This window comes from Epargyreus clarus, unplaced genomic scaffold (genome assembly GCF_041222505.1).
Source record: "Epargyreus clarus isolate Ecla_fem2 unplaced genomic scaffold, WU_Ecla_fem_2.2 ptg000036l, whole genome shotgun sequence".
Taxonomy (NCBI): domain Eukaryota; kingdom Metazoa; phylum Arthropoda; class Insecta; order Lepidoptera; family Hesperiidae; genus Epargyreus; species Epargyreus clarus.
Window position 1 is genome coordinate 2,962,057 of NW_027332241.1, and position 1,153,433 is coordinate 4,115,489.

Genomic DNA, 1,153,433 nt, shown 5'->3' on the forward strand with positions numbered 1-1,153,433 from the left:
AATTGTAATTCCTTCGTGTTTTCGTGAAAGGCTATTAGAGGAATTACATAGTTCACACTTTGGTGTGGTAAAAACAAAGTGTGAAGCTAGAGCACGTATGTGGTGGCCAAATATAGATAGGCATATAGAAGAAAAAATTGGTTCTTGCAGTATATGTAATACGTTACGAAATAATCCACCAAAAGCTCCGCTTTCACCCTGGCCGTATCCAGAGCGCGCTTGGGAACGTGTGCATTTGGATATGTTCACACTAAGTGGCAAACAATTTTTAGTTGCTGTAGATAGTTTTTCTAAATGGGTAGAATGTTTTACAATGCAAAAAAACAGACAGTGATACGATAATTAGCAAATTATGCGAAATGTTCAGTAGATTCGGTTTAGTGCGCACGTTGGTAACTGACAATGCTTCAAATTTCACCTCAAATGAATTTGAAACTTTCTGTCGTGTAAATGGAATCCGACATTTAACGGGAGCCCCTTATCATGCTATGTCAAATGGGCAAGCGGAAAATAGCGTAAAAACCGTAAAAAATGGTCTAAAAGCGATGATGGGCAGTAACGCAACCCAGAAAGTTTTATTAAAGATATTAAATAAATTTTTATTTGATTATAGAAATTCTACTCATTTGACTACTGGATTTTCACCGGCACAATTAATGATAGGTCGTCCATTGCGTTGTCGTTTAGATTTATTGTGTCCAACATCAGTAGCCACTTCACCATCTTCACCCGCTGCAGCCAAGAATAATGTTTTGAAAGCTCAAACGAACCAATGTAACCAATTTAATGGTAATAGAAATGTAAATTTTGTAGTAGGAGATAAAGTGTTGGTAAAATATTATTTCCTTAATGGTACTAAACATACTTGGAAAATGGGTATTATTAAAAAATGTCTAGGCTCACGTATGTTCAATGTGTATATTGATGATTTAAATATGTATGTTAGAAAGCATGCTGATCAGTTATTAGCATATAAAGGGAACTCATCTTCCGAGGAATCTGATAATTCTGATGATATTAGTGTCTCGGGACACTGCGTGACCGGTAGAGTAGAGTCACAAGAATATTGTCCGACAGCTCAGGAAGCTCCGGTGCAAAATGTTAGTGGGGAGGAAGGTTCGGATACAGATAATGAGTTTGTCGATGCAGATTCCGGTTCGGAAAATGAATTTTTGTAGGAAAATGAGTTTTTTGTAGAGGGAGGCCAAAATAGAGAAAGAGAGATTGTGATATATGAAGAAATGTTTTATGACAGATGTCGAGTTGGTTGTCAAGGATTAAAGAATTATAATGTGTTCGCTGTGTTTTCCTGAGTTTATAGCTTCCCAATATATAATAGGCTTAGGCCAACAGTTTTAAATTTCTTGGTAAATTATAAACAGATACCAATACCCATATATCGATCCTACGATATCAGTTTTAATATCGGTGTTCTTTTTAGGACACCCTGTATATGTAAATAACTTTATTTCTTAAAAAAAATTACTGCACATCACACTAAAAACAGCTCTTTTCATACATAGCGCAGTTAAAAAAACAGTTTTTTTTACAAAAAATCGAGTAAATTTTCCAAAATACATATTTCAATATAAAGTTATGAGTAGGCTTTAAAATTATTATTTAAATATTAATTATTATTTAAAATATTAAATGCTAATAAAACTTAAATGTAAGTTAACGGTGGGCATTAAAATAAATAAAATTAAGTTTATTTTTAAATAATATTTTATAAAATGAGCTAACTTCGAGTGACCGATTTTATATTACTACGAGCTTTTGCCAGCGGCTTCGCTCGCGTTACGAAGTAATATTTTCATTCCCTATTTTATCCCCTTGGGGGTAGAATTGATCAAAATCCTTTCTTAGCGGATGCCTACGTCATAACATCTACCTGCATGCCAAGTTTCAGCCCGATCCGTCCAGTGGTTTGGGCTGTGCGTTGATAGATCACTATGTCAGTCAGTCACCTTTGAGTTATATACAGGGTGAATTTTTAAAACGGGCCTTCAGGGCCAAATCCGAAACTATAAGGATTAGCGAAAAATGCTGAAAGGAGTTACGAGGCCGATTTTGATAAAAACTAAAACTGCATCTTTACTTTTTTAAAATATTTTTTTCCTTAGCCGGGAATCGAACGAGTTCATTTTGAAAAAAATGACACTTCTATATTATTCCACTATCTGATAGTGTCGCATATAAGAATCAAATTCTGGGAAGTAATGTTATGTGACAAATTAAAGGAAAAGGAAAATTTTGAAGAAAATACGTATTTTTCCATACATTGGCATTCTAATCCTTAAGGATTATACATAACAAATGATTTACCTATGTATAATTCTTTAGAAACAGACATAAGTCATACCATTTAAGAATTTGTTGGTTAATCAACTAATTATTCGATGTTATGACTATGACATACGGCTTAGTATGAAAAAGTAATACTTTGGCAAATAAGTTACCGCCGTTTTTGGGATTTATTTCTTAATGAAAATAGATAACTGATTAAATAGTAAATTCTTATTGTTTGTTGTTTACAACTTCGTTTCAACGTTAAACATGATTTTCTATATCTCTTTTTTTAGTCATCACTCGGATTTGACTCTAAAAAGTAATTCTCGCAATTGTCAACTTTACATCTGTATTAAACGAAACTCCGCCCATAGCAAGTAAATCTATTTTAATGGTCCTAAAAATAACCTTAGCTAAGTCGGACATAAAAATATAAATTATTGGGAAACAAAACGTCAATTACGAATGATTAGAAACATTGAGCCAAAAAAAAATGTTAATACACGAAATGTTTAAATTGATGAATGGCGGGAACTTAACTGCCAAATTAATATGAAAAAATATCTATTTTCTTAAAATTGAGGCTTTTCCTTTAGTTTGTCATTTATCATTACTTTCCAGATTTTGATCCTTATAAGCAACACTATCAGGTAGTGGAATAATATAGAGGGTGCATTTTTTTTTCAAAATGAACTCGTTCGATTCCCGGCTAGGGAAAAAGTTATTTTAAAAAAGTAATGATGCAGTTTTAGTTTTTATCAAAATCGGCCTCGTAACTCCTTTCAGCATTTTTCGCTAATCCTTATAGTTTCAGATTTGGCCCTGAAGGCCCGTTTTAAAAATTCACCCTGTATATTTAGATTATTTTTACTATGGCACAGTAGACCATCGTCTCATGCAAAGTTTCGGGTACAACTCGTGACAAGTTTTAATTTTTGCAAATGATACACGTAATACAAAATTCTCGTGTGATAAAAAGGTTTTTATTGTAAGAGCAAAATACTTTTATTTTAATATTAATTAAGAACGAAAGTACATGTCTCTTATTAGAGATGCGCCCAATAGTGGATTCACCGAATAACCGAATACCGAATATTATTCGGTTTAACCTTTACCGAACCGGATATTCGGCCGAATTATTCGGTTTACCATTTCATTATTTTCAATTTGCCAGTTATTTGTGTTCATTAAAAGTTTAAAATGTTACTTTTAAAAATAAATACTGATTTAAGGTTTAAAATAAATGATGAGTATACTTTAAACTAAAAATCTTGACTTGAAGTTTCAAGGTATATAACATAAATCTTACATGACAAGTTTTGTGTTTTAGTTCTGTCACAGATTAATAAATAGTTACTACGTAAGTTCTGTACCGTGTCGTGTATACAAGAAAATAGAAATACTCGAACCGAACATATTTGGCACCAAAACCGGCCGAATACAAACAGCAAAAAAGATGCCGAATACCGAATACATAACGAATATTCGGCCCATCTCTAATCCTTATCTTTTATATGAGAATATATTAGAAAAATATTACGCACGAGTAACTTTTTAACGCGTATTTTTAACTTTGGACTCCCCGAACGAGAAGCAGAGTTTATATTTTTAAGTACGATACGCCAATTCCTCACATAAATAAAATAATAAATCAATAATTAATTTCATATTATGTTAAAATTTAATTATAAATTTAAAATATATTTTTATCTCAGTCAATCCAAGTTAGCTCTAAAATCCTTCTTATATACTTGTCCTACTTTGAAAATAAATACCATATTTATAATTAAAAAAATCTTAAAATTATTAAATGAATATAAAAAACAATTAAAAATAAGACAATTATGAAAACAAGTTCTGTAGCAATTATTAATACAAAAACATAGTTTAAATAAAGCATAAATATTAAGCAAAATAATTTACTAGCCCGCAAATAAAATACAAATTATGTATTCAATATTTTCCTTTTCATATTAGGGATCATCCATACAAGTAATACACTTTTGACTTACTTATAATATGATTCAATAGATACTGTGTTCCGAACTATGTGTATCTCGCTCACACATTATAGAGGACGAGAGAGAGGCAAATAGACATATCGGTCTTCTCACAATATTTATAGAACAAGTTATACATATTAGTTTGAAAGCCCTCCTCTCTGCTGTGACGTCATTATTTTAGTTTTTTTTTTAATTTAAAGCAATAAATTGAAAATAATTAGTAAAAAAATAATTTAATAATATTTTTTTAACATAATTTAGTATTATCAGTGGATAAGTCAAATTTTATTCCATATCCATAAATTCATATATAACACTAATATATTGATGATCCCTCATGTATACAAAATTGAATAAAACATTGCATTAAATATTAATTCAACTAGCCCCATACTCATATTATACAGTATACAAAAATAAAAATATACAAAAATAGTCACCTACACAATAAGAACCATGATGAATAGACACACATTAAAACAAACAGTATGTATGTTGATGAAAACAAGCGTATTTAACAATTCAATGAACAGCCTAGCCACTTTATATAAACGGCACCTTCCTACTAGTTTGTAACTAGCTTCCAAAATGTTTTTCAGCCGTAGCATCCAACACAACATTCACGCTAATTAATATTCAATCTATCCATCTATTTTGTGTCTGCAATGTTTTGCTATAGATTAGTAAAGATACTTAGCCGCCTTGAAATTAAATGAAGCCAGCCACAAACGACTTATCAGTAAGTTCTTTTTTTGAATTCTTGACAAATAAAAACATTCTTAGAGAAAATTTACGAATAAATAACTAATACTGCGTAATTTACATAAGAAATTAATAATTATTTCAAATATTTTAGGGATATTTTAGCACGGAGACGTGGCAAAACTTTTTTACGCAACTATTTCAATTCTCAAAACTGGGTACATTTTCTTGTTAGGAGTGAGTAATCTTTACTAATCATGTGTTTTGCCCACAAAAGGTAAAATTTGGATAGTTTGATTATTAATGCCGGGCGTCAATGCTGCATTCACATTTGCCTCAAACTCCAAACCTCTACAAATACACACAAACACACGCACACACGTGTAGTTACGTCGCAAGTGTCTACGATTTGTTGACATACTGACACCCCATTGGATCGGCTAGGCTAGCAAATATACACAAACCGAGTCAAACACTCTAACCACACGTTTCAATTTGTAACGGTTTGTTGTGGCTTGGGCAACTGTGCGGATGCTGCTCAATGAATTGGCTGGCCGCGACTTAAATATATTATGGAAACCAAAAATTAATCAAAATTTTGTTTGCTAGCAAAAATGGGTATTTATTAAAAAAAACTTAAATTCTATAAAAAAAAATGCATCATTTTATATTCTAATATAGACAAACAATTTGTTTTCGCCAACACACAAAATTTTGCCCACTTTTCGATTTACTCAATACATATATGTTCATAATTATAGCACAATTTTGTAAAAAAAAATGCGTTCTATTCATAAATTACTTGAACATCGAACAATTGTACATAAAAAATGTTAATAAAACCTTAAATATATAACTGTAATATATAAACTATTATTATATACATCTAAACGACAAACATTTAAAGTTAATTAAGTTATTTAGAGCCCATTTAGGCCTTCAACAAATGATCATATGTTTAGGGACTTTTCATTTACGAGGCAAGCAAATATACTCAAAAATTCTAAGAATAAGAGATACCATTTATAAATACAGACATTGTCGTGTCAGACGTCGTAGTCGTCGACCCATTGCTGTCCCACTGCTGGGCACGGGTCTCCTCTCAGAATGAGAAGGATTAGGCCATAGTCCACCGCGCTGGACTAGTGCGTATTGGTAGACTTCCTTCATTCTGAGAGGAGACCCGTGCCCAGCAGTGAGACAGTAATGGGTTGACGACTTACCACGGACCGTGTCTAACACGTTCGATGTCTGTACATATAAATGTACCATAAGTGCGTTTGTCCACCGCCGCCGTCACCGAGAACGAGATGACGGCGCCGATGTAGCGATACATACATTAACTATATCCGCATACTATAGCGCGTTAAGGGTTATCACAAAGTGATACATACCCCACATTTTATTATCATTATAAAAAGCCAAGTGATTGTAAAGCCTTATTGGTATCCCCACATAAAACGATAATTAAACACACACCGTCTAATATTATGGTGTGACATATCTTTATATATATATTTCTTATATGCGTGTGTATGTCACTGAACTCCTCCTAAACGACTGGACTGATTTTGATGAAATTCGTTGTGTGTGTTCAAGGGGACTTGAGAATGGTTTAGATTCACAATTTAGTCCGTGGGAAAAGGTTTTTGTGCATGAGCCCATGAAGGTTTCTGAGTTGGTACAACTAATTTTCGACAGTGGCGCAAATTGTCAGTTATACGTATGTCATGTTACTTTTATTAAAACGCGGGCGAAGCCGCGGGCACCACTAGTATTATATAAGAACTATTTCACTGATGACCTTTAGAAAATGTATGAATTTTAAGTTCTATAAATGTAAATTTAACCGATTTTAATTCCAATGAGAATTTGAAAAATGTTTGTATTTAACTTCCTACATCCCGTCTGTTTGTATGGAAATATTGAATCAACATTTTTATATTAAACGAGCTGTGCCCCGCGGTTTCACCCGCGTTTAAAAGTGTATGCACTCGGGAGATTCAATCTGTTTAATTTTTTGTTCACTTCTTATTTTTTTTAATAAAAGTAGCCTAAGTTATTGCTTATAACATCGGCTAACATCCAGTGAGAGTCCCGTCGAAATCGGTCCAGCCGTTTCGGATATAAGTCAGAACAAACAGACAGACAGACAACGATTTTAATAATTGTTTTATATTATAAGTATTTCATATGAATTTAGTAACATCTCTTTATTATGACTTACAAACAGACACTTCATAATTATTTATTTGTATACATACCTAATCACCTACCTACCCAACTACCTATAGTTGGGTAGGTAGGTGATTAGGTATTGGGTATTGGGTATTAAGTATGGTAAGGTATTAAGTAGGTTAGATTATCCTTCCTTAGTATTTTTAAGAGATATTCTTTATTTTAAAATAGTTACTAACGATAACTATCAATTCTTTATAAAATTAATTATTTTTAATATTATATATAACATAAATTAGTTTATATAATGAACTTATGTAGTAGTTATTGCAAGGATGTATTTTAAAATATTTTTTATAAAAATATTTAAAATTCGATATTTATATTTAACTTTCAGAACAAAAAAAATAGATAAAGTCTGCATTAAAGCCCTAAATTAATTTATACACAAAAATGTATAATTAATGATTAATTAATGTTTTTTTTAATATTTCAATTTCCATACATTTAATATTGGCCTTTGTATTATCTCACTTAACTGTCCCTTAAAATTCAGTTTTAATTTTATTTTTCAATAAATTATATTTACAATTACATTTATTTAGAAGGTAGATTCAATAAATACGAATACCCTTAATTATGAGGATGTCTATCAAACATAGTGATATTATATTCGACACAATGTTTTTACAAATATTTTTAAAACAGATCTTTAGAGAAGAGATGCTGTATCATCAATTTTTCAAAATGAATAAGCAAATTTAAACGAAAAATTCCGTCAACCAGGTACATATGATTTATTTATACTTTCCATAAATCTAATACGAGATAATAAGAGAGTTTTAATAAAATAGAATTAGCAATCGAGCATACAACCCATCTGATTTGGAGGAGGGTAGGCAGGACTACTTTCCGCAATACAGAAAAAATCAGCTGTTTCAGGTTTTTTTAATGCCCAAACAGTATTTTTTCACATTTTACTTGTATTTAAATCATTACTAATTTCGTTGTTCAAATAATTATATTAATTGGCAATATATTTTAGACATTTGACGAAAAGAAAAATCCATTATTTCGAAAACATATACCACCGCTTTTTATTAACCCAAGGCCTCCACACCTCCAAATCCGACTTGGCATAGAAACAAACCCCTTAGGGGGTCGAATTTTAACCCCTTAAGGGGTAAAATCTCCCTCGATTTTTAATGCAACGAAATATTTTTTCAGTTTTTCTATAAAAAAACTATTAGGAGTTCAATTCAAATAACAGCTGATACGTAACACATAAGTAGTTTATGTATGTAACACACGCACACATACGACCGCGTATACGAAAGCTTTATATCTATACACATTACGACAACATAGACATTTATTCACACATAGTGTTTAAAGTGCGTTTAAAATGAACGTTAAGGATTAACGGATTATATTGACTAAAGGACCGGCCCTAGCTTTTAGATCCTACACTGGACCTAAATTAAAATACGCCGTTCTTGTAAATGCATATCGTATGTAGGTGAATGATAGTAACATTTTGGCCAATTATTACTACAAAATTTATAAAAAATGGCAACATTTTTTTTTCCAATAATGTGTTTTTTAACAAGAATACAGCTAATATTACAGCTACATTTTTTATGTTAAACTGTAACTTAAGTTCACAAGTTAGGGCCGGCCCTACATTTAAATTTATTAAAATAAATTTGATTCATAAAATGCCTTGATTACAATTATCGTGAAAATTCTTTAAGGTGATCGACATATCCTTAATTCTATATATTTTATAGATTCCTCCAAGATTCTATAATGTTCTAAGGATGATGTCACATTGTGCGTTAGGATTCATTTATATCCACATACATTGAATGTGTCCTTACTATTTTACAATACTAGCTTACATCAGCGACTTTGTTCGGCATCGACCCATTACTGTCCCACTGCTAGGCACCATTCTCCTCTCATAGTGAGTGAGGTTTAGGCCATAGGCCATAATCAGTGGTGTGACTGAACGGTGGCAGAACTGGCAAAATGCCACGGGGCCCCCGGCCTTATGGGAACCCGACATTATGGGACCCAGACCTTATGGGACCCCGACCTTATGGGGCCCCCGAACTTATGGGACCCCGACCTTATGGGGCCCCCGACCTTACGGGACCCCGACCTTATGGGGCCCCGACGTTATGGGACCCCGACATTATGGGACCCAGACCTTATGGGCCCCCCGACCTTATGGGGCCCCCGACCTTATGACGCCCCCGATCCGAAAAGTTGTGAGCTCAAAAGTAAACAAAAAATTGTGTAATTCAGTGAAAAAAAGGTCGCCAGGACCAAACAATCATTAAAGTACGTATTCGTCAGAAAAAAAATTAGGGCCCCATGCAATGTATTTGCCAAGGGTCTCCCATGGATATAGTTACGCTACTGGCCATAGGACTTATCTCTGACACGTACGGTATTGTAAGGAAGGTGGTAGAACCCTTTGTGGTTCAACTCCGGCGGCACTACCGTCACACCTATTTCTGTTATAACAGCAGTGTTAAGCGCTGCTGTGTTCTGGTTTGAAGGGTGTGGTAAGTGAGACATTCTTTTCCGAGGCGTTCCAGCTTAGTCCTTAGGTAGCGGCGCATCTGTGGCCGAACTTATGTAAGAATCTAATCCTAATTGGTGTTCATTACAGATGTCCATGGGCGGCAGTAGCTTACCATCAGGTGGACAGCATGCTCGTCTGCTACTTCTATATTATAAAGTACAACGTTTGTAGATATAGATGAACCATTACAGCGCAATAGTATTATTTATTATCTTTATAAGTTGATATTAGGCTTTTAATATTAAAATATTAATTAAAATATCACCAAGTAAACCACATTTTTACGGTATTTATCGCAACTGACTGTCTTATATTTTATTTATAATAAATTATGTACCAAACTGTGATATTTTTTTTGTAATAAATAAGAATTAAAATTTGTGCGCACATTAAATCGTTATATTTGTTAAATATATTAAAATTACTTCATAATAATGGGCATGATGACAGATTTTCAAATCCTTTTCTATAAAAAAAAAATCAGAAATAATATTATTTTGGCAATAAATTAAGTTTTAACGCAAATAATAGTATTTCACCTATTTTGAATATAGCACGAAAACTCAAATGATAGGAATTTTTCTTCCTATTTTGTATTAAGCGCGAGAAGACCAGGTGTCATGGCGTCCGCTGATGACGTCACGCCTCAACATTACATAAAGATATAAGCGTTACGGTGATGCGTAGTGAGGTGTGACGTCATTCGCTCCCATTAACGTTACAGACAACATGACCGACTGTAGTATTTTATATTTCTATTTTATTGAAAATATAAATAATCTTATTTTTTTTTATTAAAAATGCATCACTTTTTTACAAGTTTTTTTTTAGAGTCAATTCAATATATTTTCGACTTAAATCATTTATTTCCTTTATTCTTTGATTATTTCCGTCATCATGCCTATAGTAGTAATTCCTTGTGACCACACCCACATTTTCCTCAGTTGACTCCTCCGGAATCGAACCCCGAACGTAACCGTATGTATCAACGTACCTTGTGAGTTCGTTAAGTTTCCCGCCCAGAGCAGTATAGCGTTGACTGCCTCATATCGCCCGAAACTGAAATTTAATAATGTTAGTTTAATAATTAATTAATTAGACTTGCATTTTCTTAATCAAATTGCGAATAGAGTGGAATTGTTACGAATTAAAAAGGTATATGTCGCTGCTTTGTAAGAATAATGGCACAAGTAAAAAAGGTTATTTTTCAGGAGAGACAGTTTAAAATTTAACAATGTTTTCGTTTCGAAATCTTTTATTTAAATGAGAATTGAAAAAATGATAAATACAATTATAAGTTGTTATTTATATAAATGTACTGTCGTATATTAAAATAGGAAATGTTTGGGAATAAATTGTATCTTTACCAGAAAAATGAATTTTGAGTTGTGCCATTCTTCTTGCAAAGTAGCGATGATATTTTTGCATATTATCATAGAAGAACAATTTAACAAAATGGAGGAAAATATTCAATAGAGTGAGAACGATTCAGAATAACAAAAGAAAGGAGAGAAAGATATAGATTGGAGGAGCTAAACAAAAATGAAGAGAGAGAAGTATAAATAAGCTAGAGAGATAGCAGCACATTATATGCAACAGTACTGTGTTACAGTAGTATGTAATAACAGCAGTGTTAGGCGCTGCTGTGTTCCGTTTTGAAGGGTGTGGTAAGGGAGACAGACTTTTCCGAGGCGTTCCAGCTTAGTCCTCAGGGGTAGCGGCGCATCTGTGGCCGACCTCAGGTAGGAATATCTAATCCTATCTGGGGTTGATTACAGATGTCCATGGGCGGCAGTAATCATTAACCATCTGGTGGACTGCATGCTCGTCTGCTACTCTATATTATAAAAAAAAGAAATAAAATGTCTTACAGCAGTCCGTGTGACAGTAGTATGTGTTACAGTCTTTTGTATTACAGGAGTATGTGTTACAGTAGTATGCGTTAAAGTACGACGTGTTATAGCACTACGTGTTACAGTACGACGTGTTATAGTACTATCTGCTACAGTACTATGTGTTACAATATTATGTGTTACAGTATTATGTGTTACAGAAGTATGTGTTACGGTATTATGTACTACAGTATTATTTGTAACAGTAGTATGTGTTACAGTATTACGTGTATAGTACTATCTGCAATAGTACTATGTGTTACATTATTATGTAATACTGTAGTATGTGTTACAGTAGTATGTATTACAGCAGTATGTGTTACAGTTAAAATATTATGTGTTACAATACTATGTGTTACAGTACCGTCAGTGGGCGGCGGCGGCGGCGGCACGAGCGCGGCGGGGGCGGTGGGCAGGCAGGTCTCCACGAGCGCCTCTAAACAGTTCACGAACAGCTCGCTGCTCTCAGCCGTACACTGCTTCTGTAACACAGACACGAGGATGACATTACTTGAGTACGCGCCAAATATAGTCCGCTCTGAATATAGAAATAAGTTGCGTGGCATCAGCAAATTTTATATATCAGCGGAACGACGCGAGCACATAGCTAAGTTAGTGTGCCCTTAAGTTGTTACTGAGTATATGCTTGTAGTTTTGTTCGACCGCATTGGCTCTCTCGACTAAACCTGCGCGCAACAACTTCAGACCGGACTTGAAATTTGACGCGGATTATACGTGGACTACTGTTGCAAACACACAATCAAATACTTAATCATACTTTCTTAATCGTCACATTCATTCGATCATTCCTTCATACACTCATTCACTCATACTCATTCACCTATTCACACTCAGACACTCATTCAGTGAAACACACTCACATTCTCATTGACCCATATACACTCATTGTTAATCATTCACTCATATTCACCCACCCACTCAATTTCAAATTCACTCATACCCCTTAATGATTCCTCAATCATTCAAACACACACGTTCACATACTCATTAACTTTCACAACACACTCATTCACATATAGTCACTGACATTCGCTCACACTCACACCAACACTCAGATACTCTCTCCCCTCCCCCTCTTCTTTCCTCTAGTCGGTCACTCACTCACACTCTTGAATCAATCATAAAATCCTTGATCTTTATTATAAATATAACTATTTAGTACTCTCAAAATTCCTTATAATTTACGTTCAGAAGCCCACAATCACACTAGACGTCATACAAACAAACAACAAATATAAAAAAATATTTATTTAAGAAAAATCCTTAAAAGTTATAGTCGGTGCTTCCTGATAAGTAGTCAGAGACACTTGTGATAGGAACGCCTCGCTCTTCCACAGTTGGGTATATTAATAAGCATTATACATCTTTATATATACATATATTTCTTATGTGTTGTCACTGAACTCTTCCTAAGCGACTGGACTGATTTTGATGAAATTTGTTGTGTGTGTTCAAGGGGACTTGAGAATGGTTTAGATTCACAATTTAGTCCGTGAGAAAAGGTTTTGTTAATTATTTTTTAATTCGTAAGTAGTTATAGAATCGGAAACTATGCATTTGATAAAGTGATGATCTTTAGCAAAGTTGTTGTCCAAGAGCCCACGAGGGTTTGGGAGTTGGTAAGATCAATTTTCGACAGATGGCACCACTGTCATTCCAATGCAGGTACAAATTTTCTGTTTTATGTATGTCATATTATTTCTTTAAAATGCGGGCGAAGCCGCGGGCACTACTAGTAAATATAAATATATAGATATTGGTCAAAATTACTTACCTTAGTGAAGGGTCCAGCGAATCTCCATAGACCACCAAAACCGCAGCTTTGCATGTAGTGCAACTGTTGTTGGCTGGCGTCCTCCGACGCTATCATGTTCTGTGAAATTATATACTAATTAATATAATAAGGATAAAAATGAACAGTGGCGGTAGTGGGTGGATGAGAGCAGCGGAGGATCGAGTGTTCTAGCACGCCTCGGGGGAGGCCTTTTGTTTTGTTTTTTTGTTTTGTTTTCTTTTTTTGTTTATGAGGGGGAAACCTTCAAAAGGTACCCGGTGCCGTGGGAGCAACACAGGGTTATGTGGGACTCTTACCGCACTAAAACCCCCCCGGTGGCCATCCTCGACGCTTGGTGGAGAACTTCAGGAACACAACCGGATTCCCGTGGACGGGACGCCCCGATCGGGCTCTGCCCGGGGAGAGCAGTTTACGCTCCTCCTACGAAGCCCCCTTTTAGTCGCCTCTTACGACAGACAGGGGATATCGTAGTACCCTATTCTAGTTCAGGGACTACAGGGACACTTTGGGAGAGGCCATGTTTAGTAGGGGAATGATAGAGGCTCAAGTGATGATGATGTTGATGATGACAAAAATCATATAAATTAATACAACAAAAATCCGACACCAATTAAAAAAATACCTAGAATTCCTATTAAACAAAAAAATTGCCAAGTGGCTCGCACACGGAAGGCTCCGTAACATGGCATTTTAATTTATTTTTATTATTTGTGTTTGTAGCAGCTTTTGAAGGAAACGCACTATAATAATTTAAACTGTCTACCTATTGGGTTGTTCGGAAAGTCAATTCGTTTATTTTTGTGAAAATTAAAGACAATTTTCGTATAATGAATAAATATTTTATAAAATTACTAGTGGTGCCCGCGGCTTCGCCCGCATTTTAAAGAAATAATATGACATACATAAAACAGAAAATTCGTATCTGCATTGGAATGACAGTGGTGCCATCTGTCGAAAATTGGTCTTACCAACTCCCAAACCCTCGTGGGCTCTTGGACAACGACTTTGCAAAAAATCATCACTTGATCAAATGCATAGTTTCCGATTCTATAAATGTTATATAGACAAATATTCATTTTCATATAAATAGATAGATGATCGATTAACATGGATAAGTAAAGTAACTGTAGGTATATTATAAAATCGAATTTCGATCTTCTGGGTTGAAAGATCGATTCACTGAATCGATCCGTTACTGGAGATCGATTAAAATAATCGACTTTTTGGTCCAAAAGATCGATTCTCCGATTAATCGATCTTAGATCGCCATCCCTAGTTCCCGTGGGATTTCCAGGATAAAAACTATCCTATGTCCGTTCTCGGGTCTCAGGCTATCTTTGTACAAATTTTCATTAAAATTGGTTCAGTGGTTTAGGCGTGAAGAAAAGACAACCAGACAGACAGACAGACAGACAGAGTTACTTTCGGATTTATAATATTAGTAAGGATCTTTCTGGTAGGAGCGTGATTCCACGTTCTTAATTTGTTTGGTCGATTTTTGCAAAAAACTGTTGCAGGTGATTTTTGACCTCTTTATTTGAAGTAAAGGTTTTACTGTCCAAAAAATATTGCAGTGATCGGAAAAAATAAAGGAGAATATGGTAGGAGTGGTAGAGTAACTTATTCGCTTCAAAAATGGATCATTTTCGTGACGTTTCGGGAGCAGATCATAGACGTCAACGCGACGACGCAACTTTTTCATCGTGAGAAATCGGGGGACTCATATATCGAACTTCAAGCTTAAATCCAGGCCTTTCAAGTGGTCATAAACGGTTTATTTCTATAAATTTAAACTCTGGCCGATCTCACGTATTGTTATTGGCCGGTTTGCATTAACTAATGCTTTAAGGCTGATAAAAGCATTAGTTAATGCAAATCGGCCTACCAAAACGTGGTGCATCTTCGACTTCAAAATTGCCGTATCTAAATTTTGTAAACCAGTTCTGCCACTGGCGTACTGACAACACATCTTCTCCATAGCCAGTAGTTATTTTTTTTAAAAATAAAATATGACGAAAGTGCTGCTTATTGCTCTCCATATTTAAAAGGGCACCCACCAAAAACTATTGCATAAAATCAATTGAACTTATCCACACACAAGCCTTGCTATATCAGCTGTAAAAACATATAATGACAATGCAACTTAAGTGTGAAGTTAGCTGTGAAAAAATACAATTAAATCCTCTATCGGGAAAAAACGAAATGACTTTCCGAACAACCCAATATTATTGTTTAATACATACGTTAAAAAATAACAATTTGTTGTATGGCAATCCCATTCTGAAGCTTTATTATTTTTAGTAATTGTTGTTATATCTTCCAAGATACATACATACTCTGTGAAAATCTATCTATTACGGTTCAAGATATACAACCCGTGTGAAAGATGGACAGACAGCAAAGGTGTATTAAGGGTTCAGCTTTTACCCTTTTTGTACGGAACCTTACTAACTCTGCCCAAGGGTAACCTGTACGGTGACGTCACGTACCTGTATGATGCTCTGCACCGCGCTCAGTATGAGCTGGTCGTGGCAGTGCATCAGCACGTGATTGATCTTCATGTCCAGCAGGCTGTGGCTGCAATGTTCATATCAATTTTAGTATGCTGTTGTTCTTCACGAAATTATTATTAATTAAAAAAAAAAAATATATATATATATATATATATATATATATATATATATATATATAGTAAAATATATATATTTTTACTTTACTACAACTTCCATTACTCACACTCATATATGCAATATATACAGTTCCACACCCACTTACATTAATAACACCAGTATAGTCAGCCCCAAACTGCTAGTCCGTTCTGATGTTGTTGCGAGCAGGTGTAGTCATACAATTTGCTATGGCGACGCGACTCATTTCTATATTCAGAGCGGACTAACAGTTTTACGCGGACTATACAGGCGTACATTCTCACGTACATACACACAACCCAATGCGACCCGCGTAGCTAAGCGGTCACCATATCGGACTGACGCACAAAAGTTCCTAGGTTCGAGCCCCGGCCAAAAAGATCACTAAATGATGAATTCAGATGTCTGTTTCTGGGTCTGAGCGTTTGTGTATTTGTCTATGTATGTGTCTATGGAACAAACGACACAGGGAATCCTACTGTGGGGCTGTGAGTGTAGGAAGCTTTTTTTTAACTCATACACAAGCATCCACATGTATATACAATACATGTCTATGTATTACTCTATGTAGTACATGTCTACACACTTAACACACAAAAATGCGCTTGTAAAAACATACATTAAAACGCATACAACCATAAATGAACTAAAACTATCTTGTTACACACATACACACAAACAAACAAACAATATTGTATACGTACATGACCGGGAATACTTTAGGGAACACAACCGATCCCTCAGCAAGATATTGATATAGGATACGTATTTCGTCTTCATCTGAAAACGAAAAATATATGTAAATAAATAGAAACACGAAGCATTACAATATTTCAAATTCGCGCTTTAGTTTGAAGTTTTTTTTTTTATAATATAGGAGTTAAGCATGCACTCCACCTGATGGTAAGTGGCTACTGCCGACTGTGGACAACTGTAATCAACCTCAGGTACGATTAGATTCCTACCTGAGGTCGGCCACAGATACGCCGCTACCCCTGAGTACTAAGCTGGAACGCCTCGGAAAAGTATGTCTCCCTTACACATCCTTCAAACCGGAACACAGCAGCGCCTAACACTGCTGTTATAACAGAAATAGGTGTGGCGGTGCCGCCGGAGTCGAACCACATAGGGTACTACCATCAACACATCGAAGGTCTCTCGGTGGCCACTGTCCCCGGAGGTGCCGGTGGCTACTCACCGGTGGTGTACTTGACGAGCGTGGCCAGCATGGTGAGCACCAGCGCCTGGCTGGTGAAGTCCGACAGCACCGACGGTGGCCACTGTCCCGGTGGCCACTGTCCCCGGAGGTGCCGGTGGCTACTCACCGGTGGTGTACTTGACGAGCGTGGCCAGCATGGTGAGCACCAGCGCCTGGCTGGTGAAGTCCGACAGCACCGACGGTGGCCACTGTCCCGGTGGCCACTGTCCCCGGAGGTGCCGGTGGCTACTCACCGGTGGTGTACTTGACGAGCGTGGCCAGCATGGTGAGCACCAGCGCCTGGCTGGTGAAGTCCGACAGCACCGACGGTGGCCACTGTCCCGGTGGCCACTGTCCCCGGAGGTGCCGGTGGCTACTCACCGGTGGTGTACTTGACGAGCGTGGCCAGCATGGTGAGCACCAGCGCCTGGCTGGTGAAGTCCGACAGCACCGACGGTGGCCACTGTCCCGGTGGCCACTGTCCCCGGAGGTGCCGGTGGCTACTCACCGGTGGTGTACTTGACGAGCGTGGCCAGCATGGTGAGCACCAGCGCCTGGCTGGTGAAGTCCGACAGCACCGACGGTGGCCACTGTCCCGGTGGCCACTGTCCCCGGAGGTGCCGGTGGCTACTCACCGGTGGTGTACTTGACGAGCGTGGCCAGCATGGTGAGCACCAGCGCCTGGCTGGTGAAGTCCGACAGCACCGACGGTGGCCACTGTCCCGGTGGCCACTGTCCCCGGAGGTGCCGGTGGCTACTCACCGGTGGTGTACTTGACGAGCGTGGCCAGCATGGTGAGCACCAGCGCCTGGCTGGTGAAGTCCGACAGCACCGACGGTGGCCACTGTCCCGGTGGCCACTGTCCCCGGAGGTGCCGGTGGCTACTCACCGGTGGTGTACTTGACGAGCGTGGCCAGCATGGTGAGCACCAGCGCCTGGCTGGTGAAGTCCGACAGCACCGACGGTGGCCACTGTCCCGGTGGCCACTGTCCCCGGAGGTGCCGGTGGCTACTCACCGGTGGTGTACTTGACGAGCGTGGCCAGCATGGTGAGCACCAGCGCCTGGCTGGTGAAGTCCGACAGCACCGACGGTGGCCACTGTCCCGGTGGCCACTGTCCCCGGAGGTGCCGGTGGCTACTCACCGGTGGTGTACTTGACGAGCGTGGCCAGCATGGTGAGCACCAGCGCCTGGCTGGTGAAGTCCGACAGCACCGACGGTGGCCACTGTCCCGGTGGCCACTGTCCCCGGAGGTGCCGGTGGCTACTCACCGGTGGTGTACTTGACGAGCGTGGCCAGCATGGTGAGCACCAGCGCCTGGCTGGTGAAGTCCGACAGCACCGACGGTGGCCACTGTCCCGGTGGCCACTGTCCCCGGAGGTGCCGGTGGCTACTCACCGGTGGTGTACTTGACGAGCGTGGCCAGCATGGTGAGCACCAGCGCCTGGCTGGTGAAGTCCGACAGCACCGACGGTGGCCACTGTCCCGGTGGCCACTGTCCCCGGAGGTGCCGGTGGCTACTCACCGGTGGTGTACTTGACGAGCGTGGCCAGCATGGTGAGCACCAGCGCCTGGCTGGTGAAGTCCGACAGCACCGACGGTGGCCACTGTCCCGGTGGCCACTGTCCCCGGAGGTGCCGGTGGCTACTCACCGGTGGTGTACTTGACGAGCGTGGCCAGCATGGTGAGCACCAGCGCCTGGCTGGTGAAGTCCGACAGCACCGACGGTGGCCACTGTCCCGGTGGCCACTGTCCCCGGAGGTGCCGGTGGCTACTCACCGGTGGTGTACTTGACGAGCGTGGCCAGCATGGTGAGCACCAGCGCCTGGCTGGTGAAGTCCGACAGCACCGACGGTGGCCACTGTCCCGGTGGCCACTGTCCCCGGAGGTGCCGGTGGCTACTCACCGGTGGTGTACTTGACGAGCGTGGCCAGCATGGTGAGCACCAGCGCCTGGCTGGTGAAGTCCGACAGCACCGACGGTGGCCACTGTCCCGGTGGCCACTGTCCCCGGAGGTGCCGGTGGCTACTCACCGGTGGTGTACTTGACGAGCGTGGCCAGCATGGTGAGCACCAGCGCCTGGCTGGTGAAGTCCGACAGCACCGACGGTGGCCACTGTCCCGGTGGCCACTGTCCCCGGAGGTGCCGGTGGCTACTCACCGGTGGTGTACTTGACGAGCGTGGCCAGCATGGTGAGCACCAGCGCCTGGCTGGTGAAGTCCGACAGCACCGACGGTGGCCACTGTCCCGGTGGCCACTGTCCCCGGAGGTGCCGGTGGCTACTCACCGGTGGTGTACTTGACGAGCGTGGCCAGCATGGTGAGCACCAGCGCCTGGCTGGTGAAGTCCGACAGCACCGACGGTGGCCACTGTCCCGGTGGCCACTGTCCCCGGAGGTGCCGGTGGCTACTCACCGGTGGTGTACTTGACGAGCGTGGCCAGCATGGTGAGCACCAGCGCCTGGCTGGTGAAGTCCGACAGCACCGACGGTGGCCACTGTCCCGGTGGCCACTGTCCCCGGAGGTGCCGGTGGCTACTCACCGGTGGTGTACTTGACGAGCGTGGCCAGCATGGTGAGCACCAGCGCCTGGCTGGTGAAGTCCGACAGCACCGACGGTGGCCACTGTCCCGGTGGCCACTGTCCCCGGAGGTGCCGGTGGCTACTCACCGGTGGTGTACTTGACGAGCGTGGCCAGCATGGTGAGCACCAGCGCCTGGCTGGTGAAGTCCGACAGCACCGACGGTGGCCACTGTCCCGGTGGCCACTGTCCCCGGAGGTGCCGGTGGCTACTCACCGGTGGTGTACTTGACGAGCGTGGCCAGCATGGTGAGCACCAGCGCCTGGCTGGTGAAGTCCGACAGCACCGACGGTGGCCACTGTCCCGGTGGCCACTGTCCCCGGAGGTGCCGGTGGCTACTCACCGGTGGTGTACTTGACGAGCGTGGCCAGCATGGTGAGCACCAGCGCCTGGCTGGTGAAGTCCGACAGCACCGACGGATCCAGCAGGCTGTTGCACTCGGTATTGTCGTCCGTGTCCTTGTCTGTTGACGATTGCTAGAACAACAACAACAAATTTATAGATTTTTAAAGTTATACTTCATTTGGGGGTTTTGGGAAAAAAATGGAGGAAAAAATTGAATTTTTAATAAAAATCGACACCACATTATTAGTTATTGATCGGTTTGTTACAAGTTTCACTTAAAAAATAAAAATATTTAGGATATATGTTAAGTTTCGTTACTGTCCGTGAAGTTACGTTACACTGTTACGTCTGGGAATAACATCCATTACTAATAATCGATTTTAACAAAAAAATTCCCACCAAAGTTGGAAACTTGTCAATTTTCAAACTGTAGTAGGCAACATTGACCATTATTAACGGATAAAAATTGAATTGTACATATTGTTATACATTTCTCTTAATTCATCCTTCAAACCAGGACACACTAGCGTTACACTACTGTTATTAGATAGAAATACGAGTAAAGTTAGTGTCTGGAGTTGAACTAAAATGTTCCACCACCAACTTGAGACTGAGTCAATAACCATACCTTAACACTCGTATCAGGATAGTCGCTGTCACCAGACTTGGTGGAAGCTGGTCGGTCGGTGTCATCCAGGCTGCCTGGAGACCCTCGACCCTCGTCGTCAGCTCCCTGGGGAAGTAAGAGAAACGTAAGACTGGAAAGGAGGATCCTAGGCTGATAGATAAGAATGAGGATGCCCTTTTACATGAAGTAGGGCGAGAATAGAAAGTGGAAGAATAAAAGGAACGATAGAGGGGAATAAGGCACAAGCAGAAAAGAGGGGAGTGCGAAGCGTGAGGGAATAAAAGAGTGAGAGTGAGTGAAAAGTGATAAAAAGTGAGAAAAGATTGTGAGATGCAAGAGTGGAACGAAATTTAATAAAGACCACCTGATACATTTTCCAGTTACTTAAGATATCCACGAAAAGAGATTTTTAGAACTTGTCGTACGATGGTTTCAGAAGAAAAATAGCGGTGTTATTAGGAACAAACATTATCTCCCTTTTTCTTTCTAAAATCTCCCATATTACTGAACACAAACGTAGCCAACTACCGCTACAAGTTACAGGCTATTTGCTCTCCAGTCCCTCAACAGTGCACCCCCCACTCATACGTAACCATATTTATCTTTTTACCCAGATATCGCCACTCAGCATCAAGCTGACCTGGGTGGAGCCCGATGGGGCAATACGCTAAGAGGACTCCGGTTGCGTTCCTTTGGAGATCCCGGAGTCCCGTACGCAGCGCAGACGACGCCCCCCGGTGGCCGTCCTAGGGCCGTTTTAGTGTGGTAAGAATCCCACAAAACCTTGTGTTACTCCTACGACCTCGTGTACGGTTCCCCCTTGTTGAAGGTTTCCCCTTGTAAGTAAAAAAAAAGTCACCACTCACATCTATCCCGCGGTCAGAATCCGCCATCTCCCGCGCAGCATCCCCCGTCGCGCCGTGTTGCATACTGTGCGCACGACCCTCACTATCCTGTATATAACACACCAATGTATATGTTATTTATGTGTGTTATATGTATGTGGGAGGGGGGAGGTATAAAGGTAGGGGGAGTTGGTGCGCTTTTAGAATATTTTTTTAACCATTTATTTAAGGCTTTTTGGTGAATAAAAATTGTACATCTTATTCTGGCACTCTGGGATTTTTTACTTTATCTTTTTTATTCTGGAATGTGCTCGGAAAAGTATATCTCCCTCATCTCATCCTTCAAACCAGAACACAGCAGCGCTTAACACTGCTGTTATTGGTGTTGTACCACAGAGGGTTCTCCCATCGTCAAGTTTTTAATGATCAGCATATTACTGCTGTTTACAGACTTTTGTAAAAAATCAAATAGAACAGGAGTCTTATTTGGTATAGATTATAAATGAGCAGAAACACTTGAAGACTAAGTTTGAACTCCAGGTAAATAATCCTGCCCGATACTGCTGTTATAAGGCAGAAATTAGTGTGACAATGGTGCCACTGGAGTCTAACCAAATCGAACTCACTACCTTTAACAGGTTTATCATTCTAAAAACGCACCCTTAAAATATAATAAATCAGGCAATATGCTGAATTCTCTTTGATATTTGTAAAAATAAAATTTATTCAAAGCCGTATCTATTTTTATGGAAAGGGAAACTATACCTTACGATGTCTATTTTAGGGCTAAATAAAAGCTAGAAGCAAATATTTTCGTGTCGTGTGAGAATCGCATATTTGTGAGTAGTGACGTCATTATGACATTATTTTATTTGTGACATACATTGATTATTAGTGACGTACATTGATTATTGTATTTATATGTGCATTTTTAAACATTGATATAAATACTCACGAAGTATTTTTGTTTGTAAAAGAGTTGAATATTTCGGGGGTAACAAATACCCCACCAAGTAAAAACTAACTTAACTGAAAATATTCTTAATATTATTATTATATACAAATTTGGTATTAATTTTGCTATACAATTAAATATAGTGTTTTTTTTTGCGTGACCGTGTTATATTGGCAAAGATTTCGCTTGGGACATATTCAACAACACTGAAGTAAAGTGAGGGTTATTAGTGAAGTGAAGGTTGTTATTAAATATAGACATGACTGTATTATTGAAAGATGTATATTCTGTCATGAATAGCTATAGCAAATTTAAAGTTTGGGGTCAAAAAGGCCAAGGGCAATCTATGGGGTTAAACCATGCGGGGTTTATTAGAAATAACAACTTTTTAATATTAATTTTTAAACTAATTTCAACGTCACACAGGGATTTATAAATCTAGTTAATTTAATAGTTATAAAATAACGATATAATTTAACGAAATATATTTTTATAACATTTTAAAATATAACGGTTAATAATTTTAAAGTAAATAACGATCGTTAATATTAGCAATCAAATATAACAAGTTTATCTGAAGCAATCTTCAAACTTCAAATCCACTAGACATAAATAAAGGTTTTCAATTTTTGATTGATTGATTCGATTAGATATATTTATAGTTGAAGTGCGTAGATATCTATAACCTATCTCAAGTTTAATAAACACATAACTCATAAAAATATTATGGTGTTCTATTTACACAATATCAAATACACTAAACCAAGCTTGCATTATTATGCTGCATTAAGTAATACATGAATATATAACATTGAAATTATTTAGAATGACTTACTGCTTATAATCAAACCAATATCACCTCAATATTCACTTCAATTTATTTTCAATACAACCTTTTCACGAAATAAAACAAATTTCATCGTTGAATAATCGAGAAGTTAAAAAGAAAACGTATTTATACCTATCAAATACACAGTTACAAGAAATTATTATTGCATCATAACTTTTTAAAGAATTTGGAAAAGAGCATCTTATAACATAAAAAATCATGTACAAAACCTTTTCCATTTCAAATCAATAAATATTTATTAAATAGTAATAACACTACACTAATATAAAACCATATACCCTGGGAGGTCCAATAGTATCCTTGGAAGTGGGCACAGAGAACGATCTTTGGGTCTTGAAAAGCATTCTAGCGGAGTTCTATACGATCAGAAGCAGTGCACAAGCGTTCATGGATCAAAAACATTCAATAAAACGATATGCGTTTATAAGGAATGTTATTTTAGAAGATATTTATCGATATTCGTTAAATAACAAAAATATATTTGACAAATATTTTTTTTTTTCGTCAAACAAGTATATATTTTCGTCGTCGTAATATATAATAATTGAACATCCAATGATTTAAACGAAACGTTATGATTATCGTTATATTACAACAGTTAATGAAAATAACATAATCGTTGTAAAATAACGATATAACGAATAACGAATTATTTAAACATTATTTTTAATAACGTTGCGATAACGTTATAACATTTTATCGTTATAACACATTAGTTATGTTATTTTCAACGAATATCAACACAGAAAGGCAGCGGGGATGAGTGGTAACATAAAATTCGAGACGAAATACAAACGATAAACGATTTTCAACCAAGTCCGGTAAGAAGTTGCATGTAAAGACACAATGATTAGAATATAATGAGTAACAATAATAGATCGCGATCCGTTAACTGAAAAGAAAGGTAGAGTTATGTGGTGACAGGGAATGGAAGAAAATTATAATTATATTTTTTTTATTTGGTAAAACTGTTACATTAGTAAAAACTGATATAGTGAATTGTTTTATAAATATTAATGAAAATACTGTTAATCAAGTTACGTTGCTGTTTTTTGTGCCCGAAGCGGAGGGTAATGTTTTTTGAGCGTATCTGTGTATGTCTCATTCTTTGTCACGTCCTGCAGCACAAACGGCTTGACGAATTTTTACATATATGGTGTCGTTAGATTCGTCTAAATTGTGGGAGTGACATACATTACATTTTTAAGCAATTTCGCCTTTTATTTCTATCCAGTTCTTTATAGTAATGTTTGTAATCGCTCTTACATAAATATATTGTCCCTAAATTTATAATAATATCTTCCATTCAATGTCGGAAAAGAAAATCAATTACTATAGTCACAACTATAATTATGATTCTTGAAGAGATTAACTACTTTATAAAATCTTGCATATGGTTACTTTTTTACTTCAAAGACTTCTTAATAAAAATAATAGCATATCAACCGCAAAAAAGATATCAAATATTGAACTGTATGATTTTAATAATTGGTCTTCAAAAAATTACCAAAAATGTATGTAATAAGGTACTGGTCCTTTTTGACAAATTATGACATGCACATTTTCTCATCCAGAATCTACTTTTAAGCTATTCCTTATTTATTTTAAGTCAATAATAGAACTAAACTATATTATTTAAAAAAATGAAAAAAAAATCCTTCGAGCCGGAAAGGGATTTTTTTCAGACACTCATGCTATATCTACAAGTAAATTTTAATTTATAATAACTTAAGATTTTTTTATTTTCACTGATAATACATTTTAATGGATATCTTTAATATTCTTATTGCATCTCTTATACACCACGACGACTACAACCAACTAATTCAAACTAGAATTCTCTATGACTCTATTGCCAGTTAGTAAATTCAAATGCATACCGACGACAGATTATTAATACATGTCATAGGCAAAAGTTAACAAAGATATTATATACTACTCATATGTTTATATTTTATAGTATTTGATATCTGTTTCGCGTGTAACCATATGCAGAGCCTTCATCACAATGATATAGTAACACCATGAGCGGTCTCAATACACACATAAGCTGATACTAATATAACTGATGCGCCAATCAACTGTATATTGTAGAATATTGGTCTATTTCACGGTGTTACAATAGTTGTTCGAGATTATTCGACATATATTTATGCATATTGATAAGTTTTTTTTGCATTAAATAGTAGTGTCCGACCAAAACTACTTCTACCGACCGAAACTTCAGTCTACGGTTTCTATCTTAGTTTCGGCCGTAAAGGCAAACGTAACTGGAACTTTTCTAGACATGACAATTAACTAAATTCCCTGTATTCAGGTTTATAGAGTAATTATAATTGAATAAGTTACCTCTATTATAGTCGTCACAATCTAATAGGCCCATTTTGACACATGCCATCCTAATGTCATAAAATTTTTGAACTAACTTTGTATGAACGCATAACACGTAATTGGAAAGTCAAATACTTCTAGACATACATTTACGAAATAATTTATTAACAAGAATAATTAGTAAAATTTATAAATTGTATTAGACATTTTATTTCAATTAAAATGTGTCCAGAAACCAATTTATCCTACATCAAAAAGTATCATAGGGCGTCTTTGCAATGTTATATCATTCGGGTAATTTAGCAGTGTACGACAATTTACGGCTACAGCTTGCAGCTTCAAATCATTCGGAAGAAACCATAATCGATTAACTTTCAAATAATCGAAACTTATAATTACCAATAATTATTTTTTTATCGCTTTTTCATCATAACAACAATAAAATAATAGAGACTTTGTTCCTCAGTGATTGTTAAAATGAAAAAAAAAAAATACAGGTTACGATAGCACGGACTTCCTTTATTTAATCTTCTGAAAATGAATATTTTTTTGAATTACGAAATAATTTATTTTCTTTTCTTTTTTTTATTAAATCTTAAGATGATATAGAAAAGTACTAAACAAATATTCTGTTTAAAAAATATTAAGTAATATATACAGAACGATATGGAGTTGTAATCGATTTGTAGTAAAAATCGGTTTCTTTGGTTATCGATTTGTGTGTCACATGCTTAGTGTCGTAGCGATGGCATGTGTCAAAATGGGCATATTAAATTGTGACGACTATAATTTATATTTTTTGATTCAATAAAAGTACATAAAATATAACAAATCTAACTTGTCAGATACGGGTCGTCGGCATATTGTAGATCAAGTATACAAAACGCTTGAAATGCAAATACCCGAATACAGCCGATCACAAGCCGAATATCCACGAATGGACGATTGAGCTACGGCGGATTTATTACAAGTTTCGAACAAACGGAACAGTTTTCTATTTAAGAAAACGTGAAAGTTTGGCCTTAAATGGCTTAAATACAACTCATTACTTGTAATATATTCTAGATACACGTCTCAACATTACGTTATGTTATTATACGTGTAGTTACAAAAACATTACTTATTATTACAAAAACACCGTGAAACAGACCACTAAATAATATTAAATGCTCGGTTATATATGATGATATCATTAATATAATTATATAAAACACATTTAAATATAATACATTACCTGATGAGGTATGTTTGGTAGATGGGGACTGTGGCCACCGCTCCCAGACTGTTGGAGGGTGGGGGATTTACCTGAAAAAAGGTAGATTAAATTCAATGTTGGCAATAAATAAATTTTAAACAGATCTTAGTAGTGTTTCAGTATATTTATACTGTGTTGCTTACATTGTGCATAGATTCGTAAAGATTACTCACTCCTAACAAGAAAATGTACCCACTTTTGAGAATTGAAATAGTTGCGTAAAAAGTTTTGCCACGTCTCCGTGCTAAAATGTCCCTAAAATATTTGAAATAATTATTTTATTATTATGTAAATTGCGCAATATTAGTTATTTATTCGTAAATATTCTCTAAAAATGTTTTTATTTGTCAAGAATTCAAAAAAATAATTTAGGTACTAATAAGCCGTTTGTGGCTTCATTCAATTTCAAGAAGGCGAAGTATCTTAACTAATCTATGACATTGTGTAATTGATATAGACATGAGGGTAGACCAAGACTAAAAGTTAGAGAGATATAAATAGAGAGAAAGAGATAATTTATAACGCAGAGGTAGCAGACGAGCATGCAGTCCACCTGATGGTAAGGGGGTACTACCGCCTCTGGATATCTGTAATCAACTCCAAATAAGAGTCCTGCCTGAGATCGCCCACAATGCGGCCGCTACCCCTGAGGACTAAGCTGGAACGCTTTGGAAAAGTATGTCTCCCTTCCCACCCCCTTCAAACCAGAACACAAACGCTTAACGCTGCTGTGTTCTGGTTTATTACGCAGAAAATCGTGTAGTGGAAGTCCTACGGAGTCGAACCACTTGGTTCTACCACCTTCAGATTGAATATTAATAATGAACATAAGACAAGATGTACCTCCGTGCGCTGTTGATATGGCAGTCTGGTCCAGTACGTCCCAGGACTTCTGGCGACGACTCTGGCACGAAGAATGTGACGCGGATTGAGGCTGGATCAGCATGGACGACTGTTGAGTTACATGGAAATATTATAACACATTTTTATTAAATAATAGCTTGTAGAAAGGAGGATTTTACTCGACGTCAATTTTTAGGGTTCCGTACCCAAAGCCTACACTTCCGCTGTCTGTCCTTTTGTTCGACTGTCCTCCTGAACCGTAATAGATAGACAGATGATTTTTTTTATAGATTACTAGCTGACCCGGCAAACTTTGTACCGCCTCAAAATCTATTTATCAAATATATTTCAGATAAAATATAGCCTATGTTACTCGTGGATAATGAAGCTTTCGAATGGTAAATTAATTTTTAAAATCGGTCCAGTAGTTTTTGAGCCTATTCATTACGACCAAACAAACAAAGATTTCCTCTTTATAATATTAGTGTAGATAAATGTTTGATTTATGACGATGTCTATTTTTTATGGTTCTGTACCCAAAGGGTTAAAACGCAACCTTATTACTAAGCCTCCGCTGTCTGTCTGTCTATCTATCCGTCTATCACAGGGCTCTATCTCTTGAACCGTAATAGACACTTGAATTGTACAGAGTATGTATACGTCGCCGTTATAATAACACATGTTCAAGAAACCGCTATACGTGCGGCCTTTTTCGCTTTACCTATTGAACAGAAAATAACTACGGAACCCAACGTGTGCAGACCGACTCGTACTTGGCACATTATAATGATAATGTTTGGGAAATTACCATTTGATAAATATAAAAATAGTTATTGGTTACGCCGCAACGCTTATTCGCTTGTGCATACAGTCGTATCCGCAATCATCCAATCCCGACGCACGTACTCCGGTGACGTCTACGATGACGTACTGTATGCACATTGGCCACTAGTCCCAAGGACGGTTGAGTCATTCAGTGGGCCTTGAGCTACGGAACCCTACGCACCGCGCCGCAATTGCGTACTCTCTTTTTTCGCGACCACGTGGTTTTATTTTTCCGCATTTTTCCACTTTTCACATCGCGCACTGCAAACCGCATACCCGCCTACAACTAGTGCACAGAATCCAGAGGACCTGCCGAGCTGCAACTACAAGACCACAGGTACGTGCGTTATTCCATAGGGAAGGCTATCCAATTCTTCTTTCTCCGCGCTTTCTCTATTTCGCCTACCTAGTTCTAGTGTGCACAAGAAATAGGCATCAAAACCCGCCATCCCAGTTATTTAAAAAAAAAAAATAATAATCATAAGCTGTACCTGATGTATGTCGGAGATGGTCGGACAGTAATGATCGCAGTTGTCCGGCAGCCACTTCGGAAGGGAATGTTTCACGTGACACCGCGACCTCACCTCCTCGCTCACGCTGACCAACGCTGAAATAGATACATATTGTTAGGAAAAAAAAATATGAATTGTTTAAAAATTTGTATGGTTTGCAAAATGATTCTTTATATTATTGTTTTCGCTGCTATGTACCTGTGTTGACTTTCAAATGAGTGTTTCAGGAGTGTTGCATCTATTATCGAGTTCAAATCAAAACATGAAATAAAAAATACCATTCACCACTATGTACCTAGGTAGGTACCAACCTACCTACTCGTGTAGGTACCAACATAGGTACTACCGTCACAGCTAATACTTATGTGAAGAAATTCTTGCGTTGATGTGGATACCAGCTGACTTACATATGAGACGATCATCTCATCATTTTAAGTGGCAACGCAACTGGGATCGGATTTAGGTAGAACTCGTTCTATATAGAATTGGTCACAGTTGCTATGTGTGTGTGTGTGTATTTACGCGTGAGTGCGTGCGTGCGTGTACGTGTGGGTGTTTGTGTGAGTGTGTGCGTGTCTGTGCATACGTGCGCGCGCGTCTGTGTGTGTGTGTGTGTCTGTGAGCGCATGCATGCGTGTACTATGTATATATGATGCATGTATGTGTGTATATGACGTATGTATGTATGTATACCGGTGAGATAAGCCACGGAGGCCCTGGTGAGCTGGAACTTGTCGCGATCCGGGCGAGCGACGGCGGCCAATAAGGCTCCCAGCACACGACACGTGCGGGATACCGTCGCCGCTTGCGGGTGTCGGTAGCCTTTTATCAAATGACCGGCGAGCGCGAAGTGGAAGTTTGAACGGAAGCTGTGGGATAAAAACATAATTCATAAGTTAGCACAATAAAATATAGTTGTGTAGAATTATATGCTTATTAAGTAGTTTCTATAAAGGTTTAAATAATTTACTATAAATTGTATCATCATTATTATTATTAAATATTTTTATGATTTTTTGTATACAGATACACTATCAGCGGTAATCCGTAACCCGCAGGCCTTCCTCAAACCATTCATTGCGGCCCACAGACTTTTTAGAACCTAATTTCTCATACATGTTTGTCGCTATCTAATTTAAAAGAGTATGCGACCCACTATTACTTTGCCACTATGTAGCCAAATTGCTTAAAGGATTGCCAACCGCTATACTGGTCAACTGAGTCGATACGTCATTATACTGATAAGTTTTGAAAAAATACTTCAATAAAAATTAAACAGTGCCATCTTGAATGATTGATCGGAAGTAAATTTTAAAAATAAGCTAAATATTTCGTTAAAACCTTAACTTAATCTTTACAATTTCGAACATAATCTTAGATTTCAAATATAAATCATTTGACCAAAACAGAATGGTAATGGAATGGAAATGGTTATAAAATAATACATTACCTCAAACCAACAGCATGATCCATTTGTTTGAAATGCCACTCCAGAGGCTCTCTGGTCTCCATCATAACTTGTTCCAATGACTGAAACAAATATTAATAATACAGCATTAATATATTCATTTCATTATCAAATGTAACTCATAGCTAAATAACTCTATAAACTCATGTAACTCATAGCTAAATTCTAACTAATAACAGCAGTGTTAGGCGCTGCTGTGTTCTGGTTTGAAGGGTGTGGTAAGGGAGACAGACTTTTCCGAGGCGTTCCAGCTTAGTCCTCAGGGGTAGCGGCGCATCTGTGGCCGACTTCAGTTAGGAATATCTAATCCTATCTGGGGTTGATTACAGATGTCCATGGACGGCAGTCGCCACTTACCATCAGGTGGACTGCATGCTCGTCTGCTACTCTTATATTATAAAAAAACTTTTTAAAAGTACACATGAAACATATATTTTATGGATTGAACTGATTCCCCTAACTTGCATTTCACTATTCAAAGTCAAATACAATTTTTAATGATAAACAAAAACCTCTAAACTTAGCTTTTTTATGCTTAATCTATTTGTACTTCTTAGTTATTAATAATACCATTATAAATAATGTGAAGTATGAAGCGATTCTCAAATGTCGATTTTTAGACACGACATTGGATAGATTGATTATTAACAATGGTTTTAAGTACAGAAAAACCTTACCTTCTCAGCGAATTGCCCCTGAGACTCCAACGTATGTAGATTCTGTTCCATCAGCGCCAATCCAGCCGCGTATAGTGTCGGTTCGTCCAGTTGTAATACTGATAATGCCACCCAAAATAGCGCCTTGTGGATTGGTGATTCCTGGGCACAAAATATATTAGGAGTAGCGTTTAGTACTGTTGTAAGGAAGAAATTGACAGATTTATATTTTTAAGGAAATAAAAGAAACTATTAGTAATTTCTGAAGAAAAATATTATTTGTAGAAATTATTTGGAAAAGCATTTAGTTGTGTTATATCTGTTACTAGCTGACCTGGCAATCTTTGTGCCGCCTCAAAATCTATTTATCAAATATATATATAATATATATATATAATTTTGAAGGTGGTAGAACCCTTTGTGGTTCGACTCCGGCGGCACCACCGCCACACCTATTTCTACCTAATAACAGCAGTGTTAGGCGCTGCTGTGTTCCGGTTTGAAGGGTGTGGTAAGGGAGACAGACTTTTCCGAGGCGTTCCAGCTTAGTCCTCAGGGGTAGCGGCGCATCTGTGGCCGACCTCAGGTAGGAATATCTAATCAAATCAATCTGGGGTTGATTACAGATGTCCACGGGCGGCAGTAGCCACTTACCATCTGGTGGACTGCATGCTCGTCTGCTACTCTTATATTATAAAAAAAAAAAAAAAAATATTTCCTATAAAACATAGCCTATGTTACTCGTGGATAATGTAGCTTTCGAAAGGTGAAAGAATTTTTAAAATCGGTCCAGTAGTTTTTGAGCCTATTCATTACAATCAAACAAACAAAGTTTTCCTCTTTATAATATTAGTATAGACAATCTCTTTCCTGTACTTTAGGTTTGTGATCAATAAAATAAATAAATAAATGATAAGGAGTTTTACTTGACACTTTTGCAGTGATTTTGTGGTTGAAACTCAGTCACTGAATCGACGGGTCCGAGGTTCAAATTGACAGGCATTGACATAATTTTTTCTAAGTTATGCACGTATTAGAAATTATCACTTGCTTAAACGGTGAAGAAAAACATCGTGAGGAAACCAGCAAACCAGAGAAATCTTAAAAAAAAAATTAAAAGGTATATGAAGTCTACCAATACGCACTTGTCCAGCGCGGTGGACTATGGCCTAATCCTTCTCATTATGAGAGGAGACCCGTGCCCAGCAGTGGGACAGTAATGGGTTGATGATGGTGACTCACCGGGTACAATAAGGGTTGTAGTCTCGTGAGGCACATGATGATCGCCTCCAACAAAGCGAGGTCGTTGAAGGACTCCAGCGCTTTCACCAGGATGCGCAGGAGTTGCTTCATGTCGTCGTCTGTTACGTTTTTACCTAGAAAATGTTTCAATTTCTGTTACGTTGTTCCGTCTGTCTGTTTGTATGTTTGTTTGTCTATATAAGTTATTCTGGACACATATTTAGAACTGATTTTAAGGGGACTTTTACAGTTAGAGGGTTGATCTTATTTACAGTTCTTTCTCACCCCGAAAGTAGAGTGCAAAAGATAGCCTTTTTCAAACTTTACTTAAAAAAATGTCTACAATAACTAATATATTTTTTTAATGTTTAACAAGACAAATTAAATTTTGCATTGACTTAACAGTTCCAATTTCCCCTAAGAGGCTTTTTTTATAATATAGGAGTAGCAGACGAGCATGCAATCCACCTGATGGTAAGTGGCTACTGCCACCCATGGACATCTGTAATCAACCCCAGATAGGATTAGATATTTCTACCTGAGGTCGGTCACAGATGCGCCGCTACCCCTGAGGACTAAGCCTCTAAGAGGAGGAACACCTCGGAAAAGTCTGTCTCCCTTACCACACCCTTCAAACCGGAACACAGCAGCGGAACACAGTAGGTAGAAATAGGTGAAGCGGTGGTGCCGCCGGAGTCGAACCACAAAGGGTTCTACCACCTTAAAAGGCTAAATGGAGTATGAACACTTGTGATGATATTACTTAGATAACTTACTTATACATCCGAACACAATCAGCGCTCGCGGCTGCAACGCCGGGTTGAAGCAAAACGCGAAACTTTTCGCCAAGGATGTCCTGTGAACAGAAATGTATTATAATGTTTTAAGTCTTGTGCTTTTTGAAGCATTTTCGGCAATTTAATTTTGTGCTGGTTTGAAGTGTCTCGTAAGAGAGGAGAGAGCGGGGTAACGGCGTATCTGTGGTGACCTCAAATAGGAATCTAACCTTATCTGGGGTTGATTACATATATCCAGATGGGCGGCAGTAGCCATTTCCCATCAGGTGTGTGGCATGATTTTTGCTAATTTTATTACTCCACCGTTAAAAATAGCCTCCATGATCTCTAGCAGAGCGTCCGCGATGGTCTCCAGAGACTGCAGCGAGAGTCTCAGGGTGCGTGTGACGTCACCTGGCACAGAACAGTGGCCACTCACCAGGTGTCGAGCCAGTCGCAGTCCGGTATGTCCCGCATGCAGGCCTCCATGATCTCTAGCAGAGCGTCCGCGATGGTCTCCAGAGACTGCAGCGAGAGTCTCAGGGTGCGTGTGACGTCACCTGGCACAGAACACTGGCCACTCACCAGGTGTCGAGCCAGTCGCAGTCCGGTATGTCCCGCATGCAGGCCTCCATGATCTCTAGCAGAGCGTCCGCGATGGTCTCCAGAGACTGCAGCGAGAGTCTCAGGGTGCGTGTGACGTCACCTGGCACAGAACAGTGGCCACTCACCAGGTGTCGAGCCAGTCGCAGTCCGGTATGTCCCGCATGCAGGCCTCCATGATCTCTAGCAGAGCGTCCGCGATGGTCTCCAGAGACTGCAGCGAGAGTCTCAGGGTGCGTGTGACGTCACCTGGCACAGAACAGTGGCCACTCACCAGGTGTCGAGCCAGTCGCAGTCCGGTATGTCCCGCATGCAGGCCTCCATGATCTCTAGCAGAGCGTCCGCGATGGTCTCCAGAGACTGCAGCGAGAGTCTCAGGGTGCGTGTGACGTCACCTGGCACAGAACAGTGGCCACTCACCAGGTGTCGAGCCAGTCGCAGTCCGGTATGTCCCGCATGCAGGCCTCCATGATCTCTAGCAGAGCGTCCGCGATGGTCTCCAGAGACTGCAGCGAGAGTCTCAGGGTGCGTGTGACGTCACCTGGCACAGAACAGTGGCCACTCACCAGGTGTCGAGCCAGTCGCAGTCCGGTATGTCCCGCATGCAGGCCTCCATGATCTCTAGCAGAGCGTCCGCGATGGTCTCCAGAGACTGCAGCGAGAGTCTCAGGGTGCGTGTGACGTCACCTGGCACAGAACAGTGGCCACTCACCAGGTGTCGAGCCAGTCGCAGTCCGGTATGTCCCGCATGCAGGCCTCCATGATCTCTAGCAGAGCGTCCGCGATGGTCTCCAGAGACTGCAGCGAGAGTCTCAGGGTGCGTGTGACGTCACCTGGCACAGAACAGTGGCCACTCACCAGGTGTCGAGCCAGTCGCAGTCCGGTATGTCCCGCATGCAGGCCTCCATGATCTCTAGCAGAGCGTCCGCGATGGTCTCCAGAGACTGCAGCGGGAGTCTCTCTCGGTCCGTGAGGCTGGATGGGGATATCATCCCGTACGCGGCAGCTTCGGGGCAAGAGTACGTGTGCTCTGTGTAGTACCTGGGGGATGAAAAGTTAGGGGGTGAAAACTTAATTGAAATAATCATTCGTTGATACTTTCGTGTACCATGGACGTGTTGTTTCTCACGTCACAGGTACTGATTTAGACCGCCACGTAAACTTTTAATGCAAACACATCGGCAAACAGATTTAAAGAGAAAAATATAGTTAAATTGTTTGAAGAAAATATATAGCTTAATGAAATTAAATATATTTATTTTGTATAGGCCAACGACGGCACATACAAATTGTCAGTTACAATATTTTCTTAAACTACTACCGGATCGGAACGCGACCTCTACTGAGAAGATCCGGTAAGAAACTCAGTGGGTTTGTCTTTTTTTTTAATAATAATTATTCTCTTTTTTTTGATGACGTACATAGTAAAGGATAGACTTTAACCTGCCTGACCACTGATAAACAATAATTCTAGAACAAGTCACCGTACAAACAGCAAGGGGAAACTGCTATTAAAATTTTAATACATATTTAAACGTTCATAAAAAATAATTATTATATGTGTCATTTTGTATGATAAGTTTAAGAGTAAATATGTTCTTTATTTTTTTATAGTTGTATTCCTGGTTCCTTCAAATATAGGGCATAACTCTCCTTTAAATAGATCAGTCAGAAGCTATAATGTCATTCATCACCGCAATGCAGACATTTCTCCATGCAGTGTACATGGTAAAGAACAGTCACACCCTCAGAATAGCATAGATATTTTCTCAAATAGCATGTACAATTTTAAGCATAACCTAATTAACATTTTGAAATAAATTTCTACATTTTTAATTACTTTTATGATTGTTTATTTTCTTTTTGTATGTAATAATGCTAATTTTTTTTCATCAACGTATTTTTATAATAATAATCAACAAGTTATTTATAATTGTTATGAGAAATTTAAGTGTTAACATTTTACAATTATTTCATTAATTTATATTTACAATTTTATTCAATTCTTTCCATTTTAATTTGTATACTATTTTATGTTGATATATTATTTGCATTGTAGTTTGCACCTATAATTGAGGTAGCACTTGTACCTGTGTCTTATTTCCTTTCGTGTACCTTTACCAATTGTTGGTGTATACTTTGTTGGTGTAACATAATAATAAATAAATATTATATTATAATTCTATATTTCAATAAATTTCATATTGTAAACTTAGAATAATTTACAAAACAGACAATCAATTTTATTCAGATACATAGCAACATAACTCACCAATCGGTGGTATATCTCTGATGCGGATTCCTGAAGGCAGTACACGCGGCGCTCTTCACCTTCGAGATGCCGAACATCTGGTAGAACTTGGGCAGCGCGAACTCGTCCAGCGAGAGCATCAGCACGCGTTGAGTCTCCTCTGGAACGTCGAATTGCTACGTTGTAACTAATTTAGGTGTGTATATGTACTTACACAACGTACGTCTATGAAGCTTAAAAGTTATTTTTTTTAATGAAAAATGGTCTGTGGTACGCTTAACTCCATAATCGAGCTGCGTCCACGTGTGGAACATGTGCAAGTGACGTCATTGCATACAAGCATCGATGCCGCGTGGGACAAGCACGAGTGACGTTACTCTGCACAGGAAATGCGTCATAGAAAGGGCATAAGTGACGTCACTATGCATACGAGCACTGACACCGCATTGGACGGGCCGAATGACGTCACTGCGCTCGAGCAGCATCGCCGTGTGGAACAGGCATTAGTGACGTCACTCAGCATAAATGCACGACCACCGCATGCAACGCGCACAAATGACGCGCACATTGCACGCGAGCAGTGTCGCTGTGCGGTACAGACCCGAGTGACGTCACTACACGCGAGCACCACCGCCGCACAGAACGGGCGCTAGTGACGTCACTGCATATTAGAAGCGTCGCCGCGCGGGACAACTCCACGTGACGTCACTGCACACTCGCAGCGTCGCCCGCTCGACGTCACCGCCCCCGTACCGTACCGGAGAAGCCGGGCGCGCTGCACGTGCACAGCGAGTGTATGATGTTGACGACGAGCCCGTGCGTGGCGGCGCGCATCGACACCGTGCCGGAGCACACGAGCAGCGTCGCCGTGTGGAACAGATATGGCAGCTGCCGGGCGACGTCCAAGCAGTTGTTGAACGAGAGCATCAGCTGGAACAAAATGATCGAATGAATTCGGTATAAAATCAATAACGATGACACGCGACGAATTAAGTTAAAACGGTAAAGTCCGCACCAAACTTCCAGTCCGGTCTGAAGTTGTTGCGCGCAGGTGTAGTCAGAGAGCCAATGCGGTCGAACACAACTACAAGCATATACTCCGTAGCAATGTTAGGGCACACTAATTGCTCTATGTGCCCGCGGGCGAGAGCGGGCAACGGGGAGTGCCATGGGCGACTCATTTCTATATTCAGAGCGGACTAGAAATTTGGCGCAGCCTCTTAAACGAGTTATTGTATTTGAGCGAAAAGCGAATGCGTCCCGAATGCTTAGCGCGCATGCAATGCACCGCTCGCGAACAGATACTGCGTCAATTTGACGTGTCTCTAATTCTTGCGGTTATCAGAACGCTAGCATGTACTTCCATTCGTTCCTATATCAATAAAATAGCGACAGCGCAGTTCGCGCTCGGCGCAGGAGCGGCACGTAAACAGAACACGCTATATCACGCTACAAAATTCGTCAAATTCATCATATTTGTACATGCTTTATGATATGTTGATGTTATGTTGATATTATGCCTACCTAAGGCCGACATTTGACAATTTCAGCATACTACAAATGGTAAAAGATTAAGTATTATTATTAAGACGTAAGATTCATAGCGTTACGGTGTACTTACCAAGTATCTCGCGAGTATCGCGATGTCATCCCACATCATGTGCTGCTCCAACATTGCCGTTGGCGAGTGACACGTTTTGTCTACCACCTGCAATGTATGTGTTTATGTTAGTCCAGAGTTGCTTACGTCTGTCGCTAGGGGCGCTAGTGTCGTGCGATGTATTTATTGTATATTATTTTTATTGGCTTTAAATTAATTTTATACGAGAATGATTGAAGTTACATTTCTTTGGATGCTTTTGGGAAATCATTTTTTTAGAAGAGGGTAGTTGCATGAGCCGATGTAACACATGATGTATTTAATTTTGATTGTAACAGCGCCATCTAGTATGATATTTACTTCCAGTATACGAAAGTTTTTGAAAAGTTTTCTAAATAAGGCGGTAGAGCAAAGATCATTATATTAATGAATAAACACGTTTGTGAAGTCAATATTCTACACTGTTAAGTTACTTTCTCCGTTAATGTATTGAATTATAAGTATTTATGTCTATTAATAGTTTGCTCTGTTGTATTTATTCAAATTTAAAAAAAAAAATATTAGTTACGCCAAAGAAGTATAATTTCTGTCATAAATACCTTAGTACTACAGTAGTTTGTACTTAGTACTTTGTCCTACTGCTAAGCCTTGTTGCTCTCGGAATAAGCAGGATGAAAGCCAGAATATATCGCACTGGTCCAAAGAACATTTTAAAAGTACTCCTTTGAGAATATCATAAATAACTTTTAGTTATGTAGATATCCTCACAATGTTTTCTTTACCAAAAGTAATACTATAGCCCGATTCATAATTAGGTGTCCAAAATGTAAACAAAGGTGTTGACCTATCAAGAAAATATGTGTCAAATGGCAGTTTCTTATTTTTGACAATATTAAATTAACACATCGATAATAAAATAATAATCTAAGTAAATTAAAATCAATTCACATTTTCCAATATTTATATTAACTCAATTTCATTTCATACAGTAATAATAATAAAAAACAAGATTTATGAGAGAAAACTAAATTATGGTAATGGTAACACAATCGGCATCCAAAACATTTTTTGTGCCGCCATTTTTGAGTTTCGTAGTCGATATTATTCATTTTCGTGATCGAACTCGAATTTTTTCTAGTTTTCTTAGCGCGTTTTTTTTAAATTGTGTGCAGTTATTAAGTTTTTGTTTTATGTTGAATTTTGTGAAATTGTTCGTTTCTTGTTAATTTGTTAAGGTTTGCAATGCCTGTAATCGAATTTTGACAATGACATTTCTTTGTTTACATATTGGACACCTAATTATGAATCAGACTATAGTATAGGCTCATTTATGCCCCCACTGACTTGCACGGGTCCCCAAATGGTTATTGTGATATCTGTGATGCCCTCATCGTCCGTACTGTGAACCATTTTCCTATCACGCACGCGTGTGTTAATTCCTCTCTAAGCCCGCGTGCATGAGGCTTAAATTTCGCATGGCACTCATAACAGGAAAAGTATTTATAGAACGAAAGGATGCATACACACCAGAAAGAAATGCGCTCACAAACCTGCGTGCTTTGAAAAAGGCCCTTAGACAAGGAGACTGGTAATTTTCAAATGGGTCAAATGGTATTGTTCCAAATCTTACAAAATATCTATAAATCAGTATTTAATGTTTAATTATTCATTAAAAAGGATTTATTTAGGCTTTAAACCCATTACCAAAAATATTATATACGCCTAGATTACATGTAGTAGAAACATTACTGAGAACTATATTAATCGTCATGGCTAGGAAAGCGACGAGTAAATGTAATCTGTATTTTGTTTAAAGTTATACTTCTTTTGGAGCGTTTGGGAAAAATTATGAAGATTTTTTGCAACACAAACAGATAGAGCGACACCAGAAAGTCGGGTAAGTATTGCAAGTTCAGATCATTTAATTAACGATCCGTTACGTGTGTATTTATACACGCAATCTTTTATTTTTTTATTAAATACGTGCATACATTAGTAAACGTACGGGTTTTTTGTAATTATTACTCGAGTGTGATTTTCTGTATAAAACTATATAATTAATATTATAAATACTCCAGACATGTACAATATCTTTGCTCAAAACAACCTCTAAACAACAGCAAAGCAATTGGTTAATTAATTATTAATTGAAATATATCCTAGCTAATTATAGCATATAAATTTTATATAATAAATTTGGTGGAAAATGATTGAATGCTTTCTTGCAAACCGGTTATAAGTATTAGCAGTTATCGATATTTATGATATTAATATGCTATCCGTCGTACTTTATTTAACATATTAATATTTGTTTGCAAACTGATTATAAACGTCAAATGTTATCGATATATTTCTGTATGAAATCGTTACAATTCATATAATTTCAATATTTATGCAAACTAGTTATCAATGTTATTTTTATTACTTTATAAGCATATTTGTATATTGAATTATATTGCATATCGTAATCTCTTATGCAAACAGGTTATAGGCATTAGCAGTCTTTAGCATAACCATATTTAGATATATCAAAAATCGTTAGTTCACTTATGTTTATGTTAGCAGTATTATAGTTAGTTATATTATATTTTGACGCATTCAAGCAAACCAGTTATAAAGGTCACAAACCGATTTTAAATAAACGTCAGCAGTTATTAAATACTAAATAACCACGTCGAAGTCATTACAAATTACTTAAGTTTTTATGTTAGCAGTTATGATCAGTTATTAGCATAACGATATTTATATATTATATCTGCAACCATTATAGTTTACTTATGTTTTATATTAGCAGTTACTCAAGCAAACCGGTTATAAATATAAGCAGTTAGTAAAAACGTTATAGAAGTTAGCACTCAGTCAGTCAGTCAGTATAACCATATTTAAATTCAGAAAACGTTAATTTATTATGTCAATAATTTGTGTTAGCAGTTATTCAAGCAAACCGGTTATAAAATTAAGCAGTTATTAATAACGTTAGCAGTTATAACGTTAAACGTTAGCAGTTATATTTGTATAAGAAGAAACTCACAGTGGCTGGGGTGACAGGACCGAGGATATTATTAGGCAGTTTGGATAGGGCCTGCGAGAAGAGAAACGTCACGTTAGGGCCCGTACACACTGGCCGTTAAGGCTTGTTGTACATGGTGCGTTTTTTATCACTTTCTTAAATATCACAAGATAGTAAAGTAATTGAACCGAAAAGAAAAAAATCGAATTAAAAAAAAAAAATTTACACGTGTATTTTTATGATTGATGTAGAAGCTCTTTAGTTTAACAACTGTTTAAAATTGCCACATAACTTAATTGAACGTAAAAAAAAACATTTAAAAAATTACAAATATTATAAAAAAGGAATATAAAAAAATATATTTTTTATGACTTTGTCAATAATTCTAACTAGAATTGACTGAATATTGAATAGATTTTTTTTAAATATTTTCTATTTAGTCGCTCGCCAATCACTTGTAAATTCCGAATCGCGAAATTGTAAAAGACAAAAAATTAAACAGGATATCAGGACCAATATCAGGACTTTGAAAGAACTACAAGTAATGTCCCTAATAATATTTCTTTGAATAACTGGTATATTTTTTGATAAGTATAATTTTCCTTTTAGAACATTATTGAAGGTGTTAAAAAGTATAAAAGTAATAAATAATAATAAAAAATCAACTTAAAGATTTTTATAAGAAATGCCACAAGTATTTTGCCGAATACAGAATACAAATATTTGGCAAGGCTAGGTAAATCAAATTAAATGTTTTGTTAATGGATGCAAATGGGCCGAATACCGAAATGTAGCGAAATATTCGCGGCATCTCTCATTTTTATATTTCCGTTAGGAGTTATAATAATTGGCAGTGAATAACAAATGATAACTTTAACAGTAAAAATGATGTCAACATATATAAATAACACTTAAATTTACACACTCAAACCTACACTAGGAAATGTGAAAAATGAGGTACCATTACAAAGTAATATTATAATACTGTAAAATTATCCTATAAAATCCCTCGTAACAATTTAACCCAAATATTTTCAAGGATTTTTCTCTTGCAACAAAAATATCCTCTTTCCTTCCTTTCTCCGAAAATTCATTCAATGTTCTTCTCTACAATTTTCCACTATACAGCTCGTCATAGTCGTAGAACAAAGTCGGATTTAACAAATACCAAATTTTACAGGGCAGCCATTTAAAGTTATTCACAAACGTCATTTACTATGAGCGCATTTCAAATCCGTCGTTATGCCGACTGATTAATTTGAAAACTAAAATACATGGATTTTTTTCTGTAATGCAGGAATAATATTTAGAAAATATGTTTTCCAAATATGATAAAAAGTGAATTTCGCATTTTTGTCAAATCCGTCTTTGTTCTACGACTATGACGAGCTAGTTAACAGCAATGAAACCAACTCCTAAATAAACAAAACAATGCTTAAATGCATACAAAGAGTACAAAATAAATTACCCTCAGGTGTATACTACTAACTACTAACATGAAAGAAAGAAAATTATTTATTTCGTCATGAAACATAAACACTACACATAAAGATAGTTTTTAAAAAGAACAAATTAATGTTTAATAATACCACGATATAAATATAAGAAATAATAAGTTGACAAAATGAATATTTAACATTAAAATAAAGAATTAACTAGACAGATTAACGACCGTTATTAATAACCAATCCATCCAATCTTCATTTACCAAAGATTTCTTTTAAAAATTGACAAGTGACAAGAAAAGTTGACAATGTATGAACAATTGCCGATCAATCTTTGGTACTTACAACAATAGACAGATTGATTATTAACAACGGATGTACTAAAAGCATATCCCTATCCTTGTATGTGTATATTATATTAATATCATACTCACCCTGCACATCCTACCGATGACCTTCTTCGATACGAGTTGTACGTTGGCTGAGGCGAGAGCGACCGCAGTGTCAGCCATTATCTCTATCATTGGTGACCCGAGACCTGGTGACATTATCGAGATATTATCATCAACATCATCACCATTATTATCATCATCTTTATCATCATCACTATAGTTATAGCCAAACTGCTAGTCCGCTCTGAAGTTGTTTCGCGCACGTGTAGTCATACAATTTGCTATGGCGACGCGATTCATTTCTATATTTAGAGCGGACTAGCAGTTTTAAGCGGACTATATACAATATTGATACCTGTTAAAACAACAAATGTTATCGACTTCTGGCTGGTAGCGAAGCCATGGGAAATAGCTAGTATTTTAAAAATGTTAGTTACCGTACTCCTCCGAAACGGCTTTACCGATTTTTACCAAATTTTATATGCATATTCAGCAGGTCTGAGAATCGACTACTATCTATTTTTCATACCCCTAAGTGATAAGGGTTGTTCACTCTTAACGTTTTTTTATTTATATGGCAACACCATCACTGAACCGGCAAGTATGCCGGGTCAGCTAGTAATTGTGTAATATTTTAAAACAAAATTATTTTACAAATCTACTATAAAATATTTTATTATTAACTTTTGAAGAACATTCTACCCACCAGAGCTCACACTGCGCTGTATAAAGCTATCCAGCACTGTATCAATCAATTCAGGTATATGTCCAATGGACCCCCAGATCTTGGCTTGGACTGATGGATACATCTCCGTCTCCTCGATGGTGAGGGTGATCAGCTTCTCCAGGATCTGCGCCACTTGCTTCTGGCGGCGGGACTCCTCGGAGGGCTTGCAAAACCTGGAAGAGGTAGAGACAATTGAAGGTTATAGAAGAAGGTGAAGGTTTTGAAGGTGAACTCTCTGTGGTTCGACTCCGGCGGCATCACCGCCACACCTATCTCTGTTATAAAAGCAGTGTTAAGCGCCGCTGTGTTCTTTTGAAGGATGTAAGTAAGGGGTTAGGGGGACATTCTTTTCCGAGCGGTTCCAACTTAGCCCTCATGAGTAGCAACGCATCGTTTACCAACCTCAGATAGGACTCTAATCTTATCTGGGGTTAGTGGTAGAATGGTTCGATAGGGAAGTACTACCCCTACCCCAGTTTCTACCTTGAAATATTTCTTGCATTTCGGTGGAAGGGTGTACATCAGCTGACTTACATATGAGGCGACCAGCTTAACCTCATGAGCGACAACGCTGTGATCGGCTTCAGGTAGAACCTGCTCTATACGGAGTTGTCCAGATGTCCATACAACAGTGACTTATTTATTTTATTTTATTTATTTTATTGATCTAATTAAGCCTCGGCCGTTCCGAGGCCACTTACACTAACTTGACAGATCTAACATACAGACATCTCACAGAACTCCAAGCATACAGACATGATCAGCTTCCAGTCATCAGCAAGCACATCACAGTTCGGATAACGATCCATGAGCGCGTTCAATGTCGCAAGTGTGTGCGGAACAGGTGAATTTACCATCAGGTGGACTGCACGCTCGTTAGCTACTTTTGTAATACATAAAAATGCAAACATAGCTTACCTGACCAAATTAGCCAACCAGGGCGTCATATATTCCAAGCACAGATGTTTGAGTTCTATAGTCGATGTCCTGAATCCCTGAAAAAATATACGAACATTATCATCATTCTACTTCACAAATGAAATCGTACGTTATGGAATTAGAATTCGATCTATTGTAAAGTACAGTAAAATCAAATAAAAATAGAACTTAGATTACCTGAATACATTCTTCGAGAAATTCTAACGTAAGATGCGGTTCATTGTGCGCCAACTTCTCGCTGACAGATTTGATGAATATCGTGTTGTTGGAGGGGATGCACAGACCTGGAATAATAATAATAATTTACACTCATGACTCCAATAAAGTCATATAATGCCTATGAGTGTCTTCGCGACATGACGTACATATACCTATAGTCTGATTCCTAATTAGGTGTCCAAAATGTAAACAAAGATATGTCACTATCAAAATTGACAAGAAACAAAAACTTTAACAAACTCAACAAAAAACGAAAATTTAACAAATATACACAATTTAACAAACACGTTATGTAAATGAGAAAACATTCGAGTTCGATCACAATCACGAAAATTAATAATATCAGTTACGAAACTTAAAAATGACAGCACAAGAAATTTCTTGGATTTCGGTTGTGTTACCATTATCAAATTTTAATTTTCTACCATGAATTAATCTTAATTTATTTAGATTATTATTTTATTATTGTTGTATTACTTTAATATCGACAAAAATAAGAAACTACCATTTCTAACGTATTTTCTTGATAGGTTAACACCTTTGTTTACATTTTGGACACCTAATTATGAATAAGACTATAGACAGATCAGATATCTTCGTGGCGACTTCTCGCTATTCGTCAAGATATGGCGCCACGAGTATTCTGAATCACGCTAATGACGTTTTCTAAACATCTTGTACATATACAAGTTTCGAACTGAGACTGTTGGAGCACGGCCCCTCCTCGGGCACACAGGGAGAATATGAGACATATTGCCAAACTTTAATCATCGTCATTTAGATGGCAGGGATTGAAGCCGAAATTTTATTTTAATTTTTTATAATATAGGAGTAGCAGACGAACATGCAGTCCACCTAATGGTAAGTGGCTACTGCCGCCTATGGACATCTGTAATCAACCCCGGATATAATTAGATATTCCTATCTGAGGTTGCCTACAGATGCACCGCTATCCCTGAGGACTAAGCTGGAACGCCTCGGAAAAGTATGTCTCCCTTACCACATCCTTCAAACCGGAGCCGCGCTTAACAGTGCAGTTATTAGGTAGAAATAGGTTTGGCGGCGGTGCCGCCGGAGTCGAACTACAAAGTCTACCCTTCGAAGTTCACAATATTCAGGAGGGTTCCCGGTGACGTCACACACTCACCAGAGGACTCCAGCAGCTGGCCCTCGATCTTCAGATGGAAGGTGGCCGTGAGGGCGCACAGGTGGTTGTAGGCGGAGGTCCGCAGCACCGGGTCCGAGGAGCCCAGGTTCAGCAGGGCCATGTTCAGGAGGGTCCCCGGGACATCCTTGGGTCTTATCTTCTGGTGGACTGTCACGGAATCCTGGGGAGAGAGGTAGATTTCATGTGAAACCCGTGGGACATATTTGTTTAAAAGGTTGACGACGCTTTGTAATTCATAATATTCAAATTACGTATATCTGTATGTGTGTGTGTGCGAATATGTAATAATATTAAAATAAAGAATGAATGTGTGAGTGTGAAATGTTGAAATGAAATGTATTTTATTTGGAAACTTACTGTGGCATTTACAAAATGTCAGTTACAATGTTTTTTAACACTATTTCGGAATTTCATAAATATGTGTCATCGTGTGCATTCGAGCGTGACATGTATACGAAAATCAAATTTGTACCTTTATTAAATTCCCACTTTAACGCGTCCCACCAACAGGGATTCAACCTGAAGTCAATCTCAGATGGGTTACCACTCCCGGCGAATAAGATGGTAGCTTCATATGAAAGCTAGACTGCATTCACACCACTCCAACAAACGCAGAACTGCTTCACGCTAGATATGGGTCGATTTAGTCCACGCCAAGCTGCTAGTTCGCTCCGAATAAAGAAACAGGTCGCTTCGCAATAGCAAACTGTAGATATCTCTCTTGCCCGCGGGCACATAGCCTTACTGTTGCAAAGAGTATGTGCGGACAGTGCGCTTCGGAGCGGACTAGAAATTTGGCGCGGACTATATAATACCTCTCCTGTCGAACCATACTAACTCTACCACCGTTTAAGACATACACATACACACCACAGACGGACTAACACCACAGAGCGCCAACACTCACCGGCTGGCTGAGCTCCCAGCGGTTCCGTATGTGTATGATGGATTGAACGATGTTGTCGCAGTCGTTGTGTATGAAGCTCAGCGGCGTCGGCTCGTTGATGATCGACAGCGAGAACTGGTTGTCGTCCACGAGACACACCTGGTAGGAGACCTTACATCATTATATATTAGATAGACTGCACTAGGACACTAGGATTGATTGTAGTCATAAATATAAATAAATAAATAAATAAAGTAAATTAATTAATAAATAATAATAAAGCATTGAAGTTTTGGTTTCCACCAAGAAAGTGATTTCTGTTGAAGTTTAAGCAGACTTTTTCTATTTTACCTTTTTTGAAAAACAAAAATTAAAAAGGGAATTTGTCCACATGTGTATGAAACTAAGGTTCCAGGGAATTGTGTGAATTTTCATTAGGTCTAAAAGAATCGACTTTAACAACTAAAACAAAACTAGGGCGGAGACCGAAACTTCTATTTTTGCTGAAAAAGTAGTTTCGATCGATTACTGATTATCATCTACCCTCACAGCCCCACACCAGGATTTTTCCTGTGTCGTAGGTGCCATAAACCTAGACCCAGAAATATAAATTCGTTATTTAGACATCTCTCTGAACGGGGATCGAACCCGGAACCATGAGACTGATACGCACCGATATGATGATCGCTCGACTACGCGGATCAACAATTATTGGTGTATCTATTTGTTTGTTAAAATCTCAAAACAACTGCCAATTGAATCATATTTAATTATTTATTCTAAATGGAAACAAAGATGACATACAATAAATTATTCTAATTTAATCCTTTGTTTTTATTCCAACCCAATTAAATGTGAGTTTTAACTATACACTGTATGTCTGTGCTATGTTATGTTTGTCACTTATCAAATTGTACACAATCACAAGAATAAAATGTTCTACTTAACTATCTTTTTCTATAAGATAATTAAATAATTATGGAAGAATTTCATATATTAGGAATATATTGTCACTTACATCAACTAAATATATTTTATTTTCTGCATAAAAAAAATCAACACAGTAAAATGCATTAAAACTCAGACAAATAAGGAAAACACTACAAAAATGTTAAGCTAATAAAAATAAGAGAATTAAATGTTACACTAATTATAAAGTATAAACAATATTATAATACTCACCTCATCGATTTCGGAAGCATAGTATACGTCGTTGAGCAGTACCGGCAGCCCTAGGACTTTGGTCTTCTCAATCGATGTTATTTGAAGGGCCGTTGGACCCACCTGATAACAAATTAATTTTAGTATGATATATAATATGGCAAAGGTGTATTTGGCCTTTTGTGCAACATGTTTCTTCCGCCTCGTAATCCAATGCGTAACCGCAACCTAAATAAATATGAATTACATATTTATATTTATTTATTATTAACTTAATGACAGAGAGAGTTTCCACGGTGCGATTTATTTTCGCTGCCTATGCGGTTGTCTGGTGTTTTCACTGTAACGGTGTCTAACGTATCATCATCAACCCATTACTGTCCCACTGCTGAGCACGGGTCTCCTCAGAATGAGAAGGATTAGGCCATAGTCCACCGCGCTGGACAAGTGCGTATTGGTAGACTTCACATACCTTTAAGATTTTTTTTTTATAAATCTCTCAGGTATACAGGTTTCCTCACGATGTTTTCCTTCACCGTTTAAGCAAGTGATAATTAATTTTTAATACGCACATAAATTTGAAAATCAGAGGTGCGTGCCTGTGATTTGAACCTCGGACCTCTCGATCGAGAGGCCGCGTTTCTTAACCACTAGGCTATCACTGCTTTTAACGTATATCGATCTCTTTCTATACAATTTACGATCGTGTTCGAAAGTTTGTAGGCGCCTCCATAGCCGTAGCGGCTAAGTAATTGCACAAAACTGCAGGTTTGAAATAAAATACTTATTCTGCTACGGTCACCATACCACCACCCGACCACCCACCTTGATGGCGACCTTGGTGTCCTTGTGCGACAACTTGAGCGCGTTGTTGAACACCTTCAGGTCCTCCTCCAGCGCCAGCGTGGCTCCCGGCAGCTTCTGCTGCTCAGGGTCCACGTAGTCCGAGAGGCGGCTGTGGTTGTCTATGAAGATCAGCTTGCGGTTACCCTGGAAATTGAAAATATTTTATAGGTACTAAATCTCATTGTGGTCGACTCCAGATATTTATGCCTTGTTACAGTCGTGTGGGGTTATATCTGTAACGAAGACTAAATGTAATGTTGGTTTAATGTAATAATCGCTAAAAAATATGTAAGCTTATGTAATATTAGCTCAATTTTGAATATCTAAATATACATAACTCAAAGGTGACTGACTGACATAGTGATGTATCAACGCACAGCCCAAACCAATGGACGGATCGGGCTGAAACTTGGCTTGCAGGTAGATGTTATGACGTAGGCATCCGCTAAGAAAGGATTTTGATCAGTTCCTCCCCCAAGGGGATAAAATAGAAGATGAAAATATTACTTCGTAAAGCGAGCGAAGCCGCGGGCAAAAGCTCGTGAAGCCATATAATCGGTAAAATGGAATATTGGCCAAATGTAAAATTGTTCAAATGTAATGTTGTCCTATAGTAACATTGTCAATATGTAACATTGTCCAAATTTTACAATGTCAAAAGATAACATTAGCCACACGTAATATCATCTAAACACGACATCCTAGTTAAATATAACATTGACCAAATGTAACGATGTCCAAATGTAACGTCATGCTAATGTAACATTTCTGCAGGAGTCTGTCCTGGAGGAGGTGGAACCAGGAGTGCACAGTCACCACCTACCCTCAGCGGCGCCAGGATAGCGTCGTGGAACTTGGTGTACTCGCGCACCCAGCCGTTGCAGTTGTAGATGTAGCTGGCCACCACGCTGAACCACTTCTGCAGGAGTCTGTCCTGGAGGAGGTGGAACCAGGAGTGCACAGTCACCACCTACCCTCAGCGGCGCCAGGATAGCGTCGTGGAACTTGGTGTACTCGCGCACCCAGCCGTTGCAGTTGTAGATGTAGCTGGCCACCACGCTGAACCACTTCTGCAGGAGTCTGTCCTGGAGGAGGTGGAACCAGGAGTGCACAGTCACCACCTACCCTCAGCGGCGCCAGGATAGCGTCGTGGAACTTGGTGTACTCGCGCACCCAGCCGTTGCAGTTGTAGATGTAGCTGGCCACCACGCTGAACCACTTCTGCAGGAGTCTGTCCTGGAGGAGGTGGAACCAGGAGTGCACAGTCACCACCTACCCTCAGCGGCGCCAGGATAGCGTCGTGGAACTTGGTGTACTCGCGCACCCAGCCGTTGCAGTTGTAGATGTAGCTGGCCACCACGCTGAACCACTTCTGCAGGAGTCTGTCCTGGAGGAGGTGGAACCAGGAGTGCACAGTCACCACCTACCCTCAGCGGCGCCAGGATAGCGTCGTGGAACTTGGTGTACTCGCGCACCCAGCCGTTGCAGTTGTAGATGTAGCTGGCCACCACGCTGAACCACTTCTGCAGGAGTCTGTCCTGGAGGAGGTGGAACCAGGAGTGCACAGTCACCACCTACCCTCAGCGGCGCCAGGATAGCGTCGTGGAACTTGGTGTACTCGCGCACCCAGCCGTTGCAGTTGTAGATGTAGCTGGCCACCACGCTGAACCACTTCTGCAGGAGTCTGTCCTGGAGGAGGTGGAACCAGGAGTGCACAGTCACCACCTACCCTCAGCGGCGCCAGGATAGCGTCGTGGAACTTGGTGTACTCGCGCACCCAGCCGTTGCAGTTGTAGATGTAGCTGGCCACCACGCTGAACCACTTCTGCAGGAGTCTGTCCTGGAGGAGGTGGAACCAGGAGTGCACAGTCACCACCTACCCTCAGCGGCGCCAGGATAGCGTCGTGGAACTTGGTGTACTCGCGCACCCAGCCGTTGCAGTTGTAGATGTAGCTGGCCACCACGCTGAACCACTTCTGCAGGAGTCTGTCCTGGAGGAGGTGGAACCAGGAGTGCACAGTCACCACCTACCCTCAGCGGCGCCAGGATAGCGTCGTGGAACTTGGTGTACTCGCGCACCCAGCCGTTGCAGTTGTAGATGTAGCTGGCCACCACGCTGAACCACTTCTGCAGGAGTCTGTCCTGGAGGAGGTGGAACCAGGAGTGCACAGTCACCACCTACCCTCAGCGGCGCCAGGATAGCGTCGTGGAACTTGGTGTACTCGCGCACCCAGCCGTTGCAGTTGTAGATGTAGCTGGCCACCACGCTACCGTACGCCACCTCGGGGAGAACGCTGAACCACTTCTGCAGGAAGTCCGTCCTGGGGGCGGTGGAATGGAAGTTAGTGGTGGAGGTAATAGTGTGTAGTGTGCTATATTCCGCGCACAACATCTACCAGGCGTTCACCAGCAAGCTGGGGAATCCCATGTACTACTTCATATCCCGGAGATACATGTAAGTTTTGTAGCTTAGAAATGAGGAGAGATGTTACCTGCTCAAGGCCTTAAACTGAGTTGTTTGCTGTGTATTTAATAGTAATGTTCTTTTTAACTTTTATTTGTTTTGTTTATTTTTCTAGTAGTCCGCTTTGAATATATAAACGAGTCGCGTCGCAATAGCAAATTGTAGATATCAGCAGGACTCCCCGCGGCTCTCTTCCGCGGGTACATCGCGCGGTTAGTGTGCCCACACGTTGCTAAGGAATATGTATATGCTTATACATAGTTGTGTGTTACTGCATTGGCTCTCTTTGACTTGAGTTGACTCTGGACTTGAAGTTTTGCGCGGACTACACCTTCAAGAGTGTGTGTGTGTGTGTGTGTGTGTGTGTGTGTTTATGAAATTACATTTATTAAATGTACGCACTCTCACGCACACTCACACGAGCACGCACACACACACACGCACACACTTAGTTAGTAAGTGAAGAAAATTTGTAATTTTAAATAAATAATATTTGTATTATTTATTTAAATATATCCGTCTATCCAGTTCCTTGCATATCTTTAAGAACCAAGTCAAGGCTCATTACTTGCAGCTTTGACTTGGTTTCCTTCTTCTTTTTATCCCTTCTTCCTCATAACCTATATTTCCTTCTTACGTTTCTCTTTTTACCTCTATTACACCATTAATATGTATTTATGTATATAATGTCTTTTCTGTATGTGTACCCTACCTTTCACGATCTCACATATCTTTCACTCCATCCCAAAGGTTGTCTGGAAGAGATCGCTTCTAAGCGATGAGACCGCCTATTTGTATGATGTCTCATATATTGTTTTTATATGTTGCTTATATTTGGTGTACTAATAAAGAATATGTTGTTGTTGTTGTTTTTGTTGTTGTTGTTATTATTATGCTATGGAAGAGCGAGGCTTCCTGTCACAGGTATAAATATACTAAAAAGGAGACCCCAACAATGGATTACTAATGTAACTATATTGTTACAAATAAAATATTTTAATTTTTTCATTTTTCAAGTGTATACGTAGTAAGTAGCCTAGTGATACTAGGCCTCTCAATCAAAGCATCCAAGGTTTCTGTAATTTTTCAAAGCTATGTACGTAATAGAAATTAATTATGATTTCCAACAGTGAATACATCCCGTGGAAACCTGTACATCTGAGAGATCTTAAAGTAAAAAAGTTGAAAACCTTTTACGAGTACGCCAACCATTACACATGCTATCTTTACAAATATGCAATTTATCGCACAGAACAATCTGAAATTTACTGAATAATTTTTTCTAATTTTATTAAGAAAACTCTTCATATTTATATTCCGAACTAAAAGTAAGTTTATGTTGTTCATTTCATACTCTAATATTATAAAGAGGCAAACTTTGTTTGTTTGTTTGATTGTAATGAATAGGCTCAGAAACTACTGGACCGATTTTAAAAATTCTTTCACCATTCGAAAGCTACATTATCCACGAGTAACATAGGCTATATTTTATATGAAATATATTTGATAAATAGATTTTGAGGCAGTACAAAGTTTTCGGGGTCAGCTAGTAATTTATAAAATAGTACATACCTGAACCTATTATCCGAGTTGGTGTGCGTGAAGTCGACGATCAGCTCGAAGGGTTGCTGGCAGAACGGCTTCAGCGTCAGTATCACGTGGTAGATCAGCAGATCTGCGTTCACTTCGCCGATCCTGGGGACAAGAGATCAAAGGATCACAATAAGATCGCAAGTGGCGCCTCTTTTTTTTTATATTATAGGAGTAGCAGACGAGCATGCAGTCCACCTGATGTAAGTGGCTACTGCCGCCCATGGACATCTGTGATCAACCCAGATAGGATTAGATATTCCTACTTAAGACCGGCCACAGATGCGCCGCTTCCCCTGAGGACTAAGCTGGAACGCCTCGGAAAAGTCTGTCTCCCTTACCACACCCTTCAAACCGGAACACAGCAGCGCCTAACACTGCTGTTATAACAGAAATAGGTGTGGCGGTGGTGCCGCCGGAGTCGAACCACAAAGGGTTCTACCACCTATAAAATCCTCTCCTCTCTCCTCTGTCCTGCCTCTCCCACACACACAAAAGTTTGTCGGATTATATTACAAGATTTTCTTAAATATACACAAAACACATTGTATGTATAGCTACTGTTTGCTACTGTAACTTTAGAGTAAATAATATTAAAGTATTTTTTACAATATAGTAGTAGCAAACAATGCCGTCCACCTGATGATAAACCACTGCCGCCCATCGACATCTGTAACCAACTCCAGATAAGATAAGATTCCTAACTGAGGTGGACAACAAATGCGCCGCTACCCATAAGAACCAAGCTGGAACGCCTCGGAAAAGTGCGTCTCTCTTACCACACCTTTCAAATCAGAACATAGCGGCGCTTAACACTGCTGTTATGACAGAAATAGGTGTGGGTGTAGTGCCGCCGGAGTCGAACCACAAAGGGTTCTACCACCTTTACTTAAGGCAACTCACTTGTATCTCCGGGATATGAAGTAGAACACGGGGTTCCCCAGCTTGCTGGTGCCCGCCTGGTAGAAGATGTTCAGGCTCTCGATGCTCTTGCACTGCCACACTACAACTCACTTGTATCTCCGGGATATGAAGTAGAACACGGGGTTCCCCAGCTTGCTGGTGCCCGCCTGGTAGAAGATGTTCAGGCTCTCGATGCTCTTGCACTGCCACACTACAACTCACTTGTATCTCCGGGATATGAAGTAGAACACGGGGTTCCCCAGCTTGCTGGTGCCCGCCTGGTAGAAGATGTTCAGGCTCTCGATGCTCTTGCACTGCCACACTACAACTCACTTGTATCTCCGGGATATGAAGTAGAACACGGGGTTCCCCAGCTTGCTGGTGCCCGCCTGGTAGAAGATGTTCAGGCTCTCGATGCTCTTGCACTGCCACACTACAACTCACTTGTATCTCCGGGATATGAAGTAGAACACGGGGTTCCCCAGCTTGCTGGTGCCCGCCTGGTAGAAGATGTTCAGGCTCTCGATGCTCTTGCACTGCCACACTACAACTCACTTGTATCTCCGGGATATGAAGTAGAACACGGGGTTCCCCAGCTTGCTGGTGCCCGCCTGGTAGAAGATGTTCAGGCTCTCGATGCTCTTGCACTGCCACACTACAACTCACTTGTATCTCCGGGATATGAAGTAGAACACGGGGTTCCCCAGCTTGCTGGTGCCCGCCTGGTAGAAGATGTTCAGGCTCTCGATGCTCTTGCACTGCCACACTACAACTCACTTGTATCTCCGGGATATGAAGTAGAACACGGGGTTCCCCAGCTTGCTGGTGCCCGCCTGGTAGAAGATGTTCAGGCTCTCGATGCTCTTGCACTGCCACACTACAACTCACTTGTATCTCCGGGATATGAAGTAGAACACGGGGTTCCCCAGCTTGCTGGTGCCCGCCTGGTAGAAGATGTTCAGGCTCTCGATGCTCTTGCACTGCCACACTACAACTCACTTGTATCTCCGGGATATGAAGTAGAACACGGGGTTCCCCAGCTTGCTGGTGCCCGCCTGGTAGAAGATGTTCAGGCTCTCGATGCTCTTGCACTGCCACACTACAACTCACTTGTATCTCCGGGATATGAAGTAGAACACGGGGTTCCCCAGCTTGCTGGTGCCCGCCTGGTAGAAGATGTTCAGGCTCTCGATGCTCTTGCACTGCCACACTACAACTCACTTGTATCTCCGGGATATGAAGTAGAACACGGGGTTCCCCAGCTTGCTGGTGCCCGCCTGGTAGAAGATGTTCAGGCTCTCGATGCTCTTGCACTGCCACACTACAACTCACTTGTATCTCCGGGATATGAAGTAGAACACGGGGTTCCCCAGCTTGCTGGTGCCCGCCTGGTAGAAGATGTTCAGGCTCTCGATGCTCTTGCACTGCCACACTACAACTCACTTGTATCTCCGGGATATGAAGTAGAACACGGGGTTCCCCAGCTTGCTGGTGCCCGCCTGGTAGAAGATGTTCAGGCTCTCGATGCTCTTGCACTGCCACACTACAACTCACTTGTATCTCCGGGATATGAAGTAGAACACGGGGTTCCCCAGCTTGCTGGTGCCCGCCTGGTAGAAGATGTTCAGGCTCTCGATGCTCTTGCACTGCCACACTACAACTCACTTGTATCTCCGGGATATGAAGTAGAACACGGGGTTCCCCAGCTTGCTGGTGCCCGCCTGGTAGAAGATGTTCAGGCTCTCGATGCTCTTGCACTGCCACACTACAACTCACTTGTATCTCCGGGATATGAAGTAGAACACGGGGTTCCCCAGCTTGCTGGTGCCCGCCTGGTAGAAGATGTTCAGGCTCTCGATGCTCTTGCACTGCCACACTACAACTCACTTGTATCTCCGGGATATGAAGTAGAACACGGGGTTCCCCAGCTTGCTGGTGCCCGCCTGGTAGAAGATGTTCAGGCTCTCGATGCTCTTGCACTGCCACACTACAACTCACTTGTATCTCCGGGATATGAAGTAGAACACGGGGTTCCCCAGCTTGCTGGTGCCCGCCTGGTAGAAGATGTTCAGGCTCTCGATGCTCTTGCACTGCCACACTACAACTCACTTGTATCTCCGGGATATGAAGTAGAACACGGGGTTCCCCAGCTTGCTGGTGCCCGCCTGGTAGAAGATGTTCAGGCTCTTGATGCTCTTGAACTCCTCCTTCTGGTGCATGTTGTGCTTCACTATGAACTCCTCGAAGTTGGTCGACGACATGTCGATTGATGACCAGCGCGCGTACGACGAGAATAGCAGCCCTGATGTGCTGGAGACGAAAGTTACGTCGAAGTTTAGTGATGATGATTGGGACTAACTTGATGTAACAAGTTACCACGCTGTACATTTTTGTACTAGGGTCAAATCCCAGGCACGCGCCTCTGATATTCAAAGTGTTGTGGGTATTAAAAATCAATTATCACTTTATTTAACGGTCAATGACAACATCATGAGGAAACCCGCAAAATGTTTTCAAAGGTATGTGAAGTTTACCAATTCGCACTTGGCCAGCGCGGTGGACTACAGTCTACTCCTTCTCACTCAGAGTTATAGGTTTATCACGACAAGAACGTATCAAATTTCAAATGAGGCTAATCTCGAATAGATTGGTTATCAATAACGGGCGTAAGTTATTTTTGAATAGTAAATTGTAATCTGGTTGTATTAGACTGATTTATAATTCATCCCATTCTCATAATATTTTTTGCATAATAAAAAAAAAATAGCTTACGACTCCACTGGTTTATGCTCAGGTGGTCCTAAATATGCCAGAAGAGTTGCCATCTGTAATAATCAAAAATTAACATTTTGTAAAATTGAATCCGTAAAATAAGTATTGATTTAACATATATTACAATCATGAAATAGTATTTCAATCTATCATTAACTTACATGTTTTTACATATTAGTTAATTACATGTCCACGGTAGACAGGAGTCACTAAAAATCAGAAAAATCACAAATTAATAAAACACAAATTACATACCTTGTCAAAAGGCCTCCTTCCAACCGCCTTATGATCCCTACTACAGGACAGATAGTCTCCTATTCTCTCCTGATGTGTCCACAATAGACGATGCAGGGCGACCACATTCGCATCACTTATGAAGGACAGTGTGTGAGAGGAGGCCTCTGCGCTCTCGCAGTCTGACGCTATTTGGATGAAGAATCTGGAACGGATGGTGTTGTTATAACTATGTATGTGTTACCTTGAATAGAATAATGATTGTTGATCATTGGAAGTAAAAATATCAGTAAAACAATATTTATAGGACTTTTTAAAACTGGAATGTCCAATTAACATGCAATCTACTAAGTAATGATAGGAGAATTCTTTGCGGATCTACTTCGGCCGCACCAGCGCTATACCTAAATAATAGCAGTGTTAAGAGCTGCTGTGTTCCCCTTAAAGAGGGATCTCAACTTAGTCCACGGGTATAGCGGCGCAATTATTGCTGACCTCAGGTACGACTCTCATCTTAACTGTGGTTGAAAACAGTTGTCTATGGGCGGCAGTAGCCACTTACCATCAGGTGGACTACATCCTAATTAGATACTCTACTATTATAACACTTCTATCACCTTATTTACCAGCGCCTGAACTAAATCTAGAACACTCTAGAGCCGCGTTTCCCAACCTGTGGTCCGCGGACTCCTGGGGGTCCGCGAGTATATGTATGGGGGTCCGCGGTGTCATCTCTGGACCATACATAAATCGCTCATTAAATGCAAAAGGGCCGCTTTACTGCTTTTTCCAACCTATGTGAAAAGGCATTCTCTACTCTTATTTATACAAAAAACAAATACAGAAACAGATTACAAGTAGCATCTGATTTGAGATTACAGCTTAGTAGCAACATCAACCCAAATATCCCTGATTTAGTTACAAAAAAGCAACACCAAACATTCACATTATTTATTTTTCATATTTTTCATAACAAACAGTTATAATTACCTTTCGTATTTGTTCTTTTCTTGTATCTGTAATAACTAAAATAAATACCTAATCCGTTTTTTTTGTTGTTTATTTTATTAAGGGGGTCCGTGAAAACTGTGCTTGATTTCCTAAGGGTCCGTGGACTGAAAAAGGCTGGGAAACGCTGCTCTAGAGTCTACAGGACCACTCACTTGCGTCCAGGCTCGAAGTGCGCCCTCAGGAAGTCGTTGAAGGGCAGCATGTGTTGTTCCTTGGAGAACTCCACGTGGTTCGCGATGTTCTGCAGTATCTTGGACATCAGCATCAACCCGCGGCGAACGTTGGGTGGTACGGAGCGACGGACTATGCCCATCTCTTGTGGGGACACTGGGGTGGAAAGGAATTATAGATTATAATACAAAAATATATATGCTTTGACGTAAAAAAACGTCTAATATCTGCAAGGGTATATTTTAATTACAATACTTTTTAGTTAATTTATGTTAATAAGAGTTTATTTAATTGTGGCAATGTAGCGAGAAACTATAGAAAAAGAAAGAACGATATTATATGTTGATTAGAAAATAAGATGTCATAGAGTTGTTACTGAATATTTTATGACATAAAATAGGCCTTCAGGAATATTGAGTTTATATATCTTTCTTCGTGTAAACTAAGAGAAGCATTTAATATTATTTTAAATATAGTGATTACAACAAAAACATATGCATACATACAAATGACTCGAATATTTATATATTTTTAAAGGTGATTATTTCTCTCATAAATGTAAGATAGTAGGGAAAATAAAGGGCACATATTGCAATGAATATACACAGTTTTAATTTTACAAATGAGGATAGAGACAAATATGAGCTATAATATTAATAAATAAATCAACTCACCTATAGCAGGATTGATGAACCTCAGAAACAGCACAGTACCGACCGCGCCCACACTCGTCTGCGGGAACTGAGCGAACCTTTTGCTCAACACCTGGAATATTACAAAATATAATATTATACCGATAGCCTGAAATATGACAAAAATAATAATAAATATTGTATATCGTCGTGTCTTGATTCCAAAGCTTACAGTGTTAAGCGTTGCTGTGTTCTGGTTTGAAGGGTGTGGTAAGGGAGATACACATAATGCGTTCCAACGTAGGTCTCAATGGTCGCAACGACGAGTTTCTAGTTTAGATTTTTTTTTTTATTTAATTATTACATAGGACTAGTAGAAGAGCACGCGATCCATCTGATGGTAAGTGGCTACTGCCAAAAATGGGCATATGTAATCAACCCCAGATAAGGTTAGAGACCTTCCTGATGTCAGCCACAGAGGCACCGCTAAGAACTAAGCTAGAACACCTCAGAAACCTTCCTTACGAGGAAACGAGGGGGAAACGCCGGGTTATATGAGATTTTTACCGCACTAAAACCCCCGGGTGGCCGCCCTCAACGCTTGTTGGAGAACTCCGGGATCTCCGACGGAACAAAACGGAGCCCTCCAAGCGCGATGTCCCGATCGGGCTCTACCCTGGGGGAGCAGATTTCGCTCCTCCCACACCATGTAGTGTTCACGACGGTATGCGACCACACATACCGCCGTCCTTCCCGGGGTCGCTTACTGGACGCCCGCAACCCCCTTTTAGTCGCTTTTACGACAGGCAAGGGATATTGTAGCCCTATTTTAGTCTCGGAACTACAGGGACTAGGGTCACATTACCTGGTACAAACAATGGCACATGCTTCTCAGTTGCGGCGGGAAGGTATCGGCCGAGTTGACGATACGGTCGAACACCTCCTTGGTCAGTTCGATCAGATTCGCCCTGTTCACTTCGATGTCTTGGCTTGTGTCCAGTCTGAAATGATTTTTTCAATTTAAATAATGAAATTAAAACATTTTTAACGCCTATCGTTTTAATCATCGTGTGAATTAAAAGTGACAAACTAAAAAAAAATAAACACATACAAATTCAAGCTAGCTTCTTACCTAAAAGTGACAAATTAAAAAAACATAGAAACACAAATTCAGGCTAGCTTCTTACCTAAAATGAAAAAATAAAAAAAAAGTTTTCAAAATTCAGGCCAGCCACATACCTAGCGGGGTCCACCTCGAAGCTGAGCTCGGGCTCCTCCAGCGCCTGCTCCAGCAGCGAGCTGATGAGCGGCTCCAGCAGCCCCTGGAGGTACGTACACCCGTATATCTTGAAGCAGTGCGCCAACATACCTAGCGGGGTCCACCTCGAAGCTGAGCTCGGGCTCCTCCAGCGCCTGCTCCAGCAGCGAGCTGATGAGCGGCTCCAGCAGCCCCTGGAGGTACGTACACCCGTATATCTTGAAGCAGTGCGCCAACATACCTAGCGGGGTCCACCTCGAAGCTGAGCTCGGGCTCCTCCAGCGCCTGCTCCAGCAGCGAGCTGATGAGCGGCTCCAGCAGCCCCTGGAGGTACGTACACCCGTATATCTTGAAGCAGTGCGCCAACATACCTAGCGGGGTCCACCTCGAAGCTGAGCTCGGGCTCCTCCAGCGCCTGCTCCAGCAGCGAGCTGATGAGCGGCTCCAGCAGCCCCTGGAGGTACGTACACCCGTATATCTTGAAGCAGTGCGCCAACATACCTAGCGGGGTCCACCTCGAAGCTGAGCTCGGGCTCCTCCAGCGCCTGCTCCAGCAGCGAGCTGATGAGCGGCTCCAGCAGCCCCTGGAGGTACGTACACCCGTATATCTTGAAGCAGTGCGCCAACATACCTAGCGGGGTCCACCTCGAAGCTGAGCTCGGGCTCCTCCAGCGCCTGCTCCAGCAGCGAGCTGATGAGCGGCTCCAGCAGCCCCTGGAGGTACGTACACCCGTATATCTTGAAGCAGTACGCCATTATCTTGCTGCCCAGCGAGTTGCCGCGGAACAGGGTTTGCATACAGTCTGACACCTGGGAGAATGACAGAAAAGAACATTAAAATGTTTCAAATTAGAATATACCACGGCATAACATCGTTATGCACTATTTCTGGTATGAGGCATAAATAGGTGTAGCGGTGGCGCCGACGGAGTAGAAACATAGAGGGTTCTAGCACCTTTACAAATTTGTTTAAACAAAAACTTTTGTAAACTAGACTCATTTTCGCCTCATAATCGATATTACATCACAAACATTATAGTTTTTACCACGCTTTCATTATGTGACCTGTATGTATAGTCCGCGCCAAACAACTAGACCGCTCTGAAGTTGTTGCGAGCAAGTGTAATAATTCAATTTGCTATGGCGACGTGATTCATTTCTATATTTAGAGCGGACTAGCAGTTTTACGCGGACTATAACAAAATCTTTGAACTCGATTTTTACCATTTTGAACAATCAGTTTCGTTCAAAATTTTGAGAAACATCAATAAAATTGGTGACAACATGCAATTTTTTATTCTTTTGACCCATTGTCGTTATCAGGATTAACGATTTCGAGGCGGTGTTTGACCGCCTTAGAGAATTGTTCATAGCAAAGTTACTAGATTGCAACAATGATTACTTTTTAGTTTGATTAACTATAAAAGGTTTATAGTTTTTTTTTCATGATAATACCATTCATTGATAACACTAAAGGTTCTTTCAAATTAGCGACGCGACCAAAACTAATCAAGAGCTAACAAAACAAAAAAAAAACATCCTACAAAAACTTTTTTAAACTACAAAAATCCAAAAATGTAAGACCGAAACATGATAAAGTCTAGAATGACGAAATTCTCAAACGTAAGTTAGGTAGGTTAAACTAATAATGAATAAATGTAAGTCCTCACCTCGACCTCCCGATAGAAGATGTTCCACAGTAAGGGCGCCAGCAGGTGCTTGGCGTCGAACAGTGTAACCAACACTCTCGCTAGTTCGTCCATCTGCGACGTACTCACTACGTTCGCGAGCGCCATTGCTATCGGTAACTCACCCTGTAACAATTATCATGTTTTTTATTATACAGGGTGAAATTTTCAAATAAGCCTTCAGGGCCAAATCCGAAATTATAACGATTAGCGAAAAATGCTGGAAGGAGTTACGAGGCCGATTTTGATAAAAACTAAAACTGGATCATTCGTTTCTTAAAATATCTTTTTCACCCTCTATATATATCAAACAAGCATGCAATCCACCTGATGGTAAGTGGCTACTGCCGCCCATGGACCTCCGTAATCAACCCCAGATAAGATTAGATATTCCTACCTGAGGTCGGCCACAGATGCGCCGCTACCTGAGGACTAAGCTGGAACGCCTCGGAAAAGTATCTCTCCCTTACCACACCCTTCAAACCAGGACACAGCAGCGCTTGACACTACTGTTAATAGACAGAAATAGGAGTGACGGTGCTGCCGCCGGAATCGAACCACAAAAGGTTCTACCACCTTCAAACAAGTACATAACCAATGGCGCCTCCTACCTTATCTGATATCATAGTGACGAGCTGTACAAGCTGTTCGAAGCGGTCGGCCAGCACTGTCTCCGCCAGGGTGTCGAACTCCGTACCCTGCTGCAGGATCTTGGTTAGAACTTCCATGAAGGCCGCTCGAGTTTGCAGATCGCGGTGGTAGCCCAGGTCTGGAAGAAATATACGTCTTCGGATTTCGGAGTTTCTATTGGATTTTGCAAACTGACATACTAAGTATCAGAGATCGGGTTTATGCTGAATAATAGTCAAATTTAAAATAAAAAAATTGCGCTGTTGTCCGTACTACAGACAAAAATCACAAAAACACAAAAATAATGTTGTAAAATAAAAAAAATGGTAAAGTTTTTGATTTTTTTTGACGTTTTAAAACTTTTTCCCGTTATTTTGTTTCTAAAATTTATGTCCATCGGTCACAACATAAATGCATTATTTATTTCTACTATATCGAAATATAAATAAACAAGAATGTTTCCTTAAATATTAATTAACTAGCTGACCCGGCAAATTTTTTTCCGCCTCAAAATCTATTTATCAAATATATTTGATATAAAATATAGCCTATGTTACTCGTGGATAATGTAGCTTTCGAATGGTGCAAGAATTTTTAAAATCGGTCCAGTAGTTTTTGAGCCTATTTATTACAACCAAACAAACAAAGTTTTCCTCTTTATAATATTAGTATAGATAAATTAAATCCCTTAATTTACTTTGTCTCCGGTTTTTGTACGATGGGATATATTCCACGACGTCACTTAAAATAGAGCTCATATAACCTTTCATCCTAAATTAAGAATGAGATTACTCGTGCCCAGCAGTGGGATGATTATGGATAAGGATGTTTAAAAATTTAAGCAGTGATAGCCTAGTGGTTAAGAAACTCGGCCTCTTGATCGAGGGGTCCGAGGTTCAAATCCCAGGCACGCACCTCTAATTTTTCAAAAGTTATGTGCGTATTAGAAATTACTTATCACTTGCTAAACGGTGAAGGAAAACATCGTGAGGAAACCTGCATACCTGAGAGATTTATAAAAAAAAATCTCAAAGGTATGTAAAGTCTACCAATATGCACTTGGCCAGCGCGGTGGACTATGGCCTAATCCTTCTCATTATGAGAGGAGACCCGTGCTCAGCAGTGGGATAGTAATGGGTTGTTGATGATGTTTAAGAATTACTTACCGATACTATGCATAAGCCCCGAGTCAATATTAGCACTGAGTAGGTTAGACATGGCCTGTATGGTGGCCTTGCGGAGGGCTTGTAGCCGACCGTGCCCTTCAGCCGCTTCCACCTCGTTGCAGTCATTCAGGAGGTTCATGAACAGGCTGAAATACCTGGAAGAACAGATAACAGTTTTAGAAAAAGAAACGTTTGTATTCAAGAAAGTGGAACAATATTTAGAGATTTAGGAATAGGTCACAATTAAGTTCTCGGTGAAACAATTTTATAATGATAAAAAGATAATAAAACAGCGTAAAAATCATACCTACACACTAATTTGACAAAAGTAGATATTCCTCTAGATCAAGTGATCCCTAGAAAGTACCGTACTATAAGCACGCAAATTGCTTAATTTTTTGACAAAAACTAAAATTGTATTAAGAAATTCACAGAAATTTGGTTCCCTAGCCGCAAATCGAATGAATTCATTTTGAAGAAAAAAAACATACAACATAGTATTATTGTAGGATGAGTGTCACATAAAAAGACAAGTCTTGGTTATTTTATTCTAATTGTACCATTTAATTAAGTTAAGTATTTGTTTGCATGTAATTTGTGTGTTGCAAAGGTTCAACATAAAATAGTTTTGTTTGTAACAAACTGACTTGAGGAAGAGCTGGCTCTTGGCCTCCATGAGGTCGCCGCGGTCGGACTCCTCGGGCTGCAGCGGCAGCCCCTTCAGCAGCGCCGCCACCGCCTCCATGCACGCCTGGTCCAGCTCCCTGCGGAACACCACAACGCCACAGACTTAGCTACCAACTAAATTGAGATTCACTACATAGTTCACACAGGTTCACCACTTTACTTATCGAATTGCTTATTAATATAACAAGCGCTTATCGTTTTATTAAATAGAATATGGGGCCTATGTCCAGCAGTGGCCTAAATGGGCTGAAGATGGATAGAAATAGAATATAATAGTCTGTAATTTCTAACAATAATTTGAAGTTGATGACATGATGGAAGAAAAGCTCTTACTGACCGTTAAAATTGTGAGGTCAGAACCACAATCATCCACAAGATGTGGAGTAGTGAAGGAGCAGGCTCGTGTTGTATTGATAGGCGTGTTTATAGGTTGATGTCTTTATTAGTACTCTCTTAATACTAAGCTTAACCTAACTTATATAACTAGAAGTCACACTACACAGCTCCACATACTCTTTAAGCGTAACTTGACATTCTACTCGAAACTTTTAAGTGTGTTATGAAGTTTCTTAATTTTTCATATTAAATCATAATACCTAACGTAATCTAACCTAACCTAAAGATAAAATAGACATCAAGAAAATAGGACAATAGTCATCGTCGCCTATGGACATTTGCAACACCAGAGGAGTCGCCAATGCATCGCCGGCTTGAATATCATTTTTTACATTTTGAAGAGACCCATAGTAGCTCACTGGGAATACGTCAAGAAATTCCACTAAACATCTTATTTTTTAATTAATATATTTAATACATATATTACCTAGTAATAGATGATGCGTCGCCTCTCAACGGCGGTGCTATTTGATGGCTCGTGCCTAACACCCAATCCGTTACGTATTCCACCATTTTATTTCTGAATTTCATTTCCTGAAGAAAAAACACATTATAGGAATAGTATACAGGAAAAAATAAGAAATTAATGCTTTATAATATACTACCTAATAACACATAAGTCAAATAGATCTTATGTAATGTTAGAAATACTAAATGTTCGTAAGATTTTCTGGTTATTGAATATATTAAAACAATTAATTTTATTTAAATAAATACACTTATCGAGTAATACCAGTCAACTTTACATTTTTTAGTTAGTTTTGTATGGTAGATATTAATGAGCTTATTTCATTAAAAAATGGAAATATTTGTTCTTATACTCCTCAACTTAGTAAATATAAATAGCCAGTTCTAAAATTTATCCCCTTTACAAAAATCCATAATAAACTTGAAGGTGGTAGAACCCTTTGTGGTTCGACTCCGGCGGCACCACCGCCACACCTAGTTCTATCTTATAACAGCAATGTTAGGCGCTGCTGTGTTCCGTTTTGAAGAGTGTGGTAAGGGAGACAGACTTTTCCGAGGCGTTCCAACTTAGTCCTCAGGGGTAGCGCGGCACATTTGTGGCCGACCTCAGGTAGGAATATCTAATCCTATCTGGGGTTGATTACAGGTGTCCATGGGCGGCAGTAGCCACTTACCATCAGGTGGAGTGCATGCTCGTCTGCTACTTCTATATTATAAAAAAAAAGTAGTATAGAATCGTGTACTACCTGTCTGAAGGCTAGATCATCCCGCCGCCTCATCATGGCCTCTACGACTTGGCAAAGTTTCGTCTTGATGTGTATCGACAGCACCGTCATGTCTAAATGGCGAACGTATCTGTTGAAAGAGTATTAATCGATTGTTAATAAATGTAAGTGAGACATACTTATCGAGGGGTTTTAACTTAGTTCTCTGGAGCAGCAACGCATCTGTGGCCGATCTTAGGTTAGAAGAGACTAACCTTATCTGGGGTTGATTATAAACCTCCATGGAAAGCAGTAGCCACCCATGCTACACTTTGACTATCTTGCGTATCTTTGCGTATCTTGCTGAACAAACTTCTTTTTTAGATAAATGTAAAGCAAGATACTGGAGCTAATGCTTTATTATTTGTAAAAATGATGGCATTAAAACAACAGAATAATTATTATTAAAAAAAAAAGACAAACCCACTGAGAAGATCAGTTCGCGTTCCGATCCGGTAGTAGTTTAAGAAAAATATTGTACCTGATAATTTGTAAGTGCCGTCGTTGGCCTATACAAAATAAATATATTTCATTTCATTTCATGATACGGTTGACTTTTCACTTCTATATCATAAGAAAAGTATTGTTATGTGACTGATAATGTTATAAAAAGGTGATAGAATGCAAATGGTTCGAAAGACACGCCAATACCTGATCGATTTCAGGTAGAACCTGTTCTAAATGGACTTCTTACAGCTGTACATACGACAGTGACTTACCATCAGGTGGTAGAACCCTTTGTGGTTCGAGTCCAACGGCATCACCGTCACACCTATAATTCCTACCTCATAACAGCAGTGTCAAGCGCTTCTGTGTTCTGGTTTGAAGGGTGTGGTAAGAGACATACTTTTTGGAGGCGTTTCAGCTTAGTCTTTAAGGGTAGCGGTGCATCTGTGGCCGACCTCAGGTAGGAATATCTAATCCTATCTGGGGTTGATCACAGATGTCCATGGGTGGCAGTAGCCACTTACTATCAGGTGGACTGCATGCTCGTCTGCTACTCCTATATTATAAAAAAAAAAAACCACTGTAGTCGAACCACTGTTCTACCACCTTTAAAACCTTCCCATTTGCATCTTAAACGTCACTTACCTTACAATCGCCAGCATGAGACCCTCAATGGACGTAGTACTGAGGTGCTCTGAGGGTTGTCCACTTTTCTTGTTGTCCAAAATACTCTTCATTATGAAGATTGTGTGCTCCACGAATTGTGTGTTAATGTCCGTTAGGACCACCTGGTGAATAAATAAAAACTTCGATAATATTTTACGAATAAACTGAACATCATTTTGATTTTTTTATTAAATAATAAAATGTAAGTAGATCATGAAAGTATGATGAGGAAACTGGAACTAAGCCATGAGAAGATTATGAAAACAATATGAGAATATTATGAAAATACCATGAAAAATACTTAAAATAATAATTCATTAGAATAAACGAACGAATGAATTCAATAATTAGATTATAAGGAATACACCATGAGAAGCCTGAAATATCTAGGACTAAAAATAAATAAAATAAAAAAACGGAAAAGACCAGAAGCTTACTCCTTCAAATGTCTTGAAAGCTTTTGATAAATTTTATTTTTTTGTATTTAAGTTTTTTTTTATTTTTACCCATACCCACACTGACCGACTATCATTTTTACTCACACGAAAATTATCTCACAAAAACCTTTAATAGGATTTTTTTTTGCTTTCCGACTACTCTCAATATTTCTTATGTAATATAATTTGTTTTAACCGGCTTAAAAAAGAAGGAGGTTCTGTATTCGGCTGTATTGTTTATATGCATAAAAAACTAACAAAAAAATTGTAATGAACCCACCTGTTGCTGCTGATCGAAGAACTTGTCTACAACAGCCTTGATCTGATCGAAGAGTATCGGGTAGAGAGCTGGGGACATCTCGTTACCCACTAACTCCTTCACGTGGTTTTGGATCTGGGTTCCGAAGCGCTCGTTCGTGCAGAGAAGGAGACGTAACAGCTGGCCTAGGAATCTGGTTTGAAAGTTTTATGAGGGTAGATATGAAAAAAAATTACAATAGACGAAGGGTAGGTTTCAAAAACAAAGTTTACCAATGGGACGAAATTTTCGTTTTCTGAAAAAAATATGATGGTAGATTTGAATGATTGGCTAAGTGTGAGTGGAACTCACGGAAGGGGCCGTACCACCAAATTTTCATTTTTTTTTTAGTATTTGTTATCATAGCGCCTATAGAACTAAATGCATTGGCAAAAATTGAACTCTCTACTTATTAAGGCTTACTTGATAAAACGAAAACGTCCGAAAAATACAGCTTTGTATTTGTTTATTTTTAACCTTTTTTATTTTTTATATTTGTTGTTATAGATAGTACCATAATAGTATGGGTCCGGAGATAAAACCTTATGACAAACGGACAGACGGCAAAGTCTTAGTAATAGAATCCCATTTTACCTTGTGGATACGAAACACTAAAATCAATACAGAATATTTTTTGTACATAAAGAGGGTAGAATGAAAATTAAAAAAATATATATTATATTTGAGAAATGACAAGGATGAAGAAAATAAATAGATATTACTTACTGGGTAACCGGGCAGTACTGCACTTCTTGCGAACTATTCGCCAATACATTATATTTCCTTGCGTCTGTAACAAATGAATTGTGTTATAACAGTTCAAAGATATAATAATAACCCGATAGAATATAATAGATTTGTGAATTCAATTCGAATTTTGTAATATTATAAAATATCAACACACAAAATTCTGTATCTTTTTTTTTTAATGTTTGTCCTCACAGTTTAATATCAGAATATTTTACATCTTCTTTTCTTGTTTGGTATTTATAACACTGCTGTTAAAATCAAATCAAATTTATTGTGGAACATGGGTCCATGGTGCATGGTACAAACATATTTTGAGTCCAACATATTCCCGCCACAGGTGGGCATACAATAATTGTGCAGTAAAATATAAGTAGCAATCATTAAAAAAATATTAATTACAACAATAGAAAGTGAGTTATGTCCCGATGTGTTCTACAATTTACAAAACCTTTATATTAATAAGTTACACAACTTACATATACACATACAACTTACCGTGTAAGTTGGACCACACTGGCAGAGGTTTCCTTTGAAGACACACTCCACCCAATGCGCAGAGAAATGATGTGATGTTCGCCCATTCTTGTACTTGCATCTGTAAACATTTCATCATCATCATTTTCAACTTAATCATGATTTACGTAATTACTATAATCCATTGTTTTTTTAATTTTAGACACATAACTTTTTTCCGAATTAATGTTTTGGTAAGAGGAGTATTAAGGTAATCGTCCACCATATTGTCAGGTGTGGATCAGGTAACTTCACATATGTTTGAGTTTGTGGTAAGGACGATATAGTTTTCTGAAACATTCCAGCTTAGATAGCTATTCTATCTATATTAGGGTAGCGATTCATCTTTTATAATATAGAAGTACCAAACGAGCATGCAGTCTACACGATGGTAAGTTACTACTGCCGCCCAAAGAGATCTGTAAACAACTCCAGAAAGATTCGATTCCTTCCTCAGATCAACCACAGATGCGTCGCTACCCCTGAAGTCTAAACTGGAACGTTTCGGAAAATATATCCCTCTTACCACACCCTTCAAACCAGAACAAGCAAGCGCTTAACACTATTGTTACTAAAATAGGTATGGCGGTAGTTTGAAGATGGCATAACAATATATTTTTCAATTACCTCCAAATCATGTTCCGAGGAGGTAGGATGTTGTGAGACTCTTCGCTTGGCGGCCGTGCGGTGCAGGGGCTCCGGGGGCTCTTCGGGACCTCCCACGCCTTTGGGGTACTTCTGTAACAGCTTGCACAAGGAGTCCCTGGAATATAAGGATGGGTCAATATGGAATATAAAATAAAAAAAATGACATGAGTGCTATGGTCAAACAAAAATTTATGTTTAGTGATAATGTATATTGTAGTGATAATGTGGTTAGTGACGAAGACATATGTGATAGTAATGATGATGATGATGATGATGATGATGATGATGATGATGATGATGATGATGATGATGAGAATGGCTATGATAATAAACATCACTATAGAGTTAAGCAGTAGTAGATTATCGCAGGAATCATTTTAGAGACGATAATGACAATGATTGCAATTATGATGATACTTATGGTGAGGAAGAGAATTATAATAATGATAGCGATATTCACAATGAAGAACCTACATGTACCACATATGTACGTATAGGAGGAGATACGTATTACGATTATTAAAATACAAAAGTACCCACCAACATCGAAAGGTCTCCTCCCAGACCGGTTGAACACCATTCACACAATGTTCGATTTTTCTTAATAACGCCATTATCCGTTTTTGTAAAGCCGCTGAACCTGTTCAATAGAATTTATAATTAATTTAAAATAAAAGTATAGAAAATATAAGGTGTCAATGTTTTCGACGTCGGCGTTATTTTTGTTAATAAGTTTCTTAAATAATTATAATACTTACTATGAATATTCTTATAGTAGCAACCCCGTCCCATATCCTGACTAGCTGCTTGCAAAGATAATTAATTCGATATTATACAATAAAATACAATACATTTATATTATTAATCATTTAAATACGATATATTATATACGATTCATACGATATAAAAATATTGATTGATGAGGTTGGCAAATTGATGCTGCACATCGGGCGGCAAATTTACAGTCGCGGGCGGCGAATTTCTTCTATTGCCCAGACGGTAAATTCATCCTGAGCCTCGCCTGCGCCGGGACAAATTAATTCTACACCCCAGAGGGCATATTAAATTATGTCCCGGGCGGCAAATCGATCCTGCAACTGTGCGGCACATTGATCCTGCATTGTTCCTGCATTCCGGACGACAAACTCACACTGCCCTGGACGGCAAAGTGATCCAGCGCTCGAACGGTAAATTGACACTGCCGGGGACGGCTAATTGATGCTGCGTTCCAGGCGGATAAATAACACATTGGTGGCGAAAGAGCTGAGCTGAGAAGCTAGTAAAGGTGTGGTGTAAGAAGTCGGTGGTACAACTTAACAGTCGAAGGTGGTACAAATCAGTGGTACACCCACAGAACATCGCGACCGCGCCAATTCCGTGTGGATAGACCCTAGACACATGGCCAGTGACCCACCCGTGGTGAGCACGGTGGAGGTGTGCGCGATCTCCTGGAACACGGCGTAGTTGGGCAGCAGGCAGTGCACGGAGATCTCGTCGGGCCCGCAGCGGATGTCGGCCTCCTGGCACAGGATAGACCCTAGACACATGGCCAGTGACCCACCCGTGGTGAGCACGGTGGAGGTGTGCGCGATCTCCTGGAACACGGCGTAGTTGGGCAGCAGGCAGTGCACGGAGATCTCGTCGGGCCCGCAGCGGATGTCGGCCTCCTGGCACAGGATAGACCCTAGACACATGGCCAGTGACCCACCCGTGGTGAGCACGGTGGAGGTGTGCGCGATCTCCTGGAACACGGCGTAGTTGGGCAGCAGGCAGTGCACGGAGATCTCGTCGGGCCCGCAGCGGATGTCGGCCTCCTGGCACAGGATAGACCCTAGACACATGGCCAGTGACCCACCCGTGGTGAGCACGGTGGAGGTGTGCGCGATCTCCTGGAACACGGCGTAGTTGGGCAGCAGGCAGTGCACGGAGATCTCGTCGGGCCCGCAGCGGATGTCGGCCTCCTGGCACAGGATAGACCCTAGACACATGGCCAGTGACCCACCCGTGGTGAGCACGGTGGAGGTGTGCGCGATCTCCTGGAACACGGCGTAGTTGGGCAGCAGGCAGTGCACGGAGATCTCGTCGGGCCCGCAGCGGATGTCGGCCTCCTGGCACAGGATAGACCCTAGACACATGGCCAGTGACCCACCCGTGGTGAGCACGGTGGAGGTGTGCGCGATCTCCTGGAACACGGCGTAGTTGGGCAGCAGGCAGTGCACGGAGATCTCGTCGGGCCCGCAGCGGATGTCGGCCTCCTGGCACAGGATAGACCCTAGACACATGGCCAGTGACCCACCCGTGGTGAGCACGGTGGAGGTGTGCGCGATCTCCTGGAACACGGCGTAGTTGGGCAGCAGGCAGTGCACGGAGATCTCGTCGGGCCCGCAGCGGATGTCGGCCTCCTGGCACAGGATAGACCCTAGACACATGGCCAGTGACCCACCCGTGGTGAGCACGGTGGAGGTGTGCGCGATCTCCTGGAACACGGCGTAGTTGGGCAGCAGGCAGTGCACGGAGATCTCGTCGGGCCCGCAGCGGATGTCGGCCTCCTGGCACAGGATAGACCCTAGACACATGGCCAGTGACCCACCCGTGGTGAGCACGGTGGAGGTGTGCGCGATCTCCTGGAACACGGCGTAGTTGGGCAGCAGGCAGTGCACGGAGATCTCGTCGGGCCCGCAGCGGATGTCGGCCTCCTGGCACAGGATAGACCCTAGACACATGGCCAGTGACCCACCCGTGGTGAGCACGGTGGAGGTGTGCGCGATCTCCTGGAACACGGCGTAGTTGGGCAGCAGGCAGTGCACGGAGATCTCGTCGGGCCCGCAGCGGATGTCGGCCTCCTGGCACAGGATAGACCCTAGACACATGGCCAGTGACCCACCCGTGGTGAGCACGGTGGAGGTGTGCGCGATCTCCTGGAACACGGCGTAGTTGGGCAGCAGGCAGTGCACGGAGATCTCGTCGGGCCCGCAGCGGATGTCGGCCTCCTGGCACAGGATAGACCCTAGACACATGGCCAGTGACCCACCCGTGGTGAGCACGGTGGAGGTGTGCGCGATCTCCTGGAACACGGCGTAGTTGGGCAGCAGGCAGTGCACGGAGATCTCGTCGGGCCCGCAGCGGATGTCGGCCTCCTGGCACAGGATAGACCCTAGACACATGGCCAGTGACCCACCCGTGGTGAGCACGGTGGAGGTGTGCGCGATCTCCTGGAACACGGCGTAGTTGGGCAGCAGGCAGTGCACGGAGATCTCGTCGGGCCCGCAGCGGATGTCGGCCTCCTGGCACAGGATAGACCCTAGACACATGGCCAGTGACCCACCCGTGGTGAGCACGGTGGAGGTGTGCGCGATCTCCTGGAACACGGCGTAGTTGGGCAGCAGGCAGTGCACGGAGATCTCGTCGGGCCCGCAGCGGATGTCGGCCTCCTGGCACAGCAGCGCGAAGCACGACATCGCCACTAGGACCACGTCCGTGTCGATCGACCACAGGCACATGAAGAACACCACCTGGGATACGTACGTAAGCATAAAATAGACTGTATAGTTCGCGCCAAACTGCTAGTCCGCTCTGAATATAGAAATGAGTTGCGTCGCAATAGCAAATTTTAGATATTAGCGGGACTGCGACAGCTGCTTTCGCTCGCGGGTACATAGCACAGTTAGTGTACCCTTACGTTGCTACGGAGTATATGCTTGTGGTTTTGTTCCATCGTATGTTCCTCTGACTACACCTGCGCGCAACAATTTCAGAGCGGACTAGCAGTTTGGCGCGGACTATACCTTTCAGTTGAAAAAAAACAAAAATATATTATATATGATTTAACGTTTGGCAAAAGCCCCATTATAGTATACCATAGTATTTTGAAGGTAGTAGAAACCCTTTGTGGTTCGACTCTGGCGGCCCCACCGCCACAACTATTTCTGCCTCATGACAGCAGTGTTAAGCGTTGCTGTGTTTGAAAGATGTAATACAGAAGACATACTTTTCTGAGGCATTCCTTAGCTGAGCTTAGCGTAGCGGCGCATCTGTGGCCGACCTCAGGTAGGAATCTAATCTTATCTGGAATTGATTATTGATGTCCATGGGCGGCATTAGCTACTTACCATCAAGACTGCATATTCGTCTGCTACTTTCGTATAATGTAAGAAATCTCACTATTTTGTACCAATAACTCCTTTTTACCCTTCCACTTACCCCATTTAACCCCTTACCTCAAGTTTAATATGCGCCTGCTTGCATATAGGCACGTGGCACCCAACGTTGGCGTACTCCTTGTGGCTCGCGAGGAACTGGTTCCTGCAGGTGAGCACGTCCCGCAGCCAGCGGAGCACCTCGCGGTAGTTGCCGATCTGCCGCTGGATCAGCTTCTGGCTGATGTTGTACAGCACCTGCGAGCTGCCGGGCGGGGACCCTTGGTGAGACGAGTGTGGTGCGAGAGGAACGGTCAAGCGCGAGTCCGACTGACTAAATGACGTCATCGACAACTTTCCAGACAGGACAAAAACGAAAAATTGACAAAAATGGCAAATTGACACAAAAACCCCCGCAAAGTGTTTATCGCATTTGCGAATTGAAAACTGCCAAGAGTGAGTCGGGCTCGCACAGTAACGTTAAAATCCTCGTTATCAAGGAGACCCTAGAAAGTCTAAACTTTGAGTCTTCTGGCTGATGTTGTACAGCACCTGCGAGCTGCCGGGCGGGGACCCTTCGTGAGACACGAGTGTGAGGTGAGATAGGGTCAAGCGCGAGTCGGATTGACGAAGTGACGTCACTGAGAGACTTGATCAAACATAAGTATAGTGCGCGAGCAACGGTCCAGCGCGAGTCGGATTGACGAAGTGACGTCACTGAAAAGACTTTTGAGATAAAACATAAAAATTGTTAAAAATGGCAAATATGACAAGAAAAGTCTCGAAAAGTGTTTGTCGTATTTGCGAATTGAAAACTGACACGACAGAATCGGGCTTGCACACTAACATTAGAATTTAAGTTATCAAAATAAGCCTAGAAAGTCTCTATGAGGTGAGAATAATTAGTATGACATTTAACTAGTGTACAATAATGCCACGTGTTATAGCGTCTCAATCATAAGTATAATGCGCGAGGAATGGTCAAGCAAGAGTCGGATTGATGAAGTGCCGTCATTAACAACATTTTGGTACCAAAATAATGACAAAAATAAATCAAACTGACACATATGACATGAAAACCCCTGCAAAGCGTTCATCGCATTCGCGAATTGAAAACTGCCAAGAGTGAGTCGGGCTCGTCCACTATAATTAAATTTCTAGTCGTCGAATAATTTAAGATAATTCTTTGATCAATATACAGAATCTTTAAGCTAGGAAAAACGAAGAATAGCTAGATAGTGTGACATAAACAATGAAGCGTGTTGTGACGTCACAATCGGTCAAGTGCGAGCGGGGCTGGTGATTCTTAAAAAAATGTCCTCAAAAGTGTGTGGAACTGTAGCAATTCGCATTTGTCCAGCGCGGAGGACTAAATCCCTCTCACTTCAAGAGGACATTGGGGCTTAACAGTGGGACAGTCATAGATTCACGACGACATTTTTCGTATAAAGCAAGTGTTTTGCAAGAAAATACGATTATTTTCAGAATTGCTGCATGTTGCCATACTTAATACATTTAACTATTAAAATGTGTTCTAGATTCGACCATGGAAATAGAATATGAGACCAATTTGCCTATTTATTTATATAGGAAACAAATGAATACATAGTATCATTTATTAAATCTTAAAAATAATACATAAATCAGACAAGTTTCCACTTAGTATGATGTTACTTACACATGTATTATGCATACTAAAATTCAGATCAATTTTGAGGTGGTAGAACCCTTTGTGGTTCGACTCCGGCGGCACCACCGCCACACCTATTTCTGCGTCAAAACAGTAGTGTTAAGGGCTGTTGTGTTCCGGTTTGAAGTGTGGTAAGGGAGACATACTTTTCCGAGGCGTTCCAGCTTAGTCCTCACGGGTAGCGGCGCATCTGTGGCCGACCTCAGGTAGGAATATCTAATCCTATCTGGGGTTGATTACAGATGTCTATGGGCGGCAGTAGCCACTTACTATCAGGTGGACTGCATGCTCGTCTGCTACTCTTATATTATAAAAAAAGGTATGACCTATTCGACAGTCTCTAAAGTTCCCCACAACATACCTGATATCCCAGAAGGTATTCAGCGGCGCCTCAGGATTCCACATGTGCACTCTATCCGGGCGATGTAGTGCTAGGAGCGCATCCATCGCCTCCTGGGCGATCTCGCCCATGCCCGTGTGGTGGACCAACGAGACCAGGCCGTTGATCAGCTCCGTGGTAGACGACTGGATCTCCACGCCGGAGCGGCCTGGGTTCTGTGGGGTAATGTTAAAACCAAAACATTTAGCTGGAGCGGCCTGGGTTCTGTGATCAAAATATTTAGGTTGATTCACAAAAAAATAGTGATTGGACTGATATAGGGATATCAGGACGGCCCGGGTTCTGTGGGAAAATATCAAAACCAAATATATTTCATTGAATTAATAAAATGTAACAGTGATAGCCTAGTAATGAACAAACTCGGCGTCTTGATCTAGAGGCCTGAGATTAAAATCCTAAGTAAATGATCACATGCTTTAACGGTGAAGGAAAACATCGTGAGGAAACCTGCATACCTCTGATATCTTGAAAAATATATATCTTCAAAGGTATGTGAAGTCTACCAATCCACTTGGTCAATGCGTTGGACTAATGCTTCTCACTCTGAGAGGAGATACGTGCCCAGCAGTGGGACAATAATGGGTTAATGATGAATATTATCATGTATTACTAAAAATATTATAACTGAACATTTCGTGGTACAGAACCTTTTTTTTTATAATATAAGAGTAGCAGACGAACATGCGGTCCACCTGATGGTAAGTGGCTACTGCCGCCCATGGACATCTGTAATAAACCCCAGATAGGATTAGATATTCCTACCTGAGGTCGGCCACAGATGCGCCGCTACCCCTGAGGACTAAGCTGGAACGCCTCGCAAAAGTATGTCTCCCTTACCACACCCTTCAAACCGGAACACAGCAGCGCTTACCTTCCCTGTGTGAGTTCAATATATTCAATTATTTAGTATGTACTCACACTCAACATCAACATAGGGTCAGCGTGTATCAACTTCACCAACAGTAGCAGCAGGTTCCGATAGGCCTGCATCTCTTCTGTCTTGTTGAACTTGGTCTGCACTTCCTTGGACTTCAGCGACAGCGATATCATGCGGAGAGGCGTGTGGACTATGTAGCCCTGGAAATAAATATAAATCAAATCAAATCATAAATATTTTATTCAAAGTACATTCTTTACAGAACTCTTTTTAAACGTCAATATGTATATGTTCCGCCACTTCACATATACAGAGAGTTTTTGTCAAATGGGCGTTAAGGGCTGAATCGGATACCAAAGGGGTTAGCGAAGAGTAGTTACCGGAATTACGAGTAAGGTTTTAATAACAAAAAAACCGCATCATTACTTGTTTTTTTTTATCTTTTCTCTAGCTGGGAAACGAATGAGTTCATTTTGAAAAAAAACACACACACTATACAGGGTGAATTTTTAAAACGGGCCTTCAGGGCCAAATCGGAAACTATAAGGATTAGCGAAAAATGCTGAAAGGAGTTACGAGGCCGATTTTGATAAAAACTAAAACTGCATCATTACTTTTTTAAAATAACTTTTTCCTTAACCGGGAATCGAACGAGTTCATTTTGAAAAAAAATGCACCCTCTATATTATTCCACTATCTGATAGTGTTGCTTATAAGGATCAAAATCTGAAAAGTAATGATAAATGACAAACTAAAGGAAAAGCCTCTATTTTAAGAAAATACATATTTTTTCATATTCATTTGGCAGTTAAGTTCCCGCCATTCATTATTTTAAACATTTCGTGTATTAACATTTTTTTTTGGCTCAATGTTTCTAATCATTTGAAATTGACGTTTTGTTTCCCAATAATTTCTATGTCCGACTTAGCTAAGGTTATTTTTAGGACCATTAAAATAGATTTACTTGCTATGGGCGGAATTTCCTTTAATACAGATGTAAAGTTGACAATTTGCGAGAATTACTTTTTAGAGTCAAATCAGAGTGATTACTAAAAAGAGAAATATAGAAAATCATATTTAACGTTGAAACGAAGTTGTAAACAACAAACAATAAGAATTTACTATTTAATCAGTTATCTATTTTTATTAAAAAACAAATCCTAAAAACGGCGGTAACTTATTTGCCAAACTATTACTTTCTCATACTAAGCCGTATGTCATAGTCATAACACCGAATAATTAGTTGATTAACCAACAAGTTCTTGAATGGTATGACTTATGTCTGTTTCTAAAGAACTATACATAAATCATTTGTAATGTATAATCCTTAAGGATTAGTATGCCAATCTATGGAAAAATACGTATTTTCTTCAAAATTTTCCTTTTCCTTTAATTTGTCACATAACATTACTTCCCAGAATTTGATCCTTATAAGCGACACTATCAGTTAGTGGAATAATATAGAGGTGTCATTTTTTTCAAAATGAACTCGTTCGATTCCCGGCTAAGGAAAAAAATATAAAAAAAAACTAATGATGCAGTTTTAGTTTTTATCAAAATCGGTCTCGTAACTCCTTTCAGCATTTTTCGCTTATCCTTATAGTTTCCGATTTGGCCCTGAAGGCCCGTTTTAAAAATTCACCCTGTATATTATTCCACTATCGGATAGTTTTGCTTATAAGGATTACATTCTGGGAAGTAATGACAAATGTCATACAAAACGAAAAGCCTCATTTTTAAGAAAATACATATTTTTTCATATTACGCTGGCAGCTTAGTTTCCGCCATTTGTTAAATCAATCATTTCGCATATTTACAAATGCTTGTGGCCTCATGTTCCAAATCATACGAAAGGTTTTTCTTACAAGATTTATACTTTTATATTTGAGAAAATTAATTTATATATTGATTACACACACAAAGACGAATAAATAACACCCAGACAAGATATCCAAATTCATCATTAAAATGTCTGTCTGGCCGGGGATCAAACTCGGAACCTTTTTTGCGTGAGACTGGTATGGTGGCCACTCTGCCACACGGGCGTCGTGTATAAATATAATAGTTCTACCATAGATTAATAAAGATACTTCGTCGCCTTGAAATTGAATGAAGCCACAAACGGCTTATTAGTAAGTTCTTTTTTTGAATACTTGACAAATAAAAACATTTTTAGGGATAATTTACGAATATATAACTAATCCTGCGTAATTTACGTAATAAATAAATAGTTATTTCAAATATTTTAGCACGGAGACGTGGCAAAACTTTTTTACGCAACTATTTCAATTCTCAAAACTGGGCACATTTTCTTGTTAGGAGTGAGTAATCTTTACTAATCTATGAGTTCTACAAACAGAATCACATACCTGTGTAGCTTTATTCAAAGTGTCAGTGAACATTGCTCTTAGTTCCGCTGCCCTTGGGTATAACAGCTCAATTTGAGGCCACCACGGTAAACGGGGTTGTTTTATTATCCTGTAAAGAAAGAGGGTATCTTGGTTTAAGAAATGAAACTATAAGTAACGAGCTTTTGCCCGCGGTTTCGCTCGCGTTACGAAGTAATATTTTCATCCCCTATTTTATCCCCTTGGGGGTAGAATTGATCAAAATCCTTTCTTAGCGGATGCCTACGTCATAACATCTACTTGCATGCCAGGTTTCAGCCCGATCCGTCCAGTGGTTTGGGCTGTGCGTTGATAGATCACTATGTCAGTCAGTCACCTTTGAGTTATATATATTTAGATAGAGAAAAATGCTGAAAGGGGTTATAAGGCTGATTTTTATAAGACCTAAAGATCTAGTTCCCTAACTGGGAATCGAACGAATTTATTTTGAAAAAAAAAAACCACAATTTGTATCATTTGTACTATCAGATATTATTCTATCTGTAGCAATAGCCGTACTCGAAAATTCCAACTTCGATCTTTAGCAATTAGGCAACACATTGGATAGATTGGTTATGCACAACGACATCTTACATACCTGAGCAGCGAACTAACAGTCACATAGTGATACGAGATATGCCCGTCTGTTAAATCTATTACACTAATCTTTTATATTTTATGTAAATCTACGTAAGTTACTGTCCATCAAACGCCAATCTCCCTATATGTATTAACCCTCCGTCGAACCACAATCCCTCTTGCCTCATTTGTAAATCTATGTTACCCTCCCCCAATGTTTAAATTTAAATTATTTTTCATTGTTATCAAAATTTGTAAGTTTTTGTAATTGTAGTGATTGTTTGTAATAATTTGACACAAACTTGTAATAATTGTTGTAATTTTAATTAAATTAGAAATTTTGTTATCATTTGTACGCCAATATTTGGTACAGTAAGCGTAGTTCCCAAAGTGCAAACATCCAATATTGTAATCCTTACTGACAAATGAATAAATGATTATGATTATGATTATCTTACCTGAGCAGCGAGTTAACAATCACATAGTGATACGAGATGTGAGTGTGCAACGAGAGGCACACCTTCAGCGCATCGTTGGTATGTGGCGTGATGCGGAACAAGGAGACCAGGCAGTCCGTCATCAGCTCCAGCTCCGGCAGCCCGGAGAGCACCCCGCTGCGGATGTAGGACTTCGCCGGGTTGAATAGCAGCGACTGGAATAAGAAAAAGACGTGATAAAGGATAAAGTAGTGTTGGGTTGATAGTAGCGACTGGATAATAAAGTAGCGCTGGGTTGAATAGTAATCCCTGGAATTAGAAAGAAAAAGGTGTAGTAGTGAAGTAATCAAGTAGTGTTGAGTTAAGGAGGAGTAACGAGAATTGATACGGTGGTTTTAAGTACTCGTTGCTTGAGGAGTAGCGACTTGAATTAAGAAAAAGGTGTTGTAGGGCTCTGGGGGCTCGCAGCAGCACTTATAGTAAAGGCTATTCGAATAATCGAGGTTTGTTTAACTTATATTGGGAATCGGAGAAAAACAATGTTCCTTTCTTTTCTTAGTAGTCAGAAGTGACATATACAGGGTGAATTTTTAAAACGGGCCTTCAGGGCTAAATCCGAAACTATAAGGATTAGCGAAAAATGCTGAAAGGAGTTACGAGGCCGATTTTGATAAAAACTAAAACTGCATCATTAGTTTTTTTAAATATCTTTTTCCCTAGCCGGGAATCGAACGAGTTCATTTTTAAAAAAAATTACACCCTCTATATTATTCCACCACCTGATAGTGTCGCTTATAAGGATCAAATTCTGGGAAGTAATGATAAATGACAAACTAAAGGAAAAGCCTCAATTTTAAGAAAATTCATATTTTTTTTATATTAATTTGGCAGTTAAGTTCCCGCCATTCATCAATTTAAACATTTCGCGTATTAACAATTTTTTGGCTCAATGTTTCAAATAATTTGAAAGCAGGTAGGTAGTAGCATTCGAGGCCGACCTCAGGTTGGAATTTAATCCTATCTGGGGTTGATTACAGATGTCCATGGGCGGCAGTAGCCACTTACTATCAGATGGACTGCATGCTCGTCTGCTACTCCTATTAGAAAAACAAAAGACCCATGTTCAGCAGTGGGCCAATAACAGATTTTTCATATTCCGATTCTAATTTTAAGAGAATACTCGACTCCGGTCATCTGCTTCGAGTTGTTCCGCGGAGCTGGATGGTAACACACCTTGAGGTCGTTTATGGTGGCCTTGACGAGCGCGAAGGTGACGTTGCCGGAGTCCGCGATGTTGATGTACGTGGACGCCTTGCACAGCTTCACGCAGCTCACCACCGCCGCCTCGGTCATCTGCTTCGAGTTGTTCTGAGGACCTGGGTTGAAACGAATAGTCAGTATTGATTGAACACATACAGCATAGCTCTGTCCTGAACGTCACACAAGCACACAGACAAACGCACACATGCACAACAACGAACGCGCATGCATTAACCAACAAACATGATGATTATACACTTTGTTTTTGTTGTACATACAAACAGAAACATACATAAATTAATAGTACATATATGCATAAATTTATATTACTTGTCTCATAAAAAGTATTACTTAAAATTGTGGTTTTTGTATTTTTCTCGGTAACATGCATTATTGAAACAAGTCATATATGAGTATGTCAACGAGTATATCAGAAGGTATAGAGTATACCATCTTAGAAGGTGATAGAACCCTTTGTGGTTCGACTCCGGCGGCACCACCGCCACACGTATTTCTGCCTCATAACAGCAGTGTAAAGAGCTGTTGTGTTCTGGTTTGAAGGGTGTGGTAAGGGAGACAGACTTTTCCGAGGCGTTCCAGCTTAGTCCTCAGGGGTAGCGGCGTATCTGTGGCCGACCTCAAGAATCAATACAGTTAACACACGCGAAACATACAAGATACACATACACACACAAATGCGTGCGCGTATTCACCCACGCACACATCCACAGACTTACGCACTCATGTACGTTATTACGCACACACACATGTAATGTAAGGCAATCTAAATTAGTATTTACAACAACATACTGTACTTACTTAATCCCCTCTTAACAGAGTCAATGAATATTTTCTTCTTTGTATGTCGCGGGCTGCAAGGCGCGCCGCTGTCTGCATTCACTATTTCTTCTAGGACTTTCTATTGTAACAAAAACACTTTGTTTAGAAATGTATAGTGTCAGAAATTCCGAATGATACAGGTTTTTCAGCAGTTCAAGTATTGACCAAAACAGATTTTTTTACACTTATGAAAACCCAATTCTTTGTAGTTTCCACTCTTAAGGGGCAAGATGTTCGCGTCATATGTAAGTCAGCAGTTGTTCACCCTCTTGCACCTCAACATAAGAACTATATAACGCTAAACATATGGTTGGTAAGAATTGATTCATACTACACATGGGCGTGATCGTGGTACTACTGGGATCTATTCGGTCTAATCATAATTCGATTATGTTGTGAGTACATTTATATTTTTATAGTAACCCCGTTTATAGGGATAAAGCAGTTGGTCATCCAATCTTACTTATTGTTACTACCAGTATTCAAAGGTCTAGCGGTCTCACGAACTGCCGAGTGTCCAACATAGCGCTTTATACATTATAATCTATATTCTACACGCTATATATTCATAGAAGTAATACTTACAGGGTTTAACACAAGTAACATAATCTGTAGCGGCCACATAGCGACCCTGGATTTCTTGTTGTCGGAGAAGTTGTCTTGCAACATGTCGAAGAGCGTGTCGCAACACTTGCTCAGTTCGTCGTTAGGCCGGCATTGGACTTCTGCGAATTCCTAGAAAAGAAAACAAATTTATTATATTGATAATCATATTATGCATGTTTTGTCGTGGTATCCGATCACAGGATTCCGATTTGTGATTCTTGAGCTTACGACACGTCCGTCTCTCGCCGCTGCCGGGACGAGACTGACTCGAGTCGACCGATGGCTACAACCTCACATATATTACACAAACGGCGGGTAGTACAACACATCTTATGCTTGCCAATCCTGTCATACACACTGCAGAACACCAGAGACGTCTGTGATAATAAATCAATATTTTAGTGTGTCACCGTACAGAGCGTCATAGGATTCAATCGATGTCATCGCAAACAGAACTGAACACCGTACGATACACCGGAACGTCCCCATACACGCTACGGACGTGCGGTTGACGTGTACAGGTAAACCGTAGAATGTACGGCTTACATTATTGTACAAAATGTAACTTCGAAAATCAGAATTGTATATATCTTGGGTTCAAACCTCGAAACCTCCTGGGGGTTCGAGTTACAACCACTGTTTAGTTAAACATTCACACAAACTTCAAATGGGCAAATGACCAATAGATAAAGGTAAATACTAGAAATAAACTCTGTATTACAGCAGAACCTAACTTCGTCCTACGCCTAAAAATAAACTGTACCAAACGGGCCACAAAAAGTATAACTTCACACAAACACAACTTACTTGGGGGTATGTGTCCATCCAATTCCATACAGCTTTCTCAAGGGATGACACTAGTACTATGTGTGCTGATTTCCTTAACAATTTAAACTTTTGTATTGATTCTGAAACAAATATATAATTTGTAATAAAAAAATAAAAAAGTTTGGAAAATCCAAAAGTGCACGCCTCATAATTTTTTTTTTACAATGAAATTGATTATTTGTAAAAGTGTATATTATACAAATATACAAATACACTCGTTCTCATGTGCCAAATTCTTGTACTGTCTCAAGATCTTTCACGGTGTCACTACTGTTGAATTGAGTGGTAATTTAAATTAAAAATTTAAATAATAATAAATGGAGTAAAGGAGATCCAGGTGACAAGTATAGTGTAGTATAAAGAAGCAACATGTGAATTTAAAATCGTTTTGTTTAAAAAATTCAAAATTTTAGAGGCTCTTTATGAGAAAGCTGTTAAATGCTCAATAACAATCGACTCAAATGAAAACAATTTGTAATCACACCCACCTCCACCCTCATTCCACCACTACAAATCTATCGAAAGTTTTAATCTAGGTAATTAATTAACAAATTAAGAGCAGAGCACGAAATAGAAAAACACCTCAATAGTCAATGTAACTTTACAGTGTCTTGTAAAAAAGTACCATTTATAGATATCAGATGGAGTTATATTCACGAGGTTACAACTTAAGATTTTACATTTGACTTTTTTTTTTAAATTTTTTATTATTTATTTCTATTCAATAAACAAATAAAAAAAATGATTTTAAAGAAGTTTAGCAATTTTTTTTTATTGTTGTTGTATTAGTTTTTTATAAATAATAATTTAATGACAGTGAATTAAACGCTCATATTGACTAAGAAATTATTTCGTGTGTTACTTTAGATAATTAAAAAAAAAATATTCCGATACGATCATTTTTTCGACCAATTTTGATGCCACATAAACCCGTCCATACACGGACGTCCAGAAAAGATTATGTTTCATATTATTATTTACTATGTTAAACAAAAAAATTGTTATTAAAATATATTTTATGTGCCTGATAAATTATTTGACTTGATATTAGTGCACTCAAATTAACCTATAAATGCAATATAAATAACAAAAAATCAATTTCAGTTTCGAGAAAACTGCTTTTTTTGAAATGTCGAGAGTAGAGCACAACCTCAACGCTTCGCTTATGAGGCGTGCAATAAAGTCACTTATGATTTCAAAATAATTAGATTTTTTCTTATAATTTGCATACTTTTGTGATATTTAAAAAGATTACCCTTTTTTTTAAACAATGTTAATTTGTTATTCGTTTTGTTGGTTTAATTATCAAAACTGATTGGAACTGATGTTCTTGTAAATATATTAGAGTTCAGTGAGCCTAAGTAAGAGTTGCACAAAATGGTATGATTATATGATGATATTTAGAAAACATCGATAGCGTGATTCATGATGCTAGTAGCGCCATCTGTTATCGGTATATGTCCTGACCTTGTAACAGCCGTATAAGCCTCAATATATCAACGTTGACGTGTTGTATCAACTCTATATCTGTATAATCGGGGTTTTCTTCTGAGCTAGATGATAGTTCCTGAAAAAAGAAATCATTATAACAAATTTTACTTGGAAGGTACTTTTTACCCAACAGCGGAAGGTAATGTTTTTTGAGCGTAAGTATCAAGTGTAATTCTTTGACACGCCTAACAGCACAAACAGCTTGAGCTATTTTAACATGTGAAGTGTTATTAGAGTTGTCTAAATCGTGGGAGTTGTATATTTTATATCTTAAAGCAGTCGCGATTTATATTTTTATGAAATAATAATCGTTACTTATGTTTTGCTTCACTTAGCACAAAAATTCATATAAGAATATTATTTTAAAAGTTTGCATATAGCAGGCGATAGGTACCAAGATTTGCTAAATGCAGTAAAACATACCTGTAATCGCGCACTGATTCTGTTAAACACGGCATTGAAGAAGTTCAAGCTGAGAGCAAACAGAACTTTGCTGGCCAGCTGTCTGAGTAATGTATTGTTTGCGTTCGTCTCATTGCGCATATCTGAAACAAAAGTGTATTGACGACTTGAAAACATGATAGAATCCATAGTTACAGTGCAATCTCATCTCTGCTACAAATTAACATTTTCTTTATAATAAGAGCGACCATACTCCTATATACTTCATTCATTCGGATTTCTTCATTCATTCTTTATTCAGATTTTGTTATTCTTGCGAGTAGTTAACAAAACTTCAATAGCATGATTCAGAAATTGGTGAGGCTATATCTTGCGGACTACCACCACAGTATTTTATGAGCCAAAGAAAAAAAACCATATTGCTTGGTTGATTTAATAGGCGTGAATAGATTTCTTCTGGTATAAGTTAATGCTTCATGACATCTCCATCATATTATTAACACAGTAATATATAATTTTGGCATTTTTTTTTGTTTATATATTACATTTGAAGGTGGTAGAACCCTTTGTGGTTCGACTCCGGCAGCACCACCGCCACACCTATTTCTACCTAATAACAGCAGTGTTAGGCGCTGCTGTGTTCCGGTTTGAAGGGTTTGGTAAGGGAGACAGACTTAGTTCCAGCTTAGTCCTCAGGGGTAGCGGCGCATCTGTGGCCGACCTCAGGTAGGAATATCTAATCCTATCTGGGGTTGATTACAGATGTCCTTGGGCGGTAATAGCCACTTACCATCAGGTGGACTGCATGCTCGTCTGCTACTCTTATGTTATAAAAAAAAAAAAACACTCACCAATAAACTGGCAGACTTCACGCAGCAGAATCTTCACATTCATAGCCTCGTCATACTTAGCGGTGTCTTTAGGCTGTGAGCTGAGGCAGATCTCCAAAGTATCCAGTACTATCACGAGGCTGTCGTGGTAGCCCTTCTCTAGCTCTGTTTGTGGCCGGTTGACGCAGGTGGTCAGCGCTGGTTGGTATTGTTGGCAGTACTGTGGAGAAAATAATTGGTTTGATTAAAGAAATTGGTATGTGTAAATTATTAATTGTTAAATAGGGTTTTAAAATAGATATCACATTACATTTTGATTTGTAAAAAAATTTTTTAACAAAAAATACAACAGACTTCTATGTCACTACAAAGTTAAAAATAATTCAAATAAATGTTGGTTTAGTACACATTTCTGAAGTCGGCGCTCAATGTGGATAACGGTGTAAACAGCATGTCTAATGTCTGTCTATGAGTCTCCTCCTTTTTTGAAGTCAAAAGTTAGTTAGAAAAAAAGTTAAAAAGTGAAGTAAAGTCCATTGAATTGAAAGGATTCTTAACATAAAAAAAGTTAAAAAGTGAAGTAAAGTCCATTGAATTGAAAGGATTCTTAACATAAAAAAAGTTAAAAAGTGAAGTAAAGTCAATTGAATTGAACGGATTCTTAACATAAAAAAGTAAAAAAGTGAAGTAAAGTCCATTGAATTGAACGGATTCTTAACATAAAAAAAGTTAAAAAGTGAAGTAAAGTCCATTGAATTGAACGGATTCTTAACATAAAAAAAGTTAAAAAGTGAAGTAAAGTCCATTGAATTGAACGGATTCTTAACATAAAAAAGTAAAAAAGTGAAGTAAAGTCCATTGAATTGAACGGATTCTTAACATAAAAAAAGTTAAAAAGTGAAGTAAAGTCCATTGAATTGAACGGATTCTTAACATAAAAAAAGTTAAAAAGTGAAGTAAAGTCCATTGAATAGAACGGATTCTTAACATAAAAAAAGTTAAAAAGTGAAGTAAAGTCCATTGAATTGAACGGATTCTTAACATAAAAAAGTTCAAAAGTGAAGTAAAGTCAACAGTCAGATGGGGTACCACTAGCGGCTAAATATGGGAGATTTTAAGCTTCTGAAGACACATTCACTTAGCAGTCTTAGGTGTTCGGACTGGGTTGTTAAACTTTGACACTTATCAGAAACATTATGGGCCAGGGCCGGATTTAAGGGGGGGCAACCGAGCCGGCAGCCCCGGGGCCCCTACAAAAGAGGGGCCCCCATAATAGAGACGTCTAATTTTTTTTTAAATTCCGACTAGTAATCTACCTGAGTTTCACAATAAAATATTTAATGAAAAACTCAACTGAAAAAATTGTTCATTTTATTCGGAAAATAATTTGGGGCCAGGGGGCCTCCACTCCTTTGTTGCCCCAAGGCCTCTATACCTCTAAATCCGGCCCTATTATGGGCGGTTAAAAAGCTGCTTACTAAAATTAATTTATTACATGTTTCTATGGTAAAGAACTCTTAAAAGAAATCTAGTCTGAGTGGTAAATATTCTGGTGAACTTTGCGCAGCAGGCTTTTTGTGTAAATTGCGTTTTTTTTGCGATACGCAGCGTATTCGCGACATCTACGGCGCGAGAGTCTATCGAACACTTACGCTGGAAAAACGCAAGTGTGAATGAGTCCTTAGTCTTTAGCTGTGATGATGTTGATGTACCTACAGAATTAAAAAAATTACCAGCTCGTTGACACGCTGTAGAATCTTAGTCAGGCCAGAGATAACCAGTGAAAACCGGTGCCGACTGATCTGCACCAGACATGCCTTGCACTGCTCTTCGTTGATCCGGGAATGAAGGTTTTGTGCACCAGTTTTGTAGGGTAGCTGAGGAAAGTATTTATACAAAAAAAATTAAATAAGGAAGTGTCTTTATATTGTATGTATATATGTATTTTCAAAATATTTTATATGTTAAACCTCTGTCTTAAAGAAAGTGATAAGGTACTCAAATTTTCTTATAAAGTTCTCAAGGTGATATCAATTTTTGGTAGGATTCCTATCTTATTTAAGGATGGGATCAGGTATTGGGTAACCGGGTCCACCTATCTGGTGGAAATTATAACTTTCTGTCTGTGTGTAAAAATCACAATGTGTGAATGATGCCTTTAAAAGTAAATATATCTTATTTTATTCATAAAAATTCAGATAACTATTTTCTGCAAGATATTGGCTAAATGTTTTGGAAATAGTTAAAGTAAGTAAAATGTATAGTAATCATACATTAGGTTTCTGAAATATACATTATACATCGCGAAATATAAGGCGTAGTTTCTGTAGAAATGGCGAATTCTGCCGCCGGATGCCGAAATACGTGGGCGAGACGACATAATCTGTATGTTTACGATTCATTAATATTAATATCTCTAATTGGAGATCATTTTCGTATTATTCATTATTTTCCCGTCTATTTTGTGGCCCAATATTCATTAATAACATCGATATTTATTACGATAAAACTGCCGAAGTAGCCGACATAATAACAAAACATTGTATAGATATGTTATGATTTATTGATTTTTGTGTAGGCGATGGAACTTTCTACGCAATTACGCTTTATCTACGAGAAAAGTGAAAATCTATGCCCTACAGAACGGATTTTTAACACAATTTACAGAGAATGTAAGTGAAAATCAAATTCCAGATTTCGTGCATACATATAAATAAACACCGATTATGGGTGGGTTTGTACCGAATGTTATTTTACCGTAAAAACAACGAAAAGATAGTCACCTGTTCTTCGAATCTGGCTATAAGCGAATTCGCCCATTCTCCTGGCTTCTGGGTACCCATATTGTATAAAATATTTTGTATCTTTACGTAAATAAAATATTTAAATCGAATATTTTGCGCGATCCCATCTCACTTCGTCAACTTCAATCGATCACTGTTTTTTTTAACTGGATTCAATTTTAACAGTTCTACTTGATTGATTTTTATCTGAATTCTTGTTGTTTGAGCCAGACATATAATAATAATTAATTTAAATATAACTTTATTTGCTTAATATTGTGATAAATAAATATTTATTTGGTTACATAAAATCACTTTGCTATTTATCAATAATATTATATAAAATTATTATCATTTTATTAAAATGGCAATGCATATTTGCATCCGCCGCTATCTGACGTGACATGACAAGATAAATTGACAACTGTTTTTTGTTTAGCGGAAAGCATAGGCGCAAAGTGATTTTTCTTATCGGAATTTCTGTGTTTTTTTGCAATCTTTCCTTGTTCGAGGTGCTAAATCGATATCCTTGCAACCATGATGGTGAGTTGGTGGTTTGTTAGCCAATTTACGTTTAATTATCGATTTCTTTATCTTCTAGGGGGCGTAGCCGCTAATAGTTTTTCGTGTCATTTATTCAATTAATATTTTGCTTTAATTTTACGCTGTCTACGTAGTCGCTATGCAGTACATTGCACGTTAATAATTACAGAGATACTAATTAAAACTGTTGTATGAATCTTCAGAGTTTTCCTACATTATTATTCTAAAAATATGACGTGGATGCTCCCAACTATTTGTTTTGTTTAATCAAGGTTGTATCTTGTTAAGAGGTCGTTTACCTAATGTGCAACTTCTTTTAGAATGTCAAGATTGTAATTATAAACTCAATAAGAATCGTGTCTAAGTATAAATCTAGACTTAATGTCTTAGAAAATGGCTGTTAAACTATGCTAATTAAAAGTTCACCTAGTGGTCGTAATTCTACCGACATCATAAAATTTTCAAAAGATTTACTTTGATTTTTTTTTTTTTTTTAAATTTCTATACTTACCACTATGAATGATATGAAACTGACTTGTAATTTCTGTGAAAGATGTGGAACACACATCTTTTATGTACACCATAGATTAGTAAAGATTACTCACTCCTAACTAGAAAATGTACCCAGTTTTGAGAATTGAAATAGTTGCGTAAAAAAGTTTTGCCACGTCTCGGTGCTAAAATGTCCCTAAAATATTTGAAATACTTATTTATTTATGATGTAAATTACGCCGTATTACGTATTTATTCGTAAAATTTCTCTAAAAATGTTTTTATTTGTCAAGAATTCAAAAAAAGAACTTACGATAATAAGCTATTTGAGGCTTCATTCAATTTCAAGGCGGCGAAGTATCTTTACTAATCTATGATGTACACATAATTAGAAAGTTTGTGGAAACCTACCTGCTTCTATCTATTAATGTTTGCAGGACTGTGTGGAAGAGACCAACCATGACCCCCTGTCAGCTCCACAAGTATCTTCTCCATCAACTGGAGAACCCAAAACGGAGAAGAAGAAACCCAGTGAGAATGTTTCTTTGGCTGACAACAGCTTACTGGTAAGAACATTTTAACCTTGTGGCTTATTTTGCCTCTAGTTAATTGATATGATACATTTGTGGTGCAATAGTCTGAGGATGCAATTCTATTAGGATGTCAAGGGTTTTGTTAAGCTAAATCGGAGTTTCTGGGGCCATTTGAAAAAAGTTTCTAAAACGTAATTAATCCTTTATCAGGTACTTATTGATTACACATAACAATTTGTGTAATGTATATTCATACAGTTACATTTGTATGAGCATCAAATTATTCTATTAATTAAAATAAGGAAAACATTACAGGAAAATGTACCTTTTAATGTATTTTTTATATAGTTAATTGTTTATCTACCTTAATGCTTATTTGCATTTTAATGCAATTATTATATAATTACTAACTGCCCCGGAAAACGTTGTATTGCCATATAAATAAAAAAATTTAAGGGTGAACAACCCTTATCACTTAGGGGTATGAAAAATAGGTAGTAGCCGATTCTCAGACTTACTGAATGTCCATATAAAATTTAGTGAAAATCGGTAAAGCCATTTCGGAGGAGTATGGTAACTGACATTGTGACATGAGAATTTTATATATAAGGTTTGAGAAATAGGAAAAATGAACTTCAACTTCATTAAGCCATATTTTAAACTTTATTTTCTGATTTGCCCAGCAATCTAGTGATCTGCTGCTTGATGCTAGAAGTAAGTCAGGCAGTGGCACCTTCCCAGTTGAACCATACCAGTTTCATGCACAAAGGGGTTCTGGGTTCAATCCCCGGCCAAACACATTTGAATGATAAATTAGGATATCTGTTCTGGATGTTTGTGTATTTGTCTTTTTTTGTCTGTGGCACCCATGATACAAGGAATCCTAGTGTGGGGCTGCATAGAAAGTGTCCTTATTATACACATTGTACCATATTCGAATAGGATTATTATTAATCCTACTTCCATTCCCCCAGGTGGACATATCAGATGCCCTGAGCGAGAAAGAGAAGGTGAAGTTCACGGTGCACACTAAAACCACACTGCCGGAGTTCCAGAAGTCAGAGTTCCTGGTCGTGAGGCAGCATGAGGAGTTTGTGTGGCTTCATGACCGATATGAGGAGAATGAAGAGTATGCTGGGTATATTGTGAGTATCATTCTGTTTTTCTTACATACTATTACTTAGTTTTTTAATAATCAAAAGCCCATCCACATTGGATCAGGAGTTTTTGAGAAAATTGCAGATATACAAACTTACATACATACATAGTGGTTGATTACAGAACCTCCTTAGTTGAAGTTTATTAAAATGGTACTTATTTTGAATATTTAATATATTTTTTTTAACTTAAACCCAACAATGACGCAGATGGAATATCTGATAGCGACACTAGACGAGTCCCCTATGTACTGTCAGTTTTGGAGGAGAGCTCTTTGCAACATTTTTGAAGAGCCCCATGTCATAGGGATGAATTTCAATGTCACTCCTTGAATACCTCAGCAAGAAGTTAATAATTAACATGCAGTTTGGTGATGAGTAGTCATTGCTGCTTATTGACAGTGTTCAACCTCAGATACAATTGTTTTCATTGAAGACTATGTTGGAATGCAAACATACATGTCAACTTGCCATTTGCTATCACAGGCAAACCACAATGGGTTCCTATAATTTTACACCAACCCATAAAGATTGGATCATGGTTGGTGATTGTATAAGTGTATTTTTCTTACCACAGATCCCACCAGCCCCCCCGCGTCCGGACTTTGACGCGTCCAGGGAGAAGCTGCAACGCCTGGGCGAGGGCGAGGGTGCTCTCACACGCGAGGAGTTCCTCAAGATGAAGGAGGAGCTGGAGGAGTGAGTATTACTATGGTTATATGAGTCCACTGCTGGGAATGTCCGTCTTGGGGAATATGTATGAAATTGCCAGTTAAAATGTGGTTACAAGTTGTATTTTTTTCTTCAAATTAGAATTAATAGGGAGGTTCAATTGCATATTTATTTTCTACCATACATTTTTGGAAAAAGTTTACTATAATTAAAACATGACATATGAACGTGGTAGAACCCTTTGTGGTTCGACTCCGGCGGCACCACCGCCACACCTATTTCTACCTAATAACAGCAGTGTTAGGCACTGCTGTGTTTCTGTTTGAAGAGTGTGGTAAGGGAGACATACTTTTCCAAAGCGTTCCAGCTTAGTCCTCAGGGGTAGCGGCGCATCGTTGGCCGACCTCAAGTAGAAATATCTAATCCTATCTGGGGTTGATTACAGATGTCCATGGGCAGCAGTAGCCACTTACCATCAGGTGGACTGCATGCTCGTCTGCTACTCTTATATTTAAAAAAAAAACATGACATGTGCAGGTAGATTTTAAAGTACAAGGATGACTGCCAGAGAATTTTTACTAAAATTCGAAATAAAAAAACGATTTTGATTTTTTTGTATGATGGTTGACTTAGTATATTTTCGGCATCATTATCATCATCAACCCATCACTATCTCACACTGCTGGGCACGGGACTCCTCTCAAATTAAAAAGGATTAGGGCATATTCCACTACGCTGACCTAGAAATTTTTATTAACATTTTTATTAACGGATATTAAAGAAAATCAATTGGTCTGTTCGTAAACAGCTCATTTCTAGTAATGATGATGTGTGTGTGATCAATTTCTAATAATGATTATGTGTGTGTGAAGTGGCCATGATCGGGTGTATTTTTGGTTTGTGATGTAATGAAGTATAATTTTTATATTTATGTTTTGTGTTTTGTAACTTAAGTTATTGTATTACAGTGAATATCTAGCAACATTCAAGAAGACGGTGGCGATGCACGAGGTATTTCTCCAGCGCTTAGCCGCGCACCCAGTGTTCCGCGGGGATGCCCATTTGCGAGTGTTCCTGGAGTACGAGCAGGATCTGTGCGCTAAGCCTCGAGGAAAGATGGACCTTATTGGTGGGCTGGTGAGTTTGTGACAGTTGAGGATATAAGGCATTGTTATCGAATGATATGACTGAATAGTTATAAGGTGGTGGTAGAATCCTTTGTGGTTCGACCCTAGCGCCACACCTATTTTGCTTAATAACTTTGTGACAATTTTCCGCGACTCGTCAAGAGATGGTGCTATACGAGTCTGAATCACGCTATCGAAGTTTTCACAAAATTTTGCACGTATACAAGCTCAGAACTCTAGACTGTCTGAGCACGGCCGCTCCAGGGCATGGTCACGTAGCTCACAGGGAGATCTCTCTTTGCCAAAACAGCAGTGTTAAGCACTGCTGTCTTCAGAATCGAAAGGTGTGGTAAAGGAGAAATACTTTTTCAAAGCTTTTCAACTTAGTTCTCAGAGTTAGCGGCGTATCCGGTTGTGACATCAAGTAGGAATCTCATCTTATCTAGGGTTGATTACAGATGTCCATGGGCGGCAGTAGCCACTTGCCATCAGATGGGCTGTATGCTCCACAGCTACTCTTATATTATAAAAAAACAACTAATGCAGTTTTCAAGATATGTATTTAAAAATTTGGCTCTAAATTTTTATAAGAACATTTAGTGCTCTCACTTTGTTATTTTTTTATGTATACAAAACATTTAGCACTCATCATATGTGGTAAACCCCACTACCTTTCACATTACTCCATGTAATGACAACAACAACAACAATGTTATCATATTCCTAACAACTTTTGTCATCACCAGGTCCGCTCAATGACAACAACAACAGACGAGATCTATCTAGGCGCTACCGTCCGCGACGTGAACGACTTCTTCGAGCAGGAGACCGCGTTCCTGCAGGAGTACTACTCGCACCTCAAGGAGGCCGTGGCTAAGGTGGACCGCATGACCTCCAAGCATAAGGGTGAGTTGAGTAATAGAGCTCTTTTATTATATAGGAGTAGCAGACGAGCATGCAGTCCATCTGCTGGTAAGCTACTGCCGCCCATGGACATCTGTAATCAACCCCTGATAGGATTAGATGTCTATCTGAGGTTGCCACAGATGCGCCGCTACTCCTGAGGAATAAGCTGGAGCGCCGCGGAAAAAGGAGACTTCCCTTAGCACACATACACCCTTCAAACCAGAACACGGCAGCGCTTAACACTGCTGTTATAACAGAAATAGGTGTGGCGGTGGTGCCGCCGGAGTCTAGCCACAAAGGGTTCTACCACCTTCAGATGTTGGATTGGAACTCAAAAATGTCCAGACTGTACATGCTACAAAGCGAACAAGTACTACAATGGAGCGTTAGTTGAAGATCTATCTAGGCTTATTGATAGACGGAAATAAGTGTGTGGCTCCGGTGTCGAACCACAGAGGGTTCTACCACCTGCACCTTATATCTTCGCTCCATGCACCGCCAAACCTTAACCGTTAATTTCAATGAGCCTTATTTTACAGAAGATTTTTTTTCTAATTTACACAAAGCCTTATATAACATCGTTATATTCCAGATGTGGCGGATGCCCACATCAAGCTGTCGTCGTGTATCACTCAACTGGCGACCCGGGAACAGCCCGCCACTGAGAGGTTCCTCACTCGGGCGGCGGACACCTTTGATAAGTGCCGGGTAATGTATTGTTTATATTTTTGTATGTTACGAAATCTTTTCGTTTGTTTTGTATTTCTAAGAAATTTTGTTCGAATTCGCAAAGTAGTGGATGGATAGATTTGATTTTTTATGCATAATGTTGCATTATTCTACTGCTGTATAAGAGTGCTTTTTATACTTTTTGTGCTGGAGGAAATATCAAACTGAGCTACAGTTCAGTCTACTGTTGTTTAGCTTAGTTTTCTTGTCTTAGTGTACGTGATTGCATCTATCTATGTGTATGTGTGAGTGTGGGTGTTTACGTACGTATACGCGTACATGTGTAAATGTGTGTGCGGATGATATAGATAAATACGAATTATTATATTGAAATAATGTTAATATACAGTTTTAGTGACGAGAAATATGGCCCAACATAACTTATGAAACACTCTCATCTAATGGCCGTTATTAATACTCAATCTATCAAAATTTTGCCTACTGGATATCGAATTTTGAAATTTCTAGTATAAAATATTGTTAAATGTCGATATTTGGTAGGAAAAAAAAATTGGTATTTAATGCAATATTTTAAAAACGTGTAACGTGAAATAATGCATGATGTAATTACCCGTAATAGTAAGAACAGTTGGAATGTATCCTTCGAACTTATTTATTATTTATTCATTGTAACCACTGTTTCTTAGCAGTGATAGCCTAGTGGTTAAGAAACGCGGCCTCTCGATCAAGGGGTCCGAGGTTCAAATCCCAGGCACGCACCTCTGATTTTCAAATTTATGTGCGTATTAGAAATTAATTATCACTTGCTTAAACGGTGAAGAAAAACATCGTGAGGAAACCTGCATACTGAGAGATTTATTAAAAAAAAAAAAAAAAAAAAAAAAACTCAACGGTATGTGAAGTCTACCAATACGCACTTGTCCAGCGCGGTGGACTATGGCCTAATCCTTCTCATTATGAGAGGAGACCCGTGCCCAGCAGTGGGACAGTAATGGGTTGATGATGAACCACTGTTTCTTATTTGGGTAATCCATTCAATAAATAACATTCAGGAATAATTGTTATTTTTTCTTTCGTTATACAGAAAATTGAGGGCCGTATGGCTTCGGACCAAGACCTGAAGTTAGCTGATACCCTGCGCTACTACATGAGAGACGCGCACGCCGCTAAGGCCGTGCTCGTCAGGAGGCTCAGGTAATGTATCGGACTTAGACATGCAGCTGAAAGTGTTATAAAATGAAATAATAATAATACGCACAATTGCTGTGTTAGAAGATTAGTAAGTTTTATAATATAGGAGTAGCAGACGAGCGTGCAGTCCACCTGATGGTAAGTGGCTACTGCCACCCATGGACATGTGTAATCAACCCCAGATAGGAATAGATGTTCCTACCTGAGGTCGGCCACAGATGCGCCGCTACCTCTGAGGACTAAGTTGGAACGCCTCGGAAGTATGTCTCCCTTACCACACCCTTCAAACCGGAACACAGATGCGCCTAACACAGCTGTTATTAGGTAGAAATAGGTGTGGCGGTGGTGCCGCCGGAGTCCACAAAGGGTTGTATCATATGGTCAAAGGATTATAAAATATGTCTCAGTTAGAAACGCTAAGCGGGACGAATGACGTAATGCCCCATACTCATTTTGTATGTCGAGGCGTGACGTCATCAGTGGACGCAGTTGAATCTATCATTTGCGTTGTTTTAGTAATAAATTAAGAATGTATCGTCGAAATAATATTATTTTAGAAACAGTAGACGTACCTACATTATAGTAAGGGATTAGAAAAGATTTCGAAACCACTGCTAATACAATTTCAGATGCCTAGCAGCGTATGAGGCGGCTAATAGGAATCTGGAGAGGGCTAGAGCTAAGAATAAGGATGTACACGCTGTAAGTACTTTCGATATTAAATAGAAGTCACCACAGATAACAAAAAATCAATAAAACTATCAAGTAATGTCAAATAAGTAATGTAAGTGAGTCAAGTAATGTCAAGTAAGTCAAGTAATGTCAAGTAAGTTAAATAAGGAATTTCTACACGAATAACAGTTCGTATTGACGATCGTCGGCGACTGTCGTCGTTTGTTGTTAGCGATCGACGATTGAAGATTGACGATGAAGACGTCATGATGCGACAATCGGCGTAAAATGTCGCTCGTGTGTTACCTCCCTTAAGTGTACTTGTTGTAATATGACTATAGTATTTTTGGAAAAATACAATACACATCTTTATAACTTTGTAAACACTTTTGGCAACATATACACAAAGTTTTTTTGTTTTCATTATTAATTACATTAACTTTACATTTATCACTGACACTGTATATTATTAAAATTAGGAATTTATGTACATACGTAAAAAATATACTTCTTTGTATAACTAAAACAATAACATTGTGTTCAAATGTGTTTGAACAAATTTTATTAAGAAAATGACCCATAAGCAAAAAAATATTACAAACTAGCTGACCCGGCAAACTTTGTACCGTCTCAAAATCTATTTATCAAATATATTTCATGTAAAATATAGCCTATGTTACTCGTGGATAATGTAGCTTTCGAATGGTGAAAGAATTTTTAAAATCGGTCCAGTAGTTTTTGAGACTATTCATTACAACCAAACAAACATACAAAGTTTTCCTCTTTATAATATTAGTGTAGATAAATTATGTGTTATGTGATACAATATCCTTTGATCCGTTTTCCAAAAGAAGTGTAACTTCAATAATTATATTTTATATCCACATTAACGAACCAACTCATAAGACTTCACACATGATAATCATTTTTCTTCATATCTCTCTTACATACTCACTCATACAGAGACCTCGTTTATATCTACAGACACTAAACGTTTCAGACATGCATTGTGTCAGACGAAATCGTACTTTTCTATTCTATACAATATCATGACAGGCACGGCCCGTAACGCGGCTGTTAACCGTAAAATATAATGTATTTCTCGGTAGATACAAATACGTCAATACACATTGTATAGCAATCCGTTATTAATAATCAATCTGTCCAATGTTTCGGTTACTAAATATTAAAGATTCTCAATTTTTAATACGTAAAAAAATAATAAATTAATTATTAAAAACGGGCGTATGAGAAAGTTTTTGTCTGTCACGACACGCGTCTGACACGCTCTATGTCTGCAGATGTTAATGAATGAATGAAATGATCGAATATTTTGTGCAATTTTGAATAATACAGTCACCATTCTTGTTTTAACGCTCGCACAGCCGATGGAAGTACAAGAGGTAATGCACGCTTGTTGCTAATGTTTAATATATTTATTATTATGCAAAATAAGTTAGGGAACGTACCCATACTACGTGACCCATTTTTCAATTTTTTTCCTCCCCCTCCCCCCCTCCTGTGACCACGCGTAGTATATGCTAAGACCCCCCCCCCCTCCTCAAATTGTTACGTAGTATTTGAGATGGGTTGTACTAGGTAAATTTGGGACTAGGTATGCCTGTTCCTAGTATTTAAAAATACATGATCCAGAAACCTGTTCTACCGTGAATGGCGCGACGAGCAAAAAAAAATAAAAAAACGGGAACTGTGTCATGAGCCGGCGCGACGAGCAAAAAAAATAGGTTCGACCTAGTCCGGTAAAATACCTAGTCCCTGAACCTGTTCCAGTATATACGCCTCACCTCTACGTAGTATTACGAATGTGAATTTTTTGTGAAGCTTTATAAAGCCGATCGTACAACGACATTATTGTATACGCCTGTAGCACGGATTATCGTCGATCTCTCGTCGTCTTGCTTGCGAGATTTCTCTTTATGAACTTGACTACGTGACAAAAATCTAAGCCCCCCCCCCCCCCCCCGGTCCTGTGATTTAGCGTAACATTTTAAAGACCTCCTTGGGTCACGTAGTATGGGTACGTTCCCTTATGTAGTTATGTTTATATATTTTATTTTTGTAATATTTCTATAATCTTTTTGAGATAAGATGTACAATTCGATGCAAGTTTTGGCAAAAATAATATAGATTATTATATGTAAGGTTATTTACAATAATTAGAAATTAGTTTTTGTCATTTTATAATCGTATGAATATTTCTAGCGTTTTGTTGTTTTTTTAATTACAACTAATAAGTAAATAGAGCTTTATCATGAGTAAATGTGACATAATAATTCTTAATTTATTTATACATTATTTCATTATTTGTTTCAATATTTATCTTGTGTCGCTTGTGACAATTATTTGTAAATTCCATTTTTTCTTAATTATCTATTGCATGTATTTCGTAATATCAATCTTAACTCTTTGCTCTGTTTCATTTCATTTCAGTCTACCTTCTATTCTATGGACTATTTATTCCTCTCTCCCTCTTTCCTCTCTTCTTCTTCCTTTAACATTTTCTCTTTCTCCCGTTTGACATTTCCCTTTCTCTGTATATCTCTATCATCTTTCTCCTTTTCTCTCTCGCTTTAGTATAGTTCATAACTTGTTTACTCCGGTAATTCCAGGCGGAGCAGACGCCTCCTCTCTATCTTTCTCTCCCCTATTCCCCTCTCTCTCTCTTTCGCCTTAGTATAGTTCGTAACTCACTTCTCCCCTATAATTCCAGGCGGAGTAAGCGCTTTCTCTCTTTCTCTCTCTCCTCGCCTCCTTCCCACACTCTCTCTCTCTCTCGATTTAGTATAGTTTGTAACCCATCTCCCCAATAATTCCAGGTGGAGCAAGCGCTTCCTCTCTCTCCCATTCCCGTTACCCCACTCTCCCATTCTCTCTCTCGCTTTAGTAAGGTTTATAACCAGCCTCTCCCGTATTCCAGGCGGAGCAGGCCCAGTCGGACGCCTGTGCCCGCTTCGAGCAGCTGTCGGCGCGCGCCCGGGAGGAGCTGCTGGACTTCCGCACCCGCCGCGTCGCTGCTTTCAGGAAGAGGTAGGGGGAACTTTGCAGGTGGTAGAACCCTTTGTGGTTCGACGCCGGCGGCACCACCGCCACACCTATTTCTGTTATAACAGCAGTGTTAGACGCTGCTGTGTTCCGGTTTGAAGGGTGTGGTAAGGGAGACATACTTCCGAGGCGTTCCAACTTAGTCCTCAGAGGTAGTGGCGCATCTGTGGCCGACCTCAGGTAGGAATATCTAATCCTATCTGGGGTTGATTACAGATGTCCATGGGCGGCAGTAGCCACTTACCATCAGGTGGACTGCATGCTCTTCTGCTACCCCTATATTATAAAAAAAAGAACACAGCCGACACGCACACGTACATACAAACACACACACAGGCGCGCAGGTTGAATGATAATACATTTTTATGGATTTAATTCTACACCCAATGTTCATTTACTAAATGCGTTTAATCTTTCAGCTTGATCGATTTAGCCGAGTTGGAGATCAAACACGCCCGCTCCCAACAGGAGTTGTTCAGGAAATCCCTGCAAATCTTACGGGAGTGCCAGTAAAATAGGATGGTAACAATGCATCCGGTGACGTAATGTTGCCATGTATATAATATATCCCTTTTGAAGGGGAAATTATTATTCCCAATATGTCGGAACTGTGTGTTAAGGAGTAAATATTATAACTTAAGTGAAATAAATATTAAAGTATATGTTATTATGTTTAATGATTAGGGCTGTCACAATGTTTGAGTAAAGTTTTTTTAACAAATTTATTTATGTCTTGTTTTATAGATAAATTCCCTGAAAATTCGATCTGAACTTAATTGTTTTCGAAACGTTTAAACTCAATTGATGTATTTACCTAAAAGTTAAGCTTATTTGGTACTTTATTCAGATATTGTGAAGCAGACGCTTAATATATAAGAAATAAAAAGGTATTATATATGTCTAGAATATAACATATAAGCAAAGATATAAGTTTTTTTTATCTAAAAACTAGCTCTTACAATACATTTTTTGTAGTATTTGTGACGTCACATTTCGTTACGTAATAAAACACTGTCTCTGTGTCTGTGAGTATTCAGGCACGATATAAGGCTCTCTACGCTCATATTCATAGTAGATTACGTTTGTGAGAGCGTTAGACACACACAAAGATATGTACACAAAATACCCAGGATCTAAAAACTAAATTTATTTCATCATTTGGATGTTTGCCTGACCGCGTATCGAACCTTAGACCCGTTTACAGACTGGTGTAGTCCGCGCCAAACTGCTAGTCCGCTCTGAAGTTGTTGCGAGCAGGTGTAGTTATACAATTTACTATGGCGACGCGATTCATTTCTATATTCAGCGCGGACTAGCAGTTTTACACGGAGATATATCAGAAGAGATATATTCTGAGATTTTAGTCTGTATTTTAACGTTTTGAAACTAAATCTAGACTTATATAGTACCTTTTAATATAACTACTTGAAGAGATTCGTTTAAAATTGCTACAAGAGCCTTCGCTCAGCTACAAGGCTGTTTATTTGTCCTCTATTTTATTCGTAGCTCAACTATGTTAAACATATTCCTTTTATGAATGTAACTTTTATTAAGGCTAAATTTTAAACACGTTTAAGCGTGGATTTTGCATTATTGTATGGTCAATATTAATAATCAATCTATCCACTGCCTTATCAAAGATCGACGTTTGCCAAATATTTCATTATAGAAATTGTTAATTTTCGATCTTCGGTAAGTAAAATCTGTATAGATTGCATATTAATAATGGACGTTGGAACATATATTAAAGAATTATTAGGGATTATTCATGAATGACTGTTTTTTGAAAAATTTTGTATTTATAAAATTAGAGACATCTAGATGTCTATGCACATATACAAACGGTAGCGTATCAGCCAAGTTTAAAAAAATAATTGACTTAAAATTAAAGAAGTTGTATTATTAAATAGCAAAACTTGTTATAGTAGCGAGAAACATGAAATTGTATTTTTAATTTATTTGAGAATGTTGTATAAGGTTACTACAGAACTTGGCACTCACTTAGTTTACATTTCTTTTGCGATGTACACAAATACGCAGAATTTTAATATTTAACTTGGCTTTCTCTTTCACATTTTTGTATTTGATGGGATTTTGGGGAGGACATTTAAGTCGTGAAACTTAATCTCTATTTTCCTCTCAAATGTTTAAATTTATGAATCCCCTAATCCTCTAAACGTGAGATTATTTACGAAATAAGCCCTAAAATTAATTAATGATGAACTATTTTATAATTCATCATTATAATTAAAATTATAAAAACCATTGTGGTAAGTGCAAGTATATAGTTTATATTATCTCCAGTAAAATGATCTATGGCCATTCGTATGTCCCACTGTTGGGCAAATATCTTCCCACGTGTGGGATGCCTAGACTAGACTAATTGTTAAATGAATATTGTTTGTGTCAAAAATATAGTATGAAAATATATCATTTTAGTAAAGTTTTTGTAAGTGATAAGGTCACTAAAGCGACTATTAATACGGCAACGCCCGTTATTGATAATCAATCTATCTGTTGATTTGTCTACCTAATCGATACATCGATATTTGGCAACTTCTTCCTACTAGAAATTGTCAAATTTTGATATTTTTAGGCTAATTTGGATAGATTGAATATTGATAACGAGCTTAAGAATATCAAGCTGGTATACAATTAGTGACGTAAGGTGGCGATAAGTTCAAAAATAGTAATTCCATATAACATAATAGCGCGGGTGGACTTAGTAAGCGAAAAATAAATATATTTTAATAACAGCGCCATCTGTCGGCTTCAATTATTATATCTTCTAAGACCAATCACCCACACACACGGAGATTAACGTGTACGAACACAGTGACACGCGATTTTTATATTATTTGTTAAATAAGAATGCTTATGTGCTAAAGTTGGTGTTTATTTTATCTGTACGGATACACTTGTTTTGGCTATGCAATTGATGTTATGTATAATGTATGTATAATAAGATGTATATGTATAATTGTAAGGAAATATACGAATTATAATAATATGCTATTGTAATCTTGTTCTTAATTCCTCTTGATTCTTTTTTTTACGAGGGGGAACCTTCGAAATGTACCCGATGCTGTGGCACCGACGCGGGGTTATGTGGGATTTTTACCGCACTAAAACCTTACAAATAATGAATCGTTAACATGAATTTTCTTACCCTTAAACGATCCAGGTAGAAATCTAAACTTATCTAGGATTACTGATGTCTATAAGCGACAGTAGCCATATAGGGTCTTTTGCTACTTCAATTTTATAGAATTAAGTTCTTTAATGAAATACATGATCAGTAAGAATGATCTACACTGCTGGAACGCCTTCCACTTATGTTGGTGTTAAAAGATCTGTGTACATACAACTATGAAATTAACTAGATAATAATATATCCTATGTTATTACCACAATTTAGATGAATTCAACAACACGTTATTAAAATCCATCCAACCATTTGAGTTACAGAACAAGCAAAATAATGAGACATGCATACGCTCGAAAGCCATTACTCTCCGTAGGCGACTACAAAGAATTTCTTTTATAATGTAAGAGTAGCAGACAAGCATGCAGTCCACCTGATGGCAAGTGGCTACTGCCGCTCATGGACATCTATAATCAACCCCAGATTAGACATTCCTACCTGAGACCGACCACAGATGCGCCGCTACCTCTCAGAACTAAGTTGGAACGGTAAAAGTATGTCTCAGTTATGTTGTTAGGTAGAATTAGGATAAACGCAGTTCATTTCAAAAATCATTAAAACAAATTAACAATTTTAAATTCATACTTTATTGCTATGACTAGAAAATGAACATTCGTGACTACATCAAAACCTGAATAAAACCGTGTTATTTACAAAATTGAACCGAAATATCATTTATAAAGTTATTTACAAATTATTAATTTAAATTTGAACTAGCGTGTCCCTTACGCTGTTTGTCCACTGCACCGTCACCGAGCCGATACCGATAATTAATCTCGGCGCCGAAGTAGCGTACACATACATTTACTATGGGATGACGGTGCTCGGGTGACGGACGTTCGGTGGACCAGCTGCTATAGCAAATGTATGTACGCTACTTCGGCGCCGTCATTACTTATCGGTATCGGCTCGGTATCGTGGTTGGTGGACAAACAGTGTTAGTATGAGTTTTCGATCGAGGACTCGATCAATCGAGTGCTTGATAGATCGATTACCAGTCAACGCAGCGCCCCTAGTGTTCGTTTGGGAACTAAAATTTATCATAATGAATGGAGATCGAGCTTTCGATTCGATTGATCGAGTCCTCGGCTGACAATTCATACTATATAATAGATCGAATTTGGTATCGATCAAATAATATAATATGATTTAGCTTTTGACCAGCGTAAAACTTCATTTACAACTTATAATATATTTCTATACGTTCTTAATTTTATTTACTTATATCCTAACCAATTCCATCTACGTCACACTTTTCTATATTATTATTTCTCAGAGCAAAAACATGCGTACATTTCAACGCGGTAGATGTAAAATTTTCAGAAAACAAAACTTTTAAATATAGTTCTATTTGCAAATCAATCATATTAATAATTAATCAATACAATAATAATAAATCTATTTAATTTTAAATATGTAACGGGTAAGTATTACATATTTAAAATTAAATAGATTTATTATCACGATACGCGGTTTTCTTAATTTCTTTTCGATACTTCGACCCAGTTGCATGAATCGAGGTAACATACCATACGTTACGTGGTCGTTATAATACTTATATGTTTGTTTCTTTCTAACTTTCCACTTCAAAATATGATTTCTAATCATAATAATAGCAATTGCCGTAATTTAAATTATCTTAAAGAAGTTAAATCACCCCGAATAGTGGTAAATTAACTTACTTGTACTTTTAAAATAAGGAAAAAGTATTTGTATATGCTACCCTCTATTCCCCGCACTAAACAAGTCAATGGTAGCTTTACTAACAGTGTTGCTATAGTTCTGTATGTGTCCCTCGTGGATGGTAGAAATCTCACCAGCGCTGTGTTGGAATCCGTTTCGGACCGGTGGTACTTTCCTGCCGTTCGTTAGGAGTAGGCTCCCGTTGGCAGATTCTGGAGAATCTGGGAATAAAATAGTTCAGATCATTTTTCAAAAGTTTAAATATGTTTTAAAATAACTTCTCTACTTTTAAATCATAATAGCACGTAGTTCTCACTGAGCTGCAAGTATTTTTATATCCGATTTCTGAGAAATGGCCTGAACAATGTATTTCTGAGCAATGGCAATCCACAAGGGGGGAAGATCGAGATCATACTGTAACACATGACTCCATTAGTGGAATAAATTAATAAGCAACCCTTAACATTCTTAACGTACCCCCGAAAGCCCATTTTAGCCACACGCGGTCACCCATCTTATTGTCCACAACTTGACGTTTCGTTTATGGATCAGTGATGATCTAGATAAACACCATGATCAGGCATATAGAATAGATTCGCTACCTCATTGCAATAATTATAAATTACGTACCATTATCATCTGTGGGTTTCGTCTTAAGTTGCATAGCAACAACACAAGGTCCTTTAGCTAGCGACCAAGAAGGCACATTATCTCTTTTAATAGGCTCCAACATATTCCGCCTCGGCCTTAGAGCCGGCAAGTCAGCAGAATCACTTTCTGTACTATCCTTTTTTATTAACTTCTGTGAGCTCTCAACTGGCAACACCGCTGCGTCGTTGTTTGACACTGACAGATCGTCGCGCGCTTTTTCGATCTTTGACATTTGACTTTCAACTGTGAAGATTTCTTTTTCGTTATCTTTTGCGATGTAAGGATTTATGTCGTCAGAAGTATTTGTATCTGTGCTGTCCTGTTGGATAAGGCCGTTTCGGGATCTGAAGGAATCTATTCGTTTTGAGACGCCATTCAATTTGGGAGTTTCGTTCTCTAAGGATAGAGGGGGCGCAGTCGCCATGTACTGGTTGTACATATTGCCTATTAGCTCTTCTGTTCTCCTGTGAAATAATCAATTATAATTAAACTTACTACTGGTAAAAAAACTAAAGGTGGTGTAATTTTTTAATCCAGGTTATCATTACGCCTATTTCTGCCTTATAATATTTATGATCTACCTTCACGTGAAAACCCCTTTACAGGTAGACGGTTTGTTTTTTTATAAGAACTAAAGTTGGCTATTAAAGGTTTTAAAACCTAAATTTAATGAATTAGTGGAATCTGTTTCTACGACATCATGACAACATCTAAAAATTTAGGCATAATTGAGATCTCCACCTAAGCGTAAATGTAAATAATAGAATTTTAGAAGTTTTTTAAAAATGATTTTTTTACTTACCTAGTTAGTGGTATTATTACAGTTTGTCCAGCGCCGTTGCTTGGGTGGTAGGCGGTAGGACCAAACCCGTCTAAGCCAGCGTTACCTGTGACCTGAAAAAAATCAAATAAAAAGAAAACTGTATATTTAAAACCATGATCATGTTCCTGAAGGGCTTACGTTTATAGTTTACGCATAAATAAATTGATTTAACAACAAATATATGTATATGGAATCTATAGAAAATTCCCAAAAAAAGTGCAAAAACGTAAAAAAAAACATCTAGGAAATTTAAAACATTTCAGTTTTAAATATTACAAAACTAAATTTGGAGCAAGAATATGCAAGTAATATATTTGAGTTTTTTTTTAAAAGAATTTATAATAGAGTACCACACCCATTGTGGTATATTATTCGAGCAAATTAGATTGTGTTGCCTACTATAGCACATTTTCCAGTTTGTAGGACTTTTGCCTCGGACGTTGTTGAGTATGAAAGAAAATTTATTGATGACCTTACCTCCATCACACCAATCTGTGTCGTCCGTACATGGTACGGAAAGTTCTTATTCGCAAATACCGGTAACGTTAACAGCTGAAAAGGATAACATTTCAAATTATTGTGTTGCCATTACATAATTCAAAAATCTACTAAATTTATAAATGCGTATATTTAACTTGTTCCGTTACTCATAAAATTAGTCTAAGTCAGCCTTTTCCAGCCTTTTTCAGTCCACGGACCCTTAGGAAATCAAGCACAGTTTTCACGGACCCCCTTAATAAAATAAACAGTGAAAAAAACGCAATCCCAAATATTATTTTTTTACAGGAGAGCCAAAACAAACTTTGAAAGGTCAATTTCTGTATTTTTTTCTTTTTTTTTTATAGATTAATAATAGTGTTATACACATAGAAAAGAAACTTGTTTTTTCTGTTCCATGGTTATGCATCATTGGATGCATCTTTTTTAATTTTTTAAAATACCGTGTGCTTAGATCACATTTTTCTAATAAAACTGGTTTGTTGATTTTTCGTTTTGCCGCCCTTTTGCATTTAATGAGCGATTTATGTATGGTCCGGAGATGACACCGCGGGCCCCCGTCCCCAGGGGTCCGCGGACCACAGGTTGAGATACGTGGGTCTAAGTCATAGATTAGTATGTAGTACTTATCTATGGTCTAAGTATTCAATATTTCGTCTACCAAAGATCGGTTTTCACAATTTCTGCCTACAAGAATTTTCAAATTCCGATCTTAGATACGTAAAGCATTGGATAGTAGATTATTAATATTGCATGTGTGATGTGTTTTTGTGATGTTTAGAAAAAAATATTTTAAAACCTTACCAAAAACATAATATGACCGCTAAAAGTAATGAACAACAGTACTGCAATCACTACACTTTCTCTCACCCACTTATCTGAAAAATATCATAATATTGATAAACATAAACACATTGTAATAAACGAACTTAGCTAACACCCGTTACAAATAATCAATCCATCGAAATTTTGCCTAATATCGACATTTGATAATTTCTAGTAGGCAGATTGAATATTAATAACGGATGTATGTAGGTAAATAAAAATACAAACCAATATAAGAATTAGCCGTAAGTATGAAGAGGGGTCCCGCGAAGAACCACAATGTACCGCAGATGAAAAACGGACAGTAGAACATATTCTGAAATAGTGAATGACAAAGTAAGAATACGTATTTAAGAGAAACATTGTCAAAATAAAAAAAAATATTTTTCTGTCTTGTGTCATTGTTTCTTAATCTCTTCCTTTCCGTTCCATTTTATACCACCCAATTCCAACCTACACTATCCTATCCTATTTAGCCCTACTCTATCTTACTTATCTTATTTCTAGATATTTCTTTACACGTCCACTTTAAAAATTACTTGATTGATTTCTAAGATTATAGTCTTAGTTTTAAGGTGGTAGAATCCTTTGTGGTTCGACTCCGGCGGCACCATTGCCACACCTATTTCTGCTTTATAACAGTAGTGTTAAGCGCTGATGTGTTCTGGTTTGAAGAGTGTGGTAAGGGAGACATACTTTTCCGAGGCGTTCCAGCTTAATCCTCAGGAGTAGCGGCGCGTCTGTGGCCGACCTCAGGTAGGAATATCTGATCCTATCTGAGGTTGATTACAGATGTCCATGGGCGGCAGTAGCCACTTACCATCAGGTGGACTGCATGCTCGTCTGCTACTCTTATATTATAATAAAAAAGTTTAGTTTTAGTTTAGCCCCACACTACTGATCACAGATCTTACAGATGTATTGTGCTACCAATCGACGGTCAGTATTAATAATATTTCATACAAATATGTGTATCGAGTATCGATAGTATTTCACACCTTGTTTGTGTACATTTAAGCTTTTTATACACTTTTTCTTTTAAAGCTTTACTAATTTAAAAAAATCGTTGAAAAATAGACGCGAAATAGTTATTAAAAGTGAGTAAATCATTACCTTCTCCGGATATTTCCTCACAGTGAAGAATGTGGAGTATGCGAAGGCACACCAGCCAGCAATGCGGAGAACTATGATCCCGTAGCCGGCCGGACTTTCGTACAGGTATAGTACTTCACCGGGATCGAACGCCTGAAATCAAAGTGTAAACTCTTCATGGTTTCAGTATGAGGACAATATGGTCACACCATTACTTATATACAGCAGAAGTAGCAAACAGGGATGGAAGACCAAGACTAGAGTTTTCGTGCTTTTGGACGCATGTTAAGGCGTACCAATTATCATTGGATACTAAAATCAGTCTTTAAATTTTGTCGGAGATTTGAAATTATGCGTTCCGGTTTGACTACTACTTTTTGGCCATAGACCCATATTGGACCAGAGTAGTAATGTATGCGCTAAATCTCCTGAGAAACCTGTGCCTTGGGCACTTAATCTACAACCGACTCCGAAATAAGATAAATTCTATCTAAAGAAGGTCACAAAAATCTTTCTAAGGACTGTACTACTGGAAACAACGCCATAATAATATAGTGACACTCACCTTAGCTTGATAAACGAACAGCACAATTTAAGTGACTACGTAGCAGCACATGAAGTCGGTCAGCTTGATCGTGAAGGCGACTTTGAGGCGACCTTGCCTGATAGTATACTCTTTCACCATCAAGATCTCAGACCTACTGGAAACAACGTCATCTAGCGACTCACCTTAGCCTGATAAACGAACAGCACGATATAAGTGACGACGTAGCAGCACATGAAGACGGTCAGCTTGATCGTGAAGGCGACTTTGAGGCGGCCTCGTGTGATGGTATACCCTTTCGCCATCAGGATTAGGAGCAAGAGAAACGTCATCTCAGATACGCCGCAGAGGAATTCACCTAAAAGATAGAGCCAGATTTATTATTATTTTAAAGTATTATTAAATGTTAAAACCAAGCACAAATAGATTTGTGCACACGCACAGATGCAGAGCTTATCCTGAGGATGGAATGCCTCAGATAAGTATGACTCCCTTACCACACCCTTCAAACCAGAACACAGCTGTGGAACAAGAGAAGGTTTTCAACATCATCATCAACCCATTACTGTTTCACTGCTGGGAGCGGGTCTCCTCTCAGAAAGAGAAGGATTAGGCCATTAGGACAAGTGCGTATTGGTAGACTTCGCTAAAAAAGGCTATCACTGCTTTTAGTTTTACCATCTTCTAACTCTACATTACCCGCAGTCCTCGCCGCAGTGTTGCTTACGCCGGTGACCGCGGCGCGCACGGCCGCGAGCGCCTGCAGCGCGGCGCCCGCGTGCTGCGCCGCCGCCGACGCCAGGAACAGCTTGTACGTGGTGTGCAGCAGCTGCCGCGCGCGCAGCTCCACGCTGCACATCACTACCGCTATCAGCACTATCACGTAGGCGAACGTGTATGTTAGGAGGATTGGGAGCACGTCTGCAATAGAAAGGCTTCGGTAAAAATAAATGTTTTATTCGCAGTTAGTAGATTTTGCAAGTTGTAGAAATTTAAACTTGATGTCTAATGTTAGATGTTTCAAAATTTTGTGCAATATTTACGTCAACAATTCAATAGGGTGAAATTTATCTCGACCAAGAAATTATATTTACGTTTTGAGATCATTAGAAAGCTATTGAAATATGTAAATAAATTGCTTTTTAAAATTCGAAGTACTTACTTTAATATAAGATTCGTTTAACCAAAGAATATGATGAATGATTTTACTCACAAAATTCGTCCGCTGAGAAATGTTCGTGCCAAAAATCACCTTCAGGTCCGTTGGTCATCAAAAATTTATATTTCACATCCAGACCCTAAAACCAAAATGATGTAAATGATCCTTCCTTAGCAGTCGGGCAAAAAAGGACGACTTATGGTGGCAACACACCATCAGCTATATTGCTACGAGTGAATCGTTTGCTACTCATAAATAAATAGATTATTTGTGATTACCTACCGCTATATTAAGAACGTTCTCAGGGAGTTTCTCAGTGTTACCACTGTTGAGACCGTTCTCATTCAATATTATTATTATCGAAACAAACCTTGGGGCTGTCACACTTGCTGATAGCCAGAAACCACCAGCGCTTTTAGCGGAGTGGAATATCGTAGTGTTGTAGCACGACACGATAAGTTTCTCAGTGTTACCACTATTGAGACTGTTCTCATTCAATATTATTATTATTATCAAATCAAATCAAAATTTTTTATTCAAAATAGGTTCTTTACAGATCACTTTTTGAATGTCAAAGCAACTACCACCACTTCACAAGGTGTTTCGTTATGGAGAAGAAGCGGCGAAAGAAACTCCATAACACACATCTTTTTAAAAAAAATGTTTTTGACAATGTTAACTTAACGTAATGGTACATGTGGAGCTGGAGCTAATTCAGACCACACCGTTTTGTCAGTCAAATAATCACTTACTTTATAGTACGCTTTTTTACATAGCGTTAGTTTAACGACATGTTTAAACTTTTTTTCTGTGAGATTCAAAATGTGGTCGGGTATTTTATTGTAGTAGCGAATACAGTTGCCCACGAAAGATCTAACCACCTTACATAATCTATGTTTAGGAATTGCTAATTTATTTCTATTTCTGGTATTAAAGTTATGGTGGTTACTATTTTTTTCAAACATATCAGTGTGTTTTCTTACATACATAATATTTTCATAAATGTATTGACTATGCACCGTCAATATATTAATAGTGGGAAACAGTTCTCTTAGGGACTCACCACGCCGCAGACTATTAATAAAACAAACCTTAGGGCTGTCACAGTTGCTGATAGCTAGAGACCACCAGCGCTCTCTAGCGGAGCGGAATCTCCTAGTGTTGTGACACGACACGATGAGTTTCTCAGTGTTACCACTATTGAGAGTGTTTTCATTCAATATTATTATTATCAAAACCAACCTTAGGGCTGTCACAGTTGCTGATAGCCAGAAACCACCAGCGCTCTTTGGCGGAGCGGAATGTCCTAGTGTTGTGGCACGACACGATGCTTTTCTTAGTATTACCATTGTTGAGACCGTTCTCATTCATTGTTATTATTATTATCGAAACAAACCTTAGGGCTGTCACAGTTGCTGATAGCCAGGAACCACCAGCGCTCTCTGGCGGAGCGGAATCTCCTAGTGTTGTGGCACGACACGATAAGTTTCTCAGTGTTACCAGTGTTGAGTCCGTTCTCATTTGCTTGTGAGTTCAAACGACGACGGCGGTATCGCTCGTAGAGTTCTATTGAGCGCTTTATTTTGTGCTGTAATGATATTTATTTAACTAAATAAAGTAAAAAGTCAAAACCTTATGAAGTTATCTCTATTTCTTTACTTAATAAATAAAATCTTTAAAATAAAACTAGCACGTTCTGAAGCAATTCAAGTATGTCGTTTTTTATTTATTTTTTGGTTTTAGTATCATTATTCTTATGGGTTATGTAAGATAGAAATTATTGAATCCTGTACAGATGCAATTTTTTTTTGGGAAACTAACTTGTTATACAAAACAAATTAAATAAATACTTTTTGAATTAATAAACAATTTTAATAGATTTTTGTAATATTTATAAACCGAAAATAAGTTATTTATATTTTATACTTACCCCACTTTTATTACTATTATCAAACAAAATTTCAACATCTTTTAAATATTCCAAAAAACTACCATTGCTCTCAGGGCCGATACTCTCCCACAGCTCATCTGGCAACTCCGTGGTAGAAAAATCGAAATCTGTTGGCAACAGTTCATACCACGTGGTAGCATTTGTGTTTGTAATGGTAGATTTTGGTTTCGGTGTTGTCGTCTTCAAAAATTGATCGTAATACGACGGATCGGAGGGTAGATCGTTTTTGGTAGTATTTGAGCCGTTTTTTGATTTGGTTACGATGTTTTTTGTAGTTTGTGGTGGCGGGGTCGATGTACTGAAAGGAAGGTAATAATTAAGTTGGGTAGTTTGGATGCATTGACTGAAGCACTAATTAATTTCGAGCCTAGTACCAAATTCACGTAAAATGCCGCCAATCCCGCCTATTTTATCACCTGATGATAAGTGGCTACAGCCGCCTATGGACATTTTTGATGAACCCCAAATAAAGTAACATTCCTACCTTAGGGCTAAGATAGAATGCCTATGATAACCATACCCTTCATAATTCAAGGCGCAACATGCTACTATTAGGCTGAAATAGATTTAGTGGTGGTACCTTTGTAGTCGAACTATAAAGACTTCTCAGGGGGTAGCAATGCGTATGTTGCCAATCTGAAGTTGTAATATAATCTTATCTGTGGTTTACTACAGAATTACAACTGTTCAAGTAGCAATAGAAACTTACCATTATGCTCGTTTGCTACTTCTAAATATAATATAAAAAAGTCAAAAGGGAAAATGTATGTTGTACTTACCTTTTCCCCGCCGGCAATTCTTTATTTGCCTTCGTCAGAATGCAGCCAGAGTATTCGGTATCCGGGTACCAATGGGACAGCTTTATTATTTGATTCTGTCCCGCTTTGTTGAGCACGGCTTCCCGTTCTTTGCACGACTGAAAACATTTTAGATTTATTAATTTAATTTATATCAGATAGGTACTAAAGAGTTAAATTAAAGCGTGTGTACGCGTACATAAGGAGTACGAGGGTTTGTCCAACGCCGCCGTCACCGGACCGTCATCGAGAACGAGATGCCCGAGCACCGTGACGGACGTGCGGTGGACACGCGGCTATAACAAATGTATGTATCGCTACTTCAGCGCCGTCATATCGTTTTTTTTGCATTCAAACACATTTTAAACTCTGCAACCGATCACTAGACAAAGTTTTATAAATATCAGATACAGTGTACAATGTTAGCCTCCGGGAATTTGTCGAAAAGGAAAATATTTTTGCACTACCGCCACCAATAATTACAAAAAATCATATACCGTCGCATGCAATCATTTAATATTTAAACTAGATGGCGCTGGTTACAGTCAAAGTAAATAAATTGTAACACATCGGTGCGTGCAACTTCCAATCCCGTTAAAATACCAAAAATGAGTATTTTATAAAAAAATATGTCTTAGTAGCATTAGCAACAATCTTCTCCTTAGTTTTAATAGGCTTAGATTCTTATCATACTCGTAATTTCTTTAATAAAATAAATTTTCCTTACCTTGCTACTATGGTAAACTGCTGGCCATTGACTATCATCGTCGTAATAGAGCAATAGGTTAGGTGTTCCCATATCTCTCTCATATTCTATCAGATATTCAAACTGGCCCTCCAGGGACAGAAAGCAGAAGCGAGCCAGGAAAGCCCAGTTCTAGAAAATTACACGTTAAGATATTTCCTACGTAGTTGGTAGTCATAGACGCACACAAACGCGACAAAATAAATACCCAGGCATCGAGTAGAAATCTAAATTAATCTTTTATATAAATGTTCGTTCGAGAATCGAACCCGAAACACTGCGTGTACCGCTCGGTCACGTGGTTTGTCATGTATCAATGAGCACGCAATCCACTTACGGTAAGTGGTCATAGCTAGATACCTGAATCAAATCTAAATAGGATAAGTTCTGCCTAAATATATTTTGTCGTAATACAAAATTACACCTAAGAGACCTATTTTTTTTCATTTACCAGTATTTCTGAGTTAACTTCTCGTGTATTTCAGTTTTTATAAATCCTGCAAACCTTTATTAGTATTATAACACCCTTACCTCCTTTGTATCAACCCTTCCTTGCACCCACTTCCCGTGGGCTCCTAGCAACGCTCCCAACAAGCAAAACAGGACTAAACCCACGGGAACCATATCGATTGCTTAATCAATTAATACCTAGGAACAAAGGATTCTTAGTTAACCTTGCTTGATACGTGTAGTTTAATGAAATGAAAATAATTAAGTTTAAGATTATGACGTCTCTTAGTTATACCCTACACAAATACCAATACAAAATTACAGAATTCTTTTTGAACGTCAGCTTACTTCTACCGCCACTTCACAAGGTGTTTCGTTATGGAAAGAAGAATAATTAAATATAACTCGTTTAAAATTATTACTTTTTTTAAACACTACTGTATTCATTTGGTATTTTTATCCTTATGTACGAGTATGCTGGAATGCCTTGGATAAGTATATCTTTACCTTGCTAATACACAACAGTTACACATTAAAAGTAGTATGTAATCTTGTTATGTTTTTATTTAGTAAGGCATCTAAGGATGTTAGTAATCATCTACCATCATGATATATACATTGATTACGTACATGAAAAACTAGAACAAGGTTTTTAAATCTTTTCAAAATTAGCATAATACTTACAATAAATTCCTGAGCAAAAAGTATCAATTTCAACTTATTATTTAACATATTTATAACTCGTTGGGTACTATAAAACCTTACCTAACTATTTACACTATGAATTCCTAGATTTTCAGTTAGATATTTTAACTATAGTTAATTTTTGGTAAAGTTTAGCGCAAAGTAGTGTTTTGAAATATTAAACTTGTTGTGAACTTCCGTTGCTAGGGAGACGCGTCTAGTTTTGTCATTCCGTTTTGCATGACTTTATTACTAGTAATATAATTGCTTGCTTTAAAAATGGGTATTTTTGGTAATCTATTTAAATGAAATAGTAGTTAAACTAATAAATGGATGAATTATTAATATCCATACGCAAAATTTAGGTAAAGCTATAAAATTGAATTTAGTCACATAATTGATTCCTTAATATACAAAAAATGCCATTTCTTAGGCAAAATGTATGTTTCATACAAAAATCTTAGCTTGTTAATCTATTTTTAATAACTTGCCGTCTGTAGTACCTACTAGAGCTATGAGACAGTGTCTCGACTAAAATATCATATGAACATGATCTCAATATATTCAGAAGCATAGATATATTATCCTACTGACGTAGGGTATAATAGGTTAGTATAATATATCTATGTTCACAAGTTGCCAAGTTATTGATAACAAACATATCAACAACTAGTTTTTGCCCGCGGCTTCACCCGCGTTTAAAAGAAAATAATATGACATTAACATACATAAAATTGAAAATTCGTAACTTCATTGGAACGACAGTGGCGCCATCTGCCGAAAATTGGTCGTACCAACTCTGGAACCTTCGTGGGCTCATGGACAACAACTTATAAAGATCATCATTTGAGCAAATGCATAGTTTACGATTCAATCCTTCCTAATATCGATTAAAATAACCGTTTTTTTTGGTCCAAAGGATCGATTCTCCGATTTATCGATCTTAGATCGCCATCCCTAGTTCCCGTGGAATTTCCGGGATAAAAACTATCCTATGTCCTTTCTCGGGTCTAAGACTATCTTTGTACAAAATTTCATTAAAATCGGTTCAGTGGTTTAGGCGTGAAGAAGAGACAACCAGACAGACAGAGTTACTTTTGAATTTATAATATTAGTAAGGATTATCCTTTAAATTCAGCTTGTGTTTAAGAAATGGTGATGATGCGTTCTAGTCGGAAATAAAACAATTACATTCATAAGAAATATTTATTTTATTATATACAGTCTTATTACAAAATACATTAATTTACTAAAATAAGGACAATTATGTGCATTTTTTTTATTAATTTTTGTAAAAGCAACAACTTACAATGGGAACTTGTGGGTAATGTAATAGTTGAAAGCATTACACCAGTGCAGATACTTGAAATTACATCAGAAATTGAAATGATGTATTACCTGTAGTGCGCGACTTTGTAATATTAATAAATATTACAAGACGCACGTTTGTAATATTAACATTACATCAGTAATTACGTCGAATATAACAATATTTTTTATAATACTAGAGTAGCAGACGAGCATGCAATCCACCTGATGGGAAGTGGCTACTGCCGCCCATGGACATCTGCAATCAGCCCCAGATAGGATTAGATATTCCTACTTGGGGTCGGCCACAGATGCGCCGCTACCCCTGAGAACTAAGCCTAAGCCTCAAAAAAGTATGTCGCCATTACCACAAAATTATCAACTCAACTTAATCGCTATTAAATTATATATTATTAGCTGACCCGGCAAACTTTGTACCGCCTCAAAATCTATTTATCAAATATATTTCATATAAAATATAGCCTATGTTACTCGTGGATAATGTAGCTTTCGAATGATGAAAGAATTTTTAAAATCGGTCCAGTAGTTTATGAGCCTATTCATTACAATCAAACAAACAAACAAAGTTTTCCTCTTGATAATATTAGTATAGATTACATCACGCACTCTTGTAATGATAACGTTGTAGTAAATCAGAGCCGAACATTACAGTGTTCAATACAACACACATTTTCCATTTTTTCATAGTTTACACAAAACTGCACTATTGTAATGCTCAAAGTACAGATGTATTACAATATGTGTAAATTTCAGCACAAGATACTAATAATGTACAGGGCAAGTGCGAATTTTAGGATCATATTAGCCAGCGATTCAGCTAGAGACATATCCTCTTTTTATAATCTCAATTTTTAAACAAAATATATATTTGCTTGTAAAAAGTACAATAATACCTTACATTTTATTAACCATACAAAAAAGTTCAGGCAGTGGTACCACCTCAGTAAAAACATCTTTAGATGTGAATGGTATAGTCCAAGCCAAACTACTTGTCCGCTCCAAATATAGAAACGAGTCGCGTCGCAATAGCAAATGTGATATTAGCGAGACGGAGACAGCGACACTTGCCCACGGGTACATAGCTGCGTTAGTGTGCCCTTACGTTACGGAGTATATGCTAACTAAGATATAACTCAAAGGTGACTCACTGACATAGTAATCTATCATCGCACAGCCCAAACCACTGGACGGATCGGGCTGAAACTTGGCATGCAGGTAGATGTTATGACGTAGGCATCCGCTAAGAAAGGATTTTGATCAATTCTCCCCCCAAGGGGGTAAAATAGGGGATGAAAATAATACTTCGTAACGCGAGCGACGGGCAAAAGCTCGTGCTAACTAAATCTTCGCGCAACAACTTCAGAGCGGACTAGAAGTTTGGCGCGGACTATACAATACTGAGAGTAGCCCTCTTCATTATTAACATGATTGTATGTTTTTTCCTTATGGTGCTCCTATGGTGGCTAATATATTATTTTTATAAGAGCATGCAGTCCAGCTGAGTAATTTATTTATAGATGCAATGCAAAACACCAAAAACTGTATATCAAGGCAGACTTTTAAACGGGCTAAGACATATCCTTCTACACTCGTTATTAATATTCAATCCATCCAAATATTTCCTCCCATACCATATCTGACAGTAGTATGAAAATAATGTATGTAGTTAGAAGTATCAAACATCGATGTTTGGTAGGCAAAACATTGGATAGATTATTAATAACAGTTGCTAATCTTTAGGTCATCTCAACTTTTATGTCATCAATGGTGAAGGAAAGCATTGTGAGGTAAGGTAACACTTGAGTTGTGTATAAAAACAGTTCGCAAAGGTGCGAAGTCTACCAATACGCACTTGTCCAGTGCGGTGGACTATGGCCTGATCCTTCTCGTTCTGAGAAGAGACCCGTGCCCAGCAGTGGGATAATAAAAATGATTTAGGAGCACCATTAGATAAATGTAAACTTAACTGTCCCATTTCTTAAACTCTAAGCCATCTGGTGGTTGTGCCGTCACCTTCTTAGCTGCAACGTCGGCCCAGTTCGTGCTTAGCACTGTGCCTCCGGACTCCATCTGAAAAGATAAGTATACAATTAGGCGTTAGAGCATAGATTAGTAAAGATTACTCACTCCTAACAAGAAAATGTAACCAGTTTTGAACAATTGAAATTGTCACTGTCATCTCTGAAATGTGTTTGAAAAATATTTAAAAAATGTAGTTTTTAGATCATTTACGAATGAAACGATATTTACGAGATTTCCTGTTTTTGCAACACTTAACTGCACATGTCGGCATTGTTCCACGTAAATTACACCATGACAGCCATTACATATTTGTCAGCCGTTTAAGCCATTTAATGGCTATGAATGGCTATTTATCTATGAAGCAACTGATAAAAAAGCGATTTTTTAACGATAGAAGTTTGCTAATAAATCCGCTGACGCTTAGAGTTGCGGGTTCGATCTCCGGCCAGACATACATCTGTCTGATAAATTTGAATATCTGTTCTGGGTGTGAATACTTGTGTATTTATTTTAGTGTGCCTCCATGGCACTCACACACGGAATCCTAGTGTGGGGTTGCAAGTGTAGAAAGCGCCTATATAAATATTACAAGTTTCACACAATTGCAAATTGCCTCCATGCAATGATCCATGTGCCTTTGACAAATTTTCTTTGATTTTTGTCGGCGAAAGATCTCCCTGTGTGGTAAGTGATCATGCCCAGGGAGCGGCCGTGCTCCGATAGTCTCTGTTCGTAGCTTGTATATATGCAAGATGTTGAGAAAACATCGATACCGTGATTCAGAATACGTGTAGCGCCATCTCTTGACGAGTAGCGGGAAGTCGCCGTTTGATATGAGGGAAGATAGGTAAATAATAACTTACAAAGCTCTTATTCATAGCGCGTCGAACCTCATCGGAACCTTCACCGTAAATTTTCTGGAATAGGGCGTTAAGGGCGGCCTCCCCTTTGGGCTCCTCATCGTCCTGTAAGAATTAAAAAATTAAAGTAATTAAAAATACGCACGCACATTTACTTGCCACAATACAATAATTATGAGAGTTTAATTGAATCTCATAGAAAAAAACTTATCGTTAAACAAACGCTATGTAAAAAAGCGTACAATAGGCTGAGTGATTATTTGACTGATAAAACGGTGTGGTCTGAAGTAGCTCCAGATCCACATGTACCATTAGGTTAAGTGCCATTGTATAAAACATTATGGAGTTTCTTTCGCAGCTTAATAAGCAAGCAAGTGAGATTTAATTTCTTATACGCACATATACTGGGATTTGCACCTTGGATCCCACGACTGACAAAGCAGAGTTTCAATCCTACTTAGCTATCACTGCTTTTTGGAAGCCCTACAAAATAATTAAGAATTTATTAAGAGTAAATAATTTTCTTACCATTTTGCTAATATCCTTTTCAATCTTATCCCAGTCCTTCTTATAAATTTTTGGTAGTTGTTGTGTTGGTGGTCCGGATGCGTCGATTACAGCTAAAATTGCAGAAAAACTTAAACAATTAGATGAAATAAGTAAAAAATGGAGAAAAAAAAAGTGGATTGGAAACTTAGATAATGATTTAAAGGTGGTGGAACCCTCTGTAGTTCAACTCTCTCAATATTTCTGGTACAACAGCAGTGTTAAGCGCTGCTGTGTTCCTGTTTGAAGGGTGTGGTAAAAGAGACAAACTTTTCCGAGGCGCTCCAGCTTAGTCCTCAGGGGTACCGGCGCATCTGTGGCCGATCAGGTAGGAATATCTAATCCTATCTGGTATTGATTACATATGTCCATGGCGGCAGTAGCCACTTACCATCACTCGGCCTGCAAGCTAGTCTGCTACTGATATATAATACATAAACGAAAAATGTCTGCCACAGAATGCCTAAGACAAGCAGGAGACCAATCACTTTGGCGAATATTGCAGCACACCTGCACAGTACGACCTTCCGCAATGAAGTGACTCAGAAGACTCACCTTGAGGTATGGCCTTCACGCTGGCCTCCTGCTCCTCTCCCTCCAGCAGACTCCACCGCAGCCCCTCCTTCTTGCGCAGCTTTACCTCAATCTTTGACGGTGACACCACATGCATACACATCTCTGGTATGATCTCATGGGCCAAGGACAGCTCTAGACTGTATTCCGAGTCGGAGTTTGGTATTATACTTGACACCGAGAGCTGTAAAGTCAAATTGGAAAATTTTATTTAATTTTTTTATGGCTTTTTACAGAATTCTTATAGTTTTAGGATATATATTTAGTTGGAGACATCCGGTCAGTTTCAGTTTGGTTAGATTAATCTTGTAGGTCTTCAAACTTATTTCATTAAACACATCAAATACTTTGGGAATCAGTTATATGCCAGAAGAAGTTATGCTATAATAGAAAAAACAAGTTCATTTCAATAACAAATCTGCCAGTGTACACATAATTGCTTCAAAACGCTTCCAATTTTCTCTGCACCCTTCACTGTCCCTTGAAGGTCTCCGACAACCATAAAGGGCTACTATCCCCTACTTTAAGAAGTACTATTCTAAATTGGTTCTCAAGGGCAGAGCTATACAGGGTTTTCCTAAAGTACTTACACTACGCTCCCCATACTGCACTTTTACTTTGTCGCCGGGTGCGTTTTTGAGTAGAATGGTCACTACCACCAGTGCATCTGTTTGGTACCAATCGTGCTTGATTTTTGGTTTGTCGGGCTGTAAAAAAAGTCTTTAATTAATAAAGAAATCTTCTTGCGCTGCCTCTCCAACTAGTGAAGGTCGGCTATCAGCTAAATCTCTCAGGGTTTTTTGAGGGGCGAAATAGTTAGCTGCGCTTGCTATCCCCTTCCACTCTCTAATGTTCCATAGCCAATATTTTTTTTAGTTTTTTGTTAGTGTATGTTTGTGCATGTGTTTTTGTTAGTGTTTTTTAAGAAATAGTATTAATAAATTTGTACCTATAATTGAGGTGACACTCACCATGGATGTAAATCTAAACTTATAAGATGTAAAAATAGTGTTAACCTTGTTGGTACAACTTATGAATAAATAAATAAATAAAAATGATTCTTCAAAACAGTGAGTCACCGACTCATTCCTATGGTCCAATATTATTCACAACTTATACACTATTACTATAGAAATGAAATAGGTAAATGGTTAGGTAATATTGTTTTAATCATAACTTAATATGACACATATTATCAGAAAAATACTCATATACTGTGAGAAAGCAATGTTAGAAAATAATCTTATACCATGACTTCAAGTGTAAAAGGACATAAGGGAATTTAGGTCATCCAAGGTGCCTTTATGGTCCTTCTCAACCCTTTGTCCTAACTGCTATCAAAAGGGTAAGCAAGCCTCAAAAATTGACCAGATATTTTGGCAAAATACTTTTTAACACTTTTTTAACTTTCTATAAACCTCATCAACTTGTTAGAATTCCATGAAGGTAGACAACGAAGAAAGGTGACTCACTTACCTTCTTACAGAAAGTACTGAACCTAAAATAGTTATAGAGCTTCTATAAAGCAAACTTACTGTTGCGTGATGTTCTTTGTAAAAGGATCGAATAAGATATTTTTAGTAGAGATGAAATGGAATATTTTTCTCCTATGTTTACGTATTAATATTTACAAATTTAGTCTAAAACTAACCTCCGTAGCAGTAACTTCCATTGTTCCAGCTGTTAGTTACTAAATCTCGCGCTAAATGCAATTTCGCCGTCTCACTGTTCTGGTTGAAATACTTATTTTTAAAACAAGCGACTACAACGACAGCAAATAAGAAATTACGAAATGTCAATGTCATAGATTTTTCTAGAGTTTATAAACAGATAACAACATATTGAGCGTTTAGTTTTGAAACCTTGTTTTTTTGTAAATACATATTTAAAAGAATATTTCCTTAAATCTTTAACTATGATAATGTAATCAATAGAATTACATGTATCTACAAATCGTGAAACTTAGTACTTGTACATTAAAATTTGTACTCTGTAGCCATTATTTCGTTGTGTCTATACTAAGCGTTCAGTTTTGCAACCTCAGAGTATGTAATCCTTGTACGTTTCATATTTATTTTAACTAGATATACTTATTGATACTTATGAAATAGTGATCTAAAAGTTACAATTAAACAGTCTGATTAATGTTATTAAAAAAAGGTAAATGTAACCTATTATACTACTTAGAATTTTTCTATTTAAGTTATCTTCAATACTTGGGTAAGTTGGGTTTTTAAAACAACAAATATCAACAGTCAATGTCAAGTCAACTGTCACTTGTTAAAGTTCCTCAAAGTTCATATGAAATTTTCGCAATTTTCCGAAAATTTGTTTTATCTCGTAATTGAAGATATATGATATATTTCAATGGTTATTCTCTGAACTGTAAGACATATTAGGGGCTCAAGATGCGAGTAAGTTAACTGTTAGTAAAGTTTTATTTTGATCATGTTATCTATGCATGTTATCACTTATCAGTTTATCATAAAATGCGTCGTTAAGTCATAGATTACTACGTTAAGTATGATAAATATGTAAAATAAAACTTTTGTATCTATCTGAGTAACAAGATTTATTTATTTAGATTTAATTTTTTTTATTTTGAATTAGAATCTATATACTTCACTTATCTTATACAATAAATTAAAATTATGACTGTAACGTATTTTTACTAATTTAAATATTATGAAAAAAACTAACTAAAAACATGTTTTCGTGTATATAACAATCAACTCATATAAATGTCTAATATCATAATTTAGATATTCGCCTCCATGAACATCAAACTTACAACCACCTGCATAGTAACCAACTTGGTGTGCATTTGTTTTTAATTTTTAAGTAATGTGCATGATTTGAGTTGATTTTTCTTTTATTTTTTTATGTACTCAGCCAACATACTAAAAGGAGACTTACTCTATTTGTAAATGGTAAGACAATATAATTTCTTTTGTCTTCTTTAAATAGTAACAATATGTTGGAATTTTCTAAAATTCTATATCATCGTTGTTTTACCCAAGGTTTTTAGCAGGGTAGACATGTGTTCATTAATTGACTTCAAATATGTTTGAAAATTTTGTATAGATTATCTTGGGTATTACCTTACCTCGGGTACAGGTTTCCACACAATGTTTTCTATCCTAGTTTAAGCAAATCAAGAATATCAAATAGCAATTTAAAGGTGGTAGAACTCTCAGTGGTTCCACTTCGGCAACACCATCTATTTCTACCTAACAGCAGTGTTAAACGCTGCTGTGTTCTGTATTGAAGGGTGTGGTAAGGGAGGCATACTTTTCCAAGGTGATCCAGCTAATAAATTCCAGTAAATGGTAGTAATAGATGTGGCAATCAAACCATACTGTATCTACCTTTCAAATGGTCAGTATAATAAAAAAAATCTTTAATTTTTTTCCCATAGTTAAGTATAGATATCTCACCACCTTGTAATTGAAGCCATTAAATAGCTTAAACGGCTGACAATTCTGTCAGCTATTTAATGGCTCTCATGGTGTAATTTACGCATAACAATGCCGACATGTCCAGTTAAGTAGTGCAAAAACACGAAATCGAAGAAAAAGTGTGGAGAAATATTGTTGCATTCGTTAATGATCTAAAAACTACATTTGTTTAATATTGATGACAGTGACAATTTCAATTGCCAAAACTGGTTACATTTTTTTGTTAGGAGTGAGTAATCTTTACTAATCTATGTTTTTTCCTTTCAGCGTCTCAGCACGCCGTTTCTTCGGAACCTCCTCAACTTTTGTGTAATAAAACAACAAAGAATCTCCATTCACACAACAATGGCGACAAGTGACAAAAGCAGGATAGCGGTTTGTCAAATGACGTCAGTCGCTGACAAGGCGACTAATCTGAGTGTCGTTAGTCAATTAGTCAAGGATGCTTCGAAGGAAGATGTACAGGTGAGCGTGTTTCTTATAAAGAAGTAGTGGTGGTAGACCAGTGGTTGGAATTCAATCATAACCACAAATATACTTACTATTTTTATTGATGACACACAAAAAAATGTTGACAAACAAGCTGCAGAGTAAAATTTTAACTGTCTTCCTATTACGGTTCAATAGTTAAAGCGAAAATCGACTATAAATAGTTATTCCCTGTATGGCAAAACCCATTTATTTTCCATTTGTATATTTTTTGTATTTGTTATTATATTGTCCTATGTTATACATAAAAAAAACAAGTGAAAAATATCAAGTGCTTTTCTATTATGGTTCAAGTGCTGTGTGACAGACGGACAGACAGTGAACGCCTAATAATAGGGTTCCATTTTTATCCTTTGGGTAGGAAAACCTAAAATGTAGTCACCTATTTTGTCTTTACCTGTTTTTATATATAGATAATATTTGTCTTTTCAGATGATGTTCTTCCCCGAAGCGTGTGATTTTATTTGTGATAATATAAAGGATACGTTAAAATCAGCAGAACCACTGCTAACTGGTGAAACGGTAAAGGCGTACCGACAGTTGGCGAAAGATTATAACGTCTGGTTGTCGATGGGAGGGTTACATGAAAAGGTAAGATGGGTAGAAAGGCATCGAAAGTGGCGCCCTCAACTTTTATATGATTTTTTTTTAAATTTTGTACCTACTCCATTGAATCAGTGTAGATAAATCATAAATATAGGTAAAATTTGTAATTTAATTGAATGGCTGACTGCCTAGGTAGATTTACCCGCTATAATGCAAGTTTCGATAAGTTTAAAATTATATATCTACATATTAAAAAAATATATCTGATTTAAAAGTTATTTATACTTAAAAATAGCTAGATTTTTATGTAAAGAATATGACATTGAAACACAAACGACTTTTACATTTTTCTTGTAATTCGAAAGTAATTTTGAATAGGAATAAACTAAATTTAACAGAACCTTCACTAAGGTAAATGTGCTATTGGGTAAATTTTACCTGAAATATAATTGTATGTCATTTGTATTTCTTATAGAACGAAGAGGACCCATCAAAACTCTTCAACACCCATGTAATAATATCCAATAAGGGAGAGATAGTTCAAACATATAGAAAACTGCATCTGTTCGATGTAGAAATACCGGAGAAGAAAATCCGTTTAAAGGAGAGTGACTTCTGTAATCCTGGCAGCCATATTGTTACACCTGTGGAGTCGCCTGTTGGGAATATTGGTGAGAATTTTGAAATTTTGTATTAAATGTAGTAGAAAAGCAATGAAAATTAGTATTCCCTAAGATAGTTCAACATTAACACTACTGCAACATCTACTTCTGTCTAATAAGAGCAGTGTAGTGCTGTTGTGTTTTGGTTTGATATGTGGTAAGGAAGACATACTATTCCGAGGCGTTCCAGCTTAATCCTCAGGGGTAGCGGCGCATCGATGGCCGATCTCAGGTAGAAATGTAATGTTATCTGAGGTTGATTGCACTTGCCATAAGGTGGACTGCATGCTCGTCTGCTACTCACCTGTTATATTAACTTTTGATTCTAATCTTTATTAACTCAGATTTTTAAAATAAGATTTTTAGATAACTAAAAATCTATATACAATATATACAAAACATATAATTTAAACCCAAAAAAGTAATAATAAAGCTTAAGGTAATATAAAAATTTAAATATACCAACCTATCTTTTTCAGATTATACTTGAATCGATAACCTCACTTCTGTTTTAGGTCTAGGCATTTGTTACGACCTGCGTTTTCCAGAACTCAGCACATCCCTGAGTATATTGAATGCCCAAATTCTGACTTATCCGTCAGCGTTTACTTATACTACAGGGGAAGCTCATTGGCATGTCTTGTTAAGGTAAGTTAAGTTAATGTTAATTTTAATGTTAAGTACAGATTATGTTATTATTTAACTTAAAATTTGGGATTAAAGAGTAGTTGAAATTCGCTTCTTACATACACACACACACACACGTACATACACATAAGTTGTGTGTGTGTGCGTGTATGTACACGCACACACACACAACTTACTTTGACGCCCCGCGTGGTGGAGCGGTTACCATGCCGGTCTGACGCGCAGAGGGTCCCGGGTTCGATCCCCGGCCAGACAGATTTCTAAATGATGAATTTAGATTTCTGTTTCTGGGTCTGGGTGTTTGTGTATTTGTTTCTGTGTGTGTTCATAGCACCCACGATACAGGGAATCCTAGTGTGGGGCTGTGAGTGTAGAAAGCTTTTTTTTTTTTTTTACTAATACTTGGGAAACAACAAGTAACTCAGTCGACAAACAAAAGATAATTTATTTTGAATAATATTGCAGTAGTAAATTTATATTGAAGAAGCATACAGTCCACATGTGGGTAAGTGGTTTCAGCCGTTCATGGACATCTGAAATCAACTCCAGATAAGATTAGAGTACTACTTGAACTTGGCCACATATGCATTGCTACTCCTGAGTACTAAGTTGGAACGCCTCAGAAACATAATCTTGTGTTTTTTTTATCCTGATGGTAAGTGACTACTGCCGCCCATGGACATTGTAATCAAACCCAAATAAGATTACAGTCCTACTTGAGCTCGGCCACAGATGCTTTGCTACTGAGCACTAAGCTGGAACACCTCGGAAACTTAAACTGTGGACTTCTTCCAGATCCCGTGCAATAGAAAACCAATGTTACGTCATCGCAGCGGCCCAAGTGGGTAACCACAACGCCAAGCGTCGTTCCTACGGACACGCTGTGTGTATCGACCCCTGGGGGAGCGTCCTGGTGGATTGTGGGGAGGCCTCTCCTATGTATATGGTGGCGGAGCTGGTGCCGGCCAGGCTGGGGGACGTCAGGCGGAATATGCCCGTGTTTCAACATAGACGGTGAGTTTGTGTTTATTAAGATTTTTTTACGGGACATAAAAAGTAAAGAATTGTATTTTTTTTTATATAATATAGGAGTAGCAGACGAGCGTGCAGTCCACCTGATGGTAAGTGGTTACTGCTGCCCATGGACATTTATAATTAACCCCAGATAGAATTACATATTTCTATCTGAGGTCGGCCACCGATGTACCCCTACACAGGGATAACCCAGAGGTTTAACTTGGAAGGCATTCTAACTTAGTTTTCAGGAGCTACGCATCTGTTGTCAACCAGGCAGGCAGGAATTGAATCTTATCGGAGGTTGATTTTAGATGTCCATGGACGGCAGTAGCCACTTACTATCAGGTGGACTGCACGCTCGTCTGCTACTTCAATATTATAATAAGAAAACATGATATCCTCGGAATCAGACCTTGAAGAAATCTAACCTTTAAAGTCTATGATAAAAGTAAATAAATTAAATACATAAATAAATCTATCTTTCTAGACCACAAGTCTACTCGCTCTACACGCTAAGCCTCCGCAAAGACCTCCTCCCCGAACATTCGGAATCTCAGGAAGATGTTGCTACAACGGCGGACACCAAATGCCCGAGCGAAGGGCGAATATTCGGGCATGTTCGGATACCCGAGTCCTGTGTGTTCTATACGTCCGAGTTGACGTATGCTTTTGTTAACTTAAGGTAAGTTTATAGATGGTAAAAGACGGATACCAAATGCCCGAGTGAGGGCCGTGTATTCGGGTAGGTTCGGATACCCGAGTCTTGTGTGTTCTATACGTCCGAGTTGACGTATGCTATTGTTAACTTGAGGTGAGTTTGTAGATGCTAAACGGAAAGAGGAAAAATACCCGAGCATTAATCGTATATTCGGGCATTTTCGGATACCCGAGTCCTGCGTGTTCTATACGTCATGGTTGATTGACGCTTTTGATAACTTAAGGTAAGTTTAAAGACGCTAAAAGCCTGACACCAAATGCCCGAGTGTTAGTCGTATGTTCGGGCATGTGCGGATACCCGAATCCTGCGTATAGAACAATATGTCCGAGTTGATGTATGCTTTTGTTAATTTAGTGTGAGTTTGGTCGTGTTAACATACAAATATTTTGTACTTACTACTGACTTATACCCATTAGTATTAAATTTAGTGAGGCAGAAATTGTTAAATGTCAATATTTCGTAGGCAAAAAATTGAATTAATTGAACGAGCAATCTGTACTTCATACTAGAAAACGTGAAATTTTGATCAATGATTGGCAAAATTCGGATAGATTGAATAAATAACGTGTATTGTTATAGATGTGTAACCCCGGGTCATGTGCTAGTGGCGCCGATACGGTTGGCGGAGAGGAACAAAGATTTGACTGCCGAGGAAGCTAACGACTTCTATAGGACCATTCGATTGGTTCAAATGGTAAGTTTGTAGTAGTTTGAACTTTTATATCTTTTTGGTATATTCGAAAGAAAGAAAAGAAGTGATATTAAGAGTAAGAGATTGAATCGAAACGTTGTATTCGCAAAATATGTTTGATTTAGAGAAAGAAGATAAGTGAGTGCTTATAAACGTTTAATATAAAGATGTTACATAATGAAAAATGTGATACATTCTCACGAAATGACATTAAACAATAATGTCGGTTGTATGGTAAATAACTACTTCCGCCCATGGACATCTGTATTTAACCTTAAATAAGATTAGATTTTTACCTGACGTCGATCATAGATGTATTGCTAGCCTTAAGTACTAAATTGGGATTCTTAGGCAGAAATTGAGATTTCTACCACCTGAATTTATGATATAATTAGCGCCAAACTGCTGGTCCGCTCCGAATATAGAAGCGAATGGCGTCGCAACAGCAAATTGTAGATATTAGCGAGACGAAGATAGCGTGGGACCCCCCACTGCTCTCGCCCGCGGGTACATAGCTGCGTTAGTGTGCCCTTACGTTGTTACGGAGTATATGCTTGTGATTGTGTTTCACCGCATTGGCTCTCTGACTGACACTTGCGGGCATTATCTTCAAAGCGGACTTGAAGTTTGGCGCGGACTATACCGACATCTATCTATACTAATATAAAGAAGAAAACTTTGTTTGTTTGGTTGGTTCGTCGGTTGTAATAATAGGCTCAAAAACTACTGGACCGATTATAAAAATTCTTTCACCATTCAAAAGCTACATTATCCACGAGTAACATAGGCTATATTTTATATGAAATATATTTGACAAATAGATTTTGAGGCGGTACAAAGTGTGCCGGGTCAGCTAGTAATATATATTTGTTTGCAGTTGATGGAGCGTGTGCACCAGACGGAGTCGTGCACGGTGACGATACAGGACGGGCCGGACGCGGGGCAAACAGTTCGTGTAATATTGGAGTTTTTATATTTTTGTTTGTTTTGTTTTGACGTTTATTTGTTATCTATTGTTTGTTATTATTTTTTTTATTTCCCGTTTTTTCTTTATGAGTTTTTGAGGTATAGATACTATGTGTTGAGGAGCTTTTTCTTAAATTGACTTTTTATCTGTTTTTTTTTTTATTTTTTTATTTTGTGCTGTGTTATAACTTTTTTAGTTACTCAGCCTATGTAAAATTATTTCTGTTTAAGTGTTTAGTTATTCACGTTTTTTTTACAATTAGATCGTTAAAAGCGATACTATCCGATGACGCAATAATACAGAGTGTTTATTTATAAATAAACCCATTTAATTATGATTTTTTTCAATCTGATTAAACAGCTTTTTTTATCAAAATCAGATTTCTTAAAACATTTTTGATTTTAAGAAAAAATATGGGAGTGAATTTTCCCTACGACAACTATAATCGACACCATAAATCTGTAAACAGCGCCATCTATTATCATCTCATGAGATATATTTTGTTACAGCATCTCCACTGTCACATAATGCCCAGGAAGCGCGGCGACTTCATTCAGAACGATCTGATCTACTTGGAATTGGCGAAACATGACCAGTGAGTATTAAAATGAAGAATTAAAGGTGGTATAGTCCGCGCCAAACTACCAGTCCGCTCTGAATATAGAAATGAATCGCGTCGCCATAGGAAATTGTATGACTACACCTGCTCGCAACAACTTCAGAGCGGACTAGCAGATTGGCGCGGACTATACCTTCTGTGGTTCGACTTCGGAGGTATCGCCGCCACACCTATTTCAGTTATGACAGCAGTGTTAAGCGCTGCTGTGTTCTGGTTTGAAGGTTGTGGTAAGGGAGACTCTTTCTTTTTCGAGGCATTCCAGCTTAGTCCTCGAGGTAGTAGCGTACCTGTGGCCAACAGGTAGGAATCTAATCCTATCTGGGGTTAATTACAGATGTTCATACGGCAGTAGCTACTTACCATCAGGTGGACTGCTACTCCTATAGTATAATCCTTGTGTAACTTCTAAAGTAAAAACATGAGCATGCTCATTTTTTTTTGCAGATTCTCGTCTTCTCATCCAGGAAAGCCACCCCGATCTCTTACTGAAATGGAAACAGAAGCAGCTATGCTTCGACAAGAACTGATGAACATACCAATCAACCCCAATATATGACATATAGACAACCAAATACCAAAAAACCTTCGGGTCTAGATAATAATGTCTGAAATAAAATGCTTAGGTAGAAATTATTTATCACTGGCTTTAATAAAGAAAACGTCGTGAGGAAACCTGTATACCTGAGAGATATATAAAAAAATCTCAAAGGTATGTGAAGTCTACCAATACGCACTTGTCCAGCGCGGTGGACTATGGCCTAATCCTTCTCATTCTGAGAGGAGACCCAGAGCCCAGCAGTGGACAGTAATGGGTTGATGATATCTTCACACGTGGTATGAACACTCAAGTTTAGTAATAATTGACGACCCGGTCTGAAGCGCAGAAGGTCCTGGGTTCAATCCCCGGCCAGACAGATATCTAAATGATGAATTTAGATTTCTCTTTCTGGGTGTTTGTGTATTTGTCTATGTGTGTGTCCATCGCACCCACGACACAGGGGATCCTAGTGTGGGGCTGAGTTAATAAAATATAATTTTAGCGCATACGTATAAAATTAATTTAAAGGAGAATGCCCATTCTTGGTACTGATTTTTCTCATGCGTCAAAATGAAAGTTATATTAAAATTATTTTTTGATTTTTTTACATAATTTGTCGATCAGAATAGTTGCTTTGAACAGGGGATTCCATTTAAGATAAAATAAGATGAAATTTTGATTGTTGTTCTCAAAAATTAAAATGGCGGAATTTTGTACTCAGAATTCAATAAAGATCTATTAGTGTTTTGACTTATGATTTTTCTCATGCATCAAAATGAAAGTAATATTAAAATTATTTTTTGATTTTTTTACATAGTTTGTCGATCAGAATAGTTTCTTTGAACAAGGGGGTTCCATTTAAGATAAAAAAGACGAAATGTTGATTGTTGTTCTTAAAAATTAAAATGGCGGTTATTTATTCTCGGAATTCATTATTTTAGGTTTTTTAGGATTATTTTAGGTTTTTTTACCTACTACCTTTAAAAGTAAATGGAATATGTTAGTCGAACTACATTCTAGGTACCTACTGTCAATTAAAACCGACCATCAATCTATCGTCGGATATTTTCGATTTTGAGGTTATGTAACATTTCGGTAAATAACTTCAGAACCCGGGTGCTGATCTAAAAAAGAATTATTGGAGGTAGTATTTGGTTAATTATACATTGTCCACAACAAGTTTCAATTTGATGCAACCCTGGACGGCGGTCCATACTTTCGTGGGCATTGTCCTTTATGACTATTATCTATATTTCAGACGAAATTGTTAATAGCTTAGGCAATCTGTATTATAATAAGTTTTGGTAAATTATATTAAACATTATTATCTTAAAAGAACTTTTGTATAATACACATTAATTTTAATTTAGTAAGCTTCATACGTCATGTTACTTATGAAAATTAATATTTTCTTACTAATATTTCGTTGTTTTCATGAAAAGATACGTCTCAATCATTATATATAGAAGATGGTTTGCTTAAGGCGTTACCACTGTCACACCTATTTCTGAATAACAGCAGTGTTAAGCGCTGCTGTGTTCTGGTTTGAATGGTGTGGTAGGGGAAACTATATATTGAAGGTGGTTTGCTTAACGCGGCACCACTGTCACACCTATTTCTGGATAACAGCAGTGTTAAGCGCTGCTGTGTTCTGGTTTGAATGGTGTGGTAGGGGAAACTATATATTGAAGGTGGTTTGCTTAACGCGGCACCACTGTCACACCTATTTCTGGATAACAGCAGTGTTAAGCGCTGCTGTGTTCTGGTTTGAATGGTGTGGTAGGGGAAACTATATATTGAAGGTGGTTTGCTTAACGCGGCACCACTGTCACACCTATTTCTGGATAACAGCAGTGTTAAGCGCTGCTGTGTTCTGGTTTGAATGGTGTGGTAGGGGAAACTATATATTGAAGGTGGTTTGCTTAACGCGGCACCACTGTCACACCTATTTCTGGATAACAGCAGTGTTAAGCGCTGCTGTGTTCTGGTTTGAATGGTGTGGTAGGGGAAACTATATATTGAAGGTGGTTTGCTTAACGCGGCACCACTGTCACACCTATTTCTGGATAACAGCAGTGTTAAGCGCTGCTGTGTTCTGGTTTGAATGGTGTGGTAGGGGAAACTATATATTGAAGGTGGTTTGCTTAACGCGGCACCACTGTCACACCTATTTCTGGATAACAGCAGTGTTAAGCGCTGCTGTGTTCTGGTTTGAATGGTGTGGTAGGGGAAACTATATATTGAAGGTGGTTTGCTTAACGCGGCACCACTGTCACACCTATTTCTGGATAACAGCAGTGTTAAGCGCTGCTGTGTTCTGGTTTGAATGGTGTGGTAGGGGAAACTATATATTGAAGGTGGTTTGCTTAACGCGGCACCACTGTCACACCTATTTCTGGATAACAGCAGTGTTAAGCGCTGCTGTGTTCTGGTTTGAATGGTGTGGTAGGGGAAACTATATATTGAAGGTGGTTTGCTTAACGCGGCACCACTGTCACACCTATTTCTGGATAACAGCAGTGTTAAGCGCTGCTGTGTTCTGGTTTGAATGGTGTGGTAGGGGAAACTATATATTGAAGGTGGTTTGCTTAACGCGGCACCACTGTCACACCTATTTCTGGATAACAGCATCTGCTGTGTTCTGGTTTGAAGGGTGTTGTAAGGGAGACATACTTTCCCGAGGCGTTCCAGCTTAGTCCTCAGGGGTAGCGGCGCATCTGTGGCCGACTTAGGTAGGAACCTAATCCTACCTGGGATTGATTACAGATGTCCATACGACCTCGATAATAGATATATTGACGTTAAAATAGTTCCGTAAAGAATCTACTTTGAATAATATATTTTTGATTTCATTTATGTCATTTGTGAGTCAGACACCTAAAGATGGTATTCAGAAGGTTTCGAATTATAGATAAGTTTTCTAGAAAAGTAAGTTAAATATTATATATTATGTATATAAAAATAACAATAAAGATGCCGTATGTATATATATTTTATTTACTTATGTCTGTCTTTCGGTGTATTTTTGATTGCCTGTGATGTAAGAAATGTATGTATCTCAATCTTTGTGTACGGGCATATTAGTTTATATGTATATAATATAATATAAATAAATGATTTCAAAACACTTTTGTGATTTTAATTTAACCCTTTTCTATGTCCCACTGCTGGGCAAGGATCTGCCTAGAACTTGCAGACTAGACTACTAATGGTCTCACTAAGTCGACTGCCGAAGAGACATACTTTTCCGAGGCGTTCCAGCTTAGTCCTCAGGGGTAGCGGCGCATTGTGGGCGATCTCAGGTAGGAATAACCAATCCTATCTGGGGTATCCTTACTAGAATGTAAAAAGTACAATTTTATTATAACTCAAAATTAAGTTCACGTGGTAATGTTCTGCAAGTCTCCAATGTCGATTTTTTTAAACATTTTTTATTTATATATTTTATTTATACACGCTTCAAACTGAGACTATTGGAACACAGCAGCTCACTAGACATGATGGTGAAGATTGAAGTTCTAAATTAAATACTTCTTTTTTATAATATAAGAGTAGCAGACAAACATGCAGTCCACCTGATGGTAAGTGGCTACTGCCGCCCATGGACATCTGTAATCAACCCTAGATAGGATTAGATATTCCTACCTGAGGTCGGCCACAGATGCGCCGCTACCCTGAGGACTAAGCTGGAACGCCTCGGAAAAGTATGTCTCCCTTACCACACCCTTCAAACCGGAACACAGCAGCGCCTAACACTGCTGTTATTAGGTAGAAATAGGTGTGGCGGTGGTGCCGCCGGAGTCGAACCACAAAGGGTTCTACCACCTTCAAACCATCATTCATGGTACCATAACACAGGGAATCCTAGTGTGTGTGAATGTATTAAGCGTCTTTATGCTTCATTTCTATTTCAAAAAACCAAGTTATGTGTTTCAGGCCGACACTTCAGCTTCGATTAGGGGGTTCAAAATATAAGGAATGACTTTTTACTTTGAAACTCAACGCTGAAGGATGGGTACATGGAAATGTTTCGGAAATATAAACAGGACCTTACATTACCGAATCTATTATTACACGAAATTGGGGTGCCCCAATGTTAATAAATTATGACGCCATTGCGGCTCCTGAAAGGATGTGTTCTATTCCAAACGGGAAGCGATTGAAAGAGAAACTATATAAATACACCATGACCACCTTATTTTTTATATGATTTTCATAAAGTAGGAGATTCTTTATAGCTTAAACGAGTCCATTTTATATATTTTTTGTAATATAGGACAAGCAGACGAGCATGCAGTCCACCTGATGGTAAGGTACTGCTGTCCAAGGACATATGCATTTAACCCCAGACAGGATTAGATACTCTTACCTGAGGTCGGCCACTGAGAACTAAGCTGGAATGCCTCGGAAAACTGCCTCCCTTACCACGCCCTTCAAACCAGAATACAGCAAGTCTTAACGCTGCTGTTATGAGGCAGGAGCCGATGTGGCGGTGGTGCTTCCGGAGTCAATCTACAAAGGGTTCTACCACCTTCAATATTTATCTGTTGCTTTAAAAAATAAATCAATTATTTTCCTTCAATTTAATAAACAATACATAAATAGATATACAAGCGCTTATAAAAATCACTAACTACAAAATTGAATTTAATTTTTGTTGTAATCTCGAAGTCAGTTGTATTGATTTTTAAATTTTGGACTATTTTCTATATATCAAAGAAAATTACTATGTATTTGTTTGTATGTAGGTAAGTATACAGGCACGTGTCTGACACGCTCTGTGCCCTTAGACTCTGTAGATGCAAACCAACCCTTAGATAATATATTGTATATTTACTCGCTGACGGTGTAACAAGTGGCCAAGACACATCGCTTTCAATATGAGAGCAACGCATCCTAAAATAACACAAAACTCATTCCCAAAACCTACACAGCATTAGATATAATTTAATATCTTTATGAAAACAATGTTTCTATTTTAGTAACTGTAGTCAAATCTTAAGTTATTATAAATGTAAGTTAATTATAGATATAATTAAAGCCATATTTGCGATATTTCGGTTTCGAAACTTTATTGACGTTAAACGTCTTCGATCAACAATACTAATTCTTGATCGAATTTAAACGTCTATAAATTACAAGCATTCTATATGGTAAACTTGAATGGAGGCCCCCAGTGTAAAAAGTTCGCCTGTGATTCGGTGACCTTTTTTTCGATTGATGCACATTTCATAGATTGTTTGGTTCTGACGACGTTTTTTTAGCAACTGTGTCTGGAGGCCCCCTAGGATCGGAGGCCCGGGGGGGCCGCCCTTTCCGTCCCTTAAGCCGCTAGAGGTGGTATATGTTCTTCAGAGATGTGTAAGGTAGCTACATTATGGATGTCTGTCAAATCCACCAAGCTTCCTAGCTTCATTTTCATTTGTTTAGCTAAGCTCAAAGCTCTAGTAGCTACGTATGTTCTGGTTTGAAGGGTGTGGTAAGGGAGAGGCCTTTTCTGAGGCCTTTTAGCCTAGTCCTCAGGGGTAGCAACGTATCTGTCGCCAATCTCAGTTAGGACTCCAATTCAATCTGCGCTTGAAAACAGATTACGGATGATCACTTCATCAGTTGCACTGCAGGTTTACAACTTCATAAAAAAAAACGATAAAAATGAAAATCTATTATACAGCTCTATTCTAATCGCAAAATGAATATTTCATGAAGTATTTCTAGAATCCGCGATAAATCCACTCGACCTAATTCATCGCATTATTTTATTTTCCATTCAAATGACTCTCAGAGAAATAGGGTATATCAATGCTTATAAGCTTAATGCTTTCAACAAGCATATACTGATTATCATCAACCCATTACTGTCCCGCTGCTGGGCACGGGTCTCTTCTCAGAATGAGAAGGATTAGGCCATAGTCTACCGCGCTAGCCAAGTGCGTATTTGGTAGACTTCACTTACCTTTGAGACATTTTTATAAATGTCTTAAGTATACAGGTTTCCTAACGATGTTTTCCTTCATCGTTTACGCAAGCGATCATTAAAATCTAATACGCACATAATTTTGAAAAATCAGAGGTGCGTGCTAGAGTTATTATTATAAATATTATTAAAATAGTCCGCGTAAAACTGCTAGTATAGAATATAGAAATGAATCGCGTCATCATAGTAAATTGTATGACTACACCTGCTCACAACAAATTCAGAGCGGACTAGCAGTTTGGCGCGGACTATACTAGTATTCTATGTATAAGATTGAAGTAGCAAAGCATGCAGTTCATCTGATGGTGGTCACTATCGCCCTTGGACATATGTAAACCATTTTATAAAGAACAGGGGGCCTACCACCATCTTTTAAAAACCATCATAGTTCAGTGAAGTTTTATTTCCTCCTTAAAACAATAAAATATTCCGTCATACACAGTTGAACAAACCTAAACCCTTATTAATTTTTCGCTTATCCATTGTATAAAACTGAGATTGTCATATTTTGCTTAAAAAGTTAAATTTTCTGATGCAAAAGTATGATTAAAATAATTTTGTTTTAAATAAATGAATAAACGCTTTCTACACTCACAGCTCCACACTAGGATTCCCTGTGTCGTGGGTGCCATGAACACACGCATAGATAAATACACAAACACCCAGACCCAGAAACAGAAATCTAACATCTTTTAGATATCTGTCTGGCCGGGGATCGAACCCGGGACACTTCGCGCGTCAGACCGGCATGGTGATCGCTCCGCGTGGCGGTGGTGGTGGCGCGTGATGGTGGTGGGTCAGGGTTTTAGGAGATGGTAGTAACCCCTCAGGTTCTACTTGAAGCCGATCACAGTTGCGTTACTCCTGAGGGCTAAGATGGTTGCCACATATGTAAGACGGCATCCATACCCGCACACCGAAATGCAAGAGCTGTTTATTATTCGGTGGAACGCATCGGTAAGGATAGGGAATATTGGGGAAAGTGAAACAATTGATTTTTTAATAATCGCTTTTTATAGATTACTAGCTGAACCGGTAAACGTTGTGTTGCCATATAAATAAACAAATGTTAAAGTGAAAACCCTTATCACTTAGGGGTATAAAAATAGATAGTAGCCGATTCTCAGACCTACTGAATATGCATATTAAAGTTGGTGAAAATCGGTGAAGCCTTTTAGGAGGCGTACGGTAACTAACATTGTGACGAGAATTTTATATATAAGATTACAAAAATGGTTCTTTTCACGCATGGGTGGGTCTTAAATCCCATTGAACTTGATTGATTGAACTAATATCCATCTATTCCATGGGCGACGATTATTTATCATCAGGTTGAAAGGTAGAGCTAACTACATAGTATGGGTTAACTGATGATGTACCACCGCTACACCCATTTCTATCGTGAAGTAGTTCTACCTTTCGAGAATGGATGTCGGCTGACTATCATATGAGCTATATAAGCTATAATAGTGTTAGGAGCTGCTGTGTTCCGGTTTGAAGGGTGTGGTAATGGAGACAGACTTTTCCGAGGCGTTCCAGCTTAGTCCTCAGGGGTAGCGGCGCATCTGTGGCCGACCTCAGGTAGGAATATCTTATCTGGGGTTGATTACAGATGTCCATGGGCGGCAGTAGCCATTCACCATCAGGTGGACTGCATGGTCGTCTGCTAATCTCACATTATAAAAAAAGATAATAAAAATAAAATATGAGGCGACCTCGTAAGTCAGAAGTGGACGCATCTGTGATCAGATTTAGGTAAAACGTGTTCTATAGGGATATTGTCACAGTGCACGGGTGGCAGTGGTCACTTACCATCAGGTGATCTGCAAGATTTTGCTACTCTTATCTTAAAAAAGTCAGGCAGTGGTAGCCTAGTGGTTTAGAAACTCGGCCTCTCGACCGAGGGGTCCGAGTTTCAAATCCCAGGCATCTCTGATTTTTCAAAGTTATGTGCGTATTAGAAATTAATTATGACATGCTAAACGGTGAAGGATAACATCGTGAGGAAACCTGCATACCTGAGAGATTTGTAAAAAATAAAACAGTCTCAAAGGTATGTGAAGTCTACTAATACGCACTTGAGCAGCGCGGTGGACTATGGCCTAATCCTTCTCATTATGGGAGGAGACCCGTGCGCAGCAGTGGTACAGTAATGGGTTGATGATGAATCTTAAAAAATATGGACTGCATGGGTACTTGCTCTTTTAAAAAATATTACTAATTTTGTTGATATTCTACTGTCCACTTACCACACTTACCATCAGGTGGACTGTAGACTAATTTCCTATGTTAATTTAATAAAAATATCCTTATTTTAATGAACGCCAAAACAAAAAATACAATTGTATAAATGAGGGTATAATGAGGGTATCTTAATATAAACACTATCTTGTTGGATGGAAATTGTATTGTCTGTGTGTTTTAGTATAATTACATCGTTATAATAAATTACCTAGAGACAGCTTGGCGAAACGGAATAGTAATAACATAGACATCACCTTGAACATATTTAAATGTAATTAAAGTTACTAAACCAGAGGGTAATTATAAAAACAACAACCTAACTACTTGTAAAATTATGACTTTCCACCTCGTTTTCGTCTTTTCATATTGTTAGCAATATATTCAAATTATTTAATGATGAATGATGTGTTATTTTTATAATATTAAGTGCCCATTTTTCTTTTATAATATAAGAGTAGCAGACGAGCATGCAGTCCACCTGATGGTAAGTGGCTACTGCCGCCCATGGACATCTGTAATCAACCCCAGATAGGATTAGATATTCCTACCTGAGGTCGGCCACAGATGCGCCGCTACCCCTGAGGACTAAGCTGGAACGCCTCGGAAAAATCTGTCTGCCTTACCACCCCTAACACTGCTGTTATTAGGTAGAAATAGGTGTGGCGGTGGTGCCGCCGGAGTCGAAAGAAAGAAAGAAAATAATTTAATATGTACTTTGTTACAGTTTTGTATGTGTGCGTTTTTTATCATTTTCTATTGCTTGTATTTAATTGTTTCACATATTGCTTTAACACTAATATACCTACTACATGTATCCTATCCTGCATAACCTATTCCTTCTCTAACTTCGCGCACACTATCCTTCTTTCTTCGCTTGTCTCTACTTTCTTTTTCATGCATAGGTTGTCTGGAAGAGATCGCTACTTAGCGATAAGACCGTCTATTGCGTACTGTTTGACCTGTGCATGTATTTTGCTATTATTTAATTTCAACTGTAAGTGTGCAATAAAGAGTATTCTATTCTATTCCATGCCTATATCACTCTCACAATTTAGATGAATTCAAAGTCATCTTAGATATATGGTAAGATCTGTCAAGCCGGTTAGGCTACAGGGCTCGCCAAAGAATGGGACATAATTATAGTCCGAAACTGCTAGTCCACTCTGAATATAGAAATGAATCGCGTCGCCATAGCAAATTGTGTGACTACACCTGCTCGCAACAACTTCAGAGCGGACTAGCAGTTTGGCGAGGACTATATAATACCCCTCCTGTCGAACCATACTGACTCTACCACCCTCTACCACAGACTCGCTAACAGCACAGATCGCCAACACTCACCGGCTGGCTGAGCTCCCACCGGTTCCGTATGTATATGATGCGTTAGAAAAGCCGTTTGCAATCGGGTAAAAACCTTAGTGCTCACAAATTTGGCTACTTATTCGGGTTAGAAGTTCAAATTTCAGACACGCACCGAAATTTCAAAATTATGTGCATATTGGAACTTAATGATCACTAAAACGGTAAAGGATTACATCGTGAGAATACTGCACGCCCGACATTTTTATGGTGTTACCATTAGGTGTTTCAAGTTTACCAATTGGCACTTGGGCAGCGCGCTGGACTCTGGCCTAAATCTTGCAACTGCTATACCCCTAGCATCATCAACCCATTACTGTCCCACTGCTGGGCACGGGTCTCCTCTCAGAGTGAGAAGGATTAGGCCATAGTCCACCGCGCTGGCCAAGTGCGTATTGGTAGACTTCACATACCTTCGAGATTTCTTTTTTTTTATATAAATCTCTCAGGTATGCAGGTTTCCTCACGATGTTTTCCTTCACCGTTTAGCAAGTGATAATTAATTTCTAATACGCACATCATTTTGAAAAATCAGAGGTGCGTGCCCGGGATTTGAACCTCGGACCCTTCGATCGAGAGGCCGAGTTTCTTAACCACTAGGCTATCACTGCCTTAGCCCCTCACTCCTATACCCTCACTGTTATACCTCTAGCAGTGGGACAGAAATTCGTTGACGACATACTCTAATCAATTTACAAATTATATTTCTGTAATTTTAAGTTTTTACTTTAGGCTTTAACCGCACGCTTTTTTATGTATTCCACATCAGTGGTTTAGAAAATGACAGATGATTAAATCTAGGAAAAACGTTTTATTTTCGACCGACTGTAGAGAACAGCCTTCGTATGCCTATCTTTTGAACCGAGGTGTTCAAAAGACAGGCATATACATGAGTTATTATGTTACACGGGTTATCTAAACGAGCCCACAGAAGCTCTCGTATCACCAGATACACGATAAGCAATCTCTTTATGAAACCTTTGGGATAGGGATTCTAAATATATATCTATGTACCTAAGCTTTTAGTGACTGGTCTTAATTTAGAATTATATTCTGTTGATTACTATTAAATAGAAAATCAAAGATATTTTGTCATTTTTCGACCAAAGTTGGGCGAGGTAGCTACACCACGTAGCGAGGTCGATCTGAGTTACAAAACTAATGTAATTTAAACGAGTAGCATGTGCTATGAATATAATTAGCTACACCTGTCGCGTTCCTTAGCTGACATCCGTAGCTCCAATCCATAGCTCGCATCGCTCCAAATAAAAATATAGCTTGACTAGTTTTTGCCCGCGGCTTCGCCCGCGTTTAAATGAAAATAATATAACATACTAACATACATAAAACTGAAAATTCGTACCTTCAACTTTGCTAAAGATCACTTGATGAAATTCATAGTTTACGATTCAATCCTTACTAATATCGATTAAAATAATCGATGTTTTGGGTCCAAAAGATTAATTATCCGATTAATCGATCTTAGATCGCCATCCCTAGTTCCCGTGGGATTTCCGGGATAAAAACTATCCTACGTCCTTTCTCGGGTCTCAGACTATCTTTGTACAAAATTTCATTAAAATCGGTTCAGTGGTTTGGGCGTGAAGAAGAGACAACCAGACAGACAGACAGAGTTACTTTTGGATTTATAATATTAGTAAGGAGTAAGGATTACCAAAGCTAGGTAAGCGAGTAAGATGTACTATGTAAAAACTTAGCTACACCGGTCGCGATCCTTACCTCTCATCCCTCCAAATGAAAACAGCTTAGCAAACGATGACCTATGAAAATACTTAGGTGTACCTATGCCATGCTTCGAACTTTATACTTGCACCCCTCCATATAAAAATTATTACAAAAAATGAATATTAGATTCAGGTCATCCTATAGCTCGAGCGGTGATACATATTTTTAGCGTGAAGCAGTATTTCTTCTCGGTGGAAGGGTATGGCTGAGTTTCATATGTATCGTGGTTAGTGATCCCTTACCATGAGTTTTTACGTTTTGATAAATATTTTTGTCATTTGTTAATATATGTTTTGGAATTCAATCAGCGCCCCTAGCGGTTTGTATCAGAACTATAGTGGCAGTAACGTAACATTAAATGTCTACATTGACAAAATGGCTTGAAGACTTGAGCACTTACTTATTGTTACGTTTACTCAGTTTACTGAAGCAAACTGAACAGAATAATGCATTGAGTAAACGTAATGTAAAATTGTGGATATTTCGAAAACTCATGGTAAGGGTACAGCTTCACGTAGATTCTGTTCTATAGAGTCGGTTATTGAGTCCATGAGCCACATTTATCACTTACCATCAAGTGGACTGCAAGCTCGTTTGCTACTCCAATTTTACATAAAGAAGCTACAAAGCTCCTGGAGAATACGTTGATATAAGTACGTGAAAGTAGCTTGTTTTAACACAAGACAGTGTTAAAACAAGCTAGTTTCACGTATCAAACCTAGATACTACATTGAGATCGACTTGAAACTTTCAAGTGAAACTTCTTTAAGCGCGTTGAACACTTTTTGGTGATCAAAAATCGCTTTATGATTAAGGATCAATCGTTCAAATTAAACTTCAAAGTTCAAATTGGTAAACACTTCTCTACAAACAAAAATAATGCAATAGCTTGACGATACAATTTACAAGTTATAAAACTAACTTAACTATTTATCGGCAGTCCCCAAAGACTGCCCGCATTTTAAAGTTATGTAACCAAGGGTAAAAACGGAACCCTATTACTAAGACTTCGCTGTCTGTCCGTTTGTCACAGGGCTCTATCTCTGGAACCGTAACACTTGAAATTGTTACAGAGGGTGTATAACAGTGGTCGCTATAACAACAAATACTAAAAATAAAATATAGTTAAATAGTAAGTTTAATAGTAGGGGGTCTCCATACAACAAACCGGTATTTTTCGGCATTTTTCGAACTAACTGTTAAACCATACGTCATATAACTAAGTACGGTTGAAAATATTAAAATGAATAAAAATAACTAAAATAGTACATTACGATACGCGTGGCCAAAGTAGCAAATTTTTGCACGGCGTGAAGTACGAGCACATAATAGGCTACTTATGTCACAAGTATCGTATACTATTTTATAGCTCGTGTGACATAAACCCGCTTATACTTGTGAAGTAATATGAAAAAATATGATAATTATTTTGAAACTTATAAATGATTGAAATTAAAAATTATGAACTAAAAAAACAATAAATATGTGACACAACCAAAACCATTGAAATTTGATGCGAAGAAGTCTTGATTTAGATAATTTAGTAATTATTCTGCTCTTGTGATAAAGACAAATAACACCACACATACGTCGAAATCTATCAAGCCATTTAGGCTACATACAGGCGTCTAGACCAATGGCTTATAATGGGAACTCCACCTAAACGTATTAATGAAACATATGATAAGCAATCACATAATGTACTAATACATGACTAATACTAGTGATACAGTAGAAAATCGATTATCCGGACCTCAGTTATAAATATAAATATTCGCGATTATTCGGATTGACAAACGTGAACAAGTAACTTTTTAATAACCTTTGCAAATCAGCCAAATTTTGTGTGACATGTGCATTTAAAATTCCGGAAAGTCGCCAAATCGCACCTAAAAAGTCACTATAAAAAACAAAAACCCGTTTGTAAAAATATAGCCTATGTTATCTCCACAATTTAGACGCATCCAACGACACATCATATGTCAAAATTAGTGAAGTCGTTTGAGTTTGCCAAAGAATGAAAAATACATACGTAACAAACATATAGTCGAAAAACATTACCTGCCTAAATCGGTTTAAATAGCTTTGCTTCATAAACTCGATTATCCAAATTTTCGACAATCTGAATGCCACAAATAGGTTGCTTAGTCGAGATTCTACTGGAGTAGTTATGGCTAATTTTGATAATGATTCCTAATTTAAATATCTCCTACTATGGTGTGTAGCGAAAATACACAGTCAAAACAGACAATAAAACTCGATAAAGCTCAACAGTTAGTCTTATAGTGATTATATTGCTTAGTATATACACAATGGCAAAAACATTTATAAATACGTCCAAAATAAAATATTAAGATAATTATAGCTTTAAAAAAATACTCATTACTCACTTTTAATTTTTAAATGGCATTTAAAAGTATGAAACGTTTATAGCGATGTTTATTTTTTACGACTGTGAGGGTAATGTATTAATATTCGTACAGTGTAAAAATCGGCTACTTTGGACACAGAAATGAGTAGCTAAAATGCGGGTTTAGGTCACAGAGTGCTATAAAAATAATGAATATTTAAGTGGTACGGAAGCCTTCATGTGCATTCGACTAGTACTTAGCGAATTATTTCTATTTAAGTAGTAAAAAGTAAAGTTCGCTCGTTCCGATGTCCTGCGAAGCGAGCCAGTCTGTTCGCGGAGGCTTCGACGGGCGGTCGCGTTACGTTCTAACGTAGAACTTACGGTTGTTACGTGTTGTGTTGTGTTACTGTGTTCAGTGTTACCAGTGCAGTGTTAAGGATTTTCCGCTGTAACAGGTAAGTTTTTTAAATATTTTTTGTCATTATTATTATTTTTTTTAATTTTTTAAAGAAGTTATTTAAAAGACGTATTCGATGTGTTATGAATCGTCATGTACGGAAAAAAACGTTATGCTGTCAGTGTTTAAAGTTTTTGAAACGAAGCTCCTTAAGAATGCTTGTTCGGTATGTCGTAAATCGTCAAGTAAGGAAAACGCGTTATGCGATGTAATCTATACGTTTTCTCTGTCTCTGTCTATATACTAGTGCAATATCGTCTCATTATTGCAATTTTACGATGTTTTTTTTAAGAAATCGGCATTACAATAATACTTAACTTAGGAATAAACTTAGAAAATTAATAAAATGATAAATTGATACAAGTATTAAACATTTACATACGTTTAAAGTGTATGTCGTATTTGTCCAGCGCGGTAGACTATGAACTAATCCTTCTCACTCTGAGAGGAGACCCGTGCCCAGCAGTGGGACTGTAATGGTTTGATGATGATGATGAAAGTGTATTTGATGTGAGTGTTTCGTATTTACGATTGCTAAGAAATAATAAGAATTAGGTTACTGACTGGAATCTGATCCTCCAATCGCATATCTATATCATTTTATAATATGTAGTTAAGAAGCATGCAGTCCTATCTGAAGTTGGACACAGGTGCGTACTATCCCTGAGGACTAAGTTGGAACGACTCGTAAGTCTTCCTTGCTGTGCTTGCTTCAAATACAGCAGCGCTACACTGCTGTTATAAGGCAGAAACAGGTGCGGCGGTAGTGCTTCCAGAGGATCAATAATATAATTAAGCATTTTAAAATAATATAGGATTTGTTTTCGATTGTGTTTGTTTTTATAATATAGGATCAGCAGACGAGCATGCAGTTCTGATGGTAAGTGACTTCTACCGCCCATGGACATCTGTAATCAACCCCAGATAAAATTAGATTCCTACTTGAGGTTGCTCTACGCTGTGTACGTACCTATACTACCTATGGACCTTCCGGTACCTACGGACTACGCTGGAATGCCTCGTTAAAGTATGAGTGATATATTCGTAATCTATTTCGTTTTTATAGGTATGGTAAATATATTTATGAATATTGATTTACAAAACAAAGGATGTACGTAAACAAGGTTGTTTATTACATAATGTTGTTTGTCGGAAAACAGAAATATCCTCTTTGAAATTTCATTAAGTTTTATATGTTTTTATTTAAATTTTTATATTTCATACAGATATAAGAAGCATGTATGGGACTTTCTTTTATAATTAAATTAGCACAGCAAAATGCAGTTCAACAAGGTAAGTGGCTATTGCCGCTTATAGATATCTCTAAGATACGATTGGATTTCCATCTGAGATTGGCTAAAGATGCGTTGCTTTTTTTATAATATAGGAGTCGCAGACGAGCATGCACCACCTAGTGGTAAGTGGCTACTGCCACCCATTGACACCTGTAATCAACCCCAGATAGGATTAAATATTCCCACCTGAGGTCGTCCACAGATGCGCCGCTACCCCTGAGGACTAAACTGGAACGCCTCGGAAAAGTCTGTCTCCATTACCACACCCTTCAAAACGGAACACAGCAGCGCCTAACACTGCTGTTATTAGGTAGAAATAGGTGTATAGGTATATAGGTAGGAATACGGCGGTGGGACCGCCGGAGTCGAACCACAAAGGGTTCTACCACCTTCGTATCGGATATCCGAAAACAAATTCGAAACCGTAATTGAATCCGATATAAAAGTTTCAAATCATTTCCGATGAGGTCCGAGTCTAATTGGCACACTATTAAGAAAACTTTTCGCCCTGCTCAGCCGATACTGTTTGACCTTCGAAATAAAAGCAAATTACCTATTTGTAATATCTTTTCTGTTACAATTCTTTAAATATATCTAAAACCGATGTAATATCTTCTCTAAATGTATATAACTACAAGGTGACTGACTGACATAGTGATCTATCAACGCACAGCCCGAACCACTGGACGGATCGGGCTGAAATTTGGCATGCTGATAGATGTTATGACGTAGGCATCCGCTAAGAAAGGGTTTTGATCAATTCTACCCCCAAGGGGATAAAATAGGGGATGAAAATATTACTTCGTAATGCGAGCGAAGCCTTGGGCAAAAGCTCGTTTTTAATAAATCAGTATTCCTAATAACAGCAATCTTAAGAGCTGCTACATTCAGGTATGAAAGGTCGTAAGGGAGACATTTATCCGAGGCATTTCAGCTTAGTTTTGGGGTAGCAACGTATCTGTGGCCGACCTCAGGTAAGAAGCTAATCTTATCTGGGGTTGATTACAGATGTCCATGGGCGGCAGTAGCCACTTACCATCAGGTGGGTGCATGCTCGTCTGTTACTTCTATATTAATTTTTTTTTTAATAAATTCGTATCGATATCCAGATCCGGAATTATCGTAACATCCCATCCCTAGTATAGAGTTGTACTGAACCTTCAGTACCTCTTCGGCCCTAAACAACGTCAACAGCGCTGTAACAATATACAAATGTTTGTAGTGTCTGTCGGTTCAGCAAATATATAGCGACCCTTTCTTTTGTGAGTTCCTGGGAATTTAGGAGAGGGCAAATATTATGCTCGTTTTCATTGTACGGTTCAGTGGTTTGATTGAGGTCCAGGTTCGAATTCGTTGGTTTTTGTGGTAGGAAAGAACCATGCAGTTTATGTGATGGTAAGTGACCACTGCTGCCTATGGATATGATAAACCTCAAATTGGATTGAATTTCTTTTGAGGTTGACGATAGATGTATTTTGCTCTTGAAGACTAAGTTGGAATGCCTCGTGTCTTTATCGAAACCTGAAAACGAAAAAAAAACTAAACCGCCGCTGTTTTTAAAACTAATCAAACTTATTTGCATCGTTATGGCTTTCCAATTGAGTCCTCAGGGGTAGGAACGGATCTTTGGCTAACTTCAAGTAGGAATCTAATTTCATCTGAGGCTGATTTCGATGTCCAATGGCGGCAGTAGTCACTTATAGAAGAATTTCATGCTCGTATGTTTCTTCAGTATTTAAAAAAAATAACAAAGAATCGAATTAGAAATTTATAGGTTTTTTTTTGCAAAAATAAATCACATTATTTTATTACCCGACTGCAGGTAATGTTTTCGAGTATGCATGTATGTATGTTTGTTTAAAAGTCTTATTTATTAGCAAGCCCTCAAGCAAGCTCAAACGGCCTGGCGCATTTTAACCTTTTTTCTTTTTTTTTCTTTTTTGTTTACGAGGGGGAAACCTTCAAAGGGTACCCGACGACGTGGGAGCAACGCCGGGTTATGTGGGACTTTTACCGCACTAAAATCCCCCGGTGACCGTCCTCAGCGCTTGGTGGAGAACTCCGGGATCTCCTATGGCACACAACCGGAGTCCTCCGCGCGCGATGACCCTATCGGGCTCTGCCCTTGGGGGAGCAGTTTACGCTCCTCCCGCACACCTGGTGTTTACGACGGTATGCGGCCACACACACCGCTGTCCTTCCCGGGGTTGCTTGTTGGACGGTTCGAGCTCCCACTCTTGCCGCCCGCAACCCCAGAAGCCCCCTTTAAGTCGCCTTTTACGACAGGCAGGGGATACCGTAGCCCTATTCTAGTCCCGGGACTACAGGGACAGGCGGATTTTAACCTAGGAGGTGTCGTGGAATATATTTTTATAATAATTGCTAGTTGAAGCAACCAGTCCCTCATTACATTAGCTTCTATATAAACGACCTTTGGTCAACCTATAACCGGACCTTCCGTTAAAAGCATAGTAATTGAACCCGTCACACTATAATTACTTAGTTGAACCTAAGTAATTACATTGCGTGATCTTTCAGCGCCATTGTAACGGTGTAAAATGCAACTTTGTCATTAGCTACGTGAAATATAGCTTTTTTTTAATATTTGAACCTGACGATAAAGCAGACGTGCTACCTGATGAAAAGTAGTCAACGTCGCCTATGGACATTTGCAACACCAGAGAAGTCGCCAATGCATCGCCGGCTTTGAAGGAGAGCTCTTTTTGCACCTTTTTTGAAGAGCCCCATGTCATTGCGCTCCGGGAATACCTCAGAAGGAAGTTCATTCCACATCTTGCACGTCCGTGGCAAGAACGTCCGCGCAAATCGAACCGTGGAGGACCGCCACGAGTCCAGTTGGTGTGGATGGAACTTCATCCTTCGGCGAGTGGTGCGATGGAGGAACGGTTTAGCTTTAGAAGTAGCGAACGATAATGCAGTCCACATTTTTATAGTATAGAAGTAGTGAACGAGCATGCAGTCCACCTAATGGTAAGTGTCTACAGCTGCCTACGGACATCCCTAATCAACACCAGATAAGATTAGGTATAGTCCGCGCCAAACTGCTAGTCCGCTCCGAATATAGAAACGAGTCGCGTCGCAACAATTTCACAGAGTACTAGCAGTTTGGCTTGGACTATACCTACATCATAGATTAGTAAAGATTACTCACTCCTAACAAGAAAATGTACCCAGTTTTGAGAATTGAAACAGTTGCGTAAAAAAAATTTGCCACGTCTCCGTGCTAAAATGTCCCTAAAATATTTGAAATTATTATTATAAATTATTTAATTATCATGAAAATTACGCAGTATTAGTTATTTATTCGTAAATTTTCTCTAAAAATGTTTTTATTTGTCAAGAATTCAAAAAAAGAACTTACTATAATAAGCCATTTGCGGCTTCATTCAATTTCAAGGCGGCGAAGTATCTTTACTAATCTATGACCTACATAAGGTCGGCTACAGATGCGCAGTTACCCATGAGGACTAAGCTGGAATGCCTCGAATAGGTATGTGACCCGTACCAAACCCTTCAAATCACAACACAGCAGCGTTTAACACTGCTGTTATTAGGTAGAAATAGGTGTGGCGGTGGTGCCGGAGTTGAACCACAGAGAGTTCTACCACCCTTCAAGCACGTATGCTATTTATATGTATATGAAAAAACACAATGGTTTTAAACATGTTTGATAATCGCTGCGGTACGAGGAACTCTGTAAAAAGATTTTAATAAACGAGTTTAAGCGGATTAAACTGGGTTCAGTTATAATCTTGCTTAGATTGGGAATTATCTGAATTCGTTGTTAAGTGGCGATACGATCCCTTGGAGCAAGTGGAGCATGCTTCACCACGTTCATACAGTGAGTTTAAGATAAGGATTAATTATTAATTATTCGTGAGATCCCATTTTGTCGCTTCTTATAATAAGAATAGTAGACGAGCATGCAGCCTACCTGATGATAAGTGGCTATTACCGCCCATGGACATCTGTAATCAACCCCCGATAGGATTATATATTCCTACCTGAGGTCGGCCACAGATGCGCCGCTACCCCTGAGGACTGAGCTGGAAGACCTCGGATTAGTATGTCTCCCATACCACACCTTTCAAACCAGAGCTTTTAATACTGCTGTAATTAGGCAGATTTTTTAAAAATGTAAATATTTTTTTCATATAAGTAGCATACTTTTTGTCTTTTTAAGAATAAATTCCTTAAACATTATTATAAATAGCAGTATAGTATAGTTAATAATAGCAGTGATAGCCTAGTGGTTAAGAAACGCGGCCTCTCAATCGAGGGGTCCGAGGTTCAAATCACAGGCACGAACCTCTGATTTTCAAATTTATGTGCGTATTAGAAATTAATGATCACTTGCTTAAACGGTGAAGGAAAACATCGTGAGGAAACCTGCACACCTGAGAGATTTATAAAAAAAAGTGTGTGTGTGTCAGCTACGACGCACGATTGGAGTTTACTCCTTACGAACGATAATTATGATATATATCGAATAGAAAAAAAGGGTAAATGAACGCATCTGCTAAAATGATAAGAGAAACAAACATATATCTGTAATTATTCGGATTATTTATATTACTTCAATAATGCGTATTACATAAAGTATGTTACAAAATAATATAAATAATAATAATATTAATAATTGTGTTCAATTTATACAAATCCAATTTTAGGATGATTGATTTCTTTCACTTTGAATTATAAGTTGTGGCAGAACTTCGTAATACGCAGGCGCGCAACACACACGTACAAACATACGCACACATTCAACTCTCAGACTGGAGGTAGTGAACTATACAGTGAGACTACGAAGTATCGCGCAAAGAGGAGACCCCGAGAATGAGATACGCTGTGTAATGTATTCCATCTCATTCTTTTACACGTTCAATCCTACAGATATATATGTTTGTCTCTTTCTACGTTACGCCTCAACTTTTCGTGTTACACTTGATTTTACTCCTCATAAAATTTCCGTACCGGGCCTTATAACTCAAATCGTTTCTTAAGGAGTAAACTCCAAAAAAAAAATCTCAAAGGTATGTGAAGTCTACCAATACGCACTTGGCCAGAGCGGTGGACTATGGCCTAATCCTTCTCACTCTGAGAGGAGACCCGTGCAGCAGTGGGACAGTAATGGGTTGATGATGATTATTATAAATTAATTGGGTTTCTCTTTTCTGCCTTAAATGACATTTTATGAATGTACCATATTATTACGTATATCTTCGACCTATCAAAATATTTCTGTCCTTGTTACAATGTTTTAGAAAAATCGTTTTCTTATTTTTTCCAACTCCCACCCTAATGACCCGCGTAAGATATCTTCAAAAGCAAATTGCCAATGTATCCCCAGCTTTGGACATAAGCCCTTTGGGTCGAAGTCCTTTCTGATCGCCTACTTAAAACAGATAAAAGTTTTATTGAGTTTCAAAGATTTGTTGTTAAATACTTTGTATCTAAGATAAAAATATTATATATCAGCCATCTGTTTCAAGTTACTGCCTTGCTATATTTTTGCTGGTAATTTTTTTTACCTCGACTACTAAAAGTTTCTATTTTGCTCTTCAAACTGTTATAAAACACATTTTTTATAAATGGAATAAATTTTATTTTGAGGCGAATCATTATGATTGATTGATTTATTTTCTAGTTTTTAGTTCGATTAACAATAAAAGCGTGTTTTTTTTAAACTATTATATTTTTAATATTTAAGTCTGTGACTAACTCTTAGATTGGAGAATTAATCTTATGAGGATAATGGGAAACTGTTATCACATTATTGCATTGTCATCAGTCCTTGATACGTGTGCAAAGTTTAAAATTTATCAAGCTTCTAGAAACGGGTGAAAATTGAGCTCAAAGATTCCGTTACATACATATATTCATACAATCCAAGCTAATAAAAACGTGTTAAAAAGGAGATTCATTCTAAGAGTAAGATCCGAAGGTGAACCCTCGGAGGTTCACCTTCGGATACCCTTATTTCTGTCTAATAACAGCAGTGATAAGCGCTGCATTCTGGTTTGAAGGGAACGGAAACATACTTAGCGGAGGCAGTTCAAGTTAATTCTCAGGGGTAACGACGCAACTGTGGTCCTATCTAGGAACTGATGGTAAGTATAATTGCCCATAGACATCTATAATGAACATTATAGATGTCTATGGGCAATTATACTTACCATCAGATGGACTGCATGCTCGTTAGATACTTCTATATTATAAAAATACTAATTATATTGGCAATGTTCTTATTACACTAATATTTTTTCTAAACACTAAAACATACCGATTAACTATTTAAATAAAATTACCCATTTACCAAAAATGCCTTATAACTAACTATAAGATGGAGAAACGAAAATAACTGTAAAATAGCTAGTCATTTTACATTTATTACAGCAACTTCCATTCGGTAAATGATATTAATTTACATAAAATTGCCCGTTAAAGCCTTATTACCAATAAAACAATAAACTAACTGTGTAATACCTTACATTAGTGATAGTTATTTGCATATTCCTTCAGTGATCTTCTTTTTACCACGCTTTTACTAGCTGTATGTGTGTATGTAACGGAATCTTTGAACTAAATTTTTACCCACTTTGAATGATTCCATTAATTTAAATTTTGAACAATTATCATGAACAATACATATTTACAATACATGATTTAAATAATTTTATCCCATTCACCCCATCAGGATCGTCAGGGATCAAGATTAACAATTTTTCTTGTGCGATTTTAGCGTGGTTTTTAGTTTTTAAACTATAATTATTATTCGTTATCAATCCATTTTTGTCCCAATGTTGGGAACGGGAGTCTCTCAGTGTGAGAAGTACTTACGCTGTAGTCCACTTCGCCGATCATGTGCGGATTGGTAGACTTGACACACATTTGAGAACTTTTTTAGATGCTTGCGGTTTCTCACGATGCCTTCCACCGTTTAAGCATAATAATTCACTTTAATACACAGGTTATTTAAAAAATTGTTTTTTTATTATCAAAACCTAAAAGTGCTAAAAATATAGCCTATGTCAGTCCTTCAATATTGACGAATCTAACGATAACACATTCATTCATACATACATACATACATGCATACATACATACATACATACATATATACATACATACATACATAAGTATATTGACTCGAAAAATATTACTCTCCGCAGTCAGCTAAAAAGATACACAACTTTAAGGTAAAAACCTATAACGTACTCGTATATATAAATTTAAAGAACTTACTGTGTTCAGACCTTGATTTTCCGGCGCATTGCTTTTCAAATTACACTTCATTCTGACCTTTTCTTTGTCTAATTTATTAGAAAGTCTAACAGTGTTTACACATTATCCGATCCGGTATACTGTTACTGCTTTTACGATAAAACTTTTAATTTCGGTATTTATGACATACTGAATACCACCTGAATAAGTGACGAAACGGGTGATTAATCATTACCGCTAATACGGATTTGATTTAAGGGTTTCTTAGGTTTGTAAATGGATTTCAAGTCAGATTTTGAGTGTAGAAAAATAATTTCTATGAAAAATACACAGATTGAAAATTGATGTCTAAATTCATTTCAGCTTGGTCAGGGATCGAACCTAGAATCCTTTGCCTTAACCGATTAACCATTGCACTACGTGGACTAGTCTCAAATATTACGTGCATCCGATAAAACGAATCGGTTCTCCGACAACCCATATCGGACCAGATGTGCAATCACCAGACATTACTTAAGATTTACTGTTACATCGTCCCGGCAATCTCCTAGTCGCCAGAACCCTCAGAGTTACGACCGGTCCACATCGTACGCGAATTAATCTCACAATCTATGTGTATCCGACAAAACGGATCGGTTTTCCATCCGATACCGGACCGGACATCGTGCAATCGCCCTAACGACTCATTATTTAAGATTTACTGCTCCACCCGGCAATTCCTACGTTTCAACTTGTTCTCAAATGTTTTCATTTTGTTTCCTTGAATTATTCAGTTCGCGTTCAGAAATAAGCAACCACCATCTTGTTTATTTCAAGTGCCTTTGTGGGATCCTGGGCGCTATTGTGTGGGTGTTTTGTATAGAATGCTAGATTTTAGGTACACTACGCATAATTACTGCTCACCACTTCAATATTTTTATTTTAAAGAAGTACTAAATGTGGAATCCACTTAATTGTGTCATCGCTGCAAATGGACAAATGATATAATCATTAGAATTCTGAAGGTGGTAGAATCCTCATTGGTTCGACTCCGGCGCCACACCTATTTCTACCTAATAACAACAGTGTTAAGCGCTGCTGTGTTTTGGTTTGATGCGTGTGATAAGGGAGTCATACTCTTCCGAAGCGTTCCAGCTTAGACTTCAGGTAGGACCTAATCCTATCCGGGGTTGGTTGCAGATGTCCATGAGCCACATTGGCCACTTACCATCAGGTGGACTTCATGTAGGTACGTCTGCTACTCCTATATTATAAAAAAAGATAGGATAGATAGATAGGTAGAGTTAATTATCCAATTCACATTCCTAATCTTAACCAAAACTTTAAAATGTCCTTAGAAGGAGTGACGCATCTCGGTTCCGTTTCATATATCCATAGGTGGCCGTAGCCACTTACCATCAGGTGGACTGCATGCTCGTCTGCTACTCCTTTATTATAAAAGATAGTAACTCATATTTCCCTCATCTCTACATAAATACAAAGGAAGAGAAATACAGCGCCTCCTACCGGAAAAGCCAGAAATATAAGACGGTCAAAATTTGAATATAAGACGAAATATAAATTTATAATGACTACACACAGATCTGTAGTACTCATTAATGAGGTATCATTAAAATTGAAGGCTCTGAGTGTACTCTAATGGAATGTCTCTTGAGCTTTTTTATTGTTTAATAAGGAGCTTTGGAAGGTTGTGTTAAGTGCGTAATACGAGTAGTAGTCTACTTGCCCGGTTTTGCTTGTGATGATTTTTTTATTTATATTTAAATAATTCGCAATTCAAAAACGGTGCTAAAAGCTCTCCTTCAAAGCCGGCAATACATTAGCGACTTCTCTGGTGTAGCAAATGTTCATAGGCGACGTTGACTACTTTCCATCAGGTACCAAGTTTGCTTTATCCTTAGGTTCAAGAATAAAGAAAAAAAATCGCAGTTATTATAAATTTAGTTATATCAAACGTTGACTTCTTGGTTTTTATTTTGGCTTTTCATGGCTTTTAATAGAAGTAGCAAACGAGCATGCAGTCCACTTGATTGTCAGCTCATCGATTAGGAACCAAGTTAGAACTAGGTATCTGAAATAGATTGAAAATGCGTCGCCACTCCAAAGGACTAGAATGTCATCTCATATGTAATTCAGCCGGCATATTTTTTTTATAATATAGGAGTAGCAGACGAGCATACAGTCCACCTGATGGTAAGTGGCTACAGCCGCCCATGGACATCTGTAATCAACCCCAGATAGGATTAGATATTCCCACCTGAGGTCGGCCACAGATGCGCCGCTACTCCTGAGGACTAAGCTGGAACGCCTCGGAAAAGTATGTCTCCCTTACCACACCCTTCAAACCGGAACACAGCAGCGCTTAACTCTGTTGTCATTAGGTAGAAATAGGTGTGGCGGTGGTGCCGCCGGAGTCGAACCACAAAGGGTTCTACCACCTTCTATAATCCTCCAAAACGCATGAACTGCTTCACGTTATAAATAGGTGTGACGGTGGTACCCCCATCAAACCAATATGGTCAAACCATAATGGCCCTACAACCTTTTAATTTTAAAAACATCAGACATAAATTTGCCAATTACTCCACGACTTACATCGAGGCGACTTATATAGGAGCTGCCTTGTGGAATACGCTTAAGGCCTTTTCCAGCAGTGGGACAGGTCTGTGCTGTGAAATGGAACTCTAAAATTGGTGCAACAAAAGCATTTTAGGGAGAGGTTGATTGGCTGAATAGATAAAATGTATGTCGTTCACGTAGCAATAGCGTAGAGGTGCTACGCTCGTAGCAAAATCGTAGCAAGAAATACGTAGCATTTTGCTTATAAAACATGTTAATTTATCTTACTTTTCACCCGAATCAAATGAATATGTGACATGCTCAAATCTTGTTCTGTCTTGTCTACACTTATCTTGTCCTACCCAGCCCTATCGCCTACCCTACTTAAACGCTAAAGTATAAAGTAATATAATATGTAATAATAACATATGTATTATATCTTAAATATATATTTCTTATGTGCGTGTGTGCGACTGGACTGATTTTAATGAAATTTGTTGTGTGTGTTCAAGGGGACTTGAGAATGGTTTAGATTCACAATTTAGTCTGTGGGAAATAGTACATTACAATACGAGGACGAAAAATTTTTTTCTGACAAGTGTGAGTTTGCAGGCCGAGCCGCAGGCGAGGACTGCAATCACACGAGTCAGAAAAACATTTTTCGTCCGCGTGTTGTATAAAATTTTATATTACGGGGTCGGAAATGGGGGTTTTGCGCACGCGAAGCGTGCGTAAAACGTCCATTTACGCACGCCGTGATATAAAGGTTTTTTTTTATTAATTTTTAATTCGTGATTTTTTGATTTTGGAATGTTTCACATTGGATTCGACAGACTTCGATACCATCGCAGTTTCAAATATTCTATCTATTTTTCAAACCTGTTAGTGATAAGGGTTGTTCACCCTTAACATTTTTTTATTTATATGGCAACACAACGTTTGCCGGGTCAGCTAGTAATCATATATATTTCCAGAGGTTCGGAGTTCGCAGCAAATGCCAACGCAGCATAAAACTTTATTCTTTCAGAGCTACTTCCGTAGAAATTTGTAGTTTGCGGCAAGTGTGGACGCAGCATAAAACCTTATATCGTTTCAAGCTAAATACGTAAATGTTTGGAGTTTGTGGCAAATGATAACGCAGCATATAATCTTATTCGCTTCAGCCTAATGATTTAGAGGTTTGTAGTTTGCAGCAAGGAAGAACACAGCATAAAAGCTTATTAGTTTCAAGCTAAATGCATAAAGGTTTGTAGTTTGCGGCAAGGAAGAACGCAGCATAAAACCTTGTTGATTTCAAACTAATTACGTAGATGTTTTGAGTTTGCGGCAAGTACAGACGCAGCGTAAAATGGTTTTCGTATCAAGTTAATTGCGTAGAGGTTTGTAGTTTGCCACAAGTGAGAACGCAGCATATAACCTTATTCCTTTCAAGCTGAATGCGTGAAACCTTTAATCGAATCCACATATTGCTCCAAATGTATTTCCTACGAAAGTTTCTATTTCCGAACGTACATTTCACTGGATTTAATACCGTGTTGTTCTGGAAATGTTACGTAGATATTCCACAAAATTCTTGCCCTGGAAAACTGTAACACATTTACGTTTGTTAACTTTCTTCAGAAATACGACATGTGATTTATTTTTGTGTTGCCAAAAGTTTATATGGTTCTGATATGACATAAAAGATACACGGTTTCCCTAGTCTTCGGTGTGGCATTTGGTCGACCTCAGGACGTCAATATAAGTATTATTTTTTTATAAGTATACCTAATGATAAGGCAGACGGGCTACCTTGTGGGAAGCAAACACCGCCTATGAACATTTGCAACACCAGAGGAGTCGCCAATGCATCGCCGGCTTTAAAAACAAGCTCTTTGTGCACCACTCTTGAGGAGCCCCATGTCAAAGTAGTAGTAGTAATAGTAAGTATATCGGAGTCCTGAGGTCAGATAATAGCCACTTTATTGAGTAGCTAGGTTGCAGTGCACCTGATACTACTAACTCTTTTAAATTATTTTGTTTAAAAGTCGAGTGCTACGAGATGCTACGTCCTTACTACGAGTGTAGCATCGCTCTACGCTATTACTACGAACGAGCCATATATCTTTTCAATCAAGCAGCCTCTTCCAAAATACAATAAAAAAAATTATGTATTATTTTCAAAGTCCCACTGCGGAGCACGGGACTTTCCCACAGCTGGGCTAGGCTCCCAGCATAATCCAGTTCCTGTGTGGAGTTGTGAAAGGGATGATTTAGTGACCAACATGTTTGATGTTATCAAATTTTTTTTGACCTTCAACAAGGTTTTGTAAACATGGCATTGGTATGAAAAAGAATAGACAGATAAGACGGGTTATTTCTGATAATTAGGTCTGTCTGAGAGATTTTTACAAAAAAAAAAAAACAGAATTGGAAGTTGAAGTTGAATTTGCACTAAGTTGAAGGTGGTAGAACCCTTTGTGGTTCGACTCCGGCGGCACCACCGCCACACCTAGTTCTGTTATAACAGCAGTGTTAGGCGCTGCTGTGTTTCGTTTTGAAGAGTGTGGTAAGGGAGACACACTTTTCCGAGGTGTTCCAGCTTAGTCCTCGGGGGTAGCGGCGCATTTGTGGCCGACCTCAGATAGGAATATCTAATCCTATCTAGGCTTGATTACAGATGTCCATGGGCGGCAGTAACCACTTACCATCAGGTGGACTGCATTCCCATTCGCTGTTCCTATGTTATAAAAAATAAAAAAAGACCCGAGCCCAATAGTGGGACAATAATAGGTTGACGACAATTTTTAAAACTCACGGGTGCTTTTCTAAAAATCGAACCCTGGACCTCCAATCAAATCACTACTATGCAACCTATACACATATTATTGGATCTCAATACACTATTTATAATTAAATTCCCTCCCCTATGTAGACGTAAGTTCAACTAAGTTAATTATAAACATTATATTCCCTAGGCACACTAGAAACATGGTTAGATTGTAGCTGTAATTATATTATAGTTTAATTTACTCTATACATGAGGGACATGAGGCATTCCAACTTAGTCTTAAGGGAAAACAATGAAAATATCGTATTAAGAACTAATATTACTTTTGGTGAAGATTTAAGCCGCTTTTTTATAAAATGTATGTCATTATTTAATTTGTAATATATTATTCGATTAGAAGGGTAATGTTTTTAGAGCGTATGTATGTATGTATGTATGTATGTATGCATGTATGTATGCATGTATGTATGTATGTATGCATGTATGTATGTATGTATGTATGTATGTATGTATGTATGTATGTATGTATGTATGTATGTATGTATGTATGTATGTATGTATGTATATATGTATGTATGTATGTATGTATGTATGTATGTATGTATGTATGTATGTATGTATGTATATATTGACGGATTTTAACATATGAGGTGTCGTTGGATTCGTCTAAATTGTAGGAGTGACGTAGGCTACATTTCTTTCCAGTTTATATTAAAACAGTCGGGTTTTTGTTATTATGATATGTACTAGTTATTATTATAACTGTAAGTAATCTAGGTTTAGGTTAAGAGAGGCTGGAATCTTTTGGGGGTCCAAGCTTTAAATTCCAGGCACGCACCTGTGATTTATAAAGTTATGTGCTTAAAATCATCGCGAGGAAACCTGAATGTCTTAAGGCCCGAAAAAAATTCTCAAGTGTGTGTGTAATCTACTAAGTCTTCTGTGTCTGTGTGTAATCTTACGCTGGCAGAAGACCTGTGTCCAGCAGTGGGACAATAACAGTGGTTGACGATCACTATAAATCTAAAGGCAAAACGAAAATTTCCATGAACCGATATCATACTGTAGTGGGAAAGGAATATTTTATTAAAATGGTTTCCAGAGGTCACCGCTCGATGAGCTTTGTAACTCAATAGTTTACCGGAGTTTGTTGTTGAAAACGTGATTCTCTTATGAAACATTCACGTTGGCTATTGATTTCTGTCAGAAACCATTTGACGACCTGCGTGGCGGAGCGGTCACCATGCCGGTCTGACGCGCAGAGGGTCCCGGGTTCGATCCCCGGCCAGACAGATTTCTAAATGATGAATTTAGATTTCTGTTTCTGGGTCTGGGTGTTTGTGTATTTGTCTCTGTGTGTGTCCATAGCACCCACGATACAGGGAATCCTAGTGTGGGGCTGTGAGTGTAGAAAGCGTTTTTTAAAGAAACGTGGCTTAAACGGAATTTTGAAAAATATTTATGTGTTTGTACTATCGATAATAAAATATGGGAGGTTAAGTTAACAATACTTTATGTGCGTATTAGAAATTAATTATCACTTGCTAAAACGGCGAAGGAAAACATCGTGAGGAAACCTGCTTACCTGAAACCTTTAAAAACGTTGTCAAAGTTATATGAAGTCTATCAATTCGCTCTTGGCCAGCGCGGTGGACTATGGCCTAATCCTTCTCATTCTGAGAAGAGACCCGTGCCCAGCAGTGGGACAGTAATAGCTGGATGATGATGATGAATTTTGGAAGGTGATAGAACTCTCTATGCGTCGACTTCGGCGCAACCACCGCCACAACTATTTGCCTTATAACAGCAGTGTTAGCGCTGCTGTGTTCTGGTTTGAAGGGTGTGGTAAGGGAAGCTATTTTCCGAGGCATTCCAAATTAGTCCTCAGTGTAGCGGGGTATCTGTGGACAACTTAAGACAGCTATTTAACCTTATCTGGGGTTGATTATAGGTATCCATGTGCGGCAGTAACCACTTCCAATCAGGTGGCATACACGTTTGCCATATCTAATCTAAATATATATAACTCAAAGGTGACTGACTGACATAGTGATCTATCAACGCACAGCCCAAACCACTGGACGGATCGGGCTGAAACTTGGCATGCAGGCAGATGTTATGACGTAGGCATCCACTAAGAAAGGATTTTGATCAATTCTACCCTCAAGGGGATAAAATAGGGGATGAAAACATTACTTCGTAACGCGAGCGAAGCCGCGGGCAAAAGCTCGTTCATAATATCAAACTAAATACGATTCGTAATAATACGCTTCAAGTTTCGAAAACAAGATAACAAAGCTCATTGACCATGTCTAACGCTGAACTAATTTAAGGTCAATGGTACTTTATGGTAGTTCTGAGAAATCGTTTTTATATTCCGACGGGTTTAGCAGTAAAGCATCGCATGAGTCGTGTCGCGACACTAAAATAGAATGACGAACTTTAACTGGGTTTGAATAAAAAGAAAAATAAACCTTAAAGAAAACAGTTTTCCTTTTTTGTTATAGCAAGCAAGCAAGATTATAATTTTCTTTTGATGATTTATGATAATAATGACCCAGAAAAACCAAAGATTCATGTGTGGTATTCGATGCTCTAAACTGGAGAGGCCAAATTTAATACACTAATGAAGCTGTAGATTCTTAAAATAATATAGTTCAAAAAACATAAAAAACACGCTTTTATGATAAAATCAACTAAAAAGTAGAAAAGTATTCTATTTCATACATGCAGGGTAAGATAAGGATGTATGTTGATCTCTTTCTACTGAAAAACGGAGTTACTCACTGACAAACATACAAGTGAAGCTTATATAAAGCGTGTAATTAAGGATGCATATCTGGGATTTGAACCTCGGACTTTGAAAGGCCAGATTTCAATACACTAGTATAAACAAAGTCTATTTAGGGCCCTTTTCTTGCCACGCATATTTATGTCACGTAACAGGAAAAGTGTCTATGAACCGACAGTACCCTTACCATGAGTTTTTACGTTTTGACAAATATGATTGTTTTGGTATTTGTTTACGTATTGGCCTATACAATTTTCAAGTTCTTACATAATCCGCTAGGGGCGCTGATTGGAAATAGTATGGGCAAATACGTAAACAAATACCAAAACAGTCATATTTGTCAAAACGTAAAACTCATGGTAAGGGTACAGGATGAAACTTATGCGGAACAAAAGCACATGCGGGCACAAACCCGCGTGTGAGGAAATAATCCTTAGGATGTTTTTCTTGTCACTCGCGTTTACAGGCATGTCTCATCCTCACACATGAATTAACTCGTTGCGTTGCGAGCCGTATGCATATGCGTGACATGATAGGATGCAGGCACGCGTGCAGTCATAACACGCATGACAGGAAAATATACTTAAACGGTTTTTTTTAATTTATTGTAAGTATCAAACAATAAAGAAGGTATTAAAAAGTATGACAAGGCAAATTTCGGAATAGGCAAAGTTGTATAAACAAGATTTGCGAGAAACTTATACAATAATCGCAGATATTATACCAGGGCTTACCGCCAAAAGTTTGTAACTCAACTAATCTTATTTTTTCTTTGGGCAGTTTGTTGCTTTTAGTTTTGTTTGATTGCTTTTTACATTTTTCTGAGGCTTTGGTTGTATTTATTATTGATTTTGTAACAAATTGATTTCGGTTATAGTGTTTTCATCAAAAAGTTCGTAGAAAAAATTGTTTGAAGGTAGGACTAGTATTACACCTATTTCTGCCTTCAGTGTACCGCTGCTGTGTTCTGGATGAAGAGATATGCTTAAAGGTAGTAGAAGCCTTTGTGGTTCGACTCCGGTGGCACCACCGACACACCTTTTTATGCCTAATAACAGCAGTGTTATGCTGCTGTGTTCTAGTTTGAAGGGTGACATACTTTACGAGGAGTTCCAGCTTTGTCAAAGGGTTCTAGCTGAAATAGGTGTGGCTTTGTTACCGCCAAAATTAAACCACAGAGGGTTCTACCACCTTCAAAACATACTAAACAGATACTTCATTTTTGAATCTTATATATCAACGAGCTTTTGCCCGCGGCTTCGCTCGCGTTACGAAGTAATATTTTCCCCTTGGGGGTAGAATTGATCAAAATCCTTTCTTAGCGGATGCCTACGTCATAACATCTACCTGCATGCCAAATTTCAGCCCGATCCGTCCAGTGGTTTGGGCTGTGCGTTGATAGATCACTACGTCAGTCAGTCACCTTTGAGTTATATATATTTAGATTTTCTACACTTATGAACTGACTTTTGGCATATTTAACAACAAAACCTTTTCGTCCTATAGCACTTTGACTTCAGACATTTTTGAGTGTAAACCCGATGTATATTCGTCGATATATCACTGCCACTAGAATTAATGACCTCATTTAACTTCCTCGAGAGCGTCGGATAGATCTGATAACGGAAGGGAAAAAAAGAACTCCCGGAATACATTTGTGCAGGAAACTTTATGTTATACGAGCTGTGTCTGCGACTTCGCCTGGATTCAGAATATAATATTAATTGTATAACTTCAATATATATAGAGGTAGAAACTTCTTTAAAGGTGGTGGAACTCTGTGGTTTAACTCCGGCGGCACCACCGCCACACCTATTTCTGTTATAACAGCAGTGTTAAGCGCCGCTGTGTTCTGGTTTGAAGTGTGGTAAGGAAGACATACTTTTCGGAGACATTTCAACTTAATGCTTAGAGGTATCGACGCATCTGTGGCCAACCGAAACACAGGGTTTTACCACCTTTCTTTAAGTATCATCAGTAAAATAATAAAATTCTGATAAAAAATACAATTTCTAAATATTGGTTTAAGCAAAATGACTAATAATGCGGAAGTTATCATTTTATTACTTATATAGTCCCAAAGTTTCTGACAAAATTTCCGATTTAACGATATCATCGTTGGCTTTTGGCTATTAATCTTTGTTTTTGGACAGTTTTGGCGTTGTTTGAGGTACTCTTTTGTGCTTATTAGGATTGATGAAGCCTCAACACAAGTTGACACTTACTTAGTTTGGTTAGCTTAATTCATAACTTAGTGCAGTTAATTTGTTAAGACTTTATTTAGCATTTCTTTTTTATATTATAATATAGGAGTAGCAGACGAGCATGTAGTCCACCTGATGGTAAGTGGCTACTGCCAACCATGAACATCTGTAATCAGTTACATTGGATTACAACCTTAGGTCGTCCCTGATGCATCCGGGGGCTTAAGCTGGAATGTCTCGGAAAAGTATGTCTCCCGTCAAACCGGAACACAGCAGCGCTTAACACTGCTGTAATGCGGCAGAAATTGGTATGGCGATGGAGTCGCCGTAGTCGAACACAGGGTTCGACACAGGGTAAGTGGAGTTATGGATGTTCAATTTTCCATGGGATAATGACTACTTTTACCATCAGTGCTGCTTCAATCTTATAAAAAAATAAGTGACACACCTTTAGATGTGTTGCCACAGTTGGAATTCTAAGTCTCCTTTACGACTCTTCTATACTAATATTATAAAGAGGAAAACTTTGTTTGTTTGATTGTAATGAATAGACTCAAAAACTACTAGACCGATTTTAAATTCTTTCACCATTCGAAAGCTACATTATCCACGAGAAACATAGGCTATATTTTATATGAAATATATTTGATAAATAGATTTTGAGGCGGTACAAAGTTTGCCAGGTCCATCCATCCATCCATCAGCCTTTTGAGGTCCACTGCTGGACATAGGCCTCCCCTAATTGGCGCCACTCCAACCGGTCCCGTGCCCTTTGAATCCAGCGGTTTCCCGCCGTCTTCTTCAGGTCGTCGGTCCACCTGGTCGGGGGGCGGCCTGAACTCCTTTTGCCTCCGCGTGGTCGCCACTCGAGGACCTTTCTTCCCCATCGGTTATCGGTCCTCCGAGCGATGTGGCCGGCCCATTGCCACTTCAGCCTGCTAATTTTGAGAGCTATGTCGGTAAGCTTAGTTCGTCTACGGATTTCATCATTACGAATCATGTCTCGTAGCGAAATACCAAGCATAGCTCTCTCCATAGCACGCTGAGCGACTCTGAGCTTTCGAACGAGGCCTACGGTAAAGGACCACGTTTCGGCGCCGTAGGTCATCACTGGCAACACACATTGCTCGAATAGTTTCGACTTCAGGCACTGAGGAATTTTGGACGAGAAGATGCTCCGTAATTTCCCGAACGCAGCCCAGCCGAGTTGGATTCTTCGAGTGACCTCCCTCTCAAAGTTGGACTTACCCATCCGGATCGTTTGTCCCAGTTAATTGTACTCGTCGACAACTTCGAGAGGAGTGCCATCAACAACTACCGGTACGGGTGTGACATGGACATTGGACATGATTTTCGTCTTGTCCATGTTCATCTTAAGACCCACCCGTTGTGAGGCACTGTTGAGGTCTCCTAGCATTTTACTGAGGTCCCTCAGCGAGTCTGCCAAGATGACTATATCATCGGCAAATCGAAGGTGTGTGAGGTGTTCACCATTGATGTTAACGCCAAGACCTTTCCACTCCATCAGCTTGAACACATCTTCTAACGCAGCGGTGAACAGCTTCGGCGATACGACGTCGCCTTGTCTGACTCCCCGCTGCAATTGGATAGGGTTCGTCCTCTGGTCGTGTACTCGGACTGACATGGTGGCGGCTTTGTATACACACTTCAACACCTCGATGTACCTATAGTCGATCTGGCATCGCTGAAGGGACTCCAGCACCGCCCAGGTCTCGATAGAATCGAAGGCTTTCTCATAGTCCACATAGGCAACACATAGCGGCAGATTATACTCCTCGGTCTTCTGTATAATCTGCCGGAGCGTGTGTATGTGGTCCATGGTGCTGTAGCCTTTTCGGAATCCGGCTTGTTCGGGAGGCTGAAAGTCGTCAAGCCTGCGTGCAATACGGTTAGTGAGGACCCTCGAAAAGAGCTTATAAACATGGCTCAGAAGCGCAATGGGCCTGTAGTTCTTCAGTAGGGTTTTATCGCCCTTTTTGAAGAACAGTACCACTACGCTTCTGCTCCACGCTTCCGGGGTAGTTCCGCTATTGATCACGGAATCAAACAACTTTTGGAGCGCCACTAGTACGGGTTTCCCGCCAGCTTTTAGCAGCTCTGTTGTGATTCCGTCATCTCCCGGTGCCTTGTTGTTTTTAAGCTCTTTGAGAGCCCCTCTAATCTCGTACAGGCTGACTTCCGGGAGGTCCTCGGTGTAGTGTCGGGTCAGCTTGGCACGTTTGTCGTTCACCATCTTACGGGCTGGAACTCGTGCGGAAGTATACAGCTGTCCGTAGTAATTCTCGATTTCTCTCAGAACTTCAGGCTTAGACGAAACTATGGTGCCCGACTCGGTCTTCAACCTCGTCAACAGACTCTGCCCAATGCACAGATCTCCTGCGAACACTTTCGAGCCGCGGTTTCGCTCAATAGCGTCTTTTACGCGATTAGCGTTATAAGAACGCCAATCGCGTCGCCTACTTTGGGAGATCTGTTTATTAAGCAGCCTGTATTTCGACATTGAGGTTGGAGACTGCACACATAGTTCTCGTCTCTCCCGCATAAGACCGAGAGTATGCTCTGAGAGAACTCGAGACTTACCACCGGAGGGGGCCTTGAAGTACTGAGACCCTACCTCGTGGACAGTTGCTACAACCTGGGTGTTAATATCGTCCACGGAAACGCAAGGATCGAGGCACGCGAAACGGTTTCGTAACTCAATCTGAAAGTCTTCGGAGCCCTGGATCTGGACAGGTGTTGGGCGGAGCGTAGACTTCATCAGGCGTGACCGTTCGAGCTTAACGTTGATATTTAATGTGCCTCTTACCATCCGGTGATCACTTCCGGTTTTCACCCTGTTGATCACAGAGACATCATTAAATATGTGCCGTTTGTCTGCCAAAATGAAGTCTATCTCGTTCTTAACGGTACCATCGGGACTTATCCAAGTCCACTTTCGCTGTGCCTTCTTCTTGTAGAAGGAGTTCATCATAAAGAAGTCTTCCCTCTCCAAGAAGTTGGCAAGCAAGTGGCCTCGATGGTTTCGTTGTCCAACTCCAAAGGGCCCCACCTTCAGTTCGTCACCATTCCGCACGCCCAGTCTTGCGTTAAAATCCCCCATAACAACGGTATAATGGGTTTTTGAGGTATGTATGGCTCTACTTATGTCCTCATACATAACCTCAACCTCATCGTCTGGGTGTGTCGACGTCGGCGCATATACCTGTATGACCTTCAGCGAATACCGTTTAGATATTCTGAGTATAAGGTACGCTACCCTTGCCGACACACTGTCGACCGTTACCAAGTTGTTTACGAGGGATTTGTGGACGAGGAACCCGACACCTCCTTGAGACAGGTGTTCGCCCTCCCGGTGATAGAACAAGTTACCGGATTTAAGGATTACCGTGTCCTCCCCCTGTCTTCGGACTTCTGATAATCCTAAAACACTCCAGTTTAACTTGTCTATCTCTTCTTCCAGCTCCTGTATCTTCTCGTCGGTCCTCAGTGTCCTGGTATTGTATGTTGCCAGGTGCAGAAGTCGTCGTGTGTGGTAGCCGACTCTCTTCCGGGGATTCTTAGCACCCCCTGCCCCGCCGTTACCTTGGCCGCTACCATAGCCCGGAATAGCGGGGCCGCCGGGGACTGGGGGCCGTGGCTTTTCTGCACCTTTCATAGGGGGTTTATTGCCATAGTCACCGCGCCTGGCATGCGTGTTGGTGACCGCAGTGGGTGTTATTTATTTTACACAGGAAGATGCTGCTGCCCATCTCCTGGTATTGTCCCTTAGTCGACTCTTACGACATCCACGGGAAGAAAGGGAGTGGTGCTATTCGAGGCCGACACCACACGGCAGTTTGCCAGGTCAGCTAGTCATAAATATAAGGATAGCAATCGTGGATGCTATACATAGACAAATATACAAACATCCAGACCCAGGCCAGAAATCTTAATTTATCATCTAGATGTCCGTTCCGCCGGGGATCGAACCCGGATCTACACGTCAGACTTTATTTCTATATTCACTATGTATTACATCACTTTATCTATATCTCAATTCATTATATTTGCTTCATAAGCTTTTTTACTACTTTTTTTAATTAGCATCTTTATACTGTGTTTCTATATTATTTGATGTTAATTACATTTCCGTGTACAAAAACTTATAAATAAATAAATAAAGCTCACGTTGGTATTGTATTGTTGGTATTTAAAAGCACTATCATGTTTATTCCGTCTGTCGCAGCCAATAAAGCTCAGTGTTAAGCTTACGCGCGTTCAAAGCTCGCGGTATTATTTACACCGGAAAACCGGGATGCTTTCAGCTGAAAACTGGGACAAAGTCAGAATTTTAGTGGATTTATTGTATTATAGAAATGGGTCACAAGTATTGCATTTGAATGTAATTTTGTGCTAGCCTAGTGGTTAAGAAACTCGGTCTTCTGATCGAGGTGTCCGAGGTTTGAATCTCAGGCACCTCTGATTTTTCAATTTTATTTGCGTACTGGCTGACCCGGCAAACTTTGTACCGCCTCAAAATCTATTTATCAAATATATTTCATATAAAATATAGCCTATGTTACTCGTGGATGCGTGCTAGCTGACCCGGCAAACTTTGTACCGCCTCAAAATCTACTTATCAAATATATTTCATATAAAATATAGCCTATGTTACTCGTGGATGATGTAGCTTTCGAATGGTGAAAGAATTTTTAAATTCGGTCCAGTAGTTTTCGAGCCTATTCATTACAACCAAACAAACAAAGTTTTCCTCTTTATAATATTAGTGTAGATTACAAATTAATTATCATTTGCCTAAACGGTGAAGAAAAACATCGTGAGGAAACCTACATATCTTATACCTTGGTTTTTAAAGGTATGTGAAGTCTACCAATACGCACTTGTCCAGCGCGGTGGACTATGTCCTAATTCTTCTCATTCTGAGAGGAGACCCGTGACAAACAGTAGGTCAGTAATGGGTCTATGATGATGACGATGACTTTCGATATTGAATTGGCACCCAGATTCTCGTGTGCCTAAGGGCCCCGGACCTTAAAACAGTTATAAATGTTAACGCAGTGGAACCATAGATTAGTAAAGATACTTCGCCGCCTTGAAATTGAATGAAGCCGCAAATGGCTTATTATAATAAGTTCTTTTTTTTAATTCTTGACAAATAAAAACATTTTTAGAGAAAAATTACGAATAAATAACTAATACTGCGTAATTTACATAATAAACAAATAAGTATTTCAAATATTTTATGGACATTTTAGCACGGAGACGTGGCAAAACTTTTTTACGCAATTTCAATTCTCAAAACTGGGTTCCTTTTTTTGTTAAGAGTGAGTAATCTTTACTAATCTATGAGTGGAACAAAGAACTTTTAAAGCGGCTTATATTAAAAAATCTGTCTATTCCGCTTATCAGCCGTTATCAGGCACAACGCACTTACTTAATGAAATATCGAGCGGACTATCTTATCAGCAATAAACTTGCAGCTTATCAGCTTACCGGTGAACCGATAGCTTTTGAAGGGACAAGACATATCATTGGATTTACTAATCATATTATAGGGATATATATTTATCCTACCATTAAAGTGGGTAGAAAAGGTTGCAGGACCACTATTTTTCCCTGTAGTTTTGTAATACGGCTACGGTATCCCATGCCTGTCGTAAGAGGCGACTAAAAGGGGGTTTCCGGTGTTGCGGGTGGCAAGAGTGGGAGGTCGGACCGCCCGGCCAGCGACCGCGAGAAGGACGGTGGTATATGTGGCCGCATACCGTCGTACACATATGGTGTGGCGAGCTTTATGCTCATCAGGGTGGAGTCCAACGGAACAACGCGCTTAGAGGACTCCGGTTGCGTTTTAGAGATCCCGGAGTCCTCAGCGCAGCGTCGAGGTCATCGGGGAGGTTTTTGGAGTTTACTCCTTAAGAAACGATTTGAGTTATAAGGCCCGGTACGGAAATTTTATGAGGAGTAAAATCAAGTGTAACACGAAAAGTTGAGGCGTTACGTAGAAAGAGACAAACATATATATCCACACTTTACGCGCAACACCAGTGAAGTCACTGAATAGAAATGTCATAATTTTATTTTTTTGTACTAGTGACGTGAAGGAATGCGTTGTATCGGTAAAATAGGTTCACAGACTACATATTTTTAGCCACAAATAAAATATAGATAATTTAAAATAAGCCAAATACGAAGGTGCTAAACTCGGACATGTATACATGTCCGTGGACGGTTACGGTACATTTCGTTTCGGACATATATACATGTCGCTGGGCGGCAACGTAACCCCCAAAAAGGAAGTAGCGTTTTTAACCAAAATATGAATCAAGAGTGCTTTTATTAATTTAAAATACAGTATGTTCAAATCCCATATGAAAGTAATTATTACAATAAAAATAATTAGCAATATATAAAACAATAAAACGTCATTAACTATTTTCTATTCGATATATATCATAATTATCGTTCAGGAGTAAACTCCAATCGTGCGTCGTAGCTGACACACACACACTTTTTTAGTGCTAAGGACTAAGTTGGAATGCCTCGGATAAGTAAATCACCGTTACCACACCCTTCAAACCAGAACACAGCAGCGCTTAACACTGCTGTTACTAGACAGAAATAGGTGTGGTGGTGGTGCCGCTGGAGTCTAACCACAAGGGATTTTATGATCTTAAACTTCTGCTATATTGCAATTACCATATTAATTATAAAAAAATATGACCTATTCTGCCACGTGACAAGAAAATTAACGAAATATTTGAAATAGGATCATGAACATTCATCTTCTTTAAATGCTAATTTAGGGACTAAAGGGTTTTGTACATTATCCGATCCGATATTGATACGATAAAGATAATCCGGATAAAGGTTTGATTTTGTCCGTTTATAGATAACCGTATGTTATCCTTAGATCAGTTATGTAAACATATATGTTATCTTTTGTTCGATAGGGAGAATAAGAGACCCAATTCAAAGTGTACATTTTTTGAAGTGAAAAAAACGGCGTTGTTCATTTTTTGCGATGGGTAAAAATATTAAACAGGTACCAGGATCACGTGTCCTGATCAAAAATTCGGAAGAAGGCACAGCAAACTGCAAAAGTAAAGGTGTCATCCGGTGTCAGCATAGAAAAAATATGTCAATGGGAGTCAGTTTCGTTTTTTAATTATTATATTTTAACCGACTTCAAAAAAGGAGGAGGTTACTCAATTCGACCGTATATATATATATATATATATACGGTACTACCTGACCTACCGGTACCTGAATATATATATATATATATATATATATATATATATATATATATTCAGGTTAGGTTTCGAAAGTTTTCACTTCTGCCGGCACTCTCGGAGTGCAACCCGTTGATTTTTTTTATAATATAGGGTCTCAGTGGTTCAACTCCGGTTGCATCACCGCCATATTTACTTCTGCCTAATAACAGCAGTGTTAAAGCTGTTGTGTTGTGGTTTGAAGAGTGGGGTATAAAGGTAACTTAATTTTTCCGAATTGCAGCTTAGTCCTTAGATGTATGGCCGAGCTCCAATGAAGCTAATCTATGGACTATGTTGTGACTCCTCGGATAAGTTTGTTTTCCATACAAAACCCTTCAAATCACACAGCTAACCTTTTTCTTGGCTGTAACATTTGGTGTAATTTTTATACACTTTTTATTATTAAATTTCGTATCAAACAATGTATAAGCTCTCTAACGCCAAATTATTTGCATTTTGACTTTTGTCGTACTGTGGTGTCATCTTCGCCTTTATTTTATTAGAAATAAGGCTGTATTTTGAGCGCCAAGGTCATCGGATACGTTAGTTGGAGCCTAAGCTTAATTACAAAACCGATATTCGTTTATTTGTATGAGAATTGTTGCGTAAAATGTTGTAATTTATGTAAAATATTAAGTTGAAAATGAGCCTTTTTACCCGACTGCAGAGGGTAATGTAAAGAACGTTTTTAAGGTGGTAGAATGCTGCTGTTATAACAGCAGTGTTAAGCGCTGCCGTGTTCCGGTTTGAAAGGTGAGGTAAGGGAGATATATTTTTCTGAGGCGTTCCAGCTTAGACCTTAGGTGGCGGCGCATCTGTGACCGACCTCAGGTAGTAATATAATCCTATCTGTGGTTGATTACAGATGTCCATGGGCGGCAGTAGCTTACCATCAAGTGGACTGGGTGCTCGTATATTATAAAAAAAGTCTTATTCAGTCGTCCTCTAGCCCAAACGGATTGATGGATTTTAACACACAAGACGTCATTGGATTCTTAATTGTGGTATTGACATACTTTTTAGTTAATTATTTTTAAGTTAATTATGTTATACACGTTTTCGAGCTTTTCGGTTTTAATAATACATCTTCGTCATACGTAATTGTTCAGTAACCTTACCATGAGTTTTTACGTTTGGACAAATATGACTGTTTTGGTATTTGTTTATGTATTTGTCCATACAATTTCCAATCAGCGCCCCTAGCGGATTGTATCAGAACTATAGTGTCAATAACGTAACATTAAATGTCTAAATTGACAAAATGGCGCTTTATGTTTTGTCTCTCTTTTTTGAGAACATGTGAGGCTTTACTCAGTCTACTGAAGCAAAGAATAATGGATTGAGTAAACGTAACGAAAAATTGTGGGATTTTTGAAAACTCATGGTAAAGATAGGTACAGTTAATCACACAATCAAATGGATAGGATTCTAGAAACTTAAATATCAAAATTGTGGGAGTAACGAAGCATATTTAAAATCGAGATTTTTTTACTAATAATGTTTTTTTCAGAGCTAAATCAAATTACTTATACGTATTTACTGTCAGTTGAGGGGACAAACAATTTTCTTGATCAATAATCTTCATCTGCTCAATGATACGGAACGTGTCTTTCCACTCGACTGGGTTTGTTGGCACATGTATAAATTAAAGGAATGATAGCTTATGTAGCGCCTATGGTTCCGTGGCGTGAGAGAAACGAAAACGAGAGATAGGCACAGAAAGCATATCTGATAGTAGTCTGCTTTATAACAGCAGTGTTAAGCGCTGTGTTCCAGTTTGAAGGGTGTGGTAAGGGACATATACTTGGAGTTGATTGCAGATGTCCATGGTAGTTGCCACTTACGGTGGACTGCAAGCTATTCCTTTATAAAATACATTTTTTTTCTTTTTTTTACGAGGGGGAAACCTTCAAAAGGTACCCCATGCCGTGGGAGCGCCACAAGGTTATGTGGGATTCTTACCGTATTAAAACCCCCCGGTGGCCGTGCTCGGCGCTGCGTAGAGGACTCCGGGATCTGCAATGGAACGCAACCGGAGTCCTCTTAGCGCGTTGCCTCGTCGGGCTCTGCCCAGGTGAGCTTGTCGCTCGCCACACCGTCTGGTGTGTATAATGGTATGCGACCACACATACAGCTGTCCTTCCCGAGGTCGCTGACGGGCGGTTCGAGTTCCCACTTTTGCCACCCGCAACCCCGGAAGCGCCCTTTTAGTCGCCTCTTACGACAGGCAGGAGATACCGTAGTCCTATTCTACTCACGGAACTACAGGGACGATATTATAAAATGCCTACAGTACTTAAGTCTAAACTTTCAGAAGTCCAATAGTGGGACTAAAACCACAGATAGAGAATACAAAATGACATTTAAACAAGGTCGATTGACTAATCGCGGTGGCTCAAGGTTCTTTAATATTTAAGGGATATCGATCTACTGTTCCACTGTTATATTGTAAGCTGTAATTATTATGATTGTCAGTTGAGTTCTGACATTGTAGTAGTGATAAGCTAGTCTATCTGATTTTATGCTTGATATTGGTTACTAATATGGATATCAGTTCTAATTGAAGTTCATATTTTAATAAGTAGTAAACGAGAATGCAGTCCACATGATGGTAAGTGGTTAGTGTCGCCTGTACCCTTACCATGAGTTTTCAAAACATCCCACAATTTTACGTTACGTTTACTCAATCCATTATTCTGTCCCGTTTGCTTCAGTAGACTGAGTAAACGTAACAATAAGTAAGTGCTCAAGTCTTTTTGTTTACCTCACATGTTCGCAAAAAGAAAATAAAGCGCTATTTTGTCAATTTAGACATTTAATGTTACGTTACTGACACTATAGTTCTGATACAATCTGCTAGGAGCGCTGATTGTAATTTGTATGGGCAAATACGTAAACAAATACCAAAACAGTCATATTTGTTAAAGCGTAAAAACTCATGGTAAGGGTTCTGTGGACGTCTGTAATCAATCCATCAGGTAGCACGTCTGCCTAATCGTTAGATTATACGATTGAAAAAAAAAATCCAGATAAGACAAGACTCCTATCTGAGAACACATTTGCGCTGCTACGCCTAATGACAGCTTTGTAATGCTTCGTAAAATGTCTCCCTTACCACACACTTCAAACCAGAACACAGCAGCGCTCAATACTGGTGTTATGAGGCAGAATTGCCGCCGGACTCGAATCACAAAGGATTCTACCACATGTTAAAGTAAACTTAGTTACACTGAAGCCAAATATAGTCTGGAAAAACTAAAAGTAATTTACATGAACCAAATTTAGTCGACGTTTTCACAAACCAACTAAATGTAGTCTATTCTATTCTATTTAATTGGTAGATTTAGCTTTTATTATTGTATTTTTTCAAATCTAATCAAATCAAAGTTATTTTATTCAAAGTGCATGCATATACTACCACTTCGCAAAGTATTTCATTATGGAAAAGAAGCGGCGAAAGAATCTCCATAACACACATTTACAAAAATAAATTTTATCTACAATGATAAACTTAACCTAATGGAACATGTGGAGCTGGTGCTTCAGACCACATCGTTTTATCTGTTAAATAATCGCTTAGTTTATTGCACGCTTTTTACATAGCGTTTGTTTAACGATTTTAGGAACGAGTTCTGATTTACAATCAGAAAGTCAAAGAGTCCAATAGAGTTGATTGCGAAGCGGATTGATGGAATTTCAATCACAAAACTTCGCTGATTGGTCTTTGTGTTATCAATGTTTCAATGGGTTGCTTGTGAAATTTATTGTTTTACTTTTTGTGTATGGTTTGTCCGCATATACGCTATTGAAATAAGTCGATTAATTCAAAAGTATCATTTTCTTACATGAGTCCACACATAAGCTGACAATATATAAACAGTCAGAAAGATAGATAGATAAATGAAAAGATATATACCTAGTTATAAGGATAGATAAATACCTGGTTACTACCTACGCAGGTTTATTAATTTTGCTATGTATTCATTTGTTGTTTGGTTTGTATTCATATTTATATTGCTTCTAAATACGGCTCCTACTATTACATATGTTGCAGGATATTCTCTATATAGGTGATTCTTACATAAGTGTGATTTTTATGACTCAACATTTTTGACAATTACAAATGTTCCAAAACTTGTGTTCTGGGTACTTTTGGTCCTTTATTATGCTAAGAGTTAAACCTGTGACGTGGTTTTATCAGTAAATTGAACAAAATTGAGAATTTTAACGCCACGGTACTGACGACCACGGGACTGACATTTTAATGTATAATTAGTATTGTTTGATTTCTTATGCACAATAAAAATAATTGTCTAAATAATTTCGATTTTACACGTAAAATTTTATATATATTTAGTATGATTAACCTAAACATTGTATTGACACGCGTTAACTTCAATACCATGATACTGACATGTAATTGTCTGACTTACCTTTTTAAAAACAAAACAAATTATGTCTGTCATAATATAGGGATCAAAAAAAATGGACATAAAAAATCACGGCTATCTGAAAATCGCCCATATATGAGTAATACTTCTAAAGTACAGGTATTTAACTTCATTAGTGAACAGTAATTCAATGATATCTCACATGAGGATCGCGAACGCCGTATAAAGTTGATTGCGGAGCAGATTGATGGAATTTCAATCGTACAACTTCTCTGATTTGGGCTTTGTGCTCCAATCTACATTCCAGTTGGTTTGCTTGGGAAATTGATTGTGATTATTCGTTTATCTGCACCGAAATCCTGCGAATTACTATCGAATATAAAAGCAATAAAAATTTTCGAAATCTGGCGATGTTTCGAACGTTCATCTCTGATAAATAAAAATCTGAAGCGACAACATATAATTCTTTGGGACAAGTCGCTAATATAATTGTTTTGTGACAAAAATAGCGCATAGAAATCTCTAGCACGAGCTTGAATAGATAAGTTAAGAAAGAAAATCAGACAGGATGACAATTCATAGACCCATTATCGACTGACAAACATTTAATAAGCAGATCCAAGGCCCTATTGTCATATTACTTAATAGAATGCTTAAGGACTATCAACTCTACATTACTAGATAATTATTAAAACAATTTTTAACTGATTTAAAATGTAGCTTATGTTACTTCCATAATTAAGACGAATCCAATGTCACTTTATATGTTAATCATACATGCTTACATACGCTCCAAATACATTACCCTCCGCAGTCGGATAAAAGTGTATATTTTTTTTTATAATATAAGGGTACCAGACAAGCATGCAGTCCACCTGATGGTAAGTGGCTACTGCCGCCCATGGACATCTGTAATCAACCCCAGATAGGATTAGATATTCCTACCTGAGGTCGGCCACAGATGCGCCGCTACCCCTGAGGACTAAGCTGGAACGCCTCGGAAAAGTCTGTCTCCCTTACCACACCCTTCAAACCGGAACACAGCAGCGCTTAACACTGCTGTTATTAGGTAGAAATAGGTGTGACGGTGGTGCCGCCGGAGTCGAACCACAAAGGGTTCTACCACCTTTAAACTTTGTAGAACTTAGACTTTGTAGAAACTACAGAATGTAATATTTATTAGTAGAACACTATTCAGCACTAGAGATATTTCACGTGCCTTCCAATCAGAACGTCAAAGAGACCTCAATCAGAGAGCATAGAGTTGGTAGCGAAGCGGATTGATTGAATTGAATCACAGAACTTCGCTGATTCTTGCATTGCATTTACAATCAGTGTCAGATTGATTTGCTGCGTTTATTTATTTCTTTATGAATATTCAGTTCTTTTTAATTTTTACGCAATTAGCCCTCATATTTTCTTACTAAAAAGTTACTATCTCTTTTTTCCTGTAAACAGTCGGATGTTATGACAAGACATGGAATTTCAAGGACCCTTTGTGGGATGACTTCGGAGGCTCCACAGCTAATATGTCTGACTAACGACATCAGCTTAGCGCTGCTGTGTTCCTTTATGAATGCTGTGGTAAGGGAGATATAAGGAAGTTTATCAGAGACGAGCTTTTGCCCGCGGCTTCGCTCGAGTTATGAAGTAATAGTTTCATCCCCTATTTTGACCTTGGGGGTAGAATTGATCAAAATCCTTTCTTAGCGGATGCTTACGTCATAACATGTATCTGCATGACAAATTTCAGCCCGATCCGTCCAGTGGTTTAGGCTGTGCGTTGATAGATCACAGTCAGTCATGTCAGTCAGTCACCTTTGAGTTATATATATTTAGATGTTCCAAGTTAGTCCTCATAGACAGCTACGCGTCTGTAGTTGACCTCAGGTCTAACCCTATCTGCGGTTAATTAAAAAAGTCCTTAAACGACAGTAGCATCTTACTATCAGATGGACTGTATACTCGTTTTATCATCAATCCTTTCAAGGTGGTAGAACCCTTTGTGGTTCGACTCCGGCGGCACCACCGCCACACCTATTTCTACCTTATAACAGCAGTGTAAGGCGCTGCTGTGTTCCGGTTTGAAGGGTGTGGTAAGGGAGACAGACTTTTCCGAGGCGTTCCAGCTCAGTCCTCAGGGGTAGCGGCGCATCTGTGGCCGACCTCAGGTAGGAATATCTAACCCTATCTGGGGTTGATTACAGATGTCCATGGGCGGCAGTAGCCACTTACCATCAGGTGGATTGCATGCTCGTCTGCTACCCTTATATTTAAAAAAAAAAAAAAATCCTGTCCCACTGCTGGACACGGGTCTCCTCTCAGAATAAGAAGGCTTAGGCCATAGTCTAACGGGCTAGCAAAGTGTGTGGTGTTGGCAGACTTCATATACTTTTGAGAGCTTTTTTAAAGATCTTTTAAGTATGCAGGTTTCCTCACAATGCCTTCCATCACCATCTAAGCAAGTGATAATTAATTTGTAATACGTACATAACTTAGAAAAATTATAAGTGCGTGTCTGGGATTCGAACCTCGGACCCTCTATCACCGTTGATGCGTGCTTGGAACTTCAGGGATGACCCTGGTCTATATAAGCCAGGCTAGCGTGTTTCAAACATACATTCAATTTTACTCTTACCTATTACATTGCTACTATTTGAGTAGCACTGTAATTTACATTTAAAATACCGGATTTCAGTGAAAGCCACGAGATTACAGTGTGTCTGTATTGATGGCTATGAGATAATTTTTAGTCCGTCCACTTGATGGTAAATTAGTATAGTGCGCCAAACTGCTAGTCCACTCTGAAGTTGTTGCGAGCAGATGAAGTTATAGTTATATATAATTTACTATGGCGACGCGATTGATTTCTATATTCAGAACGGACTAGCAGTTTTTAGCGAACTATACTGTCGTCCATGGATAATTGGACATCTGTAATCAATCCAGAAGTAAGAAAATAACCTAAAGTCGATTAAAGATACGTTGCTACCTCTGAGGACTAAGTTTGAAAGCCTCTTTTTTTTGTTGACGAGGGGGAACCTTCAAAAGGTACCCGACGCCATGGGAGTGACGCCGGGTTATGTGGGATTTTTACCGCACTAAAACCCCCCCCGGTGGCCATCCTCAGCGTTTGGTTGAGAACTCCGGGATCTCCAACGGAACACAACCGGAGTCCTCCTAACGCGATGCCCTTCTATCGGGCTCTAGCCACACTCTTCAAAGCGGAACTCAGCAGCGCTAACGCTGCTTTTATTATGCAGAACTAAGTGTAAAAATGATAACTTACGTATTATAAAAAAATTGTAAAATTCAGTCTTACGTTCTACTCAAACGAGGTTGGCGTACTTCAATAGTACATTTAATATTACTCTTATCTACTACACTACTATTTGACGAACACTGTAATTTACATTTAAAATACTGGATTACAATGGAAGCCACAGTGTCGAGTTGATTGCGATGCAGATTGATAAAATTACAATGACAGAACTTCGGAGCGTAAATAAATGGGTGCGGCTTTTGTTCGATCGATTGCTCCACTTGTTTTTTGTTCTCAATAATTAGATGTTGTAAATTTAATGCCTGGTTGTGTGTTTGTGTGGCATTTTTTATAGAAGTAGCTAACGAGCGTATACCTGAGCAACCTGGGTGCGTATAAGTGGCTACTGCCGCCCATGAATATCAATCAATCCTAGATAAGATTAGAGTCTTATCTGAGATTGGTTAAAGATACGTTGCTATCCCTGAGGACTAAACTGGAATGCCTTGGAAAAGTATGTACCCCTTATCTCATCCAGCGAGCCAAAACACAGCAGCGCTTAACACTGCTGTTATCAGGCAGAAATAGGTGTTCTATTACTCGTATCTACCAAGTCAACACTAATATTTGACTAGCACTATAATTTACATTTAAAATACTGGATTTCAATGGAAGCCACAGTGCCGAGTTGATTGCGATGCAGATTGATAAAATTACAATGACAGAACTTCGGAGCGTAAATAAATGGGTGCGGCTTTTGTTCGATCGATTGCTCCAATTGTTTTTAGTTATAAAAATGGGTGTTGTTAGTTTGTGTGTTTGTATGTCTGTATAAATGACTGTGGCATTTTTGTAATATACTTAGAACTAGCAAATGGGCGTGTACCTGAGTGAGTTCGTGTAAGTGGTTATTTCAGCTCCCGGATTTTTATAATCAAGCTCAGTTAAGATTAAAGTCCTACCTGAGATTGATCACAAATGCATTGCTACAGCTGAGAGCTAAGCTGGAATGCCTCAAAAAGATATGTCCCTTACCACACCCTTAAATTCAGAACACAGTAGCGCTTAACACTGATATTATGAGGCAGAAATAGATGTGGCGGTGATACTGCTGGAGATATACTTTTCCGAGGCGTTCCAGCTTAGTCTTCAGGAATATCTAATCCTATCTGGGGTTGATTACAGATGTCCATGGGCGGCAGTAGCCACTTACCATCAGGTAGACTGCATGCTCGTCTGCTACTCCTATAATTATAATAAAAAAATGCATAAATTATGATAATGATCATGACTTTAGACATTTTAATCTGTAATTTTTTACCAGACCCGTCCATTTGTAGTGTCAGCGGGAGGATACAAAAAGCTTTAAAAAAGCTTCAAAGCCACGCGGAAAAGCTCCATAAACTTACGTAGAACAACCGCGGCTTACGAGAGCATAATTGAAAAAGTTTTTGCTGCGTTAGTTGTGCGGTTACGTTGCGGTTCCGTTAATGCTTTATGTTGTTTCTTGCATATTAATTAAATTGAAGATAAATGAGGAGTTATTCTTCCTGGTGGTACGTGGTCATTATCTTCTATGAACGTGTACTCATGGGTACTTATGGATACTCGTGGGTACTCATGGATACCCAGCGCTACAGATTTTCATAGGAGACGCATGGGGTTTTGGGGTCGAGTCCATACTCTCCTCTTAGCAACACAAAGAAAAAATCTTAAAATTAGAGGACCCGTTTTATCTAAAAAATTCTAACCTTCCTTATGATAGAGTAAAAATCAAAATCTAGTCAATCTTTTTGACGACTGGCACTGCTGCTCTCCTTACAAGTACATACATTGTAAATAAGATCATAACAGCGTTAAAAATTCTGTTATAACTATGCATAGATTAGTAAAGATACTTCGCCGCCTTGAAATGAAATGAAGCCACAAACGGCTTATTAGTAAGTTCTTTTTTTGAATTCTTGACACATAAAAACATTTTTAGAGAAAATTTACGAATAAATAAGTAATACTGCGTAATTTACATCATAAATAAATAATTATTTCAAATATTTTAGGGACATTTTAGCACGGAGACGTGGCAAAGCTTTTTTACGCAACTATTTCAATTCTCAAAACTGGGTACATTTTCTTGTTAGGAGTGAGCAATCTTTACTTATCTATGTAACTATGTAAACATTTTTCACTATGTAATGCATAATTTACTTGAAATAAAGGTTTATAAAAAAGGTTTATACTTACTTTATTAATTATCACTTTAAAGGCGAAGGAAATATCGTAAGGAATCACACGTCAGGGAAAACGAAGAACAGAAAACACTTTGTTACAATGATATGATTTGACCTTACCCTATCTAGAAGGGTGGGAAGAGTTAATTGAAAAAGTTTTCAACCCCTAATGTAACTTGATTGTCGTTATCACGGAAGTAGCAAGCCAATAAAGGGCTCTTCAAAGTAAAAAGGGTTTAGGCTATAAGCCAGCAACCTTACCAAGTGAGAATTGGTAGACACTTTCATTTATTGTGTGAGGTCTTGGCAGCACACAATTTGCACCTGGCCAGCGCGGTGGACTATGGCCTAATCCTTCTCATTCTGAGAGGAGACCCGTGCCCTGCAGTGGGACAGTAATGTAGATCATATTATTAGGAATATATTATTCCTGGGAATTTCCACAACTTACTAGAGTCTACAAATCTACAAAGTGACGCATTGCAACAGATTATCATTATTTACTCTGTGGATATTCCAACTGCGGTTCGCATAATCTGTGTAAACCGCAATCCGTGCTCAACTGGCATTCGAAATTTGAAATTATTGGCTGAATGGACTCTATATTTTATGGTTATCATAGATTTTTCTCTTTTATAGCTCTGGATTATACATTCAGCTAATAAGCAACTAGCATAGATTATTAAATAGGAGTTGCCGCTGTTTCTAGTTAAGGAAAGAAGTCATTTAATATTTGTGTTTATTAATGTTCAATATAATGTTCATCGACCCTTTACTGTCCAACTGCTGGGCTTCGGTATCCATTCATTCAAGGTTTAGTTAGTCCACAATGCTAACCAAGTGAGTATTTGAAGATTTATTTCTTTCCGAAGTTATTACTAATACTTCCCTACAATGTTTTCGTAATTCTTAAAACTATCATAAATAATCTTATATATAAAATTCTCGTGTCACAATGTTAGTTACCGAACTCTTCCGAAACGGCTTTACCGATTTTCACCAAATTTTATATGCATAATCAGTAGGTCTGAGAATCGTCTTGTCCCTGTAGTTCCAGGACCAGAATAGGGCTACGGTATCCCCTGCCTGTCGTAAGAGGCGACTAAAAGGGGGCTTCCGGAGTTGCGGGCGGCAAGAGTGGGAGCTCAAACCGCCCGGCCAGCGGCCCCAGGAAGGACGGTGGTATGTTTGGTCGCGTACCGTCGTGTACAACAGACGGTGTGGCGAGCGGCATGTTCACCTGGACGGAGCCCGACGGGGCAACGCGCTAAGAGGACTCCGGTTGCGTTCCTCTGGAGATCCCCGAGTCTTTTACGCAGCGCCGAGGACGGCCTCCGGGGGGGTTTTAGTGCGGTAAGAATCCCACATAACTCTGTGTCGTTCCCACGGCACCGGGTACCTTTCGATGGTTTCCCCCTCGAAAACAAAAAAAAAAAAAGGTCTGAGAATCGGCTACTATCTATTTTTCATACCCCAAAGTGATAAGGGTTGTTCACCCTTAACGTTTTTTTATTTATATGGCAACACAACGTTTGCCGGGTCGCTAGTATACATATAATATGCATATGTCTTCGAAAAATCACGAGTGCTCGGAATCGAAACCCCAAACCACCGATATTTAATACAGTTACTTAATATTAAATACACATTTTTTGCTATCCTCTCTATATTTCTTACCACAACTTTCAAACTAGAACACAGCAGCGCTTCACTGATTTTATAAGACAGAAATAAGTATGACGCTAGTCCGTCTGTAGTCGAATCACAAAGGGTTCTATTTTGTCTAGACTAAGATATAGCCTTAAGCAACAAAATGGATACTCAATTCAATGCTTAAATTCTAATGACAAAATAGTTGAATATTATTACCATTCAGTCATTTCTTTAATACCCTCTATTACAGTGTTTCTCAAACTTTTTCGTTTCGACCCCCTTTGTATGTGAATATATTTTATGACCCCTGCTTTTGTCTGCATTTTATTATTTTCGTGGTAAACACTTTTGTTTTAGAGTAAAAGGGATTTAGTACACCGTTGTGGTCAACTGCGGATTGGTAGACTTCACATACCCTAAAGAATGTTGTTTAAGAACTCTTAGGCTCGGTTGAACGGGACTAGAATAGGGCTACGGTATCCCCTGCCTGTCGTAAGAGGCGACTAAAAGGGGGCTTCCGGGGGCGGCAAGAGTGGGAGCTCGAACCGTCCAGTATGCTACTCCGGGAAGGACGGCGGCATGTGTGGTCGCATACCGTCGTAATTACCAGATGTTGTGGGAGGAGCGAACGCTCCCCCAGGGCAGAGCCCGATCCGGGCATCACGCTGGGAGGACTCCTGTTGTGTTCCGTTGAAGATCCCGGAGTTCTCCAACAAGCGCCGAGGACGGCCACCGGGAGGGTTTTAGTGCGGTAAAAATCCCACATAACCCGGCGTCGCTCCCACGTCGTCGGGTACCTTTTGAAGGTTTCCCCCTTTAAATAAAAAAAGGCTCGGTTGAAAGGGTGACTGTTAACTGCTGGCTATTTTATTTTGTTAACATATTAAATTCATAGTTATTTTTTTTATTTTTCATAGTAAGGTGGCGGTTAAAAACATTAGTAAACATTTATAAATGTCCTATAATTAATAATTCAGTCATAAAAATATCTTCGGTCGTTCATATTTTTACTCACACTTCGAGAGGGGTCGTGCCCCCGAACAGAAGCATTACGAAAACTCAGGTGGTGGCGTACACTTTGAGAAACACTGCCCTATTGGAATACCCTTAGACATTTGCGAAGGACGAATAGAACATTACGAATCTTTAATATTCCTTTCAATAGTAATATTTCTTTATTTCGTAGATAGATAAGCACTGGCATAGATAGATTATTGTACTATGTAACGGGTCTTATTTGGTGTAGTTTGAATACTTGGCAGGCATCTCTGATTTTTCGAAATGAATTATCATTTTCTTTTGTGAAGAAGAATGAACTGATTGGAAATTTATGGGAAATACGTAAACAAATATAATAAATATAGTTTAAAAAACTATATTTTTATTAATTTTTAGTATTTGTTGTTATAGCGACCGTCATTATGCATCGTCTGTAAAAAAATCAAGTGTCTATCTATTATGGTTTAAGAGATAAAGCCCTGTGACTCATGAACACACAGCGGAGGGTTTCGATTTACCCTTTGAGTACGGAATCCTAAAAATCATACTAAAGATGGTATTATATATATGTTTCAGTACATTTGAGTTATAGGGAAATAACATTATTATTTTTCAAAATTAAAAATCAATCTAGTAACTGCCTGAACTGCCCCGTAGGCGCTTTCTCTCGCTTCGAAAAACGTTTATTCCTAAGGATGTTGATAAGGACTATGGTACAAAATTATTAAAATCGTGTATTCGGTCATGGTTGGTCATGGTGTCATCGGTTTTTGATAATTCTTCAAAATTTTGAATTAAACTGAACGTTCAAAGTGGATATAAATCGGGTTCAAAGATTCCGTTACTATTACGTACATACATACATACATACCTACATACAACCCAAGCTAATAAAAGCGTGTTAAAAAAAGTCATTTATGTAAAAACTCACACTAAGAGTACTGAAATTTGACGAATACATTGGGTTGTTATAACAATGCAAGATTACATACACTTACATACATAAATTAAATACTTTACAATATTAGATACTGAAGCATTCTAAATCTAATAAGGCAAACCCAATATGGCGGGCTAATTATTTTTATGCACCTCCATAATACAGGTATCAAATGAAAGAGTAGGGTTATTAAAAAAGTGCTAGAACCCTCTGTGATTCGACTCCGGCGATACCGTAATACCGCCTAATAACAACAGTGTTAGGCGCTGCTATGAACTGGTTTGAAGGGTGTGGTAAGGGAGACATACTTATCCGAGACTTAGTCCGCAGGAGTAGCAATGGCTCTGTTTCTAACCTTAGGTAGGTATCTAATCTTATCAAGGATTGATTACAGATATCCATATGCGGCAACCATTAAAATTACAAGTCTAACACGCCCATTTATTTTTCTAATCTTATCACGAACATCCGAACAAAACCTTATAAAATAAATTGAAAATGCCACCCTTTGCCCAGATCGAAGGGCACGAATTAAATATATAGGTAGAGTATCCTTGGAACTATCGAAGGTCCTCTTAAAATGTCATACGTGACTTGAGTCAGACCTTTTTTGAAAAAATGGGTCCCCTGAGGCTGGAAACATACTGGACAGAATCACGTTGGACATTCATTTTCTTTGGGTTGAAAACACATTTTTTGGAAATTAGTGGTAGGTATTTTTTACAATGTGAGCAGTGATAGCCTAGTGGTTAAGAAACTCGGCCTCCCGATCGAGGGGTCCGAGGTTCAAATCCCAGGCACGCACCTCTGATTTTCAAAAATTATGTGCGTATTAGAAATTAATTATCACTTGCTTCAAAGGGAAAACATTGTGAGGAAACCTGCATACCTGAGAGATTTATAGAAAAAAATCTCAAAGGTATGTGAAGTCTTCCAATACGCACTTGGCCAGCGCGGTGGACTGTGGCCTAATCCTTCACATTATGAAAGGAGACCCGTACCGTGTAGCAGTGGCACAGCAATGGGTTGATGATGATAATGATTTTGATGAACAAACGAGCATGCAGTCTACTTGATGGTAATAGCTTCTGTCATCCATGGACATCTGTGATCAACCCAGGGGTCAAATCTGTCATATATACATCGCTACCTGAGAACTAATTAAAATGCTTTGTGTGTCCTTAACAATTCCTTAATCAAAACAGCAGAGCTACAATTAGGCTGTAATAAGGCAGCCTAGGTATCCTCTGTGGTTCGACTCTGGCGTCACCATCGCCACTATTCTGACCAATAACAGCAGTGTTAAGTGCTGCAGTTTCGGTTTAAAGGGTTTTATCATAGATACATACTTTTCTGAGTTCGTTAGTTCTCAGGGGTAGCGACGCATCTGTGACCTACTTGAAATTCAAATTAAAATATATTTATTTGCAAGAACATGGGTAAGAAAAGATAACAGTATATAAGTTCGCCAAGTTCCACCAATCAAGGCACGCAAATTTAGAAGTTGTAATTACAAATAAATTCAAATGAATCATTTTTATAATCATGTCATTAATTATTATCAATTGTCAAAATTTACATATCAAATTAGTCATCATAATAATACCAATCATTTATTATTAACGTTAATTATAATCGTTTATTACTTTAGGTAGGAATCTTATCTTATCTGGGGCTACAGATTTAATATAAGTGACAGTAGCCACTTACTCTCGTATGGATGCTCGTCTACTATTTCTATATTACATATTATTAATATATGAACATAAAATCGCCGAAATGGACCCACAAAGGGTTTTACCACATTTAAAATCACTTTGAAACCCGTTAGTGAGCTGCAAGCTCTTTTGCTTTCAACAAAGTGAGTACGGGCAAAGCAAAACAGAATTATTGAAGCCTTTTATGAATAAACAAAAACGTTTTATTATTTATGAAATACGGCCCCTAAAGGGGTAACTTTAAATGGAAAATACAGATGTGGTAAAGCGTTTTCATTTTTTGGAAATAATAGATGAGTACCATTTTACATTTTAATTTCCAATCATCAGGTAAGCGATAAAATGGATAGATATGGGAGTAAGGGAGTTCCCTTAAGGAATAATCTTGAAATATAAAAAAGTATAGCGTTTCAAATTTTTCGGAAACATAAATAGGCACAAAACCGTATTTAAGTACAAACATCGGTACCCAGCGCCCCTAGCGAACTGTATCAGAACTGATTGGCAATTTATGTGGAAATACAAATACAAAAACAGACATTTTGGTTAAAACGTAAAAACTCATACTAAGGGTGTACGATATGTAGATCGTAAAACGATAAAGCGTATAACTCCCTAAAGGAATACCCTTAATATTAAAGATAAATGAAATATTTTAGGAAACAATGGAATTATTATGAAAATGTGCTATATGAGAGACACTTTAGGAAGAATTTCAAGTCAGTCCTCAAGGGACGCATTTGTGATCGACCTAAGCTTTGATTCCTATAGATCTGTGGTTGATTACAGATGTCCATAGTCACCACTGGCCACTCACTATCAGGCAGTCTGCGTGCTCATTAATTACTTTAATTCTTTAATAAAACGTTTTTTACAGTGATTCAGAAAAAATGCTGAAAATTTCCGATTTTCGGACACCCTGTGTAACTAGGTGCATACTAATGCCGTTGAAATTGTACCAATCGGTTGATATATTGCGGTCTATTCACCGTACGTAATTTTGTAGTGGGTGTGGATGGCCATATACAAAGATATACGGCATAATAACGTTTCAAAAAGTTTATATTCGTAACCAGGATTCTTATTTGTTCATTTTGAAAAAATAAACATCCTGTACAGAGCTCTTGCAATAGAAAACCTCTTGCCTGTGAGTCGGCTAATAAAATATTTAGTGATATTTATAAATGCCAAAGGCTTAGTCCTTTTGGGGTCAACTCTAAACTGCTTTGCGTATTGGTCCCCTGAGGGGCCGACGGCAACGAAGCGCTGTCTTTACAATATTGATTCCGAAAGCAAAATTAGGTACAGGTTTGATTTCTTGCCGTGTTTTTTGAAAGATCGTTTTATAATCTTGAAGTTACATTAAATATAATTAAGTATAGAGATTTTCTAATATTCAAACCTGCTTTGCTTTAAAAAGCAGGTAATAAAATATTTATCACATAATAAATATCAATGTATAAATGCTAAAGGCTTAGTTCTTTTAGGATCAACCCTCAACTACTTTGCGTATTGGTCCCCTGAGGGGCTGATTATGGATTTTGAAAGCAAAAATAAGTACAGAATTGACAATTTTGTATGTTTTAAAAAGCTATTATTTAACTACAATGTGTATGTAAAGGTTAAATATTGTAAGTTCCCGGAGCGCTATGATATGGGGTTCGTCAAAAAATGTGCCAAAAGGGTTTTGCTTTAAATCCGGCGATGTATTGGTAACTCCTCTGGTGTTGCAAATGTCCAAAAGCGACGTTGACTACTTTTCATCAGGTAGCACGTTTGCTTTATCATCTAGCTCGAATATAGAAATAAAAACTAATTTCCTCAGACTATTTAATTTAATCTTTATATTAAAATAAGTGTTTATAGTTTTTCTAACATAGATTACTTCTTTCCTTAAGATTCCGGTTAATAAAATATTTAGTAGTATATCTAAAAGCCAAAGGCCTAGTTGTCTTGGGCACTGTAACTGCTGTGCGCATTGGTCCCCTGAGGGGCAAAGAAGCGATGTCTTTGCAGTATTGATTTTGAAGTCAAAATTGGGTACAGGTTTGACTATTTGCAGTGCTAAAATATTAAAGGTGGTAGCCCTTCCTGAATCGAGTCCATTGGTGCATGTTTTAGATGTATGTATTATGTATGTATGTCGTTTTTGGCACGCCTTAAAGTCCAAACTGCTTGACGAATTTTAACAAAATTATGAGGTGTTTTTGAATGCGTCTAAATTGTGGGAGTGATATAGGCAATAGCTTAAAGCGATGGGTTTTTTATGGTTCCGTACCCAAAGGGTAAAAACGGAACCCTATTATTAATTGTCCGTCTGTCATAGAGGTCTATCTCTAGTAACGTGATAGGTAGATAGTTCAAATTTTCGCAATACATTTACTTCCATGGCTGCTATTTTGGGCTGCTATGATAACAAATACTAAATTTAATGAAAATTTGATGGTACGAAAACCTCGATGCGAATGTGCGAGTTTGAGTTGCACTTGGCCAATTATTTACGATAACTCTCTAGTACTTTAGCGTTATTACTTTAATTTGTATCAACTTTGTCACATGTATTTTCGATGGAGTTAAAACAATAAATGTTGAAATAAGAACGTTTCAATATAGTGTACAACCCAGGTAAATGCGCCATAATAATATATTTGTGAAAATGCCAACCGGTCACCTATTACGGTTCAAGAGATACAGCCCTTTAAAGGACAGACGGCTGGATGAACCGTAGGCTTAGTAGGGTTCGATAGCTAAACTAAAGACTTATTATAAAAAAAACCTACTGCATAATATGTAGCCACATGTATGTATGTGTGTATGTATGTATGTACGTATGTATGTATGTATGTATGTATGTATGTATGTATGTAGCTTCCACAATTTAGACGAGTCCAACGACATCTCATATGTTAATCCGTCAAGCCGTTTGAACTGAAGGTCGTAGAACCCTTTGTGGTAAGGCTGCGGTGGCACCACTGCTACACCTATTTCAGCCTAAAAACAGCAGTGTTACGCGCTAATGTGTTCTGGTTTGAAGGGTGTGGTAAGGGAGACATTTTTCCGAGGCATTCCAGCTTAGTCCTCAGGGGTAGCGGCGCTTTTGTGGCCGATCTTAAATAGGAATCTAATTTTATTGGGTATTGATGTCCTTGGGCGGCAGCCTCTTACTATTAGGTGGACTGCATACTCGTTTGTTACTCTTATATTATAAACACAGTTTTCATATTCTTGCTCGATTTAATTGTGAACAATGAAGGACACAAGACTATGTAACATCTCACTAGCTGGTGAGCCAGCTTAACCACTAGAGGTCTTACTTTAACCACTTTATTTTGTTAATCTAATAATAATAGTTAAAAAAACTAAAAACCACGCTAAAATCGCATAAGGAAAATTGTTAATCCTAACGATCCTGCTGAATGGGACAAAATTATTAAAATCGTGTATTGTCATCGGTTCTTGATAAGTGTTCAAAATTTTTAATTAATTGTACCGTTCAAAGTGGGTAAGAATTGAGTTCGCAGATTCCGTTACATACATACATACAGGTCAAGCTAATAAAAGCGTGGTAATATACAATCTTTACGAGCCTCGCTCAAGTTTTCGATCGCTTCAATATTAAAATTGAACTTAAATCATCAGTTTTCGTCGCTGATCGCTCTCTATCAAACACGATACTAACACTGTCGTGGCAAAGTCGTATTTTTGTCCGGTTCCAACAATAATTTGCAGCTGAAACCACTTTTATGACGACAGTAAACAAGCGAAGTATCTTCGGTATTACTTTGTCGTTATAGTTATTTGAAAACGGTTATGTAACTGATATTTTCGTATCGATATGAAGAACTGTTTTTAGATATTGTTATTAGAAGCCGTTTTTTAGATGTCAATGTAGTTTCAATCGGGACTTTTGAAGTGAAAACTTCTTTAGCGGCATTGTGCACTTTTTGTGATGGGTAAAAATGGTAAACCCCCGTTAGGATCACGTGCCCTGATCGAAAATTCGTAAGATGGCAAAGCAAACTGCAAAAGTCAAGATGTCATCCGGTGTCAGCATAGAAAAAATATGTCAATGGGTGTCAGTTTCATTTTTTATTTATTGTATTTTATTATTCAGGGTAGGTTTCGAAAGTTTTCACTTCTGCATCATTCCTAGAGTGCAACACGTTGATTTTTTTATATAGAAGGAGCAAACGAGCATGCAGTTTATCTGATTGTAAGTGATCTCTGTCCTCCATTGACGGTAACCCCAGAGAAGATTGGAGTTCTATCTGAGGTTGGCTATAGATGAGTTTATAACCTTGAGGACAAAGTTGGAACGCTTCGGATAGATGTCTTCCCTTACCACTCTATAACCATCGACATCGCTTTATCTCTTTCTTTCCTTTACGTTTATTGAAAGTTGAACAGAGACAGAACGAATATAGGATTGAGAACGGTTTTGGACCTTTGGTAATTCAATTTCGTACATTTGAAGATTCATTGATTTTGTTATAAGTTATAACGGTAGCGTATCTCTTGTATCGATATGGTATTATATATAAAAACGGTTTATGTTACGATATTTTATAAGAAACTTTGCCTATTCCGTATACTTTTAGTTACATAACTTGTGTTTATAACTTTGCATAAATTTTATAACACAATAAACTTTCGCAACCTTGTCAGTCTTGTAACAAACATAATATACAAGTCTTTGCGCATTTTTGAAGGTCTAGCCTCTACAAATTAATTATCACTTGCTGTAAAGGTGAAGGAAAACATCGTGAGGAAACCTGCATATTTGAGAGATCATAAAAAAACTCAAAAGATACCTTTGTAAAGTATACCAATACGCACTTGGCTAGCGCGGTGGACTATGGCCTAATCCTTCTCATTTTGGTAGGAGACTCGTGCCCAGCAGTAAGACAATAATGGGTTGATGACGTGATAAATACTTCGACGAATCATACTGGTTCTACCAACTGGAATCTACTTTCTAAGTAAACCTTAATAAAATACAAAATGACCTATACTTAATTAAAAGTATTAACTTTACCGAGTCATAAATATTGTTGACACACCTTTATCTGTTAATTGCTTTTATAGTGTACTTTCTAATTACGAAAGTATTGGAAAATGAGTTTTTAATGAAAGAAGGTTTTTTATATATTTTTTTTATAATAAAGGAGTAGAAGACGAACATGCAGTCCATCTGATGGTAAGTGTCTACTGCCGCTAATGGAAATCTGTAATCAATCCTAGATAGGATTAGATATTCCATCCTCAGGTCGGCCACAGGTGCGCCGCCGTATCTTAAGTAGTGTAATGACTAAGCTGGAACACCTCGGAAAAGTATGTCTTCATTACCACACTCTTCAAAACAGAAAACAGTAGCGTTTCATCCTGATGTTATGAGTCAGAAACAGGTGTGGCGGTGGTAGCCACTAACCATCAAGTTGACTGCGTGCTCGTTTGCTATATTTTCATATTTACTTTATATTATAAATCCGAATGTATCTCTGTCTGTCTGTCTGTCTGTCTGTCTGTCTGGTTGTCTCTTCTTCACGCCCAAACCACAGAACCGATTTTAATAAAATTTTGTACAAAGATAGTCTAAAACCCGAGAAAGGACATAGGATAGTTTTTATCCCGGAAATCCCACGGGAACTAGGGATGGCGATCTAAGATCGATTAATCGGAGAATCGATCTTTTGGACCAAAAAGTCGATTATTTTAATCGATATTACTAAGGATTGCATCGTAAACAATGCATTTGATCAAGTGATTTGATCTTTAGCAAAGTTGTTATCCATGAGCCCACAATGGTTTCAGAGTGGTACGACCAATTTTCGCCAGATGGCACCACTGTCATTCCAATGAAGATACGAATTTTCAGTTCTATGTATGTTAGTATGTCATATTATTTTCTTTTAAACGCGGGCGAAGCCGCGGGCAAAAACTAGTAAAAAATAAATAAATATGTAGAAGTATATATATTGAATATTGTATATTATTGAATTATTATACAAATTGCATAAGCTTTGCTTAAGCTCAAAATAATAAAATTACATACCAACATTAGAAGTTAATAAAAAACTTATAAAACGCATACCTATGCGGTAAATACAATTAGTATAAAACCATATTCTTTACTCGTTAATCATGACATCCATGCTGCATGCATAGCATCGTGCATATTAACGTTAAACTAAAAAGTTCTGTGCATGCAATGCTTCGCTTCGCATATAAATGAGCTGGAATTAACTCGGCTCATAATTTGTAGTTTATTAACGAGTTGTTTATGTGGAGTGTTTTGAATTTTGAGTTAAGTGGCTATTTAATCATTTGATTTAATAATTAAATTAAAACGAAAATATTTTATACTGAATAGATTCTGTACAGATTTATATGTCTACAAAAGTTATTATAGTTTCATTGAGTATTTTGTTATTCCATTTAATGGTGAAATGATTAAAATTAAAATATTTTTATATGGAAATGTTTTTATTAATATTGTATAAGGTATTATGCAATACCAGTATGTATCAATATTATGTATACATCATGAAGTAATAAAATACATTGCGGCATGCATGTGTGCATATAATTACTGTGTGTAGAAAAAAGGAAAAGCTATTCTAATAGGACAAAACCCATACATGCAAAGGTACAATATCAATAGAAGTAAGTCTTCTATGTATGTAGCAAAAATGAAAAAAGAGATGTACTGTTTAATTAAATTACATTTCAGTTTTTGCTTTTTAAAAGAACACTTACTGCTATCTCGACCGACATTAAAATATATCTCTATATTTCTGGTAAAATATTACATTTAATATTATATTTGTGTGCGTATTGGTCCCCTGTGGTACATATTGTAGGTCAACAGAAACCACATAGGTACGAACACGAGATGTCCATTAAACCTTTGTTTCAAATGGGGACAGAAGGACCCTACTTCCATATGTACGTATGTAATTCTAAAATAAGACATCAAAGTTTTAATAATGAAAATACTAATGATAATTTGTTCGTAGTTTACAACTGTATCTTGCATTGTGTATAACATAATGTTTTTTTTTTTCATTTTAAGTCCGCGCAAATCCTGTTTTTGTTCGACTGTAGAGGGATTTTTTCGAGCTTATGTATGTGTGCACGATTGTATATACATACATACTATATGTATGTATGTGCCATTCTTTGGCACCCCCTTTTTTTTGTTTACGAGGGGGAAACCTTCCGGGATCTCCAAAGGAACGTAACCGGAGTCCTCTTAGCGTGTTGCCCCGTCGGGCTCCGCCCAGGTGAGCATGACGCTCGACACACTGTCTGGTGCGTACGACGTTATGCGACCACACATACCATTTACCCATTCTTCCCGGGGACGCTGGCTGGGCGGTTAGAGCTCCCACTCTTGCCACCCGCAACTCCGGAAGCCCCCTTTTAGTCGCCTCTTACGACAGGCAGGGGATACCGTAGCAATATACTGGTCCCGAAACTACAGAGACAACTTTGGCACCCCCTACGGCCCAAACGGCTTGACGTATTTAAACGTATGAAGTATTGTTAGATTCCTCTGGAATGGTTTGGATTGTGAGAGTGACATAGGCTAAATTATTAAGCAGAACATTTTACATAATTTTGTGTTTATATATATTTAAACCCAGCAATTTATTAGCCAATACAAGAAGTACAACTAGAATATGTAGAGTAGAAGTAGCATTTGTAACATGAAAGAACATTTTCCTTGCAGTTTTTTGAATAGCTTTTTTATTACTACTATGAAATAACATTAGGCACGCAACGCGAACTTTCTTGTTGGTTATTACAAAGCTCTGTTGCAAATGTTGTTAAATTAAATTAGAATTAACGTTATTTCGCGTAACAGTTGGCAAGTTTGAGCGAGTTTTAATGGTTTCAGCAGTTTACAGAACACTAAACGTTATTTATTCTCTTATATTATAAGATTTTTCTGTAGAAAAATATATTATTTCCTCTATAAAGGAAAAATAAAAATGATTTAAGTCTGTTATATTGCAAAGATTTTAGAAATCTAGATTCACAGCCTAAAAGTAAAATATTTTGGAACAATAAACCTAATTATGAGAAGTGAAAACAAAATTCGACTACCTAAACCTATAGCCTATATCAATTCTATAATTTAGATAAATCCAAGGACTCTTCATATGTTGAAATCCATCAAGCCGTTTGGGTTTCAAGACGAACCAAAGTATGAGATATATAAATGTGAGAAAGAATGAAAGATATCTTTATTTCCATACATACATACATACATAAGCTTAATTTACTACCTGTAGCGCTTTTACATTTAAATCACTTTTTTATATTATACCTAACGATAAGACAGACGGGCTGCCTGGTGGAAAGCAGTCACCGTCGCCTATGGACATTTGCAACACCAGAGGAGTCGCCAATGTATCGCCGGCTTCGGAGGAGAACTATTTTGCATGCTCCATGTCATAGCGCTCAGGGAAATACTTCACTTAAGTTGCAAAGTTTAATTTCGAAATTAAATAATACATTAAGAATGAATTTTCCTTATAAAACCGGTTGTATACAGCTTTCAACTTGCAATGTTTTCTAACCATGAAATTATGCATAGTTGTTTCTTATATAACAAAGATGAGCACTAAGAAATATTGTAAAATTGAAAATTCTTCCCCAAGCGGATAAGTGGGCGAAAAGCCAATAAATTCAAAAAATGTGTAAAGTTTCAAGCTAAACAACAGAATTATGAGCCACGTTTCGTTCTGCTCATTTTTATGCAAAGCGAAGCATTGCATGCGCAGAACTTTTTAGCTTAGGTTAATATGCAATGTGGTACATGCATGCATGACCCGGTTATCAAGTAAGGAAAAATATTATTGAATTGTAAGTTATTATGTGAAGCACCTAGTTTAGTGCACCTAGTGTAGTGGAAGTTACTGATCATAAAATATTTTAAATTATATTTTATGAAATTGAAGTAGCTAATGAATGTGCTGTTCTGATTTTTATAATATAGATGTAAATGACCATGCAGTCTACCTGAAGGTAAGTGCCTACTGCTACTAATGGACATCTGTTAACAACGCCATTCCTACCTGAGGTCGACCACAGATGCGCCGCCACCTCTGAGGACTAAACTGGAATGCCTTGGATAAGTATGTCGTTTTGACCACACCCTTCAAACTAGAACTTAGCAGTGGTTATCACTGCTGTTATAAGACAGAAATAGATATCACAGAGGGTTCTGACTTTCACCGCCCTGTGAAACTTTTCATGGGTCCAATTAAGTACATTATTTATTCAAAGGTGGTAGAACATTTCATGATTCTACTCTGTACCCTTACCATGAGTTTTCAAAATATCCCACAATTTTACGTTACGTTTACTTAATCCATTATTCTGTTCCGTTTGCTTCAGTAGACTGAGTAAACGTAACAATAAGTAAGTGCTCAAGTCTTTTTGTCTGCCTCACATGTTCGCAAAAAAGAGAAACAAAACATAAAGCGCCATTTGTCAATTTAGACATTTAATGTTACGTTACACTATAGTTCTGATACAATCAACTAGGGGCGCTGATTGGAAATTGTGTGGGCTAATACGTAAACAAATACCAAAACAGTCATATTTGTAAAATCGTAAAAACTCATGGTAAGGGTACTGGGGTAAGACATAATTTTGTAATCAAATAGCATAGACGTTATTCCCTGAGATGTTGCTATCTCCTGGATTCAATCTATTTCTGGCCTACTTTTACTAGAAAGGATATTGTTAGTCATTGAACGAAATAGCTCGAAAAATAGGATATTCTATTTAAGGCTGAAATCAGTCGCTCGATCAGGAAAAATATGGCAAAATACAAAAAAGCTTCAGCTTATCTGAAACGTTATCTTTTAGCGGAAAACTTCAGCTGTTTGCAGGAAATATTTAGTTTCGAACAATATTTTATCGATACATAGAATTGGATATGAATAAAAATAAACGCGTAAGGCAATCACCCGATATATAAAGATCCAATCTCAGCCTGAAATCCATCCTATTGTGCCCGACGGCCACTTGAAATGTATACCAAATAAGCGAGCCTTGCGGTTTTCAGGGTTCCGTGCCCAAAGGGCAAAAACGGTGCCATATTACTAAGCCTCCGCTGTCTGTCCGTCTGTCACACTTCTCTATCTTTGTAACCGTAATAGCTTTTGCCCGCGGCTTCGCTCGCGTTACGAAGTAATATTTTCATCACCTATTTTATCCCCTTTGGGGGTAGAATTGATCAAAATCTTTTCTTAGCGGATGCCTACGTTATAACATCTACCTGCCTGCCAAATTTCAGCCCGATCCGTCCAGTGGTTTGGGCTGTGCGTTGATAGATCACTATGTCAGTCAGCTTTGAGTTATATATATTTAAATGACCACGTTTTTAATCTACTACGTTTTTTTAGAATAAATATAAAGAGCAGAAGACGAGCATACGTCTACCCAATGGTAAATGGCTAATGCCACCCATGGACATCTATAATCAATTACGGACAAGATTAGATTCCTACCTGAGGTCGGCCACAGATGATGAAGGTGGTAGAACCCTTTGTAGTTCGACTCCGGAGGCGCCACCGCCACACCTTCCGCCTAATAACAGTATTGTCAAGCGCTGCTGTGCTAAGAACAGAGCTGGAATGCCGTCGGAAAAGTCTGTCTCTTACCACACACTTCAAACCAAAACACAACAGTAGCATTACCATGAGTTGGCATAGAAACGCCACTATAGAAATGGTAAATAGAAAACTAATGTCATTTTGCTAGTGAATAACATAACTACTATCGTTACGGTATTTCTTGACAACGTCTGTCAAATTAATGACTCATGGGACCGAATTTGTATGGCAATAGATCATAATGACATTCGCTAGCGATTTGATTTCGATAGGTTTTTTACGTATCGAGTTACGTCACTACGGATTTTAGTTCTACGAGTAACCACCAGAGGCGCTGTACAATTTTTCATACATTTATTTTACGCAGTCGCTAGCGAGTAATACTTTTGTAAACTCATGGTAGTCCTACAGCACTTAACTGCTGTTATTAGGCCGGTATGAAGGTTCATACCTATTTCGGCCTAACAACAAATATACCTATATCTCCGAATTAATTGTACTACTCTCATCGACACTAATTGTTCTCCATTATTGAATTCTGTTTCAAATTATCTTCGACTTGATTCATTAATATTTAATGAGCTTCACCGTTCGGCGCCCCTCGAACATATTTTGTTATCTTACGTATTTTTAGATCAATTAAGATTTGTTCTGAATTGTCTGAAGTTGGCTGATTTTTTATTATCTCCGTCATCGTCATCAACGCATTACTGTCCCACTGCTGGGCACGGGTCTCCTCTCAGAATGAGAAGGATTAGGCCATCCACCGCGCTGGACAAGTGCGTATTGGTAGACTTCACATACCTTTGAGATTTTTTTTTATAATTCTCACAGGTATGCAGGTTTATTCACGATGTTTTCCTTCATCGTTTTAGTAAGTGATAATTAATTTCTAATACGAGTACGCACATACTTAATTTCGTAAATCAGAGGTGCGTGCCTGGGATTTGAACCTTGGACCCCTCGATCGAGAGGCTGAGTTTCTTAATCACTAGGCTATCTCTACCTTAAGGTATTTGTATAAATACCATAAGATAGGACATGATAAATGCTCCCGACCTCAACCCATCTTTAGTTAGGTATACGAGTATATTCCTATAATTATATAGCTTACTTCGAGATAACGGTTTACTAATGATACTTTAGAACTTGGGTTTGTCGATAGGGTCTCTTGTATTAGATATTAGTGTCTAACACTCCCTTTGAAGATTAGGGAATTTCTACCTGATTTTGATATAGATTGTTTGGAAATTTGGACCCTTTTTAAGGTTACGTACCCAAAGGGTTAAAACGGGACCCTATTAAGCCGCTGTCTGTCCGTCTGTCACAAGGCTATATCTCTTGAACCGTACAAGAGACACTTTTAACCTACTTCAAAAGAGGTTCTGTGCCCTAGTACCATGAGTTTTTACGTTTTGACAAATATGACTGTTTTGGTATTTGTTTACGTATTTGCCCATACAATTTCCAATTAGCGACCCTAGCGAATTGTATCAGAACTATAGTGTCGGTAACGTAACATTAAATGTCTAAGTCAAAATGGCGCTTTATGTTTTGTCTCTCTTTTATTCGAACATGTGAGGCAGACAAAAACTTCATCGTTACTTGAGCACTTACTTATTGTTACGTTTACTCAGTCTACTGAAGCAAACGGAACAGAATAATGGATTGAGTAAACGTAACGTAAAATTGTGGGATGTTTTGAAAACTCATGGTAATGTCATGCGTCATGTAAAAAAAGAAAAAATCGATTTTTGAGGACACAAACGCATCTTGATTTTTTTATGTATGTACAGATGAGATTCCGTTTCACGATACTTGAGTTTTCCCTTGTGATTTTAAATATATTCATGTGGACGCAGCTGCCTTACATATTCTCGGATAAAAAGTAGCTTTCGTATGCTTTCTGTGACATGTTTCCCTTTCTATTTTTGTGGGGAAGTTGTGTGGAAATAGTGTACAAGATTTTAGGCAGTTACATAGATAAAAATTAAAAATATCGGTCAATAACAAGAAAATTTAAATTCGTGTGTTCAAGACAACGCAGTTTTTAACTCATCAAAACTAAACGAGTATCGAAAATTTGGGGTCAATAATAAACGCTTTCTACACTTACAGCCCCACACTAGGATTACCTGTAGTCGTAGTTGCCATGGACACCAAATACACAAATTAAATACACAAATATACATAGACAAATACATCACAACGAAATCCAGAAACAGAAATCTAAATTCATCATTAAGATATCTGTCTGGCCGGGGATCGAATCCGGGACCCTTTCCGCGTCAGATCCGTATGGTGACCGCTCCGCCACGCGGGTTGTCAATGGGTTGGGATTAACTGGTTTAAAGTTAAGTTGCAACATTTGACCCTTACAACCTAACATATATAAATACTAGTGGTGCCCGCGGCTTCGCCCGCATTTTAAAGAAATAATATGACATACATAAAACGGAAAATTTGTACCTGCATTGGAATGACAGTGGTGCCATCTGTCGAAAATTGGTCTTACCAACTCCCAAACCCTCGTGGGCTCTTAGACAACAACTTTGCTAAATATCATCACTTGATCAAATGCATAGTTTCCGATTCTATAACTACTTACGAATTAAAAATTAATTAAAAAAACCTTTTCCAACGGACTAAATTGTGAATCTAAACCACTCCCAAGTCCCCTTGAACATACACAACAAATTTCATCAAAATCAGTCCAGTCGTTTAGGAGGAGTTCAGTGACATACACACGTACATAAGAAATATATATATATAAAAATGAAGAAACAAAGCAAGTTAAACAAAAAATTATAAAACATCTATAATGAGTCACATAATTAAATCTAACAATACCGTGACGATATAAATTTAAAATTATAGAAGTTGATCCAGTTGATCACTATTGAAACACTTAAAATTCTACCTAGATGAACAAAACCCAAAGTTAGTAAGTCACTATCTAGGATAACGACTTATTAGATGTAAGTCGTCGGTCTTCGGGACTTACAATTTGTTTTCATAGCATCCCTTGCGCGTATTCACCGACAAATTACTTCACACTCCCTGATTTCAAAGTCTATTTAAACAGCATGTTCCGAATTAACTGAACCGGGTTTTAGTAAGTCACTATCTAAGATAACGCCTTATAATTTGTTTTCATAGCATACCTTGCGCTTTCACCGACAAATTACTTCACACTCCCTGATTTCAAACTCTATTGAAACATCATGTTCCCAATTAACCAAACCCGAAGTTAGTAAGTCATTATCTAGGATAACGACTTACAACGGTCTTCGGGACTTACAATTTCATAGCATCCCTTGTGCTTTCACCGACGAATTACATCACACGACTCTATCCCAGATTTGCATAGAGTTAAGTACTAGGATAAAACAACTGTCGTTTGAGAATTGTTAAGTGTTCAAATTACTTCATACTAACTACCTTAAAACTCTATTGAAATACTTTAAGTTTTATATTAACCAAGCCCATACACAACCAATTTTTTTTTAATAATTAAAGTAGTACACAAGTATGTCCACCGGATGATAAGTGGCTACTACTGCCTATGGACATCTATAATCAATCTGAAATTAAATTAGATTTCTACCCGAGGTTGGCAACAGACACGTTTTGTACCCCTGAGAACCAAGTTAGAACGCCTCAGAAAAGTATGTCCCCTTTACTACACCTTTCAAACCAGAACATAGCAGTGTCTAATATTGCTGTTACTAGGCAAACACTTTAAGTTTCGAATTAACCAAGTCGAAGTTAGTAAGTCATTATCTAGGATAACGACTAGATGTAAGTCGTCGGTCTTCGGGACTTACAATTTGTTTTCATAGCATCCCTTGCGCTTTCACCGACAAATTACATCACACTTCTCTATCCCAGATTTGCATAGAGTTAAGTACTAGGATAAAACAACTGTCGTTAGAATTGTCAAGTGTTCTTGAGTGGGTGAGATTCAGAAACTGTTTAAAATGATAATGTCTTAGTGGTTGGATGTTAGAAGTTTTTTTAGTTATTTAAGTAATACTCGTAAATAAGCATGTCCAACTGATAGTAAGGGGCTACTGCCGCCCAGGGACATCTGTAATCAATCTGAGATGAGATAAAGTTCCTACCTGAGGTTGGCATTAGATGCGTTTCTACACCTGAGAACTAAATTGGAAAGTCTCGGAAAAATATGTTTCCCTTACCACACCCTTCAAACCAGAACATAGCAGCGTTTAATATCGCTGTTACTAGGCAAACACTTTAAGTTTCAAATTAACCAAATCCGAAGTTAGTAAGTCATTATCTAGGATAACGACTTAGTTGTAAGTCGTTATCTTAGATAATGACTTACAACGGTCTTTGGTACTTACAATTTGTTTTCATAGCATCCCTTGCGCTTTCACCGACAAATTACTTCACACTCCCTGATTTCAAACTCTATTGAAACAGCATGTTCCCAATTAACCAAACCCAAAGTTAGTAAGTCATTATCTAGGATAACAACTTACAACTTTACTTTTAGGACTTACAACGGTCTTTGGTACATACAATTTGTTTTCATATAATCCCTTGTGTGCTTTCGGCCACAAATTTCTTCGCACTACCCAAATTTGAAATCTATTGAAACACCTTACATCCCAAATAAACCAAACCCTTCATGGGTTGACTTAAAGCTAACCAAGAAGATTTTTTATTATTCAAGTACTAAACAAGCATTTCTTCCTGATGATAAATGTACTGCTGCTTTTTTTTTTTTTTTTTTTTTATAATATAAGAGTAGCAGACGAGCATGCAGTCCACCTGATGGTAAGTGGCTACTGCCGCCCATGGACATCTGTAATCAACCCCAGATAGGATTAGATATTCCTACCTGAGGTCGGCCACAGATGCGCCGCTACCCCTGAGGACTAAGCTGGAACGCCTCGGAAAAGTCTGTCTCCCTTACCACACCCTTCAAACCGGAACACAGCAGCGCTTAACACTGCTGTTATTAGGTAGAAATAGGTGTGGCGGTGGTGCCGCCGGAGTCGAACCACAAAGGGTTCTACCACCTTTAAGCTGCTTATGGATATTTGTATTCAATCTGACATAAGATTAGATTCTTGACTAAGCTTGGCAACAGTTGCGTTTCTACCCCTGAAAAATATAGTTAGAACGCCACAGAAAGTGTGTCTCCCTTACCACACCCTTCAAACCAGAACATAGCAGTGTCTAATATCGCTGTTACTAGGCAAACACTTTAAGTTCCAAATAAACCAGACACGAAGTTAGTAAGTCATTATCTAAGATGCGGTCTTTGGAACTTACAATACGTTTTCACAGCATCCAAATTTTGCATACACCGAAAAATTACGTCACACTACCAAACTTCAGACTTTATCAAGACACTTTAAGTTTCGAATTAACCAAGTCGAAGTTAGTAAGTCATTATCTAGGATAACAACTAGATGTAAGTCGTCGGTCTTCGGGACTTACAATTTGTTTTCATAGCATCCCTTGCGCTTTCACCGACAAATTACATCACACTACTCTATCCCAGATTTGCATAGAGTTAAGTACTAGGATAAAACAACTGTCGTTAGAATTGTCAAGTGTTCTTGAGTGGGTGAGATTCTGAAACTGTTTAAAATGATTATAATTCTTAGTGGTTGGATGTTAGAAGTTTTTTTAGTTATTTAAGTAATACTCGTAAATAAGCATGTCCAACTGATAGTAAAGGGCTACTACCGTCCAGGGACATTTTTAATCAATCTGAGATGAGATAAAGTTCCTACCTGAGGTTGGCATTAGATGCGTTTCTACACCTGAGAACTAAATTGGAACGTCTCGGAAAAATATGTTTCCCTTACCATACCCTTCAAACCAGAACATAGCAGTGTCTAATATCGCTGTTACTAGGCAAACACTTTAAGTTTCAAATTAACCAAACCCAAAGTTAGTAAGTCATTATCTAGGATAACGACTTAGTTGTAAGTCGTCGGTCTTCGGGACTTACAATTTGTTTTCATAGCATCCCTTGCGCGCTTTCACCCACAAATTACTTCACACTACTCTATCCCAGATTTGCATAGAGTTAAGTACTAGGATAAAACAACTGTCGTTAGAATTGTCGAGTGTTCTAGATTGAGTGAGATTTTGAAACTGTTTAAAATGATAATATTGGTGGAATTAGTGGTTTGATGTTATAACTTTTTCCTATTACTGCGTAAAAACAGCAATGTTAAGCGCTGTTGTGTTCTGATTTTAAGAATGTGTTAAGGCAAACATACCTTAGTGAGACATTTCAGCTAGGTTAGGTTAAGTTAGGTTAGGTTCGCGGGGGTAGGGACGCACCTGTGGCCGACTTGATGGTAAGTGGCTACTGCCGCGCATGGATTTTTGTAATCAACCTCAGGTAAGATAAGATGAGGATAAGAAGAGGTTGGCAACAGATGCGTGACAGATGCTATCCCTGAATGTTGAAGCGCGTCGAATAGGTAAGTCTTCCTTTGTCCCTGTAGTCTCGGGACTAGAATAGGGCTACGGTATCCTCTGCCCGTCGTATGAGGCGATTAAAAGGGGGCTTCTGGGTGTGCGGGCGGCAAGAGTGGGAGCTCGAATCGTCCAGCAAGTAACCCCGCGAAGGACGACTGTGTGTGTGGCCGCATACCGTTGTAAACACTAGGTGTGTGGGAGGAGCGTAAACTGCTCCCCCAGGGAAGAGCCCGATCGCGCTCGGAGGACTCCGGTTGTGTTCCATCGGAGATCCCGTAGTTCTCCACCAAGCGCCGACGACGGCCACCGGGGAGGGTTTTAGTGCGTTAAAAATCCCACATAACCCGGCGTCGCTCCCACGTCGTCGGGTACCTTTTGAAGGTTTCCCCCTCGTAAACAAAAAAAAAAAGGTAAGTCTTCCTTACCATATGATTAAAACCAGAACGCAATAGTGATTTACATTGCTGTCATTGGGCAGACATAAGCGTAGCGATGATGCCGCCGGAGTCAAAGAGGGTTCTACCTTTCAAAATATGTTATTTAAGTAACAAACGAGTACAAGTCTGATTTATTCGAAAAATATATCAATGGTGTACGCGTCACAGAATGTAATTCCACATCATAGATTAGTAAAAATTACTCACTCCTAACAAGAAAATATAACCAGTTTTGACAATTGAAATTGTCACTGTCATCCATTTTTGTGATTAAAAAATATATAAAAATGTAGTTTTTGGATCATTCACGAATGAAACTAAATTTCTTCGCACTTTTTCTTCGATTTCGTGTTTTTGCAATACGTAACTGTGCAAGTAGGCATTGTTCCGCGTAAATTATACCATAACAGCCATTAAACAGCTGACAGAATTGAAAATTTAAGACATTTAATGGCTTCCTTCGATGACAAAGCGGTGAGATATCTATACTTATCTATGTTCCACATGTACATGCTCGCTTAGTACAGGATTGAACCGAGAATCCACTGTGTATCCGATCCTATCCGATCCGAACCCACACTGAATATAACGTTACACAATTTTTATATCGGGTAAAACATCGCTAAATATTTTACTTTTAAATAAGTAAGCTTGTAAGTAAGTAATACTTTTAGCAATGCAATTAATATAACCCTGGAACTGCTGGAATTCAGTTTGAATAGCATTCAAGAGGGATAGAAGTTGCAAGCGGGTTACTCAAGCTGGTTAAAGAGTAGGGTAGGGGTACACTGAGAGAATAATAACCAATATTTCATACAAAGCCAATATTCTTTAATTGTTTTATAATAAATCAAAAATCTTTGATACATTGTATTTTGTATGTATGTATTGTATTTGTATGTATTGTATTTGTACATATTGATAGAGGTAAGTGTTCATAAAATTTAGAATCTAATATCAACTGTCTATCCCGAAAATTCTAGACCTTTTTTCTATTCTTGTAACGTAGAATTACCAAACGCATGCTGTCGCTCGGCTACTGCCGCCCATACTCGTCTATAATCGTCACCGGATAAGAAGAGATTCTTACTTGAGGTCGGCCACAGATGCCGCTACCCCTGAGGACTATATTGAAAAATCTCGAAAAAAGTATGTCTCTTACCACACCCTGCAAATTCGAACACAGCGGCGCTTAACACTGCTGTTATAACAGAAATTGGTGTTGCGGTGGTGCCATCGGAGTCGAAACAAATGTTTCTACCACCTTCATAGTACTCTCTTTCAAACCAAGTGTATCTACATCTTTACTTATAGTTTAAAACTTTTAAACACCGCGTAAGTTCTCAGAAGGACGGAATTTATTCATGGATTTTTCTGTTTAAATTTAAAGCAATTTAAGTTAAAACATTAAATAAAATATTTGTACTTGTGTAAGTATTTGAATTTATTTATTTATTTTTTATTGTGTAAAGCATTTAGTACAATAGGTCAATAGTCAATAACAATACATACAGTTCAATTAAATGCTACCTTTACAGGTGTTACACATGTCAAACTTAAATAATATGTTAGGATTAATAATAAAGTATTAAAGGTAACCGATATTTAGATTAAGACGAATTATGTGACAAAGCTACTAACTCCATATAAAACATGGGTTCCATTTGAAGCCGTATATGGGTTTTTCTTGAGGAATAAGATAGACCTTGGAGTACCTTCTAGAATGCTAGGGCTCACATTATGTGACAAACAGAATATATAAAACAGGCTCAGTTCCTCGACCGGGAGGTTTAAGGGATGATTTCCAGCTATGCACCACTTATTTTCAAAGTTATTCATATTAGAAATTAACTATCATTGTAACGAGAGGTCCCAAATAAAAAAGAAATAAGTTTAAAATATGGTTATATTATTTCACTATCTTTTTATATTACATTAATTATTATAATGTTTTTGTTGTATTTATTGCTGTAACAAATCTTGAAAATAAAGCAATAAGTCCTAAAAGGTATGTAAAGTCTATCTATTCGCACTAGCCCAGCGCAATGACCTTATAGCCCTTCTGTAAATAGAGGGTTATAATAAGGTGTAGAGGAAATAATTAGGCGATGACGATGACGATAATGATTAAATTCATAAAAAAATGGACCGAATCTAAAGCTACATGAAAACCTTTACTTGATTTTTTTTTAAAAACCTGGTAAAAGTTTCTTAAAAACCTGGTAAATACGTGGTCAATAAATATAACGTTTCCCGACTCGGCAAAGTAAAAAAGTTCAAAAACATGTAAATGACGGCTCGAAACTTTAGTACGAGATGAGATGCCAGGCACATTTCTTACTGTAGAATGTTTCGCAACTTTGCGAGTTTCCTTCTGTTGGTTGTAAGTTGGTACCTAATTTGGGGAGTTAATGTATCTCAGTGATAAATTCTTTGATGATTTCTGTTGGAAGATGTTATAAAAGCTATTTATCTGACAGCGGAGGGTAATGTTTTTTTGAGCGTATGTATGTTAAATTTTTTGACACGCCTTGTAGTTCAAACGGCTTATGTGGTGTTGTCAGATTTGTCTAAATCATAGGAGTGATATAAGCCACTTTTTAAGGAGTCTGGTGGAGTTAAATGAGTTTGCAGTTCACCTTATGACAAGCGCTCCTACCGCCTATGGATATTTACAGTCCAGATTAGATTAAATTCCTACCTTAGGTCGGCCAAAGATGTGCTGCTATCCCTGGGGACAAACCAGAATACAGCAGCGCTTAACACTGCTATTATTAGGCCGAAATGTGGTAGAAGTAATCTTTATAAGTACGTGTTTATTAAACTTGTTTACGTTAAAACAAACACACTGAGCCTTATTTACCAAATTAACATTCAAACTTTTGTAATGGCTTCCGGGAGAAATTGGCCACGATCACGCTATAGCATCAGGTGGTTATTTCAAGTTAAGGTTGGTTTTAAGTGAGATGAAGTATCCATTTTAAATACTATTGAAGTCATATTTCTTTTGATGATATGTCTCTTGCGTGGCGGAGCGGTTACCGGTCTTCGCAGAAGGTTTCAGGTTCGATCCCCGGCCAGACGAATATCTGAACGATGAATATAGATTTCTGTTCGCCCCATATGACAAGAGGTGGATGGTCAGGACTCCGGCAGTAGCTGGGTCCGCAACCGTCTCTCCCTTCAGCGAAGGTGGACGGCTTAGGGAACCGGCAACGGTGACCAAAGCTATCCCTCCCTTCCAGTTCATAGTCTTCTTGTCCCGGCTGAGCCTTAGGCTCGCCTCCCAAAACCCGGTGAAGCTGTACAGGTCGCTAGGACCATTTTTTTTTTTTTTTTTTTTTTGTTGACGAGGGGGAAACCTTCAAAAGGTACCCGATGCCTTGTGAGCGACACAGGGTTATGTGGGACTCTTACCGCACTAAAACCCCCCCGGTGGCCGTCCTCAGCGCTGCGTAGAGGACTCCGGGATCTCCAAAGGAACGCAACCGGAGTCCTCTTAGCGCATTGCCCCGTCGGGCTCCGCCCAGGTGAGCTTATCGCTCACCGCACCGTCTGGTGCATACGACGGTATGCGACCACACATACCGCCGTCCTTCCCGGGGCCGTTGGCTGGGTGGTTCGAGCTCCCTCTCTTACCACCCACGACCCCAGAAGCCCCCTTTTAGTCGCCTCTTACGACAGGCAGGGGATACCGTAGCCCTATTCTTGTCCCGGAACTACAGGGATATCTCGCCGGGGACCGCTAAGTACGGCCGCGGCGATTTCTCCTCCGAGCGGGTTCAGCGCGCTCCCTTGCTCGCTCGGCGTCTTCCTTCGCACACATGACCATGTCGCAGAAGGTGATCATGAGGTCGCTAGGACCAACAGTAACTACACAAATCGAAAAAAAAAAGATTTCTGTTCTGTCTGGATGTTTATGTTATTCACGGAAATCTAGTGTGAGTGTAGAAAGTCTTCCTTTATAGTTGACTTACGCCCGGTATTAATGCTCGATATATATAATTTTTGCCTGGCATAGATTGAAATTAGATAAATTCTAGTAGACAGAAATGGTCAAATGTCAATCTTTGATAAGAAAAACATTGGATAGATTGATTATTAATAACGGGCGTTGGACAGACGAGTTATATTCCACCGCCACATTTATTTCAACGTGAAGCGCATATAAGGCGACCAGCTTAGTTCTCAGGAGATGCAATACATCTGTAATCGTCTTCACGTAGGACCTCCATTCCTCTATTCCGTTATTTCATGGACTGCAATGGCTACTTAAGGTGGTATGATCGTTTACTATTTTAATACTATAAAAAAATAAAAGATACAAACAATAAATACAAGTAGTTTAATTGAACATATCAAAAGTATCCAAACCATATTTTGACTAAATGCAGTCTCCATACTAAGACATTTGGTACACAATTCTATTATGGAAACGACGTAGGTATTTCCACATTTATGGTTTAGTATGAGGTTTTTAATGAGCGGGAACAAGGCCCGGGCCTCTTGGGCCGTTTATTAAAAGCTTTTGTTAAAAACTCCTCATGTATTATGTCCTAGGGATGGGGCGGATCGTTTAAATATCCGCGGATACATTTATTATTTATTGGTTACTTGATCCGAAGTTATACATTGCAGTTTAGTTCAGACACATTATTTTTGATTTTAATGGTTTTATATTAAGAATTTTGCCCGGTATTCAATACTGGCATGATTTAACTTAAATTAACTGAAAACTAAATTAGTAAAAAAATACAACCCTGTTTTCATCAGTACGGTGTTTTGTAGGTGGTAGAACCCTTTGTGGTTCGACTCTGGCGGCACCACCGCCACACCTATTTCTACCTAATAACAGCAGTGTTAAGCGCTGCTGTGTTCCGTTTTGAAGGGTGTGGTAAGGGAGACCTACTTTTCCGAGGCGTTCCAGCTTAGTCCTTAGGGGTAGCGGCGCATCTGTGGCCGACCTCAGGTAGGAATATCTAAACCTATCTGGGGTTGATTACAGATGTTCATGCATGCTTGTATGCTTTTCCTATATTAAAACCCTCAAACTTCGAACTTCTTACTGTCTATTCAATAATTTTAAACATATTAAAGATCCGCTAAAAAGTTGCGGATCTTTTTGTTTCTGCGGATCCAGGTATCGAGCACATCACTATTATGTACCTATGTGTGGGCGTTAAATCCTTTACGGCCGTTACCCCACGCTCCTATTAACGTGTGCCCTTATGGCATAAAATATGTGTGTTCTTAACCGTATATTGTGGGAGATATCTTGTTTGTTTTTCTTTATTCTACATCATTAGGGGTGATAGAACTATCCGGTTCAAAAAAGGTACACCTTTAGGTAAAATCTGTTTATTTTGTGTATCCGGGGTGTTGTGTGTTTTTTTTTAATATAGGAGTAATAGACGAGCATGCAATCAACCTGATCAACTCAAAGGTAATCAAATCAAGATAGGATTAGATATTCCTACCTGAAGTCGGCTATTTTTTTAACCGACTTCAAAAAAGGAGGTTCTGTATTCGATCGCTGTGTTTGTATGCTTGTATGTCAGCGATTATCTCAGATTCTACTTATCCAATTGGTGTGGAGTTTTGGTTTTTTATGACTGTCCTAATAATAAGCTTAAACTAACTCATATTACTAAGAGCCTTACGCACCAAAGGGTTTCAAATGTGACATAAACCTATTTCTGCCCCATAACAGCAGTCGAGCGTACAAAACAAATACAGCTCTGTGCTTACAACATTGACCATTATTACTGTGGCGACCTCCCGCTACTCGACAACAAATGGCGCCACGAGTATACTGAATCACGCTATCGAAGTTTTCTAAATATCCTGCATATATACAAGTTCCGAACTGAGACTGTCGGAGCACGGCTGCTCCCTGGGCATGATCACAGCCCGGCGGGAGATCTCACTTTTCCAAATTACTGTTTAGTTTAACTATAAGAGCGTAGTTTTTAGTTTATTTTTACTTTAATTTATTATTATTATTATTAGTTTTAAAATTCAATATACCGTTTTAAGTTTTCACTACGGTCACAGGCAGATGTCTGCTATATACGAATCTATACGTTAGTTCAGCAAATATAGGCCAAACAGAATATATTGATTTATCGATTCTCGGTAATCGGGATAGTAGCTTCTGAGAATGGATCTGTTTGAAAAGCTGTTAGGTCAGTGGTTTAGCCGAAGTTAGGTTTCAAATTTCAGGGAAATTATGTGTGTATTAGAAATTAATAACTTGCTTTAAAGTTAAAGAATAATATGTTCCTGAGAATAAAAATGTGTATAAGAATACAATTCTTAAAGATTTTTTGGCTATATTTCTGTTTGATTGTAATGAATAGGCTCAAAAACTACTGGACGGATTTTAAAAATTATTTCACCATTCGAAAGCTACATTATCCACGAGTAACATAGCCTATATTTATATGAATTTATTTTATAAATATATTTTGAGGCGGTACAAAGTTGGCCGGGTCAGCTAGTATATAATATAGAAGTAGCAGACGAGAATGCTGTCCCACTGATGTTAAGCAGATACTGCCGCCCATGGTCATCATCATCGACCCATTATTTTCCCACTGCTGGGCACGAGTCTCCTCTCAGAATGAGAAGGATTAGGCCATAGTCCACCGCGCTGGGCAAGTGCGTATTGGTAGACTTCACATACCTTTGAGAATTTTTTTTAATAAATCTTTTTGGTATGCAGGTTTCCTCACGATATTTTCCTTCACTGTTTTAGTAAGTGATCATTAATTTCTATTCGATATATCTACTCGATCGAAAGACCGAGTTTCTTAACCACTAGGCTATCACGACCATGGTCACCTGCTATAAACTACAGAAAAGTCCGCATTTCCATCTGAGTTCCGGCACAGATGCGCCGCTATCCCTGAGGACTAAGCTGGAATGCTTCGGAAAAGTATGTCTACTACATTGTTGAAAACATTTGTGTAAAGAACTTTTACTTGAGTAGGTTCCCGCACCATTAAAGCAAGTCATTATTTAATTAATTTCTAAAACGTACATACCTTTGAAAATCAGGGATGCCTTTGAACCTGAGACCCGCACAGGAGCCGTTCAACCACTAGGCTTTTACACGTTGCAATCTACATTATATTATAAGCGTATAGAGGTTAAAAGTAGTTTAACTATCTGTTATAACCGCTGAATGTGAGTTTGTCACGCGAGTAGTTTTGGGTATTTGATCAATGTTTGATAGTGTTAGTATTAGGGGAAGTTTTATTAAGTTATCTGTAAATTCATTTAGAGGGTTGGAGGTGATAGAACCTTTTCAACCACTCCAACGGCAACACCGCCACACGTATTCCTGCCTCAACATCAATGTTAAATGGAGACACTGTGTGGTAAGGGAGACGTACTTTTCTGAGGCGTTCCAGCTTAGTTCTCAAGCGTAGCGGCGCGTCTGTGGCCGACATCAGGTAGCATTTTTTACTTTAATAATAAAATAGGAATAGCAGACGAGCATGCAGTCCACCCGATGGTAAGTGGCATCTGTAATCAACCCCAGATAGGATTAGATACGCCTACCTGAGTTTGACCACAGTTGCGCCGCTACTCCTGAAGACTAAGCTGGAACGCCTCAGAAAAGTATGTCTCCTTTACCTCACCCTTCACACCAGAACACAGCAACGTTTAACATTGCTATTATGAGGCAGAAATAGGTGTGGCGGTGGTGCCGCCGAAGTCGAACCACAAAGGGTTCTACCACCTCAAGGGTCGTGTGAGACCTGTTTACACTGTACAATGTACATGGTGCTGTACAGTGTCTATGTGTGTGCGCGCGTATGTGTGTTTGTATGTGCGTTATCAGGCGTTGACACAACATTCGTTTTAATGTAATAATTTTAATATAAAACGACCCGCATGGCGGAGCGGTCGTTACTGGTCTGAGGAATAGAGGGTTCCTGGTTCGATCCCCGGTCACACAGATATCTAAATAATGATTTTTTTATTTGTTCTGGGTATGTGTGTGTCTATGGTACCCCAAGGAACCCTAGTGGCTATAAGTGTAGAAAGCTGTGTACTCTTATTCGACCTCTATGTGACCAATAACAAAACATATATCAAATATTTTTCGTACATGCCATATACGAAACATATTCGATATATTATTTTCATTCAACCTATATGTGACCAACACCAAAGCATATATCAAACATTTATCATACATGCCATATACGAAACATATTCGATATATTATTAACATTCAACCTGTATGTGACCAACGCCAAAACATATATCAAACATTTATCATACATGGCATATACGAAACATATTCTATGTAATATTTTCAATTGTAACGGTACTAGTGAAATATGATACACTTACAAAACATTTGCGTGTCAGACACCTATTATTTCCCCCGGGGTTGTGGTAAACTATAGCTCAATGATATGTGAAGGTTGAACGTATCAACTAGATATTACCAAAAATTTTAATGGAATTGTCTATAAGATTGAAGTAGTGAGTATGCAGTCTATAATAATATTTTTTTAACATATCTAATATATAAAATTCTCGTGTCACAGTTTTCGTTGCCATACTCCTCCGAAACGGCTTGACCGATTTTGATGATTTTTTTTGTGCTTATCCGGTATCTTTGAGAATCGGCCAACATCTATTTTTCATCCCCCTAAGTGATAAGGGTTGTTCACCCTTAACATTTTTTTATTTATATGGCAACACGACGTTTGCCGGGTCAGCTAGTGTGATATAAAATAATTAAGTAGCCTAATATATATATATATATATATATATATATATATATATGTCGGTACAGGATGGCCGAAATAGTTGATTTTGTATGTATTCCCGAACCGACATCTTTGTTACTTCATATTTGTCAGGATTACTATGATACAGGTACACGTAGGTATACAGTCGCAGATATTCTTATCATTAACTTATGTCTCTTAACTTAATCACTTTTAATGCTATACATAGTCCTTAAATCACTATACTGAGAATACTCTAATTAATCGAACTACAACTAAATGGACACTATCAAAGCGGAGACAGTTCCTCGGCGCGCGCGAGTCAACTTCACTCGTCAGTTCCCAAGTCGCTGTGTATGCGTTCGCCCCTTACGACCGCCGCACCGAGACTCTGTCGAAGCCACCAAGTTCCACCAAGTGCTTTAGGTGTAGCTTGTGTTCTGAAGTACCCATTTTATGACGTCACAGACCACTCCGACATATATATATATTATTTTATTTATATATAATAAAACAAAAAAAGATACACATGACGCTCACTTGGTGTAAGCCCGTGAACGCCATTAGTAGTACCGATTCGCCTACATCTGAGTCGAGACTTTTAAGAAGTATACATAAGTAATAATAATAATAATACTTTATTTGACCAAAAAGTTACAAAGTTAATATGATACAAAATAAATTAGCTTAGTGTTTAACAAATATTTCAGAAGGCATTGTCTGCCGTGCTAGGGTTTATCCTGTATTACAGTCTATCCTCGTAAGGATAAGGGTTGTTCACCATTAACATTTTTTTTTATTTATATGGCAACACAACGTTTGCCGGGTCAGTTAGTTTTTTTATAATATAGGAGTAGCAGACGAGAATGCAATCTACTTGATTGTAATACTAGCTATTGCCGCCCATGCATACCTGTAAGTAACCCCAGATAAGATTAGATTACTACCCGAGGTTGGCACAAATGCGCCACTGTGAAGACTTCGAAATGGGAATAAATACCTTTTTACCTATTTGAAGGCGTTAGAAGCCTCTGTCGTTCGACTCCGGCGACACCACCGCCACACCTATTCTTGCCTAATAACAGCAGTTGTAAGCGCTGCTGTGTTTTTCAACTGCAAACAAAACTGCAGTTGTATTTAAAATCGATATGTTATTTACATTCCATTTTCAATTTGTTATTTCGTTATTTACCATAAAATGGTAAACATCGGTAACAGTATTAGTATCGTGAGGGAATACATTTTGTTCTTTGTCACGCGATATTCGGAAATACGTAATGTATCACGAACAGCGTGACGCGTGACGAAATATTGATAGTGATGTTCCCGACGTGGGAGTGTATAATTGAATTGTATATTACCACGAAATATTATAGGTGTATGTCACCTTAGACAAGTAAAATACATAGATACATACATACCCGCGTGGCGGAGCGGTCACCATGCCGGTCTGACGCGCAGAGTGTCCCGAGATTTCTAAATGATGAATTTAGATTTCTGTTTCTGGGTCTGGGTGTTTGTGTATTTGTCTCTGTGTGTCCATAACACCCACGATACAGGGACTCCTAGCGTGGGGCTGTGAGTGTAGAAAGCGGATTTTTTTTTTATTTTTGACCAGTTTTGAGAATTGATATTGTTGCGTAAATAAACTTTTTACATCACCGTGCTAAATGTCCCTAAAATGTTCGAAATACTTATTAATTTATTACGTTAAAAATAAAAAATATACACCACCATACATTTTTAATACATTTTTATTTTTTTGCATCTGCACGCATCCTTTGTAGGAGGGAGGGTGGTACATACGGCATGGTTTAAAACATATACCATCATACATTTGTAGCGGATTGTTGCGAAGTAGTTTTAATCTTAGCTTAATATTTAAGTTTAATCGTATTTGTTTTAGTTTAAAGTATTTTTACTACGCTTTTATTAGTTTGACCTGTATCTATCTAGGTATGTATGTAAGTGCGAATCGAACACGAAAAACGGAGGGTTCCGTACCAAGATTTTTATTTTTAATTTTTAGTAGTAGGGCTAAATGCATTGTAAAAATTTTGTATTGATAAATGACAAGTGACAGTTATTGATAAATTATGACGTCATAGATAGAAACTACTAAAATAGCATAGTGATATATTTTGTTTTATACAAATTATAAATGCTTATATCAAGATATGTTGGTGAAATATATTTTTTAATTATAACATTTCATGTCTATAAGATTTCCAAAAGACATAAAGACGGATTATATTTATTAATTTCATGATTTATGACTACATAATTCATTAATAAACGACTACATAATTAAACGTTGTTAAATTCGGTTTTATTTTACAAAATTTGGCTTATATCCATTTACGGTTTCGTTTTTACACACTTGTGTAAGGAACCCTAAAAGTGAATCGTCAACAGATAAGTTATCAAAGCTGAGGTCAGAAGTGAAGAAAACACGATTGTATGGGCATTTACGAATCATTCTTAAATCAAAATGGTTGAAATTAAGTTGTTTATTGTTGCTTCTCTACTTTCTCTTACGAGTGGTGGTGACCTGCAGGGTTTCCTCGGAGAATGGTCACCAGCAATGGTCTTCTTTAACTCTTCAACGACTATGTTCTGTAAACGCCTGTACATAGGTGGGTATACTTTCGCAGTTCAAGTGACAAGATGAGCTGCACATACATTTTTTTAAAGATCGAAGATGCAAACCTGATGGTAAGTAGGTATAGTATATGATGATTGTCACAGTGCTCCATAGACAACAGGAAGGTAGAACCCTCTGTGGTTGGACTCCAACGGCACCACCCGCCACACTTATTTCTGCCTAATAACAGAAGTGTTAGGCGCTGCTGTGTTCCGTTTTGAAGGGTGTGGTAAGGGAGACATACTTTTCCGAGGCTGGAACGCCTCGGAAAAGTATGTCTCCCTTACCTTAGTCCTCAGGGGTAGCGGCGCATCTGTAGCCGACCTCAGGTGGGAATCTAATTTTATCGGGGCTGATCACAGATGTCCATGGGTGGCTGTGGCCACTTACCACCATGATAATTAACTTTTAATACGCACATAACTTTGAAAAATCGGTGCGTGCCTGGGATATGTACCTCGGCTCCCTCCATCGAGGCCGCGTTTCTTAACCACCAGGCTATCACTGCTCAAGATTATTTATAATGTGATTTATTTATAGACCTGGATCCCTCCACATGCGTCTGCGACGGCACCTCAACCGCAATGGTCACAGCTCGAGGTTACGAGCCTCTACCTACCAATCTAGCTCTAAAGTATCCCACATTAGTTGCTGATACACCAGGCGACGTGCCCATCGCATTGTCGAAAACTTGCGAGTGCGATGGGCGGGACTATCCACTGATTGTATTCAGAAGAATCAATGATAACTGTGTTGTTCAATACGAAATACATGATGGTAGGAAGTACACTGAAAAGGAGCCTAATGACGCGATGTTGCTGGTCAGAACAGCGCCGAAAAGTGTCAAAGAGTTGGAAGAGCTCTGTAAAGTCGAGGATTTGAAAGACAGGACTGGATATTTGGCTTGTCCGACTATGTTTTCTTAGTTTTTCGTTGAAAATACATATTTGGATTAAGATAAGATATACTTTGTTGTACCCAAAATATATATTTTGTTGTAACCAAACATGAAATAACAAAGTAACATACAAATGTAAAACAATACAATAGGCGGCCTTATCGCTAAACAGCGATTTCTTCCAGTCAACCTTAAGGTGAGGAGTAAAAGTTAGGATGAGTTAAAAAAATAGAAGGACTTAGAGATATTAATATTTTATTGACAGCCATTGTAATTTTTATCTGTATGCTATCAATTGCAATAATTTGTTCTAATAATGATGTTATAAAAACGAAATAAAATAATGTTATAAACAGTTTAAAGAGGGGTTTATGTTGTTCCTTTAAGATTAAAGAAAATAATGCTGATAATAGTAATGGTGTTATTTATATACTACTGGTACATACACGTTGATAACTTTGAAAAATCAGAGATGTTTGACTCGGATCCGTCGATCGACAGGCTGTTTCAACCCATGGGCTATCTGTGCTTGAAAGTACAGCCTATTTTACATTTTTTCAAGTAACGATATAATTGTATAATCATTGAATTAACGCGTGTATATTTTATCAAATATTTTAAAACAATTATATATGTTAAGCAAGTCGTTATGTAAAAACTTGGGTGAAAATAAATTATATAATTGTTTATCATACAATTGTATATTACACATCAGTACTCAGCCTAATGTGTTCGTTTTATAAAGTTATTTGTATTTTTTAACCAACATATAAGTATGTTAACTTCAACGTCATTCTTTAAAATTAAAGTACCTACGAGTATTTTCAAGTAACTGGATGAAAAGAAATGATATTTTTTTTATCATTGTACAATTGTATATTACACATCAGTACTCAGCTTAATGTATTCGTTTAATAAACTTATTTTTAATTATAATTTGCGATATAAGTATTTTAATTTCAAGTCATTTTTTGAATTAAAGTACCTACGAGTATTTTCAAGTAACTGTATAATTGTATAAAACACAAGTCAGTACCCATCCCTACGCCCTTTTACTGAAAACCCAAAAAGAGACTAATTGAATTAACGCGTGTAGATTTTATCAAATAATTTGAAAGCGGTATTAAGTAAGTCATTATGTAAAAACCCTTGTGGATAAAAAGAAACGTTATAAATGTTATAGCAATGTTATCAGATTATATAATGTTGACAAAACATTATACGGTAGTTATGTAATTATTATTTAGGCGGTAGAACCTTGTCTCTGTAGTTTCAGGACCAGAATAGGGCTATGGTATCCCCTGCTTGTCGTATGAGGCGACTAAAAGGGGGTTTCCGGGGTTGCGGGCGGCGAGAGTGGCATCTGGGGTATATGTGGTCGCTTACCATATGTCATATGTCATATGCACTAGACGGTGGGGCGAGCGCCAAGCTCACCTGGGTGGAGCCCGACGGGGTAACGCGCTAAAAGGACTCCGGTTGCGTTCCTTTGGAGATCCCGGAGCTCTCTACGCAGCGCCGAAGACGGCCACCGGGGGGTTTTTAGTGCGGTAAGAAACTCACATAACCGTGCGTCGCTCCCAGCGCACCGGATATCTTTTGAAGGTCTCCTCCTCGTAAACAAAAAAGAAGGTGGTAGAACCTTTGTGGTTCGACTCCGGAGGCACCAGAGTCACAAATATTTCTGATTAATAACAGTAGCGTTAAGGGCTGCTATGTACCACTTACACCTATTTCTACCTAATAACAGCAGTGCTAAGCGTTGCTTTGTACTGGTTAAAGAGTGTGGTAAAATACATACTTATCCGAGCCGTTCTTACTTAGCTTTCATGGGTAGCCACGCATCTGTGGCTGATTTCAGATAGAACTCTCTCATGTTATATAATATTGGAAATAGGTCCTCAAGGAATGTAGGCACATGTTTGGAATGATATTAAATTCGGCCGGCATTCTCGTGGTTTCGGGTTGGAATCCCAGGTATGCATGTCTATTTCTGCTTTATATGAGAAATTCTTAGAAATATAAGACATTCTACTTACTAAGGGTTTCTACCCCCTGGAAAGGAGGAAACCTAAATCTTGGTAATTCACCCAAAAGACCAACTTGAAAAATTTACACAGGGTAACGTCCTCAGGGGTAGCGGCGCGTCTGAGTCCGACCTCAGGTAGGAATATCTAATCCTTATCTGGGGTTTTATTTATTTATTAATTGTAACACTAACAGAAAGTTAGGCTACAAAAGGGCAAAACATAATGCCTGATGGCATTTTCTACCAGTCAACCCTTGGTGAATGCAGAAAGTTTGCGGCAGGTGTTAAATAACATAAAACATTATAATACTTAGTCTAAATATAAATATAAATATATTATATATCATATATATTATACATACATATATATATCTAAAATATAGCAATACATAAAAATATGTAACTATATATTATATAGGTGGTAATAAAAATGCTTTATTTGTCAGACGAGGTGCTCAGATGCTCTCGGACAAGTTTTTTAAATACGGCTTTGCTTGGAGCTTTCCTGATGTGCACGGGCAGGGCGTTCCAGAGCAGAACTGCTTGAACAGTAAAAGAGAAATGGAAGAAGCCACTGTTATGTGATGGAATATCTGCTTTTAAATTATGAGATGACCGAAGCGTTTTATCGTGTGTTGAGTACCGGTACTGGAAAGAATCCTTCAGATACACAGGTTGATTACAGATGTCCATGGGCGGCAGTAGCCACTTACCATCAGGTGGACTGCATGCATGTCTGTTCAATATTATTATATAGGATTCATATTATTAAAGCTGCACTTAGATAGACTGTACATTTAGCGTTACTTTTAAACTATCTTAAATCGCTTTTCGCTTGCAATACAACATGTACATACTAGTAAGATCTCTCGAACAAGTTAGCACGTCGCCAAAACTTGACAAACTTGGTAAACAAGCAGTATTATGATTTTATACCCTTGTTTGTTCTGAATAGGGGTGGTACTTTCATTAGTAAGAAACTTACAGGAGGCGTTCCGTGTAAGTCCTTGGGGTCACGATGTTTACAGGGGGAGTTTCAATTTAGTTTTAGGGATAGCAGTGATAGCCTAGTGGCTAAGAAGCTGGGCCTCTCGATCGAGGGGCCCGAGGTTCAAATCCCAGGATTTTTCAAAGTTATGTGCGTATTAGCAAATTAATTATCACTTGTTTAAAACGGTGAAGGAAAACATCGTGAGGAAACCTGCATACCTGAGAGATTTATAAAAAATATCTCAAAAGTACGTGAAGTCTACCAATACGCACTTGTCCAGCGCGGTGGACTATGTTCTAATCCTTCTCATTCTGAGAGGAGACCCGTGCCCAGCAGTGGGACAGTAATGGGTTGCTGATGATGATGATGATAGCAGTGACACTAAGTTCGTATTAGAATAGAAAATATATCTTATTTCGTACAGCGTTACAACTTAGGCGTTGTTTCTTAGACCTCAGGGGCCGTATTTTAACTTGTACTAGTCATTACAATTTAGTCCATGTGGCCTCAGTTAAATTTACAGAAGGCTTTCTTACTTAGTCTTTATGGGCAGCAGAATTCAAATAGGCTTTATTTTACGAGTGTATGGTTTATCTTTGACAATAATATCAAAGGTAACAAATAACATCAGTTGGACTGCTATTGACGTTAGCTAAATTACATGCTTGTTCAAAGTGTAAATCCATATTTAAATGCTTGATTTTTTTTTAATAAAAAAAATAGTGAAATCATTATGAGGCTGCTCTTTACATTTTAAAATCAGACTTATGACTGCCCGTGGGAAATTATTATTATTATTTTTTTATAATATAGGAGTAGCAGACGAGCATGCAGTCCACCTGATGGTAAGTGGCTACTGCCGCCCATGGACATTTGTAATCAACCCCAGATAGGATTAGATATTCCAACCAGAGGTCGGCCACAGATGCGCCGCTACCCCTGAGGACTAAGCTGGAACGCCTCCGAAAAGTCTGTCTCCCTTACCACACCCCTCAAACCGGAGCACAGCAGCGCTTAACACTGCTGTTATTAGGTAGAAATAGGTGTGGCGGTGGTGCCGCCGGAGTCTAACCGCAACGGGTTCTACCACCTTTGATATAAAAATATCGTTTGTAGCTTTGACTCGCTTATCACTACACACTGTCAGTATGACATGACTAAGATCCCTCCGACATCCCTCCGACAAAGTTAACACGTCAGAACTTGACAAACTTGACAAACTCGACAAACAAGCGATATTGTAAATACCCTTGTTTACTCTAAATATCTTGCTCAATCTTTGATATACACCTTTATCTTATATATATATTTCTTATGTGCGTGTGTATGTCACTGAACTCCTCCTAAACGACTGGACTGATTTTGATGAAATTTATTGTGTGTGTTCAAGGGGACTTGAGAATGGTTTAGATTCACAATTTAGTCCGTTGGAAAAGATTTTGTTAATTAATTTTTAATTCGTAAGTAGTTGTTGATTTTGGAATGTTACACATTGGATTCGACAGACTTCGCTACCATCGCAGGTTTATAGAATCGGAAACTATGCATTTGATCAAGTGACGATCTTTAGCAAAGTTGTTGTCCAAGAGCCCACGAGGGTTTGGGAGTTGGTAAGACCAATTTTCGACAGATGGCACCACTGTCATTCCAATGCAGGTACAAATTTTCCGTTTTATGTATGTCATATTATTTCTTTAAAATGCGGGCGAAGCCGCGGGCACCACTAGTCTTGATATAAATTAGTGACCGAAGTTTCGGCCGAAAAGGAAATTTAGCGGAAGTTTCGGTTTCGGCCAGAAATTAGTCGCACCAATCTGCCAAATCGTACGATCCTGAATTATCGGGTTGCGTTTGGCCGTACTCGGTTATTTTAAATTTCGTACTTTTCCACGTATGTAAATCTGTAAATGTAGAAAACTAGGTTTATATGTTAATGTTGTATATTTAAAAAAAAACGCACTATCGTAAATATAAATAAATCACGTGTCACTGTTTGTTGCCTACCTCCAAAGCCGTTAAATCAATTTCAATGAAACTTTGTAATAACTAAAACCTTTCTAGTACAGTAACATCAAGTACTTAGCCCTTAATATTTTTTATTTGCAGAGTAGATTTAAAGACTACTTATCACTCGCAATCACTATTTTTCCACTCCTAGACCTATTTTAGTATTCAATAATACAAATAATATACATGTTTTACTTACCCATACCACTTGCGTAAGTAATATTAATATGTATTTCGTCTTTCATATGTAAATCTAGGCGAAATATATCTTAATAGAGTGCGTGATTACAATAATAAATTTCAGCCTTATAACAGTAGTGTTACACGCTGTGTTCTGGTTTAAATTGTATGCTAAAGCTATGCTTACAGAAAACGTTCCGGCTTAGTCTTTAAAGAAAACAAACATATCTATAGCCAATGTAAGTTAGGAATGGTCTTGAGTGCAGTGTTACGCGCTGTGTTCTGGTTTAAATTATGTGCTGAGGCTATACTTATGTATACGTTATGTAACGTTTTATAAACGTTCCATCATAGTCAAAAGTTCTACCTATTTGTCTGTGGCCCATGATAGGTAGGAATATTCTTCGGAGTTGATTTCAGTGTCCGTAAACAGTGACACATGTGCTATTACGATTCATAACTCTAATAAATTTCAGCCTTAAAACAGCAGTGCTACATACTGTGTTCTGGTTTACAATGTAAAGCTATACTTACACGAAACGTTCCAGCTTAGTCCTTAAAGAAAGCAAACATATCTGTAGCCAATGTAAGTTAGGAATGGTCTTGAGTGCAGTGTTACGCTGTGTTCTGGTTTAAATTGAGTGCTGAGGCTAAACATAAAACGTTCTATCTTAGTCAAAAGTTCTACCGATTTGTCTGTTCTTCACGTTAGGTCACGTTAGGTATGTTCTTTGAAGTTGATTTCATTGTCCATAAACAGTGACTTATTTTCTATTACGATTCATAAAAATATCATCTAATCCATCAGCCTTTCAAGGTCTACTGCTGGACATAGTAGTCTCCAATTGGCGACATTCAAACCTGTCCTATGCTCTTTGAACCCAGCGACTTTCTGCCGTCTTCTTTATGTCAGTCCACCTGGTCGGGGGCGATCTGTGCTCCTTTTGTTTAACGAGAAAACCACTCATGGACCTTGTTTTGTGTAACATAGGAGTGGGAGACGAGCATGCAGTCCACCTGATGATAAGTGGCTACTGCCGATTTTTTATTTAACCAGATATTTCCTACCTTAGGCCGGCCACAGATACGCCACTACCTGAGAACTAAACCAGAATGCCTGTGTAAAGTATATCTCCCTTTACACATTATAAATTTAAAATCCGCTATAAAACACAAAGAAATCAACGTATCGTAGACTAATTTATAAAAGGGCGCGCCTCGCTGCCCTTTCAGCACGAGGGAACTGAGCCATTTTTGTGGCTTTCTATCGATCTGCTAATGATGTGTACTATATGAACCATAGATTAGACATATGCAGAAAATTCTATTGTGATACCATTTTCTTATAAAATATTTTTAGTAATTTTGTTGCATACAACTTATGTTTGAAGAGTGCGGTAAGGGAGATATTTTTCCGAAGCGTTTCAATTTAGTCCTCAGGGGTAGCAACACATTTGTGACCGACCTTGGATAGGAATCTAATCTTATCTGAGATTGATTACAGATTTTTATGGACGGTAGTAGTCACTTGCCGATAGGTGGTCTGCACGTTGTCTACTTATATATTATATAAAAATAGAATTGACAACGTTAACAAGAATTTGAACAAAATATCCTCCAAGCATCAGCTGTTATTGTCTCAACAATTTCTAAGCCACCACAATATTTAATTAGTACTTTATTAACTTATCATATTGGATTCATATTTATTCTAAATATATTTTATTGACGAGATAAATCGTAGATGTGTCAATAGAAATAGCAATTTTATTTATGTTGATGATTTTCTTGTCTTTTGGGAAGAAAGGAGAGAAATCTTATTTAATTTAAGAGTATTAGAGAGGGGGTATCAGGTGGTAAACTGGCCTATTCCATGAATTACAAGGGGTCCTTAAAGAAGGTCCAATACCGGGGACGTAGAGGTAGAGTTTGAAACCCAGCTTGTGGCCTTCACTTCAGGTAGATTGGAATATCGTGAGGTTTTAACTTGTAAGAGTGCCTCATTGTATGACGGATTTTCTCATGTAAATAAAACAGATCAGATTGGTCGAAGGAGGCCTGATCTAGGCGCCTGAATTGTTTTTTTTTTTATAAAATTGAAGAATGAAACTAGTTCGCACTGCATATAAAACTGTAGATTTTCCTAAAACCGATATCAGATACATTGTATGAAGACTAAGATACCGCCCGGGTCGAATAATACTCTCATCATCATCATCATCATCAACAGCCCATTACTGTCCCACTGCTGGGCACGGGTCTCCTCTCAGAATGAGAAGGATTAGGCCATAGTCCACCGCGCTGGCCAAGTGCGTATTGGTAGACTTCACATACCTTTGAGATTTTTTTTTTTTTATATATCTCAGGTATGCAGGTTTCCTCACGATGTTTTCCTTCACCCTTTAGCAAGTGATAATTAATTTCTAATACGCACATAACTTTGAAAAATCAGAGGTTTGGCCTGGGATTTGAACCTCGGACCCGTCGATCGAGAGGCCGAGTTTCTTAACCACTAGGCTATCACGGCTATAATACTCTACCACCGTTCAAATCCGGTATTCGAAATGTTCAACATATCAGTTGTTCTGGCCTAGAAAGGAGGTCGCTACGCGGTTTAGATTGTCTCGTCTGTACTTCAGTCTATGTCCCTTAAGGTCAGGCGTGTTTACACCGCTCGATACCCATTGTACTGTGGCGTAAACATGCTTTAATTATTTTTTCTATTATGCCAGTGTATCGTCTACTTATTACGATCATAATCATAATCTTTTTTTTTTATAATATAAGAGTAGCAGACGAGCATGCAGTCCACCTGATGGTAAGTGGCTACTGCCGCCCATGGACATCTGTAATAAACCCCAGATAGGATTAGATATTCCTACCTGAGGTCGGCCACAGATGCGCCGCTACCCCTGAGGACTAAGCTGGAATGCCTCGGAAAAGTCTTTCTCCCTTACCACACCCTTCAAACCGGAACACAGCAGCGCCTAACACTTTACAATGGTGGGTGTACAATGGTGGTAGTACAATACTTATTATTTACATATAAATGTCAAACATGTCATGCAGTTAATTAATAATAGTTTAGTAATATAATAATAATACATTCATAAATTGTCAAAAAAATCTTTTAGGCTGTAGAAATTATTATGAAGAAGCCATTAATTTAAACGTTTTTTAAAAATAGTAACAGGCAGATCTTTCAAATGGTCAGGTATTTTATTAAAGATTTGAATAATCGAATGATGTGCATTTCTTTTGAGCGTCTGTAATCATCATCTTTGAGATTTTTTTAAATCACCGGTGTGTAGGTTTTTTGCACAATGTTTTCTTTACAGAGTGATTATTAACTTCCAATGTACACATAATTATGAAAGACTTGTAGTGCCTGGGGTTTGAACCTCAGACCGAGCGATACAGAGGTCGAGTTTCCGCCTATGGACATCTGTAATCAACCTCAGATAAGATTAGATTCCTACCTGAGGTCGGCCACGGCGCCCCTGAGGATTAAGGCGGGACGCCTCGGAAAAGTATGTCTCCCTTGCCACACCCTTCAAACCGGAACACAGCAGCGCTTAACACTGCTGATATTAGGTAGAAATAGGTGTGGCGGTGGTGCCGGCCAGTAAGTGCAATTTTAGAACCACAATTGGACCGAATTTTCCTTTCCAAAAGTTATAAATGAATCATGTCTTTTCATTTATAAATTAGAAAAGTTTAGTTAATGAAAAATTGTACACGAATTTTTCTTGTCAATGGCTATTTCAATTTTAATGGAAAAGGGACTTAAGCGATGTGTTTCATTTTCAACGAAGAAACGACATGCGATTGTATATTTTAGTATTTCTTATCATGTTATTGGTTCTTATCATGTTCTTGAAGTAAAATATTTAATCCAGAAGATAATTCTGCTTGCAAATTTCCTTTACTGCAGTCAGTAATTACCGGTTATAACAGGATTTTCCCCTCTTTATGATGAACCACGTGACTATAGTGTGACTTTAGTACTTTATAAAATATGTCATTAGTATTTCTAGATCACACTATGGAAGATTTCTCAACATTTGGCATATATACAAGCATATACAAGCTCTGAATTAGACTATTCGGGCACGTCAGCTTCCCAGGCATGATCTCGACGATCTTCCTTTGCTAAAGTTCTATGTATTGATTCATAAATGGCTCTTAATTATTATAACTATTATATTAATTATTATATTAACTATTATATTAATTATTATAACTATTTTATACATGTCTAACATCAATTAAAAAGTTATATTTTGAAACTTCATTAATACATATTTCTTTATCGCTTTAAATTAATCGCTTCACGCTGTTAATAGAACAACTACTCTAACAAAAAGTACCTAATGTAGAAACAAATTGAGTTACCTGCCTATCTTCTTCGTTATTTTTATTTCCCGGGAGATTTTAATGTAATTATGAAGATAATTAACAAAAGCGCTTAAAATACGTTATATATTTGATGAAAGATAAATATTGACGCTTATTCTTGTAAGAAATTAAATTATTAAATTATGTTTTGTAAGAAATTGAATAAAATACAATAAATTTAATTAAGTCGTCAGGGCCTTTTATAGTTCTCTTTAAACAATTCTAAAATTGAATGGGAATCTGCGTAAGGTTAGTATAGCCTGCGCCAGACTGCTAGTCCGCTCTGAAGTTGTTGCGAGCGGTGTAGTCATACAGTCCCTGATAGGGAATAGAATAGGGCCACGGTATCCCTTGCCTGTCGTAAGAGGCGACTAAAAGGAAGTTTCCGGGGTTGCGGGCGGCAAGAGTTCGAACCGTCCAGCAAGCAACCCCGGGAAGGACGACGGTATGTGTGGTCGCATACCGTCGTAAACTCTAGATGGTGTGGGAGGAGCGAAAAGTGCTTCCCCAGGGCAGAGCCCGATCGGGGCATCGCGCTTGGAGGACTCCGGTTGTGTTCCCTCGGAGATCCCGGAGTTCTCCAACAAGCGCTGAGGACGGGTACCGGGGGGGTTTTAGTGCGGTAAAAATCCCACATAACCCGGCGTCGCTCCCACGTCGTCGGGTACCTTTTGAAGGTTTCCCCCTCGTAAACAAAAAAAAGGTGTAGTCATAGGATTTGTTATGGGGACATGATTAATTTCTATATTCAGAGCGGACTTGCAGTTTTACGCGGACTATAATAGTGTTTGAAATTGGTAGAATTATTTGTAATTTGTCTCCGGAAGTACCACCACACCTATTTCTGCTTCAACAGTAGTGTTCAGCGCTGCTGAATTCTAGTTGACAAGGTCCAGTAAGGGACACTTATTGGAAGTGTTCCAACTTAGTCATCAGGGATAGCAAAACAATGTGTCTGTGTCCAACCTAAAGTAGGAATACAATTGTATCTCTGGTTGATTACTGATCTCTACGAGGGCCAGTTGACACTAACCATCAGGTGGACTGACATGATTGTTACTTGAAAAATGAAGAAAAATAATTCGCCAAGTACGAGTCGAACTCGCCGTCCCACCAAATGTTTATAATATTTTACTTATTTTTATAAAAGATTTGAATATATGTTTTATTGTACTTATTATAATATCAGTTATAGCGAAAAATACCGGTTTGTTGTATAGAGACCCCTTTTAATATTAAACTTTATTTGATTAGTATTTGTTTTTATAGCGGCCGTTATGCATCGTCTGTAAAAACATCAAGTGTATATAATAACAATAATAATAATAACAAATTTTTATTCACGGAATACATAGCAGCACACACATGACTAAAAAAACAAGAATCAAAACAAAACATAAACATAAAAAAAAAACGAGTTCTTACAATATTAAAAAATAAGGAGGGTACCGCGCTGCGACATAATAAACCGTAAAACGGACTACCCTCAGCCTAAGCCATGGTAGTGTAACCAAGGCGCTGATTTTCAGGGTACACCGAAATAAAGGGACAAACATGGACATATATCTATTACGGTACCGGAGATAGAGCCCTGTGACAGATAGATAGACAGCGAAGTCTTAGTGATAAGGTTCCGTTTTTACCCTTTGGGTACGGAACCCTAAAAATTTAGAAAAATAATGAACTCTTAATTTTTATTTTATTTTATAATATAAGAGTAGCAGACGAGCATGCAGTCCACCTGATGGTAAGTGGCTACTGCCGCCCATGGACATCTGTAATCAACCCCAGATAGGATTAGATATTCCTACCTGAGGTCGGCCACAGATGCACTGCTACCCCTGAGGACTAAGCTGGAACGCCTCGGAAAAGTCTATCTCCCTTACCACACCGTTCAAACCGGAATTCAGCAGGGCCTAACACTGCTGTTATTAGGTAAAAATAGGTGTGACGGTGATGACGCCGGAGTCGAACCACAAGGGTTCTATCACCTTCAAACCTGTGCCAGATATCAAATTCTAAAAGCTGATAAGATCCTTTATGCATAGTAAAGTATACTAAAGTGCATATTACTACCAGTATCGATACCACAAACTTGATTTATCTGATTATGTCGTGCCTTCCATTACTCGTTCAAAATTGAATTTCAAGTTTCTGAGCACGATGCACGGCCTCATTTAGTCTGAAATGTGTTTAACTAAGGGTCTGTTTGCTTAGAAGACTTAGTTTCATTAATTAATGCATATTATCGGTGTTTTAGGCGTTGTGTGCTTTCTTTTCTTTAGATGAGAAGTATTATGTGATGATTTTTAGAGTTCCCTATGCAAAGAGAAAAACGGAACCTTATTACTAATCCTCCGCTGTCTGTACGTCTGTCACTGGGCTCTATCTCTTGGACTGTAATAAATGGACATTTGAAATTTTCAGAGTACGTTTAACATTGGCCGTTACACAAATACCAATAGTTAATTGGCCAAATAAAAGTCGAACAAATTATAAAAATACAAAAAAGTAGAAAATAAATGGGGGTCTCCATACAAAACACAACATTTTTTGATGTTTTCCGCTTTATCTGTTAACCGTAATAGATAGACAGGTTAATCTTTCATCTTATTATCTTCAATGCTTTAACAAAAATCACTAAAGTTTAAAAAAATATGAAAATTTCAGTGGTACGGAATCCTCCTTCGTTCTATTTCGACTTGCATTTGGCTAATTATTTATAACACAAATATAATTTCGGAAAATCAAATTTGCCCAAGATACAAACATAAGGTGTTTGGAAGTAGAAAATTTGAATAGTATCACTGCACAGAAAATTTGTAATTCCGTTTTAATATGTAAAATAGATTGATATGTAATATAGATGAGGTGACCGAACCTGATTAACTTTGATGCATATGTAGTATGTACTAATAGAGTATGTGTTTCACATTTCTATCGCTGAATAGAAATATGAGCTGAATAGAATATCCCTTTGATGCTATTTCTATGAAACATTTTCTATGTAATTTACTATTAATTTTAGCGTGCCATTTCAAATAAGTAGGAATTTTGCGTAATTATACAGTATAAAGTTTATATTTGATGCCACTCAATCTCATTATTAATAATCAATCTATCCAATGTTTGTCTATCTCAGATTGACATTTGACTAGTACTACAAGAAATTGTTACATTCCGATCTTTCGTAGGCAAAAATCAGATATATTGAACACTAGCTGACCCGGCAAACGTTGTACCGCCTCAAAATCTATTTCTCAAATATATTTCATATAAAATATAGCCTATGTTACTCGTGGATAATGTAGCTTTCGAATGGTGAAAGAATTATTAAAATCGGTCCAGTAGTTTTGAGCCTATTCATTACAATCAAACAAACAAACAAACAAACAAAGTTTTCCTCTTTATAATATTAGTATAGATAAATTACGGGCGTACAGTCAACTAAGAAATTTATCGTTAGTTTTCATACATAAGAAAATTTTACTTAATTAGGCAGACTTTTACACGAGACATTCTAACTCATTCTTTTGTAGCAATCTGTGAGCGTTTTTATGTAGTCTTATAAAGTCATATTTGGAGTTGATTTATAAAGATTAATGCGATATATTCGATATGTCAGTGATAGCCTAGTGGTTAAAATTTGGTCAGTCGGAGGTTCAAGGATCGAATCCAATTATCACTTGCTATAGCGGTGAAGTAAAATCATTGATAGCCTAAGTTAAGAAACTTGGCCTCTTTATCGAGGGGTCCGAGGTTCAAATCCCAGGCACGCACCTCTGATTTTTCGAAATTTTGTGCTTATTAGAAATTAATTATCACTTGCTTAAACGGTGAAGGAAAACATGGTGTCGTGAAGACACCTGCACACCTTAGAGATTTAAAAAAAAATCTCATAGGTATGTGAAGTCTAGTAATACGCACTCAAAAGTAAACGTATGCGTCTACCAGTGGTACACTGAAAGAATTGATGATAAGAGGTGAAGGAAAACATCGTGAAACCTACAAAATGACCTAAAAATAGTTATTAAAGGTGTGTGCCTTCTACCAATTCGCAATTCGCTAGCGTGGTAGACCATGGTTTAGCTGTCTTACCCTGAGTTGAGACATTTACCTTCAAAAGGTAACCTATGCTGTGGGAGCGACACGGGATGTGGGATTTTTACCGCACTAAAAACCTCCCCGGTGGCCGTCCTCGGCGCTGCGTAGAGGACTCCAGGATCTCCAAAGGAACGCAAAGGATTCCTCTTAGCACGTTGCTCCGTCGGGCTCCGCCCAGGTGAGCAGTTTGACGCTCGTACACATACCGCCGTCCTTCCCGGGGTCGCTGGCCGAGCGGTTCGAGTTCCCACTCTTGCCGCCCGCAACCCCGGAAGCCCCCTTTGAGTCGCCTCTTACGACAGGCAGGGGATATCGTAGCCCTATTCTAGTCCCGGGACTGACAGGGACAGAGACATTTGCCCAGCAGTACGAAAATAATGGGTTGTCGACGCTCGATAAAGCAGAATACCAAGTTGATTAAATATTTAACTTAGTCAAAGCTTCACTGGTTTCAGAGGTTTAATAAAGTTCTAGTAAACTTTGACGACTATTTATCATTCTGGCATATTGCGGGATTAATAAATCTATGTAGATTTAAATTATTAAACAGATCACCGTCTTGTTCTATTGAGAGAATCCTAATCCTTTCAATAGAATATAGAATTGAAGATAGAATCCTTTGTGGTTCGACTTCGGCGGCACGACCGCCACACCTATTTCTGCCTCAAAACAGCAGAGGCACTGCTGTGTTCTGGTTTGAAGGGTGTTGTAAGGGACATACTTATACGAGGCGTTCCAGCTTAATCCTCAGGGATAGCGGCGCATCTGTGGCCGACCTCAAGTTGGAATATATAATCCTATCTGGGGTAGATTACAGATGTCCATGGGTAGCAGTAGCCACATACTTTCAGGTGGACTGCACGCTCGTCTGCTACTCCTATATTATATAAAAATATATATTAAGCAGATCACAATCTTGTTCTATTGAAAGGATCCTATTTTATCCAATAATGGACCAATTTCGCATTTCGGAGTTGTCTAAGATTTATTGAACTTTGTCAAATAGAATCTGAATTAGGGACGACCTTCAACCATCCGTTTAATGGATATAACCTTTTTTATATGAAACTTAACATTTAAAAGAATTGTAAGTCGGTTGCTTGAAAAACAATGCTGGCTTGAAGATGATCAATTAAATTTTTAATGGGTACAAAAATTAAAAAAAAAAGCTTTCTACACTCTCAGCCCCACACTAGGATTCCCTGTATCATGGGTGCCATGGACAAACACATAGACAAATACACAAACACACAGACCCAGAAACAGAAATCTAAATTCATCATTTAGATCTAACCTTCAAAAGGTACCCGACGACGTAGGGGCGACACCGAGTTATGTGGGATTTTTACCGCACTAAAACCCCCCCGGTGGCCGTCCTCAACGCTTGTTGGAGAACTCCGGGATCTCCGACGGAACGAAACCGGAGTCCTCCGGAGTTCGGAAGGGCGCGAAGCCCTGATCGGGCTCTGCACGCCTCTTACTGGACGGTTCGAGCTCCCACTCTTGCCGCCCGCAACCCCGAAAGCCCCCTTTTAGTCGCCTCTTACGAAAGGTATGGATGAAGTTTGTCCCTAGGAGTCCCTAGTTTGTACCTTGGATCTTAGAAAAGATTTTTAACCGACTTCAAAAAAGGAGGAGGTTTCGCAATCCGGCCTTACATTTTTTTTCGTGTTGGTCGCAGGTAACTTCGTCGTTTATAAAACGATATTGATGATTATTTTTGTTGCAAAAAAGATATTTCCAAGGTGGTCCCACTATAAAGAAAACAGGATCTGATGGTGGCGACCAGAGAAATCGAGGGGAACTTTCAAAAATCGTAGAGGCGACTAGTGTGTTTGTAAGTTTATTATATACTTTGTAGTGACATAGAAGTCCGTTGTATTTTTGTGTTAAAATGTTTTAATGGTATTACACGTGAACTAGATCACAGTATCGTTCCAATGCCGAATAGAACTAATAATTTCATTTTATCGTGTAATAGAGAAGGGCGGGTTGATAGAATGTAATTCGATTTGCGGCAGCGACAGACGCAGGGGGTCTTATTTCTATCGCTAAATGGCTAATTTTCTTTATAGTTATGTTTTGAGTGCTAGTATTACAAAAGCATTATCGTCTACACGTTATTGTCTTACTGCTTGGCATAGGTTTCCTCTCCAAGAGGTTTAGGCTATATACTAGGTGTTGGTTAAATCCGAATTGGTAGACTTCCCACTATTACGTTCAGGCATGTAGGTTTCGTCACGATATTTCTTCTTCATCGTTCAGCGATAATTAATTTTGAATACGTAAGTATTTTGGAGAAATTCGTGTCTATAAGATTCGAACCTCGAATATCCTTTCGAGAGGCAGAGTTTCAACTAGGACTTTCATCACTGTTTACTAGCTACACTGCTTAAAAAATCATATAGTATATTAAAATAAGCAATGATAGCCTAGTGGTTAAGAAACTCGGCCTCTCGATCGAGGGGTTCGAGGTTCAAATCCCGGGCACGCACCTCTGATTTTTCAAAGCTATGTGCGTATTAGAAACTAATTATCACTTGCTAAACGGTGAAGGTAAACATCGTGAGGAAACCTGTGAACATACATGAGAGATTTGTAAAAAAAAAATCTTAAATATATGTAAAGACTACCAATACGCACTTGGCCAGCGCGGTGGACTATGACCTAATCCTTCTCATTATGAGAGGAGACCCGTCCCCAGCAGTGGGACAGTAATGAGTTGATGATGATGGATGATGATAATGATTAAAATATAGTAAAAACATGTTAAAATTAAGTATGAACTTCAAATTTAATTACTAAGTTAGTGATTGTGCGAGTGTCCACCGACTTGCATTTATAAGTCAGATAGTTGGTGCTGCAGTAAAACACATAAGGCGTTCTATTTTAACTGCAAACATATGTTAATTGTCCTTATAACTCAATTTTGTCGTGTAATGGAGAGGGACAGTTGATTCCAAGTAGAATTATTTGCGGCCCTCGCAGCGACAGATGCAGTGAATCTAATTTCTATCGCTAAATGGGAATGACAGCAGAATTGATGTGAAACATCTATAGCCGCACGTAAAACCGATTTCTGGCGTGGCGACGTATGCCGTGGCGTCGCCATGCGAAAAAATCGTAATATTTTATTTTATCATTATGACATATTTAGTTCCTATTACAATATGTTCTTTTCTGCATATTACTTTTACAAAATAATGTCGATGTTTCACATCTGCCAGGCGTCCCGTGACGGCTCACATTGTTTTTTTCTGTTGAATTGATTCGTACTGATTTCTTTTATGATAGATGTTTTGTGACATTTATTTATTGGATTGTAGGATATATTGTCAGGTTTGTCAGTGTAGATAAGGGTTTGGCAAGAAGAACGTGCTCTAAATCTATAATTCTATTATGTATATAGTTGTTAGAAGTTCCTGGTCTTCACTCTAAATAAGCAATCTCAGATATTATGGGAGTTTTATCTCAGATTACTAAATACTGTAATTCTATCCCTGAGGACTAAGTTGGAACGTCTTCTTTAATTTTGTCTTCTTTACCACATCCTTCAAATCCCGAATACAGCAGTGCTTAACACTGATGTTATTAGGAAGATAAAGGTGTCGCACTGGTGCCTCCGGAGTCAACCATAGAGGGTTCTACCACTATTTCAGTAATCAAATCCGTATAATATCCCATTCACGGTCCTTATAACTCAATTTTGTCAAGTAATGGAGAGGGACAGTTGATTCCAAGTAATTCTATTTGCGGCAGTCACAGCGACAGATGCGGTGAATCTAACTTCTGCGGAATTTTCTGTTGAATTGATTCGTACTGATTTTTACGCTAGCGTTTTGTAGCGTTTATTCATTGGATTGTAGGATACACGTCTGACAGTGTAGATAAGGGTTTGGCAAGAACGTGATCTAAATCTGGGGATGTATTCTGCACGAACAAGTCTTATTTTTAACAAAATATTTGTTTCCTTTCTACACACAGCCCTACACTAGGACTCCCCGTACCGTGGGGGTCATGTACAAACAAATATTAATACACAAGCACCCAGACCCAGAACAAAAATCTTTAGATATCTGTCTATCTGGGACTCGAACCTGGAACTCTCGGTGTCAGACTAGTACAGAGACCACTCCCCCACGTCTTCAATTGTCAATTATATTTCCTGTATATCCTGTGTATTTATATATACAAGAAAACTAAATCTGTTTAGAATATCAATTCTCCGTTCAAAGCGTAACGAGGCAACATGTCGCCGGTCGCAGCATCCAATTTGTATAATGATGTTCAGATGCATCTCAGATTCGTGGAGTATATTATATGATACCTTCATAGTACAGTCATAGAGCCTAACGACTTTCAGATGTGTTAAAATCGCCTGAAATTAATGTGCTCCAAATGGGAGAAGCAATGATAGCCTATTGGTTAAGAAACTCTGCCTCTCGTGGGGTCCGAGGTTCAAATCCCTGGCACCTCTGATTTTTCAAAATTATGTGCCTATTAGAAATTAATTATCACTTGCTTAAATGGCGAAGGAAAATATCGTGAGGAAACTTGCATACCTGAGAGACTTATAAAAAAATCTCAAAGGTATGTGAAGTCTACCAATACGCACTTGGCCAAGGCCGTGGACTATGGCCTAATCTTTCTCATTATGACACGAGACCCGTGCCCAGGACAGTAATGGGTTGTTGAAGATGATGATGATGAAATGGGAGAAAAGTTACACAGATGGATTTTTGTCAAAAAATTGTCGAAATCTTTTTATACAAGTTCCGTTGGAAAAGGGCTAACAGTTTTCGGGATTTGACGTCAACCCATTACTGTTGGAAAAAGGTCTCCTCTCAGGGTAAGAAGGATTAAGATCAGAGTCTAAAGTTGGGCAACTGCATATAGACTTTACGGCTACTCCCATTTCTAATAACAACAGTGTTAAGCGCTGCTGTGATCTGTTTAGAGTATAGTAAGAGAGACATATTATTTATCTGAGGCATTTCAGCTTAGTCCTCAGGGGTAGCAACGCATCTGTGGACAATCTCAGATTGGACTCTAATCGTATCTTGGTTTAATTACAGATGTCCATAACATCAGTGACCACTTACCAAAAGATCAACTACATTCTTTTTTTTTTTTTTTGTTTTGTTAGGCCTTATCACTTGTCATTTATTTCAATTTTATTAATTAAAAAAAACATTAATTAAAAGAAATAAATTAAACTATAAATATAAAACAACTTTTTTACAAAATTTACATATATACAAAAATGAAAAACAAAAATATAAAAACAAAAACACTACCATAAAAAATTGTCACCATCACTGTCTTTGGGCAAGGTTCCCAAGACGCTGGCAGCATTTCCTCTCTGGATTGCTATACCAATCCTTTGAGCGAAATGTATACCAGCTCTCGGGTCCCCAGAGACGTCGACCAAACGAGTTGACAGCTGTTTAAACAGCTGCCAAGCATCCGGACCCCATGGGACTACATTCTTATTTCAACTTAAATATTACAAAAAAAAATATTTATAGCCCCCATATCCCCTAATTCCGACCCACGTTTATTATAACAAAGGATAATTAGGCGTCCATTATTCTAGTAATTATTATTCCCATTTATATATCCTTGACGTGAAATAGCGCGCTAATGGCGAAGTCTATTAATATAATGAGATTCGGGATAATTTCGGGATCAAGGAGTATATTATTTTCCGGGAATTGTTTACATAAAAATATTTTACATATATTATCTTAAGTTTTTACAGATTGCGAAGGAGGATGCTTAAGAGCGTATGTATGTATGTATGTAACGAAACACCTTGTAAAGTGGTGGTAGTTTGACATTAAAAAAGTGCTCTGTAAAGAACCTATTTTGAATAAAAAACTTTGATTTGATTATGATTTGACGTATGTCTCAGAAAAATAGGCTTGATGAATTTAACATATGATTTAAACATATGTGGTAGAATAATAGAACACTCTGTGGCTCGACTCCAGCGGCACCACCGCTACACCTATTTCTGCCTCATAACAGCAGCGTTAAGTACTACTGCTACTACTACTAGCGGCGCATCTGTGGGCAACCTTAGGTAGGAATATTTAATCCTATCTGGGGTTGATTACATATGTCCATGGGCGGCAGTAGCCACTTACCATCAGGTGGGCTGCATGCTCGTCTGCTATTCCTATATTATAAAAAAAAAATATGTATTCGTCAAAATTGTGGGAGTGAGGTAGCAATTTAGGCAATCGAGTGTTTAAATTTTTTTCTAAAATTTTCTAATTTCTGATTTGTTTTTAAAAAAAATCTGTTAGTTAATATACCTTTTTTGAGTGTATCATTATGTTTTCATCATATCACGATGTTGATAAATAATTTACACATAATTTCGAAAAATCGTAGGATGAGATATTAAATTAAAATTATTTTCCATGATTTCCTAATTTCGAAGTCTTGTATCTTTTTGACGCCTATTATCATTAAACAATTTTGACCCTAAACAGAGCAACTCAATTCGGTTTTAATTTTCCAAAAATTGTTTTTCCTTTCCATTTCCATTAGAACTAAAGTCATTGAAAGTCCTTCCCGTGATTTGACGAAGTTTTAGTTAATTAAGGAGACGGGAGGTGGATAATTCTTTCATAAATTATTCATAGGGTATTCAAGGGCAAGGCAGGTCATCTGCATTTTTTATGAATAAACGACCATACAGTCGGAATATTTTTTATAATATAGGAGTAGCAGACGAGCATGCAGTCTTTCTGATGGTGAGTGGAGACAGAGCCCCCTTATATGAGACTAGTTTTTGCCCGCGGCTTCGCCTGCGTTTAAAAGAAAATAAAATGTCATACTAACATACATAAAACTGAAAATTCGTACCTTCATTGGAACGACAGTGGCGCCATCTGGCGAAAATTGGTCGTACCAGCTCTGGAACTTTCGTAGGCTCATGGACAAGAACTTTGCTAAAGACCATCACTTGATCAAATGCATAGTTTACGATTCAATCCTTACTAATATCGATTAAAATAATCGATTTGTTGGTCCAAAAAATCGATTATCCGATTAATCGATCTTAGATCGCCATCCCTAGTTCCCGTGGGATTTCGGGGATAAAAACAATCCTATGTCCTTTCTCGGGTCTCAGACTATCTTTGTACAAAATTTCATTAAAATCGGTTCAGTGGTTTAGGCGTGAAGAAAAGACAACCAGACAGACAGACAGACAGACAGACACAGATTTAATTTCGGATTTATAATTTTATTAATGATTACTATCTGAGGTTGGCCATAGATGCGTCCGTACCCCTGAGGACTAAGCTGAAATCCCTCGGTGAAGTATGTCTCTTTTAACACACTATTTAGAACAGAACACAGCAGCGCTTAACATTGGTGTTATTAGGCAGAAATAGGTATGACGATAGTGCCGGAGTCGAACCACAAATGGTTTTACCACAGTTACTCTTGATTTATTTATATCAACACAAAATAAAATGAGAAATATTTTGAAGATAGTAGAACCCTTTGTGGTTCGACCCTGCCCCAGGAAGGCAGTTGAAGTTTTTACAATCCATTTACTACTACAACTGTTATTATAATAAATACAATAATAACAATATAACATATTTTAATATAATTATTTCAGATTTCCTCATGATTTCCTTGTGATATGATGATATTTTGTGGCAAGTCTTTAGTTCTCAGAATTCATATAAACCTGCTTCAACTAACATACGTAACATACGTGGCTTCATGAAGCTTAATTCACTAGAATTATTAACTAATTTACGTAACATCCATTCCTACGTTCACATAACGACGTATGATTATCGATAAAATATGCAAAGGGTAAACGCTACCACAAAAATGATACGGCATTTTCGGTATTCGTATGTTAAAGGTTTTGCTTCTCATTACATAAGTATCTTATGATTTTTTTTTAATATAGGAGTAGCAGACGAGCATGCAGTCCACCTGATGGTAAACTACTGGCACTATCTGTAATCAAGCCCAGATAGGATTAGATTCTTATCTTAGGTTGGCCACAGATGCGCCGTTACTCCTGAGGACTAAGCTGGAACGCCTCAGAAAAGTATATCTCCCTTACCACAGTTCAAACCGGAACGCAGTAGGCCTTAACACTGCTGTTATTAGGTAGAAATAGGTGTGGCGGTGGTGCCACCGGAGTCGAACCACAAAGAGATATATAAAGTCTATCAATACGTTATATTACTTAAATCCTAAATTTCTCTAAGAATCCTCCCCAGTAACTTAAAGAGGGAATTTTTAAATCAAAATGTTGATTTATCGCTTCTTTCTAAAAACCAAAAATCTTCCTTTCGAAGATTATTGACGTTCAAAAAAGATTAGATCAAGAATCTACGATTGATTTTAAAATTATTGAAGACCTATAAAAATAAATTTTATTCATCATTAATATTTAATCTGAGTGAGGACCTCGGAGATTTCAGAATACTAGAAAAACTAGAATAGGTACTTACCATGAAGGATTTTTTAAAGTAACTAACTATGAAAGTTTTAAGTAGCTAATCGTTTGAGTTTTTAAAAGCATTTAAGTTTTTAAGTATACTTGTATTTAAAAATTTAAAATTTTAAAAACATTTTTAAAAGTTAAGTAATAAACTTTGTAGTCAGCTTCAGATAGAACCAGTAGTTTATATGGACCCCATTTTTTTACAATATAGGAGTAGTCGACGAGCATGCAGTCCACCTGATGGTAAGTGGCTACTGCCGCCCATGGACATCTGTAATCTACCCCTTAGGATTAGATATTCCTACCTGAGGTCGGCCACAGATGCGCCGCTACTCCTGAGGACTAAGCTGGAACGCCTCGGAAAAGTCTGTCTCCCTTACTGTGGTAACACTGTGGTGTTCAAAACGGAACACAGCAGCGCCTAACACTCACACAGTGTTATTAGGTAGAAATAGGTGTGGCGGTGGTGCCGCCGGAGTCGAACCACAAAGGGTTCTACCACCTCCAATACAGATCCACATGGGTGGCACTTATCACGTGGATTGTGTTTGTTACTTCAGACTTTAAATAATTGTTCAAGTGCGAGTCGAACTCGCACACTGAGGGTTCCGTGCTATCAACATTTAATTTGTTTTTATTTTTAGTATTTGTTATCATAGCACCCATTAAAGTGAAAACATTGCGAAAATTTGAACTGTCTATCTAATAATGTGTGAATAGCGAAAAACGCCAAAAATTAGCGATTTCTTGTATGGCGACCTCCATTAATTTTGTAACTTTGAAAAAGGTTTTTTATAGAGAGGCCACCATCATACATATTCTGAGACAATTTCAAGTGTATATCTATTACGGTTCCACATATAGAGCCCTTTTTTTTTGAGGACTCCGGGATCTCCAAAGGAACGCAACCGGAGTCGTCTTAGCGCGTTGCCCCATCGGGCTCTGCCCAGGTGAGCTTGACGCTCGCCACACCATCTGCTGGGCACGACGGTATGCGACCACACATACCGCCGTCCTTCCCGGGGTCACTAGCTGGGCGGTTCGAGCTCCCACTGTTGCCGCCCGCAACCCCGGAAGCCCCTTTTAGTCGCCTCTTACGACAGGCAGGGGATACCGTAGCCTTATTCTGGTCCCGGAACTACAGGGACAACATATAGAGCCCTGTGATAGACGGATAGACAGCAGAGGTTTCGTTATAAGCCGTTTTTATCCTTTGGTTACGGAACCCTAAAAAGTGGCTGCGGAGGTGTCGTTAGATTCTGTAAATTGTGGAAGTGATTATTATTCTTTTTATTATTTTTTAAGTTTTTATAATAATTCTCGAGTAATCGACTAATTTTCTAACTTGTATATTTGAAACACACAGACATTTAGATTTGATATGTAGATAGATAATTAGATTGATATATCTCTTGACAATGAGATTTCACGAATACAAGTGATTGAATCAATCGGAGCCGAAACGTCTAGTCTTTGATTGAATCTATACGACAAGGTTGATTGAATCGTAAATGTTTTGTGTTGAGATCTTATCGGAATTATACCTTATTCGTACAGGGCCACAGTGATAGTCTTGTGGTTAAAACGCTGCCTCTGAAATCTGAGACACGTATATTTTTCAAAATTGTGTATATTATATGTATGTGTGTGTATATACGTTTTTCTTATTCTATAGTATGCGCAACTAAAATGGCTTGACGGATTTTAACATATAGAATATCGTTGGATTCATTTTAATTGTGGGAATAACGTAGGCTATATTTTTCTGTAGTTATTTTTGTTATTTTTTTATAGTAATTGATATTTACAAACAGACAAACATGTAGATTTATTTTGTTTTTAGGTAGATAAGCTTTTACCCTTGACAATGAGATTGCTCAACAAGTGATTGAATCAATCGGAGCCGAAACGTCTAGTCTTTGATTGAATCCATACGACAAGGTTGATTGAATCGTAAATGTTTTGTGTTCAGATCTTATCGAAATTACGCTTTATATACAGGGTGAGCTTTTCAAATGGACCTTCAGGGCCAAATCCGAATCTATAAGGAATAGTGAATATTAATGCAAGTTTTTTTTTTATAATATAGGAGTAGCAGACGAGCATGCAGTCCACCTGATGGTAAGTGGCTACTGCCGCCCATGGACATCTGTAATCAACCCAGATAGGATTACATATTCCTACCTGAGGTCGGCCACATATGCGCCGCTACCCTTGAGGACGAAGCTGGAACGCCTCGAAACAGTATATCTCCCTTTCCACACCCTTCAAAACGGAACACAGCAGCGCCTAACACTGCTGTTATTAGGCAGAAATAGGTGTGGCGGTGCGAGGTGCCGAGGGTGGTGGGAGTCGAACCACAAAGGGTTCTATCACCTTCAAACAAGTAACAATATATTGATATGCTTCTCCCAGGCGTTCCAACTTAGTCATTAGAGGTGGCATGTGATCAACTTCAGGTAGGAATTTGATCTTATCTGGGGTTGATTAAAGATGTCCATGGGTGGCAGTAACCACTCACTAGGTGGAAAGCATACTCATTAGTTACTTCAAATTATAAAATAATGTGTATTGCCAAAGTTGTCAATAAAAACACTCTGTATAGCTTACCGCCTACATAGTATATAGTACCATCGAAAATACAGGGTGTCCTTTCCTATCAATCCATACGTCATATACCCTTTGACAGCTCATGGAAGATTGATGGGATATTACGAAATTGAATCTGGGACCTTCGATCAGTTTCAAAACCTCTATGAAATTTTAGTGCAGTAAAAAGAACAGTGATAGCCTAGTTGTTAAGAAACTCGGCCTCGCGATCGAGGGGTACGAGGTTCAAATCCCAGGCACGCACCTCTGCGTTTCGGTAGAAAGGTGTGAAAGATAATAAACGTCTTTCTGAAGGTAGTCATGTATAAATATAGCCACGTATACGGTACGGAGTAATGATATTACAATTACACATAAGTAAGTTACATACGCTGAAGTCTCCGACCAGAATGCCGCTCTCTGTTAATTCGACTCAGTTCGGAGCTTGTATATATGCAAGATATTAAGAAAACTTCGATAGCGTGATTCAGAAACGTGTAGCCATCTCTTGGCGAGTAGCGGGAAGTCGCCCCAGTCTTTTATTACGGTTCAATTTTTAACCAACTTCAAAAAAGAAGGAGGTTTCTCAATTCGACTGTATATATGTTTTTTTATATTAGTTCAGCGAATACTTCGTTGTTTATGAACCGATTTTGATGATATTTATTTTGTTGGAAGGAAAATATTTCCAAGGTGGTCCCAATAAGAAAATCAGGGTGTGATGATGGCAGACTAGAGAAATCGAGGGGAACTTTCAAAAATTGTAGGGGCGACTAGTGTGTTTGTAAGTTTTTGGAGTTTACTCCTTAAGAAACGATTTGAGTTATAAGGCCCGGTACGGAAATTTTATGAGGAGTAAAATCAAGTGTAACACGAAAAGTTGAGGCGTAACGGAAACCAAAATATGAATCAAGAGTGCTTTTATTAATTTAAAATACAGTAAGTTCAAATCCCATATGAAAGTAATTATTACAATAAAAATAATTAGCAATATATAAAACATTAAAACGTCATTAACTAATTTGTTTACATTTTTGCATAAATTAAGTTACAGGTTTGATCATTTATAAACACTGTGAAAAATATGAACATTGGCGCCATAATATGATTAACAATCTTTTATGAACGTTTTCAAAGAAGAGTAACATATAAAATCAGTAAGCAATTGAATAAGATATAATATTAGCAAAATAAGTTTTTAACATAAAAAGGCTTTTGTAAGTTACTGATATATTAATTTAACTTATAAAAATGGATGCATTATTGATCAGCACCATCTATCAACGATAAACGGGCAAAATCAAAACAGTATTAGGTATTTAATATTTATTACAGAATTATTGCTAATGAATTATGTTCAAAATAAGTTATATAAAATTAGCAATACGTTTTAAATGAATTCTAGAATTATAAAACATTCAGAAACAATCCAAATTACATATAAACATGTTTATTGAGTCTCATATAAATTGCATCCGTAAATTGCAACAAGGATATTTTATAGATGGCAAAGAAATTATAATTATTAAGTTTTAAGTTATAAAACGTTTAACATTGTTTTAAATATAAATAATTATATTATATTAAAATTTACTTTAATATAAACAATTATATTAAGTTACCATTATAATATTTGGAATCAAAATACATAGATTGATAAACTTGCAAACTTACAATTTATAAAACTTGCCACTAGATGGCGCTATTTTATATTATTTTGTAACATACTTTATGTAATACGCATTATTGAAGTAATATAAATAATCCGAATAATTACAGATATATGTTTGTTTCTCTTATCATTTTAGCAGATGCGTTCATTTACCTACCCTTTTTTCTATTCGATATATATCATAATTATCATTCGTAAGGAGTAAACTCCAATCGTGCGTCGTAGCTGACACACACACTTTTTTTCATTAAATATTTTCAATTATACATTATATTAATATAAACGTTAGTATGTCATCACTGTCATCAAAGAAGCAATGATAGAACTTAAGCAACTCGTTTAATTAAGAAACTCGGCCTCTTGATCGAGGGGTCCGAGGTTCAAATCCCAGGCACGCACCTCTGATTTTTCAAAGTTATGTACGTATTAGACATTAATTATCACTTGCTTAAACGGTGAAGGAAAACATCGTGAGGAAACCTGAGAAATCTTAAAAAAAAAACGTTTTCAATGGTATTCCTGGCCTAATCCTTCTCATTCTGAGAGGAGACCCGTGCCCAGCAGTGGGACATTAAAGGGTTGATGATGATGTCATCACTAAGTTATTTTTTTAATTGAGGTATTTGTTTTTATAAAGATCTAAGAAATACACACGTGTCTATCTATCTTTTAAGTGATGGACACTTAAAAGATATTACAATTCAAGTGATAAAAACCTGTGACAGACTGACTGGAGGCTTGTAATAGGGTTCTGTTTGTATCATTTGTGTACGGAACCCTGAAAACGGGTCCACAACGGATCTTTAAGCCGATCAGCCTGTTTTCAGAGCCCACAAAATCTGAATTATTCAATAGCTAGCGAATATTCTCCTGAATCGTCCTGAAATCGTATTAAGAGTATCTTCAGGAAATTGAGCAAGGGCTTTAAGTACTCGGGGCGTTGAGATGAAAATTTATGGCCCTTTTATATTTGCAATTGTTATCGCGTTTTTATGAGTACTTTTAAAATGTCTGCCCTTTTAATTTTTTTTTTATAATATAGGAGTAGCAGACGAGCATGCAGTCCACCTGATGGTAAGTGGCTACTGCCGCCCATGGACATCTGTTATCAACCCCAGATAGCATTAGATATTCCTACCTGAGGTCGGCCACAGATGCGCCGCTACCCCTGAGGACTAAGCTGGAACGCTTCGGAAAAGTCTGTCTCCCTTACCACACCTTTCAAAACGTAACACAGCAGCGACTAACACTGCTGTTATTAGGTAGAAATAGGTGTGGCGGTGGTGCCGCCGGAGTTGAACCACAAAGGGTTCTACCACCTTCAACCATAAATGTGGTTCAACTTTGTGGTTAAAATTAGACTTTGAAGGTGGAACTCTCTCTCTGTGTTCAACTCCGGTGGCACCACCGCTGCGCCAATATTTGTTATAACAGTACCCTTACCATGAGTTTTTACATTTCGACAAATATGACTGTTTTGGTATTTGTTTACGTATTGGCCCATACTATTTCCAAGTTCTGACACAATCCGCTAGGGGCGCTAAATGGAAATTGTATGGGCAAATACGTAAACAAATACCAAAACAGTCATATTTGTCAAAACGTTAAAAACTCCTGGTAAGGGTACAGCAGTGTTAAGCGACATACTTTTAAAAACATAGCTTAGGGGTAGCGGCGCATCTGTGGTTGACCTTAGGTAGGAATCTAATCTTATGTGGGATTGGATTGATTACGGGTGTCCATTTGCGGTAGTATCCATTTAACACTTTACTGCATGCTCGTCTGCTACTTCTTTATTTAAAAAAAAAAACTTTTGCTATTTCGAAAATAAGCCACTCACAAAATTGGGGTCCCGCATTTAACTCGAAAAGCCAAAAGCGTGACAGAAATGTTTGAAAAAAATAGTAGCCGCCATAACTTTATTACTAGAAATAGAAATAAACTATCAATACCTATGTATAGAGTATGTAAGGTGGCTATATCTTTCTGGGGTAACTATATTCGCTAGTAGAATAAAATATCCGACCACATCCTGAATATCACAGAAAATAGTTTAAACATGTCGTTAAACAAACACTATGTAAAAAAGCGCACTATAGGCTGAGTGATTATTCGACTCATAAAACGGTGTGGTCTGAAGTAGCTCCAGCTCCACATGTACCATTAGGTTAAGTGCCTATATATAATACTTTATTTTTTTAAAAGATGTGTGTTATGGAGTTTCTTTCGCCGCTTCTTCTCCACAATAAAACACCTTGTGAAGTGGTAGTAGTTTGACATTCAAAAACTGCTTTGTAAAGAACCTATTTTGAATTAAAAAAATGATTTGATTTGATTTAAAGGGAAAATAAAAGGCAAAGGTAAAGTAAAGTTTGAAGGTGGTAGAACCCGTTGTGGTTCGACTCCGGCGGCACCACCGCCACACCTATTTCTGTTATAACAGCAGTGTTAGGCGCTGCTGTGTTCCGTTTTGATGGGTGTGGTAAGGGAGACAGACTTTTCCGAGGCGTTCCAGCTTAGTCCTCAGGGGTAGCGGCGCATCTGTGGTCGACCTCAGGTAGAAATATCTAATTCTATCTGGGGTTGATTACAGATGTCCATGGGCGGCAGAAGCCACTTACCATCACGTGGACTGCATGCTAGTCTGCTACCCCTATTTAAAAAAAAAGTAGATATTATGTTGCTACAAAACAAATTCTAACACAAAATAGGTCCCCTATAGATATTTCCCAACAAGAATTAAAGTTTTATTACATCGAGGCATTTATTCCCGAAGCCTTCGGAATTTTCTCGCGCACGTGATCGGAATTGATTGAATTAAACGCGGGAATAACATAAATTGGTTGCCCAATTGACCAATTTTTCTTGTAGTCATTTGAGAAATAGAAGTATTAAAATAACATGGATTTTTTTATATAATGTAAGAGTAGCAGACGAGCATGCAGTCCACCTGATGGTAAGGGGCTACTGCCGCCCATGGGCACCTGTAATAACCCCAGATAGGATTAGATTCCTATCTTAAGTCGGCCACAGATGCGTGGCTACCCCTGAGGACTAAGCTGGAACGCCTCGGAAAATTCCTTACTTGTCCTTCAGACCAGAACACAGCGCTTAACACTGCTGTTATAACAGAAATAGGTGTAGCGGTGGTGCCGCCAGAGTCGAATCACAAAGAGTCCTACCTACCTCTATCTAAAGACTAAGTTAGAACGCTTCTAATGTAAGTGTCAATCTCTCCATTACTACCCTATTTGAAGCAGAACACAGCATCTCTACAGTATCCCCTATGCTTTCACACTAGGATTCCCTGTGTCGTGGGTGCCACACACACATAGACGAATATACAAACACTCGGACCCAGAACTCAGAAATCCATTCAGATATCTGTCTGGACGGGGATCGAAGCCGGTACCCTCTGTGCGTCACACCGGTATAGTGGCAGTTTCGCCACACGAGTCAACAACTGAAATAAAGTAAAAATTAAACGTAAAACAAACCATAAAAAAGTGTTAGGAGTTTTAAACTGTCCCTAAGGTCGACCAGGGCAGTTTACTATAACAACGAAAAAACAACCTTTGTCCTATAACAAAAGTCATTAGGACCTACAAATAATTAACATTGTTTACATTAAACAATGTCTGTATTTAACACTGACTAAATACATTTAAAAATAGTCCTAATTTTATGTAAACGTCATTTTTTGTTTCAGGCCAATAATTGTTTAAAGAATCCTAATTACTTTCTTTCTTTAATTACGAACAATTCTCTTCTCTTATATAACGAAAATGAAAAGATTTGAGATATAAATTAACAATGCTAAATGAAAAGTAAATATTTCTAATGAAAATACTTCGAAGTTCTTAAAGATATCATTGTCGTTGAAAATTTTGTGTGACGTAATAATGGCGATAATGTTGGTCAAACAGACCTTTTATTTTTTGACGAAGGGGAAACCTTCAAAAGGTACCTGGTGCCGTGGGAGCGACACGGGGTTATGTGGGATTTTTACCGCACTAAAATCTCCCCGGTGGCCGTCCTTGGCGCTGCGTAGAGGACTCCGGGATCTCCAAAGGAACGCTACCGGAGTCCTCTAGGTATGTTGCCTATGTCCCTGTAGTTCCTGGACTAGAATAGGGCGAGTTCTCCAACAAGCGCTGAGAACGGCCACAGGGGGGGTTTTAGTGCGGTAAAAATCCCACATAACCCGCCGTCGCGCCCACGTTCTTTGAAGGTTTCCCCCTCGAAAAGAAAAAAAAGGCATGTTGCCTATCCAACCTGTAGTTCAGGCCATAGTCCACCGCGCAGGCCAAGTAAGCATTGATAGACTTCAATACCTTTATGAACTTTTTTAACTTGGAGCCGTGGAGATTCCTTCACGATTTTCATTTATCATTAAAACATGTAACAATCAATTTCTAAAACGCATATAACTTCTTACACTAGAAGTGCCTGGGATTCCTAACCTCGTACTCATAGCAAAGGAAACCTAATTGGAAACAGCTTAACTCTGACTGCATTTATATTCGGTGACATTTCACAAAACTTTTTTAAAAATAATTTCAAAATCAAATCCAAGTCATTTTTCATTCGCTAGAAATTTTCTTTTACATTTTTAGCAATTCATCAAATTATAGCCTTCAATTATGAATCAGCTGTTTAACTGGCATCGTTCAGTTTGCTAATTACTGAGCTAATTGCCTTAAATACTTAATTGACGTAATGTTTTAATTACTGTTGATAGTCTTTATTTACTTCGTTTTAATTCTATATAATTAGGTTCTGATTTAGGAATTTAAGGGATGTTTGAAAATGTTTTTCATTAAATCCTATTACCACGTCAAAATTAATAAACATTAAAATGTATATCAAATTGTAAAAAGTTGAAAGTGGTAGAACCCTATGTGGTGTCTCTCCGGTGGCATCACTGTCACACCTATTTCTGCATAATAACAATTACTACTGCTGGCCATGGATATTTGTAATCAACCTCAAATAAGATTACATTCTGATATAAGGTCGCCCAAAGATACTCCGTTACCCCTGGGGACTAAGCTGGAATGCCTATGCTGACATGAAAAAGTGTAAGTAGCAATCTTCAAACCAGAACACAACAGCATCGCTTAACATTGCTGTTATTAGGCAGAACCTCAGAGGGTTATACCACCTTGCAAACTGCCCCGCTACTGATACGGGCTACGGGCACTGGTCTCTTCTCAGAATGAGAAGTGTTAGACCATACTCCACCGCACTGGCCAAGTGCGTATTGATAGACTTCACATACCTTCACATACCTATTTGTTTCAAAGGTATGTGAAGGTAAGATCTCTCAGGTTTCCTCACGATGGGTTCCTTTACTTTTTTTTTATAATATAAGAGTAGCAGACGAGCATGCAGTCCACCTGATGGTAAGTGGTTACTGCCGCCCATGGACATCTGTAATCAACCCCAGATAGGATTAGGTATTCCTACCTGAGGTCGGCCACAGATGCGCCGCTACCCTTGAGGACTAAGCTGGAACGCCTCGGAAAAGTCTGTCTCCCTTACCACACCCTTCAAACCGGAACACAGCGGCGCCTAACACTGCTGTTATTAGGCAGAAATAGGTGTGGCGGTGGTGCCGCCGGAGTCGAACCAGAAAGGGTTCTACCACCTTCAAAACAACGCAAATATAACGCATTATAAATTATTTTTTACTTTTAAAGCAAGTAAAAATTAATTTATAATGCGCACATAACTGAAAAATCAGTGCATGCCTGGGATCCAAATCTCGGACCTCTTAAACGAGAGCTTCAATCACTAGGCTACCACTGCACCTGTCCCTGTAGTTCCGGGACCAGAATAGGGCTACAGTATCTCCTGCCTGTCGTAAGAGGCGACTACAAGAGGGCTTCTGGGGTCGCGGGTGGCAACAGTGGGAGTTCGAACCGCCCGGCCAGCGGACCCGGGAAGAACGGCGGTATGTGTGAGCGCATGCCGCCGTACGCACCAGACGGTGTGGCGAGCGTCAAGCTCACCTCGGCGGAGCCTAACGGGGCAACGCGCTAAGAGGACTCCGGTTGGGTTCCTTTGGAGATCCCGGAGCCCTCTACGCAGGGCCGAGGACGGCCACCGGGGGGTTTTAGTGCGGTAAGAATGCCACATAACCCTGCGTCGCTCCCACGGCACCGGGTACCTTTTGAAGGTTTCCCCCTCATGAACAAAAAAAGGCTACCACTGCAATTTCCCGAGTGCCACCAATCCGGTAGAAGTCATATTATCCAAACATTACTCAATATTTATTCAAAACACAAACTTAATTTAAATGTAAATTACACTTCAAAGTGCCAACACCTTTGATTGCGTTGCATCGCTAATGAAATTGATTAAAATGTAAATATATCTTGATTGTACCGTAAATATTAATATACTCGTACATATTTTAATCAATTAATTTTTATTTGCATTTGTTTTTTAGGGTTCGTTCTTAAAGGGTAAAAACGGGACTTTGCTAAGTATTCGCTGTCTGTCCACTTGTCCATCTGTCTGTCATAGGTCTCTATCTTGAATCGTAGTAGATAGACACTTGATCAAAAATATTTAAAACTAGTTTTTGCCCGCGGCTTCGCCCGCGTTTAAAAGAAAATAATATAACATACTAACATACATAAAACTGAAAATTCGTACCTTCAACTTTGCTAAAGATCATCACTTGATCAAATGCTACTAATACTACTACTAATATCAATTAAAATAATCGATGTTTTGGGTCCAAAAGATCGATTCTCCGATTAATCTATCTTAGATCGCCATCCCTAGTTCCCGTGGGATTTCCGGGATAAAAACTATCCTATGTCCTTTCTCGGCTCTCAGACTATCTTTGTATAAAATTTCATTAAAATCGGTTCAGTGGTTTGGGCGTGAAGAAGAGACAACCAGACAGACAAACAGACAGACAGAGTTACTTTCGGATTTATAATATTATATAGTAAGTAATAGTAATAGTAAATAGTAAACAGTAATAGTAATAGTAAGGAGTAAGGATAAGGATAACGGGGGATGCCATATAAGTAATCGCGACTTTTCTACTAATATTACACCTGAGAAATAAGTTGGAATGCCTCGGATAAATAAGCCTCCGTTACCATACCTATCAAACCAGAAAACAGCAGCGCTGAACACTGCTGTTGTTAGGCAGAAATAAGTGTAGAAGTTATGCCGCGGGAATCCAACCACAGAGGGTTTTACCTCCTATAAACAATTAAATTTTGTCTGTAATAAATACAGAATCTAGCCTACTTACATATCAAGGGAGATCAGAATAAGCGTTTGTTACATAAGTCTGAAGTAGTTTGTACTCAGTAAACTTTGCGAAATTTCGCCAGCGTTTCGTTATACAAATAGTCATTGTTTGAATAGTAGAGGATTTGGTTAACTTTGAAAGTGATTGGTTTGATTTCGCATTACTTTTTGGAACGATATTTGTCTAGTCTAGATGTGTATTCAGAATGATATTCATTGAAAAATTTTGGTTCAAAATAGTTTATTCTTATGTATCCATCTACGACGGTCTACAGTCCACAGAATAGTTTACTTGCGCAGATTTGCATGTACAGTACCCTTACCAGGAGTTTTTACGTTTCAGGTATTTGTTTATGTATTGGCCCATACGATTTCCTAGTTCTGACACGATCCGCTGGGGGCGCTGATTGGAAATTGTATGGGCCAATACGTAAACAAATACCAAAACAGTCATATTTGTCGAAACGTAAAAACTCATGGTAAGGGTACAGTTCTGTAGCGATGGCATCGATTGACGATGATGCACCGTACGGTGTCACACGAAATAATTGATTTTTGATCGCCTGTATAGGTTCAAAAAATTGCACAGGGCCTACCACCATCTTTTAAAAACCATCACAGTTCAAAAAAGTTTTATTTCCTCCTTAAAACAGTAAAATATTCCGTCATACACAGTTGAACAAACTTAAACCCTTTTTAATTTTTCGCTTATCCATTGTATAAAACCAAGTGAAATTGTCATATTTTGCTTAAAAAGTTAAATTTCCTGCAAAAAAAGAAAAAGTATGATTAAAATAATATTGTTTTAAGAGATGGTAGTAACCCAGGTCAATTCCTACACACAGTCCGGTCTCTCTGCGCAGGCATATCTGAACAGGTAGACCTCTCCGGTGCACCGTAGTGTGTATGTCAGGGACCGTGCGAAGATTAGTATCCTTACCATGAGTTTTCAAAACATCCCACAATTTTACGTTACGTTTACTCAATCCATTATTCTGTTAAATTGACGATGACGCACCGTACGGTGTAACACGAAATAATTGATTTTTGATCGCCTGTACAAGTTCAAAAAACTGCACAGGGGGCCAGTAGGTCAAAGATGGTGGTAATTATCTTTTGAAAACCATCATAGTTCAAGTAAGTTTTATATCCTCCTTAAAACAGTAAAAGATTCCGTCATACACAGTTGAACAAACTTAAACCCTTATTAATTAATTAAATATGACTCTCATTGTCGGCGACTAACCGATGTTATTTAATTAAGAATTGTAATTAACTTGTTTTTTATGTCTGTCTGAATATGTTTTTATATGTTGAATAAGAAAAATACATTACGTAAGTTTTAAGTTTAGGGATAAGACACGGTAGATGGCGCTATCGGTCGCATTTGTTGTATTTTATTCGAGTTTTTAGGTATTTTTATGAAAATTGTATTATAGGTTAAGATTTTGAGATTAAGCCATGTTTTATATTTCTAATGTTTATGTTATCTCCTAGAATATGTTTCTAGCTTCATATTGATGTACGATTAGTAAGAATCAATTGTGATAATTTCGAGATAATTAGGAATATTGACATGTGAAATGACGTAACTTGTAAATTTTTGGTATATTTTCACGAATAACTTTATAACTAATTTAGGTATGATAATGTAACTTATGTGGCTAAATAGGGCTAATTATGAGGATTCCAACGATGTATGATACATGTATGTAGATTTTGGGAAATTAATAAAGAAAGGGTGAAAACTAGGTCAGCCAAAGCGAAAATGACATGAAAATGGGCCTAAAAAGCGCGGCTCTCTTTACGGTATTGCTCTGGGGTAGCTCAGAAAACCAGTTTTCCGGCCTTAGCATGGTCTCAGCAGAGAAGAATACGAAGAAGACTCCTGAAGAAGAAGAAGACTCCCGAAGAAGAAGACTCCTGAAGAAAAGAAGACTCCTGGAGAAGAAGAAGACTCCTGGGGAAGAAGAAGGAAAATCTGAAGACGGAAGCGTTCCTGCGCAAGAAGAGGAAGTAGGGGTTAGGTCGGGATAGGGAAGAGGCTTTGGCTGGCCTACACTCTTGTTTCTATTGCACGTCAATTATTGTTTCTATTGCACGTCACCCCTTCCCCGCACCTACCCTCTCTACGGCACGGGACAGGCGCAACTCCCCGACGCGACGACTATCACCACGAGCGGGCTTCCGGCGCCGGACGGAAGAAGGCCGTCCGTACAACATCACGCCCGCACCCCTATACGGTCGCAGGTTAGGTGGCGGCGTGGCATACCACCACACCGCCGAACACACAGCGCCCCGCGACATCAGCTGGTCCTTCGAGCCGGATCATCGTGCTAGTCGTCATATCGTCGGGTTACTGACGCCGCCATGCCAGTCACACGGAGCCAGAGGAGAACCTCGTCGCCGAACCAGTCTACTGCGCCCCGCGCCACGGAAAGCGCGCAGGGGACAACTGACTCTTCGGGGACATCGGGCACCGCAACTGAGGGTACGCTTACAACATATGAGTCTAGAGTCACTTCAGGCACCTTGGCGACTGTTCCAGCTACTCCAGGTGTTCCAGCTGCTCCAACTGCTGCAACAGCTGGAACCCGGAAAACGCGGTCGGTGAAGTCGACGAAACGTCGGGAGATGGAAGCCAAGCTGGAATTGGCGCGCCGACAGCTGGAAGAGGCGAAGGCAGCTGCAGAACTCGCCAAGGCGCAATGGGAGCTGGTCCAGGTGGAGAATGAAGAGTCCGAGGTCGAGGATGAAGACTGGTCGCATAACGCGAACATCCACACATGGGTGCAGTCGACGGTGGAGAGGATGTCCGGGGAGGGGCATCAGGGGGAGGTGTCCGGGGAGGGGCACCGACTGGGGGCGTCCGGGGAGGGGCGAGCCAGTCAACCTCCAGTCACTATCGTCAAGCCTGAAGACCAAGCGGAACCTTCAAGCAACGGGACCAAGGAATTAGCTGAGGCCATCATGAAGGCCATTAGTGTTGCGCCGAGGAATGCATCGCAACCTAACTACGTACATGAATTACCCGACTTCGATGGAAGAAGCGAAGAATGGATCGCCTTCAGGACGGTATATGAGGACACCGCACCGCTGTTTACGGATGCACAGAATATGGCGCGGCTGCGGCGGTCAATTAAGGGCACGGCAAGGGAGGCTATCAAGAGCCTATTATATTCAGAGTGCCCTCCTGAAGAAGTAATAGAAGCTCTTCGTCGAAGGTTTGGAAGACCAGAAGCCCTGATCCTCATGGAACTGGAAAAGGTAAAGGATCTTCCTAGGATCAACGAAAATGCGCGCGACATCTGCGTGTTCGCCAGTCGAGTGAACAACACCGTCGCGACAATACGGGGGCTAAGAAGACCGCAGTACCTACACTCACCTGAAATGGTAAGGATCATCGTGAGCAAGATGCCGGCGGTATTGCAGTATCGGTGGTACGACTTCGCCGCCGACGCAGAAGATCAAGATCCAGACCTGGTGCATTTAATGAAGTTCCTCAACAGGGAAGCGGACCGGTGTGGACCATACGCGACGCAGGAGACTACGCAGCAGCCGCGCCAGCCTCCCAGACGTCAATTCACGAACACCACGTCCGAACAACTGGAAGAAAAGAAGACCTGTCCACATTGCCAGTACGAGCATCACTTCGAATGTCGCAAATTTCTACAGATGCCAATGAAGGAACGGTGGGACGTCGCTACCAAGTCGAAGATGTGTTTCAAGTGTCTTCAAGGACGACATCGGAAGGAAACATGTCGGCGACCACCGTGCAAGACATGTAAGCGGTGGCATCACTTCGTGCTTCATGAAGAACGATGGGATCACCCGAAGCCCGAAGAGAAGAAAGAAATTGCGAATAACGTCATGCTCCCGGTGAACACTGCAAGGACAGCGAAGGCATATTTGAAGATGGTTCCTGTTGAGCTATATGGACCGAAGGGAGCTGCCCGGATCCTGGCGTTACTGGATGAGGGGTCAACTGTCACGCTTCTCGACTCTGCGGTTGCAAGACAAATCGGCCTCAAAGGACCCGTGGAAGCACTCACCTTGGAGACCGTAGGTGGGAAGACCATCTCCAAGCAAGATTCAATGAAGGTCAACGTCAGATTGAAGGGAATGCACCAGACCAAGAAGAGAACCATCTCTGGGGCCCGTACGATAGATGACATCAACCTGACGCCTCAGAGATTGGAAATAAGAAGGATTGAAGAATGCGCTCATCTCAAGCCAATGTCGAAACAATTGCATTATGAAGAAGAGTCACCCAAGTTGTTAATCGGTCAAGACAATTGGGAGCTCATCGTGTCCAGAGCCACACGCAAGGGGAAAAGAGGTCAACCCGTAGCATCATTGACCTACTTAGGGTGGGTGCTACACGGGTCCGATGGAGCAGCATCAAGACCTGTGAACTTCGTAACCTGCGCGCACGTGTCTTCTAAAGAAGAGGATTTGGAAAAGGTCATCAAGGAACATTTCGCCGTGGAATCGTTGGGGATCCAGCCACGTCGACCGACCACAGACATAGAAGAAAGGGCTCTGGCAATTTTGGAAGAAACGACAAAGAGATTGGACAATGGGCGCTTCGAGACCGGCTTGCTATGGAAAAACAAGGAAGGGAAAATGCCTGACAATTACAAGCAAGCGGAAAACCGGTTAAGGAACATCGAAAAGAAACTGGATGGGGATCCGGCACTAAAGCAGGATTATGGAAGTCGGGTAAAGAATCTCAATAGTAACGACGCAACGAGGGACGTGCCCAAGGACTTCGGGAGCGGACACAGATGGTTCAATGGACCTTCGTTCCTGGCACAAGAGGAGGAAGATTGGCCGAAACCACGTACCTTCAAGGCGGAGCTCACGGGAGAAGAGAAGGAGAGGTCAACTGTGGGGGCAACGAAGCCCGTTGATCGACATCCAACTCCGAACCCAGTCAAGTTTTCAAGTTGGACTCGACTAGTAAGAGCGACCGCGAGGGTACTACAGTTCGTCGACCTGTGCCGAAAGAAGAAACACGCAGTGAACGTGTCCCGTAAGTCTGAGCGTCAAGATTCTACCTGGAAAACAAATAAGAAGAAAGCCAAGGTAGCAATGAAGCCCGTGAACAAGAACACCCAAGAAAGGAGATTCATTCCCCTCGAACCCGACCAAATAAAAGAAGCCGAAAAGATCCTATTACGAAGAAGCCAAGAAGAGAGCTTCCAAGATGAAGTACGCTGCGTCAAGAAGATGAAGCCATTCGAGAAGAATAGCAGGCTTAAGAAACTGGATGTCGTCATGGAAGATGGATTACTACGACTCCGAGGAAGAATCGACGCGGCAAGACACACTCGGCAAGATAAGAAACCTGTGGTGTTAGACAGCAAGCATCACATCACCAGACTGCTCATCGCGTACTACCATGAAGTATTCAACCATGGTAACCACGCGACGGTGATCAACGAGTTGAGGCAGCGCTACTGGATCCTGGGACTACGGTCTGCAGTGAGAGCGACGGTTCATCGGTGTCAGTGGTGCAAGGTGTACCACGGCACGCCACGACTCCAGCCGATGGGGAATCTCCCGCTGGAACGGTTACGGCATGGGGAACCGCCGTTCACATGCACCGCCGTGGACTACTTCGGGCCCATGAGCATCACGGTGGGTCGGCGTCATGAGAAGAGGTGGGGCGCTCTGTTTACGTGCCTCACAACCAGAGCCGTCCACGTGGAACTGGCAGCATCTCTGTCAACGGACTCCATGATCCTGGCGCTACGAAGAATGGCAGCAAGAAGGGGGATGCCGAAGACGATCTTCAGCGACAACGGCACCAACTTCGTGGGGGCCAACAAGGAACTTCAAGAAGCCCTCGCCAGCCTCAACAAAGAAGACCTCATCACCACAGCCGAGCGGATGAGCATCAGGTGGAAATTCATACCACCTGGGGCTCCGAACATGGGCGGGGAATGGGAGCGCCTGGTCCGTTCCATCAAAACGGCCTTGACGGTTACCCTCAAGGAAAGGCATCCCAAGGAAGAAGTCCTGCACACTCTGTTACTGGAGGCGGAGCACCTGGTGAACTCAAGACCTCTTATCGAAGCCGACGAAGACAATGAAGAAGGTGCCCTCACTCCCAATCACTTCTTAATTGGGAGATCCTGCGGCACAAGATTGGGGACATTCACCGACGAAGACCTCACCGGCCGGCGCACATGGAGGACAGCGCAGCGACTAGCCGACCACTTCTGGAGCAGATGGGTGAAAGAGTATCTTCCAACTCTGATCCCGAGAAGAGTCGACGCGAGAGCTGCCGCAAGGGACTTGCAGTGTGGAGACACGGTCCTAATAGTGGACTCCACGCTGCCACGAGGAGCCTGGCCGAGGGGTGAGGTGGTCCGAACCTTCCCTGGGCCCGACGGTCGCACCAGGATATTGGAGGTGCGCACTACGGGGGGCGTGTTGAAACGTCCCAGCTCCAAGTTGGTGCTGCTGGTACCAGCACGGCGTGATGAAGAGCAAGCGGTCGACGACACAGGCGGTGGAGCATCGACCAGCGAGCCAGACTGCGGGGAGGCGGTCGTCACGTCGAGCCACGAGCATGGAGTCGCCGGGCCAGGAGTTGGTGCTACGCACGAGGGGGAGGATGTCGGCGACTAACCGATGTTATTTAATTAAGAATTGTAATTAACTTGTTTTTTATGTCTGTCTGAATATGTTTTTATATGTTGAATAAGAAAAATACATTACGTAAGTTTTAAGTTTAGGGATAAGACACGGTAGATGGCGCTATCGGTCGCATTTGTTGTATTTTATTCGAGTTTTTAGGTATTTTTATGAAAATTGTATTATAGGTTAAGATTTTGAGATTAAGCCATGTTTTATATTTCTAATGTTTATGTTATCTCCTAGAATATGTTTCTAGCTTCATATTGATGTACGATTAGTAAGAATCAATTGTGATAATTTCGAGATAATTAGGAATATTGACATGTGAAATGACGTAACTTGTAAATTTTTGGTATATTTTCACGAATAACTTTATAACTAATTTAGGTATGATAATGTAACTTATGTGGCTAAATAGGGCTAATTATGAGGATTCCAACGATGTATGATACATGTATGTAGATTTTGGGAAATTAATAAAGAAAGGGTGAAAACTAGGTCAGCCAAAGCGAAAATGACATGAAAATGGGCCTAAAAAGCGCGGCTCTCTTTACGGTATTGCTCTGGGGTAGCTCAGAAAACCAGTTTTCCGGCCTTAGCGTTTCTCACAAACGCCCAAAGATTCTACACGCGCAAAAGTTAACGAATGCGATACGGTTTCCGTTCGGCCCAATACAGGATTGCAGTGACTTGGATTACAGTGTCTTGGATTGCGGTGGCTTGGATTTCGGTGTCAAACGGATTGCAGTGCAGGACCCCCGGTTGGAGACCTCAGGTTACCGCTGGAGAGCTCCGCGCTAGCGAGAGGTAAGACCCGAGTACCCCCCATTCCATCTTTTCGCGATTACCCTCCGCAGGCTTGCTTTGGGGTGCGAGTGAGAAAGCACCATTGTGTGCCTCCGAACACTACCCTCCTTTATTGGATAAAGAAGGGTGTGCTGGAGAGACCGCGCGTCAAGAAGAACCGTCGTCCGTCGCTGGCACCCTCACTGGGCTTTGCACCAGCGCACTTCACCCGGTGGGGGGATGGCCGCGCGGCGACCGAAAAAGGAGGAGGAGACGCGCCGGTCCTCCGGCGCTCCCTCAACATCCGTGGATGAGGGTAGGCGCATAATGGTGCGCGACTTGTTCGCGCCCCCTAGCGAGCCAACTCGTCCAGCGGAGGACCCCCTGCACACGATGTTCGTGCGCGGGGGAAGACGGGGTACTCGGAGGCGCGTAGCCTGCCGGGAGGTCCCACTGCCGACCACCAGGCCGGAGTCGGACGCACCCCCCGAATTACCCGAACCCGAGCAAGAGGAAGGCCCCGGACAGGACATGCCGACGCTGGACCCAGAACCAGCACCTGCACCTACAACACCACCTAAGAGGGCGAGTAAGATCCCGAGACGGGTCTCGCCCTCAGACCCAATCCTGGAGAGACCAGCGAAGTTGCAGGTGCTGGAAGCGTCGACGGGAACATCCTCCGAATATGAGGATAGCGTGGAGGAGCAGAGCGCTGGCGTGGAGGCTGCTGCTGCTGTGAAGGTCATCGCGCACCGGTCACCCCCGCGTTCCCCCTCCCCATCCCCCCCGCCCCCGAGGGCACCCTCCGTCGAGGCCGGCCTCGACTCAACCTCGTATGTGCAGATGGCATCGAGGTCGTCACCGTCCGGCCACACGGAGGCCACCGAAAACCTATCCATTCCCGCCCAGCCCCCTACCCTTCCTACCCGCGAAGCCGCGAACGAATTGTTGTCAAGTGTAAGTAGGGATAGGGATATTGATAGTCCGGCCTCGCCTAGTGGCTTGAGGCAGGGCGTCACGTATGCTGCGGCAATGTCGACACAGGCGCCACGGAGTGCGCCCACCCCACCATCCCCGACAACAGCGGCTGCTGACTCAGCACCGCGTTCACCCGTCGTTGGTGGACCATCCCAGGGTCCTCGAGCTGACGACAGGCCCAAGGGTTACCCCCCCATTGTGGTGGAGCGGTTCCCAAATTGGACGCAGCACTTCGAGGTGCTGCGAGCCCGATTGGGTCGCGCGCCGAGCGCACGGCCCTATGGACGAGGGATTAGGTTTATCCCTCAGACGCCCGAAGAGTACCGGACGGTCCAGGCGTTCCTGACCGACTTAGCAGGCACAGAGCCAGATCTCTCCTGGTTCTGCTATACGCCGCGCGAGAACCGCCCCACTAAGGTGGCTGTGTGGGGCTTGCCGGCGGATACGAACCCGGAGAGAGTATGCGGGGCGCTCAGGGCGCTTGGATTTCCGGTACGTTTCGGGACGTACATTCCACCGAGGCGAGGACGCCCGGGTTGCACGTTTCACGTGCAGATGGACCACTTGGGCCAGGAGGAGCTCGCCCGCCTTTACAGGGTGGACGAGCTACTTAACATGCCGGGGGTGGTTGTCGAGGCGTGGAGGGGCCGAGGTGGCCCGGCCCAGTGCCACCGCTGCCAAGGCTTCGGCCACGCCTCGTACAACTGCTTCAAGCAGCCGAAGTGCGTCCGTTGCGCGCAGGGACACGCAACTCGGGATTGTCCCCTACCGCGCGATGCCCAAGCCAAATGCGCCAACTGCCATGGACCGCACATGGCCAATGATAGGCGATGTGCGGTTCTTAGGCGAGTGGCGCGGGCCAAAAGCATCGCGCTACCACCACCTATTCCCGGCCCTCGTCAACAGCGGGGCGCCGCACCTGCTCCGGCGCCTCCAGCCAGGAGCCGTGCGCCGCCCACCGCAGTGGGGCCCTCAGTGCGGCAAGTGGAGGAGTATGAGCCCGCGGCCGGTGCATCTCTAATGGCACCGGCGAGGCGCCCGACGTCTGCTAAGCGTAAAAGGCATAACAGGCGTCGGAACGCCGCGCGTCTTAGGAACCAGAGGGAGACCCGGCGGGTACCCCTCGCCGAGTCGACCCCCCAGCCGATGGAGACAGAACACCCAGCTCCAGAGACGCATCCGGCCGCGGGGCCAGCCCCCGCTCCGGCGGTGGAGCCGGCCCGGGCACAGGTAGTTCCTGAGTCCGCGCCGGCCCTACAGCCGCGACAGCCCGCTCCGCGCCCCCGCCGTGCCCAACTCCCGGCCCAGCCTGTCGCAGAGGAGGGCACCGGCCGCAGGAGACCGCAGAGGCGGCTAAGGATCGAGGAACCGGAGGAGCGACCAACACCCCGCCCCCGTCAGACCACAACACCGGTCGCCGTTGCGCGGCCCTTTCGTGCCCTCGGGCTTGACACGCCCGCAGATGCCCTTGTCACAGCAGTGCAGTCCATCTGCGAGGCAGTGGCCCGGCACCCGGACTTGGTTGCGGCCGTGCAACGGATTGTCTCAGACGTCCTCGGGGTCCGGTGCAGCGTCCCTCAGGGTGCTGTACTGGAATCCGGGCGGCGTCACTAGACACCTGCAAGCGCTGCGTGGTCTCATACAGGCGCAGGACATTCACGTCGTGCTCCTGGGTGAGACCAAGCTGCGTGCAGGCCTCGATCTAAGGCTACCTAATTACCACGTGTACCGGCGTGACGAACAGACGCCCACGGGATTTCCCTTCAGGGGAACCGCGGTTGCGGTTCGACACGACTTGGTACACGAGGAATTGCCACACCCGCCGTTCACCCATACGCGCTCCATAGGGGTAGCGTTGAGTGCGGCGGGAAGGGACCTGCGACTCTATGCGGCGTATCGCCCACCAGGTCCCCAATTTGACCCGCAGGACATCTCGAACATCATGGATGGTGGTGCTCCGACCTTGGTGGCTGGTGACCTCAACGCCAAGCACTTGGCTTGGGGGTCCAGAGTCATCAGTCCCGTGGGACGGAAGCTGTATGAAGACTCCGAGGCTAAAGGCTATGAGGTACAGGGTCCTGAGGCCCCTACCCATATCCCCTCGGACGAGTCCCACCGCCCAGATGTCCTGGACATCATACTCCACAAGGATCTCGCGTGTCCAGTCCATGTGGAGGTGTTGTATGACCTGGACACACAACACCTGCCCATATTGGTCGTTCTTGGCCTTGGGGCGGCGTGTGTGGAACCCCCCAGACTCCGCAGCAAGACGGACTGGGATAAGTTTAAAAACACTTTAAATTCCATTAAGTTTAGCGGCTCGCTCTCCTCCACCGAGGGGGTCGAAGCCGCCACCGAGGCGGTTCAAACCTCAATTATTAATGCCCTGGCGGCTTCGACTTCGCAGTCCCCTGTGGAGACGGGCCGCTACAGTACACCACTCCCAGTCCGTCTTAGCGAAATGCTCGCTAAGAAGCGTAAGCTGCGCGAGCTCTGGGCGCGCACACGTTGTCCCCGGGTCAAGCGCGACCTGAATGCGTTGGCCGAGCGGCTGTCTGCTGAGATGGCGGAGCTGCGAGGGGCCACCTGGGAGATGAGAATCGACCAGGCTGGCGAGTCGCAAACGTCTCTCCATCATCTCAATAGACAGCTAACTCGCGCTAAGGTCCCCGTCACCCCTCTCCTAGATGGCGGGGGGAGGCGGGTCCACGCAGCAAAGGACCGCGCGGAGATACTTGCGGAGTATATGGAAGAGCAGTTCTCGCCCCATCCACCCGCACAGTCAGCCTCCGCGCATCACGAGGATGTAGGGCGTAGAGTAGGGGATCTTCTTAGGGACCCGACACCGGCACTCGAAGGGATCGAGTTTATCTCTCCCACTGAGGTAAGGAAGGCGGCCTTACGTCTACCCAGGCGTAAGGCTCCAGGTCACGACGGGATCCCCAACGCGGCGCTAGGTATGCTGTCCAGAGGGGCCCTTGTCTCAATGACTCGGGTCTTTAACGCCATCCTACGCACAGGCCATTTCCCGACCATCTGGAAATTAGGGAAGGTAATCGTCCTCCCGAAACCGGGGAAAGACCGCCGTCTCCCGGGTAACTACCGCCCCATAACCCTGCTATCAACCACAGCTAAGCTGTTTGAGAGACTGGCGTTGAAACGACTGCGTCCGTTCCTTACTATAAGGGACGAGCAGTTCGGGTTCCGCGCCGGTCACTCTACAACGCTGCAGCTCACGCGGGTTATTCATCATTTAGCATCCGAGCTCAACTACGGCCGTCACACGGTCGGCGTCTTTCTCGATATTGAGAAGGCGTTCGACCGCGTATGGCATGAGGGGCTCATATGCAAAATGATGAATACACCTGCCCCGGCGACGCTGATACGGTTGATAGCATCGTTTTTAAGTGAGCGGCAGTTCTATATTTCGGTCGAGGGCGTCGCCTCAGACCCTAGGCCCATACGTGCGGGGGTGCCGCAGGGCAGCTGCCTCTCTCCGTGGCTCTATGCTCTGTATACCAACGACGCCCCCACTCTCCAAGGTCACCTGGAAGACTGGGAGCGCGACGTTATGCTCGCGTTGTTCGCAGATGACAGTGCGTACTTCGCGTCGTCCCGCCGAGCGGACTTAGCTGCACGGAGAATGCAGCGTCTGCTCGACTTACTACCTATGTGGCTGGATAAGTGGCGCATGGCTGTCAATGTCGGAAAGACAGTCGCAATACTGTTCGGCCGCAAGCGTATCATGCCGGCTCCGCTGAGGCTCCGTGACACGGAGGTAGCTTGGCAGCCAATAGTGAAATACCTAGGATGTAACATCGATCGCTCGTTGCACATGATCCCGCAGGTGGAACAATCGATCCACCAGGCCCGAGCGGCCCGAGCGATGCTCCGACCGGTGCTTACATCCAGGTTACCGTTAAGGACGAAACTAGGGATCTACAAGACCTACATTCGTTCACGACTTACCTACGCGGCGCCGGCATGGTACGCGTTGGTATCTAGGTCGCAACGCCAGCGTCTCCAGGCCCAGCAGAACCTGGCCCTACGAGCAATCGTGGGGGCGGGTCGCTACGTCAGGAACGAAGTGGTGAGGCGCGACCTTAAGATCGAAACGGTCGAGGAGTTTGTGGTCCGCCTCGCACGCTCAATGTATGAGCGGGCGGAGGCCGGACCATACTCCCATTTAAAGGGGTTCGCGCCCCTACACGATCGACCACCTACGGGGCGCCCGCTCCCGCGGGAGCTCCCAGGGCTGGCGACCCCCGACCATCAGGGGGCCGACCGTCCGCTCGGTACAACGACGCGATAATTACCGAATCACCCCCTCAACAGGGGGATGATAGAAATTTTTAATATTTGTTCATTATTTTATTATGTTTTAAATAACATTATATTATTATGAATAAATATCAAGAATCCGGGGGGTATTTACCACCTGAGAATCTGCCCGGGCAAAGAGGGTATCCTCGAGACCCGAATTTCCTGCCCACCGCCCTTATGTTGACATTGCCGCAATATATGTGCGCCCGGAGGGTAAGACGTCCCAGCGATAGATAGATAGGCCTTAGCATGGTCTCAGCAGAGAAGAATACGAAGAAGACTCCTGAAGAAGAAGAAGACTCCCGAAGAAGAAGACTCCTGAAGAAAAGAAGACTCCTGGAGAAGAAGAAGACTCCTGGGGAAGAAGAAGGAAAATCTGAAGACGGAAGCGTTCCTGCGCAAGAAGAGGAAGTAGGGGTTAGGTCGGGATAGGGAAGAGGCTTTGGCTGGCCTACACTCTTGTTTCTATTGCACGTCAATTATTGTTTCTATTGCACGTCACCCCTTCCCCGCACCTACCCTCTCTACGGCACGGGACAGGCGCAACTCCCCGACGCGACGACTATCACCACGAGCGGGCTTCCGGCGCCGGACGGAAGAAGGCCGTCCGTACAACATCACGCCCGCACCCCTATACGGTCGCAGGTTAGGTGGCGGCGTGGCATACCACCACACCGCCGAACACACAGCGCCCCGCGACACTCATGTACATCCCTACACTGGATCTCTTTTATATAATTCTCTCTTTCTTGCAATAAGTAAATGGTTGCCTGGAAGAGATCGCTATTTAGTGATAAGGCCGCCAGTTGTACCTTTAATTATTGTAAATATTTTGTATTTGTTACTATAAATTTGGTGTACAATTAAGAGTTTTTGTATTGTATTGTATTGTAATTTTTCGCTTTTCCACTGTATAAAACCAAGTGAAATTGTCATATTTTGCTCAAAAAGTTAAATTTCCTGCAAAAAAATTAAAAGTATGATTAAAATAATATTGTTTTAAGAGATGGTAGTAACCCCTAGGTCTATTCCCACACACAGTCCGGTCTATCTGCGCAGGCATATCTAAACAGGTAGACCTCTCCGGTGCACCGTAGTGTGTATGGCAGGGGCCGTGCGAAGATTAGCATCCTTACCATGAGCTTTCAAAACATCCCACAATTTTACGTTACGTTTACTCAATCCATTATTCTGTTCCGTTTGCTTCAGTGGACTGAGTAAACGTAACAATAAGTAAGAGCTCAAGTCTTTTTGTCTGCCTCACATGTTAGCAAAAAAGAGAGACAAAACATAAAGCGCCATTTGTCAATTTAGACATTTAATGTTACGTTACTGACACTATAGTTCTGACACAATCTGCTAGGGGCGCTAATTGGAATTGGTATGGGCAAATACGTAAACAAATACCAAAACAGTCATATTTGTCAAAACGTAAAAACTCATGGTAAGGGTACAGAAGACGCAATTTTACTTTTTGGATATCAAGGGGATGTTGTTGTGAAGGAAATACAAGTTTTTGGGGTCTTTTGTCCCTTAGCGGCAATCTTGAATTAGGGTCGCAAATTGTTTTCACGCTCTATCAAGCAAACTATTCGTCGCACAGAAAATTTGTAAAAGCAATTACGGTTTCAAATTGAATTATCTACAACTTTTGTTTCATAACTTTTTGTTGTAGAACTAAATATAACAGAGTGAATAATGGAAATAGATCATAATTTAGAAAAAAATCTTTTTCAACAGCAATATATCAACATCAAAGTTATTCCTTGAAATCCTTTGCTATAACTGTCTAAATTTCAACGCTTCGTCTTTCACCTGGCAGAACAGGTGTTTAGAAGGTGGTAGAGCCTTTTGTCGTTCGACTCCGGCGCCACCACGACCACACAATATATTTCTGTCTCATAACATCAGTGTTAAGCGCTGCTGTGTTTTGATTTGAAGGGTGTGGTAAGGAAGACATACTTTTCCGAGACGTTCTAGCTTAGTCCTCAGGGGAAGCGGCGCATCAGTGGCCGACCTCAGGGAGGAATATCTAATCCTATCTGGGGTTGATTACAGATGTGTATGGGTGGCAGTAGCCTCTTACCATCAGGTGGACTGCGTGCTTGTCTGCTACTTCCATATTATAACAAAAGAACAGCTGTTACAGAAGTACATAGTTAGGTACTGCAAAATAAACATTGTTTTAAATTGCAAAGTGCGGACAATACTTGAGTCAAGTCAACGTAATTAAAAGTCTCAGTCAATAATTAGGTGCTTTGAGTCCGGAGATTGGCGAGGGCAGTAAGGGTACAGCTAGGGTTGTCAAATTCTTTGTTGAATTTTTTATTGTTTTGATTTTTTGTGTTTTTTATGTAATTTAAACCGGACCTTATTGCTTATCCATCCCTAGCATATTTCTTCGTTATTGATATAGCACTACATATTTTTCTTCGATTTTTATCCAACTGTAGAGGGTAAGGTTTTTCGAACGAATTTAACATAAAATAATAAATAATAAAAATAGTTTATGAGATTGGATTCGGTTTGAAGGATGTGGTAAAGGAAACATACTTAACCAAAGCGTTTAAACTTATTCCTCAGGTATCGGAACCCAACGGATATGTGGTCCACCTCGCATAATATGTTTATCCTATCTTCGATTGATTACAGATGTCAATGGACGGCAGCAGACACTTACCATCAGGTCGACTACATGCTTGTATGCTACTTCAATATTATGATAAAATATACAAAAAAGACTTCAAAATAATCGAACCTGGTACCTTGCAGAATATAAGCGCTATGTCACGTCATATTAATTGACCTATTTGTTTTACCAACGGATTCTCGTATTTCAATATAAATGGAATTTTAACGACTCTTCACGTTGTATGCAGTTGACGTAAGTACTCTTATTCGAATTAATGGATTTGAGGATTAATTTTTGGTGGATATATGCACGAGGTAAATAATATACTTGCATCGTGTATACATCGTGTAGGTAAATATTGACTTTTTATAATATAGGAGTAGCAGACGAGTATGCAGTCCACTTCATGATAACTGGCTACTGCTGCCCATGGACATGACAATGTGTACTCAAACCCAGATAGGATTAGACATTCCTACCTGAGGTCGGCCACAGATACGCCGCTACCCCTGAGGACTAAGCTGGAACGCATCGGAAAAGTATGTCTCCCTTACCACACCCTTTAAACCAGAACACAGTACCACTTAACGCTGCTGTTATGGGGCAGAGATAGGTGTGGCGCTGGTGCCGCTGGAGTCGAACCACAAGGTGTTCTACCACCTACAATATCTGTGTATATAAAACCTATATTTTTGACATTCGACCCCTTAGGGGTTTAAATTAGGATTGAATGTTTGTATCACAATCTACTGATTTCATGGAAAAAACATGAAAATTAGAATTTGATTTACTGGTTAGGCTTGCGTTAAAAAGCGCAAAATCGCAAATTTCTGTTCCCAAATGTAGCTAGTCTGTTACCCTTGTTAACAGTGCCGGATTTTCAGGTCAGAGCCATAGGACAACGAAGGATGCCCTTTATTATTTTTTCTATCAGTCTTTAAAAAAATATTGCCAAAAAATTTAATTATTTCAACAAAGAATTTAGTAATGCAAATGTAAAAATGTGAAAAAAAAAAACACTGTTTATAGAAAAAAATACTGTTGACCCGTCGAAGTTTGAACATTATTTAAAAAAGTATAAGTTGTTGACATGACGAAATTTAAACATTTTTCTGTGGTCCCCCGTCCCCTCTCTCACAAAGCCGACCCTGTAACGTTTAGAGCAACAAAAATTACGTTGCCCTAAGAAATATCGTCTGCGTCGACTGCTTACCAAGAATACCCTTAATATATTGCTATTTAAATTTTCTGAAGCTAATGCCCCTGGGAAGTGGGGCATTGTGTGTGTCGTTTATGCGCACTGTGGTTTGTAGTGAAAATGTTCTTATTTCCATAGTGTGTTCAATATATTGACTAGAGGTGAAAGAATCTTTCGATCTGTCTAAATATATAAAACTCAAAGGTGACTGACATAGTGATCTATCAACGCACAGCCCAAACCACTGGACGGATCGGGTTGAAATTAGGCAGGCAGGTAGATGTTATGATTATGGTAGGCATCCGCTAAGAAAGGATTTTGATCAATTATACCCCCAAAGGCATAAAATAGGGGATGAAAGTTTGTATAAAACTTCTTGGTTAATAATATTACTTCGTACCGCGAGCGAATCCGCGTGCAAAAGCTCGTTTATGAATAAGCACAGAATGCATTACCAAATTACGGCATTATTACTAAATATTATAAAGATATGTTTTTGTTTGGATTAAAAGGGCTTCAATTTAAGGGGCTTTAATTTTAAACATTGACTTTTAAAATTACCTTATTAACAGGAAGTGAGAGATTTTATAAGACTTCTCTTTTATCTGGGGTTGATTATAGATGTCCATGGGCGATAGTGGTCACTTATTATCCAGTTTATCCATATCAAAAAGTCCTAAACTAGTATTATTTGTGAAATGTGACGTTAAATTTTGTTTCTTTCTTTCGCTCCTATAAAAATGCAGTGCGAACAAACCTCATCTAATCCACCATAAAAATGAAAAATTACCTGAAATATACGCTTGATATCGCGATGCTCCTGAAATATTATTATAGTTACTTATTCAAGAATCTGGCTACTTGAAGCTTTATGGAGCTTTTGGAGATTATAAATGTCATTACGTCATAATGTGTGCCATTGAGTATAATGTACGTCTTTCAATCAGGATGTCCATGTGTGTGTGTGTCATGTTCGAATTGAAGGCACCTCTTATTTTTCGAAGTTATGTGCGTATTACAAATTAGTTATCACTTGATTTAAAGGTGAAGGAAAAAATCGTGAGTACCTGAGAAACGCATACCTGAGAGATCTTTAAAAAAAATTCTAAACCGTATGTAAAGTTTAGCAACACGCATTTGGTACGCAATTTGGACATAGGTTATCAACCCCAGATAAGATTGGAGTCCTATCTAAGGTTACAGATGCACCGCTAATCACGAAGACTAAGTTGCAACGCCTCGGAATAGTACCTATGTCTCCCTTACCACACCCTTCAAGCCAAAACTCAGTTTTAGCTAACATAAATTCGGTGGCAGCATCGCTTCTTATCATAGCAGTATATCCGCATAGACCTGCCTGCCTAAAAATCTGCCTTTTAAATTTCCCCACAACTCTTAACAACAATATACAATTGACAATATTTAACTCAAAAATTAAGATACCATGCCAATTTTGAAAACTGTGAACCCGGGTAAACGTGCAAAGCTACAAAACCTAAAATAAAATTGTAGAATACGAAGTCGTTAGAGACCCAAAGAGTAACATTTGAGAGGATCTTAAGCTTTTTGCTCTCAGTTGGGACACAATTTGGATGTCCTTAAAATATTATATTGGAGGCGATGTACGATAAAATAAATAATATAAAGGATAACTTTATTCAGTAAATGTTATTTTTCACGTGTTTGAATCATTTATGGTACGTCTCCGGGGGCACCTTTTTGTATTTTTTAACAGCAGTGTTAAGCGCTGTTCTGTTCTGCTTAGAAGGGGAAGGGTAAAGGGTGGTAAGGGTGGTAAAATTGTGAATTTTCCGAAATATGCTAGTTTAGTCCTCTGGGTTAGCAACGCATTTGTGGCCGACTTCAGATAGAAATGTATTGTTATCTAGGATTACAGATATCAATGAGCGGCAGTAGCCACTTATCATCGGATGGACTGCATGCTCGACTGCTACTCCTATATTATAAAAAAGTGCCTTATCGATTAGTTTAAGTACAAATATTTAAAACATCGCTTACCTCGCCCATCGTTTATCGTTTCCACTGTAGCACGTTCCTTAAGAAGGACTTTTCCATTTAGTTTTCAGAAGCAGCCTGTAGACTTGTAGAGAATTTTGTGCGATGTCGTTAGGTGAAGGCTTCTTGAAAGTTTGTAAGAAACAAGTGTAGAATGTCAATGTGACTGTTTTGTTAAAGTTATTTAGTGTCTTAGTTCGTTTGTTAGTATTTAATGATATACTTTAGTTTCTAAGTTTGGTATACTGTTTAAAGCTTGCATGTATTCCTGATTGTCTGTATGACTTTTCTTATAATCTGAAGGTAGCATACGAGCATAGCCTAGTGATATCCTAGTGGTTAAGAAAATTATTAATGCGTATTAGAAAGTAATTATCACTTGCTTAAACGGTGAAGGAAAACATCGTGAGGAAACCTGCATACCTGTGAGATTTATAAAAAAAATCTTAAAGGTATGAGAGGTCTATCAATACGCACTTGTCCAGCACGGTGGACTATGGCCTAATCCTTCTCATTCTGAGAGGAGACCCGTGCCCAGTAGTGGGATGATAATGGGTTGTTGGTGTGATGATGATGATACGAGCATGTAGTTTAATGGTTTGTGGCTACCGCCGCCCATGGACATTTGTAATCTACCTAGATAACAATAGCTTACTACAGATACACTGCTAACCCTGAGGAATAACTTGGAACTCGGATAAGTCTCCCTTACCACGCCTTTCAAACCAGAACATAGCAGGAATGAACACTGTAGGCAGTATGCAAAAATAGGTTGTCCCTGTAGTTCCGGGATCAAAATAGGGGTAACTAGGGTAAAGGCGACTAAAAGGGGGCTTCCTGGGTTGCGGGTGGCAAGAGTGGGAGCTAGAGCCGCCCGGCTAACGGCCCCGGTAAGGACGGCGGTATGTGTTGTCGCCTACCGTCGTACGCACCAGACGGTGTGGCGAGCGTCAAGCTCACCTGGGCGGAACCCGACGAGGCAACGCGATAGGAGGACTCCGGTTGCGTTCGTTTGGAGATCCCGGAGATCTCAACGCAGCGCCGAGGACGGCCATAGGGGGGGTTATGGTGCGGTAAGAATCCCACATAACTCGATAAAAAAAGGCAAACATCTCCCTAAAATCTTAGTCAGACTGTCATTGGGTTTCCATATTACTATATGCTTCAAACCAGAACACAGCAGCGCTACATTGCTGTAGCAGAACCACGCAGGGTTCTACAACTTTAACGTTTTAAAAGTAATTAACACCAATAACCAATATTGATTGACCTCTTCGCAGGTACTAAAGATCGAAGGACTTTTAAAACATTGAGAATCATTAATCAACGCCATTGCATTTGAATAATCGATCTTTTACCTTGGATAGCTTTTGTTGTGCAAATTTCTTTTGTAAAAGACGCTTTTATAAGACACCTTTCAACTAACTGGAATAAACTTGGGGAACCCGGTCTGACGCGCAGAGGTTTCCGGGTTCGATCCTCGGCCAGGCAGATATCTAAATGATGAGTGTAGGTTTCGGTTTCTGGGTCTGGGTGTTTGTGTGAATTGTCTCTCTGTATTTGTCTTTATAGCCCCCACATAACAGGGAATACTAGTGTGGGGCTGTGAGTGTAGAAAGCGAAAAAACTGTTAGTGGGCTAAAAAATGTGGTTGTGGAGTACAAAGGGTTCTATCATCTTCAAAGTTTACTTATGTCGCTTTAATCATCGTTAACCCATCACTGTACTAACCCACTGCTGGGCACGAGTCTCTCGGAATGAAAAGTATTAGGCCATAGTCCACCGCGCTGGCCACGTACGTATTGGAAGGCTTCATAAACCTTTGAGTACTTATTTAAATTTCTCAGGTTTCCTCACGATGATTTCCTTCACGGTTTCAGCAATGATAATTATTTTCTAATACGCACATGGCTTAGAAAAATCAGAGGTTAACGTTCGACCTCAGACCCTTCGATCAAGAGGCCGAGTTTCTTAACCACTTGACTATTACAGTTGTTATAAGGAATATATAGGAATGACGGTAGTGCTTCTGGGTTCGAAGAACAATGGTTCTATCACCTTCAAAGTTATTGTTATATCACTTTAGTATTATATGAGAGGTCACGTATTTTATGATGATTGTGACTTACACTTAAAATTAATATTCTCACGAAAACAATTGTATGAACCAGCAAATCCCTAATGACGAATAGAGGAACAAGCCGGGTTGAGAACAGGCAGATAAGCTGAGCACGCCCTTGAGACTTGTACTAGCGAACCATTGAGCTAAGAATGGAATAGATTGCTAGTGGTTGTGTCAAATAAAACTGGAAGCTTATGACAAATAGAGGAACAAGCCGGGTTAAGAACAGGCAGATAAGCTAAGCACGCCCACGAGACTTGTTCTGGCGAACTATGGAGCGAGGAATGGAATAGACTGCTAGTGGTTATGTCAAATAAAGTTTATGGCAAATAGAAGAACAAGACGGGTTAAAATATGTTTTATGGTTTTTATTTCTATTTATTATAATACCAGTTATATAGTAAACTGACTGGAAAAAAATCCGTCTTCTTAGTACGGTTAAAGTGTTAGATCGAAAAATGCCGAAAAATACCGGTTTGTTGCATGAAGACCCCTTTTATATTCAACTTTATTTTGTTTTTAGTATTTTTTGTTATAGCGGCCACAGTTATGCATCCTTTGTAAAAAAATCATGTGTCTATCTATTACGGTTCCGGAGGTATAGCCCTGTGACAGACGGACAGATGGACAGACAGCGAAGTCTTAGTAATAGGGTACGGAACCCTAAAAATGAATGAGAGAGGTTACGTCAGTAGAACAAATGTTTGAAGACTTCATATTAAATTCTTGGTATCATATAGTGCCTTTGCGTTTGTGGTACTACCTTTTCATTTCTTTCTCTCATTAACTTCTGTTTTTAATGAATGCAGGTTCGAAACACTATATTCTACCTGTCTGAACAACGGTTTACAATAGTGCCCATAACACGACGCGGTTCAATAAAATGAAATTAAGTTTTTATAAATTAAGGGTCTACTTGATTCTTTGTCTATGTACAAATGGCACTATTTGTTTTCCTTCACTTCGTTAGGAGTCGTCTGTGGTAACATTTTGAAAGCAAGATATCTTCCACCTTAAATAAGGATCTTATTATTTATTGAAGTGAGGGAACCATAAAAAGCCCGCAACGAAGCTTTCGAATGGTGAAAGAATTTTTAAAATCGGTCCAGTAGTGTTTGAGCCTATTCATTACAATCAAGCAAACAAACAAAGTTTTCCTCTTTATAATATTAGAAAAGATGTAATTGTTATAAAATTGATAACTTACTTTTCCACTTTTCTTTACTTTTCATATCTTTACATTATTCATAGTACAGTCTCTACATAGAGTAATGAACAAAGTTGGCATGAAAGGGGCAAGAAGTGACAATAGAATACAAGAATAGTCCTCAATACAATGGTCTATTCATTACTTCTTGTGATGTGAATGAAAGATTGAAAACTTAGTCATAGATAGTGAGTTGTCCCCTGAGGGGCAAGTATAATATGAAACACGTCTAAACGTTTCTGAGGACGCTTTTCCTATTGAGCGTGTTTATGCGGGCTACTCACATCTGCTGCAGTGGCAATCTAGAGTGTAAGAGTGAGGATGACCCTTGATTGCCTCCTTGATTGTGATGTGTATAGGCAGCGGCAATTTCCAAGATTGGCCTTACGGCAGAGTGACAGGGGCGCGAGACCAACGTTAGCTGGTCTGAAGATGGTAGAACCTTTTGTGGTTTGACTCCGGTGGCACCACCGCCGCAATTATTTCTGCCTATTAACAGCAGTGTTACGCGCTGGTGTGTTCCGTTTTGAAGGGTGTGGTAAGGGAGACATACTTTTCCGAGGCGTTCCAGCTTAGTCCTCAGGGGTAGCGGCGCATCTGTGGCCGACCTCAGGAATATCTATCCTATCTGGGGTTGATTACAGATGTCCATGGGCGGCAGTAGCCACTTACCATCAGGTTGACTGCATGCTCGTCTGCTACTCCTATATTATAAAAAAGCCCCTAGATTACCCCTGCTACCATAATCTAAGCAGGTCAAAATACTCTGCAACACTGCACAAACAAGTGTGCAGAAATATTCCCGATATCACCAGTTTCCTCTAGATTGCCCTTGAGACAGGTGTGTGAATAGCCCATCATATGCTAGTTCGCGCTTCGTTTGTCTCGTTGTCTCATTTGTATCATTTCACTCCCATACGGGTAGCAAAGAGACGATAGAAAGATTTTATTTATTTATTTATTAACTCTTTATTGACCATGTTAAAAACAGTGCAAAAGGCAGACTTAATGCTAAATAGCATTTTCTCCCAGTCAACCCTAGGGATGTGCAGAAAAATTGAAGGCGGTACAACTGTATTAAAATAATAATAATAATAATTAGGAAATAAAATAAAATGAAAAAAAGATAGGGAGAAAGGAGATCATATATATATATATATATATATATATATATATATATATATTATTTATATTTTTGTATCGTATGTATATACTGAATTATTAGTTTAATAGTTTATAGTTTTGTTTTTATGCACGGTAAATTTGTTTTTGTTTGTCAGTTGTTTCCACTACGAGGAGCTCAACTCTTTAATTTTTTTTTCATAATATTGGAGTACCAGACAAGCATGCAGTCCACCTGATGGTAAGTGGCTAATGCCGCCCACGGACATCTGTAATCAACCCCAGATAGGATTAGGTATTCCTATCTGAGGTCGGGCACAGATGCGCCGCTACCCATGAGGACTAAGCTGGAACGCCTTGGAAAACTCTGTCTCCCTTACCACACCCTTCAAAACGGAACACAGCAGCGCCTAACACTGCTGTTATTAGGTAGAAATACGTGTGGCGGTCGTGCCACCGGAGTCAATCCACAAAGGGTTCTACAACCTTAAAATTACAGTTTTATTTTTCTAGTTGGTTTACTCGTTTATAGTTGGTTTCGAATTTTTCTTATATACTTAGACAATGAGTTGCAGAAAATATTGCACAACGTAATACAGTACGGTGATATTGCAGTTATGTTTTTATGTCGACTCATCGTGTTCGGTGTCTACCGGGTAGATTACAGTGTTGCACAATTTCCAGTAAACAATTTTCAAGCTAAGGACATTTTTTGTCCTAAGGAGTTGAATAAAGTTTTAACTCAAAAGAAGAAAGGTCATAGACATAAATTCGAAAATACACTCATTATACACTGCTTAATAGTTTCGGAATATTCAAACTCGCTCGGAAAAAAATAGCGGGCTGCATTCCGGGAGTGCCGGCAGAATTGAAAACTTTCAAAACCTCACCTGAATTAATATAATAAATAAAATATGAAACTGACACCTATTGACATATTTTTTCAATGCTGACACCGGATGACATCTTGACTTTTGCAGTTTGCTTTGCCGTCTTACGAATTTTAGATCAGGCCACGTGCCCTGACGCGAATTCAACATTTTTTACCCATCATAAAAAGTTCATATACCGCTAGAAAAAAGTTTTCACTTCAAAACTTTCACTTCTTTTGGAGTCTAATCAATTACTTCGTCTATGAGAATACTAGATGTTTTCAGTATTCACATTCGAAGATAATAGGGTACAAACTTGTGTGAATAGAACTACAGTTGACAATGGAATATCAGAATGGTTCGTACTTCAATGGTTTTGATGTAATGATTTGATTGTAAATGAAAAGTGAAAAACAAAACCAACGGACTATTATTTTGTGTGGTAAGGGAGATATACTTTTCCGAGGAGTTCCAACTTAGTCCTCAGGGGTAGCGGCGCATCTGTGGCCGACCTCAGGTAGGAATATCTAATCCTATCTTGATTACAGATGTCCATGGGTGGCAGTAACCACTTATCATCGGGTGGACTGCTATTCCCAAATAAAAAAAAATACTATCTCATTACGTCTTTTAATGTAAACTTTTATTTTTACTGAATGAGTAGTAAAAGTACTTTAAACACAATAATTATATTAGATTCACATAAATCCCACGGGGAATCAAATTGGTTTAGGAGGATTTTTAAAATTTAACATTTTGTTATTTGCTTTACATAAATGGTGTCTTAAATTAAAGATTTATTATAAAATAACCTTTATAATACTGACATAATATTTGAAATAAAACAAATAATTGGTCAAGTTCGATCTTGGTCCTACGGGTTGAAATTGAGTGGTAGAAATGTGAAAAAAATATAAATTATATTTTTTTGTATTTGTTGTTATTGCGATTCACATTGTTAAAAATGTGTATACCTATAACCCTTAGACAGAGGTCTGTGACAGACCGACAGGCAGTGGAGCCTTAATAGGGACACATATTATAAATGTCCACATATCCGTGAACAGGGTCCTATTTATACCCTTTGGATATGGAACCCCAAAAAGGAAAATAATTAATACAACCTTTCTATAAAATAGTACCGCTAAGGGAAATGTAGGAAATTCTGGCAGCTTTTCTTTGTATAGCTCTAACAATACGCTGAATGAATAGAACGGAAAAGCCAAAAGTTACGGTTAAGTTGGTTAAACTTAAGTTTCTTAACTAAGAAAGATGTGGCAGTAGACATATAGATGTGGGAATAAAATAAATGAATTGCAGAATATATGGGGTTAGATTTTGAAGTGGAAACTTCCTTAGCGGCATTATGCACTTTTTGTGATGAGTAAAAATGTGAATTCGCATCAGGACATGAGACCTGTACCCTTACCATGAGTTTTTACGTATCGACAAACATGACTGTTTTGGTATTTGTTCACGTATTTGCTCATACTAATTCCAACCAGCGCCCCTAGCGGATTATATCAGAACTTGGAAATTGTATGGGCCAATATTTACATATAATATACAAATACCAAAACAGTCATATCTGTCGAAACGTAAAAACTCATGGTAAGGGCACTGATCGAAAATTTGTAATGCGGCAAAGCAAGATGCAAAAGTAAAGATCCCAAGGTGTAAGAATTGAAAACTATGTCAATGTGTGTCAGTTTAATTTTTTATTTATTATATTTTATTATTCAGTTTAGGTTTCGAAAGTTTTCACTTCCGTCGGCATTCCTGGACTGCAACCCGTTGTTTTTTTTTGCTGAATGTGTATGTCGAAGGAATAGTGAGAAAACCCCTTAAGGGAACAAGGGGCCGAAAAATAAAACGGCATACTTTATTTAAGAACATCAATTTCCTCAATTATGAATAAGTTAATTTTGGAAAAAAACATCCTGTGTTATTGCGTCCCATGATGTCGCTAAGGATCAAGTTCCGGAGAGTAGTGATAAATTGCAAACGGAAAGAAAGGGTCCATTTTTATATATTTTTTTCTTTATCCGCCAATGTGTATCGTAGCAGTATTAAAATTACTCAAGAATTTGTCCAGTTTCAGGGAAATATTGCCCGGCAATGGGTCTGGTTTTAGTAATATAGAAGTAGCAAATGAGCACGCATTCCACCTAATGGATAGGGGCTACTGCACATCTGTAATCAACCCTAGATAAGATTCCCAGTCGGTCATAGTTCCTGAGGACTATGTTGGAAAGCCTCGGATAAGTATGTCTCTTACCAGCCAATTAAGATACTCAGTAGTTTTTTCAGATACTCTAAAAGTTTACAAAAATATCAACGGCTTGCACTCCGGGAGTGCCGGAAAAAGCGGAAAGTATCGAAACCTAACCTGAATAATAAGATATGTGAAATAAAAAAATAAACTTACTCTTGTTGACATCCTTACTAATATTATAAATCCGAAAGTAACTCTGTCTGTCTGTCTGGTTGTCTCTTCTTCACGCACAAACCACTGAACCGATTTTAATGAAATTTTATAGAAAGATAGTCTGAGACCCGAGAAAAGACATAGGATAGTTTTTATCCCGGAAATCCCACGGGAACTAGGGATGGCGATCTAAGATCGATTAATCGGAGAATCGATCTTTTGGACCCAATACATCGATTATTTTAATCGATATTAGTAAGAATTAAATCGTAAACTATGCATTTGATCAAGTGATGGTCTTCAGCAAAGTTGAAGCTACGAGGTTTCAGTTTTATGTATGTTAGTATGTTATATTATTCTATTTTAAACGCGGGCGAAGCCGTTGGCAAGAACTAGTATTTTTATATGCTGACACCGGATAACATCTTGACATTTGCAGTTTGCTGCACCGTCTTACGAATTTTCGATCAGATCACGTGTCCTGAAGCGAGTTTAACATTTTTTACCCATCACAAAAAGTGAATAATGCCGCAAAAGAATTTTTTTCTTCAAAAACACAATTCAAATAATAAAAATAGCTTTTTGAATATTCAGAGTGGTTTCTACCAGTTAAAACTTTTATGTTGATCTAAATTAAGAAATCACTAGAAACTTGAGCAAAAGCTTCAAGTCTCAACCCTCATTATTTGTTTAGTAAGTTCTAAAGTGAAGCGGAAATCGACGTTGTCTGTGGAATTTTTAATAATTTTCTTTAAAATATGCTTAGAAGTAAAGGAGCTACTATTCTACCTGCATTGTAATCTGAAGATAGGATGAAAGTCCTACTTTTGATACACTTGATGGTAAATGGCTACTGCCGCCTATGGACATCTGTAATCGACCCCACACAGGATTATTCCTAATTGAGGTCGCAGATGCGCCGCTACCCCTGAGGACTAAGCTGGAATGCCTCGGAAAAGTATGTCTCCCTTGCCATATCCTTCATACTAGAACACAGCATGTCGATTGTGTGAATATGTGCTCAGGGATTAGTGATCAGTCTGTGAGTATTGCTGAGGATTAACTGAGAATGCCTTGTATAACAGTCTCTTCTACCAAATCATTGTTGTAACAGACAGACAGATGAAACGGTTATGGCTCCAGAGTCGATTAACTTTTGTTTTGCTTTTCCCTACTTTATTTTTTAATGTAATGGCAGCAAAATGACATCTCTTCTCTTCTGAGTCGCTTCTTCATTACTGAAGGTCGTGCCTGCTCTGGGCGTCTACTGTGCAGGTGTGCTGCAAATTTCGCCAAAGTGCTCTGCTTCTGCTTGTCTTAGGCATTCTGTGACAGACATTTGTGTGGTAAGGGAGAGATACTTTTCCGAGGCATTCCAGCTTAGTCCTCAGGGGTAGCGGCGCATCTGTGGCCGACCTCAGGTAGGAATATCTAATCCTATCTGGGGTTTATTACAGATGTCCATGGGCGGCAGTAGCCACTTACCATCAGGTGGACTGCATGCTCGTCTGCTACTCTTATATTATATAAAAAAAAAAACAAAAAAAAAAGACATTTTCGTTAGGTCCTTGATCTGGTCAGACCATCTGGTTGGTGATCTTCCTCGAGGTCTTTTGATGACATAATGACAATGACATAATGCAGCGGAAAAAGAGCATACATTACTCAGTACTGATGTAAAGTGGCTACTGCCGCCCGTGGACATCTGTAATCAACTCCAGATAAAATTAGTTTCCTACCCCAGGTCAGCAACATATGCATTGCTATCCCTGAGGACTAAGTTGGAACGTCACGGATAAGTATGCGTCCCTTACCACGTCCTTTAAACCAGAACACAAGAGCGCTATACTACTGGTTTAAGGCAGAAATAGGAATGGAATGAAATGAAATATACCATAACGAAACACCTTGTGAATTTTGAATAAAAAAAAATTGATTTGATTTGATATATTTATTTTGTATAGGCCAACGGCGGCACTTACAAATTGTCAGTTACAAAATTTTTCTTAAACTACTACCGGATCGGAACGCGACCTCTACTGAGAAGTTCCGATAAGAAACTCAGTGGGTTTGTCTTTTTTGATGTGAAACATCTATAGCCGCACGTAAAACCGATTTCTGGCGTGGCGACGCATGCCGTGGCGACGCGTCGCACGCTATACGATGGTATATATATACAGTCTATATGCAGTAGTGTGTACGGTGTGGCGACGCGTCGCCATGCGCAATAACTATAACCGAAGTCACTGATTAAACGAATTAAGTAGTCACGATTTGAAATAAATTCGTAATTTTTTGTATTTAATGAAAATAAATGTTTATTCAATAAATAGTCATCGTTATCTGGAAAAAAATCGTAATATTTTATTTTATCATTATGACATATTTAGTTCCTATCACAATATGTTCTTTTCTGCATATTACTTTTACAAAATAATGTCGATGTTTCACATCTGCCAGGCGTCCCGTGACGGCTCACATTTTTTTTTTATTAATAATTATTATTCTCTTTATTTTTAAATGCCATCATTTTTACATAGGCGCGATGGGGTTGCCTTTACATTCGATCAAAAGTTCTACTTTTTGCAGACTAAGTTGGAATACTTTATATCAATCGTTATTACCACAACTTTACTAGGCAGCATCGCATTACAATGATTTTATATCTTTTTCATATTCCATAAAAATAATGAATTCTCCGGATTTTGCGGTAATATCCAGAATCCGGTAAAAGGGTAGCGAAAATCAAATTACGCTTAATTGAAAGCTTTCACTTCAGAAATAAAATAATCTTAAAAGGAAATCTTGGGGGCGTTGACGAGTTATGGAGCTAGTCTCACACAAAACGGTTTGATAAGGAAGTAGAGAAAATCGTAACATTATCTCGTTTTGGTGTTTTTTTCTATGTTTCTTTGTTTGTGTTTGTCTGTACTTAAAATGTTTTTTGTATATATATAATGAGAAAATTGACAATTTTTTTTTGTTTTTCTTTCGTGTTCTTTTACTTTTGTTCGTGTTTTGTCACCTACGGTAGTTTCCACAAGAATGCCAGAAAATAATTTCCTTACTTATTTAGTTTTTTGTTCGTTAGTGTTGTTCATTCGTTTGTTTGTCTACTCGTATGTTTGTTTTGTCTCTTTTCTTTCGTTCGATTATTTGTTTTCTTTTCATTTTTTACCCGACTGCAGCCCAAACGGCGTGCCGAATGGGAGTTACATAGGCTTTATTTTAATCGGGTATTTGTTTTCATCATTATTCTTTAATCTACGTGTCAGTTCATTTATTTCTTTCTCCATTTCTAAGTATGTCTGTTTGTCTATTTCCATGTTTCTATGTTTATATTTTCTCTATCATTCTATCTTTATTCCATTCCTTCTTTTCTTGCTCTTAAGTTAAATGATCATATTTCGTGTTTTATTAATTTGCTCCTACACTTGTTTTTTTTCACTTTTGTTCATCATTTGATATATCTTTAACATAGTATATCGTTACCTCGTCCTTTATATGACAAGGGTCTCCAGTAGGCCACTTAATAGGCCCTAATAGAATAAGCCCATTTAATTTAACTACGTAATTACATTTGGGAATTAACCTATTAATAACATAGTTAAATTATTTAACTTAGTTTAGAAATTGTTTGGAGTTACGAACTGTTCTTTACCACAAATTCTATTACATGTATGTTTGAAATGGCTTTTTTGCTTCCAAATATTGCTTTTTTCTTAACTCAGATGTTTATTAATCGTAAATTAATAGTTTCTTTAGTTTTTTGGACTGAACGTACCCGCATGACATATGCTTCTGAAAAGAATACAAATAATAAAATTACATTGCTAAAAATACTTGTTTTTGAAAACTTTTTAATCATATAAAATATTTTTTAATTTTACGCTTTTCTATCAATCTGATATATATTTTTTAATAAGCACATAAAGGGCCAACGGTTTCCAGGTTCTATCTCTGGCCAGATATCTAAATTAATTAGGGCCTAGTTTTTATATGTATTTACTCTACTGACCATGTTAAAAACAGTGTGGTACAAAAGGCGGACTTAATGCTAAATAGCATTTTCTCCCAGTCAACCTTAGGGATGTGCAGAAAAATTGAAGGCGGTACAAATATACTAAAAATAATAATAATAAATAGGAAATAAAATAAAATGGAAAAAAAAGTTATCGCTATTTTTCGCTTTTTTACTGAAGTGCAAATCCTTTTAGGTAACGTATGTAATTAAAATTTAATGTATGTAATTAAATTTCCACTATTAACGTACTTTTAACGCCTTGATAACAAATACTCGCTAAAAAATTGGGCAATTGTTGGGGACCGCCTATAGAAGTGAAAACTAAGTAACTTGTGAATCGTAGTAACTAGTGAATCGTCGAACTATTATATGTTTTTTTTTTTTAATAATATAAGAGTAGCAGACGAGCATGCAGTCCACCTGATGGTAAGTGGCTACTGCCGCACATGGACATCTGTAATCAACCCCAGATAGGATTAGATATTCCTACCTGAGGTCGGCCACAGATGCGCCGCTACCCCTGAGGACTAAGCTGGAACGCCTCGGAAAAGTCTGTCTCCCTTACCACACCCTTCAAACCGGAACACAGCAGCACTTAACACTGCTGTTATTAGGTAGAAATAGGTGTGGTGCGCCGGAGTCGAACCACAAAGGGTTCTACCACCTTTAATTTTATTTCTGGTTTGTAAAAAGGTGTTAATGACCAATTTACTTCTATCGTTAATCATAAAGCATTCGGTGACGATGACGCGAGTTCCATGATTTTTATTCATCAAAAAAAAAGTTCAACGCGCCTAAAGAAGTTTTCACTTCAAGAAGGTCGGAATGGAACCCTCACTATATGTTCTGATCGCACTCGACCAGTTTTTCAACCTCGTAACATACATACATAACTTGGCATATAAATGTCAACACCTCTTGTAATCAAGTTTAACGTATGAATGCGCCAGTAAATAAAACCTCTGAGGCATTTACGTCGATAGGCTAATTAAGTTATTGATTTTTGTAGTTCACGCTCAGTTGGGTAGACCGGGTAATTTTATTTTGCGAATTTTATTTTTCATTCGAAGTTTTGGGAATTTTCTACTTCGGTTATTTTTTCTATTTCTTCCCCAACTACGGCAAATTAATAAGGAGGATATAGGCGATATTTTTATTGTGGTTTTTATTTTTAATGCGTATTTTATATGTATAAAATAATAATGACAACACTAAGCCTAATACTTATTCAAAGATAATTCTAAAATAGAATTCCATAACAGACAAATTATTGTCAACATTTGAACCTCACAAATAGCCGCTTTTTGTTGTAAGTTTGGTTTAGTTCGCGCCAAGAAGAAGAAGAAGTTGTGTTGCGAGCAGGTGTAGTCATGCAATTTGCTATGGCGATGCGATTCATTTCTATATTCAAGCGGACTAGCAGTTTTTCGCGGACTTTACTGGATCTATGTTTTTTTAACAGACTTATGTATGTATGTTTATCCGTTTTCTTAACCTCTTTACATACGTACATAAATTGTCATGAAAATGAATAAACCCCTTGTAATCAAGTTTTATGCATGAATGCACCAGTAAATAAAACCTTTGAGGCATTTACATCGATACGCTAATTAAGTTTATTTTTGCAATTTACGGGTAGAGCGGGGAATTTTATTTTGCGATATAGCAGCAGAAATATAATTTGCCCGAAGTTTCGGGAATTTTATACTCTGAGTGTCTTTTTCTCTGTTTCTTGGAATAACTGATATACTGAGTAGAGCGAAATATATTTCGCGATATAGTTGCAGAAATATAATTAGTTCGAAGTTTCGGGAATTTTCTACTCCAATTGTCTTTTTTATTTGTTTCAGAGAATTGGAGAGACTGTACAATATTTCGCGATATAACAACAGAAATAAAAATCGTTCAAAGTTTCGGGAATTTTCTGCACTCGTTCTCATTTTTCTGTTTCTTGGAAGGACTGATAAATTGGGTGGACTGTACAATATTTCGCAATATAGTAGCAGAAAAATAATTCATTCGAAATTTCAGGAATTTAAATTTGAAAATTTGAAAAATAATGATTTCTTATGTGGCGACACCTATTCATTTTTAAGCTATTTTTATTTTTAGTATTTGTTGTTATAGAGACCGTTATTGATCCTTTGTAAAAAATTCAAATGTCTATCTGTTACGGTTCAAGAGATAGAGCCCTATGACATGGACATACACTAGAGGCTCAGTAATAGAGTTCCGTTTTTATTTTTTGATACCGAACCCTAGAAAATGAAGCACTAGATTTGAACGATATAAATCTAAATAAAACCGTATAAAAATAAACAAATACCACTTCAAACCAGCTTTTCAATAGCCAAACCTTTTCACTGAATAAAAACGCGAAAACAACAGAATTTTGTTTTCGTTTTAATTGTCATGAAATCATATCGTGTTATTACGATGTCTGAAACAATGCTGCCTCGGGTAATAAAGGACTTTTTTGTGTAACACAGAGTAGAGAGAAAGTAGAGACAATGTAGAGATAATGTAAAGTAATATTTAAATATTTATGGTTAAATGTAATATTTTGGAGGTGGTAGAATCATTTGTGGTTCGACTCCGGCGGCACCACCGGCGCACTTATTTCTGCCTCATAACAGCATTGTTAAGCGCTGCTGTGTTCTGATTTGAAGGGTGTGGTAAGGGAGATATACTTTTGCCCGGTTACAGACTGAATAATTAATCTTCACTACAACGGTGTGACGCGCAAAGCGTTTCTGGTTCGATTCCCGGGTAAGACAGATATCTGAATGATGAATTTAGACATCTGTTTTGGGTCTGGCTGTTCGCGTATTTTTTGTGTGTGTCCATGCATTAACACACAACGACATAAGGAATCGTGTGTATCTGTGTAGTAAGTGTCTTTAAAAAGAAAACATAACAATTTGTCAGATAGAGGCAATTTATCAGACATTCAGAGCAATTTATCAGTCACCAAGCAGATGTTAAAAAAACAACAGAGGCAATTTATTAGAAATAAGGAAGTTTGTTAAACATTAGACGCAATTTGTCAGACATTGGAGGCAGTTTATCAAAGATCAGAGGCAGTTTGTCAGACATCGTAGGAGGACGTTAATCCTCAAGGTTAGCGGCGCAGCTGTGGCCGAATTCAGGGAGTCTAAGGACTGCAACACGGCGGCCACTTACCATCAGGTGCTGCATGCTCGTCTACTATTCCTTATGTTAAAAATGTGTATATGTTCTATCCACATCTACTGGACCCGTGGCGGTCCTCCACGGTTCGGTTTTTACGGTAATTTTTGCCGCGTACGCGCAAAATGTGGAATGAACTTCCTCCTGAGGCATTCCCTGTGCGCTATGACATGGGGCTTTTCAAGAGAGGTGCAAAAAGAGCTCTCCTACAAAGCCTGCATTGGCGACTCCTCTGGTGTTGCAAATGTCCATAGGCGACGGTGACTGCTTTCCACCAGGTAGCCTGTCAGCCTAATCGTTAGGTGTAAAAATAAAAAAATATATATTAAATGTCTCTGTGCTGTAATTACTCTGTGCACATCGGCTGTTGTAGTCTGTGTTTCAATATCAATTTGTAATGTACAATGAATTGTTCATACGAAAATATGTGTCATTACGTAGATATGAGCTCGAATTCAGTTCATTAAAATGATAGGTATATATTTGATATTAACGTGAGATTTAAGCTTTACCTACTGCGTCATACTAGCACATTACAGTCCCACTGCTGGGCAAGGGTAACGTCATAGTCCTTTACAGTCCCACTACTTGGCACGAGTTTTGTCAAGATAAAAAGGATTAGGCCATTGTCGACCGCGCTGGCCATGTACGTATTTATAGACTTTTGAGGCCTTTTGAGGATTTTTATACTTTTGAGGCTTTTTGTCTTAAAAAACTTACAGGCGTGGAGGTTTTCTCACGATATTTTACTTAATCGATAAATCAAGCAATTAATTTTGAATACTATCATGGACATCTTTTTTTTTAAATATAGGAGTAGCAGACGAGCATACTGTCCACCTAATGCTAAGTGGATACTGCCGCTCATGGACTTCTGTAATCAATCCCAGATAGGATTAGATATTCCTATCCGAACTCAGCGAAGGATACGCCGCTTCTCCTGAGGACTAAGCTGGATACCTCGAGACTATTCCTTACCACATCCTTCAAAACAGAACACAGCAGCGCTACACTGCTGTTATAACAGAAATAGGTGTGGCGGTGGTGCCGGAGTCGAACCACAAAGGGAAGCATTCAGTATTCAGAGGATAAAGCGACATAAAATCAATTATCCAACAAAGAAGTAACGTACCCGTAGAACACGTAAGTAACGTTGCCGTTGCATACAAATTACATACAATTCCGTTAAAAGGATTGGACAATTCTATTTGGTCGGTTACTTTAAGGTGCAACTATTTATGTTATAACAGTGTAACGCTGGTTTGGTTTACATGGTAACATAAAAAGAAATAGAAGAAAGAATAATAATTTGGAAGGTGGTAGATCCCTCAGTGATTAGTCTCCGGCGGCACCACCGCCACGCATCATCATCATCAACCCATTACTGTCCCACTGCTGGGCACGGGTCTCCTCTCAGAATGAGAAGGATTAGGCCATAGTCCACCGCGCTGGACAAGTGCGTATTGGTAGACTCCACATACCTTTGAGATTTTTTTTTATAAATCTCACAGGTATGCAGGTTTCCTCACGACTTTTTCCTTCACCGTTTTAGCAAGTGATAATTAATATCTAATACGCACATAATTTCGAAAAATCAGAGGTGCGTGCCTGGGATTTCAACCTCGAACCCCTCGATCAAGAGGCCGAGTTTCTTAACCACTGCCCTTACCCGCCACGCATATTTCTGCCTAATAAGAAAAGTGTTAAGCGTTGCTGTGTTTTGGTTTGGTAAGAGAAATATAGGTACTTATCCGAGGCATTACAGATTAGTACCGAGGGAAGACGGCGCATCTGTGGCCGACCTCAGTTAGGAATCTAATCTGGAATTGATTACAGATGTCCATAAGGCAGTAGCCACTTGCCATCAGGTGGACTGCATGGTTGTCGACTACTCCTATATTACTAAAAGAATAAGAATAAGAATATACTATAAGAAGAAGAATAAGAATATAAGAATAAGAATATACTAAAAGAATAAAAAAAAGAAAGAAAGAAGAAAGAAAGAACAAAACTTTGTAATACAAAAACTTAATTAAAACTAAGTACACAATTAAAACTAAGTACTAAAAAAAACATCCTGAGGATTGCACCTCGGACCTCTCGATTGAACCCAAGTTTCAACCACTAAGCTATTGCTTTCTTACATTTCTGTATTCTAAGGACTACATTTATGTGAAAATATTTTTATTTATCTCTGAATCGAAATTATGACTCAATTACATAAATGGGTTATTGAAACTTTCAGCATGATTCAGAGGCTTTAAAATGAAACTTATGGTATCGTAATAAAGGCTATGTTGCGGTGGCAACATATCGAGATTATGTACGACTTCATAAATATTGTAGTGTCTTCGGAATTCAGTACTCAATAAATTCTTTAGTATACTGGATGACGTAACCACGGATTATAAGTGGTATTTCAGATATATTCAGATATAACTTTTTTTTTTTTTAATATTTGAACCTGACGATAAAGCAGACGTGCTACCTGATGGAAAGTAGTCAACGTCGCCTATGGACATTGCAACAACAGAGGAGTAGCCAATGCATCGCCGGCTTTGAAGGAGAGCTCTTTTTGCACCTTTTTTGAAGAGCCCCATGTCATAGCGCTCCGGGAATAACTATCCCACTGTTGGGCATGGATCTCCTCTTAAACTGAGAGGTTTTAAGTATGGATTATTTTTAAGGTTCCGTACCCAACGGGTAAAAACGGAACCCTATTACTAAAACTTCGCTGTCTGTCCGTCTGTCCGTCTATCACAGGGCAATGTCAATGTTACGTTACTGACACTATAGTTCTGATACAGTCAGCTAGGGGCGCTGATTGGAATTTGTATGGGCAAATACGTAAACAAATTCCAAAACAGTCATATTTGTCAAAACGTAAAAACGTCATGGTAAGCGTATTGTAATCAACCCCATAAGATTAAATACCTACCTAAGATCGGCCACAGATGCGCCGCTACCGTAGGCTAAGCTGGAATTCCTCGGAAAAGTATGCCTCCCTTACCACACCCTTCAAACAAGAATGCAACAACCCTTAAAATTACTGTTATTAAATGTTTTACACCGGAATGCAGGCGTGTTTGCCTAAATAAAGCTTTATTTGAGCTTTTAGCAGCTTTCAAGGGTAATTGGCGTTGAAAGCTTCTTATACATGTAGATAATATGTATAAGTCTCTGTAGCATGGGGAAATTTGCCACAAAATGTTGGTTATAGTGTGGTGTGAAACGTAGAATTAGTGTGGTTAGACCGGGGAGGTAACATCGACACCTCTTCTTCTACTATGAGTTTCTCTACCATGAGTTTTTACTTTTTGACACATATGACTAATGTCATTCTAATTAGCGCCCCTAGCGGATTGTAACAGAACTATAGTGTCAGTAACGTAACATTAAATGAATAAATTGACAAAATGGCGCCTTATGTTTTGTTTCACTTTTTTGCCAACATACGAGGTAGACAAAAAGTTCATCGTCACTTGAGCACTTACTTATTGTTACGTTTACTTAGTCTACTGAAGCAAACGGAACAGAATAATGGATTGAGTAAGCGTTACGTAAAATTGTGGGATGTTTTGAAATCTCATGGCAAGGGTACAGTTCTGCGTTTGGTGGGAGGGTGTGGATGCCGGCAGACTTAAAGACGTGACCGTCTTAGACTTCAGGAGTAACACAGATAATGTAGCTTTCGAATGGTGAAAAAATTTTTAAAATCGGTCCAGTAGTTTTTGAGCCTATTCATTACAACCAAAACAAGAAACAAAGTTTTCCTCTTTATAATATTAGTGTAGATATAACGACACCTGGTGCGTAACGGCTTCCGTTACAAAATCATTTCACCAACTTTATTTTTAACGGTACACATAAAGAAGTGTAACTTCTGTATATAAGTTCCTTCGATAATCTTTCCAGTAAAACTAACAAAAACATAATTAACAAAACAACAAAACAAACATAATTACAAAACAAAACAAAACAAAACAACAACAACAACAACAACAAACAAAACAAAAAACAAAACACAACAACAACAAAAGCATAATTGACAAATGACTGCCGATTATCGGGTAAATTAGTTTCGCGCCATTAATTATTTATTGTATGTAGTAATTAGTTATTGTATCTTATCGATAAACAAACGTTCTTAAAAATTCCCCACTTGCTCGTATCTTTGATTTATAAACAAACAAACGAACGAATGAACGAACGAACGAACGAACAAACAAACAAACAAAGTGTTATTACTGTAACGTTACGCTCTATCGTAGCAGCTTCCGTTACAAAATCGCTTCACCAACTTTTTTCTTTCTCATGGCGCACCTAAAGAAGTCTAACTTCTTTATTAAAGTTCCATCGACAGTCATTCAAGTAAAACGTTCGAGTAAAACTGGTAACACAAGGTAATTGACTAAATGGCTGCCGATTATCGGGTAAATTAGTTTCGCGTCAGTAATTGTTTCCTGCAGCTCGCCGCGACAGCATAATTAGCTTTGCTGATGAAACAAACAGGTTTACGACATCCAGGTGATGTTTACTTGAAAAATTGGAATAACAATGATTTGGCTCGTGTTTCTAGTCAATGGAATATAATAATAATAAGGCAGTGATAATATATGTAGCCTAGTGATTAAGAAACTCAGCGACTTGTTCGAGGGCGAGGGTTTTATAAAAAAAACCTCAAAGGTACGAGTATGTGAAGTCTACCAATACGCACTTGGCCAGCGCGGTGGACTACGGCTTAATCCTTCTCATTTTGAGAGGAGACCCGTGCCCAGCATTAGGACGATAATGGGTCGATGATGATGATGAATAATAATAAAAATAATACCTTCTTATCATGAAAATTTTGTCTTGTATTCCCATAGATTAGTAAAGATTAATCACTCCTAACTAGAAAATGTACCCAGTTTTGAGAATTGAAATAGTTACGTAAAAAAGTTTTGCCACGTCTCCGTGCTAAAATATACCTAAAATATTTGAAATACTTATTTATTTATTATCTAAATTCGTGTAAATTACGCAGTATTAGTTATTTATTCGTAAATTTTCTCTAAAAATGTTTTTATTTGTCAAGAATTCAAAAAAAGAACTTACGATAATAAGCCATTTGTGGCTTCATTCAATGTCAAGGCGGCGAAGTATCTTTACTAATCTATGTGTATTCCTTGTAGTCTTCAGGAGTGGCAGCGCGTCTGTTGATCGGCTTCAGGCAGAACCCCTGTTTATTACAGATGTCCCTATGTGGTCACCTACCCTTTCATTTGATCATGTATCATGTAGAACGTAGATGCATAAAAAAATACCTCTCCATCTTGACACGGTCGCCATATTGAATTAAGTATAGCATCACTTATCATGCATTATTATCCAAACCAAACTTGTATGAAAAATTTCAACTCAATTGATTTGAATTTAAAAATCCGTTTCAAATTTGACCCTCACATACACATCAACTAACATAATATAAAATAGTTTCATCAACAACACATTCCTGCCCCAGTGCTGGGTCTCCCCACAGAATGGGAAGGATTTGGCCATAGTCCACCGCGCTGCACAAGTACGTTTTGGTAGACTTCACATTGATACCTAAGAAAACATTTTTTTTAGTTTTCTCATGTATGCAGCTTTCCTCACGACGTTTTCCTTGACCTTTTTAAGCAAGTGATAATTAAATTCTAATACGCTCATAAGTATGAAAACTCAGAAGGGCGTACCTGGGATTTGAACCTAAGACCCTTCGATTAAGACAAGGTAGAATTTCAACCACTACTCTATCACTGCTAATCTAATGTAATATTATACTAATTCAAATTTCCTTTGTTTCAGGTACTAACTCTACAATCATACAAATACAAGGTTTTGTCAAATTGAACACGTCCTTCTAGTCCCATTTGTCATCGGAACGTGCGTGAACATGTTGGTGACACGAATGATTGATGTTGTTGTAAATCAAATTTACCAACGACAAATTGTTGTGTTACTGTGAAATTGTTCGGCAATAATCGATTTGACATTCGAACGATTTTATATTATGAATAGTTGTATTTTTCTGGGGTATTTTCTTTATTATTTGGATATAATACAATAGAAGAGATTCTAGAAATGTGGTGGTGACAGAAATGATTGATGTTGTTGTAAATCAAATTTACAAAAAACAAATTGTTGTGTTGCTCACGTTTTCGCTCAAATAGCGCCTCAGTGAACCATATTTTAGACTAAAATTATCGCGGAATTGAGACATTTTATTATGTAACGGGTACTCACGATATGCGTTTTTTATTGCCGATATTTCGACCCAGTTGCATGGATCGTGGTCACGGCGAAACTGAGGTGGAGGGGAGAAACCGTTGACAAGTACTAGTGGTAGATTAATCTATCTACCCTACGTCTAGTTCGTTTTTCTTTTCTAGGTTTCATATCACGACACACAACACTGACAATATCCTTACGCTCCGTACTTTGCACTATTTGTGACTTGCATAAACTAACCACTGGATTCCACGTATGGGCTAACTTAAAACCATCTTCTCTATTGAAGTTCCTAGGATGTTTCTTGATCTCTATTGCTTCTCTTACTAAACGAGGAAAGTAATGACGCTCAGTGGAGATCACCTGAGGTTTGTGTAATTCAATCCAGTGGTTACAACCTGAACTGACGATGTGTTCGGCTACCGCAGATTTCTTAGGGTCATTATTTTTGACTGCGCTGATATGTTCCTTAATGCGTTGTGATATGGCTCGTTTTGTCTGCCCAATATACGAGCTACCACAACTACAGTCAACCTTATAGACCCCTGGGCACTGGTATGGAATAGTATCCTTGGGGGAACGAAGATAGGCCGCGAGCTTTTTAAAAGGCGTAAATATACTTTTTATGTTATATTTTCGATCTAAAATCCTCTCTATCCTATCCGTGACACCTTTCACATACGGGAAATATGCGGAATGCCTTTCTACTACGCTGGTGGTGTTATGATTCCGTTCAGTTCGTTTGGCTATAGTTACGTGGCCATTGAGACGCAGGACCTTCTCCAGGTGTTCCAACTCCTGCGCCAAATGATCATTGTCACATAATTCATAGGCCCGGTTCGTGAGGGACTTTGCAACCGAAGCTAAGTGTCTGGGGTGGTGGTGTGAAGTGCCGTGTAAGTATCTATCCGTGTGAGTAGGTTTCCGGTAAACTGCGTGACTAAATGTACCATCAGGGCGGGCCTCTAATGCGACATCCAAGAATGCCAACTTCCCATTGTCCCATTTACTTTCTGTATAACGGTAAATATTTTCTTCAAATAAATGGTGTAGCCATGGGTAGTCCAGTCGCTCCAGTAGTCGCAAACATATGGATGGAATATTTCGAGGGGAAAGCCATTGCTACTGGGCCCAATTGCGTTAGAGTTTGGAGAAGATATGTAGATGACATCTTTGCCATCATAACAGGAGGACGGGGACAGGTAGAAAGTTATTTAGATTATCTGAACTCAGTACATGCCAGTATTAAATTCACTTGCGAAATGGAGGACAATGGGAAGTTGGCATTCTTGGATGTCGCATTAGAGGCCCGCCCTGATGGTACATTTAGTCACGCAGTTTACCGGAAACCTACTCACACGGATAGATACTTACACGGCACTTCACACCACCACCCCAGACACTTAGCTTCGGTTGCAAAGTCCCTCACGAACCGGGCCTATGAATTATGTGACAATGATCATTTGGCGCAGGAGTTGGAACACCTGGAGAAGGTCCTGCGTCTCAATGGCCACGTAACTATAGCCAAACGAACTGAACGGAATCATAACACCACCAGCGTAGTAGAAAGGCATTCCGCATATTTCCCGTATGTGAAAGGTGTCACGAATAGGATAGGGAGGATTTTAGATCGAAAATATAACATAAAAAGTATATTTATGCCTTTTAAAAAGCTCGCGGCCTATCTTCGTTCCCCCAAGGATACTATTCCATACCAGTGCCCAGGGGTCTATAAGGTTGACTGTAGTTGTGGTAGCTCGTATATTGGGCAGACAAAACGAGCCATATCACAACGCATTAAGGAACATATCAGCGCAGTCAAAAATAATGACCCTAAGAAATCTGCGGTAGCCGAACACATCCTCAGTTCAGGTTGTAACCACTGGATTGAATTACACAAACCTCAGGTGATCTCCACTGAGCGTCATTACTTTCCTCGTTTAGTAAGAGAAGCAATAGAGATCAAGAAACATCCTAGGAACTTCAATAGAGAAGATGGTTTTAAGTTAGCCCAAACGTGGAATCCAGTGGTTAGTTTATGCAAGTCACAAATAGTGCAAAGTACGGAGCGTAAGGATATTGTCAGTGTTGTGTGTCGTCATATGAAACCTAGAAAAGAAAAACGAACTAGACGTAGGGTAGATAGATTAATCTACCACTAGTACTTGTCAACGGTTTCTCCCCTCCACCTCAGTTTCGCCGTGACCACGATCCATGCAACTGGGTCGAAATATCGGCAATAAAAACGCATATCGTGAGTACCCGTTACATAATAAAATGAACCATATTTTACCTAAAATTCGGTAGCATAAGTTTCAAAAACGGAACGCTAACGCTATGAAAATTCAATTAAAATTTAAAATTGTATATTTGTAAAATAAAATGTCTGTACCATTGGCTATTCAGTTTTTTTAAACCCTTAATGCGAAATTTAGTTCCGATAGAAACTAATTTTTTGAAGTATCAAAAGATTGTAAATGGTAAAAAAATACACAGTATTCATTCCCTTGAATGTGACTTTTAATTTTGAATTAATTTAATATGCTAACCGTACTTTTGTAACTGTACCCACTCTTTAATCATTAACTATTCAGTTCCCAGTAATCTTCACAACCTTAAGGTTAATTATTCATTTAAATTACAGACCGTTTCGTGATGCTAGCCTGTCTAGTTTAATTGCAAGATTTTCTTTAGCCAAGTAATTTTTCAACATTTTGAAATTCAGATTTCTAGACTTTTGACAGACTTTTTTTTTGAGGGTAATTGACTTAGAGCGCAATTTATGAAAATATTCACATTGATGAATAAAATTTAACTGCAGATTTTTAAAGTTTACTAAATAGTTTTTTGTTTACAAGTTTGTCAGTTTATCTTTTTAACTGACTGCCGAGGGTAATGTTTTTCAAGCGTTTGTTTGCATCTAAGTTTGTTTCATTCTTTGTCACCCCCTACAGCCCAAACGGCTTGATGAATTTTAACATATGAGATGTCGTTGAATTTGTCTAAATTGTGGATGATAAATGCCCTCTACGCACATCTGTAATCAACCCTAGATAACATTTGATTCCATCCTGAGATCGACTACAGGTTGCTAGCACTGAGGACAGAGTTAGAACGTCGCATAGGTATATGTCCCTTACACTCTTCAAACCAGAATTCAGCAACGCTTAACATTCCTGTTATTAGACAGAAATAGGTGGTGGTGGTGGTGCCGCTAGAGTCGAACCACAGAGGGTTCCACAGGTAACCCTTCAAAAACATGTACCTACTGTAACATCTACTGTAAAGGTGGCTAGATCTTTCATCGGTAACTGTATTCGCTACTACAATAAAATACCCGACCACATTTTGAATCTCACAGACAAAAAGTTCAAACTTGTCGTTAAACAAACGCTAAAAAAGCGTACTATAAACTAAGTGATTCTTTGACTGACAAAACGGTGTGGTCTGAAGTAGTTCCAGCTCCATATGTACCATTGGGTTAACATTGTAAAAACATATTTTTTTGAAAAGACGTGTGTTATGGAGTTTCTTACGCCGCTTCTTCTCCATAACGAAACACCTTATAAACTGGTGGTAGTTGTACATTCAAAAAATGTGTTCTGAAAAGAACCTATTTTGAATAAAAAAAAATGTGAGCCGTCACGGGACGCCTGGCAGATGTGAAACATCGACATTATTTTGTAAAAGTAATATGCAGAAAAGAACATATTGTGATAGGAACTAAATATGTCATAATGATAAAATAAAATATTACGATTTTTTTCCAGATAACGATGACTATTTATTGAATTCGATTGCGCATGGCGACGCGTCGCCACACCGTACACACTACTGCATATAGACTGTATATATATACCATCGTATAGCGTGGCGACGCGTCACGGCATGCGTCGCCACGCCAGAAATCGGTTTTACGTGCGGCTATAGATGTTTCACATCAAAAATTGATTTGATTTTATTTAACTATTATAAGTTTTTCCTTGCAAATTGTATTCGTAAATTCAATACTAACCTACCCCTTTGTTTATAACAGTAACTCCCTAAGGACAACAACCCCATACATATCCAATTTAGTATAAAGCTCGTTATCATAAAATTTAACGAGTACCCTATCAACTCCATTAATTTAATAACCTATTACAGAATGTTCTGCATTTCAATACGGTGTGTAATTGTATTGTTAACGCGATATCTACATCATCAACAACCCATTACTGTGGCACTGCTGGGCACGGGTCTCCTCTCATAATGAGAAGGATTAGACCATAGTCCACCGCGCTGGCCAAGTGCGTATTGGTAGACTTCACATTCCTTTAAAAAAGTTTTTATTAATCTAAACCTCGAAGTTGGCCACAACGAAAATGGCCTGAACTGCTTCCAGAAGAAGATGGTAAACCGTGCCGCTTTTTTGCTCGACTTGGCAGTGAAACTGCCGTGCACCCAGATTGCAATTTTGACGTAGAAAATGAGTATGTAGTTAGCCTAACGGTTAGTGGCTACTGCCGCCCATGCACGTCTGTATTGAACCTCAGATGAGATTAGATTCCTACTTAAATGACTAAATTTAAACGCCTTGCAACTCATATCATTGTTTACAACAGTAACTCCCTAAGGATAACAACTCCATACATATCCAATTTAGTATGAAGCTCGTTATCATAAAATTTAACGAGTACCCTATCAACTCCATTAATTTAATAACCCATTACAGAATGTTCTGCATTTCAATACGGTGTGTAATTGTATTGTTAACGCAATATCTACAAGTATCTACAAGTATATTTACCTATCTTTTAGATGTAATAATACTTTTAGAAATTTGAAGTAGCAAACGGTATTAGTCCTCCTGATTGTATAGCAGAAAATTCTGCATTTCAATATGGTATCTAATTGTCTTTTTTGTTAACGTGATATGACTATCTTTACCTATCTTTAGAATGTAATAAATCTTTTAAAAATTTGAATTAGCAAACGGTATTAGTCCAGTATTCTGCTATACCATCAGGAGGATAGCAGAAAATTCTGCATTTCAATATGAATTATCTCTATTGTTAACGCGATATCTACAAGTAGCGTCACCTATCTTTTATCTTTTAGATGTAACCTTTTAATCCACAACGAAGTTATTGGGGGTCGAAAATGGCCTGAACTGCTTCCAGCAGAAGATGGTAAACCGTGCCGCTTTTTGCTCGACTTGGCGGCGAAACTGCGGTGCCCCCGGATTTGATATTGAAGAAGACAATCAGCATGTAGTCCGCCTAATAATGAGTGGTAACTGCCACCCATGGACATCTGTAATGAACCTCAGATGGTATTCCTACTTGAATATTCCTACTTGAAACTGTTTAAATCTATAAATATGTTGACAGTGCCTAGTCAATATATTTATGAAAATATCTTATATGCTCGCAAAAATTATTCTTCTTTGGAAAAAAAATATAATAGGCATAGTCATAATACTAGAAATAAAGATAAACTGGTCATACCTCAATTTAGATTCAGCAAGGTGTGTAATTCTTTTATGGGGAACTGTATTCTTTTCTACAATAAAATACTAAAAACATTATCGATCTATCCGAGAATAGGTTTAAATCTACTATAAAAATAACTTTATGTAAAAAAGCTTATTATAATGTAAATCAGTACTTAAATGATAAATCCGTATGGTATGACAACTCCAGCTCCATCATCAATTATTAATTATATGTACCACTATGTAAAATTGTATATTATTTACCTTCCGAAGCGGTGGTAGTTTGTTGACTTTCAAAAAGTATTATATATGAATCAATTTTGAATAAATAAGATTTGAATTTGAATTGAATTTGAATACCTAAATTTTAACCCGTTACAACTGCATGTCTCCCTTATAAATAGAAACACAGCTAGTTTTAACACAGACGTTGTCAGTGGTGTTACCTCCGAACACAGAGCAAAAACTCATCAATAACAAACTTTTAAATAGATATCACATGACAATCTAAGTAAATAATTTTCTTAACATTTCTGCCTAACTGTGTTGAAGAAATGCTTAGAAGAGGCAATCTAACTTATGCCTCAGGAACCAGTTACTCTTCAAAATACAGTGTAAACTTTTTTTTTTTTATAATATAAGAGTAGCAGTCGAGCATGCAGTCCACCTGATGGTAAGTGTCTACTGCCGCCCGTGGATATCTGTAATGAACCCCAGATATGATTAGATATTCCTACCTGAGGTCGGTCACAGATGCGCTACCCCTGAGGACTAAGCTGGAACGCCTCGGAAAAGTCTGTCTCTCTTACCACACCCTTCAAACCGGAACACAGCAGCGCCTAACACTGCTGTTATTAGGTAGAAATAGGTGTGGCGGTGGTGCCGCCGGAGTCGAACCACAAAGGGTTACCACCTTCTACCACCTTGATTGTTCTTTCATTATAGTCATAACATTCCATAGTATGTTATGCCAATACACACTATAATGGTGGACCCCATACATTTTTATAGCGTCATAATTAAGCACTTGCAGTAATGGATGCCATATTCTGTGTTATGATTTATTTCGATCATAACTTTTATCACCAACCATATTATCATTATCCTTATTCCCAGTAATTATGACATCATAATCAACCCGTAATTTTCCCACTACTGGGCATAGGTCTCTTCTCACAATAAGGAAGATTGGCTCATAGTCCACCGCGCTGGCCAAGTGCGTATTGGTAGATTTCACTTTTTTCCTCAGGTATGCCTCACGATGTTTTCCTTCACCGTGATGATGTTAGATTTTTTAATGAATCTGCAGCTAATCACATATTTTCAAAAATGTGAAGACCTATCTTTGTATATCGCGTATGTCGTGAGAAATAATTGTAACTAAAGAATTATATTAAAAATAAAAACCGACTGCTTAGTCTATGCCCCTTCCACAATTTAGACGAATCCAACGACACCTCATGTAAAATCCGTCAAGCCGTTTGGTTTGGCGTACTAAAGAATGAGATACATACATACATACATACATACATACATTCTTACATACATACATACATACATTCATACTCTCTATAACATTACCCTTAACAGTTGGGTAAAAAGGTAATTACAACAACTATCTGAATCTGAGTACAAGAGGGTTACCACTCCTCAGGACCAAGATGGTCGCCATGAGCCAGTTAGCTTCCATACCCTTCCACCTAAACACAGAACTTCTTCAAGGAAGAAATAGGTGTGACGGTGGTACCCCACGAACCATACTGCCTCTGACACCTTTCCTTTCGTGTTTGCTACTTCGTGGTCAACCCATTACTGTTCCACCGCTGGGCACGAGTATCCTCTCAGAATGAGAAGGATTAGGATGTAGTCCACCGCGCTGCCCAAGGACGTATTGGTAGACTTCACATACCTTTGAGACCCTTTTTAATAATCTCTCAGGTATGCAGATTTCCTCACGATATTCTCCATCACCGTCAAAACAAGTGATACTTAATTGAAATACGCATACTTATAAATATACATATATACTTATAAAAATTTAAAGTGCGTGTCTGGGAATCGAACTTCGTAACCCTCAATTAAGAGGCTGAGTTCCAACTAGGCTATCACTGTCTCTGTTTGCTATTCGAATTTTAAAAATATCCAACAGTAAATGACGTCACGCACGTTATTAAATATGCAGAAAGATCTCATTTCGGCTACAATTTCCATGCACTGCACATGCGTGGCATGAATATTGAAGTTTGAAGTAAATTTGCATGAGCATATATCAATACAGGCTCACGCGTTGATGCATAAATAACTTATGAGGTGGATGTTCTATCGCTAGCGATAAGAGAAGAGCGAATTTTTCGTCGCTGTCATCAACTTATTATTGTCCCACTGGGCACGGTTGTCCTCAGAATGAGAAGGATTAGGCCATTGTCCACCGCACTGGTAAAGTGCGTATTGGTATTAAAGATTGGTTTGAAAGGTGATAGAACTCTTTGTGGTTGACTCCGGCGGCACCACCGCCACGCCTATTTTTGCCTAATAACAGCAGTGTTAAACGCTGTTGTGGTTTGAAAGTACGGAAGACATATTTTTTCGAGGCATTCCAACGTACTCCTTAGGGGTAGCAGCGCATCTGTGGCCGATGACAGGTAGGAATATATTACCCTATTTGGGGTTGATTACAGATGTCAATGGACGGCAGTAGCCACTTACCATCAGGTAGACTACATGCTCGTCTGTTAGTCATATATTATAAAATATATATATTTCTAATTTGTAATGTGCACATAACTTAAAACCTCAGAGGTAACCTGGGATTCAAACCCGCGACCGTTAGAATACTTATTTCAGAACCATTCGTCACTTAAGTATCTCGTCAATAAATTTTTCAACGATTCGCTGAAACTATAAAATATTTGTCCCAAAAATCGCTTAATGATCGTAATCAGACACATGGCTATGAACGGCTCACATTTCACGTATGTCGCTCGTAGCTCACGTAGCGTTCCAAATAGCACTGTATTTTCTCCTGTACATAATGTACTATGTCTATGATACCATAGATATGGTATCATAGACATAGTACCACACTGAAAAACAAGATTATGCTATCACTTGAGAACAAAATTATGAGCATATTTTTATGGTATATGGTTTCTGCCGCCAATGGACATCCGTTATCTACTTTTAGTCCATTATAAGGTGAAACTTATCCGAGTCGTTCGAATTTAGTCTTCAGCAGAAGCAACGCATCTGTAACCTAAGGTACCTACCACCTAAGGTAGAAAAGAGTTCTACCTGAAATCAATTCCAGATGATAAGAATATTATATCTTATCTTAAAACAATACTACTACTTGAAGGTGGTAGAATCTTTTGGTTCGATTCCGGCGGCACCACTGCCATACCTAATAACAGCTAGAGATGTGCCGAGTCAGTACTCGAGTACTTACATAAACCCGCATACTCAAGTACCAATAGTGATACTCGAGTACCAGTAATACTCGAATACTGACGATACTCGTACACTACAACTACTACTCGTACAAGTAAAAACTTGTTTAATTTTGTGTAGTGAGTGGCGTTTTTTTTTTTTTTGCTCTTCCGTGCTATTGGACTGTATGTTGTGCTCGAGTACTGACTCGATTCTTTTTTATATGAGTACTAAAGTACTCGAATACCAAAAATGGCCGACTCGGCACATCATTAATAACAGCAGTGTTAACCGAAGCGCTGTTGTGTTCTGGATGGTAAGAGACATAATATTTCGAGGCGTTCCAGCTTAGTCTTCAGGAGTAGAGACGCATCTGTGGCTGACATCAGGTAGGAAAGTAATCCTATGTGGGGTTGATTTGGGGTCCATTGGCGGCAATAGCCACTTACCATTACTGCATGCTCCTCTGCTACTCCTATAAAAACAAAACATAAAAATCACTCTAAAACAACGAACTAACTTGAACACTCACTTAACACGTTAGCTGCGGAACGCGGCTTAAAACACCTCGTCCATGTCTGGTCGTTATAGCGGTAAGAAAAAACTTTAACTTCTCTGTGGTGCGAGAGGCATAACTTCCGTCTGGTTCAGTGTAGGAGAGTGATAACTATATGTTTGTGATGTGCTACTGATTCCTAGTTCTACGGTACACCAACCTCATGTCGGGTTTGTTAGACCTCGTACCGCACTGAACAAATAATAATGCTAACACAGTGCGGAACGAGGTTGGGAACGCCTCGTTTCCCCACGCACCTCGTACCGCACCCCACGCTAGCTTCACGTGGTTAGTGTTGTGCAACGCAGTCGAGGCTGCGTAGCGACGAAGTAGGACCGCTGTCTTTATGTTGAAAATTATCATGTCGAAACGTTGCCGAAAAAAGTTGATCATGGAGGAAGATGAAGAAAAACCGGTTGAAAAATCTGAGCCAGAATCAGAATACAGGAAGATATTTCAAAAACAGGTAAGTCACAAATATACTCTGTCTAGGTGAAAGTCCAGTAGTGAGACTTGGCAGGCTAGGCGTATATCCGTATAGTAAGAAATTACATTATAGATAATTACGTTTCCTGTTATGGTTCAAACAAAAGTAAGTAGCTACATTATTGATATAGGAAACGTAGGCAAAATCGTTACCGAGTATTCCGATTACTCTTTACCCTAATCTACTCGCTCCTACTTTTCAGAATCCACTGCAAAGAAAGCACATCATCTCGATAAGGGTCCAAAGAAGAAGAGATGTGTCGGATGCTACGAAAAACTCCGCACATTCTTGACATGTCGTGAGGCAGACAAAAAAACCAAAAAAAAAATCTCACGGAATGCACTGTTTGCAAAAAACCTTAAATGTTTCAATGAAATGTTTCAATGAAAAACATCCATAACTTTTCCCCTTTTTGTATTCATTCTGTCCATAACGTTGATAAATAAAAACAATAAAATAAAATCGATATTTATTTTCCCATCACTAAATTATATGGAAACCTGCCATTTTTCAGTGCGGTCCGAGGTGCATTAGACCCACATTTTATTTTACCCATAGAATCTAAAGTAACGAATTTAACCAAGGGCGGCGGCAGTTTTAGGTTAATCAACTCATTGTTAATAATAATCAAGACAAAAGCCGTCGATTTTGTCTTATTTGGCGCCAAGAAAAGGATTTTAGTCTCCTTCGGGCGGTGGGATTTAACACGCCTCGTGCCGCCACAATGTCGGATATAGGACGAGGTTTAAAACAACTCGTAACGCAGTAATGGAAAGTACAGAAAAATCTGTGCCGCAGGGAACGTGTTAAGCAATCTAGTTAAACAAGTTTAACTTTATACGTGAGCTCTAACTGTAGAAAACTTTTATTTTAACCAATCAGTATTGTTTTCGAAAACTCCGTAATTTACTTTGTAACTTACCTATCTGCTGACTTGACTAATTTCATTCTGAAGTATTCTCCTTTTTTATTTTTTTATTTTACCTGCGGAGGGTAATGTGTTTCGAGCGAATGTATTTGGTATGTTGCTCAAGGGATTTAACGGATCATTAGTTCGACTCTGGTGGCACCACCGTCACACCTATATCTACCTATTAATAGTATTGGTACGCATTGCTGAGTTATGGGTTTAAGGGTGTGGTAAGGGAGACGTCTGAGGCGTTCCAGCCTAATTTTTTTTTTTATAATATAGAAGTAACAGACGAGCATGCAGTCCACCTGATGGTAAGTGGCTACTGCCGCCCATGGACATCTGTAATCAATCCCAGATAGGATTAGGTATTCCTACCTGAGATCGGCCACAGATGCGCCGCTACCCTTGAAGACTAAGCTGGAACGCCTCGGAAAAGTCTGTCTCCCTTACCACACCCTTCAAACCGGACCACAGCAGCGCCTAACATTGCTGTAGGTAGAAATAGGTATGGCGGTGGTGCCGCCGGAGTCGAACCACAAAGGGTTCTACCACCTTCGACTAACTAAGGTACTAAGTACGTAGGTAAGTACTAAGTGATAACGATGCTTCTGTGGAAGACCTCAGGTAATGTCGAATCCCATCTGGGCTAATTACAGATGTCTATGGGCGGCAGTAGCCACTTACCATCAAGTGGACTGCTTACTCGTCTGCTATTCATATATTATTTAAAAGAAAAATAGAATAAATCGATATCGCTAAAAGTAACCTAAGTAGGTACCGTAAATTCGAACACTTAATATTTTTCCATATGTTTCCATACTGAATGTGATGGATTTACGCTCAACGATGCTAATATAAGCTCATTAATCATATAAGCACTTGTCATATTACAATGATTGATGATTCAACGTGAATTTCGTAAATTTTCATAACACACGGGATAGTGTTTTGGGGATTTATTTAATTTGCATGCAGTCCATCTGATGGGCATTGAAATTGACCGATCACTGCAAAATTTGGCGCATGTGAGGACCTCTTTCCTGTCACGCGGGCTTTGATGCATCGATGCGTCAATGCGACTCTTTACGACTCACGTATGAGTAGCATTCTTGATAAAAAAGTATCTATGAAAAGCGCGACACGAAAAGGACATAAGTTTATTTAAAAACTCTTATTTGTTGGGCTTTGGAAATTAACCGATCACCGTGAAACTTGGCATCTGTTTGGGTCTCTTTCCTGTCACGCGGGTTTGGATGACTCGCTGCAATCTCTTTACGACCCGCGTACGTATAACATGACAGGAAATCTATGAAGCGACAGGAAAAAGGCCTTAAATATATTTGAAAATTCTTATATTAATGTAAGGCTTACTTTAATTTTGTGCGTCGCTCCTATTAAACTAAAATGGAATTCCTAATACAAGTAATTGTTTATTGATAGTACCTTTAATGGAGCAACAGCGGTACTAACGCCTATCTTAGTTTAATTAGTGTAAAGTTTAAAGCAGTGTTAAGCTGTTGTATTCAGGTGAAGGTGGTTGAACCCTTTTTGATTCGACTCCAGCGGCGCCACCGCTACACCTACTTCTACCTATAATAGCAGTGTTAAGGGAGTGTGGTAGGGGACATAGAGTTTTCCGAAGCGTTTCAGCTTAGTCGTCACAGTAGGTAGGAATATAATCCTATCTGGGGTTGATTAATAGATGTCATTTTGTAGCCACAAATGGACTGCTACTCCTATATAATAAAAAATATCACTTTTCGCCAGCTCCCACAGAAGCCACAAGAAATCTAGGTATCCACAAAAGGGCCAAAACATTTACGAACAGTCTACTTGGTCGGAAATAAAGGTTATAAAGGGCTCGGATGTAATACTCGACGTTTGAAATGGGTCGACTTCTGTCCAACTGATCCCTTAGAGCTAAGATTGATGGTTTCTGAAGCTGAATAAGTATTTATGAAGCATTTTTTGGGTTAGATCCAGGTTTATTGAAACTGTAGGTTATATTGTCTGAATTTGCTGAATAAATTAAAACCAATACCCAATGTATTTTACTCGTATAAGTTTTATATTTAACTTACGCTTTCGTTTTCTACTCACAGTCCCACATTCAGATTCCCTGTACCGTGGGTGCTATGGACACACAGAGACAAATATAAAAACACCCAGACCCAGAAACAGGAACTTAAATTCATAATTTAGATATCTCTCTGGCTAAGGATCGAACCCGGGACCATCTGCGCTTCAGACTGGTATGGTGACAAGCCTTATCTTGGAGACTAAGATGGTCTCATACCACTCCAGATAAGATTAGATTTTAATCTGAGATCGGCTTAGAATGTGTGGCTCACTTACCACACCCTTCTTTCCCTCCCACCAGAACACACAGAGACACACTTAGTAGGGCTTAATACTGCTGTTATAAGGCAGAAATATGTAGTTGTGGTGCCACCGGAGTTCTTCCATCTCACAACCAGGTGGATATCTCGCTACTTCAGTGTATAAAAACATTTTCTTCCCGACTCTACACGCTTGGTAAGTTAGGAGCAAATTGCAAAGGCAAAGATTTATGGCTGCCATAAAACTTGTCTTGAGGGTAGAAACTTAATAACACATACTTTGTACTTTACAAGGAAATACCTCTTGAAGAAGATTTCTCTTGATAATACTTTACACTTCATTTGCAACGCTTTATAAAAGCGCAAGGTAATGTTTTTGAAAAGTATGTGTGGGTGCGTGTATGTATGTATGTATGTATGTATGTATGTATGTATGTATGTATGTATGTATGTATGTATGTATGTATGTATGTATGTATGTATGTATGTATGTATGTATGTATGTGTGTGTGTATGGATGTATGTTTATTTTCTAAGAGAATAATACATTACGTACCATAGGGTCAAGATGTTTAGGGCTTCATATGTCGGGCCTTTGACCTCATGTATTGATCTCTAAGGACTAATTTGGAACGCCGCAGATAACTATGTCTTCCTTACGTTGCTACCCTTGAGGACTAAATTGGAACGCCTCACAGAACTATGCTTCCCTTTTCACCCTTCTTTTGAATTGGACAGTAGTTGAGTTAAGTGGGTGGTAGAATTCTGTGTGGTTTGACTCCGGCGGCATCATCGCCACATCTTTTTGCAGCGCTTAACAGTAATATGTAGTGCTGCTGTGTTGTGGTGCGAAGGGTGTGGTAAGGGAGACTTACTTTCCGAGGCATTCCAGCTTAGTCCTCAGGAGCAGCGCATCTATGGCTGACTTCAGGTAGGAAACGACTCTTATCTGGGTTTGATAACAGATATCGATGTGCGGCAGTAGCCAATTACCATCGGGTGGACTGCATGCTCGTCTGCTACTCCAATATTATAAAAAAAAATAAAGTATGACGTTCAGCTGACTAAGTAATAACTGTATGTACAATATGTATAAACGCCACAGATAACTGTCTCTGCCTTACGTTATTACCTTTGAGAACTAAATTGGAACGCTAAAATAACTATGCCCTTATCACCTTAATTTTCAATTGGACTGAAAGTAGAAACTATGACCTCACCTTTACCAAGCAATGGCCGTATGTACTCATAACATATGTTTATTCATATGTAGTAAGTATATGACTTTAATTGTTCTTACCTTGTAGACAAAGTTTATGGCCGCTATAAATCCTGGAGTTGCGCTCTGTATGCCTTGAGGTGTAAACATATAGTCTAAGACAGTGATTTACACGTGTTATGACGTCATATGGTCTCCCATTAATTAGAAGAGGTGTGGCGTATACTCCAAACTTTAATAATATGATAGGGCATATGGAGCAAGAACTTTTTAGGGTTCCGTACCCAAAGGGTAAAAACGGAACCCCATTACTAAGACTTCGCTGTCTGTCCGTCTGTCCGTCTGTCACAGGGCTCTACCGCTTAAACCGTAATAGATAGACACATGAAATTTTGACAGAGGAGGCATTACGGTGGCAGCTATAACAACAAATACTAAAAATAAAATAAAGTTGAATATTAAAGGGGGTCTCGATACAACAAACCAGATTTTTTCGGCATTTTTCGATCTAACTGTTAAACTGTACTAGGAAGACGGTTGAAATTTTTACAATACGTTTACCACTATAACTGGTATTATAATAAATACAAATAAGAACCATAAAACATATTTTAATATACTTATTTTAATTTTATTATACGTTGATGTTGATAATCGTCGTCCCATCGTCACCCCAACGCCATCTATTTGTGTGTTATATAACTAAGTATTGTTGAAAATTTACGTATCATTCATCATTACCCCAACGCCATCTATTGTTGTTTCATATGACTAAGTATTGTTGAAAATCATAAAGTAAATAAAAATAATGAACGGTAGTAGGGAAGCCTCCATGTACGAGTTCGACTCGTACTTGTCGAATTATTTATAGTATCAAAGTAACAAATAAGCTTGCAGTCAACCTGATGGTGAGTAGCTACTACCGCTTATTGAAATCTTAGGCGATCTCAGATAAAATTAGATTCCTACCTTAGATCGTCGGAGTACTACCCATGAAAATCGGCTCTTTTTTTTTTTGCACAGATAAAATTCCTACCTTAGAACGGCCCTAGATGCATCGACCTTTAAAGACTAATTTGGAACGCCAATCTCCTTCTCTCCTCCGGGATTTATCTATCTTTCCCTTACCATACTTCTCTTAAATAGATCGAAAGTAGAAAGTATGTCCTCACCTATACTAAGCAATATCTGTATGTAACATATTTATTCAGGTGTCGTAAGTACATGACATTAATTGTTCTTACCTTGTAGACAAAGTTTATGGCCGCTATAAATCCTGGAGTTGCGCTCTGTATGCCTTGAGGTGCAAACATATAGTCTAAGACAGTGATTTACACGTGTTATGACGTCACGTAGTCTCCCATTAATTGAAAGAAGTGTGGTGCATACTCCTTACTTCATACTACTTAGTGCATACTACTTAGACTATATGTTTACACCTCAAGGCATACAGAGCGCAACTCCAGGATTTATAGCGGCCATAAACTTTGTCTACAAGCAAGGTAAGAACAATTAATGTCATATATTTATAACATCTGAATAAACATATGTTACGAGTACATACAGACATTACTTAGTAAAGGTGACGTCATACTTTCTACTTTCAGTCCATTTAATTGGACTATTTAGGTGATAAGGGCATAGTTATTGCAGCGTTCTAATTTAGTCCTCAAGGGTAATAACGTAAGAAAAATATAGTTATCTGTGGCGTTACAAATTAGTCTTTAAAATTCATTGCATAAGGCAAAGTCGATCTAAGGTAGTAATCTAATCTTATCAGAGATTGGTTAAAGATGTCAATAGGCGGAAGTAGCCACTTACCATCAGCTTAACTGCATTCTAATTTCCTACCTCAATATTATAAAAGAAGTTCCTCCTCCATCCCCCTCATCATAGTGAAGTATGGAGTATGCGCCACACCTCTAAAGTCTAAGACCCGGTAGCGTTATTTACACGCGTTATGACGTCATTCAGATGTCGTAAGTATATGACATTAATTGTTCTTACCTTGCTTGTAGACAAAGTTTATGGCCGCTATAAATCCTGGAGTTGCGCGTTGAGTTGCGAATTTTCAAAACATCCCACAATTTTGCGTTACGTTTACTCAATCCAATATTCTGTTCTGTTTGCTTCAGTAGACTGAGTAAACGTATCAATAAGTAAGTGCTCAAGTCTTTTTGTCTGCCTCACATGTTCGCAAAAAAGAGTGACAAAACATAAAGCGCCATTTTGTCAATTTAGACGTTTAATGTTACGTTACTGACTATGCTTCTGATACAATCCGCTAGGGGCGCTGATTGGAAATTGTATGGGCAAATACGTAAACAAATACCAAAACAGTCATATTTGTCAAAACGTAAAAACTCATGGTAAGGGTACAGATAACTACCTCTTCCTTACGTTAGGTATATATAAAAGTGGTAGTCACGTCAATTTGTCTGTCGTTTTTTTCTTAGAAAACTCTTTAATTTGATACCTATGTCATAAAGGCCATATGGAGCATAAATCATTCAATCCGCCATATTGGGCTATCGCCATATTGCATAGAATGACGTCACTAATCCACGTGTATGCAAAATTTCACGATCGGATATCGGAAAGTGGATTAAATTTAACTTCCAATATTTCACTAATACATCATCATCATCATCATAATACATGTCACTAATATGTCATCCTCGTCGTCAACCCAGTACCCTTAGTATGAGTTTTTTTACGATTTTACAAAAATTACTGGTTTTGTCTTTGTTTACACATTTCCCATACATTTCTAATCAGTTCTGATACAGTCCGCTAGGGGCGCTGATTGGAAATGTATGTCCAAATACGTAAACAAAGTCAAAAACAGTCATTTTTGTAAAAACTCATACTCCTCATGTCTCCTCTCAGAGTGAGAGGGGTTAGGCCATAGTCCACTACATTGGCAGGACCTTTGAGATCGTCTTTCTTCTCAAGAAATCTCATGTGTACAGGTTTCTTCACGATGTTTTTTTCACCGTTATAGCAAGTGATAATTAAAATTTAATACGCACATAACTTTGAAAAATCAGAGGTGCATGCCTGGGATCGAACCTCGGAACCCTCGATCAAGGGACCAACCTTCTTAACCACTAGGCTATCACTGCTCAAGGGCAAAGGTTTCTACCACCGATAGATATAATTGCTTCATGTAAAATTTTTAAAGTTCCAATATTCAACAATCAAACATTGAGAGCGAAAGTATTTACATTTATTTCAATTCACGATAATATTTTATTAATTTCAATCGGTAACTAATGATTCCCACAAAACCACAAACCTTTGTATTAGAATTTGAATGGGATCTACATAATTTGAATAGAAACCTTCGCCTTTGATATAAACAAGCTTTGCAGCTTTCAAACGAAGCTTAACATAAGCTCAAGTTTAAGTTATTTGTTTGTATGTTTATTTGTAAATTTTTAAAATGTTGTAATGTTTTATTAGTACCAGTAATGGCTGAGTGGTAGGTAATTTGACTTCTCTATTGAAAGGTCCTAGGTTCGAGTCCCTGGTAACTTTGATATTTCATACTTACGTGGGTCATCATCAACCAGTAATTGTCCCACTGCTGGGCACGGGTCTCCTCTCAGAAACAGACGGATTAGGCCACAGTCTACCGCGCTGGCCAATTGCGTATTGGTAGATTTCACATACCTGTGAGATTTTTTTTATAAATCTCTCAGGTATGCAGGTTTCCTCACGATGTTTTCCTTTACCGTTTAAGCAAGTGATTATTAATTTCTAATTCGCCTTATCACTTAGGGGTATGAAAAATAGATAGTAGCCGATTCTCAGACCTACTGAATATGCGTATAAAATTTGGTGAAAATCGGTAAAGCCGTTTCGGAGGAGTACGGTAACTAACATTGCGACACGAGAATTTTATATATAAGATAACAGCTCTTCATGGGCGGCTGTAGCTACTTACCATCAGTTGGACTGCATGATCATTGCTCATTTGCCATTTTTTTATTTCAATAATTGGCCAAGTATGAGTCGAAGTCGCACAAGGCGGGTTCCGTACCACCAAATTTTCATTTATTTTTTATTTTCAGTGTTTGTCATCATAGCAGCCATAGAAATAAATGCAATGTGAACATTTGAACTGTTTATCTAGTACAGTGCAGCAGATAAAGCGAAAAACGCCGTAAAATAGCGGTTTCTTGTATGGCGACCTCCATTTATTTTGTACATTTTTTTTTAGTATTTGCTGTTATAGCGGCACTATTATACATACTCTGTAAAAAAATTCAAGTGTCTATCTATTACGGTTTAAGAGATAGAGCCCAGTGACAGACGGAAAGACATCGAAGTCTTAGTAATAGGGATCCATTTTTTACTTTTTAGGTACGGAACCCTAAATGTGTAAGAGTACTAGAACCAAATTAAGTTTCTAGAGCGCCATATATTAATCATTTGTAGCAACAATAGAGTATTGAAGTATGAAAGGTCTTCAAAGGCTATATTTCATCGAAGTACAATAGTAGCTGAGAATGGAGGCAAGATAAATGCTTTAACGTTTCACGACCGTGTGGTGGAGTCACGCAGGTTTCTGGGTTCGATCCAGACTTGTAAATGAATTAAGATTTTATAGTTGGTTTTTTAATGTAAATTTGTGGTGATTTTAGTTTTCCAAGGTATTCCAGCTTAGGGATAGCGGCGCATATGGCCGACTTCAGGTAGGAATCTATTCTTATCTGGAGTGGGATGACAGATGTTCGACCCAGTGAAACTTGTAAATTAATTTAGATGTTTATTGTAGTGGTCACCAATCACCATGCTAGTCTGTCGCGCGAAGGGTCTCGGGTTCAATCCCCGGTCAGACAAAATTAAATGAATTTAGGTCTCTGTTACTGAGTCTGGGTGTTTGTGTATCTATGTGTGTGTGTCTATGGCACCCACGACTGTTGCGACGGGCTGTGAGTGTAGAAAGCGTCCTGTGTCTGTATTATAGGTCTAGAAATATTTTGTGGTAATTTTAAGTAAACTATATGTCTGAAGTGAGGGGATAGCATTGTGGTTGAAACTTTCGGGGTCGGAAGTTCAAATCTCAGGCACGCACTGATTTGTCGAAGTTACAGTGCGTATTAGGAATAATTATAACTTGCTATAACGCAAGGAAAACAGCGTGAGGTTTCTAAGGTTTCTAACAGCGTTTCTAAGGTGGTAAAACCCTTTGTAGTTCGACTCCGGCGGCACCACCGTCACACCTATTTCTGTTATAACAGCAGTGTTAGGCGCTGCTGTCGTTTGAAGGGTGTGGTAAGGGAGACATTTTTCAGAGGCGTTCCAGCTTAGTCTTCAGGGGTAGCGGCGCATCTGTGGTAGAAATAGGTGTGGCGGTGGTGTCACCGTAGTTGAACCACATAGGGTTCTACCACCTTCCAAAGTCTATGTAACGGTGGCCACTCTCAGGCGAACTACTTGCCATTTTCTTCTACAGTATTAAAATGAACATTGTATTTTCGAGTGAAAATACTTTGTTGAAAATCCTAAAGCAATTTTGACTTTCCTGGAAATTTCCATTTTGTAAACAGTATGCGTCGCTCCACGCAGATCCTGCAATGCAGATGTTCTGCACGCTTGAAATTAACAGCTGTTATATGATTAAAGTTAAAATTTGAAACATTTTGAGTTAATTAATTTTGTTTATAATTATTATGTGTATGTTATTAGATCGTAAGTAATTGTAATAAAACAAAATATTCGCTTAAATTGACTGAAAATTGAATGTGGTAGAACCTTCTTTGGTTCGATTCTAGCAGCACCACCGCCACGCCTATTTCTATTATAACAGCAGTGTTAAGCGCTGGTCTGTTCTGGTTTGAAGGGTGTGGTAAGGAAGACATACTTATCCGAGGCATTCCAGCTTAGTCTTCAAAAGTAGCGGCGTATCTGTGGCTGACTTCAGGTAAGAAAATAATCTTATCTGGGGTTGATTACAGATGTCCATGGGCGGCAGTAGCCACTTACCATCAGGAGGACTGAATGCTCGTCTGCTATTCCTATACAATATAGAAAACTGAGGATATCTGTGCCCAGCAGTGGGATAATAATGCTTAAATAGTATTATATCTTTGTAAGCAGTGGCAAAGTCGCCGGCTGTTCCTATTAAGATTAAGGGCTTATACTAATCTTATATTTGCGGTTTAACCTTAGGGCCACGAAAACTGATGCTAAAAACATTTTTTTTACCATTTTTGGTATAATCATCATCAACACATTACTATTCAACTGCTGGGCACGGGTCTCCTCTCAGAATGAGAAGGATTAGGCCATAGTCCACTGCGCTGGCCAAGTGCGCATTGGTAGACTTCGCATTTGTGCTATACTGTGAATGAAATTCGTAGTAACAGTCGACTGACCGATTGGCTACATCGCTTGAGCGATAAATGTAGAATGTATGTGGTTCGACTCCGGCGGCACCACCGCCACACCTATTTCTGTTATAACAGCAGTATTAAGCGCTGCTGTGTTCTGTGCTTCTAGTTTGGAAGGTGTGGTAAGTGAGACATACTTTTCCGAGGCTTTCCAGCTTAGTCCTCAAGGGTGGCGGCGCATCTATAACTGACCTTATGTAGGACTATCTAATCTTATCTGGGGTTGAATACAGCTGTCCATCAGCGGCAATACCCACTTACTATCAGGTGGACTGCATACTCGTCCGCTACTCCTATATTAAAAATCTTAGGGCATATTGTTATAAGAATTTGATCCGCTTTTGTTAGCGTTTTGTGGCCTAACCACAAGAGCGGGTTCTCTGCCTTTTACTGATTAAATGGATTAATTTAATCTTCGTATCTCCTAAGTTTGGAAATTTTGAGTAAAATTTAGTTGAATATACTTGAGGCATAAACGATGATTTGACGAAATTAGAATTTGTTAATAAAATAAAAATGAAATATTGAAAAAAAAAATACTTGTAAATTTATATAATTATATAATATAATGTATGTATAGTGAATATGTTTCTTTGTCACTTTTAAATAATGACTAATCATTTTTTGTTTTGCATTCATGAAATTTACGATTTCTGAGAAAATTATTTTAATGTGGCTCTCTCGAAAAGATAAAACTTTATAGAAGTATTTATCCCTCCATATTATCAATGTATATATTTAAAAATTAAAACAAAATATTAAATAAAATCGGCCAAGTGCAAATCGAACTCGCACCACTGAGGGTTCTGTACCACCAAATTTTAATTTAACCAAATTAAATTAAATTTTATTTTTTACTATTTCTTAACGGCTCTAAACATACCTAAATGTAGACATATAGCGGCTTAGTAACAGGGTCCCGTTTTTAGCTTTTGAGTACTGAACTCTAGAAAAAAAAGACAAGATAAGTGCTTTATTAGAGTGAATACATAAGGGACATACACGAGTCAAGCTAGGAGCAAAAGCTAGTCTTAAACATCTTGTCTGAATTAAGTTCAGATAGGCAGCGATCATTTGACAGAATTGAAATCACATTGGAATGGAATTGTAAATGAGCGAACATTACAGATATTAGGAATAAATGCTCAGAGTTCACCTAGAAATATATTCTGAAGGATCTTTTGTAATTCGAGAGCTGAGTTATAAATTGAGAGTTTATTTCTGCTGTATTCTGGCTCTATAGATATAGTCACAATTATCTTAAGTTCTTTGGCGTTTACTTAAAACGAGCATATTTTTACTCGATAGCGGAAGGTAATGTTTTTTGAGCGTATGTATGTAGGTATGTCTTCTTTTGCACGTCCATCTGTGCAAATGGCTTGACGGATTTTATAATTCGTCTAAATTGTGGGAGTGACGTAAGCCAAATTTTGAAGTAGTTGTTTTTTTTTTTCATAATTAGGCAAGTTTATGTAAGTGTCTTAAACCCTACTGTGTTCCGATATTTATGCGAGGGTTTCTAATTTAGTCCTCAGAAGTAGCGATGCATAATCTACATTAACACTCCTGAGGCTTCAATTTACATCTGTGACCGACCTAGAGGAAGAATCTTATCTTACCTGGTCCATTACGCATGTCCATGGGCAGCAGTAGCCACTTACCATCCGGTGGAATGCATGATTTTTTATTATATCTGTAGTATAAAAACACTACTATAAATAAAATACCTAAAATAAATATAAAACACTTATGTATCTGTCAGTACGAAGCCCTAAAAGTAATAAACGTCTCACCACACGAAAACCGAATCTGACATAATATATTTTGCAAAAACCTTTTTGTAACGCAAAATAAAAATAATAAACGCAATTCCGCGTAACAAGAGTGACGTGGATGAAATAATATAACGTTATTAAAATCAGTGTACGTTTATAAGAAAAAAATGGTATTATTTTTTGTGAACTTGGCTGACACGCTACCATGTGTCAAGATTTAATTTAACAGAACATATGGTAGTTTTGTACGTCTCACTGTTGGGCTTGGATTTTTTTATAATATAGGAGTAGTAGACGAGCATGCAGTCCACCTGATGGTAAGTGGCTATTGCCGCCCATAGAGATCTGTAATCGACCCCAGATAGGATTAGACATTCCTACCTGAAGTCGGCCACAGATGCGCCGCTACTCCTGAGGACTAAGCTGGAACGCCTCGGAAAAGTATGTCTTCCACACCCTTCAAACCAGAACACAGCAGCGCTTAATACTGCTGTTATTAGGTAGAAATAGGTGTGGCGGTGGTGCCGCCGGAGTCGAACCACAGAGGGTTCTACCACCTTGAGAATTTTCTTCTTCTCATGGCAGTAGCCACTTACCATCAGGTGGCCTGCATGTTCGTTTGCTACTCTTGTATTATAAAAAAGGCGTGTAGCAAGAAGCGTTTCAATTCCACTTGCTATGAATTCATGTGGATATAATACTAATAATACTTTATAACACATTTTTCTAGGAAACACCTATAAAAGATCGGATACAATTTTTCCTACCTCTTCTGAGGTTAAGTGCTAAGGTTAGTGCCGTAACAAAAGCGATATTCTATGAAATAGTTGTTAAGTGCGAGTCGGATACAATGATATAGGACGTGAAAAATTTCGTAGTTGGATAAACTTTTATTTTATTTGCAGAAAAATACTTATTTATTTTATATTAAGTAACGGAACTAGAAAAGTATTATTAAAACAAAAGACCCGACTGTTTAAAAGTATCGCCTTTGTTATTCTTACAATTTAGACGAATCCAACGACACCTCATGTGTTAAAATGCGTCATGCTGTTTGGGCTACAGTACCCAGTTACCATGAGTTTTCGAAAGATCCCTCAATTTTACGTTACGTTTACTCAATCCATTATTCTGTTCCGTTTGCTTCAGTAGACTGAGTAAACGAAACAATAAGTAAGTGCTCAAGTATTTTTGTCTGCCTCATATGTTCGCAAAAATTGAGACAAAACATAAAGCGCCATTTTGTCCATTTAGACATTTAATGATACGTTACTGACACTATAGTTCTGATACAATCCCCTAGAGGCGCTGATTGGAAATTGTATGGGCAAATACGTTAACAAATACAAAAACAGCCATATTTGTCAAAACGTAAAAACTCATGGTAAGCGTACAGGGCGTGCCAAAGGGGGAGACATACATAGATAGAAAATATACGCTTGAAATACATTACCCTCTGCAGTCGGTAAAGAAATAAATGCGTGTTTCACATTACATTTTGAAAACACCCTATAATTAAAATTTGGTGTTTGGTGTTGATACTTCTTACTTTATAACTTTTAACTTTGGGAATAAAATGGAAGTAAAGCATAATAAAAATTACTTAACTGTAAATTAATTATACAGTTAGTTAATAGTTATATAATTAGATAATAGTTATATAGTTATCGCCTATCGCTTCCCATCTGACCATAAAAACTATAGTCGTTACGAATCGTACTTCGCATGCAAATGTTACAACCCTTATTTAGACAGGGGATTTCGTACCGGTACTTAGGGGAAAGGTCGGGAATTTGGGAATTTTTAGTACGGATTTTACGATATTCCCTATATGAGTGGCAACTGGTAGGGCTGTTAACTTGTCGGGTTTGATTAGAAAAGTTTGGCATTGGTCATTTACCATCAGGTGGACTGTATGCTCGTTTCAACTTCTATTGTCGTCAACCATTAGGCCGTTTGTCCACCGCCACCGTCACTGAGCCGATACCGAGAACGAGATGACGGCGCCGAAGTAGCGGTACATACATTTACTATAGCCGACTGTCCACTGCACGTCCGTCACCCGAGCACCGTCATCCTTACTGTCCCACTACGGGCACTGGTCTCCTTTCAAAGTGAGGGATTTAGGTCATAGTCAACGGTATTGGCCAAGTGCAAATTGATAGACTTCACGCACCTTTGATATTTTTTTTTAAGTTCTCAGGCGGGCAGGTTTCCTTGCGATGTTTTCCTTCACCATTTAAGCAAGTGTTAATTAATTTCTAAGACTCACATAACTTTGAAAAATGCTGACTTTGATTCTTGAAAATGAATCGCAAAATTGTGGGATTTGAACCTCGGATTCCTGGAATGAGATGCCGAGTTTCTGAAACGTAAAAAAATTGCTTACCTCAGAACATAGATCATCATATTGTGTTACTGTGTTCTGGTTTGAAGGGTGTAGCAAGATAGAGTTATTGTGGAACATTCCAACTTAGTCCTCAGGAATAGTAACGCACCAGTTATTTCGTACTGCTAGATAGAGTTAATATTGAGCGTTCCAACTTGATCCTAAGGGATAGCAACACACCAGTTACGTTGTACTGTCAATAAAGTTCGGAATTATTCGGAATTAAACGTAACATAAGCCCGAAGACAACTGTCAAATTCCATTATTCAGGACACAAAGCCGTGCTGAGTAGGGTTTAGCTGTCAAATGTTATTCATCATTCATTCGCAGAACTTATCCGAAACAAACAATTAAAGTATTAAATTCCCGAAATTTCAGGTGAAATTCCCGACAAAACTTTCGACGAAATTTCAGATGTTTCGGACGAAACTTCTCACGAGACTTCGGATTATCACAATTTATTCCCAGCAATTCATCCAAAACAAACAATCAATGCATTAAATTTCCGAAGTTTCGGACAATACTTATTACGTTTTAGACGAAAATTCACACATTTAGGACGAAACATGAGACAGAATTTCGGAAGAAATTTCATTATAAATTTCGGATGAAAGTTCACACGAAATTTCGGACTATTTCATTATTAATTCGTAGAAATCCGTCCGAAACAAACAATCAGATTATTATATTTCCGAACTTTCGGACGAAATTTCGCACGAAACCTCACACGTTTGGAACGAAACTTACGACGAAACAGAGGATGGTATTTCCGAAGAAATTTTGAATGAAACTTCGTTCAAAGCTTCATTTTTAAATTAATCTAAAATAAACGACCAAAGTATTGAGTTCTCGAAAACTTGGACGAAACCAGATAAAAATTCGGATGAATCATCTGAGGAAGCTACAGGCAAAGTTTCGAATAAAATTTCGTATAATACTTCCGAAATTTCGGACAAAAATAAGGACAAAACTCAAGACAAAATTTCGGACGAAACTTTGGACAAAATTTCGGATAAAATAATTCAATAAAAAAACAGAGTTGTTTATCTACGTGAGTTCCATTCCACTGCTTCATTGTTATGCCGTCTCGTATATTCCAAAATAAATCTGAAATCCAAATTAATCCCAATTGTATTCAGTCGTTACAGCATCATCGTAAACAAAGGGATATGTTATCTCATTTAATGTAAATGAGTTTAGGTAATTGTATAAAATAACACATTAATGTTTAAAACAAAAGATTTGTTTTGACCTTTTGAAGGTGAACCAATACGCACTTGGCCAGCGCGGTGGACTATGGCCTAATCCTTCTCATTCTGATAGGAGAGTGCTCAGCAGTGGGACAGTAATGGGTTGATGATGACAAAAAGATGGTGAAGGTGGTAGAACCCTTTGTGGTTCGACTCCGGCGGCACCACCGCCACCACTATTTCTGCCTAATAACAGCAGTGCTAGGCTTTGTTGTATTCCATTTTGAAGGCTGTACTTGACATACTTTTCCGAGGCGCTCCAGCTTAGTCCTCAAAGGGTAGCGGCGCATCTGTGGCGGACCTCAGGTAGGAATATCTATTCCTATCTGGGGTTGATTACAGATGTCCATGGGCGGCAGTAGCCACTTACCATCAGGTGGACTGCATGCTCGTCTGCTACTCTTATATCATAAAAAAGCAATGCAGTCAGGGGTGGAACACATATTTTGCTAATGTGAAGCAGTTTTGACTTATCAATAGTAGGGGGATGCCAGTTGACTTACATATGATTTTATTTTTATTTTTTTATTTTATAATATAGGAGTAGCAGACCAGCATGCAGTCCACCTGATGATAAGTGGCTACTGCCGCCCATGGACATCTGTAATCAACCCCAGATAGGATTACATATTCCTACGTGAGCTCGGCCACAGATGCGCCGCTACCCCTGAGGACTAAGCTGAAACGCCTCGGAAAAATCTGTCTCCCTTACCACACCCTTCAAACCGGAACACAGCAGCGCCTAACACTGCTGTTATTAGGTAGAAATAGGTGTGGCGGTGGTGCCGCCGGAGTCGAACCACAAAGGGTTCTACCACCTTCAATGAGGCGATCATCTTAGTCTTCAGGTGTCGCATCAGATATTAGTTTTATGTACAGCCCCTGTTTTTTGTGGAGTAAGGTGGTAGAACCCTTTGCAATTCGAGTCCGGCACATCTATTTCTAATTAATAACAGCAGTGTTAGGCGCTGCTGTGTTCTGGTTCGAAGGGTGTGGTAAGGGAGACATACTTTGCCGAGTCACTTCTGCTTCTCAGGGGTAACGGCGCATCTATGGCCAACTTATCCAAACTATCAGTATTACCTAATGCTATCTGGGATTGATTAGACAAGTCCATGGGCGTAGCAGTATAGGAACAGTATAGGAACAGTAGATAAGCATTCAGTCCTGATGGTAAGTGGCTATAGCTAACCATGGACATAATCAATCTCCGGTAAGATTAGATTTCCACATGAGGGTACCACTTTCTTACTATACATAGCGCATGCCTATTTGCTAATTCAATTACGTAGACACAAGCATTGTTTTAGATAACTCCTCTTATCATTCCCATTATTCCCGTAATAATACAAGGGATGAACAGGGATGAACAGGGATGAACAGGTCGTTATCGTAATGAAATCTTGTTTATCATTTGTTCGCTGAATATTAAGCAAAAGATAACTTTAATATTATGGGTATACTTTTTATCTAAATAAATATAATTGTAGCCTTTTAGTTATTATATATACGGTACTTATGTATAACAAAAATAAACCCGACAAGTGCAGTAAAACTCGCGTGGACAGGGATCCGTACAAATATTATAACCGATTTTTTTGTCTTAACGAGGGGGAATCCTTCAAAAGGTACTCGGGAACGTGGGAGCGACGCCGGGTTATGTGGGATTTTTACCGCACTAAAACCCCCCGGTGGCCGTCCTCAACGCTTGTTGGAGAACTCCGGGATCTACAAATTTAACCCTATAAATGGAAAACATGTTCTTCCATCTGATAATCTATAGTCATAATCCAAAGTAGGGACGATGTTCACCCATCCGTTCAGTGGATGAAATATATTTTATATCAGAGTTAGTGATAGCCTAGTGGTTAAGAAACTCGGCCTCTTGATCGAGGAGTCCGAGGTACAAATCTCAGACGTACCCATTATTTTTCAAAGAAAGAATATGTATTATTAATTAATTATCACCTTCTTAAATGGTGAAGGAAAGCCAGCATACCTGAGAAATCTTAAAAAAAGTTTTCAAAGGTATGTGAAGTCTACCAATACGCACTTGGCCAGCGCGGTGGACTATGACCTAATCCTTCTAATTCTGAGAGGAGACCCGTGCCCAGCAGTGGGACAGTAGTCGATGATGATGATAATGATGACTGAGATGAAGTTTTAAGTTATATTTGTATGACAAAGCATGATTCTATTAATTACGTAATTCTTAATCCAACATAGCGCCCCAAAATTACGTAGCATTTTATTATGTCTCCTAATGACTTGGGTATCAAATTTAATGGTTTTAATAAGAATAAAAAAACTTAAAATATAACTAAAATGCTTATTTTTCAAGAGGTTTTTAAATAAAACTATCTGACCACGAAAACATATAAATAAAAAATGTTATGGGTGAACAACTTATCACTTAGGGGTATGAAAAATAGTAGCCGATTCTCAGACCTACTGAATATGCATATAAAATTTGGTGAAAATCGGTAAAGCTGTTTCGGAGGAGTACGGTAACTAACATTGTGACACGAGAATTTTATATATAAGATATTGTATATAAGTCCTGTTTCTGTTATATTTTTACCAACAAATAAACAATGTCGCCTATAAAAGCTTAACACATAAATTTCCCCTCATTACTATGTAGGAACATACATAAACTGAGATTAGTATTCGTATACCCAAAACATTTCTAGGGTTACAGTATTGCATACAGTATTATGTACTAATTTATTCTAGTCCAATAAGGCAATTTAGGGTTAGTGTAACTCATGAATTTGTTTTGTTGATCTAGAAATACGAGTATATGCCGAATTCAGTACAAGTCTAATAACAGAAGTGTTAAGCACTGCTGTGTTCTTTTTTTTTACGTTTTCTACACTCACATCCCCACACTAGGATTCCCTGAGTCGTGGGTGCCATGGATACACAAACATACATAGCCAAATACACAAACCCCAGACCCAGAAACAGAAATCTAATTTCATCATTTAGAGGTCTGCCAGGGATCGAATCCGGGAATCTTTGCGCATCAGACCAGTATGGTGATAGCTCCGCCACACGGGTCTTTCTGATTTGAAAGGTATGGTAAGGAAGACATAATTTTCCGAGGCGTTCCAGTTTTGTCTTCAGGGAAAGCGCGCATCTGTGGCCGGCCTCAGATAGAACTCGTATCTGAGATCGATTACGAATGTCCATGGGTGACAGTAGCCACTTACCATTAGGTGGTAGTTCATCTCGTTTCTTGCTTCTATAAATACTATAAAAATATATTCCTGTGCTAAATTTCAGTTTTATGCCAAATGGTTTCTGCTATGCGTCTAACGCCATCTATCGTAAAATTGTTATACTAATTTTAAAACGTGGTCTGCAAACAAATTACCTGTTTTATAGTAAGATAAGCTAAGGTATTGTGAAGGTGGTAGAACCCTTTGTCGTTCGACTCCGGCGGCACCACCGCCACACCTATTTCTGCCTAATAACAGGAGTGTTAGGCGCTGCTGTGTTATGGTTTGAAGGGTGTGGTAAGGGAGACAGACTTTTCCGAGGCGTTTCAGCTTAGTCCTCAGGGGTAGCAAAGCATCCGTTGCCAACCTCGGATAGGAATTTAATGTTATCGGGGTTTTATAACAGATGTCCATGGGCGGCAGTAGCCACTTACCATCAGGTGGACTGCATGCTCTTCTGCTACTCTTATATTATAAAAAAAAATAGACACAGTCATAAATATTTAATTTTTATATACCCCGGGAATCGAACCCCGAACCCTGTTAGATGTGACTTCTGCGCCATAAGAGTCAAGCCAAGGGCATAGGTAGAGTCATTAATATTTCCACTCAGGTCACTGTTACAATCGATTTAACTTATTTTCGGAGAGTTCGTATCTATACTTTGTCTGTAGAGACCGTGCTTCGTTCACACGGGCTAGTTTACTTGCTTGAAGTTGTCGAGAGTTACTGGCGCAAGTACTGGGTAACAACATATATATAGATATGATGAGGATTTTTTTATAATATAGGAGTAGCAGACGAGCATACAGTCTACCTGATGGTAAGTGGCTACTGCCGCCTATGGACATCTGTAATCAACCCCACATAGGATTGGATATTCCTACCTGAGGTCGGCCACAAATGCGCCGCTACCCCTGAGGACTAAGCTGGAACGCCTCGGAAAAGTCTGGCTCCCTTACCACACCCTTCAAACCGGAACACAGCAGCGCCTAACACTGCTGTTATTAGGCAGAAATAGGTGTGACGGTGGTAACGCCGGAGTCGAACCACCTTCAATGTGAAAGGAAATTCTCACCCTGTGTTGAAATTTATTTACAATCGTATTGTGTGATATCAATACGATTGTAAATGGCAATGAAATTCATGCTCCTTTTCCTGTATGCTGTCTCAATGCGATTGGTGGAGGAAGTGGATTAGTGTCCACCTGTAGTAAAATAACGTCTCTGACTAGATTTGACAAAGGATTAAAAACTAAAGACTAATACTGATAGTTTAATGTGCTCTCTGAAGCATGAAAGTGTGCATATTTTAAACACAAAGGAACATGCAGTCCACCTGATGCCCATGTACAGTACAGCCGCCCATGGATTTTAGTAATCAATTCTAGATAGGATTGGAGTCCCATGTGAGATAGGGTACAAACGAGTTGCCACCTAAGAGGTCTAAGGGTAGCCACTGAGGGTCACCCATCTGAATACAGACCCCTTCCGATGTTGCTTAAGTCTTTAGATTAGTAATGATTTACACGGGGTTATACAACTTTTAAACGTATATTAATGCTTTGACGTAAACTATTTACATCTTATATTTTAGGGCACAAGTAACCTATTTAAATATTTCTGTCTAGGTCAGTGTCATAATCGATTAAGTTTATTTTGGGAGCAACTCCACGGATTGTATCTATCTAGTCTTTGTCTAGAAGCTGTGCTGCATTCACACGGGCAAGTTTGCTAGTCTTGAAACATGATAGTCGTACTAGACTAGTTACTTATTGAGAAATTTTAGACCGAATCAATATTATTTATTTCAATTAATCATTTGTAATTATATGTTTCTTTTGATGTGCCCTATACTTTTGGTAATAAGTTTTCTATCTTAAATAGCCTTGCAAGAACCTTGCTCCAGGCGATAAAACCGCTTATAATTACCTGATTGGAAATGTTATTCGATTGTATATATGTATGTATATCTTCTGTATATGTATATAGCATGAATTCTTTGGCAGACCTAGCCCAAGCGGCTTGACTGATTTTAACATGTGAGGTGCAGTCGGACTCGTCTGCGGTGGTACTGAAGTAGGTTTGTTGTTATAATAATTTTTATTTATATTTCAGTAAAGTACAAATCCAATCCAATACAGACTCCAAGTTGACTATTAACATCTATTTTAGTCTTATAACTTATAAATGTCATAAAAACAGATTCTTACAACTTACTTCTCTGATAGTAACTGATTTCTAGCCAATCTCAGACGTTCAAACTTATTTGATGTCATTTTCATATTGTTCATGATCAGTGACACCTTATTACAAGGTTGCCTGCATGCTTGTTAGCTACTACACTGCATAATCTAAAGTGTATTATTCATCTTGTAAGTGAGAGTTTCATTACATATACATCATAGCTAAATAATGGTGTCTTCAGTTAGTGTGTTCAGACGCGACATATTTAATTTAAATTAAGCAATCGGGTGTTTCATTATTTTTAATTATAGATTTCTGCTTATATTGTGTGCGCCCTTAAGTATTCATATGATGTGGTCGCTTAAGTTTTCTTCTCATACGATCTACTCGCTTAAGTACTAGAGCAAGTAAACTCGTCATACTAAACGCACTCGGGTCGATCGTCCGCCAAAGCGCCGCATCGCGTCCGCATAGCCCTCCTCATTCTACACGTTTCGGGGGCTCAGCTTGGTACCATTGTCACATTATTTTGATCAACATAATCAAGATTGGTTTTCTTGCTTATGATTCTTATGAAATATTTTTATGACTGCGGATGGTAATGTTTTTGGAGCTTATGTATGTATGTATGAATGTTTTATTAGGCTACATTTTTAATTCAACTTCAAATTTTCGTCGTACACACCAGACGGTGCGGCGAGCGTAAAGCTCACCTGGGCGGAGCCCGACGGGGCTATGCGCTAAGAGTAAGTTGCGTTCCTTTGGAGATCCCGGAGTCCTCTACGCAGCGCCGAGGAGCCGCCGGGGGGGGGGGGGTCCATAACCCTGTGTCGCTCCCACGGCATCGGGTACCTTTTTAAAGACTCGAGCTTTCTGAGGTCTTGCCGGTGACATATAGACAGACAGTACCGGGTTCTGTCCTCGAACAAGTAACCAAAATTATGAGATTTTTAAATTAGTTAGTCGTCAATGTGTGTGTTTCTCTATGACATAATTATGAAATTTGAGTTTAAGTGGAGATTGCCACCCATGACTGTCTGTAAAAACCCCCAAATAAAATTAGTTCCCGACATGAGGTTGGCCACATTTACGTTGCTATCATCATCATCAACAATCCATTATCGTCCCACTGCTGGGTACGGGTCTCCTCTCAGAATGAGAAGGATTAGGCCACAGTCCACCGCGCTGGCCAAGTGCATATTGGTAGACTTTACATACCATTGAGATTTTTTTTTGTAAATCTCTCAAGCATGTAGTTTCCTCACGACGCTTTCCTTCAACAAATGATAATTAGTTTCTAATACGCACATAATTTTGAAAAATCAGCTTGGGTTGTGAACCTCGGACCCCTGGATCGAGAGGCCGAGTTTCTTAACCACTAGGCTATCTCTGAGGACTAACTTGAAACGCCTTATATTCTTTACAACTTGAAAGTTAAAAAGAAACTGGAAAACATTACCTTCCACAGTAGATCAAAATACACGCAGTTTAAAACCTATAAGAAGTCTACTATAAATAAATCTCCAATGCCATAAGAAATTGACCCTTTTGAAACTAAACCGGACGAACTTTAGGGCCTCGACGACAAAGTTTGACAAAGTTGTGCAAAGCTCTGCTTACGGCCCTTCGGATCCATTTGCGAGTTACATTTTCACCTGATAACTGGAACTGATAATGGGTTCCTTTATTCAAAGGTGGCGATTTTGTTACAAATAATTTTGAAGGGACCTTTAATTTGAAGGATTTAAAACTTTCACAAAGAATTAACTTCTATTTCAAAAGGGAGGTGTGCGGTGATAATTTGAAGCCAAGAATTATGTTTAAGTTGTGTGATAGAAAAATATTTTTAAAAAGATAATTGTTGAAACAAATGGAGGTGGTAGAACCCTTTTACGATTCGACTCCAGAGACATCGTTGACATACGTATTTAATAACAACAGTGTTAAGCTCTTGTGTTCCGCGTGACGAGTGTGGTAAGGGAGACATACTTATTTGAGGCGTTCCAAGTTATCCTCAACGTGACGTAGGCTGCTATCTAGTCTAGCGCTCCCCGGCGCGGTGTCCCTGTAGTCTCGGGAATAGAATAGGGCTACGGTATCCCCTGCCTGTCGTAAGAGGCGACTAAAAGGGGCTTCCGGCGTTGCGGGCGGCAACAGTGGGAACTCGAACCGTCCAGCAAGCAACCCCGGGAAGGATGAAGGTATGTGTGGTCGCATACCGTCGTAATCACCAGATCGTGTGGGAGGACCCAAAAGTGCTCCCCCCAGGGCAGAGCCCGATCGGGGCATCGCGCTTGGAGGACTCCGATTGTGTTCCCTCGGAGATCCCGGAGTTTTCCAATAAGCGCTGAGGACGGCCACCAAATCCCACATAACTCGGCGTCGCTCCCACTTCGTCGGGTACCTTTTGAAGGTTTCCCCCTCGTCAACAAAAAAAAAGGCTGCTATCTAGTCTGGGGTGATTGTTTGTGTCTATAGACGACAGTAGCCACTTACCATCAGGTGGACTGCATTTTCATTCGCTACTTCACTATTCAAAGTCTCTCAACAAAAAGTCTGAAGTTTTCGAATGTTACATTTTACATTATTATTTACATTTGTTAAATGCTACACTTATAAAAATATTTATATGGTATAATTCTAAAAATAGATGATTTTTGATGAAAGAATTTATAAGTAGCAATCTGTAAGCAGCTGTTAGACGGTGATAGCCTAATGGTTATAAAATTCGCTCTTAATCGAAAGGTTCAAGTTTCAAATCCTAGGCATCTCTGATTTTTTTTTAATTGTGCGTATTAGAAATTAGTTATCACTTGCTTGAACCGCGAAGAAAAACCATCGCGAGGAATCCTGCATACCTGAGAAATCTTAAAATAAAGTTTAAAGGTATGTGAACTCTACCAATACGCACTTGTCCAGCGCGGTGGACTATGGTCTAATCCTTCTCATTCAGAGAGGAGACCCGTGCCTAGCAGTGGGTCAGTAATGGGTTGATGATGAATCTATTACCACTTATTTCTTAGTATTTCCTACGCTTTGCAAAAATTTAGATCTTCAATAGTAAAATTTCAGTTGCATATTTGGAATTTTGCTTTGTGAAATTTTAGAAATGACAAAAATTCGCTATATCAACTCGTAAAAATTCGAAGCTAAGACTCAGCAATTCAAAACGTCGGCAAATGAAGTCACACAACAGAATTCTCTTTCGTATTTTCAATTTGAAACACAAACGTTTACTTTTCAAAAACTTCCTTACGTCCAATTTCGTAAAAAATTCCCGGAATTTTCTACACCAATTCCAACTCTACTTCTTAGAATTAAGGTTTAATTTGTAGTGTAGGATAAGGTACCCATGTCACAGTAATTCGTATTCAAGTGTCGTTCACAGAGCAATTGGGCGACAATTTAGAGGCAATAGAATTAGTTACATAAGCTAATAGGCATTGATGGGCTCTCTGTAACTTAATTTGTCTGTGCTGGTGCGGGAATTTTTTCCACGTTTATTGGGAATTTTGCTGATAAAGATTCTGGGAATATATCAAATAGGTTCGAGAGCGAGATTTATCGTCGTCAACCCATTACTGTCCACTGCTGGGCACGGGTCTCCTCTCAGAATGAGAAGGATTAGGCCATAGTCCACCGCGCTGGCCAAGTGCGTATTGATAGACTTCACATATCATTGAGAACTTTTTCCTAGGTTTTCTCAGGCTTGTAGTTTCATTTACGATGTTTTCCTTCACCGTTAAAGCAAGTGATAATAAAATGTAATTGAGAGCGAAATCAATAAAAATAATTGGCCAAGTGCAAGTTGAACTCACACACGTAGGATTCCGTACACGGAACAGAAAAAAACTAGTTTTTCTGAAAACTAGTTTCAGAAAAATCTAGTTTTTCTCTTCCGTGGTTCCGTAGCACCAACATTTTCATATTTTTTGTTTAATATCTGTAGTTATAGCGGCCACTTTTATACGTGCTCTGTCAAAATCAAGTGTATACTTACTATTAATAATGATTTTACTTTGGTTACAAAATGTATTTACTTTGTGTTGCATGCAATAATAATATGAAATATTTGTGAAATTGTACTATAAATAAAACCTACTTAAGTAAAAATAACTTTAAAATAACCTTATAAACCTTTAAAAGTAAATAAAACGAGCATAATGAAACTACCCTGAGAGCTTCAAAGAAATCTCTGAAGGCACGTATCCAATACTACTCATATAACACAGATTAAATATGCGCGCTGAATACAGATTAAGTAATAGATTTGCGTTCGAACTTTCACAGATAAAATATGTGTTTTGTGTCTCAAGTTCACTGTCGTCTTCGAATGACAGGTTTTTTGTTTTGATTTTAGTTTTTAATTTAGGTGCACGAAATTGTATTAAAATGTATATCGATAAAATTGACGTGTGTTTCCTCGATTTACAAGAATAATGTTAAATCCATAGATTAGTAAAGATTACTCACTCCTAACAAGAAAATGTACCCAGTTTTGAGAATTGAAATAGTTGCGTAAAAAAGTTTTGCCACGTCTCCGTGCTAAAATGTCCCTAAAATATTTGAAATAATTATTTATTTATTACGTAAATTACGGAGTATTAGTTATTTATTCGTAAATTTTCTCTAAAAATGTTTTTATTTGTCAAGAATTCAAAAAAAGAACTTACTAAAATAAGCCGTTTGTGGCTTCATTCAATTTCAAGGCGGCGAAGTATCTTTACTAATCTATGGTTAAATCTAATAGCATTTATTAAGCTCACAATAAGTCTTATCATTTGGGGTCTGAGATTCAAATCCCAGCGCGATTTCCAAAATGGACATGATGACAGTATTAAAAATCAAAGAATAAATGATTTACGTATTTGAATGACGTGATTTTTTTGTGTGTCACCGTATTGCCTGAAATTTTGTATGGGATGCGGAGCGTGACGTCACTTGCGGACGCCATGACACCCGCGAGCGTTAACGCGCTTAATTTAAAATATTTTTTAAATGCTATTCTTTTCGTTAATACTGAATTTATTGCCGTAATAATATTATTGGACTTAGTAGGCATGTATAGTTATCGCCAAACTGCTAGTCCGCTCTGAAGTTGTTCCGAGCAACACCTGCTCATATTCTCAGTCATACAAACAAACAAACGCTTTCTACACTCACAGCCCCACACTAGGATTCCATGTGTCGTGGGCGCCATGGACATAGACAAATACACAAACACCCAGACCCAGAAACAGAAATCTAAATTCATCATTTAGATATCTGTCTGGCCGGGGATCGAACCCGGGACCCTTAGCGCGTCAGACCGGTATGGTGACCGCTCCGCCACGCGGGTCGTCAACAATTTCCTATGGCGACGCGATTCATTTCTGTATTCAGAGCCGACTAGCACTATTACGCGGACTAAACCTACATTATAGCAGGGGATTTCAAAATTTGTCATCATGCCCATTATGCGCGTGTAAGATATAATACACACGTTCTCAAAGAAAAACCTGAATCAGTATATCTCAATCGTTTTCCTTGCGAAAAAAACAATGTGAGCCGTCACGGGACGCCTGGCAGATGTGAAACATCGACATTATTTTGTAAAAGTAATATGCAGAAAAGAACATATTGTGATAGGAACTAAATATGTCATAATGATAAAATAAAATATTACGATTTTTGCGCATGGCGACGCGTCGCCACACCGTACACACTACTGCATATAGACTGTATATATATATACCATCGTATAGCGTGGCGACGCGTCGCCACGGCATGAGTCGCGAGTGTGTGAAGTCTACCAATCCCCAATTGGCCGTGGCACTTCGCAAGTTGGACGATGTCATAGAACTTTCTTACTCTGAGAGTCTGAGAACTGGGACAACAATACTTTGTCTCGTGTACAATAGATACATACATTTCACCCTGGAAGCCTCCGTTCTGTAATCGAGTGAACAAATTCTATGAACGTCGACAGAACGTGGGAGGCCGTTGAAAATTGAGTTACTGTACCCTAGATATACGAGTGACAACTATCAAATTACTTATAACGTGCTATTTTTAACACGCTTTTTATAACAGGTATTTTAGCATGTTAAATAACATGTAAACTATTAAACATTAAAAAATACTCATAAATTTAAAAGGTGATATAACCCTTTGTGCTTCGACGCCGGCGCCACCGCTACACCCATTTTTGTTATAACAGCAGTGATAAGCGTTGCTGTGTTCTGGTTTGAAGGGTGGTAGAGAGACATACTTTACCGAGGCATTTTAGCTTAGTCCACAGGAGTAGCGACGCTTTTCTGATCGACCTTAGGTAGGACTCTTATCTTATCTGGGGTTGATAACAGATGTCCATAGGCGGCTGTAGCTAGTTAGGTACTTACTATCAGGTGAACAGCATGCTCGTCCGCTTCTCTGATATTATAAATAAAAGCCATTTCCTAAACTAAAACTGAAGTCTAATGGTCTGTAATTGAGTGAACAAATTGTATCACGTCAGGACAGAACGTGAAAGGTCGTTGGAAATTGAGTTACATCTCTGCGTATCGTATCTATCCGTATCATTGACAACTATCAAATTACTTTTAACATGCTATTACTTAACGCATTATTTATAACAGGTATTTTAGCATGTTATTTTAAATTTGACCATGTATTTTTTTATGGATTTTTACTAAAATGTACCTAATAGTATTTTTTTAACTAATCAAAATGTTGGGCTTGAGAGCCGGATTTTTGTTAACGTGCTTTTGAGTTTTGACTTACTACGGAAGATAATGTTTTTCGATCGTATGTATGTAGTTGTAGATATGTATGTCATATTCTTTGAAAAGCTTTCCAGACCAAACCGATTGACAACAACCCATCATCAACAACCCATTACTGTCCCACTGCTGGGCACGGGTCTCCTCTCAGAATGAGAAGGATTAGGCCATAGCCCACCGCGCTGGCCAAGTGCGTATTGGTAGACTTCACATACCTTTGAGTTTTTTTTTTTTTTTTATAAATCTCTCAGGTATGTAGGTTTCCTCACGATGTTTTCCTTCACCGTTTAGCAAGTGATAATTAGTTTCTAATACGCACATAACTTTGAAAAATCAGAGGTGCGTGCCTGGGATTTGAACCTCGGACCCCTCGATCAAGAGGCGAAGTTTCTTAACCACTAGGCTATCACTGCTTGTTATTTATAATTATGTAATTAAAATACAAGATTTTTTACAGTGTTTTCATTATGCTTTTCTCTAGCACATTTGTTAACAAGGTTTTAAATTTAATAAATCTAATTGCATATAATAGTTCTTACAATAAATTTTCACAATGAACTATTAAATTTCGAGTTCTATTCTATTCAGAACATGTGTAACATATGCGAACATTTACGAACTAAATTGGAACTGAAAGGCTGCTGCATAATTGTATGAACGTCAAGTCTAGGCAGCGAAAGGAAATTGAGTTACTTTGAACTGTGATACGTATCAGCGACTGTCTGTTCACATGTATACAATGTATGTATGAAAGATACGCTTTTATTTAGCAATTCTATCAACTTACTTTTAATATGACTTTTAAATCGCTTTTTATCGAGTTATTATTAATGCGCTTTTTATAACACGTATTCCAGCAAACTATTTTTTTACATGTACGATATTTATACGTGTTCGTACAGCACTATTAAATGCCAGATCGATTTAATTTTACATTTTTAATGTTTTAACACATTCGATAGCAGGTTTTTCAATATAATATGTGTATTACACGTATTTTTAGCACGCTTTTTATGTTATTACTTATAGATAATTTTACCCCACTGCTATCCAGCAATGCTTTTGGGCGTATGTTGTGTCGTGTCCATACGCTTGGCATTTACCGCAAACTGTATACCTCTACAAACGTTTCTCTCGATCGAAACTTATACTACAAGCGCTTGAAAACCCACACAAACCAAGTCAAACACTCTATCCACATGCTTGAATTTGTGACACTTTGGCAAGCGTGTGGCTTCGGCAAGTATTTCGCCCTACTGGAGTAGTCTGAATTTTTAATGAAATATTCGGAGTATTTGTGTACTATTTAGATTAACTGTTGCGGGCACCATGCAGTGGCTTTAAAACTGCATAAAACTAACTGCAGTAATTAAACCAGGAATTTGGTACACAACATAAAAACAAACAAGATTCTCTAAGCACTAACAAGCAATAAACGTCGTAACTGGCTGTGTTGTGTACTACGGAAGTTATTAAATTCGGTCCTAAAGTTTAAGTGTAAAAAAGTGCCAAGTTCTGTTACTTTAGTACCCTACACTCGTCTATTATTAATTAAAGGTTACGTCTATTTATTAATTAAAGGTTTATTCAAATCTCAAATCTTTGATGTGTTACATAAGTAGATTCAGTGATGTTTTAGATACTTATTTATTATTTAAAAAATCATGTGCGGCTTTTTCTAAAAAAATATGCAAAATATATCGAGGTTTTAGGTTAGAAAGGATTTTAAAACGCTGATATTATTATGTAATTATTATGTAAACGATTTTGTGTCTTTTTGTGTGTTATGTTCCATCCATAATGGTAACAACTATTTATTTGAGTGTCCTATAAACATTTTCTCTCGAAGGAAATCTAACACAGTGATGTAGATAGTAGTAATTTATTTCACTACATCCCTATCCATCTTATTACTACTATGTTTTTGTTTTCAATTGTACTATTTGACTACAAATATATTGGATATGTACTTTGCTTGTACCAAAACAATAATATGGTTAGTTATACGATTTACAGAACTTGGCTCTACAACTCCCGTGCGCCCAAAACAGTAGAACTTGGTAACGCGCCAAATGAAGGTGTTCATTGTATTTATAGTTATGTCCATTCCTCTAGAACCTTATTTATGGGTTCCAATAAAATATGATTTGGTTATATGTGGCTTATTATTGACATAATAGTTCGAAGGTGGTAGAACCATTTGTGGTTCGACTGGCGACACCACCGCTATACCCACTTCTGCCTGATAACTATTTCGGACATGTTGACCGAAATCAAAACTCCATGGAACGGCTCTTTGTCCAAGGGCACATGGAAGGCAAGCGGTCACGCGGACGATCACCTACGCGTTGGACCGACTTAATAAAGAGTACCACACAAGCCTCCATTATCCAATGTTGCCGCAACGCTGAAGACCGCAACAAGTGGATGCGTATCGCAAGGGCGGCATCGTCCAGAACTGATGCAACATCGTGAAACCACGACCGCTCAAGAGTGAACGACTAAAGAGAGAGAGCCTAATAACAGCAGTGTTAAGCGCTGTTTTATTCCGCTTTTAATAGTGTGGTAAGGGACATATTTACCTTGTAGAAAGTGTGCATGCACCACCTGATTGTAAATAGGCTGCCCGTGGACATCTGTAATCAACCCCAGATAAGATTAGAGTCTAATCTGAGATCGGCCACGAAGATAGGATTAGATATTCCTACCTGAGGTCCACCACACATGCGGCACTACCCTTGAGGAATAAGCTGGAACGCCTCGGAAAAGTATGTCTCCCTTACCACACCCTTCAAACCACAGCAGCGCTTAAATCTGCTATTATTAGGTAGAAATATGTGTGGCGGTGATGCCGCCGGAGTCGAACCACAAATTTACAATAATAAACTGCGATTCTGATCAAGTTGTTAACTATTGGCTAACTTAGCCACAATAGGAATCGGAATCGGAAGTTCTTAACTGAAACGGCTAACCGAATTTGTTAACTATATTTCCATTGTAAGGCATAGTTCAGAATGGTTTTAAAAGTACTCTTGTTAAAATAAAACTATGTATAATAGTTTAAAAACTTAAAAACACGCTAAAATCGCACAGGGAAATCGTTAATGATTTCTGACGATCCTGATGAGGTGAATGGGATACAATTATTAAAAACGTGTATTGTCATCGGTTCTTGATAATTGTTCAAAATTTTAAATTAATCGGACCATTCAAAGTGGGTAAAAATCGCGCTCAAATATTCTGTTATATACATACATACATACATACATACATACATACATACATACATACAACCCAAGCTAATAAAAGCGCGGTAAAAAGGTTTTCAAATGCGTATGTAGTTTATAAATACGCAATGTGCCAGCGTGGTTAACTATGGCCTAAGCCTTGCTCTCTTTAGGAGAAGTCTCGTGTAGATAGGTATCGACTATCTATTATTATTAATAATAATAAACCTGTCTATTTCTTGCTTACCAACGATAGAAATTGACAATTTCTAGTAACGCCAATGTTGAAAAAAAATTGTAAAATGTTAGTCAGCGTAAAACTGCTAGTCCGCTCTGAATATAGATATGAATCGCGTCGTTATAGCAAATTGCATGAGCGGACTACCGTCTTATCATTTACATTTTGATCGATCTTTAGTAAGCAAAGCATTGTCTAGATTGATTATTAATGACGACTGTATATCATCAGCTATTAGTCTCAGTTAAAGGGGTGAAATTATATAAAGGGACAGATGCTTGGATATTAAGGCAGAAACGCCAATTATTTAATGTGTATGTAGGAGTAGCAGACGTGTATGCAGTCCACCTGGTGGTAAGTGGCTACTGCCGCCCATGGACTGTAATCAACCCCAGATAACGTTAGATTTGTACATTAGTTCGCCCACAGATGCACCGCTACACCTGAGAACTGGAAAGCCTCTGAAAAATATGTCTCCCATTCCACGTTCAAACCAGAACACATCAGCGCTTATCACTGCTGTTATTAGGCAGGTATAGGTGCGGTGGTGTCGCCGGAGTCGAACATGACTATTCGACATTAAAACTCAATTCTATTGAATATTATCTTTAAAAATATTTAAAATCGAAGGTGGTAGAATTCTTTGTGGTTCGACTCCGGCGGCACCACCGCCACACCTATTTCTACCTAATAACAGCAGCGTTAGGCGCTGCTGTGTTCCGGTTTGAAGGGTGTGGTATGGGAGACAGACTTTTCCGAGGCGTTCCAGCTTAGTCCTCAGGGTAAGCGGCGCATCTGTGGCCGACGTCAGGTAGGAATATCTAATCCTATCTGGGGTTGATTACAGATGTACATGGGCGGCAGTAGCCACTTACCATCAGGTGGACTGCATGCTCGTCTGCTACTCATATATTATAAAAAAAAAACATAATATAGACTCCCCTTAATAATGTCCATAGGCCTGGCATTCGCCCAAAGAAGTTGGCAGTAAACAGAGCATAGTTGAAAATTTAAATGCAAAATGGTTTAAAATCCAATTTCGAGTCCCTCAATGTTTTGGTAATGGCTTGTTTCAATATAAGATTTAGTTCAGTTGATAGTAAACTGTATTTGATCTAGATTTTTTACTTTTTGTAATTTGGAAGCTTTTTTACATTGAACTACATGCAGTCCGCCTGATGGGAAATGGCTACTATCGATTATGGACATCGGTAGCCCCAGATAAGATTAGATTCCTATCTGAGGTCAGTCACAGATCCGCCGCTACCCCGAGGACTAAGTTGGAATTCCTCGGAAAATTATGTTTCCTTTACCATACTCTTCTAACCAGAACACTGCTGTTATGAGGTTGAAATAGGTGTAGCGGTGGTGCTACCGGAGTCGAATCACAAAGGGGTCTACCCCCTTAAAATTATGTTTTCCTTATCATACTCTTCAAACCAGAACACAGCATCGGTTAACACTGTATGACGATGTGAACATTGAACCCCCCGAATGAGAGGCTGGGTTTCTTAACCACCGGGAGTAGAATAGGACTACGGTATCTCCTGCCTGTCGTAAGGGGCGACTAAAAGGGGGCTTTCGGGGTTGCGGGTGACAAGAGTGGGAGCTTAAATCGCCCGTCAGCGACCCCGGGAAGGACGTGTGTGTGCTCGCATACCGTCGTACACACCAGACGGTGTGGCGAGCGCCAAGCTCACCTGGGCGGAGCCCAACGGGGCATCGCGCTAAGAGGACTCCGGTTGCGTTCCTTTGGAGATCCCGGAGCCCTCTTTTTAGTGCGATTAGGAATACCACATAACTCTGTGTCGCTCCTACGGCACCGGGTACCTTCCGGTTACCTTCCCCCTCGAAAATAAAAAAGGCTATCACTTTCAAGGTCACTTAACCTGTCATTGTCATGTGACGCATGAGAGCACGTTTTCAAAATTTGTTTAACTTTTTGAAATGGGCAAATCGTGTTAGGCACTCAGAAATTACTAAGGCAAGACCTCACATCGTTTTTATACCGTGTGAATACAAATTAGCCACTTAAAAAGTTAGGATAAAACTACTTTGCAACAGTCTAGAAACATATATTATGGTATATATTGAAAGAATCCTTTGTGGGTAGACTCTAGCACCACCGCTACATATTTTTTTGGCTAAAACAGCAGTGTTAAGCGCTGCTATGTTTTGGTTTGTAGGGTGTGGTAAGGGAGACATACTTATTCGAGACGTTTCAGCTAAGTCTTCAGTAGCGTCGCATCTATGGTCGACCTCTGGTAGGAATTAAATCCTATCTGGGATTATTACAGATGTCCATGATCGGCAGTAGCCACTTACCATCAGGTGGACTGCATGCTTGTTTGCTACTCCAATAATACAAAATAAATTATTTTTAAACTATTTTTCTATTAGGTTTATTCCACTTAGATCATTTGAATGTCACTTGAACAAAAATAATTTGTTGACAATTTTCAAATGCATACATATCGGAGCAAAGAAGAAATAAGTATGCATGAAATTCTTTGAATAAAATCTCGAAAGCAATCCGTATTCAACGAGTATGTTATTCTTCAGAATTTTTCAAGGAAGAGAATTCTTTCATATTTTAGAACGAGCCACATTTTTCGATTTTAATACGGAATCCTAAATATTTTCTGGGAAAAAGTGGGCTTCTTCTTTTAATATAGAAGTAGCTAACGAGCATGCAGTCTGATGGTAAGTGGCTACTGTCGCCCATGTAGATAATGGCCTCAACCCCAGATAAAATTACAATTCTATCTGACAACGGCTACAGATGCGTTGTTGATTGAGGACAGAGTTGAAACTCCTAGGATAAGTATGACTTCTTTACACCCTTCAAATTAGAACACAGCAGCGTTTAACACTGCTGTTAGTAGGCAGAAGTAGGAGTGGTCATAGAAGAAGTGAAGAAGTGCGCAGAAGTGAAGCCGGAGTCGAACCACAAAGGGTTCTACCACCTTCAAAATATCATCATTCTATTGTATTATTACAAAAAAAAAATAATTTGACAACTTTTACTCACTTGGATTGTCGAATTTCGATCTTTCTTAGACAAAACATTAGATAGATTGATTATTAATAACAGGGCTAAATAAGTAAATGTCTCTCTTGCCGAGAATCGAACCCGACATCCATTACAACGCCGAAAATACTACCAGGGTACCACAGTAACAGCGCTTTAAGGAGTATCGATATATAAATTTATTTAAAACAAATGTTTGTTCCAGGTCACAATGAAGAAGAGTGACGTGGTGTTGATTACGATCCTGAGCTGCGGGGCATTAGCTGTCCTTTTCGCTATTGGAGCGTACCTGTACTTGAGGCGCAGGAGAAGAAAGAGAGAGGATGAGGAGGACGGCACCAGCTGTGCTATTCGGTAAGTTGGAGTTTCTTTTCTTATGAAAATTGAGGTGATTTAGATGCTATGAAATTTCCACTAAAATAGGAGTAAGTTAGAAGAACCACAATAAGGATATGAGTGACTAAAATAGTATATTGCAGCGAAAAAAAAAATTAAATAAATACAGTTAAATGACTAATTCGATTAAAAATGAAAGATAAATTTACTATATTTTAATGGCGGTTAAAAGTTACGTAACTTAGTCGAAAGCATCCAACTTATTTTTCAATATCTACCTTCTGGCTTCATGGTTATCAGAGTAAGGGGTTTAGACCACAGTTCTCCACGCTGGTCAATTGAATTGGTAAACTTCATACACCTTTGAGAACTTTTTTTAAAGCGGACGAGTTAGCGTACCCGTGGTCCCGAAAAATGGCGTTCAGAGGAACACCGTGGGGTTTTAGCCGGTAAGAGTCCGGCATATCCTGTCCACTGCCCCCGCAGCCGAGAGGAACCCATGAAGGGATTCCCCACGAAATAAAAAAAATAATAGGTATGCAGGTTTCCTCAGGATGATTTCCTTCAACATTATAAAAAGTGATTAATTAATTTCTTATAACTTTTTTAAAAATCAGAGGTATGTGCCTCAGATTCGAACTTTGGCCCCCTCAATCGAAAGGCCTCGTTTCACTGAAGGCCACTAAAAAAATATGTTTTTTTTCGGAAAAACATACCGGGGCTATCCATTAGATTCTACCAAAAGTTCAGCAAAAATTCTAAAATATTTATATTGTTATTTTACATACATTGGCACGCAGTATTGTTTACTATCAAAATATTTGGCTTAGAAAACCCATCGTGCTGGCAGTATTGGCAATCAATGAGATATATGGCTTGTGGGCAATCCGATAGTTCGAAATGGTTTACGAAACGACCCTATGAGCCTATATAATATATTAGTAGACAGATTTAGGTATGTAGAAATAGGAATTGTGCTCTCCTGTACAAACTTGATTACACATATCTATTGGCAGTCAAAAGAAATAAAAAGCAGTTATAGTAAAGTGGTCGCTACTCGGTCTCTCATACGCGGGGCTTGAGGTTCAAACCCGGCACCTCGTTTTTTCAAGTTATATCCGTATCATTTGCTATAACGATGAGGAAAAACATCGTAAGAAACCCTGAATATCTGATAATAAAAACAAAGTTCTCAAAAGTATAAAGTTTACCAATTTTTCTTTTACTCTGAGATTCATGCTCAACAGTGGAACTGTAATGGGCTGACGACAATGGACAGTTGCCACTTATCATCAGTAGGTTCAATCCTAATAACAACGGGTTTTACTACCACCAAATTCGTCTGTAAAAAAAATAAAATGAAAAAAAAAATACAACCGACTTCTATGTCACTACAAAGTAAAAAATAATTCATATAAATGTTGGTTTAGTACATATCTATATTTCGTTGAATAACGATGTAAACAGCGTGTCTAATATGAGCCGACTTCAGAAATATGTATCGATCCTAACCATATTTAAATGGGACCAACTTCCAGCTTGTTTCTACACAATAAAAAAATAATTATTAAAATCGGTTCACTAACGGCGGAGTAATTCGTGTACATACATAAAAAAAAAGATACCGGCCGAATTGATAAGCATCTCCTTTTTGAAGTCGGTTAAAAATAGTTTATTGCTTTCAAATGGTGTCTACAAAACAAGTGGCCCTGTACTGGGTTGAAAAACTTGTGTTACTGGGTACCCCGCTCTTCCAAACAAGGCGATATTAACAATTTGAAATCTAACTTTAGTCGAGAATATAATGAATGGTTACCATGGAGTTAAGGTATGTTATAAAAGTGTGTGAGAGGGTATGTGTGCGTGCGTGTGTGTGTTGTGTCTGTCGGTGTGTGTGTGAGTGTGTGTACGTAGATAGTGTGAGTGTCTGTAGATAGGAATTGATCAAAAATCGCCAGTAAGACGAGACATCGTAAAAATGTTTACAAGTCGCCAAGTAACGATTACAAACGATATATTGATCCAACAAACTCAAGGCTTTACTAATAGAATACTTTATTGTTTGTTGGTTAGAAAATATGTAGGAATTATTAAGTTGATTCTAACAGTGATAGCCTAGGTTAGGGACTCGACCTAATATTAAAAAATAAGATTTATCTAATATTAAAAAATATGTGATATATTGTGTTTTGTAAGGTGGTAGAACCCTTTGTAGTTCGACGCTGGTGGCAGCACCGCCCCACCTATTTCTGCCTCATAACAGCAGCGTTAAGCGCTGCTGTGTTCTGGCTTGAGGGTGTGGTAAGGGAGACATATTTTCCGAGGCATTCCAGCTTAGTCCTCAGGGGTACCGGCGGATCTGTAGATGATCTCAGGTAGGAATATTTAATCCTATCTGGGGTTGATAACAGATGTCCATGGGCGGCAGTAGCCACGTACCATCAGGTGGACTGCATGCTCGTCTGCTACTCCTATATTATAAAAAAACAATCGAGGTATTGTCCGCGTAAAACTGTTAGTCCGCTCTGCATATAGAAATGAATCGTGTCGCCATAGCAAATTGTATGACTACACCTGCTCACAACAACTTCGGAGCGGACTAGCAGTTTGGTGACTGCCATTTCTAATTACCATCTTATAAACAGTTTTGTCAAGATCCAAAGCATCCTCATAATTCAGTCTCTAAACGTCTTACTCTTTGTTTTTATCAAGTCAACACTTTTACGATCTGTCGATTATGTCCTCTGACATTAATTGTCTGATAGCAAAAGATAAACGATGAGCGATGATCCGCGTGAAATTGCTGTAATAATAATGTTTTCAACACTATAACACTTTATCACAGCCAGAAAGATGCATCAACAGACTCACGTAAGATTTTTATCACTTAAATGTCTGCCTATTCGGGCATCGAACGTCGGGAATGTGTTAATCTCAGTTCCGTTAGGCGAGTCACCATACAATTTTTTTTTCTTGACAGAAGCAGTAAGGAACAGTGTTGCCAACTGATATAAAGTTATAGTCCGCATTAAATTGCTAGTCCGCTCTGAAGTTGTTGCGCACAACTACAAGCGTATATTCCGTAGCAACGAAAGAGCATACTAACGCAGCTATGTATCGCTGTCTTCGTCCCGCTAATATCTACAATTTGCGACGCGACTCGTTTCTATATTCAGAGCGGACTATACCTCGAGTTGATCATAAGTCCTGCTAAAATAGATAAATTGATGTTTGAAATACAACACATGTTTGTGTGTCATATGTCATATGTCAAGCTATATCACACTCTTCGAATTCAAACATATGTACTTAGCTTAAAGCATTTCAATCTCTGCAAAGAGTTTTATCATATGAGTTAGGGTTAAATTCGTAGTAGTAATATCACGCTATACTTTAAACACTCGAGTTTTTATTTTTAAAATAATTCTCTAACAACCTAAGAACTTAAGTAAATTTTGGAGGTGGTAGAGAACCCACTGTTGTTCGACTCTGGCGACACCACCACACCAATTTCTGCTTAATAATAACAGTGTTAAGTGCTGTGTGTATCTGAAGGGTGTGGTAGACGGTATTCGGAGGCATTCAAGCTTAGACCTCAGGGATATCGCATCTATGGTTGACTTGTGGTTGACAGGTAGGAATCTAATCTAATCTGGGGTTGATTACAAATGTCAATGGGCAGGTCGCACTTACCATCACGTGGAATGCATGCTCGTCTCATAGGTAAATACATATATATTAATGAAATTTTGACACGTTTTGTCACATAGTATATTATCTTTACAGTTTTTCGCTTAAAGTGAAACAATTTCCTTAATTTTGTTTGTTCGTTCTGTCGAAAACATTGTTGTTTTTCGTGTCAATCGTAATTCTTGCGCTTATCACCAAAACAACCTTGGAAGTACATTTTTATATTCGGATTTTGTTCCGAAAATCATATTTTTGCGACCTTTGTGGCATGGTTTTACTGATTCGATTTCATTTAGCAATGCAGTGTCATCTTGGTTTCGAGTATGTATTTCGCAGAATGAAAGGGATTTCAGCCCTCCAGTACCTTTAGTATGAGTTTTTATGTTTTAACAAAAGTGACTGTTTTTGTATTTGTATACGTATTTCCCATACATTTCTAATCAGTACTGATACAGTCCGCTAGGGGCACTGTTTGGAAATGTATGGGCAAATACAGTCATTTCTCTTAAATCTTAAAAACTCATTCTAAGGGTACAGGTCAAGTATAGGTTGCTAGAATTTATGGTATGTAATCATAGTAAAAACATTATTGTCCTACTGCTGGGTCTCCTTTCAGGGTAAAAGAATTTGAGGACCTAAACTGGGCTAAATAGAGACTTGGTAGACATCACGCACCTTCGACTTTTATGTTTTTTTTTAGAACTCTCATAGCATATACCCGACAGCATACAAAAACCATAATACACTCAATTTAGACGAATCCAAATATGGGGCTCTTTAAAAAAGGTTCAAAAACAGCTTTCCTCCAAACTCTGAGTCGCTCCCACGGCACCGGGTACCTTTCGAAGATTTCCCCCTCGAAAACAAAAAAAGGTATAAATATGTAAAAAGAACCTGATAGTTAAAACCCGCCAAGCCCTTTGGACTATAGCACGCGCCAAAGAATGAGACGTACATATGCATGCACTCGAAAAATATTACCCTCCAGAATTTGGTTGACAGGTTGATTTATCACTTATTCAAGAGGTCTACACTAAAACGGAGTTTGTTTTGCAATAAATCCTAGATAAATCCCAAGTTTACGTCTATTTACGATACCAGGACAGAATAGCGAGCTTAAATCTCATTTTCTGCAGAATAGTCTAATGTAAGCTTGGTTGAACTACTGTGGATCTTTCTATATTGATAGGTTCTGTACCCTTGCCATGGGTTTTCAAAACATCCCACAATTTTACGTTACGTTTACTCAATTCATTATTCTGTTCCGTTTGCTTCAGTAGACTGAGTAAACGTTACAATAAGTAAGTGCTCAAGTCTTTTTGTCTACCTCATATGTTCGCAAAAAAGAGAGACAAAACATAAAGCGCCATTTTGTCAATTAAGACATTTAATGTTACGTTACTGACACTATAGTTCTGATAAAATCCGCTAGGGGCGCTGATTGGAAATTATATGGGCAAATACGGAAACAAATACCAAAACAGTCATATTTGTCAAAACGTAAAAACTCATGGTAAGGGCACTGTAGGTATATTCTATTGTATGGGAACTATCAAAAAGTTTTCGTTTTCATCTGTACTGTCCCACTGTTGGGGAAAGCTCTTCTATCGGACTGAGAAGAGCTTAGACCATAGTTCACCGCGCTGGCCATGTCCAGACTTCACACACCTTTGAAAACTTTAAGAATCTCAGGTGTGGAGGTATCCTTACATTGTTTGTTTTCACCGTAAAAGCAAGTGATACGTAATTTCTAATACGCACATAACTTTGAAAAATCATCGTAGGTACCTAAGGTTTGAACCTCGGAGCCCTCGAGGGGCTTAGTTTGAACCACTAGGCTATCACTGCTCAAAGAGATGATAAAAACCTTACTGGTTCGATTCCGGCAGCACCATCGCTATAACTAATTCTGTTATAACAGCAGTGTTAAGCGCTGCTGTGTTCTGGTTTAAAGTGTGTGGTAAGGGACACATACTTATACAAGCTCCAATTCAGTCCTTAAGAACAGCAACGCATTTGTATTCAACCTCAGGTAGGACTCTGTATCGTATCTGGGATCGATTACAGATGTTCAAGGGTGGAAGTGGACACTTACTATCATTTTTTTTGCTACATATAAGCTACATTACGATGTTTTCATTGTGAAAGCAGTTATATAAAATGTAGAAAAGTATCTAACTTAGAATTAAATAGTAAAATCGAAAGCCTCATATGATATTCAAGAAGAGTGCCGAAATTGAGGAATTGCTCATTTAGTCTCTAAAAGTCGCAATTCCGAGCTCAAAGTAGCGTCTTTTATATAATAATCGATTCCCCATCCGGAATTCCGACAGTTTCCGGGCGCAAAACTTATTCTGTATCGTTATAACTTGACCCTTTTGGTCCTTCGAGCCAGATTAATCTAAGACCTTAGGTTTTGCGCGATTAGGAAGTAGACAGCTAGCCTTGACCTTTATAACCTTCAAAGGATATTTTATAACTTTCGTGTTTCGCAATTTCGGCCCTTTATCTTGTCCGAAACATATTTTGGTCCTGCGAGCCGGATTAACAATAAAGATAGCCTTTGAGTATATCGTAACATGAAATTACGTTATAAAAAGTATATATTTTTAAACATAATCGCTCTAAGCGTTGTGTAGTACAGTATAGTAGTAATATCGTCCGCGTAAAACTGCTAGTCCGCTCTGAATATAGAAATGAATCGCGTCGCCATAGCAAATTGTTTGACTACACCTGCTCGCAACAACTTCAGAGCGGGCTAGCAGTTTGGCGCGGATTATAACTTTACACACACTATGATTCCCTGTATCGCGAGTGCCATGGACACACACAAAGATGAATATACAAACACCCAGACCCAGAACAGATATCCAAATTCATCAATCAGATATCTGTCTGGCCGGGGATCGAACCCGGAACCCTTTGCGCGTCAGACCGGTATGGTGACAATCTTTATACATTGACTAATTCTATATGTGTTTCGCTTCGCTTCTGCCGCCCGTGGACATCTGTGATCAACCCCAGAAAGGATTAGATATTCCTACCTGAGGTCGGTCACAGATGCGCCGCTACCCCTGAAGACTAAGCTGGAACGCCTCGGAAAAGTATGTCTCCCTTACCACACCCTTCAAACCGGAACACAGCAGCGCCTAACACTGCTGTTGTTAGGTAGAAATAGGTGTGGCGGTGGTGCTGCCGGAGTCGAACCACAAACGGTTCTACCACCTTCAAAGTAGTCAATAGACTTACTTGAAATTATTAAATAACCTTGCATACTACTTAATACTTACTTTTACTCCAAACTTCTATGTACTAATACTATGCTTTTGGCGACTTCCGTAGTGAAGCAGTTACCATATCCGTCTGATGTTTAGAGGGTTTCGGGTTCGATCCCCGGCCAAACAGACATCTAAATGATGAATTTAGATTTCAATTTTGTTGTTTTTTTTTTAGTTATTTGATATAATTTTGCTTTTAGTTTAACTTTAGCTTACTTATCATTATCTTCTTATATATAAAATTCTCGTTTCACAATGTTAGTTACCGTACTCCTCCGAAACGGCTTTACCAATTTTCACCAAATTTTATATGCATATTCAGTAGGTTTGAGAATTGGCTACTATCTATTTTTCATACCCCTAAGTGATAAGAGTTGTTCACCCTTAACATTTTTTTATTAACATGGCAACACAACGTTTGCCGGGTCAGCTAGTATTTTATATATAGAGATATAGATTCATTATTAATTATGGATAAACTCATTGATAAATTAATGAGACTTGAGAGATAGAGAGCCAGAGAGAAGCGCTTTAAAGCGCTTTTACAACGAAAATACAAAATATAGTTAAGTATCAGTTTATTAGTTAGACCGAAGAGCATTGTTCAGTCAGATAGAGTTAATAATCTAGCCAATTAGTAAAAAAAATCTAAAAACCAGCCAGTCACTTCAGACGAGCTAAATTGAGAATTGAGAATGTTCTAGAGTCAAATTTGGCGTTGAATTTTCGACCTTATAAGCTTAAACTTTATTTTAGAGTGGTAAGAAATTCGGCTCTTATATAATGCAGATTGAAGATAAGACCAGATATAGTTTTATTTTATTATATTATAGGAGTAGCAGACGAGCATGCAGTCCACCTAATGGTAAGCGACTGCCGCCAATGGTCATCTGTAATCAACCCAGATTAGATTCCGAGGTCGGTCACAGGTGCGTTGCTACCCCTGAGGACTAAGCTGGAACGCCTCGGAAAAGTATGTCTCCCTTACCACACCCTTCAAACCAGAACACAGCAGAGCCAAACACTGATGTTATTAGGCAGAAATGACATTTACCCAGATAGAATTATAATCTTAACTGACATCAACTCCAGTTGCGTTATTACCCCCGAGGATTAAGCTGGAACGCCTCAGACAAGTCTGTTTCCCTTACCACACTTCAAACCAGAACACAGCAGCGCTTAACACTGCTGTTATTAGGCAGAAGTAATGCACCAGATGCTACCACCGCGAAGTACCTATTTACACACATTTCACTTCTTTTAATCTAGCCATTTTATCGTTTAACATTTATTCAGACAGAGATTTTATCTTAAACATTCAAGACACGTATTTTTAAGGAGTTACACACGTTCTAAGATAAAGGGTGGTAGAATTCAAGGAAAATCTTCACGAATTTTCTTTATACTAGAAATAATACCACTTCGAATAAAAAATGGACTTAATCTGGCTTTCTTTGCTAAATTTCAATAAAAACGTAAAAGTGGATGTTAAGAAAATACTAAGTTTCGTTAAAAAATCTTCATGTAGTCAAAAAATTAGATTTTTGTAGTCTACATTTTATTTTTATTTTTATGAAATTTAATATTGACTTCAAAGGCTGTTGTTATAAATTCGACGGTAAGTGTTGGGGAGTGGTCACCATCGGCCTGACCCGCATGGGGTCCTGGGTTCGAATCCGGCCAGAAAATATCTGAATTTAGATTTCTGTTTCTGGGATTGGGTCACTCTGAGTGTTTGTGTATTTGTCTATGTGTGTGTCCATGGCACCCACAACATAGGGAATCTTAGTGTGAGACTGTGAGTGTAGAAAGCTTTTTTAAATACACATACTTATATTATGAGTAATATCAATATTGAAGGTGGTAGAAACCTTTTATCTGAGCTTGATTACAGATGTCCATGGGCGGCAGTAGCCACTTACCATCAGGTGGACTGCATACTCGTCTGCTACTCCTATATTATAAAAAAAAAAAAAAAATAATTTTTGTATAGGAATTGTTGTTACAAATTTTAGCGAAGTATCGCGTCAAAATTTATTACCAAAATGCCGCAGTACAAAAAGTTGGAACTTTGAAAAACCACAACGTCCAATCTACCATAAATGTACATTGCCCATAAAGCTTGTTAGAGTCCAGTTATATGACATTCAACCTCTCTCTTTGGAGGTCCAGGGTTCAAATCCCAGTAATGTTCATCTGATTTGTCTAAGTTATTGTGTAGGAGAAATCAGTTAAAATATTTTTACGGTGAAAGAAAACATTGCGAGAAAAAATTTACTTAAAAAAATTGTATGTAAAGTCTACCAATTCATACTTGGCCAGTATGGCGGACTATGGCGTGAATTTTTTTACTCTGAGAGGAGACCTGTGCCCAACAGTGGGACAGATTATAATGATAATGAAAAAATCTTTCCCAAATTTAAATATTTGGTAAAATTATAAAGTAATATTAAAGTAACCTAATTGGTTAGACATATAACTCAATAAAGAAAAAAGATAATTATCTTTTACACGTTATGACACCAGGTATAACGGAAAATACGCAATCGTGTCAAAATTGGCGCAGTGTGAAATTTATGGAACTTTAAAAAACCGCAGAACGTTCGAACTATATAAATAAAGTGGATATAAAACTTGGTGCAAAATTATTTATATATTATAGAAGTTGCAATCGATCATGCAGTCCAGCTGGTAAGTGGCCACTGCCGCCCATGGACATCTATAATCAAGCCCATATAAAAGGGTTCTACCACTTTTAATATTGATATTACTCGTAATATATATGTATTTAAAAAAGGTCTCTATACTAACATTCTCACACTAAGATTCCCTATGTTGTGGGTGCCATGGATACACACAGACATATACACAAACACCCAGAGTGAACCAAATCTAGAAACAGAACTCCTAATAGAACTGCAGTCTTAACAAGGTCTTCCATAAATGTGTTTTGATGGTAGAACCGTGTGTGGTTCGACTCCGGCACCACCACCACCACACCTATTTTTGCCTGATAACAGCAGTGTTAAGCGCTGCTGTGTTCTGGTTTGAAGGGTGTGGTAAGGAAGATATAATTTTTCCGAAGCGGTTCGGCTTCTCTGGGGTAGCAACGCATCTGTGGCCGATCTCAGATGGGACTGTTATCTTAACAGGTATTGATTTTAGACATCCATGGCAGCAGCAGGCACTTGTGATCCTGTGGCTTGCTTGTTTGCTACTTCGATATAAAAAAAACTGCAACCTTGCCAAGGTCTTCCATATATGTGTTGCTACCTAAGACTAAGTTGGAACGCTTTGTGTGTCTCTCCTTTACCAAATGCTCCAAACTAGAATACAGCAGCGCTAGCAGGCGAAATAATACTATGGTAAGTAGCCAAATAACTAAATAAAGAAAAAAGATAATTATCTTAAAACCATTATGGCTATAACGTGTAAAATTTACGAACTAAAATGGCGCAGTATAAAGTTATAGAACTTTGAAAGACCGCATAATGTCCGAATCATATAAACAAACTGGCCACAGAATTCTCTATGAACATAATTTTATTATTGTTACCGTTTCACAAACATATGTTTGATTTTTTATAATATAGGAGTAGCAGACGAGCATGCAGTCCACCTGATGGTAAGCTACTGCCGCCCATGGACATATGTAATCAACTCCGAATAGGATTAAATTCCTACCTAAGGTCAGCCATAGATACGCCGCTACCCCTGAGGACTAAGCTGGAACGCTTCGGAAAAGTATGTCTCCCTTACCACACTTCAAACCAGAACACAGCAGCGCCTAACACTGCTGTTATAACAGAAATAGGTGTGGCGGTGGTGCTGCCGGAGTAGAACCACAAAGGGTTCTACCACTGTCACTCAATTCTCCCTTAAAAACAAAAGGACTAAGTAGAATTTTCGCAGCAGTTATATCTTTATACTTTGTATCTTTTTATACGTATTCATTTTATTTTCAGCTCTAAGAGCGGTTGATACAGTTGACTATTAACAATTTGCGCACAAAATACTTGCCGTTGAAAACTGAGCTCTATGTCATTGGCTAAACCCGGTCTTGCTTTGATATCGCTCAGCGTAATTCTCATGGGAATTTTGAGATGACAAGTATATAGAAACAGTTTTAAATAAAAATGCAATGAAGTGTGAAAATTTCAAATTAATCCGTCGACCTGTTTTTGAGATTTGCGGTTACAAACGTACACAGATTTTTTGATATGAAGATTAGTAATATCGTGCTATTTCGTCTAAGTTTAAAATCAGTTTGTTACACATTATTCTAAAATTCTATTTCCCCTTATCACATCCTGCCCCACTTTGCACTATTTCTAAAAAAAACGTCAATATCCATTTTTATCGACCTCTCGTGTATATGACAACGCATACTACAGAAAGGTCAATCTAATACTCAGTTTTCACATTACAAATTCATATAAATTATAACCTTATAGCGTCTTCAATAAGCGGCCTATTGTACACGCAAAGATTTTTTCAAATACGATTGTTACTTCGAGAGATAAGCGTTCAAATATTCCCTACAGCTTTATAATATTAGTGTACGTAATAGAGTCGAGTTTCGACTACATACAAGTAGTAGGAGCGGGACGATTCAAGCGGGGAAATTCAGTTCATTCGTGAAATTGGTGGGTCGAAGTTGTTTTGACTTCCATATTCGTTCCAAATATAAATTTCGAATGTTGCGCTCCATTTCTGCAGATTAAAAATGTGACGGTGTAATTTAAATTTCGAATATAATTATCGGGAAAAGTATTTCGATTTTTGCGCGGAAATACGAGTTTGTTTTGTTTTATAAGTTTGAATTTGGATTTTTTGACTGCGTTAGACATGTGACTGTCTAAATTTGAAATTGGAATTTTGCGCGTAAACGAGTGTTTCCATTTTGTTCAGTGAGTTTGAATTAGGAACAATATTTGTTTTTCTGTTACTGGATCGTAATTTTTAAGCAAGGATTATTGCATATATACAGCCAAGTTCTCTTTAAATAAAATTATTAGTGTGTGTGGCCTTTCTACAATTTAAACTTTGGGGATGAGCCTCCGAAGGTAAGTTTAGATAAAGTTATGTTAAAGTATTTAAAAGTTAAATTATATTTCAACAAATTTCTTCTAAAAATAATATATGCTCGTTGTTATTTTGTTTTATAATATTCCTACGAACTATTAAATCCTTTAAGTGCAAGATAAATGAGATTGATTTTAATAACATGAATATTTTTTTATATCATTACTTCAGTTTTTATTAAAATAAAGTTTTCGAAAGTCTGTATTCATCCTATACTTAAAGTTTTTAAATAATGAACGTTATTGTCTAACCTCCTACGTATTCAATTTATTTACTACCGGCGTATCTTATGATATACCGTAGCCGTATGCGAAGCAGAAGTTTCCGGGTTCAATTCTTGACCAAGCAGAAATATAAAGGATGAATTTAGATTTCTAATTTAATTGTCCAAACAGACAAAATTTAAGTCCATTCTCAAACAATGGTAGAACCCTTTGTAGTTCGACTCCGGTGGCACCACCGCTACACCTACTTCTGCCTAATAACAACACTGTAGGGCTGCTGTTTTCGGGTTTGGAGGGTATGGTAACTTAGACAAACTTATTCAAGATATTCTTGCTTAGTCCTCGGGGGTAGTGGTGCATCTGTGGTCGACCACAGGTAGGTACGTAATCTTATCTGGGGTTGATTACAGATGTCCATTTGTGGTAGCCACTTACTATCAGGTGGACGGTATGCTCGTCTGCTACTCTTATATTAATAAAAAAATATATATTTAGGGACAGCCAGATAAACAAATTATTACGCTGGAATAGTCGTGTAAAAACATAACCCCTCAGGGGCAGTCAGATAAAATGCCTAGTTAATTTGCGTAAAAGATTTACCTCACAATATCTTTTGACACATCTTAAATTTGCAGAGGTATGAAAGCATAAAGTTTTGGAAAGCATTAAGAAATGAATATTAAAATTTTAGCTCCTAAAACAAAATAAGGGATAAATACTTGTAAAATATAACATACTAAACAATAGTTTTTTTTTGTATGTAGTACCGAATGAGTAATAAGGTACTTTATATTAATTACAATCTAGCCTAATTTAAGACTAATGAGTAATTTTATGCTACCCTATACTGCTAAATAATCATATAATTGACACCGAAGTTCTTTTTTTTATCATATAAGAGAGTAGTCACATTGTTCTTGTGTACTAAAAAAATAGGTATAAATATTATCTTTCTGGGGCAGTTAGATAAACATTATCTTTTTTACGAGCTGTGAGATAAACACATTATTATTCTGGAATTGTCTCGTTAAAATAGAACCCCTCAGGGGCGGTCGGGTAAAAGGCCAAGTTCAGTTGCGTAAAGCGTTTACCTTATCTTTTGACTTATCTTAAATTGGCAGAAGTTTGGAAGCGTGAACTTTTCCATAGCATAAAGGAATTAATGTTTAAAATTTAGCTTCTAAGACTAAATAAGGAATAAAAAACTTGTAAAACATGACATACCTGACAGTAGTAATAGTAATAATTAGGTATGAATATTACCTTTCTACGGCAGTTACATAAACATTATCTCCTTCAGGAGCTGTGAGATAAACACATTATTATTCTGGAATTGTGTTGTAAAAATATAACCCCTCAGGGGCAGTCGGGTAAAAGGCCAAGTTCAGTTGCGTAAAGCGTTTACCTCACGAAGTCCGCTACAGTTTATCCGCGCGTTATCCGAATCTCGAATTTGGCACCGTTCCCTCTCTTATCGTCAGATTTATGTGATTCCCACGTCAGTTTTATAAGACTTTATTTAACCACGAAGACCTGGGTTTGAATCCAAGACACGATCTTTAATTGGAATAAGTATAGCTGCTTTTTTAACGAGCATGCAGTCCATGCGATGGAAAGTAATGTAGTCACTACCATCCTTACACATTTATTACTTTTTATATTCTATCTGGGGTTAAATATATGTCTATGGAGGGTAGTGCCGAGTTGCCATCGATTGGAATATGTACACGCTTACTACGACTTATATATTAAAATAAAATACCAGTACATTGACTAATGTTGCAGCCCGGATACCTTACGATTACCACATTATTTTACCCATAATTATTGTTCGCCCAATTTTGCCCATTATTTATTATTTTGCTCATCATTATTACCTTAGTTCTCTCTTCCTTTTCATTTTTCAGCTTTCTGATGCTTGGAAATGATATCGGCTCTATGTAACATGTACCCAAAATTTTCGTATTAATGACTCGGATTACCTCTTATTTTTACCGCTCTAGGAGACAACATGAGCTACATCTGAGGACGTGCCCGAGGCATACCACTTTTCTCTTCTTCACTTTCTTCTTTCACTTTCTCTCGCGTTCCGATCCGGTAGTAGTTTAAGAAAATATTGTAACTGACAATTTGTAAGTGCCGCCGTTGGCCTATACAAAATAAATATATTTCATTTCATTTCATTTCATGACTCCGACCGCTTTTATTTTTTCTATCGTGTAAGAAAATATCACCTATTACCGTGAAAGTACGCTATAATATTGCAGTAGCAGACGAGCATGCGGTCCACCTGACAGTAAATATTTACTGCCACACATGGACATGGACATCTGTAATCAATACCAGAATAAGAATTCCCATCTGAGGTTCGCCACAGATATGTTGCTATCCTTGAGAACACCCTTCTAAGCGGAAAGCAACCCTGCTGTTATTAGGCAGGAGTAGATATGGTGGTGGTGAAACGGAGTCAAAACACAAAAGGTCCTACAACCTTCAGAATGTAGTACATCCATTGAACTTTTTGCTTCAGACACTTTTTCCGTCGGTAATTGGTCTGGAGACTATGTTGGTCTATTCGATAAGCCCATTCGTCAGATAGTATCAAAATGCCACAAATTCAGAAATGGACCAAATAGGTCAAGTTCAATAAGGTGCAGCCAAGTTTAAGGTTCTATAAATTTATCTCGATTTTATCTGAAAACGAAATTTGGCAGCGCTCCACCGTTGACGTGCATTTATGACAGGAATTTTTAATGTAATTGAAGTAAGTGTAGCGTATTTAAATAAAATATTACTTAATAAAAAATCTAAACCGTCTCTCGAAAGAGTATAAACGGAAATTTTGTATAGGATAAACAAACTATGTTTTAAAATTTAGCTCCTAAGGGGTTAAATAAGTAATAATAATCATCATCAACCCATTACTGTCCCACTGCTGGGCACGGGTTTCCTCTCAGAATGAGAAGGATTAGACCATAATCCACCGCGATGGCCAAGTGCATATTAGTGGACTTCACATACCTTTGAGATTCAGATAAATCTCTCAGATAATTAATTTGTCCCACACTAGGATTCCCTGTATCGTGGGTGCCATTGACACACACAAAGATATACATAAACACCCAGACCCAATCTTGGTTTACTACTTCTATTACATACAAATATACGAAAACAATCCATTCTGATGATAATTAACTAATAAATAAGCTTCATCTTATCTATAAAATTCTCGTGTCACAATGTTAGTTACCGTACTCCTCTGAAAGGGCTTTACCGATTTTCACCAAATTTAATATGCATATTCAGTAGGTTTGAGAACCAGCTACTATCTATTTTTCATACCCCTAAGTGATAAGGGTTGTTCATCCTTAACATTTTTTTATTTATATGGCAACACAACGTTTACCGGGTCAGCTAGTATTATATAAAAAATGAAACTAACACTAACTAACAAAATTCATAATACAATTACTAATAAGTTACATAGAAAATTTCTGAACACGTATAAATTTTAAAAAATATTTATCTTTCAGCATTCAAGAAAGAACTCTACATATTGTAGAGTCTCTTAATACAAGCCTCACACGGCGTCAAGATGATGAAACCGACCTCTTAAGCCTGATATACTTTGTAGAGTGTTCTCTACCCTCTTACATCCCTTCAACTCTACATAACTACACACAATAATAATGGTTTGAACTCATATGACGTGGTTGTCGAAGGTTTTAGAGAAGATTGGTTCGATTTCCAGCAAGAAATATTATAATTTAAATATCTTTCTTTGCTTATCTGTGCAATAATTAGAACATAGAGAAAAATTTAATTCAAACTTATAGACACAATAAAATAATAAAATGTCTCAGACTGGTCGCAGATATGATGTATTCTAGGATTAGATTCCTACCTTCGGAGACATCTCCGAGGCGTTCTAGCTTAGTCCTCAAGGCTAGCGTCTGTGACGGACATAAGATAGGAATATCTAATCCTACCTGAGATTGATTACAGATGTCCATGGGCGGCAGTAGCCACTTATCAGCTGTACTGCATGCTCGTCTGCTAATCATATATTATAAAAAAAATGTTTAAACTGGAACAGCGGCGCTTAACACTGCTGTTATAACAGAGATAGATGTGGCGGTGTTGCCTACGGACCCGAGCCACAAGAGTTTCTACGATCTTAAATTATCCTTGTATAAAACCTCTTCCTTATTTTACACCTTAACCAAAACAGAGTTTCGTAATCTGCTATTATAAGGCAGAAATATGATTTTAAAGATTTTAAATTTTAATTGAATACATTAAATTTTCTTTAATTTTGATGATATGTAAAAAAGCTGTCTGAGGTGGCCAGTGGACTATGTTTTAACCCTCTTACATTGGGACCGAGATGGATTGATGATGATGATAATGATTAGATCTTCTTTAAGAGCTATCTTCAATAATAATACCATTCGTCATAGTTAAACTACTCACTACGAGTCAAATAATAAGAAAATATTCAAAGCTTCCATAAGCTCTCTCTATCGAAGCTTCGTAGATAAAATCTGACAGCTTTCAAAACGGAACAGGCTGCTATAATATTAAAAGGTTTTCCGGTCAAAGGTTCTTTGAATGAAAGAGTTATACCAGATATTATATGGCAATACTTTAACTTTTGTGCAACGTCATGATTAGATATGGTTTTTAGTTTTAGTCGATAACGGTTTGCGATATTTGCCGATATATCGTTTTTGTATCGATATTAAATACTGTTAAACCTATTTTATTTTTTTGTTTATTTAATTATTGCACCTTTATAAAAATAACAGATACAATAAGGCAAACTTAATGCCTGATGGCATTCTCTGCCAGTCAACCCTTGGTGGATGGAGAAAATGGAGGCAGGTGTTAATTATATAAATGATTAATATTTTCTTGTGTATGAAAAGCGGTTATGGTTAAATATGGTCGGTTTCAGTTATATTTAAATACTGTGAAATGGTTTTGTGTTGAAAACTGTATTCTTGTATTGATATCTATCAGACACAGTCATGATCACAAATAACAGTTTTTAGTTGAATTTGAAAACGGCTAAATAGTCGATGTTTGATTTTCATATTGACATAGAAAACTGTTTTCTTTCAACAATATCTGAAGCAGTTATGATTAGATTACGGTCCTATCTGAGATCGGCCAGGGGGCCTACCACCATCTTTTAAAAACCATCATAGTTCAAGAAACTTTTATTTCAATATTGCATTAACATTATTTTGATTCGTACTACGACCTCCTTAAAACAGTAAAATATTCATACGCAGTTGAACAAACTTAAACCCTTATAAATTTTTCGCTTATCCATTGTATTAAACCAACTGAAATGGTCATATTTTGCTTGAAAAGTTAAATTTCCTGCAAAAAATAATGAATAATTTCGACCGACATAATACAAAAATTCTTATTGTAATGTTATAAAAACATTCTTACTTTAACGAGGTCGTGGTACGAAATTTCAATGTATGATTAAAATAATATTGTTTTAACAGATGGTTGTAACCTCCCATGTATGCCATATACCCCAAGTATTGCTAACTAAAAAGTAAGGGCCAAAGGAACAATATAAATACAGGTCTGTGGGCCAATGCTTCCGATAAAACCATTACTTTACCATCTTACAAGTTAAATGACAATTCTTAGAAATACAGTAGCCACGAACCATTAGGTAGCTAGCAACTTTAATATATAAAAGGTACTTATGCAAGCGAACTAAACACATGCAATGAAGTGGCAATTACCCTATTTTCTAACTATTAAGTCCGATCGTTATGAACAAATTAGTCATTCAGGCGACTAAATTTGCTGGAACTTATTTTCATAATTTCAGCTGAACTTCACCGACCTATGTAAGGAATTGGTATACTACAAGCGTTGAAAGATTTTCTTAAGAGACCTGAGGAAATCTTCACGCTTAATAGTCCTATGAAGGAAAATTCTCAAAGGCTACTGTTTAGGCCATATTGGATTGATAGACTTCACGCACTTTTTACCCAACTTTACAAGCTTTTTTTGATTGAAATTATGTAAGGGCCAATTGCAACTGTATTTGAAACTTTTTAATCTCAATTGATTGCACGACTAGTTATACAAAACATTTGATTTTTATGATACTTACTGCACAATTAGCTTTCTAATGTGACACAATATGGTATTCCAAGATGGCAGATAAATTATGTACCCTCATGATAAGGGTATCAAATTAAAGGGTTTTCCAAAAATATTGTTACGGACCCCTTCGTATAACGACTAGCACTTGCCCATCGAACCACCAGCTTAAGAGGTCAAATTTCAAACCTGTAACTATCTCTTTCGCTCGCTTATCGCCACTCTCTCTCAATACAACACCAGCTGAAACTACTTCAACAAATTCCCGACCTCCACAAAGTTAGCGGATTGGAAATGGTTGGGAAAATTCCTAAAACCACCAAAAACTTATATTCGACTCTATTCGTTTAGAAACAGGTCTAATAACTGTGTGGCGTTTTTAAACAATGTCATAGTATTATGGTAATAACTCAGTAACATTAACAATTCAAATGTGGGAATTTCGTATATGGCGGAAATAATGGGTTAGGCGGGTTATCCAAACATATGGTAAATTATTGTTTTAGGGTTCCGTATGCAAAGGGTAAAAACGGAACCCTATTATTAAGCCTCCGCTGTTTGTCCGTTTGCCCGTCTGTCATAGGCATGTACCTCTTAAACCATCATAGTCGTAATAGATAGACACTTCAAATTTTACAGAGTATGTATGAAGGAGGCTGCTATAACAACAAGTAATAAAAATAAAAACAATCTTGAAAATAAATGAGAACACCCCTATTATTTGGCGTTTTTCTCCTTATCTATTGAACCTTAATAGATAGAAAGTTAAAATTTTCGCCATGCATTTACTTTTATGGCTGCTATTACCTATAAAAACTACTACTAAAACAATTGGTACGGAACCCTCCTAGAGCGAACTCCATTCACATTTAGCCAAAGGGTTATTAAGGTTTCCGTGCTCAAAGACATTCATTATCACTTGCTTTAACGGCAAAGAAAAAACATTATAAAAAAACCTGCATACCTTAGAGTTTTTTAAAAAAGTTCTCAAAGGTATGTGAAGTCTACAAATACACACTTGGCCAGCGCGGTGGCCTATGGCCTAATCCTTCTCATTCTGAGAGGAGACCCGTGCCTCAATTTGATCCTTAGACCTCAGGCTGATAAGACAACTTTAAGCGTGTATGAAGGTGGTAAAATCCCCTCTGGTTCGACTCCGGCGGCAACACCTATTTCTGCCTTATTAACAGTAGTGTTAAGCGCTGCTGTGTTCTGGTTTGAAGTGTGTGGTAAGGGAGACATATTTTTCCGAGGCGTTCCAGCCTAGTAGGGGTAGAGGAGCATCCGTTGCCGACCTCAGGTAGCTGGTAGGTTAATCTTATCTTACCTGGGTTGGTTAAATATGTTTATGGGTGGCAGTAGCCACTTACCATCAGATGGACTGCATGCTCGCCTACTACTCCTAAATTATTATTTAAAAATAATAAACGGGCTTTTTATTTAATTTTATTCATTTCTGTAATATATATTAAGTAAAGACTCAGGAAAAGTCTTTTCATATTTTTCATTTTCTAAAAGGAACTCCTGATATTGCAGTCCTTTTGAACTCTATTTATGTAGAGCTTTGTAAAAAGCTACACGAAGACTCTAACAATGACTCTACAAAGTATCTACAAAGCCTGACAAAGTCAATACGGGTCTTGTACTCTGTGAATAAAATCTTTATGAAATATAACATTTTATTTTTAATGATCGCCTTTGAAAGGAAGTAGAAATACGTTTTATTTTTTATTGTTATTATTTTATGATAACACATAAAAAAGACTCCAAGGTTTAAAATTATATTTAAAGTATAATTTAATTATTGTATTTTATTATTTATTTATTCATTATTTCTATTTTTTTATAAGCAATATGAATATTTTTATTCAATTATATACAAATTATATTACATTACTACTACTATAATATAATAAATTTGTCCATTCTTCTCATTAGGATCGTAAGAATAACCGATTTTTCTGTGTAATTTTAGCATGGTTTTAAGTTTTTTAAACTTTAATATTATTATTTATTAAATATGCCAAAAAACATCACTTCTTACGTAAGCATATACTTAAGTAACCCCTCTCATAATATATTACATTTTTTTGTCTCGTACGTGCAAAATGTGAAATGAACTTCCTCCTGAGGTATTTCCTGAGCGCGATGACATGGGGCTCTTCAAAAGGCGTGCAAAAAGAGCTTTACTTTAAAGCCGATGCATTGGCGACTCGTCTGGTGTTGCAAATGTCCATAGGCGACGGTGACTGCTTTCCACCAGGTAGCACGTCTGCCTTATCGTTAGTTTTACATGTGGTATGTGTTGAAGGTGGTAGAACCCGTTGTGTTCGACTCCAGCGGCACCACCATCAAACCTATTTCTGCCTAATAACAGCAGTGTTAAGCGTTGCTGTGTTTCGTTTTGAAGGGTGTGGTAAGGGAGACACACTTTTCCGAGGCGTTCCAGCATAGTCCTCAGGGGTAGTGACGCATCTGTGGCCGACCTCAGGTAGGAATATCTAATCCTATCTGTAGACAGTAGCCACTTACCATCAGGTGGACTGCATGCTCGTCTGCTACTCCTACATTATATATAAAAAAGGAAAAAAAAATGTACACTAATGTTTCGGTGAGGTATATATTGTAGCGAATGATATAAATACAGACATATCTAACATTAGGGGATGAAATAGCCCGGTACGGGCAGGGTGAACAAATTTCACGGGTCGCGTGCCGTGGCGCTCGGGCGATTTGATAACGTTAAGGATTGTATATATGATCCGTAAGGGCCTTAAAATTTAAGCAGAATAACCTTGTTGAAACTCGGAATCATCTTGATCGAGGGCTTCGAGGTTCAAATCCCAAGCACGCACCTCCGATTTTTCAAAGTTATGTGCTTATTAGAAATTAATTGTAATTTGCTAAACGGTGGAGAAAAACATCGTGAGGATACCTGCATACCTGAGAAATTTATAAAAAAAAAGAAAAAAAAATCTCAAATGTATGTGAAGTCTACCAATACGCACTTGGCCCGCGCGGTGGACTATGGTGTAATTCGTCTCATTATGAGAGGAGACCCTTGCCTAGTAGTGGGACAGTAATGACGATGATGATGATGATGATCGAGGCCGAGTTTTTTAACCACTCGGCTATCAATGCTACTATATACTGATATGAGATAGAACATTACATAATACTCGGTTTATGTAAAAAGCCCTTTATAAAGTTCTCTTGACGAACACGCGCGCTTCAGCGATTCAAATTGATTGTGCTTTTGATCTTTTATCAATAAATATCTTTTATCTTTTCTGGTATCTATTATTGTTACCATGTACCACTGCTAGGTGGTACAGAAAAGGTACAGAACCCTTACCATGAGTTTTTATGTTTTGACAAATATGACTGTTTTGGTATTTGATTACGTATTTGCCCATACAAATTCCAATCAGCGCCCCTAGTGGATTGTATCCGAACTATAGTGTCAGTAACGTAACATTAAATATCTAAATTGACAAAATGGCGCTTTGTGTTTTGTCTCTCTTTTTTGCGAACATGTAAGGCAGATAAAAAGACTTGAGCACTTACTTATTGTTACGTTTACTCAGTCTACTAAGGCAGCGGAACAGAATAATGGATTGAGTAAACGTAACGTAAAATTGTGGGATGTTTTGAAAACTCATGGTAAGGGTACAGTACCCTGAGTCTATTTATTTATGGGTGAAAACATATAAGCGACATTCCACCTGACTGTTATTGAAGACGAGTTTTTGCCCGCGGCTTCGGTCGCGTTACGAAGTAATATTTTTATGCCCTATTTTATACCCTTGGGGGTAGAATTGATCAAAATTCTTTCTTAGCGGATGCCTACGTCATAACATCTACCTGCATGCCAAATTTCAGCCCGATCCGTCCAGTGGTTTGGGCTGTGCGTTGATAGATCACTATGTCAGTCAGTCACCTTTGAGTTATATAAATTTAGACATCTGATATCAGTAGATAACGACAAGCGACAACAATCGCCGGCTGTTGTCCACGACTGCCGGCGAAATTTTGCGTCCATCGGTGACTGTCGTCGGCTGTCGTTAGCGATCGACAACAAAACATGATCGCCGTTTTACGATCGTGTTTTGTTATGGATCACTGACGACAGTCGGCAACGGTCTGTGATCATCGGCGAAGGAAAAATAACAGGCGACGACAGTCGGCAGCAGTCACCGGCTGTTGGTGAAAGTCTTATACGAGGGTTTCGTTCGTATATTAGAGCCCTTAGGTTCATTACAGACTATAGAGTTACTCCATGGGGTTCATTAGCCCATAGAAAAAAATGTCATTGTCCCTGTAATCCCGGGACCAGAATAGGTCTACGGTATCCCCTGCCTGTCATAAGAGGCAACTAAAAGGGGCTTCCAAGGTTGCGGGCAGCAATAGTGGGAGCTCAAGCCGTCCAGCAAGTGACCCCGGGAAGGACAACGGTTTGTGTGGTCGCATATCGCTGTAATAACCAGGGGAAGTGAGAGGAGCGTAATTGCTCCCCCCCAGGGCAGGGCCCGATAGAAGGGCATCGCGTTAGGAGGACTTCGGTTGTGTTCCGATGGAGATCCTGGAGTTCTCCACCAAACGGCGAGGACGGCCACCGGGGGGGTTTTAGTGCGGTAAGAGTCCCACATAACCCGGCGTCGCTCCCACGGCATCGGGTACCTTTTGAAGGTTTCAACGTCAACAAAAAAGGGTCATTATTACAGACGTCCGTGAATGGCAGTAACTACTACCAAGAAGTGGATTAATTGCTTTTAATTTAAAATTGAAAAGTAACTTTGTAAAGTCATAGGTACGTGCTTGAGATTCGAACTTTATCTCACTGATTAAGAGATCCATTCGCGGTTACCAACGTCCGATATTAATAAACAATCTATCCAACTCATACCCACCAAAGATCAATTGAGAAATTTTCAAATGCCGATTTTTGATAAACAAAACACTGGATAGATTGAATATTACTAACGGGCCTAACTTGTCACTGCTTTTTCTCTCCTTACGTAAATTGTATTAACATATCCGCGGCAAAATCCGAAATCCAATTACATTACATGAAGAAAGTCTACGTATATGGTAAAATACATGCGTAATTCACTTACCATGAAATTGTCGCTGAAATAAAGTTATCGTCTAACTTATTCCTGAAAATGACTTATGAAACTCGAAGTTACTGAACGACTGAAAGTTCGGCTTGTTTTTGTGCTAAGGAGTAAGTTTGAGCTTTAGTCATACATTTCCGATATTTTGAGTATATAGTCGTGATGGTAAGCTGCTGTCGCTCAAATACATCTATTATCAACCCCAGATAAGATTCGAGTCCTACCTCAGGTCGGCCACAGATGTGCCGCTACCCCTGAGGACAATTATGTAACGCCTCGGATAAGTATGGCTCCCTTACCCATGCCCTTTATTACTATCCTTGAGGGCCAAGTTGGAATGCCTCAGATAAGTCTTCCTTACCACACCCTTCAAACCAGATCAGAGTAGCGTTATACTGTTGCTATAAGATAATCAGTAATCAGTATTTATTGCATAATATAGTTGTTTACAAGGTTTTTGGGCGGTTTTACATTTCTCTGTACCCAGTGGGCATGCAATTTTTTAATTAAACTAAAACATATATGTACATATATGTAAGACGGTGTAAATAAAGGCAAAGTAAAGGCAGAAATATATGTAACGGTGATGCCGCTAGAGTTGAACCACAGGAGGTTCTACCTTCAGAACCCATTCATCCATTCCCAGGAATAAGTATGACTTATCAAAGTTCAAAGTTACTGAAAGACTAAAAGTTCAACTTCTTTCTGTGCGATTGGAGGCAGTTTGAGCATTATTCGTACATTTCCGAGTATTTTATAATATTGATAAGAAAATGAGTAAGCAGTCTTGATGGTAAGCTACTGCCGCTGTAATCAACCCCATATAAGTTTAAATTCCTACCTAAGGTCGGCCACAGATGTGCTACCTTTAAGGACTAAGTTGGAATGCCTTGGATAAACACTTCAAACCAGAACACAGCAGCGTTACACTGCTGTTATTAGGCAGAAATAGCTGTGGCGGTGGTACCGGAGTCGAACCACAAAGGGTTTGAATTACTTCTATATTAAATGCAAATCATTATTAGCAAGTCTAGTAATTAATGTCGGAAACCATTCTCTTTAAAGAAGATCAGAGAATTACTACGACTGCTCTGAGGTAGAAATAAGCGTGGGTGCCTTGTAGTTAAACATCAAAGAGGTATATGGTGCTTCATTAAACTTATAGTGCTTTGAACCGATAAACCTTTGACAAGTAAAATAGAAAGATACTTCACCGCCTTGAAATTGAACGAAGCCACAAATTTATCATTTATTGTTTGAATTCCTGACAAATAAGATAAGGTGGTAGAACCCTTTGTGGTTTGACTCCGGCGGCTCCACCGCCACACCTATTTCTACCTAATAACGGCAGTGTTAGGTGCTGCTGTGTTCCGGTTTGAAGGGTAAGGGAGATAGACTTTTCCGAGGCATTCCAGCTTAGTCCTCAGGGGTAGCAGCGCATCTGTGGCCGACCTCTGGTAGGAATATCTAATCCTATCTGGGGTTAATTACAGATGTCCATGGGCGGCAGTAGCCACTTACCATCAGGTGGACTGCATGCTCGTCTACTACTCCTATATAATAAAAAAAAACATTTTGTAGAAAATTTGCTTATATCAAATAATTTATTTGCATCAATGTATCTAAATACAACTGTTATAACAAAATAACTGCTATAATAAACAACTAATACTACGTAATTTACGTAATAAATAAATGTTTCAAATATTTTAGGAACATTTTGGAACGGAGACGTGGCAACACTCTAATTATGCTATTTTACGCTATTACATTTCTCAACCCTGGTTACACTTTCTTGTTAGGAGTGATCAATCTATGTATTTTACTCATCTAAGTTATCAATGTTAAACTATAATAAACCCTATAAATAATATTCGATCCATAACAGAAATAAATAGAACTCGCTTATTCGAGTTGCACTATCCTGTATAAAATAAGGTTTTCTTTGTATAAAAAACTAGCTGACCCGGCAAACGTTGTGTTGCCATATAAATAAAAAAAAATTAAGGCTGAACAACCCTTATCACTAACGGCTATGAAAAAGAGATAGTAGCCGATTCTCAGACTTACGGAATATGCATATAAAATTTAGTGAAAATCGATAAAGCCATTTCGGAGGAGTACGGTAACTAATATTGTGACACGAGAATTTTATGTATAAGATAAACAAGCCTTTATTTAACTCATTATATTCGTGTATTAAGCAGTGATAGCTTCTCGGTGGAAGGGTCCTAGGTTCGAGTCCCAGGCGTACATGTCTGATCTTTCAAAGTTACTTGCGTATTAGAAATTAATTATCTTGATTTAACGGTGAAGGAAAACATCCCGAGAAAACCGGTATACCTGAGAAATCTTAAAAAAACGTTTTAAAGGTATGTGAAGTCTACCAATACGCACTTGTCCAGCGCGGTGGACTATGGCCTAATCCTTCTCATTCTGAGAGGAGACCCGTGCCTACTGGGACAGTCGAGTAAATTAGCAGATTTCTATTTGAGAACTTTTTTATTTAAAAATCTTCTAGTTATGCAGTTTTCCTCACGAAGTTTTCCTTTTAATAAACCATATTTAAGGCATTATGTACCACTTTATAAAGATTCCAGTCAGTATACAGTCCTCTAAAATTCCGACTCAGTAGGAATTGTTTTCCCCAACTTGGAGCAACTTGGGGCATTACTCATAACTCATAACTTTGTGAGAAATTCCCTGTCTATACCGAGATTTGTGTGTGCATTCAAATATTTATTGAAGTGGAATATATTATGTGATTTGAGTTATGTGAGATTTTGTTTAAAGTATGTACTTATGAGAATGTAGATAGATTTTGATAGGTTCAATAAAATTTATTGTAAGAAATATTTTAAAAAAAATTAGCACAATCAGGAGTTATCTGATTTAAATTCAGTTGCAATTTTTGACATATACCCAATTTTTATAATATAGGAGTAGCAGACGAGCATGCTGTCAACCTGACGGTAAGTTTCTGCTGCCGCACATGGACATCTGTAATCAACCCCAGATAGGATTAGATTCCTATCTGAGGTTGCCCACAATAGCCCCGCCACCCCTGAAGGCTAAAATGGAACACCTCGGAAAAGTATGTCTCCCATACCACACTCTTCAAACGAGAACACAGTAGCTGTCAACATTGATGTTATGACGCAGAAATAAATGTGGCGGTGGTGCCGCCGGAGTTGAACCACAATGGGTCCTTTTTTTTTTTCTTCTCGAGGGGGAAACCTTCAAAAGGTACCCGACGACGTGGGAGCGACGCCGGGTTATGTGGGATTATTACCGCACTAAAACCCCCCCGGTGGCCGTCCTCAACGCTTGTTGGAGAACTCCGGGATCTCCAACGGAACACAACCGGAGCCCTCCAAGCGCGATGCCCAACGGGCTCTACCCTGAGGGAGCAGTTTTCGCTCCTCCCACACCATCTAGTGTTTACGACGGTATGCGACCACACATACCGCCGTCCTTCCCGGGACCGCTTGCTGGACGGTTCGAGCTCCCACTCTTGCCGTCCGCAACCCCGGAAGCCCCCTTTTAGTCGCCTCCTACGACAGGCAGGGGATACCGTAGCCCTATTCTAGTCCCGGAACTACAGGGACAACCACAATGGGTCCTACCATATTCAAACTAACTACAACTTAAATAATACCTTGTAAATAATAAAAGAGATCTTTAATTTTCACTATTTCAAGCCAAGAAAAGTTGTTAGTAGTTGTTTTTCTGCCCGCGATTGGAGTAAGTTGGAGCATGGCAGTAACTTCGTATTTATGACTTGGTTTATGGTTTTCTGTGATCTAATAATATTGATATTCTTTCGAGGAAATGTAACACGTATTTTTTGGTATCTCTTCTTTGTGTTACTTTATTTTACTGGTCTTTTTATTGATATAGAAGAAGCAAACAAGCTTGCACCTTATGGTAAGTGACCACTACTGTCCATAAACAATTATTACATATGTAACAAGCTAAAAGGTTGTAGAACTCTCTTTCGACTCCGGCGGCACCACCGCCACACCCATTTCTGCCTAAAACAACAGTGTTAAACACTTTTGTGTTGTGGTTTGAAGGGTGTGTTAGCCCTCAGGAGTAGTGGCACATCTGTGGTCGACCTCGGGTAGTCATTTAATCTTATCTGGGGTTGATTACAGGTGTTTATGGGCAGCAGTAGTCACTTACCATCAGGTAGACTGCATACTCATTTCCTACCTTTAACTCTAAGTAAAAAAACTGAAGTCGATTAGGAATTCGATAGATTTTATGAAAATGAAAAATAATGTTTTCGTTTTTGAGTTAGCATCCACTAAATAACAGGAACTGAATATTAATTAAACTGGCGTTTAACACAACGGTTATCTCAACCACGATTTTAATTGAAATGCCGACGTTACACGGTTTAATTTCGATATACAGAAGTTTAGATTAAAACATGTTTTGGGGTGAACTAGATGTTTTTCTTTATGATACAGGTTGCAAGCTAGCATGCAGATTATTAGATAGAAAGTTGGTACTACCGTCCATGGATTATTATTATTATTATTATTTTTATAATTAGATTAAAGATGAGCATGCAGTCCACATGGTGGTAAGCTACTACCGCCCATAGACATCTGTAATCAACCCCAAATAAGATTAGATTTCTACCTGAGATCAGCCACAGATGCACCATTACTCCGGAAGACTAAGCTGGAACGCCTTGGAAAAGTATGTCTCCTTTACCACACCCTTCAAAGCAGAACACAGCGTTCGACACTGCTTTCATTATTAGGTTGGGTTATTAGGCAGAAAAAGGTGTGGCGGTGGTGCCGTCAGAGTCGAACCACAGGGTTCTACCACCTTCAAAGACATTTTAATTCCTACTCTTCTTTTTAGCGATGATCTATGTTAAGCAGAACTTCTGAAGGTTGTAGAATAACTTGCCTATAAACTAACTTACTTAGTTACTTTTTATACAAAGTTAATAAAGTTAGGAACATTTTAAGAATTTTTCAGCGGTTGAAATTCACTTCTATTATAACTTTGCGTGGGAATATTTTTTGTCTTTAGAATACCTAAAAGTTATATTTTCTTTTCTTCCCTGGGAATTCTTTTTAACTTCATTCGCCCACCATTTTTGTTTTTACGCATTGTCCGTAGCTATTTTAAGGAAAATAAATTAGCCAATATCTTTCTCAGTAAATTGAGAAATCGTCTATAATTTACATATTATTATGTATATTGCTCGCACTGATAATCTAGTGGTTAAAAAACGTTTGATTTTTCAAAATTATGTGTATGTAAGAAATTAATTATCACTTGCTTAAACAGCGAAGGAAAACATAACAAACTACAAAACAATTGCAAAGTCACCAATCCGCCCTTGATCAGTACGGTGAACTATGGCATACCCCTCTCACTCGGTGGAGATTCGTGTCAAGCAGTGAGACAGTAATGAAAATAATAAAATTTTAACAACTGGTACCGTAAAATTAACGTGCTGCCAAGCACAGCAATTTAGCACAAGTGGCTAAATTAAGTGCTGACCGCCTGACGTAGTAGAGCGTTTTTTCTATCGCGCGTATTCACTCTTGCACACGCGTCCCACCCACACACATAATCTCGGTGCAGTCTCTGCGCAATCCGTGTATGTGTGCATATGACACGACAGCATGCACGAAAGCGCTATACCCGTAGCGCGTGTTTACCCACCCGCACACATAAACTCGCTGAAGTCTCAACGCGAGCTGTATGCAGATGAGAAGACGCACGATAACGCATTTCCGGTCGCACGTGTTTACCTACCCGCACACATAAACTCGCTGCAGTCTCTACGCGAGCTGTGTGTGTGCGTATGACAAAGATAGGATGCACGAAAGCGCTTTTCCTGTCGCGCTTGTTTAGCCACCCGCACACATACACTCGCTGCAGTCTCTGCGCGAGCTGTGGGTGTGTGCGTGTGAGCGTTTACACGTGCGACAGGAAAACCTTTTGATTTACACAAATGTATCTTTACATTATTGTTTATTTATTGCCGACCCACGTGATGAAGCGGTCACCATAACGGTCTGACTCGCAAAGGTTTAGGGTTCGATTCCCGGCCTGACAAATATTTGAATGATGAATTTAGATATCTGTTCTGAATCTGGGTTATCGTATATTTGTCATCACATAGAATCTTAGTGTAGGGCTGTGTTTGTAGAAAGCGTTTTTTTTTGTAAAAATATATTCAATAATTGATTCCACAAAAGGCAAAGAATTTGAGTCTATTGAGCCACCACTTAGTAAATTACTTCAGCTCAGTCTAGGTACAATAGATGAAGCTTATGTTCTGAGTGGATTGAGCTTTTAGGCTTTATCATGCTTCGTAATGCAATATAATCTGTTAGGAGCTTATGTGACATTTTCTTTGAGTAATTAAATGTATTACTAAAAAAACTGAAGGTGGTAGAACCCTTTGTGGTTCGACTTTGGCGGCACCACCGCTACACCTTTTTCTGCCTAATGACAGCAGGGTTAGGCGCTGCTGTGTTCTGATTTGAGGGATATGGTAAGAGTAACACTTTTCTTATATTATAAAAAAAAAAAAAAAAAAAAACAAAAAAAATCTAGCATACTTAACTGACTGATAATCTTTTTTTGTGATTTCTTGAGGTAATATTATGTAAATTGTAAACATTTGACCTGATGGAATGTGGCTACTGTCACCCATAGATATCTTAACCACAGACAGGTTGTGCAGAGTTCCAGCATGGAACTGTGATCGAGTGGACATTTAATTGGAATGCCTCCCTTCAAACTTCCTTCTTACTCCCTACAAAGTTACAAACCAAAAGATACCTTTTTACCCCAAAAGAACCCTTTGTGGTTCGACTCTGGTGGCACCACCGCCGCACCTATTTCTGCCTAATACCATCAGTGTTAGGCGCTGTTGTGTTCCGTTTTGAAGGGTGTGGTAAGGGAGACATACTTTTCCGAGGCGTTCCAGCTTAGTCCTCAGGGGTAGCGGCGAATCTGTGGCCGACCTCAGGTAGGAATATCTATCCTATCTGGGGTTGATTACAGATGTCCATGGGCGGCAGGAGCCACTTACCATCAGGTGGACTGCATGCTCGTCTGCTAGTCCTACATTATAAAAAAAAAAGATAACCGCGCTCAATACTGCTGTTATTAGGCAGAAATATATGTTGTGCCGTCGGAGTCGAACTACAAAGGGTTCTACCATCTTCAAAACCTAAACAAAATTCTGTACATAATCACATACAGCTAAGGACATGGGACTAGCATCGTTAGTTTCAGAGCACGTGCACTTGATGTATCTGACCTATATACTCGTGTACGGAGAGTTATGTAAAGTATGTAATATATACGAGTATAACGAATTTAGACATATGGCGTATGAGCTCTTGATAGGAAATAAGTTTTCGTGGTAAGAATATGAAAGTAGAAGCCTCAATAGACTTTTTTAAATGAAAAGGAAGTTTAAAAAATACTTTTTTAGTAACATCGTTTTCTGTTTCAGATTTCAATTCGTGTTTCCTATATTTTCAGAAAACTTTTTTATTCAGTACATTTGATACATATACCTTTAATGGCTATTTTTTTATATAATATAGGCGTAACAGACGAGCATGCAGTCCACCTGATGGTAAGTGGCTACTGCCGCCCATGGGCATTAATAATCAACCCCAGATAGGATTAGATATTCCTACCTGAGGTCGGCCACAGATGCGCCGCTACCCCTGAGGACTAAGCTGGAAAGCCTCCGAAAAGTCTGTCTCCCTTACCACACCCTTCAAACTGAAACACAGCAGCGCCTAACACTGCTGTTATTAGGTAGAAATAGGTGTGGCGGTGGTGCCGCCGGAGTCGAACCGCAAAGGGTTCTACCACCTTTTAAACCCTTTTAATTAATACACAAATAGACAAACAGATAAAAATGTATTAATTGAACTAATTTTGATAGAAAAATTAGAAAATAATAAAGCTAGGTATAACTTGTAGATGTCCCTGTAGTTCCGGGACTAGAATAGGGCTACGGTATCCCCTGCCTGTCGTAGGAGGCGACTAAAAGGGGGCTTCCGGGGTTGCGGGTGGCAAGAGTGGGAGCTCGAACCGCCCAGCAAGCGACCCCGGGAAGGACGGCAGCGTGTGTGGTCGCATGCCGTCGTAAACACCAGGTGTGCCGAAAGAGCGTAAACTGCTCCCCCCAGAGCAGAGCCCGACAGGGGCGTCGCGCTCGGAGGGCTCCGGTTGTGTTCCGTCGGAGATCTCGGAGTTCTCCAACAAGCGCTGAGGACGGCCACCGGGGGGGTTTTAGTGCGGTAAAATTCCCACATAACCCGGCGTCGCTCCCACGTCGTCGGGTACCTTTTGAAGGTTTCCCCTTCGTAAACAAAAAAAAAATTATAACTTGTAGAAAGTAAATTTTAAATTTGATCCCCTCTAATGACACCACCGCTTCACATATTGCTGCTTAATAACAACAGTATTAAGCGCTGCTATATTCTAATTTAAAGGTTGTGATAAGGGAGACATACTTTTCCAAGGCATTCCAGCTTAGTCCTCTACCCGCTCCACTTATGACTTGGGCCACAACCCACAACTTAATATCGCAGTGTTAAGGCGTCATCTGAGTTAGACGGCGTGATGTAACTATAATGTTAACTTTGTGTAAACAACACCATCTTTTATCGCTTGAAGGAAACGCGAGTTTTTTTTTATAATATAAGAGTAGCAGACGAGCATGCAGTCCACCTGATGGTAAGTGCCTACTGCCGTCCATGGACATCTGTAATCAACCCCAGATAGGATTAGATATTCCTACCAGAGGTCGGCCACAGATGCGCCGCTACCCCTGAGGACTAAGCTGGAACGCCTCGGAAAAGTCTGTCTCCCTTACCACACCCTTCAAACCGGAACACAGCAGCGCCTAACACTGCTGTTATTAGGTAGAAATAGGTGTGGCGGTGGTGCCGCCGGAGTCGAACCACAAAGGGTTCTACCACCTTCAGAAGTAGTGTTAAGAATAAACTTGTTTTTCAAGTTTTTATCTTAAGTAGATATCTCTAGTAAATTGTTAGATGTTCACACTATGGTAACAAAATAATTTTATGTTATAGCTGTTATTGTACAATGGGTGGGCAAAACATATAAATAATGAATTATTTAATGTCAGTTGGTAGAACTCTCTGTGGTTCGACTCCGGCGGCACCACTGCCACAACTATGTTTGCTTAATATCAGCAGTGTCAAGCGCTGCTTTGTTCTGGTTTGAAGGGTGTGGTATGGGATACACTTTTCCGAGGCATAACAGCTTAGTCATCAAGGGCGGCGCATCTGTCGCCAATTTCAAGTAAGAATGTTTTTTTTATTTTTATTTTTTTTTTAACCTAACGATAAGGCAGGGCTACCTGATGGAAAGCAATCACCGTCGCCTATGGACATTTGCAAAACCAGAGAAGTCGCCAATGCATCGCCGGCTTTGAAGAAGAGTTCTTTTTACACCCCTATTGAAGAGCCCCATGTCATAGTCCTGAGGGAATACCTCAGGAGGAAGTGCATTCCACATTTCGCTCGTACAGGGCAAAAACGACCGTGCAACCCGAACCGTGGAGGACCCCTACAGGTTCAGTTGATGTGGATGTAACCTCATCCTTCGGTGAGTGGTGCGATGAAGGAAGGGTGATGTAGGCACCAGATCGAACAGTTCCTCAGAACACCCACCATTGTAAAGCCGGTAGAACATGCAGAGGGAACCTATGTCCCTCCGCAGGCTTAAGGGTTCTAACCGATCAGAGATCGCTGGGTCATTGACGATTCGCACCGCGCGTTTCTGTACGGAGTCCAGTGGGTTAAGCTGGTGTTGTGGGCCTCACTTGTGCTTCATAAAGTAAAGGAGTTGCCCCCCAGTGAAGTGAACCTCTTGGCTCTGTTCAGGACGCCCAGTTTCTTTGATGGCAACTTGGCTTTAACTTCCAAATGACTTCGATACTGCACGTCACACGAGATGTCAACTCCCAGGATCCCTACCCTTTTACCAATGGTGAGCGGGGTACTTTGGAACTTAGGCGCTATGACGAATGGGGTTTTTTAGCGGTAAACGCGCAGACTTGTGTCTTCGTGGGGTTGAACTCAACAAGGTTAAGACGACCCCATTCCGAGACCCGCTCCAGAGAGTTCTCGATTTCAGACAAAAGTCAGATTCTGCTTTCTTCCACGATTGTCCGAGAGGTGTTCGCACGGCCTGCGTACACAACATCTCCCGTGCTATCCGCATAGCAATGAATGCTACCGGTTTGTAATCTTATCTGGAGTTTATTACAAATTTCTATGGACAGCAGTAACCACTTACTATCAGGTAGACTACATACTCCTTTACTCTTCTGTTAGAGAATATACTAGAATAATGATAAAATGTAACGCTAGATGGCGTTGTGCCTCCACAACCAACTCCGCGTGTCACGTGGTGTTACCAACTGCACAAAAATTACTGTAACTTGTATTTTATTAAAAAATGATCATGCATGTTGTTAGTATAATGCAATTATATTGGCAACACTTGTCAAGTATCATATTAGTGACATCCGGGTTTGACTTTTCCTTCTTCCTTCGATGGCCTTTCGATAGCATTGTTTGTGAAATGTAATAATTGAAATAAAGTGTAATATTAAAGCAGTAAGCTAAAATAGGCAGTAATTAAAGACTTACACATGTAACGCTAGATGTCGCTGTAGCATTATAAATGTAACCCGCTCCGCTTGTGACTTGTGCCAGCTCCTACGACTTAATATCGCGGTGTTTGCAACATCTGTGCCCGACGGGGTTGTGGGGCAAAAATTTATTTTCATTTTGTGTAAATGTCGCGAATTTGACATTGAATTACAGTTAATGCAAAGCAGATCGTGTAAACGGTTTTACAAAGTGAAGTTGTGGAGGGTAATGTTTTTCGAGTGTTTGTATGTATGTCTTGTTCTTTGGGACGCCCTACAACCATTTAGGTTTGACAGATTTTATATTTTTTTTATAATATGGGAGTAGCAGACGAGCATGCAGTCCATCTGATGGTAAGTGGCTACTGCCACCCATGAACATCTGTAATCAACCCCAGATAGGATAAGATATTCCTAACTGAGGTCGGCCACAGACGCGCCGCTACCCCTGAGGACTAAGCTGGAACGCCTCGGAAAAGTATGTCTCCCTTACCACACCCTTCAAAACGGAACACAGCAGCGCCTAACACTGTTATTAGGCAGAAATAGGTGTGACGGTGGTGCTACCGGAGTCGAACTACAAAGGGATCTACCACCTTCAAAAACATATTTCTACTAGATATGTAATACACTATGCAATGTTGGCAACCGCACTAATTATATTCTAGAACATGAAGCATTCCAAGCTCTAAACTAATTGCTTTCTAGTATACTACATACTGAAATGCTTATTAGTTGTAATCATTGTTTATGCATAATATTTGGTTTATGCAATGTATATGCTAATGATAATAATTTGCCAAATACATACTGGATTAGGTAAGATTGGTTATCTATTGTTATTATAAGTAAATTAACACGGCTGGAACCCATAACATCATATAATCACAACTGGGTAGAAACAAACAAAATAAATAAGTGCGAGACCAACTCGCCCTTGGAGTGTTCCGTGCCAGCAAATATTAAATTGATTCAAATATATTTCATTGTTCATTACAAGAACAATGCATTTTGAAGAAATAGAGGGTTTAATCTTTATATATATATTTCTTATGTGCGTGTGTATGTCACTGAACTCCATCTAAACGACTGGACTGATTTTGATGATATTTGTTGTGTGTGTTCAAGGGGACTTGAGAATGGTTTAGATTCACAATTTAGTCCGTGGGAAAAGGTTGTTTAATGAATTTTTAATTCTTAAGTAGTTATAGAATCGAAAACTATGCATCAAGTGATGATCTTTAGTAAAGTTGTTGTCCAAGAGCCCACGAGGGTTTGGGCGTTGGTAAGACCAATTTTCGACAGATAGCACCATTGTCATTCCAATGCAGGTACAAATTTTCCGTTTCATGTATGTCATATTATTTATTCAAAATGCGGGCGAAGCCGCGGGCACCACTAGTATTATATAAATAAACAAAAAAGAAGAAATATCTTTCTTTATGTGGGTTCCTTTATGTTTAACTTAATTTATTTTTAAATTCAATTTAATTTTTGCTCATGCTTAAATTCATAGGTCTTAAATTAATTATAATACAAGCATGCACCCTGCTAGGGTATTGCAATATAATATTTACAATTTTATTTTTTAACACCGAAATATCTTTATCATTGTTAAACAATAATTAATATTAATAATAGATATAATTTTAACATAGTCAAGATATAATTAAGTATATAATGTCAATTATTTTAAAGAATTAATATAATGTAATAATCATAATAGTTAAGTACTTGTTGTTACAATTGCCATAGTAAAACAAATGATGATTAAATTTTAAGTGCCTGTCTATAACAGTTCAAGAGAAAGAACCCTGTAACAGCAAAACAGATCCTCCTGGTCTGTTTTTCTTAGTAATACGGTCCCGTTTTTACCCTTTGAGTAGGGAACCCTAAAAAGTTAAGAAACCGCTTTGCCATTGTCTATTTATATACGCCTAAAGGAAAATATAACATTAATATCTGTAGTACAAAAATAACCCTTTTCCTTTATAATGACCTTGACCCACGATTCTTACGATTCCTTCCCTTTGGATTACAAATACAAAGGCTACTTGACATTTGAGTGACAGTGTTATTAAGAAGAGCGGGTTTAGGTTCTGGTCTGATCCATATTTTTGAAGCTATAAGTAAATATTATATTAGATAGATTTTAAGCTATTGCATAGCTTTTATCGCGGGCTTTGAGCGCGGCGACCGAATCGAGAAATTCCGTAACGAAAATAAGTAACACCTTTCAACAACTCGGTTGCCTGGAGACTTGATATCCAACTATCAAGTCTCCAGGCAACCGAGTTGTTGACTGTCAATAGAAAAATATGGATATAATTGAATAAAGTATTATTTTACATTCCTTATTATTTTATTTGATATTGGCGACGAGATGTCGAATGAACTAAAAAACAATAAGGAAATACGAGCCACATTACGTGGGTTAATGAAACGAACCGAAAATTACATTTCGGGAATAGAAAAAATTGACATTGAAGAAATAAATATACGACTGAATTCTTTACAAGAAAATTTGAACAAATTCTACGCGATTCAAGAAAAAATTGAATGGCTTACAGAAGAAGAAAATTTAGAAGAGGAAATAAAATACAGGTACGAATTTGAAGAAATATATACAAAGCTAAAATTTAAATTTTTGAATGTACAAAAAGAAAATAATCGGTTAATACCTGAATGTTCTTTTATATCAGCAAGAGCGGAAGTTTATTTGATAAACTGTTAACTGTCAAGGCACGCTTGAGACGTACACCTAATACAAAAGAGTTATCACCTTATCAGTTAATGTTCGGCAGAGAGGTAAGAACCTATATGCATGCCTTATTTAAGAAATCCGCTCCACTATCCAGATTACATTACAATGCACCGCCAACGCAGGAGTTCGGACAAGGTGATAAGGTACAAGTCCGCAGTTACACCAACCCAAGAGTTAAATGGGAGTTCGGAGTCGTCATCCGAAGATTAGGTAGACTCCATTATGAAGTCAGAACTGAAAATGGCATACTGGTGCGCCGTCACCTTGACCAAATGCTGCCGGCGCCCCTGGTGGTGTAAGTGAAAATAGCGGTGGAGGACTGTTGGATATCAAGTCTCCAGGCAACCGAGTTGTTGACTGTCAATAGAAAAATATGGATATAATTGAATAAAGTATTATTTTACATTCCTTATTATTTTATTTGATAACCTGAATTCGTCAACTTGAACACAGATGGCAGTAATACACATTTTTTTATAATCCGTGCAGAAATCTTAAAATTGCGTGAAATATATTTTATATTCCCATTATAAAATTCAAAATTATATTACCATATTATCCAAATAATATGTTTTATCAACATAAGCTATGTTGAATTCTGGATTGATAAAATAACGTAAAAGAGTGTTTGTTATTTTTAAACGTACAATTACAACTGACAGACTTGACAGCACAAAATCAAAACGCCATTATGATTTATGGTACAAATAATTTGTGTACAAAGTGTTTTAAATATTGTGGCAGAGTGATTTTTAATCTGTGGTGCGGAGAGGCGCGGTGCGGTGCAGCGCCAATTTTTGGCGTGCTTTTGAATTTGACGTTTTGTTGTTTTCATATATTCTCTTTCAGTGTAAAACAAAAGGAAGTAATAAAAATCTTTGTCTGGATTAATAATTGTTTATATTATATTCAGAAGTGGTATAAAGTGCTCACAATGAAGAGAGTAAAGATATAAAAAGGATATTATGCCAGATGAGAGAAAATAAATTATTCCAACTAATGACGGAACATTAAAGTCGTAATTTGTAAGCACCATTATCGATGATGGTGATGATGAGGATGATCGTAGATGATGATGGCGATGATGATGGCAATTTATGAGAAGTACCGGCTGATGAGAAATAGAAGGCCCAGTAGGTGAAGTCGTACCTGAGTAAATGCTTTCGGCGCAATTTATAACATGCTTCAAGTCGGACTCTGTAAGTCATTTTTCTGATAAAATGAGCAGCAAGGGGAGCAGCATTCATTAACCAGATAAGTATGACGTGTGTTAACAGCTGTTAATACACTTGGGGTAAGGCTTTGATATGCTGGTGAGAAGTTTTATTTTACATTGAATAAGGGAGCTGACTGCTTGCATATGATAATTATTATTAATTAGTAGCTTACGAATTTTGAAGTAAAATGCAGCAGGCGTTACATTGGAGGTTCTTCTGAGGTTACAGATGTCCGGCCTATGGTGACTAACTTCTATAAGCTAACTCGTCAGTCTTATCTAGATTTTTTTATGACAAAAATAGTTGTGTTACTACATGTGTGTACTATGCGTGTTGTGTACTGGATGTATGCCTTGATTTCTTTACTTACACAAGTTTAATAGTCTTTTCTATATGATGTTAGTTGCAGTACTTAAAATAAAACTTGTTGTTAACAATTAATGATGCTTGTTGTAATGTTATACAGCCCCGGCCGCTCAACTAATATTATGAGGATGGGCAATGTTGAAGGTCTTTTATACTGTAGTTGTGTTTATTTCTCTACAGGAGCTTCATACAGGGACGTGTGACTTGTAACAGTTATAACCTTTCAAGATAACCATGATGTGGAGTAGAGTCAGAAGCTTAAAACTCATGTTATACCCTTGACAACGAAGACTGGGTTATAGAAGACAAACTGCAGGTAGTGATGGTGCTGTTGGTGGCACTCTTTGAGCAGTTTCCACACCACATGATGCATGATTAACGCAAGTTAAGTTTTCAAAAATTTTGTGAGGATCTGGTAAATAATCTTCTTTATGGTATGAGCATGGAGCAGCAGCATATTCTCTATTAATTTAGAAATTTGAGAGTGAGGTGATATATGTATTACTGAGAAATCTCCAATAAGATATTGTAATGAAACCTGAGGTTTGGTTAAAGAGACAGTCATAGGTACATAATATGACTAATTACATTTTGAGTTTTAAGAAATTAATATTGTATACAAATAACATCATTAATATTACACGCTTTTTATTAGCTTCACCTGTATGTTTGTATGTTTGTTTGTATGTTTGTTTGTATGTTTGTAACCGACTTCTTTGGGCGCGATTTTGACCCACTTTAAACGGCCAGATTTCGTTCAAACTTTGTAGATTTATTTCACAATTATACTATTTACTGTTCCTTAATTGATTCCTAGATTCATTTAGATTTTTTACTTTTTTGTTAATTTTATCATAAAAGCGTGTTTTTTAGTTTTTTGAACTATATTTATTTTATTATAGAATCAAAGTCAGAGACATAAGTAGTGATAGTGACATAATTATTGGTTTGAGACTTGAGGGTTCGGTTCGGTTAAGCATTATTGTGTGCCTAATGCAGGGTAAGCATTAATGATTAGGAGTACCGGTTAAGCATTCAAGTTATGAGTATTGCTTATTCAACATTAGTGATATAAACTTTTCTGATTGAGCGTGTTGAGTTACAGTTGCAGGAGAGCTAGATTACTAGAGAGGAGAGCTAGATTACTACAGTCATAATGGTTTAATAGGAAAATATTGTTTGTGGACTATTGTACTGTTTCGTTATGGATATAAGTCAACCAATTTGTTTCTGTGTTATTCGATGTGACTTTTCAACTATTTTGCCACCCACAAAAAGGAAATGTCCTTGTATGTTCTTAATATTCCTAAGTATGAATGTAGGCTATGAACATAGAAAGTTCTACATTGGATACCTTCTATAAGTACGCTCACAATTAATTTAGAGAAATGTCTAAAGGAAATATTTATGAACAATTTGATGATTATATCGAGTACACGAATGCAGCGAGTAGTGGTACTTCAAATAATAAACTCTGTTATTTAGCTTATAGCTCTTTCGTTCCATGATTGCTGGTTAAGTGTTAGTGGTTGAGTTAGGCTGGTTAAATATAGCGAGAGAATATTGACGAGATATTGAAATAACTGTGTCACGAGTACCTAAACGATATTATTATTTTATTAATTTTGGAATTAAACAGATTTGTACAGGTATTAGATATCAGAGCTAAATAACTTAAGTTATCTCTGTTGGTATTCTGCATGAACAAGAGGAACTGTTGGTCTATTGAAAAGCACACCATTCTCGATCCTCGTTTCCGTAAATGCGGTGGTGAGATGAGCTGAGTGAGATGAGTATTGTTAGTGCGAAAATGTGATGAGACGCTGAAGTAGTGTTAGTTGTCATATAAAGAAAATATCCTTGTTGCTACAAACCCTATGTTACTTATCAGAGTTGTAAACATAAGATGAGCCATTATAGCCGACATCGTATGAAATATTTTAATTTATTTGGGGTGTTCAATGAACCATATTTAATCTTTTAGATTTTGATGGATTCGGTTTAAGTTTTAAAAAGTATTTTGTTAATTCATTGAAGAAAGCAAATTTAATTTAGTTTTCTTGTGGTGGGAATTCTAATACACATAGTCTAAAATAGCATTTTTGTAGTCAGGATACCCTTATAGTAGCCAGATAAGGAACACACTTGCTCTCTGAGATTTCTTATTACAGATATCTTTGGCGAATAAAGATTGGGGTGTCGCCTGCTAGATGAAGTGATGCGCTGGGAGTCGAGTAGAGAATGGATGTGAACAAACTTAACTCAAGCAGGTAGCGCCCTGAGGAGAGTCCTGAGTGGTTGAATGAATTAATACGGACTAAAGAAAGACGGAGAATAAGATGCTTCACTCGAGTACGAATGAGAGGTCAGAACGCGTCGGAGAAGAGGATACTGACATGCTTGAAAAGTTTTTGTGGCCAAGGACAGTGGAGCCTAGATTGAGTGGTACCTATGCACACTGGGTAGAGAAATAATTTGCGTGGTCAAAGGCTATTTGAAAATATGTAATTCATCGGAAATAGATCTATCATATGGAAATGGATGGAACTATTACCAGAGCAAAGATATGAGAAGTAGTAACAGAAGTGAGGTGAGGTGAGGTGAGGCGTCAATTGCGGCGCAATTGTGGTCGGATGGCCGACTGTGGCAGAGTGATTTTTAATCTGTGGTGCGGAGAGGCGCGGTGCGGTGCAGCGCCAATTTTTGGCGTGCTTTTGAATTTGACGTTTTGTTGTTTTCATATATTCTCTTTCAGTGTAAAACAAAAGGAAGTAATAAAAATCTTTGTCTGGATTAATAATTGTTTATATTATAATATGAATAAACAAAGTGCATTTATTAATGAAAAATGCGATGTACCTGTAACATTCGGCCAAATGTCACAGGCACATCGCATTGATCCATTTATATTGCTGGTTGTTAATACTTTATGTCACTTATTAAATACTTTTCTATTTTATATTTTAGAATGTTCAGTCTTGCTTGGAGTTATGAAATGTCAGCTGATATTTGCAATGTCTTATATAATGGAGATATGATAAAATAGTGGATAAAGATGTATTAATGTAAATGTTGATGATTATGGAAGAATATATTGTATTTCTGGAATTCCTTCTGAGCGTTTTCATAGCATAAAAAATGCTATGCAATAGCTTTACCGCGGCAGTCTCCGAGTGCCACACGTATTTTTTTTATTTCAAAAACTTAAGCAACAACAACAAATTATAACACATAATAAACAACGAAATCCAAAAACACACACATCGAAACACAAACTTAATTACTTTTGAACTAATATGATTCTTAGATGGTAGAACCCTATGTGGTTCGACTCCGGCGGCACCACTGCCACACCTAGAAGTTTTCCGTTTCCGTTTTGAAGGGTGTGGTAAGGGAGACATACTTTTTCGAGGCGTTCCAGCTTAGTCCTCAGGGCTAGCGGCGCATCTGTGGGAAACCTCAGGTAGGAATATCTAATCCTATCTGGGGTAGATTACAGATATCCATGGGCGGCAGTAGCCACTTACCATCAGGTGGACTGCATGCTAGTCTGCTACTCCTATATTATTTATATTTATTATAAATTATTTATTTAAAAAAATGATTTATTATTGCTACCTTGAATAATATACAAATAAACTTATATTATGTTGGAAACAGCGACATCTATGAAGCTTCAGCCGAATCTTTTTGGAATCACCAGGAGTTGCTTCGCACGTAGTTAGCTGACTGAATCGTTCGGTTTATTCTCAACAGATGGCGTTGTAACCAACTTTTATAACATAGTATATTTAATGAAGAAAAGTACCTTTTAAAATACTTTGCTACGGAAAATACAATAAAAAATAGAAAACTCAATTGATTTACTATTTTTTTCCTTGTAGTAGTATAATTCAAATGAAATATAATTTCTTATTAATAATAATTACAATAGAAATAAAAAACTAAACAGGATTTAAAATAAAAACGAATACAATTAGCACAAAAAATTTATAAAAAGAATAAATGAGCCAAATCGCAAAAGTAAATTAATAAATCGTAATTATTAAATTAGTTTTATTTTAAGTGTTATATTTTTTATTGTTTCAGGATCGATCAATCTTCAACCACGGATGGCGGCAGGGAAAAAAATATGAACCGACTCAACGGTATCCTGAACTTGAAGACACCACTTATAAGCACCAAGACTTTGGGGTAAGTATGTAATTATAAACACTTACTATAAGTCAGCGACATATAAGACAGTGGATGGTGATTGGTGGTGGATGGTGACAATTTTTATGGTAGCATTGTTGTTTGTTTTTTTTTCATTTTTTATATATGTAAATTTTGTAAATAGGTTCTTTTATATTTTTAGTTTAATTTATTATTTTTATTTTTTAGTAATATGTATAAGTAGAATTTTAAATATATGAATTAATTAACTGAGAAAAAGAAGTTAGCGACCTGTTTTACGAAATTGCTATATTTTTGTTCTATAGATTTTTGTTGTTTGTGTTCTGCAGGTTTTTTAGTTATCTTTTACCATCTGCATAGATTAAATTATTAATAAAGGCTGGTTGTGACCATAAAATAGACAGTAGCTTTAAAAATAAAACATTTGCAATACTTGTTGTTCGGTGTAACTGAACTAAGTTACTTTACAGAATTTTCGCTAGATGGCGCTGTATCCAAATATTTTAACATAAAGAATTGTGAACGTAATGAATACGTAAAAACACTATAGTTAATATAAAATGAAGTAAATATATTTTAATATTGAAATAATTTTATTTCCGTGATATATAAAATATAAATAGGTATACCATGACTATGTATGCAATGTATGCTTCTGTGAAAGTGTACGGGCTTAATTAAAATAATATAATTATTATTTATTTTACTACGCAAAGTTGTTTCACTTTGCTTACTGGTGTTTATAAGGAATATATTCTGTTTTGTTATTGTTTTCTTTGTATTACTATCCCACAGCTGAGCTGGCTCTAGAACTAGAAGGTTACAGACTATTTAACTGGTCAAGTACGAATACTTGAAGTAATTTTATGTCTGAACAAGAAAAAAGTGAAACGCGCTTTACGCTTGAGCACATTTTATTTGCCACGGCACGTGTCTGGTACGCTCTATGCCTGAACAAGAATAACACGAAAAACGCTCTACGCCTGAGCACATTTATGTGCCACTGCACCTGTCTGGCACGCTCTATGCCTGAACAAGAATAACACGAAAAACGCTCTACGCCTGAGCACATTTATGTGCCACTGCACGTGTCTGGTACGCTCTATGCCTGAACAATAATAAAAAACACGAAACACGCTCTACGTCAGAGCACATTATATCTGCCACGGCACGCGTCTGATACGCTCTATGCCTGAACAAAAAGAAAAGCACCAAATAATATTAGGCCTAAGCACATAATACACTTTGTCTAAGCACAATTAGGCAATTTGGTAAACTCAGACCATGCCTTGGGTTCAATAAACTAGATATAGGTAATATATATGACGCTTACCTAACATGTCACCTAGTTTCAGACGCTAGGTGCCGTAATGCAAGATTCATGTCATCTTTGATAAATGTCTTCCGGTGAATGTGAGACGCTTGTGTGAGATTCTACTATGATTTTTATACTTACAACACTTTGTAACTATCTCTATATTCGGTAGGTACTATACCTTTACCATGAGTTTTTACGTTTTGACAAATTTGACTGTTTTGGTATTTGGTACCATACGATTTACTAGTTCTGACACAATCCGCTAGGGGCGCTGATTGGAAATTGTATGGGCAAATACGTAAACGAATACCAAAAAAGTCATATTTGTCAAAACGTAAAAACTCATGGTAGGGGTACAGTCCTCTTTTAGTTATGGTTTAAACACATTTTAAATCGTTTAGGTAAGAAGCCTTTGTGGTTCGATTTCAGCAGCACCACGGCCACATCTATTTTTGCTTAAAAACAGAAGTGTTAAGCGCTGCTGTGTTATGGTTTACAGGGTGTGGTAAAATAAACATACTTTTTCGAGACATTCAACTTATTCCTCAGGGGTAGCGGCGCATCTGTGGCCGTCTTAAGATAGGAATGTAATCCTATCTGGGGTTGATTATAAATGTCCATGGGCGGCATTGGCCACTTACCATCAGATGGAATGCACGCTCGTCTGCTGCTCCTTTGTAAAGACTCGTTTGTTTACTGAAAATTCCTTTCCTAATAACATACCCGCAAATAATATAAATACCTTATGCGAACCTTTTGCGTTGGGTTGGTTTTCTTATTTACAAATATACTCGTAAATAGACGTAGTAGTCAGTGAGGGATTTGGAGATGGCGGTGTCATAAGCGGAAGCGGACGAATTAGCGAAAATATTATTTTACTGGTAATTAAATTGAATATGGGTTGGTGTAATGTGTATGATATTTTGTGTGTGTCTATTATACCAAGTCTTAGATAATCTAGGTACTCTTTTGCTATTTTTATTTTTGAACAATTAATATTATGCTAAACTTTTTTCCTGAAAAATATTCTTTTTCTGTGCAATAATAATTGACTTTCGAACTTTAATAGGAAACAGGTATATTATAATTACGATTTATTAATGAAGGTGGTAGAAAGAACCCTTAGTGATTCGACTCAAGCGGCACTACCGCCACACCTATTTCTGCCTAATAACAGCCGTGTTAAGCGCCGCTGTGTTTCGTTTTGAAGGGTGTGGTAAGGGAGACAAACTTTTTCGAGGCGTTCCAACTTTTTCCTCATAGGCAGCACCACGTTTTTAGCTGACCTCAATTAGGAATCGAATCTTATCTAGGGTTGATTACAGATATCCATGGGCGGCAGTAGCCACTTACCATCAGGTGGACTGCATGCTCATCTGCAACTCCTACATAATAAAAAAAAAAGTTAGCGATGTTTTTCATTTAATTATTTTTTTAACCCGCTGTCTTCCTATAACGTACCTTCAATACAAATTTCTGTCAATGATGTTCGGGTCGAATGTGGGTAGTTACTGTCACTTCGTATTTTTCCCGGATTGGTCTCTACTGGTTTGGGGTCTTATTATTTTAGAAGAGGCCGCATTTTCGTGGTATCACATTTTTTTTCATAAAATAGGAGTGGAAAATTAGCATGAAGTTTGTTAACATTACTTGAATTTGATCCTTATAAGCGACACTATCCGATAATGTAAAAATATAGTTTTTTTTTTCAAAATTCACTCGTTCTATAGCCGTATATATTTATAATAAATGTTTGTCTGTATGTATTTATAGAATCATAAAGTATGCATTTGATTATGTAATGATCTTTAGCAAAGTGTTGTGCATGAGCCCACGAAGGTTTCTGAGTTGGTACAACCAATTTTCGACAGATGGCGCCACTGTCACTCCAATGAAGGTACAAATGTTTAATTATAAATTATATCGTGATATTTTTTTAAAACGTGGGCCGAGCCGCGGGTACATCTAGTTAGTTAGTTAGTGCAAAACCATACGTCTGTTACTAAATGAATGTTGCCAATCTATATCTGCCACTGAGTACTATGAACTACAAATCAGTCCCACTTCATTTAAGGTGAAGATGCACTACAGCTACAGTTCGACTGCGGTTAAACCCCACTACAGATGTTTCAACCTGAACTGTTGAATTTAGTAATTATGATGTTCTGACTAGGTTTTAGGTTCGAATCCCGGCCAGAAATTTGAATTATTTTAGATTTATATTCAACTGTTGTATTAAGTAATTATGACGCTCGGTCTGACAAACGGCTCTGGGTTCGATTCCCGGCCAGAAATTTAAATTATTTTAGATTTCTTATCTGAGTGTTTGTATGTTATTGTGTGTACGTCTACCCACGAACAAAACATTTTCACACATTTTTGAAAACTTTCCTACAGAAGTGTAATGCATATTTTTTCCTCACAACGTTTTTCTTCACTGCTTAAACTTAATAATACAAAATAATAAAAAAAATATATATATAATGCAGTAGTTCAATATTATGGATTATATAGTACCTGGGATTTGAACCAAGGACCTCTAGTGTAAGAGTCCGAGACACTGAGAGCCTACTTCATTAGGCTATCACTGTTTCTAATTCTACTTCAAGTCTTAATAAATCAGCCTCTACAAATTAGTCTCTACATAAGATGGAATCAGTAGACTCTACCTCACTGCTTAATTACTGAGAAACAATTTTAATTAATCCCTATGAACGACTCTATGTAGATCCCGTTTTGAGTAGGTTGGTAGTATTGGTGGCATAAAAGGTAAGCTTTTTGTCATATAGGGGTAGCAAACGAGCATGTAGTCCACCTGATGGTAAGTGGCTACTGCCGCCCATGGATATCAGTAATCAATGCTAGATAAGATTACATTTATATCTGAGGTCAGCCACAAATGATCCACTACTCCCGAGGACTAAGCTGGAATGCCCCAGAAAAATATGTCTATCTTACCCCACCCTTCGAACCAGAACACAGCAGCACCTAACACTGCTGTTATTAGGCAAAAATAAGTGTGGTGGCCGTGCTTCCGGAGTTAAACCTTACAGGATTTTGTTACCTTCATCATCATCAACCCATTACTGTCCCACTGCTAGGCACGGGTCTCCTCTCAGAGTGAGAAGGATTAGGATTAGTCCACCCCGCTGGCCAAGTGCATATTGGTAGACTTCACATACCTTTAAGATTTTTGTTTTTTTTTTCTTTATAAATTTCTCAGGTATGCAGGTTTCTTCACGATGTTTTCCTTCGCCGTTTAAGCAAGTGATAATTAATTTCTAATACGCACACAAATTAGAAAATCTGAGGTGCCTGGGATTTGAACCTAGGACCCCTCGATCGAGAGGCCGCGTTTCTTAACCACTAGGCTATCACTCCTTTTTTACCTTCGAACGTTCGTTTACTGCTTTTTTGCTACCTTCGAATGATCTTATCTTCACTTATTTGTCGGTAACGCCCATTCCCAGCAGTGAGACAGCCGAATGTGACACTAATCCCATTTGTAACTTAAGTTATTTTAGTTCCAAATGTTCCATTTTAGTTACAAATGGTTAACCATTTGGAACTAAAATTGACAGTCCCAAAACTACTCTTTTACAAAATAGAGATACAAAAATAAAATTCCATTTTTCAAAATATATTCCAGTTGTCATCGCAATTCCGAGCGATAGTCTGATTTATTGGAAATAAATCGCCTTTCAGGCTTTATCTGCGGATGCTTTTCAGTTACGGTTTTCCAAAAATATCATGTGTGTTACAAATGAATTCATATTCAAAGAACTTTTAAAATAAGCCTTTTAGTGATATCTTTTTTTGCCGTTTTCTGAGGAAACCCTTTAATTTTATACTCATTTTGTGGTGGTGATTTAAACTAAGTTGACGTCCATGTTGGATTTTGTGACGTCATCAAACTACTTGATTACTATCATCCATAGACATCTGTAATCAACCGTAGATAAGATGAGATTCTAAATTAAGGTCGACTAAAAATACGGTGCTACCCCTGATGACGAGGACTAAGTTCGAACGCCGTAAATATGTCGAACCACAAGAGGTTCTACCTTCAAAACTACGCCCTTCACACCGGAACATAGCAGCTCTTAACACTGCTGTTATTAGAAAGACATAGGTGTGGCGGTGGTGCCGCTGGAGTCGATTAACAAGAGGTTCTACCACCTTCAAAATTACGCTCTTTACATCGGAACACAGCAGCACTCAACACTGCTGTTATTAGACAGATATAGATGTGGCGGTGGTGTCGCCGGAGTCGAACCACAAGGGTTTCTTCCATGTTCAAAACTTCATCCTTCATACCTCAACACAGCAGCACTTAACACTACTGTTATGAGGCAAAAATAGGTGTGGCGGTGGTGCTGAAGGTAGGTACAGTTTTTCAGATAAATGTGACACTGGTAATGTACCCTTACCATGAGTTTTTACGTTTTCACAAATATGACTGTTTTGGTATTTATTTACGTATTTGCCCATACAATTTCTAATCAGCGCCCCTAGCGGATTGTATCAAAACTTGGAATTGTATGGGCCAATACGTAAACAAATACCAAAACAGTCATATTTGTCAAAACGTAAAAACTCATGGTAAGGTTACTGATGCAGTACATAATTCTTCCTTTTGTCATCAACTTCAGTAAATTGTCGAAGAATAAAATTGCAACGTTGCATATTCCTTTCAATTTAGATTTAAATGCCAATTTCTCCCATTCCGATTTTCTGTACCGTGAAATGGATTGAATTTTAATAGATTTCTGTGATTAATGTTCGTTTTGATTACAGATTTAAGCTGATAGAACCCTTTATAGTTCGACTTCGGTGGTACCACCGACATACCTATTTCTGCTTAATGACAGTAAGCGCTGCTGTGTTCTGGTTTGAAGGGTGTGGTAAGGGAGATATACTTTTCTAAGCTCTTCCAGCTTAGTCCTCATGTAGCGGTGTATTTGTGGCCGACCTCAGGTATAAATCTAATCTTATCTGCGGTTGATTACAGATTGCTACTATCCATGGGTGGCATCTGTAATCCCCATCTGTAAGCCCTTACCATCAGGTGGACTGCTCGTCTGCTACTCCTATGTTTATATATACCTATAGTCTGTAACACACTAGATAATTATTATAAAAACAAAAAACCCAACTGCTGAAAAATATAACCTATGTCACTCCCACAATTTAGACGAATCCAACGACACCTCATATGTTAAAATCAGTCCAGACATTAGGACTGCAGGGCGTAACAAAGAATGAGATATATATACAACCTCTCGAAAAACATTACCTTCCGCACATACTAATAGTATACATAGTTGTTATAATATCATTAACTAAAATGTGGGTTTCTGTAATTGTAGTTTGAAAGCCCGCTTTCCGCTCCGTTTATAAATCCGCTATCACTACTACCCTACACAAACCGCACACCCCACTGAACTGTAAACCTCAACATTAATTTATTCTTGGTTTCAGATGGCTGAATATGTTGTAAAGCCTGTTTTAGAGGAACTGGAAATATCAAAATTAAATTAAACCCTTTGTTTCAATTCCAAAGTACATACATATTTGTGCCTAATAACCGCAGTGTTAAGCGCTGCAGTGTTCTGGTTTGAAGGGTGTGGTAAGGTAGACATACTTTACCGTGACGTTCCAGCGTTGTCCTCAGGGGTAGTGGCGCATTTGTGGCCGACTTCAGTGAAGACTCTAATTGTATCATGGGTTTATTTCAGATGTTCATGGGCGGCAGTAGCCACTTACCTTACTTTTGTTATAAAAAATACAGAATGGGTTAACATTGCTACCTCCAAACATGTTACAGTTAAATATAGGTTTTTTACCGGATCTGGGTTTTTTTTATAATGTAAGGGTAGCATACGAGCATGCAGTCCACCTAATGGTAAGTGGCTACTGCCGCCCATGGACATCTGTAATCAACCCCAGATAAGATTAGATTCCTACCTGACGTCGGTCACAAATGCGCCGCTACCCCTGAGGACTAAGCTGAAACGCCTCGGAAAAGTCTGTCTCTCTTACCACATCCTTCAAACTCTAACACAGCAGCTCCTAACACTGCTGTTATTAGGTAGAAATAGGTGTGTGGCTGGGGTGTTTGTACATTCGTCTTTGTGTGTAACCATGACACCTAAACATGATTCTTTTTAGCCAATTGTCCCCCTGTTGACACGGGTACCAGAGGAGTCGCAAATGCATCGCCGGCTTTGAAGGAGAGCTCTTTTTAAACTCTTTCTGAAGAGAATAAATATTTTACTTGTAATTCCTCTAGATATTCTCAGAAACTCTACCAATAGAGCTTATAACTATACGCTTAACTAAAGCCCTCTCTGTCAGCTTAAGAATTCCTTGAATCCAGTCTTGTAAGTTTTCTCTCAAGGAAATAAATCAAAAAGTAATATTCAACTCTACATTGCAAAAAGGAAATTGCGAAGTTACGAGATCAGCTCTAGCTAAGACGTAGCTTACAAGTACCCTTAGTTTGAGTTTTTACGTTTTTACAAAAATTACTGTTTTCGTTTTGGTTTACGTATTTCCCATATTATTCCAATCAGTTTAGATACAATCGACTAGGGGCGCTGATTGGAAATGTATGGGCAAATACGTAAACAATATCAAAAAAAGTCATTTTTGTAAAAACGTAAAAACTCATACTAAGGGTAAAGTTCTAGATGCAGAGTTCACTGTTAGAAATCTCAAAGGTATGTGAAGTCTACCAATACGCACTTGTCCAGCGCGGTGGACTATGGTCTAATCCTTCTCATTATGAGAGGAGACCCGTGCCCAGCAGAGGGACAGTAATCGGTTGTTGATGTGATGATGACCCTATAACTAAGGGGCTGAGTTTCAACAAGACTACGTCTTTGATGTTCCTTCAACTACTTTCACATACAAAAATACACGGATCAGATTTTTGTATATAAAGATACAAAGATAAGATTTATTTCTAAAAAGAAAAGCGTAGAAACCTCAGTGTAAGCCTCGAATTTATTATTTACTACGAGAAGAAGCTTCATCTTAATCATAAAATCTTATGAGCATCTGCGAACATTTCATTAGACCCTACGAATGAATGACGGTACTCTGATTTATATGAGTTGCGTAGTTTTAGGGTTACGTACCCAAAGGGTTAAAACGGAACCCTGACGGAACTCCGCTGACTGTCCGTTTGTCACAGGGCCCTATCTCCTGAACCGTAATAGATATATACTTCATTTTTTACAGAGAAGGTATAAAGGTGGCCGCTATAACAACATATATGCAACAATGCAACTTTTGAATAATGATAATGAATGATATAAGGAATGTATAATATTATATGAATACTAGCAAATTTGACTACATTTACTAACGAATTAGGCATTCCTGTAATGTAAGTGAATATGATTTAATAAATAAATAAATATTAAAAAAATAGAAAATTAAGGTGGTCGTCATAAAAGAAACCATTATTTCTCGACGTTTTTCGCTTTATCTATTGAACCGTAATATCTGCTGTTCAGCTGTTCAAATTTTCACGAAGTAGTTACTTCAGTGGCTGCTATAATAAGTAATAAAAATATTAAAAATTAAAAAAAAATGTAAATGTTGGTGGTACGGAACCCTCCGTGTGGTTCGTATTGCACTTGGACAATTATTACTAGACTGCGGAGGGTAATGTTATGTATGTATGTATGTGTGTATGTAATAATAATAATAATAATAAAATCATTTATTCGCAGTTGTAGCCACATGCACACATACATAAAAATAAAAATAAAAACACAATGATATAAAAAATAGACAACACAAAAAAGAAATGATAATTAAACACAATAAAACCTACTCGTAAAACAAAGTATAAAAAATAATGACTTAAAAACAATAATATAACAATTTTGACAAGTGTGCTGCAGCATAACACCGCGAAATGGGCCGAACTCAGCAATGCCATTGCCGGTGACACCGCACAAGAATGCTGATTTTCAGTCCGCCGTTGTTTTGGGGCAACTCGCACGACCGTACGCGCATCCCATCGGCACCAAATTATAAAAACGGCACAAAATGATATGTATGTATGTATGTATGTATGTATGTATGTCGTGGGAGGGAAATAGGCTATATTCCTCAACTATTTGATTTATTGTTATAGTACTTATTTACTTATTTTATTTATTTATTTTTGTACACCTTAAACTAAGGGTTACAAAGGGTAAACTTAATGCCTAATGGCATTATCTGCCAGTCGACCCTGGGTGATGGCGATAGCATGTGGTAGGCATAAACATAAGCAGTAATGATAAAATATCAAGAAATACAACTATGGATAAAAACATACAATATCTACATATAGTAATTATAAATAATATATAAATATATAATAAAAATATAATATATACAAATAAATATATACAACACAGTGAATTAAGGAAAGTTGAAAGACTCAAGTATTGGAGGACATACGTAAGTAATGCTCCCGAACCATTCTCATATTCTTATATTGTTTTCTGACACAAAAATGTTTTATAACATTGTCTGTCTGAGTGTCTGGTCTGTCTGGTTTCAGCTCACGGATAAACTGTTTTTTTTTTTAATTTCGAAAATTAAAAATAATAACTACCATATTAACTTCCTTAATTAAGTGCCATATTAAAGTGCAAATGTTATGTACCATAAAAACGCCAGTATATAAGGATATTAAGGATTTTAGATGCAATTTATCGCGCTTTTAATTCACTCTCATCATTTATCTTAAACGCGCCAGTATCTTCAATATAAAACTAGTGATTATTTTAAAAATCACATAATATTGCACCCACGATTTTGACAAATCCAACGACATTTCATATGTGAAAATTCGTCATACCGTTTAGTTTGGAAGACGTGTCAAGGGATGAGACATACATACTCGTACATACAAACAAACATACCTACTCAAAAGACCCTCCGCAATTCAGTAAAAATACGAAGCAAAGATATTTTACACAAAACAATTGCTAAGTAACAAACATCCCACTCAAGCCTTAAGGATCAATATTCCGTGCACTTCCCATTAATTACTAGACCTCTGCGGAACGCCTGTAATCCGGTGTTATAATCAACGCTGTGCACTTGATATGCAAATCTCGATCTTATTCGCTCGGAAGACGGGACGTGCGGATTCGATTTGAGGGGAGCTGACATACGGAGGGAAAGGATGGAGATCAAAATTAAAAAAAAAAAATGTGAGCCGTCACGGGACGCCTGGCAGATGTGAAACATCGACATTATTTTGTAAAAGTAATATGCAGAAAAGAAAATATTGTGATAGGAACTAAATATGTCATAATGATAAAATAAAATATTACGATTTTCTTCCAGATAACGATTACTATTTATTGAATTCGATTGCGCATGGAGACGCGTCGCCACACCGTACACACTACTGCATATAGACTGTATATATATACCATCGTATAGCGTGGCGGCGTTTTACGTGCGGCTATACATGTTTCACATCAACAAGCTTTTGCCTGCCGCTTCGCTCGAAGTCGGATGTCTATGACAGTATAGTAATTGAATTTCAAGGTGGTAGAACCTTTTGTGGTTCGACTCCGGCGGCACCACCGCTATACCTATTTTTGCCTCATAACAGCAGCGTTAAGCACTGCTGTTTTCTGGTTTGAAGGGTACCAGCTTAATCCTCAGGGGTAGCGGTGCATCTGTGGCAGGTAGAAATCTAATCTTATCCCTGAGGACTAAGATGGAAAATTACTAACCTGGAAAATATTAACCACACGCTTCTAAGCAGAACACAGCAGCGCTTAACACTGCTATTATTAGGCAGGAATAGGAGTTGCAATGTTTCCGCCGGAGTCGTATTACACAGAGTTCTACCACCTTCAAAGTTACATCTCAGTGTGTGTCATCCGTCGAATTTAAAGTTTCATCGCAATTATTTATTTCATACATTTTTAAGAGTAAATGCTTGCGTGTCATCCGTGGGTACCGTATGTATCGCAGTTCGGCATAGTAATTCATCTTACTTGTCTGTCAGGCCGCCAGCCTCAAACAGACGGTTCAGCCGGATCTAGCTGTATAATGCAGCCTGCATCTAAGACCTGTATAATGCAGTCCACCTGATGGTAAGCCGCCCATAGACACTTGTAACCAATCCCAGATAAGATTAGATTTCTATCTGAGGTTGAGCACACATGCACCGCTACCTTTGAGGACTTAGCTGGAATGCTTCGGATAAGTATGTCTCTCTTACTACACCCTTCAAACTGAAACATAGCAGTGCTTAACACAGCTGTTATTAGGAAAGAGGTGTGGCGGTGTTGCCACCAGACTGGAACCACGAATCCTACCACCTTCAAAGTTACATCTCAATTATTTATTTCCCCCATATTTTGAGAGACCCAAATGCGTGTCATCCAACTAATCCAAAGTTTCATCGCAATTATTTATTACACACATTTTCAAGAGCTCCAAATGCTTGCGTGTCATCCGTGGGTACCGTATGTATCGCAGTTCGGCATAGTAATTCATCTTACTTGTCTGTCAAGCCGCCAGCCTAAAACAGACGGTTCAGCCGGATCTAGCTGTATAATGCAGACTGCATTTAAGATCTTCGCATTTTTTAATATAGGAGTAGCACGAGCATACAGTCCATCGAAGGTAAGTTACTACCGCTCATAGAAATGTGTAATCTATTCCAGATAAAATTAGATTTCTATCTGAGAACGGCCACAGATGCGACGCTACCTTTAAGGACTGAGCTTGAATGCCTCAGAAAAGTATATCTCCCTTACTTACCTTCGAACCGAAACACAGCAGCGCTTAGCAGTTGTTAAGAGGCAGAAATAGGTGTGGCGGTGGTGACGCCGGAGTGAACCACGAATTCTACCACCTTCAAAGTTTCATATCAATTTATTTTGCACACATTTTGAGAGACCCAAATGCATCCAACGAATCCAAAGTTTCATCATAATTATTTATTTCACACATTTTTAAGAGCTCCAAATTCTTGTTCGACATCCGTGTGTACCATATGTATCGCAGTTCGGCATAGTAATTCATCTTACTTGTCTGTCAGGCCGCCAGCCTCAAACGGACGGTTCAGCCGGATCTAGCTGTATAATGCAGCCTGCATTTAAGAGCTCTGAAATGCTCCGTTTATGGCATCTCCGCCTATGTTTTGACTGTGACGTTGTCTGCATTTATGATTAGTTTATCGGGAAGTTGGCGTGGCGGAGCGGCCACCATACCGGTCTGACGCGCAAAGGGTCCCGGGTTCGATCCCCGGCCAGACAGATGTCTAAGTGATGAATTTAGATTTCTGTTTCTGGGTCTGGGTGTTTGTGTATCTGTCTATGTGTGTGTCCATGGCACCCACGACACAGGGAATCCTAGTGTGGGGCTGTGAGTGTAGAAAGCGTTTATATGTTTATTATTAATTGTGTGGACGCCAGCTGATTTATATAGGTGATATTAATACTCGGCGGGAACGCATCTGTGATCGACTTTAGGCATAGATAAGTAAAGATATCTCACCGCCTTGTAATTGAAGGAAGCCATTAAATGACTGACACATGTAAAATGGCTGACTGTTTTCCCATTACGTCTCCGAGAGTCATGGTGTAATTTACGGGGAACAATGCCGACATGTGTAGTTAAGTGGTGCAAAAACAACACGAAAACGAATAAAAAGTGCGGAAAATATCGTTTTAAATGCTCTAAAAATTACATTTTTTAAATATTTTTCAAACACGAAAATAGATGACAGTGACAATTTGAATTGTCAAAACTGGTTACATTTTCTTGTTAGGAGTGATCAATCTTTACTAATCTATGACTTTAGTTTAAAACCCCTGTTGGCAGAAAGATGAATGAAGTTAGTTACAGATACCGCATGTTATCAATAGCAATCTAATATTTTTTTAAGCTATTTATGTTTCACATATTACTACGTATGTTACTACTACTTATGGGTCAAATCTTGCTACTAAATTTTTTTACTTCCACTTAACCGATTGAACTGAAAATTTAAATACTTATACAATTGATAATCTAAATATATATTTATAACTCAAAGGTGACTGACTGACGTAGTGATATATCAACGCACAGGCCAAACCACTGGACGGATCAGGCTGAAATTTGGCATGCACGTAGATGTTATGACGTAGGCATCCACTAAGAAAGGATTTTGATTAATTCTACCCCTAAGGGGATAAAACAGGGGATGAACGTTTGTATAAATCTTCTTGGGTAATAATATTACTTCGTAACGCGAGCGAAGCCGCGGGCAAAAGCTCGTTTAGTAATAAATTACTATTGCTGATATTGTAACGATGGACTTTGAGTCTAATAAATTTCTTTGATCTAATGAGGTTCGACGAGGAATTTTAAAAGCAGGTATCTCAGATACTGAATAAAGTAACTTTCGTTTCTATGTTACTATTCAATATAAAAAGAATGGCAGCATTTTACTGCTGTTATAATTAAAACAGATGTGGTGGTGGTGCCTCTACCATCAAACCCACGATTTAAGTAATGGTATCTGAAATATTTACCATAATCCTTGATACATTTATCTACAAAACTCGAATAAAAGAATAAATCGAAAGCCGATGTTACATCAATAGCTTTTATTAAATCCAAAATATTTTGGTCTGAAGTACATGACAGGTTGGTTACCAAGAAAATGCCAGTAGAAAATATATTGCATTTGGAAACGAAGAAAATGTATTGTAGTGAATATTTTAGATTCAACACCTGTCTGTGTAAAGGATGTGTTTCACCATCAACGAGAAAGAGAAAGCTAAGTTATTTTATAAAAAAAAGTTGAAGGTGGTAGAACAACTTGTGATGCGACTCCGGCGGCACCACCGCTACACCTATCTCTCTTATAACAGCAGTGTTAAGCGCTTCTGTGTCCTGGTTTGAGGGTGTGGTAAGAGAGACATACTTTTTGAAGGCGTTCCAGCTTAGTTCTCAAGGGTGGCGGTGCATCTTTGGCCGACATTAGGTGGAATTCTAGTATTGTATGGAGTTGATATCAGTTTTCCATGGACTGCAATAGTCACATACCATCAGGTGAAGAACATGCTCGTCTGCTACTCCTATATTAATATTTAACGTCGAAGGCTGTTTTGATGTCTTGTTGCTTTTGCGCGATTCGAAGCAATAGTTTATTTCTGAGATGGTCGCTTCATATTTAAATCACCCAGCATCCACACCTTGTCTGTCACCCAAATGCAGAACTATTGCGTATTGGAAAACAATTATCACTTGCTTAAACGGTGAAGGAAACATCGTGAGGAAACCTGTGTACCTGAGAAATAAAAATAAAGTTTTCAAAGGTATATGAAGTCTACCAATACGCACTCGTCCAGCGCGGTGGACTATGGCCTAATCCTTCTCATTCTGAAAGGAGACCCGTGCCCAGCAGTGGGACAATAATGGGTTGATGATGAGATGAGATGAACATGAGGAGATGTGTATACTGTGTAACTTTATTATCGTTTATAGTTAAACCCGTCAAGGTACAACTTCTCAACTACAAAATTCTAGCACTGACACGTAGTGAGAAAATGAGATGTGTTTCGCAATATAACTTATAGAATAAAATTTGGGATAGTATATTTTGAAAATTTGTGCTATTTCGTATTTATCTTGGTCAAGGTATTGATATCGCATTTTAAATTATTCCTGTCACGGAGTACAGTACGGTGTGTCTCTAGGACCTATTCTTGTCATGATTTATGCTCACGGATCTGGTCCGCATGCGTGCCAATAAAATCCACTTTTTTTTTTTTTTTTTTTATTATAATATAAGAGTAGCAGACGAGCATGCAGTCCACCTGATGGTAAGTGGCTACTGACGCCCATGGACATCTTTAATCAACCCCAGATAGGATTAGGTATTCCTACCTGAGGTCGCCCACAGATGCGCTGCTATCCCTGAGGACTAAGCTGGAACGCCTCGGAAAAGTCTGTCTCCCTTACCACACCCTTCAAACCGGAACACAGCAGCGCCTAACACTGCTGTTATTAGGTAGAAATAGGTGTGGCGGTGGTGCCGCCGGAGTCGAACCACAAAGGGTTCTACCACCTTCATGATACTTTTCCTTCTTTCATAGATACTTTTCCTGTCATGCATGTGATACGCACTCGGGTCGTGAAGATACGGCAAAATGCGTCATGCGTGTATACACCCATTGTTTCATATGCACATGTATATAGGTCGCGATAAAAGTGTGGTTGGTTTATGGGCGTATTTGAGATGTATGCATGCAAAAAAACGCGTCACAGAAAAATCGCCTTAATAACATACGGATGGAACGCGAGAACCGCGTGACAAGAAAAATGCCTTTAAAAGAAGTATAACAAGCAAATATTAAAGAGGTACCTATGATAAAAAAAATATTTTAAAAACAGTTTTAAAAGTAAGCCCTTATTTTAAATGAAGTACGTAAAGTCTTGTCACAATCTCATAAGAGGTATATTTAAGCACGTTAAACATTATTTTTTTTTTTTGTTTTGTAGTACCTACTATAGAATTAATATTTCTTGAGAAATGATGATAACTTCAGACTGAATTATAAATTTATTCATTCGAGTTACGAGGTCAGGGGAGAAACTGAGGGAAGGTTTAAAGTGATGCGTAAATTATAGGGTGCGGTTACTGTACTGGGTGTGCGAAGGGTTCCGGGTTCGACTCACGGTTAGGTATTTTTTATTATATAGAAATGGCAAATGGGCATACAGTTAATTTTTTATAATATTAAAGTTGCAAACGAGCACGCAGTCCTCCTGATGGTAACTGTAAGTACCCACTGCAGCCTATCTGTTATAAATCCCAGATAAGATTAGGACTCTTAATAACTTTTAATAATAACTTGAGATCGGCCACATAAATCAAATCCTCTAAAGACTAAGTTGGAATGTGTTATTGTCTTCCTTTCTTGAAGGTTGTGCCCTTCAAGTAACATAGCCGCGTGGAGGTAGAAATAAGTGTAGTTGTAGTTGATACATTTTCAGTCAAACTACACAGGGTTCTACAACGAATAGGTTGGGCTTGGGCCATGTCCCAAACTCTTCTCAAAATAACTCATATAAATTAGAATATTAGGTATACCATTATCACACTTTTCAACAATATTTATCCGATTGCGGATTTTTTTCGAGTTGCATTCGTTAAAATTGTGGCAATGACATACGATATAATTTTAGACAATCGAATTTTTGTCTTTATAATTCTCTAGTTTTAGTTTAAGCCACTAACAAAATTCCGAGCATGTTTTGAACGATTCAAGAATGAGGCTTACCGCAGAATTACAAAATCCCTCTCCGAAGTAACGCTAGGATGAGAATAGCTGATAACTCCAATTTATAACTCTATCTTAGTAGTAAATTTATTTAAATTATTCACCTTTAAGTTATAATTTCTCGAGTTTTGACTCAGCTTTATTTATGGTGAAATTTTTGATATCTTATTTAAGTTATACTTAACGGGTTTGGGGAAATAGATTAAAATTGTTTTAGCGTGGAACGAAGTTGCGGGCCGATGTAACACATAATTGATTTGTAAAATTTATTTCTGTCTATTTGTTAAGATTAAACTATTTGTTGTGATTTACATACTTCTAAAGTGTTCCAGCTTAGTCCTCAGGGGTAGCGGCGTATCTGTAGCTGACCTCTGTAAAGAATCTAATAACGGTAGACGGTACTAGCCACTTATCATCACGTGGACTGCAAGCTAGTCTCTTACTCTTATGAGATGGCACCACCGTCACACATATTTCCGCCTAATAACAACGGTAGTAAGCGCTGCTGTATACTATTTTAAAGTAGAGATATTTATATTTATAACGAATCCTTTTAATTTAAGTCGTGATGGGTAGCAACGCATCTGAGGGAGATGTTAAGTTGATCTCAGATCTCATCTAGAGTTGATATAGATTAGTAAAGATATCTCACCGCCTTGTAATTGAAGGAAGCCGCAAATGGCAGACACATACGTAAAATGGCTGCCTGTTTTCCCATTTCGTCTCCGACTGTCATGGTGTAATTTACGCGGAACAATGCCAACATGTGCAGTTAAGTGGTGCAAAAACAACACGGAGTCGAAGAAAAAGTGCGGTGAAATATCGTTTCATTCGTAAATGCTCTAAAAACTAGATGTTTTTAATATTTTTCAAACACAACAATAGGTGAGAGTGACAATTTAAATTGTCAAAACTGGTTACATTTTCTTGTTAGGAGTGAGTAATCTTTACTAATCTATGGGAGTTGATTATACATGTCCATGGGCAAACCACTTACCATCATTTCGTCAACAACCCATTACTGTCCCACTGCTGGGCACGGGTCTCCTCTCATTATGAGAAGGATTAGGCCATAGTCCACCGCGCTGGACAAGGTTATTGATAGACTTCACATACCTTTAAGATTTTTTTTTTAAATAAATCTCTAAGGTATGCAGGTTTCCTCGCGATGTTTTCCTTCATCGTTTAGTAAGTGATAATTAATTTCTAATACGCACATAACTTTTGAAAAATCAGAGGTCCGTGCCTGGGGTTTGAACCTCAGATCCCTCGATCGAGAGACCGAGTTTGTTAACCACTAGGCTATCACTGCTTCCATCGTTTGTTTCGTCTTTATTACAAAAAAAAATCGACTTAAACTTACTGCCCTTCACAGTAGCTCAATACTATATACAGTATTTTCTAATAGAAGATGTTCGTCCACTCTCTATTCATTTGCACATTTACTCTTATTTAATGTCGACGGATACCGCAGACAAAAGCCTGCGGTTTACACGGGCTTGTAAATGTAAAAGTTTTAGAAGTACCATTGACAAAAAAATTCAAGTCATAAAATATTTTTTTATTTTTAAAGTAAGAATTTTGAAAGGGTTTTTTTTTATAATTGAAATACTAAATTAGTGTGCAGTCCACCTGATGATACTGTCTATGGACATATGTAGCAAACTGCACTTTTGATATCACTTCAATTTGCATGTCGATACCTTAATTCCCAAATCAGCCAACTCCACTTTTTGTCGAAATGTTTTTTTTATTTATTTATTTTGTTAGTAAATGGCGTTGAAAGAAATCAAAATAAATAAAAAAAAAAATTTGAAAAAAAAGTGGAGTTGGCCGGTTTGCGAATGAAGATATCGATATCTGTTATAGGTTTTGATATTTGTGTATTAATTTTTGTGTCTATGGCACCCATGCTACAGGAAATCCCGTTGTGGGGCATTGCGTATAGAAAGCTTTTTATTTCATACAAGATCGTGGTTCTACCTGAAGCCCTTTACTGATGCGTTAGCACTCCTGACGACTAAGATAGTCTCCTCATATGTTAGTTACCCAGCATAGACACTCTATCTTTGAAACATAATTTACGAAAAAAAATGTGACGAAACTTATGTCTGAGCATGACTACAAGTTTTTTTAGAGTCTAATGAACTTTACTTGGCACGGAGCCTAGCCACGGCGCAATTTTAAGGCCGGTAAAATTATATGTATGATGCACCTTGCCAATATGCCCTGCGGTGTGGGGTTCAATTCCTGGTTAAGATGCTTTTGCACTTATTTGTGCATCTACGATATACGCATATTCTTTTATTTTACCGGCCTTCTTAAGGTACACTAAAATTATGTGTCCACTGTAAGGTACATATTATATAATGTAATCATATTGTTAATCTGTAATAAATGTCATATTCTATTTTTTACCACATTATAAATTCCTATATTATTTTTTTGCACTCAGTACGTTATGACGTCATGTCTAGTCGCTATCTCGGCTGAATAACGCACCGTATAATTACCCTCGCTAGTTAGTCATTCTAGTGGTAGGACCCTCTGTCATTTTACTGAGTGGTACAAATTTACAGAGAAATATACAGAGATTAAGTCTGCGATAATATGTCTACGATTAGTGTGAATTAAAATAAAATGAAACTCGTCAGTTGTAAAGTTCTACACATTTAGCGACAGACACGAAACTAAATGATATTCGCCCTTTATAAAATCTTTCACACATACATACAAGTGAACACCACTCATACAAACACACTTGCACGTTAATGCAGATACAAATACAAGTACTTGTGTATACACGTATGCACACACTGACACACTGTGTAAGTACACAAAAACACACGCATCCACCTAAGTATACATAATAACGTACATTTATGCACATAGTTAAACATTCTATTTTGACGTGACTATGTTCAATATTCGGTGCTTTTTTGCACTCAGTACGTTATGACGTCACGCCTAGTCGCTATCTCGGCTGAATAACGCACCGTATAATTACCCTCGCTAGTTAGTCATTCTAGTGGTAGGACCCTCTGTCGTTTTACTGAGTGGTACTAATGTCACGCTACAGCGGTTTAGTCTGATAATGCCTATGTTGAGTCCTAATCGCGCATAATAGTCTGTTTTAGTTTACGTTGCGTTTACGTTTAGTCCTAATTGTATTGCCGTCAATCCATTACTGTTGCACTGATGGGCACGGGTCTCCTCTTAGAGTGAGAGGGACTTATGCTATTTGCCATGGTAATTAATTTGTAACACATGGAACTTCGAAGAATAAGAGGTGCATGACTGGGATCTGAACCTTGGACTATTCTATTTAGAGGCCGAGTTTCAAAGAGTTACGAGATTATAATTTGCTGCTATCAAAAAAACTAATAACGGCAATGTTAAGCGCTTGTGTGTTCTGGTTTCAATGTTGTTATAAGGAAGATATACTTTTCCAAGGCGTTCCAGATTAGTCTTCAGGGGTAGCGGCGCATCTGTGGCTAACCTCAGGTAGGAACATCGAATCCTTTCTAGGGTTGATTACATATCCATGGGCCGCAGTAGCCAATTACCATAACGTGGATTACATGCTCGTCTGCTACTCCTATATTATTAAAAAAAAAACATACGGTCGGAAATCATTACCCTCCGGAGTAGAGTAAAAAAGTTCCACCGTCTTTAGACCTGAGCGTCTCTTTCTTATATTAAAAATGCTATACCCCAAAATAATCTTAAAGATTATGCCAAAAAACCGTCGTGGGAATTTCACGTAGATTTTCATAAAAATATCAAGATAAGAAGGAAAGTTGAATTTAAAATAAAGATGATCTTTATATACAAAAGTTTTGCCAATTTGGCCCCAAGGCATATTTATGGCGTAACATTTGGAATTATTTACTAAGTTGAAGTAATAAATGAAAATTGTGTGTTATCATTACTGTCCCAATGCTAGGCACGGGTCTCCTCTCAGAATGAGAAGGATTAGGCCATAGTCCACGGCGCTGGCCAAGTGCGTATTGGTAGACTTCACATACCTTTGACAACTTTTTTTAAAATCTGTTAGGTATATAGGTTTCCTCACGATGTTTTCCTTCACCTTTAAGGCAAGTAATAATTAATTTCTATTACGCATATAACTGCGAGTCTGGGATTCGAATCTTGAACTCTTCGTGAACTACCCTCCGCAATCAAGTAAAATCCTTTGAACTTAACCACCTACAAATCAAATCAAATCATTGTTTTTAATTCAAAATAGGTTCTTTACAAAGCACTTTTTGAATGTCAATACTACTACCACCACTTCACAAGGTGATTCGTTATGGAGAAGAAGCGGCGAAAGAAACTCCATAACACACATCTTTTAAAAAAATGTTTTTACAATGTCAAACTTAACCTAATGGTACATGTGGAGCTGGAACTACTTCAGACCACACCGTTTTGTCAGTCAAATAATCACTTAGTTTATAGTACGCTTTTTACATAGCGTTTGTTTAACGACATGTTTGAACTTTTTTCTGTGATATTCAACTAAATTTAATTACCACCTACTTTTATATAAAAGTACAGTATTGTTCCTACTTAACTACCTGAAAGTAGATTATGACCTACTTTAAAGTTACGCATTAATTAAGAGTCTTATAATCAGTTCATTTAGCTTTGAAACGATGGAAAAATATTAAAACGTATATATTTTCAGTTTTAATCGTATGTTCATTAAAATAAAATACAATCATCTGGATCAAAACTTATTGTAGTACGAACATCCATGTGTGTATACATATATGTGCGCATTCATGTGTGTGTATGTGTCCATGTCATCATGATAAAAAAAACGATTCAAAAAAGTAGCTTATAAGAAACTGGATAAGCCACATGTTTTTATTCGAATCATTATTTTCATGATTATCATGTTAGTAAATATAATTTATTAAATCGCGTATTTTTTCATTAAAAAAAGCAAAATAATTATTAATAAAAAAAACGTACTACATAGACACTACAACATAGAACTAACTATGCCACACTAATTTCTGCCTCTGATTCTAATCTTATCTCGGATTGATTACAGTCCATGGGTGGCAGTAGTCACTTACTATTAGTGGACTGCATGCTCGTCTGCTACTTCTTTATTATATTTAGGGACCGAAAATATAATCCCCTTATACGTTGATATTGAAACAAAGTCCTACCATATTGTAGACTATGAATTCATTCATACAAATTAGTATAAAAAATCAATTTTTCAACACCGCTTCATTCACCTGCCAAGTAAAGTCCGTTAAGAAAACCGCCCATATAAAAAGCCGCCTAAAACGATGTAAATATCCTACGCTACGCTTTCGTAGCGGTCCGTAGCGCTACGCGCAGTTACGATGCTACGGCCCGTAGCGCGTAGCAGTGTCGTGTCAGATGACGTCGGGGCTACACGTCTCTCGCTTTACTCTGTCTCTTTCCATCTCTCTCTAATATTTCGCGAATTTCAAAATTCAACCTTCAAACCGAAAGCAATAAATAAGTGGTTTATTCCTAAGTGCTAAGTGTTATTGTTGGACTGTTGTTATCATAACACTTCTGTTGTTTTTTTGTTATCGGTGACGTTTTCGTTACGGAGCTTTGTTGTTGTTATGTAACAGGTTTGTTGTAATTATTAACTGCTTTCCTGACATATAGTATATGCAAAAAATGTAAATAAAAATTAATTATTTTACACATTAAATGTAAATCAAATTTATTAATTTTAAAATTTAAACTATATTTCTAAAATTTGTATATACTTTTGTCAATACCCAAATATATGTTAATGCCTTTAAAAATTAATTAAAAATTATAAAAAAATTAAGAACAATAACCATGATTAATAATTTTAGAACCGTTCAAGTTTCGCCTAATTAATGTACTTGATTGAAAAAAAATTGTCCGTAGAACAATAGAATAGATGAACGAGTGACTGAATTCAGATGAAGGTTGCTCCCGAAACAATGGGGTTGTAAATAAAATACATTTCTTTACAACCGGGTTGTACCTAGATCTAGTTGATAGTTCGCGACAGCTTATTTCGAGAATGTTTGAACCGCGCGGAGTGGTTACAAGGGTTGCGGGTTCGATCTCCGGTCCAGTAATAATTTAAATAATGCATTTATCTTTCTTTCTGGGTCTGGGTATTCGAGTATTTATGTTTTTTATGTCTCTGGTACTCACAAAAATCATGATTGTAGCGCTTATTTTTTACAAAATTAATGTTTTCTCAATATACATATATTTCTTCATTTTTTTTATGTGGTACACATATCTCTTTGATACGCCCTTGCAGGCTTAAAAGCTTAATTGGATTTTAATAGGAAAGGTATCATTGTATTCATGTTAATTGTACCTAACATGGCTATATTTTAAAGCAGTCGATTTTTTATAATAATTCCTTTTTATTTGTAACTAGCTGACCCGGCAAACGTTGTGTTGCCATATAATTATAAAAAATATGTTAAAGGTGAACTACCCTTATGACTTAGGGGTATGAAAAAGAGATAGTAAACGATTCTCAGATCTACTGAATATGCATATCAAATTTGGTGAAAATCGGTGAAGCCGTTTCGGAGGCCGGTAACTAACATTATGACACGAGAATTTTATATATAAGATGAAGTTTCCGTACTGTTCACTATTTGAGTAGGCTGTAATTTACTTGTAACGAGCAAGGGTTTTTCAGAGTTTTGACCTGTATTTGAACAATGTCCGAGTAATGAGTTAAGCGTCATTATAAGACAAAGGCAGTTTAAGCCTTTTCTAGTCCGCCTGAAGAACCACTGCTATTTTTTCTTTTTTTTATAATATAGGAGTAGCAGACGAGCAGTCCACCTGATTGTAAGTGGATACTGCCACAGATGGACAAATGTAATTAACCATAGATAAGATTATTTTCCTACCTGAGGTCGACAGATGCACCACTACTTCTGTGGACTAAGCTAGAACGAATCGAAAAGTATGTCTTCTAAGAATAAAAATAAAAAATAATGATTTTAAGTATCTTCTTAGTAGCGGAGCATGATTGAATGCTATTTAGATATGAAGAGACTGCCAATGCACAGATACGCAATTCCTACTTAGTGTTTTGATGTAGGACTCTAATACTACGTGAGGTCTTTGAAGGTGGTAGAACCGTTTATGGCAACCGCATACTATTTGTGTTCAAGGTACATCTAGGAAAACTAAAATTTTTGGAGATTGGACACCACAAACTAAAAATTAGTTTTTAAGTAATAATAATCAACATTAATTGAAACCAAAGAATTAGACGAACGAAACAAAACGCCCCGCTCGTGCGCTCGCGTGATTTGTGTAGGTATTTTACTTACCCTTACTTACTTACTAAAATAATTTTATAAGATAACCTTATTTCTCCGCGGCAGACCAACTAATGGTCACGGTACACCAGTGTGCCGGTACACGCTTGCAGAACACTGCTTTATGGATCAAATACGTAACTACCACACCTTCTGTCTAATAACAGCAGTAGTAAGCGCTGCTGTATTCCGGTTTGAAGGGTGTGGTAAGAAAAACATACTTAATCGAGGCGTTCCAACGTCCATAAGCGTAATAGCGCATATGTGGTTGACCACAAATAGAAAGCTAATCTGATCTGGGATTGATTATAGATATCATGGACGGCAGTTGCCACTTACCATCAAATGGACTGCATGCTTGTTTGTTACTTAAATATTATAAAAAAATCATGTGCGGTAGTACCATTTACCATGAGGTGAAGTGCATACTTAGAAATTTCATAAAATAAAAAAATTACTTCTAGGGAGAAAAAATAAGCATAATAAAATATATACAAGAAACTAGCTGACCCTGCAAACGTTGTGTTGCCATATAAATAAAAAAATTTTAAGGGTTAACAACCAGTATCACTTAGGGGTATGAAAAATAGATAGTAGCCGATTCTCAGACCTACTGAATATGCATATAAAATTTGGTGAAAATTGGTGAAGCCGTTTCGGAGGAGTACGGTAACTAACATTGTGACACGAGAATTTTAAATATAAGATAATGTTCAAAATCTCTTATTGATACTCCTAAGTTTTTCTAAAGTTCTATTTAAGGGCTAACTTGGTTTATCCCTCAAACAAAGATCTGTTCCCGCGGGAGTCGTAACAGGAAACTAACAGAACAGGGTTCCAAGGACGTAGGGATTAACTTGATGGGCGGTCCTTTTCCCATTTAAGGTTACTAATATTATACGAATCTGCTAAGTAGCTAAGTACTTAATAAAGCCATGATCATATGAAAGATTTTTGTATATAATATGGGAGTAGCAGACGAGCATGCAGTCCACCTGGTGGTAAGTGGCTACTGCCACCCATAGACATCTGTAATCAACCCCAGATATAATTAAATTCCTACCTGAGCTCGGCCACAAATACGCCGCTACCTCTGAAGACTAAGCTGAAACTCATCGGAAAAGTATGTCTCCCTTACCACACTCTTCGAAGAAAAACATGCCTCCTTGTCACACCCTTCAAACTAGAATACAGTGGCACTCAACACTGCTGTTATTAGGCAGAAATAGGTATGACGATGCCGCTGGAGTAGATTCACATAAGTTTTATCACCTTCATTGACAAAAGGTGATAAGAGCAATATAGTTGAAAGGTACCGTCACACCTATTTCTAGAGTGAAAGTATTCTTGCGTTTTTATGAAAGTATGTGGATACCATAATCAATCCTCAAATGTTTTGTTCACCAACGATCAATATATTATGTGAAAAACTTCATACTAGCAATCAAATTTTTTTTATCTTTTGTAAGTATGGATAGGTTAAGTATAACAAACGGACGCTAGACGTTAGGTGTCGTAACGCTCTGGCCGGTTTAAAGTAGAATCTACTCGTATGTTTTCGAGTAAAACTCAAACAAAACCCGTAATTTGGTATTACATCTCCATGGGTATGGGTTCCATGGGCCGAAATTGTAAAATAAGAGGATTTTTGTATCTTAGGACAGATTTAACCAGAGTTTTGTACCTCATTTGACAAATAAAGATATTTGTTTGTTTTGGGGCTCAGTTGCAGCTTACCAACAAAATCTTTTTTAGTGGGTGCTGAAACGATCCTAGGCCACGTTCCGAAGCTTCCCAACTCGGTTTTCAGTTAGCAATGCCTCTGTGGCTTATCTCGGGTAGGAATCTAATCTACGTCGAAGGCGTAGTCCTCAAGAGTATAAATATAGAAATAACGCATCGGTGTGTATTCAGATAGAATCCCTTATCTATAAAGAAATGGTTACACTATCCATCGGTGGCATTTACCCTTATCGACTGCGTGCTCGTCTGCTACTCCTATATTATAAAATCAACTTCATACTATATCTTTAACCTCCACTATATCTATAACTTTAATTCCTATGTATGTTTTAGTAAATGATAGGGCGTAAAGGGATCGGTTGATAGCCCAACCTTGACCTCAGAAGGGATCCGAACCCCGTATAATATAATTACAAAGGGATGACAGTCGTTTTCACAAACCGTGTTAGGACAACGTAACGTTATGTGGAATTGTTATTAGTATTTTTATTTTGTTTGGTTTTTTTTTACTTTTTTAATATTGAAGTAGTAGACCAGTATGCTGTCCATCTGATGTTTAGTGGATTTTGTGCACTCTATACATCTGTAATCAATCTCAGATATGATTAGATTCCTACCTGAGGTCGCCCACAGGTGCGTCGCTAGTGCTACCCCTCAGGACTAAGCTAAAACGTCTCGGAAATGCATGTATCCCTTACACACCCTTTAAACCATAACTTAGTGGCGTTTAACACTGTATTTACTCGTATTAGGCAAAAATAGGTGTGACGGTGATGACGCCAGAGTCAAACCACAAAGGATTTTGTAACCTTTAGAAATTCTTCTTTTAAAAATGTGTCTTTTATTAAAATAATAAAAGCATCATAATAAAAACATAGTAACAAAAAGTACTACTTACCGTCAGGTAGACTTCACATAAATACTCCAGTTTGATAGAAAAATTCTAGATTTTAACAATAAAAGAAAATCCGACAAAATGAAAGAACCTTGAACTAAAAAGTAAAAGCAGATATACCGACAGACCCAAATCCATTGTTCACCGTTTTTCCATTAGACATACGCAACTCTAAACGTGCAATTGTGGCGCCATCTTGCCTTTTTTCAAAATGGAACATTCGCTCAAAGAAAGAGGCTTTATAATTACAGGCATACACAGCTATAAGCTGAATTACAGGCGCTTAGACTTCAGCATACTTGTTACTAAGAGTTTAGGTAGTCAAATTTTTAGGCATTTTTGTTTTACCTACGAAAGGAGGGTTATGTTTTATGTGTGTGTGTGAGCGTATGTGTTTCATGTATAAGTGTAATATGTGTATGGTAAATGGCCATTGCCGCCCATGGAAATCCACCCAAGGGTTCCGAGGTTTAAATCTCAGGTACCTCTGACTTTTTAAAGTTGTGTGCGTTTAAGAAATTAATTATCACTTGCTTAAACGATGAAGGAAAACATCGTCAGGAAATTTGCATACCTGGGAAATTAAAAGTTTTCAAAGGTATGTAAAGCTTATCAATACGCACTTGTCCAGCGCGGTGGACTATGGCCTAATCCTTCTCATTCTGAGAGGAGTCCCGTGCCTAGTAGTGGGGTAGTAATGGGTTGATGGGTTGATGTTAAGTATCCGTTCCCAACTACACTTCTTGAACGAGGACATAGCAACATAGTGGTGGTACTTACGGAGTCAAAACACGAAAGGTCCTACCAATTTCAACCCATTTTAATAAAAGACATAATATTATAACGTAGAAGCTAAAAATAATGCCGAGATCAAATAGATGTTTGTTATAAATAAAACTCCGTGAGTTTACTTTCTTATGGCTCATAATAAATTCCCATATTATTCACTGAAGCATATTATAAACACGGCTTCTTTCCATCAAAACTTCCGTCTTTGTAGTCATATGAAATTCCCGGGAATATTTGCTCAAAGGATTCCCGAAAAAGCGTTGTGAATATTAATTTTCGAACGTGATCTTTTAGAGTATTCTTTTGAATATTTGAATTTTGATGTTTTTACTCTACGAGTAAATAATATTATTAGAATTGAAATAATATTCCTGATAAATTTCGTTTTAATTTCATTTTAAACCTCAAATGTGTATGGAATTTTAGTTAAAAATCTTAATTAAATAATAAAAAATAGAATAAAACAAAAACATAAACCCAGTATGATTCGGTGAAGTATCACCGTCACACCTATTTTTGGTGGAAAGGTTTGGATGCCGGCTGACTTTATATGGGGCGACCATATCTTTCCCTTACCACATCGCTCAAATCAGAACACAGCAGCGCTCAACACTGCTGTTATTAGGCACAAATAGGTGTGGCTGTAGTGCCGCTGGAGTCGAACCAAAAAGTGTTCTACGAGTACCATCTTCAAAATATTTGAAATAAACTAAATTTAAATATAAGTACTCTTTCCTGGTTTAAACACGTATCTCTGAGTTTGCTAAGCCAAGTATGCATAAGTGTCGACGTGACTAATAGAATTAATTGTCTCTTGCTTAAATGACGTCACGGAACCAGGGCCGGATTCAGTGGTATGGAGGGCCTAGGACGACGAAGGTGTGGCGGCCCGTAATTATTTTTCGAAAAAAAGGAACAACTTCTTTCAAAAATATTGACTACAAATAAAATTGTTTCATACACAATTATGTACGGAATACTCATATTAATTTATCAATGCATATTTATTATTAATTTTAGATATTTTTTCTTAATTGTGGGGGCACCGCTCTTTGGTGATCCTGGGACAGTAAAACCATGAGCCCTCCCCTAAATCCGGCCCTACGTGAAAGCCCTGAGAGGTGGCTATAATTTTCCCGAAGGTACGTCAAGTGTACCAACCGCACTTAGTCTAGATGTGGTTTTGCCCTAATTTCTAAGTGGTCTAGTTAATTGAATTAAAATATAAATAAATGTTTTATTAATATGACGAAAATTAAATAAAGTTTAAAGTCTGAAAGGTGGGTTTGTGGTAATCACCACACCTATTTCTGTCTAATAACAGCAGTGTTAAGCGCTATTGTGTTCTGGTTTGAAGGGTGTGGTAAGGGAGACAAACTTATCAGTTGAGGAGACCCAACTTAGTTGTAAGAGGTAGCAAGGTATCTGTGGCCAAGCTGAGGTAGGATCCTAATCTTATCTGTCCAGCTCAGTCCTCAGGTTTAGCGGCGCATCTGTGGCCGACCGCAGGTAGGATTCTAATCTTATCTGCGGTTGATTACAGATGACCATGGGCGGCAGTAGCCACTTACCATCATGTGAACTGCATGCTCGTCCGCTACTTCAATATTATAAAAAAATCACCTAATTTTAAATTTTATTAACATTGTATTTTATTTTAAATAAAATGTTATACGAGTAATATGAAGAAGTTTTAATATAAGTATATTAAAATCTTGTATTTAGAAAATCTTGTATTTAGAAAATCTTGTATTTAGAAAACCTTGTATTTAGAAAATCTTGTATTTAGAAAACTTGTATTTTGTGTTAAAATCTTGAATTTACGACTTCTAATAGTCACGAATAGTCGTGACTATTAGAACTCGTAAATAGTAACAAAAAGCCACAACCTAAACTGACATTGAAAGGGAAATATCACTAGAATTACTCAACGATGGGTCGTATTTAGGGCCCAATGGCGCGTAGGGAAACAATCTTGGCTATCTTTCTTTATCTATCTAATTATATTGATGACTACATTTGTAGCGGAACGGTAGGAAATCAATTTGATGTTAAGTATTGTTGAGAGAATATTTATTTGGTATTTATTGGTTACAAGATGTATTGATCGAATGAAATGAATGAGAGAACGTTTTGTTACGCGTTTATTAGCTTGACCTGTATGTATCTAGATATGTATGTAAAGGAATTTGAACTCGGTTTTACTTCCTGGCAAGTGATAGCCTAGTGGTTAAGAAACTCTGCCTCTCGATCGAGGGTCCGAGGTTCAAATCCCAGGCACCTCTGATTTTTAAAAGTTATGTGCGTGTTAGAAATTAATTATCACTTGCTAAACGGTGAAGTCAAACATCTTGAGGAAACCTGCATACCTGAGAGATTTATGTAACACAAATGTATGTGAAGTCTACCTATACGCACTTGGCCAGCGCGGTGGACTATGGCCTAATCCTTCTCATTCTGAGAGGAGACCCGTGCCCAGTGGGTCAGTAATGGGTTGTTGATGATTTACTTCCTGTGAACGGTCAGTTTAATTAACTATTTAGTCAAGTGATGCTGATCTATCTATAAAGTTCGCCACTGAATATTTGGAACCAGACGTTTTAATTTTTCTATTTTGATAAAAAAAAAACTTTTATCTAGAATAATATAAGAAAATCAGTGTTATTATTAAATAATAACCTGTATTCATGTTTTAAATGATGAATTTTAAAACATTTTAATTATTTAATAACATTATTATTTTCAAAATTAAAAATCACGCTATAACAGGTATTGAAACTAAAAAGCAATAATTGTTTGCAATCTAGTAACTTTGCGATGAACTTTCTCTAAGGCGCTCGAACACCGCCATCGTTAATCCTGATGATGTTGATAAGGACAATGGAACAACATTATTAAAATCGTGTATTGTCATATGTTCTAGATAATTCTTCAAAATTTTGAATTAAACTGATCGTAAAATGGAAAGAAATCTGGTTCAAAGATTCCGTTACATACATAGATACAACCCAACTAATAAAAGCGTGTTAAAAAGAAGAATATTCTGCAACCCCTTTTATTATTTGAATTTTTCCAGACTCTAGCAACAAAAGCCATATGCAAAACGTGGCTAAACACAAAAATGTTAATGTAAGCCTCTCAAAGCAATTGCAACGAATCAAGCCGCTCACCGGAGCCGCATATTAAGCAGATTAAAACCAAGTCGAATGTAAATTCCGTACCACATATCATGTTCACTTGTTTTGTCATGACCTTGTCATTTTATAAATGATTTTTACCACGCTTTTAATAGCTTGGGTTGTATGTATGTATGTATATATGTATGTACGTATGTATGTATGTATGTAGGTAGGTATGTAATTATGTAACGGAATCTTTGAACCCGATTTCTATCCACTTTGGACGTTCAGTTTAATTCAAAATTTTGAAGAATTATCAAAAACCGATGACAATACACGATTTTAATAATTTTGTACCGTTGTTCTTATCAACATCCTCAGGATTAACAATTTTTGAGGCAAGATTGTTTCAGCGCCTTAGAGAAAGTCATGGCAAAATTACTAGATTGCAACAATTATTGCTTTTTAGTTTCGATATCTGTTATGGCGTGTTTTTTTAGTTTTTTAAACTTTATTTATTATTATATTAGCTTGGTTTGTATCTATGTATGTATATATGTAACGGAATCTTTGATAAACATTATTTTTTTTACCTAATTTTAAACGTGAAAATATTCTAGTGATTTCATGGGTTTATTTTTTTTGTGCGGAATCCTAGTTATTTTCCTGAAAGTAAAAGCTGTTATATTGACATCACAAACACACAATTCAATTATATTTATCTGTATAAATTTGTTAATGCTAGTTTTACTAGATAGATGTATGTACTGTAACAATTGTTTTAACATTAAAATGAGACAAAGAGTAATTTAACCCTTATTACTAAAACACTTTGCATTAATGAATGAAGGGTTAGCCACCCTTACGCATACATTTGAAAGGTAGCACCAAAATCATCTAGGCAGGTACTACCGTCACACCTATTTCTATAGTGAAGTAGTTCTTTTGGGTGGAAGGGTGTGGATTAGGGTGGGAGTGGACATATTGGGTGACCATCTTAGACCTCAGGAGTGGCAATGTATCAATTCAAGGTAGATTCCTCTGTGCTACTCCTGTTTGCTACTCCTATATTATAAACAACTAGTTTTGGCCCGCGGCTTCGCCCGCGTTTAAAAGAAAATAATATGACCTACTCACATACATAAAACTGAAAATTCTTACCTTGATTGGAATGACAGAGGCGCTATCTGGCGAAAATTGGTCGTACCAACTTTGAAACCTTCGTGGGCTCATGGACAACAACTTTGTTAAAGATTATCACTTGATCAAATGCATAGTTTACGATTCAATCCTTACTTTTTATATCGATTAAAATAATCGACTTTTTGGTCCAAAAGATCGATTCTCCGATTAATCGATCTTAGGTCGCCATCCCTAGTTCCCGTGGGGTTTTCGGGATAAAAACTATCCTATGTCCTTTCTCGGGTTTTAGACTATCTTTGTACAAAATTTCATGAAAATCGGTTCAGTGGTTTAGGCGTGAAGAAAAGACAACCAGACAGACAGACAGACAGACAGAGTTACTTTCGGATTTATAATGTTAGTAAGGATAAGGATTCTATGTAAGGCTTCAGGCCAAATATGGAGTTGATTACAGTACCCTTAGTATGAGTTTTTACGTTTTTACAAAAATGACTGTTTTTGTATATATTTACGTGTTTCCCATACATTTTGATACAGTCCGTTAGGGGTGCTAAATGGAAACGTATGGGCAAATACATAAACAAATACAAAATCAGTGATTTTTGTAAAAACGTAAAAACTCATACTAAGGGTAAAAAATCTATGGGCGGCAGTAGCCACTTACCATCAGGTGGACTGCATGCTCGCTAGCTTCTTAAATCTTATAAAATAAACTCATAACTTTAAAAGACTTTCATTCTTTTAAAAGAAGTGATAACATTATTTTAAACTACCACTAATTGAGTTTCCTGCATTTAGTTTCAAAGTAGTTTTCGCTATCAAATGGTAGAGTAGAAAAACTAAATTAAAATCACTTACGACTCTACTCTCGACACAGGAGAGCACTCTACTTAAGCGGTCTTTCTGACGTTAGGGATGTGTCTTATTAGTTACGATAAACGATAATAGAAAACATTTGTAACAAAAAATATAACCGACTTCTATGTCACTACAAAGTAAAAACTTATTGAAATAAATGTTGGTTTACATAGTTCCGAAGTCAGCGCGCTATATATTTTGTTGGATAACAGCGTAGACAGCGTGTCCAATGTGAGCGCCGACTATAAAATAAAGATGTCGTCCAAAACTCTTTCTTATAGCTTACTGCTTGCTTATAGCATAATGCTGGCTGCGTTTCCTCGCTGTATAGCGAGGATAATTTTTGGGTAAAAAAAAAACAATAAAAAAATATTTTGGTCAGTAACGAGCAAAAAAAATACACATTAAAATATCGGTTATCGCTCACCGCTCGTGGTGAAACCAATCGGGAACTTAAGTATCCATTCCGACTCTAAATTCCAGACACCACTCCCGACCACTCTCATTTTGTAGTGACTTTAAAAGTCTCTATTTTGTATGTACAGACAGATATGTTTATACGTTTTAAATTGGCCAAGTGCGAGTCAAACATACATATGGAGTTTCGTACCACCTAATTTTAATTAATTTTATTTTTAACTTAAAAATGAGGAGGTTTTTGTTTGGCTCTTTGTATTTATAGCAGTAATACAAGTAAAAGCATTGTGAAAATTTGAATTGTCTACCTAATACAGTTGAATGGAAAAAACGAAAACTATGAAAAATAGCGGTTTCTTGTATGGTGACCCCCCTTTATGTTCATGTGTTTTATTCAAATACATACTCTGTTAAAATTTTAAGTTCAATATCAGGTGCGGTTCAAGAGATAGAGATCCGTGACGACGGACAGACAGCGGAAGCTTATTAATAAGGTTCCATTTTAATCTTTAAGTACATCATCATCATCAACCCATAACTGCCCCGCTGGGCACGGGTCTCCTTTCAGAATGAGAAGGATTAGGCCATAGTCCACCGCGCTGGACAATTGCGAATTGGTAGACTTCACATACCTTTGAAAACTTTTATTTAAAAAAAATCTCAGGTTTCCTTCCCAGTTCCTACGATGTTTTCCTCCACTGTTTCAGTAAGTGAAAATTAATTTAAATGTGACTGACTGACATAGTGATCTATCAATGCACAGCCCAAACCACTGGACGGTTCGGGTTGAAATTTGGCATACAGGTAGATGTTATGACGTAGGCATCCGCTAAGAAAGGATTTTGATCAATTTTACCCCCGAGGGCATAAAATAGGGGATGAAAATATTACTTCGTAAAGCTGTCGAAGCCGCGTGGAAAAGCTCGTTTCTCATAAGCACACAACTTCTAGAGGCCGAGTTTCTTAACCACTAGGCTATCATTGCTTTATTGGGTACTTTGGGGTAAGAAACTCTAAAAACATGACGTAATATTTTATTAAAAAGCATATATAGTCCCCATATGTATCTTTTATCTCAACATAGATACAAATATCCCCGGATGAAGTAGAAAATGGAAAAGAATATTTCTAAACCTTTGTGCAATTGTTTCAAGCATTCTGTAGTGCAGTACTAATGGGAGCGATGCTTTGAAGGAATTCTTTCAGTAGAATTGCTGGGAATTCTCTTTTTACCAATTTTGATGGTAAATCTTTATCTAACACTGCTAGGGTAACCGCTGTCTATTTCTGGATTATTATAACGGTGTAAATTATGTTATAGTTTGAAAGATGTGGTAAGGAAAAACGTTTTTTTGATAATGTAAGTGGCAAATGAGCATATATTTGAAGGTGGTAGAACCCTTTATGGTTCGACTCCGGCGGCACCGCTACACCTATTTCTACCTAATAACAGCAGTGTTAGGCTTTGCTGTGTTCCGTTTTGAAGGGTGTGGTAAGGGAGACAGACTTTTCCGAGGCGTTCCAGCTTAGTCCTCAGGGGTAGCGGCGCATCTGTGGCCGACCTCAGGTAGGAATATCTAATCCTATCTAGGGTTGATGACAGATGTCCATGAGCGGCAGTAGCCACTTACCATCAGGTGGACTGCATGCTCGTCTGCTACACCTATACAAAAAAAAATATATATAGACCACCTGATGCTAAGTGAATACTCCCGCTCATGACCATTTGTAATCAACCTAAGGTAGGATTAAATTCCTATCTGAGGTCGGTTACAGATTAGTTACTATCCCTGACTAAAATGCAACGCGTTGGAGAGTTTGTCTCCTTTTCCACATCCTTCGAACAAGATCACAGCAGCGCTTAATACTGCTTTTATAAGGCAGAAATAAGTACGGCAGTGGTGCTTCAGGTGTCTATCTATTACGGTTCAGGAGATGCCTGGAGGAGAGGAGAGCCCTGTGACGGACGGACAGACATTGGAGTCCTAGTAATAGAGTTCCGATTTTACCCTTTGCGTACGGAACCCTAAAATCTCGGATACAATATTATTTCCGTAACAATCGTACAAAGAGAAAATTACTAGGAGATTTGCTTGAGTCAAAAATTTATAAAACATTCCGGTAGAGTCTCAGTTCATCAGATGCCAGTATATTTGTTGTTTATTACATACCTTCATTTTATGAGAAATGTTTATTAAACTCAGAAAAACCGACTCTACTAACCTACTTTAGAAGTAGGTAGAATTCTCTGTGGTTCGACTCCGGCGGCACCACCGCCACACCTATTTCTGTTATAACAGCAGTGTTAAGCGCTGCCGCATTCTGGTTTGAATGGTGGTAGGGGAGATACTTTTGCGAGGCGTTCCAACTTAGTCTTCAGTATAATCTAATCTTATCTGGGGTTGATTACAGATGTCCATGGGCAGTAGCCACTTACCAGGTGGACTGCATGCTCGTCTGCTACTTCTATATTGAGTTTTTTTTTTTTTTTTTTTATAATATGAGAGTAGCAGACGAGCATGCAGTCCACCTGATGGTAAGTGGCTACTGCCGCCCATGGACATCTGTAATCAACCCCAGATAGGATTAGATATTCCTACCTGAGGTCGGCCACAGATGCGCCGCTACCCTTGAGGACTAAGCTGGAACGCCTCGGAAAAGTCTATCTCCCTTACCACACCCTTCAAACCGGAACACAGCAGCGCCTAACACTGCTGTTATTAGGTAGAAATAGGTGTGGCGGTGGTGCCGCCGGAGTCGAACCACAAAGGGTTCTACCACCTTCAAAACAGTAACAGGGGATATTCCATATTTACACAACTCTATATAAATTCAATATCTTCCCAGAACCCGCACTTAGTACTAAAGGACTAAGATGGAACGCTCATCATTCCAACTTCTAAACTGTCACTATATCGACAGGTAATGATTGACATTACCTAAAATAAGGCCTTAAAATTATTTTCAAAGTACTTTGCATATACTTCAGTTATGTGAGTACAGTACTTGTTTCACTAAAAGCGATTAAAGTATCATATGAATTTAATGCGATAATAATAATTTAACAATCATAAATAGCCCACAAAATAAAATAAAGGGTGAATAAGCATTAAGAAAGGATTTCTATATTGAACCCCTAAGGGGCTATATATAGTATTTTAAAAGTTATTTATTTAATAATTAATTTTCTGCCTATTAATTTATTTGCATGGTAAACTTGTCAAGTTAAGGTCACAGTTTTACCAATTATAGTATGTATCATTTTTGGTACAATCCACATTACCAGGTACCTTTTGAAGGTATCCCCTTGACAACAAAAAAAATGTGAGCCGTCACTGGACGCCTGGCAGATGTGAAACATCGACATTATTTTGTAAAAGTAATATGCAGAAAAGAACATATTGTGATAGGAACTAAATATGTCATAATGATAAAATAAAATATTACGATTTTTTTCCAGATAACGATGACTATTTATTGAATTCGATTGCGCATGGCGACGCGTCGCCACACCGTACACACTACTGCATATAGACTGTATATATATACCATAACGGCACACGTCCACGTACACGGCCACGGCATGCGTCGCCACGCCAGAAATAATTTATATAAAACGTATTTTGAAGGTAGTAGAACCCTTTGTGGTTCGATTCCGGTGGCACTACCGCCACACTTATTTCTGCCTCATAACGGCACTGTTAATTTATCGCCTGGAGTACTAGTGTATCTTTTCTCGCTAACTTGTCTCTATATGACATGACCCTAAGGTAGACTACAGTTGTCAAGGTAAAGTTCCAACCCATAATACATCGCTAAGTAATGTATGGAAATTATAGCGATGACGGAGCAATATAACTTGTTACATATTACGTCATCGTGTGTAGTCTTAATTCTTCCAAATGATAGCGTAGTTGTCGAAATTCGTTGTCTACGTGATCGTATGTAGTCTTCTTCACAGTAATCATAGCATAGTTGTTGAAACGCTGTGTCCAATCGCAGAGTCCGTGGTTCAAATCACGTATGACTTACGTGGCGAAGCTGTACTGGTCTGACGTGAGAGGGTTCCGGGTTCGATCCTCGGCCAGACAGATAATAAAATGATGAATTTAGATTTCTGTTCTGGGTTTGGGTGATTAAGTATTCGTCTTTGTTTATTTCTGTGTGTTATATAGTTCCACTGCAGGGAACAAGTTCCTTCCCAGAGTGAGAGTGGTTAGTAGGTGAGGTTGGTCAAGTGCAAATTGAAAGACCTCACAAACCTTGGTAAAGATTTTCTCAACACGTTCAGATATGAAGATCTCCTCAGAATGTTTGTCATAACCTTTACAACAACAACAACAACAACAACAACTAATTTCCAATACATTTAGGAAAATCAAAGTGCTGGGATTTGAACCTGGGAAACCTCGTTTCAACCACTGGGCTATCAGATGTAGCAGCACTGTAGCAATGTAGCAGACAGATTAAGTATATAACAAGTTATTTTAAGTATACCATGTTTCTCTTAAGAAATATTCCATCCAGTTTAAATATTAGCTTGTATGAAATTCCAATACAGTCTCCAATATCCTATCTCCAGCGATGTTGCCACAAGACGTAATAAGTTATGTGGAAATTGAAATATTTCTCAATCTTGGAAGTACAGTCTGTACTGAATCTAGTTTAATATGTTAAGTATTATAATACTAAGCTACACGATCGGGTATTTTCGGCTGTCTTCGGATTTGTAGATCTATTAAGAGTTGTTACAACATTTTTATTATAGATACTCTAGTAAAGTTCTTATGCTTTTGGCGAATTAGGTTGGTGTTTACAACTCTGTAGCTTGTATGAAATTCTAATAGTTTCCACAAATTATTCCTTAAACGACGATCAGCTATCTTCGGATTTGTAGATCTTTCAAGAGTTATTGCAACATTTATTTTTGGTATAGATACTTTAATAAAGTTTTTATTCTTTTGGTGAATTAAGGAGGTCTTTGTTTCTCTCGTAACTCTGTAGTTTGTATGAAATTCCGATACAAGTTCCAATATTTCAGAAATGTGCCACAATACGTAATTACTTATGTGGAAATTGAAATATTTCATCTTCAATCATCTTGGAAGTAGGGTCGGTACTGAGTCTTTGTGTAACAGGAGTATACAGTTATAAATGAACTGTATAGAGACCTGTGTTTATTTACTCATTATTGACCATGTTAAAAACAGTGTGGTGCAAAAGGACTTAATGCTAAATAGCATTATCTCCCAGTCAAACTTAGGGATGTGCAGAAAAATTGCGGTATTGTGTAACCATTTTATTTTTTGTAGTTCGTCTAGAGACGCCATCACTGTATTTCTGCATAATAACAGTGTTATGCGCTGCTATGTTCGGGTTTAAGGGTGTGGTAAGGGAGACATACCTATCAGAGGCGTTCCGACTCCGTTCAGGTAAAGCTCCGATATTATCTGTTGTTGATTATAAATATCCATGAGCGGCAGTTGCCACTTACACATGGACTACATGCTCGATTGCTACTGATGTTTAAAAAAAGTGAAAAGTCCAAGGTTCGAATCCCAGTCTCAACATTGCCTTTGTCAAAGACGCGTATAAATTATAACATGCTTTATGATCAAATAAAATATGGCCAGAAACTAACAGTCGTAAACTCTACATTTACGATACCAGTCTCTACATGAGTAGAGTATTGCCAACGTCCATTCAGCACATGGATCTTGATTTCTTTAAAAGTAATACCATTAACACTACGTCTTACCACTTCAGTTACATAAACTAGGGTAGAATATAAAACTCTTACATTGAAACCCTTTTAGCGTGCGGAGAAAAAGGCATAAGTTTTGTGGTTATTGATTTAGGTCGTAATGTTCCTGTTTGATGTGTAGCTCTAGGATTAAGCTATTTCTTCTAAAAGATGATCGGCTATTATCGGCTGTCGTCGGATTTGGATCTATTAAGAGTTGGTACAACATTCTTTTTTGTTAAATATGCTTTAATAATTATAGTTATGTCGTTTGGTAAACTAGGGTGTTGTTTTCAACTCTGTATTATATACTCTATATTGAAGTAGATGTACCTCTAGACTATAGTCTTTTTACTGAAGTACCTCTAGACTTTTTACTGAAGATAATATGTCTCTTATTTGTTTAATAATTATGAAATAAAAATAATATAGAAAAAAATCATAAAATGCTTAGCCATTATCGACAAAAACATTAATAATTTATATTGAGAAAGGTTAATAATATTTGAAACAAACAGAAATACTTATTGATAAACGAATTATAAATGTAATAACAATACACAGTCCTTTCAAAATAAAGATAGCGTGACTCGCGCAGTGACACACATCGCCACGCCAACGACCGGTTTCGCTGCACATCATCATCATCATCAACTCATTACTGTTCCACTGCTGGGCACGGGTCTCCTCTCAGAATGAGAACGATTAGGCCATAGTCCACCCCGCTGACCAAGTGCGTATTGGTAGACTTCACATATCTGTGAGTTTTTTTTTTATAAATCTCTCAGGCATGCAGGTTTACTCACGATGTTTTCCTTCACCGTTTAAGCAAGTGATAATTAATTTCTAATACGCTTATAATTTTGAAAAATCAGAGGTGCGTGCCTGGGGTTTGAACCTCGGACCCCTCGATCGAGAGGCCGCCTTTCTTAACCACTAGGCTATCACTTGCTTTTACATGCCGCATTGCCGCACATGTTTCACATCAAACAAATCAAATAAAGTTACAACAATGTCATCAATAAAACAAAAACGTCCTCAAGTACCATAGAATAACAATTCAAGTACACATGAATTATTGAAAACCAAAATCTCCTTCCGAAACCGATACCCTCAATTATCAATCGGAATTGGCCCCGTTTCAGCCTATTTGTAATTCAAATATGACCACTGAGTATGCTAAATAAATGTATTTTAGTCTGTAGTTCTGTAATTTTCATGTTTAATGCTCATTATATAAAACTGATCGATGCCAGACATACTTAGACATTTTCCTATAATATAGGAGTAGCAGACGAGCATGCAGTCCATCTGATGGTAAGTGGCTACTGCCGCCCATGGACATTTTTGATCAAACCCATATAAGATACGATTCCTACTTGAGGTCACTAATGTGCCGCTAACTATAATGATTGTCTACCTGAGTTCCGCCACAGATGCGCCACTACCCCATAGGACTAAGCTGGAATACCTCAGAATGGCATGTCTCCCTTACCACCCCCTTCAATCCAGAACACAGCAGCGCTTAACACTGCTGTCATTAGACAGAAATAGGTGTAGCGGTGGTGCCGCGGGAGACAAATCACAAAGTGTTCTACCATTTATTCTATTAATTACATATAATTACTTTCCCTAATTAACTAACTATTAATTAGTGGCTTATAATTAAATAATAATTAGTGAAAGCATTACACATTAAAATTAAATTGAAAATATCGAAAACCACTTACGAACGCTTCGGTGGTATAATTCAAATTAATTAATGAACAATTCATTATTTTTGATGCATCGGTAACTGAACTCATTCGATTGACCGATTTTCGCCGATTCAATTCGAATGAGCCATAATTGTATTGGCTCTTTGAGGAATGAGATCGGAGTATCTGACAACAAAGTTCTGCAATTTTGTATTTAAATCGGCAGTAAAGATATGTAAAAGTGAAAATGGAACTATTATTAAGCCTCCGCTATTTATCTATCTGTCTGTCTGTTACATGGCTCTATCTATTGAAACATTAGCATAGACACTTGATTTTTACAGATGTATAACAGTGGCTGTTATAGAAACAAATAAATATTTGACAATAAATTGAGGTCGCTATACAAGAAACCGCTATTTTTGGCGTTTTTCGATTTTATGTGTTACCATAGATAGCATTGTTAGTGTGGTTGTAATAATATACTAATAATGACAATTGCCTGATCACAAAATATATTAACAAGATAACCCTTGTGTTTTCACACTCTTTTCTGCCTATTAATAGGAGTAACGCGAGAGTAACGCTTTCTACACTCACAGCCCCACACTAGGATTCCCTGTGTCGTGGGTACCATAGACACACACAGAAACAAATACACAAACACCCAGACCCAGAAACAGAAACCTAGATCATCATTTAGATTTCTATCTGGCCGGGGTTCGAACCCGGGACCCTCTGCGCGTCAGACCGGTATGGTGACCGCTCCGCCACGCGACCTGCGTGGCGGAGCGGTTTCTATGTAACCTATGTAACGGTCAAGGTTTCTATGTAACCACTAGGCTATTATTACTTTGCCTACTTATTTAATTACAAAAAATAATTTAGTCTGAATTTATGATACTGTATACACAAAAACATTACCTTTTTCAGTTACAGAGTGTAGGAGTCACTCATACATTTTTCACTACTTAACTTTTCTCTGGCCTACAGAGATGCGTTTAGGTGTAACGACCACGACACGATTAATAAATCGTATAGAAAAGTTTGTATTACGTTTACAAGGGTGTTAGGTATATCTATGCTCGTTATTTTTAATCTATCCAAATTATATCTACGAAAGATTAAAATTTGACAATTAATTATCCATCTTTGACAGGACAACATTGAGTAGATTGATTATTAATAACGGACATTAATAGGTGAAATGACGTAAATACGAGTATATTTATGGTGTCATTGGATAAATCTAAATTGTGTTAGTGACACGGTTACATTAATTCCCTTTTCAGTTATTATGTTATAAGCAGCTGAGTTTTTGTTTTTCTACGTAATAATGACAGTTCCTAGCACTATTTTGTAAATTTGAAATGACTATAATGGAGACACAAATTATATTTATATTTCCAACTATAAATAGTCGTAAGAAGAAAGAAGTATATAGGGATATCAGTCTGTCTTTTTTTATGATATTGACAAAATATGAAACAAATGTTACACATTTTGCTGAAATTGCGAAAACACGGTCGTCGTCGTGTCGTCGTCGTCACCAATAAACGTCTTAAGACATCACGACTTATAATGAAAAAACGCATTAAAATTCCACGGAACACATCTCATTATGTCAAGGGTGCGCACACTTTAATGACATATCTTTATTTCAACACACGTCCCGTCATCTCAGTCAAAACAACCCTTAGTTTGTACGAAATGGGGGTGGATTTTGTGTGGCTGTTGATTTTTGCCATTTTTGAGGTCTGAATTAATATAGAGTCAGTTTTGTTTTGACTTTATTCAGGTGGTGACAAACTTTTTTTTGAATGGCAATACTTGATGTAAGTGGCCAGTGTTGCCCACGGCTGCATGATCTGCTGCCATACAAATTATTTAAACCTCTACTAACTTCAGTTTGTTGTAATAAAAAAGTTTTAACGGTGAAAGTAAAGGAAGAAAACAAAATATACTAACGCCTGAAGGTTATGTTTAAAAAGTTCTTAAAGAAAGCCTATCAACTTTGAAAGGTAAAATTCTTTGTGGTTCGACTCCGGCAGCACCACCGCCACACCTATTTCCGCCTTATAACAGCAGTGCTAAACGCTGCTGTGTTATGGTTTTAAGGGAGTGGTAAGGGAGACATACTTTTCTGAGGCGTTCCAGCAAAGCCCTTAGGGGTAGTGGCGCATTTTCGGCCGACCACAGGTAAGACTGATTCAATCTGAGCCTAATTAGAGATGTCCATAGTCACACAATTAAAATTGATCAACATTCCGGTTTAAGTGATGAAAACCTATTTTACCGTTCTTAGATATTTACCCCTAAGGGGTTGAGTATTTGTTGAAAGCTTGTCACATAAAAAAATGTATATTGCGCAAATGTTACGTGTCTTTCATTCAATGCTCATAGCGGGTATAAAATACTCCGGTTACGGACATCAAAGGGTCTAAACGGCAGTCGTTAATCCGCCATATTTGTTTTAAACTCAGATATTAAAACCCTGAGTTGTAAATTCAGCGCGTGGGCATTGAAATGACGGGTAACGTTTATGGGGTTGAAATGTAAAGTTTAGCAGAAAATATGCTGTGAGGAGTCCCACAGCTGGGTACAGCTTTTTTCATATTTGAGGAATGAGTAGCTTCCTACCTTCTTATTATATTTTTGAGATATAGCTTATAACTTCGTATAAGCTTTTTGAAGTTGTAAGTCTAAAATGATGTTAATGAGGTCTTAAGTAGTACGAAATAGGTAATTGCAGATCGTGATACAGAATAAAGACATGAAGCCTTTTTATTCTAGAGTTCTAGCTGTCCTGCAAAAATATATTACCAAAATAAAGGTACATGGCCGCCCTCATAAAAGTTGCCGCCCCTGGCATGAGTAAAATTTTGCCGCCCAGGAAATAAGTTCATGAAATTGGTTATCCAATCCTCTATACATATTTTACTAGTAGTATATCAGTGCCTCCATATATAAAATTTTGCCGCCCTTAAACTGTCACTCATGCTACTCAGATGGTTTGTATTTGATACATAATACACATTCATTTTTTTAATAATATAGGAATAGCAGATGAGCATGCACCTGATGGTAAGTGGCTACTGCCGCCCATGGACATCTGTAATCAACCCCAGATAGGATTATATATTTCTACCTGAGGTCGGTCATAGATGCGCCTCTACCCCTGAGGACTAAGCTGGAACGCATTGTAAAAGTCTCTCTCCCTTACCACACCCTTCAAACCGGAACGCAGTAGCGCGTAACACTGCTTTTATTATGTAGAAATAGGTGTGGTGGTGCCGCCGGAGTCGACCCACAAAAGGTTCTAGCACCTTCAGGTTCATACATACTACACACACATACGCTGGAAACAGCAAACAATTAAATTCCACATAACATTTCAAATATTTTTGAGATAAGCCCTAGAAACGTAGGGTAGGGTAAATGTACCTAATTTCGGCTTAAATATTCTGGAACGTACGTGTAAATATATGAAAGAGGCGACGCGTTTAGATGTTATTAAGGTATTCATTCGGACCCTTTTTATACAGTCATTGACCTGGTTTACGTATGTGAATGTGGAATTAAGAATTTAGGTCTACTTGTGTGCTAGAACGCTCGGATTTATTTATGACTAAGATTTAACTGCGGGTCTGTTTGCCTTTTTAAAACAACAAAATAAATAGATATGGTGGTGGTGCCACATCATTTTTTTTTATAATATAGGAGTAGCAGACGAGCATGCAGTCCACCTGATGGTAAGTGGCTACTACTGTAATCAATCCCAGATAGGATTAGAGGTAGGTAGAGATAGGATTAGAGGATGAGGTCGGCCACAGATGCGCCGCTACCCCTGAGGACTAAGTTGGAACGCCTCGGAAAAGTCTGTCACCCTTACCACACCCTTCAAACCGGAACACAGCAGCGCCTGACACTGCTGTTATTCTATATGCGCCTGACACCGGTCGACCTCAGGTAGATATATATAATACTATCTGGGGTTGATTACAGATGTCCATGGCCGGCAGTAGCCACTAACCATCAGCTGGACTGCATGCCTATTTGCTGTTATATTATAAAAGATACCACCTAAGTAATAAATAGTTTATACGACTGTAACTTCTAAACGACTTGAGCGATTAAGGTCACATCCATTCAATATATTTGTTTTGTCGAGATGAAGGTTTATGCTATCATAGGAAATGGAATGTGGCTGTATACTCAAATTATACTAATACTATTTTTATGGTAATGTATCATATTCGTAACACGTATTAATTTGGAGCCAAAAATGAAATATAAATTATTTCAAAATTGATTTCTATAGACTTTTTGACCGCATTCAATCTACCACCCCTTCGTACGGTATTTAGTTATGAAGAATAAGCGACGAAATTAACTTAGTTGTGTATTTTTTTGAAAAAATGTATGTAAAGTGAAAATGAAGGTACTTATGCACCCAATAGTTGATGCTGTGGGGACTGTGGATATATTTTTAAAATTAATTTCACCTCTCATTTTGATCTCAAAAAGTCGTTAAAATCTGCTAAACACATATTGCGTCATCTACCGGAACATGTATATGGCGAGCAAGGCATATTAGATCTCGTTAACCCATCACTGTCCCACTGCTGGGCACGGGTCTCCTCTCAGAATGAGAAGGATTAGGCCAAAGTCCACCACGCTGACCAAGTGCGTATTGGTAGACTTCACATACCTTAGAGCACAGCTTTTAATTAACTCTCAGGCGTGTAGGTTTCCTCACGATGTTTTCCTTCACCGTTACAGCAAGTGATCATTTATTTCTAATACGCACATCATTATTAGAAATCAGGTGTACCTGGGATTCGAACCTGAAACCCTCCCGGTGAGAGGTCGAATTTTAACCACGGGGCTATCACTATGTAGCATATAAGGTAAAAGATACAATTATAAAGGTGAGAATTTGGCAATTATACCCTACATACATTCGTAGTCCCCAAATACGTTTACGCTTGACCCAAATAACTTCTGTCAATATCACCCAGTATGCATCTGTTATACGTAATTCTGTTTGACATTACACCTATCAATTTCAATATTTCTTGACAGAAAAATAAAGTAACAATGACATGCTTTATTACACATAATAAAGTTCTTACTCGAATATTCATAAAGAAATATTTACGGGCCCATTTTTCTGTCATTCAATTATTTATTTGACTAAAAGCCCTCTTTTTACAATGAGTCATGTTATTTGACATATTTATAATTTGACGGATTAATTGACAGTTAATGTCAAAAACAATACAATTAAATTTTGGAATGTGTGGTAATGAATATGTACCTATAGGAGGCGTTTCGTTAAATATTATCTGGGATTGAATACAGATATCCATGGACGGGGTTATCGGGTGGATTACTCATAATCTTTTTCTATATAACAAAAATTATATAGCTATTACGAAAACACGAAACCTAATATTATTGATCATTCTAAACACTAAGGTGGAACGCCTTATGTGCTATAGAGCTGTCGTGCAACCCAATCCCAGTAATGGCTGCAAATCTCCGTATCTCTCGCTTCCAAGCAATGGGTTTATTGGATATCAATTAATTGAATAGTCAACGATATTTGGTTACTCAATCATATACGTAATATGTTGATTGTATGTGACTTGCTGTGATAGCGTTATGATCTCAATTTGGGCATTTTCAATTACGGTATTTCATGTTATTGGCTTACAGTTTGAATCTCAGGATAACCATTTTTTTGAAATTATTTATTTTTTTTTTTTTTTTATTTAGGCACACAAAATATAATACATAACAGGACTTATATCTAAAATTTAGTGCAAAGGCACTGCTTATTTCTTATGAAATCTCTTCCAGCAGACCTGCGATTGGAGATTGGTTAACTCCTGGTAGTAATGGTAGTAATGGTGGTAGTAATGGTAGTAATTATGTGCGTATTAAAAATTAATTATCCCTTGTTTTAACGGTGAAGGAAAAACAAGACGAAACCTATCTTACATAATTATTCGGGACTTTGAAGTATTAGAAATTAATTATCACTTTAACGATGAAGGAAAATATCATGAGTCATGACTGAACTAAGTTACAATTATGAGAGTCCTTTAAAAACCTTTTCAATGGTTTGTAAAGTCTATCAATCTTTGCCTTTATTTTTTATATATTTTTTTGTTATCGCGGGGGAAACGTTCAAAAGGTACCCGGCGCTGTGGGAGCGACACAGAGTTATGTGGGATTCTTACTGCACTAAAACGCCCCGGTGGCCGATCTCGGCGCTGCTTAGAGGACTCCGGGATCTCCAAAGGAACGCAACCGGAGTCCTCTTAGAGGGTTGCCCCGTCGGACTCCGCCCAGGTGAGCTTGGCGCTCGTCACACCGTCTGGTGCAAACGACGGTATGCGACCACACTTACCGCCGTCCTTCCCGGGGATGCTGGCCGAGCGGGCAATACTTGCCTAGTTACATAATCAAAACTAGTCTATTATGACGTCATTACAAGATGATTTAATGCTACTAATATTCGAAATTTCAGGCATTGATAGCCCAGTAGTTGAAACGGGGCTTTTCAATAGAGGGGTCCTAGGTTCGAATCCCGGGCGCCTCGCCTTGAAAATCATGTGCGAATTATAAAATAATAACTTTAACGGTGCTTGCTTTAACTTGCTTTAATGGTGAAGAAACATCGTGAGGAATCATGCATACCTGAAATATTTTTGACTGATACTACTAATACCTGAATATAAAAAACATACTTATGTGGAAGTCTACCATTTTGCACTTGGTCAGCAAGGTGGATTACCGTCTAAACCATTCCCACTCTGAGAGGATTCCCGAGCCCGTGAGATAGTAATACATTGATGACGACGACGTAATCCAACCAATTGAAATGCTAGAAGTGATTCAATTATAAATTACATAATCAATAATTCGTGTTACAATTCGTTTATTCAACATTTACAAATTGATTCAAATCCATCTGAATAACAACTTCATTAGCCATAAATAAACGTGATCACAAATCAAGGTATAAATCCGTCGTCATAAATCCATTCACTACCCTTACCAGGAGTTTTTACGTATCGACAAATATGACTGTTTTGGTATTTGTTTACGTATTTGCCCATACAAATTCCAATCAGCGCCCCTAGCGGATTGTGTCGGAACTAGAAAATCATATGGGCCAATACGTAAACAAATACCAAAACAGTCATATTTGTCGAAACGTAAAAACTCCTGGCAAGGGTACAGGTACCTTATTCATTATTTGAATGATTTGTGTAAATCACATTTAATATTCTGTTTATAGTATTTCGTAGCTTGATTGAACTTGGGGCTTAAATCATTTATGATCAAACGATACGATGTCGTTTCGACGTGTCGTGTCGTGTCGTGTCGTGAAATGGTAGTGATAAGCGCTACTGTGTTCTGGTTTTAAGGATGCGGTAAAAGAGATATAGTTTTCCGAAACGTTCCAGCTTAGTCCTTAGGGGTAGCGGTGCATCTGTGACCGATCTCAGGTAGGTTTCTGCTCTTATCTGGGGTTGATTACAGATGTCCAAGCGCGGTAGTAACCACTTACCATCAAGTGACCTGTATTTATTTATTTTATTTAATAAGTTTTTTGTACACAAAATAAATCATACAATACAGAAGTCGAGTCTGTATGCTTGTCTGCTAATCTTATATATATTTTATAAAACAAACAAACATACATGCATACATACATACATACATACATACAGACATACATACACCAGTCATAAACATAACCTTTCTTTTTGCGTCAACCAGAAAGGAGAGTTCTATGTTCAAATATAATAAGTAAATACCTACTAACATAAGAACGGTATGCTACTCATTATCTTTTCATAATACTCTGCTAACGCAGGGCTGAATTAGGGCAAGGGTCACCGCAAGAGAGGAACGAGAAGCGAGTGAGTTTGTTTATCAAGCGAGTAGATAGATGGCGCTAATGTATAGACATTTGAAATGCTGTTTGCCCAAGATACATATGTACGAGTATAGGTACTACATGGTAAATGTCACCTATTTCTGCTTTATAACAGCAGTGTCAAGCGCTGCTGTGTTTTGGATAAAAGGTACATAAGGTTTGAAGGCGGTAATGCCATCGGCGGCACCACCGCTGTACCAATTTCTTCGTAATAACAGCAATGTTAAACGCTGCTGTGTCCTGGTTTAAAGGCTGTGGTAAGGGAAACATACTTTTCCGAGGCAATCCAGCTTAGTCCTCAAGGGAAGCGGCATATATGTGATCCGACTGGACCTCAGGTAGGAAATTAATTTTAACTGGGATTGATTACACATGTCCATGGGCAGCAGTAGTAACTTACCTTCAGGTGGACTGAATATTCGTCTGCTATTCGCATTATTATGAGAGAACATACTTCTCACAGGGGGCAACACGGGGGCAGCCTACCTCAAATAGGATTCTAATCATATATGGGGTTGATTATAGATTATGTCGATAACGTTATGTAAATTCTTTTCGATCTGTGTATTTTGTTGAAATTTAAAATTTATCTTAGGGTTTTAACAGCCTCTTAGGGGATGGCTACCTAAAAAGAATATTCTTAGTTCAGTTAAATAATCAGGTACTGTTTTTCGTGCCTATGTATAATTCTTTAGGACACCCTAAAGCCCATATGCGGTTTTAGTATAGGACCTGTCGTTGGATTCGTCTAAATTCTCGAAATAACATATTACTCATTTATTTTATTTATTATAATTTTAGTTATTTTTTGATTACTGTAAATGATTTTATTTGTTTTTTTTTTAATTTAGTAAGTTATTATAATATTGTAAATAATTAAATAAAGGATTATTACATATAGACTATATTTTTATGCAGTCAGATTAGTTTTCGTAATGATTCTTTAGTTCGCTAATTATAATCGCTTCATCGCTAGTGGTAGGACAGAACCATAATACATTTTTAATATCACTAAGTGCTTTTATCACCCTTACAGGGCGAAAATATGAGTTTTGTTATTATTATACTAGGAATATGGCTTAAGGCTGGACTTAGGGAAAACTAGGTCTAAGTAAGTATTACGGTTATGAGTATATAAAAGTTGTATCCACACAAATGAACAAATATAATTAAGGTCCTTTATATGTACAGGCATTGAACGTGTCGTGACAGACAAAATTATATTTTTAGGGTTCCGTACCCAAAGGGTTAAAGCTGAACCCTTGACATTTTTACACAGTATATATGAGGCTGTTAGAACCAGAATAGCCTAGCTACAAAAACCGATTTACAATATGGAGAAAAGTAAGAGTGTATAGTCCGCTCTGAAGTTGTTGCGAGGTGTAGTCATACAAATTACTATGGCGAAGCGATTTATTTCTATATTCGGAGCGGACTAGCATTTTTACGCAACTATACAACATTTTTAAATTACGAAAATACAGATAGGAAAATACAAAAATAATTAAAATGTAGTTAGGCCATTCTGGTTCTAGCAGCCTCATATAACGGTGACCGCTATAACAACAGATATTAAAGACTAACTGACCCGGCAAACTTTGTACCGCCTCAAAATCTATTTATCAAATATATTTCATATAAAATATAGCCTATGTTACTCGTGGACACTGTAGCTTTCAAATGGTGAAAGAATTTTTAAAATCGGTCCAGTAGTTTTTGAGCCTATTCATTACAACCAAACAAACTAACAAAGTATTCCTCTCTATAATATTAGTGTAGATAAGATGTAAATAAATGGGGGTCGCCAGACAAGAAGAATTTTGAAGGTGGTAGAACCCTTTGTGGTTCGACTTCATGGGCACCGCCGCCACATCATTTTCTGCCTTATAACAGCAGTGTAGCGCTGCTGTGTTCTGGTTTGAAGGGCGTAGTGTTTGTACGAAGCATTCCAGCTTAGTCCTCAGGATGTGGTCAGGTGTGGTGAAGTCTGTGGTCGAACTTAGTTAACACCACCTTAAACTTAGTTAGTTAAATAAGTGTGGCACCACCGCCACACTTATTTCTACCTTATAACAGTAGTGTTAAGCGCTGCTATGTCCTGGTTTGAAGGGTGTGGTAAGGGAAACATACTTTTTCGAGGTATACCAGCTTAGTCCTCGCCATCAGGGGACTACATGCTCGTCTGCTACTCTAATATTATAAAAAATATCCACAGATAAAAAAATAAAAACTATTTTTGTATGTTTGTCTGTTGCGGATAATCTTTGGAACGGCTAGGCCGATTTCGATAGGACTTTCACTAGCATTTAGCTAATATTATAAGGAGTGACGTGAGTAGGTACTTTTATTTTAGAAAAATAGGGGTCTGCGCAGAACACTAAATTGGCCAGGTGCAAGTCAAACTCGCACACGGAGGGTTCCGTTCCACCAACATTTTCATATATATTTTTTATTTTTCGTATGTGTAATTTTAGCAGCCACTGAAGTATACATTGTGAAAATTTTAATTGTCTACCTATTACGGTTCAATAGATAAAGCGGATAACGTCGAGAAATAGTGGTTTCTTGTATGACGACCCAATTTATTTTCAACTCTTTGTTTATTTTTAGTATTTGTTGTTATAGCGGCCACCTTTATACATACTTTGTAAAAAAGTGTCTATCTTTAAAGGGTTCAGGAGATAGAGCCCTGTGACAGATGGACAGACGGCCAGACGGAGAGACAGCGGAGTCTTAGTAATAATAGTAATAGGGTTCCGTTTTTATCCTTTGGGTACGGAACCCCAAAAACACAAGACAATCTAAAATTTTAACTGTTACTCTTTGAAACATAGGTCCAACCGCGGGGCACAGCTAGTTAAATAAGAATTTAAATCCGACATACCTTCGTCATTTAAATTACTATTTAACTAAAACCAAGTTGTAGCTGAAATAGAAAGACATTTTTCTCTCAAGATTTCTTTTAGAAAAAAAACCATTAAAACTCTTTGAAATATTCTTTAATTAACCCCGTACCTACTTTACATTATATTTTTCTTTGTTTATGAAAAAGTACTGACATTTTTCCTTTTCGAAAATAAGGTTTAACGTTGCCTTTTGCAGAAAATCTCATTTTATAATGAATGAGAAATATAAAATTATTATTTATTCTTTCCTTTCCTTAAAAGGTTTCATCCAAGAACCCTTATTATTATATAATTAAATATAAGCTCCTTTAAATGAGATTTTCATAGGGTTATTGACTGATTGAGGTGGTAGAACCCTCTGTGGTTCCACTCCATGGGCACCGCCGCCGCATCTTTTTCTGCCTTATAACAGCAGTGTAGCGCTGCTGTGTTCTGGTTTAAAGGGCGTATTGTTTATACGAAGCATTCCAGCTTAGTCCTCAGGATGTGGTCAGGTGTGGATAAGCAGTCTGTGGTCGAACTTACAGCAGGTGGATGCAGTGGATACTCACCACCATCATCACCATCATCACCATCATTATCATCATCATCATCAACCCATTACTGTCCCACTGCTGTGTACGGGTCTCCTCTCAAAATGAGAAAGATTAGGCCATAGTCCGCCACGCTGGTCAAGTGCGTATTGGTAGACTTCACATACATTTGAGTTTTTTATAAATCTCTCAGGTATGCAGGTTTCCTCACAATGTTTTCCTTCACCGTTTAGCAAGGGATAATTAATTTCTAATACGCACATAACTTTGAAAAATCAGAGGTGCATGCCTGGGATTTGAACCTCGGACCCCTCGATCGAGAGGCCGAGTTTTTTAACCACTAGGTTATCACTGCTTGGATGCTCATTTACCTCAATCCTGTACAAAAAATATCTCTTATCTTTATATATATATTTCTTATGTGCGTGTGTATGTCACTGAACTCCTCCTTAACGACTGGACTGATTTTGATGAAATTTGTTGTGTGTGTTCAAGGGGACTTGAGAATGGTTTAGATTCACAATTTAGTCCGTGGAAAAAGGTTTTTTTAATTATTTTTTAATCCGTAAGTAGTTAAAGAATGGGAAACTATGCATTTGATCAAGTGCTGATCTTTAGCAAAGTTGATGTCCAAGAGCCCACGAGGGTTTGGGAGTTGGTAAGACCAATTTTCGACAGATGGCACCACTGTCATTCCAATGCAGGTACAAATTTTCCGTTTTATATATGTCATATTATTTCTTTAAAATGCGGGCGAAGCCGCAGGCACCACTAGTATTTAAATATATTTTTTGTTGAAAAGAGACTGTATGTGAAGTTACTCAGCTACAAGATCTAGTAAAAGACAAAGTATAAAACGTTTTAAGTCCTAGATTCTAGGTCATAACGCTTGTCTAGACTAGCACGGACAGCTTCCGTCCGAAATAGTCTGAGAACAAACATTGCTCGCTTTTGAGGAAATGAAATTCTAGCTTATTGTCGTGTTTGTTTGTTGTTTGTTGTTTGTTAACATTCTTGTTTTATATTGTTGTGTTTGTATATGTTGTAAGCATAGATTAAGGGAGGTTTCATACGTTTTTGATGGTAAGAAACTCTGTGGTTCGACTCTGTCAGCACCACCGCCACACATATTTCTGTTTAAACAGCAGTGTTAAGCGCTGCTGTGTTCTGGTTTGAAGGGTGTGGTAAGGGAGACATAATTGTCCGAGGCATTTCAACTTAGTTCTTAGGGGTAGCTACGCATCTATCGCCAACCTTAGGCAGGGATCTAGACTATAGTTTTTCGTAGATTGGTGACATGTGGTACTTTAAAAATCTGGGATATTTATAGTATAGGAGTAGCAGACGACCATGCGGTCCTGATGGTAAGTGGCTACTGCCGACCATAACATTTGTAATCAATCCAAGATAAGATAGGAATTACGGATATTTCCATCGTAGAAAACCTCCCACATATGGAGTATGTTGATGTGTTTATAGCTTTTACGCAGAATATCCGGATATTTTCGGGTTTTAGTGTAGAAAACCCGGATATGTTTGGGTAACGTATCATTCGCTGCTCGTCTCTCACATTCGTCTCTGCGGATATTTTTCCAATTTTTACGCGGAATACCCGGATATTTTCGGATGAAAATGTTTTTTCTAGCATTCCCTGTTCGTTATAGTTTCACGAGGATCCCAACAGATTCACTTGATCCGTTACGTTAGCCAAGAATCCCGGCATAGGACAAACATACAAAAATTATATAAACATAGTGAAAAAATATCATTATGCAGTAAAATGAAGTAAAAAAGCAGTGATAGCCTAGTGGTTAAGAAACACGGCCTCTTGATCGAAAGGTCCGAGGTTCAAATCTCAGGCACGCATCTCTGATTTTTCAAAGTTATATGCGTATTAAAAATTAAATATCACTTGCTTAACCAGTGAAGGAAAACATCGTAAGGAAATCTGCATACCTGACAAAAAAAAAAACGTTTTCAAGGTTATGTGAAGTCTACCAATCCGCACTCGGCCAGCAGGGTGGACTATGGCCTAATCCTTCTCATTCGGAGAGGAGACCCGTGTCCAGCAATGGGACAGTAATGGGTTGATGAAGAGTAAATTAAGCTTGGATGTCAATGTCACTCTAAAATCACATACCTGTTTTTTTACTGTTTAGGTCTATAAGTGTGTGTGCTTACGTGCTTTTTGTGTGTATGTGTGTGTGCGTGAAAGAGAGAGAGAGAGATACTGAGTGTACGGCTAAATGTGTATGTAATGTACATACAAATATTTCTACATACATTGTGATTGCGTGTGACCATGTTACATTACTAAATGTTTATTCTTCATACTTCTTCACTTAACAACCCTTTGTGGTTCGACTCCGTCGGCACCACCGCCACACCTATTTCTGCCTAATAACAGCAGTGTTAGGCGCTGCTGTGTTCCGGTTTGAAGGGTGTGGTAAGGGAGACATACTTTTCCGAGGCGTTCCAGCTTAGTCCTCAAGGATAGAGCCGCATCTGTAGCCGACCTCAGGTAGGAATATCTAATCCTATCTGGGGTTGATTACAAATGTCCATGGGCGGCAGTAACTACTTACCATCAGGTGGACTGCATACTCGTCTGCTACTGTTATATTATAAAAAAAAACATACAAATATTTGTACATACATTGTGTTTGCGTGTGACCATATTACATTAGTAAATCTTTATTCTCCATACTTTTTCACTTATCAAATATTATACGCCTTTTGTTATAACTACAAAAGAAAACGCAATACAATATAAGAAAGTTATTCATTTGAAACGTTCATATTTATCTCAGTTTTTCTTGTAATACAATAAAGATGGCCATTTGGACCGTCGAGCGTCTGAAATTCATGAAATAATAAATATTTATGTATAATTCGTTTCAATAAATGTTGTAATCCAAAATGGTTTTATTGTCTTTCTCACACGTTATAATAAATGATACCTATCTCTCACATTATTTACTATAATCTGTGATCAAAAAGAACCAAGTTTTTGTAAAAACTGATTGAAATAACTACAAAATATCTTTGAATATTTTGGCAAAACTTGAACGATATGATATTATTATTATAAAATATCTGTTAATCGTTACTTCAATGGTAATTATTCTTGAAAAATTGAAAGGCACTAACACATTGGGCAAAAATAAAATATATTCTAAATTGACCTAATATTAATTCAAAAAATATCTATTTCAGGTTAATCAAAGGACCGGGTCCTGTTTTTGGAAGTTTACTAATGTTATAACAAGGAAACATCGATAAAATCTGTGATAAGTAGGAAAGAGAGAGAAATAGTGATTATTGTTGTTGTTGTAAGCGCGTTAATTGTTGCAAAACCTAAAATTCTTTATTCGATGTTGTGTTGCCATTCGAAAAAAGAGTAAGTGCTCTAATTTTATTGAGTGGTTCGTAGATACAGGGTGTAGTTTTGTTTGTGGATAGAGCGTACGGGGTGTTGTTTTTTGTTAAAAAGTTTTTTTTGAGCTAAATTTTTGTGTTTTGTGACGCTAGTGTCCCAGGAGTCGACAATGACGAAGAACTTTCTTACCGTTACCAACATTGTTAATGAGGGGATCAAAGGAAGCAAGATCACGAAGCTCGGCCTCTCCAAGTACCTGTCGCAGTCACTGTAAGTAAACCTTTTTTTATTAAAACCCATTTCAATCTATACATCTATAAAAATAAATAAATATGGAGTGTCTGTTTTTAATATTGAATTAACCGTTTTTTACTACATGCATATGAATATACATACGGTACATACACCAAAATAACATTTTTTACAATTTTTGTCTGTCTGTTTGTTCTGGCTAATCTCTAAAATGGCTGGACCGATTTCGACGAGGCTTTTATTGGCTGACTGATAAGGAGTAACTTAGGCTACTTATATTTTAGAACTAGGTGTGTCCCTCTTTCTTTTTAACGTGGGTGAAACCGCAGGGCACAGCTAGTAACAAATAAAATAACATATTTGAGAGTTCATTCTACTCACGAAATTTTATACTTATATGTATTGTTTTCTTAACAGAGAGGAAGTAAAAGTCTTTACAATAGAAGTATTAGTATACGAGTATTCCCCGGTTTTATTTTGTTTACTTCTTTCTTTCGTTGTATGATTAAAATTGTTGTTGATACAGGATGTTTATTGAAATTAATGTATTCTTTCTTTATTTCTAATTGAAAAAATATGATTATGACACAATATTTCTTTAACATTATCATTTCAAATCATTGGCGATCTGGGATCAAATGTAAACTATGCAAATCGTATTCGAAAATATGAGTTATCAGTTATTTTAACGCAGTGCAAATATTACAAGTCATTTATATTGCTTCCTAAGGTATTTAAGATGAGAGATTTTTATTTGTATGATATGATATAGCACTATGGACCTGAATTAGATCAGGGTTGTAAGGCATGGACCATACTTACAAATTTAAGCATAGGTTTTAGAATAATATAGACGTAACACACACACACACACACACACTCACGCTATCTCTCTCTCTCTCTCACACACACACACAAACAAACACACACACCCATGTGCACGAACGTACGCATAAACGCACACCGTCAATTATTTTCTGCCTATACTAAATGTGTAATCCTGTTTTGGCTTAATTTACAACATACTGTATATATTGTGAAAATATTATACGTATCGCTGTTGGATTACCTAATAAACAAATAAATAAATAAGTAACAGTCGAGCATGCAGTCTACCTGATGGTAAGTGGTTACTGGTACGGATGGACATCTGGACAATCCCAGAAAATGTTAGATTCCTACCTGAGGTCGGTCACAGATGAACCGCTACTACTAAGGACTAATCTGGATACCTCGGAAAAGTATATCTCCCTTACGACACCCTTCAAACTATAACACAGTAGCACTTAACACTGCTGTTATTAGACAGAAATAGATGTGACGGCGGTGCCGTCGAATTCAAACCACAAAGGGTTCTACCACCTTTAGAATCTATCAGTCGCTCTAAAGGGTTGAGGACATTGACCTATCAAGAAAGGGATGAAATTAACTTACTAACTTGGTTTAATTTCCTTTGATAACCAATTTGCGCTAAGTTAATTATCTATTCGCGTAAAGTTATGAAATCCACGACAAGTTATCTAATTTAAATTGCAATTTGTCAAGAAAATTGAAATAAGTATAGTTGAATTGTTTAACTTAATCTGAGAAAATATTATAACCAACTAGTGGTGCCCGCGGCTTCGCCAGCATTTTAAAGAAATAATATGACATACATAAAACGGAAAATTTGTACCTGCATTGGAATGACAGTGGTGCCATCTGCCGAAAATTGGTCTTACCAACTCCCAAACCCTCGTGGGCTCTAGGACAACAACTTTGCTAAAGATCATCACTTGATCAAATAGTTTTCGATTTTATAACTACTTACGAATTAAAAATTAATTAAAAAAACCTTTTCCCACGGACTAAATTTTGAATCTAAACCATTCTCAAGTCCCCTTGAACCCACACATCAAATTTCATCAAAATCAGTCCAGTCGTCTTTTATCATGGAGGATGAAAATATTTTTATTTTTCATTTTTGTACATATGTAAATTTTGTAAATAATTTATTTTATATCTATACTTTAATTAATTATTTTTAATTTTCTGTATTATAAATGAAAATACTTTTCAGTTAATAAATTAATTGTATGTAACTACAAAAAAACATGATTTACAATATGGAGAAAAGTAAAAGTGTGCAACATTTTTAAATTCTGAAACTACAGATAGGTCAAACGTCATTTGTCCCTGTAGTTCCGGAACCAGAATAGGGCTACGGTATCCCCTGCCTGTCGTAAAAGGCGACTAAAAGGGGCTTCCGGGGTTGTGGACGGCAAGAGTGGGAGCTCAAACCGCCCGGCCAGCGACCCCGGGAAGGACGGCGGTATGTGTGGTCGCATACCGTCGTGTACAACAGACGGTGTGGTGAGCGGCATGCTCACCTGGACGAAGCCCGACGGGGCAACGCGCTAAGATGACTCCGGTTGCGTTCCTCTGGAGATCCCGGAGTCCTTTACGCAGCGCCGAGGACGGCCACCGGGGGGATTTTAGTGCGGTAAGAATCCCACATAACTCTGTGCTAATCGCTCCCACGGCACCGGGTACCTTTCGAAGGTTTCCCCCTCGAAAACAAAAAAATAAAATAAAAGGTCAAACGTCATTAAAATGCAGTTAGGCCACTCTGGTTCTAGCAGCCTGAATTATAACTGTATCTGAAAGTAACATATAGAATGTAATTCATTTATCTGTAAACATTACGAGCGCTCCATTTGCGAAATAAGAGATAAAACAGGTTGAAAATGTTTGATTGTGATAAATTTACCTCCGCCATTAAAGAGATATGGAATTAAAAAGCTTTTTCGCGAAATAGAAATAAAATTGTGTGCGTAAATATATAAATAATCTTACGTTATAAAATAATAATCATCATCATCAACAATAACCCATTACTGGCCCACTGCTGGGCACGGGTCTCCTCTCATAATGAGAAGGATTAGGCCATAGTCCACCGCGCTGGCCAAGTGCGTATTGGTAGACTTCACATACCTTTGAGATTTTTTTTTATGAATCTCTCAGGTATGCAGGTTTCCTCACGATGTTTTCCTTCACCGTTTAGCAAGTGATAATTAATTTCTAATACGCACATAACTTTGAAAAATCAGAGGTGCGTGCCTGGGATTTGAACCTCGGACCCCTCGATCGGGAAGCCGAGTTTCTTAACCACTAGGCTATCACTGCTATATAGCGTTATAAAATAATGCGTTTTAAAATAATGCTTTCTAAATACATAACCTCAAAATAGATGCTGAGCCAATGCTGGACATGAGTTTCTGCCCATAACTGGGGAAAGCTTCTCTACGATGCTCCAAAGAGGGTTTGTGGAGGGCGATGGGTTAGTAAAGAGTTACGAATGTTTAAAAAAGTGAAAAAAATATAAGAAGTCTATTAACGACTTGTCGTCAACTACTGTCCCACTGCTGGACACGAGTCTCCTATCAAGTGACTAAGAGAGGTTTCGGCTAGTCTATTGTACTGTTTTGGCAATTGCGTTTTTGTTTAAAAGGTGTGGAAAGGATATGTGTATTGGAGGCATCAGCTTAGTCTTTCAAAGTCATGTCAATCCTTCAACCTTATACTGGGTAACGAAGGCCTTAGCGCCAGTATGACTAACTTCCAGCAATACACACATTTTTAGCATCAGTTTTACATTTTAGTGGAAAGTTGTGGTTACCGGTTGACTTACATACGAGACGACCATCCATAGCCTTCAGGAGTGGTAACACACCCGTAATTTTAAGTATAGTCCGCGCCAAACTGCTAGTCCACTCTGAAGTTGTTGCGAGCAGGTGTAGGCATACAATTTGCTATGGCAACGCGATTCATTTCTATATTCAGAGCGGACTAGCAGTTTTACGCGGACTATAGAACCCTTTACAATATTCACTTGGCTACAAATATGCAGCGATCAACCATATGGATCATTGCTTACAACTTTACTACATCAGTTCCGTAAATAATATAAATAAAATTAGGTCAAATTGATCATCCTATCACGTCAGCAAACACATAAAAAAGATGACGTTAATAAAAATATATATGTGATACGTTTAACCCGTAAACGCTGAGGTTGGCAAACAAGAATCACAACAACTTTCGTAGCCATAAACATCCCATGTCAGACGTAAACCAATAAAGATGGGATTACGAGCGTAATGTTAGAATTATATAAAATTCGTGCTACATCAATAGGGTTGTCACTTTGCGATTATTTAGTATTTTTTAGCGAATGTTATCTTTTAGGCTTATAAAACTTGTCCTGACTGACTGACGTAAATAGAAGCGTGAATTTTGGGCAATAACAATATACATCTCTTATAATAAAGGACAGATTTTTTTATATTCAACTCCTAAGGGGTTAAATGGGGTATAAAAATTGATTATAGATACGTCATTTTTTAAAGCGAACTCAATTAAATTAATTTGGCTTTCTGGTTGGAAATAATGAAATACTTATTTCATCGTTTTTGGAAAATTGACACTAAAGAGGCTAAATAGAGGTTTTAAATTTGTATGATATTATGTCATGATTACACGTACAAAGTTGCTGGCAAAAGCTGTAGAAAGGGTTGTTGAACCCACGAGTTTGATGTCACGGAGATTGGTTGTATACCCCTTTACACCCGAGATGATATGAGCGTGAGTTTCACTTTAAAAAAATTCCCACGTGATAGCTTCTTATTTTTCGAAACGCAACCGATGCCGATCGATCGTGAGGAGAGTATCGCACGTGCTACCGGCTAAGTGAGCGGGGTGCAGGCGGTCAGTTGTGCTAGGGACTCGTCCAAAGATGGCAGATTTTTTCGACCCGCGCACTGTCACAGGTATATAATTATTTTTGGTATTAAATGTTTAGTATCTATCATTAATTATAGCTAATTTGAAAGCTTAAAGAACACTAAATACGTGGAATTTAGTAGTTTATTCGATTAACTTGCAATTTAGATACAATTAGGTTGCAAATTCTAACTGTTACGATCGTGTGCCTACGGTTGTTGGTGCAGAATAACGTTTGATGAAAATGCTTTTATTGCTATTACCAGTTATGTGTAAGTTTCGTCAATATCAATTTTGTTTGTTACAATTTTAGGGGTACATTTAAATGACGATCAGATTTTGCCAGTGCGGGGTGAGGAGAAATGTATCGGACATTGAAGATCTTCATGAAAGTGAAGAGCTTCAACCAAATAGATTAGAAGAGTTTCAATTTGAAGAATTGTGCCCTGAAACAGATCCAGAAGCACATGCAGACCTTCAAATAGAAACTGACCTAGAATTGGATCTGCAACTTGAGCCTAAACCTCAACCATCTACTTTAACATCATCCCTAGAAATTTCTCGCCGCCGAGCATCTTCACGTCCAACAGATCGAAAAAAAGCTTGGAAACGAATACGTTTTCTGTCTTGAAAAGGTCTATACATCCCTACCAACATCTCCAGTAAAGTTTCCAAAGAAATATTTTTCTTAATATTTTAATTATGAGGCTCTTGATATGTAACCAGATGCACAAATTTCTATTATCTAAGAAGAACCGGTCGAAAAGTTAATTTAATTGCAATAGATATGGCTAAAGTTTTCTCCATCTGCATTATCATTGGATGTATTCCCTAGCCAAGAATACCTACGCCTTGGAGACCTGGATTGAAGACGGAGGCAATAACGGAAGAAAGAAGAATGTTGATTTTCATAGAATTACGTAGTTTAGGTTTCATTGCCAAGACAGATTTTTTATAAAGACTAATGAAAATAAAGACAGTGATATTAAATATCTCCAAATTGTTTTAATTTTCTAATATTTTTTGATAAAAAACTATTTTATTTTGCAATTTTCACGATCGTGAGTGTGACAGTTCCCACCGGAGACTCACGATCGTGCGGGTCGATTTCTGGATTAAGTATAAACTCTGGATTTTTTTTCGTATTTTTGTGGATCCCTTAAGCTACATAAAAAGCCGTAATAAACGTCTTGAATCGGAAATTGCGAAAAAAAATCTTCGGGTGTAAAGGGATACAGAGAGCTTCCAATCGAAGCGACAGCTCGATATTAATTACATTACAATGGCAAGTTCTAGTTCCTAAACGATCCACTGGAGGCGCTGCATGTGAATGTGAGAATTCGATATCAAGGACCGACTCGATCAACCAAAAAAACCTCATAATGTTACTGTTTGCCTAACACTGTTTTAACCCTAGCAATCTTCGTTATCGACCCATTATTGTCCCACTGCTGGGCACGGGTCTCCTATCAGAATCAGAAGGATTAGGCCATAGTCCACCGCGCTCGCCAAGTGCGTATTGGTAGACTTCACATACCTTTGAAATGTTTTTTATATAAATCTTTCAGGTATGCAGGTTTCCTCACGACGTTTATTTTCTCCGTTTAAGCAAGTGATAATTAATTTCTAATACCCAAATAATTTTAGAAAATCAGAGGTGCGTGCCTGGTATTTGAACCTCCGACCCCTCGATCGAGGCCGAGTTTCTTAACTACTAGGCTATCACTGCTTTGTCCCTGTAGTTCCGGGATCAGAATAGGGCTACGGTATCCTCTGCCTGTCGTAAGAGGCGACTAAGAGGGGGCCTCCGGGGTTGCGGGCGGCAAGAGTGGGAGCTCTAACCGCCTGGCTAGCGACTCCATGAAGAACGATGGTATATGTGACCTCATACCGTCGTACGCTCCACACGGAGTGGCGAGCTTCATAATCATCTGGGCGGAGCCAGACGGGGCCACGCGCCAAGAGGACTCCGGTTGCGTTGAGGTTGCGGTGAGTCCTCTACGCAGCGCTGAGGACGGCTACCGGAGGGGTTTTAGTGCGGTAAAAGTCCCACATAACCCGTCGTCGCTTCCACGGTGTCGGGTACCTTTTGAAGATTTCCCCCTCGTCAACAAAAAAAAAAGGCTATCCCTGCTTAGCAATCTTATTCAACTTAAACTATTTAAAAATTAATTTGGCGCACGTAGAACTTCACAGACTTAGTTGTCACGCATCAAAATGTCGTATTAATGATGATGAAGTGCGTGACGCCTTGAGCCTTGTGTTCGTAAGAATTTTACAAAACTAAGTTGGGCACGACAGAGTTGATTGGGTAAAGTCCGCGCCAAACTGCTGGTCCGCTCTGAAGTTATTGCGAGCCGGTGTAGTCATACAATTTGCTATGGCGACGCAATTAATTACTATATTCAGAGCGGACTAGTTTTACGCGGCCTATACCCCCAGTAGTTAATTTTAAGCACTTTCATGCTTTAAGTCATCCGTCAGTTATCATTGTAAAAGTAGTAATTAAATCTGAACGACCCTTATGGGAGATTTGGAAACATCCGACATCGATTTACTATTAATCCGTACTTAAGCGGCGTATCCTTACTCCTAATCACATTGGAGTGGCGTGGTGAAGTAATCCCAGTCTTCCCTTTCCGTGGGTCCAAGATCTGTGCACAGTAGGACATAAAACGTGTTACCATCAGCCCATAATATGACTCTACACCATGGAGTGCACTAAACATGGCTTTAGGCATGCAATAAATTAATGAAAGAAATATATTCACTTTTTTACACGCTTTATATTAGTTTCACTTGTATGTTTGTCAGTAACTCCGTTTTTTAGTAGAAAGAGATCAACATACATCCTTATCTTACCCTGCATGTATGAAAAAATTAAATAGAATACCGAAAGCTTTTTAGTTGATTTTATCATAAAAGCGTGTTTTTTAGTGTTTTGAACTATATTTATTATTAGTTTTTGCCCGCGGCTTCGCCCGCGTTTAAAAGAAAATAATATAACATACTAACACACATAAAACTGAAAATTCGTACCTCAACTTTGCTAAAGATCATCACTTGGTCAAATGCATAGTTTACGAATCAATCCTTACTAATATCGATTAAAATAATCGATGTTTTGGGTCCAAAAGATCGATTCTCCGATTAATCGATCTAAGATCGCCATCCCTAGTTCCCGTAGGATTTCCGGGATAAAAACTATCCTATGTCCTTTCTCGAGTCTCAGACTATCTTTGTACAAAATTTCATTAAAATCGGTTCACTGGTTGAGGCGTGAAGAAGAGACAACCAGACAGACAGACAGACAGAGTTACTTTTGGATTTATAATATTATAGTAAGGATAAGGATTTATTGCATAGAAGTAGCAAATGAATATGTAGTCCACCTTGTGGTAAGTAACTACTGCCGTCCATAGACATCCATAATCAAACTTAGATAAGAATAATGGATCTCTGTCATGGAAGCTATGATACCTCTAAATATTATGTCACCCATATTACACTCGTCAAATCGGTACACACGCGTTTAACATTGCTTTTTTTAGGCAAAATAGGTATAGCTATGGCCAGATCCCGGAGCCCTCTTGGCAACGTCGAGGACGGCCACCGGGGGGGTTTCAGTGCGGTTAGACTCCCACATAACCCTGTGTCGCTCCCACGGCACCGGGTACCTTTTGAAGGCTTCCCCCTCGTGAACAAAAAAAAACGTATAGCAATGGCCATGTTCTCAAGGCACACTTAAATAACTACTCACACTACATACGTTGTCTAATAGATTGTGCACATAGCTTCTAACCCGCTACGGTATATTAAATTAGAACGGGTCGTAACAGCCCTGCAACCGCACAGAGGTAGGATATTCACATGACATTTTATACTTACCAAGTTCTGGCGTTTTGCCAAAGTCAACAAGTTTTGGCCACGCCGCGGAGGGTTAGCTGAATTTAAAATATGTTTTATTCGAAAGCTAAATATTAAATTTACAAGATATTTTTGTGTTAAATATTTTTATGCTGCTAAATGGATGAATAATTACAATAAGTGTTGACATGGTTTATTTGTTCAATGGATTAATGCTTATATATGTCAACATGGAAAGGCATTTGTAAGAGGAATAATTTTCTTACATTTGCTTGTGATGTCTCACGTATTTATAGTTAGTTAATTATTAAGTTCAAATACTTTTTGTCAGTCAATCTTTTTATAAGAATAAATTAGGAGAAGATTGAGCTTGCACTTCACATAATGGTAAGTGGCTGCAGCCGCCCAGATAAAATTTTCGATATATATTTATATTCGATTTCTACCAAAGGTTGACCACAGGCTAAATACCACTGAGGATGATGTTGGAACTCCTCAGATAAGTATGTCTCCCTTACCACACCTTTCAAAGCGGAATACAACAGCACTTAGCATTGCTATTATGCAGACATAGATGTATCGGTGGTACCTACGGAGACGAACCACAAATGGTTCTACCAACTTCAGAATAGAAGAGCAGGTAGAACAGGTAAGTAGCCTGCTTTTGATTTACATCTATATACCTACTATTACATAAATAGTATGTATATGACTACCTAAACCATATCACACTACAGTACTAATAAACATCCTTAGCATTTCTGGAAATGTGCCAACGTCAACAAGTATTTCGCATTTTGCCGCTCTGCTTAGTTTCGTGTTAAATATCGTGGAACGCTCAAAATGCAGTTAACTAAGCATATTCATGAAAAGCATATAGCTATGTGGCTTGAGTAGATCTTAATATATCTAAAAAGTTAAGTTAAGATTTAAAGATTAGAACTTAGAACCAATATGGTGCAACTGGGTAGGAGCCACCCATTTTGTCAATATAGTTCCGGGACTAGAATAGGGCTACGGTATCCCCTGCCTGTCGTAAGAGGCGAATAAAAGGGGGTTTTACGGGGTTGCTAGCAAGAGTGGGAGCTCGAACCGTCCAGCAAGCGACTCGGGGAAGGACGGCGGTATGTGTGGTCGCATCCCGTCGTGAACACCAGATGGTGTGGGAAGAGCGAGGAGCTGGTTTGAAGGGGTTGATAACTAAGGGAGATATTAAGGGAGACATACTTTTCTGAGGCATTCCATCTTAGTCCTCGGGGGTACCGTGTCTGTGGCCATGCGAAGCGACCATGCTATTACATACGGCTTAAGTAAAACTTGTTTTGTATGGAGATGTTAAGATGTCCATATCACATGCCGTGATCACATATAATAATAAGATTTAGTAATAAGATTTATATAATACAATGAGTAAATCAAATGATCTATTCTAAAGATGGTAGAAACCTTTGTGGTTCGACTCCGTTGGAACCACTGCCTAACTTATTTCTGACTAATAACATCAGTGTTAAGCGCTGCTGTGTTCCGTTTTGAAGGGTGTGGTAAGGGAGACATACTTTTCCGAGGCATTCCAGCTTAGTCCTCAGGGGTAGCAGCGCATCTGTGGCCGACCTCAGGTAGGACTATCTAATCCTATCTGGGGTTGATTACAGATGTCCATGGGCGGCAGTAGCCACTTACCATCAGGTGGACTGCATGCTCGTCTGCTACTCCTATATTATAAAAAAAAAATCCAAGCGACCATGTTATTACATTCGGCTTTAAGTAAAACTTCTTCTGTATGGAGATGATGTCCATTTGGGGCCGTGATCACATATCTTCGGACTGCAAGATCCTTTCTTACATTTCGTATAAAAATACAACTGTACCTTGAAATAAACTCTACAATTTTATAGTCTTGTTTACTCGTTTAATTCAAGGTTCCCGTTATTTACTCGTAGTAACATAAAAAGGCCAATTTTCCCCAAGTCACGGAATAAGGGACAGAGATTTTTCACAATTTTCTCGACAATAATCTCTTCTCAGATTGAACAAGAATTAGTCTACAGACCACCATGGTGGCCAAGTCACGTGAACTTCACATGTCTTTGAAAACATTATACTAATAGACTTAAATTAAAAAAAAAAAAAACAATTATACTCTATTATACGGTAATTTTGACCATCCACATTTAATTACCGTAGACATATCATAATAAGTTTCTCTTTAAAAATCTAGATTTAATTTTGCATCATAAATTTTGAAAGTTAAAAGAGTTCCATCCATTCGTTCATCCATCAGCTTTTAGGGTACAGTGCTGTGCCAATGGTTTCCCGCCGACTTCTTCATCTTTTTGTCTATCCGTGGTCGCCATTCGAAGAGCTTTCTTCACCAAGTACACAGGAGTGACTTTGTAGAAATTAAGCAAGTAATTATTTCTAATACGCACATAAAGTTGAAAAATGAGTGATACCTGATATTTGACCTTAAACCCTCCACAGAGGGGCTGAGATTTTGAACCACTAGATTAGCAGTGCTTGCAAAAACTTAGTATAGTACAGGAAACCTACTCATATATAGGTACTCAGAATACTCTCTGGATTCTATCCGGAAAATTCTCCTCTAAGAAATTGGATTTGAATCCGATAATGCGGACCCATCGCATACTAGCCTGTCCACATACCTTATTGGAAATACGGTGGATCCATTGGAATTTACGGTAGGGAATTGGAAAAAATATCTTGGAATTCTATCTACTTTAAAGTTGCTGGAATTTAGAGGAATGGAAATTGATGTTGTGGTTATACTTTTAAGTTTAGGAGGCCGCCGCTACGCCTATTTCTGCCTAATAACAGCAGTGTTAAGCGCTCACTCACATTAAAAGGCCGAGTTTCTAACCATAAGACTATAACTGTGCACATACATAAATAATTGATTAATAAACATACCCTTCAATCCCATACATACCCTAAAATCGATCCCGAGACTCTGATCAGAAACATTATCAAAGGCACAAGCACCTTAACAAAGTAGTTACTTTTCCCTTAATATTTTCCTTTTAAGGTCGTTCCTTATACAATCACCGTATAAAGTATAATATAAAAGGGTTGCTTTTAAAAACACAAATAATGGATAGGAAGTTACATAGAGGGTAAGATTTATAGGAAAAGTTTTCTATACCCTTTTACCATAGTTAATTCAATAATATTTTTCCACATTTTCTTTATGTATGATGTGAAAAATGGTTACTATTTTCAAGGAAAGAAAAAATAATTTGTATAAAACGAATGAGCATACCACTTAATGGTAAGTAAAATAATATAATATATGAGTAGCAGACGAGCAGATACAGTCCACTTGATGGTAAGTGGCTACTGGCGCCCATCTGTAATCAACCCCAGAAAAGATTACATATTCCTACCTGAGGTCGGCCACAGAAGCGCCGCTACCCCTGAAAACTAAGTTGGAACGCCTCAGAAAAGTATGTCTCTCTTACCAACCGTTCGACCAGAACACAGCCCTTCAGGGTGTCATCATCTCATCTCTCTCATCATCATCTCTCATCATCATCTCAAGGATCTCTGATTTTTCAAATTTTGTTCGTATTTGAAATTTATTAGCACCTTTAAAAAGGTTCTGAAAGATTATTGTATGAATTCTACCACTTCGCAACTAAACACAAAAAAACAACTGGTATACAAAGTATACATTTTTGATATAATTATATAAATGCAAAACAGACAACTTCAAAAACATATACAAAGAGTAGAACTTAACCTATAAATTGTTGATTAAAAAATTGCACCAAAATTGCACCCAAAATTGAACCTGGGACGTTACAGTAGGCGTTAGTGCTACGTGAGCTTCATAAATTCTACCCTACTTTCACAGAATTAATTAAGTACGTATTCCAAATACTCGAGCAATCAGTAGTAAACTCAGCTTTATGTTACCCGTGTTATTAGTAGAACAATTTCCTCTATAAACCATCTAAACAAATTGTTCTCGAGTTCCCAAAGGAACAACTATGAACAAAGTCGGCTTCGAACAAAATTATTTTAGCGTTCGCTCGGGATCGATGCATTCTATATTCGAAAAGAGAACAAAGTTGTTAGACAAATACTAGAGCGATCAGTAGTAAACTCAGCTTTATGTTACCCGTGTTATTAGTAGAACAATTTTCTCTATAAACTATATACACAAATTGTTCTCGAGTTCCCAAAGGAACAACTACTATAAAAAAAAAACAGCTTCGAACAAGAAAATTATTTCAGCGTGCTCTCGATCGATGCATTCGAAAAGAGAACGAAGTTGTTAGTCAAATACTATAGCGAGTAGTAAGCTCAGCTTTATGTTACTCGTGTTATTAGTAGAACAATTTCCTCTATAAACTATCTAAACAAATTGTTCTCGAGTTCCCAAAGGAACAACTATGGACAAAGTCGGCTTCGAACAAAATTATTTTAGCGCGCGCTCGAGATCGATACGTTCTATATTCGAACTGAACGTGAATAAAGTTCTGTTATTCTAAACCGCGCAACGTTATATTATAAGTAGGGTAAGCCAAGTATGATAGAGTTCCACAGTAGGATACGGTGGGGTCTTAGTATTGTAACTTTTTAATATAATTTAAGGGTAGCAGACGAGCAGGATTACAGATGTCCATGGGCGGCAGTAGCCACTTACCATCAGATGGACTGCATGCTCGTCTGCTACTCTTATATTATAAAAAAAAAATAAGATTCCTACTTGACTCGGCTACAGATGCGCCGCAAATCCTTAGGACTAAGCTGAAACGCCTCGGAAAAGTTTCAACATCACACAAATAGAACGCCACAGTAGGATACGGTTGGATTCTAACTTTTGTAACTGTTTTAATGGTTCTTTAATAAACAGTATAAGTAGAAACCTGTGGTTTATTATAGTAGGTTTATTAGTACATCGACCTTCGTACTGTGGTCGTATCTTCTTAAAGTCCAACCTGTAAAAATCGTTCGTGATTTCATTCATCAAAATCGTGATTTTCTTGTAATTCCGTTCAAGAAATAACACGAATTTGTAATAGTAATATATAACAAAACAATATAAATTGTAACAATCTTAGTAAGGAACAAGATTTAACAAAGTCTAAATTAGTTTAACTCTGCGACCGATGTAACTTTCCACTTGGTTCCGGAGTATCGCCAAGTTACGAACGCGTCAAAGTTCTCAATTAATTCTAAACAGTGCTCAAGTGGAGTAACGCGAAGTATAGTTAGTTGGCTTAACGCCAAAACGGCTTAGAGCAAAGTCATACCCACTGTTATTGTCCTCTAGGTACTTTATATTAGGATTTATAATATAACCATTGTTTTGGTGTAGTAATTGATTTTATTACGTCAGAGATTCATCTTAAAATGTAAAAAATAGGATTAATACCAAATTATAAGTACACCCAATTTAAATTATCTGCCAGAAAAGTCTACTAGTATAATGGTAGAGTAGTTACAAATCCATATTTATTCTTATTTATATTTCTAAAATTAAAGTGCTGATTATATGTTAATCTTTAAAGATAATCCATATTTATATTTTTAAAAACAAAATACAGACAATAGCTGATGCATCTAAAACACATTTATAAAAGAAAAAATAAAACTTGTAATGAGACTACGTGTAACAAAAAACGAAGTACAAAAGACAAATTCAGTAAAGGAACAAGAACCATTAACAAAGTCTGTTAGTTTAGAACCCGCTTGCGTCCGGTAGAACTTTCCGCTCGGAGCCTGACTATCGCCAAGTTGTGAACGCGTCAAAGTTCTCAATTAATTCTAAACAGCGCTCTAGTGGAGTAACGCCAAGTTTTGCTGGCGTGTCGCCAACGCGGTTTAGAGCAGAGTCATGGATACTGTAACTGTCATCTCCGTACTTTATATTGTTATTAATAACATAAAAAATAGATTTTTTGTTATAATGTTCACTTAATTGACTTACAGATTCGGCCTAAAAGCCTCAAAAATGTTTTCTTTAAACCAAAAAAATGTAAATAGCTAGTGTACAGCTAAAAGTGTATCTAATTCCCTTATAATTTTTTTAAACACAAAGGATTTGAAAATATGCTTGATAATATCAAATTCAAATATGTTTCATTTAGATTTATAATAGAACATTCGAAACTGATTTAAAACGAGTTTGTACTTCTAATTAAATACGAAATAAAAGACAAATTGAGTAACGGAACAAGAAAAGTCTGTTAGTTTAGAGCCCGCTTGCGTCCGCTAGAACTTTCCGCTCGGAGCCTGACTATCGCCAAGTTGTGAACGCGTCAAAGTTCGCCGAGTGGAGTAACGCCTAGTTTTGCTGGCGTGTCGCCAACGCGGTTTAGAGCAGAGTCATGGATACTGTAATTGTCCTCTCGGTGCTTTATATAAGTATTTATAACATAAAAGTCGTGTTTTGGTGTAGGTATTCACTTAATTGAGTAATAATTCATCCTGAAAGCTGTGAAAATGCTTCCTTTAAGGAATTATGTACATAAAAATTAGCAATTAGCTAGCGTAAGGCTAGAATAGTACCTAACTACCTTATATTTTTTTAAAACACAAAATACTTGGTGATACTTATTCAAATCAGTTTCATTTAGATTTATAGTAGAACAGTCGAAACTGATTTGAAACGAGTTTGTACTTCTAATAAAATACGAAACAAAAGACAAATTGAGTAAAGGAACGAGAAAAGTCTATTAGTTTAGAGCCCGCTTGTGTCCGGTAGAACTTTTCGCTCGGAGCCTGACTATCGCCAAGTTGTGAACGCGTCAAAGTTCTCAATTAATTCTAAACAGCGCTCGAGTGGAGTAACGCCAAGTTTTGCTGGCGTGTCGCCAAAGTGGCTGGAGTAAAGCCGTGGTAACTGTTACTGGTTTTATTTTGGATGTTTTACTATAGTTAATTCAATTACTAATACTAAATACTGATTATGTTTGTAGATTGATATAAATATTTTTTTGTATTAATTATGTATTATAATCCGATAAAAAATGTGAATAAATTATTTACAATTCTTAAGGATACATTAAAATAAAAACCTTTACTTAAACTATTGTATTTCATACTGTTTTTATTTAAAAGTACGAGTATGTATTTAAAAGTATGCGATTATATTTCGATCATCAATTGAAATATGCTGTGGATTAAAAAACTCAATATTAATAATTTTGTTGCTTTTTTTCATACTTGATATTAACTTCGAAATTTAATTTAAAAAAATCCGTTGTCTATAAAGTCGGTTTACTGACGATAGTTGAACGTGACAACGTCATAAGAAAATACTGATGGAGTGGTTGCATAATTCAAAAGAAAATTTTTACTTTATTTGTTTGATAGATATTATGTATGGATATAGAGAAGGAGGTAAATGGAAATCACGCTGGAATTGATCAAGTTACATTTATTTGTACGCATAAATACAATAATGTCAATTTTGTTTTACAATGTACATTGTTTTACAAGTATGAAAATGCGTTGAGCAGTTGTAACAAAGTTGAGCAAAAGGAACGCCTCAGAGCGAGGTAACGCCGCATGTCATGTTTAAAATGCGTGCAGCCGGCTCCATCGAATTATAAGACGTTGTCAAGTCAAAAATATATATACAAAATTACAATAATAATACACATACGTGAATTAGGCTTTTTAAATGAATGATTATTTAAATTAAATATCACACAAAAATCAGTAACCCGATCTGTCACAACTGGATAACAAATTGTTTCAGCGCTCCCAAACCAGCAACTTTCCCCTTGAATCCAAACTATCGTCAAGCAAACGCCTTGTCAATTAAATCTAAACATCGTCCCGGAGTAAAGCCAACTAGGAAACTTGGCAGTGCGCCAGAGCATCCGTGTAACAACTGTTACTGTTTACTGTACTCGAACGCTTCGGTGAGTCACGTGATTATAAGAATTAAAATTGTAAATCATAAAATAATATAAAACTTACTATATAGTTAGGCTAGGCGGTCTTGCCCGGAGAGCGGCTGTGCTCCGACAGTCTTAGTTCGGAGCTTATATATGTGTAAAATGTTGAGGAAACTTTGATAGCGTGATTCAGAAACGTAAAAAGTTGCAAGAAGTCGCTACATTAGCCACAGTAGTAATACGATTCGTCTAAGGCCTACAATAAATAGTATTAGCGCGTCGGCGGCACAAGTAACGCCAAGTAGGAAACTTGGCGGTGCGCCAGAGCATCCGTGTAACAACTGTTACTGTTCACTCGCACTTCGGTAACTGGCGTGATTATGAAGATCGAAATAAAAAAATGAATAATTAAAGAAAGAAAATGGACAAATTTAGAATTAAATATAGAGTCTCAAACAAATATATTTGTATTAGATTCCTTACAGAATTATTTTTGAACGTCAATAAGTTACAACTGCTTCACAAATTTGTTTATATAGAAATAATTGGCCAAGTGCAAGTCGAATTCGCACATGGAGGGTTCCGTACCACGTGTATATTATGGTTCAGGAGATAGAGCCCCGTGGCAGACGGTCAGACAGCGGAGGCTTAGTATTAGGACTCCTTTTTTACCCTTTGGGTACGGAATCCTAAGAACCGACGAAAGAAACTCTATAACACATATCTTAAAGTATGCCGTACTGTCATGATTTCGAAAATCTCGCGGATTTTGTTAAATGACGTGGATGTTGGTTGACTTACATATGAAGAATCTTAGTCCTCAAGAGTTGCAACATCTATGATCGGCTTCAGGCAAAACCCATTCCATATAGAGTTGGTTACGGCTGTCCATCATCATCAACCCATTACTGTCTCACTGCTGGGAACGGGTCTCCTCTCAGAATGAGCATGATTAGGTCACAGTCCACTGTGGCCAAGTGCGTATTGGTAGACTTCACATACCTTTGAGATTTTTTTTTATAAATCTCTCAGATGCTTTCTTCACCGTTTAGCATGTGATAATTTTCTAATACGCACAAACTTTGGAAATCAGAGGTGCCTGCCTGGAATTTGAACCTCAGACCCCTCGATCGAGAGGCCGAGTTTCTTAACTACTAGGCTATCACTGCTTACTTGCTTAGCATGCAGTCCACCTGCTGGTAAGTTGCTACTGCTGCCCATGGACATCTGTAATCAACCCCAGATAGGATTACATATTCCTACCTGAGGTCGGACACAGATGCGCCGCTACTCCTGAGCTAAGCTGGAACAATGTATCAATTATATTAGAAGACGTACCTACATATTTTTACAGTTATTCAAACACAAGCACGACATTGTTTAATAAATTACAAAATTAACCAGATTTTATGTTATTAAATTTAATGAATCCCATTATTAATCACAGGCAATAAATTCCGTTCTCCTAAATTAAATTATCGTCTTATAATAATAAATTTCAGCTGAATTAAGACGAGATTCTGTACCCGGGGATAAACACGACAGAAATGCTGCTTGGATTGTGGTGTGGTGTAAGTCATGAGAGACCTAACAATATATTTGACAAGCTAACCGGATGAGAGATTTAACAGTATAGTACAAGACAGTATTGAAGGTGAAAGAACCCTTTGTAGTTCGACTCCGGTACGCCATTTCACACCACCACTAGATCTATTTCTGCCTTATAATAGCAATGTTGCTGCTGTGATCTAGTGTTGAGGGTGTAGTGCGAAAGACATCCTTTTCCGAGGTTAGTAGCGATAGATGTGTAACCTATCTCAGGTAGGTATCTGATCTTATCTGGGATTGATAATAAGGGTCCGGCAATAGCCACTTACCAGGTGGACTGCATGCTCATTGGCTACTTCAATACCTAATAATAAATTTCAGCTGAATTAAGACGAGATTCTGTACCCGGGGATATACACGACAGGAATGCTGCTTTCATTGTGGTGCAGTTTTAAGTCATAAGAGACATAACAATATAGTTAACAAGGCAGTAATCAAAGGCGAAAGAACCCTTTGTAGTTCGACTCCGATAGCACCACCATTACAACTATTTCTGCCTAAAAACAGCAGTGTTAAGCGCTGCTGTGTTCTGATTTGAAAGGTGTGGTAAAGAAGACATACTTATCCGAGGCGATAGTAGAGACGACCTCAGGTAGGAACCTAAGCTAATCTTAGATTACAAACTATGGGCAACAGCAGCCACTTGACATAAGGTAGACTGCATGCTCGTTTGCTACCTCATATGAGAACCACACGTTTGAACAGACAAAGCAAGTTTAATAAGATCTTGTAATTATAATCCATAAAAATAGAGTCACTGGAAATCCGCTTCAGCTTATCACTGACACCGCGGGGCCCAGATGTCCAACGCAGTGTACTGATTAATTAAAATTAACGCCACAACGCCAAGAGTTAGAGGAAATGACGCTTGGAGAAAAAGCGTTGTAAGAAAACTCTTATTTTTCTAATACTTTTCCCTTTGGTTACGACGTGATAAAAGTTGTATAGAGCCAATTTCTAATAATGTAATAAAACAGTAAAAAAAAACAAAAAATACAATTTCGAATGCGATTTATATGATACAGCGGTCACTGTATCGATTTGATGCACCGCAGAGGTTTCCAGATTCGATCTCCAGCCAGACATGTAAATGAGCTTTTAATATTTCTGATTGTAAGTGGCAACTGCCACCCATGGACATCTGTAATCAACTCCAGATAGGATATTCCTATCTGACGTCGGCCACAGATGCTACTCCTGAGATCTAAGCTGGAACGCCCCGGACAAGTATATCTCCCTTACCACACCCTTCAAACTAGAACACAGCAGCGTTTAACACTGCTGTTATTAGGCAGAAGTAGGAGTGGCGGTGGTGCCGCCGGAGTCGAACTACAAAGAGTTCTACCAACTTTAAAGACTGTAGCAACATCCAACATTGTGGTTTTAAAACCGAAGATTTATGTTGAAAATATTTAATTAAAATCTGCATTTTGCAAAAAGAACTACACAGTGAAGTTTACAAGAATAGAACTGGAATATAAGAGGAAATTGGCTATTTTACTGAAGGCTTTGTGAGTTCTATAGAAAAATAATTGGAGCTTCTTCACTCTTTGTTGAAGTCAGCGTGAAGTTGAAGCTTCTGAAAAATTTTATATTATAGTCTAGACGCACACAATGTGCATTACACGAAATGTATCACTCAATATATTTATTTATAATTTGTTACATAAATGACTAGTAATTTCAGCCATATAATAAATAATACATCTCAACAAAATAGTAACAGTACCCTTACCATGAGTTTTTACAATTTGACAAATATGATGCGCCCCTAGCGGATTGTATCAGAACTATAGTGTCAGTAACGTAACATTAAATGTCTAAATTGACAACATGGTGCTTTATGTTTTGTCTCTCTTTTTTGCGAACATGTGAGGCAGAACAAAATACTTGAGCACTTATCTACTTATACTCAGTCTACTCAGTCTTACGTCTTACGTTTACGTGAGCTGCACAAAGCTGCAGCGATGGTGCTTATGAAATCAGGAATAGTTGTACCACCACGCTTCCACACAAATTCTATATAATGTATTAGTTTTAAATTGATTCTTGTATTCGATATACTCATATTTTTGTAAACTGATACTTTGTCTCATCTCCCTCAATACGATTTAGACAACTATGGGTTTCCACAAAGTTAATCCGCTCGCAACATTGATTCATAGTCTCTTGTTTGTTCAAAGTTCTGTACTAGTTCCCCATTTTTATTTACTTCCAGTTAGTACTGACCTAGTTTTATACAATGCCTTTTATGTCATTGAGACTAACGTGGGTTTACACGTGGTGTTCTAACTAAGTCTTCAAAGGAAATAGCCAATGAAAAGAATTCCAATTGTATGTGACTTAAGCGACTCTTCCAATTTACCAATTCTATTTGAATTTTAGGTGACCTCAGATAGGACTCTTCCAATTACTGTATACTTTTTGAAGATGGTAGAACTCTCTGTGGTTCGACTCCAAAGGCACGAGCGTCACTCCTATTTCTGCCTAATAACAGCAGTAAAGCGCTGCTGCGTTCTGGTTTGAAGGGTGTGGTAAAGGAGACATACTTTTCCGAGGAGTTGCAAGTTTGTCCAAGGGTAGAGTTGATTTTTTGAAAAGCGGTGAAATACGGTGTTTCATTATTACTAACCAGATAATACTAAGTGTCATAGAACTTGCTTCAAAATTGGCAAATTTTCAAACAAACTTTTTAGCCCTATATAAATCCCTCAAGGGTTCTTCATTCATTCCTCCTTAATAAATATCTACTTTAAATAAATAGTCTAAGATTCATGGCTTCCACCATGGATTCATTGGCAACCATCTTAGCTTTTTAGACTCTGATATGACCCACTAAAAACCAAATACAATAATTTACTTGACTTATCGAATAAATTTCAGTCCACAAACGCCACCGAGCTTAAAGCACCATAAATAACTAGTCAACACGTTTCCACATCAAAGGTACTTTAAGTTGAGCTTTTTGCCCTTAAAGCTCATTAACGAAACTCAACCTTTCGCAGACCTCGAGAGCGCTTGAACTCCTCAGAACCAATCATAGGACGTAACTTGTACGTTATGTAGGTTAGCCGTTGTATCGTAAGCGATAAGCGATGCTCAAGCTATTACTGTCTCAATTGACAACCCGCATGGCGGAGCGGTCACCATACCGGTCTGACGCGCAAAGGATTCCGGGTTCGATCCCCGGCCAGACAGATATTTGAATGAGATGGATTTAGATATCTTCTGGGTCTGTTGGTGTATGGTTTATGTGTATCCATGGAACCCACCATACAGTGTGTGAGTGAGGGCTGTGAGTGTAGAAAGCGTTTATTAATGCTGGGTACACCTCTCCTGTCAGAGAATAGTTTAGGCCCTAGTCCACCGCGCTGGTCAAGCGCTTCAAAACATCATGAAACATATACCTATACAAGAAACATCATAATCATCATTACCATCATCATTATCATCATCATTATCATCATCATAAACACATAACTGTCCCACTGCTGGGCACGGGTCTACTCTCAGAATAACAAGGATTAGGCCATAGTCCACCGTGCTGGACAAGTGCGTATTGGTAGACTTCACATACGAGTACTTTTGACTTTTTTTTATTTTATATCACTTTCTCTTTTTTATATCACTGCTGTTATTATAAATCGTACTCATCTTTGGTGGAATGGCACTCTCTCTCCAATCTCGCTTCACTTATCCATCGCTGTCAATACAACAAGTACCTCATTCCTTTTATTACCAAGTTTGAGCTCCTCAGGTTGTTTGTTCATTTCTTGCTCCAACTTTGAGATCTTTTGAGGTCCTTTGTTTCGTGATTATGATTGTAGCGAAGCATTTTGACTTTCGACCCTGAAGCCTGAAAATAAACCACAAAGAATATAGCGAAGATGTCACTAGTATTAAAACTGTAATTTTACAAGGTTTTTTGAGATTATTCTTATGAAAGTGATTTTTAGTGTTTTGTACCCAAAGGGTAAAAACAAAACCTTATTTTTAAGCCTCCGCTGTCTGTTCGTATGTCACAGGGATCTATCTCCTACACCGTATTATTACGGTCTATCTATGTAGACACTTCATTTTTTTTACAGAATATATATAACGGTGGCCCCTAGAAAAACAAAAATATTGTTATTGTATAGAGTCCTTTTTTTATCTTTTTTTTTTCGAGGGGGAAACCTTCAAAAGGCACCCGACGACGTGGGAGCGACGCCGGGTTATGTGGGATTTTTATCGCACTAAAACCCCTCCGGTGGCCGTCCTCAGCGCTTGTTGGAGAACTCCGGGATCTCCAACGGAACACAACCGGAGTTCTCCAAGCGCGATGCGCGGTTCGGGCTCTGCCCTGGGGGAGCGTTTGCTCTTCCCACAACATCAGGTGATTACGACGGTATGCGACCACACATACCGTCGTCCTTCCCGGGGTAGCATACAGGACGGTTCGAGCTCCCACTCTTGCCGCCCGCAACCCCGGAAGCCCCCTTTTAGTCTTTTACGACAGGCAGGGGATACCGTAGCCCTATTATAGTTCCGGAACTACAGGGACACCCGTTTTTACCCTATTTAGCTAGTTTTAGTATTAATACATTTTAGTATATTAATTTATTTTCTATTATTATAGTTTAAGTATTAAATACCGTACAATTTTAACTGGAATTCGGTAAACTAATCTAACTCCGTTACCTAACCTATCTATATCCGGTAATGACTGTAGATTAACCGGTTGGGGCGAGCAAGTTAATGGGGTTGAAACTTTACCGGTTTATCCGGTTCGAAACAGGATAATTTGAGACTTATCTATTTGGGGAAGTGTATCCTGGCTAATATAAATACGAATGTGAGTATTTTTTATTTTTTGCCATACTTTCACCACTATGTATACATGTTGTCAACGGTTCAGAAAAGAACATAGGGTACCTATATTATAAATAAGAGGATAGAAAAAACGATGGACCGCGCGCGAAACTACGGGTCAAAGCTAGTCTTAAATAAATAACGATTTTATTTTGATTTTATATTTTTATTAAATAACGATTTTACTTGTGACATAGGTACTCAAGACGAATGAAATACTCATATCTATCGAAGGTGGTAGAACCAATCTGGGATTAATTATAGATGTCCGAAAGCACTGACAACATGTTTGTTTAACCATTCTATATAATAACTACACTTAGATGGTCGGACCAGCGTTGAACCCGGGGCCCTCCCCGTATCAAATCAGACGAACGCTTCGCAGAATAACTACTCAATAACAAACCACTGCCACGATAATGAATTACCCTAAAAACCTTCTCCTGTAAAATCATAAAACTTAAAAAGCAACGTCACTCTTTTCTTAATAACTTCTAATTAATAAGTTTGGAAAAATCTCTGTAATTTTTCTTAGGACAAGGCAATGTTAAGCTGTGTCACCTGGTACAATGAACAGAACCTTTTTTAAAGAAAGAAAAGTAATATATTCAGGAAAACTGCAACACAGAATACAATTGAAAGCAGACACAATAAATATATAAGTAAAAACAAACTTCACAATTAAATAAATAAAATACAATAATGAGTTGCTTTGGTGACTGAGGACTAAGTTGGAACGCCTCGGATAACTATGTCTCCCTTACCACACCCTTCAAACCAGAACACAGCAGCGCTTAACACAGCTGTTATTATGCAGAAATAGGCGGAATCGAGCCACAAAGAGTTCTACCACCCTCATAATAATATCTTCATATAATAAAGTTTGATTATGGCGCAAATAATTTACTTAAGCTAGAAAAATGAATACATATTTTCGCATCAATTTTTTATTTATTTTAACAGATACTTCCATGCACTTTAATATAGTGAAGAAATAGGAAAATCTCATGAGAAAACGTATTTCCAACGAAATAGGTCAATGGGTCTTCGCTTGAAAAATTCCTAGCGTATTATCAGAGGAATTCCCGACGGTTCTAGGAATTGAATAATTAATCTTCCTTCGGATATCTTAGATTGCTTTAAAGGTGAACGGGATAAATCGTTTATCTTTCTTCCTCGTTAAGCTATTAAGAAATTTAGAAGGTATTTAGGTAGCAAGGTATTTAGTTTAGAAGGTGGTAGAACCCTTTGTGGTTCGACTCCGGCGGCACCACCGCCACACCTATTTCTACCTAATAACAGCAGTATTAGGCGCTGCTGTGTTCCGGTTTGAAGGGTGTGGTAAGGGAGACAGACTTTTCCGAGGCGTTCCAGCTTAATCCTCAGGGGGAGCGGCGCATCTGTGGCCGACCACAGGTAGGAATATCTATCCTATTTGGGGTTGATAACAGATGTCCATGGGCGGCAGCAGCCTCTTACCATCAGGTGGACTGCATGCTCGTCTGCTACTCTTATATTATAAAAAAAATACTTTAATTGTGAAAGAAAATATCGTGAGGAATCTACACATTTAAGGGTTTGTTGTTGTTGTGTGTTTGTGTGTTGTGTAGTCTACTATGACCCTCCACTCTGAGACGAGATCCATGTTCAGTAGTGAGACAGTAATGGATTGGTGACGACATGACGGCATATTTCCATCTCGACAATGATAAGGTTTTGGGCGTTTATCGCGCTGACCAAGTGTGGATTGGTAGATTTCACACAGGTGCCATTGACAGGACGCAGATAAGACTAAGATGACTTTTGTATTTAATTTAGAAGTAACAGATGACACGCAGTCTACCTGACGGTAAGTGGCTGACATAGACACCTGTAAGCAATTGAGGTCGGCCACAGATGCAACGCTACTCCTGAGGACTAAGCTGGAACCCTCGAATAAATATGTCTCACTTACCTCATCCTTCAAACCAGAACATACCAGCGCTTAACAAATCTGTTATTTGGTGTGACGGTGGTGCCGTCTTAGTTGTTCTATCTTCAACTACGACCTATATGCCCATATCAAATCTAAGATCGAAACCATGTCATCCTCATTCGAGGCCACGAAGTCACTTCAACAGAATCTACATACACCGTCATATAATGCACAAATACTTGAATATGTGCGAAATTTGAATTTCAGCTAAACTTGCAAATTGCTCGCTTGACACAACTTGTGATTTCATGCAAATTTTGATTTTGGTTTCTTGAAGTGTTGAATAAATCTTATTGTTAGTTTAAAAAGCTTGTACTTAAACCCATTACTGTCCCACTGCTGGGCTTTGAGTGGGGAGAAGGTCTTAATGTAAATCTTTTTTAAAGAACACTTAAGGTTTAAGGTTTACTTACGATGTTTTCTTTCATCGTCAAAGCTTATAACAGCAGTGTTAAACGCTGCTGTGTTCCGCTTTGAAGGTTGTAGTAAGACTTAGTCCTCAAGGGTAACAATGCATCTGTTGCCGATCTCAGGTAGAAGTTTAATCTTATCTGAGGTTGATTATAAATATCCATCGGCAGCAGTAGGTTCCCATTATCATAATGCATGCTCGTTTGCTACTTAAAAATTACAAGAAAATGTGAAAAAATATAAAGTTACGTTACACAGTTAAAATTAAGCGTTAAACCTGACACCTAACAGTTTAATATCCTGCAGTAACAAATAACAGATGCACTAGTGTAATACACTCCCGACACTGATGTATGGTCTCTACGACCCCATTAGAGCTAGACTGGAGCTAGCTAGGCTAGTGTCGGAAGTAATGAATCAAGTGATATGATTTAATATTTGTGTTTAGTGTTTATCAACGTCGTTGTCAACCCATTACTGTCCCACTGGGCACGGGTCTTCTCTCAGAATGAGAAGGATTAGGCCATAGTCCACCGCGCTGGCCAAGTGCATATTGGTGGACTTCACATACTTTTGAGAATTTTTTAATATCTCTTAGGTATGCAGGTTTTGTCACGATGTTTTCCTTTAACGTTGAAACAAGTGATAATTAATTTTTAATAAACGCATAACCTTGAAAAATTAGATGCGTTTCTGGGATTCCAACTTGGTCGCGAACATCCAACAGACTTGCACACAAAACATGTACATTGCATACATTACTACTTTAAAAAAGGAAAAACAATTCCACGAACAGCACAGTCATATACAATGTGCACTAAGCCGCGATTCCGCTGTTAATAGCGTTTCACCCTTTCAGCAAACATTAATATTTGTTAGTAGTAACATAGTAGTGTTGTAGTAACATAGTAGTTATAAGTATAAATAAAAATATCATATTTTAGATGTATCGTGTTATATATTTTGTGGTTTATATAAGTACAAATTATAGCTGATAGACAGACAAACAAACAGGCATTCACTAAGCCGCGATCCGCTGTTATTAGTTGAGTTTCAGATGCAATTGGGATTGTCATTTAACAAACATTAATATTTGGTACCTACTCACAGTTGCAGTTATATAAATTCCAATTTTATATTTTGCTTTTGTTAATTTTTTCTAGTGATATATGTATAATGTGGCTTATTAAACTTAGACGAACATGTATATTGCTATCTAGCATTAGGTGCGCCTTTTGTACCACAACGTTGTTTTGGACCATAAATTATAAAGATTTAAATAAATAAACATATACATACAAAAATACTCATGTTGGCCATGAAAATAAAATTAAAAAACAAGAAAAATAGAAAAAGTACAAAGCATATTTTGCCAACAAAAGGTAGAGTCGTATACAATGTGTCGTGCACTAAGCCGCGATTACGCCATTATTAGTTGCGTTTCAGCTGCAAGCGGGATTAGCTTTCAGCGGATATTAATATTTGTTACTCATAATAGTTGTATAAATTAAAATATTATATTGTAGATGCATTATAGTATACAATATTATGGGGTGTACAAAACTACATGAGACGCAGTAATTATATTACAAATTATAGCAGATAGATAGACAAACGAACAGACAAACATACAAGTGTACTCATGTTGACCATGGAAATAAAATTTTAAAACAAGAAAAATAGAAAACAATCACAAAGCATATTTTGCCAACAAAAGGTAAAGTCGTATACAATGTGTCGTGCACTAAGCCGCGATTACGCCGTTATTAGTTGCGTTTCAGCTGCAAGCGCGAGTAGCTTTCAGCGGATATTAATATGTTACTCACTGTAATTATATAAATTTAAGTATAGGTGATATATGATTTAGGTGCATCATGTTGCATACAATATTTTGTTTTCTATAAAACTACAACTTATATATTATAAATGATAGGAGATAGACAAATGAACATATACCTACATACAAGTAAATACAATGTTGATCCTAAAATTGAAACGAAAATTGAAAATAAAACCAAAAAAGAATAGAAAACAAGTATAAAAAAGCACATTTTTCCAACAAAAGGTACAGTCGTATACAATGTGTTAAGCACTAAGCCGCGATTACGCTGTTATTAGTTGCGTTTCAGCTGCAAGCGGGATTAGCTTTCAGCGGATATTAATGTTCACTGTTCCATTACACAAAGTTTTGAACTCGTTCTGTATATAGCATTTCGCAAAAATATGAATGGTTGTTCACTAATTGAAGTTTGTGAAGTAATTATAAAGCGTTCGGGTAAATAAATACACATACAAGCAAAAAAGGCAGTGTAAAGATTTTAACACGGTGCAAATAAACAAAGGTAGAGACTGACTCGCAAGTTACGAGTAAAATCAAAATGAAGATTTTATATAGACGATCAAACACATGTACATACATACATGCATTAAAGCACACATATACTCATACACACAATGACTGTAAAACAAGCAAAAATATTTGTCTCAGCAAATAGTAGCTGGAGAGTCGTTTACAAAGAGACGTGCACTAAGCCGCGATTACGTCGTTATTAGTTGCGTTTCAGCCACAGCTGGGATTAGCTATCAACGGATATGAATGTTCACTGTTCCAGTACTGGAAGTTTTGAAGGTATTCTCCATTTAACTCGGGGAAAAAGTAATAATTGGATTGTGGATGTAATGAAGGAAGTAATGTGTTTGTTGCTGATTTAAAACTACTTTTATATAAAATTGAGGCTATATTAAGTTGAGATAAACTATGTTCCAATTATTTATAATAATGTATAGACAAAAAAGAAATTAACATAAAGAAAGAGAGGATGACATAAAAATTAATTGTATTTTAAATGATGACGTATAAAAATATTTTGAGTAATAATAACTAAATAAACGAGAAATACCTACCTATAATAACCTAATAAAAATAATCAAAATGTGGGTAGAATAACATTCATACAAACGATTATGCAAAAAACGTAAAATAAACACATTAAAATATACATACATACTTTGGCCATGAAAAGAAAACATTTTTTTCTCAACAAATAGTAGTCGTATACAATGTGCACCAAGCCGCGATTACGCTGTTATTAGTTGCGTTTCAAACTTGGAACTGAGATTAGCTTTCAGTGGATATTATTGTTCGCTTTTCCAAGTTTTAGAGTTACTCTCCATTTAGCTCAGAACAATAGGAATAAATGCATTGGATAAAATGAGGGAAGTTATTTGTTTGTTAATAAAATTGAGGCTTTGATAAGCTGTAAGAGATGTAGTCATAAATAATAATAATAGTCATTATTATTCATGTTTATAGAAAAACAATGAGAGAGAGAAAGGGAAAGTGACTGTCATACAAATGCATTTTAACGATGAAGATATTTATGATATTGACCATGATGTTGGTGTTTGTGTGATGTTATGATGTACGATGGTTATTATGATTATTCATTTTATTGTATTAAACTATAATAATATAACTTGAATGTAGGAAAGAAATGACTAGACAGTCCTACAGATAATTGAAATGACGAAAACACACATAAACACATTAAATAGATGAAATCAACATACTTCGGCCATGAGAGAAAAATACAAAAAAGAAAACATTTTTCTCTACGGATAGTAGTCATATATAATGTGCACCAAGCCGCGATTACGCTGTTATTAGTTGCGTTTCAAACTTGGAACTGAGATTAGCTTTCAGTGGATATTATTGTTCGCTTTTCCAAGTTTTAGAGTTACTCTCCATTTAGCTCAGAACAATAGGAATAAATGCATTGGATAAAATGAGGGAAGTTATTTGTTTGTTAATAAAATTGAGGCTTTGATAAGCTGTAAGAGATGTAGTCATAAATAATAATAATAGTCATTATTATTCATGTTTATAGAAAAACAATGAGAGAGAGAAAGGGAAAGTGACTGTCATACAAATGCATTTTAACGATGAAGATATTTATGATATTGACCATGATGTTGGTGTTTGTGTGATGTTATGATGTACGATGGTTATTATGATTATTCATTTTATTGTATTAAACTATAATAATATAACTTGAATGTAGGAAAGAAATGACTAGACAGTCCTACAGATAATTGAAATGACGAAAACACACATAAACACATTAAATAGATGAAATCAACATACTTCGGCCATGAGAGAAAAATACAAAAAAGAAAACATTTTTCTCTACGGATAGTAGTCATATATAATGTGCACTAAGCCGCGATTACGCTGTTATTAGTTGCGTTTCAAGCTGGGAACTGAGATTAGCTTTCAGTGGGTATTATTACTCACTCTGAGTGTAAAAGTTTTATAAATAAAAATATTTTTATACTTAAACGTGGGTGGATTCATTGTATAGTTATTGCAGTGAACTGTGAATGTGTTTACAGCAAAAAATAATAATCTTTAAATCCAAATATTTTGTGATTTTTGGGGCATTTTTGTGACCAATATTTAGACATACGAGTAGTTATAGACAGAAACATATAGTAAGATAGAAAGCCAGAGAGAGGGCAAGAGAAAAGAAATATGAAAGAAAGATATTTGACTAAAAATCAATTAGATAAAAGAAAAAGATATTCCTCTATCAATTAGATCTTAAAGTTAGATTTAGATATTTTTTTTTTATTTTTAAAGCAGTGGCGCATTTTGCTGACCACCATAAGAAGAATAAATAAAAAAATCCAAAAATGTGAATAAAAAAATCATTATACATAAATTATAGTAGTAGTTTTTGGAACAAGTAAGATAACAAAAAATGAAGTAACATTATGGTTTTTAAGCATGATTTATTAAAATTTAAAAAAATCTCTAGGAGGTGTATAATTCAAACCTCGCTAGGGACGCTTATGACCTTAGGACACTGATCCCTTCCATTAAGCTAAACAGCTAGACACATTATTAAAATTCTTACAAATGAAGCAAAACTCTAAATTATATATATATATATATATATAATACCTTATATATTATAGAATACCTTTTCTTTGCAGAAAAAGTAAAGCACAAACTTAACCCTGATTTCACGTCAAAATACTTGCCCACCGGTATTCTTAGTGCAATTTTGAATGCAAATGCCTTTGCTACTGGAATTTCAGAATTCGGGGCAACAATCTATCGTTGGCTCGGTATCTTGGAATGGAATGTCCAGTCGCCAATATGGGATTATGGCACTAGACTTCACTAGAGCATAGCTGTGGTATCCTCTGATTTAGTTACCCTAAAATCAATAGAGATTTTAAAATAAAGGTTTGGAAGTTGTTCAAAATCGGGTTTTCTTTTCAGACAGACTTTACAGAAAATGACAGGGTACAGGAGAAAAATACAGGATAATTTACATGTCCCATAAGACAGCAATTCGAAATAGTCTTAAGTCAAAGTCAATGTCAAAAATATTTTATTCAAAGAAGATTGTTTACAGAGCTTTTTGAACCTCAATATATCTAACCCCACTTCGCAAGGTGTTTCGTTCGTAAACAACATGAAAGTGGTAGAACCCTTAAACTCTACTCACTGCTTGCAATCGTGTTAAGCGCTGCTGTGTTTCGTTAGTAAGAGAGGAATACTTATCTGAAGCGTTCAAATTTAGTCTCAACACGGGCAACCCATTTGTGGCTACCTTCAGGTATCAATCTAGCCTCACCTGAAGTTGTCCATAGACATCAGTAATCACTTACCATTAGGTGGACTACATGCGCATTTACGACTCACAACAACAAAAAAAAAATGTGAGCCGTCACGGGACGCCTGGCAGATGTGAAACATCGACATTATTTTGTTAAAGTAATATGCAGAAAAGAACATATTGTGATAGGAACTAAATATGTCATAATTATAAAATAAAATATTACGATTTTTTTCCAGATAACGATGACTATTTATTGAATTCGATTGCGCATGGCGACGCGTCGCCACACCGTACACACTACTGCATATAGACTGTACCATCGTATAGCGTGGTGACGCCACGGCATGCGTCGCCACGCCAGAAATTTTTTTTTACGTGCGGCTATAGATGTTTCACATCAAAAGATAAAATATGTAGAATTAAAATGAAAAAGTTGGGGCCACGCTCGGAAATTTCCGAAACAAACGAAGCTATGTATGTTTGAGTTATGGGGAAACTTCAAGCTCTGTTGGAAGTTTGTAAAAAATAATTGGTCAAGTGAGCCTGGAGTTGTTTGAAGAGGGTTCCGTAGGCATATTTCCTGTGGGATTTTTGTTTTTTAGAGTTTACTTGAAAACGAAAGAAAAACATAAGATTCCATTGTTTTCTCTGTGGAATAAGTTATAATGCGCTGTGCGATATACTGTGTTATTATACCCAAACCAGAACAATTAATAATCATAATTAATATATAATTAAAAAAAAATCTGATTGATCAATGGCCCAAGTCACTACCACAAATAAGACGAATCCAACAACACCACATATGTTAAAATCTGTCAAGTCGCTTGGACTATAGAGACTATAGAGAAAGTATGAGACATACATACACACATACATGCGCTCCCAAATATTATCCTTCGTAGTTGGCTTAAAAGTATATCGGCTATAATCGGCTTTCTTCGGATTAACAATATCTACTAAGAGCTGTTACAACATTTATTTAACGCTTTGATCCTTACTTTTTCGTTAATATTAAATGGTATTTACAACTCTATATCATATGTAGTTGTAATCCGAACCCACAAACGTTCTACCTTTGAACTCACTACATTTTAATATCACTCGTATAATTAAAAGAACACATCCAAAGAAAAACAAGGTTCCCAAAATGAAAGGTTCGAAGCGTGCTATATAAATATTCGAAAACAAAACTGTACTGTGGTTTGGTAGAACTTATTTAAGCTTGAATCCAAGTTGTAAAAATCCAGTGTAAACTTTAGGGATAGGAATTTGTAACAAGGGACGGATTATGCTTATTATTTTTGCTTGTTTCGAAACTTTTCAAAACAAAATGTCTCTCTATTGGATCATGATAATTATCATTTGCTTTTTGTTTCTATGTAAACTAATTATGCCGCGTAACGCTTGCCAAACCTTGACAAACCGTTACAAATTAAAATATGTAGAAAGATCATTTGAATTGGTTTGTGTAGGGTCGCGAGCGCCTGTAGTCGATCCAATGGAGTGTCGGTTTTTTAGCAAATCAAAGGCAATTTGCCGCAAGCGCTTGCGACGCGACTACTCGTTTGTGATTGTAGAAATTTGGAGTTTGTAGCCAATGCCAATCATATTTATGCAGTATAAGGTGTTATAGCAGTTAGGGTGATAACACACAAGCGACAGTGTGGTATTAAGGTGGTACAACCCTTTGTGGTTCAACTCCGATGGCACCACCGCCAAATCTATGTGTGCCTCATAACAGTAGTGTTAAACGCTGCTGTGTTTCTGCTGTGTTCTGGTTTTATAAATGTAGTAAGGGAGACATACTTTTCCGAAACATTTCAACTTAGTCTTCCTGGCGCATCTGTGGCTGACCTCAGGTAGGAAACTAATCTTATCAGGGATTGATTTCATGATCAGGTAGTCACTGTTCCACTGCTGGGCACACGTCTCTTCTCAGAATTGGAAGGTTCAAGACATAGTTCACTGCGATAGCCAAGTGCGAATTGGTAGACCTAACATACCTTTAAAACTATTTTTTCACAATATGCTTACGTCGCCGCCACAGATTTTTCCACACTTTTGCCACACTTTTGCCAAATAAACAAAAAAGATCTAACCAAAATTACAACGTTCGAGCACGTTTTGCAAAAAAAATCGGACACAAACCCGTAGCGATACAGAACTTTTTAGGGGTAGCAATTTAGAAGTTGTATAAAATTTTGCTGAAAATCTTTAGGGTTGAAATTCGTGACAAGGGGTGGACGGCACATTTAATTTAGAATAATTATTAAAAAGTGGGTTAGTTTGCGTCGGGCTACGTACAATAATGGTTCCGTTTTCAGGGTGAACAATTATTTTAGTCAACAGTTAAATAATTTAGAATTTTATGCGGAAAATGAAAACGAAATATTTTTTACAAAAATAATCTGACTCAATTTTTTTTATAATATCGCATTAGCAGACGAGCAGTTCACCTGATGATAAGTGGCTACTACCACCCATGGACATTTATAATCAACCCCAGATAAGATTACATTCCTACCTGAGGTCGGCCACAAATGCGCTGTTACACCTGACGACTAAGCTGGAATGCCTCGGAAATGTATGTCTCCCTTACTACATTTTTTGTAATTAATACATAGTATAATAATGATATGTCTATACTTATAAGTTTAAGGCTAATTTATATAACACAGAGAGCGATTTTAGGGTTCCGTATCCAAAGGGTAAAAACGTTGAAAAAAAAACATTGAATAAAAAGAAACCGTTATTGTTCGCTTTATCTATTAAATAGATAGACAGTTAAAATTTTCACAATAGATTTACTTCAATAATAACAAATACTAAAAATAAAAATGTATGAAAATTTTCGTAGTACGGTACCTTCCGTTTACGAGTTTGACTTCATTTGGCCAATTCTAGTGGCGCCTGCCGCCTGCGCGGTTGTGCTAGTATGTAGGATGCATAAGATTATTTGTGAGGTGCCATGTCACCTAGACGCCACCTAGATCCGAAGTAGAAACAATAGTATAGTTATAATAACCAAATCTCTGTATCTCACTAAAAGTAAACTAAATGTTTTTATGAGAAATAAATTTCTTTTAACCTAAACCTGAACGCATCATTTATCTTTGTCTCACGGGCGTCGAACCTCGACGATAATAATTAAAACTTTAAACACGACATGCTTTAAAACAAAAACAATATTGCCACATATGAGTTATAGTTGCGAAGTTGAAGTTGGGAGTTTTGTACAAAATCTGTAAAAACGCTTCAGGGATGGGTTTTTGAAACAGGGGATAGATTGAAAATTTTTATATTTACTAATATTGTTTTGAATTGAAGTAGTATTTGCCACAGGTTATTATATTTAATTACTTACTTTTGAATATTTATGAATTTTATGTTTTTAGTTGTGACACAAATTTAAATTTTTTCACATTTTTGACAACCTACGTAGCGTAGCGGTCACTACTCTGACACGCAGAGGGTTCCAGGGTCGATCACCGGCAAGACAGATATCCGAATGACAGATTTAGATTTCTGCACAGTGTCTAGAAGTTTGTGTACTTATAAATGGCATCTCCCACACATGGAATCCTAATGTGGACCTGAGAGTGTAGAAATTGTCTATGCGTCTCTTACATTATTTATTTCTCGATACTGTCTTCCGAATATGTGATATTTTAAAAATATCAAATTCCTAGTTTAAGGGGAAGGTAATATAAAATTGTTTACAAAAGTCCACTTTATTCAAAGATCCAATGGAAATAACAAAAATAACAATCTCGCCTCGAAAATCGTTAATCCTGAAGATGTTGATAAGGACAATGGTACAAAATTATAAAAATCGTGTATTGTCATCGGTTTTTGATAATTCTTCAAATTTTTAAATTAAACTGAACGTTCAAAGTGGATAGAAATCGGGTCCAAAGATTCCGTTACTTGTTACTTACATACATACATACATACAACCCAAGCTAATAGGTGTAATAAAATAGGTGTGACAGTAGTGTTGTCGGAGTCGAACCATAAAGGGTTCTACCACCCTAAAATCCATTCCATTGCAAAGGCATTAGCCATCATATGGACTGGATGCTTTTTTTCTACCTGTAAATCATTATTTTCTAGTCTAGAATTTCTCGTTATTAGTAGGCTCTCATCAATGACAATAGACAAGGTTCTACGATGCATTGTAAATGAAAAAGCACAGATAAGTACCTGTATTATAGTAGTATGAGCTTCCATGTTAGTTTTATGAAGAACAGACATTCATGCTGCCTTTTAGGTATATAAAGTAATCATTGTTTTAAATGCAATAACACTTAATAGATTTAATTAACGCATTTTTTGTCATAACAATGGAAGGATTGAAGTTAAGAGAATACTACTAGGAATCTTATTTTATCTGGGGTTGATTACAGATGTCCATTGGCAGTAGCCACTTACCATCAGGTGAACTACATACTCGTCTGCTATTCGTATGTTATAAATTGTAACCAAAACCTTATAGAAATTGGATCAGTAGTTTTTTGAGAAAAATTGCGGACATACAAATAAACATACATACATACATACATACACATACATACATACATACATACATACATACATATCATCGATTGTTAATCGACGTGCACAGTCATTGGACTCTTTTAAAAAACAAGTGAAGGAATATTACCTAACCCTTTAATCTCTCTCTTCAATCTTTTATTTTCCTCATTCTGTGTTTTTCTCCATTTGCTATTTTGATGTTAGATACAAGCTGCTGACATATTAAAGTTGGTATATACATTTCGTACACCCTACCCTGTCTCACTTGCTACAAAATTATGTTATCTTAAAATCAATGGTAGTCCGGAAGAGATCGCTATTTTAGTGATAAGACCGTCGGCTGTACCCTTAATTATTAATTATTTTTGTTTATTTAAATGTCTCTTTGGTGTGCAATAGAGAATTATTGTGTTGTATTGCATACATAGCGGTCGAATACAGAACCTCTTTTTATGTTGGTTAAAAATACAACCTATCTACCGTAGTTGTTCCGTGAACCGTAATCCATTTCCATCCTTAGATAAGTAAAATAGAAAGATACTTCACCGCCTTGAAATTGAATGAAGCCACAATAGGATGATTTTATCATTTATTGTTTGAATTCTTGATGAACAACAAACATTTTTAGAGAAGATTTACGTATAAATAACTAATTCTACGTAATTTACGTAATAAATAAATATTTCAAACATTTCTCGGATATTTTAACATGGAGACGTGGCAACACTTTATTTACGCAATCATTTCAATTCCCAAAACTGGTTATAATGTCTTATTAGGAGTGATCAATCTATGTATTTTACTCATCCAAGCATACAAAGGCTTATATATAGTAATACTTCTCATTATTTATACGTGAAAAAGACACAGCCAAATAACATTTCTCTCGTAAGCCCATTACTGTCCTACTTGAAAAGGCTTCCTTTCTCAGAGAAAAGGTTTCTGAGGAATAGAATGGGAAGGATTAGGGTGGTGATCCTTACGTTAGGGTAAGACTGTTATGTTATAACTAAAATTTCTATAATATATGTTATATATTCATGTTTACTTGAATGCAGATTTTTAAATATTGAAGTTGCAAATGAGCATGCAATAGTAAATTATATAAGAGTAGAAGACGTTCTTGCAGTCCACCTGATGATCAGTGTCTACTGCCGCCCGTGGATAGCTTTAATCAACCCTGGATAAGATTATATTCCTATCTGCGGATAGCTACAGACGCCTTGCTACCCTAACCAAGTTACTAAGGATTAAGTTGGAACTCCTAGGATACGTATAAGTCCCTTACTACAAACCAAAACACAGCAGCGCCTAGTACTGATGTTATTAGATAGATATTGGTGTGACGGTGGTACTTCCAGAATCGACCCTAAAAGGATTTACCACCTTCAATACATATTTATTCATCGCTAAAGTATATTTTATAGCAGTAAAGACTCCCATTCGATAAGAAAACAAAGTTTCCTAACATTAAAGAGCGCCTAATAAACATAGAACTAAATAAACCATCGACTAAAAATAAACGACATATCAACTAAATTAGAACGCAATACCCTTGTTAAGCACGTCACTCATAAATTAAATTCGTAAATGGAATACATCCGTTAAATTGGAACGCTGGCAACATTTGTAGGACGGTTCTTGAATAATGATAGTTCGGAATGTTGCCATGTGTAGCAGTTGAAATGCAAAATTGTACGTACAAAATAGACTGCTAATGTGAAATGAATTTAATGTAGTTTAGTTTACATGTTTTGTTACGAAATATTACTTGTTTTAAAATATTTTTTTATTCGACTGTAGATGGTAATGTTTTTCGATCGTATCGATCGTAGGTCATTATTGTTATCATCGTTAATACGAAGCTTGAATATTAACGATATCGCATTTTTATATTAGTACTTTAAAATAATAAGTCACTCATTTGATTACTACAGTTCAAACATAGATGCAGTGGGGATGTCAAGTGGGGATGATATCATGGCGACGCTCGAGTTAACAGAGAGCGACATTCTGGTCGGAGACTTCAGCAAGAACAGTTTAATAACGGGAATAGTTATAATACCTCTAATCACTAGTGTGTACCTACTTACGTGTAATTGTAATATCGTTACTCTGTACCGTATATGTGACAATATTTATACATGACTACCTTCAAGAAGGCTTCGATCACATTATTTTTGGCGCACCCTGTTACTTGTATGGGTGTTGTATGTAAAACATCAGTTAAAAATAAAAGGGGGTCCTTTTTATGTCCCGTTTGTTGTTATAACGGCCACCGTTATTCATGCTCTATAAGAAAATCAAGTATCTATAATAGGTTTAGAGATTGAGTAATGTGGCAGGCTGTTACTGAAATAGGGTTCCGTTTTTACCCTTTAAGTACAAAGCCTTAAAATTAACATAATATAAGGACTAAACAATTAAATTAGATAGTACAAAACCCTCGTTCAACTCGTAATTGGCCTATTCATTATTATTTGTCTTTAATTATACTGGTATCATATACTGCCATGAAATTTAGCTGTTAGGACTCTATTATTACGTAGCTCATTGGCACAGCGTTTAATGCTTGCTAAACACTGTAACTCGAATTTAACATGATTATCACTATGAGCACCGTTTTATTACGAACGAAGTACTATCCCGTCATTTAGACACTTTGATGATAAATTTTGATGGTATTCTGGTATTATATCTGTGTGTGTGTTAGAGAGAGAGTGGGTGAGTGTGTGTGAGAGAGAGAGTGAGTGTGTGAGACTATGTGTTTATAGTATTCAGGCATGAATTGAATGTTTGTTAATTTCTTAAATATACCCCAATTGAATAGGCAAAGATGGGTTCAGATTTATTTTTATAATGTGTAATTAATCCCAGATGTGATTTTTATTCTACCTCATATCGATTACAAATGAGCCCCTGAGAAAGAAGTAAAACGCCTTGTATAAATATTTCTCACTCACATCACCAGAACACAGCTGCGCTGAAATTATTAAATGTATTTTTTTTCTTAATTATTTTTTTTATTTCTTCTCTTTTGTTTTATGTTATTTTTTTTTGTCTTTCCGTTATATTTCTTTTGTGTTGCAACTTATCTGAATAAAAATGTTTTTTTTCTTTCTTCTTTCTTTCTAAAAAACTCTGTTACAAAGTAAGACGAAAACGCGTAAAAAACATAAGTTTGAAATGAAAATACAATTTCTTTCATCTACCAAGCAATTACAATTCAGTGGTTGTAAAGAAATTGCTCACAAATTTCCCAGTAGAGAAAAGTCTTCTGAAACCATCGAAGTTAGAAAACTTAAATAAATTGATCGAAAGTCAAATGCAATTAACTTTACCTTTGTTTTTAAAAGCTTTTGAAGTGAAGCTTTGGAAGCTTAATGTAACGAAAGGGACTTTTTGCGAAATTTAAAAATATGAATGAGTTCCAGGTGGTAGAATCCTTTGCGGTTCGTTTCTGGAGTCCTCACCGCCACACCTAATTAATAATTAATAACAGCAGTGTTAAGCGCTGCTGTGATCTGATTTGAAGGTTGTGGTAAGAGAGACATACTTAGCATTAGGTGTAGCAACGTATATGTGGTCGACCTCAGATAGGACTCTTATGTTATCAGGGTTTGATTATAGATGTCCACGAGCTACAGTGGCCACTCACCATCACATAGACCACCTCCACATCTGTTCCTAGCCTGAGGCAGTTCTTGCGTTTCAGTGGAAAGCAGTGGATGCAGACTGACTTACATAGCTATCAATCGTCAGATGAACTGCTACTTTATCATCTACTTTATCATCATCAACCCATTTCTGTCCCACTGCTGGGTACAGGTTTCCTCTCAGAATGAGACTGATTAAACCATTGTCTACCGCGCTGGCTAAGTGCGTATTGGTAGACTTAACATACCTTTAAAAACTTTTTTTTAAGATTTCTCTGGTATGATTTTAAGGTTTCCTTACGATGTTTTCCTTCACCGTTTAAGTAAGTGATAAATAATTTCTAATGCGCACATAACTTTGGAAACTCAGACACGCGTGTCTGGGATTTGAACCTCGGACCCCTCGATCAAGAGGCCGAGTTTTACCCACTAGGCTATCACTGCTTTATTTACTTTGTCTTTTCCTTCATGAAAAAGCTGCATTGTACATCGTTTCGTTAAGTTAAAATGTAGCTGTAATTAATATTGTTCTAATTATACTTTTTCTTTGTTTCAGGTAAGTTCCGGTCTTTGAAAGTTTTCAGCATTCTTAGTAAATCCGTTTTTTGTAAGCAAACTAGTCAGTCTTTTACGGAATTTTCTTTTACAAAATTGATTCTAAAGTTTTAATTTAGTGCAATTTTACATGAAAGTAACTTTTTTAAAGTTTATTGGTACTGACTTCCGCCTGTTATTAATATTCAATCTATCCAATGTATTGCCCACCAAAAATTGAGATTTGACAATATCTTCTGAAACTTGCCTATTTTCAATATTTGGTAGGAAAAATGAGGATAGATTGATTATAAATAACGGTCGTAAGCTTTAACAGTAGTTAGCAATTCTTGTGAGGATATTTTTATCGTATAGACAACAACGCGCAGTCAACTTTACGGTAAGTGACCCCCATTTGACATCAAATTAATTTATTTATTAAAGTCACCAGCCGAGGCATTAATTTTGCACTAGCTTATACCAGCGGCTCCACTTAAAATTAGAGGTTTTATATATCTCTCGAAAACGGTACTTATTTTTTGACTAAAAGTCATTTTTCCAACCCCTGACAACACGTAAACAGTACCCTTACCAGGAGTTTTTACGTTTCGACAAATATGACTGTTTTGGTATTTGTTTACGTATTGGCCCATATGATTTTCTAGTTCCGACACAATCCGCTAGGGGCGCTGATTGGAATTTGTATGGGCAAATACGTAAACAAATACCAAAACAGTCATATTTGTCGATACGTAAAAACTCCTGGTAAGGGTACAGAATTTCGTGACAATCGATTATGTAATTAAGGCATGAAAGTGTAACAAACAAACAAACAAACATTCGCATTTATAATATTAAGTCAGGATGATACTTTATACTAAACATTTTTGTTGATTTACGATTATTAAACTTTATATTTCCTATTATGATGCCGCCTATAAAACTCTTAAGGACACTTCAATTCTTTTGAACGATGGAAATAACTTTGAAATATCGTAAAGAGAGGTCAAATATATTTTTAAGTGCTCGTTAAACGAACGAGACTGAATGAGTACTTAAACATACTATTTTTAAACGTTTGAAAAGAGACAAAGACTTTATACTTTTAATCCTGTATACCGCTACGCCTGGACTAAGTTGAAACGCTTCGGAAAAGTATGTCTCCCTTAGCTCACCATTCAAACCAGAACAAAGTGCTTAATACTGTTGTTATAAGGTAGTAATAGGTGTGGCGGCGGTGCCGCCAGAGTCGGACCGCAGAAGGTTTTTCCACCTGTGTGTTACATTTACAAAGACGAATACACAAACATCCAGATTCAAAACAGAAACTCGTCGTCTGATCTCTGGCTGACAGGGAAACAAACTTGGTACCCACCGCGTGTCAGAACAGTATGGTGACCGCTTCAGCATGCGGGTCGCTAAATATAGTCAAAAGTGGCAGAATCCTTCGTGGTTCCACATCAAAAGCACCACCGCTACACCTATTTCTACCTTATAACAGCAGTGTAGCGCTATTGTGTTCATAACACAAGTGTAATGACACAACAAGGTCGACTTGGCGGAGGCACTGCCGTGCCTCCAGATAAAGGGGCATTTACACGAGGCGTTACAATTTAGTCCTTATGGACAGCAAACACTTACGCTAGGCGTTGCAATTTAGTTCAAATTGTTAGTAATGGGTAGCCAAGCTCGTATAGGATTCGAAACCCATTTGAGATTGATTACAGATGTCCATAGAGCAGTGACTGCTTACAGATGGACTGCATGCGTGTTCGCTACTTCTATACCTACTGATAAATAATATTCATATAATATTCACTTTTTGGTATCCACGGGATCAATGATCTACAATCACAGGGGTTGTTAGGGGTAAGGGGGTGTAATAGGGATTCTTGAGGCTCTTTTACGAAACTATCTAAGGCTTATTGGGGGTCAAACGGTTTTTCGTACGAATATATTTGATTTGATTTATTCCATTTCTTGGACAGGAACTTTTATGTAGGAGTTTTGAGGCTGTACCTACTGTGTGTTTGTTTATGTTTATTATTTTTTGTAATATTGGTGTAACAGATCCTTATCTTAGACAAAAAAAAACCTAGGATTATTTTTTACATTTATTCGTGAGTATTAGTCTTCATTCTTGAAGACTACTACTGCTTCAAACCCTCTCTTCTCAAGTATTTTTATAAGTTTATATTTAACGTTTTTATTAACTGTTCTTTTATAAAATAGTATCAAAAGCAGTTTTTTTGTCTCTCTGTTCATTAATGACCTTAGAGGTAAAGTATACAAAAAAATATAGCTAAGAATTCAGTTTTAAAAACCGTGTTGCCAACGTCATTTAATGAAACCGTACTTCTATATTCTACCGGAAAATGCGAAAACATAAAAAGACCGAAATGCTTTTTTCGCAATAATACGTCTAACCTTTTCGTGTGCTGAAATTTTACGAGGAAAATACATTTTCCGATTATCAAAAGCTGGAAAATCCCGGGAAATTCGGGTGTCGCTTTTAATTCGTTGTAACGGAAATTGCGTAAATATTGTAACAAAATAACTTCAGTAGAATCGCTAATAGATATTGTGTTCCCTTTCGTGCCTTGATTGCTTTTCAATTCGATTAAATAAAAATCAATATGGAAGCTATTGAAGACTCGAACATTGCCTGTTTTACGTTTTAATTCACGTTTAGATTCCCACCTAAGGTCGCCCACAGATGCGTCGCTTTAGAGACTACCTTTAGAAACTAAGCTGGAATGCCTCGGTTAAGTATGTCTCCTTTACTACACCTTTCTACTACCTTCGAAACTAGTAATAGGAAATGTGCAGGGCGTAAAGCGTATGTAGATCTTAGGGTCTCTTTTTTGTCAACAAGGGTGTACCTTCTACATATCCCAGTGGCTTGGGTATCTTTGGCATTCCTTTGAACGAGCTGCCCCGTCGGCCTCTGCCCAATGAGTATGACTCTGGCTAAACATGTGTATATGGGCGGCGAGGCATTATATAATATATAATATTAATTTTTATCATGTTAATTTTGATTGTCAATGTGGAATTAATATTTAGATTAAAATATGGACGACTTCCGGTAGTACTTCAAAACACTTTGTTAGTCATACCAAATAAATTATATAAATTATAATAATATTAAAATATTTATTCTAGTATTTTTTAAACAATATTTTCAATATAATGTTATTTTATTAATAGTAAAATTTATTGTGAATCACGTCACTTGTTATAACAAAAGAAGTGATGTGAGAGGGTAGTTCTTAGGCTGTTTGTCACTTGAATAGTATTTAAGTTCCCGCGCTGGTAGAGCGTGGTTCATTCGCATTTAATCAGTCGTGTAAGCCGTTACTCTGCCCGAATTGTAAATAAAAGTGAATAAAAGTGATTCTCATAGTCGTTTCGTTCATTTTATTAATATGGAACCAAATAAGTGCGGTATAGGGAACACGCTGACGGTATGCGACCACACCTCAAGCCGCCTCAAGCCCCCTTTTAATCGATCCTTACGACAGGCAGGGAATGCCATGGATTATCCGGTATTGTTGGTCCCAATAAGATGTATTAGAAACCCTTGTACATTTCCGTCTGATGGAAAATATCCGGAGATTAAATTTACATGTCAAACGCAATGTTGTGATAATAATATCGTACGGTTCTTTCATGATTATTTTTAGTATCTAAACAGATGTCTTTATTTATTATATTTTTTATAATATTGCAGTAGCATACTAGCAAGCCGTTTACCTAAAGTTAAGTGACTCCTGCCGCTCATGGACATCTGAAATCAACCCCAGATAACATTTGATCCCTACATGGTCAGCCACAGATACGCTATCCCTACGGACTAAGTTGAAACGCTCCGGATGAGTATCTAATTTCCCTAATTCCTACGTACAATAATTTATATGCACCCCGAGTGATTCCAATAAAGGTTAAGTTAGCTGAAGGATCTTCCATTAACGAGTAGGGTTCTTGAAGAACCCTCGACACCTTTCAACCATGTTTGTTATTCGGGATTTGATTACACTCAGCACCTCAGGATCTCGCTAATGGAATTCATTTGATTGATGCGAATTTGTTGAACTATCTTGTTGGGTAAAATGTTTGAAGTTATATTTGGAGCGGGTTCTTGATATTTTAAGAACCCTTTTCATTTTCTATGAACGTGATAGATGTGGAATGAAGTTTCTTCTTCTAAATATATTCGTATTATAGACTTTAAGGATAGTAGAAACTGTTACGGCTGATTTACATAATAATATGAGTCCTCCTAGTCCTCACGAGTGGCGACGCGTCTGTAGATGTATCTGAAGGCTTCAGGTAGATCCCGTTCTTTATGGCGTTGGTTACAGATGTCCAAGACTGCCTTTTCCGCTTACCACCAGGTAGAATGTATGCAGTTTGACTCCGGAAAAATCACCGCCTCCACCAAGTCCGAGGCGTTGTAACTTAGGCCTCGGGAGTAGCGTCGCATTTGTGCCCGATCTAGGCAGGGCTATAATTGTATGCAGCATATAGGCGGTAGCTAGCATTTACCAGGTTGGCGAAAAAAGGAATTATACATTTATAAAAGGGATCTAACAAAAGGTTCAATTTTCTAGACATACGGACCCATAATAACACAGTATGGATCGCTAAAGGATTTGTCATCCAAATATGTGATTGATGAGAGCATCAACAAGATTGTTTATCAAAGATTTGTCAAATCTGTCAATTTAGTTTTATATGAGATAGATTTACTCAAGTTGAGTACAGTTAACATAATTCTATTTTAGTATCCAGATATAAATATAACTTTGAATTTTAGAAAAGGCTGTTCGGCTAAAGTCGGCTATCTTCGGATTTATAGAGAGCTGTTTTCGTTGCATGGACAGTCTTGTATCTATTCAAAGTTGTTACAACACTTTTTGAAGAATATGTTGTGATTCGTAACTTTTGCTGAATAGAGTGATTCGTACAACTCTGTATTATATATTTAAAAATTTATGTTATTGCATAGAAACAGGATTTCTAATCACAGAAATATTATAAAAACTCGATTTTGACGAATTCAACGCCGTATTTTATGTTAAAATTCGTCGAGATTGAGACGTACATATATAGTACATACATACGTTCGAATAACATTACTCTCCGCCGTTGGGTAAATAAAAGAATGAGATATACATACACAAAAACAAATCAATAAAAGAAGAAAAGTACTCAATTAACAATTTCACGTTTACATACATACAACATAGGCACATACATATTATTGTACATACAAAAACATTCGGGTACAAAACCTTTATGGAGCTGACGCTCAAAGACAATTAAGGTACTGTCAGCGAAAAAAGTTTTGGGACGTAAATTAATTATCCTGGACGATTTTTCGAGTACTTGAAGTTGAATTAGGAGGGAGCGATGACTGGAATATAGAATGAGTACTTGTGTATTTCATGTAGCGTCCACACGTTTGCCGAAGCTTGAGAAACTGTTACAAATTCAAGCGTGGATAGAGCGTTTGACTTGGTTTGTGTAGGTTTGCAAGCATAGCCGATCAAATGGTTATTAGCAAATGGAAGAGAATTAGCCGCAAGCACTAGTGTCGCGTCCACATGTTCGTGCGGTTAATCCTGCCGATCTTGATAAAGCGAATGGAACAATATTATTAAAAACGTGTATTGTCATCTTCTGTTCTGGATAATTAATAAAAATTTAATTAACCTGTTTAAAGTGGGTTGAAATCGAGTTCTAATCCGTTACGTACCCACATACATGGAGGTCATGTTAATAAAATCGTGGTTAAAAAATCTACTCGATAATTTTCATAATTTGTCATGTTGTTGCCCCATACATACAATCTGGGATTGTTCAAGGGTGAATAGGCTACTTCTAGAGCTTTTTTTATCCAAGGCTGCGTCTCAGTTAACATCGGGTAACATTTCAGCCAAACGCAAGCCTATAGTATAAGGTAAGATAAATAATCTACTTTACTGCTCTGAATCATCCTGTATATCACATAGTACGAGTACAATGTCAACGAAAAACGTTTGTTATTGACACGCGTGCGTTCAAAGACAATTAGGGTACTGTCGGGGACAAAAGTTTTTGGGACGTGAATTAATTGTTGGATATTTTTCCACTTAATTGTACCGATGTGATCTGAGGGAAATTAAATTATAGCGTAATAAGGGTTCCGTTGAAATTAATTTGAGAACATTATTTCGTTAAAATGTATGAGAGATGAATATTAATTTTTTGTTAGGTTTCATCTTGTTTTATGTAGCAAGTATATGTATGTATACTTTTAAAATACAAGTGAAAAATAACCAAAGGATCTTTCACGTTGTTTTTTTTTATAATATACAAGTAGCAGTTGAGTATGCACTACAGTCTGCGGTGGTAAGTGGATACTTCCAAACATGGGCATCTGAATCAATGTTAGATAAGATTAGATACCTAATGCGCCGCTATATTGAAATAAATTACAGATTTTTTTTTTTTTTATAATATGAGTGGCTACTGCCGCCCATGGACATCTGTAATCAACCCCAGATAGGATTAGATATTCCTACCTGAGGTCGGCCCCAAATGCTCCGCTACCCCTGAGGACTAAGCTGGAACGCCTCGGAAAAGTCTATCTCCCTTACCACACCCTTCAAACCGGAACACAGCAGCGCCTAACACTGCTGTTATTAGGTAGAAATAGGTGTAGCGGTAGTGCCGCCGGAGTCGAACCACAAAGGGTTCTACCACCTTCAAAATAATACCCACAGGTAGGCCATAAGAAGGCCACAGATGCGCCACTACCCTTGAGGATTAAGCTGGAACGCCTCGGAAAAGTACCTACGTCTCCTTTACCGCACCCTTCAAACCAAAACACAGCAGCGCTTAACACTGCTGTTATAACAGAAATAGGAGTGGCGCTGGTGCCGATGGAGTCAAACTATAAAGGGTTCTACTACCTTCAAATATTGATATAAAATTGTAACAAAGTAAACCCACAGGCAAAACTTTGTACTACAATATTGGACGAAATGTCATCAACTTTACGAGATAATCATATTGAAGCTGTTTTGGCATCAAAATGGTAGTAAAGTTGCAGATTTTATTACTACATAATGTTTATTAACTTCTATAAGAAGGTCCTCATTTCGGAGTTAATGTTGTAATAGTTAAGGGTGCTAAATATTCAATGTTTGAAGCTTCCCAAAACCCTTATATACTCGTAGTACTACGATGCTGAAGGAACTCTGTGGTTCGACTCCGGCGGCGCCACCGCCACACCTATTTCTACCTAATAACAGCAGTGTTAGGCGCTGCTGTGTTCCGGTTTGAAGGGTGTGGTAAGGGAGACATACTTACCCGATGCGTTCGACCTTAGTCATCAGCGGTAACGGCGCATCTGTGACCGACCTCAGGTAGGAATATCTAATCCTATCTGGGTCTGATTACAGATGTCCATGGGCGGCAGTAGCTTACCATCAGGTGGACTGCATGCTCGTCTGCTACTCCTATATTATATCTTACCCGAGGATTTCCAACTTAGCCCTCAGGGGTAGAAATGCAACTGTTGCCAATGTCTTATAGGGAGAATCTTATCGGAGATTGATTACAGATACCCATGGACGGCAGTAGCCACTTATGAAAATAACCCAAGTTCCACAATATTTATTCAGAGTTTCCTGTATAAATACGAGTAATTTAAATAAACACTAACTATTTACTTACAAGTAACGTTTGTTTTTATACCGGGTCTATGCAAATGAGAATTCAATCGTAGCTTCAAACTGATAAACTTTGACTGAATAATATGAATATATTAGCTGACCCGGCAAACGTCGTGTTGCCATATAAATAAAAAAATGTTAAAGGTGAAAAACCCTTATCACTTAGGGGTATGAAAAATAGATAGTAGCCGATTTTCAGGCCTACTGAACATGCATATAAAATTTGGTGAAAATCGGCAAAACCGTTTCGGAGGAGTACGGTAACTAACATTGTGACACGAGAATTTTATATATAAGATAAAGGGAGGCAACCCTTTGTCGATCCACGTGGCAGTCAATATACCACGTAGAGGGTTCCAGGTTCGGTTTCCGATCAAACAGATATCTGATGAATTGAGACGTCTGTTCTGGGTGTGGGTGTTTGTGCAATGTCTATGTATGTGTGCATAGTACAAGGAATCCTGCTGTGGGGATGTGAGTATAGAAACTCTGACGTTCAAATGCCATGAACTGACTTCTGATTTTTCGAAGTTATGAGAATACAAATTAATTATCACTTGCTGAAACGGTGAAGGAAGACATGAGGAAACCTGCCTGAGAGATCTTTAAAAAAAGTTCTCAATAAGCACAGTCTACCAATACGCACTTGTCCAGCGCGGTGGACTATGGCCTAATCCTTCTCATACTGAGAGGAGATCCGTGTCCAGCACAGTTGAAGACGCGGTGTAGTGGTGGTGCCAGAGTGGAACCACAAAAGTGTTCTTTTATGATGTAAGTACGAACACTCAGCAAATTTAACGTTCAAGAAATTCCATTTCACAATGAAAATATATAACCCAGCTTCACCAATATATTTGCGAATATAATTAGCGTATCGCAAATATTTGTAGAGCAAATATCAACATGGCGGCACATATCTGAATATACGGGTATATAAATTGAATAAGTTACATCACTTTATTGGTCTTGTATAAATAAAATATTGAAGAGAGTTATCATTTTAATATTTCGTTATTATTTTCGTACTTTATGATTTATATATGAAAAATTCGAGAGATCCGTGCCCAGCCAGGACACATTGCTTAATCATGAAGTAGCATTGCCAAATTTATTGTTTTAAGAGTATGTTTAAGGGTTTTCTATGCTATACCTGTTTTCTGTTTTAATTTCCTTCTCTCCTCAGAATGAGAAGTATTAGGCTATAGTCCATCGCGCTGGTCAAATGCGAATTCGTAGACTTCACATATTTTTTTTAAGATTACTAAGGTATTCAGGTTTCTTCACAATGTTATCCTGCACTGTTAAAATAAACGATAATTAATGTCTAATATGCTTCGGATTTGAACCTCGGACCTCTCGATCAAGAAGCCGAGTTTCTTATTCACTCAATAACACACTTCAAACCAGATCACAGCAGCGCTACATTTCTGTTACACACTCGTGCGTAAAAGAATTTGAATTCGAATAAAATCTAATAACAATATATCATTTTCGTTACCGACAGGAAATTTTATTCCTGTCAGCTTCCAGTCAAGCTCAGCAAAAAGTGTTATTACTTTTACGGGGTACAGCTATTTAGGTCATACACCCCTATTTGGGTCAAGTGCCTCAGTCGGTTCGGCAATGACAGATCCCGGAATAAGAGCTTGCTTCAAAAACGAGCGATTTTCAAAAATATTTTTTTTTGTAAAATTTTGCTGTTGATTGTAAGTTTTATTTAATGATGGTAAAAAATTTAATTGCCTTGTTAGTTCTTATGTATGTAAGGGTAATTTCTTGAAACAGAATTTTAAACAAGTTACCTCCAAATAACTCCAGGTGAAATTTTGACAAGGCATAATTATTTGTCACGTCATACAAAATCCAAAATGGCGGACACCCCAAGATGCTGGCCCAAATATTTCTTATATACCTCCATGATATATAATGTATGAAACGTTAGAATTTTCTGAGAAAATCTGGGGCAAATTTCGTTACTAAAAACCTTGTTTTCAAAAACTTTTTACTTTATAATAATATACATTTATTTATGATTTAAATATAGCGGCATCATCGCTATATCTGTTGACTTAGACCGACTCGCTGTTGTGTTCTGCTTTGAAAGGTTACATGTTATATTCAGCTTCTGCAGGGATCAATTTCCAAAATTCCCTTTTTAGCCATCTTCGTTATACATAATATAAGGAATTCCAATGCAAAATATCTGCTTCTAGTATAGATTGTTAGTCAAATGAAGATTTCTTCTAGGTTAACACGTCAAGTCATTATTGTCCCACAGCTGGACATAGATATCATCTAAAATGAGAAAGATTTTGATCGGGGTCCACCATGCTAACCAATAGCGGATTTGTAGAATTCACACACCTCAAATACTTTTTATAGAACTTTTAGCCTTGCAATCATTGCCTTTATTTTGAAAGTACGTTATAAGTATTTCTGATGTCCATCTCAAAATCAGTCAAACTTCAATCCCGAACTCAACTAGAAGAATCAAAATTAATTTCACTATCATACCATATCTTCATTTTAATTCTAGAACCTTAATAAAAATCTAGATTATTTTCTATACCAGATAAGAAAGGAATTCCAATATCTTCAGCAAGTCTCTAGCAGTGGTCGAATGTCAATTCCGTCAAGTGCGATCTAATTTCCTGGTTTACTGCACTTGCTAGTGCCCGAGGGAAGGCTATTCAGGAATTGTTAAGCTTAGCTGGAATTGTACCTGGATAACTTCAAACTTGGATTTAGGTATTGAAAATTTGCATCGAATTGGTTATTATTTTCAAGTCAGTTTTCGAAATCAGTTTTCGAAGGTGGTAGAACCCTTTATGGTTTGAATCCGGCGGCACTACCTCCACAACTATTTCTGCCTAATAACAGCAGTGTTAGGCGCTGCTGTGTTCCGTTTTGAAGGGTGTGGTAAGGTAGACATACTTTTCCGAGGCGTTCCAGCTTAGTCCTCAGGGGTAGCGGCGCATCTGTGGCCGACCTCAGGTAGGAATATCTAATTCTATCTGGGGTTGATTACAGATGTCCATGGGCGGCAGTAGTCACTTAACATCAGGTGGACTGCATGCTCGTCTGCTACTCCAATATTATAAAAAAGAAAAGTCATATTAAGAGTAATGTGGCAGTGGTTAAAAAACTCGGCCGTATCGAGGTGTCCGAGGTTCAAATCCCAGGCCACCTCAGATTTTTCAAAATTCACATTTGGCCGGCGTTGTTATCCATGGCCTTACCCTTCTCATTCTGAGAGGAGACCCGTGCTCAGCAGTGGGACAGTAATAAGTTGATGATGACGATGAACTGCTTACTTCATTGGCTTCTACATTTACAATAATGATAGTAAACACCGACTCTAATATTAAACATTTCTTACTCGCGAAGTTTAATATTTTAATCGACACTGCTACCTCGAGTGTGAAACGAAATCCTTAATCTAGAACGATTTATTATTAAACGATCCCTGGAAACAATTCTTGATGGAAACTATTGATAACAAATTTATTATAGCAGCGAGGCTTATTATTTACTAGTCTTCTAAAGTTTATAATTATTTAAGTAATCATAACATCATTTAAAATATGGTAAACTTTTTGTGGTTAGATTTCGGAGATATTACCGCTATTTCTGATTTTTTTTTCGTGGTTAATGATGAATGGAGTGGTATGATAAGGAAGACATACTTATCCGAGGCGTTCCAACTTAGTCCTCAAGGGTAGCAACCTGTGGCCAATCTCAGATCGGACTTTTATCTTATCCGGAGTTAATTCCAAATATCCATGGGGATTAGTTGCTACTTACCATGGTGGACTGCATGTGCGTTTATTACAACAGGGAATATAGTTTCAAAAATCCGTCCTTAGCCCTCATCAACATTACCTTCTTATATATTTTATATATGAAAGCATAATAAGCTCATATTGTATACGAAATATAAATCATCCCCTTATATAAATCATCCCCTTGTTCTAATGGAGTGAAAATATATTAGGTCGGGAAAAGGGTGCACAGTGAATAAGTATTATGATTCTTGTTTGCAGTTGTTTCTTACAAGAAGATAGAATGTTCATGTGTTCATAGTTACGTTATAAATATTATCTTCGGGGTACCACCGTCACACCTATTTTTGGCCTGAAGCAGTTTTTGTGTTTCCGTGGAAGAGTGGATGCCTACTGGCTAACTAAGGCGACCCTGTTAGTAGTACTCAGGTGTGCCAATGCATCTGTGATCAACTTCAGGTAAAATCTCTGTTCTATAGTTCTTATTAGTGATCGAAGGTTCTAAATTAGTTACTGATGTGCATAGAAGGATGGGACCATTTTCTATCAGATATCCAAAGGTGGTAGAACTTTCAGTGGTTCGACTCTGACGGCACCATCGCAACACCTATTTCTGCCTCATAACAGCAGTATTAAACGCTGCTGTGTTCTGGTTTGGGTGTGGTAAGGGAGACATACTTTTCCGACGTTCAGCTTGATCCTCAGAGATAGCGGCGCATTATGGCCGACCTAAAGTAGGAATCTTATCTGAGGTTGATTACAGATGTCCATGGTCGACAGTAGCCACTTACCATCAGGTGGCCTGCATGCTCATCTGTTACTAAAATCCTATTCACTGACAATTAATATGAAATTTCGACAGAGCAAAGCGCCTGTTTATTATTATTGTATAATTATGTTATTTACTCTGTGGTTAAACGATAATTTAGTGTGTTTACAGAAACCGCAAGTACAAGATAGCAACAGCTAAATCCCGAACTATAATTAGATGTTGTACTAACTAACTTGGTTTTGTATGATTTTAGACTAACATTATCGTGGAATTGAGACATTTTATTATATAATGGATACTCATGATGTGGCTGGCTATAGCAGTGATAGCTACTGGTTAAGGAACTCGGCTTCTCGATTGAGGGTTCCAGGTTCAAATCCCAGGCACGCACCTCTGATTTTCGGTATTTAAGTTTTCTTGCCGCTATTTCGATCAACAAGGAACAGTGTCTATTTCTGCCTAATAACAGCAGTGCGCAGGCGCTGCTGTGTTCCGGTTTGAAGGATGTGGTAAGGGAGACAGACTTTTCCGAGGCGTTCCAGCTTAGTCCTCAAGGGTAGCGGCGCATCTGTGGACGACCTCAGGTAGGAATATCTAATCCTATTTGGGGTTGATTACAGATGTCCATGGGCGGCAGTAGCAACTTACCATCAGGTGGACTGCATGCTCGTCTGCTTCTTTTATATTATAAAAAAGTGTCAATGTGACCACGATCCATGCAACTACCATAGATGGTGGAGGAAACCTTCGTGTTTTGACTCCAGAGGCACCTATTTCTATGCAATAACAGCAGTGTTAAGCACTACCGTATTATCATTTGATGTGGTAAGTAAGTTTGATGTGGCTGTGGTAAGAGAGAAACACGAGCCATTTCAATTATACCTATTTCCACCTAATGACAGCAGTGTCAAGTGCTACTGTGTTCTGGCTTGCTGAGTGTTATATGGGAAAAACACGAGGCGTTCTAACTTTGTCCTTAATTAGTTGGTCTACAGTTTTAATTACTCTGTAGTTAGATGTTATAGCAACAAGCTAAATCACCTCAAACTATAATTGAGACGTTGATTGAATAATTACTACAGTAACAAGCTCGGTTTGCCGGAGGGTAAGCCATTTACTATTAATATACAAGCCACCTCCTAATTTATTTACTGGAGTTGGGTCTTACCTGAGATAATTATAATTATGAGGAACTTGACCTATTTTAGCTTATAAGCTCTCTAAATGGGAAAGGAGTTATTATATATAGTTGCGTCAAGCGACTTACAGAAACTTCTGACTTATAAGTAGTGTCAATGTTGTGTTCTAGTTTGAAGCGTACAGTAAGGGATACTACAGGAGGTGGTAGAAGCCTTTCTGGTTCGACTCCGACGGCGCCGCTGTCACACCTATTTCTGTCCAATAACAGCGTTAAGCGCTGCTATGTTCAGGTGGTAAGGGAAACATACTTTTTCGAGGCATTCCAGCTTTATCCTCAGAGAGTAGCTGTGGCCGATCTCAGGTAGAAATCTAATCTTATCTGGGTTGATTACTGAGCACTAACTATCCATGTACGGCAGTAGCGACTTATCATCAGGTGGACTACATGTTTGTCTGCTACTTTTATATTATAAAAAAAATCGTTTTATATTATAAGCACTTTTAAATGTTCAATATTAAAGTGCTACAATGTGGAAATATAATACAATGACTTTTTTTTTAATTTGGCGATAACTGACTCACAAAAATTGGCAGTTCACAGATAATAAATACAAGGTCAAAAGGGAACGGGGATCATATTGGACCCTTTTTATGACCTAATACCTATTTCGGATATCACATATATTTGGTGAGAGCGTGACTGTCGTCTGTGCGTGACGACATCAGGATTTACTGAAAGATCATTTTATATATTTATTAGAGTAGTTCTGAATCTTCTTTGGGTCGGAAGAACTATTTTTTTTTTACTTATATGAACCTATTTATTATTCTTTACGATTATTTCACATTACCTCATTTTCATTTATTTTTGCCATATCTTTTACATGTTATAAATATTATATTACTATAACACATACTTTTCTGAGGCATTGGTGCGTTTGCCAATCTAAGGTAGGATCTAATCTTATCTGGGATTGTTTACTGATGTTCATGGACGGCAGTAGCCACTTACAATCAGGTAGACTGCATGCACGCCTGCTATTCCTGTATTATAATATAAAAAATCTTTATTGTATTATAACACAAAAATTACTCAAAATATTACCTGGAACAGAAAGTATATGGATTTCAAAAGTACCCCTCTCTTATCACCTTTCTTAATTCTCTCTTCAAAACTCAACACTATAGCGCTACATTGTGGTTAAGAGGCATAAATAGGTGTGACAGAGGTGCCTTCGGAGTCGAACCCCAAAGGACTCTACTATTTTCCTCAAATATAAACCCAAAATGACAAAATACAAAAGTAAGAATAAGATACAAATACAAATTTTAAAGTTTCTCAAACTCAAGGAAACCAATTACTCGGGATTCTGTTCAAAACTTTGACAAACTTTGGAAAGATATCTAAAGCTTTGCAAAACTAGCTTCACTTTGAACTTAACTGTAACGAAACTTAAAAAGACATTTATATAGACACACAAACACCCAGACCCAGAACAGAATCTTAAATTTAGATATTTGTCTGACCGGGGATAGAACTTGGAACCCTGATCAACAAACTTATATTTAAATTGGTATTACAAAAGCTAAGTTGCAATCTCAGATAAATATGTAATATCACACCCTTCAAACCAGAACACAGCAGCGCTTAACACTGCTGTTATAACAGAAATAGGTGTGGCAGTGGTGCCACCGGAGTCGAACCACAGAGGGTTCTACCTTCTACGGGCGTAAGGAATGGGTGACATGGGCCACCGCCCCTGGCATTTCGACCCAGGGGGCCTCGCGCCTCTAGCGGTCAAAGAAAAACATCACTAAAATCTATATGACCCAAAGGTCAAAATTACAAAAATTTTGTACAGTCAAATCAACTTTTTAGACTAGGGGCCTCCGTTCCACAATCCGCCCTGGGCTTCCGACGACCATAGTCCGCCAATGTTTATATTATATTGTGGCAGAGCGACCCGAAAAGTGTATTTTTCCCATATAAAATTTAGGTCTTACGCCGCCATTGATGGCACATAACAGCATTTAAGCATAGTCACTTCATAATTCTCTCAATGCTACATAGTCACTATTATAATACTCTTAATGCTACAAGATTCAAAATGTTGTTTAAACTTCGTATAAGATTTAAATTTACGAAGAAACTTTCGTCGGGTGTAACGGGAAATGAAGTTTTGGTACACTATTTACGGAACTTGAAATATTTCTTAACTTAGACGACTTAGCTATAAGTTATAACTTATTTTTAGCCGACTGGCGAGGGTAATGTTTTCCGAGCGTATATTATTCGTCTCATTCTTTTGCAGCTAAAATGGCTTGACTGATTTTACCATAATTATGAGGTGTCGTTGGATTGGTCTAAGTTGTGGGAGTAACATGCTATATCTTTAAGCAGTTCGTTTTGTCGGGCTTACCTACCTATCTTCCTATCCGCCAGGATAGTTCAAAATTTGACAATGTCTGAATATTAAAAGTTATCAGACTACGATATTTGGTAGACATTTTTTTAATCTTTCAAAAGAATATTAAATTAAATTATTAGGCATAAATAGGTGTGACGGTGGTGACTCCGAAGTCGAACTATAGAGGGTTTTACCATCTTGTAAATAAGTGTAAATCTCCTGGACCACAATGCCACAAAACAGCACATAACAGGCGCTTCATAATTCTCTCAATGCTACATATTAATATTATAATACTCTTAATGCTACAAGCTACAAAATGTTGTTTAAACTTCGTATAAGATTTAAATTTACGAAGAAACTTTAGTCGGGTGTAACAGGAAATGAAGTTTTGGTACACTATTTACGGAGCTCGAAATCTTTCTTAACTTAGACGTCTTAACATTTAACTTAGTTATAAGTTATAACTTATTTTTTACCCGCGGAGGGTAATGTTTTTAGAGCGTATTAGAGCATATATTCTGAACGGGGGAGAACACTTTGTGGATCGACTCCGGCAGCTTCACCGCCACACTTATTTCATAGCAGCAGTGTTAAGCGCTGCTGTGTTCTGGTTTAAAGGGTGCGGTAAGGGAGACCGCACAACTTTTCCGAGGCGTTCCAGCTTAGTCTTCAGGGGTAACGCGTCTGTTGCCGACCTGAGGTAGGAGTCTAATCCTTTCTGGGGTTACTTACACTTACCATCAGGTGGGCTGCATGCTTGTCTGCTACTCCTACATTATGAAAAAAAAAAGAAATTAAAATCGCGTACCGTGAGCATCCCTTACATAATTAAATGTCTCAATTCCGCGATAATTTCAGTCTAAAATCATAAACTTAATTCTAAGAATTTGTTCATTTTACAAATATTACCAACGGCGGACAAAGCAAATTGACAATTGAACTTTAACAAGAAGTTATTGGCACAAACCGTTGTTAGTCGACTCAAGGGGAGCCGGAACCCGGAGTATAGAATGGAGTGGAGTGTATTATATTGTATTTATCAAACAAAGAAACGGAGTATCAGCAGGAAATTGGAAATTTCGTACGGTTCTTTTTGAAATTTTTGCTGACAATAAACAAACGTTAACACTTTAAACGCTTTTGTTATTATCGTTAATACGAAGCTTGGATATTAACGATATCGCATTTTTATAATAGCACTTTAAAGTAATAAGTCACTCAAACATAGATGCAGTGGGGATGTCAAGTGGGGATGATATCATGGCGGCGCTCGAGTTACAGAGAGCGGCATTCTGGTCGGGGACTTCAGCAAGAACAGTTTAATAACGGGAATAGTTATAATACCTCTAATCTCTAGTGTGTACTTACTTACGTGTAATTGTAATATCGTTACTCCGTACCGTATATGTGACTATACTTATACAGGGTGAATTTTTAAAACGGGCCTTCAGGGCCAAATCCGAAACTATAAGGATTAGCGAAAAATGCTGAAAGGAGTTACGAGGCCGATTTTGATAAAAACTAAAACTGCATCGTTACTTTTTTTAAATAATTTTTTCCCTAGCCGGGAATCGAACGAGTTCATTTTGAAAAAAAATGCACCCTCTATGTTATTCCACTATCTGATAGTGTTACTTATAAGGATCAAAATCTGGAAAGTAATGATAAATGACAAACTAAAGGAAAAGCCTCAATTTTAAGAAAATACATATTTTTTCATATTAATTTGGCAGTTAAGTTCCCGCCATTCATCATTTTAAACATTTCGTGTATTAACATTTTTTTGGCTCAATGTTTCTAATCATTCGAAATTGACGTTTTGTTTCCCAATAATTTATATTTTTATGTCCGACTTAGCTAAGGTTATTTTTAGGACCATTAAAATAGAGTTACTTGTTATGGGCGGCGTTTCGTTTAATACAGATGTAAAGTTGACAATTTGCGAGAATTACTTTTTAGAGTCAAATTCGAGTGATTACTAAAAAAAGAGATATAGAAAATCATATTTAACATTGAAACGAAGTTGAAAAACAACACACAATAATAATTTACTATTTAATCACTTATCTATTTTCATTAAAAAATAAATCCCAAAAACGGCGGTAACTTATTTGCCAAACTATTACTTTCTCATACAAAGCCGTATGTCATAGTAATAACATCGAATAATTAGTTGATTAACCAACAAATTCTTCAATGGTATGACTTATGTCTGTTTCTAAAGAATTATACATAAATCATTTGTTATGTATAATCCTTAAGGATTAGTATGGCAATGTATGGAAAAATACGTATTTTCTTCAAAATTGTCCTTTTCCTTTAATTTGTCACATAAAATTACTTCCCAGAATTTGATCCTTATAAGCGACACTATCAGATAGTGAAATAATATAGAGGTGTAATTTTTTTCAAAATGAACTCGTTCGATTCCCGGCTAAGGAAAAAAATATTTTAAAAAACTAATGATGCAGTTTTCGTTTTTATCAAAATCGGCCTCGTAACTCCTTTCAGCATTTTTCGCTCATCCTTATAGTTTCGGATTTGGCCCTGAAGGCCCGTTTTAAAAATTCACCCTGTATATGACTACCTTCAAGACGACGTCAATAGTCATAATCATAAACAGTAAAGATGCAGAAAGTAGTTTTATTGCTTAATAATAAGTTATTGGCACAAAACATTGTTTGGACTTCTAGAACGGAGTGGAGTGTATTATATCGTATTTATCAAACAAAGAAACAGAGTATCAACAGGATATTGGACATTTTGTATTGTTGGCGTCATATTGAAAAGTATACGGTTCTTTTGTAAATTTTCTGCTGAAACTGTAAGGTTGAGTTTCATCGATTTTAGAGAAAAACAATGAATTAGAAGTATTATTTTTTGATATTATTGTAGAAGAAAACGAGCATGCAGTCTAACATCTAACGGTAAGTGGCTACTGCCGCCAATCAACATCTCAAATCAACCCCAGATAAGACTGGATTCCTACCTGCGATTGCCCACAGGTTCATTGCTACCTCTGAAGATTAAACTGGAATGCCTCGGATAAGTCTTTTACAGCTGAAGATAGCAGTGCTTAACACTACAGTTATTACGCAGATATACATAGATGGGACAAAAGTGTGTCTAGAGTTAGAAAGGTATTGACTGCAGCAGTTAAACTGTACCTTTGGAGTCAAACCCCGAAGGTTTCTATTACCTTATACATATAGATGACTGCAGCAATTAATCTTAGCAAGACGCTGTCCAATTCCTAGATCCCTCAGAAACCTATAGTTAAAAATAATTGTTCCAACAAAACTTTCAAGAAATTTCAAGTTATACGTCAGTGGCAGGAACTCTAAAACTCCTGAGCGTTAACTACAAATATTATTTAACTGGGAAATAACATTTCCACACCACTAAACATCAGTTGGAAAGAAAGTAGGAAATATATCCACCAATTTAATAGTTCTAGCAACTTTCTTTTCCATTTCTCGAAGTTAATTGGTATTTTTCTGGATTATTATTCCAACTTGACATTCTAACTTAATAACATATAACGTTTCAATTGTTTCTTTCATAGCTAGTGGTAAGTGGCTACTGTCACCCATGGCCATCTATAATAAACCCCAGATTAGATTGCTACCTGAGGTTAGCTACAGATGCGCCGCTACCTGAGGACTAAGTTGGAAAACCTCGGAAAAGTATGTCTCCTTACCACACTTCAAACCCGAACACAACAGCGCCACCGCCACACCTATTTCTGCCCCACAACAGCAGTGTTAAGCACTGCTGTGTTCTGGTATGAAAAGTGTGGTAAGGGAGAGATACTTTTCCGAGGCCTTCCAGCTCAGTCCTCACGTGGCGGCGCATCTGTGGCCGACCTCAGGTAGGATTATCTAATTCAACCTGGGGTTGATTACAGATGTCTATGTGCGGCAGTAGCCACTTACCATCAGATGGAGCATGCTCGTCTGCTACTCCTATATTATAAAAAAGTAACCATAAGACTCCAAGCTTGATGTGGGGAGAGTTCTTGCTGAGCAGTGGGAAAAACTGTACAAATAACATGGATATCTTTTTCTCGTGACATAGTTAAGACAAAGTTCCGCAAACGATATCTTTTGACGCAAAATATTATGAAACTTGTCACGAACGCGCCCTGATTTTATACGAATATAGATAAAAGTATTCTGATTTGTATGTATGTAGAATATTTATTACAATGGAGAGTAGATACCAAGCAAAGGATATGGATTCGATTCTCGGGCAAGTCACCAATATTATAGCGAACTTAGAAGACTTTGATATTTTATATTTAATGATTTTGGATTAAATGATGAATAATTAAAATATACATTTTGGATTCATTAATGAATTTAAATTTTGGATTGTACATTTTTGTTCTGGGTCTGGGTGTTTGTAATATAGTCTTTGGGTATCTATAGTTCTAGTAAAATCCTGGTTTACGAACATGAGCGTAAACAGCATTATAAATGTATTTAATTTCTAAAACATTTCTTAATTTGTATATTTGTATACGTTTTGAAGATGACAAAAATGTATTTCTTCTGTGGCGGCATCGGCATCATATATAACACGTATATAAGACAATCCGTTATTAATAATCAATCCATCCCTATCCTTCTACCAAAGATATAAATTTGACAACGTTTAATATGAACAAAATGTTAAACGTCGATCTTTGGTAGACAAAACAGTGGATAGATTGATTATTACTAACGGGCATTAGTCGTATCTTTTCCCCTTAGATAGGCATTCAATGACACAATCATATTTAAAGACGATACATTATTGCAATGTCCATTCGTGGTAGTAATCACTTACCATCAGGTAAAGCATGCTCATTTGGTTCTACCTACCTGACATTCAATTCGAAATGACATACGGTCTCCATTGTGTGATTCTATTTCTAGAGCAATATGGAGGCTTAACTCAAAATTGACCCATTTCTGTTGTAACAATGTAACATCACTCTCATCTGTTATTACCTGTTATTATTTGTTGTTAAAGCAGTGATTGAAAGCCTCTAAACGAGGGGTCCGAGGTTCAAACCACCACGCCACTGACGACTTTGACGACCCGCGTGGTGGTATGGTCACCATGCCGGTCTGACGCGCAAAGGGTCCCAGGTTCGATCCCGGCTAGACAGATATCTAAATGATGATTTTAGGTTTCTGTTTCTGGGTCTGGGTGTTTGTGTATTTGTCTCTATGTGTGTCCATGGCACCCGATACAGGGAATCCTAGTGTGGGGCTGTGAGTTTAGAAAGCGTTTTTTCCCTAACCGGGAACCGAACGAGTTAATTTTGAAAAGAAGCGCATCCTATATTATTCTACTATCGGATAGTGTCACTTATAAGGACCGGTATGGTGACCGCTCCGTCACGCATATCGTCAATGATTTTTTAAAAGTTGTACAATATAGTTTTAGTTTTCCCAAAATCGGCCTCGTAACTCCTTTCAGCATTTTTCGCTAATCATAGTTTCGGATTTAGCCCTAAAGGTCCATTTGAATTCACCCTGTATATTCTCCGACAAATTATTCAAAGGGCCATATCAACGTTAAAACGTTGGCATGTTAAATCACCAATGCATCCGACTTATCTCTCACACGAAAATAGCCGAGCGCGCCCGAAAATAGCCGAACCAAAATCGATAGCCTCTCTTCCAAAATTCGAAATACGAATCGTCAATTATGTAACTGATACTGTGTTTGTGTCAATATTTTGTCAGAGGTGCGTGCCTGGGATTTGAACCTCGGACCCCTCGATCGAGAGGCCGCGTTTCTTAACCACTAGGCTATCACTGCTTTTTGTAATTCGAAGGTGTAATTCGAATAAGTCAGTAATTCGAAGGTGGTAGAACCCTTTGTGGTTCGACTCCGGCGGCATCACCACCACACCTATTTCTACCTAATAACAGCAGTGTTAGGCGCTGCTGTGTTCCGGTTTGAAGGGTGTGGTAAGGGAGACAGACTTTTCCGAGGCGTTCCAGCTTAGTCCTCAGGGGTAGCGGCGCATATGTGGCCAACCTCAGGTAGGAATATCTAATCCTATCTGGGGTTGATTGCAGATGTCCATGGGCGGCAGTAGCCACTTACCATCAGGTGGACTGTATGCTCGTCTGATACTCCTATATTATAAAAAGAAAGTCAAATACACTTCTATTGATAAAAATACTAAAATATTTATATATAGAGGCAATATTTGAAAAAGAAGCGCCTCCAATTTTACTAATCAAAGGGTACCGAGAAATATAGGTTACGTTACGTTTTAATTATCTACTAAAACGGGTCATGTCTGATTGGTTTGTCAGTTGCTTTTATCAACCAATGTTGTCCCACTGCTGGGCACTTCTCAGTGGGAAGGGTGTGGGCCGTACCACCACGCTGGCCAAGTATTTAATATGAGTAGATGAGAATTCAACCTGATGGTAAGTGGCTACTGGTCATGGACATCTACAATCAACCTCAGTTGAGATTAGTTTCCTACCTGAGGTCGAACACAGATGCGCCGCTAGAGCTAAGTTGGAACGCCTCGGAAAAGTATGTCTCCTTTCCCACATTCACAGCGTTTAACACAGCTGTTATGAGGCAGAAATTGGTGTGACGGTGGTGCCGCCGGAGTCGAACCACAAAAAGTTCGACCACCTTTAAGTTGTAGTTTTAATACTCTTTGAAGGTTGTAGAACATATTATAGTTCGACTCCGCAGACACCATCGCTACATCTATTTTTATATGCCTAATAGTGTTCAGCTCCAAGACCTAAATTGGAATGCCTCAGAGAAGTATGTCTTTCTTTACATACCCTTCAAACCAGAACACAACGTTTACCACTGTTATTAGGCAGAAATATCTGTGACGCGGCTGAGTGGACCATTTTTCTTACTTTGTTTTTACAGCAACCACTCTTATACATCCGTAAAAATCACAAATGTGTACCTATCACGGTTTAAGAGATAGAGCCCTGTGACAGACGGACAGACAGCGGTAGCTTAGTACTAGTTCAGTTTTTCCTTTTGGTAAAACTCTAAAAATATTCGCTAGGTAAACTTTCAGAAGCTTATCTGCATAACTGACTCCAATTCCGTTGTAACCCGATTAATTTGGCATAATTGCCTCCATTGAAGCTTTTATACTAATGGATTTAAATTAAGATAGCTGATGAAGGCAACGTTATTACATCTTTTATTATTAGCTCTTTATTAACTTGAATTTATTTACTTTATTAACTTAAATATGCAGTGGTAGCCTAGTGGTTAAGGATCTCGGCCTCTTGATGGAAGGGTCCGAGGTTCAAATTCCAGGCCGTTATTTTTAAAAATTATGTGCGTATTAGAAATTAATTATCGCTTGCTTAAACGGTGAACGAAATCATCGTGAGGAAACCTACATACCTGAGAAATGTTAAAAAAAAGTTTTCAAAAGTATGTGAAGTCTACCAATACGCACTTGGCCAGCGCAGTGGACTATGGCCTAATCCTTCTCATTCTGAGAGGAACCCGTGCCCAGCAGTGGGACAGTTATGGGTTGATGATGATTATTAGCTCTTTATTAACTTGAATTAGAGTGTCTGGGTTTTGATCAGAGACGCTTTCTCTGAAGATGGTAGATTATAATGTGTTTCGACTCCGACGGGACCATCGCTACACCTATTTCTGCTATAACAGCAGTGTAGCGCTGCTGTGTTCCGGTTTGAAGGGAGTGGTAAGGGAGACATAGTTTTCCGAGGCGTTTCAACTTAGCCGTCACGGGTAGCGGCGCATCTGTGGCAAACCTCAGGTAGGAATATCTAATTCTATCTGGGGTTGGTTGCAAATGTTCATTGGCGGTAGGCTACTTACCATTAGGTGGACTGCAAGCTCGTCTTCTACTTCTATGTCATAAAAAAATTGAGATTTTTTGAACTTTTAGGCGTACAGATCAATAATTAATTTCTAATACGTACATAATTTTGATTACTGAGTAGTGCATGCCTGTGATTCGAACCTCAGCCCCGCAAATAAGAAGCCAAGTTTCTTAACCACTAGGCTATCACTCCTATTATAACCACAATAAAGTATGAATTTTAAATTAATTTATTCAATATTCTTCTACGTTCCCGTAATAATTTATTCTATTACGAATATTTTAACAAAGAGGTAAGTTTGAGGCTTCCTTACCGCGGAAGCCTTAATATTTAGAAAGGTAGATAACAAAATTACCTTTTTGTAATTAACTAAATAAACCAGTTATTTTTGTTTTATGATTTATGCTTGTTTATTTTATGTTATATTTATTTTGGGTTATTACGAACTTGGGTTTATAGCAGCAGTCTGTTGCATAGGTAGTCTTTGTGGTTCGACTCCGGCGGCACCACCGCCACACCGATTTCTGCCTAATAACAGCAGTGTAGCTTTTTTTATAATATAATATAAAAGTAGCAGACGAGCATGCAGTCCACCTGATGGTAAGTGGTTACTGCCACCCATGGACATCTGTAATCCACCCCAGATAGGGTTAGATATTCCTACCTGAGGCCACAGATGCGCCGCTACCCCTGAGGATTAAGCTGGAACGCCTCGGAAAAGTCTGTCTCCCTTACCACACCCTTCAAACCGGAACACAGCAGCGCCTAACGCTGCTGTTATTAGGTAGAAATAGGTGTGGCGGTGGTGCCGCCGGAGTAGAACCACAAAGGGTTCTACCATCTTCAAGCTGCTATGTTCTGGTTTAAAGAGTGTGGTAAGGAGATTTACACATGAGACGACCGTATGATTAGCCTTTAGGATTGGCATTGTATCTGCTATGGGATTTAAGAGGAACCTTTTCTGTAATTACAGTGTTGGTTACAGATGTTTACTGGCAGTTAGAGGCCACTTGCCATCAAGTGCATTGCATTTTCGTTTGCTACTTCAATGTTATAAAAACTCCACTTAAGTGAATACAGCCGTCTATCCATCTGGAACCATTTTTTGTATATTTATACCTAAACGATGAGGCAGACGGGCTACCTGATGGAAAGCAGTCACCGTCGCCTATGGACATTTGGAACACCAGAGGAGTCGCCAATGCATCACCGGCTTTAGAGGAGAACTCTTCTTGCACATTTGAAGAGCTGCAAATACGTGTATGTATAAGAGGGTTTCTACTAGTACTAGTACTTCAAGTCTTAAAGCCAATCACGGAGGCATTACAATCACACCTGAGGACTATGATAGTTACCTCGTCTACAAGTCAGCTGGCTTCAACCTTAAATTAAATGTTCAATCCAGATCTTTGTAGACTATATTACTCTAGATCTTGTAGCGAATTTTTGCGAAGTTGTTTTAATCTTAACTTTACTCTAGATTGTTTCACGGTCTCTTTAATACACTACATTGCTCTACGCTAGAGCATGCCCCTAAAACTACTTTTTTTTGTACACTAGAGTCTTCTACAATATTCTTAGTTGATCTAAACTGACCCTACAACAATATTCTAGATTGCTCTACACATACTAGCATCCTTTAGACTGAAGTCAGACTCAGAGTCAGAAATCAGACTCTACCACAATACCCTATGCATCCGTTTCTACCACAACACTCCAGATTGCTCTACATCACACTACTACAATACTCTAGATTGCTCTACATCGCAAGTGCCACAATACTCTACATACCGTATAAGTTTTTGGCGTGATAAATTGCGATCTATTCGTTACAGTTCGCAAATTTGCAACTTTAGAAGGCGGTGTTCCATGCTATTAATTTCCACTCTAAAGTTTAAAATGTTTTTGCGAAGTAAGAAATTTTAGCTTGACTTTTTTTCAAGTAATTAAAGTTTTATCTCTACATAACTTTTGACTGACTATAAAATGAAACAATCTTACTGAGTATTTATATTAGATATAAAATTCTCGTGTCACAATGTTAGTTACCGTAATCCTCCGAAATAGCTTTACCGATTTTCATCAAATTTTATATGCATATTCAGTAGGTCTGAGAATCGGCTACAATCTATTTTTCATACCCCTAAGTGGTGGGTTGTTCACTTTTAACATTTTTTTATTTACATGGCAACACAACGTTTGCCGGGTCAGTTAGTTCTATATAAGATGAATGTTTGTCTGTATGTCCTTTACAGAATCGTAAACTATGCATTTGATCATGTGATGATCTGTAGCTAAGTTGCTATGCATGAGCCCACGAAGACTTCTCAGTTGGCACGACCAATTTGGTAACACCATTTTGTTTTTCAAATTCCTCTCAAAAAGCACTTTCATTTGATACCCATAGCATGGGAATACATAGAAAATAATATGTCCGCCATATTAGATTTAGTATGACGTCACTTGATCATTCATATTACCCTTCGCAATCAGTGAAAAAAATCATTTGTCTTTAAAAATTGAAAATTTTCGAAACTTAACCTGAATAATAAAATATAATAAATAAAAAATGAAACTGACACCCATTGACATATTTGTTCTATGCTGACACCGGATGACATATTGACTTTTGCAGTTTGCTTTGCCGTCTTAAGAATTTTCGATCAGTTACCATGAGATTTTACGTTTTGACAAATATGACTGTTTTGGTATTTGTTTACGTATTTGCCATACAATTTCCAATCAGCGCCCCTAGCGGATTGTATCAGAACTATAGTGTCAGTAACGTAACGTTAAATGTCAAATGGACAAAATGGCGCTTTATGCTTTGTCTTCCTTTTTTGCGAATATGTGAGGTAGACAAAAAGACTTGAGCGCTTACTTATTGTTACGTTTACTCAGTCTACTAAACAAACGGAACAGAATAATGGATTAAATAATGGAGTAAACGTAACGTAAAATTGTGGGATGTTTTGAAATGTCTGACGCGAGTTTAACATTTTTTACCCATCACAAAAAGTACACAATGCCGCTAAAGAAGTTTTCACTTCAAAAAATCTATTATAATTTTCTATATCTTCGACAAAAAACTCCATAGGTCTATTCCAATGGTTAGTAATGAAACTAATGTTAGGCGTGAATATCACGGCATTTTTCAAAAAGATTTTTCGTTTTCATACTGAAAGGGTAGAATTCATAGAACAATAGGTGACTGCTAGCCTACCTTGATCTGGCGGAAATGATGGCCACGAGAACAGCGTTTATGGTGAAAGCCTTTTTTAAGTTAGAGCTTTTTCTCACACAAAACTTAATAAATCAAAAAAAAATAGCCAAGTGCGAGTTAAAATCGCACTGAGGATTCCGTACCACCAAATTATAATTTGGCTTTAGTATTTATTATCATCATACCAGCCATAGAAGTAAATGCATTGTGAAAATGATAACTATCTATCTATTACAGGTCAATAGATAAATCGAAAAATGTCGAAAAGTAGCGATTTCATATACATTGACCTCCATTTATTTTTACCGTTCTACATACTCTGTAAAAATTTCAAGTGTCAACCTATTATGGTTCTGGAGATAGAGTCATGTAACAAGCGGACAGACGGACAGACAGCGGAGACTTAGTAATAGGGTTCCATTTTTACCCTTTGGGTACAGTAAGTACCCTTACCATGAGTTTTTACGTTTTGACAAATATTACTGTTTTGGTATTTGTTTACGTATTTGCCCGTACAATTTCCAATCAGCGCCCCTAGCGGATTGTATCAGAACTATAGTGACAGTAACGTAACATTAAATGTCTAAATTGACAAAATGGCGCTTTATGTTTTGTCTCTCTTTTTTGCAAACATGTGAGGCAGACAGAAAGACTTAAGCGCACAGAAAGACTTGTTACATTTACTCAGTCTACTGAAGCAAACGGAACAGAATATTGGATTGATTAAACGTAACGTTAAATTGTGGGATGTTTTAAAAACTCATGGTAATTTTTATATTTAAACGATAATTACTTATAGTACTTGAAAAACATTTAATCAAGTATAATTAAAAAAATGTTCCCAACGTGGTTTATTAGCGTTCTCCTAATTAGTTTTTAACAAGAATCTGAAGGGTACTCCATCATTAAATAACGTTTATAAATTATTTTGGTAAATTTTTACTTTCCAAGTCCTTAAGAGTGTAAGTACGGCCTTGGAGAGTACCTACTTAATTAATTGAAATAAAAAAGTTATGAGAAAAAATATTTTTTTAGTATATAATTAGTATAAGTATATAAACATTACGATTTATATAAAGAATAGTTCTACAACATGTAATTAGTATTACTCACAGATTTGTATTTGTTTGAGTGTGATATTATTCTTGCGAACTTTTATTTAAATTTTATTTTATTTTAAGGGTTAATATTTAACCTCAACAGAATTTTAAAACAGTTAACTCTAACCTAGTTTCTACATTTCATTTCTATCACAACGCATGACTAGTTTTATGACGTCATTGTAAGTTCAATATGGCAGACGCCACAAGGACCTATTATTTTTGTGCTACCCTATCAAACGTGTTAAAATGTCTACGAAAAAAAATTTACTAAGATAATTCGCCAAGTGCACGCCGAACTCACATACTGAGCGTTCCGTACCACTAACATTTTCATATTTTTTTATTCTTAGTATTTGTTTGAAGTAAATACATGAAAATTTAAACTGTCTACCTATTACGATTCAATAGAAAAGCGAAAAACATCGAAAAACAGCGGTTTCTTGTATGGCGATCCCCATTTATTTTCAACTTTTTTATGTTTTTAGTATTTATTGTGATAGCGGCTACCCTTATGTACATTCTGTAAAAAAATCACGTGTCTATCTATTACAGATCAGGGGATAAAGTTCTTAGTATTAGGGTTCCGTTTTTACTTTTTACAAACATTGTTATAAAAATATTTGTTAAATTATTATAAATAAAATATTACTCGCTCTTTTTATAGCCCCATTGACTTTTGTCGCAAGATTCATGTTGAAGCCACGGTTCACATTCAACAATAGTACATTCTGCGGGTTTTATTTTAAAAGGCGTTTTGTTCTTTTCATGAACAATTTAAACAATATCTTGGGTACAATACTTTTATGTAAGTTATGATTGAATAGATGATTTTAGTGCTTTAATACTGAAATAGTTTTGTTCAGAAAAGATTTTCTTAAAATGATTCTCCGACAAAAATGATTTAAAACACTCACATCCAGAATATAACTCCATTAAAGAGAATTTAATACAACTATTCGATATAGTATATAATTACCGCTACACCCCTTTTTTTTCGGGGAATACCTGCATTGTTTCCTCTCTGCTGCGGGGGCAGCGAAAAGGATATGGCGAGCTCCTACCGACTATACCTCTGGACGCCCTTTGTCGGGACCTCGGGTACGCTAATAGCACTAGCTGTCAATAACCGCGAAACCGAGTAGCAGACGAGCATGCAGTCCACCTAATGGTAAGTGTCTATTGCCGCCCATGGACATCTGTAATCAACTCCAGATAGGATTAGATATTCCTACTTGAGGTCGGCCACAAATGTGCCACTACCCCTGAGAACTAAGCTTAGTTCTCAGGGGTAGTGGCGCATTTGTGGCCGTTCCAGCTGGAACGCCTTAGAAAAATCTGTCTCCCTTGCCACACCCTTCAAACCGGAACACAGCAGCGCCTAACACTGCTGTTATTAGGTAGAAATAGGTGTGGCGGTGGTGCCGCGGGTGCCTTCAAATTAAGGTACCTACCACCTTAATACTAAGGGTACTGTTCTCTTTGAAGTTGGTTATAGATGTCACTGGCCATTTACCAGCAAGTGGACAGTACTGGTTTCTTACTTCAATTACATACATATATTTTATCAGTCATATACACTCCGCAAGTTTCGTGGCCCGACTGCCTCCTAAGCCTTATTTTAGGTTCGTTGTTTCTTCATAGTTTCTTTGTATCTCAGTTTATTTTCCAACAATCCAGTGCATTTCTAAGAGCCCTTTTGTTCTCAAACAATCCCCATATTTTGTTTCAGTCTTTGTGCTTTTGGGAATTATTAAATAGTTGCTATTTTTGTATCACTTTCTTTGCTTGTAGTGCAATAGTTTTTAGGTACTTTTTAAATTGGTAGCATACACTTAGATTTTTTCTCTTCGCATATGTAGCGCTGTTGTGTTCTGGTATAAAGTGTGATAGGGCAGAGATTTTTACGAGGCGTTTCAACGTAGTCTTCAGAGATAGCAACGCATCACTACCTGTCTCCAATCCTATCTAAGGTTGATGATATATTATGTCCATATGTCAGTGACTTAGTATCAAACGGACTGCATGGTTGCCTGTATAAGTAACAACGAAAAAACTACGAAATATGTAAACTTTTCATTAAGTAACTAAGTTGAACAGTGTAAAATTTAAACACCCGCACATGCGCGCACTCACACACACACACACACACACACCCAGACACAAACACACTCACACACACACACACACACAAATACACATACAACACATATAGGCATACCGGACACATATAATAATTATAATTACTTTTATTATATGTGTCCCTACAAAGTAAAAGTTTCACCTAAACTTAAAACTTCTGACTTACTTTTTGTAATTTATCAAATAATTTTAATGCATTTTCCAAGTCATTTACATAACATAGAAGTATCAGTATCAGATGAATATGCAACCAATGAAAAGTGGCTACCGCCGCTCATGGAATTCAGCAATCACTAATCGGTTGATTAGTGATTGCAGAATTTCCTGATAACATTAGATTCCTATTTAAGGTCGGCCACAGATGCGCCGCTACCTTTAAGGACTAAGCTGTAATACCTAGGAAAAGTATGTGTTTCTTACCATACCCTTCAAACCAGAACACAGCAGCGCTACACTGCTGTTATAACAGAAATAGGTGCGGCGGTCGTGCCGCCGGACTCGAACCACAGAGGGTTCTACCATGCTCTACTGGTTGTACTTTCGTGTGGCGTTCATGTCTTAGTTTTTCGCTGTGTGTTGTATCTTTAACACAAATGTGACCTGTTTTCGCAAACACGCCTAACGATGTTCAAAAAAATATATTTTTCTATTTTTTTAATATAGGTACACGCAGGGTTCAAATGAAGGTCTCATAAATGTAATCCCTAGAAGGACCTTTTCACTCCATTCCTTTCTTTTATTGGACCCTTCTGTAGGGTCCCGATAATTTATACAAGTGGGTCCTGTTATTGAGTTAGACCCAAATTCTAGGACAGAAATTTGGTCATAATGAGGATTATTTCATACTTAGATGATTAAAATGAATTTGTGTTTGGGATTTTTCGTTTCCGTTTAACAGAAATAGAAAATTCACACTCAAATATATAGAACATTAAGATTTTTGTTTCATTCTGAATATTATAACAATAGGAAAATGCAACCTCTATAGTATTTTCTTAAAAATGAGGCTATTCCTTCAGTTTGTCATTTGTCATTACTTCCCAGTATTTAATCCTTATAAGCGACACTATCCGATAGTACAATAATATATTGTGCGTTTTTTTTAAGAAGAACTTGCTAGATTCCCGGTTACAGAAATGAGAGAACATGAAAATGCATGAGACCTGATGGTGCAACTCTGGTGCCGTGGAAATTAGGTCGTGCCCTGGTGTGGGACGTTACATGTGCGGACACACTAGCCCCAACCTACATACATGACACCTGTAGTAGTGCTGGGGCTGCAGCCGACCGCGCTCAGTTTCTCAAGCGCCGCAAATATTCTTCAATTACAAATGATTATGAATTTGCGGCGCTTGCAACTGAGACGTTGGGTCCGTGGTCGGCTGATATGAAAAAAATTGTAAAAGATATGTCCCACAGACTTATCCTCGCTTCGGGTGACCAGAGGGCTGGCAGCTATTTCGCACAAAAAATTAGCCTCGCTATACAGTGAGGAAACGCTGCCAGTGTTCTGGGCACTATGCCACAAGAAAGGGTTTTGGACGACATTTTTATTTTATAAGTCTAATTTTGTTATTATTTATATTTTAATTTAAAATGGTTATGTTTAGGTAATTTAATTATTTGTATATAGTTTAATTTATTTTAATTAGTAGTTACAGAAATAGATTTTTTAAAAATCTAATGACGTAATTTTGATTTTTATCAAAGACGGTCTCGTAACTTCTTTCAGCATTTTTCGCTAATTATAGTTTCGGATTTGGCCCTGAAGGCCGATTTGAAAAATTCACCCTGTATACCAGTGCCAGGTATGAGAAGGTCGGAGATACCATCGTCATATCGTCATATGACTACCCGCTTGGCGGAGCGGTCACCATACCGGTCTGACGCGCAAAGGGTCCCGGGTTCGATTCCCGGCCAGACAGATATCTAAATGATGAATTTAGCTTTCTGTTTCTGGATCTGGGTGTTTGTGTATTTGTCTATGTGTGTGTCCATGGCACCCACGGCACAGGGAATCCTAGTGTGGGGCTGTGAGTGTAGAAAGCGTTTATATCTATTTGTATCATGACGCAGTTCTCCATTTTGGTGTGCGAGTTTGGATAACTGACTTACATATGAGGCGACCATCTTAATTCGCAGGACTGGCACCTTTTTTTTATTGACGAGGGTACCTTCAAAAGGTACCCGACACCGTGGGAGCGATAACGGGTTATGTGGGACTTTTACTGCACTAACCCCCCCCCCCCCCCCCCCCGTCACAGTCCTCGGCGCTGCGTAGAAGACTTCCAAGGATCTCCAAAGGAACGCAACCGGAATTCTCTTAAAGAGTGGCATCTGCAATCAGCTTCAGGTAGAACCTGTTTTACAAGGGTATTGTTGCATATTCACGGGTCGTAAGCGTCACTTACAATCAGATGGACTGCAAGATGGTAACTTCAATCTTATAAGAAAACAGAGGTTGCGGATAGAGAAATCATTGTTACAATAAAATTATGTATTTTCTGTAATTAAGATAAAAAGTATGTACGTAAAAAGATACTAACATACATACTATACTAAGGGTAAACCTTTTCATAGCGCCAAAGCCTAGTATTAGTCTCTGAAAGAATCAAATCTGGGACAGTACTACAAAGGGCGGCTGAGCGGAAATGAGACTTCGCCGCACAAGATGGCGGCCCGCTTCCGGTTCACTCATTAACGCAATTATACTTTCAGGGGATGCAGGGGTAACGTGATAACGCGTAATTGGACAGTGGATTCATTTCTGAATTTTAAGGCTTTATATAATTGAAAATTTGTGTTTAAAGTCTTATAGCAACAAAATTACAAGAAAGCAAATTCAATATAAAAGTGAATGATAATAGATAAGAAAGAAATACAATAGAAAAGAAGGACAGAAATAGAGACCTAAGAAATAAAAATGGATTCATGTTTGGATTTAAGATAAAATATCAATAAAACGATTAAATTCTGGTATGTTTGCGTTTAAGATCTAAAAAACTGAGTGAATAAAAAAATAGGAAAAAAAAAGAAATAAAATTACTTCTTTTACTTAAAAGTCTTGATATTTTAAGTATTTTAAGAAAATAAACAAAACAATATTCGTAACCAATCGCTCTACTGTTAATTTGCTGTTAGGTTGCTAAAGAAATAGTGTAAAGACAAATAAAGAAAAAAAAGAAAGAAACAAAAAACAAACTCAGTTTCTTAATGTAAGCAGTTGGGGGAGGTCCAGGTTACGAAAACAGGACCACATCTCCGATTTTTCATTTATCAACATTTTATGCGTAATATTAATTAAATAAAACTTACTATAACGGTAAAAGATACCTTACGAACGGTAACGGTAAAAAAAAAACATGAGGAAACCTACACACCTTTTAATTCTTTTAAAAAAAAGTTGTCAAAGATGTGTAAAATCTACCAATTTTCACTTGTCCAGTCCGGTGAACTACAGCCCAAAATCCCTCTCACTCTGAGAAGATCCTTGCCCAGTAGTGGGTCAGTAATGAATTGACGATATAATTGTTCATGATTATGTTTATTCGGACGAGGCAACATATTAGAGTAGATAAGGCTTGACAGGTAAATAAAGCTCCGTTATTCCGGAGATGAATTAACGCCGGAAGCTCTTAAGCTCCGAACCAAACAGGAAGTGAGCTTTCACGCTCTGCCTCTACATGTGGAGACGAAATAATAAAATTACGTATCCTTTCGTAGAGTTATTATGACGATTTACGCCCCAAAGTACCATTTTCGCGTAAAAAGACGGTGTTATAAGAATACCGTGTTTATGTTATGTGTTTATCTATGTTTGTTACATCGTACATTTAAACGAATGAACCGATTTTGATGTAGTTTCTCTTGTTTGAAAGGCAACTTAATTGTGAGTGTTCTTAGCTATGATTAAAGAAAAGTGTTTTAGATTTTTGTAGTTTACCTACTTTACTAGTTGAACTTTTTTCTATTAAAGTTGTTTTTTTTTATGTTGTTAATCCCCAACTTTAGCTTATTGTAGATTAACAGCTTTTTTAATTACAGTTATATTTTCAATTAAAGCTTTTTGGTTTTATTTTATTCATCTCTAATTTTATGAATGCTATCATTCCTTAGTGCATTTTTATCAAGAGTAAAAAATCTTGTAGTCACTGATGGTAAGTGGCCTCTATGTATGGACATCTGTTCAAGCCCATATAGGATTGGAGTCCTACATGAGGTTGACCACACATACTTTACTATTTCTATGGACTTAGGTGTAACATCTCTTATAAGTGTCTCCATCCTTAGTCCTTAGTAATATTATAAATCCAAAAGTAACTCTGTCTGTCTGTCTGTCTGTCTGGTTGTCTCTTCTTCACGTCTAAACTACTGAACTGATTTTAATGAAACTTTGTACAAAGATAGTCTAAGACCTGAGAAAGGACATAGGATAGTTTTTATCCCGGAAATCCCACGGGAACTAGGGATGGTGATCTACGATCTATTAATCGGAGAATCGATCCTTTGGACCCAAAACATCGATTATTTTAATCGATATTAGTAAGGGTTGAATCGTAAACTATGCATTTGATCGAGTGATGATCTTTAGCAAAGTTGAAGGTACGAATTTACAGTTTTATGTACGTTAGTGTTACATTATTTTCTCTTAAACGCGGGCGAAGCCGCGGGCAACAACTAGTACAAAATAATATCTTAAACCCAACTTCACAGACAGGTAAGCCGTAACAAGTAAATAAGGGTTGCTATTCCGGGGATGAAATTCAAGTCGGATGCTGGGAAGCGAGATGAACAGGTTTTAATCTTAATAGGCATTATGTTTTAGATGTTCATGCTACTAAAGTTATAAATATTAGGATCTGGAGGCACCGCTACACCTATTTCTGCCTAATAACAGCTGTTTAGCGCTGCTGTGTTCTGATTTGAAGGGTAGAGATTTTTTTTTTTTTTATATGTAACCTAACGATAAGACAGACGGGCTGCCTGATGGAAAGCAGTCACCGTCGCCTATGGACATTTGCAACACCAGAGGAGTCGCCAATGCATCGCCGGCTTTGAAGGAGAGCTCTTTTTACACCCCTCTTGAAGAGCCCCATGTCATAGAGTTTGTGGTAAGATACTTATCTGAGATACCAATGCATCTGTAGCCAACCTCAAGTATGGGTCTATTCTGGGGTTGATTACAGATGGGGTTTGAAGGTGGTAGAACCCTTTGTGGTTCGACTCCGACGGCATCACCGCCACACCTATTTCTGCCTGATAACAACAGTGTTAAGCGTTGCTGTGTTCTGGTTTGAACGGCGTGGTTAGGGAGACATACTCTAACAAGGCGTTCCAACTTCTCTGGGGTAGCGGCGCACCTGTGGCCGACCTCAGGTAGGAATATCTAATCCTATCTGGGTTGATTACAGATGCCTATGGACGGCAGTAGCCACTTACCATCAGGTGGACTGCATGATCGTCTTCTACTCCTATATTATAAAAAAAAATATTCTGTGGCTGACCTGAGGTGGGAATCTGGTCTTGTCTGGGGTTGATTGCAGATGTCCATTTGCCGATAGTAGCGTTACCATCAGGTAGACTGCATGCTCGTTTGCTACTTCTTTATTATATACAAGAAGATACAAAGAAACTTCTTCAAATTTATCCCAACAAACTTGAGTGAAATGACGCCAACATTCCATTCCAACATAAACATAATCACGAAACCACAACCGATTCAACGTTTACGAGCCAAGACACTTTACGATCGCAAAGAATTTACATTGTAATTCCAGTTGTGGGGAGGAGGTTTACGATTGTACTGTCTGAGCGTAAGCATAAACGCATAAACATAAACGCATTCTACACTCACAGCCCCACACTAGGATTCCCAATGTCGTGGGTGCCATGGACACACACATAGACAAATACACAAACACCCATACCCAGAAACAGAAATCTAAATTCATCATTTAGATATCTGTCTGGCCGGGGATCGAACCCGGGACCCATTGCGCGTCAAACCGGTATGGTGACCGCTCCGCTACGCGGGTCGTCAGAGGAGCGAGGAGCTATTTTTTGTAATATAGAGGAAGCAGACGAGCATGGGCTCCACTTGATGGTAAGTGGCTACTGCCGCCCATGGACATTCGTTAACAACCCCAGATAGGATAAGATATTCCTACCTAAGGTCGGCCACAGACGCGCCGCTACCCCTGAGGACTAAGCTGGAACGCCTCGGAAAAATATGTCTCCATTACCACACCTTCAAACCAGAACACAGCAGCGCTTAACACGTTATTACGTCGTTAGAATTACCAAATACTTACATTTAAGTAACTTGAATCAGCATTAAATTCTTATCGGTACAAAGCTAGGCACATGTCTTTTTTAGAGGAGTTGCTAAGTATGGGATAGTTACCAATTTTGACAAATTTATGAACAAGCATATAAGACGGATATATACGCGATATTTTCCTTCACTGAGTGTTAACTGATAGATTATAGTGAGGTTAGAAAAATAAATTAATTTTATATTTTATCTTTTACGTCTATCGCTTATCTCTTACCCGTTCTCAGTAAAACAGACACTCAGCTTTATGACAAAGTGTCGGAAGAAAATTGTTTTAGTTAAAATTATAAATATGACGGCGAATGCCTATTTTTAATTTTAACAATCATAACAAAAATATTTTATTGGTGGTGGAGGCACAGACCACTAAGGGTACAGGCTTCTGATGCCATTAAGGCCTACGTGGGTTGGCTATTTTAAAATCACTCGAAAACGTCTCTGAAAAGGTTTAACCACTGCTATCCGATCTGGATTGACACAAAGCCTTGTTGTGGTATAGAATTTACTTATCCGAGGCGTTCCAACTTAGTCCTCATCGGTGGCTAACCTCAGGTAGGCCTCTATCAGAAGTTAATAGATAAGACGCTTATAATAATAATAATAATATACTTTATTGCCTCAATATACAATTTTAGAAAAAAGGGCAATATTTACAAAATTTACAAAAAAAACAAACATAATCCCTCTGATGTCAGGCGCGAATAAGTGACCGCTGCCTTTTAAAATACAGTTTCCACACCATTTGCATTACAATTTCTATTTATTTTCAATTTCACCAACTCGAAATTCAAATGCTTAAAGTTATAACTACATAAATATTTAAAATACCCAAGAAATATTCTGACAAAACTTTATTGAAATAAAAAATCAAATGGAAATCAATTTTCTTTTTATACATCCGAAATAACTTTAAGTACCTTTTTACAAAAAGCTGAACTACTAAGACTAATGCGGTTCTGTCTTTAAACGACTTCAACCGCACAGCTCTAGCTGTAATTACACGAAATGCTAGATTTTAGTTGGTTTTGGATGAAAAGAGAATTTTCAAACTAAAATTTCAAAAAAATTCACATACTTATTTAGTCGCTTTTGAGGGTTTAAATGTGGATAATTCCTTCGAGGTCCACACCTATATCTTATTTATTGCCTTAAATTGTAGCCCCAATTTTATTGGTTCGGAGAGTTTGAAAAGATTTACAAGATTTTTTCTCAGTCTTAATGGGTAGCTATACGTCTTTTGACTTTATCTTTTTTTTATAATATAGGAGGAGCAGACGAGCATGCAGTCCACCTGATGGTAAGTGGCTACTGCCGCACATGAACATCCGTAATCAACCCCAGATAGGATTAGACATTCCTACCTGAGGTCGGCCACAGGTAGGACTTATTATTATTATAAAAGATATTATTAGGTGGAAATAGGTGTGGCGGTGGTGCCGCCGGAGTCGAACCACAAAGGGTTCTACCACCTTCAAAAGCACTTCCGAGGACTATAATTACTTCACGCTAGAATTATATGTATACCACACCGTTTCTATTACCTTTTTTGATAATGTGATGTATGACTTTTTCATCAAACATTTTCCCAAAATGTAGTACTTGTATTAACCCCACGTCCATTTCACCAAGTCATTCCTCATTTCTCCGCCAGATGTTAATGGAGAATATTCACCGCCTTCGCTTTTTTCAGACAAAGGCTTTCACAACGAAGCTGCCAAAAACTCATCGGTACAGACACTTCATTATGTTGAGATGGAACATTTTTGGCTTGCAGTAGGGGTAGTATTCGACTTTTATTCATCATGCCTATCTTAAAGTCTAGAGTTCGATTCTTGATTTAGTACACGACACAAGAAAAAATATTTCCAATGTTAGAGTACCGTACGAAAAAAAACGACTAAAAACCGAAAAACAAAATACAAAAAGCCTTATAGAATCACTCGTGTGTCTGTTTGTCTGTCTGTATGTGTGTGTGTCTTTCTGTCACAACCAATTTGAGCTCCAAAACTGCTGGATCAAATGAGTTAAGATTTAATAGTCATTTGCTCTTCGGTGACCCAAAAACGAAAGTATAACATTAAGAACTAAATTGGCTTTTGGCTAATTACTAAAGGACTAACAAAGGTTTGGCTAATTACTAAAGGATGGCTTCGTGTACTTATACCTTTTAAACTAGAACAAAGCACTTTGTCGTCAACTCATTACTGTTCCACTGGGCACAGATCTCATCTCATAATGAGAAGGACTAGGCTATCGCGCTGACCAAGTGCGTATTGGTAGACTTCACATACCTTTGGGATTTATTTTTTTATATCTCTCGGGTGTGCAGGTTTCCTCATGATGTTGTCCCATACCGTTAAAGCAAGTGATAATTAATTTGTAATACGCACATAACTTCAAAAAATCATTGCATGCCTGGGATTCGAACCTCGGACCAATCAATCAGGACCGAGTTTTAATCACTAGGCTATCACTGGTTTTTAATACACTATACTGGTATTATGCAGAAATAGTTATGACAATGGTACTGTAGCCACTCCACGTCATCGACATCACGTCGGGGTCACCACTTTGGCAAAGGGATATCTCCCGCCGGACTAGGTGATCATGCCCGGCGAGCGGCCGTGCTCCGACAGTCTCAGTTCGGAGCTTGTATATATGCAAGATTCTTAGAAAACTTCGATAGCAGGATTCAGCAGCGCCATCTCTTGATGAGCAGCGGGAAGTCGCTACAGTACCTTCAAAGTCGGAGGAGTTTTACCACCAAAAACAAACATAAATGCATTTGTGCAAAACATCATTCAAAACATTACTTCAAATAGATTTCCCACACTGGAAACAGCTCCACGATCGAACTTTACAATTGAAACGAGCTTTGTTTTATGTTTGTTTATTTTACAGTTTGTAGGATACTTTTACAATTGAACAATTGTTTCAAACACTGAGTGTACATAAAAAAATGAATTTATATAAAGAAGGAGGAGGATTAATGGAGTATGTGTTAGTAAGGGTGTGGTAAGGGAGACATATTCTTCCGAGGCGTTCCAGCTTAGTCCTCAGGGGTAACAGCACAGCTGTGGCCGACCTCAGGTCGGAACATCTAATCCTACCTGAGGTTGATCACAGATGTCCATGGACGGCAATAGCCACTTACCACCAGGTTGACTGCATGCTCGTCTGCTACTCCTATATTATAAAAAATCTATAATCAAAATAATATTAGAGTCCTACCTTAGAAGGGGGCTTCCGGGGTTGCGGGTGGCAAGAGTGGCAGCTCGGACCGTCCAGCCAGTGATACCGGGAAGGTCGGTGCTATGTGTGGTCGCATACCGTCGTGTACACCAGACGATATGGCGAGCGTCATGCTCACCAGGGCGGAGCTCGACAGGCAACGCGCTAAGAGAACTCCGGTTGCGTTCCTTTGGAGATCCCGGAGTCCTCTACGTAGCGCCGAGCACGGCCACCGGGCTTTAGTGCGGTAAGAGTCCCACAAACTTCTATGTGGCTCCCACGGCACCGGGTACCTTTTAAAGGTTTCTCCCTTCGATAACAAAAAAAGATTGTAGATGCGTATAGAAGCCTAATTTGGAACGCCTCGAAAAGTATGTCTATATTGTATACTTTATACCCTTCAAACTACAATAAAGCAGCGTTACATAACTGTTTTATGCTTGTGTCTTTTACAATTGTTTCAAAAAGCGACTGAATGTGTAATTAAATATAAATAAATATATACAAAAGGTTAATTAGATTGTATAAACAATATACAACTAGATTTATTTCGAACAAATAAAATACTTGAAATATATTTAACTATCTATATTTATAAAAATAAAGTTTGTCAGTATGTCCTTTATAGAATCGTAAACGATGCATTTGATCATGACAATGTGATGATCTTTAACAAAGTTGTTGTGCATGAGCCTACGAAGGTTTGTCAGTTAGTACGACCAATTTTCGACAGATGACGCCACTGATGACATTAAAATGAAAGTACAAATTTTAAGTAATATGTATGTCATATTATTTTTTTAAATGCTGGCGAAGCCGCGGGCTCTACTAGTGATAAATAAATATTTTTATGATACATAATTTAGTATAATTTAGTTTGAACGGATCCCTGGAGACACGACCGTCAAAGAACTCACTTATTTATGCTCTACTGCGGAGGATAATGTTATTTGAGCGTATGTACTTTGTGTCTCATTTTCTTTGACACGCCGTGCCTACGAGTATGTGGCTTGACGGATATTAAAATAAGGTGTCGTTGGATTCGTATTTATAATTTATGGGAGTGACTATATTTTTAAGCAATCTGATTTTTTTGTCACAATAATTATGTTTTAAAAGTATATAATATGAATAGGGTTAGTTTGAAAAAATATGAAATTATGAAGCTTATTTGATTGCATACAGATCTAATTTTCTTTCTTAGAAGACATTCTTTGGACAAGTAGTCAGATTCTTGGTTCTATTTTTATTAAGTTTATAACCTCTTTTGTATGAATTTTTTATAGGGTTCTCATGTAAAAACATTAAAACCATGCTTTATTAATTGCATAAATATCTATTCACTTTGCCACTTAGGTACATTTTTATTACGAAAATAGGAATAACAATAAACATGTTTTAACTTCTAACAATGCAAATCCGTTCTGATATATTCTTTATAATATAGGAGTAGCAGACGAGCATGCAGTCCACCTGATGGTAAGTGGCTACTGCTGCCCATGGACATCTGTAATCAACTCCAGATTTGATTAGATATTCCTACTTGACCACAGATGCGCCTCTAGCCCTGAGGACTAAGCTGGAACGCCTCGGAAAACGCCTCCCTTACCACACCCTTCAAACCAGAACATAGCAGCGCTTAACACTGCTGTTATGAGACAGATATAGGACGATGGTGAAATTGTGCGTTATAACGGAATTGTAATATCGTTCCGTTATCACAATTTCTCTTTTCAAATTCCGTTCCGTTACACAACATTAATGTTCAACAAATGAGCGAGTTTTCAAACGATTAAGTTATTGTTTCAATTTGAATTGTCTCGGAAATTTCCAAATCGTGTAAAGTTTTCTTATCTGTGCAAAGTAGGAATGGAGATAAATTATGGATTGTTTTTGAGGCGCTAATATTTAGTTTGTAGTCATTATTGGGTATTAATGCGATTATTAATTGTAATTGTAATGTACATTTTTGAAATATCTACACTAATATTATAAAGAGGAAAACTTTGTTTGTTTGTTTGGTTGTAATGAATACGCTCAAAAACTACTGGACCGATTTTAAAAATTCTTTCACCATTCGCAAGCTACATTATCCACGTGTAACATAGGCTATATTTTATATGAAATATATTTGATAAATAGATTTTGAGGCGGTACAAAGTTTACCGGGTCAGCTAGTTTGAAATATGTGTTTGTCAACTTGCGTGGTGGAGTGGTCACCAACAGTTTGAAGAGCAAAGGGTTCCGGATTCGATTCCCCTTCAAACAGACATCTAAATAATGAATTTGGATATTTATTTTGGGTCTGGGTGTTTGTGTATTCGTCTTTGTATGTGTCCATGGCACCCATGGCACAGGGAATCCTAGTGTGGGGCTGTGAGTGTAGAAAGCATCGTTTTATATTTTTATAAAGAGTTGCGAATAAACATGTAATCAACGTAGTCTATATGGCCACTGCATTATAGATATCTAACCAAACCCAGGTAGGATCAAAGTCATCTGTAAGATTGGCCCCAAATGCATTTACCTCTAAGGATTAAGTTGGAACGTCTTTTATGTTTTATTTGCTACATTTTCATACCTTAACTACATAATCGATTATCATGAAATTTTCTACACACGTTGTCAGGGGTCCAAATAAGATATATACCGCTTTCTACACTCACAGCCCCACACTAGGATTCCCTGTATCGTGGGTGCCACAACTATAGACAAATACACAAACACCCAGACCCAGAAACAGACACCTAAATTCATCATTTAGATGTCTGTTTCTGGGCTGTCTGGCCCAGGATCTGTCTGGCCTGGCCAGCATCTGTCTGGCCGGGGATCGAACCCAGGACCCACTGCGCGTCAGACCGGTATGGTGACCGCTCCGCCACGCGGGTCGGATATATGGTACCTTTTAACCCCAAAAGAATACTGTTCCCAAGGGAAAGATAAAAACCTTTGATCATGAGTGTAGTCGTAGTAAAAGCTAGTCATAAATAAATCAGATTAAGTTTTTAACGAAGTTAGGTCTTATATTTTACTAAAACTAAGTAAATTCCGAGATAATCTTTTAACAGTCTTAATAACCAAGTAAGCCGCGACTCAGTTAAATTTGCAACAAAGAAACAAAGGGATTTGCTCAAATGAATTTTAAAACACTAATTTTAAATTCTGTGGCAGTCGTCCCATTTTTAAAATTCAATTACACAATTAACTCTCGGTTGAGTTTGATAGAATTTGATTTGAAATTTGCCGTTTCAAAATTTGTTGTCAAATGAAATTGATTGTGATTGAAACGAAATGGTAGCTTAGTGGATCGGATTTTGACGTCACATGTTGAGGTCCAAGGTTACTAAACAAGCAGTTGTTGACGTGTGTCAAAGTCAAAAATAAAAATCTAAAATATTTTATTTAAAGTAAGATTCTTTACATTACCCTTAGTATATGATTTTACGTTTTTACAGAAATGACTGTTTTGGTATTTGTTTACGTATTTGCCCATACATTTCCAATCAGCGCCCCTAGCGGATTGCATCAGTACTGATTGGAAATACTTAAACAAAATTTTTTTGTAAAAATGTAAAAACTCATACTAAGGGTACTGAACTCTTTTTGAACGTCAATACACCTACCGCCACTTCGCAAGATGTTTCGTTATGGAGAAGATGAATGATACCAATGCCCAGCAGTGGGACAATAATGGATTAACAATTGCAACCGACTAGTGGATCAAATATCGAGCTTTAACCGTAGCTTTATTAGGGTATCATGTTCAAAAACGGAATCCTATTACTTAACCTCCGCTGTCTGTACGTCTGTCCATCTGTCTATCCGTCCCTCAGAACGTCTGCCCGTCTGTCACAGGCTTCCATCTCTTGAACCGTAATAGATAGGCACTTTAAATTTTCACAATAATTGTTGTGATAATACTAAAATCTAAATAATTGGATATGCCAGTTGAGCTCGCAAGCGGAGGGTTCCGTACCAACAATTTTTTAGTAATTGTTATCATAGCAGCCATAAAAATGAATGTTTTTAAAAGCGAAAACGCAGAAAAATAGCGGTTTCTTGTATGACGAGCCCCCATTTATTTTGAAGATTTTCTTATTTTTAGTATTTGTTATACATATTCAAGCGTCTATCTATTACGGTTCCAGTAATAGAGACCTGCGACAGACAGACAGAGCGACACACAGACAGACAGCGGCGGCTTAGTAATAGGGTTCCATGTTCACCCTTTGGGTGCGGAACCCTAAAGAAGAAAATTTGGTGATACAGAACCCCGTATGTGTTCAACTCGCACTTGTGTAATTTTTTTTTAATAGTCTTTATATATATATTTCTTAAGTGCGTGTGTATGTCACTGAACTCCTCCTAAAGGCTAAACGAATGGACTGATTTTGATGAAATTTGTTGTGTGTTTTCAAGGGGACTTAAGAATGGTTTAGATTCACAATTTAGTCCGTGGGAAAAGGTTTTTTTAATTAATATTTATTTATTTATTTATTTATGCACACAAAAATACAATACAAAAGAGAGCTTATATCTAAAATTTAGTGCAAAGGCACTGCTTATTTCTAAAGAAATTTCTTCCAGCAGACCTGAGATTGGAGATTGGTTATCTGATGGTAGTACAGCGTTCAGCGTGGTTTTAAATAGTAAGTAGTTATAGAATCGGAAACTATGCATTTGATCATCTAAGTGATGATCTTTAGCAAAGTTGTTGTCCAAGAGCCCACGAGGGTTTGGGAGTTGGTAAGACCAATTTTCGACAGATGGCACCACTGTCATTCCAATGCAGGTACAAATTTTCCGTTTTATGTATGTCATATTATTTCTTTAAAATGCGGGCAAAGCCGTAGGCACCACTAGTTACTTTATGAATATCAATTAAAATTTAGGAATACTAAGCTTAAGCATAAACAATAAGCTTCTAAAGCTAGCTCCAGTGATTACGTCACACGTAAGCTTCCCAAAGCTCTCAGCTAAGGCTTCATTATTTAAGCTCTAACGCTATTTACCTGAAATACCTGGTTGAAATATTGCGCTGAATATTTTCATAAGGAATTTCAAACACCGTTTTTTAGCTACAAGTTGTGTAAATTCTGTCAAGTGGCTTTTAAATTTAAGTAAATCATTCAATTTTCATTGTTGACATCATTATCAACTCTATCCCACTGTTGGGATTGGGTCTCATTTCATGGGAAAATATTATGCTATGCTATGATGTGAAGGTGGTACAACTTTCTGTGGTTCGACTCCGGCGGCACCACCGCCACACCTATTTCTGCCTAATAACAGCAGTGTTAAGCGCTGCCGTGTTCTGGTTTAAAGGGTGTGGTAAGGGAGACATACTTCTCCGAGGCGTTCCAGCTTAGTTCTCAGGAGTAGCGGAGCATTTGTGGCCGATCTCAGGTAGGAATATCTAATCCTATGTGGGGTTGATCACATATATTCATGGGCGGCAGTAGCCACTTACCATCAGGTGGAGTGCATGCTCGTCTGCTACTCCTATATTACAAAAAAAAATGCTACTTTACACGGACACAAAGAAATATCAATTTCACACAAAGACGTAGTTTACTACATAGCTTTAATAATTCAGTTTCCGAGTATCCGGACACCGGATTCCAGTTACTCAGGTTTGGCGGCCATTTTGGGTTTGCCTTTTGACGTAACATTGTGGTAAATTCTATGTATATTTGTAAAACAAGCAGTAGTCCGTCGGTTTTTTGTCTGTCTGTTTGAGCGCGATATAAAGCGCCTAGTGGTTAAGAACTCAGCCTCTTGATCGCAAGGTCCGAGGTTCAAATCCCAGGCACGCACCTTTGATTTTTGAAAGTTATGTGCGTATTAGAAATTAATGATCACTTGTTTTAGCGATGAACGAAAACATCGTGAGGAAATCTGCATAACTGCATAAACATGCGAAGTCCTAAAAAACTTTTCAAAGGTATGTGAAGTCTTCCAATTCGCACTTGGCTAGCGCTGTGGACTATGGCCATCCTTCTCGTTCTGAGAGGAGACCCGTACCCAGTAGTGGGACAGTATTGGATTGATGATGATCATGATGTGTGAGCGCGATATAGTTAAAAACTACCGAAGAAATGTTCGTTGTCACTTCTGAGAACAGCCACCGAAATGCAGGACTATACACTAGAAACAAAACTTCAACAAACCTTGATTTCTACCATCTCTACTAACTTCTTACTCGACTGAGGAGGGTAATGTTATTTCGTTTACATGTATATCTGTATGTATGACTTATTCTTAGGCGCGACTAAATTTTGCGAGTGACAGGCTAAATTTTTAAGCAATTTAGTTTTTTTTTATAATAAGTTTCTTAGGTCTGCGATCTTCAAGATTCTCAAACGTAACGCAAAACCTTGGAGAATAAGCCTTTGATAATCTTCTCCACTAACGAAAACCCTTTATAAAATGCAATTTTCCTAAGTAATTCATTAAATGGAAAACGAATTGTACAAAGCATTCGATCAATCACGCTCAATCCTTCATCAATACCGTTCATTCGTTCATTCAAATTTTCGTCTTAATCTGTCACTTGCTTAATAAGGTACTTGCTGCATTCTCCACGATAAATGATAGCGGATAAACTATTTAATCTTATTGGAGTGGTAAAATACTGTTTCAATTTATGTAATTTAGTCTGAAATTGGTATTACAACAAATGCCAAAAGAATTGATCCGCGTGGCGGAGCGGTCACCATACCGGTCTGACGCGCAGAGGGTCCCGGGTTCGAGCCCCGGCCAGACAGATGTAAATAATGAATTTTGGGTTTCTGTTTCTGGGTCTGAGTGTTTGTGTATTCAATGTCAGCAATGGATTTTTTTTTATAATAACCTAGGAGTAGCAGACGAGCATGCAGTCCACCTGATGATAAGTGGCTACTGCCGCCTGTATTCAACCCAGATAAGATTAGATTCCTACCTAAAGTCGGGCACAGATGGAACGCCGTGGAAAAGTATGTCTCCCTTACACCCTTCAAACCAGAAAGGGTTCCATCAAACTTCAAAAAAAGCGAAGGAAAGCGAAGGGTTTTAAATTACCATATTAGTGAATTTCACTACAGGGGTTGAGGGTGGTGAGGGTAAATTATTATCAAAAGCCTATGTCGTAACCCAATTAAGATTATTGACATAGTTTAATTAATGCGTGTCAATCAAACTTCTAATTAATTATGTAGAACACATAGGCATGTGTGTTTACAATAATTATAATTGGTATCGATTAATATAACCCTTAGGAATTAAACGGAATTAATTATTCAATTACATGAGAACTAATAATCTACTTAATCTTCTTTCTTAATCAGAATAATTTTTCTTAATTATTCATTGACTATCGAACCCTATTAAAAATATGATTCGTAATTTTGCTTACGTATTTTTGAATTAAACAATATTAGATTCCAACCTAAGGTTAGCCACAAATACTTTCTACCCCTGAGGATTAAATTGGATCACCTTGGATAAATATGTCTTCCTTACCACACCCTTCAAACCAGAACAGAGCAGCGCTTCACACTGCTGTTATAACAGAAATAGGTGTGACGGTGGTGCCGCAGGAGTCGAATCACAAAGAGTTTAACCACATTTCACCTCATATAACTGACTAGCTGACCCGGCAAACTTTGTACCGCCCCAAAATCTATTTATCAAAGATATTTCATATAAAATATAGCCTATGTTACTCGTAGATAATGTAGCTTTCGAATGAAAAAGAATTTTTAAAATCGGTCCAGTAGTTTTTGAGCCTATACATTATAACGAAACAAACATAATTTTCCTCTTTATAATATTAGTGTAGATTAAAAATTCAAGAATGGTTAGTAAGTAAATAAAATAATTTTCCATGAAAATGAGGCTTTTCCATTGATTCTTCACAGAGTTCAATCTTCATAACCAAAACACAGCTTAACACTACAGGATGTTTTTTTTAATGAATACCTTTTGAAGAAGCTCGTCCCTAATTCGGAACTTAAGTTATAAGCACTAACTTAGGCATAACTACATACTCACCAGTTATACACTCACTCACCAGTTATAAAGGTGTGTCCATAACAAGCATAAGGGTGTGTACAACGTTTATAGGGTGCGATTATCACGGGGTTGTTAGGCAGCGCCTTTGAGAAACTTCTTCATAGTACTAAATTACTAGGGTTGTACATCGTCGAGAATTATTGTACATTTTTAACCGAAAGCGGAGGGTAATGTATGTATGTATCGTCTTTAACCCATTGCTATCTCACTGCCCCGTACGGTCCAAATTACTAGGGTTGTCGCTTGTAATAAATTCATATATCTATTTTTACCCGACTGGGAAAGGTAATGTTTTGCGGAGATTGTTTTTTGAGATTTTTAAGGAACTCTGGCAATGCCGTAGGTGAAAGCTAGTACTGTTGTAAAAAAATATGTTTTTTAAAATCAGTGTCCAATACCGTCGAATTCACAACAAAATTGTCTAACTTTGGGATTGAAATGTTTTGAGGCCAGGTCGAGTGCCGGTCGATATAATTGCTTTTAAACTTTTAATCTACTATTTGTAGTTTGTGGACTTCTGCATTTTTTTAAATACATACAGCCGAATACAGAACCTTCTACTTTTCGTAGTAGTTTAAAACGTAAATATTATAAAGTTCACACATAGATTAGTAAAGATTACTCACTCCTAACAAGAAAATGTACCCAGTTTTGAGAATTGAAATAGTTGCGTAAAAAAGTTTTGCCACTTCTCCGTGCTAAAATGTTCCTTAAATATTTGACATAATTATTTATTTATTATGTAAATTACGCAGTATTAGTTATTTATTCGTAAATTTTCTCTAAAAGTGTTATTATTTGTCAAGAATTCAAAATAAGAACTTACTAATAAGCCGTTTGTGGCTTCATTCAATTTCAAGGCGGTAAAAGTATCTTTACTAATCTATGAGTTCACATAATTACACAGATAAGTAATTATTTATAGTAGAGCTGGAGTTGTTACACCATGCGTATTTATCAATTTAATAGTGTAACATTACATTAGTAATTTTTACATATAAAATATTTTAAATACATTTATAAAGTTTCAGAATCAGTGTCCAATACTGTCGAATTCACTACAAAATTGTGTAACTTTGGCACTGAAATGTTTTGACGCCAGGTCGAGTGCCGGTCGATTTAATTGCTTTTAAACTGTCACGGTTGAAAAAGGTGTTTTATTTTTCGTGAAAAATGTATAGTACTATTTGCTTGTGGAATGCTTGTGTTATGAAATTTTATTCAAATTGGGATAATATATGATACTTTAGTATTTATTGCCATGTAAGCACGGAGTGCGTTACCAAATGCTAGGGATACGCAATACTGTATGTCATACGAAACATTTCTGCGTATTTTCCTTCTATCATAATTTCGTTATTACACTTAGAAGTTAGTACACTTACACATTTTGTTACGTAATTCATTAAAATAGCTACATATTTCACTCTTTCTTGTCTCTTATGTCATCATCAAAATATTCTGTCCCACTGCTGGGTACAGGTCTCCTCTCAGAGTGGGGTTGACATCATTGTCTACACTGATCTACTACGTCTGATTACTTTTACTACAAATATGAAATTATTTTTTTTCTATATATTTATTACACGTATGTGTGTATTACTTTATTATTTCCTCTCTTACCCACACACCTATAGCATACTGTGTATAAGAATATGTAGTTATAATTCAAAAAAAATATTATTTAAATGTAATCTTTACAATTTTATTAATATTATAGATAATTGTATCACTAAAAATAAATAAATTATAAAGTGCCAACCGTAACGTTACACCGTGTTCACGGTATACTAACAAGTTGTAAACAATTTGCTTAACAAGGCGTGCTTATGTTGATGGAAGTGTTATGTGACGTACGAAGTTAATACTAAAAGTTGTAGAATAAAAACTGGCGAGGGAAGATTAGAAATTAAAAAATAAAGGAAAACATCGCGAGGAAACTGCCATTACTGAAAGTTGTGGAAAACACATGCGTATCAAATTTGAACATAATAATGCGGTAGAGTAGATTTATAGGAAAGTGGCTGAGAGCAGCACATAAGCAAAGGGACAGACACACGAAAGATCTTATAAATTAAAATAAAATCAGAATCAAAAATCGATATGCTTACAAATTTTACATTTTATGCAAGGTATTGGGATCCACCTGTTAAGCAATTAGGGTTCCGTTTTTACATACGGAACCCAAAAAAATCTTAAAGATTCATATTCATTCATATTCATTTATTTGCTTTTAAATGTGGTACAATGTGGGTTGGTAGGAGTATTACAATTTTTCTCACACTTTTAACTTCAGGGAAGCATGCAAAATTTTAAAATTTCATTATAATTATATTAATAATGATTCCATTTCATTTGATTATACAATATAGATTATAGTGTTTACTTCATGTGCTAGTGACAACCCTAAGGTTACACCGTGTTCACTGTATACTAACAAGTCGTGTACAATTTGCTTAACAAGGCGTGCTTATGTTGATGGAAGTGTTATGTGACGTGGAAGTTAATACAAAAAGTTGTAAAATAAAAACTGGCAAAGGAGAATTAGAATTTATTACGCGTATAAATTACAAAAAAAATCGTTAGGAAACCTACACTCCTGATGTTTCTTTAAAAAACTCAAAGGTATGCGAAGTCTATCAATTCGCACTTGACGAGGGACTATGGTCTAAAACCCGTCTCATTCTGAGAGGAGACCCGTGCCCAGATGTGGGACAGTAACGGGTTGATGATGATGTTGTTGATGATTTTTTTTTATAATATAGAAGTAGCAGACGAGCATGCAGTCCACCTGATGGTAAGTGGCTACTGCCGCCCATGGACATCTGTAATCAACCCCAGATAGGATTAGATATTCCTACCTGAGGTCGGCCACACATGCGCCGCTACCCCTGAGGACTAAGCTGGAACGCCTCGGAAAAGTATGTCTCCCTTACCACACCCTTCAAAACGGAACACAGCAGCGCCTAACACTGCTGCTAGGCAGAAATAGGTGTGGCCAAGGTGCCACCGGAGTCGAACCACACAAGGTTCTACCACATTCAAATAAATTATCTATTCAAATTAAAATATTACAGTATATAAAGGGTACTCAAGATACGTGGTTTTAATTTCTTTATTTATCGGCGACATTCACTGTGAAATATAGGCAATAAAAAATGAGAACCGCATAATTACGAGGTCTATATCTGTAATTACTTGTAAAGGAAAACACCAACCGGTACCCTTAAAGGTAAAAATTGGTATTTTGCACTTAGCCGACATTTTATTATTACTCTTCTCACTATAAAGGGAAAATGGTATGTAGGAAAAACCATAGATATATAGCGTAGCGAAAAAATTCTAAGTCTATGGGAAAAACATTACCGTCCACAATTGGGGAAACAACTGCATCCAGATGCTCCTGTGTGCCCCTTTCATGGGTGTGGTAAGGGAGACATACTTTTCCGAGGTGTTCCAGCTTATTCCTCAGGCGTAGCGGTGCATCTGACCGACCGAATATCTAATTCTATATGGGGTTAATAACAGATGTTTATGTGCGGCATATCATCTATCTATCGTATTGGCATCGTATCTATCGTATTGGCATCGTATCTATCGTATTGTTATCGTTATCGTATAGTGTCTTTGTCTATGTAGATGTCTATGGGTATCCACTTACCATCAGATGGATTTACATGCCCATCTGCTTTCCCGATGTTATAGAATAAACCCTCCGCAACCAATTCTAGTGAGGCTATAAATAAACCTATAATAAACAGAATACTCATAATACTCATACCTTAACAATAACACAACATAATTCAATCAAAGTTTAAACGAACCCAAGACAAACTTACACAGCGACACACGCTAATCTTACACACCTCGCTTAACATGTATACGCGTAATCCCATGTTGGGATGTTCTAATAAGTAAACCGAAGCGGATTATGTGTTTATCCCGTAGGTGCCATTTATGAGGTGACACACTGAGAGATAGGATGGAAAATCTACATTTATAATGAAATTTTTATATAAAGGTGGTAGAACCCTCTGTTGTTCGACTCCGGTGGCACGACCGCCACACCTATTTCTGCCTAATAACAGCAGTGTTAAGCGCTGTTGTTTCGCATTTGAAGGGTGTGGTAAGAGAGACATGCTTTTCCGAGGTGTTCCGAGGTGGTCTTTAAGGGGAGCAACACATTTGTGTCCAACCTCAGGTAGGAGTCTAATCTTATCTGCGGTTGATCACTTACCATCAGGTCGACTGGATGCTCGTCTGCTGCTCCGATTTTATTATAAAAAACCTCCACAGTATAAACAATATAGTCAAACAATAACTCATAACCCAACATAATTCAATCAAAGTTTAAATGAACCCGAGACAAACTTACACAGCGGCACACGCTAATCTTACACACCTTGCTTAACATGTATACACGTAATCCCATGTTGGGATGTTCAAATAAGTAAACCGAAGCGGATTATGTGTTTATCCCGTAGGTGCCATTTATGAGGTGACACACTGAGAGACGGACTGGAAAATCTACATTTATAATAGTGTTTTTATATAAATGTGGTAGAACCATTTGTGGTTTGAGTCCGGCGGAACCACCACCACATCTATTTCTACCTAATAACAGCAGTGTTAAAAGCTACTGTGTTCTGGTTTAATGGGTGTGGTAACAGATGACGGAGACAAACTTTTCTGAGTCGTTCCAACTTAGTCCCCACGACTAGCGACACATCTGGGGCTAGTCTCATGTAATCTTATCTGGGGTGTACCACATATGTCCATGGGTGACAGAACCCACTTACCATCAGGTGGATTGCATGCTCGTTAAGACAGAAAGATTTCGGCTAAAAAAACAGTTTTCGCTCGAGGTAGCTAACGAAGCTATGTTAAGCTAAGCAAGTTACATGGTAATATGATAAGGTTACACAGATTGCGAATATATGTATGTATGTGTAAAATGTGTTTCTTATTTTTACAGAATAATTGATAGATGATTTGTACGTCTGTGTGTCACGGTACTAAGCAGCCATTTGTAACCATGTAATCCAGATAATCTGATATAAATATTTGTATTCAGATATTCTCTTTCAGAATTTCTTCGATATAAATAAGAGATTTAATGTAGCGCTATTCATAAATTTCTTTATACTACAGAAGTAGTTATGAGCATGCAGTCAATCTGATGGTAAGTGGCCGCGGCCGCCCATGGACATCAGTAATCAATCCCAGATAGAATTGCAGTTCTACATAAGATCGGCCATAGGTGCGTTGTTCCTTCTGAGAACTAAGTTGGAACGCCTCGTATTCGTCTCATCATTCTGACCAGAAACCACTGTTGTTATAAAGCAGAAATAGGTGTGGAAGTAGTACCGGGAATGGAAACATTAATATTTCCACGGATTTTTACAAGTTTTCATTTAACTTGCTGTGTTAGTTCGTATTTATTTGAAGATGAATTTTCGCAACTAATTGTTTGAATAGTTAGCCAAAATCAACTGAGCTAAAATCTTGTGCACACGTTTAATTCGAATGACATTACATCATAAGCTTTGTGACGTCATAAATCCAATATGGCGGACGCACAAATATCAATCATTTGGATGCAACAAATGAAAGGGTGACGGAAATATAAAAAAACTTGTTTTTTAACGTTTTTTAATATGAATTTACTAGTAGTACATTGATTTTGTTTCATTTACTGTTTTTTTACAATTACATTTTTTATTGCAACGAAGTTTTATTCATCTATATTACATTATTTTCAAAAAACATATTTACAATACAGTTCATATTTACTCTAGTATTTCCCGTAATAATTTAGAGTGTTTACAAAATATACCCAAACTTCAATCGCTTACTCAACTCAAATAAATGAACATCAAAATATTCTTCGCGAAATTTCGTGGTATATTTTTCAACAAAATATAAGGCGACAACAAGTACTAAATCACGTAAAATGTAAATGTAATATCATCATTGTAATAAATTTCCTCGCTACATTTTTATTGAAGAACATCTTATAGTAAGCGGTTACTCGAAAAATTAGATTATTACCAGAAGGTAAAAAATACTTTCAGTTTTGATTTTGGTATTTTTTGGTTTCGTAGTGAACGTGGTAGAATCCGTTGTCATTCTCTGAAGGCACCAATGTCATACATACCTTTTCAGATTTATAGCAGCAGTGTAGCGCTGTGTTCTGGTTTGAAGAGAGCCGTACTTCTCTGAGGCGTTCCAACTTAGTCTTAACGGGTAACGCTGCTGTGCTATGTTTTAAAGTCTTCTTCTTTTTCTTCTTCAACCGCTATTCACCCAACGCTGGGTATAGGTCTTCTCATGGTGTTTCCATGTGGCTCGATCGCGTGCCACAGTTATCCAGTGGCGGCCTGCTATTTTGACCAGTACCCTTACCAAGTTCTGACACAATCCACTAGGGGCGCTGATTGGAAATTATATGGGAAAATACGTAAACAAATACTAACAAAAACAGTCACTAAAAACAGTCATATTTGTCAAATCGTAAAAACTCATGGTAGGGATACAGGTCGTCGGTCCATCGTGCCGGTTGCCCCCAACTGTTTTAAAGTATTGTATCGTTTTTCGCAGGAGTAAAGTTGTATCTCTTGACAGTTGCTGACTACCTGGTCTCGGGTTCCATAAAACATGTGTTACCTTTAAATACTAAGTTGGAATGCCTTGTGTAAACATGACTAGTTTGAAGGGTAAGAAAAGGCATCTTGTAAACCACAAACAGCAGGCTGATATTTATTTTAAAGCAAAAACAAATTCTCCCATTCACTCAACATTCTTCCATTTTTTTAATAATATAGGAGTAGCAGACGAGCATGCAGTCCACATGATGGTAAGTGGCTACTGCCGCCCATGGACATCTGTAAGCAACCCCAGATAGGAGATATTCCTACCTGCGGTCGGCCACAGGTGCGCCGCTAGAGTACTAAGCTGGAACGCCTCGGATAAGTATGTCTCCCTAACCACACAAAAAAGCTTATATGTATACAGGGTGAATTTTTCAAATAGGCCTTCAGGACCAAATCCGTAACTATAAGGATTAGCGAAAAGTTCTGAAAAATATGTTATGTATAATCCTTACGGATTAGTATGCCAATGTATGAAACAAATATGTATTTTCTTTAAAAAAATCCTTTTTCTTTACTTTGTCACATAACATTACTTCCCAGAACACTATTAGATAGTGGAATAATATAGAGGGTGTATTTTTTTTTTCAAAATGAACTCGTTCGATTCCCGGCTAGGGAGAAAGATATTTTAACAAACGAGTGATGCAGTTTTAGTTTTTATCAAAATCGGCCTCGTAACTCCTTCCAGCATTTTTCGCTAATCCTTATCGTTTCGAATTTGACCCTGGAGGCCTATTTGAAAAATCACCCTGTATACGCACGTATATCATACATCTGTCGCTCGCTCATGTTTTGAATTGCCATGCTTCCATGATCACGAACAAAGCGCCAGATTACTTAAGAAACTAATGGATCTTTTTGCCTCCAAATCGCCTTGGCAGAGACGAGGCTATAAAATTTATGTTTGCCTACAATTTAGTATTCATGAAGTCTGGATAACGTAACTTGATAAGATGACTGTATTTTATGATGTTTTTATAAGATTGAGTAAAAAAAGAATGCTGGTTGATTGTACGTGGCTACTTGCACATGAACATCTGTAATCGACTGTATATTTAATTATTTATGATTAGAAAGCTACCTAAAGAAAACTAAGTTGGAACGCCTCGAATAAGTGCGTCTCTCATAAGACGCCCTTAAAGGGCAGAGATAGGTGATTTTTTTCTGATGTAGAAGTAGCAAACGAGCATGCAGTCCGTCTGATGCCAAGTTGTTCTTGACACCCATTGATATCTTTAATCAACCCTAGATAAAAATCCTATCTGAGGTCAGTCACATAATGCGTTACCCCTGAGAGTAAGTTAAAACGTCTCGGAAAAGTGTGTCTCTCATACATCATCATCATCATCATCAACCCATTGTCCCACTCAGAGTGAGAAGGATTAGTCCATAGTCCACCGCGCTGGCCAAGTGCGTATCGGAAGACTTCACATACCTTGAGTTGTTTATAAGTCACTCAAGTGTGCAGGTTTCACGATTCCTTCATCGTTTCGTCTCATACAACATCCTTTAAACCGGAACACAGCAGCTCTACAGTACTGTAAGCTAGAAATAGGTGTGAGGATGGTGCCAACGAAGTCGAATCAAATATATATCGCATGAAGAATTCACTGCAAATTCTTAATGCGAATTACTGAACATTATCACTACAAATACACTGTAAGTTTGTATTTACTCAAATTATACGTTTAATTTCATTTATGCCTATTTTGCCTTATAACAGCTTTATTAAGTTAGGACTTAATTGTATTTTTATTTGAAGGATGTGGTAAGGGAGACATTTATTCGAGACTTTTCAACTTAGTCCTCATCGGTAACAACGCACAAATGCCAACCTCAGATAGAAATCTAATTTTATCCGGGGTTGACTACAGATGTCCATGAGCGAATAGCCACTTACCATCAGGTGGACTGCGGGCTCGTCTGCTACACAGATTTTGCAATGCAAATCCGCTTTAAGCATTTTATTGTAATTGTAACATTACAAAATTATTAACACAGTTAAATTTGGACGTTTATTATCATTAAGGCTTTAATGCCAAAATAAGGCTGTGTCTAATAATTATCGTATAATCCCATTAAATTCGCTAAATAGGCAAGTATAATTAATTTAATAACGCTGTGTTGATTTCCCTTTGTTTCACAAATTTCATTAATTATGATCAGGATCTTTGTTTGATGTACCTACCAATTATATTTTAATGCATTTATTTAGTTACTTTTTGAAGTGAAAACTTATTTAGTGGCGTTTTGCATATTTTGTGATGGGAAAAAGTTGTGGCCTGATTGAAAATTCGTGAGACAGCAAAGCAAACTGCAAAAGTCAAGATGTCATTCGGTTGACGACATATGACGCTGACGCATAGAAAAAATATGTCAGTTGCATTTTTTATTTTTTATAGTTTAATAATAAATAATTATAGTTTAAAACTATGTGTTGCCATCGGTTCTTGATAATTATTCAAAATTTTAAATAAATCGGGCAGTTCAAAGTGGGTAAAAACGAGTTTGAAGATTCCGTTACATACATACATACATACAACCCAAGCTAATAAAAGCGTGGTAAAAAGCATGCAGTCCACCTTTTCATAAGTCCTTGCCGCCTATAGGCATGTGAAATTAATATTCGTAAGGTTGTAGAACTACTATACTTCAAACGGGGAGGTACAACCGTCACACTTATTGCACAGCGTGATGCATTTTCGTTTCGGTAGAAGGGTATGGAACCTATGGAAGGGTATTTATAGGTATAAAGAGATGATCGAAGATCGATCTAATAAGATAGGCGCCTAGTATGTAAGTCCAACTTCATATAGAACGGGCTACCTAAAGCCAATCAAAAATACTTTCGCAACAGTGACGGACTGGGACTACCTAATCTTATCTGGAGTTGATTACAGATGTCGATGGGCGGCAGTTACTTACCAGCAAATGGATTGCACACTTATTTTCTAATTTATTCTTGTACAAAAGTGAAGCAATAATGAAATCAATACCAAATTATTATAAAAACAAAAACCAGAAGAATCTGGTCGGCCAAATTGTCGGAGTAACACGCTGTAATTTAGAAAATTACAGCGTGTTACTCCGACAATTTGGACCAATCGAACGAAACCTTATTAAAATCCGTGAAGCCGTTTATGCTGTAGTGCCAAAGAAAGTGCCAAGGAATGAGACATACATACAGAAGTATAGTCCGCGTAAAACTGCTAGTCCGCTCTGAATATAGAAATAAACGCGTCGCGGTAGCAAATTGTATGACTACACCTGCTCGCAACAACTTCAGAGCGGACTAGCAGTTTGGCGCGGACTGCACCAAACACACATACAGTAGTAATACATACAGTAGTTTAGTAGTAGTACTGTAGTACCAAAGACTGAGACATACATACATACATACACACATACATACGCTTAAACATTACATTCCACAGGCAAAAGCTCACATCAAAGCTACATTAAGATAAAAATCGAACTTTGCCTAAACTCAATATCCTTCCCCCTAAAGCCTTGCACATCGTAAACACTATCTAAGCTCCAATGCCGGATGTATCACGCGAAACTTCACGTTAGCTTTTAGATAAGCTTTCGACACGGTATAAAGATAAGGACGTATAGACGTTCGACTCTTTATTATATACTTTGAAGGAAAACATTATGAAGGAAAAGACCTGTAGGGTTCCGTATTCGAAGGGAAAAAAGCAGCAAGAAGTACTAAGTCTCCGCTGTCTGTCCGTCTGTCACAGCCCACAGGGTGCTATGTCCAGAACTGTGATAAATAGACACTTGAAATTTTACAGAGTATGTATAATGTAGGCCGCTATAACAACTAATTCTAAAAATCAAAAGTTTATGAAGCTTTTGTGGGTACGGAACCCTCCTCGACTTGCACTTGGCCAATTATTTTGTTACACAACTAGCAAATGAGCATGCAAGTCTATCTGATGTAAAGATTAAGTAGCTTCGCCTACCCATGGACATCTGTAATCAACCTCAGATAAGATTAGATTCCTACCTGAGGTCGGCCACAAATGCGCCGCTATCCCTGAGAACTAAGCTGGAATGCCTCGTAAAAGTATGTCTCCCTTACCACACCCTTCAAACCAGAACACAGCAGCGCTTAACACTGCTGTTATTAAGCAGAAAGTTGTAGTGGTAATGGTGCCGAAGTCGATCCACAGAGGGTTCTACCTTCAAAAAGACCTTCTCTTCAGGCCTGCCCATTCTATCACCTTCAAAAAACCTCCAAGCTTCCCCCAGCAGCCACGAAGAACACTCAAGTGTACGGATGTCCTCTAATAATTAAAGCAGTGTCTGACACAATCTTGACACTAAATCATGTGAGTGCTAATCCATTGCTGACACTAATTGTTCTCTTGTATTATTGTTAATTATTATAATTTATGTACGTATAAGGCGTATAACTTAGTTCTAACTATTAATGTATTCCTAACTAATATTATAAATGTGAATGTTAGTTTGTTTGTTACGCTTTCACGCCTTAACTACATAACCGATTATCATGAAATTATGAACACAGGTTATCAGTACCCTTACCACGAGTTTTCAAAACATCCCACAATTTTACGTTACGTTTACTCAATCCATTATTCTGTTCCGTTTGCTTCAGTAGACTGAGTAAACGTAACAATAAGGAACTGCTCAAGTCTTTTTGTGTACCTTACATGTTCGCAAAAAAGAGAGACAAACCATAAAACGCCATTTTGTCAATTTAGACATTTAATGTTACGTTACTGACGCTATAGTTCTGATACAAGCGCTAGGGGCGCTGATTAGAATTTGTATGGGCAAATACGTAAACAAATACCAAAACAGTAATATTTGTCAAAACGTAAAAACTCATGGTAAGGGTACAGGAGTTTTGAAGGGAAAAGGAATTGTGTTTGTTGTTGTTGTGAATGCTCGTCTAAACTGTATGCTCGTCTGCTACTATTATATTTTAAAGAAATGTCATCGGCCTCTGACAGCTGACAAAACCGCGGGTAATAGCTAATATCTAAGCTAATATATTAATAAAAAAAACTTCAAAATCCAGAATTAGAAAGTAGAAAAATATCCTCCTATGGTCCGTCGAGCCGGATTACGTCCAATCGAGGCCACGTTCCATTTCCAAAGTTCAAACTGCAAAGCTTTGGCTTTGCGAGCTGTGTTCCGGTGTGAAGTGATAGCGAATGGCTTGGGGCTTTCAATTTTGAGGTCTTTTCAAAGTTTTTTGAGTTCGTGTGATGAGTAATTCACTCAGGTTCGATCTCTTTTGGGGTTGATAACTGATTAGGGAAGTAACTTTTTTATAGGAGCCATATCCATATTATGAGGGTGCAATAATAATTGGGTAGCCATTGTGACATCACTAATCTAATCATGCATTTTAATCCAAACCAATCGTGTATACTCAATTTCAGTTCAATCGGTCGGTTAATATTTTATTACATAATTGTGTTTTTTACGCTTCAATAAAGTTTGAAAACTTTTTATTATATAAGTGTGTTTCGAATTCACTCTCAAAGTCTACACGGAAACATTATGAAGTAAATCTAAAATAATAAATTCCTAAGGTACACTTTGAGAGCCTGTGATTTTTTTTATAACAATTATGTTACTACAAAATTTACTCTCAAAGTTTGCAATACACAAAAGAAGTTTGAGAACCTCTGACAGACTATATTTTTAACACTAACCCCAATAAATCATGTCAGACGAAGCTGGAACTAATTTCCTGCTTCATACTCGCAACTTGAATTAAGTTTTTAAAAGCGTACGTAATTGTACGATTTATCACTCGGCTCTGTTCTTTCAAGAAATTCAAGAAGAATAAGTATTCTGGAATGAATAAGAAGATTGAAAAATTTTTACCGATAGGTTTAAGCTCTGTTCCAATATCATTAACCCGTTACTTTCCCACTGCTGGGCACGTCTCTCCAATCCTCTCAGCTTTTTTTATAAGATTTAAAGTATAATATGAGTATGTGGGCACTGTGGGCAGGAGGCCTTTAAGGGGGACGGTAAGGGACCCAAAATAAATTGGGGGAGCTGAAATTTTTCTGATTATTAAAACTATATTCCTCAAATCTACATAAACCCTAATAGATTATTCTATTAATATTCCTGACTTACTTGTTTCATCTATCTGAACTTAGGATACGATAAATCATTGATTTTTGATCCGCTACACTAAAGTTTGAGAATCTTTTAATCTTAATAAGTATATAGCACTACAAAATTAACACTCAAACTACAGTATTTTATTTATTTACTTTAAGAATTTACTTTGTATATGAAAGAAATTTGAAAAACTCTGACATAGAGTATACATTCCTCTCCCATTTAATTTTTTAACACTAACCCAATAAATCACGTCAGACGAAGCTGGAACTAATTTCCTGCTTCATACTCGCAACTTGAATTAAGTTTTTGAAAGCGTACGTAATTGTGCTATTTATCATTCGGAGGAAACGTACAGCTTCTACTGCTCTGTTCGTTCAAGAAGTTCGAGAAGAATTAACTGAAATGAATAAACGAAACTTTAACGATGTAAATATAAATGTAACTTAATAAATAGATTTTTGATTTTGTACACTAAAGTTTGAGAACCTCTGATTTTATAAGTTTGTTACTACAAAGTAATTATGTTACTACATACTGTGAAATTTGGCCTTAGAAACATATACGAAAACATTTTGGGGTACATCGAAAATAATTGATTCTTGACGTGGTTACCTAAAGTTTAAGAACACAGACCTATAACAAATACAGGTCTGTGTTTGAGAACCTCTAATTTTATGATTATATGTCATACAATAAATGTTCAAAGCAGGCGATACGATAGAAGTTTGAGAACCTCTGACAGACAGTATATCTAGCTACTCACGAAACTGGCTCTCAAAGTGGGCGATACATGAAAGAAATTTAAGAACCTCTGACAAAGAATATCACATAATTGTCTCTTAACGTGGCTGGCGCGCGACAGCAGTTTGAGAACCTCTGGCTCAGTATATATACTTATCTCCTATTATTTTTTAACACTAACCCAATAAATCATGTCAGACAAAGCTGGAACTAATTTCCTGCTTCATACTTGCAACTTGAATTAAGTTTTTGAAAGCGTACGTAATGGTATGATTTGTCACTCGGAGGAAACGTACAGCTTCTAATGCTCTATTCGCTCAAGAAATTCTAGAAGAATAAATCTTCTGGTATTAATAAATTGTGAAAGATTAATTATGTAAATATTAAATGTAGATGTCAAGTTGTTTTAAATGTTACCTTAGAAATAGATTTTTGAAGTTGTTGTTGAATGTTTGAGAACCTCTGATTTTATAAGTATGTTACTACACAATAATTGACTGTGAAAACCCTCAAAGTGTCCACGAAAACATTTTAGGGTACATCAAAAGTAATAGATTTTTAAGGTACACTAAAGTTTAAGAAACTCTGATTTAAGGTATATTTTACTATATAATTGCCTCTCAAAATGAGTGGTGTTGCTATAGAAATTTAAGAACCCCTGACACAGAGTACACTCAAAACATTGTTTCTCAAAGTGCACAATACACGAAAAAGTACCTGAGAACCTCTGACAGAGTATATATAATCGTCTTCCATTTAATTTTTTAACACTAACCCAATAAATCATGTCAGACGAAGCTGGAACTAATTTCCTGCTTCATACTCGCAACTTGAATTAAGTTTTTGAAAGCGTACGTAATTGTACGATTTGTCACTCGGAGGAAACTGCTCTGTTCTTTCAAGAAATTCAAGAAGAATAAATGTTCTGAAGTATGTATTTTTTTAAACTTTAGGTAAATAAAATTAGATGTCAAGTTGCTTTAAAGGTTATTTGATAAATAGATTTTTAAGGTTGCACTAAACTTTGAGAACCTAATTTTTATAAATATGTTACTGCAAAATACTTGACTTAATGGATTCTCAAAGTGTATATGAAAAAATTTTGACGTACGTGCAAAATAATTTGTTTTTTAAGGTGCACTAAAGTTTGAGAATCTCTAGGACATAACGTACATAATTGACGATCCGGGTGGAGAAACGGTCACCATATGTGTTCTCATGCGCAAAGAGTTACGGATTCGATCCCCGGCGAGACAAATATCTGAATGATGAATTTACTTACTTGTTCTGGATTGGGTGTTTGTGGGTCTTTGAGTGTAAAAAAACTACTCTTTTTTATAATAAATCACGTCAGACGAAGCTGGAACTAATTTCCTGCTTCATACTCGCAACTTGAATTAAGTTTTTGAAAGCGTACGTAATTGTGCAATTTATCACTCGAAGGAAACGTACTGCTTTCTACTGCTCTGTTCGTTCAAGAAATTCTAGAAGAATACTCACAAATGTTCTGAAATGAATAAACATAACTTTTACTATATAAATAGTAAATTTAGATGTCACATGGTTTTACAAGTAACTTTCGGATATTTAATAGATTTTAAGAAACTGCAATGTACAGCATTACAGTTTGAGAACCTCTGATTTTATGTCTGATGTTACTACAAAATAATTGACTGTGAAATTTGACCTTAAAGTATACACGAAAACATTTTGGAGTATGTTCAAAGTAATAAATTTTAAGGTACTATATAATTGCCTCTCAAAATGAGCGTTACTATAGGAATTTAAGAACCCCTGACACAGAGTACACTCAAAACATTGTTTCTCAAAGTGCACAATACACGAAAAAGTTTGAGAACCTCTGACATGACGTCTGCCATTTAAATTTTTAACACTAACCCAATAAATCATGTCAGACAAAGTTGGAACTAATTTCCTGAATTAAGTTTTTGAAAGCGTACGTAATTGTACGATTTGTCACTCGGAGGAATCGTACAGCTTCTAATGCTCTGTTCGCTCAAGAAGAATGAAGAATACTCACAAATGTTCTGAAATGAATAAACATAACTTTTACTATATAAATAGTAAATTTAGATGTCACATGGTTTTACAAGTAACTTTCGGATATTTAATAGATTTTAAGAAACTGCAATGTACAGCATTACAGTTTGAGAACCTCTGATTTTATGTCTGATGTTACTACAAAATAATTGACTGTGAAATTTGACCTTAAAGTATACACGAAAACATTTTGGAGTATGTTCAAAGTAATAAATTTTAAGGTACTATATAATTGCCTCTCAAAATGAGCGTTACTATAGGAATTTAAGAACCCCTGACACAGAGTACACTCAAAACATTGTTTCTCAAAGTGCACAATACACGAAAAAGTTTGAGAACCTCTGACATGACGTCTGCCATTTAAATTTTTAACACTAACCCAATAAATCATGTCAGACAAAGTTGGAACTAATTTCCTGAATTAAGTTTTTGAAAGCGTACGTAATTGTACGATTTGTCACTCGGAGGAATCGTACAGCTTCTAATGCTCTGTTCGCTCAAGAAGAATGAAGAAGAATGAAGAAAGAAGAATAAATCTTCTGAAATGAATAATTTTCGAAAGTTTATGTAAATAGTGGATGTAGATAAAGTGTTACAAGTAGTTATATTTTTTATGCAGCCGTAGCAAACAAACATGAAGTCTACCTGATGGAAAGTGGCTGCTGCCGCTCATGGACATTTAACCAACCCCAGATAATATTAGTTTCTTACCTGAGGTCAGATGCAATGGTACCCCTAAAGACAAAAAGTATCGCCTCGGATAAGTATGTCTCCCTTCCACACCATTTAAACCGGAGCACAGCAGCGCTTAACACTGCTGTTATTAGGCAGAAATAGTTGTGGCGATGGTGTCGTCGGAGTCGAACCACAAAGGGTTCCACCACCTTAAAATTTCAGATGTATATATACATAGGCAGAAGCTACTTACCTTCAGATTAACTGCTTGCTTATGCTAGAATATTATAAAAAATCGTTAAATAAGAATACTGCAACGCTGAAGTACATATATAAAAGAAATAGATTTGGTGTCTCGTGGCTCGAACCATTCATTTCTTACTTTTAGATATTTCTATTAAATTTCTTTTCTCTTTTACAGGTAAGTATCCAGTTATTACGTCACAACTACAGAACGTAAGATAAATGGAGGTGCAATATTTTGTAAGTTTTTGAAATGTTAGAAAACTTATTTTTTATTTTTCAATTATATTTTTAGCAGCGACGGAGATTTATTGTAACATATTAGCATGTTTTTTTTTAATATATAAGAGTAGCAGACGAGCATGCAGTCCACCTGATGGTAAGTGGCTAATGTTGATCACGGACATTTGCAATCAACCCCAGGTAAGATTACATTCCTACTTGAGGACGGCCATGCCTCAGGACGAACAGATATGCCGCTACCCCTGAGGACTAAGCTGGAACGTCTCGGAGTATGTCGCCGGCGATTCCGGCGGCACCACCACCACACCAATTTCTACCTAATAACAGCAGTATTAACCTGTGCTGTGTTCTGACTTGAAGAGTGTGATCCGGGAGATATATTTTTCAGAGGTGTTCCAGCTTAATCCTTAGGGTTAGCGGCGCATCTTCGGCCGACCTCATGTAGGAATCTAATCTTCTCTGCGGTTGATTACTAATCTCCAAGGGCGGCAGTGACTTACCATCAAGTGGACTGCATGCTCGTCTGCTACTCCTATATTATAAAAAAGATGAGCTCGTTTGGTAAAAATTCTTCTAAACTTTTTCAACTTACGATATATTTGTAACACCTACCTTATAAATAACAGACGTTTTACAAATAGAATTAATATGGTCTCGAGTAGATGTGACGTGTTACTTTATTGAGATACAGTGGGGTTCGAATACAAATGATGTAAGGACGTACATGTGTGATATTGATTGAGTCAATATTGTATTGACTCAATATCTCAGGCATACCCGTACATTTATACTAACGTATACAATTTTAACCTATTTTCGTCTACAAAATCTAAATTTGTTAATGTTTTAGGCATAGATAAGTATAGATATCTCACCGCCTTGTAATTGAAGGAAGCCTTTAAATGGCTTAAACTGCTGGCAATTCTGTCAGCCATTTAATGGCTGTCATGATGTAATTTACGCGGAACAGTTCCGACATGCGCAGTTCAGTGGTGCAAAAACACGAATTGGAAGAAAAAGTGCGAGAAATATCGTTTCATTCGTAAATGAAACGATATTTCTCCGCACTCCGCAGAGATGTGAGCAGTACCCCACATGGAGTACTGCTCACATCTCTGGGCAGGGGCGCCCTAATACCAACTTAACCCACTTGACTCCGTGCAGAAACGCGCGGTCCGAATAGTCAACGACCCGGTGATCTCCGATCGGTTAGAACCTTTGAGTTTGCGGAGGGACATAGGTTCCCTCTGTGTGTTCTACCGGATTTACAATGGTGGGTGTTCCGAGGAACTATTTGACCTGGTGCCTACGTCACCATTCCTCCATCGCACCACTCGCCGAAGGATGAAGTTCCATCCACACCAACTGGACTCGTGGCGGTCCTCCACGGTTCGGTTTGCACGGACGTTCTTGCCACGGACGTGTAAGATGTGGAATGAACTTCCTCCTGAGGTATTCCCGGAGCGCTATGACATGGGGCTCTTCAAAAAAGGTGCAAAAAGAGCTCTCATACAAAGCCGGCGATGCATTGGCGACTCCTCTGGTGTTGCAAATGTCCATAGGCGGCGTTGAATATTAAAGGGGGCCTCCATACAACAAACCGGATTTTTCGGCATTTTTCGATCTAACTGTTAAACTGTACTCGGAAGACGGTTGATTTTTTTATAATATGTTTACTACTATAACTGGTATTATAATAAATACAAATAAGAACCATAAAACATATTTTAATATACTTATTTTAATTGTATTATACTTTGATTACGTATAATCGTCGTCCCATTGTCACCCCAATGCCATCTATTGTTGTTTCATATGACGAAGTATTGTTGAAAATCATAAAATGAATTAAAATAATGAACATTTGGTAGTACGGAAGCCTCCATGTGCGAGTTCGACTCGTACTTGGCGAATTATTAAACATTTTCCAAACACGAAAATAGATGACAGTGTCAATTTCAAATGTTAAAATGGGTTACATTTTCTTGTTAGGAGTGAGTAATCTTTACTAATCTATGGTTTTTGGCAATAAATTTCAAATTTCGAACAGTGCAAAAAACCAAGTGCTCAATTGTTTTTTTTTTTAATATAGAAGTAACAAATATAGAAGTAGCAGACGAGCATGCAACCTGATAGTAATCTACTACTGTCGCCCATGAACATTTATTATCAACCCCAGATAAGATTATATTCCTACCTGAGATCAACCACAAATGCACCGCTACCCCGAAGACTAAGCTGGAACGCCTCGTATTTCTCCCTTACCATACCCTTCAAACCAGAACACAGCAGCGCTTAACACTGCTGTTATAACAGAAATAGGTGTAGCAGTGATGCCGCCGGAGTCGAACTACAAAGGATTCTTCCAGCTAATGATATAAAAGAATAATAGTGCACTATAATAATAGTTAGTACGTAGTACTTCTATGTAAATGTGATGTTCCCTGCGAATGAGGATCGAATACAAATAGCAAGGGATCATGAAATTATTTTTATGTAAATAACATCTTGTATGTCATAATGCTGGTCTAGAATAACAATACTACGTTCTTTGAACATCAAAAAGATTATTGTAGGATTCTAGTCAGGAAACAGATTACAGCGCCTGCCTAGATATTTATCATATTAAGGGTAGTGGTACGTCGTCGACCTCGTGTATGCATCTAATCTTATCTAGAGTTGATTACAGATGTCCATGGGTGGCAGCTTACCATCAGGTGGACTGCATGCTCGTCTGCTACTCCTATGTTCTAAAAAAATACCTTTATATAGACTATGGGCAATTATGGATCTCTTAAGACTATAAGAAATTCTAAATGCAGTTTAATATATTCATTGTAATTACTGAAAAAAAAACATATTTTGTACCGTTGATAGATTGTTCACATAAAAAATTAAATTAATTTATGGCTAGCGAATACTAGCGATATTGTGGACTTTAATTTTACTTTTAATTTTGACTCTCAACCTTATTTTGGTTTTGATAGCGATTCTGATTCTGTTCCTGACTTCGATTTGCACTTAAATTTACGTTACCTAATTTGATCCATAATTTCTAATTATATCTTCGACAATCATTCTAATTTTTATTCTGAGCCTCATTCTGATTCTGACGGTGACTCTAATTTTAATTCTGGTTCTGACTTCGACTTTTCGAATTCATTCGCCTTTAGCATGACAAAATTCAAAGCCTACATTCTATTTGCACCACATATTTGTCATTTAATAATATTGGGCTATTTGCAGACAGAATGTAAATAACATTATAGTGGTGTGAACGTATAATTGGTGTTTGTAAACAAAACCCCAGACTTGGTTTGAATACAAATAATCTAAGGGCCCTTATAGGGACTTAGGGACTGTAAAGGGATGTAGGGAGAAATAGTTAACAGTTCCTACAGTCATAGGATACTAGGATTTCCTGTATTGTGTGTACAATGGACACACACAGAGACGAATACACAAGCACTCAGACCCACAACAGAATCTAAATTCATAACTTAGTTCAAATAAAAATGTTAAATAGCGTTAATTAATACATGTCGTGCAATATCTTTGACTATAATTTTAATTCTCTTTCTGACCCTCACTCTCATTCTAATTTTGATGGCGATTCTGATTTTGATTCTGCCTCTGACTTCGATTTGCACTTAAATTTACGTTACTTAATTTAATCCATGCCAATTTCTAATTATATCTTCGACAATCATTCTAATTTTCATTCTGAGCCTCATTCTGATTCTGACAGCGACTCCGATTTTAATTCTGGTTCTGACTTCAACTTTTACTTGAATTACCGTCATTCTAATTAATTCATTCGCCTTTAGCATGACAAAATTCAAAGCTTACATTATATTTGCAAAACATATTTCCCTCTATGAAATAATATAGACCTATTATATAAACAGATATAATGTAAATAACATTATAGTGGTGTGAACGTAGAATTGGTGTTTGTATAGCGTTTGTAAACAAAGACCCAGACTTGCTTTGAATACAAATAACCTAAGGGCTCTTATGGCTGTAAAGGGATGTACGGAGAAATAGGCAGTTTCTACACTCATACTAGGATTGTCGTGTCGTGGGTGCCTTGGACACACACACACATAAGAACACACAAACACACACACACAGAGATGAATGCACAAACACCCAGACCCAGACCGGAACCAAAATTCAAAATTTGACTTCTGTCTGTCCGGGGATTGAACCTGGAACCCAATGCTTGTCAGATTGGTATGGTCGCAGTCTCTGCCACGCGGGTCGTTGTTTTATTATATTTACTAGATATATTGGTTTTGGGTTCGATCCTTGGTCAGACAGATCTAAGTGATGAACTAAGAGTTCTTTTCTGGGTCTGGATGTTAGTGACTTCGTTTTTGTGTGTGTTTATGGCATCCATGACATCGTATAAATCCGAATGAAGGCTATAAGTGTAGATAAAAATATTTGTTAAGCACTGCAAACATTAAGCAAACAAGCATGTAGCCAACCTGGTATGGTAAGTGGCTACTGCCGCCCATGGACATCTGTAATCAACCCCAGATAAGATTATATTCCTATCTGAGGTTGGCTACAGATTGCGCTTCAAAACGGTTTACATTACCACTTGACACTGTTATTAGGCAGAAATAGGTCGTTTGTGTCAATTGCAGACATAACTAATTTTATACGAACAAAAGGTCAGACTATAAACCGTCTGACAAATTTATTTAGAAATAGAATAGAAATAGATTCGACCACTCAGTTATTCGATTTAACACGAACCCTCCAATTTCAGTATTTTATTTAGTTTCAGGTGAAATTTATTTCTGTAAGCCCTTTACGGGTAAATAGAAATTGATGTGACAAAATAGTTTTCATAAATATTTTATGATATAACTAGCTTTTGCTACCGGCTTCGTACCTAAAAATATAACATAATATAAAACAAAATGTAAACCCCTTATTTGGAAAATCAACCCCAAGCAGGGTACCCTTGGGGTTGATTTTCCAAAAACGGTGAAAAAGCTACAAGACCGTTTAGGGCCGGAATATCAAAAATCCTTCCTTAGTTGCCAACTTCATGAAAAGAGCCTATCGTACAAATGACTCCTGAGGTACCTCCAATTATCACCACTTATGTCTGCCTTATAGTAATGTCAGGAGGTATCAGAAGAAAGGTATGTTCTTTAGTTGCCTCTGTACTCGAACTACGAAGTTAGTGAAGTTAAACTTCTTAAGCGCAATAGGGAAAGGTGATTTTTTTCAAAAACGACAACTGAAATCGACACCAAAAATGTTGTCCGAAAATTTTACAAAAATATGTTACCAACAAAGCAACTTCAAATATTTTATTTACAAAACTGCGCAATTTATAACGTTACACACTTGAAATTTCAGGAAAGCTTTTTGAACGTCATGTAAAAATTAAGTTGTGTAAAATTTCAAGCTGAAATACGTTGTTCATAAGGCTCTTGGGAACTGTAAACAGCTTGAGACAAGAGCGCTCTACTGTAGAGCTGTAGTCGACTCTACAATCGATAATGTATAGAATTACTTAATAACTTTCAACTCTGCTCTTCATAAAAGACTTTTAAGAGTGAAACTACATAGTTTTTAAAATGAAGTAATTATAATAATACAAAAATCCGACCGTTTAACAATATAGCCTCTTCACAAACACACACACACACACACGCGCGCGTGCGCACGCACGTACACGCACACACACACACGCACCCACGCGCACACACACACACGCGCGCGCGCACGCATGTACACGCACACACACGCACCCACGCACACACACGCACAAACGCACACACGCGCGCACACACACAGTCAATAACACCTCGTATGTTAAGAGCTCTCAAGCCGTGTAAGCTGCATGGGGTGCTAAAGAATGAGACATACATACATAATTCAAATTCAAACGTTTGAAGAACATTTCTCTCCGCAGTCTGGTAAAAATAATGAATACATGTACTAACTAATCATATGTCACTAAAGGCAAGTATTGTTCTTCCACACAAATTCGACATCTTCCACCCATCTGGTCTAAATTATGCAATGTTATTAGGGATTGCTATGTTCTGGTTTGAAGGCTGTGGTAAGGGACACATTGCATTCCAATTAGTCCTCAGTGATAACAGCGCTTCTGGGGTCGACTTAAGGCAGAACTCTAACCTATCTGGGGTTGGTTATAAACTCCCACGAACGGCAGTTGCCACTTACCATAAATGGCTCAAAATGTCTTTCGCAACTTTTTTTTTGTTTTTTTTTTAATATAGGAGTAGCAGACGATCATGCAGTCCACCTGATGGTAAGTGCCTACTGCCGCCCATGGACGTCTGTGATTACAGATATCCAAGGGCGGCAGTAGTTGATTTACCCCAGATAGGATTAGATATTCCAATTAAGGTCGGCCACAGATGCGCCGCTACCCCTGAGGACTAAGCTGGAACGCCTCGGAAAAGTCTGTCTCCCTTACCACACCCTTCAAACCGGAACACAGCAGCGCCTAACACTGATGTTATTGGTTGTCCCTGTAGTTCCGGGACTAGAATAGGGCTACGGTATCCCCTGCCTGTCGTAGGAGGCGACTAAAAGGGGGCTTCCGGAGTTGCGGACGGCAAGAGTGGGAGCTCGAACCGTCCAGCAAGCGACCCCGGGAAGGACGGCGGTATGTGTGGTCGCATACCGTCGTAAACACTACGTGGTGTGGGAGGAGCGAAAACTGCTCCCCCAGGGTAGAGCCCGTTGGGCATCGCGCTTGGAGGGCTCTGGTTGTGTTCCGTTGGAGATCCCGGAGTTCTCCAACAAGCGTTGAGGACGGCCACCGAGGGGGTTTTAGTGCGGTAAAAATCCCACATAACCCGGCGTCGCTCCCACGTCGTCGGGTACCTTTTGAAGGTTTCCCCCTCGAGAAGAAAAAAAAAAAAAAAAAAAGTAGAAAAAGGTGTGGTGGTGGTGCCGCCGGAGTCGAACCACAAAGAGTTCTACTACCTTCTACAATATATAAAAAAAAAACCTTTAAAAATCATTATTCTACGAGAAATTTTCGAAATCTACCAAAAATCTAAAACCTAAAATGCCTCAGAAGTTAAAACCTTCAGGGTTGCACGTGCGATAAAATTTGAAAACCTGAAAGTAACAAGCACGTATGAAAGCTGAAATTCCAGCTGAAGTCAGTTAAAAGCTGGAAAGTGCAGTTCTATGTACACGAGTTGTTAGACCTTATAAGCGAGTAAGCTATAAGCGATATCTGTAATTTTTTTTATTATCTCGGCCATAGATTGGTAAAGATTACTCACTCCTAACAAGAAAATGTAACCAGTTTTGAGAATTTAAATAGTTGCGTAAAAAAGTTTTGCCACGTATCCGTGCTAAAATGTCTCTTGTTTATTTATTATGTAAAATGTTTTCTCGAAAAATGATTTTTATAAGTATTCAAAATATAACTGACAAATCAGCCGTATTGTGGCTTCATTCAATTTCAAGGCGGCGAAGTATCTTAATCTATGAGCTTGACCTGTATGTATGTAACGGAATCTTTGAACTCGAATTTTACCCACTTTGAACTCTCCGATTAATTTACAATTTTGAACAATTATCAAGAACCGATGACAATATACGATTTCAATAATTTTATTCCATTCACCTCATCAGTATAGTCAGGAATCAGGATTAACGATTTTCCTTGTGCGATTTTAGCGTGCTTTTTAGTTTTTGAACCATAATTTTTATATCAAAGAAGTAGGAAACGAAAGATGGTGTCCATTTCATCTTACCATCTTTAAGTGTTTGAAGGTGGTAGAACCCTTTGTGGTTCGACTCCGGCGGCACCACCGCTACACCTATTTCTGCCTAATAAAAACAACTGTTTAAAACTTTAAGTTGCTGTGTTCCGCTTTGAAAGATGTAATAAGGGAGATATACTTATCCGAGGCGTTTTAACTTAGCCCTCAGGGGTAGCAACGTAACTGTGGCCAATCTCAGATAGACAGTCTGATTATGAGTCTAGGATTGATCAAAGATGTCTACGAGCGGCAGTAGCTACAAGATGACAAATCGATTATTTTTTTATGAATACTGCATACCAATATGAATATCAAATGAAAGAATTTTCTAAAAAGAAGGAAAATTACATTACCAAAGAGTTTATTAAAAAAAAATGGAATATAAATTTAGTTTCCATTAAAATAGATGGTCGCGTTCCATCTAAATATACATATATAACTCAAAGGTGACTGACTGACATAGTGATTTATCAACGCACAGCCCAAACCACTGGACGGATCGGACTGAAATTTGCATGCCGGTAGATGTTATGACGTAGGCATCCGCTAAGAAAGGATTTTGATCAATTCTACCCCCAAGGGGATAAAATAGGGGATGGAAATATTACTTCGTACGAGCGAAGCCGCGGGCAAAAGCTCGTCGCTTATATAATTATATTTTTGTATAAAGCAATTATTTTCCATCGCTTATCGCTAAATACTTACAGTGTAACACATATACACGAGTCTCTTCAGAAGTTTTCAAATCCTCGCTTTGAAGAGACGTCTATTCACGACGACTTTACTTCGTAATGGCAAATCGTTCTGTAAGCTTTCAAATTAATTACGGATTTAAGATATAAGAGGATATAAGAGAGGTGTCGTAACACTCGTATATAATGAAGTTTCTTACCTTTTTATAACTAATGAAATTGTGCAAAAAATAAATTAAGGAATGGTAATAAAATTGTAATGCTTTATTTCTCGCGACGGAATTAAGACGGTATATGGGTTTGGAGTGAAAGGATCTTTGTACAATCCTATGTTATCATTGATCTCCAAAACCATTGACACGATTTTAATGCGGATTCCAGTTATGGGTTTTGATTTCATTGGTGCATATTGTTAGATAGATTTTACGGGAACAATTCAAATTAAAAATGCTATAAACATTGTTTGTGCAAAATTTGTGGTTGTTCTGGATGTTATTATCAATTTATTATTATTAATATATTCAGTACAATACTAATCTCTATGTGACATTATGATCATAAATATTATTTTCTTATTATAGGTAAGGTTTGATATTTTATTAATTAACACATTTTATAATAACGAAAATGCAGCCCATATGGTGGTCATTTGTAATGAACCCCAGATAAAATTAGATTCCTACCTGAGGTCGGCCACAGATGTGCCGCTACCCATGCGGACTAAGCTGGAATGCCTCCGAAAAGTATGTCTCCATTACCACACCCTTGAAACTATAACACAGCAGCGCTTAACACTGCTATTATTAGGCAGCAATAAGTATGGCGGTGGTGCCGCCAGAGTCGAACCAGAGGGTTTTAAAACATATTTCATTTTGAGATGAAAATTAGAACCCAAATGGAATTGGTTTTTGGCAGATTAATAATTACTTTTATGATTTATTGTACTTCACATACCCACTTACAAAAGCTAAAAGGACCATTTATAATATTTTCACAAAACGTTCCATTTCTTTCCATAAATAATCCATAATGTCAATTCTTTTCTCTCGCTCATTATTGATAATGTGTGAGATGGAAAGATAGACGAAGGTATAGTGATAGAACCCTTCGAGGTCGTACTTTGAAGGCGCCACCGTCACATCTATTTCAGCCTAATAACATCAGTGTAGCGCTGCTGTGTTCTGGTTTAATGTGTGGTAAGAGTGATGTAAGAGAGACACTTATACGAGGCCTTCCAGCTCAGTCCATAGGGGTATAGTCCATAAGCTACACGTTCGATTCCCGGCTAGGGAAAAAGATATTTGAAAAAAGTAATAATGCAGTTTTAGTTTTGATCAAAATCGGCCTCGTAACTCCTTTCAGCATTTTTCGCTGTGGCGACCTCCCGCTACTCGACAAGAGATGGCGCCACGAGTATTCTGAATCACGCTATCGAAGTTTTCTAAATATCTGGCATATATACAAGCTCCGAACTGAGACTGTCGGAGCACGGCCGCTCTCCGGGCATGATCACCTAACCCGGCGGGAGATCCCCTTTGCCAAAGTGGTGACCCCTGACAAGAACACGTCCCTTCTGACCCTCATCGATGGTGGCAATCTCACTCCCTGGATGGACTTGCAACCTCTTCAACATTCGTTCAGCAGCTCATCAGGTGCATCGCAGTGCATTGTGAAAACACTTCCTGTGCCTGGTCCAGCTGCTCTCCGCGACTGCCCGCACGGCTCGAGTAGCCCAGCTCGCCGTCTCTCTTCGCTCCAACCTCGAGGCCTTGGTTCGTCCTCACATCTCGACTCACCGCAGACAGAGGGCGTTCCGAGGCGCTTGCTACCTGGACGAAGACTTCACGGACTACAACGGATCTCGACCTCCGGTACTTCACGGACGGCTTGAGTAGCCATTACTCGCCCTCTTCACTTCGCTCCAACCTCAAGGCCTTGGTTCCCCTCACATCTCGACTCACCGCAGACAGAGGGCGTTCCGGGGCGCTTGTAAGCTAGGCGAAGATTGCCGAAGTACGGAACACTGAAGATATCGACCTCCGGTCTGAGCAGGGGGTGATGTGGCGACCTCCCGCTACTCGACAAGAGATGGCGCCACGAGTATTCTGAATCACGCTATCGAAGTTTTCTAAATATCTGGCATATATACAAGCTCCGAACTGAGACTGTCGGAGCACGGCCGCTCTCCGGGCATGATCACCTAGCCCGGCGGGAGATCTCCCTTTGCCAAATTCGCTAATTCTTATATATTCGGATTTGGCCCTGAAGGCCTATTTGAAAAATTCATAAGTGTATATGGCAACACAACGTTTGCCGGGTTAGCTAGTTATATTTTATATTTTAGGTTAAAAACTAAATACCACGCTAAAATCGCACAGGAAAAGTCGCAAATCCTGACGATCCAGATGAGGAAAGTAGGACAAAATTATAAAAATCGTGTATTGTCATTAGTTTTTGATAATTTTTCAAAATTTTGAATTGAACCGCTAAAGTGGGTAAAAATCGAGATCAAAGATTCCATTACATACATACATACAGGTCAAGCTAATAAAATCGTATTAAAAACAAAAACATCCCTTATTGAAACGAATTTAACATACTTATCTCTTAGAACAGGCTGCCATTAAACTTGAAAAGGGTTCTGAAATTTTACGACCGATAAATTGAAACGGCTCTGAATTATTGATTTCCGATATATGTGTTGTCTCACGACTTTGCATGTTTTTGATCAAACGTGTTATGAAATTGAGAACGTGGCAGAATCCTCTGTAGTTCAACTCCTGAGGTATTCCCTCAGGACTATGACATGGGGCTCTCCAAGAGGGGTGTAAAAAGAGCTCTCCTTCAAAGCCGGCGATGCATTGGCGACTCCTCTGGTGTTGCAAATGTCTATAGGCGACGGTGACTGCTTTCCGTAAGGTAGCCCGTCTGCCTTATCGTTAGGTTAAATATATTAAAAAAAACTCCATCCTTCCATCAGCCTTCTAAGGTCCGCTGCTGGTCATAGGCCTCACTTAATAGGCTGGAAGGTGGTAGAACCCTTTGTGGTTCGACTCCGGCGGCACCACCGCCACACCTATTTCTACCTAATAACAGCAGTGTTAGGCGCTGCTGTGTTCCCGTTTGAAGGGTGTGGTAGAGACAGACTTTTCCGAGGCGTTCCAGCTTAGTCCTCAGGGGTAGCAGCGCATCTGTGGCCGACCTCAGGTTGGAATATCTAATCCTATCTGAGGTTGATTAGAGATGTCCATGGACGGCAGTAGCCACTTACCATCAGGTGGACTGCATGCTCGTCTTCTACTCCTATATTATATAAAAAAAGGCGCCACTCCACCCGGTCCCGTGTTCTCTAAATCCAGCAGTCTTCAGGTCGTCGTTCCATCTGGTTCCATCTGGTCTGGGCGACCTGTACTCCTTTTGCTTACACTACTATTACTACACTTTCCTTGCGCTGCTGTGTTTCAGATTAAAATGTATGGCACGAGAGATATACTTTTCCGAGCTATCCAGCTTAGTCCTAAGGGCAGCAACGCTCCCGTTACAAACAGGGTTCAATACAGATGTCCATGGAAGGTAGTTGTCACTTACCACACCCTTCAAACCGGAACACAGCAGCGCTTAACAGTGCTGTTATTAGATAGAAATAGGTGTGGCGGTGGTGCCGCCGGAGTTGAACCACAAAGGGTTCTACCACCTTCAAAACTTACCATCAGATCGACTGCATGCTCATCTCCTACTTCTATATTATAAAAACAAAATATTGGTATGGCGGTAATGCTTCTGGTGTCGAACTACAAAGGCTTCTACCACCATTTTTACAAATTTTACATTTATTGGTAAAAAATTTACACATATCAAACATACCCAATTCTGAACTAATTCAGGAATATTTCATAAAATAAACTGAAAACCGTTGAAGGCTTAACGTAGCCATAAACTTGGCTAACATAAAAATGTCATCATAAATCCCTCGCTACGTATAATTCTTCTACGCTCAGTTTCATTTTTAGGGTTCCGTATGAAAAAACAAATATCGGTGATAAATAGCAGTAATAGCCTAGTGGTTAAGAAACTCGACCTCTCGATCAAGGGGTCTGTGGTTCAAATCCGAGGCACGCATCGCTGATTTTTCAAAGTTATATGCATATTAGAAATTAATTATCACTTGCTTAAAACGGTGAAGGAAAACCTCGTGAGGAAACCTTTTTTTTTTTTTTTTTTTTTTTTTTTTTTTTTTTTTTTTTTTTTTTTTTTTTTTTTTTTTTTTTCTCTCGAGGGGGAAACCTTCAAAAGGTACCCGACGACGTGGGAGCGACGCCGGGTTATGTGGGATTTTTACCGCACTAAAACCCCCCCGGTGGCCGTCCTCAACGCTTGTTGGAGAACTCCGGGATCTCCGACGGAACACAACCGGAGCCCTCCAAGCGCGATGCCCCGATCGGGCTCTACCCTGGAGGAGCAGTTTTCGCTCCTCCCACACCATGTAGTGTTTACGACGGTATGCGACCACACATACCGCCGTCCTTCCCGGGGTCGCTAGCTGGACGGTTCGAGCTCCCACTCTTGCCGCCCGCAACCCCGGAAGCCCCCTTTTAGTCGCCTCCTACGACAGGCAGGGGATACCGTAGCCCTATTCTAGTCCCGGAACTACAGGGACATCGTGAGGAAACCTGCATACCTGTGAGATTTATAAAAAAATCTCAAAGGTATGTGAAGTCTACCTATACGCACTTGGCCAGCGCGGTGGACTATGGCCTAATCCTTCTCATTCTGAGAGGAGACCCTAGCAGTGGGACAGTAATAGGTTGTTGATGATGACGAAAAAACAAAAATCCAAACCCGTACAGGATCACTCGGGCGTCAGTCCGTCTGTCACAGCCATTCATTTCTGAAACTACTATACCAAATGAGTAGAGATTTTGTGAAATTTAAAAAACAAAGGTCTAACTTAAATAACTGAATTTTGAACTGGGGCTTGACTTTTTAAGGGCCGAAACAAAAAAGTATTTTTTTTACAAACTGAACTTAAATTTTTACAATCAATACAGAAAATAGTTCTTTACTTAAATATTACAGGAAAACTTTTACAAGTCTGTCTTTAAAAAAAAGAACAATCTTACATTTTCAGTTGGTATTACGAACAAACTTACATTTTCAGTCATATTTTCCCATACATTACATATGGGAGAACATGTTTATAATTTACAGTTTTAAATTTGTACGTAACCCTCTCGACGCGCTGCTGTGTTTTGGTTAGAAGAGTATGGTAAGGGAAACATACTTTTAGGAGGCATTCCAGCTTAATCCTCGGGGTTAGCGGCGCATCTGTGGCCGACATCAGGTAGAAATCTAATCCTATCTGGGGTTGATGGCAGATATCCATACGGCAGTAGCCACTTACCATCAGGTGGACTGCATGCTCTGCTACTCCTATATTATAACACGTCTTATAATATTTAAAAACATGTTTTCACTTGAAAATTGTATAGTCACTCCTAACAAGAAAATGTACCCAGTTTTGAGAATTGAAATAGTTGCGTAAAAAGTTTTACCACGTCTCCGTGCTAAAATGTCCCTAAAATAATTGAAATAATTATTTATTTATTACGTAAATTACGCAGTATTAGTTATTTATTCGTAAATTTTCTCTAAAAATGTTTTTATTTGTCAAGAATTAAAAAAAAGAACTTACTAAAATAAGCCGTTTGAGGCTTCATTCAATTTCAAGGCGGCGAAGTAGCTTTACTAATCTATGGAAAATTGTAATAACTTTTGATAGAGAAAATCAATTGATAGAAAGATATAGAGCTTGTGAAATTTGTATCAACGCTGGTGGAAGATACTTGACAGATATATTTTCTATTTGACGCAAAAAAAGTTACAGGTCCTGGTAACGATTTCTATTACTCAAAATCACTTTTTTATTCAGTACAAAAGTTATTAAAAAAAATGTGAGCCGTCATGGGACGCTTGGCAGATGTGAAACATCGACATTATTTTGTAAAAGTAATATGCAGAAAAGAACATATTGTGATAGGAACTAAATATGTCATAATGATAAAATAAAATATGACGATTTTTTTCCAGATAACGATGACTATTTATTGAATTCGATTGCGCATGGCGACGCGTCGCCACACCGTACACACTACTGCATATAGACTGTATATATATACCATCGTATAGCGTGGCGACGCGTCGCCACGGCATGCGTCGCCACGCCGGAAATCGGTTTTACGTGCGGCTATAGATGTCGATGTCTATAGATGTAGATCACATCAAAATACGGTGATTAATTTTGCGCCACCCTGTATAAGAAAGACTATATTTACTTACTACACTTATAAATTTACTTAAGAAATTAAAGACCTTACTCTCTACCCTATTAAACTTTGTGACTAATTATAACACTAAATTAGTCATGATTAATTCACATTATGACGACAAATAGTTATAATTAATGCGTCAAAAACATTATGATAAACGATGATGTTATTGGACAAAGATTGATGGAAAATCTTGTAATTTGTAGTGACAGATCTTACGCCCACGGGAAAGACGATTTATTTTTCCGATCTCTTAAAGCGTCATTACACTTATTTCTGCCTTTTAGGGTCCGTACCCAAAGTAAAACGGAACCCTATTACTAAGGCTTCGCTGTCTGTCCGTTGAACTCAAATTTTTGTTTACACGTTTGGTTTATTTAGTGACGTCATTATAAATCTTATATGGCGGATGCCCCATATACGTCGATTATTTTTATATGTACCTTTTTTTTAATAATATAGGAGTAGCAGACGAGCATGCAGTTCATCTGATGGTAAGTGACTACTGCCGTCCATGGACATCTGTAATCAACCCCAGATAGGAATAGATATTCCTAACTGAGGTCGGCCCCAGATGCGCCGCCACCCATGAGGACTAAGCTGGAACGCGTCAGAAAAGTCTGTCTCTCTTACCACACCCTTCAAACCGGAACACAGCAGCGCCTAACACTGCTGTTATTAGGTAGAAATAGGTACCTACATAATATATACCTTTTTTTTTGTTTACGAGGGGAAGCTTTCAAAAGATACCCTATGCTGGAGCGGCACGGAGTTATGTGGCATTCTTACTGCACTAAAATCCCCCGGTGGCCGTCCTCGGCGCTGCGTAGAGGACTCCGGGATCTCCAAAGGAACGCAACCGGATCCTCATAGTGCGTTGCCCCGTCGGGCTCCGCCCAGGTGAGCTTGACGCTCGCCACTCCGTCTGATGTGCACGACGGTATGCGACCACACATACCCTTGCCACCTGCAACCCCGGAAGCCCCTTTTAATCGCCTCTTACGACAGGCAGGAGATACCGTAGCCCTATTCTGGTCCCGGAATTACAGGGACCATATAATATATACCTTTTTTTTTGTTGACGAGGGGGAATCCTTCAAAAGGTACCCGGTGCCGTGGGAGCGGCACAGGGTTATGTGGGATTCTTACCGTACTAAAACCCCCCCGGTGGCTGTCCTCAGCATTACTAAGAGGACTCCGGGATCTCCTACGGAACGCAACCGGAGTTCTCTGAACGCATTGGCCCTTCGGGCTCTGCCCAGATGAGCTTCAGGGCTTGCCACACCGTCTGGTGTTTACGACGCTATGCGACCACAAACCGCCGTCCTTCCAGGGGTCGCTTATTAGACTCTCGCCGCCCGCAACCCCAGAGCCCTCAATTAGTCGTCTCTTACGACAGGTAGGGGATACCGTAGCCCTATTGTGGTCCCGGAGCTACAGGGACAATATAATATATCCCTACAATACATTCTACATTCTATGGCGACCCCCATTTGTTTTCAACTTTTTTTATTTATTTTTGGTATGTGTTATAGCAGCTACCCGTAACATTATATATACATTGTAAAAAAACAAGTGTCTATATATTACAGTTCAAGAGTTAGAGGCCCGTACAGACAGACAGTGGAGGCTTAGTAGTAGTAGTTTAGGGTTCCGTTTTTTACCTTTCGGTACGGAACCCTAAAAACGCTATAAAATGCATCGTATAGAAAACTACAAATCTCTAAGGAGCTGATTCAGTATAAGTCAGCAACGAACTATTGTCATAAAAGTTTGTAGAACCATTTTATTGCCCCAACACGGGGTAAAGAGAAAACTTTGACCGTCTGCGGAAAGTCCACGTAATACATATTCGCTGTTTTACGATGGGATATATTTGTACTTTACAAAACTCGTGACTACCAATACCGGTACTATATTTATTAATTTGAAAATATTTTTAAGAAATGAACTATTACTAAGCCTCCTCTATCTATCTGTCTCTTGAGCCGTAATAGATCAACACTTAATTTCTTTACAGAATATATATAACGGGGCGGTTATAACAACAAATATTAAACATAAAAAGTTGGATATAACAGGGGCTCCCCATACAAGAAACAACTATTTTTTGGCGTTTTTCGCCTTATCTGTTGAACAGTAACAAATTTTCGCGAAGCATTTTCTTCTACGGCTGCTATGAAAACAAATACTAAAAATAAAAAATAAAAAAATTGTGATACGGAACCCTCCGTGTGCGAGCTCGACTCGCACTTAATACACAGCAGAAATAGGAGTAGCAGTGGTGCCACAGCAAAGAAGTATTGTCATATAAGTCTGTAAACAAAATTTTATTGCCCCAACACGGGGTAAAGAGAAAACTTTGACCGTCTTCGGAAAGTTTGCACGTAATACACATTCGCTGTTTTACGATGGGATATATTTGTATTTTACAAAATTCATTTCAAATTCAAAATTCAAACGTTAAAAAAGGAATTATTACTAAGCCTCCGCTGTCTGTCCGTCTATCTATCTGTCACAGGGTTTTATCTCTTGAAATAGATTGACACTTATTTTTTTTACAATATATATATATAACGGTGACCGCTATAACAACAAATTTAAAAAAAAGTTGAATATAAAAGGGGGTCTCCATACAAGAAACTGCTATTTTTTGACGTTTTTCCTCCTATCTATTGAACCTTAATAGTTAGGCCGAAACGAATGTAGTGAACGATACGACGAGTGAAACGACAGTATTGAACGAGTAGTTAGACAGTAAAATTTTTCACAATGCTTTACTTCCATGCTTGCTATGATAGCAAATACAAAAAAAAAACGGTTGTCTGTAAAGTCGGTTTTCTGACGATAGTTGAACGTGACAACGTCATAAGAAAATACTGATGGAATGGTTGCAAGTGGGAGAGAGACAGATGTCGAACGCTGCCAAACGAGCAGGCCGATTGTGCCTCTTTGTCACTTGTGCCGCGCTCTCGTTTGCTCTTCAAGCCTTAAATGGAACGCCTCAGAGCGAGGTAACGCCGCATAAGTCATGTTTTTTGGTGCGTGCAACCTGCTCCATCGAATTATAAGACGTTGTCACGTCAAAAATAAAATTGGTGGTACGGAATCCGCCGTCTGAGAGTTTGACGCACTTGGCCAATTTATTTTTGAGACGTGGTCCGTTTCCCATTTCCTAGCGCTGAAGCTACCTAATTTCTATGTAAATAGCCCTTCAAATAAATAAATTAGAATATTATAATACCTGATTAGCATAGAACGTAAACAAGTACAATTCTGATTAACATTCTATGAAAACAACTGTAGTTATAAATAATTCATTATAACATTAATTACATAATCATTTCCTTTGTAATATCAGTTCGTTTCTACAATGTTAAGTTTAGGTAAAAAATATTTTTTATAAATAAAATGTTAAATAATATATATATACTAGCTGACCCAGCAAACGTTGTGTTGCCATATAAACAAAAAAATGTTAAGGGTGAACAACCCTTATCACTTAGGGGTATGAAAAATAGATAGTAGCCGATTCTCAGACCTACTGAATATGCATATAAAATTTGGTGAGAATCGGTAAAGTTTTGAAGGAGTACGGTAACTAACATTGTGACACTAGAATTTTATATGTAAGACAATTAATATTTTTAATAGGTATACTACACATTTTGTACAATATTGAAGTAAAAACGAGCGTGCAGTCCACCTGATGGTAAGTGGCTACTGCCGCACATGGACATCTATAATCAATCCCAGATAAGATTAGAGTCCCATCTTTAGTCGGCTACATTTGCGTTTCCACCCCGGAGGACTAAGCTGGAACGACTCATAATTGTCTCCCTTACCACACCCTTAAAACCAGAACACAGCAGCGCTCCATTGTTGTTAGTAAGCAGAAATAGGTGTGACGGTGGTGCCTCCGGAAATACAAAAAGAGTTCTACCTCCTTTAAAATTATAATAGTTCAGTAAGTATTAAATTAATTTATATAAGATTAGCTGTGCAACGTTGAAAATATATATTGATAATATACTAAATGTAGTTGTTTCCTGAAAATCCTGTAGTTATAAAACTTTAACTGAACGTTGAAATGTTGAAGTTTCAGGTACTTTCCGACGAATTCAGAAACTATTTCGAGTTTACAGTTTCAGTGAATCCTGTAACATATTGTAACAATTTACAAGTATACATATTACACAGTTCTACATTAGTTTGGCACCACCGTCACACCTACTTCTACCATATAACAGCAGTGTTAGGCGCTGCTGTGTTCTGGCTTGAAGGTTTTGGTAAGGGAGACATACTTAGCCAAGGCGTTTCAGTTTAGTCCTCAGGGTGCATTTGCGGCCGGCCTTAGGTAGGAATATCTAATCCTATCTGGGGTTGATTACAGATGTCCATGGGCCACTGTAGCCTCTTACCATCAAGTGAACTCCTATACTATATGAAAAAAAAAACATTTCTGAGGCGTTCCGGCTTAGTCGTTAGGAATAGCGGCGTATGTAATCTTCTCGGGGGTTGATTACAGATGGGTGAGAGGATTACAGATGTCTATAGGTGGCAGTAGCCACTTACCATCAGGTGGACTGCATGATCGTTTGTTACTTCTAATTCAAATTCAAATTCAATTAAAAAAAAAAATAGTTCAAATTGAAATTCACATTCAAATTCTATCAAATTCAAATGTCATCTACCTGTTACCATTTGGTAATAATTCATTCTAAAATACATGTCAAACGTCAACCAATTCGAAATGGTGTCAGTATACAAGATGATGTTTTTGTACGAAAACCTTGACATTATCCACTCTGTAGCCCTATATTAATCCCTTAAGTATAATTAAAACTACTTTTAAGTCTAAGAAAGATTATGCTGAAAACTGTAAGCTAAGGATTTTCTTCTTAAGCACGGTAAGTCTAAGATTTCAGTGCTCAAACAACTTGATAGCTAAGTAATACTAGTTTTAAGCTCTAAAGATAGCGCTATAGTAATTATAGAAAATTATATCAAAAACAAAAGCAGTGATAGCCTAGTGGTTAAGAAATTCAGTCTCTTGATCGAGGGGTCCGAGGTTCAAATCACAGGCATGCACCTTTGATTTTTCAAAGCAATGTGCGTATTAGAAATTAATTAGATATCACTTGCTTAAACGGTGAAGGAAAACATCGTGAGACCTGCATATGAGAGATATCTTAAAAAAAAGTTTTGATAATATATGTGAAGTCTACCAATTCGCACTTGGCCAGCGCGGTGGACTATGGCCTAATCCTTCTCATTCTGATAGGAGACCCGTGCCCAGCAGTGGGACAGTAATGGGTTGATGATAATATAAGTTAGTTATGTGAGAAAAATCCTATGAAATTACTGTTTCACTTTGCTATACATTTGTTTTTGATATTCCGCTGGGTTAGAAGGGTATGGTAAGGGAGACATACTTTTCCGAGGCGTTCCAGCTTAGTCCTCGGGAGTAGCGGCGCATCTATAACCGACCTCAGGTAGGAATATCCAATCCTACCTGGTGTTTATTACAGTTGTCCATGGGCAGTAGCCACTTACCATCAGGTGAACTGCATGCTCGTCTGCTACTCCTATATTATAAAAAGTTCAGTCAGTTTCTAGTTTTGGTCTTAAGAGCATGCATATAGCATAGTGTTGAACTATTTTAATCCCGAGAAAACAACGTATAAAACGATAGCTCAACAGATTTACGGAAAACCAAACAGATAGAATGCTAAAATATTTTCTAAGCCCAAGAAAGATAGCCATAAAGCAGACAGCAAACGAAGCGTTCGTAAAATGGCGTGGAATGGCGTTTGAACCGCCCTAAACGGCCTTGACAAGATAAAAAAGATATTCGTCGAAGAAAAAGCTTTTTAGTATAGTATTACTGTGGCATTACTTTTTACTACTTTTACTCTTTGTAGTAGAGATGTGAGCAAAAGATTCGGAGTAAAAATCACGGACGCTTGCCTGGCGTCCAAATGCATAAAAAACTAAATTAGAATGCTTGTTGAAATACTGGTTTGAAAGTGTAATGGTTGGAACTAGTCCTCTCATTCAGGAGGTCTGAGGTTCGATACCCAGGCACGCAATATTAGATTTTTCTTAAATTATTTGCGTATTAATTATTAGAAATTTCATAACTTTTGCTTTATAGATGAAGATAAACGTCTTGAGAAAATTTGCATACCTGCGAGATCTTTAAGAAAAAAAGTTCTCAAAGGTATGTGAAGTTATGTATGTGACGTTATGTGATTATGTGAAGAAAACGCACTTGGCCAGCGCGGTGGACTATGGCCTAATTCTTCTCATTTTGAGAGGAGATCCGTGCCCAGCAGTGGGATATGAAAGGGTTGACGATGGACTAAATTAAGTTAAGATTGAAACTACTTCGCAACAATCCGCTACAAATATGCATGATGGTATTTTAAACCATGCAGTATGTACCACCCTCCCTCCCTCAAAGGATGCGTGCAGATGCAAAAATTAAAAATATACACCACCATACATACCACCACCAACACGTGTTTCGCTCCAAAACGGAGCATCTGTAGAAAGTACATAATCTGTAGAGATTTAATGTGTGTATCTATTACGGTTCATGAATCGTATAAAGTTTTCGTGGTATAAAGCCATGCGCTAGACCGACAGACAGCGAAGTCTTAGTAATAGGGTTCCGTTTTTACCCTTTGGGTGCGTAACCCTAAAAATAACTTTTCAAACCAGAAACGTAGAACAGCGAAGCTATAAAACAGACATAGGTTCTTCAATCCGAGATAATAATACGACGTAGCTAATACACACGTATGTTTTATAGTCAGAAATGCAAAACCATTTCAAGTAATCTGAAATAGCGTCATAAAATAGAAAGGATTGTATGTACGTAAAAATACTATAAAATGGCGGTCGAACTTCTACAGCTACAGATAAAGTTACTTTAGTATTTATTGCTAGTTTTATCCGCGGAATCATAAAAATCATTCTATAAGAGGGCATTATAGATATGTTTCAGAACATTTGAGTTATAGGGAAATAACATTATTATTTTCAAAACTATAAATCACGCTATACCAGTTATTGAAACTAAAAAAACAATAATTGTTGCAATCTAGTAACTTTGCGATGAACTTTTTCTAAGGCGCTCGAACAATCTCGCCTCGAAAATCGTTAATCCTGAGGATGTTGATAAGGACAATGGTACAAAATTATTAAAATTGTGTATTGTCATCGGTTTTTGATAATTCTTCATAATTTTGAATTAAACTGAACGTTCAAAGTGGATAGAAATCGGGTTCAAAGATTCCGTTACTTAGTTACATACATACCTACATACATACATGCCTACATACATACATATTTACATACAACCCAAGCTAATAAAAACGTTTAAAAAAAGTTTTCAATGGTATGTGAAGTCTATCAATATGCACTTGGCAAAGCGGTGGACTATGACCTAATCCTTCTCATTTTGGGAGGGGATTGTACCCAGCAGTGAAACAGCTCAATTCCTACATATATTTCATAAAAAACAACTACATTTCAAACCAGGAACGTAGAACAGCGAAGCTATAAAATAGAGACAGGTTCTTCAATCCTAGATAACAATACGACGTACTTAATACACACGTATGTTTTATAGTCAGAAATGCAAAACCTTTTCAAGTAATCTGAAATAGCGTCATAAAATAGAAAGGATTGTATGTACGTAAAAATGCTATAAAATGCTAGTCGAACTACTTCAGCCACAGATAAACTTTAGATTTATTTATTGCTAGCTTTACCCGCGGATTTGCTCGCAGTCAGCGGTTTTTATCTATCCCTCGGGATTTTACTTTTTTGGGATAGGAGCCTATGTCCGTTTCTGAACCCCTGATAACGTGTGTACAACATGAAAATCGGTTATGGAGTTAAGGCGTGAAAGTTTTTTTTTTATAATATGGGAGTAGCAGACGAGCATGCAGTTCACCTGATGGTAAGTGGCTACTGCCGCCGATGGACATCTGTAATCAACCCCAGATAGGATTAGACATTCCTACCTGATGTCCATCACAGATACGCCGTTACCTTTGAGGACTAAGCTGGCACGCCTCGGAAAAGTATGTCTCCCTTACCACACCCTTCAAACCAGAACACAGCAGCGCTTAACACTGCTGTTATGAGGCAGACATAGGTGTGGCGGTGGTGACGCCGGAGTCGGACCACAAAGGGTTCTATCACCTTCAAAAGTGTAGAAAACAAACAAACTCACAATCGCATTTATAATATTAGTTAATACAAGCTATGTCACGCGGCTTCACCCGCGTTTTTAAGTGTAAGTCCTCTGGAGATTAATTAATTAATTAAATTAAATGAAAATTAATTAAATTATTTTTGTGTATTAAAGAAGTCCAGCCGTTTCGGAGATAAAAGGGAACAAATAGACATACTGACATAAAAAAGAAATATTTACTGGCAATAAATATAGTATTTGGCAATAAGTACCTATAGTATTTTATTCACATATGCAATAAACAAAAGTTATGATTTCGACAGTACAGACAGACACATATTTATTTGTGTGTATAAAGTAATATGATTTTTGAAAGGAATATAACTCTTTATGGTTCGACTTCGACAACAGCGGCACACCTATTTTTGTCTAATAACAGCAGTGTTAAGCGCTGCTGTGTTCTGGTTTGAAGGGTGTGATAAGGGAGACAAACTTTTCCAAGGCATCAGTGAACGACCTTAAGCAGGAATCTTATCTTATCTGGGGTTGATTACAGATGTCCATGGACGGCAGTAGCTTTTAGGTGGACTGCATGCTCGTCTGCTACTCCTATATTATTAAATACCCAAATGATATTTCTAGCATCCCTTTGGCCTTCTCCTATCTACAACTAGATACGATTTATCTTGACAGAGGACGGATGGGTATGTCTTCGAAAAAATAAATTATATTGTCACGGTAAAGATCAATCCGATCTGTTACAACGGATTGGTTTTGTAAGATAACCATTTGTTGGGGTAGCCAAGTATTTTTTACCTAAAAAGTAAAAGCCTACTGATCTCTGCCCAATAACAGAAGTGTTATGCTGCTGTGTTCTGGTTTGAAGGGTGTGGTAAGGGAGTATTACAGATACATAACTAATTAATTTTTTAATAATATAAGAGTAGCAGATGAGCATGAAGTCCACCTGATGGTAAGTGGCTACTGTCGTCCGTGGACATAATTTACACCAGATAAGATTAGAATCCTATCTAATGTCGTCCACAGATCTGCCAGTCCCCCGGACTAAGCTGGAATGACTCGAATAAGAATGTCAAACTTTTTTTTAAATTTTTCATTTCCCCCCAAAAGCTCTGCCCCGAATTCAAAATTCAGTTGATTGCGTTATCCCTTCGTCTTGGGGTGAACGAAAAGATTAGAGTAACAAAGGACAATGCCCATGAAAGTATGGACCGCCGTCCAGAGTTGCATCAATTTGAAACTTGTTGTGGACGATGTATAATTAACCAAATACTACCATCAATAATTATTTTTTAGATCAGCACCCGGGTTCTGAAGTTATTTACCGAAATGTTACATAAACTAAACATCGAAAATATCCGACGATAGATTGATGGCCGGTTTTAACTGATAGTAGGTACCTAGAATGTAGTTCGATTAACATATTCCATTTACTTTTAAAGGTAGTAGGTAATAAAACCTAAATAACCCTTAAACAATTCTAAAAACCTCAAATAATGAATTCCGAGTATAAAATACCGCCATTCTAATTTTTAAGAACAACAATCAACATATTTTCCTCTTGTTTAATTTTAAATGGAGTCCCCTGTTCAAAGAAACTGTTCTGATCGACAAGCTATGTAAAAAAATCAAGAGATAATTTTAATATTACTTTCATTTTGACGCATGAGAAAAGTCATTAGTCAAAACACTAATAGATCTTATTGAATTCCGAGTATAAAATATCCCCATTATAATTTTTAAGAACCACAATCAACATTTCGTCTTGTTTTATCTTAAATGGAATCCCCTGTTCAAAGAAACTATTCTGATCGACAAATTATGTAAAAAAATCAACAAATAATTTTAATATTACATACTTTCATTTTGACGCATGAGAAAAATCAGTACCAAGAATGTGCATTCTCCTTTCAAATCATTTGGTCCGATATATGGTTTTGAAGTAAAGTGGCTGTGACAGACAGACGCACGAGTGAGAATATAAGGTTTCCGTTTTATGATTTTTCTTACGGAACCCTAAAAACTGTAATCAGCTTGCACAAATGTACCATCAATAATAACAATATTATTCGTAAATGCTTAATATAAAACCTATTTGGCAAATGACGCCAAATACTTTGTCTTCCGTTAAGACTCTATTATATTCGTAACTCATAAGTACTCATAAGGAAAAACTTTTCATATAATATTTCCGTGTAGCATTTTCTTGCGTAATACAATAATGTTCTTTCCCCAAGAGAATAAGTGTGCAACGAGAATACCTGCTCTTCATAGGAATAAATAAGCAAAACTTAATTAAATTATCTCTGATTTTGTTAATGTTACCATTATTTTGGTATAAGCAGGACATATTATTAAACTTTGAGCCTGGCAACTTACGCTTGAAAATTTTAACAGCGATCTTCTATTTGCTAAACATATTTCTATATAATATAAGAGTAGCAGACGAGCATGCAGTTCACCTGATGGTAAGCTACTGCCGCCCATGGACATCTGTAATCAAACCCAGATAAGATTAGATGCCTATCTAAGGTCGCCCACAGATGCGCCGCTAACTTTGGACTAGAGCTAGAACCTCTCAGATAAGTATTTTTCCCTTACCACACCCTTCAAACCAGAACACAGCGCTTAACGCTGCTGTTATGAGGCAGAAACAGGTGTGGCGGTGGTGCTGCCGGAGTCGAACCACAAAGGGTTCTACCATCTTCAACGTGTGCGACAGTACGCTATTTAACTCCCATCACCATCACGGTACCTATCCGTCTGATATGCAGGGTTTCGGGTTAAGTCCCTCGCCAGGCAGGCATTAAAAGTTGTATTAATCGAAATTTTGTTCTATGTCAATGCAGTAATTTCGAATTTAATTATGAGTTATTATGTATTATGCCAAAATTCATAGAATAAAGTTTAAAATTTACAATTCCTATGTTACTTCCACAATATAGACTAATTCAACGACAACTTATATTATGTTAAAATCGGTCAGCCCGTTTGGTATGCAGGGATTGCCTAAGAATGAGACATACGTAATTACATCATCATCATCATCATCATCAACAACCCATTAACGTCTCACTGCTGGGTACGGGTCTCCTCTCAGAATGAGAAGGATTAGGCCATAGTCCACCGCACTACCCAAGTGCGAATTGGTAGACTTCACATACCTTTTAGCTTTACCTTTTTTTATAAATCTCTCAGGTATGCAGGTTTCCTCACGATGTTTTCCTTCACCGTTTGAGCAAGTGATAATTAATTTCTAATACGCACATAATTAAAAAAAATCGGAGGTGTCTGGGATTTGAACTTCGGACTCCTCGATCGAAAGGCCGAGATTCTTAACCACTAGGTTACTGCTTTTGTGCTACACGTAATTACATACTCTCGAAAAACATTACCCTCTACACACTAAAAGTAACAATATTAAAACAACAAGCCATATCTATACAAAGCCGATGAAAGCACGAAAGCTTAACAAAAGTACAAAAAATGAAGTGAACTCTTTCAACGCAGATTGACTACATTTTTCACCCCATTGTTATCATACGTTACGCAATTTATTATAGCCTAGTCACCCTACACTGATTCGCTGGTTCCCGCTAAAGGTGGGTACAGACTGCTTTAACGTTGTCCCTGTAGTTCCGGTACTAGAATAGGGCTACGGTATCCCCTGCCTGTCGTAAGAGGCGACTAAAAGGGGCTTCCGGGGTTGCGGACGGCAAGAGTGGGAGCTCAAACCGTCCGGAGAGCAACCCCGGAAAGGACAGCGGCATGTGTGGTCGCATGCCGTCCTAAACACCAGATTTGCGGGAGGAGCGTAAAGTGCTCCCCCCAGGGCAGAGCCCGACCGAGGCATTGCGCTCGGAGGACTCCGGTTGTGCTCCATTGGAGATCCCGGAGTTCTCCACCAAGCGCTGAGGACGGCCACCGGGGAGGTTTTAGTGCGGTAAAAATCCCACATAACCCGGCGTCGCTCCCACGTTGTCGGGTACCTTTTGAAGGTTTCCCCCTCGAAAACAAACAAAAAAAAAAGACTGCTTTAACGTGACATGAAGTAGAACACTTTGTGGTTCGACTCCGGCGGCACTGCCACACCTATTTCTGTTATAACAGCAGTGTTAGGCGCTCCTGTGTTCTAGTTTGAAGGGAGACATACTTTTCCGAGGCGCTTAAGCTTAGTCCTCAGGGGTAGCGGTGCATCTGTCGCCGACCTCATAGGAATATCTAATCCTATCTGGGGTTGATTACAGATATCCATGGGCGGCAGTAGTCACTTATTAGGTGGACTGCATGCTCGTCTGCTGCTCCTATATTAAAAAAAGAAAACATAGTGTGCGTTTTGTGCGCGTAAGGCGTCCACACTATAAGAATTCTGGTACATTGCATGATGCATTGCGACAATGTGGACGGTAAATTCTTTCACTGCGTCTTACATTGCACGTTACGACATCAGTCTTTTTTTGGTGACGAGGGGGAAACCTTCAGAAGGTACCCAGTGCCGTGACAGGGACACGGGGTTATGTGGGATTTATGCGCACTAAAACTTTACTTACTTTAAAGGTGGTAGAACCCTTTGTAGTTCGACTCCGGCGGCACCACCGCCACACCTATTTCTACCTAATAACAGCAGTGTTAGGTGCTGCAGTAGCCACTTACCATCAGGTGGACTGCATGCTCGTCTGCTACTCTTATATTATAAAAAAAAAAAAAAAAAAAAAAACTTTCCCGGTGGCCGTCCTCGATGCTGTGATGAGAGCTCCGGGATCTTCAAAGGAACGCAACCGGTGTCCTCTAAGCGTGTTGCCCATCAGGCAACCCTGGTGAGCATACATTGCACCACATCATCTGGCTGAAGATATGCGGTCACACATACCGCTGTCCTTCGCGGGGTCGCTGGCGGGGCGGTTCAAGCTCCCACTCTTACCACCCGCAACCCGGAAGCCCCCTTTTAGTCGCCTCTTACGACAGGCAGGGGATACCGTAGCCCTATTCTGGTCCCGTAACTACAGGGACAATGTTACAGTGTGTACCCACCTTAACGCGGTATTCAAACATATTTCCCGTGAGAGATGCCTGTCAAAGCCTTTATTATGTGTCGCCACAATTTCTCTACGGGATTTATACAGTATCGTAAAGGTAAATACGGTGAAGTCATATGTTGTAGGCGTGTGGTGACATCTAGCGGCAGTTGGGGACATTACGTGTCTGTTATTATAAAAGTAAATACGGTGGAGTAATTTGTTTTCGTCTACTGCCATCTAGTGGCGGTCAGGGAAGTTATTGTGTTTGTTATGTACTGGTGAAAGCGCCATCTAGCGACAGATTAAAGTAATATTTGGTTCTGTACTACAACTGCGCAAAAATGGTAGTAGAGCCATCTGGCGAGAAGTGAGACTATACTGCTACAGTGCCAGATTGTAGTAGTTTACGTTTGTTTACAACGCCCTCTATGATAAAGCAGGGTATGTCATACGACAAGCTTATATTGCCACCTAGTGAAGTTTGTTGGAACTACCCAGACTTTCTGTTTACTGGCATTTCAAGTGTTTTAAAAAAGGCGGTTAATCACAACGTCGTTTATGTTAGTAAAATAGATGGCGCTATCGTAAAGTTGTTTATGTAAGTGAAATAGAGATGGCACTAAGATCGGATATTTATGCAGCCATTGGTTTCTGCGGATATCGTGAGAAATATTGTGCTTCGGTTCTTCGCTTTTGCAAAAATAATACGAATCCATGTTAGTGATAAATAAGTACCATAAAATTGTATTGTGAATAACCGATCCACATGTTATGGAAGAAAAACATTACGTAACTTGAAATAAATATTGCTATATTTAATTAATTAAATAAAAGTAATATTAAAAAAATATGCAATAAAATTGTTTACACAATTTTGTACTGAATTATTATTTTTTTTTAATTTACACAAATTTTACAATTACAATTTACAATTAACATAATTTTTACAATTACAATTTACAATTTAAACAATTTTATTATTAACAAAAGGCACAATATTTCAAGGAATAAAATTATAAAATCGCTACTATTCATATATATATATTCTCCAACTTTACGCAGATTGATAGAACTTGAAGAAAGTTCCGCTTCAACTTAAATCAACTTTGATTAAAATCACAAGAAACTTTATAGATACTTTGAACTTGCATGATAGGTAACGTAACTTTTAACTTTGTATCTTATTACCGACGGAGGATTATGTTTTGGAGTCTATGTGTGTATCGTTCTTTGGCACGCTACAGCCCAAACGGCTTGACGGATTAACATATGAGGTGTCGTTGGATTCGCCTACATCCGCGTTTCCCAACCTGTGGTCCGCGGACCCCTGGGGGTCCGCGAGTATATGTATGGGGGTCCGCAGTGTCATCTCTGGACCGTACGTAAATCGCTCATAAAATGCAAAAGGACTGCTTTACTGCTTTTTACAACCACATACCTATGTGAAAAGGCATTCTCTACTCTTGTTTATACAAAAAACAAATACAGAAACAAATTACAAGTAGAATCTGATTTGAGATTACAGCTTAGTAGCAACATCAACCCGAATATCCCTGATTTAGTTGCAAAAAAGCAACACCAACCTTCACATTATTTTTTTTTCATATATTTCATATCGTGCTTGATTTCCTAAGGGTTCGTGGACTGAAAAAGGCTGGGAAACGCTGGCCTACGTTATGAGAGTATAAAGGCAACATTACGTCCCTTTTTAGTTCCTCGTAATTAGTAATTAGTCTTAAATGGTCGGGATTTATGTCTTTATAAAACTTATGTTTTATTTTCTGTACATGAAGTAGTAACTTAAAAAGTACCTTAAAATTATTATTTGCCGATTACCAACAGCTGAACTACATGTTCGTTTGGTACTTCAATCTTGCAAAAGATGTAGATTTTCTCATAAACTTTTCCTTTATCTTAAAACATGTGATACAAATTTGTACCATGGTCTTAATTTCGAAATATTTAGCTGTGCCCGACACTAGTGGTACTCTTTGTGGTTCTACTCTGGCGGCACCTTCGCCACACCTATTTCTACCTAATAACAACAGTGCTTAGCACTGCAGTGTTCCGTTTTGAAACGTGTGCTAAGGGAGACATACTATTGCGAGTCATTCCAACTTAGTCCTCAGCCCTCAGCAGCGCATCTGTGGCCGACCTCCGGTTGGAATATGTGATCCTATCTGGTGTTGATTACAGATCTCCTAGGGCAGCAATAGCCGCTTACCATCAGGTAGACTGCATGATCGTTTGCTTCAAAGAAATTCTGAACTTTAACGCCGAAATTACAACAAGGCTATGCTAAAATTATCATCAACCCTTAATGTCCCACTGCTGAGTACGGGTATCCTCTCAGATTGACGATTAGGCCATAGTCCACCGCGCTGGCCAAGTGCGTATTGGTATGCTAAAATAGTATAATAGAACAGGATAGGTCAGTAACGTGCAGTGGACAATACTACAACCGAAACACAGTAATATCCTGTAATTGAGACCAATTCGTAAATTCGCGGTATCATCTCATTTATACCCTAACGGTGGTATGACCTCAATTTTTGTTATATACAATTAATGTATAGAAAGTAATGAATTAGTATTTTTAGTGTTTCGTATCAAAGGGTGAAAATGACCCTATAAAAAGTCTCTGCTGTCTGTCCGTCTGTCTTAGGACTAATAAATAAAATTAAATAGACATAACTAATAAAGTCAACTTATACTTAAACTTACTTTTGAACTCTTTCTTTAATCGAAATACATACTTAAAATTTATACAAAGTATGTTGAAAGTTGAAGGTGGTAGAACCCTTTGTGGTTCGACTCCGACGACACCACCACCACACATATTTCTGCCTAATGACAGCAGTGTTAGGCGCTGCTGTGTTCCGTTTTGAAGGGTGTGGTAAGGTAGATATACTTTTCCGAGGCGTTCCAGCTTAATAGTCCTCAAGGATAGCCGCGCATCTGTGGCCGACCTCAGGTAGGAATATCTAATCCTATCTGGGGTTGATTACAGATGTCCATGGGCGCCAGTAGCCACTTACCATCAGGTGGACTGCATGCTAGTCTGCTACTCCTATATTATAAAAAAAAATGTTATACTATAGTAGCTATAACTACAAATACAAAAATAAAAACTTAAAAATTGGGGTCTGCATACATTATCTATATATATCTATTGGTACAAAACAAATACAGGTTTGTGGGTCTGCCTAATAACAGTAGTGAAGCGCTGCTGTATTCCGGTATGAAGGGTGTGGTAAGGGAGACATACTTATCCGGGGCATTCCAACTTAGTCTTAGGCTAGCAGCGCCTTTGTGGCATACCACAGGTAGGATATAATTCTATCTGAGGTTGATTACAAATATCCATGGGCGCCAGTACTTACCTTCAGGTGTACCTACTGCACGTTAATTTACGACTACTATATTATAAAAATAAAAAAAACAGAAGATTACAAGTATAATACTTGTTTTGAAAGGGAACGGACCGGAATCAAACTTGAGACAGTCTGAACATTGTGACAGCAATTCTAACCAACTTGCAACTGTATCGCAGAAACTCGGACGTACATTGTTACGGTACCTCTTGTTAGACAATGTACGGTCAGCATAATCATTTATGTAGATATTATTATTTATAACTTTTTACAAGTAATTCTTATATACTCCTACTAGCGGACTGTGCAAACGTTGTGTTGCCATATAAATAAAAAAAAAGTTAAGGGTGAACAACCCTCATCACTTAGGAGTATGAAAAATAGATAGTAGCCGATTCTCAGACCAACTGAATATGCATATAAAATTTGGTGAAAATCGGTAAAGCCGTTTCGGAGAAGTACGGTAACTAACATTGTGACACGAGAATTTTATATATAAGATATTACACATTATATCACTGGATAAAAGTAACTATGTATTTTTTGCAACCTTTAATATAAGTTGCTTCGTTGGTTCTTATGTATGTGAGGGTTAAATACAACTGAACTAACCAGTTCAGTTCAAGAATAACCATTCTTAATAATATAGGAGTAGCAGACGAGCATGCAGTCCACCTGATGGTACGTGGCTACTGCCGTCCATGAAAATTTGTAATAAAGAGTTTGTTGTTTATCAGAGTAAAATTAGATTCCTACCTGAGGTCGGTCACAGATGCGCTAACCCTGAAGACTAAGCTGGAATACCTCGGAAAAGTATGTCTCGCTTACCACACCCTTCAAGCCAGTACACAGCAACGCTTAACACTGCTGTTATTTAGCAGATTTAGCGGTGCTGCCGCCGGAGTCGAACCACAAAGTGTTCTACCAGATTCTATTTGAAGGTGGTAGAACCCTTTGTGGTTCGACTCTGGCAGCACCACCACCACACCTATTTCTGCCTAATAACAACAGTGTTAAGCGCTGCTGTGTTCCGTTTTGAAGGGTGTGGTAAGGGAGACATACTTTTCCGAGGCGTTCCGGCTTAGTCCTCAGGGGTAGCGGCGCATCTGTCGCCGACCTCAGTTAGGAATATCTAATCCCATCTGGGGTTGATTACAGATGTCTATGGGCGGCAGTAGCCACTTACGATCAGGTGGACTGCATGCTCGTCTGCTGCTCCTATATTATAAAAAAAAACACCTTCAAAAATATAGTAAGTTTTCCATTAAAATGATTATTCAGACGGTACCTCATACACAAAGCATTAGTGCAACAAATAAGTAATGCTAACAATCTCTTTGTGCCCTTGTCCTTTGTGCAAACCCTACGGCTAATTACACGAATATTTCAGACTACCTTCATATAAATAAAAGTTTTATATACATAGCCCTATTATTTACTGTCTCCTGGTTGTTTGTAGACGAATTACATTTGTACCTTAGAAAGTGGTAGAACCCTTTGTGATTCGAGTATGGCAGCACCACTTCCACACCTTTTTTAATATAGGTGTAGCAGACGAGCATGCAGTCCACTTGTAAGCTACTACCACTCATGGACATCTGTAATCAACCCCAGATAAGATTAGATTACCGGAGTTCGTCCACTGATGCGCCGATACCCCATAGAGACTAAGCTGGAATGCCTCGCAAAAGTATGTCTCCCTTACCACACCCTTCAAATGAGGATACAGCGTTTAACACTGATGTCATTAGGCAGAAATAGATGTGGTGGTGCCTCCGGAGTCGAAACAAAAGGTTTAGCAATGCATCTGTCGCCCATCTCTAGGACTCTTATCTTATCTAGGGTTGGTTAAAGATGTTCATGGACAGCAGACTGTTCATGGACAGTAGACTGCATACTCGTTTGCTGCTATATGTTTTAAAATGTAGATGGACATAAAGAAAAGATTTTTGAAAATTCATCCCCTTATTTTAAATAGAAGAAAGCTTGTTTAAATTTTTAAAATGTAATCTATTTTCCACTTTTAGTTAAGCCTAAAAGATAAATACCTTTTTTGTGGTACCCTTAAAAGATTAAGGTTCGAACTGATGAAACCTTTTACATAATCCGTAATTGAAAATGTGAAAAGACTCACATATGAATAATAAGGCTTGTGACAGATCAAAATTAAAATTTAAGTGAAGTTTTATGTTTAAGTTAATTATTTTTTACTTTCTCATTTATAACATACAGTTTCCAATAAGCGCACCTAGCGGATTTTATCAAAACTATAGTGTCAGTAACGTAACATTAAATCTTTCGTCGTTTTATGTTTCGTCTCAATTCTTTGCGAACACGTGAGGTAGACAAAAAGACTTGAGCACTTACTCATTGCTACGTTTACTCAGTCTACTAAGCAAACGGAACAGAATAATGGATTGAGTAAAAGTAACGTAAAATTGTGGGATGTTTTGAAAACTCATGTAAAGGTACAGAACACAACAGCACTATATTGCTGTTATAAGAAAGGTCACCGAAGTGAAAACACAAAATTCTACCCCCAAAAAACCAAAATAGAAGTCCGAACTTAAGTAGCTACTTATTTGCAACAAGAAAATCTAATTTTCCCTTCACAGTTCAAAATTACTACTTTCTCAACTCGAAAAGTACTTTTGAAGCGTTAGACATAATTTTCTACCTCAGTGAAGTTTAGTAAAGTTTTTTAACCACTACTCTTACCATAAACGAGAAGCGAGTAACGATTGTGTAGCGATATACTAATATTTGAAGTTCAGAAGGTCGACCTCTTTGATGCGTTGAAGTTTATTTTATTTAATACTAGCCTTTACCCGCGGCTCCGCTCGCAGGCAGATGTCGATGACAATAGGAATATCTAACCCTTGGAAACAGTACTTTTTTTTCTTGACAACGTGTGGTCAAAATTTAATGACAATAGGTCTGATAGTTAAAGTCGTGAAAGCGTAGCAAATACCCACTTTCACATTCAGAATATTAAGCTAGGACCAGCCATATCCCTGTAGGACTTGTCCCTGTAGTTTCGGGACCAGAATAGGGCTACGGTATCCCCTGCCTGTCGTAAGAGGCGACTAAAAGGGGGCTTCCGGGGTTGCGGGCGGCAAGAGTGGGAGCTCGAACCGCCCGGTAAGCGACCCCGGGAAGCGACACGGTATGTGTGGTCGCATACCGTCGTACGCACCAGACGGTGTGGCGAGCGTCAAGCTCACCTGGGCAGGCGCTAAGAGGACTCCGGTTGCGTTCCTGCCATATGGACCTGCCATATGTTTATAAAAGCTTATTTAAATTAAACTTTACGTTCAGGTTTACAGTCTATCAAACCGGAATTGGTCAGCTGATGGAATATGGTTCAAAGCCTTCTTAACATAAAATGTGACCCGTGACAAATAGTGGGACAGAATAATGAGCTAACAATTATTACTACTATTTATAAGAAAAATCTTCGATAAAAATGTAAAATCGACTATTTTCCTTATCCTTATCCTTACTAATATTATAAATCCGAAAGTAACTCTGTCTGTCTGTCTGTTTAGTTGTCTCTTCTTCACGCCCAAACCACTGAACCGATTTTAATGAAATTTTGTACAAAGATAGTCTGAGACCCGAGAAAGGACATAGGATAGTTTTTATCCCGGAAATCCCACGGGAACTAGGGATGGCGATCTAAGATCGATTAATCGGAGAATCGATCTTTTGGACCCAAAACATCGATTATTTTAATCGATATTGAATCGTAAACTATGCATTTGATCAAGTGATGATCTCGGTTGTTGTTGTTAGTATGTTATATTATTTTATTTTAAACGCGGGCTAAGCCGCGGGCAAAAAGTAGTTTTTAAATAATTTTGTAAAATTTCGTAGTGGTACATGAACGTACTCTTAAGAGTCCACCTGATGAGTTTGGCCACTGCAGACCAGCTGCAACTGCATGTCAATTGTCAATTAGTCTAATAACTAATCATAGATTGTAGGAGCTCTAAATAACAATTCGAAACTTTTACTCAGCCAAATCATTTTATCGCTACGAAAACATAGTTATTCGTTGACCATGAGACATGTACCTAAAGTAGCGTCCGAAATTCTAGGTATGTTTATTAAAACAAACTGCTAATAATCTCTGTAGAGTTTTCAAAAAGTTTTTGATGGAACGAATGGTCGCGTTTTTGTTTTTGGTTCTGTGCTAAGTACATTTTTGTTAGTCATTTTAGTGCTTACTCTATTTTTTATGAAGTTAGTAACTGTAATTGTAAATATATAGGACTACACTGCTATTACAAATCCTTTATATTATACATACATTTGCATTTCCAAGGCAGTGATAGCCTGGTGGTTAAGAAACTCGGCCTCTCGATCGAGGGGTCCGAGGTTCAAATCCCTAATTTTTCCTCTCCTCTACCTCAGATTTTTCGAATTTATGTGCGTATTGGAAATTAATTATCACTTGCTAAAATGGTGATGGAAAACATCGTGAGGAAACCTGCATACCTGAGATATTTATTAAAAAAAATGTCAAAGGTATGTGACCAAGTCTACCAATACGCACTTGGCCAGCGCGGTGCAGTATAGCCTAATCCTTCTCATTCTGAGAGGAGACCCGTGCCCAGCAGTGGGACAATAATGGGTTGATACATACATTTCATTGTACTGCTTACTAAATAACATTTTAGTGTTGAGGTTTTTTAGAAAATTAGAGTGACAAATAAGCATGGAGACCTCCTGATGGTAAGAGGCTACTGCCATGGAAATGTGGAATCAACCCCAGACAAGATTAGATTCCTATCTGAGGTCGGCCATGAATTCATTGCTACCCCTGAAGACTAAGTTGGAACGCCTCGTATAAGCTTTACAGAGCCCTGAAAAATAAAACGCAGCAGTGCTATACTCCTGTTCATCATCACCATCAACATCATCAACCCATTATTGTTCCACTGCTGGGCACGGGTCTTCTCTCATAATGAGAAGGATTAAGCCATAGTCCACCGCGCTGGCCAAGTGCGTGTTGATATACTTCACATACCTTTGATATTTGTTTTTTTATAAATCTCAGGTATGCAGGTTACCTCAAGATGTTTTCCTTCACCGCTTTAGCAAGTTATTATTAACTGCTGTTATTAGGCAGAAACAGGTCTGACGATGGTGCCTACATAGTTAAATCACAAAGGGTTTTCTAAAAACTGTAGATTCAAAATATGGAAGAATACACCGTTTTTGAAAGCGCAATAGAAACCTAAATATCTTTAATCAAAAAACACAAAATGCCTAGTAAAAAACACCCCATTTTCCAAATCCAGGAGTGGACTTATAAAACCACAAAGTACCATTTAGAATTTCAATAAAAACAGAAGCACAAAGTGGAATATTTGAAATAATAAGCGCGGGAGTGAGACAGATGTATCGGAAATTGGTAAGAGTGAACGAGACAAATGTATGGTATCAATCGATCAGGTTGCTATGGCAACGGACGGAGCTAGCGGTGTACTAGTGGTCTGAATACTATGGGTTTATATTCTTCATTTTTCTGGCCGCCTAGTACTTTGGTTGTAAGACACCCTTATATCTTTGAAAGGGGTTGAGGGATGATTTTGTAATTATTTTTTTTGAAAAATTGAAGGAATACTTGCAGTTTATCTGATGGTAAGTTTGAAGGTGGTAGAACCCTTTGTAGCACGATTTCGGAGGCACTACCGTCACACCTATTTCTGCTAATAACAGCAGTGTTAAGCGCTGCTGTGTTCTGGTTTGAAGGGTGTGGTAAGGGAGATATAATTTATCCAAAGCGTTCCAATTAAGGCCTCAGGAGTAGCATTTGTGGTCAACTTCATATCGATACTTTTTCTTATTTATTTTGATAATAAATGGCGTTGAACGAAATCAAAATAAATAAAAAAAAAACATTTTGAAAAACGGTGGAGTTGGCTGATTTGCGAAATAAGGTATCGATATAGGAATTTAGTCTTAACTGGGGTTGATATTAGTTTACCATCGATGGATTGTATGTTCATTTGCTTCAGAATTTGAATCCTACTTAAAATCGGTCACCTTACCTTAAGGACTAAATTGGAATGCGTCACACCTTACATCCTTTAGACCAGAACATAGTAAGAGTTACTATGTTCTGGTCTTAATATAAAACCCTTACTGTTTTGTATAATAATGCTTATATTTTATAGATGACTAGCTGACCCGGCAAACTTTGTACCGCTTCAAGTCTATTTATGAAATTTATTTCATATAAAATATAGCCTAGGTTACTCGTAGATAATGTAGCTTTCGAATAGTGAAAGATTTTTTAAAATCGGTCCAGTAGTTTTTGAGCCTATTCATTACAATCAAACAAAGTTTTCCTCTTTATAATATTAGTATAGATTAGTATACATTTTTGTCTGTTCGAAAATATTTCAATAAAACAACATTGATAATGTCACATATAGTAAAGAATTCGTTATTAAATTTTTGAATGTTAAAATATTTAAACGTTTTATTAAATGAAAATTCGATATGCTATGACACAGTTACTATACCGATTTGTCATATAGGTTCCGGGTTTGAACCCCGATCGAAAAATATCAAAATGGCATCTGCATTAGATCTGAGTGTTGTCTGTGTCTGTGTGTGTGTATGCGTGTGTGTGTGTGTGTGTGTGTGTGTGTGTGTGTGTTGTCATTGAAAAAGACGCTTTCTACATTCATAGCCCCACACTAGGATTCCCTGTGTCGTGGAAGCCGTGGACACACACAAAGACGTATAAACAAACACCCAGACCCAGTATAGAAATCTAAATTCATCACTCAGACATATGACCGGGAATCGAACCTGGAACCCTCTGCCCGTCAGACCGGTATGGTGACCGCTCCGCCACGCGGGTCGTCTTTGTGTATATGTTATAGTCAAAGTCCGATACACAGTCTCTTCGCGGAAGGACTGGTTTATCCTAGGTTTGGCCAAAGCCATCAGGCAATCCCCGAAATACATTTCAATTTCGCCCTTTGCCTGAAGTATTTTTAGTCAAACCCAGGAGCTCCTAACTTTTCAGTCAAACGTCGAAAGTAAATTATTCTGTTTCGGTCTTGGCCTAGTCAATCCTAGAAGCGACTGCAAAACTCGGTCAAACGTTGATCTGAACATGTTTAAACAGGTTCATAATGTCTCTCGCGGTGTTCCGACCGATTGTTTTGTCATTTCATGTTCGTTCATTGAGCGTGCGGGCGTGTAATTGTGTAAAATTGAAGATGAGTGAGGTTAGGTTAGGTTAGGTTAGGTTTTTTTAAATTATTAAAACAATAAACATCAAAATTTTAAAAATGTTATTTTTTATACCTAATCTTACAAACTAACCTCCGTATATTCCAAAGCATTTATTTATTTATTTTATACTTTATTGCACATCGTACAAAAGGTGGGCCTAATGCCACACGGCATTCTCTCAAAGCATCTCAAATATAAAAGTGAAAATCACGTAAGCTGACCAATCAGGTGTCAGAACTGGCAGAGTTAAGCGGTTCTTAAGACTTGAAAGCTGCTTAAATGATAAAATGCTTCCAAATATACGAAGATAAGACACTTCATACCTATATCGGAGTTTGACTCGTCAAACCCCGATTTAATAAAATTGTGTTTTGACGTTTGCCTGACCAAATTAGTTTCTCCCAGGTTTGACGAAAATTGTTTAGTCAAAGGCCGATAATTTACATTTGTTTGGGCTTTGACTAAGTCATTCAGTCTGACCTGAGGATTGACCAGTCCAACCTAGGAGCGCCGGAGCTTCGGAGTTTGCCTATAACATATATACAAAATATAAAATGTTTGTAAGTAGGAATTATTTATAAAAAATCCTTTGCGGACTATTCTTGTCCTATGAAGTGTATCCATTTGTACTGAAATGCTTTCTAAAGTAGAACCTCAGAATAAAAAGCAAGACGACGCCTAACAAAAGATTCAATTGAATTAAAAGTTACTCTTTTGAAAATAATTATGAACGCAAAAAAGATGTTCGTTTAGTTTGGATGACAATGGATAATTAGTTTGTGACGTCATTTGTAATCCAAAATGGCGGATGTCCCAAGATGGCGACCAATTATTATTTATGCACCCTCATGATATGGTTATTAAATAGAAGGCTTTTCTGAAATAGATGGTTTTCTAGGCGGAAATCAATGTGACGCGACTAAAGCTTGCTTTTTAAAGTTTTTTTACAAATATATTTTTTTATTTTCAAGCTTTAAAATTTATACACAATCTGCAGGTTTTGCTATATCTACGTAATTTTCACTAACAAATCAGCAGAATAGTGTCTTCTTTAAAATTTGACTCAGAAGGCTACGTCTATATTTTTTAATCTGTGGTAAATCTGAGTACTATTCAATAAATTTTCAATTTCCAATCGTGTTTCACGTTCAGAGAGATTTTTTCAATAAAAATATAAAGTACAAATCCACTTGAAATAAAAAAACCAATTCCTCTCGAACTCAACAACCATGTTTCAATATGTCTATGTTGAGTTTTATAAATTTAACTATATAAAATGTAGTGTTTGTCTGTGTTTTCATATTATATTTTTACTATCCAAATGATTTTTATACGACAAAAGTATGACGCATGCAGTCTATCTGATGATAAGTGGCTACTGCCATCCATGACCATCAAGCAACCTCAGATAAGATTACAGTCCTACCTGAGGTTGTACTGCCGCCTATGGACATTTTAATCAACTCCAGATAAGATAGAAGGTGGTAGAACCCTTTGTGGTTCGACTCTGGCGGCACCACCGCCACACCTATTTCTACCTAATAACAGCAGTGTTAGGCGCTGCTGTGTTTCGCTTTGAAGGGTGTGGTAAGGGAGTCAGACTTGTCCCAGGCGTTCCAGCTTAGTCCTCAAGGATAGCGGCGCATCTGTGGCCAACCTCAGGTAGGAATATCTAATCCTATCTGGGGTTGATCACATATGTCCATGGGCGGCAGTAGCCACTTACCATCAGGTAGACTGCATGCTCGTCTGCTACTCCTATAAATTGTGTTATAAAAAAAAGATTATTGGCCTGTGTAAGTTTGGCAACAGATGAATTTCTACCCCTGAGGATTTGGTTGGAACGCTTTGGATAAGTATGTCTCCCGTACCACACTCCTTCAAACCAGAACACAGCAGCGCTACACTGCTGTTATAAGGCAGATGTGTATTTGCAATTGATGCACAAATAGTGTACAAAATTTCAAGATCAGTTAAGTAAATAAGGCATGAAAGTGTACGAACCAAACAAACAAACGCACAATCGCATTTATAATATTAGTTAGAAATAACGGGCATATTCGTGGACAAAAGCTAACTTGCAATAAAATGGCGGACAACAATCCGATATTCAGGCAGAGGCTACACATTTTCAGTGGCTATTGATATTGCTAGCATTTGATTTTTGAATTTCCAAAAGGCTGTCGGATGCTGTGAAAAATAAAAATAAATGTGATGGCAATTCTTTCAGGTCTTTTATGTTTTCATATGTTCATTGATCGGGCCTTTTTCCTGTCATGTGGGTTTGTGTACGTGCGGATCTAGTCCGTATCGTGTGATAGGTACTTGTCGTAACATCAACCCATTTCCCCCATTGCTAGGCACGGGTCTCCTCTCAGAGTAAGAAGGATTAGGCCATAGTCCGCCGCGCTGCCCAAGTGCGAATTGATAGACTTCACACACCTTTGAGATTTTTTTAAGAGCTATCGGGCATATACGTTTTCTCAGGAAGTATTCCTTTACCGTTTAAGCAAATGAGAATTAAGGTGCAGTCATAGTATGCGAACTTTGGACCCCTCGATTGAGGGGGCTTATTTTTAAACGCTGTCACTGCCTTCTAAATATATATAACTCAAAGGTGACTGACTGACATAGTGATCTATACACGCACAGCCCAAACCACTGGACGGATCGGGCTGAAATTTGGCATGCAGGTAGATGTTATGACGTAGGCATCCGCTAAGAAAGGATTTTAATCAATTCTACCCCCAAGGGAATAAATTAGGGGAAGAAAATATTACTTTGTAACGCGAGCGACGCCGCGGGCAAAAGCTCGTTTTTATACAAGTGCATGAATTTAAAATTATCATTTAAAAAATCATAGATTCTACAGACAAGAAGTAAAATTTTACTAATTTGTACAACAGACAAATAAATTGGAGTTTTACGTAACAACTTTGCCCAATGGGCACATTAATCAAAATATACAAGTGACCTTTAATCAATTGACCTTTTTATTGACCTCGAGGGATATTTGAAAAGTTTAGGTTTTTGATTGCAGACCCTTGTTAATCGTCTGTCAAAGTTCATTGTACTTTGTAGGGCTGACGTATTGGAATCAGTATACTACGAAGGTTTACCCATTATTGTCCCACTGCTGTACACTGGTCTCATGTAAGGGTGAGAGGGGCTTAGGTCATACTCCGATGCGCAGGCCAATGCTGATTGGTACACTTCACACACCTTAGAGAACAGCATTACAAGAAACGAACTAAATAACTAATATGAACTAAATACATGTTGTATTTACAAAAATTTAAGTGTTCTCAAAATGTTTTTTATTTCATCGTTAAAGTAAGTGATTATTAATTTCTAATACGCATATAGCTTTGAAAAATTGGATGTGTCTGCCTAGGATTCGAACCCTCGATCCTTACACTTTAGACCAGAATCATAGGCCGAATTATGCCTGTGCTACGATTAATCAAAATTATATTAATTGTAAAAATAAGTATTAGTTTTGTCTGCCACGACTCGTGACTGATACGTGTTATGTCTGTAGACATAAATCAGACCTTCATCATCATCATCATCAATCCTTTATTGTCCCACTGCTGGGCACAGGTCTCCTCTTAGAATAAGAATGATTAGGCCATAGTCCACCGCGCTGGCCAAGTGCGAATTGGTAGACTTCACATACCTTTGAGATATTTTTTTTGACGTGACAACGTCTTAAATTAGGTTGCGGCTGGGAGTCACTTATGAAAAAGTGTAACGCCCGGTAACGTTACGATGAGTCACCGAACGAGAGAGAGGCCCGCCGAATGCCTTGCGTCTCTCTCCCACTCAACTATGATCGGTCTGCCGCGCGCGCAGCACTAGAGAATTAGGCGCATTGAATCGGCGCATGCTTGTGTCTCTGTCTTTGTCTTTCTCGAACGTTCTTGGCGTTGGAAAAACAAGAAAGCGTCACAATACAAGTTCACACGTGTGGTTAAAGTATCGTCAGCTGTGTCTGTAGTGAAAATATGGAGTGCTTAGATTCGTCATTTATCATTTACAACAACTACAACAATAAAGGTAAATAATTGTACACTGATATTTCATTATCGTAAACTATGATTGATTGATTAATTGTTAGATTGACACAAAAGTTGAGAAACTGAGTTTATAGGTTATGTCATACTATTGATAAATGTTGATAGTGTTAAGTAAATTATTAGTTTAAAATTAATTAATTAATTAATTATTTTCTTTTGAAAAATGCAACCGTGTCATCAGTATTTTCTTATGACGTTGTCACGTTCAACTATCGTTAGTAAACCGACTTTACAGACAACCGATTTTTTTATCTCTCAGGTGTGCAGGTTTCCTGACGATGTTTTCCTTCGCCGTTTAAGCAAGTGATAATTTATTTCTAATACGCACATAAGTTTGAACAAACAGAGGTGCGTGCCTGGGATTTGAACCTCTAAACCCTCGATCGAGGCTATCACTGCTTATCAGACCTTAGAAGTTTATTATATTTAAATTCTGGCCACAGAGGATTTACATCCCCTGTCTAGGTGTTAACACCCCAATTGACCCCTAAGGGTCCAACCGATCAAGATCGCAATGAACCTGCTATCGGGAGCACCCGATACTCAACTTCCGCTCCACTGGATACGGGGGTCGGTACGATAATTATTTTCTGTACGGTTCGCAGAAACATCTAGGAACTTTTTTTCGAAAAAAATGCATCTGTATGAATAAAAGGTCAAATTACTCAAAATTTTACTACAAACTAGCAAAATTCCAAATTATAATTTGATAAGGACAATAAATTTTAAAAGTAGTTATTTTTTTAATATTTTTGTTCCTTTTCTTATTTTTTTTATTTTTTGTTATCTTCTTACAGTCCTTTATAAGAAACTATTGATATTATTTGTAGTAAATTTCGTAAATAATGCAAGATACCACAATATTAAACGTTGCTGTATTCTGATCTAAAGGATTTGTTAAAAGGAAACACACTTATAGGTGACCTTCTACTTAATATAATGTGGACAGCATGGTATTTCTGAAAAAAAAAGAACTTACAACCCGATGTGTAGGTGTTAACACCCCAGTTGACCCCTAAGGGTCCGACCGATCAAGATCGCAATGAACCTGCTATCCGGAGCACCCGATACTCAACTTCCGCTCCACTGGATACAGGGGTCGGTACGATAATTATTTTCTGTACCGTCAGCAAAAACATCTAGGAATTTATTTTGAAAAAAAATGCATCTTATAGTTCACTATTTCTTATAGTTTCGGATTTGGCCCTGAAATCCCATTTGAAAAATTCTCCCTGTACACTATTTAACAGCAATGTTAAGCGTTGCTTTGTTCTGGATTGAAGGTAATAAGGGAGAAACGTGCGAAGCATTCCAGAATAGACCACAGATATAGCAATCAACTTCAGGGAGCCAATCCTATCGGAGATTGATTACAGATTCGCATGGGCTGTAGTTACCTTACAGTAAGCTGGACTGCATGCTCGTTTACTTGAATTAAATGTTATACATATTTCAACCTTGTTTGGCTTGTTGTAAGTGAGACATACTTATCCGAGGCGTTTCAAGTTAATCCTCAGGGGTAACAACATATCTGTGGCCGGCCTAAGATAAGAATCTAATCTTATCTAGGGTTAATTACAGATTCTCATGGGCGGCAATAAGCACTTACTATCAGGTGAACTGCATGCTCGTTACTTCTATATTATAACAAATATGTTATAATACAGAAGTGTTGTTACACAACAAAATATTGTTATTAATTACAAGTAATATAACAAACTTATAACGTACATTATAAACAAACATGGCGGTGGTAAAGTCGAACACGGCTGCCGAATACAAAGCGTCAGGTAATTGGGTTATTGATTTGTTTTAATATGCAGATTAAAATGGGTGGGTTCATTGGGTGATTGTAAATCCATTAAATTAATTATTACAGCTTAGTGCACATAAGCAGTGATAGCCTCGTTGTTTGGTGTTCGATGCGCAAAGTTCGAGGTTCGAGTTCCGCTTCCGTTCCGTTCCGAAGGTCCTTTAATGAAACTAATTATCCTTTACTTTAACTGTTAAATAACTAATGAATAATAAGCAATGGGGGTAGAGCCCTTTCTGCTTTGATGCCGGTAGCTCTACTATTATAGCTATTCGTATTTCTACCTAATAACAGCAGTGTTAAGTGTTAATGTGTTTTAGATAGAAGTGTAATAATGCATCTGTGGCCGACCTCAGGTAGGAATGTAATCTTATCTGGGGTTGATTACGGATGTCCATGGGCGGCAGTAACCACTTACCATCAGCTAAACTGCATGCTCGTTACCCACTTCTATATCATCACAAAATGTAATTATTAATTATAAGTCAGTAAACAAACATGGCGGTGGTAAAGTCGAACTCGGGGTACAAATACAAAGCGTCAGGTAATTGGGTTATTGATTTATTTTAAACCATCACATGAACTACATGCTCAAAACCCACTTCTATATTATTACAAAATGTTATTATTAATGACAAGTCAGTAAACAAACTTGGCGGTGGTAAACTCGAACTCGGGGTACAAATACAAAGCGTCAGGTAACTAGGTTATTTATTTGTTATAATATGCAGATTAAAATGGGTGGGTTCATTGGGTGGTTGATTGTGTCGTTAAATTAATTATTACAGCTTAACGCACATAAGGAATAGTAGCTTAGAGGTTTGAAATTCAACCTCAAATACGTATTCGAGGGTTAATCTCATGCACCTCTGATTTTACGAAGTTGATGACGTGTTATATATGGGAATTACAAATTAATTATCATTTGCTGCGACTGGCGCATAAGTTAAGAAAAATCAATGAACGTGATCAAAGGTTGTTTTGTTGTGGCGGTAAGTCCATGTTTTTTTGAAGTAGGTAGCAAATGTGCATGCAGTCCATCTGATGGTAAGGGGCTACTGCCGTCCATGGATGTCTGTAACTATCCCCATACAGAACAGTACCCTTACCATGAGTTTTTACGTTTTGACAAATATGACTGTTTTAGTATTTGTTTACGTATTGACCCATACAATTTCCAATCAGCACCCCTAGCGGATTGTATCAGAACTATAGTCAGCAACGTAACATTAAATGTATAAATTCACAAAATGGCGCTTTATGTTTTCTCTCTTTTTTGCGAATATATGAGGCAGACAAAAATACTTGAGCACTTTCTTATTGTGACGTTTACTCAGACTGAAGCAAACGGAACAGAATAATGGATTGAGTAAACGTAACGTAAAATTGTGGGATGTTATGAAAACTCATGGTAAGGGTACTGTGGTTTTACCTGAAGCCGAACACAGATGCATGGCCACTCATACTGAAGACTAAAATAGTAAGTAAATCAGCCGGCATGTTAACTCTCACCTCTAATAAACATTGATTAGTTCAGCGCGAATCAAGATGAAATGTCATTGAACCTGTCGTTGTAGCGTGACGGTACTTACCTGCATATTAAAATTTAACATACATAATGTGCAATAACTATGCATTTCTATGATTTAGTAGCGCGAAAAAGGCAATCAAAGGTCATTAAACCTGTCCTTATAGTGTGACGTCATGTGCATACGTTAATATTTCAGTCTGATCTGTATCTCTAACAAGCTTAAAGAAGTTGCACATAAAAAAGGAAATAAAAAAATACTGGCCATAAAAAAGTACTTTTTCTGTACACCTTACAGTAACCATTACATCTCTTCGTATGTATTGCTAAAATCTTCCAATAAAAAGTCAAACCAACTGTGGATTCGACTTATGTGTACTGTATACATTTTGTAGCTGTTAACCTAACCAGATTATCCTGAGCCCCCATATCACTTATGTAAGCCCCGCGGTCGTCCAAACTTGCTACAGACGGGGGAGGAGACGGAGCTCTTTACAACTGGTCATCCAGGGTACAATTTTGTTGTGGGCATGCGCTGTCCTGCCAAGCCAGTCCGTTCTAGCCGGCTGTTTGGAGCAAACGCATCACGCGGAATCGGGATTTAAAAAAAAAGAGCGTTAGTTAAATAATTTATTTTTAATCTGTGTTTCGCGCGTAAATCTGACGCTGTCAAATCGAGTGTTTTTTTTCGCAGGCAAAGGTTATTGTTGTATGCAGCCAGTTGTGTTATTATATCCTTTATCTAGGTCAATTACCTGTTGCGATACTACGGCGTAAAACGTAGGCGGTACGTAAGGTGAAAATAGATTGTTACTAAGCGAAAATTAATAATTTTCTCTAAAATATTTGTAAACTATGAATTTTATTAAATTATAATTATTATTTTTAAACTGCAGTTTCGGATTTTAAATTAGGTTCAATTATTAAAATGAAATTATTAATTATTCAGCAGCTTTCATAACAGCTTTTCGTAAGCTTTTCGTTTTGTTAATAAATCCTGTTTAAAATTTTAAATGACTACAGATTAAAAAAATCTACTTTAAACTATATAGTAAGAAATAACAAAACAGATAATATAAAACTAATTTTAGATAACTTAAAATGTTTAAAATGTATTTTACTTTTGTCATGGCTAACTTACATAATTCAGGCGACCATTTTAGTCCTCAGTAGCAACACATCTGTGATTGGCTTCAGGTAGAGCCTGTTCTATGGAGTTGGTTTCAGATGTCCATACAGCAGTGACTTACCATTATATGGACTGCATGCTTATCTGCTCATTAAATCTTATAAAAAACTTTTTTATAATATAGGAGTAGCAGAGGAGCATGCAGTCCACTTGATGGAAAGTGGTTACGGCACGTGGACATGTGTAATCGGCCACAGATGCGCCGCTACCCCTGAGGACTAAGCTGGAACGCCTCGGAAAAGTCTGTCTCCCTTACCACACCCTTCAAACCAGAATACAGCAGCGCCTAACACTGCTGTTATGAGGTAGGAATAGGTGTAGCGGTGGTGCCGCCGGAATTGAACCGCAAGGGTTCTACCACCTTCAAACTTTTCCTAGTGCCTTAAGCCTGATTAAACAATACCTAAAGTATACTAAACGCAGAAGTTTAAAGACCTAAGAATTACCTACAAAAGCTTTTAACATCAACAGCTTTTAAAGCGCATAAAAGCGACCGAGTGGAAAAGGTAGGCGATCTGTGATTGGTTAGATGCATTAGGCTATTTGTACATGAGGCTAGAAGCCTCATGAAGCCGTAAAAAATATAATTTATCGGGATTTCATTTCGAGTTTCGTTTAATTTTCAAAATAATAAAATCTTAAACATCTGAATAAACGGATTGTAAAATAAATATTAAAAAATAATAATAAAATAAATTTTATTTTTTTAATAAATATAACTTAAATTTATTTTACTGTTATTGCCTATTCGTAGAATTAAATGATTTAGTATATTTTAATTCTAAATAAAAGATAATTGCTATTACCCATAAATATTTATTGAAAATTAATTTGTTTTTTTTTTTTGTTTTTCTATTATTATTTAAGTATTCGTTTTTTTAAAGATATTTTTAGTACAGTTTTTTAAAATCGAATAATTAATCAAATTATTTAAAATATTATGTTTCAAAACTGAAATCTGAAACTGAAAATTCTTAACGCGTGAAATTTAAGGAACTTATTATTATTCATATTAATACGCTATACAGATCATTTTGCAAACTATTCATCAATCATCATCATCAACAATCCATTACTGTCTCACTGCTGGGCACGGGTCTCCTCCTCCTCCAGGTCCTCCATAATAAGAAGGATTAGGCCATAGTCCACCGCGCTGGCCAAGTGCGTATTGGTAGACTTCAGATACGAGTAACTTTGATTTTTTTCTTATACATCTGTCAGGTATGCAGGATTCCTCACGATGTTTTCCTTCACCGTTTAGCAAGTGACAATTAATTTATAATAAGCACATAACTTTGAAAAATCAGATGTTTTGGAATTTGAACCTCGGACCCCTCGATGGAGAGGCCGAGTTTCTTAACCTGCTATCACTGTTTTACGCAAACCATTACTTTAGATTAAGTCAATACGTTATATCAAAATGCGATCTTATTTCTAACTAGCGATTAATTTCCGCTTCGTGTGTAAACAGCCAAAGTTATCCGATTTGAATATCGAGTTTTGCGACATGAAGTGTAGGATAAGAACCTTAACTGCAGCTTTCAGACTAAAGGCTTCTTCTTGTTAGTGGTTAGTTGTTGTTTTAACATTATACCTCCCTATGATATCTACCTGCATTCATATACCTGTATCTTTTCTTGGGTAAAATATTAATTTGAAATTTATTATAAATTAATTCAATACTGTTTTATTTATTTAAAAGTCTTGTTTTTCATTTTATTTACATTTCATTTTTTTATTATAAATGTAAACAACTTAGTAGCTATTATATTATTTTACTCTGAAATACTTATAAGCTAAAATAACTAATATTTTTCGTTATATCTAAAATATTGTTTCAAACTTGAAATATGAAATTAAAATTCTAAAAATAAGACTTTAATTTTCGTACTCTTTTTTATTTAAAACAAAAATGGTATCTAAAATTTTGAATTATTTTACTGATTAAAAAATATTGCAACATTTATAAATCGCTAAATCCCTCCAGTAATCACCATATCCCACGAAATACATATTTTGTGGGATTTGTTGATTACTTGAGAGATTTAGCTTGGAAGGTGGTAGAACCCTTTGTGGTTCGACTCCGGCGGCACTACCGCCACACCTATTTCTGCCTAATAACAGCAGTGTTAGGCGCTGCTCCGTTTTGAAGGGTGTGGTAAGGGAGACATACTTTTTCGAGGCCTTCCAGTATAGTCCTCAGGGCTAGCGGCGTATCTGTGGCCGACCTCAGGTAGGAATATCTAATCCTATCTGGGGTTGATTACAGATGTCCATGGACGGCAGTAACCACTTACCATCAGATGGACTGCAAGCTTGTCTGCTACTCCTATATTATAAAAAAAAAACAGCTATTATTTGTGGCGTGGGATAAAATACCGCATAAAACAGAGTAGACTTATTATTTAACAAAAGAAGTACTATTATCTAACAAAAGAAATATCCCACCACATGAGATGATTATACTAAATGCTAATTTGCATATTTCATATAGATTATACACGCATTTCACTTAAAGCATGTTGAATAACAACGTTTATCACAAAGCCAAATTTAAACGAGTCATTACGTTGATCCACGATATTAAACGCTTTGATAAAAATGGCAACGTACGTTCAGTATAAACGTAATTCAACATCACATAAAAAGTTAATGCCTATAAAATATTCACGGTGCAATTCAGATTTACGCAATCAATGCCATTCTGTTATTCAGATAAATGCAAATTGTGCTCGAATGCTATGTTCTGTCACATAAAATAAAATCAGCAAAAAAAAAACACGTAATTCACGTAGGCGTGCACAAAAGTCACGAAGATCATACTAGTGTAATTTCTGTTTTAATGCAGTTTTCCGTTAGGTTTCAGTATGTTTTTGAATTATGTGAGTGACGTACGCTACATTACGCCCTTCCTTTACAGTACAGTACAGTTACTAGAGTACTTCTTTAAATTTTAAATAGGGTTTGTGTTTTATAAATATTACTAGATTTTGGTTGGTTTCACGTACTTATCATTTATGAAACGTAAAACACAGATTAAAAATAAAATTCATCGCAGTTTTCGCCAAAAAATCTTCGAATTGTAAAAGTGGTGATATTAAAATAAAACAAACATTAATAGTTGTGTTTGTGATAGTTGGTGGGATTCAGTGCTTGTACGAGGGATTGCAGGAGGGAGAGGAGATTTAGCGATTACAAGACGGAATTTAGTAATTGCAAGACGGATTTTAGTGATTGCAGGAGGGATTTATTGATTGCTGGAGGGAACAAGTGATATTTTGTGGGATTCAGTGATCGTTGCTATTATGTAAGAGGGTAATGTCCGAGGAATCGCCGCGGCACTCTCCGGGGGACTCAAAATGCAAAACGCACGAAATGTGGGCCGCTATGACTAGATCTATCGAGATCCTTGTTGCCTTCTTCGAGTATTATGCACAGAGGTAAGATTTTTTATATAACATTTATCTAGTTGAGTAATATAAAATAAATAAAGAATCATTTTGATAACAAACGTGCGGGAATATATACGCATATCAAAAAAGATACTTTTCCCGTTGGAGACGTTTACAAAACAAATATAATAAATTTTGGAAGAACAAATACAAAGGAAGTTGGGAAGGAAAAAAATCTTTATACTGTCGTCAATTCATTACTGTTTCATTTTTAGGTTTATTTATATACTATTCGAACCTAAGACGTTCAGCGTCCAATACCGAACTTTGCATTAATGACATATAGTTATAATAATTATGTACGGTAATTTTCTTGTCACGCGTGTCCCATTCGCACGCGCGTCTGGTACATCCTATCGTGTCATACACACACGAACATAACTCGCGAAGAGATTGGCAGCGAGTTAATATGCATGCGAGTATCACGCGTGTAAATCACACACGCGTGACAGGAAGCCCTTACTTTATTACGCACACGCACACCTCTTGCGTAGAGTCGGCAGCGAGTTAATGCATAATAAAGGAAAGGAAAGGAAAGGAACTCAAATTTTGGCATCTTTTCTACTAGTCTTAAGAAAATCAAGTGTACTGCATTGTGTTATGATTTTAACCCTTAATGAGAATTATGTATATAAAATATCTATATATTGAGCTTCATTCAATTCAATTTATTCTCTCTTATTTTTCTCATCTATTGTTCAAGATGTTCCATAGAAAAGTTGTTAACAAAAACTTTGCTTTTAATTTTAAGTAGGCGTTGTTGTATGTAATAAATTGGATCGGTGGTGTGCTGCACAGTAACTGAGCTGAAGTTGTTTTTTTCTTTATTTAAACCTGATTATCGACCCCAAGTTCGTTCATGGTCCGTAACGAGCCGGATTAGAAGCCCAATTAAGGATACACTGTGGATCACCAGCAAATTACGCGAAAACAACAATAATTATAATACGCCGTGTCGCTGGGTCACATGTGAAGAGGTTAACCACGCCGCTTAAGTACCAAAAGTGCATAAAATATACGTTGTGTTAAGCAAATTATTAATTTTACCATATTATATAGTGATCACCCATCACCGGTAATCAGGTAACCAGCTAAATTGTGTAATAGTACCAGTATTAAGGTTAGTACAATTTCATATGCGTTGTAACTTTTATATTAAGTGTGTGTCGATACAACTTTTTGTACAAAACTCTCTAAAACAATAATTTTAAGTAAATTGTTACATATTATTATTACACAATAGTTTAAATTGCAGCAGTAAATCCAGTTCATTTTAATTGTATGTGCAAAATTGAATACATTGCAAAATTCAGTCCCTTTTACAAGCATTGTAGTTTACAGTTTACATTGTAGTTTAAATCTAGGTTGCTAAATGTAATTAAACTTAAATTAACATTATTATTGTATAAATTCCAGGTCTACCATACACGTTTCCCAAATGACTTCTGAAACAGATACCAGGGAGCTTAAAAGAAAGCGAGGCATTTACAAGGGAAGACTTACAATCTTTTCTGCTTATTTATCTTCTTTAAAGTCGTCCGAACTCACATCAGCTCAGATAATAGAAATGCAAATGCGTATTAATAAACTGGAGGAACTATACAACGATGAATTCGAACAGGTACAATTTGAAATAGAACGTTTAGCAGATAATTCTGAAAGTGAGATGTCTGAGAGGATTAAAACTGAGTCTCAATATTATACATTACTTTCAGAAGCCAAAGATATTATAAATAAATATTCTAAGTCAAACAATGATCAAAATTCTGAATGTAGCCGTCCTAGTGCTAATCGTCTGCCTGTTAGGTTACCTACCATTCAGTTACCCAAGTTTAGTGGTTCATATGATGACTGGCTTGAATTCCGTGATACATTTACCAGTCTCGTCCATAACAATGTCGACATAGACGAAATTAATAAATTTCATTATTTGAGATTGTCATTAGAAGGGTCGGCAGCTGTTATGTTACAATCTTATGAATTTTCGGCGCAAAACTATAATGTGGCTTGGAAACTCTTATGTGAGAGATTTGACAATAAACGTTTACTAATTCAGAATCATGTTTCAGCCTTGTTTAACGTAGAACAACTATCTAAAGAGTCTTCAGCTTCGTTAAAACGCATTATAGATCAAGTTAATAAACACATTCGAGCATTATTTGCATTAGGCGAACCGGTTTCTAGTTGGGACACATTATTAATTTATATTATCAGTCGAAAATTAGATTCGAAGACGTTCCGTGAGTGGGAAGAATATAAAGGGAGTGTAGATAAATCTCAGCCGATTCTATTTTCACAATTTATTCAATTTATACAAAATCGTGCCGACTTGTTGGAAACCATAGAATTATCACGAACTTCATCTAATAATTTAGTACATACACAATTAGGCTCTAAAAATAATATGAAATTAAAAGCTATGGTTTCAATCGATAAAGCTTCAATTGCGTGTTGCCCAAACTGCAGTAAAGATCATAGACTTAACAACTGTCCACAATTTCTTTCACTAAGCCCTAAGGAAAGAATAGCAACGTTACAAAACTATAAAATCTGTTACAACTGTTTTCGTAGTGGACACTACGCGAATCAATGCAAAAAACCAAACTGTAAATTGTGTAAACGCAAACACCATAGGCTCATACATATCTCAAATATTAAAGAAAATAATAATGACATTATTGCATCAGCTGAGTGCTCCGACGGCAATGTCAAGGTCAAGACCTCCTCTCTCGCTCCCACCCACGGCGTTCCTGTAGCTCTGTCCGCTAGTGTCATTGCGCATACGCATAGCGATTATTATTTACACTACTCAGGTAACGTCTTATTATCGACTGCTCTAATCAAGTTATATGATAACAATAACCGTGAGTTTATTGCTCGCGCATTACTTGATTCTGGCAGCTCATCATGTTTAATGACTGAAAAATTGCACAAACAATTAAATTTACCGTTTATAAAAGTAAATAAGTCTATTCAAGGTATTAATAATTCGTTATCTCGTGTCGGAAAAATGTGCAAGGTGCGCATTGAATCATTAAATGAAAATTACTGTACCGACCTTCATTGTTTTGTATTGCCTACAATAACAGATAACATGCCTACAAAATACATAGACTTACGCAATTTAAATATCCCGTCGGATATTAAGTTAGCCGATCCAAGATTTAACGCGCCTGGTTCAATAGACATAATTATAGGCGCTGATATATTTTGGTGTTTATTAGGATCAGAGAAAATATCTCTGGGTGAAGGTAAGCCGACGCTTTGTCAAACTAGACTAGGATGGCTAGTTTGTGGCCCAATTAATAGCGGCTATATTACTTCGAGCTCATCGCCACTGATAAAATGTAATTTTACAAATATATCAATCCCTAATGTCATTGTTTCTTCAAATTTAAACACTTGTGATGATATACAAACCCAATTAACGCGGTTTTGGCAACTGGAAGAAGTTAGCCATCAATCATCTGCTTACTCTGAAGAAGAGAAGCTGTGTGAAGAACATTTTATTAAAAATACAACGCGGTTAGATGATGGCCGTTTCTGTGTTAGAATTCCGTTAAAAGAGTGCGCTGACACTTTAGGCGATTCATTGCAACGAACAAAACGTTGTTTTCTATCTCTCGAGCGTAGAAATCAGAATCGACCGTTATTTAATAAAATGTACAAAGACTTTATGTCAGAGTACAGGTCCTTAGGACATATGACTAAGTGTGACATAGACGCAAAAAATCTGTGTTATTTTATGCCTCATCACGGGGTGCTGCGTGAAAGTAGTATCACCACCAAGATGCGCGTGGTTTTCAACGCCAGTGCTCCTACGACATTTGGTGTTTCATTAAATGATTTACAGATGGTAGGACCCACTGTCCAAGATGACTTGTTGTCAATATTACTTAGATTTAGGATGTATAAATACATCATCTCCGCAGACGTGGAAAAAATGTACAGGCAGGTAACTGTGCATCCATTAGACAGACACTTACAACAGATTATATGGCGTGATGATCCAACCGCTCCTCTCGAAGCTTATAAACTGAATACAGTCACTTATGGGACTGCAAGCGCACCATTCTTAGCTACGCGTTGCCTAAAACAAATTGGGCTTGAGTGTGCTGATCCCAGAGTCGCAGAGGTCATCATTCACGACCTCTATGTGGATGACCTTTTGACAGGTGAAGACGATCTGGATCGGGCACTCGCTTTACGTGACAAGGTTGCCAGCGCTCTTGCTTCCTCTTGCATGCCTTTACGGAAGTGGAAGTCCAACGAGCCTGCCCTAGTGTCGGAGAAGTCTTCACACTCATCTCTCAATTTAAATATGGGAGAGAATGAAGTGACAAAGACTCTCGGACTTTGTTGGCAAACGCACGCTGATAACTTGCAGTTTCCCATAAGTGTCCCTGATAACATAGGGAGTACAAAGCGTGACATTCTCGCTGTTATATCACGTATCTTTGACCCTTTAGGGCTACTGTCACCATGTGTCATTCGCATGAAACACCTGTTACAACAGCTTTGGCTAGAAAAGCTGTCGTGGGATGAACAGTTGCCGGACCACGTCTTTAAGGCTTGGGAAAATATAATTAAAGTACTTCCAATGCTCAATGAAATGCGGATTCCTCGTCATGTAGTCTGTGATTCATGCAAACTGTTAGAACTACATGTTTTCACAGATGCATCCGAACAAGCTTATGGTTCTTGTGTTTATGTCCGCAGTGTCAATGAGCAAGGTTGTGTCCAGGTACGATTACTTGTAGCCAAAAGCCGTGTTGCACCCATAAAGCCAGTAACAATACCTCGATTGGAGCTCTGCGCTGCATTAGTAGGTTCACGGGTTTATAATAAAGTAGTCGGGTCTATACGAGCTCAAGTCTCTAGCGTCACATTTTGGACTGACTCCATGGTGGTCCTTGGATGGTTAAAGACCATGCCCAATAAATTAAATACATTTGTTCGTAATCGAGTTGCAGAGATTTTAGAGACAACCAATTTGACCACATGGAGACATGTACCGACACATGATAATCCCGCAGATTTAATTTCGCGCGGTGTTAAAGCTAACGCGATGCAGTCACTAGATATTTGGTGGACAGGCCCTTCGTTTTTGAAGGAAGATAAGACTCTCTGGCCATCGCCACGTCAATGTCCTGTACCATTACCCGAAATAAAAACATTGCACGCAGTTAGTAGTGATGCAACCTGTAATAACGATATTATAATTAATTTTCGACGTTTGTCGAACCTTTTACGACTTCAAAGAGCTGTAGCATATATGTTTCGTTTTATTAACCTCTGTAAAAAACAACGTGTTACTTGCAATCATTTAACCACTGAAGAGCTTCAAAATGCATTAAAATTCATTATTATTCAGTCTCAAAAGGAGTCCTTTCCGGAATATTACTTATTGATAAAAAATTTTAAAACTTAATCCGTTTCTTGACGGTGATAAAATTATGCGCGTTGGAGGACGTTTATGTAATTCAAATTTCGCGTATGATAAGAAACATCCGGTTTTAATACAGTCCACACATCATTTCACTAAGCTTTTGTTTCGATTTGAACACATTAAATTGATGCATGCGGGACCTCAAATGTTGTTATCTAGTATACGAGAATACTATTGGCCTTTACGTGGTAGGAATCTTTCTAAAGCTACTTATCATAGTTGCGTTCGATGTAAGCGCATGAAAGGCAAAACGGTTGTTCCTCAAATGGGAAATTTGCCCTCCGAACGACTTTCATCAGCTGCTTTCCCGTTTCAAAACGTGGGAGTCGACTATGCGGGTCCCATTATGTCTGCTAGTCGTCAGGGTCGTGGATGTAGACTTGTAAAGGTATACATTGCGCTTTTTGTTTGTTTCTCGACCAAAGCTATTCATTTGGAATTGGTAGGTGACCTAACGAGTAGCAGTTATATACAAGCTTTACGTAGGTTCATTTCTCGAAGGGGAAAACCTTCGAATATTTATTCGGATAACGGAACCACATTCGTTGGGGCCGCTAAAGAAATTGGTAATTTTTTGAAGAGCAATTGCATTTCTGTTTCTGAAACCTTAGCTAACGAAAATATTAATTTTCACTTTATACCGGCGTATGCTCCACATTTTGGTGGTCTTTGGGAAGCGGGTGTGAAGTCGACCAAATATCATTTAGTTCGTGTGATGGGAAATTGTAACCTTACTTATGAGGAGCTTAACACAACTTTAATACAAATTGAGGCAATCCTCAATTCTAGACCGCTTACTGCACTATCATCTGACCCTGAAGATTTGACGCCGCTTACTCCGGGGCATTTCATCATTGGAAGACCGCTTACATCTCTTCCAGTCGAGGATTATAATGACCACTCTGCTCACCGCCTCACACGCTATCAACGAATAGAACAGCTTCGACAACATTTCTGGACGAGGTGGAGCAAGGAATACATTTGCGAGCTTCAGGAGCGAGTGAAATGGCGCTCTTCTAAAGATGCTTTGAAGCTAAACTCCCTTGTTGTCATCAAAGAAGATAACCTTCCTCCGCTGAAGTGGAAACTGGGGCGTGTGGTGCGTCTACATCCTGGTACAGATGAGATAAGCAGAGTGGCCGATATTAAAACTTCATGTGGAGTGGTGCGTCGTGCCTTTTCAAAATTATGTCCTCTCATCGAAGTCGATGGTTGAAAGACTAGCTTTCAACGGCTGGGGGCATGTTCAAGATGTTCCATAGAAAAGTTGTTAACAAAAACTTTGCTTTTAATTTTAAGTAGGCGTTGTTGTATGTAATAAATTGGATCGGTGGTGTGCTGCACAGTAACTGAGCTGAAGTTGTTTTTTTCTTTATTTAAACCTGATTATCGACCCCAAGTTCGTTCATCTATGTTTGTTTTTACTTGACCTGCATGTAGTCTACACCTTTAATTATAGTGGCATTAAGCTGGCCCTTTATGTGTTTTGTTGTACCTTTAATGTAAAAATGTACATTATATTGGTGTTCTATAAACAAAATAAAAAAAAATAAAGAAATAGTAGTAGGTTAACTAAGGACGCTCGGCGAGATAACTACCTACCCTTGCAGTGATGCTAGGGTTGTCACTTTTATTTTTAGTTAAATTTTATTTACGTATTATAACAGCACTAGGATATAATAACGTAATATAATGAAATGTTGTACCAATTCATAAATAGTTTGTAAATAAGGAACGTATAATATAAAATATAAAAGACATGTTTCAATCATTATAAATTAGACACTGAAAACTCTTTCTTTACTATGGTTAATGTATGTATGCGAGTAACACGCGTGCTCTTTACACACGCGTGACAGGGAAAAGGCAATTATTATATAACATACAGTTAAATATCAAAATACAACCCTCCATAAATAACCCACCCTCATAAATTTCACGAACCGTCACTGTAAATTTATAGCAGTTTTGGCTACCTTTATGGGGTATAAAATTTTCATATTTACACCATCTTCGAATATTCGCTATTTAATATCGAAGTGTTTGAAATAAACATTAAAAATATTTGATACTTTGAAATTTAGTGACGTGTCTTCAATACAGCAGTTAAATGACTTATTTTTTAAACTAAATTTCAATATACTTCATGGTGTTACATACATGGTATCTACTTTTGACGCGCTAGTGTATACCTACTTTTGACACTTTGTGATGTTACTCTAATTATGACGCTATGGGTGTTAACCGACTTATGAACGCTTGGGTGTATACCTATTTTTTGAAATCTTAATATGTTAACCTACTTTTGAAGCTGACTGTACATTTGTTGGTATAGAATCCTCCGTGTGCGAGTTATTGACCAACGCGCACTATGCCAATATTTTCTTTTCCTTACCACACCCTTCAAAGAAGAACGCAGCAGCACTTAACACTGCAATACTGCATCTATTACCTTATCTGGTACTCTTATTATATCATAGATTTATTACGCAATTCCAAAGTTTTGTCTATTTTTTATCCGAGTTGGAGCTAAAACTTTTCCGACAGAAGTTGGAAGCTTTTTGTTCCCATCGGACTCAAAGTTCTGTCAAAAAATAACAAGTAAAAGGACTTAAATATTTCTCCATTGTGTAAAAATACTTTTCGTAGTAATAGTAGCTAGCTATATAACCCTTCTTAGGGTTCCGTACCCAAAAGGTAAAATGGAACCCTATTCGTTATATATAGACACGTTATACTAACTAACCTCATTAGTAACAAAAACTTTGTACTAAAAATAAAGCCTAATACTCAAAAACAAATAACCCACCATCATGCAGTCCTCTGCATGCATTGCTATTAAAATGTTATAAAAAAATAAGCGCTGCGTTATCCCGGTTTGATAGGTCATCATCATCATCATCATCAACCCATTACTGTCCCACTGCTGGGCACAGGTCTCCTCTCAGAATGAAAAGGAATAGGCCATAGTCCACCGCGCTAGCCAAGTGCGTAGACTTCGCATCCCTTTGAGATTTTTTTGTATACATCTCTCAGGTATGCAGGTTTCCTCGCGATGTTTTCCTTCACCGTTTCAGTAAGTGATAATTAAATTCTAATACGCACATTATTTCGAAAAATCAGAGGTGCGTGCCTGGGATTTGAACCTCGGACCCATCGATCGAGAAGGCCGAGTGGTTAACCACTAGGCTATCACTGCCTGGTATGATAGGTATGGTTAAGGAAACATACTTATCCGCGGCGTTTCAACTTAGTCCTCAGGAGTAGCAAATCTTTGACCGATCTAAGGTTCTCGGATCTTATCAGGGGTTATAGATATCCATGGGAGGCAGTAGCCACTTTCCATCAGGACTATGCTCGTTTACCAATCATTCTATATTAAAGAAGTCTAACTTCTCAGCCACCATATACACATGTAAGGGTATATTTTTATAACAATATTTTTTAGTTAATTTATGTTAATAAGAGTCCATTTATTTGCTGGTGAGAAGCAATGTAGCGGGAAACTATATAAAAATAAAGAAGGATATTATGTTTTTTGAGAGAATAAGATGTCATGGAATGATATTTCAGAGAAAATAAATAATGGAGTTGTAATCGAATCTTTTATTATATAAAATAGTATTTTAGTAATAATGAGCTTACACGTTCTTATTAGTGATCGAAGGCTTACACACTAAATGCATTGCTTCTTAAATTTAACAAAAGAATACATTTTGATCAAAGAAGTTTGACTTCTCAACCTCATATAACACGCAAATTGCAGCTATAATTCCACTGTAACAATACAGGTAGAGCCAAAAGGACAGTTTAATCCCAAAAGCGTACTTAGCTACGAAACTCATTAGCTCTATGTTAGCACCTGCTCTACTAGATTACGTTCTCTACCATGGAATAGTGCAAAATCTACATTTTGACTAGTTTAAATTTTTTTCTCAGATATTTGTATGTCAATTGTTGTCTGAGTTTAGAGTCCATTTGCTGGGCACGGATCTCCTCTCAGACCAACTTAGTCCTCAGGAATGGTAACGCATCTGTAATCGGCTTCAGGTAGAACCAGTACCCTTACCATGAGTTTTCATAACATCCCACAATTTTACGTTACGTTTACTAAATCCATTATTTTGTTCCGTTTGCTTCAGAAGACTACGTAAACGTAACAATAAGTAAGTGCTCAAGCGACGATAAACTTTTTGTCTCCCTCACACGTTCGCTAAAAAGAGAGACAAATCATATAGCGCCATTTTGTCAATTTAGACATTTAATTTAGACGTTACTGACACTACAGTTTTGATACAATCCACTAGGGTCGCTGTAGGGAAATTGTATGGGCAAATACGTAAACAATTACCAAAACAGTCATATAAACAGTAAGGGTACTGTTGTATATAGGATTGGTAACTGATATTCTTAAAAGTATTCTATAATAATACGGAACTTGTTACAGTAAATGAGCAGTAGCAAGTTACCACAAGATAGACATTATGCATTGCTTCTTACATTTTACAAAAGAATACATTTTGATCAAAGAAGATTAACTTCTCGACTCATATTACACGCAAATTGCAGGTATAATTCCACTGTAATAATGCAGGTAGAGCCAAAAGGACAGTTTAATCCCAAAAGCGTACTTAGCTACGAAACTCATTAGCTCTATGTTAGCACCTGCTCTACTAGATTACGTTCTCTACCATGGAATAGTGCAAACTCTACAATTTAACTACTTTCAAAAATTGTATCTGATATTTGTAGGATTGAAGTTTGATATTACATAGAGAATTCCTGCGTCGTTTTGTATAGAAGTAAAGGATTTACAAGCGAAGATAGATAGGATTTCAATCACGGTTGGGGTTGAAAATATATTTTAAAAATTGACGTATGTAGTTTCAAATTCATCTAAAGAATCTTATTACCTATAAAAGTTCATAAAAAGAAATTAATAAAAAAACTAAGAGTTTTGCGAGGCCCAAATTTTATAATCCAAACAAGACAAATACACAAACACCCAGACTCAGAAACAGAAATCTAAATTCATCATTAGAAATCTGTCTGGCCGGGGATCGAACCCGGGACCCTCTGTGCGTCAGACCAGCATGGTGACCGCTCGTCCACGCGGGTTTATATTCCAGAAATACCAAATCGGTAAATTGAAAATATAAATATTTTGACAGCATCACCTACTGCGTATAATAATTCTCGATCCATGTATATTTCTATAAAACGATTCTATAGAAACAAAAAAGTCGGTCAAACCGTCAATATCCGTCAAGCCGTTTGGACTGTAGGGTGTGCCAAAGAATGAGACACACCTACATGAAGGTGGTAGAACCATTTGTGGTTCGACTCCGGCGGCACCACCGGAACACCTATTTCTGCCTCATAACAGCAGTCTTAAACGCTGCTGTGTTCCTGAAGGGTATGGTAAGAGAGACATACTTTTCCGCGTTCCAGCTTACTCCTCAGGAGTAACGGCGCATCTGTGGCTGACTTCAGGGAGGAATATCTAATCCTATCTGGGGTTAATTACAGACGTCCATGGGCGGCAGTAGCCACTTACCATCAGGTGGACTGCTCGTCTGCTACTCCTATATTATAAAAAAACATACGCTCGATTAACATTACCCTCCGCAAGGTAAAAAACACACACCGGAATTTTCTTAACATGAATACAATACCAAAGAAGTTTAACTTCTAAAGTGTGTGCTTAACCCACTTTTGCTAAATAGAAGAGACTAAATTTAATTATAACGACGGGAAAATGTAAAGTCGATTACATGATCAAATATTACAGAAATTCCCGATAAGAACTCAATGATCATTTGGGAATTTCACTTTGGGAATTTCATTCGGGAAGCTGTTAATTTGAATATTTATTCAAGTTTTGAATTAAAGAAACGCTGAGGACAAAAAGTTGAACAGAAAAGGCAATAGTCTTTATCTTTTAAAGATTACATAATGATTGTTTTTCTTTTTTTTATATATTTTAACCTAACGTTTAGGCAGATGTGCTACGTGATGTAAAGTAGTCAACGCCGCCTATGGACATTTGCAACACCAGAGGAGTAGCCAATGCATCGCCGGCCTTGTATCAGAGCTCTTTTTGCACCTCTCTTGAATAGCCCCATGTCATAGCGCTCCGGGAATACCTCAGGAGGAAGCTCATTCTACATCTTACACATCCGCGGTATGAACGTCCGTGCAAACCGAACCGTGGAGGACCGCCACGAGTCCTCCACGGTAAAATATAAAGTATATTTTAACCGACTTCATAAAAGGAGGAGGTTTCTCAATTCGACCATATATACGTTTTCCTCATATTGGACACGACGTTATCCAACGAAATATATTGAGCGCCGACTTCAGAACTATGTACTGAACTAACATTTATTTGAATTATTTTTTACTTTGTAGTGACATAGAAGTCGATTGTATTTTTTTAAGCTATTGCATAGCTTCTATCGCGGGCTTTGAGCGTGGAGACCGAATCCAGAAATTCCGTAACGAAAAAAACCTAACACCCCCCACGCCGACCGGCACAGCGGTGATACTTTGTAGTAGCGATCTGTGCGCCCCGGGGCGCACACGCCAGTTGACGGGTTAATGACTTTTTGAAATATCACGCTTGCAATTTTCATAAGTTGATAAAAAATGCTATGCAATAGCTTTACCGCGGCAGTCTCCGAGTGCCACACGAATTTTTATTTATTACATATTACAAACGTGCAATTCATATTACAACTTACAAAGGTTTTTATATAATATATGCAGACGAGCATGCAATTGTACCTGATGGTAAGTGGCTACTGTCATCCATGGATATCTGTAATCAACCCCGGGTAAGATTAGATTCCTTCCTACCTTACATCAACCACAGATGCGCTACCCCTAAGGACTTAGCTGGAATACCTCGGAAAAGCTTGCGCCCTTACCACACCCTTCGAACCAGAACAGAGCAGCACTTAAAAATATCTTATTGTTAGCAATGACTCAGTACTTATAAGAAGTAGAACCCTTCATTATTCGTCCCTAGACGGCGTAACAAATACTTTTTACAACAATATTTTATTACATCATACAAATTTGCTTTCAAGAAATTTGTTGTACGGAAACTTCAGTTTTATTACTCGCAAAAACGGTCGTAAAGATTTTCTTTTATAAAAAATATAATTTCCCGGAAAGAAAAACGGTTAAAGTTTCATATCGAAAAGGGATCGACGGAAATTATGCGGAAAAACTTGAACATACCGAAGGTTGCAATCCCCTTCGGATGAAACAATTGCTTAATAACTATATGAAGCTTAAGCTTACAAAAGATAACAAAGGTTTACATTCCCTTCGGATTAGTTACGTAATAAAGGATATACCTACATAAAAGATTTTGAAGGTGGAAGAACCCTTTGTGGATCGACTTCGCTACACCTATTTCTGCCTAATAACAGCAATGTTAAGCACTGCTGCGTTCTGGTTTGAAAGGTGTGGTAAAGGAGACATACTTTTTCGAGGCGTTTCAGCTTAGTCCTCAGAGGTAGCGGCGCATTTGTGGCCGATCTCAGGCAGGAATATCAAAACCTATTTTGGGTTGATTACGGATGTCCACGGCAGTATCTACTTTGCCCTTTGCTACTTGCGATGGACTGCATGCTCGTCCGTTACTGCTATATTATAAAAAACTATCTTTATCTCGATGGAAATTATGATTTGCCGTAGTCACCGCTTGGTTGCGCAAGAACTTCCGAGGAAGACGATACTTAGTAACTTAGTCCGAGCCAAAGGCAGACTACAATTATGTTCCTAGAAATACCTACATCATGCAGTTTATAAAAAGTTTTTTTATCTATACTAATGTTATAAAGAGGAAAACTTTGTTTGTTCGTTTGATTGTAATGAAGAGGCTCAAAAACTACTGGACCGATTTTAAAAATTCTTTCATCATTCGAAAGCTACATTATCCACGAGTAACATAGGCTATATTTTATATGAAAAATATTTGATAAATAGATTTTGAGGCGGTACAAAGTTTGCCGGGTCAGCTAGTAATACATAAGTATCAAACATGCAATCCACCTGACAATAAGTGCCGCTCATAGACATCTGTAACTAGCTCAATATGGAACAGGGGCTACCTAGACCCGATCAAATGCAGAACACTATAAATAGGTGTGGCGTTAGTACTTTCCCAGTGGAACCAAACCATACTACACCACATAATTCATTAACACCTTTAAAAACTATTCATGAACTATTCACGCACCTTAGATTTTTCAAAGTTATGTGCGTATTATAAATTAATTATCACTTGCTTAAACGGTTCAGGAAAACATCGTGAGGAAATCTGCATACCTGAGAAATCTGAAAAAAGTTTTCAAAGGTATGTGAAGTCTACCAATACACAGTAGGCCAGCGCGGTGGACGGTCGCCTGATCCTTCTCAATCTGAGAGGAGACCCAAGCCCAGAAGTTGGACAGTAATGGGATGATGATGATTTATGGGCTGCAATAGCGAACTATCTGGTTCTACCATCTTTCAACCAAACAAAACTATTCAAAGACCTAAGTATACCGGACTATACATTACATAACAACTGATAAAAAGCAACAATCGCAATATAAGATACTAAAGGTTTAAGATACCCTTAAGTCAAACAATAAGTCACCCTGACCCTAAGCTTGCTAGCTTTCGACCCAATCCAACTGGAATTAGGTCCAAATTTGTCTACCCGTACATTACCCGGGTGACCGTTAATTAATCCGGTTATCCGGGCAGGCGCTGTACCGTGATTAATGTGGACATTTAGTTTTCTTGCCATATTTGTTTAGAACAAGTTTTCTGCTGTAAAGGGCGTGATAATAACTGATATTACATCGTCACTGTCGTTCATGGTTTCAATTTGACGTTCATAGAGTTTTCGGTTCGATTCCAGTTCAAATATTTAAAGCGATAGAGATATTTATATCAATAGCACTTGCGACAGGGAAATTGTAAAAATATATAGTCTAGGTTTTAAATTTAGATTTAGTATAAGTTTGAGGGGCATGTGATATAGAAGGGAGAAGAGAAGCATTGCAACTTAGTCTTCAAAAGCGGCATTAATTATCGACATCAAATAGGAATCAAGTTCTTCTTCGTCATCAACCCATACAGCTACAGCTGAGCACGGGCTTACAGTGGGACGGGGTTTAGGCCATAGTCCGCTAGCCAAATGTGGTTTTGTAGATTATTAAGAGTTTATTATAAATTTGTATGATTTTAGTTTTTGTGGTTTTATAATTTATAATTATAGTTAAAACTAAAAATGACGCTAAAATTGCACAAGTAATTCGTTAGAATGGGACAAAATTATTAATTAAAATCGTGTATTATCATCGGTTTTTGATTAGTTTTCAAAATTTTAAATTATTCGGACCTTTCAAAAAGGTTAAAAATCGTGTTCAAAGATTCCGTTCCGTTACATAACATTTGCATGGAACTATCATAAGATAAAATAAGATAAGATAAGCAACTACCTACCATATGAAATAATGCACATTACCTAATTCAAGTTCATAAAAATACTTAATAAGATAATTCCGTCCTAAAACCAAGGTACCAAATGTTTCCAACACCCTCAGCCCAAATATTTAGTCAACTACAGACCCTATAAAACCTAAATACCAAATCCGGCAAATCAGTTTCCAGACTTTACGTACGAAATCCGCCCTTATTACAACAAGATGAAGTTTTAGTTTGCTTATAAGCAAAGACATTACCCGGGTGAGCGCTTTAATAGCTCAGGTACATCCGGGTATCATCACCCGGGGAACATCTGTTACACTGGGAATTATTAATGTAGTTTGTTAATTTTGTAGGCATAATGTATTTTGGGTAATTAGATAAAATAATAGCTTGTAAAGTTGCTTTAGGTCAGGCAAATATATATATATGAAAAATGAATATTTTAATATATTTAACTTCAAAGCGTTCAGTGCTAACACTTGACATAAGTGTGATAGTATTCATATAACATTGTCACTTATTGGTCGGATTTTTATTTTAACAGTCATTTTTATTACAAGTATTTTATTTAGTTCCAGGAAGGTGGTAGAACCTAAGCATGCAGTCCACCTGATGGCTACTGCCGCCCATGGACATCTGTAATAAACCCCAGATAGGATTAGATATTCCTACCTGAGGTCGGCCACAGCTGCGCCGCTACCCCTGAGGACTAAGCTGGAACGCCTCGGAAAAGTCTGTCTCCCTTACCACACCCTTTAAACCGGAACACAGCAGCGCCTAAAACTGCTGTTATTAGTTAGAAATAGGTGTGGCGGTGGTGCCGCCGGAGTCGAACCACAAAGGGTTCTACCACCTTCAAAATTCAAATTTATCTACTTTCTCTCTACTTTCAAATTTATTTCAATATTTTACCGTCACGTGCATACGAACTAACAAAAGTAAGCAAAAGCTCGTTATAATAAAAAATACAGATAATTTATAGTATACAGAGCCCTGGCGAGCGTGAGTGACAATATAAAATACAAAACGTAATTTTATACCTACGTGTTTGGTATCAGGCGACTAGTGCCAAAGCCATTGTCAACTAATGAAATATTCAAAGGGCCAGTTTAAACCTAATTACCCTGTTACACAGTTCGTGTGAAGCGCGTAGCCTCGTGGCTTGTGTCGATCGGGACTAATCTATAAAGCTGCAACGTCGTGTGGTCGGCAGTTGGTCAACCCGCTTGTCCCTGTAGTCTCGGGACTAGAATTGGGCTAGGGTATTCCCTGCCTGTCGTAAGAGGCGACTAAAAGGAGGTTGCGGGTGGCAAGAGTGGGAACTCGAACCGTCCAGCAGCCAATCCCGGCAAGGACGGCGGTATGTGTGGTTGCATACCTTTTGAAGGTTCGCCCTCATAAATAAAAAAAGTTGGTGAAACCGTTCGCGCTTCGGACCACAGTAAGGCATTTATATCAATTAATATCTGGATAATAGTTGTAAAAACCTTTCTCTGAAAAGAGATGATCTCCCTGAAAGGTTTAACTGAAGTATGGAATTATTGGTAACACATTACAAAAAACAGCTTTTTCATATCATCAAGTATGCATGGAATATGCTGCGCGGCTCTTTTAGTGGACTGTAAAATTTTAAAATTTTCGACCTCACCGGACCGGCCTTTGATATGAAAAAAAAATATCGTGGTGAGCATGGAATAATCAAAAAGAAATCCTAGACAATGGCACCAAATAAGAGGAACTTATTTAGCAGACTTAGACGAACTATTTATCTTTTACAATCTATTGTTTGTTCTCTCACCGACCTATTCTATTCATCATCATCGTCCATGGTCAACCCATTACTGTCCCACTGCTGGGCACGGGTCTTCCCTCATAATGGGATTAGACCATAGTCCACCGCGCTGGCCAAGTGCGTATTGGTAGACTTCACATACCTTTGAGATTTTTTTACAAATCTCTCAGGTATGCAGGTTTCCTCACGATGTTTTCCTTCACCGTTTAGCAAGTGATAAATAATTTCGAATACGCACATAACTTTAAAAAATCCGAGGTGGGTGCATGGAATTTGAACCTCGGACCCCTCGATCGGGAGGTCGAGTTTCTTAACCACTAGGCTATCACTGCTTACGGCGTTGTAAACCTTCGTATAAATTGTTTTTCCACCCTAATTTACTATGCAGTATTTTTAAATCGGTTTCCCATTGACTTGAAAACCTATAAACTTCACACGAACGAAGCGCCTGCGATGTCGTAAATATTTCTATGCCATTTAACTTTACCTTACGAAGTGAACGTGAATTTAGATTAAAGAAAAAGGTTTGAGCCTTTTAGTATATTCATGTGTCCAGGGTTTTGTTTTAAAATTAAGGTAGCAAGTAAGCATGCAGTCCACCTGATGATGAGTCTGCTTCATAGATATGTAAGCAACTGCGAATAGTTATGTCACTGGAAGGTATTTAAATGTGAATATGATAGATTAACGGTTGACGCATCCAAGGTTTTTTTTATAATATAAGAGTAGCAGACGAGCATGCAGTCCACCTGATGGTGAGTGGCTACTGCCGCCCATGGACATCCGTAATCAACCCCAGATAGGATTAGATATTCCTACCTGAGGTCGGCCACAGATGCGCCGCTACCCCTGAGGATTAAGCTGGAACGGCTCGGAAAAGTCTGGCTCCCTTACCACACCCTTCAAACCAGAACACAGCAGCGCCTAACATTGCTGTTATTACGTAGAAATAGGTGTGGCGGTGGTGCCGCCGGAGTCGAACCACAAAGGGTTCTCCCACCTTCAGACGAATCCCAGACAAACCCACGACGACCCACTTCAGATTTTTCAGTTACTGAAGTGTATATTACAAATTAATTATCCCTTGCTATAACAGCGAAAGAAATCATCGAGATTAAATCTACTCGCTCAAAAGTTAAAATAAATGTTAAACAAGTAATTAATTTAAAAAATCAAAAACCCGACAGCACCAGAAAGGCTGAAGTAGAATTTCCAAAAGCAGTGAAATAGGCATTTCATTATTTTTATCCAGAAAGCCAAATATAAAGTTTCATAGTAGGTGTCTGCTTCAAAAACAAAACATGTTCAAACAATATTATCCTATTTTATCCTCGTAGTGTTCATTTACGCTATATAAAGAACCTATGTGTAAAATTCCAGCACGCTTAAGTTCAGCGGTTTCAATTCAGCAATTCACTCATTTAGTCAGACAGTCATCTCGATGTGTATATACGAGTATATATGTACTAGCTGACCCGGCAAACGTTGTGTTGCCATATAAATAAAAAAATGTTAAGGATGAAAAACCCTTATCACTTAGGTGTAAAAAAAAATAGATAGTGGCCGATTCTCAGACCTACTGAATATGTATATAAAATTGGGGGAAAATCGGTGAAGCCGTTTCGGAGGAATACGGTAACTAACACGAGAATTTTATATATAAGATATATTATATAATGTATGTGTAATCTCCTCTTAATTTCCTTTATTTTGACACCCTACTCGATAGATTAACTTTTTTTAAAACGTGTTACTATTTCGCGAAAAAATTCACCATTTACGGTCTATAAAATATATAACTTCAGTAAATCAAAGTTTCGGTCATTATTTCACCTCGTTAGAGGTAGCATTTCATTATTTTTATCCAACAAGCCTGATAAAAAATGTCATAGTGTTTGCTTCAAAATTGACGATTGTTCAAATGAACTTTTAACCCTTATTTTACCCTCTACGGGGTTGATTTTTCGGAGGGGGATAAATAAGAGCGTCCTTGTTCCTATCCAGAAAGCCAAATACAAAATTTTATAGTAGTTGCTTCGAAATTAAAGGATTTCAAAAAAACTGTTTTCCCCTATTTTACCCTCTTAAGGGTAGAATTTCCAAAAGGCCTTTCTTAGTACTTATTCAAGCTATATAGAGAACCTGTGTGCAAAATTTCAGAACTGTAAGGTCCTTGGTTTAGGCTGTACGTTGATTTCTGAAAAATGAAAAAGTAATTTAGTTAGTCTGTCAGTCAGTCACCTTACTGTTTTATATATATACAAATATGTTTTTATAATCTCCGTTTAATTTCCTTCCATTTGATACCCTACTCGATAGGTTCGGTTAACTTTTTTTTTTAAATGTGTTACTATTTCGCGCCAAAAATCCGCCATTTTGATTTTTTTTTACTAACACCTATCTAAGGACACTCGGGTCATTGAGACAAATATAATGACACTTTAACTGTTGAAATTCATCCAGCCGTTTGTTAGATCGGATCAAATAAAGAAAGACAAACATACAAGATACGCGCGAAAAACATAACCCTTCCTTGGCAGTCGGGTAAAAAGGCGAGGTGATTATTATTGATTGTATCTGATTTTACTATCTAGAAAACTTAAAACGTGTTTGCTGACCGCCAACGTGAACATCTGATAAAATAATAAACGAAATTTATGTTAAATTTATGATAAATGTACGAGAAATCAAAGTATCAGTATTCTGAAACCACATCACGTAAGGAGATAAATTCTCCGTTAAGTTCCCGTTCACGACCGGCTCTGCATCTGTAAGTGAAACTTTTGACAAAAGGAAAACTAGGACGTGTTCTGAGATAGTTGCAACGACACTTTGTGATTTTCAAGCCATTAACATAAATATAGAAAGGAAGGTAAAGAATGGAAGATATTTTAGTGTGGAAACTTGCACAGAAATTTTAAAGGTAGTAGAACTAAGCTTCGACTCCGGCGGCACCACACACCTATTTCTGTTATAACAGCAGTATTAACCAACACTGTGCTCTAGTTTGAAGGATGTGGTAAAGAAAACAGATAAGTGAATAATTGATTCTGGAAAATTGCAACACATCGTAGGTCAATTATGATTACATCCGGTAGTATTAGGATAAATGAAAAGTGCTGAACGTTACGTTACCAATTTTGACACTGAATCAGTACTTTTATTTTTCACTTGAAAATTTGAATGAGTTCACTTTTAAAAAGCACCCTGTATTATTCCATCATCGGATAGTGTTTTTTAAAGATCCAATTGTAGGAAGTAATTATGAATGTCCATTTAAAAGGAAATACTTATTTGGAAGAACATACATTTGTTCTCATACATTTTCATACTAATCCTGAACTCATTCTACCATGTTTAAGAACATTTCGAATTCATTTGACACAATTTACAATACCAGACAAGTCATAACTTAGATACTTAGCTTTTTGCCCACAATAATTTCTCTAAGCCACTAAATCCATCAAATGACCGGCTTTCGACAAAAAGCGGTACGCACAACGCCCACTTTTTTATCCGGTCATAAATTTACCCGGATGACACCCGGGTATAAATCATAGGGTTTTCATACAGGTGAAATCGACCCAACATTAATTAATGATACGTAAACATTTAATGTGGATTCATCGGGTGTTTTTATTTTTAAAAGGGTTAACCTACTTGCTTAATGATTAGGATTAGCCAAGTAATTACCGGCTTTTATGAAGGTGTAAAAATAGGTATTAATATGTATATTGTTGTGACCCTTTTAAGGTGTTTGGTACTTTTTACGTTCTGATACAATGCCCCTTGAAACAAAGACGTGAAAGTTTTTGTATCCCACCAATTTCATGTAGAATTTCTTAGTCCTTAAATATGATATTTGAGAGGTGGTAGAACCCTCTGTGGTTCGACTCTGGCGGCACCACAGGGAGGCCACACATAACCACTACTGTGTTCTGATTTGAAGGGTGTGTGAGAAGCATACTTTTACAAGGCATCTCAGCTTAGTCCTCAGGGTTAGCGACATCTGTGGCCGACCTCAGATGAATTTATCCTATCTAGGGTTGAACACAGATGTCCATGGGCGGCAGTAGCTACTTACCAGGTGGATTGCATGCTCGTCTTCTACTCCTATATTATTAAAATAGGTTTCAAGTGGTCCAAAGCACGGCAGCGCGTGTCAGCTACTAGCGGTCTCGCCAACTAACGACCATGACGGTAATACACGACGATCAATGACTTATATAAGTTCTTTCTGCTTTAGGGTGGTATTCCACTCGTCAAATATCTCTGTCCAATTTCAATGTCCAACATTTGACCAAACTTCTTTGACAGATGCCCATTCCAATTGTCTAATATCTTTGTCCAAGATTTCTTTATAATTTGCATAGTTGAAAACATGGAAGAACGTGGAACGACTGTTTCTAGCGATTGTGAAACGAATTCCTTTAGCTGGAAAAATCTTTAATCAAATATCGGTGTGGCTAATAAATTGGATGAAGTCAAATTATTTGATCAAATGTTGTTTAAATATAAAGATATTTAACAAGTGAATACCACCCTTACATAACGGGCTTTATGATTTAAAATATCATTAACAAAACGATCACGTTAATACCGAAGCTTAAGCTGATCCCAGGACAGGATTATGCAAACCCGAATTAGCGACTGTGAAATCTAGAATTTTGGTAAATTTTGTTAAATTTTCCTAAGCTTTCAGAATACTTAACAGAGAATATTTTGCAGCTAGTTACGTAAGGGTAATACATAAAAAAAAACCCAAAGAAAAAAAGGTTAAAGGTGGTAGAACCCTTTGTGGTAAAGGTGGTAGAACCCTTTGTGGTTCGACTCCGGTGGCACCACCGCCACACCTATTTCTGCCTAATAACAGCAGTGTTAGGCGCTACTGTGTTCCGGTTTGAAGGGTGTGGTAAGGGAGACAGACTTTTCCGAGGCGTTCCAGCTTAGTCCTCAGGGGTAGCGGCGCATCTGTGGCCGACCTCAGGTAGGAATATCTAATCCTATCTGGGGTTGATTACAGATGTCCATGGGCGGCAGTAGCCACTTACCATCAGGTGGACTGCATGCTCGTCTGCTACTCTTATATTATAAAAAAAAAACATAAGGTTGACTTAACTAACAAATAAATTAATTTATACCCATAATTAATATTCAGTCTATCCAATGTTCATCTCTTCCGGTCTCATACGCAAAGGGTTGCGGTTCGATCCCTGGCCAGACGGACATATCAATGATGAATTTAGATATCTGTTCTGGGTCTGGGTGTTTGTGTATTCGTCTTTGTGGGTGTATATAGAATGCATGATACAGGGAATCCTAGTGTGAAGCTGTGAGTGTAGGAAGGGCCTTTCTTCTTTTTTTGCCAAACAAAAAACGACTTAGACCGTTTCTTCTTACTAGACATTTCAATCTTTGGCTGGTAGAAATTGGATAGATAGTAAGTAAAGATAAATATTTTTGGAAAATTTTCTCACAGTTACATTACAGATTTACAAACATAAAAGTGCCATCTTATATTTAAATCATTTAGTGTCTCTTACGTTGAAAAGGGTAAAGGTCAGCCCATGGTCTGACATATCGCTAAGTGCGAGTTGACAGTTTTTTTGACAAACGCCCTTCACATAATAATAACATATGGCCCTTTGTGGTTCGACTCCCAGCTCTAAAGGTGGTAAAATTTACAGAACCCGGTGTGGTTCGACTTCACCGTTACACCTCATCATTATCATCATCATCATCATCATCATCTTCATCATCATCATCAACCCAATACTGTCCCACTGCTAGGCGGGAGTCTCCTCTCAGACTGAGAAGGATTAGTTCACCGCGCTACACCTATTTCTGCCTAATAACAGCAGTGTAGCGCTGCTGTGTTATGGTTTAGGGGTGTGGTAAGGGAGACATACTTTTCCGATGCGTTCCAGCTTAGTCCTCAGGGGTAGTGGCGCGTCTGTGGCGGACCTCAGGTAAGAATCAATCTTATCTGGGATTGATTACTGATATCCATGCAGTAGTAGCCACTTACCATCAGGTGGACAACATGCTCGTCTACTCCAATATTATTAGAAAAAAATGAGGAATATAGTTTTTACACAATATTCGTTCATTTCACTGTACTTTGATACTTTACTCAGTTTAACCACTACAAAGTATTCAGAAAGTACAATATCTGCAGTGTAAATGAAAAACAAAGGGGGAACACAAGAACTTCCAATTAGTGCCGTATGAATGAAAGCTGTGGCTTCAAGGGGAACGAAGCTTTCTATACGTGAGTTACGCAATCATATTGATTCACATAGGTACTACACGTATGATTAAAAGTACTGATAGGTTGGAAACTGGAGACTGAGGATTTTAGGCACTACTGTCACATTTATTTCTGGTTTATAATAGCAGTCTTGCGCTGCTGTGTTATGGTTTAAAGGGTGTTGTAAGACAGACATACTATTTCGAGGCATTCCAGCTTAGTCCTCAGGGTTCATTCAATCTTATCTGTGATTGATTACTGACGTTCATGCAGTAGAAGCCACTTACCATCAGTTGAAATGCCCGCTCGTCTGCCAATCCTATATTATTAAAAAAAAACAAGTAACATAGTTTTTACGCACACATATACATTTTTTTTTAAATTTCACTGTACTTTGATACTTTACTCAGTATAAACTACAAAGTACAATATCTGCAGTGGAAATGAAAAACAAAGTGGGAACACAAGAACTTCCAATTAGTGCCGTATGAATGAAAGCTGTGGCTTCAAGGGGAACGAAGCTTTCTATACGTGAGTTACGCAATCATATTGATTCCACTGGATTACAATTTCTTTTCAATATTGGAGTAGCATATGAGCATGCAGTCCTAATGGTAAGTGGCTACTGCTGCCCATAGACATCTGCAATCAATCTCAGATAAAATTGGATTCCTACCTGAGGTCGCATAGGTGCAACGCTACCCCTGAGGACTTAGCTGGAATGCCTCGGAAAAGTATATTTCTCTTACCCTTCAAACCAGAACACAGCAGCGCTTAAAACTGCTGTTATTAGGCAGAAATAGGTGTGGCGGTAGTGCCGTCGGAATCAAACCACAAAGGGTCCTACTACCTTGAAACTACTAATACTATAAAATAAATATAGTTCAAAAAACTAAAAAACACGCTTTTATGATAAAATCAACTAAAAAGTAGAAAATAATTTTAAATCTAGGAATCAATTAAGGAACAGTAAATTGTATAATTGTAAAAAAAGCGTGGAGTGCTCCACTTATCAATTTTAGAAAAGCACCCCACACTTTTTCCACAATTATACAATTTACTGTTCCTTAATTGATTCATAGATTTAAAATTATTTTCTACTTTTTAGTTGATTGCCTCGAAAATCGTTACTCCTTAGGATATTGATAAGGACAATGGTACAAAATTATTAAAATCGTGTATTGTCATCGGTTCTTGATAATTCTTCAAAATTTTGAATTAAACTGAACGTTCAAAGTGGATAGAAATCGGGCTCAAAGATTCCGTTACTGTTACGTACATACATACATACAAACGTAGAACCCAAGCTAATAAAAGCGTGTTAAAAACTGGTTCTATTCAGTGAAACAGATTCGAACCTCAGACCTCCTGAAGAAGTCGGGTCTTAATCACGTTCATTAACGACTATACTTCCAAAACGTATAAATTACACCGTGATCTCGAAGACGTCTTGCCAGAGGAAATCGGTAATTCCCACAGTTTTATACCTCAAGACTAATTTACGCGAATTAACGCCTCTCGTGAATGCAATCTTTACCGGCTCGAGTTAATGACAGATCATTATGACCGGGTTTAACGAGATGGTCGTCATTTACGCTTGTCATTATTCCTTTATCTGTTCTATATTTAGTAACACACCTGTAATTGTTATGGTGGTGAATTTAGGACCAATGCTCTCTCCCAGAACGGCATGGCAGAAGCATTTTGTGCGGCGAATTAAATTGTACCTTAACAGCCAAAGTCAAACCATTACTGTCCCATTGCTGGGTACTGGTCTCCTTTTAAAGTAAGATGGGCTTATGCCACAGACCACTGCGCTGGCCAAGTACGCCTAGTGCAAATTGGTAGATTTTACATACCATTGAGATCCAGGATTATTTACGTTTTTTTCCTTCACCGTTAAAGCAAGTGATAAATAATTTCTAATACGCATATAGCTTTTACAAAGTGATATCGAAGACGTCTTGTTAGAAAAAATCGGTCATTCCCACGGTTTTATACCTCAAGACTAATTTACGCGAATTAACGGCTCTCGTGAATGCAATATACCGGCTCGAGTTAATGACGGATCATTATGACCGGGTTTAACGAGATGGTCGTCATTAACGCTTGTCATTATTCCTTTATCTGTTCTATATTTAGTAACACATCTGTGATTACTATTGTGTAGAGCCAGCGCTTACTCCAGGCACGGCACGGCAGAAGATTTCGCGTTAAATAGAATGGTCTCCTCTCAAAGTAAGATGTGTTCATGTTCAATACACTGGTTACCGCATTATTAAACTTTACAGTCATTTGAGAAGTTATTTTTAAAAATATTCTCAGTTTCTCCACATTACTTTCCTTCGCCTTTGTGCTGTATACGAGTATTATTAGATAAATGAATGTACTTCAAAATGTACAACAAACGGGTTGATTACAGATTCATGGGCGACAGTAGTCTTCCTCAGATGGACTACATTCTCCTTTGGTACTCCTATATTATAAAACATCAACAACGCACAGATTATACCATTAAATAACGTCTGGCTAAAGTAAATCAGTCATAACCGTAGGGGTTTTATACCTCGAGACTAATTTACTCGAATTAACGGCTCTCGTGAATGCAATCTTTACTGGCTCGAGTTAATGACGGATCATTATGACCGGGTTTAACGAGATGGTCGTCATTAACGCTCGTGGTTTATTCCTTTATCTATTTCGGTTTTACTTAACGTAATGTCTATAATTGAGGGTGGTAGAACCCTCTGTAGATCTACTTCGGCGACGTTACCGCATTACCCATTTCTGCCTAATAACTGCAGTGTAGGGCAGCTGTGTTCTCGTTTAAAGGGTGTGGTAGCGAAGACATACTTAATCGGCGTTCCAACTTAGTCCCTAAGAGTAGCAGCACATTTGTGGTCGATTTTAGGTATAAATCTAATCATAACTGGGGTTGATTACACACGTCCCGGCAGTAGTCACCATCAGGTGAACTACATACTAATCCGGTACTTCTATATCCTAAGAAAAAACTCAAAAATGCATAAAACAAAATCTATCGATTTTTAAAAGTTCTTTGAAAAGAATTTTTTTCAAGGTTCATACTCGTCTGCTACTTCTATATCCTAAAAAAAATAAAAAAACAGCCCATAAAGCCATAAAGCAGCCAAAAAACACTATAAAACGAAATCGATTTTATTTAAAGCGTTCTTACGTCACGAGAGTAATTTGCAAAAATTTCAGTCATTAATACAATTGTTCTGGCCCGAATTAATGGCATATCGTTATGGCTCAGTTTAACGAGAGTTTGCTTGTAATTAATGGCAGTTGAGGTTTGATTCTGCTAGGGATTAACTTTCAACGTTTGTTTGAATTGGATTCTAAATTATAACGATTAAATTTTGTTGGTATTGCACGCTTGGTTTAAAGGTGGATTAATCGCTTTGTGTTATGTATGTATGGTGTATTTGGCTTGTTAAAAAATAGACCTTTTACTATAAATATTTTTTGGTCTAACAGATCCAAAGCTAAGCATGTAATATTATACAAAATTAAGAAAATATATTTTCTTTTATAAGCATTAAACATATTTTTGTAAAAGTTTAAAAATACAAAACGACAGATTTTATTTGCTCATTTATGCTATACGAAGTGAGAATTAAAATTAAAATAAATTAATTTTCAAATTAATTGTATATAGCTATTTGTCAATTTTAAAAACCACTCTAAAATCAGTCAAAAAAAGTGATAGGAACAGACACGGTTTTGAAGGTGGTAGAACCCTTTGTGGTTCGACTCCGGCGGCACCACCGCCACACCTATTTCTACCTAATAACAGCAGTGTTAGGCGCTGCTGTGTTCCGGTTTGAAGGGTGTGGTAAGGGAGACAGACTTTTCCGAGGCGTTCCAGCTTAGTCCTCAGGGGTAGCGGCGCATCTGTGGCCAACCTCAGGTAGGAATATCTAATCCTATCTAATCCTATCTGGGGTTCATTACAGATGTCCATAGGCGGCAGTAGCCACTTACCATCAGGTGGACTGCATGCTCGTCTGCTACTCCTATATTATAAAAAATGCTCATTTATGCTATACGAAAAGAGAATTAAAAATAGAATAAATTAATTGTATATAGCTATTTGTCAATTTTAAAAACCACTCTAAAATCAGTCAAACAAAGTGATAAAAACAGACAAGTAGAAGATATTTTGTATAATCAACTAATTTTTTGTCCCAAAAATAAACATCATAAATAATTTTACTACATTAAATTATGCTAAATTACATTATACAAAAGATTATGTCATTGTAATATCTTTTTATTTTTACAGTGTCAGAAATCTGTAGACGAATCAATTTTGAAACAATCTGTCACTCAATTCTTGTTCACCGCTTTGAAAAGTTCTTTCTAAAGAAATTCCTTCAAGGTTTTAAATTACAATAATTTAGGTTCAGAAAAGATGTGTAACGAACCATAATTACAGAGGAGAGTTTGAATAATGAAAAGACTACGTTTTTATACTTACTCTTATACAGCGTGGGTTTAGAATAATTTGATACTTATAGTCGTTTTCAGTTTCAAAAACGGTTAACGGATATTTGGTTGAAGTACCGATATTGGAAACGGTTTTTTAAACCGATATCAGTTTTAGTATTATTTTCATGGGTTTCGTTTTAACAGTTGATAATATCTAGTGTTTCTTTTTGTAATATATAAGCAAATGATTTATATTATTGTAGCAAACGAGCATGCACCTGATGGTAAGTAACTACTGCAGCTCATGCACATCTGTAATCAACACCGGATAAGATTAGATTCCTTTATTTTGTTTACGAGGGGGAAACCTTCAAAAGGTACCCGACGACGTGGGAGCGACGCCGGGTTATGTGGGATTTACCGCACTAACCCCCCCGGTGGCCGTCCTCATCGCTTGTTGGAGAACTCCGGGATATCCGACCCCACAACTGGAGCCCTCCAAGCGCGATGCCCCGTTCGGGCTCTGCCCTAGGGGAATAGGTTTCGCTCCTCCCACACCATGTAGTGTTTACGACGGTATGCGACCACACATACCGCCGTCCTTCCCGAGGTCGCTTGCTGGATGGTTCGCGCAAGATTAGATTCCTACCTGAGATTGGTGACAGTTGAGTTATTACCATTGAGGACTAATTTGATGGTTTGGAAAAGTATGTCGCTCTTACCACACCCGTCTAACCAGAACACAGCAGCGCTTAACACTGTTATTATTAGGCAAAATTCAACAGTGTATTGATATTGTACGATATATAAATTAAAACGGTTTTTATAACGATATGGAATATTAATAAAACCTTGCCTAATTTGTCGTTTTTACCTCGAATGAGTGGGTAGTAAGAAGGCTTATATTGACGTAAATTCTTTCTTAGATTCCCAGTTAAATTCCCTGAATAATAAAGTATGTTTACAAGTAAAAATAATGAACAAATAATGTTTTGTATATCTTTTTTCAAAATATTTCTTTGTTATTAACTGATATTTGTGTGTAATAATGTCTCACGTTTCTAATATATTTCTTTAGGTTGAAAAAAGTTATGAATAAAATATTTATTCCTATTTGATATAGTTATATAATTATAATTATTGATTTGGGTTCACCCAAAGGGTAAAAATTGAACTATATATTACTAAGCTACCGCTGTCAGTCTGTCTGTCACAGATATCTCTTGAACTTCCATAGATAAAGTCTGATTCATAATTAGGTGTCCAAAATGTAAACAAAGAAATGTCACTGTCAAAATTAACAAGACACAAAAACTTTAAATTCAACAAAAAACTAAAACTTTAACAAATATACACAATTCAACAAACGCGCTATAAAAAACTAGAAAACATTGAGTTTGATCACAATCATGAAAATGAATAATATCAGCTACGAAACTTAAAAATGACGGCACAAGAAATGTTTTGGATTTTGATTGTGTTAACATTATCACATTTTAATTTTCTACCATAAACCTTGTTTTTATGATTATTACTGTATGGAACGAAATTGAGTTAATATAAATGTAGGAAAATGTGAATTGTTTTTTATTTATTTAGATTATTTTTTTATTATCGTTGTATTAATTTAATATTGTCAAAAATACGAAACTACCATTTGAAACATATTTTCTTGGTAGCTCAGCACCTTTGTTTACATTTTGGACACCTAATTATGAATAAGACTATAGATACTTGATTTTTTATGTAATCTTTATAATGGTGGTGACTATAACAACAAATAAAACAAATAAAATACGAATAAAAACCTTCAAAATAAATGGTATTCACCATACAAGCAACCGCTATTTTTCGGCATTATTCCTATTTCTGCTATAACAACAACTATTAAAGTAAGTAACTAACAATACAAATACTAAAAAAGGCAGTGGCAGCCTAGTGGTTAAGAAACTCGGTGCTTTATCGAGGGGTCCGAGGTTCAAATCCCAGGCACGCAAACACCTGTGATTTTTTTCAAGTTATGTGCGTATTAGAAATTAATTATCACTTGCTAAACGGTGAAGGAAAACATCGTGAGGAAACCTGCATACCTGAGAGATTTATAAAAAAAATCTCAAAGAGATGTGAAGTCTACCAATACACACTTGGCCGGCGCGGTGGACTAAGGCCTAATCCTTCTCATTCTGAGGGCAGACCCGTGCCCAGCAGTGGGACAGTAATGGGTTGATGATGATGTTCAAATACTAAAAATAAATAAAATAATCCTGGTACGGAACCCTCGGTGTTCAAGTTTGGCACTTGGCGAATTTCTTCAAAACTTGCTGAAGTCCAGTTCAACTGACCCAGTGTTCTAAGCATCTAGATAAATCAGATTTCCGCTGACCTAAAAACCTAGGATATAATAAAAGGTAAAAGTTTTCGGTTTTTATCGAGTGACTAGCAAAGTTGGTATTCAATGAACCGTTTCGTAGCCCTAGTTTTACTTTGGATTTATTTTATTTCGTTTGACAAGGTTTCTTTTTGCTTAGGCCCCTTAGGGGGCGAATTTTGGAGCACCTTTTCGTAATATTGATCTATGTGACATGAAGTTATTTTTTACACTATAGGAGTAGCAGACGAGCATGCAGTCCACCTGATGGTAAGTGGGTATTGCCGCCCATGGACATCTGTAATCAACTCCAGATAGGATTAAATATTCCTACCTGAGGTCGGCCACAGATGCGCCGCTACCCCTGAGGACTAAGCTGGAACGCCTCATAGTAGTCTCCTTTACCACACCCTTCAAACCAGAACACAGCAACGCTTAACACTGCTGTTATGCCGCAGAAATAGGTAGCGGTGGTGCCGCCGGAGTCGAACCACATAGGGCTCTACCACCTTCTAGGTACTTTTCTATAAAATTTCATGGTTCAAAATCCTACGGCTTAAGCTGTACGTTTTTTGTCTGTAAGTGCTAGATTTTTTTTTATTTAAACTATATTGTCGCACTGCTGGGCAAAGGTCTCTGCTGGTGTTGTTAGGCAGGTTTAGGACGGCGATGGTCTTCCCGGAGTAGAATAGCTTGTTAACAGTAGTGATAGCGCTGTTGTGATGTGGTTTAAAGGATGTGGTAAAGGATACCTACTTTTACGAGGTATTCCAGCTTAACTGCGTTCTCGTCTGCTAGTATTATAATATTAAAAAAGAAATATGTGATCTATACATGAACCAATGTGATGTGACTGTAACATTAGTTATAACCTAACATATCTCTGGTGTAGCTGTACCCTTATTTTATTCTACTGATCTAGAACAATCTAATTATACTCGGAATAATATTAAAACTTCCAAGAAAATAAGAAGCCAAACTTTGAGGATCACTTGCGATTCGCAACTTATAAGTATAATTCAATAAGTCACTCGTATTGAAGTTACTTGTCGTAAAAGGAAGAATGGCGCCTTACGGCTTATATAGATCTTAAGAAATTCACAAAAGCAATGTTTGTAGTTGGTAAGACCTAGTGGCTGGAAATTATTATTATTGATGTGGTAAAATGTATGCTAATGTATAAGGAATTGTTTATCACTTGGTTAAATGGCGAAGGGAAATATCGCGAAGAAACCTGCAAGCCTGAGAGTTGGAAAAAATAATTCAAGGGTGTGTGAAATCTACCAATTCGCACTTGGTCACCATGGTGGGACAGTCAATGAAACTCGGCCTCTCAATCAAAGGTTGAAACCCAGGCATTTTCTCTGATTTTTCAAAGTTATGTGCATATTAGAAATAGATTATCACTTATTGTAATGATGAAGGAAAAGGGAAAAATTAGGTTGCTATCACACTTTCTTCTCTCAATAGAAGGTTCGCCAAAGTGTGTGAAGTCTACCAATTCGCACTTGGCCAGCGCGGTGGACTATGGCCTAAACCTTTCTTACACTGAGAGAAGACCCGTTCCCAGTAGTGGGACAGTAACGGGTGGGCGACGAGACTGTAGTTATAGGTAAATTATGTATGTCAATGCTTCCGTAGTTGCAATTTCACAAAATCCAGATCACCACCATTACGTCATATTTCATACGTAAATATTGTCATATCGAATATTTGATGGAAAATTTACATGTAAATCCTCGTGTGACGTAATTGCTAGATTGATTACACCACTTCATACATGCGACTTGCTGTTGATTATGAGTTGTTCTACGCTTAGCTATGAACGATGAGCGATGAGACTTTACTCACTTAGAAAATAAAGTCATAAACATTTCTTTCTGCTTATATTAACGTTAAATATAACGTCGTTTAATATAGCATTTTCTATATTTCATTAGGCTTCCCTGTTTTTTTAGAAACAAAAATACCCAGACCTCATGATTATGGAATCAGGGTAAGTCAACAGGTCAGATGTTAGATGTTTTGAAACTGCATACAAGGCACTTCACCTCATACGCAATAACTACGACTAATGCTTTAACTTGGTCCAAAGCAAGGCAGTGCGGTCTGACGAACTGCGACGTTGCTTCGTGACGTAGAGTAATTACTATCTATATAAGCCGCCGAGCACCGCGCGCTTCCTTTAAGCAGAAAGATCAGTTACAGCTGACTTAAAAGTGGTAGAACCCTTTTGTGGTTCGACTCCGGCGGCACAACTACCACACCTACTTCTGCCTAATAAAAGCAGTGTTAAGCGCTGCTGTATTCTGGTTTTCAGGGTTTGGTAAGGGAGACATACTTTTCCGAGGCGTTCCAGCTTAGTCCTCAGGGGTAGTGGCGCATCAGTGGCCGACCTCAGGTAGGAATATCTAATCCTATCTGGGATTGATTACAGTTGTCCATGGGCGGCAGTAGCCACTTACCATCAGGTGGACTGCAAGCTCGTCTGCTAATCCTATATTATAAAAAAAACCGTTTTAAAACCATAATTGTTCTTTAAAATTGTCTGTGCTTTAAAATTGATTTGTATGAGATAAAATTGTGTCCTCTGACTTTTGTACTGTACGGCTGTTTGTCCACCGCACCGTCACCGAGCCGATACTGAGAACGAGATTATTTTGGGGCCGATTTTAATATGTCGTGACGGCGATAGTTTGTGTGGACAAACCGACGACGACGACGCGACCGATATCGGGGGTTTATTTTGTTCCAGCTGCCACGCCTGTGACGGCAGTGTATGGATAAGTTCCAACGTGTTTTATATTGCCGGCACATCGGCCCGTCAAAATCTCGGTGCCGTTCTAGCGGTCACGCCGATCTACTCGAAATATCGGCGGCCGGGTACGCTACTTCGGCGCCGTCAATAATTATCGGTATCGGCTCGGTGTCGGTGGCGGTGGACAAACAGCGTAAAGGCCAAAAATTGGCACTTCAATGTCACATAAAAGAATCGTTACTCGTTTCTTACTCGCGATCGGACAAGTTCCATATTCATAGCCAGGGTGGCAATATTTAACCCTTATCAAAGTCCAATATTATCGGTACACGTCAGAACATTAAAATGATTTATGCTGTTGACTATTTCATGTGAAAGTATTACAGCTTATCGATTTTTATGTACTGAATTCACTGGTTTTATTACGTTTTTCCCGTCTTTGAATATACTTTAGGGTGGTTTTCCTTTGTATTTTAAAATTATTAACTTAAATTAAAATTTAACTTTTTACTTAACATAAATTTAAATTTAACTTTTAACTTAACTTTAATTATAATTTACTTAAAATTTAAAGGTAAATGGCTGTGTAATTTGAAAATTTAACGGTTTCAGTATGTAAATTATACTCAATTTTTAATACGTAAATAATTTTGTTTAAATAATACGGTTTGATGGTGGTAGATAATCTGTTCATCATCAACCTATTACTATCCCACTGCTGGGCACAGGTCTCCCCTCAGTATGAGAAGGATTAGGCCATAGTCCACCGCGCTGGCCAAGTGCGTATTGGTAGACTTCACATACCTTTGAGATTTTTTTTAATCCCACAGGTATGCAGGTTTCCTCACTATGTTTTTCTTCGCCGTTTAAGCAAGAGATACTTAATTTCTAATACGCACATAAATTTGAGAATCAGAGGTGCGTGCCTGGGATTCCAATCTCGGACCCCTCGATCGAGAGGCCGCGTTTCTTAACCACTAAGCTATCGCTGTTTAGTTAGGACCTGAGTTAGGAATTATCTGGGGTTTATTACAGATGTCCATGCGGCAGCAGCCAGTTACCATCAGGTGGACTGCTCCTTTACTCTTCTAATTATTCATAATTATTTACGTATTAAAAATTGAGTATCATTTACTTACTGAAAACGTTAAATTTTCAAGTTACACACTCATTTATCTTTAAATAACGGTCAAAATAAAGACAATAGCGAAACAGCGCCATCTATGGACCACGTGAACATTACCATCCATTTAAACTTCAGATCAGATAAGTGTACCGTTTCTGTTTGTGTAAGTTAACAAACATTAAGTTAAGTGAAGTTTAATCAAGTTAATACATTAACGTAATTTACGTAACTTGAATGTTTGTACTGTTATATACGAGTATATGTTAAGTAAAGTGCAATGCTATGTAGGCAGTGTAATGTAATAAAAACAGTGTAATGTTTAGTAAACAGTAGAATGTTAGATAAACAGTGTAGTCCCTGTAGTTCCGGGAGTAGAATAGGACTACGGTATCTCCTGCCTGTCGTAAGAGGCGACTGAAAGGGGGAGCTCAAACCGCCCGTCAACGACCCCGGGAAGGACGGCTGTATGTGTGATCGCATACCGTCATACACACCAGACGGTGTGGCGAGCGTCAAGCTCACCTGGGCGGAGCCCGACGGGGCAACGCGCTAAGAGGACTCCGGTTGTGTTCCTTTGGAGATCCCGGAGTTCCCTACGCAGCGCCGAGGACGGCCAGCGGGGGGGTTTTAGTGCGGTAAGAATCCCACATAACCTCGTAAAAAAATGTATATTTGTAATCAACTTTACATGAGATTAGATTCCTACCTGAGGTTGGCCACAGATGCGTCCTGAAGACTAAGTTGGAACGCCTCGAAAAAGTATGTCTCCCTTACCACATCCTTCAAACCAACACAGCAGCGCTTAACACTGTTGTTATTAGGCAGAAAAATGTGGAGAGGTGGTGCCGCCGGAGTCTACAAAACACATAGGTACATACATACATAAATACATTCATACATACATACATAGCGGTCGAATACAAAACCTGTTTTTTCGAAGTCGGTTAATAAACACATGAATTTTCAAAGGAATTCCAGTAAAATCGATGCTAGATACGTAGATATCTCACTATCAAAGAAATATATCCGTATATACCTACATGTTGATATACCCGGTCAACGATATCCAATAAGCCTCGACCCGACCTGTAACCGGATAAAACCGGTCAAGTGTTACGGATATTTCTTAGGATCCGGTTTATTCTGGTATATTCCAGTATTTTGATAAGACTACAATAAATATATCTAAGAAGGTAGCTTATAAGGTAGAATTCTTGGTTCGCCTTTGACGGCACCAACGTCACACCTATATCTATTTAATAACAGCAGTGTTAAATGGTGTTGTGTTCAGTACCCTTACCATGAGTTTTTACGTTTTGACAAATATGACTGTTTTGGTATTTGTTTACATACCATACAATTTCCAATCAGCGCCCCTAGCGGATTGTATCAGAACAATAGTGTCAGTAACGTAACATTAAATGTCTAAATTGACAAAATGGCGCTTCATGTTTTGTCTCTCTTTGCCTGGGATTCGAACCTGTACAACGGGGAGTCCAATTTTCTAACCATTAGACTATCCTTGCTTTTAAGAATATGAATGAAGTATACTAATTAATTCCCCGTTGTAACGAATACTTAATGAATATTAATGAACTTGGGGGAAAAAGTAAGATTAATTGGGTATTATGGCTAAAAACCGCTTTTTATAACACTTAGGCTGTTTGTCCACTGCACCGTCACCGTGCCGATACTGAGAACGAGATTATTTCAGGCCGATTTTAATTATTTCGTGGCGGCGATAGTTTGTCCACTGTGAACGATATCGGCGGTTTATTTTGTTCGATCGATATCGGCGTATGACGGCAGTGTATGGACAAGTTTCAACGTGTTTTATATTGCCGGCACATCGGCCCGATAAAAACTCGGAGCCGATCTAGCAGTCACGCCGATCGAAATAGCGGCGGCTGGGATGACGGTGCTCGGGTGACGGACGTTCGGTGGACAAGCTATAGTAAATGTATGTACGCTACTTCGGCGCCGTCATTAATTATCGGTATTGACTCCGTATCGGTGGTTGGTGGACAAACAGCGTAAGTGTCAAATGATACCCATGGCCATTCGTTACCAACTTCATGTAGAACAAGGGTTCTAACTGAAGCCGATATCAGATGCGTTGCCATTCTTGATGAGTTATGTCCGTTATTTATAATCAATCTATCCATATTTTGTCTACCTTGTCTCAAAGATGGAAATTTTAACAATTCTGCTTACTAGAAATATGCTTTCGGTCCTACTTTACTTTTACTAGAGAATTATTATAAAAAGAAAACAAAACGACTTGTAAAAAATATAGCCGATTTTACTCCTACTTTAGAGCAATCTAACGATACCTCATATAATGAAATCCGTCAAGGTATTTATGCCAAAGCATCATACATACAAACATACATACATACATACATACATACATACATGCAAACAAACGTTACATTACTCACCGCAGTCATACAAAAATATTGGGAACGAGCTTTTGCCTGCGGCTTCGCTCGCGTTACGAGGTAATATTATTAAGTAAGAAGGTTTATACAAACTTTCATCCCCTACTTTATACCCTTGGGGATAGAATTGTTCAAAATTCTTTCTTAGCGGATGCCTACGTCATAACATCTACCTGCACGCCACATTTCAGCCCGATCCGTGGTTTGGGCTGTGGCGATCAGTGGCTGTGGCGATCAGTGGTTTGGGCTGTGCGCTGATAGATCACTGTGTCAGTCAGTCACCTTTGAGTTATATATATTTAAATAAAAGAAGATTTAGAATAATTTACTTCACCGGTAAAATCATTAATTTTAAATAATTATATAACTTCGTCGTTAAAGAAAACGATAATTATTTTCAAGAGCAGTGCTCAAATCAAATCATAACTTGAAATGTTATAGTTACTTCGTATATTTCTAGAAATTCCTGGAAATGTATCTAGGAATTTCTAGAAATCTATTCGACGCTGCTACGTGACACGTTACGACGATCGCACCGGAAATTAAATTAGGTCTTGAACAGACTTCATACGTGCATCACATATTTTCTGAAATGTACCTAACATTTGAGTTTGAAATATTTCTCTTCCTTTGTCATTTTAAACTTGGCAATAGTACAATTTTGATTGTAGATGGAATATTTTCGAAGTTATTTTTAAAATGTTTGGAAAAATTGAGAATATTTTGAGCTATTTTATTTTATACCTTTCTGCCTTATAACAGCAGTGTTTAATACTGTGTTTGGGTTTGAAGGGTGTGGTTAAGATACTTGTACGAGGTTTTCTTTAGTCCTCAGGTTAGTATCGCACCTGTAGCCAACTTCAGGTAGGACTCTTAACCCTTCTGGTGTTCTCGTAAATCCATGGGGAGCAGTTCCCACTCACCATCAGATGGACTACATGAGTTTGCTAATTCTGTATTAGACAGTATTTCGTGGCGATTAAGTTTTTTTTTTCATAATATTGAAGCAAACGTACACGCTGTCCAACTGATGTTAATTGACATCTGTAATCAACCCCGATAAGATTCCTATCTGAGATTAGCCACAGATGCGTTGCTATCTCTAATATGGAACGACTGATACGGAACGACTCGGATAAGTAAGACTCTCTTACCACACCCTTCAAACCAGAACACAGCAGCGCTTAACACTGCTGTTATTAGGCAGAAATAGGTGTGGCGGTGGTACCACATTTTTCATAAACATGCCTCGCACATGTCAACTCTATACCAAAACAAATAAATCACGTATTCGTTTTATTAATTATTGTCAGGTATTGTAACATGATTTATATTCAGGTGTGCCCGGGTGAATTTATGACTGGTTAAGTAAAAACCGGGCACGTTTCGACCGTATTGTGTACCCGGGTAGCCAAGGTTAACCGGTTTCGTACATTCATTCTACATAAATACATTTTGGTGTATTGTTACTAAAATATTAATAATATGTATAATATGGGAGTAGCAGACGAGCATGCAGTCCACCTGATGGTAAGTGGCTACTGCCGCCCATGGACGTTTGTAGTCGATCCCAGATAAGATTCGATTCCTACCTGAGGTCGGCCGTGGAGTGCTGCTACCCCAGCTAAGTCGGAACGCCGAGGCGTCACCTATATAAGTATGTCTCCCTTACCACACCTTTTTGACTTTGATTTTTGTGGTAAGGGAGACATATTTTTTCAATGCGTTCCAGCTTAGTGCTGTGGGGAAGCCGCGCATCTGTGGCCGACCTCAGGTCATATCTAATCCTATCTGGAGTTGATTACAGATGTCCATGGGCGGCAATAATCACTTAACATCAGGTGGACTGCATGCTCGTCTGCTACTCCTATATTATAAAAAAACTCCCTTCAAACCAGAACACAGCAGCGGTTAACACTGCTGTTATACAGAAATATGTGTGCCTTCAGATTCGAACCACACAGATTCTAACACCGTAAAAAATGTATTGTGCGGATAACTACAAATAATACTTTGTCATTTGTCATTTCTCTCTTGGTCAAATCATTATTTCGTTCGTAATGTCTTGACCAAGACGTATTGGTCAATCAATTCACTATTGGACTTAGATTAAACGATATATTGGTAAAACTTATTTGTCATTTTATTTGCAGAAATGGTGGCCTTTCCATGGTTTTAACAAACGAGTATTCAATCTAACAGATTAATTACCACTGCAGTAGGAACTTCTGTAACCAACCCCAGATAGGATTAGAGATCTACCTGAGTTCCGATACAAGGATACATAAGTGATTAGCTAAATAAGTGATTTTTCAATTTCCACATGTAATTTTTTTTTGTTACGATGTTTAGAACTTATGTTATCTTATATATAAAATTCTCGTGTCACAATGTTAGTTACCGTACTCCTCCGAAACGGCTTTACCGATTTTCAGCAAATTATATATGCATATTCAGTAGGTCTGAGATTCGGCTACTATCTAGTTTTCATACCCCTAAGTGATAAGGGTTGTTCGCCCTTAACATTTTTTTATTTATATGGCAACACAATGTTTGCCGGGTCAGCTAGTTTGTCAATAAAAGGAATAATTGTTCACATTATTATGAGACAAAAAATGTTAAATATTGAACAATGTTGAGTTGATATTTATTTTAAGAAATGTTAAATAAAATTGTTTAAATTTTAACTTCTTAGGTAGATTTGACAACCTAGTAGCAATGTGATGGCCAATGGCGCCCATGACCCACGAATAGAAAAGTCTGTCGGGCTATCATCATCATCAACCCATTACTGTCCCACTGCTGGGCACGGGTCTCCTCTCATAATGAGATGGATTAGACCATAGTCCACCGCGCTGGCCAAGTGCGTATTAGTAGACTTCACATACCTTTGAGATATTTTTTTTAATAAATCTCTCAGGTGTGCAGGTTTCCTTCATCGTTTAGCAAGTGATAATTAATTTCTATTACGCACATAACTTTGAAAAATCAGAGATGTCTGGGATTTGAACCTCAGACCCCTCGATCGAGAGGCTGAGTTTCTTAACCACTAGGCTATCACTGGTTTTTCGGGCTATATAGACTTCTATTGCAAATTTTATTTATTTAAGTATATACATTTTCTTATATAAATTCCACTGTAATATTATCCATTACCGAATTCGCCGTGTAATATTATTTCCCCCAAACGTTCTTTTTGCTTACAGAAACGTTCTAGCAAAATTATTTCAGACCGAAACGTGACCCTAGTCGACTTCAGGACATGTTGTATATCGAGCGAGATACGACCCCAACATTGTAAAAGCTATGCTTTATACTTTGCCCAATTTGTTAATTGAAACGGTTTTGAGGGTGGCAGAAATCTGTGGTTCAACTCAGGAGACCGTCACATCTATTTTTGTCTAATAAGAGCAGTGTAGCGCCGCTGTATTCTGGTTTGAATGGTGTGGTAAGGGTACATACTTATCTTCGGTGTTTCAACTTAGTCCTCAGGGACAGCAACGCATCTGTGACAGACTTCGGAATCTGATCTTATTTGGGGTTCATTTAGCAACAATATAATCACTGGCGATCAGGTAGACAATTATTATTTATTTAAACAAAAAACCGATTGCTATAAAAATTATAACATTTGTCACTCCCACAATTCAGACGAATCCAACGACACCTCATATGTCAAAATTCGTCAAGCCGTTCAGGCTTCAGGGCGTGCGAATGAATGAAACATGCATACTCACATACAAACATACATACATACATACACAAGTTCACGCAAGATTATCCTCAACAATCAAGTGCAGAGCCTTTAATTAGGTATTCTATCATATTTTAGGCTATTTTCAAATGCTCTAGAATCTATTTCAAGTTTGATTATCGTCTATCGCTTGTACCACGCTGGGTAACCAATGGTTTATAGTAGGGATGTGACATTCAAGAGTATCGGATTATATTACACCTAATTCAGATGCGCGGTTTGAACGCGGCGTTATTCGCGCGTTTTTATTAGCTTTACTTATATGTATACTTAGATGGTAAAAGCCTTTGTGGTTAGTTTCCGAAGGTACCAACGCCACACATACGTATATCTGATTATAAGAGCAGTATTCGGCAATGCTGTGTTTTATGCGGTAATGGAGACGTTCCAAAAAGGCCTCAAAGGTTGCAAACCATGTGGGGCCAATATCAGGTCTCTTATTTCTCGGATCTCTGATCTCTTATCTTATCTGGGGTGCATTCTTTTCATTTTCAAACTGTCCAAAATTTGCCTACCAAAGATTGAATGTTGACAACGTATAGTATGCATAATTTTTTCAAAAGTCGATCTTTGATAGGCAGAACAATGGATAGATTGATTGTTAACAATCGACGTAAAACACTAATGAGTTAAAGATCATGTCATGTCAATCCTCAAAGATTATTACTGGAACTAGCATTTCCGAGGCGTTCCAGCTTAGTCCTCAGGGGAAGCGGCGCATCTGTGGCCGACCTCAGGTGGGAATATCTAATCCTATCCTGAGGTTGATTACAAATGTCTTGGACGGCAGTAGCCACTTACCATCAGGTGGACAGCATGATCGTCTGCTAATCCTATATTATTAAAAAAAAATCATATAGATAAAAAAAAGCAGATATAATAAGGGCCACTTTAATAATTTTGAATAATATCAGTAGAAAAGGAATCGTTCATAAGTTAGCTTTTAAAAACTTTTTTATGTCATTGCGGCGACTATACTATGAATGTCTCATTTTTAGAACGAACTGCAGCCGAAGTAGTTTGACGAATTTTAACGTTACCAACGACTGCATTTATCTGAATTATAAGATCGGGCTATAGTTTTTAAGTAGTCGGATTTGTTTTGTTTTTTAGTTGCATAATTATACTTCAGTATTCAAATGTTTTCAAACTGACAAAAACCGTTGTAATTGCATGAACGATTTAAAGCAAGCGTTTGAAACGCTGCATCCAGATTTACCCTAAGCAAGATTAGAGTCATGTTTGAAATAAATTGATGGGGATTCCGTACTCGTCTCACACTCTTAACGGGTTCGTTCGCTTACAGACAGACTGCTTATATGGAGATCCTCTGCTAACGATGTCATGCAGTCTATTCCCCCAGGGACCCTGATATATTAGGGGCCTCTTTAAGCCAATACACTTAATACGTTACGATTTACGTTGATCATTTGTGTTTAAAAAAATCACTAAATAAGTTATTTTTACTTTTTGGGTATAGTCGGTATTTTTTTAACCTATTTGAAGGGGAAGGGGGGCTCCCCTTGGGGCCCCTGAATGCTGGTGTGTTCAGAGGCCCCAGCATTTCTTAAGATGGACCTGCATGCAGTTTTCCTTAAGGTTCAAAAGTGTTACCTATTTCTATTTTCGGTGATTATGGTTCCTATGTTCTGGTTTGGAGGGTGTGGTGAGAGACACGCTTTTTATAAATTAAGAGTAGCAGACGAGCATGCATACCTGATGGTAAGTGGCTACTGCCACCTTTGGACATATTGACCAATCTGAAATAAGATTAGATTCCTACCTAAGGTCGGCCACAGACGAGCAGCCCTGAGGACCAAGCTTGAATGTCTTAGAAAAGTATTGGGAGACAAACCACACCCTTCAAACCAGAACACAGCAGCATTTAACAGGATACATACAAATCATACATCAACATACATACAAATCAATCATACATAAAACAATACACATAGGCTAAAAACATTACGTTGCGGGCGGCAAGATTGGGAGGTCGAGCCTTCCGGTAAGCAACTCCGGGAAGGACGGCGGTGTGTGTGGTCGCATACCGTCGTAAACACCAGACGGTCTGGCGAGTCCTGGAGCTCACCTGGGTGGAGCCCGAAGGGGCAACGCGTTCAGAGGACTCCGGTTGCGTTCCGTAGGAGATCCCGGAGTCCTCTTGGCAACGTAGAGGACAGCCACCGGCGGGGTTTTAGTGCGGTAAAAATCCCACATAACCCTGTGTCGCTCCCACGGCACCGGGTACCTTTTGAAGGTTTCCTCCTCGTAAACAAAAAAAAAGGCTACAAAGATTACCCTCCGCAATCAGGCAAAAATAAAAACAAATTCGAAACACAACCTATCAGAACGAGCTCGTTAAACACAAAACCGAACTCCCGAAGGGAATCCACTACAGCGTAATAAAGGTATGAACCGTAATCGAACCCGCTACCTGCTACCTGCAATTAAACTAATCACTTCCCCGATCACGTAAGGGATAATGGTTAATCGATTTGGTGTTTTACGGATTCACATTTTGTGGGTTTTCTTGTATTTTTGACGTAACTATTTATTGTTCAGTACCCTTAGTATTATTTTTTACGTTTTTACAAAATGACTGTTTTTGTATTTGTTAACGTATTTGCCCATACATTTCCAATCAGCGCCCTCAGCGGACTGTATCAGAACTGATTGGAAATACATGGGCAATACGTAAACAAATACAAATACAATCATTTTTGTAAAAACTCATACTAAGGGTACACGTAAAATAAATACATCATGTACGAGTCGCATTTAAATTTAGTGCTTTATATAGGAGTAGCAAACGAGCATGTAGCCCACATGATAAGCAGCCACTGCTGCCCATGGATATTTATAATCAACGCCAGATTAGATTACATTCCTACCCGAGGTCGACCATATGTGCCATTACCCCTGAGGACTAAGCTTCGAATGCGTCGAAAAATAATTTCTCCCTTACCACACCCTTCAAACCACAATATAGTAGCATTTAATACTGCTGTTATTAGACAGATGTGACGGTGGTGCCGCCGGAGTCGATCCATGGAGAGTTCTATCGCCTTTGAAGTAATTTGCAGATACTGGAATTGATTCATGTTAGCTAGGTAGGTTAGGTTTAACTAGATTACTAGATCTAGTCGTGGTTGTGGTTAATAATAATAATATAATTTATTGTACCTACAACATGAAATACCAAAGTAATATACAAATATAGAACAATACAACAGGCGGCCTTATCTCTAATCAGCGATCTCTTCCAGGCAACCCTAAGGTGAGGAGCAAAAGTAAGGATGAGATAAAAGATAGGTAGGGTACAAATAGAGTGCATTTTTAAATAACAGTAAAGTAGAGAAGTTAAATTGATGATAGCATAGAACATACAATAAAAGGAGAAGGAAGGTTAAGTTACTTGGGAGTGCGAAATGGGTGTAACATCTAACATACCTTCAGTTGGTAAGCGACGAGCGATATTTTTGTGTGACAATAGTACCATATTATAGTACCATTACGTTAAGTTTAACATTGTAAAAAAAAATCTTAAAGGATGTGTGTTATGGAGTTTCTTTCGCCGCTTCTTCTCCATAACGAAACACCTTGTGAAGTCGTGGTAGTTGTATTGACATTCAAAAAGTGCTCTGTTTAGAACTGATTTAGAATTAAAAAAATGATTTGATTTGATTTATTTATAAAAATAAATAATTTAACAATATCAACAAAGGATTCGGTAATCGGTATATTGAAACTTGACCAATAGGATGTACAATATGTCAAATTTAAGTGTCTGTTTGTAATGTCAAATAAATGCATGTGAAGATACTTAACGAAAAAACGTAATAAAATCTTTTTTTTGTGTTTTTGTGTGCCACTGTGGCTGACTCTTTGTTTGACTGCCTGTTTGTTTGTTCGTTTGTTTGTTCATTGTTTCTTTATTGATTTTGACGATATTTTACTGACAATTGGCTAATGTTATACGCCCGTTTTTAATAATCAATCAATCTAATGTTTAGCCTACCTAATTTATGTCTGTTTGTAATGTCAAATAAAAGCTTTTTGCTAAATGCATATTATGAAAATACTTAACGAAAAAACTTAATAAAATCTTTTTTTTTGTGTTTTTGTGTGCCACTGTGGCTGACTCTTTGTTTGAATGCCTGTTTGTTCGTTTGTTTGTTCATTGTTTCTTTATTGACTTTGACATTATTTTACTGACAATTAGCTAATGTTATACGCCCGTTTTTAATAATCAATCTATCTAATATTTTGCCTACTAACTATCTACATTTGACAATTTTTTTCATACTAGAAAATATCTATCGATTATTGATTAGTAAAAATTGGATCGGATATAAATAACGGGTGAGAAGTAACTAGAGATCACAGATAAATCTGTATTTTGCTAATATTTATTACATAAAACTACACTAAAATACCACGTTTATTCATAATTGATAAAAGAATATTGTTTTCTTCTCAGGAGTTAAATAAAACAGATGAGAGCTAAAAGATTTTTGAAATTCATCCCTAAGACCTAAATAGGGGATGAAAGCTTGTCATATAAATCTGAGTATAACGTAATTTATCCATTCTGATAGTACCATTAGTTACCTCGAAATTATATCATGTTCTCGGCAGATCATATCTCACGTAAATAAATACATTTGTAAATAGAAATATCGTAGTATCTTTCATCTAGCATTATATTTTTTACTAGCTGACCCGGAAAACTTTGTACCGCCTCAAAATCTATTTATCAAATATATTTCATATAAAATATAGCCTATGTTACTCGTGGATAATGTAGCTTTTGAATGGTGAAAGAATTTTTAAAATCGGTCCAGTAGTTTTTGAGCCTATTCATTACAATCAAACAAACAAACAAAGTTTCCTCTGCCACCTTCAATACAGTCAAACATAGAATTGGACATATTTAATTGCTCAATACTTGCATACAAGCAGGAACTGAAACAGACTCTTGAAATTTGCACTATGTAACAATTTACTTTTGATGTGAAACATCTATAGCCGCACGTAAAACCGATTTCTGGCGTGGCGACGCTATACGATGGTATATATATACAGTCTATATGTATACGCGTCGCCATGCGCAATCGACACAGTAATACCGTCCTCAGAGGCAACATCGAATATAACTATTACCGAAGTCACTGATTAAACGAATTAAGTGGTCACGATTTGAAATAAATTCGTAAATTTTTGTATTTAATGAAAATAAATGTTTATTCAATAAATAGTCATCGTTATCTGGAAAAAAATCGTAATATTTTATTTTATCATTATGACATATTTAGTTCCTATCACAATATGTTCTTTTCTGCATATTACTTTTACAAAATAATGTCGATGTTTCACATCTGCCAGGCGTCCCGTGACGGCTCACATTTTTTTTCTTTCAAATTTACTTGTATATATATTTATTATTTTAATATATCTACTCTTAACACTGTAAACAATTATCTTTAAAACCTTATGTATCATATATTAGTGGAATATTTGCGGATTTTTGTTATGCCTATGTGAAAATTACTGTGTGTAGTAAATATTGTATTTTTCCCAAATAAAAATAAAATAAAATAGAACCTACATTTATAAGTTGGTTAAAGAGATTTCAAACACTTATTTTACAGATATTTTTGCATACCTTAACCGAGACAGAACTCCGTATCTTTGTTCTGATCGGTAAATAGATCCGTATCTATATCCAGATCCGAAACTTTATATCCGTAACATCCCTATAATAAATATTTACACCTACGCGTCTTGACACTTGAAACGCTTGAAGGATAGAATAATCCTTTGTGACAAATTGCTTTGTGGCTAAGTTTCATTCTTTGTTTCGCTCCGATCTTAGTCGTCATAGGAAAAAGTTTATTTTTCAATACGTTTTCTTTATCATCTTTGTACAGTTGAATACTCTGTTTTTAACATAGCAGCGCTGCTGTGTTCTGGTTTGAAGTGTGGTAACGAAGTATCACTTGCACTTGCAATTCCTTTAAAATGATATATCGTTACCAAAAGTATCAGATAATACAAAGTAATTTCATACTTAAAGATATGATACCATGTCCGAAACCGATATATGCGTATCGATATTTACATCTGAAATTCCGTATCCGTAACGTCCCTATTATAAATATTTACAGCCACCTCGCGTTTGGACACTTGAAACGCTTGAAGGATACAACAATCCTTTGTGACAAATTGCTTTGTGGTCAAGTTTCATTCTTTGTTTCGTTCCAAACTTGGTCGCTTTGATAGGAAGAAGTTTATTTATCGCTCATTTCTTTGTCATATTTATAATCAGGATCTGTTTCTAAAATTGGTTGAGCTGTTCATGTTCACACATTTTAGTTTAGTTTTAGCCTCCGCTTTAAGGACCCTCAGTACACTGTGGTTGTGTTCTAGATGAAGTATATGGTTAGGGAGTTATATTTGGCTGACTTGAAGTGATATACACAGATATGTTGCTAATTTTCTGGCCTAAGTTGCAACGCCTCGGAAAAATAAGGTGATGGGAGAAATAGGTACCCTCTGTGGTATGACTCTAGCGGCACCACCTATTTCTGCCTAATAACAACAGTGTTAAGCGCTGCTGTGTTCTGATATGAATATTTTGGTAAGGGATAGCAGCGCTTAACACTGCTATTATTCGACAGAAATAAATGTTAACGATGGTACCTCCACACCATTCACTAATAATATTCACTAGCTACTCATAAAAAGTTAAGTTAATTAGTCTAGTGGTTAAGAAACTCAGCCTTCCGGAAACATCGTGAGGAAACCTGCATACCTGAGATTTATAAAAAAAAAATCTCAAAGTATTGGTAGACTTCACTACCAATACGGACTTGTCCAACGCGGTGGACTATGGCCTAATCCTTCTCATTATGAGAGGAGACCCGTGCCCAACAGTGGGACAGAAATGGGTTGATGATGACTCACAATAAGTCAAACAAATGTAAACTTTCTTTTGAGCTTGATGACCATGTAACCTTAAGACCAGGTGGAGTATATGCTCAGTTTCTTCCATTATTCATTTCTACGTATCGAGCAAATTCAAATCTCATTTATTAAAAATTGATTCATATAGAATACTTTTGAAAGTCAACAAACTACCACCGCTTCGGAAGGTGTTTCGCTATGGAGAAGAAGCGGCGCAAGAAACTCCATACGTGTGCATATTTGCATCTTTTAAAGGGTAAATAATATACAATTTTACATAGTTGTACATTAATAATTAAATTTATAAATTAATTATTGAGTTGTAGTTGTCATACCATGCGGATATATCATTTAAGTACTGATTTACATTATAATAAGCTTACATTAAGTTAATTTTATAGTAGATTTAAACCTTTTCTCGGATAGATTGATAATGTCTTTTGGTATTTTATTGTAGAAACGAATACAGTTCCCCATAAAATAATTACACACCTTGCTTAATCTAAATTAAGGTATGGCCAGTTTATCCTTATTTCTAGTATTATAACTATGCCTATTATATTTTTTTCCACAAAGAATAAGCATTCGAAGGTGGTAGAACCTTATGTGGTTCGACTCCGGTGGCACCACCGCCACACCTATTTCTGCCTAATAACAGCAGTGTTAGGCGCTGCTGTGTTCCGTTTTGAAGGGTGTGGTAAGGGAGACATACTTTTCCGAGTCGTTCCAGCTTAGTCCTCAGGGGCAGCGGCGCATCTGTACCCGACCTCAGGTAGGAATATCTAGTCCTATCTGGGGTTGATTACAGATGTCCAAGGGCGGCAGTAGCCACTTACCATCAGATGGACTGCATGCTCGTCTGCTACTTCTTATATTATAAAAAACAAAAACATTTTGGATATCCAAACAAAGAAACGTAAACAACGGCCTCAGGTTTGGTGCGACAATAAAATTTCCATTATTTATAACTTGCAAAATTAGGGATGGATACATAAATTCAGCTGAAACATTGGGGTTCTGTAATTAGAGACCTCTGAACAAACGGGAAAACTCTGGATATTCCAGATTGGGATTCGGGAATGGAATATTTGGGATGTTTCGACGACTTCCGCGAGTTATTGCGTATTAGCCGAACCAAATCTTCATCGTTTCTTTTTATGTAGGTTAAAGGTGGAAATCTTTGTACTTCAATACCAATGGCACCATCGTCACACATATAATGGCTCATAACAACAGTGTCAAGCGCTAGTATTATAAGGTTACATTTAAAGTGCGTTTTGAAGGTGGTAGAACCCTTTGTGGTTCGACTCTGACGGCTCCACCGTCACACCTATTTCTCCCTTATAACAGCAGTGTTAAGCGCTGCTATATTCTGGTTTGAATGGTGTGGTAAGGGAGACAAACTTATCCGAAGCGTTAAAACTTAGTCCTCAGAGCAACACATCTGTGGTCGATCTCAGGTAGGACTCTTGTATTCTCTGGGGTCAATTACAGATGTCCATGGGTGGCAGTAGCCACTTACAATTAGGTGGTGATTCACTGCATCCTTGTTGACTACTACAATATTACAAAAAGAGTGTATACAAAGAGAATATATTTCTTGAGTGTATCGCAATAAAAGAAACATTAAGAGGAAGATAATATATTTTAATAAATATTTTATCCTCCTCCTCTGAAAACCGCACCACTCCGCACCGCACCACATCATCATCATCATCAACCCATTACAGTCCCACTGCAGGGCACGGGTCTCCTCTCAGAATGAGAAGAATTAGGCCATAGTCCACCGCGCTGGCCAAGTGCGTATTGGTAGACTTCACATCCCTTTGAGATTTTTTTTCATACATCTCTCAGGTATGCAGGTTTCCTCGCGATGTTTTCCTTCACAGTTTTAGCACGTGATAATTAAATTTTAATACGCACATAATTTCGAAAAATCAAAGGTGCCTGGGATTTGAACCTCGAATCTGTTGATCGAGAGGCCGAGTTTCTTAACCACTAGGCTATCACTGCTTTTTTTATCAAATGTCACTAACCACACTATTAAACTAGAACAACGATACATGCTTTTATAAAGCAGAAATAAGCTGGTGCCAGCAGTCGATCGTCGAGGGTTTTACCACCTTCAAAACATGTCGTAAAATACAACCCTTAAAGTAACTTCATTCGAGCATTTTTACGTAATTCCAAATGACCCTCCCTCACCCTTTCATGTAAATGGTCGGAAACTCCACTAATGGGCGCTGAGTAGCCAATTTCAACTTTCCTTTTGTAGCTGTTTTAGATCTTAGTGCTCACGGAGAAAGATTTTACATTTTAAAAAGCTTTTATTCAACTTGCTTTGTTAGTTCATACGAATGTCAAATCTTATAATTTTGAAACCGTTTCTTTTATAATATAGGAGTAGCAGAAGAGCATGCAATCCACCTGATGGTAAGTCACTGCCGCACATGGACATTTTTAATCAACCCCAGATAGGATTAGATATTCCTACCTGAGGTCGGCCACAGATGTGCAGCTACCCCTAAGAACTAAGCTGAAACGCCTCGGAAAAGTCTGTCTCCCTTACCACACCCTTCAAACCGGAACACAGCAGCGCCTAACACTGCTGTTATAAGGCAGAAATAGGTGTGGCGGTGGTGCCGCCGGAGTCGAACCACAAAGGATTCTACTACCTTGTAGGTGTTGTTGTTGTTGTTGTTGTTGTCCTCATACAATAAATCCCTATTTTTAGTGTTTTATTACTTATCTATTGAACTTGAATAATAGACAGTTCAAAGCTTCACAATACTTTTATTTCCATGTTTGCTTTGATAACAAATACTAAAAATAATTAAACAACAAATGAAAATTTGGTGGTACGGAACCCTCTGTGTGCGAGGTGAACTCGCGCTTGACAAATCATTTACGTACACGTTTAGTTTCGATAATAATGCAAAGTTTGTTTTGTGACGTCATTCTAAATATGGCGGACGCCCCAATATAAATTTACCTAATGTAAGGTTGCTTAAAAATATAGCAAAGGTAACTTTCATAATTTAGACGAATCCAACGACACCTCATATGTTCATCGTAATCATCATAATCAACAACCCATTACTGTCCCACTGCTGGGCACGGGTCTCCTCTCATAATGAGAAGGATTAGGCCATAGTCCACCGCGCTGGACAAGTGCGTATTTGTAGACTTCACATACCTTTGAGATTTTTTTAAAAATCTCTCAGGTATGCAGGTTTCCTGACGATGTGGTCCTTCACCATTTAGAAAGTGATAATTAATTTCTAATATGCATATAACTTTGAAAAATCAGAGGTGCGTGCCAGGGATTTGAATCTCGGACCTCTCGGTCGAGAGGCCGTATTTCTTAACCACTAGGCTATCACTGCTTTTTATATGTTAAATCATATGTTAAAATCCTTCAAACCGTTTGTACTGTAGCGTGCCATAAAATTAGACATAAATACATACATACGCTCGAAAAACATTACCCTCTGAAGTCTTATCACGCTAAAAGCTTGTTTGCTTGAAACTGTTCAATATTTCTCGTAATTTTTCACACGAAGTGGTCTTAAAAAGAACAGTAAAATGTTACGTTCCTGTAAGCTTGGGTAGGAATTTAGGAAATTGCCATGCTCTCTTGCTCAAATTTTGTAATGTTAGCAGTTTTATCTTATGGTAATATTAGTTTTCTAAAATTACCGGGTGTGTGGTTATTTGGGAATATAGGTCGTATGTGGAGAGTATATTTGTAAACTATGTATTTCTTACGTTGTATTAGGAAAACTGAAATGTAACCGAAATTTTGTTTGGTGGCAAAATATAACAAATGATTTAAGAAATCTTAAATGATTATCAATTAAATCATTTTCATCATTTTTCAACGGTGACAAAGACTGTAGAACCCTTTGTGGTTGGACTACTGCGGCACCACCGCCACACATATTTCTACCTCATAACAGCAGTGTTAAGTACTGCTGTGTTGTGGTTTGAAGGGTGTGGTAAGGGAGACATACTTTTCCCAGGCTTGAATGCTTAGTCCGACCTCAGGTAGGAATATCTAATCCTATCTGGGGTTGATTACAGATGTCCATGGGTGGCAGTAGCCACTTACCATCAGGTGGACTGCATGCTCGTCTGCTACTACTATATTATCAAAAAAGTTACGGTTACTTTTTATAACTCCATGCAACAATGTCGTATTCTCTTTATGTACGTGGTTATCGATGTCCATGGGTGACATTGACCACTTACTTTCAGACATACATACACATAATTGCATGTATATATACGAGCATTTACTGTCGCGTAGTAATAACATCGATCATCTCGCAACCAGATTCGCAAAAAAATTACTTTTTGAAATACTAAAATAAATTTCGCTACATTTAGAAAACATATTTCATCTCAAAAATAAAACGTCTACATCACACGTTACATCATCTGTATTTACAACGAACAATAGCGGACCCAGACTGGTGCCCTGACGTACCCCACCGTTAGACTACAATTATTCTCAGCGATGAGGCGTTTATCATAGAAAATGCAAGATTAATGGTCGCATGCTTAATAATAGTCCGTCCTGTGGAACATTACTCTGCGGGATTAATTGAATTGAAAACTATAACATTTTGTAGACGCCCATTATTAATAAGCAATCTATCCAAAGTTTTGCCTACCTTAGATCGACATTTGATATTTTTTTATTGGATATAATGTCAAACTTCTATTTTTGGCACGTTAAAATTGGATAGATCGTTTATTAATAACGGGCGATCTTAGATTAGATCGAAAGGTTAATGTCATTTTCTTAAACAATTTCGTTCTAAAAGCAATTGATAAGGTCACCTACGTTGTCGATTATTTAAAATATGCAACGAAAATCTCTAAAAATAACAATTAAAATATATTTTGCTACATTTAAAAATATGTCCACTTAACAATAACATGGTAACATCATCTGTATTTACAACGAACAATAGCGCTCCCAGACCGCTGCCCTAACGTACCCCAATGTTAGACTACAATTATTCTCAACGGTGAGGCATTTATCATAGAAAATCCAAGATTAATGGTCGCATGCTTAAGACTAGTCCGTCTTGTGGAACATAACTCTGCTGGATTAATTGAATTGGAACCATCATATTACACTTTTGTCCGTTATTAATAATCAATCTATCCAAAGTTTTACCTACCTAAAATTGAGTTGAGACAATTTTTTCTTACGTTACAATGTAAATTTTCGATCTTTAATAGGTAAAAACTGGATAGATTGTTTGAATAACGAACGTTAGAGCGTTAAATCGAAGGCTTAGTGTAAATATCATATCACATTTTGTCCTGAAAGTAATTGAAAAATTGTTTTCAATCTAAAATAATCTATATAATACTTTCATTTAATCCTTTCATACGCATCGTACCCAATGTAAATATGTTTTACATACAAACATTGTAAATAAGTTTTATGTATCAATTTTTATTAAAATTTACAAAATGTACTTTGTAAATACCAATATTAATTTTGCTACACTTAAAAATAAAATCAAAACAAAATACTTTTTAAAAAGAAGCTTTTATTACTTGTTAATAGAAAAGTACCAAAAAGTAAAAATAATTTAAGCCCGATGTATTAAATATTTGCGTTTTTATATCACACACATTTTTTTATAAATAAAAGCGTGTTACATTGATGGAAGTAACAAATTTAAAAAGCATTATAACACCTTAAAAGTTTTTTTGTTTGTCAGTTGTGGTGTCCTAGCTCCCTGAGGTCCCTGACTGCTTCATCTATCCAGCGGTATTTAGGTCTTCGCCCGTTAGGTTAGGTTAGGTTACCTGGATGTAATAAAATAGTATGCGTATCTTTACCGGTAGCATTACCATGAGTTGGCATAGAAACGCCACTATAGAAATGGTAAATAGAAAACTATTGTCATTTTGCTAGTGAATAACATAACTACTATCGTTACGGTATTTCTTGACAACGTCTGTCAAATTAATGACTCATGGGACCGAATTTGTATGGCAATAGATCATAATGACATTCGCTAGCGATTTGATTTCGATAGGTTTTTTACGTATCGAGTTACGTCACTACGGATTTTAGTTCTACGAGTAACCACCAGAGGCGCTGTACAATTTTTCATACATTTATTTTACGCAGTCGCTAGCGAGTAATACTTTTGTAAACTCATGGTAGTCCTACGGTGCAAGAGATAGAGCCCTGTGACAGACGAACGGACGGACAAACAGCGGAGACTTAGTAATAGGGTTTGTTTTGCACTTTGGGTACGGGACCCTAAAAACATACTTTTGAACATTCAACAGATCATAGAAGTAATTGTATGCATATATGCAAATTTATTCAGATGAAAATATTAAACATATCATCTTACTTGCATACACAAAATATACTATTATTTATCTTAAAATTTAATGTTTATCTTATAAGCTTCTCTCTATAATTCATTAAATTTACTATTCGAGGCAAAAGCATTTATCGAGGATCCTCAAAGAGCAGTAAATTTATTGAGTGTTCATAAAATTAAGGAGCTCTTCATAACAATACCCTATTGAATAGTCATAAATGAAAATTTAAATGTGAGTTTAAGACCATTTAAGTAGAGATAGCCTTGTGGAGTAATTTTTGTTTTTGTCTGTTATTGTCAGATCCGATCCGATCCGATTAAAATTTATTTTTAACAAGATTGAAATGTGAAATGAACTGTCCCTAATGGTAACTGGTAATGGCCACCTGTGCTGCCTTTTATTTATTTTTTTGTTAACGAGGGGGGAAACCTTCAAAAAGTACCCGGTGCCGTGGGAGCGACACAGGCTTATGTGGGACTCTTACTGCACTTAAACCCACCCGGTGGCCGTCCTCAGCGCTGCGTAGAGGACTTGGGGATCTCCAACGGAACGCAACCGGAAACCTCTTAGCGCAGTGCCCCGTAGGGCTCCGCCCAGGTGAGCTTCAGGCTCACCTGGGCGCCACACCGTCAGGTGTGCACGACGGTATGCGACCACATATACTGCCGTTCATCCCAGGGTCGCTGGTCAGACGGTTCGAGCTCCCACTCTTGCCGTCCGCCATCTTGCCTATGGCCACCTGTAACCCAATCTATATAGAAGAGTAGTTCCACTCTTACCGTCCGCAAATCCGAAAGCCCGCCTTTTACGACAGACGGGATATTTCAGCTCTTCTCTGTACCAAATCTTCAAGGGCTCTCTCTGCCTTACCGTCTCTTTACTTCTTATTTTTGATCTCCTATTCTTACCTTCCCTAAGGGAAGGTCCTATTCTAACCTGTTTCTCTACTCTCTTACTTAAATTATAATTTTACTCGAGGGCGGAAAGTAATGTTTTTCAAGATATGCACGTCGCATTCTTTAGCATACCCTCCAACTCAAACGGCTTGATGGATTTTAACGTAAAAGTCGTTGGATTTGTCTAAATTATGGCATTGACTTTATTTTTATACAGTTGTGCTTTTCATAATTACCAGTTATTTCTAATCATTTTTTTCTTTTATTTCCTATTTATCTCCCTCATTCTCTCCGTCACTCTTTCTCTTCGTTCGTCTGTCCTTGTCTTTCTCTCTTATTCTCTTCTCACATTTTATTTTATCCCTTTCTGCCTGTATTTTCCTCCCCTGTGTCGCATTACTTCTTCCCTTCCTTCAAGTCCTTTAAGTGTTGCATCATTATAGTGATAATTCCGTTGTCCAAATCATTATCCCAGGCTATAAGCTCACTTTCAAGCGAAATAACTTTAAAACATAACCTAATAAGCAATATTCGCTATCATTTTCCATTCTGCAATAATAACTCGACTTCTAATTCAATTTACGATGCTTCTACAGTAATGGATTCTACAGTGGTCTATTGTTGTCCGCGCAATAAATTAAATTCTGAAGGAGTACGAAAGAATACTTAAGAGAGATATTTTGTGTATTGTACTACTCAGTATTGTTGTAATTGGAAACTTGGCCTTTCAATCGGTGGGCCCGCGGTTTGATTTTCGGGCAGCTTTGAAAATTCGTAAGTACAAATTTTCAAAGTAGCGTATTAAAAATTCATTATAACTTGCTTGGGGAAGGGAACATATTTTGAGGAAACCTACGCGCTTAAAAGTTCGTAAAAGAATGGCAAATTTCTCAAAAGTCGCTCTGCCTAATAACAGTGTTAAGCGCTAATGTGTTCTGGTTTGATTGGTGTGGTAAGGGAGACATACTTTTCCGAGGCGTTCCAGGTTAGTCCTCAGAAGTAGCGGCGCATCTTTGGCCGACCTCGGGTAGGAATGTCTAATCCTGTCTGAAGTTGATTACGGATGTCCATGGGCGGCAGTAGCCACTTACCATCAGGTGGACTGCACGGTCGTCGGCTACTCCTCTATTATAAAAAAAAGGTCTACCAATTCGCACTTGGCCTTTCGCATTCGCTTTCGCAGTCGCTTGGCGCATTCGACAATATTTTGAGCCGAAAACGAAGGTTTTTATAACTTAACAAACCTTATACCTAAGCCTACAAACGTAAAATTGGATTAATAGCTCTTTATAACCCTTAACGTAGCCCTTTGAGGGTAGTAAACATACCACATTGTTAGGTTTAATAAAAGTAATGCTAAAGACAGGTAAATATCCCAAACATGCGAGGTTCGTATTACGTACATTGTACACTGTCGAGCATAAAAACGGTACAGTCAAACATAATTAAATTTTCAAATAGTTTTTAAAAACAAGGCTTTTAGTATAGTCTTAGTGTTTTTATATTCTTCTATTTTACCAAATGAAAACAAAGGACATAGGTTGGATACTTAAAATAGAAATGGTTATTATATTTCTGTCTGTCTGTCCGTCTGTCTTTCTGTCTATCTGTTTTCCGGCTTATTTCCGAAACGGCTGGACCGATTTTAACGGGACTTTTACTTTTATTTAAAAAAAGAATTAGGGTTCCGCGTACAAAAATCAAAACCCATGAATCTCCAGAGTATTTACACTTTCAAGCACGGTAACAGTTCTTGAAAACTTTTTTACTTTGAACTGCATTTCAGGTTGACGTTAGTTTAATTGCATGCAGTATTCAAGTTCTGTACATAAACCTAGGAGCGGTTCATGAGAGTTAACGAGAACTCTTGTGTTATATTGTCTGTGGTAATTCTGCGAGAGACTTAGTTTTATGAAAGAGTTTAAAATATTAACATACATATAAAATCGTCTGTAAGTTTAATGGTTTATAGGTAACTAGTTTTTGCCCGCGGCTTCGCCCGCGTTTAAAAGAAAATAATATGACATACTAACATACATAAAACTGAAAATTCGTACCTTCATTGGAACGACAGTGGCACTATCTGGCGAAAATTGGTCGTACCAACTCTGGAACCTTCGTGAGCTCATGGACAATAACTTTGCTAAATCACTTGATCAAATGCATAGTTTACGATTCAATCCTTACTAATATCGATTAAAATATTCGATTTTTTTGGCCACAAGATCGATTCTCCGATTAATAGATCTTAGATCGCCATTCCTAGTTCCCGTGGGATTTCCGGGATAAAAACTATCCTATGTCCGTTCTCGGGTCTCAGACTATCTTTGTACAAAATTTAATGAACATCGGTTCAGTGGTTTAGGCTTGAAGAAGAGACAACCAGATAGACAGACAGACAGACTTCCTGTCGGATTTATAATATTAGTAAGGATTGTAAAACAGTAGACTACATAGTGTAAACAGCATACTGCTTTGATAGATATCTGACCCAGAGACATCTGTTATCAACCCCAGATAGAATTACATGTTCATACCTGAGGTCGGCCACAGATATGCCGCTACCCCTGGGGACTAAGCTGGAACGCCTCGGAAAAGTCTGTCTCCCTTACCACACCCTTTAAAACGGAACACAGCAGCGCCTAACACTGCTGTTATTAGGCAGAAATAGGTGTGGCGGTGGTGCCGCCGGAGTCGAACCACAAAGGGTTCTATAACCTTCAAAAACTCTTATTAAAATAAAATAAAAAAGTACTCGAGATTGAATACAAAAATGTTTATCGGCGAAGACTATCTACTAACATGGACTGCATGCTTGTCTGCTACTACAATTTCAAACAGAAACTGCAATGCAGTGTTGTACATTGAATATCATATTGCCTTGTTTATTCAGAATTGATGCAAATATACCTGTAGGACTACCATGAGTTTACAAAAGTATTACTCGCTAGCGACTGCGTAAAATAAATGTATGAAAAATTGTACAGCGCCTCTGGTGGTTACTCGTAGAACTAAAATCCGTAGTGGCGTAACTCGATACGTAAAAAACCTATCGAAATCAAATCGCTAGCGAATGTCATTATGATCTATTGCCATACAAATTCGGTCCCATGAGTCATTAATTTGACAGACGTTGTCAAGAAATTCCGTAATATAGTATAGTATAGTATAGTATAGTATAGTATAGTAGTTATGTTATTCACTAGCAAAATGACAATAGTTTTCTATTTACCATTTCTATAGTGGCGTTTCTATGCCAACTCATGGTAATGCTACTGGAGTTTGATATTGTATACCCTTACCATGAGTTTTTACGTTTTGACAAATATGACTGTTTTGGTATTTGTTTACGTATTTACCTATACAATTTCCAATCAGCGCCCCTAGCGGATTGTGTCAGAACTTGGAAATTGTATGGGCCAATACGTAAACAAATACTAAAACAGTTATAATTGTAAAAACGTAAAAACTCATGGTAAGGTTACAGAGCCGGATTGTGTGATTGTTCCCTGAAGGAACGAAGGGCCCCATTATTATTTTCAGAATAAAAATAATATTATTGCGTGTCTTTAAAGTTTACCGATAAATAAAATTGTTTGAACAAAAAATATAGTACCTAATTAGTAAAGTGGAAGTATTATTCGTAAATGCGAAAAAATATTGCAAGGATTAATAAATAAATTTGATAACCTATCGAAATGGTAAAATGAGAGGATTCTTGTTGACGACCCGCTTGGCGGAGCGGTTACCATGCCGGTCTGACGCGCAGAGGGTCCCGGGTTCGATCCCCGGCCAGACAGATTTCTAAATGATGAATTTAGACTTTTGTTTCTGGATCTGGGTGTTTGTGAATTTGTCTCTGTGTGTGTCCATAGCACCCACGATACAGGGAATCCTAGTGTGGGGCTGTGAGTGTAGAAGCGTTTATTGTTTATTATTATTATTGTATTTTATGACACATGTTCAAAAGAGATTTGTACCTCCTTTTAGCAAATAAGGATTCTGATTTGAAATTTTGATATTTCTTTCTCCATTGTGGGGGCACCTTCCATGTAGAGGCCCTGGGGTAGTAGCCCCGCTACTTTCTCCCAAGCCCGGGCCTGATATCTTGTGCAAATATTTGACCAAAACACAAACTATGTACCAATATTGGCCAAGCAAAACACAAACTAGTTGAATCGCACCTCGATATCCAAGTAAATATTAATTAAATCAACAACAGGCAGTATATTCAGTTCTGCTCAATTAATCCACTAATGAAAGCAGCCACTTATATTGGCGAAGTAGAAGATGAAAGCCAATAAAATTAAGGAAATGAAATTGACGTAGGCAAGGTACGAATATAAGGCTGGTTCGCATGTGATGGTTTTGCGTAAATTGAGTTTGAAGCCCTTAAAAATGGTTGTGGGAAAATAAGGCTGGTTACGCGTGTAGCTGTTTTTCGTAAATTGCGTTTGAAGCGCTTAAAAAATGTGTGTGGGGAAATAAGGCTGGTTGCACGTGTGAGGGTTTTGTGTAAACTGCGTACTTGGAATCGCCTAAAAATTTATAAGTGAGAAAATAAGGCTAGTTACACGTGTGACGATTTTGCGCAAACTGCGTTCGAAATTGTTATAAATAAAAATACCTTCTATTTACTTTGTAACACTAAATAATGAATATAATACAATACAAAAATGCTTTATTTTACACCAACTAATACATGAAAAATATACATAAACATAATGAAAAGTACAACAGGCGGTCTTATTACTTAAAAAAGCGTATTAAAAAAAATACGTGTGGCACTCGGAGACTGCCGCGGTAAAGCTATTGCATAGCATTTTTTATGCTATGAAAACGCTCAGAAGGAATTCCAGAAATACAATATATTCTTCCATAATCATCAACATTTACATTAATACATCTTTATCCACTATTTTATCATATCTCCATTATTTAAGACATTGCAAATATCAGCTGACATTTCATAACTCCAAGCAAGACTGAACATTCTAAAATATAAAATAGAAAAGTATTTAATAAGTGACATAAAGTATTAACAACCAGCAATATAAATGGATCAATGCGATGTGCCTGTGACATTTGGCCGAATGTTACAGGTACATCGCATTTTTCATTAATAAATGCACTTTGTTTATTCATATTTAAAACACTTTGTACACAAATTATTTGTACCATAAATCATAATGGCGTTTTGATTTTGTGCTGTCAAGTCTGTCAGTTGTAATTGTACGTTTAAAAATAACAAACACTCTTTTACGTTATTTTATCAATCCAGAATTCAACATAGCTTATGTTGATAAAACATATTATTTGGATAATATGGTAATATAATTTTGAATTTTATAATGGGAATATAAAATATACTTCACGCAATTTTAAGATTTCTGCACGGATTATAAAAAAATGTGTATTACTGCCATCTGTGTTCAAGTTGACGAATTAAGGTTATCAAATAAAATAATAAGAAATGTAAAATAATACTTTATTCAATTATATCCATATTTTTCTATTGACAATCAATAACTCGGTTGCCTGGAGACTTGATATCCAACAGTCCTCCACCGCTATTTTCACTTACACCACCAGGGGCGCCGGCAGCATTTGGCAAGGTGACGGCGCACCAGTATGCCATTTTCAGTTCTGACTTCATAATGGAGTCTACCTAATCTTCGGATGACGACTCCGAACTCCCATTTAACTCTTGGGTTGGTGTAACTGCGGACTTGTACCTTATCACCTTGTCCGAACTCCTGCGTTGGCAGTGCATTGTAATGTAATCTGGATAGTGGGGCGGATTTCTTAAATAAGGCATGCATATAGGTTCTTACCTCTCTGCCGAACATTAACTGATAAGGTGATAACTCTTTTGTATTAGATGTACGTCTCAAGCGTGCCTTGACAGTTAACAGTTTATCAAATAAACTTCCGCTCTTGCTGATATAAAAGAACATTCAGGTATTAGCCGATTATTTTCTTTGTGTACATTCAAAAATTTAAATTTTAGCTTTGTATATATTTCTTCAAATTCGTACCTGTATTTTATTTCCTCTTCTAAATTTTCTTCTTCTGTAAGCCATTCAATTTTTTCTTGAATCGCGTAGAATTTGTTCAAATTTTCTTGTAAAGAATTCAGTCGTATATTTATTTCTTCAATCTCAATTTTTTCTATTCCCGAAATGTAATTTTCGGTTCGTTTCATTAACCCACGTAATGTGGCTCGTATTTCCTTATTGTTTTTTTAGTTCATTCGACATCTCGTCGCCAATATCAAATAAAATAATAAGGAATGTAAAATAATACTTTATTCAATTATATCCATATTTTTCTATTGACAGTCAACAACTCGGTTGCCTGGAGACTTGATAGTTGGATATCAAGTCTCCAGGCAACCGAGTTGTTGAAAGGTGTTACTTATTTTCGTTACGGAATTTCTCGATTCGGTCGCCGCGCTCAAAGCCCGCGATAAAAGCTATGCAATAGCTTAAAACGATCTCTTCTAGACAACCACAGAGTTGTTGAAAGAAAACCATACAGATGCAAATACAGGGTAGGGGTGCAGAAATGTAATACATAACGACTCGAAAATTATCTTTGAACATATCAGCAGCTCGTGTAGAAGGTGAAGAAAGTAAGGGATAAAAATAGTGGCAATACACAGAATAGGAAAGAACGATAGAATAAATACATACAAATAATAATAATAATGTTTTATATATGCAGCAGGTTAACGTGGCAGGTCAATGAATGAAGTGTTTTAAAATTTCTGAATTTATCTGACCATTCAAATTGAGTAAAAATCGAGTTCAAAGATTCCATTACATACCAACGAGTAGGTATGTAACTGAATCTAAATGTGGTTAAGGTTAGGTTAATAATAGCGTGATAAATATAGTTGATAATTCAAATAATTATTATTCTAGTCTGCAACAAGCCTAACATTTCAGCAATAAAGCGAGCGGGGCGCAATTTTTTCGAAATTGTAAGACCTTTATTACTTTGAGCAAGATGACGCAAGGGCGAAATTCGCTTGACGGAACGCTATGCTAATCTTCGTAAGTACTTCCAGCGTGGAGGAAAGGCTTAGGTGACGTTACATGGCATTCTCGCATTTATGACTAAGATATGTGATGTGATGGATAATGTTGTGTTGATGTGTGGTGTCATATCTCAAGAGTTGAACTTTTGCGTTCTCTAAGATTAGAGTAGCAAACGAGCATTCAACCTGATGGTAAGTGGCTACTGCCGCCCATGGACATTTATAATCAACCCCAGATAAGATTACATTCCTAACTGTCGACCGCAGATTCGCCGCTGCTTCTGAGGTCTAAGCTGGAATACCTCGTAATACGAGTAGTAACGCATATCTATTTCAGTCTAATAATAGCAGTGTTCAGCGCTGCTGTGTTCTGGTTTGAAGTTCTGGTAAGGGAGACATACTTATCCGAGGTGTTCCAGCCTAGGCTTCATACTCTGTTGCATCCTTTAGGTAGGAATCGTAATACGTATATCATTATCATCAACAACCCAATGTTGTTCCACTGCTGGGCACGGGTCTCCTCTCAGAATGAGAAAGATTAAGCCATAGTCCACCGCGCTGGACAAGTGCAAATTGATCACTTCACCATTGAAATCATTTTTTTAAACCCTAAAGTCAAGCGATGATTATTTTCTAATTTGCACATAATTGAAAAATCCGAGATGCTTGCCTATGATTCGAACCTCGGACACTTCGGTCGAGAGGCCGAGTTACAACTAGGCTATCACTTCTCTTACATAAATATGCTCGTAGAACATAACCCTTCTCACCTACTCTTTTTGTTACTTCAATTTAATAAAAAACTATTAATTCTCCATCAGTACCCTTAGTATGAGTTTTTACGTTTTGACAAAAATGACTGTTTTTGTTCACGTATGTCCCATACATTTCCAATCAGTTCTGATACAATCCGCAAGGGGCGCTGATTGCAAATGTATGAGAAAATACGTAAACAAATACCAAAACAGTCATTTTTGTAAAAACGTAAAAACTCATACGAAGGGTACAGTAGGGCAAGTACCTTACGTTATATGACGAAAATGTTACCTAATCTACCCTCATATGTTATTTGACGTATGTGTAGGTAGGGGTGTGCGAATAATTCGAACTTACGAAATATTTGTTTCGAAACAAATATCAATAATCGATTCGGAACTTGAATCGAATATATTGAAAATTCGAATTACTCGAGAACTTTCAAATTACGATTTTTTTTTCGAACTAGTACATCATGTATTTACAAATTTTCGAGTATTTTGAATTGTGAGTTTATTAATATTTTGATACACTGTGTGATGGAATTCATATTGGAAAATAGAAAATCCAGTGATACTTCGATATTTCGCGTATTGGTCGAATTATTCGCAAGTTTTCAAATTATTCGATATTTTTTTTTTCGAATGATTCGATTCGTATTTCGAATATTTCACTCATTTTGAAGGATAATGCACACCCCTAGTTACGGGCTCACTTCTGGTTTTTAGATAAGAAAAGGGTTTAAGAAATTCTTAACTATGATAATATGACGCATGGTGGAGTAACTGCCTTCTGACATGTAATGTTTTGGATTCGATGCCCGGTTAGGTAGATCTAAATAATGCGTTTAGATTTCTGTTCTGGGTCTGGGTATTTTTGTAGTTTACGTTTGGGTCCATTTAACCCACGACTTTCGACATAAGATCTTGCCTACCACTTTACGGTGGAATAAGTTTGAAGGTGGTAGAACCCTTTGTGGTTCGACTCAGGCGGCACCACCGCCACATCTTTTTCTGCTTAAGTGTTCAGCGCTGCTGTGCTCAGATTTAAAAGGCGTAGTTAAGAAGAAATACTTATTCGTGGTGTTCCAACTTAGTCCTCAAAGTAGCCACTTACTATCAGGTGGACTACATATCTCTTCGTTTTCTATACTAATATTATAAAGAGGAAAACTTTGTTTGTTTGTTTGGTTGTAATGAATAGGCTCAAAAACTACTGGACCGATTTTAAAAATTCTTTCACCATTCGAAAGCTACATAATCCACGAGTAACATAGGCTATATTTTATATGAAATATATTTGATAAATAGATTTTGAGACGGTACAAAGTTTGCCGGGTCAGCTAGTCTTTTAGAATACATCAGTATTATAAAAAAGATATATGGATTATGACTAATAATTAATTCAATATAATTTCCATTCCATATCATTCCATTTCTTAATATATAATTTAAGTAATTTATAATTATTTTAATATAATTCATAAAGATTCATCATTTCTACATACAAACCAAGAAAACCTAAGTTGAAATATCAGAGGAATCCATGAAACAATTCTACAAGCAAGATTTCATATAAACGCTAAAGACATAATGTCTAATTTGGTTTAAGATCCCCATTTATATGCCAAAGTTTCTGAATATATTCTTATGCAAATTTTATATGGGGCCTATCGATTTCTGCGTTTTAATGTGAGAAAATGATTTTTGAAATTACGACGTGTTGTAGGTCGTAGGGTTTTTTTTTATAATATAGGAGTAGCAGACGAGCATGCAGCCCACCTGATGGTAAGTGGCTACTGCCGCCCGTGGACATTTGTAAAATACCCCAGATAGGATTATATATTTCTACCTGAGGTCGGCCACAGATGCGCCGCTACCCCTGAGGACTAAGCTGGAACGCCTCGCAAAAGTATGTTTCCCTTATCACACGCTTCAAACCAGAACACAGCAGCGCCTAACACTGCTGTTATTAGACAGAAATAGGTGTGGCGGTGGTGCCGCCGGAGTCGAACCACAAAGTGTTCTACCACCTTCAAATCTCGTTCTTTATGTCTCATTCTTTGGCACGCTAAAGCCCAAACGGCTTGACGGATATAATATGAGGTGTCGTTCGATTCGTCTAAATTGTGGGAGTTACATAGACTATATTTTTAAGCAGTCGGTTTTTCGTGTTTATAAACAATAATTTATTTAAACTTTTTATTAATGATGTTATTCCTAACAATATATTTCTTTGTTACAGGTAAGTACAGCACCGTATTGGTCTCAATAATGTACAGGAAACACAAAGTCGACAGGTTTCCTTAGGGTGGGTAAGTGGTACAAATCCCTTAGGGGAATAATGGGGTAGTTTACATTTGGATTGTATTTGGGGTGTGTAAGGAATGTTTATAAGGTTGGTATTTTAGTAAACAAATATAGTCCGCGTAAAACTGCTAGTCCGCTCTGAATATAGAAATGAATCGTGTCATCATAGCAAATTGTATGACTACAGACTAGATGTATTTCTACTTTTATATTGTCAACGAGGGGGAAACCCAGCATATGTGAGAGACCTTTACAAAACATTTCAATGGTATGTGAAGTCTACCGACAGGCACTTATACACACCTATTTCTACTGCTACACAGCAGCGCCTATCTTTGCTGTTATTAACAGCAGAGATAGGCGCTGCTGTGTTCCGTTTTGAAGGGTGTGGTAAGGGAGACATACTTTTCCGAGACGTTCCAGCTTAGTTCTCAGGAGTAGCGGTGCATCTGTGGCCGACCTCAGGTTGGAATATCTAATCCTATCTGGGGTTGATTACAGATGTCCATCTGCGGCAGTAGCTTCTTACCATTAAGTGGACTGCATGCTCGTCTGCTATTTCAATATAATAAAAAAATGTTATTTAATGTATCAATATAATTAGCTACTTAAAATAGACACAGGTAAAACCACAAAGCACAGCTAGTGTACATTCCCAATAGATTTATTACTTTTATTCAAAATTCCTTGAAATACGCCACTTGCCCCGTTCAATATAAACTACAAATTTCCCTAGGGAGTGATAGCAGGTAGTCAAAACAAGTGCTTCGAAAATTGTGTATAAAAGATAGACCAAATCATTTTTATAAAGTAGTGTTCGTTCCGTGGTCGATTTCTAGGATTTATAATATAGGAGTAGAAGACGAGCATGCAGTCCACCTGATGGTAAGGTAACTGCCGCTCATGGACAAATACCCAAATAAGATTAGATTCTTACCTGACGTCGGCGACACATGCGCCGCTACCTCTGACGACTAAGATGGGATGCCTCGGAAAAGTCTCCCTTGCCACAGTCTGCAAAGCAGAACACAGCAGCCTAACACTGCTGTTATTAGGCAGAAATAGGTATAGCTGCCAGACTCAAACTGCACAGGATTCTACCAACTTTAAACTCTTATCTTACCGACTTCCTATCTCATCTGTAGATCAATACTAGTGTCCATGTGCGGCAGTAGCCACTTACCATCAGGTGGACTGCATGTTCGTCTGCTTTCATATTATAAATGTCATTATCTCACACGTATGACCATCACAAGGACTTTGACTAATATTCAGTTTAAGATATATATATGTTTGTTCAGTATATCATCACAAGAAATTTGACTAATATTCAGTTTAAGATATATAAAATATGTTTGTTAAGTATCTCGGACTGACTGAAATACTAAAATACTCGTAAAGTAAAGAATAAATTAAAAAATTAAAATGTTAACGTTTCGTTCACTACAGACGGAAAATAGTCAGTCATTATCTCGTCACGGGACGGTATATAATTATATATATCATGGAGGGTCCTGGGAGGACCCATTCGGAGGACGCGAGTGTGTGTGTGCATTACACAATTATCATTCGAAAATAAACCAGCAACCTGAAAATCATATAACGTTTATCCATACGCAATATCCAGAAATAACCCTCTCGATACAAAGGGATTAAAACGTTACACGTGAAATCCAATCGTACACGTGAGATACGGTGACATTTATCGATGAGTTTCTAGAATAGCTGCCATTTGAATGCTACGGCTGCAATGGGTTTTATTTTACACATACTGTATATTGGTTTAACTTGATTGATATAAGCTTTATTTAACTTTAATTTGAAGGTGGTAGAACACTCTGTGGTTTGACTCCGGCGGCACCACCGCCACACCTATTTCTGTTATAACAGCTGTGTTAAGCGCTGCTGTGTTTTGGTTTTAAGGAAGTAAGGAAGACATATTTATCCAAGGCATTCCAGCATATTCCTCAGCGGTAGCGGCGCATTTGTAGGCGACCTCAGGTAGGAATCTAATCTTATCTGGGGTGTATTACAGATGTTCATGGGCAGCAATAGGCACTTACCATCAGGTGGACTGCATACTCGTTTGCTTTTAATATCATAAAATTATTCTGTCTGTCACTGTCTCACATGGATTATTTTTGATTGATTCAGTTTGAGATGTACCTGTATCCCTACGCAATATCCAGAAATAACCTTCTTGATACAAAGGGATTAAAACGTAACACGTGAAATCCAATCGTACGTGAGATACGATGACATTTATCGATGAGTTTCAGGAATGGTTGCTATTTGAATGCTTCAACTGCAATGAGTTTTATTTTACACATACTGTATATTGGTTTAACTTGATTGATACAAGCTTTATTTAACTTTAATTTGAAGGTGGTAGAACACTCCGTGGTTTGACTCCGGCGGCATCATAACAGCAGTGTTAAGCGCTGCTGTGTTTTGGTTTTAAGGAAGTAAGGAAGACATATTTATCCCAGGCATTCCAGCATATTCCTCAGCGGTAGCGGCGCATTTGTAGGCGACCTCAGGTAGGAATCTAATCTTATCTGGGGTGGATTACAGATGTTCATGGGCAGCAATAGGCACTTACCATCAGGTGGACTGCATACTCGTTTGCTTTTAATATCATAAAATTATTCTGTCTGTCACTGTCTCACATGGATTATTTTTGATTGATTCAGTTTGAGATGTACCTGTATCCCTACGCAATATCCAGAAATAACCTTCTTGATACAAAGGGATTAAAACGTAACACGTGAAATCCAATCGTACGTGAGATATGGTGACATTTATCGATGAGTTTCTAGAATAGCTGCCATTTGAATGCTTCGACTGCAATGAGTTTTATTTTACACATACTGTATATTGGTTTAACTTGATTTATACAAGCTTTATTTAACTTTAATTTGAAGGTGGTAGAACACTCTGTGGTTTGACTCCGGCGGCACCACCGCCACACCTATTTCTGTTATAACACCAGTGTTAAGCGCTGCTGTGTTTTGGTTTTAAGGAAGTAAGGAAGACATATTTATCCAAGGCATTCCAGCATATTCCTCAGCGGTAGCGGCGCATTTGTAGGCGACCTCAGGTAGGAATCTAATCGTATCTGGGGTGGATTACAGATGTTCATGGGCAGCAATAGCCACCTACCATCAGATGGACTGCATGCTCGTTTGATACTTTAATATCATAAAAATATGTACCTATATCTCTACGCAATATACAGTAACAAATCTCTCGATACAAAGGGATTAAAACGTAACACGTGAAATCCAATCGTACACGTGAGATATGGTGACATTTATCGATGAGTTTCTAGAATAGCTGCCATTTGAATGCTACGACTGCAATGGGCTTTATTTTACACAGTATTTATATTGAAATGGGATATTACTAGCTTTATTTAACTTGTTTTGTTAGTTCGTTTATAAGCAGGCAGATTTAGATGTTTGGAAGTCCTGGGACAACAACAGAGTGGTCTATAATTATTTTCCGAATTAAAAGAAACAATTCCACGAACAGTTGAAGGAGTGGAACTTCCGGAAAGCAGACTTTGGGAAATTATACTCTCTAGTACTTGACATCGACTGGAGCGAATTGTATAATATAAAGGATCCCAATTTAGCTCTTGACCATTTTTATAGTACTTTGGATGATATTTTTGGACAGTGTGTACCACTAAAAATTAAAAACTTGAGGCAATCAAAGTACGTTTACCCAGTATGGTACCCACCACAACTTATAAAAAATATTCGTGTCAAATACGACCTACATAAAACTTTCAAAAGGACTAAATCTATGCAAGACTACGAGGCATTCTCACAGTGCAGGGCAAAAGTGAAGACAGAGACCGCGCTTGCTCATGACCAGTACCGAAACCGCGTTCAAAATCATTTGGCTTTTGAACCGAGAGCTTTTTGGGAATATATAAGATCAAAGAGGGGTAGTAGTGGGCAGCCTAAATTAGTACAAAACGAGCGGACGTTGTCAGATCTGGAATGTGCTGAAACATTTGCTAATTTTTTTCAATCCATATACAACCCGGAGCCGGCGCGGCTAGATGTGTCAGCGGTCAGCGCGTCAATACGGGACGGCGGCGCGCGCGTACACTTGCCTGGCCTGACCCCGGCAGAGGTGGCCGGCGCTCTTGCGCGAATCGCACCTAAGCGCTCAGTAGGACCAGACGGCATACCTCCATATATCCTAAAGGATTGTCGCTATGCTTTAAAAGACCCACTACTGCACATTTTTAATGTGTGCCTTACAAGTGCGACATATCCTGATAGATGGAAGCTCACCAGAGTAGTGCCTGTGCCGAAAGGGAGGGGAGGTCCAGAGCCAAGTGATTATAGACCGGTGGCCCTTCTGTCTGCGCCGGCAAAGGTGTTCGAATCAGCTATACAGCACTCATTGTATGCACAGGTGAGGTCTCAATTGTCTGATGCTCAGTACGGATTTCGTCCGGGGCGTGGGACAACGGGAAACTTACTGCATTTGATGACGAAGTTGGTTCCAACAGTGGATGCAGGGGGACAAGTAGATGTTGCCTATTTTGATTTTAGAAGGGCTTTCGATACAGTGGATGGTGACGTACTGCTCTCAAAGCTGGCTGGCATGGGCTGCACGCCCCATACGCTTAGTTTTTTCGCCAGTTACATGAGAGACAGGCGTCAATATGTCGACTGTGGCGGATGCCGTTCAGGCGAGTACTGGACAAGATCAGGCGTCAGCCAGGGCAGTAATTTAGGGCCCCTTCAGTTTATCATAATGATAAACGACTTGCCGGAGGCGGTTCAGGAGTCCACGTGCCTTCTATTTGCTGACGACCTGAAATTAGTACGGGAAATAGGCGATATCTCGGACCATGACAGGTTGCAAAGGGATATAGATCGATTGGTTGAATGGAGTCGGGAGAACAAGCTATTATTTAACGTAGCAAAGTGCTCTGTGCTCTCATTCAGCCGCGCGCTTGCTCCACGCTGGCACCTATACAATGTCGGGGGTGAGCCGCTCCGGCGCGTCACAAAGGTGAGAGATCTTGGGGTACTATTTTCGGATCATCTTAACTTTGGGGATCATATAGCTGAAGTGTGCAAGAAGGCGTACCGGAACCTAGGCTTCATATTGAGGCAAGCGAGGGATTTCACCAACTTCAAAGCCTTACGTGCCCTTTATGAAGCCCTGGTAAAGAGTCACTTAGAGCATAATTCGGTTGTATGGGCTCCAAATCAGATGAAATATAATTTAATGTTAGAGCGGATTCAAAATAAGTACGCCCGTTACCTGTATATGAAAATGTACGGTACGTATCCTGGCTATCCTCTGCTGTACCCCACCTTATTCGTGCTGGGTATGGTGGGTTACAGTAAGCTTCAAACGAGAAGGGAGGAAGCCATGGCCAAGTACTTGTTCCTTGTCCTGCGGGGTGAAAAGGACAATCCAGCCATGTTGGAATCACTGCGGCTCAGCGCTCCGGATAAGAGCATAGGACAGCGACGATCCTCACCTCTGTTGGCGTTGCCGCGCGCTCGTACCAACTTGCTGCGTGACGCGCCCGCTACTAGAGCAATGTGCATCCTTAATTCCGTAGCGCAACGCATTGACCTTTTCAGCTGTACACTGAACGAGTTCACCAGGGTGGTCAGGGAAATTATAGAAATATCTGTTTATTAAATAGGTAAATAATTTTGAATAGAATCAAATGACATTAATATATTGTTATAAGAATTATATAGTATAATTTATCTTTGACCACAATTTTAATTTTAATTTTAATTTTAACTTTTAAATTTAATTTGAATATTTTTTTATTTTAATGTATTTTTATTAATCTGAATTGGTAATGTTCTCGGTATAGTTCTTTGACATAATTTGATAATTTGACATATTTGGACTGTGAGTTACCAATAATAATTACTTTACTAATAATTTGATTTAGCTTGTATTGACTTATATTATATTTGACTTAGGTATACCTCAATATTGACAAATGCTAAAACGATTAAACTTTTATATAATGATAATGAATGAAGATTATAAGTAATTAATAATATATGTATACTAACACATTGGACTACATTTACTAACGAATTAGGCATTCCTGTAATGTTAGTGAATATGATGTAATAATAAATAAATAAATAAATAAATAAATTTTTCCGTGAAATCTTTAAAAAATTCACTGCAACAAAAATATTTTAAACACTATTTAGAAAAATATATATGGATACACGAAAAACACATTATGTACATTTTATTGTCCTTTTGTTGTTGTTTAATTTTTGATTTTTTTCTTTTGTTTTATGTTTTTTTATTTTTTTTTTGTCTCTTTCTATTATAGTATTTTATTTGTTCTGCAATTATCCGAATAAATATTTATTTATTTCTTTCTTTCTTTCAAAAAACATTTAGACTCTTTATGAGCTGATCTGCCAACATATGGATATTATTTTCTCTCTTTGGACCCTCTCTTGTAAAGGCTCCGGAGCAGTAGCCTCGCATGCCCTCCCCTAAAGCCGGCCGTGTATGTGAGGATCAGATCTTGCGAATAAATTTTATTTTATTTTTTTAATTTTTATTTTATTTTATTCGGAAAACATACAGTGCTTAAAAACTAAGTTAATTACAATATAATCGAATGAATCCCGAAAATTAGCACTGAAATTTGCATATAGGTTTGATTTGAATGACAAAGTATAATATAATTTTCAAATAACGTCATTTTAAATCTAACATAGCGGACTCCCCAAGACGGACTAATTATTTTTTTAACCTTCGCTACGATATGGGTATCAAATTTAAAGCGTTTTCTGAGAAGAATACGAAAACAAATTTATGTTACTAAAAAAAGGTTAAATAAAAATATATTCTGCTTTATAACAGCAGTGTAACGCTACTGTGTTCTGGTTTCAAGAGAGGGGAGACATACTTGTCCGGGGCTTTGCAGGGGGCCTACCACCATTTTTTAAAAACCATCATAGTTCAGGAAAGTTTTATTTCCTCCTTAAAACAGTAAAATATTCCGTCATACACAGTTAAACAAACTTAAGCCCTTATTATTTTTTCCCTTTTCCATTGTATAAAACCAACTGAAATTATCATATTTTGCTTAAAAAGTTCAATTTCCTGCAAAAAGGTAAAAGTATGATTAAAATAATATTGTGTTAAGAGATGGTAGTAACCCCCCAGATTGGAAATACGACTACTTAGGCTTCGAATCTCCACAAGGCATTCTTTCAAAATAATACGAATAAAACGAGATTTAGAACATTAAAATATACGCGTAAGAAGTACAATTCGATTTACATAACACAAATGTAATTCGAATACATTGAGGTTTGAATACATATGGGATTTGAATACCAAATATATTGAATAATATTGAAGTGGTTTAACGCTTTTGGAGATATTTCATAGCTTTATTTAGAAACATATTTCCTTTTTTATATAATATAGGAGCAGCAGACGAGCATGCAGTCCACCTGACGGTAAGTGGCTACTGCCGCCCAGGTAGGATTAGATATTCCTACACTGTCGGCTACAGATGCCCTGGTACCCCTGAGGACTAAGCTAGAACGCCTCGGAAAATTATGTCTCCCTTACCATACCCTTCAAACCAGAAGCGCTTAACACTACTGTTATTAGGCAGAAATAGGTGTGGCGGTAGTCCCACCGGAGTTGAACCACAAAGGGTTCTACCACCTTCCAAATTGTATTATTATTGTTGGTATTGTTTTATTTAATAAAAAGTCCTAACATTTGTTAAATTTTTTACATTTTTATTTTATTGGAAAAGTAATATTTTTGTGCGCAAAGTATGCAGTAGTAGAATTCAAAGGGATTTATTAATTTTCACAATTCGATTTATTTTATGTTTCAATTGCATTGTACGGATCAAATTGGATGTACGCACGAATACAAGTCTATGAATACATATGGGATTTTAATACTAATCGCTTTTGAATAAAGTTCAACGAATTTTAGATAGGATACAGTCATTACTGGTCTGATACGTGATGTTCCAGGTTCGTTCCCGGCCATACAAACATTTAAATAATGTATTTAGACTAGGTGATCCGGCAAACGGTGTGTTGCCATATAAATAAAAAAATGTTAAAGATGAACAACCCTTATCACTTAGGAGTATGGAAGATTCTCCGAGTAGCCGATTCTCAGATCTACTGAATATGCATATAAAATTTGGGGAAAATCGGTAAAGCCGTTTTTCGGAGGAGTACAGTAACTAACATTGAGACACGAGAATTTTATATTTAAGATTTATTTCTTAAATGTACTTGTTTATGCGCTCTATAAAGCGGAGGATTCTGGGTTCGATGCCGGGCTAAGCAGACATTTAAATAGATCGACTATAAATTATATTAACATCTTATCTACTATAATTTCAAGACTCTTTCTACACTCACAACCCCACACTACGATTCCTTGTGTCGTGGATGCCATAAACACACACAAAGACGAATACACAAACACCCAGACCCAGAATAAATATCCAAATTCATCAATTATCTGGCCAGGAATCGAAGCTGGAACCTTTTGCGCTCCAGACCGGTATGGTGACCGCTTCTCCACGCGGGTCGTCAAAATAATTTAGATAGTTTAGATGTACTACTACTACTACTATTACAACAGACAAACAAACATCGAAATAGTTTCAGAGTTCTGTTTCAGATCTTAATATATTCGTCTGTATGCACTATATAGCCATACATAGAACACGTACATCGTAAAGAGCTAAGAATGTATGTTATTTATAGTCCGCGCCAAACTGCTAGTCCGCTCTGAATTAGTTGCGAGCAGGTGTAGTCATACAATTTGCTATGGCGACGCGATTCAATTCTATACTCAGAGCGGACGAGCAGTTTTACGCGGACTGTACCTACAGCAAAGATGATAAAACAAAGCTAGCCACAAACCTGCTACAACAAACATGATTCTAACAAAGCGGACAGTGCCGTCACAACTCATTGTGTAGCTCATCATGAGCGCGCTTTGTTATGTTACAAGTAGGTTACTTTAATGAAAGTTTCTTTTTTATTTAATTCAGGCTTCTTACCCGACTGCAGAGGGTAGAGATTTTAAGCGTGTCTCATTTTTTGATATAAGCTGCAGCCCAAATGGCTTGATAGACTTTAACATAATATAAGGTTACGTTGAATTCGTCTACATTATGAGAGTGACATAGACTATATATTTAAGAAGTCAGGTTTTTCTTTCTGTAATACTTATCTAGTGTATGTGGACTGCAGAGGGTAATGATTTTGAGTGTATTACATATGTCTCATTCTATGGCACGCCTTGCAAACTAAACGGCTTAACGGATTTTTAAATATGAGGTTTCGTTGGATTTATCTAAATGATGTGAGTGGCATAGACTATATATTTAAGCTGTCAGGTTTTTGTTTTTGTAATAATTCTCTAATATATGTTTCGATGTTTTTATAGTTGTGTGTGTAACACCCACTTCGTTGTGAGTATAATATACTTTATTCTTGCAGCAAAGATAATAAAACAAAAGCTAGCCACAAACCTTGCAGAACAAACATTCTTCGAACAAAGCGGACAGTGCCGTCACAACTCATTGTGTAGCTTATCATGAGCGCGCTTTGTTATGTGGTTACAAGTAGGTTACTTTAATGGAAGTTTCTTTTTTCTTTAATTCAGGCTTCTTACCCGACTGCAAAGGGTAATGATTTTGAGTGTATGTACATATATATGTCTCATTCTTTGGCAGCCTTACAAACCAAACGGCTTAACGGATATACATATGAGATTTCGTTGGATTGATATAAAACGTAGGAGCGGCATAGACTATATTTTTAAACTGTCAGGTTTTTGTTTTTGTAATAATTATCTAGTGTTTGTTTGGATCTTTTTATAGTTGTGTTTCTAATACCCACGTTTGTATAGAGCCCTATATTCCTGTAGCAAAGATAATAAAACAAAAGCTAGCCACAAGCCTGGCAGAACAAACATGCTTCGAACAAAGCGGACAGTGCCGCTACAGCTCATTGTGTAGCTCATCATGAGCGCGCTTTGTTATGTTACAAGTAGGTTACTTTAATAGAACTTTTCAATCTTCTTACCTCACTGCAGAGGGTAATGTTAACGCATATGATACACCGCAAGAAATGTATTTATTTAAGGATTATTACACATTTACCTATACAAAAGGTGGTAGAACCCTTTGTGGTTCGACTCCGGCGGCACCACCGCCACACCTATTTCTGCCTAATAACATCAGTGTTAGGCGCTGCTGTGTTCCGTTTTGAAGGGTGTGGTAAGGGAGACATACTTTTCCGAGACGTTTCAGCTTAGTCCTCAGGAATAGCGGCGCATCTGGGGCCGAACTCAGGTAGGACCATCTAATCCTATTTGGGGTTGATTGCATATGTCCATGAGCGGCAGTAGCCACTTACCATCAGGTGGACTGCATGCTCGTCTGCTACTCCTATATTATAAACAAAATTAATGTATGAATTAAAACCTGTGTCACTCTCACAATACAGACGAGTCCAAGTACACCTCATATTTTATTATCCATCAAACCCTTGGGGCTGCAGAGTGCGCCAAACAATGAGACATACATGCATACGCTCGAAATACATTACTCTTCGCGCACGTGTAATGATAAACATACCAAAAAACTTCGTTTTAATACCAAAAACCTTTTGTATAAAGACGTGAAAACGTACAGAACATTTGAACAATGTTTAAACATCTTCAGTATACCGGACATGTTTGAACAAAGACTCATCAGAAGGGTCCTTATCGGAACAAATGAATGCGGACTCTTCAAAAATCCAATGAACATTTTTCCATGAAAACGTATTGTTAAATTGATTTCCTTTTACTAAGGAAACATCTTTCGTTTTTCTTTTTCAACAAAATTTTACTAGTTGAATAGCTTCGCATATCAACAAATGTAACTGTGTTCTAAATTAGACGAAAGAGAATATTTTGTTCTCTCATAATTTATGCTTTTTTTACTTGACTGGAGAGGGTAATGTTTTTCGAGCGTTTTTATGTATGTTTCATTATTTTAAGCCCAAATAATTTTAAGAGTTTTATTAACATATCAGGTGTCATTCTATTCGTTTAAAATTTGGAAGTGAAATATGCTGTACTGTTAATCACTTCCATTAGTTTTTTAATTAATTCGTATCGTTAAAGATATATCCATGCAATAATGGAAATATCATATTTCAAAATATAAAAGCAAAGACCTTTTATATGAAGACGTGAAAACCCACTGAACATTTGAACTGTGTTCAAACATCTTCAGTATCCCGGACATGTTTGAACAAAGACTCATCAGAAGGGTCCGTCTCGGATCAAATGACTGCGGACTCTTCAAAAATTCAGAGAATTTTTTTCAGTGAAAAAGTATTATTGTTAAAATTGTTAAGCGTTTGCAATTTTTACAAGTTTTTATTAGTTGGCAGTAATTTTGCGCTTAAACAATTAGTATATCAGCACATGTTTATGACCTTATGTTTTAAATCTTTTGAAAAAGAAAATTTAGGGGTCTCGAAGTTTATGATTATTTTTTCTTGAATGAACCAATTTAGTTTGTAAGTTCTTACATTTTTGATGCAAATTTTTTTCGACTTTTTCGAGTCTACGTGATTTCTACCAAAATAGGTATTAAAAAGTGGCGGAAACTTAGTTGCCAACCTAACAATGAAATTTATTTTTACATTTATTATTCGTTTTCCCACATTATTACTAGTATTAACTTACTACTTATTAACTTCCTTACTTCGTTTAAAAATTAGGTTACTTGTTTAGTTAAAGTAAGTTAAGTATGTAATTTAAGCACGTTCGGGTCTAGGTGTCAGAACCACGAAAAATTCTACCACATTTACGAGTATATAAATGTCAATAAAATTTAATATGTAAAGTAATGGTGCCCCATAAACCGTAATTTAGTCGCGTGACGTGAAAAATATCGTGCCACGCCATGGCTTTCAAAATACCCTCTGAATAGGGCTTCAAAATTTTGACGGGTCACCTAGGGCTGGCAGTTATAAATTTACATAATATATTCAGCAAAATAATTGTTGATGTGAACCATCTATAGCCGCACGTAAAACCGATTTCTGGCGTGGCGCGATCGTCGCGCGACGCGTCGCCACGCTATACGATGGTATATATATACCATCTGCATATAGACTGTATATATATACAGTCTATATGCAGTAGTGTGTACGGTGTGCGCAACGCCATGCGCAATCGAATTCAATAAATAGTCATCGTTATCTGGAAAAAAATCGTAATATTTTATTTTATCATTATGACATATTTAGTTCCTATCACAATATGTTCTTTTCTGCATATTACTTTTACAAAATAATGTCGATGTTTCACATCTGCCAGGCGTCCCGTGACGGCTCACATTTTATTTTGTAACCCTGTAAATTACGAACAATGTTTCTGAATTTAATTGTAATGAATAAGTGCTTAAAATTATTACTTTCACAATTAATGTTAATTTAAAATTGCATTATCATTTAAAGCAATGATGGAATTGCTGTATAAAAAATCGGGAAGATAAATTAAATAAACTTAGTAATTATAAAATTTATTTCAATTCAAAATTACATTCCCGTATAATTTGAGACTTTGAGGACATTTTATACGCTAGATATTTGTAAGAAACAAAATTAAATTACTTATGTTATTTACGTCACATATTGAAATACTTTTTTAAAATAATGATAATTTGAATCGCAACAGATATTATAATATTTATTAGTTTTTACTTTATCCTATATTCGGAACGACTATAGTTGCGATAAAACTGTCAAAAGTATTCAAGTAATTATTATTCTAACATTTTCATATATTCACGTGATAAATTTCGCTTTAATAACATTATAATTAATAACATTTCCATTAAATGAACAGGGATTGAATCCCTGTGGAAAGCCGACCTTTACGCCAGTATACCGTGTTTCTCTTCCGACAGCTGTCATACTCATAATTGACAGTTGCTGTCAATTTCACATAAAAATTCGTGCATTAATAAGGTGTTTCACTTAACGACGAACATAGCTAAAGTTATGGGTATGGATTGGATTATCTACACTAATATTATAAAGAGGAAAACTTTGTTTGTTTGTTAGGTTGTAATGAATAGGCTCAAAAACTACTGGACCGATTTTAAAAATTATTTCACCATTCGAAAGCTACATTATCTACGAGTAACATAGGTTATATTTTATATGAAATATATTTGATAAATAGATTTTGAGGCGGTACAAAGTTCGTCGGGTCAGCTAGTTGCTTATAAAAATAAAAAAATATTATTGATTGTGGTAGAGCCCTCTGTGTGTCGATTCCGACGGCGTCACCGCCGCACCTATTTCTGCCTAATAACAGCAGTTTTAAGCGCTACTGTATTGTGGTTTGAAGGGTATGGTAAGGGAGACATACTTATCCGAGGCATTCCAGCTCAGTCCTCAGAGATGCGGCGCATCTGTGGCCGATCTCAGGTAGGATCTGAGGTTGATTACAGATGTCCATGGGCAGTAGTCACTTATCATCAGGTGGACAGCACGCACGTCTGCTATTCTTATATTATAAAAAAAATAACTTTTATAAAATGTTCATACAAAAGGTCCTATAAAAAATTGTTTTAAGGATCAAACTTCTAACTTATAACAAGTTCAAAAAATAATTTTGGCAACCCTAAGCATGACTCGTAAAGTCGTAAAGTTTTAACAAAAAACATATTCCACATGATAACGGGCAGAGGCTAATCGTTTTGAAACTTTTAATAATTTTAGCGTGAATTGGGAAAACCCAAGCTTTTATATTGTATAGAGTTTGTATATTGATACCCTCATTATCGTTATTCTATAGATACCTACTATATATTATATATAAAATTCTCGTGTCACAATGTTAGTTACCGTACTCCTCCGAAACGGCTTTAGTGATTTCCACCAAATTTTATATGCATATTCAGTAGGTCTAGAATCGGCTACTATCTATTTTTCATACCCCTATGTGATAAGGGTTGTTCACCCTTAACATTTTTTTATTTTTATAGCAACACGTTTTCCGGGTCAGCTAGTATACTATATGTAAAGGAGGCATTCCAGCTTAGTCCTCAGGGGTAGCGGCGCATCTGTGGCCGACCTCAGGTAGGAATATCTAATCTTATCTGGGGTTGATTACAGATGTTCATGTGCGGCAGTAGCCACTTACCATCAGGTGACTGCATGCTCGCCTGCTACTCTTATATTATAAAACTAAAAAGAAAAAAACCACCACCACACCTATTTCTGCCTAATAACATCAGTGTTAAGCGCTGCTGTATTTTGGTTTGAAGGGTGTGGTAAGGGAAACATACTTTTTCAAAACATTTCTGCATAACTCTTACGAGTAGCGGCGCATGTGTGGCCGAACTCAGGTGGCCGAATCCGGTGTTCTCTGGATTTGATTGCAAGTGCCCATGGGCGGTAGTAGCTACTTAATATCAGGTGGACAGCAAGCTCGTCTGCTATATCTAAATATATATAACTCAAAGGTGACTGACTGACATAGTGATCTATCAACGCACAGCCCAAACCACTAAACAGATCGGGCTGAAATTTGGCATGCAGGTAGATGTTATGACGTATGCATCCGCTAAGTAAAAGTAAAAGTATTTTGATTAATTCTACCCCCAAGGGGATAAAATAGGGGATGAAAATATTACTTCGTAAGGCGAGCGAAGCCGCGGGCAAAAGCTCGTTTACTTATATAATTTTATAAAAAAAAAGGCATAATGGAAGGCCTATTAGAAAAAAATATGGCATTTCGATGAAACTGGTACATAAAATAGTTATCGCAATTGTAGGTGAAATACGTTTTTTTCAGCTATATAAATAGCAATAATATAATCAATTGAAAGTCTTGAAATCATTCAATCTTGTAAGGTTTCATTTGATTTCATTACGAATACAGTCATCTCGAAAAGAACTAAGTGTTTTATTAAATGTCAACATGTTCCGTAGACGGAGAAAAACTTTGAACCAAAAACATAAATACAGACCATAGTGCCTTCTTCTATTAAGTCGGTAAAAATATAGCTGATGAGGGGGAACTCTTCGTTTCTCGACTCCGGTAGCACCAACGCCAAAACTATTCCTACCCATAGATTAGTAAAGATACTTCGCGTCCTTGAAATTGAATGAAGCCACAAATGGCTTATTAGTAAGTTCTTTTTTTTAATTCTTGACAAATAAAAACATTTTTAGAGAAATTTACGAATAAATAACTAATACTGCGTAATTTACGTAATAAATAAATAATTATTTCAAATATTTTAGGGACATTTTAGCACGGAGACGTGGCAATACTTTTTTACGCAACTATTTAAATTGTCAAAACTGGGTACATTTTCTCGTTAGGAGTGAGTAATCTTTACTAATCTATGTTCCTACCTAATAACAGCAGTGTTTTGTGCTCTGCTATGTTTTGGTTAGAAGGATATGGTAAGGGGGAGACATGCTTTTTAGAGGCGTGCCAACTGAGTCCTCAGGGGAAGCGGTGCATCTTTGGCCGACCTCAGGTAGGAATCTAATCTTATCCGGGGTTGATAACAGATCCCCATGAGCGGCAGTATCCACTTACCATCAGGTGGACTGCATGCTCGTCTGCTACAGTTATGTTATGAAAAGGCTGGACTGCATTCTTATATTCTACTTCAATTTTATTATGTAACGGGTACTCACGATATGTGTTTATATTTTTCTTTTTAAAATATGCGGATTGCCTTTCTACTACACTGGTAGTATTATGATTCCGTTCAGTTCGTTTGGCTATAGTTGCGTGGCCATTGACACGCAGGATCTTATCCAGGTGTTCCAAGTCCTGCGCCAAATGATCCTTTTCATACAATAATTCATAAGCCCGGTTCGTAAGGGACTTTGCAACTGAAGCTTAAGTGTCTGGGGTGGTGGTGTGAAGTGCCGTGTAGGTATCTGTCCGTGTGAATAGGTTTCCGGTGAACTGCTGCTCCGGTGCGGGCTTCTAATGCGACATCCAAGAATGCCAACTTCCCATTGTAAACCATTTCGCAAGTGAATTTTATACTGGCACAGTGTTCAGATGATTTAAATCATGACCATGATGATCGCCGTGTCCACGATCCATGCAACTGGGTTGCAATAAGCAATAAAGAAATTAAAAAACGCATATCGTGAGTACCCATTACATAATAAAATGTCTTAATTCCGCGATAATTTTAGTCTAAATTCATATTCTACTTCAATATCATAAAAACTAAAATAAAAAATTCAAAAGCAAGTATGATTTATTATCAGTCGGACATAATCATTTGTTACCTCAATTTAATTAAAATTTAGCGACATTTACGACTCGAATGAAGTTATTTTAGTTCTGTAATCGGTAAAACCTAAAATGTAATAAAGTAAGTAATAAAACTAGGTACTGTACGTAACAATTACTGTTATGAGGTCAAGGATTACATTTTATGTTATAATAGTTAATTGTTAGCGCGTTTTAGAGTATACGACACGACACGACTACGACACGAGGTCACATACGAGCGATAGTAAGTTAATTTAGTCCGCGCCAAACTGCTAGTCCGCTCTGAAGTCGCGTGCAAGTGTAGTCATACAATTTGCTATGGAGACGCGATTCATTTCTATATTCAGAGCGGACTGGCAGTTTTACGCGGAGTATACATGAGTTGGAGCCTGCTAAGTTTGACAGTACATGACACAAAGATGTGAGTTTGAAGGTAGAACCCTCTGTGGTTCGACTCCGGCGGTACCACCGCCACACCTATTTCTGTTATAACAGTAGTGTTAAGTACTGCTGTGTTCTGGTTTGAAGGATGTGGTAAGAGAGACATATTTATCCGAAGTATTTCAGCTTAGTCTTCAGGGGTAGCGGCGCATTTGTGACTGACCTCAAGATCATTTGATCAAGTGATGATCTTTAGCAAAGTTGTTGTCCATGAGCCCACGAAGTTTTAGGAGTTGGTAAGACTAATTTTCGACAGATGGCACCACTGTCATTCCAATGAAGGTACGAATTTTCAGTTTTATGTATGTTAGTATGTCATATTATTTTCTTTTAAACGCGGGCAAAAACTAGTTTATTATAAGGTCATACAATAAAACCTTTTTCATTACATAATTAACAAGCAAAGTCATGATCGCCAACTAGTCATTTAATACAAAGGCTTCACAAGGGTATCTAATTACACAAAAAGGGCAAGTAAGGGCAAGTACCAAGGGACTGAATACATACAAAATGTAATAGTAATTTATACTAAAGGCAACAATACAATCACGCTAGGGCTTTTCCACTATTTTATTGAATTGTACCAACGAATGCAGTTCTGAAAAGTATAATTATTTGTCTTTTTTAGTAATATAGGAGTAGCAGACGAGCATGCCGTCTGTCTTCAAGTCATTACTGTCTCACTGCTGGGCACGGATCTCCTCAAAATGAGAAGGATTAGGCCATAGTCCACAGCGCTGGCCAAGTGCGTATTGGTAGAATTCACATACATTTGAGAACTTTGTTTTTTTTTATAAATCTCCCAGGTGTACAGATTTCCTTACTATGTTTTCTTATCCGTTTAAGCAAGTGATAATTAATTTCTAATACGCACATAACTTCGAAAAATCAGAGGTGCGTGCCTAGGATTTTAACCTCGAACCCCCCGATCTAGAGGCCGAGGTATAACCACTAGGCTGTCACTGCTATTATTCGCTATATCTATCGAACCATAATAGACAGTTCAAATTTTCACGTTCAAAAAAGGAAATATGTTAAATACCTTGTAGCGACTTCCCGCTACTCGTCAAGAGATGGCACTGCTGAAACACGCTATCGAAGTTTTATAAATATCTAAATATATATAACTCAAAGGTGACTGACTGACATAGTGATCTATCAACGCACAGCCCAAACCACTGGACGGATCGGGCTGAAGTTTGGCATGCAGGTAGATGTTATGACGTAGGCATCCGCTAAGAAAGGATTTTGATCAATTCTAAGCCCAAGGGGATAAAGTAGGGGATGAAAATATTACTCCGAACTGAAACTGTTGGAGCACGGCCGCTCCCCGGGCATTATCACCTAGCCCGGCGGGAGATCTCCCTTTGCCAAAACCTAATGCTCCACACACACCGTAACGAGAGTATATCATTACCTTTATGTCTTCAGTACAAAAGCAAGTGACATAAGACTGAAAAATGTTTTTTACACAATAGAGGCCATTTAGGAGATAAAATAGACAAAACCGCCCCATCTCCTTAATTTGAAGATGGCTTCCGTTCCTAAAAATAATCCAAAATGGCCCTTTTACAGACATGTCATTTAGATAAAATTATAATAGTAAGCGACGAAAATTATGTTTAATGATAAAAATATGGTAATTTTGAAGATGATACGTAGTAGAATAGTATTTTTTTGTAATATAGGAGTAGCAGACGCATGCAGTCCACCTGATGGTAAGTGGCTACTGCCGCCCATGGACATCTGTAAACAACTCCAGATAGAATTAGATATTCCTACCTGAAATCGGCTACAGATGCACCGCTACCCCTGAGGACTAAGCTGGAGCGCCTCAGAAAAGTATGTCTCCCTTACCACACCCTTCAAACCAGAACACAGCAGCGCTTAACACTGCTGTTATTAGAAATAGGTGTGACGGTGGTGCCTCCTGGAACACAAACCGTTCCACCTAACACAAAGCTAACATAACACCGAATTGTTTGTAAATAACCAGTTCAATTGACCTGAAGTCAATGTTTGTTTTAACTAACGCAATTTAGACGCGAAATGGGAATTGTACAGATTTAACGGTACAATTCTTTTTATTTTTACTATGCGTCACGTAATTGGAAAAATAAGGTAGAGTAAGGTTGAAGGTGGTAGAACCCTTTGTGGTTCGGCGGCCCCACCGCCACACCATTTTCTACCTAATAACAGCAGTGTTAGGCGCTGCTGTGTTCCGGTTTGAAGGGTGTGGTAAGGGAGACAGACTTTTCCGAGGCGTTCCAGCTTAGTCCTCAGGGGTAGCGGCGCATCTGTAGCCGACCTCAGGTAGGAATATCTAATCCTATCTGGGGTTGATTACAGATGTCCATGGTGGGCAGTAGCCACTTATCATCAGGTGGACTGCATGCTCGTCTGCTACCCCTATATTATAAAAAAAGTCCGCGCCAAACTGCTAGTCCGCTCTGAAGTTGTTGCGAGCAGGTGTAGTCATACAATTCGATATAGCGACGCGATTCATTTCTATATTCAGAGCGGACTAGCTTTTACATGGACTATACCTGTTATCACGGGAACATAAGTGTGAAGGTGGTAGAACCCTCTGTTCGACTCCGGCGGCACCACCGTCACACTTATTTTTGTTATAACAGCAGTGTTAAGCGCTGCTGTGTTCTGGTTTGAAGGGTGTGGTAAGAGACATACTTATCCGAGGCGTTTTATCTTAGTGCTCAGAAGTACCTAACAATTAACAACCTATCTGTAACCGAAATCAGGTAACTCATCTTAACGAGGGTTGATAACAGATGTCCAATTGTCTAACCACTTTATTTTCCTTTTTTTTTGTTATCGGGGGGGGGGGGGGGGGGGGGAACCTTCAAAAGGTACCCGGTGTCGTGGGAGCGACACAGAGTTATGTGGGATTCTTACCACTCTAAAACCCCTCCGGTGGCCGTCCTCAGCGCTGCGTAAAGGTCTCCGGGATCTCCAAAGGAACGCAACCGGAGTCCCCTTAGCGCGTTGCCCCGTCGGGCGCCGCCCAAGTGAGCTTGACGCTTGCTACATCGTCTGATGTACACGACGGTACGCGACCACACTTACCGCCATCCTTTCCGGGCAGGGCGATCCGAGCTCCCACTCTTGCCGCCCGCATCCCCGGCAGCCCCCTTTTAGTCCCCTCTTACGACAGGCAGGATACCGTAGCCCTATTCTGGTCCCGGAACTACAGGGATAGGGACTAGCCACTTATCGAACCATAACCAGTTCTACTATCTTCAAACCCACAAACTTTCATTATGCATCGAAAATCTATTTATCAAAGCGAAAATCATAGAACAATTTTATTGTTATTAAAATAGACAAGCTAAATTGGTAACGTTGATTAATCATTTGTTATATTAGTCCAACTTCTTAATTAGTTTTTAGTTTAGTTTAGTTTTTAGTTTAGTTAACTAAATTAGTTAATTTGTTTTGCCAGTGCGTTACGCGTTTACCTTCCCTATAACAAGTTTTATGTTTATTCAGATCGAAAGGTGCGTTCATATGGATGCAGAATTGAGTTAGTATCGGTGATTTATTGCTATTCTGATTTAGTGCAAGCTTGTGAATTCGAAAGGTTTAGTTTAAGATCTACGCCTGTTATTAAGTTAAGATTAAAACTACTTCGCAACAAGGGTAAGTTGACTCTACGACGGTGAATCGTTAATAACGTTAATTTGACTTATATACCATTATACATATATGTAGCGGATTGTTGCGAAGTAGTTTTAATCTTAACTTAATAGCATGGATTTCCGCAAAGTAACGCCTTATACAATTAACTATCTACGTCTGTTATTAATAATGAATCTTTCCAATGTTTTGCCTACCAAAGATTGAAATGTGGCAATTTCTTTCAGGTATACTACATGATTATTTATTACTTCCGTTTTAAATTATTTTATAGATTTCAATTACATTTTAAGCGTCGTGGATATTTTACAAAAATTTTAATTTCGTTTGATATTACAAACTTAATACAATACAGGTACTATAGAATCATTATAAAAACAAAAAAAGTCCGAATGATTTCCACAATTTAGTCGACTCTACCAACACCTATTAATATTATATTACAATCCGTCTAGATTTTGGATGTAGGTCGTGCCAAATGAGATAAACATACATACGCTCGAAATCATTACCCTCCGCAGTGTCAATATACAGTTGCGCACGACTATTATGCGTTACCAACTTCTCTATAACCGCACCCACGATTGTCTGCAGTCGGGTAAGAATACAGTTGCGCACCAGTACTATGCGTCATTAGCTTCTCTATAAACGCACCCACGAGTGTTTTATTTGACTTTCCAGTAATTAATTCGGCTGTCCAATTCGGAATTTTCGAAGCGCTTCGGTCAGCTTAATGTTCCCATTGGCTTCTACCTATTATCTGAAAACTTCATTATGCTTAAATCTGGTTTAGGACCGCATCCCTGATGCGACGTGTGACTGGCAGCACCAACAACCTCGTGAGCGTCATCAGTCATAAGATCAACAGCCCAATAACGAGCCACTGGAATATGGTGCACGTGATCTCCGTAGGAATGTCGCGTAGAAAATAATTTTAGTTGTATTGTTTTCTTTGTTATTTATTATTACTATTTTTTGTTTCTTTTTAATTATAATAAATTTTACTAACATAGGTTTTTAAGTACAATGTAAATACTAACAAAATATGGACTATGTCTGAGTTAAATGGAAATAAATAAATAAAATAAATTACAAAATTACATATAACATACTGTTGAATCATTATAAAGACAGAAAATATGACTGATTTCCAGATTTTAGTCGAATACAACGATGCCTATTAATATTATGCTATAATCTGTCAAGAGACCAGTCCAGTCCAGTCCTGTCCAGTGGGTGACCCACGACTATCTCCAGTCGGGTAAAAATACAGTTGCGCACCACTATTATGCGTCAACAGCCTCTTTATAAACGCACCCACGATGTGTTTTATTTGACTTTACAGTAATTAATTCGGCCGTCCAATTCGGAATTTGGGAAGCGTTTCGGTCAGCTTAATGTTGCCATCGGCTTCGAGCTATTAACTGGGAATTTCGTTAATTGTAGTCTCTTTGATATACAGGTTTCGAATAAATGGATTTTGGATTTTTTAATTGTTTTTAATGATGTGAAATCTTTATTTTGTTTTCAGTAGAGGTCGCGTTCCGATCCGGAAGTAGTTTAAGAAAAATAGTGTATCTGACAATTTGTAAGTGCCGTCGTTGGCCTATACAAAATAAATATATTTCATTTCATTTCATTTCATTTCAAATTTTGGATTGCTTTTTTCCATTTTTTTACTTTAATTGTTTTGGTTTGTATACATCATATATACGAGTAGTTAGACATTGATTTTTAAATGGCAATTAAATTTTAAAAAAGACGCACCGTATATAATTAGATATTGTTTGTCTTTTTAATAGTAGGTAATTCTATTAGAAAAACGACGATTATTACACTCACAGCCTCACACTAGAATTCACTGTGTTGTGGGTTCCATGAACACACACAAAAACGTATAAATAAACACACAGACCCAGAAATAATAACTAAATTCATCATTTCAATATTTGTCTGGTCGGGGATCGAATCTGGAACCCTTTGCTCGTCAAACCGTATGGTTACCGATTCATCCACCTCGTTTAAAAGCAGTATCAAAACATGACACTTGAGGCAAACACAGTATATGCATATGTACAAGGCTTTCATTTCCTATCTGTCTGTCAATGTAACAGACATACTAGAACAATAGATATTCATACTACAAGGAAATTAACTGTTTACTTCTTACTTGTCTAAAGGTGGTAGAACCTTTTGTGGTTCGACTCCGGCGGCACCACCGCCACACCTATTTCTACCTAATAACAGCAGTGTTAGGCGCTGCTGTGTTCCGGTTTGTAGGGTGTGGTAAGGGAGACAGACTTTTCCGAGGCGTTCCAGCTTAGTCCTCAGGGGTAGCGGTTTATCTGTGGCCGACCTCAGGTAGGAATATCAAATCCTATCTGGGGTTGATTACAGATGTCCATGGGCGGCAGTAGCCACTTACCATCAGGTGGACTGCATGCTTGTCTACTACTCATATATTATAAAAAAAAAACTACTACTACTGTACTCTACTACATTGTATCTTTTTTTTAATAATTTCGGAACAGGAAACGAGCATTTAGATCCCCTGATGCTAAGTAGCAGAACTGGATTTCGGTAATCAACCCCAAATAAGATTAGAGAATGGCCACAGATGCGCTGTTTTCCTTCATCATCAACCCATTACTATCCCACTGCTGGGCACGGGTCTCCTCTCAGAATGAGAAGGATTAAGCCATAGTCCACCGCGCTTGCCCAGTGCGAATTGGTAGACTTCACATACCTTTGAGAAGTCTACCATTTTCCTTCACCTTTTAGCAAGTGATAATTAATTTCTAATACGCGCATAACTTTGAAAATTCAGAGGTGCCTGGGATTTGAACCTCGGACCCCTCGATCGAGACGAAGGCCGAGTTTCTTAATCACTAGGTTATCACTGCTTTCCTTAGGCGAAAGTATTTTTCCCTTACCACAACCTCCCAACCAGAATACAGCGGCACCTTGCTGTTATCTTTATCTAATCTAAGTATATATAACTCAAAGGTGACTGACTGACAGTGATCTATCAACGCACAGCCCAAACCACTGGACGGATCGGGCTGAAATGTGGCGTGCAGGTAGATGTCATGACGTAGGCATCCGCTAAGAAAGAATTTTGATCAATTCTACCCCCAAGGGGATAAAATAGGGGATGAAAATATTACTTCACTTAGGCATAAGTAACCACCTGTAATTTGTGACTTTTATTGGTGCAGAAAGCATGTAACCCTTCCGCTTTAGATCAAAATTCTAAAAGGTATGTGTTTGCCTAATTTATCAGTCGATATGAGTGTCCACGACTCTCCTAGAGGTCTAACTACGGTCTTAAAATTTAAGCCTTTTAAGACCAGGGGGCCTAACACTATCTTTTAAAATACATCATAGTTTTGGAAATCATCATCGGCATCGACATTAATTATTTATACATTCAAAGGAATTATGGTACGAAATTTCAATGCACGATTACAATAATATTGTTTTAAGAGATGGTAGTAACCCCCCAGTACTAGATACAAGTAATAAAAGTAAATATTGTATTAAATATGATGTTGATTTAATCATAACGATGTACTTCAAAGTACAAATTTTAGAAAACCCTTTCCGAGAACTCAGATACTTAATAACGAGCCCCTGTGCAAAAACCCAGTATTCTGAATATATTTAAACTTTTTTCTCAAGGTTGGAGTGTTATTAATTGAATATTTTATAATAATTAATACTTAAAATATAATTTATAGATTGGTCTGAAAATAAGTGTTTTTATTTGATACTTTATGTTAAAGACTACGCTACTTGAATACCTAATTAAACATCTGAATGTGATCCCACATTTCTTCTTGAGTTATGACGTCATTACTTTTGTTAATTCTAAATTAAACAGACATTTAAGGTTAGTTTATAATATAATAGTAACAGTATTCTTTAAAGGTGGTAGAACCCTTTGTGGTTCGACTCCGGCGGCATCACCACCAGGTCTATTTCTACCGAATAACAGCAGTGTTGAGCGCTGCTGTCTTCTCGTTTGAAGAGTGTGGAAAAGAAAACATACTTTTTCGAGGCGTTCCAGCTTAGTCCTCAGTTGTAGGAATATAATCCTATCTGGGGTTGATTATAGATATCCATGTGCGGCACTAGCCACTTACCGTCAGGTGCCTAGAAAGTGTATATAAAGAAATCTTCTTAAAATACCTAATTAAACACATCTGAATGTTAATCCCACATTTCTTCATGAGTTATGACGTCATTACTTTTGTTGGTTCTAAATTAAAACAAGGGAGATAACAGACCCTTAGTTTAACTTTAAGAGTATTTTTGGTGTAAAATTGTATGTAGTTGTGGCGACTAATAAGTGTAAATTGTCCAATAACCAACAAGGAAACGCCGCCAGCGTTTTGGGAACCATGCCTCACACGGCAATTTTAGATGGTTTATTTTATTTATGATTTTATCTTTTTTACTCTTGATTGTATATATTGTTAATTAGAAATAATTTATATATATTTTAGCTTTAATAATTTCTTGTTATTTAGTAATAAAATTATAATAGATTATTAAATAAATATAATACTAATAAGTTTAGAAAAAGAATTATATCGAAAACGGATAGTAAGATCGATTCAAACGTAGAAAGACAATTATTTTGTCTCATTTATTGAGTATTATAGTACAATAATCCACTTTAAATCTTACATATAAAATTCGACGAGTAGTTACCCTACTCCTATGAAACGGCTTTATCGATTTTCACCAAATTTTATATGCATATTCAGTAGGTCTGAGTATCGGCTACTATCTATATTTCATACCCCTAAGATAAGGGTTATTCACCCTTAACATTTTTTTATTTATATGGCAACACAACGTTTGCCGGGTCAGCTAGTTTACTTATGTAATATAATGGATAATTATGAACATAGCATAGTTAGTCACACCTATAACAGAAAATGGTAGGCGCTGCTATATTCTGATTTGAAGGGTGTGGTCAGAGAGACATACTTTTCCGAGGCCGAAGATTCCAGCTTAGTCCTTAGGGGTAGCGGTGCATCTATGGCCCACCTCAGTTAGGAAACTAATCCTATCTGGGTTTGATTACAGATATCCATGGACAGTAGCAACTAACCATCAGGTAGAATGTACACTCGTGTGCTACTCCTATATTATATAAAAAACCTTCGACTTCTGTGCAAATATGACCACACCTTTCAAACCTGAACACTGTAGGTTTCCCTTGTCACCATAAGGTAATAGTGCTGTTATAGTCAAATCCCAAAGAATTCTACCATTAAACTAAGGTCACATAAGAATAGCCATTAGATGACATCCATTTAGGAAAATTGAAGAGGTTGTAAAGATAATATATTCGGGTAAAAAGGACCGTTCATCCATCCGGGCCCTTAGATCTGATAAAAGAGACATATTGCGCACAATTTAGCTAAAGAATGACCAGGTAGGATGGGACCCGTAATCTATGAAAAATATTTTTATTTTGGAAAATGTTTGTGCAATTTTGGAGACGGTATTTTCGTTTCGTAATAGGTTACGTGGACAATGGAGCAGCCTTTTTTGGGACTAGAGAGTTATTTTAAATAATTATAGTTTAATTACTAAAAACTCACTAAAATCGCACTACGGAGATTGTTAATCCTGACGATCCTGATGAGGAGAGTGGGGCAAAATTAATAAAATCGTGATTGTCATCGGTTCTTGATAATTGTTCAAAATTTTCAATTAATCGGATTCGTCAAAGTGGGTGAAAATCGAATTCAAAGATTCCGTTACATACATACATAGATGTGAAGCTAATAAAAGCATGGTAAAATAATAGAAAGCGTGTTAAAAATTGGTCAAACTGTTTAGGAGAAAGAATAATGAGCAGGCGCCTACCGAATTTTATATTTAAAGATTTTATTCCGTAAAAACTTTGTACAATTTTATGACAGAATCTCTGCCTCTTGCCTGGTATATTGCGTTCAATTTGGCTGAAAAACAGCCAGGTAACACCGACGAAGCTACAGAAAAGACTCCTAATCTCCCAGTGGCATATACAAAATGCATCTACCCGCGTCATAACAATTATGTAAGCCACTATTTTGAAAGTAATTTAGATAATTTGTTGTTGATATGTGTGTGTACAATGCATTACGTAATAAAGTTATTTCTTTCTTTCTTTCTAATCTATAGGAATACTAACTATGCCCGCGGTTTCACTCGCGTTAAACAAAATAGAACTTGGAAATAGTATGGGCCAATACGTAAACAAATACCAAAACCGTCGTATTTATCAAAACGTAAAAACACCTGGTAAGGGTACTGCTCGCAACAATTTCAGAGCGGATTAGCAGTTTGGCGATAACTATAATAAATTACTTCTGCAATCAAACTATACCTACTATCTTAAAGTTTAATTGTGTCTATTAATTTAGGAGTCTATTCCATTACTAAGTCTACGGCAGGTAATAACCTAGTTTTAGGACGTATAAACTTTAGTCCTTACAAATTTTATGTCTTCGACTTTGTGTAGTATCTTTTTGTTGGTTTTAGACTTATTTATTTTTAACGAGCATTTGCACGCGGGTTAGCTCGCGTTACGAAGTAATATTTTTCTCTCCTATTTTATCCCCTTGGGGAAAAAATTGATCAAAATCCTTTCTTAGCGAATGCCTACGTCATAACATCTACCTGCATGCCAAATTTCAGCCCGATCCGTCCAGTAGTTTGGGCTGTGCGTTGATAGACCACTATGTCAGTCAGTCACATTTGAGTTATATATATTTAGATTAAGCTTCGGAAAATAATGTTACATTTTCGAAGTAAGCATCGGAATATAAATTTTAGTTACATTTTGTAAATAATGACAGTTACTTACTGTAAAAAAAGGAATACTTGTGTAATATTTTGAATTGTTTTTATTAAATTGAAGTAACTGACGAGCATACAGTCCACCTGATGGTAAGTGGCTACTGCCGCCCATGTAACATGGACATCTGTAATCAACCCTAAATAAGTTTAAATTAGGTACTCAGGTACCAGGTACCACACCAGGTAGCCACTTACCATCAGGTGGACTGTATGATCGTCTGCTACTATTATATTACAAAAAAAATCTTACCTGAAGTCGGTCGCAAATGCGCCGCTACCCCTGAGCACTAAGATGGAATTCCTCGGTAAAGTATGTCTCCCTTACCACATCCTCGTAACTTAAGGGCAGATATTCCACCGCATACGAGTGGTTTTTTTCATTTTTCTTTCTCTGTTCAGGCAGTACTGCTTTGGAACGCTCTGCCCGTGCATATTAGGAAAGCACCAAGTAAAACAATGTTTAAAAAACTTGTCCGAGAGCATTTTCTAAACACCGCTGCAATATCGTAATCATCTGTATTGTTTAGTTTATATAATATGTATGTATTTGTATATATAGTACTGGAAAAAATTAAGGGATCAAAAAAAATTTCCAAATTTTTCGGTAGTTTCAACAGGCCGTAACTTTGAGAGAAATGGTCGTACAGGAAATAAAAAAAAAGGAAATTGTAGCTCCAAGTGTCTAGTTTTTGGATTAGAACTTCAAAATTTTGTAGCCTCCGCGGTTTCTGAGTAATCGTAGAAAAACCAGCAACAAAAAAATTTTCAAAATTTTTTTAGTTTTTTTTTGGTCTACGGGCGTGGAAAAATTTTGTTTAGCTTAACCACCATAAGGATCGGATACTTTGTTCATTTAGCTTTAATTTCTTTTTTTAAACACCCTGATACGTACACTCCTCGCTGAGATATCGGTCTTCAAATGGAAAAGGATCTTTTTGTCTTTGATTATCGATATCTCAGCAACCAATGATCTTACAGAAAGTTAAAGATGGGTTTCAAGAACTTGAATAAATTCCCCTTAACTAATATCCATTGTTTTTTCGAAAAAAAAATTTTTTCTTTCTGTCACATGAATTTGAAAATGCAACAAAAAAAGGGCTTTTGGTGGTTTTTTGGAAAATCAAGCGCTGGATCGTAAATATTGAGGAAACCACTAATGTTAAGTGTGCCTTTTACAGTTCAATATGTCCACAAAAACCCTACAAAGAATCAAATTAATCCAGCCAGCCGTTTTTTTGTTTCACTTGATCGAATTTTTGAAAAAATTAAAGGATCATGTTTTTTGCTCTGAAAAGCTCATAATTTTTAAAAATGAGAAAAAAAAAATTGTTTTTCCGAGCTTTTTCCACATTTTTGTTCCAGAAAGTGCTTAAATTTTCAAAAAGAAAAGAAAAAAAAACTCCGAAAAAACAATGGACAGTCGTTAAGGGGAATTTATTCAAGTTCTTGAAACCCATCTTTAACTTTCTGTACGATCATTGGTTGCTGAGATATCGATAAGCAAAGACAAAAAGATCCTTTTCCATTTGAAGACCGATATCTCAGCGAGGAGTGGACGTATCAGGGTGTTTAAAAAAAAAATTAAAGCTAAATGAACAAAGTATCCGATCCTTATGGTGGTTAAGCTAAAAAAAATTTTTCCACGCCCGTAGACCAAAAAAAAAACTAAAAAAAAATTTGAAAATTTTTTTGTTGCTGGTTTTTCTACGATTACTCAGAAACCGCGGAGGCTACAAAATTTTGAAGTCCTAATCCAAAAACTAGACACTTGGAGCTACAATTTTCTTTTTTTTTATTTCCTGTACGACCAATTCTCTCAAAGTTACGGCCTGTTGAAAACTACCGAAAAATTTGGATTTTTTTTTTGATCCCTTAATTTTTTCCAGTAGTGTATTTTGATATATATCTGAACTATATATATCTATGTATATATATAATATAATATAATTTATTTAATGTATATATAATTAACACCTGCCGCCATTCTCTCCTTCTACCCAGGGTTGACTGGCAGAGAATGCCATCAGGCATTAAGTTTGCCCTATTGTATCTTTTTATTTTTATAGAGGTGCAATAAATAAATAAATAAATAAATAAATAAATCCTTCAAACCAGAACACAACAGCGCCTAACACTGCTGTTATAACAAAAATCGGTGTGGCGGTGGTGCGCCGGAGTCGAACCACAAGAGTTCTACCTTCAAAACCACCTACAGGTAAATTCGGTTACAATAATCACGTTTTCGTCAAATTTCCAATTCAAATCGTGGATTAATAAATCCTGGAAAAATGATTTCGCCATTTTGAATATTCCCAAATCCGTAAGGAATCCTTCGGGAATCCATTGGGAGTGGAGATAATGAAACGGGAATTTCATTTACATGCCAAATTTTAATTTTGGTAAATGTCAAATTTTGTTAATGTCCATTTATGATCGAGTGCCATGGGCTTAGTGGTTAGGCGACGTGACGCTAGGGGTTCTGGGTTGCATTCTCGGTAATATTTTATCACATGCCACAACCTTAGCGACATGAATGGAATCTTGTTCGGGATGAGTTCTGGATTCGATTCTCGACGCCAGTTGAAGACTCGTCATTTTTTCCTTACTTGGAAGTTCGTAGAAACATTCACTTCAGGAACTATTCGGGCCCACTGCTGGGCATAGATCTCCACTCAATTTGAGAAGGGTTTAAGTCATAGTCCACCATGCAGTTTTACCTAATAACAGCAGTGTTAGGCGCTGCTGTGTTCCGGTTTGAAGGGTGTGGTAAGGGAGACAGACTTTTCCGAGGCGTTCCAGCTTAGTCCTCAGGGGTAGCGGCGCATCTGTGGTGGACCTCAGGTAGAAACATTATATTATTGGTAATGTCTATGGGCGGCAGTAGCTACATGACATCAATTGACTGAATACCTACTCGTCTTTTACTTCTACATAATAAAAAATAATTTCAATTATCAATTATTGCTTCTCATTTATCGCTTCGAGTAAAACCTGTTCCTAATGCGGAAATAAGGGAAGTTTTGGGGATGGGTTCACGTACTAGATCGAATACACACGACAAATGAAGCAACAAATCACAAGGGATGTACGGAGATAATAAATAGGGGTTGTTGTAAGGGAATGACAATTTTTCAAGCCCAAATTGTTCCATTTATGCAGGTAGATTGGATATGTACAAAGTCTTGAAGGTGGTAGAACCCTTTGCGACTCCGACGGCACCACTGCCACACCTATTTCTGCCTAATAACAGCAGTGTTAAATGCTGCTGTGTTCTGGTTTCAAAGGTGTGGTAAGGGAGACATGCTTTTCTGAGGCATTCGAACTTAGTCCTCAGGGATAGTAGCGCATCTGTGACCGACCTCAGATGGGAATCTAATCTTATGTAGGGTTTATTACAGATGTCCATGGGCGGCAGTAACCACTTATAGTCCGCTCCAAACTGCTAGTCCCCTCTGAAGTTGTTGCAAACAGGTGTACAATACAATTAGCTATGTCGACGCGATTCAATTCTATCTATCATTGGGACGTCTTATCCCCCGGGCGCACATATATTGCGGCAATATCAACATAAGGGCGGTGGGCAGGAAATTCCTGTCTCGAGGATTCCCCTCTTTGCCCGGGCAGATTCTCAGGTGGCCCTAGATTTATAATATTTATTCATAATAATGTAATGTTACTTAAAACATTATAATATAATGAACAAGTGTCAAAAATAGACCAACCCCACTGTTAAGTGGGTGGTTGATTCAATTCTATATTCAGAGTGGACTGGCAGTTTTACGCGGACTATACCATCAGGTAGACACCAACTAATGTCCATTAATGTATGGGTTGCTACAAAATAGCAATTTTAAACGTAAAATGGGTTCATTGCAAATAAATTTCCTTCTTACGTTGTTAAACGCTTTCCTCAAATAAATTATGACGGAAATGAAAACTTCTTAAATAGGAAATGGCTTGCGCCTGCTACGCTACTTAGAATACGAGGTATATAACTACTGGGTCTTTGCTCTGTTCTTCATTGTGTTACAGTCATATCACACTCATGTCTCATGTATATGTTACAGTCAAAGTAATAAATTCGGACATTGTACATTAGATTGAGTCAGATTTTTTTTTGAGTAAATACATGTAAAAATATACTTTGATAGACAAAAAAATCTCCTAAAATTTGAGCTTGATATCTTAAAGATTGAGCTGGCGCATCGGGGGACCCCCCGTTCCAATTAAAATGCATTGAAAAAAAAAACTTTTCTTTTTATTTTTATTTTAATTTTCAATGTAAATCATCAAGAATTTTATTTTCTAATTTCCGTCTTTATAATCTTGTAGGAAATTAAATTATCTACAAAAAAATCTTGTGTTCCTTTTGCTCCCCATGAGCCGGCTCAATTTTTAAGATATCAAGCTCAAATTTTAGGAGTGTTTTTTTTGGCTATCAAAGTAACTTTTTACATATATTTACTAAAATTAAACAAAAAAATGTTTGTTGACTCAGTCTATTATACATACATACATGTTGCCATTTTATATAATATCTTCAAAGACTTGGATATCATCTTTCTTATTTCACCGTTTTTGAAAATTATATACAGCTTTTTAATGCAGTCGGGTTTATTTTTTAAAATATTAATTTATTAGAGAAAAAAAAACTGTAACAAAATACAAAATTACAGAAATATGATTACATCTAACATTTTATTTAACTTTCCTACCCAGCACCGTTTCCACGATTTACTCTTATTAGTGGTTCTTACAAAAATAAGTTACTTTATTTTTTTAAAAAGAGTCTATTTTTATGTTTCAAAATATAGTACAAAATTAGATATTTTTTTGATTTTTTAATTAAATTACTTGTTAGTATTTTTACTGAACAGTAGCTCAATGTTACTACAAATTGCATCCACAAACGTTAATAGCTGATGCGTTACCAATCAGCTCGGACAATCAAATTAACAGTACAAATAGCCTCTTGATTGAATGTGTGTTAATTATAAAATGTTTTTTGTTTCATGTGCTGTCCATGCAGAGCGCAACTCGAGTGAGTATACATTTTATTTTCTAGTAAATAAGGTTTATTTTTATATGACACTCAATGCGATTTTAATTGAGATTAATTTTTTGTAATTGAGATTAATTTTATAATGCGCCTTACTCTTTTTTAACGCATGGTGGAGTGGTTACCATACCGGTGTGACGCGCAAAGGGTTCCGGGTTCGATCCCCGGCCAGTCATCTGAATCAATTTTGATACTTTCGTGAAAATGGTAGAACCCTTTGTGGTTCGACTCCGGCGGCGCCACCGCCACACCTATTTCTACCTAATAACAGCAGTGTTAGGCGCTGCTGTGTTCCGGTTTGAAGGGTGTGGTAAGGGAGACAGACTTTTCCGAGGCGTTCATTCTAAGTCCTCAGTGGTAGCGGCGCGTCTGTGACCGACCTCAGCTAGGAATATCTAATCCTATCTGGAGTTGATTACGGATGTCCATGGGCGCCCGTAGCCACTTACCATCAGGTGGGCTGCTACTCCCATATTATTAAAAAGCCTTCAAACCAAAACACAGCAGCGCTACGCTGGTTATAAAGCAAGGTTTTGCCAGCTGGGAATAGCCGAGCCCAGCAGTGGGATATAAAGTTTGCAGTCTGTCAATTAAGTACCACATTTTATTATCTTTCATAAACTATGTAAGTAACGAAGAAACTTCCTTACTATGTAAGAAAAATAAGTGATATATATATTTGTATAGTTGTCTATTTTCGTTCGCTTATTGTTTATTTTACACTGTGAATCATCATCATCATCATCTACCCATTAATGTCCCACTGCTAGTCACGGGTCTCCTCGCAGAATGAGAAGGATTAGACCATAGCCCACCGCGCTGGCCAAGTGCGAATTGGTAGGCTTCACAGACCTTTGCAAGCTTTTTTTTAGATTTCTCAGGTATGCAGGTTTCCTCACGATGTTTTCCTGCACCGATTAAGCAAGTAATAATTAATTTGTAATACATAACTTTGAAAAATCACAGGTGCTAGCTTGGGATTTGAACCTCGGACCCCTCGATCAAGGCCGAGTTTCTTAACCACTAGGCTATCTCTGCTTTTTACTGTGAATACTAAACATTATTTATTTAATACTAAATCATTTCTCAATTCCTCTCCATAGAAATACCTAAAAATAAAACAATATAATCATCTTTATTTCTTATAAATGTTATTTTGCTCTAGATATCGGGGTAAAATAGAATTTTCTTACGAGTTTTTCTCTTCGCCTCATTATTTTGTATACACATAAATAATAAGCGTTTGAAAATTATAAAAAATGCTTTTCCTTCGCTAGATAAAGTTTATTTCGTGTAAAAATGGTGAAAATAAAAACGTGTGTGGTCTCATGTATAAAGAAGTACTTTCTATAACGTTAATAAAACATTTTGTGTATGCTTTTTTTATGACCACATTTTTTTCGCTCCAAAAAATTTTGCTGAGCAAACGAACGACGACGGAAATAAATACTATTAATAACTAATTTATGTGTTACATTGACGCGCCTAACTCCGTGCCACATTAAAAATATTTTCCTAAATGTGATAAAATAAGTATAAATCATTTACACACGTAAAAAACAACAAGTAACTATGTCACGCTTGACTGTAGGTCATTCGTTTATTCCCGTGAGAACTTTCGGATCAAAACTATATAGAAACACTCTTAAATAGAAATAAAACGTTATGTATAAATTGTAAGTAAATCCCTTGACTACTTTCCGAGTTTTGTTGATACAAACATACAGTGAAATTATATACATAATACATACCCTCTCTGCCTCGATGGTTCGAAACCCCTGTCCGAGGTTCAAATCCCAGATTTATAAAAAAAGAAAAACTATGTTGCGCGGTGGACTATGGCCTACTCCTTCTCATTATGAGAGGAGACCCGTGCCCAGCAGTGGGACAGTGGGTTGCTGATAATGACGACCTGCGTGGTGGAGCGGTCACTAAACCGGTCTGATGCGCAAAGGATTCGATCCCTGGACAGATATCTAAATGATGAATTCAGAATTGTATGTGTCCATGACACCCACGATACAGGGAATCTTATCGTTGGGCTGTGAGTGTATAAATTGTTTATTATTATTATTAAGTTATGCTAAAATAACAGCTATTCACTGTCGTAGGAGGCGACAAAAAGGGGGCTTCCGGGGTTACGGGCGGCAAGAGTGGGATCTCGAACCGTCCACCAAGCGATCCCGGGAAGGACGGCGGTATGTGTCACATACCGTCGTAAACACCAGACGGTGTGGAGAGCGCCTGGGCTCACCTGGGCGCAGCCTGATGAGGCAACACGTTCAGAGGACTCCGGTTGCGTTCCGTTTTAGATGCTGGAGTCCTCTTTGCAGCGCTGAGGATGGCCACCGGGGGGTTTTAGTGCGGACAAAATCCCACATAAGCCCGTGGCGCTCCCACGACACTGGGTACCTTTTAAAGGATTCTCCCTCGGCAACAAAAAAAAGGCTACATTTATCTTAATAAAAGAATTTGGCTTTCACGCAAAATGAAAAAAGCCCTCGATACATTCCAGTTTATTTACACTTTAAAACGCGGGTAAAACCACGTTTCATAGCTATTAATGCCCTAAGATTATCATCATACATATCAAAGTGAATATATTTCAAAGCCGATTAGAAAATACGATTTATTAAGATATGCGAATATGAACCTTATTTAGTGGTACTACAGGATATATTAGAGTGACGGTAGTGCTATAGAAATGGCGTCGGTATTGAGAAATATTCCCCCTTAAGTAGTTTTCCTTGTTCTAGCTTAATTAGGGTTGATTTAATTTATTTTCAAAAAGAAATGCTTTTCATTTCTATTTTGTAAGCTTTCTGGAAAATAGTTTTCAGATTTAAATAGTAATGAGGTTTTCAAAGTTTGCTAACGTCTACTGTCCCACTGCTGGGCTCGGGTCTGATCTCAGAATGAGGAGGATTAGGCCATAGTGCACCGCGCTGGCCAAGTGCGTATTGATAGACTTCACATTCCTTTGAGAACTTTTTAAGGAAGTGTAGAAATGAAATGAAATTAAAATTATTTATTTCCAGAATGTAGTTGAAGTAGGTGACAATACGACATATTCTTACGTTCTACTATTATAATGTGCAATGAAAAATAACAGTTATGCTAAAACCGTTATATTTTTGTTTGAAACTAAATACTAAGTTCCTTATCATCGTAAACACATCGTAGAACCACAAGACATTTTAGATAACGTTACTTCCACCATTTCAACGGAAAGTAACACCGTTTTTTGAAACAAGAAGCGAATAAATAACAGGAGCATAACAGGAAAATAAAGATAATAATATAAGCGATGTATTGTTTTAGACTATTGGATGCTTCCAATAATGTACGTTTTCACTTGTCCTGAAAATAAACAAAGGGTTAAAAAGCATCTAATTAGAAACAGTGACATTAAACAGCAGTTATTTTGAAACAACGACCAAATTTAAAGGTGGTAGAACCCTTTGTGGTTCGGCTCCGGCGGCACCACCGCCACACCTATTTCTACCTAATAACAGCAGTGTTAAGCGCTGCTGTGTTCCGGTTTGAAGGGTGTGGTAAGGGAGACAGACTTTTCCGAGGCGTTCCAGCTTGGTCCTCAGGGGTAGCGGCGCATCTGTGGCCGACCTCAGGTAGGAATATCTAATCCTATCTGGGGTTGATTACAGATGTCCATGGGCGGCAGTAGCCACTTACCATCAGGTGGACTGCATGATCGTCTGCTACTCTTAAATTATAAAAAAAAATTAACAGTTATTTGATACATTAACTTAAAATGCGATAAATTGAAACAGCGGCCAATAATATTATCAGATATTTTGTAACATTAGCCTGAACTTTGCAGTTATTTTGAAATAACGGCCTGAAATAGCAAATACTGTGAAATCGTCACAAAACATATTTTACTTCCAATTATTTAAAACAAGCTTTTGTCCGCGGCTTCGCCCGCGTTTATAAGAAAATAATATGACATACTAACATACATAAAACTGAAAATTCGTACCTTCATTGGAATGAAAATTGGTCGTACCAACTCTGAAAACTTCGTGGGCTCATGGACAACAACTTTGCTAAAAATCACCACTTGATCAAATGCATAGTTTTCGATTCAATCCTTACTAATATCGATTAAAATAATCTACTTTTTGGTCCAAAAGATCGATTCTCCGGTTAATCGATCTTAAATCGCCATCCCTAGTTCCCGTGGGATTTCCGGGATAAAAATTATCCTATGTCCTTTCTCAGGCCTCAGACTATCTTTGTACTAAATTTCATTAAAATCGGTTCAGTCGTTTAGGCGTGAAGAAGAAACAGACAGACAGAGTTACTTTCGGATTTGTAATATTAAATTGTAAGGATAACAATTTTATATATCATCTGATCAATGTATCTAATAAAGTTGTGAAACCACACAAGACATTTGAGATAACGATGTTACTTTTCCCATTCTCTGTAACTAGGACATCGTGTTTTGATACAAGAATACTAAATAACATGAAAACAACAAGAACATTTAGATAAAGTAGTTGTTATTTTTGAAACACGGAGCTAATGCATTAAGATGGTTAAGGAAGGTGGTAGAACCTTTTGTGGTTCGACACCGACGGCACCATCGCCACACCTATTTCAGCCTAATAACAGCAGTGTTAGGCTCTGCTGTGTTCCGGTTTGAGGGGTCTGGTAAGGGAGACAGCCTTTCCGAGGCGTTCCAGCTTAGTCATCAGGGGTAGCGGTGCACCTGTGGCTGACATCAGGTAGGAATATCTAATCCTATCTGGGATTGATTATAGATGTCCATGGGCGGCAGCAGCCACTTACCATCAGGTGGACTGCATGCTCGTCTGCTACTCCTATATTATAAAAAAAAGGTAAATGTATTGATTTTGTTCATTAAATGCGCGAACAAAATTGAGACATACGTAAGTGTTATGTATGAATTTAGACAACTGGGCCTGTGTAGCATTTTTCCGTTTTGCAACTATTTTGGTTTAGACGTTTTTTATAATCCAGTAAATGAACAATAAGTTAAAATTAATCATTTCAAAACAATGACGTAGGATATCAGTTACTTCGAAACTTGGACGAAAAATAAATTATTTTGAAAAAATAAGCTTGATTTTTTTTATTTCGAAATAACAGATAAAAATAGCAGATACGTCGTATAACTGGCCTCAAATAGCAGTAACTGTTCAATAACGGCATGAAATAGCAGTCAATGTGAGACTATTATAATAACATTTAGATAAACTAAGTAGTTGTAATTTTTGAAACACGTAACTAATACATTAAGGCAAACACTAGCCTAAAATAGCAGTAATTTTAAATAACTAACTGAAATAACAGTTATTTTGAAATTCTTATAAGTGAAATATTTTCATTCAAACTAAGCAGGTATTTATGAACTTAAGAACATATCTAAGACCATACAAAACATTTCAGATAACGATGTTTCTTTCCCCATTTCAACTGAAAGTAGAACACCGTGTTTTGATAGAAAAGCAAATAAATAACATGAACATAACAACAACATTCAGACAATATTTCCAAACAACTGTAATATTTCAGAAATACGGAACTAAATTCAGCTGGATGTGTTGTTTTAGTCCACTGGATATACGAAACAATATTGTAGGGGTTCGAAATTTGTAATTTGCGAAATTCGAACATAATGATAATAATTTTGAAGGTGGTAGAACCCTTTTTGATACGACTCCGGCGAAACCAGAATACAGCAGCGTTAAATGCTGCTGTATTCTGGTTTGAAGGGTGTGGTAAAAGAGATATACTTTTTGGATGCGTTCCAACTTAGTCCTCAGGAGCAGCGGCGCATCTGGGGCCGACCTAAGGTAGGAGTATCTGATCCTATCTGGGGTTGTTTACAGGTGTACATGGCCGGCAGTAACCACTGATCATCATGTGGATTGTATGCTCGTCTGCTAATCCTATATTATTATTTGGAAGATAATCATAATTAATGAATTTTGATACCTCGTCAACAGCTAAGTATTAGAGAACAGTGTAAAAAACTTTGTAAGTAAAGATAGAAAATGGAAAATGTTAGATTTTTGTAAAAAGTACCAATGCAAAAAAGAGTTTCATAAATGTGGTTCAATTGCGAATCAACAAACGCCACATGTATTTCGTTTCTATTTTCTAATTCTAATCTAATATAGTCTTCTAATATAGGCAGTGATAGTCTAGTAGTTAAGAAAATCAGCCTCTCGATCCAGTGGTCCAAGGTTCAAATCCCAGGCAAGCACCTCTGATTTTTCAAAGTTATATGGTTTTCAAAGTTAACCGATGAAGAAACATCGTGAGGAAACCTGCATCTCTCAGATTTATAAAAAAAAAAGTATCTCAAAGGTATGTGAAGTCTACCAATACGCACTTGGACAGCGCGGTGGCCTACGGCCTAATCCTTCTCATTTTGAGAGGAGTGCCCGTGCCCAGCAGTAGGACAGTAATGGGTTGATGATGATGATAGTCTTCAGGGGTATTACTAACCTGTAAATGCAAATGCAGCAAATGCTGCAATGCAGTACCAATTATGTCAAATCTTAACTTGTAACAAGGTTTCCTTTTATTTCTAGAACAACATCTACAAGCTCGCCCCAAGCGAAGTCGCCGGCTGGCAGCAGCGCTGGCGCCCAGGCCAGCGCATCTACAGCACCTGTACCCGGCGAGCGGACCCCGACAGCTCACAACAAACAGCTGCAAAATGTCAAGGGACAGGACCACCCGCCGCATCCTTCTGTAAGTTCGATGTCCTAGAAACAGTAGATTTAGATGAGGATTTAAGAGTAATGGAATATGTAGAAAATGATCTTATAGTTGAGGAAATAAGGGTAATAGCATGTGTAGGAAATGATGTAATAGATGAGGATTTAAGAATAATAGAATGAACGAAATGATCTAAGAACAGATTTAATAATAAAGATTAAATTAAGGAACGTAGGATAATTAGCCTTAGACTTGAAAATAAGAGTAAAAGTTTTTGATGATGATGGTAGTTGTATGACCAAAATATTTAGATTTTCAAAAGATGTAGGTAAAGAATTATAAATTTAAAGGGGTATAATTTAAAGAACGAAAATTAAAGAGGTAATGGGGCAACTAGCTCTGCAGATGATGATATTATTATGGTAAATGATGATTACTTTTTAGAAGTATGATTTGGTTTAAAAGATTTGTTTTAAGACAAAGGAAGACAAGTAATTTTGTTTTAAAGTAATTTTTAGGAGTATTATTTATCCAATTTAATATTGAAATAGTGAAGAAGGAATACTTAAAAATGTAATTTAAGTTGACATGATAAAGAAGAAACATGTGATAATTTTTAAATAAAATATTTTTTTGAAAAATCTGGTATTCTTTTCGTAAGAACTTTTAAGGCTTTAGAAATATTTAACAATGAATGGTTAAAGAATGATATAAATAGATCTACTTTCAAAGAAGTTAACACAGCAGAAACTCTTAACAAATATAGGTGAATTATTATATATACATAAAGGGAAAGTAAACATTAAGTTTCGTCTAAAATTAGTTTTGAAATTGTGGAAGACTTTGATGCCAGAAAGTTAAATTTCGTTTGGAAAGATAGAAGTTAGAAATAGATTTCAGATAAGTAATTTAATGAAAGTAATAAAAGTAGGGAATTAGTCTTTTGATTATTAGATCATATATAATGAAAGTTTTCAATAAATTGATTAAATATTATTATTGATTTTAAGATTTCTACTATGGAGTATGGAGGATAAAATAATTTTCATTTCATTTGATAATTTTAAAATATATTTCAAATTATTTTCATCTTAATTATTTTATTAGAAAATGGCTCTAACTTTGGACTCAATATAACATTGAAAAGTTTTTTTTGTATTTTGAAAAGAAAAAAGAAATAATACGCATTATTAGTCTAATTGAGTGTTCTAATTTCGAAATTGAGTACTTAACTAATTGTAAGCATGACGACGTAAGTATAATTGATGGAAATTGTCTGTTTGTTACTTTTCCCATTTATGACTAAATGTTAGTTACGTTGATTGGCTGTAATATGTTTCTGTATAATTAGCAGTCACCGTCAGTTGATGTTCATCTATCATTTTGATGTTTTCGGAATATGTTGTTCTATTGAAATGTTACATTTAGGTTGCAATGTCAGAGGACGCTGTTTCATTTTTTGGATGTCAGGGGATAGTGTCAACCTAAGTCCTAATTTGTAGGGTCGAAACTGTTATCTCTCGGCCGTCATCTTGAAAAAGGGGTGCAAGTCGTTTTTACGTTCTATCTAGCAAACTATTTGTCGCACAAAAAATGTATCTACATACAATTGAATTATCTACAACTTTGGTTTTAAAACTTTGGTGTTAAACCAAAAAAAGCCAGATTAATAACAAAAATTGAATAAAATTTGGGAAAAAAATTTTGCAATTATAACGTTTTTTGTCGAGCAAAATTACATCAACATTCTAATAAAGAAAATATTTTTTACTTGTACCTATATATTCTAAAAATAAATTAAAAAAGATGCTCAAGGAAATATAAAAAAAAAACTTTTTTTTAATCTTTGAAATCTCCTTATTGACATCCAAAAAGTAAAATTGCATCCTCTGACTTTTGCACGCTAAGAACCAAAAAATATAACATTTCAATGGCATACTGTTATATTTTGGTGTTTTGGATATATGTTATATGGTGTTTAATTGTTTCATTTGTGATGTCTTATTTTAGGTACAATCAGGCCATTTACTATATATATTATATATATGATAGTATTACTTTTGAAGTAGATTTTGGGAGTAAAATATTGAAGTTTAATATTAATAGTGTCATAGTTACGAATATCTATTATAAATGTAAGTAATGTACAGTTAATAAAAGTTAATTAGTTCAAAACTAACTAATTGTTTGAAGACACTGAATACTACAATGAAATTTTATCACGAAATAATTTTATCAAAAAATTAGTAAGGAAATATAAGATAAAAAGAAATCGGTTTCACTGTTTACTAAAAACTAATCTTAAAGGCAAACGTAATGTTATTTAACTAAAATCTTAGTAACTCACTAAGTTCATAATGAATTTCTGATTTTCTTATAGGATCTTCTCAGTAGAGGTCGCGTTCCGATCCGGTAGTAGTTTAAGAAAATATAGTAACTAACAATTTGTAAGTGGCCGTTGGCCTATACAAAATAAATATATTTAATTTATTATACTTGATTACTAAATAATCACCATAAATATTAGCATAACATATTTGGTTCCTAAACCATCATTATAAATTTTACTAAAAAAAAGTTATATAGATAATTCTTTACTTTTAAAATACCATAAACGGTAGATATATCTATTATTATCTGTGACACATTTTATCTGGGTCCGGGCATGACCTTTTGTCGGTATTTAATGAAACGGAAACACTTTCTGCCCTGCCACCTTCACTTTCCCCTAATATTCACTTTGCTAGATAAAAATAACTAAAATCTACATCTGTAGATTGAAGTTATAATGTAGAATCATTTATAAAAGTTGGTAGAACCCTTTGTGGTTCGACTCCGGCGGCACCACCGCCACACCTATTTCTACCTAATAACAGCAGTGTTAGGCGCTGCTGTGTTCCGGTTTGAAGGGTGTGGTAAGGGAGACAGACTTTAACAAGGCGTTCCAGCTTAGTCCTCAGGGGCAGCGGCGCATCTGTGGCCGACCTCAGGTAGGAATATCTAATCCTATCTGGGGTTGATTACAGATGTCCATGGGCGGCAGTAGCCACTTACCATCAGGTGGACTGCATGCTCGTCTGCTACTCCTATATTATATAAAAAAAAGAATACTCTGTGGTTCGACTCCAGCGGCACCACACCTATTTCTACCTATTTTTTTACGAGGGGGAAACCTTCGAAAACCGAAAACCGAAAAAGTTACGACGTGGTACGACATGGGAGCGACGCCGGGTTATGTGTGATTTTTCACCCCCTGGTGACCGTCCTCAACGCTTGTTAGAGAACTCCGGTATCTCCAATGGAACACAACAGGAGTCCTTTAAGCGCGATGCCCCGATCGTGCTCTGCTCTGGGAGAGCAGTTTCTGCTCCTATTTTCACCCCCTGATGGTCGTCCTCAACGCTTGTTAGATAACTCCGGTATCTTCGACGGAACACAACCGGAGTCCTCCAAGCTAAATGCCCCGATCGGGCTCTGCTTGGGGGAGCAGTTTTCGCTCCTCCCACATCACGACGGGATGTGACCACACATACTGCCGTCCTTCCCGCGGTCACTTGCTGTAAGGTTCCCACTTTTGCTTCCCACATAGAAGTCTCCTTTTAGTCCCTAACTATTCCAGTCCCGTAACTAACCTATTTTTACCTAATAACAGCAGTGTTAAGCGCCGCTGTGTTCTGGTTTGAAGGGTGTGGTAAGGGAGACATACTTATCCGATGTATTCAGCGTGGTTCGGTAACATTTATTTCCAACTATTTTTATTTTAATAATAATAATAATAATAATAATATGCTTTATTGTACCCATAAAAGAAATATACACAAGGAAAATTATAATTTTAAAAATGCAATAGTATAAAGTAACAAGAAATAGAATAAGAGGTAGGGTGCCAATAACAGTTGTAAGGAATAAAATACAAATTTTTATTTAAATAAAATTTTTATTTTAATAATTGTGGTTATAGCTGACACCGGTACACATACTCTGTAAAAAACACTATGACTATGATTATGTAACTATGACGTACAGGGAGACGTAAATATAAACAGACGGACAGACACCGGTGGCTTAACAATAGGGTTTCCTTTTCACCCTTTTTTATAATATAGGAGTAGCAGACAAGCATACAGTCCACCTGATGGTAAGTGGCTGCTGCCACCCATGGACACCTGTAATCAACCCCAGATAGGATTAGATATTCCCACCTGAGGTCGGCCACAAATGCGCCGCTACCCCTGAGGACTAAGCTGGAACGCCTTGGAAAAGTCTGTCTCCCTTACCACACCCTTCAAACCGGAACACAGCAGAGCCTAACACTGCTGTTATTAGGCAGAAATAACCCCTTTAGGCAGAAAGAACCCTTCGACTACAGAACCCTAAAAACTTCTAAAAGATTTCTTCATAAGAAATGACATCGCAACAATGTTTCGTATCTAAATGTTAATTAAATTGTATCTTACGTCTTAACCATATCTAACATTGTAATCACTTCGCGAAGTCAGCTCTACAATACAATATTAATTAGAAACTTGTCAACAGACTGTATTAAATTGATACAAAGTTGTATAAACTGTAGAAAGTTGGTAGTCTAGACAAAGATTAATCTGAATAAGATTGTGTGTTTTCAGTTTAATAGAAAGATTCATTCTTTTATACATACTGAAAGGTAAGTTACATAATTATAATAAAAAGTAGTAGATTCCTCTGTGGTTCGACTCCAGCGGCACCACCGTCACACCTATTTCTGTCATAACAGCAGTGTTAAGCGCTGCTGTGTTTTGGTTTGAAGGGTGTGGTAATAGAGATATATTTTTCCGAGGCGTTTCAGCTTAGTCATTAGGGGTAGCAGCGCATCTGTGCCCGATCCCAGTTAGGAATCTAATCTCATCTGGGGTTAATTATGTCCATGTGGCACTAGCCACTTTTTATAATATAGGAGTAGCAGACGAGCATGCAGTCCACCTGATGGTAAGTGGCTACTGCCGCCCATGTACACCTGTAATCAACCCCAGATAGGATTAGATATTCCCACCTGAGGTCGGCCACAAATGCGCCGCTACCCCTGAGGACTAAGCTGGAACGCCTCGGAAAAGTCTGTCTCCCTTACCACACCCTTCAAACCGGAACACAGCAGCGCCTAACACTGCGTGCAATAAACCCCAGGAAGTATTAGATTTCTATATCATTAGGTGGACTGCATGTTCGTTTGCTATTTCTGTATTAAAAAAGAAAGGTTCACATCTATTTTAGAACCACTCAAATACATAATACAAAGACCTATTAGATCTAAAATCAGAATTACGCTACAAAAAGACCTAAATGTTCAGAAAATTGGGATCCGTCCTATATTGTTAGTGACTTTGAGAAAGTTTCATAACAATGATTGAAATTGAAGTACTGGTAGGTCGTTATCATTTGAAAGTTAAAAGGTTTTTGGTAGACCTTTATTCCAAAAAATATTCTAAGCCTTAAAACTTACTTTATTAGCCGCGGTATCGTTTATGTAATTAGTTACTTTATTTTTAATATTTTATAACTAGCTGACCCGGCAAACGTTGTGTTGCCATATAAATAAAAAAACGTTAAGGGTGAACAACCCTTATCACTCAGGGGTATGATTTCTATGATTCTTTTGTATGGAATAGTTAATGTTAACTTTTTTAATTAGGGATGACTGAGAGTGTTATAAACGTAGGAGTAGACAAATATAATCAGAAAGTTTTGAACTGCTAAGCTATCGGGAGTTACACGTGTCATTGTGAGTCAACCATAAAAGATAGACATATGCTGTCGTGAGATAAGTTTTATATAATTTTAAGGATAACATTTCCGTCATACATAATTTCTGTGTAGCTTTAACCATTTAGGTTGCATCGCGTGTGCAGAAGCTTAAAAAATGGAGTAACTTCTCCCGTTTTCCCAACATTTCCCTTCACTGCTCTGCTCCTACTGATTGTAGCGTGATTAAAAGTATACTATAACCAGCTCAGTAGTATGAAAAATAATTGTACCAAGTTTCGTTAAAATCCGTCGAGCAGTTTTTGTTTCTATAGCGGTTATACATACAGACAGACAGACAGACAGACAGACAGACAGACAGACAAAAATTTTACTGATTGCATTTCTGGTATCAGTATCGATCCCTAATCACCCCCTGATAGTTATTTTGGAAATATATTTCATGTACAGAATTGACCTCTCTACAGATTTATTATAAGTATAGAATAGTATAGATATAGAAGAAATAGCAAACATGCACACCATCTGATGATAAGTGGCCAGTACCGCCCATGGACAACTATAATTAAACCCAGATAAGATTAAGTTCCTACCTGAGGTTAACCACAGATACGCTTCTACCCCTGAGGATTAAGCTGGAACGCCTCGGATAAGTATGTCTCCCTTACCACACCCTTCAAACCAGAACATAGCAGCGATTAATACTAAGGTTATTAGACAGAAATAGGTGTGGCGGTGGTGCCGCCGGGATGGAACTACAAGTGTTCCACCTTTAACTTATAAATACCATATTACGGAAAATATTTTATTAATCCTTACTAATATTATAAATCCGAAAGTAACTCTGTCTGTCTGTCTGTCTGGTTGTCTCTTCTTCACGCCTAAACCACTGAACCGATTGTAATGAAATTTTGTACAAAGATAGTCTGAGACCCGAGAAAGGACATAGGATAGTTTTTATCCTGGAAATCCCACGGGAACTAGGGATGGCGATCTAAGATCGATTAATCGGTGAATCGATCTTTTGGACCAAAAAAATTGATATTTCGATATTTTAATCGATATTAGTAAGGATTGAATCGTAAACTATGCATTTGATCAAGTGATGATCTTTAGCAAAGTTGTTGTCTATGAGCCCACGAAGGTTTCAGAGTTGGTACGACCAATTTTCGCCAGATGGCGCCACTGTCATTCCAATGAAGGTACGAATTTTCAGTTTTATGTATGTTAGTATGTCATATTATTTTCTTTTAAACGCGGACGAAGCCGCGGGAACCACTAGTCTTAAATAACAGTAAACTCAGCAAATCGTTATTAATCCACCCCAGTCCTTCAAAAACAAAACATATTCGAGAAGAAACAGCCACTTGTTTCAATTGAGTGCCATAAAATCAATTCTCTGAAGTGGCATTTGGAAAACGTACTGAGAAATAAATTATTCAAAAAGCGCTCCAAATAGAGATGCACATTTTCGAAAATATCGATATTTGTATCGAAGGCTAGAAGTTATCGCTGTTCGACAAAATCGATCGATATATCGATAAATAAATATTCGTAATTTCACGCGGATAAATTTTTATCGAAATATCGATAACTCATAAAATATTTAAGTAAGAGAAACTTCTTTTTCACCAAACTAGTCCGATCACTTTATACATAAAATACTATCAGTACCCGTGGCTTCGCCCGATTTATGTTCAATCATAATACAACATAGCCTATAGCACTCCTGAATAGTGTAGCTTTCTGATTGTGAAAGAATTGTCATGATCGGTCCAGTATTTCCGAAGATTAGCCCTTACAAACAAACAAACAAAGTTACAAACTTTATCTCTTTATAATATTCATATATAAATATAGATAAAAAATCGATATTGATATTTCATAATTTTCAATTGATAATATCGATATATTCGGTATTATCGAAATTACGATATCGTCGCATCCCTAAATCCAAGTGGCTAATTCGGGGGTGACAAAAAATTGTTTTTTCCCCAAAAACATCTATTAATCATTCTTATATTTGTTATTCAAATTGCAAACCGGCATACAATCCACTTGGAGGTCGGCCACAGATGCGCCGCTGCTCCTAAGGACTAAGCTGGAACGCCTCGGAAAAGTATGTGTCCCTTACCACACCCTTCAAAATGGAACACAGCAGCGCCTAACACTGCTGTTATTAGGTAGAAATAAAGCTTCAAAATCTTTTTAAATTAACTACCAAAACTTTATTATATTCCATCTTATTAAAGTGACTTCAAAAATTATTGTCTAGGTACAACAAAAGGAGGTAAAGTACTGAGAAATAAATTATTCATTAGACGCCCGGAATGGCTCATTCACATAACTGAAAGAGCATTGTTTTTGTACGTAAGAGGACTGAATTGAATAATATAAAAGTCACTTCATAGACCTTGATATAATGCGATAAAATGAAAATAATTGTGCTAATTTATTGTGGTATTATTATTTAAATCTCCCCCTTGTAGGTGGGCCCTCTTATATGTGGGCGCGAGGTTCAACTCAAGGATGTAGCTTTGATCTGTCAAAGTTATGTGTTATAGAAATTGATTGGCATTCGATTAAACGGCGAAGGAAAATCTGCACTGAGAATTCTAAAAAGTTCTCAAGTAGTATGGAGTCTACCAATTCGCACTTGGCCAACGCGGTGGATTATGGCCTAAGCACCTTTCTCTTTGACTTTGACAGGGGACCCGTGCCCATTAGAAGGACAATAATAGGCTAACAAAAAATCCAACTACAATATATCTAAATTTGACAAAGGTAATAATCAAACGTCTGCCAAATATTGAAATTCTGATGGACAACTTTTGCTTGCTACAATTAGCAAGTTGCGATCTTTGGTAGGCAAATATTGGATAGATTAATTATTAATTTATCTGACTGTTAGAATTGGATAAAATTCGAGTTTAAGGATTCCGTTACATAGGCAGATACATACATACAAGTCAAGGGTTCTGTACCACCAAAACTTTTATTATTTTTATTTTTAAGACCACCATTACACATAATCTGTCAAAATTTCAATTGTCTATTTATTACAGCTCAAGAGATAGAGCCCTGTGACAGACGGACGAACAGACAGCGGAGGCTTAGTTATAGCACAGTACAAATAAATAAATAAATGGATGAGACGAAGGAAAATAACATGCTAATGATAATTTAGCAAAAGCTATTCTCGTTGAACATGAACAAATTATAATTACAAATAACTTATTAATTTACTTATTATTTTCCACTTAAACAAAATGTCAGTCAACCTATCGCCTACTAAGGAGCGGCTATGTAAAGGCTAAAATATAATATTTTAATTCCAATACTAAAAACGGATGTTACTGTTAAATTGTGTTCATTGAAAACCAATCTAAAATGTAAATTCAAAACGACTAAACTAATCGATAATTGAATAATGCACTATAATTTACTGTCAATAGTCTAGGAGCATTTGAAAGAGCACGTTCGGGTGATAAATTATTCATTCGACGCTCAGAGTGGCTCATTCGCATTGTTTTCTCATTGAAAAGGACTAAATTGAATTCTATTAATGTCTATAACTGTTCAGAGTTCCGTAGAGGAACTTAGACTCTGTGGTTCGACTACTAATCTTTAAATCTACATTAAAATTAACTTTATGTAAAAAAGCTTATTATAATGTGAATCAGTACTTAAATGATAAATCTGCATGGTATGACAACTCCAGCTCCATCATCAATAATTAATTATATGTACCACTATGTAAAATTGTATACTATTTTCCCGTTAAAAAATGCAAATTTGCACACGTATGGTATGGTTTCTTGCGCCGCTTCTTCTCCATAGCGAAACACCTTCCGAAGCGGTGGTAGTTTGTTGACTTTCAAAAAGTATTCTATATTAATCGATTTTGAATAAATAATATTTGAATTTGAATTTTACTCCCGCGGCACCATCGCCACACCGTCTAATAACAATTGTGTTAAGCGCTGTGGTCTAGTTTGAAGGGTGCGGAAACAGAAACGCATCTGTTTCATCATTATTTTTTTTTTTTTTTTTTATATGTAACCTAACGATAAGGCAGACGGGCTACCTGATGGAAAGCAGTCACCGTCGCCTATGGACATTTGCAACACCAGAGGAGTCGCCAATGCATCGCCGGCTTTGAAGGAGAGCTCTTTTTACACCCCTCTTGAAGAGCCCCATGTCATAGTCCTGAGGGAATACCTCAGGAGGAAGTATTATTATCATCATCAACCCATTACCGTCCCACTGCTGCACGGATCTCCTCTCAGAATGAGAAGGATTGGGCTACAGTTTACCGCGCTGACCAAGTGCGAATCGGTACACTCCACATACGTCTGAACATACCACACTATCTCACGTTACAAAAAAGTGTGACGGTAGTACCTCCTTTCAAAAACAGCTTAAAGATATGTATTACATCAGAACAATATGTAATACTTGTAATATATCCTGCATTGTACGAGTAAAATGCAAATCTCAGCTGACCTTCCAACAAAATCTAAAACTCAAATTTTATTTTAATAGAAAATCCCAAACTAGACGCTATTCATAAAGATGATAGATGGTCCTGACAGGGTGCCCATCTACACAGATTTGCGTGGATATGTCCCATTATCCCAAAAAACTGAATCCAAAATTATTTAAATTTTTTCAAGATCCTTTTCATTACCCGACATAAAAAGAGAGTGTTATTATTTTCTATTATTCACAACGTTTCATTGTAATTTAATAATTTGACATGTGTCTATAATCTGATGGTAAGTTGCTACTGCCGCCCATGGACATCTGTAATCAACCCCAGATAGGATTAGATTCCTACCTGAGCTACCTTCAAGAACTAAATTGGGATGCCTCAAAAAGTATGTTCCCTTACAACCAAACACAGCAGCGCTCTGCTGTTATTAGGTAGAAATAGGTGAGGTGGTGGAGACACTGGAGTCGAACCACAGACGGTTCTACTACCTTCAGTAAATATAAGTAGACATTTCAGATTATCATTACAAGTTTATTGCATAATAGTATGCCTAGTTTTGAACCAATATCGCTCTACGGTTTTCATTTCATCCACAAAGGTTTTCAAATCATAACATTTACTTATCAAACAGAAGATAATGAGCGGTTCCAAATGACAATTTTGGAAATTCGATTACAGTTCGAATTCTATGATCCGCCTGCAAGCAGCTTAATGATTGAAACTCGACTAACCAATCAAGCTTTGAATACCAGGCACGTACCACCTATTTCACAAAGTTATTTCCACGTTAGAAGTTAATTATTTAGAAAACAATCTTATGACCCAAGAAAGGATTTCGGGAGTATCTCGAGCGCGTCAGACTAAGATATGGGAGATACCTGTAGAGTATCCTAAACCATCGTCATCGTCAAAAAAGTCGATCCTTGGACATACTCGAGCGCGGAATTTCTTTTTAATATAAAGGAAATAATGCTAGAAAACGGGAAACCTAATCTGCCGATTATCACACGTCGAAGTAGTGAAAAAATAGTCATTTTGAAAAAAAAAAACACTTCTCTCTGATAGTGTCACTTATTAGCATGAACCCCTGGGAAATAATGATGTATCAGAAACTAAAAAAGGCTAATTTTTAGGAAAATACATTATTCTTCATACATTCTCATACTATTTTTTTTTCAAATCGTCAGAATAAGAAAACACCCAGCTAAATCGAAAAATATCATATAACCTTTTCTTCATTCTAACGTCTAATCTACACAATCGTATAGGTCCCAATGACGCTCGAGTTTCTACACATTTATCTTATGGGCTGGCCTACCACTATTAATAGCAGTGTTAAGCGCTGCTGCTTTCCGCTTTGAAGGATGTGGTGAGGGAAACTTACTTATCCAAGGCTACTTAGTCCTCAGAGGTAGCAGTGCATGTGTAGTCAATACCAGATAGGACTACTTATCTGCGATTGACAAATGTCCAAAAAAACATATATATCTAACATTTCCTTGCAAGTCACATTTAATACGCTCGAAAAATAAAATTAGGCAAGAATTCAAAAATATGATTTTCAGTGTAAAAATGTATGAAACCTGTCATCCCCATAACATCGCGAGAAACGCAGACAGATCGCTTGCATTGTTATGTAAATAAAATCATATCGTACTCTGCGTATTGGTAAAATGTAGAGATTTTTGGAAAATATTTTCAGATATTTTTACGGTTTTGAGCAAATCTTTGTAAGTAGTAAGCGAACTTACAGAACTAGCCGCCCTTTGACATCTGTAATAAACCCCAGATAGGATTAGATATTCCTACCTGAGGTAGGACAGATGCGCCGCTACCCCTGACGACTAAGCTGAAATGCCTCGGAAAAGTATGTCTCCCTTACCTCACCCTTCAAACCAGAACACAGCAGCGCTTAACACTGCTGTTATAACAGACAGGTGTGGCGGTGGTGACGCCGGAGTCGAACCACAAAGGCTTCTTCATCATCTTCCAGTGTGTCTTTGTTACCTAATGGACTACCCCTTAATTACCCTTCTTGGGGTATGATTATTTATTAAAATTATCATACCCCAAGAAGTTGACCATACATATTGTGCTCCAATTAACACCCCGACCACAAGAGCGATTATTCGCATAAAACCGTTGTTAGTTATTATAAGGGTCTGCAATATTCAACTGCCTTGTCTGCACGGCAGAATACCACATGAATTATTCAATGCAAGGTTGGATGTGTGGTGTGGTCTAAGTAATAAGCGAAGGACGCCTAAAATATTTGTAGGCCAATGCGAAAATATTAATTTTTCTGCACATCCCTACAGTTGACTCGGAGATAATGCCATTTAGCATTAAGACCGTTTTTTGCACCACATTGTTTTTAACATGGTAAATAAAGAGTAAATAATAATAATAAAAAAGCGAGCGATAATTTATTAAGCGCCCTTAAAATAATCATAGAAAAAGAAGTACATTTCTCTTGAATTCCATAGCTGCATATATCCTGCTTTTAATAATGAGACAATTATTGTCATAACTGTCAGGTTTAAAGTTACTTATCCAGTGTTACTCGCGGCTGCGTTTTGGTTTGAAGGGTGTGGTAAGGGAGACATACTTTTCCGAGGCGTTCCAGCTTAGGCCTCAGGGGTATCGGCGCATCTATGGCCGACAGGTAGGAATCTAATCATATCTGGGGTTCATTACAGACGTTCTTGGGCGGCAGTAGCCACTACCATCAGTTGGTCTGCATGCACGTCTGCTACTCCTATAGTATAAAAACATATATTCCTTTCATGTTGTCTTCAAATTAATAATGATGTTAGAGTGGTTTTTATTACATTCTATTACATATAAAATATAAACAGATATGCTTTATATGTTTTGGATTCTACCGGCCAGACCAAAAAACTACATTATGAATAACTAGATTTCTCTAGGTGTTTGATTGTCCATGGCATCCATGTCAAAATATTATTGTTGAGATATCAGGCGACAGCGTTTTTTTATTATTTACAATATTTTAAATAACGTTTCATGCTTAGAAATATTTTTTTTATTTAATGTAAAGCATAGAGGAAAGAAAATTATGACGTCTTATAAAATTATTCTAAATCCGCTACCGCCTCTGCTTTGGGCCAACGTACCAAGCGGATGAATTAACAGTTCCAACTCCTGTACACCAAAATGCGTATATTATTTATTGGTGCGTGAACCAGTCCCTTATTATTTTGGGCTGTCATGTTAACTTGAGAATTGTGTCAAAGGCCAAAGCTGTTATAATTAAAGTTACTTGTATCAGGCGTTACGTTGCGGAAATCTATGCTAAATATATTTATATACTTAAGGTTAAGTTTTTTTTATAATATAGGAGTACCAGACAAGCAGTCCACCTGATGGTAAGTGGCTACTGCCGCCCATGGACATCTGTAATCAAGCCCTGATAGGATTAAATATTCCTACCTGAGGTCTACCATTCGATATCTATAACTGGCCTCATATAACACAAAGTATGAGGTCTATCCCAGTTTTTTTACTGTACTCGAGAATTATTTATAGGTTCATGGTAATATTTCCTTTCGTGTATCTTAGAAACCAACACACAGCAGCGCCACTTTGCTGCTCCAAAGTATGTTAATTAAAATGCTTTCATTTCATTATCTATCCAAGTTAATCTAGTACTCTTCGACTATTCCTGTCTAGAAAAGAAAATTCTAAATAACTTAGCCGTATAAAATGTCTAATTAAATACTCAGACTTAATTGCATTCTACGATTGTGAGGTCGATCTGAGCCTTCCGATATAGTAGACTGACCTCATTCCTCTCAATATAATCCCCATTGTCTTCAGAGATAAACTACTTATTTATCTAGACAGATAAATCTTTTTGTGTCTCGTTGGATTTTTCTGATTTGTGGAAGTGACGTAGTCTATATTTTTAAACAGCTGGATTTTTTGTATTTCACTTAATCTAATTTAAATATTGGAATTTTAATTATAGGAGTGACGTTGGCTATACAGGGTGAATTTTTCAAACGGGCCTTCAGGGCCAAATCCGAAACTATAAGGATAAGCGAAAAATGCTGAAAGGAGTTACGAGGCCGATTTTGATAAAAACTAAAACTGCATCATTAGTTTTTTAAAATATCTTTTTGCTTAGCCGGGAATCGAACGAGTTCATTTTGAAAAAAATTACACCTCTATATTATTCCACCATCTGATAGTGTCGCTTATAAGAATCAAATTCTGGAAAGTAATGTAATGTAACAAATTAAAGGAAAAGGAAAATTTTGAAGAAAATACATATTTTTCCATACATTGCCATACTAATCCTTAAGGATTATACATAACAAATGATTTATGCATAATTCTTTAGAAACATACATAAGAATTTGTCGGTTAATCAACTAATTATTCCATGTTATAACCGTGACATGCGGCTTAGTATGAGAAAGTAGTAGTTTGGCAAATAAATTGCCGCCGTTTTTAGGATTTATTTTTTAATAAAAATAAATAAGTGATGAAATAATAATTTTTTATTGTTTAAACAGTTAATATGATTTACTATATCTCTTTGTTCAGTCACTATCACTATATCACTCAGATTTGACTCGAAAAAGACATTCTCGCAAATTGTCAATTTTACATCTGTATTAAATGAAACTCCGCCTATAACAAGTTAAATCTATTATAATGGTCCTAAAAGTAACCTTAACTAAGTCGGACATAAAAATATGAGTTCTTGAAGAACAAAACCACCATTTCGAGTGACTTGAAGCATTGAGCCAAAAAAATTGTTAATACGCGTAATGTTTAAGTTGATGAATGGCGGGAACTTAACTGCCAAATTAATATGAAAAAATATGTATTTTCTTAAAATTGAGGCTTTTCCTTTAGTTTGTCATTTATCATTACTTCCCAGATTTTGATCCTTATAAGCAACACTATCAGATAGTGGAATAATATAGAGGGTGTATTTTTTTTCAAAATGAACTCGTTCGATTCCCGGCTAGGGAAAAAGTCATTTTAAAAAAGTAATGATGCAGTTTTAGTTTTTATCAAAATCGGCCTCGTAACTCCTTTCAGCATTTTTCGCTAATCCTTATAGTTTCGGATTTGGCCCTGAAGGCCCGTTTTAAAAATTCACCCTGTATATTAAGTAGAAGGAGGATTTTTTTTAATATAGTCGTAAGTAAGTGAACTATTGGGTATCTATAACTGACCTCATAAAACACAAGTATGAGGTCCATTACAAATGTATCACTGTATGTGAAAATGAAGTTACATGCTTCATGTAATTGTGGCGACCTCCCGCTACTCGTCAAGAGATGGCGCCACGAGTATTGTGAATCACGCTATCGAAGTTTTCTAAATATCTTGCATATATACAAGCTCCGAACTGAGACTGTCGGAGCACGGCCGCTCCCCGGGCATGATCACCTCGCCCGGCGGGAGATCACCCTTTGCCAAATAATTATAACATCTTTCGAATATCTTTGAAACTAGTACACAACAACGCCATTTTGCTGCTGCAAAGTATGTTAATTAAAATGCTTTCATTTCATTATCTATTCAAGTTAATCTAGTATTCTTCGACTATTTTTCTAGTATTCTTCGATGAATTTTCTTTTCTAGACAGGCTAGAAAAGAAAATTCTAAATAACTTAGCCGTATAAAATGTCTAATTAAATACTCAGACTTAATTGCATTCTACGATTGTGAGGTCGATCTGAGCTTTCCGATATAGTAGACTGACCTCATTCCTCTCAATATAATCCCTATCGTCTTAAGAGATAAAGTTATATATCTAGACCGTTTATTTATCTGTTAATTACCTACATCATATTCTTTCGTTATCTTTATTTTAATGTTATATAAGGTTACATTTTAATTAGGTAGCAGAAGCTTAATTAACATACACTTAACCTAATTAATTTAACAAGGGCAGTGATAGCCTAGTGGTTAAGAAACTCGGCCTTTCGATCGAGGGGTCCGAGGTTCAAATCCCAGGCACGCACCTCTGATATTTCAAAGTTATGTGCGTATTATAAAATTAATTATCACTTGCTAAACGGTGAAGGAAAACGTCGTGAGAAAACCTGCATACCTGAAAGATTTAAAAAAAAAAAGAAAAAAAAATCTCAAGGGTATGTGACTCACAATACGTACTGGCCTAATCCTTCTCATTCTGAGAGGAGAGCCGTGCCCAGCAGTGGGAAAGTACTGGGTTGATGATGATGATGATAGCGTAATTTATTAATGATTACTCGTGCATAACTATGAAAGAACATAATCGTGCATAACTAGAAAGTGGTAGAAGCGTTTGTGGTTCGACTCCGGCGGCACCACTCCCTATTTCTACCTAATAACAGCAGTGTTAGGCGCTGCTGTTATTTCAGTTCCGGTTTGAAGGGTGTGGTAAGGGAGACATACTTTTCCGAGGCGTTCCAGCTTAGTTCTCACGGAAGCGGCGCATCTGTGGCTGACCTCAGGTAGGCATATCTAATCCTATCTGAGGTTGATTTCAGATGTCCATGGGCGGCAGTAGCCACTTACCATCAGGTGGACTGCATGCTCGTCTGCTACTCCGGTATTTATAAAAAAAGGAACATTATATATTTAGTCCCAAAATATGTTCTCTACAATATAAGTGTTAAACATGATCGATCGATATAATGATGCTTCTTATGAGTTTTAAAAACGCCTAATATTACAATTTCGGCTTTACCTACATCTTGATAAAATTTTCTAGCTTTAAACAGCTATAAAGCAGAAATAGGTGTAATTTTTTACGTCGTAGATTCACCACGAAATAGTATATTGTATAGTGGTCAACAACATGTATTGACCAAGGGGCCTATCATCATCTTTTAAAAACCATCATAGTTCAGAAAAGTTTTATTTCCTCCTTAAAACAGTAAAATATTCCGTCATACACAGTTGAACAAAATTAAACCCTTATTAATTTTTCGCTTTTCCATTGTACAAAACCAACTAAAATTGTCATATTTTGCTTAAAAAGTTAAATTTCCTGCAAAAAAAGTAAAAGTATGATTAAAATTATATTGTTTTAAGAGATGGCAGTAACCCCCCAGGACAGAACTTAACTATTTAAATGGTGTTTTAAATAATAATAATAATTTTGTATAATATTACATACTATGAACACAAATAGTGTTTGAGTGGTCATTGAACATTTTACTTGACCGTGGAAGGTAATGTTTTTCGATTGTTTCTATGCCTTACTAGATGTGCCCCGCGGTTTCACCCGCGTTAAAAAGAAAACCGCGGGGCACAGCTTCTTCTAAAATATAAGTATCCTAAGTTACTCCTTATAACATCAGCTACCTGCCAATAAATGTCTCGTCAAAATCGGTTCACCATTTCAGAGACTAGCCAGAACAAACAGACTGACAGACAGACAAAAATTGAAAAACAAAATTATTTTGGTGTATATACCGTATGTATATTGATATGCATGTAGTGAAAAGCGGTTATTTCAATATTAAAAACGGACACTCCAATTTTATTTATATGTATAGATGTATAGATAGCCCAGCCGGCTTGACGCATTTTAACATATGAGGTGTCGTTGGATTCGTCTAAATTGTGGGAGTGACGTAGGCTATATTAGTAAGAAGTTTCTTGGGGTGTACTTCCGAAAAGCGCATACCCCCGATCGACCTAAAATTTGGTAGACTAACGTATTTTTACCTCCTGATCACGAATGTCATAACGAAAATTGGCGCAAACGCCATTTTGAATAAAACAAACGAAGGAGAACCTCTTTTCGTTCGGTGTGCATGATCGCGCATTCCTAACCGAATTAGTGTGTGTTTTCATACAATAATATTTTTTAAATCATTTATTGATACCATTAACGATCGTCATTACGAACGATAAAAATGAAAAATAAAAGAGGAAATGATACTAAAATTGTTTTGTCTTAGTCTACCTATAAGTATATTATAAAAAATGTAAATATTATGTGCATATATATCGAATCATGTCGTGAATACAAATGCTTACAACAGTCAAATTGTTAGTTCACGCAAGATAAACATAGAGATGTTAATACAATATTAATATTTGTAGGAATCATTACGTTTGCCTTTGAGAGATTAGTATCTATTGAAACAGTGACTATAGTGCTTCAAAGATAATAAGTGTTGAAATAATACAAAAAACTGTTATATATATTATTTTTTTGTTATTTTTTTCAATCTTTCTTCTATTTTTCAGTTTTTTTCACTCAATCTGTGACTTGTTTTAACTATGGACTCTTTTTCCATGCTTTCTCCTTCAAAAATGGTAGGTAGAAGAGGTTGTATATGAAAAAAATAGAAAATTTCAAAAAAGCTTTTCCAAAGCAACTTTTAATGAACCACCGAAAAGCGCTTTCAATTTTGCATTTTTAAGCTTAAATTTTGCTATTACAAGCTTAAAATGCTTTTTGAGTAACCAAAAATTTGAAGCGCATTTGAATTTTTAAAAATGTACACTTTTTTAATCGCCACTTTAAAACTGGTACCTCACGTTTTGAAAAAACACTTACGAAAAATGATTCTAACACAAAAATCACTTTGTAAAATAAAAATATAGTTTTAGATATAGTATACACATTAGAAATATATATAATAGTAAAAATAGCACTCATTCACGGAAATATAGATAATAGAAATCATATAAATAATTGATTAAAAATATAATTAATAAAAATAATAGATTAGGAGTAGTGCGGTACAGGATAATCAAAACAATAAATTAGTATCGATACATATATAATCATATTCATATATATATGAATATATATATACATGGATCACTATGCATGCTATATCATATATATTGACAAAATATTGCCATACATCATAATATTAATAGTAAGTAATTAATAAAAAGTTCATGATTATTAAATTAATATAATATTTTTCATGCTTCTCTTCTCTTTTTATAAATATATTGAAAATCGTCATATATCTTTATAAATTACTTGTATGTGTATGTTTTATCAACGCTATCTATTATCACATTGCGAAATTAAATTAATAATATTTGTTTTAAAAAATATCGACGAATATAATAATTCCAACTGGTTATAATTATAATTAAAAATAACTAAGACTAAGCTTATTATTAAAACATAAAAATACAGAAATACTTAAATAACATCCTAAATAATAATTTATAGAGACGCAAAACTTTTAAACTGAAAAATAAGAACAGTGTCGTAACATTATTTTCAAAGTATAATCCGATTTCTGTTCGAGTCATAGACGATGTAACGGAATAGATGCCGAATATTATGTAATAGTTGTTCTCTCGTTATAATAAGCAGGGAATATTCCGATATCTATTATATCCCTATAATATGTATAATATATATAATATATTATGCTCATTAAATAGAATAGCTTGTTTTAATTAAACAAAGACTTCACTATTAGGCATTTAAAAATAATTACTTAAAATTAATTCAATTATTACATATTAATTCATTTATTCAATTATTAATATATACAGAAATGTATTAATAACTACTTATAATTCACAAAATTTAAGTATAGCTAGATATATTTAGATTTAGATTTAGATAAAATCTCTTTGATAGTTTACACGAAACTCTGTATCGGAATTAGGAGTCCATTCAGTTACTTCGTCTACGGACCGAATGTTTCACAATACTTTCTGTGAGAGAAGTTTGTATTTTATCGATAAAATATGGCAATGTTTGTCGATATAAATGAAAATGTTTCACCAACTTTATCGTGGTCATAAAATATCTTGTGTCGCACTGTAGTTGTTGGCTTAACTTGAAGTTTATGTTAATGTTTGTATCGATAAAATGGTAAACAACAATTTTACGGAAGTCTTTGGTAGTTTTGAGTTTTATCGAGCGTGATTATGTAGTGGACAATCATTATTTATTTATTTTATGAAGCTAACATACTGTTATATATAAATATTTGTTGATTGAGTACAATAATTTGCAAATCCGTTGTAGTGTTTTATTTGAATTAAAATTTGAAATATGGCGAAAACTTAGTTGCAGACCTATTGCACTACGTACTGAATAAATTGTTAAGGCTTAGTATGAGATTGTATCAAAATAAAATGTATTTTAATAATTTGCAAAATGCCAGTACAATTACAAGTATCGATATGACGCAAAACTGCATAATTAAATAAGATTTATTCAGAGAAAATTTAGTAATAATACTACAAAAATATGAACTATGAATATAACGTTATTTTATAATAACAGTTATTTTTAACACGTTATTTATAACGTTTTATCGATACAGATATTTAACATGCATGTTATTCAAAAGCACTGCATTGGTAGTTTCTAGAATCGTATAGTTTAAATTTTATACAAATATTTTAAATATTAAATACCTGTTCTAATATTATTATTACTAAATACGTGTAATCATCTTCCATAATATTGTGTATACAAAAACGTTAAAATAGTTATATTATATGAATATATACGTTTGTAAAATATATTATATTTTCATATATTTTTTATAATTATATCAAAATTTATTTTTTGTTTTAAAGTTTTTTTTAGTATTTGTAAATATATATAGTCCTTCATATATTATATTTTACATTATATATTTTATATGCCACATTTTTTTAATATTTATTAACAGAAGCACAATTCTAACCTAAATACAACCTCATTTATAAGATTCTACATAAAATAAGTTACTAGGTCGTCCATTACCATATGTCTTACCCTTCAATCGGGGGATGAATATTGTGTATGGAGATTTTCCAGGTAAGTAAATTTTCAACTCATATTTTTAGATAAATGTATGGTAATATATTAACCCTTAATCGGCCATGGCTTCAAACAAGTTGATTTTAATATACAAGTACGAGGTTATATTGAGATTAAAGACTTGAATACTAAAAAAAAATTAGTAGGTAGCAAGTAGTTTTTTTTTTGCAGTGGGAAATGATTTCCCTATAACCAATAAAAATTATATTTAGTGGGAAATGATTTCCCTATGTCCATGAACATAATAATTTACCACTTGACTAACTTTTGTAAGCGTCTTTACTCGTCGATTTTTATGTAGGGAAAAAAATAGACAATGCAACATTAAATAAATTATTTATTATAAGATTAAACAAATATAATTAATCAACTCTTTTTATTATTTACTTATGATTCTAAAAATAATCAAAACATTTCGTAATCCTTAAGGGTTATAGGGAAATAATTTCCCACTTGAAGACTTCATACACGGCTATAGGTTAATAATTTCCCACTATTTTCGAATGAGAAAAAATATATCAACGTAACTTATTTCGTACGTTATCTTTATAGTAATAGATAAAATACATGTTTTACTTTATTACATGAAAACAATTACATATTTGCAGGAATTTTTCTGGGCGTAGTTTCAAAAACTATTTCAAATTTTGGGAGAAAATGACCGTTAAAATGAACTTTTCACTTTGAATGACCATTGACATTGACAGCTGACGTTTAGAAAGAAGTGTTGCTAGAAAAAAACTTAAATAAACGACCCATCTTAATATACGTTCGATTTATTTTATTATATCTGTAGAAATAAAAAAAGAAAAATAAGTTTATGGGCAACTTTGAGGTGGGAAATAATAGTCCTATGGCTTATTAAGGGTTAAATAATGCATATCAACGTGTAGTAGGATGTGTGCGTGCTTACGTATATACTTATAATGCATATCTACGTGTGTGGATGTGTGCTTACGTATCTATATAATTATGTGTTTTTTATGTATGTATGAGAGTAAGCTTCTTAAGGCGACTGTGTGAATGAATGTGTGTGGTGCGACTTGAATTTGTATGTATTTCCATGCCTTTTTGCATATACGTTTTTGTGTGAGTATATGTTTATGCGATAGCCTATTGTATATGAAAATCGGCCTCTCATTCGGGAAGGCCAAGGTTTAAATCCGGTACATGTATGTATGTGATAGTCATACAAATGAAAATACGTTTAAGTACTATACAACGTAAATTCTTTATATATTGTATCATATAACAGTAATAACAGTTTATTCCCGAGGGGTAGATATTATTGGAAAATACATAAATTATTGTCGTAGACGGTAACCGCAATATTTTCTACTAAACTCAGCGAAAACCTTTTAGTTCCTATGTATGTATGTGTGTATGTGTAAGCAATATGTATGTGAGTGAGTGGATGTGTGTGTCCGCAAAACTCAAAAGTTAATGGATTATTTTTTTATACAATAAAGCAGCAGATTATTTTTTTATACATAAAAGATTCTTAATGAGAGTTTTTTATATACTTTTTTATCTAATTGTAAAGGGTTATGATTTTCAAATGAATGTTTGTTTGTATGAATGTCTTATTTTTTAAAATGCTCTACAGTTCAAACGGCTTGACGAATTTTAACATACGGTGCCGTTGGATTAGTCCAAATTGTGGAGGTTACATAGACTTGATTATTTCTTTTTCAGTTTATTATTTTTAAACAGTCGGTTGTTTGTTTTACAATATGCATCAGTTCTCTCGAACAACATAAATAAACCTTCTATTTACGTCTCTAATAATACTTTACATCAGTCAGCCAAAGGCAGAGTTTAGGTGACATTTGAGAGGAAAACGTAACAAAATTGCATCTTCAGAAAATGTTACACATATTGCAAAACATCGAAATGCAAGCAATCCACCACATATTGACGTATATGTCAAGCAAGATTCTACTAAGCTTTTACTCTAAAACCTTAGCAAAGCATTGAACAAAATATTGAAATGCATTTTCTTTGAAACGACATTTTATATTTCTCGCGCTCTGAAAAATTCAAATAGGCTATTTTGAATCAAAAGGCGAAATAATTTCTATTGCTGTATTTCTTAAATAAAAATGTAACAGCTACTTACATTTTGTGAATAAGAATATGAAATAAAATTGTAATAGGCATACATATCTTGATAAATATGTAATTTTGTACATTTATCTGTCATATAAATGTGTTATATTTAAAAATTACAAAGAGACACATTCAGATTAAAACTTTATTTAGCGGTTCGACTAGGTGTACCAATACGCACTCGGCCACTGCGGTGGAATATGACCTAATCCTTCTCATTTTGAGGGGAGATGCGTTCCCTAATAATAATTTATCTCAGTCAGCCACAGTACAGTCAGAGGTAGGTTTAAGAACCTTTATTTCTCATAAGACTTTTACATCACTTAAAATGAGAAACTTAAAAATAATTATAATTATTATGTGTCCGGTATGCCTATGTGTGTGTGTCTGTGTGTGTGTGTGTGTGTGCGTGTGTGTGTGTGTGTGTGTGCGTGTGTGTGCGCGCGCGCATGTGTGGGTGTTTGTGTGAGTATGTTCGTTAATGTGTGACTTATTGTATGAGCGTTGTATGAGTATGTGTATTCAAGGTTGTTTAAGTAATATTTCAAAAGAAAAAGTAAAAAAAGCAATGTCTTCAGAAAATATTGCAAAATAACTAAATGCAAGCAATCCACCACATATTGACGTTTTATGTAAAGCAAGATTCCGCTAAGCTTTTACTCTAAAACCTTAGCAAACCATTGAAAAAATCATTGAAATGCATTTTCTTTGAAACGACATTTTACATTTCTCGCGCTCTGAAACATTCAAATACGCTATTTTGAATCAAAAGGCGAAATAATTTCTATTTCTCTAGTTCTTAAATAAAAATGTAATAGCACATTTCGTTAAAAAGAATATGAAATAAAATTGTAAAGAGTACATTTTATGGCAAGAAATGTTTTTATATTTTTACATTACATATAAAGACAGTAACAGTTAAATTTTATTTAGAAGTCATACTAGATGCTTCTAGGTTGAATTCCCGGCTAAGCAAACATCGAATGATAAAGTTCAATGTGGGTCGGGGTATTTTTATACGTGTATGCATGTAGGTTTGATGAGTGTGCGCGCGCGCGTGTGTGTGTGCGTGGGTGCATGTGTGTCTGTGTATTACCCACAGCCTTATATGCGAATAAATTTTTTTTTTTTTCTAAATAATAACTCAGGTAGGTAGTAGAATCCTTCAACCCCATGTTACGTCCAAAATATCTGATATTTCATGCTCCAACCCCATAAAGTTCCATTTGTACAATATTAAAACGTTGAAACAAGGGGAGCAGAATCCCTTACATTACGGGGTAGAACCCCAGTTATATCAAGGATAATAACAAAATTTATTACTAACTCTGCCTCATAAAGAATGGTTAAGTTTTGCGTAGCAAGTCTAATGTCGATTTAAGTAGATTTATCAGCCCTTGCCTTTAGCCCTTAAGACCCTTTTGAGGATGGGAAATTGCTCTGAATATCCGGTTGTTAACCTACAAGCTAGATCCAAAATGGAAAATCCAGGACTAACATTTTAACCAAATATTTACTCGAAAGTTGGAGATACATATTTTTAAAAAATAATCTTCAAGGACATAATATAATAATAAAAGTAATAATAAAAGTAAATAATAAAAATATTTAACAAATAAGAAGTTCTTTTTTAATTCGGAATCATTTTTCAAAAACAAGCACGCCATTACATGTCTTTCTGATTTAATTACGTTACATTTTAAATAAAGTCAAACAAAAAACAAGCAATAAAATAGTTGAAATAATAAATAGTTGAATAAGAAATAAATTACACAAATTTTAAATTAAGAACAGTCCATTCTAACACAAAATAATTCACACTTAATTGTAATGAGAAAATAAATGTACGTTTATAACCGTTATTATTTGTAATGAAAACGGTCTGTAATCTCATTGAATTTACGATTATCTCTAAATATCTTTGAACTTGGAACACGAGATTAAAACAATAAATATAAACGAAACATGTGAATGTAATGTTTATAACATTACATTATAATAACGTTACAATAACATAACGTTAAAATAACAGTTTATTTAAATTTATTGTTAGATTATTATAAAATTGTGAATGTATACTTATTTAATTATCAAATTATTACAGCATATTTTACGACAATTATGATAATTACAGGGGTCCCAAGTATAAACCTCATCCTCTGAGTTTTCAAAGTTATGTGCGTATTAGATAAACTTACTTAAACGGCGACGGAAAACATCGTGAGCATACCTACACATCTAAGAGTTAAAATAAATAAATAAAAAATAATAACTGGCCAAGTGCGAATTTTTTTTAATATTTTTCAAACACGAAAATAGTAGACAGTGATAATTTCAATTGTCAAAATTGGTTATATTTTCTTGTTAGAAGTGAGTAATCTTTACTAATCTATGACCATGGCCTAAACCTCACTCTAAGTAATAATCACTACGTAGTTCAAACAATTTTAAAAAACTATTAATAAATTGCGTAGAATTTCGTTTAGTTTTAAACACGTTTTAAACTGCCCAGATCCAGCTGGAATTTAATTTAATTTGCAAAACTTTCGCCTTCAAAAAAAATTTAGTTGAAGCACGTTTTTGTTGTATACGGCTTAGATGCATAGCTTATAGGATTAAGGATTTTGAAAATCTGGTGACCAGCTTGTTTAAAGTTTATGTAGTTATCTGGTGTAACGGTTGAGGGTCCTGGGTTCTATGCCTGGTCATACAGAAATCTTTAATAAATAACTGTTTCTTTGCCTATGCCACGTTATAGGGCTAAAGTAACAAATAATTATATAAATAATTAATATTATAATTAAGAAATAATTAATAATAGTTAAGAATTAATTATTCAGTGTAAATTTAAAAAAAAATGTTTATTAACACGCACATAATTTCAAATTTTTGGTAGGTCTGGGATTCGAACCCTGAACCTTTAACGGTAAAGAAAAATACCGTGAGCAAAGAAAAATGTAGAGTCATCAAGTTCTTAAAAAAGAGTGAGTAGAGTCATCAATTTCTTAAAAAAAATCCAAAGTCCTATTAAGCCACTATAATGGACTATGCCCTAAATTTTGAAAACCCACCCGTGCCCAGCAGTGGGATAATTGTAATAGTGGGGTAAGTGCAATAATTGGTTAAAAATAAACATTACAACTGCAATTACCACAAAAAGTTCGGCTTTTAAACGAAATTTAATGGGAAAAGTTTCGGAAAATTAAATTAAATTCTAGTCGGGTTTTCGAAGGTTGGCTAGCGTGAAATTAGGGTAGTTTGGGCTACTCACTGAAATTGCCTGAAATTTCAGTAGAAAAATGTTGATTCCAAAAAAATATACAGAATACGTCCTATAATGAAGTGATAATGAATAGAGATATGAGACATTTTTCTATGTTCATTTTATTTTATTATTTCTATGAGAATAACAACTGATAAAAAACTTAGATTGCAAAAAATATACACACCGTATTGTATGTAAAATCTATTTTTAGTACAAAAGTGTTAAGATATGAAGTTGACCTGATGGTAAGTCAAAACCGCCCATAGATATCTGTAATGACCCTCTTACAATGAATAAAGTTAATACTTATTTATTTTTTGTAGAATTGTGCTTCTAAATATTTTCAAATACATCATTAATACAATAAGATCAAAATAGTATTAAAAAATACTAGTAAAAAAGCAATACATGCTTTATTATAAATATTCAACACTTCGTAAGCTCCTAAACTGTTTAGTTTTGTATACATTTCTTGCTGCAATTCTGTTAATCAAGTTACAAATCACATTATGTAGTGCAATACTTGCTGCAATATTATAACGGCAATATTGCAGTTATTGCAAGATTTCGCTACATATTCGATATCTAACCGCTAGAATGCAGTTGTGCACTATAAGACACAAAATTGCAGCAAGAAAATATCGGTATCAATATTGATATCGGCTATATGCAGTGCTACTAAAACACAAACACATTGCCGCAAGAATTGTGGGCAATATTGCCGTTCTCGGCAAGATTGCCAGTTATATGATATTATTAAAGCCTGTTTAGGAGCCTCATAACATTATAATTATATTGATTATATTTCATTTCACATATCAACCGTATTATATTAAAACTCATTATGTATAATACATATATTATTTATGTAATAATATGCTCCTTGTATATTTCATATAATGCGCTTCTAATAGCATCTTTACAATATTTTTATCATCAAATCTATCAATATCAAATTTAAACATAACTGCGTCATTCTGATTACGTCATAAAATATATAATATTATAAGATCATTAATAAAAAATCGTCATATTTAAATCTACTAATCTCAACCACAAGTATAGTCCACGTAAAAATGCTAGTCCGCTCTGAATATAGAAATCAATCGCGTCGCCATAGAAAATTGTATGACTACACCAGCACGCAATAACTTCAGAGCGGACTAGCAGTTTGACACGGACTATAACATATTACGGTTTAGTCTGTATTTCACATATTATTTTAATATATAAATAGTGTTATGTAATTATATATACTTGGACAATAATTGTACATATTTATTATAATTAGCTGCTTTCGTGAATAAATTAGTATGCTTACATTAGCTTAGAGAATAGTGTAGTATTAGCTAAATATTTAAGTCGATCATTAGTGTTATGATCAAGAGAATTTCAAGTGAGTATTAGGTTATTAAAATATACTGTGCGACTTGCGTTTTATAATTGTATAATTTATCATTAAGATTTTATATAATTTTATAAAGATACACTTATAATTACTACGTAACATATTCCTATATGATCATATACAAATTAATTTGAATTTATTGATGACATTTTCATACACAAAGTAGTTAAAATTGACACACGCACATCACTAGAACAAAAAATACAAATTTCTAAAATAATCCATATAATAATATCTTTTAAGTAGATATGTGTTACGATTTATTATAGGTTAAATACCTATAATAATGTCACATACATACAACCTATAATAAATACAATTATGTCACATCCTTTATGCGTATTGTCATATCCCTTACGCGTATCGTCATATCCGTTTTGCGTATTGTCATATCTTTTACACGCATTACGTCACACCCGTCACGCGTATCACTCAATGCACCAGCCACTACGCAAGTTAAGTCTGCGTTCTGGGCTAACAGATGGCGTTCCTGCAGAACCGTTCCATATCGCTGGTCGACATGTACATCGACAACTCGGAGCCGTCAGAGAACGTCGGGCAGATCCACTTCTCCCTGGAGTACGACTTCCAGAACACTACGCTCATTTTGAGGATCATTCAGGTATGTCATGTAACTTTTAAGGAACCCTTTGTGGGCCGATTTTGAAAGTACTTACTTTTGTAACCGACTGCGGAAGATAATGGGTAATATTTTTAGAGCGTATGCGTGTAAGTTTGTGCCGTGCATGTCTCATTCTTTGGTACCCAAACGGCTTAACAAATTTTAACAATTGACATGTTGTTGGACTTGTCTAAATTGTGGGAGTGACATGGACTATAATTTTAAACAGTCGGGTGATGGGTATTTTTATTTCGAACGAATGTATGTATGCATGTATGTGTGTATGTCTCATTATTTAGCCCACCCTGCAGCTCAAACGGCTTGATAAATTTTAACAATTGTCATGTTGTTTGCTAGTATTGTTCTAAGTGTTGTTGGACTTGTCTAATTTGTGGGAGTGACATGGGCTATATTTTCAATCATTCGGGTTTTTGTTTTGTTATAATTATTTAGTTTATCTAATAACAACAGTGTAACAATTCCGTATACTGTTTTGTAGTAAGAGAGACAATTATACAACTTAATTAGTTTCAACTTAGTCCTCAGGGGTATCAACGCATATATGACTGACCTCAATGGAGACTCCAATCCTATCTAAGCTTAATTACTCCATCTTTACTTTAATCCGAACTCCAGTCTTATTTAAGACTAGCTGACCCGGCAAACTTTGTACCGCCTCAAAATCTATCTATCAAAAATATTTCATATAAAATATAGCCTATGTTACTCGTGGATAATGTAGCTTTCGAATGGTGAAACAATTTTTAAAATCGGTTCAGTAGTTTTTGAGCCTTTTCATTGCAATCAAACAAACAAACAAAGTTTTCCTCTTTTTCCCTGTATCGTGGGTGCCATGGACACACACATAGACAAATACACAAACACCCAGACCCAGAAACAGAAATCTATATTCATCATTTAGATATCTGTCTGGCCGGGGATCGAACCCGGGACCCTTTGCGACAGACCAGTATGGTGACCGCTCCGCCATGCGGGTCGTCAAACGTCAACGTCGGGTTATTACTCTTCATATCTAACGTTTATAATCTATCGAGTGAACTTCACACTTGTTTATTTTATCTACCCCTGAGGACTAAATTCTAGTCGTAAGTATTTCGTAAAATAATACATAGTTTAAAAACTAAATGCCATGCTAAAATCGCACAAGGAAAATCATTAATCCTGATTCCTGACAATCCTGATGAGGAGGATGGAATAAAATTATTAAAATCGTGTATTGTCACCGGTTCTTGACAATTGTTCAAAATTTTAAATTAATCGGACCGTTCAAAATGGGTAAAAATAGAGTTCAAAGATTCCGTTACATAGATACATACATACATACATACAACCCAAGTTAATAAAAGCGTGGTAAAAACAGGATATATTGTACTATATTTTTATTTCATGAAAACAGTAAACATTACTTTGCTTCATCAAGTATTCATGATGTTTACAAAATAAATTCACACACATTCTGTCCTTTGAACGTATGTGTTCATGTTTGGAGTAAACATTATGGTTTAGTGCGCAATACTGGCAACAATAAGTTTAGTGGTCTTGTTACAAAAATAGCAAATATACATCGATTAACCTGATTAATAATCAATCTATCCAATGTTTACCTACCAGAGGTTAAAATTTAACAATCTGCCTAGGCCCGTTTTTACTACACAATATCTCGTATTATTTATTTCTAAATTCCCACTAAATGTTATAATTATTATGTTTCATATCATATGCAATTATTCAATAAATGTTATGCAGATATCATGGCTTGCTTTTGTTTAAAAATATAACGCCAAAATAAATAGGAATCCTAGGCTGAAGGACCAAATGATTGTGGAAGGAAAGGAACCCGCACTCACCTGTTATCTTGTCTTCGTTATTTCCAAGGACCCTATCTTCAGTCCATGAAGGTATTGATGTTGATTGTTGAGGTCCAAAACTTTCTCTTGCGTTCAAAATGTGTGGGTTGACAGACGGAGATTTGACACAAGGAAAAAAGGACGTAGACAAGGATGATGGCATAGACAAGGATTTATATTTTATTAAGAAAGGCATAAAGATTGATTCAAAAAATATTAATTACGGGCCTAGATTGTTATTAAATTTCGATCTTTGGTAGGCAAAACATTGAATAGATTGATAATTAATTATGGGCACGACTAGAAAATGTCAAGTTTCGATCTTTGATGGGTACCGAAAAGACTTGAGACTTAGCATAATGTTTTCAGGTAAAACTTTAAACTTAAAAAAGGCAATTCTATTCCACGGGAATCATACATTTTGCCAGGATGAAAAGTAGCCTATGTCCTATTCTTGGCTGTAGTCAATGATATGATCCTGATCCATTGAACTATTATGACGTCATAGATTTACATACATCCATACATCCAAACATTCGCATTTATAATATTAGTAAGATCTTTTTTATTTCAGTAGACAACACTATATTACACTTACTGAACAAACTTTATTCTTTAAAAAACATCCTTACATTTATTCAGACAATTAAAAAATATTTACTTCATCCCTCAACCAAACCACCCTCACTTTATTCCTAAAGAAAAATTATTGTTATAAATTATTCAAACCGTTTAAAAATATACATATTTTATCCCTAAGAAATCTGTTTTCGTCCCTCAGGGCAAGGAGCTACCAGCGAAGGATCTGAGCGGCACGTCCGACCCTTATGTCAGGGTGACGCTCCTACCGGACAAGAAACACCGCTTGGAGACTAAGATCAAACGTCGCACCCTCAACCCTCGCTGGAATGAGACCTTCTACTTCGAGGGGTTCCCTATACAGAAGCTGCAAAGCCGGGTAAGAGAACGGTTTTCAATAACAATAACAAAAAGAACAGCAACAGTTGTAGAACAACAACAACAAAATGTGGTAGAACTACAACAATAAAGGTAGTTAAACGACAACAATAAAAAAACAACCGCAAAGTGGTTGAACAACAACAATAACAAAGCTGGTAGAACACTGAGTTCGACCTCGGCGGCACCACGGCTATACCTATTTTTGCCTATTAAAAGCAGTGTTAAGCGCTGCTGTGTTTTGGTTTGAAGGATGTGGTAAGGGAGACATACTTATCTGAGGCGTACCAGCTTAGTCCTTAGGTGTAACGGCCCATCTGTAGCCGACCTCAGATAGGAATCTAATATAATCTGGGGTTGATTACAGATGTCCATGCCATGGGCGACTGTAGCCAATTACCATTGGCATCAGTTGGGCTGCATGCTCATCTGCTACTTCTATACTTAAAAAAAGAAATATCTGTCTGCTACTACATAAAAATACTATTAAAATCATAAATACTATTAAAAAAAATCGTTCTTCTTTCTTTCTTTCTTTTCAGTCTGGCCAGTATTCTGACAGCGTCGCGGCGCACATTACCACGTGGGTCTATAAATGATGTGTGTATTGAATGTTCCAGGTGCTACATCTACACGTGTTCGACTATGACCGCTTCTCCCGGGATGATTCCATCGGCGAGGTGTTCTTGCCACTTTGTCAGGTAAAATCACAATTTATAAAATGCGTTCCTATGTAAAGGAAACCTTTGTCATACAACTTGAACGGCATAACTATAAAAGGAAGATGCTACTGTTTGACCCATGAAACAGTTCCCATTCCAAACCCATTCCTGAAACAGTTCTTGAGTTTCGATACAAGGGTGTGCGCTTACACGCTTGCAATCAGGTGGACTGCATGCTCGCTGGTTACTTAATCTAGCACCAAACAAGATGCTTATACAAAGATGAAAAAACTATTTGTGATTTTATTCCGGAGTCATTATCACCACAACAGCTATTTCGGCCTTATAACACAGTGATCTATAGCGCTGCAGTATTCTGGATTGAAGAGTATGGAGAAATAGACGTTTATATGAGCCCTTCCAACTATTTAAAGGTGGTGGTAAATTAATTTATATTTCTCTTGAAATACATTCCGTACCCATATTATTGAGGTAGATATGGTTTGTGGTAAATTATGGTTAATAGTGGGTACCTCTATACCCACCATCCAACTCTCCAGTTGGAGCTAACTGGTATAAAATTCAGTTACATTTGACCCTCACATGCATACGAACTAACAAGGCAAGTTAGGAACCCTATCTATGTAGGAACCCTATGTAGGAACTTTTCTCGACAATATGTACAAAATTTCATGATAATCGATTTTGTAATTTTTACTTAAGGCTTGAAAGCGCAGCAAACAAACAATCACACTTTCGCATTTATAATTAGTAGGATAATTTTACTTTTGCTTTGTCCTTCCAGGTGGACCTTAGCGAGAAGCCGTCCTTCTGGAAGGCCCTGAAGCCCCCAGCGAAGGACAAGTGCGGGGAGCTGCTGACGTCACTGTGCTACCACCCAAGCAACAGTGTCCTTACCCTGACACTACTGAAGGCACGGAACCTCAAAGCCAAGGATATTAATGGGAAATCAGGTACTGTATGACTTATTTCATCGTCATCATTACTGTCCCACTACTGGGCACGGGTCTCTAAGAATGAGAAGGATTAGGCCATAGTCCACCGCGCTGGACAAGTGCGTATCTCCCTGGTATGAAGGTTTCCTCAAGATGTTCTCCTATATCGTTACAGCAAGTGGTCATTAATTTGTAATACGAATTTAACTCAAAGGTTAAAAAAAAGGAAAAATGGCAGGTGGCTTGCCTGGGATTAGAATCACAGACCCCCAGATTGAGACGCCGAATTTCTAACCACTACCTATACGATAGGATTATAACCACTACTGGCATACATCTTAAGGTTTTACCCTTGATAAGTAAAATAGAAAGATACTTCACCGCTCTGATATCTGAAGAAGCAACACAAGGATGATTTTATTGATTTAAAAAAACATTTTTAGAAAATTTGCGTATAAATAAATAAGTAATTCAAACATTTTAGTGACATTTAAGAATGGAGACGTGGCCAAAATTTATTTACGCAGTCATTTGAATCTTCAAAACTTATTACACGTTCTTGTTAGGACTGATCAATCTATGTATTTTACTCATCTAAGACTTTTACGTTCAAAATGTATCATACCCGTTTTAAGCCTCTACAACGTAAAAGAGAATAAACAAACAAACGTTCGTTTTCCGCCATTTTAAAAAGCCCAAAAAGATTATTTGATACATTCCCCGAATCGTGACCGTGTTTGAATAAAAGATTTGGCGGAAAATGAGAATTGTACGCCATTTTGGTTGTGTACAAAAGATATTTCCTTTGTTGCTTTGTCTCGCGATAAATTAGGTTGCACTTCTGTTTGGAGATATGTATATGTAGGTACAGCCAGGTTCAAAAGTAGATGAACAGATTAAGGTAAAAATACATATACACCCAAGTGTTAATAAGTAGCTGAACACAACTTTAGTCACAATTTAATAGGCCCATTTTGACACATGACATCCAAATGTCATTAATGTTTTAAACTAACTTTTTAGTAGGCAATTTACGATCACGAGACGGCTAGTGCTTGCGGTTTCAAAGCATTCGGAAGAAACCATAATCGAAACTTAGAATTACCAATAATTAATTATTTATTCCTGTTTCATCATAACAACAAAAAAATAATCGAGACTTTGTTCATTAGTGAATGATAAAATGAAAAAAATTCACGTTATGATAGCACGAGCGATGCTTTATTAAATCTTCTGAAAATGATTAAATTTTTAAATTACAAAAGAAAATAAATTTCTTTTCTTCTTTTTATAAAATCTTTAGATGATTTAGATAAATATTAAACAAATATTATCTTGATAAAAAGTATTAAGTAAACTATACAATACGTTATGAATCAAAAAAATCGTTTTCTTTGTTCTCGATTTGTATAAAACATGGTTAGTGCCTAGCGATGGCATGTGTCAAAATGGGCCTATTAAATTGTGACGACTATAACACCATAATTAGATGAATGTCGTAAAGTTTCAAGAGTATATGAACTACAGTGTCAAAAGTAGCAGAACAGTGACATATCATATTAGTCACTTTTACTTTTACTGCGCTACTGTTCACCTAATTTTGACGCTTTACGATATTCATCTAATTATGATGCCAGTGGTGTTTAGCTACTCATGAACGCTTGAGTGTATAGACATTTTTGGAATTTTGATCTGCTTATCTACTAATGACGCTGACTGTTCGTGGTAATTTGAAGGTGGTAGAAGTCTCTGTGGTTCGACTCCGGCGGCATCATCGCCACACCTATAACACCTAATAACAGCAGTGTTAAGCGCTGTTGTGTTCTAATTTGAAGATTTTAAGGTATGGTAAGGGAGACACACTTTTCCAAGGCGTTCCAACTTAGTCCTCAGGAGTATCGATGCATCTGTGGTAGGAAGGAATCTAATCTTGTCTAAGATTGATTACAGATGTCAATGGGCGGAAGTAGCCATTTTCCATCAGCGGGACCGCATGCTCATCTAATATGTATTAAAAAAATACATAAAATTTACCTATTTCTGCCTAATAATAGCAGTGTTAAGCGCTACTGTCTTCTGGTTTGAATGGTGGTAAGGGAGACATATTTTTCCAATGCGATCCAATTTAGTCTTCAGGGGCAGCGAGCCATTTGTATTTAAATATCTTTAAAAAAACGAAATTATCATTCAAACTAATTTTTGACGACAACTTTTTACATATAAAATTTGTCACAGTAAATGCATAATTATCCAAAAATGGCGTGATCTAACACTGAAACTTATTAAAAAAGCGATACAATTAAAAATTATGGCATCATTTCTCCCCAAGCTCCCCTAGACTCTATAAATCAAGATGCGGTGATGGCCAACTTCCAATTAAGGGTTTCCTTGAAAAAATAGGGTTGGTGCATTAGTAAAATATATAAATAAAAGAAAATAAAACAGGTGTTTCTATTTGAATAACTGTATGTCAATACAAATAAATAAAGTCATAGTAACATCTTATAATTAAAGAATATGTAATTTATTCCGAGACTACCTTTTTTCTCGATAATTTTAATAATAAAATATTATTAATTATTTAGTTACTTTAATTTTAGTAATACAATTATAATAAAAAAAAAATAAGTAAAGTAAAATTATACTTTACTTATATTTTGCAATAACAAATAATTCGGTTTCTGTTTAAAGAATTTTATTGTCCAAAAAATAAGTTCAGTAAGCGTGCTGGAAAACTTGAAACACATTTTTATTTGTAAATAATTAGTTATATATGTACTTAATCAAATTTCAATGTTTTTAATGAAGTGCGCTAGTGCTTCCTCTTAATTTTTTTTTTTGATATTATTTATGGATTTGGGTACAGTGTTGCTTATTTTAGTCCTTTCCCATTATTTGTGAATTGTAAAGTACTTACTAATTCTACATGAACTTAGGAGATCTTTACTCAGATTATTCAGAATAAAATATATTTTATTATTGGAATAACAATTCAATTCAATTAAAATATTTTGACGTTGACAACCCTAGTCACTCCAGGGAAAATGGGGAAAACTAGACCGCTTGAAATATAGCCAGTTTTTATGGATTAATGATAAGTCGAAAGATTATTTATCTTTATGGCCTAACCGACACCGTTCGGCCATTTTTACGATTTTCTTACTTGAAAATAATATTTTTTATGTTACTACCTCGCAAAGTAAATTCTCGCAGTGGTTGGTAATATTTATGCTGTGGCGACACTGATGACGGCTTTTATTAACAGATATTATAAAATTTAAATATATTTAATAAGATGTGTCTATATTTATTTATTTCGTACATAATATGAACGTATTAGAAGCCTTTGTGGTTCGCTTCCGACGGCGAAACGCCGCACCTATTTCTACCTAATAACAGCAGCGTTAAGCGTTGCTGTGTTTTCTTTCTTACATATGAAGCCTAACATATGAAGCATATCCTTCAAATGTAAGGAAGACATACTTCTCCGAGGCATTCTAGCTTTGTCCTCATGGGTAGCGGTGCAACTGTGGCCGACCTCAGATAGGGTTCTAATATTTGATCACAGATGTCCATGGACAGCACTACAAAATAATAGTAATAATGATCTTTGAAATATTCTAGGGGGTTAGTAAAGTGGACCTCCTAACATAAAAACCTGATCTGTGTACAGTACAGTGTCAGATGATTGGTGCTAGAGCCCTTAATGCATAGATTAGTAAAGATACTTCGCCGCCATTAAATTGAATGAAGCCACAAATGGCTTATTGTCGTAAGTTCTTTTTTTAAATTCTTGACAAATAAAAACATTTTTAGAGAAAATTTACGAATAAATAACTAATACTGCGTAATTTACATGAATTTACATAATAAATAAATAATTATTTCAAATATTTAAGGGATATTTTAGCACGGAGACGTGGCAAAACTTTTTTACGCAAGTATTTCAATTCTCAAAACTGAGTACATTCTCTAGTTAGGAGTGAGTAATCTTTATCTATGCCTTAATGGGATTAAGTAAAATTCATTTTAGTAAAATCATTAGTTTTTGATTTTTTGCTAACCATTATATAATGGAATTCATTTTGACGTTTATTTTAATTTAGTATGTGTTTTAATTTAGCTAATGCTCAGTTAACGATAAGCCAAGCGACTTTACAAAAACTATTGTTATTAATTATAAAGCTACATAAGTATTAATGTTTATACGATTACTTAATTGAATAAAGGAGTTCTATACTGACAGCATCTGAGCAAAGAAATATTTTCATTTCCCGGATTTCCCATAATTATTTAGTTATATCTACCAAATCGAAGTCCTAATATTAATAGTACAATATCTTATCTTTTTCCAGATCCCTACGTGAAAGTGTGGCTACAGTTCGGCGACAAACGCATAGAGAAGCGCAAGACCGCTATCTTCAAGTGCACCCTCAATCCGGTCTTCAACGACTCCTTCTCCTTCAACGTCCCGTGGGAGAAGATCCGGGAGTGCTCCCTGGACGTCCAGGTTATGGACTTCGACAACATCGGGCGGAATGAGCTGATCGGGAGAATACTGCTAGCTGGTAAGTTTACTGACTAACTCGTACACGCAATCAGACAGACAAAATGAGCAGAATTTTGGGGAATAATAATTTACAGGGTAAGAATTATTCAAGAATTAATTTAATTTTGAAGGAGGTAGAACACTTTCTGGTTCGACTATTTCTACCTCATAACAGTAGCTTTAAGCGCTGCTGTGTTCTGGTTTAAAAGATGTGGTAAGGGAGACATACTTTTCCGAGGCGTTCCAGCTTAGTCCTCAGGGGTAGCGGCGCATCTGTGGCCGACCTGAGGTAGGAATATCTAATCCTATCTGGGGTTGATTACAGATGTCCATGGACGGCATAAGCCACTTACCATCAGGTGGACTGCATGCTCGTCTGCTACTTCTTATATAATATAAAAAATCGGATGGCATTAAAGCCAAAGCAGCTGTATTGCTGTGTTTTTTCATTTATTTTAATTATTTATTGCATTGCCTCTAAAAAGGAATATATAAAAGGGCAAAAATAGTACCTGATGACATGAGTTGTGGTTTGAGAGAGAAATATTTGCACAAATGGCGTTTTAAGAAACGCTATAAAGCTAATGCTACTAGCAATGCATTTGTGTCTGACCCTTTAGAAGAGAAATTTAAGTTCATTTAAAAGAATGGAAAAGCTCTTGCTTCATCAAAAGGGTCATTTGGGCGCAAAGTTTTAACGGCCATAAAATTTAGGGTAAACATTTAATTCATTAAACTTTCAAGTGGTGATTAAAAGTTATTCTTCAGTACATTTTGAAGTTTCAAGCAGGGCTATGATGAAACATTTTGCTATTTCAATTCTTACAGGCGTTTTCGTCGTTTATTTATTGATAATTTTACAATTCCTTCACCTTTTCTATTTTTAACAGACTTCATGAAAAATTTAACATTTTCGTTTTAACTGCTACTGTATTCGTCGTTAAAGAACAACTTTATAAGGTGATTGATTTAACTACCGGAACGTGGTAGAACCTTGTGTTGTTCGATTCCGGCGGCCAACCTCAGGTAGCAATCTAATCTTATCTGGGGTTGATGACAAATGTTTATGGGCGGCATTAGCTTTACCATAGGATGGACTTCTTGCACAATTGCTTCTTCCATATTTATTTATCTTTATATATATATTTCTTATGTGCGTATGTATGTCACTGAACTCCTCCTAAACGACTGCACTGATTTTGATGAAATTTGTTGTATGTGTTCAAGGGGACCGTGTTTCCGTGGGAAAAGGTTTTTTTTTTAATTAGTTTTTAATTCGTAAGTAGTTATAGAATCGGAAACTATGCTTTTGATCAAGTGATGATCTTTAGTAAAGTTGTTGTCCAAGAGCCTACGAGGATTTGGGAGTTGGTAAGACCAATTTTCGACAGATGGCACCACTGTCATTCCAATGCAGGTACAAAATTTCCGTTTAACCCTTTACACCCGAGATGATATGAGCGTGAGTTTCACTTTTAAAAAAATCCCACGTGATAGCTTCTTATTTTTCGAAACGCAACCGATGCCGATCGATCGTGAGGAGAGTATCGCACGTGCTACCGGCTAAGTGAGCTGGGTGCAGGCGGTCAGTTGTGCTAGGGACTCGTCCAAAGATGGCAGATTTTTTCGACCCGCGCACTGTCACAGGTATATAATTATTTTTGGTATTAAATGTTTAGTATCTATTATTAATTATTGTTAATTTAAAAGCTAAAAGAACACTAAATACGTGGACTTTAGTAGTTTATTCGATTAACTTGCAATTTAGATACAATTAGGTTGCAAATTTCAACTGTTACGATCGTGTGCCTACGGTTGTTGGTGCAGAATAACGTTTGATGAAAATGCTTTTATTGCTATTACCAGTTATGTGTCAGTTTCGTCAAGAACAATTTCGTTTGTTTCAATTTTAGGGGTACATTTAAATGACGATCAGATTTTGCCAGTGCGGGGTGAGGAGAAATATATCGGACATTGAAGATCTTCATGAAAGTGAAGAGCTTCAACCAAATAGATTAGATTAGAAGAGAAAACTTAATTTAATTGCAATAGATATGGCTAAAGTTTTCTCCATCTGCATTATCATTGCATGTATTCCCTAGCCAAGAATACCTACGCCTTGGAGACCTGGATTGAAGACGGAGGCAATAACGGAAGAAAGAAGAATGTTGATTTTCATAGAATTACGTAGTTTAGGTTTCATTGCCAAGACAGATTTTTTATAAAGACTAATGAAAATAAAGACAGTGATGTTAAATATCTCCAAATTGTTTTAATTTTCTAATATTTTTGTTACAAACATATTTTTTTTTTTTTGCAATTTTCACGATCGTGAGTGTGACAATTCCCACCGGAGATTCACGATCGTGCGGGTCGATTTCTGGATTAAGTATAAACTCTGGATTTTTTTTCGTATTTTTTGTGGGTCCCTTAAGCTATATAAAAAGCCGTAATAAACGTTTTGAATCGGAAATTGCGAAAAAAAATCTTCGAGTGGGGTTAATGTATGTCATATTATTTCTTTAAAATGAGGGCGAAGCCGCGGGCACCACTAGTTTATTATAAAACTTTACGATCAACCCTTCGATATTATACAACTTTACCAATAGATGGACTGCATGCTCGTTTGCTACTCATATTATAAAAAAATACTTTTCTTACTCTTTTCAGGCAAGAACGGGTCAGGTGCAACAGAAACCAAGCACTGGCAAGACATGATAACGAAGCCGAGGCAGACCATCGTGCAGTGGCATCGCCTGAAGCCGGAGTAATTGTAAAACAAAAGAAGTTGAAAACGTCATAAGACTGAGCGGTTAAAAGTAAAGGCACAGGTAAATCTTCTATCCGTGGATTTGAATCACAGATATGTCTTAGTTTGGATTTGTGGGTAATTTTTGGGAATTCCTATGTGTTTTCGTTAGTTTGATATGTTTTATTATTTAAAAATCAAAAAGTTTGAAAGCTAGAATTTTATGTACATTTAGGTAAAAGTCACTCAAAATTAATTTATCAATTTTGAAAATATGTCAAGAGAACTTAGAAAAAGTTTTATCGTTTGCTATAATTAAAGTATGGTTTATTATATTTCTGAGGTTATTTTGGAAATATTTAGGTTTTTTATTATTTCAAATTGAATTTACCTTTTTTTAGTTATTTTGAAAACATTCAGTCAGTGTTTTTTTAATAAGTTTTAATTTACTTTCTATGTCTATTTTATTTTTTGTATTTACTTATTTTATTTATTTTTGTTTTTATTTATCTTCTACACTTCATTTATTGTTTTTTTGAATTTTATAAAAAAAACTGATATAAATCTAGCATTTTAAGATTTCGATTTCTTTTTTATTTATTTTAATTTACTTTCTGTAACTTAACTTTAATTTTTATAATTACTTTACCTCCACATCCCTCCACATTCTCCACTTCATTTATTATCTTCCTAAACATAAAAATTGTTATGAATCCAGCATTTTTAGATTTCTTTTTTAATTACTATTAATTTACTTTCAATAACTTAACTTTATTTTTGATATTTACTTTATATTCTTCCCTTCATTTATTGTCTTTCTAAACGTAAAAAACCATTATTCCATGAATCCAGCATTTTTAAATTTATGGATTTATTTTGTCAGCTAATAAGGCATATTTGTGATTTAAATCCAGTCTGTCTATTTCTTGCTACCTTCGGCGCTGTGCGAGGTTTGGACAAAATAACCAAGACTTCTTTTTGACAGCTCCAAATGTTTTATACAACAAATATTTATATTTCTACCAATGTTTCTAAGAGTTTTGATGAAGGTAACACGTGAGAGCTGGATGGTTCGATAGGGCTTTTGTTGAGGACATTGGGGTAATATAACCACTTTGATTATTCAATACAATTTATGACATTTTTTATGTTAGTTTATGGATTGTGTATTTCTTTTTGTTATTTTTAACTAAATCAATAAAATTAAAGGATTATGAAATTACAAATATTTTTTAAGTTATTAATCACTATTACTTATTACAAAAACGTTTATAAAGCACTATATTAAATAAATAAAATGCTATTAAAAACTTATTTATTATTTTTTCATCAGTTTGAAAAGATTTTTTTCTTTCAATATTTGGATCCTTTAACAAGTAATTTATTGAGTTCAGCATGTCACTAGCTTTTCATAAAATTATATCAGAATTTAAGCACAAAAGTTACTAATATTAACTAACTAACTAACTAAGCCTCAAGTTCCGTTGAAGAGCCATATCGAATCATAAAATTATTTGTATAAACGTGTTACCCTGAAATGATCCCAAACTTTGAGTATAAAATGTTCGCAGTGAATTTGCTAAATCGTAATCAAATGCGCAAGTATTTTTCGAAAAAAATATTATATTCTATAACATATTAACAGTTATGAGAGTCGAACATGTAACTCATGAAAATAATGTATTGTTTTAATAAAATTCATTTTAAATCATACTGATAATATCCGTAGAATTGAAATGATGTAAGTGCTCCTACCATGCACTCGAGGAATGCATTGGAATCAGCGTTTTGCCTTCAATTCGCTTTCAATTCGACATTGACACTACTGCCATCTAGCGGAATTTATGGTAATTTTACAAACTAATGTTGCATTCGAACGCTCTGCGCTTTTCTAAGTGTTTTTTTGAAAATAAGCAAATTTAACAATGTTTGCACTTACATCATTATAATTCTAAGGGGCCTACTAAGCTTTGAATTATTTTTCATAATATTTAAAAAGTTATTTAATACTGTTTAGGTTACGTATTCATATATATCAAAAGATCATAAAACATACATTTTTATTTATAAAATGAATGTACTACGTATTAAAAATATTTCCCATGTAAAATTAGACGTTACGTCACTGCGTAAAAGTGAGAAATATAGCAATATGTCTGTCCTCGTCTAACTTGAATTAAATCAAAGAAAACAGAATTTGCTATCTCACTTTGACGCGGACTCGCTTTTGTCTTCAAACTTATAGTTTTTCGGTTACTACCGTGGTCAGTGTTTAGAATTGATGTATTTAGCATCTAAAATAGAATGTATGTGTAGTACAGTTTTAGAAATCTATGGAATTGCATGTCATAATACTATTTATCGAAAATAAATGTCTATTTATATCCAAGTCTATAAAATTAGCTAAACTGTTATGAATGGTCATTGTGTAGTTGAAAAAGAAAGTAATTTTTGAGTAATCTGTGTAGCTGTCATTTTGACAGTTCATTTTTACATTCCCGAATGAAAACAACATGGCGCCATTCTGTCAGCTGTATTCAATCATTGACGTTTTAATATAAGAGTTAAATCTATGTTAAGAGATTTAATAAATTGTTAGACGTATGATTAAGGGATTATTGTTAAACTGTAGAAAATGTAATGGTCGTTCATATCGCACAAAGAGAGTAGAAAATTTGGTTTTATTAGCCTATATTTTTCTTTTTTTTTTAATTTAAAAAGATCATAATGTTATGGGCATTTCAATATTCATCCATCATTTAAAATATTGGTCAATAAATAATTGGAAAATCATATTATTATTGCTCAAAAAATTCTTTGACATTTCAATTATTTACGTCATCTTAATGTAAACATTGTTGAAAAAATCAAGGAAGTCATTATATTAAATACTGCCAAAAGACAAAATATGAAAATATTAGTGTCAAATTTGAATTTCAGTTGAATTTATATTTGATATAAATTGATTAGGAATTGTTCAAAAATTCTAAATTAAAAATAAAACGTATGGAATAGGTGAATTGAGGTTGGTCAATTTTAGGGGTGTATATTATCTGTCGGAAAGGAAACAGATTATAAATGTAAGTTTTTTTTAGTTACCATATATATACATACATATAGGTGGTTAAAAAAGTTTAAAATTCAGTTACCCATTATAGAATTTGTTTATTATTAATAATAAATTAGTATTTATAGCTTGTTGTTAAAATGTTGAAGCTTACATTCCATGTACTTAGTTCGATGTTGAAAAAATATATTCATCAAAATCCAGTTAACATTGTATACATTTATAAAAGTTTTATAGAGAAAAGTAGTATATTTATAGAATTAAAATAGCTTGTTGTTATAGATTTTAGGCAGATGTGTGTCTATTTGAATATTAGTTTCAGAACGTGTACTGAAAAAGTCAAATTTTGAAAATCGAGAATTTCTTTTTTAATCCTTAACCGAGCTTGGTAACCCGATTTTAGATGATAATGCCAACAATATTATAATTAGATCGTCTGTTAAGATATTAATAGTCATCTTAGACATAGAGTTATCTGAGCCTTTTGACCGAAATGGTACAATAATCGTTACTCTTTGCGACAAAAAAATAAACAAGAAACCACAAAAATAAGACAAGTGTATGATTGCGCTTTTTATCGTGGGGAAATGGTGCATGGGTTCCTCCAATTCCTTCCTTTCCCCTTCTCTATAACTTTTCCCATTAAACTTTCCCAGTGAATTTTCATATCTTTTACTTTTATGTAGTTTCTCCCTACTCTCCTCTCATTCAATCGAGTGTTCCTGAGTTATATCAAAAATAATTCATATTATGATTTTTACGATATTTATTTTTTTGTTTTAATCTACTTGGAAATGGCCATCTTCAGTACGTAACTAAGTAGTTATAAGTATGAAGGTAACAAAGTATGAAATCAATTTTGATATTTAAAAAATGTATAATCATATTTTTATCATTTTTGTGAAGTAAGGACATTTGAAAGGCTAATGTTGAGCTACGGACTCTCCTAACAAAGGATTGATAACGTATTTTCTTATATAGCAATGAAATTGAAAATCTCACGAATGGATTTAACTTTTAACAGAAAGATGTTTTGTAAAACATGACTTAAAATTTATATGGTCATAAGCGTGTCAAAATAATAAACTTGTACCCAAATATAACGGTAAATTTAATATTTGAAATTTTAAAATGGCCGATACAAAAGTTTTGGTAAAAGGCTCAGAAATAAATGTTATATAGACAATGTTTAAAAAACTCATTAACCATCGTAGTTGAAGGCTAAAACTATATTTTTTACTCTTGAATTTTGAATGCAAGTGTAGATGTACATTTGGTCTGGATAGATCAGAGTTGCTTTTCATTATTTTTGCTAAGCATTTAATATTGTTAATTTAAATGTATGCTATTTAGCTTTTAAGCTCATGTTATGGCGGATAGACTAAAAATGATATAAGAAATTTGGGAAGGGGAAAGATAGAATCAGGGGAGTATCATTCGCCAATACTCTCTGGTCGGAGTTATTTATGCAGGATGTTGAGAAAACTTCGATAGCGTGATTCAGAATACTAGTGGTGCCATCTCTTGATAAGTTGCGGAAAGTAATTAATAACTTAATAATTTATTTTATAAGTGCAATTATACTTGTGAATTCAATAGCCAGATAGCTGTCTGTGTTTGTGTGCATAGCACCCACAACACACACTTGTTGTTGTTTGACGTACTATGAGTGGTGAAAGCTCTTACGTTTTGTGTTTGTAACATAATTTAACTATACCCTTTTTTCTGTTCCGTGAACTATACCCATTATTTTACATTCAAATACTTATAACTACTATAATTGTTATAATACTTATAACAGTTATGCTCAGGTACCTACCTTATAGTACGATTTTAAAATGAAATACACAGTACAGATAAATCTTAATGATGGGTTTATCGTATAACTTTATTATTATCTTTTTGGCATAAAAAACTTCAACTTAAATCATTTTTTTAATGGTTTCCTGCTATCATCATTTTTAGTCTGTCTCTGCCAAAATGTCATCGTATGGAAAGCATATCCAGATTATAAAAGGTAGTGAAGTAAAAATAAAAAAATATTGTAAGTATAAAAGAAAGGTCAAAATGAGAGGAATTAATGTAAATGTAAATAATAATAGAAATATTAACTTGCGTCGTTATGCAATTTTCGAGTTTCGAGTATATTATTATCTTAGTTGTAATTTTTTAAATTATTTCCTACTTCCAATAAACTACCTCCGTTTATTTTTTAAAGTTTTAAAAACAGAGCACAAAGATTTTTAATTTTTAATTGCGGGAAATACATATGTTTAACAAATACGCTTCTTAATGTCATATTGATGTACAATATTAGAACATATCAAATATTTTGGTTCCAAAACGCCTTGAACAAAGATATATTTTCATGAAAATAATACTAAAGAAAGAGATAACTATATTTTTCGCTGCATACTCTAAATTATTTTTACTATTCATACGAAATATAAATCTATTCTTCATAGCACAAGTTTCTAGCATTCTATAGTCTAATATTTTTATTGACGTTATTATATGTATCGCATCTGAAGAATTACAATGACGAAGTGCAAATACCAGAAAAATATGCATTTGAAGGCATGTTGCCCTCAATACTCAATCTGGCATTGACACTACTGACATCTAGCGGAATTTACGGTAACTACACGAGTTAATTCGTCAAATTGGCACTTTTAAACGTGATTTTGTACATAATTTTGGCAAATTTTGCAAGTACATCATTGTAATTCTAAAGATGCAATTATTTAAATTCTATAAAGACAGTTAACGACTGAGGATTATTATTTTAATTGTATAGTAACGTAGCTTTAGGAATTGCGCGCTTTTCACAAGTGACATAAGCCCGCCATTTTGTTTTGGCTTGGATTCGTGTACTGGCTCAAAATATAAAGCCTCTTTCACACAATGCTATAGTTAGTGTACTTAATAATTCTGTAATCCAATCTTATTTTGGATTGAATGTTTGAGCTGCAAATAATATGCTGAACTCTTCAAATATATACGTGTTAATCTTTTTATTACAATCTATATTACACTGAATAAAGCGTTATGAAAAAGGGGCGTAAATTGTAATGGTGTTCGATGTCTATTTTGTGCAATATTAAATGTTATTGTAACTTAGGAACATTGTGATTTTAAAAATATAGTTGATTATTTTACCTATAGTTAATCGAATCTGTTTTAAAATATAATATCATGTATTAATAAGAATCAGTGTTAGATTAGTGGATTAAAAGTTGACGTGTGTTAGTCTGTTATAGTCCGCGTCAAACTTCTAGTCCGGTCTGAAATTGCGCGCAGGTGTAGTCAGAGAGCCAATGCGGTCGAACACAACTACAAGCATAAACTCCGTAGCAACGTAAGGGCACACTGACGCAGCTATGTCCCCGCGGGCGAGAGCGGTCTCACCCCGCTAACATCTACAATTTGTTGCGACGCAACTCATTTTTATATTCAGAGCGGACTAGAAGATTGGCGCAGGCTCTACGTTTGAAAATGTAACTTGTTTTAATTTTATCTGTACTCGATTTCAGTATTCGGCCGGTACAATGAAAATTCTTTGACGAATCTTTTACTAGATGTTTTAGTTGATAGACATATGGATATATTATACACGTATAAGTGTTGATCATGTATTGTGTATTTATTATACTTACGAAACTAATTATTCCCAATAAAATATTGAGTTAAGTTTTTCGTTATTACTCAATTCCTTATCTACTAACTAATAATCTTCTGTAAAACGCGTTATAAATTTTAAGCGATATATTAGAGTCTAATATATCCTTGAATCGTCTAATAATTAGACGATTCAAGGAAAGTAAAACTGTTTCTTTTTTTAATGTCGCCCATGGACATCCGTAATCAACCCCAGATTGGATTACCAGAGGTCAGCCACAGACGCGCCGCCATCCCTGAGGACTAAGCTGGAGCGCCTCGGATAAGTATGTCTCCCTTACCACACCCATCAAACCAGAACACAGCAGCGCTTAACACTGCTGTTATAAGGCAGAAATAGGTGTAGCGATGGTGCCGCCGGAGTCGAACCACAGAGGGTTTATTTATTTATTTATTTATTTATTTACATGCCAACAGCAACACACACAATACATTATATAGTACTTAAAAGTACACTATAGTAGTATTAATAATATAAGGTTCGTATGAGTGCCAATTATAGGCATGAACAACGTTTACATATTAGTCTGTATTTTTAACAGTGGGACAGTAATGGGTTGCTGATGATGATGATAAGTGCTACTTATGTGCTAAAATTTTATTTTTTAAAATAGATAATGTATCAAAGAAAATGTCGAATTCCTTATCTATATTGCATAGTCGGTTGTATTCGGCGCAAATTCGAGGAAGAGGGGAGTGTTTGAGGATGTTTGTTCTACACGCAGGAATGTGGAAAAGTTTACTAATGTGATGGCGTGGGTACCGAGAAGGAACGTTCAGTTTAACGTCGTTCAGTAGACTGTTGGAAACTATGACTCCACTCAAAAGTTTTTTGAGAAATAATATGTCTGCAAGTGCGCGACGTTTGTGTAGTGATGTCATTTTAAAGTGTTCTAGACGAATATCATAAGTTGCTCTGTGTGAAATATCAGCTGCATGGAACGCCAGGTGTCTTGTGAAAGATCGTTGGATGCTTTCTAAGCGCTGTGAATGTATACAGTATTGGGGATTCCAGACTACAGACGAATACTCAAGTTGACTCCTTACCAGAGCATTGTAAAGAATTATTTTTGTTTTTGGAGAAAAAAACCCTTTGGTGTTTCTTTTAATAAAACCCAGCATTCTGCCTGATTTTTTAATAACAGTATCAATATGAGATGTAAATTTGAGATGTGTATCTAGTGTTATGCCAAGATCTCGGATTTCAGTCACCTCAGACAAATTTTCACTACTTAGGATATATGAAGACTTAATAGGTTTGTGTTTTCTAGTATATTTTATATGGAAACATTTTTTTAAATTCATATTCATACCATTCTCTTCACACCACTTATTAATTCTGTCAAGATCATCTTGCACAAGCTGGACATCTTTTACGGTTTCCACTTGTCGGTAGATCTTTAAATCATCAGCAAAAATAGAGAATTTGCAATTTTTGATGGCTAATGTAATGTCATTTATAAAGACAGAGAACAAGATGGGGCCCAAGTGAGATCCCTGTGGAACTCCAGAGTCAGCGCAATACTCGCGTGATTTATATCCGTTAATTGCCACTACGAGAAGTCTTTTTGAAAGATATGAGTTGAACCAGTCCAACAGGGAATTTTGTACGCCAAATTTGCCTAACTTGTTTATTAAGAGATGATGATTCACTTTATCGAAAGCACTGGAAAAGTCTGTGTAGATGGCGTCAACTTGTTCGCCTTTGTCAATTTGCTTCGTTAGATAGGTGACGAGACACACTAGATTGGTTTGAGTAGAGCGTCCACTTCTAAAACCATGCTGGTGTTCGGATAAAGCCCGATCTACGTGTCGCGTGACGATCGGACAAACTAGCGACTCAAATAGTTTTGAAAGACATGACAAAATTGAAATTGGTCGATAATTCTTTGTGTCGTGGATATCACCACGTTTAAAAATTGGAACAATTTTTGCTCTTTTCCATTCGTCAGGAAATACGCCGTCCTTTAGGGATCTATTAAAAATTATAGAGAGTGGTAGGGCGAGAGCAGACCCACATCGCTTTATTAAAACTGGAGGAATTTCATCAGGACCGGCTCCTTTGTAAATACTGAGCTTTTTGATGGCCCGTCGAACATCATTTTCGCTTATTACAATGCAGCATAAGTCGTTCGTAAGTTCCGTATAGCTTGATTTCATTAAATCTGATGACGTCTTGCCAAATACCGAAGAAAAGTTACAGGCAAAAAGTTCAGCGATGTCAGGAGCTGATTTTGCCACGCGATCGTCTAAATGCATTTCTGATGGAATTGTTGAGTCACCGTTTCGTCTATCCTTTATAAAACGCCAAAATATTTTAGGATTTTTTGCGATGTTAGATTCTATCATTGTCTTGTAACTTTTTAGACACATATTTTGTAATTTGTGACTACGTTCACGAAGAATTTCATATTCAAAATTATCGCGTGGGTTTTTATATTTACGATACTTTTTTCTCAATCTATTCTTTTCGGCAAGCAATCTAATAAGTGACCTGGTAAACCACGGTGGGAATTTTGTATTTCTAGGCTTGGATATTGGAGTATGCAACTCTATTACTTTAATAAGATGTTTGTACAAAATAGTGGTCATTTCGTTAACATTTGGAGATCTATCGAATTCAAGATTCCAGTTCACGTTGTTTAATTCTTGTATAATTTTAGTGTAGTCAGCTCTGAAATAATTATACCTAGGATATATACAGGGTTTTATGAATGTAGGTTTATGATCAAATAAGGAGATAAGGAGAGGAGGATGATGTGGGTCAAGTCTGCTTAATGTATTAGGCGATTGAGTAACATGCACTGTATTAAAATCAGAGAGTACAAGATCTAATAATTTGCCATTTGTATTTAATACACCATTCATTTGTTTTAAGTTATTAATAGATAAGAAATCGACAAAAGTATGTCCCAATTTACAGTTATAGTTACTCGGGACATAAGAGTCATCATCTAAGCGCCGCGACCAACTAATAAAACTTAAATTAAAGTCACCGATGATTATTGTTTGATCGGATTTTTCAATAACTTCATTTGCGTTGGTTAAGAACTGTTTGAGAGAATCCAAATTGACAGGTGGGGTTAGGTACACAACACATATTGATATAATTTGTACAGTATTGTTATTTCTTAATTCTATTGTCACCCACAGATCTTCTTCTTCCGATTCGTATTTAAGAAGGCGACATGACTGAATTTTTTTAGAAACAGCAATCATAACCCCCCCTCCGTCTTTTTTGGATTCCCTGTGACATAGGGTTCTACCACCTTTATATACCTCTTACAATCATACACCATACAGTCCACTATATTCCATTAGAAACGCGTTGTCGTGCCCGCATACCTACAAATTCGGTTTGGCTTCGAGGCTTTCGAGCTGGATCGTATATTTTCTGGCCCTCGAGCTGGAACGTACAGTACTTAAGCCTCATATACAAATATTTGCCTCTCTAAGCAAGATCACAGTAGCTTAAAACATATAAGGCAGAAATATTCTATTTTCGAGGTAAGGAAAAATTTTATGCGTCGAAATCACTGTTTTTTAAACAATATTTTTTTAAGAAAATCTAACAGAAACGGGAGAGTGAAATAAAAAAACAAATGTAGAAATTTTGTATTTTTTATTGAATAACTTTTCTATTATTTATGTATCAATATCACAAACCTTATAATAGGCAGGTATTCAAGTAAAAAAGCCGATAAACTTCTAAAAATCGACAATCACATAAAATATAAGCGCGTTCCATAAAGAAACTATTTGCCCCATCATTTCTAACAATGAAACAAAAATTTGTCATACTTTGAATAAAGAACAGGAAGTGGGAAGTCGCTTTGAATTTGGAACAATTGACCCATTGTTAATCTGTATCAAATGTTATTTAGAAAGTATCTAACGGATGTATTATGAGTAATACTTTGTTATCTGTTTATAAATAGTTTTAACGCTAAAGGCACATTGGCTTTTGATTTCAATAAAAAAGAACAGTGAATGACGGCATTAGAAAATAAAAAATATCAGAATGTTTAAAACTACTTTTAAAAGATAATTTAATTAGGAGACTTTGGAAAACTTTGTCAACTCCCTTCTAAGCAATTTTGGTTCTTAATTTGAGTCTAATATCATTCTGATAAAATTAATAGAATATAAAAAAATCATAAATCAAAACAGACTCAAAAGACAATCCGTCAAAGCGCGTGAACGATTAAAAAATAGAACTGTCAAAATTGCCGTGTTTAACAATCGTTCACTGGATTTGGATTTGGAACTTATTTTATTTTTTACATTTTAAATTAAATTAGGCCTTGGGCTTCTCTTCCTCCTTCTTCGCGTCTTCTGGGGGAGGAGTGGGCAGCTCAGGGTACTCTAACTTGACTCCATCCTCGCATGTGAAGATTGGACAGCATCCGGGGAAGGGCGCGGTCTTGTTAGTCTTGTCTGTAAAGAAAAAAAACATTGTCATTCTTACTTGTCAAAAGTCCACCTGTCATTAATGTTCCACTTAACATAGTTAAGGAACGCGGTCTTTTAATAAAATCATTTATCACACAAATGTTCCACTTAATAAAGCTAACGATTACGATATTTTATTTCGGACTGTCAATAAGCTTTAAACCTATAAATAAAAGAAAAGTAAAAGTGATCAATAAACCCATTTAACGTCTAGTATATTAATGAGAATCAAATGACGCAATCCGTTCTAATTTTCACGACAAGATACATTTTGTTGATAAAAATGCAATAAAATATGTTGCCGTTTTCGTAACTAGATCAATGACGCAACAACTAAGTTGTAAGACAACTTTTCCATCTAAATGTCACAGATATACCTACATAATGCGTACATTAATTCACTTCGATTTGGTCGCTACCTTAGCGCACCGGACACACCTTTCTTATAATATAGGAGTAGCAGACGAGCATGCAGTCCACCTGATGGTGAGCTACTGCAGCACAGACACATCTGTAATCAACCCCAGATAGGATTAGATATTCCTACCTGAGCTCGGCCACAGATGCGCCGCTACCCCTGAGGACTAAGCTGAACGCCTCGGAAAAGTGTCTCCCTTACCACATGTGTGTTACGGAAGCCTCCATGTGAGAGCTCGACTTACTTGGCCAATTATTAAACAGGCAAAGCCGCGAGTGCTAGTTGAAGATAAAGATCAAATTGGATTAAATGTCGTGCCATCGTGAGACATTTACGTAAGAAACTTGTTTCAACGATACATTCACTTTAAATACTAAAGGTGACAGAGCCTTCATTTGTTTTACTGTTGCCCCAAGTTACCCAAGTTATCCCAAGTTATCCCAAGTTATCCCAAGTTAAATAACATATTTAACTTGGGGTAATAAAGTATTTTTACACCGACTACGAAGAATAATGTTCTTCAAGTATATGTACATACATATCAAAAAGATGATATCCTAGTAAAGCAGTGATAGCCTAGTGGTTAAGAAACGCGGCCTCTCGATCGAGGGGTCCAAGGTTCAAAGGCTAGGCACACCTCTGATTTAAAAAAAAATGTGCGTATTACAAATTAATTATTACTTGCTTAAACGGTGAAGGAAAACATCGTGAGGAAACCTGCGTAACCTGAGAGATTTATAAAAAAAAAAGAAAAATACCTCAAAGGTATGTGAAGTCTACCAATACGCACTTGACCAGCGCGGTGGACTATGGCCTAATTCCTTATTCTGAGAGGAGACCCGTGCCCAGCAGTGGGACAGTAATGGGTTCTTGATGAGATTCGATGATTCAAGATTACAAGAAATATGACGCGCTACGTAGTTAATTGCAATGTTATTGCATTTTACTACACAAGCTTGTAGACAAGACAAGCTTCTACTTAAATTTCTAGAATTCGTATTTCAGTTTTCCTTAATTTTTATTTTAAGTTCTTTGTCCTTTAAAATATTTTTTAAGCATGACAACTCACATTAACTAGATTGCTTTCCGAAATGACTTAATAAATTGTACCTAAGTGACTTATAAATTATGTTTATACGTTGTCTTAAGTAAAATAATTTTAAAGCAAAACAACTTATGTTTCTAGAATTCGTGCCTGAGTGACTTAATAATGTGCCTGAGTGACTTATAAATAAGTGACTTATAAATAAGGCAAGGCGGCCACACCTAAAACTTTGGAATTGAGGTTACACTAATCGCAGGGCTGGTCCTAGAGTATTAGAGCAGAAAGTTTCATAACTAATCATAGCTCACGTAACTTTCAAGTAAAAACTGTATTTTATGTAACTTTGGTATTTATTGCGATTATGCTGTAAGCACACGAGTATAGTAATAATAATCGTAAAGATTGAAGAACTTCCACCTACCCTCAAACATTAAATTTTTAAGAAATGTTAAACGTGTTGATTTTCCTAAATACGTATTTAATGTATGTATAATTTATCCTTATTATCCTAAATATAACTGATATCAATTAATGATACACTTTTATCAAGGCAGTTTAATTTCAAAGTCAGAAACAAAATTCTGTCGTTATAGACTAAGGAATTCCTCATTTGAACTTGGTAAGTATCAACAATAGATATTGCAACTAAACCTCCACAATTCTACGATAACTGTCGAAAATCATCCAAATTTCTGGAAGTCTTCTATTCAATCCAGAATATTGGGATAGTTGTGGAAAATTTCCCAAATTTCTTTGAAACCAGAGAAATATGGAATTCAGTCACAAATCGATTCAGAACTCCTCCAAAGTTGTCAACTTACCAGTGTCAAGTTTGCACTTAGGGTTCGCAAGCGGCAAGGGCCCGCAGTCCTCCACCAGCTCGAGCAGCCTTGGGGGCTTGTCCTCGCTGACCACGCAGGTGCTGCGGCCGCAGAAGGGCGCCAGGTCCCAGGAGTTGCCAGGCTCGACCGTCGCGCAACGTGTCGACGCGAAGCACATGCCAGGGAAATCTGTAAACGATGATTGGTTAATGGTTGCAGGTAGGTGGTATATGGATTAAATTGTGGATAATTGAACAAAATATTGGATAATAAGGAGACAAGTAATCATAATATTAAATTAAGAGATATACGAGGCGTAAGATTAGTTAATGGATAATAATTTGTGAATAATTAGAAAACATCTTTAAGAAAAACAAAGTAAATAAAAAGTAATTAAATTAAAGTAAATATGCAACGTCCACATATTACAGTTTTCTTATAAATAACAGTTCATTGGTCCTCCCTTGGAAATTTACTCCCAAATCTCAAAAGAGATAAATGTTCTAACATTGATAGAAAACTGGCAACCCTCATGACTAACACACATAATTTTAACCAAGTATAATATTTGTCAATTTTTCTATGCAATAATCAACGTCTCCTATCTACGTATATTAAATTAATCAATTTCTGTTTATCTCTATACTCATTTACGTCCCTACTGTCTTATACTACAAGTAAGTATTCATTTAAGAGCTCAAAATAAACATTTATACCTATTCCTACTTTCTAACAGTTGAGAGGTAAAGTGTCAATAATTTCTATTTGCTATGTATTTGTTATGGCTTAAGTGAGCGTGTAGTTTAAACAGAGACTTTCTTAGCCATGACTAATTAGTCAATACTCAATCGTAAACTCGTTTATTTGTATTAGAACCGGTGGAATTAAGTTTACTAAAATAATTTAATTTTGGAGAATCAGAAACATTAATTGACTGTTAAATAATATCAGTGTCAAAAACTGTAATAGCCTAGTGGTTAAGAAACTCGGCCTCTTGATCGAGAGGCCCGAGGTTCAATTCCCGAGCAATGGTGTGGAATTTGTGTGGATTTTTCAATGGTGAGGAACCCTGAGAAATCTTAAAATAAAAGTTTTCAAAGGTATGTGAAGTCTACCAATTCGCACTTGGCCAGCGCGGTGGACTATGACCTAATCCTTCTCATTTTGCGAGGAGACCCGTGCCCGGCAGGGACAGTAATAGATGATGAAACATAAAAACATAATTTTTTGAAGACACTTGTTTCATTGTAATAGTCCGTGGAAAACTGCTAGTACGCTCTGAATATAAAAATGAATCGCGTCGCCATAGAAAATTGTATGACTACACCTGCTCGCAACAACTTCAGAGCGGACATTTGTTTGACTTTCAACAACCTAATCAATTATGAAACAGGTAGACTTTCAATGTACCATTAGATCCACAATAAGTTTCGCAAACAATAGCAATAAATAATCCTCGATTATCGCAAAGTAAATAATCGTGATCCCACAATCCAATCGTAAAGTACTTGTTTTACTGACGACAAGTAAGCAGTAGACGATAGAAATATGTTCGCTTTAAAACCGACAAACAATAATTCACCATGGCCGAATAAAGTTCAAATAAACGTAGCAATTGAAATTAAAAATCTTGAAATAGAATTTAACGACAAATAAATTCTTAAAAAATTACAATGTGTAAACGAATTTCATAGTAATTATAGTTTAAAAGCTAATAACTACGCTAAAATCGCACAAGGAAAATCGTTATTCCAGATTCCTAATAAACCTGATGAGGAGAATGGGATAAAAACATTAAAATCGTGTATTGTCATCGGTTTTTGATAATTATTCAAAATTTTAAATTAATTGGACCGTTCAAAGTGGGTAAAAAACGTCTTCGAAGATCCCGTTACATACATACACATCAAACTAATAAAAGTTTGTAAAAATAAAATCCCTTTTCTTAAACTACTATACGAAGGAAATCGCGAATAGATGCTAGTAAAATATCTATAGCTTTGTCTAGACCGAGTGAATCTTTACCGTCTTCAGTGAAACCTGTACCGTTATCAGCAAGACCTTATGCTTTATAAGCTTCCATTCTAAAGTTTAAATTTAGCTCATGGTCAGCAACACAAAACCTATTCTCGAGCTAAACCTATACTTTGTTCTAGATTGCTGTAATAGTTGAGAGGATGATTATTTACTTCGATTTCATTCAGTTTCGTAATTGTGGCTTTTAGAGTAGCTTTCGTAGCTTCGACTTCGGCGATATCACGGCCACACCTATTACTGTCTTATAACTGGTTTGAAGGGTGGTAAGAGATACTTATTCGTCAACTAAGTTCCTAAAGGTAGTAATATATCTGTGTTTGAGCTTTGGAATGAATCCTGTTTGGGATTAATTTTTACCTGGAGTCAATAGAACATCAATCCCAAGTAGAATCCTATTTGGAGATTCTTATCTGTACTGAAACACAGATGGACTACTTAGCATCAGAAGGACTGCAAGTTCGTATGCTCCATTTAGTTAAGAAAGTAATAAAAGTCCATTTTTTCTCAATAAGTCTTTCTACACTACATATACACACACATACGCACACACACATGGAAACCCAGAACTCTCTGCGTTATACCAATAATACACCGAAGTACGGTTCATTATTATGCACTTATTTCCTGAATAAGCATTTGATACTGATTAATGCAATAATTACATAATTAATTTGATTACAATAACAAAGTAGTAATTGTCAGGATGTTTACTATTAATTACCGACGGTAATCAATCAAATTCATTGACAGCTTACCGCGTTATTATTTTAATTACAAGCGAATACAATGCGGTGTTCGACAGGGACATAACTTAGGCCTTCAATTATTTATTCAGTGTACATATATAAAAATGGCTGTTTGTCTACTTGTCCTTTATAGAAATGTAAACTATGCATTTGATCATGTGATGATCTTTAGCAAAGTTGCATGAGCCCATGAAAGTTTCTGAGTTGGTACGACCAATTTTCGACAGATGGCGCCACTCCCATTCCAACGAGGGTAAAAAAATTCAGTTATTATATTTTTTTAACGTGTGCAAAGCGAGAACTACTAGTTGTTTATTATAAATTGAAATCTTACAAAGAAACTGTTATGTAGTAAGCCGACAATTCTCAATTTCTTGCACGACTACAGAGGGTAATGTTTATCGAGAGTTTTTTGTATCATTCTTTGGCACGCTACAGCCCAAACTGCTTAACAGATTTTAACATATGAGGTGTCGTTGGATTAATCTAAATTGTGAAAGTAGGTAGGTACATAGGGGTATATTTTAAGCAGTTTTTTTCGATTCTATAATAATTCGTCTAGTTTTCGTATTTTAAAAGTAAGCATTTTAATAAATTTATTATCAAAAATATATTTTCAATCGATTTTTCATATGTGTAATTTTAAAATTATTTAAATTTAAAAGATTTTAAAAAGTTTTGTCCCGGTAAGTATTTATTTTAATTGATACGCATGTGGGTTATTTATGTATTTTGATTTACATAATTTTCTATTTCACTCTTTCTTTTCTATTTTTGTTATGTAAAGTTCTAATTCTATTTTCCTCTATAAAACTGTATTTACGATATGTCATAAATATGTTTTAAGTATGTTTCATTACATTTAAAGTGAATGAGACATCAAGTACATGTGACAAATTTCCTATTCCAGGTAAATCATTAGTATAAATAGGAAACAGGATGTATTCTATTAAACTTCGTCATGAAGTAGATTGATTCATTTATTATATCGTGTAAATTATCTTATATATCATAAACTATTTATTTATTCATATTTTTTCTTTGTTTATTATATAGCAGTTATTACATAAATTTTAATAATAAATTATTAATCGCTTTCATCCCTTATTTAATTCACTTAGGGGCTAAATTTCCAAAATGCGAGACCCCATTTACATTATAAGGAGCTCCTCAAATTCATCGAGTTTATTACTCCCAATTGTGCCTACAAAAAAACGAAAATTGACAATTTACTCTATGCAGAGACATTCAAACTACAATCTTTGGATAGCTTATTAATAAGGGGCTTTAACCGACTAATTAAAATTATCATTAGATTTTTAATAATAGATTTTTCAATACTATTGGTTACGACATACACATTAACATTAGGATTATTTAGTTTTAACTGACTCTTTAACTATGACACTAGTATCTCATACTGTCTTATTCATTCTACGACCTAATTCCAGGCATGTAGGTGGTACGTGGGTTGAATACCTGCACGATTATGAGATTTGCTGGTTTCAACACCTTCTTGTGTAACTTTACCTCGTTTTACAAAAATACTGAGTTCATAAGGTTTTAGGGAAATTAACCTTTTAAATCACTGCCATGTGTACACATATGTAATGAAATCAAAATTGAAGAACTAAAGAGTCTAAAATTAAATAAAATATTTAAATACTAAAAATATATCTTAATTTCACGTAATTTTGAGTTTACATTGTATTTTTATTATTATTACATTATTGTGTATAATAAAATTAATGCGATTAAAACTTTTGCAATTGTCTAAAATATAATGCTTCAAGATATTTTTATTATATAAAAAAATCAAAGAAGTCCTGTCAATACATACTGTCCATCTAATGGTAAGTAGCTGCTGCCGTCCATACATATCTATGATCAATTCCAGATAGAATTAGAGCCCTATCAGAGGTCCGCTTCTAAGCCACTGCTGTATAGACATTTATAATCAACCTCAGATACAGATGCGTTGCTATGCCAAAGGACTAAGTTGCAACGCCTCATATTTACCATACACAAATCTACACAAACACGAAATAATACTGTTATAAGTACGAGTATAATAGTAATGCATAGATTAGTAAAGATTACTTACTCCTAACAAGAAAATGTACCCAGTTTTGAGAATTGAAACAGTTGCGTAAAAAAATTTTGCCACGTCTCCGTGCTAAAATATCCCTAAAATATTTGAAATTATTATTATAAATTATTTAATTATCATGAAAATTACGCAGTATTAGTTATTTATTCGTAAATTTTCTCTAAAAATGTTTTTATTTGTCAAGAATTCAAAAAAAGAACTTACTATAATAAGCCATTTGCGGCTTCATTCAATTTCAAGGCGGCGAAGTATTTTTACTAATCTATGTAGTAATGATATAATGTTAAGAGATACTATTATGCTTAAAACAATAAATAAATTCGATGATAGTACAAGAGTCGTAATGAGTTATACTGAAACTTGTACCTTACGACGATTTATCCCAACGTTATAAAGTTAGCAACTATATTACATTTCGTTACAAAATCGTAACTTACACGGAAGGCTCGTTAGTGAAAGTTACAGAACATTCTAGATTGAAATAGATAGCGCCATTATGTAAGGCTAGACACCGCGGCGAGGCGCGAAAACAGTTAATTTTATAATTTACGTGTGCGTAACACGCGTTGACTGTTATGCTCTGATTGGTTGTGTGCGTGAGAGTATCTCGGTAGAAATAAAGTATAAACCTTCGTGGTTTGACCAGGCACCATCAATACAACTATTTCTGCCTTGTAATAGCAGTGTAGGGCTGCTGTGTTCTTGTTTGAAAGGTGTGGTAAAGGTACTATGAAGCGTTGCAACTTAGTTCTAAGGGGTAATTAATTAGGCTTCAATTAAGAAGACTGAGTACTTTGGAGTTTATTATAATTATTTATAGATCCAGTGAGCACTCATTATCAACCAGAAGGATGTGTGGAGAGAGACATTTATCCAAGGCGTTACAGTTTAGTCCCTCATGGTAACAAGGCATGTAAAGCCGAACTCAGGTAGGAGTCTAATCTTATCTAGGATTGATTATTAATGTCCATGGGTGGCAGCAGCCACTTATCATCAGATAGACTGCATACTCCTTTTGCTATTTGTATATTACAAATAGTTTTGTTTTCTACTTCGATTTCGTAAAATTTCCTGTTTGTTATCATCGCCATCTTAATTTTGAAACGATGCGAAATCTTAAACAAAGAATAATGCAGTTCTCACACTGATTCAGTAACCTTAAATGAAGGTTCCGTTTCAAAACTAATTAGTATACCATTGAAACTGGTTAATTAACTATCTGAGTTAACAGACAGACTCCTTCCATGCAGAAAAAGCATTAATTTAATTTATGAAAAATGAACTTAAATTGCAAATATCCATTTTTTAATAGCAATCCCCCTTTATTTTTATTACATTTTTTATTAGCTTGATCTGTATGTATGTATGTAACGGAATCTTTTAACTCGATTTTTACCCACTTTGAACGGTCCGATTAATTTAAAATTTTGAACAATTATCAAGAACCGATGACAATACACGATTTTAATAATTTCAGCCCATTCTCCTCATCAGGAGTGTCAGGAATCAGGATTAACAATTTTCCTTGTGCGATTTTAGCGTGATTTTAGTTTTTAAACTATATTTTTTACTATTTTACGTGACTGCGGAGGGTAATGTTTTTCGAGCGTATGTATGCGTGTCTCATTCTTTGGCACGCTACAGCCCAAACGGCTTGACGGATTAACATATGAGGTGTCGTTGGATTCGTCTAATTTATGGGAGTGACATAGGATATAATTTTAAGCTCGGGTTTTTGCTTTATAATAATGCTTATTTTAGTTATTTTATGTTGTTGTTTTAGCAGAAATAGTAAGTAATACACAATGAAATTTTTAAATTTTTCAAGAACTCTGTGACAGACCAATATTTTTCCTACCAGAGATCGAAATCACCCAAAATTGACAAAGTTCGATCTTTGTCAGGTAGAAATTGGATAGATTGATTGACGGGCATTCGAATTCCTAATAAAATTGAATTTTAAATTCTAATCACGCTTATTTTAATGACAATTCACGCTCTGTTGCAAGTTGAAAGTAAAATCGGGAAGTATTCGATTATTCGCGGCCATATTTGATTTGATTTGTTTTTATTCGAATAATGGAAAGGTCGTTCATCTATACAGCCTTGATTTTGTTTATAAATAATTATTAAAATATTGTAATTTAGTGGCTTAATCATAAACTTATGAATTATTTAAAAATGCAGTTGCATTTTAATAGTAAGCAAATAAGCTTAAGAACAAGTAAACAATATTTTGAAGGTGGTAGAACCTTTTGTGGTTCGACTCCAGCGGCACCACTGTCACACCTATTTCTACCTAATAACATCAGTGTCAGGCGCTGCTGTGTTTCGGTTTAAAGGTTGTGGTGAGGGAGACAGACTTTTCCGAGGCGTTCCAGCTTAGTCTTCAGGGGTAGCGGCGCATCTGTGGGCGACCTCAGGTAGGAATATCTAATCCTATCGGGGGTTGATTAGAGATGTCCATGGGCGGCAGTAGCTCATCAGGTGGACTGCATGCTTGTCTGCTACTACTATATTATAAAAAAAAATATGTTCTATAATTAATAATGTTCTAAAAAGATGAATATTATAGGGCTTGTTTAATCGCTTCTTCCCCACAAACAAAGCAGTATTTATTAACGCCGGAAAAGAGTTTTGTAAAGGACCTTAAAAATCTTTTTGATTTATTATAATAAAACCAGATGCAGTTAGACCACGCTGCCGTTTCCTAGATAAATATCCCCATAGATAGTAGCGAAAAAAATGTAAGTTAAAAAATATGTCTAAGCGTAAGAAATATAATGAATTTTGAGAACCATTTTTATTGTACAAGACTGAATATGACTCCAATCACAATTTTTTATTGGACTGAACATGACTCAAAGTGCAAACCGGAAGTTTTTAGTTATTGTCAACACTTCGTGTCACTACACGGTAACAAAAAACTGGTTTGGTTTCTGGTTTCAAGGTGTGGTAAGGCTTATCTGTAAAAGTCAACTTACGTCCATTATTTATAGTCAATCTATCAATTTAGCCTACAATAGATCGAAATACAATGTCTGGTAATGCCCGTTGTTTAATGCATCTATTTTTTTGTGTACAAAAAAAATTAGACAAATATTTCACATTACAAATTGATAATATGCGATCTTTGATTGCAACATTCATTGGATGGATTGATTAACAACACGCGTCAGATATTTAATTACGCCTTTCACACTGGGGATCGATCCTGCTTCGATTCCTATTCAAAGTCATCTGAATTTCTAAGAGATTTATTTTATTTTATTTTAAAAATTTGCGTAAGTACATTTTATTTTTATTTTTAAATTATATTCATTATTATTCATTTTTATTCTTCTTTGAATTTATTTTTTAATTAATTAATAGGTATTATAAACCTTCTTCGTTAGTTAAATAATTATGAGTTTTTTTTTAATATGAGTGTTTGTAAATAAGTCCATGAATATAGTTAATTAGAGCGCCCCTTTATTGGTCCTATTTTTTAAATAAGACTCCACTATAAACTCACAAAATTATGTTAAAATCAGTTGAATTTTAAGATAAAGAATCAACTTTATACGGATGTCAACTAAAAGTGAAGGTAAAGTCAACTTAAATGTCATTTCCTCATAATTTATAGCTCTCAGTATGAAGCTTACAAAATACACTTTCAAATTTAATTTACTGTTGTTTTCCTGTATACAGATAAAAAGGTAAACGCATCTGATTTCAGCAGAGTATTATATAATATAGTTTTTTATGACGCACTTAATAACCATTTTTACAAATTAATAAAGTTTAAATATGGTTCCGTAAATAGTAATCTTATTTTTTTTAAATAATTTGAATGTATGATATGTTTTTGAAAATAAACAAACTGATATAATTAAATTATAAATAATATATTATGTATATAAATGATAATATTTTGCTTTACCATTTATTAACACGAAACCTTGACATAAGAATAACTTATTAAGTTTTAAAATAAAATATGGCTTGACTTGGCGGAGGCACTGCCGTGCCTCCAGATATTTTTAACCGACTTCCAAAAAGGAGGAGGTTACTCAATTCGACCGTATATATATATATATATATATATATATATATATATATATATATATATATATATATATATATTTTATGTTTATCTATCATTTAGTAATTTTATTCTTTTAATAATTTAAGATTTACTTACATTCTTGCTTAATTCAAGAATAATATTTATTTTATGTAACTACGTGATACGCCTTCAAATAATATTTTATTAAAGGGAAGAAAAAAATAGTGATATTTTCATAATTTTGATTACTCATATTTTATTACTTTTCTGATTATGTATAAAATTTAAGTTGACATTATGTTTAGAGTTTTTATAAGCTTTATGTAAGTACTATGTTTCTGTCATCATGCTGTTAACCTTGACCTACATAAGGGTGCCCTTTTGAGCCCGCCCTTGATTTTTGATCTTTGGGAGCTAAAAGCTTTGGTTTTTGTTTATATTTTAATGAGACCTTGATTTTTGATTAAGTCTCAAACAAAAAAAGCTTCGATTTTTAAGGATTTTATAATGTAATATTTTAAAGATTTTTTGTTTGCCAAGAATTGAAATTACAATTATTATTTGACTCTTTCTCTTATAAAACTTTTTTAAAGGCTTTATTTTTAATTTTTAGTTTATTTTATTGTTTTTGCTACAATGATGTTTAGTCAAATTAATAATAACTAATGAAATAAATGTTCAAACTTCCATTTATTTTGAAGTGCATGAAGAATTTTCACTAAAAAATATATCAATAAATAATTATATAATTGGCTGAATATGTCTGTTACTAAGTTACTATGCGTCATCTTAAAATAAAACAACCCGCCAAAACAAAAGACGTATTACCAACCAAATCACTTTCGAATTTCGAACGGATCCATACGTCGGCCATCGCGCAGTCTAGAACATTCCAAGGCTAGTTGGTAACTCGATTCTCCGTTCACTGCATTCGATTTAACCGCATGAAGCCGTTCTACCGGCAACAATGCGCGAGTGGAAAGTAAAGCGAAGAAATTTAATAAATATTTATATATAAATATTATTTTTTAATAGCAATTGAAACTATATTATTAGCCTACTATTATAGTCGAATAAGAAAATAAAAAATTACGTTCTTGTTTCTGCAGGTATTTTAGATTGTAAACTATATAAAAACATTATTTTAAAGAAATGCAAATATTAAGCATTTCACAAATAAATTTGATTTGATTTGATTTGCAACGTTGTCTTGCAAATGTCTATATATTTTCAAATCAGTCCATCGATTACTTTTTGAGTTTTTCGCATGCATCAAAATTAATAGCCGTAACATTTCCTTTACTCTATATTGTGCTTAAAACTTGCAATTAAAAAGCGTCATGACTATGTCATTGTTAGTAATTAGCATTTATATAAACTTCAGGCAAGACTCCTATTTTATTTCGACTTGGTTACAGATGTCGATAGAAGGTAGAGATCACTAGTAAATTGGACTTCATGCTCGTACACTATCTCAATTTAACAAAATAGCAAAAACGTAGAGTAATTTAAGTTTCGAAGTTTTTAGTTTTGAAGGTGGTAGAACCCTTTGTGGTTCGACTCCGGCGGCACCACCGCAACACCTATTTCTGTTATAACAGCAGTGTTAGGCGCTGCTGTGTTCTGGTTTGAAGGGTGTGGTAAGGGAGACATACTTTTCCGAGCCGTTCCAGCTTAGTCCTCAGGGGTAGCGGCGCATCTGTGGCAGACCTCAGGTAGGAACATATAATCCTATCCAGGGTTGATTACAGATGTCCATTGGCGGCAGTAGCCATTTACCATCAGGTGGACTGCATGCTCGTCTGCTACTCTTACATTATAAAAAAAAAGTGAACCACGTACAAAATTGTCTAATAAATGACAGATAAACCCGAATTACTTCTACTACAATCAAATGCAATGTCTTCATGTGAAGTACTGTAGTCAGTACTCTACTATAGTCTCAATTTTTTAACTATCCAAGGCTAATGGATGGATAGAACAGTTTATAAAAAAATCCCTATCTTAAAGTTCATCGCTGGTGGTGCAACCAGTAATATGTATCAATAAATGAGTCATTATTCCTTGTCACTAAAACACCTCTTACTATAAAGGCCACCCGGAAGCGATCTATTTAAATACGTTAGACAAAGAATGCTGTTTAAGATTTATAGCGCGGGAAATTTGACATGTGTCATTTGGAACTCGTTTGTTTATTTTGAATTAATGTCATATTTTTTTTATTTATGTTGTCACAGTCTTGGCTTCTGTGTTTTCGGCCAATACCACAGACAAATGTATCTACCCTTAAATTTGGCAATACTGAATAATTAATGTTGTAAGACGTTTTATTAAATTGCATTTTGTGTGTTGCCAAGGAAATAATATTGACTTTGTGACTTTTTGTTTGTAGTCAGCAAGCAGCTGTTATGAAAGATGGGTTCAATTATCGATAGGGTATTTCGAACGAAGCTCATTATATTCGCGCGTATTATTTGTACACTTAACACCCGCCTTTAAGACCTTTTTACAAAGTTTTATTTTACTTGACATTTTTTTTAATTTCTCTCTTCATATTACTCATGTTATGTAGGTTTTCGTACTTTACATTCATTAGGGAGAGGTATTTAATTTCTAACATATAACTGCAAAAATCTCTCTAAACCCCCAGTGTGAGCCAAAATTAAATGCTAGCCTCAGATTTATCTAAGAACGCCATATCTGCACCATAGATTGTTTGAATTCTTGACAAATAAAAAACATTTTTAGAGAAAAAATACGAATAAATAACTAACAACTAACTAATAACTGCGTAATTTACACAATAAATAAATAATTATTTCAAATATTTTAGGGACATTTTAGCACGGAGACGTGGCAAAACTTTTTTACTGGGTACATTTTCTTGTTAGGAGGGAGTAATCTTTACTAATCTATGCTGCACACATATAATCTCTTCCCCACATCGAATAGAACACCGCATGTCAGAAATCAAACTTATAGCACCAATCAGTGCATTCACTTCAGTAATAGGGCACATTAGGTTTCGCAAGTCGGAAATTTCGCAATATTGCAATACCGTATTGCGACCGATAACATCGGTGCGCGATTATCCTTGCGTAACATGTGAGCGCCATTTTGAATTAAAAAACGTCAAAATACGCGCGCTTTTAGAGCTACAGATAAGTAATGGTGACGCGTTCGAAATGTCAAATCTTGACGCAAGGTTTTGACATCTACAACTAAAATGCAAAATAAAAAAAAAATACCTATTTTATTAAGATAAACATTGGATCTTTGTTTCGATGTCATTTTTGTAAGCTTTCGAACCTGATACCCTATAGCAACAATAATCTTGATGATTCGCCAAACAAGTTATGTAAAGATTCGGCCAAAATGATCAACAACCGTTACTTATTAGCTTAAGATGCACGTTTTTACAAGAACCAGTTATGAAGGGTTTTCAGTTATTGCATAACCGGTTATTGCGTCCGTTGTTAACGAAATTATTTTTTACGAAATAATTTGAAAGGGAACTAGAAGTGGGCTCTTTGAGATTCGATTCCGTTATTTATTTGTGCTTTATAACAACAATTAAGAGTTGCTATGTTCTGATTTGAATTGTGTAGTGTGATATATAATTATTACTTTTTTCCATAGTTTTGGTAAAATTTTATTACACGAAACACTAGATATTTAGTTAATTGCTTGGATAAAGGTTCATTTACATCTACAGCCATAGAGCGTAACAGACACGTGTCGTAGCAGACAAAGTATTCTCCTATAAAATGTATTTTTTTTTATAATATAGGAGTAGCAGACGAGCATGCAGTCCACCTGATGGTAAGTGGCTACTGCCGCCCATGGACATCTGTAATCAACCCCAGATAGGATTAGATATACCTACCTGAGGTCGGCCACAGTTACAATAAGTTACACTATTTATAACAAAGTAATAGAATGTATCAGCTGTTACAAGTAAAACTGGATTATTTTTTATCTGTATTTTTACCACAGACAAAAAACTGACGGCCAAGGTCAAGGTTATTGTCAGCCAATCCATCTATTATTATTAAAGTCAATAAAATCGAATTGACATTATAGTTCTAGTTATAATGTCCTGTTCTTTACCTGTTGAATATTAATGTCTAAATTATGAATATTAAATTATCAATATATATACATATAATAATAATAATGTACACTTTGCATGTCTCCACATGGTCTCCACAATTAATATAGTTGCAAAAAGTTAACGAAGAATGGTAACAAAATTAGCCATTTTTAGAAATTTGTCTGTCTGTTTTTTTGCGTGTTTTTAGCATGTTTGTTAATCGCATGTAATTAAAACTACTAATATTAACGTATTTCGAGCGTAAATCTTATTTTTTGACTGCAGCCCAAACGGTTCACGAATTTTATCACGAGGTGTCGTTGGATTCGTCTAAATTAAGGAAGTGTCATAGGCTATATTTTTAATTAGTCGGATTTTTTTATTTTTATAATAGTTCTCTAGCTAGAGTATTATTCTTTAGCTAGAGCTAAAGTAGACTAGTTTTCAAGTTGCATTATTTTTAAATATTGCGCCTTTGAATAACAAAACAGAGGAGTCAATATGTAAAGTATTTTTAATTATTAAAAAACATTTTTTTGTTTTTTCAATATTTTTTGAATATTGCTTTTATTTCAATTTTTTATTGTTTTTATCTTAAATCATTACAATTTAAATCATAGGACAGTACTAGTAATACAAGTATCATTAGTAAGCATTTTGTAACGATTCTAATCCAATGATAATTATGTAAAATCTAGCTAAACCAGTTCGCCTACATCTAGACTAGAAACTAGCCCGTCCTTGGTACTAATCAGTTTATATAACAAGCTTATGTTCTTATGTGTGCGTGTAGGTGGTAGGACTGTCTTAATCTGACTATAGTCCTCAGTGACAACGCACCTGTGATCAGCTTCTGGTAGAAGCTGTTCTATGTGTATTTTTAATAATATTGAGGTAGGAAATGAGCATACAGTCTGATAGTGGCCACTGTCGCTCATGAACATCAATAAGTAACCCCAGATAGGATAAAACTCCCATCAGGTCAGCCGCGTGTGCGTTGCTATTTAAGAACTGAGTTGGGACGTCTCGAATATGTGAATAAGAGAAGTAAGGGAGTTTTTAGTTATAGTATAGAATTAGCAAACGAGTATACAGTCTGATTGTAAGGGGCCACTGCCGCCCGAGGATATCTATAATCAACCCCAGATAGGATTAGTGTTCTACAACGTCGGCCACAGCTACGCTACTACCCCTGAGGACTAAGTTGAAAGGCCTCGGATAAGTATGTCTCCCTTACCACACTTCAAATCAGAACAGCAGCACTACACTGTTGTTATAAGGCAGAGATTGCACGGACGTTCTTGCCACGGACGTGCAAGATGTGGAATGAACTTTCTTCTGAGGTATTCCCGGAGCGCTATGACATGGGGTTCTTCAAAAAAGGTGTAAAAAGAGCTCTCCTCCAAAGCCGGCGATGCATTGGCGACTCCTCTGGTGTTGCAAATGTCCATAGGCGACGGTGACTACTTTCCATCAGGTAGCCCGCCTGCCTCATCGTTTCGGTATAATTATAAAAAAAAAAAAAGAGATAGGTGTGGCGGTGGGGACTCCGGAGTTAAACCATGATAAATTATAAAAAGTATTAAAGTGGTACTCCTACACATATTATTAATAAGCAATCTATCCAATTAGTTGCTACTGAATTGCTAATTCTTGAAAAAATAAGATTTCTACACTCACAGCCTCTAATTAGGATTCCTTGTGTCGTGACCTCGGGTGCCATGAATACACACAAAGACGACTACACAAATACCCAAACCCCGAAAAGATACCTAAATTCATCATTCTGATATCTGTCTGGCCAGGGATCGAACCCGGTACCCTCTGCACATCACGTTATGGTGAACACTCGGCTACGGGGTCGAAAAAGAAATTGTTAAATATCGATATTTGATCAAAACATTGGATAGACTGAATATTAATAAGTAGCGTTAGATAACTATCCACATTATTAATCGATCAATTAATAACTATATTTATAACAACCGGAATCTAATATATTGTTTTAATTCGCAATTAATCCAGTATTGTAATTACAAAAAGTGATTACACGATTTCATTACATTAATCTTGTTTTATCACGCGATCTGACAAGTTCGGGTTTGTAACAACAAATTGTAACTTTTTACACGATTTTGTAATATTTCTTTTACATAAAGTTCATTACAATCTCGTAATAGTTTTATAATAGTGTAATGTAATACTCATTTGTTAAACAATGTTAAAATAGAAGTTTTTATTAATTGTTTTTAAGCTCGATTTATTTTTTAACGAAAATAATTAGGCCAATAGTTTAATTATAATAAATAAAAACGCATTGAGTAATATTATTTACAAGCTAAATGCATTCTTAGTTTTAAATTAGAACATTTTTATGTTGTTTAAATTTTTCTATAATTATGTCTGGTATAGGCCGCTCCAAACTGCTAGTCCGTTCTGAAGTTGTTGCGAGCAGGTGTAGCCATACAATTTACTATGGCGGCGATTTCTATATTCAGAGAGACTAGCGGTTTTACGCGGTTTATACAAAATCGTTAAATAAATTTTAAGTTAATACTATTAATTAATTACAACAAATAAATCGACATTTTTTGTGGTTCCTGTGGGTAAAACACACACAAAGATTTAAATTTTGAAGCGTATTTTTTCAATTCAAATTATTATTTTATTTAATATTATTATTTAATCTAATTATTTAGCCTTTATTATTATTTAATCGAATTATTTAATGAAGCCTTTCTCTTGAACATAAAATTGTTTTGTTAATTCTTTTTGTTAAGATAATTTAAATATTTCTTTAAATTATTTCAGTTTTTAAGAAACTTTCAGCTCAATTTTAATTTGAATAAACATTACAAACGCTTAAGGGACCATTTCGGACCCACCTTAAACTGATCTTTGAATTATGTTTTGTGTTTAAATCCATAAATATTAGTCCTACGCTATTTTTCTAAAACTGAATAAGAAAAGGGTATAGAATTATTTATTGCTTTTTTGTTTTATTATTTCTTACTTCTTAATAAATTTAATTAATTTAGGCACACACGATGTGGAAATGTCGTTTTTCCTAATTATTCAGTTAACAATGTAATTACATTTATTAAAATGAGATCGAAAAAGCCCCTTACTTTTTAATGTTAACATTTATCGCTACTTTCAACAAAGGATTATTAACCCGCGTATACTCCGTAATTCCCCATAAATTAATAAAAATAGACAAAATATACATGGGTACTATTGGACCACAGCTGGGATGATTCGTCTGTATGCCTAGACTTCGCTTACAGGGAGAATTTGTACCCATTTAAAAAAATGTTGTTCAAATATTTTCGATCTAAAAATCATACTAATTATTTGTTAAGACGAGAGTATTCACATATGTTGTATAATTAAATAAATTTTATACCTATAAAACTCAACGATGTAATTTAAGCATACACGATTGTAACATAATTAAAAAAAATAAAGTCTCATTTCCTATTTATTCACTTTACAAGCTACTTTATGTAATTTATTAAAACGAGGTCGAAATAGCCCCTTACGTTTTCGTATTAATATACTATTTTCTCCACATTCAACAAAAGATCAATTTAATCCTCATATATCCCTTAACACATTAATAAAGCCAAAAATACATGAGATCAAAAAGGCCCTTCATTTCAGTGTTAACTCCACTTAACAAAGGACCCAAATTATATTCTCAACAACGAAAAAGTAAAAAAATACATGAGGTCGTTTCGACCACTGACCTCTTAGCACGTCAGCCGGGATGAGTCGTCTGTACGTCTTCGCCTTATCATCCTGAGCTTCTTCAGCGGCTAGCGCGATGGCGAAGCAAAGAGCGATGATGAACTTCATCTTAACACCTTACGAGTGCTGTTTCCGTGATGTGGACACTGAATGGAATGGACAACTGAATTGGACTTTCTGTTTTCGCGGAGTTTTATCGGAGCGGTGATGGCGGGGAGTGAACGGCGCGCCACAGTGTAGTGAAGTACGTAGGTTCGTGGTGTGCAGTGTATGGAACGCGTACTGAGGTTTATTGTGGAATGTGTCACGTTTTAGGGGTCTGTAGTAAAATGTAAAGATGCGTGAATATGTATGCAGATTATAGTGGAGCGCCTGGGGGTTTTCACCTCAGATTAGAGTTATAGTGAATGAATTAATATGATCGATGTGGGATATTATTTTTTAAACTATAAATCGCAATGTTTACTCAAAATTTTTTTGTGCACTTCATTTTTTCATTGTTTAAACCAATTATTATTCCCGTGCGGGGTGACAATCCCGTGAAATTAATATTTTTTATTTTGATTCAAGTTTATTAAATATTCTATATGAGTTTTTAAACAAGCTGACGATTTAACCGTCGAAAATAACATATTTTAATATAGTCCGCTCACCACTCACCACTCACCATAGAATAAGGATGGGGATGCTGAGAATTCATATCTCGCATGACGTACAATTGGAAGCTATGTTCTCAGGGGTAGCGGCGCATCTGTGGCCGACCTCAGGTAGAAATATCTAATCTTATCTGGGGTTGATTACAGATGTCCATGGGCGGCAGTAGCCACTTACCATCACGTGGATCATGCTCGTGTGCTACTCCTATATTGTAAAAAAAAGTGCGTACTATTAACACACGGTATCCAGGCGCCAAATGCGTATTACTAACACTTAATCCAGCAAATATTTGGATCATCCAAGGTACCTGGCCTGGGATTCGAACTCCAAACCCTAACGCGTGAGATCGAATTATTAACGACAAAGCTATCAGATATTATACGTTAAAATCGGTTGAAAAAATTTAGTATGCGCTGCCCTTATATACAACCTACGGTTATAACATAACTATGTACCTACATATGCACGGGTGGTATTATTTTCGTATTTACAATGTCTCAGGGTTGTTTTGTGTTGAAATCTTTTTTTTTCTCCATTGTTACTCTTAATACTGATTGTTACTTAGTCAGCATCTCAGAACAATAAAGCGTGTATAGTCCTCGTCAAACGGCTAGTCCGCTCTGAAGTTGTTGCGTGCAGGTGTAGTCATACAATTTGCTATGGCGACGCGATTCATTTCTATATTCAGAGCGGACTAGCAGTTTTACGCGGACGGTATATATACATGAGAATTACCACTTTTTTGGCATAATTAATATAATTGGATAAGTGGAAAGCGCTTGCACTTTGCGGGTTCCGTACCACCAATTTTAACTTATTTAATTTTTTTGTGTTTTGTATTATAGCAGCCATTGATAAATGCCTTATGAAAATTTGCACTGTCTTCCTATTACTGTTCAAAAGATAATGGATAAAACGCTGAAAAGCACCGGTTTCTTGTACGGCGAACCCCATTTATTGTCAAGATATTTTTATTTTTAGTATTTATTGTTATAGCGACCACCCTTATACATACTCTGTGAAAAATCCAGTCATGTGACAGACAGACAGCGTAGGCTTAGTCCGTCATCTTGTCCGAAGTTGTCGGATTATCTTTTAACTGTTGTCGACATCCCAACACTATCCCACTGCTGGGCACGCTCTCCTCTCAGAATGAGAAGGACTAGGCCATAGTCCACCGCGCTGGCCAAGTGCGTATTGGTAGACTTCACATACCTTTGAAAACCTTTAAAAATCTCTTAGAAATTCAAGTTTCCTCACAACGTTTTCCTTTACCGTTAAAGCATAGATAAGTATAGATATCTCACCGCGTTGTAATTGAAGGAAGCCACTAAATAGCTTAAACGGCTGACAATGTATCAGCCGTTTAATGGCTGTCATGGTATAATTTAAGCGGAACAACGCCGACATGCGCCGTTAAGGGGTGCAAAAACACGAAGTCGAAGAAAAAGTGCGAAGAAATATCGTTTCATTCGTAAATGCTCTAAAAACTATATGTTATTAATATTTTTCAAACAGGAAAATAGATGACAGTGTCATTGTCATGACAAATTTAATTGTCAAAACTGGTTACATTTTCTTCTTAGGAGTGAGTTATCTTTACTAATCTATGCGTTACAGCAAGTGATAATTAATTCGAAAAATTAAAAAGTGCGCGTCTGAGAATCGAACCTCGGACCTCCGAATGAGAATGTCTAAACCTCTAGGCCACTGCTTTCAAATGTAATAACTTTTTACATGAACTTAGTCACATTTAAGTGGCATTATACCTTGTAAAACAAGAAATGTTGCTAGTATGAGTCAACTCTTAGTCATAACATCATTGTATTATTCTCGAGTCTTTAAGTTTTTTTCATTTTTAACGCGATAAACACGATAGCTGTACGGGTCTCAATCTGGGGGTCCAAGGTTTAAAAAAAACATTCTATGCTCATACTCCCATACTAGGATTCCCTGTGACGTGGGTGTCATGGACACACACAAAGACACAAACACGCAAACTCGGACCAGATATCCAAATTCATTTACATAAGGTTTGAAACCTAGTTAGGATATTTAGAAGTTTTTTTTTTTTTTTTTTTATTCTTTATATCTATGTAATTTACATTTAATACAAATTAATTATCACTTGCTTTACCATGCTTGCAATATCTTGGGAAGACCAACAGTGAGTTCTTTCAATAATTGTCAAAGGTTAAATTACCTTTTTTTTCATGAGGGGGAATTCTTCAAAAGGTACCCCATGCCGTGGGAGCGACTAAGGGTTATGTGGGATTTTTACCGTAGTAAAACCTTCCGGTGGACATCCTCGGCGCTGCGTTGTGGACTCCGGGATCTTCAAAGGAACGGAACCGGAGTTCTCTTAGCACGTTGCCCCGTCGTGCTCCGCCCAGGTGAGCATGACGCTCGCCACACCGTCTGTTGTACACACAGTACGCGACCACACATACCGCCGTCCTTCCCAGAGTAGTTAAGCCCCCACTCTTGCCACCCACAATCCTGAAATTCCCTTTTAGCTTACCATCTTTGCAATATGGCTTATGGTGGTGGTGGTACAAAGGTGGTAGAACCCTGTTCGAACCCGGAGGCACCGCCGTCACACCTACTTCTGCCTAATAACAGCAGTATTAAACACTGCTGTATTCTGGTTTGAAGGCTGTAAGGGAGACATACTTTTCCGAGACATTCCAGCTTAATCCTCAAAGGTGCATCTATAGCTGACTTTAGGTAGGAATCTAATCGTAACCGGGGTTGATTACAGATGGCGTCAGTTGCTTCTTACCATCAGATGGACTACATGCTCGTCTGGTACATACTCCTATATTATAAAAAGACAGCTTAATACGACGCAACATTTTAATGTAGTTGCCAGATATGCAAAGTAGCATCGTTCTGTCGGATTTTTCGTAATGCACATTTGCAATTTCCGTCGTTTAGTAGGGGTCTGTATGTAAACTATGTACTGAACTCACACCATAGTGTAATTTACCAACATAGTTGTAAGTAAAATTGTTACTAACACGATATTTTATATTTTACTAGCTGACCCGGCAAACGTTGTGTTGCCATATAAATAAAAAACTGTTAAGGGTGAACAACCCTTAGACTAAATTGTGAATCTAAACCATTCTCAAGTCCCCTTGAACACACACAACAAATTTCATCAAAATCTGTCCAGTCGTTTAGGAGGAGTTTAGTGACATACACACGCACATAAGAAATAAATATATAAAGATTTTATTTTACTTCGATCATTTAATTTTATTCTAATTTATTTTATTTTATTTATATTTAATTTTATGTTATTTCATTTTATTTGTTGACATTTGTAATTGATTTTAATTTTTATAATATGGAATCTTATTCTGAAATAAATGATTATTATTATTATTATAGAATTTGATTCTCACAAGTGACTATCAGATTGTAGAATAATACAGAAACTCGAATAAACGAGTTCATCTTTCGATTCCCGATTAGAGAAATAGTTTTTTAATCTAATCATACAGTTTTCGTTTATAAAAATCAGGTAACACGTTTATTTTTCGCAAATTTTTATAGTTTCAAATTTAGCTCTGAAAGCCCATTTGAAAAATTCACCCTGTATAACATAGATGTAATGTCCACCTTTTGGTAAGGGACTACAGCCCATTGACTCTCCAGTAGACTAAGCCTTAGAAAAGTATGCCTCCCTTACCACACCTTTCAAACCAGAACACAACAGCGCTTAACACTGCTGTTATCACGTAAATGGCTGGCCATGGACATCTTTAGTCAATCCCAGATAGGATTACAGTCAGGGCCGGATTTAGAGGTCTAGAGGCCTTGGGGCAACAAAGGAGTGGATTCCCCCTGGCCCCAAATTATTTTTCAAATAAAATGAACATTTTTTCAGCTGAGTTTTTTAATAAATATTTTATTGTGAAGCGCAGTCACATTCTTCTAGTATTCATGTTTGTACAAAAATCTGTAGATAAAGGTAAAACAGCGAAAAAAAATATCAAAGGAATATATATATTTTTACTAGTGTTTACTTCACGGAATTAAAAAAAATCCGACGTCTCTATGGTGGGGGCCCCTCTTTTGTGGCGGCCCTGGGTTGCCCTCCCTTAAATCCGGCCCTGTACCCTTACCAGGAGTTTTTACGTTTCGACAAATATGACTGTTTTGGTATTTGTTTATGTATTGGCCCATATGATTTTCTAGTTCGGACACAATCCGCTAGGGGCGCTGATTGGAATTTGTATGGGCAAATACGTAAACAAATACCAAAACAGTCATATTTGTCGATACGTAAAAACTCCTGGTAAGGGTACTGATTACAGTTCAGCAACAGACGAAGTTGTCGTAACGTTGTATAAGCGTTACATCTTACCGCACCATAATAGCAGTGCTACTGTGTAAGGCTGTAATAAGGTTTATTTTTAACTTAAAAGTTGATTATGATCTTAAATAATATTACAATTAAGTATTTAGGTCAATTGTTTATGCAAATCTATGCATGGCTTATGCTTGAGAATTTATATGAAGTAATGTTTATGAAAGATGTACTTAACTTAAGGGAGAGAGCACACGAGTCACAGTACGCTAAAACACATGAGTAGAATCTTTTTAGGGTTCCCTACCCAAAGAGTAAAACCGGAACCCTATTACCACAAAATAAAAAACGAATATTTTGTGCTATTACTAAGCTTTCCCAGGACTGTGCATCTGTGGCCGACCTCAGGTTGGAATCTAATCTTATCTGGGGTTGATTACAGACCGTGGACGGCAGTAGCCACTTACCATCACGTAGACTGCATGCTCGTCTGTGCTCCTATATTATAAAAAAAAATCTAATCGAGGCCGACTTCAAGTAGGAATCTAATCTTATCTGGGGTTGATTACAGTCCATGGGCGGCAGTAGCTTACCCTCAGGAGAACTGCATGCTAGTGCTACTCCTATATTATAAAAAAAATCTAATCTAGCAATGTTCAATGATAAGTAATTAACCAACGACCAAATTTTCCTTGAAAACAATTTATTCGTAAACGCAGCTTGCGTTAAGGATTGTGAAATGAACTCTGTAATTGCCGTTACAATAGCCAATTACTGTGTCAATGAATACATGTTAATATTTTGGTTTTCTACTTATAAGCATAGATTAGTAAAGATACTTCGCCGCCTTGAAATTGAATGAAGCCGCAAATGGCTTATTATAGTAAGTTCTTTTTTATATTCTTGACAAATAAAAACATTTTTAGAGAAAATTTACGAATAAATAACTAATACTGCGTAATTTACATAATAAATAAATAATTTATAATAATAATTTCAAATATTTTAGGGACATTTTAGCACGGAGACGTGGCAAAACTTTTTTACGCAACTATTTCAATTCTCAAAACTGGGTACATTTTCTTGTTAGGAGTGAGTAATCTTTACTAAGCTATGCTTATAAGCTAGCCTTATTGCCCGCGGTTTCATTCGCATAGATTTGTCTGCACACCTATTTCTATCATAACAGCAGGTTGGCCTCAGGTGCGTTGCTCTCTAAGGACTGAGCTGGACCGCCTCATCGTCAGCCATTTTGGTCCACTGTTGGGCCATAGGCCACCGCCATAGGCAAATGCGATAATTAATTTCTAATAGTTTTTTGAAGGTGGTAGAACCATTATTGGTTCGACTCCGGCGACACCACCGCCACACCTATTTCTACCTAATAACAGCAATGTTAGGCGCTGCTGTGTTCCGGTTTGAAAGGTGTGGTACGGGAAACATACTTTTCCGTGGCACTGCAGCTTAGTCCACAGTAGTAGCGGCGCATCTGTGGCTGACCAGGGTTGATTACAGATGTCCATGGGCGGCAGTAGCCACTTACTATCAGATGAACTGCATGCTCGTCTTCTACACCTATATTAAAAAAATAAAAAGATGGGAACATAAATATGAATAACCGACTTCACTTATCTAGGGTTGATGACAGATGTCCATGGGCGGTATAGCCACTTTTTTATTGTAATATAGGAGTAACAGACGAGCATTCAGTCCACCTGATGGAAAGTGGCTACTGCCGCCCATGAAAATCTGTAATGAACCCCAGATAGAATTAGATATTCCTACCTGAGCTCAGCCACTGATGAGCCGCTACCCCTGAGGACTAAGCTGCAACGCCTCGGAAAAGTCTGTCTCCCTTACGACACCCTTCAAACTGGAACACAGCAGCGCCTAACGCTGCTGTTATTAGGCAGAGATAGGTGTGGCGGTGGTGCCGCCGGAGTCGAACCACAAAGAGTTCTACCACCTTCCACCTTACCATCCGGTGGACTGCATCGATGTTTGATACTTCATTACTAGAAAAAGGAAACTGAACTTCAAGTCACTAAACTTTAAACTCGATTCGAGTATCTCCTACACGGTAAATCTATTCCGTACATAATTTTGCAGCATCCTTTCTCTCGCAAGATCACGTTTTGAGAAGCCGTTGTAGCTATTGTATGCAATTTTGAAAGTTCAAATTATTAGTTAGAATGTTTGCCTGTTATTTTGGTATTTGCGGTAACTGTAAAGTATATGGTCTAGGTATATAGTAGCTTGGCTAACAATTATGACCTCACATGAGGTCCACGGTTCAAAGAATTTCCTAGAATTTTCAGCTGGATTCTTTATTATTTAGGAATTTATTATAACTACATGGAAGTGAATGAGAGTTAAAAAATTAAAGGTATGTGAAGTCTACCAATACGCACTTGGCCAGCGCGGTGGACTATGGCCTAATCCTTCTCACTCTGAGAGGGGACCCGTGCCCCGCGGGACAGGAATGGATTGATGACGTCTACGAATAAGGTAGATACTTTTGTGGTTCGAACCCAGCACACTATCACATCTATTTCTACCTAATAACAGCAGTGTTAAGCGCTGCTGTGTTCTGGTTTGAAGGGTGTGGTAAGGGAGACATACTTTTACGAGGCGTTCCAGCTTAGTCCTCAAGGGTAGCGACGTATCTGTCGTCGACCTCAGGTAGGACTATTTGACTTTCTGATATAATTAAATAATAATTGAATTTTTTTTTAGATTTGATTCAAATTCATTTAATTGAATTCGACATCATTTAAGAAATCACACGAAAAATATTTTTACACGACTACGCCTTTAAGAGGGTAATGTTTTCTAAATGTTTCATTTTGTCTTTCTCAATTAATTATTTTTAAGTAGATTTTTTTTTAAATATACTGATTTTAATGACAACTTCAGGCATGTATGGTTCCTAACGTTTCCCTTTATGGAAAGTAATACATTATATTACTCGTATTATTACAATGCATAATACGAGTATATACGTATTACGTACATAATTTTGAAAATTCAGAAGTAAGGTGGTAGAACCCTTTGTGGTTCGACTCCGGCGGCACCTCCGCCACACCTATTTCTACCTAATAACAGCAGTGTTAAGCACTGCTGTGTTCCGGTTTCAAGGGTGTGATAAGGGAGACAGACGTTTCCGAGGCGTTCCAGCTTAGTCCTCAGGGGTAGCGACGCGTCTGTGGTCGACCTCAGGTAGGAATATCTAATCCTATCTGGGGTTGATTACAGATGTCCATGGGCGGCAGTAGCCACTTACCATCAGGTGGACTGCATGCTCGTCTGCTACTCCTATATTATAAAAAAAGTAAATGGAAGAAGTAAGTGAATATTCAGATTTGAACCCCAGACCGCTAACATGAGACGCCAAATCATACTAGGCTATCACCTAGCGAACATACCAATTGAATGACTTTCTAGAGATTCAGTCTAGATTTCTAGACCTGATTGATGTCTACAAAGGTTACTAGATCATTTATATTGTACTGTCTTATCTGTTAATAGAACATTATGTTTCATTCATTCATCGAAACGTCAAACTCAAATTGACAGGTACAATGATAAATGGATTTTATTTCTAGATTATAAACGCTAGAACTATTTCACGTTACAAATGTGACGGTGGTACCTCACTGCTTCCACCATACTGGTCCTTTTTTTTCTCGAGGGGAAACCTACAAAAGGTACCCAACGACGTGGGAGCGACGCCGGTTTATGTGGGATTTTTACCGCACTAAAATCCTCCCGGTGACCGTCCTCAGCGCTGCGTAGAGGACTTCGAGATCTCCAAAGAAATGCAACCGGAGTCCTCTTGGCGCGTGGCCCCGTAGGCTCCGCCCAGATGTTTAAGAAGCTCGCCACTCCGTGTGGAGCGTACGACGGTATGAGGTTACACATACCATCGTTCTTCCCGGGGTCGCTAGCCAGGCGGTTAGAGCTCCCACTCTTGCCGCCCGCAACCCTGAAAGCCCCCTTTTAGTCGCCTCTTACGACAAGCAGAGGATACCGTAGCCCTATTCTGATCCCGGAACTACAGGGACAAGCATCTGGTCCTACCACCTTCCAAATGTGACAGATTAGATAACAATGTGCTACTCCATAGCACTTTTAGCTTAGTGTAAATATCCTCCCCCATATCAGACCAGAACACAGCAGCTCATTACACGCTCCTTATAAGTTTCAGTCTCTCTATAAGAACACAGCAGTAGCGCTACTGTTATAAGGCAGAAATAGGTGTGGCGGCGGTGTCTCTATGAAAGCCACAATGTTCTACCACACCACAAAGTACTACCGTCCATCAGCCTTTTAAGTTCCATAGCTGGACGTAGGCCACTCCTAATGGGCGCCACTCCAACAGATCCCATACCCTCTGCACTGATCTCCCACTGTCTTCTTCAGTCGGTCCACCTATCCTTTCTTTTTATAATATAGGAGTAGCAGACGAGCATGTTTTCCACCTGACGGTAAGTGGCTACTGCCGCCCATGGACCACCACGGTAACCATTGACCATGGTAAACAACCCCAGATAGGATTAGATATACCTAGGTCGGTCACAGATGCGCCGCTACCACTGAGGACTAAGCTGGAATGCCTGGGAAAAGTATGTCTCCCTTACCAAACCCTTCAAACTAGAACAGTCATGAGGCAGCAATAGGTGTGGCGGTGGTGCTGCCGGAGTTGGACCTTAAAGGGTTGTTTCATCTTCAATGTTCACCTTGTCAATTCCACTTTCATTTCCTTTTTTTTTTTTTTCTTTCGATGGGGAAACCTTCGAAAGTTACCCGGTGCCGAGGGAGCGACACAGAGTTATGTGGGATTTTTACCGCACTAAAACCCCCCCGGCGGCTGTCCTCGGCGCTGCGTAGAGGACTCCGGGATCTCCAGAGGAACGCAACCGGAGTTCCACTTTCAATACCTGGGTGATCATATTCCACTCAGTGCACTTTGATCACCTGGTACCTAGTTAATCATAGGATACTTCAAAAATATAATATTTTAGTATAAGTGACATACTGATATAATATCACGTAGTGTGATAGAACCGTTTACCGGATTCCAATACTAATATTAAGCGTATTATGAAAAGTATACTTTATAATACTATCAACAAAAAATAGGGTAAAAACACCAATTGCCGGCCTCATGCATCCGTGTGAATTGTACCATGAAACTCATTCAATGTTGTCGTTCAATGTTGAAATATTGTTCTTTGTCGATGTTATACAATTGATTCGATTTTTTTCCCGAACTAGTAGTAGGATTTAAAACCGACTTCACCAGAAAGAATGTAATGTTTTTCGAGTGTATATAATTCCAAACATGTATGTATATTAAAAATTAACGTTCATTAGCTTAAACGGTGAAACGGCATACGAACGCTATTAACACTGAATTATCCTTCATATTAATAATATTATTTACTATTTTTATTAAAAAAGTAATTTCGAATTTTAAATTTATTTGTGCTTTATTATCAAGCGCTTCTATATCAAGTGCGACAAAATATGGTTTTTAATTACAAATTGTCAAAAGCAAAATCCCGTAATTTCATATTGGTGATGACCTAAAGTATTGTATTTAAATATAATTTTTTAATAGAACAAAAAGACGTTGGTATAAAGTGTAAAATCTCTGCTCAAATTGTAATTATAAACAGCTGTAACTTAATATAAACAATTACACGAAATAATTAATGATATAGGAAGTAATTACGAGATGTTATAATACTTGTTTTTAATGTTTGCATACTGAAATAAATTTGTTTAAAAGTTGTAGCCGTGGCCAGGAGTTTTGGGTAGTTTTCGAGGGATTTATTGACCTCAATTTATTTCCAAGATTTTTTATTATTAGTATTTGTTGTTTTAGCGGCCACCGTTATACATATTCTGTAAAAACGAGATAGAGCCCTGTGACAGACGGACGGACAGCGGAGGCTTAGTTATAGGGTACCGTTTTTACCCTTTGGGTACGGTACCCTAAAAAGATTGTATAATAAAACAAGCAGCAGTTATTGTTATAGTAAAACAATTCATGGTATTTTGCTTTGTTTAACTTTTTGCTTACCAAAAATAAATAAGGTAAAGGCACCTAATTTCGAGAGGTTCTAAAATGGGCACCAAATTCAACGGTATTTAGATAAACGGCCTTGGCAAACTGTTTACGCCCTCATATTGTTAAAGATATCTTATTTAATTAATAAGTTATCACTCCGTTGTCATGTATTTTACCTCTTATATGTTTTTGCTTTACCACAAATAAAGAGATACTTGCTGAAAAAATTGAAAATATGAATTACGAAATAGCTAATACAGGAATTGTTATACAGGAAGTGTTGTCTATAAAACTCATTTTTTGTAACAAAAATCTATTTTAATGGCCCGAAATTACGTGCAGTATATTAACCGTAACATTGCTATTGTCTCATCGTCTACGAGTAAGCGATAAGATAACTGTGTTTTTTATTAATAATAAAGGTGGTAGAACCTTTTATGGTTCGATTCCAGCTTTCTGCCTAACAACAGCAGTGTTAATCTAGTATGAACGATGTGGTATACGTGGAGAAGAGAGGAGAGGAGAGGAGAGGAGAGGAGAGGAGAGGAGAGGAGAGGAGAGGAGAGGAGAGGAGAGGAGAGGAGAGGAGAGGAGAGGAGAGGAGAGGAGAGGAGAGGAGAGGAGAGGAGAGGAGAGGAGAGGAGAGGAGAGGAGAGGAGAGGAGAGGAGAGGAGAGGAGAGGAGAGGAGAGGAGAGGAGAGGAGAGGAGAGGAGAGGAGAGGAGAGGAGAGGAGAGGAGAGGAGAGGAGAGGAGAGGAGAGGAGAGGAGAGGAGAGGAGAGGAGAGGAGAGGAGAGCCATAGCGTCTGCTACGTTCGTCTGCTACGCCTATATTGTAAAAGCATCTTAATAACTCGTTTCATCGCTCATCACTAGCTATAAAACCATAGCATTAACTATAAAACCGTGAAACAGTCTCTACAAAAATGTTATGATAATTTAATTATTTGCTTAAAACTCGTTTCGAAATACATTATTAATGGTAACTTTGAATATTATTAAAATTTCTAATTATTATTTTACACAAATGTACTATATTTAGAATAATAATAAAATTTTAATTAGTACAGTTTGCATTTATATACCTAAATATGTCAGCTTATTCGGTGTGGTAAGGGAGACATCCTTTTCCGAGGCGTTCCAACTTAGTCATCAGGGGCAGCATGTGGCCAACCTCTGATAGGATATTAATCTTATCTGGGGTTGATTACAGATGTCTATGGGCGGCAGTAGCCACAATCAGGTGGACTACATGCCCGTCTGCTACTCCTATATTATAAAAAATACAAGAAATTCCTGAGGTCGGTCACAGATGCGTTGCTAACCCTGAGGACTAAGTTGGAACGCCATGTATACATATAATATATCTCTGTGACGACGGTGCCTCCAAACTCCTATCCTAATACTAAAAACTGAAAGTCAACTGTGAAATATTTATTTTATCTAAAAATATTTTTCGAAACAATCACTGAGTGTTTCAAAAGGACAATTGTTGTATGTGCAAACCGGATTCGAACCCCACAACCGTGTGATTCGTTACACAAAAGAGTCAACCTATTCATATCGATATACAATTTTTGGCCTCTGACATTGCCTGTATTTATATTATTAAAAGTACAATTAAAATAAGTTTTTGGTTGACATTTCATAAAGTTTTAAAACGCTGTGTTTTGATACCAAAGGCATCACAAGGCTGATGAAATGCCGCACATTTTATTTTATCTTTGAAAAGGGTGGTCAAACTAAAATCCGTTTTTTAATTTTCAAATATCAATCATTTTTTTACACTTCCAAAAAAGTGGATTTTTTAAGGCAATGTTATTAATTATTGAAGGAAAAAAAGTAGGAATTGTATGTAACTTAATTTATAACAACATTATGGGAGCTTCCCGCAACTCGTCAAGAGATGGCGCTTTCTGAATCATGCTATCGAAGTTTTCTCAATATCTCGCATATATACAAGCTCCGAACTGAGACTGTCGGAGCACGGAGATATCCCCCTTTGCGAAACATAATTCTATGGCACTTGGCGAGCGTGGTGGACTATGGCCTAATCCTTCTGAGAGGAAACCTGTGCCCAATAGTGGGTATTTAATGATTGATTATAAGACTCCATACTCTGCTACTTCTACTAAAACAAACAAACACACAAACTTTCATGTTCATCAAACATTATATTACATTGTAAGAGCAATGGCCTTGCATAAAACAATATGTTTTTAAAATGTTTACAATGTGAATTACTTGAACTTGATTTTGAATGACAATTCGTATTTACCTAAATGGGAATGCCCGGTGCTATGTTTCGGACACGAATTTGACTGTAGAAAAATCAAAACACCAAAGTATTTTATTCAAAATTATTGAGTATTTTATAGGTACAAAGTAATTATTGTAAGTATTATAATACTGCTTCCACAACTATGTTACTCGCTTTCTGTATTGTTGATCATGAATAAATAAATTAATTAAAAAAAAACTACTTTCAGAATTGTTTTTGCACGTCGGTGTTTCGTTATGGCGAAAATCTGAAATGGAAAGTTAGTAACATAGTGAACTTTTAGATCTTACAAATCTGCGTGAAGGTTAACTACAATCTTTTCTTTGTCTTGCTGTTGTCACAGGCCTCTTCCCAGAATTGGTGAAGGCGAAAGAGCTTTACTCCACCAATTCAGATTTTATGGAAGATGGAGGGAGAGAAAATAGGTTTCAATTGATATTTTAAAACTATGAAGCAAGTTTTTCCAAATATATAACAATAGGACCAACAACAGCTTAATAAAATAAAATAATTTAAATAACTTTATTTTATTTAATTTACATTACAATTATAATTGATGAACAAAACATTATAATAATAATTAAAATAATATAAAGAAGAGAATCAAATAATATAACCATATGTTAAATTAAATATAAAGAATAAAACACATCTAAATTGCTGTCCCTGGGATAAAATAAAATAATAGTTGATGATACTTGATTATTACAATGCTTGTCTTAATGCAATTGGTTTCCATGATATACCATATTAATTATTTTAAATATATATGAAAGCATTAATGTAACAATGTAGAGTACTACATATGATTATTATTTATTTCAATAAATACAAAAACATGAAAAAATTGAAATCCCAAATGTATATCATTAATTATAAACTCTACAAAGTTACTAATATGCGCAACTAAAAACAAAGGCCCCAGAGCGTTACCTTGTGGCACTCCATTTCTACGAAGCGCTGTTTGCTTTTGTTTTTACAACAACGGATTGAGTTACACGATTGGAACATATTCGTCGAATTTAATATACTTATCCCTGCCCGTATCAATTTCTTTGCCTATAGAATTACTTTTTTAGGGTTCCGTACCCAAAGGTAAAAGCGGAACCCTATTACTAAGACTCCACTGTCTGCCCATCTGTGTTCTTACTCTTGAACTGTAATAGATAGACACTTGAACTTTTTATAGGGTATGAATAACGGTGGCCACTATAACAGCAAATACTAATTATACAAGTCGTTATACAAGGAACCTCTATTATTCTGCGTTTTTGCTTTTTCTTTTGGACACTAATAAGCAGAGAATCCAAATTTTCACAACGCATATGTACATTGTACATACATACTTCTACGGCTGCTATCATAACGAATATTAAAATTTGAATAAATAAATGAAAATATCGCAGTACGGAACCCACATGGAACCCACCATGTTTGACTCGAACTTGGCCAAATGTTTTATAACAGAACTAGCCGACTGGATGGAAACCACCATATGGTTAGTGGTCACCGTGCATCGACATCTCTAATTAACCTCTGATAAAAGTCATATTTGCAGTCTCAGATTTTTTTGTGATATTGATATACCAAATGAGCATACTGTCCATCTGATGGTAAGTGTGACTGCCCATAGATATCACTCACCCTCTAGCGGACTAAGAGGGGGTGGGGGGGGGGCAGAATGGACGGTCCGCCCCGGGTTCCCGGTCCTGGGGGCCACAAACAGTGATATAAGCTAAAAAAAAGATCGCCGGAATCGTATTTGTCGGCGAATAAGTCAATGAGACATTTGCAAATTTTGTAAAATTCAAATCACCTTTTTAGACTATATTCCTCCATTCAATTTGCCGCCCCAGGCCTCCGTCAAGCTTAGTCCGCCACTGCACTCGTCATTCAACTTCATATAGAACAGGGGAATTCACATAGAAATTCATATAGAATCCTACCTGAAGCCGACAGATACATTGCCACTCCTGAGCACTAAGATGGTCTCCTCATATGTAAGTCTGCCGCAGGCCCGGATCTAGAGGGGGCAAGTCGGGGCCTATGCCCGGGCGGCAAATTCAGAGGGCAAATTCACACTTTACAAACGCATGGACAACTCATGATTTACTTAACTTTGACGTACACTGCGCACATCTACGCGAGGCGCGTAGGCATAGTTCAGTAAAAATAAATATAAGTGATCGAGGGCGGCAATTTTCAGATTTGTCCCACGAAAAAAAAATGAAGATGGCTGGGACTGGTCAGCTGGCATCCACTCCCTTCCACTGAAACGCGGAACTGCTTCACGCTAGAAATAGGTGTGACGGTGGTACCTCACCGATCAAACCATACTGGCTCTAAGCTCTCTAAACAAGTATAGTCCGCGTCAAACTGCTAGTCCGCTCTGAAGTTGTTGCGAGCAGGTGTAGTCACACAATTTGCTATGGCGACGCGATTCATTTCTATATTCAGAGCGGACTAGCAGTTTCAGCGGACTACAAAGCGTATATTCAACAGATAATTTCAAAAGTAATCTTAAAAATAATTCTTTTATTATAAGTTGTAAATTACAAAATAAGTTTTAGGCAAATCTTTTCTAAGATGATACGATGATTACGTTACCAAAAATAATATCCGCCTTTCTAAATGCAATTGGCGTTGCATATGCATGCAATGCTCAGTGCATGCTGAATGGTAATCGTTACAAATTTGCATGATATCATTTCACTTTTGAGATTGACAAGAGATTTAAAGATGAGTAGGACTACCATGAGTTTACAAAAGTATTACTCGCTAGCGACTGCGTAAAATAAATATATGAAAAATTGTACAGCGCCTCTGGTGGTTACTCGTAGAACTAAAATCCGTAGTGACGTAACTCGATACGTAAAAAACCTATCGAAATCAAATCGCTAGCGAATGTCATTATGATCTATTGCCATACAAATTCGGTCCCATGAGTCATTAATTTGACAGACGTTGTCAAGAAATACCGTAACGATAGTAGTTATGTTATTCACTAGCAAAATGACAATAGTTTTCTATTTACCATTTCTATAGTGGCGTTTCTATGCCAACTCATGGTAATGCTACTGGTTTTACCGCGGCGTGAAATGAAAAATCAGCGTATAACTCCTTATAAAGTTCTATTTATAACACGTTTTTATTAGCTTGACCTTTATGTATGTATGTAACGGAATCTTTAAACTCTATTTTTACCCACTTGGAACGGTCCGACTAATTTAAAATTTTGAACAATTATCAAAAACCGATGACAATACACGGTTTTAATAATTTTATCCCATTCTCCTATTCAGGATCGTCAGGAATCAGGATTTAATGGTTTTTGACTGTATGTGTCTCATTCTTTGGTACGCTTCAGCCTAAATAGCTAAGCAGATTTTAACATATGAAGTTTTTTTTTTTTTTTTTTTTTTATATTATAGGAGTAGCAGACGAGCATGCAGTCCACCTGATGGTAAGTGGCTACTGCTGCCCATGGACATCTGTAATCAACTCCAGATAGGATTAGATATTCCTACCTGAGGTCAGCCACAGATGCGCTGCTACCCCTGAGGACTAAGCTGGAAAGCCTCGGAAAAGTCTGTCTCCCTTACCACACCCTTCAAACCGAACACAGCAGCGCCTAACACTGCTGTTATTAGGTAGAAATAGAGAATGTTTTTAGGGTTCCGTACCCAAAATGTAAAAACGGAACCCTATTACTAAGACTTCCCTGTCTGTCCGTCTGTCCGTCTGTCCGCCTGTCACAGGGTGTCTATCTCTGGAACCGTAATAGATAGACACTTGATTTTTTATAGATGATGCATAATGGTGGTCGCTATAACAACAAACACTAAAAATAAGAAAAAGTTGAAAATAAATGGGGCTCGCCATACAAGAAACCGCTAATTCTCGACGATATTGGCTTTATCCATTGACCCGTAATAGGTAGACAGATCAAATTTTCACAATGAATTTAATTCAGTGGCTGCTATAACAAATACTAAAAATTAAAAATAATAAAATATATGAAAATGTTGGTGGTACGGAACCCTCAGTGTGCGAGTTCGAGTTGCACTTGGCCAGTTATTATAATATTTCAGTAATTACTATGAAAGTTTAGTTGAATCCTATTTAGTTATAATCAGAATAAATACGTCAGTAAGTGACAGATAGACATTCAATTAGCAAAGATTTTGAAAAAGAGCTTTCATATTTTAGTAACAGGAAAATAAGCACATGAGTTTAGAAATTGGCAATTTTTATAAACCACAAAATGACCATATCGATTTTGTTATATGGATGCGGGGTTTCCCCTCATTTATCCATATGAAGTCGATTAAAATATCTTCAGATAGATAATATTACCGTAACTTTAATAATATTTAACTAAAAAAATTCAACAGCATTAACATCATCAACATCGACATAAAAAACCCATTACTGTCCCACTGCTGGGCACGGGTCTCCTCTCATAATGAGAATGATTAGGCCATAGTCCACCACGCTGGCCAAGTGCGTATTGGTAGACTTCACATACCTTTGAGATTTTTTTTTATAAATCTCTCAGGTATACAGGTTTCCTCACGATGTTTTCCTTCACCGATTAGCGAGTGATAATTAATATCTAATACGCACATAATTTTGAAAAATCAGAGTTGCGTGCCTGGGATTTGAACCTCGGACCCCTCGATCGAGAGGACGAGTTTCTTAACCACTAGGCTATCAGTGTTTACACATCACTAAACACTACTGTAAATTGTTAAAGCAGAAATTATACAAGTATTTAATGATACTAGTGATCGCCCAGTGGTCAAAATTCGACCATACCAAAAAAAACAATAAAAAGAACATCTAGATAAAAATTTGACGAGAAAAATCAAAAAAAGGTTGACGAACAAAACATAAAAGTCGGCAACTTCAAAAATGAACGTTATCTACACAAATAAAACAACATTTTAACTAAATTCGGTAGATTCCTACACTGTATATTGGCAATACAGTATGTATACAGTAAAAAGGTGCAAAATTTAAAAAATACAGTAGATATACTGTAATCGCTGTATACATATGTATGTGTGCCAAATGCATGGTAGTGTGTGTAATGTTTTTATTATTGACGTAATGTACTTTCTATGCATTATTTAAAAAAATATTATATATAGATATTCTCTATATAAACTGTAACGCCGTTTGTCCACCGCACGTCCGTCACCCGAGCACCGTCATCCCGGCCGCCGATATTTCGAGTAGATCGGCGTGACCGTTAGATCGGCACCGAGATTTTGACGGGCCGATGTGCCGGCAATATAAAACACGTTGAACTTGTCCATACACTGCCGTCACACGCGTGACAGCTGGAACAAACTAAACCGGTGATATCGGTCACGGTGGACAAACTATCGCCGTCACGTCATATTAAAATCGGCCCGAAATAATCTCGTTCTCGGTATCGGCTCGGTGACGGTGGCGGTGGACAAACAGAACAGTGGCTAATTTCATAGTCATCTCCGTCCGTTGCTTCACGTATTAATATATAGATATTTCGTTGGTGATTAAATTTAACGATTGTTTATTGATAAATGTAAGATATCCCCAAAATTATAACCGTAACACGATTAACTAGCACGATTCGCTAAAAGTTGTGAAGTCATAAATCATAGACTTTCTTCTTTTTAATTTATGGTTCTATAGGAAAGCTATTCAAAATTTAACTGTAATGCAATATTAAAATTGATTTAAGAGTTTTTTTTTTATAACATAGGAGTAGTAGACGACCATGCAGTCCAATAATAAGTGGCTACTGTCGCCCATGAACATCTGTAATCAACCCTAGATAAGATTAGATTCCTACCTGAGCGATGCGCCGCTACTCTTAAGGACTAAGCTGGAAAACCGTGTATAAGTATGTCTCTCTTACCACACCCTGCAAACCAGAACACAGCAGCGCTACACTGCTGTAATAAGGCAGATGTAGGTGTGAAGGTGATGGCAAGCAACCCCGGGAAGGACGGCATGTGTTGTCGCATGCCGTCGTAAACACCAGGTGTGCGGGAGGAGCATAAAGTACTCCCCCCAGGGCAGAGCCCGACCGAACTCGGAGTCCTCCGGTTGTGTTCCATCGGAGATCCCGGAGTTCTCCACCAAGCGCTGAGGACGGCCACCGGGGGGGTTTTAGTGTGGTAAAAATCCTACATAACCCGGCGTCGCTCCCACGTCGTCGGGTACCTTTTGAAGGTTTCCCCCTCGTAAACAAAAAAGGTGCATTTCTATAAAGGATTAAGTTAAAATATCTTCTAAGTATAAATGTATTTTACCACACCTCGAACCAGAACACAGCAGCGCTACACTTCTGTCATAAGGCAGAAATAGATGTGGAGGTGGTGCCGCATCAACCATAAAACAGAGGGTTCTAACACCTCATTTTGTATGTAAATGCATTTTCATTTCCGTGTTCCAGCATATTACTAGGCAGTGTCTATTTCAAATTGAATCTAATTAACTTAATTGCTTTTTGCAATGTACAAGATCATAAGGAAGTACATTTTATAGTACATTTATGTAGTTATCAAATAATCTCTCATTCCAGTTAGAGTAATTTAAACAATGAATAAACAATAGCTGACTTACATCATCAACCCATTACTGTCCCACTGCTGGGCACGGGTCTCCTCTCATAATGAGAAGGATAAGGCCATAGTCCACCGCGCTGGTCAAGTGCGTATTGGTAGACTTCACATACCCTTGAAAACTTTTTTTTAAGATTTTTCAGGTATGCAGATTTCCTCACGATGTTTTCCTTCACTGTTTAAGCAAGTTATAATATTTGTTTAATACGCACATAACTTTTAAACATAAGAGGTAAGTATATGCCTAGGATTTGAACCTAGGACACCTCGATGTAAAGACGAAGTTTCTTAATCACTAGGATATATGCTTACCATTTGATACATACCATTACTAAATATAAAGTTTTTCAAAAATACACTTCATAAATGTCTTGTAGAAAAATGCTATTATACAATTGACGAATTTTTGAATGATAAAAATGCGGATAAATTTATTTATTTAAGAAGGCATACCAACTAAGTACATAAAATGAATCTAATATTAATATGACAATAAGAAAAAGTTTTAAAATATGCATACCTGAGAGATTTATATAAAAAAAAAATCTCAAAGGTATGTGAAGTCTACCAATACGCACTTGGCCAGCGCGGTGGACTATGGCCTAATCCTTCTCATTCTGAGAGGAGACCCGTGCCCGGCAGTGGGACAGTAGTGGGTTGTTGATGATGATGATGATGAACATACATATTGACTTTAAATGAGTGAGTCCTTTAATGTTTAATGTTAATATTAATAGTAGTTATAATTTTCTAATGTAATATTGTATGCCCATTAGGCCAGAATATGGCGGATAATTTCACCTTTGTTTTTAAACCTTTTTTTTTATAATATAAGGGTAGCAGACGAGCATGCAGTCCACCTGATGGTAAGTGGCTACTGCCGCCCATGGACATCTGTAATCAACCCCAGATAGGATTAGATACTCCTACCTGAGGTCGGCCACAGATGCGCCGCTACCCCTGAGGACTAAGCTGGAACGCCTCGGAAAAGTCTGTCTCCCTTACCACACCCTTCAAACCGGAACACAGCAGCGCCTAACACTGCTGTTGTTAGGTAGAAATAGGTGTGGCGGTGGTGCCGCCGGAGTCGAACCACAAAGGGTTCTACCACCTTCTAAACCTATGTTCAATAAAGTTAATTGATTTGATTTGATTTGATTTGCTTTTTTAAGCGCATACCATAATCCTCATGAGTGGCTACTCATCTGTGATCGGCTTCAGGTAGAACCTGTTCTCTAAGGAGTTTGTTCGAGATGTCTATGAGTGGCAGTTATTCAGGTGACCACTTATTCAGGTGAACTGCAAGCTTAGCAAGAGACATACTTCTGAGGCGACTTTTCTGAGGCGTTCCAGCTTAGTCCTCAGGTGTAGGCGCATCGGTGATTGACCTCAGGTAGTACCTCACCTACCTCAGGATTAGATATACCTATCAGGATTAGGTGAGGATAGGATAGGATTAGATATACCTGAGGTATATCTAATCCTATCTGGGGTTAATTACAGATGCCCATGGGCGGCAGTAGCCACTTAAAATCAGATGGACTGCACGCTCGCCTGCTTCTCCTATATTATAAAAACAAGCTCGTTTTCAACTACTTTTTGGTATAAAAACATTTAAAAATATGTAGATCTATCGATAAATTACTAAGTACCTAACAACTTGTTTTTAAACTGGTCAAGCGTGAATCTATTATACAATAGTTGATATTATGTAGAAACTTGTCTACTATCCAATTTCATTTATACGTTATACCTCAGATTATTAAAATACATAGATTGATCATTAACCAGTTTTGAGAATTGAAATTGCGTAAATAAAGTGTTGCCACGTCTCTGTTCTACAATTTCCCTAATATACGTTACACCTCAGATGAGTAAAATACACAGATTGATCACTCCTAACAAGAAATTGTAACCAGTTTTGAGAATTGAAATTATTGTGTAAATAAAGTGTTGCCACGTTCTACAATGTCCCTAAAATGTATGAAATTCTTATTTATTTATTACGTAAATTACGTACTTAGTATTAGTTATTTATACGTAAAATATATCTAATAATGCAATTAAATACAAAAATGCTTTATTGTACACCAACTAATAAATGACAAATATTTTTTTTTATTTGTCAAGAGTTCAAACAGTAAATGATAAAATTGTTTTGTGGCTTCATTCAATTTCAAGGGTGAAGTATCTTTCTATTTTACTTATCAAAGAGTTATACAATACAGAGCTCAGTGATGCATGATTTGTTTATTTTTACGCTGAATTTCATTTCAATATTTATTTTGGGAGAAAAATAAACTTTACAATAAAGATGATACAATTATTGTTCGACTACTAAGGCCACACGTATTTTTGCCTTATAACAGCAGTGTAGCGCTGCTGTGTTTTGGTTTGAAGGGTGTGGTGAGGGAGACTTACTTTTCTGATGCGTTCCAACTTAATCCTCAGGAGAAGTAACGGTGTAAGCGACTTCAGGTAGGACGCCAATCCTATCTGGGGTCAGTTACAGATATCCAAAAGCGGCAGTGATTTACCATGAGGTGGACTGCATGCTCGATAAAAAATAACATTAATAAGAGAACAATAATCTAATTATCAGCGTTACTTGCGTAAATTTCAATTCCTTTTATTTCAACTGATCATATTACTGCTTACTTACTTAATTCATAATCTAAATCTATCAGATAAATGCATGTTCGTTTGATACTTCTATATAATAAAAAGTCTAGACACTAATTATAAAAATAAAATCCGAACGCTCAAAAATATAGACTATGCTTATCTATCCCACAGCTTAGACGAAACCAACGACACCGTCATATGTTAATCCGTCAAGCCGTTTTGGCTATAGGGCATGCCAAAAGATAAGACATACGTTCGCCAAACATTACCCTCCGCGATTTTGTAAAAAGGTTTGTCCTGTGTAACTTCGAAGTTCCGCTTCTCCAAGCCCGGACGGTTTCGTCATATTAGAGAGTGGCCGATTGTCGACCATATTGGATCCTTTATCCAAACTTGTACATAATGTCGATTTGTGGAAGATTTTATGATAGTTGCTTAATCCAGACACGTTGTCTGCAACGGGCTGTGTGGCCATTAAAACAGCGGTTTGAAAAATCATAAGCGGAGCGTCAAATTTTGTGCCAAACATTTGGGCTACAACCTAAATCTAAATAATTGATGTACTTTTCAATAATTAATATGATCATCCTTATGTCTTTCAAAGTTCTACAATTAGTCCTGGTTAAAAAAACTTGGAACAAATGAAAATCAAATCAATTTCAGGCATTTTTGCGGGAATTTAAACATGCACCATTTTTTAAAATATACATTTAATATTTTTTCTTTCTAAAGATATAGGTAAGAAAATTGACAAATTATAAATCACTAGCAGAACCCCGCGGCTTCGCCCGCGTAAAAAAAATATGATATAACAGACAAATACTCGTAACTGTAATCGTAAATTTGTACCTTTAACAATTTTAACGATAAAATAGCATTAATATTTAATTAATAAAAGCTTTTTTTCTTCACTGTGTAACTAAATTGGTCAAGCTTTCTTCAGAAACATACACTAAAATTCTAATTAGTGGACTGTAATGAAACTTTCTTTAAAATATAAGTTTCATGTAGGATACAATAATTATTATTTACTCTATTCTATAGGAACCGTCCATGTTATATGTGGCCTTACATACAGTGGTTCTTTCCAGGGTAGCTGGCTGGGCGGTTAGAGCTCCCATTCTTGCTGCCCGCAAATCCTGAAGTCCCCCTTTAGTCTCGTACGACAGGCAGGGGATACTGTAGCCCTGTTCTAGCCCAAAATTTTAATCCAAGGTCTATGTGTCTATCACATAACCATCACTAATCCACGCATAACCACAACCATACCCCACGGCAGGACAAAATGTTGGCACGCAGTGTGTCCAAAGTAGTTGCGATGTACCTAATCAGTATACCAATATTACGCATTATCATATATGAAATTTGCACCCGTCCACGTTGTCGTGTATTTGTCTGAATAGACGTTATCTGAAATTTTACGTTTCTAACTTCGAACCTAAAAGATTCCCGTATATATACATATAACACTTCTTTTACCTCCTTAGTAGAATTTCAAAAACATTCCTATGTACATATGTATCAATAAATACTTTATCATCAAATTTCTGAAAGCTAATTCAACACCTGCGGTCGGCAAGCCGACACCCACGGGTGGTGTATGGCCCGCGACTTTTCCTTGTGGCCCGCGGGTCTGCGCGTTACTAATAATTTACCAAGTGCAAGTCCAACCCGCACCTTGAGCATTCCGTACAACTAAAATTTTTATTTACACATTTTGTGAAAATTTCAACTGTCTACCTCTAACGGTTTAAAAGTTAGTTGGAAATATATCGAATAGCAGTTTGTTGTATGGGGACCCCTTTTTGTTTTCAACTTTTTTATTTTTAGTATTTGTTGTTATAGCGGCCACCGTTATGCATCCTCTGTAAGAATTTCAAATGTCTATCTATTACGGTTTCAGAGATAGAGCCCTGTGACACACGGACAGACGGACAGACAGTGAAGTCTTAGTAATAGAGTTCCGTTTTTATCCTTTATGTACGGAACCCTAAAAAACCTTCGATGTGCACTTCAACACGCGTAATACATTCCCATGTTAAAAATATATGTTACGATGGCCCGTGGAATTTCACCCTACACTAAACCTCTCTGCACTCTGTTCTTTTTCCAGACACGCCAAAGGAAGTAACTTCAACAACGGTTTTTAAAGAATCTTCCTTTACTTATAGGTTTCTAAAGGTGGTAGAACCCTTTGTGGTTCGACTCCGGCGGCACCACCGCCACACCTACTTCTACCTAATAACAGCAGTGTTAGGCGCTGCTGTGTTCCGTTTTTAAGGGTGTGGTAAGGGAGACAGACTTTTCCGAGGCGTTCCAACTTAGTCCTCAGGGGTAGCGGCGCATCTGTGGCTGACCTCAGGTAGGAATATCTAATCCTATCTGGGGTTGATTACAGATGTCCATGGGCGGCAGTAGCCACTTACCATCAGGTGGACTGCATGCTCGTCTTCTACTTCTATAGTATAAAAAAAAATAGTACCCTAATGGTGGTTGATTGTTGAGTTGCTAAAATGCTGAAACAGATGTGTAAACAGAAAGGCATAATGCATACACCCTTCTATAGCAGTCTTAAGGGTTGATCTAAAAATCTAAAAAAAACTGTGACTCAGATGCTTCATTGATTGTAATGATAATTTTTCATAGTGGTCGCTCCCGCATTAACGGAGTTTGAAATAAAATTCCAACCCCCATTTAACGACCTTAAGGGATGATTTTCCAAAAATAATGGTATAGGTGTTTAATTATTTTCTATCGAAAACCCAAATACCGATTTTTATACAGTTTACATTAAAACTGGAGGACTTTCATACAAACTTACATCCCCTTTTTTACCCTCTTGAGGGTAGATTTTCCATAAATGGTGTTAAAAAGTTCTATTATTTCTAACAGGAAAACCAAATGCAAGTTTTTATAGTCCTTGCTTCCGAATTAACGGAGTTTGGAATAAAATTCCAACCCCCAATTAACGACCTTAAGGGATGATTTTCCAAAAAAAAATGAAATAAGTGTTTAATTATTTTCTATTGAAAACCCAAATACCGATTTTTATACAGTTTACTTCAAAACTGGTGGACTTTCATACAAACTTACAACCCCTATTTTACCCTCTTGAGGATAGATTTTCCATAAATGGTGTTAAAAAAGTTCTATTATTTCCAACAGGAAGCCAAATGCAAGTTTTTATAGTCCTTGCTTCCGAATTAACGGAGTTTGAAATAAAATTCCAACCCCCATTTAACGAACTTAAGGGATGATTTTTCAAAAACAATGAAATAGATGATTAATTATTTTCTATCGAAACCCAGATACCGATTTGTATACAGTTTACATCAAAACTGGGGGACTCTCATACAAACTTACAACCCTTATTTAACGCAAATGAGGGTTCATTTTCTAAACGGTAGAATTATAGTTCCACTGTATCTAACCAGTGAGCCAATGGCTAACTTACATAGTGCTGGCTTTCAAATTGGCAAATTTTAAAATAAGCTGTTAACCCTTATTTTACCAACTTAAGGGTTGATTTTCCAAAAATGGTGAAATAGGTATTTAATTATTTTTAATCGAAAACCTTAATACCGATTTTGATAGCGTTTACATCAAAACTGGGGGAATTCTATACAAACTTACAACCCTTATTTAACCCACATAGGGGTTGATTTTCCAAAAACGGTAGAACTAAAGTTATTTTATATCTAACCAGCAAAGCAATGGCTAACTTTCATAGTGCTGGCTTCCAAAATGGCAAAATTTAAAATAACCTGTCAACCCCTATTTAACCACCTTTAGGGTTGATTTTGGAAAAACCCTTAGATTAGATTTTTATTACTTTAAATCAGAAAGCTAAATACCAATTTTCATCTAGTTTGCTTTAAAACTGACGGACTTTCATATTAACTTCCAACCCCCATTTAACCCCCTTAACGGTGGAATATCAAAAAATCCGTTCTTAGCTGACCTCTACTCGGTGAAAAGAATATTCCTACCAAATTTCAAGTCTTTAGCTCTAATGGTTCCAGAGATATCGTGATGAGTGACTATATACGTGGAAATCTCTTATATATATATAGATAAGCGAAATAAACAACTTTGTTAAGTAAATGGCGTAGAAAAAGGATAGCAAAGGAAATAGAATAATTGTAATATAATTATATCTTGTAATGAAAAATTCTAGTTTCCTAAAACAAGACGAAATTACGTTAATTCTTTCTGATGTAGGTCTACATCGTCTTTAATCCATTTCTGGCCCACTACTACGCATGGGCCTTCTCTGACAATGAGATAATCAGATTTCAATCCACTGCACTGGCCAAGCGAATTTGTAGACCTAACTACAATTTTGATTGATATTAACTGCCAACTATAGGTATAGATTATTTACAAATAAACTTCGCAATCCCAAAAACATTAAAACTCATAAACAACACCCATACTATGAACAAATACGCTACCGCCTATGCGAATATCACAACCGCTGCTTCAGTGGCCCATCCAGTGACTCACGGAATAGAAAGTTGAGTGACGTCAGCGCGCCAGATGACAGGCGAACTCGATTACAGATGACCTGAGCTCATGCAATGTTTTAAGCCTGATAGAATCATGTTACTATGTGCCTATTCAAATATAATTATGTGCCTAAAATATATGGGTTTGTATAATATCTAACATAAGCAGTGAAAGAAAATATCAAGGCCTGAGTACTTACAATGTTTTAAGACTGATAGAATCACGTTACTATGGGCTTATCAAAATATAATTGCCTATGTGCCTTTTAAAATATATGTGCTTATTAGAAATGTGTTGTATAAACTGTGAAAGAAAATGTCATGGGCTGAGTACTTGCAAAGTTTTAAGACTGATAGAATCAAGTTAATCATGTTACTATAGGCTTATCAAAATATAATTACCTATGTGCCCTTTAAAATATATGTGCTTATTAGAAATGTGTTGTATAAACTGTGAAAGAAAATATCATGGCCTGAGCACTTGCAGTATTTTAAACCTGATAGAGTTATTTCTAAGTGTCTATTAAAATATATTAGGAATATCTCGCTTAAACGGCGAAAGAAAATATCGTGACTTGAGGACATTTTGAGTTGATAGAAATCTAGATACTCGTTAGAAATTAGTCTTACTTTTTATCATAGAATTCTATGTATTTATAAACATTTTGCTTAACAGGTGATTTTTTTTATTTTTTCTTCGCATTTACGAGTATACCCATAGTAGCTTTTACCCGTGGCTTCGTTCGGCCAGAGGTCGCTGGCATCGATTCGTGAGTGGCACAGTGGCATTATTATTTTTTATATATCCCTCGAGAACAGTACTTTTTCAGAATCAACGCTACCCTACCCTTTTCTGAACTACTCACAGCATGTGTACAAAACTTTATGACAATCAGTTATGTAGTTAAGGTGTGGTTCAACTCCGGCGGCACCACCGTCACACATATTTCTGCCTAGTAGTGTCAAAGTGCTGCTGTGTTCTGCTTTGAAGGGTGTAAGGGAGACATACTTTTCCGAGACTTTCCAGCTTAGTCCTCAAGGGTAGCGGCGTATCTGTTGTCGACCTCACGTAGGAATATCTCATCCTATCTGGGCTTGATTGCAGATGTCCATGGGCGGCAGTAGCCACTTACCATCAGGTGGACTGCGTGCTCATCAGCTAATCCTATATTATATAGGTATGAAATTGTAGTAAACAAAAAAAATTATGTACCTATAATATTAGTAAAGATATATAAAATATGACTAATCTTAGTCATTTTCAGGTGTTATTATCATTTTCCTTATGGCGTAATGATACATTATTGCAGTTCGGGGAATCTAACCTAACTTGTGTGTTAGGTAATTGTACCCATATGATGCGATGTAATATTTTACTGATAGATATTTTTTCTGTTACCCTACTATATAGGTAGAAACCTTCGCAGTGGCCTAATTGAAACTCTTCACCAGGGGATGTGAGAGGAGCGTAAATTGCTCGCCCCTACAGAGCCCGATAGAAGGGCATCGCGTTAGGAGGACTCCGGTTGTGTTCCGTTGGAGATCCCGGAGTTCTCCACCAAACGCTGAGGACGGCCACCGGGGGGGTTTTAGTGCGGTAAAAATCCCACATAACCCGGCGTCACTCCCATGGCGTCGGGTATCTTTTGAAGGTTTCCCCTCGTCAACAAAAAAAAGGCTATTACTGCTTGTACTTTAATTACCTATTATCATGGATACTTAATTAGCTATTATCATGGATAGGTTAACGCCTACCCTATAGGAAGTTAGCTTTCATATGGTAGTGGAACAGGGGCTCAATAAGTGATTTTCGGTTGACACAGCGGAATAAACATTAGAGCCAAGGCCTTTTCGAACGCATCTGGCGTGAAGGTATTGTGATATTTGTGACAGAAGTACCAAAAAACTATACTTTAATTCACCTTTTTGAGTAGGAAACCAGCTTGGATGTAGTTACTGCTAACCGTAAAAGCCTGTAGGTACAGTCATCGCCAAACTGCTAGTCCGCTCTGAAGTTGTTGCGAGCAGGTGTAGTCATACAATTTGCTATGGTGACGCGATTCATTTCTATATTCAGAGCGGATTAGCAGTTTGGCGCGGATTATAATTAGCTACAAATACCTACGATTAAAGTCCTACCTGAGGTCAGAGGTCCTACCTCTGTGATTCGACTTCGGCGGCACCACCGCCACACCTATTTCTGCCTAATAACAGCAGTGTTAAGCGCTACTGTGTTCTGGTTTGAAGAGTGTGGTAAAGACATAGGTACTTTTCCGAGGCATTCCAGCTTAGTCCTCAGGGGAGCTGCGCATCTTTGGGTTCAGGAATATTATTTTCTTGTTTAGAGTAGAGTAGTGTATTATTTTATTTAAACTTATCAGTTGATTACAGGTGTCCATGGGTGGCAGTAGCCACTTACTCCCAAGTCATCTGCATACTTGACTAATACACCTACATTATAAAAAAAAACAAAGCTCTGATTTTTCAAAGTTATGTGCATATTAAATGCTTGCAAAAGTCGTGAAGGTAAACATCATTTCTAAGTCATTAAGTCTAAGTATAAATTCTAAGAATATGCTCGTTATACCACCTTCGAAAATCTAGCTTTACAACAGCACACAGCTGTTGATTATTGCTGTGTTTTGGTTTGAAATTCCAACTTACTGTAAACATTTAACAACGCGTATAAAATTGAATTTAAATTGCAATCTATCATAGGTGTAAATTGTTATTAGGTTAAGGTGATCCTACTATTGCATACAAAGCTGTATAATTACATTTAAGTAACCACAAAACAGTATTTGACACCAATGAGAACTCCTAAACAAAGAGGCCGGTAAGGCAATAGTTTTGAAAACAAAGTAAAGCATGAGAAAATTTCGTAAAAACTACAAAACAAAAAATGACACTAAAATGCTAGTTTCTATGAAAGACTTGTTGGTAACTTTTAAATTAATTATTCATGACCATAATCGATATTATTTAATGAATGAATTAATAAATATCGTTTTACTATTCATTTTATTTACGTAAAAAAAAAACATATTTGCAATTGCGAAATTTAATCGTTACGGACATTTTCTAATTTGTTACATGTGGTGCCATCTCTTGTTGAGTAGCGAAAGGTGATTACAGTAGTTTAATAAATTAAAATATTCAAAATTTGTTACAAAACAAACCGATTAATTATTACCTAATTAATTTAAAGTCATAAATTTTGAATTAGAAATAAATCCATTTTTAAATATATTACACTTATCGTTTAAAAAAATTAACAAAATTTTAATGAATTTTGCAATATTGTTATTGAAATTTCTAACGCTGGTAACATCGCCTTATCATAATGATTAACTAATATGGAATTTAAAAAAACTATATAAAGCATAATCATCATAATTACGTAATATTTAACAACTTTTAATTTGAATCCATGTATCATAATCCATGTATGTATATATGTCTTAATTATAATAAATAATACTTAAGATAGTGCAAGCAAAAAGGATATTGCGTGAAACGGAAAGCAACATCATTCAGTTCCTGAACGAACAAAGTGGCGCCGTGAGCGTCAGTTACTCAGTTGGCGATACTGTTTGATTGCTCAATAGCCTGAATATTGTAGCGAGATTTGTCATCCGTGCGTATTTAGATAAAATTTACGACTTTGCGTCGAAAACTTCCCGCGTAGGAATCCTGAATAAACGTCCTGTTACGGCGCGTGTGTTTTGTGAAACAGGCACCCCCTGTGTTGTGTAAAATTGTGATAACTGTATGGTGTGTTCAAAACAAAATTTGAATTCAAGATGAATAATTTCACAAGAACGCCGAAAACTACGCCTATTACCGATGATTATGATATCTCGAATACTGTACTCGGCCTTGGCATCAACGGAAAGGTGAGTCTTTAGAGAATTTGTGTTTAAAAATCCGTTTAAAAAGTTAAGTATTTTTGTTTACATGTATGACGTAAAGGACAAAATTAGCTTCCGCGGGACATTTTTTATCTATTGTGACGATGTGTAGATTACGGCGGTATGTCGCGAATTCAATGTCGTTAAGGCAATTTTAAGAAAAAAAAGAGGCGGTTTTTTTTTCAATACGTAATATGTGTTTTTTTAGGTATGTAAAGTGCGTAATTGTTTATCGTTGAGTCATACGCACGAATTGGCCTAAGAATGTGTGTAATGACTAAAAATATTACAAAACATCGCGTTAATTTTCGTCACTACCGCTTATTTGGATAAGATCCACGAAACAGGGGACCGAAAGATAACTAGAACTTCATTAAGGATTTTAGTGCGAAAAATGTACAAACTTTCGTTTATATTCTACGATTATTAAGTTTCGATGTTTTTGTCAAGTCAAATGTAAGGGAAATTACTGAAGCTAGATTTTTTATTACTTAAGCTATGTAAAAACAAACACCTTACTGCTAAAAAATAATTGATAAGGGCAGTATAGCCAGTCTAAATTAAGACAATTCCAAGAACACCTCATTTGTTAAGTCGACTTGTTTGAGCTTTAGGGCTTGCCAAAGAATGAAACATACATACACTCTAAAACAGGTAACAAGCAATGTATCATTAATATATTTTACATGAATATGTTATACATTAACACATTTGAAGGGGGTGGTAAGCACATTTGAAGTTCCAGCTTAGTCCTCAGGAGTAATGCCGCATCTGTAGCCGACCTCAGGTAGGAATATCTAATCCTATCTGCGGTTGACAGGCCTAATCCAATCTGGGGTTAATTACAGATGACCATGGGCGGCAGTAGCCACTTACCACCAGATGGACTGCATTCTCGTCTGCTTCTATATTATAAAATAAAGAAATACAAAAAACATTAATATTAATGCTGATAAAATTACTAATGAGCTTACATAATGAATCAATCAATTTGTTACTATAAATACATGCATTTCATAAAATTTATAAAAAACCAATATGCTTAATTTCAATGATAACAAACATTACATTTAACGATCTACGCCAATGACAGTGCAAACATTGTTACTAAAATACCCGCTGATAATGATAACATCACAATATCATAATTATCTGTTATCATTACACTCGACCAGCTTTCAACGGTGATTCTACAGCGCAATGATAATAAATATGTGTGCACATTTATCACAAATCTATTTAAGGTTATTCATATTGATGGTTGACAGGAAATTCTGACTAAATGACATTGTGTAAACTTTATTGGAGACTCATTTAATAAAATAAACTGATCCAATTGTTGGTTACAAATAATGATAAAAAAATATTTATGTCTCCAAGACAGCATTTCAAAATCTTACTTATTTTGTGCAATAGATGGTTGGCCTTATTTAAATATGTAGTAATATACTTAAACCTGTAATATCTATTTAATTAAAGTTTTATTTATATTTTAACAACTGCTATGGACATCTGTGACCAACCTTAGATTCAAGATTGAAGTCCTACCTAAGATCGGCTTAAGATATGTTACTAGCCCCAAAGGCTCGTTTAGAATGTTTCAATTAACATTCTCTCTCTTACCGTACCCTGTAAACTAGAACTCAGTTGCGTTACACTGCTGTTACAGGACAAAAATGGGTGTGGGGTGGTGCCGCTGGAATTAAATCACAATGAGTTTTATTTATTTATTCACTCAAAACTTACATCTAACATTACAGGCCAACCTAATGCGTTAGAGTAGTGAAATTAATTAAAATATTGATAATCATACTAAATATTAATTGTTAATAAATACAAATTACATCCAAAATTCGAATTAGTCAAAAAAAAAACCTTAAACATCAAATATATTAAAGTAAACAATAGTGCAAGAATAATAATAATGTAAAAATCCAATAAAATGTCAATCTATAATATCAATACTAGAAAAATAAATCAAATGAATGTCAATAATTAATTAATTGTCAAAATTACAATAACATAATACATAATAACACATAAATTAATACACATGTCATGTCATAAATTAATACACAAAGACATGTCAAGGAGAATAGGAGTTGTACCACTAAAACTAAAATATTAATTTCTTAACAATTTGTTATATTTATAAATCCTCCATACAGGCCAGATGGAAATTACTGTATGTTATATAATAAGTGTTGCATTATTAATGATTTTTATGTTAAGACCTTTTAAATGCATACATACTGAGAATAACTGAGCATTAAATGTAGTTTTATCATTCATAATTTATAACTGACTAGTTATTGCCCGCGGCTTCGCCCGCGTTTAAAAGAAAATAATATGACATACTAACATACATAAAACTGAAAATTCATACCTTCAACTTTGCTAAAGATCGTGATTAAATACTTGATTAAATGCATAATTTACAATTCAATCCTTACTAATATCGATTAAAATAATAGTTTTTTTGTCCAAAATATCGATCTTAGATCGCCATCCCTAGTTCCTGTGGGATTTCCAGGATAAAAACTATCCTATGTCCTTTCTCGGGTCTCAGACTATCTTTGTACAAAATTTCATTAAAAACGGTTCAGTTGTTTAGGCGTGAAGAAGAGACAACCAGACAGACAGACAGAGTTACTTTCGGATTTATAATATTAGTAAGGATAAGGAAGTAAGGATTTTATACATGAAGGTGGTTGAACGCTCTGTGGTAAGACTCCAGTGGCACCACCACCACACCTATATCTGCCTAATAATTGCAGTGTTAAAAACTGCTGTGTTCTGGTTTGAAGGGTGTGGTAAGGCAACATACTAAGCCGAGGCATACCCGAGGCTTTCCAATTTCCGATTTCCGAGCCTTATATTATAAAAAGAAGACTTAATGTGTGGTTTAGTGTGATTGAAGGATGTAGTGAGGATTCATACATATCTGATGTGTTTCAACTTAGTCCTCAAGGGTAACACAATTGTGGCTAACCTCAGGTAGAACGCTAACTTAATCTGGGGTTGATTAAAGTCGATGGGCAGTAGCCACTTACCATCAGGTAATATATGCATTTTTAATTTGGTGAAAATCTGTAAAGCTGTTTCGGAGGAGTACGGTAACTAACACTGTGACATGAGAATTTTATATATAAGATTAAAAAATCAATATACAACAAAGAAGCAAAGTTAATACAAATTGTATATGTGTAAACAGCCTATTAATATTCCTACAATATTATTATTCAAATTTGGTATGACGACATTGCACCTACAATACACTATATATATACGTTGTTTAGTACAACCTGTAATGTTTTCCTTAACTTGGTGATGACATTTACTTACCTATTCAGTAAGCGACAATAGTATTTATTTTAATGCTTACTCTCCGTACCGTAAATAGTTTAATACTTATAGTTTTTTTTTTATAATATATGAGTAGCAGACGAGCATGCAGTCCACCTGATGGTAAGTGGCTACTGCCGCCCATGGAAATCTTTAATCAACCCCAGATAGGATTAGGTATTTCTACCTGCGGTCGGCCACAGATGCGCTGCTACCCCTGAGGACTAAGCTGGAACGCCTCGGAAAAGTCTGTCTCCCTTACCACACCCTTCAAACCGGAACACAGCAGCGCCTAACACTGCTGTTATTAGGTAGAAATAGGTGTGGCGGTGGTGCCGCCGGTGTCGAACCACAAAAGGTTCTACCACCTTCAGTAGTTTACCACCTTTATAGTTTAAAACTTAGTTAAAAAATCGTAAATCGATGCTAATGAGAATGGAACATAGTTATTAAAATCGTGTATTTATTGATTTCAAAATTTAAAATTAATCGAACCGTAGAAAATGAGTAAAACTCGAGCTCAAACATTGTAACATACATACCGGTCAAGCTAATAAAAGTGTGGTAGAATAGTACATTACAATACGAGGACGAAAAATTTTTTTCTGACAAGTGTGAGTTTGCAGGCCGAGCCGCAGGCGAGGACTGCAATCACACGAGTCAGAAAAACATTTTTCGTCCGCGTGTTGTATAAAATTTTATATTACGGGGTCGGAAATGGGGGTTTTGCGCACGCGAAGCGTGCGTAAAACGTCAATTTACGCACGCCGTGATATAAAGATAGATTTTGTTTCAAAGAAATATTAGAATATGCAACCTATTTCAATAGTTTACCTATTTCTGTCATAACAGCAGTGTTAAGCGCTGTTGTGTTCTGGTTTGAAGGGTATGGCATATATAAGGGACATACTCATCTGTTATTTATCACTATATCACTAAGAATAAAAGTTTCTGCAAAACTTTATGGTGCCGATTTTTATCTGTCGGTTTTTGTAGCTATACACTCATAAGTTTTCCCAAATGTGCCGGTATACAAATAATTTCAAACCAATCTACTTTGACACACAGTCAAACATATACAAAATGTGCTTACGACCTGCCTGGCAGCAGTCATCATGCTGTTCTCATGTGCAAAAGGTTACTAGTTCAATCCCCAGCCAGACAGACATTTGAATTTAATTTGACAATAATTTGTATATCCGTTCTGGGTCTGAGTGTTTGTGTATTCGTCTTTGTGTGTGTCCATGACACCCATGATACTCGTACATGCAATCCTAATGTGAGGCTATGAAGGTAGGAAGCATTTTGTTTTTCATTATAATGTTTGCGAGGCTTTGTCTTTTTTATCCAACCTCACTACATAACATTTACTCTGGTTAAACCACTGAACGTAATCTGTTAAACAAGGATACATAAACGAGAATGAAGTGTTTATCACTGATTACAAAATAATTCTGTGAAATAAAGATATGCTCATAACAATATGTAAAATCCCATATTTATCTTAATTTTACCGACTTTATCTTAAATTGGTTTTAACCGAAATAGACTAGACTTGTCTAAAGTTGTGTGGTTAATAGTTAAGTTGATTACAGAGTTAATAACTTTTTTATAATATAGGAGTTGCAGACGAGCATGCAGTCCACTTGATAGTAAGTGGCTATAGCCGCCCATGGACATCTGTAATCAACCCTAGATAAGATTACATTCCTACCTGAGGTCGGCCACCTGAGGCTGGAGTGCCTCGGAAAAGTATGTCTCCTTTACCACGCCTTTTAAGCTAGAACACAGTAGCGCTACTGTAACCACTGCTGTAAGGCAGAAATAGATGTGACTGTGGTGCCACCGGTGCCACCACCTTCAAAAATCTTCACAAAAATTTATACGTACACAGTATAATTACTAATACTTAGTACCTATATAAATAATTAATTATGATTAACAACCTTCTTCTAATGAGGTAACCGCTATGGAACTACTATCGTGTAGTTACGAAATTATTGGCCATTGCAGAGATTAAAGGGCGTTCTAATTAACGTTATTGCAAGGTACTGGAATTCATTGTGTAATATCGTTGTGGAAGATATGACACGTTTTATTGTATAGAAAGAATAGTTATTGCCCGCGGCTTCGCCCGCGTTTAAAAGAAAATATTTAAATAATTTAAAGAATTTAAAAGATAATAATATGACATACTAACATACATAAAACTGAAAATTCGTACCTTCATTGGAATGACAGTGGCGCCATCTGGCGAAAATTGGTCGTACCAACTCTGAAACCTTTTGGGCTCATGGACAACAACTTTGCTAAAGATCATCATTTGATCAAATGCATAGTTTACGATTCAATCCTTACTAATATCGATTAAAATAATCGATTTTTTGGCTCCAAAAGATCGATTCTCCGGTTAATCGACCTTAGATGGCCATCCCTAGTTCCCGTGATTTCCGGGATAAAAACTATCCTATGTCCTTTCTCGGGTCTCAGACTATCTTTGTACAAAATTTCATTAAAATCGGTTCAGTGGTTTAGGCGTAAAGAAAAGACAACCAGACAGACAGACAGACAGAGTTACTTTCGGATTTATAATATTAGTAAGGATAAGGATTTAGTATGAGTTTTGAGGAGGAACGGTGGAGAATGTTTTTCAAGCGTATGTTCGTATGTTTTTTGATACGGCCCACACAACTGGGAACGGCTTGACGGATTTTACCATATGACTTGTCGTTGGATTAATCTAAATTTTGGGAGTAACATAGGCTACAATTTTGTGTAGTCGGAATTTTTACTACGCTTTTATTAGCTTTGGTTGTATCTATCTATGTATGTATGTGTGTAACGGAATCTTTTACCTCGATTTTTACCCACTTTGAACTGTCCGATTAATTAAAAAATTTTGAACAGTTATCAAGAACTGTTGACAATACACGATTTTAATAGTTTTATCCCAATCTCCTCATCGGGATCGTCAGGAATCAGGATTAACGATTTTCCTTATGCGATTTTAGCGTGGTTTTTAAACTATAATGTTATTGTATAAAAGGATTTAGTATGAAATTTACTTGACTGTAGAAGATAATGTTTTTAAAGCGTACAATTTACTGTATAAATGTATTTACTGTGATTTATACCCGACTATGACAGTAATAGCCTAGTGGTTAAGAAACTCGGCCTCTTTATCGAGGGGTCCAAGGTTCAAATCCCAGGTACCTCTGATTTTTTAAAGTTATGTGCGTATTAGAAATTCATTATCACTTGCTTAAACGGTGAAGGAAAACATCGTGAGGAATCCTGGATACCTAAGAGATTTATAAAAAAAAGAATCTCAAAGGTATGTGAAGTCCACCAATAAGCACTTGGTCAGCGCGGTGGATTATGACCTAATGCTTCTCATTCTGATGAGACCCGTGCCCAGCAGTGGGAAATTAAAAAAAAATACAAAAAACAAATGTTTAGCGCTGACATTACGAAAGGATGGTCAAAATCGGTACATCCGTTTCCAAATAAAAAAAAAAACGAAAAATTGTTCAAATCATGTAAAAAGCACTCAATTTTATTAATTTGCGTGGTTGCTCAAACATTTATTTCGAGATGTATCGAATTCTTTTGAAATCGCTTCACTAAAGACTAAATGTCATGACGACCTTGTTAATGCGTTTAGTGCCAAAATACGTTCCGATTAATTGGGTATCGGCTTTGTTTGATTGTTTTAAATGTATATTGTATTGTTTTACTGAACATATGCTTATTTTAAACGATAAGGTGCGACACTAAGCGTGCCTTCAGAATTACAACGTTTTACTTTTAACTGCAAAAAATCGTCTAGTTTGACGGTTTTTTGCAATTGCAATTTTAATTGCTTATGTACCAAAAAATACTTTAACCAGTACTTAATTGTTTTTACAAAAAAAACCGACTACACAAAAGTACAACTTAATACACCCACTGTTTAGACGAATCCAACTACACCTCATATGGTACAATCCGTCAAGCCGTTTGGGCTGTAGCGAGCCAAAGAATGAGAGCTACATACATACACTTTATAAACATTACCCTCCGCAAAACGGATAAAAAGTGCTAAATTATCTAATGCTGACTTTCGTGTAATTATCGTGTTGGGGGTATCTCCAATGAAAGACTTGAATCCAGCTAGTTATTTTTAATTAATTCCAAGACCTCCACAACATCGTCCTTGACATCTGCCGTTTCCCGCCATAATCCCCTTTTGTTTTTTTTTAAAATCACGAATACAGATTCAAAAAGAGTTGTTTATGAATCAATTCTGAAATAAATGAGCTTAGAATTTGAATTTGAAAAGTTTTGAAAATTGAAAATTCTTTTACTATCGCGTGTAAAATTTCCCGTGAAAGTGTAATAATGAAATTCTACTAGTATTGATTCACAAATATTTATCGTCTGAAATGCAATAAGACTGAGTCATATATCGAAGTTTACGATTTCTTTGAATATATATTGGAAATTGTAAAATCCAGACTGTCTTTATTACTCTTTATCATAGATAACTTAATTACATAGTGACCGACTTACAGGAGGCGCCTATCTTAGTTTTATTGTTGGTTATAGATGTTCTTGGGCGACAATGATCATCATGTGGATTGCAAGTACGTTTGAGAGTTAAATCTTCAACTTAGGGATCCGAGGTTCGAATCCTAGGCACTAATCTGTGCGATATTAATAATTTTATCCCATTCTCCTCATCAGGATCGTCAAGAATCAGGGTTAATGATTTTCCTTGGGCGATTTTAGCGCGGTTTTTAGTTTTTAAACTATAATTATTACTGGGAGGTATGTGAGTAATTAATAGTATCACTAGCTTAAGGTCGAAGCAATGAAAACTTACTGAGAAAACCTATTCTCCTGAGAGTTAAAACACTCAATTAAACTCAATTTACTCTTGATCAGCGCGGTAGCCTAAAACATTCTTACTTTAAGAGGAGACCTGTATTCACCAGTAGGACAGTATTTTTATACTCACTTACTACTATACGATACTACAAATAATATTACGGATGTTTATTACTTATTTCCGTTCACAAAGTACGTATTCGTATCACGATGACGTCTATTTGTCACGAGAACGGTAAATGACCGTTCCCAGCTGATTGTGCCGAATGTCTACGATAACGAGGTGAATCATCGGTATTTTACAGTATTATGAACTGAGTCTTAGGCATGCCGGATTTGAGAAATAGGGCTGTCAGCTATATTGAAGGGTGTAGTAATGGAGACATACTTATTTGGGATATTCCAGCTTATTCCTCATGGGGTAAAGCATCTGTGGCCGATCTTAGGTATTTTGGGGTTAATTATCTGTAATTTAGTCCATGGAAGAGGTCCTAATCTCAGGTCCAAGGTTCAGATCCCAAGGATATAACTCGGATTTTTTAAAGTTATGTGCGTATTATTATTATTATTATTATATAGGAATAGCACACGAGCATACAGTCCACCTGATGGTAAGTGGCTACTGCCGCCCATGGACATCTGTAATCAACCCCAGATAGGATTAGATATTCCTACCTGAGGTCGGCCACAGATGCGCCTCTACCCCTGAGGACTAAGCTGGAACGCCTCGGAAAAGTCTGTCTCCCTTACCACACCCTTCAAGGGTTCTACCACCTTCCATTTATGTGCGTATTAGAAATTAATTATCGCATTTGCCCATGGCGGTGGCCTATGGCCCAACAGTGGGCTAATAACGGGTTGACGATGAGGCGGTCCAGCTCAGTCATTAGAGACAGCAACGCATCTGAGGCCAACCTCAGCTAGAACTTTTAATCCTTTGTTTTTCATTACACGAATAATTTTTTTCACCCCTTCTTCTCCATAACAAAACACCTTCCGAAGCTTGGTATATTGTTGTTCAAAAACAGTTTTATATGAATCAATTTTGAATAAATGAGATTTGAATTTGAGTTCATCGCGTTCAAACTGACAGAGCGGGGAATTGTTTTATTATATTTATAGATGTTACTCATAACGTAATGTACGTGAAGGTGCGCCACCGCGTGTACAATAAATGCTCAGTTGTGTATCACGTGACAATGATAGCGTCGAATGATAATATATGATAATGTGGCTTAGACTAGCGTTAACCACAAATTTCGCATACGTAGAATAACGTGGCTATATTTACGGAAAAGCGGTGATAGCTTCGTGGTTGATACTCGGCCTCTCGATCGAGGGGTCCGATCCGAGGTTCAAATCCCAGGCACTTCAGATTTTTCAGTCATGTGTGTATTAGAAATTAATTATCACTTGCTTTAACGGTGATGGAAAACATCGTGAGGAAACTTGCACACTTAAGAAATATATAAAAAAACTCAAATGTGAAGTCTACTAACACACTCGTCCAGCGCGGGGGACTATGGCCTGATCCTTCTCATTCTGAAAGGAGACCCGTGCCCAGCAGTGGGGCAGTAATGGGTTGATGACGAAATCAGGGGTAGCGCCGCATGTGTGGCCGAACTCCGGTAGGAGTCTTATTTGAAGTTGATTACAAGTGTACAAGGGCGGCAGTATCCACTTTCCATCAGGTGGACTTATACTCGTCTGTTATTATAAAAAAAACGTAGGTATACTTCATTGCTACTTTAGTTTTACCAAAAAAAAAAGTGAAAGACACGATGAAATTACTAAATGTGCAGTATTTCATGATGTGTTTATAAATGTGAAATAAAACAGACTTATCGTGAATCGATGAGTGTATTTTATCTTGTATTGTTGATAGAAGATCTTGTTTAGTCTTAGTCATACTTGTGTATATCAGGCGCCGTTTCAAAGAAAGGAAAATCCATGTTTTCAAGGAACAATAATATGTTTTGAATGGAACACACTGGTGTTATTGTTCTCAGACTAAAAAATATAGATAGCCTCTAGGAAAAATTGGTGCATAATCCTTAGGATTTTGTTGAAAAAAAAAATCAGTGATAGAATAACAGAATCTGTTCAAACCCGAAGCACGCACTTCGGAATTTTCAAAATGTTTAATCAATCACTCATGACTTGCTATAACGGTGAAGGAATACATTGCGTAACTTATATAACTGAGAATAATAAAAAAATCAGTTCCCAGCAGGAGAACAATAATGACTTGACAATGCATCAAAATTTTCATTTTCAAATTTATATCGTTTGTAAGAAAATGTTGTAGAAAAATATGAAAAGTTTAGATTCTCAACGAAATCTAGTACGGCGTACAAAGTAAAACGTTCAAGACAATTTTTTGTATGTTGTTGTCTTAATTTTTTGTTCTGTGTTCCATGCCATTTTATTTAAGTGGCTACTATTCCTTACAACTTTGTCCCTGGCCGTTCCCAAGCAAATTGTAATAGAATTTATACAGGTCATGGCTCACATACCATCTAAGGTCATGTAGACGCTAGATTGAGGCTCTCAGTACTTCAAAAGTGAAATGAAACACTCCCCTTTGCCACGAATGTGCTCTGAATACAATAGACTCTCTGCACTTATTAACGAAATTGATATATTCCACGACTCAGGCGCAAGCCTGAGAAAAAAGCTTACCGCACATTTCTGCAAATAAACTACAGAACAATACTTTATATTAGTTATTTAGTCTATAAACTTTATACTATATTTATACTTTATATTATGATCGTCTATATTTAGCATTAACAAAGATGTACGCACCTGTAACTGGCATGCATACCAGTCTACGTGTTTAGAATAAGTTTGTATAATATATATTGTATGTAATGCTGTTGGTGTGTCTTTAATAAATAAATAAATAAATAAATAATTTGCGATAGTGTTTTTAGGGTTCCGTAACCAAAGGGTAAAAACGGAACTCTATTACTAAGCCTCCGCTGTCTGTCCGTCTGTCACAAGGCTCTATGTCCTGAACCGTAATAGTTATACCGTTACAGAGTTCGTATAATGGTGGCTGCTATAACAAGATATACTAAGAATAAAAGAGTAGATAATAAACGGGCGTCGCCATACAAGAAACCGCTATTTTTCGACATTTTTCGCTTTATCTATTATACCATAAATCAGGTAGCACGTCTGCTTAATCGTTAGGGTAACGAATGAAGTGCAATTTTTCACAGTTAAAATTTTCATATCATTTATCATAGCAGACAGAATTGAATGCGCAATGCATAAATACTAAAAATAAAAATTAATTAACTTTTGTGTTACGGAACCCTCCGGGTGCGAATTCGACTCACACTTAGCCAATTATTAAGTAGCTACACTTCCTTGCAACTTTGTACTAACCAAGATGTCCCTGGCCGTTCCCGGGCATATTGTAATAGAATGTATATGGGTCATGGCTCACATAACAGCAAGGTTATGTACACGTTAGGTTGAGGTCATGACCTCGGTAAAGATGTAAAATAAATTGGGTTCCGAGATCTGGTATATAATATAGGAGTAGCAAACGAGCATGCAGTCCACCGAGGTAAGTTACTGCCGTATGGTGATCTAAAAGCAATCCTAGATAAGGTTAGAGTGCTACTTGAGGTCGGCATATGACTACTGAGAAGTAAAGGCCTTATTAGACCACCCAATTTTGAGGGACCCTAACCCAAACTAAGAGTGGTGTAATAAGACTTAGGGAGTTAGTGTCCCTATTTAGGGCGATCGGATCATCCCGATCTGCCTAGCTCCCTAAGCGCCCTGCAGATTGGGTAGTGTAATAACGTTTAGGGCGGTTAGGGAGCTCAGTTGCTTTTGCTTTTGTATGTAAGGTGTCACCAAACTCAACAAGTGTTCAAATTGTTCTGCACCTACTCTGAGATAATTCCTTAAATCTCCCGGTTCAAGCACGCTAAGTATTTGCATATTTGAAAGCTTTTCACGTAACCGCAAATACTCTTTCACCCAGATCTTTCTCTTCTTTCTTTTTTTAATATTTGTTATTGCGAGCACGGTTGTCACTGCTACAGCAACTTGAAGTTTCGATACTGACGACGGCATAATGTAAAATGCGACAATACGTTTATCTCTCTAGACATTCGCGGATAAACTGAGTTAGGGCCTAATTTGCAGAGAAGTGTAATAAGCGCCGCACTAATTAGCCGATTCATTGCGATGTCAAATTTTCAAACTTCTAGCTGTGGCGTTGAACAAAAATACCGTGACACTGCTGCCGTGCCAAGCGCCATACGATTAAATGACACGGCTCCTGTGTCTTCAGCCATGCGGAAAAGAAACCAGTGTTTTAGTCATTTTTACGTGATTCTAAGCCTAAAAACTCGTAGTTTACATTCGAAATCTAACGTGGACGGCAAGGAGCGTTGTTTCAAGTGTTAAAAAGGGGCAAAATAAGTGTATTTTTGGAAATGGAGGGTAAGTTGCTTTTTTAATACAGGTGTGCTAAACCTTTAGGTCTAAAAAAATTGTTTTGATTTTTCTCGTAACAAATTTCAAGTATTTTAAACTATGCAAATGAAAATTTACCAAGTTTGATTAAGTAGTTATTAGATATTGTCATGTAATGTAATAATAACACCGGTCTACAGAATTTTTGAGCATGGGTTATACATACGTTATTTTTATTCCTTTTATACCTAGAAATAAGAAAAAGAACAGAAAATAGTTCTGAATTTACTTTTATGTGTACAAATTGGAAAATTCAAATCAATGAAAATATAGGGTCTTCTAACAAGGACTTCCGAACTTTGAAAGGTGATAACGGTCATCTTACTGAAGCAACATCTGCCAAATTAGTTTTAATTTATTCAGTTTGTTTTGCCAAATTACCATGGACGTTTATAGCATTCAACAACATGAACAAATAATAAAATTATTGTATCAAAAAGCTATTCTGTTCGGGCAACGCGTGCTACAATCGTCCGTTACCGCGTGGTCGCCATAATCGTCCTACCGAGAGGACTATTCGCAATCTGGTGGATAAATTAAAGTCTACTGGGTCATTAAATGATTGACTAACATCCGTATATCAACAAAACGGAAGATCTGCCGAAAACATCGCCGCTGTCCGTGAGAGTGTGCACTAGAATCTGAGACAGTCGATTTCCCGTCGCCCATAAGAACTCTGCCTTTTGCAGACCATAACCATAAAAGCCGTGCGAACAATTGAACGATGTTATATTCTACACATAATGGCAGCAATAAGTCCTTCAAACGAATAAAAAAGATCGATAATATATCACACACAATTTGTTTTATATAATTTTAAACATAGGAAACGCTCAATAATACATGAAAAATGGACACAGTTGATTTATTAAAAGATACACAAACATCAATTAATGATACATTCTTATAATAGAAATTTTAAATAGAATGCAAGTACTTATTAATCAACACTAAACAGTCGTTGGTAGATCCGGATAATATGTTTTCTTTGATTTTTTATCATGCACAAAAAAAATTTAAAAAATTGTTGACCTATGTAATCAAACTTAAGTAGTCAGTTACAATTATTATTGTCAGTATAAAATAACATTTTGCTAAATTCTGCCATTATATTCTGGTTATCTATTGTCTATTTATTGTTTAAGAATTACGGCGTAAGCGTAAATACATTCCCGAGACAGAAATTGAAACTCAATTCGACTATGATGACGAAATGTTTGAAAAGAATTCGCAAACATATTTAGAGGACTGGGAACACTCAGAACACTGGAAATCTATACAAAAGGATAGTTCTACGTGCATAGATAAAGTGATGGTAGACAAAGCAACGTGCATAGAAAAAGAGATGATGGATAGAGCAACGTGCATAGAAAAAGTGATGGTAGACAAAGCTACGTGCGTAGAAAACAATATGGTAGACAGTGCAAAGTGCATAGAAAAAAATAAGGATGATAAGTGTCAGGACCCAACTGTATTGGATATCCATGGGTGTAAATATTTTGGCCAGTTAGTTTCAAATGAATTACTGCGCTTCAAACCATGCGACAGAAATATAAAGATGCAGAAAATTTTAGATATAATAAGAGAACAATTTTAATATTTAACAAATCTTAGGTAGTATAGAGAGTAGGTAAGAGTTAAATAAAACCAGGTTTTAAATTAATTGATATATTAATAAAAATGTTACATAAGCTTATTCGATTCACTTAGAGCGGAATATCTAAAAAAATGATACGATTTTACGAAATATACATATGTATATCAATCTTTTTTTCGTTTAGTGTATGCTACTTGCATATGTTATCTAATACCGTAAAAATAACATATCCAACGTTTTAATAAATTTTAATCCCGCTGAATGTGAAGCGAATCGGAAGACCTTAATGTCAATATATGGCATCAGTTTTAAGTTTAGAGCCTAGCATTTAACGTAGTGCAATTTTTATAAATCTTCATCAATCATTTTAGAGACCACCTGAAACAATCAACCATGCAGATGCATCCATATTTTTCGCCGCGAGTGTATTTAGAGTAGTAATAGTGGTCCACTGAATTTAAACGAGGTAAAATGCCGAGGCGAGCAATCAAGTTTTAAAAATTGAATTTGTAAAAAAGTTTTTAAAGTCGATTTGCAGTTTGTGTTATAGAGAATTTCAATATTTGTGAAATTCTCTGAAACAATTATTTAGGCATAAGCCTGGAAATCCAGGGCAATCAGGACAGCCAAATAAAACAGAAACTCTTTTTTTAGTTTTTAAGTAACAAACTCTACATCTTTTTCTAAGAGTATTGCCATCTGCTCTCTTTGGCAAATTGGCGGGTAAATGGATTTTTCCCTCTGATGGAGGCCGAGAAAGTCTAGATCTATTTGGCATTGGCAATAATTGCTCAATTATATCTTTCCTAAATTTGTAAAATGTAGTTTTATTTCCATCATTTCTAGCGTTCAAAAGCAAAAAGCCATTCACAAGACATATTTCAATTATATGTATAATCACTTTTTTGTACCAGCGTAGGGTCTTATGCTCACAGCAGTAGTAACTGAGCATCTGGTCATGTCGGTCTATTGCCCGCATGTATTTATTATATTTTATTTGTACGGCTGGTTTGTATTTGATTGTGCGTACACGGCGACTAGTAGTCCCTTTATATTCACTGGTGTGTTCACTACTTATAAACAATATTTCTCGTTTATCATACCACTTGGTGACTACAATTTTTTCCCTGTTGTGCATTATACACGATTCTCCAGGTTTTAACTTAGCATTTTTTACCGCTTCTGGATTCCCAATACGGTTTGCTCGTAAAGTACCAGTAACATATGTATTTTTGCATAAAAGCTCCTCACTTAATCCCACGCTTGTATAATAATTGTCCAAATATAAGGAATGGCCTTTTTCAATGTACTTTTCCATAAGCAAATGAACCACTTTTTTATGTGATTTCTACCGCCAACTTGTAAATCTTGGGACCCTGCGTACACGTGAATTTTTAAAATAATTCCATTAGCATCGGCTAAAATATATAACTTAATCCCGTATTTATAGGCTTTTCCTTTAATATATTGACGGAAGAAAAGTCTCCCTTTCCACAAAATAAGAGACTCATCGATGGTTAGCTCTCTCAATGGATAATATACTGTGTTAACAGTGTCATTGAATAAATCTATTAAAGATTTAATTTTAAATATGCTATCTGTTCTTTCATCATTCTGAACATTTAAAGCTCTTAAAATTAAAAAAAACCTGTCCCTCGACATGAATAGACGTGGACTTAGGCAGAACAAATAATGAGTGGACCAATAGTCTATCATTCTATTTAGTTTTATTGTTCCCATCAGCAACAGTATGCCTATAAAACGTTTACATTCGTCAACACTTATATCAGTCCATTGTGTAAATCGAGCTCGTGAAGTAGTCGCTGCTGCTTTCAGTCTGTTGCCGCACTTATTAGTGCATTCTAATATTAAATTTATAAATTCGGCATTAAAAAATAAAAAGAAATAGTCCAAAGGATTTTGGACGTGGTCGCCATGTGGCGTCAAAATACCACTGGTTCCCGTAAAGGTAATATCAGGCATATTATTAGGATTACCCGGAAACCAGCCGGTAGTTTCTCCTTCCTCTACGTCCTGTGGATCTATCTGAGAATCGCCAATATTAATTATTTCATCATCCGGATTTGCACTACTCATTTCATCCAAAACGTCATCGTTGTTTCCAATCAAAATTCCGTACAAGTCTTCGTCACGAAATAAATCTAAGCCTGGCATATCATACAATGGCTCATTTTGTTCTGGAGACATGATTCTTCCTAACTCCATGGCTATAGGATCTTCGAGGGATGATGGTCCGCGCATCGACGAACTTTGGAGATCCATATTAAACGGGTTTAAAGGATCCATGGCGGATGATAATCCAGGTTCCGGAGAACTCGGAGAGGGGTATTCCATATTCGTTAGCCTGCAGAAAGAAATAGGTTGCAATTCATAATCTAATCTAAAGCAAGTAAAATGCACCACCAGTTCGATGATCCACCAGCCGCTAATGTCTGGAATCCGGTGTTATTTTACAATTAGCGTCTATTTTAATTTGTAAAAAGTTCATTAAAAGCAGAGTTACAGGGTACTTTATTTGACCAAAATTAAATATTAATATTAAATAATATTTGGCAGATACGAAATAATATTTTTTCCCGGTATACCGGTACGGTAACAACAATTAGGTATGTAACGAAAAAGCTTACTTGAAATTCACGGCAAGCTGAAATGCGTGTACACAGGCTGAATAACGACACACCGGCACGCTTCTTCACACTGGCAGATCCACTTCAAAACCACAATAGTCACAACGCAAAATCAGAGTCCAGTAACACAAGCCACAGTTGTCATGAATGAAAATCACACGAGTCCGGATAAACAAGCGAATGTCGGTAGAGTAAACAGCAAATACTCGTAGGTACAGTGCGCACGTCTGATTACTAAGGATAGCAAAACAGAAGTAACTTACAAAACGAAAGACAAAATTAAGATGCGTTCATCACTTTTGTTAGTTAAGTTGTATCCTTCCAAGCAAAAATAAACCATGTACACAAAGCGTATCGTATATTGTGCATTGTACTTCGTAGGGTTTCGTGACTAGCCATCCCTCACCGGCCGGGATCGTCCATTGTTTAAAGCAGGTAGTGATCTTTTATCTTTTTCGAAAAAAAAACGATTTATGGCAAATGCGATTCTCTTTCGTAGCATCAAGACTCATATAAGCCATATTGACCCGAAAATTAAAACAGCGTGGTACTTTTCCATAACTTATGATCATAAATCCTGTTTATGGTTTAAGATATTTATTTTCCGAAAAGAGTACGACTCACTTACATAGGAAAATACATTTTGATTTTAAAATAATTATACATCAAGCATAGGAACATTATTAATAACGTTTAAGAATTGTAGGTAGGAGCGATTTAATACAATTTGTGGAATATTTCAACGTATGACATGTTTGTGTGAACTGTTTGTGGTTTAAAATAGTGCAGAATTTTAACAATTTATAAAAAAAATGCGATCCGTCTAGCTTTGCACGTTTCAATTTTCAAAAAGGTTGATTACCCCTATGACTCTTAAAATCGTATAATATCCAGAAACGAAGGCTACTAGCTTGATTCACGTGAAAAATTAATATAGTTTTGTTCTGGGTAGATCTCCCTAAAACTTAATTTGAAGGAGTTACCATCAATTTCAACATGACACGGTTCTCGTGCCTAACGCCACACGAAAGAAATTATCATGGCACGGTAGCCGTGCCATCCGCAACGAATCGGTTAGGGTACACGCCCACCCTGGATGCAGGGCCCTTCATATCGGGTTGTGTAATAAGCGTTTAAGTTGGAGGTTCTCGTTTAGGTATCCCTTATCACACCCTTTAAAGCAAATACCGACACACAGCCTCCGTTGCGAGCCCTTATATCAGTTGCTATGAGACTTAAAAAAAAACTTTTTTTAAGTCTGATAGCATAGACAAATCAACAACAAATCGATTAAAAAGTCGATTTGTTTCAGCTTTTTTATTAATTGCATATGAAAGTATATACCTGTGTTAAATACAGTACGGTGAGTACGGTAAATTTGCAATTATTCTGTCTGCATATCTATTCTGTTTCTCTGTTTGCTTAAGCTAATCTCCCAAACAATTGGATCGATTTTGATGGAACTTACAGTGGCAATTATTGCTGTTTAAGAATTAGGGTCCCGAGAAATAAATTAAAACCCATACATTTTTCCAAGTATTTACACTTAAATACTTAAATACCCGCGTGGCGGAGCGGTCACTATACCGGTCAGACGCGCAAAGGGTCCCGGGTTCGATCCCCGGCCAGACAGATATCTAAATGATGAATTTAGATATCTGTATCTGGGTCTGGGTGTTTGTGTATTTGTCTATGTGTGTGTCCATTGCACCCACGATACGGGGAATCCTAGTGTGGGGCTGTGAGTGTAGAAAGCGTTTATTTATACGAGTAAAACCGCAGGGCACAGTTTGTAGTTAATATCAAGCGTGGAATCATGTTACGTAATCTAAAATTCCCGCCCTTGTTAAAGGGCTTCACGACCCCTACAGGTATTTCAGAACTTCACAGTGGAGCTCGGATAGAAACCACACAAGTTCAGGTTAATTAGTAGAGCAGAGGCTCTCAAAGTTGTCTTATTAAGTTGACAATTTATTGCTTTGTTGTGCCAATATTTTTTTACTTATATATGCATTTTTGAAGGTGGTAGAACCCTTTGTGGTTCGACTCCGGCGGCACCACCGCCACACCTATTTCTACCTAATAACTGCAGTGTTAGGTGCTGCTGTGTTCCGGTTTGAAGGGTGTGGTAAGGGAGAAAGACTTTTCCGAGGCATTCCAGCTTAGTCCTCAGGGGTAGCGGCGCATCTGTGGCCGACCTCAGGTAGGAATATCTAATCCTATCTGGGGTTTATTACAGATGTCCATGGGCGGCAGTAGCCACTTACCATCAGGTGGACTGCATGCTCGTCTGTTACTCTTATATTATAAAAAAAAAAACTTCATTATTCCAATTTTACGTAATTTAATATACCTTGTCATTACAGTTTTGCTGGTGATAGTGTAGTGTTTAGAAACTTGACCTCCCAATCAGGAGGTCCGCGGTTCGAGTACCGGGCGTGGACTTTTGATTTTTCCAAATTATGTGCGTATTAGAAATAAATTCCTCACTGGCTTAAATGGTGAAGGAAAATATCGTGGGGAAACCTGCACGCCTATGTTCTGAAAGAAAAGTTCTCAAAGGAGGTGGGTAAGTGCTGGACTAGGGCCAAAACCCCTCTCACTTTATGAGGAGACCCGTGCCCAGCTGTGGGACAGGGTTGATTACGTCAATATCAGTCTTACTGTTTCCAAGTTATCCCATTTTTCTCATAAACTTTAACCATTTACTTTGAGAAACACTGGACTAGAGCACTAGAAGTCTAGAATGTGTGTTGTGGAATTAATTAGGCACGCCTTGTGTTCTGAACTAGGGTTTGCACTTTACAGAAGTGTTTTAGAACTTTTTGTTGGTTAATTAAAGCGGCATGTGTATTTTATAGGAAAGTAGCACTGCTCTGTTCTAATTAGAAGAACTTGTTGTTTTAATTAAAAACAATAAGTTAGGAGTTAGAAACTTGTTAGAGAATTGGCCAAGTGCAAGTCGAACTAGCATCGGGTTCCGTACGACCAAGCAGTGATAGCCTAGTGGTTAAGAAACTCACCCTCTCGATCGAGAGGTCCGAGGCTCAAATCCCAGACACGCACCTCTGATTTTTCAAAGTCATGTGCGTATAGAAATTAATTATCACTTGCTAAACGGTGAAGGAAAACATCGTGAGGAAACCTGCATACCTGAGAGATTTATAAAAAAAATCTTGAAGGTATGTGAAGTCTATCAATATGCACTTGGCCAGCGTGGTGGACTATGGCCTAATCCTTCTCATTATGAGACCCGTGCCCAGCAATGGGGCAGTAAAGGGTTGTTGTTGATGATGATGATGATACCTATGTACATACGATAGTAACCATACCATCAAATGAATTGCATGCTCGTTTGCTTCAATGTCATAAATTTATATCATGAAAAAAGATGGATGATAGTATGACGTCATAACTGTGACGTAAGTCATATTGGATTTTCTAAATATATACGTCTATTCGCGCCTGGGTGAATATGAGGGGTCCTTTGCTATTTCACCTGTAAAAGATATTTTAAATTAACCTTTAAAACAGAGGTCAGATTCGTTGAGGATTCCGAGTTCGATTCTTGACCAAACATTTAAAGGTTATGGGTCTGGGTGTTATGGGTCTGGGTGTTTGTGTTTATACACTCACGACATAGTACTAGCAAACTAGCATACTGTCCATCTGATGGTACGTCGGTACTGCCGTCTATAGACATCTGTAATCAACCCCAGATGAGATTAGGTACTTACCTAAGATCGGTCACAGATGCGCTGTTACCCGTGAGGACTAAGCTGGAACGCCTCGGAAAGTATGTCTCCCTTACCACACCCTTCAAACCAGAACACAGCTGCGCTTAACACTGCTGTTATTAGATATAAATTATACAAGTTTCTATAACCATAAGATAGGAAAAATGCGTAGTAAGAGGTTCCGTTTTTACGATTTGCGAACGGAACCCTAAAAACAAATAACACCAACAACCACGTAATAGGGATTTATTTATGCTTTCTGAAAATAAATCTCAGGGCGAGAAATGAAAAGGGAGTTATAACGTAAATCATTTTTACGGCGAAAACGGTTTTAACGAGGTCGCCGCCTCAAGTTTCGCAATTATATTTTTCTTTCTTTTTATATAAGGACGCTTGTTACGTCTGAGTTTTCTTGGAGAAAATAAGGTTTATGATAGAGAGTATAAAGTTTCGTGATTAGAATTCTGTTCTAAGGCGTTTTAACTTTTTTTTTTTCTTTTCGAGGGGGAAACCTTCAAAAGGTACCCGGTGCCGTGGGAGCGACACAGGGTTATGTGGGACTTTTACCGCATAAAACCCCCCCCGGTGGCCGTCCTCGGCGCTGCGTAGAGGACTCCGGGATCTCCAAAGGAACGCGACCGGAGTCCTCTCAGCGCACTGCCCCGTCGGGCTCCGCCCAGGTGACTTTGTGTCACCACACCGTCTGGTGTATACGACGGAATGCGACCACACATACCGTCGTCCTTCCCGGGGTCGCTAGCCGGGCGGTTTGAGCTCCCACTTTTGCCGCCCGTAACCCCGAAAGCCCCTTTTAGTCGCCTCTTACGACAGGCAGGGGATACCGTAGCCCTATTCTGGTCCCGGAACTACAGGGACAAAGGCGTTTTAACTACGCTTTTATTAGCTTGACCTGTATGTAGGTATGTATGTATGTAACGGAATCTTTGAACTCGATTTTTACTCACTTTGAACGATCAGTTTAATTCAAAATTTTGAACAATTATCCAGAACTTATGACAATAAACGATTTTAATAGTTTTGTCCCATTGTCCTTATCAGGGTCATTAGGTTTAATGATTTTTGAAGCGGTGTTCGAGGTAGGTGGTGCCGCAGCTATGTTATGAAGTATACATTTGATTTGGTTGACAATGTATGATTTGTTTAGTGACGTCATTCTAGATCCAATATGGCGGACGTCCCAACATGGTGTACTCCGTGATATGGGTATCAAATAAAAGGGTTTTCTGAGCAGAGTACGTAAAACTAAATCTAAATAAATATAACTCAAAGGTGACTGACTGACATAGTGATCTATCAACGCACAGCCCAAACCACTGGACGGATCGGGCTGAAATTTGGCATGCAGGTAGATGTTATGACGTAGGCATCCGCTAAGAAAGGATCTTGATCAATTCTACCCCCAAGGGGATAAAATAGGGGATGAAAATATTACTTCTCGTGTCGTTATAATGTTTGCTTTTTAAAAAAAAAAAATAGAATTTTATAATATTTAAGTAGCATACGAATAGCACTCCTCTTGAAGGTGGTCACAGTCACACATGGATAACTGTAACCAACGAGATATAGAGCAGGGATTCAACCCGAAGCCGAACACAGATGCGATGCCACTCCTGAGGACTAAAATGGCCACCTCATAGATATGTAGTATGTTTTGAAGGTGGTAGAACCCTTTGTGGTTCGACTCCGGCGGCACCACCGCCACACCTATTTCTACCTAATAACAGCAGTGTTAGGCGCTGCTGTGTTCCGGTTTGAAGGGTGTGGTAAGGGAGACAGACTTTTCCGAGGCGTTCCAGCTTAGTCCTCAGGGGTAGCGGCGCATCTGTGGCTGACCTTAGGTAGGAATATCTAATCTTATCTGGGGTTGATTACAGATGTCCATGGGCGGCAGTAGCCACTTACCATCAGGTGGACTGCAAGCTCGTCTGCTACTCCAATATTATAAAAAAAAAAATAAAAAAAAAAATGTACGCCAAACGGCTCCTGATTTTTCGGCTAGTGATGGTACTAAATTCAAATCTCATTTATTCAAAATCGATTCAATTTTTTAACTCTTTAACTCTAACGCTTTGGAAGGTTTTTCGCTACGGTTTCGTCGCAGTTACCTATACATTAGACAGTACACTAGCTGACTGGGCAAACTTTGTACCGCCTCAAAATCTATTTATCAAATATATTTCATATACAATATGGCCTATGTTACTCGTAGATAATGTAGCATTCGAATGTTGAAAGAATTTTTAAAATCTGTCCAGTAGTTTTTGAGCCTATTCAGTACAACCAAACAAACAAACTTTTCCTCTTTATAATATTAGTGTAGATAAATCTATTTTAACAACTTACCACCCTTCAAACCGTCAAGACAACATCGGCTTATGAAATACGATGTTTGCTTATAGATAAGTCGTTGCTGCAAATATTTATCAGCACATGTTGCGTCAGGGAATGTACGCAGTACGTAGTACGGATGTTGACAGTTTAACCACAAATAAAAACTAACAGAAGTTAATCTTCTTATAAAGCGGGCTCGAGCAACGCACACATAGACACCGCTCACCGACACGTTATCTCGGTGGGACTCTGTTTTTATTTTGTGGTTTAACTTCATGCTGTTGGGCAAATAACTCAGATCAAAAATAATAGACACAGACAAACAGATCCTTTATTGGTAAGGGAGACATACTTTTTCGAGGCATTCCAGCATATACCTCAGGTGCAGCGGCGCATCTGTGGCTGACCTCACGTAGGAATCTAATCGTATCTGAGGTTGAATACAGATGTCCATGGGCGGCAGTGGCCACATACCATCAGGTGGACTGCGTGCTCGTCTGCTACTCCTATATTATATAAAAAAAAATTAAAAATGATGGCTTATAAAAGTGATATTAGTATTAGTTACTCTGAGTTCTTTTAACTGTTTTTTTTTGCAAATATATTCAAGGTATAAACACGCGAAGTTTTCATATTTATATGTATAGACTAGCTGACCCAGCAAACGTTGTGTTGCCATATAAATAAAAAAATGTTAAGGGTGAACAACCCTTATCACTTAGGGGTATGAAAAATAGATAGTAGCCAATTCTTAGATCTACTGAATATGCATATAAAATTTGGTGAAAATCGGTAAAATGGTTTCGGAGGAGTACGGTAACTAACATTGTGACACAAGAATTTTATAAATAAGAGATTACATTCATTACATTATTAATGCAAATCATGCTTATCGTGTTACAAAAAATATACCTGGGATGAGTCGCTATTAATCTTACGATAATAAAATAAGCTAGGAAGTAAAAATTAAAACGTCATCGTGTGTCGTTAAATTTGCAAATTAATTTTACATAACATTAAAAAAATATAGCAAACATTTAAGAAATCGACCACGAGGTGCTTCAGTCATATAAATGCAAACTGCGTCAGTACAACATATGCGTATCGTAGTCTTCTTCTTTTTGGTCTGAGGAAGTGCGTTCCATATTCTTGAAAATCTAATATTACTTATTGTTGGAAAATATCTAGCGTTATACAAAATGCGTTATAATTTATTACATAATTACAACATATTATACATTTTTGCTTTGACTATTTTAAAGAGGTAGATCCCTTTGTTATTCTATTCCAGGGGTACCTCCGCCACATATGTCTGCGTCTTATAATAGCAGTGTTAAGCGATGGCGTGTTCTTGTTTGAAGTGTGTGGTAAGGGAGATATACTTATCCGAGGCGTTCTTATTTAGTCCGCAGGGGTAGCACTAGCATCGTATCTGTAGCCAACCTTAGATGGGAATGTCTTACCTGGGGTTGATTACAGATGTCCATGGGCGGCAGTAGCTTACCATCAGGTGGACTATACTTATTAGCTTCTTCTATACAATTACACTAGCATTCCTGCGCACACTCAGATTGGAATGTCATTACTGGGGTTGATTATAGGTGTCCTTGGGGGGGGCAGCAGTTGCTTACCATCAGGTGGACTGCACACTCGCTTACTAGGTATAGTCCGCGCCAACCTGCATGTCCGCTCTGAAGTTGTTGCGAGCAGGTGTAGTCATACAATTTGCCATGGCGACGCGATTCATTTCTATATTCAGAGCGGACTAGCAGTTTTACGCGGACTATCTTATATATAAAATTCTCGTGTCACAATGTTAGTTATCGTACTCCTCCGAAACAGCTCTACCGATTTTCACCAAATTTTATATGCATATTCAGTAGGTCTGAGTATCGGCTACTATCTATTTTTCATACCCCTAAGTGATAAGGGTCGTTCACCCTTAAGATTCTTTTATTTATATGACAGCACAATGTTTGCAGAGTCAGGTAGTACTTGTATACAATTTTACTAGCGTTCCGGGAAATTGGCAGCTTGCATGCATACGCATGTAAATCACCCGTATAACGATAAAACATCGGAATCCGAAATATGTGGCGGATTAAATCGTTTAACACACAAACGTCAAGGTCGTGATTATAATGTTTTTACACGCTTTTTATTAGCTTCACCTGTATGTTTGTATGTTTGTTTGTATGTTTGTAACCGACTTCTTTGTTTGATTTGTAACGTCAAGGCGTAAGTGAAGCGTGATCGTGATGATCGTTTGATATTCGAATTTATTTATAATCTTAACTGTACCCACCATGAGTTTTTACGTTTTGACAATATTTGTTTGTTGACTGTTTTGGTATTTGTTTACTTATTTGCCCATACAAATTCCAATCAGCGCCCCTAGCGTATTGTATCAGAACTATAGTGACGGTAACGTAACATTAAATGTCTAAATTGACAAAATTACGCTTTATGTTTTGTCTCTCTTTTTTTGCGGACATGTGAGGCAGACAAAAAGACTTGAGCACTTACTTATTGTTACGTTTACTCAGTCTACTAAGCAAACGGAACAGAATAATGTATTGTAAACGTAACGTAAAATTGTGGAATGTTTTGAAAACTCATGGTAAGGGTACTGTATACATGTTTGTATCAATTTGTACGTATACATACTGGGTTCATATTCTTACTCTTTAAGGGTTTTCTTTCTTTCTTTGTTGAGATTGAATACATTTCTATTGGCGCAGTGACCACTTAAGATGGGCTGCATATCTGCGTATCTTCAGTTTTTTATCAGAGAAAAATACTAGGTCATAATATTAGGTAATATTTCTTCTGAAGACTCAATTTTATTGCACAGTAACAAATGTTTCATTGTTTAAAATTGAATTGATAATAAATATTTACATTGATTGAATGGCAATTATGTACTATAATATTATGTAAATCTGTAGCCACAACCACAAAATATAATAATAACTGTTATAGGTAGGTAGGTGGGTTAGAAGGAAAATAGGTACATATCACTATATTCGTACATAGGTTTTTGTTTTATAATATAGGAGTAGCAGACGAACATGCAGTCCACCTGATGGTAAGTGACTATTCCCGTCCATGGACATCTGTAATCAAATCTAGATAGGATTAGGTTCTTACCTGAGATCGGCCACAGATGCGCCGCTACTTACTAAGTAGGAACACCTCGGAAAAGTATGTTACCCTTACCACACCCTTCAAACCAGAACAAAGCAGCGCTTAACGCTGCTAATATTAGGCAGAAATATGTGTGAGCGGTAGTGCCGCTGGAATCGAACCTCAAATAGTTCTACCTCGTTCAAAAGTACATTATGATCCTAGCTAATCCTAATCCTAAGTACCTAATATTGTAAATGCTTAAACCGAATTTACGTTAAAAAAATGACGTTACACTTTCGCGCCTTAACTACGTAACTTTGTCATGTAATTTGTCACGATTGTCATGAAATTATGTACACACGTTGTCAGGGGTCCAGAACAAGACATAGGGTAACGTACCGTTCTGTACGCGTAGTATGAGTTTTTATGTTTTGACAAATATGAGTGTTTTGGTATTTATTTACGCATTTGCCCATACATTTCCAATCAGCGCCCCTAGCGGATTGTATCAGAACTAATTGTAAATATATGGGAAATACGTAAACAAAAACAAAAACAGTATTTTTTGTCAAACGTGAAAAATCATACTAAGGGTAGGTACTGTACGGTAATTATTTTATCGTCACCCAAGTACCGAAGGTAATGTTTTTGAAACATATGTAATATGTATGTAGGTAGGTATGTCTCATATTTTGGAACGTCCTGCAGCCCAAACGGCTAACCGGATTTTACCATATGAGGTGTCGTTGGAGTCGTCTAAATTTTGGGAGTGACAGAGGATGTATTTCTAAACAGCTAAGGTTTTTTACCACGCTTTTATTAGCTTGACCTGTATGTATGTAACTCAATCTTTGAACTCAATTTTTACCCACTTTGAAAGGTCCGTTAATTTAAATGTTTTGAACATTTATCAAGAACCGACGACAATACACGATTTTAATAATTCAATCCCATTCTCCTCATCAGGATCATCAGAAATCAGGATTAACGATTTTCCTTGTGCGATTTTAGCGTGGGTTTTAGTTTTTAAACTATATTAATTAAAACAATTAATTGATTTTTTTTTGTTATTTTCAGGTGGTAGAATGCAAAGAGAAGCGCACAGGGATGAAAAGGGCGTTGAAGGTTCTACACGACAGTGCGAAGGCGAGGCGAGAAGTCGAACTTCACTGGAGAGCGAGTGGCTGCATTCATATTGTTGAAGTAACTACATTTTATCTTTATAGCTTTTATTTTTTTTTATAATATAGGAGTAGCAGACGAGCATGCAGTGCACATGACGGTAAGCGGTTACTGCCGCCCATGGACATCTGAAATCAATCGTAATCAACCTCAGATAAGATTAGATTCCAGGCCGACCTCAGGGCCACAGATGCGTCGCTACCACTGAAGAATAAGTTAGAACACTTTGAATAAGTATGTTTCCCTTACCACACCTTTTAAACCGGAATACATCAGCGCTGAACACTTGTTATTAGTTAGAAATAGGTGTGGCGGTTCGACCACCTTCATACCCATAGATTTATCACCTACTCTGAATATATAAGATTATATATCCATACTTCTCGTCATAACAAGAAAATGTATGTATACCAAGAAAAGCAGTAAAACCGGTCCATTTTTGTACCAGGATGCGGATTTACCGAGAATATGTAACATCTCGCCCTGACGTCATCTCTTTATCGCTTTATAACGAGATTTCTGAAGAAGGTAGTGTTTACAAACAATGAGTATGTTGCGCTGTGTTTACGTTAGAAGTCATGCCAAATAAAGGTGTGATAAAGTTCTCTAATTCTTTTTTTATAATATGGAAGTAGCAGACGAGCATGCAGTCCACATGATGGTAAGTGGTTACTGCCGCCCCTGTAATCAACCCCAGATAGGATTAGATATTCCTACCTGAGGTCGGCCACAGATGCGCCGCTACCCCTGAGGACTAAGCTGGAACGCCTCGGAAAAGTCTGTCTCGCTTACCACACGCCTAACACTGCTGTTTTTAGGTAGAAATAGGTGTGGCGGTGGGGCCGCCGGAGTCGAACCACAAAGGGTTCTTTCTACTACCTTCTAAATCTTTAAAAAAAGTTTACAAAGGTATATGTGAAGTCTACCAAATTGCACTTGGTCAGCGCGGTGGACTATGGCCTAATCCTGCTCATTCTGAGAGGAGACCCGTGCCCAGCAGTGGGATAGTAACGGGCTGATGATGATAGGTCTCTGCAGCACTGCAAGCTTGGAGCCACGACCAGCTGGTCGTGATGACAATTATGATGACAATTGCTCAGTCTGTGGACAAATTTTTGTCCTGTTTGAATTTTACTGGCTACCTTTATTTCTAGGAAAAATATTGGGGTGTCGTGCAAAAAAAAATCATGTAATCTACATAAAATTTATAATTTTAAAGGCGGGTGAAACCGCGGGACACAGCTCGTAAATGATAAGATGAGATATGTATCCATATGTTTACAAATAAGGACGTAATATTGCGCAAGTCTAACGACGTCATACTATACGTCAGTCGTTAATATAAATCAGGATAGAACCTTGAAATATACGTACCTACTTCGACACTTGAATGTGGCACCACCGCCAAACCTATTTCTGTTTAATAACAGCAGTGTTAAGCGCTGCTGTGTTCCGTTTTGAAGGGTGTGGTAAGAGAGACATACTTTTCCGAGGCATTCCAGCTTAGTCCTCAAGGGTAGCAGCGCATGTGTCCGACCTCAGGTAGGAATATCTAATCTTATCTGGGATTGATTACAGATGTTCATGTGCGGCAGTAGTCACTTACCATCAGGTGGACTGCATGCCCGTCTGCTACTCCTTTATTATAAAAAAAAATAGTTAGTATTATAAAGCTGAATTGATTGTTTTAATGCGCTAAATTCTATGTGTATTAGTCGGATTTATAAAAAGTCTGTCATTCAATTTGATCTCTCGAAAGCATAAGGCTTTTTATATAGATAGGTCAATAAAATGATCGTTAATGATAATGATATAATCTGTGTACTGTGGGTGTTCGTACATCACGTTATGAAACATTTAAACACAGGCGAACACCGGGAGGAAACCTGCATATCTGAGAGATTTATAAAAAAAAAAATGTCAAAGATATGTGAAGTTCACGAATACGCACTTGTCCAGCGCGGTGGACTATGGCCTAATCCTTCTCATTATGAGAGGAGACCCGTGCCCAGCAGTGGGACAGTAATGGGTTAATGATGATTTTATGATTATACCTTGAAATGTAATTATCATTTTAAGTATCAGTAATAAAGTAGGAAAATATTAATAAGATGTCCGTGACTAAGAAAAGAGAAAGGCCATTGGAAGAAAATTACAATATATGACGTTCAATGCCGTTAAGATTAAACTCTGGGTTATTTGTGCTGACGTCACGCACTATAAATGAATCAAGGAAATATTTATTATCTTTATTGTAGAACGAACGAAAAAAAATATAATATACTATCTTAATCATATTTTGGAGGAAAAAAATAAAAAAGTGTTATCGCATCGTGGTTGACTGCGAATATCGGATAAACAGGAAAACATAAACGTTATTCATTATCTTAATTTTTATTACGTAATATACAGAATAGTTATTTATAATATAGTTATTGATAAATAAATAAAATGAATAAATAAATAATATAGTTATCAGGAACAAAAAATACATACATGAGGGGTAACACCTACCTAATTACTCTGTGATTTTGTTTTCCCTTTTATTTTTGTATTTTTAACATACCAACTCTTACGTAGTTTTTAGTTTTGTAGTATTGACAAAACTGAAGGAGTTTGTCAGTCCGTTTTAAAAGATGTACGTTGTGTTCTGCGTAAGCTGTTGGAAATAAAATAAGAATTCGTTAATATTATTAGTCCTGTCATTTCTACGATCCCACATACATATCTTATATATGAAATTCTCGTGTCACAGTGTTAGTTATCGTACTCCTCCGAAACGGCTTCACCGATTTTCACCAAATTTTATATGCATATTCAGTAGGTCTGAGAATCGGCTTCTATCTATTTTTCATGCCCCTAAGTGACAAGGGTTGTTCACTCTTAACATTTTTTTATTTATATGGCAACACAACGTTACCCGGGTCAGCTAGTAATATATATAAAAAGAAAATGCGAAAACATATACAAATTAAATAACATAAAGCCACTATAAGGAAAGTCTCTGTTTACATATAGATTAGGCGTAGTGTATGCACTGTTATAAATTTTAACCTCACGCTAAGTGTCAGGGTTAAATTTTAAAGTTTATTAGCAATAAATTATCACTTTATAACGTTGAAGGAAAACACCATGAGGAAACTTACGTGTACGTTTGGTTTCTTAGTAATATTTTCACATATATGTGAGGTTTGTAAGCCTTGCGAATTTTAAGTGACACTAATTAATTCTGTTTAAAAGAATAAATGAGACAAATACAAATATAGCAGTTAAGTCGTGGAGAACTTTTTAGTATTGTTGTAATTATTATTATGTTCATTGATAAGGGGAAGTAGCCTAGTGGTATGAATATAGGTTCCGTGCTCGAGTAGGTCTACAGTTCAAATCCCGGTCATGTTCGTAACTTAAATCTATGTGAATATAGGAAGTGTGAAATTAAGAAGCACGTTTTTAACGGGGAAAGGGAATATCGCTAGAAATCTCTACACCTGAGAGTTTTCCAAAAAAGTTCTTAAGACTGTATTTGGCTAACATGATATGGTATGGTATTTCGTCGAGACCGCGGGACGTGCTACTAGCGTACCCATGGTCCCGACTAAAAGCGTCCAGAGGAACACCATAAAGTTTTAGCTCGTAGAAATCCGACATATCCTTTCCGATGCCCCTGCAGCTGAGAGAAACCCATGTAGGGTTTCTCCATAAAAAAAATGGTTTGGTATATTGCTCTTCTGCGAGGAGTCCAACAGTAAGGAACAACAATAATGTGTTCACAATGTAAATGATATTCATTAATTTGAACTCATTTGAGAGTGCTTTGTTGACACTTCCTATACTCATAGTCCCATACTAAAATATATATATTTCATCAATATCGTGGAAATAAGTAGAGATGATTAAATGAACACCCTTTTTTTTTTGTTGACGATGGGGAAACCTTCAAAAGGTACCCGACGCCATGGGAGTGACGCCGGGTTATGTGGGATTTTTACCGCACTAAAACCCCCCGGTGGCCGTCCTCAGCGTTTGGTGGAGAACTCCGGGATCTCCAACGGAACACAACCGGAGTCCTCCTAACGCGATGCCCTTCGATCGGACTCTGCCCTGGGGGAGCAATTTACGCTCCTCTCACATCCCCTGGTGATTACAGCGATATGCGACCACACAAACCGCTGTCCTTCCCGGGGTCGCTTGCTGGACGGTTTGAGCTCCCATTCTTGCCGCCCGCAACCCCGAAAGCCCTTTTTAGTCGCCTCTTACGACAGGCAGGGAATACCGTAGCCCTATTCTGGTCCCGGTACTACAGGGACGATTAAATGAACACCCAGACTCAAAATAAAAAGTCCAGATGTCTGCCTAGCCGGGGTCGAACCCAAAACCCACAGACTACAACCTAGAGCTACCTATCCTATCGTATGTGCCGGTAGTATAACGCTTCACCGTCCCGATCATAAAACATGTTCATTAAAATGTAGTAAAATACAGTTTTCAAATCCTGACGTAATCTAGGGCTGCTAAACTTGAACCGTACCCACGTTGACGTCAGAAACAAATGAATGCATTTAATGAGCTTCGACGTTTCTATGAACAAATTATGAAGTAGGAAACAAATGGGTGATTGTGTGGGATTAGGTTGTGAGACGAAGGCCTTGTGAAACTAAGGAATTACTTAAGTTTAGTATTGATAATGATGTTTTATGTTTTACAATCTCTAGCGTGGTCTGACTTCACGCTATTGAAGCAACGTAATATTATATCAGAAAAAGTTGAAATTTTGAATAAATTATATATAGGACCGAGGAAGGTAGAGTGCTATTTAGGGTGGCTGACTTAGGTTTAGCAAAAAAATAATTTGGGTTCTATTTTTTTTTTTTTTATTAAATCAAATTCAAATGTTGTTTATTCAAAATTGATTCATATTGTTTTTCTTTCAAACATCAACAAACTACTACCGCTTTGGAAAGTGGTGCGCAATTTAAAATCTTTTAAAAGTATGTATGTTATGAGATGAATTGCCTAATAGTCTGTTTGTACGGGATGATGTGTTCGCCCAGCGAAAAAATCCCACTTTAAATTAAAAATAAATAAATAGAGGTCAGAGGTTCAAATTCTTGGCACGCATATCTTTTACTCACTTACTCACTCTCTTATTTTTCACAATTATGTGCGTATTACCAATTAATTATCACTTGATGTAATATTTAAGAAACCTGTAAATTGTTTAAAAAACGAAGGAGAGGACACCCGTGTCCGGCTATGGGACAGTAATAGATCGATGATATTATTATACAAGGATGTCTCCCAAAATCGAGGAAGCTTGAACCATACTACACGCTACTAAAAAGCTAATTATGTACTGTTTTTTATTACTTATGGATGCGTAAAACCTTTTTATAATAAACCGAATGCAATGCGGTAGACATTTTTTGCGCGTCTCATTAATATAATACTGGTACTCATCTGTGGTGCGCATTAATTAGTTTTACAACTTATGACGTAACCACGTCCGATTGTACTGGTGTAGGTAGTGTGATATAGATATAATCTCAGACTGAACTTTGTACGATCTATAAGTGGGCAATTCCAAAGGTTTACGGGATATGACGTCACTTTTCTAATGGTTCAAAACACTTTGAAACTAATCATCCTTGTGACTTAATCAGGCTTTGAAGTTTGTACAATTAGTACGGTAATTCTCAACCCATTATTGTATCCACTACTGGGCATGGGTCTCCTCACATATTGAGAAAGTTAAGGTCAAATACACCTCGTTGTCCATATGCAGATTGGTAGACTTCACACAGTTTTTACGATGCTCTCGGGTATGTACATTTTCTGTCCATATTGTCCTTCAACGCTTCACTTATTCAAAAGTGATAATTAACATTGAATAATTACAGATGTATACCTTGATTCGAACACTAGACATCCAGCGTGTGAGGCTGAATTTCAAACCACTAGGCCAGATTCATTAAGTGAACGACTCAAAAGTTTTGCAACTTATGACGACTACACAGTTAACTTTGAATCGGGGTCGGTGGGCGTGACGTCACGCTTTTGTAACTAATCGAGCATTCCATGGACTATCTATACTTTACTATTAATAGCTATAAATAATAAAGCTGTGCTTTAGAAATACCTGTTACTAGCTTCTGCCCACGGCTTTGTTCGCGTTAACTAGGACATAATAGACTCTTTCTTATTTAAATTTATCCCCTTAGGGTTCGAATTTCCAAAAAATAGCTATTATTGTCAGTAGACAGAAATAGGTATGACTTTTTAGTAATGTGCGTATCGTAGAACTATCACTTATTATTTATTTTTTTTATTAGGAAAACATCGTGAGAATTTTCAGGTATGCAGGTTTCCTGCATACCTGAAAATTCTTAAAAAAATATTTTAATAGGTATGTGAAGTCTACCAATTCGCACTTGTCCAGCGCGGTGGACTATGGCCTAATCCTTCTCATCCTAAGAGGAGATCTGTACTCAGTAGTGGGACAGTAATGGGTTGATGAAGAAGAAGATGTGACTTTGACAGAGTCGAACCAAAGAGGGTTCTACCACTTTGTAAACAAACCTCTTGCATCAAAAAAATGCGTCCTCTGACTTTTGCAGGACCAAAAATTGTAATATTTCAATGGATTAGACCGCAATTACAATTGTGATACTTTTTGAGGCAAGCTAAGTACAGCTGCACACTATAACAAATGATGACGTAATGCAATACCGTTAGGGTCAATACACACTGTTATCCGGTCTCGATTACGCTTCAGTGGAGTATTGTGACATCGGATTCTATTTAATATCTATGTACATCCCACGCTTTGTGCGGGGTTTTACGATTGCGGAGGGTGATGTTTTTGGGCGTATTTACGTATCACTCATTTTTAGCATTTTTTTTTAAATATAAGTATTCATAGAATGCCACTGAATGTCAGTAGCATAGGCTAAGGTATTTGGACTTACAAGAGCACCCTAGAAATTTTTAGCATAAAAAGTTCGTGTTCTTGCTTTATTTTTAAGATTAAAGTTGCGAAACAGGTTAGTCTGCCACGTGTTTGCTACTGGACGCGTCTGACATGCTCTGTGCTTGTAGATGGTATACGAGGCTTCCTTGTAAACTAACCTATCCTAACCTCCAATGGCTTAAAAAAATAAGATTGCGTCCTCTGACTTTTGCAATCTAATAACAAAAATCATGACATTTCAATGAATTACACAGCAATTTGAAATGTACCTTCTTTTACATCAAGCTAAGTACAGCTGTACACTATAACAAATGATGACGTAATGCAGTACCGTTAGGGTCAATACACACTGTAATCCGGTCTTGTTTACGCTTCAGTGGTGTATTGTGACATCGGATTTTATTTCGTGTCTATCTTATATACATATATTTCTTATGTGCGTGTGTATGTCACTGTACTCCTCCAAAACGACTGGACTGATTTTGAGGAAATTTGTTGTGTGTGTTCAAGGGGACTTGAGAATGGTTTAGATTCACAATTTAGTCCTTTTAGTATTTTTAGAATCGGAAACTATGCATTTGATCAAGTGATGATCTTTAGCAAAGTTGTTGTCCAAGAGCCCACGAGGGTTTGAGAGTTGGTAAGACCAATTTTCGACAGATGGCACCACTGTCATTCCAATAAAGGTACATTTCAGTTTTATGTATGTCATATTATTTCTTTAAAATGCGGGCGAAGCCGCGGGCACCACTAGTATACAATAATTGTGTGAATCCCAGGTACTTTGTGTGGGTTATTACCCGAACGCGAAGGATATCGTTTTTGAGCGTTCATTGCAGTCCAAACGGTGTAACAGTTTTCAACATATTAGGTATCTTTGGATTAGTCTAAATGATATGGACTACCATTTTAGTTAAGTATTTTCAAGCAGGCAGGCTTCCTGTTTGTCTGCTACTGTACGCGTCTGACACGCTCTGAGTCTGTAGTTAGTGGCTACTGCCGCTCTAGCACAAATATGATTAGATTCCAAACTGGGGTCGGCCACAGATGCCTCGCTATCTCAAGGACTAATGGAAGGCCTCGGATAAGTAAGTCATTCTTACCACACCCTTCAAACCAGAACACAGCAGCGCTTAACACTACCGTTATTAGGTAGAAATAGGTGCAACGGTGGTACCTCCTGAGTGGAACCACAACGATTCTACTATTTTTTTATAATATAAGAGTAGCAGACGAGCATGCAGTCCACCTGATGGTAAGTGGCTACTGCCGCCCATGGACATCTGTAATCAACCTCAGATAGGATTAGGTATTCCTACCTGAGGTCGGCCACAGATTCGCCGCTACCCCTGAGGACTAAGCTGGAACGCCTCGGAAATGTCTGTCTCCCTTACCCTTTAAACCGGAACACAGCAGCGCTTAACACTACTGTTATAACAGAAATAGGTGTGGCGGTGGTGCCGCCGGAGTCGAACCACATAGGGTTCTACCACCTTCAAAATGCCCATTTACCTACTATAATACATGACTATACCTACATTCCCACGAAATAGTCCATAAAAAACCGTCGATTATGAGCAAATGTGTGATTGGCACAATAATAAGATAATGGTCTATTGTTGTTCATACAGTTTCATACATTCACACGTCAATGTATTTTATGGCTGACAAGAAAGGGCTTTTATTCGCCGTATGAGAATATAGGTCGAAGTACAGAGGCGTGAATAAGCGCGAAGGGTGAAGAAAGAATTAAGTATAAATTATATATATAATGTTTAGATGTTGATAAAAACTTTTTTATATACGGTTCAGCTGGTTTAATACGATATAATTATGAACGGTTAGATGGATGGATAGACAGACGCATAAGCAGACTAATAATATTATGAGATAAATTCTAGACCTATTTTTTATTTGTGTAGATATGGACACAATGATGAGATAATGGGGTACATAGCTGCGTTCGTATGCCCTTACGTTGCTATGGAATATAAGGTGGTAGTTGTGCGCAACAACTTCTGAGCGGACTAGCAGTTTGGCGCGGACTATAGCACCGTTGCACCTACTTCTGCCTAATAATAGCAATGCTGTGTTCCAATTTGAAAGGTGTGGTAAGGGAGGCATACGAGTACTTATCCGAATATTGAAGAAAGAAAGAAAGAAAGAAATAACTTTATTACGAAATGCATTGTACACACACATAACAACGACAAATTATGTTAATTATTTACAAAATAGTGGGATATAGGTAAATAGAAAACTTAAGATACATAAAATGGTACTGGTAAATGGAAATGGTAATGGTGATACATATTGAAAGTTGTAGAATCCTTTGTGGTTCGACTCCAAAAGCACTAACGGCACACTTACTTCTGCTTAACAACAGCAGTTTTGAGCACTGCTGTGTTCTGGTTTGAAGGGTGTGGTAAGGGAGACATCCTTATCCGAGGTTAATTTAGTCCACAGGGATAGCACCGCATTTGTGGCCGACCACAGGTAGAAATCTAATCTTATCTGGGGTTGACTACAGATGTCCATGGGCGGCATTAGCCATTTACCATGAGGTGGACAGTATGATCGTTTGCCAATTCTACATTATTAATAACACCTTGCATATTTTAGCAGAAATATATGTGGCGTTGGTATCACCTTAATCAAATCGAATTATCTACCCACCTTTAGGTATTGAGTTAGGTTATGTTAGGTTAGAAATATAATGTCTCTTAGTGATAGCAGCGTATCGAACCGCAATCTGTTCTTCGATCTTTAACATTTTTGACCAAAACTTTGATGATTTGTAAATCAATTTGTTTTTTTATTCAAAATAGGTTCTTTACAGAGTATACTCTTTGAAAGTCAATACAACATACACTTCACAAGGTGTTTCGTTATGGAGAAGAAGCTGAACTATCTAAGATAAAGAATCTAAATCTAACCACAAATTCTTATTATTAGAAACGTTTAATCAACTTGACTTATTAGTTCCTGTGTATGCATTAAAATCTTGCAATTGAACAGTAACTAGGTAACCCCGGCCGTTTGTACTTAAATTTTGCATATCCGTATGGTTTGGATGACAATACATAAGTAGCTAAATGACGTCACAGTAAATCCAAAATGACAAACGCCCTAAGATGGTGAACCGATTATTTTTAGGCCCCCACATAATATGGGTATGAAGATGCGAAAAAAGTTGTATTTGATTTTTTTTAATGTGTATTTTGTTTTTTTTCCAGATAATAGACGTATACGACAACACATATGGTGGCAAACGGTGTCTTCTAGTCGTGATGGAGTGTATGGACGGCGGGGAGCTGTTCCAGCGTATCCAGGATAATAGAGAAGGAGCGTTCACTGAGAGACAAGCTGCAGAGGTAAAGGCAAATATGACTTTGATAATCTTGGATATTTTAGGGACCAGGATAAAGTTCGCTCCAAACTTCTAGTCCTCTCTCAAGTTGTTGCGCGCAAGTGTAGTCAGAGAGCCAATGCGGTCGAACACAACTACAAGTATATACTCCGTAGCAACGTAAGGGCACACTAACTGCGCTGTGTGTCGGTGGGCGAAAGCGGGCAGCGGAAGGTGCCGGGGGGTCCCGCGCTGTCTTCGTCCCGCTGATATCTACAATTTGCTGTTGCGACGTGACTCGTTTCTCAATTCAGAGCTGACTATAAGTTTGACGCGGACTCTACCTATATACGTTTATCGGTTGTAACCTATTAAGAATTCTTTGTAGAGCCTTTAGAACGTAGATGAAGAAACAAATAAAAGTAATAATATACGCCTGCTGAAAACAGGATAAGGAAGTTAAGTAGTAGTAGTATGTAAACATTCCGGGAAATGACGAAGTAATCAATAGATTGCTAATACGTAATTTTTGGTGTATTAGCAAATTAAAAGTCTAGCAAAGGGATTTCGGGTAAGGTGATACTTGGGAAATACCATACTCCGCTAGTCTTACTTCGGAGCTTGTATATAGCGATAGCGTGATTCAAGAACGTGTGGCGCCATCTCTTGTCGAATTTCAAAAGAATTTATCAATTGGCTTAAACAATATTCGTTTCTATAACTTCACATAATAATAAAAAGATGTAAAAATAAGCTACATATTCAAATGCTTATATTTCTACGTTACTTTTTCAGATAATGCACTCAATCTGCGTAGCGGTCCGCCATCTCCACGATTCGAACATCGCCCATCGGGACATCAAGCCAGAGAATCTCCTGTACACCAGCATGGAGCCAAACGCCATATTGAAACTGACTGATTTCGGCTTCGCCAAAGAGACTCTAACGCCTGCTGATACGCTACAAACGCCCTGTTATACGCCGTACTATGTTGCCCCTGAGGTAAGGAAAAATAGAGATTAAAAAAGAAATGGTAGTCTGTGGTATTTGCTATTGTCAATCTGGTAATTGCTTGATGAATTTGACTTAGTTGGATAATCAGGGTGTGTCAGCAACTTATATTTAAGGAGTTCTTTAAAAATTGTAAGTAAATAGTTAGTTCGATGATTTTGAGATCTGTGGTAATTGTTTTTACTCATCTGCTAATTGCTTCATAACATTAACTAAATAGGATAATTGGGTCCGTCAAATACTTATATCTAAGGACTATTTTTCAAGTAAATAATTAGTTTGTTGATTTTAATTTGTAGAATTATGATTGCCTTTTTACTAATAAATCATTTGAAGTTTCCGATTGCAATTTTAATCATTTGGATAACAGTTGCGATTAATGTTTATGGTATTGTCAGAAAGACTTCCTATTTTGCTGACTATATATTTTTATCCAATTTTGATGCCTTTTAACTAAATTTCTTTATCAAAAAACCATTATTTAACAAAATTGTGTTATTAATATATTTTTTGTTTTTCTTTTCAGGTGCTAGGTCCAGAGAAATACGACAAGTCGTGTGATATATGGTCTTTGGGCGTCGTCATGTACATCCTGCTATGTGGCTTCCCGCCATTCTACTCCAATCATGGTCTCGCTATATCTCCTGGTATGAAGAAGGTGGGTTTTGCAATATATACCTTTTATAATATAGGAGTAGCAGACGAGCATGCAGTCAACCTGATGGTAAGTGGCTACTACCGCCCATGGACATCTGTAATCGACCCCAGATGAGATTAAATTCCTATCTGAGGCCGGCCACAGATGCTGCCACCCCTTTGGACTAAGCTAGAACGCCTCGGAAAAGTATGTCTCCCTTACCACACCCTTCAAACCAGAACACAGTAGCGCCTAACACTGCTGTTATAACAGAAATAGGTGTGGCGTTGATGCCGCCGGAGTCGAACCACAAAGGGTTCTACCTTTAATATAAAAGTAGCAAACAAACATGTGTGAAAAAAGCAGTGACAGCCTAGTGGTTAAGAATCTCGTTCGCTTGATCGAAAGGTCCCAAGCTCAAATCCCAGGCGCCGCGACTATGTGGTGCGGACTAAATCATAACTAATCACCACCTAATCGCTAGATGGCGTTAATTATCGGAATTTATTCCATTAGTTCGCAGTTTATTAAAATTGCAACAATTAAAACTTTTTGGTTTGATCAACTATAAGTGTATTTTTTAGTTTTTTAAACTATAATTTGTTCAAGAGTCATTGAACCTCTTACCCTTAACATTTGTAACTCGAAAGCAATATATCTGTCTCTCTCTTCCACAGCGTATTAGACTAGGACAGTACGACTTCCCGGATCCCGAGTGGTCCAATGTCTCCGCGGATGCAAAGAATCTCATCAAGGGAATGCTATCGGTCGATCCGGCGAAACGTCTCACAATACATCAGGTAATATATAACACTTATATAAAATTGTCGTGTCACAATGTTAGTTACCGTACTCCTCCGAAACGGCTTTACCGATTTTCATCAAATTATATATGCATATTCAGTAGGTCTGAGAATCGGCTACCATCTATTTTTCATACCCCTAAGTGATAAGGGTTGTTCACTCTTAACATTTTTTTATTTATATGGCAACACAACGTTTGCCGGGTCAGCTAGTATTTTATATATTCTCACATTCTACTATCAGTAGGTATACTATGCAATGCCCAGTTCATAATAAATTTTAGTTTGCAGCATTTATTGTGTTATTTTAGTCAATTATGTATATAAATGTCAAACATGTTTAATCTAATTAAAATAACAAGAAAACCAATATATATGTCAATATAACAGCTGACTACTATTTTTATTGTATGCAAAATATTCGCCCAAGTCGTAAAAACACTAAGTGGATTTTATTTCTAAAATGAGAGTGATATTGCTTCATTTACTTATTATTATTCTTATTATTATTATTCGGGCAAATTCGAAATTATAAGGAACAGCTCAAACGCAGTAAGGAGTTATAGGCCAACGATTTTATTTTGAATCAGGAAACATCTGTATTATCGTGCAATCGGATAGTGTCGCTTACAAGTCTTATTCTAATAAAAAATCATAAATGACAAAATAAACAAAAAAAAAAGGTAATTTTATTTATATTATTGGACTTGGCCAAGGACCATTTGAAAAAAAAAACACCCTGTAAGTGTTCTACCGAAGCTTTGGCTTTGGACATAAATCCATCTAGAGTTTAACACGTGTACCACTTTTTCACTGACTTTTTCACCCACTTTTTCACTGACCCCCATTTCCCCCAGGTAATGGCGAGCCCATGGATCCGAGTGTTCACCCAAGTACCCCAAACGCCCCTCTACACGCACACATTGCTACGCGACGCCGGTGACGCCTGGGCGGACGTGCAAGACGAGATGACCAGGTCGCTGGCCACTATGCGCGTTGATTATGACCAGGTAAGAAAGATAGAAAGAAAGATAGTAAGTAGAGCTATATGTACCTAAGAGAGAAAGAAAGAAAGAAAATAAGATTAAAAGTAGGGCTATATGTACCTAAGAGAGAAAGAAAGAAAGAAAATAAGATAAAAAGTAGAGCTATATGTACCTAAGAAAGAAAATAAGAAAGTAGGGCTGTGTACCTTTGCTTGGATTTAACCTTTTACAATGTGAGGATGTGACATTTAAAACGAGATGCCATTTGTCATTACTCAATTTGAACAGGTAAGAAAGAAAGATAGAAAGTAAGAAAGAAAGGTAGAAAGTAGGGCTACGGTGGATGTTCCGGACGAGAGGCCACTATGCGCGTTGATTATGACCAGGTAAGACAGAAAGAAACAAAATAAGATAAAAAGGTCTAGAAAAGTAAGACCAGGTAAGTAAGAAAGAAAGAAAATAAGAAGGAAAGGTAGAAAGTAGGGCTAGGGCGGATGTTCAGGACGAGATGACCAGGTCGCTGGCCACTATGCGTGTTGATTATGACCAGGTAAGAAAGAAGGAAAATAAGAAAGAAAGGTCTAGAAAAGTAAGACCAGGTAAGTAAGAAAGAAAGAAAATAAGAAGAAAAGGTAGAAAGTAGAGCTAGGGTGGATGTTCCGGACGAGATGACCAGGTCGCTGGCCACTATGCGCGTTGATTGTGACCAGGTTTGTTTTTTACCCCACTGCTATAAAATATGAGTAAAAGTATGAGCAAAGTTTTCTTTTTAACGTTCCGTAAGTTCCGTTCCAAAAGTGTAAAAATGGAACCCTATTACTAAGCTAAAAAAAGACAAACCCACTGAGTTTCCTACCGGATCTTCTCAGTAGAGGAAAAATGTAACTGACAATCTGTATGTGCCGCCGTTGGCCTATACAAAACATATATATTTCATTTCATTTCATAGCCTCTGCTGTCTATCCAACTGTCACAGGATTCCCATCTAACTGTAATAGGTAGAGTTTAAATTTTTACACTGCATTTACTTATATGGATGCTATAATAACAAATGCTAAAAATAAAAAACATTGAAATTTCGCTCTAGCATGCATTCCACCTAATTATAAGTGGCTACTGCCGCCCATGGACATCTGTAATCAACCCCAGATAAGATTAGATTCCTAAGGTCGACCACAGATGCTGCCCTGAGGACTAAGTAAGAACGCTTCAAATAAGTATATCTCCCATTCAAACTAGAACACAGCAGCGCTACACTGTTATTAAACAGAAATAGGTGTGACGGTGGTGCCATCAAACCACCTTACTAATTATATATTGTTTTACCATTTCCAGGTTCAAATCAAAGCGTTGGAACAAAGCAACAACACATTACTGAACAAGAGGAGAAATAAAGTTGGTGCTTGAGTTGACTGTACTTATTCTTATGACTAACACAAATATATATAAAAAATAGAGTATGTATGTATGTACGCGAGTAGTTATACTTTTTTGGCGTTTTTATGTAAATTTTAGAGTAAATGTCTATTAAAAAGTGAATACTATTAAAATTATGTATAACATCAATGGGTAGAGTTTCGTCAATGTTTAAAATCGTGTGTTAAATCGGTGCGCGAAACCTCGTCCCATCCTTGAAAATATGCGTTACATTCGAGCGTGCAATTTTGGCTAACATTAAAAAAATGTGTTACATCTGAAAATTATGTGTTACATCGGCGCACGCAACTTTGTCCCACATTTAAAAACTGTGTTACATCTCGGTGCGCACAACTTTATCCCACATTAAAATTATGTGTTACATCGGTGCGTGCAACTTTGTCCCACATTAAAATTATGTGTTACATCGGTGCGTGCAACTTTGTCCCACATTAAAATTATGTGTTACATCGGTGCGTGCAACTTTGTCCCACATTAAAATTATGTGTTACATCGGTGCGCACAACTTTATCCCACATTAAAATTATGTGTTACATCGGTGCGTGCAACTTTGTCCCACATTAAAATTATGTGTTACATCGGTGCGTGCAACTTTGTCCCACATTAAAATTATGTGTTACATCGGTGCGCACAACTTTATCCCACATTAAAATTATGTGTTACATCGGTGCGTGCAACTTTGTCCCACATTAAAATTATGTGTTACATCGGTGCGTGCAACTTTGTCCCACATTAAAATTATGTGTTACATCGGTGCGTGCAACTCTGTCCCACATTAAAATTATGTGTTACATCGGTGCGTGCAACTTTGTCCCACATTAAAATTATGTGTTACATCGGTGCGTGCAACTTTGTCCCACATTAAAATTATGTGTTACATCGGTGCGTGCAACTTTGTCCCACATTAAAATTATGTGTTACATCGGTGCGTGCAACTTTGTCCCACATTAAAATTATGTGTTACATCGGTGCGTGCAACTTTGTCCCACATTAAAATTGTGTGTTACATCGGTGCGTGCAACTTCAACCCACGTTTAAAATATGTGTTACACTATGCAACTTATCTCTTTTCCCAAACGCCAAAAGAAGTGTAACTTCAGTATTTCAAATGTCTAAGTAACGTCCCAAATATGCTATTGAAAGATTATGTAACATTAGTTGACTTAAACATCACGAAAAACTAAATAAAATAAATTGTAATGCAACATTGAGATACACGAACATTTCGCCGAATAACTTGCCGAACACCGACCATGTATGTAAACGCCGGGCACAAATACAGACATATTATTTTAACTCGCGCTGAAACCCCTGACGAACGAGAACGGACAAGTATTTGTGGCGCGTACTGAATTTACCCGAAACATCTGTTCACACACTCGCATTTTAGTGCTTATTCGGCTATACTCGGCGATTATCTAAATGTTGCATATGGAAATGTAACTGTCAAGTAATTCGTCAAATACTTAAAAATAACTTTATTCTACTTTCACATTGTGAAAGGCTATGTATTGTCCACTAAGTAAAGCATAATCTAAGTATTCATAATTAACTAAGTTGGCACGAAAGCAGTGCCCATACAAACAGTAAGAATATATGGGTACCAGGCGTGAATATATTGATACGACCTACTTATACAAATATACACATTTTTATATTTTTTAATCATAATAAACATTAAAATTGTTTGAATTATCTATATGGTGAGTAAATAGGGAAGTTTACGGGTCTTTTTACCATACACATGCCACTTGTAAACATTTAAATAATTCTCACCAAATACTGCACATAGATGCAATAAAATTATGCATTTTCCTCTTGTCAACTTATTCACGCTTGGTACGGATATTTAGAATGAAGATATATACTTAATTATAAATAATAATTCATATATCTTTTACAAAAAATGTGACTGACTGCGTCGTGTTTTTTCACTTTCAAGTTGATTTTGAAAACGAAATAAAAAAAAAAAAACTATTACCATTTATTAAAAACTAGGTGTGCACCGCGGTTTTGCTCGCGTTGAAAAACCTCTTTATTTTTCGATATGATATATCATATCATCATCATGAACCCATTGCTGTCCCACTGCTGGGCACGAGTCTCCTCTCAGAATGAGAAGGATTAGGCCATAGTCCACCGCGCTGGACAAGTGCGAATTCGTAGACTTCACATACCTTTGAGAACTTTTCTCAAAATAACTAAAATTCATTTGAACACAGAATATTCTGGAAAATAGGTAAAAATACGTATTATTATTGTATTTTCTTTTTGTTTTATATACCTTTGCTATTTTTATATATGTATATATATTAAGGCATTTATATAAATATATTGTGTTTATTTCAAATTATTTTTCATATAATATAAATTTATTTATTCACATCTATTAAAATTGCTATTTTTTTAAATCTTCTTTAGTCAAATTTATTTTCATAATAAAATCAATATATATTTTTAATATATTGTTCTCCTTCAGAAGTTAAAAGTAAAAGTTAAAATATCATTTCATAATACAAATATATTTAATAAAAGCTATGCACAAACATACAATAATATAAAAAGACTTAAAAACAGAATGTGCTAATTGCATTTAAAATAATAATAATTTTAATTAATTAATAAACCATAGAATTATTTCATTACGTTAATAATTACATTTATTTTGTAATAATGGTGCAATTTTTGTTTTAGTATGTTCCTATAGTGGTCAGTATATAATATGTATATTTCTTTTTGTTTAAGATTATAATTTAGTCAAATTACTCAAAAGTACAGTAATAATAATTTAGTTAAATATTTCATAAAAAAAGTACATGTTTTCGACCCATCCTAAACCCAAAGATTTCAAAAAGATGAGTAGAAACACTGTTGCTATGTAAAAAATAAGAATAATGATCAATTTCAATATTTACGACACATTTTAAAAATCAAATGGTAATATTATAAAACGTCTCATAATTTTTTCATGTGTTTCCGACACCAAAGGCCTTATGTCAAAAAGGTAATTGATATGTCAAATTTCGAAAATAAATTATATTAATGACGTAATGTAATCAAAAATATAATCATCACAATATTTATATATTTCCTTTCTAGTTTCTCCATTTCATAGACTTTCTATTAGTATGATGAATTTTATATCCCAATCCATCTAACCACGTGACGTGTGACGTAATGTATAACCAAATATTACGTAAGTAGGTAAATATACAGAAGTACAAGACAGTACAAATATATATATATATATATATATATATATATATTTATCATGTATAATAATAAAATGTGTATATTGTCTATTCTTATGTATGCACGAAAGATGTTATACTTCTTTGGCGAAAAAAATGTCGTAATTTTTATTTAATTTAACCTATTGTATCGTATTATAATATATAGTAATAGCATTGATTAGTAAAGATTACTCACTCCTAACAAGAAAATGTACCCAGTTTTGACAATTGAAATAGTTGCGTAAAAAAGTTTTGCCACGTCTCCGTGCTAAAATGTCCCTAAAATATTTGAAATATTTATTTATTTATTACGTAAATTACGCAGTATTAGTTATTTATTCGTAAATTTTCTCTAAAAATGTTTTTATTTGTCAAGAACTCAAAAAAAGAACTTACTAAAATAAGCCGTTTGTGGCTTCATTCAATTTCAAGGCGGCGAAGTATCTTTACTAATCTATGAGTAATAGCTGGAAATTACGCGGTAGGTGGCACCGAAAGGTAATCGCGTAAATTGAATTCGCGTAATTCTGAGAATGACGTCGATGAACAATATCGAATGATACGATTTCGCATAACAAGCCCGAATGTATGTATGTCAATTGAACAATAGTGTAGGGACTATTATAATCGATAATCGAGAGTTAAGTGACGCTCAAGTAATGACAAATCGACAAAATTTGAAAATTGCGTAACTCCGTGTTCTCGTAAGTCGTTGTAGCGCTGTAGTAGAGATATTGATATGATCTGTCGCTGTTGTAAAAAATCTGCCTCATTTTTTTCAAATGCCCCAAAGAAGTGTAAATTTCAAAATAAAATTAATAAATATTATGTATTACGCTCAATATAATATTGTATGTATTTTTGGATAGTCTTTATAATAATCGACATTGTAAAATTTAGAAAATCTTGGCTTAGCTGCATAATATATACATATATTATCAATATTTCTGTAAATTTTGTCAATTAAATTATGCACCTAATAAACCTCATACAAAGTTATTAGCAAGTCTCTGAAAAACACATACAATAACACACACATATAACAGAACAAAAGATATAAAGTGTAATTAGATAAAATATTTTCTATAGAACCGCCCAAAAAATGTCACATCATAGATAAGTAAAGATTACTTACTCCTAACAAGAAAATGTACCCAGTTTTAGAGAATTGAAATAGTTGCGTAAAAAAGTTTTGCCACGTCTCCGTGCTAAAATGTCCCTAATATATTTGAAATAATTATAATAATTATTTATTATGTAAATTACGGTGTATTAGTTATTTATTGGTTTTTTTTTTTTTCTAAAAATGTTTTTATTTGTCAAGAATTCAAAAAAAGAACTTACTAATAAGCCGTTTGTGGCTTCATTCAATTTCAAGGCGGCGAAGTATCTTTGCTAATCTATGACGTACATACAGAAATTACTATGTATGTGTAAATATACAATTCTATAATTGTATGTCAAAGTTGTAAATTAGTATAGTCCGCGCCAAACTGCTAGTCCGCTCTGAAGTTGTCGCGAGCAGGTGTAGTCATACAATTTGCTATGGCGACGCAATTCATTTCTATATTCGGAGCAGACTAGCAATTTTACGCGGACTATAAATTGGTAAATTTTCTTTTCTATTTTTTGTATTAAAAATACGTTTTTTGTTACTTAACAATACATTGAGTATGATCCGTAAAAATGATGATTTGTACCACTGCGGGGCATAAATTATTTCTGATAATAAAAAAGATTTTCCAGTTCTTAACATTGTGAAAAATATTACGTATATGTCCTGCAAAAACTTAAAAAAATATTTTTTTAAGAAGTGTATTTTTTTTAATAAGACTTTTTTTCTGAAATGGTATTGTTATAATAATGTTGTATTAAGTACAAAACAAATACTATATTATTTTACTCCAATGATTTCTTTTTCCTATATAGTTGCATTTAATTATTTTTCTACTAATCACAAATAAGTGAACTTTTTGACAAAATTCTTAAAAATGTCATGAGGATATAAATGTAGAACTTTAAAAATATTAAAAGCCCCTTAAATCATATTAACTGCATGAAAACTGACACAAAATACTAAAAAGCAAAAGATAGTGTTAATATTGTCTCTGTCACACTTATAAGTGTACGTGAGTGCGAAAGAGATAGACAATGTGTTTTATGACGTCACGCAACTTTCTTCACAGACTATGTATGTAGTATGTATGTGTTCAAAAACCGCCACACACAGACAAGTTTGTGGGACTATATATGTATATAAAAAAATTGTGTTGTAAATACCAACTTTCGGTATAAAACCTAATAATGTATGATTCTTTGTTTTTAAACCCTTATTTTTGTATTTTCCATCCATCCATTTTTTGTAAAATGTAACACGAAAAATTCAAAAAATATTTTCGTGATCGCAATTTTCGTTAAATAATATCATTATGTTTGCCGTCCAAAATAAAAAAAAAACAATTAATGTTGTTCTATCGTAAAAATTAAAATTACGTACATACTATTATTATGTATTTAATTAGTAATAATTATATCGATTCAATTGTGTGTGAATTGTAGTGTAGGATTTAGTCACAAAAAATATTCTAAAATTAAAAGCTTTAGGGCAATTTATCATAAACATTTAATTATTCCGGCAAAAATAAAAATAAAAAAATGTTATTTTTTTTTAATGTTCATTTTTTTCGCGTGTGTTTAAATGCACACAGACAAATATACAAGTCAAACCCAAAATATACATTTTTTTATATTTTTTCATATATGCTCGACCAAGAATCGAATCTTAGACGACAGGTACATAGTTCATTAATTTGTAATTTAAATTGATAAAATATTATTTTTAGTTCAAAATAGAGATTTTGTTTATATTGTGTTTTGATGGTTATAACCTTACATGAGTAAAATACATAGATAGATCACTCCTAACAAGAAAGTGTAATCAGTTTTGAGAATTGAAATTGTTGCGTAAATAAAGCGTTTCCGTTCTGCAATGTCCCTAAAATGTTTGAAATATTTATTTATTACGTAATTACGTAGTATTCGTTATTTATACGTTAATTTTCTTTAAAAATGATTTTTATTTGTCAAGAATTGTAACAATAAATGATAAAAACGTCCTTTTGTGGTCTCATTCAATTTCTAGGCGAAGTATCTTTCTATTTTACTTATCAAAGGTTATAACAAAATTTGTGTGGATAAAAAAATATGATATGAATATATTCGAAGTAAAAGTAATGCATGATAATATGAAGAGCGGTAATAAAATTGTTGGTGCTTACTGAAAACTTATGAAAAGTAAAACGTCTGCCTTCAGCGGTGTAAAACTATTCTGGTTAGAACTAGGGATGCGAATATATTTCGATATTATCAATACTGTAATATATAGATATTGATTGACGATACTATTTAAAATTGAAAAAAAAAATCGAACATTTAAATATAGTTATATGACTAAGTCGACAAAATTAAAAAGATACCGATAATATCGATATTGACGATACCATATTGTCCAAATAATTAACATATCGATTACGAAAATTTCAAATATATTAAACTAATATGACTTATAAAGTGTAAATTTGAAATTTTCGACTTTCTCTCGATAATTTCATAAACTTGCATCCCTATTAAGTATTTTTAGGGCAGAAAATGCCAATAAAACCTTCACATATTAATATTCAAGGTGTAGCGGCGCATCTATGGCCGATCTCAGATAGGACGAATCCTATCTGGGATAGATTATAGGTCCATACTGCAGACTTATGAGATGGACTACAATCTCGTTTACTGCTTTCAATATATAGATAAATATATGTTTTATTTGTAGAAGTAAATTGTATTTTAGGAAATTTAATGTTTTAAAGACATTGAGTAGTACATCTATACAATTAGTTTTTCTAGTAAATTGTGGACTAAGGGCCCGAGCTGACTTGCTACTTAGCATCGGCGTGAATTTAACTGTTTTTCGAAGGTGTTATAACCCTCTGTGGTTCGACTCCGGCAGCACCACCATACTACCTATTTCTGTATAATAACTGCAGTGTAACGCTGCTGTGTTCTGGTTTGTAGGGTGTGGTAAGGGAGACATATTTGTCCAAGGCGTTCCAACTTTGTCCCCCGGCTAGAAATGTATCTGTGGCCAACCTCTGATAGGATCAAATACTTTTGAACGCTCAAAACGCAAAAAACAATCGCAAAAACGTGCGTTTTTAATACCGCGACTGAACGTAAGTCGCATAAACGTGACGCAAAATCAATGCAATCGCCGATGCCACATGTAGCTAGTCTGCTAAGGCCGTATACATATAATAATGGACGTCGACATCTACTCAATTCACGAAAATGTCCAAAGTTAACATTTTTCGAAATATATTTTGGACGTATTTTAGACGTTTTTTAAAACCAACATAACGTCGATTTGTTGTAATGTCAATGTTAATAATCTATATATATAAAAGCGAAAAGATACTCACGTTCGAAATGTATTAATCAAGGTTTTGCCGAAACTACTGAAGCTACAATCATGAAATTTGGAATATAGCTTCATTTTATAATGTAGATGCGCACTAAGAACGGATTTTTTGATATTCCACCATTAAGGGGGTTAAATGGGGGTTGAAAGTTAATACGAAAGTTCGTCAGTTTTAAAGCAAACTGGATGAAAATTGATATTTAGCTTTCTGATTTAAAGGAATAAAAATCTAATCTAAGGGTTTTTTCAAAATCAACCCTAAAGGTGGTTAAATAGGGGTTGACAGCTTATTTTAAATTTTGCTATTTTGAAAGCCAGCACTATGAAAGTTAGCCATTGCTTTACTGGTTAGATATAATAGAACTTTAGTTCTACCGTTTTTGGATAATCAACCCCTATGTGGGTTAAATAAGGGTTGTAACTTTGTATGGAATTCCCCCAGTTTTGATGTAAACTCTATGAAAATCGGTATTTGGGGTTTCGATTAAAAATAATTAAATACCTATTTCACCATTTTTGGAAAATCAACCCTTAAGTTGGTAAAATAAGGGTTGACAGCTTATTATAAAATTTGCCAATTTGAAAGCCAGAACTATGAAAGTTAGCCATTGCTCTACTGGTTAGATATAGTGGAACTTTAATTCTACGGTTTATGGAAAATCAACCCTTATGTGGGTTAAATAAGGGTTGTAAGTTTGTATGAAAATCCCCCAGTTTTGATCTAATCTCTATGAAAATCTGTATTTAGCTTTTTGGTAGAAAATAATTAAACACCTATTTCATCGTTTTTGGAAAATCAACCCTTAAGTTGGTAAAATAAGGGTTGACAGTTTATTTTAGAATTTGCCAATTTGAAAGCCAGCACTACGAAAGTTAGTGATTGCCTTACTGATTAGATATAGTGGAACTTTAATTCTAGCGTTTTTGGGAAAATTAACCCTTATATGGGTTAAAAAAGGGTTGTTAGTTTGTATGAAAGTCCCCCAGTTTTGATGTAAACTGTACGAAAATCGGTATTTGGGTTTTCGATAGAAAATAATTAAACACCTATTTCACCATTTTTGGAAAATCAACCCTTAAGTTGGTAAAATAAGGGTTGACAGCTTATTTTAAAAATTTCGGATTTGAAAGCCAGCACTATGAAAGTTAGCCATTGCCTCACTGGTAAGATTTAGTGGAACTTTAATTCTATCGTTTTTGGAAAATCAACCCTTATTTGGGTTAAATACGGTTGTAGGTTTGTATGAGAGTCCCCCAGTTTTGACGTAAACTGTATAAAAATCGGTATTTGGGTTTTCGATAGAAAATAATTAATCACCTATTTCATTGTTTTTGGAAATTCATCCCTTAAGGTCGTTAAATGGGGGTTGGAATTTTATTTCAAACTCCGTTAATTCGGAAGCAAGGTCTATAAAAATTTGCATTTGGCTTTCCTGTTGGAAATAATAGAACTTTTTTAACACCATTTATGGAAAATATTATTTAATAATTATTATTTATTATTTAATATTATTTAATTAATATTTACCCTTAAGACCCTCTTAAGGGTAGATTTTGGAAAATAGGGGTTGAAAGTTTGTTGGGAATGGAATTTTATTTTAAAAACCGTTTATTTGGAAGCAAGGAGTGTAAAAAATGTAATTGGTTGGGAATGATAAAACTTTTTTAAGACCATATATGGCAAATCTACCCTTATGAGGGTATAATAGGGGTAGAAACTTCGTTTAGAAGTCCGCAGATTTTGAAGCAAAGTCTATGAAAATTGGTAAATTGCTTTCTGGTTGTAAATAATATATCACTATTTTTCCATTTTCACACACCAAATCAACCCTTGAGGTCGTTAAATAGGGGTTGGAACTTTATATATTTTATAATCCGTGAATTTGGAAGCAACCACTATGAAAAACTATCATTGGACTTAATGAAGCATCTGACTCACTGTTTTTTTAGATGAACCCTTAAGACGGCTATAAAAGGGTGTATGCATCATGCCTTTCTGTTTACACATCTGTTTCAGCATTTTTAGCAAATCAACAATCAACCCCATTAGGGTGCTATAAGTAAAGAAAGTTTCCTTAAAAACCGTTATTGAAGTTACTTCCTTTGGCGTGTCTGGAAAAAGGGCGAAATACCACGGCCGTAGTAACATATATTTTTAACATGGCAATGTATTGCGCGTGCTGAAGTGCAAAACAGAGGTTTTTTAGGGTTCCGTACCTAAAGGATAAGAACGGAACCCTATTACTAAGACTTCGCTGTCTGTCCGTCTGTCCGTGTGTCACAGGGCTCTATCTCTGGAACCTTAATAGATAGACACGTGAAATTTTTACAGAGGTTGCATAACGGTGGCTGCTATAACAACAAATACTAAAAATAAAAAAAAAGTTGAAAACAAAAAGGGGACCCCATATAACAAACTGCTATTTGTTATTTTTCCAATTAACTTTTGAACCGTTAGAGGTAGACAGTTCAAGTTTTCGCAATGTGTGTACTTTAATGGTTGCTGCAATATTAAATAGTAGAAATTAAAAAAAAAATGAAAATTTTGGTTGTACTGAACCCTCCAGGTGCGGGTTTGACTTGCACTTGGCCAATTATTAGTAACGCACAGATCCGCGGGCCACAAGGGAAAGTCGCGGGCCACACACCACCTGTGGGTGTCGGGTTGCCGACCGCTGGTGTTGAATATTAGCTTCCAGAAATTTGCTGATAAAGTATTTATTGATGCATATGTACATAGGATGTTTTTGAAATTCTACTAAGGAGGTAAAGTTAGTGTTATACGGGAATCTTTTAGGTTCGAACTTAGAAACGTGAAATTTCAGATAACGTCAATTCAGACAAATTCACGACCACGTGGACGGCTGCAAATTTTATATATGATAATGCATAAGTTTATTCAAATTGGCCTACATTTTGGTATACTGATTAGATACGTCGCAACTACTTTGGACACACTATGTGCCAACATTTTGTCCTGCCGTGGGGTATGGTTGTGGTTATGCGGGGATTAGTGATGGTGATGTGATAGATACATAGATCTTGGATTAAAACTTTGAACTAGAACAGGGCTACAGTATCCCCTGCCTGTCGTACGAGACTAAAGGGGGACTTCTGGAGTTGCGGGTGGTAAGAATGAGAGCTCTAATCGCCCAGTCAGAGATCCTGGAAAGAACCACTGTATGTAAGGCCCCATAGATGGACGGTTCCTATGGAATACTGTAAATAATAAATATTGTATCCTACATGAAACTTATATTTTAAATAAAGTTTCATTACAGTCCACTAATAAAAGTTTTAGTGTATGTTTCTGAAGAAACCTTGACCAATTTAGGTATACAGTGACGAAAAAAAAAGCTTTTATCAATTAAATATTAACGCCACTTTATCGTTAAAATTGTTAAAGGTACAAATTTACGATTACAGTTATTTGTATGTCATATCATATTTTTTTACGCGGGCGAAGCCGCGGGTTCTGCTAGTTATATATATAGGTAAGTGACCGGTCAAAGTTTCGGTTTCAGCCAGAAATCTGCCGAAACTTTTGGCTCAGCCGAAACATACATACGTGAACTTTCGGTTGCATTCGGCTGTATTCGGGTGTCTTACAAATCAATTTTTTGTTTTGTTTTTTAATCAGATAAAATTAATAGCTTACTAGTCCAAATGTCTTTTTGTGTAACTCTGAATTAAGGGGAATTATGCATTACTTTAAAAATGTTTAGTTTCGGCATAGATAAGTAAAGATTACTCACTCCTAACAAGAAAATGTACCCAGTTTTGAGAATTGGAATAGTTGCGTAAAAAAGTTTATATCACGGCGTGCGTAAATGGACGTTTTACGCACGCTTCGCGTGCGCAAAACCCCCATTTCCGACCCCGTAATATAAAATTTTATACAACACGCGGACGAAAAATGTTTTTATATCACGGCGTGCGTAAATTGACGTTTTACGCACGCTTCGCGTGCGCAAAACCCCAATTTCCGACCCCGTAATATAAAATTTTATACAACACGCGGACGAAAAATGTTTTTCTGACTCGTGTGATTGCAGTCCTCGCCTGCGGCTCGGCCTGCAAACTCACACTTGTCAGAAAAAAATTTTTCGTCCTCGTATTGTAATGTACTATTCTGACTCGTGTGATTGCAGTCCTCGCCTGCGGCTCGGCCTGCAAACTCACACTTGTCAGAAAAAAATTTTTCGTCCTCGTATTGTAATGTACTATTTGCCACGTCTCCGTGCTAAAATGTCCCTAAAATATTTGAAATAATTATTTATTTATTATGTAAATTACGCAGTATTAGTTATTTATTCGTAAATTTTCACTAAAAATGTTTTTATTTGTCAAGAATTCAAAAAAAGAACTTACTAATAAGCCGTTTGTGGCTTCATTTAATTTCAAGGCGGCGAAGTATCTTTACTAATCTATGCGTTTCGGCCGAAAAGTCGGTTTCGGTCGGTCACTATTTAATCATTACTTTGTGTTCTCTGTATATAAATCACGCATCATCACATTGCCATTAATTAATTACAATTATACAAAGAGTTAAGTACTTATTTTTCATTTTTATTAAGCATTTTTAGCGACAGTTGCCAAATTGTGTATTTGTTTGGTTAGAGTTAGTTTACGGTAGTTTATATTAATTATAAGAGTGAGAAATAAAATATAGTGCTGATAATGGAAATTGGTTTTATTTTTCTCTTTTCAGAACTTATTTTTAATAAATCATGTGTTACCTATAATATTTAAAACTTGGTAAAATGCGTTCTTTTTTTTTTTGGTGTCCCAATACAAGAAACGCGCAGTTGACGCCGTCACAATGTGGTTCTATTTGAACTTAAAATCATGGTGATCAGCGCCATGTCGGTGAGTAGTAAACATTAAAGTGTTAGCTACTCAATACTAGATGTCACTGTTGCCATGAAATTTGCCAACTACTGAGATGTCAGCTACTCGATAATAGATGGCACTATTATCATGAATTATGCACTACTTATTACGCCGCATACTTAATGCATGTAAAGCGAAACTCATTATTGGCGAGTTATTATATTACCCTGTAGGTATAATAATTACTTTTTAAAATTATAAATAAAACACCGATTGGTAAATAAATATATATTCAGCATTCCCAAACTTACATTGTTAAATACATTTGTCGTTTAAACATTCGTAAGCCCTTTAAAATAGAATATTATTATTTTTCTTTAAAATAATCAGTAATTTTATTTTAAAAGAAATATCAAGCGCTGTCTAACAAAAGTGATAGGTACTATAAAATAAGATATCGCTCAATTAAAAGGAAAAATACACAAATAATAACAAAAAAGTTAAACATAATAAGCGTTGATTACACACGAAATTTAACATAGATTCGTCAAAATCATCAAAATTAACATTAAGGCCTTTTTTATTGCATAAAAAAGAAGGTAAAATTTAAGTTTTTATAAAAAAAATACTATTTATGAAAAATATTTGAAAATGAATATATTTATTTTTCAAATTTTCAAGAAGCTTTAGAAATACTTTTTTGTTTGTACTTAAGCTGTGTACATTTAAATATATACTTATAATAATGTATAGGAGAGATTCTTTAGTCTACGGACCTTGATTGATAATTAAGTTAACATAAAAATATTCCTAAATTCCTATATCAAAACCTTCAGAAAGCGTGAAAAGTTGGTTAAAATAGAAAAATCTTAAAAAAACTCAACCACCCTCTGTCACAAAATAAAAAGCTATTTTGTGCCTCTGATTTTATTTCGCATTAATACTTATATGTTCCATATTTTACCCATAAGAGTAAAGAACACACTATGGATCTAACAGCTTCAAGCCTTCTTTAACTTCAACTTTACACGCCTTTCAATGCAGAATAACGAAACTTTCTTTGACACTACCAAATAGTTTTCCATTAGAAAATATTCAGTTATAGTCCGATTCATAATTAGGTGTCCAAAATGTAAACAAATGTAACCTATCAAGAATTATTAGAAATTAGTTTTAAATGGTAGTTTCTTATTTTTGGCGATATAAAAGTAATAATCTAAATAAATTAAGATCAATTCACATTTTGTAATATTTATATTACCTTACGTTCCATACAGTAATAATAATAAAAAAACAAGGTTTATGATAGAAAATTAAAATGTGATAATGGTAACACAATCGGGATCCAAAACATTTTTTGGGCCGCCTATTTTAAATTTACTTGTTTATGTTATTCCATTTCGTGATCGTGGTCGAACTCGAATGTATTCACTTTTTTATAGTGCGTTTGTTAAATTGTGTGTTATTGTTTAATTATTTGTTTTTTGTTGAGTTTATTAAAGTTTTTGTTTCTTGTTAATTTGTTAGGGTTTACAATACCTGTAATCGTATTTTGACAATGACATTTCTTTGTTTACATTTTGGACACCTAATTATGAATCAGGCTATAGTTCCTTCGATACTAATATAGTAGTTTAATTATAACGCGCTGTACATAAAATATAGTATAGGTGGAGCCCAAGCGCACTTCAGCATAGTAACTCCGAGGATCGCTGCTAGGAGGTACCACATCAACGCCAGTACCAACGCTTGCCAGAGAAGATGGACTATGAAAAGACTGAAACAGAAAATACATAAATCTAAATATATATAACTCAAAGGTGACTGACTGACATAGTGATCTATCAACGCACAGCCCAAACCACTGGACGGATCGGGCTGAAACTTGGCATGCAGGTAGATGTTATGACGTAGGCATCCGCTAAGAAAGGATTTTGATCAATTCTACCCCCATGGGCATAAAATAGGGGATGAGAATATTACTTCTTAACGCGAGCGAAGCCGCGGGCAAAAGCTTGTAAGTTATATAATGCAAACAATTTTAATGAACAACAACAAGCATGAACAATGAACAAGCATGAGTCCTGAGACTAAGTTGGAACGTCTCGGAATGTATATCTCCCTTAAAACCAAAAGGGTGTGATAAGGGAGACATACTTATACGAGGCGTGCCAATATAGTCCTCAAGAGTAGCAACACATCTGTGGCCGACCTCAGATAGAAATCTAATCTTATCTGGGATTGATGCCCATACGCTTACGTATACCACTTACCATCAGGTGGTCTACATATTGTTTACCATCGACCCGAATATAGGTTTATCTTACTCGTATATATAAAATTCTCGTGTCACAATGTTAGTTACAGTACTCTTCCGAAACGGCTTTACCGATTTTCACCAAATTTTATATGCATATTCAGTAGGTCTGAGAATCGGCTACTATCTATTTTTCATACCTCTAAGTGATAAGGGTTGTTCACCCTTAACATTTTTTTATTTATATGGCAACACAATGTTTACCGGGTCAGTTAGTAAAATATAAAATCATAAATAATCAATTCTTGACCAAAAAAGCATTTTATAAATAAAGCTAAGTAGATTAGCAAATATAAAAACAAATAATAAATAAATAAATTCTTACATAGTATTTTTGTTTTTCGCAGCGGGCAATGTTTTCTCGCTTTCCCTATTCAGATATTTCCGTACACCAAGATGTAATATTATGAAGTAATTGTACCACTGAAAAAAATATTAAAAATGTTTAATTTATTAAATAAGCGCATGTACGATAAAATATTTGTATGCATTCAAGAAAATTAAAACTAAAATAAAAAGAAAAATATAAGGAAGTAAATACTAAAAATAAGTTATGCGTTACACAGGCCGCAACTTCGTCCCACGTTAGAAATATGTGTTACATCTTATCTGTTGTCACAAAAGATAGCAATGTATACAGGTTGTATTTTTCAAATGGGCCTTCAGGACCAAATCAGAAGTGTCGCTTATAAGTATTAAATCCTGGGAAGTATTCATAAAAAAATAAATAAAAATAAACGCTTTCTACACTCACAGCACCACACTAGGATTCCCTGTGTCGTGGGTACCATGAACACACGCGTAGACAAATACACAAATACCCAGACCCAGAAACAGAAATCTAAATTCATCATTTAGATATCTGTCTGGCCGGGGATCGAACCCGGAACCCTTCGCGTCAGACCGGTATGGTGACCGCTCCGCCACGCGGGTCGTCATATTGATAAATGGCAAACTAAAGGATAAGGCTCATTTTAATCAAAATACATTCAGCATTTTTTGCTATTTCTTATAATTTCGGATTTCACACTGAAGGCACATTTGAAAAATTCACCCTGTATATCGCGGTGTAAGAGTCAGATGAACGTATGTACAAAACATCAAAAATGGTTTCTTTTTCACAAAACAGTCCACAATGTAGTCTTTTATGAAATGGCAAAACGACGTAACGCTATATTCAATATTTTTATTTCAACGACTGTATATTATCTCTATTAATAATCTGGTAAAGTTTGAAGTGGCGAATTTTCACACAATTTTTGCTCTCCTGTAAAATTGACAAAATGTAGATACGTTCATCTGACTCTTACACCGCGATATATGATCGACCTCAGAATGATTTACCATCAGGTGGACTTCGTTCCCATTTGCTACTTATTATAAAATACTCACCACAATCTTATTAACGTTGAAACAAAACAATTCCTTGTCAGCATCATTGAGTTTTCCATACAATTCCTTAGTATTTGTGTTGTAGAATTTCCATTCACTGAAAATGAACTTTTCCAAGCGATTCAAAGAGTTCCATACGTTCTTATGTAGACGGAAAAGTCTGAAAAATATAAAATAAGAAATTTGAAAATTTTATGTATAAAACGTACATAATTTTTAAAATATTTTTATTGGCTTCCTATGTTAGTAGGTACTTAGTATGTATAAATGTTGTGAAGGTACCCTTTGTGGTTCGATTTCGGCGGCACCACTGTCACACCTATTTCTGTTATAACAGCAGTGTAGCCCTGATGTGTTCTGGTTTGAAGTGTAGTAAGGGAGACATACTTTTCCGAGGCGTTCTTGCTTAGTCCTCAGGGGTATCGGTGCATCAATTGTGGCGTGGCCAATTTCAGGTCGGAATCTAATCTTATCTGGGCTTGATTACAGATATCCATGGACAGTAGCCACTTACCATCAGGTAGACTACATGCTCATTTGTTATTTCATTACAAAATAAAAATCGAAGCTGATCCATCAGTTGATCTGAAGATGCATTTATAATACGCCTGGGATTCGAAACCCTGAAACCCTTTTAGTAATCTTCAAAGTATATTAAAAATAATTACATACATAGGTTTCCCTCCAGTGATTCTCAACAGCATATCCAATAGAACAGCTGGGAAGAAATGCACAAAGATTGCGGATATTCGAAACATGAATAGTGACGGCACGAACGATAAGTGGGGGTACCTGAAACAATAATTAATTTTAAATTAATAATGGGAATATTATAATAAACTAGCTGACCCGGCCAACATTGTATTGCTAAATAAATAAAAAAAATGGTAAGGGTGAACAACCCTTATCACTTACGGGTTTGAAAAATAGATAGAATATTTGAAACTGCGATGGTAGCGAAGTCTGTCGAATCCAATGTGAAACATTCCAAAATCAACAACTACTTACGAATTAAAAATTAATTAAGAAAACCTTTTCCCACGGACTAAATTGTGAATCTAAACCATTCTCAAGTCCCCTTGTACACACACAACGAATTTCATCAAAATCAGTCCAGTCGTTTAAGAGGAGTTCAGTGACATACACACGCACATAAGGATTATATATATAAAGATATGATTGTTGAAAATATAGCCGATATATCCCACAATTTAGATGATTCTAACGACACCTCATATGTTAATCCGTCAAGCCGTTTGGGCTGTAGCGTGACAAAGATAAAGAGCTATTTAAATTGAGAGAGTTTCTCGCACGTTTCTGGTCGAGAAATCGCAATCAACAAGCAATAATCGCCATAACATAATCGTATCAAAATGTGTGTAAATATTTTGAAGCAAGAATAAAAACTCGCCTACGATTATGGCATACGAGACTCGCATATGATTTATCGCCAGGCGATAATTGCCTGTGTTTGTTTACACGGCGAAATTATAGTAAGGAGATTCTTGCTTATGAGAATCTCGACTTGTATAAACATGATCTAATATTACATATTTTGAAGCTCGTGCGAGTATCCTACAAATCAGTTTGAATCGTTTTCAGTTCGAGATTTCTCATTCGAGTTTAGTGATTATCTTATTGTAATTCAAGGAACAGTATGTTAGACGCTCCCATACCATTTCTTCTCGCTGTCCATTTTTTTACCCAATACCTTTTCTTCTTTTTCCGTTTATATACAAGAATTAATTAAAAGGAACACGCACTGCACTCATGGTAGGAACTAGGGTTGTTGCGAATATCAGCATCAGCATCAGCATCCGCTGATTATCAGCTTTCTTTTAAATATCAGCATCAGCATCCGCATCCGCAACAAAAGATGCTGATATTTAATGCTGATATTGAAATTGTAACGTGTTCGTTGAAGGTGGGACCGAGCTTAAATCACGTGGAGTTTTAGCCAATCACAGAAGTTTATAAACACAAGTTGTCATCAAACAATCATTCTATTGTATTGACAACGTAATTTGGTCAGACATCAATAACTTTCGATCATAGTTCAATCAATCAATAACAGAATTATGTATTCAATTCATAATGCCACATCCAGTGAAAAGTGCAATATGACCAAATATTTCGTTATTGAACAAAGATACGACACAGTGTAGTTTTTGTAAAAAAAATAACAAATAAATGCCGATTTCTGTGTCACTGCAGAGTGGAGGGTAGCTGAAGTGGATGTTGGTTTGGTACATGGTTCTGAAGTCTGTGCTAAATATATTTCGTTGGATAACGGCGTAAACAGCATGTTCAATATGAGCGCCGGCTTCGGAGATATGTGCTGAGCCAAAATTTGTTTCAGTTGATTTTTGCTTTGTAGTGACATGGAAGTCGATTGTATTTTTTAATTAATTTTTTACCTTTTTTAGTGATGACATACTAAAAATCTTACAAATGCACTAGTCACCCTTACGATTTTTGAAAATTCCCCTCGATTTCTCTGGTCATCAGACCCTTATTTTCTTATAATGGAACTACTTTGGAAATATCTTTTTTTCCAACAAAATAAGAATCATCCAGTTCATAAACGACGAAGTTATCCGCGAAAAAACATAAAAAACACATATATACGGTAGAATAGAGAAACCGCCTCATTTTGTGAAGTTGGTTAAAAAAGACTATTCTCGTAAGGGACGTACAAATACCTCAGTATAAAATATATTTATTATTTAGTATTTTTAAATATCAGCATCAGCATCAGCATCAGCTGATATTAATCTGAAAAAATCAGCATCATCATCAGCTGATCTAGTAAAAACCTGCATCAGCAACAACCCTGGTAGCAACTGGCATAAAATCTCGAAATACGATTATTGCCTTGAACTTCTGCTTACACGGACGCAATAAAATATTCTATGCGAGGCTATTATCGCCCAAGGCAACGAGCGAGAAGAGCGAATGTTTAAACGAACAAAATATTTTATATTTCTTCGATAATCGTATCTTCGAGACGAGAAACTCTCCATCTAAATGGGCCATAAGACATACATACGCTAGAATAACATTACCTTCCGAGGTCGCGCGGAAGGTAATGTTTGTACGTACACGTGTCTGTACATATGTACACACGTAATTATGCCTCTCTGGCATATTTTATAAAGCATAGTCTATATTTTAATATGTAATATAATAATAATAATAACATTTTCTATTAAATTTGCTACATTTACTAGCCAACTTAATGATCTCAGTTCTTCTGTGTCGATTATATAAAAAATCACTCCTTATTTTTCTCCAACGCACCAAAAAAGTTTCATTTACCTTAAAACCTTATATAAAAAAAGATCAAGATCAACTTTAATAAATGCAACCTTAATAAAAAACTTAAAACATTTCTTACCACACGGCACTTTTCAGAGGGTAGTCGGTTAAGATGCCGTTCACAGAGTTCTCCAGCATCACCCATCTGAATGGGTTCTGTGTTGACGATGAACAGTGGTAGACCGTTACATTTGATCTGAAAAAGACATTTTATAGGATTACCTTTTTTCAGAGTATATAAAATTTCAAGAGTCTACAGGGTGAATTTTTCAAATAGGCCTTCAGGGCCAAATCCGAAACTATAAGGATTAGCGAAAAATGCTGAAAGGTGTTACGAGACCGATTTTGATAAAAACTAAAACTGTTCTTTTCCTTTTCCTTTTGTTTGTCATTTATCATTGCTTCCCATAATTTGATCCTTATAAGCAACACTATCCGATAGTGGAATAATATAGAGGGTGTATTTCTTTGCAAAATGAACTCGTTCGATTCCCGGCTAAGGAAAGAGGTATTTTACAAAACTAATGATGCAGTTTTAGTTTTTATCAAAATCGGCCTCGTTTCAGCATTTTCCGCTAATCCTTATAGTTTCGGATTTGGCCCTGAAGGCCCGTTTGAAAAATTCACCCTGTATAACATACTTAGTAAAAGGAAATAAAATGAAATTGAAAATGCAATTTTCTGCTCAACTTAAAATTTATGGTTTAGGTAACTTCATGATGAAAATTTTATTTTGAATATTTGCAAAAAGACATTCTCATTTTTCCCAAATACCCCACAAAGTATAACTAAAGCTTCTCAAGTATGTGTGAAGTCTATCAATACGTATTTGTCCAGCGCGGTGAACTATGACCTAAAATTTCTTAGATAAGCCCCGTGCCCAGCAGTGGGACAATAATAGACAATATACTTATATTTGTAAGTAGACTTTTCTCTTTTCAGCACCAAATTCTTTGAAAAAGTCTACCAGCGGCTAAATCAAATAAAAAATTCTAGATCCGCGAATAGGAAGTATTGTAACATATACTTACTTATCTTTAGCGGCCTCCCAACCAGCAACCAACAGTTGGTTGACCACCATATCCACTGGTATGTAGTCGGCTATGTTTTGCTTGCACATTGGTAGACGACGGACCACACCTGGAAGGGAAATATACTATATAATATGTTACTATATATAAGACGAGCTCTTGCCCGCGGCTTCGCTCGCGTTGCGAAGTAATATTTTCATCCTCTATTTTATCCCCTTGGCGGTAAAATTGATCAAAATCCTTTCTTAGCGGATGCCTACGTCGTATCTACCTGCATGCCAAGTTTCAGCCCGATCCGTCCAGTGGTTTGGACTGTGCGTTGATAGATCACTATGTCAGTCAGTCACCTTTGAGTTATATATTTTTAGAAGTAAGCTAATAAAAGAGCTACAGACCAAATTGACTATATTTTAGTCAATTATACTAAATATTACGGTTGTTAGAAAAATATATATTATTAGTTAATCTTTATTTTATGATATAGAAGTAGCAGAAAAGCATGCAGTCCACCTGATCGTAAGTACTGCTGGCTGGCATCTATAATCAAACCCAGATAAGTTTCCTACTTCGGTTTGGCAATAGATGCGCTACCCCTGAGAATTAAGCTGGAAAGCCTCGGATAAATGACTCCCTTATCACACCCTTTAAACCAGAACACATCAGCGCTTAACACTGCTGTTATAACAGAAATAGGTGTGACGGTGTTCCGCCGGCGTCGAACCATAGATGGTTTACCCGTGCTATGTTATATAGTAATGTACAATATATTGTACTATATTATTTCGCCCGAAAAATATAAAATATATGGTTTTGATCTATAATAAAGTCATCCTGACTTTATTGTATTTTTGTAAGGAATAATATTTTTCTTTGGAAAAAGGGATAGAAACCGAAAATAAACAATTAGAATTGAGCGTTTAATACAATACAGTTATTAAGTAGATAGATGTATTGGATATGGATTTTTCTAGTCGCTGTTTTTTGTGTGTGTTTGTGTTTAAGGATTTTTTAGAATAAAATTATTGAAACACCTTGGCCTAATTTTAAATCTTAGCACAGATCAAGATTTCAAATAGTCAATTTAAACAAAAACTAAAAAGTTTCTTCACTAGCCTTAACTATGCCTAAGACGTACATTAATTATGTATATCATCATCATCATCATCATCATCAACTCATTACTGTCCCACTGCTGGGCACGGGTCTGCTCTCAGAATGAGAAGGATTAGGCCATAGTCCACCGCGCTGGCCAAGTGCGTATTGGTAGACTTCACATACCTTTGAGATTTTTTTTTATAAATCTTTCAGGTGTGCAGGTTTCCTCACGATGTTTTCCTTCACCGTTTAGCAAGTGATAATTAATTTGTAATACGCACATAACTTTGAAAAATCAGAGGCCTGGGATTTGAACCTCGGACACCTCGATCGAGACGCCGAGTTTCTTAACCACTAGGCTATCACTGCTATATGTATTTACATTTATGTAAATAGAGTAAAATAAATACACTACAATATACAAAATCCAATATATAGTAGGGCATACATACATTCATGGGCTATGCAATTACTTACTTTACATAAATAAGGAATATGTATGCAAGAAAAGACCTCAATGAAATATTATCTGCATTTTACATATCATTATTCTGAACACGATATTTTATATATTGGAAAGAAATTATTTATTACGAGGTTTTTCCGGTTGATTGACGTCTCTTATTAATAAGCAATCTATCTAATGTTTTGTCTATATTTTATATTTGTCTACTAGACGTTTACCAAATAAATCTGACTTCTTTTCATACAAGTCAAATATCGATTTTTGGCAGATAAAAATATGTTACATTGATTATTAATAACTGATAATTCAGTACATTTTTTTTATAATGCGCAGCATATAAGGAGCAGCAGACGAGTGTTCAGTCCACCTTATGGTAATGGCTACTGCCTTATGGACATCTGTAACCTACCCCAGATAGGATTATATATTACCTACCTGAGGTCGATCACAGATACGCCGCTTCTCCTGAAGACTAAGCTGGAACGCCTCGGTAAAGTATGTTATACTACATCCCGATTAATTTACGTAAAATCAAAAACAAAAAGAATAATAAAAACGAAGCCAAATGCAAGCCAATACCTATTACCTAGGTTCAAAAGAAATAATAAACACTTTAAATAAACACTTTCTACACTCACAGCCCCACACTAGGATTCCCTGTGTCGTGGGTGCCATGGACACACACAGAGACAAATACACAAACACCCAGACCCAGAAACAGAAATCTAAATTCATCATTTAGATATTAGTCCGGCCGGGGATCGAACCCGGGACCCTTTGCGCGTCAGACCGGTATAGTGACCGCCCCGCCACGCGGGTCGTCAAATGTTTAATATTTACGCAAAAATGAAATTTCTCCTTTTTGTTTATTATTATTTATATTCAAAACAGATAATACAAAGAATTATAATTACGAGAAAAGTCTTGCAACGTTTGAACACAACCTAATTATAAGCAAATCAATGAATTTATTATATTTAATTAATAAATTTACACATAAGTAAGTAAGTATACATGAAATTTAATAAACAGAAAAATATTATAGAGCACCATAAAAAATAATATAGAAATTATAAAAATTGTTTTCGGTAAGGAAAATAACGAAATACACGTACCTAAAATTTAGTTTTTAATTAACAAAATTCAATACGAAATCAAAATAAACAAGTTCTATTTTCCTCCTTTTTCATGGCCGTTCTATAATATACCTAATAAATATTTAAATAAGTAATTACCTTTAGCAGCGCCCATCAGGAAACCTTGAGGACCCACTTTAGAACAAGTCCAGCCTGGTACCGGCTCGCTGAACGACGCCACAACTGTTAATTAAAATAAGAAATCATAAAAAATAAATGATTAAATATATCTTTTAATAAAACTCCATCCAAATTGGATCAGTTGTTTTTGAGAAAATCGCGGTCATACAAACATACTTAGTTACATACATACATACTTACAAATATAATACATATAAATTTTGAAGTCGGTTAACAACAACTTTTTCCTATTTTTCCCAAAAACTCCTTTTCATGTGATATCCATATAATGAAGGTGCATAAAAATAATTGATCCGCCAAATTGGCCGTAAGAGTGACGTCACTAAGCAGCAAACTAATCATTGTCATCCAAACCAATCGGTTTAAACATTTTGTTTAGGAAATCATTTTTTTAAGATAATTAATACAATTTTTAAGAATTTCTTTTTAATATGAACCTAGATCGAGCAGTTAGATCCTAGATCCTAGAACCTAGATCGAGAAACATTATTTTTAAAGATTGTTACTTGCAGTAAATTTCAGATACTTCCAAAAAAATGATTTGATTTAATTAAAAATTCACTTGCAAGATTAACTCTCACATACATACGAACAAAGAAAATATGTTAAAAAAGTTAACAAAACAAGTCTTATAATAAAAACTTACTCATAGTAGGCCTCACGATGGTACAGGGAAATTGTCCAGCGCATTTCAGGACCTCATGTTCTGCTAGATGCTTCGTAAATGTGTATGTGTTGGGGTGGTCCTTAAGAAGCCTGTAACAAATTAAGTAGAAGTAACAAACAAATTTGGTAATTGAGTGTGACTAAGTGTCTTTGTGCGTGTTTATGAATTTATGTGTGATCTTGAGTGGCTGTGTTTGTAACTATGTGTGTGTGACTTGTGTATGAATGTGTGTCTGTGTATGTAAACGTGTAGCTGAGTGACACACAATTAAATTCAATCATATGCACACCAATGCACGAGTGCCTGTGTGCGTGTAACTGACGTGTGACTGTGTGTAAGCATGGACACTGAAAGTATGTAGAAATACGGATGTAAATGCATGTGTTTCTGAATAACTGCTTTTGTGCGCATCCATTAGTATATGTGTAAGTGTGAGTGGTTTCATGTGTGTGACTGAGTGTGTATCTAGTCACACACATACACGGCTGTGAACGTATTCTAACTGTATGTACAAATGTGTGTACATGTAAGTGCTTTTGTGTGTGTACGTGCAACTCATTGTAACAACTTTTGAACTTTTTCATTGTAACAATGTTTTTTGAAGGTGGTAGAACCCTTTGTGGTTCGACTCCGGCGGCACCACCGCCACACCTATTTCTACCTAATAACAGCAGTGTTAAGTGCTGCTGTGTTCCGGTTTGAAGGGTGTGGTAAGGGAGACAGACTTTTCCGAGGCGTTCCAGCTTAGTCCTCAGGGGTAGCGGCGCATCTGTGGCCGACCTCAGGTAGGAATATCTAATCCTTTCTGGGGTTGATTACAGATGTCCATGGGCGGCAGTAGCCACTTACCACCAGGTGGACTGCATGCTCGTCTGCTACTCTTATATTATAAAAAAAAAAAAAAAAAAAAAAACTGCAGTGCAAGCAAACTGATTGTGTGTGTATATTTGTGCGTGTGAATGACTGTGAGAATGTGTGTATATGTGTGCATAAATGTGTATCTATGTATTATGCATATAGGCGAGTGTATGTGTTTATCCAAACATTACTCACTGAGGTTCCAATTCGTCCAAGGCTTCATTGGTCAAGGTGTTGACCAAATTGATGACCTTCTCTGCGTCCTCTGGCGCGTCATACACTTTCTCCACGGCTTCAGTTAAGTAAGAGTTCACATACGCTGATGACACGTGGATCATTACCTGATAAATAATGATGAAAAATAATTAAATATTGACTTACTGCTACTATAAGTAGTTTGAGCAGCTAGATAATCAATAAAGTAGTGTTTAAAGAGGTTGTCAAAAGTTAATAAGAAGAAAGTCTTAGGTATCTCCCTTCCAACACCCTTCAAAGCAGAATACAGCTGCAGGGGACAAGCAGATTCAGTTGTTTTTCAACCGTCATAAGGCCTTCGAGAAGATGTAACGACTTTAGTACAGATAAAGTGAAACCGACAACTTTGTGTGCCACGGAAAATAACGCATACATTGTAAATATTACACAAGGCAAAAATTGATTTACCTTAAACATAAATTACCTTAAATAACACTCAAAATGATTACAATTGCAACATTACAATTGCCTAAAGTTATGGATTTGTCAGAATTACACTAACATTCAAATTCTTTGTAATAATCCGAATTTTATTCGTTATTACAATTGTCTAAAACTATGATTACATTGATCTTAAAATTACACTACAATAAACCTTTAAATTTTTAAAACATAACAGTTGCCTAAAATTATGATTAAATTTGTCTTAATATTAAAATTACCTTCATATTCTTAATTTCTTTACACAACTCCATAACACGTCTGGTTCCTAACAGATTAATCTTCACCGTAGGGCTCAAGTTGTCCTGGAAGTCCAGGGTGGCTGCGGAATGGATGACCACGTTCACATTCTCGATAATGGTCTGCCGATCCTGGCTGCTGAGACCAAGGTTCTCTTGTCCGACATCACCAGAAACTGGGATTATCTTGCTGAATACATCTGTACTTTCGGTTTGTAATAGTTTCTCGAAAACCTGAAAGATTTATGTTAAATATTATTTGAGTATTTGAAATGGGTCCGAGGTTCAAATCCCAGGCACGTATTTTCAAAGTTATGTACGTATTCGATATTAATTATCACTTGCTTAAACGGTGAAAGAAAACATCGTGAAACCTGCACACCTGGGAAATCATAAAAAAGGAAAAAAAGTTTTCAAGGGTATGTGAAGCCTACCAATACGCACTTGGCCAGCGCGGTGGACTATGGCCTAATCCTTCTCATTCTGAGAGGAGACCCGTGCCCAGCGGGACAGTAGTGGGTTGATGATGAGATACTTACAGGATTTTTAGGGAACTCTTGCAATCTCTCAGATATGTCCTTATCCTTCTTCGGCCTCATCAACAGATACAATTTGCCGGAATCCGGAATTGTCCTTAAAATTTTCTCGATAAGGCATAACCCGACAAAACCTGTGCCTCCGGTAATAAAAAAGTTCTTTCCGGTGTAAAAAGCGCGCACTTCTGAGTCCGCCATCTTGGTTTTGCAGTTTTATTTTTATAATCTGTAACAAAAATAAATTCATTAAAAATAAAAAGTATGTATGTTTTATTATATAATATGGGAGTAGCAGACGAGCATGCAGTCCACCTGATGGTAAATGGTTACTGCCGCCCATGGACATGAGCAATCAAGCCCAGATAGGATTAGTTATTCCTACCTGTCGACCACAGATGCGCCGCTACACCTGAGGACTAACCTGGAACACCTCGGAAAAGTATGTCTACTTAAGCACACACCTATGAAAAAAATGGCCAAGTGAAAGTCGCACGGAGGGTTCCATGCCACCAAATTTTCATTTATTTTTTAAATTTTAGTATCTACACTAATATTATAAAGAGGAAAACCTTTTTTGTTTGTTTGGTTGTAATGAATAGGGTTAAAAAACTACTGGACCGATTTTAAAAATTCTTTCACCATTCGAAAGCTACATTATCCACGTACAACATAGGCTATATTTTATATGAAATATATTTGATAAATAGATTTTGAGGCGGTACAAAGTTTGCCGGGTCAACTAGTACTCAATATAACAGCCATAGAAGAAGTACACATTGTAATGGTACAAATTTTGGCCCTGAGAGTGGAAAAGTCAGAGGACACAATTTTATTTTTATTTTTTTATGTATAGAGGGGTAAACATTAGTTAGTGTAAACATAAATCCTAATTTGTAGGGTCGCAACTGTACCCTTACCATGAGTTTTTACGTTTTGACAAATATGACTGTTTTGGTATTTGTTTACGTATTGGCCCATACAATCTCCTAGTTCTGACACAATCCGCTAGGGGCGCTGATTGGAATTTGTATGGGCAAATACGTAAACAAATACCAAAACAGTCATATTTGTCAAAACGTAAAAACTCATGGTAAGGGTACTGTTGTCCATGGGCCGCTAACTTAAGGATGCAAATCATTTTCACGCTCTATAAGTCAAACGATTCAACAATAAGTAACTTATTATTATTAAGTTATTACTTAATATTATCAACTTTCCGTCGTAAACTAAAAATAACAAAGTTTATACATAAATTATATTATATCTTTCGATGTGAAATTTAAGAAGTACCGTTATTTTTGCAAAATTGAAGTTGACAAACTTACAGTCCGCCAGATGGCAAGTGAATAATGCCATGGTCATCTGTAATGGTCAATTATGTTTGACCTTACGGTGACCGCAAATGTGTTGCTGCAATAAGGTTGTATAGGGATACAATACAAAACTCTTGATATGTAACCAGATGCACAAATTTATATTATCTAAGAAGAACCGGTCGAAAACTTAATTTAATTGCAATAGATATGACTAAAGTGTTCTCTTTCTGCATTATCATTGGATGTATTCCCTAGCCAAGAATACCTACGCCTTGGAGACCTGGATTGAAGACGGAGGCAATAATGGAAGAAAGAAGAATGTTGATTTTCATAGAATTACGTAGTTTAGGTTTCATTGCCAAGACAGATTTTTTATAAAGACTAATGAAAATAAAGACAGTGATGTTAAATATCTCCAAATTGTTTTAATTTTGTAATATTTTTTGATAAAAAAACTATTTTTTTTTGCAATTTTCACGATCGTGAGTGTGACAGTTCCCACCGGAGACTCACGACCGTGCGGGTCGATTTCTGGATTAAGTATAAACTGTGGATTTTTTTCCTATTTTTTGTGGATCCCTTAAGCTATATAAAAAGCCGTAATAAACGTTTTGAATCGGAAATTGCGAAAAAAAATCTTCGGGTGTAAAGGGATATACGAGTAAGAAACCGCTAGGCATTTTTCAATCACAAAGCATTCACTTCTATGTCCGGTATAAATAATTTTTTGTGGTACGGAACCCTCCGTGTGTGAGTACAACGTATACTTGACCAATTATATTTCATTACGTCATGCAAGAGTTCATATGAGAAACCAACTCGACATGATCAGATTATATAAAGATCAGCAAATTTAATTTCTGTATCGTTTGCAATTGCTTATTATTTTAGGCTGCTACACACGAGCGATAGTTCATTCCGACTGTCGTCAGTAACCGTCGCAATCGTAACTGTAGTTTTGTACTGTAGTTTTTACGGTGGTAGAATTCTCTATGGTTCGACTCCGACGACATCACCGCTGCATCTATGTCTGCCAAGTAGTAGCAATATTAAGCACTGTACCTATTCTGAGTTGAAGGGTGTGCTAAGGGAGATATATTTTTCTGCTTAGTCAAGTTCAAGCTCAAGTTCAAGCTTAGTCGTCAGGTGTAGCGGCGCATCTGTGCCCGACATCAGGTAGGAATATCTAAGCTTATTTTGGTTCATTACAGAAGCCCATGGGCGGCAGTAGCCACTTACCATCAGATGGACTGCTACTCCTATATTATAAGAAAAACCTTTAGAGATTGATCCGACTCCCGTCGACTATCATCATCGACTATCCACAAAAACTATCGCTCATGTGTTAAATACCTTAGACGAAAATGATTTTTGATGATACAAGAAGTTATTCTCAAGATTACACATTAAATTGTATTGTTCAATATTTTTTATTTTGTATCAAGATTACAAGATTGCATTCTGTTTATGAAGTTCGCACAATATTTTTTAAAACAACAGGTTGCTTAGTCATGAAGTTTTTTATTTAAATGAGTATGTATAATAATTATAAGTTAGAGCTGTTAAAGGGTACTTTGATGAAGTGTAAAACGAGATATTGTCTATAGCATTATGATCTTATCAGTCAGCGGGACGTCATACCCATGAAGTTATAGGTAAATATGGAGGCCAGACTTAGAACAAAATCTTGAGGCAAATACCTACGTATCTCCATCCCGCTTTCTGTGGGCCGACCTCTCTTTCTAGTGTGGACTATAGTATTGCTATCTTCTTCTTTAAATCTCCTAGAAAATTCTTAGAATTAGTAACCACACTAGCCTAACCAGAAGTTAAACACTGTCAAATAATTTACCTTTAAATAAATACTTGAACTATGATTAGTTCAATTGAAAATCCCAAAATCGTAGGTCACGTATGCATATCTGGGTTGGCAATTCAACGAATTATAATCCCATTTCTTAAGGATTCGGTAATGTGGCAACATTGGCCCTATGTGCCAAAATAAATAAAGGTTACCCTACTTAGACAGAGAGGGTCTGCCCACAGAGAGCGAGATGGTGATACATAGGTTTTGCTTCAAGTAGGTATTCGAAGTGTGTTCTCCATATTTACCTATAACTTCATGGTCATACCCTCCGGGTCTCTCATATGCTAAGGCAATGTTAACATAAGGGCGGTGGGCATGGAATTTCGGGTCTCGAAGATACCCTCTTTGCCCAGGCAGATTCTCAGGTGGTAAATACCCCCCGGATTCTTGATATTTATTCATAATAATATAATGTTATTTAAAACATAATAAAATAATGAACAAATATTAAAAATATCTATCATCCCCCTGTTGAGGGGGTGATTCGGTACTTATCGCGTCGTCATACCGAGCGGACGGTCGGCCTCCTGATGGTCGGAGGTCGCCAGTCCAGGGAGTTCCCGCGGGAGCGGGCGCCCCCCAAGTGGTCGATCGTGTAGGGGCGCGAACCCCTTTAAATGGGAGTATGGTCCGGCCTCCGCCCGCTCATACATTGAGCGTGCGAGGCGGACCACAAACTCCTCGACCGTCTCGATCTTAAGGTCGCGCCTCACCACGTTGTTCCTGACGTATGATCTTATGTATAAAATTCTCGTGTCACAATGTTAGTTACCGTACCGTGCGGAGGACGCAACGGCTTATCGGATTTTTACCAAATTTTATATGCATATTCAGTAGGTCTTAAAATCGGCTTCTATCTATTTTTCATACCCCTAAGTGATAAGGGTAGTTCAACCGTAACATTTTTCGATTTATATGGCAACACAACGTTTGCCGGGTCAGCTAGTAAATATATAATAATCATTTTTAAAAACAAGCTTCTTAATAACGTCATATTTGTTGCCGACACAAGGAAAATGAAATATGTATATGTAAAAAAGAATATCGGCGAAAGAAAAATCTTCAAGTCTTAGAAATCTATTCAAAATATTTTATTATTAGTGTTATTTTAATTAATTATTTTATGTTATTTTCATGATGTGTTATTTGTATAATAATGTTATTTTTTATAGTCACTGGCTAGTACGATTGTATGAGTTATCATAAAAAATAAAAAGAACGCTCTTGACGTTAGAGTTGTAATTGCGCGTTAATAATAAAAGTTGTAAATTGGTTTAAGAAAACAAAATATTCTTTCACAAGATTTTAAGGCTTAATTAGAATAATTCGATTTCCACAGTGGACAAACTTCAAATTTTGTCGCGGACGTCAAATTCTTTTCTTGCTAGGGGTGCAAACTTCAAATCTTGTCAGTATACAATTTTTTCTAGGGGCAAAACTTCACATATTACCAAGGGGCACAATTTTTCAATTAAAAATTATAAAATTTATAATTTTGGCTAAATCTTGTCACGATTGGTTTTGGCTCAGATATTTCCGTGGGACCTTCTCATAAAGTATATAAAAACACTCCTATATCTTATTAGAATAATTTGATTTCCACAGTGGACAAACTTCAAATATTGTCGAGTCGTATTTTTCTAGGGGCAAAAACTTCGCATATTACCAAGGGGCTTAGTTTTGTAATTAAAAGTTATAAAACTTATAGTTTTGGTTAAATCTAGTCACGCTTGGTTTTGACTCCCGTCCCGTGGGACCTTCTCAAAAAGTATATAAAAACACTCCTATATCTTATGTATAAAATTCTCGTGTCACAATGTTAGTTACCGTACTCATCCGAAACGGCTTTACCGATTTTCGCCAAATTTTATAAACATATTCAGTAGGTCTGAGAATCGGCTACTATCTATTTTTCATACCCCTAAGTGATAAGGGTTGTTCACCCTTAACATTTTTTTTATTTATATGCAACACAACGTTTACCGGGTCTGCTAGTATTTTGTAAATCTTCAAGTCAATCCATTCACTACATTTCGAGTTTTGCGGTGACAAACATACGGAGCCTCTTTTATGTATAAAAAATATTTGGTTAGTCAGAGGTAAACAGATTACACGTACCTAATTACCAATGCTAACATTATACTAATTTAAAGTAAACAGGATGCTTATTTTGAGTTCAAAGTCAAAGGTCAAAACCAAAATTAATATTCAAAAATATAAAAAGCGTAACCACACGTAGTTGTATGAGGACAAATAAAAAGATTTTTAGGAAGTTCTTGTATCTAAAGGCTTTTTAACTTTTTTGTATGGTAAGTGGCTACTGCCGCCCATGGACATCTGTAATCAACCCCAGATAAGATTAGATGTTCCTGCGTGAGGTCGGCCACAGATGCTCCGCTACCCCTGAGGACTAAACTGGAACGCCTCGGAAAAGTCTGTGTCCCTTACCACACTTCAAACCAAACACAGCAGCCAGGGCCGGATTTAAGGGAGGGCAACCCAGGGCAGAAGCCCCGGGGCCTCCACAAAAGAGGGGCCCCCACAAACACTAGTAAACACTAGTAAGAAGAAATATCTTTTCCTTTGATATCTTTTTCGCTGTTTAACCTTTATGTACAGAACTTTGTACAAACATGAATACTAGAAGAATCTACCTGCGTTTCACAATAAAATATTTATTTAAAAACTCAACTGAAAAAATTGTTAATTTTTTCCGGGAAATAATTTGGGGCCAGGGGGCCTCCATTCCTTTGTTGCCCCAAGGCCTCTAGACCTCTAAATCCGGCACTGACAGCAGCGCTACACTGCTGTTATAAGACAGAATTACGTGACGATGGTACATATGAGCTCGATCCACTGTTTCAAAAGATTTCTTAATTTACCGTTACTAAAAGATTCCCAAAAAACAACATTTGAGTGCTGAAAGAAACAGCAAAAATACATTAAAACGTAAATAAAAAAAAAAAAAATCTTAATTTTTTCACCGTAGAGAATTTTGTTATAGTAAGAAAAAAATATAGTAGGGGAGCCCAAGAGATGATTTCGGTAGTGTCTCGAGCGCGGCAGACTAAGCTATGGGAGATACCTTACACCCTGTAGAGTATCCTAAACCATAAATGAGCTTTCTGTATAGGAGGGCTTGTACAGGGGAGCCCGTCAGATTATTAAATAATTGGCCAAGTGCAAGTTAAACCCGCATCTGGAGGGTTCCGTATAAGCAAAATTTTCTTTTTTTTATTTACTAGTATTTACTATTATAGCACACATTAAAGTACACACATTGTGAAAGTTTCAACTATCTACTTATAACGGTTCAAAAGTTACTTGGAAAAATATCGAATAGCAGTATGGGGATCCCTTTTTGTATTCATCTTATTTATTTTTAGTATTTGTTGCTATAGCGGCCACCGTTATGTATCCTCTGTAAAAAAATCAAGTGTCTATTACGATTCCAAACATAGAGCCCTGTGATTGAGGGACAGATAGCGAAGTCTTAGAATTAGGGTTCTGTTTTTACCCTTTGGGTACGGAACCCTAAAAATCGATCACTGGTGATGCTCGAGTGCAATGCATGTTGAACACACCGGTGAATCGAAAAAATCATCAAATCAAAAATCAAATTTATTTTTGAATAATAGTTGTTACATTTTTTTGTTACATAGTCGCTTATTCTGCCACTGAGTGGCTTACAAATATCCGTATCATCTATAAACTATTATTATAATTTTAATTCTAACATAATTCAACATGACTTGATAACAAATTGGATTACTGATTTTTATCGTTCAAAAAGTATTATAAACTATTATTTATTAGCTAGTTGTTGTTGGTTTATTTTTACACGCATGGATGTCCTTGCAATTTCGAATATCATCTGGTATAATATTATATATTTGGTGCTCTTCCTTAAAAACTTTGAACAAGTGTGTACGAGTAGGCAATAATGTGAATTTATCCTTGTGACGCGGCCCTGAACGGATCTGAATCTCTTTAGGGTTACTCTTGACGATCTTAACCTTTTCTTCCTTCTAACGTCTAATCTACACAATCATATAGGTCCCAAGACGCTCGAGTTTTTGCACATTTAGCATCATGGGCTCCCCTACTACTAACGTGTAATTTTCATGAGAATGCCGTAATACGATTAATACAGTGGAATGACCGCATAATCTGTCATACCAAACTTATGTAAGCATGGCCAAATATGTTTTATGGTCTTAGACCAAAAAGTGTAGACTATAGTCCGTGTGCTATAGAATGGTGAGAGATTTTTTTTATAATATAAGAGTAGCAGACGAGCATGCAATCCACCTGATGGTAAGTGGCTACTGCCGCCCATGAACATCTGTAATCAACCCCATATAAGGTTAGATACTACCTGACGTCATAGCCTAATGGTTAAGACACTCGGTATCTCGAGCGAGGGATCCGAGGTTCAGATCCCAGGCCTTGAGGAAACCTAGACAGTGGAAAAATCTTTAAGTTTTCAAAGGTATGTTAAGTTTACCAGTGCGCACTTGGCCAGCGTGGTGCACTATGGCCTAATTCTTCTCATTCTGAGGAGACCCGTGTCCAGTGGGACAGTGATGGTTTGAGGATGACAAGTGGCAGTTGTAAATATTGTCATCTACACTAATATTATAAAGAGGAAAACTTTGTTTGTTTGTTTGTAATGAATAGGCTCAAAAACTACTGAACCGATTTAAAAATTCTTTCACCATTCGAAAGCTACATTATCCACGAGTAACATAGGCTATACTTTATATGAAATATATTTGATAAATAGATTTTGAGGCGGTACAAAGTTTGCCGGGTCAGCTAGTAATTAATATTATAAATGCGAATTTAAGTTTGTTTGTTACATTTTCACACCTTAACCACATAACCGATTGTAGAAATTTCGTACAAATGTTGTAAAGGGTCTAGAAAAGGACATCAAGGACCTTTTATCCTTAAAATTACCATTCCCAGACAACATAACAAACATAACAATAACAAACAAACAGACAGACAGATAAACACAAGTTATGACATGAGCTTTAGGGACAATTTTATCAAACTATAGTAATGTCGTCCTATTACAACGAGCAAAGCCACGGGTAAAATCTAATAGTGTTATATTTGTCATTGACCGATTTCAACTAATGAGGTATCGAAATTTTATGTCGATAAATATTTAAAGAGAAAAATTGTGATGAAAGATCAAAAACTAAATATTTTTATAAATAAGATATGTTTAGAAAGTTTGAAATATGATTAATTGATCGCTATATATCATCATTGGATCTTAATTAAAACTTACATGATGATATATTGATATCGATATCAATGATATAATTATTCATTTTTACACATTTTGTACTCGAATTTAAATAAATGATATTACCTTTTACTCGACAACGTTTTAAATTTTAATCATTTATTAAAATTTATCTCTTAAAATCTCTATCGAAATTAAATTTCGATAAATGTTATTTACGACCTTATTAATCGTGTCATATTGACAGCTGTCAATGTCAATGTTGACATATTGTCATCTGTCACCGGCATCATGGCAAAACGCACAGAGATAGATTACAATATAAGTAATCTATCGTAAACAATTTTTGTCTACTACAGATTAAAAATTCGTCATTTTTTGCGTAGGTACATAACTTGTAAATAAGTTACACGTACCTAATTAAGTAATTACCGATGCTAACATTATACTAATTTAAAGTAAACAGCACACTCTTGCACCTGAGACATCTCGGAATAATTGTTAAAAAAATCACAATTAATTACCAATTGGTCGTGGAAGACACTTGTTCTCGATATCGGGTCTATATTTACTACATAGTTGAATGTATTTGTTCAATGCTACGTAAGGCATAGTCTACCTTTTTTAGTCTGAAATAAACATAATGAGACCATGCATAGATTACCATAATTATCGTAAAGAATTTTCTAGGCACAATTAAATATGCCAGATGGCGCGCTCTGAGGTGCTGGCGCGAACGGCTCCAGGAGCCTCGGAACATACGCCAAAGGGTGGTTGACGCTATCCTACCAAACTTGCGGGCCTTGGCTGAAGAGTAGGGGTAGAGTGTAGGGGTAGAGTAGGGGTAGTCTTACTCAGATACTCACCGGACATGGCTGTTTCGGTGAGTATCTGAATAGGATACAAAGAGAGGAGACGGCACATTGCCATCACTGCGGACACGACGAGGACTCCGCACAGCACACGCTGCAGTACTGCCCAGCGTGGGAGTCGCAGCGGCGGATCCTCGTCGAAAAAGTGGGACCGGATCTGTCTCCGTCGCCCATCGTCGGAGCGATGGTTCAGCGCATCGAGGCCTGGAACGGCATGATCACCTTCTGCGACGTGGTCATGTCTGCGAAGGAAGACGCCGAACGAGCAAGGGAGCGCGCTGAACCCGCTCGGAGGAGGAGCCGCCGCGGCCGTAGGTAAGGGCCCCCGGCGCGGTGTCCCTGTAGTTCCGGGACTAGAATAGGGCTACGGTATCTCCTGCCTGTCGTAAGAGGCGACTAAAAGGGGGCTTCCGGGGTTGCGGGCGGCAAGAGTGGGAGCTCGAACCGCCCGGCCAGCGGCCCCGGGAAGGACGACGGTATGTGTGGTCGCATACCGTCGTATACGCCAGATGGTGTGGCGAGCGTCAAGCTCACCTGGGCGGAGCCCGACGGGGCAACGCGCTAAGAGGACTCCGGTTGCGTTCCTTTGGAGATCCCGGAGCCCTTTTTTGTGAATCGATTGGAACACTTCGATTGGAATCGATTCAAAAATAGATCTTTTTCAGAAAGAATCAACGTCCCTATAACAACAGTGTAAAGTGCTGCTGCATTCTGGTTTGGAAGGTTATCCGAGGTGTTCTTTTAGTCCTCAGGGGTAGCATATGTGGCCAAGTCATTGATTACAGATGTTCATGGGCGCAGTAGCCACTTACCATCAGATGGACTGCATGCTTGTCTGCTACTTCAATTACCAAAAAATCGTTAGTAATAATAACATTTAACAGGGACATGTCTAGCTGAATAAGTCAAATAAACGCCATTTTGATTTTTTGATTTTTTTACGCCTATCTTCTCACACACTCACACGCTTCTTATATTAAATTATCAACGCCCGATATTAATTATCTATCTATCCAATGTTTTCCCTGCTAAAGATCGTCGTCATTAATCCATCACTGTCCCACTACTGGGCAGGGGTCTCCTCTCAGAATGAGAAGGATTAGGCCATAGTCCACCGCGCTGGACAAGTGCGTATTCGTAGACTTCACATACCTTTTTATATCAAAGGTCAAAATTTGATAATTCCCTAATAATCGATCTTTTTCGAAGTATCGATCTTTGGTTTAAAATTTGGATTGATCGCTTATTAACAACGGACGTAAAGATAAAAATGCAGTGATTTCACAACACAGTTAACACACTTTTGAAGTGTTAGTTAACTCAGTTACCGGTCATTGACTTTAGCACACAATTTCTAAACAAATGGAAAATGGAAATTTCCATTCCACGCTGTGGAAGGAACCATCGCTTTCATAACTAAAGTAATGGTTATTGCGGTTCTATTTTAATGATTGTGTTTACCGCTAAGTTAGGTTATTTTCGTCTTATATATAAAATTCTCGTGTCACAATGTTAGTTATCGTACTCCTCCGCAACGGCTTTACCGATTTTCACCAAATTTTATATGGATATTAATGATATTATATATTATTATATTATTTATATTTTATTATGTCTGAGAATCGGCTACTATGTATTTTTCATACCCCTAAGTGATCAGGGTTGTTCACCCTTAATATTTTTTTATTTATATGGCAAAACAACGTTTGCCGGGTCAGCTAGTAATAAGTAGAAAACGAGCAGTCCCCCTGATGATACAGTCCGCGTAAAACTGCTAGTCCGCTCTGAATATAGAATGTGTTGGAAAATGTCTTCCTTACCACACCCTTCAATCCAGAACACAGCAGCGCTAAACACTGCTGTTATTATACAGAAATAGGTGAGGCGGTGGTGCCGGAATCGAAACACAAAGGGTTCAGATAAACAAAAAAATAGCTGGAGAAAATTCAAAATATTATAGAAATTGCTATTATTACTTTATGTCATATTATCTACTTTCTTACAAATATACGAGTACATTACTGTCGTCGTAATAAATAACGTAGCATTTGCAAAATTATAGTTCTGAGCATAATTAGTAAAGATACTTCGCCGCCTTGAAATTGAATGAAGCCACAAACAGCTTATTAGTAAGTTCTTTTTTTTAATTCTTGACAAATAAAAACATTTTTAGAGAAAATTTACGAATAAATAACTAATACTGCGTAATTTACATAAAAAATAAATAATTCTTTCAAATATTTTAGGGACATTTTAGCACGGAGACATGGCAAAAGTTTTTTACGCAACTATTTCAATTCTCAAAACTGGTTACATTTTCTTGTTAGGAGTGAGTAATCTTTACTAATCTATGGTTCTGAGTCTAAATCTAATCTAGAGCTAATGTAAATAGTGCTAGTAAATAGGTAAATCTTTTTCGTTACAATTTCACCTACTACAAATGAAAATACATTTTTTCTTCCTATTATAGTCTTGTGATGCCATTTGTGCAAAAAACTGAATGGTGCCAAAAAGTCGATTACTGTGTTCTTAATTACGAAGGCAGATTAGACGGACACACGCGAAGCTCATTCTTATTATACAGATTGCATTTACCGCTACGCTAGAATTGTAAGATGTCTAATTCTGGAAAATAATGTGCGAAGTAGTCTTAGAAATTACTTCATTTACATTTAAAAGCGATTAAAGTGTTGTGGTTAGAAGTTAGTAGAATTTTATTTAATAATATTTAGTAGAATATTAAGAGGAATACGGGGGTCTTAGGTTTGAATCCCTTACAATGAGACGGATTAGGCCAGAGTCCACCGCGCTGGCCAAGTGCGTATTGGTAGACTTTACATACCTTTGAAAACTTTTTTATATTCCTCAGGTATGCAGGTTTCCTCACGATGTTTTCCTTCACCGTTAAAGCGAGTCGTTAAAACAATTTACTTACAGTCAAAATGTTAACAAACCTTGGATCTTAAAGCCGAACGTCCACCGCCAGCTAAAATAAGTTAGTTTAGATTAGCGCGCAAAGTTGAGCCAGTTTATCATATATGTGCGTCCATCGCAAACTATGTAATCTAAGCTAACTAAAATATCCCGACTAGGTCTTACTAACTTAGTTGTGTAGGCCGATCCGAAGCTACGCGGACTAAGCTAATCCCCTCTCACCCCCTTCCGTTACCCCTCTGACGTCTTTCGCTAGTGTTGTTTTCTAGTGTGTGATCATGTGCAGGCAGCGAAACACGTATTTTCAGCATGGAGTTATTAATTGAGTACGTCAAGCAATATCCTATTTTGTATAATCCAGAGGCAGAAGGTATAAGGAAAACAATAGCGGACGAAATGAAAAACCCGGAAATCAAAGATGGTAAATTTTTAAATGGTAATAATGGTAATGCTAATAATTGTAAACTTGACACTCCAGTACAAACTGATCATCACTAATTAGTTAGTTTAGCTTAGCTTATTTCAGTGAGTTTAGTTCCTATTTATTTTAGCTGGCGGTGGACATTCGGCTTAAAAACAAACTAACAACCGCTGGGATGTCAGTTAAAATAACAGTTAACGTGAATAACTCTTAAATGCGGAAGTTCAACCGAAAATTATGTGAAACATTATATTTTTTAGTTTTGTTTTTAAGAACACAAGGTCTGTGACCATATACATAATTACAAAGACCAAAAAATGAGACAACCGGAACCAAAATAATTATAGAATAAAAACTAAAAACCACGCTAAAATCATACAAGGAAAACCGTTAATCCTGATTCCTGACGATGCTGATGAGGAGAATGGTATAAAATTATTAAAATCGTGTATTGTCATCGGTTCTTGATAATTGTTCAAAATTTAAAATTATTCGGACCGTTCAAAGTGGGTAAAAATCGAGTTCAAAGATTCCGTTCCATACATACAGGTCAAGCTAATAAAAGCGTGGTAAAAATTCGCAACAGATTTGCACAGCACATGTGGCATAGATATATTAGATTAGTAATGCTGTGCAAATCTTTTTATATATATATTTCTTATGTGCGTGTGTATGTCACTGAACTCCTCCTAAACGACTGGACTGATATTGATGAAATTTGTTGTGTGTGTTCAAGGGGACTTGAGAATGGTTTAGATTCACAATTTAGTCCAATAAGGTAAGTAAGGTAAGACCAATTTTCGACAGATGGCACCACTGTCATTCCAATGCAGGTACAAATTTTTCGTTTTATGTATGTCATATTATTTCCTTAAAATGCGGACGAAGCCGCGGGCACCACTAGTTATTATATAAAAATAATATGTGCTGCTGTAACAGACCTCAATTAGACGATTACAAAAAACAATTAAAATTTTTGCCTGCGTGTCTGTATGTTTCGGCTAAACTTTGAAATGACTAGATCGATTGCGATAGAATTTTACTAGCAGTTAGTTAATGTTATATGAAATAACATAAACATACTTTTATTTTAGATAAATAATTAGGGTTCCATATAAAAACTAAAACCAATAAACCCTCAAGAGTACTTACACTTTTAATCGCGCGTAACTATGACTATATTATTCTCATCTTTGTACATTCAATTTATTTTTTATCTCACGAAATAAATTTAAGGTTTATCTTAGGAGAAAACACGTTGTCCCTGTAGTTTCGGGACCAGAATAGGGCTATGGTATCCCCGGCCTATCCCGGCAAGAGTGGGAGCTCGAACCGACCAGCGACCCCGGGAAGGACGGCGGTATGTGTGGTCGCATACCGTCGTACACACCAGGCGGTGTGGCGAGCGCCAAGCTCACCTGGGCTGAGCCCGACGGGGCCAAGGGGACTCCGGTTGCGGTCCTTTGGAGATCCCGGAGCCCTCTACGCAGCGCCGAGGACGGCCACCGGGGGGATTTTAGTGCGGTAAGAATCCCACATAACCCTACGTCGCTCCCACGACACCGGGTACCTTTTGAAGGTATCAAACGGTAAAAAGGTATCAAAGGTCGTAAACAAAAAAAGGAGAAAACACGTGCTCAGCATTAGGACAGTGATCTATTGATGATGGTGATAAAATGCAGATAAAACCGCGGGGCATACCTTGTTATTAATACATTATTCAAATTAATTGATTCTCAACCGGTTTTAGTGCCCCGTCCGTTTGTCTGTTCTCGAACTCATTATGCAAGTTCCGTACAAGTTGTTGGGAAAATTCCGTGTTTGTGTACAGAATGGCGGAACTACCTTTATTGGGGCCTGTTTTTTTTAGGGTTCCGTATCCAAAGCGTAAAAAATGGAACCCTATTACTACTCCTTCGCAGCTATCTATCCGTCTGTTATAGACTCTATATCTGGAACCGTAATAGATGGACACTTGAAAACTTCAAAGAATATCTATATACAATGTTGGCTACAAAAAATACCATTTTTTTATTAAATGGGTTCGCAACACATGGAACAGCTTATTCTTGGCATTTTTTGCTTTATCTATTGGATCGTAATAGGTAGGCAGTTAAAATTTTTACAATACATTATTTCTATAGCTGCTATGAAAACAAATACTAAAAATAAAAAAATAAAAATTTTGTGGTACGGAACTCTCCGTGTGTCTATAACTCACACTTGGCCAATTATTTCAAAATACTCGTTCAAATTTCGACTAGAGAAATAGTATTTTTTTTATATATTTAGGAACCTATGCAGTTGAAGTTTTATTTAAGACTAGCTGACCCGGCAAGCTTTGTACCGCCTCAAAATCTATGCATCAAATATATTTCATATAAAATATAACCTATGTTACTCGAGGATAATGTAGCTTTCGAATGGTGAAAGAATTTTTAAAATCGGTCCAGTAGTTTTTGAGCCTATTCATTACAAACAAACAAACAAAGTTTTCCTCTTTATAATATTAGTATAGATCAGCCTCGTAATTCCTTTAAGCATTTATCTCTGTTTTATAAGTTTGGAATAAATAATCGACCTCATTTTTTACCTACCACCTACCACCGTTGAAAATTTGACAACATGTAGTATGAAGAAATTGTCCTATGTAGGTACATCTTTAGTAGGTATTTTTTTGTATTAATCATTGACAGATTATTGATATGTACAATCCTATGTACATCTTTAGTAGGATTTTTTTAGTATTAATCATTGGCAGATTATTGATCATTGATAGTCAAAACACTGGATAGATTGAATATTACGCCTACTTAGTATAATAAAAAATTTTATCCAATTTTTGTCAAACAGTTCGTAAGTTGACAATTTAGTTAAAAATGACTTGAACAAATTTTGAACTTTGCCCAAGCTTAGCCTTGCAAATGTACATTTTTTGTCGTTTTATCGCAGACGAATAAATTATTTTGAGATAAATCTCATTAGAAAACAACATGTTGTGACTGTTTAACTATTTTCTAGTAAGCAGCATGAGTTTTCTAGGAAGGTGGTAGAACCCTTTGTGGTTCGACTCCGGCGGCACCACCGCCACACCTATTTCTACCCAATAACAGCAGTGTTAAGCGCTGCTGTGTTCCGGTTTGAAGGCTGTGGTAAGGGAGACAGACTTTTCCGAGGCGTTCCAGCTTAGTCCTCAGGGGTAGCGGCGCATCTGTGGCCGACCTCAGGTGGGAATATCTAATCCTATCTGGGGTTGATTACAGATGTCCATGGGCGGCAGTAGCCACTTACCATCAGGTGGACTGTGTGCTCGTCTGCTACTCCTATATTATAAAAAAGTAGCATGATAGAAGGTTTCCAGGCAAGTTCATGGCATATTGAACATCTACGACATCCACACGGGTCTCCTCACAGAATGCGTAGCAACGCAATTATTTCCAACCTGAGATATCTAATCTTATCTGGGGTTGATCACAGATTTCCCTGTGCGGCAGTGACCATCTACCATTCAATGGCAACCCATAACAGTCAGAGTACATGCAACCTCTAATTTTTCGAAGTTATGTGCGTACTAGTGGTGCCCGCGGCTTCGCCCGCGTTTAAAAGAAAATAATATAACATACTAACATACATATAACTGAAAGTTCGTACCTTCAACTTTGCTAAAGATCATTACTTGATCAAATGCATAATTTACGATTCAATCCTTACTAATATCGAATTAAATAATCGACTTTTGTGGTCCAAAAGATCGATCTTAGATTGCCATCCCTAGTTCCCGTGGGATTTCCGGGATAAAAACTATCCTATGTCCTTTCTCGGGTTTTAGACCATCTTTGTACAAAATTTCATTGAAATCGGTTCAGTGGTTTGGGCGTGAAGAAAAGACAATCAGACAGACAGACAGACAGACAGACAGACAGACAGACAGACAGACAGACAGACAGACAGACAGACAGACAGACAGACAGAGTTACTTTTGGATTTGTAATATTAGTAAGGATAGTAAGGGGGATAAGGGGGATTGATAAATCTATACAAACATAATGTTGCAACCGCCTCCGATTGCAAGCATTGATATTTTTAAGCTTATGGATATTTAGAGTATGCCAAAAGACTCACAAACGTAGGTAGGATCCATTACTGGAGACCGATTAACAGAATCGATTTTTTTTGGTCAAAAATATCGATTCTCCGATTAATCGATCAAAGATCGCTATCCTTAGTTCCCGTGGGATTTCCGGGATAAAAACTATCCTATGTCCTTTCTCGGGTCTCAGACTACCTTTGTATAAAATTTCATTAAAATCGGTTCAGTGGTTTAGGCGTGAAGAAAAGACAACCAGACAGACAGACAGACAGACAGACAGAGTTACTTTCGGATTTATAATATTAGTAAGGATAAGGATAATGAGCTAAATTTTTTTTTCGCGAAATTGCAATTCATTTTCTAAAATAAAGTGAACGTCTCCTTATAACATTAGCTAACTACCAGTGAAAGTCTCATCAAAATCGCTCCAGCCGTTTCGGAGAGAAGACACAACAGACAGACATGTTTTTATATACTTTCATTTGTAATAAGTAAAAAGCTGTTATTTTGTCATTACAAGCAGAAACTCGCAATTTTATTTTGCATAGATAATCCACATTTGATATGAATTGTGCCCATTTTTGAATTGTGAAAGTTCTAACGTTACGCTTTCACGAATACACCACTGAAATAATTTTGTGTAAAAATATTTTCAAACTGAAGAAGGATATAAGGCTTCCTTATTTGCTAATTGACCACTATGGGGGTGACTGCAGTTAAAATATGAAAACCCTGGTTTTCAAGAAAAATAAATGAGTATCTTGTGTAAATTAGTAAGCAAATTGCACGTTATTAATGTTCAATCTATCCAATGATCCCATAACAAAGATCGACATCTGTCAATTTCTTCATATTAGACCTTTTTTAAACATAGGAGTAGCAGACGTACATGTAGGCCACCTGATGGTAAGTGGCTACTACCGCCCATGGACATCTGTAATCAACCCCAGATAGGATTAGATATTTCTACCTGAGGTCGGCCACAGATGCGCCGCTACCCCTGAGGTCTAAGCTGAAACGCCTTGGAAAAGTATGTCTTCATTACCACAACCTTCATCAGAACATAGCAGCGCCTAACATTGCTGTTATGAGGGAGAAATAGGTGTGGCGGTGGTGCCGCCGGAGTCGAACCACAAAGGGTTCTACCACCCTATATTCTTTTGACTTTGTCATATTTTGATCTTAAAATCATAAAATGGATAGGTTAGGTTAGGTTAGGTTAGGATATATTAATAATGGACGTAAATGAGTTATTTAGTAATTACAATTTTTTAATCAACCACTGAGTGATAATCTTGAAAATATTTACACAAAAAGACATTTAACATTTACCAGACATTTAACAGGGAATCAAGTGAACTTTAAACAATGAATTTTCTAGGTCAACTGCGTACATATTTAAAGACTATGCAAAAAGACAGCAAAAATGGTGCAAAAACAGCGAAAACACATCGTGAGAAAATATACATGTTTAAGAAACTTTATGAATATTCATAGATTTATGAGTGTGTGAAGTCTACCAATTCGCATTTGGCCAACGCCGTGGACCATAGCACGGGTCTCCTCTCAGAATGAGAAGGATTAGGCCATAGTCCACCGCGCTGGCCAAGTGCGTATTGGTAGACTTCACATACCTTTGACAACTTTTTTTTATCTCTTGGGTATGCAGGTTTCCTCACGATGTTTGTCTTCAACTTAAAGCTAGTGATAATTAATGGCTAATACACACATAACAAAAAGCAGTGATAGCCTAGTGGTTAAGAAACTAGGCCTCTCGATCGCGGGGTCCGAGGTTCAAATCCCAGGCACGTACCTCTGATTTTTCAAAGTTATGTGCGTATTAGAAATTAATTATCACTTGCTAAACGGTGAAGGAAAACATCGTGAGGAAACCTGCATACCTGAGAGATTTATAAAAAACAATCTCAAAGGTATGTGAAGTCTACCAATACGCACTTGGCCAGCGCGGTGGACTATGGCCTAATCCTTCTCATTATGAGAGGAGACCCGTGCTCAGCAGTGGGACAGTAATGGATTGTTGATGATTGATGATGATGACACACATATCCTTGAAAGCTCAGAGGTACATGCTTGGGAATCAAACCGCGGACCCGTCGAAATCAAATCAAAACAAACATCTTTATTTGCCAAATAAGGTACAAAACTCTGGTGAAATCTGATAAGATACAAGAATCCTCTTATTTTACCATTTCGGCGTGCAAATATGGTTATAAACTTAATTTTATGTTAACCTACTTTGTTTTAATCGTATAACACAATTAGTCACATTGATCGATCGAAGAATAGCAAATAATTTTAGGTAAACGCATAACAATTTTATTAGCAGTTATGTTTATTTGGTACAAATTATAAAGTAAATGCACTTATTAATTAAACATAATTGTACATTTAAATAAATGCATAAAATATTTTATTAAACTAATGACCTCATAATTGAATTTTAAATGGTACCTACTTTTGGAAATTTGAATAAAAATACATTAAAAGGAATGAACATAAAAATACAACCGACTTTTATGTACAAAGTAATAAATTTAAACAAATGTTAATGCATATATTTTTAATACAATTTTTGAAAATAATTAAACACTATTTAGAATAAAACTGAATAAACAACAAGATTTTATTGTATCCATGTCCCTAATATTCAAATTATTTTAGAACATTATCAACTTTATGTTTTAAATAAATATTGGTTTAGTAGGTATAGTCCGCGCCAAACTGCTAGTCTGATCTGAAGTTGTTGCGAGCAGGTGAAGTCATACAAGTTCTGACGTCGTTGTTGGTGTCCAATATGAACGCCGACTTCATAATTGTAATAAAAATAGTAATATATCTTAGGTAACATATCTTGTATTTATCTACTCGTTATTTAATGTTTCTTGTTAGATTCGATTTAGTCGTTAAAGATCAATATATTTAACGACTAAATCTAACCTAGGTGTGAAGGATATTGCAAATGCATAATTTATAAGATAAATAAAACTATGTACAGGCGGCTCCAAAAGTAGATGAACAGATTTCAAAAATCTAGATAGAAGGTTTCAAAAATCCCTATACACATACGCATCCCTATACGCATTCAATAGCTAAACATCCCCTTTTTTTAGCATCATAATTAGGTAAACTTCGTAAAGTTTCAATATGAACATTAAAGTGTTAAAAGTACCTGAAAGAAGTTCAAAAAGTGCTCTGTAAGAACCTATTTTGAATTAAAAAAAATGATTTGATTTTGATTTGACAGTGACATATCATTCACCAGAAATACTTGCAAGTACTAGATTTTTTGTTGAAATATTTATACTATTATAAATCGATTTTCGCTACTTATCGTACACCGACAATTAAAACATTCCGTTATTCTTTACTCAACTGCGGAGGGCAATGATTTTCGAGCGTATGTATGTATGTATGTATGTATGTCTCTTTCTTTGGCACTCCCTGCAGCCCACACGTCTCGAAATTTTAACATATGAGGTGTCGTTGGACTCATCTTAGTGTGGGAGTGACATAAGTTATATTTTTAAGCACTCAAGTTTTATGTTTCATATAATAACTCCCTAGTTTTTAAACAATCTCAGAGGAATTATGTTTACTGATGATAAATAAAACTATTTCTTCAACAAACTTAAAACTTTTATTATTCCCGCTCAAAATAAACTCAAACGTCAAGATAAGTTCTTTTTCTTTTTTATGCCAACTCATAAAATCTTACCAGCCAGTGATTATATAAATGAGAACTAAAAAAATAAAATAATATATACGCGACGAATAAAACGAGAACTCTTCTTTGGCATGTCGGTTAAAAATCATCATGAAAGTAACACATTTCTTTTTTGTAATAAATTAATTTGAATATTGTAAAATTCACCCTGTAAAAGGAATGACGCACATTATTTAAGTTGACAGATAATAAAAAACGTTATAGGTAATTTATAATAAGTTCGTTCAGTAGTTTTCTATAAGCCTGGGTAATTCCAACGAGGTTTAATCAATTTTAATCATATATAATACAACATAATAAAGCCTACAATTATTATCCTTATACAGTCCGAGATAGGGCTCGAACACAAAACTGCGATGCGACGCGATGCGAATTCGCAACGCAGAAAATTGCGATGCGAATTGCTGCGATGCGATATCGTGCGGCGTAGCGTCTCTCAGGGTGACGAACAACAACAACCACTGTGCGATGCGAATCAATTCGCAAGTTCTTGCGATGCGTCGAGGGAGCTCGCAGATTTTTGCGATGCGACGTCGCATCGCAGTTTTGTGTACGAACCCTAAAGCTGCTAGTCCGCTCTGAATATAGAAATGAATCGCGTCCCCATACCAAATTGTATGACTACACCTGTTGCAACGACCTCAGAGCGGACTTTGGCGATGACTATCTTATATCTATATAAAATTCTCGTGTCAGTTACCGTACTCCTCCGAAACGGCTTTACCGCTTTTTAACAAATTTTATAACCATATTCAGTAGGTCTGAGAATCGGCTACTATCTATTTTTCACACACCTAAGTGATAAGGGTTGTTCACCCTTAGCATTTTTTTATTTATATGGCAACACAACGTTTGCCGGGTCAGCTAGTATCTATATAAAAATATCTTTCGTATGTTTGAGTCCGTACAACTAAAAAAGTTGTCAATTTATTGACCTGAAAATATTACAGTTTCCCATTTGTTTATAAGAGTGATTTTGTATATTTTTTATTCCGAAATTCTCATGAGAAATAAAAAAAATAATAGATTGTACCATAGAGAAGTGTGACCAATTAGGTTTTAGAAGATAATACTATTTTTTGTATATAACAATTATTTAAAAAATTGCACGTAGGTACTAATTATTTTTATAATATAGGACTAGCAGACGAGCATGCTGTCCACCTGATGGTAAGTGGCTACTGCCACGGACACCTATTATCAACCCCAGATTACTACCCCTAAGGACTAAGCTGTAATGCTCCAAAAAATGTCTTCCTTGCCACACCCTTCAAACCAGAACACAGCAGCGCTTAACACTGCTGTTATAACAGAAATAGGTGTGGCGGTGGTGCCGCCGGTGTCCAACTACAAAAGTTGTTACCACCTAATTACGAACTTGTTTACATAATAAAACTTAATTTAATTTAATTAAAATTTAATATTTATGCACAATTTTCCTTTACTTTGAAGTGTTTAAGTGTTAACCTAATAGATATTTCTATTAAACTGACTACTACTTATAACTTGCCTAAAACCGGCATGGTATGTGGCGTGTTACTACTATATTTACTCGATCTATTGACTTATACAAGCAAATATCAACATACAACTCGTTATACCAGTAAAACCGACGTTATCCTACGTAATAGTATAACATTACACTCAATATTACCACTTAAACACGAAAGTACAATTAAAAAACATCTCGTGACTGACAGGTCTATAACAAAAGAAATTATAGTAAAATAACCTATAACTCGTGTCAATAATCGCATAAATTATAACAGAAATGTTAGTAATAGTCATTCGGTTGTACATACCGTTATTTGTAACGAATTGTTGATATAAATGTTGATTCACAGCACAGCGCAAACACATTCACACGACCGCGACGCAAGGATTACTGTTTTACTGTTTGCTTGCCATGTCAGTGACAGAACGGAAGTGATCATGGTGTGGGTAGCCATTCATACGCGTGTGTAGTAGTGTGCGTAATGCGTACGCGCAACGAGCTACACACTATCCGGTAAATCGGATGTCTGAACCGGCAAGAAGTTGAGTCGGCAAAGTTGATTTGTGTATGGAGAAATCAAAATTATTATTCGACGGAACGAAAGGTGAATGTTTCTATAATCGATTAACACCTTTATTAACAATCAATCTATCCAAAGTTTTGCCTACCGAAAATCTACATTTGACAATTGTTTATACGTATAAACTTGTTATTATTATGATTAATAGTTGATCGAAGTAGATTAAATAAATAAATAAAAATAAAAAAGCCTATTTATTCCGTTAATATACATATCAGTCTGTTTACATTTATAAATTGTCATTTTACATTATATATTATTATTAGTATCAGTTATGTCACAGTCATCGATTAACTATAATATATATATATTTTTTTTACTTATACAATTTTAATATGTTATTGCTAATGTAATTTAATATTATATATATATTTTCATATTGTGTGGGTCATGTATGTTTGTTTATATTAAGGACCTCTAAATGAGTATAGGCCTCCTCCATTTTTCTCCATGTGTCTCTGTTTTTAGCTTTTTCTAACCAGTCTCTACCTGCTATTTTAAGTATTTCGTCTAACCATCGTTCTATTGGTCTTCCTCTACTTCTTTTACCCATTGGTCCAGTCCAATTGGTAATCTTTTTCGTCCATCTGTCATCATTCATACGCGCAATATGGCCAGCCCATTTCCATTTAAGTTTTCTGCAATGATCCAAAGCATCTATAACTCTTGTAGTGTTTCGTATTTCAGAGTTTCTTTTTTTGTCTGTTCTTTTTAAGTTTAAAATACTACGTTCTATGGCTCTTTGACATGTTTGTATTTTTTGTTTACTGTACTTATTAAATATCCATGTTTGAGAGGCGTATGATAGACACGGTAAAATACACGAATCCAGAACTTTTTTCTTTAGTTTTATGGAGATATTTGATTTTAATATTTCCTTATTTGTCCAAAATTTATTCCAAGTAATATTTATACGTCGGTTTAGTTCATCGCGATGTCTGGATTTCTCAAAGGATATCTGTTTTCCTAAGTATATGTATTGTTGTACGTATTCTATGGAATTATTATTAGAATTTATAGGTATTTTCGTACTGTTGGTCATAGCCTTTGTTAGTGGCAAAGTAAGCTTGCCGAAGTAGATTATTAAGTGATAAACTCATATCATAGTGTTTTCCCTAGCAAAGATCGACATTGGACATTTTTTATACTGGATATTATCATATAAAACATGGATAGATTAAATATTAATTACGCGCGTAAGACAGACATATTATATATTATAGTTTTATTTATTATATTATGAATATAATAAAATAAAAGCAAGAATGGTACCTACCTAAATGAAATAATGTCACCTATTTGAGCAGCCCTGATAGTGTATAGCCAACTCTAGAGTCTAGACTTTTGTCTGTTACCTAGATATTTTTTATTAGCCAATTAAGAGGTCGTCAATACATTATACCATTAAATATAGTTACTTGGTTAATAGTTAATTTTATGCTATATTTATGATTGAGATTAATCTGTATGGTATGCAATGGAATTATACTTGTTTAGTTTTTTTTGCTATATAATACTGAAGTATTTGACGAGGATGCAGTTCACCTGATAGTAAGTGGCTACTACCGTATGGACATCTGTAATCAACCCCAAATAACATTAGATTTTTACCTGACGTTGGCAGAGCCGGATTAACCTTAAGGCAGAGTAGGCAACTGCCTAGGGGCCCAGGATCGACAGGGGCCCACTGCAGACTCCGTACTAACACGCAGCCAACCCGCGTTGAGCACGCATAGAGCCTGCGTATGTCTGAACCCGCCCTTAGGACGTCATCCATGCCTATATCGGGAATTGTATTCAGGAATGTGGGTAGAAGGCAAAAAAAAAACATTATTTAGTCAGTCAGAGTAGGTAAAGAAAAGGGGCCCGAAAATTGTATTGCCTACACAGGCCCATACAGGGTTAATCCAGCTCTGGACGTTGGCAAGACACCCCTGAGGACTAAGCTGGAAAGCCTCGGATAACTATGTGTCCCCGGATAACTATGTACTCCCGAGGGAGAACCCTCATGCTAGAATACAGCAGCGCTTAACACTGCTATTATAAGACAGAAATAGGTGTGTCGGTGGTGCCGCCGGAGTAGAACCATGAAAGATTCTAGTACTTTCGACTATCTCTGCTTTAATCATCGTTGTGTGTTATTAGTACCTATAATAATAATAATCATCTATTTCAGAATTATATTCCATGTATTGTACCTATAATTCTTCATGATTATTTAAAAAAATATTATGTATTGTTCAAATAAAATAATTTTATTTCATATTTTGACCTGACCTTTTCGCATGTAGGTGAATAGTAGAAAAGGTAAATGTGGTAGTAGAATGATGTGTATACATAAATCTTGTTTTTATACATATAATAGGAGTAGCAGACGAGCATGCAGTCTTTGTGATGATAAGTGGCTACTGCCGCGCATGGACGTGTAATCAACCCCAGATACGATTAAATATTTTTTACCTGAGATCGGTCACAGATTTAAAGTATGTTTCCCTTACCATACCCTTCAAACCAGAACACAGCAGAACTTAATACTGCTGTAATATGCTGCATATTATAGGCAGAAATAGGCGTAACACAAAAGGGTTATACCACCTTCAAATCTTTGGTTTGTAAACTTAACTTTAGCCCTTTAGGCATTCCTGTGATGTGGTTTGAAAGGTTGTAGAAAGTGGTACTGATAAAAGGCGTTCTAACTTAGTCCTCAGGGATAGCAATGCATCCATGTCCAATTTTAAGTACGACTTTGTCACGACGAAGGCCGTACAGAGGAACACCGTGGGGTTTTATCCTGTAGGAGTCCGGTAAATCCTCTCCGCTGCCCCCACAGCTGACAGAAATCCATGAAGGGTTTCCCCACGAAAAAAAGGTATGACTTTGATCCTATCTGGGATTGATTAAAGATCGTATATTTTTGAGTTATCGATACGTCGATCGTCGTCGATCGAAATTTCAGAGGATGTTACCTCTGAAATTTCCGTTATTCCGTTAGCTCATCGGAATTTCAGGGCATTGAATCGATATTTTCAAAAACATTTTGTAACTAAAAAGTTAACCACAAAATAAATTTAAAGGATTTCATTTAAAACAAATGTATTTCAATGAAAGATCAAAATATGGCAAGACTTTATTCTAATTATTCTAATATATCTACGTAATACACTTACAATACAACTTATTGCAAAAACGTTAAAACTACTTTCAAATTGTGATTTAAAATGATGCCTTTAAAGTTTCTACATGTGCTTACATTTAATATAATCTACATATACATAATAATTAATTAAATTATATTAAATTACATTTTTATTAACTGAAATGACACACGACAGTAAAATGTATGATAATGTAAATGTATAACTTTTTCGTTACTACATTGCTCACGTAATATATATTTTTATTGTAAACTTCAATTTTAAAAATAATGCGTTATTTAAATTGAGAATAGAATACAAATTTATTTTTATATTGATTTATAATTAATTAACTGGGATACATATCAAAATCGTCACAAATATCATTAATTTATTTAATTTTAATTATTATTTTCTAGAAATTTAATAAAAAATTGGGCAATTTGATAAAAAAAATAGTCATATCTTTCATCTATCTCATATTTATATGACGGTATATAGAATTAAATTACTAAAAGTTATTGCTTGAAAACTTTAAATGAGATTCACATAAAATCAAAAAATTATTAGCTATCAATTGCCTGAGAAATGTATGTGAGATTCAAGTTAAAATTTATTACAAAGATACCAGGTATATTTTTATTATAGTCCGCGCCAAACTGCTAGTCCGCTATGAAGTTGTTGCGAGCGGGTGTAGTCATACAATTTGCTATGGCGACGCGATTCATTTCTATATTCAGAGCGGACTAGCAGTTTTACGCGGACTTTACCAGCTTTATTTTCTTAATCAAGTAAAAGACACAATCACGTATTTAAATAAAAATAAAGAATATACCATTTCTCAAAGTATTTTTATGAATAATACAAATTATAATCGTTATAATGTAATTAATTATAATTATCCTATTTAACTAGTTAAGTACAGACTTGGAATGTATTAAAACGAAAAACATATATATATATATATATATATATATATATATATATATATATATATATATATATATATATATAAATACATATAATTTCAGTTATTTTAAAAACCACTGGATTTTTACTTCGAAATATATATAATAATACAAAACTGAGTATTATACTTATTTCTCTACATTAAAAATAATATCTTAACATAAAATATATATCGAAAAACGAAAACATCCATAACAATAAAGCTAAAAATAAAAAAATACATCGTTTTAAAGCTAATTACGAAATAAAATATTTACATTAAATGATTTCAAAATGTAACTTATTAATTAAATAGTAAAAAAGTTAAAAATAGCTACCACCAGTTTAAAAAAATATGAGATTTGCAAATAATTCCTGGGCTTATCCATTGATATTTAACTTAAATATAGACATGATTTTTGACTAAATAAAGTCTGCCTAGACTAAGTATAGTCTGAAAATACCTAATACAGGCATCACGAAACATAAATGGAGTCGTTCATGAAGTAGGTCGAAAAAATTTTGTTACCCCTTCATATCAATCAATCGTTCCCAAATTTGATTATTAAAACCATTGAAAAATATTTGTTATTGACAATCCACCCCAATTATTACTTCTGAACAACAACCTTTCACTTATAAATCTGTAATGTTACTCACGATTGACTTCTAAATCTGTACCCTAAGTACTCCTAAATGCCCATACATTTCCAATCAGCGCCCCTATCGAAATGTATCAGAACTGATTGGATATGTATGGGAAATACGTAAACAAATACAAAAACAGTCATTTTGGTTATAACGTAAAAACTCATACTAAGGGTATTGATTTTCACAATGAATATTTTTTCAATTCTTGTCATGTCATTTGTCATTGCTACCATCGATTAAAAAAGACCTAAATAACTAAACATATTTGTCATTAATCATTAAATATTTGTCATTTTGTCATAGTATTTGTCATTAAAGCTCCAAATGAAATGGGAATGGCGAAGTAAAAACAAAATTACAAAAAATATCTCGTGAGGACGGCATTCTCTAATTGCACTTGGGAATGTACATGTATCATGTTATTGTATAATATAATTGCACTTGGAATGTAAATGTATAATTAATAATGTAAATGATAATTAATAATGTATATTTACCACTAATAATACAAAACTACTATGGAGTTGATCAACTTGAATTGACTGATGTAAAATACATAAACTTAGAAAGAAAATAAATTTTAACATAAAAAAATCTGTTCAAATCCTTTTTGTTGTTCTACGTTTCTTACCATTATAGCTTGGAGCATAATTTATTATGCTGCTCCCGTAGATTAGTAAAGATTACTCACTCCTAACAACAAAATGTAACCAGTTTTGACAATTGAAATTGTCACTGTCATCTACTCGTATTTTAGTGTTTGAAAAATATTAAAAAATGTAGTTTTTACATCATTTACGAATGAAACGATATTTCTTTTAGCCATTTAATGGCTTCCTTCAATTACAAGGCGGTGAGATATCTATACTTATCTATGGGTGCTCCTATGTGAATTGGTGGAGGGTTAGGGTCAATCTTTATTCGTTACTACTTATTTAATTTTATAGTAATATTAACACAGAATTGAGACATTTTAATAAGTAACGGATACTTACATATTGAATATTAATTTGTTATTAAATTTACATATCTTGCATATTACACCAATCAAATCAAAGTTCACCACTCTATACGTACATTATGTAAACGTAATACAATACATTTTGAAATTTTTAATTAATAAGTGTTGGCAACACTACATTTATTTTGGGGATGCCATACAAATATTAGATTACAGAAAAATCACTACAAATTTATTTAAAACAATCCACACTACACGAATTGTTAAAACTTACATTGTAAATTTTCTACCATTATTTATAATAAATTTTCCCAAAATTGTGGGAAACTACAACAACTGACGTTGGCAACACTATTTTTTAATTACGACAATCTCGGTAAATGTGTATGTTATATTCCACGAACGGTCGTTTGTGATCCGGTGATAAATGGCAAAGGTCCTGAAAAAAAAAAAAAACAAATAATATAATATTTGAAGGTGGTAGAACCCTTTGCGGTTCGACTCCGGCAGCACCACGCCACACCTATTTCTGTTATAATAGCAGGGGTAGCGGGGCGTCTGTGTCCGACCTCAGGTCCTAGGAACCTAATCATATCTGGGGTTGATTACAGATGTCCATGGGCGGTTTTACCACTAAGAGAAGTTGCCCTACCCTTTCTGAGACGATATTTGTCCAGCAATGGCCAGTATTTTAACAAAAATCCACATTTTTTTAGTATGCATTTTACCCAATTTACTAAATTGTGTCAGTGACAGCCTACTTTCCAACTGTCTTCTAACGGATTTTATAATAATTCTCTCAAGAAAATATACGGAACCCACCTTAAAAGCCACGAATCCAGCCCGTATCTTCATATGCCTGTACATATTGCATTCGAGGGTCATCTTTGAAGTCCAGAACTCTCCTGTTGGGATCGGCTGAGCCAAATCTCTGTTTAATTGGCAATTCTTAGCCGTGTCGTACTTACAATGGAGGTCGCACAGGCGAATGTCTTTTAGTTTTGATGATCTGTTGGCAAATAGATAAGATTTTTTAATAGGAATAATAATTGTACTTTAAAAACTAAAAACCACGCTAAAATCGCACAAGGAAAATCGTTAAACCTGATTCCTGACGATACTGATGAGGAGAATGGGATAAAATTATTAAAATCATGTATTGTAATCGTTTCTCGATAATTGTAAAAAAAATTAAAATAATCGGATCATTCAAATTCGAAGTCGAGTAAAAATCGAGTTCAAAGATTCCGTTACATACATACAGGTCGAGCTAATAAAGGCGTGGTAAAAAAAAATCGTTGAAACATTTTGTGAAGTTATTTTCATAATAATCAGCCCCCATTTATATTATAGACACTGGCTGTTACGATTGTGTGAGTTAGTATAAAAAAGAAAAAGAACGCTCTTGACGTGAGAGTTGTATTTAACGCGGGAATAGTAAAAGTTGTAAATTGGTTCAAGAAATACGAGTATTTTTAAGCTAATGCAAGCTGAAAATATTTTTTTTACATAAAAATAGGTGAAAATGGTTAAAATGATGGAAATAAATACGAAAATCTAATAATCCACTTACCTAAACGTAATATCCAGATGTTTATGATGCAAGCAGTGTGAGAGCGGTATATTGTAGGTGTAATTGTGCACCGCCCGAGGACACACCGAGTCGGTGAATAAAGACGCGTTGATCATAGACTTGCTGGCTATACCGATCTGGATTAGGTCGCAATCTGGAAGAAACAAAAAAATATATATTTTAATGCTTTTTAGGGTAGTGTTACCCTACCCTACCTAGGGGTTGGAGGTAGTAGAACCCTTTGTGGTTCGATTCCGGCGGCACCACCGTCACAACTTTCAGCCTCATAACAGTAGTGTGTAACCGTTGTGTTTTTGTCTGAAGGGTGTAGCAAGATAGAGACATACTTAAGTATGTGTACTGTGGACAACATCAGGTAGGTATCTAATTTAACCTCGGGTTGATTACAGATCTCTATGGGCGACGAGCTTTTGCCCGCGGCCTCGCTCGCGTTACGAAGTAATATTTTCATCCCCTATTTTATCCCCTTAGTAGGGTTAGGTAGGGTTTAGTTAGGGGTAGAATTGATCAAAATCCTTTCTTAGCGGATGCCTACGTCATAACATCTACCAAGTGTCAGCCCGATCCGTCCAGTGGTTTGGGCTGTGCGTTGATAGATCACTGTGTCAGTCAGTCACCTTCGAGTTATATATATTTAGATTGTAGCCACTTACACTTCAAATACATACACTTGAAACCAGAACACAGCAGCGCTACAATACTATTTTACTAAAAATAAATGTGACAATGATGTATCCACATTTGAACACAGGACCTTCAAAAATGGTTGTTATATTAATATTACTAACCTAACCTAACCTAACTTTTAATATGAAATTTTATCATTTTCTTATACTAAAAATACATACTTCTAAAATACATTTTTTTTAAATATATACCTTGATACTAAAGTACTTAGCCCTTACCTTTAGAGTTGCTTTCATCAGAATGATCATTCAAGGTCATCTCCTCAGAACTACTCCTTAATAAGGGCTGAGTGTCCCTTACTTCCCGTTTCATCCTTATAGCGGTCTCACTAACATTCCCTTTCGAAGGGTCTAGGAGATTTGATATCGATTCAGCAATAATTTCGTGTAATTCATTATCACCCTTTAAGGGCTCGGATATGTTTTTCTCAGGGATGTCCGGGATTATTGGGATTTTCTCTTTCGTGGCCTCCAAAGGCCTTGGGAAGGTCTCGTTTTCCTTGTCCGGTTGCCCTTCTAAGGGCTCTTGGTTTTCATAGGTTTGAGCTGGGTCTAATCCGCATGATGACTGGAAAAAAATGGTAAAAAGTTGCAAAACCAAAATGTTATATACAAAGAAGATTATTTACAGAAATGTTCTTAAAATTACAAAATCCAAAATTGTATTTAAAGTACTTTAAAAAAATGGTATTGAAAGTACTCTTAGCGATTTGAACCACGCCTCACACGGCAATTTTAAATTTACTCATGATTTTCTTTTTTTTTACACTTGATTGTATATATTGTAAATTACAAATAATTTGTTATATACAAATTAGCTATAATTTTTTATTGTTATTTAGTTAGAAAGTTATTATCCTTGTTTTAACATAATAAAAATATTCATAAAAAAATGTTAAATCATTTTTTTGTATACAGTTGATGCGTAAAGAAATATTTTTGAAATACATTTATTATTAAAATATGTTATACACAGTACATTTTGTCATATTTTTTAATCATTGCCTATATTTCATCTATACTAATATTAGATAAAGAGGAAAACTTTGTTTGTTTGTAATGAATAGGCTCAAAAACTACTGGACCGATTTTAAAAATTCTTTCACCATTCGAAAGCTACATTATCCACGAGTAACATAGGCAATATTTGATAAATAGATTTTGAGGCGGTAAAAAGTTTGCCGGGTCAGCTAGTTGTTTATAATTTAATCAAGCCTTACCAATGCAGACATCAGCCATTTTGATGCCAACTTTCCAAATTCCTTATTTAGCAGCGTGTAAAATACATAATAATTATATAAATATCATGTTTAAACCAAGACTCATTGAACATAATGGACCAAAAAACTAATTACATTCAGTAAAGTCACAGAACATTAAACGTGTGTAAACTAATCTATAGTCAATTACAAATAAGTACTATCTAAGGTCTAAGGTGGAATGCCTCGGAAAAGTATGTCTCCTAACACACCCGTCAAACCATAACACAGCAGCGCTACACTGCTGTTATTAGGCAGAAATTAGTGTGACGGTGGTGCCGGAGTCGTACACATAAGGTTCTGACACCTTCACTGACCTTCTGACTAATGAGAAACTTTTATCTTTGAACTTATTTGACTGACTAATCAAGAACCTGAACCTTCTAACTAACTTGACTGACTAATGACTAACCTGACCTTCGAACTAATCTGACTGACTAATCACGAACTTGAATCTTTGAACTAATCTGACTGACTAATTACGAACCTGGATCTTTGAACAAACTTGTCTGACTAAGGACTATCTTGACATCTAAACTAACCTAACTGACTAACGGCTCACCTTTAATTAACCTGAGTGACTAATGACTAACCAAGATCTGTAAACTAACCTGGCAATCAGCATCCAGTTCATTATCAGCATTCGCAGCGAAGGTACAACTGCCACCCACTAGCTCTGCTACTTTCGAAGCGATCACCGTTTGAACGAGTGGCGATAGAGATGGCGGGTCTATCGCTGGAACAAACAGACAGACAGACATATTAATACATATAGAAACACGTCACAAACACGCGGTTATAAAATAAACATACACATACAGAGATATATTTTTCCGAGGCGTTCCAGCTTAGTCCTCAGATGTAACAGCACATATGTGGCCGACCTTAGGTAGGAATCTAATCATACCTGAGGATGTACAGATGTCCATACGGCAGTATTCGGCCTTTTTATAATATAAGAGTAGCAGACGAGCATGCAGTCCACCTGATGGTAAATGGCTCCTGCCGCTCATCTGTAATCAACCCCAAATAAGACTAGATTCCTACCTGAGGTTGGTCACAGGCGCCGCTATCAGACGGACTAAGCTGGGACGCCTCGGAAACAGGACTCCCTTACCACACCCTTCAAACCAGAACACAGCAGCGCTTAACACTGCTGTTATATCAGAAATAGGTGTGGCGGTGGTGCCGCCGGAATTGAACCACAGAGTTTCTACAACTTTTCTGCTTGTTGTTTCAATTTTATAAAAAAAAAATTCCTGGCAGAAGTGAAAACTTTCGAAACCTAACCTGAATCATGAAATATAATAAATAAAAAATGAAACTGACAGCCATTGACATATTTGTTCTATGCTGACACCGGATGATATCTTGACTTTTGCAGTTTGCTTTGTCTTACGGATTTTCGATCAGGTCACGTGTCCTGACGCGAGTTTAGCAATTTTACCACGCTTTTATATTAGCTTGGGTTGTATCTATATACGTATGTATGTAACGGAATCTTTGAACTCGATTTTTACCCACTTTGAACGGTCCGATTAATTTAAAATTTTGAACAATTATCAATAACCGATGACAATCCACGATTTTAACAATTTCATCTCATTCACCTCATCAGGATCGCCAGGAATCAGGATCAACGGTTATCCTTGTGCGATTTTAGCGTGGTTTTTAGTTTTTAAACTATAATTTATTTACCCATCACAAAAAATGCAAAACGCCGCTAAAGAAGATTTTAATTTAAAAATAAGCTTACCGTGTATATTTTTAATGTAGTTCTTAGATGGATGTACTGTAGTGGCGTGTGATGAAGGATCTGGGGCTGTCGTGGCGTACTCTGGTGTTGTTTTGTGTGGTCCTTTCTCTGAAACAAACATTATTAAGTTTAGGTATTTGAACCAATCATGTACGGTAATAATGTTCAAATGATAATAGTTATATAAGTAATAGATAATAATTAATAATAATAGATAATAGTTAATAAGCTGGGTTTAGAAACTCAGCCTCTTGATCGAGGGGTCCGAGTTTCAAATCCCAGGTACCTCTGATTTTTCAAAATTATGTGCGTATTAGAAATTAATTATCACTTGCTTAAACGGTGAAGGAAAACATCGTTAGGAAACCTGCATATCTATAAGATTTATAAAAAAATCTCAAAGGTATATGAAGTCTACCAATACGCACTTGTCCAGCGCGGTGGACTATGACCTAATCCTTCTCACTCTTAGAGGACCCCCGTGCCCAGCAGTGGGACAGTAATGGGTTGATGATGAAGTTTATTATTATTACAATGAAGAAAACACCTGAAGATCCTGTGCAATAGCTTACAATAGAGAAATAGGTACTATAATTGACCTATTTGTACAATTTCGACCATAATAAATCACTTTTCCATAAATATTAAAGGTAATAATAACAATTTTGAAAAATATAATTATAAATAATGGGGCAATTTTATTACGAATACTTAAATAAAATAAAATAAATAATATAAGTACCTTTCACCGTTTTCTTTGCAGCAACATGCGGGGACGGTTTGAGATTCTGAGAACAGAATTTAAAAAATCTTTTAAAATGTTCCATTATTAAGCATATCTAACTTATTAAATGGTTGTAGAGCCCTTTGTGGTCCAAATCAAGAGGAACCACCGCCACACCTATTTCTGTTATAACAGCAGTGTTAAGTACTGTGTTCTGGTTTGAAGGGTGTGGTAACAGATATACTTTTCAGAGGCGTTCCAGCTTAGTCCTCAGCTGTATCAATGCATTGGCCAACCTTAAATAGGACTCTATCGACTGTTTTTAATAATAATTAATCTATTCATTTTTTACATAGGAAAGATGGGGTTATAACACTGTCTAATATAATGAAGATATTGCAAAAGTCAATCTTTGGTAAGTAAAACAATGGACAGATTGATTATAAATAACGGACGTAAATCCATCTGGGGTCGATGTCCATGGGTAACATTGGTATAGTCCGCGTAAAACAGCTAGTCCGCTCTGAATATAGTAATGAATCGCGTCGCCATAGCAAATTGTCTGACTACACCTGCTCGCAACAACTTCAGAGCGGACTTGCAATTTGGCGCGGGCTATAACAGTGACTACATACCAACAGGTGAACTGCTTATTTGCTCCTTCAATATTCAAAAAATATATATAAGGTGGATACCTTCATACGACAATGAATGAAAATTTGTTGAATAAATGATAATGATAATGAAAAAAATTGTTGAATAAATGATATTATTATTATTATTAAAACACAAGTCCTATTCCTTCCTTGGAACATGTTACAATAATTAAAAAAAACACTTGACATCAAATAAAAAAAAAAATATCAAACAAACTTAATAATAAATAATGACAATTTTTTATGTAACGGGTACTCACGATATTCGTTTTTATTTCTTTATTGCCGATATGGGTCGAAATATCGGCAATAAAGAAATTTAAAAACGCATATCGTGAGTACCCGTTACATAATAAAATGTCTCAATTCCGCGATAATTTTATTCTAAAACCAAATAAATAATGAGTTAAAAAGTACTCACTCACCTTTGATAAGAGCAGCGCAGTGTCGTGACGAAAATTGTGACTCTTATGTCTTAGGATTAAAGTACAATATGCATTTACTTAATTTGACGAATTTGCAACATTCTAGTTTTATTACGTCTCGATTTATAAATTCTGCGATGGACTAATATTACACAAAGCGTGTAGAAACTTCGAAAAATGAAGAATAATCCTGTGCCTAAAGTACCAACGATATTTGATTGAAAATTTGTTTGGAGGCTTGGGAGATGGATATGTTCATGTGGTTAAATTTATTGTCGTATGAAAGGATCCCTGTATAAGACCAGTATTATGGTTCGAATCGGGATTCGAACCTTGGTCCCCGCTCACCTGTATTTGGTTCTGATCGGGCGGTGTCGCTCGATGCGCGGGCGCACCGTTCATATTAAATTTACTGTAATGCGGGTAGTTCGAAAACTTCTCGTTCATACGAATCTCTTTCATGGAAATCAGTTCTTGATGTTCGCGGAAGTATAGCGCTGACATTACTACTAGGCTGGAAGGGAATGTAAAATTAATTTTGTATGACTCGATTGCAGAGGGTAATGTTTTTCGAATTTGAACATTTTAAGGTGGTAGAACCCTTTGTGTCTACTCCGGCGGCACCGCCACACCTATTTCTGTTATAATAGCAGTGTTAACCACTGCTGTGTTCTGGTTTGAAGTGTGGTAAGGAAGACATACTTTTCCGAGACGTTCCAGCTTGGTTCACAAGGATAGCGGCGCATCTGTTGCCGACCTCAGGTAAGAATATCTAATCCTATCTGGGGTTGATTACAGATGTCCATGGGCGGCAGTAGCCACTTACCATCAGGTGGACTGCATGCTCGTCTGCCACTCCTATATTATAAAAAAAAATATGTCTATTCTTTGGCACGCTACAGTCCAAATGGCTTGATCAATTAACATATGAGGTGTCGATGGATTCGTCTAAATTGTGTTAGTTGCATAGATTTATGTAGTTATTTATTTTATAAGTTTTTGTACACGGAAAAAACAATTATTGTATTGTTGAAATCTGGTTGGCCAATAATACAAACATACATACATGCATAGATACATACATATATACATACATATACAGGGTGAATTTTTAAAACGGGCCTTCAGGGCCAAATCCGAAACTATAAGGATAAGCGAAAAATGCTGAAAGGAGTTACGAGGCCGATTTTGATAAAAACTAAAACTGCAACATTCGTTTTTTAAAATATCTTTTTCCTTAACCGGGAATCGAACGAGTTCATTTTGAAAAAAAATACACCCTCTATATTATTCCTCTATCTGATAGTGTCGCTTATAAGGATCAAATTCTGGGAAGTAATGTTATGTGACAAATTAAAGGAAAAGGAAAATTTTGAAGAAAATACATATTTTTCCATACATTGACATAGTAATCCTTAAGGATTATACATAACAAATAATGTATGTATAATTCTTTAAAAACATACATAAGTCATACCATTGAAGAATTTGTTGGATAATCAACTTATTATTCGATATTATGACCATGACGTACGGCTTAGTATGAGAAAGTAATAGTTTGGCAAATAAGTTACCGCCGTTTTTAGGATTTATTTTTTAATAAAAATAGATAACTGATTTAATAGTAAATTCTTATTGTTTGTTGTTTACAACTTCGTTTCAACGTTAAATATGATTTTCTATATCTCTTTGTTTAGTAATCACTCGGATTTGACTCGAAAAGTCATTATCGCAAATTGTCAACTTTACATCTGTATTAAACGAAACTCCGTCCATAGCAAGTTAAATCTATTATAATTGTCCTAAAAATAACCTTAACTAAGTCGGACATAAAAATATAAATTCTTGGAGAATAAAATGTCCGTTTCAAATGATTTGGAACATTGAGCCAAAAAAAATGTTAATACGCGAAATGTTTAAATTGATGAATGGCGGGAACTTAACTGCCAAATTAATAGGAAAAAATATGTATTTTCTTAAAATTGAGGCTTTTCCTTTGGTTTGTCATTTATCATTACTTCTCAGATTTTTATTCTTATAAGCAACACTATCAGATAGTGGAATAATATACAGGGTGTATTTTTTTTTCAAAATGAACTCGTTCGATTCCCGGCCAGGGAAAAAGTTATTTTTAAAAGGTAATGATGCAGTTTTAATTTTTATCAAAATCGGCCTCGTAACTCCTTTCAGCATTTTTCGCTAATCCTTATAGTTTCGGATTTGGGCCTGAAGGCCCGTTTGAAAAATTCACCCTGTATACATACATACATACACACGGAAAACATTAGGGTAAAAAAATGAAGCCAAAAATTTCAGCGCCTTTGTAAACTATTAACAGTTTTTTTTTATTAAAACTAAATTACTATTAACTAACCGATTTTAATAATTATTGTTAATTATATTTTCAACTAAATGTCCGTAAATAATGAAAATAATAAAAAAAGAACATAATTGTAATACGCATAAATAAAACTTACCAAACAGCCATAATAAAAATCAAAATAGTTATAACAATTTGCAAAAACTTATTCGAAATCAATTCGCTACTGGCATCCCCGTATCTGTATTTCCTTCGGCAGCAAAACGGGAGTTTAGTGTTGCCATAGCCAAAACTATCCTCATCCTTCAACCATAGACACGAGTCTTTCTTTTTTGAGAGCGTACTAAAATTCTCATCTGGCAACTTCGTTGGATTCGTCTCCAAAGTACTGACATAAGTCGGAAAACTGCTTTCTTGATTTTCAAGTTTTTCACCTTTATTCGAGTACCTCACTGATGTTTTGTTGTAGTTGTAATATTTCCCGAATTTGGAGTTGACGTGGCAGTTTTTGCACTGTTTCCGGGTGTATTTCGGGGAGTTGTGGCTTAATTTGTGGCAACACTCGTGCCTTCGGATGTTGCGAGCGATGTCCCTGATTTGGTCTATTGAAATGTTGCCATCACTGTACAAGGATTTGGATGAGTTTGATATGCCTGAGAAACGGGAATCTGAAATAATATTATTTCATTTTACACATATTTGCAAATTTAATGCAATTTGTGTACAAAATTGTTTTTTTTTCTGATACCATACAAAAATGGTCGTCATAAAGCGTCCTTAAAATGGGCACTTTAAAATGAAATTAAATAAAAAAGATGCAATAACTGCAAAACTAGAAATACTAACGATGTGTTTTTGTGTGTTCATGCTCGTGTGTGTGTGTATTTCCTTGCTTGTCTGTGTGCGTATGTGCATGTGCATGTGTGCACGTGCGCATGTATATGTCGTAGAGATGTTCGGTTCGAGTAAGAGAGGCGTGTTGATGAGTTGACGTCTTTATTATTACTGATTTAATATGGAACTTAACCTAACTTATAAATCTGAGTCTTACGCACACTACGATGTGTGTGTATGTATGTGTCTGTTGCCGCGTGTATGTATGCATGTATATATGTGTGTGTGTGTGTGTGTGTGCATGCGGGCAAGCGTGTGTGCGCGCGTGTGTGTGTGTGTGTGTTGTGTGCGTATGTATGTATGTATGTATGTCTGTGTGTGTGTTTATTAAACTCACCATTACTAACGCTGGACCTGCTACTATCTCGTCTCTGTAAGATGCTCATCTTGCACAGCTTCTTGTTGATGCGCTCCAGCTGATCGATCCTGGACTCCAGGTTGCCAGTCACCTTGCAGAGCTCCTTCACAGCGCCGAGATTCTCCATGAATATACGGTCCTGTGGTATAAAGATAACAAGTTAATAAGATAAGATCGTTAATCCTGTATTTATAAGCGTATAAATATATTGAAGGTGACAGAACACTATTTGGTTCCATTCTGGAGGTACCGCGTCTACCTATTTCTATGTAATAACAGCAGTGTAGCGCTTTTTCAGTTTGAAGGGTATGGCAAGGAGCACTCACCCAAGGCCTTGCTTAGTCCTTGGGGGTAGCAACGCTTGTGGACGACCTCAGGTAAGTATTTAACCTTATCTGGGGTTCGTTTGCTATTTCTGTCATTTAAAATAATTCTTGATTTTTTTTATTTCGATGAACTCTTAGGCATTGACGTTTCTTCATGACGTTTTCCTTCAGAGCTACTATTAATGCGTGTGAGTGTGTATGTGATAATTTATTTCTATTACGCTTATAACTTCGTAAATTCGAAGATCCTGACATCCCAATTTTGTATCTCGTATCTCTAGATTGAGAACCCGAATATCTAACCACTAGTCTATTACTGCTTTAACTATAATACTTTAATATAAACTGCAATATTTCAAACAACAAACCTTGTTAACAACCAAAAACTTCTGTATCGTGTCACCGTTGGGTAGTGTGACGTCACCAGCCTCCTTAACCGCTTCGGGTATGACCCGCCTGACCTCTTGCGCTATGACCCCCGTGTCGCACTGAGGGGTTGAGGATGAGGGGTCGAAGCCGAGCAGACCGGAGTGCTCGGCGAACGAGGGGTCGTAATTGAACCTTTAATGGGAAAATCGTATGAGAAGTCTATAGTAGACCGATGTGAAGATATAAAAGACTTGAGTAGACCGAGATGGATTCAGAATTTGAAGGTACCCTTTGTGGTTCGACACCAGCGGCAATACCGCCACACCTATTTCTGTTATAACAGCAGTGTTAAGCGTTGCTGTGTTCTGGTTTGAAGGGTGTGGTAAGGAAGACATACTTATCCGAGGCGTTCCAGCTTGGTCCTCAGGGGTAGCGGCGCATATGTGGCCGACCTCAGGAAGGTAACTAATTTCATATGGTGTTGATTACAGATGTCCATGGGCGGCAGTAACCAATTACCATCAGGTGGACTGCATGCTCATCTGCTGCTCCTATATTACATATAAAAAGTTGAGTAGACCATAGAAGACCGATGTGAAGACGTCAAAGACTCCTTTAGATCGTGATGGATTCGGAAATAAGATGATTTTTACAACAAAATGGTATAATTTTGTTAGGTGTCCGTCGACTTAAACCTTTTATACAGTTGTGTAAAATAAATGTATAATCCAAAGCACTAGCAAATAGATTTGCACAATTCCTGATTATAAAAAGTATAAATTAAATATTTTCATTATGTTGTTTTTCCTACTACAAATTTTAATCGACTTGCCAGTGAAAAGAGATCACGCATATTTATAAATAACTAGCTGACCCAGCAAACGTTGTGTTGCCATATAAATAAAAAAATGTTATGGGTTGTTCAAACCCTTATCACTTAGGGGTATGAAAAATAGATAGTAGTAGATGCTCAGACCTACTGTATATGCATATAAAATTTGGATGAGTACGATAACAAACATTGTGACACGAGAATTTTATATATAAGATTTAATTTACATTCTAACTAAGAGATCATGCAATCTTGAAAACTTTAATTTACATCCTAACATTAACATCCTACCTAACAAGATAATTCTGTCTAACCAGCTAATGATTACTCATATATAGATTATACAGTACTCCTCAAAAACATACTCAAAAATTATAAGTACATAGATTGTGATTAAACAGTTTTGACTTACTTAACAACTCGAATACTTTGAATATTTTTCAGTTGTTGCGCACTGCTCAACTCTTCAATATTGTGTTTGGCGCGGGCGTCAGACGGGTGGACAATATGGCCCATTACTTTAAGATTACCTGAAAATATACATCTTTATTAGTTTCTAATTTACAAGTTGAAGATAGCCAAATGGTTAAGAAACTCGGCCGCTCGAACTAGAGGTCCGAGGTTCGAATATCAGGCACGCACCTCTAATTTATATAAAATAAATATTTTTTTCGAAATGATGTGCGTTTTACAAGTACCACATAAATGACCACTTGCTTTAACGGTGGAGGAAAACGTCGTGAAGGAACCTGCAAACCTAAGAGATCTCAAAGGTATGTGAAGTCTAACAACACACTCTGTTTTGCTAACCACTGCTGTATTCTGTTTTTAAGTGAGACATACTTTTCCAAGGCGTTCTAGCTTAGTTCTCAGGGGTACCGGCGAATCTTTGGCCGACCTCAGGTAGGAATATCTAATCCTATCTGGGATTGATTACAGATGTCAAAGGCGGCAGCAGCCACTTACCATCACATGGACTGCATGCTCGTCTGCTACTTTCATATTATAAAAAGTCACATAAAAAACTCACCATTAATAACACAGGACTCATCCGGTCTGTCCGTATTGATGCCAACACGTCCGTTGAAATGTACGCTGTTATCCGAAACGCCGCGCTGCCACCAGTTCTCTGTGCAATCTGATTCGAACTGGCCCGGGTTTGATGCCTGGAAGGAGACAGCCTGTTTATAATTTCAAAATTTCCGAATTAATGAAAGGAATGAAGACATCAAAAAAGGAATTATTTGGGTTGCAGGGCATGACAAATATATAAATAATATAAGCTCGAAACATTACCTTCCGCAGTCTTAAACATAATCATTCTATTCTATGAAATCTCATATTGTTTCATAAACACAAAAAAAAAACGCTCGAAAGATGAATAATTGAACAATCTATCAGCGCAATTTATTTCATTTTTTCCTATTTCCTTGACGCTCGACAAATTTTCTGAATCGTCCGTCTGTCCGTCCGAATCCTAATAAAATTAATTGTTGACCATTGCGTCTCAGAGGTTTCTCATATAGATCATCAGAACCGCGATAAAATTAATTACCAACCTCTACTTTCGTATTGTTTCAGCAATTTCTGTTGACTCAATTCTCAGATGAACCAATTAATCATACAATGCTATAATATAAGGCAGTATGGGTGACGAAGGTGCATCCGGAGTTACCTTCCTACCATCTTCACAATGATAACTATAATTTACTCACTCTAACAATAGTCCTATCAGAAGAATGAGCAGCGATCATGAAGTCAGCCTGAGTCCTGTGTGCTCGTAACGCCACCACTAGTTGGAAGTGTCGCTGGTCGGGGTTAGGACGACCCTTCTTCATCATGTCATCACTACCTTTCAAATTCGACACTACCTAGTCTTAAAATACTACTAGTTGAATAACTATGCTTTTTTTGACGGTGGATAATCGCTCTTTCGATAGGCTATATGCCCGAACAGCGGCCTACGACAATCTCAGTTCGGATCTTGTTCATATGCAAGACGTTGAGAAAACTTCGATAGCGTGATTTAGAAACGTTAACTTTTGGGACAGGACGTCGCCACACCTTACTTACTGTCACAATGGTCGAAAGCAGAAGCAGCAATAATGAAGTCGGTTTGAGAAGTGTTATTTCAAAATGTTGTTGGTCAAGTTTGGGGGTAGTTCCAAAAAAATTACCAACGATCATGGAGTCTGTCTGTGAAATATGAACATCCTTTCTCCCTCATGTTGTCAATTTCTATCAATTTTGACAACAATTGAAGTTTCAGAGAAAATAAAAATTGCATTTATATAGTTTACTCACTCTAACAATAATTCTATCAGAAGCGTGAGCAGCGATGATGAAGTCAGCCTGAGTCGTGTGTGCTCGTAACGCCACCACTAGTTGGAAGTGTCGCTGGTCCGGGTTAGGACGACCCTTCTTCCTCATGTTATTGTTGGTCGTCTCAGCGAAGTGGAGTCGACCCACAGTCACCTTGGCACCTTCGCGACGGAGCTCCACCCTGTAAGAGATGGTTTCTTTTACTCATTTTGATGAACTATTTTTATTACTGGTAATTTTTGGAAGTACAGTGACTTTTTACGCTTATGGATACTAGACGTACAAATAATGTAAAATGAAATGGTCGTAATATAATGTTCTTCAGAGTTACTCTTCTGAAAATTATAGCATCACGATGTAGTTGACATAAAAATGATTGACAAGAAGCAATTGGAATGGAAACTTTTAAACTTAGTCAGAGTTCAGGAATTGTGCTACGATTGGTCTGGTCTGCCACACTATTATATGTGGAAATCTAATTTAATTGTCAGGTGTAGCAACTTATTGACTTTTGAGGTTTTCATTCAGAAGGACAACCCCAAATACGACTGGAGTCCTTCATAAGGTCGACCAATAACTTCTTTTAATACGTTTGCTACCCATATGGACTTAGATGGGACCTCTCCTGTTCCAACCAAAACAACAGCTAAACACTACTTTAAGATAAATATAAAAAAAAAACAAAAATTGCACCCCAGAATTCACCTTACTGAATCAAACGCTTAAGCAAAATCCAAATTAAACTGACCACGAAACACAACCGTATACTCCGATGTTCCGGTGAAAATTCCCGAACGTTTCCAACGGCTGACCGTTGCGTGTTGTTCGATGTTAATGCGCGAAAGTATATGATATGTGGCTAATTGTTACATTGTACTGTTGAGCTTGTTATGTTGTTGTTATTTTGTTGGTAATTATGCAGTTTGGTTACTTTTCCGAAAATCAATGCAATTTTTTTTTTAGCATAGGTGAGTTCAATTAGTCACCATTGATGGTGACACCATTGATGATATTCCATCGGGGGAGGCTAACATTTCCTATTGAATTGGTTAGGTTAGGTTGGAACATATAAGACAATATAAAACTAAACGAGCAGGGCGCGGGAGCGCCCTGCGATCGGGTGGGTTCAATCCAGACCTTACCTTTATTCATGATCACATTTATACAATTTTATATTATATTAAGTAATATAGACTTTAGTATGTCATCAGTAAAAAGGGTGAAAAAAAGGTAATTATGCAATGTTAGCCTCCCCCGACGGAATATCATCAATGGTAACTAATTGAAGCCACCCATGCTAAAAAAAATTATTGCATTGATTTTCGGAAAAGTAGCCAATCTGCATAATTACCCTTTGGTTAAACGGGTTTTACGTTGGTTTCAGATTATGCAAATTATCACGATTTTTGCTTCATGTGGCGAATTTGTAAGGAAATGTGAAGAAATCAAAATATTTTCTTAATAATTCAGAATTATTTTACAATGAAGTTATTTTACGCGAAGGAATATGATATGTGGCTAATTGTTAGATTGTACTGTTGAGCTTGTTACGATGTTTTTACTTAGGTAAAACGGGTTCTGATTGTAACTATTACTCTCATCCTGATCATTTTGCAATAGATGATTGAACTTCTTCCACCACTCTAACAATGGCCTGTGTTATGGATGTCAAACTTGGTTTTTCCATCAGGTTAGAAATCCAGAATGAATTAAGGTTGCAGATTACAGAGGTTTTTAATACCTTCAATCAGTAATACTTAACTAAACGGAGGTTAAACGATGAAAGAAAACATTACGAGAAAACCTTCATATCTAAGAGATATAAAAGAAGTTCTCCAAAGTGTTGTGAAGTGTACCAATGCGCACCTTGGCCAGCGCTGTAGAGTACGATCTCATCTTTAGGAGACCAGTGTCCAGCAGTGAGATAATAATGAGTTTATGATTATGATGATCATGATAAATAACATTATACTTACGGAACTGGATGGAATGGTTTCTTCGTTCTGTCAGACTGACTTTGTTCCACCCGAACTTCTTGACTAGGATCTTCGGCCTGTGTTAAATATAAGAAACAAGTGCATTAAAATATATTGATAACAACGAAATCGAAATTATAGTAGTAAATCACGTGGAAGGTATGGATAATACCATTTAGATAAACTAGATGAAATAATAGATAAGAGGCAAACATGTACATCTTATGTAATAATTGGAAATCATTGGTAATAAATTCACTAACTGGGCGTGGAAGGCCAATCCCGAAAGTACAGCAATAACATTTCAATATATCATAAAAAGTCTCTATTTCTAACCAAACATCATAAGACCTCGTTTTGAAAAGAAAAACAAAACCTTTCATTATTTAGAAAACGCTTATAAGGATTAAATTTTGATTCAATGAAAAAGTAGAGGTCTTTCCGCTCATCTTAAAAAAATACAATTTATTTTTCTACTACCTACGCCATTACACTACCATTTCATAGTGTTCATGTACTATCTACAAAACTCACCTTGACCCCATAGAAATGTAAGCAGAAGTTGTTAATCTTCTTGTAGCCATCAGTCGCTTTCACGTAATGCGGATCACCTTGCATTTGTATCTGGCAGGTCACCTGGAAGTGATTCTTCTTCTGGCAAACAAAGGCTTCGTCGATTTGTGAGTAGTTGAAGCCTTTATCAGCCCCAACGACGTAGGAGGGTGGTGGTCTGGAAGAATTAGCATTGTTTATGGAAGCTGTGAAAATTCTGATCATAATTATGCTTAATATTTTCAAGGTCATCTTTAAGTAAGCTTTTGTGACAAGAGGTAAGGCTATGCAAAATAACAAAAGCAGTATTATGCTATGCTCTGTTCTGGTTAGAAGATTGTGGTAAAACACACGCTTACATTAGGCGTTCAATTTAGTTCTCAAGAATAGCAGCACATCTGCGGTTTGCCTCAATTATATTTGGGATTGAATGCACCATTAGAGCCATGGATGGTAACAGCTTATCGGCCAAACACACGGCAGCTTCGCGGAAAAACACACTTACGATAGTTTTAGGGTGTTTTCACCTATATTTTCACATATATTTTTAATTACAAAAGTTTGTGGGCACAAAGAGCCCACCATGAGCTTACCATTAGGTAAACTGACTGCTCCTTCAAAATAATATGCACGGATATAAACTATGCAAGAAGAGAATAGATACTTACAATAGTTTAAGATTGCAGTCATACAGCGAATGCCACACCGATTGTTGGAAAGTGGCAAACCGGATGCACTGGAGGGGCGCGTCGTCTCCAGCTTCTGATCCGTCTACTGATGGAGGTGGTCGTGCTATCACACTTTCTGGGGATAGAGCCGCTGGAGAAAGAAAACAGCTTTTAGATGCAACAGAGAGGTGTAATACAGAAATTGATGTTAAGATGGTAGAAGTAGAACTATTTGGATACACCCGTGGCACCAACACACTTTTGTTAAGGTTTGAAGTGTGTAGTAAAGGAGGAACTTTGTAATACGCCTTCCAACTTATTCCTCAGGATGGATACTTCTGTGGCCATACTCAAATAAGACTCAAACTCTACCTGGGCTTGATTACGGATGTCCATGAGTTGCAGTGTGCACTTACTTGCCAACATGTTATTAGATGATTTCATTATTTAGCCTTTTTAGATTCATAGATCTCTTAATATAATATGTTATTTGCGTTATACGCAACTTTAAAACAATGATTGTGGTACAATACAAAATACCTATGTTTTGTAACTAACCTAATTTATCCGTGAATATGAAATATGATGAACTGACTTGAATATTTCTAAATAAAATCCTAAATATTTTCTAATCCAATCATAAATAAATTAACAATCATTCATAAACACTTACTTTTCTAATGTCTACAAGTTGTATACATAAAGATTATACCTTATGTACACCTTTCATATTTCATCCTATTCTATCTATTCTTTATTCATATTATGCATTTATACCTCATTATTAGATTATTTATTACCTGGTTCACATTTAACTTGGGAATTAATATCTTGTGAATGTTTCCTCTTCTTTCCACTGGGTTCTTGCAGATTCGTGTACACTGGTGTCAAAGTCTCATGCCCTATCGAAACTAACTGAGGGTTTATCATACTTTGCTTCAACTCCGGCATGTTCACCCTCATTTGGTTGTAATTGTTCTGGTACAACGGATCCAGTCCCAAGTCATGTCGAACTGTCCTGATCCCCAGCTCAACGATATTCGGATCTTGGGGAAGAACGACTACATCGTTCAAATTGCTCCTTAAAACCTCGTGTTCTATATTATCTGATTTCAATTCCTCGTAAATGTAATCGCCGTTCTGTTGCAGAATTTCATGCGTTGGTAAATGATCGTGGACTAACATATAGTCTGGCCCTAAAACGGTTTGTGATACCGCTATCGTGTGAGACACTTGGTTCTCTGATGGACTGTAAGGGTTCTCTGAGCCGGAGTCTGGTGGACTTTCTGGTAATTGATGGCCCCTGAAAAGGGAACGTTATTATTTTTATATATTTAAATAAATGGTAATAATCATTCGTTGGGATTTAATTTCAATCGTACGCTTAGAGTCCGGAGTTCGAATTCCAGGGCAAAAAGGAAAGAGTTCTAAAACGGATCAACATTTCATCACCTTAATTCCACACCTTTTAATTGAGAATCTTAGTATCTTTTCTGTGGTATTATTCATAGCTTAAATATCCGAGTGGCAGGTAATTGAATTTAGGACTTTAGACTTTTTATTTAGGATTATTTCTTTTTTATTTACCCTTTTTACTATTAGAGGTCTGCGTTAAACCCGTGACCAGCAGCGGAACAGAAAAGGAGCGATAATGAAGGTAATTATAAATTTTATAGTTTTGAAGGTGGTAGAACCCTTTGTGGTTCGACTCCGGCGGCACCACCGCCACACCTATTTCAACCTTATAACAGCAGTGTTAGGCGCTGCTGTGTTCTGGTTTGATGGGTGTGGTACGGGAGACAGACTTTTCTGAGGCGTTCCAGCTTAGTCCTCAAGGGTAGCGGCGCATCTGTGGCCGACCTCAGGTAGGAATATCTAATCTTATCTGGGGTTGATTACAAATGTCCATGGGCGGCAGTAGCCACTTACCATCAGGTGGACTGCATGCTCGTCTGCTACTCCTATATTATAATAAAATATATATAAATATCATACCCGATCCGGCGCGCGTCTAAAGACTGCGTCACATAGCAGCCTTCGCCGACGGGGGCCATGAAGGCCTCCAACTCGTCTATCAGCCCCGGGCCTGTAACAAAACAAAATAACATTGAATAACCATGAAGCCAAAATTAAAACAAAAGTGTTAACTAGAGAATTATTATTTAAAAAACACTTCACAACCATGTCAATTCCACCATTTAACTGTAATAAAATACAATTTATATCTTACAATAAAACAGGAAGGTATTTAAAAATGGTAAATATTTCCGAAGAAATCTTATTAATTAAGCCAATCAAGGATCAATTTAAGATATTTTATAAATGTATTTAGATGTTAAGGTTTTCGAATGTAAAAAATACTACATCAAAATTCAACAAACTTTAATAAAACTTTCCCATATATTTAAGATACGAAAAATACCATAACAAAACATAGAGTCCAAAGGTGCCACCTTGTGCTACGTTAAACAAAATTTACTCCTTTTTCCAAAATTTTCACCAAAATCTGTAATTTGAAATTAACATAAAAATAATATTGAAATAAGATATAATTAAAGCTCTGAAACCACAACAGAGTCTAACAGATTCATTTTCAATTAAATTTCTAATTCACAGTTGTACTAAAACAGTATCAAACGCTAATAACGGAACCAAAAAACTCCTTCTTCACAACAATACTTATTTGGACAAACAAGCGGAAAGAAAAATTCGTGTCGTTTTATGCATTCTAATATGCATACGGAAATCATTTTAACATATTCATATATGTAATTGGAAATAGGCATGTACAATGACTGTAATTGAGGACAAAGGCGCAAGAATAATGGAATACTTATATTTCTGCTGTTTTACTATTAAAAGTTTCTACGTCAATTCCCGATAGAAATAAACGTAAGACAGTCTGTTATGAAGATATCAATTTATTTTTTTACAAAAAGGGAATTATAGAATTATTTTAATAACAAAAAACCCGATTACTAAAAATATAGCCAATGTCACTCGCATAATTTAGACGAATCCAACGACACGTCATATAACTTCGCTAAAATTCATTAAGCTGTTTAAGCTGCAGGGCATGCTAAAGAATGCGACATACATACATACATACAACAATACCCTCAGATGAATAAAAAACTCTGAATTTCTATTATACCTAAAGACACATACAAAAAACTTACTATTAAGAAAGTTTCAGTTCGATACAGTTATTATTTTCGTATTTCAAGAACTGTTTTAATATAAAACTATAAATTTCTAAAACTCGTACAAATAACACACATATTACCGATATTCGTGAAGATAATCTGAAAAAATTGGTAGTATTTGTGAAAAATGCGCCAGAATATGAAATTTCACTTGAAACGCGTTTATTGCAGATAATAAACTCATCTGAATTACAAATGATATATTGAGTTTTAAGACACTTGTTTTGCTGCAAGCGAGTAAACGAGTAACGATATTAAGTCTTTCATAATTCTAATGTAGAGTTACATTTTTACCCGACTGCCAAGGAAGGGTTATGTTTTTCGCGCGTATCTTGTATGTTTGTCTTTCTTTATTTGATCCGATCTAACAAACGGCTGGATGAATTTCAACAGTTAAAGTGTCATTATATTTGTCTCAATGACCCGAGTGTCCTTAGATAGGTGTTAGTAAAAAAAAACAAAATGGCGGATTTTTGGCGCGAAATATAACACATTTAAAAAAAAAGTTAACCGAACCTATCGAGCAGGGTATCAAATGAAACGAAATTAAACGGAGATTATAAAAACATATTTGTATATATATAAAACAGTAAGGTGACTGACTGACTGACTAACTAAATGACTTTTTCATTTTTCAGAAATCAACGTACAGCCTAAACCAAGGACCTTACAGTTCTGAAATTTTGCACACAGGTTCTCTATATAGCTTGAATAAGTACTAAGAAAGGCCTTTTGGAAATTCTACCCTTAAGAGGGTAAAATAGGGGAAAACAGTTTTTTTAAAATCCTTTAATTTTGAAGCGACTACTATAAAATTTTGTATTTGGCTTTCTGGATAGGAATAAGGACGCACTTATTTATCCCCCTCCGATAAATCAACCCCGTAGAGGGTAAAATAAGGGTTAAAAGTTCATTTGAACAATCGTCAATTATGAAGCAAACACTATGACATTTTGTATCAGGCTTGTTGGATAAAAATAATGAAATGCCTATTTCACTGCTTTTGGAAATTCTACTTCGGCCTTTTTGGTGCAGTCGGGTTTTTGATTTTTTAAATTAATTACTTGTTGTGTTACATTTTTTACTATACATACAACAACGTAGCAGACGAGCATGCAGTCCACCTGATAGTAAGTGGCTTCTCCCGCCCATAGACATCTGTTATCAACCCCAGATAGGATTAGATATTCCTGCCAGATGCGCCGTTATCCCTGACGACTAAGCTGGAATGCCTCAAAAAAGTACGTCTCCTTTCAAGCCAGAACACAGCAGCGCTTAACACTGCTGATCATAGGCAGAAATAGGTGTGGCGGTGGTGGCGGACTCGAACTACAAACGGTTCTACCACCTTCAAAATTTGACAGATTATTGAATAACAAAAATAAATAATTTTGCCTTTTTAACGCCGTCTATTAACATTTATAATATATCTTATATATAAAACTCTCGTGTCACAATGTTAGTTACCGTACTCCTCCGAAACAGCTTTACCGATTTTCGCCAAATTTTATATACATATTCAGTAGGTCTGAGAATTGGCTAGTATCTATTTTTCATACCCCTAAGTGATATGGGTTGTTCACCCTTAACATTATTTATATGGCAACACAACGTTTGCCGGGTCAGCTAGTTTTATGTAATATTCACATTGTAAACATTATTTTAACATCCAAATTATGTGTTATATTCATACATTGATACAGATGGTACCCTTTGCTAACTTAAGAATAGTAAAAACTTGCATAAGATTTAAAGCAACATACTTAGATCAAACTTATTTGGTAGTCTTATTTGGGGTTGATTGCATATGTCCCTGATCAGTTATAGGCCAAGATTTACCTTCAGATGGTTTGCTTACTCATCTTTTACTTAATTTTCATAAAATATGTTTTTCTGTATTTATATAAAAATAAATAGTTTTCGCATGTTTGTGTCCAAAAGGCTCGGAAAAGTTTTACATGGAATGACTTGAAATTTTAACAGAAAGTTACATTAGCATTGAATGTTTTTTCCCCAAAGGATTAACATGAACTAATATTTAATTATAACATATACTAAAGTTTGCATTGTTACTGTTAACCATCATTGAATTAATAGAATAGAATTTAATATCTTGCTTTGTAAAAATATCTAATTATGTAGTATATTTTTAAACATACAAAATAGACTCTTTTTTAAAAAAAATAATAATAAAGTAACTTATTTTTGTAAGAACCACTAATATGAACCAGTAAATCGTGGAAAACGGTGCTGGTAGTATATTTCTGTAATTTTGTATTTTGTTACTGTTTGTTTTCTCTAATAAATTAAAAAAAAAATTAGCAAACGAGTACCGTCTACCTGATAGTAATTTGCTACTGGCGTTCTTGGACATTTGAAATCAACCCCAGACAAGATTATATTCCTACCTGACGTCGGCCACGGATGCGTTGCTACCTGATGACTAAGTTTAACGCCTCAAAGTATGGCTCCCTTACTTAGTCGACTTAACTAGTATTATATATTTTTCCCACTCACTTCACTAACTTATCACATCATTCACAAACAAAACATCGCAACTCGCTCACCGCCCGCGATGTTACAAGTATCATTAGCGAATTCTTACACGATCTTACACGCACGAACACGTATACACACGATAAGCTTGAAGTGGTGACTGACCACCGTAACGTAACGTTACAACGTTACCACCACTTATGTCATCGATTGATGAATGGTTATTGTCTCGGTGGTAGCAGCCTGAAATCAGTGGCGGGAGGTGAAAAGGTAAAGTTGTTTGAATTAAAGCACTTTTTTCAATTTTAATGCTTAAACTTGTTGGTACAATTTTAGGGGAGTCATGCCCCCTTTCGGAGACAGTGAGAGTAAGATTTAAAGCTCAAGTCCACCGCGCTGGCTAAGTGCGAAGTGATTCGAGCGAGTTCATACATTCTTGAGAACTTTTTTGGGTTCCGTACCCAAAGGGTAAAAACGGAACCCTATTCCTAAGACTCCGACACTTGGAATGTTTACAGAGAATGTATAATGGTGGCCGCTATAACAACAAAAACTAAAAATACATAGATTAGTAAAGATACTTCGCCGCCTAGAAATTGAATGAAGCCACAAACGGCTTATTTTAGTAAGTTCTTTTTTTGAATTCTTGACAAATAAACACATTTTTAGAGAAAATTACGAATAAATAGCTAATACTGCGTAATTTACGTAAGAAATAAATAATTATTTCAAATATTTTAGGGACATTTTAGCAGACGTGGCAAAACTTTTTTACGCAACTATTTCAATTCTCAAAACTGGGTACATTTTCATGTTAGGAGTGAGTAATCTTTACTAATCTATGTAAACATATAAAAAAGTTGAATAAAATGGGGTCCCCAACCCCATACAATAAAACCGGTATTTTTCGAACTAACTGTTGAACCCTTATATGTAGACAGTTTAAATTTTTACAATGAATGTACGTCAATGGCTGCTATAATAAGAAATATAATAAGAAAACTAAAAAAAAATGGCGTTACGGAACCCTCCGGGTGCGAATTCGACTTGCACTTGGCAAATTATTTTCATTTTAAATGCGTACACTTCTGAGATTATAGGGATCATGACTCTTCTTCCTAGCTGGGCACGGGTCTCCTCTTAGAGTCTCCCACACTGACCATGTGCGTATTGGTAGAGTTCAAACATTCTTGAGAAGTTTCTTTAGAATTATCAGGCACAGTTTCAAACCACTCAGCTGTCAGTGCTTGGATGGTAATATCACAAACATTTTTTTAAAGTATTTACGATTTTGTATTAAGTTTTGAATAACATAAAAATAGCAGACGGGCATGCTGGCACCTGATAGTAAGTGGCTTCTGCCGCTCACGGACTTTTGTAATCAACCCCAGATAAGATTGGACTCCTACGCAAAGTGGGCCACAGATATAGTCTGCACCAAACTTCTACTCCACTCTAAAGTTGTTGCGCGCAGGTTTAGTTAGCATATACTCCATAACTTAAGGGCACACTAACGCTATTACCCGCTATTAACCCGTAGGCAAGACCGGGGGCTCCCGCGCTGTCTTCGTCCCGCTAATATCTACAATTTGCTGTTGCGACGCGACTCGTTTCTATATTTGGAGCGGACAAGCAGTTTGGCGCGGACTCTACGTTGCTTCCCCTGGCAACTAAGTTGGAACGCCTCATAAAGTAACCCTTCAACCCAGAATACGCCATTCTGCTGTTACAAGGCAGGAACAGGTTTGGCAACACAAAGTCAACTTTAAAACCTTTTTTGTAGTGACGTCCAAAATAAAGATATGCGTTGAGGAAAATGCGGATTTACTTCAATCACAGAGAATTTCATCTATATCTATTATAAAAACACTCAAAGAGATTCCAGAAATACAATATATTCTTCCATAATCATCAACAATACAATAATACATCTTTATCCACTAATTTATAACATCTTCGTTATAAAAGACATTGCAAAAATCAGTTGACAACTCATAACTTAAAGCAAGACTGAATATTCTATAATAAAAATACTAGCTGACCCGGCAAACGTTGTGTTGCCATAGAAATAAAAAAATGTTAAGGGTGATTAACCCTTATCACTTAGGGGTAGGAAAAATAGTTAGTAGCCGATTCTCAGACCTGCTGAATATGCATATAAAATTTGGTGAAAATCGGTAAAGCCGTTTCGGGGGAGTACGGTAACTAACATTGTGACACGAGAATTGTATATCTATACTAATATAATAAAGAGGAAAACTTTGTTTGTTTGATTAAAAATTCTTTCACCATTCGAAAGCTGCATTATCCACGAGTAACATAGGCTATATTTTATATGAAATATATTTGATAAATAGATTTTGAGGCGGTACAAAGTTTGCCGGGTCAGCTAGTATAAGATAAAATAGAAAATTATTTAATATGTGATGTAAAGTATTAACAACCAGCAATATAAATGGATTAATGTGATGTGCCTGTAACACTATATAGATACTATTTAGATAGAGTTAAAAAATAGGCGCCACTGAGATTAGCGTAACACATGTATCTGATTACATAAATAATATTTTATATTTATGTTGGCGATAGGTTTTTTATACATAATATAGGAGTAGCAGACGAGCATGCAGTCCACCTGATGGTAAGTGGCTACTACCGCCCATGGACATCTGTAATCAACCCCAGATAGGATTAGATATTCCTACCTGAGGTCGGTCACAGATGCGCCGTTACCCCTGACTAAGCTGGAACGCCTCGGAAAAGTCTGTCTCCCTTACCACACCCTTCAAACCGGAACACAGCAGCGCCTAACACTGCTATGTTATGTTTGATTTATAGTACCAGTTATGGTTTGCATCAGGGTGCAGCAACAGCATACAGAGAGACCGAATTACTTATTATAAATGTATTTAATTAAATTGAACGTTACATGTTTTAAATAAACCTAAACAAAATAACCTAACCTAACCTAACCTTATAATAAGTGACTTGCTGGGCGTTAGCACCCAGAGTGAGTTCCCACGTGAGAACCATGTGGTGGCAACGTAGGTGCGTAGTCAGGGTTCCCTCGGTACGGCGGCGGTGCAAAATCGGATGTCTTCCAGATAATTTGATTTAAGACGAATGCCTATCTATGTTGTTTTTTCTCTCTCTGCAAGGTAGCTTATAATTGTATTATTTTTAAAATATATTGTAGTTACTACTTTTTTTTATAATATAGGACTAGCAGACGAGCCACTAAGCCACGAGGACTAAGCTGGAACGCCTCGGATAAGTATGTCTCTCTTACCACACCCTCAATTAAGATTGGTTAAAGCCAATTCATAACATACCTATCAATGTTATTTATTAACCGTGAGTAAAATCGTGCAGCATAATATCTAGTGTGCTGTGTTATTCCTTGGGACCTTTGCAAGAAAGTTCCCTTTCAAAAATTAGCTGTAATGTAATGGCAAAGATACATTATAACAGGTGAAATGGAAGTACTTATGGTTTTACTACGTAAACTCGTCACCGTGATTCAGAGTTAAGGACAGCGACATCTGGTGAATATACAATAAAACTTATTTAGTTTAAAACGAAATCACGCGCGGTTTTAAACCATTCACATCTCCAAACACGTTCAGTATCATAACTTGATATTATCGGTTACAGCGCCATCTATTACGCATGTATGTAAACTGATTTTGTTTAAAACGAAATTAAGCGGTTTTAATCTGTTTGGAAACGTTCTTATTGAAAATTTAATGTTATTTATAAAAAAATCTGTTACTTTCTTTTCTTCTTGGGTTTGCCTCATCACGCAATAAACTTATCTTTACAAAATGTACCATTATATTTCGTCATAAGTTTAAAACCGCGGAATTTTGTTTAAAACAAATCATTTTACACGTATATATAAGAGATGGCGTTGTAATCTATAAACTCGCAAGTTCTGGTACGGGTTTATAAGGATAAAAATAAACTGTTTAAAACTGCGCGAGGTTTCGTTTCAAACGAAACCAGTCTAATAATATATTCACCAGATGTCGTTGTCCTTAACTCTGAATCACGGTGACGAGTTTACTTATTAAAACTATAAGAGCTTCCAAAATGGATTACAAATTGGACATCCGCAGTAACTTCTTCCGTTCTCTGTATGATATTTTTGGATGGGATCTTTAAGAGGTCCCTATATTCAAATATTGTATAAGGCACTATGTATGCCGCGCCGTTGGACCCACATTTGGTTTTTTAAGGTCCGTAACAATTTCCCTACTCTTCCACTATTCCACCTCCCATTCATTCGTTTATACAATCTTTTCACGCAAAAAGTCCCATAAACACTTACAATGACCTCCCATATACATTACGACACATACTACAGAGAAGTCAAGTTGGTTATCTTGTACAAGATTACTTAATTTCATAAATTATAACTTATAACCTATCCCTTTACTCGCCATTGCCTTTAAACCTAAAAGAAAATTAATTGTCTTTAAGTCCGCATTACGACAAAATTAAAATTACAATTGTTAGACTTCATATTTATTCAATAATTCTACAAGTTACATTTAATTATTTACAATATTATGGTAATAAAAAAAATACAAAATAATATATGAAACAGGCTATAAAAATACTTATAATAAAATAGTTAAATATAATAGTTTGCGTATTTCCGCATCGGTAGCCACAACACCAGCTGCCCTAGAAGAAAGTTGAAGATGGAATGGTGCCATTGTGTCGACACACGTAGCATCCCACACAAGACACCTCCCATTCTTCCAAGGAATTAAAGTCAAGCCGTCAGGCCTCTTACCATCGTCTCGTACAACACCGTTCGGCTCTAATTGTGCCGGTACGTTGACGGTAGCAAGAGCCCTGAATTTAAAAAAAAAATAAAAATTAAATTAAATTTAATTTAATTAAATTGAATTTAATTAAAAATTAAATTACAATTATAATAATGTATGTTACATTTTATAAACATACTTTTATTACTTGAAACTGCAGACAAAAGCAAAAAAAAAATCTAAATAATATTCAAGTGATAATTAAAAAATAGTTTAAAACCGCATAATTTCGTTTAAAACCTACAGTCCACCTGAAGGTACTCACCTTCAGGTGGACTGTTTTTTCACCCTTTTTAGTGATGACATACTAACATTTATATTAATACAATATAAAATTGTAAAAACGTGATCATTAATGAAGGTAAGGTCTGAGTTTACATTGATTGGAACCGCCCGTCTATGTTGTCCGTTTATTGCCCGTTTATGTTGTCTTATATGTTCCAACCTAACCTAACTAAATAGTCAATGATGAACTGGCTTTGCAATTTCATTAGAACCTACACCAAATATCTTCAAACACAACTCAATAGGGAATATGCATGTGATTTAGATTTGCTTGTTATTTTTTTCCTCGGTACATTACGGTCCTGAAATTACATCTAAACCATTATTTTTTTCTTTATTTCGTGTTAAATTGTTTAAAACTTTAATCAAAAATCGTAAATTATGCGCGCGAAATTCAAATTTGCAAAACGTATTCCCATTGGTCGAATCGAAAAATGACGTCACATAGCGTGTTACGATGTTTATTGGCGTCGATATTCAAACTGTTTGAGAGAAAAATTGTTTTTGTCTATATTCCTACAGTGTTATTTATTACCTAGTGCGATTTTTCTAGATAGTATTATTAGGAATAATCAAGAACAATGATTGAAAGTAGTTTTGTCAAAGCACAATCGGACTATTTACCTAAAATATGCAAAATGAATAAACTGTTTTTTATGCATAGGTCAATTCGGAAATATTTAACTGATCATAACTTATTATGTTAATATTCTTTTTATAATATAGGAGTAGCAGACGAGCATATAGTACGCCCATGGACATATGTAATCAACCCCAGATAGGATTAGATATTCCCACCTAAGGTCGGCCACAGATGCGCCGCTACCCCTGAGAACTAAGCTGGAACGCCTCGGAAAAGTCTGTCTCCTACCACACCCTTCAAACCGGAACACAGCATCACCTAACACTGCTGTTATTAGGTAGAAATAGGTGTGGCGGTAGTGCCTCCGGAGTCGAACCACAAAGGGTTCTACCACCTTCAACCAATCACCTATCTTCACCTATCTTTATAATATTATAATAGATTATAATGCATTTTGTGTGTTTCAAATGATAATATTTGTTGTAGAAGTCGATAAGTACCTAACGAAGTAGATGATCAATGCAATATTTTAAAATCATTTACCTAAAATTATTGTTTGTTACAGTAAATACAAATGTTAATGCGATTTTGGAGATACTATATCTGTTTCCTATAATCTTGCACCACATTTTTCGTATTTTCGCATCTTTTGTAAAAGAAAAAAACACTATATAATGTATTTATAGTAGTGGTTTTGCACAATAACTCTTGGAAATATTTAAAAAGTGGTTATTTAGCCTTTTCCCATGATGTAAATAGCGATGAAACCTGAAAACGTTTAATAATACCTTTATGTGCATACAGTTATCATCAATATTAATACAAATCACGCTACGTGACGTCATTCAAAGAGCGCGTAAAATGGCGGCGTTCAAATGTGTCAAATTTTATTGATACTTTAAATAATTTTTAAAAAAATATTTCAATCACTAATAAAATTGTTTATATTTTTTACTATGTTAAAACGATGTGATAAGTGGTTTAAAATAATAAAATAAAAATGTGCATATTCCCTATTATTCCCATCGGTTGAGGAGTTACATATTTTGTCTCCGAGCCACATTATCAGACCCTTAAATAGTCAATGATGAGCTGGCTTTGTAATTTCGTTAGAACCTACACCAAATATCTTCAAACACAACTCTATTATTCCCATAGGTTGAGGAGTTGCATATTTTGACTCCGAGCCACATTATCAGACCCTTAAATAGTCAATGATAAACTGTTTTTGCAATTTAATTAGAACCTAAACCAAATATCTTCAAACAAAACTCAATTATAGCCATCGGTTGAGGAGTTACATATTTTGTCTCTAGAACCCACTCTGATCCTCATCATATTTAAATGGGCTTGTAGCAATAGTACACACACGAAATTAAAGGCATTAAAATAGGTTCATAAACGGCGAAGTTATGGCTGTTATATTTACATGGGTGGAGGAGTTCCCCTCATTTTCTCCAGAACCCATCGATGGATCCTAACCTAACCTAACCATATTTAAATGGGACCAACTTCCAGCTTGTTTCTATACAATAAAAAAAGAATTATTAAAATCGGTCCACTAACGGCGGAGTAATTCGTGTACATACATAAAAAAAAAGATACCGGCCGAATTGATAACAACCTCCTTTTTGAAGTCGGTTAAAAATTCGTACCTTCAACTTTGCTAAAGATCATCACTTGATCAAATGCATAGTTTACAATGCCTTCCTTACTAATATCGATTAAAATAATCGATGTTTTGGGTCCAAAAGATCGATTCTCCGATTAATCGATCTTAGATCGCTATCCCTAGTTCCCGTGGGGTTTCTGGGATAAAAACTATCCTATGTCCTTTCTCGGGTCTCAGACTATCTTTGTACAAAATTTCATTAAAATCGGTTCAGTGGTTTGGGCGTGAAGAAGAGACAACCAGACAGACAGACAGACAGACAGAGTTACTTTCGGATTCATAATATTAGTAAGGAGTAAGGATAGTAAGGATACGAGTTCAGTATTATTACTTGAGATTCTATTGGTTATGGTGCCATCTGCTTTGTGTATGTGTAAGCAGATTTGTTTTAAACGAAATTACGCGGTTTTAAACTATTTAGGTATATTCTTATTAGCAATATTATTTAATTTATACAGAAATTTGTTCACTTTCATTGTTTGCTTGGATTTCCCGGTTTTATAATTAACATATAATTATGAAATTTACCTACTTTGAGTTTGGACAAAATTATAACTTATTATTATTATTAGTATTCATAATAAATACTAGAAATTCTCTACATTTGCTATGCAAAACATTGGATAAATCGATTAACAATACCGGACATACGTCGGTACGGAAGTATGAATAGAAGAAGAGTGGGAAAAGGTGGTACAACTCTTTGTGGTTCGACTCCGACAGCACGACCGTCACACCTATTTCTGCCTCATAACAGCAGTGTTAAGCGCTGCAATGCTCTGGTTGGAAGGGTGTGGAAAGGGAGATATACTTTTCCAAGGCGTTCCAGCTTAGTGCTCAGGAGTAGCGGCGCATCTGTGGCCGACCTCATATAGGAATATCTAATCCTATCTGAGGTTGGTTACAGATTTCCATGGGCAGCAATAGCCACTTACCATCAGGTGGACTGCATGCTCGTCTGCTACGCCTATATTATAAAAAACAAGTCATGAGCACTGTTTTAAGGCGAGGAAAACCGCGTGGCATATCCAAAGTCTTATATAAAGGGTTCTTTGAAAGATCCCATTCAAAAATTCACAAAGTTCGAACATGTGTAGCAAAATGGCTGCGATACCAAAATATGAAATTTAGGGAGTTCTTATAGTTTGAATAAGTAAACTCGTCACCGTGTTTCAGGGTTTGGGACAGCGACATCTGGTGAATATATTACTAAACTGATTTGGTTTAAAACGAAATCGCTCGCGGTTTAAAACCGTTTATATCCTTATACGAGTTTAGTATCATAACTTGAGATTCTTTTGGTTATAGCGCCATCTGTTATGTGTATGGGTAAACTGATTTGTTTTAAACGAAATTACGCGGTTTTTAACTATTTTGACGTGTTCTTATTAGCAACATAATTAAATTTATATAGAAATTTGTTCGGTCGATTAACTTGGATTTTACGATTTGACTAATTAACATTATGAAAAACGACTTTTGAGTGGAACTATGTGTAGAGTAACGCCTGTTATCAATAATACATTTTTGCGTACCAAGGATCGACATTAGACAGTTTCTGCCTACTAGAAATTCTCTATTTCCCATCTTTGGTAGACAAAACATTGAACAGATCGATTATTAACACCGGAAAGACGAGAAGAAGTATGGATAGTAGAAGAGAGGAAAAATTTTAAGGCAAATGAAAACGCGAGGCATACACATCTATATATATATAAATCAATTCCTGTTCGTTAGTTTCGCTGAAACTCGAGAACCGCTGGACCAATTTGGCTTCATAAATAAATTTTGAGCTACGAAGTTTGCCAGGTCAGCTAGTTGTTTTCATATATAAGGTTCTTTTGAAAGAAAGAACCTATTCAAAAATTATCCAGGTTAAGAACCCTTGGATAGGAAAATTTATGGGGTACAGTGTAATAAATTGAGGAAGTACTTATAGTTTGAGTAAGTAAACTCGTCACCGTGTTTCAGAGTTAAGGACAGCGACATCTGGTGAATATATTACTAAACTGATTTGGTTTAAAACGAAATCGCTCGCGGTTTAAAACCGTTTATATCCTTATACGAGTTCAGTATTGTAACTTGAGATTCTATTGGTTATGGCGCCATCTGTTATGTGTATGTGTAAGCAGATTTGTTTTAAACGAAATTACGCGGTTTTAAACTATTTAGACAAATTCTTATTAGCAATATTATTTAATTTATACAGGAATTTGTTCACTTTCATTGTTTGCTTGGATTTCCCGGTTTTATAATAAACATATAATTATGAAATTTAACTACTTTGAGTTTGGACAAAATTATAACTTATTATTATTATTAGTATTCATAATAAATACTAGAAATTATCTACCTTTGGTAGGCAAAACATTGGATAGATCGATTTATAATACCGGACATAGGTCGGTAGGGAAGTATGAATAGAAGAAGAGTGGGAAAAGGTGGTGTGGTTCGACTCCGACAGCACGACCGTCACACCGTTTTCAGCCTCATAACAGCAGTGTTAAGCGCTGCTGTGTTTTGGTTCGACGGGTGTGGTAAGGTAGACATACTTTTCCAAGACGTTCCAGCTTAGTGCTCAGGAGTAGCGGCGCATCTGTGGCCGACCTCAGGTAGGAATATCTAATCCTATCTGGGGTTGATTACAGATCTCCATGGCCGGCAATAGCCACAAACCATCAGGTGGACTGCATGGGTGACTGCTATTTTCAAAATGATTTCGTTTGATTCAAGTGTAGGGAAATAGATTAAAAAAATCCAATGATGCAGTTTTCGTTTTTATCAAAATCGGCCTCGTAACTCCTTTGAGCATTTTTCGCTAATCCTTTAAGTTTCAGACTTAGCCCTGAAGGTCCATTTGAAAAATTCACCCTGTATACGAGTAGGGGTCTCAAATCTAGGGGATCTATCAAAAGAAAGATACCACTTCAAAAATTCCGAAGAGAATAAGATGATCTCTTCGGTCGTGCTGTCGATGACGTACTTAATGTTGGAACCTCTTATATCTTGAGTAAATAAACTCGTCACCGTGATTCAGAGTTAAGGACAGCGACATCTGGTGAATATATTACTAAACTGATTTGGTTTAAAACGAAATCGCTCGCGGTTTTAAACCGTTTATATCCTTATACGAGTTCAGTATTATAACTTGAGATTCTATTGGTTATGGCGCCATCTGTTATGTGTATGTTTAAGCTGATTTGTTTTAAACAAAGTTACGCGGTTTTAAACTATTTTGAGACGTTCTTATTAGGATTATATTCTATTTATACATAAATATTTTCGCTTTCTTTATTTGCTTGGATTTCACGGTTTTATAATTAACATATAAATTATGAAATTTAACAACTTTTGAGTTTGGACAAAATTATTACTAATTACCCATTATTAATAAAAATACTAGAAATTCTCTAATCTCTCGGTTAACAATACCGGACATAGGTCGGTAAGGAAGTATTAATAGAAGAAGAGCGGGAACAGCTGGTACAGCCCTTTGTGGATTGACTCCGGCGGCACCACCGCCACACCTATTTCTGCCTCATAACAGCAGTGTTAAACGCTGTTGAGTTCTGGTTCGAAGGAAAGACATACTTTTTCAATGCGTTCCAGCTTAGTCCTCAGGGGTAGCGGCGCATCAGTGGCCGACCTCAGGTAGGAATATCTAATCCTATCTGGGGTTGATTACTGATGTCCATGGGCGGCAGTAGCCACTGCATGCTCGTCTGCTAAATATACATAACTCAAAGGTGACTGACTGCCATAGTGATCTATCAACGCACAGCCCAAACCACTGGACGGATCGGGCTGAAATTTGGCATGCAGGTAGATGTAATGACGTAGGCATCCGCTAAGAAAGGATTTTGATCAATTCTACCCCAAGGGGATAAAATAGGGAATTAAAATATTACTTCGTAACGCGAGCGAAGCCGCGGACAAAAGCTTGTATTATATAAACAAGTCGTGAGCATTTGTTTTAAGGCGGGGATAACCGCATGGCATATCCAAAGTTTTATATAAAGGGTCCTTTGAAAGATCCCATTCAAAAATTCACGAAGTTCGAACACATGTGTAGGAAAATGGCTGCGTTTAATAGTACTTAAATTTGTATCAATAACGCTTTTTGGTTTCCTAATTCCTTACCTGAAATTTTAAATGGACATTATCTTTCATTTTTAGTTTCGGATTGATTATTTTTATAATTATATAATTTTATTTCTTTTTTTTTATTATTGGAACTAGTGGTCGCCCAGTGGTCGAAATTCGACCATAATTATATAAAAAAATATGAAAAGCATGTACTTTTAAATGATACAAAAAAATCGATTTATTCGCAATAATCGATTATTTTTTAGTAAAATCGATTTTCATCAAATCGATTAATTTTGAATGAAGTAAAAACGATTTTTATTTAATCGATTCTTTTCCATTAATCTTACATCCCTAGTGGCATATCCAAAGTCTTATATAAAGGGTTCTTTGAAAGATCCCATTCAAAAATTCACGAAGTTCGAACATATGTGTAGGAAAATGGCTGCGATACCAAAACATTAAATTTAGGGAGAACTTATAGTTTGAGTAAGTAAACTCGTCACCGTGTTTCGGAGTTAAGGACAGCGACATCTGGTGAATATATTACTAAACTGATTTGGTTTAAAACTAAATCTGTCGCGGTTTTAAACCCGTTTTAAAACTTCAAATTTAAATAAAAAAGTCTTTCCAATATTTGCCTAATAAAAATCGATAAACTATTTGTAGTATCGTTTGTTATTATTAATAATCAAACTATCCTATTTTACCTACCAAAGACTGAAATTCTGAATTTCTGTATTAAATTGTACTGCTAATAAGAACATGTCAAAATAGTTTAAAACCGTGTAATTTGGTTTAAAACAAATCAGTTTACACATAAATGTAACAGATGGCGCTATAACTATCAGAATCTCATGTTATAATCATAGATTACTCACTCCTAACAAGAAAGTGTACCCAGTTTTGGGAATTGAAATAGTTGCGTAAAAAAGTTTTGCCACGTCTCCGTGCTAAAATGTCCCTAGAAATAATGATTTATTTATTATGTAAATTACGCAGTATTAGTTATTTATTCGTAAATTTTCTCTAAAAATGTTTTTATTTGTCAAGAATTCAAAAAAAGAACTTACTAATAAGCCGTTTGTGGCATCATTCAATTTCAAGGCGGCGAAGTATCTTTAGTAATCTATGGTTATAATACTGATAAGGATATAAACAGCGAGCGAAATTTGAAATAGCGAGCGACGATCGTTGGTATGAAAACATTCGATAGATTGATTATTAATAACGGGCAATACTAGAGATCGATCTTTGATAGGCAAAACATTGGATTTTTCTGTTTTAGTATGTCGCAAGTATCTGCATTTCAAAATATCACTATAAGAGGTGGTAGAACCCTCTATGGCTCGACTCCGACGGTACCACCGTCACACCTATTTCTGTAATAACAGCAGTGTTGAGTGCTGCTGTGTTCTGATTTGTTGAAGGTTCTACCATCTCTAAATAATAATAAATACAGCCTGTCGATTTTGATAAATTTTAGAATATTTTTCGTAATATCCAAAAACAACCCCAAATCAGTAAACAGATGCATTTCACGGATCAATGATCAAAACAACAGGGGTTGGTTTTCACACGACAATGTTAACGAATTAGCGTTACAAATAGGGGTTGTTTAAACTGCTTGCTCAGTCAACCTTGTGATTTGTTATTATTGAAACCGATATTGTGAAGGGGTGGCAGGTGGAATTAAAAATTTAGACATGTGAACAAAATTGAACTGTGTCTGTAATTTAAAAAAAAAAAGTATTTTTAAGCCAAAATAATTTGAATTTTATTAAAAGTGTACTATTTGCCTATTTGTATTTAAGAATAGCAGTGTCGAGCGTTGCTATGGTCTGGTTTGAATATGGAATGTTCCACCTGATGGTAAGTGGCTAGAGCCGCCCATGGACATCTGTAATCAACCCCGATAAGATTATATTCATTCTTAAGGCAGGACACAGATGCCTCGGAAAAGTATGTCTCCCTTACCACACCCATAAAACCATAACACAGCAGCGCTTAACACTGCTGTTAGCAGAAGTAGGTGTGTCGACTGCTGATCTACCAATATTCATATACTTTGTATAAGTCTATCGGTATTTTCCAAAACAATTAAATACGCAGAATTGTTTACAAGATATAATAAAAAACAAACAACAATTAGATTTCCTTAGATAAATAATTAATTGTATCTGTTTATCTTGACTAGTATTTGTACACGACTTCACTCGCTTGGATCCATTTTTCAATTTTATACATAAACTTTAAATGTTTTCGAAATAAAACTTTCTTATATCAGGTTTAATCACGCACAACTTTAAGTAAATAAATTTAATTTGTATTCTGTAAGACCTCTAAACAATTGTCAAAATGATACATTTTCTTGTTAGGAGCGAGTAATCTTTACTAATCTATGGTTTCACCATCAAAAGCTAAAATTATTTAAAGCTAAAATTATTTAAATTGACAGCGATTAACTGTCATAAAGTCAACTCACTCTGATGATGTTCCGATATATAGTACGGTGGTGTATATTTTTTATTTTTTTCATCTGCACGCATCCTTTGTGGGAGGGAGGGTGGTACATAGGTACTGCGCGGTTTTAAATATATCGTCATACATATCGTTGTGAAGTAGTTTTAATCCTAACTTAATCGATGAAGGTGGTAGAACCCTTTGTGGTTCGACTCCAGCGGCACCACCGCCACACCTATTTCTACCTAATAACAGCAGTGTTAGTCGCTGCTGTGTTCCGGTTTGAAGGGTGTGGTAAGAGAGACAGACTTTTCCGAGGCATTCCAGCTTAGTCCTCAGGGGTAGCGGCGCATCTGTGGCCGACCTCAGGTAGGAATATATAATCCTGTCTGGGGATGATTACAGATGTCCATGGGCGGCAGTAGCCACTTACCATCATGTGGACTGCATGCTCGTCTGCTACTCTTATATTATAAAAAAAAAAAAAAATCGCTAAAATTCTATCACCAACACTGGTGATAGAATTTTAGCGATTTTTTTTTTTTCGATGTTCAGCGTTCAGCGATGTTCAGAGTTCAGAGTACGGGAACTTTGAAAAAAGACGGTCACGCAGCCTAGAAATGTTATGATGACCGAAATTTCGTAGCTATACATTCAAATGGACAAATTTTACCTTTTTGGAGTTTACTCCTTAAGAAACGATTTGAGTTATAAGGCCCGGTACGGAAATTTTATGAGGAGTAAAATCAAGTGTAACACGAAAAGTTGAGGCGTAACGGTAACCAAAATATGAATCAAGAGTGCTTTTATTAATTTAAAATACAGTAAGTTCAAATCCCATATGAAAGTAATTATTACAATAAAAATAATTAGCAATATATAAAACATTAAAACGTCATTAACTAATTTGTTTACATTTTTGCATAAATTAAGTTATAGGTTTGATCATTTATAAACACTGTGAAAAATATGAACATTGGCGCCATAATATGATTAACAATCTTTTATGAACGTTTTTAAAGAAGAGTAACATATAAAATCAGTAAGCAATTGAATAAGATATAATATTAGGAAAATAAGTTTTTAACATAAAGAGGCTTTTGTAAGTTACTGATATATTAATTTAACTTATAAAAATGGATGCATTATTGACCAGCACCATCTATCAACGATAAACGGGCAAAATCAAAACAGTATTATTTAATATTTATTACAGAATTATTGCTAATGAATTATGTTCAAAATAAGTTATATCAAATTAGCAATACGTTTTAAATGAATTCTAGAATTATAAAACATTCAGAAACAATCCAAATTACATATAATAACATGTTTATTGAGTCTCATATAAATTTCATCCGTAAATTGCAACAAGGATATTTTATAGATGGCAAAGAAATTATAATTATTAAGTTTTAAGTTATAAAACGTTTAACATTGTTTTAAATATAAATAATTATATTATATTAAAATTTATTTTAATATAAACAATTATATTAAGTTACCATTATAATATTTGGAACCAAAATACATAGATTGATAAACTTGCAAACTTACAATTTATAAAACTTGCCACTAGATGGCGCTATTTTATATTATTTTGTAACATACTTTATGTAATACGCATTATTGAAGTAATATAAATAATCCGAATAATTACAGATATATGTTTGTTTCTCTTATCATTTTAGCAGATGCGTTCATTTACATACCCTTTTTTCTATTCGATATACGAGTATATCATAATTATCATTCGTAAGGAGTATACTCCAATCGTGCGTCGTAGCTGACACACACACACTTTTTTTATCTATTTTTGAATTCCAAATGTAAAAAAAGTCGCCAAAATCAATATTTTTTATGTCGTCAATATTTTTGATGAAAAAGTTGCTAATATACCACACTGAATATAGGTTTCTATGCAATTTACTTTTGCCTTGTATTTAATCTCCTCGATAGTTTCATATAATATTATGATAGGATGTACTTAATATAATATTATCTAAACATACACATTGTATTTAACATTCTTCACAAGTATGGAAAGATTGACGTAGGAAAAACTATTATTGAGAACAATCTAATTACTTGCATAGAAAAAACATAGGTATGTTTACACAAAGCCACTGTTAGGTACAGAAAATTCTTTTCATTTGAAACGTGTAGAGTTATTTAATTACAGAAATATTAAGTAGTAAAGAAGACGAACTTCTCAGAGGCATTCCAGCTTAGTCCTCAGAGATAGCGTCCTCAGGGATCTGTGGTTAAATTCAGGTAAATTAGATTTTTTCTCAATATAGGAGTAGCAGACGAGCATGCAGTCATGCATGGTAAGTGGCTACTGCCGCCCATGGACATCTGTAATCAACCCCAGATAGGATTAGATTCCTAACTGATATCGGCCACAGATGCGCCGCTACCCCTGAGAACTAAGCTGAAATGCCTACGTAAGTATGTCTCCCTTACCACACCCTTCAAACCAGAACACAACTATACTGCTGTTGTGTGTGTAGTGTGTCACACTTCCACGCCCTTCAAACTAGACTACAGCAGCGCTACACTGCTGTTATTAGGTAGAAATAGGTGTGGCGGTGGTGCCGCCGGAGTCGAACCACAGAGGGTTCTACCATCTTTAGAAACTACTTCTATATAAAAAATAAATCATTCACTGACCTATAAACAACACAATTTAGCGCGTATTAATACAATTTACGATGAACAGTCAGTTTTGACGTCAATTGTAACTGATAGTAACGTAACACGATATCATTGATAAAGTCAGATCACTTTGTACCTAGATTCCAAAATCCATTCCAATTATTCCAATTGGAATTAGAGTTAATGAGGAAAACTAAGTATCAAAACTAAATAAAAAATAGTGTTGGAAATAAGAGCGTAATGATTATTATATACTTTTGTTTAAAAACAGTGATAGCATAGTGGTGCAAACTGGGCCTGTTGATAGGGGTCCTAGGTTCAAATCCAAGGCACGCCTTGGATTTTTGTAAGTTATGTGCGTATTAGATTAATTATCACTTGCTTTAACGGTGAAGGAAAACATCGCGAGTGAGAGATCTTATAAGAAAAGTTCTCAAAGGTATGTGAAGTTTACCGATACGCACTTGTCCAGCGCGGTGGACTATGTCCTAATCCTTCTCATTCTGAGAGGAGACCCGTGCCCAGCAGTGGGACAGTAATGGGTTGATGATGACGCTTCTTATGAACTTATCTAAATGAGATTGCTTGTACTAATAAAAATTCCAACGTCAATACATCTACCGCCACTTCACAAGGTGTTTCATTATGGAGAAGAAGCGGCGAAAGGAACTCCATAACAAACATCTTTAAAAATATAAATGTTATCAGCTTTGAAAGCAGTTTCTAAAGAGAAATAGATATAGTAGGTATACTTCGCGTAAAAGCTAGTCCGCTCTGAATATAGAAATGAATCGCGACGCCATAGCAAATTGTATGACTACAATAGCTCGCAATAACTTCAGAGCGGACTAGCAGTTTGGCGCGGACTATAAATAGTTAAACGTAGATGAAACCGCGGGACATAGCACATACGTACATAAAGGATTCAATCACTATAACTAATAAAACACGTGTTAAATATATTTTTATCAAACTAAACGAGTGTAGCGAGCCGAGAACAATGACCTTTGATCTTGTCGTTTTCATATGATGATGCGTGTGTGCAATTTATATCAGTAACTCTTCAGTAACTTTTCAAAACAAAACAGTTTTTAGTTGTTAAGCGCTGCTCTGTTTTTGTTTTTTTGTTTTTTTTTTATATTATAGGAGTAGCAGATGGACATGCACCTGATGATTAGGGGCTACTGCCGCCCATGGACATGTTTAATCAACTCCAGATAGGCTTAGATATTTGTACTTGAGGTTGGCCACATATGCGCCGCTACCCCTGAGGACTAAGCTGGAACGCCTCGGAAAAGTCTGTCTCCCTTACCACACCCTTCAAACAGGAACACAACAGCGCCTAACACTGCTGTCATTAGGTAGAAATAGGTGTGGCGGTGGTGCCGCCGGAGTCGAACGACAGAGGGTTCTACCACCTTCTAATCTTTAATCAACTCCAAATAGGCTTAGATATTCCTATTTGAGGTCGGCCATAGTACGGCCCCGATGAGGACTCAGCCGGAATGCATCTTAAAAGTAGCAGCATTTAACACTGATATATACTGATATAAGGCAAAAAAATGTATGGCGGTGGAAATGCCGAGTCGAACCACAAAGAGTTCTACCACCTTCATAATTGACTTGGAAAAAAGTGATAAACTTTAAACGACTGATCAGGTTTTCTTTAAACATACGAGTAGCTAGGAATACTCTCAATTAGACACGTTTTTAATAAATAATGCATTCAAGTCCACTCCTTTAAGCACTACGATGTCACAAACAGATATACAGTCCCATATTTTCACAGATACACATGTTAAACTTATAACATACCTTATTAAGTCGAGGGTTTAAATAGGCAAGTATTGTAAGCTCATTATTCCTCAAATACTATTTTATATAATAAAAGATTCAATTACAAATCCATTATTTATTTTTTCTGACAATTCGTTCCATGACGTCTTATTCTCTAAAAATCATGATATCCTTCTTTCTTTTTATAGTTTCCCGCATAGATTAGTAAAGATTACTCACTCCTAACAAGAAAATGTACCCAGTTTAGAGAATTGAAATAGTTGCGTAAACAAGTTTTGCCACGTCTCCGTGCTAAAATGTCCATAAAATATTTGAAATAATTATTTATTTATTACGTAAATTACGCAGTATTAGTTATTTATTCGTAAATTTTCTCTAAAAATGTTTTTATTTGTCAAGAATTCAAAAAAAGGACTTATTAAAATAAGCGAAGCATGGATACTAAAAGAAGACACTCGAAGACGTCTAGAGGCATTCGAGATGTGGTGTTATCGTCGCATGCTTCGCATCAGTTGGACACAGAAAGTCAGGAACGAGATCATACTCCAGCGCGTCTACATGACCCGGCAGCTGATACGTACCATCAAGAAGCGCAAGATCGTATACCTCGGCCATGTCCTTAGACACGATAGGTACTATCTGCTGCAACTCATCATGGGCAAGGTGGAAGGGAAGAGACGTGCTGGGCGCCGGAAAAAGTTGTGGCTCAGAAACATCAGGGAGTGGACAGGCATCAACTCTGTCGAACAACTGTTTCGCCTGGCCATGGATAGAGAGAGGTTCAAGGAACTAACGGCCAACCTTCAGTAGTGAAGAGGCACATTAAGAAGAAGAAGAACTAAAATAAGCCATTTGTGGCTTCATTCAATTTCAAGGCGGCGAAGTATCTTTACTAATCTATGGTTTCCCGCTACATTGCTGCTCACCAGCAATTAAATAGACTCTTATTAACATAAATTAACTTAAAAGTATATATGAAAATATACCCTTACAGTATACTAACTAATAGTTTAAATGTGAATGTAAGTTTGTTTGTTATGCTTTCACGCCTTAACTACATAACCGATTGGGTTTCGGAAAAGGACATAGTTACTCTAAGACCTTTTTTGAACGTTTTTCTCCCGAAAAGTACTATTCTCGAGGGATAGATAGTAGATACCTCTGACCGAGCGAAGCTGCGGGTAAAAGGTAATATTTTTATTTTATTTGGAAAACATACAGTGCTTAAAAACAAAGTTACTTACAATATAATTACATACTACACCATTTAATAGTTTTCGCATATTACAGCTAAAGCTTGTTTGCTTCAAAGTTGAATCAAGTTAAAAAGAAAGAGAAGGAATACAGTAATAGTTAAGTTACAAAAAGTAAGTAGAAAAACTAGACAAAAATACCAAAATTAACCTATTATTTACTTATTATTAATTACTGAGAGCTGCTATAAAGATAGATAATTACATATATAGATAATAAAATAAATGTTACCTTGATTTCTGCCCGATATGCGCCCACTTCTCACACTATCCTGACTCCCAACCTCCTCCATATGCCAAGAATATTCCATCTTAGCTCATATCATCTCTATCTCTCTAGTATCTCACGTAGCATCCAAAACAAATCCGAAATGACACATGACTTGATTTCCAAAAAGTCAAAATTTATTAAAAACCAACACAGGCTGTATAGATCACTTGTTAAAAAAATAAAAGTTGTTTCTGTTAATTCAAATTTGGAACTACTCTGGCGTTTAAAATCACTTTCGTTGAAAAAAGTTTGTTCTTTTAATTCAAATTTCGAATTAAGCTGGCCGTTTAAAACCACTTTCGTTAAATAATAATTAGTATTTTTTATTTTAACTTAGATTCTGATTTCTAGTTTTACTTGCACACAGATAATAAAGACACTGCAAATAAGAAAATGTTTTTGTCTGTTTTATTGCGAAGAAGATATAAAAATGTTTTTTCCTTTATCTTTTTATAACGATGAAGACATTTGAAGAAAAGTTTTTTGTTGCGACAAAATAAGTGTTTCAGTATTTCAAATGAAAAATTCTGTTGATAATCGCGCCGTAATAATTGGTTTTCACTTTTATTCTCATTACACAGTGAAATTATCGATCAACGAACCGTACGAGTGAAGCAACTGGAATAAATTTACGATTTTTTCACTTTTTTTATTTCTCACAAACTATTTTTTTTTATTTCGTCACAGATAATCAATAATTTCAAAAATGGAACGTTTAAAAAACAATAATCGTCCAATGAACGTCCGTCAATAGTTTAAACGTGGAAGGCACTGACAGTATACGTAACGTTGCCCCATTTCACCCTTGACGTGGGACGGAGACAGCTATACATACATACAGTGAGTTCGAAAGAGATAGCTATATTTGCTAAGGCTTTTCATGAAAAACCGACTCTGACCAATAGCGTAACGTTTCATGGGGGTTGGTATGATCTAATTTGAATAAGGTAGCTATAAAAATGATTTTGGAATTTGGCTGTAAATTTTTCGTTTAAGTCTGGCTAGTTGGAAGTTATTTTGAATGATGTCTCGTGCTCAAACGGACATTTTTTAGGTTTTGTTGCTTCAACCAACTTTTTTATCCATTCTTAAAATGTTTATTTTCTTTATTATTTGATTAAAGTCATAGATTAGTAAGATTACTCACTCCTAACAAGAAAATGTTTTAAGATCTTTTACGAATGAAACGATATTTCTCCGCACTTGCGTCGTTCGTCACATCGTTTATTTGATGATCCGTGGCAACACGGTTACCGTTTTTTGATAATATATGACTAGTAGACGAGCATGCAGTCCACCTGATGGTAAGTGGCTACTGCCGCCCATGGACATCTGTTATCAACCCCAGATAGGATTAAATATTCCTACCTGAGGTTGGCCACAGATGCACCGCTACCCCTGAGGACTAAGTTGGATCTCGGATACATATGTCTCCCTCACCACACCCTTCAAACCAGAACACAGCAGTGCTTAACACTGCTGTGTTCTAGTTGAAGCTGTTGCTGTTACTAGACAGAAAAAGGTATGGTGGTGGTGAGTCGAACCATAAAGGGTTCTATATTTCAGATACTATTATATACCTTTAGAATTTGAAGGTGGTAGAACCCTATGTGGTTCGACTCCGGCGGCACCACCGCCACACCTATTTCTACCTAATAACAGCAATGTTAGGCGCTGCTGTGTTCCGTTGTGAAGGGTGTGGTAAGGGAGACAGACTTTTCCGAGGCGTTCCAGCTTAGTCATTCATCAGGTGCTTCAGGTGGACTGCATGTCCGTCTGCTACCTCAATTTCATATAAATCAGGTGGATCAGAATCCCTACTTTCCTTGCATATCCCCACAAATTATCGTGCATAAACATAATGACGCTAAACGCTTTACGAGGGCAGAGGTCGTCGATGGGTGGCCACCCTCGCTAACTATCGTGGGATCTAATGTTTAGTTAACAAATTATTTGGTCAGGTTAATTCTTACCCTTTACTTCTGATTTGAAATGAAGCTTAAAGTCCCACAATTTATGTACTAAGGTTGCCTACTCACTTATATGTCGTTAGTATGTATTTTCTTTCTAAATATATATAATTCAAAGGTGACTGACTGACATAGTGATCTATCAACGCACAGCCCAAACCACTGGACGGATCAGGCTGAAATTTGGCATGCAGGTAAATGTTATGACGTAGGCATCCGCTAAGAAAGGATTTTGATCAATTCTTCCCCAAGGGGATAGAATAGGGGATGAAAATATTACTTCGTAACGCGAGCGAAGTCGTGGGCAAAAGCTCGTTTATTTATATAACACAGGTGTAACAGGCGAGCATGCACTCTATCTGATGGTAAGTGGCTACTATCTCCCATGGACAATCAACTTCATATAGAATTAGATATTCCTACCTGAGGTGGGCCATAGATGTGCCGCTACCCCTGAGGACTAAGCTGGAACGCCTCGGAAAAGTCTGTCTCCCTTACCACAGCCTTCAAACCAGAACACAGCAGCGTTTAACACTGCTGTTATGAGACAGAAATAGGTGAGGCGGTGGTGCCTTGGAAGTCGAACCAGAAAGGGTTACCACCTTTAAAAGCCGCCTAGCCGCATATCGCCTAGTGGTTAAAACGTCTCTCGATCGAGAGGTGCAAGGTTTAAGCACTCGCACTTTTAATTTTTACAATTACGTGCGTATTATAAATTAATTATAACTTGCTTTAACGGTACAGGAAAACATCGCGAGGAAACCTGCATACATGAGAGATCTTAAAAAAAATCTCAAAGGTATGTGCGTACTCCATGAATTACACAAAATTAAAACACTTAATTACTATGGGGAATAGAATGCAGCGGATATTACGCATTAGTTCGGGTCGTGTGACCAACCTTTTAAAAGAATTAATTATAGTAATCAGTACATAAAGGGTAACTTGTTTGAAGGGTTTGATTTAGCAGACGTGTCCGCTACGGTGGCACTATTGTCACACCTGTACCGTTTTGTTGTACAAATATGACTGTTATTGCCCATACAAATTCCAATCAGCGCCCCTAGCGGATTGTGTCAGAACTAGGAAATCGTATGGGCCAATACGTAAACAAATACCAAAACAGTCATATTTGTCGAAACGTAAAAACTCCTGGTAAGGGTACTGTTTCTGTAAGTTTTCTTAGGCAGAATACGAGGCTACTTGGCCGACTTGGCATGTGTCGGGAATCAAACCTGGAATTGCGTTAAACTAGTATAGTCTAAATGGTTCGAAAGTGGTAGAACCCTTTGTGGTTCGACTCCGGCGGCACCACCGCCACACTTATTTCTGTCTCATAACAGCAGCGTTAAGTGCTGCTCTGTTCTGGTTTGAACGGTGTGGTAATGGAGACATTCTTTTCCGAGGCGTTTCAGCTTTGTCCTTAGGAGTAGCGGCGCATCTGTGGCCAAACTCAGGTAGGAGTATCTAATCCTATCTGGGGTTGATTACAGATTTCCATGGGCGGCAGTAGCCACTTACCATCAGGTGGACTGCATGCTCGTCTACTAGTCCTATATTATCAAAAAACGGTGACCGCTTCGCCACGGATCGTCGGATCGGATCGGAAATAAACGCTATGGTAATCTTTAGGGTGCTATACCATTTTGGATGCAATCGACCGTAAAACATTAGTTTCCGTCAGGTGCTGATTCGATGGCGTGTGACCGAGGGTAGTGGCCAGCTGTTCCAGGTATTAATATTAGAATAAAAAGGTCTCAGAAAAATAATAATAATAATCATAAATAATGTTTCGTACCACATAGCAGCATAGATTGGTAGAGATTACTCGCTCCTAACAAGAAAATGTAACCTTTTGACAATTGTCACCGTCATCTATTTTTGTGTTTTAAAAATATTAAAAAATGTAGTTTTTAGATAATTTACGAATGAAACTATATTTCTTCGCACTTTTTCTTCGATTTCGTGTCTTAACTGCGCATGTCGGCATTGTTCCGCGTAAATTACACCATGACAGCCATTAAATGGCTGACACATTTGTCAGCCGTTTAAGCCATTTAATGGCTTCCTTCAATTACAAGGCGGTGAGATATCTATACTTATCTATGCAAAGCAGTGATAACTTAGCAGTTGAACTCTGATTTTCAATCAGGTAGTTCCGGATTCTAGTTTCAGACACACATGTGCCTATCACATAAACTTTCCGACCAAAGAGGCTGCTGGAAGAAATTTCAGGTTAAAAAACTTATTTTCTTTTTAATGCTTATTTTTTTTGTTATGTCTCTGTGTACACAAATTTGTAAATAAATAAAATAAATGTTTTTCAAATTTATGTGTGTATTAAAAATTAAATATCACTTACTATAAAAATAGTGATAGTTAGTGATAAATAGTTCAAATCCCAGGCACGCAACTTTTATTTTTCAAAGTTATGTGCGTATTAGAAATCAATTATCACTTGCTTAAACGATGAAGGAAAACATCGTGAGGAAACCTGCACACCTAGTAGATTCATTAAAAAGTTTTCAAAGGTATGTAAAGTCTACCAATACGCAGTTATCCAGCGCGGTGGTCTATGGCCTAATCCCTCTCATTCTGAAAGGAGACCCGTGCCCATCAGTGGGACAGTAATGGATTGACGGAGCTACGATACCACAAACTTCAAATTGTTGAAATATTAAAGAAAATAAAAATAGGTACGAACATTTATAAAAATAACTTTTCTGTGTTACGTTTTACTTTTTATTATTTTACTTGTTATTATTTTGAAATCCTTGACTATGGTTACAATTTGACTTATTTGTATAGATGTACAGGGGTTGATAAGGGTTGGTAGCTCGCCACGTCATAGGATAGTTGTCAAGGTGATGTTGGTTCGATCATGGTTTTAACTTCGCTGAAGCTTTTGTTGACTACATTATTCTACGCACCAAATAAATATTTATTTTTATTTAACCAGCATATTATTGATGCTAAATTTTATTTTATACAACAAATGAACATAATATCGTGCACCAAATAAATATGCTGTTCATTTATTAATCCTAAAGTAATTTATACATCAAATATACATAATATCATGCAGTCTCTATGTTGACTCTACATTATTTTATGTACCAAATAAATATAATGTTCATTTATTAATCCTAAAGTCATTTATACATAAAATGTATCTACATAACCCTTTACACCCGAGATGATATGAGCGTGAGTTTCACTTTAAAAAAAATCCCACGTGATAGCTTCTTATTTTTCGAAACGCAACCGATGCCGATCGATCGTGAGGAGAGTATCGCACGTGCTACCGGCTAAGTGAGCAGGGTGCAGGCGGTCAGTTGTGCTAGGGACTCGTCCAAAGATGGCAGATTTTTTCGACCCGCGCACTGTCACAGGTATATAATTATTTTTGGTATTAAATGTTTAGTATCTATTATTAATTATAGCTAATTTGAAAGCTAAAAGAACACTTATTACGTAGAATTTAGTAGTTTATTCAATTAACTTGCAATTTAGATACAATTAGGTTGCAAATTTCAACTGTTACGATCGTGTGCCTACGGTTGTTGGTGCAGAATAACGTTTGATGAAAATGCTTTTATTGCTAGTACCAGTTATGTGTAAGTTTCGTCAATTTCAATTTTGTTTGTTTCAATTTTAGGGGTACATTTAAATGACGATCAGATTTTGCCAGTGCGGGGTGAGGAGAAATGTATCGGACATTGAAGATCTTCATGAAAGTGAAGAGCTTCAACCAAATAGATTAGAAGAGTTTCAATTTGAAGAATTGTGCCCTGAAACAGATCCAGAAGCACATGCAGACCCTCAAATAGAAACTGACCTAGAATTGGATCTGGAACTTGAGCCTGAACCTCAACCATCTACTTTAAAATCATCCCTAGAAATTTCTCGCCGCCGAGCATCTTCACGTCCAACACATCGAAAAATAGCTTGGAAAAGAATACGTTTTCTGTCTTGAAAAGGTCTACACATCCCTACCAACATCTCCAGTAAAGTTTCCAAAGAAATATTTTTCTTAATATTTTAATTATGAGGCTCTTGATATGTAACCAGATGCACAAATTTATATTATCTAAGAAGAACCGGTCGAAAACTTAATTTAATTGCAATAGATATGGCTAAAGTTTTCTCCATCTGCATTATCATTGGATATATTCCCTAGCCAAGAATACCTACGCCTTGGAGACCTGGATTTAAGACGGAGGCAATAACGGAAGAAAGAAGAATGTTGATTTTCATAGAATTACGTAGTTTAGGTTTCATTGCCAAGACAGATTTTTTATAAATACTAATGAAAATAAATACAGTGATGTTAAATATCTCCAAATTGTTTTAATTTTCTAATATTTTTTGATAAAAAACTATTTTTTTTTGCAATTTTCACGATCGTGAGTGTGACAGTTCCCACCGGAGACTCACGATCGTGCGGGTCGATTTCTGGATTACGTATAAACTCTGGATTTTTTTTCGTATTTTTTGTGGATCCCTTAAGCTATATAAAAAGCCGTAATAAACGTTTTGAATTGAAAATTGCGAAAAAAAATCTTCGGGTGTAAAGGGATAATATCATGCAGTCTCTATTTTGGCTCTACATTGTTCTATGCACCAAATAAACATGCTGTTCATTTATTGATGCTAAAATCATTTATACACGAAATTTACATAATACCATGCAGTCTCTATTCATACTCTACATTATTTTATGTACCAAATATGCATATTGTTCATTTATTGACACTCAACTTCTATATACACCACATTAAGATAATATCATGCAGTCTCTATTTCGGCTCTATATTGTTTTATACGCTTATTTCCATGTATGCAATGTTCATTTATTGATATTAAAGTCCTTTATGCATCAACTGACTCTACATTGTTTTATGCACCAAATAAGCATATTTTCATTTAAATAAATAATAAATGGAAATAAAATAAAAATGCTGTTCATTTATGGATGCTGAAATCGTTTAACCATCACATAATAATATTCACTCTCTACTTTGGCTCTAACTTTAACTTAATAACATGCAGTATACATCTTAGCTCTACATTATTTTATGCAGAAAAGTAGCCTGAAGGTCATTTTTGAACTATGTTTAATTTTATGCACTGATGACTATCATTAGCCGCAATGACTACTGCTTCCCATGGACATATGCAATCAATCCGAGATAAGATTAGATCCCTAGATAGACCTGAATTCGGCAACACATGCCCCTGAGTACTAAGCTGGGACGACTAGAAAAGTATGTATCTTTCTTATCACAATCGTTAAGCAAGGAGACAGGAGTGCTTAACACTGCTGTTATTAGGCAGAAATAGGTATGGCGGTGGTGCCACTGGAGTCTGGTCGCAAAGACTTCTACCATCATAAGATATTTTATGCAACAATAACAACAATTTTGTGCTGTTTATTTGTTGATGATAGATCAGAAATTCATGATGTATCTTGCGTTAAATATCCATGCTGACTCTTCCTTGACTCTATGTTATTTTATGCATGCTTTCCGCTTATGGTGTGCATTATATTATGCTAAATATTATATAAATTGGCATTTTATTGCAGCAATATTTATTTGGCCGATCAAATAGGACTCTAGACTCTAGTTCTATCTGGCCTTGATTACAATCGTCCATAGACGTCAGTAACTTACTATCAGGTAGACTACATGTTTATTTGTTGCTATTATTCAAAAAATAGTACTTCTATTTTGAGTTTTATTTCAAAAACATTATACTGTTTTAGTGAAAACCCCAAACAAACTAATCTACAACCGATCTCGCACTTTCAAGGCTACCTATACCCAGTAATATTGTGATTTGTAAAAAAATATCGATTAAACATTACATAGCAACCTGTATAAGAGAAAGGGGCGGTCCCTCCCCACCACTCACACGAACCAATCGGAAACGAGACAGAATTAGCGCGTGCTGACGCGTCACTTGCTTGTATTGTCAAATTTGACGTATCGTCAAAATCAAAACAGGTGTATACAGGGTGTTCTTTTTAAGTTTTCGTCATAAATTATATTTTGTTTACTGACATGAAGCCTAAAACAAATTCGAATAAAATAAGGTACCTACTAATAGATAATTTTGTTGTTTTATTATTCGTGCAGTTAGTAATCCATAAACATTATTTGTGTCTGTCTATCTTTTAAATGAACTCAAAATTCAACTTACAGAGACAAAAATGTATAAGTGATTGTCCTCAAACAAAAAACAATAAAGATTAATATATAAATTCTAACTAATATACTAGGTATGTACTTTTGAAGGTCTAATTATAGAAGAGGGGAGCTGCCTAGCACAGACATTTGTTTTCTAAGCGGCTCGAAATCACTTATTATGTAAACCAATTTATTGTTAAAAAAATAAATATTTTTGATTTTTGATTTTTTGAAGGTAATAGACCTCTATTTCAGCCTAATTATAGCAGCTCTACTACGTTCTGGTTTGATTGGTGAGTGGGGAGACGTACTTATATCCGAAGCGTTCCAACACGTTCCTTAACACGAGCATTGCGCACACTTAACACTATAGCAGACCATATCGACTTGTTCTGTTGCACACTTGGAGAGTTCACGAGGGTAGCCTTCCATGTAATTGAAAATTATTAATTATTTTACTTGTATATATTATGTATATTGTATATTTTATGTAATTTGGACGTTAATTATTGTTATTTTTAAGCTACACTAACGCATTAGGATTTTTTTCCCTGTAATGTTAGATGTAAGTTGTGAATAAATAAATAAATAAATAAAAACTTCAGTCTCCGGGATAGCATCACATCTGTGGCCGACCACAGGGAACTATTATCCCACCTGGAGTTGATTACAAATATTCACAGGTGGCATTCGCCACTTACTATCAGGTGGACTGCATGCTCGTTTGCTACTTCCATACTTTTTACATTAAACCTAACGATAAAGCAGATGTGCTGCCTGAGTGAAAGTAGTCAACGCCGCCTATGGACATTCGCAACACTAGAGAAGTCGCCAACGCATCGGCGGCTTTAAGGAGAGCTCTTTTTGCACCTTTTTTAGAAGAGCCGCACGTCATAACCGGGCATACCTCAGGAGGAAGTTTATTCCACATCTTGCACGTTAGTGGCAAGAACGTCCATGCAAACCGACTTATCCTAGGACCCTATCATCATCATCAACCCATTACTGTCCCACTGCTGGGCACGGGTCTCCTCTCAGAATGAGAAGGATTAGGCCATAGTCCACCGCGCTGGCCAAGTGCGTATTGGTAGACTTCACATACCCTTAAGATTTTTTTTTTTTTTTTTTATATCTCTCAGGTATGCAGGTTTCCTCACGATGTTTTCCTTCACCGTTTAAGCAAGTGATAATTAATTTCTAATACGCACATTAATTTAAAAATCAGAGGTGCGTGCCCTGGGATTTGAACCTCGGACCCCTCGATCGAGAGGCCGCGTTTCTTAACCACTAGGCTATCACTGCTTATATACGTAACATATATAACACCACAACATGTCACATTACATTCCGTCTCATCACGTTACGTCACATCAAATCACGTCACAGTGACGAAAATAGTAGATCCGTTATTATACCAAACAATATTACAAACCTTAGAAGTAAAAGGCGATAAGTTCACGATAAAATCAAATGTCAAGGCCTTTGCACACGTTTTGAATATTAAAAGGCTATTGTGGGAATCTTGAACGGTTTCCAAGATGGTTTTATAGAAATCTGTCAAGCCTTGCAATATGTTCATTAAAATGATTATTTATGAACCGCGCGCTTCTCAATAATCTCTGTGCACGATTTTAATACTTATATTTAAAAAGTCTAGATATTATCTAGTAAGATTAGAATGAACATGTATTTTTGAATTCTTCTTTTTTATAATATAGGAGTAGAAGGCGAACATGCAGTCCACCTTATGGTAAGTGGCTACTGCCGCTCATGGACATCTGTAATCAACTTCAGACAAGATATTCCTACCTGAGGTCGGCCACAGATGCGCCGCGCTGGACAAATACCAATTGTTAGACTTCACATACTTTCAAAATCTTTTAATCATAATCATAATCTTTATTTGTTAAATAAGGTACAATGGGTGTTAACACAAAGTATTATTTCCTCTTATTTTACCTATAAGGCGAGCAAATATACAGTCAGGTATGACCAAAAATATTTACAATATTATTTATAATATTAAATAACAAATTGTCAGATTAATACATACACACATCATAATTATTATTTTTTATATAAATGTCAAAGATTTCTTAGGCATGCAAGTTTCCTCACGATGTTTTCCTTCGCCGTTTAAGCAAGTGATAATTAATTTCTTATACGCACATAATTTTGATAAATCAGTGGTACGAGTAAGTGCCTGGGATTTGAACCTCGCTCAAGAGGTCGACTTTCTATAGAGAAGATTTCAAGAAATATATTAAATTATTTTTAAACCGACTTCAAAAAAGGAGATATGTATATTGCTCCATTCAAAGGCACTGTATAGAGATAGCCATTGGTCTAAGATAAATGTATAATAATTGGTATAAGAGGAATATAATATATACGTATCATATATATTTAAGTATTTTTATTTATTGTATATTATATTAATATAAACGTTAGTATGTCATCACTAAAAAGGGTGAAAAAAAAATTAACAAAAAAATACAACCAACTTCTATGTCACTACAAAGTAAAAAATAATTGAAATAAATGTTGGTTTAGTACATAATTCTAAAGTCGGCGCTCATATTGGACACGTTGTTTACGCTTTATCCAACAATTATTTTTTCTTAGATCCATTACAATTGACTTACCCCATAATTAATTAATTAAAACTATAAAATGATCACCTGACTTAAAGAATTGAGGACAAGATTTCTATTTAACTTCAACCGTCAAAAGGAAAATAATACAGTTTTTCCTTTTAGCTAAGATAAATAATGTTTTCTCTTTATGAGATTTCAAGTTAAAGTTGTATTGGGGGAGTAACTCTGTCACTTAAATATTTTATAACTCTAAAACGATCACTACGTATGTATTTTAATAGTTTCTCGTTATTATTTGTCATGATATAAATGTATTTAGCAGCTGCAGTGTTTTAATTTAATTTGAATTTCAATTGTCCTATAACATTTTTTTTATAATACAGGTGTAACAACAAACATTTTTTTTTTATTATATATTTTTTTTTATAATATAGGAGTAGCAGACGAGCATGCAGTCCGCAGAAGAGCTCAAGTAGGAATATCTAATCCTATCTGGGGTTGATTACAGATGTCCATGGGCGGCTGTAGTCACTTACCATCAGGTGGACCATAAGGGAAGTAAAATAAAAGTTAGTGAAAATCATTTGTTAGGCTTGATAAAATATATTTATAATTAAGGAGCTCCCTGTATACGGGTCGCGTGCCACGCTAACCACGAATCGGCTTCTGACTAAACTATACATTTACACTGAAACCGTTTAGGGCACTGGTAAATAAATAATAGGGGTCATTTGAATAAATAAGGGCAGAGGTTTTAAAAAGTAGATACACAGAAAAATTGACGATTAAAAATATTTAATTGTGATTAGGATGATTAAAAATTTTTTGTTTGTATTAATATTAAATACCTAAAATGATTTGAATTTTGATTTTTTTTATACAGCATGTTTTGGAAACGTCTGTACCACCGTTGCTAATACTTTCATATGTCTTTATAGAGTAAAAAAAAGATTTTTTGTCACAAAATATAATAATATGTATTATTATCGTGTTTTTTTATAATATAGGAGTGGCAGACGAGCATACAGTCCACCTGATGGTAAGTGGCTACTGCCGCCCATGAACATCTGTAATCAACCCCAGATAGGATTGATTCCTACCTGAGGTCGGGCACAGATGCGCCGCTACCCCTGAAGACTAAGCTGGAACGCCTCGGAAAACTCTATCTCCCTTACCACATCCTTTAAAACGGAACACAGCAGCGCCTAACACTGCTGTTATTAGGTAGAAATAGGTGTGGCGGTGGTGCCGCCGGAGTCGAACCACAAATGGTTCTACCTACCACCGTCAAAACCACGTGTTTGGCCTTATTGGATTCATTTAATTAAGTCAGCAACAGAGATAGCCTACATTTTGAAAATTGAGTTTAATAACTTACGTCCGTTGTTAATAATCAATCTATCAAATTTTTAGCTAACAAAGTTCGTTTGACAATTTCTAGTAGGGAAACTATGACAAATGTAGATCTAGATAGGCAAACCATTAGATAGATTGGTTATTAACAACAGCCAATGGTAGCATATTTTTATAATATAGGTAGCAGACAAGCAAGCAGTCCACCTGATGTTAAGTGGCTACTGCCGCCCATGTGATCAATCCGAGATAAGATAAGATTCCAGCCTAAGGTCGGTCAAAGATGCGCCGATAGCCCACTGAGCTGCACCTCGGATAAATAAGTCTCGTTTAGCACAACCTTCAAACCAGAACACAGCAGCGCTTTACACTGCTGTTGTAACAAAAATAGGTGTGGCGGTGGTGCCGCCGGAGTCGAATCACAAAGGGCTCTACCTTCAAAAAATAATTAAATAAAAGCATACAGACAAATCTATATACTTCCCTTCAAAACTTAAACCTCCGATTGTTTAACCTTCGAATACTACCTTCGACAAACGCAACCACGACAACTTCGGACTTGACCTAACAAACAATAATAATCGGTAAGCAGTTATGCAGAAAATTATTTTTTTTACCAACCATTTTTTTGCCACTTTTTTTACCTTGGATTACATTACATTGTATTGTAATCAAGCGTACAGAGATGAGATTGGATTTTGTGAATGGTTAAACGGTTTTTGAGTTTAAATCAATGAAAATAAATTGCGAATAAAATAGCTAGGCAGAAGTTATTTCTTCTATATAATAGGTGATCCATTTCTAGTTCTACACGGGAAGCCAGTGTTCAAACTACTGTTTTTTTATTGCAATTAATCGATTAATAATATTAAGTATAAGTTATTAGGGCGAGCGAAGCGAGTTCTCTATAATTCGAAAATCTTGCAAGCTTTCCATCCCTTTTTTGAAAAAACTACAGGGCTTATAAATTTGAAACTTAACATAGTTACTTAAGGTCATGTCTAGATTGGACCAACACGATTGAAATAAGGTTTTGTACATAAAAAAAACACTTTTTTATCAAATTTAAATTTAGTGTAACATTGATGGCTGTATGACTTGGATTATTTTTGTTTAAATAATGGCAGAATAAAAAATACGTCATGATGAATGCAGACATTTATGACATAATTATGTCAATCAAAAATATGAATTTGCTAACGTGGCAGCGTTTCACCGAGGTTTGGTATGGTACAGTCCATATGATGGTAAGTGGCTACTGCCGCCCATGGACATCTGTAATTAACAGAGGTCGGCCACAGAAGCGCCGCTCCCCTGAGGACTAAACTGGAACGTCTCAGATAAGTTTTTTTTAACAATATATGACTAGCAGACGAGCATGCAGTCCACCTGTAGTAAGTGGCTACAGCCGTCCATGGACATCTGTAATAAACAGAGGTCGGCCACAGAAGCGCCGCTCCCCTGAGGACTAAACTGGAACGTCTCAGATAAGTTTTTTTTTAATAATATATGAGTAGCAGACGAGCATGCAGTCCACCTGTAGTAAGTGGCTACAGCCGTCTATGGACATCTGCAATCAAACCCAGATAGGATTACATATTCCTACCTGAGGTCGGCCACAGATGCGCCGTTACCCCTGGACTAAACTGGACTATCCGTCCGATTTATTTAGTGTCAAAGAAAAAGTTAATCTATTTACAATATGCGTACCGAAAATATATCTAATTAATTACTATTAATCCATTCATATAAAATTTACGTATCATCGTATGGTAGGTACATCAATATAGCTCTGACAACTAAGTATAGTATAGCCATATCTTTATGAATTGTATTCTCCAGGTTATACTGGTGTACTTATAGATTGTAATACTGTAAAGTTTCATTCAAGTCCGATTAATCGTTGGATATTATAAATGTTTTGACGCAGTGCAGTTTCAAAAACTCCACATATCCGATTAATCTAAGTTTTTGTTTACAGTGGGAAATTATAAAACGATCAAATAAAAAAAAAACTTAGCGACTGATAATGACATACTGTTTTAATAACTTGCGCGACTACATTACTAAGTGAGCGACTGGAAATATAGAGAGGCAACTTTAGTATTAAGATAGATTAGGTTTTTGTAATTGAATTGGTTAGGTTAGGTTGGAACATATAAGACAATATAAAATGAAGCGAGCAGGGCGCGACAGCGCCCAGCGAGCGGGTGGGCCCAATCTGTATGAATTCAGACCTTACCTTTATTCATGATCAATGACATGAGCACACAATATTCTACTTATTATAGTATTTTTCAAAGTGATTTTTGTATTCGAAACACTTCATTTAAAATAAAATGCTGCTCAGTGTTAAAAAAAACATTTGCTAAATATTGAATAAAACGCAGGACGTAATGTTTACACTTAGAAAAATATTAGGTCGCTCAAATTAATGTTTGTAAGTTGCTATTCTGTTGATTTCTCGTCACTCGCAGCCAGTTGCTCCCTTACTAATACTATAACCAAAATTCATTATTTTTGTCATTCAAAACTTTTATTTGCAGTCTCGTTTAAATACTACCCGTTTAGAATCCATCCGCAAATTTCATTTCCATCGTCAAAAAATACTTTGTTTGTGACAAAAATCAATGATAATGAAGATACCAATAATTGAACATGAATATTATATTAGCAAATATTTGGAATTATTTTTGAATTTGAACCGTGTTGTATTAAAATGGTTGATGGTTGGTTAAAATAATAATATTTATCAATATCTAGTCACTCAAATATAGGTATGTCATAATGACACGTGATAAGTAAAACATAGTATAAAAAATTTTTTAGTTGGGTGTAGAAATAATACAAAGAAAAAAGTTAAATAAAACGCTTTCTACACACACATCCCCACACTAGGATTCCCTGTATCGTGGATGCTATGGACACACATAAAGACTAATACACAAACACCCAGACCCAGAACAGATATATATCCTCATCATTCAATCCGGTATGGTCTAGTGGCTCTCAACTTAATACTTGGCTCTCAAGATATGTGTCTGGACGGGGATCGAATTATATAATATATTGTGCGTATAAAAGTTCATACATGTATCATTCATACTTTGTGATATCTTTAAATTTTTTTTTTTTTAACTTTTTGCACAAATAATAAAAAAAATCTTAATTTAACTTTAACAATATATCTACATATAAAGTTTATAATAAAAGAAGAAATAATATAAGAGAGAGAAAGCTAAATAAGCATAGAGGGCAGAAAATAAAATAATATGATGAAATAAAATAACGAGAGCAATTATATTAGTATAAACTAATTGCCTGATTTAAAAAATATTTATTTATTTATTTACTTATTATTATTATAGTGTGTCATCTAAGTTCTCAAAAAACGAAAATGACGACGCAGGACAAAGTGCTATACCAAAAAATGACAGGAAATCATTTTTATTATTCGCCTGCATAAAAATCAAAAGTTAATTAATTCGTTTTATTGTAACTAAATAGCTAACTAGGTAGATAATCATAACAAGGACCCAATTTTTTTGTTGAAAAATAACCATTAACATAAAAAACTGCCTTGAAAACTTTAATTACTGACTGAAGTCATAAAAAATGAATGAAATTACGTTACAGAGGATCGTAGCGAATCGATAACCTTTCACAGTCGGTTACACTAGTCTTAACTCCGTAGTTTTAGTGGTTATTTTAGAATTATTATAACTTTACAAAGTTGAAACATACATTCTATTAGTTGGTATAGTTCACGCCAAACTGCTAGTCCGCTCTGAAGTTGTTGCGAGCAGGTGTATACAATTTGCTTTAGCGACGCGATTCATTTCTATATTCAGAGCGGACTAGCAGTTTTAGGTGGACTATACCTTTAGTTACCATACGTTATATTAGTTGGTATATCTATTCTTATATTTTGCAGGTGATAGAACCCTTTGTGTTTCAAGTGTTGTGCCTCTAGAGACATCGCCTATTTTTGCATCAAGGTTTAAAAAGGTAAAGAAGAACTTTGGTACCACCACATGGACTGCATGCTCGTCTGCTACTCCTATATTATAAAAAAAACCTACATTTTATTTAAGGACGAGCTTTTTCCCGCGGCTTCACTCGCGTTACGAAGTAATATTTTCATCCCCTATTTTATCCCCTTGGGGGTAGAATTGCTTAAAATCCTTTCTTAGCGGATGCCTACGTCATAACATCTACCTGCATGCCAAATTTCAGCCCGATCCGTCCAGTGGTTTGGGCTGTGCGTTGATAGATCACTACGTCAGTCAGTCACCTTTGAGTTATATATATTTAGATTTTGTAGCACCCTCAAATTGTCAAATTATTTGTTTGGCGAATTGGTCTGCGGAATAAAGAAGATTATCATTCCCTGCAGTCTCGGGATCGAACTACAGGATTAATCATCTCTTATATCGGTCAAAGTAAAGATCGTAAGAATGCCTACATACCGAAGGATCATTTATAAAAGTCTACCTAGCACTTGGCCAATGCGGCCTAAATCCCTCTCACTGAGAGGAGACCCGTACTCAGCAATAGGACAATAATGGGCCGTCAACATTAATTGTAGAAAGAATGTTAGAAGTAACTAGCTGACCCGGCAAACGTTGTGTAGCCATATAAATAAAAAAATGTTAAGGGTGAACAACCCTTATCACTTAGGAGTATGAAAATAGATAGTAGCCGATTCTCAGACCTACTGAATATGCATATAAAATTTGGTGAAAATCGGTAAAGCTGAGGAGTACGGTAACTAACATTGTGACACGAGAATTTTATATATAAGATATTATTTCGCAATATCACATATAACGTGTAAAAAATGAAATACCATAGAACAAAATGCAAGCGAGACAGCTATAAAACAACCATATGAGTGAACGAGACAAACAAGTACTAGTATTGCCTAACAAGCAGAACTAGATATTTCCCACGGCGACAATACTACAATAGACCTTAGTGACGTAACGACCCTTGCTAACAGAGTTCATTTTACGACAATTCTCGCTTCAATTCCATTGCAATTTACCTTTTCTGTGTATTTCCAGCTGTTTTAATATGAGGTGGAATTTAAGTATAATGCCATTCACACTACGGTGCACCGGAGAGGTCTACCTGTTCAGGTATACCTGCGCAGGTAGGGATGGCGATTTTTGCCGAAAAAAATCGATTCTTGAATCGATTCGAATCGAAGTGTAAAAAATCAATTAAAAAAAATTGAGGCCCAAAGAATCGATACTCCAAAAATCGATCTTCGATCTCTCTCGAAGCTGAAAAAGGGCATAGATGGCAAGACAAAAGGTCATGAGGACCAAGCAAGCACTGAAATGCGTATCCGTCAGATAAATGTGTAAACACTTCAATCAACTTCGAAAAGATCAACTTTCGATCTTCTACGAGTACGATGAAAGATCACTGAATCGATCCGTCGCTGAAGATCGATTAAAATAATCGACTTTTTTGGCCCAAAAGATCGATTTTTCCATTAATCGATCTCAGATCGTCATTCCTATACGCAGGTTCACCGGACTGTGTGTGGGAATAGACCTGTGCAGGTTTTCGACAAAGACAACCCCTCCCCCCCTGGCACTCTCCGCTGCACGCTCTCGCCCGCGGGTTAGCTGCGTTAGTGTGCCCTTACTGTTGCTACGGAGTATATGCTTGTATTTGGGTTCGACCTCATTGGCCCTCTAACTACACCTGCGCGAAACTTCAGAGCGGACTAGCAGTTTGACGCGGATTATACATCGCGATTATGGGGACGCCATACATGCTACCGATGCGGTTGACCTGTACAGGCAAACCTGCGCAGGTATACCGTCCGGTAAAACGAAGCGTGTATGGCTTACATAAGCTAATTGATTCGTACCTATTCAGTGTATTTCGAGTCTTGTTTTGAAGGTTTAAGGTGGAATTTGTATGATTGTTGTATGAATGTAATTGCATGAACACCTGTTTAAATGGTATTTGCGACAACAATTGAGGCCGGGAAACTGTATTTTCTATGCGTTTCATGTTAAATTTGCAAAAAATGTATTTTGAGGGTAATGTTTATGAGCGTTTGTACTACCTATCATCTCTTCAGGCCCCGCAGCTCAAATATGTTTTTTTTAATAATATAAGAGTAGCAGACAAGCATGCAGTCCATCTGATGGTAAGTGGCCACTGCCGCCCATGGATTAGATATTCCTACCCGAGGTCGGCCACAGATGCGCCGCTACCCCTGAGGACTGAGCTGGAACGCCTCGGAAAAGTATGTCTCCCTTACCACACCCTTCAAAACGGAACACGGCAACGCCTGACACTGCTTTTATTAGGTAGAAATAGGTGTGGCGGTGGTGCCGCCGGAGTTGAACCACAAAGGGTTCTACCACCTTCAAGCCTTCATCGTTCAAGCAACTGATTAAATACGCACTATCTTTAAAAATCAGAGGTGCCTGAGGTTTCAGAACCAATAATTGAGAGTTGCAACCACTAAGCCATTGCACACCATAGTTTAAACCTTTATGAATCAAGTTATTGAATAACCGGGTTTATGCAGACTCCTACCGGATTAAATATGCCTATCAGTTGTCAGAACACTTGGTTGTCGTAGTGGTGGGACATTTCATACTAAGATATCGATATTATAAATGGCTTAAGATTCTTTATTTTTTTTTTATATTTAACCTAACGATAAGGCAGACGGGCTACTTTATTAAGCAGTCACCGTCGCCTAAGGACATTTGCAACACCAGAGGAGTCGGCAATGCATCGCCGACTTTGAAGGAGAACTCTTTACACCCCTCTTGAAGAGCCCCATGTGATAGTCCTGAGGGAATACCTCAGGAGGAAGTTCATTCCACATTTTGCACGTATGCGGCAAAAATGACCGTGCTCATTCTTTGGAACGCTACAGCCCAAATGGCTTCACAGATTATAACAGAGGAGATGTCGTTGGATTCGCGTAAATAGTGGGAGTGACATAGGCTATATTTTGAAGCAGCCCGCTCTTTTATTTTTATAATAATTGCTAGTTGTTTAACGTAATTTATTTATTTATAAACAAATGTTTTAGGTCTTATTAATACATTTTATTATATGTTATAGATAGTTGTAACTTGGAAACTTTGATTATAGTTATTTACGCTTTTGAACTTAAATTCTGAGATATATAAAACTTCCACTTTTGATTTTTACCACACTTACCTCTTTTATAGCATGTCCCTAAAAGGTAAAGAGTAAACTGTTCTCCTATGTACTATGTACTGCTTACAAATTTTATGAAAGCTTAAAAAATAAGTCCAGCCGTTTTCAAAAAAAATATCTTAACAAACTGACTGATAAATATAAAGTCTATGTGTTTTTCTTTTATATTTACAAATAATTGCATTGTATTATTGATTCAAGAAAGATAATCTAGATAATATAATTATAGTTACTTAGTAGTAATAAAAACATACACACACTCGTTAGAATTATTGTAATCCTAATGAATAATTATGCAAAATATTAACACGTGGTGGAATCGCTTTTGTTTTGCGCAGTTTCTTCACGAAGAAACAAAACCTGATGTTATGTGGTCACGACTGACTGCGATACCATCGTTAACTACATGAAGGATTTAATAAAACAAATCACAAATGGGTGGCTACTAATTATGCCTTGAAAGGAATTTAAAACGCATCCTGCCGGCATATAAGTGATCACTGATTACCCTTTGTGGTTCGACTCCGGCGGCACCACCGCCACACCTATTTCTACCTAATAACAGCAGTGTTAGGCGCTGCTGTGTTCCGGTTTGAAGCGTGTGGTAAGGGAGACAGACTTTTCCGAGGCGTTCCAGCTTAGTCATCAGGGGTAGCGGCGCATCTGTGGCAGACCTCAGGTAAGGAATATATAATCCTATCTGGGGTTAATTATAGATGTCCATGGGCGGCAGTAGCCACTTACCATCAGGTGGACTGCATGCTCGTCTGCTACTCTTATATTATAAAAACAAATACACCAGTGGAAGCATCTCCTATGAAATGTATATATTGTAGATCCACTGCTGCTTTTCCACAACAGGTCTAAGGGGAACGATATTCTGCTAGATCTTGAAATTAAAATATGAAAACAAATCACAATAATCACTTATTTTTTCTCGTTTCGATATGGCACACAAAGAAATAAAAAACGAAACAAAATATAGAAAAAAATGAAGAAATAGTATTTTTACACTTAGGTAATTCTTTTTTTTTTTTTTGTTAATGTAAATAATTATTTATTTTAATTATTCATTATTGAAATGTTTTTAGCCAGAAAACAGTTAAAAATCTCAAGTTGTGTCTGCATTTTAATGTTTAATTTTATCAGTAATATGAATTATGATATAACCTTATTTCTTATATTTTACTTTATTAAAACTATCGATAAGTTCTATCGATATATCCCTTACCAGCGCCTAATAGTAATTTAAGGTAGTCCCATACAATGTGCGGATAGGGCTGAATGCAGACACAAATAAAAAAGAAGTATCTATGATTCACTTACATTGGTCGTACAACCAAGTTTAAAGTGCACTTATTGATTTGGATATTAAATGTGTAATGTTACGTTGTAAACATTTCGAAAGGAAGACAAAAGAAATCTAAAATTATACACTTAATTTTTATATACGATTTGTCGTAACCATAATATCATCATTATAATCATCATCAACCCAATACTGTCCCAATGCTGGGTACGGGTCTCCTCTAAGAATGAGAAGGATTATTGCGTAGCGTTGCGGTAAGTGCGTATTGGTAGACTTCACATACCTTTGAGATTTTTTTTCTTCCATAAAACTCTCAGGTATGCTGGTTTCCTCACGATGTTTTCCTTCACCGTATAACAAGTGATAATTAATTTCTAATACACACATAACTTTGAATAATCAGAGGTGCGTGCCTGGGATTTGAACCTCGGACCCCTCGATGGAGAGGCCGAGTTTCTTAACCACTAGGCTATCACTACTGTAACCATATAGCAAGAGTTAAATATTCAAACCCTTCTAAAATTGTCAATGACCAATATCATCTTGGTTGTACGACCGCATATTTGGATATCAAGCTTGTATGGTTCTAGGGCCGAAAATCATATATTTTGTTTATACTATAGAAGCAGCGACCATGCAGTCCATCTGAGGATAAGTACCAACTGCCCCTGGACACCTTTTTTTAATCCCAGATAGGTTTAACTCAAAGTTAAGCTTCAGATGCATTCTTACCCTCGGAGGACTATCAGTCAGATTTTCTAGTAAGCAGAAATTTCAAATTTCGATCTTTGGCAGATCAAACATTCAATAGATTGATTTTAGATAACGGGCATAACATTGAACGCTCATATTACCACAGATTAATAAATAGTTACTACGTAAATATTACTCGACATTAATAACCAATCTATCACATATTTGCTTATTAAATATCGACCATTTAACAATTTCTGCGTACTAAAAAATTGACTCATTTCGATCTTGGATAGACAAAGTAAAATCGATTAAGACTGAGTATTAATACCTGGCCTTAATGTACCCTTACCAAATATGTAATATATCGACCAATCCATAGATATATTCATAGAAATATACAATTTCCTGGTCGCCAGCCCTTACGACCACCGGATGACCACATCAAAGAGTTAACCATTATAGCATACTCATCTACAGACGGACAGACCCTTGACACATTTCACAGATTGTTATTATATATAGAGAAACAGGAAGTGGTCATAGGATTTGATAGGTTTAAATAAGGCACCGAAATAGAGAGCGAAAAATTCTCAAAGTAGCTCATAGATTACTAATCTATGAAATAGCTCATCTTTTTTTAAAAAAGCATTTGAAACGCATTAATAAAAATAATTAGACCACCGGTTTTTTTTATTAATTCATTCTTTTACTTTTTAACGGCTAGATAAGGCTTCGGATAGTTACAATACATTTTTTTATAATATAGGAGTAGCAGACGAGCATGCAGTCCACCTGATGGTAAGTGGCTACTGCCGCCCATGGACATCTGTAATCAACCCCAGACAGGATTAAATATTCCTACCTGAGGTCGACCACAGATGCGCCGTTACCCCTGAGGACTAAGTAAGAACGCCTCGGAAAAGTGTCTCCCTTACCACACCCTTCAAAACGGATCACAGAAGCGCCTAACACTGCTGTTATTAGGCAGAAATAGGTGTGTAGGTAAGTGGCTACTGCCGCCGATGAACATCTACAGGTGGTAGAATCCTTTGTTTCGAACTTCCCGGCACTTACTTATCTGGGGTTGATTATAGATGTCCATGGGCGGTAGTAGCCACTTACCATCAGATGGACCGCAGCTCGTTTGTTACTTTAACCTTTAAAAAACCTGTGTGAACACAGTTATTTAGATACGTTCAATCCATTGTAACACATTCCCTTGACATAAATCAACATTGATCAGTGATTGTCCATTCTATAAATACGTTATCTATCTAACATGTGTTTTACTTATTAGGTTTTGTTCACAACTTTGTTATAGATTGTTATAGGGCTATAGAGCGAACATTGTCAAGATTCTTATGTGGTAGATCCCTTTGTGGTTCGACTCCGGTGGTACCATCGCCACACCTATTTCTGCCTCATAACAGCAGTGTTAAACGCTGCTGTGTTCTGGTTTGAAGGGTGTGGTAAGGGAGACATACTTTTCCGAGGCCTTCCAGCTTAGTCCTCAGGGGTAGCGGCGCATCTGTGGCCGACCTCAGATAGGAATATCTAATCCTATCTGGTGTTGGTTACAGATGTCCATGGTCGGCAGTAGCCACTTACCATCAGGTGGATTGCATGCTCGTCTGCTACTCCTATATTATAAAAAAAGTTGACTGAAAATGGAAGTAAAATCGCCTAAGACCCACAGTTTAGACGAATCCAACGACACCTCATCAAAATCCGTCAAGTCGTTGGGCAGCCGCGTACCAAAGAACTACACACACCTACGCTCGAAAAACATTACTCTCCGCATTTTTTTCATTTTTTTTATAATATAGGAGTAGCAGACGAGCATGCAGTCCACCTCATGGTAAGTGGCTACTGCCGCCCATGGACATCTGTAATCAAGCCCAGAAAGGATTAGACATTCCTACTTCAGGTCGGCCGCAGATGCGAAGCTACCCCTGAGGACTAAGCTGGAACGCCTCGGAAAAGTTTATCTGCCTTACCACACCCTTCAAACCAGAATACAGCAGCGCCTAACACTGCTGTTATTAGGCCGAAATAGGTGTGGCGGTGGTGCCGCCGGAGTCGAACCACAAAGGGTTCTACCGCATTCTATTACGACGTCATCTCTCGCGCTCTCGTCGACATCTCAATCAATATTGATTATTGAGCAACAATAATCGAGGAAGCGCCAGCGGTCCCACATTCAAACCCGTCTCACGGCTAATGGGCACACAATGGCGATAATGTGGCCATCCGGTGGCCGGGTCTTACTATGGAAGGTCAGGCTTGAATGAGCGGGGACCTTTGGGAAGATTTTTGATTTCTTACCAGGAGTTAGTAATTGGGGCTTATAGGCATTTTTTTAGTTTTTCAGAATCAATAGTTGCAGGTATTCGAAGGAAAAGGTGACTGTAACTTTATGCCACTGTTAGATAAGTTTATTTAAATACGTTAAAAAGAAGTAAACGGTATTATATATTAGTTAACGGGCATACAGTCCCTGATGCTCATTAACTAATAAGATAGAAATAACCTCAGATAGAAATCCAATCTTATCTGAGATTTATTACAAACGAGCTTTTGCCCGCGGCTTCGCTCGCGTTGCGAAGTAATATTTTCATCCCCTATTTTATCACCTTGGGGGTAGAATTGATCAAAATCCTTTCTTAGCGGATGCCTACGTCATAACATCTACCATAATGTTTTATGGTTTTTACCATAAAAACGGTTCTAGTGAGTTAATCTTAAAAGATAGACATATATTGTTGCGAACATTTTTTTTTACCATTTCAAGCGGAATAATTATTTCATACATATATTTTTGGTATCTTGAACCGTTTTCGTCACACAACGGAAGCCCTTAAGGATGAATAATTTTCCCCGCATTTTTCACATTTTCCATTATTTCTTCGCTCCTAATAGTTGCAGCGTAATGTTATATAGCCTAAAGTCTTCCTCGACAAATGGTCTATTCAACACAAAAAGAATTTTTCAATTCGAACCAGTAGTTCTTGAGATTAGCGCGTTCAAACAAACAAACTCTTCAGCTTTATAATATTTATTATTATTATTATATTATATATTATATTATTATTATTACATATGTCTAAATCGCAGTAGCTACATACCATCAGATGGACTGCAGCTCCGTCTTTCTTACGTCAATATAATAAACAACTTCAGTTTCATTTATACATACATAATATCTACCTAACTAAATCAGGTCCCTTAACATCCTAACATCTAAATAATGACGCAAGAGAGCCGAGAATGTATAAATACATTTAAATCCAGTTCCATTGACGACCTTTTCTAGTTGTTCAAATGTGTTATGTGACTCATAAGATTTTGGAGTGCAAAATAAACTGAGTTTAGTTCGAATTCTTCCTGGAACTTTCTGGAAAGGTTTGGTTGAATTTAGCAAAGGAATTGATTTTTAAGAATTATTTTGGAATGTTCATGAGGTTAAAGGGTGTATTGCTTAAAATTAGCGGGTTCCGTACCACCAAATTTCCATTTTTTTTTTTAAATTTTTATTGTACCACTTGAATCCTATGAGATTGTTATATAACTATTCCATTACTTAGCAGATATTTTCTTACCTATATAAATATATGTACAGGACGATTTTTTTATCCTTATAAGCGACGCTATCCGATGAAGGAATAATACAAGGTGTTTTTTTTTTCAAAAGGAACTCGTTCGATCCCGGGTAAAAGCTGTTTTAATAAACTAATGATGCAGTTTTAGTTTTTATCAAAATTGGCCTTGTAACTCCTTTCAGCACTTTGGTTATGGTTATGATTATGGTTTCAAAGTCTGTATAATTCGATTATTCACCCTGTATATCTTCTGTATATATTCTATAAGGTCTTTATTAAAAATATTCATTATTTACATTTTTATATAGCATATCATGTGTTATAAATTAAGGATATTATGGAAAAATATTTAATATCATAATTAACATTCGAGCCAAGCGGGAGGTCAAAAAACTCAAAAACCATAAAACTAGAGTTTTTAACTCCAGAATACCTCAGGATGTTTGCCGACATGATAACGAACTTAATCTTCTTGGAACAGATAATAGGATAATGTAGGTAGCCATTATCTCGACGGGACAAAATTAGGGGTCTTTTTACAACACTGCGAGAGGACAATTGTTTTCATGTATGTTTGCCTAGCGACATACGAACAGTCATCATCATCATAAACCCATTACTGTCCTACTGCTGGGCACGGGTCTCCTCTCAGAATGAGAGGGATTAGGCCATAGTCCACCGCGCTGGCCAAGTGCGTATTGGTAGACTTCACATACCTTTAAGATTTCTTTTTTTATAAATCTCTCAGGTATGCAGATTTCCTCACGATGTTTTCCTTCACCGTTTAAGCAAGTGATAATTAATTTCTAATACGCACATAAATTTGAAAATCAGAGGTGCGTGCCTGGGATTTAAACCTCGGACCCCTCGATCGAGAGGCCGCGTTTCTTAACCACTAGGCTATCACTCTTTTTGCGAACAGTCACGAGCATAAATATATGACTATGGGCACATTACCAAAAATATCTGACTCAAGAAAGAGTTCAGTAATATCTGCCTGCACGAACGAATTAATAGGCAGCAAAATATGTGACGATAATGTTGATCAAATACATAATTGTGACCACCTTGCGAAGAAAAAATATGTGACAATATTTATTTATTCACTTTTGTTATGCTCGCTCAAAATACAACTCGAACGTCAGGCCGCATTCTTTTTCTTTTTTATGCTAACTCATAGAATCGTACCAGCCAGTGACTGTACAAATAAGAATTTTTATTATTATAAAAATAACACATAAAACAAAATTTTTCCTCATTACATATAAAGATAGGTTCTTAATATTCATTACTCGCTAACTCGCTAGAGAACCGAGGTTCACGAGGAATACAAGGAAAGCACCTCTGATTTTTTCAAAATTTTGTGCATATTACAAATTAATTATCCCTTGCTTTAACGGTGAAATAAAAACATCGTGAGTGAGAGATCTTATAAAAAAGTTTTCAAAGGTAAGTGAAGTTTACCGATACGCACTTGTCCAGCGCGGTGGACTATGGCCTAATCCTTCTCATCCTGAGAGGAGACCCGTGCCCAGCAGTGGGACAGTAATGGGTTGACGACGACAAAAATAACTTCAACCGACCTGTTCACGTGACTACAACACAAACGTTTTCCTTATTACATACAAAGATAGGTACAATACAATGCAAAACTCTTTATTGTACACCAAAATTAAAAGTAAAAAGTACAATATTTATTAAAAAGTGCTCTGTAAAGAACCTATTTTGAATCATAGATAAGTATAGATATCTCACCGCCTTGTAATTGAAGGAAGCCATTAAATGGCTTAAACGGCTGACAATTATGTCAGCCATTTAATGGCGGTCATGATGTAATTTACGCGGAACAACGCCGACATGCGCAGTTAAGTGGTGCAAAAACGTGCGAAGAAAAAGTGCGGAGAAATATCGTTTTATTCGTAAATGATCTAAAAACTACATTTTTTTAATATTTTTCAAACACGAAAATAGATGACAGTGACAATTTCAATTGACAAAACATTTTCTTGTTAGGAATAAGTAATGTTTATTAATCTACGTTTTGAACATTTTTTTTACGTTTTTGCTTTATTACTTTTTAATCTATAAAATAAAGCGCTGCAATTTAGTCCTCAGGGACTCGTGTCGTTCTCTCTGGGGTCGATTAGATGTCCATGTCCAGTAACCACTTAGCAGGTGAGTTAGTTCATTCACTACTTCCTTTAAGTCTTCAATCCATCATAATAAGGAGTACGCTACAATTGACACATCATTTCTTAATTACCTCTATACAAAGGTTTATAACTTGGGTCAATAAAAAATAGAAGAGAATCTAAATATATATTACTCAATGGTAACTGACTGACATAGTGATCTATCAACGCACAGCCCAAACCACTGGACGGATCGGGCTGAAATTTGGCATGCAGGTAGATGTTATGACGTAGGCATCCGCTAAGAAAGGATTTTGATCAATTCTACCCCCAAGGGGATAAAATAGGCGATGAAAATATTACTTCGTAACGCGAGCAAAGCCGCGGGCAAAAGCTCATAAAAAATCTCTTCAAAGTCAACACTGTAAAATTTCAAAAAGTGGATAGATTGATTAATGATAACGGGCGCTACTCACGATAGATTTCAGGTATAAACAACAGGCTTGATTAATCCATGGCTACTTTATTTTCAAAAGTGGAAAAGTAGAGCACCTCATTCCTTCCTTTCCTTTCTTTATCTTAACTATCTTTCATGTAACTAAGATCAGTCTCACTCAAATATCTTATTATAATAACACTTTGTTTGTTTTAAAGATGTGTAGTGGCAAGAAAAAGATGGAATTACCACAAGTTAATTAAATTACACTCAAACGTTGTTAAAACGTGACGATTTTTTGTTCATAAAGATCGTCCTTGTGAGTCTTCGTACGATAATTATGTTTTTGATATCTGTTAATGTCGATAAACCTGTATATGTATATCTTATATATGTATTTTTATAGGAGATTGGAACAAATGATAGACATCATCATCACCAACTCATTACTGTCCCACTGCTGGGCACGGGTCTCCTCTCATAGTGAGAAGGATAAGGCCATAGTCCACCGCGCTGGCCAAGTGCGTATTGGTAAGCTTCACATACCTTTGAGATTTTTTTTTATATAAATCTCTGAGGTATGCAGGTTTCTTCACGATGTTTTCCTTCACCGTTTAGCAAGTGATAATTAATTTCTAATACGCACATAACTTAACTCATTATTGTCCTACTGCTGGGCACGGGTCTCCTTGAGAAGGATGGGGCCATAGTGCACCACGCTGGTCAAGTGCGTATTGGTAGACTTCACATACTTTCTAAAACCTTTTGTTTTTTTTTAATTTAAGATAAGTCTGTCATCCACAACCTGTAACCGAGACGCAAAAGTTCACGCTAGAATTAGGTTTGGCGGTCATATCGCTCAACCCATACACCTTTCATATTGTTCGGAGTTCTCATGCTAAACGTGAATGGTTCTTAGCTAGAGATGAGCCACATGACTCTGTTATCGAGATTTTATTTTTTAATTATATCGATTTTTTTTTTGTTTTTAGAATCCTTACAAAGTATCACAAAATTTCACCTTCTATTTGTTCTCAATGTTATTTTATCGAGTCACCTTGTTAAGCTTTTTTTTGCCGAATTCGTTTTAATTTTTGTATTTTTGCGACATGTATCTAGTAACGTCTTTCTGCGATGTTCATCTACAGTGGTCACTATATCAAACCTTCTGTAGAAAAGATCTTTGTCCAGAAATAGATAGAGGGTTGATTTGAGTGTTTTTTTTCACAAAATCAACATATCGATATTTAAAAAAATCTAACTTTTTATGTTTGTATCTGACAAACTCGAAAAGTAGTCAATGAATTGACTTGATTTTTTTTACACATTAATGCTTTAACGCTTTCTACACTCACAGCCCCACACTTGGATTCCCTGTTCGTGGGTGCCATGGACACACACAGAGACAAATACACAAACACCCAGACCCAGAAACAGAAATCAAAATTCACCATTTAGATATCTGTCTGGCCGGGGTTGAACCCGGGACCCTTTGCGCGTCAGACCGGTATGGTGACCGCTCCGCCACGCGGGTCGTCAACATCATTGTATATTTATATAAGAGGGTTTTTATATACTTCTTATCCCTTATTATTCTTCGGAAAATATATTCATAATAATAATCAATATCTCCGCCAAGCGAAACTTTGCCGGATCTAGATAAATAAATATCAAGTTAGTCCCTATATTACAATGGTCACCATACCGTCTACCGTCGCTCAATTCCAAACGGAAATCTAAATGAATTTAGATATCCGTTGTGGTTTGTAGCAATTGTAGCATACACACACAGGAATAGTATAGGGTTCTGCGCTAATAATTTTATCTATACTAATACTAGCTGACCCGGCAAACGTTGTGTTGCCATATAAATAAAAAAATGTTAAAAGTGAACAACCCTCAGCACTTAGGGGTATCAAAAATAGATAGCAGCCGATTCTCAGACCTACTGAATATGCATATGAAATTTGGTGAAAATCGGTAAAGCCGTTTCGGAGGAGTACGGTAACTAACATTGTGACACGAGAATTTTATATATGAGATTTTAATGCTGAAGATTATTTGCTTTGTTTAATCGCGATTATCTTTGAAAAGGTCCGTCGAATCAGAAAAAAAATCTAATTTGATAATCCATTTGATGAGACAAGTTTTAGGCTATATTTTATAAAAATCCACAAACTGGAACGGGAGATCTCACTTGACCTCTCTGATGTACGGAGTCTCGTATATATCGCAGGTCTATTGAATTGGTCACCATAGTCGAAGATATAATACTGTACTCTTAATATGAGTTTTTACGTTTTTACAAAAACGACTGTTTTTGTATTTGTTTACGTATTTCCCATACATTTCCAATCTGTTCTGACACAGTCCACTAGGGGATTTGGTTGGAAATGCCCATACATTTATATTATTTATAAATACGTAAACAAATACAAAAACAGTAATTTTTGTAAAAACTTAAAACTCATAATAAGGGTACTGTTTCCAAACTGTGGGGCATAGCTAGTATAACAAAAATGACAAGACCTATAAGAAAATACGTTTTTATTAAAATAGACCTAATTTTCTAGAAACTTGATTTCTCTTACAATTCCAATTTCCATCATAAAGTAATTAAACTACGGATCTTAATACCTTTATTATGTCGATATTAAAGTCGATAGTTTAATTATTTTACAATGTTACAAACTGTTATAGTCCGCGACAAACTGCTAGTCCGCTCTGAAGTTGCGAGCAGGTGTAGCCATACAATTTGCTATGGCGACGCGATTCATTTCTATATTCAGAGCGGACTAGCGGTTTTACGCGGACTATACTAGTTGAAGCCTTAGTTTTAGTTTTCAATACGAAAAAAAAAATAGTTAACTTGTCAAAATGGTAGCCTAAAATGTAAATTATTGAAATTAGTTCAGTTATTCGGTTTAAAAAATCATTTACAATTTATTTTAACACTACATGAAATATGAAATGAAATATATTTATTTACTTATTGTATAGGCCAACGGCGGCACTTACAAATTGTCAGTTACAATATTTTTCTTAAACTACTACCGGATCGGACGCGACCTCTACTGAGAAGATCCGGTAAGAAACTCAGTGGCGTTGTTTTTTTTTTTTAATAATAATTATTCTCATAATAATATATTTAAAGGTGGTAGAACCCTTTGTGGTTCGACTCTGGCGGCACCACCGCCACACCTATTTCTACCTAATAACAGCAGTGTTAGGCGCTGCTGTGTTCCGGTTTGAAGGGTGTGGTAAGGGAGACAGACTTTTCCGAGGCGTTCCAGCTTAGTCCTCAGGGGTAGCGGCGCATCTGTGGCCGACCTCAGGTAGGAATATCTAATCCTATCGGGGGTTGATTACAGATGTCCATGGGCGGCAGTAGCCTCTTACCATCAGGTGGACTGCATGCTCGTCTGCTACCCTTATATTATAAAAAAAAATCTCTTTTTTATATCCTTTTTATGTAAACCTACCTAATACTAATAATGCAAATGTAAGTTTGTTTGTTACACTTGCACGCCTTAATGTAATTATCATGAAATTTTACACACACGTTGTAATTGGTTCAGATAAGGACATAGGGTACTTTTTATCCCGAAAAAAATTACCGTTCCCGAGGGACAAACCAAAATCCTCTGACCGCGAGTGAAGTCGCGGGCAAAAGCTAGCACTTCATAAAATGACGAACCATTTTATTCATTTTTTTTTTTGACAATTATGTCACTAGTTTGACAGATTTAGTTAGTTTTTTTCATATTTAAAACTTATACTAAGTCCTCCAAATAGTTTTTATAAACAAGTTTGATATCAATAATTTTAATATCTTAAATAATAACTTCAAAGTACGTAATATAATTCAATGTTTATAATGAACTTAAGTAAGAGAGTTAAAGTAAAAAAATTAAGTGGCTTATGAGAATTACTTTGCATAATTTTTATGGTCTTAATTTAAGTAGGCAATAATGATTATGGAATCATTACGATTTTTTTTGGTTAACATTTTTAAGCATGTTCATTTTGACCATAATTTTATAGGTTCTTCTTTATAACAAATACTATGTGTTATTCAATTTGAATTATTTTAAACACAGAAGATTTTACATTTTAAAATAGACAAAACATGTTTTTAATGATATTGTAAACAATGTTTAACATAATCTTCAACAAATTATCAAAGAATTTTCATGAGGTTAAAAAATTGAATAATGCCTTATTCAAATTTTGAGCCAAATTTTGTTCATAGGGTAAATAATCAATGTTAATAACTATCAATACTAAGATCGTGCTTAGACCAATCAAAAGAATTTGTAGGTTCCAAAATCAGGTTCTCAATTCTAGAAATTGCAATTTCTTGATTACGATACCTGAAGAATGTGATGTAATTATTTCTTGCTTGAAACAAACTTGTAAGCTGTAAGATAATTTTTAGTAAACAAAAACTTCATTTTCCTACACTACTTACCTACTTCAATATTAGCTGAACGCGTATCGATATGATATTAAAAAATATAAAACAGAACTATCGATATCTACGTCACATCACTTTTACGCGTAGATTCATACCTAATAACTACACAAAGCGCTTAACTAACAAATTCAACTCATTTATTCGCAATAATTAATTAGAAAGTCACTTACTCAGGGGGGACAAGTCCGAAATCATAGGATCCATTTTCGAAAATAATATCCGTGCACACAAAAACAAGTTTTTTTCACTTTAAATGGATGTTTTAACCTGTCACCCATTTCTCTAACACTTTGAAAGTCCACAAACGCATCTAGTACACAGAAACATAACAGAATTGATTGTTCGATCAGAGTGTCACCGAGCACGCATTTTCCGTATTATATTTTGTGTCGCGATTTGATCGTCGATCGTCAGTGCGCCTGTTTCATTCACCCAACGCAATACTTATAACACGGCTTACGGATAAGTCCACACACAAAACCATGAATTTAACACTATCCGCGTTTAATATTGGCTTTGATCTACAAATAACAGATGGGTTTTTGTGTTCAAACACGAAGATATCACGAATTGTTCGACTAAACGCGCACGACTTAAAAACAACGTCACGGCGACAACAGGTTTGTGTCATTTTGTTTTTTCTCACTCAACGCACCACGTGATCGATTCCGTGCACGTGGTTCGGCGTGTTGCCGCTAGATGGCGTTGTGTGTAGCGTTTACTTGATCACTCGTGGTAGCAAAATTACAAGTTAAAATCTATGCGTGATATTAATAAGTAATAATTATCTATCTAATGTATTTCTTACCAAAGATCGACATTTGATAATTTCCTCATAATAGATATTGTCAAATTTTGGTCCTTGGTCAATAAAAAAATGATAGATTGAATATTAATAATAGGCGATCATGTAAAAACTCAAAAAATAAAGAGGAAATAATAACTTTTCTAAAATGTTTACAATTTCAACAGAATTTACTACTCTTTACAAAAAAAATAGCTACCATTTATTTACCGAATCAAAAAAATTACAAATTGAATGAGATTTTTTTTCACGCAAACGTCAATTTGTTTTGTAAAACCAAGAAAAGGTATGTTATCGTCGTTAATAAGAAGCTTGGATATTAACGATATCACATTTTTATAACGTTACATTAAAGTAATAAGTGACTCATTTGATACTACAGTTTAAAAACAGATGCGGGTAGGTGAAGTGGGGACGACACCTTGGCGGCGCTCGAATTAACAGAGAGCGACATTCTGGTCGGAGACTTCAGCAAGAGCAGTCGAATAACGGAGATACTTGTGTAGTTATAATACTTCTAATCACTAGTGTGAACTTACTTACGTATAATTGTTATATCGTTACTCTGTACCGTTTATGTGACTATATTATTACATGACTTCAAGACCTACAAGATGAGTTTGATTTCATCAGAAGTGTACAAGAACCAGCTCACAATCATGGACGGCGATTCGTAAGTACGAACATACTTGACACAGGAATAAAAACCGTGAGTTAAAACATTATTATGTCATATGTGAATTCATCTTGGTAGAATAAGTAAAAATGGGGGTAGATAAATGTCGTTGATGTAAGGGAAAACTCATTTGAATTAAGAAAATGGATAGATTGAGACTAGTAATTCAATGAAATGTTAATACCCTCTGAAAATGATATACTTAAATTTTGTGAACAAACTTTACTCTTATCAAATTACTTGTTAACATTGTAAACTGAGGTGTTTACTTCAAAATAAGTGCATTTTCTGTGAAGAAGTGTCTAAAAGTAATTTTGCAAGGCAGTTCTTGTGGTAAATCTGTCCATTTGGTTAAATTCTGTGGTGTAAAAAGTAAATCCTAATTGTTCTAAAGTTACACCTACTTTGAAATATATAGAAATACACGTACTTATGAAAATATTTTAAGGATCTTTAATCTTAAATGTCAGGCTTTATAGATATGGGAACCTAATGGTTGTTAATATAGGCTAATGTACGCCAGAAATTGCATACAGGTTAGATTTGAATTTATTTTTGATAACTTTTAATGTTTCAAACGGGGTTTACGTATATGCGTTTGTTTTTATTGTATGGAAGGGACTATGCGGTAGCAACAAACGCAGTTACAGAGTACAGTATACCTACTTGATATAAGTGACACGTTTATTAAGTTGCAAAATTTTGATTATTCATAATTGTACAGAAATGTATAATATCTACGTGGTACATATTTAACTGCCTGCAAAAAGTATCACGACCACGGTATTGAGTGGCTGAGTGTACCCAGGAGGGAAATGGTAAATGAGTTTAAGGTTTATTGTTTTTTTTTTTTGGATATTAATTGACTATATTTAAAAATAAACTTGCATTCACATCTACATTGTTCACATTTTCATTTTATAAATCAATGAAAGTTTCCTTTTGATTTCATATACTTGATACGTAATTGTTATGAAAGAAGCATACGTACGTTGCCAAATTTAGATTTCCATCAATTCTAAGCGAATTCACGCAGTACTGTGTACTACTGTGTTTTGACTCCCATAAAGTATAAATGCACATTAGTTAATGATCTATAAGAAAACTGAGAAACTTATGCGCAGCGGTCTTTGGAATATTATATATAAAAATATCTCTCTTATCTCCCATTCTACTTCAGACTGACTCACTTATACATAATATTAAATGTCTGTTTTAAATTTAGTATGCAACGTTTCGTTTTGTATTAATATTTCTTTACATCTCGTAATTTTAAATCTTTAAATTTCAATTTGAATTTGACACATTACACGTCCTTTTGGTTTGAAAATTGGGCACTATCAAATACTGGTAAATGAAGTTTGTACCTTAAACGTTGAGACGCTTAGACTATCGATATTATTAATTATGTGAGCCATTTACGAAATGATAAACGGGATCCACTTTGTATGGGATTGAGAATAAATTATTTTAAGTAAAATAATAATAATAATAATAATAAATTGATGCTTTTATAACTTGAGCTTAGTTCTATTTACAAGTTACAGCAATTAAGTTATTATACGTATTAAGTGAGAAACGGTCACTGAAGCCTACATAAATTTAGATAGTCTCTTGTATACCATATTTAAAATGAGTCTTGCCTGCGACTTTGTTCATGTGGAGTCAGAATATAATTTGAATTGCATTTTTAAAACGAGTCTTGCCTGCGACTTTGTTCATGTGGATTCAAAATATAATTTGAATTGCATTTTTAAAACGAGTCTTGCCTGCGACTTTGTTCATGTGGATTCAAAATATAATTTGAATTATACAATGCCCTCTGTCAAGATCACGGAGTACGTTAGTAATTTGGAATTGTCCATTACCTGGTCATGTAATGTTTTTTAAAAAAAAAATGTATACTTTTGACATCGACTTCGTAGTTTTGGTTTTAATGCATTTTCAAATATACAAACCGACAGACAATTTTTCTTTTTCAAATATATTCGATGTAAACACGTGAAGATTTCATTCTTATTATATGTATATCATAGCCAAATGAATAATAATGTAATCAAATAAAAGCATAGGTACATTTCGATGGGATTTTCTTATACAATAATTTACTTTTCATATAAATTTCATACGGTTCACAATTGCGTCATGTCTAGGTTTTCTCTATAGAAACATCGAGCATCTCCTTGAGAGTGTTGGTTGTAAATGATACATATTATATTAATATAATCTATATAGATATTACGCACTAATATAATTTTTATTACAAACTATATAAAAGTCAGGTGAAGCCGAGGCGTTTGAAATATATATAATAAATATGAATTGTTCGGTAATAAGGTGTATCATAAGATAGTTTGACTAACTGTTTGTTTGGCTGGCTGGTATAAAATCATGATCAACTTTAATAGACCTTTTTCAGGTCATAGAAATTTTAGGTTGTGATTGATAAGGAGCCACATGTTATGTAAAACAGTTATAGTTTTAAATCTGACGATCGTGATGAGACAAAATTAGAATCGGACAAGATTATTAAAATCATGTCATGTCATAGGTATTTCAAAATTTTTAAATAAATCTGACCGTTCAAAGTAGGTAAAAATCGAATTCAAATATTCCGTTACATACATACAGGTCAAGTTAATAAAAGCGTGGCAAAAATAAAAGCGTGTTTAAAAAAAATCTTTTATCAGTTGTAGACACAAATATGTATAGTTAAATAATGGCCGGTTTCTGAAGTCATTTTTCTTGGTAGGTAGTTTACGAGTGTGTATTCAATAACACTATCCGTTTGATAACTACCTACGGGAAAAAAAAATCCGCTTCCGAGGAACTCAATGTAAGACAAGGTCTGTTTAAACTCCGTTTAGATTAACGGACCATTTTAATGTGTTTATTCTTTCCATAACATTATTTGATTTTTTTTTAAAAACGACGTTTGCGTAAAGTCTAGCAAATCTTCCTTAGTATAATGCATAACTTTTACAGTAAAATAGCCCAAACTAAAACTTCCTTATGGGAATCTTAATTTAAAACTTTTGGTGAAAAAAAAAAAAAAAAAAAAAAAAAGTTAAGTAGTTAAGCCATACACAATTGACAAGTATGTCGCTGACGTGAACGCATGGGTCCTTTGCTTTGTTAATTAAATTTTGAAATTCATGTAATAGTATGTATTATTATAACTGAATATAAATTCAATTTAATGTAATGAAATTTCTTTCTGACTTTCAAAAGTGGGTTATGTGGCCCTACTTTGAAAGAAATAATTTGAATCTGTGATAAATAACGTAAAAAAATTGGGTTCATACAACTTATACGTGTTATATTGTGTGAAATTCATGGTTAGTTTACCATTATTTAGTCTTTAACTTTGATATCATTCATTTCAAATATTCACGATATATTATTATTTTGATACTGCTTCATCAGTTGATAAAAGACGTACATTGGAAAGGCAACTATTTGTATAAAATAACATTGTAATAATTAAAAGAAGTACTAAGTAGTAATAAAATAATTTTATAATAGTATTTTGAGTCGCACAGATTCATTTAGTGGCCAACTATAGATCTATCTATCTATCAGTATAACAGTTATTGAACAGGTTGTTGAGCATTCCGAAATGGACTAATAAGATAAACGTCGTTATTCTGATGCGTAACTTTATCGAATCAATAGTTGTTGGAGATTTAACTATTGGACTTAGAATCCAGACATAAGTAAAGTGGGCAGCTAGATGTTGTCATTACTGTAGGTGTAGGAAACTTTTTTTAGTTTGATTTTTATTTATCTGTAGTTAAGATGGATTAGTGCAGATGCCTCGAGCAGTGTAATGTTCGCGGGTGTCTCTTGGTGATGCATATGGTTGGGTGTATGTATGTATGTATGTTGGGTGGATGTATTACATTGAGTGAATATTGCATTTTTAGAGTAAATTTGAGTTGAGCACTGGCCGAATGTTATCGTAAACAAGGTATAAAAACTGCGGTGATACATGACTAGAGTGATCCTATATGAACATCACCTAGTTTAAACCGTGTGTTTTATTATTTAACAATGGTCTAATGCATTCGCTTCAATACCTGTCGCGCATATGACATTTATGTAAAGAGTCCTTATGAACTATGCCTGCAACAGAAATCCGTGGTGAACACTGTTGGGGCAGATTTATAACCTAGGTAATACACAACTAGTGTGATCCTATATGAACATCACCTAGTTTAAGCCTTGGTTCGGATCAACAGTTCGGGCTTTTTACATGCGAGTCGGTATTGCAAGAAAATGCGTAGAGTTTAAGCCATGTTTTTGATAAACAGTTCGGGCCTCTTACGTGCGAGTCGGTATTACAAGAAAATGTGTAACTCTTCTGGACTTAGGCATTAAACAACTGGTTTTCTTTTGCAGCTCTTGCATCAGACCATACACGATCGAGGACGAACGTGTGAGCAGGACGGCCGAATGTTATCGTCGTTAATAAGAAGCTTGGATATTAACGATATCACATTTTTATAACGTTACATTAAAGTAATAAGTGACTCATTTGATACTACAGTTTAAAAACAGATGCGGGTAGGTGAAGTGGGGACGACACCTTGGCGGCGCTCGAATTAACAGAGAGCGACATTCTGGTCGGAGACTTCAGCAAGAGCAGTCGAATAACGGAGATACTTGTGTAGTTATAATACTTCTAATCACTAGTGTGAACTTACTTACGTATAATTGTTATATCGTTACTCTGTACCGTTTATGTGACTATATTATTACATGACTTCAAGACCTACAAGATGAGTTTGATTTCAGGTACTTAACCTAATTAAATTTATTAATTTTAATGAAATTTGTTTACCAAACTATTCAGATAAAAAGGTTATTTTACGCTAGACCGCCAAACGTATTTTATCAATCATGAGATCAAATAATGATTAGTCTCTTAAAAATTCTAAGTACGCTACAGTTTACGACAAAACTAAATTGGAACGTCTAATTTTTTTTATAATAAAGGAGTAGCAGACGAGCATGCAGTCCACCTGATGATATGTGGTTTCTGCCGCCCATGGACGTCTGTAATCAACCTCAGATAGGATTAGATAGTCCTACCTGAGGTCGGCCACAGATGCGCCGCTACCCCTGAGGATTAAGCTGGAACGCCTCAAAAAAGTATGTCTCCCTTACCACACCTTTCTAAACGGAACACAGCAGTGCCTGTCACTGCTGTTTTTAGGCAAAACTAAGTGTGGCGGTGCTGCGTCCAGAGTCGAACCACAGAGGATTATATCACCCTTAAAAACGTACAACTTTGAAGGTGGTAGAACCCTTTGTGGTTCGACTGCGACCGCACCACCGCCACACCTATATCTGCTTTATAAAAGCATCGGTAAGCGCTGCTGTGTTCTGGTTTGAAGGGTGTGGTAAGGGAGACAGACTTTTCCGAGGCGTTCCAGCTTAGTCCTCAGGGGTAGCGGTGCATCTGTGGCCGACCTCAGGTAGGGATATATAATCCTATCTGAGGTTGATTACAGATGTCCATGGGCGGCAGTAGCCACTTACCATCAGGTGGACTGCATGCTCGTCTGCTATTCCTATATTACAAGAAAAACGTACAATACAATACGCTATCGTATTCCATAAATCAAGGTTATGTGTAAAACCAGCGAAAAAGCAATTAAATTTCTGTCTTACGTAATTCCCTTTGTGTAATCAACCATAAAATATTTTAATGGCTATGTGAATTCCATTATTTTACGTTAACCCTATCGTATAACCATTGTTATCCTACTTCTAGGATATCTCCTCTCTGTCCCTGTAATTTCCGGACAAGAATAGGGCTACGGTATCCTGTGCCTGTCGTAAGAGGCGACAAAAAGGGGGTTTCCGGGTTTGCGGGCGGTAAGAGTGGGAGCTCGAACAGTCCAGTAAGCAACCCCGGGAAGGATGGCGGTATGTTAGTCGCATCCCGTCGTAAACACCAGATGGTATGGGATGAGCGAAAAGTGCAGGGCAGGGCAGAGCCCTATCGGGGCATTGCGCTTCCCCGGAGGACTCCGGTTGTGTTTCGTCGGAGATCCCAGAGTTCTCCAACAAGTGTTGACGACGTATATATTTCGATGGCCGCTATAACAACAAATACCAAAAATAAAAAAATCTTGAAATTAAGTGGAGGTCGCCATACAAGTAACCGCTTATTTCCAACGTTTTTCGCTTTATCTATTAAACCATAATAAAAAGATACTAAAAATAAAAACAAATTAAAAATCTGTGGTACGGAACCCTCCATGTTCGAGTTCGACTCGCCCTTAGCCAATTATTAAAAAAATCTCAGGGGTGCAGGCATCTTCTCGATGTTTATCTTCACCAACAAGTATTAATTTCTATTACCTGCGCATATTTTGAAAAATTACAGGTGCCTGGAATTTGAACCTCGGACTTCCTGACTGAGTGGCTGAGTTTCAACAATTACGCTATCACTACTTACTATTGATATTTTTGTTGTTATTTAATTATATACAATAAATTAATGAAAGAATACTTATATTATAATGATTTTTTCATGTGTGTGCGGCAAAATTCAAAACTATAAGATTAAGTAATAAAATAAATAAAGCTTGTAAAAATGCTTTTCATTTACGTTACATGTCATCATCTACCCATCACTGTCCCACTGCTAGGCACTGGTCTCCTCTCAGAATGAGAAGGATTAGGCCATAGTCCACCGCGCTGGCCAAGTGCGAATTGGTAGACTTCACATGCTTTTGAAAACTCTTAGGTACGCAGGTTTCCTCACGATGTTTTCCTTCACCGTTTAAGCAGGTGATAATTAATTTCTAATACGCACATAATTTTGAAAAATCAGAGGTGCGTGCATAGGGTGTAAACCTCGGTCCCCTCGATCAAGAGGCCGAGTTTGTTAACCACTAGGCTATCACTGCTGTTTCATATACCCACGTTACATGTACCAACGTTAATTTACGTTATCTATACAAATATTATAAAGAGGAAAACTTTATTTGTTTGTTTGATTGTAATGAATAGGCTCAAAAACTACGGGACCGATTTTAAATTTTTTTTACCATTCGAAAGCTACATTATCCACGAGTAACATAGGCTATATTTTATATGAAATATATTTGATAAATAGATTTGGGGGCGGTACAAAGTTTTTCGTGTCGGCTAGTATAGTAATAAAGAACTGTACAAAAGAAATGCAGCGATTTCAATTATTAGGTACATGTAATGTACCGCCATCTAGTGCCAAATGGTTGAACTAATTCAAAACCACGCTCGAAGATAGGAATTCTTAAAAAAGTTTCAGTGCAATTGGATGAAAGGTCAAATAAATAAACATTAAATTTAATACAAGAATAATTAAGTAGAATAATTAATTAGATTAAACTATTTATTTCAATTACTGAACGCAACTACATCAAATGTTACTATAGTAACTGTAATATAAACAAAGTGTACTTACTTCATCGTATATTCGAAAATACTTGTACAATACCGAAAAGGTATGTAAAACATTATTTAATAATTTTATTATGCTTTTTATTTATTTTTATTATGATTGTTGTTATAACAAGAGTAACAAACGTGCATGCAGTTCACCTGATGGTAAGTTGCTACTGCCGCGCATGGACATTGTAATCAACCCCAGATACGATTAATTTCTTATGTGAGTTCGGCCAAAGGTGCGCTGCTACCCCTGAGGACTAAGTTGGAACGCCTCGGGTAAATATGTCTCCCTTACCACACTTCAAACCGGAACACAGCAGCGCTACACTGCTGTTATTAGGCAGAAATAGGTGTGGCGGTGGTGCCGCCGGAGTCGAACCACAAAGCGTTCTATCACCTTCACCTCTTCATAAACCATTTATGTATATATATGATTCCATTGTAAACCTTAATTAAAGGTGCTTTTTACCACGCTTTTATTAGCTTGACCTGTACCTGTGTGTATGTAACGGAATTTTTGAACTCGATTTGTACCCACCTTGAACGGTCCGATTAATTTAAAATTTTGAATACTCATCAAAAACCGATGACAATACACGATTTTAATAATTTTGTCCAATTCTAATTTTGTCTCATCAGGACCGACAGGTTTAACGATTTTTGATGATATTTAGTTTTTTAAACTATTACTTATTATTTTCTAGAAAAAATCTTCACAATGCCGGAGTTAATAGAGCAGATGTACTGCTCTCAGCAGATCGTGATACCACCCAAGTTTCCATACATCTTGAAGAGGTACTGTAAAGGTAAGCTAAGAACATATTATTAGGGAATAAGAGAATTTTGCCCACCATATTGGATTTAGAGTGACGTCATTAAGCTAATCATGTATTATTTTTTGTTTCATGTTTTTAATTCTCTTTCTTATGTCATTTGTTGCGATCATCTAAATAAAATTTTCTTTCTTTCTTTCATTGTCATCCAAAACAAATGTGTATGCAAGATTTCAGCTAAATCGGTCGGGGCTAACTAGATTAAAAGTCAGTTGCAATATTTGATCCAGATGATGTTATGGATCGCTGCAATCGTAACCGTCACTATCGAATTCAAAATAAAAATATATCCTAAATCGTAACCGAATCTGATATAATAAAACTTGGAAATAATTTTGGATAAGAGATAAATGAGACAGATAAAATAGCCAACGCACGTTTTTTGTTTAAAATCAAATCATTGCTTATATGTATTTTCCTAACATTAATAACTCCTTAAAAATCACATGTCCTATAATTTGAAATAAAACCATATCCGTAACCATATCTAGAACCGTTAAAATATTTCTCATATATTCTAAAAAAGTTTCTATTACTATAAGGTTTGTGTTATCTTCCAGCTGCTATAAAAACCCAGCCCTACGACCTTCTACGCTGGTCCTTAGAGTACTTCAAAGCGCTGGCACAGAACCGTCCTCCCCCTGTTAAGCTGAGGCTGGAGTACCCCATCTACAGCACTGAGGGTGGTCTTACCAGGGGGTGCTTGAAGGTGCTGGCGCAACAGGTAAGGCATTATAATGCTAGAGGTGAGTAGAGTGCACTTTACCGAGGTTATGGTAAGGCAATTTCTTTTAAAATATTTGAGTAGCAAACTAGAACGCAGTCCATCTGATGGTAAGTAGTCAATTGCTGTATGTACTCTATTATTGTACTGGGCACGGGTCTCCTCTCATAATGAGAAGGATTAGACCATAGTCCACCGCGCTGGCCAAGTGCGTATTGGTCGACTTCACATACCTTCGAGATTTTTTCTTATAAATCTCTCAGGTATGCAGGTTTCCTTACGATGTTTTCCTTCGCCGTTTAGAAAGTGATAATTAATTTCTAATACGCACATAACTTGGAAAAATCAGAGATGCGTGCCTGGGATTTGAACCTCGGAACCCTCGATCGAGAGGCAGAGTTTCTTAACCACTAGGCTATCACTGCCTTTTTAAATCCATATACTTCCACCGAAATGCAGAACTGATTCACTCACACAGATGTACTATATCTTTCTACTACCATCGAACAACTCTACTGTACGCCAGATCAGATATTTCAAGTTATGTGCTCAATTTTTTTTAAGTTATTATATGTAATAATGTATGTAATAATGAATGAAAACCTTTCGAAGAAAGAAGGAAAGTGTAAGTTCTTTAAAAAAGGTCTCACGTGTGCATGAAGACTACAAATCTGCACATAGCCAGTGCAGTGGACGTAATAAACGTAATAAAGTTTTGAAGACGAAGTTTATAATAAAGGAATCGCATACTCATTTGCTACTTAAACTTCACAAAAACCATATCTCCCAGTTGGCAGGTGCTACAGAGCTACCTCTCCACACCGTCCGGGCCGCCTGGCAAAGTTTCTGTCTAGACCAGCACGAGTTGAGGCGGATCCTGTGCCTCTGTCAGGTGTATCTCAGGGAGGAAGTGGTTCCTTTTTTACACTTCATCGCGGTTGCTGGTGGGCTGTTGACTAAGGTTAGTTAATAGCCGTTGAAGGAGTATTGACTAGGTTTTTTTGGTTTTAGTATTACAAACTCGTGGTAAATATTTTCACCAAACCATTGCAACAGTTTCTAGCTATTTTTTTCCATGGCCTTGTTTATTATACTGATTGAAGAGCACTTAATATGTTTAATATTAAGGAAATCTTTCGTAAATGCAATCTACCTGATGGTATTTGGCTACTGCCGCCGAAAGACAACTGTAATCAACCCCAGAAAAGATTAGATATTCCTACCTGAGGTCGGCCACAGATGCGCCGCTACGCCTGAGAACTAAGCTAGAACGCCTCGGAAAAATATGTCTCGCTTACCACACCCTTCAAACCAGAACACATCAGCGCTTAAAACTGTTGTTATGAGACAGAAATAGGTGTGGCGGCGCTACCGCCGGAGTCGAACCATAAAGGGCTCTACCACCTTACATGACTGTACTATGTATGTGTTGTACTGATTCCATGAAATATTAGTTAATCCTGCATGTTTGTTTATTTTATCCAATAACTCCATGACTTACTCATAAAACTCTACGTTTCAAGACCCTAACCCACACGATGATACTGCTCTGCGAGACTCTGACTAAGGAGCCTGACGGCGGCTCCGCTGCCATCCCAGTCCACGACTTCTTGGCAATGTACAAGTTCCTGGCCGTGTTGGACGCTTCGAAGGACGTTAGGTACCTCAACGGGTATAGAGAGGGTGAGTGATACGTTTTGGTGTTATTTTTATAAGATTGGATTTTTTTAAGGTGGTAGAACCCTTTGTGGTTCGACTCCGGCGGCACCACCGCCACACCTATTTCTACCTAATAACAGCAGTGTTAGGCGCTGCTGTGTTCCGTTTTGAATGGTGTGGTAAGGGAGATAGACTTCCGAGGCGTTCCAGCTTAGTCCTCGGGGGTAGCGGCGCATCTGTGGCCGACCTCAGGTAGGAATATCTAATCCTATCTGGGGTTGATTACTGATGTCCATGGGCGGCAGTAGCCACTTACCATCAGGTGGTGCTCGTCTGCTACTCCTATATTATAAATTTAAAAAAAATTAAAAAAATTGAGTAGTCAATGTAGTCATATGGTCACTGCCACCCATGGACACCTGCGACCAACTCTGTATAGAAGGGTTCTGGAGTTTATAACAGGTATAAAAAACGCTTTAAAAAACGCTTTCTACACTCACAGCCCCACACTAGGATTCCCTGTATCGTGGGTGCTATGGACACACACAGAGACAAATACACACACACCCAGACCCAGAAACAGAAATCTAAATTCATCATTTAGAAATCTGTCTGGCCGGGGATCGAACCCGGGACCCTCTGCGCGTCAGACCGGCATGGTGACCGCTCCGCCACGCGGGTCGTCACCGGCGGGGTATGTTGCCACTCTTGAGTTGTAAGAAGGTCACCTCATAATATGTAAGCCACCCATAGCCTTCCATCTAAATGCAAGAACAGCCTCACACTAGAAATAGTAACCTCCCCGATGAAACCACATTGACTATAACTCTCTCTGCTCTCAAACTCTCTGATGGTCTCCTTCCATCTTCGATTCCTAATTTCTTTTTTTAATTAGGAGAATCTCCAGCTCCAGAGACTATTGAAGAAGAAGAGGAAGCTGTAGAGTCAATTCCAGACACTCGTATGGAGGTAAATAAAAAAATTGCCATTAAAATTAATCTAAAATTAATAAATAATCAATACTTCCAATGATTTGCTATGGAAAATCAAAATTTGACAATTTCTACTTACTAGAAACTCATATTTTGTAAAGAAGTAACTACCGCCGCCAATGTACATCTGTAATCAACCCCACATAAGTTGATTCCTACCTGAGGTTAAAAATATTTTTCCCTCGCTACTCCCTTCAAATTAGAACACAGCAGCGCTTAACACTGCTGTTATTATGCAGAAATAGGTGTAGCAGTGGTGCCGCTGGAGTCGAACCACAGAGGGTTCTACCATCTTCTACATAACCTGTAACATAATCCAACTAAATCCCTTGTTCTCCTCTCCTTCGTAAAATCACATCTCCTAATCAAAGCCCTTTTATAGTCCTCTTCAGAAGAATTTTGGCCAGATTGCTGCGATTTTCGAGAGCTGACAGTCATAGACTCTTACGTGCCACATAATCCAAGACTCAGTTTGAAGCTCCAAATGCCGGTGTTGGGAAAAATAGAGAGATCCCCATCAATAGAGAGGGCTAGTCAGATTGAGAGAGAGAATTACTTGCGGGAAAGGAAAGGTTATACTTGTTTTAGTCCAAGAGATATTTATTGACATTTGAATGAAAAACAGTGCAATTGATTCTTTAAAATGTGGTAAATAACTTCATTGTATTAGTTGTGACCTGATTAGTATTCAGACAACCTTATAAATTAATCTAAATCCAAAAGTCTTGTTTTCTCGTTTAGCATTTAGCGTCTTGTCAACTATCTTTAATTAGTTTTCTAATTTTTTGTTACTTTACTTGATGTTCTTAAGTTTTTGACAAATTTCGGAGAATTTGTTCCAGACCCCCACCTTAAGAGAGTATAAAAAATATAAATAGGATCTTTTATTCGAAAACTTTCCATGAAAAGAAAATGACTTCTTACTTTTCATCATAAAATCGTTAAGGTAATTCTTGATACATAATAACTTTATCACAAACTTTCAGGTAGAGCTCAGCCAAACGAAGAAGTGGAAGTTAGTAGGACCTTTGTACCTTTATATCCTTTATCCCTAAATTTTCTTTCCCTTTTCCAAAATATTTCGTATTTCGATCCAACTGTACTTATATTATTAAGTTTTTGAAATGAGATAGTCAAAACTTCAATTCAACTGTTAGATAAAATTACTTGTATCTTAAAAAAATGTAGTCAATTTCTAATAATTATTTCTGTATTATAATAACTTAAATGATGAATGACCATGAATGTTGATTTTGAAAAATGTATTTATTGTGTTTTAGAAAAAGTTACGTGAGATGAGCACTTCAAAAATGGACACACAGGAAGGAGCTCAAAAAGAAGGTTGGTAATAAAAGGATATTGTTATTAAAGCACATCTCAAATCATTTTTTTAAGCATGTGTTTTGGAATGGATAAACGTTAAACATTGGAGCAAAATACAGGAACAATTTCTAACAAATAATAACCAGAATTAGTAATAAAGTGTCCATGACATGACTGTGTAATAAATTGTTTTTCTTCTTCTCTTGCGGTGCCTCTCCAACTAGTGAAGGTCGGCTATCAGCTGTTTAAATCTCTCACGGTTTTTTGAGAGGCGGAATAGTTCAGCTGCGCTTGCTATTCCCGTCAACTCTCGAATGTTCCGCAGCCAAGATTTTTTTCTCCTCCCTACTCGCCTTTTCCCTGCGACTTTGCCCATTATGATGAGCTGGAGAAGTTCATAACGTGGATGCCGTAGAATGTGACCCAAGTAAGAGACTTTTCTCTCTTTGATGGTAAGCATAAGTTTACGCTTTTGGCCAATTCGTCTTAGGATCTCGTCATTGGTTATCTTTTGGATCCAGCTAACGGAGAGCATGCGTCTATACGTCCACATCTCGAAGGCTTCTATCCGTTTTTTTAAATCCTCTTTTATAGTCCAAGCCTCACATCCGTAGAGTACAATAGGCCAGATGTAACAGTGGAGTAAACGAGTACGTAACGCGATGTTAATGTTACGGTTGCACAGGACTTTTTTCATGGCTTTAAAAGAGTTACGAGCTGTTTCAATGCGTGCCTTTATTTCTGTGTCACTGTTCCATTCCTCGGTTAACCACGTTCCCAAATATTTGTATTTTTGTACTCTTTGAAGAGGGTGACCTGACACGGTGATGTTGCAGTCAAGGTTCTTTTCTTTTGAGATAACCAGTAACTTAGTCTTCTTTGTGTTCATTCTGACGCCCGCCCTTTCCCCACACTCATTAACTCTATCTACCATACGTTGTAGATCAGCCACTGTTGAGGCTATCAACACTGTATCATCGGCGTAACGAAGGTTATTTATGTTTCGACCATTAATGCTTACTCCACACGTAAGATCGTGTAAAGCTTCTGTAATTATAGCCTCCGAATACAGATTGAAGAGTATTGGTGAAAGGACACATCCCTGACGCACTCCCCTTTGGACGAAAATTTCATTAGTCTCCTCTCCTTCTACTCTGACAGTAGCACGTTGGTTCCAATACAGATTCTGGATGATTGCAACATCTTTTTCATCGAGTCCGATGTCCTTTAAGATAGCGATCATGCGGTCGTGTAACACTCGATCAAACGCTTTCTCGTAATCGATGAAGCAGAGATATACGGGTTGTTGCATGTCTCTACATTTTTGGACCAGAACCTGTATCGCAAACAGAGCCTCTCTTGTGCCAACACCAGAACGGAATCCAAATTGACTATCACTCAGTTGTTCGTCACATTTTATTCGAATGCGTTCGTGAATTATTGTAAGGAATAACTTCAGCACTTGGCTCATCAAGCTTATAGTGCGATATTCCTCACATTTTTTCGCATTATTTTTCTTGGGGAGCAACACAAAGGTCGATTTTAGCCAATCATTTGGGATTTGACCTGTATCATATACCAGGTTCATGAGTTTCACCAAGCTATTCACATTTTCTTCTTCCACTAGTTTAAGTATCTCTACATGTACTTGGTCGGGTCCAGCAGATTTTCCCGATTTTGCTCTACGTAATGCATTAAGAACTTCAGATCTAAGGAAGGGTAATCCGTCCGTGGGCTGGATGTTGTTATAGCAGCTTCTTTTGTTATCTGTGAACAAAGCGTTGATGTACTGCTCCCAGATTATTTTCTTATCGGCTATATCGACAATAGGAAGGTTATTGTCATCCACAAGCTGGGGCGTAGGATGTTTGCGGCCAACCAAGGCTTTAATTTCCTTATGCATGTTAAATGCGTCATGCTTTTTGTCTAGCTGTTCGAGATAGTTACATTTTTCACTGTATGCAATATTGCGGGCATAGCGGACTTCTCTCCTTATTATGCGATCAATATTTTTGTATTTCTCTCTGTTGTTCTTAAAGAGTCTCCTTTCTTCCATTAATTTGTATATTTTGTCTGTCATCCAAGATTGTCTAGGAATATATCTTTCCGGTTTAAGAATTTCGGAGTTAATTTTGTGTACTCGCGATTGAAGTCCGTGCCATATCTCTTCAGCCGTTCCTTGGGATTGTTTCGCTTCTACGGCCCACGCATTAATTGCCCTGGTCACTTCCAATTGAGAGTCGGCATTATTGATTTTGCGGATGTCCACCTTGTTACGCTTTCTTTGGCGAATAGTCTTTAGGACGAGTGTTAACTCTGCCACCACCGGATTGTGATCAGATCGGATGTCTGCGCCTGGATATGTTTTGGCGTTTTTAACACAGTTACGAAACCTGCTGTTGATCATAAAATAATCTATCTGATTTCGTATTATATGATCGGGTGTATGACGGGGAGAGGTCCATGTATAAAGCCGTCTAGGTGGTAACTGGAAAAAGGTGTTCATAACCACAAGATCTTGTTCCTGGCAGAACTGGACGAGTCTGTCTCCTCTGTCATTTCTTTCGCCAAGACCATACTTTCCGATGGTACCCGGTACCTCTCCAACTTCAATTTTGGCATTCATGTCTCCCATTACGATGTTTATGTCATGTTTCTTTGTGGTATTTATTAGTTTTTCAACTTGTGCATAGAACTGTTCAACCTCTTCTTCAGATCTGTCGGTAGTGGGTGCATAAAGTTGGATAATATTCAGGTTAAATGGTTTTGCCTGAATTTGAGTCATCATGGCGCGATTGGATTCAAATATGCACGTTGCTGGTAAATTAAAAGCTTTTGTGTTTACAATTACCGCGACTCCGTACATATTTGATGATTCGTTAGACCCAGAGTAATACATGAGGTGATTATCGTCAATCCGGTGTTCCCCATGATCCTTCCAATTAAATTTTATAAAAGATCTACCAGCAGACGACGACGATGACGACAATGATATAATGGCTTTAATATTAAGCTATACTGAACTAAACTCAACTAAACCTATATATACATACCTATAGCTCCTACCTATAGCACAACCAAAGTCTCTAATATGGAGCTTCGAAGTCTAGCAAAATTTTAACGCTTCCATGAAAACAAATAGTCAGACAAGCGCAGAAATAAATGTTCTATCCTAAACTGTTTGAAGGTGGTAGAACCCTTTGTAGTTCGACTCCGGTGGCACCACCACCACACCTATTTCTGCCTAATAACAGCGGTGCTAGGCGCTGCTGTGTTCCGGTTTGAAGGAAGACAGACTTTTCCGAGGCGTTCCGGCTCAGTCCTTAGGGGTAGCGGCGCACCTGTGGCCGACCTCAGATAGGAATATCTAATCCTATCTGGGGTTAATTACAGATGTCCATGGGCGGCAGTAGCCACTTACCATCAGGTGGACTGCATGCTCGTCTGCTACTCTTATATTAAAAAAAAAACTAAATTTACCTAAAATTTACATACATATTTTCTGTCAAGCGAGCATACGCCAGCATACGAATGCATGAATAACGCTGCATTTGTAGTATATTATTTACTAGAATAGTATTTACAAAATAATATTATGTAAGTGAAATAAAAGCCCATAGTCGATATTTTAGATCATTGTTGCCTTTGTCATAAAAAAATAAACCTATAATGATTTTTTAAAACAGATGCACATAAAGTAAAGGAACAAAAAGTGGATAAAAAGAAGGAGAAAGTTAAAATCATTGTTCTGGATGAAGATGATAAGGAGATCCCTTATGAGTTTTATGGTTATGATTCAGATTTTGATGTAGATATTGATATTGATGATGTAGATATTGTTAATTTGAGTAGTAATATTAGTAATGGTCGTAACAGAATTTACCTAGTGTAATATGGTATGTATGACATTGGTGAATATATTACATTACTCTTTGAAAAGAAATGTAGTCATATGAAACATAGTATGACGTAACAAAGCTAAATAGCCGTAAGTAAATTTCTTTTGAGATTAATGTAAAATTCAAACACCCATCAAAATATGTAGATTTCTAAACTGTAGCTTTTAGGCATACAGACACATTTGCGTATCTAACTATAATAATGTAAATAGGTAAAGTTTTCCTTGGTCTGTCAGTCTTTTTTGGTAGCTATCGATGAGTAATACCAGTAAAAATGGGGAATATATATTATATATACCGAAATATATACCGAAAATATACCGAATATATACCGAAACTTTATAAGAATTATTACGTAGCAGTAGATTTTAATTAATATAATAGCATAGTTATATATATTATATTAATTAAAATAATAAATAATACTCATACTATTTTAATTAGAACTAAATTGATTTCATATACCAACAATTAATTAAATATTGATGATAATCTCAATGATTTAAATAAAACAAAACTAATACAAAATATAGGTGAACCAAAAGTGACAATAGAAGAAGAAGAAATAGAAGAGGAAGCAGAGTTGCATATTTTAGAGGAACAGACTAAAGAAGTGGAGGTTATAGATCAAGAAACTGAGAAGATCGCTGAATTTGTGTCTGAAGTAATTATAATCAGCCTTGTGTTATATAATAAAGGTGTAGATAATATCTCTTAAAATTCAGTGTGTCTGTTACAGACAAATACAAAGAAAATATGATTTTTTCTAACACGTTTAGTGCCCAAACCGTTCAAAAGGTACCGTCTGTAGATATAGTATATAGTCAAAGTTTTGCCTGGATTGAGTAAAATGTCCGACTAATCCTTAAGCTCTCTTATTATAGAGCTACTTGGATTGTAAAGTACTTCCCAGTCCTTACTCCTCCCCATCCTAACGACCTTAGTCGTCAGGTGTGACAACACGTCTGTAATCGGCTTCTGGTAAAACTCATGTTCTATATGGAGTTGGTTACAGATGTCCAAGGACAGCAGAAGCCATATACATGGACCATAGCAGATAGACTACACGGAATAGCAAAACAAAATTTCTGGAGCCTTTCAAACATAGAACTATTTCATCATCATCATCAAGCCATTTCTGTCCCACTGCTGGGCACGGGTCTCCTCTCAGAATGAGAAGGATTAGGCCATAGTCCACCCGCTGGCCAAGTGCGTATTGGTAGACTTCACATACTTTTGAGATTTTGTTTAAAATCTCTCAGTTATGTAGGTTTCCTCACGATGTTTTCCTTCACCGTTTTGGCAAGTGATAATTAATTTCTAATACGCACATAATTTCAAAAAATTAGAGGTGCGTGCCGGGGATTTGAGCCTCAGACCCCTCGATCGAGAGGCTGAGTTTCTTAACCACTAGACTATCGCTGCTATACGTTGGCGTTATGTGGCTACTTGGATAGTAAATAACATCCAACTAATCCTCAATCCTTCCGATCCTAGTTGTACCACGACCGTGAGGACCGTCGTGAGGACTTGGAGCATACCTTCGACGACATAGCCGCCATAGTAGACCGTTTCAAGTCTGCTAACTATGATCTGGGTTAGAGTTTTACTCCTTGAAGTTATAAGAGGTTCATCTTTAGTCCTGCGCTGTCTTCGTCCCGCTAATATCTACATTTAGAGCCGATTTAAAGTTTAGCGCGCTCTCTACATATTTAATGCTGAATAAAAATAAACCAAGTATTTGACAAAAAGCTTAAATTTTGCTGAGATTGCGACTAACATCAATTTTGATTTTGATTCGGTTTGCGTATAACCTAATGGTGATTATGATCTAGTGTCATAAAACGATCTCAACTCCTCAGGTATGGTGGCCGGGCGTCAGATGTCAATAACCAGCGGTGAATTCATTGTCAGCCACATCGAGAAAGATATAATGGATTACATAAACGATCAGATCGCTATTTTACCTGATCCAGATTTGAAGAAGAAGAAGGTGAAATAGTTTCCAAGCCCAGAATTATTAGAGGCTAAAGAAACTATCGTAATTGATAGAATGTTTAAAGTTTTCAGTGTTTTAAATATTAAGCCATTTCATAAAGATGGTAATTTTAAAAGTGATCTTTTTTCATTTCGTTTGCTGCATCTCATCTCTGAATTATTGTAAAACAATAATGTACGGTTACTTTATTCAATCTCAATAGTCTTGTAGAAGTAGAAGTGGTTGCCAGCTGACTTATATATGTTACAACCATCTTAATCCTCAGGTGGCAACTCATCTATGACCGATAGACCGACTTTAGATTGAACCACTCTTCTATATCGAGTTGGTTACAGACGTTCATAGGTGCAATAGTCACTCTATTTACCATCATGTGTATTGCATGCTAGTTGGCTACTATATTTTTTAAAATAATACTTAAATACTCAAAATGATTTAAAATCCAGGCCAAGCCGGAAGAAGTGGCAATGATTCGTGATATGTTGGAGACTTTCCTCGACGAGAACATGGACGTTATTGTTCCTGAGGTCGAAGAAGTTGAAGAAGAGGAGCAGCCTATACCAGAGGTATATAATTTAAGAATAATCAAGGCACTTCAGTTTGAGCAGAAATTGACCAGTATTTTCAATCAATAGTCTACACTTTGTGCAAGAGAATGTGCACTTGCTGTATTACTTTATTAGAATAAATAACTCCCAAACTATGACAAAAATAAATTTAAACTCTTTTATCAACTGTTTCATCAAAGACTTATTTCCTGTACGGACGCTATTACTATTATTAATCTATTTATTTAAAAATTTATTGCATCATCTCTAAAAAGAAATGTACAAAAGGGCAAACATAATGCCTGATGGCATTCTCTACCAGTCAACCCTGGGTGAATGTAGAAAATTTGCAGCAGGTGTTACAAAGCAACAAAAGAAAAAAACGACAAACAATAATGAAAACAGCAGTTATTATAAGTATGTATTAGGAGTAAGAAAAAATACATATTAAAATGATTTAATAAATTTATATTAATATAAATATATAAAATTAATATATACAGGGTGAATCTCCATAAAGTGCACATATTGAAACAGGTAAAATTAAACCGCATTTTGTCTGCCGCAAACTTTACACTTGAGTTAGAGGCGTGGTTTTTTTAGTGTTTGAAAGCTAATACGACGTAGAATTGCATTAAATAATAATAAAAAAATAAAATGCCTAGATTTTTTTGAGGAAATTGATGATTACTGAAAATTTTACCTAAAAAAGTGCTTTTTTGCACTAATCTGACATTTTTTTCCTGGGAAGATGATTTTTTTTTGTTTTTTTTTTCATGGATCAGTACGGCCTATAATTGGCATTCATTGTAATTTTTGTTTGAACATGATAACTCTTTTAGTTCAAAAGTTATAGCGATTTATTTACTTTAGGTGCACAATTCCAAAAAAAAACTTCAAAAGGTCGTAAAACCCAAAAAAAAATTTTTTCATTTTTTTTTAATTTTTTTTTGTCGACAAAATGCGGTTTAATTTTACCTGTTTCAATATGTGCACTTTATGGAGATTCACCCTGTATATGTATATATACCTATATATAACTAATACATATAAATAAACTCATACATAAAATTTATTATATATATAATTAAATAAATACACACAAATAGTAACAACAGGCGATTAAGAGTTCGATGAGGAATTTAAATAATGTCCTCGGACAAGCTTTTTATCGCTATTACAAGCATTTTTCTGAAAAAACTTGACATGTTTCTCTTTTTTCTGGATTTGCATTGCATTTTCGGAAAATTTTGGCTACACCCCGGGTGGCTGTCATTTAAACTACGCCAATAAACACTTACTAAATCCCTGATGTTCATTGTGCAAAGCCTTTCTATGTACCCTTCGTACAACAATTTTATTGTCTTTTGGATGTCATTCAACCACATCAAATCATATAACATTACTTACCATTCTCAGATTACTGTCGTCTACGCGGTCCCCGGTATAGGGCCTCCAGTGGAGGAAGAAATCAGGAGGGAGTTCATTGACTACGCTCTGGACGTGTGCAAGGTCCAAGCTGACGTGTTCATGCCGAGGAACATACGGCACTTCATGTGCCCGCCGTTGGAGAAGTAAGGATCTATAATCAGGCATTACGTGGCAAAATAGATTTTTAATAATATAGGTGTACCAGACGAGTATGGAGTCCACAGTGATGGTAAGCTACTGCCGCATTGGACATCTGTAATCAACCCCAGATAAGATTAGTTTCGTAACTGAGAAGTAAGGATCTATAGTACTAGTTATAATATAGAGAAAGCAGACGAGCATGCAGTCCACATGATGTTAAGCTACTGCCGCAATGAATATCTATAATCAACTAAGATAAGATTAGATTCCTATCTGAGGTCGGCTGTAGTTCGGTTCTGGGAGTAGCACCGGAGCTGAACCACAGCGGTGGTATGTCAAGTCTACCAATACACACTTGGCCAGCGCGGTGGACTACGGACTAATCCTTCTCATTCTGAGAGGAGAGCCACAGCAGTAGGACAGTAATGATGACGATGATAATAATTTAAGGCCTAATTTAAATACTTAGATATTTAAATAAATAGTATTGTATCATTTTAGGTACACCGAATACAAATATAACAACACAGAAAATAAAGAGGAAGTTCCTATGGGAGGAGTGATAACAGATTAAAAACACTGAAATTTTAACAATTACTTACATAATAATTATTTTAACTTAGCACCTCACGCTACTAACACAAGCATAGTCTGAGAAATAAGGTCTGTAATCAACGAAAGATGAAGATAGTATCACCGCACTCCACAACTCATTAATAGGTGGCGCTACAAGTATTCTGAATCATGCTATCGAAGGTTTTTCAACAACTTGCATATATACGAGTACAATACTTGAACTAAAATAAACGGAATCCGATCGATCCAAACAATCTCGACTGATGAAAGATCCTTTAAAATTAGAAGAAGATGTGGAAATAATGATAAATGATTTATTCATTATTAATTATGAATGACATATCTTTCATCAACGTTCAAATATCTGGTGGATGGACAACCATCAAGGAGTAATAGCACATATGTGGGCGACCATACGTTCGTCCGCAACCAATCTGGGGTTGATTACTGATGTCCCTGATGTAACTGATGTTCCCTAGTTGGTAAATTTAAATTTATTGTTACAGCACTTTTTAAAAACGTAAGTAATAAGACTAGAAGTATAAAAACATGATATTTTGCACAGGAATTACTTGTATATCGTGTATGAGCACTAAGGTTTTAAAAATTTAATCTCTTCTAGTCTAAACAGGTATGGGGAAGAATGGGGGATGACCTATTTAATAATTGTTATTCTATAATTCTTGTTATTATGCATTTTTAACTATTTGGAAAAGGAAATGGTTCTCAAAGGATACTAAAATTAATAAAACATCAAAAACTTTACATTCTTTTTATTTTAATATATATGGAATAATAAATTAACCCCCCTATGTATATATCGTCCTATCACCAATCACGTTGGCTGCCTACGGACTATCTCTGTCTCACTCACCTGGGCTTGTATAGCGCTATCTCTGTCTATAATGTTGCCATGTAGACGAATATGGAAAAATTACATTAGATTTAGTGATTTATTTTAAGATATTACATAGGTTTTTAGAGTTAAATATAGTTTAGACAGGTGTAATATAATTACAGATAGGGTATTCTTACTACATGGCAACACTAATAATAAATAAATCTTTGATTTTTCAGAATTTTGCTTAAGCAATCAATTTAATTAGGAAAAGGATTAAAAATTTTAATAATTTTGAGAGCATATAACTGGCTTACAGCTGACAACAAAAGAAAAAATAATTTAAGTATAATATCTCTAATTTTCTTTTATTTTAAATAAATTTCAAATTGATTGTGAGATAAGTAACAATGCCAGTTAATTTTAGATAAAATTAATTAAGTTTTTACTAGCATAATTTTAAAAATAATTAATTTTTAAACCAAAGAGCATTACGAGTAGCAATAATTCATATACAAAAAGTAAAATTGAGTTGAATAGTTGTAATTCAAAAAAGTGGTTCTTGAGATGATTTCTAAAAAGAGTAATTTCACCTTGAGTATTACCACTTTATTTTAAATAAAAGCCATTATTTCTTTTTCTATTTTTAAAGATAAAGAAACGTGTCCATTAACAAATAAATTAAAAAGGGAAAAATATGACCATATTACTTTCAGAGTACTTGATGCTTTAGAAATAATAAGCCTCCACTAAGCTTTTTTGCTCTACTCTCCACTAATTCCTTAAAATTATTCCGTATGTACAATATAACAACTTATTTTGACAAAAAATAGCATAACACGCAGTACTGTACCACCAGATACTTTTTTCACAACGGAGTTCACTAATGTATACTACTAGCTGACCCGGCAAACGTTGTGTTGCCATATAAATAAAAAAATGTTAAGGGTGAACATCCCTTACCACTTAGGAGTATGAAAAATAGATAGTATCCGATTCTCAGACCTACTGAATATGCATATAAAATTTAGTGAAAATCGGTAAAGCCGTTTCGGAGGAGCACGGTTACACGTGACACGATAATTTTATATATAAAATAATATAACAACTGTAGAGAAGTACTATTCAATTTAACAAAGCGACTAACTTAGCCATTTCATTTAAACCATCGAAAAACGTACGAAATATTAGCTACCGTTCGAAATAGCGCTATTTCCATAGTCCAGGTACACAGAGACAGAGACTATCAACCATTGAGCATTTTCAACCAGCAATCATTATTAATAACACTCCACCAAGATTTTACGGATTTGACCATAGCTATAGCCGCTGGCATCTAAGCGAAAAAATAATAAATATAGCATTCTCGCGCGGTTTCCGAACGAACGACAGTAGCGTCACCTGGTGGTTGGGTATGTCAACTACTAACACGTCACATTGATTTATTTTGACTACATAATTTTGTTACTATTTTTAGGTTAATTTGACGGGTTTCTGTTCGTGTCGTTTGTTCGCACACCGCCCCATTGCACACACTCGAAATCGTCTAAAACTTACAGCGGAAATAATCAAAACATTGTCTGGCATCAAGTGTATTTGGATTTAACTTTGGATAACTAAATTCTATATACATAATAATAAAAAGTCCCGCACAAACATTTTTTATAACCATTTGAGACGACAATTAAATACAAAAAGCATACTCGAACGCAAATACTTTACAAGCTCGCTAAAACAAATTGAAATACCGAAGGTTTTTGTTCAAAATGTACATATAATATACTTACAAGCGAAAAAATCAAAGTTCTACTCATTTATCGCCCTCCTTTCACGAATCGAGTCACAAACTCACTAAAATTAACTTAAAATTATTTGAAACACTGGAAGAAAACGGTGTCGGTTTTTTACGTTTTTTAAGTTATTATAAAAATAACCATATTATCGTCATCAAATTTGCATTATTTATATAATTTCAACAACTACAGTCGCATATAACGCTACTGACTCAATACTAAACTTACTCAAAGTTAGTTACTCTAAGTTGAGCATCTAAAGTTTGAGTCATTAACTTTTAAAATTTTACTAAAATGGCTACATGTAAATGCATATGAATACATCGCATAGTTAAACGGTTAAAACTATGTATATTTGTTGTAACCAAGTTTTTTATGTGACGCACTTGTATTTCATAAAATGTAAATAATAAATTAATTCTCTGAATTGAGCATCTAACGCGAGATAGTTAGATGCTCAATTCTGTATTTTATCGAATAGATAATTGATCTTTAGTCTGTGGATAATAACTTTATAGATATGGAAATAATCTCAGTCTTATTCAACTAAATTTTACTACATTTTAAACAAGAATTTTGGAGACTTGACGCGAAAAACCGACAGCGCATGAACAATTTCGGTGACATATCCGAATATGTGACAGCGTAAGCATTATGCATTAGACTTACTATTAAGAAAAATGCTAACAATAACACTTCGTAAAAACTTAGGCAATACTTAAAAAGTACAACTTATACCGAATATTGTGTGGGCATTTAAGAGACATACGCGTTTCATTCTCAACATATTCATTATTTATTGTTCGTAATTCAAATGCAGGTAATCATTATTACATAGTCATATTCGAACAGAGTCATCATTACATCGCTGTAACATTAATGATTAGTTCGCATTAATGATGTACTCAAAATAACAAATTGTTCACACACAGTTCTTCATAAATATTTCGTTTATTCTTTCAAATGCAAAAACATTTGAACCATATGTTTCAAGCGTGTCAATTTGATACATATAATTATTTAGTAAGCGATATTTTTTCCAGCAATTATTTTAACGAGTTTCGACTATATTGATGCGTTATCGTTATAATTATCGCGTTATCGTTAGAGTTAACGTTATTTGTACTATTCGTCAACATTGTTCATTTATGTTGCAAAAAGTTTAATATTAACAACAATTGTGACTTTTTAAAAATTGTTTCCAATCGTGTACGGATCAGAGGAAGACTACCGTCAATTTTAATTATCGAAAGCTTATTACCGATATATCTACTAACGCCCGTCCCTATCGAGGTGTAATGACCAGAACGGACAGAAACACATTTCTTTACCATAATCTTCATTGTCTCACGAGTTTTTTCGACTTTTATAGTTCTCAGGCTAAGATAAATGTAGCCTTTCAAAGTAAACATTGAAAGATACCAAATTATATTTTGCGTAATATGATCGAATCACGCACACATAAAAAGAAAATATTAAATGAATCGTTATGTTGTAGTACGTTATTAAATGCTTAGAAAAAAATGCCATCATGTGCCATCATATGCGCAAATTGAATTTGATATCCCAAAAAGTTTGCAATATTTGCAGGATGTTCATTTACTTACACAAGTGCGAGTCTTTATTTAACGCAATGACATTGCATTAAATTTAAATTTTATATTTAACCTGAGAACTACTTTGGTTATCCAGGCATATGGAATGCAGTTATTATTTCATATTTTACTTAAACGTAATAAATTCAGTTACGGAAATACTTCATAAATGGGATTATAATTAAGGTAACCTTATTGAAATTCAAAATTATATTTTTCTGAGATGTTATTAGACTATTAAAGAAGGGAGATCACCAACCCGATGGACAGATGTTGTCAAGAAAACCAGCAACACCACAATCTACCATTCCCTACACATTGCACAGAATCGCAATACTTGGAAGACGATCGTAGGCAAGGCTGTTCTTGATGTTCACGACCCTTAGTCATGAGGATTCGACTAAGAAGCCAATTCAAAATGAATGCAATGAAAATATTGAATTGAATAAAGAAATATCCTGTCCGTTCCACATAAACCACCACCAAAACCTACCATACATCCATCACCTCACCACCTAACCACCTCATCATTCTGGAAGTAAACCTAGTATTATTTAATAGGAAAAATTAACCGAAATAGGTAGATAAACCAATCACCTTACATTATATCTAGGGAAGCGTCGTAAGGTGGAATATATAAAAAAACGACAATAAATAAGTGTAGAGTGAAAAATCGAAAATATTTTTTCAAAAAACATTCCCTTTCCATCATTAACCACCCCATTCCCACTAATTTAATTAAATATTGGCGTTATATTTAATAACTAGCATTAATGTATGCTCAACAAGCATAGTACGTATTCCAGCTGCTCAATTCTTAGTAAGTGACGTGACTTTACTATTTTTTTAACAATTAAAAATTATTATAAAAAAGCTAGTAATTTTTTAAACTTTAAATGACGTTTAGTGATTATGACGTGAAAAAATAACATGGGTATTAGCCTGTACGCATTTTTAACGAATTAAATTTATTTCGAATTTGAGTTCAAGAGCTTTGATGTCATGCAATTTTGATTTTTATGTTTATGTTATGTTTAGCTGCACGCCTTGCTAATTTCTTCTAGAGCATTTATGCCTTTTTAATTATATTAACATGACTTATTTTTATTCATTTTTGTACGTATAAAGTTTCAATTATACAACAGACGCCATACTTTAAAATCAATAGTGACGTTTCAAGCGCCATTTTGATACTGTAAACAAAATGGCGGAAATCGATGACAAGTATTTTTTTCTGTAGTATTTTTTTAAATTTTGTAGTCACAAACATATATTTAAGGATTGTTAATTTAAAGTTTATACTTCCTCCTTGCCATCGTAATTAATTTTAATTTTATCAAAAATTTTCAAATTTACTAGTGGCGCATTACAACAATTTAACATTGTACGTACCTACATTAAATTTAATTTTATAAATTATAAATCATATTAAAAAAAGAACATTTCATTTCAAATTTTAAAATTTTCATGAATTACCTATTAACCTAAAATATGAATAGAAAAAAACTGAAATGGACTTTTAAATTTTCATCATATTTTTACTAAACCATTGTGGCTTATTTTAAATTTTGAGCTTTCGTACCTAATTTATAATGTTGCCATTGGAATAAGAAAACCATGTTTCCATAGATCGGGCAAAATGGGTAATTTCGCTAAAAAATGTATAATTCAGTTATTATTTGTCTAGGAATAAACTAGCAATGTTTGAATAATTCATCTAGCAAGTTATTGACTTCCTTTAACAAACGTATTCCAACTAGATACACAGAAAGAAACTTTTACAAAATGTTGCCGCAGCAAAAACATATAGGAAGTTATACTTCTTTTGACGGGTTTGGAAAAAGAGATCAGAGTGTGTTTATTGCGTGAAATAACGTTACGCGCGCAAATCTAACACATTTTTTAAAATATGGAACGGAGTTACGCGCGCCCATGTAACAAATTACCGCGCACTATTTTATTTATTTGGAGTATTTACTTTCGTCTATTGGTCCTTTGTTCAGTTTTTTGTTCGAATACATAAAAAAGTAATAATTACGCCAAAGAAGTGTAACTTCTTCCGTACGTACATAATTTTCAATACGAAATCCCCACATTTTTCAAAGCATAAAAATCCTATCCATACCATACCACAATTACAAAATTTATCAAACATATAAGTATAAAGGAAGATCAAATTTCATTCATACAGCCTTATAAATAAAACTACTAGATAGTAGAAAAAATCTCTACCAAATATTAATTAATTCTTTAGAATTTTGCATAGTAGTATATTGTGCAAATAAAAAACATGGAAGAGTCTAGATTAATGGAACACAATTTCTTTGTATCTAGTTGAAGCACCTACAATTTTAATTTAACGTAAGTTTGAGTAAGATCGACAAATTAAAACCGTAATTAAAATTAATGTAATACCCGCTCCGGTCTACCGGACAGTTTACCTGCGCAGGTTTGCCTGTACAGATCAACCGTCGGTAGCGTGTATGGGGACGTTCCGGTGTACCGTACGGTGTTCAGTTCTGTAGCGATTGCATCGATTGAAGACGATGACACGCCGTACGGTGTTACACGAAAGAATTGATTTTTGACCTTGCACCGATCGCCTACACAGGTTCAAAAAACTGCACAGGTCTATTCCCACACACAGTCCGGTGTACCTGCGCAGGCATACCTGAACAGGTAGACCTCTCCCGTGCACCGTAGTGTGTAGTGGAATAAAGGGTATTTTTTTAATGGCAACATTATATACCATAAATTTAAAATTGTCTATGTTAAGAATGTTGACAGTTTTAAAAATAAAATCAAAATCACGAATAATTTGATTCTATCGGTTTTATCTTACAACCGATCTTACCCCAACTTACTTATAAGTATATCGTAATCATAAAACTGGATGTTAGCTTTAAACTATTGTACATTAAATTATTTATAACTATACTTTTAACAAATTTGAACTTAATCATTTTATGTATTCATCCGAATGAATATTTTATTATTGAGCTGTTATGTTGGTACAAAAATTATTATTTTGGAATAATAAACTTTTAATGTAACATTTGTAGGACTAACGCCTAGCGCTTGGAAAGGTCCGTGCGACGTACGTCAAAGTGACATTTGACGTTTGTAACAAAAATGTTTTTTTTTCTTTGTGACAAAGGCAGATGCTCGCTCAGCCAACAAGTATTCATTTAACTTAATAATTTATAAATAACGACTAAAAACTGTCCGTATGTTTAGAACGAGGCATGTTTTGTTGCAAATCGATTTAATGTTCTTATAATCGTTGAAAAGCCGTCCATTTTATGAATTTGTCGCACGGTACAGAAAGCAAATGACAGCCCCTTAAAAGCTTTAGAGGAAAATGTACCTAAAAATATTTGATTGACGTTCACCTTTATTGGTGTTGACGCCATTTTGTTTGCGTGAAAGTAACGTCAAAAAACCAACGTTTATTTTAATAGCAAGCGTTTCAATGAAGTTTCTAATACGACAGATCATTTCAACAATTAATATTTTTATCAATAAGATTTTTTATGTTTCACAAAACGAAAAGTCAGGTTAGGGTTCCATCGCACAGCGTAACACTAATAATATCTCACGTCAGTCGAACAACGTTGTAACTTGCTATATTGCTATTCAAAACTGATTCTCGACTACCCTCCATCGTATTAGAAGCTCGACTGAACTATAACGGGCTGTATTCATGTTAGGATCAGGCGATGGCGAGTAAGCGCGCTGCTCGCGTTAGGAAGTCCAAGATTCGATGCCAGAGGTTCCGCAACGAGTTGGAGCGGCTGAACAGAAACCGCCAGAGGAAGAACACAGTCGCCACTTGGGTGATGATGTGCACTATGTGTAACCTGGAAAAGATTGACGGTTCTATGAGAACATACATAAAAAATGCATAGGTTACTACTATAGCTAAAAGAGGGGTTCACAACAAGCTGGGGGAAATCCTGCTATTGTCTTTGCCTAAGGGGTAAGACTCAGTAAGTGAGATCTTATTCGTTTAAACTAAGTATAAAAGACTAATGTACCTGTAAAATACTCTTTACCAGTAGATCGATCAGGCAAGGTGTTAGGTCTATTTTGGGTCTAAACATTAAATGCAGCGATTTCAGTATTGTGGTGGAGGTGGATACCCTCCAAAACAAACACCTAGATGATGGACACTGTTCCGGGTCTGGGTGTTTGTGTACGTGTGTGTGTTAGAAAATACTGTTAAATAACGAGCCGACTTACCTGGGTGTCCAAAATAATGGGAATCACCAACTTAATTTGAAGAAAAGTAATGATGTCAAATTGTCAGTTTAAGTTTTCTAAGTTTTCCTTTAAGGATTCAAGGTCGCGCCCCGGAAAAACAAACACCTAAGTGATGAAATCAGAATTCTGTTCGCTACCTGGGTGTTTGTGCATATGAGTTTCCATTGCCCTTATGTGGAAGAGAAATACTGACCTACGCAGCACCTGACTTACGTTAACGTGTGCATGACAGAAAAGATTGTGCAAATACCAAGTAACCTACCGGTCCAAAATAATCTATGAGGAATCACCAACTGTGGCTACAGAAGATAAAAGCAGCGATTCCCATGTTCATCCCTACTGCCGAAGGTTCTGAGTTTGATCCCCGAATGAACAAATACCGAAATGAGGAAATCAGGACTCTGTATTAGGTCTAAGTATCCATGACCCTAACGTGGAAGAGAAATACTGACCTACGCAGCACCTTCCTGGACTTGGGCAGCGTGTCCGGGCTCTCCTTGAAGAGGAACCTCCGGATGCCCAGCACGTACGACTCGATGTACGCGTCCCAGTCGATGTTGGTCACGTCGAAGTCGAAGGTGCTTCGGTCCTCTTGCGAGAGGTAAGTGCATAGTGCCTTCACATTGTCGTCCGCGAACGCCCATTGGCGCGTCGTGAAATATTCTAGACAGGCTGATGCTTTTTCGAGTTTGTTCTGGACTCTTACCATCCTGGAATTGGGAGGATCATGTATTATTTTTTGTTTACGAAATTCGAGAAGTGAACGAGATTGTAAGAATTCATTGGATATATGAAATTCAAAATGACTGTGATTGAAATGCAATCCGAGATCAGGAATCATAGGTACGTACAGTCGTACAACTTATGGAGTTTGGGATTCATCAAATGCCTTTAAATGCACCAAAGTAACCTTCGAAACAAAACCAATAATAATTAACCTTCTGTGGTTCAACTTCGGCGGCTCCACAACCTTATCTAAAAGTGTGAAAAGGGTGCAAAAGGGAGCGACATATTTTTCTGTGATATTCCAGCTTAGTCCTCAGGCGTAGCGGCGCATCTGTGGCCGACCTCAGGTAGGAATATATAATCCTATCTGGGGCTGATTACAGATGTCCATGGCAGGAGCCATTTACTATCCCATGACCTGCATGCTCGTCTGCTGCTCTTATATTATAAAAAAGTAAATATTTTTCCGAGGCATTCCAGCTTAGTCCTCAGGCGTAGCAGTGCATCTATGCACGACCTCAGGTAGAATTACAGATGTCCATGGACAGCAGTAGCCACTTACCATCAGGTGGATAGCATTCGTGACTGCTGCTCCTATATTATAAAAATCAAATATATTTTTGAACACTCACATAGGTTTCTTTCCAGACAGCCAAGCAATAAAATCCATAACATTTGCAGGCGCACGATGCTGTAGCAGCGAGAGGGTTCCGTGCTTGAGGCGATTGCTGGTTATATCTCCTCCGGGATACCATACTACTTCATCTGGAAACAACAGGTTAAATATCTCAATTCTTACCGGAGCCTCGTCATTCTTCTTGTTGAAAGTGTGGGGTGGGGACTCTTCAATATACATTTTGTGACAGGAAAATTGATCGATCGAATCGAATAATGTAGCAGAAGCATATTATTTTTCGACTTTTATCTTTCGTTACTGGCAATGTACAATAGTAAAAAAATAGTACATAATTAAGTCAATAATATGTATTCAAAAACAGATGGTGTTAAAACAATGCTAAGGATGACAATGGAGCAGCAAGAGTCGCACCGAAGGATGAGGTTCCATCCACATCAGCTTGACCCGTGGCGGTCCTACACGGTTCGGTTTGCACGGTCATTTTTACCGTGTACGTGCAAAATGTGGAATGAACTTCCTCCTGAGGTATTCCCTCAGGACTATGACGTGGGGCTCTTCAAGAGGGGTGTAAAAAGAACTCTCCTTCAGAGCCGGCGATGCATTGGCGACTCCTCTGGTGTTGCAAATGTACATAGGCGACGGTGATTGTTTTCCATGAGGTAGCCCGTCTGCCTTATCGTTAGGTTAGTAATATAAAAAAAAGAGCTGAACTCACTGAACGGATGTTTCCGCATGTACTTAAAGCTGGTCTTCACGAAGCGTTGCCACGTTATGGGGTTCTGTTGGCCCGTGCAGCAGTTGTATACCACTACACCGTCGCCCCTGCAAAAATAAATAAAAAATTGTACATTTGGTTGAAGCGTACAGACTTTAATAGAAGAATACCCTAAAAAGTCTTTTTATAATTTAGGAGTAGCAGACGAGAGTGTTATCCACCTGATGGTTAATGGCTACTGTACGGACTGTCGCCCATGGATAAATTATGTAATCAATCCCAGATATGATTAGATTCCTACCTGAGGTCGGCCGTAAGTGCGCCGCTACCCCTGAAGACTGTGTTAAAGTACATGTATTTTTTCGGAGCAATCCAGCTTAGCTCAGAGGTAGCAGCACATCTGTGGCCGACCTCAGGTAGACATTTAATCTTATTATCTTATTATTATTATTATTATTATCTGGGATTTGTTACAGATGTCTATGGACGGCAGTAGCCACTTACCATCAGGTGGACTGCGTGTTCGGTTTGCTACTCTTACTGAAGGACGATGATGATGGATGAGGTGAAGTAGGTGTGGAGGTGGTGTCGTCGACATCATACCATAAAGAGTTCAACCACCTAACTTACCTTCTAATATGAGTCCGCCACGCGCACACAATCATCAGGTTGATGACCGTGTCGACAGGCACCAGGTCAGCGACCCTGGTCCCGGTGCCAAGCATCGTACGGAAGATGCCCTTGCCGACGGCCGCGATGATGCCATTGGGCCCGTTCCAGTTGTCCACCCAGCCTTTGACCGGCTCCCGGACTGATGAGAGCACTGTGGGGGATTGGAAGGTGTTTTTTCTTTTTTTTTTATATATAATATAAGAGTAGCAGATGAGCATGCAGTCCACCTGATGGTAAGTGGCTACTGCCGCCCATGGACATCTGTAATCAACCCAGATAGGATTAGATATTCCTATCTGAGGTCGGCCACAGATGCGCCGCTACCCCTGAGGACTAAACTGGAACGCCTCGGAAAAGTCTGTCTCCCTTACCACACCCTTCAAACCAGAACACAGCAGCGCCTAACACTGCTGTTATAAGGTAGAAATAGGTGTGGCGGTGGTGCCGCCGGAGTCGAACCACAAAGGGTTCTACCACCTTCAAAGTATCGTTATCGTTGGTTATCGTAGTGGTAGGATTATGCTTAAAGCAAGCGTCACAGCCACATCACACTGATTCGTGTATAGACCACATAACATCTTGTAATTGATAATTAATGTAGCTTTTGAATTCTTTTTATATTTTTGAAAAGTTCAGACTAGTTTTGAGTTAAGAAATGTCATCTGTCTGTCATTTTGCAATATCTTTTGTAAAGGAAGTGTGATAATTTAGTGGATAAATAAGTATGTATTATTGTAAATATTGATAATCATGGAGAAATAATCATGGAGATATTTTTGGGATCGCTTCTGAGTGTTTTAACACAAGTGACTAATGGCCGCTGGTAACAATTAATGTTAATCATTTTTTATCTACCAGACTTTCAAAGACAACTTTTGCCAAAATTCAATATTGCCCAATCCTTGCCCACCAAACTGCGAAGTTTGACAATTGTTGCCAAATATTAAAGTTAGCAAATCGCCTGCTTACCAAAGTTTGAGACAATTTTTGCCTAATTTAGTCGTCAATTGAATCGTCGTCAGATGAATACTAATCGATGTAAGGCGATCTCCCCTTACTGGATTATAGGAGTACTTATCCACTAAAGTTATGGAAGCGCATAACTCCGCTTAACTGATCTAAAAAGTAAAGCAACGTCGGGTGCGGTCAACATTTGGATGGGTGACCAAAGTGGCCAAAATTTTATACGCATTTCCGTGCATCAGAGAATACGTTGAGACATCGGTGCTCGTGTTATTTTTGGAAATATTTTTATCAATTCTGAATTAGTAGTTGTAGGAAGAGACCCACGCACAGCAGTGGGACATAAAAAGGGTGTTACCACTAAAACTTTTAACCAATTTTAACCACAACGCAGACAAAGTCGCGGGCATATACTAGTCACATACATTTATTGCCTTTAAGGATATATACGATAAATAAAATATTTGAACGATTAAATTAAATAAATGGGTCATTACTACAAATTGCATGCTGCAATTTTACATTGCGATAAGATTAATGATAATTTAAGTATTCATGATAATGACATTGTTACTTATCTATATCTATACATATTATAAGAATGTAATCTTCGCGTGTCTGTACATCGAATATATTTTCAAGGTCGTCGGAGGCCCGAGGCGGACTACCCCTTCCCCCCCCCCCCCCATAAGCCGCAAGAGCTTAGGAGAAAGTGAGAAAAAGTACTATGTAGGAATTTAAGAATTTTTGTCCGTCTGTTTGGCTTTGTGTTTCAAATCGAATCAAGCCGAAATTACTACATTAAATTCAATTGATTAACAATATATTCATAGTCCGTATCTTGGATAAACATTTAGTCTTTATTTCGTTCCAATCGATATATTCCATCAAAAGTTATTACAATTTGAAGTCAGAAGTAACTTTTCTAACATTGCATGACACGTATTGCAGAGCGGAGTATTGCTTTACCGGTGTGTTCCATGAGCTTGATAAGTGGCATTGTACAATTGACATTACCGACGACCCGCGTGGTGGAGCTGTCACCATACCGGTCTGAAGCGCAGAGGGTCCCGGGTTCGATCCCCGGCCAGACAGATATCAAAATGACGAATTTAGGTTTCTGTTTCCGGGTGTGTGTGTTCATGGCACCCACGATACAGGGAACCCTCGTGTGGGGCTGTGAGTGTAGAAAGCGTTATTAAGTGTTATTGTATTCTGAATCCAAGCGAACGAAGTCGCAGGCACAGCTTGTATAATTATAGAAACTCAAGTATATGTTGCTATTGAAAACATGAATGAAGAAGTCGAAACTAAACTCAATGAAATTATAAAACAGTTGTAACAAGAATAGAAAACAGATGAATATTGCAATAAAAAATAGAGAAATTTTTAAAAGGAAAAACCAGACTGCTAAAAAATAAAGCTATTACACTCCCACAATTTAGACGAAACCAACGACACCTCATATGTTAATCCGTTAAGCCGTTTTGGCTGTAGCGTGTCAAAGAATAAGACATACATATATATTCTCGAAAAAGAATCTTTACGTACTCGGGTAAAAAAGAAATCATTTAATTAGAATGTTCCATTCTGATGTTATAATTTTTAATCATGTACGCAGTGACTACTTACATTAAGACACACGTTATGACAACCTTGAGAAAGTTTTCAATCATTCGAAGTCATTACATAGAACATTAATATTTATTTACATGTACAGTTAGCTGCTAATCATATTTTGGACTTACGAGATCTAAAATTATCTTTATATATGTATTTCTTATGTGCGTGTGTATGTCACTGAACTCCTCCTAAACGACTGGACTGATTTTGATGAAATTTGTTGTGTGTGTTGAAGGGGACTTGAGAATGGTTTAGATTCACAATTTAGTCCGTGAGAAATGTTTTTCAAATTATTTTTTAATTCGTAAGTAGTTGTTGATTTTGGAATGTTGCACATTGGATTCGACAGACTTCGCTACCATCGCCGTTTCAAATCTATTTTTCAAACCCGTAAGTGATAAGGGTTGTTCATCCTTAACATTTTTTTTATTTATATGGCAAAACAACGTTTGCCGGGTCAGCTGGTTAACTATATATTTGGGGAGATACTCACCAATGGATGGTCTCACGATGGCCACCGGTAGGTTGCCGCACTCCTTTATAAGCATGTCCTCGGCTAGAGCCTTTGTGAAAGTGTAAGTGTTAGGCCTGTCACCTGCAAACATAAATAATTTATCGATGAACATCTAGAAGTAGCGTCAAGAGAAAACATTGTCTTTGAAGATGGTGGCATTCCCCAACAAAATACTCACGAATTTGAGTAAATAGTACGACAAAAAAGTCTGATAGGACCTATCGCATTTCCTTATATTAGAGTGAACGATCAAGCTCCGTTATTAATAATCAATCTATCAACATTTTCCAACAAATGATCGACATTTGACAAGTTGTACCAGGCGACAATTGTCAAATGATTATCTTTGGTAACCAAAAAATTCGACAGATTGATTACTAATAACGAGCGTTATTCAACCAGGACACCGTGTTGCGTTGCCAATTCGGCGTGAAGAATCACAGATAGAAAAGCTATTGTAGGCCAATAGAACAAGACATATATTACATTAGTCTCGGATATATCAGATTTAGTATGAATTCACAAGAAATAGATTAATCAATTCAATTGGATTGAACCTTTTTTTTTTTATAATATAAGAGTAGCAGACGAGCATGCAGTCCACCTGATGGTAAGTGGCTACTGCCGCCCATGGACATCTGTAATAAACCCCAGATAGGATTAGATATTCCTACCTGAGGTCGGCCACAGATGCGCTGCTACCCCTGAGGACTAAGCTGGAATGCCTCGGAAAAGTCTTTCTCCCTTACCACACCCTTCAAACCGGAACACAGCAGCACCTAACACTGCAGTTATTAGGTAGAAATAGGTGTGGCGGTGGTGCCGCCGGAGTCGAACCACAAAGGGTTCTACCACCTATTCCTGTAAATCAGAGACTCCATTGGCTGGACCACGGTGAAAGAATGGGAAAGGATCGTGATGTGAAGTGAGTGTACTTGGGAGTGCCGTGTGGCCGTCCTAAGTAAGTCTGGTAGGAAAAAGTGGAAAACGGACTTGGACGATCTCCGGGCTGATAACTGGCGGGCGATGGTGCAGGACAGATCGAAATGGAAGTTCTTCTCGGAGGCCAAGACACATTTTGGATCCTCGCGTCATCCCACTAAGTAACTATATCTGATCTTACACACACCCAGAGGCGGAATAAGGTCGTCGTAGGCCCGGAGTTGAAATGGAGGCCCAGGTTAAGTAAAAAGTTGATTTAATCTTACAAAATTGCTATTGTGTTGACTTACTCATCGGCAAATACGTATTATTCCAGCGACTTATTTTTTTACTGATTTTTACACATCTCACAGATTGTTTGGATCTCACAACCTTTTTTTTAGGTAGTTAGCAACTGTGTTTGGGGGCCTCCAGGATCGGAGGCCCTGGGCGAACCGCCCCTTCTGCAGCACTTACCAACTAAATCCGGTGTGATCCTGTCGACCAGCTCGTCCGGCAGCGTCTGGACCAGCGTGACCACGTGTTCAGGGTGGGCTGGTGGCGCGTACACCGTCTCCTCCACACGCTCCCGCTCACAGTTGCAATACGCCGTCGATACGTGAACTAGGGCCTGGAAGAAGCGATTTATATCATGAGACATTTTGAAGGTGGTAGAACCCTTTGTGGTCCGACCACCGCCACACCTATTTCTACCTAATAACAGCAGTGTTAGGCGCTGCTGTGTTCCGGTTTGAAGGGTGTGGTAAGGGAGACAGACTTTTCCGAGGCGTTCCAGCTTAGTCCTCAGGGGTAGCGGCGCATCATTGATTACAGATGTCCATGGGCGGCAGTAGCCACTTACCATCAGGTGGACTGCATGCTCGTCTGCTACTCTTATATTATAAAAAAAAAGACATGTACTTCAGCAGTAAGGTATAGAAATTGTCACATTTGTCATTCAATCAAGTCCTAAGAGTATTATATTCGCCAAACTGCTAGTCCACTCCGAATATAAACGAGTCGCATCGCACTAGCATATTAGCGGGACGAAACAGCGCAGGACCCCCCTGGCACCCTCTCCTGCCCACTGGACATAACTGTCTAACTTCGAAGAACCCTTTGTGGTTTGACTCCGGCGGCACCACCGCCACACCTATTTCTACCTAATAACAGCAGTGTCAGGCGCTGCTGTGTTCCGGTTTGAAGGGTGTGGTAAGGGAGACAGATTTTTCTGATGCGTTCCAGCTTAGTCCTCAGGGGTAGCGGCGCATCTGTGGCCGACCTCAGGTAGGAATATCTAATCCTTTCTGGGGTTGATTACAGATGTCCATGGGCGGCAGTAGCCACTTAAGTGCTACACTGCGTTAATGTGCCCTTACGTTGCTACAGAGTATATGCTTGTAGTTTTGTTGGACCGCATTGGCTTTTTGACTGACCTGCGCACATTAACTTCGAAGCGGACATGAAGTTTGGCGTGGACTATAAAAACCATAAGCTTAGAAATTTTTCGCTACGCTAAAGACCAACAAAGCATGAGACAGAGATATGTAAACCCACATAAACTAGAGAGAATCTACTAGAGAGAAAGAGATCTCTATCTAATCTCTAGAGAATCTACTAGAGAGAAAGAGATGTCTAGAAGTTGTCACTTTTTTTCAAAGGTAGTAGAACTCTTTATGGTCCGAGTCCGGCGGTACCACCGCCACACCTATGTCTACCTATTAACAGAAGTGTCAAGCGCTGTTGTGTTCTGGTTTGAAGAGTGTGGCAAGGGAGACATACTTTTCCGAGGCGTTCCGTACCACCAAGTTTTATGTGTTTTTTTTAGTGTTTGTTTTATTAAAACTTTTTTATTTTTAGTTCATGAAATAGTGTCATGTGACGTGACAGACAAACAGACACATAGACAGCGAAGCCTTAGTAATAGGATTCCGTTTTTACTCCTCAGGATTGTCATGATTTTCCTTGTGCGATTTTAGCGTGGTTTTTTAGTTTTTAAACTATAATAATTATGACATTGAATTAGCAAACGAGCATGCAATCTACCTGACAGTAAGTGGCCACTGCCGCCCATGGACATATGTAATCAACTCCAGATAGGATTAGATTCTAGAGGTCGGCCACACATGCGCCGGTACCCCTTGGACTAAGCTGGAATACCTCGAAAAGTATGTCCCTTACCACACCCTTCAAACTAGAATACGGTAGCGCTAATATTGCTGTTATTTGGCAGAAATAAGTGTGGCGGTGGTGCCGCTGGAGTGGAATCACAGAAAGTTACTGTTATATTAAACTTTAACGAAAACTTCAAAAGGGCTTTCGTTACAACCCACCCTAAGTGTATTGGCTAATTTTATTTAATAAAAAGAATTAGGGTTCCGCGCAAAAATATTAAAATCCATGAAGTCTCGCTTGCACACTTTTACACGCAGGTAGACGGTAGGTAGGAAACCACGACACAACTCGCTATATATGATACATGTACATGTACTTATTATTTTTTTTCTAATCGTTTTTAAGTATTTCATTGGATTTAATTTGGTTTTGTAATTGATTTAATTAGTAATTATTTTAAATTTAATAATATATAATCGTATCAGAGAAATGTAACTGGTTGAGGTATTAGGTGATTATTTGGTGGTATTAGGTATTAGGTGGTACACTAACGCATTAGGGAACCCTGTAATGTTAGTTGTAAGATATGAGTAAATAAATAAATGTAATAAAACATTTTAACGGACCATTAAGAAAACGTACACAGTCAATATTTATCATTCATTAAGTAACATCAAATCGTGCATAAATATATTAATATTTATCAATGAGAACGGTCGACTACAGCTTGCAAGTAAATATTGCAATTACAGGCATTTTCCACTAGTATACATCTAAATATGTAACTCAAAGGTGACTGACTGACATAGTGATCTATCAACGCACAGCCCAAACCACTGGACGGATCGGGCTGAAATTTTGCATGCAGGTAGATGTTATGACGTAGGCATCCCCTAAGAAAGGATTTTCATCAATTCTACCCCCAAGGGGATAAAATAGGGGAAAAAATATTACTTGGTAACGCGAGCGAAGCCGCGGGCAAAAGCTCGTCCTAAATATAGTCTATGTAAGCAATCTATACATTTAATAATAATGTAAGATTCGCGTGTCTGTACATTTCTTTTTTATATAATAAAGAAGTAGCAGACAAGCATGCAGTCCACCTGATGGTAAGTGGCTACTTCCGCCCATGAACATCTGTAATCAATCCCAGATAGTATCCGGTAGATTAGATGTTCCTACTTGAGATCGGCGACAGATGCGCCGCTATCCCTGAGGACTAAGCTGAAACGCCTCGGAAAAGTATGTCTCCCTTACCACGCCCTTCAAAACGGAACACAGCAGCGCCTAACATTGCTGGTGTTAGGCAGAAATAGGTGTGGCGGTGGTGCCCCCGGAGTCGAACCACAAAGTGTTCTACCACCTTCAGATTCAACTTAGTTATTAACTACATTTAAAATGTCACTTGCGTCATGTCTTTACTGCATAATCATTGTCTGATGTCATTCATTCATTATTTATTTATTTATCGTTTTTTAATTATTCTCACGATAATTATAAATTATTGTTCTTGTAAAATAATGTGTTGGTTGTGTCATTAACCCTACCCTTCTTCCAGCGTCACATCACATCATTTTTAGAGTTTAGTACCGTAGGATAAAAAGGGAACCCTATTGTTAAGTCTCTGCTGTCTGTCTGTTGTCACAGGGCTCTATCTCCTGAATCATAATAGATAAACACTCGATTTTTTGACTCGCACTTGGCCAAGTATTTTATTGAAATATACTATATATTATACCAAATAGTAGAATTACAAAATTTTTCACTAATTTATTTTCAAATAGAAGATATCATAAAAGGGCAAACTGATTACCTAATGACATTCTCCACCAGTCAATCCCGGGTCGACGCAAGAAATTTGTGGAAAGTATAAAATTACAATACTAGACAAAAAATAAAAAAACAACCCTACACATTACTACCATAGTATATAACACACATACACATATTATAGGAAACATAATAATAAAACATAGCGGGACAACAAAGCAGTTAAAAACAAGAGTTTCAGAAAAAATCTGTTCATTACCTCCAACCCAAGCATTCGATGACAAAGCTGGACCAGCTGCTGCGTCCCCAGCATGTTGATGGTGACAGATAGCTTCAGTTTCTCATCAAACTTCACCGTCGCCGCAGAGTGGAACACTACCGACACCTGGTGAACGAAAATTACACTATTTTAAAAGGAAAATCCTGAATTTTAGTTTAGTGTTCCTCAAGGTACGATGTTTGGACCTTTACCTTTAGTCGTTGGTAATTAAATGACTACTCAAATAGTTCAAAACTCAACTGGTAACCTGTCATGGATTCTGCCAAAATCCGAAATTTGGATTTTATTCATGTCATGTTATTATATGTCATGTTATTTTTTTAAACGCGGGCGATGCCACGGCCTATTAGTGCATTATAATATTTACAATTTAAAGAAGTTAACATGCCGTTATTACTATATTCTAAATTGTTAATGGAATAATATTAAATTCACTTGTTTTTGTGTCTTTCAAGTTTTGAATTGTCATGTTTTTTTTTATAATTCTACGCTAACATTATTATGAGATTCGTATCAGACAAGTACTGAAATAAATTCCTAACGAATTAAATTCATTTTTAATAATTTAGGAGACGGACTTTGTCATGGACATAAAATATTGTTTTTTTTTCCTTTTTTCAAAAAATAATCCATCAACGATATTTCAACATTTTGTAATATAGAAATAGGAAACGAACATGCATACCAAATAATAGTAATCCACCTGATGATAAGAAACCACTGCCATAGATATCCATAATCAAGCACAGATAATATTAGAGCCTTATCTGAGATCGGCAACAGACGCATTGCTATGCCTGAGGACTAAGCTGGAACGCCTCGGATATACATCCCTTACCTAACCTGACCATTTATTTTCGGCTCAAAACGGGACATTGAATTTAAATATAGAGCCTATTACTATGTTGATAAGAGCGAACTCAAGGTCATTATGTACAAGGTTGTAATGCAAATTTGTTGCCTTCTCCCTCATTGGGCCGTTGTTAGACAGCCGACAGACCGCGAGGGCCTATCGCGACGGCCTAAGCACGGTCCGGCCGATATAATTTTCACGCCATTTCGAAAAAACGGGACATTTTTGAGCCCCGCGGCTAACGTTGGGGACACCGGGACAGACAACTAGAAAACGGGACGGTCCCGTTCAGAACCAGAACTTTATCCTTACCACACCCTTCAAAACAGAATTTAACAGCGCTTGGAAAACTGTTAGAATTGTTGTTACTGCCTGATCTCTGTTGCTAAAAGTAAAAGCTGTGTCGATTATACCATCCCTCTCTAACTTACAGTACTCTTATATACTGTATCTCTTACCTTCTGACAAAGCATCACTTGATCCGCTGGACTGATCCCCAACTCCGGCTCCGTTATGTCTCCTACTATTGGCACTATCTTGCTCAGCTCCTGTGGTCTTTCTTTTCTCAACGTCTCGAATAACTGGAAATACATTTGGATGTATAAAATTTAGTGTTATTGTGATGTTCGTCTGTTTGTCCGAGTATAATTCAAAAAATATTGGTAACCATTTCTTTGTTGAAAAGCTAATGATTCCTCTTCAAAACTGATGTATATTTTATGCAGTTATTAATTTGTCATATTAGATTACCATAAGGAAGTAGGTGTAGTTGTTATGAGGGAAGCTCGTGGATTTTATGATTCAGAAATAAGTATGGATGTTATGAGGCGCAAGGATATGTGGCTGCTTCAGTAGATATAAGCTTTACTGTTATAAGTTTGACATATGTAGAAGTTATAAGGCAAAAAATAGGTATGCCAGCTTAAAAAAATAGTTGTCTCTCTTATGAGGTAGAAATAAGTGTGGCTGCTTCGATAGAAATACGTCTAGGTGCTTCAGCAAAAATAAATGTATCTGTTATAAGACTCCCACAAATCTGTGGCTATTTTATGTTAGAAATAGTTATGTCGGCTGTATTGGGAAAGTTTGTTTTTGTAACTGTTATGTCAGAAATAAGTGTGGATGACGGATGCAAAAATAGGAATGACTGTTATAAGACTGACATATAGGTGTGGCAATTGTAATATATAAATAGTTATGTGCCTGCTTTAGCAAAATAAATGTGACTTTTATAAGGTAGAAATAAATGTGGGTACGTTGGCAGAAATTACTGAGAATTTTATGAGGATAAGGTTGCTTCTGAGAAATAACTATGGATATTGTGAGGCAGAAATAGGTGCGACTGTTATAAGACTGACTTAATATTGTTGTGGCTATTATAATAAATAAAAGTTGTGTGTTTGCTTGTGCCTAAAAATATGTCTATTAATAGGCAGAAATAAATGTGGGTACTTCGGAAGAAATAAGTGTGAATGTGACGAGGACATGGCTGCTTCTTAGAAATAGAAGTGGATGTTGTGAGTCATAAATAGGCGTGGATATTATGAGATAGAAATACGTGTGGGTGTTTCCTATTTCCCTTACCGGTGATTGTGTGAGTTCAGTGAGTCTGGAGGTGACATCCTGGCCTCGTTTCGGTCGCATCAACAGGTATATTTTCTTTATTTTCGGACAACTCCGTAGAAGTTTCTCTACCAGCACCTGGAGAAGAAGAAAATATTGAATGGAGAATATTTTTTTTTAAATTAAACTTTTTATGAACTTGTATGAGTAAAATATTTTTTCAGGATAGCTCAGTAATGTCGGAAGTCCAGAATTCAAATCCAAATCACCTATTATTTTTCATAATTTATATTTTTTTAATTACTTAGGAGCTTTTCTTTAAAGTGCTGTCATTTTCCTTCATCTCTTAAATAAGTGGTACTCAAACTTCATAAAATACAAAGTCCAAAATTTGAACCTCTAAAGAATTAACGTCAATTCAGAAAGACGTTTTCTTGACTCGCACACACACATAAAAACGAATACACGAACACCCAGACCCAGAACAAATATCCAAAGTCATTGTTCAGATGTATGTCTGGCCGGGGATCTAACCCGGCACCCTTGCACGTCAGACCGGTATGACTTGCGCGTCAGACCGCACCGCCACGCGGGTCGTCGAATTCCAAGCCACTAAGTTATGACTGCATTTTAAACACAACCAAAACATTTTCATGAATAAACAACAATGGTTTATAAACAACAGTATTTATCAGCGGAAATTCCCCGAATTTTCTCGTAATATTCCAACAACAGAAATACAATGAAGATGCCTCATTGTAACACAAACAAAAGACTGACTGAATTCCTTATTTATTTCTCCATCAAAAATGTGTGTCACGGTTTTAGGGTTCTGTGCGTAAAGGGTAAAAACGGAACCCTATTACTAAGCATCCGCTTTCCGTCCCTCTGTCCCTGTCTGTCATAGGGATCTTTTGTACCGTAATCGATATACACATTTGAAAATGTACAGTCAGAAAATGTATACTGGTGGCCGCTATAATAACAAATACTAAAAATAAATAATTCGCCAAGTACGAGTACCACCAAATGTTCATAATTTTTTACTTATCTTTATTCATTTTATTATTTTCAACAATATTTAATTACATCAGACAACAATAGATGGCGTTGGGGTGATAATCAATGATACGTAAACAACGTATAATAAAATTAAAATAACTATATTAAAATATATTTTATGGTTCTTATTTGTATTAATTATAATACCAGTTATATTAGTAAACGGATTGTAAAAATTTCAACCCTTCCCCTAGTAGGGTTTAACAGTTAGATCGAAAAATACCGGTTTGTTGTATGGAGACCCCCTTCAATATTCAACTTTATTTTACTTTTAGTATTTGTTGTTATAGAGGCCACCGTTACGCATTTTCTGTAAAGAAAACATGTGTCTATCTATTACGGTTGCGGAGATATAGCCCTGTGACAGACGGACAGACGGACAGACAGCGAAGTCTTAGTAATAAGGTTCCGTTTTTACCCTTTGGGTACGGAACCCTAAAGAGTGATATTAAATGGTGGTCGCCATACAATAAACAGCTGTTTTGAACGGTATCAGGAAGACAGTACCAATTCTCTCATTACATTCACTTATATGGCTGCCATGATAACAAATACTTAAAATAAAAAATAATAATGACAATTTCGTGGTACGGAACCTTCTATGCGAGTTCGACTCGCACTTGGCCAATTATATTTTTTACAAAAGAACTCTATTCTTCTTCGGTAGAGTTCGTGCACGCAAGCATTCTTCTTTAAAATGTTACTTCGCATTTATACTAGTAGTAAGTTAAAACTCTATATAAATAAGGAAATTTTATATACAAAATTCTCGTGTCACAATGTTAGTTACCATACTCCTGCAAAACGGCTTTACTGATTTTTACTAAATTCTCTCTCATTTGATCAAGTGATGATCTGTAGCAAAGTTGTTGTCCATGAGCCCACGAAGGTCTCAGAGTTAGTACGACCATTATTAATCTGTGGTACGACCAATTTTCGCCAGATGGCACCACTGTCATTCCAATGAAGGGACGAACTTTCAGTTTTATGTATGTTAGTATGTCATATTATTTTCTTTTAAACGCGGGCAAAAACTAGTTTATTATAATAACTATTCCCCTTTTCCATTTTACGAGAACGTGTTATGATTTTACATATAAATCTAATACATCATATATTAAAAATTAGATAAGTAATCACTTTATGTGCAATATTATTAGTTTTACAGTACCGCTTCAGAATGTTAATTCTTCGAATAAAATTGAATCATTTTACGATATAGTCGATTTGAGTCATAAGTTTTATTATCATTGATATATGTTATCTATTTACCAATTATCCTTGTATCCATATACAGAGTGAATTTTTCAAATAGGCCCTCAGGGCCAAATCCGAAACTATGAGGATTAGCGAAAAATGCTGAAAGGAGTTACGAGGCCAATTTTGATAAAAACTAAAACTGCATCTATACTTTTTTAAAATATCCTATTCTCTAAACGGTTCTCCTATTCTCTAAATTCCCTTCTCAGAATTTGGTTCTTATAAGCAACACTATCAGATAGTGGAATAATATAGAGAGTGTATTTTTTTCAAAACGAACTCGTTCGATTCCCGGCTAAGGAAAAATATATTTTAAAAAACTACTTATGGAGTTCTAGTTTTTATCAAAATCGGCCTCGTAACTCCTTTCAGCATTTTCCGCTAATCCTTATAGTGTCGGATTTAGCCCTGAAGGCCTATTTGAAAAATTCACCCTGTATACATGTACACTATTATTATAAATCCCATCATCATCATCAACCTATTACTGTCCCACTGTCACGGGTCTCCTCTCAGAATGAGTAGGTCTAGGCCATAGTCCACCGCGCTGGCAAGTGCGAATTGGTAGACTTATATGTTTAAAAACTTTTTTTAAAGATTTCTCAGATATGCAAGTTTTCTCACGATGTTTTCCTTAACCGTTTAAGTTAATACAACAATCGATAAAAGCCTTTTTTGGAACTTAAGTGTCAAACCGAAAAATATTTGCGGATCTGTCTTAAGAATCCAAACACAACTTCAAAGAAATCGCGAGCAAAAGCTAGGTAATGTATCTAAGATTTGTAGTGGATAATCTATAGGAATTGTATCAATTGATAAAATATTTGATGAGTCAAAATGAAAATTCTTATTAAAGATTACGTGTACATTCATTTCCCTTATCAGCTATCCGTCAGTTGACGGTCTGATAAGCGTGTTTGTACTGACAAAACCCGATTGCCTGTATAATTTTACCACACCCTTTAGGAATCAGTAGTTTTTACAAGATTTTTATTAACTTCCATCTACTTTTTAGGGTTCCGTACTCAAAGGGTAAAAACGGAATCCTATTACTAACACTATTGAAGGTAGTAGAACCCTTTGTGGTTCGACTCCGGCGGCACCATCGCCACAACTATTTCTGCCTAATAATAGCAGTGTTAAGTGCTGCTGTGTTCTGGTTTGAAGAGTCTGGTAAGGGAAATATACTTTTCCGAGGCGTTTCAGCTTAGTCCTCAGGGGTAGCGGCGCATCTGTAGCCGACCTCAGGTAGGAATATCTAATCCTATCGGGAGTTGATTACAGATATCCATGGGCAGCAGTAGCCACTTCCCATCAGGTGGACTACAGGCTCGTCTGCTACTCCTATATTATAAAAAAATGTAATTTTAAGTTATTAACAATTAATATTTAATTTACAATATTTTAATTAATTTCCATACACTAACGCATTAGGTTGATCCGTAATGTTAGATGTAAGTTTTTAATAAATAAATAATAAAATAAATGTTTTACCCCATATCCAGCAGTGAGACATTAGTGGGTTGACTACAGCTTAAGCCGTTCCCCTCTAAGAGGACGCTTGCTCATCAAAGATACAGTAATGAGTAAACCACTCACCTTTCCCATAAACCCAGTACCACCCGTGACGAAAACTGACTTATCAGCGTAGAACTCTGCCACCGGGATGTATTCCGGACCACCGGGTCCGTAGTGGCCAGCTAAACAGGATGCCATCTTTACTTATTCAATCTTGGTGTACCGATGGAGGCATGAAAACGATCTTCGAGACCTGCTTATGATTCATGGGCAGTAGCCTTTGTATATATTCACGTTATTGTCTTTCTTCTCAACATGGCTGTGTTGTCTGAAACAAGGGTAAGTTAGGTTAGGTTAGGTTAGGTTTGCACGCGACTTTCTTTACTTTTTAGGGTTTCGTGTCCAAAGGGTAAAAACGCCCTGTTAATACGCCTCCGATGTCTGTCCGTCTGTCATAGGGCTCTACCTCTTGAACCGTAATAGAAAGATACTAAAAATGTTTACTAAGTATTTATAATGGTGTTCATTATAACAAATACTAAAAATAAAAATAGTTAAAAATAAATGGATTAAAAATACATGGCCAATTATTTATTACTAGCTGACCCGGGAAACTTTGTACCGCCTCAAAATCTATTTATCAAATATATTTCATATAAAATATAGCCTATGTTACTGGTGGATAATGTAGCTTTCGAATGGTGAAAGAATTTTTAAAATCGGTCCAGTAGTTTTTGAGCCTATTCATTACAACCAAACAAACAAACAAACAAAGTTTTCCTCTTTATAATATTAGTATATATAGATAACCAATCACTCGGTGGCACCATTGTAGTTTTTTTTATAATATAGGAGTAGCAGACGAGCAAGCACCACCTGATGGTAAGTGGGTACTGCCGCCCAAGGGCATATAACCCCAATATAAGATTGGATTCCTATCTGAGGTCGACCACAGATGCACCGCTACCCCCGACGACTAAGCTGGAATGCCTCAGAAAAGTATGTCTCCCTTACCATACCCTTCAAACCAGAACCCAGCGTCTAACAGTGATAATATAACAGAAATAGGTGTAGCGGTGGTGCCGCCGGAGTCGATCCACAGAGGGTTCTACCACCAGTTTATGATTGGTAACTTACCATCAAGAAGATGCTTTTCTGACTCTACAATAAAATTAAATATGGCTCTTAATAGAGAGAGACTCTATTCCAACGTTTAGTTCCAACGTTTAGTTCCATGCTCACGCAGCGTCAACTCTACATAAAGTAGAGATATAAGACTACAAGTTAGTACAATAAAAAAATAAAAAATAAAAAGTTTATATAAATAAAAAAAATATTTATATATATAAAAAAAATATTTATATATATATATATATATATATATATATATATATATATATATATATATATATATATATATATATATATATATATATATATATATAAATATTTGCGTATGTTTGTAGCCGCAAAACTCAAAAAGTAATCAATGGATACGTTTGATATTTTTACACATTATTGTATAACTATATAAGAATGTATATATGTACTTTTTAGGGTTTTCGTACCCAATGGGTAATAAGGTACCCTATTTCTGAGCCTCCACTGTCTGTCCGTCTGTCACAGGGCTCTATCTTCTGAACCGTAATAGAGAGACACTTGAATTTTTTACAGAGTATGTATAACGGTGGCCGCTATAAAAACAAATCCTACTATTTGCAATCTAGTAACTTGCGATGAACTTTGTCTAAGGTGCTTGAACAATCTCGCCTCGAAAATCGTTAATCCTGAGGATGTTGATAAGGACAATGGTAAAAAATTATTAAAATCTTCAAAACTTTGAAACAGTTTTTTTTAGTTTTTCGCTTTATCTATTAAACCGTAATTGGTAGACAGTTCAACATTTCAATGTATTTATTTATATTATAACAAATACTAAAATAAAAAATAATTATTATTTGGTGGTACGGAATCCTATTCTGCCTTATCATAAAATATTCTTGCTTTGAAATATTTTAAAAAAAATAATTTTAAGTAATGTACTAAGTTAGGTATTAAGTCAACTCCAAATGTGACAATCCTATTTAAGCTATAGACGCTACTTCAAGACTAAATAAGAACACCTTGTTTAATGCCTTGTTCAAAACAACCCATCGGCGCTTAAAAGAACTGTTAAAAGGGAGAAACAAATGTAATGACTATACCGATTTCTTCTATTTAAAACTTTTCTTTACTTTGGCTATTTTATAGGTAGCATAAAAATAATTAATTTTCTATCTATACTAGCTGACCCAGCAAGCGTTGTGGTGCAATATAAATAAAAAAATGTTAAGGGTGAACAACCCTTATCACTTAGGGGTATGAAAAATAAATAGTAGCCGTTTCTCAGACTTACTGATTATGCATATAAAATTTGGTGAAAATCGGTAAAGCAGTTTCGGAGGAGTACGGTAACTATCATTGTGACACGAGAATTTTATCTATTTATATATTTTGTTAAGTTCATAAATAATTAAAGTTCATAAAAAATTATTACTGGACGCTATACCCTAGACTTTATACTTAAAACACGTGCCCAGCAGTGGGCTTAGCCCACAAGTACAACTCAAACTTCAAGGTTATGTTACATCAACTATATTTTTGGAAAACCTACAGATAATTTATCAATTCGAAACCGAAATATACTCACACGAAAATATCCTTAATTTTTACTAAAAAATCACTGATCAACTATTTTGACAGCCAAATCACGAAGCACGTATCACTGTGTCATAGCTATTATATTTTACCCAAAAATATATCATTAGCTATATAGACGGCTATGACTGACTGAATCCAGTACGAAATGCCCAAAGTTTATCACTTTATCATATAATCATTATTTTATTGATAAATCCAAGATATGTAGCTGACATATTAACTTACATAATGTGTCAAAATGTTTATCAATTTGCTTTTTTATGGGTGACCAGTGAGATATTTCGATTTTAAAAAGTTTTACTTTCAAGTTAAAGGTTTTGGTGGAACCCTTTGTAGTTCGACGGCGGCACCACCGTCACACCTATCTTTACCTATTAACAGCAGTTTTTTTTTATATAATTATTTCTATACGAGGAGGCAGACGGGCTGCCTGATGGAAAGCAGTCATCGTCGCCTATGGACATTTACAACACCAGAGGAGTCGCCAATGCATCGCCGGCTTTGGAGGAGAGCTCTTTTTACACCTTTTTTGAAAAGCCGCATGTCATAGCGCTTCGGGAATACCTCAGAGGGAGTTCATTTCACACGTCCGTAGCAATATTAGCAATGTGAAACGCTGATGTGTTCTGGTTTGAAGGGGGTAAGAGAGGTACTTTTCCGAGGCATTCCAACTTAGTCCTCAGGAGTAAAGCATACCTGTTACTGACCGAAGGTCTAATCTAATCCAAATCTAATCTAATCCGGAGTTGATTACAGGTGACCATAGGCGGCAATAGCCATACCAGAAGGACTGCGAGCACGTCTGCTATACCTATGTTATAAAATAATTCGCCAAGTACGAGTCGAACTCGCACATCGAGGCTTCCGTACCACCAAATATTCATTATATGTTACGTACTTTTATAAAACAACCATGTTAAAATATGTTTTATTGTTCTTATTGGAATTGTTATTCTTATTTATAAGAATAGCAGTTGTAGTATACGGATTGTAAAATTTTCAACTGTCTTCCTCGTACGATTTAACAGTTAGATCGAAAAATGCTCAAAAAATACCGGTTTGTTGTATGGAGACCGCCTTTAATATTCAACTTTATTTTATTTTTAATATGTGTTGTTATAGCGTCCACCGTTATGCATACTCTATAAAAAATCAAGTAAAGGTGGTAGAACCCTTTGTGGTTCGACTCCGGCGGCACCACCGCCACACCTATTTCTACCTAATAACAGCAATGTTAGGCGCTGCTGTGTTCCGGTTTGAAGGCTGTGGTAAGGGAGACAGACTTTTCCGAGGCGTTCCAGCTTAGTCCTCAGGGGTAGCGGCGCATCTGGGGCCGACTTCAGGTAGGAATACCTAATCCTATCTGGGGTTGATTACAGATGTCCATGGGCGGCAGTAGCCACTTACCATCAGGTGGACTGCATGTTCGTTTGCTACTCTACTATTATAAAAAAAAAATATCTGTCTATTACGGTTCCAGGGGTAGAGAGCCCTGTGATAGACTAGAATGTGTTCTAGAATTCTCCTGGTTCTGTATTCTATTTTACATGATCCAGCTTCTCCGCCGTATCTAAAGGAAAATTTTCAGTTTCACTGTTCGTCTCACGACAGCGGACTACGTTCGTCTAGAATTCTCAAAGTCAATATTCCACCGCATAATAGTGGTTTTTTCCAGTATTCCTTCACAGTACAGGCGATACTACTTTGGAACGCCCTGCCCGAAAACATCAGAAAAGCCACTCGTAGGAACACCTTCAAGAGAATGGTTCGGGAGCATTACCTTCGCATGTCCTCCAATACTTGAGTCTTCCAATTTTCCTCAACTCACTGTGTTGTATATATTTATTTGTATATATTATATTTGTATTATATTTTTATATTTATTATTATTATACGTAGATATTGTATGTTTTTTTTCTCTTACAGTTGTATTTCTTGTTTATGCCTACCACATGTTATCGCCATCACCCAGGGTCGACTGGCAGAGAATGCCATTAGGCATTAAGTTTACCCTTTGTAACCCTTAGTTTAAGGTGTACAAAAATAAATAAAAATAGACGGACAGATGGACAGACGGACAGACAGCGAGGTCTTAGTAATATAGCTCCGTTTTTACCCTTTGTGTACGGAACCCTAAAAATGGATATAGCTGCTTCATTACTACATCACTAGTAAATTCCCATTTGAACACGTGGTAAAGTATGAACAGGTACCAAAATTGTTCGTTACTTAGTTCATAACTTATATGAGATTCAAACTTTGTCCTCGAGGGCAGAGGATAGTTTCGATAGCAATAAATATAACTTATTATAAACAGTGATAGCCTCGTTGAAACTTGGCTCAATCAAGGAGTTCGAGGTTTGAATCTCTTACGAATTTTGAAGTTGTGTGTTTGCCTAATTACAGCAGTGTTAAGCGCTGCTTTGGTCTGGTTTGGGTAAGTAAGTAAGCTTGGGTGTTAGGTGTTTTTTTATTATATAGGAGTAGCAAACGAGCAAGCAGTCCACCTGATGGTAAGTGGCTACTGCCGCCCATGGACCTCTGTAATGAAACCCAGAAAGGATTAAATATTCCTACCTGAGGTCGGCCACAGATGCGCCGCTACCCCTGAGGACTAAGCTGGAACGCCTCGGAAAAGTCTGTCTCCCTTACCACACCCTTCAAAACAGAACACAGCAGCGCCTAACACTGCTGTAATTAGTTAGAAATAGGTGTGGCGGTGGTGCCGCTGGAGTCGAACCACAAATGGTTCTACCACCTTCAATGTTGGGTTGGTAAGGGAGACATACTTTTCCGAGGCATTCCAACTTAGCCAGGGTTAGCGGCGCATCTGTGGCCGATCTCAGGTAGGAATCTAATCCTATCTTGGGCTGATTACAAATGCCCATGGATGACAGTAGCCACTTACCATCAGGTGGACATGCTCGTCTGCTACTCCTATATTATATTTAAATAATCACGGACAAATCAAATCAAAAATATTATGTACAATAAAACTCTCTTCATATTTTTTGGACGTCAATATCTACCACCACTTTACAAGGTGTTTCGAAGCATGGTGTAGAAGAAACCCATCAATGAGAACTGCATGCTTTTTTGGTTCCATCTTATAGTGTTATTACAGAATATGTAACACAGTGTAACACTGAGTACAACGGGTAATCCAAGGCACGTAAATGCGATTTGCCGACAGTTCATGACACAGAGATTTAAGGGGAGGTACATATCAACCAGCTGGTTAGGCAGGAGATGTGTAATGTAGTATCACAAAGGTATCCGCGTAAAACTGCTAGTCCGCTTTGAATATATAAATGTATAGCGTCGCCATAGCAAATTGTATGACTACACTTGCTTGCAACAACTTCAGAGCGGACTGGCAGTTTGGCGTTTTTTATAATATAGGAGTAGCAGACGAGCATGCAGTCCACCTGATAGTAAGTGGCTACTGCCGCCCATGGACATCTGTAATCAACCCCAGATAGGATTAGATATTCCTACCTGAAGTCGGCCACAGATGCGCCGCTACCCCTGAGGACTAAGCTGGAACGTCTCAAAAAAGTCTATAACATGACCTACTATAACATGACCGAGTAATGCAACATCACATAATACACGACTTCACATCACATCGCCAATATCAACCCTTTGTGGTTCGACTCCGGCGGCACCACCGCCACACCTATTTCTGCCAAACAACATCAGTGTTAAGCGCTACTGTGTTCTTTGAAGGGAGACACACTTTTCCAATGCATTCCAACATAGTCCTCAGGGGTAACGGCGCATATGTGGTCGGTCAGATGGGGATTTAGTCTTCTTTGGGGCTGCAAATGTCCCTAAGCGGCAGTAGCTACTTGACACAGGTGGGCTGCATGCTCGCCTGCTACTCCTATATTATATACCACTGGCTACTCGAGCAAACAATACGAAGCATTCGCATATGTAATAAATTGTACTATATTCCTTACTAGCTGACCCGGCAAACATTGTACCACCTCAAAATCTATTTATCAAATATATTTCATACAAAATATAGCCTATGTTACTCGTGGATAATGAAGCTTTCGAATGGTGAAAGAATTTTTAAAATCGGTCCAGTAGTTTTTGTGCCTATTCATTACAACCAAACAAACAAAGTTTTCCTATCTATAATATTATATAGATCACAAGCTCTGTTTTGTCAAAAACCTTAAAGTTATGTGAAGTCTACCAATACGCACTTGGCCAGCGCGGTGGACTATGGCCTAATCCTTCTCATTATGAGAGGAGACCCGTGCCCAGCAGTGGGACAGTAATGGGTTGACGAAGACAGGTGTCCATACTTCAGTGACTTACATGGACTGTACAATTTTTGCTACTTCTACTAATAATAAAACATGTGATTTTTTTATAATATGTTAGTAGCAGACGAGCATGCAGTCCACCTGATAGTAAGTGGCTACTGCCGCCCATGGACATCTGTAATCAACCACAGATAGGATCGATATTCCTACCTGAGGTCAGCCACAGATGCGCCGCTACCCCTGAACACTAAGCTGGAATGCCTCTGAAAAGTATGTCTCACTTACCACACCCTTCAAACCGGAACACAGCAGCGCCTAACACTGCTGTTATTAGGTAGAAATAGGTGTGGCGGTGGTGCCGCCGGAGTCGAACCACAAAGGGTACTACCACCTTCATGAACTCCTCCACTACATGAAGAATCCTTTACTAGCAATAATACTAATAATAATACGTGTGAATGGCTATTTTTTTAATATTTAATTTTCAAAACATGTTCAATGATAGGGCTTCGCCTTAAACAGTATTACAGCGGTGACGACATGCCAGTCGCGTTGGTGACTTGGCTATTTATAAAAACGGTCGATTTTAATTCAAGTTCACTTCTCATATTCGCCAAATATTGTTTATTAGACGTACATCACTATTAGACGCAATCTTTATATATATATATGTATATATTTCTTATGTGCGTGTGTATGTCACTGAACTCCTCCTAAACGACTGGACTGATTTTGATGAAATTTGTTGTGTGTGTTTAAGGGGACTTGAGAATGGTTTAGATTCACAATTTAGTGCGTGGGAAAAGGTTTTTTTAATTAATTTTTAATTCGTAAGTAGTTGTTGATTTTGGAATGTTTCACATTGGATTCGACAGATCTCGCTACCATCGCAGTTTCAAATATTGTATCTATTTTTCAAACCCGTAAGTGATAAGAGTTGTTCACCCTTAACATTTTTTTTTATTTATATGGCAACACAACGTTTGCCGGGTCAGCTAGCAGAATATAAAAATAAATAATTGGCTACGTGCAAGTAAGTCGACCTCGCTCATGGAGTGTTCCGTACTAACAACATTTTCAGATATATTTTTTATTTTGACGACCCGCGTGGCGGAGCGGTCACCATACCGGTCTGACACGCGAGGGTCCCGGGTTCGATCCCCGGCCAGACGGATATCTAAATGATGAATTTAGATTTCTGTTTCTGGGTCTGGGTGTTTGTGTATTTGTCCATGTGTGTGTCCATGGCACCCACGATACAGGGAATCCTAGTGTGGGGCTGTGAGTGTAGAAAGCGTTTGTTTGTTTGTTTGTTTTATTTTGAGTATTTATTAATATACTTAGTAGTCTTTGAAGTATCACTGTTACACAAGATAATTAATATAGAAATAAATAATTAGCCAGTCCGAATCGAACGCGCCCACGGAGGGTTCCGTACCAACAAATTTTCATTATTTTAAGTATATGTTATCATGGCAGCCATAGAAGTAAATGTATTGTGAAAATTTGAACTGTCCGTCTATTATAATTTAAAAGATTAAGCGAAATACGTCGAAAAATAGCAGTTTCTTGTATTGCGACCCCTATTTATTTTCATGTTTTTCTTTTAATTTTAAGTATTGATTGTTATAGCAGACACCATTTTACACGCTCTGTAAAAAACAAAACATTTCTATCTATTACAGTTCAAGAGATAGAGCCCTGTGACAGGCAGACAGACAGGGAGGCTTAGAAATAAGGTTCCGTTTTTACCCTTTGGGTACGGAACCCTAAAAAGGACATAGATACTATACCCTACGTAGTACCTACCTACCTATATTTGTATCGTTTTCAGCTAGAACGATCTAGTTATGTAGGATTAGATTGACCTAGAAAATAATTAATTTCATTGACATATCGGATGTACCAACTAGCATGGAATTGTATCATATTACTTACAAAACTAAAATAGATAATTATTATAAAGAGAAAAAACAGTGATAGCCTAGTGGTTAAGAAACTCGGCCTCTCGATCGAGGGGTCCGAGGTTCAAAATTATATGCGTATTAGAAATTATTTACATGGTGAAGGAAAACATCGTGAGGAAAGGTTTCCTCACGATGTATACATGACATTTATAAAAAGAACTCACATGTGAAGTCTACCATTACGCACTTGTCCAGCGCGGTGGACTATGGTCTAATCCTTATCATTGTGAGAGGAGACCTGTGCCCAGTACCCTTACCACGAGTTTTCAAAACATCCCACAATTTTACGTTACGTTTACTCAATCCAATATTCTGTTCCGGTTGCTTCAGTAGACTGAGTAAATGTAACAATAAGTATACTCAAGTCTTTCTGTCTGCCTCTCATGTGCACAAAAAAGAGAGAGAAAACATAAAGCGCCATTTTGTCAATTTAGACATTTAATGTCACGTTACTGAAACTATAGTTCTGATACAATCCGCTAGGGGCGCTGGTTGGAAATTGTATGGGCAAATAAAGAATGAGACATATATAAATATACACTCGAAAAACATTACCCTCCGTAAGATGGTAAAAACTGGTAAAAACAAAAACAATCAACTGCTGTTTCTTTAGTCAAAAAATAGTAAATAACTTGAATTATTTATTTAATTGCTATTATATGTTATGATGCTTTTTATACTTTCCTTTATTTTTTTCAATGTAGGAGTAGCAGACGAGCATGAAGTCCACCTGATGGTTAGTGGTTACTGCTGCCCTACATGGACATCTGTAATTAACCCCAGATAGGATTAGATATTCCTACCTTGAGGACTAAGCTGGAACGCCTCGGAAAAGTCTGTCTCCCTTACCACACCCTTCAAACCGGAACACAGCAGCGCCTAATACTGCTGTTATTAGGTAGAAATAGGTGTGGCGGTGGTGCCACCGGAGACGAACCACAAATGGTTCTACCACCTTCAAAAATACTTTTGATTGACAAGTTCTCATAGGAAGATTAAATTTAGCGACCATGTATAAGTGGGTTTTCCTTGTTAAGATATTTAACAAATAATGAGAAAATCGCAGACGTACAAACTTACATACAAGTACATGCAAACAAAAATACATACATAGCGGTCGAATACAGAACCTCCTTTTTTGAAGTCGGTTAAAAAAAAAACCTTTATTTCAAAATTGGTAGAATCAGTTTGGTTCAATCGGGGAGTTACCACTTCGATACCTGTTTCTGGGTATGGCATCCATTCTCCCTGTAATCTCGGGACTAAAATAGGGCTACGGTATCCCCTGTCGTAAGAGGCGGCTAAAAGAGGGCTTCCGGGGTTGCAGGCGGCAAGAGCCTGCTCGAACCGTCCACCAAGTAACTCCGGGAAGGGAGGCGGTGTGTGTGGCCGCATACCATCGTAAATACCAGGTGTGCGGGAGGAGCGTAAGCTGCTCCCCAGGGTAGAGCCCGATCGGGGCTTCGCGGTTGGAGGACTCCGGTTGCGTTCCGTCGGAAATCCCGCAGTTCTCCAACAAGCGTTGAGGACGGCCACCGGGGTGGCTTTAGTGCGGTAAAAATCCCACATAACCCGGGGGGACACAGAGTCTAAAACCCCCCCAGTGGCCGTCCTCGGCGCTACGTAGAGGACTCCGGGATCTCCAAAGGAACCAACCGAACGCTCGCCGAACCGTGTGGTGCGTACGACGGTATGCAACCACACATACCGCCGTCCTTCCCGAGGCCGTTGGCCGGGCGGTTCGAGCTCCCACTCTTGCCACCCACGACCCCAGAAGCGCCCCTTACGACAGGCAGGGGATACCGTAGCCCTATTCTTGTCCCGGAACTACAGAGATATGGATACAAAACCCTAAAACACGTTTTGAATTAAATCATACCACTGACCCAATTTAAATCCTGTCGTATTTCACAATTTCCATAAACTTACGTTGGTTTTGATTAGATAACTGATAACCGATAAGGCTCACGTGATAACAAAATACCCGAGAAATCTGACTAAACGATTCTAATTTATTGAATCCTAAATCCTGGGATTCTTAAAGAACCCTTAGTTCTTTTATGATGTAGGAGAAGCAGACAAGCGTGCAGTCCTGATGGTAAGTGGCTACTGCCGCTTATGGACATCTGTAATCATCCCCAGATAGGATTAGATTCCTATCTGAGGTCGGCCATAGTTGCGCCGCTACCACTGAGGACTAATCAGCACCTCGGAAAAGTATGTCTCCCGTACCACACCCTTTAGAGATACAGCAGCGCTTAACAATGCTGTTGTTAGGTAGAAATATGTGCGGCGGTGTGTATATAAATTACAAAAATCAAAAATGTGCTTGTGATTTAAATCTTTGGAATTGTACCTCGGACCTTGATTCATTGGTAAAACTTCAACCACTTCATCATCAACCCATTACTGTCCCACTGCTGGGCACGGGTCTCCTCTCAGTGTGAGAAGAATTAGGCCATAGTCCACCGCGCTTGCCAAGTGCGTATCGGTAGACTTCACATACCTTTGAAAACCTTTTTTAAGATTTCTTAGGTATGCAGGTTTCCTCACGATGTTTTCCTTCACCGTTTAAGCAAGTGATAATTAATTTCTAATACGCACATAACTTCGAAAAATCAGAGCCTGGGATTTGAACCTCGGACCCCTTGAGCGAAAGGTCGAGTTCCTTAACCACTTGGCTATCACTAATTGGCGACGTAAAATGTCCAAATATATTACAAAAATTCCTTATCAGACACGCCCTAGGTAACGCTGACGATTCTTATCAGTATTTCGTAAATGGCGAATAATTATCAATGTTTACGTTACGTTTTAACTAAACTTAGTTTGAGATTTGATTGCGGCACTGCGCCACACCTAGTTTAGTTAGTTTTAGTAAGTTTTAGTAAACTTAGTATTTTTTTGTATTTTTTGTTACAGCAGCCCCCCTTATTCTTACTCTGTAAAACATTTAAGTGTCTATCTATTACGGTTCAGGAGATAGAGTCCTGTGACAGACGGACAGACAGCGGAGGCTTAGGCTTAGGCGGAGTAATAGGGTTCCGTTTTCCCCTTTGAGTACAGAACCCTACTAAAAGCTTGTAACAAAATTCTCCCATTTGTTTGAAATAGATACCTACCTACCTGTAGTTAATTAAGCAGACGGCTAATTGAAGAGTTATATTTCAGAAATAATTGTTTATTTTGTATCATATTCACGCAAAAATACATTACAATAACATATCACAATAACAATGTGGTTCGACTCCGGCGGCACCACCGCCGCGCCTATTTCTGTCTCATAATAGCTGTGTTCTGTGTACCTACCGATACCATGAGTTTTCAAATCATCATTACGTTACGTTTACACAATCCATAGAAATAGATTAAAAAAAATCTAATGTGGCAGTTTTAATTTTTAACAAAATCGCCCTCGTATTCCTATCAGAATTTTTCGCTAATATTTACAGCTTCGGATTTGGCCTCAAATGCCTACTAAAAAAATCCCGACTTTTACACGTACAGTATAGAGGATACTGTAAGTGTTACTGTAAAAGTACAAAGTTCGGTAACTCCTGAAATTTGCCGGCAAATCTTAACGTTTACCAACTCACAATGGTAAGAGCCCGAAAGGATTTAAGATCATCGTTTATTTGGGACTTTTACACCATTCACCATTTTTCACCACCACCAATAGAAATAAATTAGCAATTCCTAAACATAGATTGATTATGAATACCTGACCACATTTTGAATCTCACAGAAAAAAAGTTCAAACATGTCGTTAAACAAACGCTATGTAAAAAGCGTACTATAAACTAAGTGGTTATTTGACTGACAAAACGGTGTGGTCTGAAGTAGTTCCAGCTCCACATGTACCATTAGGTTAAGTTTAACATGGTAAAAAACATTTTTTTAGAAGATGTGTGTTATGGAGTTTCTTTCGCCGCTTCTCCTCCATAACGAAACTACTTGTGAAGTGGTGGTAGTTGTATTGACATTCAAAAAGTGCTCTGTAAAGAACCTATTTTGAATAAAAAAAAATAATTTGATTTGTTTTGATTTGATTCAATTGGTAAATCTTAGAATTTACATCAGAATATAGTGTTTCATACAGGGCTTTTTTATGTTAGGTTATTTAAAAGCTTTGTGAGATACAGCTGACTTGCTCTCTTCTCTAATTTTGGCAATGTCCCACCAGATATCCGGCTATCCGGCCACAAGGCTGGCCGGATATCCGGTATACGGCCAAACTGCTATCCGTTGCAACACTAATATTTACTCGTATAACTGAAAAACTGTACCTTCATTGGAGTGACAGTGGCGCCATCTGGCGAAAATTAGTTGTACCAACTCTGAAACCCTCGTGGGCTCATGGACAACAACTTTGCTGAAGATCATCACTTGATCAAATGCATAGTTTACGATTCAATCCTTACTAATATCGATTAAAATAATCGATTTTTTTGGTCCAAAAGATCGGTTCTCCGATTAATCGATCTTAGATCGCCATCCCTAGTTCCCGTGGGATTTCCGGGATAAAAACTATCCTATGTCCTTTCTCAGGTCTCAGACTATCTTTGTACAAAATTTCATTAAAATCCGTTCCGTGGTTTAGGCGTGAAGAAGAGACAACCAGACAGACAGACAGACACACAGAGTTACTTTCAGATTTATAATATTAATAAGGATAATTACAACCAAGACGTATAATTTCTTACTTCAAGTTTTTTGGACCATTTTTATTTTTGAAAATAATATTGCAATTGTTTTTTGCTTCAAAATGTAACAAAAAACCAGATCAGAAAATTAATTATGGAGATTAGTCTAAGATATAACACAAGATAGTAATTAATTATATACTTTTTATATCCTTTGACGTAAAACCTAACTACATATCTATAAAATAATCTAAGATTGTAAAGTAGCAGTCTGTAAATATTATAATTATTTAAGGTGGTAGACGCTGGTAGTCTGTGGTTCGACTCCGGTACCACCGCCACACCTGTTTCTGTTATAACAGCAGTGTAGCGCTGCTGTGTTCGGGTTTGAAGGGTGTGGAAAGGGAGATTCTTTTCCGAGGCATTGAAGCTTAGTCCTCAGCATAGCGGTGGACTTGTTGCCGCAATAAGAATTTAATCTTATCTGGGGTTGATTACAGATGTCCATGGGCGGCAGTAGCCACTTACCATCAGGTGAACAGCATGCTCGTCTGCTACTCCTATATTATAAAAAATCATATTTGCGCTTTCCGATGAAATAATCTTATATATAAAATTCTCGTGTCACAATGTTAGTTACCGTACTCCTCCGAAACGGCTTTACCGATTTGCACCAAAATATATGCATATTCAGTAAGTCTGAGAATCGGCTACTATCTATTTTTCATACCCCTAAGTGCTAAGGGTTGTTCACCCTTAACATTTTTTTATTTTAATGGCAACACAACGTTTGCCGGGTCAGCTAATAATTTTATATATCTTTTACATTAAATAATTCCCAATATTTGAAATGACTAAAACTAACTTAATAATTATTTATATTACAAAGAAAATAAAATCATAATTATGTTAATTTTGAACATAATTTGTATTATGATATAATAAATAAACACAACATTATTATGAAGATTATACTATATTACAGAATAACACTTAAAATTTACATATAATATCAATAACTACTGTGATTTACATATGTATATTTATTATTTGAGTATGTGTATAGAAATTAGTTCTAGAGCGTATTACTTGTAGGCGGCCAAGTGCGAGTCGGACTCACATACGAAGGGTTCCGTACGACCATGAAATATTTGACACTTTATATATTTTATTGTAGTTAGTATTTATTACCATAGAAGCTATAGAGAACTTTTTAAAATATGTTTTGTATTTATCATCATCATCGTCCTCATCATCAATCCATTACAGTCCCACTGCTGGGCACGGGTCTCCTGAAAATGAGAAGGTTTAGGCCATAGTCCACCGCGCTGGCCAAGTGCCTATTGGTGCACTTCAGATACTTCTGAAAACTTTCTTTAAAAGTTTCTCAGGTATGCAGGTTTCCTCACGATGGTTTCCTTCACCGTTTAAGCAAGTGATAATTTCTAACACGCACATAATTTTGAAAAATCAGAAGTGCGTGCCTGGGATTTGAACCTCGGACCCCTCGATCAAGAGGCCGAGATTCTCACACCACAACCCTTTATTTACCCTTTCATTTGACATGTCACTCGATAACATTACAAACATTTTTAATATTTTTCATTTCGCCCGCCAAGAGTCGCCTCTTGGGCCACAGAAGTAAATTAGCGCCAAATTTCAACTAATTTGGTCCGGTAATTTTGGTGTAAATCTGTGACAGACGGACGGACGAGTGATCCTATAAGGGTTCCGTTTTTGTATTTTCGTACAGAACCCTAATAATACACGTGTCTTTAATCTATATTGTGTAAGTTATTGTAAGTGTATACTTATTGTATAAAATATTTAATACAATAAAATAGTAATTTAATTAATTCTATGACACAAAAACTATATCCTTATTTTCAAAAATATATTATACATTTTAAAGTAAAATTAAAAATATTTTTTTTCCTATCTTTACATATCTAGCAAGTACTAATAACGTCCTAACAAAAAGTGCTACAAAGAAAAATAGCCACCAAATTTTAGTAATGCTATTTCATGTGATGAAATCTAACTAACTCTAAATTATTGCTTTAAACAATTAAACGAAGATGATTTGAAGAAAATGAACCCCTACGAATTGTTCTTTGCATTTTTCTTATTTTTTAGTATAGTGTACAAAAGGTGGCCGGGAGCCCAACATTTTGAAAACATCTGCTTTGTAAATAAAACTATTTAAATGTAAACTTTAAGTTATAGTAGTAATAAATTATATTTTAATTTTAATTAGGTACATACATTTTGGTGGTAGAACCATTTTTGGTTCTACTCCGGTGGCACCACTGTCACACCTATTTCTGTTATAATAGCAGCGTTAAGCGCTGCGTTCTGTACCCTTACCATGATTTTTCAAAACATCCCACAATTTTACGTTACGTTTACTCAATCCATTATTCTGTTCAGTTTGCTTCAGTAGACTGAGTAAACGTAACAATAAGTAAGTGCTCAAGTATTTTGTCTAAATCACATGTTCGCAAAAAAGAGAGACAAAACATAAAGTGCCATTTTGTCAATTTAGTAATAATGTTACGTTACTGACACTATAGTTCTGATACAATCCGCTAGGAGCGCTGATTGGAAATTGTATGGGCAAATACGTAAACAAATACCAAAACAGTTATGTTTGTCAAAACGTAAAAACTCATGGTAAGGGTACAGGATCACCCCTGAGTACTAAGTTGTAACGCCTTGGAAAAGTATCTGTATTACAACACACTGGTTTGAAGGGTGTGGTAAGGGAGACATACTTTTCCGAGGCGTTCCAGCTTAGTCCTCAGGGGTAGCGGCGCATCTGTGGCAAACCTCAGATAGGAATCTAATCCTATCTGAGGTTGATTACAGATGTCCATGAACGGTAGTAGCCATTTACCATCAGGTGGACAGCATACTCGTTTACTACTCCTATATTATAAAAAAAGGAAATTGAAAAAAAATCGATCTTTGGTACACAAAAACATTGGATGGATTGATTATTAATAAAGGGCGTTATAAAAGTTTGTGGTTTATTCACAAAAAGATGTAATATATTATACGAGTATGCAAATACGGTGCATTTTAACAGTAATTATATGAATTGGTTAAAAATAAAAATAAAAATTGGCTAAGTGTAAGTGGAACTCCACTTGGAGGGTTCCGTACCGCCTTATTATTATTATTATTTTTAACATTAGTTATTATAGTAGTCATTAAAATAAATGCATTGTGAAATTTTGAATTTTCTATCTATTAGGGTTCAATAGATAAAGAGAAAAACGCTGACATATAACTGTTTCTTGTACAGCAAACCCTGTTTATTTTCAAACTTTTTATTTTTACTTGATTGTCACAGCAATCAGTACTATATATATTCTGTAAAAAATCAAGTGTCTATCTATTACGGTTCAAAATATATAGCTCTGTCAAGACGGACAGACAGCGGAGACTTAGTACTACGGTTCTGATTTTACCCTTTAGGTACGGGACCCTAAAAAGGGTCAAAGATTAAATATTATTCACGTCAATCAAATTAAAAGATAATATCCAAATATTAAAATTATTCAATCAAACGTTTTAATTTAATTAACAAAAAGTATCGATTATATCCGTTTTATGCAAATAAATATATTTTTTTTACTAAGATTAATCATAATTTTAAATTTAATTGACAATTAGTAGCTAATTTTAAGATGGGACATATGTAATGAATTGATGTACGATTGATGCATTTATTAGGGTTCCGTACGCAAAGTGCAAAAACCTCATCTGTCTCATCAAGCATCAAAGCTCTCATGGACCGTGATAGAAAGACACTTGAATTGTTACTTATTATATATAACGGTAGCCACTATAATAGCAAATAATAAAAAAGCTTGGATATAAATGAGGATCCTCATACAAGAAGCAGATAAGACAATTCAAATTTTCACAATACATTTACTTTTACGGCTGCTTAAATAATAAGTATTAAAAAAAAAAAAAAAAAAAAAAAACAAACGAAAATTTTGTGGTATGGCATCCTCCATGTTCAGGTTTGACTCACTTGAACAGTTATTTAAAAATAAAAATAAATATTATTTCTTTGATACAAAATTTAATAGGAGGATTCCCCTCCTATTAAATTTCGACTCACTTAGCCACTAATTTTTGTAGTTTTATAAAATTTAAATAAAGGTTTATAAAGAACAAAACCTCTGTAAGTTTCTCTGTTTTAAGTTACTCTGGATTACTTTCTCCCGATCAATACGCAGAGGTCAGGGTCGGCCGACAACCTACATTCCAGCCACTTTTACTAAGGTAGAGTATGAATCAGGGTAATAAACATGATGAGCAAGTGATAAAAAGAGCAACTCAATCGGGAGTCCGGGGTTCATATCCCAGGTGTTATTTTGAATACCATAAGAAAGTGCGGACAGTATTATCGATCTATCCGAGAAAAGGTTTAAATCTACTATAAAAATAAGTTTATGTAAAAAAGCTTATTATAATGTAAATCAGTACTTAAATGATAAATCCGCATGGTATGTCAACTCTTGCTCCAACATCAATAATTAATTATATGTACCACTATGCAAAATTGTATATTATTTACCCTTTAAAAGATGCAAATTTGCACACGTATGGAGTTTCTTGCGCCGCTTCTTCTCCATAGCGAAACACCTTCCGAAGCGGTGGTAGTTTGTTGACTTTCAAAAAGTATTCTATATGAATCAATTTTGAATAAATTTGATTTGAATTTGAATTTAGTAATGTAATTTTGTGAGACAACCTACACTACATAAGAGTAACAGATGAGCATGCAGTACACCTGATGGTAACTGGCTACTACCGCCCATGGACATCTGTAATCAACCCCAGATAGGACTAATATCCTACCTGAAGTCGGCCACAGACGCGCCGCTACTCCTGAGGATTAAGCTGGAATTCCTCTAATAAGTATGTCTCCCTTAACACACTTCAAACCAGAACACAGCAGCGTCTAACACTGCTATTATTAGGTGTGGCGGTAGTGCCGAAGTCGAACCACAGAGGGGTCTCCCTTCAAACAGTTAAATAATAAATATTTGTAACTATACTATTTCCATTTCTTTATTTTCTCGATGACAGATCGACGCCCATGTAATTTTGTGTTGTTCACGTTAAAATGTCACACAGGTAATACTGTACTTCATGGACAGGTAGTGATGTTCTACACATAATGATTACTATAGGAGCTATAACGATAAACGTAACACGAAACAGACCCATTGTTTTTTTTACAAAATGTAAGAAACTAAACTACCGCCGGATACTTTTGTACAAATTTATTAACTATAATATTATATTACATATACTTATAATATTATATTTCATTACAAAATGTTACACGTATAAATTTTGATTGATAATGCCTATTTCTTTAAAATTTTCGAAGCTGTTGTAACATAAGTAGGTATAGGTAGGTACTCGACACACAAACGAAATTATTATTACGACACGTAATCTTTATTTATTTATTTTAATCAATATACAAGCTTAGCAGTATCAACTTCTGTAAATTGTCTTATTTTTCATACGGCGTAAGCTTTGTTGTATTTGTCTTTTTTCAAAATACATATAATAAATATAATATGCGATCTATATCATTGCTTATTTGGTCACAACACTACAAAGAACTGTCATCGAGACAATAAAGAAATGGAAATAGTATAACAATCTGTAAGTGCCTGTACCGGCCTATACAAAGTAAATATATTTCATTTCATTTCACTTATATAACTTCTTTATAATATTTGTGTTGACGGAAATGTGTGGCACAACACTATCACCATAAAATATACATCACAATACCTGTCAATCACTACTGTATCAAGTGGTCGATGACCGCTACTTTCACCACAATATTCTAACGGTCACCACTGACAATACAAGTGTGGTCTACTTATGTATGGTCTAAGTTTATTTGTCAATTGGTTTAACAGGAAGTTTTTAAGTAATGTTTTGAAGGTAGAACCCTTTGTGGTTCGACTCTGGCGGCAACACCGCCACGTATTTCTTCCTCATAACTGCAGTGTTAAGCGTTGCTATGTTCTAGATTGAAGGGTGTGGTAAGGGAGACGTACTTTTCCAAGGCGTTCCAGCTTAGTCCTCAGGGGTAGCGTATCTGTGACCTCAGGTAGGTATATCTAATCTTATCTAGGGTTGATCACAGATGTGCATGGGCGGCAGTAGCCACTTACCATCAGGTGGATTGCATGCTCGTCTGCTACTCCTATATTATAAAAAAATGTATTAATATTTATCACACCCTACAGCTCAAACGGCAGATTTAAACATAATATGAGGTGTGGTTGAATTCTTCTAAATTGTGGGAGTGACGAATGCTATATTTTTGAACAATCGGGTTTTCTGATTTGCAATAATTAAGGTGAATAAATCTAAAGTTTTCTTATCTATGCTTAAAGAAAATCAACTGTTTGAAATTTACCAGCGCTTTCCTTTTCGGAGACAGTTTAATAAATTTTTGATTAAATATTTCAGAAATTCTTTCACCTTTTACAAAATTGATTGACTTTTACGCACTTGGCCAGCGCGGTGGACTATGGCCTAATCCTTCTCATTCTGAGAGGAGACCCGTGCCCAGCAGTGGGACAATAATGGTTTTACGACGACGTTCCTGAATTTTAAACTAGGTTTACTATTTTTTTATTTATATTTTATTTTTTTATTTTTGTATATATATAAATTTTATAAATAAGTTCTCTTTTATTTTATAGTTTAACTAGCTGACCCAGCAAACGTTGTGTTGCCATATAAATAAAAAAAATTAAGGATGAACAACCCTTATCACGTAGGGGTATGAAAAATAGATAGTAGCCGATTCTCAGACCTACTGAATAAACATATAAAATTTGGTAAAAATCGGTAAAGCAGTTTCGTAGGAGTACGGTAACTAACATTGTTACACGAGAATTTTATATGTAAGATATTTTGTTTATTTTTAATTTTTGTAATTGTAGGTCATAATTGCAAATATATAGAGTCCTTGAATTAAAAAAGTAGTTTTGTTTCTAACATGTTTACATACATATAAAGAGTTTTTATTTTATACATGCATACCTTATTATTATGCGCCGTAGAGAGTGAAAGGATGGTTTGTTAGTCATACAGAAAGTAGGGTCCATTTTGACCCCATTGTAGTTTGTAGAACTTAGTGAGTCACTCGTCAAAGGTCCTCCTATATAGCAGTCGCACTAATCGGAATGTTACGCTGAACGTTCCAAATTAGTTTCTACACTCACAGCCATACTAGGATTCCCTGTATCGTGGGTGCTATGGACACAAATACACAAACACCCAGACCCAGAAACGGAAATCTAATCATCATTTAGAAATCTGTCTGGCCGGGGATCGAACCCGGGAGCGTCTGCGCGTCAGACCGGCATGGTGACTGCTCCGTCACCCGGGTTTTAAGAGGACTTGAAATTAAAACTTTTCGTGGTAAAACTAAACTTTATAGTTTATATTTCATCATTAACCCATTACCGTCCCACTGCTGGGCACGGGTCTCCTCTCAGAATGAGAAGGATTAGGACATAATCCACCGCGCTGGACAAGTGCGTATTGATAGACTTCACATATATTTGATATTTTTTTTATAAATCTCGCAGGTATGCAGACTTCCTCACGATGTTTTCCTTGACCATTTAAGCAAGTGATAATTAATTTCAACTACGCACATAATTTTGAAAAAATCGAAGGTGCGTGCCTGGGATTTGTACCCTGGACCTCTCGATCGAGAGGCCGAGTTTCTTAACCACTAGGCTATTACGAGTATTTAAAGGTGGTATAATTCTTTATGGAACTCCAATGGTACCACCGCCACATCTTCTAGTGTGACGTGTATATACTCGTAAAAATACATTTTGTACACTCTTTGCAAATAAAGATGATTATTAATTATTATTATTATATCGATCGAGGGGTCCGAGGTTCAAATCCCAGGCACGCACCTCTGATTTAAAATTTATGTGCGTATTAGAAATTAATTATCACTTGCTTAAACGGTGAAGGAAAACATCGTGAGGAAACATGCATACCTGATATATTTGAAAAAAAATCTCCAAGGTATGTGAAGTCTACCGCGGTGGACTATGGCCTAATCCTTCTCATTCTGAGAGGAAACCCGTGCCCAGCAGTGGGACAGTAATGGGTTAATGATTATGATGATGAAAATACTCGTAATACCTACTTATGTAATAGGTCCTATTCCTTTTTTAATCAATGATAGAATTATTATAAAAACGAAAAATTGGACTGATTAACAGCCTGTTATAACAGCGGTGTTAAACGCTGCTGTGTTCTGGTTTGAAGTGTGGTAGGAAAGACATACTAATCCGAGATATTCCAGCTTACTCTTCAGGGATAGCGAGGCATTTGTGAGCGATCTCGAGTAGGAATCTTATCATATCTTCACTGGTAATCAATTCTAATGCACGATACTTTTATATTATTTTACATTTCATTTAAATTTACCGTTAATCACTTTTAATTTTTTTTTTATTCTTCATTGTTATAACATTATATTCTTATTGTAATTAATGAATTATAATTATTTATGCTCTGTATTTCCACTTAAATTGTTGTTAAGTCTTAATACATGAATGTTAATGTTGGTATTAATGCATGCCGTTTGTGCCTATAATTGAGGTGACACTTAGTTTGTAACTTATTTAGTCAAGCCTGTGTATTGGAGGAGATGGTGTACACTTTGTTGGTGCAACTAATAAAAAATAAATAAATAAATAAATATCTGGGGTTCATTACAGATGTCCATGGGCGGCAGTAGCCACTTGCTAAGTGGACTGCTTGCTCGTCTGCTTCTCTTATATTACATATAAAAAAGTCATACATACATACGCTCGAAGATCATTGCCTTCCGCAATCTAGTAATGACAAAATAAAAATTGTTTCGTATTTTTTGGGTACATAATATTCATAAAGGAAGTGACATTATAACCTGCACTAAAATATATTATAATTGATAATATATTCATAAAACTTACTTAGAATAAGTATTATGTTAATTACAATTGTTAAAAGTTTTACGACTGACTTTTGACCGTGGTTTCATCCGCTTATTTATTTATTTATTTATTTATTTACATTTACACTAATGAACAATGATTGATAAAAATTACATAATTAACATAAATACATTAAAATAATAATAATAAAAACTGATCGTAAAATTCAAAACCAAGATAATAATAATTAAAACAATGTCCATGAGAAAACAAAAAACAAAGAAAGAAAGAAAGTAAGTACAGTACCATAGAATAGAAAAATCGATAAATAATATACAGTACATAAATGTCGAAATTAAACCTATAAAACCAAATTCCAAGTCCAGTCCAAATTAAACCTATCGAAATATATTATTATATGTCAGTTTATTATGCTTTGCTAATAATATGAGAGTAGCATACGAGCATGTAGTCCATTTAATGGTAAGTGGCTACTGCCGCCCATGGACATCTGTACAACCCACGATAGGATTAGATTCCTACCTGAGGTCAGCCCCAGATGCGCCGCTACCCCTGAGGATTAATCTTAATGTCTCGGAAAAGTATGTCTCCCTTACCACACCCTTCAAGCAAGAAAACAGCAGCATTTAACACTCTTGTTATGAGGCAGAAATAGGAGTAATGTTGGTGCCTCCGGAATCGAACCACAGAGGGTTCTACCAGCTTCTAATAATAGGGGGACCATATCTAATTATATCATATCGGCAGTAGCCACTTACCATCAGGTGGACTGTATGCTCGTCTGCTACTCCTACATTATAAAAAAATATTCAATAAAAATTTTGAGCTTTATTTAATATTTTAAAGGGGTTTTTGAGACATTTTGAGAATACCACTACACATTTATTTATTATAATTATTTTTTATTCAGTCATATAATATTATTAATATAAATATTAATGAAGAATTCAAATGAATTAGCGTTTTGAAAAAAACTGTACAGAATATAAGAATTAATTTATCAATATAATTAACAAAAACCTTTGAAAAAATTCTAAATAAAAAATAGTCCTTTTAAAAAGACAAAAAGAAAAATAAAAAAATACATACCAATTTTGAAAGATTTTTTAACGTCACTTATTACTTAAAAATAAATAAATGAAAAATATTTTATCACTAACACAAAATAATTACACGATTATTATAAGTAAATTATTATAAAATTATTAAATAATTGTCATATTTATGCGCGTGCGCATTCGAGAGCACGAATGTTGACTGAACCGAAGAGAGAGTTCCTTGGTTAAAGATAAGCTGATGGTCCAATTGATAAGAGTAGCGGAAATAACATGACATAAGCGGCAGCGTCTTAAAGAGTTTTTACGTTTTTACAAAAAATGACTGATTTTGTATTTGTTTACGTATTTGTCCATATATTTCCAGTAAGCGCTCCTAGCGGACTGAATCAGAACTATATATACTCGTACAGTTAAAGAAATACAGCCTTGACAGACGGACAGACGGGCAGAAAGAGGAAGCTTAGTAGGGTTCCGTTTTTACCCTTTGGTTACGGTACCCTAAAAAGAAGTGAGGTTACCTACCTTTTAAATCAAATTCAATATAACATAATTATTTATGAGAATATTTAGTTATAAAATATGATTACATTTTGTATATCAAATTCATTAATATTTTCATATATAATGATACATAATTCTCTTGAAAATATTTTCATCATTATAACTAAGTAACCAATTTATTATTTTTTCTTGTACTAATCAATTTAAATTTAAAAGTCATTTTCACGTGACAAAAATATAGAAGTAATTTTGAGAAAATATACACGTTTCTAATTTAAATAACTGGCCAAGTGCGAGTTGATGCGAGTTGTGCGTGGTTCCGTATCCACCAATTTTAACCGACTTCAAAAAGGAGGTGGTTATCAATTCGGCCGGTATCTTTTTTTTTATGTATGTACACGAATTACTCCGCCGTTAGTGAACCGATTTTAATAATTCTTTTTTTATTGTATAGGGACGAACTGGAAGTTGGTCCCATTTAAATATGATTAGGATCCATCGAACATATTAGACACGCTGTTTACATCGTTATCCAACGAAATATATTGAGCGCCGACTTCACAAATATGTACTAAACCAACATTTATTTCAATTAGTTTTTACTTTGTAGTGATATAGAAGTCGGTTGTATTTTTTTGATATATTTTTTTTATTTTATTTATTTTTAGTATGTCATAGTACCCATAAAAGAAAGTGCATTGTGAAATTTTAAACTGTCTACCTAATTCAATAGATAAAGCGAAAAATCGCCGAAAAATAACTGTTTCTTGTAAATTTATTATTAGTATTTGTTGTTATAGCCTAGTGGTTAAGAAACTCGACCTCTCGATCGAGGGTCCCGAGGTTCAAATCTCAGGCACTTCTGATTTTTCAAAATTATGTGCGTATTAAAAATTAATGATCACTTGCTTAAACGGTGAAGGAAAACATCGTGAGGAAACCTTCATACCTGAGAGATTTATAAAAAAAATCTCAAAGGTATGTGAAGTCTACCAATACGCACTTGGCCAGCGCGGTGGACTATGGCCTAATCCTTCTCATTCTGAGAGGAGACCCGTGCCCAGCAGTAGGACAATAATGGGTTGATGGTGATGATTTGTTGTTATAGCGGCCCCTGTTATAGATATTCTGTAAATACATCAGAGATAGAGCCCTCTGACAGACGGACAGACAGCGGAGGCTTAGTAGTAGGGTTCCGCTTTTGCCGGTACAGAACCTTAAAAATATCAATATATATAATAAATGAAATGCATTCAAATAAATATTATTAATTGAAAGTCAATTCCAAATTTATGACCACTCATCAACTGTTTGAGACTCGTTCATACACGCTTATTTTTAAAACCGTTTAAGTGATTTTAATAAAATTGTATGAGAATGTATAGTCGGATCCGGTTTGGAACATAGGATACTTTTGAGCCCGATAGATGGCGGTATTGTCAAGATTTTCTTTTGTGACAGACAAGTCTACTAGTTTATCAATAAATTATTTATTATTAAAATATTTTAAGGTGGTGAAAAGCTTTGTGGTTCGACTTCGGCGGCACCACCGCCTATTTCTGTTATAACAGCAGTGTTAAGCGCTGCTGTGTTCTGGTTTGAAGGGTGTGGTAGAGAAAATACTTAACAGAGGCATTCTAGTTTAATCCTTTAGGTGTAGCAACACAACTACGGCCAACAGCAGGAATCTTTTTTATAATATAGGAGTAGCAGACGAGCATGCAGTCGACCTGATGGTAAGTGGCTACTGCCGCACATGAACATCTGTAATCAACCCCAGATAGGATTAGATATTTCCTGAGGTCGGCCACAGATGCGCCGCTACCCCCGAGGACTCTAATCTTATCGGACAGATGTCCATTTTTGGCACTAGCTACTTACCATCTAGTGATCTGCATGCTTCACTTCTATATAATACTTATAGTTTAAAAACTAAAAACTACGCTAAAATCGCATAAGGAAAATCGTCAATCCTAATTCCTGACGATCCTGATGAGGAGAATGGGATAAAATTATTAAAATCGTGTATTGTCATCGGTTCTTGATATTTGTTTAAAATTTTAAATTAGCGGATCGTTCAAAGTGGGTAAAAATCGAGTTCAAAGATTCCGTTACATACATACAGGTTAAGCTAATAAAAGCGCGGTAAAAGGGTTTTTTTTTTAATATTAGCTGTTAATATAAAAATGGACACCCATCATTTCTACTTTCATCAATTGATACGCCCTACTATTAGAAGGGATATCCTCAATTGAATGTCATTGTTAAAAGTACAGTTGCATGTAGGGATGAGAAAAGATCGATGAATCGCAGAATCGATAATTTGGACCAAATAATCGATTATTTTAATCTATCTCCAGTGATGGATTCAGTGAAACGATCTTTCATCCTAGAAAAGAGAAAGTCGATCTTTTTGAAGTTTATTGAACATTAACAGATGTACAGATATTTTTGCTGACGGATAACGTATTTCAGAGCTTGTTTGGTCCAGTACCCTTACCATGAGTTTTTACGTTTTGACAAATATGACCGTTTTGGTTAATGTTTACGTATTGGCTCATACGATTTCCTAGTTCTGACACAATCCGCTAGGGGCGCTGATTGGAAAACGTTAAAACTCATGGTAAGTGGTAAGTAATAACCCTTCGAATTTCGATACATATCTCCGCCTGATCTCAACATTTAATCTATCGAATGTTTTTCCTATCAAAGATCGGTTTTGACAATTTCGTCATTAGACACTGTCATTCGATCTTTGGTAGACGCAAATTAGACAGATCGATTATTAATAACGATCTTCCAATCTAAAATTTTTGGCATTTTCAGTTTATCTTTCGGTTCAAAAATCTTATATATAAAATTCTCGTGTCACAATGTTAGTTACCGTATTCCTCCGAAACGGCTTTACCGATTTTCACCAATTTTTATTAGCACATTCAGGTCTGGGAATCGGCTACTATCTATTTTTCATACCCCTAAGTGATAAGGGCTGTTCACCCTTAACATTTTTTTATTTATGTTTTATTTTATTTACGTTTGCCGGGTCAGCTAGTAATAATATATTAAATAAATTTCTCAATGCACTTGTAATGATGTAGGTGCTATAATAATAAATACCTACTAAAATAAAAAATAATTTGAAAATTTATTTATATTTGCACGGAACTCTCCGTTGATTAATTCCACTCACACTTGGCAATTTTCAAAATAAAAAGTAGAATGGACTTTAAATGTATTGTAATTTTCGTCAAAATAAATATTGTAAACATATAACGTATGTTACGATTTAATTTTATTGCCTTTATTTTAAACTTTTGTATTAGTTCATCATCAACCCATTGTCCCACTGCTGGGCACGGGTCTCCTCTCAGAAAGATTAGGATAAGATTAGAGAAGGATTAGGCCATAGTCCACCGCGCTGGCCAGGTGCGTATTGGTAGACTTCACATACCTTTGAGATTTTTTTATAAATCTCTCACCATTGCAGGTTTCCTCACGATGTTTTCCTTCACCGCTTAAGCAAGTAATGATTAATTTCTAATACGCACATAATTTAGAAAAATCAGAGGCGCGTACCTGGGATTTGAACCTCGGCCCCCTCGATCGAGAGGCCGAGCTTCTTAACCACTAGGCTATCACCACTTTCTGTTCCTAAAAGGTAACCCTATTACTAAGCCTTCGCTCCGTCTTTATAGTAATAACTGTAATAGATATATGCTTAATTTTATACAGTATTTATTGATATGTCCACTTTAATGACAAATATTAAATTAAGATAAAAGAAGAGGGAAGTCCCCATACAAGACGAAGGTGGTAGAATCCTTTGTGGTTCAACTCCGGCGGCATCACCGCCACACCTATTTCTACCTAATAACAGCAGTGTTAGGCGCTGCTGTGTTCCGGTTTGAAGAGTGTGTTAAGGGAGATATAATTTTCCGAGGCGTTCCAGCTTAGTCCTTAGGGGTAGCGACGCATCTGTGGCCGACCTCAGGTAGGAATATCTAATCCTATCTGGGGTTGATTACAGATGTCCATGGGCGGCAGTAGCCACTTACCATCAGGTGGACTGCATGCTCGTCTGCTACTCTTATATTATAAAAAAAGCTTTCGCTCCGTCTATATAGTAATAACTGTAATAGATATTTACTTATTTTTTATACAGTATTTATTGCTATGACCACTTAACGACAAATATTAAATTAAGATAAAAGAGGGAAGTCCCCATACAAGATATCGTTATTTTTCGGCGTTTTTCGGTATATCTATTGAACCGTAATAAGTAAATTATCTATATATAAACCGTAATAAGCATCTCTGAGAGATAAGATCCGCAATGAAGAAATTCGGATGAGGACCAAAGTCACCGACATAGCTCTAAAGGCTAGTTGAAGTGGCAATGGGCTGGCCACATCTGTCGAAGAGCAGATAATCGCTGGAGAAGACGGCTCTTGGAGTGGAGACCGCGTCTAGGCAAACGTAGTGTGGGACGCCCTCCTGCAAGGTGGGGCGACGATCTGCGCCGGGCGGCGGGAACTAGCTGGATGTGGAGAGCCGAAGATCGGGCTCAGTGGCGTACCTTGGGAGAGGCCTATGTCCAGCAGTGGACTAATGTGGGCTGAAGATAGATAGATAGAAGTAAATTAAATTTTCACAATGCATGTACTTCTACAGCTGTTATGATAACAAACACAAAAATAATAGAAATATAAAAAAATCAAAGTATAGATAAATATTTCATGACTGTACGGAATCCTTCGTGTACAAGTTCGAGTCGCACTTGTTTCTTTTTTTTTATAATATAAGAGTAGCAGACAAGCATGTAGTCCACCTGATGGTAAGTGGCTACTGCCGCCCATGGACATCTGTACAACCCCAGATAGGATTAGATAGACCTACCTGAGGTCGGCCACAGATGAGCCGCTACCCCTGAGGACTAAGCTGGAACGCCTCGGAAGAATATGTCTCCCTTATTGTGGTAAGGGTGTGCCCTTTAAACCGGAACACAGCAGCGCCTAACACTGCTGTTATTATGTAGAAATAGGTGTGGCGGTGGTGCCGCCGGAGTCGAACCACAACGGGTTCTACCACCTTCAACCACTTGTTTGTTTCTTTTTCGATTTATTCGCAAAACTTTGAGGCATCTTAAGCTTTGGTTAAGAAACATGAGAATTTATATAAAAACCTCAACTGCTCAAGAAGGTAGCCTATGTCACCCACAATTGAGATGAATCCAACAAACCAAATAAAATCATTTTTTTTTAATTCAAAATAGGTTCTTTACAGAGCACTTTTTGAATGCCAATACAACTACCGCCACTTCACAAGGTGTTTCGTTATGGAGAAGAAGCGGCGAAAAAACTCCATAACACACATCTTTTAAAAAAGTGTTTTTACAATGTCAAACTTAACCTAATGGTACATGTGGAGCTGGAACTACTTCAGACCACACCGTTTTGTCAGTCAAATAATCACTTAGTTTAAAGTACTCTTCTCTACATAGCGTTTGTTTAGCGACATGTTCGAACTTTTTCTCTGTGAGATTCAAAATGTGGTTGGGTATTTTATTGTATAGTCGACACAATTTAATAGGCCCATTTTGACACATGCCATCCCAATGTCATTGATGTCTTAAACTAACTTTTTAGTAGGGAAATTACGACCACGTGACGGTTAGAGCATGCTGCTTCAAAGCATTCGGAAGAAACCATAATCGATTAACTTTCAAATAATCGAAACTTATAATTAGCAATAACTAATTATTTATCCCTTTTTCATTATAACAACAATAAAACAATCAAAGCTTTATTTCTTAGTGAATGATAAATGTAAAAAAGATACAGTTTATGACCGATGCTTTAATCTTCTAAAAAGGAATAAATTTTTAAATTACACTAGAATTTATTTTCTTCTCCCCTTTTTATTGAATATTTAGATGATTTAGAAAAATATATAATAAATATTCTGTTTACAAAATAGTAAGTAATTTATACAATACGATGTGTGGTTGTAATCGATTTGTCGTAAAAATTGGTTTCTTTGGTTATCGATTTGTATGTCACATGCTTAGAGCCTAGTGATGACATGTTCCAAAATGGGCCTATTAAATTGTGACGACTGTAGTAGCGAATACACCAACAACGACAACGACACTTCATATGTTAATCCATCGACCCGTCTGGGCTGTAAAGCCAAAGAATGTAACATACATATTACATACATACAAAATATACTACCCTCTGCGATCAGATACAAATCATCCTTACTAATATTATAAATCCGAAAGTAACTCTGTCTGTCTGTCTGTCTGGTTGTCACTTCTCGCCTATACCACTGAACCGATTTTAATGAAATTTTGTACAAAGATAGCCTGAGACCCGAGAAAGGACATAGGATAGTTTTTATCCCGGAAATCCCACGGGAAGTAGAGATGGCGATCTAAGATCGATTAATCGGAGAATCGATCTTTGGGACCAAAAAAATCTATTATTTTAATCGATATTAGTAAGAATTGAATCGTAAACTATGCATTTGATCAAGTGATGATCTTTAGCAAAGTTGTTGTCCATTCCAATGAAGGTACGAATTTTCAGTTTTATGTGTGTTAGTATGTCATATTATTTTCTTTTAAACGCGGGCGAAGCCGCGGGCAAAAACTAGTTTACCATATAGAAGCAGTAATATCCCGGTGCCTGTCAATCTGGGAGTCCGAGGGTCGAATCCGATGCACGTCTGATTTTTCGATATTAATTATCACTTGCTTGACAAAAACACATCGTAAGGAAACCCATAAAGTTCTCAAAGGTAGGTGAAGTCTACCAACGCACTTGGCATGGTGGACTATGGCATAACCACTCTCGCTCTGTAAGGAGGCGAGCCCAGCAGTGGGACAGTAATCGGTTTACGACAAAGTAAAAATCGCTTCTAAGGTAAATAGATAAAATTCTCAAAAATATAGCAGTATATTTTATTATTAAGAAAAAAAAACGTAAAAGTACACAGTAAATTTCATTTTAATTTTACATAATTATTTAAACATAAAAAATGTAAAATTTCAACTAAAATTTATTTTAAAGCCAAAGAATTTGAAACACATTAATTTAAGAGTTACTTCAAGATCAACTTAAACATTAAGTACGAAATCTTAAACCTGCTGTAAAATTTTTAGGTCACAAAAAAAATTACATGGTAAAGAAAAAACTGCTAGAGCGCATGCTTATCACTCCATTCAGACCTTGAGAGAGAGACAGCGTCTACGAGTGCGAGAGAGATAGCAGGAGAGTCCCGAAATTTAGGGAACCCTTACCAGCTACCCATGACTCATTATGTCATTAAATCTAAGGAAAAAATGATTCCATAACTCAAAAAGTCCGAGACAGAGACACGTCTCGCTAAGCGAATTACGACTAGATTTTTAGGTCACCATAACTGAACTAAACTGGACTTCATTATAATAAATAGGTACTTACAATCATTCGGCGAATCCCCGGGACAGTTTTACACACGAAACGAGCATTAGTCGTACAACATAACATACGTCGCTAATGTAAAAACTAAAAGGTTATTAACGTTTAGTTATATTTAAACTGAACACACGGCGAACGTTATTTTCGTCTGACGCTCCTCGCTTTAGTTTTTGGTAGGAGTACGTTGTGGATAAAATCAATTGGTTTTGAACGGCACGCGAGCAGTAGCCATCTTGTAGCGATGGGCACGGACTGCGCATGCGTGGAACAGAGTTAATTCCGACAATTCTTACCACTTAACTAATTTTTACTAGCTAATGTTAAAACAAAACGTGTGGTAAGTGTTGTATGAGTACATTTATTTATTTATGCTAATCCGTAAGTATTTATTATTTATTCTACCCGGGGTAAATTAAAACATGTGTTTTTTAAGGGTTGCCAGTTCATACATGTTTTTTTTTTTAAATAGGAGCAGCAGACGAGCAGCCGTACGGACCTCTGTAATAAAGATCAGATAGGATTAGATATTCCTACCTGAGGTCGGCCACAGATGCACTACCTCTGAGGACTAAGCTGGAACGCCTCGGAAAAGTATGTCTTCCTTACCACACCCATCAAACCAGTACACAGCAGCTCTTAACACTGCTGTTATTAGGCAGAAATAGGTGTGGCGGTGGTGCCGTCGGAGTCGAACCACAAAGAGTTCTACCACCGTTTAAATTTTCTAGACTAGGATTTCTGACTTTACATGCCATACAGATGTATTACGATAACACAGACTTCGATTACACAACTCTTAGGCATATTGATTTCCTAACAACATTATACATCATTAAACAGAATATAATAAAACATTAAATTTATACACACACAATTAAATAAAATCAGTTCTAGATTCAAATCGGGTTAATCAAAATTCTAGCCAAAATTACCAATACTAAGCGTATACTCGTACATTATTACCTTTCTTTTTGTTTACGAGGGGGAAACCTTCAAAAGGTACCCGATGACGTGGGAGCGACGCCGGGTTATGTGGGATTTACCGCATTAAAACCCCCCGGTGGCCGTCCTCAGCGCTTGGTGGAGAACTCCGGGATCTCCGACGGAACACAACCGGAGTCCATCCCGGGGTCGCTGGCCGGGCAGTTCGAGCTCTCACTCTTACCGCCCGCCGCCCCGGAAGCCCCCTTTTAGTCCTCTTACGATAGGCAGGGGATACCGTAGCCCTATTCTGTTCCCGGAAATACAGGGACAAACATACATTAGTATCTATAAAATATTCTGTGAAATTCGCAAGTATTAAAGGCATCCTTTTTATTTTATACAAACTTTTTTTTTATTCGTATTGTGTATGAAAACACTAAAATTATTTCTAAAATTGTTATCCTGAAACAAGGATTCAAAGATTTAAAAAATGTAGGATACCCGTAGGTTTTAGGGCAGAAATAGGTGCGGTAGTATCACTGATCCAGGAAGACTTCTACCAGATTAAAAATAAACCTTATCCCTTATTTCTGCCTTGTATCAGTGCTAGTAGCTAGTGAGTTAAAGGGGGCTTCCGGGGTTGCGGGTGACAAGAGTGGGCGCTCGAACCGCCCGGTAAGCGACCCCGGGAAGGGCGGCGGTATGTGTGGTCGCATACCGTCGTACGCACCAGACGGTGTGGCGAGCGTCAAGCTCACCTGGACAGAGCCCGACGGGGCAACGCGCTAAGAGGACGCCGGTTGCTTTCCTTTGGAGATCCCGAAGCCCTCTACGCAGCGCCGAGGACGGCCACCGGGGGGGTTTTAATGCGGTAAAAATCCCACATAACCCTGCGTCGCTCCCACGGCGCCGGGTAGCTTTTGAAGGTAAACAAAAAAAAAAGCTAGTGGGTTCAGGGGGGTTACTACCATCTCTAAAAACAATATTATTTTAATCATACATTGAAATTTCGTGCCATAATTCAATTAAACTTATAAATAATTAATTTCGATGCAATATTGAAATAAAACTTTCCTGAACTATGATGGTTTTTAAAAGATTTCAAAGGAAAGGTAGAGGTTTCCTCACGATGTTTTTATTCACCGTCTTATATATAATATACACAACCAATTACTGTCCCACTGCTGGGCACGGGTCTCCTTTCAGAATGAGAAGTATTAGGCCATATTCCACCGCGCTGGCCAAGTGCGTATTGGTAGAGTTCACATACCGATAAGAACATTCTTTAAGTTTCTTTTCTTTCTCTCTCAGGTATGCAGATTTCCTCATGATATTTTCCTTCACTATTTAAGCAATTTATAATTAATTACTAATTATTTTAAAAATTAAATGGATTTGAACCTCAGTACCTCCGAATGAGAGGCCGAGTTTCTTAACTACTAGGTTGTCGTTGAAGAGCATTTTACTAAAAAATACCACTACTCGCCGGAAGATGGCGCTGTCACCATTCATTATAACATTGCACCACTCATGGAACAGAAAAACACTTTAGAATCTTTTGGCTTACTATATGTATGACAATTTAGAAATGTTGTAAAATAATTTAGCTAATTCTGATAGGCGCCAAAACAGGAATAATCTTACTTTCTTACATGTTGTATAATTGCTTCGTTTAAACGATATAAAAGTGGTAGAGACCTCTGTGGTTCGACTCCGGCGGCACCACCACCACACCTATTTCTGTTATTACATCAGTGTAAAGCGTGCTGAGTTCTGGTTTGAAGGGTGTGGTAAAGGAGACATACTTTTCCGAGGCTTTCCAGTTTAATCCTCAGGGGTAGCGGCGCATGTGGCCGACCTCAGGTAGGAATATCTAATCCTATCTGGGGTTGATTACAGAATTTACAGATGTCCATGTAAATTCTGTAATCAACCCAGATATTACATTATATTATAAAAAGCTACCAAAAGTTACTACAATTTAAAATTTGAAGTAAATTTTCCAACATTGCATGATACGAGTATGTGCAGAGCAGAGAATTGCTTTACCGGTATGCTCCGTGAGTTTGATAGATGGCGTTGTGTGATTGGCATGATGACAGTATTAAAAAATAAAAAAATAAATGATTTATGAAAACACAATATATTGAAAGGATTCTCAAAAACTCAGTTAAAAAAAAACTAAGATTTATTATATTTTCAATATAATAAAGTATAAAATACTGCAGTCGGCCATCTTGTCTGAAACGCTAACGGGGCGCGAATGACGTCATTTTTTAGTATGTCACTGAATTGCTTGAAATTTTGTATGGGATGTTCTAACGTGACGTCACCAACGGACGCCATGACACTCGCAAGCGTTTTCGAGCTTAATTAAAATGGCTAGAAACAAATGCTATTATTGTCGTTAATACTAAATTTATTACCGAAATAATGCGATTATTGGCTGTCATCTATTTTCGTTGTTTAAAAATATTTAAAAAATGTATTTTTAGAGCATTTACGAATGAAACGATTTTTCTCCGCACTTTTTCTTCGATTTCGGGTTTTTTCACCATTTAACTGCTGTAGGCATTGTTCCGCGTAAATTACACCATGACAGCCATTAAATGACTGGCATATTTGTTAGCTGTTTAAGCGATTTAATGGCTTCCTTCAATTACAAGGCGGTGAGATATCTATACTTATCTATGGTGTTTATAAGAAACACCTAATCTAAGAAAATGATATCTATACTGACTTATAAATATTATAGATGGCTATGTCTCTGTCCCTGTAGTTCCGGGACCAGAATAGGGCTACGGTATCCCCTGTCTGTCGTAAGAGGCGATTAAAAGGGGGCTTCCGGGGTTGCGGGCGGCAAGCGACCCCTGGAAGGACGGCGGTATGTGTGGTCGCATACCGTCGTACACACCAGATGGTGTGGCGAGCGTCCAGCTCACCTGGGCGGAGCCCGACGGGGCAACGCTAAGAGGACTCCGGTTGCGTTCCTTTGGAGATCCCGGAGCCTTCTACGCAGCGCCGAGGACGGCCACCGGGGGGTTTTTAGTGCGGTAAAAATCCCACGTAACCCTGGTTCGCTCCCACGTTGTCGGGTACCTTTTGAAGGTTTCCCCCTCGATAACAAACAAAAATGTCTCGCCATATGAATCATGGTGGACCAATTTGGTAGAAAAATATATCGGTATGTTTTACATCATACAAAAAACTCACTGCGGAAAGCCGGGTATAGTCCGCGCCAAACTGCTAGTCTGCTCTGAAGTTCTTGCGAGCAGGTATAGTCGTACAATTTGCTATAGCGACCTGATTCATATCTATATTCAGAGCGGACTAACAGTTTTACGCGGACTATACTTTGCGAAATCATGACGTTGGCAGTTTGTCTCTCTTCTGACTTTCTACCCGAGCTTTCTACACAAGAAAATGGCTAATCGTTTCACGCAGTCTCGATACTGAAACGTCGAAACATTTCCATGTAAAAAAATATAAATCTTTTTCACAGCGTTGTTCAAAGTTACCCAAAATGATGTTACTTAATTAGCACTAAGTAATAATAAACTTGATCGACCTCATGTTATTAATTTAAAATTGAAAAAATACAATGTTAATTAATTATTTATGATCGCTATAAACAATTACGCACAGAGCGAAGTGTGATTCATGAATAATCCAAATAGGGTAACAATAAATCCTATTATTCTTGGATATATCCAACTTTGTAACAGTTGAAACACCAATACCATTTTATACTTCAATTTTACATAGTAAAGTCCGCGCCAAATTTATTTTTATTTTTAGTATTTTTTATTATAGCAGCCACTGAAGTAAATAACTTGAGAAAATTTGAACTATCTACATATTACGGTTCAATGGATAAAGCGAAAAACTTTGAGAAATAGCGGTTTATTTTCAACTTTTTTATATTTTTAATATTTTATGTTATAGCGGCCTTACATACTCTGTAAAAATTTTAAGTGTCCATCTTTTACGGTTCAGCAGATAGAGCCCTGTGACAGACGGACAGACAGCGGAGTCTTAGTAACAGGATTCCGATTTTACCCTATGGGTACGGAACCCTAAAAATGGGTTAAAATATTTAAAGTCGTTCAGACCGAACCTCGCATCATTGTCACCCCTTTTTTTTGTAAACGAGGGGGAAACCTTCAAAAGGTACCCGGTGCCGTGGGAGCGACACGGGGTTATGTGGGACTCTTACCGCACTGAAACCCCCCCCGGTGGCCGTCCTCGGCGCTGCGTAGAGGACACCGGGATCTCCAACGGAACGACATATGCGATTACACATACCGCCGTCCTTCCCGGGTTCGCTGGCCGGGCGGTTTGAGCTCCCACTCTTGCCGTCCGCTACCCCGGAAACCCCCTTTTAGTCGCCTCTTACGACAGGCAGAGGATACCGTAGGCCTATTCTGGTCCCGGAACTACAGGGACAATCATTGTTACCCTACAAATGATTTAATTTAATGATTTCTGCAACAATAGGGAAATTAGTTCGCTGAGGGAAAATACTGTTAGCACCCATGGACGGGTGTAGTGTCATAATGTAATGTAATGTAATGTAATGTAATGTAAAGATGTTGATTTTAGTATTTTTTACCATTAATTTGGTGTATCAAGTGAATTGTGAGAATTCGGGGAATGTTAAACCTCTAGGTAAGTAATTTTTGATTTAAATGAAAACGTGATTTCTACTTCATATCTTAATACATATATTTCTTATGTGCGTGTGTATGTCACTGAACTCCTCCTAAACGACTGGACTGATTTTGATGAAATTTGTTGTGTGTGTTCAAGGGGACTTGAGAATGGTATAGATTCACAATTTAGTCCGTGGGAAAAGGTTTTTTTTAATTATTTTTTTTAATTCGTAAGTAGTTATAGAATCGGTAACTATGCATTTGATGAAGTGATGATCTTTAGCAAAGTTATTGTCCAAGAGCCCACGAGGGTTTGGGAGTTGGTAAGACCAATTTTCGACAGATGGCACCACTGTCGTTCCAATGCAGGTACAAATTTTCTGTTTTATGTATGTTATATTATTTCTTTAAAATGCGGGCAAAGCTGCGGGCACCACTAGTCTTCATATATTTTTCTGCCGCATAACAGCACCATTAAACGCTGCTGTGTTCTGGTTTGAAGGGTGTGGTAAGGGAGACATACTTGTCCAAGGCTCCAGCTTAGTCCTCAGGGGTGCCGGCGCTACTGTGACCGATCTCAGGTAGGAATATCTAATCCTACCTGAGGTTCATTACAGATGTCCATGGCAGTAGCCACTTACCATCAAGTGGACTGCATGCTCGTCTGCTACTCCTATATGTATAATATAGGAGTATAAAACAAGTTTCCGTTTTTATTTATCCTTGGGTAGGGAACCCTACAGAACCCAGAGGGGCGTGGTATTTGAGTTGGACCCCTACCTATATCCTACCTGAGGTTCGCTACTAATACGCCGCTACTCCTGAGGACTAAGCTGGAACGTCTTGGAAAAGTATGTCTCCCTTACGACACCTTTCAAACCAGAACATAACAGCGCTTAACACTGCTGTTATGAGGCAAAAATAGGTGTAGCGGTGGTGCCGTCGGAGTGGAACCACAAAGGGTTCTACCACCTTTAATATTCGTCTAAAAAGTGGAAATAATACTGTCTATATTTTAAGAAAACGATATTTTGTTTGTATTATAAGTAACTAGTTGACCCGGCAAACGTTGTGTTGCCATATAAATAAAAAAATGCATGAAATGATTTGAAAAATAGATAGTAGCCGATTCTCAGACCTTGAATATGCATATAAAATTTGGTGAAAATTGGTAAAGCCGTTTCGGAGGAGTACGGTAACTAACATTGTGACACGAGAATTTTATATACTCGTATAAGAAAATTACTTATTCTTTTCAGAGATATATCATATAACTTTTAACGAGAATGAATGTTTTGTATCGAAGAACAGTACAATCATACATCAACGCAAAGAATCTTTGGGAACTGCACGTTTCGTGCATAAGGGACCACTGTAAGTTGTATTTTTTATCTATACTAATATTATAAAGAGGTTTTGAAGGTAGAACACTTTGTGGTTCGACTCCGGCGGCACCACCGCTACACCTATTTGAGCCTCATAACAGCAGCGGCGCTGCTGTGTTCTGGTTTGAAGTGTGGTAAGGGAGACATACTTTTCCGAGGCGTTTCAGCTTAGTCCTTAGGGTTAGCGGCGTATCTGTGGCCGACCTCAGGTAGGAATATCTAATCCTATCTGAGGTTGATTACAGATGAAATGGCGGCAACGATCACTTACCATCAGTTGGACTGCGTGCTCGCCTGCTACCTCTACATTTTATTAAAAAAAAGCAAAATTTGTAACTTCGTTTGTTTGTTTGTTTGTAAGAGCTAATCTTCGGAAATACTGAACCGATCATGAAAATTCTTTCACAATCAGAAAGCTACACTATTCAGGAGTGTTATAGGCTATTTTATAATCATTGAACAAAAAGTTCAGAGGAAAAATATAGGCATATGTATTGGAAACTGGGCAAGATGTGATGCTTTACCGGCGCGCGCTCAGTATGAGTTCGGTATAGACGAACATAATGTTCATGAAAATGTTGTTCTCTATTCGTTCTCACAATATTAGTGCACTATCTGATTACTGTAATACATAAGTCTGTATGTACAATTTTTTTGGACAATAAACTAAAACTAGTAAATTTAAAGTAAAAAATAATTATTCCTTATTTGAAAAAATGTATAATACCTTGTAATATGTTGTATAACTACTAAAACACACTAAAATGTACCTTGAGATACAATTCAATATCTTAAAAACTTGTCTAATGTATTTTTAATACACAAATTGTTGGCACTCAAAGTTTAGAATAACATATATTAAGTTAGCTTAAGATGTTGTAATGTAATACATGACTGTCTGTGTCCAAAATACAATAAAAATAAATAAATAAAATTATTATTATTATTAATTGTATCACATAATATAATTAACGCCCAACGAAGTGGGCACGGGTCGCCATGTTTTTATATATTCATTATCAAGAACCGATGACAATACACATGAATATAATTTTAATAATTTTGTCCCATTATGAAGCCACAGTCACAATTTTCCGTGCGATGTTTGCTTGGTTTATAGTTTTTTAAATTATAATTTAAATAGTATTAATATGATTTGTTTAATTAACCTATTTGTGTAAATTGCAGAAACTGTGCATGGCAGGATGATGTAAATTTAAAAGTTGAGGATGAAAATGTAAGTATGGTGAATTATATACAGGGTGAATTTTTCAAATAGGCCTTCAGGGCTAAATCCGAAACAATAAGGATTAGCGAAAAATGCTGAAAATATTTTTTGGACGAAGGGGAAACCTTCAAAAGGTACCCGACGCCATGGGAGTGACGCCGGGTTATGTGGGATTTTTACCGCACTAAAACCCCGGTGGCCGTCCTCAGCGTTTGGTGGAGAACTCCGGGATCTCCAACGGAACACAACCGGAGTCCTCCTAACGCGATGCCCTTCTATCGGGCTCTGGCCTGGAGGGAGCAATTTACCCTCCTCTCACATCCCCTGGTGATTACAGCGATATGCGACCACACAAACCGCTGTCCTTCCCGGGGTCGCTTGCTGGACGGTTTGAGCTCCCACTCTTGCCGCCTCCAACCCCGGAAGCCCCCTTTTAGTCGCCTCTTACGACAGGCAGAGGATACCGTAGCCCTATTCTGGTACTACAGGGACAAGATACAGGGAATCCTAGTGTGGGGCTGTGTGTGTAGAAGCGTTTAAGCGTCTATGTTCCTGTTCAAAGTGTTAGGGTATATGTTCATTACAATACTTTTAATTAATTAATGTTAATGAGAGTCTTTTTAATTGCTGGTGAGAAGCAATGTAGCGGGAAACTATATAAAACGAAAGAAGATTATTATGTTTTTAGAAAAATAAGATGTCATAGAATGAATTGTCAGAGAAAATAAATAATGGAGTTGTAACTGAATCTTTTATTATATAAAATATTATTTCAGGTATAATGAGCTTACAATAGATTAGTAAAGATTACTCACTCCAGTGAATTGTCAATGTCACAACCAGTTTTGACAATTGAAGTTGTCACTGTCATCTATTTTCGTATTTGAAAAATTTTAAAAAATGAAGGTTTTAGATCATTTACGAATGAAACGATATTTCTCCGAACTTTTTCTTCGATCTCGTGTTTTTGCACCACTTAACTGCGCATATCGGCATTGTGCCCTGTAAATTACACCATGACAGCCATTTGCTGACAGAGATAGCAGCCGTTTAAGCCATTTAATGGCTTCCTTCAATTACAAAGCGGTCAGATATCTATGGTGTATGTATGTATGTGTCATTCTTTGACACGCTACAGCCCAAACGGCTTAACATAAGGTTTTTTTTTTTATAATATAAGAGTAGCAGACGAGCATGCAGTCCACCTGATGGTAAGTGGCTACTGCCGCCCATGGACATCTGTAATCAACCCCAGATAGGATTAGATATTCCTACCTGAGGTCGGCCACAGATGCGCCGCTACCCCTGAGGACTAAGCTGAAACGCCTCGGAAAAGTCTGTCTCCCTTACCACACCGGAACACAGCAGCGCCTAACACTGCTGTTATTAGGTAGAAATAGGTGTGGCGGTGGTGCCGCCGGAGTCGAACCACAAAGGGTTCTACCACCTTTAAGGTGTCGTTGTACTCCTCTAAATTGTGATAGTCTCTACCCCTATATTTTTAAGTAGTTTTTTATGTTCATAATAATTGCTAGTTACTTACAGGTGGGCTCCAATTTTAGAAAAGAGTATATAGAAGATCCGAAGAATTTAAAACAAAGAAAATGTACTTACTTACCTGACATTGTGAACTGTACTTTTAACTTCGTCTTAAAAGGTAAGTGAATTTGAATGAGACTTGTAAAATTAATTTCAGACTACGGTTTGTTTTAGCCTAGTGGTTGAAAGGCCTCTCGATCGAGGGTCTGAACTTCAAATCACAGGCACCTCTGATTTATTGGAATTAGAAATTGGTATTAGAAATTATTTATCACTTGTTTTAACGGTGAAGGAAAATATCATGACGAAACCTGTATACCTGTGAGATCTTTAAAAAATGTTCTTAAAGGTATGTGATATGTACCAATACGCACTTGTCCAGCGCGGTGGACTATGGCCTAATCCTTCTCATTATGAGAGGAGACCCGTGCCCAGCAGTGGGACAGTAATGAGTTGATGACATGGAACAGAAAAAACAAGGTTGATGACGTATAATTAAGAACAATAATTGGTCAAGTGCGTATCGATGTACACTATTCTGTATTCTGTAAATTTTCATTTATTTTTTATTTATTTTTATTATATAATGTCATAGCAGCAAAGCAATGTCTATTGCAGAAATGCATTATTAAATTTTAAACTGTCTGCCTAGTACGGTTCAATAGACAAACTAAAAAATGCCGAAACATAACGGTTTCTTAGCTATTTTCCTTTACCATAAATTTAATTACTCTCTATTGCTACGCTTTATGTATGTAGATACTAGTTTTTGCCCGCGGCTTTGCCCGCGTTTAAAAGAAAATAGTATGACATACTGATATACATAAAACTGAAATTTCGTACCTTCATTGGAATGACAGTGGCGCCATCTGGCGAAAATTGGTCGTACCAACTTTGAAACCTTCGTGGGCTCATGGACAACAACTTTGCTAAAGATCATCACTTGATCAAATGCAAAGTTTGCGATTCAATCCTTACTAATATCGATTAAAATAATCGATTTTTTTTGGTCCAAAAGATCGATTCTCCAATTAATCGATCTTAGATCGCCATCACTAGTTCCCGTGGGATTTCCGGGATAAAAACTATCTTATGTCCTTTCTCGGGTCTCAGGCTATCTTTGTACAAAATTACATTAAAATCGGTTCAGTGGTTTAGGCGTGAAGAAGAGACAACCAGACAGACAGACAGAGTTACTTTCGGATTTATAATATTAGTAAGGATGTTATGGAATCTTTGAACTCGATTTTTACCCACTTTGAACGGGCAGTTATATTCAAAATTTTGAATAATTATCAAAAACCGATGACAATACACGATTTTAATAATCTTATCCCATTCTCCTTATCAACATCCTCAGTATTAATAATTTTCGAGGCAGTGTTCGAGTGCCTTAGAGAAAGTTCATGACAAAGTTACTAAATTGCAACATTTTTACTTTTTAGTTTAATTTACTATAAAAGCATGGTTTTTAGTTTTTTAAATTTTAAAATCTTCCTGTTTTTTCTTGTTTTTAACTTTAATTTTATTTGATTCGCTTTGTCTGTCACAGACCCGACTGGTATTAAGTGGAAAAAAGAAACGCCTCCAATACCAGGTAAATACTCTTCAACTTATTTACTACGCTGTTATTAACTCCACCTGTATGTGTATATGTATGTGTATATGTATGAATGTATGTATGTATGTATGAATGTATGTATGTATGTATGTATGTATGAATGTATGAATGTATATATGTATGTATGTATATATGTATGTATGAATGTATGTATGTATGTATGTATGTATGTATGTACGTATATATGTATGTTACGAAACCTTTAAACTCTTTAAACATGTACTGCAGTAGCTGCTATAATAACAAATACTAAAAACATAAAAAAAATGTTGGTACGGAGCTCTCCAGGTGTGAATTTGACTTGTGCTTTGCCAATTTTATAAAAACTATAATTTATTTTTGAGCAAAGCAGTGATAGTCTAGTGGTTAAGAAACTCGGCCTCACGATCGAGGGGCCCGAGGTTCAAATCCCAGTCACGCACCTCTAATTTTTCAAAGTTATTAGAAATTAATTATCACTTGCTAAACGGCGAAGGAAAACATCGTGAAGAAACCCGAGAGATTTATTACAAAAAAACCTCAAAGGTATGTGAATACCAATACGCACTTGGCCAGCGCGGTGGACTATGGCCTAATCCATCACATTCTGAGAGGAGACCTGTGCCCAACAGTAAGACAGTAATGGGTTGATGATGTGATGTGATTGATGATAATTAATTTTTAATTTAATAATTTTAATTCTTTTCTTAATTTTAATTTTTTTAGAAAGGGTTTTGGACGATGTTTTTATTTTATAAGTTTAATTTTGTTATTATTTATTTTTTAATTTAAAATTGTAGATTATGTTTAAGTATTTTAATTATTTATCTTTTCTGTTGTAAATAAAAGTTACGCTTTGTTTAAATAAAGATAATATTAATTTAATCACGCTGTCCGTCTGTCACAGGGCCAAAAGACAATGAAAAAGAAACGCCTCCAGAAAAAGGTAAATACTCTCCAATTTATTATACGAACAGGGAGCCTTCCACCATCTTTTAAAGACCATCATAGTTCAGGAAAGTTATATTTCCTCCTTAAAACAGTAATTTCCGTCATACTCTGAACAAACTTAAACCCTTATTCATTTTTCGCTTATCATTGTATAAAATTAACTGAAATTGTCATATTTTCCGCCAAAAGTTAAATTTCCTGCGAAAAAAAAGTAAAAGTATGATTAAAATAATATTGTGTTAAGAGATGGTAGTAACCCCCCTGTACTTCGCGGTTTCATTCATTCAAAAGTGTAAATATTTCGGATTTCATGGGTTTATTTACTTTTACTTTTACATTTACTTGCATAGAATCATCGATATAATAATTAAAGATGATTATTAGTATGAAGGTGGTAAAACCCTTTGTGGTTCGACTCCAGCGGCACCACCACCACAACTATTTCTCCTTCATAACAGCAGTGTTAAGCGCTGCTGTGTTCTGGTTTGAAGGGTGTGGTAAGGGAGTCATACTTTTTTGGGGCGATCCAGCTTAGTCCTCAGGAGTACATATTTAAATATGTCAAAAAGAATATTGCAAATGCAAGAAAATGTTTTTTTTACAATTAAAAAAAAGCTTTATCATTTCATGATAAAGCTTTTTTTTAAGAAAAGCTATAAAGCATAAAAGAAGTATGAAGCTTAAAGAATATGTAAACGTTAGGTTGACTATTTTTTCCTGTCACAGTCCATGGGTAGGCCAACTTGTTTACCTGTCTATACCCACTTACCCAAGGAACGCGCTAAGAGGGCTCCGGTTGCGTTCCTTTGGAGATCCCGGAGCCCTCTACGCAGCGCCGAGGACGGCCACCGGGGGGGTTTTAGTGCGGTAAGAATCCCACATAACCTTACGTCGCTCCCACGACACCGGGTACCTTTTGAAGGTTTCCCCCTCGTAAACAAAAAAAAAAAAAAAAAGGCCAACTTGTTTACCTGTCTATACCCACTTACCCAAGGGTTGTGATAGGAAAAGAATAGTCAACCTAACATTTACATATTCTTTAGGCTTCATACTTTCGTTTGGTATGTAATTTGTCCATAAACCAGACCAGTGAAATGTTTAAGGTTTTTTTTAATTGTGAAAAAATCATATTCTGGACTGAATTTTTTAGACAACCATTTGCAATATAATTATCGACATATTTAATACGACTTAAAATACTTTATATCCATTAACCAGCTCGGTGAAGGTAGTCTTATATTGGGATCTTAGACTATAACTCAAAATTACTCTCAGTGAAGCTTATTATCTAACGAGCTTTTGCCCGCGGCTTCGCTCGCGTTACGAAGTAATATTTTCATCCCCTATTTTATACCCTTGGGGATAGAATTGATCAAAATCCTTTCTTAGCGGATGCCTACGTCATAACATCTACCTGCATGCCAAATTTCAGTCCGATCTGTCCAGTGGTTTGGGCTGTGGGTTGATAGATCACTATGTCAGTCAGTCACCTTTGAGTTATATATATTTAGAAGTGCTTTATATAAAATATTCATAGTTAATTTTAACGTGTTTAATTTTCAGATCCAAAGGACGGAGGAAACCCTGGTAAGTTAACACTTCGTTTTACAAAATATCACTAAAACTTCTAAATTTAGCAATAAGGGCAGTCGGGCATCATTCGGAACGCGGATTAACCTTACCTTTGTGATTCGACTCCAGCGGCACCACCGCCACACCTATTTCTGTTATAACAACAGTGTAGCGCTGCTGTGTTCTGGTTTGAAGTGTGGTAAGAGAGACATACTCGTGCGAGGCGTTCCGACTTAGTCCCGTAGTAGCGGCGCACCTATGGCCGACCGCAGGTAGGAATCTTATCCTATCTGGGGTTGATTATAGATGTTTATGGGCGGCAGTAGCCACTTACCATCAGGTTCAAATCCCAGGCACCTCTGATTTTTCAAAATTATGTGCGTATTAGAAATTAATTATCACTTGCTTAAACGGTGAAGGAAAACATCGTGAGGAAACCTGCATACCTGAGAAATCCTAAAAAAATGTTTTTAAAGGTATGTGAAGTCTACCAATACGCACTTGTACAGCGCGATGGACTATGGCCTAATCCTTCTCATTCTGAGAAGAAACCCGTGCCCAGCAGTGGGACAGTGGGGTTGACTACTACAATAAAATACCCGACCACATCTTGAATCTCACAGAAAAAAGTTTAAACTTGTCGTTAAACAAACGCTATGTAAAAAAGCGTACTATAGGCTAAGTGATTATTTGACTGATAAAAAGGTGTGGTCTGAAGTAGCTGCAGTTCCACATGAACCATTGGGTTAAGTTTGCCATTGTATAAAACATTTATTTTTTAAAAGTGTTTCTTTCGCCGCTTCTTCTCCACAACGAAACACCTTGTGAATTAGATGTAATGACATTCAAAAAGTGCTCAGTAAAGAACCTATCTATACTAATATTATAAAGAGGAAAACTTTGTTTGTTTGTTTGATTGTAATGAATAGGCTCAAAAACTACTGGACTGATTTTAAAAATTCTTTCACCATTCGAAAGCTACATTATCCACGAGTAACATAGGCTATATTTTATATGAAATATATGTAATAAATAGATTTTGAGGCGGTACAAAGTTCGCCGCGTCAGCTAGTTTTGAATAAAGAAATTCGATTTGATTTGATGATGACATTGATAATAAAAACTTTTTTTCAACAGATTTATATAAGTACGTCGGCGCGGGAGTTGGTTTTATTGTTCTGATCGTCATAATTCAAACTGCTTATATAATTAGGTACAGACGGAAAGGTAAGATAATTGTGTACTATTGTTATGTTCTATTGAAGTGTGCAATAAAGAATATCTATCTATCTATCTATGTAAGATTTTTTATTACCACGCTTTTATTAGCTTCACCTGTATCTATGTATGTATGTATGTAACGGAATCTTTGAACTCGATTTTTACCCACTTCGAATGGTCCGATTAAGTTAAAATTTTGAACAATTATCAAAAACCGATGACAATACACGATTTAATCAATTTTATCCCATTCACCTTATGAGGATCGTCAGAAATCAGGGTTAACGATTTTCCTTGTGCGATTTTAGCATGGTTTTTAGTTTGTAAACTATAATTATATAAAACAGGAGTAGCAAACTAGCATGCAGTCCACCTGATGGTAAGTAACTACTGCCGCCCATGGACATCTGTAATCAACCCCTCATAGGATTAGATATTACTGCCTGAGGTCGGCCACAGATGCGCCGCTACCTCCAAGGACTTAGCTGGAATGCCTCGCAAATATGTCCCCCTTAGCACACTTCAAACCAGAACACAGCAGCGCTTAACACTGTTTAATAACAGTGTAAGGCAGAAATAGGTGTGGCGGTGGTGCCGGAGACGAACCACAGAGGCTTTTACTACCTTTATTGTTTTGTAATATTAAATATATGTGATAAGTAAATTCAGATTTAAAGCTTAACCCCTTTTATTTATTTTTAATTACATAGCAAATTATTTACAATATTAACCTAATAGAAATACAATTAATTTAAAAACCAAAAACCCGAATGCACCAAAAAGGCTGAAGTAGAATTTCCAAAAGCAGTGAAATACGTATTTTATTATTTTTATGCAGAAAGCCAATACAAAGATTCATAGTAGGTGTCTGCTTCAAAAACAAAAGATGTTCTAACAATATTAACCTATTTTATCCTAGTAGTGCTCATTTACGCTATATAAAGAACCTATGTGTAAAATTCCAGCACGCTTAAGTTCAGCGGTTTCCCTTTGCGTTGATCTCTGGCACAGCAACTCACTCATTTAGTCAGACAGTGATCTCGATGTGTATATATGTACTAGCTGACCAGGCAAACGTTGTGTTGCCATATAAATAAAAAAAATGTTAAGGGCGAACAAGCCTTATCACTTAGGGGTAAAAAAAAGATAGTGGCCGATTCTCAGACCTAATGAATATGTACATAAAATTTGGTGAAAATCGGTGAAGCCGTTTTGGAGGAGTACGGTAACTAACACGAGAATTTTATATATAAGATATATTATATAATGTATGTGTAATATCCTCTCAATTTCCTTTATTTTGACACCCTACTCGATAGGTTTGGTTATTTTTTTTTTAAATGTGTTACTATTTCGCGAGAAAAAATCACCATTTAAGGTCTATAAAATATATAACTTCAGTAATTCAAAATTTCAGTCATTATTTTACCTCGTTAGAGGTAAAATTTCATTATTTTTATCCAACAAGCTTGATACAAAATTTCATAGTGTTTGCTTCAAAATTGACGGTTGTTCAAATGAACTTTTAACCCTTTTTTTTTTTTTTTTTTTTTTTTTTTTTCTCGTGGGGAAACCCTTCATGGGTTCCTCTCAGCAGCGGGGGCAGCGGAGAGGATATGCCGGACTCCTACCGGCTAAAACCCCACGGTGTTCCTCTGTACGCCCTTTGTCGGGACCACGGGTACGCTAGTAGCACTCGTCCGCAGTCCCGACGGCGTTTGCCCGCGTCCAGGCCAATCTCAGTTTGGGATGGAGCTGGAGCTACTCCATCTACTCGTCAGTGAGGTGCGCGCGGGAACACCGCGCGCGCCACCTCGAGGCTTGATGTTGTATGACGTAAGACACCCTCGTCTCCTACGCCAATGCCTCTGTTATGGGGGCAGGAAATGGGCGTGGGGAGCCCTTCTCCTCCGCCCGGTATTCCGGCTGCGGATAGGAAGGTCTGAGGATTTCTCTCTCTCCCTCTCCGCAGCCTCCTTCCGCGAGATCACATCCTCGCAGAAGGATTTCACCATTTTCCATGACCTGTCGCTCTCGACCATAGCTTTCACCACGGTCGGCAGCGAGAGGTCAGGCCCCACTGCAGCGACGAGTGCACAACGCAGGCTGTCCCAAGCAGGACATTCCTCCAGCGTATGCTGCGCCGTGTCCTCGTCGCTGCTACAATGGTGGCACTGGGCGGTTGGCTCCCTCCCGATGCGGCACAGGTACTTCCCGAAACATCCATGTCCCGAAAGCACCTGCACCATCCGGAAGGTAAGCGACCCATGCCGCCTGTCCGTCCAATCCTCAAGCACCGGACGGACAGCCTCCACAGTCCTGAGGCCAGCCGTGGGTTCAGCCAGCCTCTCTTTCCACTTTTCAGTCATGGACTGCAGAGCGTGGAATTTCCGCTCTTCTGCCTCCTTCGGCGTGGGGTGTTCCTCACGGTTCCGGAGGTCTGCGCGCCATCGATATATCGACGCGCATACCCCCGCCTCCAGATCCCAGGGAGGGCACCCTGCCAGTACGCACGCCGCCTCAAAGGAGATGGTGCGGTATCCACGGATGACCCCGACGGCCATCACCCTCTGTGGTCTTTTAAGGAGGGTGACATTCTGCCTTGTCAGGGCCTCCACCCATACGGGTGACCCGTATAGGGCCATGGACCGCACTACCCCCATGTATAGGCGACGGCTACTCGCACTAGGCCCCCCGAGATTGGGCAGCAGCCGCTTTAATGCAGCTGCCGCGCCCATTAACCGGGGAGCCAATCGCGTGAAGTGTTCGCGGAAGTTCCAGCGGCTGTCGAGGATGAGTCCCAAGTATCTCATTTTTGACTTCACCTCGACACGGGTTCCACCAATGAGTATGTGAGACCCCCGCGGCGGCGCCCTCCTCGGCCCGTGAAAACACAGGGCCTCGGTTTTTGCGCTAGCCAGCTGGAGTCCCAACATCTCTATTCTACCAACCACCAGTGCCACCGCTTCAGTGGCAAGACGGGCAGCCTCGTCGTAGTTAGCTCCCCGGGCCGTGACCAGCGTGTCATCCGCATAACAGGTCACGGAAGCTCCCGGGGGCAGATCACCCCGCAACACCCAGTCGTATCCGATGTTCCACAGAAGCGGGCCAAGAACCGAGCCCTGTGGAACACCGCACGTCATCTTCCGACTGAGTGCGTGTCCCTCGCGTACCGGGTACTTTATGTACCTATCGGAGAGATAGGCACCAACAATCCGGCTGAGGTAGGGAGGCACCCTGTGATGTTTCAGTGCCTCCATAATGCTGGCCCATGGCAAGGTGTTGAAGGCATTAGCTATATCAAGCGACACCGCCAGCAACACCCCGCGCCGGGCCACCACCTCATCTGAGAGGGCCTTGACATGCATTATTGCATCAATGGTCGAACGGCCCTCCCGGAAACCATATTGGTTGCCGGACAGATTGGGACCCACCTCCCCCAGATGCTTGATGAGCCGACCTGCCACCACGCGCTCAAAAAGTTTGTCGGCCTCATCAAGCATCACCAACGGTCTATATGATGAAGGACACTCTGCGGGGCGTCCCTCCTTCTTCAAAAGGATAAGGTTGCCCGTCTTCCACTGTCTCGGGACCGATCCCGACTCCAGACAGGCATCAAATAGCCTGCAGAATCGGTCCCCTAGCTCCTGCAGAGCTAGTACCCAAGCGCGACCAGGTATTCCGTCTGGTCCCGGAGCCTTATTTTTACCCCGGAGCCTTTGGATGGCCACGCCCATCTCCTCCTCCGACACTTTGGGCACCTCCGACCACTCCGACCCTGAGGCATAATCGGATGGTGCCATCGTAGGAGGGGAGTGTTCCACTCTGGCCGGAAACAAAGTGGATACCACATCTTCCAGCAGCTGGGGCTGGAGAGTCTCAGTCAGAGGGGGCGCCCAAGGGCGCATTTTTTCCCTTACTATCTTATAAGGACGCCCCCACGGATCGTGACTCAAGGTCTGGAGAAGCTCCATCTTGGCTTCCTCTTTAGCCCGGATTATTGACAGCTGCAGGGCTAATCGTCGCTCTCGATAGGCCTCGTACAGCTGTTGCTCCACCGCGCCATGGTCGATGTTACGAATTCGCAACCTGCGGTGCCTGGTGTACTGGCGTCTCGCCACTGCACAGTCTGAGCGAATCTCTGCGATTTCGTGGGACCACCAGTACACCCGACGTTTTGGAGGATGCGGTTTGGCCCGGGTCATGCTGGCATCACACACATTGGACATAGCATCCCGGAACCACTCCGCCTCCCCCTCAACCTCCACAGGTTCAGGTGGAGCCAGCCAGGCCTGGACGATGGCAGCTTCTACCAGAACATCCTTGTTGAGACTCCCCAGCACCCATCTATGTACCGAGTTTCTGGGGCGACGACGATCCGGGTGTTCTGGCGAGCTGGAAATGTCGAATCGGATATACAAATGATCCGACAATGTTTCCACCCCTTCCAGAACATTCCAGCCCCGGACGATGCTTGCCACAGCGGGAGAAGCGAACGAGACATCCACAATAGAACCCCCCCGCTGCCGCACGCATGTATTTGCCGACCCACGATTTAGTACTAAGAGGTCGGTCGTCGTCGCCCATTCTTCCAACACCTCGCCGCGAGCATCAGTCTTAGGGGAACCCCAGGCCGTTGATTTGGCATTGAAGTCCCCGAGGACGAGCACACGGCGAGGCTGGATTGATCCTATTAGGGCCTCCAACTCACCCAAGAAAGCTTCGAAATCGGCTAGATGTTTATTGGGCGAGAAGTAGGCCCCAATCAGGACGTACTCCCTCCAGCGAACCGCCACATATCCCTTGCCTCTCCGGATTGTGGTCAGAGGCGGGACTCGCAGTGTCCTTGACAATACAATGGCCACCAAGCCATCCTGGTCTCCCACCCAGTTATCCAAGTGAGGGACGAAGTATGGTTCCGCAACAACCGCCACTTCTACCAACCACTGCGCCATACTTTGAATCAACAGGTCCTGAGCAGCGCGACAGTGGTTGATATTCGCCTGGAGTAGGCGGTTGGCCATACTTAGATTGGCTTGGCGACCACTACAACTCCCGTCCCTCCTTCGGTGGAAGGACAGTCAACAGCTGCTAGGGCCGATGTGGCAGCAGCAGGAGTCTTCTTAGCAACAGCAGTATCAACAGCAACGGGAGTGGAAGCAGTAGCTGCATTGACCCCCTTCTTCACTTTATTTGGCGGGGAGCACGCTTTGCTCCCCAGCCGATGATCCGCCGGCCTGTTTGCCGCAGCGCATACCGAGCACTTTGGTGTGGCGGTACACGCGTTGGCCTTATGGCCGGGTTTACCGCAGCGATAACATTCTTCGCTGCGGTCAGCCTCTGCAGTGCAATGCGCCCTGACATGTCCACCTTGTAGACACCGGTAGCACCGCAGTGTTTTCGGCTGCAGCACTTCTACTCTTGCTGAAACCCAGCCAATTAACAGCCGGCCAACATTCCCAATTTTTCTTACAGCAGCCACGGGAGCCCGCACCCATACGGAGCAAACTCCACGCGGTGTCGGTCGTATTATGCCCACTTTGATCCCCTCCCTCGGACATCCCCCATCTCGTGCCACGGCGACTGCAACGTCCTCCGGCGTCACGGAGTCGTCTAGACCTGTGATCCGCATTTCCGCGCATTTCACAGGTCTTGAGACAGTTGCGACTCCTTCACCTAAGGTCTCTCTGAGCTTTTCTGCCAAGGAGTCCGCCTTGTCGCCGCTGCAGGCACCTGGCACCTCTAGGATACGGGCGCCCGTGGCCGCTGTACGGAACTTCAGGCTAGTTATGTTAAGGCTGGGAAGATCGATGCCAGCCCTAGCTTGCGCCAACACTTTGGCAAAAGTGATTCCCTGCTTTTCTGCCTCTGGCTGTAGTGTAATGACTACAGCAGAGGAACGAGGGGGGCGAAGTTTTACTGGCATTGGCCGATCACTTTTGGACTTCCCAGCCTTTTCAGCAGGAGCACCTCTGTCACCTTTCTTGCTTTTTTGCCCTGGGGCAGCTGCCTGCGGTGTATTATTTTTTTTCTTACCCTTTTTGGTGACCACCACCCATTCACTCTCCTTTGGCGTAGGTGCCGGAGAGGGTGGGCGGTAGTCACCTTTTTTCGGGCGTTGTGCCTTTTCCTTGCCCTTCTTTTTACCCCCAGTTTCATTACTGGAAACTCCCGTTTGTCGCGTGGTCTCTTGGCCCTTACCTGGCTTTGAGACTGCCTCCGCAAATGTGCAGCTGCGGTCGATAGCACGCTGGGGTAATCTATTCTCCAGTTCTTCCAAGCGTGCATTTAGCATATCCCCCACTTGGAGCATTATGGACTGCGACAGCTCCGCCGTGCTTGCTACTGTTTGCAATGGCACTTCGGGTACTTCTCGGGACGGGGCAATTTCCAGCTGAGCTATTTGTTCTCGAAGCACTGCCATTTCCTTGCGCAAGTCCGCCACCTCCTTATGCATGCGAGAGTTGTCCGCCTGTAGTTTCAGATTTTCATCGGAGGCAGTTCTGGTGTGCAGGGCTTCGACTGCCACCTTAATCGATGTGGCTGCCTCCTTTAGTGCTTTTTGAAACGTGCCCTTAAGATGTTTTGATTTTGTGGACACGTTGAGTATAGCACTTACATCCTGAAGCACCTGCTCCTTTAGAGCGACGGCCGTACGATCGTCGTCGTCACCACCAGGTGTTTTCGCTTGAGGCCTGTCGCCCGTCGCTAGCGTCTGGACCGCCGCTTCACAGCTGATCTCCTGCTGTAGAAGAAATTCATTTCTTCTGTTCTTTATTCTAGCTGGAGCAACTTGTGTGCAAGCACCTTCCTCTTCGCTCGACAGCTCTGACCTTGGAAGGCTCTGATCGTGCCTCCTTCGGTTCCTCCACAGGCGGCTCCGGCCCGTACCCGCCACTGTACTCCCATTAACCTCCGATTCGAATGCCTCCAAACCGGATGTCTCCCCCTCATCAATGTTTAGTGTTGTGTGTTTGTGTGTGTGTGTTTGTGTGTTTTTTGTGTAGTGTGGTTTTTGTTTTTGTTTTTGTTTTTTGATTAGAGACGCCATTGTTGTTCCCACGAGTATGGGGGATTAGCGGTCCACCCGGGCAGTGCCCCCTGTACCCGGGTAAGCCTGAGCGTAACCCGCTACGGTGTCGGCCGGTACCGCAGCGGGAGTCGCACTAATGACTGGCCTCCCCGCCAGCCATGCATCCCCTCGCGGTGCGCCGCCGCTTGGGATTAGGGTGATTTTTTATAGAGGTTTTCTTCCTCGCAGTCCGGCCAATTAAGGCAAGACTCTCGGTCCCACCCGAGGCCGCGAGACATGACCACTACACCTCTCCTGGGTGGGATTACGATATCGACGGTGGCTAGGCAAATAACCGTAGCCTGCCCGGTGGCAGGGTAAGTGCTCACCGAGCCCGCCCAGAGTTCTTCCGATTGGAAGAAACTCCTCGTGAAGGCTATCCGCCTTGCACCTTCCCCGCCTGGTGGAATCATTTCGATTCCCGACGAGGCTGAGCCGCTCTTAGTCTGGACCCTCCCCACCAAGCCTATCCGGTATGGGTATTCCTACCGGCACAGCCTTGGGGATCGTAGGGCCTCGCAAGCCCCTCCACCACGACAAGGTGGCAGCTCCTCGGAGGGGGAACTTTTAACCCTTATTTAACCCTCTACGGGGTTGATTTTTCGGAGGAGGATAAATAAGTGCGTCCTTGTTCCTATCAAGAAAGCCAAATACAAAATTTTATAGCAGTTGCTTCAAAATTAAAGGATTTCAAAAAAACTGTTTTTCCCTATTTTACCCTCTTAAGGGTAGAATTTCCAAAAGGCCTTTCTTAGTACTTATTCACGCTATATAGAGAACCTATGTGCAAAATTTCAGAACTGTAAGGTCCTTGGTTTAGGCTGTACGTTAATTTCTGAAAAATGTAAAAGTCATTTAGTTAGTCAGTCAGTCAGTCACCTTGCTGTTATATATATATACAAATATGTTTTTATAATCTCCGTTTAATTTCCTTTCATTTGATACCCTACTCGATAGGTTCGGTTAACTTTTTTTTTTAAATGTGTTACTATTTCGCCCCAAAAATCCGCCATTTTGATTTTTTTTTACTAACACCTATCTAAGGACACTCGGGTCATTGAGACAAATATAATGACACCTTAACAGTTGAAATTCATCCAGCCGTTTGTTAGATCGGATCAAATAAAGAAAGACAAATATACAAGATACGCGCGAAAAACATAACCCTTCCTTGGCAGTCGGGTAAAAATCTATACTAATATTATAAAGCGGAAAACTTTGTTTGTGTGTTTGATTGTAATGAATAGGCTCAAAACTACTGGACCGATTTTCAAAATTCTTTCACCATTCGAAAGCTACATTATCCACGAGTAACATAGGCTATATTTTATATGAAATATATTTGATAAATACGTTTTGAGGCGGTACAAAGTTTGCCGGGTCAGCTAGTAATATATAAAACAGGTTTTACAATAGTTAATTAAATTAAAGCATAATAATTGATTAAATTTTAAATCCAAATTCAGGTCATTATAAGGAAATAAATCAGAAAATGTGTATTTATATACCAAGTAATTATAAAATTTTCCTCAAAATGTTCATCACTAATCAAAGTTTTGAGTAGTTTATAAATTAAATGGAATTTTCAAACAGATTAAATATTTGCTAATATGTAATACGCTGTATTACATATTAGCAAATGTATTACATACACATGAAGGTGGTAGAACCCTTTGTGGTTCGACTCCGGCGGCACCACCGGAATACCCATTTCTACCTAATAACAACAGTGTTAGATGCTGCTGTGTTCCGGTTTGAAGGGTGTGGTAAGGGAGACAGGCCTTTCCGAGGCGTTCCAGCTTAGTCCTCAGGGGTAGCCGCGCATCTGTGGCCGACCTGAGGTAGGAAAATCGAATCCTATCTGGGGTTAATTACAGATGTCCATGGGCGGCAGTACCCACTTACCATCAGGTGGACTGTATGCTCGTCTGCTACTCTTATATTATAAAAAATCATATTTGTATGTATGTATGTCTCATTCTTAGTCGTGATTTAATAAGCAGTGATAGCCTAGTGGTTAAGAAAATCGGCCTCTTGATCGGGGTTCCGAGGTTCAAATCCCAGGCACGCACCTCTGATTTTTCAAAATTATGTGTGTATTAGAAATTGATTATCACATGCTTAAATAGTGAAGGCAAATAGTAAAGAAATCTGCATACCTAAGATTATTATTATAAAAAAAAAGTTTTCAAAGGTATGTGAAGTCTACCAATACGCACTTGTCTAGCGCGATGGACTATGGCCTAATCCTTCTCATTCTGAGAGGAGACCCGTGCCCAGCAGTGGGACAGTGGGGTTTTTAATTGTATTTTTTTGTTTTTTTTTTTTTAATATTTTTCTATTTACAGTAGCAAATTCTCGACGTGCGCTGAACACTGTATTAATGACTCGAAAAGAAAAGTCTAATCACGAAGGTACCATTTTTATCTTTTTCTTTCTTTTAATGTCTTTCGTTTCAGATCTTAATCTTTTACTACTTACAAAAAATAAAGATAATTTCAGTTTTTTTTCAGTTGGCTTTTTAACCTTATATATTTGCACATACATATTTGTGAATTTCACTATACGGATATAGTGATATTCCCTTCATTGAGAAAGAAAAGGATGCCGTATCTACACACTTGTCGAATTACATCAAAGCGTCACAAAGTCAAACGTGTGGATAGAGTATTTGACTTGGTTTGTGTACCAAATTGTACCAAAATAATTAAGCCAAACGTTTGTAAAAGTTTGGAGTTTGCGACAAATATCAAGCGAGCAGACACAGCATAAGATATATTTTTGAAAAATATTTTTTTTATACCATAGAAGTAGTAAACGAGCATGCAGTCCGCCTGATGGTAAGTGGCTACTGCCGCCCATGGACATCTGTAATCAACCCCAGATAGGATTAGATATTCCTACCTGAGGTCGGCCACAGATGCGCCGCTACCCCCGAGGACTAAACTGGAACGCCTCGGAAAAATCTCAATTACAAATTAATATGATTTTTTATTCTTTTAACAGATAGATACAGCACTGGGCCTTTCAGGAAACTAAAAAGCACGAAGATTAATGCTGAAGGCGACGAAAATATCTACGAATCTTTGGACAATTTACCAGATGCCGTTAAAGGAAGTACCGGTATGCTACAAAATGTATTTACTTTAGTCTTGCAACCATTTTTAGGGTACCGTACAACACCGTACCGTACCGTTTGAAGGTGGTAGAACCCTTTGTGGTTCGACTCCGGCGGCACCACCGCCACACCTATTTCTGCCTAATAACAGCAGTGTTAGGCGCTGCTGTGTTCCGTTTTGAAGGGTGTGTTAAGGGAGACAGACTTTTCCGAGGCGTTCCAGCTTAGTCCTCAGGGGTAGCGGCGCATCTGTGGCTGAACTCAGGTAGGAATATCTAATCCTATCTGGGATTGATTACAGATGTCACTTACCATCAGGTGGACTGCATGCTCGTCTGCTACTCCTATAATATAAAAAAAAAACAAAGTGTAGGTAGAGCCGTTGCATTGACGTCCATTCTGGATAACGATCGAGATTGCGAAGGAGAAGGTCACATGAGTGTATGCCTTCTCGGTTCTCAATTTCTCGGCGAGACTTCTCGCGTGAGTCTTTAGCCGGCTTTACAACACCGATAATTTTCTTCTTTCAGACACAATAGATAGAAAGGCGAGAGCTAGACCACCGATACAAACGCCTTCAGAACTACAGAAGTCACCACCTGATGGTAAATACATTTTATGTTAAATATTCTTTATAATATAGGAGTAACAGACAAGCATGCACTTCACCTGATGGTAAGTGGCTACCGCCACCCATGGACATTCGTAATAAACCCCAGATTGGATTAGATTCTTACCTGAGGTCGGCAAATAAACGGTAAATAACTAAAAACCACGCTAAAATCGCACAAGGAAAATCGTTAATTCCAACAATCCTAATGAGGATAATGGGATAAAATTATTAAAATCGTGTATTTTCCGATGACAATACACAATTTGAATTTGAACAAGTATCAAGAACCGATGTTCTTGATACTTGTTCAAAATTTTTCATTAATCTGACCGTTCAGTGATCCGTGACTGTTCAATTGAGTTACATACAGATCAAGCTAATAAAAGCGTGGTAAAAAGTGACGTCATTTTCAATTTTCAATCCAATATGCCGCACATCCCAAAATATTGGACCTTTTTTATAGTAATAGGATAATTAGCATCATTACATTACGATTATACAGTCCACCTGATGCTAATTGGCTACTGTCACTCGTGGACATCTGTAATCAACCCCAGATAAGATTAGATTTCTACCTAAGGTCGGCCACGCTACCTCTGAAGACTAAGCTAAAATGCCTTGATTATTATGCCAGAACACAGCAGCGCTTAACACTACTGTTAAAAAACACATAGGTATGGCGGTGGCACAAAGGGTTCTACCACCCTCAGACATAATTATTGTTCATGCGTCCTATGATATGGGTATCAAATGGAAATATTTTCAGAGAATAAAAAATTGATGACATTACTAAAAACATGTTTTTATTATTTTAATATCATCATCATCATCATCAACCCATTACTGTCCCACTGCTGGGCACGGGTCTCCTCTCAGGATGAGAAGGATTAGGCCATAGTCCACCGCGCTGGCCAAGTGCGTATTGGTAGACTTCACATACCTTTGAGATTTTTTTTTTATAAATCTCTCAGGAATGCAGGTTTCCTCACGGTGTTTTCCTTCACCGTTTTAGCAAATGATAATTAATTTTAATACGCACATAATTCAGAAAAATCAGAGGTGCGTGCCTGGGATTTGAACCTCGGATCCCTTGATCGAGAGGACAAGTTTCTTAACCACTAGGCTATCACTGCTATTATTTTAATAAAAATATATTATTTTTAGATACAATGGCAAGAAATATTCGTGCTAAACTTCAGATGGCACTGCCCCCGGAGCTACAGTTATCACAAGGAGACGGTAAATATACAGATAGAGTACGCGCCAAACTTCTAGTCCGCTGTACCCTTAGTATGAGTTTTTACGTTTTGTTCGAAAACGTTCAACGTTTACGAATTCGCTTATACAGCGTCCCCGTGGACCGCATCGGAACTAAAATTTCTCATTATGAGTTTTAAAAAACTGAATAGTCAAGATCATGCCTGGTTTACTTTTTTTGATATTTTCAACAAAAATCTTCATAACTCAAAAGTGATTTTCTTTTTCAGTACGAACATTTCCACAAAAGAATGCTTCGCAAGAAAACCTGACAGAACGATTCGAGCAGCCAAACCACAGCACGGTGCCCCGACGAAGACCGAATATACACGCCAGTAAGTAACAGCAGCAAAATAACCTTTTTTTATTAACGAGGAGGAAACCTTCAAAAGGTACCCGGTGCAGTGGGAGCGACGCAGGCTTATGTGGGATTCTTACCGCACTAAAACCCCCCCGGTGGCCTTCCTCGGCGCTGCGTATAGGACTCCGGTATCTCCAAAGGAACGCAACCGGAGTCCTCTTAGCGCGTTGCCCCATCGGGCTCCGCCCAGGTGAGCTTGACGCTCGCCGCACCGTCTGGTGTGTACGACGGTATGCTACCACACATACCGCCATCCACACGCCATCCACGACAGGGAGAAGCAGAATAGCCTAGTGGCTAAGAAACGCAGCCTCTTGATCGGGGTTCAAAAAGTTCTAAACCTAGGCACAGACCTCTGATTTTTCTTATGTGAGTCATAGATTAGTAAAGATTACTCACTCCTAACAAGAAAATGTACCCAGTTCTCAATTGAAATAGTTGCGTAAAAATGTTTCGCCACGTCTCCCTGCTAAAATGTCCCTAAAATATTTGAAATAATTATTTATTTATTACTTACTAAAATAAGCCGTTTGTGGCTTCATTCAATTTCAAGACGGCGAAGTATCTTTACTAATCTATGATGTGAGTATTAGAAATTAATTATCACTTGCTTAAACGATGAAGGAAAACATCGTGAGGAAACCTGCATGCCTGAGAGATTTTTAAAAAAAAGTTACAGGTATGTGTAGTCTACAATTCTCATTGCGGTGGACTATGGCCTAATCCTTCTCATTCTGAGAGGAGACCCGTGCCCAACAGTGGGACAATAATGGGTTGATGATGATGATGATGCCTTCCTCTATTTTAGTTAAACTCCTCATTAATTTTCTAATGAACTTCTTTTTCAGATAGGCCTGTTATTCACGAGTTAAATCAAGTGTTATTAAAGAAGCAGTACCGTAAGTATTACTAAATTGTAAATGTTTGTAGTAGGTGGTAGAAACCTATGTAGTTCGACTTCGGTGGCACCACCGCCACACCTATTTCTGTCTAATAACAGCAGTGTTATTAGGCATAAATAGCAGCTAATAAATCAGTGATAGCCTAGTGTCAAAGTCAAAGTCAAAGTCAAAGTCAAAGCATATTTATTGTGGACACGTAATATACAGGTGACAAAATGTTACTTTATTCGCTATGTCCTGCCATACGGCGTACAATATAATTTGTCTTATTCTAAAATTAATATATGAAGAAGAGAATAGATTTAAAAGACAGGCTAATTAAAATTATACAGAATTAATAAAGACATAATAAATTACAAAACAAGTCAATAAGTGTCAAAATAAACCAGACCAATCTCAGTGGGGCACTGCAATCAGACCTCATCGTCCAGAAATTCTTTAATTGAGTAATAACACTTGTTAATTAAAAAATCTTGCACTTGGGTTTTAAATAGCTCAAATTTTGATATGGCCCGTATGCTCTTTGGTAGTTTATTGTACAGAAGTGGAGCCATACAAAATACACTTTGTTTGAATAAGGCAGTTTTACCACTAGGAATAATTATTTTATCGTTATGCCTTGCTCGCGATTTAAATTTAAATTCATCAATGTTATTTTTAACAAAATTAACTGTTTCTAAAATATAAATACATGGTAGGGTCAAAATTTTAGCCATCTTAAAATATTTTTTACACGATGTTCTTTTCTTTAGGCAATATATTATTCTTATACATCTTTTTTGAGCTATAAATGCTTTGTTTTTATCTGTCGAATTCCCCCAAAAAATTACTCCATATCTCAATGTCGAGGCAATGTAAGCATGATAAGCAGTTAAAGCGACATCGATATTTACTACTTTTCTCAGATTTCGTAACGCATATGAGAACTTACTGAGCTTTTTGCAGACTTGGTCGACCTGTGTTTTCCATCTAAGTTTTCTGTCTATTTGTAAACCTAAAAATTTTGTAACGTCAGTCTCTTCTATATTAGTCCCTAAATAATTGACGTTTATTTTGTCATGTTTATGTTTTTGCTTGAAATTTATTATTTTTGTCTTATCTAAATTTATTGTCAAATTATTATGATTAAACCATTTTATTATAGATGTCAATGAGGAATTAATTATTTTTTCAATATTTGTAGTTTCACCTGTGTACAGTACCGTACTATCGTCAGCAAAAAGTGTTATGTTAAAAGGGATTTTACTCGGTAAATCATTAATATATATAAGAAATAGAAGAGGACCCAAAACACTGCCCTGTGGCATGCCATATTTTATGGATCTTCTTTCTGATTCATATTCTATCTCTGTCTTTGTGGTTTCACGTACTCTACTTATCTTAGTTGTTTGTGTTCTCCCAGTTAAATATGATTTTATGAGATCCTGCGCTTTCCCTCTGATACCATATGAGAACATTTTTTGGAGTAGAATCTTATGATCTACATGGTCAAACGCTTTGGAAATATCCATAAATAGAGCAATGGCTGGCTCCCTTTTATCAACGTTGCTAATAACTTTATTTAAGAATTTATAAATAGCCATATTTATTGATTTATTGTGCCTAAAACCATACTGTTCTTCACATAGAATATTATGCGATTCAAGAAATACGTAAAGTTTCTTAAAAATGATTTTTTCGTAAATCTTCGCAAAAATTGACAATAAGGCTATTGGTCTATAATTGCTTACATTGCAGGGATCCCCTTTCTTCAGCAAAGGTTTTATAACAGATTGTTTTAAATCCTCAGGAAAAGTGTAGTGTAGTGATTAAGAAACTCGGCCCCTCGATCGAAGGGTTCGAGGTTCAAATCCCAGGCACGCACCTCTGATTTTTCTAAATTATGTGCGTATTAGAAATTAATTATCACTTGCTAAACGGTGAAGGAAAACATCGCGAGGAAACCTGCATACCTTATAGATTTATAAAAAAAATCTCAAAGGTATGTGAAGTCTACCTATTCGCACTTGGCCAGCGCGGTGGACTATGGCCTAACCCTTCTCATTCTGAGAGGAGACCCATGCCCAGCAGTGGGATGCCAGCTGTGTTTAAGTTTGAAGGGTGGTAAGGGGGACATAGCTGTGGCGTTCCAACTTAGTCTGCAGGGGTAGCAACGCATCTGTTACCAACCTCTAATCATATCTAGGGTTGATTACAGATGTCCATAGGCAACAGTAGCCACTTACCATCAGGTGGACTGTATGCTCGTCTGCTACTCTTATATGTATTATAAAAATATATTAAAGATGACGAAATAAATTACTAGAATTTTGTCTATTTTAAAAATCCAATCAGTACCCTGAAAAGAGCATTGTTTTTAATATTTTAAACTAACTTACCCTTCGTGCGTTACTACACCAACCAATTAAAATAAATTTGAAGGAAAGACATTACACAAATATTCAAGAAAATTGGTCGTACCAACTCAGAAACCTTCTTTAGCTCATGCACAACAACTTTGCTAAAGATTAGCATTATCAAGCGCATAGTTTACGATTCTATAAAGACTAACTGACCCGGCAAACGTTGTGTTGCCATATAAATAAAAAATGTTAAAGGAGAACAACCCTTACCACTTAGGGGTATGAAAAATAAATAGTAGCCTATTCTCAGACCTACTGAAAATGCGTATAAAATTTGGTGAAAATCGGTAAAGCCGTTTCGGAGCAGTACGGTAACTAAGGTTGTGACACGAGAATTTTATATATAAGATGAAGAAAATTTTTATTCTCCGCCAATCCGCATTGGAGTATCTCGGTGTAGTAGCCTCTAAGCCTTCTTCAGTTATGGATGAATCCCTAGCAGTGGAACTAAAAAAAGGGGTTGCAGCCAAAAAAAATATTATTTTTTTCAGATCTGTCATCAACTAGTATATCCCGACAACCCTTGAACCTGGAACCTCGCGGACAGTCACCCAACCAGGTACCACTCAGCAACCGACCACCACCACCGCCACGTAAGTACGATACACAAATGTGGTCACTTAAAAGCAACCTTCATTTTCACAGTGCTTCTATTTCTCAATCTACACTAATATTATAAAGAGGAAAACTTTGTTTGTTTGTTTGTTTGTAATGAATAGACTCAAAAACTACTGGACCGATTTTAAAAATTCTTTCACCATTCGAAAGCTACATTATCCACGAGTAACATAGGAGTTATATGAAATATATTTGATAAATAGATTTTGAGGCGGTACAATATTTGCCGGGTCAGCTAGTGTTTTATAATGTCAGTAAGACATGAGACATAAAAATAGTCGTGGTAGTAGTTAGAAGGTGATAGAACTGGTTCGAATCCGGCGGAACCACCGCCAAACCTATTTCTGCCTAATAAGCCGTGTTAAGCGCTGCTGTGTTCCGTTTTGAAGGGTGTGGTAAGGGATAAGGGAGATATACTTATCCGAGTCGTTCCAGCTTAGTCCTCAGGGGTAGCAGCGCATCAGTGGCTGACCTCAGGTAGGAATTTCTAATCCTATCTGGGGTTGGTTTAGGTATACCTGCGCAGGTACACCGGGCTGTGGGTGGGTATAGACCTGTACCCTTACCATGAGTTTTTACGTTTTGACAAATATTACTGTTTCGGTATTTGTTTACGTATTTGCCCAAACAAATTCCAATCAGCGCCCCTAGCGGATTATATGAGAACTATAGTGTCAGTAACGTAACATTAAATGTCTAAATTGACAAAATGGCGCTTTATGTTTTGTCTCACTTTTTTGCGAACATGTGAGGCAGACTAAAAGACTTGAGCACTTACTTATTTAAACGTTTACTCAGTCTACTGAAGCAAACGGAACAGAATAATGGATTGACTAAACGTAACGTAAAATTGTGGGATGTTTTGAAAACTCATGGTAAAGGTGCAGTTTTTTAAACCTGTATAGGCGACCAGCGCAAGATCAAAACAAAAAGATAAAAATCATATATAATCCCTTAAAAATGTATATTTTACAGACCACCAGTCCTCGTCAAATATATCTCGGTATGCCCTTAAACCTGAGTCTCCGAAGAAGCCTAACCATGAACCACGAAGTTACCGTCCACCACCACCACGTAAGTAATATAACTTAAGGGCCTGAATTTAAGGTAGTAGCACAAAGAACTCTTCGAGATTTGACTCCTGAGGCACCATCGCCACACCCTCTACCTTATAAGCAACTAGTGTTTGCCCGCGGCTTCGCCCGCGTTTAAAAGAAAATAATATGACATACTAACATACATAAAACTAATAATTCGTACCTTCATTGGAAGGAAAGGCGCCATCTGGCGAAAATTGGTCGTACCAACTCTAAAACCTTCGTGGGCTCATGGACACCTTTGCTAATGATCATCTTTTAAATTTTGAATCATGAATTTTCAAGGGTGTACTTCCGAAAAGCGCATACCGCCGATCGACCTAACATTTGGTAGACTAACGTATTTTGTCCTCCTGATCACGAATATCACAACGAAATTTGGCGCAAACGCCATTTTGAATCAGAAAAACGAAGGAGAACCTCTTTTCGTTCGGTGTGCATCATCGCGCATTCCTAACCGATTGACTATTTTTTTAGCTTTCCCCAGAAAGGGTATGTGTGTGTGTATGCGTGGGAACAGCGGAGATAAGGACTATGGGGCATCACTCCCATATTTTAAACAACTCAAAACCCTCTCCGCAATGTGTGTGATTTATGTACCTTTTCCAGGATAGCAAGTTTTAGTTTCGCGATGTGGAACAAGATCATCGATCAAGAACCGATGACAATACACCATTTTAATAATTTTATCCCATTCTCCTCATCAGGATCGTCAGGAATCGGGATTAACGATTTTCCTTGCGCGATTTTAATTTTACTTTAATTATTTTTTTCAACAGATCACCTTTCAACGCCAAGTACTCCTCGCCAAGCTTTGAGCCGTAAGATGTCGAAGGTACCACCGAATCCACCCCAGAAGCCAAGGAAACCCGAACCACATCCTCCACGTATGTATATCAAATTCATAAAATTAAAGTAGCAGACACACATACAGTCCAGGCGTAAGCTACTGCCGCCCATGGGCATCTGTAATCAAACCCAGATAATATCACATTCCTACCTGAGGTCGGCCACAGATCCGCCGCTATCCTTGAGGACTAAGTTTGAAAGCCTCGGATAAGTTCTTTTTTTTTAATATGGGAGTAGCAAACGAGCAGGCAGTCTACCTGATGGTAAGTATCTACTGCCGCCCATAGACATCTATTATTAAGCCCAGATTCTACCTGAGCTCTGTCACAGATGCGCCGTTACCCCTGAGGACTACGTTGGAAAGCCTCGGATAAGTATGTCTCCTTTACCACACCCTTCAAACCAGAACGCAGCAGTACTTAACACTGCTGTTAGGAAGAAATTAGTGTGGTGGTGATGCTGGAGTCGAACCACAGAGGCTATTCAGGTCAGGACCTCAGGTAGGAATATCTAATCCTATCTAGAGTTGATAACGGATGTCTATGGGCGGCAGTAGATACCATCCGGTGGACTGCATGCTCGTCTCCTACTCATATATTATAAAAAAATACTGACGATGTTGAAAACTCTCTATGCTCAAGCTCATGATCATGCTCATGCCGATGCTCATGCTCATGCCCATGCCCATGCTCACGCTCTTACCTGACTATTTACAGCTCCTGTCTCAAGACGGAGTCATGACTCCTCCGACGAAGAATGGACGCAGTATGACATTCTACCTCCAATAGAAAATTACTTACGTTAAGACAAAATAAGAAAATTACGTCACAGTCTTCCCAGTGCTATCCCACTGCTGGGTCGCGGGCAAACTCTGGTATCGCACACTCATCTCACCTTTTTTGTTAACGAGAGGGATACCTTCAAAAGGTACCCGGTGCCGTGGGAGCATGGGGTTATGTGGGACTCTTACCGCACTAAAACCCCCCCGGTGGCCGTCCTCGGCGCTGCGTAGAGGACTCCGGGATCTCCAAAGGTATGCGACCGGAGTCCTCTCAACGCACTGCCGCCGGGCTCCGCCCAGGTGAGTTTGTATCACCACACCGTCTGGTGTATACGACGGAATGCGACCACACTTACCGCCGTCCTTCCCGGGGTCACTAGCCGGGCGGTTCGAGCTCCCACTCTTGCCACCCGCAACCCCGAAAGCCCCTTTTAGTCGCCTCTTACGACAGGCAGGGGATACCGTAGCCCTATTCTGGCCCCGGAACTACAGGGACAGTTGGGCAATACCCTGGTGAGCAACTCGCCAAGCCATCTAGTGTACGACGGTATGCGGCGACACATACCGCCGCTAGGGGTCGCTCACCGGGCTCGAGTAACCGAGTAACCAGAGTACCGGGCGTGGTTCGAGCTCCCACTCTTATCACCCGCGACCCCGGAAGCCCCCTTTTAATCGCCTCTTACGACAGGCAGGATACCGTAGCCCTATTCTAGTCCCGGAACTACAGGGACACTCACTCGTCTCACTTTATACACGAATTAACTCAGTGAGATCTCTTCGCGAGGCGTGTGCGTGACACGATAGGATGCAGACACGCATGTGAGTGTAAAACGCAGGTTTCTTTATTTATTCCTAAATTTTCTCTTCATTTTTGTTATTTGTCAAGAATTAAAAAAAAATAACTGACAAATCAACCTACTGTGGCTTCATTCAATTTCAAGGCGGCGAAGTATCTTTACTTACCACGCACACGCGCGACACGAGATCTGCCCGATATAATTTGTAATATCGATTTACAAATGAGATAATATTTTTAAGTATAATATAAATATAGGTAATTCAGTGGAATAATATCGATTTACAAATGAGATAATATTTTTAAGTATAATATAAATATGTAGTAAGTTACAGTAGTAAATTTTAATTACTGAGTATTTTTTTTAATTTTGTATCTAATCTACTCTATACAAAATAAATGAAAATGGCTGCCTGTAATGCCAACGCCAAAATAACAGTTGTATGACAAAACAAAAAAAATGTTAAAACTGGGAACAATGACGATATTTCACAATAATAAAAAAATATTAACATGTTTTTGTCTGTTCTTTCCTTCTGTTCTGTTCTTCTCTGGCATGGTAAGTGACCACTGCCGCCCAAAAAATATCTGCTAACGATTCTTGATTAAAGACTATCCGAGGTCGGCCACAGACGCGACGCTATCCCTGAGGACAAGCTGGAACGCCTCGGATAAGTATGTCTCCCTTACCACACCCTCTAACACAACTCCGCAGCGCATAACACTGATATTATGAGGTAAAAATAGGTGTGGCGGTGGTGCCACCGGAGTCGAATCACAACGGGTTCTACCCCCTTTTAAATAAATAAATGTTGGTATACGTAAGCAACAAATATATACCTCCATAATTTAAGCTGAAGGCACTTCGGCATCATCAGGGTTGTAGAGATGTAGGTCAAACTTTCCAACATAGGTCTCTGGTCAAAGACCTTATTACATAATAATATTGAAAATCTACAAATGCACAACTTATATGGTTTAGGCTGGACGCACGTCTGCATCACAGGGTTGAAGAGTTGAAGGTAAAATTTTTCCAGTGTATCATATTATTTTAGATACTCATTCGTTCCAGTTTCATGAGATTCGATGGACAGAAGCTAAGTCCTAAAATCATTCATTCCAGTTTCATGAGATTCGATGGACAGAAGCTATCCTCTAGAACATAGCCTCTCAGAATGAGAAGGATTAGGCCATAGTCCACCGCGCTGGCCAAGTGCGTATTGGTAGACTTCACATACCTTTGAAAACTTTTAAGATTTCTCAGGTATGCAGATTTCCTCACGTTTTCCTTCACCATTTAACCAAGTGATAATTAATTTCTGATACGCACATAACTTCTAAACATCAGTGGTGCCTGGGATTTGGACCTCGACCCCTCGAGCGAGAGGCCGAGTTTCTTAACCACTGCTTTTAAACAACGTATAATAAAATAAAGACTATATTAAAATGTATTGTATTGTTCTTATTTGTATTTATTATAATAACAGTTATAGTGGTAAACGGATTGTAAAAAAATTAACTGTCTTCCTAGTACGGTTTAACAGTTAGATCGATAAATGCCGATAAATACCGGTTTGTTGTATGGAGACCCCCATTAATATTTAACTTTATTTTACTTTTAGTATTTGTTGTTATAGCGGCCACCGTTATGCATCCTCTGTAAAAAATTCAAGTGTCTATCTATTACTGTTCAGAGATGGAGCTCTGTGACAAACGGACAAACGGACAGCGAAGTCTTAGTAATAGGGTTCCGTTTTTACCCTTTGGGTGCGGAACCCTAAAAAGTAAAAAACCAGGGAAGTAATAAGGAGTTCCACCCCATAACTCAAAGAGCTAATAATCAATCATTCATTGGTCTTGAAGCATTCGAGTTTTTAGGAGTACATGACGTCAGGATTTTCCGATGTTCCCAGAAAAGTGTCAATGTCAGTGAAAATGGATCAGTAGTTTTTGAGAAAATTGCGGACATACAAACATTCACACACACTTACATACCTACGTAGCGGTCGAGTACAGTATGTTTAGTATAATTTTTACATTTTACAAAAAATACCTTTTTTTGTAATTGTTTACGTATTTGCTCATACATTTTTAATCAACGCCCCTAGCGGACTGCATCAGAACTGATTGGAAATGTATGGGAAATACGTAAACAAACACAAATGCAGTCACTTTTGTAAAAACGTTAAAACTCATACTAAGGGCACAGAACATTTTTAACCTTTTCAAAAAAGGAGAAGGTTTATCAATTCGACCATATACATGGTGAATTTTTCAAATAGGCCTTCAGGGCCAAATCCGAAACTATAAGGATTAGCGAAAAATGCTGAAAGGAGTTACGAGGCTGATTTTGATAAAAACTAAAACTTAATATGATATTTTAAAAAACGAATGATGCATTTTTTAAAATATATTTTTCCTTAGCCGGGCATTGAACGAGTTCATTTTGAAAAAAAATACACCCTCTATTCCACTATCTGATATTGTCGCTTATAAGGATCAAATTCTGGGAAGTAATGATAAAAGACAAACTCAATGAAAAGCCTCAATTTTAAGAAAATACATATTTTTTCATATTAATTTGGTAGGTTAAAAATAAAACCCTAATATGAGTCTATTCGTGTAGAAAAGCTAAGTATTTATTCATACAAAAACAAAATGTTCAGTGCTCTATAGTAAATATTTTGACTATAAACATTATAATAAGTTTGCGAATGCCAAGTCATGATATCAATTTAATTAAAGTCTAATTTTAGCCACACTAACCAACGACGGCTGATTAACCCCATCATAATGATTCATATTTTACGTATTACAATGATTCGTCCAATATTTGAATATATTTATTATTAAATTTACCTTTAAAGTATATTTCGGGTATATACAGACAATTTTTATATTTACCAATAAATCATCTGACATCAACAAGTAGCCAGTGTAGCCATTTCTTTTCTTATAGGCAAACTGTCCCATTTTATACTCAAAACAAATCAAATCATTTTTTTAAATCCAAAATATGTTCTTTACAGAGCACTTTTTGAAATCAATACATTTACCACCACTTCACAGGTGTTTCGTTATAGAGAAGAAGCGAAAGAAACTACATAACACACATCTTTTAAATAAAAAATGTTTTATACAATGGCACTCATCCCTATGGTACATGTGGAGCTGGACCTACTTCAGACCACACCGTTTTATCAGTCAAATAATCACTCAGCCTATAGTACGCTTTTTACACAGCGTTTTTTTAACGACAAGTTTAAACTTTTTAATACGCTTTTATTAGCTTCAGACGTATGTATGTTGGTATGTTAGTATGTTAGTATGTAACGGAATCTTTGAACATGATTTTAACCCCCTTCAAAACGTCGGATTAACTCGAAATTTGGCATACTTATTAAGGACCGATGACAATTCAATATTTTAAACATTCTGACCCGTTATCCTTACTAGGATAATCAGGATCAGCGATTTTTGTTTTCCTGAGACCCGGAAGGTCTGCGTTAAGACCAATAAAGGAATCTACCAGGCGCGCCGATCACCTAACCTAACCTGACCTGACCTGACCTGACCTGACCTGACCTGACCTGACCTGACCTGACCTGACCTGACCTGACCTGACCTGACCTGACCTGACCTGACCTGACCTGACTTTAGACCACGCTTTTTAGACAATCAAAAATATTTTTATCTTATTTACACTATTCTTAATTCAAATTTAAAAAAAAATATTTTCTATTTTTTAGTTGGATTTTCTATAAAAAGTGTATTTTTTTAGTTTTTTTAAACTATTATTTTTCTATGAGAATCAAGATGTGGTCGAGTATTTTATTGTAGTAGCGAATACAGTTACGGATGAAAGATGTAGCCACCTTACATAATCTATATTTAGTTATTGATACTTTATTTCTATTTCTAGTATTAAAGTTATGGTGGTTACTATTTTTTTCAAACATATCAGTGTGTTTTCTTACATACATCATATTTTTCATAGATGTATTGATCTACTAATAAGTACATATTTCAAATATTTTAGGGACATTCTAGCACGGAGACGTAGTAAAACGTTTGTACGCAACTATTTCAATTCTCAAAACTGGTTACATTTTCTTGTTAGAAGTTAGTAATCTTTATTAACGTATGCCTTTCGCAGGGAAAACCCAAGTCCAATCGTAATATTGTCACCCTATTTAAATATTGCTCTAGGAAAATGAATATGGTAAAATATCCTATGTAAATTAGTGTGTTATATTGTATTGTGGTATAGTGTTGATATCATGTTAATTTTGTGTTTATTGTTCACGAGTTTATTTATGATGTGTGACAATCTAGATTTTATCATACCTGATGTTCACTATATGGGTATGTTACAGTTTATATGCTCTACCGGCTTAGGGCTCGTACACGAAACTGCGATGCGACGCGATGCGAATTCGCAGCGCAGAAAATTGCGACACGAACTGCTGCGATGCGATATCGTGCGGCATAGGGTCTTCCAGGGTGACCTACAACAACAACTGTGACGAAACATCGCAGGAATGCGCGATGCGAATCAATTCGCAAGTTCTTGCGATGCGTTGAGGGAGCTCGCAATTTTTTACGATGCGACGACGCTTCGCAGTTTTGTGTACAAGCTCTTAATTGGAGGCGGAAGGGGCGGTCCGCCCCGGGCATCCGATTCTGGGGGACCCTCAAACACAGTTGCTAAAAAAGATCGTCCCATCTGTACAATGAACTGTATGAATGACCAGAGAGCTGGCACATACCTCGGACAGCGAATTAGCCTCGCTATCCAACGAGGGAATGTTGCAGCATTCAGGGAACTCATCCCAGGGACAGCAATTTAGATGTAGCTTTTTATATTTAATTTAAAATATAGTTATAATATTTCATTATTTTTTTTATATTACTTTAATTATTATAATGTTTTTGTTGTATTTAATATTGTAAAAAATCTTGAAAATAAAGATTATTCTATGTATTATTGTTATTCTATGGTACTCATATACTTTTCCGTGACTCAAAGACAAAATAAAGTAAATAAACTATTTCCTTTACAGAAACCTATGAAGTATTCTTAACGGATACGTATTGCATTGTCACAACGAAGATTCGTCGTTTTAAAATTAGTAAATTTGTACCGGATGATGTAGTTAGTTTTCCACATATGTCAATTATGAAGTAAGTATAATTTTACAATCCTAATCCTCGAGTTTTGTTTCTGTATAAGTTTTATTTACATTTATATTCACTGAAATTAGACGAGCTGCACCCGCGATAATTCTTGTTGCAACCGCGATTGTTTTAAAAAAATATAATTAATTATTCACTTTAGTTTTTGACATATTTCTTTAATTTTTAATTAAATTGATTAATAGACTTACGAAATGTGGAGTCATATTATAATAAATATTTCAAAAATCACAGACTTTTGTGTTTTTGTACTAAAATCTGCAAAGGTGGGGCCAAATTTGTAGCACCCGCGATGACACTTTCATCCTCTCCCCTGACTTTTTAAACAATTGATTTAAATTCTTACAAGCAAATAAAACGTAAATAAGTTAAAATGTAGCCCTTCCAAGAATAATTTCTTTAAAAATGTTTTTTATTTAATAATTATGACACTTTAAGTGCGTCTAAATGTTACACCCGCGCTAATGGAATCGCCATCATCAAATCAAACTAAAATGTAATAGATAATTATTGCAATCAATTATTAATTAAAAAATAAAATTAATTATTTATTTACATTTATATTCACTGAAATTAGACGAGTTACACCCGCGATAATTTCTTGTTGCGCCCGCGATTGTTTTCAAAAAATATAATTCATATAAAATCAAACTAAAATTATTAATTAAAAAATAAAATTAAATATCCATCAATTTATTATTCAGAAATAGATGTCGCGGTAGTGCCGTCGGAGTCGAACTACAAAGGGTTCTACCACCTTCATAATTAATTACTTAACTTTGCCATGAACTTTATCCCGATAATTAACACCATCTAGCGATTCGTTGGTGGTTGTAGATCGACATAGCCGCGGCGCCACCTACCTCGAGCACCGACTTAAGTTAGACTTAATTCCAAATTTGTAACATTCGGCTTGAATTAAATACATACATATAAGTAATTTCGGTATTTTTGTATCCTGGCTGCTGCAACCCGACGCAAAACATAACTACCTTTATAACTTTTCTTAATCTTTACCTTAATTTAATCTTGTTGTTTACCCTTAACATTTTTTTATTTATACGGCAACACAACGTTTGCCCGGTCAGGTAGTTTTTCTATAAATATCATTGGATTTAATAAGTAATATTCAAGTTTATTTTTATTGTTATTTTTTAAGGTAATTTATTAATAACATTGGATTCTACAGCTGCTATGATAATACAAATACTAAAAATAAAAAATAACTGAAAATTTAGGGGTAGGTACGGAACCCACCATGTGCGAGTTTGACTCTCACTTGGCCAATTAGTCAATTTCCCCAAATAAACGACTTTAACTTTTTTTCTCTTTTTTTTTTTTTTTTATTACACTTTATTGACCAATAAAAACAAGTGGTACAATAGGCGGACTTAATGCTAAGTAGCATTTTCTACCAGTCAACCTTAAGGATGTGCAGAAAATATAAAGGCGGCGCACAATACATTTAATATTTAAGATAATTAAAAGAAGAAAAAAATATATGTAGAAAAAAGAAAACAAAAGAATAGAAGGATCGAAAAAGAAAGTCAAACATGAGAATATAAAGAAAAGAGAGTGAAAAAAAGACATATAAATAGATATATAGCAAATAAATAGATAACTAGGATAAGCAACGAACAAATATAAAATGCAATTACTTATTTAATATTAGATTTTTTAAAGAAATGAGCTATAGCTTTCTTTTTAAAAGTGTATTTGGACACACACTTTCTTACCTCCTCAGGAAGAGCGTTCCAAAGTCGTGTTGATTGAATCGTGAAAGAATTGGAGAGAAACCCAGAGCGGTGGGGTGGAAAAGACAAAGCAAGGGAGTCCGAGGAACGGAGCTCCCGATCATGGAAATCACGGAGATACTGAAATTTACATTTTAAGTACTCCGGTGCAACGGGATCAAAAAGTATTGTGAAAAGAGAATTAAGTAAGTGGAGTTGTCTACGTTCACGAATAGGAAGCCATTTAAGCTGGCGACGATACGAGGAAATGTGGTCGAACTTACGTAGACAGAATATGAAGCGTATGGAATAATTAACAAGACGTTCAAGTTTGTTAAGGAGATCTTCACTTATGTCAGAGTAACACACATCAGCATAGTCGATGATGGGGAGAACAAGTGTCTGCACAAGATACTTCTTTGTGGAAACAGGTAAAAAGTTCCTTAAACGGTTGAGTGAGCGTAATGTTGCAAAAACAGACCGACTCACTTCATTCACATTAGCGTTCCAATTTAATGTCGAGTCTATGTAAATACCTAAATTTTTAACCACAGGTGAAAATGGGATTACAATGTTATTTAAAAGAATCGGAGAGACAGTACTTAAATCTATCTTACATAACTGGCGTGATCCACCTATTATAATGGCCTGACATTTGGATGGATTCACGTTAAGACCATAATTTTGTGACCACGAATAAATATTATTTAAATTTAGATTAAGCTTGTTAATCCCAATTTCAATATCATTGGCATCAACCTGTGTATATATCTGAAGGTCGTCCGCATACAAATGGTAAGAGCAGTCAAGAGAAAAAGTTAAGAAATTGATAAATACGGCGAATAATATGGGAGAGAGAATTCCACCTTGTGGGACACCAGACATTAAGTCACACCAATCGGAAAACACTCGGTTAACTCTGACAGCTTGCTGGCGACCACGAAGGTAAGAGGAAAACCATTCCAGAACTGTGGATGAAAAGTTGAGATGTTGGAGAGCCGCGAGGAGAATATCATGATCTACCATATTAAATGCGTTTGAGAAATCTATGAGAATTAAAATGGTGACCAGTTTTTTCTCCATGCCCTCACGAATGTCATCAGTCACTTTGAGTAGGGCTGTCGTGGTACTGTGCCCCGGTCTAAAACCTGACTGGTATGGAGAAAGTAGATTATTCATAAACAGGAAAGAAGAAATTTGCCTATGAACTGTGGCTTCCAGAATTTTTGATAAAAATGGCAGAATAGAAATAGGTCTATAGTCGTTTAGTTGACAGGGATTAGATACTTTTGGAAGAGGAGAAATAAAAGCTTTACGCCAGACGGAAGGAAAGCACCCTGACAACAATGAAAAATTGATAATGTGGGCGAGTATAGGGGCAAAACACTCTAGCAGAGGAAACATCATTGCTCTGCCCACATTGTCATAGCCAACTGCTTTCGATTTGAGAGAAGAAATGGTCTTCATGATTTCATCCACAGATACCGGAGAAAAGGAGAAAACATTAATGGTGGGTTGACTCAAAGATTGTATTTCCGAAATAGTCTTAGATTTGATAGACGATTTGATGGATGAGCAAGCAGAAAAATGATTATTTAAATCATTAAGCGAAAAGGGAGGCATAGAAAGGTTAGATGACGATTTTCCTACGCCTATGGAGTTCAAAAATTTCCAAATGTCTGCCGAAGAGGAACAAGAAATATTGTCGTAAATATAACGACGCTTGGCTGCCCTCACCATTTGATTACATCTATTGCGAGCTACTTTGTACAAGTCCCAATTTTCAACACACCTGTCACGCTTGTATTTTCTAAAAAGTTTGTCACGTCGCGACATTGCCATTCTAACACCACGAGTGATCCACGGAGCAGGCGGTCGTTTCACTTTGATGGCCTTAAGTGGTGCGTGCAAGTCGTAGAGATTCAATACAGCTGTGTTGAAAACAGAAATTTTGTCATCAATAGATGATGCAGTAACTACAGAAGTAAAGTCGATGCGGTCAGCGTCACTCTTTAATTTAGGTATATCAATTTTAGCAAAATTACGCATCCAGACAACTTCAGGTTTATTTTTCGGAGGTTTAGCCTTATAAGAAAGATAAATAAGATCATGCCTGGAGAATCCAGGGGCCTGCAATTGTCCGTGCGCAATGACATGATTACAGGAAGACACAAATATTAAGTCGAGAGAAGTATCTTGAGAGATGAGATTATGGTGAGTAGGAGAGTAAGAAACAAGAGATAGATTAACAGATTTAAGGATGTCTAGAAGCTTCAAGGACCTAGAAGAATTGCATGAGACATCAGTATTAAAATCTCCCATGACGATGTGATGTGTATACTCTGAACAGACGGATTCTAACACATTCTCAAGACTGAAGAAGTAGTCTGTGTTAGGCGGACAGTAAACGACACCAAGCACGACTTTGGCACCACCGACTCTAACCTCAAGGAAGATATACTCACTTGAGGCGGAATAAGGGGAAGGAGATATGGCGAGGATTTTATAAGGAATATTGCTCCGTAGGTATATAGCAACACCCCCTCCACCTTTACCCGTGCGGTCATTTCTTATAAGGACATATCCAGGGAGACTATAAGAGACAGAGTTTAAAGAAGGTTTTAGCCAACTTTCAGAAATAAGTATAGCATGAATCGAGGTTGCAATAGAAAATGTGTCGAGAAGGTCTGTATAGTGAGAAGGAATGCTTTGTGCATTTAAGTGACAAACATTAAAGGAAAAATCTAGAAAACCTATAGCGTCTTGTAGTAAGTTCCCAAGAGTAAGTGGCTCACTATAGGAATCATTGCTCAAATTGGAATGAAGACTAATATCACAAGCAGAAAAAAATGAATTAGCATCAGAATCATCGGACATACCAAGCGCTAATGCTTAGTATTAAATATTTCCTATTAAATAAATAAAGTAAATAAATAATATAATCTAATTAAGTTACAATAAAACTTTATGTTAACTGCACGTCCTGCTGGTAAAAATGATAGAAAAAAAAAAAAACAATAAATAAAATATTTTTAAAACAAGGTAACAGTACTGTACAACCACACAATATATAGCACACTACTCAATAAACGTACAAAACGTTAAGAAAATAAATAGTATTGTTAAACAAAATTAAATGGTTGTAAGCGTACGTTAAAACTAAATAATACATGTAACATTTCAGATATAAAAAAAAAGAACATCATCAGTGAAAGATATTGATTTTAAACACAAAAAATATGTTTTTATAACAATCTTCGAAAACAGACCACTGATGATGTCGCCATGACAGATGTTATTATGAACTGACAGTTGACAAGTAAGAGGTTTAGTTTGTCATTGTCACATATTTTCATAAACATTATAATAAAAGGTGACAGTGTAAATAACTAGTGAAAGTTACCCTCTAATACAAAAATATTCACGAGAGGATTTCAGTAAGCATCTCTTCTCCCAAACACAAGTATAGCTCCAACTTATTATTTTCGAAATAGCAAGTTTTTACAACTTTTACAAAGATTTATGTTTTTACAATCTGTTAATATCATTGCAGATGGTCTGAAAAGAAAATATCACGAAATTTTGGAATAATTCGCGTACCTGACTGTGTAAGTACTAAAGTTTTTATTGAGACCACTTTTATTTTCCATTGCTAGTCCCGCGGTATAGACACAAATTTTGTGTTTTGTTTGTTGTGTAAACTATGTTTATTGCTTTGTAGTTTTTGAGTATGGCTTAAGCTAAAGTTCACAACCGTATAGCGTACGCACGCCGCCGAGCGTATAGTAAGAAATAAAGTATTGTCCGCGCCAAACTTCTAGTTCGCTCTGAAGTTGTTGCGCGCAGGTGTAATCAGAGAGTGATTGCGGTCGAACACAACTACAAGTATATACTCCGTAGCAACAGTAAGAGCACGCTACTATGTATTTTGTTAATTTTTTTGGTAACATGTCTTTTTTTTCGGTAGCATGTTAATTTTTTTTGGTGACATGTAATTTTTTTGGTAACTTGTCTGATATTTTTTCGGTAACATATTAATTTATGGTAACATGTCTTTTTTTTTTTTCGGTAACATGTTTAATATATTTTCGCTGGCATATCTTATTTTTTTTCGGTAGCATATTAATTTTTTTTTGGTAACATGTCATATATTTTTTTGGTAACATGTGTTATATTTTTCAGGTTAGAGCCAACTTTAAAGGAACTATTGAAGAACGACAAACTAGACTTTGTACTACAATTTTCGAGCCACTTAATTGTAAAAGCGAAGAATCATATTTTTCCAATTTTGTATTTCAGTTTAACGGTAATTAATTTATTAATTTGTTTTATTTTTTATGATTTAAATATACGTAATAAGATTCCTTTGGCAATCCCTAGTAACAGCTCGCATTTTGAGTTATTTTTACATTTTTGGAGTTTACTCCTTAAGAAACGATTTGAGTTATAAGGCCCGGTACGGAAATTTTATGAGGAGTAAAATCAAGTGTAACACGAAAAGTTGAGGCGTAACGTAGAAAGAGACAAACGAAAAGAAGAAGAAAAGAATATACATCTGTAGGATTGAACGTGTAAAAGAATGAGATGGAATACATTACACAGCGTATCTCATTCTCGGGGTCTCCTCTTTGCGCGATACTTCGTAGTCTCACTGTATAGTTCACTACCTCCAGTCTGAGAGTTGAATGTGTGCGTATGTTTGTACGTGTGTGTTGCGCGCCTGCGTATTACGAAGTTCTGCCACAACTTGTATACTGCTGCCGAGTACAGGGTATGCATGCTGTATAATAAATGCATATAGTAGCATCTATTGTATACATCTATATACAACGTACATAAACAGCAACCTAACCATCAAGTTTTAATGTTTTTATTATTATTATTATTTATATTATTTTGTAACATACTTTATGTAATACGCATTATTGAAGTAATATAAATAATCCGAATAATTACAGATATATGTTTGTTTCTCTTATCATTTTAGCAGATGCGTTCATTTACCCTTTTTTTCTATTCGATATATATCATAATTATCGTTCGTAAGGAGTAAACTCCAATCGTGCGTCGTAGCTGACACACACACACTTTTTTTTTGTGTAAAATCAGAAAAATTCAGTGCGGGCAATCATTTATAGCTATAGAAATATAGAGGGTTGTTTTTTCGTGCATTACTGAGAAACTACTTGATAGATTTCAATATATTAGTGTCTAAGTAGATTTTAATGGGTTTCCTAAATAAGTAAGTAGGATTTAGAAGGAACCCTGCCACACCTATTTCTGTCTCATTACAGCATTGCTAAAAAGCTGTGTTCTGATTTGATGGGTGTGGTAAGGTATACTTTTCCAAAGCGTTCCAGCTTAGTCCTCAGAGGTAGCGGCACATCTGTGGCCGTCCTCAGGTAAGAATATTTAATCCTATCTGGATTTGATTACATATGTCCATGGGCGGCAGCCAGGTTTACTGCTAGTGGATTGTATGCTCGTCTGCTACTCCTATATTATAAAAAATAATAAGTTTAATACATTTTTAATATAATAACATTAGAAGCTGCCTTACAGAGTCCTAATCTGAAACCCAATTAGTGGGATCATCTAGATGAAATTTCGATCGCACACAACCATCGTTGACTTGCTCTAAATCTTAATTGTTTTTTTTGGCTCAATGTTTCTAATCATTCGAAATGGACGTTTTGTTTCCCACTAATTTATTTTTTTATGTCCGACTTAGCTAAGGTTATTTTAGGATCATTAAAATAGATTTACTTGCTATGGGCGGAGTTTCGTTTATTACAGATGTAAAGTAGACAATTTGCGAGAATTACTTTTTAGAGTCAAATCCGAGTGATTACTAAAAAAAGAGATATGGAAAATCATATTTAACGTTGAAACGAAGTTGTAAACAACAAACAATAAGAATTTACTATTTAGTCAGTTATTAAAAAATAAATCCTAAAAACGGCGGTAACTTATTTGCCAAACTATTACTCTCTCATACTAAGCCGTATGTCATAGTCATAACATCGAATAATTAGTTGATTAACCAACAAATTCTTGAATGGTATGACTTATGTCTGTTTCTAAAGAACTATACATAAATCATTTGTTATGTATATCATCCATACATTGACATACTAATCCTTAAGGATTAGTATGTCAATGTATGGATATCCTTAAGGATTAGTATGCCAATGTATGGAAAAATACGTATTTTCTACAAAATTTTCCTTTTCCTTTAATTTGTCACATAACATTACTTCCCAGAATTTGATCCTTATAAGCGACACTATCAGATAGTGGAATAATATAGAGGTGTCATTTTTTTCAAAATTAACTCGTTCGATTCCCGGCTAAGGAAAAAAATATTTTAAAAAACTAATGACGCAGTTTTAGTTTTTATCAAAATCGGCCTCGTAACTCCTTTCAGCATTTTTCGCTAATCCTTATAGTTTCGGATTTGGCCCTGAAGGCCCGTTTTAAAAATTCACCCTGTATATACACTAAATTCTATTATATTAATTTTATATACATATAATCTTAATTATAAAATAAAATTAATTCTACATTGTTAAAATAATTATATTCAAGTATTATATATTTGTAAATTTATATTTTGTAGTACTTAGTATTTTATACGGGCAGAGCAGGACCCTCTACTACCGGCACTAACGTACTCAAAAGAGGGTACCCAACAATATTGTAAAACAATGTACTACTTTTGATGCAATAAATCATTTTCATTTATTTTATAATTAATTTTCATTGGATGTTAATTAATATTTATTTATTTATTTCCAGAGAAACCTGTGCCTTCAACGCCAATACGTAAGTAGATTTCTAAACTTATAAATCTGTACATTTTTTTTTTAATTTATAATATAGGTGTAGCAGAGCGTACGAGCATGCAGTCCACCTGATGGTAAGTGGCTACTGCCGCCCATGGACAGCTGTAATCAACCCCGGATGGGATGAGATATTCGTACCAGTGGTCAGCCACAGATGCGCCGCTACCCCTGTGTGACTTACCTCACCCTACACAAAACACAACAGCCCTTACCACTGCTATTATGAGGCAGAAATAGGAAATAAGTAAAAAAAAATGAAATATTCATAATTCGACGCTTGAAAGGCAATTTTACCAAGCGACAGTGTAACCAGCACGGTGGACTATGGCCTAATCCTTCTCATTCTGAGAGGAGGCCCGTGCTCAGCAGTGGGACAGTAATGCTATGATGATGATAATGATTTTATTTTTTTTATTTTGCAGCCGCAAAAGAACCACCTAAAAATAAAGGTAAGTTAATCCATACATAATTATTCGTTATAATTAATTAGGAATTATTAAGAAAACTAAACCCAGACTGTTAAAAAATATAGCCTATGTCACTCCCACAATTTAGACGAATCCGACGACACGTCATATGTTAAAATCCGTCAAGCCGTTTGGACTGTAGTGCGTGCTAAAGAATCAAACACACATACATACACACATACATACATACATGCATAATGCATGCATATGCTTCCGGTACAGCGCCACGAAATGTTGGAACAACCTGCCTCCTCCTCTTCGCAGCCTAAAAACAGTACAAAGATTTAAGTATACATATAAAGCTATATTACTTGAAAGTCAAAAACAAAATCTTAACTAAACTAACTTTTAATTTTAATTTAATTCCAAATTGGGTAATTATATTAAGTATAATACAATACATTATATGACTTTTAAATAGTTGAGATATTTACATAACGTTTTCCTTACTTACCCAAAATTTATAGCTCTTAGGCATCATAGCAGGTTGTCATATTTCGGGCGCGGTACTAGCGATAGTAGTGGTCCACTGGGTTATCGTAACATGGGGGTACATGGTTGGTTCCCATCTGGCTTGCTGTACTTTTCTAGAAATAAAAAGTGGTATTTGGGATGATTCACTCAAATATTATTATATATTCTTATACACTAAAAGATACAACAATCTGAAATAGGTACTCACCATATTGCTTTCATTAAAAACTTGATTATAATTGTTAACATTTTACGCAGTATTCGTCAATTCACATAAACACAAATTCTATGAATCACAACGATAATAAAGACTAGCAAATAAAAAGGCACAGACGGCATGTGTGAATCAGCCGTCCGAGCAGCCCAGACGCAGGGGGCAAACTGAAAATCAGAGCCACGACGCAGTTTACCTGCACGTGGCACATGCTGAGTTTGTCCCTTTTCGTGGTCATTGCAACATATATTATTGTAATAATTGATTGTACGTTTTTATTGTCCTTTTGTTGTTTTATTGTATTTTTTATTTATTTTTTTCTTTTGTTTTGTTATTTTTTTTTGTCTCTCTACATTATAGTATTTCATTTGTGTTGCAATTATCCGAATAAATGTTTCTTTCTTTCTTCTTTCTTTCATAAATACATACATAAATACATACATACATGCATAAATACATACATACATACATACACGCATACATACATACATACATACATACATATATACACACATACATACACTTGAAAGCCACCCTTCGCAGTCTGTTGGGTAAAAAAATTGTACGTATATCTATTTGTGTCATCTGAAAAATTACCTCTCTCTTGAAAACACGAGAGAACTTCTATGGTTCCACCAGGGAGATATAGTCCGCGCCAAATTTGTAGTCCGCTCTGAAGTTGTTGTGCAGGTGTAGTCAGAGAGCCAATACGGTTGAACACAACTACAAGCATATACTCCGTAGCAACAGTAAGAGCACACTAACGCAGCTATGTACATACCGGTGGGTGAGAGCGGGCAGCGGGGGTGCCGGGGAAATGTGTTCTAGTTTGAAGGGAGACATACTTTTCTGAGGGGTTCCAGCTTAGGCCTCAGGGGTAGCGGCGCATCTGTTGTCGACCTCAGGTAGGAATATCTAATCCTATCTCGGGTTAATTACATACGTCCACGGGCGGGAGTCACTTACCATCAGGTCAAGTGGATGCACGTCTGCTACTCCTATATTATAAAAACTTCTCAATTACATGTTTGGGCTTCTCATATGAAATCATACCACATGATGATATTTAGCGAAATCAAGCCCCAATTTACGCAAATTCGACTTTCGCGGTTATCGTTTATTTGCCGCGTTCCTGTACCCTTACCATGAGTTTTCAAAACATCCCACAATTTTACGTTACGTTTATTCAATCCATTATTCTGTTCCGTTTGCTTCAGTAGACTGAGTAAACGTAACAATAAGTAAGTGCTCAAGTCTTTTTGTCTTCCTCACATGTTCGCAAAAAACGAAAACAAAAAATAAAGCGCCATTTTGTCAATTTAGACATTTAATGTTACGTTACTGACACTATAGTTCTGATACAATCCGCTAGGGGCGCTGATTGGAAATTGTATGGGCCAATACGTAAACAAATACCAAAACAGTCATATTTGTCAAAACGTAAAAACTCATGGTAAGGGTACAGAACTGATTGGAAATGTATGGAAAATACGTAAACAAATAGAAAAATAGTCATTTTTGTAAAAACGTAACAACTGGGTACAGATTCTGTATATTTTATTTACAATTTACCTACTTAGTAAACATTTTTTACAGATACGAGTATATACACCTACATTGGCGTTGGAATATCGTTGTTTGTGCTCGTTGTGATAGTACAAGGAGTTCTTATCTTCACTTACAAACGGAGAGGTAAGAGACATGAAGTAATCCTCCTTTTTAGGGTTCCGTACCCATAGGGTAAAAACGGAACCCTATGGGTCCGTTCACACAGACCGGCTCGGAGAGGAGAGCAGATTTTTATCACGTTGGAAACAGAGTTTTGAGTACCTAATTGTATTAAAGTTTATTTTTGCATGTGCACTTCTTTTGTCATTAAGAATGCTTGAACGCGCTTCGTGTAAAATAATAAGAGGAGCCAACCGGCTCTGACTGCGTGCTCATTCTTCCTCGCGCAGCCAATCGGCTCCGATTGCGAGTGCATCCGCTTTCAGATCTTTACCAGCCGGTCTATGTAAAATATTTGGCGGCTCCGCTCCGGTCAATTCCAAGCGTATACCATCCGGTATGTGTGAAAAGAAAAATGCGGACCGATGCTCTCCGTACCGGTCTTTGTGAACGGACCCTAATACTAAGACTCCGCTCTCTGTCTGTCACAGGGCTCTACCTCTTAAACCGTAATAGATACACACTTGAATTTTTTTTTGGTTCAAGAGGAGGAAACCTTCAATAGGTACCAAATGCCGTAAGTAGCGACGCAGGGTTATGTGGGTTTTTTTTCCTAAAACTCCCCGTGGCCGTCCTCAGCGCTTGGTGGAGAACTCTAGGGTCTCCGACAGAACACAAAAGTCTTCCAATCATGCCCCTGTTGGGCTATGCCCTGGGGGAGCAATTTACGCTCTCGCACAACTGGTGTTTACGACGGTATGCGACCACACATACGGTCGAACTACCCGGGGATGCCTGCTGGACGATTCGAGCACCCACTCTTGCCGCAACCCCGCAACCATTTAGCCGCCTCTTACGACAAGAGATACCGTAGCCCTATTCTTAATCCAGGACTACAGGGATTTACATAGAAGGTTACAGAAAAAAAAAAACGCTTTCTACACTCACAGCCCCACACTAGGATTTCCTGTATCGCGGGTGCTATGGACACACACAGAGACAAATACACAAACACCCAGACCCAGAAACAGAAATCTAAATTCATCATTTAGAAATCTGACTGGCCGGGGATCGAACCCGGGACCCTCTGCGCGTCAGACTGGCATGGTGACCGCTCCGCCACGCGGGTCGTCAAAGGTGATAGAACGCTCTGTGGTTCTACTCCGGCGGCACTACCGCCTATTTCTGCTTAATAACAGCAGTGTAGCGCTGCTGTGTTCTGGTTTGAAGGGTGTGGTAAGAGAGACATAATTTTCCGAGGCAAACCAGCTTAGACCTCAGGGGTAGCGGTGCATCTATGACCGAACTTAGGAAATCTGGTCTTATCTAGGGTTAATGTTCATGGGCGGCAGTAGCTACTTACCATCAGGTGGACTGCATACTCGTTTACTACTTTTATCTTTTACTTCTTTATATTTCTACCTAATAACAGCAGCGTTAGGCGCTGCTGTGTTCCGTTTTGAAGGGTGTGGTAAGGGAGACATATTTTTCCGAGGCGTTCCAGCTTAGTCCTCAAGGGTGGCGGCGCATCTGTGGCCGACCTCAGGTAGGAATATCTAATCCTATCTGGGGTTGTACAGATGTTCATGGGCGGCAGTAGCCTTACCATCAGGTGGACTGTATGCTCGTCTGCTACTCCTGTATTATTTTTTTTTTTGTTTTCAGCTTCCGCCACAGTACAAAAACTGCTTGGAGTAATTAACAACGAAGGTATCCAGTTTTTAATTATTAGTCTACTTCAGTTACTTACCTTTGAAGGTACTTTGGTACTTTGGTAATAAAAGCATGAGTAAGGTACTCATGCTTTGATTCTGGGGGCACCACTGTCACACTTTTTACTATCTTATAACTCCAGTGTAGCGCGAAGTTATTTAAAATATAAACGAGAGACACGTTTTAGGATTCCGTTACAAAAATAAAAACGGAACCCTATTTCTAAGTCTCCGCTGTCTGTCAGTCTGTCAAAGGGCTCCCTTGAACCGTTATAGATAGACACTTGAAATTTTTACAGAGTATGTATAACGATTGCCTCTATGATAGCAAATAATAGAAATAAAAAAGCTCGAAAATAAATGGGGGTCGCCATACATAGATAATATATATATATATATAGATAAGTATAGTCATCGCCTTGTAATTGAAGGAAGCCATTAAATGACTGTCATGGTGTAATTTACGCGGAATAATGCCGATATGCGCAGTTAAGACACGAAATCGAAGAAAAAGTGCGAAGAAATATCGTTTCGTTCATAAATGATCTAAAAACTACATTTTTAAATATTTTTCAAACACGAAAATAATTGACAGTGATAATTGTCAAAAGGTTACATTATCTTGTTGGGAGCGAGTAATCTTTACTAATCCATGTCACCATATAAGAAACCGTATTTTTTTGTGTTTTTCGCTTTAACTATTAAACCATAATCTAATTATATAGTTTACATTTTCACAATGCACTTTTATGGATACTATTATAAAAATATTCAATATAAAAGATAAATTAAAATTTGGTAGTACGGAATCCTTCTTGTGAGAGTTTCGCTCGCCCTTGAATATTTATTTGTAAGTCATTGTCATCCAAGGACACTTTTTTTCTTACGGTAGGTACGTTAAAGGTGGTAGAACCCTTTGTGGTTCGACTCCGGCAGCAGCACCGCCACACCTATTTCTACCTCATAACATTACTGTTAAGCGCTGCTGTGTTCTGTACCCTTACCATGAGTTTTCAAAACATCCCACAATTGTACGTTACGTTTAGTCAATCCATTATTCTGTTCCGTTTGCTTAATAGACTGAGTAAACGTAACAATAAGTAAGTGCTCAGGTCTTTTTGACTGCCTCACATGTTTTCAAAAAGGGAGACAAAACAAAAAGCGCTATTTTGTCAATTTAGACATTTAATGTTACGTTACTGACACTATAGTTCTGATACAATCCACTAGGGGCGCTGATTGGAATTTTTATGGGCAAATACGTAAACAAACCAAAACAGTCATATTTGTGAAAATGAAAAACTCATGGTAAGGGTACTGGTCGGAAGGGTGTGGTATGGTATTTTAAAAAACCTATGTGTTTGTGACTATGTGTTTTAGTAACCCAAAATATGGGAAATCCAAGGGTTTTGAAAGCAAAACATATTACATCAGACATATTTATGCAATAATTTTCCTCGTGCATTTAAATTTACATTTTCCTTCCGTCCTGTTTTAACAATGGGAATATTTCTTGGTCATTGTATATGGCTAAATTTGGTAAAACAGTTATATGACGTGTCGTCAACACATTACTCTCCCACTGCCCAGCACGGGTCTTGCGCTTCCCGCTGCAGTGCGTTACTTTAACTTTATATTCGTCGTCGATTATTATTCGAAGGTCGATTGTTATTCGAACGTCGATTGTTATTCGTCGTCGATTATTATTCGAAGGTAGATTGTTATACGAACGTCGATTGTTATTCGTACGTCGATTGTTATTCGAACGTCGATTGTTATTCGATTGTTTTTTTTTAACTAAGAATAAATCGACAATCAATTGTAGATTCCGTCGATTATCGACTTATTCGATTGTTTTTTTACAACAATCGCCCATATTGCTCGGGTCTGCTCTCAGAATGAGAAGGATTAGGCCATAGTCCACCGCGCTAGCCATGTGCGTATTGGTAGACTTCACAAACCTTTGAGAACTTTTTTAAGATCTCAAGAATGTTCAGGTTTTTCTCGCGATCTTTTCCTTCACCATTAAAGCAGTAATCATAGATGAGTAAAATAGATAGATCACTCCTAACAAGAAAATGTAACTAGTTTTGAGAAATGAAATTGTTGCGTAAATAAAGTGGTGCCACGTCTCCTTTGTAAATTGTCCTTAAAATGTTTTAAATACTTATTTATTTATTACGTAAATTACGTAGTGTTAGTTCTTTATACGTTAATTTTCTCTAAAAATGTTTTTTTTTTATTTGTCAAGAATTCAAAAAATAAATGATAAAATCATCCTTTTGTGGCTTCATTCAATTTCAAGACGTGAAATATCTTTCACGATAAGTAATCACATAACTGAAAAATCAGATCTGCCTGGGATTTGAACCTAGGCGCCCTCGATCGATATCACTGCTTTATGTATGTTATAATAAACATTGTATTTTTTTCTAGTTGAAAGTTCAATAGCTATGAGGCCTAAAATGCTTCTACCTCATGAATTGGAACCAATACAGGAAGGTAAGTAATTATAGTTTAAAAACTAAAAACCATACTAAATTCGCACAAGGAAAATCGTTAATCCTGATTCCTGTCGATTCTCATAAGGAGAATTGGATAAAATTATTAAAATAGTATAATGTCATCGGTTTTTGATAATTGTTCAATATTTTAAATTAATCGGACCGTTCAAAGTGGGTAAAAATCGAGTTCAAAGATTCCGTTACATACATATATACGTACATACATAGATACAACCCAAGCTAATAAAAGCGTGGTAACCCAAGCTAAAAAAATACTCAACATAACATAAACAGTAGGTTTTTCAACTATTTCTACCTAATAACTGCAGTGTAAAGCGCTGCTGCGTTCTGGTTTAAAGGGTGTGGTAAGGAAGACATAGTTCTCCTAGGCGTTCTACATTAATCCTCAATGGTAACGGCACATCTATGATCGAGCTCAAGTAGGCATGTAATCCTATCTGAGGTTGATTAAGTCCATGGGCGGCAGTAGCCACATACCATCAGGTGGACTACATGCTCATGTGCTACCATTATTATAACAAATTAATGTTTATACGAATAATCCCTTATTTAGCCCATAGTTCAGCGTGCTGGCCAATTGAAAATTTGTAAGCATACTTCACATATCTATAGATTCCCTCGCTATGCTTTTCTTCACCGTTTTCTCCAAGAATCTAGAAATCTCCAAGGTACGTGACGTCTACCAATACGCACTTGTCCAGCGCGGTGGACTATGGTCTAATCCTTCTCATTCTGAGAGGAGACCCGTGCCCAGCAGTGGGACAGTGGGTTGACGATGACTTTCATCAATCTATATTATTTTATTCCAGTCAGAAGAGTTAAAGTGACAAAAATCACTTCGACAACAAGCCGGCAATTTGCCAAATCCCATAACGATGTGCAGCATCCCTCAAAGCCATATAACAGTAGAATCCCAGGTAAGAAAAGAAAAAATACCCAAATATAACAGAAGAAGGGTTACGGTAGAGGAGATTAGGTGCTGCCATAGATAAGTATAGATCTCACCGCTTTGTAATTAAAGGAAGCCATAAATGGGGTAAACGGCTGAAAATTCTGTCAGACATTTAATGGCCTGCCATGGTGTCATTTACGCACAACCGACAAAACCGACATGTGCAGGTGAGTGGGGCAAAAACACGAAATTGAAGAGAAAGTGCGGAGAAATATCGTTTCATTTGTAAATGATCTAAAAACTTCATTTTCTTAATTTTTTTCAAACACGACAGTGATAACTTTAATTTATTAACAAAACTGGTTACATTTTCTTGTTAGGAGTGAGTAATCTTTACTAATCTATGGGTATAGTAGGCACCTATTCTGCCTTTGTGAAGATGGTAGAACCTTTGTTGGTTCGACTCCGGCGGCACCATCGCCACACTTATTTTATCTAATAACAGCAGTGTTAAGCGCTGCTGTGTTCTAGTTCGAAGGGTGTGGTAAGGGAGGCATATTTTAACAAGGCGTTCCAGCTTAGTCCTAGGTAGCGGTGCATCTTTGGCCGACAAGGTAGGAATCTAATCTTATCTGGGGTTGATTACAGATGTCCATAAGCCGTAACATACGATCTGATGGATTGATTGCTTGTTTACTTCTATATTACTAGCTGACCCGGCAAACGTTGTGTTGCCACATAAATAAAAAAATGTAAAGGGTGAACAACCCTTATCACTTAGGGGTATGAAAAATAGATAGTAGCCGATTCTCAGACCTACTGAATATGCATATAAAATTTGGTGAAAATCGGTAAAGCCCTTTCGGATGAGTACGGTAACTAACACTGTGACACGAGAATTCATATATAAGATAAATAATATATATATACGAGTATGTATATTTTCTTTTTGAATTTCAGTTCACTCGTTGCCTACTACTGGACGTCTGCTGCCGCAAACACCTGAAGCCCATAACTTCAGAGGAAATGTACCGACTAAACCATATCAATCAGGTTGGTATGATCCGCGTCTGGCCCTGTAGTTCCGGGACTAGAATAGGGCTACGGGAACTCCTGCCTGTCGTAAAAGGCGACTAAAAGGGGGCTTCCGGGGTTGCGGGCGGCAAGAGTGGGAGCTCGAGCCGTCCAGTAAGCGATCCCGGGAAGGACGGCGGTATGTGTAGTCGCATAGCATCGTGTACACCAAATGGTGCGGGAGGAACGAAAACTGCTGCCCCCAGGGCAGAGCCCGATCGGGGCATCGCGCTTGGAGGACTCCGGTTGCGTTCCGTCGGAGATCCCGGAGTTCTCCAACAAGCGTTGAGGACGGCCACCGGGGGGGTTTTAGTGCGGTAAGAATCTCACATAACCCGGCGTCGCTCCCACATCGTCGGGTACCTTTTGAAGGTTTCCCCCTCGTTAAGAATAACACAGGTATGGTCCGCGCCAAACTTCTAGTCCGCTCTGAAGTTGTTGCGCGCAGGTGTAGTCAGAGAGCCAATGCGATCGAATACAACTGCAAGCATATAATCTTAGCGTAGCAACAGTAAGGGCAAACTAACGTAGCTATGTACCGGCGGGCGAGAGCGTGCAGTGGAGAGTGCCGGGGGTCTCGCAATGTCTTCGTTCCGCTAATATCTGCAATTTGTTATTGCGACGCCACTCGTTTCTATATTTAGAGCAGACTAGAAGCTTGGCGCGGACTCTACAATCAACAGCTTTGATACGTGGTAGAGCCCTCTGTGGTTCAACTGCGGCACCACCGCCACACCTGTTTCTGCTTAATAACAGCAGTGTTAAGCGCTGCTGTATTCTGGTTTGAAGGAGATGTACTCGAGGTATTCCAGCTCGGTCCTCAGGGGTAGCGGCGCATCTATGGTTGGCCTCAGTACCCTTACCATGAGTTTTTACGTTTTGACAAATATGACTGTTTTGATATTTGTTTACGTATTGGCCCATACAATTTCCAACCAGCGCCCCTAGCGGATTGTATCAGAACTATAGTGTCAGTAACGTAACATTAAATGTCTAAATTGACAAAATGGCGCTTTATGTTATATCTCTCTTTTTTGCGAACATGTGAGGTAGGGGCTTACTTATTGTTACGTTTACTCAGTCTACTAAGCAAACGGAACAGAATAATGGATTGAGTAAACCTTACGTAAAATTGTGGGATGTTTTGAAAACTCATGGTAAAGGGTACAGATAGGAATCCAATCTTACCTGGGGTTGATTGCAGATGTCCATCGGCGGCAGAAGCCACTTACCATTAGATGGACCGCATTCTTTCTTGCATGGATGTCATTCTAAATTCAATGTGGACGTCCTAAGATGATGGACCATTAATTTTTTATGCACCTCCATTAATTTTTTATGGTGTTCAAACTAAAGGGTTTTGTGAGAAAAATAAGAAAAACAAAAAAGCTTAATACCTGACTGCGGAGTGTAATGTTTTATAGTGTATGTATGTATGTATGTACGTATGGATGGGTGGTGTGTATGTATGAATGTATGTGTGTGTACGTATGTATGGATGGATGGATGTGTGTATGTATGTAGGTCTCATTCTTTGTCACGCCCTACAGCCCAAACGACTTGACGGATTTTAACATATGAGTTGTCGAGATACCCCTAAGTGATAGGGGTTGATCACCCTTAACATTTTTTATTTATATGGCAATACAACGTTTGCCGGGTCAGCTAGTATTTTAATAATGTGTATAATAATTAGTGATTTAAACTTTTGTATTTTTATAGAAACTTATTACAGCTTATATAATTTCAGGTATCAATAACGGGTACTTAGATGAAGAAAGTTTATAAAAAATGTCTTCTAATTATTCCGTATCACCTATAAGAGTTGTGGGCATTCAAGTTCCAATTGATCTCAAAACATTAAAGCGAAAACACAAACCCACGTGTAACACCGTAAAACTCTCCGTCACTGCGTCGTAAAAGTCCACGTCGTCATTTCTTCGGCCGGAGAAACTAGCGACGCCGGAAAAAAATACAGCACAGTGCCGCATGTGGCTTTAAACTTTTACACAATTATATCTATACTAACATTATAAAGAGTAAAACTTTGTTTGTTTGATTGTAATGAATAGGCTCATAAACTACTGAACCGATTTTAAAAATTCTTTCACCATTCGAAAGCTACATTATCTACGAGTAACATAGGCTATATTTTATATGAAATATATATGATAAATAGATTTTGAGGCGGTACAAAGATTGCCGGGTCAGTATATTATATTTACGGGCTAGTATATTATATAATATATAGATATAAAATTTGTTCTAAATATTGTGTTCATAATGGTTTATAATTAATTTATTGATTTATTTAATTTTATGTCATTATAATATATGTGTGTTTAAGTAAAATAAATTTATGTTGATAAGACTAATACACGTACTATTAAATGGCTTTAGAATAAATATTTTTTTATTTGCCTTGTCAGATAACCAGTTACTTTCGTCGTCAGCCCATTATTGTCCCACTGCGGGGCACGGGGCTCCTCTCAGAGTGCCATTTAGGCCGTAGTCCACCACGCTGGCCAAGTGCGGATTGGTAGACTTTACATACCCTTGAGAACTTTTTTTCACAGAACTCTCAGGCTACCCACCTGAGTTTCTTACGATATTTGCCTTCAAAAGCAAGTGATAATTAACTTCTAATATGCATATAACTTACACATACTTTTCCGAGGCATTCCAGCTTATTACTCAGGTGTAGCGGCGCATCTATTGCCAACCTCGGGTAGGAATCTAATCCTATATGGAGTTGATTACAGATGACGTACCGTACTCTGTCACACAAAATAATTAATTTGTGATCTTGCGCCGGTGGCCTGCACAGGCGCAAAAACAGCACAGGTCTATTCCCACACATAGTCCGGTGTACCTGATCATTGAAATAAGGAAGTTCTCGCACCGCACCCTTTAGTATTAAATGCAAATAAACTAAGAAGTTTTCCTTCTATAGGTTATTCCAACACAATGACAAGGATTACTCATAAATCAATGCATGAGTAGGCTAACCATTAACTCTCATATTGATGGCTTGTCCCAATATGAAATACTAGATTTTTTTATAATATTGAAGTACTCGTAGGTACAGAACAGGCAGTTAACCTGATGGTAAGTTGCTACTGCTGACTATGGACATCTGTAATCGACCTCAAATAAAATTAGATTCCTGAGATCGGCTACAGATGCGCCACTATCGCAGAGTACTAAGCTGGAACGCGAGAAAAGTATGTCTCCCGTACCACATCCTTCAAATCAGAACACAGCAGTGCTTCAAATCAGACACTACTGTTATAACAGAAATAGGTGTGGCGGTGGTGCCGGACCACAGAGGATTATCGTCTTTGTTGTTTGTCTCAATTAAATCCACAACTTGGTCATCCTATTTATATCTAAGAAGCTGAAAATAACAATACGTAAAACAAATATCTACTTATGTTATTGACTATTAACCAGACATTACAAATGTTCCTACTGTGTTTTTCAAAATGTTTTTGTGTTTCTCAATCATTCTATCAGTGTTTTTCGATACAGCTACATGTATAACGGGTAGGAGATCAATTATTATAATTATTATATAATTGTGTACTATAAAACTCGTTTAAGGTAGATGCCTTTGTGATTTGTCTCCGGCGGCACCACCGCCACACCTATTTCGGCGTAATAACAGCAGTGTTAAGCGCTGCTGTGTTCTGGTTTGAAGGGTGTGGTAAGGGAGACGTTGAATGCATTCCAGCTTAATCCGCAAGGGAAGCGGTGTATCTGTATCCGACCTGAGGTAGGAATATATCACCCTATCTGGCGTTGATTACGCATGTCCACGGGCGACAGGCACTTACCATCATGTGGACTGCATGCTCGTCTGCTACTCCTATATTATAAAAAAGTATTAAAGGTTAAGGAAAACTTATATATTTATGAAGTTCTCAAAGAGTTCTTAAGGATGTGCGAATTCGACTAAACCCTACTCATTCTGAGAGATCTATGCCCAGCAGTAACACCATTAAGGGATTATGTACATTAATAACACAAAAAACGAAGTTAAAAATATTATCTGTTTTCTACATGTATTCCAATTCTTATGACTGAACGCTGAATACTTGAATGTAACTTTTTTTGGTAAACCTTTTCTTGTTAACAGGGGGGGGGGGGCACCTTAAAACGGCACCCGGTACCGTGGGAGCCATCAAAAACATAACTTGTAAAAAAGACCAAATCTCACAACTTATTTCTTCTACCGTAAGATCCAATGGTACGGCCGTGCCGCATTTTTTTGTTCGACTTGCGTAGGCACTACCGTGCCTCTAGATAGCGGTGGTGCCGCCGGAGTCGAACCACAATGGGTTCTATCGCCTACAAAAGCTGCTTTTTTTGCAAAAGGAAAAAAATGGTTTCTAATTGGTAGGTATAATTTGTTTTCAGCTCCAAGTGTTAAAATATATTATGTAGCACTCAATGAAGACCATTGCCTAATCACGGATAAAAGGATGCACGCGAAAAATATTTTAAATGGCACTTCAAAAACACACTTTTTGATTGACAGAGCAGTGTAAGTATACTTCATCCACACATTACTCCAGGGTGTGGTAGACAAGACATAATTTCAAGGCGTTCCACCTTAGTCCTCAAGGATAGCGGCGCATCTGTGGACGACCTCAAGTAGGAATATCTTACCTGGGGTTGATTACAGATGTCCATGGGCGGCAGTAGCCACTTACCATCAGGTCGACTGCATGCCCTCCTGCTACTCCTGTATTAGAAAAAATAAGTATTTTCAGTGTCATTTTTTGTCGCATTTTTATGTAAAATAAAAAACAATTACCATATATCTTGATATTTTTTACATATCATATCATACCATCATATAATATGGGCTATAGATTTTATATCGATACAATTATTACTATCGATATTTTGGGTTCGATATTATCGCGAGATTATCTTTCAGCTCCCGTAAATTATATTTCGATTTTACTATTAATAATTATTAAGTACTAGCAGTTCCCGTGGCTTCGCCCACGTTTAAAAAAACATGACAAATATATAGCCGAAAATTTTTACCGTCATTGAAATGATAGTGTCGCCATCTGTCGAAAATTGGTTGTACCAAATCAGAAACCTTCATGGGCTCATGCACACCAACTTTGCTAAAGATCATCACATTATCAAATACAAAGTTTACGATTCTGTAAAGGACATAGAGACAAACAATCATTTATATAAATATAGATATTATATAAATATTTATTGATTTCTTTTGATAGGCCCTGTCTTCCTGATATGACAAACGCTTTTGATCTCACCGTACCAGAACATGTAAGTACAAATTTCATAAAATCTTATTAGATCTTAAGGAACGGTATGGTGATTTATGTTTAAGGTCCTTTTTATATGACAAGGATGTCGCTAAGGGAGCCGCCAAAAGGAGGGTTATAAACGTGGTAATAAACTATGGTTCAACTCCGGCGGCTCCACCGTCACACCTATTTCTGACTAATAACAGCAGTGTTAAATGCTGTGATCTCGTTTAAAGGGTGTGGCAAGGGAGACTTTCCGAGGCATTACAACTTAGTCCTCAGGGGTAACGGCGCCTGTGGTCGACGATCTCATATGGGAATCGGGTCTAGTCCGGCGTTGATTGCAAATGGCCGATAGTAGCTACTTAACAGCAGATGGACTGCATGCTCATCTGCTACTTCTTTATTATATCGATATCACCTTAATGACATCTTAATGGTGCTTGTATATCGATAACAATAATTCGCCAAGTACGAATCGAATTCGTACATGGTGGCTTCCGTACCACCAAATGTTCATTATTTTATACTTATTTTTATTAAGTTTATTATTTCCAACAATACTTAGTTGTATGAAACAACACCATCCAGTTAAGCATTAAGAACTACCTATACATACGCCATCTATCACTATTTTCTGACAATGTACCATCATAGATGGATATAATAAAAAAATGTGCCCAATTGCTTCGAAAAAAGAATGGTACGGCCGTGCCGCCTTTTTTGTCTTGACTTGTCGGAGGCACTGCCGTGCCTCCAGATTAAACTATGTAATTATATTAAAATATGCTTCATTGTTCTTATTTGTATTTATTATAACAGCAGTTATAGTAAACAGACGGACAGACAGCGAAGTCTTAGGATTCCGTTTTCACCCTTTGGGTACGGAATCCTAAAAACTAAATATCGATTTCATAACTGTTTCCAAAAACGGAGAATATTCTCATTGTGTTCTTTTCTTTACAGATGAAAGTAAATTTTGTTGTTAAGCACAATTTGAAGGAAAGATTATGTAATGTGGAACAGAGCACTGTATTTTACTACAAATGCTATTTCAACTTTAATTTTCAAGGTACGTACAAACAGAAGGGTGTTTAACTTGTAGAACCAGTGAAGGAATCGGTGAGGTGGAAGTAGGTGAGGTGAAAACATCATGAGGAAACCTGCATACCTGAGAATTCTTAAAAGTTTTCAAAGGTATGTGAAGTCTACTAATACGCACTTGGCCAGCGCGATGGACTATGGCCTAATCCTTCTCATTCTGAGAGGAGACCCGTGCCCAGCAGCGGGACAGTAAGGGGGTGGTAGAACCCTTTGTAGTTTGACTCCGGCGGCACTACCGCCACACCTATTTCTGCCTTATTTTTACATAGAAAAACACTAATTAACTAAATTACTTTATAATATTTTTAAAAAAATATATATGTTTTTATGTCTTTACTTATTTCAGGTGGAAATGATGATACAACGCAAGCAACAACAGGTATAGATTTTTTACTTTAATTAATCAAAAACAACACCTTAATTTCTATTAATAAGATTTTTGGTAATTGCGGGCGTGTAAACAATAAATAGTTAGGGTTTTCGCAAATAAAATTCGCTTTTAAATCTTCAACGTTTACTCGACTTGTTTCGTGTGAAGTGAAGAAAACATGGAGGTCTTTGTGCCAAAGATAGTGGCAAACAAATGGAGACTTCCCATAGACACAGAAATACAAATGAATCTTATAAACTAGCTAACATAATTAATAATACAATAATAATCTAATTTCAATAATTACTTATATGCTTGTTAACCATTTTTAAATATGTGTAAAATTACACAATAAAGTTAATAGTAGAGTGACTGTCTAAGATAGCGGTTCTCAACCTTTTCTTAGATAGGGACCACTTTTATGTCATTCTTGTAATCAGGGACCACGATGTACATATGACAAAAATAAACTGTAAAAGTTAAAATTAATTGATTATAAAACTTTAATTAAAAACTCAATAGGAATATAAACATAAAAAATTATAATATAGGATAATCTTTTGTAATTCTCTATAAATGTGATGTTTGAGCATGTATCTTTTTCACTAGTTCGGCTATCCTAGGACTAATATTGTTACTCAAAGCTAGACGCAAATCATCACTTACTTTCAAAGACTCAACGCCCGCTAAATTTAAAATCGTTCGCGGACCACATTTTGGTTTCTGCGGACCACTAGTTGGGAACCACTGGTCTTAACGAATCGCCTCAGACTGATATACTACTAGTTTACTTATCTATTAATAAGACTTTTATTCTATTAATATGACTATTAATGAATGAAATTTGAAATATACCGCGTCTATACAATGCTTGCTTGGCTCCTGAAAATTCAGGCTTCTAGCTTCATATGCAACAAAGTTACAGGGGGTCAAAAATGGGCCGAATTGCTTCGAGAAAAGAATGGTACGGCCGTGCCACTTTTTTTTGGCTCGACTTGTCGGAGGCCCTGCCGTGCCTCCAGATAACACTGATACATTTTGTTTTGTTTTTTCAGTACAAACGGAAAAAGTTACACAAATGTCAACAGGTGAGTACTTAAATTAAAAAAACTTTTTATCATACTTACTTCTTAGGCTTCTATACCCATATGTAAAAACGAAACCTTATAACCAAGCCTCCACTGTCTGTCCCTCTTTCCGTCTGTCACAGGGCTCTATCTCCTAAACCGTTATAGATAGACACTTGAATTTTTGCCGCTATAACAATATTAAAAATAAAAAATCTTAAAATTATATATAGAGGTTGCCATAAAATTTACTGCGATAGATACAATTGAATTTTTTAAAATCCATTATCTTCTTAGGCTGCTATATTTACAAATAGTAAAAATAAAAAATAAATGAAAGTATGATAGTACGGAACCATCCATGTACGAGTACGACTCGTTGGAGAATTATTTAAGTTTTATTTGCAAGTACAAAAAACAAATTTGCGGACTATTTAGATCTAACGATTCCAATCCCATCATCCAGATCCCAAATATTATATGATATAATATGAATAAGTATGATACTTAGTGTGGATCCATTGGATTGTGTAGATTAGTTGCATAGATAAGTATAGATATCTCACCGCCTTGTAATTGAAGGAAGCCATTAAATGGTTTAATCGACTGACAATTTTGTCAGCCATTTAATGGCTGCCATGGTGCAATTTACGCGGAAAAATATCGTTTCATTCTTAAATGATCTAAAAACTACAATTTTTATAAATATTTGTTCAAACACAGACACAGAGATTGATAATTTCAATTGTCAAAACTGGTTACATTTTCTTGTTAGGAGTGAGTAATCCGTACTAATCTATGATTAGATGTTCGAATAAAGAAAAGGTTATATGATGTCTTTCGTTTCAGCGGTATTTGCTACATTTAAAATATCTAAGTAATTTCAGTTTATTTATAAAAAATACAAATTAGTTATAAATTTATTTTCTTTCTTTTCAGTTATAAGTTCGACGACCGAACCTAGTAAGTATTATTAATGTTGAATTACTTAACTTCTTTTTTTTATAATATAATAGTAGCTAACGAGCATGCAGTTCAGTAGTCAGTAGTCATACAATTTGTTTAAACTTTACAAATATTTTCAAAATTAATACTTACCTACCTATCATAATGACAAACCTAATATAATATATACTTTTTTTCAGTGACTAATACAACGGAATCAAGTAAGTATTATCTTTTTATTTGTATTTACCAACCTATCATTATTTAATCAATTGTGAGATTTTATATAACTTTGGTAACGAGTGGCGTAATAAAACTAACGATTTTCTTTACACACCCATATATTTTTACGGCCCGCGGTATAAATGTCTATTTAATACAACAAAAACATAGCATTTTGTTTTTAGAAAACTTATTAATATTTGGTCATTAATCTGGGGGCATGGCCGTGCATCCGCCAAGTCGAAAAAAAAGCGAAAAATAAGAATACTTCTCAGAAATTCATTCTCAAAAACATAGGTACTCGTATTTGACTGGTAAAGAAAACCTAATGATTTAATTCCTATAAATAAAAATAAAAATAGACATAATAACAAAAAAATATGAAGAAAAAATATTATCTATACTAATATTATAAAGAGGAAAACTTTGTTTGTTTGTTTGGTTGTAATGAATAGGCTCAAAAACTACTGGACCGATTTTAAAAATTCTTTCGCCATTCGAAAGCTACATTATCTACGAGTAACGTAGGCTATATTATATATGAAATATATTTGATAAATACATTTTTGAGGCGGTACAAAGTTTGCCGGGTCTGCTAGTACAAAATATAACCCTTAGCTTACGGTGTTCAAATAATTAATATATAATTGGATAGTAAATATTAACAAAATATTGCCTCTTATTACATTTTACAATGATAAAGTAAATTAATTATTAATTTCGTAATTTTTACAGCTGTAAATACAAGGAGTTCAAAATCAAGTAAGTATATATCTTAATTAGCCATTTATTTAATTACCTAGCCATTTTACTAAACGTTGGCGACATTCAACTTATTGCTCAGGCGATAGCTGAGCAATAAGTTGTGATATGTTTGTCCACCGTCACCGTCACCGAGCCGATACCGATAATTAATGACGGCGCCGAAGTAGCGTACATACATTTATTATAGCCGCTTGCCCACCGCATGTCCGTCACCCGAGCACCGTCATCCCGGCCGCCGATATTTCGAGCACCGAGATTTTGACAGGCGATATGCCGACAATATAAACACGTTTGAACTAGTCCATATATTGCCGTCACACGCGTGACAGCGTGATATCGGTCGCGGTGGACAAACTGTCGCCGTCACGTCATATTAAAATCGGCCCGAAATAATCTCGTTCTCGATATCGGTTCGGTGACGATGGCGGTGGACAAACGACCTAAGAGGTTAAGAAATACATATGTTGCTTCAATTTTATATGTTATTTATCCGACTGCAGAGAGTAACGTTTTAAATGCATATTGTACTGGTTCGGTTAGTACAAATATAATACAAATCGGTCCACTACCGTCCTACCCGCACGACGTCCACACTAAGAGTGACGTACCAGATCAACTGACAGCTAACTCGATGTCGCCAGATGCGCAACACTACCGCACGTCACACCAGTACTCGTATCGTATGAAAAAAAATGATGTAACCAATAGAACAATAAGACAGAAATATGAAAACACATTGGTGAAGCCTCCATGTAGACTAAAATTGTGCAAGAAAAATGTGTATTTTATGGCTATTGCACTATATAATCGACTTCCTAACTCATTTAAATATCTTACATACAATCAATTTAAGTCCCAATTGACAACATGGTTACAAGAGAAATGCTTTTATACAATTAATGAGTACTTAGATTTTAAGATATAATTGAATGGAATGAAAATTAATTTGACTAAAAATGACTTATTTATTTGTTTGACATATTATAATAATTTAATTTATATTGGTAAATTGACATTTTAAAGAAATTTAGTATATTGTATTGCTTGTGGTAATTATTATTTTATTTAAAAATTATAGTGTACATAATACATAACCGACTGATAATTTGCATGCTGACGAGGCAGAATAAGAGAACTGTATAATTTTAAGAACATTTGTTAACCTTATTCGAGCAAATAAAGATATATGAATATGAATATGAATATCTATGTTTAGTGTCTAATTATGAGCGTACTTAGTGTATTAGCACTACACATATGTATTTATCATTCTTTGACATGCCCTGCAGCCCACTCGGCTTGGCGGATTTTAACAAATAAGGTGTCGTTGGAGACCTCTACTTTGTGAAACATAGGCTTTATTTTTAAGTACTCGAGTATTTTTCTTATAAAAATTGTTTTTTATTTTCAGATTTATATGTATATGTGGGTGGTGGAGTGGTAATAATCATTTTGATTGTCATACAAGCTACCTGCATTATACTCTACAAACGGAAAGGTAAATAAATAAATACACACTTTGAAGGTGGCTTAACCTGTATGGTTCTTTGGCGAGTTGATTTTTTGACAATCTCAATTCGGAGCTTGTATAAGTACAAGATGTTGAAAAAACTTCGATAGTGTGATTCAGAAACGTGTCGCGCTCCGTGGCGACTCTGGCGACACCACCGCCACACGTAGTAACAGCAGTGTTAAGCGTTGCTGTGTTCTGGTTTTAAGGGTGTGGTAAGGGAGACTAATATTTCCAGCTTAGTCCTCAGGGGTAGCGGCGCATCTGTGGACAACCTCAGGTGGGAATCTGGTTTTGTCTGGGGTTGATTGCAGATGTCTATGGGCGGCAATAGCTACTTAACATCAGATGGACAGCACGCTCGTCTGCTACTTCTATATTTAAGGTATATTATATTTAAAGAGATCTCCCGCCAGGTTAAGATCATACCCGAGTAGCGGCCGTGCTCCGACAGTCTCAGTTCGGAGCTTGTATATAAGCCAGATATTGAGAAAACTTCGATAGCGTGATTCAGAAGCGCCATCTCTTGATAAATATCGGAAAGTTGCTATAAGGTACTTCAGTAGCGCCATCTTTTGACAAGTAGCGGAAACCACACACACTAATATCTTTTATATTTTCAGTGGCTAAATCACGTCGAACCCTCAACTATGTTTTAACCAGTCGAGTTAAAGAAATGAGCGAAAAAAAGGGTAATTATTTTATTTATCACTAACCTCAAAATAATAATATTTCACTTAAACTATAGTCCGCTTAAAACTGCTAGTCCGCTCTGAATATAGAAATGAATCGCGTCGCCATAGCTAATTGTATGACCTGCACGCAACAACTTCAGAGCGGACTAGCAGTTTGGCGCGGACTAATTATTTTATGTGGGTATCCCGCTTGCTTGTTTAATTTCCACGACCCTACATTTTTATTTAATATGAGTAATATTGAGTAAGCATGGGACATGCAGTCCACCTGATGGTAAGAGGCTTCTGCTGCTGATGAACATCTGTTATTTCCAAAGTTTCGAATTCAGAACCAATAATTTAAAAACACAATGTCTTAGCCTTTATCTACATATCTTAGCAAAGTTTCTGATATTTTTTCAGTTAGATACAGTGTTGGTCCAGTCAAAAAGCATGCAGTCAAAACCACACCAAATACTGAGGAGGAAAATGTTTATGAGTCGATGGAAAGAATTGCAGAGACTGCTCCTAGAGGTAAAGTTTGAGATTGGAAGGTAGAAGTATGGTTCAAAGGCGTCACTCACACGTAGAACAAGTGTAGTTCGAAGGTTTGAAGGCATCACAAACACCTATTTTATAATAATATAGGAGTAGCAGACGAGCATGCAGTCCGCCTGATGGTAAGTACTATGCCGTGCGTGAACATTTGTTATAAACCCTAGATAGGATTAGATATTCCTAATTGAGGTCGGCTACAGATGCGCCGCTACCCCTGACGACTTAGCTGGAACGACTCGGAAAAATATGTCTCCGTTCCCACACCCTTCAAACCAGAACACAGCAGCGCTTAACACTGTTGTTATGAGGCAGAAATATGAGTGACGGTATTGCCGCCGTCGTCGAACCATAAAAGGTTCTACCAGATCTCTTACTCACTATCAGATGGATAATGTACTTACATATTAAGTAAGGATGTATCAAAACACGAAATCAAATTCTACTATCTATTACTTTAATATTGTATTGTAATTTTGAAACGAAATTAATTATTTTTTCAGCAAAGTCTACGCCATCGCCAGTCATATCACCACGTAAGTCTTTAGATGTTCAATAGGTAGACTCCGCGCCAAACTTCCAGTCCGCTCTGAATATAGAAACGAGTCGCATCGCAAATTGTAGATTTTAGCGGAACGAAGACAACGCAGACCCCCGGCACCCTCCGCTGCCCGCTCTCGTCCGCGGGGACACATAGCTGCGTTAGTGTGCCTTTACGTTCCTACGGAGTATATGCTTGTAGTTGTGTTCAACCGCATTTGCTCTCTGACTACACCTGCGCGCAACAACTTCAAAGCGGACTAGAAGTTTGGTGCGAACTATATTTCCTATTGCTTTCTGTCTACTCTTCAAAAACCTATTTGAAAAGCTTTTTTAACTTGCCTTCTTAGTTATATTTTTTACCAGTTAACCTCAACTGATTGAGCTGATGCAATGAGCAATTTTAATACACGTTTAGGGTGGTTGTCCACCGCCGTCACCAGTCCGTCAAGTGAACGAGATTATTTCAGGCCGACTTTAATATGAAGTGATGGAAATGCAGTGGACACGCGGCTATAGTAAGTATGTACCGCTACTTCGGCGCCGTCATCTCGTACTCGGTGACGGTCCGGTGACGGCGGCGGTGGACAAACGCTCTTAGGTTACGAAGCAAGATGCATAAATACTCGTAGTTCTACCCTAAATCCAAAACAATTTTACTAAGATGTAGCAATTTTTTTTTTAGGTAATGAAACCATAAACAGGTCTTTACGTGCAAGGCCGAAGCTGCCACTACCACATGAATTACAAGCTTTAGAATATGAAGGTATGGAAAAGTATTTAATATAACAATTTAAGAGAATATTGTAATGTAATGTACCCACTTCGTGGAGTTTTAATAGTGATAAAACTCTACATGATTCGACTACCGTGGTACCACTCTCATCCCATAATCGATTCTGTTTTAAAATATTATAAAGCGTTCCGTGTTAGTCCTCGAAAATTGATGTGCATGTCATTGAATCCTCTATTCCTGCTTTAATTCTAGATAGTTATTTAACTATTTAAAGATCAATTATAGATGCTATCCTTCTCCCGAAGGCTAAATTAGAGCGCCTCACTTTATATCTTTGCTTTACAAACTTCAAACCAGAACACAGCAGCGCTACTCTGCTGTTATGAGGCAGAAACAGGTGAGGTCAGTCATAATAAAGTAGGTACTTTCTTTAAGCAGTAGGTAATTAATTCATTTGTTGTAGATATGAGAGGTAATCGTGGACCACAGACATCAACTGGGCTAACATTACCCCCCGGGATCCAGTCTCCATTGATGGAGGGTAAGTAGAATATACAAGGTAATTTTGAAGGTGGCCGAAGCTGCCACTACTTCATGAAATACAAACGTTACAATATAAAGATATGTAATTTATATTTAACTAGCTGACCTGGCAAACGTTGTGTTGCCATATAAATACAAAAAATGTTAAGGGTGAACAATCCTTATCACTTGCGGGTTTGAAAAATAGATAGAATATTTGAAACTGCGATGGTAGCGAAGTCTGTCGAATCCAATGTGAAACATTCCAAAATCAACAACTACTTACATTAAAAATTAATTAAAAAAACCTTTTCCCACGGACTAAATTGTGAATCTAAACCATTCTCAAGTCCACTTGAACACACATAACAAATTTAATCAAAATCAGTCCAGTCGTTTAGGAGGAGTTCAGTGACATACACACGCACTTAAGAAATATATATATAAAGATATTACAATTTAAGATAATATTGTAATGTACCCACTTCATATTAAGTTTGGATGGTTATATAAGTTAAATTATTTTAATAGTGAAAAAACTCTTTGCGATTCGACTACCGTAACACCACTACCATAATCAATTGAGGTTTATAGAATTACAAAGCGTCTCAACTTAGTCCTCCGAAATTGCTACGTACGGGTATGTTATTGAATCCACTATTCCTACTATATTTCTACTCCTGAAGACTAAATTAGAACGTCATACCCTGCTTTACAACCTTGAAACCAGAACACAGCACTACACTGCTGTTATAAGGCAGAAAGGGTTGGTTATAACAATATACTTTCTTTTAGCAGTAATTAATAATTTCATTTGTTGTAGATATAAGAGGTAATCGTGGACTACAGACATCCACTGGGCTAACATTACCCCCCGAGATCCAATCTTCATTAATGGAAGGTAAGTAGAATATAAATAATAAATAATAATTTATATTAAATGACATTCATGAATTTATGACATGTAATATAAATTAATTAACGTTTAATATAGTAATAATATAGAATGTAATGTTGAATTAATTGTATTTAATTATATTGAAATTGTTTGAATTGTAATATTTGCATGCTATTAAATGAATATAGCTGAATATGATACTAATGTATATAATGTAAGACCTGTAATGACTGTAATATTCATGGCACGGTATTTTTGAAGGTAGAACCCTCTAGAAGTTCGGCTCCAGCGGCGCCATCGCCACACCTATTTCTGTTATAACAGCAGAGTTAAGCGCTGCTGTGTTCTGGTTTCAAGTGTGGTAAGGGAGACATAATTCAGCGGCGCATCTGTGGCTAGCCTCGAAGGAATCTAATCTTATCTGGGGTTGATTACAGACATCCGTACCGCTTTAGCCATTTACCATCAGATGAACTGCATGCAATCCTTTGCTACTGCAATCTTGTAAATAATATTCAGCAATACAAGTGATTTTCTGCAATCAAATCATTTTTTTTTATTCAAAATAGGTTCTTTACAAAGCACTTTTTGAATATCAATACAACAAGAAGAGGCGAAAAAAACTCCATAACACACATCTTTAAAAAAAACACATTTTTATAATGTCAAATTTAACCTAATGGTACAAGTGGAGCTGGAACTACTTCAGGCCACACCGTTTTGTCAGTCAAAATCATCATCATCAAAATTGATGAAGATGATCAAAATTGATGATGATTAATGCAATAAATGTAATCCAAATTATTTTTCAGCTAAAACTCCGCCACAAAACACATCATTTCAATCTACAGATAGATTTCCAGAACCACCCGCCAGCATCGCTAGACCGAGACCAAATGCACCAAGTAAGTATAATCAGGAACTCCTAGATCTAGGATAGGTAACAATTATGATTCTGGATAGTTCTTTGGCAAAGGGAGATCTGTCGCCGGACTAGGTGATCATACCCGGGAAGCGGCCGTGCTCCGACAGTCTCAGTTTGGAGCTTGTATATATGCAAGATGTCGAGAAAACTTCGATAGCGTGTTTCAGACGTGTGGTGCCATCTCTTGTCGAGTAGCGGGAAGTCATCACAGTTAAGCAGACGATTTGTGACGAAGGAACAATTTTAAACGACTTTAAAACTGAAAAAACTATTAGATGCGTATATTTATGTTTTGTTTTAACTTTTAACATGTTTAAGAAAATAGAGATGTATATTTTTAGCTGGGGCGAAGGTGCGACCGATGTAACACATACTTTATGTATGGTTACATTTAAATTTTGCTTCGCTTTTATCCGAGTGCGGAGGGTAATGTTCGTGGGTATGTATGTGTGTCTCGTTCTTTGGCACGCTACAGCCCAACGGCTTGATGGATTAACATATGAGGTGTCGCTGGATTCGTCTAAATTGTGGGAGTGACATAGACTATATTTTTAAGCAGTCGGGTTTCATCTTATATATAAACTAGCTGACCCGGCAAACTTTGTACCGCCTCAAAATCTATTTATCAAATAAATTTCATATAAAATATAGCCTATGTTACTCGTAGATAATGTAGCTTTCGAATGGTGAAAGAATTTTTAAAATCGGTCCAGTAGTTTTTGAGCCTATTCATTACAACCAAACAAACAAACAATGTTTTCCTCTTTATAATATTAGTGTAGATTATCGTGTCACAATGTTAGTTACCGTACTCCTCCGAAACGGCTTTACCCATTTTCACCAAATTTTATATGCATATTCGGTAGGTCTGAGAATCGGCTACTATCTATTTTTCATACCCAAAGTGATAAGGGTTGCTCACCCTTAACATTATTTTTTATTTATATGGCAACACAACGTTTGCCGGATCAGCTATTGTTTTATAATAATTACATTTTTGTAGAATATGTTTTTTTACATAACCTACGCGTGTTTTCACACATATTTCTTGTATAACAATATCGAAATACGAGTACATTTACTTTTTTTCAGTGTCGAATATATCAAAAACCCACACTGAGAAACTTAGAACAATCCACGAAGAATCCAAGAGCTCCTTTGACTCCTCGGATGAAGAATGGACTTACGAACAGTTGCCACCGATGGAAAAATACTTACATTCAAATTAAAATGTTGGTTACTTAAAATTGTTTCAATTTTTATACAAGGTAACCTTCATAAGCAGTGTAAGCCTAGTGGTTAAGAAACTCGTCGTCTCTCCATCGAGGGGTCCGAGGTTCAAATCCCAGGCACGCATCTCTGATTTTTCAATGTGCGTACTTAGAAATTAATTATCACTTGCTTAAACGGTGAAGGAAAATATCGTGAGGATACCTACCCGAGAGCATACCTGAGAGATTTATAAAAAAAAATAAAAAAAAAAACTCGTAGGTATGTGAAGTCTACCAACACGCACTTGGCCAGCGCGGTGGACTATGGCCTAATCCTTCTCATTCTGAGAGGAGACCCGTGTCCAGCAGTGGGACAGTGATGGCTTCATACGACAATAAATGAAAGCACAAGTCCTATTCCTTCCTTGGAACATGTTACAATAATAAAAAACACTTACTTAACATCCAAAAGAAAAAAAATCAAATAAACTTAATAATAAGTATAGTCCGCGTAAAGCTAGTCCGCTCTGAATATAGAAATGAATGGCGTCGCCATACCAAATTGTATGAGTACTCCTGCTCGCAACAACTTCAGAGCGGACTAGCAGTTTGGCGCGGACTATAATATTGAAATGGAGTAAAAAAAATAGAACGCCATTTATAAACATCAGTTCACTCACCTTTGATAAGAGCGGCGTTGCCGCTTATAACTGTGCTGTTGGCACCAGTAGGATAATATATCTATGGTTGGCACAGTGTCGTGACGTAAAATCTTTTCTGTCATCATTGCTAATTATCCTACTGATATATCTATGGTGAATACCCACTTAGTCACTCATTTATTAAATACTTACAAGTATACAAGAAATGACTACCGTAACTAATTAAATTTAAGATTTTCAATATGTTGTAGTGAAGGTGTGATGTTGTAGTGAAGGATGTCTTTATTTTAACTATCTTAATAATGGCTGGGGAGCCCAGGAGGGGATTTCGGAAGTGTCTCGAGCGCGGCAGACTAAGAAATACCTTTCACCCTGTAGAGTGTCCTAAACCATGAATGAGCTTTCTATGTCAGGGGGTTTGCGAAATCAAAAAAAATCAATCACTGGACATGCTCGAGAGTGGTCAATTTTCTTTTTAATATAAAGGAAATAATGCTAGAAAACGGGAAACATCATAATCTGCCAATTACCACACGTCAAAGTAGTGAAAAAAAGTCATTTTGAAAAAAAATCCTCTATTATTATGCTATCTGATAGTGTCACTTGTTAGCATGAATCCCTGGGAAGTAATGATGCATCACAAACTAAAGTAAAATGCTCATTTTTAGGAAAATACATTATTCTTCATACATTCTCATACAATTTCTTTTTAAATCGTCAGAATAAGAAAACCCCCCGCTGAATCGAAAAATATCATATAACCTTTTCCTCAATCTAATGTCTAATCTACACAACCGTATAGGTCCCAATGACGCTCGAGTTTCTACACATTTAGCATCCTGGGCTCCCCTACTACTCTAACACTAACTTATAACTAGACATCGGATTATAATTTTGCACTATCAAAATGCTGACATAATATAAAATGCTGACAAAATAATCATATGATAATGATATATTTTGACCATCAAAATATGCACTATCCTTATTTATTATAACACGAGCTTTTGCCCGCGGCTTCGCTAGCGTTACGAAGTAATATTTTCATCCCCTATTTTATCCCCTTGGGGGTAGAATTTATCAAAATCCTTTCTTAGCGGATGCCTACGTCATAACATCTACCTGCATGCCAAGTTTCAGCCCGATCCGTCCAGTGGTTTGGGCTGTGCGTTGATAGATCACTATGTCAGTCAGACACCTTTGAGTTATATATATTTAGATTTCTGTTACGGTTACGGAACCACCTTCAAAACCGTGGTAATAAAAGACCATCTATATACATTATCTACATATATTTCATTTTTTATCCTCATCAGACAGTTCTATTTTCTTCGTGTCCTTAATAACTTCGTCGATACGGTGAAGGTCTTTCAGCGACATCTCCCCAGTTCCCCGAGCCATGGGCTTCGGCTGCGTCGGATCTGGTTTCCAACCCAGGAAGTTTATGATCTGATATGTCGCTGGCACCCCCCGGGAGCCATGTTTTGGGAAATCCTGGGGACAGAAAGACAAACTAATGATATTACAAATAATAATGAAGGAAAAGTGGTAGAATCATCGACTCCGGCGGCACCACCGCCACACCTGTTCCTATAATAACAACAGTGTTAAGCGCTGCTGTGTTCTGGTTTGAAGGGTGTGGTGAGGGAGTCACATTTTCCGAGGCGTTCCAGCTTAGTCCTTTGGGGTTGCGGCGCACCTGTGGCCGACCTCAGGTATGAATCAAATCTTGTCTGGGGTGGATTACAGTTTTCCAAAGACGGCATTACTCACTAACCATCAGGTGGACTGCATGCTCGTCTGTTATACCTGTATTACATAAAAAAATGAAACTTTTATTATTCTCATATAAGTTATTACGAGCATATACTTCTTTTGAGAAATAAAGAACTTAAAACCGAACATTTCCAATAACGTGGGTATTTTTATTTTTTAGCTTGGTACGAAGTTGGGAACTAGGTAACACATACTTTATTTGTAGGTAACACTTTGTTTATTTGTATTATTTGTATTTTACTCGACTTTTAGTTTTTCGCTCAGAAAAATAGCTCTACTTTTATGCGAGTGCGGAGGGTAATGTTTTACAAGCATGTGTATATTTGTATGTACGTACGTATGTATGTACGAATGTGTGTATGTATGAATGACTCATTCTTTAACGAACTAGATTCCAAACGACTTGACGGATTTTAACACATGAGTTGTCGTTGGATTCGTCTTAATTGTAGGAGTAACATAGGCTATATTTACTTGTGGACTTCATGCTCGTTTGCCACACCTTTATTAGATGACAAAAAAAATCAAAAGAAAATCTATTTTATTACAAGAAAATCCCAACAACCCCCACCTTCCCGTACATCTCGTCGTATATAGCCGCGGCGGCGAACTGCACGTGGCGGTGCAGCCGCAGCGGGCGGTTGAACGCCGCGTTCGCCTCGCCCAGCGCGCGCAGGTCCCGCATCACGTGCCACACGCTCGGGTACCACACGCTCATCGAGTCCACGTCGACCGTTATGTATGATATTTTTTTTTTATTTCTGACACGGTTAAGACTTTATTTTTTAGCTTGGAACGGAGTTGCGGTCGATGTAACACATATTTTATTTATACTATTTTCTTTTTTTTTACTTCTTTGGTTAGTTAAAATCCACACAATCATACATCCCACGTCACCGTTTGGTGTTATATATCAAGTTTTTTTTTTTTTTTTGACACAGTTAAGAAAATAGACGCGTGTATTTTTATTGTTTAGCTAGGACGGAGTTAGGGGCGATGTAACACATACTTTAGTTGTAGTATTTACTCGTTTTTTTCGTTTTTTGTTTTTTTTGTTTAGTTAAAATCTGCTTTGTTTTATCCGAATGTGGAGGGTAATGTTTTCGAGTATACGTATATTTGTCACATTATTTGACACGTCTTACAGACTAAACGACTTGATGTACGGTGTCGCTGGATTCGTTTAAATTGTGTAAGTAACACAAACTATATTTATAGGCCGACTGCATGCTCGTCTGCTACACCTATATTAAATGACAAAAAAAAAACAAAAGAACATCTATTTTATCACAAGAAAATCCCAACAACCCCCACCTTCCCATACATCTCGTCGTATATAGCCGCGGCGGCGAACTGCACGTGGCGGTGCAGCCGCAGCGGGCGGTTGAACGCCGCGTTCGCCTCGCCCAGCGCGCGCAGGTCCCGCATCACGTGCCACACGCTCGGGTACCACACGCTCATACAGTCCACGTCACCGTTTGGTGTTATATGTCTCCTTTTTTTTGACACGTTCACGAATATAGACGTGCGTATTTTTATTTTTTTTAGCTTGGGACGGAGTTAGGGGCGATGTAACACATACTTTACTTGTAGTATTTACTCTATTTTTTCGTTTTTTGGTATTTTTGTTTTTTTTTGTTTTTTTTGTTTAGTTAAAATCTGCTTCGTTTTATCCCAATATGGAGAGTAATGTTTTCGAGTATATGTATGTTTGTCCCATTCTTTGACAAGTCCTACAGACTAAACGACATGAAAAATAGACAAAAAAACTCAATTTTATTACAAGACAATCCCAACAGCCCCCACCTTCCCATACATCTCGTCGTATATAGCCGCGGCGGCGAACTGCACGTGGCGGTGCAGCCGCAGCGGGCGGTTGAACGCCGCGTTCGCCTCGCCCAGCGCGCGCAGGTCCCGCATCACGTGCCACGCGCTCGGGTACCACACGCTCATTGAATCCACGTCGACCGTTTGTTATATTTCGAGTTTTTTTTTATTTTGATAGGTTTAAGAAAATAGACGGGTGTATTTTTTATTTTTTAGCTTGGGACGGAGTTAGGGGTTAGGTAACACATACTGTATTTGTAGTATTTACTCGCCTTTCAGTTTTTTGCTCAGAAAAAAATTGTATGTATGTATATATGTATGTATGTCTCATTTTTGACAGCGCAAAGAACTAAACGGATTTTAACATATAAAGTATCGATGGATTCGTCTAAACTGTAGGAGTAACACAGACTATATTTATAGTCCGACTGCATGCTCGTCTGCTACACCTACACTACAAAAACCTAAAAATAGTTCAATGTTATTACAAGACAATCCCAACAAACCCCACCTTCCCATACATCTCGTCGTATATGGCCGCGGCGGCGAACTGCACGTGGCGGTGCAGCCGCAGCGGGCGGGTGAACGCCGCGTTCGCCTCGCCCAGCGCGCGCAGGTCCCGCATCACGTGCCACACGCTCGGGTACCACACGCTCATTGAGTCCACGTCGACTGTTTGAACTTATATATGAAGTTTTTTTTTTTTTGACACGTTCACGAATATAGACGTGCGTATTTTTATTTTTTAGCTAGGACGGAGTTAGCGGAGGTGTAATACATACTTATAATAGTAGTATACTGGTATTTTGGTTGTTTGCTTAGTTAAAATTTTCTTCGTTTTATCCGAGTGCGGCGGGTAATGTTTTTCGAGCATATGTATGTATTTATATACGTATGTGTGTTTGTATGTATTTAATTATGTGTTTATGTATGTATGTATGTCTCATTCTTTAACGCCCTACAGCCTAAGCGAATTGACGGATTTTAACATATGAGGTGTCGTTGGATTCGTCTAAATTTTGGGAGTAACATGGCAATATTTATACGTGGACAGCATGCTCATCTGCTACACCTAAAAAAACTTTTTACAAAAAAATCTCCAACAATCCCCACCTTCCCGTACATCTCGTCGTATATGGCCGCGGCGGCGAACTGCACGTCGCGGTGCAGTCGCAGCGGGCGGGTGAACGCCGCGTTCGCCTCGCCCAGCGCGCGCAGGTCCCGCATCACGTGCCACGAGCTCGGGTACCACACGCTCATTGAATCTACGTCGACTGTTTGGAGCGTAAAACCCGCTCTGTTGACGAAGATATATTCTTGAAGGTGGTAGAACCCTAAGGGTGTTTATTCACCAACCACGATACCGAGCCGATACCGATAATTAATGACGGCGAAGTAGCGTACATACATTTGATATAGCAGCTTGTCCACCGAACGTCCGTCACCCGAGCACCGTCATCCCATAGTAAATGTATGTGTACGCTACTTCGGCGCCGTGATTAATTATCGGTATCGGCTCGGTGACGGTGCAGTGGACAAACAGCGTAGGTCAGTTTGTCCAACGCCTCCGTCACCGAACCAATACCGAGAACGAGATTATTTCAGGTCGATAATATGACGTGACAGCGACAGTTTGTCCACCGCGACCGGTATCGTCGGTTTAGTTTGTTCCAGCTGTCACGCGTGTGACGACAGTGTATGGACAAGTTCGAACGTGTTTTATATTGCCGGCACATCGGTCCGTCAAAATCTCCGTGCGGTGGACAGGCGGCTATAGTAAATGTATGTACCGCTACTTAGGCGCTGTCATCTCGTTCACGGTATCGGTTCGGTGGCGGTAGAAGGCGCCGAAGTAGCCGAAGATAATTATCGGTATCGGCTCGGTATCGTGGTTGGTGGACAAACAGCGAAACGGCCTTAGGGTTTCGACTCCGGCGGCACTACCACCACACCAATTTCAGCCTCATATACCAGCAGTGTTAAGCGCTGCTGTGTTCTGGTTCGAACTAGCTTGAAGGGTGTGGTAAGGGAGACATACTTTTCCGAGGCGTTCCAGCCTACTCATCAAGGGTACCGACACATCTGTGGCCGACGTCAGGTCATATCTAATCTTATGTAGAGTTGATTACACATGTCTATGTGCGGAAGTAGCCACTTACCAGGCTTACTGCATGCTCATCAGCTACTCCTATATCTTAAAAAAGAATAAGTGTAAATAGTGACATCTCTTGGTAGTTTATTGCACGATAGATTACAATAATAATTACTTTTTAGTTTCATTACCTACAAAGGCGTGGTTTTTAAATCTTTAAATAATAATTTATTTACAATATATTTCACTACTTGCACCTCAATAATTACTACAATCTTTGTTGAAATAAATATATTTGTTAGCAATAATATTTGACTTATAGTCTGATTCATAATTAGGTGTCCAAAATGTAAACAAAGGTGTTGACCTATCAAGAAAATAAGTTAGAAATGGTAGTTTCTTATTTTTATCGATATTAAAGTAAGACAACAATAATAAAATAATAATCTAAATAAATTAAGATTAATTCACATTTTCTAATATTTATATCACCTCAATTGGCTACTTGACACTTTTTGGGAAAGTGTTTTAATGAATTAGTATACGTATTATATATGACTTTCATTGATCACTTTTTTCGAAAAAAGGGCTATTTATTAATAAAAAACAAAGTTTCTTTACGGTGAACGGAACGTCGCGTTAAATCAGGCGGTCAAGTGTCATTTTGTGGCGAAACGTCATTATACTGTAAACAAACAACGCTCGGAAGAAAATAGGGAGTTATTTAGCTTTTATAACTAAAATTGAAATAAATGACAAGTTATAAGACGTGTGCAGTGACGATGTGTAGAAGTACGATCGCTAAATATCCTAACAAATTTGCTTATAGACGTTCCTAAACCGAAATCTCACAAACGTTAAAAGAACTTGCAGACAGAGGATTCAAACATATAATAGAAGTATTAATGAGAAAAAAGAATAAGGAGTGATTCCTCTACTCTAAATCATCAAACCCAGATGTAATCAGAACAAAACAGCAAGTTAAAGTATTCATATATTATAAAGATGTCTACAGTAAGAATAGAGTTAGAATAGTATTAGTTAAGAATAGAATAAATGAGTTAAAAGACGTCTACTAGAATTCTCTATTTTAAGGCCTCATTCCGTAATTAATAAGAAACAAACTATTTCGATGACTGAGTTATTATTACTTGTGCACGGATTAACTTACAGGACTGTATAATTAAAAATACATGATTTGCTAATTTTAATCTTTTATTAACCGACTGCTTTGTTTGTTAGGTTTATATGGGTCTATTATTGAGTACACTGTAGAACTTTTGTATATATTTATCATTATATGTTACATTTACAATATTTACTACAGATAACCTCAAAGCATTTTGAAGCTGTTATTTTCTTGTATATTGAAGCTCTTGCTAAGCTGAATTTTTGTGCTGCTTGAGTGTGTACTTTCTTCATTTTTTAAATTATTTTCTGTAACAACTAGATATATAATTTTTATCACTGTCATTTTGAAAAATCTGTAGTGCAATAACAGCAACTGTATGGTCATTTTCCTTCCTTCATCTTGTTGGGTAGGTTACTCAAGCAAATAACTACTATTTCCCATTTCCTTTACTTTATGTACTTCAGAGTGCTGACCACCTTTGAAACTTTTGGTTCCTCACTTTCTATGACTCCACATTAAAAATGCTACTGCATGTTTGCTGCATCCTTGGGAGGCAGGAAAGTCATCACATTTAATAATACTTTGTTTTTCATATACAGTCATGGATACTGAGCATGACTTTTGATGTACCTTGTATTCAGGACAACTTTTACTTTTCATGAAACACAAACTTGCCTGCCTCTTAAACTGCACATACCCTATAGCGTCGTCACTATATGACTGTCGCGAAGATCTGAAAATATAAATATAACCAATAAATAACCTTAAAGCAGTTCACATAAGAATATAAGTATAGTTTAAAAAGCTTCATAATCACTTAAAGACAACCTTTCTTCTATCGGAAATCGGTTAAGAAATGTTTTAACTGTCCATTTCGAACAGTTAAACATTTCTTAACCGATTAAATGTATATATAAAGAATATTTTACTTACGTTGTTTATTTGTGATTTCCATAGGTTATTTCACGGAAGTTTTTGTATTCATTTTTATTTATTGCATTGTATATCTTCTTTAAGCAGATTCACGCTATAAGCTTTAATATACTGTGGATTCATGTCGGTTCACAACATAAATTCAACCAACTCTAACAGCAAACGATATCATTTTTATTTGTCTTGTTTATTATGCATGTGGTGACGTCACATGACATTTAAGGCAGCACTGTCGCCGTTTTGGGATTTAAAATCCACAGATAAAAAATCGAAAATTTCTTTTAAAAAATTAAAATACTTAGAACGTATTAAAAATTAAACTAAATACTGCACAATCTATGTTTACTTATTAGCTATCATATTGGATATATTTCATATTTTATTGTTATAACTGTCAAGTACCCAATTTAGATCCATACAGTAATAATAATAAAAAACAAAGTTAGTAGTAATAAAAAACAAAGTAATAATAACAAAAATTAAAATGTGATAATGGTAACACAACCGAAATCCAAGACATTTCTTGTGCTGTCATTTTTAAGATTCGTAACTGATATTATTAATTTTCGTGATTGTGATCGAAGTCGAATGTTTTCTCGTTTACATAACGCGTTTGCTAAATTGTGTATATTTGTTAAATTTTCGTTTTTTTGTTGAGTTTGTTAAAGTTTTTGTTTCTTGTCAATTTTGACAGTGACATTTCTTTGTTTACATTTTGGACACCTAATTATGAATCAGACTATAGATATTGTTCCTTTTATTCGGAAAACTACTTATTCTTTGCCCCAGGGGCTCCTGAGCTCGAAATCTTGTACTGACTTCAATCTTAAGTCCATCCCCATAATATAAAATCTAATGCCCGCACTGTTTTTCATCGATAGTTTTTCATCGATATATTATCATTCAGTCAAAGGAGATGTTTCATTTTCGGCCATCTCATGTACACTATATCTAAAAAACACGTATAATTTGTATAATTGAAGAAAAATACACATATATTTTGATAACCTAAAGTATTCCTGTTTAAAAATATTTAAAATAAGCATTCCTCATTGAAATATTAAATATGGCGGACTACTGTCAATGTCAAGTTTTCAAAACTGTCGATGTCGGTCAGGGAACCTATGTGTACCCCACACATAGGTTACTATACTCTTTGGATGTCGGTAATTCTGTATTTCGCTGTTTTTGTCGTAAAGTTATTGTTACCTTAGTACTTTACAACCTGGCTTTTGTTTTGGGTATCCCGTCATTATTTCTGAATTTAATTAATTATTTACAATAATAATAACAAAACCACCTTTTAAATAGTATCTGGTTTTATAGATGTAAGTGACATGTCAAATTAAAAAAGAAGAAGTTGTCAGTTTGATATGTGTAAAACTGGATATATACATAATATTATAATAGTGGACTCCAATGTAAACGTTGAATAAATATGTAGGTACTGATGAGAAGATTCCATTTTAATCCTGAATATGTTTCTGCTCTGTGCTGCTTACGATTATGGAGTGATTCTACCTTACTTGTTTACCCAGCTTATGTTTTATGGACTCTTGTGATTTTCGTGTGATCGCTGTGGATTGTGTTGACAAGGATTCGATATCATCAGGTAAAATATACATCAGTTAGTTGTATTAATCGTGAAATAATCGTTAATAATTTTAAACTAGAGAAGCTAATCTTTTTACATTTCTCTTTTTTTAGATAATTACATTAGCAAGACAAGGAAATTCTTGGGATGACAAAATAATCAGTTATTATTGCAACTGCGTCGCTGGGCAACGAACCGTACTCGTAGGTAGTTGCGCTCACATTATGCCCATTGTTTGATGTTTGGGCTGAGCTCGTTACAGGATATTACAGAACCTGCTACATGATTGGATGAAAATATTGATAAGGGAAGATATTTAAAATGAATAAATAATGTATCTAAGTGAATAATAAGTAAAATATAATCAAATGTGTACTTAAAGTTGTTTTATTTACACACTTAAATGTTTTAACTAAAATAAATTGGTATAGGAGTACATATTTTGGTATGTTTGTTTTAAGTCAAGATTTATGAAAGTAAATATAATTAATGTTTATCAAATATAGGCGTTGTTTCTCAATACATACAATACAATATTTATATATCTACGCCCATTCGCGTAAAAAATATATTAAAAAGTATATAATGTATATAGTAAGTTAAAATAGAATGACAGATGACATTATTACGGTAATCCCTACCGCCATGATGTTTTTCCACTGTTGTGTTGCAAGTTTAAGTGTAAATTATTGTTTTTTAACAATTAAACGAACATGATTTGAAGAAAATGAACCCCTACGAATTGTTCTTTGCAAGTTTTCTTAATTTTTAGTATAGTGTACAAAAGGTGGCCGGGAGCCCATACATTTTGAAACATCTCCTTTAACAGAAATATTATATTAAACGCCAACTATTAAAAATTTCTATTTTTACCGCGGATAATATTGCAAGAAGCGGCATCTTTAAACCATTTGTAAAAATATCGAAACTAAGTTAAATTTCAACAAAATTCATATAAAAATTCATAATTCATAATAGGTAATGGCTGATTTATTTTATTAATAAAATTTTAGTGTATGGAATAATCATATAGTTTAAATGGTATTTTATTGTGTTCAAAAACAACTAATATTTTCAAATGAATATTCAAATTTAACAAATTTTAATTAAATAAATAAATGACACTTACGCATTTAACAGCCCTCCGATATCTCGAACCCGTGTGAAGGGCGAGATGTGTGGAAATACACCTCCCAGCCTTTCTGTTTCAGCTAATTGAAGGGCTTGCCTCAACTCCATTAATGTATCACCACCGAACACACACGCCATGAAAACCTGGAAAAAAATTAGTTTTATATTGTAGCTACTTTAGATCCATAAGAGATGGTGCCACGCGTCTGAATCACGCTATCGAAGTTTTCTAAACATCTTTTATATATACCAACTGTGAAATGAGTAGCTAAGCAGATTCTTTGAAGTTATTACTCCTTATCAATCGCCTCCAGTAACACCACCGCCACACTTATTTATTATAGTATTATTTACGTGCTGCGTTTTGGTGGAATTTAATCTTATCTTAAGGAAGCCTGCATACCTGAGAGATCTTAAAAAAAGTTCTCAAAGTTATGTGAAGTCTACCAATACGCATTTGGCCAGCGCGGTGGACTATGGCCTAATCCTTCTCATTCTGAGAGGAGACCCGTGCCCAGCAGTGGGACAGTAATGGGTTGACGACAATGAACGTAGGTTGAACATAGGCTTTGACAATATTAGTAGATATACTCACCCCATCAGGTTTCAAGCAATTCATTATCCTATCCAGACATCCTGGTAAATCATTTACCCAATGCAGTGAGAGAGATGACACAATCAAATCTATGCTATCCGGTGGGAACTGAAATAAAAGAAAGGTAAATACATTATTTATACATTTAAATGAGTAACTTGCATTAAATAACATATACTTTGTAGGTGTTAAAACCCTTTGTGGTTCGACTCCGGTGGCACCACCGCCACACCTATTTCTGACTAACATCAAATGTGTTAAGCGCTGTTGTGTTCTGGTTTCAAGGGTGTGGTAAGGGAGACATACTTTTCAGAGGCGTGCCAGTATAGTCTTCAGGGGTGGGGGCGCTTCTGTAGCCGACCTCAGATAGGAATATCTTAATTGGGGTTGATTACAGTATATGTCCTTGGGCAGCTTACCATCAGGTGAACTGCATGCTCGTCTGCTACTTCTATAATAAAAAAGCTTAGAAAAATCAGAGGTGTGTGCCTGGGATTTGAAGCTCGGACCCCTCGATCATTAGGCTGAGTTTCTTAAAAACTAGGCTATCACACTCTTTAGCCTATCATGCCAAAGAATGAGACATACATACAAACTCTCGAAAAACATTTCCCTCTGCACTCAGTTAAATTGTTGAATAAAACAAATCTGGAACACCATACATACATACATCGATATGCTCCTCATCCATAACCACCTTCTCCACCAGCACACCATCACCGACTATGGCTTTGTCTAGATGTGTTTGTGATGTGTCGCACAGCGTGACTTTCTCGACACTGTCGGGGAGGAAGTGTCTTGATACATAGCCACGACCGGCACCTGTAGAAAAATAGGATTTTTTACAATATAGAAGAAATAGTATTTTTTACAAAATAGAAAGAATAATATTTTGTACAAAATAGAAAAAATTGTATTTTTTACAATTACATTTGTAATAATATTTTTACAAAACAGAAAAAATAGGAATTTTTACAATATAATGTTCATAACATTATGGGAGACATACTTTTCCGAGGAGTTCCAGCTTAGTCCTTAGGGGTAGCAGTGCATTTCTGGCCTACCTCATGTAGGAATATCTAATCCTATCTGGGGTTGATTAAAGACTGCGACTTTTCGTCTGCTACTCCTATATTATAAAAAAATGCTTGTTTCCAACTTGAATTTTGTAAAAAAAAATGTGTATACACTTGTGGTGGGTGAAAAATATTCTAAAAATAAGCAAAAAGAATAAATTCTGACTGTCTCACTGAGAATCTGGCATTCGGATCATACACACGATCGAAGTAGGCCAGGTATATGTACAGTATGAGAACCCACCCCAGGAAACAAAATGTGCACATGGGGCTCTTCAAAAAAGGTGCAAAATGAATGACTCCTCTGCTGTTACAAATGTCCACAGGCGACATTGACTACTTTCCATCAGGTAGCACATCTGCTTAATCATTAGGTTAAACAATAAAAAAAAGATGTACCTAACAAATATCTCATATATAAAATTCTCATGTCACAATTTTAGTTACCGTACTCCTCTGAAACGGCTTTACCGATTCTCACCAAATTTTTTATGCATATTCGGTAGGTCTGAGAATAGGCTACTACCTATTTTTCATACCCCTAAGTGATAAGGGTTATTCACCCTTAACATTTTTTTATTTATATGGCAACACAACGTTTGCCGGGTCAGCTAGTATCTAAGAATATAACTTTTTATTTTAGAAAGAGACCTGTGCCAACAGTGGGATAGTAATAGGTCTATAATAATGCCACTCTTCTTACCGAGCTCTACAGCGTTTTTAAAAGTCCTCTTTATATCAAAAACACGGTCCGCTGTCCGCCAACCAATCTCTTCTTTAATATACTCAGCTAAATGGTAATCTTCTCTTTGCGCTGACCGTTCCCTCTGCATCATCTTGGCTTTTCTATCAAAAATATTCATAGTACGATAAACAGAACTAGCTGTTTTCTTCTTAGTAGTATTTGTACTATATTTTCTTATTACGGAGTTACGTAAAATAATCGAACTATTTTTGTATACTAAACATATCTTTGGAAGCGTAAATAGCGCTGTTTGCGACATCGTTTTTAATAAATAGCGTTTTATTATAACATCTACGTATTTTAATATGTTTGAAATAAAATAATACAGCTTTTACGGTTATGTTTTTACTTTTACAATGACATTGACAACATTGTTATGTCATAGAGGTTTAATCTTTGTTCGGATACACGATGATAAAATGCTTGAAATGGAGTCATTTAAAAACTTAAAACAATGACAAGTTTAATATTTAATAACAATTATAAAGGTGCTTTGCAGAAGTCTTACCTAGAATAAATTAATTATAAGTAAGTTGTTTTAAATACTAAAACATAGGTCCATATTGTGTAATAAAAATAATATTGGTATTTACTATTTATCTAATATTTATCCTTAGGTCACTCCGATTAATACATATTATTTAAAACTATAATTTAAAAACGTCTATGAAAATAACACAACGATTTTTGGGTTTCCAGATTTCCAGAATGATCTTTTTGCTTCGATGGGTAAAATACTATATAATAGCCTGGTAGACTATCCTAAATAATGTGAAAGTTATACTTGTTACAACTATCCGATTTTCTGACAAATTGAATTAGGCAAATCTAAGTGTCAATGTCAAACGACAATAAATAACCTTATTTTTAAATAATTACGTATTTGCCGCAATTCGCAAACAATAAAGATTATTATCCGGCTAATGAAAATTAATTTTAAATAGCACCTTTACAACAAAAAGTAATATAAGAAAACTACAATATGGTATGTATAGTTGCATAGGGTTGAAATAAAATTGTTAAATGTATAGTAAGTGGTAGAGAACAAAATATCTTAAAGTATCTGATGATAAGAGATAACAGTATTCTACTATTACTTTGTATGTTAATGAATTTGTAAAAGATTTTAAATGTCTTACATATTGTGGACAATAGTTAGTAAAATATTTAAAAATCTATAAATAAATCTTTAAATATATAAATTAGATTATGGAACTTTTTTTATATCATAGTAGTTACATATGAGTATGCAGTCACCTGATAGTAAGTGGTCATTGCTGCCCACGTACGCCGGTACCCGACTCCATATAGAATCTATCTGAAGCCTATCACCGATTAGAGGTGTGACTGATATATTAGTAATAGGTACAGGTATTATAATACAAGCCATGTATATTCATATTAGGATAGGCGAATATAGAGTAATAGGTTACCAGGTATTAATCAAATAATAGCGAGGCGAGCAGGCAAGTCGCTTCGTTATGACAATATGATTTGCTGGCCGTGGTCATCTCCTCATTCACTCACCGAGCGGCCACAGTACAAATATAGACCAGTATGGAAAGTCCCTACAAGTGTTCGAAACGGCACACTCACACAAACATGCCTGAAAACAACTAAGCCTGTTGAAGCATGAATTGTAATTACTTCTGTAATTGGCATACCTACGTCATTAATATTGTGCATATTCTCGAGATCTTGTATTTCATCTTTATTATCGTAGATAATATTATCTACACAGGTTTCAATATTACATTGACTAGCTAATAGTGATTGGTTCACTAATATGTGACTAATACCCAGTAATAGGTATGGTATCATAATATACAATAACTAATATATTCAATAATAGGATTACCTAAAAATTACCCTAATATAACATCTCTAACAGATGTATTGCCACTGAGGATTAAGATGGTTTCCTCATATGTAAGTCAGCCAGAATCCACACCACACTATCATATTTCTATGAATAGGTGTGGTGGTGGTGGTACCTTAGAATCTTTTTCTGTATGTACCTCAATTACTCAATGACTCCTGGACAAATTTGAAAAATTCTTTTGCATTTAAGGGTATACTTCCCTGGTAGTCCAATGGCCATCAGGTCAGGATCTAATGATGGGACCCTGTCTAAATCAAGAAGTTTTTAAATTTTACTCTGGGAGCTAAAATATATGTATTTGTATATTACAGATGTGGCCGCTAGTACTAAGGTTTCTGAGAAGCAATGCTCCGTACATAACGCTACCGTTTGCAGCTGTTGTCGGCATAATAGGTTATAATCTAGAAAGCTTGTTATCAGATAGATATACACCTTATAATAGTAAGTATTTGCTATAAGTTTGAGTAATAATACTAATTATTAAAAAACCTGGCTGCTTAAAACTAATTAATTGAAAACAACTAAAATATAGGAATTAAAATAGAAATTATATATTTTAAGGTCTAAAAGCAGGGATAAACATAGTTTTGATAGTTTTTGTATTTCATAAAATTTTATTTAAATAAATTATAGTCAAAATTATTCCTAGGAAACCCCTCTATGGAAAGTCATCAAAGAAAAATGCTTCCCAAAATTTTAATATACTTCTGTTATTAACTTTGTTAATTTTGGTTCTATAACAAATAGTTATATGTCAAAGTTGTAGATTATTTAATTTGAAACCATAATTATTCTTACAAATTTTCTATGCAATGAATAGTTTGCCTGATAGAGCTTGAATATTTGTACCCCTTTTGTAAGGTGGCGACTGTGAGACAAGAGTTATGATGTCACAAACTTGGATTTATCTTCACACTAACCCACCCTTAACAACTAAAAAATATTGGAACCTCTGGCTTGCATGCTAAAGATCAAAATTTGTACCAATTTAACATACTTTAAGTTAAAAACATTGTAATAAAAATTTAATAATTTTCAGAAGCAGTACAAGATCAAAGATTTGAAAGGCAAGAAGACGAAATACTCAAAGATCCTACTAATGTACAGAAGTTAAAATACCAAGAGAATGTTTTAGGAAAGAATGTATCTCCATCACTATCGAAAGACTAGTCATTTAGTTGTTATTTAATATTAGTATTTGTAAAATAAAATTATGAAATATATAGCAGTTTTCCATTGCCCGAACAACATTATGTATTACTTAGTATTCTGTTAATATCATGTGTTACTTATAAAAGTTATATCAGAAGTTGCAAACAAGATGTTACCTTTTTTGTACATGATATTGGGGGCTTCTAGCCATAGAGGCGTATATTAAATACTACCTTTTAAGAGCTAGAAAATCTTAAGACCTTTGCCTTACGCCAAAAAAAAATCTGAATAACTTTATGACAAAAAGTTATTCATCGTTTTCCAAAAAAATATTTAACCTATTATGACTAATTCATTGAGTCATTATATATTGACAAATTTGGAAAAGAATGATGTAATAAGCCTCAAAAACGTATTTTTTTATGCGCCCCTATGATTTGAAGCTTGTGCTCTATACCTACCTACCGATTTCTAGAAATATTGTTTGAAGATACGTAAAAAGTAGTTGAATTTCCATGCATTTGTTTTTTATTTTGGTTTATTATTTTTTTGTGTAGAATAAGTATTATATTTTAGTTTATTATATATAGTTTTATGTAGCAACACCACGTTTAATTTCTAGCGATCCAATATATTACAACATATTGCAGCAAGAAAGTATCACTGACAATATTCCTGAATTATAATGGTTAGAAGATATATAGCAAAATACAATTTTGATCGCGCTTTATGAATTATATTTATTATTAAAATAACCTATTTTTTTAAAACTTTCTGTAGCTAAAAATGTTAGGTAGTCAATAATAGCAGAGACATTTAATAAATATTTTTCTACATAAATACATAAAATACCTTACATAAAATTTGTTGAAAATTATTAAATTAAAATATTGTTACATAAAATTTGTGATATCACTATGAATTCTGTAAATAGCTGTACTTAGATCTAGATGTGGGTCGATTTCAAACAGAGCTAAAAATGTTGTCATCTCTAATAACTTTGAATATTTTTTTGAGATTGTTATTGTTTTCTTTTAATATTATAGTCTTCATCTACCTTTTTACGTTCCAAAACAAAACAATACCCAAAAGTGTGCTATTTGCGAGAAAACTAAAACTATAACATTCAGTCCCTTAAGAAGATATTACTCATTTTCCGTTTACGTTGAAATAAAGTCGAATAAAAACGAAGTTACTCGTAAATATTCTATTTATTTAATATTTCATATCATGTTGATAAGCAAGCATTCAAAAATAGTATAAATTTTTCATTTGAGAATAATATAATACTCTTATCCTAGTGTTTTAAACATTGATCATGGTTTATCTATCATTAGTGTAGCGTAAGTTAATACCGTCATATAATTATATCCACGGAGCTCCCGGGCCCCCACCTCACCCCACCCGCCGACACATCTTCAGTGGCCTCGCAGAGTTTATTCAGACCGGTGGTGCGTTTCGTATTTTTTGCGAGATATTCATATTTCTACCGATTTCAGTGCCGTGGACGAAATTCGACTCATTCATCTCCTAACCATAATTGCAAAAGGTATTGTAATTGAATTTTTATAACACAGTGTTTCTTATAGCTAACAAGAACATGGATATTTTAAATGTATTCGATTGCCATCTAGAAAGTTCCACAAGCTTAAAAATTATATGTTTGTTCCAAATATCATTAGTGATACTGTCATTTGTGTCAATTTTTCAAGTAACTCTAATGATATTGAATGTAACACTAATGAAATATTATAATATTGAATTGTTAACAAAAAATAAGGCTTTCCGCCTGATTACGTCAAAGGCAGAGTTTTTTTTTTTTTTAACAGTTCTTCTTTTTTATGTGTAACATGATTATCTACGAAATTTGCTATAAATTATTATCGGTGTTTATATTTTGAGTTTGAGTGTTGCTTAGTGTAATTTAGCTAGGGCTTAATGGGTGTTATTTATGAAATTATTTTTTTAGGACATTATGCCGAATAAGAAAAGGATGACTGAAGATGAGTTAGAAAAAAGAAGAATAGCAAGGAGAGAAAAATATAAACAAATTAAAAACGACCCAGAAAAATATGCCGCTGAAAGAGCTAAAAAAAGAGAAGCTTATCTACAACGAAAAGAGAGTAAGAAGGTGAAAAGTATTAACCAAATGTCTCCAAGAGAGCAAAGATTACAACGGATAAAGTGGAGGGAAAATTCCAAACGTTATCACGAGAAGAAATTAAATGAGAAAAAGATACAAGAAGTGATTGTCACACAAAAAATTGAAATAGATTCTACAGCTGATGATAAAACTGGCGACCCATTGGATGCACCTGATACAGAACGACAAAATAAGTTAAAAAACAAAATCTTATTGAACAAAATTAAAGCTTTAAAACGAAAGCACCTCTTGGAAAAGAAAGAAATGTCATGTTTAATAAAAAAATACCAATACAGGTGCAGAGCTCTAATGCGAAAAATTAAAATTATGAAAAATAACCGAGAAAAAGAAAATGTGGATAATGAAAAAACAGGCATAAATGAAGCTACAGAAGATAACACTAAGTCGAATACTGTATGTCCAAGACGAAATTATGACCTCTATAGGAAGTGTCTACGCAGCCGTTTACAAAAGAAGATATTAGAAGGAGGCAAAAGTATCCAAGAGTTAGTGGAACGATTTTATGAAGATGATATCAATAGTCGCAATACTGCCGGCAAAAAACAATGTGTTAAAAAGTTCGGAGTTCCGAAACAAAAGCGGTATTTATTGGACTCTGTAAAAAATTTGCACAAAAAGTTTATGGAAGAAAATGCAAACATACGAATAAGCTATGTTACATTCGCACGACTACGTCCGTTTTGGGTTTACCTTCCTAGAGATGATAGAGATACTTGTGGTTGTACAGTTCACACAAATATGGATCTATTAATCTCGAGTTTGAAGAAAAAAGGGATAGTTGACATAACTAACTTCCAAAAGATGTTGGATATGTTGTGCTGTGACAAATATAATCTAAAATGTGTTTCTCGTACATGTCAAATTTGTAAAAATAAAGTCATACCATACAACGAATTTAGTAACGATCAGGAAATAGAATACTATGAGTGGGGCAGGGATAAGAAAAAAGTGGGTCAAAAAGAAATTAACATCACTAAGAAATTTAAACGCACAACTCAAATAAGAAATGTGATATTAAAACTAGAGGATTCTCTTCCTCAATTCTTCTCACATACTGCGAATATTATCAATCAATACCAAATTATAACAGAGCTGAAAAAATCCCTGAATGACTACGAAACTTTAGTCCACATGGACTTTTCGGAAAATTATAGCTATAAATTCGCTGAGGAAGTACAAAGCTTGCATTTTGGAGGTAGTCGTGGCCAGGTTTCTTTGCACACAGTAGTAATTTATATTAAAATGGGAAGAGAAATCATTAACTATTCTTTATGCACAGTAAGTGAATGCACTCGACACGATTCACCAGCAGTGTGGGCTCATCTGCAGAAAGCACTGGAGTTTGTATTTGAGAAATCTCCTAATATTACTACTGTGCATATACTAACTGATAGCCCTTCGAGCCAATATCGCAACAAGTATATATTTTACATTATGACACAGCTGCAAAATGTCTTCTCATCATTAAAGTCAGTAACTTGGAACTATCAGGAAGCCGGCCACGGTAAAGGTGCTCCAGATGGAGTTGGCGCCGTAGTTAAAAGGACGGCTGACTACCAAGTAAAATGCGGGCGTGATGTGGGGGACTTCTCAACATTTGTTGGTATTGTGCGAGAAAATATAAAAAATGTCGAGATACGGGTTGTAGAAGAACATGAGATTAGAGAAAAAGAAATTCATCTCCCCAAAAACATAGCTCCTTTTAAAGGAACTATGTTAGTCCACCAGGTGCTTTGGAACTCCGAATCGGAGTTCCTTGAGTTTAGAAAATTGAGTTGCTACGAGTGTGTTGACACCATTTGTAAGCACGACAAGCATATGCAATTGCATAAAATTTACAAAAGTGCAATAGATTCAGAAGTCGGTAATGTTAAAATCATACCTCATAATAAGAAGATTAAAATATTGAGCGATATCACCATTAAATACACCAATAAGCCCAATAAAGCTCCAACTTCTCGAATTCGCAAAGAGCAGAATGTTACACCACTTGCTAAAGTTAAAGGTACTTGGGAAAATCAGTCATTCATGGTAACTCAAACAGAAGCAATGGCACCTGGATTTGGGCAACAACATCAACAAGAATTTCTTACGTTTTTGAATCAACAACAGGCATCCAAAGATTGATTGAACAATTAAGACAGAACATTTCTGGTGAAGATATAATTAAAGAAAGCAGAAGCAGAAATCAAGAAGAAAATTTTATATAAATAATGATTAAAACCAAAGAAAAACAAGACCAAAATCGGCAAAATTATTGATTGTAATATGGTAGACCTAACAATTGAATCAATAGTTGAGTACTTTTAAGTATAAAGAAAACTACTGTTTCTAATTATATATATGGATAACTTTGATTTATGTTTGTTTAGACTTTGATTAGATGTTATATATTTGTTTGAAGCTTGTGCTTATACGAATATATTAAATTTTAATCCTAAAGTTCCTCTAAGAAGACTGAAAAATTATATGCATCCAAATAATATTTTTATGATTGTTAAGAGACATTAAACTGATTTAATCCATTTGGGTTAGTTTTATTTTAATTTTCTGATATAGATCGTAAAATTATTAAAATGAGTGGTTACAGATGTTTTTTTTTTAATTGTCATTAGTAGTCATCTAATCTCATTAGTGTTTTAGATAATTTCATTAGTGTAACAACATCACTCATTCGTGTTACTCTGATTTTAATTTTTCAGTAGTTTTCATTAAAAAATCATTAATATTTTATTTAACGTATGTTAATATAACCCCATATAGTGACGTCATACCATTAATAACCCAAAAAACGGGTATTTAAGAAATCAAACAAAAAAGTGTCATTTTAATTCGAAATTTGAAATCGACCCATGTATAGATTTGTAAAATATATTTAGATACAATAAAATGCGTGAGCTATTAATTTGTCTTTTATTTTTTACTCAGATATACTCCTCTAGAAAAGCATAGGGCGTAAATCGAGTTTACCACTCAGGCCACTCGATAACATTATCTCTTGGTGCATTCTTGGAGCGTATCCTGATTTGCCCCACGGGGCATAAACTAATTTGTCGCTATGAGGCGGAAGTTGAATTTGCCGCCTAGGTTGTGCCGACATAATACTTTTACCACTCTTTTATTTAAATTTTATTGATTGACTCATAGATTAGTAAAGATTACTCACTCCTAACAAGAAAATGTACCCAGTTTTGAGAATTGAAATAGTTGCGTAAAAAAGTTTTGCCACGTCTCCGTGCTAAAATATCCCTAAAATTTTGAAATAATTATTTATTTATTACGTAAATTACGCAGTATTACTTATTTATTCGTAAAAATATTTTTATTTGTCAAGAATTCAAAAAAAGAACTTACTAATAAGCCGTTTGTGGCTTCATTCAATAGGGAATATGCACATTTTTATTTTATTATTTTAAACCACTTATCACATCGTTTTAACATAGTAAAAAATATAAACAATTTTATTAGTGATTGAAATATTTTTTTAAAAATTATTTAAAGTATCAATAAAATTTGACACATTTGAACGCCGCCATTTTACGCGCTCTTTGAATGACGTCACGTAGCGTGATTTGTGTTAATATTGATGATAACTGTATGCACATAAAGGTATTATTAAACGTTTTCAGGTTTCATCGCTATTTACATCATGGGAAAAGGCTAAATAACCGCTTTTTAAATATTTCCAAGAGTTATTGTGCAAAACCACTAATATAAATACATTATATAGTGTTATTTATTTTGTAAAAGATGCGAAAATACGATAAATGTGGTGCAAGATTATAGGAAACAGATATAGTATCTCCAAAATCGCATTAACATTTGTATTTACTGTAACAAACAATAATTTTAGGTAAATGATTTTAAAATATTGCATTGATCATCTACTTCGTTAGGTACTTATCGACTTCTACAACAAATACTATCATTTGAAACACACAAAATGCATTATAATCTATTATAATATTATAAAGATAGGTGAAGATAGGTGATTGGTTGAAGGTGGTAGAACCCTTTGTGGTTCGACTCCGGAGGCACTACCGCCACACCTATTTCTACCTAATAACAGCAGTGTTAGGTGATGCTGTGTTCCGGTTTGAAGGGTGTGGTAGGAGACAGACTTTTCCGAGGCGTTCCAGCTTAGTTCTCAGGGGTAGCGGTGTATCTGTGGCCGACCTTAGGTGGGAATATCTAATCCTATCTGGGGTTGATTACATATGTCCATGGGCGGACTGTATGCTCGTCTGCTACTCCTATATTATAAAAAGAATATTAACACAATAAGTTATGATCAGTTAAATATTTCCGAATTGACCTATGCATAAAAACCAGTTTATTCATTTTGCATATTTTAGGTAAATAGTCCGATTGTGCTTTGACAAAACTACTTTCAATCATTGTTCTTGATTATTCCTAATAATACTATGTAGAAAAATCGCACTAGGTAATAAATAACACTGTAGGAATATAGACAAAAACAATTTTTCTCTCAAACAGTTTGAATATCGACGCCGATAAACATCGTAACACGCTATGTGACGTCTTTTTTCGATTCGACCAATGGGAATGCGTTTTGCAAATTTGAATTTCGCGCGCATAATTTACGATTTTTGATTAAAGTTTTAAACAATTTAACACGAAATAAAGAAAAAATAATGGTTTAGATGTAATTTCAGGACCGTAATGTACCGAGGAAAAAAATAACAAGCAAATCTAAATCACATGCATATTCCCTATTTCAAGGCGGCGAAGTATCTTTACTAATCTATGGATTGACTGCGGAGGCATCAACTGCGGCAACTTTACGTGAAATCTTTTCTTTTTTGGCTTGGTTCTTATATATTATTGCATGTGTTTCTTGTAAATTGCACAGGTTTTCTAAAACATGAAAAAAATAAATATTTTATTAATGATACAAGTAACCATAAACTCTTACTGATTATTATTTTAACATTGTTGATATAAGTTGATATTATAGTAGATGTACAAGTAGGTTATATTGTAGTTTGAAAAAGTTTGCCGCCCTGAAAATGTGCCGGCACCAGATTACATATTATAAATGTATTTTTATTACAAATATTGAGCAACCTACTATTTAAGCCCACATAGGTTACTATATTTTTTGATTTAATTTAATCCAAACCTTACCAATGCACAAAGAGCATAAATTTCGACGTTAATAATTATAAATTTTTTATTATTAATTTGCTGCTTGTATTACGTATTTATAAAAGTAGCTAAGAGGAAGCCTACTATTAGCGACTTCAGGCCTCCGTAAATACGCAAGGAGAAAGGTGCAAATTGGATTTATTTATTGGATATACATAAAAATTATCAAAAAAAACGTATATTTCTCAAAGAACAATCAAGTTAAAACGGTTAAACCTTTAACTTTAAGGTTTAGTCTATAGTATTTATTATTTGAACTGGCAACAAAATCACCGTCAAACTTGAAAAGTTATCGCTGTCATTAGCGGTATGAAAAAAAACCAACGCGCAACGCTTCTCTTTTGGAGTTTATGGTAGTGTAACAAGGCTCCCTTTTGTGTTTCACGTAGAAACATCTAAATTTTCGGGTGCAATCATGTCAACAATGCGTTAATTAAGCCGCCAATTACAATAACGGGAAGTTTGTTACGTTTTGTAGTTGTAAAAGAGATTTACCGATCAATATTGGTCGACTCGCATAATGTCTCCATAGCGTCTGCAAATGGAGACGAAGACCGGAGTGGGAATAACTGACCATTGGATGAAAAGTATAATGGAACCGGCTGGAAGCGAGAAACAGATTCAAAACGATAACAGATCGTGTGTGAAACGCGAAAAGATGGCAGAATCATACAACGGGCAGGACAATACGTATGATATGAATAAACACCAAAATACCGCTAGGTATAGATGTGACGTTTGCGATTTGACTTTCGAAGGTATGGATTATCTGATTTTGCATAAGAAGTTCCATGGGAACGATAAGGACGGTCCGCCGTTGGAGCCCGAGCCTCCCGTAGTGCAGAAGGAGGGTCCTAAGAAGCGAAAAAAATTCAAATGCGACCAGTGTAATGTGAAGGTGAATTCTCAGTATCACTTAGACATACACCGCAGTAAACACGAGGGTAATGTGTCCAAAAAGTATATTTGTCAAATCTGCGAACGGAGTTTCGTTGCAGCCCAGTTCCTGAAGAGCCATATGCAAACACACTCCTCAACGAGCACAATCAACTGTGAGATTTGCAACAAGAGCTTCACGGGGCAAGCGTATCTTAAGCTTCATATGCAGCTACACAATGATATCAAGAAATTCAAATGTTCTAAGTGCGATGAGATGTTCCCGACTAAAAACTGCCTTAAAATCCACATGAAAAAGCACACTAAAGTGAAAAACTTCAAGTGTGACTTCTGTCATAAGCAATTCGTCTCGAAGATAACGATGGAAAAGCATAGGCAGACTCACGAAGGTCAGCCGATTGACTGTCACGTAAAATGCTCGCAATGTGACCGTACGATGCATTCTTCGTTGCTACGGACTCACGTAACTAGAGCTCACCCAACGACAGCTGATGACGATGTTAAGCGGCCCCACAAGTGTATGACCTGTGGCAAGAGCTTCATCGTTAAAATCAACCTGAATCTTCATATAAGAGTTTGTCATCCTGATCTAGCGGAACCAGAGGATGAAGATGATGATGTCATGACAGACAATTCTTAGCATTAAGCAATATCAATCATGTATTACTATCGATAATTATACTTTTTTATAAATATTACTAGTTGTTTTATTTTTGTTTCGAATAATCCATAATCTTTTCAAATAATTATATTTTTTATAAAGCTGAATCTTTACAGAATTCTTTGAGAATGATTATATACCATTGTTTCATAAGAGTTTTTACTCTATACTCAATACTTTATAGCAATCTTGGTTAGTTTTACTATTGTTCTATAATTATTTTTAATATAAAAAAGACAATTTCATTAATAATTAAATAATATAACAAGGTACAATTTATTATAACTTTTTCGCTTTTTAAAAATTCACTTAAATTCGAGTCAAATTAACAATGTTTTCTGTAGAATAATATTCAAAGGTTTAATTTTGAAACACCATCAAATTAGCAATGATATTTTTTACAAATAGGTTTTGTCAACTTTATAAAAATAATAAATAAAAAAACATGCTTTGTAACAATATTTTTGTTCTTTTTGGAGATTGTAGTAAAGGAAGAAAGGGTTCCAATTTAGTCCTAAAGAGCTGGAATCGGTGGCCTACTTCTGGTAGAACTATTTATATAGAAAATATTATTTAGGTATAATTTAGGATACAAGTAGCGCCATCTATTGCGGAGTAGCAGAAAATCATACTACTAAAATAATCGATGTTTCAGTTTTTTGTTTTCATTGTCAAACGGTTAATTAATAATCAATTTTACTTTATAAGTTCAAGTAAGCTATTTAATGACGACTTCTTCATACTTCATAATTAGGTTTCATAGACCTCAATTACACTTCAAAACTTAGATCTAATTGTATTGTTTCCCAAATTCGCATAATGTATATACATAATAATAAAAATATATAGCCAACCAATGCCTAGCGGTCGTAAACACGTATGACTTTCTGGATTTTTTGTTTGTTTGACGATAATATTATTTGGGACTTACTGTAGTATTTAACTATACATATTAAGTTAATTTATTACACAAATACGCAACTGTTTCCTATAGCTCTACGCCCTATACAAATTGTAAATCATCTAGGTACGTAGTTTGCTACTTCGAACGCCAATTATCGTGACTTTGTTTCTTGCGAGCTTCGTGCTTCAAAATTTGCTATAGTAGGCTATGATCTAAGGGTCTTCTTTCATTCTTCTCAGCCCCCTATATCCGCAATCATGCGTGCAGTCTCCGTCTCATGTGCGTTTAGCTTGCATGAAAGTAAAGTATCTATGAAACGATAGTATGCAAATGCCATGCATGTGGACACAAACCCGAATAATACGGAATCCCTAAAATTTCTGTACTAATTGTATAAGCGTTTATTTAACTTGCATTATTAGTTCGTATGTAGGTATAGTCCACGCCAAACTGCTAGTCCGCTCTGAAATTGTTGCGTGCAGGTGTAGTCATAAAATTTGCTATGGCGACGCGGACTATATGTGAAGGTCACATCTTGCAACGGAATTGAGGTGAAATTTTGCTTACACATTTGGTTTAGATGACAATGCAAGATAATTCAGTGATTTTATTCTAAATCCAAAATGGCGGAAGCTCCAAGATGGCGGACGTATTATTGTTTATGCACACGTACGAGTATGAAAGAGTTTTCTGAGAGGAATATGAAAATGTGTTTAAAACTTTTAAATATACATTTATGAAATATTCACAGAGAACAGAACCTTATTATTTTATTGAATTAAATATTTATGCATCAAAATCCCATCAAAACGTATAAGTGTAAAAAAGGGGAAAATAAATAAAACAGAAAATGGTATTTAATTTCAAATCAAACTGAAAAATAAGTTTATGATAATTTTATTATTAAATAAATAGTTTTATTGTTTGTTTTTAATAAATAGAACCTATATAATGTTAAACGATTGTTCTGTAGTTAAAATTACATTATTCTTCTTTTTTAGGCTCTTCTGTCTCTTTCGGCTTCTCTGCTGCGGCCTTTTCTTCTTCTATTTTAGCTTGCTATAAAAAATAATTAGAAATTAATATTAAATTATATTTAGTATGGATATTATAAATTAATTATCACTTGATTTAACGGTGAAGGGAAAGATCGTAAGGAAACCTGCATACCTAAGAAATGCAAAAATAAGTTCTGAAGGGCACGTGACGTCTACCTATACGCACTTGGCCAGCGCGGTGGCCTAATGCTTCTCATTCTGAGAGGAGACCCGTGCCCAGTAGTGGGACAGTAATGGGTTGATTAATATTTTACCCTTTCGGTACGAAACCCTATAAATCGGACAGATTTCTAGACTATTCGCATGACAACTGCTTAAAACATTAACTTACTGCTGCTTTCTTCACATAATCCTCTTTCTTCATCTGCAAATCTTTGCTGACTTCTCTTATCAGCTCCAACTCTTGGATTTGCTTAGCAGACAGAGGATCGAACACAGTGACCGGTTCCGTATTAGGATCGTCAAGATTTTTGATATAGTTGATATATCTTGCAGAAATAATATCATAGCGATCTTTGGAAATCGGTATATATTCGTCGTAAGACATTTTTGACTGTCTGAAATGTAAAAGGAATAAAATTAGTAGATAGAAGAGACTAAAACGAACTTCTTCATCAAACAGTGATAGTCTAGTGGCTAAGAAACGCGGCCTCTCGATCGAGGGGTCCGAGGTTCAAATCCCAGGCACGCACCTCTGATGTTCAAATTTATGTGCGTATTAGAAATTAATTATCACTTGCTTAAAACGGTGAAGGAAAACATCGTGAGGAAACCTGCATTCCTGAGAGATAAAAATCTTAAAGGTATGTGAAGTCTACCAATACGCACTTGGCCAGCGCGGTAGACTATGGCCTAATCCTTCTCATTCAGAGAGGAGACCCGCGCCCAGCAGTGGGACAGTAATAGGAAAACGAACTATTTCAACACAATGTCCATCACTAATCAATCTTTTTTTTGACGATGGGGAAACCTTCAAAACCTCGTGATGGTACCCGTGGGAGGACACGGGGTTATGTAGGATTCTTACGTCCTACTTGGGGACGCTTGCCGGGCAGTTCGAGCTCCCACTCTTGCCACCGGGCAGGGGATACCGTAGCCCTATTCTGGTCCCGGAACTACAGGGACATTTTTAGCTATTAAAGTTCAAAAAATGACGATATCTAATATGATGTAATTGTCATATATCAATCTTTCGTAGGCAAAACATATTTAAAAATAGATAGATCGACGCCTTAGTAGGATAAAAAGTTTCAGAACTCAAAAATAAATTATAATTTAAAAACTAAAAACCACGCTAGAATCCCGCAAGAAAAATCACCGAACCCTGATTCCGGATGGTTCTGATTGGATAATGGGATAAAATTAATAAAATCGTGTATTGTCATCGATTCTTGATAATTGTTCAAAATTTTAAATTGATCGGACCGTTCAAAGTGGGTAAAAATCGACTTCAAAGATTCCGTTACATACATACAACCCAAACTAATATAAAAGCGTGGTATTAATAATATAGTTACTTACATGCGTCTTCCCTTGAGAACAATAAAAGTACAACTAAAAGAATTTATTTTAAACTATTTTCTATTTTTCAATAACGCCTCTGTTAAATCAGAGGTCCTAAACCTTTTGTGCATTACAATTAATATAAGGTGAACATTTTTTGATTCGACTCCGGCGGCACCACCGCCACTGCTATTTCTGCCTTATGTGCAGTGTTAAGCGCTGATGTGTTCTGGTTTGAAGGGTGAGGTAAGGGAGATATACTTTTCCAAGGCATTCTAACTTAGGTAGGAATATAATTTATTTATTTATTTATTTATTTAAAATTTATTGCATCACCTCTAAAAAGAAATGCACAAAAGGGCAAACATAATGCCTGATGGCATTCTCTACCAGTCAACCCTGAGCTGATATAGAGAATTTGCAGCAGGTGTGTACAAAGTAATAAAAAGCGACAAACAATAAAAAAACAGCAGATATAATTAAATAAATATATATTATATTATGATATAATTATATAATGATGATATAATATATATATATATATATATATATATATATATGTACATACATAAATACCATTTATCATATATATAAATAAATAAATAAACACAAATAGTAACAACAGTCGATTAAGAGTTTGATGAGGAGTTCAGATAATGTTCACGGACAAGCTTTTTGAACACAGCTTTACTGGGGGCTTTCCGGATATGCACGGGCAAGGCGTTCCAAAGCAGTACCGCCTGAACAGAAAATGAGAAATGATAAAAACCACTAGAATGCAGTATAATCTTATCTAATAATGTCATTATATGCTAATAAGTTGGTAGAACCAGTGTGGTTTGATCAGGGTCGGGAAGGTACCACCGTCACACCAATTTCTAACGTGTACATGCCTTAATCCTCAAGTGTCGCAGCATTTGTGGTCAACCTCTGATAGTAATTTAATCTTGTCCGGGGTTGATTACAGATGTCCACGGGCGCCAGTAGCCACTTACCATCAGGTGGACTGCATGCTCGTTGTCTATTTAAATTATAAAAAAAATGTGATAAAGAAACATGCACCAAATGTTTCAATCCTCTGGAGTCAAAAGTTACTCTAATGAATAAAACATTGATTATAGCAATCCATTTACATACAATTAAACAATTTTAATTTACAATTTATATTTTTAAATGCATACCTAATTGTTAAGGTTAAGTTCAAAATTACTGCGATTTAACTCTTATTACTGAAGTTACAGGTAATATGTTGTATTAAAGTTATTCAAGGATAATATTAAAGTCAAGTGTCAATATTTGAGTATGTTGCTGATTTGTCAGAAACTTTTCCTAACTAACCGTTTAAAAATGATACTCCGAGACTAAATTTTAAAAGTTTAACGATAAATATTATCAAATATTATTGATTTCTCCACTTAGAGTTGCCTATGTTCGATATGAATAAACCGTAACCGATTTTCAAAGTTAAGCACCGTCGACGCGTTCGAAAATTGGATGGGTGACCCCAAGTGGCTAAACGTACCCGCACGCTTTGGAGTAACGCTACCCTTTTCGCTAAGTAGTCTATGCTACAACCCCTTATATTTTTATTATTTGCCCTCATAAGCAAACAGCGCCATCTATGATATTAAATTGCTAATTCTTGATTGTAAAAGTTATAACTAAAGAAGACATTTATTTCCACGACGTAAATTACTATTAATCTTAAATAAATGCCAAATAGATTACTAATAATTTCATGCCTTATGTAGCGTAAAGCGGTTATAACTTTTTATATTTGGCCTCAATATTAAACATGAAACATACTGATAATTTAAACATTTTTATGTAGGTATTATTTTGCTCAACCACCAATGTGAACGCAATATTGCAAATTCATTTTCTAAAATAAATATTTAAGTAAAATCTAAACGTAAACCTAAAAACGTAAGCATCTGTCTAACCTCAACTCATAAATGACATGTCGTCTTTCGTATTACCCTTCCCAAATGCAAGGAAAACATAAAATACTTTTATTCCTTTTATAATAATCTTAATGTAAAATAATTTAATTCTTATAAAATAACATTCAAATTTTAATATACAAAATCATATTCCGTGTTACATCGTTTTAATAATACGAAAGTGCAAAAACGGAACGCAACTCACCCCTAAGGCTAATGACTCACTCTCGCACCCTAGTCGAAAATGCGCGAACTCCCCCGATCGCATACGACCCGAGCGTACAAGAACGCTCCAAAAACACTACAATTTGTCTAAAATTATGTAACAAGATAATTTTTTTACAAAATATACATGTTAAAATCGTGATAAAATGTTTAAAAAATCTTCCAAACGCGGTTTAAGAGTTTTCGTGCAATACAAAGTGCAAGCGTGAAGTGAAAATATTGATTTTCTTGTGACGTACTGTTTAAGAGCAGAATACAGTGTTATTATGTACATGTGCTTATTATCAAGTGTGTTCGTTTTACATGGTAAACGGTTTTTCATATTTATTTCAACGGTTTAAAACAGCTATTTACTTGTAAGCGATTTCAGTGCCTCATCTAAAAATAATTATTTCAATGTCTAAACAGATAACAAATACCTTACAAATTGAATTAGATGCAAATTTATAGTTATTGGCATTTATTTTTATACAAATTATACTAATTCCTGTTTATTTACTTATGGACGCCATATTAATAAATAGATCGCGTATTCTATTATATAGCTTTCCCCAAAATTTTCCTTTGCGTAAACCAATACAAAACATATATGTAAATCTATATAATTTCGTACTGAAATAATAATATACTTAACTTAAATACAAATAAATTTCGTTTATGAACTCTTATAAAAAAATTAAATATTTTTATATCATTCTAATAAGACTAAATTTTTTCTTACGAAAAATATTTACGTTTTTATTGGCTGTATTTTACACAAAATCATAACACATTGAAAAGAATAAAAATGAAAAAAAAAACATTTTAAATCGATTGTCAAATGTCAACCCAATTCCTTGAAATGGACGACATTATGCCAACGAACGCCAATACAGCGCATTGAAACATTTATTATTTATCGAGCTTCAGCCGTTGTCGTCCGAGAATAGCGAAATATCTTATACAAGACTTGTCGTTATTAGAAACATTATTTTCGTAAATTGTAATCGTAAAATTTTATTGACAAATTTATGATAAATACGCTTGAGATACAAGTATTTTTATTTAGTTTTATATTGACATTTTTAGTATCGAAATAAGCCTCTTCGACTTAATCCGAAGCAGTAATAAATTGGCATCAATTTTCATAAGTAGGTACCTATAAAAATTATAACTATGTCCTATAACTTATTCTTAACTTATTCTTAAACTTATACTTATTAACTACTACTACTATTTATTAACTTATGCTTATTCTTAAACAACGTATTTTTGATAGAAAAGTTCATCTGTACGTCTGAGAGCTCTCTAAAAGGCTTTCAAAGGCGTATCGAGTCTTCTAGCTCGTAATTACCTAGATGGAGTTTTCCTTGTCATGCTGTGCTGAGGCCATTGCCCAGCAGTAGGGCAGTAGCTTGATAATTTACGTTTATTTCGGTTTTGATTCCACTTGTCTACTGTTTGTAATATGAATATCTTGTAGAAAAAGAACTCTTTTGATTTCATAAGTAAAAATCGTTAGGGTCAAACTACTCTTTCACAATCAAAGAGACGTTACCCAAACAATTAGTCAACAAGATTATACCCTCTTAAAATGTCTTATACTTAACAAGTGTAAAAACCAGTAATAATCTCGTGTTTAGAAACTCGCCGTTTCAAACAAGGGGCCCCAAGTTCGACTCCCAGGCACACAATTCTGATTTTTTAAAGTTGCGTATTAGAAATTAATTACCCATTACATACTCAGGCGGTAAAGGAAAATATTTTAGGGAAACCTGTACGCTTGAGA

The 1,153,433-nt window shown here is 37.1% G+C and overlaps 24 protein-coding genes and 3 long non-coding RNA genes across 42 annotated transcripts in view; 15 read left to right on the forward strand and 12 right to left on the reverse strand.

Annotated features, from left to right (window-relative positions):
* Window positions 1-10,577: 10,577 nt before the first annotated feature.
* Nf1 (neurofibromin 1) lies at window positions 10,578-88,953 on the reverse strand. The gene is given in 66 exon segments (XM_073092595.1): window positions 10,578-10,824; window positions 12,022-12,139; window positions 13,453-13,551; window positions 15,963-16,050; window positions 16,826-16,901; window positions 20,241-20,373; window positions 20,871-20,975; window positions 21,737-21,823; window positions 27,086-27,156; window positions 27,950-28,058; window positions 29,266-29,381; window positions 29,980-30,155; window positions 30,737-30,816; window positions 31,432-31,572; window positions 32,653-32,786; window positions 33,429-33,508; window positions 34,890-35,072; window positions 36,304-36,442; window positions 37,041-37,212; window positions 37,904-37,990; window positions 40,914-40,964; window positions 42,772-42,875; window positions 43,436-43,629; window positions 44,375-44,451; window positions 44,573-44,679; window positions 45,762-45,942; window positions 46,690-46,827; window positions 47,851-47,952; window positions 48,655-48,819; window positions 50,858-50,996; window positions 52,712-52,834; window positions 53,619-53,638; window positions 55,738-55,942; window positions 56,405-56,457; window positions 56,660-56,843; window positions 57,802-57,976; window positions 58,495-58,585; window positions 59,318-59,453; window positions 60,342-60,520; window positions 61,381-61,524; window positions 62,010-62,167; window positions 63,195-63,349; window positions 63,842-63,958; window positions 64,705-64,811; window positions 65,492-65,600; window positions 66,602-66,744; window positions 67,340-67,511; window positions 68,084-68,147; window positions 68,603-68,702; window positions 69,248-69,383; window positions 69,809-69,908; window positions 70,683-72,780; window positions 73,486-73,669; window positions 75,456-75,649; window positions 76,413-76,571; window positions 78,741-78,849; window positions 79,796-79,989; window positions 81,008-81,150; window positions 81,854-81,953; window positions 82,460-82,609; window positions 83,288-83,388; window positions 84,776-84,875; window positions 85,223-85,344; window positions 86,053-86,251; window positions 87,765-87,908; window positions 88,815-88,953. Coding segments are annotated over 66 exon segments (10,233 nt in total). The 5' UTR covers window positions 88,875-88,953; the 3' UTR covers window positions 10,578-10,771.
* A 259-nt stretch (window positions 88,954-89,212) lies between these two features.
* Snx6 (sorting nexin 6) lies at window positions 89,213-102,885 on the forward strand. 2 transcript variants are annotated; one of them, XM_073092405.1, is made up of 12 exons: window positions 89,213-89,357; window positions 90,287-90,415; window positions 91,357-91,527; window positions 92,117-92,238; window positions 93,180-93,348; window positions 94,085-94,244; window positions 94,837-94,952; window positions 96,019-96,128; window positions 96,755-96,827; window positions 98,183-98,200; window positions 99,736-99,845; window positions 100,280-102,885. In XM_073092405.1, the coding sequence occupies exons 1-12, from the start codon at window positions 89,352-89,354 to the stop codon at window positions 100,371-100,373; spliced, it is 1,278 nt and encodes a 425-aa protein (XP_072948506.1). In that variant the 5' UTR covers window positions 89,213-89,351; the 3' UTR covers window positions 100,374-102,885. The 2 variants fall into 2 exon arrangements, with proteins under 2 accessions (XP_072948506.1, XP_072948507.1); XM_073092406.1 differs by lacking the exon at window positions 98,183-98,200.
* Window positions 102,886-104,477: 1,592 nt separating this feature from the next.
* On the reverse strand, window positions 104,478-115,125 carry LOC140757023 (transmembrane protein 145). Its single transcript, XM_073092576.1, has 16 exons — window positions 115,049-115,125; window positions 114,365-114,481; window positions 113,816-113,965; window positions 113,071-113,207; window positions 112,271-112,589; window positions 111,737-111,928; window positions 110,395-110,479; window positions 109,881-110,102; window positions 109,367-109,539; window positions 108,659-108,790; window positions 107,774-107,861; window positions 107,525-107,598; window positions 106,700-106,774; window positions 106,202-106,293; window positions 105,379-105,863; window positions 104,478-104,969 (listed from the first exon to the last, which is right to left on the reverse strand). The coding sequence occupies exons 2-16, from the start codon at window positions 114,455-114,457 to the stop codon at window positions 104,785-104,787; spliced, it is 2,502 nt and encodes an 833-aa protein (XP_072948677.1). The 5' UTR covers window positions 114,458-114,481; window positions 115,049-115,125; the 3' UTR covers window positions 104,478-104,784.
* Window positions 115,126-117,250: 2,125 nt separating this feature from the next.
* On the reverse strand, window positions 117,251-122,109 carry Sgt1 (suppressor of G2 allele of skp1). Its single transcript, XM_073092397.1, has 6 exons — window positions 121,949-122,109; window positions 120,888-121,004; window positions 120,280-120,481; window positions 119,707-119,798; window positions 119,182-119,283; window positions 117,251-118,366 (listed from the first exon to the last, which is right to left on the reverse strand). The coding sequence occupies exons 1-6, from the start codon at window positions 121,967-121,969 to the stop codon at window positions 118,259-118,261; spliced, it is 642 nt and encodes a 213-aa protein (XP_072948498.1). The 5' UTR covers window positions 121,970-122,109; the 3' UTR covers window positions 117,251-118,258.
* A 465-nt stretch (window positions 122,110-122,574) lies between these two features.
* On the forward strand, window positions 122,575-131,171 carry NitFhit (ntrilase and fragile histidine triad fusion protein NitFhit). 3 transcript variants are annotated; one of them, XM_073092396.1, is made up of 11 exons: window positions 122,575-122,722; window positions 124,023-124,220; window positions 124,677-124,835; window positions 125,266-125,461; window positions 125,968-126,100; window positions 126,896-127,114; window positions 127,605-127,799; window positions 128,415-128,529; window positions 129,404-129,481; window positions 130,003-130,088; window positions 130,557-131,171. In XM_073092396.1, the coding sequence occupies exons 2-11, from the start codon at window positions 124,101-124,103 to the stop codon at window positions 130,666-130,668; spliced, it is 1,413 nt and encodes a 470-aa protein (XP_072948497.1). In that variant the 5' UTR covers window positions 122,575-122,722; window positions 124,023-124,100; the 3' UTR covers window positions 130,669-131,171. The 3 variants fall into 3 exon arrangements, with proteins under 3 accessions (XP_072948497.1, XP_072948495.1, XP_072948496.1); XM_073092394.1 differs by having other exon boundaries at window positions 122,575-122,711; XM_073092395.1 differs by having other exon boundaries at window positions 122,575-122,711; window positions 129,404-129,475.
* Window positions 131,172-144,660: 13,489 nt separating this feature from the next.
* Syt7 (Synaptotagmin 7) lies at window positions 144,661-731,631 on the forward strand. Of its 2 annotated transcripts, XM_073092479.1 has the most exons (11): window positions 144,661-144,781; window positions 334,610-334,758; window positions 377,402-377,506; window positions 684,392-684,403; window positions 691,009-691,171; window positions 719,413-719,553; window positions 722,203-722,379; window positions 722,999-723,079; window positions 723,846-724,014; window positions 728,352-728,564; window positions 731,216-731,631. In XM_073092479.1, exons 2-11 carry the CDS (start codon window positions 334,616-334,618, stop codon window positions 731,314-731,316), a joined length of 1,305 nt encoding a protein of 434 aa, XP_072948580.1. In that variant the 5' UTR covers window positions 144,661-144,781; window positions 334,610-334,615; the 3' UTR covers window positions 731,317-731,631. The 2 variants fall into 2 exon arrangements, with proteins under 2 accessions (XP_072948580.1, XP_072948581.1); XM_073092480.1 differs by lacking the exons at window positions 144,661-144,781; window positions 334,610-334,758; window positions 377,402-377,506 and adding an exon at window positions 587,564-587,821.
* On the forward strand, window positions 253,393-256,348 carry LOC140756813 (uncharacterized). Its single transcript, XM_073092348.1, has one exon. It carries the CDS (start codon window positions 253,427-253,429, stop codon window positions 256,346-256,348), a length of 2,922 nt encoding a protein of 973 aa, XP_072948449.1. The 5' UTR covers window positions 253,393-253,426.
* On the forward strand, window positions 399,534-432,900 carry LOC140756954 (uncharacterized). Its single transcript, XR_012103918.1, has 3 exons — window positions 399,534-399,747; window positions 432,468-432,651; window positions 432,783-432,900. It is a non-coding gene; the product is annotated as an uncharacterized LOC140756954 (long non-coding RNA).
* Window positions 731,632-741,644: 10,013 nt separating the features above from the next.
* On the reverse strand, window positions 741,645-761,744 carry LOC140756881 (uncharacterized). Its single transcript, XM_073092415.1, has 3 exons — window positions 761,559-761,744; window positions 744,776-744,964; window positions 741,645-742,476 (listed from the first exon to the last, which is right to left on the reverse strand). Exons 1-3 carry the CDS (start codon window positions 761,665-761,667, stop codon window positions 742,337-742,339), a joined length of 438 nt encoding a protein of 145 aa, XP_072948516.1. The 5' UTR covers window positions 761,668-761,744; the 3' UTR covers window positions 741,645-742,336.
* A 30,455-nt stretch (window positions 761,745-792,199) lies between these two features.
* Window positions 792,200-835,074, forward strand: MAPk-Ak2 (MAP kinase-activated protein kinase 2). Its single transcript, XM_073092474.1, has 8 exons — window positions 792,200-792,536; window positions 819,809-819,934; window positions 830,117-830,254; window positions 831,025-831,231; window positions 831,767-831,898; window positions 832,555-832,677; window positions 833,538-833,690; window positions 835,002-835,074. Exons 1-8 carry the CDS (start codon window positions 792,444-792,446, stop codon window positions 835,071-835,073), a joined length of 1,044 nt encoding a protein of 347 aa, XP_072948575.1. The 5' UTR covers window positions 792,200-792,443; the 3' UTR covers window position 835,074.
* A 13,736-nt stretch (window positions 835,075-848,810) lies between these two features.
* Window positions 848,811-883,985, reverse strand: LOC140756858 (putative fatty acyl-CoA reductase CG8306). The gene is made up of 12 exons (XM_073092390.1): window positions 883,840-883,985; window positions 861,536-861,758; window positions 860,979-861,230; window positions 860,257-860,402; window positions 859,183-859,292; window positions 858,495-858,578; window positions 855,699-855,807; window positions 854,747-854,863; window positions 852,022-852,141; window positions 851,350-851,509; window positions 850,283-850,380; window positions 848,811-849,417 (listed from the first exon to the last, which is right to left on the reverse strand). Exons 2-12 carry the CDS (start codon window positions 861,728-861,730, stop codon window positions 849,279-849,281), a joined length of 1,530 nt encoding a protein of 509 aa, XP_072948491.1. The 5' UTR covers window positions 861,731-861,758; window positions 883,840-883,985; the 3' UTR covers window positions 848,811-849,278.
* Window positions 883,986-889,889: 5,904 nt separating this feature from the next.
* Window positions 889,890-965,696, reverse strand: LOC140756849 (uncharacterized). 4 transcript variants are annotated; one of them, XM_073092381.1, is made up of 20 exons: window positions 965,265-965,696; window positions 909,519-909,609; window positions 908,324-908,826; window positions 907,524-907,674; window positions 906,838-907,033; window positions 906,304-906,380; window positions 904,310-904,508; window positions 903,036-903,171; window positions 902,418-902,535; window positions 901,173-901,365; window positions 900,458-900,617; window positions 899,384-899,894; window positions 897,255-897,420; window positions 895,844-895,889; window positions 895,102-895,209; window positions 893,957-894,081; window positions 892,306-892,654; window positions 891,380-891,533; window positions 890,629-890,815; window positions 889,890-890,245 (listed from the first exon to the last, which is right to left on the reverse strand). In XM_073092381.1, exons 1-20 carry the CDS (start codon window positions 965,296-965,298, stop codon window positions 890,165-890,167), a joined length of 3,585 nt encoding a protein of 1,194 aa, XP_072948482.1. In that variant the 5' UTR covers window positions 965,299-965,696; the 3' UTR covers window positions 889,890-890,164. The 4 variants fall into 4 exon arrangements, with proteins under 4 accessions (XP_072948482.1, XP_072948481.1, XP_072948484.1 ...); XM_073092380.1 differs by lacking the exon at window positions 965,265-965,696 and adding an exon at window positions 933,090-933,253; XM_073092383.1 differs by lacking the exon at window positions 965,265-965,696 and adding an exon at window positions 913,247-913,265.
* Window positions 965,697-974,731: 9,035 nt separating this feature from the next.
* Window positions 974,732-988,909, forward strand: LOC140756946 (uncharacterized). 2 transcript variants are annotated; one of them, XM_073092485.1, is made up of 15 exons: window positions 974,732-974,827; window positions 975,415-975,578; window positions 976,369-976,539; window positions 977,102-977,261; window positions 978,133-978,206; window positions 978,612-978,801; window positions 979,216-979,244; window positions 979,510-979,570; window positions 983,239-983,340; window positions 983,985-984,115; window positions 984,949-985,048; window positions 985,314-985,444; window positions 985,897-986,016; window positions 987,418-987,572; window positions 988,072-988,909. In XM_073092485.1, exons 1-15 carry the CDS (start codon window positions 974,740-974,742, stop codon window positions 988,142-988,144), a joined length of 1,749 nt encoding a protein of 582 aa, XP_072948586.1. In that variant the 5' UTR covers window positions 974,732-974,739; the 3' UTR covers window positions 988,145-988,909. The 2 variants fall into 2 exon arrangements, with proteins under 2 accessions (XP_072948586.1, XP_072948587.1); XM_073092486.1 differs by lacking the exons at window positions 978,612-978,801; window positions 979,216-979,244.
* Window positions 988,910-994,544: 5,635 nt separating this feature from the next.
* LOC140756948 (putative fatty acyl-CoA reductase CG5065) lies at window positions 994,545-1,045,713 on the reverse strand. 2 transcript variants are annotated; one of them, XM_073092489.1, is made up of 12 exons: window positions 1,045,472-1,045,713; window positions 1,013,909-1,014,155; window positions 1,010,009-1,010,125; window positions 1,008,883-1,009,005; window positions 1,007,551-1,007,676; window positions 1,003,884-1,004,037; window positions 1,002,465-1,002,566; window positions 999,344-999,536; window positions 998,714-998,820; window positions 997,994-998,126; window positions 997,088-997,345; window positions 994,545-996,232 (listed from the first exon to the last, which is right to left on the reverse strand). In XM_073092489.1, exons 2-12 carry the CDS (start codon window positions 1,014,023-1,014,025, stop codon window positions 996,085-996,087), a joined length of 1,578 nt encoding a protein of 525 aa, XP_072948590.1. In that variant the 5' UTR covers window positions 1,014,026-1,014,155; window positions 1,045,472-1,045,713; the 3' UTR covers window positions 994,545-996,084. The 2 variants fall into 2 exon arrangements, with proteins under 2 accessions (XP_072948590.1, XP_072948591.1); XM_073092490.1 differs by lacking the exon at window positions 1,045,472-1,045,713 and adding an exon at window positions 1,016,517-1,016,742.
* A 5,243-nt stretch (window positions 1,045,714-1,050,956) lies between these two features.
* On the forward strand, window positions 1,050,957-1,062,365 carry LOC140756832 (uncharacterized). Its single transcript, XM_073092363.1, has 8 exons — window positions 1,050,957-1,051,060; window positions 1,052,304-1,052,418; window positions 1,053,618-1,053,666; window positions 1,055,203-1,055,314; window positions 1,056,749-1,056,823; window positions 1,057,704-1,057,742; window positions 1,059,311-1,059,334; window positions 1,062,247-1,062,365. Exons 1-8 carry the CDS (start codon window positions 1,050,982-1,050,984, stop codon window positions 1,062,363-1,062,365), a joined length of 612 nt encoding a protein of 203 aa, XP_072948464.1. The 5' UTR covers window positions 1,050,957-1,050,981.
* Window positions 1,056,976-1,080,477, forward strand: LOC140757006 (uncharacterized). Of its 6 annotated transcripts, none has more exons than XM_073092557.1 (13): window positions 1,056,977-1,057,742; window positions 1,059,311-1,059,334; window positions 1,060,457-1,060,546; window positions 1,069,964-1,070,026; window positions 1,070,619-1,070,735; window positions 1,071,261-1,071,335; window positions 1,072,508-1,072,582; window positions 1,072,831-1,072,935; window positions 1,073,810-1,073,860; window positions 1,076,757-1,076,858; window positions 1,077,859-1,077,957; window positions 1,078,760-1,078,867; window positions 1,079,546-1,080,477. In XM_073092557.1, exons 4-13 carry the CDS (start codon window positions 1,069,996-1,069,998, stop codon window positions 1,079,632-1,079,634), a joined length of 852 nt encoding a protein of 283 aa, XP_072948658.1. In that variant the 5' UTR covers window positions 1,056,977-1,057,742; window positions 1,059,311-1,059,334; window positions 1,060,457-1,060,546; window positions 1,069,964-1,069,995; the 3' UTR covers window positions 1,079,635-1,080,477. The 6 variants fall into 6 exon arrangements, with proteins under 6 accessions (XP_072948661.1, XP_072948662.1, XP_072948658.1 ...); XM_073092556.1 differs by having other exon boundaries at window positions 1,056,978-1,057,742; window positions 1,069,961-1,070,026; XM_073092560.1 differs by lacking the exon at window positions 1,072,508-1,072,582 and having other exon boundaries at window positions 1,056,976-1,057,742; window positions 1,069,961-1,070,026.
* Window positions 1,065,632-1,067,591, reverse strand: LOC140756834 (uncharacterized). The gene is made up of 2 exons (XM_073092364.1): window positions 1,065,798-1,067,591; window positions 1,065,632-1,065,706 (listed from the first exon to the last, which is right to left on the reverse strand). Exons 1-2 carry the CDS (start codon window positions 1,067,589-1,067,591, stop codon window positions 1,065,632-1,065,634), a joined length of 1,869 nt encoding a protein of 622 aa, XP_072948465.1.
* A 9,118-nt stretch (window positions 1,080,478-1,089,595) lies between the features above and the next one.
* Window positions 1,089,596-1,105,163, forward strand: LOC140756835 (uncharacterized). The gene is made up of 11 exons (XM_073092365.1): window positions 1,089,596-1,089,663; window positions 1,090,889-1,090,943; window positions 1,091,518-1,091,641; window positions 1,094,134-1,094,160; window positions 1,094,603-1,094,629; window positions 1,096,932-1,097,027; window positions 1,098,669-1,098,713; window positions 1,101,152-1,101,217; window positions 1,102,050-1,102,157; window positions 1,103,093-1,103,185; window positions 1,104,957-1,105,163. The coding sequence occupies exons 1-11, from the start codon at window positions 1,089,596-1,089,598 to the stop codon at window positions 1,104,992-1,104,994; spliced, it is 747 nt and encodes a 248-aa protein (XP_072948466.1). The 3' UTR covers window positions 1,104,995-1,105,163.
* On the reverse strand, window positions 1,094,857-1,095,565 carry LOC140757010 (uncharacterized). The gene is made up of 3 exons (XR_012103923.1): window positions 1,095,330-1,095,565; window positions 1,095,102-1,095,234; window positions 1,094,857-1,094,912 (listed from the first exon to the last, which is right to left on the reverse strand). It is a non-coding gene; the product is annotated as an uncharacterized LOC140757010 (long non-coding RNA).
* A 1,474-nt stretch (window positions 1,105,164-1,106,637) lies between the features above and the next one.
* On the forward strand, window positions 1,106,638-1,111,198 carry LOC140756989 (uncharacterized). Its single transcript, XM_073092534.1, has 5 exons — window positions 1,106,638-1,106,752; window positions 1,107,626-1,107,752; window positions 1,108,468-1,108,519; window positions 1,109,467-1,109,572; window positions 1,109,951-1,111,198. Exons 1-5 carry the CDS (start codon window positions 1,106,692-1,106,694, stop codon window positions 1,110,001-1,110,003), a joined length of 399 nt encoding a protein of 132 aa, XP_072948635.1. The 5' UTR covers window positions 1,106,638-1,106,691; the 3' UTR covers window positions 1,110,004-1,111,198.
* Window positions 1,111,199-1,112,141: 943 nt separating this feature from the next.
* Window positions 1,112,142-1,117,547, forward strand: LOC140756977 (uncharacterized). The gene is made up of 8 exons (XM_073092522.1): window positions 1,112,142-1,112,207; window positions 1,112,944-1,112,970; window positions 1,114,385-1,114,471; window positions 1,115,107-1,115,175; window positions 1,115,581-1,115,691; window positions 1,116,216-1,116,248; window positions 1,116,938-1,117,018; window positions 1,117,452-1,117,547. Exons 4-8 carry the CDS (start codon window positions 1,115,160-1,115,162, stop codon window positions 1,117,535-1,117,537), a joined length of 327 nt encoding a protein of 108 aa, XP_072948623.1. The 5' UTR covers window positions 1,112,142-1,112,207; window positions 1,112,944-1,112,970; window positions 1,114,385-1,114,471; window positions 1,115,107-1,115,159; the 3' UTR covers window positions 1,117,538-1,117,547.
* Window positions 1,117,548-1,122,479: 4,932 nt separating this feature from the next.
* LOC140756950 (arginine-hydroxylase NDUFAF5, mitochondrial) lies at window positions 1,122,480-1,134,463 on the reverse strand. The gene is made up of 6 exons (XM_073092492.1): window positions 1,134,066-1,134,463; window positions 1,132,957-1,133,108; window positions 1,132,287-1,132,394; window positions 1,131,690-1,131,835; window positions 1,125,923-1,126,106; window positions 1,122,480-1,122,700 (listed from the first exon to the last, which is right to left on the reverse strand). The coding sequence occupies exons 1-6, from the start codon at window positions 1,134,364-1,134,366 to the stop codon at window positions 1,122,503-1,122,505; spliced, it is 1,089 nt and encodes a 362-aa protein (XP_072948593.1). The 5' UTR covers window positions 1,134,367-1,134,463; the 3' UTR covers window positions 1,122,480-1,122,502.
* Window positions 1,128,099-1,129,291, reverse strand: LOC140756933 (uncharacterized). Its single transcript, XR_012103917.1, has 2 exons — window positions 1,128,967-1,129,291; window positions 1,128,099-1,128,766 (listed from the first exon to the last, which is right to left on the reverse strand). It is a non-coding gene; the product is annotated as an uncharacterized LOC140756933 (long non-coding RNA).
* Window positions 1,134,464-1,134,928: 465 nt separating the features above from the next.
* Window positions 1,134,929-1,137,398, forward strand: LOC140756939 (small integral membrane protein 12). Its single transcript, XM_073092478.1, has 3 exons — window positions 1,134,929-1,135,092; window positions 1,136,301-1,136,430; window positions 1,137,029-1,137,398. Exons 1-3 carry the CDS (start codon window positions 1,135,090-1,135,092, stop codon window positions 1,137,157-1,137,159), a joined length of 264 nt encoding a protein of 87 aa, XP_072948579.1. The 5' UTR covers window positions 1,134,929-1,135,089; the 3' UTR covers window positions 1,137,160-1,137,398.
* A 696-nt stretch (window positions 1,137,399-1,138,094) lies between these two features.
* Window positions 1,138,095-1,141,831, forward strand: LOC140756937 (uncharacterized). Its single transcript, XM_073092477.1, has 2 exons — window positions 1,138,095-1,138,690; window positions 1,139,111-1,141,831. Exon 2 carries the CDS (start codon window positions 1,139,117-1,139,119, stop codon window positions 1,141,430-1,141,432), a length of 2,316 nt encoding a protein of 771 aa, XP_072948578.1. The 5' UTR covers window positions 1,138,095-1,138,690; window positions 1,139,111-1,139,116; the 3' UTR covers window positions 1,141,433-1,141,831.
* A 2,941-nt stretch (window positions 1,141,832-1,144,772) lies between these two features.
* LOC140756927 (uncharacterized) lies at window positions 1,144,773-1,146,069 on the forward strand. The gene has a single exon (XM_073092464.1). It carries the CDS (start codon window positions 1,145,016-1,145,018, stop codon window positions 1,146,009-1,146,011), a length of 996 nt encoding a protein of 331 aa, XP_072948565.1. The 5' UTR covers window positions 1,144,773-1,145,015; the 3' UTR covers window positions 1,146,012-1,146,069.
* Window positions 1,146,070-1,147,817: 1,748 nt separating this feature from the next.
* Window positions 1,147,818-1,153,433, reverse strand: part of LOC140756997 (uncharacterized) — a 17,080-nt gene continuing 11,464 nt past the window's right edge. Inside the window, exons 1-3 of one of the 2 annotated variants that reach the window (XM_073092547.1) lie at window positions 1,149,516-1,149,536; window positions 1,148,326-1,148,551; window positions 1,147,818-1,147,995 (exon numbers count right to left, since the gene is read on the reverse strand). In XM_073092547.1, the coding sequence (XP_072948648.1) occupies window positions 1,147,921-1,147,995; window positions 1,148,326-1,148,541 (291 nt within the window). In that variant the 5' untranslated portion in view covers window positions 1,148,542-1,148,551; window positions 1,149,516-1,149,536 and the 3' untranslated portion in view covers window positions 1,147,818-1,147,920. Of the gene's footprint in view, window positions 1,147,996-1,148,325; window positions 1,148,552-1,149,515; window positions 1,149,537-1,153,433 lie in introns of those variants that run through there. The other variant, XM_073092546.1, reaches the window with a different exon arrangement.

Excerpts from the sequence above, each read along its gene's own strand:
- LOC140756950 (XM_073092492.1), bottom strand. The coding sequence starts at position 1,134,366 with ATGTCGCAAACAGCGCTATTTACGCTTCCAAAGATATGTTTAGTATAC. Across the intron at positions 1,133,109-1,134,065 it reads TAAAAACGCTGTAGAGCTCG|GTGCCGGTCGTGGCTATGTA; the intron begins GTAAGAAGAGTG and ends ATTTTTCTACAG. Across the intron at positions 1,126,107-1,131,689 it reads ATCGGAGGGCTGTTAAATGC|AGCGGGTTTTACGCTCCAAA; the intron begins GTAAGTGTCATT and ends CTTCGTCAACAG.
- LOC140756834 (XM_073092364.1), bottom strand. The coding sequence starts at position 1,067,591 with ATGGCGTCTCTAATCAAAAAACAAAAACAAAAACAAAAACCACACTAC. Across the intron at positions 1,065,707-1,065,797 it reads CCGCCACACCAAAGTGCTCG|CTACTGCTTCCACTCCCGTT; the intron begins GTATGCGCTGCG and ends GGGTCAATGCAG.
- LOC140756989 (XM_073092534.1), top strand. The coding sequence starts at position 1,106,692 with ATGTTTTTGTGTTTCTCAATCATTCTATCAGTGTTTTTCGATACAGCT. Across the intron at positions 1,106,753-1,107,625 it reads TACAGCTACATGTATAACGG|CTCCAAGTGTTAAAATATAT; the intron begins GTAGGAGATCAA and ends ATTTGTTTTCAG. Across the intron at positions 1,107,753-1,108,467 it reads TTTTTGATTGACAGAGCAGT|GCCCTGTCTTCCTGATATGA; the intron begins GTAAGTATACTT and ends TTCTTTTGATAG.
- LOC140756849 (XM_073092380.1), bottom strand. The coding sequence starts at position 933,168 with ATGGAATATTCTTGGCATATGGAGGAGGTTGGGAGTCAGGATAGTGTG. Across the intron at positions 904,509-906,303 it reads AAACCATTCCATCCAGTTCC|GGTGGAGCTCCGTCGCGAAG; the intron begins GTAAGTATAATG and ends CATCTCTTACAG. Across the intron at positions 894,082-895,101 it reads CTACATTAAAAATATACACG|CGATAGACCCGCCATCTCTA; the intron begins GTAAGCTTATTT and ends TGTTTGTTCCAG.
- LOC140756858 (XM_073092390.1), bottom strand. The coding sequence starts at position 861,730 with ATGGCGGACTCAGAAGTGCGCGCTTTTTACACCGGAAAGAACTTTTTT. Across the intron at positions 860,403-860,978 it reads AAGAAATTAAGAATATGAAG|GTAATGATCCACGTGTCATC; the intron begins GTAATTTTAATA and ends ATTATTTATCAG. Across the intron at positions 850,381-851,349 it reads TCAACGTTAATAAGATTGTG|TGGTACAATTACTTCATAAT; the intron begins GTGAGTATTTTA and ends TATTTTTTTCAG.
- LOC140756835 (XM_073092365.1), top strand. The coding sequence starts at position 1,089,596 with ATGTCTAGAAGCTTCAAGGACCTAGAAGAATTGCATGAGACATCAGTA. Across the intron at positions 1,091,642-1,094,133 it reads TTTTGTATTTCAGTTTAACG|AGAAACCTGTGCCTTCAACG; the intron begins GTAATTAATTTA and ends ATTTATTTCCAG. Across the intron at positions 1,094,630-1,096,931 it reads AGAACCACCTAAAAATAAAG|ATACGAGTATATACACCTAC; the intron begins GTAAGTTAATCC and ends CATTTTTTACAG.
- MAPk-Ak2 (XM_073092474.1), top strand. The coding sequence starts at position 792,444 with ATGAATAATTTCACAAGAACGCCGAAAACTACGCCTATTACCGATGAT. Across the intron at positions 792,537-819,808 it reads GCCTTGGCATCAACGGAAAG|GTGGTAGAATGCAAAGAGAA; the intron begins GTGAGTCTTTAG and ends TGTTATTTTCAG. Across the intron at positions 833,691-835,001 it reads TGCGCGTTGATTATGACCAG|GTTCAAATCAAAGCGTTGGA; the intron begins GTAAGAAAGATA and ends TACCATTTCCAG.
- LOC140756946 (XM_073092485.1), top strand. The coding sequence starts at position 974,740 with ATGCCGGAGTTAATAGAGCAGATGTACTGCTCTCAGCAGATCGTGATA. Across the intron at positions 983,341-983,984 it reads GATCCCTTATGAGTTTTATG|GTGAACCAAAAGTGACAATA; the intron begins GTTATGATTCAG and ends TACAAAATATAG. Across the intron at positions 987,573-988,071 it reads ATGTGCCCGCCGTTGGAGAA|GTACACCGAATACAAATATA; the intron begins GTAAGGATCTAT and ends GTATCATTTTAG.
- LOC140757023 (XM_073092576.1), bottom strand. The coding sequence starts at position 114,457 with ATGGTTCCCGTGGGTTTAGTCCTGTTTTGCTTGTTGGGAGCGTTGCTA. Across the intron at positions 110,103-110,394 it reads TTTCTCAGCGGACGAATTTT|ACGTGCTCCCAATCCTCCTA; the intron begins GTGAGTAAAATC and ends TTTCTATTGCAG. Across the intron at positions 104,970-105,378 it reads GAAACCCACAGATGATAATG|ATTCTCCAGAATCTGCCAAC; the intron begins GTACGTAATTTA and ends TTTTATTCCCAG.
- LOC140757006 (XM_073092557.1), top strand. The coding sequence starts at position 1,069,996 with ATGACTCGAAAAGAAAAGTCTAATCACGAAG. Across the intron at positions 1,072,936-1,073,809 it reads AAGACCGAATATACACGCCA|ATAGGCCTGTTATTCACGAG; the intron begins GTAAGTAACAGC and ends CTTCTTTTTCAG. Across the intron at positions 1,073,861-1,076,756 it reads GTTATTAAAGAAGCAGTACC|ATCTGTCATCAACTAGTATA; the intron begins GTAAGTATTACT and ends TATTTTTTTCAG.
- LOC140756977 (XM_073092522.1), top strand. Across the intron at positions 1,115,692-1,116,215 it reads TGCAGAGACTGCTCCTAGAG|CAAAGTCTACGCCATCGCCA; the intron begins GTAAAGTTTGAG and ends TTATTTTTTCAG. Across the intron at positions 1,117,019-1,117,451 it reads ACAAGCTTTAGAATATGAAG|ATATGAGAGGTAATCGTGGA; the intron begins GTATGGAAAAGT and ends CATTTGTTGTAG.
- LOC140756813 (XM_073092348.1), top strand. The coding sequence starts at position 253,427 with ATGTGTTTCAAGTGTCTTCAAGGACGACATCGGAAGGAAACATGTCGG.
- Sgt1 (XM_073092397.1), bottom strand. The coding sequence starts at position 121,969 with ATGGAAGTTACTGCTACGGAG. Across the intron at positions 120,482-120,887 it reads TGCAGTATGGGGAGCGTAGT|CTCTCGGTGTCAAGTATAAT; the intron begins GTAAGTACTTTA and ends TTGACTTTACAG. Across the intron at positions 118,367-119,181 it reads GCGCTATGAATAAGAGCTTT|ATGGAGTCCGGAGGCACAGT; the intron begins GTAAGTTATTAT and ends TTATCTTTTCAG.
- LOC140756948 (XM_073092489.1), bottom strand. The coding sequence starts at position 1,014,025 with ATGGCATCCTGTTTAGCTGGCCACTACGGACCCGGTGGTCCGGAATAC. Across the intron at positions 998,821-999,343 it reads TGGCGGACTCATATTAGAAG|GGGCGACGGTGTAGTGGTAT; the intron begins GTAAGTTAGGTG and ends TTATTTTTGCAG. Across the intron at positions 997,346-997,993 it reads CTGTCTGGAAAGAAACCTAT|GATGGTAAGAGTCCAGAACA; the intron begins GTGAGTGTTCAA and ends TCCCAATTCCAG.
- LOC140756937 (XM_073092477.1), top strand. The coding sequence starts at position 1,139,117 with ATGCCGAATAAGAAAAGGATGACTGAAGATGAGTTAGAAAAAAGAAGA.
- LOC140756927 (XM_073092464.1), top strand. The coding sequence starts at position 1,145,016 with ATGGAGACGAAGACCGGAGTGGGAATAACTGACCATTGGATGAAAAGT.
- LOC140756939 (XM_073092478.1), top strand. Across the intron at positions 1,136,431-1,137,028 it reads TAGATATACACCTTATAATA|AAGCAGTACAAGATCAAAGA; the intron begins GTAAGTATTTGC and ends AATAATTTTCAG.
- NitFhit (XM_073092394.1), top strand. Across the intron at positions 124,221-124,676 it reads CTTCGAAGGAAGATGTACAG|ATGATGTTCTTCCCCGAAGC; the intron begins GTGAGCGTGTTT and ends TTGTCTTTTCAG. Across the intron at positions 127,115-127,604 it reads CCCGTGTTTCAACATAGACG|ACCACAAGTCTACTCGCTCT; the intron begins GTGAGTTTGTGT and ends CTATCTTTCTAG.
- LOC140756881 (XM_073092415.1), bottom strand. The coding sequence starts at position 761,667 with ATGAAGTTCATCATCGCTCTTTGCTTCGCCATCGCGCTAGCCGCTGAA. Across the intron at positions 744,965-761,558 it reads CCCGGCTGACGTGCTAAGAG|ATTTCCCTGGCATGTGCTTC; the intron begins GTCAGTGGTCGA and ends CATCGTTTACAG. Across the intron at positions 742,477-744,775 it reads TAAGTGCAAACTTGACACTG|ACAAGACTAACAAGACCGCG; the intron begins GTAAGTTGACAA and ends TTTTCTTTACAG.
- Syt7 (XM_073092479.1), top strand. The coding sequence starts at position 334,616 with ATGAAGAAGAGTGACGTGGTGTTGATTACGATCCTGAGCTGCGGGGCA. Across the intron at positions 719,554-722,202 it reads TCATTTTGAGGATCATTCAG|GGCAAGGAGCTACCAGCGAA; the intron begins GTATGTCATGTA and ends TTCGTCCCTCAG. Across the intron at positions 728,565-731,215 it reads CGGGAGAATACTGCTAGCTG|GCAAGAACGGGTCAGGTGCA; the intron begins GTAAGTTTACTG and ends TACTCTTTTCAG.
- LOC140756832 (XM_073092363.1), top strand. The coding sequence starts at position 1,050,982 with ATGTTGATTTTAGTATTTTTTACCATTAATTTGGTGTATCAAGTGAAT. Across the intron at positions 1,052,419-1,053,617 it reads TTCGTGCATAAGGGACCACT|AAACTGTGCATGGCAGGATG; the intron begins GTAAGTTGTATT and ends TGTAAATTGCAG. Across the intron at positions 1,055,315-1,056,748 it reads TTTTAACTTCGTCTTAAAAG|ACCCGACTGGTATTAAGTGG; the intron begins GTAAGTGAATTT and ends TGTCTGTCACAG.
- Snx6 (XM_073092405.1), top strand. Across the intron at positions 93,349-94,084 it reads TGGACCTTATTGGTGGGCTG|GTCCGCTCAATGACAACAAC; the intron begins GTGAGTTTGTGA and ends TGTCATCACCAG. Across the intron at positions 99,846-100,279 it reads GTCGCTGCTTTCAGGAAGAG|CTTGATCGATTTAGCCGAGT; the intron begins GTAGGGGGAACT and ends TTAATCTTTCAG.